General features: G+C 42.8%; 2 protein-coding genes, 2 non-coding genes and 2 pseudogenes across 4 annotated transcripts; 3 read left to right on the forward strand and 3 right to left on the reverse strand.

The window, feature by feature from the left end:
- The first annotated feature begins 53,657 nt into the window (after nt 1–53,657).
- On the forward strand, nt 53,658–843,930 carry LOC126474771 (uncharacterized). The gene is made up of 7 exons (XM_050102246.1): nt 53,658–53,883; nt 338,076–338,207; nt 777,673–777,903; nt 834,398–834,518; nt 837,793–838,147; nt 842,800–843,010; nt 843,926–843,930. The coding sequence occupies exons 1-7, from the start codon at nt 53,658–53,660 to the stop codon at nt 843,928–843,930; spliced, it is 1,281 nt and encodes a 426-aa protein (XP_049958203.1).
- LOC126475944 (5S ribosomal RNA) lies at nt 120,442–120,559 on the forward strand (annotated as a pseudogene).
- Nucleotides 455,453–455,525, reverse strand: Trnat-ugu (transfer RNA threonine (anticodon UGU)). Its single transcript has one exon. It is a non-coding gene; the product is annotated as a tRNA-Thr (tRNA).
- Nucleotides 631,855–631,972, reverse strand: LOC126475857 (5S ribosomal RNA; annotated as a pseudogene).
- Nucleotides 843,931–864,712: 20,782 nt separating the features above from the next.
- Nucleotides 864,713–864,787, forward strand: Trnas-cga (transfer RNA serine (anticodon CGA)). Its single transcript has one exon. It is a non-coding gene; the product is annotated as a tRNA-Ser (tRNA).
- Nucleotides 864,788–1,012,319: 147,532 nt separating this feature from the next.
- Nucleotides 1,012,320–1,060,518, reverse strand: LOC126473379 (uncharacterized). The gene is made up of 6 exons (XM_050100388.1): nt 1,060,413–1,060,518; nt 1,060,227–1,060,336; nt 1,042,629–1,044,206; nt 1,033,047–1,033,268; nt 1,028,151–1,028,258; nt 1,012,320–1,014,383 (listed from the first exon to the last, which is right to left on the reverse strand). Exons 3-6 carry the CDS (start codon nt 1,044,167–1,044,169, stop codon nt 1,014,275–1,014,277), a joined length of 1,980 nt encoding a protein of 659 aa, XP_049956345.1. The 5' UTR covers nt 1,044,170–1,044,206; nt 1,060,227–1,060,336; nt 1,060,413–1,060,518; the 3' UTR covers nt 1,012,320–1,014,274.
- Between the last annotated feature and the right edge of the window lie 92,915 nt (nt 1,060,519–1,153,433).

Consider the following 1,153,433-nt stretch of genomic DNA (forward strand, 5'->3'; position numbering starts at 1 on the left):
CACAGGCAACAGAGCATGCACAATGTCGGCACTAGTACAGTGTATATCCACCTTTCGCAGCAATGCAGGCTGCTATTGTCCCATGGAGACGATCGTAGAGATGCTGGATGTAGTCCTGTGGAACGGCTTGCCATGCCATTTCCACCTGGCGCCTCAGTTGGACCAGCGTTCGTGCTGGACGTGCAGACCGCGTGAGACGACGCTTCATCCAGTCCTAAACATGCTCAATGGGGGACAGATCCGGAGATCTTGCTGGCCAGGGTAGTTGACTTACACCTTCTAGAGCACGTTGGGTGGCACGGGATACATGCGGACGTGCATTGTCCTGTTGGAACAGCAAGTTCCCTTGCCGGTCTAGGAATGGTAGAACGATGGGTTCGATGACGGTTTGGATGTACCGTGCACTATTCAGTGTCCCCTCGACGATCACCAGTGGTGTACGGCCAGTGTAGGAGATCGCTCCCCACACCATGATGCCGGGTGTTGGCCCTGTGTGCCTCGGTCGTATGCAGTCCTGATTGTGGCGCTCACCTGCACGGCGCCAAACACGCATACGACCATCATTGGCACCAAGGCAGAAGCGACTCTCATCGCTGAAGACGACACGTCTCCATTCGTCCCTCCATTCACGCCTGTCGCGACACCACTGGAGGCGGGCTGCACGATGTTGGGGCGTGAGCGGAAGACGGCCTAACGGTGTGCGGGACCGTAGCCCAACTTCATGGAGACGGTTGCGAATGGTCCTCGCCGATACCCCAGGAGCAACAGTGTCCCTAATTTGCTGGGAAGTGGCGGTGCGGTCCCCTACGGCACTGCGTAGGATCCTACGGTCTTGGCATGCATCCGTGCGTCGCTGCGGTCCGGTCGCAGGTCGACGGGCACGTGCACCTTCCGCCGACCACTGGCGACAACATCGATGTACTGTGGAGACCTCACGCCCCACGTGTTGAGCAATTCGGTGGTACGTCCACCCGGCCTCCCGCATGCCCACTATACGCCCTCGCTCAAAGTCCGTCAACTGCACATACGGTTCACGTCCACGCTGTCGCGGCATGCTACCAGTGTTAAAGACTGCGATGGAGCTCCGTATGCCACGGCAAACTGGCTGACACTGACGGCAGCGGTGCACAAATGCTGCGCAGCTAGCGCCATTCGACGGCCAACACCGCGGTTCCTGGTGTGTCCGCTGTGCCGTGCGTGTGATCATTGCTTGTACAGCCCTCTCGCAGTGTCCGGAGCAAGTATGGTGGGTCTGACACACCGGTGTCAATTTGTTCTTTTTTCCATTTCCAGGAGTGTAGTTCAAATGGCTCTGAGCACTACGGGACTTAACTTCAGAGGTCATCAGTCCCCTAGAACTTGGAACTCCTTAAACCTAACTAACCTAAGGACATCACACACATCCATGCCCCAGGCAGAATTCGAACTTGCGACCGTAGCGGTCGCGCGGTTCCGGACTGTAGCGCCTAGAACCGCTCGGCCACTTCGGCCGGCCCAAACTGGTACAACCCACTCTCCAACAGCACTCGGCGGAACCGGACAGTGACCCATGCAAATACTAGCCAAGCCCAACAGAGCTTATCTTCGTTGACTTGACGCGAACCGATGTTACCACTGCGGCAAGCCCGTTGGCAGTGCCACTATACGGCCATTACAAAAATTAGCCCAGTACAGTATTACTTTTACAGTAATTTACAACATTTAACTCTCACATGACTACTCTACAATGTGACAAATAAAAGAAATACCCTGAAGATCTTAGGCCTATATGCCATTTAAATTTCCTTTAAAAACGCTCTCACAACAAGTATTCGTACCAGAACATAGCCACCTGCTCACAAGTGTTGATACACCGCACAACCTTTCTTGCTACCAACCATTCAGACCATTATGATTGTAAAGTTTTTGAAACTGATCCTTGCAAAAATCTACGGTACAGAGTAATAACCAGAGGCTTGAGGAAACACTGTTTAGTCGAAATGGGGCCACCAAAAACACGCAATAGGTAAAACATTAACAGTACAGAAAATAACCAATTATAACAGACGCCATTTGCGAAAACCAATACAACTGCCATTCCGTCGTCAACATGAAACAACATGGAGTCTATGACTGTTAGTCAGTAATGAATAGAAAAGCATTTGTAAAAATCAAAAACGCACTGTTACAGTTGTGCCTGAGAGCGGTACCTCTGCGGGCATCCAGATCACAGTATGACTTACTACAGTCACCTGTTAACAAGGTTTATAGAACATCCGCAATCCAATTCCAGTACTACAGAACCGGCTGCTAGCGAGCCAGGAATATGACAGTTTATTTGATACAATTAATCTTCACTTCATACAACCCAGCTAATACAGACCCAAGATATCAAGCCGGCGCTGAATGTAGGTCTACAGAAGACACGATGAAGCATAGTGGCCTCTCCGAATGTAGATGATGTCCGACGTCTCGCCAGATCGAGGCACGTGACATTCAACCCACGCACCGCCAGTGTGATGACAGATGATGTTTTCTTGCTGACGGCTCGACAAGGAAGACCGCGCCACAGGGAGCGAGCCCTGGAGCTACTTCGGCGGTACGCGCAATTTGCGCTGGAGTCGCTCAGCGGAATTTGTGCCTATTGAAATGACTGGGATAGCAGGACAGAGCGGATTAGGTTGTGGAAAGAGGCCAAAATGAGTTCCTGTCAGTTGCACTCAACATACAAACTTAATTTATCAACACACAACATTACAACAAGGATGCAAAACACTCAAAACTTTAATCGACCTCCTTTGATTAACTTTAGATCGGCTGAAGGCCACATTCAAAATCCAAGACATAAGGCTTAAGCAAAATTGAAAAACAAGGATCTTCTGGAGGTTTCACCCAAGAATATTTTCTAAACCTTCAATATAATTGGCTGAAGGCCTTAGCAATTTAATTTTAAAGGAGTTAAGCTGGAGGTAGCATAGTAAGCAATAAGAGGAGTTTTAATCAAAAAGCAGAAGCCCTTATCTTAAAAAATTTCATGCAAATTAAGCTGAAGGCCCCATTCAAAAGCATAACAATCTTATGCATTAAGGGCAATTTAAGAGATATTAAAACTCGGCTGAAGGCCATATATCATCAAAATGTGTTTAATGGCTTAAGGCCTAGAAAGAGTTTCAATCTAGAAGGGAGAAGACCTTATCTTAAAACCTATCCAGTAAAATTCGGCTAAAGTCCCCACATAAAAATATAACAATCTCATGCCTTAAGGACAAGAACATTAATTTAAGAGACATTGATACTTGGCTGAAAGCCACACATCAACCAAACAGCTAAAATCCAAACCGGGAAATTACTACATACGTACCGTAATACACAAGGAACAGCGCTCAGAAGTTTCTAAGGGTTGACCTCGGATTGTAACACTAATGCCCGTTTGGGTGAGACAGGCAGCCTGTCCAACGACTCCTTAATCTGGAGGCAACCCAACCGACCAATCAACCAGATCAGTTCCTATCCACGCAACCAGCAAAACGACCACAAGATTTCAATACATGACACACACAATATTGGCGGCCACAATGACCAACACCTCAGCTGTCTATCTACACGCCGCGCTGGACAGCAACAACATGACAAAGAAAATACACTGCCTAAAATTACGTCAACGACCAGGGTGGGTAACTGGAACGACAACGACCACAAGGCAGAAGATACCGCTGGTGAACTTCAATAACAGGGAATAAATTAAGTTGAATTTCACAGGAAGATGGCTGGAACCTTAGCCGACTTAAATACACAAACACACACACACACACACACACACACACACACACACACACACACACACACGTTGTTGCTCACAGGAATGTCCCAAAAGCGACAACCAACATCAAATGAAGAAATGTAAACAGCTGAGACTCGATAGTAAGTTAAGTGAGGACTCAACTTTCATGTCCAAGATCGGTGGTTGACAAACTTCGTAGCACTCGCAAGCAGCACCTCACGCTCCACCCGCGCGTGCACACCGCCAGCGGCCCCAGCACGATTTCGCACGACGGGGCCTAGCTTGCTGCTCCACGCCAACCGACCGACTGGACGGCTGGTCCGTCCGCGACAGCTGCTCCGTCGCGACTGCACTGCTGGTGCGTCTCCCACTCACTCACTATCCGACAAACGACGACCGTAAAATACTATCGGTCGCTTCAGAGATGGTACGACAGTGCGCTTATCGACACGCGCTGCTGCTGCCACTCATGGGCAAGTAAGGCACGAAGATAGCGACGCCAGTAAATGGAATAAGAAAACGAGGCGGCACTACCGTAATAGATGACAAACAATTAATGGGATGAACACAAGCCGTGTACAGCTCACTTATACTTTCTTGTCATTCGTTTCTACCTGTTGCAAACATTAGCTTTCTTAAATGCCAGATGTATAATTTGCTTCCACAGAAAGTTAAATAAAGAAAATGGCGGGTACAAAAATTCTTTAAGTGATAATGATAACATTAGTTGCACATTGCCATTCATTTATACCTGTATAGCATTCATAGTGGGTAACCCTGTGGCCGAATATTTTTTCTATTGACTTCTGTACCCGTGTACTCAGTTTTTCCCCCCTTCCGCCGACACTGCGTAAATGCACTAAAAAGCGAAAGAAACTGGTACACCTGCTTAATATAGCGTAGGGCCCCCGCGAGCATACAGAAGTGCCGCAACACGACGTGGCATGGACTCGCCTGATGTCTGAAGTAATACTGGAGGGAACTGACACCAAGAATCCTGCAGAGCTTGCCATAAATCCGCAAGAGTACGAGGGAATGGAGATCTCTTCTGAACAGCACGTTGCAGTGCATCCAAGATATGCTCAATAACATTCATCTCTGAGAGTTTTGTGGCCAGCGGAAATGTTTAAACTCTAATGAGTGTTCCTGGAGCCACTCTGTAGTAGCAATTCTGGAAGCTTGGAGTGTCGCATTGTTCTGCTGGAATTGCCAAGTCCACCGGAATGCACAGTTGGCGTGCATGTATACAAGTGATCAGTCAGAATGCTTACGTACGTGTCACCTGTGAGAGTCGAATCTAGACGTATCAGAGGTGCCATATCATTCCAACCCACACGCCCCACACCATTACAGACCCTCAACCCACTTGAACAGTACCATGATGACGTGTGGGGTCCATGGATTCATGAGGTTGTCCCCAAAACCGTATACGTCCGTCTGCTCGATACAATTTGAAACGAGACTCGTCCGGCCAGGAAACATGTTTCCAGTAATGAACAGTCCAATTTCGGTGTTGACGGGCCCAGGCGAAGCGTAAAACTATGTGTCGTGCAGTCATCAAGGGTACACGAGTGAGCCTTTCGCTCCGAAAGCCCGTGTCGATGATCTTTCGTTGAAAGGTTCGCATGCTGATACTTGTTGACGACCCAGCATTGAAATCTGCAGCAATTTGCGAAATGGTTGCACTTCTGTCTCGTTGAACGATCCTCTTCAGTCGTCATTGGTCCCGTTGTTGCAGGATCTCTTTCCAGACGCAGCAATGGCAGAGATATGATGTTTTAGCAGATACCTGATATTCACCGTACACTCGTGAAATGATCGTACGGGAAAATCCCCACTTCGTCGCTATCTCGTAGGTGCTGTGTCCCATCGCTCCTGCGCCGACTATGACAGCACGTTCAAACTCAGTTAAATCTTGATAACCCGCCGTTGTAGCCGAGCTAAGAACTGCACCATACAGTTGTTGTCTTATATAGGCGTTGCCGACCGCAGGGCCGTATTCTGGCTGTTTGCGTATTTCTGCATTTGAATACGCATGCCTATACCAGTTTCTTTGGCGCTTCAGTGTATAAGCGTCACTCATAAATTTTACGTATCGGAAATTAATCCCCGAGGAAATATATTCATATTTATGAATACCTACTTTCACGCGCGAATGCTTGTGCGCCTACAAGTACGTAAAATGTGCACGAACGAGCCATAACGCTATGACCACGTGCTTGATAACTTGTTGGCCCACCTTTGGAAAGCAATACTGTAGCGATTCTGGGTGCCATGGTTTCGACAAGCCCTTGCTAGGTTTCCGGAGGTATGTGGCACCAAATGTCGACGTACAGCACATGTCACGTGATTTCCGCGTAATATGGGGTTGCTGATTCCTGGACGGGGATTTGGCACCCGACAGTCCTCCAGGGGTATCCTAACAAAGTTGGTGACCAAGACATCAACATGAGTTCACAATCATGCTCTTCAAACCTCTGAAGGACGAGTCTGTACTGGTGACACAGTTATCCTGCTGGAAGGTGCCTAAGCCGTTCGAGGAGATGACAAGCATGAAGGGATGCAGCTGGTCCACAGTGATGTTTATCTGATCCACAACTGCCTTCAATTACTATCAGAGGTACTATGGAAGCAAGATGAAAAAACTGTCCCCACCGGCCTGCACCCTAGGTGTAGTATACGTCTGGAGCAGCGATTGATACGGATGATGGCGTATCTGGACACAAGTGTGGTGAGGAATGTGATTCATCTGACTAGGCAATGTGTTTCCACTGATCCATGGTCCAATCTCGATTATCTCAAGCCCAATGCAATCTTAACTGAAGATGCCATTGGAGTAACATACGAACATACAGCCGGCCGGGGTGGCCGAGCGGTTCTAGGCGCTACCATCTGGAACCGCGCGACCGCTGCGGTCGCAGGTTCTAATCCTGCCTCGGGCATGGATGTGTGTGACGTCCTTAGGTTAGTTAGGTTTAAGTAGTTCTAAGTTCTAGGGGACTGATGACCACAGATGTTAAGTCCCATAGTGCTCAGAGCCATTTTTGAACGAACATACAGGGCTGTCTGCTGCGGAACCCTGTGTTCAACAAGTTTTGCTGAACGACTGTCCTCCGAAACAGTTGTGCACGCATCAGTGTTGTACTCTGTCGTCAGGCCTGCCTGAAATGGCCACCTATCCTGGTTTACGAGAGAGGACAAGCTTTCGAACTCCACACGGCCCGTGACGAGGCATCGACATCCAACAACTTTTCGCCTGTTCGTGGCTTCATCGTTCTTCTGCCGCTTTACATAGATGCTCACAACAGTATACCGCGAACGACCGAATAACTTTCCCCTTTCCCACGTGCCTCCGTCGAAGTCGTATATGTCAGTGGATTTTTTGATCTGCAGCTGGTATCGTCGGTAGAACAATTCCCTAAACACTTCTGCTTCCTTACTGCAACGCATGCCTGCAATGGCACCAGGCGACATTCTGTTTCGTGGTGAGCAGTCAGAGTGAATTAACCGGGGTTTCCCTAACATGTGCAAGGCATATGAGTGGCTGGTCATTTGATAAAAACACGACCGATTTATTTCCTGTCTTACCTCCCTAAAAATGACTTCGTCGTCGATAAAACATGAAACCCGGTCTTCCTTTTCCATGCAGTTTTCAATACGAGTAAACGCGAGGGAATTGCTCACCACGAAAGTACACGAGAAGTTTCACACAGTGACGGTCCATGTGGACAGGCTGCAGTCGTTCCACTGGAGAAGACGTTCTTGACGTCACCTGTAAGATCTTTCTCATGAGGCTGGCGTGTAGTCGTCCTTGGTGATGTCAGTAGAGGTGTGGTTTGTGGCGACGATTGTTATATATTTTGATAGTGTAACTGCACCATCGTTTAGGATACGGAAAGTTAGGTTTGTTCAATATTCTGAGCACAAGTTACAGCCAGGTGTGTGCCGGATTGTAGTGAGTTAGGCATACCAACAGTTGCGAAGTAGAATGGAGGGCCGGCCAGGGTGGCCGAGCGTTTCTAGGCGCTACAGTCTGGAACCGCGCGACCGATACGGTTGCAGTTCGAATCCTGCCTCGGGCATGGGTGTGTGTGATTTCCTTAGTTAGGTTTAAGTAGTTCTGAGTTCTAGGGGACTGATGACCTCAGAAGTTAAGTCCCATAGTTCTCAGAGCCATTTCAACCATTTAGAATGGAGGCTACAGGGCCGTCAAATTGCTGAAAGACTGTACGTAGCAGTTTTGCGTGTTGCAAATACAGGTAGAAGGGGTCCACTGGCCAACCTAGCGTGTTATGAGTAAGTGACATAAAGCGGTGCCTATGGCAAAACAGAGGCACACAGCTGCGTGTAAATAGGTGCAGGTTTCTGACGAGATTCATTCAAGTGTGGCAGCTCTCCTTGATGGAGGGGCGTGTCACACCAGCAGCTACACGCAGCAGCAGATGTGCCAGCGTTCCAGTCCATGGCGGGTCGCTGGTTTAACCCTCTGAGGTGGAAGTTGGGTCTGTAGCCAGCCAGTGGTGGACCACTCCACGGCTCACTACCGTGGGCAGCGTCCTGGCTTCCAACACACGCTGGAGGCATCCCAAGGCGAGAGCCACAGATTTGGATCACGGGCGCTTGTTGTCTCCGTGATAGCCACGCCGGCGAGAAGCACGCAGCTGGCCACCTGCAGCTTACACCAAGCGGAACTGAGTCAGCAGGGTCGCAGACCGCTGAGTCAACTGCCAGCATCCAGACGACGACGCAACTCCGCTGCCGCATAAGGCCGACACACAGCAGTGCGTGCACAGGTCGCTGGGGCAGCCATTCCGCGCCAAGCCATTTCGCAGTGAAGTGGTGTCCTCAGCATTGTGGGACACAGTGACATAGATCGAGAGGAATGGGGGTACTATCGTTGGAAACAATAAATGACTTGGAAAGCTCGGATGAGTCTTAATATGGTGCCTTCTACCTCTTCCCGCTACATTTGGTGTTGCTGTTACATTCGGTGGCAGAAGTTGCCACTACAGTAGTCTTGGGATGATTGAGGGGTACAAAAAGAATTGATCAATAGTTCTATGGCTATTTAATAGCATAAAAATTAGCTTTCTTCTGCCTAAATGTGTAAATGCACTGCTGGAAGCAGCTGAACCATTGACAGACCATCACATCCAGGTCTATCAGGCCATAGCAGAAATGTCTAACAATATACGGTGTCCCATTTCCCTGTGAATGTTAACTGCTTCGCCATTCAGAGTTTCTCTGGCAATACTGTGGGTCCTCTTCTCTTTGCCCAAGAGTTTCTCTGCACGGACCTCACGTCAGAACACTCTGTCTGCTCACCAGCTCTTTGGCTGATTTCGCCAGAGAGCGTCGGGTCTTGGGCTGGCATACATCGTCCCTTCCCAGCGGTCTTTATTCGCTATTGGATGGACATTCCCTCTATGGTAAACGGTCTGCAGGATCATCTCCAGGGAGCATCTGGTATTCGCATGTCATGTGATAGCGTTCCAGAAGACAACGAGCGAGTGATTAAGCGACTGGCTTAGTATCGTTTTGCAGTCTCGATTTAGATCGGATGTACGCGACTCCGAGTATCATCCAACTTACGTGACAGGCGTATACACCAGTGAAAAATCAGCTTCTGTGAGCTTCCAGAGCGAGCCTTAAAAATAAAATTTTAGGAAGCATTCTTGATTGGGGCACAGCGATCGTTATAAAAATTTAAAAATCAATAAAAACAGTCTCAACTGCGATTTTAGTTTTTTATCTGTTAGCAACTGGTTTCGACCCTTTCCACAGACCATCTTCAGGCTTATCCTCGCCATTGTAGCTGCTGGCGGCGGCAGATGAAGCAAGATCAGTAGAAGTACTGTTGTCAGTTGGTTGTACCATTCCACAGCACTGTCGAAGTTCCTAAACAAATATTTATTTCCAATGCGGATGTTGTCAAACATGATTGATATAAAAAAAATCCAGAATAGTTCGCTTACTTCCATTCCATAATATCACAATGGATCATTTTTGGGGCAACTCATCAAGCCACGCTAAAATTTACCGAATCCAAACACGCGTAACACGAATTACTTGTGGTGTGAATTCAAGAACATTCTACAGAGTCCTGTTCAAGGAACTGGGGATACTAACTGCTGCTTCTCAATACTTTTTCTTTCATAATAAGATTTATCATAAATACTTGTAATATAACATTTGAATCAAAATCGTAGTTCATGGAATCAATACTTAAAAAAAGAATAATCTTGATAAGGAATTAGCCTCTTACTATTGTCCAGGAAGGTGTCCACTATTTAGAAACAAGCGTTTTCAATAAGTTTCCAGCAGTGATACAGAGTTTAACTGCTAATAAATCCCAGTCTAATAGGAACGTAAAGGATTTATTGGTGGCCACCACCTGCTCGACTGATCATTTCCCTAGTAGAAATTATTATTATTGTTGTTGTTGTTTTTACTACTACGATTGTATGCCCCTGAGATAGTGTTTGACCTTGAAATGATGTATGTATCATCTCTTGCTTCTTTCTTCTACTTCTCTTCCCAAAATACCTTCATTCTTTGACTGTGTTCCTGTTTCTTTTATTTTGTCCATGTATTCCCTGTTTTCGTCTTCTCTTTTACTTCAAGTTTCTTGGTCATTATTTTGTTTCTCTCATTGTCTCTCTCATTTACCATTCCCTACTGATTTCTGCTTGTTTTACTTCTTCTGTTTCTTGAAGCCAATGGGTTTTTTGATTAAGTTGTGTACTACATAAAAAAAACTCTTCTTTGTGAGACTATTGTCGTTCATTTTTAGAATGCGTCATTGCAATGTTAGTCAGCGTTTCCTGATCCTGTCTCTATTAGAAACTATAAATGCATATGTTATTAATATGTCAGATATTTACGTAACATCTGACTCTGCACATCTTCACAGCTGTAATGCGGCAATGTCGATAACCTAACGACTGATTTCTGTTTGATGATACATCGCTAGAAAAGATTAAGAGTTATCACATGTACCCAGCTGTATGGTATATTTACATGTTTTATGAAAAGCTTATCATCGCTTAAATTATTATTTTCTTCTTTCTTACTTTGTCCATACCCACGACGACCATTTTACCTGCCATCTGTCGAATGTACTTGAACCTATTTCTTTTTTTCTAAATAGCGTATTATGTGGTATTGCTTTATAATATGTTCTATATCCCTAAGAATCTCCTCATAATCGATCAATTTCTATATCTACATAATGTAATCTAATGTATCAGGAAACTGTTATCTGATGAAAACTGCAGTTTCCGATCCATCACAAAATGTCATTACGGAGCATGTACTGGCAACAAGCTTCTAATTCAGAGAAATATAAGATTCTGCGTTTCGTAAACTTGGAATTATACTATTTTAGACCACAGAATTATTACAGTGTAAGATTATATTCAATGCTGGGATTCTTTCTTCAGTGAGAACACAACCAATATTCTTTTTTTCTCTAATTGTGCTCTTGTCGATTCCAACACTGCTTTTCTTCCGTTAGACAATCGGTGAGTGACAAACTGATTGTGACAGAAAATTTGGGAATGATAATGGAGGGGTATGATATGATTGACGCAATAGACATAAAAAGCACTGTGATTTGATGCACAGATAGTAAGAGGAATGAATGCAGTCGTCTACGAAAGAGTTCTATTACAAAACTTATTATAGGCTATTCTGGAACAAGCGTCAGATGTCTATGGGAAATTGAGCGTGCAGAATGGAAAAGTTTACGAATGATTTCCAGGAGAATATAAAAGATATGTTGAGAAACCTCAATCGCCAGATCTTAAAAACCAGGCACGTAAAATTTCGTGAATATCTGGTTAGAAGGTTCTAGGATCACGAATCACGCCCAGTTTTCTTCTTATCCTAATCCTCATTAAACGCAGCGAATGTATCCGCGGGTGGCGCGCACTCTACAGGGAGAGTACTTTTGTAGAATATAGAAAGAATCCTAGATGTACATTTTGTACCCTATTCTACGTTGGTAGAACACAGTTTATGATCACTCGCGCGGAAGATAACGCAGAAAACGGCAGAACGAAACACATGGTTGCTGAAGGCAAGGACAAGCGAGTTCACGAAGTGAACGGATAATCAAAACAAGTCGTGGGCATAGCAAAGTCGTTTTTAAGGGCATAGAACAGTCCATGGGGAAAACCAAATCACAAATCAGGCCAAGTCAAGACTTTAGTACACTATGGCGTGAAACTGGAGACCTCAGAGACTAGGTAGATAACAATTAGAGTGAGCCGGGCCGTAATACATAAGGTAACTTGCCTGTGAACACCTGGAAAAATACTAACAATTTTCATAAATTTTACATGGCTCTAACTAAAAAACGCGAACTCTTAGTAGAATGAAAATTGTAGGACTATAAGAATGTTCTTCCCGAATATTTTGATATACAAATAATAGCATTAATTCTTACATTGATTTTATTATATTTTTTGTGAAGATCAGTAAATCACATTACCGGTCCAGGCTTGGAACTATGCACTGACTATCTTACTTAAATGCTTGAAATTTGAAGTACACAATAACAACATGTCTATTTAAAAAGTAGATGACAATCATGTTATTTCACCCAGAAGTTTTTATTCTAGAAAAATGTAATACGATAATGATAATTAAGATCCTTTTTTGTAATTAATCAGTATGTATGTTCCTTCTTATTGAGAGTACGTTAGTCTCTGTAGTCTAATTTCCTCCAAATTGTACCCTGAAGCAACCCGAGAAATGTCAGACCTTTAGCTCAAATAGACTCTTTGGACATAAAAGAACTCTCGGGAAATTCAATTCAAAGTTATATTTCACCGATGACTCACCTCAGTTGTTCCGAACAGACGCCAGTTGCATATCTTCTTTGTTAACATGTTCCACATCTTCTCTCTTCCTTTTCTGGTTTCTCTTGTTATTCTGGCGTCTTCAGTTGCCTCAAGGACCCAGTTTTTAGCTTCAACCACTCTCTTGGAATCAGTTGGCAGCAATGCCTGTCTGATATTACACCCAGGATACATTTCTAGTAATTCTACAACTTGCCACCTGCTAACTGCGCCACACTGAAACAAGTTACAGGCATAATAACTTTCTAGAAAGACAAAATAGCAGCATCTCAAAAACAGAAAAGTATATAACGTAAACAACGCCCTAAAACCAAATATACACAAAGCCAACATAAGAGCATCGCATACTGTATGTTCTAACAGGGTTATCAACTTGAAAAACAGTTGTATAGTATAAGTTACTTGAGAAGGAGTCTGATGACAACCTTGACGTGTGAAAGCGGAGGAAACAGGGGCGTGGACGCACACTGAGAGATCTTTAAGTTGATTTTTAAACAACTTCCTGAAGTCCAGTTCTGTTCTTTTAACCACCATTCTCTTCCAAAGACTCTAAACTTCGACTTCAGATGAAAAACAAAAAGTCGATTTTTTGAGGGGAATTCACAAGCAAGTTACGTTAACGGCATACACACGTCAGGGGGCGGTGCCAGGTGACGTACTTATCGCAACTGCCGCGCCTCTTGAGGGCGCAAGCTGCATCCGTGTATTTAGCCTTAATAGCTCTGGCATGCCCTCCCTATCCACACTCGGGCTGGGCACGGAATGTGGATCACCGTCGGATGCTGACGCACAGCCAAGCACGAAACTGGACGAGTGCATCCACTGCATATCCCAATTAAATACGTAATGCGATTAATTAAAATGTAGCTCAGTGTATAATTTCATTATAACACTGAAAGTTGATTAAACGTCAGATAAAAAAATACTGCATATAACTACAAGTATTCTTTATTACTCCCCATATTGAATCCTATGCATAGTATGTAGTCAGCGTTGAGCAGGTTTTAGAGCTACCCCAGTCACTGTTGCAGGTCGCCTGATGGGTTCTAGGAGGCACAAAAATTTAATTTTCGGTGTTTTACGTTATTATTGACAGAATTTAAAATACTGACTTAATCTTCTAGTTATGGGGTGTAATCTTATGTTAAATGTTTACCACTTCAGTCAAGTATTACAGTTACAACCTGTGCATTTATCTTGACGCAGTGAAATTCACGGGGCGCAAATTACCCAAGCTATAAGAGTATTCATCAAGTTTTTGAGAATGTAAGCACATAGCGACCAACAACAAACTTTACATACACTTTCAACCCTTAAGGAAACTCTTTACCGCTGACATCCCATAAAAACGATAAAAGGAAAAAAGACTACAGCCTACATTTTCGCTGTTCATGCAGCAAAACTGTCGCATCAGGCATGACGTTTTAATTTTTTATTAATACGTATAAATGAAAGAGAACGTACATTATTCTCGGGTCGCGCGGGGTAGTCGCGCGGTCTCAGGCGCCTTGCGCGGTTTGCGCGGCTCCCTCCCTCAGGTGTGGGTGTGTGTGTGACCTTAGCGTAAGTTAGTTTAAGTAAGATTAAGTAATGTGCAAGCTTAAGGACCGATGAACTCAACAGTTTGATCCCACAGGAACTTACCAGCATTATTCTCGGGATTTCGGAGAACACTTTCAGTTTCTTATGAATAAAGCGAGTCGGAGGATGTACTTCACCTGAGATTGGTCTGAGCTTGAGTAAAATGATGGGGGAACTTGCTGAACGCGAAATACATCCTTTGATTTAGTATGAATAAAACCAGAGAAGCGGAGAACATGGTCTGTTTTTAGAAGTGAGCTCTACAGCATACTTAGAGCTGAGTTTAACTTTCATCGAGTTGTCTTTTTTTTTTTTTTTTTTTTTTCAATGACAGAATTTATGTTACTCGGAAGGCAAAAAGAAATTCTGAAGAGAGGAACTGTAGAAGTGTATACAGATTAAACAATAAAAAAACTGAGTGGCGATTTGCCTTCCCGAAGATCATGAAAAAAGACGGGACAACCAGTCTAACGAAGCGAAAATGAAAACATTTTTGTGCTATTTAGCAGACCTAGGTTGTGTCACTGACATTTTCAGATATTCTTCATCACGTTATCTCAAAGCAGAAATCTTATACTTCGTCACGTTAGAAATAAGTAGGTGGATCAGAAAATTTAATAACTGGTTTATTACGAACCCAGTGATCTGTTTCTCGTAAAGAAACCGCACGGGCGATTGCTTACGTACTTCCGCAAGCGGACCATTAAGCGTCATATTTAACCAAAATTACCTCGTGTTAGAAACTCTGACACAGTTCCTGTTTGGAGCAGATGAAAATGTGATACATTCTTATGATTTAGTTCGCATAATGTGTAGACCTAACTTCAATAGCAAAAAGTTTCCCCGCATGTCGAAAATTCGGTAACATCTTCAGAAAATGGATTTTCGTAAACTATCCGTAACTGTCTTAATAATTTGTTGCCACACGTACAACTAAAATCGTGCAGCTCCCTCAGATCACATTGACACCAGTTCCCTATTTGTACACTGAATAGTTTGCCTGTTTGAGCGATTTGAATGAAATATAAGATTACGCGTCTGTTCTTTGCGGGAAGTGGCAGACATCACTCGCTGAGAGCGTTCTCAAGAAGGCGGCGGGGTAGTGAGAACTCCCTTGTAAAAGAATATGCTTCGAATTTTTTATTCATACGAAATTGAAAACTTTATCAGAGAATTTTCTCTTGCTCTGAGAAGCTTCTGTGGAGAATGTTCTTTTTATTCATACGACCCAGTATGTACATACACCACTGATAGTAGCTGCAAAGTTATGTCAGTGTATGACATATGCTGCAGGAGGTATTACGCCGTAAACATGGAGATGAGTGGAAGACTAGCTTTTGCTTAAAAGGGAGCGCAAACTACCCGGAGTGTATTTTAATGCAGCCCACAAAATAAAGAATGAATGAATAAAATTAAATTTTGAATTCTGATTGTTCGATAGGTGGGACACATCAGATTGACGACAGCAGGAGCACATTAATGATACAGATAAGTAGCATTATTGGGTGAAATGAGATCAAAAACTCCTACTGTCGAAGACAACCCCATTACCTAGACACGTAAGTTCTTGTAATTTTGGGAACGGAAGTCGTCAATGGAGAGCGGAGAAGTTTAGTGATGCCAAATCGGGATAATGTGAAATTCTTTGTAATAAATGATTTGCATTATAACATCAGTAGCAGCGGAACTTCGAAAAAGGAATGTCGTCACAGGTTCGACTTATGAGAACGTAAATGTGCTTCCGATATCACGCTGATGGAGCATGATCGTCACGTCAACAAACCAACGACTTCCAATGTATTTAGATGACTGAAACATATTCATTCTTTATGTATTATTAGTAAAGGGTATTGATCACTTCCTGTCAAACACAGATTAACATACTGACCCCGTGAACACACAGAATAAGGCCGGGAAAAAGAGGAGGGGTGCAGTTCAAGCAGACGTGGAAGAGTTCGACCTCATCTAACGTGCTAAATTCCGCCAAGGTAATTGCTTGGATTTCCGCCTGCGCTCGGTCAGCGTACACACACGAGTTTTGTATCGAAGGTGTGGCCCACTGGCAGGCGTTTTCCCGTGTAATTTAAACGCTCCGCAGTATCGTTTGACAATGTTTCCTGACACGAGTTCCTATCCTCATCATCAAGACTCCCTCTACAACCCCTCGAAGTGTGCCAGTATCCTTTTGTTACATCCTGTGTATCGAACTATGTAGCACCGTGGTAAGACACCTGGACTTGCATTCGGAAGGAGACCAGGCCTCATCCCTGTCCATGTGTTCAGATTTAGAGGGGTTCCTTTGGAAAGGACAAGGCCGGAGGTCCGTCTCTAATGATTTTGTCATCGACGGACGTTAAAGCATAACCTTCCTGCTTCCTTCAGTATATTGCAAGCGTCCTGCTCGTTTTCTGAACTGAAGCGAGTACAGCAGAATACGAGGTCTCGCTATAAAATAACGGGACTGGTGCTCTCAGAGTAACTACGTACGCGCCAAACATAAAGGATCCCTACCTGTGAATTTTGATACATTCTTAGTCGAATGTACATCTCTGATGCCTGCAGACAAATCAGTGTGACGGTAGCATTCGTTTGTGTAGAAGCTGTTATTTTATTTTGTCGGAAAAATAATAAGCGTAATAATAGAGCAATGAATTGTCATGAAGTTTCACATGAAGCTTGGAAAAACCGCTACTGAAACTATATTTCACCGAAAGAAGTGTATGGCGGAGACTGTTTATCACAAAGGCAGGTTTTTTGTGGTTCAAGCGTTTCTAACATAGTCGAAAAGACGTTGAAGATGACTTACCCACGGGATACACTTACGCGTCAAAACCGGATGAAAATATCGAGAAAGTAGGTAACATGATTCGATCTGACCACCGGTTGAGTATACTATCGATTGCTGCAACTGAAGGAATTGACAAAAAGATGCGTAAGCCGAGAATGCTCATGACTGAAGAAAAAGAGGTTCGTGAAAATGTTTGTGCTAACACTTTGAATACCATTGAAAATGATACTAAGCGGTAGCACGTGACGAATCTTGGTTTTACACTTGTGATCAAGAAATTAAGTGCCAATTCATGCATTGAAAGGGCCAACTTAACCGGCAACGAAAAGAGCTTGCATGAGCCAATCAATATTGAGAGCTATGATGACCGTTTTTCAATATTCATGGAACTGTGAATCTTCACTGTGTCCCTGCAGGTCAAACCTTTAATCAACAATACTACCTTGTTCTTGCTCAACTCCCTGAGGAAATAAGAAAAAATGACGCTAAATGCGGAAGAACAATTGTGTATCGAAACCACACGTGCTCACACTGCATTGTCTGTTATGAGTTTCTAACGAAGTACAGCATCCCAGTGTTAGTCCATCCAGTTTATTCCCCTGATCTGGCACCGTGTGACCTATCCATTCCCCAAGTCAAATCTGCATTAAAAGGAACAAGATATAAGTCCATTAAAGCAGTGAAATATAAGTGACATGCGCCATGTAGGATCTCACAGACGAAGACTTCCAGAACTGTTGCCATCAATGGAAATTCAAACGGAGCGTTTTAGGAGTAAAAAATGGTTCAAATGGCTCTGAGCACTATGGGACTTAACAGCTGTGGTCATCAGTCCCCTAGAACTTAGAACTACTTAAACCTAACCAAGCTAAGGGCAACACTCACATCCATGCCCGAGGCAGGATTCGAACCTGCGACCGTAGCGGTCGCGCGGTTCCAGACTGAAGCGCCTAGAACCGCTCCGCAACCCCGGCCAGCTTTTAGGGGTAAAAGAGGGAAGTATACTGACCCTGACAATAACTAAATAGGTGTGTTTTTGAAATAAAATGTTTTACAGCAACAATAAAATGCCCTGAAAATGTGCCCCTTTTGTACAAAATGTTGACCCAAGAAAAATTATTATCATTATCTGACCATGATTTAGTAAATATATTCAAGTATAGGATATGGTTTCACTGCGCAATGGAAAGAAACGCGGGCATGAATGAATATTTCAATGAATCTAAGATCAGTATTACATCTAGTAGTTTCTTAACATGGTTCATTAGTGGATACGTGATCTCATACACACACCACGTGTGACGAGGAAATTAATCTCCCACTAAAAGCGTAACGGCTGCCCACACGAGTATGAAATACACATAACTCTCAAGTTCAAACATAATCTGGAAACACACAATATTGAAGTTCTCTCCAGCAATAACTTACCTTACGAACTGTAAAGTCATGCAAGGAATTCAGTCTGCTTCTGCTGATGGCTATTTCGTGTCGCTTTGAGTAATAATTCCGCTGAAGGCAGAATGTACAGTAAAGTTCGCGCTGAGGTCAAGTGCAGACACAAAAATAAATGCAGAAGCATGTGAGAAGACTAATAGTAATTATTTCATAAATGACACGGAAAGAAAATAAATTGTAGGTGTTTTAATTATATTCCTGATTATCAGTACCCAATTCGGTAAGCAGTAACATATAATAAATTACACTTGTCCGATAATGGACCATGTGGTCAACGACATACCAAAATCAGAACAAAAGAAAATGCTATACACTTCAGAATACTTTAAGTAATATTAAATTAGTGGGACGGTAAGGAAGCCGGCACGTTAATCTCACAGATGGACACGTGAAATACCGAAAGCATGGAAAAAAGAACCAACTCTTTGAAGAATGGAAGTCAAGTCTTAACACGAATGACGGTATAGCTGTAGAACTGAAAGCTATGCAAACAAAACATAACGCCAAGAAGCTCAAGCATGCCGCGGTATGGCCGTAATCCACGTAGATAGAAACGTTAGAATGGCCATTAAAACGTAACTTCATTTCAAATACCCATCGCCCATAAACAGATCCGAGCAGCGCCGAGAAAAAGAAAAAAAATATGTTGGAATCTGTAAGATCCTGTTGTAGAGCGACCGTTGGAATTTCAGGAAGGAAGAACAGTGATCAGTCGCGAACAATCTGAATTTTATTGCAGATCGGTTTGAACTCTAGAGTAACAATGCTTACAACCAGAGTCACATAGCCATACAAGGTACATGCAAAAGACAACATACCATAAAACATGTTGTATGGTAACAATGACATGTTCAGGCGCATGTAGACCACACTATGAATACAGAAATCCATGTTGCACTCATTAACAAAGCTACAGCCAGTATTTTATTTTAAGTAAATTACAAAAATCTGTGGACATTCATTGCACCAAACAGTACACGTATAATATTGTGGACTTTTTTTTAAATACATAGGTTTCGTCTTCTAAATGAACGCCAGTACTTTACTGTACATTTTCATAACTATTATCTGTTGCCTAAGCATCTTGAAATGTGGTTTTCACCTTTTCAATGTCAAATTGCTGATCTTTTTAGATCCGAAGTTTGTCAGCGCCATCTGTTGCCTATTTCTTCTTGCGCAAATTTGGCTTTCTAGAATCTTCCTCTGTATATTTTGTCTTTTTGTAACCAACGTATTTCGATTTTTTGTGACCTAATGTATACATACACTAGGTTTTTTATTTATGTTCGATCTATATGATTTTACTGTAGCGTACTTTTGCTGTTAATTTTTTTCTTATATGTATGGTATTTTTAGTTCCTCATGTTCAAGTCAATTTTTCTATGAAGTGAGCCCAGTTTTAATTGTTTATTTATTTTGTGGATAAAAATTTCGGATAATTTCACATCATACTCATGTTCTCTGATGCAATAAATTCCCACTGATTTGTGTAATTTGTTTACAATAAAACAGTTCTGTCTGACATTATTAATGGTTATCCAATACAGAGGGAGTGCGTGTTCTATCTATGTAATTTTAACTCCAGTATTCTTAAGCTGTTATGTATTTTCAAGCGTAATTGTTCACTGATTTTATGTATTTAAAAAACATTTACAATTTTATACGCCTAGAATTTGTTGTGATCAATGCACACTGATTTTTGCAATTTGCTTACAATAAGATGGTTTGATTTGACGTAATAATTCGTATACCCGTAAAGAGGGCGTGAATGTTTCGTTATGAAGCAGTGAGAGTACGTTGCAGTCTTTGGTGAGCAACAGCTACAGTTTTGAATTTGACTTCAACCACAGGCTGGATCTTTTGTGCTGACTGTTATATGGATTCCTGAATTTAAGCTGTGGTCTACATGCGCCTGAACTTTCTGTCAATGTGACCACACTACATGTTTTATGGTATGTTGTGTTTTACACATTTCTTGTTTGTGTGACTCTGGTTGTCAGCACTGTTACTGTATTGGTTCTTTTGTCTTTTGTAATGTTTTTACCACTGATGATGACTATTCTAGAGCCGGCCGAAGTGGCCGTGCGGATGAAGGCGCTGCAGTCTGGAACCGCAAGACCGCTACGGTCGCAGGTTCGAATCCTGCCTCGGGCATGGATGTTTGTGATGTCCTTAGGTTAGTTAGGTTTAACTAGTTCTAAGTTCTAGGGGACTAATGACCTCAGCAGTTGAGTCCCTTTGTGCTCAGAGCCATTTGAACCATTTGACTATTCTAGAGTTGAAATCGTTCTGCAATAAGATTCAGATTGTTCGCGACTGTTCGTTGTTCTTCCTTTCTGAGAACGAAGCAAGTCGTCCGCTCAAACCCGGAAACAGCAATAAGGCCAGAATGCCTTTGTGTCTGTTCAAAGGGGCACGTTAGCACGCGACTCTGTCCGCCCGGACGTATGATTGGTCAGTTTACCATACCTCCAAAGTAAATCGTACAAGGAAAACTTCCGCTTTACCAACCAAAGGTTTTGGTACGTTTAACAATCGACAATCCAAGTGCAGATTATATTTGCAACAAATCAACTACGCGGAACTCGTGTAAGAAAGGATGCTTTCAATGTTGTGACGTACGACTTTCACTACAATCGCTGGAACATTGAAACGATACGCAGGAACATCTGCAGAGATCGGCGTTTGATTCAGGGATTGGCAGATGATACTCAGAATAAACAAAAGTGTTTTATTACACGTGATTGGACAGAAATGAGCCCGCATCTCGTGGTCGTGCGGTAGCGTTCTTGCTTCCCACGCCCGGGTTCCCGGGTTCGATTCCCGGCGGGGTCAGGGATTTTCTCTGCCTCGTGATGGCTGGGTGTTGTGTGCTGTCCTTAGGTTAGTTAGGTTTAAGTAGTTCTAAGTTCTAGGGGACTTATGACCACAGCAGTTGAGTCCCATAGTGCTCAGAGCCATTTGAACCATTTGACAGAAATGATTACACGATTGCAGAACAGTCACTGGATCAGTTACATCCGTAAAATATCTAGGAATATGTGTATGGCACGATTATAGTGGAACGACAAATTAAATAAATCTCAAGTAAGGCAGATGACAGACAAAAGAGGTCACTTACGCAATACTTAGATAGTTTGTGTCCAGTAACACATGGGACTGACAGGGGAAATAGAGAAAGTCCAAAGAAGAGCACTGTATTTCGTTGCAGGTTCAGTTACAAAAATCGCGAAAAATCTCAGAGATTTTTATCAAATTGCTGCTCAGACGCTAAAACAGAGGTATTGGGCATTTCGGTGTGGTTTACAGTTAAAATTCAGAGAGCGTTCGTATCTAGGAAACCAACATATTCCTACCTCCTACGCATATGCCATGAAAACAGAACACAGCATGTTGTTATCAATGGAGAGACGTCTACAGACGTTAAAGTAACCTCTGGCGTGCCACAGGGGAGTGTTATGGGACCATTGCTTTTCACAATATATATAAATGACCTAGTAGATAGTGTCGGAAGTTCCATGCGGCTTTTCGCGGATGATGCTGTAGTATACAGAGAAGTTGCAGCATTAGAAAATTGTAGCGAAATGCAGGAAGATCTGCAGCGGATAGGCACTTGGTGCAGGGAGTGGCAACTGACCCTTAACATAGACAAATGTAATGTATTGCGAATACATAGAAAGAAGGATCCTTTATTGTATGATTATATGATAGCGGAACAAACACTGGTAGCAGTTACTTCTGTAAAATATCTGGGAGTATGCGTGCGGAACGATTCGAAGTGGAATGATCATATAAAATTAATTGTTGCTAAGGCGGGTACCAGGTTGAGATTCATTGGGAGAGTGCTTAGAAAATGTAGTCCATCAACAAAGGAGGTGGCTTACAAAACACTCGTTCGACCTATACTTGAGTCTTGCTCATCAGTGTGGGATCCGTACCAGATCGGTCTGACGGAGGAGATAGAGAAGATCCAAAGAAGAGCGGCACGTTTCGTCACAGGGTTATTTGGTACCCGTGATAGCGTTACGGAGATGTTTAACAAACTCAAGTGGCAGACTCTGCAAGAGAGGCGCTCTGCATCGCGGTGTAGCTTGCTCGCCAGGTTTCGAGAGGGTGCGTTTCTGGACGAGGTATCGAATATATTGCTTCCCCCTACTTATACCTCCCGAGGAGATCACGAATGTAAAATTAGAGAGATTAGAGCGCGCACGGAGGCTTTCAGACAGTCGTTCTTCCCGCGAACCATACGCGACTGGAACAGGAAAGGGAGGTAATGACAGTGGCACGTAAAGTGCCCTCCGCCACACACCGTTGGGTGGCTTGCGGAGTATAAATGTAGATGTAGATGTAAAACACCATAGTGATAAAATTAGAGAGATTCGAGGTCACACAAAAGCTTACCAATAGGCGACTATTAACAGGAAAGGGGAGGGTTCCAGAGGCATACAAACTACCCTCCGCCACACACCGTAAGATGGCCTGTGAAGCATATGCACAGATGACGATGTAGAAACTGAGTTAAATTTCTTGCCGTGACGTTCGTTAAGAGACTGAGAACAGGGCCAGTTAGTAGACATACGAGTACACGGGCCGTAAAAATGTCATTTTGCAGACATTACGACCCGACAGTGTCATCCGGTGACATTACGGCCACACGGGCTGATGCCACATGTACTACCTACTGCATTATCAGCCGCTATTTTCTGGCTATATTTGCAGCAATAGATTTCCAGGCAAGAAGTGATCCCACGGTGCGACACTATTGCCACAAAATGGACGAACGCGAGCTAGTGGAAGTGAATGCGAATTTACTTTACAGCATACAAGTGATAAATTTAGAAAGAACAAGACAAATCGGGCATTATGGATGCCTTCTTTTTTGAATAAGCGGAATGTTTCAGAAAATTAGATTCGTGAACTGATGCTGGATGCATACCTGTTTCAGAACGTTTCACATTGTCGAACCACGATTTCGAATACCTAGTTCAAACGATTTTCAGAGAACTGCTAAAACGAATACAAGTATGAGAGAGAGTATACCAGTTACAGTCCGAGTGGCGATCGCTCTTCTCTTCTTAGTTACTGACGGTTCTTACAGAAGTTTAAGGTTACCTGTTTAACGTTCACTGTTCCTCAAAAAGTTTCATGGTACCAGAAATATATAGTACTTTGGCAGAAGTAATGAAAGATTACATTAAGAGAAGTTCCAAACGAGAACACAGTTTTTATTTTATTTTTGTCCACCAGCACACACCACTGTTTACACTATAGATTTCTGCTTCAGTTATCTCTCAAGATAGTATGAAACTCATGCAAACCATATGGAAGAAGAGCCACCTGCAATTCCACTCTTCCTATGCAACATTTTTGCTTCGCATGATCGAAGACTTTAAAAAATTTTATATGCTTCATCAGTCCTGATTTCTAGCTCATCCGCAACAGCTTAGCATCTGTTGTTTTTTTTTTTTTTTTTCAGACTGAGATCTTTGTATATCCTACAAAAATTTCAACGTCACATGTCTCTGGTCGTACATGAATCGCATTTATGAAGTTCACAGTGCTCTCGTTTGCCCACTTCTCCATTGCTGTACACATGAAACAGGTACAGCACACAATGTGGCTATAGGTACGCGCGCTAACATCCGAACAAAAGCGAAACGTTGTCGTTTTTGGCCTGACGCGAGACTTCAGCGCTTTCGGGAAGAGAAGTCGGAAACAAAAGTGAGAGCGAGAGGGCAGCATTTACAGACAAGGACAGAGATAGTTATTGCCCTGCAATACGAAATATTCTCCAGGCTGGGTGACAACACCAGCAGCCCGTCGCGAATACATCGACAGCTACCTGAAACAGTTTCCAGCATCAACAAAACTGCCCAGCGATACAGCGAAATTGCTGTCTATTGCAGCCACATTCAGCAATATTGACGGCATGGCTATTACCGCGTAATCTTGCCGTAAAATATGGCCCGTCTAAATTCACTTTAAGCTGCCGGCACAAAGCTAAAGTTAATGTGGACCTCTAAGACTTTTGTGACGTCACTTCCTGCCATTTCATCTTAAGGAGACTTTTCCTTACGTGAAACACAAAATAAGTTCTACGATATTTCGGCAACGTGCCACGTAAAGTGGAACCTGTAGGAAGGAAGACCGCTCCCTACGTCACAAGCACTAAGTAAGTTGAAACTTCCTGGCAGATTAAAACTGTGTGCCAGACCAAGACTCGAACTCGGCACCTTTGCCTTTCGAGGACAAGTGCTCTACCATCTGAGCTACCCAAGCACGACTCACGCCCGGTCCTCACAGCTTCACTTCCGCCAGTACCTCGTCTCCTACTTTCCAAACTTCACAGAAGCTCTCCTGCCAACCTTGCAGAACTGGCACTCAGATGGTAGAGCACTTGCCCGCGAAAGGCAAAGGTCCCGAGTTCGAGTCTCGGTCCGGCACACAGCTTTAATCTGTTAGGAAGTTTCATATCAGCACACACTCCGCTGCAGAGTGAAAATCTCATTCTGGAAACATCCCCCAGGCTGTGGCTGAGCCATGTCTCCGCAATGTCCTTTCTTCCAGGAGTGCTAGTTCCGCAAGGTTCGAGAGCTTCTGTGAAGTTTGGAAAGTAGGAGACGGAGGAAGTGAAGCTGTGAGGACGGGGTGTGAATCGTGCTTCGGGTACTTCAGATGGTAGAGCACTTGCCCGCGAAAGGGAAAGGTCCCGAGTTCGAGTCTCGTTCGGCACACAGTTTTAATCTGCCAGGAAGTTTCATATCAGTGCACACTCCGCTGCAGAGTGAAAATCTCATTCAGTAAGAAAGTTGCCATACTGTATTTGTCGTGAAACTTCCTGGCAGATTAAACCTCAAGTAGAGCATTTGCCCGAGAAATTCAAAGATCCCGAGTTCGAGTCTCGGTCCGGCACACAATTTTAATCTGGCAAGAAGTTTCATATCAGCACACACTCCGCTGCAGAGTGAAAATTTCATTCTGTATTTGCGTGTCCACTAGAAGCCCGTAGTGAGAGGGTTTTAGGTTACATCCTACGAGTGTATGCTGTTTATAAGTAGCAGCACGTTGAATGTCTCGAGAATGAATCGTTGTTGGTACGATTTGTTGTAATAAAATAACGGGAAACGTCATATTGGTGGTTAAAGAAATTTCATATTTAGCTATTTTCGCGTTATAGCTCCCGCGTTACGAGAGAAAACCGTTTTAAGGCGACGGTCCATTGAAGATTGATGAAAACGTGTCGTTCTTCTTCAAATGGTTCAAATGACTCTGAGCACTATTGGTCTTAACAAAAATGGCCCTAAGCAGTATGGGACTTAACATCAGAGGTCATCAGTCTCCTAGACTTAGAACTACTTAAACCTAACTAACCTAAGGACATCACACACATCCATGCCCGAAGCAGGATTCGAACCTGCGACCGTAGCGGTAGCGCGGTTCCTGACTGAAGCGCCTAAAACCCCTCGGACACAACAGCCAACTGTTAGTATTTGTTATAATTACATGTCAGTAACATTTCGGCGGTAAAAGCCTTTAGAGACTATAACATAATACAAGGTTGTCAGACTGATAGTGTATAGCATAGCTGGTCGAGGCACCACCATATGTAACTGAAGATCGCTTGGTAGAGGGTTCGCATCCTGCAGTACACTATTTTTTTCCCCCTGCATTTTTTCTAAAGGGCTGAGGAACTATCCTATGAAATCAACAGAAATAATTTTTGTAATATTTATGAAATCAAAGATATAAGTGCGCTCTGTATCAGGGGGGGGGGGGGGAGGGGGGGAGTTTAAAACTTCCTGGCAGATTAAAACTGTGTGCCGGACTGAGACACGAACTCAGGACTTTTGCCTTTCGCGGGCAAGTGCTCTACCAACTGAGCTACCCAAGCACGACTCACGCCCCGTCCTCAAAGCCTTACTTCTGCCAGTACCTCGTCTCCTACCTTCCAAACTTTACAGAAGTTCTCCGCTGCAGAGTGAAAATCTCGTCGGGGGGGGGGAGTGAGTTTGTTCGATCTGGTGATTACGGATGCTGAGGTTTTTATTTATGTATACTATAGACGGAGCAATATTCTTGCATAAAGTCAAGAAAGGAAACATGCATTTTAATACAGCTAACGTAAGAATTTTACACGTGTCCATTTTTGTAAACAGACTGTGTTGGTTTACGAGACAAATAAAGCTGACAACGGCTGCTGGAGAGCGCTGAGAGCGCAAAATCGCGTTAACCAGCTAGCGCGGTGTGCCGGCGGCTTTAACGTCGGCCTCGCCTCGCGCTGCTAGGTCACCGGGCACCTGCTGGCGGTGAGTCCGAGGCGCTCACGCCGTTGCCATGGCAGCGCCTGCCAGCAGCTGCCCGCCCAATCGATCACCCAATCTGGCTGCGCCGGCGGGTAAGAGGCCGCGCCCGGTAATGACCGCGTTATTGCCGGTAAGCAGCAGCCGGCCGCAGCTCCCCCGGGACCTGCGACTAGGCCGCCCAGCCGGAAGGTGCTATAAATGGCTAGACAGCCGCCGCAGCTGCCTCACTGGCAGCGCTATCTGAAACCGCAGGGCCGGCGAACGGCTGCCAGTCCCAGCAGTAATCCCGGGCCGTCAGTGTCAGGCGTCCGACGTCGAAAGCCAGACCGCTGCTAAAGCGGCGCTGGGGGCAGCAGCACAGTGACAGGCGGCGTCTAAGTTGTGATGGGGAGCCACGATGAGGAACAACTTTGTGGTTTCCGCAGACAGCTGAACTGTCTCCATGCCACTATCAAAATTACTATGGAGGTAGAAAATGTTGCGAAGAATGGTTAGAACCCAGACCATACACACAGAGCGAGAACTTCTCAAACAGTCATCACACGAGTCAGTAAACAGGAATGATTAAATCCTCGCGGTGTTAGTAGAGCGGTCTATGGCGCTGCAGTCATGGACTGTGCGGCTGGTCCCGGCGGAGGTTCGAGTCCTCCCTCGGGCATGGGTGTGTGTGTTTCTCCTTAGTATCATTTAGGTTAAGTACAGTAAAAACTCGATTAACCGTCACTCTTCAAACCATCTGTTTCTGTTAACCGTCACTGCTGTAACAGCATAATAATACTGTAATAACAGAATGCTCTAAGGTACAGTGACGCGTTCGCTTTGTTTATTTACTCTCTTTTAGTGGGGAGTGAGTGTAACCGCCCGCCGTAGAATGGTACATAAAATATGACCTTCAGTTGACGTGCTAACACACATCCCCCTTTTCTTGTCTTTGTCTCACTTGTGAGTCAACAGTCACCACTGGATCGGTTTCCAGTTGTGGCGAGAAGACAGTAATTGTCGCAGTGTATCTAGCGGGCTGTGCCGTGTTACGTGTTTTCCACTTGAATAAGCTTTATTGACTAATATTTTACTCTGCTGTTTTTAGTGCAGGTGTGTGTGATACAGTTACTTGATAAAATGTCTGAAAAACGTAAACGTATTGTTTTAGGACTTAATCAAAAACTTGAAATTATAAAACGCTTAAGAAAGGGCGAAACTGCGACAAGTGTAGCGCTAATTTATGGTATTGGAAGAACAACAGTTAACGATATAAAACGTGATAACGTGATGCTGATAAAACAGAACAACATGTGTCAACAATGTAGAGCATGGATGGAGATGTGCGAACAAGAAAGACAGTGAAACTTGCAAAATATCATGAACTGGACACTGCAATGTATCGATGGTTTATACAAGCAAGAAGTCAGGGGATTCCACTTTAAGGGCCTATAATAATGGCCAAGGCTGTTGAAATTAACAACAAACTTGATGGTGACTCCTCTTTTAAAGAAAGTATCGGATGGCTCGACAAGTTTAAATTTCGTCATGGCATTCGCCAACTTGATATCAGTGGTGAAAAACTCAGCGCCGATAGCTCTGTAATTGCTGAGTTCCGGAAACAATTTAAAGAAAAAATGGCTGAATTGAATCTTGTTAGGGAGCAAGTTTACAATTGTGATGAAACTGGGCTTCATTGGAAGGCTTTACCACAAAAGACATTAGCATCACTCTCTGAAAAAGCTGCTCCAGATTTCAAAGTACAAAAAGATCGCATCACTGCTATGGTTTGCGCAAATGCGACCGGCAGTCATAGCCTACCCCCACTTGTGATTTGGAAATCAAGGAAACCTCGTGCGTTCAAGAATTTGAATGCTCTCCCTGCACAATACTACGCCCAGAAGAGTGCTTGGATCGATCAATCAATTTTTTCTGACTGGTTTCACAAACAATTTGTACCTCACGTTAGAGCACATTTGGCTGAAAAAAAGTTGCCACAGAAAGCGCTATTGCTATTAGACAATGCCCCAACGCACCCTACTTGTGAAATGAAAAGTGATGACGGCAACATAACATGTCTCTTCCTTCCAGCAAACACAACTTCACTTATACAGCCCATGGATCAGGGAATCATCGAAAACATGGTACGTCGTTATAGAAAAATATTTATCGAAAGTTTGCTCTCATCTGGTGAATCAACATCTGTAAAACAGTTTTGGAGGTCTTACAGTATTAAAGATGCCATTTTCAATGTTACCAGTGCATGGAGTGATTTGTCAGTGTCAAATCTCAAGAACGGCTGGAATAAGCTTTGGCCTCAAACTAGAGGTGAAGAATCGGAGAAACATGAGTGTGTGACAGTTGACGCGATGGTCAATTTTGTGCAATAATTTACAAATCAGCACAAATTGACGCCAGAAGAAGTATCAGAGTGGTTAGGGTGTGACAAAGTGGATGGGGGTTTTCAAATTTTGAGTGATGACGAAATTGTTGCCAGCGTAAGTACCACCAAAGAAAAAGAAGAAGGGGCTGATGAAGATGAGTGTTCAAACCAATAAAGATAAACAATCTATTAGCCATTCAGAGGCCGAAACAATGCTGTATAAGTGTATAGAATGGTTTGAAAGTCAAGAAGAGGCTAATGCAACGCAAGCACTGCTCCGAAAAATACGAAATATTGCCGCGGTGAAAGCTCGAACACCAAAAAGGCAGAAGAAATTGACTGACTATTTCCAAGCTAGATAAACTATTTCACCTGTAAGTTTATAGTACAGTACACTACTATACATTACGTATTTTGCAACTTTTGTAGCTACTGTACGGATGTTTTTATCATGTAATAAATAGTTTTATTTGCTATTACAATCGTGTTTAATTTGTTTTCGCTCCAAAATATTATTATATTACTGTGAGAGTGATATGTGTCTATACATAAATAACATGATTGAGGTTATATTTTGGAGGAATACTGTGTTTCTGTTATCCGTCTGTTCGCTCAACCGTCACGACCACGGTCCCCAACATGACGGTTAATCGACTTTCCACTGTAGTGTGTAAGCTTAGGGACTGATGACCATAGCAGTTAAGTACCATAAGATTTCACACACATGTGTGAGGAATGATTAAAATGCTCGCAACGCTCGCAAGACGAATGCGTAGCCCGCACATCTCGGATCCGAGCTGCAGCTCACGAAATGCGTTCTGAGATGCTACAGTTGCATAAGAAGTGGCATAAAACACATAGCGAAGTGATACGTCGGAAGAAATGTCGCGTATGGCCTTTCCGCCATACGTCCCCAGTGTAACACAAAATGAGTTCCACGGCCGCGGTGGCCGAGCGGTTCTACGCGCTTCAGTCCGGAACCGCGCGACTGCTACGGTCGCAGGTTCGAATCCTCCATGGATGTGTGTGATGTCCTTAGGTTATTTAGGTTTTAGTTATAAGTCTAGGGGACTGATGACCTCAGATGTTAAGTCCCATAGTGCTCAGAGCCATTTGAACCATTTTGAACAAAATGAGTTCTGTGATATTTCGGCAATGTGTCACGTAAAGTGGAACCAGTAGGTTCCAGTAGAATCGGCCTTCTACTACGTAGACACAACGTAAACACTGCTCACGAACAGACTAAGAAGATCGAAGAGCATCCCAAACGGCAAAGGACAACAGGAATCCACTCCAAATGTCTGGAAAATACCGAATACCGTACACACGTGGAAAATATGATGGAATGATTAGATGCTCCGTCAACATTAGGATTATCCAACATAAACGCTATTCCAGTTTCAGAGAGGCCGAAAAATCGACATGGCGGAGTCGGAGAACACACTTTATGAAACAAGCTTCTTCTTCTTCTTTTTGGACCATCAGTCTTCCGATTGGTTTGATGCACCCTGCCAAGAATTCCTCTCCTGTGCCAACCTCTTCATCTCAGAATAGCACTTGCAACCACTTGCACCGGCCGGAGTGGCCGAGCGGTTCTAGTCGCTACAGTCTGGAACCGCACGACCGCTACGGTTGCAGGTTCGAATCCTGCCTAAGGCATGCAAAAATTGAAATATGTGGTAAGGACTATGGGACCAAACTGCTGATGTCATCGGTCCCTAGGCTTACGCACTACTTAATCTCTCTCAACTAACTTAATCTAAGGACAACACACACACCCATGCCTGAGGGAGGACTCGAACCTCCGACGGGAGGAGCCCCGCGAACCGTAACAAGACACCTTAGACCGCATGGGTAACCCGCGCGGCACATCAGGCATGGATGTGTGTGATGTCCTTAGGTGAGTTAGGTTTAAGTGGTTCTAAGTCTAGGGGACTGATGACCTCAGATGTTAAGTCGCATAGTGCATAGAGCCATTTGAACTATTTGATTGACGTAGGCAAAATAGTGCTCCTGATTGTGGAACTGTAGTCAGGGATGTGCGCACCACTGGTCTCGAGGCTGTGCCCACTCGTGGCGCAGCTAGCACCATGTGTTTCCACTGTGCCGGCTGGAGTTCTACCAGAGGTATTCGGAAAGTAAGGAACGATAAGTCACGAAATGGAAACCACAGTGAAAATCAAAATTGTTTTATTTGCAACAGTTAGCTACGGTTTCCACCAACTTATCTCAATAGTCGCTAATCCGACTTAGACGTGTGTCGTAGCGTTGTACCAACTTTCCAATACCCTCGTTATAGAAGGCAGCCGCCAGTTCTTTCTGCCGATTCTGTACGCTGGTCTGCAACTCGTTGCCTGTGCCAAAACGTTGCCTTCATAGCCAGTGGTTCATATGAGCAGAGATGAAACTCAGAGGGAGACAGTTACGGGCTGTATTGTGGGTAATCCAACATTTCCAATTGAAAACGATGCAGGAGCATCTTCATTGCCCCTGCAGAATGCGTCTGAGAATGGTCTTGAAGAAGAAAACGCACGACAGTTATGTAATGTCAGCTGCATAGCTTCAGAAGAAATTTTCACCAGGCCCTCGTACTTGGCGGTAGACACTATTGTTCTAGGTATCTTTACGTGCTCCCTGTGTGCTCAGAACTAAAAAGCACGACGTAACGCGATCGACAGGCATACTAGAGACACTGCCCAACACACCTGTGCAAATCTTCATCAGCTTTTCACTGTCGTTTCCATTTCGCGACCGATCATTCCTTACATGCACTGCTGGTCTTCAGGTTACAAGCTCATTTCACGAAGCTGGTTCAGGCTGGAGCCATACTTCAAAACAGATAAGCTTGTTATAAACACAATCAAGTTCGAGCAATAGGTAACTTTTCGATCACATCTGTGATAAGGGCAGCCATGATCGAATACAGAGGATGCTATGGTTGTTTAGCATTCTCTCACCCTGTGCTGTCAGGTACTGTTAAACTGGGAAAGTATCAAATAGCTTTTCTGTCCTGTCCTGCTTTTGTTTCCTATTGGCAGCAAGATTAACTGCACACTTTTGTTGCACACAAGTAACATAAATTTAAATTACTACTAGAAGAGAAGCACAGGAGAAGAGCTTATGACACTGTCAATATAACATTCATATTCAGAGAGATCAATAAAGCGGGCTGTTACTGCTCCCACATCTTGGCTGTTACGCAGGGCAGGCTACACATCGGGGACTTAATCATTTATTTGCCCCTGATATACAGACCACCATGCAAAGCAGGTAGATGAAGCAGAAGAGCCTACACGTCAAGACGCGGGAACATTGTAAAATTAAGAGATATACTGAAATCAGCTATTGCAAACATAAAGGAGGTCACTTTCGTAAAATGTAGTCGCACTGACATAGATAGAATATAGTGCTTAACGTGTTTAATATGAAGAGAGCTTAAATCCCACTATACATATAAAGTGTCTCACTTAACTCTGCCACTTCAAATATCTCTGGAACAACAACAGATATTCAAAAACGGTTTTCACCATCATGAACTTACGGCAAAGGTTAGGAAACCAGATACTATGCGAAATTTTAAAACGTAAACACCTACTATTTTCGACACAAACCGGTGTATTTTTAAATGGACATCCCCTATTATTTTGTATGCAATCAATAGCATGAAAAATCACAAAAATAATGGCGTTGGTTGCATCGCAATACGTCAATTACATCCCGAGAAATTGCGAAGCGAAGTTGACTCTTGAAATTTATCTAGCGCGTGTCCTGAGACTCAAGCATGCACCTCACGCTGCGGGTACTCGTGATGTGATTGACGTACTACATCAGTGGAGTGTAAATGTATGGTTTGGTATTGTGTGACAACACGTCATTGGCCCATATTTCATTGATGGCACTCCTAAAGGGAGATAGTTTAGCCCCTTCTTGAGCAGTACCTTACTTGAACCGGCCCACCTCTTATAATGTGTCAAATAAAGCGGTATCAGAATGATGTATGTCTTGCACATAATGTTTATTGTTGCGAAATGACAACTAGGGATACAATTAGTGGTAAAACGCTTGGTTGCACGTTTGTAAACCTCATAAGTTCTGAAATATATGGCTTGTAGAGGGTAGCAACGGCGACACAATTTCTGACGCAAAGCCTCGCATGTAGTACAGTGTTCAGAACAGGGGTTGCCTGCACTGGCGCCTGTATCCTGTTGTAAACGTACTAATATCACCACGGCACACTCTACCTTCAGTGTACAAGTGTCTCCTAATCTGGTCTGCTAAACTGCTATCATACTGTAACGTAATTCACATTCGTTGCCACATTAAAACCTGTTTTCTTGTGGCTTGTTACATTTGCCGTCATTTAGTCGATATGCGGGTCTTCTGTAATGAAGAAAAACTAGATATTATTTTAACTTATGGCAAATGTCACAGAAATGCAACAGCAGCTGTGACACTGTATGCTGAACGCTACCCAGATCGGCGGTGTCCGTCACATCGAATCATTGGCAACATCTGCAAGGCACTCGCTGAAACAGGAAGCTGGGCTCCCACAAAACGTCCACGTGCAACGCCAGCGACTGGCAATGGATACGAAATTGCTGTTCTGGCTGCTGTAGCGCACAATCCTCAGGTTGAAACTTCCTGGGAGATTAAAACTGTGTGCCGGACCGAGACTCGAACTCGGGGCCTTTGCCTTTCGCGGGCAAGTGCTCTACCAACTGAGCTACCCAAGCACGACTCACGCCCCGTCCTCACAGCTTTACTTCTGCCAGTACCTCGCCTCCTACCTTCCAAACTTTACAGAAGCTCTCCTGCTTGGGTAGCTCAGTTGGTAGAGCACTTGCCCGCGAAAGGCAAAGGTCCCGAGTTCGAGTCTCGGTCCAGCACACAGTTTTAATCTGCCAGGAAGTTTCATATCAGCGCACACGCCGCTGCAGAGTGAAAATCGCATTCTGGAATCCTCAGGCTGGCGTACGAGAAATTGCACGAGGTGTAGGAATAAACCACAGTAGTGTGTGCAGAATTTTGCATCGGCATCGGTTTCATCCATTCCATATCTCACTTCACCAAGAACTGTACGGGAATGACTTTGCATCCCGCGTTGCATTGGGTCGTTTTGCACTCCAGCAGTTGCAAGGTATTCCTAAGCAATACGTTGTTTGCGGACAAGGCTTCATTTGCAAATCATGGTAATGCGAATCTGCAGAACATGCACTACCGGTCCGTGAAAAATCCCCTCTAAATACGCCAAGTTGCTCATCAACGACAGTGGAGTGTCATTGTTTGTTGCGGTATCATTGCTAGCTATATTGTAGGTCCATATTTTTACCGTGGAACATTGAATGGACAGCGATACACATCATTTCTTCAACACACATTAGCGCTCCTCATGGAGGATCTAGGATTCGAAACTCGTGTATCAATGTGGTTCCAACATGATGGATGTCCCACACACAATGCAAAAGTTGCCAGAGACGTTCTAGATGTGACATTTCCAAACAGGTGGATGGGGCGGGGAGATACTGTGCGATGGCCAGCACAGTCCCCCGACTTGATGCCATTGGACTTCTTTCTCTGGGGTGCAGTGGGAGACAGAGTGTATCAAGAAACCCTAACGACAGTAGACGATATGCAACATCATATTACTGTGGCGTGTGCGGCAATATCTGTAGAAACTCTGCAATCTGTGCAACACTTTCTCGTTACCCGTCTGCAAACGTGTATAGATGCAAACGGAGGGCCCTTCGAGCATATGTTGGCGTGACACAGTTTCATTGCTCAAGATGTGGGTGTATTTTCTATGCTGGATGTAATGCACAACAACAGAGTTCTGTGGGCGACAGGGTACTAGTAAATGTGTGTAGCAAAGTGTGTTATCATCAATTGTAGCTCTAGTTGTCATTTTGCTAGAATAAACATACATTTACAATTTGAAAAATGTAACTTTGCGTTGGATGTGTTACTTGTTTATTTTTGTGGATTGCGCATACTTTCCCATTTTGCAAGCTCCTCACACAGACAGCGTGAGATGCACGCTTGAGTCTCAGGACTTGCCCTAGCTGTATGCTTCATTATATCAAGCGTCAAATTCGCTTAGCAATTTGTCGGGATGTAGTTGGCATATTGCGATGCCACCAACGCAATTATTTTTGTGATTTTTAATGCTATTGATTGCATATGAAATAATAGGGGGTGTCCAAAGTTTGTGTTGAAAATAGTATTTGTTTACATTTTAAAATTTCGCATAGTGTTTGGTTTCCTAAACCCCTGCCGCATGTTCATGCTCGTGAAACCAGATTTTGAATATCTATTGATGTTCCAAAGATATCTGAGGTGACACAGTTAGGTGAGACACCCTGTGTATAGTGTACGTTTGGGACCTCCTCCCAAGCTTCTGGATCAATTACAACCGATTTAGCCCAGAAACAGCAGGCTTCTTGAGTATCGGCACTGTGGGGTTTATAAACTCATAGCTCCAACAGGAGCCGAGATATGGCCAAAAACGTGTTTCCCAGCCCCTGGCGTATAGGACGTTCTCTATGACAGGCATACTGTGTGGGAACAGTAATGGCCTGCCAAATCAACATGCTTTGCACCGTACATCTCAAGAGCAAGAAACAGTTTCCCAGGTCCTGACAGATAGGCTGTTCTGCATGAAAAGTGGGTTGTATTGGAGTAGTGTTGGCCTGCTTTATCGACCTGCTTTGAATGGCTGTCTGTATGCCAAGAGTAAATAAATGATTTTCAAGCTCCTGATGTGTAGCCTGTCCTGCATGACAGGTGAGATGTGGGAGCAGTATCAGCCTGCTTTATTGATCTGTATTGGAAGGACAACTCGTAACGACGATTGTGGCTGGGGAAAGGTTGATATGGGTAGAGGGAGAGAGAGCAAGGAGGGAGCGGGAGAAAATATACAGAAAGAGGGGAGGAGGGGGAGATGCATGAAGCCAATGGAAGGTGAAGAGGGACGGGGGCTGGAGGAAAAGGAAGAGGGAGGGTGGAGATGGAAATAGGGAAATGTAGAAAGGTATAGTCAGAGGGGTTGGAGGAAATGGTCAAAGAGATTGAGAGGAGATGAAGAGAGTGGGGAGGAAGAGATAGACAGATAAAGGTGGGAAGATGAGGTGGACAGATAGAGGGAGGAAGATGTGGAGACATAGAGGGGGAGGAGGATGTCTGTGCAAACCCATTTGTGAGGGAAGCCACGTGGAAAAGACTAGTTATTTAAGAGATTGCAGAACAAAAATCACAAGGAAAGATAATGAGTCAAGTAAGAGGAATAATAATATAATGATGAACTCGTGGCTCTGTGACGATCGTACTAGAGCTCCCTTTGTTACTTAGCTGAATTAAACCAAATATTGGCGTATTGTCTAGTTTGGAGAATATCTGCAGTCAATGGCTATACACCTAAATGTTATTGTCCGTGTAGATTGGATATGTTTTTAATGTTGTGACGCTTTACGGTGCGATCACACAATCTTTATGTATTAAAGGACATTTTGAAGTTTTCCTTGTCAGCTGTTTTTCACAAGTGGCCAGCCTTACCAGCTACTGCTTCCCTACAGCCAATACGACACTCCCCCGTCCTTATACACAGGCGGCTCTGCCATTCGTGAATTTAATGATCAGTTCCACATTACAAAACGGGTACCTGAATTCTTTTCATCACCTAGTGTACCATACCAAGAAATAAGATTGTAAGGACGTTTAACGTGTAATAAAAACCAGCCATCTTGATGTTACACCCATTACTGCGACATACGGACACGTTGTTCGATGCAGCCAAGGCGGAAGCGGAAATCATCACAGAAAATGGTCCGAAGCCATTCAGCCCTGCCCCATGCTCATCACGCCACTAGAGTCCTTATTGTTAAGTGCAGTCGATACAATTATCGGTTAGCAGTGGTACTTTGGCACGGAGGATGCTGTACAGAGGCCATTAATGGTCGCCGAATAGGAGCAATAGCGGCAGGAGGGGCTTTTCACGTTCCTCTGATGATGCGTCGGATCTTCATAGTACGGTTAATGACAGTTATCGGGACCTCGTGTGCCGTGTGTCTAGCGTGCCTTCCTCTACGCACAGTCGCCGGCAACAAGCAATGGTAATTCCCGCGTGGCTGGTGTGGTGCGCAATACGGCCGTTTCCGCACAGACTACTCTACCCATTGAGTAACTGATCGTATCGCCGTATTACAGTTCTCCAGTTCTAGTATTACCAGAGCAATAGCAAGCGTAACAATAGAAAGCATACCCAGTCCAACGCTCAACACAATCCAGCAAGTCCACTGAAAAGACAACGTCCATTCATTGTGCGCAGCCTAATGTTAAATCAAATACAAAGATACAAATTGAATTATTTCGGCTGATTCCCTCTGGATGCCATTATTTTCACGATGGTATATATGTGTGTATCTGTATATCAGATAATTTCTGTTGGTAGCACGCAAAAACGTTGAAACTGCAATTGGACAGATTTTAATGGAGGACGACTACAGATGTATCTAATCAAGAAAACTGCTCCATTAGTAATGGACATTATGGAAGCAATTATCAAGAAAAACTAAAATCTCAGACAGATAGTAAAATTTATGTGCATCGAGTGACACGCTAATATTAATTTAACACATTTAAAAAATCAGACTACCGCCACGAAAAATGAAGACTTGATCACACAGAAGCGCACGGAAATCGAATATCAAATATTACGTATAAATATAGTCTGGGAAAATGGCGAAATCTATTTTTTCTGACATCTTCTTCGTTCGTATTCCTGCTCACTGCTATCTCCTCGGCGTACAACAAAGCTTTATCGTCTGATATCATGGTTTAAGTCAACTGCAGCTACCAAAACTCAAAACTGTATCTGATAAGGGGGACGTAGTTCCTGCATTTTGGGGTAGCTGATAGAAGTTTTATAAATATAAATAACTCACGATGAATTGTAAATTCTGCTAAGGAGGTCTTTACCTTCGATATTTTTAGTATGAGATCACTATTAGTTTTACATTTAATAAATGTTCGTAGCTATCAAACTTACATTGTTTAATGCGTCTGAATTTTTGCACTGTTCTTAACGTGCTATCTTTGCAACAAACAAAATTTTGAATGACTTTCGCTTATCCTTTAAAGTAATAACTCTGCAGCACCTGTTGATAACACTAACGTCCGCCGTGATAATACTGTAACATATTATCAAGTGAATAAATGACATACCAATATACAGTATTCAAGAGGCACTGAGCACGTAGTTTGTATTCACCTTGTTAGTTATAGAATATAATAACAATTTAGTTTGACTCAGTGACCTGGTGCAAATCTTTCTAATGACCGTGTGTCCCTATCCTTCCCCAGCAACTTTACCGGGAAAAGGAGACCTACAGTTTAACGTGGAATCCTAACCACTTGCTGTTCATGTCAAATCTTCGCATTATTGAGAGGTGAAGGCTAGATTAAAGGCAGATTTTTCGTCCTTGGACCGACTGGGATTCGGTTCTGTAATCTTAGAGTTTCCAGGCCAGCGCTTTACCTTCGGTTCATTGGATCCTACTGGATGCAGAAAAGCTGTGAAGTCATACGTATCTTTCAGCTCACTGACAGTCAGGGAAACTTCCGCTTTCTGTGAATTGAGAAACTGAAATGAGAGAGGAAATTTTCCTCTGAATATATATCGAAACAAAAATGGTTTAGGAAACATTCCATGCAAGACCAGCAGTATTGTAACAATATCCTTAAAAATGAAAATTTTCTGAACAAAATGCATGAGACTTTCACTAGGCTAGACTGATAGACTTACAAAACAGTCAAAAGTGTTAGCTGGTCTGAGAGTGAAACCTGCAACCTGCATTTCATGCGCGTTGCTTTTATCTAACTACGTATTTAGACTCGACCCACATTCCGCTTACACAGCTTCAACTGTTCCATTCCAATTCTACAACTTTCCAAAACCCAGAAAAAGTGTCCTGCTTACCTTTCTGGACTAGAACTTTCGTGAGAAAGGCTGTGGTGGAGAATTGCTTGACCACGATGTAGAGGTTGTTGCCAGAAAGAATCTTTCCTTCTGCTACCGAGTGTGTGAAGTACTGCAATTTCTGGCCGATGTAAATCATCTATCGGACCGGTGTTCGGTGAGTGAAGAAGATCTGCTTGCGAAACTGAAAGAGTCGGTTCCTACGTTGTCGAGTTGAGCTTTGTAAACGAATTGTGCTTTGTAAACGGATTGAATCCTTAAGTCGCAAGACTAGTTTCCTTATACAACATACAATTTCGATTTGGTACAGACTTTACTAGTAGTGAACATACTGTTGCGAGTGAAAGGCAAAAGTAGGAAATATGATGGCCTGTGCTCCTCGAGATACCCATATTGCGATACTGACAGCTGCCCTCTATCGTCCTTTATTGCTGCACCTTTTAAATCAGCAGAAAATAAAAAAAAGATTACACGTGGAAGAGATATGGGGGGGGGGGGGGGGGGGGAGGAGGTGACCCGGAAAACGGCACACACACAGAACAGCAGTCGAAACGGCGCAAATCGTAAGTGGGGAGCCGTTGAGATACAATATGGTATTATGGTCCTCCTGAACTCATCGATTTTATATTCGCATGGCAGCGATGGGATCCCTACCAACGCGAGCAGCAATATCGCTAAACGATACAGCGTGGTTTCAGTAGACAATGGTTCTGCTGCTGCCGAATTGCAACTCGTGTTGATTGGCGTCTCTCCTTCGTAAATGAGGGATAGGACTATAGTCTCACAAAAGCCCAACATTCAAATGCGGTTTCCGGATGACACACCCGCTGTGTAATCTTCACTTACCAGTAGACCCCAGTTTCTTTAAAGAATCGAACTCCCATGACTGATTACTTTACAAATGAGCTAAATGTAAAATGTAAATTTCCACGTCGGGAATTGTCACAATTAATAAAATATTCCTGTCTTTAAACCGAATATTTGGTTCCGTTACGTGGATGATACGTTTGTTTAGTGGCGGCAAGGCAGGGAGGAACTGGATCGAAATGGCTCTGAGCACTATGGGACTTAACATCTGAGGTCATCAGTCCCCTAGACTTAGAACTACTTAAATCTAACTAACCTAAGGACAGCACACACATCCATGCCCAAGGCAGGATTCGAACCTGCGACCGTAGCAGCAGCGCGGTTCCCGGCTGAAGCGCATAGAACCGCTCAGCCACAACGGCCGGCGAAGTGGATCGTTTTCACAAACATCTGAACGGGATCAATCCGAAGATTCAGTGAACAAAGGAGGATGAGGAGCCAGGTGGAAGATAAATTTTCTTGATGTGCTAGTTTTCAAGAAAGAAGATGATAGCTTGGGCTACACATTTACTCAAAATCCACGCACGCAGACCGTTACCTACACCCACAACAAAAGCGAGGCGTCATAAAAACGTTGGCGGATAGAGCAAGGAAAATCTGTGAACCAGAGAGGCTTGACGCAGAATTAAAACATCTTACCACTGCATTGCTCAAGAATGATTATTCGTCTGCTTATGTGAAAAGAGCGTTAAGACCACTGCGTAGAAATTATAATTATGCTCACGCGCCGGTGAAATCAAAAGTTTTCCTGACATTCATTAAGGATGTGACTGACCGCATAGGGAAAATCTTGAGAAAGCGGAACATCGCAGTAATTTACAAACCCAAACTGAAGATACAAGATCATCTAAAATCGGCCAAGGATGCTCGCCAATCGCTGGAAAAAGCTGGAATTTATAGGATTCCGTGTAGTTGTAGGGAGGTGTACGTGGGTACTGCGAAAAGAACTGTCAAAAAACAACTCGAAGAGCACAAGGGCGATTGTAGAAGAGGAGAGATCGATAGATCAGCTGTTGCGGAACATGCTTTACAGCCAGGAGACCATTACATTCATTTTGACCAGACTCAAGTATTGCCAGCCACAAACAAATACTACGAAAGGCTATACAGAGAGGCCATAGAGATTGTGAAACACACCAGGAATTTCAGCAGAAAGGAGGAGGCGTGAAATTGAACGAAATTTAGATTCTGGTGCTGAAGAAGATGTCTACCAGTCTTCCACCATGGGATGATAGTAAAAGCGGACGACGTCAGTCGACAACGGCCAGTTGCGCTCGCGTATTCAAAACATGTGACACCACTGCGCAGAGGCTCGCAGAAGCGGTATTTTGCTGTAGTCATTAGCGAACGAGGGTGTGAATCGGACGTTCAACAAAGCTACGATCCCCCTTGAAAATGTCCTCCGCAGATGTGAACGAAACGTCGGGTTTTGAAGCGGAATTCCTTAGACTACGGCATAATAGCCCGCAATATTTTATTAATTGTCAAATGAGTTAATGTGTTAAATATTTGAAGTGAAGCATTGTATTGTACTGTATTTTAACCGGGGAACTAGAAACGACGGAGAGGCTCCGTCACCGCCGCAGCCGCAATGGTCCACTTCACCCTCCGCCGCCCCACACCGAACCCATGGTTATTGTGGGGTTCTGCCCCCGGTGGACCCTCCCAGGGAACGTCTCACACCAGGCGAGTGTAACCCCGATGTTTGCGTGGCAAAGTAATGGTGGTGTTCGCGTACGTGGAGAACTTGTTTGCGCAGCAATCGCAGACATAGTGTAACTGAGGCGGAATAAGGGGAACCAGTCAGCGTTCGTCGAGGCAGATGGAAAACCGCCTAAAAACCATCTACAGACTGGCCGGTTCACCAGACCCCGACACAAATCCGCCGGGCGGATTCGTGCTGGGAACCAGGCGCCTCTTTCCGCCAGAAAAGCCGTGCGTTAGACCGCACGGCCAACCGGACGGGCTGAATTGAAGCATGTAAGAAAGAAATAGTTCGGGGTTGGCGTGGAATTATACTTAAAGTTCGTTGGAAGTCACTAAGTATGCTAATTATGAAACACTGGATGAATATAGTGTGCGTAACTTGCGCGCCATTTTAAGGAAAATCTAGTTTTTTGCGACGTCACATCTCCTAAACTATGTGTCGTTAAATGGTACTCGTATTGTTCTGCTAGTACGTTCAGTGGTATATACAAATACTGTATAAAAAGTAGGATGTTAATAGAGCTAGTAGTAAAGCTGCATCACATTAAAACGTCACGTATGATGCTTAAGTATGACTGCATGAAGAGCGAAAATTTAGTGAGTGGTAAACTTCTTTTTCTTTCATGTCGTGGGTGGTGTCAACGATAAATTTTCATATTTGTTTCAAATTGCTAACTGCTCTCATTCTTAAAAAATGGTTGAAAAAAGACCGGGTTTTTATGCGCCCTCAATTACAGTGCATCAAGACAAACACGAAGTTTCTAACTGTAAAACTTTTTATTGTGTAGGACTTTTGAAATAAGAGTATACCTGTTTAACGGGTAGATGATGTTCACCTTTAAATGTTTAAATTCGGTCAAAAATCACGCGAAATACTGAAAATCAGATTCATGTTTGTTTCAAATCAAGTTCTCACTTTTACTTTTTAAAACACTTTATTTAAAATATACACATGTTGACTTTATTAAAATAGGCGCACGAAGACTGACTAATGCGCCTCAACACACACACATATATACACAAACATCTGTCACCACAATCGATATTTCTCGAACATACTCGATATCCGATATAAATGTATTACAATTCCAACACGCCTCCTTACATTTATATCGCGATGTTTAACATATTCCTAATTTTAATGAATTTTTCTTTACATAACGACTTTGTGAATATATCTGCAACATTTTCATTCGAATCTACTTTAACAATATCAATGAGTCCCTGTAAATAATACTCATGCACAAAATGGTAATGTACTTCTATATATTTTGAATTCTTTGTGAAATTACCAAACTTCGCTATATTTAATGCTCCTGAATTATCTTCATATATGACAATAGGTTTTTCAAATTTAACATTAAAAATGTCTAAAATATCATGTACAAGTTTCACCTCGCTAACAGCTTCAGACAATGCTACATATTCTGCAAAAGTTGAAGCCTTTGTGACACTCGCTTGTTTTCTTGACTTCCAAAATACAACATTACTAAATAATCTAATTACATAACCAGAAGTTGACTTTCTATCCACACTATCACCTGCCCAATCTGAATCCACAAAACAATCTAATATCTCAGCACCTTCATTCCTACAATAGTTTAATTTCAAATCTTTAGTTAAATATAAATATTTCAAAATTCTCAAAGCATATTTAAAATGAGTACTACTGTAACAACTTTGGAATCTGCTCAAGTAATTCACACTATAGCTAATATCTGGTCTAGTACCCGAACTTATGTACAAGAGTGCACCTATCAAGTTTCTATATCTAACGTCATTACAATCTTCATACGCTGGTTCTAACTTTAAATTTACTTCCATTGGAGTTTTGTACAAGATCGAATCTTCAATTTTATATTTCGCAGCTAACGAATCAATGTATTTTTCTTGACTCAAACTCATAACTCTTGTTTCATAATCATAATTAATATCGATGCCAAGATATCTTTTTACCTCACCTAAATCTTTCATATTAAATCGCTTTGACAATAAGTTCTTAATCTTAACAATTTTTTCTTTTCTCACACAGCAAATGAGCAAATCGTCGACAAAAATAATCAAATAAATCAAGACATCTCCATCTCTCAATACATAAAGACAATAATCATATTTACTCCTTTTAAAACCTAAACTTCTTAAAAACTCGTCAAGACAATTGTACCAAGCTCGTGAGCTTTCTCGCAAACCATACAATGCTTTATACAATTTACAGACTCTACCCGTACCATCATCATATCCTCTTGGCTGCTTTACATAAACTTCAGATAAAACTTTACAATTTAGAAACGCAGTCTCTACGTCCATTTGTTCTATAACCAAACCTTCTTGACAACAGTATGACAACAAAATCTTTAATGTTTGCATATTGGTTACTGGAGAATAAATATCCTCAACGATTTCTTTTTGTTGAAACCCCCTGACAACTAATCTTGCTTTGTAAACACCCTCTGATTTCTTTGTGAAAACCCACTTTACATCAATGGCTTCTTTATCAACTGGTTTATCTACTAATTCCCATGTTTTGTTTTTGTTCAAACAATCAATTTCCTTATTCATCGCTTTTTCCCAATAATTTGATTCGGCACTGTTAATCGCCTCCTCAAAGCTTTCCGGACTATTTGCACTGCAAAAGTTTACATAAATAAAATTGCTGTAAACATAATCATTTAATATTTTTGGTTTTCTTTCTCTAGATGATCTCCTCAACTCAAGTACTTTCTCTGATTCATGATTATCAGAGAGCTTTTCATTTTTCTCAATTTCCTTCTGTTTTTCTATTAGTTCAGTTTCATTTTCTATACTTTCGTGTTCAGAATCACTAGAATATTCACTTACTGAATCATAATCTTTAAACCCAATACATTTAACACCACTTTCAACAATGTCCACATGTCTAGCAACAACTATCTTATTATTTATTAGCACTCTGTAGCCTACTTCACAATAACCCATTAAAACCCCCAAATCGGCTTTCCTATCCCATTTCGACTTTCTCAGTTGCTCAGGTACTCTTACAAAAACTCTACTCCCATACAACTTCAAATGATTAACATTAGGTTTTTTTCCCAGTAATATCTCATAAGGAGTTTTCTTTTCAATGGTGTTAGCTAAAGTTCTGTTTTTGAGGTATGCTGCTGCACAAACCACTTCAGGCCAAAATCTCTTGTCTACTCGCGCTTCGGCTAGCAGACACCGTGACATGTCCATGATGGATCTGTTATACCTTTCAGCAGTACCATTAAGCTCATGCACATAAGGTGGACAAGCATTCAATACAATTCCTTTTTGTCTCACAAATTCATAGACATTTTCATTTAAATATTCCTTCCCATTGTCACATCTTATCTTTTTAACAGTTTTCCCAGTGAGATTCTCAACTTCATTAATATACTCTACAAAACATTTGTATACTTGATCTTTAGATTTTATGGTGTAAACACGAGCTGCCTTACTGTAATCATCAATGAAAGAAAGAAAATATCTTTCCCCATGCATTCCAGTAGTTGAGTGAGGCCCATTTAGATCTGTGTGAACAATTTCTAAGATTTCTTTTGCTTTGGTTCTATTATTTTTAAAAGGAACATTATGCATTTTGTTTTCGATACAGATTTTACATTTCATAAATTCTGATTCTAGTTCTGAAGGAACCCCATCTAACAATTGATGTTTACATAAAGTATTTAGATAATTGAAATTAACATGTCCCAAAATGCGGTGCCATTTTTCCTTTGCTGTCATATTATTGTCTTTACTCATAACATTAACATTAACTTCTCCTTTATTAATAGTACTACTCATTTTATACAACCGACCCTCTTTCCATGCAATCGCAATCAATCCATTAACTTTATCAAAAATTTTTGCATTATTCCCTACCGATACAATTTTGTGATTATCTGTAATTTTAGCATAACTGATCAAGTTTTTGTCTATGTCTTTTACAAAGAAAACATTTCGCATATTAATTGGAACCATTTGATCATAGACAGGAAAATTACTAATTACATTACCAACTTTAGTAGCTTGCAAAATTTTTCCATCAGCAATTTTTACATTTATAGGTTGTTTTAAAGTTATACTCTTAGAAAAATATTCCTCATTATTAATAACATGATCAGTACAGCCACTGTCTAATAACCAATTGATTTGAATTTGATTGTTATTACTTGACTCTACTGTTCTATTTTGACCTATCATAGAATTAACCTCTGTTATAAAACTACTCATACCATGATCACTCTGATGGTAACCTTGCTTGCTGTGATGCCGACCGCTGCTAAAACCATGCTGCTCTCCTCGACCACGTTGCCTGCTGCCATAACCTCCACGCTGCATGTTGCCGTAATATCCACGCTGTACATTGCTATAGCCTCCACGCTGCATATTTCCATTACCTCTGTCGCTGCTTTGAAAATGTACTCCACGATGCCATGTGCCTCTGTTACTTGTTCTTCCCTGGGTACAATCACGTTTGAAGTGACCTGCTTTGCTGCATCGATAACATACTTGCTCCTGATTTCTTGAATTCAATTTTCTTTCTGTGTGAAATGCATTTGATTTTACCTCTTCATTTCCAGTTTTTGCATTCAATAATTGAATCTTACTTTTAACGTATTCAACTGTCTGGTCCTCTTCCTTCAAGACGTCCACTAAGTCCCCAATATAGCTCATTGACTCTGGTAACGTTCGCAGCATATAATTTAACTTCTCCTTTTCCGTTACTTTGGCGCCTGCAGATTTCAGCTCATTTACAGTTTTTTCAAATGCACTGAAAAATGTCCCCGTATCACTGTAATCACTTAACCTCAATTTGTCCAACTTGTTTCTGCATAATATTTGAAGGGCTGTAGACTCTTTCGAATATAATTCATCAAATTTCTTCATGATCTCGAAAGCACTTTCTCTGTCACTCACGAATTCTAGTTGCTTATTTGTGATTGCACCATAAATATAGTTGATAGCCTTCAAGTCCTCTTCATCCCACGTTTCGTTGTCTGAACTCACTTTTGCCCTCGTAATCACTGTATAGCATTTCTTCATTTTTAGGTACATGATTATCCGCTGCTTCCAGTTCCCATAGTCTTCGCCATCAAATACAGGAATAGTTATATCAGCCATGTCGAACTTTCTGAATAACACGCGACGGCCACAATATAATATTTAACTTCTACTTTTCTTTTCAAGAACCACGCTCTGCTACCATGTTTCAAATCAAGTTCTCACTTTTACTTTTTAAAACACTTTATTTAAAATATACACATGTTGACTTTATTAAAATAGGCGCACGAAGACTGACTAATGCGCCTCAACACACACACATATATACACAAACATCTGTCACCACAATCGATATTTCTCGAACATACTCGATATCCGATATAAATGTATTACAATTCCAACAATGTTACCCCTCTATGCCATTGGATAGGCATTCCGCAACTGAAATTGCGTCCTGAGTTCTCGGTTCCAGAATAGTCACTTACTAATATAACGTAGACATACCGAATGAAAACGGCTTTCCTTCTTCCTACTTTGTATGATAGTACGGAGATGCTAACCATCTGCATAAGCAAGCAGTAGCAAGCTTCATGTCAGTTTGATGCTCGTTGCATGCCTCCTTTATGTTCGTGAAATTTTAATGGCCATCAGCATAAATTTCGTGTATTCTGGAACAAAATAGTACTGATACCAGGGAAATAAACCACCGAAATGCTTCTGAGAATAACAAACAATTGTTCAGTGAAACTAGACATTGTCTGTGGAACACGCGATCTAAAATTCACAATTTTGTATTTAAATTTTAATGTTGTGTCCATTTCTACGACACATTACTTCTTTAACAAACTTAATGGTTTTGATGACGGCTGCTTAGTGGCTGATACCTGGACATTAATTTCTGCGATCACGACAGTTTCTTTAAAAACATTTAACCAAGGACCTGCCTTAAGATGGATTCACAATTTTCATTTTTTTTTTTCTGTAGACGTAGACCAGACAGAAGGAGAGATGACTGATTCCAGAATGAATGTTTCATTCATCATTGGAGAGGGCACTCTTTGAAACTTCCTGTCAGATTACAACTGTGTACCTTTCGTGGGCATTGTTCTTACCAACCTAGCTTTATTTATTTTCATTTTTCTGTGGAGGGTAGGGACCAACTGAAACGCTCCAATCTCCCTTTATAGCGCACCCTGTGTATCTCCAGAACGCCTTAGAATCTGCGGCTCGTTTCTTACGGTACATATCCTACGTTTCATTCAAACGTAACTTGTAATACTGCTCTAAAACGTAACATAACAACAACGATTCCTGTTCAAAACAAAACAAGTCTTCTCTTAAAAATGGAAACACGATAGCTCTTCTTAAAGTAAATAGATTTCTCTCCCAAAGCAAATAAAACTCCTCTTCTAAACCAAACAAGACGCCTATAACAAACAAGAGTCTCCTTCCAAAACAAATATCCAAAATAAAGCAGATTTCTCTGCTACAACAGGCAGGGCTTCTCTCAGAAACAATTAAGTCTTACCTCTTAGATCACAGCTTCCTTGTAAAACAATCAAGATACCTCTTTTATACTACAAATCTCCTCTTCCAGAACAAACAAGACTATTTTAAGACAATGAGGTTTCGCTTTTAAAACAAACAAATCTCCTCTTTGAGAACACACTAACAAACATCTTTTCTAAATAGGACATTGCTCCATCTACATCTACATGACTGTTATTCACATAATAGCTTGGCAGTGATTTTATCAAAACACTTGTCTGCTATTTCTCTACACTTCCGTTTCACTCGATGGCTTCTCATTCATACTAGGAACAGTGTGCTGTGTGGCAGGAAATGGGGAATCCAGTCGCGAATCTGAGGGGGTAATCCGCAGGAAAGCAATTTGAATAGCTGATGTTTGTGAGGAACGGTGTCAAATGCCTTCTGGAGATCTAGGAATATGGAATCAACTTGAAACAGCACTCATTACGTCTTGTGTATAAAGAGCCAGTTAGGTTCGTAATGAAGATATTTTCTGAATTCGTTCTATATGTCAATAGATCGTTTACTTCCAGGTACTTCATAATGTTCGAACACAGTGTATCTTCCAGACTGCTGCACATAGATGTCTATAATTCGTTGGATTTCTTTTATTTCCTTTCTTGTGTACCAGTGTGATCTATGCAACCACGCAGCCCGCAGGTACGGATCTTTTGTCGAACGAGCGTTTATAAATGATTCCCTATATTCCAAGATGAATGAGGCACCTAAAACAAATCAGGTTCCAAAAACAAAGAAGTTTCCCCTCTTAAAACACGGTTCCTCTTCTAAAACAGCCAACGCTTCGCTTCTAAGCAGCAAAAGCTCCTTCCATTGCAAAAAGCGCAAGACGTCTCTTCTAGAACAACCAAGACGTCTGTTTTAAAACAGCAAAGCTTGGCTTTTAGACCAGTGAAGTTTCTCTTTTTAAATAGGTAGGCTCCCCAACTGAATGTTAACAAAAATAATTTTCTAGAACAGATAGTGGACAAAATTTATTGAGTTGCAAAGGCATTCCTTAATCATGTGCTCTACTGTCCCTTCTTGTGTATGGTGTGTGTGGTTTCAGTAACATTTTATACCATATCATGGATTGGTGTGAGAGTATAGCGTGTGGGAGTATAGCGGTCAAAAATCACGCGAAGAGGCTATACATACGCGATTTGCGTCCAGCCCTCAGAGCTGTGATTGGATGTCTCAGTCTGGAAGAGCAATGCCCGTGAGAGGCAAGGTTTAAGGTTGGATTCCCTGTGACGCACACAGTTTTGCTCAGGCAGAAAGCTGGAGAAGAGTGTTTCTCTGTGTTTTGCTCAAATGGCTCTGAGCACTATAGGACTTAACATCTGAGGTCATCAGTGCTCTAGAACTTAGAACTACTTAAACCTAACTAACCTAAGGACATCACACACATCCATGCCCCAGGCAGGATTCGAACCTGCGACCGTAGCGGACGCGCGGTTCCAGACTGAAGCGCCTAGAACCGCTCGTCCACTCCGGTCGGCTCTCTGTGTTTGGTTCATCGTAGTAGTGTGACAGTGTGGGGATGGTCTTCGATTGTTGTAGCCGTGTAAGACGGCGGCGGGAGTTGAAATGCGCCTTCAAGTTAGTGTAAATTACGTAATAGGAAAAACCTTCTAGTTATGTGACATTTAAAGATGAGAGTAATTCGAAAGTTTCTCATATAAATTTTGTCGCGCCATGAAAGTACATTCTAACAGCTATAGGGTTGATTATCGTGATACACACATCAAAAAACGTTTCGCATCACCTCGGTTCCAAGAGTTCCGGAACCTGTACGGAAAACTGGAATAGAGATCAACATAAACATCATTTCGTCCCTATTGCTCATGAAAACCACACATTGCATGTTGTACCACCATACGCCGAGACCTTCCGAGGTTGTGGTCCAGATTGCTGTACACACCGATACCTCTAATACCCAGTGGCACGTCCTCTTGCATTGGTGCATGCCTGTATTCGCCGTGGCATACTATCCACAAATTCATCAACGCACTGTTGGTCCAGATTGTCCCACTCCTCAACGGTGATTTGGCGTAGATTCCTCAGAGTGGTTGGTGGGTCACGTCATCCATAAAAAAGCCCTTTTCAATCTATCCCAGCCTTGTTCGATATGGTTCATGTCTGGAGAACAAGCTGACCACTCTAGTCGAGCGATTTCGTCATCCAGAAGGAAGTAATTCACAAGATGTGCACGATGGGGGGCGCGAATTGTCGTCCATGAAGACGAATGCCTCGCCAAATGCTGTCGAAATGACGGCACTATCGGTCGGAGGATGGCATTCACGTATTGTACAGCCGTTACGGCGCCTTCCAAGACCACCAGAGGCGTACGCCGGCCCCACATTGTGCGACCCCAAAAGAGCAGGGAACCTCCACCTTGCTGCACTCGTTGGACAGTGTGTCTAAGGCGTTCAGCCTGACCGAGTTGCCTCCAAACACGTCTCCGACGATTGTCTGCTTGAAGGCATATGCGACACTCATCGGTGAAGAGAACGTGTGAGCGGTCCATTCTGCATGTTGTTGGGCCCATCTGTACCGCGCTGAATGGTGTCATGGTTGCAAAGATGGATCTCGTCACGCACGTCGGGAGTGACGTTGCGGTTGGCCGGGGTGGCCGAGCGGTTCTAGGAGCTCCAGTCTGGAACCGCCTAACCGCTACGGTCGCTGGTTCGAATCCCGCCTCGGGCATGGATGTTTGTGATGTCCTTAGATAGATTTAAGTAGTTCTAAGTTCTAGGGGACTGATGACCTCAGATGTCAAGTCCCATAGTGCTCAGAGCCATTTGAAGTGACGTTGCGCATCATGCAGCCTATTGCGCACCGTTGTAACAAGATGTCCTGTGGCTGCACGAAAAGCACTATTCAACGTGGTGGCGTTGCTGTCAGGGTTCCTCCGAGCCATAATCCGTAGGCAGCGGTCATCCACTGCAGTAGTAGCCCTCGGACGGCCTGAGCGAGGCAGTTCCTGTCTCTCCTCCGTGTCCGAACAACATCGCTTTGATTCACTCCGAGATGCCTGGACACTTCCCTTGTTGAGAGCCCTTTCTGGCACAAAGTAACAATGCGGACGCGATCGAACAGCGGTCTGACCGTCTAGGCATGGCTGAACTATAGACAACACGAGCCGTGTACCTACTTCCTGGTGGAATGACTGGAACTGATTGGCTATCGGACCCCGTCCGTCTAAAAGACGCTGCTCATGCATGGTTTTTATTACGTCTTTTCCCGGCTTTAGTGACATCTCTGAACAGTCAAAGGGACTGTGTCTGTGATACAACATCCACAGTCAACGTCTATCTTCAGGAGTCCTGGGAACCGATGTGACGCAAATCTTTTTTTAATGTGTGTAATGTGTGTAATGAAAGAGTAGAAAGAAATTTAAATTAGTGGACTTTCTCTCTAAAAAAGATAAGATCTTTCTTTGACGCAAAATTTTCAGCGTAAACATGAAGCTCAAATCGTTTCGCTTTGGGCAGTGAAGAGTGCAATCCTGTTGAAATCGGGCTCATGTGAAATAATGTTAGAATTTTGATTAGTTGAGGATATATAAAAATGCGTGCTTCAAATACACTGAGAATACGAAAGTCATATGACAGTAATAGACTCATATAGAGATGACAGTGGCATAGAGTACGCAAGGCATAAAAGGGCACTGCACTGGCGGAGCTGTCATTTGTATTCATGTGAAACAGTTTCCGACGCGTAATGGCCGCACGACGAGAATTAACAGATTTTGAACGCGGAATGCTAGTTGAAGCTAGACGCATAGGATATTCCATTTCGGAAGTTGTTAGTGAATTCAATATTGCGACATGCAGAGAGTCTCGGGTGTGCCGAGAATACCAAATTTCAGGCATCAATCCTCACCACGGACAACGGAGTGGCCGACGGCCTTTACTTAACGACCGAGAGCAGCGGCAGACCCCACGAAGACATTGACCTAATTATCAACAAGGCACTGTGCAACCTCGTGATCGATGTATTTATATGGAATAGACTGAGTCCTCACGTCCGACTAAACCGATCATTGACTGCAAACGGTCATGTTCGGCTACTTGGAGACCATTTGCAGTCATTCATGTACTTCAACTTCCCAAATAACGATGGAATTTTCACGGATGACAACGCGCCATGTGACCGGGCCACAGTTATTCGGGATTGGTTTGAAGCACATTCTGGACAACTGGAGCGAATAATTTGGCCTCCCAGATCGATAGACATCAATCGCATCGGCCATTTACGGAACATAATCGAGAGGTCAGTTCGTGCACAAAATTCTGCGCCGGCGACACTTCCGCAGTTAAGGGCGGCCACAGAGACGACATGGCTCAATATTTCCGCAGAGAACTTCCAACGACTTGCTGAGTGCATGTCACGTCGAGCTGCTGCACTCCGTCGGGCAAAAGGGGGTCCGACACGATATTAGGAGATACCCCACGACTTTCGTCACCTCAGAGTGTGTCTACTAAATAAAACACCTCTACACAGTTAATTATCAGAAATCAATTATTCAAAGTGACAGTCACAATTGCATTATTTATTTTGCCGCCAACCGGTTTCAACCTGCGATGGGGTCATCTTCAGGGAAATTTACACCATTTGGTCGCTCGCTGGAGTCGTCACCCTGCCTGCGCACGATTGGTAACTATCATAGTTACCAACCGCATTTTTTATTTTGCCGCCAACTGGTTACAACCCGCGATGGGGTCATCTTCAGAGAAATTTACACCATTTGGTCGCTCGCTGGAGTCGTCACCCTGCCTGTGCACGGTTGGTAACAGTGAGCGACCAAATGGAGTAAATTTCCCTGAAGATGACCCCATCGCGGGTTGAAACCGGTTGGCGGCAAAATAAATAATGCGATTGTGGCAGCAATGGTCAGGCGAGCCATGTCGACGCACACTTCACAGCTCCAACCCTACTGCACTAGTGCCGCATTGCAACTCCCCAACTGGCAGGTCGGCACTGCACTCCAGACACGTTCCAACTGACTGGCAGCCCGAACTCCCTCACGACAGACAACGACAGGGAAGTAATAGCAGTCGAGCAAAGATACTATAAGATGGGATACATCGATACGCGCTGCTAGCACCGGTCACGGTCAGGCAAAGCAACAACTCAGTGACAGTAGTAATTTAAATTACCGTAATGAAGTGGAAGTACGTTAAAAACAGGGTGTAAAATACATGATGGCGGGAACACGAGCCACGCACGACTCACTTTGCATTACAATTTATTGACATTACTTAACTGAGTAGTACAAGGTTTTCTCTCTACATATTTTTCGTTATTTTTTAAAGTAAAGAATAAGGTAGTGTTGTAAGAGTTTTGATGTGGCAGAAAGTTTGTGATGTGATGTGTGTGTTTGGTCCGTGGCTGCGGCAGCTGTAGTGACGGCGCGGTGTGGTGGTGTTGCAGCCGTGTAAGACGGCGGCGGGCGCGCTCTCGGCCATGCACCAGGGCGCGTTCCTGGGCGCCAACTGGACGGTGCGGCGCAAGGCGTCGCAGGCGGCGTCGCGCCACCGCTCGCTGCACCAGTCGGTGGCCGCGTCGAGCGCGCGCTGGAACGTGCAGGTGGTGCGCGGAAAGGTCACCTCGCGCTGCCTCTGGAACGCCTGCAAGGCGCTCACCGTCGGGCTCGCCCTGCTGCTGCTCGGCACCACCATGGCCACCATCGGTCAGTACCGCCCTCTCTTACCTCCTGCCAATGTCTCCTAGATCGCTACGCGTGCGACAGCGCGCGTGCCTAAAACACCGTGCATACAGGGGATAAGCAAAATAATGTGAACACCTGTGACACGCCCTGCTTAAGACCGCGGGAATTGTGGGAAGGGGCCAAAAGGGAGCTGACAGTTACACTCAAACATAGATAACTTTAATTAGTTGTCCAAACAATACAGCAAAAATTTTTGTACTTATTTATAGACTATATAGGCCACACTATCTTAAGGGCACAACCACTCAAGTTTAAAAACTGAAAGCCATTAACTTAAAATTCAGACTCAAACCAGAATATTCAGAAGGCAGAAGGCCTCACGCAAGTAAGTTCTGCAACTTGGCTGAAGGCCCAACACATCTAACACTTGAAAAGCAAACAAATTTAATTTAAAGACCGCTGAAGGCCCATCATTTAAGACTGCAGGTAAAATTAATTTAAAAAAAAAACACACACACACAAGACAGAAGACCTTATCTACAATTAGACTGAAGCCCCCACACAGTCTGATACTTGAAAGACAAGAACTTTAATTTAAAAACGGCTGAAGGCCGATTACTTAAAACAACTAAAATAATTTTTGGTAGACAGAAGGTCTAAAGCTTTATCTTTAAACAATATTTTACGCAGACTGAAGGCCCAAACAATCTAAGATTTAACAAGTAAGGAATTTACATTTTAAAGCGGCTGAAGGCTCATTATTGAAAAACACAACTACAATAAATTTTCCAAGGGCAGGAGGCCCAAAGCTTTATCCAACAAAATATTTTAAATGAGGCTGAAGGCCCAAACAATGCAAGACTTGACATGTAAGGAACTTTCAATTTTAAAGAGGCTGAAGGCCCATTATTTAAAACCCAACTAAAAGCATACAAATTCAAACCATCAGCTATGAGCCATTAAAATACACAGTCAAACACCAATAACAAAAGGCAGTACAGCCAGCGGCGCTCAGAAATTTCCGGGGGTCAGTCTGCACTTGAAATATTAACGTTCGCTTAGGGGAGACAGGTAGTCGGCCAAACTATATCCGATCCGCCGGCAACCCGACCAAGAGACAGTCAACGGACCCACCGACAAAGCGATTTGCCTTCCACACGACCAGTACACACGGAACTCCAAAGGCAAAACGTAAACGGCATAGCCGTCATAACCAAGTATGCATAAGCTGTCAAAACTACACACACGTGTTGGACAGTGACAACACGGTGTGGAAAGGACACTGCCTGAATTTTACGTCAGCGGTCAGGGCAGGTAACCGGAACGCTAACGGCCATAAGACAGAAAATTCCGTTGGTGCACTTGGACTTCCAATAAGCAAAATAAAATTAAACTCCACCGAATAGTGGCCAAATCTTCGCCAACTCGAACACTCGCTGTTACTAACGGGAATACCCTCAACAGCCAACCATAAAAACCAACGACACAATGTGAACAGACTGGCTTTGGTAATTAAATCACTACTCAACTTTGATGTCCTGGGTCGGTGAGCTGTGAATCTCGTAGCAATCGGAACAGCTCCCACATATTCCGACACTGCGTAGAGACCGCCAGCGGGCCCGGCCCACTGCGCCGCGTGGAGATTTCCTGGCTGATCCACACCAACCGACCGACTGCCACACGTCAGCATGGAGACAGCACTAAAATAACTGAGCAGTCGACGTTTCAAGCTACACACAGTTTCACCAACACTTGCACGGGGGACTAGACAATACTAACGACATCAACTGTGCAATAACAAGGACGAATCACGAGTCGGCACACGCAAGCAACCCATAAGCGATCGCAAGCCAACATACACGTCGTCCAACAAGACGACCGACCTACGACCAACCAAGGTGGTCCGCACTTTAGAGATATGTATCGGCAACCGCCGGGGGAGTCATGGCTGTCCGGACCTCACTGTAGCTGCGCACCGACTACTTCTGCTGCGTCCTAAGTCAAACACTGCCAGGTCCGAAATGCACTGCTAGCGCTTCCCAACTCACTGGCAGATCCGAACTAACCCACAATACACGACAACCGGGAAGTAATAGCAGTCAGCAAAGATAATACGCTTGGGCTTATATCGATAAACGCCGCTGCTGCAGCTCACGGGCTGGCAAGGCGGCAATTCAGTGATACCAGTAATTGAAATTAACATAACGAGATGGGAGTACGTTAAAAACAGGATGTCAAATGAGATATGGCAAGAACACGAGCCATGCACGGCTCCATCTATACTTACTTGGGAGCGGTTTGCGGTTATTCTTGGAATACTGGAATATAATGATTGTATAGTCTCCAGTGGAATATTATGCCGTTCTTCGACCAGAACCTCTTCTTACTGCTGTAGTGACGAGGGAGGCGGAAATCTGCTCCGAAGTCTGCGCTCCAATACCGCCCACAAGGGTTCGATAATGTTCAAGTCCGGGGACTGTGCCAGGGAAGACGCTGCAGTTCAGCTGCACACTCCTCTTACCACTATTGTACTGTCCTTTCTGTTTTAATGGGTGCGTTATCGTCCTGAAATATGGCATTATTGTTTGGGAACAACATTTGAATTGCAGGGTGCACCTGATCACCTAAAATGTCCACATAATCGTTGGCTGTAACACCGCGTTTGAGAGTAATGATGGGACCAGCAGAATACCGTCATATGGCTGCCCACACCATCACACTTTCACTTCCATGCTTAACCGATGGAATCAAGCAATCAGGATTATAGGCTGCTTTTCGAGTAATCCATACGTAAACTCGGCCCGATGTTGGAAATAAAGAAAACGTCGACTCGGCGGACCATATGACGTCCTTCCACTGATCATCCGTCCAGGATTTATGCTTCTCGCAACAGGTTTTACGCTTGTTTGCGTTGGTTCTCGTCACTAATGGTTTCGGTATAACTGCTCGTCCATGAATATTCGTTGTATGGAGTTCTCGGCGGACATTGTAGATAGATACCTGGTCTCGAAGATGGCTATTGAGCTCTGCAACCACTTTAGTCACCGAATTTTTATGTTGTTTTCGCACAATTCGTGTTAGCGTAGGACGATCTCTGTCATTTAGGTTTGATTTGCGCCCGCTATTACGTTTACACGATGATGTCTTTCCATGTTTTATGTAGGCTGTCATGACTGTTGAAGCAGTTGCTCTTGAAGCATTCGGCAAGTTGGCTGTCGTGGTTAGTGGTGCTCCAGCTAATCCGTCTCCCACAATCTGCCCTCTCTGGAACTCTGTTGGGTCTTTTATTGCCCGTCGACCTCGGCCTCTGAATGCAGATACGAAGTGTGCACTACTAGTAAACAACCTGCACTGATGTTTAGTCCGTATTCAACACACACACTCGAGTGCGACATGTTCCTTACCTCCGTTAATGAGCGTCAGACGCAACCATGCCATTACTGCCACTGATCACATCGTTTTGCCTAGCCCCTGTAGAAACGGAAATTTTCCTGTACTCACTGCTCGGGTTCTGTCGGTGGTAAAAAAAATAGGGTCAAGTGTTTTGGATAACCTTGGGCTAAAGACCATCTGTACAGCTGATAGAAGGATCGTCTTATGCCATTACCCTAAAGTACAGGTTGGTGGGTTGATTTGGGGATAGGGGACCAAACAGCAGGTGATTGGTCCCATTGGGTTAGGGAAGGAAGTCGGCCGTGCCCTTTAGAAGGAACGATCCCGACGTGAATCGATTTACGTAAATCACGCAAAACCTAAATTAGGATGGCCGGGCACAAGTTTGAACCGTCGTCCTCCCGAATGCGAATCCAGTGTGCTAAACAGTGCGTCATTTCTCTCGGTTACAGTACAGGTCCAAAGTACGAATCTTACTTTTTCAAATGAGCAAATCGGTTCGTTCTTTCAGCATTTTATGTGGTCTACGGTGGGCTTGATGGGACTTAAGGAGGCTCCGTTTGTTCACGACCAAAAAAGTGTTCTTTACTACATTTTCACCGTCATCAGTGGACCAAAAAGTAGCTGAAGACTCCAAAATGGTTATTCACAGCAAATCGCTGAAAGTTTTATGTTATACTCCGAAGAACAACGTTTAAAATTTTCTTGATCCTTTATCCGTTTCCAAGATACAGAGTTTCAAATTTATCCAACTTCTACAGGTAAAATCTGGTATGAGGCGATAGGTAAATAATAAATAATAGCAGAAAATTGCTAATATTTTTGTGGTGAGTTCCTTTGGGGCCAAACTGCTGAGGTCATCGTTCCCTGGGCTTACACACTACGTAATCTGACTTAAACTTTCACTAAGAACAACACACACCCTTGCCCGAGCGAGGACTCGATCCAGTGACCGGGGGGAGCTGCACAAACCGTGGCAAGACGCCTCAAACCGCGCGGATACCCCGCGCGGCTGTTAACATTTCATGGTTTGTTCTCTAGACTTTTATCTAAAAGAGCTATCAGCCCGTTTTCAAACATCTTCATCCATTATCTAGACACCCCCAAAAACTTGTTTTTTGCATACCAAAACCTACACGCGGATTGCGAGACGACTGTGAACAGGAAATTGCTGTAACATTGAAAAATTTCGTTGCTTCATTCTCCGTTTCCGTATACCCTATTTTTACACGCAAAATACACATGGGAAGTCCGATGTGAAGCAAAAACGTATTTTATGGAGTGTAGTAGCACGGAGAAACATGCCGTAAAGTGTTTCCGTTACCATCTGGAACCCCATGTTGCAGTACTGGAGCACACGTAAAATTTTTCGAAAGTAAAATCCAGTCTGAGGTGTAAAACTAGTTTTGCCTAATTTTAGTTTCACATAAGCAAACTATCTAAATTTTATTAACCAATACTTTTTTTTCATGTGAGATATACGAAATGTGGCAGGGAAAAGAAGGAAACCAGCTGAAAAATGCTCCTATTGGAGCACAAAAAATTCGAATATGTTCCTGTTTATTTAAAAGACTAACTGAAAAGTGGGGTACCAACTGTCTCTTTCTACCTTCCTCATAACCTTTAAAACTTTTCCCAAAAATTTTCGCATGTAAACAAATTAGCGCTTTTGACACTGTACCATATAAGCGGCTCGTAGTGAAATTGCGTGCTTATGGAATATCGTTTCAGTTATGTGACTGGATTTGTGATTTCCTGTCAGAGAGGACACAGTTTGTAGTAATTGACCTAAAGCCATCGAGTAAAACAGAAGTGATTTCTGGCATTCCCCAAGGTAGTGTTATAGGCCCTTTGCTGTTCGTTATCTATCTAAACGATTTTGGAGACAATCTGAGCAGCCGTCTTCGGTTGTTTGCAGATGACGCTGTCGTTTATCGACTAATAAAGTCATCAGAAAACCAAAACAAACTGCAAAACGATTTATAAACGATATCTGAATGGTGCGAAAAGTGGCAGTTGACCCTAAATAACGAAAAGTGTGAGAGGTCATCCACATGAGTGCTAAAAGGAATTCGTTAAACTTCGGTTACACGACAAATGAGTCTAATCTAAAAGCCGTAAATTCAACTAAATACCTAGGTATTACAATAACAAACAACTTAAATTGGAACGAATACATATAAAATGTTGTGGGGAAGGCCAACTAAAGACTGCGTTTTATTGGCAGGACACTTAGAAAATGTAACAGACCTGCTAAGGAGACTGCCTACACTACGCTTGTCCGTCCTCTTTTAGAATGCTGCTGTGCAGTGTGGGATCCATACCAGATAGGACTGACGAAGTACATTGAAAAAGTTCAAAGAAAGGCAGCACGTTTTGTATTATCGCGAAATATGGGAGAGTGTCATAGAAATGGTAGAGGATTTGGGCTGGACATCTATAAAAGAAAGGCGTTTTTCGTTGCTGCAGAATCTCCTCACGAACTTCCAATCACCTACTTTATCCTCCAAATGCGAAAATATTTCGTTGACACCGACCTACATAGGGATGAACGATCACCGAGATAAAATAAGGAAAAACAGAGCTCATACGCAAAGATAAACGTGTTCATTCTTTCAGTGAGCTATACGAGATTGGAATAATAGAGAATTGTGAAGGTGGTTCGATGAACTGCCTGCCAGGCACTTAAATTTGATTTGCAGAGTATCCATGTAGATGTAGATGTAGATGTATGCTGAGAGAGAAGAAAGCAGGGGTAGTGGCAAAGATAAGAAAAAGTAATAATACTGGGCAATAGTAAACAGTAATTATGTTATAGAAAGAGTGAAGCAGACAATGGCAGTGTAAGAGAAAGGCAGGGACGTAGTGGCTGTGGAACATAATTGACAGTGGCAGAACAGTGCTAGGGAAAGAATGAAGGAGCCAGTCTCAGTATGAGAGGAATAAAGAGAAAGAGAAAGTGGAAGTGGGTGACAGCCAGTGATGATAAGAGACAGAGTATATGACAATAACAGTGAGGAAGAAAGACACAGTTGCAGTGAGAAGAGACAGCAGCAGTAGGAGAAAAGGAATGAGATATTAGCAGAAAGTGAGAGCAACAGGGAGACAATGACTGTAAGAGAAGACTGTAGTGGTGGGACAGAACGGAGGAGACTATGGCTAGGACACAGTGACAGAGAGACACGAAAAGATGATGCCAACGAGTTTGGCTGAATGAGTGAGTGATAAAGGGCGACTGGGAATGAATGAGTATGAGAGACTTACAGCGATGGAGTAGCGGATATGAGCGAGTTACACTTAAGGGAGCTTGTGGAAGTTTGAGGTGAGCTGGGTGTTGAAAACAACTGCGAATACGTTCGCATACCAAAATTTTGGGAAAAAATTTAGATGGTGAGGAAGGTAGAATGTAGCAGCTGGTAACCCACTTTTCAGAGTCTTTTAAATAAACAGGAACATATTTGCATTTTTTGTGCTCCGAGAGCAGCATTTTTCCGCGTGTTGGTTGTATATTCAACTTTAGGCTGTTCCAGCACACATGCCCATCAGTGGGCACTGGGATCCCTCAGGCACAGGTGGACAGGGGTGGGCAAAAAATGAAGCGCATCGACACTTTGGCACTGACCGAGCGTTCACGGTCGGGATTGGCCGTGCGGGCAGTGCGTATGGAGATAGCACGTATAAGGCCGCCAGGCGGGTAGCCTATTCTAGCTGCAGGCGCAGTGAACTACTGAGGGGTGCCCGTCTACGACGTAAGGTTGTAACAGCCCTTTTAGTTCATAATAACCTTCCACTTATGAATGTTACGACTGTACCCAAAGTACTGGACTCATTTCCACTGAGAGTACAGTCTGAGTAGGGGGTCACAGTTGGATCTTAACACATCAGAAAATAAAACCCTGTAAGTTGTACCGACATGGTGTCAACACTCCAAGTATGTGTCCCAGTGCAGTGACAGCAGAGATATTGGATCTTGATCAAGCATTGCTAGCAGAAATGCTACCAAACGTGAATCGAATACTAAAGCTTAGGCAGACTGTTAAGATATGTAAACGAACTTTCACAATGAACATCAATTATTTTGCTCGAACAGTCCACGGGTATACTGCTGGTTCATAGTGTCCAACGGACACAATATTTCGGCGATCAGACATGTCGCCATCGTCAGGTGCGCTGACGAACTGAGCTCCACACTTGCTTGCTCTCATCTTTTACTTTCCCCTCTTTGGGGAAGTGTGAGGGAGAGTTTGTAGCCTTTCGGCTTTTACTCCCCTGTGTACTTGTGTGTGTGATTATGTCTGTACTATTTGGTGTCTGTGACATGTGATGATTGTTTTGTGTGTGTCTGGTACTTGCCTGAGGTTTGGCAAGATAATTGTAGTTATTTGGGTAGGAGCAGGATTTGGGAATGGATATTGGGATTTTCTCTTCGACTTAGTCGTCGAAGATCGTCATGGGGCGATTGTGCTTATCGCGGGACATGTCATACCGACCTAGGGAGTGGATGAGGGCGCTTCCTGACCTGGAAGAACCTTCATAGAAGGCCCTTGCCAGGTCTTGAAAACGCTCTCTCAGGAGTGGGATTTCGGCAGCGGAGTGCAAATCGTCAATGGGTAATCCAAGAGGTAAACGCAGTGACCTCCTGAGGGCGCGGTTCTGCAGCCTCTGGAGTTTGTCCAGGTGCTGCTTCGCCGCGTGTCCCCAGACAGGACACGCGTATTCCATGACTGGCCGGATCAGGGCCTGGTATACGTTCACTCCTACTTAGCAGGGAAGGGAGCTGGATGAGTTGAGGATTGGGTACAGGATGGACATTCTGGCGCAGACCTTCCTGTGGACCTCGTCTATGTGGGGTTTCCACGTAAGACGAGAGTCCAAGGTTACGCCAAGATACTTGGCGGTTCTGCGCCAGGGGAGTTGGGTTCCGTTTAGGTGAAGGTGGGGGGGGGGGGGGGGCATTGAGGGGGTTCGCGCCTTCCGAGCCTACGGGTAATCAGCATAGCCTGCGTCTTTTCGGAGCTGGTGATTCGCCAGCGACGGGCCCAAGTTTCTGTGTCATCTAAGACCCTTTGTAGCCTACGAATGACCAGGTCCTTGTTCGCATTTCTTGTGTAGAAGGCTGTATCGTCAGCGTACTGTGCGGTGTGCACCAGGGGGGCCGTTGGTGTGTCCGCAGTGTACAGACTGTACACAACGAGCCCCAGGACCGATCCCTGCGGCACGAATACGCCTTTTGGTGGAGGTGGCTGTTTCTACTTTGACAGAGAAAGTTCTATTCGAGAGAAAGCTTTTGATCTGCTTAACTATGCTCCTGGGGAACCCTTGTGTGTACAACTTGTAGAGTAGCCCTCTATGCCATACTGAGAGGCTTTGGCTACGTCTAGTAGCACTATCCCGCAGTAGCCTCTGTGGTTGAAGCCCTCTGTGGCTGCTTCAATCACTCTCATGATTTGTTGTGGGGCAGAGTGGTTCTGCCGGAATCCGAATTGGAAATCCGGCAGAAGTTGCTCTCTGGTAATATGTTCCTGTATGGATCTTAGCAGGAGGCGCTCATAGATCTTGCTGAGAGTTGGTAAGAGGCTAATCGGCCTGTAGTGCTGCGTGAATAGAGGGTCTTTCCCTGGTTTGTGTATCGCGACCACTTCCGCGTGTTTCCAGCAAGCTGGGAACTCGCGGGATCGAGTAATCTCGTTGAAGACGTTCGCGAGGTGTTCGATCGCCGTGGGTGGGAGGTTTTTGGCCAACTGATTGGTGACACTGTCATGCCCTGGCGCCTTTTTGGAGGGGAGAGACTTAATTACTTTTGCCACGTCTTCAGGGGCAAAGACTGTGGGTTCGTCTTCTGGGTCCTCCTCAGCATTGAGGAAGACAGCCAGTTGACGACGGACCACTCTTTCATGCTCATCATCCTGGGGTTCTGCCGCTTGGAACTGATTCTCGAAGGAGTCGGCGAGGGCGTTGGCCTTTTCAGCATGGCTGTAGGCCAGACCCCGCTCGCCGTGCAGTGGCGGCATCCTAGCGCGTCTTTTTGTGAATTGTTTGGTTGCTTGCCAAAGTGTGTGATCGTCTACTTTGAGGGCTGTGAGGCGGTTTTGCCATTGCTGGTTTCTGTGCTCATTGAGCGCTACCTTCAACTCTCTCTGTAGACGATTGAGCAGCCTCCTTGTGGCCTGATTTCTGGTTATCTTCCACTCTTTTGCCACTCTATTCTTATGTCGAATTTGAGCTAGCAGGTGTTCTGGGAGCTGTATCTGCGGCGGCGGACCATCCCTTTGTGGAGGGGTGGCCTCTTCTGCTGCCTGCAGGACGGTACCTGTTAGGTCTTGTAGCACTTGTTCTACTGTTTCGGCAGTAGGTGGCGGAGCGCGAGCGATATCAGAGGCGACAGTTTCTCGGTATCGCTCCCAGTTTGTACATTTGTAAGACGTCTGGTACCGTGGGAGTGCTACCCATTCTCCCACTTCGACCTCTAGAATCACTGGGTTGTGGTCGGAGGACATTCTGTTGATTGTCCTCGCGGTCACAAACTCCGTAATCCTCCTGGTGAGAGCTATGTCTAACACGTCGGGCCTGCCTCCATTTTTTTGGAAAATGTGTGGGCTCTACTGGACCCCATGTTTCGAAATGGTGGTTGCGCGTTAGTTGTTGCAATCTGGCGCCTGCTCTGGAGGTTACTCTAGAATTCCAAACAGGATGTTTGGCATTGAAGTCGCCCCCTATTATGAGTTTGCCTTCAATTTGCCCTAGAGCAGCTATGTCTCCCTCGTCTATCTGGTCTTGTGGGGGTCGGTAGATTGCAACGGTTGTTAGGGGTCCGGTGGCAGTGGCTACTTCACCGCCACTGCTTCGATTTTATTGGTAGCTGGTAAGAATACCTGGTGGTGGGGGATCCCTCTTTTTATGTATATGGCCACTCCTCCGCCTTGGGTTGGCCTGTCTTTGCGGTAGCTAACGTAGTTGGGAACTGTCGCTTTTATTCCAGGTTTTAGGTGGGTTTCCCCCATCATGCATATGTCGGTGGAGAACTCCTTCATGAGTTCTCTGAACTCGACCTCTTGATTAACAATGCTGTCTGCGTAAAAGACGCACATTGTCAGGCCTTGGATGTTTGGTCGTCTATCCATGATGGGGTTTTGAAACTACTGAGGAAGTCGCAGAGGGGAGCGACTGCTGGACTGCTGCCTGAAGGGCAACGAGGATCTGTGTGTTCTGCTTCTGGGCTTCCCTGAATTCCTTCATCATTTCCATGACGAGCTCCTGTGGGCGGGCGGCCGATTTAAATCCCCTCCTCCCGCGGGCCGCTCTCTCCGCCGTCCGCGCCCGCGCGCCTGCAGTCGCGAAGACGTGGGCGTCGGAATCTGTCGTAGCGTCGGTGTGCTTGCTACGTCCGCCCTGGTCGCCAGTTCGTACTTCTTGCTGAGAGTCTTCTTCTGAGAGTCGGCCGCCCGCCCTGAGGAGCTCAGTTCGTCAGCGCACCTGACGATGGCGACATGTCTGATCGCCGAAATATTGTGCCCGTTGGACACTATGAACCGGCAGTATACCGTGGACTGTTCGAGCAACAAATACGCCAGGAGAAACTGAAGAATCACATCAATTATTTTGTTTGCCACATTGTTGGTGAGCGAAATAACAAAACCATAGTTATCACAAAGCCACATTCCCGCATCAATAAGTAATCTGTAGATCCACATACAAAATGATCCACATATTTCACTCCGGAAAGTAAAGCGACGCAAGTCGAAAAACGGTACCTTTAGTTTTTGTCCCCAAAAAATGTGTGTGAAGTGCCCCAACGTGCACGAAAAATATAATGGCATTTACTGCCAACAATACTTACTTGAAATTTAAGGGAAGCTAATACTGTTTCAATGTAAGTCTTATAGAATTAATTATGTAAGTCGGGATTTTCCAATATTCCATTTTTTTGGTTTTGTCACTGCTCTTACCGAGGTGCGATATAATACAAATATACATTTCATGCTCAGTGACAGATAAGTAACATTCCCGAAAGGTAATTGGTCAGTATTGCTCGCAAGCCCGCGGCAACATAGTTCAAATGGCTCTGAGCACTATGGGACTTAACATCTGAGGTCATCAGCCCCCTAGAACTTAGAACTACTTCAACCTAACTAAGGACATCACATACATCCATGCCCGAGGCAGGATTCGAACCTGCGACCGCAGCCGCGGCAACATGTAATCTCACTGGCTGCCGCAAGGTTCACACCCTCTATTGCTTCCAGCGCAGTCCTCTTACTTGGGGCATTGTTTGGAACAACCCAGCAGCACCAAAAATGATTCATACCATTAGCAACATTTCTTGTTTTTTCAAATTTTATAGTCCGGTTACATTTACAAGTACGTTATAATCAATACCTTGATGAGAGACTTTTTACCCATACAGTTTCTTATTTGACCACTTAACTAATAAATAATGTTAAATTTATAAGTTATGGCTTCCATGTTATACTCAAATGCCAGTCAGGGCATAACATTGGTAAACTGTTCGACGCCAGCTAAATGATGGAGCCACCGAATTGTAGTGCCGTTTGCAAACCGACATGGGACAGCATTCCGTCAGCGGCCTTTTCCAACATTTAAGCTGCTTCGAATGACAGTGTTGTAATCTTGGCTACAAGAGCCATATATTTTACATTTTACGCCTCCCGTGTCTTCTATTTCTAGTTCGTAAGCATTTCTGACAAATATTAAAAATGACAGCTGTTATTCTAGTGTTCAGTCTTTTCAAGAGTGAAAAGTTTATCTCATATCATCTCGTACAATGCCATGTTGCATAGAAAATAAACGGAAACTCATAATTTAAACACGTAATAAGTCCATTACTGTGTAATTGTTAAAAACAGGTAAATCTAAATAACAGGATTCTACCACATGTTTGTTGCATATTCTGCGAGAAAGAGGAGATTAGTTGGAATAAAGCCGTTACGAAACTTCACACGTATTAAAAGCCCTTGATTGTAAGAAAATAAATGTACAGAACCTTTAGTGTAAAAACGAGAGTATGAGTCAAGTGAAAATACGATGTGATAACAGTAACATCCAACATTATCAAGAATGGAGATAGCGAGTTTACAGATTCTTTAAATTTTCTTTAAATTTATTACTTACAAAATTTTTAAAATTTTCTACATCGCAAATAACATACAATCTTAAAATGCAGATAACCAGTTTCGGTTGTTCATACAACCATCTTCAAATCAATCATGCCAAAGTTGTAAGGTAACACTTTTTCACGTAAATATTTTCCACAAACTTCATTCGTAAGTTTGTGTCTTTTGTACCTCATGAAATTCCGATAATTTCTCGCAGTACAGAAATGGAATATAATCTAAGCAAAATGTTTTAATTGTTAAAAACCTTTCAACAGTCAAGATCGCATTAAATATTTTTTTAAGACAACCATTTTCAACACACTATGATGTCATCTTTTGTCTTAAAAATCTTTTGTTGTAAAACATGTTCATTTTATCCTAACCTCACGGACAAGATGTTAAATGGGCAAAAATAGCACATTATAAAATGTTTGTCATCGCTGAACCTTGACATCTTGTGCGTGAGGTCAGTGTAAAATAAACATGTTTACAATTAAATATTTTAAGACGTGAAGATGACAGCATAGTCTGTTGAAACCGGTTGTCTTAAATAAAAAAAAATATTTTATGCGATCTTGGTTGTTGAAAGATTTTTAAAAATTGAACAGATCGCCCTTCAGTTCTCTCAAAGCGAGAAAATTCAATAAAAATGTTTTAAATTGTATAGCTAAAGGAGAAGCAGTAGTTAAAATGTGTTTTATTTCGTTTTTCATGCCGGAAAAGAGACGATCTATGACAGACGAGGGTATTGTCATCTGTTGGGATTAAGGAGGACTCGAAGAGAGAACATCAGTGAACGAGTGAGAAAACCTAAATAACACTATTGAGGTTTTTTCCTTGAGCGACATAAATCTAATTATAAAGACGATAATTATTCTTTGATACGGTGATGTACCAATTAATTATTCTTAAGACGTTCCTGCTTATTGAGTGAAGAAAGGAAATGTGCTGTCTCGTTCTGGAATGATAATGAAAATCATCTGTGGGACTACGGACACGGAAACGGGTTTCGTTGTGAGATTGTAAAGGGAAAAGAACATAGAGCACTGAAAAAACTTTCCAGAGTATATAAATAACGAATATATGGTAATTAATTGGAATGTTAAAATACAATGTAAGTAAACATTTCGCTCCTCTCATTAATATGATTGCACACTGTTTCTTTTCTTCTAAACATTGAATTACAACCTTTTAGTTTAAAAAATCAGTACAAGGGAGTTTTGCTGGTGACATATGTGAGTTATTGTGAATCAAACCCCTATTGCAATCACATGGGGCTGATTAGGATAATTGGACCACTTTGTTCCTTCAATAGAAAATTTTTGTGTTTTTCAGCTTTGACTTCTGGCAGCATGTTTGTTTAGAACGTCATATAAAATTATGTACAATATATTGTCGAAGCACTGCTACTTAAAATACAAGAGATACGACAGAAGGAAAATATACACAAGTGGTCCATCTCACCCATAGTGTATTGGGAGAGGTGGACCATGTAAACAGGCTACACATGACGACAAGCTTCAATTAAAGTTACACATTTTTATTTGGAATATGCTGTAATGAATACAGAATCATGCTACTAAATATTTTACATCAAAACAAATTGATTCAGTTTATTAAAAATCTTGATTCAACATTCGCTTTTCTGATGAGTTGTTTCCTTTGTTCAGGCATTATCCTGTCTTTCTCTCACCAGAGCGCTTATAATTGCCACCAGATGTTAAAGAACATTGAAGTGACCATCATGAACAGGAAACACACTGAATACAATTGTCTTTTTTATTGGTTTCGCAATATATTTCACCACACCTAACATATTCATCAAAACACCATTCATCAAAATTACTTCATAGTCTTCTACAATAATTTCAGTGTTACAACTTTTTGCATATGATGCAGAAAATGAGCTATATACAGTTTTTTTTTTAGCTTTTTTGGTCTTTTTCGCTCTTCGCTAGTACGAGGGTGAGTCAAATGAAAACCTTAAATATTTTTTAAATATTATTTATTGTGCAGAAGTGGTACGAAGCTGTATTACTTTTCAAAATAATCTCCCCCACGCTCAATGCAAGTCCTCCAGCGCTTACAAAGTGCATACATTCATTTAGAAAAAAAATAATTCTTTCGGTAGTCCGCGCAACCACTCATGCACCGCGTGGCGTAGCTCTTCATCAGAACGGAACTTCTTTCCTCTCATTGCGTCTCTGAGTGGTCCAGACAAATGGAAATCACTTGGGGCAAGGTCTGGTGAGTATGGTGGATGAGGAAGACACTCAAAATGCAGGTCTGTGATTGCTGCAACTGTTGTTCGGGCAGGTGGGGCTTTGCATTGTCATGTTGCAAAAGGACATCTGCTGACAGCAATCCACGTCGCTTTGATTTGATTGCAGGCCCCAGATGATTTTTTAGGACATCTGTGTATGATGGACTTGTGATAGTGGTCCCTTTAGGCATGTAATGCTCCAACATGACGCCTTTTTCGTCCCAAAAGAGAGTCAGCGTAACCTTCCTTGCTGATGGTTCTGTTCGAAACTTTTTTGGTTTGGGGGATGAGGAATGGCGCCATTCCTTGCTCGCTCTCTTCGTTTCCCGTTGGTGGAAGAGACCCCAGGTTTCGTCCCCAGTAACGATTCTTTCAAGGAAGCCATCATCTTCTCGTTCAAAGCGCCGAAGAAATTCTTCACAAGCATCAACACGTCGTTCCCTCATTTCAGGAGTCAGCTACCGTGGTGCCACGGTAGCTTGCAGACACTTTGTAAAACTGGAGAACATCATACACAATGTGGTGTGCTGACCCATGACTAATCTGTAAACATGCTGCAATGTCATTAAGTGTCACTCGGTAGTTTTCCTTCACTATGGCTTCAACTGCTGCAATGTTCTGTGGAGTCACAACTCGTTGCGCCTGACCTGGATGAGGAGCATCTTCCGCAGAAGTCACACCATTTGCGAACTTCCTACTCCATTCGTAGACTTGCTGCTGTGACAAGCATGCATCACCGTACTGAACCTTCATTCATCGATGATTTTCAATAAGTTTCACAACTTCACTACGCGAAAACCGAATAACAGAACACTGTTCTTCCCTGGTGCAAGTCGTAATTGGGGCGGGGATCTTTATACTGATACTGCGACGGTATGTGTGCTTCTGCACTGCGCTGCCACCTACAGGCCATTCTTAATGCAGTTTGTAGCACGCTTACCAACTAACAGGATAGCGGCCCGAAATTTCGATTTGTTATTGCAAATTTAAGGTTTTCATTTGACTCACCCTCGTATATTCCTTTGGTGGTATATTTTGTCTTTCGCGGTTTGCTTTCTTTTGGTATCTATCTTCCCCTTTGCAGTTTCAATACTTTTAGCAGAGTTTAACATTGTGGATACAGAATGAGATTCTCACTCTGCAGCCGAGTGTGCACTGATATGAAACTTCCTGGCAGATTAAAAGTGTGTGCCGGACCGAGACTCGTACTATGGACCTATGCCTTCCGCGGGCAAGTGCTCTACCATCTGAGATACCCAAGCGCGACTCACGCCCTTTCCTCACAGCTTTACTTCCTTTTAGGCAAAGGTCCCGAGTTCGAGTCTCGATTCGGCATACAGTTTTAATCTGCCAGGAAGTTTCATATCAGTGCACACTCCGCTGCAGAGTGGAAATCTCATTCTGGAAACATCCCACAGGCTGTGGCTAAGCCATGTCTCTGCAATATCCTTTCATTCAGGAGTGGTAGTTCTGCAAGGTTCGCAGGAGAGCTTCTGTAGAGTTTGGAAGGTAGGAGACGAGGTACAGGCAGAAGTAAAGCTGTGAGGACAGGGCATCAGTCGTGCTTGGGTAGCTCAGATGAAAGAGCACTTGCCCGCGGAAGGCAAAGGTCCCGAGTTCGTGTCCAGCACACAGTTTTAATCTGCCAGTAAGTTTAATTGTGGATACAGTTCCTGTCTTCTTTTTAAAATTCATTTTTTTTAACATTAGAAGGAACAGGTGACGTTTCATCCAAAAAATTTGTCTATGTTGGCTTAGGTGTAGTCAGTTGTCAAAAGTTAATCTCAGAACCTTTAGGTCTTGTAGGAGTGGAGTCCAATGACAAAGTTATGACAATGAAGAAATTCGACTTGTGCAAATAATTCTGCTCTTTTTATGTGCTTGGGATCATTAGGTCTTTTGAGGAGCTTTGGACTGGTTGGTTGATCTGTTTGTGAGATTCTGCTCTTCCATTTGTTGGTACAGACGTACTTTCCAACAAATGAGCATCGTCTGGAACTGCGGTCATATTCAGTGGGATCATTCGACATGCCTTGAAGCTAAATTTTAATTGTGGTCCATCTTTGCCACATTAAAACACGTGGTCCATCTCTCCCAAACAACATGTGGCCCATCTCTTCCAAATAACGTGTCGTCCATCTCTCCCAGATAACACGTGGTCCACCTCTCTTGATAGCCTGCGAGAGATGGACGACCCTGACTTCTATCTGCAGGTAGCGAACTCGGTTGCTATTTTAGGGTAGTTTTACGTCTACACATCTGTGAAACTCGCAGTAAAAAAACTGCACCAATACTGTACAAACTGAGCCTTAATACTAAAGTTACGTATCCACACGATAAAACTTTTTGGCTTACCAGAACAGAAAATGTGATTTTCTCCTGAACTAACACAAAAATAACAGCAACACTTTTGCACAGACTTGTTCGGAAAAATTGTCCCCTCACAAATAATGGAAGCTGCTCTGTAGCAGTACATTTGTGAAATACGCCATTTGTCTGTCTCGCCCAGTGGGCCAACTCCCTCGGGATTACCCTATATCTTTATTTTCAGAGGCGCAGCACGACATCTATTCACATAGCAGGTAAACTGAAATTCTATTACACAAGAGTAAATCACATTGTAGCAGCTGACGTAATATTTTGCCTGCATGATTACAACAGCGAGAGTATACTAGATGGATGATTTTGATTAGATATATTCAGTCACTCTTTCATAAATGGGTAGTAACTCCAGCTTCCCACCGGATAACATGGGAAATGCAACAACATATTTCCCAAGAACTGGATTATAGATTTTTATCTGCTGTTAACAAGTTACCATACTATCACACTAAAAAGCCGCCTCTGAAGCTGGGAAAACTAAATACTGTCTAACCAATAAAATCCAAGTGTAACTTTCTCTCATATTATGGTACAACAGCAAAATCTATTTATTTACTTTGGATACAGGTTTTGATTCATTATCCAGGCAATCGAATTTAAATATAAAGTACTTAAAATACTTTGTTCGTCTCACGAATGATGTCATATGCATGCAGTTATTCTGTGCACAAGCGACATATTATGTTAGCCTATGGTATATGAATGGACCATATCATCTTTGTAACTTTGCACATCCTCATATGACACAACTTCATTAAACTTATCAGTGTGATAAAATGCTAATCCTAATCCATGCTAAATAAGGTTATAGTCAGGTATAAAATATTTTGTAATGATAAAGTGTAAACATTTTTCATTTGACTGCAAGTTGATAAAGCATGGTTTAGGATCAATCTTCTATCGTGCTGGCGCAGCAACATTTTAAAGAAGTTGTCTCTCATATGAACATGTACCAAGTTACATACTGGGTGATCAAAAAGTCAGTATAAATTTGAAAACTGCATAAATCACGGAATGATGTAGATAGAGAGGTACAAATTGACACACATGCTTGGAATGACATGGGGTTTTATTAGAACCCAAAAAATACAAAAGTTCAAAAAATGTCCGACAGATGGCGCTTCATCTGATCAGAATAGCAATAATTAGCATAACAAAGTAAGACGAAGCAAAGATGGTGCTCCTTACAGGAAATGCTCAATATGTCCACCATCATTCCTCAACAATAGCTGTAGTCGAGGAATAATGTTGTGAACAGCACTGTAAAGCATGTCCGGAGTTATGGTGAAGCATTGGCGTCGGATGTTATCTTTCAACATCCCTGGAGATGTCGGTCGATCACGATACACTTGCGCGACTTCAGGTAACCCCAAAGCCAGTAATCGCACGGACTGAGGTCAGGGGACCTGGTGGGCCAAGCATGACGAAAGTGGCGGCTGAGCACACGATCATCACCAAGCGATACGTGCAAGAGATCTTTCATGCGCCTTTTTTATTTTTTATTTTCTTTTTTTAATTTTTTATTCTAATAAAACCTACTACGGTGTCGTAGCAGGCGGAGAGGTGATACTCCGACGTGGCGCGTCCCAGGTGGCGGATAGGGGGGTCCTCACCGGTTTACCGGCGGACTTGAGCGAAATAAAATAGCTCTCGCGGACCAAACACTAAACAACCTCTACAGCTAACAACCGCAGTTGTAACTCGGAGCTTGCTCCATACAAGGTTGACTACCTTTGAAAGTCAAACATGGAAGGAAATCTTTCAAGGAATAATCCACCGCTTGGCAATAACCAAGGAAGACTGCACTCGGATACGGTGGGCAGTCACCTGAAAGATAACTTGGATGAGTCGGAGCATCTGAAAATACCCAAAACGGACAGACGACCAAAACTCAAGACAGGACAAATAAACTACATTGCGACACACAATATAAATTCCCTCATACAACCAGGCAAACTCAAAAATCTGACGGATGAAATGGATCGCAAGGGGATTCTCATAACCGGACTTCAAGAAATGAGAAATACTGATCAGGAGCCGATAGAATCACAAGGATATAGGATTTATAAGGGAATACCAGGGAAAAGAGTCATGAAACAGTGTCCACAATTTGGAACAGGATTCGTGGTGAGTCTGAAAGTAATAGAGTCCATAATAGAATTTAAAGCACAATCTCACAGGCTCTCAACATTAACTCTAAAAGCTGCAAATAAAATGTACACAATAATAAATGCCCATGCCCCGACAAATGATAAAAATAATAAAAAAGAACACAGAGAAGAGGTAGAGAAATTTTGGGAGCTCTTAGATCAAACGACGAATAACATTAATTAAAATCACATCAAAATTTTAATTGGAGACTTCAATGCCCAGTTAGGAAGGGAAAAGAGATAGAGACATAATAGGGAAATGGACACCACAAAGAAGAACAAACAAAAATGGCATAAGACTAGTGGAATTTTGCAGAAACCATGACATGATCTCAAAGTCGACGTATTTTAAGAGAAGACCAAGTAAACTAAAAACTTGGAAACATCCAGACTGGGAAAAAGGAGAATGGCAACTGGACCATGTCTGCATGGATAAGAATTACCACAAGGAAATTTACAATGTGAAAGTACTGAGAGGGACAGATACCGGATCAGATCATTACATGATAAAAATAGAAATTAAATTAACCCCATTAGCGAAGAAAAAAATCCCACCAGAAGAAGAGAACCTATGACCCTCATAAACTGATACAAAATGAGGATTATGAAGCACAAACCAGGGATATAAAAATAACAGATGATCTGGAAGAAATAATTCCCAAATTGAAACAAATAGCTGAACAAGTTGCCCCTATAAATCCAAGGAAAAAACACCAGTGGTGGAACGATGAATGTGATGAAGCAGTGTTGGATCGACACCAAGCCTGGTTAAGGCATCAAAATGAAAAAACAGAAAAATCATATTTGGAATTCACAAAACAAAGGAAGACAACACAAAAAATAATAAGGAGAGTTAAACGTCAGTTCCAAAAAGATATACTTCTAATGATAGAAACAAATAGTGAAAAAACAAACTCAAGAGACTATTACAAAATATTTGGCAGACAATTACAAAGATATGATCCTCCAACATTAATGTTAAAAGATAAAGATAATAACCTAGCCCATAGCAATAGTAAAAATACAGAAATTCTAGCAGAAACATTTAACAAGTTACTAAATTGTGAAGATCCCCCAGAACTTCTTCAGATAAACACAGAAACCCCAATTAAAACACCAGCAGAAAATATAAATCCACCTACAATTAATGAGGTCTACAGAGCTTTGAAAGAGCTCAAAAACTACAAAGCAAGTGGAGAAGATCAAACGTTTGCTGAACTTTGGAAATATGCAGCAGAACCAGTAAAGATAGCATTACACCAATGCATAGTAAAAATCTGGAATGAAGAGAAATTACCAGAAAATTGGACTACTGCTATAATACATCCATTACATAAGAAAGGAGAAAAATCAAATCCAGACAACTATAGAGGAATTTCCCTTTTGGACTGCACGTATAAGATCATTTCAAGAATACTATACAACCGCTGTAAATATCAACTAGAACTGGAACTGGGAGAATATCAAGGAGGATTTAGATCCTGGAGAAGCTGCCCAGAACAGATAATCACCTTGAAGTTAGTTATGGATGTCTACAAAAGAAGGCAAAAACAACTAGTCATAACCTTTGTAGATTTCAAAAAGGCGTATGATTGCATCCATAGATCTTCAATGATGAAAATATTAAGGAATTTTGGACTTCATCCTAAATTAATAAAAATGATACAGTTAACCTTAACAAACACCAAATCCAAAGTAAAATTTAGAGGAGGAATATCTGAACCATTTACGATTAAAACAGGGTTGAGACAGGGAGATTGTTTATCACTATTGCTATTCAATTGTGCTCTTGAATATGTAATGAGAGAATGGTACAAGGAAAATCCTATGAATATTAAAATTGGAACTAAGAAAGATAAAATAAACCTAAATTGCTTGGGATTTGCTGATGACATAGCATTACTAGCTAATAATATTCAGGAAGCCACGAAACAAATAACAAGCTTACGAAATATAGCACAAAAATTAGGACTCCAAATATCATTTGAAAAGACTGAAATAATGGTAACGGATCCACTTGTAATAGATCACATCACAGTGAATAATAGGGAAATTAAAATAGTGAAACAATTTAAATACCTGGGTGAAATTATAACACATAAATTGGACGAGAAACCTGCATGGCGAGCAAGAACTAATAAAATGGTAAAAGCTCAAAAACTAATATGGTCTACGTACAATAAAAAATGTCTATCAATTAAAACAAAATTAAAACATTACAAGACGGTGGTTCAACCAGAGGTTACATACGGAAGTGAAACTCTTTTTAAAGTCACCCAGAAAAACAGAATTGACAAAATTTTAAAAGTAGAGAGAAGAATTGCTAGAACATGCGTAAATAAGAAATATCAAAAAGCTGGGCAATGGCGGATAGTTCCAAATGAAGTGGTATACAGAGAACTGGAGCCCATCACTGATACTATACGAAAGAAAAGGACCTCTTTTTGTGGTCACATTCTGAGGACACCAGAAACCAGATTATCAAGGAAAATTATTGAGAAACTCTGGAATTTGAAACAACAAGGAGGATCGCTTAAGGAAATAAGAGAGGATATGGAAGAACTGGAAATAACTCTGGATGATTTGCAGAACAAAACGCCAAATTTAAAGAAGTTGAGGGACACAGAAATAAGATTTAAACCAAAAATTGACAAACGACATACAATGAAAAGGGTATTTACAGATAAGGAACGACGAAAAGCATCGGAACGAATGAAGAGATACTGGGCCACTCGGAAGGGGAAAATACCAAAGAAGTGGACCAGAAATGATTGACTGAAGTGGTCCAATGAGGCCGTAAAAGCAGAAGAAGAAGAAGAAAACCCCGTGTCATTCCAAGCATGTGTGTCAATTTTTACCTCTCTATATACGTTATTCCGTGGTTTATTAAGTTTTCAAATTTATACTTACTTTTTAATCACCCGGTATATGATGTGGCCTTCTATAGATTGGCACAATACTCTACCACGATTGATCTGTAGATCCTTGTATCAACAACCGAAACTACTTATCGAAGTTTAAGATGGTATATTATTTGGGATATAGACAACTCTATAGTTTCTTTACAGTTGTCTATATTCGAAATGATATACGGTACAAAAATCTGATAAGTAGTTTCAGTTGTTCATACAACTATAGAGGCAACACTAACGAAACTGTTACACAATTTAATTTTTTTTTAAGTTACAGTCTAATGAAATTGTTCTTTATTGAAATAACCCGTGCGTTGCACTTGTTTCTGCCTCCTGCTTGAATGTGAATATATTTAAATAATCAAGGAATTGTGACACCGTTTGATTACACAAGTTCCTGTTAACTCCACAATTTGTATATCTAAGAACATGTAATAACCACAAACCGAATTTCACTGTTCCTGTACCCGTGTGAGTCAAAGTTGCCTGGTCAGTCTAACTATAATCCTATAAGATAATACGCATTTTGTATGATAGGTACAGATTACTGCGGTAACCTTCTAAAGTACATTCCCGGTTGTTATGGCCCGTCCTTACCACTTGCTACACGCGGAGATACCTGACAGAACTAAAGTGCCTGTAAACCCCAGCCCTGAAAGGCAAAGAGATCCTGGACTAAGTCATGATTAGCTATCATAACAGCTGTCATACATGCCCTAAAATATTTCAGTGAGGAAGGGGTAGCGTCTACTCTAAAACACTCAAACAACTGTTACTCGTTTTGTATCCCGCCTGGATAGGCGATGCTTGGGTCTGCTCTTGTGAACTGCTTCTGTAATATAGGCCGAGAGTGAAGGAAGCGAGTAAGAGCAGGAGACGTGAAGCACATCGGTACTGCATGTAACTCTAACACTTTTAATAGAGTCAAAAACAGAAGTAAATATCAAATACATACATATCTTTTCCTAGGATGAGCATGTAGGTGTGAAGCCGTAGTCCATGTCTATTCCAGTGAAGTTAAGACTACTGTTCTGTATAATCTCAAACCAACAAATACTCGCTGCTGTCCAAACTTTAACTGAACGTAACTAATACAAAGTCTCAATAGCAGGCTAGCCCACTCGGTAGTAGAAGCGATATTTCCAGGCGATCTGCTCTTGATGAAATCGGAAATCAAGAGGGCACTCCCTGAGCTCCACGGCGTCGGCCAGAGGTCGCTATGGTCGGTGTAGTTAGTCTTCTCTGGTAGTGCCAACTTATGAGAGCGCGCACCTACGTTGTGGCGTCGTAACTATCGATACCACAATTTGTACTAAATCCTTTTATAACACAATCACCATACACATTGGGTTCAAGTGTGTAGTTCGTGACGCTGGAAAATCCTGTATAATTAGGAAGATCCTGAAAATGAATTCACAAACTAAATGAAATTAATCGTGATAAACATGAACACATATCAAACACCTTTTAAAAAGCATTCCTACATGGGAAGGAACCTCTAGCATTGACCACAAAATAATTTACCCTCCAAAACATTACACGCACAACCCTTCAATATGCCCTGTTGTCAATACTATTTTAACTGGACAATAACATATATTTACGGATACCTTTCTCGACTTTTAAGCACTAAGAACACACATGCGATATGTGGCTAGCGTGGACACGAGGGAATGAGAAGAAAATATGTAACACAACTCCTATCTCCAATAGAACTGAAGTGCACACACAAGCTAGTAACTCCATGACTGAACGCCTGAGCAAACGCGATATTTACCGTGCTTTGCCGGCGCCTGCTGTGGTGGGCAGTGGTGTATGACGGAGGCGCGTCGACGCTGGGGGGACCTGTAAACCACAACACTGTTCTGGCCTTGACTGTTTCAGCAGTCGGACACTGCCGTAGTTTTCGTGAGACGAAAAAATGTGTTTTTCCCCAGCTAAACTATTGGCAATGACCACTGGCTGTGGCTTAGCGACGTGTACACCTCGCCCTCTTTAATTGTTCCACAGAACGTAACTAACTCGGGTCGAAATTCGTAATCTCCACTCCGGAGATGTTACAATATTTTAGGACCATGTGAACGCAATTGTTCACTAAAACGCTCTTCTAGGCTGACAAAACAGGAAGTGTTCCGTCTACACAAGGCCCTGGTCTCGTTTCTTGGCCCAATGAAGCTTGAGAAACGTTTTGGGGGGGGGGGGGGTGTAAACTATTTTCCTTCTGGCCTATAGCATTCGCATTTCGCACCTATACTCTCAAACTCCGCCCATACACCAGCTGCCCATGTGCAACCTCGTGTTCTTCACGCCTTCATCACGTGAGATGCGAGTATTTGTTGAAAATAGCGGTGCTTTCCACTGTGGCCTATTTTCTGTTCTGAAAGCAAAAGAAACATAGCGAAAACGTTTTTATGCTTTTCATAGGCGTCCCATTGTGATTCTGAAAGCATTCCTTTCCTGGAAGTTTTCCAAGGCATCACGTTTGATCTTTCTAGGTGTGTTCTGCCCAGTTGTCTCTGCCCCCACTGTTAACTTTATTTTGTTCGACTCAACAATTTTCGTAAATACGAATTCTGTGTATTGGTCCTCTAAGAGTGGCCACACGGTCCACTGCTATGCTGTTGTTTCCGTTCCATGCAGGTGTGAGTCAGAGAAGCTCGCTTAATGGCTTATTGTTAGCTAATGGTGCGTGCCTCCCCACTGCGAGGGTCGGCTTTTTTTTTAATGGCCTCTCTCGAAATGCGTTCAATGTTCTACTTCTCTCGTCGGCTGGGAACATCCTGCGTCCACTTCAAAGTGATTGCGATACTAGGTGACTGGCTTGGTTCAAATGGCTCTGAGCACTATGGGACTTAACATCTATGGTCATCAGTCCCCTAGAACTTAGAACTACTTAAACCTAACTAACCTAAGACAGCACACAACACCCAGTCATCACGAGGCAGAGAAAATCCCTGACCCCGCCGGGAATCGAACCCGGGAACCCGGGCGTGGGAAGCGAGAACGCTGCCGCACGACCACGAGCTGCGGACACTAGGTGACTATTAATATGTCGTCAGTCATACGACCACACCGCCGTCTGAGAGATCGATCCGCCAGAGGCGATTCTCTCGATAAACGGAACAGAAGAACGGCTGTGTTAGCCAAAGAGTACACAGCCAGTCGCGGTACTTCTGCTCGCCGCGAGGCCACTTCATGTGCAGCAGGAGTGTAGTGCAGTTGTGCCAGTCTACAGTTCATAGCCGCGCCGATGTTAGTCAGTCATCGTCTGCACCTCAGTCATTGCTGCCATTAAGTCTTTGTAGTTCCGTTCCAAATTAGTCTTCAAATTCACCGGATTCGACATTCAAGATTACGAGAGATTAATTCAAGATTTGTGACTTGTAAATTATGTCATTCTACAGACGCTTAGTCTAGTCCCGTCTTCTATAATTGTCAACCAACTGCACATGGACTACAGCAAAGTTAAGTAATACATACTTTCTTATTTTGTACTCCTGATAGTTATTTGTGTTTTCCTGTTGTAGCTACCAAGCAGTCTTGGCATAGTAGAACCCACGTCTCCACCTCCTTGGCTACCTCATATTTGCCACCTCATGTTAATGTACTCGATTATGGTAGAAGATCGAGAGACATCAATTAACATGCAAAGTAGGAAATGCTTGTCAGTATCGAGTTCATGTCGGCTACATGTGAATTATTACTCTCCGTACTACGCAAATTAGTTTCACTTCACTTGAAGTAGGGCATGTGTGGTATCAAATTCCTCGCCTTGATCAGTAGATTACATTTCTATATTTAAAATAGAATGTTAAGGCGTAAAATTATACCGCCACCTTGCAACCTAATGTGAATTACAGAAGACTCACGTGACTGTAGACTGGTTACATGGCGTAAATCGCATTCGTCCGCCACGAATAATTAAATATTCTTTGTGGAACCTATAGGAGTGCTTGATAAACCCTCGCTTTCCTCTCGCAGGTGCCTTGCCAAACTTTTTGTTCACTAGATTCGTCTGCCACAGAGAAAAGGATTTATCATGACTTTTGGTAACAAAAATCTTTTTAATTTTATTACACTATTGTTTATGAAAAGTTAACACTCAGAAGCAATGATCTGCTGCACGCCCGATAAGAGGACTTGTAGAAAAGGTATGAAGATACGAAGATGGCATCTGTTCTTTCGGACTCGTTTAAGCTCAAATGGCTCTGAGCACTATGGGACTTATCTGGTGAGGTCGTCAGTCCCCCAGAACTTCTTAAACCTAACTAACCTAAGAACATCACACACATCCATGCCCAAGGCAGGATTCGAACCTGCGACCGTAGCGGTCACGCGGTTCCAGACTGTAGCGCCTAGAACCGCTCGGTCACTCCGGCGGGCCACATCGTTTAATGCTAATCGGTTGATGACCTTCTTCAGTGCGGATGCACACGATTTGCCTGAACTGTTACGGGACTGGGTGGATTGTCTGCCGCGAGTAATGGGTATAATGGCATGGCAGGGACACTACGAATGTAGTGTGAGGACTATAAGTTGAGCATGTGGGTCTCACGGGAAGCGTTCCGGCGATAAACCCTTTCACCCCTGCTGTCGCACTCTCCTCTGTCCCCTCGGTGGCTCAGCTGGATAGAGCGTCTGCCATGTAAGCAGGAGATCCCGGGTTCGAGTGCCGGCCACGGTGGCCGAGCGGTTCTAGGCGCTTCAGTCCGGAACCGCGAGACTGCTACAGTCGCAGGTTCGAATCCTACCTCGGGCATGGATGTGTGTGCGGTCCTTAGGTTAGTTAGGTTTAAGTAGTTCTCAGTTCTAGGGGACTGATGACCTCAGATGTTAAGTCCCATGGTGCTCAGAGCTATTTGAACCATTTTGAACCGGGTTCGAGTCCCGGTCGGGGTACACATTTTCAACTGTCCCCGTTGATGCATATCAACGCCCGTCAGCAGCTAATGGTATTGATTTAATTGTAATTTCATTGTAGAAAAGGAGAACCACAATAAATGATTTAAATGTCAGAGAGTTGGCGTGTACGTAGCCCAGCAGCGCCCTCTTTTGTATGACCTGACAGGTCAGTGTTACGCAATGTCAGTCAGTGAGGAGCCGTCGTAGGAAGCGGAAAAATGCAACAAAGTCCCGATATGTCTTGCCTATATCACAGGGCGCAATACCGGCATCTGAGTGCAAGTACGATTTGTCTCCGGAGGCGGGTCTGTCGTTCCGTGAAACGGCGGCTCGTTCAGGGCACGCTACTTCAACAGTGAGGCGTTTGTGGAACCAGTGGAGAGAAGAGGGCCGCAAACAGCGGTGTCTGGGTATTGACCGACACTTGTGTCCACAGTGCGAGATGACCATCATCTTGTCCGCTTGGCCGTAGGGAACGTAACAGCTTCATGCACAGTGCTAGCGTGACGTTGAGGAACTACTGCTGCGGGTGTATACAGGTCCGCGTCAACGGTTCGACACCGTCTTCTGCGGGCTGCATTGGTGGCACATACGATATTGCGTCGGCTTCCACTGACCAGAACCCGCTAAAGCCGCAGACTGCAATGGGGACGCGAAAGTCGGCACTGTTGTGCCGAGTGAAAAAATGTTGTGTTCTCTGAAGAGTCTCGCTTGAATTTGTTCTAAGGTGATGGCCGCACATGGCTTCGACACCGCCGTGGTGAATGCAATCGGGCAGACTGTACTGCAAGCTCCCAATGACTGGTATTTAGATCGTAAATGTCGTTAATTCTCCCTGTCTGTGGCAGGCTGAGAAGGGAGTTTGCTTAATTTTATCAGCAGGGATTACTTTTATTCATTTTTATATAAGCCTGCTGTGGGGGAGGATCTTGTGCACACTTTTTCTCTCTCGGCAGCGTAACCTTCCCTGACCATTCTGCCCGCTTTAGAATTGATGTTTAGGCCCATCAAAGTTCAGAATAAAATCTTATCGATTGAATTTGAAGTCGCAACGGATAACGCAATTGTAATTTCGGGGATGGTCAGAGAAAACTACATCCTGCACGAATCTAGTGTTGTGCCAGTAATTTTAGTAAAGGGACAGCGTGATTGATATGATTCTCTTTTCTTAGGTATGGTTTAAATGAGCAAGCCGAGAACGGAAATTACTTAGAAAAACAAAGTTAATTTTATTTTAACCAACATTAGACAAATTTACGAAGTTACTTCTTAACAATCTTTTGAATACACATTTCACTAATTCTGCTTTGAATTTTCATTTAACTATGGACAAAGATTATTTAACTATACACATAGATTATTTCTCCTTTGAATTACAAGCCCTGTTGCCTTTGATTTGCATCGTCCTGTGGGGGGAAGGAAAATCTTGTAGAGCACGTGGTCACTACTACTATGCTGATACATGCACGTGCACTAAGTTATCACTGAAATGCAAATATCGTAACTGTTTCTCTATGCAGATTTTCTATGTACAGTGGCTGGCATCGAGCAGGACTCGTGGCTGATATCTGCAGCGCGAAGTGCTTGAATACGAAACGATTCATCTTAGAAAAGCTACACTCGTCACTAAATTTTCAATAAGTTGTTAAACATCGACACACGCTAGCATAAGTGTTCAGCAATCGCAAAAACTGGCTACAACTCCCTCTATTAGCTTTCTCGGTGGTGACAGTTTGAAACTATGCACCACGTGGCGGGTCGTAACGGAATCCTCGAACGGAGAAGATTATTCTTATGTCGGATAAATTGAACAAAAATCAATAAACGGTTCTTAATTAATCAATCGCGAAAAAGCCTCTGATGAATAAATTGTTAACATTAAACATATTTAAACATTCAAATACCTTTGTCCTGATTTCGATGCAGCGTTCTGAAGGAACGTCTGGTCGCTTACCTGTCTTCCAAAAACCACCCCGTAACCGTTGGGCGGCTCTTTCTCCCAAGCAGCGCGAGGTGGTGGGGGAGGCCCAATTTTTTTTTTTTTTTTTTTTTTTTTTTTTTTTTTTTTTTTTTTTTTTTTAAAAAATAGACTTTCGCACCTCTGGTCGAACCCTCCTGTCCCTGCTCGTTGCCTTCCACTGACTGTGTCAAAAGTTGGTAGAAGATTCTGAGACCCACTACATCTCTGGTTCGTCTGCTACCACACTCAAAACATTCACCACGTACTTTAAGGAGAGGTGCGGAAATTTAAATACGGAAACAGGACGTGCATACTGTAATGAGAATAAAAGACTTTGATCCATAATTGTTTCTACATGCATGTAATTTGGGGCTGAGATTATTTCACTGTTCATTAATTACATAAAGTAATTGAATTTACGCTGATAATGTCTATCAGCTGATAGCAACATATTATAACACTGATTTTAACTATGTAACGAAACCTATTGTGACGTTACAGTACTTCTGAGTGACATAGTAGACAAACGCCAAGTGTGATGGTTTAGGGTACCATTGCCTGTAACATGCGATATCGCCTCCTACGCCTTGGGGTCAATCTGAACAGCTATCGCTTCATCACGGAGTTTTTAGGCCCGACGCACTGCCCTTCCTTACAGGCCGTTCCACATGCCATATTTCAACAGGACAACGCTCAGTCCCATGTGGTGAGGAATGTGCAAGCCTTCGTGAAGGTCTACGGATACCACCGCTCCCCTCGCCTGCCTGTTCGCCTGACACGTCGCCCATCGAACATGCCTGGCGTAAGGTCGCGCTGCAGCCATAGTTTATGTGGTGTCACCGCCAGACACCACACTTGCTAGGTGGTAGCCTTTAAATCGGCCGCGGTCCGTTAATATACGTCGGACCCGCGTGTCGCCACTATCAGTGATTGCAGACTGAGCGCCGCCACACGGCAGGTCTAGAGAGACTTCCTAGCACTCGCCCCAGTTGTACAGTCGACTTTGCTAGCGATGGTTCACTGACTACATACGCTCTCATTTGCCGAGACGATAGTTTAGCATAGCCTTCAGCTACGTCATTTGCTACGACCTAGCAAAGTGTCGTATTCATTTACTATTGATATTGTGAATCAAGTACCGTCAAGAACGACGTTCATCATTAATGGATTAAAGTTAAGTATTCCACCAGCTACGACCGCTTTCTAAATTCTAATTTCCTTCTCATGTTCCAGACCTCACGCCAGCCTGCGTAAGCTAAAACGCGTGCATTTCGGCCTCCTCTAGTTACACGGTGTTGGCTCTCCTGCCAACCACAACAGTTTATGCTGTGTGGACACGCCCACAAACACCAGCAGCGTATTCAGACGCTCTTTGAGTCCATGCCACGACGTCTAAAGACTCTGATTGCGCCACGTGGTGGCGCTACTCCGTACTGAATTCCCACAGTCACAGTATCCGTACATGTCTGTAATGCTAATCATTTGGATAGTCTCATGTCCCTAATCAGTGGAATAAATTTCATTGTGAACACATCTCTCAGTCTTGGTTTTTCACTTTTTCCAAACAATAGTGTATAATGTGCTGTAAGAGACAAAGGGGTAATTTTAACATGAAGCCCCTTTTTTTCGAATTATTTACTCAAAGCTCGAATGCGTATTTTGATATGTATACAATTCATGGAGTAGGTTGTAAGATTTTCACTAAACAGCATTTACTGCCGAAATGAAAACTAAGTCCTATTCATTATGCTTTTCTGTACATGTCTGCACTCACCTTCAACACAAGTTACGTAGTTGATACAGGAAAAAAGAGCTGACTTCAAAAGAAAGAGGATTTGGTACATAAAAATGACCAATTTTTAACGCTAATTGCTTCGCTTGGTAGCAGAGTTACGGCCTACTGTTTGTATTTTTGTGGCAGTCAAATAATATGTTGCAGTCTTATTCAACACTAACAGTAACACAACAATTTTTCACGTTAAAGCGATGAGCTAATAGTATTCTGTGTGAAACTAAAAAAAAAATGGTTCAAATGGCTCTGAGCACTATGGGACTAAACATCTATGGTCATCAGTCCCCTAGAACTTAGAAATACTTAAACCTAACTAACCCAAGGACAGCATACAACCACCAGTCATCACGAGGGAGAGAAAATCGCTGACCCCGCCGGGAATCGAACCCGGGAACCCGGGCATGGGAAGCGAGAACGCCACCGCACGACCACGAGCTGCGGACTGTGATACTAAAAGAGTATCGGAGTAGGAACATGACTTTCCCCTGTACAAGACGCAGTAAAATGAGAATTAAGATGCAAAATAAATGTTAGATTACCTTATAATAATAGCTAAGTACAAAGCGAAGTACTGCAGCTGAACTAACAGTCAGAATCTCTATTCAGAAAATGAGCTACTATTTCATACAGACATTACCCACAAATATAATATAAAAGAAAGAAAATTTTTTCATTAACATAGATCAAGATGAGAACACCACTGTATACAGACCAAAAGACTATAGAGGTTTCAGCGGAGTAGTCGTCCAGTAAGAGCCGACAAAAGTAATACTTACATCACGTACAAGGGGCGATTGAAAAGTCCGTGCAAAGTCCGAGAGATGGCACCACCGACGCGTATCGAGGTCATGTTTAGTTAGTAGCATCTTTGGAAAGTTTCGGCCATATTAGTCTACTTCTTTGTGTTTGGCATTCGTGTGAATCAAGGAAGTCGAGTGATTGTCAAAAAATGGACGAAAAAGAGTTTGTATGGATTAAACATTACTTTATGAAGGGCAAAACGCCTCAGGAGACTCTGCACCTTCGATTAGAACAGTTTTATAAGTGGTTTCAAAATTTTCGGAGTGGCCATATGGTGATGCTGAACGTTCTGGACGCCCTGTGGAGGTTACGACTCCAGAAATTATTGATAAAATCCATGATATGGTGGTGGATGACAGAAGAGTTAAGGTGTGTGAGATTGCTGGTGCTGTGGGCATCTCGAATGAACGGGTACATACTATTTTGCATAAACATTTGGACATGAGAAAGCTATCCGCAAGATGGGTTCCGCGATTGCTCACGCTTGACCAAAAACGGAATCGTGTGAAGTGTTGCAAGCATGGTTTGCAGCTGTTCAGGAAGAATTCGCAGGACTTTAAGTGTCGTTTCGTCACTGTGGATGAAACATGGATACATTACTATACTCCTGAGACCAAACAACAATCTAAACAATGGGTTACCAAGGGAGAATCTGCACCAAAAAAGGCGAAGACCATTCCTTCACTCAGATAGGTTATGGCGACTGTCTTTTGGGATTCACAAGGGATAATCCACATCGACTTTCTGGGAAAGGGTAAAACTATTACAGGTGCATATTATTCATCGTTACTGGACCGTTTGAAAACCAAGCTGCAAGAAAAACGCCGGCGATTGGACCGCAAAAAAGTCCTTTTCCATCACGACAGTCCACTAGCACACACCTCAACAGCTGTGGTCGCAAATTATTGAAAATAGGATTCCAACTCGTTTCACGTCCCCCCTATTCTCCAGACTTGGTTCACTCGGACTACTATTTGTTCCCCAATTTGAAGAAATGGCTGGATGGACAAAGATCTTATTCAAACGAGGAGGTGACTGCAGCAACTAATAGCTATTTTGCAGACTTGGACAATTCCTATTATTCGGAACGGATCAACAAATTAGAACATCGTTGGACGAAGTGTAAAAGTCTAAAAGGAGACTATGTCGAAAAACAAAAAAGGTTTACCCAAACACGTAAGTAGTTTTATTTTTGCACAGACTTTTCAAACGCCCCTCGTACATCATCAAAATACGCATATACTTTCGCTACAGAAATTGAAAAGATAAGCTGTTCGTTTCTGTTTTTTCTTTTTTTTTCGGAAGAGAACAGCATCCGAATATGGGCATCTCTTAGGATTTGCTGATCAGTCAGTGATTGCCTCCACATCCTTAAAAATTATCAGTAACGTATGAACAAACAAGTTTTCTCATGTGCTAATGAATATGTCCATGAGCGGGTTCGAACCCCTCCACTATTATCGACACTTTAAGCACCAACGATGAATTAATACAGCTGAAAGAGCATTTTGCTTCAAAAAAGTGCTTTTGGTAGTGATTCTGTATTACATGGATGCTTTGTATTCATAGAAATATGGAAAACTTCACCTGCGTTGTTGTGGCTTCGATGTAAATAAAGTAACCGTTTATCTGCTGCACATGTAAATTTGAGAGTACGCGGACATAAATTGAATCGCTCTTCTATCCGTGTTGTTGACAGTTACTTTTAGGCTGTAATTACTTTCGTGTAACCATGTCAGATAATTACTTCACAGCTCGACACGAGTGCGGTCCTGCTAACGATGTTAAGTCGGTTTCAAATGCCCGCCAATTAATTTTCAATTTTCATGCAAACAAAGAAACAAAAAGGCAAATACCATTAACGCCCATAAACCACGCCGCAGGCTTTTAAAATTCGAGGAATAGGCACTAGTGTGAAACAAAACTCCATCAGTTCACATAGCTCGGCGTTTTAATAAGTTTCTGGAGAGTGCTTCCACAAGAAATATTCTTGGACAAACGGGAAAATATTCCTGTTGCGTTTCTAAAATGTCGTAGAAGGTAATAACGCTTCTAACCAGACGAAATAAATTTCGTCAAATATAATAATAATAATAATAAATGAAAAGCACCAGTTTGCTTTTGTTCTACAATATTAGTAACGCTACTGCCGACAGCTAATCATTCTGAACAAGAAACTAACGAATGCAACGAGCAAGAAGGGTTCATAGAAATGAATGAGCAGTACAGTTCTCAAGTTTTAGAATACGTAATACCGTTCTTGTTCATCATAAAAATTGATTTTGGACCAGCAAACAAAATTATCTCCACAAATAAATACTACTTTGCAGCAAGAACTATATTCCAATTCATATTTTGAAGCTTCCAGCCTCTGAAGCAATGTATGCCGTTGATCACCGATAGGATTCGCCTGATCAGCAACACAGCGACGGTCGGTCCATGTGCAGGGAGAGCATTTTCACTCCCCACATTTTAAAATGTCTTTTAGTTACAAATCGGTTTTCACAGAATGTGTGATCTGTATAACTCACACGCTACATGTTGTAACCATGACTCAAATAACAGTAAACAAAATTGGTATTTTTGCGGGAAATGGAAAACGGAATAAAAAGTAGTGTTTAGGGTGCTGGTGAACTCTGAAGGAAACTCCCAGCAGCACTTTCACCAGTCTCCCTAGGAAGGAGGATGATTGCATTTGAAAACTGCTCCTCAACATTTTCCTTTGAAGTGAATCCGCGGGTATGATTATGATGTTTGGTTTGTGCATGAGCTCAACTGCGCGGATATCAGCGCCAGTACAAATTCCCACTTTTTACACAGTCCTGTCTTGCCATTTTTACTAATGAGGATGAAATGATGATAACACAAACACCCAGTCCCCGAGCGGAGAAAACCCCAACCCGGTGGGAATCGAACCCGAAACCACGTGATCCAGACGCAGCAACGCTAGCCACTAGACCACGAGCTGCGGACTAACCACGGGTATGAAACTGCTTTTTGAGAACATTAAACACAGGAAAATCGCAGGTCTGAATTTGTACAACGCATCAGAAAACTGAATTGTTTTGTGAGTGATCTAGGATAATAGACTAGAATGAAGTAGTGATTGTTATGGTATTAAAATTAGACCGTGTGTGTCATTCGACGATAAATCTTTACAATAAAAAGACAGAATTGAAGCCAAGCTAAGACCTGTAAGTCAGAGGTGGTGACTGGGTCTGTACTGGTGCTTTGACTATGCTCTCTTTGAAAGTTAGTTTATGTGGTAACTGGGAAGCTCGATAGCAAATTCATTTTTTCTGTTAACTATTATATTTGCAATTGAACATGGCATTTGCAATAAATGGCAAATAAAAGGAGTACGTGCGAGCTTTGGATGTCTTCTCACAGTACATTGTAACTGCTTTTATTTTCTAAAAAACTACTTTGAATTATGGAAAATCTGATTGTAGTTACCTTTTACAGAAATATTTCTGTCATAAACTCAGATTAAAGTAAAATAATAATATACTCATTTTAGTAAGCATTATCTTAGGAGTGCTTTCCTGGGAGGCAGCCTATTACTTTGAGACAACAGAACGGTAGCAGGCAGTGCACTTCATTACCAGGCAGTGTGTGTGTGTGTGTGTGTGTGTGTGTGTGTGTGTGTGTGTGTGTGTGGTGTGCTGGTGACGAAGACCGTGGTGTTGCCAGGACAGCACTCTCAGGTGGCGGCAGTAGCAATAGCGATGAGTGGACTGAACTAGTAGGACCAACTTACGATCACTTTATGTCCGTGACCGAAGTCTTGTACGGTTTCCACTTGGAGTGCCCTCTACAAACGCATCTCAAGCCAGAGGAACCAGTGCTCCAATCGTTAAAAAGATAATGAAGGATACTGAGAAATACTTTTAGCAATCGATGATTTGATAGATGTAACTAAGGTCTAGTCAAGAGCTGTAAAGAAAGGTATAACTAATATCATCACCAATCTGAACATAAAGACTGCTATTCTACGGACATACATACAGAGCACTCAAGGACTCCCCAAGACACTTGCCAGCAGACTCCCACCCCTTATTTACCCCTCGAGAGCAGAGTTAAGGTATGAATAATATGATAGTAATTACTGTAGTAAGTTTGATAGTATAAGGACAGAAAATAAGAAGAAGTTGTTAAATTCTCATCACATTCATCTTGTGTTCATTCAGACTGATAAATTAAATGAAATAGAAAATTAAACGGAAGTTAATCTGTTTGCTAAAATCGCGAATAAAAATGAAATAAAAAATGGCTCTCAAGAATGGACTGCTGCCTCTCATCACCTCCCACATAGAAACAAAACTGGTGTCAGAAAAGGTTGCACTGAGAAATATAGCGTGACCTTTTCCAGTACATTTTCAAAATTTAAAAACTTATAAAAAGTTGAACGAACCGAAGAAGGATAGAATTTATCTGTTACTGGTATGCTTAAAAATCAATATTCGGTACTTGGAAACAACTGAAATACATTGAATAATATTTAAATTTGACTATCATAATTTAGAGAAACCTCTTCAGTTGTGCTAATTATTTATTCAAACCACGACGGGTTTCAGGCTTTAAAATCCATCTTCAGGTGAATGAAATTATTATATTTGGTAACATGTAACATACGGTCGGGCCAGTCAATGCAAGAGCTTCAATCACTACATGTTGGCGGGGACTGTCAGCCACCAGGGCAGCCGCACAGTAGGTTCTGACCCAGCCGTATGTTATGTGTTGCCCAATACAATAATTTTGTGCACCTGAAGATGGAATCGTGGTTTGAATAAATAACTAATACAACCGAAACGGATCTCTCTAAATTAATTATCATACATCTGAGTTGCGGATGTCCTAAGAACCAAAACTTGTACCAAATATTAGACATGTCTGCAAATATTAAACTTAAAAGTCAAAGAAAATAATTAAAGTTACAACATGGCAATCTGTATGTTGATAGTTCATGGGCTAACATCAGTGTAACATAATTTGGATTTTCAAATGAACTTTTAGAAATATTAAAGGAAAATATTGAAGTGTTCGCAAACAAATGTTAATGAAATGAACAAAATCCACACATGATAACTCAAATTAACTTGACAAGGAATAGCCACTGTAAAATGATTTGTTTCTAGGTGAAGTTGATATAACAGTAAGAGAGTTCTGAGACCATAGTACTGCACAAGATTCTTGACCAACGTATTTAACTTGTCTGTGTGGCCATGCAGTTCTAGGCGCTTCAGTCCGGAACCGCGCGACCACTACGGTCGCAGGTTCGAATCCTGCCTTGGGCATGTGTGTGTGCTGTCCTTAGGTTGGTTAGGTTTACGTAATTCTAAGTTCTAGGGGACTGCTTACCTCAGATGTTTAGTCCCATAGTGCTCAGAGCCATTTGAACCATTTAACTTGACCGGTGACAATTTAAGTGTCTCCCCAAAACAACAAATGTAGCTGTATACGGATAATGAAAGCAATAGTGAGTGAAGATAAATTATCATCAACTGACTCAAATAATTAAGGTAAGGACTGTTCATCATACTGCATTAAAATATCTGTGCTAAGCTTGGTATAAGAAATAACACAACTCATAAAAAGAACACATCAAAATACAACAGACAACGTAGAAAATTGCGTGAAGAAAATATTATCAGCGGATTCTTGTATGTGATCTTACTGAAAACCTTACAGCTTCCACATCAAAAGTACAAATGTTTCAATATCAATATGACTGAAATATCTGCTGGAAAGTGGCAGAAAAAGTTAGATAACACTGCCTCACAGTGTGGTCGTTGCCATAATTTTGTGGTTTTCTACACGAAACTGTGCACGTAAGTGCACGTGGGTTTTACACATGTTGTTTTACAATTAACTCACTGCACACGATAGTCGTCTTGACAATGGTCTTTCCTGTGTTGGGTGTGGCGTAATTGAAAACCTGCATTGTTCGTGGGTGTGCTTGGCGGTAGAGGTGCCATCTCCAACACTATGACTGCTTTCTCAGTCATGGCAGGGCGTATTGTTGAGGCAAAATAGTGGGTTTTTATGAGTGTCAGTACTAACGGCTGTACACAGAAAATCGCGCTTATTTGTTAGACATTTACATAAGGCATCTATCGATGAGTGTGCTTGGATGGCATCACCTGAGACGTTTGGTTTCATACTTCGAGTACATATCAAGGGGTGATACATCGAGGATGCGACAATGTCAATAAAATTCACCAACAGCCGTGTGACTCAGATACAATTTTATTTTATTGTGTAGGCTACCAGTTTCAGCATTTCATTTTGCTATCTTCAGGCCCATGCATAATAAAACGTGTAGTATATAAGGGTGTATAAAGCAAGCTTTCAGAAAGTGATGGGTAATCATAATTCCGCTTAAAGCTTAAAAATGAAAGTAGTGGCGCTAAACCATATATCTGTGTACAATGCTCACAACAGAGTAAAACATGTGTATACATTTGTTAGTAATGAAACTCTTCAGCACCACAGACTTACAAGAGAACATGCAAATACATTAAAAAGATCAGAGCTAGACAGTATGCAATCAAGGGCTCTGTTGAATCAAAGCTTGCCTATATATAAAAATATATAATTCTTATAGGTAAGGAGCCCCTAGTATATACACTCCTGGAAATGGAAAAAAGAACACATTGACACCGGTGTGTCAGACCCACCATACTTGCTCCGGACACTGCGAGAGGGCTGTACAAGCAATGATCACACGCACGGCACAGCGGACACACCAGGAACCGCGGTGTTGGCCGTCGAATGGCGCTAGCTGCGCAGCATTTGTGCACCGCCGCCGTCAGTGTCAGCCAGTTTGCCGTGGCATACGGAGCTCCATCGCAGTCTTTAACACTGGTAGCATGCCGCGACAGCGTGGACGTGAACCGTATGTGCAGTTGACGGACTTTGAGCGAGGGTGTATAGTGGGCATGCGGGAGGCCGGGTGGACGTACCGCCGAATTTCTCAACACGTGGGGCGTGAGGTCTCCACAGTATATCGATGTTGTCGCCAGTGGTCGGCGGAAGGTACACGTGCCCGTCGACCTGGGACCGGACCGCAGCGACGCACGGATGCACGCCAAGACCGTAGGATACTACGCAGTGCCGTAGGGGACCGCACCGCCACTTCCCAGCAAATTAGGGACACTGTTGCTCCTGGGGTATCGGCGAGGACCATTCGCAACCGTCTCCATGAAGCTGGGCTACGGTCCCGCACACCGTTAGGCCGTCTTCCGCTCACGCCCCAACATCGTGCAGCCCGCCTCCAGTGGTGTCGCGACAGGCGTGAATGGAGGGACGAATGGAGACGTGTCGTCTTCAGCGATGAGAGTCGCTTCTGCCTTGGTGCCAATGATGGTCGTATGCGTGTTTGGCGCCGTGCAGGTGAGCGCCACAATCAGGACTGCATACGACCGAGGCACACAGGGCCAACACCCGGCATCATGGTGTGGGGAGCGATCTCCTACACTGGCCGTACACCACTGGTGATCGTCGAGGGGACACTGAATAGTACACGGTACATCCAAACCGTCATCGAACCCATCGTTCTACCATTCCTAGACCGGCAAGGGAACTTGCTGTTCCAACAGGACAATGCACGTCCGCATGTATCCCGTGCCACCCAACGTGCTCTAGAAGGTGTAAGTCAACTACCCTGGCCAGCAAGATCTCCGGATCTGTCCCCCATTGAGCATGTTTGGGACTGGATGAAGCGTTGTCTCACGCGGTCTGCACGTCCAGCACGAAAGCTCGTCCAACTGAGGCGCCAGGTGGAAATGGCATGGCAAGCCGTTCCACAGGACTACATCCAGCATCTCTACGATCGTCTCCATGGGAGAACAGCAGCCTGCATTGCTGCGAAAGGTGGATATACACTGTACTAGTGCCGACATTGTGCATGCTCTGTTGCCTGTGTCTATGTGCCTGTGGTTCTGTCAGTGTGATCATGTGATGTATCTGACCCCAGGAATGTGTCAATAAAGTTTCCCCTTCCTGGGACAATGAATTCACGGTGTTCTTATTTCAATTTCCAGGAGTGTATGAGGAAGAATCTACATTTAAAGTAAAATGTCACGCAGTAATCTGTGAAGTGCAATAGTATGCAGTTTTACAGCCTAGGCACTATCACAGATTGTGATATAATTTGTCACACAATCAAAAAACAACTCGACGCAAAACTTAAGGGCAGTCGACACATTACGAGAAAAATAGTATGCATAAAGAACACTGAGAATATTCATGTATACCTTGTGGGCCTAGGTTATACAGCAAATCGAAATAAAAAGATATGATTTGGTTTCCTTTATATCACTTAACAGGTCGGCATGACCACAGTGAAACAAATCAACAAGAATCTCATATCCTACTTAACCACGGGAAGTCCGGCAAGTTCTCAGCCGACAATGTCATACTACTTCACTAGGAGTGTAAGTTACTTCCCTAACGACCTATCTATAGTTGACGAACCATCTAAATAATGAGTTTTATCAAGTTGTGTTGCGATAGGGAACGTGGGTATGGAATAAGACAAAAAGTAAATGAGTGTGCGAAGACCATCATATCATCAAAGTTCAAGCCGACAAAGAGAGTAGTATCATCTATCTCCATTATCACCAAAACTCGTCTCTATCAAGAACATTATATCATTCCCCCTAACCTGTATGAAGAAGTAAGGACAACGCTGACATGCTGATAAACGAACCGGGTCCTAATCATACTCATAAGATGCAGTCAAGAAGTACCAAATTTGCGAACTGGGGAATGTGTCAATTTAGGATTTGAGATCCTCGTTGGTTTCACTGTGGTAATGCCGACCTGTTAAGTGTTATAAAGAAAACCAAATCATATCTTTTTATTTCGATTTGCTCTATAACCTAGGCCCACAAGGTATTTGTGAATATTTTTAGCGTTCTCTTTGCATGCTACTTTTCTCTGAATATGTCGACTGCCGTTGGGTTTTGCGTCAAGTTGTTTTTTGATACTGTGACAACTAATTATATCAGCATCTGTGATAGTGCCTAGGCTGTAAAAATGCATACTCTTGTACTTCATAGATTACTGCGTGACATTTTACTTTAAATGAAAGTAAGGAACGATAAGTCGCGATTGGGAAACCACAGTGAAAATCAAAACTGTTTTATTTGCAACGGCTAGCTACAACTTCCAGTTACTTCTCTAAACAGTCGCCGCTCAGACTTAGATATCTGTCGTAGCGTTGTACCAACTTTTCCATACCTTCGTTATAGAAGACAGCCGACAGTGCTTTTCGACAATTTTCTACTTTGCACTGCAGCTCGTTGTCTGTGTCAAAATATTGTCTTCATAGCCAGCGGTTCATCTGAGCAGAGATGGACCTCAGGGGTAGCCAATCACGGGCTGTGTTGTGGGTGATCAAACACTAGCATCTTCATTGCCCCTGCACAGTGCGGCCGAGAATTGTCGTGTAGAACGAACTGCATGACAGTTATGTTATGTGGATTTCATAGCTTCGGGCGAAATATTTCAGTAGGCCCTCATAATTGGCAGGAGACGCTAATTTCTAGCCATCTTTACGTTCTCACTGTGAGCTCAGAACTGAAAAGAGCGACATGATGAGATCGAGGAGCGTACTAGACATAGTGCCCAATGCATCTGTGCATAGCTTCATCAGATGTTCACTGTATTTTCCATTTCACGACCGATCGTTCATTACTTTCCGAAAGCTTTGTTTCACTGGAGCCCTTGATTGTATACTGTCTAGTCCTGATCTTGTTAATGTATTTACATGTTCTTTTATAGGTCTGTGGTGCTAAATTGTTTCATGACTAACAAATATGTACACATGTTTTAGTCTATTGTGCTGGTTGTACACAAAAATATGGTTTAACGCCACTACTTTCATTTTTAAGCTTTAAGCGGTATTGCGATTACTCGTCACTTTCTGTAAGATTTCTTTGTACACCATTATATACTACATGCATACTCTTTTATGATGCAGAGGCCTGAAGATGGCATAATGAACTGCTGCAACTGGTAGCCTTCACAATAAAAAAAATAATAATAATATCTTAACTTACACAGCTGTTAGTGAATTTTGTTGACATTGACAATTACTTAACCAGTCGGTGTCACCTGTACATAATGGAGCAACTGAGGTCGGAAAAGGGTAGTTTCTCTAACGAGGAAGAGGTTCTGCTTGACCAGTGGCACGTTGGTCTTTCTCTGAAACGGAGAAGTAAAAAGGTGTTTCCTCTTGCCAAGTGCGATAGAAGCGCCTTACATCCTGGTTCCCCAATTGCTTCTATGCTGAGGTCAGCGGCTTGAGAAACCTGTGGACGGGAAGGTTGATTACTACCGGCTTGTCCTCGCTAGTCCCCCACACATTCTGCTCCTCCGGATTGTCGCCGCCGGCACGTCCTCTTCTCCCCTCCCCCCCCCCTCCACCCCGCTTTATCCCCTTCCTCAGCCTCCTCTCCCCTCCCACCCCGGCTTACCAGCTTAAAACATACACCACAGCTGCATACTGCAGTATTCTGATGTGTAGTTCCGATAAAGAGACGGTGTGGGTTGCTGACGCAAGGATACGTACAATAGTTAACATCTTTCTTAAGGTAGCAGACCGTTCATATTTAGTTTAACTTGGCTTTTAGATTTTAAGATGACCCGCGGAAACTATTCATTAGTAAAAAACCGCGCAATTACTATTGGAAATAGATGATATACACTCAGGAACATTGATACTAGCGCACCCAGGCGGAAGAAACAAATGCGAAATTTTGCAAGTAAATGCAGTGAGAACCGATCTGAAAATCAACCAAGTTCAGTGCCAAGGTTGCATGCACATGTAGTAGCGCTTCAATCGGGCGTGAGACCCTACTCAAATAGCGCGTAGTGGATGAGTCATACACGTAACAATTACATCCCCACTCTAGAGGGACGTTGGTAGGTCCAAAAGTGTCAGGTAGATGGGTTAGACATTTCTCACACTTACGCCAGTTTGAGAGCGGCCTAATCATCGGCATGAAAACCGCAGGCTTGCCGAAACGCAGTGTGGCTCGCCAGGTCAGCTGTTCGGAGTGTTCCGTCAGATGATGTTGGGAGCATTGGACACGAGATGGCACCCACGTGCAAAACGACAAAGCTAGGGGAATGAAGGACTGTGCGGCATGCGATCAGGGATCCCATTGTGACGATCAGATGTACGAGTGCTAGTTGTTCCACAAAACGTTCCCAGGCGCCTTGCGGATGCAAATGTGCAACCCAGGCTCCCTTCTCATCTACTACCGTTAACACTGAGGCATCGGCGACTCCGTCTACAGTGGTTTCAAGCCAGGTCGACTTGGACTGCCACAGACTGGCTAAAGACGGTGAATAGTTCTGAACCCCTATTCGTTTTGGTGCTGGATGATAAGCGCCTGGTGAGCAGTACAGTTCCACCCACGCTGTCGCGCACCATACGTCCAGCACAGCCAGCACAATGACCTGGAGAGCCCTAACCAGTCCCCTCTAATTGTGGTACGTGGAACCTTAACCGTCAAGCGTTATGCTGATGACATTGTGCATCCCCATGTGAGACCTTTCATACATGGTCTCCAAGGTGCACATTTTCAGCAAGACAATGCTCCTCCGCATACATCTCGAATTACTTAGTTCCTACACGTTCTGATCGTTCCATGGCCGGCCTGCTCCTCGGACTTGTCCCCTATAGAGCGTGTATGGGACCAGTTGAAAGGCTAGATGCCATGTTTCCATGATATGCAGGGCCCTGTTCAATAAAAGCACTCAGTCTTCAGGCGACAAGTAGCCCATCGGGACCATCCGACCGCCGTGTCATCCTCAGCTGAGGATGCGGATAGGAGGGGCGTGTGGTCAGCACACCACTCTCCCGGTCGTTACGATGGTTGTCTGTGACCGGAGCCGCTACTATTCGGTCGAGTAGCTCCTCAATTGGCATCACGAGGCTGAGTGCAACCCGAAAAACGGCAACAGCACATGGCGGCCGGGATGGTCACCCATCCAAGGGTTGGCCACGCCCGACAGCGCGTAACTTTGGTGATCTGACGGGAACCAGTGTATCCACTGCGGCAAGGCCGTTGCCCGCCTGTTCAATATTTGTCGGCCAATATGCCTAAGGGCATCTGACGTCTAACCAATTCGATTGCGGACCGAGATACGGAATGTACACTACTGGCCATTAAAATTCCTACACCAAGAAGAAATGCAGATGATAAACGGGTATTCATTAGACAAATATACTAGAACTGACATGTGATTATATTTTCAAGCAATTTGGGTCATAGATCCTGAGAAATCAGTACCCAGAACAACCACCTCTGGCCGTAATAACGGCCTTGATATGCCTGGGCATTGAATCAAACACAGCTTGGATGGCGTGTACAGGTACAGCTGCCTGTGCAGCTTCAACACGATACCACAGTTCAGGAAGAGTAGTGACTGGCGTATTGTGACGAGCCAGTTGCTCGGCCACCATTGACCAGGCGTTTACAATTGGTGAGAGATCTGGAGAATGTGCTGGCCAGGGCAGCAGTCGAACATTTTCTGTATCCAGAAAGGTCCGTACAGGACCTGCAGCATGCGGTCGTGCATTATCCCGCTGAAACGTAGGGCCACAGGGATCGAATGAAGGGTAGAGCCACGGGTCGTAACACACCTGAAATGTAACGTCCACTGTTCAAAGTGCCGTCAATGCGAACAAGAGGTGACAGAGACGTGTAACCAATGGTACCCTATACCATCACGCCGGGTGATACGCCAGTATGGCAATGACAAATACACGCTTCCAATGTGCGTTCACCGCGATGTCGCCAAACACGGATGCGACCATCATGATGCTGTAAACAGAACATGGATTCATCCGAAAAAATGACGTTTTGCCATTCGTGCACCCAGGTTCGTCGTTGAGTACACCATCGCAGGCGTTCCTGTCTGTGATGCAGCGTCAAGGGTAACCGCAGCCATAATCTCCGAACTGGCGGTCCATGATGCTGCAAACGTCGTCGAACTGTTCGTGCAGATGGTTGTTGTCTTGTAAACGTCCCGATCTGTTGACTCAGGGATCGAGACGTGACTGTACGATCCGTTACAGCCATGCGGATATGATGCGTGTCATCTCGACTGCTAGTAATACGAGGTCGTTGGGATCCAGTACGGCGTTCCGTATTACCCTCCTGAACCCACCGATTCCATATTCTGCTAACAGTCATTGGATCTCGACCAACGCGAGCAGCAATGTCGCAGACGCGGTAGGCCACAATCCGACCTTTATCAAAAATGTTCAAATGTGTGTGAAATCTTACGGGACTTAAGGTAATCAGTCCCTAAGCTTACACACTACTTAACTTAAATTATCCTAAGGACAAACACACACACCCATGGCCGAGGGAGGAGTTGAACCTCCGCCGGGACCAGCCGACCTTTATCAAAGTCGGAAACGTGATGGTACGCATTTCCCCTCCTTACACGAGGCATCGCAACACCGTTTCACCAGGCAACGCTACTCAACTGCTGTTTGTGTATGAGAAATCGGTTGGAAACTTTCCTCACGTCAGCACGTTGTAGGTGTCGCCACCGGCGCCAACCTTGTGTGAATGCTCTGAAAAGCTAATCATTTGCATATCAGAGCATCTCCTTCCTGTCGGTTAAATTTCGCGTCTGTAGCACGTCATCTTCGTGGTGTAGCAATTTTAATGGCCAAGAGTGTATTGCAACAAAAGGTGGACCAATACGTGAGTGTTGTCGCACTGTATATGTTTTATTTGTTTACTCGTCCTGATTTTGGGGTCATGTGAATCTCACATCTCTATCATTATGTCTAATAAATTTCATTTCGAATCGATGCTCACTTCTTTGTGCGCTGTTTCCAATGTTCTTGAGCATATGAAGACATTTTTCATTGCGCTGTGATCCCTCTCAACACGAAAAAAGATAGTACTGGCGCGTAAAGGCTGAATTAGAGTGCTGAATTGTTCAACCCCATGTACGGTTCGCCTTTGCAGGATGAAATCACTTTTCAGGCAAGCCTCTTTATTTAATTTCTTGATGCAATAATTTACCAACAGCCGTACGTATTGTACTCCGTCTTCAGGCCACGAGTGGTCTACCGGGACCATCGGCACGCCGTGTCATCCACAGTGGAGGATGCGGATAGGAGGGGCGTGGGGTCAGCACACCGCTCTCCCGGTCATTATGACGGCATTCTTGACCCAAGGCGCTACTATTCGGTCGAGTAGCTCCTCAATTGGCATCACAAGGCTGAGTGCACCCCGGATGTATTGTAGAAATTTATTTTCTTTTATGAACTTATATGTGCTGCCAGTTTCGGCATTACACTGATGCCATCTTCAGGCCCCACTCGTCATAGTCGTAAAATCGCTATACACGGAAGAAGCCATATAACTGGATCTCTCAGTCTGTGTCGCCTGGCCACCAAGAGCTGTTGCAGGACGATTGATTCGCGAATCCAGCTATATGGCTCTGGGGCCTGAAGATGGCATCAATGTAATGCCGAAACTGGTAGCACATAGAAGTTCATAAAATAACTTTGTGCAATACTTACGGCTGTTGGTAAATTATTGCATTAAGAAGTTCAAGCCAGCCGTCGTCCCACGATCCATAATGGATCAACGAAGGTCTTTATTTAATGTCCTCATTAAACTCGCCGTATGTAAAAGTGCGGAAACTTTTTCCTATGACAATTCCGTCGCCAACAGCACCGCGGACATGCCGCCGTCTCCCTCGCTTTGCGGCGCCGCCCCTACGCAGCCCGCAGGGCGAACCAACTTAGTTCCAGCCAACTGGCCATCAACTCGCCGGCGCCTCCCGGCTAGCCGCAACTTGGCAGCCGCGGGCGCCCGGTCCCGAGCCGCGCTATCGGCGAGTTAGGGCCAAACAGTTAACGACGAGGCGCAGCGGCGGCCGGACCACGCCGAAGTTTTTTTCGGGCGAGGCTGGGCGAGGCGGAGCACTGTCTGCTGATAGGCCTGCCTGATAGCCCGCCGTGCAAGCTCAGCTCGGAGCGCGTCCGCCATTTCCATGCAAATGGACGTCCGCCCGCGCCATCGAGGGGGTGGGTCCGGCCGCCAGGGGGAAGAATCGGCCTGTCGTCGGCCGTTTCCAAAGACTGTCCTCCATTTTCAATGCATATTGATGACTCCGCCCGTGACGTTTTGTCTCGTAGTGCAGAGTAGAGAGCCACACAATACGTCCCCGGCGTGAGACTACGAGCGCGACACAGTTTTGATAAAGCAAATTTAGTTGACAAAGCTGCTCTGGCAGAGTTACGAACATTTTTCTGGAACGTGTTCGGCTTGTTTGTTTGTTTCGACAGCGTCACAGGAATAGATAAACCGCACTGTCCGAAGCTGGGAATAGCGCGCTAGACAGGAATGCGACAGCGGCGGTGGGAACGTGTGACATTTTCATGAATGCTATTACATCACCATTATAACTGTGGCGACTTGTAGATGATTGAGTTGCGTAAACAAAACTGCCTGACAAAAAAGTGAACCACCCAGAAGACGTGGTTGCATATCAATGTACCTTCGTATACCTACATACCATCGGCAGGTATGTGATTGATTACATGAATGATTTGAGAAAATCAGCTAGCTAGTTGTAGATATAAAGGCTTGTTAACAATCCTTGACTATACTTTCAACAACAGTAAAAGCGTATTCTTGAGGACTGCATGGACCTACTAAGAAGAAAAAAGAATTATTAAGGCGTAAAAGATGTACAAAACCAGTGGATGAAATATACACTACTGGCCATTAAAATTGCTACACCACGAAGATGACGTGCTAAAGACGCGAAATTTAACAGACAGGAAGACGATGCTGTGATATGCAAATTATTACCTTTCCAGAGCATTCACACAAGGTTGACGCCGGTGGCGACACCTACAACGTGATGATATGAGGAAAGTTTCCAACCGATTTCTCATACACAAACAGCAGATGACCGGCGTTGCCTGGTGAAACCTTGTTGTGATGCCTCGTGTAAGAAGGAGAAATGCGTACCATCACGTTTCCGACTTTGATGAATGTCGGATAGTACCATATCGCGATTGCGGTTTATCGTATCGCGACATTGCTGCTCGCGTTGATAGAGATCCAATGACTGTTAGCAGAATATGGAATCGGTGGCTTCAGGATGCTAATACGGAACGCCGTGCTGGATCCCAACGGCCTCGTATCACTAGCAGTCGAAATGACAGGCATCTTATCCGCATGGCTGTAACGGATCGTGCAGCCACGTCTCGACCCCTGAGTCAACAGATGGCGACGTTTGCAAAACAATAACCATCTGAACGAACAGTTCGACGACGTTTGCAGCAGCATGGACTATCAGCTCGGAGACCGTGGCTGCGGTTACCCTTCACGCTGCATCCCAGACAGGTACGCCCGCGATGGTGTACTCAACGACGAATCTGGGTGCACAAATGGCAAAACGCCATTTTTTCGGATGAATCCAGGTTCTGTTTACAGCATCATGATGGTCGCATCAGTGGTTGGCGACATCGCGGTGAACGCACATTGGAAGCGTGTATTCGTCATCGCCATACTGGCGTATCACCCGGCGTGATGGTATCGGGTGCCATTGGTTACACGCCGCGGTCACCTCTTGTTCACATTGATGGCACTTTGAGCAGTAGACGTTACTTTTCAGACGTGTTACGACCCGTGTCTCTACGCTCCATTCGATCACTGCGAAACCCTACATTTCAGCAGGATAATGCACGACCTCGTGTTGCAGGTCCTGTACGAGCCTTTCTGGATACAGAAAATGTTCGACTGCTGCCCTGGCCAGATCTCTCACCAATTGAAAACGTCTGGTCAATGGTGGCCGAGCAACTGGCTCGTCACAATACGCCAGTCACTACTCTTGATAAACTGTGGTTTCATGTTGAAACTGCATGGGCAGCTGTACCTGTACACGCCATCCAAGCTCTGTTTGACTCAGCGCCCAGGCGTATGAAGGCCGTTATTACGGCCAGAGGTTGTTGTTTTGGGTACTGATTTCTCAGGATCTTTGCACCCGAATTGCGTGAAAATGTAATCACATGTCAGTTCTAGTATAATATATTTGTCCAATGTATATCCGTTTATCATCTGCATTTCTTCTTGGTGTAGCAATTTTAATGGCCAGTAGTGTAATAAAGAAAAATTACGTACACGCAAAATGATGTATTGGCGACGGCACATTTTAAAGCAAAGAAGGTCATTGCAGGTAACATGGTATGTGCTATCGTCAGTAATACCAAATAAAATCCTCTAAAAACAGTCCCATTGGAGCTGGGCTAAGTGTAAAAGTCTTCACAATAAAATGTACATGGAATTAAAATGCAGTGAAACGGCCCATAAGTGGCTGGTACAATGCGGCGATTGACGAAGTTGTCGCAGTAGACGAAATAGGAAAGATCAGCAGGTGGCGTGCGTCAGCTGAAAAATATGCACATAGCCAACAGATAAATCGTAAACTATCAACCATCACGTTATATCGAAACGGGACTGAGAAAAATGGTGGAACATGAGGGGTAAGGAGGAGAAGGAGGAGGAGGGGGAGGGGAATCTTTAAAACTGAATGATAACAATAAAAAAGTGGATAAATAGAAAGAGAGAGAATATTTTACAAGAAAAATATAAATATGACGAGAACGAATGACAAGTGGACGCCACTAGTGAACTGTAACTACAATTACCGCTCTGGAATACCAGCTTAAAATCTTCAAGAAATTGTTAACTAGCAAGCTGGAGCTGGTAATTTAACATGTTACCATTCCTACTGAGTGTGTGTTTAAAAATTTCGACTCCTTCACACAAGCCTAATTTCCATCCTTTAACCTCCTTACGCAAAATTGCTGTTTCACCCAGAGCGTTAGGGGAATTAGCGTTCTAGTCTTCCACATCTGATCACAAAGACGGGAGGATCGCCGTATTGTGCACCAAACACATGGTAACCGCTTCAAGCCTACGCCTACCATCCGAGAACCTAATTGATTCCCTGCTGCATTCTGCGTCGTCCCGCACCATTAGTCGGAAACTAGCTGCAGCCTGACTAGGGAACTAACATCCCATGCGTAAGCTGCTGTTAACACCTCAGCACAGACAGTCGTGTTCGAGTGGTGCCGTGACCTGGAAGCATGGACTGCTGATGAATGGCGTCCCGTTCTGCACGACTCCAAATGGCCATCGTGGGCGTGTATGGCGGCGATAGGAAAAATCCCATTCTTTGGAGAGGCACAGTGGGGAGCCATCAGTTATGACTTCAGATCACGGCTGATAGCGATGTGGCTGTGTTACAGGCACGCTGCGTTCTCGTGTGTTACCTCTCAAGCGACAGTATCATTGTGCTTTCTTCACGATGACAATGCTCGTCCACATATGTGTGTGAGAAGTATATATATGAAATTACTGCGTGATGCTGAGGTTCTCCCATGGCCAGTAAGATCCCCAGACCTGTTCTTAAACCAGCTCGAACGTCAATTTCGTCCCAGTGCTAGTATCTGGGAAAGAAAGTACCAGTTACAAAAGTTGTGCGCCTGTTAGCCTCAGAAGAGAATATAAAGGCTATGACTTCTAGTATGATAAAAAAAATTATTGCTATTAAATATATCTCAATTCTTTCAATTTAAATCTGTATTTCATACTAGAATGCCGTGTTCCCAGTTTGGCACAGCTTTGCCACAGGACACACGAAAGCGGTCGAAGACGTCCGTCTTCTGGTCGGCTCCTGATCGTTGTCAGAAGGAGACTAGTTTTTGAATACGCAAAGACTTCTATTACTTGGAAAAGAACAACCCGGATTTCTTTACGTAATCAGTATGAATTTTATAATTACCTAAGGGACCTTTAACAATGAATAGTAAAAAAAATTGCTTTTGCAAATGAAATCATTAATAAATGGGGCAGCTATGAGTTGTATAGAAGACAAGGAGCGGCCTTCTGTCTATGACCAGGATGCCGCAGTATTCTCTGCTGTAGTAAAGGCTGTTTGACATTTATAAAAATAATATGGCACGGAGGATAAAAAAGTATAAAGGAAAAGAACAGAATAAGAAGTCTGGTAAACACTAAATATACTCAGACAATTCTCACTAGCAAATTAGGGCTTATTTATAAACAATACAACTTACATAATTACTTTTCTAACACTATGGTGCGGTCAGATTTCAGCCTGTCCTGTGCTGTCTCCTTGGTTCACGTTTTTTTTTGTCACAAATTATAGTCACTACTTTTCTCCTTCCTTCGAGACAATTCTTGCACTGTTCAACACCTCTGATAACAATAACTTGCTGATTTACAGTTTCGAACATGAATTACTTTAATTTTATTAATTAATAATGTTGTCTGCACGCTAGCAAGATCGCTCACTTTTTTAACTTAAAGTCGACCTCATTTACGTTTTCACATAACAAGCAGAAGCACATTAAAATCTGAAGATCTACAAAAGTTTTCTACCGTCATCTTTTATTTAGATCGAAGCGGAACGACAGTTCAGCTTCTGTTAAAATGTTTCTTTGACTGCGCAATCGATGTATTAGCGTCCGCGCTAGATGCGCATCTTTACAGTTATGTAAATTATACAAAACAAATGTCTTTCAAAGGGTATTCAAAGCTTTCGTAGGACGGAAATACCAATAATATTACAGACTGTCTTCCAACCAAATCATTGCATGCATCCAGGACGGAGGGTGTGAAATATCGTACTGATAAGTAAGCTCGTACTACCATGCCCTTTGTAAATTTCACTCGATATTATAAATTACTTGACCAACACTACATACCCTCTCACCCCATGAAGTTCCGTTTCCTCCTCCATTTCTACGCGCTTAACTTTTTTTGTCCGGCAGTGTATATAGGGTGTTTCAGAAGTGAGCAAAGATGTGAGCTGGCGCCAGTGCCATACAGACTCGCCAGTTGCGCGAGTTCCACCAGCGCCACGGGTGGCACTGAGAATGAAGATATCGACTTCGCCTCGGCCAGTTTCCGGCCGAGTACGATCCGCAATTACCGGACGACAGTGGACAGAAGCCTACTCGGAAGATAGAAGGGCAGCTCTCGTCCAGTTGGTTATAGATCGGGGTCCAGGGAACGTCGTTTAGTGAACTATTAGAAGTCAACACACAGAAAGACAGTTGTTGTAAATTGTATTTGCTATGTGCTGTGAAGATTACTTACGATTATTTGCACTTAGCCAATGGGGGCCTTTCTGCGTGTTATATTACAATCAGTGTTGCAGACTTCTTTATTCATCAAGTCACTAAGATAAATAAACCTTTCTAACTCATTTGTGTGAGTTCGTTACTAATTTGTTGGAGTGTTGTAGAACTTTCGTTCTCCTATCCTGTTACCTGACCCTGGAAAATAGCTGTGTAATAGTGGCAGGGAGAAATTGTCTTAGCGGTGTACTGCACCAGAAGCCGTTTCACAATCTCAGAAACTTGGACTAGTGTAATAACAGTAGCAATTCGGCCAGCACAGCAGGAGCGACGAGGCCTTTGCAAAACTAGCGACGAGGGTTTACAAAAGGAATGATCATTCGAAAGAAGAGTCAAGTAAATATGGGCTCTGTAACGCATATCTTAAGAGTTACGAGCAATTCTTGATCTTCCGTACTGTGACACAAATCTCTTCTACTGCAAGTTCGGTAAACATCCAGCTTTCGCTACCATTTTTCTCTTTCTTACCGGTGTTGTACATAAAAAATAAAACAAACTGGAAGCCCGTAACGGCGGACAGTGAAACGCAACAGGAATGACAACGGAGTCACACGCCTGTCCTGCTAGAAAAGGGATAATGTTACTCAGCTGTCGGAAATGCAGTACAACCAGTCGCATTAACTGTATCTAAAGGGCGCCTCAAGTTTTTCTAGTATCAGGTTAATTGAGCTATGAAAAGATATAGTTTGTGAGTGAAAACTTTAATATACTGTCGTTGATATGATGCAAAAACACCGCAAAGCCTCCTGATAATCTTAACTTACACCTTAGATGCACACACACGATCAGCCAGCTTATAGTATCTAACCGAACCACTTACCAAAAACATTACAAAACGTAATTTTCTGTGACACAATGCTCGGTCAAATACTTCATAAATTGACCCATCAAACGTTCAGTACGTGGTCACATAACATGCATAACACGCCACGTGGATTTTCGTTCATCCAAATATCACAGTTTACAAACAAAAATCGGAATTCCGCGCATTCGTCTTTCTCACTTGTTCGCGTTTGCTTTGTCGAACTCCGGGTCAAGTTTTACTCATAATTCCGCAAAATTATCACATTTATTCAGAGATCCTTATAGATGCGTCCGCCGGCCGGAGTGGTCGAGCGGTTCTAGGCGCTACAGTCTGGAACCGCGCGACCGCTACGGTCGCAGGTTCGAATTCTGCCTCGGGCATGGATGTGTATGATGTCCTTAGGTCAGTTACGTTTAAGTAGTTCTAAGTTCTAGGGGACTGATGACCTCAGCAGTTGAGTCCCATAGTGCTCAGAGCCATTTGAGCCATAGACGCGTCCGAATATGGTGAAGTACTGAATTTACATTTCACGAAGCAATTCTGTAGTCCACAAAATACTTCGAACGTAATGTCGTCTGATTAGGCGATATACTACATCACAGCCAGTTCAATAAGAGCATTAAACCGCACATTCCTGCAACTTTTACATTTTACCAAATCATAACTTAGAAGTTTTTATAAGCAGTTTATTAAACGAACAAATTTATAAAACCCAAAAATATCGAAATAACTATCTCTTTAAATAACTGAATTATCGCAAAATATTTCTTGTTTTTTCAGTACCATAACCTGGCAAATTATACTTTACAATTTTCCCCTCAAAGTATGATTCACTCTCCCTGAAATCCAGTTGTCATACTAACTTATACATAGTTAACAGACATGATTATACTCATTTATACTACTACAAGGGTCGTTTCGATAGTAGTGCCTCCAATTTTTATTCATAGAAACTTCAGAAGATACATAAATCACAACAGCAGAGCTAAAGAGAGCAATATTTCGACTACAGACTGCCATTTATCCATATAGTCACCACCACTCGTTACGCCCTTTTGCCACCGATGAACTAGAGCCTGCATACCGCACTCGATCTACGAACGATGGCGGTGCGCGCATTTCGGGGCACAGACGGGGATTGCATTGTTGAAGATTCCAAGCGACAGTTGCGGTACGCGCATGCGTTTGCTTTCCGCTTGAAGAAAGCGTATATCCTGCGTATTATGTCTCTTGCTTGCTTATGCAGAAATTATCACTTACCACCAAAATCAGCGATGACATTTCGCAAAAAATAGAAACGAAGTTCACTAAACAACTGGCAGCGACCACGTTTAATGCTCTCATTAGCTACGGCATTCATAGCAGAGCGCCCAAACACTACTAAACGGTCATTGGCTCTCAGAGAATACGTGACGTAGGTGCGCAGAACAGGCCTAAACTTGATTGCCACTGTGACTCCAGCTGTAGTGTAGAGTATACGCGCGGCTGTTACGAGTTAGCATTGCGTAAAGTTATAGATTCGTATAGCGCTAAAACGCGTTTAGCGGAAACGTTCATTCTGACGTCATTGTGGAGAACTTGCAGAGCACTACTAGAACCCCAAGTGATGCCCGAAGTCGGCGTTCTGGCAGTGCACTCACCGCCTCAGTGAACTCATTAAAGCTATGTAAATGATCAAATCTTGCTAATTTATCGTATCTGATCCTGAGTGGCGATAGAATACCTCCAAGAAGCGCATCGATTACAAGGATATACCGCCTGCTGCGCTGAAATTAAATTCCTGAAACCATCCGGCACCCTTACTGTTAAAAAATTCGTGCAATCAATTTATAGGGTAATCTAACTGCTAAATAAATGTTGCATGAGGTAATATTTTTAGTTCAAATACTAACTAGATAAATCAAAAAAGTTCATGAGCAGATTGGGAACTAAAGAGCTTTTGAAATACAGGTCTCTTTAACAAGATGTATACCGAGGAATAAATTACAAAGGCTTCCCACCAACATTACACACGGCAAGTCGAACGAAATGGTGGCCACAAAACAATTTACACAGACACATATAACTATTTCAAAATGGTTCAAATGGCTCTGAGCACTATGGGACTTAACATCTGAGGTCATCAGTCGCCTAGAACTTAGAACTACTTAAACCTAACTAACCTAAGGACATCACACACATCCATGCCCGAGGCAGGATTCAAACCTGCGACCGTAGCGGTCGCGCGGTTCCAGACTGAAGCGCCTAGAACCGCTCGGTCACAGCGGACGGCCAGAGAAGCGTGTGCCTAGCAAAAATATAGAGGAGGGAAAGGATCCACCTTGGTATAACAAACATGTTAAGAAGTTGCTGAGAAAGCAGAGAATTTTGCGCAATCATTTTAAAAGTAGTCACTGCCCCACTGACAAACAGAAATTAGGCGAAACGAAAGCAGCTGACGGAAGGACAATGAGAGATTCCTTTAACGAATTTGAAAGCAATATTTTATCTGCAGATTCTAAAAATAACCCCAAAAAATTTTGGTAGTACGTAAAATCCATGAACGCTACAAATAATTCAATACCTTCTCTTGCTGACAGTACGGTAATGTAACTGATGATGGTAAACAGCAGGCCGAAGAAATTCGAAACCTAGCTTCCAAAAACTCGTTTACGGTAGAGGCCTGCAGCACCATTCCCCCTTTCAACTATCGAACAAACGCAAGGATGGCTGACATAGTGTTTAGTGTATCCGGGATTGTAAAACAGTTAAGATTCTTAAACGCCAAGAAGTCATCTGGCCCAGACGGTATCTCCGTAAGATTATATGCTGAGTATGCTACAAATATAGCACCATTCTTATCCACCACCTACCAGAGATCATTGGAACAGCGGAAAGTTCCACGGGACTGGAAGAAGGCCCAGGTCATAGCAATCTACAAAAAGGGTAGAAAATTGGATGCACATAATTACCGGCCAATTTCACTGACATCGATTTGTTGTAGAATCATGGAACATATTTTGTGTTCAGACATAATGGCCTTTCTAGATTCTGAGAAGTCGGCTAACTAGTTCAACAGCAACAGAAAAGAATCAGATTAGCATGGCTTCAACAGCTAAATGAAACTAGGAAATTAAAGCGTTAAAAAAAATCATCTGAATAGTCGCGAGACCTACAACTGATAGCAGCGCCAATTAATCCATTCATGAATGGCTAGCGATTGAAAATCCCCAAGAAAGGGGAAGTTGCCTTGTAGAAAAAACATGAATGACTTCCTGTAATTCAAACAGTGCCTCAGAAACATTGAGTTGTTTAGCGAGGTTACGCCTCACTTTCTTCACGCTATAGTGTAACTTGAAATTGGAAACGTGCATCCCAGTTTGCTGTCTTACAGTGGCCAGTTACCGTAGCCGAAGGCGGTGGCGCTGGAGCCGGCCGCTGTGGCCGAGCGGTTCTCGGTGCTTCAGTCTGAAACCACGCGGCTGCTGCGGTCGCAGGTTCGAATCCTGCCTCGGGCATGGATGTGTGTGATGTCCTTAGGTTAGTTAGGTTCAAGTAGTTCTAAGTTCTAAGGGACTGATGACCTGAGATGTTAAGTCCCATAGTGCTTAGAGCCATTTGAACCATTTTTTGGTGTCGCCGGCCACCGAGTGATGCTGCCGTTGGTTGCAGAGGGTTGCCTGCACGAAGCTGAAAACATTATCTCGTTGATACCGACGCAGTTAAATAATTTCAAAGTCGCGAAAAGTTAAAGTATAGCTTCGGAATGGCAGAGGGCCGAAGATCAACCAACTCCTTTACTTTACTAACTAACAGCCATAATTACTCTCCGTTTTACTAGCCACCAACAGCCCACTCTGGTGCGCTAGACGTTCCGCCTCTCTCGCAACTGCATCAGCAAAGCTCCCTCTGCAATCAGTCAGCAAAAGGATCTAAGTGTCCTGCCTATTCCAGACCTGCAAGTCAGTTATCTCTCTCCCACCATGTAATTTAACTAGCATCAGCCGATGAAAACCATAGTTTCACTAGCCGGCAGGGACGGGGGCAGAGATTGTTATGACCCGTTCTTCACGAGGGGAAATTCTGCAAATTTTAGGAAGGCTACCAGAAATCACAATTCGGTTTTCAAAGAGTACTCTACGGCATTGTCCCCTTACTTAGCTTGCATTTATTGCGAATCTCTCGCTCAGTGCAAGGTCCCAAGCGACTGAAAAACTGCGCAGGTGATTCCTGTGTATAAGAAGGGCAAAAGTACGGACCCGCGGAACTACACACCAATATACCTAACAACGATTTGCTGCAGAATCATTGAACATAGTCTCATTTCGAATACAATAAACTGAGATCGAGAAGCATATGTCCACGAATCAGCATGGTTTTACAAAGCATCGCTAGTACGAAAAGCAGCTGGCCCTTTTACCAAGTGATTCACTGCAGAGTATGGATGAAGAGCAATAGACTGATTTCCGGATAGCATTCGCCGCGGTGCTTCATTGCAGACTGTTAAGGAAGATACGATCATATGGAAAAGGTTCCCGGCGGAGTCAGGGATTTTCTCTGCCTCGTGATGACTGGGTGTTGTGTGCTGTCCTTAGATTAGTTAGGTTTAAGTAGTTCTAAGTTCTAGGGGACTGATGACCATAGATGTTAAGTCCCATAGTGCTCAGAGCCATTTGAAAAGGTTCCTAAGTAAGTGTTTCATGGAAGTGTGATACGACCTTTATTATTCTCCGCGTACATAAATGATTTGTCGGACAGGGTGGCCAGCAATCTGGCGTTGTCTACTGAAGATGTTGTGGTGTGCGGTAGGGTGTCTAAGTTGCGTTACAAAAGGAGGATACAGGATGTCTTAGACAAAATTTATGGTTGGTGTGATGAACGGCAGCTAGGACTAAATGTAGCAAAAATGCGGATGAATAGGAAAAACAAACTCGCAATGTTCGGTTACAGCTTAATAGTGTCATGATTGACACGGTCATGTCGTTTAAATATCTGGGCGTAACGTTACATGAAATGGAACGAGCATTTGAGGATTGTGGTAGGGAAAGCGAATGGTCGACTTCGGTTTATTGGAAGAATTCTAGGAAAGCGTGCTTCATCTGCAAAGGAGACCGCATATAGGTCGCTAGTGCGACCTGTTGTTGAAGTTCATAAATACTCCTCGAGTGTTTGGGATCCGTACCAGACCAGATTAAAGGAAGACGTCGGAGCAATTCAGAGACGGGCTGCTAGATCTGTTACTGGTAGGTTTGATCAACATCCGAGTGTTACGGAAACGCTTAGTGGCTCAAATCGTAATCCGCTGTGGGAATGCGACTTCTTGTCGAGGAAAACTTTTGAGAAAATTTAAAGACCCGGCATTTGAAGTTGATTGCAGAATACACAGCGTGTAAAGACCGTGAAGGCAAGTTAGAGAAATTAGGGCTCTTCCGGAGTCATATAGATAGTCGTTTTTCACTCGTTCTGTGTGCAAGTGGAACAGGAAAGGAATGACTAGTGGTGATACAGGGAACCCTCCGGCACATGCCGTACGGCGCATTGCGGAACATCGATGCAGGTCTCAATGTAGAGAGAACGATGTGAAGATTTACGAAGGACACGGGTAGGAATACTTTGGTCGTAACAATACAGCTCCCCGAGAGCAATCCTAGCAAGCAGTTTCACCATGCAAGGCCAAAACCGCCCTTCGACGGCTATAATGAGGGCCGGATCTCCACCTGGCCACCCTGGGGTGCTGGTTGTCGCAGTACACAAAGCTTGCCTGAGCGCTTTTGGGTCCATTTCCTATTGGCCAGACACAGCTAGCTAATAATCTCTGGGCCGTCGCACACCACAGTGTCATTCTCTCGGGAATCCTGGTAATAGCAGAGTGTGGGGAGGATGCTGGTCCACAGTTACGGGAAATCCCGATTGTCGAGCCAAGATATGAACAAAGAAATCTCAATATCACCAGAAGTGAGCTTGATACCAAAATGCAGTACGATCACCCATCTGCATTACCAGCAACTACGTCTTAACCACTCGTTTGTTATAGCTGTAAAACTTTGAGAAACGCGCGTTAATCACAGAATGATTCGGAAAGCAAAATGAAGAACAGGAAGTTTGATATGCGAATTGCAGATGCAAAGCAGGATAATATGTAAGATAAGACCTGGAACAGGCCGTCGTCTCACAGTGAAACAACAGAAATATTTACTGGACTATAAGTGGAAGACGATATACAATTGAAAATTACAAAATAATCAAAGATGTCTTCTCATACAAATCTTATTTATGTCCGGAATTATAGAAAATGCTTGTCAGAGAAAACCTCGCATCAAAAGGAATCGCCGGCCTGTGTGGCCGAGCGGTTCTAGGCGCTTCAGTCTGGAACCGCGCGACCGCTACGGTTGCAGGTTCGAATCCTGCCTCGGGCATGGATGTGTGTGATGTCCTTACGTTACTTAGGTTTAAATAGTTCTAGGTTCTAGGGGACTGATGAGCTCAGATGTTAAGTCCCATAGTGCTCAGAGCCATTTGAACCATTTTTTCAAAAGGAATCCTAAAAGCTTAAAACTTTCAGTGTCGAGCGAATGCGAAATCTACAGCAGCGTCGGAAAGGTAATGACAAAACTGCGCTAAGCGACTGCGCAGCTGTCCCGTGGGACATACAGCGGTTCAAATGGTTCAAATGGCTCTGAGCACTATGGCACTTAACATCGGTGGTCATCAGTCCCCTAGAACTTAGAACTACTTAAACCTAACAAACCTAAGGACATCACACACATCAATGCCCGAGGCAGGATTCGAACCTGCGACCGTAGTGGTCACGCGGTTCCAGACTGAAGCGCCTAGAACCGCACGGCCACACCGGCCGGCCATACAGCAGTCAACGACTGTGCAAACTTGTAATTTATCTATAATCTAACAATTATACCACTCTGTGAACCATTGATTAAAGAGATTGATAATTAAATTACATATTTATACGAAACACTTATTAGGATTTTATCCCGACTTTGTCATGTAAAGTCTACGGCGGTTTTTTTTTTTTTTTTTTGTTTTTTCGTTGCTATGTATGTGGTATTGATCTTTAAATGTGCCTTTTACACGAGCAGACAACTTCGTTTTCGGATGCCCCTATAATTTGGTGACAGGGTGATAAAATTCTCATAATTTTCACTATACAGTGAAATACAAGCGAATGTATTAAATTAGATTGTTCTGGTATAAATCAGTTATCCTGAGATGGGAAGAGGGTTTGCTCAGACGGAACTGCGTGTAGTTTTTCAGGTAGTATCTATTTGACCAAGAAGATAGTGGAGGACACTTTCCCGCTAAACCCACCATTGAACAAACGGAAGCGGGCGTGGAGTAACCGGAAAGGGAGGGTAGCATCAAAGGAGGCAGAACGGCGACTATTTTTAGCTCGAGCGAGTGTGAGTGCTGGTGTTCTGCTCCAGTGGTGCGGGCTGGCCGCAGAGATGGTGGAAGGGGGGGGGGGGGGGGGGGGGGGAGGAACAGACAGGTAGCGTGGAGTGGAAAGCGGCTTATAGCGGCAGCCCTTTTCAACAACGGCCGGCGTTTTCCCAGTGCGAGCAGACGTTAGTAGCTGCGTCATGTTCAGCAAATGGACTGTGCTCAATGGTGTCTCAGTCGAGCAGTGAAGTGGACGAATAAAAATACGGTGTAATTCACGGGAGTAAAACTCGAGTAAGGACTTCAGGTAACACGAGTTGGTTCGCTGCCAGACCACTTGGAGCGCTGCAAGTTTACCGATCCATCACATCGCTTTCTTACTTGCTGATTTTTAGTCTTCCCGGTTTGTTTTCGTTTCGTAATCAATAGAAACTAGATACGGCACATTGTGGATCTGATTACTACTTCTCATGTGTATTGCACTCTTTTAATTGCATTCTAAATATGTTTCTCGTATTCTGATTGAGTTTTTTTTTCATTATTGTTATTTTTATACCTGTTACAGGAAGGCCATCAGCGGCATAGTACGCCGCTCTTCGGCCAACGAGAAAACGAAAGATACAAATGAAGACAATCATACAAATAAACATGGTGGACATATAGACGGAGACATATACTTTTAAAAATACGCAGAGCCGTTCACGGGCGTAGAGTCCAAGATAAAATTGTTCAGGTACGCGGACACACACAGAGACGATAATTGTCACACGCGAACGTTGGAGCACAAAACGAAAACCACTGGAACACTTGAGCACGAACGACATCACACACAGAAACACGAGGCGATGATCTCCGGGCTGATTGAGTTCTGCTCTCATCCTTAATATTGGGTGGGGTAAATGATTCCGTATGTGGTTTTGTTTCATACAAAACGGAAGTTGGTTTGTCATATGGTGTTCTGGTGACTTCTGCGTATTTGTTATTGCTTACGAATCTGTATTTGACCGCCCGATTTAAAGGCATTGCTCGTATATTGCTTTTATTCTACTTTATTTTTGATTGCACCCGTTTTCCGTACTTTCTCGCATATAATGGGGAATTCTTTTAACATGTTTTGACATTGTTGGTATTCAGCTTCATTACATCTTGCTGGAATGAGAATGTAATTCTGCTTTGAACGATGCTGCTTCTTGCGACCGACTGGTATGCATTTCACGAGTGGCTTGCAGAGTATTGATGTAGATGAATAAGCTTTCAAAGTCTTGATTACAAGAGCATTCCTCCTTGCAAATGCTAAAAATACAACAGTCGTCACGCAAATCTTCTCACGTTTTATTAAGAGGTACAACAAACAGTACATTTTAGCAGAAGTCAATGAACATTTTGATCCCCTCCGTTAAATTCGAGAGTACGAAAATAAGATGGGACCAAAAGTAATGTAGAATATGAGCAATATTCTTGAAATGCATTTAAAGCTTGCCGTTCACACACGGATTCGGAAGTAGCAACAACTTACGTGTTGGATGGCGTCTGAAATCTTGGTTGTGGTGACAGACTGATCTGTAGCGCAGCTGGAGGTCTAGGTTACGTTGAAGGCGACTGTTTGCTTGCGAGTTGACGAAGCCAACGATTGTCGACGCAGAAAATCCTATTTGGTAACAAATTGGCTGGTAGTGAATCCTAATTTTTACGTCCCTGCAGTACTGAAAAATGCAAGCGGGGACAGGGGGGTCTAATGCGTATACTTTACCCAAATAGATATTAGTTCACAGAGTACCATGCGACGAAATCAGCTTCTGTTTCATATGAAACAAAAACAAATATGAAGTTTTGTACCCCACCCAGTATTACGGATGAGCGCGAAAACTAAGCAGAATGAGAACAACACATTTTCAATGCAATTCAAAAAGTGCAGTACACGAAAGAAGGTCGTTAGTGATGACGAAGATGGTGCCATTATGCTGCCAGCAACTTATATCTCTTAGGGATCACGAGAAAAACATGAAAGGCATACAGACGGTCATTTTTCCCTCGCTCACTGCGCGAATGGAGTAGAAAAGAAAACTGATAATATTTCCGGAATTGTGCCACTGTCTGGTAGAAGAGCGGCTGTGCTAACAGTTAACACCACAGACTTAATTTCGACTTGTAACAGCCACACGGTCTAAATAGCAATATTGGCTTTTGCACTTTACCACCAGACCACAAGACCCACACTATAACGTAAATGAAAAATAATATCGTCTAGTACTTGTATTTCGCAAAGCAAAAATACAGATTATCGCTCCATGTTTTCCCAAATTCGAAGTTCACTGCCAGGCCACTCGGAGTGCTACTGTCGATTTCCGTTTCCGTATCGTAACCTAAAGACCATGGCACAATTCCGAAAATCTGTATGCCTTTTATGTTATTCTCGTGATCCCTAAGAGAGATATAAGTGGCTGGCAGCACAATGGCACTATCTTCATCGAATATAAAACTTAAACAACAGGTTGTCACGAGACCTTCGTGGTCTTTTTTTTTTTTTTTTTCAAGGATTCTCATTTATAGCTCCCCAAGTATCCCCGTTACACTTTCGTATGGGCTATGCCTATCTGTTACGATCCTGGCAGCTCATCTCTGATTTCGTCCGATATCTGTGTTCATACCTGCTTCATAAGGACTCCAAACACTGGAACAGTACTTACAAATGTCTCGTAAGCGATTTGAATTACAGATGCATCACACTTTCCCAGAACCCTTGCAACAAATCTATATCTTCCATTCGCCTCCCCTCATAATGATTTTACGTGATTGTTGCATTTTGCACCGCTACATGATATTAGCCCCAAATACTTATACGATATGAATTGCTCAAGACGTTGAACGCTAATCTTGCAATCAGATATTATACGGTTGTTTCTCTTCGCAATAGACATCTAAACGCCCTCAACTGACACTTTTGGAAAAAGTCCCCAATTTCTGCTTCCTATAGGAAGTTTCTCAGCGCCACTACGCTCACTGAACTTCCTCATACTCTAGCTTCAGTTTAAAGAAAAAAAGGTGCCAATAATAGTTTACATATGCGGTCAGGTACCTAACATATCAAAAAACTTTTCCCTCATTAAACGTATTTCAGATCTCTTCATCTAGATGCATTGTGGCCAGGGACTCTTGAAACAAAGACGAACACACTTTTGCAACTCCATTAATTACCGAGATACAGCCATCAATTTTGTTACATTAAAACTTGATTTTTCACGCAATAATGGCATATTTGTATATCGGTGGATTTTCATTCATCTCAATCTCTCTTTTTGTGTTATTCATTAGAGTGATCTTTTATTCATGAGTGTGCTTATGCCATTCAGCGTAGTCTCAGAAGTGTGTTTACACTTCGCGGCGTGTGGTTGCAGCTAAAAAAAATGGTTCAAATGGCTCTGAGCACTATGGGACTTAACATCTGTGGTCATCAGTCCCCTAGAACTTAGAACTAGTTAAACCTAACTAACCTAAGGACATCACACACATCCATGCGCGAGGCAGGATTCGAACCTGCGACTGTAGCGGTCGCGCGGCTCCAGACTGTAGCGCCTAGAACCGCTCGGCCACCTCGGCCGGCGTGCTTGCAGCTGTAGCGGTTCTTAGATTAAGTTTTGACATAGTTGTTTGTGCACTGTTATTCATTCATTAAATTTTGTATTTTAAATGGTGTGTCGTGCTGTTTCTGGCGAAATAACGGTTTAATAAACTTTGGGAAACTTTCGCCCGCTGTGTATTTTAGTTGTTTGTGTGTTGAAGTCATTTGTTAAATTTTGTACAGTAGTTTCTAGCTGTACAGTAGTTTCCAGGGATATATTTCAGTAAAATTTTCGTTCACTGTGATTAATTTCGTTGAGAGTTCCAGTGGTCGCTTGAATTATTCGTTTTAAATACGAAATTGTGTGAAGTTGTTATGGTATTGGTATTAATTGTGGTTTAGTAGTATTAATAAAAGTAGTTGCTTTCTTAGTAGAGAGCGAAACTCGAGGTCACTATTGTGAGTTCTTTAAATAGTTCTACTGTTGTAATTCAACTTAAGTAACGTAGATGTTTAGTCTTTTTAGTAACTGTTATAATTTAACATGAGTGAGAAGTGTGGACCTTGTCGTAGGTTTGTGAGTCTGGGTTACGGTATGAGATTTGTTCAAAGTATTTTCACTGGGGGGGGGGGGGGGATGCTGCGGGGAAGCCAGTGGGTATTCTAGCGAGATCGTCTCCCGGAAAAGCAGAATTTGTAGCACAAATAAGTTGATAGATCTGTGCCCTTTAGGTGCAGTTACAAGACGCAAAGGGGGGGGGGGAGAACTAGATAGGTTGAGGAGGGCGCTAGGGAATGGGAACTGACAGTTGGTAAGAATGCAGCTAGGAGGAGGAGATATTCAGACAGTTGTACTTCGCGTACTGATTTGATTAACTATCGGAGTTGTGTGAGAGGGGTCTCTAGCTGTAGGTGTAGGAAGCATGCAGCAGTCCTCAGCAGTTAGAGAGCCTCAGTCAATTGCAAAGTATAACAGAAAGAGGAAGGTTCTGCTGTTAGGTAGTTCGCGTAATGGAGAAGTGGGCCAGCAGTAGCCGTAATTGCTGGGGAGCGAGTACCAGGTCACTAGCATTGTGATGTCTACTGCATTGTTGTCTCAAGCGACTGTTAACATAGGGGAGCGATGTAGGAATTTTACGAAAGAGGACCAGGTAGTGATTGTGGGTGGAGCTGGGAATAGTCTTGATAGGGACGGGGTGCATGATGTAGGTGGTGACCTGGTAAAGATAGCTACTCAGACTGGTGGCACTAACGTGCATTTCGTGCAACTGTTTAACGTCACGTTCGGTCTCATCTTAACGCTACTGTTAGGTGTGTTAATGACGACGGAGGGCACGGCTCACATTGCAGTGGTGCCAGTTGAGTCTACCAACAGATCGGGTTTCACTAGACATGGCCTGCACCTCAACAGGTATGGGTAGTCTGGCAAAGCTTATAGGCGACAGTGTAGTGGGCGGTGGTGGGATCATTCATGGGAAAATTCCTGTAGCAGCTGGTGTTAGATCTCCAACTGTTTTAGATTGAAGTGAGCTGATAGATATCCCTGCTTAAAGGAAGTCCCACTAAGAAAGTAACCACCTTCAGAGTTGGTCAGGTACCTTGTAGTGAAGGAATTAGCATATTTCATCCAAATACAAAAGGAATTAGAGGTAAAGTTAGTGAGCTGCTTATAGATGTTGACTCTGACATTATTGGTATATCGGAGCACCACTTAAATATTTGTAATTTGACAATTCAGAGGCTTCCTTTACCAGGATACAAATCAGCCGGCTGTTTTTCTAGGAATTCTTTGCGGAGTGGGGTCTCACGGGGAGCATGCCAGAGATAAGTCCCTGCAGTCGCACTATCCTCTGTGTCCCCGATGACTCAGTCGGATAGAGCGTCTGCCATGTAAGCAGGAGATCCCGGGTTCGAGTCCCGACCCGGGCACACATGTTCAACTGTCTCCGTTGATATTTATCAACGCCTGTAAGCAGCTAAAAGGTCTGGATTTCACTGTAATTTCATTGCTCGAGAGCTACAAGATCACCAATGGAATCGGTTCTTTCGGACATGTTCGAAAGAACAGATACCATCTTCATACATATAACTGTATATGGCGGGCCACTTGAATAAGCGCGCGCAACGGCCTCATTGGCTAACTGCAATGATAACTGCACCGAAAACGGCGCAACGTAGAGAATATTTTTCTTAACAGTTATTTCTCACCACAACCTATCCTGCAATACTCTTAAAAGGCTTTCAGACTCTTTCTGACCAACCTGTACATAAATGCATAAAAGCCACCCAAGAAGAAACCAGACTACGTAGAGCAGAAGTGAGTTATACCTGATAAATCCAGCCTACTCGTCAAATACGGAGTGTCTAGGAAACGTGCTTTCTCGGATCGCTAGACAACATTCAAACAAATCGTATTAATGAGTTTTATTACAAATGGAAAAGATTACAATACCTAACATTGTGATTACACAGATGTTTCGCAAGCAAAGTCGACCTACGAAATAAACAAGCTTCTTCAGTCTAAACGGTTGCTATACAAGTGCCTAATCATGACGCTGCTATTTGACTGAAGTGGGCCGCGACCGGTCTGGCGCGGCGCTTATGTCCCCTTCCATAGGGACTGCTGCTGACGCGTTGTCGTCCTGGAGAGAGGTTGGTCAGCGTGCGATTGGATGACCTCTTCTCACAGCCTTCTCTGTTCTGTCGTTCCTGACTGGCGTGCCGGCGCTTGTCTTTACGCCGTAACCATACCAACAAAAGAAGTGGCACTTTACAACTTCTTCACCCTTTGGGACTGCCCATAAGTCTAAGTACCAGTACTTACGAAAACCTCACATGGCCAGTAAAATAACATTCGGACTGAAATGCCAAATTGGTCTCACAGAAGTGGAAGAGTCCGTGTGAGTCGATATTCGTTTATTGATCCTTATAATTAAGACAGGCAACGGCCTTGCCGCGGTGAATACACCGGTTCCCGTGAGATCACCGAAGTTAAGCGCTGTCGGGCGTGGTCGGCACTTGGATGGGTGACCATCCAGGCCACCATGCGCTGTTGCCATTTTTCGGGTTGCACTCAGCCTCGTGATGCCAATTGAGGAGCTACTCAACTGATTAGTAGCAGCTTCGGTCAAGAATACCATCATAACGACCAGGAGACCGGTGTGCTGACCCCACGCCCCTCTTATCCGCATCCTCCACTGAGGATGACACGGCGGTCGGATGGTCCCGGCAGGCCACTCGAGGCCTGTGACGGAGTGCTTTTTATAATTAAGGCAGTAAACTGCGTTTATTATAATGGTAAAGAGCATTAATAGTACAGAAATTGTGAGAAACCGGTCTACGGCTTACAATTTTCTAGTTAAGTAAAACCAACTTCTCTGGAATTCAAAAAATTGATTAAAACAATAATTTAAAGGAAAACTATTTCTTCCGTTTTTCCCATAACTAAACAGCAATTAATTTGCTTGCCGCATAATTAGTATTTCACACAAAAGCTACACAGTCAAAGAAGACACAATGTAAGATATTCCGCAAACCATTCTCACTTAATCTTCGTTGATCCATTATGGATCGTGGGACGACGGCTGGCATGAACTTCTTGATGCTATAATTTACGAGCAGCCGGATGTATTGTAGAAATTTATTTTATTTTATGAACTTCTATGTGCTGCCAGTTTCGGCATTATATTGATGCCTTCTTCAGGCCCCACTCGTCATAGTCGTGAAACCGCTATACACGGAAGGATCCGTGAATCAATTCGTCCTGCAACAGCTCTTGGTGGCCAGGCGACACAGACTGGGGCGGTTTTTCTCATTTAAGCACAATTGTGTAGAACTAACGAGTTCAGTGGTAACCCCACTTCTGACGTATCCGAGCAGAAGTGGAACTAATAACAAGCACCGTCAGTGGCAAGAGTTAACATGTGTACAGCTTGATCTACAGCATATATCAGGGTGGCCGACCTTCCACATCGGTGAAATACTCCGGTGCATTCCCGACGCGAGCAATCCCAGCTCATCGAACGCCGCCTTACAGATTCCACACAGAAGACGTAGCGGGCCACCATCTTATCGCTGGCCACTGATGTAACACCACCGCATTCCAATCTCTGTCTTCTTCTACAGCTTTTACCCTCTACAGCTCCGTCTAGTACCATGGAAATTATTCCCTGGTGTCTTTACAGATTTCCTATCATCCTCTCCTTTGTTTTTGTCAGTGTTTCCTTTCCTCATCGATTCTGCGGAGTACCTCCTCATTTCTTACCTTATCAGCCCACATAATTCTCAACATTCTTCTGTAGCACCACATCTCTGTTCCAGTTTTCCCACAGCCCATGTTTTACTACCATATAATGCTGTGCCCCAAATGTGCACTCTCAGAAATTTATTCTTCAAATTAAGGCCTGTGTGTCATACTAGTAACTTCCCTTGGCCAGTAGTACTCTTTTTCCCTGCTTTTGATGTCCTCCTTGCTCCGTCCGTCATGGGTTATTTTGCTACCTAGGTAGGAGAATTCTCCTACCTAGGTAGGAGAATTAACTTCAGCTACTTCGTGATCACCAGTTCTCATGTTAAGTTTCTCGCTGTTCTTATTTCTGCTACTTGTTATTACTTTCGTCTTTTTTCGATTTACTCTCAGTTCATATTCTGTGTTCATTAGATTGTTCATTCCATTCTGCACACTCTAAAGCACTCCGTCTTCAGGCCACGAGTGGCCTACCGGGACCATCCGACCGCCGTGTCATCCTCAGATGAGGATGCGGATAGGAGGGCCGTGGGGTCAGCACACCACTCTCCCGGTCGTTATGATGGTATTCTCGACCGAAGCCGCTACTATTCGGCCCAGTAGCTCCTCAATTGGCATCAAGAGGCTGAGTGCACCCCGAAAAATGGCAACAGTGCATGGCGGCCTGGATAGTCACAAATCCAAGTGCCGACAGCCCCCAACTTCGGTGATCTCACGGGAACCGGTGTATCCACCGCGGCAAGGCCGTTGCCTCATTCCATTCTGCACATGCTGTAATTCTTATCACTTTCACTGAGGACAGTGATGTTATCAGCGAATCGTATCATTGATGTCATTTCACTTTGAATTTTAACACCACTCTTGAAACTTTCTTTTATTTCCGTCACTGATTCTTCGATGTATCGATTGAACAAGAGGGATGAAAGACTACATCTCTGCCTTACATACTTTTTAATCCGAGCCCTTTGTTCTTAGTCTTCCACTCTTATTGTTCCCTCTTGCTTCTTGTACATATTGTACATTACCCATCATTCCCATAGAATATCTCTACTTTTCTCAGAATTCGAACATCTCGCACCATTTTACATTGTCGAATGCTATTTCTATGGACGTATCTTGATTTTTCTTCAGTCTTGCTTCCATTATCAACCGGAACGTCAGAGCTGCTTCTCTGATGCCTTTAACTTTTCTACAGCCAAAATGATCGTCATTTAACTGATCCTCAATTTCCTTTTCCATTCTTCTGTATGTTATAGATCGCATTCAGCGCATTTATGAAAAGTCCCCTATTCTTAAAGGAGGTAACTCTATAAAGAAAACTTAACATATGAGTTATTCTACGTTACAATTGTGATCTGTTTGTTGATACTGTGCAACGTGTGCAATGTGGTTACCTCTCATTCTCACACATCCTTCAGCCATCCTTCTCAATGACTCACAAACTCCTGCAAATACATCTGACTCTCACGGGTTTGGGAACATGTACGGGACACATGACCCTACGACGTGTGGATGTAATCGACTAATGAGGAGTGCACGAACCTCTTTAAACATCATCATAACCAGTAATCTAAGTGATTGAGGCTTCGCTACTGGACCTCGCTTATTAAGCGTCTGTATTAACTAATGTGTAGCCAACGGCCTTGCCGCAGTCGTAACACCGGTTCCCGTCAGATCACCGAAGTTACGTGCTGTCGGGCTGGGCTATCACTTGGATGGGTGGCCATCCGGTCTGCCGAGCGCTGTTAGCGAGAGGAGTGCACTCAGCCCTTGTGGGGCAAACTGAGGAGCTACTTGAGTGAGAAGTAGCGGCTCCGGTCTCGTAAACTGACATTGGCCCGGGAGAGTGGTGTGCTGATCTCCACATCCGCATCCACTGACGCATGTGAGCTAAGGATGACACGGCGGCCTGTCGGTACCGTTGAGCCTTCTAGCCTGTTCGGGCGGCGTTAAGTTTATAGAAAATAGGGTAGTGCCCCACTGGCAATAACCACATCAGTTTTCTTTAGCAGAGACATAGGTGGTAAACAGCACCTGTCATTTGTTTCTAAAGTTATAGCGCCAGGCACCTGTGGCCCACAGTTCCTGTTCACATATAGATAGTAAAGCCAGCATCATTTGTATTTACCCGCACGTGATTAATGTGGCACATTACTATCCGATTTTTTATGAATCCCGTCACATCCCTAAATAAATTGCACGCTGTGAAATGCGGATCTTCAGCCCCGTCTTAGAATCTAGTCTGGCCTGAGAGCTTGCACATGAACGACGTAAGTGTACGTGCAGTGCGCAGAAGTGTATTTCAGGCCTTTAGGTGCTCCTGTACGCCGTACACTTGGTTCGGGATCATCGTTCTCTCATCGCTATTCTAGTTCTTCAGTACAGGGCGCGCGGACCGTGAAAGTTCTACCGCAATCCTTTGTGCTCCTCACGAATGTTCCCTTGGCCACAGGTCGCTGGAACAACCTGCTAAATGTATTTTAAAATGGGCTGCGACACTGAGGATGCCGTTCGATATTTATAACACACGACTATCGATTAACGTCGTTGACTAAACCTCAACAAAATACAACGTCTACCATGTCGCACGCGGAATAATTTCTCTGTTTACATTCTTCATACTCCACAGTATCACTAACGTTGTTCTGATGCCAATACAATCTCACACCAACACGTTCAGTATGGGTGATGTAGGAGACAGTTGTAAACACTATGTTTCACCACAGTCAAAGGTAAACACAAACGGTAATAAATGATGAGCGAACATCACAGAAAGGCAGCCTTCACCACAGAGCTCCCGCTGTTGTTGACACTTGTAAGGTATTTGTAAATGTGCTTCTTATGTACCTGTGTGTACACAGTGTTTAACGTTGATACTTGTATCGGAGTCCTTTTAATGGTGTGGTGAAGAGGAATTGAAATCTCTAAAAAAAAAAATGGTTAAAATGGCTCTGAGCACTATGGGACTCAACTGCTGAGGTCATAAGTCCCCTAGAACTTAGAACTACTTAAACCTTACTAACCTAAGGACAACACACACATCCATGCCCGAGACAGGATTCGAACCTGCGACCGTAGCGGTCGCGCGGTTCCAGACTGTAGCGCCAGAACCGCTCGGCCACCAGCGGCCGGCAAATCTCTAAAAAAGACAATGACAGAAGTTGGAGGGAAAAACATAGGTAATTGCGAAGAAACCATAGATAACAGGTGAAATATTTGAATTGATTGAAGGAAGAAGCAATTACGAAACCGTTCAGAGATATTTAGGGATACGGAAATATAAACTTAGGAATGAAGTAAATAGAAAGTGCAGGGAAGCTAAGGCGAAGTGCTGCACGAAAAGTGTGAAGAAATCTAAAAAGAAATGATTCTCGGAAGGAATGACAGCATGTAAAAAAGTCAAAATAACCTTCGGTGAAATTAAAAGCGAGGGTGGTAACATTAAGAGTGCAATATTAATTCCAATTTCCATTATTAAGAGCAGAGAAAAGAGCGCATAGGTGCAAAGAGTACAAGAGCGGATAGGTGGAAACAGTACATTGAAGGCGTCTCTGATGACGTAATAGAAAAAGAAACAGAAATCAGTATAGAAGAGATAGGGGATACAGAATTAGACCCAGAATTGAAAAGAGCTTTGTAAGAAGGGTTAGATAACATTCCATCAGCATTTCTGAAATAACTTGGGAAGGTAGCATCAAAACGACGATTCACGTTGGTGTAGAATGTATGAGCCTTTGGGAAAAACATCATCCACACAATATCGAATATTGCAAGAGCCGACAAGTGCGAGAATAATCGCACAGTCAGCTTAACAGCTGATGCGTCGAAGTTGTTGGCAGTAATAATACACAGAAGAATGGAAAAGATAACTGAAGATTGAAACACGTATGTAACATAGCAGCGATGGCGAGGCATTGTAGCATCTGTGACCAGAGAGTATGCGCTTGACCGCGCGAGTGTTGCGAGCGGTTCTCAGTCAGTAGCAGTCAGTAGTCGTTGCGAGTCTGTAGCTCTGTCTAGTTGAGAGCAGTACTCAGTCTGTAGTCGTCATGCAGAGCGGTCGGTCAGTAGTAGCAGCCCAGTGCGGTTGTGTGATGTAGGCGGTCGGCAACACTGGTCAAGATGAGGAATAAGGTATACTGTTAATTAATATAATCATTAGATAATGAAAAATTTTATTTATTGTAATTATTCTCCAACAAGTCTCCCAATAATAATTTTTTATTTCAAAAGCATTTTCTCAAAAATTTAATTTTTTATTGAACTCAAGATTTCGTTGCACTTCCCATTTCATTCCACTTCTTTTGAAGAAAAATTCCAGTAAAATCACAAAAAAAAGAGAATATTATTATTTGCAATGCAGTTCCTCCAAGCGGTGCGCAACAACAACAGCAGATATGTGACATTGATTTATTCTGAGGTAAGACTTTAATTCTGATTGTTTTACACAGGGCCAAAGACCGATATTTCGGTTTAATTGAATTTTCTTGTCACTGAATGGACTTTAATTTTTTGAAGGATTTATATTTGAGTCAGATTGCGTATTTCACATTTTTGTTGCCATTGTCAGTACATTTCATTGTGGGCAGGTTACGCTTAGAGCAATGTCCATCAGCATTTCTAATTAGCATCGTCCTTTCTTTAAAAATTTTGTGGGGAGGTTACACTTGGCTCCCCATTTCTATTAAGTATTGTCAATTTTCTTTCTTTTAAAATTACGGTGGGGAGGTTACACTTGGCGACACCCAGTCCAGGATCGTATTTCGTTGAGAGTCTTTTGAACAACAGTCAGATATCTGCTCTTGTTTGCTTAGATATAATTAGGATTTAGCGCAACGCTGTTAATAATATTGTGACTTTCTCTCTACAGGTCAACGGCAGTTTGTTGCTTTGTTGTATTTGTGTGTTGTTTTTGCACTGTGTTGATTTGTTTTGTGAAAAATTTTGACTATTGTAAAAATGCCGCGAAAGACTGTGAATAGTGTATCGCGAAGTATTGTGAATGAAATTACCGACTTAAACAACGTGACCGATAGTAATTGTGATACGCAACGTAATGATGACAATCCTGCGTTCACTAACAATCAGTGCATTCCAACCACTAATGATGACTTTCACCTTAATGATGAACAAACGAACTCAATTGCCTCGTCTGTTAACTTGACGACAATTGATGACGCAGAATGCTCTATTGTAATGAGCGCTGCAGAGCTTAACACACCCGATTTGGAAAACCCAAGTAACGAACAGACAAATTTGTCTAATGAATATGAACAGATCACACAAAGTAGGACGGATTTATTTAATTCCGAAATAGTGAGTGACAGTGTACATCGGACTGATAATCCTTTTTGTAAGTTGCAAAATGACCAAATGGTCACACAAAGTGCGACAACTGCAGGTACATCATTAAACAGTACTGAGAATAGAAATGCTAATTTTGGTTCGGATCAAATTATGACACTATTGTTGCAACGAATTAACCAAATAATGGAAAACCAAGACAACAGTAGTAAAGATATCAAACAACAGAGTGAAAATTTCAAACAACTTAGGGAAGATAACAGACAGCTTAGTGAACAAATTAGAGACGTTGCCGCGCAGTGCCATGACACTAAGGAACAGTTGCGCGTGGAAATTGAGGCTTGTTCACAAAAAAATAGCGAAGAAATAAAGTCGATTGCGCAAGAATTAAGGGAAATGCAAACAGCCGCAACAAATACACTCAGAGACGAAATTAGCGGAGTCGCCAAACAGTGCTCTGAAAAAGCTACACAATTACGGGACGAGTTTAGAGCAATGACGGTAGAACTTTCGCGCACTATGGACGCAAAGATAGACGCGAAATTCGAACAGCAGAACACTCAGATTAACGAGCGCTTTAATCAGCACATACAGAACAGTGATACGCGTTTCCGCAGATTTATTCAAGATCAAAACAAAGTAAAACGACAAGTCATGGAAACAATCAGTGCACAGAGACAAGAGGACAAACGTAAAATATTCGCGAAAGCGAAGACGTATGTAGACAATAATATTACTACAGTGTCCGACAAAATTAATACCATAGAACAATTGAACGCGGAATTACGGGATGAAATTTCTGATCTTAAAGCAAAAACAGATACACACACAGTAAATATTCAAACAGTGACAGACAGATTCGAACAATTAGATCTAACACAGGATTGTGATGTTATCAAAGCTGATGTTAAAAAACTGAGCGAAACTACGCGCAAGTTGCAAAAACAGATTAATGCGTCTGATTCTAAAACCGATGATCAGGTTAAAATACTGACTGAAAAATGTGATGAATTGGCCAGTCGTATTGATGTTATCGAAAATACTAATGACAATAAATCAGACGATACTGCACCGGTTTCTTTTATCCAAACACCTGAATTTCAAAATTTACAGCAGACAATTAATGAAATCGATTCATCTAACAACACGTTACGTCGGAAGTTATCAAATTTACAACAAGAAGTAACAGAAATGAAAAACATTTCAGTTAATAACATATCACAACAGACGCCACTTTATGAACATGTGTCAGACTCACGCAGCGCGTATAATTTGGGTAATCTGCAGAGAGTACGGGACTTAGATTCCGAACAACCACAGTTCAATAGATACTCTTACGATCCTGAACCTGTTCCATCATGCAGAGATGATAACTTCGACTACAAACATTTTCTGTCAGTGAGAAAGTTTAAGGTTTTCAAAAACGATAGAACGCAGATTCACCCACTGGATTGGATTCAACAGTTTAGTTTTGCTCTTCCACCGACTTGGCCTGTAACACATAAACTTGAATTTATTTGCAGTTTTTTGGAAGGCGAACCGGCAACTCGTATGAGACCGATCGCGAGACAGTGTTACTCGGTAGAGGAATTTCAGAATGCTTTTCTGTCAGCGTACTGGTCGAAGACGACACAGCGCGGAATTAAAGATCAACTAATTAGTTTGCCAAACTATGAAAACTCAAATTTTCCCAGTGTAACGCAATTTTTTGAGCACATGGTACAACAAAACCAGTACCTAAGTGAACCGTACAGTGAATCCGCACTTATACAACTATGCATCTCTAAATTACCTCGGCCATTACGAGTGTCACTTCTAACGGGCCAGCAAAAAGAAAACATTTCAGCGTTCAGAGATCTTTTACAGCTCTTGGAAGTACAGCAATCCGATTATTCTTTTGTAAACAAAAACTTTTCTTATAATAACCAAGGTCAACAAAAGCACAGCAATTATGATCAGACACGTAATTTTAATAGGAAAGATAACAGACGTTTTAGGAACGACAATTACCAAAACTTTAATAACAGGCAAAATTCTAATTATCAATACCGTCAAAATTTTCAGCAACAGGAACAACACTTTAGTAACAATAGAGGTGTTTCACAACAACAACATCAAAACCAGCCGGTTAACATACCTAACCAACAATGGAATACACAAGGTCAACCAGGCTTTAATGTTTCGCCGCGTGGACGTATAGCCCCTGGTCCAACAAATAGTAACGTACGTCAGCAAGGAAACAACTACGTACAAAGAAGACAGTATTTCAATTCCTATCGTAATGCACCGTATAGGAATGACTATTACGACAGACGTAAAAATAATGAGGACAATTTTCAGCGAACATCTAACAACAGTCGGTCATACCAACAGCAAAATCATACGCAAGAGCATATTCTCATGAATGAACCCGACAGTAGGTACCATCCAGAGCGTAACACGCCTGGAAGAAGTAATAGGACAGTTCAAATAGTCGAAATGCCACAGAATCCTCCTAATAATAATAACACGTCAGATAGAATCTGACTAAATACTGCACAGGACGCATCTTCTAATAACACAAGCACTACCTTAGACACGCAAAATGTTGTTCACGAAAATGTAATTACTTTTGACGACATCAGAGACACTCTTTTACAGGAAAGACCAGTTATTCAGAAAACCATTTCACATCCTGTTATCGAAATTAAAATTGGTTCATCGAAATTCTCAGCAGTAATCGATTCCGGATCACCTATATCAGTAATTAATGAGGAGACTTTCAACGAGTGCAACAAAGAGAATACTTATCCGACGTTACCTTTGGGCAAAACAAAAGTGAAAGGAGCAGTATCGAGTAAAGGTGTAGACGTTAAATTACAAACGCATTTATCATTTTGTATTGGAGGTCATACTTTTCACTCTAATTTTTGGATTGTGCCTTTATTGACAACAGACGTTATTTTAGGTACGAATTTTCTGGTACAACACGACGCAGTTATTGATTTTCAGAATTCTTGTTTAATGTTAAAGGATGAAAATGTACAACTTGCTTTAGAATTTCAGCACTCTTTATCTACGGAAGAACAAACAATTAACCGCACAGAGGTCATTTCCGCAACACGTAACTTAGACTTTAATCCCACATTGTTCACGGATACGTACGTACACAACTATAATACTCCAGACGAAGCTGACTTCGACGTAATGCAATTGATTTCTGATAAGGTTAAAGAAAGCAGTGCAACTACAGACGACGAACGAACGCAATTACACAAAATTCTTTTACAGCAAGCTCCAGTTTTTGACAACATTCCTGGTACTATGTCCGGCTTCATGTATGAATTTCAAGTCAAACCGCACGACACATTTAAAGCAAAGCATTATCCTATTCCATACATTCACAGAGAACAGGTTAAAAAAGAATTGCAGGATATGCTCGACCAAGGAATTATTGAACCAGCAGTTAGTCCGTACATAAACCCGCTACATATTGTTAAGAAAGATGGCTCACTTCGCCTTGTACTTGATTCACGTCACATTAAAGACATTATTATTAATGAAACAGATCGACCACAGACACTAGAGGAACTTTTACAGAAATTTCACGGTACAGCTATTTATTCCACATTAGATTTGAAATCGGGATTTTGGCAAATTCAACTTCATCCGAACTGCAGAAAATACACAGCTTTTCTCTGTTTCGGCGACTGTTATCAATTTTGCAAATTACCATTCGGCTTAACTATTTCCTCTGCAGCTTTTATTCGCGGTTTGAGCACTATACTTCCGACAGAACTTAAAGACAGAATTACGACGTATGTAGACGACATTCTTATCGCAGAAGCTAACTGGTATGAACACAATCTGATTCTTGAACAACTGCTGCAAACTTTTCATGCACAAGGACTTACAGTTAACCTCAGTAAATCGCATTTTGGCAAAACTTCCATAAAATTTCTTGGACACGTAATTTCAGCAGAAGGCATTGCGCCTGATCCAGAAAAACTTCAGGCTCTACGTGACATTAGTGTTCCTACGACGAAGAAGCAATTACGCAGTTTTTTGGGCTTAATTAACTTTTTTCGTAAATTTATTCATCACTCTGCTTTAGACACACCCAGATTATGCCAATTAACAGGTAAAAACAGTATTTGGTCTTGGGATAAGCAAGCACACTCTGAATTCATGAACCTGAAACATGCTCTGTTGAATGCTCCACTGTTATCGCACCCCGATCTTACTAGAAATTTTTCCATTGCTACCGACAGTTCCAACACCGCTTTAGGCGTACATATTTTCCAGGAAATAGAAGAAGATGGTTCAACAGTTATTAAAAACATCGCATTTGCAAGCCGCATTTTGTCACCTGCTGAGCGAAATTATTCTGTTACAGAACTTGAAACATTATGTGTTGTATGGGCTTTCACGAGATTTAGGCATTTTCTTTATGGCAGACACACCACCGTTTACACTGACCATAGAGCCATACAATTTTTGCTTTCAGCCAAATTCACTCACGATAGATTAAGTAGATGGAAGCTGTATTTACAGGAATTTAATTTTACGATTGTTCACATTCCCGGCACACAAAATGTTATAGCAGACGCACTATCGCGTTCTCTCAGCAACAATCAGCAAGACGTAGCAACCCACTTCTGCAAAGCAAATTTCAGTGTCATGTACATTCAGCAAGTTGCATTTGAAAATTTTATTTCATCGTCATTACAGGACATAGCACAAGAACAAAATAAAGACAACGTGTGGAAAGAAATTAAACAGCTTTGGCAAGATAAGAATAATGTTACGATTAGGAACCACTACACTGTACGCAATGACGTTCTGTTTCGCCGCTCTCATCCTGACAGCAACAATTGGTTATTATGCATTCCTGACGAACTGGTTAACAAATTAATTTGGTACACTCATTTAAGTTACGCACATTACGGAGCACGAAAATGTTTTCATATACTGAGACAGAACTGTTATTTTACCAACATGGAAAAACGTATACGACGAGTTTTAGCGTCTTGTAAAATTTGCCAGAAAGCTAAATCAGACACCACTTCACATATTCCTCCTTTATATCCCATTATACCTGTTAAATTAAGACACATGGCCGCAGTAGATATTTTTGGTCCGATTCCCAGAACTAACAGAGGTTTTTGCTACATCTTTGTCGCTGTTGAGCTCACTTCAAAATTTGTTACTTTCACTCCGTTACGCAAAGCTACTGCTAAAACTGTTTCAAATGCATTTGTAAAACATTTTCTATCTCATGTAGGGCATGTAATGAAAGTAATTTCTGACAATGGATCTCAATTCCGTAGTAGCGTATGGACACGCATGTTACGAGCCAGAAACATTTCTCCGATCTATATATCCAAGTACCACGCTTCTTCGAACCCTTGTGAAAGATTAATGAAAGAAATTGGTAAGCTGTGCCGAATATACTGCCACAAAAGACATATTGATTGGGATACACACATACTCTCATTCCAAGATGTAATTAATTCCATTCCAAATGAATCCACTATGCTATCTCCGACTGTTATACTGAAAAACGTTGAACCACCGAACAAAATTAAAGAATTAATAGAATTTCCCAAAAGTCGTCGCCTACGACACCACGAAATAATTGACATTGCGCGGAAGAACATCAAACGTGCCGCAGAGCGCCGGAGAAGACAGCAAAAACAGGTTTGTAAACGCCGAGACTTTCACGTTGGACAGAAAATATTAGTGCGTACACACTATTTATCCAGCAAATTAAAAGGTAAGTGCAGTAAATTTGAACTTCTATACGCAGGTCCATATCGGATTCGCAGCATCCCTCACCCCAATGTTGTACACGTCGAAACTTTGAGAACCAGAAAATCGAAAGGCAATCACCATATATCAAACATTAAACCGTTTATTGAGTGAAACCACTGTATGATTCAACACACTATGATGCCATTTACTAATGCAATTATTTCACGTGACTAATTACTGATGATTATCGTATTTTTTCTTGGCAAGTGCCCGGCAAGGTAAGGTTAGCAGGTCGCTCTTCTTGTCGTTACACATCAGACCGTGCATATTTTTCCAGATGAATTTACACATTTACGACTATTTCAGCAATTATATTTATGTGAATACTTATTGATGATTATCGTATTTTTTCTTGGCAAGTGCCCGGCAAGGTAAGGTTAGCAGGTCGCTCTTCTTGTCGTTACACATCAGACCGTGCATATTTTTCCAGATGAATTTACACATTTATGACTATTTTTGCAATTATATTTATGTGACTACTTATTGATGATTATCGTGTTTTTTCTTGGCAAGTGCCCGGCAAGGTAAGGTTAGCAGGTCGCTTTTCTTGTCGTTACACATCAGACCGTGCACATTTTCCATTTTTTGGTGTATGTGACTGTACTCCAGTTTTGTTTGTATGCACTATGAAATAGTTAAGATATAACACACACCAGTCGACTTTGACATTTTTTTTTTTTTTTTGCCTTATGACATCTCAACATCGTGACTGTTTCACATTTTTTTTTGCTGCTGCATTGTATTATTCTGTGTATATCTTTGTTTTTGAACACTGTCAATGTTTTTGACATATTACGTTTTCTGTCATGTTATGCTGTAGGGTTAATTATGTTACCATAAACCAGTCATTATCTAGTGGGTATATGATTTAAATGCAGGACATTAATCTTTGTTCATCAATTTCAGAAAGGAATGATGATTCTAAGAAATAAATTTAACATAAATGGAATTTCACCTACGGAATAAACGAAAGGAGATGCAATAACTTTATAAGGAAGAGTAAAGGGATCAGGATTAACAAGCATTAACAAGACTATACTATACTCATCACAGAATAGCAGTCTTAACTAATTTTTTCTTTCAGAATACAAGGTGATTGATGCAGGCTGTCAGAGAGAACTACACATCTTAGTTTTAGTGATGAAATATGCTAGAGATAAGGAATAGTTATGTAATGAGTAATGAAGTGATTTTTTGCAGATGATAATGAATACTGATGAATAATGATGAAGGATATGGTATTATGAATAATGAAGTTTTTCTTTACAGGTGATGATAATGGTGAAGTTATGATGATATGGATAATGAAGTTTTTTTTTTTTTTACAGATGAGGATAATGTTGAAGTAATGTATTTATGCTACGTAGTTATTTAAGTATTTGTTGCAGTTTGCTTTGACAGCAGGTGTTACATTGCATAGTAGGATGACTGAAAGTTTTGGAAAGGACAGCTATGAAACACATTTTTATACACATTTCACTACCTGTTAATTCGAAGTTCACTACTTTTCAGCATAGTGTGCGTTTCTTCTTTCAGGTCAATAATCCGTTTTTGTATTTTTTTTCCAGGAGAAGTTTTTCATGACACTTACTAAACCTGTTACTTATTATACCTGTTCTAGTACTTGCATTTTTATATTTTTTCCCATTTGTGTCTATCGTTTATAAATGTGATCACATACACTGCCTTGTTACATAATCTTGCTACAGCTGACTCATGACGAATGACGTTACCTATCCTCATTTGTTGCAATAGGTCAAAAGCAAATAGTGTTATGTTTCAGCAATTAATTATCGATCCCAACGCAATGCATTGCTAACAAAAAAAAAAAAAAAAAAAAAAAAAAATATATATATATAAAATGTATTAACAGTCCCAAATAGTGATACCAGTTTGAGAAAATTCTGAATAATACTGATTAGCTCTGAATAGTACGTCACTTGAGTAATGACCTCTTAATGAGACTATATTCAAAATAATGCTTTGTCACTAGCTAATAACTGCCACTGTCTATTATAATGATACTACGTATAATGCTTGTGATTACTAATGATTTGACTGTAATTAACTGATTTTAATAATGCCTTTGTAATGATCTGAATACTACTGAATGAGGAACACTGTTTATTGTAATGAGTACTTGTAATGCCCATGATTATTAATGCTATGACTGTAATTAACTGATTTTTAATAATGACTTCGTAATAATCTGAATAATACTGAATGATGATTTTATTCAATACTTGCTGGCCACTGAGTGCCAATAATTAATGTCACTCCACGAATTGTTATTAATTATGCCATTGATTAGCTCTTGTTTCCAATGTTGATACTTTGTAATTTGAAATGAATGTGACTGTTTAATAATGCTTTGTAATTAGGAGAAGGCTAATAATTCTTAATATATTGGAATTTCAAATGATTAATTAACGATGCCATACTTTGTTGTTGGAAATGAATGTGACTGTTTCATAATGCTTTGTAATTAGGAAAAGACTAATGATTCTTAATAGATTGGAATGACACATAATTAATTAACTATGGTACTGTTTAATAATGCTTTGTAATTAATTAAGGCTAATAATTCTTACTATATTGAAATGACAAATGATCAATTAATTAACTGTAATTAGACAAATGATTAATTAACTGTAATTAGACAAATGATTAATTAACGACAAATGATTAATTAACTGTAATTAGGCAAAGGCTAATGATTATTGTAATGACAAATGATTAATTAACTGTAATTAGGAGAAGGTTAATGATTCTTGATTATACTCTGTAACTGAAAAGAATGCGATTATTTCATAATGCTTTGTAACCAGGAAAAGAAGGCTACTGATTCTATGTACAACAATTAATGAACATTTTTCTGTAATACTACATACTTGGTACAGAAATGTTCAATAACTGGGCTATGAATGCCACAAACTACTAATTAAGTCTGTAATTGTCAATATTATGTGACATAATGTCCTTCTCCTCATAAGCTAACTACCCTGAATTAGAGCAATGTCCATTTGTCCTGTTTATCCTAGTTATCATGGAGCACTATCTTTGGTTTTGCACTAATTCTACGTTGGTGTGCCTTGTAAGAGTGTGGTGTTGACACGACATGCTGTCCACCACCGTGAGCAATGAAGACGTTATTATGGTCCCACTGTTTGGTGTACCTAATGTACTGCCAAAATGAAAACATGGAACATTACTACGACAGTTCAGTGTCTTTGCTACACTGATAAATTCTGATGGGAAAAGAACTTCAAGTTGTGTCACTTGGTGTTGTACTTCTGTGGAAAGATATGGACTTTCAGAGCAGCTGTGTGCAATCTAAAGTGCTACACCCATGATGCAATCCTTCCCTTTCCTATCCTGATTCTTGTCACATAAAGAAAAATTTTTTGGTAACATCATTTATGTTCATAGGTTATACATTTTTCGATTCGCTGAACTCCAATGCGAGTACACTTATGTCACTTGTCAACATAATATTTTTTGCCAGTCTGTTTATTTGTTCTGAATATGCTAAAGAATTTTTTCAGTGCCTGTGCACTTTATCTGTCAAATAATTTGTATATACTTTTCTGATTTGCTACTATGTTTTGTACTCACATTTTGTCTTTGTCTGATATATTTTGTACTTAGTGCGTGTGCACAACATATACTTTATGTACTACATCTAATTATTCTTGCCAGTCTGTTTATTTGTTCTGCATATGCTAAAGAATTTTTTCAGTGCCTGTGCACTTTATCTGTCAAATAATTTGTATATACTTTTCTGATTTGCTACTATGTTTTGTACTCACATTTTGTCTTTGTCTGATATATTTTGTACTTAGTGCGTGTGCACAACATTTACTTTATGTACTACATCTAATTATTCTTGCCAGTCTGTTTATTTGTTCTGCATATGCTAAAGAATTTTTTCAGTGCCTGTGCACTTTGTTATCTGTCAAAAATTTTGTATATACATTTTTCTGATTTGCTACTATGTTTTGTATTCACATTTTGTCTTTGTCTGGTATATTTTGTACTTAGTGCGTGTGCACAACATTTAAATATTCTGTAAGTTGTAGAATTTTGTTAATTAAAGAAAAATTTTGCCGCGCTTGGCAAGTCCAAATGACTCACCATCGCTGCCAAATTTTTGCCCCCCCCAGTGGAGGGTTATGAAACACGTATGTAACATAGCAGCGATGGCGAGGCATTGTAGCATCTGTGACCAGAGAGTATGCGCTTGACCGCGCGAGTGTTGCGAGCGGTTCTCAGTCAGTAGCAGTCAGTAGTCGTTGCGAGTCTGTAGCTCTGTCTAGTTGAGAGCAGTACTCAGTCTGTAGTCGTCATGCAGAGCGGTCGGTCAGTAGTAGCAGCCCAGTGCGGTTGTGTGATGTAGGCGGTCGGCAACACTGGTCAAGATGAGGAATAAGGTATACTGTTAATTAATATAATCATTAGATAATGAAAAATTTTATTTATTGTAATTATTCTCCAACAAGTCTCCCAATAATAATTTTTTATTTTAAAAGCATTTTCTCAAAAATTTAATTTTTTATTGAACTCAAGATTTCGTTGCACTTCCCATTTCATTCCACTTCTTTTGAAGAAAAATTCCAGTAAAATCACAAAAAAAAGAGAATATTATTATTTGCAATGCAGTTCCTCCAAGCGGTGCGCAACAACAACAGCAGATATGTGACATTGATTTATTCTGAGGTAAGACTTTAATTCTGATTGTTTTACACAGGGCCAAAGACCGATATTTCGGTTTAATTGAATTTTCTTGTCACTGAATGGACTTTAATTTTTTGAAGGATTTATATTTGAGTCAGATTGCGTATTTCACATTTTTGTTGCCATTGTCAGTACATTTCATTGTGGGCAGGTTACGCTTAGAGCAATGTCCATCAGCATTTCTAATTAGCATCGTCCTTTCTTTAAAAATTTTGTGGGGAGGTTACACTTGGCTCCCCATTTCTATTAAGTATTGTCCATTTTCTTTCTTTTAAAATTACGGTGGGGAGGTTACAAGATCTCTTGGATGACAATCAGTTTCGCATTAGGAAACGTAGAGCCACTAGAGAGGCAGTTCTGGCGTTGCAACTGATAATGAAAGCTCGTGGTATTTGTAGACCTGGAAAAGCGTTCGACAGTGCAAAATGGTGCTTGATGTTGGAAACTCTGAGGAAAATAGGGGCAAGCTATAGGGAATTATGGGTAATATACAGTACGTACAGGAACCAAGAGAGAACAATAAGAGTGGAAGACCAAGAACAAAATGCTCGGATTAAAAAGGGCGTAAGACAGGAATGTAGCCTCTCACTCTTCTTGTTCAACAGATACATCGAAGAAGCTACGACGAAAATAAAAGAAAGGTTCAAAATTGATGTTAAAATTCAAGGTGAAAGGATATCAATGATAAGATTCGCTGATAACATTATTGTCCTCAGTGAAAGTGAAGAAGAATTACAGGATCTGTTTGATGGAAAGAATATTGTAATGAATACAGAATACGCTCTGAGAATAAATCGAATAAAGACGAAAGTAATGAGAAGTAGTAGCAATTAGTACAGGGAGGAGCTTGACATGACAATTGGTGATCACGAAGCTGACGAAGTTAAGGAATTACGCTATCTTGGTAGCAAAATAACCAATGACGGACAGAGCAAGGAGGACATAAAAAACAGACTAGCACTGACAAAAAGGCCATTACTGGCTAAGAGGAGTCTAATAGTATCAAACACAGGCCTAATTAGAGGACGAAATTTCTGAGACATGGCCAGTGGGTAAATAGTAACAGAATGGAATCGAAGTTTTTGAGATATAGTGCTATAGAAAATGTTGAAGATAGGTGGACTGATTAAGGAATGAGGAAGTCCTCCGTAGAATCGGTGAGGAAAGGAATATGCGGAAAAACTGACAATAAGAAGGTACAGGAAGGTATAACATCTGTTGAGACATCAGGGAATGACTTCCATGGTCCTAGAGGGGGGGGGGGGGGGGGGGGGAAACTGCAGAGGGTAAAAACTATAGAGAAAGACAGAGATTGGAATACATCCAGCAAAACACAGGTCTGTGACATAAAAATTGTTTCAAATTTATTAAGTGATTTTTATAGTGTTTTCAACGCTGATTTCGGGAAAAATAGTGAAAAAATTCCATCACGTACAGTTATTTCACGAACTGTTTGTCTCATTTTAGCTTTTTTTCGATATTTCAGCACTCTAATGAGTTTGAATTTCGGTTTTTAGGATCTCCATAAACTGTTATTTTGCCGTTTTTATACTGGACATACGTAAAATAAAGAGTAATTAGGAGAAACCACCAGTATTTTCATGTCAGTGCCTGTCCGTCGCGCTGCCACTTCCCCCGCCATCACCAAGAAGTGACCTTGTGCTATTGTCCTTCAGTTCACAGTACCTCCTCACTCTATGCTGTTCACGTGTTGTTGTTACTAGTCCTTTAAAGTAGTGACTGTTTTCTTGTGTTGTGAAGTTGTTTTATGGACAGTGGACAATGGCTACCAGAGGATGTATAAACTTGCCAAATTGCTTCTGCTACATTTGTTGTAACTGGACCGTTAAAAAGCAACGAATAAACACTTCTGATTTTGTTGAAAAAGTATATTTCGCCTATTTTGGTATAACGTTAGGCGATCAAGATAAGCCTTGTGCCCCACACAAAGTTTGTTCAGTGTGTGTTGAACAACTGAGGCAATGGTTTCAACGTAAAAAGTAGTCCTTACCTTTTGGAATACCAGTGGTTTGGAGGGAGCAAAAAATCATAGTGATGACTGCTATTTTGGTTCTTGCAACGTACTTGGTTTCAATCTGAAAAACAAAAAGGATATTTCTTACTCTAACATTCAATCAGCTATTCGCCCTGTTCCTCATGGACCTGAAGTACCAATACCCTCTCCTCCAGATTCTTTGGATGATATAGATGATCACGAGCCATTGGCTCAGCAAGGTGATAGTGAAGAAGACGGAGATTGCTACGATCTGGCACAACCGATCCCATTCCATTCTCACAATCTGAACTGAACGGTTTAGTTAGAGACCTAGGCCTTTCTAAAGACTCGGCAGAGGTTTTAGGATCTAGATTGAAACATAAACATATGTTGGCTCCGGGTACATCCTTCCCTTGGCATCGATCGAGGGAAAAGTAATCTGTATCTTTCTTCTCTCTTCTTTCCTAGGAAACAAAAGAGATCCAAACTACAAGAAAATCGTCGCAGACATGCTCGACAACTTTAAGAAGCTGGGCTGAGCATTAAAGTTCATTTTCTCTATTCACATCTTGACTACTTCCCTGCAAACCTTGGTGATGAAGTGAAGAGCAGGGCGAAAGACTCCACCAAGACATCAATGAAATGGAAAGAAGATATCAAAGAAGATGGAACTTCAACATGATAACGGACTATTGATGGATGATAAAAAGAGATGATCCTCAGCGAGTCCACAGCCGGAAAAGCAATTAAAGAAGCTTCGACAGAACGCGAAAGCGTTATTATAAGGACTTATGAGCTTAAAGAGAAATGGAAGTGTACTGGAAATGTAGTTTAGAACATGATTTATAAATAATATTTTTATAACGTTGGAAAAATGTGATAAATTGCTTAAATTTTGTCATTTTACCCAAAAATACTTCCTTTTTTGTGAGAAAACTTGACGTGATCGAAAAAAATGGATTGCATTTTTAAAGTCAGCGCTGAAAAGTACATAAAAGTCAGTTATCAAATTTCAAACAACTTTCAAAAAATATTTTTTTGCAGACCTGTGTAATTGAGGACGTGGGTTGCTACTCTGAGATGAAGAGGCTGGCACAGGAAAGGAATTTTTGGCGGGCTGCATCAGACCAGGCAGAAGACTGACGGCTCAAAAAAATAAAATTAAAATAAAATAAAAAAGGGAGAGAGGGAGAGAGAGAGAGAGAGAGAGAGAGAGAGAGAGAGAGAGAGAGCGAGAAGAGGGAGACAGATGGCAGTAGTCCAAAACCTGTCGTGAATTGTATAGCGTATGTGATCAAGAAGGAAATTTATGAAGAAAGAACCACCCATGATGGCGGATTCGCTTGCAGACTTCATGTCTTCAAATTATACTAGTCAATGTCTCGAAAATTATTTGTTTATGGACACATGTTTGTTAGACTTTAATTGTAGTTTTGATCAGTATTATCTCCTGTAAGAATATGCGGCATTTTTAGACACCGTCATTTTTATTAGCATCCTTCATCTTTACTCATATTCATCTTTTCTCTAGAGGATGGCGGTTCAAATCCCCACCCGGTCGTGAAGATTTAAGTTTACTGTTATTTCTCTAAGTCATTCAAGAGAAATGAAGTGATGGTCAATTAGAAAAGAATAGGATGAATTTACTTCCCCCATCATCTTTACGTTGGTCTGTTCCACATACTGCATTGAAAGAAACTCTTACAACTTGTATTTCTTCTATATCTCTCCTTTTTCTCTTAGTTGGCTCCACTTTACTAATAGTAGGACACCATTGATCCTCCTGGTAGAGACCATCTAGACTAAGCGTTCTTCACATCGCCTTCGATATTAGGCAGCTGGTTTGTGGTCTTCCTTCCCTCTTCTCTTTGTAGCCATCGACGGGCACTTTTTCACAACATGGTCATCTGGTCTTCGTATTACGCCACCGTACAGCCTCAGCCAAGTTGCTGAGAGTTCTCAATTACTGGGACGATTTTAAAACTTCCTCTTAAGAATTCATTGTGCACATTGTCTTTCAATGTTACTCCTCCTCTGACCATAGTAGGATGCGCATTTTTGTTGTAAGGAGCTTCAGTTTGTGAGTCTCTCTGATGCTCAAGCTTCACTGCTACCTAATAGCATTGGTCTTACATGCATTTTATAAATTTTGCCTCTGGTAGCAGTGGGCATATTGCATTGCACAGATATTCATAATGCATATACCATCTGTTCTAACCAGTTGTTACTCAATACGTTATGTCTACTTAGATTGATCCGTCCTCTAATATTATTGATCCCAGACACAAAAAATTTTTAATTCTTGAAAGCCTTATCTTATCAAGGTGCACATCATGATCTCAGTCTTTGTTCTACTGATGCATTAACCATTTGATTCAAGTGTCTTCCTGTACTCCCAAAGGGTCTCTTTAATTTCCAGAATGTTATCAGACATAATAGCTACATCAGTTAGACAACAGCCTCCGGCCGAGAAACAGCAGCAAAAGAGGAATAACTGATTTTGTGACATTTTACGAGTCCCAAAGTAAACCGATTTATATAGAGTCACCTGTGTGCTTTCATAGTTTAGTTTGATATTTAACAGACACAGTTCTCGCATTTTCGTTTGTGTCGGAAAGTAAACCAATTTTGTGACATTTTACAAGTTCCAAACTTAGGAACAAGTCAACGAGTTATTTAATCTCACCTATTTGCTTCGTAGTCTAACTTTTGAATCTCTGGGTGTTAATTTGGTTCAAATGGCTGTGAGCACTATGGGACTTAACATCTGAGGTCATCAATCCCCTAGAACTTAGAACTACTTACACCTAACTAACCTAAGGACATCACACACATCCATTCCCGAGGCAGGATTCGAACCTGCGACCGTAGCGGTCGCGCGGTTCCAGACTGAAGCGCCTAGAACCGCACGGCCACTTCGGCCGGCCATGAAGAGCACAGAGTGTAGCCAACTGCAGGTGGTGGCTCACATCAGTACCGGCTTTGGACCAGAAGAGGTTCTCTCTGGCTTCGAGCAATCATCTGAAGTGGCAAAGGCTGCTGGTCTTGCAGAGCTCACCATATACAGCATAGTCGAGACGACCGCTCGTAGACCTCTGGTACAGATCCGAGTGGAGGATCTGGTCAGAGGCTTATACAAATTTGTGACCGTGTGGGCTGCACATTCCTCGACTTGCGCCATGGGTTCCGCTGAAAAGGTCAGGAGTGCGTCACACACAGGAGGCAGCTACATGGGTCGTGGATACTGTTCGGCGTGGAGTGGGCGGCTTTTTTAGAGGGTCTCGGTGAAACATAAAAAGAGTTTGTCTCAAAGGGTGCGCTGTCCGAGAGTATAATAATAGAGAATTGTTATAAAGGTATTTCGATGAATTCTCTGCCAGGCACTTAAGTGTGATTTGCATAGTAGCCATGCACATGTACATGTTCATAACCATCAGCGTACAATACATTCCATTGTGTTTGTTTTTGTATCTTTGCGGTTAGATAATTCATTACAATTCTTCAGATTGATGTTTTAGGTTATTCGTAATCAGTGTTAGCACTTTAATACCATAATATTGCTTAACGAACAACCATTTCATTGTATTACACTTAAATCTTATCTCATTGCAGAGACCCAACTTCGCGGGATCCGTGAAATATGACAATTATATATTTATTTATTTATTTATTGTTCCGTGGGACCAAATTAAGGAGGAGTCTCCATGGTCATGGAAGGAGTCAATACATGAAATTATAACACGATATTAGAAACAGATAAAATGAAATATAGAAAAACATATTCAAGTGACAAGTCGTAAGTTTAAATGAAGAAAATCAACTATGTAGCACTGGACCTGATATTAAACATTAACACAAGGATGTAATTAAACAGCTGCTCATATTTTCTTGTTAGAGACAATAAATTTTAAAGTATCCAGCATACCTGCATCTATTCTTCTGTTATGCCTTCACACAATTCGCTGCATTTTCACCAAGGTGTAGAAGTTCCGGTAGATGAAGTAAAACGATGTCGACTGTTCTGACATATTATTTCAGGTGAGAGGACGGGAGTGGAGAAGGTAGTGTTGGCAGACAGCTTACTACGGAGTATTTTGTTTCAAACAAGAGGGTGCAGTACTTACAGAACCTTTATAGTTTCCATCCGTCCCAGACGCGCGACTATTCAACGTATAATCCGATGTGCACCAAAGAGAGGTGAGAGTGGAGTGGACGAGCTCAGTAAGTTATCTCTGGAATCTTCATCTGGTAGAAGCGGTGAGACTATTCTGGCCGTTTCCTTTCAAAGGAGCTAATTAATGAACAGGCGCGTAACATCGCCTTCCTTAATACATCGCTCTTCACTTTTCTCTTGCAGGCTACAATCTAGATGAAATTAAACACCGGTATCTCATGACGCACAAACAAGACGTGAATACCGTGCTTTACCTTTGAGAAAACAAACGGAACTGTAATTAGAAAGAGAATATCTTTGAAAATTTAATTCCATGTAAACAAGTTTGAAGAAAACAGCAGGTTCATGTGCTTCGAAATAAATTGGGAAAAAATACGTTACCTAGCAGGTTTAAAATAAGGTTGCTTGCAGTATGTAGATTTCTGCATATAGATACTGACGTGACGCAGTTTCCATTGCAGCCATTATTGCTGTGTCAGTCGAAATCAACAATTCAGTTCAACAGCTCTTAAGTTATACAGCTGCAGATATTGGCAAATTGTGTTAAAAAAGAAAACAACTCCAAGCGTTTAATCTCGACGACGAGCCAATATACGAAGTGTAGATCGCAAGCAGACTGGAATTCGCTTCAAAAAAAATGGTTCAAATGGCTCTGAGCACTATGGGACTTAACCTCTGAGGTCATCAGTCCCCTAGAACTTACAACTACCTAAACCAAACTAACCTAAGGACATCACACACATCCATGCCCGAGGCAGGATTCGAACCTGCGACCGTAGCGGTCGCGCGGTTCCAGACTGCAGCGCCTACAACCGCTCGGCCACCTCGGCCGGCTTGGAATTCGGGAAACGCTGTTGTTTATATACTGCAAGCAAAGATAATGTAATTCTTTTTCTGAAGAATCCGAAATATGTCCCCGAGAAACTTCAATACTAATTAGATAATGCGATAAAATACCTCTAAAATGGGTTTATGACGTGTGCTTAAGCATAATAGCTGGCCGTTCTGGCCGAGCGGTTCTAGGAGCTTCAGTCCGGAACCACGTGGCTGCTACGGTCGCAGGTTCGAATCCTACCTCGGGCTTGGATGTGTGTGATGTCCTTAGGTTAGTTAGATTTAAGTAGTTCTAAGTCTAGGGGACTGATGATCTCAGATGTTAAGTACCATAGTGATTAGAACCATTTGAACCATTTAAGCACAATATTATACACTTGAAAATGACTCCAAAATCAAAACTGCAGTCATGATGGTTGGATATAAAACTAACAGTCAATGGTGAAAATATTATGATTAAGTTTACCAGCTGTACTCCATGGATAAGACTCAGTTAAGTCGAAATGTTTGTTTTCGCAAATGTTGTATCACATGTTGCGGTGTTTCGCAGTTGTGTACGTTACAGTTCAACGTTTCTCACATCTAGGTTTTTTGAAATCTTACAACAAGCGTCGAGATTTGGATCACAATTATTTACAAAACGTGATGCTACCACGTCGTTCTGTCCTGTCCACAACTGGGAAAAGTGCCAATTTCAGAAGCTAGAGCAAGTGCGTTGTGTCTGAAGATTTGTTTTCAACATCGTTGTATGGTAGCTGTGGTGGCGAATGCCTTAGGCAAATTCAGATTCGTAGGCCGATAAATCGTTTTATAGCAGGCACAAACTTGACGAGGTTTCTGTGGTGTCACCGCCAGACACCACACTTCCTAGGTGGTAGCCTCTAAATCGGCCGCGGTCCGTTAGTATACGTCGGACCCGCGTGTCGCCACTATCAGGATTGCAGACCGAGCGCCGCCACACGGCAGGTCTAGAGAGACTTCCTAGTACTCGACCCCAGTTGTACAACCGACTTTGCTAGCGATGGTTCACTGACAAAATACGCTCTCATTTGCCGAGACGATAGTTAGCATAGCCTTCAGCTACGATATTTGCTACGACCTAGCAAGGCGCCATTATCAGTTGCTATTGATCTTGTAATTCATGTACCGTCAGACCGACGTTCACCATTAATGGATTAAAGTTAAGTATTCCACCAGCTACGTCCGTTTTTTTTTAAAGTCTAAATTCCTTGTCCTGTTCCAGACCTCACGCCAGCCTGCGTGAGCTAAAACGCGTGCCTTTCGGCTTCCTCTACCATTCCTGGGTTGGCTCTCCGGCCAATCCACAACAGTTTCAACTGGAATTCAGAGTTTATTTTGGTCACTTGTCCATAGATCTTTTTCTTCTGACTGATTTCATGCGGCCCACCACAACTTCCTCTTCTTTGGCAATAGCACTTAATCTTAACATCCGGGATTAGTTGTTGGACATATTCGAATATCTGTCTTCCTCTACAATCTTACCAGTCCACTTACGTGTTCAACAAGGCCTTTGTATTTATTTTAACGATGAAATCTCTCTTTTTACCTGTGTTAGTGAGATTCTTATATCGTCTCTGTTTCGCCCGCCATACTTTATTATACTCCTAGCTAGCAAGATCGCTTTACTTCGCCCACAAAATTGTTCTCAATTTCAATGTTAAGTTTTCGCTAATCTCATTTCTGCTACTCCTAATTACTTTTGTGTTCCTTTGTTGTAATCTTAGTCCATATTCTGTGCTTACATTCAATAGATCATGTAATTCTCTCGTACTTTCATTGATGATAGCAATGTCATTAGCTTTCATTCTCAGTTTTAATCCCACTTTTGAACCTTGCCTCTATTTCCGTTATTACTTCTTCGATGAAGAGCTTGCACAGTAGGTGAGAAAAGCTGCATGCATGTCTTACGCCATTTTTAATACGAGTACGTCTCTCTCTTAGTCTTCAATTCTTATCGCTACAAAAATGGTTCAAATGGCTATGAGCACTATGGGACTCAACGTCTGGGGTCATTAGCCCCCTAGAACTTAGGACTAGTTAAACCTAACTAACCTAAGGACATCACACACATCCATGCCCAAGGCAGGATTCGAACCTGCGACCGTAACGGTCTTGCGGTTCCAGACTGCAGCGCCTAGAACCGCACGGCCACTTCGGCCGGTCTTATCGCTACTTCATCGTTTTTGTACTTAATGTACGAGTATATTACTCATCTTTTCCTACACCTTGTTTTCTTGATGATTCCAAACATGTTGCACCGCTTTATGTTGCTGAACTCGTTTTCTAGTTTGATAAATCCGACTTACGTGTCTTAATTTTTCTTTGATCTTACCTTCATTATCGAGCGCAAAGTCAGAAGTGACTGGTGCTTTTGCCTTTTTTAGAGCGACACTGATCATTAATTTATTTTTCAATTCTTCCGTATTACTTCTGCAGATAAGCAAAATAACAATTCACTGTTTCTCTGCTCTAGATACAATGATGTTTAAAAACACTGAAAGCTATCCCCATCTATGCTGTAGCGTACTAAACAGCTCCGTTGAAATTTCATTGACATTACAAGTGAGTATGCTGAGGTCAACTGTGACTCACTTGTTTGCCCGTGTTACACAGTTTGCTATGCGATTCTGCAAACGTTTCAGCCTGCGATCACATGTCACCTGCACGCCCAAAAGCACACAAATTCTGTAATTACCCTGTTGCGGCACGAGAATTCCCAAGCAGCTTCTTTCTCGTCCGCTGATTATTATCGACGCAAGCATAATTAGAGACTGGATTGGGTTGTTTTGGGGAAGGAGACCAGACACCGAGGTCATCGGTCTCATCGGATTAGGGAAGGAAGTCGGCCGTGTCCTTTGAAAGGAACCATCCCGGCATTTGCCTGGAGCGATTTCGGGAAGTCACAATTAGAGACTGATGACAAACCATACATGGATAGCAAGTTCCAGTCTTTTAAAGTGAATATTTGAATCCCGTTACCTTCATAGGGAAGCTGATCCTGTTTCGTACAGCCATCATGTTGGAAATGGTGTTAGACCATCAACTGCTACGCCACTTGGCTTTACAGAGAAAATGAAATGCTGCTATGATCACTTAAGAAAATTTTATTCAGACTTACACAATAATTGTGAAATTAGTGTTGTTTTGAATGCACACACAGGCTGAGTGAAACAGTTTCATAACATTAGAGTGGAACACTCTGCTGATGGAGTTAGTAATTCTTATCAAATCCCTCACAATTTGGAACCACTCACTGTGACATGAAAACCATAAATATTTATGCTGTCGTTTAATACACTTTTATTTATAGGTTAGAACCGTTACTCTGTTGGTGAAGTGATCTTTTATAAAAATTTAAATTTTTTGGTAAGTGCTAATGGACAAGTTTCGGCCTTAGAGCTCTTTTTCGAGTTATATCAAGGAGTTGTCGAATGTCATAGTCTTGGGGAACGTGACACATACTATGTCCAACATGTTTAATAAAATCATCAAGTGATTTTTCATACTCTAACATCAGCCGTGTTTGTAGGGTCTATAATGTTAATCTTGTGCCAACAACTAATTTTTTTAGCGTCCAGAATTGTTTCAGCCCTTGTGCCATCAAAATTTCCTACAAAACCAGACATTCTGGAGAATGTGGGATTGTTGTTTCTCTTCATCTCTGCATAGCTACCGCAACCTACTCGTACATCTACAGTGCGCAACAACATTGAAGGGTCCGCAGTTCGTGGTCGTGCGGTAGCGTTCTCGCTTCCCGCGCCCGGGTTCCCGGGTTCGATTCCCGGCGGCGTCAGGGATTTTCTCTGCCTCGTGATGACTGGGTGTTGTGTGATGTCCTTAGGTTAGTTAGTTCTAAGTTCTAGGGGACTGATGACCACAGATGTTAAGTCCCTTAGTGCTCAGAGCCATTTGAACCATTTTTTTGAAAATTGAAGGGACACTTTTTCGAGTCCCGTAATTGCCACCCATTGCGATGCTAAAATTCGAAATTTGACTCAAGGCTGGGTATAGTCATCCTCTGCAACGGTGCAAAAGCGTGGCGCCCTGCAACGTCACTCAGGCCTCCGTAATTTTTCCTGTCTTATCTTTGTGGTCCTGATGCGAAGTGTACTTTGGCGGCAGTAGAACCGTTCAGCAGTCAGCGTCAAATGACTGTTCTCCATAACCTCTCAATAATGTTATTTCAAAAGAACATTGTCTTCCCTCCAGTGATTTCCAGCCGAGTTCCCGAAGCAGCTCCGTAATGCTCGCCTGTTGGCCAAACCTACCGGTAACGAATCTAGTAGGACGCCCTTGAATTGCTTCGATGCGACCGGATGGGAATTCCAAACATTCAAGCAGTACTCAATAATGGCTCACACTAGTGTTCTGTACGGGTTGTCCTTTACACATGAATCACACTGTCCTGAAATTCTCGCAATAACCGAAATCAACTATTCGCCTTCCCTACTACGAGTACAACCATTACATGCTCATTCCATTCCATATCGCTTTGCAAAGCTACGCCCATATATTTGATCGACATTACTGTTTCAAGCAACACATTACTAATGCAGTTCGAACATTACGCGTTTGTTTTCCCTACTCATCTGCATTAACTTACAGTCTTATACATTTAGAGCTAGCTGCCATTTATCACACCAACAAGAAATTTTGTCCAGTTCATCTTTTATCCTCCTACAGTCACTCAGCCGTGCATCTCAGCGTCACCGGCAAAAAACAGCGGACTACTGCTAACACTGTCTTCCTAATCATTTACGTACATAGAAAATAACAGCTGTCCAACCATACTTCCCTGGGACTCACCTGACAATAGCCTGCCTTTGATGAACACTCGCCGTCGAGGACAACATACTGGGTTCTGTTACTTAAGAAGTCATTGAGCTATTCACATATCTGGGAACCTATTCCGTATGCTCGTACCTTCGTTAACAGTCTGTAGCGGTGCAACATGTAAAATGCTTTGAAATCCAAGAATGTGAAATCTTGCCTGTTGCCCCTCATACATGGTTCACAGGATATGTAAGAAAAGCGCAAGCTGAGTGCCGCAAGAACGATAGCGCAGTGGTTAGCACATAGGACTCGCATTCAGGACGACGGTTCAAACACGCGTCCGGCCATCTTGATTTAGGTTTTCCGTGATTTCCCTCAATCGCTTCAGGCAAATGCCAGGATAGTTCCTTTGAAAGGGCACAGCCGACTTCCTTCCCCGTACCTCCGTAATCCAATGGAACCGATGATCTCTCTGTTTGGTCCCCTCCCCTAAATTAACCAAGCAACCATCCTTAAGCGATTTAGGGAAATTTTCAGTGGTCGGACGGTTCTTTGAATTGCTATTCTTCCAAATACGAATCCAGAACAGGAGTGGCATTTAGTTAAATGCTCCGAGACGGAGCTGCTCTAAAATACATATAAAATTATATTTTGCAGTTGCCAAATTTAAAACATCAGGATGCATTTCGAACATTTCCCACACGGATTGAAATAATGACAGTCAACTGTTTTGGACTTTGTTGGTATTGAGTGATGTTTTTCAGACAGGTAGTAGCTAATCTAAAGGTTGCGCCTTGAAATGCCGGTTAGCGCCATGCAGCAGAAGTTTTGGGGCGTGGCTTCTACGGGGTACATCCTTTGTAGGACTCCTGCAGGCACATCTTTCAGGCTAAAGCCATCGGCACACGGACCGTGCATCCGAACTTTGAGCGTTCAGCGTGCCGAGTTTGTGGCGTCATAACGTGGAATAGTACGATCGGGAATCTATCCGAATATGCAGAGCAATATCTAGCATGTCAGATATTCTGAGCGTGTGTCTGAGCGTTGACCAATGAGATGGCACAACGCCACCTACGTCACATGCACGCCATCTCCCTTCAGCATTGAGCCGTGAGGCGCCATATTGCCATTCAGTTCAAGCCTATACGTATATATATGTCGTTTCTGAGCACCAGCAAATTGAGAATCACTCGAAAATCCGTTGTCATCTGCGTGATTTGTTGCAATAAAATAATGAGAAACGTCATATTCGTGGCAAAAGAATTATTGTAACTTGCGTATTATGAGAGTATGTCATTTGAAGGTAGCGACGCACTGACGATCCACCAAAAACACATTGTTCTTGGTATAATTTGTTATAATTAAATTTGTTAGTAACATAGTTACGATTAAAACATTTATCAAGTGGTAATATCTTAGAATGGGCCGTAAATAAATTTTTGTCACTTAAGCGTAGTGAGTAGCGTTGATAATTCATGACCAGATACGTGGTCTGATGATGGTTCGTGTCTCGCTAAGTCTAAATATTTTTTCCTAACATTCGCGTATCTAATAGGTTCTGATGCTTTATTATTAATTTAATGCAAGTATATACTACAATATTTGATGTTATGTAAATATTAGGTAATCTCTTTCTGAGGAGTGAGTTTGTTCGATTGGCTTAATCTACAGGACAGCTTGCGCTACTTGTATTAAGATATTTTGTTCCTTTTTCTTTTGTGTTTCTTAATTTACGTGTTGTAAAGATTCTGCTACTGGGTAGGAACAGTGATCAAGTAAGAATGACCTTAGGGTTTTACTAAAATGTGGGTAAGATAATATAGTGTTTATCTTATGTGGAGAACTATGGCATACTTGTGTCGCACTGTTTGTAATGGAACTTACAAGCCTGTTGTGCTTATTGATTGGACATGGTACTTTCCTTTTTGTCTTGAAGTTTTCATTTGTGTATATTACATATAGAACAACGTGACTAGGATATGAACAATGGAGGAAATGTGCGTTTTAATAGAGCTAACGTGGGAATTTTACGCGCGTGTGATTTACGAACTAGAAACATCCCACAACTGCCGCTGGAGTGCGTTGCGATCGCGTTTACCACGTTGAGTCCCACGTACCGTATGCACAAGTCGCATCGTTCCTTAGCGTTCAGCAGCACATTGAACTTGGTACGCTCAACGTTAACGATCGACAACACGGTCCTTGTGCCGACAGCTTAATGGTGTGCTACCAAACTCGACATCTCTTTCAGGTTCCACTAGTTACAATGGAAGAGAGTCAGCAGAGCTGCTGAACCTTCCCCGTCAAATTCCTCTCTCTGAATACGTCTTCTATGCTTTTAAGCACCATTAATCGGTGTTTACTATTAATGTTTTGTTAGTGCTGCAAATAGTTGTTTTGTATCCGCCACTGGAATTAAATCTGCTGTAGGAAATGTGGTGTCACCGCCAGACACCACACGTGCTAGGTGGTAGCCTTTAAATCGGCCGCGGTCCGTTAGTATACGTCGGACCCGCGTGTCGCCACTATGTGATTGCAGACCGAGCGCCGCTACACGGCGGGTCTAGAGAGACTTCCTAGCACTCGCCCCAGTTGTACAACCGACTTTGCTAGCGATGGTTCACTGACAAAATACGCTCTCATTTGCCGAGACGATAGTTAGCATAGCCTTCTGCTACGTCATTTGCTACGACCTAGCAAGGTGCCATTATCAGTTGCTATTGATCTTGTAATTCATGTACCGACAGACCGACGTTCTTCATTAACGGGTTAAAGTTAAGTATCCCACCAGCTACGTCCGTTTTTCTAAATTCTAATTTCCTTGTCCTGTTCCAGACCTCACGCCAGCCTGCGTGAGCCAAAACGAGTGCCTTTCGGCCTCCTTCTAGTAACACGGTGTTGGCTCTCCTGCCAACAAAAACAGGAAACGCGTGATTAATTTGCAAATGTCGCGCTAGAGAACGCTAGAATACTGTAACGTAAGTGGCACCACCTACTGAGAGTTTCACGGGTAATTAAAGGAAATAAGAGCACGATATGTGTCCCATTAGCTTTAGATGCTAAAAATTTCTTTGCTTGTTGACGGTTTTTGCAGAATAAAATGCGTTATTACAAACTTTATTTTGTGAGTATATTGTGCCTGAGTTCTTGTGAGTTTTATTTTATTGTGAATAACAGCACCATGTCACGAGTCTGGAAAGAACACAATATGAATTGCATGAGCAGTTTATTAGCAGTAGTTGGAAATATGAGCTTAGAATGAAAGTGAAGGAACTTAACGCCCACAGAGCCAAACTATACGTCCAACAAGAAGAAAAACAGTGTATAACAAGACAACAAAATATATGAGGAGCGCTCCATATTGATTTACACTTTTCGTTTCCTATCATTCATGGTGCGCATTTGACTCTTCATTACTGCTGCAAGTATGAAGTACTTTGGTCTAACCGTAGGTGGTAGGGCAATCACTATAAATGTAATCCCTGCACAGTGCAGCCCATTTTCCCAACTGCTGTCATTACGTGAGTGGACAACATCCAGTATGATCATCGAGGACAGCGCACGACGACATGGTTTCTGTTGAAGGAGGGTGTAAACACCGCGGATATTCACGGGAGATTGGCTACATTCTGCAGGGAGTGTGTACCGTCAGGAAAAAGGGCTCTTTCAGCACAACACTCGGCGCCATACGAATCGGAAAGTCAGGACTGCCGTCGCCGAAATAGGGTTCCGGATACCGCCACGCTCACCGTATCCTCCTGACTTAACCGCTCTAACTCCTGTAGGTGCTCTCTGAACGACTCTTGTGGAGTCTTTCGCACCCGCAGCAGAACAGCTGCTCGCATTTCCTGGAAGTCTATGGAATGATGGCTGCGCAAAGATTTATTCACAGCCTCAAATAGGTAGCAATCAGAAGACGCCAAGTCAGGAGACTACGGTGGAACCTCATGTTAGGAAACTGGGCCGTACTGTGCAGGGATTACACTTCTATTCATTGCGCCGCCATCTACGCTTAGACCAAGTACTGCATAATTGCAGTTGTAATGACGAGTCAAATGGCGAACTGTGAATGATGAGAAAAAATAAAGTATAAATCAAAATGGAACATCCTACGTACACCGAGCGAGGTGGCGCAGTGGTTAGACACTGGACTCGCATTCGGGAGGACGACGGTTCAATCCCGCGTCCGGCCATCCTGATTTAGGTTTTCCGTGATTTCCCTAAATCACTCCAGGCAAATTCCGGGATGGTTCCTCTGAAAGGGCACGGCCGACTTCCTTCCCCTTCCTTCCCTAATCCGATGAGACCGATGACCACGCTGTCTGGTCTCCTTCCCCAAACACCAACCAACCAACCCTACGTACATAACTTCACGACAGCAATGTACCTGTATGGTAACGTGTTTAGCCACGGGCAGCACATTTCCGACGCCTTAGCACAATAGACGATACGAAAAAAAGACATCTTAGAGAGATCTTTAATGCGGTGTCATTGAACCAGCACATTTTATAACGCGCATGTGTAAATACGAAAACGAACAAAAATGGGATATTATCTTCGCAAACACTAAATTCAGCGTTGGAGCTGATCGGTTTGATTTTGTCGCCCAATCACAGCACATGACTCGTGATATCGGGAACAACGCTGTTTCGTTGCGCGAACTCATAAACGCCGCGGACTCGACACAGACCAAAAACGTTAAACGTTTCCAGTTCGGAATTGAAACCACGAAAAAGTTTAAGCATGAAGTGAAGTTAACAAACACCGCATTAAAGCTCTATTCGAAATGTGTCATTTTTAGTGCTGTTTGTTGCGATAAGGCATGAGAAAACGTGACGTCGGTGCCTAAATATGCTGCCTATAGTACAGGGTGATTTAGGAAGAACGCCCCTTTTCAGCTGTTTACAAATTATGTACTAACAAAAGTTTTCATGATTTATAAATGCAGACATGTTAGTGAGTCTTTGGAGTTTCATGCGGCGTACAGCAGTCCGTAGATGAGCAATGTAGTTGCTACGCAAAGTGTTCGCCAGTCCAGCAACAAAGATACCAGCGATTACTCTAAAGTTGTTCGCATTCAGCGCCAAGAGGTTTGCAGGGTGAACACTCAGGACTTACGGTAACCCAAGAGGAAGATATCTGGAGCCGTCAGGTCGGGTGAACGCGCCAGCCAAGCCACGTCAGCGAATCGGGAGATAAGACGTCCAGGAAACAGTTCACGCAATTGACAGACGGGCAGTGTGTGTGCAGTTCACCGTCCTTGAGTGGACTGGGATGCTGTTGTAGTGCAGGGACAACAAAATTCCGGATCATGGCCACATACCACTCTATCACATAAATATGGTCTTGCGCACTCCACTTCTCGATCGCAACTGAATTTCCCACTCCCTTGCAATGCTGCTAGCTTGTCACCGACTCCGTGCACGTGAACACGCAGTCAAAACAGCCAGCTGAAAAAGGGGGGGGGGGGGGGGGTTCATTCTGGCTCGCACTGTGTACTACCTTGGAGTTGCCATTTGGCACTACTTAGTTGTTAAATTGTTGTTGTTGTGGTCTTCAGTCCAGAGACTGGTTTGATGCAGCTCTCAATGCTATTCTATCCTGTGCAAGCTTCATCATCTCCCAGTACGTACTGCAACCTACATCTTTCTGAATCTGTTTCGTGTATTCATCTCTTGGTCTCCCTCTACGATTTTTACCGCACACGCTGCCCTCCAATACTAAACTGGTGATCCCTTGATGCCTCAGAATATGTCCTACCATCCGATCCCTTCTTCTAGTCAAGTTGTGCCACAAATTTCTCTTCTTCCCAGTTCTATTCAATACCCCCCATTAGTTATGTGATCTACCCATCTAATCTTCAGCATTCTTCTGTAGCACCACATTTCGAAAGCTTCTATTCTCTTCTTGTCCAAACTATTTATCGTCCATGTTTCACTTCCATACACGACTACACTCCATACAAATACTTTAAGAAACGACTTCCTGACACACAAATCTATACTCGATGTTAACAAATTTCTCTTCTTCAGAAACGCTTTCCTTGCCATTGCCAGTCTACATTTTATATCCTCTCTACTTCAACTATCATCAGTTAATTTGCTCCCCAAATAGCAAAACTCCTTTACTACTTTAAGTGTCTCATTTCCTAATCTAATTTCCTCAGCGTCACCCGACTTAATTCGACTACATTCCATTATCCTCGTTTTCCTTTTGTTGCTGTTCATCTTATATCCTCATTTCAAGACACTGTCCATTCCGTTCAGCTACTCTTCCAGGTCCTTTGCCGTCTCTGACAGAATTACAGTGTCATCGGCGAACCTCAAAGTTTTTCTTCTCCATGGATTTTAATTGGCCGGCCGAAGTGGCCGAGCGGTTCTAGGCGCTTCAGTCTGGAACCGCGCGACCGCTACGGTCGGAGGGTCGAATCCTGCCTCTGGCTTGGATGTGTGTGATGTCCTTAGGTTAGTTAGGTTTAAGTAGTTCTAAGTTCTAGGGGACTGATGACCTCAGATGTTAAGTCCCACAGTGCTCAGAACCATTTGAACCATTTTTTATTTTAATTCCTACTCCGAATTTTTGTTTTGTTTTCTTTGCTGCTTGCTCAATATACAGATTGAATAACATCGGGGATAGGCTACAACCCTGCCTCAATCCCTTCGCAACCACTGCTTCCCTTTCATGTCCCTCGACTGTTATAACTGCCATCTGGTTTCTGTACAAATTGTAAGCCGGCTGGAGTGGCCGAGCGGTTCTAGGCGCTACAGTCTGGAACCGCATGATTGCTACGGTCGCAGGTTCGAATCCTGCCTCGGACATGGATGTGTGTGATGTCGTTAGGTTAGTTAGGTTTAAGTTCTAGGGGACTGATGACCTTAGAAGTTAAGTCCCATAGTGCTCAGAGCCATTTGAACCATTTTGAACAAATTGTAAATAGCCTTTCCCTCCCTGTATTTTACCCCTGCCACCTTCAGAATTTGAAACAGAAAAGGAATAGAGATATAGTCTGTAAACTTTTTAAATTGGCATCATAGTTCCGATCCGTAAATGTCGCAGCCTCCCCCCGTTTGGACCAGTCGCGGTTCCTGTTTTGCAGAGTCATACAACAGCTACACCTCGCTCGGTATTAGCCGAAGAACGCCCTGTAATATGAAGACATGTCAGCCTTCTCCGTGTGGGACGGGACTGGCGCTTGGAGGGTCCGCAAAAATCCAGTGCGAGGTAAGCATAGGAATGGAAGAGGGAGAGCGCCGTATTTCCGAGGCGAAAGGCGGTATGGCACGGTGGGTGCAGCGGCGCGGCGTATTTCAAGGGCCGTGACTGATGGCCCAGGAAACGACGTGCCGCCCTACCCACCAGCTCCCACCGGCGGCTTTGCGCGCGCCCTGCCGTGCTGTAAGCGGGCAGAGGCCCGTCACCCGCCGTGTATTTTGGTGCACATCTTTTCTGACGGCGTTACTGTCGAAACACCTGCCTGTCTTGTGCTCTTTCTGCGCTGTGTGCGCTTTTCATCTTCCGATGCTGTGTTTGGCAAGAGGAGTGTCTTGACGTAAACGTCACATATAAGTCCAGACCGCGTTTTATCTTTCCGTTGTAGCAAACGCCTATTTCATCTCGTTCCAAGTGGCCTTCACTTTGCTCCACTCCTGTCAAACGTTTACTATCTCTGCATAACACAGTAATTTCCCGCTGCTATACATGCTGTATGTTACAGTCGTCGTCTCTCCAGTTACCTTTCCATCATGTTGCTCTTCTTATTTAATGTAATCTCTCCCGTATGTCTCAACATTCATTACAAGCTTCCCATTGTAAACCTGGAACTTTTTCGAGGTGTTTCACACACTTACGCAGAGGCCTTATAAATAGAGCGTACCTAATTATTACGTTAATGATAAATGCAGTCACAGATTCATGGAGGAGATAAAATTAAAATTCTGATGACAGAAAGCACAAGTCGACTACGTGAATATTTATGAAGTCACTAAAGTTAACACGCAAAGTTCCAATCAGCTTTTCTCGGTACTGCTGATAAATATAAGTAGATTACCAGATGGTGAAGTCAGAATAATTTTGACATCTATCAATCATATTGATTAAGAAAGTTACAAGATGGCGTGTATGCTTAAAGAAAAGAGACGTTTAGTTCAAGCTGATATTTCAGAGACGCTACCGAAGAGGAAGACCTTTTGTGTTTGTATGTGTGTGTGTGTGTGTGTGTGTGTGTGTGTGTGTGTGTGTGTGTGTGTGTGTGGAGGCGGGGGGGGGAAGGGGGGGGGGCGACGAGTGGCACCACCACATATAGCCAACCTAACACCAGGGAGCTTGGCTAGTCACTCCGGCTAAAAAGCACAGAAGTGGTCAGTGCAGCCTTCCCAATAGCATTGGCTGAACCAACTATTTTGTGGAGACACCTCCCTCTGAGTCCCATAGTGCTTAGAGCCATTTCAACCATTTTCACATTCCTCTCATATGGTTTCTCACGTTTTACTAGTCAGGACTCAAAAAATTGTTCAAATGGCTCTGAGCACTATGGTACTTCTATGGTCATCAGTCCCCTAGAACTTAGAACTACTTAAACCTAACTAACCTAAGGACATCACACAACACCCAGTCATCACGATGCAGAGAAAATCCATGACCCCGCCGGGAATCGAACTCGGGCGCTGGAAGCGAGAACGCTACCGCACGACCACGAGCTGCGGACAGTCAGGACTCACTAGGGCCTAGACAAATATACCTTTCTTGTTTGACAATTTTTCTATTGTGCCCTTTAATTCACGGTAAATACTGGCAGTACGACGAGTAATCTGGAATTATGGATTGGTGTCGTCCCATTTCGTGAAGGCTACCTCGTATATTCTTGTGGTTTACTGGTCAGTACATAAATATCCAATTGCTTTGCTACCTTTCTGTTGCGTTTCTGTAGCCTTTCCCCTGTCCCTTATTCTATAATTTCATATGTCTCAAACACCTGCTTTAGGTTTGGCCTCCAATGCTGCCACGATCCAGGTGTCAGATGATCTTAAGGTAAGGTAGCTTTAATTTGGAGACAAGTACTAACAGCCAGAGCAGTAGGTTCACTTCATACGTTATTCAATGTTATCATCTCTTTAAACGCATACATCTGAGTCAGATCGCGCACCGTTTAGTACTCATCTGTATTTTACGTGACACCATCCTTTCCTTTCTGCTGTTAAGGATTTTCTAAAGATTTTCATTCTCACTTTTCCCATTTGGCACATTTACTTTTCCTGGTTTATACCTCAGCTATATGTTTAACATTCTACCACATCACATTTCAGTTCAGAATCACACATTTTCCACATTTAAAATAATTTCTCAGGAAACGGTAAACAACATTGACACGACTGAAATGAGCTTCCTATGGCAACAGTGTACAATCTGTTAACACTCTTTGTTCACTTTCTACGATGATAATGTACTGTTCAGAGCCACTTAAGACGCTGCGTTTTAACTGCGGACATTTAACAAGATGTCATTAGCTACATCTACACCTAGCGGCGTCGTAACAGCATGCTGTGTATATGTTGTCTTCGATTTGCCAGAACTTATCAGTTCCAGATCCTTGTATGCCTTCTAGGAGTTTAGATGCGGGGTTTTGTTCGTTAGATTTAAAGTAACGACACTTCCGTGTTACCGATTATGAGAGCGAGGATTCCCCATAGTTTCGAGTTTGCATACCGTCACTTGATGCTGCCTCACAGTTGCCACTGTCGAGGCGGTCTCCGCATTATGCATAGTGGTAACGATCCAATACATAGTGACCGATACCTGGGGTGCCGAAATTAGCAGAATCGACCTTCTTAAAATCTCCATCGAACACGGCGGCGGTTATGAAAAGGGTTACGACTTTATTCCGGCATGGGAGTTCCAGTAAATGTCAAATACGACGTTGTTACACTCATAACTGAACAGCACCAAGCCATTTACTCAATAAGTTACATCTCCCATTTCCGTATGCTTCCTGGTGGCGAAATTCGAAAGCGAGTTTCTTTGCACCAGTTCTAACTTACGACTCTAACAGATGTATCACTTCTCACCGCTTTAGTTAGAAGGAAAGGAGAATTAACGCTAGAACTACGCATATGGACGTCCCCGGTGGCAGCAGCAGCGACAGCAGTATTCGGAAGTTGGCTGCTTCCGTCCCACGTCCCAAGTTGGAGCTCCATTACAGGATGTAGTCACCAGAGTGCGCGTAAGCCGCTTGTCGGGTAATAGCGCGAATCTGTGTCACGTGCCGGAATTACGACAGTCTCTACCGAGGGGCAGCTTCATTTGAGAACTTCACTCCAGAGAGCAGTAGTGCTTGACTCTCGTCTACTTAGAGGTGATTACCGCAAACAAAGGAAGCGTCTACATTGTGGCGCACAACCTGTTTCTACGGCTGAAACACTGTTTATTCGCGCGTACTATCTCCTTTGTGTTATTGTAGCGATAAGCAGTCACATCTAGCTTGCCCTATACTCACATAATATCCTCCGAACTATGGATGAAGAGCAAGAGGCGAATTCCATAGTCGTAAGATTTCCGTAAAGCGTTTGACACGGTGTCTCACTGTTGACTGTTAAAACAGTAAAAGCATACGGAATAGGTTCCCAGATGTGTGAATGGCTCAGAGACTTTTAAAGCAACAGAATCGAGTATGTCGTGCTCACCGGCGAGTGTTCATCAGAGACAAGGGTATCATCTGGAGTGCCCCAGAGCAGTGTGACAGTGAGCACTATTATTTTCTAGATACATAAATGATTTGGCGGAGAGGGTAATCAGCAGTCTGAGGGTGTTTTCTGATGATGCTGTGAGGTGCTGGAAGGCGTCGTCGTTGATCAACTATAGGAGGATACAAGATGATGGTTCAAATAGTTCTGAGCACTATGGGACTTAACTTCTGATGTCATCAGTCCCCTAGAACTTAGAACTACTTAAACCTAACTAACCTAAGGACATCACACACATCCATGCCCAAGGCAGGATTCGAACCTGCGACCGTAGCGGTCGCGCGGTTCCAGACTATAGCGCCTAGAACCGCTCGGCCACTCCGGACGACGATACAAGATGACTTACAGAAAATTTCTGGCTGGTGTGTTGAATGGCAGCTAGCTCTAAATGTAGAAAAATGTTCGAGGGTGAGTCAGATGAAAACCTTAAATATTTTTAAATTATTATTTATTGTGCAGAAGTGGTACAAAGCTTTATCACTATTAAATATAATCTCCCCCACGCTCAATGCAATTCCTCTAGCATAAATTCCTTTAGAAAAAATTATTTTGATAGTCCGCGCAACCACTCATGCACCGCGTGGTGTACCTCTTCATCAGAATGGAACTTCTTTCCTCCCATTGCGTCTTTGAGTGGTTAAAACATATGGAAATCACTTGGGACAAGGTCTGGTGAGTATGGTGGATGAGGAAGACACTCAAAATGCAGGTCTGTGATTGTTGCAGCTGTTGTACGGGCAGTGTGGGGCCTTGCATTGTCATGTTGCAGAAGGACACCTGCTGACAGCTATCCACGTCGCTTTGATTTGATTGCAGGCCCCAGATGATTTTTTAGGAGATCTGTGTATGATGCACTGGTGACAGTGGCTCCTCTAGGCATGTAATGCCCAAAATGACGCCTCTTTCGTCCCAAAAGAGAGTCAGCGTAACCTTCCCTGCTGATGGTTCAGTTCGAAAATTCTTTGGTTTTGGTGATGAGGAATGGCGCCATTCCTTGCTCGCTCTCTTCGTTTCTGGTTGGTGGAAGTGAACCCAGGTTTCGTCCCCAGTAACGATTCTTGCAAGGAAGCCATCACCTTCTGGTTCAAAGCGCCGAAGAAGTTCTTCACAAGCATCAACACATCGTTCTCTCATTTCAGGAGTCGGCTGCTGTGGCACCCATCTTGCAGATACTTTATGAAACTGGAGCACATTATACACGATGTGGTGTGCTGACCCATGACTAATCTGTAAACATGCTGCAATGCCATTCAGTGTCACTCGGCGGTTTTCCTTCACTATGGCTTCAACTGCTGCAATGTTCTGTTGAGTCACAACTCGTTGTGCCTGACCTGGACTAGGAGCATCTTCCACTGAAGTCACACCATTTGCGAACTTCCAACTACATTCGTAGACTTGCTGCTGTGACAAACATGCATCACCGTACTGAACCTTCATTCGTCGATGAATTTAAATAGGTTTGAGGCCTTCACTACGCAAAAATCGAATAACAGAATGCTGTTCTTCCCTGGTGCAAGTCGCAAGTGGGGCGGCCATCTTTATACGGATACTGCGACGGTATGCGTGCATCTCCACTATGTTGCCACCTACAGGCCATTCTGCACCCTATTTGTAGCACGCTTACCAACTTACAGGATAACGGCGCGAAATTTCGATTTGTTATTACAAATTTAAGGTTTTCATTTGACTCACCCTCGTAAGTTATCGTGGATCACTATGAAACACAAACACGTAAGGTTCGGATAGTACAGCATTAGTAATGTCCTGCCTGACACAGTCACGTCGGTTAAATATCTGCGAGTAACGTTGCAAAGCGATATGAAGTGGAATTAGCATGTAAGGACTGTAGTAGGGAAGGCGAATGGTCGACTTTGGTTTATTGGAAGAATTTTAGGAAAGCGTGATTCATCTGTAAAGGAGACGGCATGTAGGACGCTAGCGGGAGAAATTCTTGCGTAGTGCTCGAGTGTTTTGGATCAGCACAGGGTCGGATTAAAGAAAGACATCGAAGCAGATCAGAGGCGCCCTGCTAGATTTGCAACCGGTAGGCTCGAACAACACACAAGTGTTATGGAGACGCTTCGAGAACTCAAATGGGAATCCCTGGAGGGAAAGCAACGTTGTTTTCGAGGAGCACTAGTGAGAAATTAACAGTTAAGAAAATAAATTTTGGTACAAGGTACCCTCCACCACGCAATGTACAGTGGCTTGCGGAATACGTATGTAGATGTAGACCCAACTGGGACTGCGAACGATGCATGTAGTCAGTCATGGCACATTACAGTACGGCAGGGTTCATTTTCTGTCCCATGGTTCTGCACTAAAAACGCTAGAAGGAAACAGCAAATACAGATCGCCGGACAAACTGCTTGTCACTCCCTCCAAATAGCACGCTGATCATTTTGTAATGCTGTAGATCATACACAAGTGGCACGTGGCGATCTTACGCCCCACCGCTAACGTAAACACGACATTAACGTCGTTTCTATGTGCCAGCCTTACGAAATATGCAACACCATAGTAAAATGGGTTCACGTGGAGACATAATGGAATGGAGGAAGGAGCTATCGTGTCTGGACGTGCTCATGACCACACAATGATGGATGTTGCCTGATTTGTTGGTGTGTCAACGCAGAATGTCCAATGTGTCTCAAGGAATGTTGCGCCACTCGCAGCCATGTAACACAGAGCACAGAGTAAGAACAGTGGTTTTTTTTTTTTTTTTTTTTTTTTTGTCATCAGTCTACTGACTAGTTTGATGCGGTCCGCCACGAATTCCTTTCCTGTGCTAACCTCTTCATCTCAGAGTAGCACTTGCAAACTACGTCCTCAATTACTTGCTTGACGTATTCCCATCTCTGTCTTCCTCTATAGTTTTTGCCCTCTACAGCTCCCTCTAGTACCATGGAAGTCATTCCATCATGTCTTAGCAGATGTTCTATCATCCTGTCCCTTCTCCTTGTCAGTGTTTTCCACATATTCCTTTCCTCTCCGATTCTGCGTAGAACCTCCTCATTCCTTACCTTATCAGTCCACCTAATTTTCAGCATTCGTCTATAGCACCACATCTCAAATGCTTCGATTCTCTTCTGTTCCGGTTTTCCCACAGTCCATGTTTCACTACCATACGTACATCCTCAGAAATTTCTTCCTCAAATTAAGGCCGGTATTTAATATTAGTAGACTTCTCTTGGCCGAAATGCCTTTTTTTGCCATAGCGAGTCTGCTTTTGATGTCCTCCTTGCTCCGTCCGTCATTGGTTATTTTACTGCCTAGGTAGCAGAATTCCTTAACTTCATTGACTTCGTGACCATCAATCCTGATGTTAAGTTTCTCGCTGTTCTCATTTCTACTACTTCTCATTACCTTCGTCTTTCTCCGATTTACTCTCAAACCATACTGTGTACTCATTAGACTGTTCATTCCGTTCAGCAGATCATTTAATTCTTCTTCACTTTCACTCAGGATAGCAATGTCATCAGCGAATCGTATCATTGATATCCTTTCACCTTGTATTTTAATTCCACTCCTGAACCTTTCTTTTATTTCCATCATTGCTTCCTCGATGTACAGATTGAAGAGTAGGGGCGAAAGGCTACAGCCTTGTCTTACACCCTTCTTAATACGAGCACTTCGTTCTTGATCGTCCACTCTTATTATTCCCTCTTGGTTGTTGTACATATTGTATATGACCTGTCTCTCCCTATAGCTTACCCCTACTTTTTTCAGAATCTCGAACAGCTTGCACCATTTTATATTGTCGAACGCTTTTTCCAGGTCGACAAATCCTATGAAAGTGTCTTGATTTTTCTTTAGCCTTGCTTCCATTATTAGCCGTAACGTCAGAATTGTCTCTCTCGTCCCTTTACTTTTCCTAAAGCCAAACTGATCGTCACCTAGCGCATTCTCAATTTTCTTTTCCATTCTTCTGTATATGATTCTTGTAAGCAGTTTCGATGCATGAGCTGTTAAGCTGATTGTGCGATAATTCTCGCACTTGTCAGATCTTGCCGTCTTCGGAATTGTGTGGATGATGCTTTTCCGAAAGTCAGATGGTATGTCGCCACACTCATATATTCTACACACCAACGTGAATAGTCGTTTTGTTGCCACTTCGCCCAATGATTTTAGAAATTCTGATGGAATGTTATCTATCCCTTCTGCCTTATTTGACCGTAAGTCCTCCAAAGCTCTTTTAAATTCCGATTCTAAAACTGGATCCCCTACCTCTTCTAAATCGACTCCTGTTTCTTCTTCTATCAAATCAGACAAATCTTCACCCTCATAGAGGCTTTCAATGTACTCTTTCCACCTACCTGCTCTCTCCTCTGCATTTAACAGTGGAATTCCCGTTGCACTCTTAACGTTACCACCGTTGCTTTTAATGCCACCAAAGGTTGTTTTGACTTTCCTGTATGCTGAGTCTGTCCTTCCGACAATCATATCTTTTTCGATGTCTTCACATTTTTCCTGCAGCCATTTCGTCTTAGCTTCCCTGCACTTCCTATTTATTTCATTCCTCAGCGACTTGTATTTCTGTATTCCTGATTTTCCCGGAACATGTATTTCTTCTGTTACCCATGGTTTCTTCGCAGCTACCTTCTTTGTACCTATGTTTTCCTTCCTAACTTCTGTGATGGCCCGTTTTAGAGATGTCCATTCCTCTTCAACTGTACTGCCTACTGCGCTATTCCTTATTGCTGTATCTATAGCGTTAGAGAACTTCAAACGTAACTCGTCATACCTTAGTACTTCCGTATCCCACTTCTTTGCGTATTGATTCTTCCTGACTAATGTCTTGAACTTCAGCCTACTCTTCATCACTACTATATTGTGATCTGAGTCTATATCTGCTCCTGGGTACGCCTTACAATCCAGTATCTGATTTCGGAATCTCTGTCTGATCATGATGTAATCTAATTGAAATCTTCCCGTATCTCCCGGCCTTTTCCAAGTATGCCTCCTCCTCTTGTGATTCTTGAACAGGGTATTCGCTATTACTAGCTGAAACTTGTTACAGAACTCAATTAGTCTTTCTCCTCTTTCATTCCTTGTCCCAAGCCCTTATTCTCCTGTAACCTTTCCTTCTACTCCTTCCCCTACAACTGCATTCCAGTCGCCCATGACTATTAGATTTTCGTCCCCCTTTACATACTGCATTACCCTTTCAATATCCTCATACACTTTCTCTATCTGTTCATCTTCAGCTTGCGACGTCGGCATGTATACCTGAACTATCGTTGTCGGTGTTGGTCTGCTGTCGATTCTGAGTAGAACAACCCGGTCACTGAACTGTTCACAGAAACACACCCTCTGCCCTACCTTCCTATTCATAACGAATCCTACACCTGTTATACCATTTTCTGCTGCTGTTGATATTACCCGATACTCATCTGACCAGAAATCCTTGCCTTCCTTCCACTTCACTTCACTGACCCCTACTATATCTAGATTGAGCCTTTGCATTTCCATTTTCACATTTTCTAGTTTCCCTACCACGTTCAAGCTTCCGACATTCCACGCCCCGACTCGTAGAACGTTATCCTTTCGTTGATTATTCAATCTTTTTCTCATGGTAACCTCCCCCTTGGCAGTCCCCTCCCGGAGATCCGAATGGGGGGCTATTCCGGAATCTTTTGCCGATGGAGAGATCATCATGACACTTTCTTCAAATACAGGCCACATGTCCTGTGGATACACGCTACGTGTCTTTAATGCAGTGGTTTCCATTGCCTTCTGCATCCTCATGTCGTTGATCATTGCTGATTCTTCCGCCTTTAGGGGCAATTTCCCACCCCTAGGACAAGAGAGTGCCCTGAACCTCTATCCGCTCCTCCGCCCTCTTTGACAAGGCCGTTGGCAGAATGAGGCTGACTTGTTATGCTGGAAGTCTTCGGCCGCCAATGCTGATTGTTTATTAAAATTTAGGCAGTGGTGGGGATCGAACCCAGGACCGAAAACGTTTTGATTATGAATCAAAGACGCTACCCCTAGACCATATATAATCGGGTTGTGATCGCGCACTGTACGCTCACTCGGGTGCTCCATTACCAACGGACCTTTGCAGGATGTCTCCACAGCGTCTTTCTTGACCTCACCCCCCCCCCCCCCCCTCGTTTCCCCCATAGTTGGGATGTGCCGTGTCTCCCCCATTTCACGACGCATCCGTGATCACCTTCCACGGTAGGGCACTTGCTCGCGAAAAGTTAAGGTCCGGAGTTCGAGTCTCGGTCTGGCACACAGTTTTAATCTGCCAGGATGTTTCATCCCAGTTCTTGTACACGATGACCTGAATGAATGAATCCAAATAATGGTACACTCCCAAAATCTCACAGATCTACTCCCATCCTGAATTACATACTCCGCACCTGGCGTATCGTCCGTGCACTTGATGCCTCGCGCCTTTCGAATAGAGGCAAAATTCTACACTCATCCGACCACACTACACGTCTCCAGCCAGGTGCTGCCCATTTACTGTGTTATTTGTCCCACTGCAGACAGGCAACTTTATGTGTCGCCGAGAGCAATAATCTTTCGCGAGGTACGAGATTCATAACGTCCACTGGAATCAGGTCCCTTCGCTATATTCGCTGGGCAACTGGTTGACATAGAACTGCATACACTAGCTTGTCGGGTTAGAAATCGATTGTTATTGACAAGGTGTCGCAGTCTTCACCAATCCCTCGGTTAGGGTCTTGTTACGACCGCTGTAAGACAATGCCGAGTTGGCAGCCAGAGCAAAGTGGCGAACTAATCAATCATATATGATAAAATTGACGATTGGTCGGGAATTTCCCATTGACAACGACATACCAGAGTGTAGACACGTTCGATGGTAAAAAGGGTGCGTGGACGCAATCCCAAATAGTCCACCAGTTAACGTCTAGATACTGTACCCCCATGGGGTTGATACGGGCGGACGATGTAAACGAGAAGAGAGGGTGATCGGAAAATCGTTCCGAACGTATCTGAGTTCGACAAATGTTATGATATGGTACAATAACGGGGAGAGAGGTGCTGTATCGATAGGCGGTTAGAGAGAAATGGATTGGAGGCTGTCCGACAGACCGCTTGTTGAAGACCGTGAGGACCCCCGCCGGTGCCGCAGCATAGTACGCACAAAGAACATGGTGGATCGCAATCGCACGTTGGCGAGACCGAGGCCGCCTCTTAGAAGGGGCAGCGTTAGAGTGTTGTAGCAGACGGTGAAAAGGGCCCCTCCTAACACCAAATATCCTAAGGGCAATTGAAGTTGGCGACAGTAAAGGCCTCGTGAGGATCTGGGCAACATATATCACTTTAGGACACACGTTGTAGTAGGTTCAATCAATGGTGGACATGGCAGCGAACATGGTGCCTGATGGACTGTAAAAGCCGGCGGAAAGCGAATGTCGCGGTGTGGTATGTGGAGCCCGTGAAGTCGATCCCTAAGTATAGATGGTACTGACGGGGAACGGGTCGGAATCCATGCCCGATATGCATCGTCATCGACTTCTGCATCCAGTGGATGGCGTCATTGAGTTCCGGTGTGGAGCAGGCGAGAACTAGGAGGTAAGCTGCGTAGGCTCTGCAGCGACAGATATGACTGCGCTAGATCAGACGGTGTAGGCGAGTTGTAAGACAAGCGACGAGGAGCTCCAGTGTGAATGCATACAGTAGCGTGGATATGGGGCATCCTTGACGCACAGAGCGGCATATAGGAATCGGTCCAAAAAGTCTAACCGACTGAGCTACCCAAGCACGATTCACAACCCGTCCTCACAGGTTTACTTCCTCCAGAACATCTACCTTCGAAACCTAACACAAGTTCTCCTGCGAAACTTGCACAACTAGCACTCACTCTGCAGTGGAGTGCGCGCTTATATTAAACGTCCTGGTAGATTAAAACTGTGTTCCAGGCCGAGACTTGAACTCGGGACCTTAGGGAGATCGCGATCTCGAGTCTCGGTGCGGCACTGTTTTAATCTTCCAGGAAGTTTCATATCAGCGCATACTCTGCTGCACAGTTAAAAATTCATTCAAGAACTGGGATGTTTATTTCAACATTCTCGGTGACCTTTCTTTTACATTGCTTGATGAGTGTGCTCTGAATATTTCCGTCTGTGGGTACGACCGTCTTAAAAGATGACTACAGCAGTGATCACAAACCGACACGCATACATCCATGGTAAGTCTAGCAATCAGGTACTCTAGCGCACCTCAGTTGTCCCGCTACATCATCCGATCTTTATCCCGTAAAAAGTGTGAGGGAGCTATTTGGAAGAACGAATGAAACATAACAGTCTACGTTCCCGCAATCTGGTAGACTTACAGGTCCTAATTATCACTGAGTAGGTTCACCTAGGTGTGGTATACCCAAGAAAATTTGTGCACTATATTCTCGTCGAATTGAGTCAGTTATGAGGGCGGTGTTACGTGATATTATCGTGTTGTCTTCTCGTGGCGACCAGTTTTCAGTCTAGTGTGCTTGTGTACTCTTCCGTTTTACATCGCGGCAGACTTGAATGTTGATGACCGAAAGATAGAAAGTAGTGTAAAATGCCTTTTTTTTTACAAAGAGGACTGTATAACTCAGTAAAACCTGTATATGTTTCATCGAATGAGACATTACGTTACTCATGATGATTTACTGCTGGATAAGCAACGGCATCTGTTATATTTAACTTTTGTTCCTTCTTCCGTGTGTTAAACATTCGGTAACGACCCTCTTGTCACAAACTTTGTTGTGATAGACACTCAAATCTTGAACATTCTTCGAATCTTCAAAATAAAAAGTCATAATCGTAATTCTTTACTCATTTCCCTTTCAGGCTAAAGATAATAATAAACTATTCTGGCATAGGCACGTTGTTGGAAAGGAAATATGAAACTTGTTTAATACTGGGTGGTTACAGTTAAAGTGCAGCTACTGACAAAGGTCCACTGTGGGCTACAATTATTGTATGGCAGAGAAACTTAGTAGATATTCTAATGCGTTTATGAGGGATAGATTTACACTGCAAGAAAAATTTGTTCCAATTTTGGCCACCATGTGCAAATTTGGGCGCTTTGATTGCAAGAAAGACGTTTAGAAATGTTTTCATACGTAATGGATTAACAACGGGACGTGGGCAGAAAAGGTCAAACGAGTGAGAAAGGCATAATGTTCATTTTATTATTAACCGGCGCTTACACAGTGTATTCAACATGTGTACCAGGGACGTCGACGAGATGCTGCACAGCGCCAGATTTGCACCTAGTGGCCAAATCTAGAATTATTTTTTTCCACCGTAAATCAGTTCCACAGTAACGCTTTAGCATATTTACCAAGTTTTGTTGCCATGCGATAACTACAGCCACACTTACCTCCGTGAGTAGCTGCACGTTATTTATAACTGCTCCTTACTTATGCCACTGATCGCCAATATCCAATTTAGAGGTCACTGTAAAAAGATATCTCGCAGCACTGTTTGCCGAAACGTTTAATTTAAGGTCTGTTGGTCCAGAAACTCAACCTCTCTGATGTTTTTTCCATCCCAGATGATCCCCACTTTGATTATTCCCTCTTCCCTGATGTCATGGACCGTACGAATACCTCTGTTCCTCCCCTTGCTCCTAGCTTCCAGTACTTGGGCCACACCCCACCTTCTGCACTTAACACTCCCATCACTACACAGGACATCAGCCTCACACTCCGCACTAAACACAACACTGCTCCCGGCCACGACTGCGTTACCTACCGCCACCTCAAACACTGCCCTCCCTCCTTCCTTTCCCTCCTTGCCACCCTCTACAATGTCGTCCTTGCCACTGGCTTCTATCCCGACCTGTGGAAAACCTCCTGTATCCTGATGTTCTCCAAACCCAATAAGCCTCCCTCTGATGCCTCTTCCTATCGTCCTATCTGTCTCACATCGGTGTTCAGCAAGCTCTTGGAATCCATCCTTTCCCGGCGCATCAATCTCCACCTCCACCAAAACCACCTCCTCCCAACCACCCAATGTGGCTTTCGACCTTCCTTCTCTGCTGATGACCAACTCCTCCGCCTCACTCATCTCCTCTCCCTCCAGCTTAACTCCCGTCGCTCCGCCATTTTTGTCTCCCTTGACCTCGAAAAGGCCTAAGACCGTGTCTGGCATCCCGGTCTCCTGTTTAAACTCCAAACCTACGCCCTTCCTATCAACTACATCCGTCTGGTGGCCTCCTTCCTCTCCCACCGCCCCTCCTATGTTACCATCCATCATGCCAATTCCCACACATTCTACCCCTCTGCCGGTGTGCCCCAGGGCTCTGTCCTCTCCCCTCTCCTCTACCTCCTGTACACGGCGGATATGCCCCAACCCCCCCCCCCTACAGTACACCTCTTGCAATATGCTGATGACACCGCATTCCTCGCCCTCGCTCCTACCCTCCAACGGTCCCAACGCCTTCTCCAGAATCACCTTGACCTTTTTGCTGCATGGTGTAACCAATGGCTCCTGAAACTCAATCCTTCCAAGACCCAGGCAATCATCGTAGGTCGTACCACTCGCTCCTTCCGGCTCCTGGATTTCTCCCTTACTGTCTGCGCACATCCTGTCCGCCTCACCCCCACCCTCACCTACCTTGGCCTCACCATTGACCGTCACCTCACCTGGATACCTCATCTCCGCTCCATCCAATCCAAAGCCCACAACCGCCTCCGACTCCTCAAACTCCTCTCTGGCCGGACATGGGGGTTGCACCCCTCTACCATCCTCCACACCTACAAATCCTTCATCCGTCCCATCCTCTGTTATGCCAGTCCTGCCTGGATATCTGCCCCCTCCAAATTCTATCAGTCCCTCCAGATCCTTGAGCGTCATGCACTCCGCCTCACCTTCCGTCTCTGCCTCCCGTCCCCCACGCGGATCCTCTATGATCTCATTCCTTTCCCCCATCTGCTCCTATTCCTCGAACATATCCGCATCCTCTACACCTCCCGCCGTCTTGAACCACCTCACCCCCTGGTTGCTCCTCTCCTCTCCCATCCCCGCCCCCTGCCATGTCTTCACCGTTGTGTCCCTCCTACCCTCCATCTCTACACCCTCCATCTCCTTTCCCAAGGTGGCTTCCGTCAACTCCCCCTCCCGGATGATGCCCTCTCTCCCTTCATTTATCCTTCTTATCAACTCTGATCCTCAATCCCCCTCCTTTCCTCTGTCCTTTCCCTGGGCTCCCTCTTCCCCCCCCCCTTCTGTCCTGTTTTCTCCCCACTAAACCTCTCCCTACCTCCCTTCTCCCCCCCAGTCCTTTTGTATTCCCCTCCTCTGCCTACCCCACTCCCTGTCGCGTCTGCCCCCCACCCCTCTTACGGGTCCTCATCCTCCTTCAGCTCCTTCCTGGCTCCTCCCTTCGCTTTTACTCTCCTTTCCCCCCTTTTTTGTTTTCCCATCTTCTGTCCAGTTTCCCCCCACCTGCTCTCGACTGTGGTGTCACATTTGCCAACTTTTTAGTGCAGTGTTCCAGTGACTATTCAGTGTTGTTTGTCTTTCTCGTGTTGCGAACAGAAACCATGCTGTCGCTAGGTGTGAATTTTATGTCCTTTGCGAACAGAATCCAGACTGTCGCCGTGTTTTTTTTAATTGTCTATTGTTTTCCCTGTCTGCTTCGTATGTATTTTTATTAGCGTCATCATCCCTGTGTTGTTGTTTTAAGTTCCACGATTTCTTTTCGCCTTGTTACTCTCTAAGTCTCCGATTTTATCGCCTGTTTTTTATTATTTGTTCTCTTGATCTTTGTCACAAAATCTGTCGGCTGAAGAGCGGCATACTAAGCTGCTGCCAGCCCGCCCCCTTCGGGGGGAATTGAAATTCAATAAATAAAAAAAAAAAAAAAAGAAACTCAAGTGGCACTAAATTTTATGTCACTTTACGTAGTACAAGTAGCTGCAATTGACAACTGGTCGTAAAAAAGCAAAATTGCCAAGTAGGCCTTGTGAGAACGAGCAGAGGTATTCCAGACCCACCTATCTCCTTTTTCATCTGCTGCGAAGTACTGATGATTCGATTTGAGAAGAGAGACTCGGGTTTAACGTACAGTGGAAGAAAGGGTCATTAGAGACGGAGCAGAGGCTCGAATAGCGGAAGGAGAGGGAAGAATATCGTCCGTGCCCTTTCTAAGAAAGGTTTCCTGCATTTCTCTTAAGCTATTTAGTGAAATCGGGGCAACATAAATTGGCAGACGGGAAGGATATTCGAACCTTCTGAATACGACTCCAGTGCCTCACCACTCTGCCACCCACTTTGGCGCCATTTAGGAAGTACAAAGGAAGTCCTCTCGTCGCCTGCTAACGCCTCGAGATCGCCGCCCGACAAACTGGCACAGTCTGCTACCTCATTCTGCTGCACTGTTTGCGTTCCCATTTGATAACCCCAAGCCAATCTGCCTGACCTAGCCTGAGCGATATCCTTAAGCAGTGTGTGCTTTGGAGAGGTAGTCAGTGAACCGCTTAAAACTGTACAAGTAAAATAAAGACGCCGGTTACTTTTATGCTATCTGTGTTTTATTCCTACGTGCGATGTGCGGCTACGAAGAAGAAATGGCTGCAGGGTTCCATTTTGTTATATGGTTTCGAAGAGTAAGAGCATACTGCAATTTGTGTGCTACGTGAAAAGAGCAAAAAAATAATAGCAATGAAGAGCACAGCAAATCTGTAAAATAATGAAATAGATACCGTATAGAAATACACGTACTGTCGTGTCGCACAATTATCATAACGCTGTAAATCATAACGCTGTAACCTTGACTGTTTACGATTGACCCCTTTTCGTGATTATTTTCCTATAAACGGTTGACTCGTGAATTTCGTTTTGGCTGGAGACCTGAAGTTTGTCCATTACGTATTCTGGCTTTTGTTCTCTGGTTCAAAGTGATGAATCAAGTTTCATGCCCACAGCTGATTTTTTTCAAAAATATTTCATTTCCGTCAGTGTTGTGCACTGTACCACCAGCCATCTCCGGCGTGGCGGTACACAATTCTGATCGGCCGCCACATAGGTGGCATACGTAACAGGTATCACATTATACTGCCGCCATAAGACTCACAAATAGTCCACTCCATACGAAAATAGTTTTGTCTGCCGCCCCAGAGGGCGCTGATATGAGGGACTACTTGCTGCATCAGCAAAATGGTTCGCAGATGCAACAATCAACCGTTGCACCCAGATAAATGCGGCTGCATAGCTTCACTGGTCTAGTTGTCGCAGATAGCTAATTACTTACTACTTTCAGCTGCAACAGTTATAACCCAGCAGCTATCAAAGAGTGATTATCTCACAGACGACGCAATTGCGAAAGCCTTTAACTCTCACATAGCCTCAACTAACAGACTCCTTTACCATCTGCGCCCGTCCTGTTCGCCTCTCCCCCACTCTCACCTACCTTGGCCCCACCATTGATCGCCACCTCACCTCGATCCCTTATCTCCGCTATATCCAATCCAAAGCCCACAACCACCTCCGACCCCTTAAACTCCTCTCTGACTGGACATGAGGGTTGAGCCCCTCTACCATCCTCCACACCTACAAATCCTTAATCTGTCCCAGCCACCTGGATATCCGACTCCACCAAATTGTGTAAGTCCCTCCAGATCCTCGAGCACCATGACTCTGCCTCGCCTTCTGTATACACCTCCCATCCCCCACGCAGATCCTCTACGACCTGACTGCTTTCCCCCATCTGCTCCATTTCCTTGGACATATCCACGTTCTCTGCCCCTCCCACCGACTTGATCCCCCTCATCCCCTGGTTGATCCTCCAGTCTGCCGCACCTTCACTGTTGTGTCCCCGGTACCCTCCACCTCTATACATTTCATCTCCTTTTCCAAGGTAGCTTCCATCACCTCCCCCTTCCGGATGCTGCCCTCTCTCTCTCCATTTATCTCTCCTATCAACTCTGATCCTCACCTCCCCCTCCCTTCCTCTGTCCTTTTCCCGGGCTCCCTCTCCCCCCCCCCCCCCCTCCCGCCTTCGATCCTGGTTTTTCCCTGCCTACCCTCTCTCTGACTCCCTTCTCTCCCCGACTCCTTTTGCTCTCCCCTCCACTTGCCTTTCCCACTCCTTCTCACGTCTGCTCAGCCTCCCCTTTTTCTATGTCCCCTCCCTCCATCGGCTCCCCCCGTTTTCCTTTCCTCTTCTCCCCCCATCATCAGTCTGGGTCCTCCCCCCCCCCCATTTGCTGCTGTGTCCCATCTCTAGTGCTGTATTTTAAGTGAGTGTTCAGTGTTGTGTGTCCCCTGTCAGTGTTGGGAACAGCCACCATACTCTCGCTCATTGTATTTTTATCTCGTGCAAACAGAAACCAGACTGTTGCCGTGTTTTTTAATTGTGCCTGTCTATTTACTATGTGTTTTAATCAGCATCATCAACCGTTTGTTTTTATATTTTCTTTGCATCTTTTTCTCCATATTTCAGTTTTTAACAGTCCCATTTTATCGCCTGCTTTTATTGTTCTCATATCTCCTCGTTCTGTTTTTTAACCTTTCTGTAGGCTGCAGAGTGGCGTATTGTGCTGCTGGCCCCTCTGGGGGCTAGGGAGGAATCGAAATGCAATAAAGAAAAAAAAAAGAACTGTCAAGCCACAGCAGTCAATTGTTGAACTATCAGATTAGGTAGTCATGTAATACTGAATTAAATTAGGGCAGTGTTAAGAACTTTACAGTGCCACTTCTCTTCATCCGCTAAAGATGAGTATTTGTATATGCCTACATACAATGAGGTGACAAAAGTCATCGGATACCTCCTAATGTCGTGTCGGACCTCCTTTTGCCCGGCGTTGTGCAGCTACTCGAGGTCACATGCTGCCTCTATACTTGTCCGCAAAGCTGAAGTGTTGCCGGTGGAGGATTTTGTGCACGAACTGATCTCTCGATTATGTCCCATAAATGTTTAATGGGTGACTAAACCATTGGCTCCAACTGTCCAGAATGTCCCTAAAAATAATCGCGAACAATTGTGATCCGGTGACATGGTGCATTCTCATCAACAAAAACTCTATTGTTGCCTGGGAACATATAGTCCATGAATGGCTGCTAATGGCTCATAGTAGCCGAACATAAGCCTTTCTAAGCGTTAACCGGTTCAGCTGGACCAGAGAACACAGTTCATTCCACGTAACACAGCACACACAATTACGCAGCCATCACTAGCTTGTACAGTGCCTTGTTGAGAACTTGGTTCCATAGCTTCGTGGGGTCTCCGCCACATTCGAACCCTACCATCAGCTCTTACCAGCTGAAATCGAGACCCATCTGACAAACCCACTGTTTTCCAGTTGTGTAGGGTCCAACCATTATGGTTGCGAGCCGAGGAGAGGCGCTCCATGCGATGTCGTGCTGTTAAGAAAGGCACTCGCGTTGGTCGTCTGCTGCCACAGCCCATTAGCGCCAAATTTCGCCGCACTGTCCTAATGGATACGTTTGTTGTACGTCTCACGTTGATTTCTGCGGATATTTCACGTAATGTTGCTTGTCTGTTAGCACTGACAACTCTACGCCAACGTCACTGCTCTCTGTCGTTAAGTGAAGGCTGTCAGCCATTACGTTGTCCATGTCGAGCAATGCATGAAATTTGATAATCTTGGCACAGTCACTACACTGTAGATCACGGAATACTGAATTCCCTAACGATTTCCAAAATGAAATGTCTCACACGTCTAGCTCCAGCTACCATTTCGCGTTCAGACTCTGTTACTTCCCGTCGTGCGGCCATAATCACGTCAGAAGGCTTTTCACATGAATTACCTGAGTACAAATGACAGCTCCCCAGCGCAATGTTGTGTAGGCGATACTACCGCCATGTGCTTATCACTATCCCATGCCTTTTGTCACCTCGGTGTACTATTTTAGTATATTATTGTTCAATATTATTCAGTGTGTTGCCAGCATTACTTGTGTTTTAATTTACGGTTGCCCTATGACGAAACTAGCTGCGACAGTGCAAGCACGCCACATAAACAAAGTAACTACTTTTCTCTGCTACAGGTGTTCGCTTTGTGCTACCTTTCGCGTTGGGCGCCAAAAATATTTGGTGTTACAACAATTGGCATGATGGCCTAGTAAATCCTTACAGATTCTCAGACGACTGCACTAGTGCTCTTCATCGAGTTATTTTGGGACTCATCTTTGCGAAAGTTGGGCCAGGAACATAGCTGTTGTGCATTTGGGTCGCCGCTTCAAAAGTCATTCGTCGGTTATTCAAAAGCAGGATATGAACTAGCTCTCTCTAGTGGTTGTGCCTGTACGTCCTCGTCCTTCACGATTGTTCGGCAGTTTCTGAAATGTTCAATCCGTTGGTAAACACTTTCACCTAATAAAACAATGGCTACCTATTGGAGCGAAGGTCTTCAATGGATTTCAGTCCCTGAGTAACCATCACACCACAAAAACGGATTTATTATTGCAAACGAGGCGTGTCGCAGTCATGTTTACTTTGCAAGAGCGCAACTTGAAGCCGATTAGAACGAAAGTGCGCATACTCACTCACTCGTTGTGCAACTGTATATTTTGTTTGGTAATCGGAAAATTTTCGTCCTCATTTCACACATTAATGCCTATGAGTCCGCTACGATGAATTTCAGTACTTCATTTTCATTATCATGTCACTGAATTGGGAAACACACCTCACTTTTGTAGCACAATGAATAATTTTTCATCTGCCAAGATCGCTAAATAATTTACTCATACAGATGACAGGCTTCGGCAATTCTCTGTTGCCATCTTCGGCCCTATGTTCACACCATTACACTACCTTCTACAGTACAGTCGCTGTTCATCTATATCAATAAATGAATGTGTTTCACAAGGTAAATCGAATAAAATTGTGACAAATATCAGAAAACGAGGGCTGTCCACCACATCTGAGTATGGTAATAAGTAGTCTCTATAGATACATTAATTTTATCGTAGACATGGCAATTAGAAGCAAATACAGGGCCTAGGCAAGGGTGTACCTTATCACCCACTCTATTTAATATATAATGTAACACAGAAAAATGGGAACATTTCCACGACCCAATAAAAGTAGAAGTGATAAAGGAAAGAAACTGCATTCGTAGTAATTGCAACCTTACAACTTTGCCATTTGCAAAACATTGATGCCATTTTCTTTCTTAAATTACGCCCTTTATATGGCGTCCTCCTGTACGAATACATTCGTGAAATCTACTGTTGAGATTCCTCATTGACCGCCGCAACATTTCATCTGGGATACCGTCAATTGCATCCCGAATTCTCTGTTTTTACTCATCCTGGGCTCTGGGTCGAGTCGTGTAGACTTTGCTCTTGAGGTATCCCCCACAAAAAAAAAAAAAATCACAAACGAATAAATCTGGCGATCTAGGGGGCCACGGAATGTTACCGAATCGTGAGATCAAACGGTTGCCAAACAATTCTCGCATATATGCCACTGATTGCCGTGCAGTGTGCGATTTCACATCGTTCTGTTGAACCCAGGCTTGTTGAACGTTTGGAAAGTTGTTCAGTGCAGGTGTAATGAAAGTTCGTAACCTCTCCAGGTAACGATCGGCATGGACAGTTATTGTGTTTCCCTCTTCACTTGCGAAAAAATACGGTCCGAAAATCCCATGTCATGAAACACCACACCATATTGTCACTTTACTAGCGTGTAAAGGGCTCTCATGAACGTCGTTAAGATTTGTGTTTGATCAGTAATGGTAGTTCTGTTTATTCACATAACCTGCGAGATGAAAATTTGCCTCATCTGACATCCACAATTCGTTTAGAAATTCATCGTCATTGTTTATTTTTGTTATCATTTGTTGACAGAATCCTAAACGCAACCGTAATCGTTGTCTTTAAATTGTTGCACTATCTGTAGTTTGTATGGATGAAATTTTAAATCTAGATGGTGAATTCTGCGAACACTCTCTCAGGACATTCCAACCACTGCTGCTGCTTTACGAATTTAACGCCGTGGGCTCCGTAAGACAGACTCGCGTACAACATCAATGTTCGCTGGAGAATGCACACTTCGTTGTCGTCATGTTGGTTTCTTCTTGAGTGCACATCCAGTCTCTTTAAAATTATTAATCCTACATTTTATCGCTTTATGACGCCCTAAATTTAAAAAACGTCGAAACTCCCTCTGTGCCGCTTCCAAGCTATCGTTGTTTTTATAAAACATTTTTATGGCCAACGCACGCTGTTGTCCATTACACTGATTAATGATTACTGAAATGGCGGGCTCTTTACCCGCCAACTGTCACAAATCCGCAGTGCTGCCACCTGCCCATGACTGCCACTATTCATTTCAAACATTTCCGTTATCCTGTGTCACCCTATATTGACGACGTTTTAAGGAAATGGAAATTACAAGTAGATCTATATCCTATACAGATCGGGCGAGTCAAAGATGACATAAGAATTTCATGTTAAGCTTTTGCTGACGACTTAGCCTTACTAGGGGATGATGAGATAATAGCAATCGAACTGGTTGAAACCCTTAAAGAATGTGCAGAGGAAGTTGGTCTGCAAATATCTTTCCTAAAGTCTGAGTTCATCGCCACAAAAACTGACATCCAACACATGACTACAGAATACATAGGTGAAGTCCTTGAATCTACGGAGCGAGAGAAAATAGTACAAAACATTTGCCTTCAAAAACTAAAGAGAGCCTATGGAAGAACCGACAAGGTGTACAATAAAAAACGCTTGTCCAAAAACACTAAAATTAGGCACTATAATACAATTTTAAAACCTGAAGTCCTCTATACCAGTGAAACCCTGACAGTCCACATAAAAGGTGACCCACAAAACTTATTAAAAAAGAACGTAAAATCATCAGACAGATACTAGGGACAAAGAAAACAGAGAAGGGCTATAGACCACAACCTCCTCAAACAACTGAGAAATTGTCCAACCTCACAGCAGACATTAGAAAAAGGCGATTAAAATTTTAATGGGCACGTCTCTAGGCTTCCCAAAACAAGACTTCCGCACAAAATTCTTAAATGCATAGGAGGACTTAAAACTGTACCCTGGATACAAGAAGTCACAAACGACCTACAAAAAGCTCAGATAAATTATTCAGATATTTTGGACTTTAAGGTATTTAAGCAGATAGTTGACAGATGGGAAGTTAAGTCAGAGAACGAAGCTCCGAAGAAAGCAGGAACGAAATGGACAGAGAAAAGACAGAAAAAATGAGAGTAATGTGGGAAAGAAAAGGGAAAAGAATCAAGAAGTTTTGCGTGAACCAACGGGGTATAATCGCACATGATAACAATAATACATTGACGACGTTTTAAGGAAATGGGAACTACAAGTAGATCTTCAAATTAAATTATCGAACAGTGTCTATCCAAACACTCTTTAATTTACAGACGATCAAATAATTATTCAAGTAAATGAGACACAGAACCCCAGGAATGTTCTAAATGATCAATGTGAATCAATAAATTTTAAAATCGCAGTTAATAAAATGAAGTTTATGTCTGTTAGAGGAAAATATACAGTCAGATCAAAAAATTGTGCAAGAAAACAATATTTTAGAAAAAAATTTGTTCCATATCTTGTATCTTGGCTGTGACAGAGTTTTATGACAAGGATATTGAGCAAAAAATTAAAAAATTTCAAGCTGTATGAGGGACACTTAAAAGAACTTTTTACGATAAAATTAGAAAAGAAACGAAAATTAAATTTTATAAAGTACTGGTTTTACGCACATTGTTTCATAGCAGCGCAGTGTTGGTGCCGACTCAAAAGCAACTGAGTAAAATAAAATCCGCGGAAATGAGATTTTTAAGGCGTGTCTAAGGATGCAGGAGAATGGAGAGGATACGAAATGAAGATATTAAGAAAGAATTAAATATAGAGTCGGTACGTAATTAAATATTAAATGATAGGTATTAGTGGAACAATCAGTTAAAAAGGATGGAAAATTTCAGACTTCCTCTTGGCAGTGTTAGATTATACAGGGTGGTCCATTGATCGTGACCGGGCCATATATCTCATGAAATAAGCGTCAAACGAAAAAACTACAAAGAACGAAACTTGTCTAGATGAAGGGGGAAACCAGATGGCGCTATGGTTATCCCGCTAGATGGCGCTGCCATAGCTCAAACGGATATAAACTGCGTTTTTTTAAATAGAAACCCTCATTTTTATTACATATTCGTGTAGTACGCAAAGAAATATGAATATTTTAGTTGGACCATTTTTTTCGCTTTGTGATAGATGGCGCTGTAATAGTCACAAACATATGGCTCACAATTTTAGACGAACAGTTGGTAACAGGTAGATTTTTTATATTAAAATACAGAACGTAGCGACGTTTGAACATTTCATTTCGGTTGTTCCAATGTGATACATGTACCTTTGTGAACGTATCATTTCTGAGAACGCATGGTGTTACAGCGTGATTACCCGTAAATACCACATTAATGCAATAAATGCTCAAAATGATGTCCGTCAACGTCAATGCATTTGGCAATACGTGTAACGACATTCCTCGCAACAGCGAGTAGTTCGCCTTCCGTAATGTTCGCACATGCATTGACAATGTGCTGAGGCACGTTGTCATGCGTTGTCGGTGGATCACGATAGCAAATATCCTTCAACTTTCCCCACAGAAAGAAACCCGGGGACGTCAGATCCAGTGAACGTGCGGGCCATGGTATGGTGCTTCGACGACCAATCCACTTGTCATGAAATATGCTATTCAATACCGCTTCAACCGCAAGCGAGCTATGTGCCGGACATCCATCGTGTTGGAAGTACATCGCCATTCTGTCATGCAGTGAAACATCTTGTAGTAACATCGGTAGAACATTACGTAGGAAATCAGCATACATTGCACCATTTAGATTGCCATCGATGAAATGGGGGCCAATTCCCCCCACAGTGCTGCACCATACATTAACTCGCCAAGGTCGCTGATGTTCCACTTGTCGCAGCCATTGTGGATTTTCCGTTGCCCAATAGTGCATATTATGCCGGTTTACGTTACCGCTGTTGGTGAATGACGCTTTGTCGCTGAATAGAACGCGTGCAAAATATCTGTCATCGTCCCGTAATTTCTCTTGTGCCCAATGGCAGAACTGTACACTAAGTTCAAAGTCGTGTCCCTGCAATTCCTGGTGCATATAAATATGGTACGTGTTTTTGAGGTAGCATTCTTAACACCGATGTTTTTGAGATTCCCGATTCTCGCGCAATTTGTCTGCTACTGACGTGCGGATTAGCCACGACAGGAGCTCAAACTACTTGGGGATCATCATTTGTTGCAGGTCGTGGTTGAGTTTCACAAGTGGCTGAACACTTCCTGTTTCCTTAAATAACGTAACTATCCGGCGAACGGTCCGGACACTTGGATGATTTCGTCCAGGATACCGAGCAGCATACATAGCACACGCCTGTTGGGCATTTCGATCACAGCAGCCATACATCAACCCGATATCGACCTTTTCCGCAATTGGTAAACGGTTCATTTTAACACGGGTAATGTATCACAAGCAAATACTGTCCTCACTGGCGGAATGTGACGTGACACCACGTATGTCACTATTACAGCGCCATCTATCACAAAGCGAAAATAGTGGTCCAACTAAAACATTCATATTTCTTTACGTACTACACGAATATGTAGTAAAAATTGGGGGTACCTATTTAAAAAAACGCAGTTGATATCCGTTTGACCTATGGCAGCGCCATTTAGCGGGACAACCATAGCGTTATTTGCTTTCCCCCTTCAAGCTAGACGAGTTTCGTTCTTTGTAGTTTTTCGTTTGATGCTTATTTCGTGAGATATTTGGCCCGGTGAAGGAATGACAGAGGACGATCCAAGACACGCTGGAGACAATTATAAAGCGGCGATGTATTAAATGCCTAATCAATGAAGTGTAGAAGACGACTCCGTTAGCGTAGTAATAACCACAATCCCTTTTTGCCTGCCCACAGATTTCGATAGCACGCCCCCACCTCTACTACGTCTCCTGCTCATGCCACTGAGTGCAGTACGTGAAATATTGCTTCGATGGTGGCACTAATCCGGCAGTGCACAGGGTTCCTCATATTTTCCCCTCCGTGTGGCGTAAGCGAATATCGCAGCGAAACCGCAGACCTGGCCGCGTCATCCCAAACGCAAACTCTGTTACCGCCAGTCAAAGCGGCCGCAGCCGGCCGTCTCGTGGCGTGGCGCCGGTCCCAAATCCGCTGGCCAGACTAATATACTGCGTTAGGGGCTGCCGATCACAAAGACGGGCTTAGCGGCCACCCTGATCCCCTAGCCGGTCTGTTCAATAGCGCTGCCTCCCGGGCTGCGTAAGGCCCGGTACGCGCGCCGGCTCCTACACGCTCTCAGGAGTTTTCTCGTTCCTTCGTTGCAACAGTGAGTAAGCACCTCATGAACTGTATTGTAATTCGAAAGTAAAATTCTATGTACCGACTTGACAAAAAATCCTAGGACGTTCTGGTCTTACGTTAAATCAGTAAGTGGATCGAAACAGCATATCCAGACACTCTGGGATGATAATGGCATTGAAACAGAGGATTACACGCCTAAAGCTGAAATACTAAACACCTTTTTCCAAAGCTGTTTCACAGAGGAAGACCGCACTGCAGTTCCTTCTCAGAAATCCTCGCACGAACGAAAAAATGGCTGACATCGCAATAAGTGTCCAAGGAATAGAAAAGCAACTGAAGTCACTCAACAGAGGAAAGTCCACTGGACCTGACGGGATACCAGTTCGATTCTACACAGAGAACGCGAAAGAACTTGCCCCCCTTCTAACAGCCGTTTACTGCAAGTCTCTAAAGGAACGGAAGGTTCGAAATGACTGGGAAAGAGGTAGTCCCAGTTTTAAAGAAGGGTCGTCGAGCAGATGCGCAAAACAATAGGCCTATATCTCTGACATCGATCTGTTGTAGAATTTTAGAACATGTTTTTTGCTCGCAGGAGAAGAGGAGTTTGTGGCACAACTTGACTAGAAGAAGGGATAGATTGGTAGGGCATGTTCTGAGGCATCAAGGGATCACAAATTTAGCATTGGAGGGCAACGTGGAGGGTAAAAATCGTAGAGGGAGACCAAGAGATGAATACTCTAAGCATATTCAGAAGGATGTAGGCTGCAGTAGGTACTGGAAGATGAAGAAGCTTGCACAGGATAGAGTGGCATGGAGAGCTGCGTCAAACCAGTCTCAGGACTGAAGACCACAACAACAACAACAATCATGTCATTTCTGGAAACCCAGAATCTACTCTGTAGGAATCGACATGGATTCCGGAAACAGCGATCGTGAGAGACCTAAGACGCTTTATTTGCTCATGAGAGCCAGAAAATATTAGATACAGGCTCCTAAGTAGATGCTATTTTCCTTGACTTCCGGAAGGCGTTCGATACAGTTCCGCCTGATAAACAAAGTACGGAATATCAGACCAGCTGTGTGGCTGGATTGAAGAGTTTTTGGCAAACAGAACACAGCATGTTGTTCTCAATGGAGAGACATCTACAGACGTTAAAGTAACCTGTGGCGTGCCACAAGGGAGTGTTATGGGACCATTGCTTTTCACAATACATATAAATGACCTAGTAGATAGTGTCGGAAGTTCCATGCGGCTTTCCGCGGATGATGCTGTAGTATACAGAGAAGTTGCAGCATTAGAGAATTGCAGCGAAATGCAGGAAGATCTGCAGCGGATAGGCGCTTGGTGCAGGAAGTGCCAACTGACCCTTAACATAGACAAATGTATTGCGAATACATAGAAAGAAGGATCCTTTATTGTATGATTATATGATGGAACAAACATGGGTAGCAGTTACTTCTGCAAAATATCTGGGAGTATGCGTACGGAACGATTTGAAGTGGAATGATCATATAAAATTAATTGTTGGTAAGGCGGGTGTCAGGTTGAGATTCATTGGGAGAGTCCTTAGAAAATGTAGTCCATCAACAAAGGAGGTGCCTTACAAGACACTCGTTCGACCTATACTTGAGTATTGATCATCAGAGTGGGTCGACAGAGGAGATAGAGAAGATCCAAAGAAGAGCGGCGCGTTTCGTCACAGGGTTATTTGGTAAGCGTGATAGCGTTACGGAGATGTTTAGCAAACTCAAGTGGCAGACTCTGCAAGAGAGGCGCTCTGCATAGCGGTGTAGCTTGCTGTCCAGGTTTCGAGAGGGTACGTTTCTGGATGAGGTATCGAATATATTGCTTCCCCCTACTTATACCTCCCGAGCAGATCACGAAGGTAAATGTGGTGTCACCGTCAGACACCACACTTGCTAGGTGGTAGCCTTTAAATCGGCCGCAGTCCGTTAGTATACGTCGAACCCGCGTGTCGCCACTATCAGTGATTGCAGACTGAGCGCCACCACACGGCAGGTCTAGAGAGACTTCCTAGCACTCGCCCCAGTTGTACAGCCGACTTTTCTAGCGATGGTTCACTGCCTACGTACGTTCTCATTTGCCGAGACGATAGTTTAGCATAGCCTACAGCTACGTCATTTGCTACGACCTAGCAAGGCGCCATTATCAGTTAATATTGATATTGTGAATCATGTACCGTCAAGACCGACGTTCATCATTAATGGATTAAAGTTAAGTATCCAACCAGCTACGTCCGTTTTTCTAAATTCTAATTTACTTGTCCTGTTCCAGACCTCACGCCAGCCTGCGTGAGCTAAAATGCGTGCATTTCGGCCTCCTCTAGTAACACGGTGAGGGCTCTCCTGCCAATCACAACAGTAAAATCAGAGAGATTCGAGCGCGCACGGAGGCTTTTCGGCAGTCGTTCTTCCCGCGAACCACACGCCACTGGAGCAGGAAAGGGATGTAATGACAGTGGCACGTAAAGTGCCCTCCGCCACACACCGTTGGGTGGCTTGCGGAGTATAAATGTACACGTAGATGTAGATATTAACTACTAAACTTCCAGTGTCATTCAGCAACAAATGGTAACAGTAACTCCCATGTGAAGGACATAGTAATAGGTATCCCTGGCGTAAAGATGCAAGTGGAAAAGTTCAAATTATTATCGGGTCTTCAGCCGGACCAAACCGTTACCTACACACAATATTTCCGCTGTCCACCTGGCTGCCATTATCAGGTGAGAAAAGCTAAGCCGCTCTCGCCGATAACTGATTCAAACTGTAAAACGACGGAACATATACACCGAAGAGCCAAAGAAACTGGTACACCTGCCTAATATCGTGTAGGGCCCCTGCGAGCACGCAGAAGTACCGCAACACGACGTGACTTGGACTCAACTAATGTCTGAATTAATGGTGGAGGGAACTGACACCATTAATCATGCAGGGCTGTCCATAAATCCGTAAGAGTACGAGAGGGTGGAGATCTCATCTGAACTGTACGTTGCAAGGAATCCCAGATACGCTCCATAACATTCATGTCTGGGGAGTTTGGTGGCTAGCGGAAGAGTTTAAATTCATAACAGTGTTCCTGCAGCCACTCTGTAGCAATTCTGAGCGTGTGGGGTGTCGCATTGTCCAGCTGGAATTCCCCAAGTCCGTCGGAATGCACAATGGACATGAATAGATGCAGGTGATCAGAAAGGATACTTACGTAGTGTCATCTACCAGAGTGGTACCTAGACGTCTGAGAGGTTCCATATCACTCCAGCTGCACACGGCACACACCATTACAGAGCCTCCACCAGCCTGAACAGTCCCCTGCTGACATGCGGGGTCCACGGATTCATGAGGTTGTCTCCATACTCGTACACGTCCATCCGCTCGATACAATTTGAAACGAGACTCGCCCGCCCAGTCAACATATTTCCAGTCATCAACAGTCCAACGTCGGTGTTGACGGGCCCAGGCGTGCAGTCATCAAGGGTACACGAGTGGGCCTTCAGCTCCGAAAGCCCATATCGAAGATCTTCCGTTGAATGGTTCGCACGCTCACACTTGTTGTGGCCCTGCATTGACATCTGCAACAATCTGCGGAAAGGTTGCACTTCTGTTACGTTGAACGATTTTTTTTCGGTCGTCGTTGGTCCCGTTCTTGCACTACCGTATCTGTGATATTCACGGTACACTCGTGAGACGGCCGTACGGGAAAATCTCCGCTCCATCGCTACCTGGCAGATGCAGTGTCCCATTGCTTGTGCGCCGACTATAACACCACGTTCAAACTCACTTAAATCTTCATAAGCCGGCCGGTGTGACCGTGCGGTTCTAGGCGCTTCAGTCTGGAACCGCGTGACCGCTACGGTCGCAGATTCGAATCCTGCCTCGGGCATGGATGTGTATGATGTCCTTAGGTTAGTTAGGTTTAAGTAGTTCTAAGTTCTAGGGGACTGATGTCCACGGATGTTAAGTCCCATAGTGCTCAGAGCAATTTTTTGAGCCTAATCTTCATAACCTGCCATTGTAGCAGCAGTATCCGATCTAACAACTGCGCCAGACACTTGTTTTCTTATATAGGCATTGCCGACCGCAGCTCCATATTCTGCCTGTTTACATCTCTCTGTATTTGATTACGCCTGCCTATATAAGTTTCCTTGGCGCTTCAGTATATATGCAGCGAAAATAACGCATGCACTAAGGTAATGTGCAAGCGCTCAATCGTGCTGCTGCCCTCTGGTGCAAGAAGAGTTGCAGCGCCTCCTGTGGAGAATACTGTCGAAAAACTATATATCGTTAAAAATTATTGCTCATACTGGCCGATTCAGACGCCGTTGTTGTTTCATAACTGATGAAATAGGTCTCCAAGTTTTACCTTGCAGGCATCAATTATCACAGTTAATGAAACTACTCTTAGTCTGATTTCGACAGATTGTTTTCAGACACAATTCCAGTAACGTGAAGTGATCTGCCTCATCGTATAACATGCTTTGTCCCTCTGTGAGGCAGTGCTCAGCCACCGCACATTTGTTAGGTTGTAATAATCGCGTATGGCGATGATGTTGACACATTTGTCATTGACCGTACGACTCGTTTGGCCAACGTATATTTTCCCAACTCACATGGTATTTTGTAAACGCCACGCCCCCTCAAATCTAAATCGTCTTTAACAGAACCAGCAAGCGCTCTACTCTTAGCTAACGTACGAAATGCAGTCTGATTTCATGTTTCTTCAACACTACCTATCTTGGCAGACACGTTTCCAGCTTATGGAAGAAAAGCCACAGAACTAAAAAAGTTTTCAGTTGGTTTAGTAATGGTCCAAACTCAAAAACACGTCTAATATGTCTGTCCCTATAGTCGTTATGATTAAACACGTCCTTAAGATGTTGCCGCTCTGGTAGTAAATTCTCAGCATCCGAGATAGCACATGCTCTTTTGACCAATGTCTGTAGGACTCCCGTAAGCTGAAACGGTGCCGGCCGTTGTGGCCGAGCGGTTGTAGGCGCTTCAGTCCAGAACCGCACTACCACTGCGGTGGCAGGTTCGAATCCTGCCTGGGCATGGATGCGTGTGATGTCCTTAGGTTGGTTAGGTTTAAGTAGTTCTAAGTTCTAGGGGACTGATGACCTCAGATGTTAAGTCCCACAGTCCTCAGGGCCATTTGAACCACTTTTTGAAACGGTGGATTACAGGTGGTAACATGTAAACACCTATCAGTATGTGTCGGTTTCCTATAAACTCTGTGTCCACGATTTCCGCCATCTTTTTTTTATAAAACAGTGCATCCAAAAAGGGTAACATCCTCTCGTTTTCAATCTCCATCGTGAATTTGATGTTAGGATGAAGACAATTAAAATGGTCCACTAACAGATGCAAAGAATCTATTCCATGTAGCCAAACAAGTGACATATCGTCAACAGACCTCAAAAAACAAGTAGGACTTAAAAAAGATATTTTAAGGGCCATATCCTCAAAATCTTCCATAAAAAGATTAGCGACTATGGGGGACAAAGGACTTCCCTCAGCTACACCTCAGTCGGTTCAAAATACTTGTCATTGAATAAAAAATATGTGAACGTCAGTACACGACGGCAGATCTTCGTCATTTCCATAACTAGTTTTTCATTAATTAAAATCAGTGACTCTTCAAGAGGGAACCGAGTAAAAGGCGACATCACATCGAAACTGGCAAGTAAATCAGAGGGACCAGGATTGGTTCAAATGGCTCTAAGCACTATGGGACCTAACATCTGAGGTCATCAGTCCCCTAGACTTAGAACTACTTAAACCTACCAAACCTAAGGACATCACGCACATCCATGCCCGAGGCAGGATTCGAACCTGCTACCGTAGCAGCAGCGCGGTTCCGAACTGAAGCGCCTAGAACCGCTCGGCCACAACGGTCGGCGGGACCAAGATGAAGGCGACTTTAAATGCTGAATAAAATCCATGGAATTGGAAATATGATATTTACAATTACCTATATGAAGGCTGATGATCGACGGTAAATATTTTGTCAAGCTGTAAATCGGCGCACCAAAATCACTAATAATCAGGCGTAACGGGACCCCATCTTTAGAGATCTTCGGCAATCCGTATAATCAGCGGAACCCGCGAACCAGGACAAAGCTTTTTAATAAGGTCCTCAGGTAACGAGCTCTTATTCAGAAGTGAAAGCGATGTACGTTTTTAGCAGTCCATGGGAGCCTTCTGTAATATACAATACGACGGATCCTTAAGTAATTCATACATATTATTCACATAATCAGCCTTGGAGGTTAAAATGGTAGCGTTGCCTTTGACTGCTGGCTAAAGTTAATAATTCAGGGCCCATTATACCAGACCGAATAACTGCCCGTTCACCCGAGGAAATGTTCCTCTGTGAAGGCTCAGCCCGACCCAAAACGTTAGAAACCTCCTGCCTAATCTCTTCAAGCCGTTCTGCGTGTTTTCGCTGTACAAAGTTTCCGTCGCTCACGGTTTGAATCAGTTGTCGGAGAGAGCGGCTTAGCTTTTCTCATCTGATGATAGCGCCCAGATGGTAGCGGGAATATTGTGTGTAGATGACAGTTTGATCCAGCAAAAGACCCGAAACGAATTTGATCTGTTATTACGCCGGGAAAGTCTATATAGTCACATCAGGTGTCTCTACGGGGACGACAACGTTCACGGTGTCAGTAAGTTTGATAAACTTCGCAATAAGAAAGGGAAGCTGCTGGGTGCCCTCACCTTTCTACTGAGATGTCGGAACGAAGGTCTGATACCAAAAATTGCCAGGTTTATCCATTACATTAATACGAGAACGCCTAATATTATTAAGAGGTGAGCTATTTTTGCCTTAGAGAACGCATCCGTTTTACTCGTAGACGTTTGGATATTATATCCGCAGATTTATTTTACCTTCATTTAGAGATTTCGTCACTGCTGTCTACAATTTTATTCCTGGGCATTACCACACTGGATGCATACTAGTGCTGCTAACAGACAGTTCTCTAAATTGCGCCTTCTTTACATCAACCCTTGATATAGGGAAATGATACTTGTAAACGAATTGTGATAAATCTTACAAGTAAATAACTGGATGATCACTCTGTTTCAGTATCGTAAAAAGGTTTAAACTTTGATTTCACTGTCATTACGTTTTAATAACATGTGCTCATCTTTTATTTACCAACGTAGGCCTGCTTTTACTGAGTATTACGTGCTCCCACGATTATTTACTGAACTGTTACAAGATGGTGATTTTACATCTGGCATTTCGTGAGGAGCCAATATTTTTCTTAATTTATGGCCAGCTTGGAGCTTGACAACAAATTAAGTGTTGTGCAATATATGTTAAAGACATAAAATCAAATTTCACTAAGTGCGGCATGGTCGCGAATTGAACAGTGACCCGAAAATAGAATAAATTTCCTTTACTTCACGTCTATGGTCCCAACTTTTTTTATCATCAGACTACCGGTCAGCACTGCTGACAAGATGACTCTTGTATACACTGTTGTTTGCATACGTTTGACGATGCTCACGCTGATTTTGTGTTTATCATTTGACGATGCCACTATGGCAACAGTATATTAGGACATGTTTTTATAAAACAGATCTGACGTTGGTCATTATAGACCAGGGGTGGGCACGAGAGCTGCCCGTATGGTTGCCCGCGGGCAACGCGAACCGCGAGGGCAATGCTGAGCAGCTGTGAGGTCAAGTAGTGCGGGTAGCAGAGTTGTGCGATGCGGCTGGCCGCTTGGGTACGCACATTGCGCGGGGGGGAGGGGGCAACCGTGCCGCTGTAAGAACGCTTCGATCACGCAGCTGAGTATGGGCAGGCTAACATACGTAGTGTAGGTGGAACACACATAGTCCGAGGTCGTTTCACGCGCATATGGCGTCCGTGAACTCGGCACCGGTTCAAGGTTATCGGGAGAACATCATATGTGGCACAACATGCATGTGCGGGGCGTAAGAGTAAAACGTGCTTACTCGAAGTTTGTGTATCACGTGCCGCGCAATGGTTGGCCATGTACGGATGAAACACAGTTTCGAACCATTGTAACACGTTCTACTTTCATGTCCACGAAGAGGATACAGACGTAAAGGATTAAGAAGCGAACACATTTGTATTGTAAATGTTACGTTATATTCACACAGACGTATGTGGTTCAGAGCAGGGGTACTACGTGCGAATAGGACACTGGCATTAATTTACCTCATTCTGGATGTTTTTACAGGGATTTTGATCTAGCATCTTGATATTTGGTGTAAAACTGCTGGTCATTAGGCGCACTGCAGAACATCAGTAAGACTACTCCTAAGCTTCGTTTTTGTCTGTTTCATTATGGAAGAAACACTTTTGCACAAGTACGCTGTTCCAAAAAAACTATACACACGAGCAGCTATTGCAAATAACAGTGGAAACTGTTCACGAGGGAAATATTTGTAGAAGCTTTCCAAGGTTTCTGCAGTGTGAAACTTCTCCTTCAGCACACGATTGCATTGAAAGTCAATGAGTTACAACTGAAGTTCGGAAGGCCCATTTTCAACGTTAACTGCAAAAAGAGTCGCAAAAAGTTTGACATCGCATTCCAGGTGATTTAAGTCCTCTAATCTATCAAACATGCCTTCAACAGACTGTAGCACCGTTACAAACCCGTCAAAATGTTCTTTGAGCCTCTCCTGTTCCAAACTGTTTTCACTGACAACTGGTGCAACGCTCGGGAAGTATACACGCGATATTTCTAACAGTTCCTTTGCCCACAAAAGCAGTTTTCACTTGAATGCCAAAAAAGTGTCAAGCACTTCGCTGATTACCTTATTTTTACCTTGCAAAGCTACATTCAAGCTATTCGGATGCTTGGTTACGTCAGTTAAAAACGCAAGGTCTAAAATCCACTGTAGGTCGTCCAATTCTTTCATCGATTTTCCATTCGCATCCATGAATAACGCTATATCTTTCTGTAAATTAAAAAATCGTTCTAAAACACCACCTCTTGTCAACCAGCGTACTTCAAAAACTTGGAACATCGCCTTATTCACACTCGAGATCTGCCAGGAACGATTTGAATTGTCTGGGTCCTAAACCGTGCGATCTGAGAATGTTAACTGTTTTTATAACCACGTCCATGACGCCAATTACATTGGCACATTTTCCTAGCGTATTAACACGGTGAAGAACGCAATATATTGCTATTAGTTCCTGCTGGTCACGACGGCTGTTTCGTATCAAAGCAACGACACCAGATTTATGACCAACCATTGCAGGAGCCCCATCCGTTGCGATCGATGAAAGTTTTTCCCAACATAGCTCTTATTTCTCTATTTTATGTCCTACACACGAAAATATATCGTCGGCCGTTGTAGTCTAATGCATTGGCACTGAATCTAGGACTTCCTAAATCATATTAAACTGAGCATCAGCTCCTCGCAAAAAGACTGCAAGTTGAGCAACATCACATACATCAGTGCTTTCGTCGAACGCTAATGAAAAGAAAACCAATTCTTTTATCCTGTTTCTCAATTGAGCTTCCACATCGTGTGCCATTTCTTATGAGTCTGCAAACCATTCTCCGTGAAAGAGGAACGATTTCAAAAATAGGAAGACTTGCTGGGCACAAAATTGTTACGGCGGCAACAAAACATTCTTTCACATATGCTCCATCGCCGAAGGGCTGTGCTGTTTTAGCTATTTTAAGAGCTTCATGATAGCTTACTGTCATCGCTGCATCGTTGTGGATGATGAGGTTTTCGTCCTGTAAATACATACAGGAGAAGAAATCTTAAGAAATCCTAAGAAATTTTGGTCTTATGTCAAAGCGGTAGGTGGATCAAAACAAAATGTTCAGACACTCTGTGACCAAAATGGTGCTGAAACAGAGGATGACAAGGCCGAATTACTAAATGTCTTTTCCCATAGCTGTTTCACAGAGGAAGACTGCACTGTAGTTCCTTCTCTAGATTGTCAAACAGATGACAAAATGGTAGATATCGAAATAGATGACAGAGAGATAGAAAAACAATTAAAATCGCTCAAAAGAGGAAAGGCCGCTGGTCCTGATGGGATAACAGTTAGATTTACCCATAGTACGCAAAGGAACTTGTCCCCCTTCTTGCAGCGGTGTACCGTAGGTCTCTACAAGAGCGTGGCGTTCCGAAAGATTGGAAAAGGGCACAGGTCATCCCCGTTTTCAAGAAGGGACGTCGAACAGATGTGCAGAACTACAGACCTATATCTCTAACGTCGATCAGTTGTAGAATTTTGTAACAAATATTATGTTCGAGTATAATGACTTTTCTGGAGACTAGTAATCTACTCTGTAGGAATCAGCATGGGTTTCGAAAAAGACGATCGTGTGAAACCCAGGTCGCGCTATTCGTCCACGAGACTCAGAGGGCCATAGACACCGGTTGCCAGGTAGATGCCGTGCTTCTTGACTTCCGCAAGGCGTTTGATACAGTTCCCCACAGTCGTTTAATGAACAAAGTAAGAGCATATGGACTATCAGACCAATTGTGTGACTGGATTGAAGAGTTCTTCGATAACAGAACGCACCATGTCATTCTCAATGGGGAGAAGCCATCCGAAGGAAGAGTGATTTCAGGTGTGCCGCAGTGGAGTGTCGTAGGACCGTTGCTACTCACAATATATATAAATGACATTGTGGATAACATCGGAAGTTCACTGAGGCTTTTTGCGGATGATGCTGTAGTATATCGAGAGGTTGTAACAATGGAAAATTGTACTGAAATGCCGGAGGATTTGCAACGAATTGACACATGGTGCAGAGAATGGCAGTTTAATCTCAATGTAGACAAGTGTAATGTGCTGAGAATACTTAGAAAGAAAGATCCTTTATCATTTAGCTACAATATAGCAGGTCGGCAACTAGTAGCAGTTAATTCCATAAATTATCTGGGAGTAGGCACTAGGAGTGATTTAAAATGGAATGACCATATAAAATTAATCGTCGGTAAAGCAGATTCCAGACTGAGATTCATTGGAAGAATCCTAAGGAAATGCAGTCCGAAAACAAAGGAAGTAGGTTACAGTACACTTGTTCGCCCACTGCTCACCGGTGTGGGATCCGTACCAGATAGGGTTGCGAGAAGAGGTGGAGAAGAAACAACGGAGAGCAGCGCGCTTCGTTACAGGATCATTTAGCAATCGCGAAAGCGTTACGGAGATGATAGATAAACTCCAGTGGAAGATTCTGCAAGAGAGACGCTCAGTAGCTCGGTACGGGCTTTTGTTGAAGTTTCGAGAACACACTTTCACCAAGGAGTCAAGCAGTATATTGCTCCCTCCTACGTATATCTCGCAAAGAGACCATGAGGATAAAATCAGAGAGATTAGAGCCCACACAGAGGCATACCGACAATCTTTCTTTCCACAAACAATATGAGACTGGAAGGGAGAACTGATAGAGGTACTCAAGGTACCCTCCGCCACACACCGTCAGGTGGCTTGCGGAGCATGGATGTAGCTGTAGATATAGATGTAAAAGTGACGGAAAATGCACATAACATATTATTAATAACAGTAATAATGTGAATCAATGTCATAATTATCTCCATGGATAAGTATGTCTTTCTCCTTTTTCTGTTTCACTTCCATAAGTTTGACTTTTCTTTCTTCATTATTCAAACCGACTATATCCTTCTCGTGAAGCAGTTGATAATTTCGCTTCACAATGTACTTCTTCCGTGAAGACAGTGTTGCACTGCAAATTAAACACTGAGGTCCGCTTTACGTTCCAACGAAAAAGTACTCTTCTTCCCACTGTGGATTAACGAGTGTGAGTTCGAAGGACTTTAGTTTCAATGATTCTAACTCCTCCTTAGCCATTTTCCATCCACTAGTTCTGTTTTATCACAAACACCGAACGCTATGTCTACACAGACAATAGAAACGACGGGAAGTAAACGGACCGAGTGGCTCCGCGGTGCAGTGACGTGCGTGGCTAGGCGAGTAGATGGTGGGGGTACTGCTTGCTGCCAGAGTGGGGGAGAGCCACGGGCAGGCCTTCTACATCTACATCCATACTCTGCAAGCCACCTGACGGTGTGTGGCGGAGGGTACCTTGAGTATCTCTATCGGTTCTCCCTTCTATTCCAGTCTCGTATTGTTAGTGGAAAGAAAGATTGTCGGTATGCCCCTGTGTGGGCTCTAATCTCCCTGATTTTATCCTCATGGTCTTTTCGTGAGATATACGTAGGAGGAAGCAATATACTGCTTGACTCCTCGGTGAAGGTATGTTCTCAAAACTTCAACAAAAGCCCGTACCGAGCTACTGAGCGTCTCTCTTGCAGAGTCTTCCACTGGAGTTTATCTATCATCTCCGTAATCCTTTCGCTATTGCTAAATGATCCTGTAACGAAGCGCGCTGCTCTCCGTTGTTTCTTCTCCACCTCTTCTCGCAACCCTATCTGGTACGGATCCCACACCGGTGAGCAGTATTCAAGCAGTGGGCGAACTACTGTAACTGTTTTGGGACTGCATTTCCTTAGGATTCTTCCAATGAGTCTGGCATCTGCTTTACCGACGATAAATTTTATATGGTCATTCCATTTTAAATCACTCCTAATGCCTACTCCCAGATAATTTATGGAATTAACTGCTTCCAGTTAATGCCTTGCGGGCATTTGTGAGCTCCCGCACTCGCGAAACGGGATTTGCCCAGCCCTGTTATAGACTGAAACAGGTGGTCTGATGACATAAAAATTTGTGGTCATAGACGTGATGTAAAGGAAATTTATAAAATCAAATACTTGAAAATGGCATCAAAGGCCGAAACCTGGGCTGTAATTAAATAACCAGTTAAATGGCGGTGTGTTCCTTTAAAAAGAATGCTTCACTTATTGGCTATTGTACCAAACTAGCACTTGCGAAGCGTCTAGCTCAAAAATGACGATCGTTGAATACAGTAGAGCGTCGATTATCCGAACGTCGGTCAACCGAACGACCGCTTAGCCGAACTGTGTACTCGCTCGCACCTGTTACTCTCCCACCCATCATCCCCCTCACTCCCAAACCAAGTTCCCACAGTAGTCGCCTCACTGGGTCACCGCTGGCGGAACATTGCTTCTAATGGGACCCTCACAAGGCACTGCTGACCGCCCAAGCCGCCAGTCGCTGTGTTTCAACAATCAGCACACTTCTGTCGGCTTGGCACTGGCAGCAGAAGTAGCGGCAGTATCAAAGCTGTTCACAGCAACAGCAGAGTTGAGGCGTGCCGCTCCGCGCTGTTTGAAGGATTGCGCGCCCCCAAGAAGAGCTTCTCACGGTGCAAACAGTCACCTTCTGTTCTCTGTTACGATCACTTGTGTGCTGCTGCGTGAAGAAGTGAACTTACGATACAAAATGCTTGAACGTAAACGTGTTGTCCTTTCTATGAGGGACAAGTACGAGATTATTAAGACGTTAGAAGAAGGTGACTCTGCTACCACTTTATCCAATGAGTATAAGGTGGGGGAGTCGATACTTACGGATATAAAAAAAAAAGACGAGCATAGCGAATTTTATAGCTATGCTTGATTCTACTGATGGATCAACAAGCCGTAGAACTATGAAGCTCGCCACTAACACAGATCTGGATGCTGCTGGTTACAAGTGGTTTACACAAAAGAGATCGGAAGGGGAACCTATCTCAGGTCCCATTCTGTGTGAGAAGGCAATGCAGTTCAACGAAAAACTTGGAGGGCCTTCGAACTTAAGAGCGAGCACGGGCCGGTTAAAACGCTTCAAGTCAAGACACGGCATTCGTGAGCTTACAATACAGGGAGAAAAACTGTCGGCTGATTCTTCAGCAGCTGGTTCTTCAAAGTCAAACTAAGGGACGTATTAAGGGAAGAAGATTATGCTCTCGAAAACGTTTACAATGCTGACGAAACTGGACTTAACTGGAAAGCTTTACCGAGAAAAACTCTTGTTTCACATCATGAATTAGCAGCACCTGGTCCTAAAACAAGTACAGTTCGATTATCCGTACAAACCAGTTTTCCGAACACCCATGTTGTGGTGTCACCGCCAGACACCACACTTGTAGGTGGTAGTTTTAAATCGGCCGCGGCCCATTAGTACATGTCGGACCCGCGTGTCGCCACTGTGTGATCGCAGACCGAGCGCCACCACAAGGCATGTCTCGAGATACGGACTAGCACTCGCCCCAGTTCTACGGACGACTTTGTTAGCGAATACACTGACGAAGCCTCGCTCCTTTGCCGAGCAGATAGTTAGAATAGCCTTCAGCTAAGTCAATGGCTACGACCTAGCAAGGCGCCATTAGTAACATTGCATGTATCTAAAGAGTCTCACTTGTATCGCCACAATCTCCAGATGTACCAAAAGGATGGATTAAAGTTAAGTATTCCAGAAGCTACGTACTTTTCTCTATAGCATTCATTACATATCCTGTTTCAGACCTCACGCCTTCCTGCTTTAGCTTAGCGCGTGCCTTTCGGCTTCCTCTCATTGTGTCTAGGCTGTCTTGTCTAGACACAACACATGTCCCCCAATTACTTCGGATAATCGACGCTCTACTGTACTTTCTTTAACTAAAAAAGTAACAAACATTCCATTTGTACAGCGGGACTGCATAATAGGACGTACCCAATATCATTTCTTCTTTCGTTCCGCCTCACGACTGCAGAGGTACATAGCCGTAGCTATCTCCACAAATTCTTCGCGCGATGGATCTGCGGCCAATCGACCGGCAGCCGTGGCGGCCAGCCGCAACCCTGGTCAGGTATCTGCGGCCACGGCGGTCGTCGCGGCCGCACTGGCGCCACACCGCCCTTACATCGTCTCTCTCTCCGTAGCTGAGTGGTCACAGAGTCTGTCTGCCGACCGGAGGACACGGGTTCAGTGCCCGCTACTGCCAGGGATTTTTGCCTTATAGGGCGCTACAATGCCCTCAATGGCATAGTAGCGACTCTGCCTTACTTCTCTGGTTTCTGTATCATTAACCTGGTGTCTTGCTGCTTCAGTAGCCCGTCTCTCGTCGCACAGTACTAACGCTCAGGCTCCAGGTTCAATGTAGGTGATCCTGCTGAAGTAAAGTGTTTCAGGATGCCAGTTGTTAAATATCAACAAAGTTTTGTACTATACTCCTTACAATAAAGGAAATACTTTTACACACATGTAACAGAATTTGCAACATGACGGCTCTGGGCTACGCCATTATATTCAACCCTTTACAAGATATTAACACAGTTCTCCGTTTACATACTTTTGATAGACACTGCCCACGGGACGTGGCGTTCTGATAACTAATACGTTCACATTATATCTTGTTTAACAGCTGGAATTTACTCGCGACCGTTCTTTCAGATCCGCCCCCGGTTACTCGACCGTGCATTTTGAGTGCCGCCCAAGCTACTCACTTGCCCTGACTTCCCGAAGGACAAGAGAGACCCCACCTTTCTCCCTCTGCCAATAAAGACACTTCGGTCGTTTCCTACATATATTTATATCCAAACTTTCAGCCAGTGGGCTTTCAGATCGCTGTTGCTAGGCGGATCTGACGTCAGGTTTGCGGACATTGTGACGGAAGTTTGTCTCGGAACACTATTTCAGATTGTAAGATCCTACTCCCGAATAGTCGGATCTTGCCCTACTAAGGTTGCACAACACTGCCTTCTGTGATTTCATCACTAATGCTCCTTTCTGACGATTAATTGTCAAATGTACGTGTAGCCTGGCTGCTACTCAGCATTCCCGATCGCATGAGTGTGCGTAATACTTGGCTTAAACACGTGAATGAAATGCGCGTATGCATTACAAGGTCCACCGAGCCTAGCGATGTCAATATGAGAGACTACGTGAGTGATAAACAGCAACTCGAATGTCAAGAAAGCCAATAACGGCTGGGAGAATGTGACACAGCGGCTGGTCGGTACCATCCGGGCATCTGTGCTTCATTGCGGAATTAAAAAAAAAAAAAACGTTTTTTACTTAGTCTCATCACTCCTTATGCTCTATATATGCTACATCCAGCTTTTATTCTGGCAATGCCAGTTGTAACGCCAGTTTCCGTCATATCGCCGAAATAAGCGCTATTGGGTTTGGCTAGCGCTTGCATGGGTGCCGAGCGCAATTGGCAAGCAGAATGCACTCAGCCCCTGTGCGGCAAACAAAGGAGCTACTTCATTGAGAAGTAGCGGCTCCTGTCACGAAAACTGACTACGGCCGGGAGAGCGGTGTGCTGACCACATGCCCCTCCATATCTGCATCCAGTGGCCGCTATCGCCTGAGGATGACACGGCTGTCGGTCGCTATCACTGGGCGTTCAGAGGCCTGCTCGGACGGAGTCAACTTTTGTTTTTCCTCTTTCTCCAGGAATTAATTAAACTTGCTGTGGGTGATTGTAGCGTATGCTTTACACCAGCCGTAGTCAAACCGATCCTTATTGCCCACTAGTGAGCGTTCCAGATTTCATGGTGGGCGGCAGGCGGTAAGGATTTCAAAACGATTTTTATTATGTTGTCGTAACATTTTCACATAAACTATTTTGTGAGTAATTATTATTGTTATATGCTTTAAGTTGTGACTTCTTATAAATTTTGTGAAACAAAGTTACTTCGCTACTTTATAAATCACCATTACTGTGGGGCTGGTGAGCTGTTACTACTACCGGAGATACGAACGTAAGCAGCAGGTGTTAAAGATTGGCTGTCCCTGATTTACATCATGTGTTTTTTGTGCATCACTTACTTTTGTTTCTCCATGCTCCCAGCAAATGGCACCATCTGCTCTAAAAAAGCTGTTTATCGGAATGTCAGCATGGCTTCGAGAAACAAAAGTAAAAATTTATGTTTATTTCTATAAATTTTGGACTTTAATTTAGAATATGTGATAATATTCTAATGTACATTATTCTATCGATTAGGTGGTTGTTTATTTCATTACAACGAGCCAGCAATATAGTTTTTCGGTGTAGCTCGGGTTTACACTTGACAGCGACCTATCCTTTCACAATCACAATAGAGAATGCAAGAGAAGGGACAAAATAAAAAAGAAGAGGAAGATTGTGATAGCAAAGATGACGGGTTTCCATTGAGGAAGCGCCCCAGAACTCCGAATCCTGTGTCATCCTCAACAGCAAAGGAAAAAAAATACAGGAAAGCCGTTTCGGATGCAGTCTGATAGGATGTAAGGGTATCAATGTGGAGTGCAGGAGTGCACTAAATGTAAAATGTATGCATGTTTCACAGAAGAAAGAAACTGCTTTTTCGCAAGTCCATAAAAAATTCAAATTAAGAAAAAGTTTCTGATTGTTTTTTCACATATAATAATAAAATCACATTTTGTGGTGCGTACATATATGTTTTTATATATTCCAGTTGTCAGTTTATACAGAGAATCTATCAACGTAATACCTGGATACATTTTGATACTAGGATAAAAACGTATATGAGTCCTGATTGGCGTTTATGCTACATGTCCTAACTGTTTACTGAGTAACACCAATTTTCTAAAACTAGTATTTCACTCTTAATTTGTCACACAGCAACGCATTCAGCACTCATATATACTTTTCGTTCATAAAATCTCTATATAATATAAATTTGCAACGTATGCAATGCTGTAACATAAATTCATGCCACATACTTATCACATATGACATACACCAACATTCTGGCATTTAACTTTTTTCTCTTTGCGTGATTTGTCGCTAAAGGCATTAGGTGTTTTAAGAGCGTAAGAGGAAGTTTCGTATCACACTCTTGCATTGGTCCACATTGGTTGACAATTACACTGCTCTCTAATGCAGATTTCTCCTCTAAGCTTATCCACAGGAGTAACACCTTACTTCTCGAAACAGTCGAAGTATGTAATCTCATTGGACGACAGGGTTGTCACGTTTGACATAACAACGTATAACTCGTCTGCGTTGTGGAATGGACGATGCAAGGATCTCGTCGGAGACAACAACGTCCACACACTACTGCTCCGGTTCGCGAGTCGACACGCGCAATGTTTGCACACAGGGGATCAGTAACCTTTCGATCGTTGCTCCAGGCGATCCATCACATTGTCATTCAGCTTCAACTCATTGATGGTTACATATCAAAAGTATCCGGACACCCCCAAAAACATACGTTTTTCATATTAGGTGCATAGTGCTGCCACTTATTGCCAGGTACTCCATACCAGCGACATCAGTAGTCATTAGCCATCGTGAGAGAGCAGAATGGGGCGCTCCGCGGAACGGACTTCGAACTTAGTCAGGTGATTGGGTGTCACTTATGTAATATGTCTGTACGCGAGATTTCGACACTCCTAAACATCCCTAGGTCCACTGTTTCCGATGTGATAGTGAAGTGGAAACGTGAAGCACTAAAGCACTAAAGCGCACAGGCCGACCTCATCTGTTTGACAGCGACCGCCGACAGTCAAATGGTTAAAATGGCTCTGAGCACTATAGGACTTAACTTCTGAGGTCATCAGTCTCCTAGAACTTAGAACTACTTAAACCTAACTAACCTAAGGACGTCACACACATCCATGCCCGAGGCAGGATTCGAACCTGCGACCGTAGCGGTCGCGAAGTTCCAGACTAGAACCGCTCGGCCACTCCGGCCGGCCCACCGGGGATCGTAATGTGTAATAGGCAGATGTCTATCCTGATCATCAAACAGAAATTCCAAACTGCATCAGGATCCGCTGCAAGTACTAAGACGGTTAGGCGGGAGGTGATAAAACTTGATTTCATGGTCGAGTGGTGCTCATAAGCCACACATCACGCCGATAAATGCCAAACGACGCCTCGCTTGGTTTAAGGAGCGTACGATTGAACAGTGGAAAAAGGTTGTGTGGAGTGACGAATAAATGCGGCGATCCGATGGCAGGCTGCGGGTATGGCGAACGCCCGGTGAAAGTCATCTGCCAGCGTGTGTAGTGCCAACAGTAAAATTCGGAGGCGGTGGTGTTATGGTGTGTTCAGGGAGGGGGCTTGCACCCATTGTGGTTTTGCGTGGCACACGATTGTGCACCTGTTCATAATGCACGGCCTGTGAGGGAGTGGTTACACGACAATAACATCCCTTTAATGGACTGGCCTGCATAGAGTCATGACCTGCATCCTATAGAACACCTTTGGGATGTTTTGGAACGCCGACTTCGTGCCAGGCCTCACCGACCGACATCGATACCTCTCCTCAGTTCAGCTTTCCGTGAAAAATGAGCTGCCATTCCACAAGAAACCTTTCAACACCTGATTGAACGTATGCCTGCGAGGGTGGAAGCTGTCATCAAGGCTAAGGGTGGGTCAACACCATATTGAATTCCAGCATCACAGATGGAGGGCGCCCCGAACTTGTAAGCCATTTTCAGCCAGGTGTGCGGATACTTTTGATTACATAGTATATATATATATATATATATATATATATATATATATATATATATATATATATACGTCTATGTGTGTTTTTTTCTATTCTTTCTCGCACATGTCCTAAAGAACAGACACTATGTACATAACTGAGGTGAACACGACCAATTGATCACTTCAGTACGGATGCACACGACACTCGAACTCTTACGGGAAACGTCGATATATCGCTAGTAATGAGACTAAGCGGGGCACTACATCAATAGCGTGTGGTATACGTTGAGACTACAGGTCTCACGCGAGGTGTGGTAGGGTAGCGTGTGACGTTTATGTGACTACTGTGCCTGGATAGCGTAGTGGTCAGCGCATATGCCTAGTAAGCAAGAGACCCAAGTTTGAATCCTGGTGCAGCACAAATTTTCGTGTTGCCCCATTGATACAAATCAACGCCCATTGGCAACTAATGTCTTTAAGCCTTTTTTTTGTTAGATCTGATATCACAGTCGATATACGGATATCTACATGTGCACTGGTATCTACTCTCTGGAAAGCAATGTACTGTGTATGGCTAGGAGCACTTCGTATGCGTATCAGCGATTTTATATTCCATTACACACAAGTAAGTATCGAGAAAACAATAGCCTTGCTAAGAGCCTAAATCTTTCTTATCTTAGGGTACGTTTATGTTGGAGGGACTACAGACGACAACAGCAACGATACTGGCGTAGCGGCGAAAAGTGTAAACAGCATTTCCATAGCAGTCGTTTTATTGGAGCATCGTTCTGAGCCACACTTATTAAGTGCAGCGATAAGATCGTCAATGTTGCTGGTGAAATTTACTTCGCTAGTATCAAGTATGGACACAGAAAGTTTAATTTGTGAAATATTTGCCAGCCTTGCATTTATGGAGCATAAAGACAAAAACCATCATAATTAGATTCGGTGTGCACATATTTTGGAATGAAGTTGCAGCTAAATCGAAAATACCACATAAGTGTACACTGCATGGTTTCCAAGAGTAAATCATAACTAACCGCACATCGCTTTGTTTTTCAGCAATGGCGGTGATGAATAAAAGGAGAAGTTCATGTGGTAAATTTAAGACTACGTTGTCTTCCATTTCAGGTCAGCAGAGGTACAGTGTTCAGTACTCACCTCCACGCTGTTATCGAAGTTCCGCCATAAACGCCTCATAAAAGCTAAAGGCCACGATTAGCAGAAGAGTTGTTGCTTCCTTCGTAGTGCTGCCAACATTATATAACTTTCTCCAACCAGACTGAGAGTAAGAAAGACTAAAACAAGCCTTAAAAGAACTAGATTTTAAATTTTTATTCAGCATCATAGAAATGATAATTGAATGCCGTTCACTCGTGAAACGGACTATGTAAACAACTTTTTCTTACTAAAGTAACCTAAAACTGGATAAGAATGTCTTCTCCACCATCATCGTCGTCGTCCTCAAGGGAAAGAGAAGCTGTAGTAGAAACTGATGGTCTCGATTTATATTCTTCAGTTGTTCCAATTGTTTTGAAAACTGACCCAGGAAGTCGTAAGTATAAAAGCATCGATTCTTTCTGCGAAGACTTGTACGAATCGAAAATATGGCATTTACCACTTCCGTACGCATTCGGTTCCTTATCTTCGTTTTCAAGAGATTCAGCTGGTTGAATACTCTGTACTTTGCCGTTCGATCATGGAAGTACGAGCCTAGATAACGCAAATTCTACAAGTTGTTTGAAAGGATTTTCACTGCTGGCGTCATGATAACTGAAAACTTCACACCACAAATCGACAGAATTTTTAACGTTATCTCGCTGGACGATGGTCAGTTTTTGCCACTTTAATTCAGTTCCTGTAATTGTATTACTTTCGAATTGAGACCTTTCTATCAGGGGAAGTAAGGGTTACATTATCACTTAAATTGCAGGAAGAGCTAATTTCCTCAATACTTCTGTGTTATCAGGCAATCTTTGTTGTAATTGTTTGGCAATATTTCTTTCTTCTTTTTCAGTTATTTTATTTCTATTTCTGATTCTTTTATCAAACGAGTATCCAAGATATGGCTTTGGATCTAGGTGATTTTTCGGAAGCATTTTCAAGATATTTTCTCTTAATTGGATAGGTGGCAATGACAATTTTCTTAAGAAGAAGTTGAATAAAAACTGCCAGGTCATCCACTAACTTTGATGGGGCCACACCATTTGACTCGAATTCCTTATTGACTCTCTCAAGACATGAAAGGACAGGTTTCAAAAATACAAATATATTAAGTTCATCACCGAACAAGGAACAGAGCATTTCAGCGTTGTAGCACTTTTCGCTTAGCCCAGTAGTTTAAAAATAAGTTTTTAACTCGAGCCATTGGTCAGTTATCTTACATTTCGGAGGTTCAAGAGATTCAACTGGCTGGATATTCTTTCTACCTCGCTGTTCTACCAGGGAAGTACGACGCTAGATGGCACTAATTCTGCAAGTTATTTGAACCATCTCATGACACAAGCTTGAGGGATTTTCGGTGGTCCCTCCTCATCATTTAGGACTGAGAAAATCAGGCGGTAAGAGAGCTGTCGCGAAGAAGATCGAGAAAATCAGTTGTAGCTTTCCCTAATCAAACGGCCCAAATTTCTTGGAAGACAGTCTGCCCTTGCTGCAGAAGTTGCCACTGAATGGAGTGACAGACACATCTTATAAGCACAACATGTGGAACCTCCCTTCGTTGTTGATACCGACCACCAGTAATTTCTTTAAGTTAATTTGTTTCAGCGCCTCTTTAATGGCTGATGCAATAGACTCAGCACTGCATTTTTCAAGTTCGACTATAGTTGTGTTACCTGCTACAGCTTGTGATAACCACTGCACAAATTCGAATTTTTTAACCACTCTTCCCTAGACTTTTGGGTGTATTGGGGTTTAACAGGACTACAATCAGTCACTATGACAAAAAGCACAATAACGGTTACTACTAGCTACAAAGTCTACTAACTGCCTTCTTAGTAGTGTAAATTCTCACAGCTCCCTAAGGCGGGCGCACCAGACTAAGTGCTGACTACATGGAAATGAGTAAGTCCCCTCGTGGGTATGCAGCACTGCACTACAATCTCGCAGCTTCATAACTCCAGCTAAAGCATATCTGACCGACTGACCAGCTACTCCATCACTCCCATCACTGTCCCAACAATATGGCGGCTAGCCCTTTTATAGGCGGTAGTGCACGCGGCACTAATTGTTCCAGAAATTTCCAGTATTCTCGAGCATTGCGTGTGTGTCACGTGGCAGCACGTGATGCCTACGTGACGAACAGGCCGTACCCCACTATGTTCACTATGTCCAAGGGTTGCGGCTTGCAACGGCTCTCGAGCCTCGTGATGCGGCATAGTCCGCTCTTGTTAGCAGAGTAAACATTACACATAAGCTACGTACGGTCGGGTCCGCCTCGCTGGTAGCAAGCCTACATCTTATTTGAATTTTAACCCTGTTTTCTGTCATTCGCGACAGACTCCTAGCGAACTATTGACAGCTATTTACCGAGATCGTCGAACAGCAGAACCTGCGTAACTTGGTTACATTCTTTTCAGGATTGATTTTCAGTGCCTTTTAATGAGTGCACGATAATATTCTACAGACTTCATCAAAAACAGTTCCAGATTCTGTAAAGCTTCCCAAGTCATTAAAGTAAAGTTAATAATGACATTCACTTTTAAACAACTACGAGATTAAATCTGATTTTCGTTAGAAGAGATTTGCTGAACTCTCAGTTAAAGAACTCAACTACAACACATTTTTATTTAGCCAGCTAATTCGTAGAACAAAGATTTTTTTAAAAAACATAACCTGGACGTCTGATCTCGCGTGCATAAAGTCACCATCCTTCCAAAGACTTGCTTTAAGTGCTCTGAAAATCGCTGTTACACTTTCATGTGCCCTACACCGACTTGTTAGGACCCTGTCAGCGCGTCTCTAAATTCGCTCGACGTCGCCTGCCATGCTTCCTTTGTGAGAAGTATCGAGCACTGGTCAGTCTAGTGCCTTTTACGAGATATCCTTTACAGATGCACTGCTGGCTCCCTGATCATTTCCAATAGTCTAAAGCTACCGTTCGCTTTCCCCACTGCTCACTTTACGTGTAGTTCCGGTTGTTCAAACGATACGAGCTTTGAAGTCATTACTAATCTTTTAATCGGATACTTTCAGGCTCTCTGTATTTGTTACGAGCATTATCTTTCTTTTTTTACATTTAAAAATAGCTGCTGTTCATTATACCAGAAAGAAATACACTAGAAGACAAAAAAACCACTCAATACGAAAGAATTACCCGAATGGAGGGGAAATCGGTAGACGTGTTGTACATGTACATAAAAATAAATCATTACGCTTTCGTAAAATTTGGATGATTTATTCAAGAGAAAGAACTTCACAAACTGAGGAAGGAAGTAACGCCTACGTCCACCTTTTTCCCTTACGCAAGCAGTTATTCGGCTTGCCATTGACGGATAAGAGTTGTTGGCTATCGTGTCAAATTTTGTCCAATTGTCGCGTTACATAGTCAAAATCCCGAGCTGGTTGGAGGGCTCAGCCCAGGATGCTCCTAACGATCTCAATTGGGTAGAGACCTTACTAGTCAAGGTATGGCTTGGAAAGCACGAAGACAAGCTGTAGAAACTCTCACCGTATGCTGGCCAGCATTATCTTGCTGAAATGTAGGCCTAGGATGGCTTGCCATGAACGGCAACAAAACGGAGTGTACAACATCGTCGACGAATCGCTGTGCTCTAAGGGTGCCAAAGGGGTCCTTCTTTGAAACGAAATGGCACCCCAAACTATCACCCCTGGCTATGACAGTCAAGTTGGTACCCAACCGCTGTCTGGGTTGTCTCCAGAGATATCTTCGCCGATTATCGGGGCTCAGTGCGAAACAGACTCATCACTGAAGACAGCTCTACTCCATTCAGTGAGAGTCCAGACGGAAGACGTATGTGGAGACGCTCCGGACAGTGGTGTGCCAGACAACGAGGCGTGATGGCCTGGGATGCCATTTCCTTTCACAGCTGGACACCTTTGGTTGTCATCTGTGGCACCGTTATACTGCAGCGGTACGTCGACATTATTCTACGTCCCTTCTTGTTGTCCCTCACAGAATGCCATCCTGGGCTTATATTTCAGCGAGATAACACGCGTCCGCACACGGAGAGAGTTTCTCCAGCTTGTCTTCGCTCGTAACAAACGTACCTTGGCCAGAAAAATCGCCAGATCTCTCCCCGACTGAGAACGCCTGGATCATTATGGACAGGGCCCTCCAAACACATCGACATTTTGATGATCTAATGCACCAATCGGACAGAATTTGGCACGATATCCCTCAGGAGAACATTCAACAACTCTGTCAATTCATGCCACGCCAAATAACTAGTTGCATAATGGCCAGACGTGGACCACCGCATTATTGACTGCTCAACTTGTGAAGCTCTTTCTCTTGAATAAATATTTCATTTTTTTTCTGTAATTGTAATCATTTGTTTGTATATGTACGAGGGTGAGTCAAATGAAAACTTCAAATTTGTAATAACAAATAGAAATTTCGCGCCGTTATCCTGTAAGCATTTAAGCGTACTACAAAAAGCACGCAGAATGGCCTGTAGCTGGCAGCATAGTGCAGATGCACACATATCGTCACAGTAAAGATGGCGGCCCCACTTGCTGCTTGCACCGGGGAAGAACACCGTTCTGTTATTCGGTTTTTGCGTAGTGAAGGTGCGAAAGCTATTGAAATTCATCGACGAATGAAGGTTCAGTACGGTGATGCATATTTGCCACAGCAGCAAGTCTACGAGTGGAGTAGGAATTTCGCAAATGGTGTGATTTCAGTGGAAGATCCTCCTCGTCCAAGTCAGGTAGAACGAGTTGTGACTCCACAGAACATTGCAGCAGTTGAAGCCATGATGAAGGAAAACCGCCGAGTGACACTGAATGACATTGCAGTATGTTTACAGATTAGTCATGGGACAGCACACCACATCGTGCATAATGTGCTCCAGTTTCATAAAGTATCTGCAAGATGGGTGCCACGGCAGCTGACTCCTGAAATGAAAGAACGACGTGTTGATGCTTGTGAAGAACTTCTTCGGCGCTTTGAACGAGAAGGTGATGGCTTCCTTGCAAGAATCGTTACCGAATAGCGCCATTCCTCATCATCAAAACCGAAGAAGTTTCGAACAGAACCATCAGCAGGGAAGGTTATGCTGACTCTCTTTTGGGAGAAAAAAGGCGACATTTTGGAGCATTACATGCCTAGAGGGACCACTGTCACCAGTGCATCTTACACCAACCACGACTAACATGGAGCGTCTACACTAATGTTTACAAGGCCCACCAATAAAATGAATTCACGATACCAAGTTTCACTCGAAACAACAAGTTCGACACGCAAAAAGTAATTTAAACCTAATTATAGTCACTCACCATGCCTGAAGATGCAGATACCCAAAGGCTTAAACGCATCGTAACTCGCAAAATTTTAACCTGGCTTAGTACTACATCTCCACATTTCAACAGAGCATTCAAGCAAACAGATTCCTCACAGTACACTCTTACACTCTTTCTCTCCTTGCACCGCCTGGGCCGCGCGGGATTAGCGGAGCGGTCTAGGGCGCTGCAGTCATGGACTGTGCGGCTGGTCCCGGCAGAGGTTCGAGTCCTCCCTCGGGCATGGGTGTATGTGTTGTCCTTAGGATAATTTAGGTTAAGCAGTGTGTAAGCTTAGGGACTGATGACCCTAGCAGTTAAGTCCCATAAGATTTCACACACATTTGAACATTTTGCACCGGCCGGTCCTGTATGGATGGGGTGGCAGGCAGACCAATAGTACACACATACTACAAACTGTGACACAGTAAGGCAATTAAAGGGAATGGAAAATGCGTAGGGGTACATTGCCCTCACTTCTTTTCGAACAAAGCGAACTTCGAGAAGGTTCTCAAAGCTTCTCCCCGGCGGGTCACTGGACCAATCAGATTAACAACACTGAGAAAGTTCGGCGCTGCTGTTCGGGTGTGGCCCTGCCAACTGTCTTTCAGACCCGACGTCTCCCTGGCCTTCCAGAGAAAGAAGAAAGGAAACCTCCATTTGCTAGCAGCTCCGCTGCTACCTTCCCATTTTCACGAGGATTTAGTAGAGGAGGAGACATGAGGCTGGTGATCACAAATGGCTATACTGAGAAATAAAATAGAACAAAATATCCTACAGAAACCCTCCTTCAACCATCGGCATATGAGAAGAATAAAAATCAGACACACTTTATTATCAAATATCAACAAGTCCGCGAATGTCAACATTATGGAAGAGGTGTGAAAATAACATACCTCTTTCATCACTATGATGTCCAAAGCAAAAATCCCTAAGGCTCTTGGTTCGATATGGGTGACAGGGAGCAAAGTAATTTTGCTTGATCCTGACTACATGGCAATACACATATCTTAATAAGGGTTTCGGAGAGCTCTAAAGTCCATTATCTCGTCTTTCTTCTCTGATAAGGCATGAAATAAGATATGATTCGTTAATAAGCGATGATTCGTTAATAAGCTATGATTCGTTAATAAATATATGTAATAAGGTGTGGAATATTGCCCATGTCACTCCCACACGCATACACAATAAAATACGTTGATCTTGGGTCTCCCTATGTTTGTCAACAGTTCGTGGCATTGAAAGGCAATTGGTTCCCTGCAGCGGAACTAGAGTTCTTCACATCCAAACTCTCTTCAGAGAAAACACTCACTTTCACTCTTTATTGGTGATGTCAATTTAATTCGACAAATATTTCCTCCAAAATAATAATCACAGATTAATGGCACAGAAAATCCAGACCAAGGATCATATCAACTGTTTATGAGGGGTCAACTATGAAGTTTGCTCTGAAATATACCAACTGTTCAAGTAATTTACATCTTTTACTGTCTATATTTAAAACAAAGATACGATTACAGACATTTTTTCTCTTTACGATACGATACGATATTTCAGTGCCTGTGTTATTTCGAATCACGATGCAAAATTCTTTCGGACATGCGTGCATGCAGAACAACACGGCACTATTTATCTGCCGACACCGGGCAAGCAATTTTCAATTAAAGTCTCTCCTGTACTGGAGTATACATAAGGAATGCACGAGTGTAGGTTGCAGACGCATTATTGACGACATATGGAAGTTAATGTCTGGCCGTGAGTCGCCCTCTGATAGCCAAAGCGATTAAGGCTACCGCTGGCGATAAGCGGGAAATCCGGGTTCGAGTTCGGTCTGGCACAAATTTTCATTGTCTTGTTTCCATTATGCAGCTGATGGTAGGTAGTCCATATTCGTAACTGCGAATACATTTCCTGTATTTCTTCTCTTTATTCAAAACAAATCTAATTATTGTACAAGCATTCCCGCTCTCTTGCTACATTTTTAATATACACATGACACAGTTTAATTTGATTCTCTTCTACTGTGAATATTTTTCATATAGCAGAGATGAATGAAAGGAAACTGCATGCAACTGGCATGTGCAGATGCGATGTCAGGTCCCACAATCTCAGCCATATCCAATGTAGCAACCCCCGCTACTTGAGTATCATTAAATCCACCTTTTAAAGTATCTAAGTAAATAGATGAAATTTCAGTTGTATGGCAATCAGTTCTATATAGGCCAGTTTTCGCCTGTTTATCAGTGAGAATGGACATTCAATTCACACAAACACCGATTTAATTACTGCAGATAATTCGTTCAGTTTTTAATGGTATAATACGGTTGCGGCGAGGCGGAGTCGGTCGTCGTCGCGTTTTTGTTAACGCTACCTTTCAGCCCAACTACCTAGATAGGATTCTTGCCGATGTCCCTTCACTCTGTGGTAGCAGATACGTGCTAGGCAGCGTAAAGCAGCGTTGATGAAACCACCACCTAATACCTGCCACACAGAGGCCGAGTAACTAGTTGAAAGTTAGTTCCCAAAAATTCTTGATAAAAAAAATGTCGTGTGACTAGGGCCTCCCGTCGAGTAGACCGTTCGCCGGTTGCAAGTCTTTCGATTTGACGCCACTTCGGCGACTTGCGCGTCGATGGAAAAATCGGGCGTTCGGGATCTTCAGTCTACTTCCACAAAAGCGTTTAAAAATTAGATTATCTTTGCCTTTTATTCATACTGAAACACATGAAATGGCTATCAAGTTCGTATTTAATATGGTAAAACGTTATCATTCGAAGTTCACTGTCTGTATAACAAATATTCACTCGAAAAGCAGCCACAATTTTGGTAAGTCCGACCCGACTAATTTTCACGTTTTAAAAGTCACAGACCCACAACTACTCGCGAGTTAAACATTCGGTCGTTTCAGTGGTCTACTTCGTAAGAGGTGCTCGCCAAAATATTCTGTACAGGACACGAAACACGCCACGCAGAGTTGTTACTACGACCAGAAAGTTTACACGCTCATATCTCTCAAACTATTTAATTTAGAAACACCAAACTTTCATTAAGATGTTTGTAACTCCAGTCGCTTCAGTACGATATGTTCGAGCCGAAATTAGCTCGCTATTTCCTCATCTTACAGAGTATTTTTAAGGAGCGATGTAACATCGTGTTATCCGTAGGCCGGCTAGCAAGCGACTCTCTCGAGGTACTCTCCTATATGCCCACTTCTCTTTTCGCACGGGAACAGCTTAGTTCTGATTGGCTGTTGATCTAAACGACCAAACAAGACGTTCCTTCTAGATCATTCTCGCGGCAAATCTTGCCTTATCCAATCACTAATTTGATAGCAATTAATGTCAGCAGAACTTCAAATTCTTATATTTTGTTTAATCAAAATAAACGAAGTGCGAAATATTCTTCGAATTGATAAATAAACTTATACCGCCTCTAACTTCCATTCTGGCTACTTTGATACAAAAAGCAAGCACAGACCGACATACGTCGCCTGAACCGTGGTTGCAACATAACTTTCCCACGGTTCGTTTGTACAAGGTTTAACGTAAAATGAAATATTAAATATTAACTTATGTCTCACATACACTCTCTCAATCATTCTCACGCACTCACACAGCAAAATATAATCAAATAATAATTTTGACCGATTTTTGTATTACGTAATGCACAACGACTAAAGTTTTAAAAAGAAAATTCTAATTACTTTATTTTTATGCACTGATAACTTTGGAATGGCTTCAAATGATATTGGAAGTCAATCTGTTATTGTTCCTACCTTGGTTTTAAAAAACAAGAGTAGGTTTTAGGAGTTTTAGGTCATTCTCTTTATCTCCTGAACTATAATAAATAAAAATCTGAAATTTTGACGGCATCATTCCATCAATAACAAAAGGGTGTGTACCAAATTTTAACAAATCGGAGTCGGCCGCTGTGACCGAGCGGTTCTAGGCGCTTCTGCCCGGAACCGCGCTGCTGCTACCGTCGCAGGTTCGAACCCTGCCTCGAGTATGGATGTGTGTGTGATGTCCTTAGGTTTGTAGGTTTAAGTAGTTCTAAGTCTAGAGGACTGATGACCTCAGATGTTAAGTCCCATAGTGCTTAGAGCCATTTGAAGCACTTGAACAAATCGGATAATAACTAATATGGATTATTTAGATTCGTAGATGGTATGAATCTTCCTACCGCCTGAATGTTACGCTATGCAGTTCTCATGGCAGGCAGCGTCAGCTGTGCTGTGGGCAAAGCGATTAAAAAAAAAAAACTATAGCCATCCTGCAGCCACCGTACTAGACGGCTGCGTGCCTTACTAAGACGAATGTCATCTCGTAATAACTTGCTGCGTTACATGGTCTACGATTTTTTGATTGTGAATCACACTGAATTCAAGGTATAATCAGTTGAACATATTTTTCCTTCTACAACAATGGTTTTATAAAGAAAGGAAGTTTCAAATAAAATTCGTCCTTATTTATGTATAACATATTGGGTGTACACGTTCTTTAACATGTCCTTTTAAATATTGCCCTTCGAATTCACAATCTAGGCGTACTTAAGAGTACCTTCCATATAGATGATTATTTTTTAACGTCTTCTATAGTAACTTCACGTATCTTTATCGTGCCAAAGGTCACCAGTCAGTCTCCGAAAATGCCATAATATTCTCTCTCTCTCTCTCTCTCTCTCTCTCTCTCTCTCTCTCTCTCTCTCTCTCTCAGTCGACTACCATTGTCCTTTAACTGTCTGCGTTCACTTGACATCACATTCCACACTGATAATTAACTCTTATTTTCTTTGACGTAACTTTTTGGTGGCGCTCGCGTGTCATACCACTAAACAATCTAACGAACACTATGATTCGAACTGCCACTCAACTCTCCTTCTGCTGTCCCTATCTCTCTCTCTCTCCTCGTTCCTCCGATTTTAAATTGACATTAATATCTCTAAGCATAGTACTTAAATTACTAAACATATACATACTGTATATAAAATTTACACACATACAAAATCTTCATATTTCAGATGACATAAATAACGTTACTACAAGTGCAAAAAATAAAAAACTACACACTTTAACGTCATCTCATCACTTCAGATGCGTGAGTGAGTGAGTGAGTGAGTGAGTGTGTGTTTGCGCCCATGTTCTGGGTAATTAGAATGTACGATATTTCATGCATCAAATCGCTGCATTTCAGCCGAACGAACTACATTTGCATGTAGTCATTGGCCTGACTGACTTTTACCACATTTATAGAAGAGTTTGGAGTTACCCTTTTTACATTTAAGTGGCACCCGGATTCTGCAGTTCTCAGTTTCATCCAATCTATGTAATCGCATAGTTTTATCGTGTAATATAGCATTTTTGACCAGCTCATTTATTTACTATACTGAAACACTGGTTTTCTTTCGAGATCGGGTAGATCATAGTAATGAGAGAATTTTCACCAGTTTTCGCTAAACGTATTGACATACTGTTCTGCGAAAAGGTAGCGTGATGTACCAGTTCTCTGTCTAAACATGTTACGTCAAAACATAAAGCACTAATCCAAGAATATACATTGGGTCAGATGCTGCAGTGGTGGTATACTGTACTCTACTCTAAACATCAGTGATGAAAGTTCCTATTTACGTCATTCCAGCAAATAGCGTATTACCGTACGTCTGCAAATACAGTCAGATAGGCAGGTGACCAACTGATTTTTACACAGTTAACGTCATCGTTCAAGAACAGTTCACAATGATACATACGATTGAGTCGAGATGTTTCCACACAATACTTACAAGTAGTTGTTCATATTTGTCATTTTGTTGGCGTAGAACGTCCGTGAGTTCGATAAATTTGGCTATAAAGGTTAAAATTAGGTGTTCACGTAAAGTTTATTTGTTGTTTAAAGCAATTTCTACTCTGCACCTATTTTCAGTAGCAATATGAAACAAGGAACAATTTACGATTGTACAGTTTGGCAACATTACACTGCATTAACAAACCGAGAATTTACTTAATGTGGTAAGTACGGTTTTATCTACATGTTCAACGACCTTCTTTAAGACTGCCGCCCTATTATTACATTTTTGCTTATTTTTACAAACCAGTATCAGTTCATGTTTTATCTTACCTGCAGACGAGGAGCGTATTCCAGCATTGATGCACGTCATCCAAGGTAACGCAGTCCAACGCCATTCATCAGCAATCCTTGATGGTGTTATGACAGCCCATGCAAGGAACGTTAATTCCGCAGTTTTGCTACTAGTCAACTACCAATGCTGCAGAGTGACACAGAATGTTACAGGCAGTCCAAGGAGTTCATTACTTACTCGGGGATGGAAGGCACAGATGTGGAGCGGTCACCATGTGCTTGATGCACAGTATGATGATACTCCCTTATAGTGATCAACATGGTCGAACGGAACCTTGATGACGAGTATTTCTGCCCTCATGTTCCCATGCAGTCCACAATAGGCCCAAGAGCGAACCCCATGTGCATATTGCACCATTCGACCAGCAAGCCAAATGATGCACCTTTCAGACTCTGTGTGGTAGTGATAAAGCTGTTTGACATGAGTATTCTGCATCTCTGTATTCATCAGTTCTCACTCAAGACGTAACACTGTTCATGTCCGTTATATAGCCTACCACACACTAACGCACTCTCGTAGCCTTTCTACCTGTCACAGACAATAATTGCAGTTCTAGTCATTCACATCATACATACCCGCTGATGGTGTGTACGTGCACGAAGTTACATTGACATCCCAGAATGTCTTCTGGGTGCTTCACTTTCATTGCCAGCCAGTTTATATTGGAAGTTGAATTGACACATTATCTCATGACTAAGTAATGAGCTGTGGCTGTAGGATCTAAGTACGTGTTTACTGTAACGTATTTGGTGTAGACACACTCTAATCTCCAGGAAATTAAATATAAAAGGCATAACGAAGATGGTGTGGCTTGGGAAAAAGGCGTGCGTTTGCCCCTGCATGGAGACAACACAAAAGTTCAAGGTGAAATTTTATTCATCCCTACTGCTGACAATTCCGTTCCACTGTCTTCCAAGCGATTTGCTATTTAAGTCTCTGGCAAATCTCAACGTTTATATTTCTTATCCGTGAACTGTAATTCACTTTGTAACTTTTTTTTGTCTCCTTCATTGATCGACCAATCTACAGATTCAATAACATGGAGGACAGAGATATCTTCATGAATATGGTACTTGATAAGCATATAAAATACTGATGCCTGTCATCCCCATTGTAGTCCAGCAGAGCTGACTGATGTGGGTGAATTATCCGGACTTTGCAGGGAAACGCGGATGCTAACTAATCAGTCAGGTATGGTACCGACTTTCGGTGTACGAGTGTCACATATTGCGCTGTCTCACTGTTTAAAATTGCTACTGATTACTCTTAAACTGTTTAAATAATTCCTCGGAAAGAAATAAAAATGGGTTAAGTAGGGCATTCCATAAACAGAGGAATTGTGTATGTTTTTCGAATGATCAGCAAAAAAGTCCAGAGTTAGGTACCTGACAATACACGGAAGAACACGACACCCATCTACATGAAAGAAGTGTTGTGCCGTACGGAATTTCACTCGCTGGCACAACGGTGGGTTCTTTGATTTGCTCCAAAAGGAGATTGAGTGGAACTGAAACAATAAAATGTTAGTTCACTTTATTACAGTATAGAGATGAAGATTTACTTATGTTTGTACGATCCATTCCTGCGGGAATGTTCAGAGTATTTCCAACTGTCTCTATATATTAAACCACACTTGATTCTGACAAATTTACAAGACTCTTCAGTTGAAGTATAATTGACATAATGTTCACACCAAGCTCTGCCTAAGACATTTAATACTATGGCGGCGTATCTAAGACGATTGCAGCGGCGTAGTGAAGCTCTAGAATGTGTGGCTACGCCCGCTTCGCTTATTCATCGGTGTGATTTCAGTACGAGATGCCAGTCTTGGTTTGGCACCCCACTCTTCGAATGAGACCACAAGAAGATTCTCAGTTACTGCCTCCCTTTCATGTCCTGCTGCTGTTATGACTGCAGTCTGGTTCCTATTAAAGATAACATTTAAGTACCTGTATTTTACATCTGGGTACTTCAAACTTTCAAAGAGTGTGATCCAGTCAACAAACGCTTCTTTCTAAATCGACATATGCCACAACAATAGGACTGCCTTTCTTCACCCTACACTGTCTCGTTACGCTTTCCAAGACTAAACCTGTAACACATCATTCTAATCTTCCACAGTGCACGATTAGCACCCACCGTATTCACATCCGTCAAAGAGGTTAAACTCTCACATCGAGAGAGTTTGCCGAAAGAGCTCGGCTACCTAGACATAGTGTTCAGAAGAAATGGATATTTCAACCGTAGATTAACAGGGCACCCTCATTTAGAAACCAAGAATCACGAAGTGGATAAAAAGGAGAACACACCGGGAAAATCCTTAACTTTTCTTCCTTTTGTGGGCAACATTTCGTTTAAAATAGCAACAATCTTTTGTAAATTTGTCCGCCCCGATAGCTGAGTGGTCAGCGCGGCAGTCTGTCACGCCAAGGGGCGCTGGCTCGATTCCCGGTTGGGAAGGGTGTTGTGTTTTCCTCATTATCATTTCATCATCACCAGTGGAAGGCAACGGGAAACCACCACTGGAATCACTTCCCTAGACGCTCATACGGTGGACCTCTCTGACGAGGCTTCCCCCATGACAAGACCTGCAGTAAAGCTGAACACAAAGTTTTCTGTAAATTTCAGGAGAAAATGATTTTCCGTCCTCCACCATTTGGCATCAGTGAAACACCACTTACTATTGCACAAGGCCGGAATTTACAAAATACCTCGTCAGTGTGCTGTGGGTTAAGTAGAAGAGAACATACACACTGTCAAAGAACGCTGCACTGGAAATCAACGTTGCACGTATCTTTTGCAAACCAAGCAAATACACTATTGCTGAACACTGTATTTCCACGGGATATTCAATGGATAGAGAACTATGATTCTGATCGCAACAACATCTTTTTGACACTCCATTATTAATAGATCCGTGGAAGTATACCTGACGGCAAAGCTGATGAACCGTGGCAGTGGCCACCAGCTGAAGAGTGCATAGAACACCATCTTCTCGTCGATCTTTTCCAGTCGAACACGACAAGAGTGTGCCAACGGCAACAGCGAGCGGCAATGCAAGCGACAGCTGAGTTCCTCAGTTCCATCAGCAACACTCGCAGCGCGCTATACAGTGTCCTATTTTAATCTATGCCAGCTGATACATCTGGAGCGGAACAATTCTGCCAAAAAAGAAAAAAAAAGTCTAGTAAAAGTTATAAGTTTAAGGGGGGGGGGGGGGGTGGTTACCTCGTAATAACCTTCAACCCTGCTTTCAAGGTCAAACCAAGGTCAATTTCATTTTTGTAAATGGTAACCCCTATTTTTTACTCCACATTCGTATTCTATGTGAAAACATACGCATTGTTTGTAGGGAACATTTTTTTTTTCGAAGAACCAACGGTTTGTCGCCAGGGGGCACTTCATTGTAACTTTCCCAGATCACCAGTATCTCGAGAACGAAGCGAGATCGGGAAAAATTTTCTATGCCATTCTTGTATGGTTTATGAACTCTGCCCACTGGTGAAAGTTTCGTGAACTTGAAATGGCCTTGAACTTCTTCAGTAGGGATTAACCTGAAAGCAAATACCGTCGGCATTAGCGGAACCCAATGTGCACCACGTGGAGGTTGCCCAGCGTACTTCGCACATCGTTATCCCTGAAAAGGGCTGATTAACATGGATCTCACTAGAAATTTAGTATCTCAGATGCTAAATCAACTGCCCATTTTGCCTAATGTAAATTTTCCCTCTCTCTCGGAAACTGATCTCGACATCATTCAATGTGTGATAGGTAAATGCCTGGAAAACCGCCACAGTCCTTTCTCTCATACCCTCCGTCGTCGTCGGGGGAGTGGAATACACTTTCTGCTTCACACCTACCCATAAGAAGGAGTCCAATGACGTTAAGTCTGGTGATCTCGGCGGGAATTCACGAACTGCACTACCTATACCAATCCATCGATTCTGGTAAGTTGCATTAAGGTACCTTCTGACAGGTAGGGCCTGATGCCCACATACGTGCAGGGGGATATTTTCTAGTAAAGGAAGCACCAGATTCTGGAGAATATGAAGATATCGCAAGCCGTTCATGCTTCGCAAAAAAAAAAAAAAAAAAAAAAAAAAAAAAAAAAAAAAAAAAAAAAAGGTTCTACCACGTAATCTCCAACTACGCCCGCCCAGACATTCATTGACCTCCGTCTCTATGTTCGGTGATCTCGTTGTCGGCAAGGATTTGCTTCCGCCCAGTAGTGTGCGTTATGGAGATTGACTCCTCCCATGTTGTCGGAGATTGCCTCGTCTGTAAAGAGAGTGCGTGCGAAGAAAAAGGGGTCACAGCGCATTTGCGTATCGGCCCATCGACAAAATATCAGGCGTCTCTCAGAATCCCCAGGCTCAATTGCTTGGTTCAAATGGCTCTAAGAACTATGGGACTTAACATCTGAAGTGATCAGTCCCCTAAACTTAGAAGTACTTAAACCTAACTTAACCTAAGGACATCACACACATCCATGCCTGAGGCAGAAATCGAACCTGCGACCGTAGCAGCGGCGCGGTTCCGGACAAGCGCCTAGAACCGCTCGGTCACAATGGCCAGCTCAATTGCTTCGGTGATATGAAAGCGATATGGGTGGAATTTAAAGTATCTTAAACCACGAGATAGCGTTGATCGAGGCACGCCATGCATTCGCTGAAGCTGACGAGTCGTAAGGTGTGGATCTTCAGCGACGATAGCACCAACTCCCAGCGCACTCGCCTTCCTCGGGGCCTTCTTTCATCTCTGCCTTTTCAAGGTCCCTATTTCAGCTTGCTTTATTAGGGACCTAATAGAAACCTTCGTGGGATGACGGGCATCGGGATACCTTTCGGCATACAATCTTTGCGCAGCTACATAATTATCGCGACACTTGCCAATAATTTTTATTATTCTCATTATTTCTAACGGCGTAATCAGCCATTTCAGACAGATTAGAGTCGAAAAATAAATTGTACTGATCACTTTTACTGTTATTGGTTTTCTTAGATTTTTCCTTCAACGAAATATCCACCAAGCCTGACTTATTACAGTGTACGCGACCCGTTTGTTTACACAATCTCGCTGTTATTTACGCCACAACGTGAAGCCAAATCATACAATATTCAAGTGCGCTCTTTCAGACAATTCAAAAAAAAAATGGCTCTGAGCACCATGGGACTTAACATCGATAGTCATCAGTCCCCTAGAACTTAGAACTGCTTAAACCTAACTAACCTAAGGACATCACACACATCCATGCCCGAGGCAGGATTCGAACCTGCGACCGTAGCAGTCGCGCGGCTCCGAACTGAGCGCCTAGAACCGCTAGACCACCGCGGCCGGCTTTCAGACAATTACTTGGGTGTCTAACGTATATGTGTCTTTCAAGAGGGCTACCTTACAATATTTCGATACTGACGTAAATAATAAAATAATGAAATATCCCATATTAATCCGTCCTTGTCAAATATGGAGAGAGGGCAGAAACGAAAGACGGACCCGAGAAAGTCGATTGCGAGTCAAAGTGACGCAGATAAATTTTTCTCTAATGGGCTCCAAACATTCGTGTTGAAAATAATTTTCCTTGTACGGATTTGGAAAAATTTCACTTCGCAGAAATTCATTAGTGTCTCGCGAGACGAGATTGTTTCGAGTCCCACGAGGCGAAATTCATCAGAGTTCGACTAGGTATAAGAGTAAAACTTAGGAGAGTCACGCCAGTGAACACAGCGGAAAAATATTCAGAGTCTCCAAAGGTAAAATTTCTCTGAACCCCCGGTCACATTTCAAATTCCCCGACAATGACGCTTTTTAGTTAGCCTCAAAGCTCCACCCTTCTCTTCTCTCATTGTGCCGGCACAAGCACAATGCTAGTCTCTGATTCGGCGCCCTCCAAGTGGTGGACATGGGTTCCGCTAATGCCGACGGTATTTGCTTTGAGGTTAATCCCTACTGAATAATTTCAAGGGCATTTCAAGTTCACGAAAATTTCACCAACCGGCCGCTGTGGACGAGCGGTTCTAGCCACTTCAGTCTGGAACCGCGCGACCGCTATGGTCGCAGGTTCGAATCCTGCATCGGGCATGGATGTGTGTGATGTCCTTAGGTTAGTTAGGTTTAAGTAGTTCTAAATTCTAGGCGACTGATGACCTCAGATGTTAAGTCCCATAGTGCTCAGAGCCATTTGAACCTTCACCAGTTGACAGAGTTCATAAACCAACAACATTTTCATTGAAAATTTTTCTCGATCTCGCTTCGTTCTCGAGATACTGGTAACCTGGCAAAGTTACAATAAAGTGCCCCTGGCGATAAACCTTTGGATTTTCGAAAAAAAAATGGAGTAAAAAATAGATTACCACTTGCAAAACTGAGCTTGACCTTGTTTTGACCTTGAAAGCAGGGTTGAAGGTCATTTCTAGGTAACCACTCTATGACCCCTTCAAACTTTACAGCTTTTACTAGAGACGTTTTTTGTGGAATTGTGCTGCTCCAGAGATATCGGCTGTTGTAGATTAAAATGGGACACCTTGTACATTGCAGAAATGAGCAAGCCTTCGTCAGCCTTTGATGGCTCAGTTTAATTGGCTGGCAGGTGGTGGTGGTGGTGGTTGTTGGGATGTTTAAGGGGGACTAAACTGGCAGGTGCCCAGTGGAAATATCGTGGGATGAATTAAGCGACAACCGGCTACATGTTCGAAATTGTTTGAACATTCAGTTCGCCGGGAAAATTTTAAAATTCACACGACAGGTTACAGACCTCGAAAACTTCACATATCCAGACGAAACTTCACTGAGTCGAAGCTTCAAAAGCCTAGGCCCATCTGTACATAAATGGTAGCTTATTCGGTTGGCCAAAAACTGTATATTTCGCGTGGTTAGTATTGCAGAGGTTTGGGAGGGAAACAGGCAGTAAACGCAGAGAGCCTCGTGTTGGCAGCCGGGCCGTAATGGCATTAGCCTCCAGAGAGAGGCAACGAGCGGGCTCCGGCGCTACACGACGCCACCGAAGTCGTCGCCGTTGCTGGGGAGCCGGGAAGTGGGGCCTGGGAGCCAGGAGGTGGGGGCGTGGCCGCAGCCGCAGCCGCAGCCTCTGGCTTTACGAGGCGCCGCGGCGCGCCGTATGCAGGGGGCGCCCGCTTTTACTGCGTCGTAGATCCGCCGGCGCCCGCGGCCGGCAGATAAGCGATGGTAAACGTCGCCCCTGCCGTCACCGCGGTCCCCGAGTGCCGGAGGCTGCGGTGTGGAAAAACGCGGTAACATGACGGCGGGCGCTGCGGTTCTCCACCGCTAATTGCGCGCACTTAGCTCTGAGCGCGGCTTGGCGAGCCGCTTAGTTCCATCAGACTCTTCACCTGCCGTTTCCCCTTTGTTTTCACGGTTATTACCTCGAGAAATTCTTTTTTTGTCATACACTACGTGACAAAAAACGTGAAACACACAGAGAACATGGTCGGATGTCGTCGTAACTTCGTACACGTGCTCAACATAGGCTGTTACACTTATCAGCCAGAACATATGACTACCGACCTATGTCGACAAAAATTCGCCCAGGAGATAGCAGCGTTACCTGGCGAGGAATGACTGCTACTCAGCCACTCGCACGGTGCATTTATGATAATATCAGTGAGCGTGACGTCCGTGTATAGATTGGGGAAGGCGCGCGATCTATCTGAGTTAGACCGACGTCAGGTTGTGATGGTCTGGAGGCTCGGCAGGAACAATTTGGAAACTGCACGACTTGTCGCGTGTTCGAGGAGTGCTGCGGTGAGTGTCTTTAACGCGTGGCGAAAGCAAGGTGAAACCATGTCCAGGCGTCGTGGCGTTGGGTGGCCATACATCGTGACAGATGTCCAGCATCGTAGGCTGGGCAGATTGGTAAAACAGCACAGGCGGAGAACTGTGGGAGGACTAGCGTCAGACTTTATTATTGGGTAGAGTACCAGGTGTGTCTGAAGACACAGTGCACCGAACACTCGTAACGATGGGCCTCCGCAGCCCACGATCCATGCATCTGCCAATGTTAACACCACGACATCGGCAATTGCAAATAGGCACGTGACTATCGACACTGAACTTCAGCGCAGTAGCACAGCGTTTCATGGTGTGATGAGTCCCGATACCTTCTTCATCATGCCGACTGGAGGGCGCGAATCCGTCGTCTTCCAGGGGAACAGCTCCTTGTCACCTATACTGCGGGACAGACAAGCTGGCAGCGGCTCCATTATGCTCTAGCGAACATTTACGTGGGCATCCATAGATCCACTGGAGATCGTGCAAGGCACCATGAAGGCCAAGGAGTATCGTACACTGGCTGCAGACCACGTACTCCCCTTCATGACGATCACGTTTCCCGACCGCCGTGACATGACATTTCTCAGCAAGATAATACGCCATGTCATAAGGTCAGCAGTGTGATCGAGTGGTTCGAGAAACACGGTGGCGTGTTCCAGTCGATGTGTTGCCCCCCCCCCCTTCCCAACTCGCCAGATCTGAACCTTATTGAAAATATCTTGGATGTAATTGAACTTGGCGTCAGAGCTCATCAACCCCCTCCCCGGAATTGACATGTGAGTGCAGATGTGATGCCAACTCCAGCCACCGACCTACCAAGGCATCATTGCTTCCATGCCACGACGCGTCGTCGTCGTTGTTCATGCCAAAGGTGGACGTACCGGATTTTAGGTAGGTGGTCATAATGTTCTGGCTCATCAGTGTACGTACATGATTAGAGTTGCAATTATGCTCTGTGGGACGATCACTAGAGTACATAAGTGTTCTTCATGTTGAATACTGTTCCGAGGCCTGGTAGGGTACATGAGGAGAGTAACGGCATTACAAGTTGTCTAGCACTGTGGAGAACACGAAGATGCCATTACTCGTGTGAGACAGCGTTAATAGCACCGGGCGGAGTTTGAAAGGAGCCTCATTGCGGGTCTCCAGCTGGCTGGTTGCTCAGACCGTGCAATATCCAGACTACTGGAGCATTTGGATATTACAGTGGCCCGATGTTGGACTGCATGGGAATGTGAAGTAGGCCTACTAACCGCCATCGTTCCATTCAATGACATCTGACCAGCTCGAGGGAGGATCGCAAATTGCACACCAAGCGCAATGGAACACTGGCACATCTGCGCCTACCATCTGAGAAAAAGTAATGGATTCCCTGCAACATCCTTTGTGAATCTGCACCGTTTGTCGGAGACTAGCAGCATCAGACTAGGGAATTTCCTTCCCATGCATGGACTACCATTAACGCAGCACATACGGCTGCGTTTGGAGTGGTGCTGTGCCTGAGAATGGTAGTGACTGATGAATGGCGATCCCAGATGAGCATCGTCAGAGAGAATCGCGTCGACCTGAGAAGAGGTCCCATTCTTCCAGCCGGCCGCTGTGGCCGAGCGGTTCTAGGCGCTTCAGTCGGAGCCGCGCGACTGCTACGGTCGCAGGTTCGAATCCTGCATCGGGCATGGATGTGTGTGGTGTCCTTAGGTTAGTTAGGTTTAAGTAGTTCTACGTTCTAGGGGACTGATGACCTCAGATGTTAAGTCCCATAGTGCTCACAGTCATTTGAACCATTTTTAACCCATTCTTCCAATGTTTTACAGAGGCACAGAAATGTACCTCTTGGCGTCATGGTTCATGGTTTTCGGGACCATCGGCTACAGCTCCATATCATTGCTAGGAATGATCGAGGAACTCAGGCGACAGAATTACACATTGCGGGAATCCTGTGTTCTGCTAGGTACATGCACTTTCACGACACTCTGGTAGATGTCAATAGCGCCAGTTTGGACGTGGGGAGCAACTGCACTCGTCCTCCTTGACGCTCGTTCGAGCATCCGATGCTCGAATGGTCCAACGTCTGCTCCAGTTACCCGATCGCCATTCGCTCGGCCGCTAGGGAATCCTGACGCATGAATGTGAGATGAAGGACAGTATGAAAGCGGAAGTTGACTAAAGAAACTATATCCAGAGTTCCAAAATCGGTGGTCGTAGCAGTCTTTGGGCAGAGATTTTTATTAATCAGTGATAAGCAGGGAAATCATTTCAGGCACATGTGCTATGGTAGGTTCTGGACTCTCCGTCTTACAGAGAAGCCACCACACATCTTGAGTCACATGTCTACAAAGCATAACAAAGTGTAAGTTCTGAAACATTACCAGTTTCATTGTAAGCTACGGCAATTAAAAAGTGCGTAGAACTGTTTGCCTGGGTTCTGCATCCATTTACATTAACATGAGATCGACTATTTCGCGCCTTATATCGGGAGCTTGTAAACGTAGATTCAGAATTGGGACAGTTGGATGGCTCCAACAATTTGTCTCATCCTAAGACAGAAAAATGCTGAAACACAAGCCGATGAAATACAGGCGAGTATGATGCCCAACATTGTCCAGGCTTTAGACATCAATGGATGTGCATGCACAGCGGATATGTGGACTGATAAATAACGGAAAAGGTGTTACTTGCCTATTACTGCACACTCTGTTTTTCAAGATTAGGCACTGCGAATTATGTTACTGGTCACAACTCACTTCTCTGAGAAGAAAACAAAATCTGGAAATATAGCAGGCGCTGCACTGAGGAAACATTATTTAAGTTTTTAGGAGTAAGTCTCCAACATTTTAATAAGATTTCATTTGTCACTAACCGAGCGATAATACGCTCAAGGTACCGCAATCCGTCCAACATTATGGTCGCATTACACATGTTTTGAACAGGGGCCTGAAACACATTTTCTATGGCTATTACTTGATAAATGACATTGCAGTCCACGACTTACGCTGCCAGAGATACTGTCCGTTTCATGAAGAAATATGGTAACGTTAATTCGATACAGACAAGCTTGAGGCAAGAACGTACTGGTTACAACAACAACACTGTAGAAGAAGTCGTGATATTTTTAGAACCATTCAAAGACCCAGCAGATGTGCTCGAAGGCGAGAAATACCCTACGATTCAGTTTGTTACGTTATGTGTGCATGAACTGAAAAGTTACACTGACGCAGTGTTCGAAGATGACGAGATACGATTTTCATATTTATTAGGGCCGCCGTGCCAAGAAAAAAGAAGGCCCTGTTTTTTGAGCGACTAGACTGTGGGCCACGCCGTACTTATACTCCGATTGGGTTGAATTGTACCAATCCTAAGTGGATAGTGGTGATGACGACGATCCGCTTGAGACGTATCAGAGTAACAGTAGTCTCTTTGCAAAGTTATACTGTTTGACGAGAATAATATTTTGTGTTCCAGGCTCAAATGTGGGTAGCAAAATAAATTCAGTCAGAAGGGAAACTTCTCTCGGACAGACGGAGCAGACTTGATTCGGAACGAGCTGACGACATCGTGACAATTCATTGCAACTACAAAGCTACCAGAACATATTTTGGAGACAATTTTGTTCCTGTTAGATATCTAATTTCTTGGCCGCTATAATACACATAAGTAAATTTGAATCAATAAAGCAGATGCTGTTATAAAAAGCAACAATGTTACTCAGTTTTCCTGTCTAATCAAATGAAACTACGATGCTTCCAGAGACCTTTTCAAGTCTCAAACATCTATGATGTGTATATGCAGACTAACGCGATAAATGAAAATTTGTGCCAAGGCTGGCATTTGAACCTGGGCCCTCTGCTCAATAGGCATATACACTAACCACTACACCACGCTGAGGAGAGAGGCGTGTGGTCCGTACAGTTGCCTAAAGCCACTCTGCCAGGGTGGTGTAGTGGTTAGTGCACCTGCCTAATGAGCAGGAGACATGGGTTCGAATCCCTGCCATGATACAAATTTTCATTAATTGCTTCAGCCTTTTCCTGAGAAATTTCTAGCTGTTTCCAAATTTCCATTATTATATGAATCAAACTGTTTTCTGTTATGGGTCATAATGATGTCGAGATTAGACACTAACACCCAGGAATACACAGAGCAGCCAAAACATTATGACTATTGCTCACCGCGGCGTTGGATTCTGTCTGGTGGCGTTGCGGGTACGTGATGGGGTAACAAAAGTATGTAAGCAGAGCAGACACGTTCGGGGATCACCCAAATGAAGATACAGGCTGCAAATGGGGAAATCCATTGAGATAAGTGACTGAAAAATGGCAGATTATTATTATGCAAAGCCTGTGAAACTGTGGTGTCACCGCCAGACACCACACTTGCTAGGTGGTAGCCTTTAAATCGGCCGCGGTCCGGTAGTATACGTCGGACCCGCGTGTCGCCACTATCAGTGATTGCAGACCGAGCGCCGCCACACGGCAGGTCTAGAGAGACTTCCTAGCATTCGCCCCAGTTGTACAGCCGACTTTGCTAGCGATGGTTCACTGACAAAATACGCTCTCATTTGCCGAGACGATAGTTAGCATAGCCTTCAGCTACGTCATTTGCTACGACCTAGCAAGGCGCCATTATCAGTTGCTATTGATATTGCAAAGAATGTACAGACAAGAGCTACGTTCAACATTAATGGATTAAAGTTAAGTATTCCACATCCTTTTTTTCTGAAGTCTGAATTCCTTGTCCTGTTCCAGACCTCACGCCAGCCTGCGTGAGCTTAAACGCGTGCCTTTCGGCTTCCTCCAAACTCCGTGGGTTGGCTCCTGCCAATCCACAACAGAAACAATATCTCGAAAATGGCGAAGCTTGTCGAATATTCACGTGCTGCTGTCATCAGCATCTATGGAAAGAGGAAGGAGGACAGTGAAACTACCAGCAGGCGCTAAATGGTTGGACGTCCACGACTCTTCACAGAACTTGGGGTTCGGAGGCTTGTCTGCTCTCTAAAGTAGAACAGATAGTGATCTGTGGCATCTCCACTGAAAGAGCACAATGCAGGTGCAGGCACAAGTGTTTGGGAGTACATCGTTCATCGTACATTGTCGAATAGCGTGCCCCGCAGCAGACCAACCCTAAGCGTTTACATGTTGACCCAACGAAATCGTCATTTACGACTGCAGTGGGCACAGGCCCATCGGAATCAGACCGTCGATCAATGGAAACGTGTCGGCTTTTTGGGTGATTAACATTTTTGCTACACTGTCTCCACAAACGCCATCATCGAGGCGAATGGCGGCTCGAACTCAAAACGTGCAGAGCGCAACCTGGTGGGAGCAGTATTATGCTGTGGGAGAGAGCCTCCTTCGCTTGCGTGGGACCTGCGATAGTAATCGAAGACACGCTGACAGCTGCGAATCGCCGGCAGCTGTGGCCGAGCGGTTCTAGGCGCTTCATTTCGGAACCGTGCTGCTGCTGCTACGGTCGCAGCTTCAAATCCACGGGCATGGATGTGTGTGATGTCCTTAGGTTAGTGAAGTTCAAGTGGTTCTAAGTTCTAGGGGACTGATGACCTCAGATGTTAAGTGCTTAGAGCCATTTGAACCATTTAAAGCTGCGAATCACATGCATCCCTTCATGCTTGCTGATTTCCCAGTCAGCGTTGTCATCTTTCTCCAGTATAACCGGCCGTGTCTCGAAGCTAGAACCGTGCCACAGTGGTTTCAGAAGCATTGTAACCAACTCACATTGATACCTCGACGACGAAATCCGCCTGATGGAAACCCTCTGGAACCCACCTTGGTCGCTATCTGGCGCCATCTCCCCGTACGCAAATCAGCGGCCCGTTATTTACGCGAATTACATGAGCTGGGCGTATAAATCTAATGCCACATATCTCCACAAACTTTGCTTGCCGGAGTGGCCGAGCGCTTCTAGGCGCTTCAATCTGGAGCCGCGCGACCGCTACGGTCGCAGGTTCGAATCCTGCCTCGGGCATGGATGTGTGTGATGTCCTTAGGTTAGTTAGGTTTAAGTAGTGCTCAGAGCCATTTGAACCATCCACAAGCTTTGCAGCAAATTGTCTGATCCCTGATACGCAGAATCAGTTATCTGTTTCGTTCCAAAAACGGAGAAATAAGTTATCAAGCAGATGGTCATACTGTTTTGGCTCATCAGAGTATACGTTTACAGCATGACTAAACTGATCCGCGTGTACTTCCATGAGCTAGTGAGAATATGTGAAACACGATACTAGCGTGCAGACACATCGAGCTTCTTCTAGAACTGTCACAACTGCGCGGCAAGCGTGCTTAGCCGGGCGCTTTTATAACGTCCCTCCCAACCAAATAAGGGCATGCTTCCAGATCAGAGAGGCTGCAATGCCGCACTGATAAATGGACTCATACTGCCTACCTCTTTGTAAATTTTACATCGATTTTGTTATCACTGAACTAACATCACAAACCTTCTCAACCTGTAGTTGCCTTTCAAGCCACTGCAGAACTCATTGTACAGTAGCGAACTGGTAGCGAGTCAACGTTGGTTTGAACTGGGGATTCCGTGTCCAGCTGAAACGACTGGTTGGAGCTATCAAATTGGGGGACTTTGGACTAATACATTGCATCCCCTGTTCCAAATAATCCCAGAGCTTTATATGGGGATTAAGATCGGATGATTTTGAGGACTAATCGAGGAGCAGCAGTGTACCAGTGTTCGTCAAACCAGAAAAACTTGCGTGCAGTCTTGTGGATATGGCTGTTGTCACCTCGGTTGACGGGAGCGTCCACAGCACACTCATCATGAAGACGTACAAAAAGGAGCAGCACTTGGTCACCGGAATGTGGAAATAAACATCGTGGTTCATGTTGAGAGCAACCTGAATGAGTTGGCCCAAGTAATGATTCGTTGAAAAACCTCCAAAATATCATAGTACTACTTCTGTCCTGAACTTAACTCACCACACACTGCAGATTACATGCCGTCGTTGCGCTGGACATCTTGTATGATTTGAAGATAAGCAAAAGCGTGACTCGTCTGGCCATTCTACACACCTCCAGCCCATCAAGACGTACAGACTCACTTATAGCTGTGAGCAATGGCTTTTATGTGACGGACATGAATTCAGTGACAGCAACAATTCTGTTGTCCCTGTCATTTAGGAACTTTTAACGACTGTTGTACTTACATCGCATTTCATGGCTGAAAGTGGTACACCGTTCCTTGTAGATAGGTTAGGCGATCCGTGTTGATACACCAGCAAACTGGACCACTACATTCTCGGTGCGCTCATGGCCACGTTCAAACACAATAGCTTCTTTCTGCCATTCTCTCACTTCTTCATGTCCACTAATCTTCCATACAACCGACTGGTACACATATGTCACTTTAATGCTCAGACTTACATCAAAGATGGCGAGTCACAGACTGCCTTGTAGCGATTCTCCACAATCTACAGTGTTCCGGAGAAACTAGTATGATTTTACAAGTGTGTGATTAATATTTCATCCTTTGAATATTTATGCAGGGTGGTCAGAAATAGCGTGAAAAGCTTGTAAGGGTGCTGCAAGGTAGCTTGTGCTGAGAAATAATAGTGAAGAAAAAAATTTGATGTTTTGGTCCATTTCCGATTTAAACAGCATTGAAGTTATCCAATCACCTATCTCAAAACACCTTCACAAGCTTTTCAGACTCTTTCTGACTCCGTAGACACAAAGTGGCCGATTTGTTGAAAATGTCCTGGTGTGTACCTGATTGCGGTGTTGTCAAGAGTAACTGTTAAAACCTCAGCAGGCAAATTAAAAAAAAAAAACAATAATTCAAAATGTTTAACACCTCAAGCACTACGTCACAGAAAGGCTCGGTCTTTTTACTACTGGAAAAACTGTTAAGAGTAATATACATTTTTCATGAACTGCAGACAGCGTGTCTCAGTGTCGAAAAGGGTGTAATGTTTTCAATTCGTTTCGTAAGTAAATGCTAGTAACAGCTCCGAGATCGTTGTTGCAAGAGGATTTATTGAAAATTTAGGTTTCTAGCAGCAATATTTTCCCTTTTTGAGTAACGTTATATTCTTCACGGCATTTATGGGAAATCTGCTTCACTCTATTGGTTATGACTTTTCAAATTATTTGTTACTCATTTTCTGTGCTACTTTAGGATCATTCAATATGACACCTCAGCTCACTGTAACGGGCCGCCTACACTGTCCATCGCTGCAAGTAGGGAGAGCGTTGTGCTTCAGTCTGTCAGGGCGGCGTAGCTGCTCTCACACTCACCCGTTGTGAGTTCGACATATTCCCCTCTCCTTCGCTCTGCTCATCGAAGGTGGGGGTGGCTGCAGTAAGACAGACGCATTATAGCGAAGCTCTTTATTGTCACATCAAGAAGGAGTAGACGGAATTTTACGCACTCATCCGATAAACGTAGCGAAGCATCGATCCACGACGTCTTCGTTAACTTATGCGGAGATGGCGGTTGTACCCGAAATGATGCACGCTGCTGTAGGAGCGCGCTGTCAATGAGCGACGGTGGAACTCAGCTGAAATGCACGCAGCAATTGTGTAGGTTGAAGCAGGCAGTTAGCACAGCTAGCACTGAGTTGGCAAAAGCTCTCCTGCTCATTGGATTCCGTAGACAGCCCGGTGGATTCGATACATGGAGCCCAAGAAGCAGAGCTGCTAGGCAGAGGTTGTCGGACTTACTATTAGCCCGCGGCGATCTATCGCTGAGCTCTTCGCTCCTGGTAGATAATCAAACCTGCCTGTCTGTAGCTTCCTCAATACGAGTTGTTCTGCTGTCTGGCAGCAACAGCAATGCAGCCGACTGGCGTAATGCTGTGCTGGCGTGTTGTTACAGGAGTCTAGCCACACACTAACACAAGGTCGGGAGGGGTGGGGGAGGGGATGAGGGAAATAAGTTGGGTGGTCATCAGCCAGATGCCTAAGTGGAACACTGTGCCTCGAAACTGTTCTCTATCGCTATATTCCATCTGCACCATGATGTACCTTCTCTCATTGGATAAATTCGGTATCCTAATTCAGCTTCGTGCTGCTGCAGTGGAAACTAACTACGAGGATGCTACACTACTGGCCATTAAAATTTCTACACCAAGAGGAAATGCAGATGATAAACGGGTATTCATTGGACAACTATATTATACCAGAACTGACATGTCATTACATGTTCACGCAATTTAGGTGCATAGATCCTCAGAAATCAGTACCCAGAAAAACCACCTCTGGCCATTGGTTCAAATGGTTCAAATGGCTCTGAGCACTATGGGACTCAACTTCTGAGGTCATTAGTCCCCTAGAACTTAGAACTAGTCAAACCTAAGGACATCACACACATCCATGCCCAAGGCAGGATTCGAACCTGCGACCGTAGCGGTCTCGCGGTTCCAGACTGCAGCGCCTAGAACCGCACGGCCACTTCGGCCGGCTCCACCTCTGGCCATAATAACGGCCTTGATACGCCTGGCCATTGAGTCAAACAGAGCTTGGATGGCGTGTACAGGTACAGCTGCCCATGCAGCTTCAACACGATACCACAGTTCATCAAGAGTAGTGACTGGCGTATTGTGACGAGCCACTTGCTCGGCCACCATTGACCAGACGTTTTCAATTGGTGAGAGATCTGGAGAATGTGCTGGCCAGAGCAGCAGTCGAACATTTTCTGTATCCAGAAAGGCCCGTACAGGACCTGCAACATGCGGTCGTGCATTATCCTGCTTAAATGTAGGGTTTCGCAGGGCTCGAATGAGGGGTAGAGCCACGGGTCGTAACACATCCGAAATGAAATGTCCACTGTTCAAAGTGCCGCCAATGCGAACGAGAGGTGACCGAGACGTGTAACCAATGGCACCCCATACCATCACGAAGGGTGATACGGCAGTATGGCCATGACGAATACACGCATCCAATGTGCGTTCACCACGATGTCGCCAAACACGGATGTGACCATCATGATGCTGCAAACAGTACCTGGGTTCATCCGAAAAAATAACGTTTTGCCATTCGTGCACCCAGGTTCGTCGTAGAGTACACCATCGCAGGCGCTCCTATCTGTGATGCAGCGTCAAGGGTAACCGCAGCCGTGGTCTCCGAGCTGATAGTCCATGCTGCTGCAAACGTCGTGGAACTGTTCGTGCCAGCACGTTGTAGGTGTCGCCACCGGCGCCAACCTTGTGTGAATGCTCTGAAAAGCTAATCATTTTCATATCACAGCATCTTCTGCCTGTCGGTTAAATTTCGCGTCTGTAGCACGTTATCTTCGTGGTGTGGCAATTTTAATGGCCAGTATACTCGCATATAGAAATCAGAATTCTGTTCAGAATACATACTAGTAGTCAATGGCTGGTACGGGAGACGATGGATACAGGGTGGTCCATTGACAGTGACCGGGCGCTGCCATAGGTCAAACGGATATCAACTGCGTTTTTTAAAAATTTGGAACTCCCATTTTATTACATATTCGTTTAGTACGTAAAGAAATATGAATGTTTTAGTTGGACCACTTATTTCGCTTTGTGATAGATGGCGCTGTAATACTCACAAACGTATAAGTACGTGGTATCACGCAACATTCCGCCAGTGCGGACGGTATTTGCTTCGTGATACATTACCCGTATTAAAATGGACCGTTTACCAATTGCGGAAAAGGTCGATATCGTGTTGATGTATGGCTATTGTGATCAAAATGCCCAACAGGCGTGCGCTATGTATGCTGCTCGGTATCCTGGACATCATCCAAGTGCCCGGACCGTTCGCCGGATAGTAGCGTTATTTAAGGAAACAGGAAGTGTTCAGCCACATGTGAAACGTGAACCACGACCTGCAACAAATGATGATGCCCAAGTAGGTGTTTTAGCTGCTGCTGTCGCGGCTAATCCGCACGTCAGTAGCAGACAAATTGCGTGAGAATCGGGAATTTCAAATACGTCGGTATTGAGAATGCTACAAAATTAAAAACAGAACACCTTGAACGACTAGAGATAGGACGTTCATATTCAAAGGACATGTACATTAGTATGTTCTGCAGAAATAATTAAAATTTCAGTCATCTCCTGTAGCCTAGCATGGGCCCTGACAACTTGTTCCATGCGTAATGTCGTCGCCGTGTATAATCCGCCAATGGCGTCCTGTGGTGTAGTCATCCTTGCTGCATTCACCTGGTTCCAAAGTTCATCTGTGGTGGTTGGCAGCACTGCATCTCTCATTTCGCTATATCCAGCAAATTTTTAATTGGCGACAAGACTGGTTGTCTGGCTTTCCAGGGCAAAAGACTGACGTCCTGTGACAGCAAGAAGGCACGCTTTCGTGCAGCAAGGTGTGGCCGTCCATTATCTTGCTGAAAATTGGCGTCTGGAGTGTTGTACAGAAAGGCTATGGCCCTGGGTCGCAGGATGTCATTCACGTAGGTCAGAGTTGTAACGGGGACTAGACACGCACCAACTGTGACTTGTGGTTGTACCCAATAACACCCCACACGTTAAGGCTTTGAGTTGATTCTGTATGACTTGTGCGAATGCAGCCACTGTGGTGCCGCTCTTCCTGTCTTCGGCGAACCAAAATGCGGCCATCATGTTCAACATATCTGTCCCCAGTGACGTCTTTCATATATCATTGTCGCCTACCATGTTTCCACAATTCTTCAAAGCTTGAAAGGCAGGCCGAGAAGTGGACGACGCGTACGTCACCGTAATAAACGCGCGACGGACTGTCACCCCTGATAGTATTCGATGTGTTACACTGTTCCGCTGTTGCACCAGAATCAAATGGTTCAAATGGCTCTAAGCACTATGGGACTCAACATCTGAAGTCATCAGTCCCCTAGACTTAGAACTACGTAAACCTAACTAACCTAAGGACATCACACACACACATCCATGCCCGAGGCAGCATTCGAACCTGCGACCGTAGCAGCCGCTTGGTTCCGGACTGAAACGCACCAGAATCGAGGAGGACACGTATCAGTCCTGCAATCTCATTCGGATCAGGTGTCGATCTTCTCGGAGAGTGATGTGGGTGGTGACACCTGACCCATCTCGACGTATTCTACGGCCTGCCGTGAACCATTCTGCACACAGCCGTTGCACTGCCGAAACACATCGTCCCACACGATCAGCAATTTCCCAGCTGGATGCATCACATACTCTTATGCCAATAATGCTTCCTCTTTCACACGCACTGACTTAACGGCACGGTTCATGCATACGTCTGCGAAGCATCCTGCACGACTGTCCAAGTCACACTGATCCATTACCTTCGGTTTATAGCGACAACGAGAGCCTCAGGCTTATTTTAACGGTAGACAGTGTTGCGCCGCGATATCGATGATGAACACGCGGGTCGACATGGCTCAAATGCTAAACATTTCTGCAGAACATACTAACGTTCATGTGCTGTGAATATGAACGTCCTATCTCTACTCGTTCAAGGCGTTCGTTTTTTTCTGAACATGAGTGTACTTCCACTGCCTAGAGATGCCACTGGTTAACATTAGCCGCGGCACTGCCAGTAAATGTTCACAGTAACAAGGTTACTTGAGTGTAGACTCGGGGTGGGAGGGATGGGGTTCTTCCTCTGCACAGTCACTAAATCTGTACATCATGTTTTCGAGGATATCAGTAGCTATTTACACGCTTCTATAATTATTGGTATTCGTCTGTATAGAAGGACTTAGAGATTAGAGAACACACAAGGAGAATCTATGGCAGTTTGCTTTAACTAGCTAACGATATCGATCACTGAATTCCGCAGAACAATTGCTTCATTAGCACTCATACTCTGGATTACTTCACACACTCAAAAGCAAAATCTCCCACCATCAAATGAAGCTGGTATGGTTTGCATCTCAGTGTCACCCGATACTTCAATGGAACACATTCAGCTTATCATACAACATAAACTTTGCCATAACGACTGACGTATCTTATTTGTCACAGCCACTCTTCTAGGTTCCATCAACCTACCCGTTGCCAACTGTTCGTCTAAAATTGTGAGCCATATGTTTGTGACTATCACAGCGCCATCCATCACAAAGCGGAAAAAGTGGTCCAACTAAAACATTCATATTTCTTTACGTACTACACGAATATGTAATATAAAATGGGGGTTCCTATTAAAAAAAACGTAGTTGATATCCGTTTGACTTATGGCAACGCCATCTAGCGGGCCAACCATAGCGCCATCTGGTTTCCCCAGCTAGACGAGTTTCGTTCTTTGTAGTTTTTTCGTTTGATGCTTATCTCGTGAGATATTTTGGCCCGGTGACTATCAATGGACCACCACACAGGGGGCAGATCTGAGAATCTTGGTGGCACGCGAATACGTCGGTATCACACACAGAGTTCATAGAGGTACATGCCACCTGTGGACGAGGATAGTGGTTTTGAAAACTGGCACCACAATTTTATAGACTGAGAGGGAACACATAAGGACGTACCGTAGTGTCGTCAGGGTCCCGTCAATGACTACAACCACGTGACCTGAAGCCGTACGTGATGCCTCTCGACACCATGACGCCAGGAATAACAAACCTGTGCCTCTCCAAAATAGTGGAAGAATGAGAGCTCTCCCCTCGTCGACACAATACTTGCCAACAATGTCATTCGAGATAGTTCAGAACCGAGCTTCATCTCTGGAGTGACAGAACGTTCCAAGGAGACCATTTTTTTTCCTCGGATAGAGGGCACAGATCGAAAGGGATCCATTGTGGTTGGTGCACCACACGGCATTCCTATCTTGTAGTTGTCAGACCTTTTCGACCGGATCCTTGACGATGAATATGCCTGGCTTCGCGGTCCGTTGCAGTCCAGTATCGCGCCATCGTCTCATCCGAATGCCCCACACATGTGGATATTGTACCATTCGAACAGCTGGCCAAACCGAGATCTACGATGAGGTCACTTATTAGTTCTACAACTTTGCTTCCACCGTTTTGCAATAGACGGCAGTAGCGGTAAGTGGGGTTCAGGTGGTTTGTCATTGGTGTAATACAATAAGCTTAGGCATCTGTAAACATAATGCCATAAAAATATTAGTCGATTTGTGATTGCATCGTAAGGATATTCTTAATTAAGTACGTCAACTTATGTACCCCTTTCTCGCCATTTGCAGGAAGTTTTAATTTTCTGCTTTAACACGAAGAAATCTGCGGCTGTGGCTCTTAAAATGCTGCGTAAGATCAATGGTGAGGGAACGATTAGTGGAAGAAATGCAGAGAATATTTTCAACGCCTTAAGAACGGTGATTTTGATGTCGAAGACCGGCATGGCGGTGGAAGACAGAACGTTTTCGTAGCTACTGAAACAGACGAAGACAGTCACAGGACATCATTATCGAAAGTAATTGATGCGTTCTAGCCCAGCGCTGAAACACAAACGACCACAATACAGCGATAAACGAGTAAAACTAATTTTGCAGTAGGTCAGTGCTCGACTCTATGTCGCAAAATCCGTCAAAATATACATGGAAACGTTGAAATGAGAAGTCCTATGCCTCCCGTCGTATTCTCCACACGTTGCTCTCTTTGACTACTACCTTTTTCGATCAGTGGCATACAGTCTGGCTGACCAGCACTTCCGATCATATGAACACGTGCAAATTGGATCGATTCATGGATCCCCACAAAAGACGCCCAGTTCTTCCGCCAACGGATTCGTATGCTATCCCAAAGATAGGAGAATGTAGTGGCCAGCAATACTATGAATCACAATTTGTTTGTAAATTTTTCACAATAAAGCCCCGAACTTCGAGAAAAAACGGGGGAAGCAAAGTTGTAGACCTAGTACGACGCGTTACAAAGAAATACAACTCTAAGCCTTATCATTTACATTTCCACTGAAGGCGTGTACATGTAGAAAATTATAATGACGTCTCACCATGTCTTCTGGGTTGTAATGGTACTTGAATTACGTAACCATTACGGCACCTCACCTCAACCTCTCGATACCAGTAATATTCTACTGTGTTTTTGTAAAATAGTTAACATATTTCTGTGACAACATTCAGATTTGATTTCATTAATGTAGAGGTACTTCGATACATCGATATGTATATATTGCAATGATATTATTCTTATGTGTATTCTTTCTTTTTGTTACTATGATCTTTGACGTACTTGTAACTCTGATTTTTGGGCGCGTAAGCGGTTATTAGAGAGTCAGGGTTTGGTCATGTTAAAAAGCTGCAAATTGTAGTCAGTTAATGAAATGTGAACTTTAACAGTGAGGAAGATATTTTCAAGTATGTTTTATATTGTGAAGTGATGTTTTGGAACGAGTTACGTGATATTGCAACAAAAGTAATAAAAAAAGAAGTGTAACTTAAATTCGGAGTGCTGATTTTTACATCATCAAAAATGGTTCAAATGGCTCTGAGCACTATGGGACTCATCTGCTGTGGTCATAAGCCCCCTAGAACTTAGAACTACTTAAACCTAACTAACCTAAGGACATCACACACATCCATGCCCGAGGCAGGATTCGAACCTGCGACCGTAGCGGTCGTGCGGTTCCAGACTGTAGCGCCTTTAACCGCTCGGCCACTCCGGCCGGCTTTACATCATCATTGTCCTAACATGCAACAGTTTAATCTTCAAGAATGGTTTATGAAACACATCTATAAAACTTTTGAATATCGCAGAATAACACCTAGGCCTCTTTGCATCCCAGCTTGGAATCGTCACTACCTAGATTTTCGACGATTGAGCCATGAGTTCACAACGAGACCAGCGTGGGAAACACTAAAAGATGACTGCCTAGGTTACCCATTATTTCAGGAAATGGCTTTATTAACTGTGCTCTAATGACACCTGCCACATAATATAACGTTGTTGTTGCCCGAAAATGCAATATTTAGCAGCGTGAGCAGCACTACAATCATAATTAATTTTTGACCTTTGTTGTGGTAGGGTTGTTAGAGGGTGTTTAACTTTTTTTTTGTCAGGCAGTGTATTTGCTATGAAAAATAGTTTACAAACACGTTTTTAGCACACATTGCCCATTTAAATCCTCATACTATGCGATGTATCGTTCCCAACCACTGCGCCGTTTAAATTGTACAGTGTGCAATAAAAAATACTTTTTAAGTAAATATTCCGCATTCCATAACTGCGAGTATCAAGTGTTAATCCTGCAACTAATCGAATAGCTGTCTAACGAACTGGGCAACGCCATACAAATACCATCAACGTACATTTTGCTAATAAACAGAGCCAGATAAACCTGGCGTCCCTTGACTGTGGTTTTGTTCCGAAGTAATGCACTATGCGACTTTTAATTACAGCCTTCTTATTCAGTCTTCCTCATTAACAGTTGTGACGCACGCCCCTTAACAGGCCACCAATTAACACAGCATCTAGACGAACACCTGTGAGTGGCACGACAACTGAGTTCAAAACACTCAAAGCAGCCACTACGTCCTTTTGGAAAATTTCTGCTATATACAGGGTAATTCAATACGAATACTGCGATTACAAACGGCTGCAATTAATAGGTGTTCTATACGTTTACTTGTGGTCACACAGACAACATCTAAGCCCTATTCCATTTGACGCCACACATTCTGAAGCATATGTCGAGTCACAACGTGAGCTCATTAGACTGAAACATTTTGAGTATGGATTAGATCTGGAACTGTTGATGACCAACAGCAGAACACAACGTCGTCATTTCCAGTACGGTCGACCCATCAGTTTCGAAAAAGTTGATTTTTGATTAAATGCTTCCTTGGGTATAATGGCAGTTTCCTCACTACCCTATAAACTTACGTGTCCTGGTACCCAGCAGAATACTACAACTATTCCCTGGTCAAGGAAATGAAAGAATGAGACTTCAACCATCTAAAGTACTTCTCCGCTGGTTAAAAGTATGAAATCGCTTGAAAGCCACTGATGGTATCGGAACACATGAAAAAAATCTTTCTCGTGACCCATCTGCAACACTGAATTCATCACCGCATATATTTCTGCACTGGAGATCGTAAATTCGTTTGGGAGGCGAATCCTGAAGACGTAAGTAAATGTTAGATGAGAGTGCATCTAAGTTGGAATTGCGTCATCGTATTCAAAAATTTTCAACTGAAATATATACCTTAACAACACATGTTGTCCATGCCGCTGTCCGTCTTTTGCAGTACAAATTGGACTGCAATATCAGCTACGCCCTATAGACACATATTATTTTAGTTGGCCCTTTCCAGCACAAATTATATGTTGCATTCTAAAAAAATTAAAATATTATTTTTGACTTACAAATTTTTCTAGCAACACATAAACCTAATTTCCATTTTTTTACTGAGTGCAATTATAATGGATCTGTATGGACCCAATACTTATTATGCTGCTGCTGCTACCTTCTAGTGATCTAGATTACACACTGGAACACAGTGGTGCCATGTGGAACCAGTGGGATTTCGTGAATATTGCAGAAATATCTGAAACCAGTAATGGATGCAGTCGGCTGGAAAGAGTTAAGAACTTTCTGAATATGATGATCAAAATTCTAAATTACACACATCAAAAAAAGTTTTGCATCACGTAGATTCCGAGAGTTCAGGAACCTGTACAGAAAGTTGGAATAGACACCAACATCATTTCCGCTCATGAAAACCACATATTGCATGTCGTGCCTCCGTACAGCGAGACATTCAGAGGTGGTGGTCCAGATTGCTGTACACACAGGTACCTCTAATACCCAGTAGCACGTCCTCTTGCATGGATACATGCCTGTGTTCGTCGTGGCATACTATCCACAAATTCATCAAGGCACTATTGGTCCACATTGTCCCACTCTTCAACGGCGATTCGGCATAGATCCCTCAGAGTGGTTGGTGGGTCATGTCATCCGTAAACAGCCATTTTCAATCTATCCCAGGCACGTGCGACAGGGTTCATGTCTGGAGAACATTCTGGCCACTCTAGTCGACCAACGTCGTTATCCTGAAGGAAGTCTTCACAAGATGTGCACGATGGGGGCGCCAGTTGTCGTCCATGAAGACGAATGTCTCGCAATATGCTGTCGACATGGTTGCACTATCTGTCGGATGATGGCATTCACGTATCGTACAGCCGTTACGGCGCCTTCCATGACCACCAGCGGCGTACGTCGGCCCAGCATAATGCCACCCCAACTCAGCAGGGAACCTCCAACTTGCTGCACTCGGTGGACAGTGTGTCTAAGGCGTTCAACCTGACCGCCTCCAAACACGTCTCCGACGACTGTCTGGTTGAAGGCATATGCGACACTCATCGGTGAAGAGAATGTGATGCTACTCCTGAGCGGTCCATTCGGCATGTTGTTGGACCCACGCTGCATGGTGACGTGGTTGCAAGGATGGACCGCGCCATTGACGTCGGGAGTGAAGGCGCATCATGCAGCTAATGACGCACAGTTTGAGTCGTAACACGACGTCCTGTGGCTGCACAAAGAGCATTATTCAACATGGAGGTGTTGCTGTCAGGGTTCCTCCGAGCCGTAATCGGTAGGTAACGGTCATCCACTGCAGTAGCAGCCATTGGGCGGCCTGAGCGAGGCATGTCATCAACAGTTCCTGTCTCTCTGTATCTCCTCCATGTCCGAACAACATTGCTTTGATTCACTCCGAGACGCCTGGACACTTCCCTTGTTGAGTGCCCTTCCTGGCACATAGTAACAATGCTGACGCGATCGAACCGTGGTGTTGATTGAACTGCAGACAACGCGAGCCGTGTACCTCCTTCCTGGTGGAATGACTGTAGCTGATCGGCTGTCGGACCCCCTCTGTCTAATAGACGCTGCTCATGCATGGTTGTTTACATCTTTGGCCGGGTTTAGTGACATCTCTGAACAGTCAAAGGGACTGTGTCTGTGATACAGTGTACACTGTTAACGTCTATCTTCAGGAGTTCTGGGAACGGGGGTGATGCAAAACTTAATGTGTGTATATGTATTCTGATCTACCGTTTACGTTCGACGTAAATTAAAAAGAAACTTACTGATCGTGTAACATTTCCGAAACATGCGTAGGTCAACAGAAATGAACAATAAACCGTCTTCTGTGCAATATTTTAGGTAAAAAGTTTTGGATATGATGGACCCAGTTCCAAATTATGTGTATTCTCGTGTATCAATTCTTGGCGTGTGATAGTAAAATTAAAGGTAACTTGCTGATAACCTGCTGATGATGGAACATCACACAAGAATATTGTTTTGAATTGCGGACAACCGCAGCAAAATGACCATTTTTATAAGACGGCACAAAAGAGCGGTCTGACTCTAGAAAGCTTTTTTATTAAAAACACGTGGTTTTATAATAAACTAAAAACCTTTCTATAGCCAGAGTGGAGTTTTTAGTCTTCGTATAAAAATCACGGAAACATGTTTGGTGAGGACATCAAACAAGATGTTTTTCCTCAGGGCAGTGAGCTTCCCCCCCCCCCCTCCCCCCAATCCACCCGCTTCCCCCCCCCCCCCTCCCCCACTCAAAAAACAGGACATCTTCCATGTGATATGGTTAAAACTCGAAATCTGTCATTGTAGGAAATACAACATTACAATTGAGCAAGGACAGCATCTCACACAAGTATGTTCATGAGATAAAATTTAACCAGCCTCTCACTCCCATTGTTGCCATATTATCAGATGTCTTGTCGCTAAATGTGGATCAAATGAAATTTTTACAAAGAATATTTCAGTTGTGTTGCCTAGAACAAGTGATCGACCAGTCAGTTAGCACTGACTTATTCGTAATATAATGAACGCTTTTACGAAACGTGATACATTTCTGATTATTATTTCAAATTTGCGTACGCCTTCCAATCAGTCATGATGCTATCCATCCAACAAAAGTAACGTTGCACACTATGTAAGAGTAACTTGGGATGATACTTACTTAAGCCATTTATACACTCCTGGAAATGGAAAAAAGAACACATTGACACCGGTGTGTCAGACCCACCATACTTGCTCCGGACACTGCGAGAGGGCTGTACAAGCAATGATCACACGCACGGCAGAGCGGACACACCAGGAACCGCGGTGTTGGCCGTCGAATGGCGCTAGCTGCGCAGCATTTGTGCACCGCCGCCGTCAGTGTCAGCCAGTTTGCCGTGGCATACGGAGCTCCATCGCAGTCTTTAACACTGGTAGCATGCCGCGACAGCGTGGACGTGAACCGTATGTGCAGTTGACGGACTTTGAGCGAGGGCGTATAGTGGGCATGCGGGAGGCCGGGTGGACGTACCGCCGAATTGCTCAACACGTGGGGCGTGAGGTCTCCACAGTACATCGATGTTGTCGCCAGTGGTCGGCGGAAGGTGCACGTGCCCGTCGACCAGGGACCGGACCGCAGCGATGCACGGATGCACGCCAAGACCGTAGGATCCTACGCAGTGCCGTAGGGGACCACACCGCCACTTACCAGCAAATTAGGGACACTGTTGCTCCTGGGGTATCGGCGAGGACCATTCGCAACCGTCTCCATGAAGCTGGGCTACGGTCCCGCACACCGTTAGGCCGTCTTCCGCTCACGCCCCAACATCGTGCAGCCCGCCTCCAGTGGTGTCGCGACAGGCGTGAATGGAGGGACGAATGGAGACGTGTCGTCTTCAGCGATGAGAGTCGCTTCTGCCTTGGTGCCAATGATGGTCGTATGCGTGTTTGGCGCCGTGCAGGTGAGCGCCACAATCAGGACTGCATACGACCGAGGCACACAGGGCCAACACCCGGCATCATGGTATGGGGAGCGATCTCCTACACTGGCCGTACACCACTGGTGATCGTCGAGGGGACACTGAATAGTGCACGGTACATCCAAACCGTCATCGAACCCATCGTTCTACCATTCCTAGACCGGCAAGGGAACTTGCTGTTCCAACAGGACAATGCACGTCCGCATGTATCCCGTGCCACCCAACGTGCTCTAGAAGGTGTAAGTCAACTACCCTGGCCAGCAAGATCTCCGGATCTGTCCCCCATTGAGCATGTTTGGGACTGGATGAAGCGTCGTCTCACGCGGTCTGCACGTCCAGCACGAACGCTGGTCCAACTGAGGCGCCAGGTGGAAATGGCATGGCAAGCCGTTCCACAGGACTACATCCAGCATCTCTACGATCGTCTGCATGGGAGAATAGCAGCCTGCATTGCTGCGAAAGGTGGATATACACTGTACTAGTGCCGACATTGTGCATGCTCTGTTGCCTGTGTCTATGTGCCTGTGGTTCTGTCAATGTGATCATGTGATGTATCTGACCCCAGGAACGTGTCAATAAAGTTTCCCCTTCCTGGGACAATGAATTCACGGTGTTCTTATTTCAATTTCCAGGAGTGTATTTAGATACCAACAGACAGAATTCAGTAAAAGAAAGTTCTTTCATCCTCCTTTATGTCCAAATTTTCATCCAGACCAAAATTGAAATCCAAAGTTTTTAGCAAAATATTCCGTGATAAATAATGACCAGAAGAGAAACGATAAACTAGTGTTTAAAATTTATTAGAATGTTGTCAGCCAACACCAAAGAGCCAGTGGCGTGAAAAGGGGATTTGAAATCTGGGGCACAGAAATAGGTAGCGCAGTGGGAAAACACTAGCTTCGCGTTTGGAAGGATGAGGGTTCAAACCCTCTCTTGCCACCAAGATTTAGGTTCTCTGCGATTTGCCAAAATCTCTTAAGGCAAATGCAAGGATAGCTCCTCTTAGTGCATCGCGACTCACTCCCTTCGCAAACGCGAGTTTGTGTTCCGCCTCTAATGATTTCCTCGTCGACGGGATGTTAAACAATGACTTTCCTTCTTTTGGAACAGTGTCGTAGCTGCTCGTCAGTATGTCAACTTTTTCAAAGCCTCTTATTTTTTGTAAAAGTACATTCCACGTAACACACGTTCACCATTTGTACTACATCATAAGGTTTTTAATTTTTTTCTGAATATCCTGGCGACTACATAACCAACATTTTGGCAGTTTGTATTCAGATACAAACTGAGTAGTTGATACATTTCAGTCTGCAATGTTGGTGTTACAGCAGACGAGCTAAATCAAGTCTGTTCCATCAGCAGAAGTTTAATAACGTCCGCTGTCTGCATTATTTGTCGTCTCTGTCTGTGAGACACTTTGTTAAACGCTGTTGACGGAAGCACTGCGACAGCTCGTGGGAAATTTCCTCTGCTTATATTACAGTAGTTTTGTCTGAAAATGCCAATTACATGAACGCCAAAGGATGGAAATTATAATTCGTTTGTCAGTTCGGTGAATAATTCCAGTCGGAGGAAGAATGTGTTCTTACATTGTGATCTTCTACACGTCGTCAATGGCAGCGAATGTAATGCTTAAAAAGTAGTGCTGAATAAACTCGAACTAAATCCTGAAGTAATTGCTTATTTTATCAGTAGAAATGAACATTTAAAAAAGCTGTAGTTTCTTCATGTTCTGCAATGAGCGTAATATTCACTGGCCTATGCACTACGTTAAAAATGGCAATGTAATCTGAAGCTGATGTACGAATCAATTCAAAAACGTCCGCAGCTCGTGGTCGTGCGGTAGCGTTCTCGCTTCCCGCGCCCGGGTTCCCGGGTTCGATTCCCGGCGGGGTCAGGGATTTTCTCTGCCTCGTGATGACTGGGTGTTGTGTGATGTCCTTAGGTTAGTTAGGTTTAAGTAGTTCTAAGTTCTAGGGGACTGATGACCATAGATGTTAAGTCCCATAGTGTTCACAGCCAGTTCAAAAACAATTATCAAAATAAAAAATAAAACAAACCGAATGACAATGATATTTTATTCACTGGACTAACAGTGATGACAGTTGAATAAAAACTTCACGGAATTCGTGGCGCGACAGATTCGTGAGCAATTCCGAGTTCTTCGTAGGCTATCTGTTAATTTAATTATTTGGTCGAATTATGTCGCAACAGTGGTAACAGCTGCTCTAAAAATGGCATATCTTCAATTATGCACTTCTCGCAACCGAGAAACTTCGCTTATATGTTGTCTAGGAATAGCAGTCTTCAATTCAGTCTGTTTGAATGGTTCAAATGGCTCTGAGCACTATGGGACTTAACATCTGAGGTCATCAGTCCCCTAGAACTTAGAACTACTTAAACCTAACTAACCTAAGGACATCACACACACCCATGCCCGAGGCAGAATTCGAACCTGCGACCGTAGCGGTCGCGTGGTTCCGGACTGAAGTGCCTAGAACCGCATGGCCACATCGGCCGGCTCAGTGTGTTCGATGTCTATGATGAAGTTAAATGCGATATTGCTGCATTAAAGCAACAACATTATACAATTCTTGGATAAGCACGCGTCAGTCGTTTGCATAATCCCTTTCCAAAGGCGTATTCGTGTATCATTTTTTAATTTGCCGTATCATAGAAAACTGGACCTGTCAGCTCGCTAAATGGAAGGACGAAGGCAAAAATTTGACTATCAAAACCGGTCTAACGCTGCATTTGCGAACCGGCTGCTACGGTAGCAGGTTCGAATCCTGCCTCGGGCATGGATGTGTGTGACGTCCTTAGGTTAGTTAGGTTTAAGTAGTTCTAAGTTCTAGGGGACTGATGACCACAGACGTTAAGTCCCATAGTGCTCAGAGCCATTTTTTGCATTGGCAATGGGTCTGAATATTTTTAATTTCGTGGTGATACTGTTCTAAGCTAGCAGGTTACACTGAGGTGACAGAAGTCATGGGATACCTGCTAATATGTCGAACCTCCTTCTGCCCGGCAATGTGCAGCAACTCGACCCGGTGTGGGCTCAACAAGTCTATGGAAGTCCCCTGCAGAAATATTCAGCCATGCAGTCTCTACAGCCCTCCATAATAGCGGAAGCGTGATTTTGTGTAAGAGCTGACATCGCGATTCGTCCCCTAAATGTTCAATGGGACTCTTATCTGGCGATCTGGGTGGCAAAATTATTCGGTCGAATTGTTCAGAATGATCTTTAAACCAAGCGCGAACAATATGAGGACTGTGATGGACTATGGGCGTAACTGGATTTCCGCCCTTTTTCGGTCAAAGTGCTAAATCGATACCTGCATGTTTCAATTACCCATTCTGAAAATTTCAGCTTGATACCTTTGGTGTAGGCTAAGCAATCATCTTAAGAAGGCAGTGGATGACAGGTAGTTGTCACCTTTTTCTGATGCTGCAGGTGGGCAAAACAAAAATTTTGTTATGTTGGCGTTTTGCACATGGTTAGCAAAAAGACTTGGAATATGAGTATCACATATTTTCCCAGAACGTGGCCATTCAAATAGTCAGTGTGACCGTAATTTTGTCATTTATGGAAGAAAGTCGAAGAGGGAAACTGCACATTCAAAAGAAGAGTATTTCATAATCCTTAAACAATGCAGGGAGAAACCAGAGCCATTTCAAGTCACTGACGGAAGTGAGCTTATTAAAAATTGGAAGAAAAGTTTAATGGGGTTCTTCTCATCAAAACCACAGGGAAAATTTACTTTTGAGTTGCAGTCATATGCGAGGATGCACTTTGGCAATGATGGCACAATCGGTACTTCAAAATCGTATTGAAATGTCTTTATACCCCTTAAGTTCATTAAGAAATCAATAAGACTCCCTGAAGATATTTCATTTTTGTCATTGATAGAGAAACCAACTGTAGCAGCAGCGAAGTTGAAGGACATTCAAGACCTGTTACGCTTTCTTCCTGATACAGTAAAAGGCTGGTATGAAAAACTTTTAGACAGAGTAAACAGTGTACAATTTACTGATCTTGAACAGGAACATGAACTATAATGGCCATGAACATATTTTTTTTTTAATGTACAGTTTAACTGGTTGATAAAACAACAAAAGCAATTTTCAACTCAATTTTCATGATATTTTGTAGAGCTATCGTGGTTTGATGGAAAAAGGGCGTAAACCATTCATCATATTTTGGATAATATATCACAAATGGAAGAAATATCTTCAGTTGTAAGGCACGATTCTGTATGTGAAAAGTGTGGTCTAGGAAAGAATTATTACATCATTGAAATATAACTGTTTTCCAATAAGATACAAACATGCAAATCGTCAACTCACTTTTACCGAAAATGCACTTTTCGGACTTACGCCCATTGTCCATCAAACTCCTCTGTGGCCCAGTGACATGGCGCATTGTCATGGGAACATAGTCCATTAATGGCACCAAATAATCTCCAAGTAGCTACCAGAACCATTCCCAGTCAATGATCGGTTCAGCTGGACCAGAGAAGCCAGCCCGTTCCATGTAAACACAGCCCACACCGCTACTGAGTCACAACCAGCTTTCACAATGCATTGTTGATACTTGGGTCAATGGCTTCGTGGAGTCTGCGTCACACTCGGGTCTTATCATCAGCTCTTACCAACAGAAATCGAGACTCGTCTGACCAAACCACGGTTTTCCAGTCGTCTAGGGTCCAAGCGATATGGTCACGAGCGCAGAAAAGGCGCTGCAGGAGGTGTTGTCCTGTCAGCAGATGCACTCGCGTCGGTCGTCTGCAGTTATAGGCCATTAGGGCCAAATTTCGCCGCACTTTTCTAACGGATACGTTCGTCGTACGTCCCACAATGATTTCTGAGATTATTTCACGCAGTGTTGCTTGTCTACTAGCACTGACAATTTACGCAAACGCTACTTCACTAGGTCGTTAAGTGATGGGGCCGTCAGTCACTGCGTTGTCCATGGTGGTAGGTAATACCTACATGTTGGTATTTTTTGACATCCTCTTGTCACTGTGGATTTCGGAATATTGAATTCCCTAACGACTTCCGAAATGGAATGTACCAAGCGACTACTCCAGCTGCCATTTCGCGTTGAAAGTTTGTTAATTCCCGTCATGCGGGCGTAATCATGCCAGAAACCTTTTCACATAGATCACCTGAGTACAAATGACAGCTTTGTCAATGCATTGTCCTTTTATACCTCGTGTACGCGATATTACCGCCATCTGTATATTTCTATATCGCTATCCCTTTTGTCAACTCATTGTATCGCATCCACCACACAGAAACTGATACAGCCATCGAAGCGGTGTGCCTAACGTGTCACTAATATATTCCCCGTTATTATCTGTTATTCAATCAAGTGAAACACCAGTAAAATATCTCCAGCTTCTTAGCATAGCTTCCAGTGTTATTACTCCTACTTACAAGGGAACCTCCCCATCGCACCCCCCTCAGATTTAGTTATAAGTTGGCACAGTGGATAGGCCTTGAAAAACTAAACACAGATCAATCGAGAAAACAGGAAGAAGTTGTGTGGAACTATGAAAAAATAAGCAAAATATACAAACTGAATAGTCCATGTGCAACATATACAACATCAAGGACAATGTTAGCATATGAGCGAAGTGGTCCCGTGGTTTAATGCCGGCACGGTAGCGCAGCGTGTTCGGTCAGAGGGTTAGCTGCTCCCTGTAATAAAAAAAAACTGGGTGAATGGATCAATAACGAACTTCAATGGGCGTCAGGTGACGTCCGCCACGAACAATTGAAACGAACAATAACGAACAAGATGAGAATTAAAAAAAAGAAAAGTGAGCAGCTGCGGAACGAGAGGTCCTTGGTTCGAGTCCTCCCTCTAGTGAAAATTTTAATTTCTTTATTTTCGCAGAGTTACGATCTGTCCGTTCATTCATTGACGTCTCTGTTCACTGTAATAAGTTTAGTGTCTGTGTTTTGCAACCGCATCGCAAAACCGTGCGATTAGTCGACGAAAGGACGTGCCTCTCCAATAGGAACCGAAAACTTTTGATCGCAAGGTCATAGGTCAACCGACTGCTCCACGGGAAAACACCTCTGATATATTCTTTACGACACTGGCGACGGCATGTGCGTCACATGACAGGAATATGTTGTCGACCCACCTAACTTGCACACTTGGCGAATGGGTAAAAAGATTCTTCTACCTTGCCCGATTTAGGTTTTCTTGTGGATGTAATAATCACTCCAATAAAAGTGATGAAAACATAAGAGTTTGTCACATAAACTGCAACAAATGAATGCAACAGTTTCACAATCGCACAGCTTTCCCTGTGCTCTGTCAAAACATATGTTTTTTACGTTTTCAAATGTTTCCATGCGTAGACCGTCAAATACTGTATATGTCCAAGCAAATCTGAACATGTCCTGGAATTTTGGAGAGCGAAGTTGATTATGTTTGAGTGCCTGAACTTTGATAATTATCTGAAAATAAAAAATTAAACTTTTCACTCGAGAGAGGATTTGAACCAAGGACCTCTCGTTCCGCAGCTGCTCACGCTAACCACGGGACCATGGCGCTCGTAAGCTGACACTCTCCTTGATGTTGCCTACCTCGCCCATAGACTACTCAGTTTGTATATTTTGCTTATTTTTTTCATAGTTCCACACAACTTCTTCCTGTTTTCTCGATTGATCTGTGTTCAGTTTTTCAAGGCCTATCCCTGTGCCAACTTATAACTACATCTGAGGGGGGTGCGATGGGGAGGTTCCCTTGTTAGATATTTTAACAGACACGGTATGCATTGGAGTTCCACAAATGAATGCATGAGTCACCAATTTTCTGGGAGCCCCACATTGTCACAATAAATATTAAATGCCTTCCGAGCACTGAATCAAGACATCAGCATTGCTGAAAGGTCTTTCAGTATGAGCGACCACTCGTTACCTGATCACGTACCTGTTCAGTGGGAGGCGTGCCATGATTTGTGTTGCGTCGATCACTTCGTGATCTGGACACTGGACTCGCATTCGGGAGGACGACGGTTCAATCCCGTCTCCAGCCATCCTGATTTAGGTTTTCCGTGATTTCCCTAAATCGTTTCAGGCAAATGCCGGGATGGTTTCTTTCAAAGGGCACGGCCGATTTCCTTCCCAATCCTTCCCTAACCCGAGCTTGCGCTCCGTCTCTAATGACCTCGTTGTCGACGGGACGTTAAACACCAACCACCACCACCACCACTTCGTGATCTGGCTCCAGGCACTGGACCGAGTAGGGTGGCGTTGTGGTTAGCGCATCCGGCCCTCATCAGGGAGAAGCAGGATGCAAATCTAGATTTAGGTTTTCCGTGGTAAATCGCTTAGCACGAATGTCGGAGTGGTTCCTCTGAAAGTGATACAGCCGATCTACACTCATCGTCAGAAAAAACAGAAGACCTTGAACGACTTGAGACTGGACGTTCATTTTCGCAGTAGATGTATATTAGTATGTTCTATAGAAGTGATTAGGATTTTAGTCACTGCGGCTCACCATATGGCCTGTCGTTGATTTTCGCAGTAGATGTACATTAGTATGTTCTATAGAAATGATTAGGATTTCAGTCACTGCGGTTCACCAGGCGCAGGGGCTGCCATGGGGTCTGACATATTGTTCCGTGCATGATTTCATCAAAGCGTATAAGGCATGAATGGCGTCCTGTGGTACAGCCATTCATGCTGCATTCACCTGGTTCCAAAGTTCATCTGTTATTCCAAAGTTCACCTGTTGTGGTTGGCATTGGGTTACAGTGCTGTACGCATCGTTTCACCATAGCCCACACATTTTCGACTGTCGACAAGCCTTGTGACCTGGCGACCCAGAGCAGAAGACTGACATCCCGTGACACCAAGAAGGCACGTGTTCGTGCAGCAACATGTGGTCGTGCACTGTCTTGCTGAAAAATGGTGTCTGGGGTGTTTTGGAGAAAGGGTACGGCTACAGGTCACAGGCTGCCATTCACGTAGGGCACATTGGTCATAGTGCCATGAACACGCACCAACTGTGATTTGTGGTTGTACTCAATAGCATTTCACGCCATAAGGCCTTGTGTTGGTTGTATGACTTCTGCGAATGCAGTCACTGTTATGCCACTCACCTGTCTACGGGCGCCAAAATGCGGCCAACGTTTTCAAACAAACAGAAACTGAATTCGTCTGAAAACACTATCTGATGCCATTCCTGTCTCCAGTGATGACGTTCAATACACCATTGCAGCGTAGCATGTTTCTTCACATCCGTCAAAAGTAGGCGGAAAAGTGGACGACACGCACTAACCCATACCGTAATAAATAGCGACAGACAGTCACCCCTGATAGTGTACGTGTTATGAGGTCCACTGTTGCGCCAGAGGCGTGGAGGACGCAGATATGTCCTGCAGTGCCATTCGGATGAGGTGTCGATCTTTTCCACTGGTGGTCTGGGTAGTGCGACCTGACCCATCTCGCCGTGTTCTACGGCCTTCCGTGAACCATTCTACACACACTCATTGCACTGCCGAAATACTTCGTCCCACACGAGCAGCAATTTCACATATGGATGCCTCATATTTGCCATGCGAATAATGGGCCCTATTTCAAACTCATTGATTTGACGGTATGGTTCACGCACGCACATTTTACTGGTAGGTTTTGTTGCGCCAGGATATCGATGTTGACCTTCAACCCACAGACCGACATCGTTCAAATGCTAATCATTTCTGCAGAACATGCTAATATACACTACTGGCCATTAAGATTGATACACCAAGAAGAAATGCAGATGATAAACGGGTATTCATTGGACAAATATATTATACTAGAACTGACATGTGATTACATTTTCACGCAATTTAGGTGCATAGATCCTGAGAAATCAGTACCCAGAACAACCACCTCTGGTCGTAATAACGGCCATGATACGCCTGGGCATTGAGTCAGAGCTTGGATGGCGTGTACAGGTACAGCTGCCCATGCAGCTTCAACACGATACCACAGTTCATCAACAGTAGTGACTGGCGTATTGTGACGCGCCAGTTGCTCGGCCACCATTGACCAGACGTTTTCAATTGGTGAGAGATCTGGAGAATGTGCTGGCAGGGTAGCAGTCGAACACTTTCTGTATCCAGAAAGGCCCGTAAAGGACCTGCAACATGCGATTGTGCATTATCCTGCTGAAATGTAGGGTTTCGCAGGGATCGAATGAAGGGTAGAGCCACCGGTCGTAACACATCTGAAATGTAACGTCCACTGTTCAAAGTGCCGTCATTACGAACAGGAGGTTACCGAGACGTATAACCAATGGCACCCCATACCATCACGGCGAGTGAAACGCCAGTATGGCGAATACGAATACACGCTTCCAATGTGCGTTCACTGCAATGTCGCCAAACACGGATGCAACCATCACGATGCTGTAAACAGAACCTGGATTCATCCGAAAAAATTACGTTCTGCCATTCGTGCACACAGGTTCGTCGTTGAGTACACCATCGCAGGCGCTCCTGTCTGTGATGCAGCGTCAAGGGTAACCGCAGCCATGGTCTCCGAGCTGACAGTCGATGCTGCTGCAAACGTCGTCGAACTGTTCGCGCAGATGGTTGTTGTCTTGCAAACGTCCCCATCTGTTGACTCAGGGATCGAGACGTGCCTGCACGATGCGTTACAGCCATGCGGATAAGATGCCTGTCGTCTCGACTGCTAGTGGTACGAGGCCGTTGGGATCCAGCACGGCGTTCCGTATTACCCTCCAGAACCCATCGATTCCATGTTCTGCTAACAGTAATAGAATCTCGACCAACGTGAGCAGCAATGTCGAGATACGATAAACCGCAATCGCGATAGGCTACGATCCGACCTTTATCAAAATCGGAAACGTGATGTTACGCGTTTCTCCTCCTTACACGTGGCATCACAACAACGTTTCACCAGGCAACGCCGGCCAACTGCTGTTTGTGTATGAGAAATCGGCTGGAAACTATCCTCATGTCAGTACGTTGTAGGTGTCGCCACCGGGACCAACCTTGTGCGAACGCTCTGAAAAGCTAATCATTTGCATATCACAGCATCTCCTTCCTGTCGGTTAAATTTCGCGTCTGTAGCACGGCATCTTCGTGGTGTAGCAATTTTAATGGCCAGTAGTGTATATGTCCTGTGAATATGAACGTACTATCTCTAATCGGGCAAAGTGTTCTGTTTCTTTCCGAACAAGAGTGTATTTCTTCATCAGTGTCCAAACCGAGCCCGTTCTCCGTCTCCCATGACGTCATCATGGACGGGACGTTCAAACCCAGTCTTCTGATTTCCATGTGCGAGACAGAGCGATGCCTGAGAAATAAAGAGATGAAATGGGTGCTCAGTAAGGCGGATCTGACTCTGTGCAAACAGGTAAACAGAGTTCGACCAACGGAACAGCGTCCAGGATTGGGCAGAACTCGTGAACGCAAACTTTTGTGATCAGACGAAACTGCTTTCGTCCGGCCATAGCTATGGGTTCTTTGATTGTCTGGGAGCAGGCTCGTCACGCTAGAACACTTTAAATATTAGTTCGCTTTATTGCACAAATGAATAAAAAATTTACTTAACTTTGACGCACTTCTTTGCCACAAGATTGCTTGATAATTAACAACTGCCTTGGACTAGTTAATTATCGCTTGATGCACCAGTTAACAAACTATTCTCTTGATGTACAATGTCCAACATTGACAACAGTACAGTTTCACGTTAAACTTTAACTCCCGTTGCTCCTACTTGATGATGACTGGTGTAGCTGAAGTCTCTCACTGGGGAGACCTCAGTGTGAGGGCGCTGCATTGCTGGGAGAGACGTGTGGCCTTCAGGAGCACCTCCCATCCGGCGTTGCGTATTGCAGCGAGCCCTCGATAAGGTCTGTGGTATCGATATGCGTTGCCGACACTGATGTGGCACAGCGACTGCCACATCCATTACTGGAATGCCTGGGCGGAACCTGTACCTCAGTGGAATGAGCACAGTCAGGGGTGTACGAGAAGCACTCTGAACAACAAACCTGTCATGCAGTATGTCGTAGCATTTCGGGTAGAAATACAGAATGATGTTATGTTAGAAAAAAGACCAGATCAGTGTTAACAGTTTTAAGATTCCATAAATCGATTGAAAATTTCTACAATGGAGACTGTGGTATCGTACATAATCGATACCACAGGCATTAGCAAGAGTTCGCTGCAATCCACAACAACGTATGTGAGGCGCTCCTGAAGACCACGCCTCAAACTGAGGTCAGTACAGCGTCGAGCTAGCAAGAGCCCTACCCATTCGAGACCTCAGCTACAGCAATCAGTATCATAGTAGATGACCAATGCGATAGTTACAGTTTCTGATAGACATGTTCATTTAAATGTGGAATATTGTACTGAAAGAGAACAGTTTCTTAATCTGCGCATCAAGCGATGCTTTTATTGCCCATGACACTTGTAAATTATCCAGTACTCCTGTGCTAAAGAAGTGTGTAAAAGTCAATGAAATCTTTTATTCCTTTATGTAATAAAGTGAACTAATATTTGTATGTCCATCCTTCTGACTGGAGGTTTGAGGGACTTCGGTCGTTCACTTATGTAATAAAATTGAACACCTACAGCCGTCCTTGTGATGTTATTTATTATATGACTACCAATTTCGGTGCTTCAGTACAACATTTTCAGGCGTTAATTGACGCTGAGGGAGTTAACTCCAGTCGTGTACACGGTTCATCAGTGGCCAACTTCTGTGAACTGGTTTTCGCAGACTACTTGTAATAACGATGTTGTGTGTTCAACCATCAACTACCGACTACCACTTGCTAGTCGACGGTTGGAGAAACATCATTTTTACAGGTAGTCTGCGAAAACCAGTTCACACAGGCTGGCCACTGATGAATCGTGTATACGATTGGAGTTAAGCACCTCGGCGTCAGTGAAGATGGTATACTGAAGCACCGAAACTGGTAGCCATATAATAAATAACAGCGTTACGACGGCTGTAGATGTTCCAGTTTATAACAATATTTTGTGTGTTCTAGTTTGATGAGCCTCCTCCAAGAGCAATCAAAGTACCCATAGTTATAGCCGGACGATTGTTGTTTCGTCTGGTCACAACAGGGTGTTATAGTAACACACTCAACATGTCCATTTCCAGTACAATGTAGGAAGTGGTCCTTATAGTATCTTTAAAAATCAGGGCCCCTTATTGTCTAAATACGTCACCGAACTTACAGTCAACATTCGTGATAAATGAACTTCCTGCCATCATCAAGTACGAAAGGACATTTGTAGCTAGGGTACTCTAACAAGTATACTACTGTTATCTCCGTGGGAGCGGAATTTTTAAGGCGCCCAACTCGATAACATACTTCGGAGTTGGGTCCAGACGTTTTACAATTACGCAATATATGTGGCGTGATCTACCCAACGACCCGAGTTGGGGGTAGAAAGTGAGAGATCAACGACCCGTCGCGTAAAGGTCGTTAAGACTGGAGTAAGAACTCAATTACAGAGCAGAATAGAAATCGGCTGTAGTCTGGTTGAAGTGAGTTAGTGAAAGCCTACATCTGGGTGATGGCACCTTGATTTGAACCCTACTTCTCCCAAACACAAGACTTAGGCATGGAGTGATTCTGTAACACAGAATCAAAAGTCAGGTAACTTTTAAGTCACCTCTCGATCCCCTGGCTTGATTCTCTCCCTCGCCAATTCCGTTATTGTGCTAATCTCTGTGTAAATACTACCAAAAAGGAGTCCGAAGCCTTTCAGTATACTGTACCCTTGATCTGATCCTACTACCGCTGCTCTATCTGTTCCACCCAATGCCACGTTAATTCATTCTCGGTGCCGTAACCGATGTCCTATTTCCCTGATTCTTATTTTTCTCCTTCTGAGGGTTTTTCCATGGCCTTCTTTCTTCGCCTACAGCTTTCATTATCTCTCAATGTGTCATTTGATACCTTCACTTTTTAAATGTCTGTACATACACATTTCAAATTCTTCCAGTTTCTTTCCTTTCCAAGGTCCACTTTTTAATTCAATGCAACGATGAATTCCGTATGTATACTTTCAGGAGCTCCTCATTCGACACGTAATATCAGGCATCTGCCTGTCTGATACCCATCTTTCCCTCGATCTTCCTTGACTTCTTCGCCTTCCGTGTTTATAAGAGACATTTTTTGAAAGAAGCCCTTTCTCCTGCGTGAGGCTGTTTCGTTTTCAAAGTATAAACATTTCACTTCATTTAATTCGACATTAGCCAATTTCACCGTCTTGGGCATTATAAAGCGGCATCACGCGACAATTACACATGGATATGGAGGCTATCTCGGAGAACTTCATTGACGAAATCTCGCGTGACCAGCTGAGTTGTGAGGTCGTGTTGTCGCAACGTTTCGATGCGTTTCCTACACTTCATCCTCAGGCGAAGTCTTCAGTCCTTACAGACTGAGGATCAATACTCAAGTATCGGTCGGACGAGCATTGTTCAGGTTATCTCATTCGTCGGAGGACTACATGGTGGTCATTCCAATTAAATCGCTTCGTACACATCCCCTCCGATATATAATGGAAGTGATTGATTCCGGTGAGTGTTCGGCAATCGTTTAATGGAACAGTATTGGGTATTTGTACAAATTTCCGCGCAATGTCTTACATTTGTTTGTGCTGAGTGTCAGCTACTAAATCCTACATCCTGCACGTGCTCTCCTGCATTTCGCCACGTTTTCCTAGCGTTGTGACGTCGCTGTATACAATAGCATCCATCATCTACGAACAACTTAACGTAACTTCCGACGTCACCCCCTACTTTATATTTCTTGCAGTGCTGTTTTGTCGGTCTGACCTGCTGTTGTCTTGTGTTCGTTGTGCTCCATTGCACTTCTTGTCGTGCGATGGAGGCAGGCAATTCAATCATTTGCTGTAAAACAAGAGAGTTTAACACTAAATTTCCGTCTTCTTTTTCATAATCGTCTTAGTTAACACTCATTGACTTACTGTACTTGTTAGATTAATAGTTCATTGATACTATCTGTACATTAGTAAAAATTTAAAAATGTGGAATTCACACTGCATTATTAACAGCTTTGCACCTTACAGTACCACATGTTGACTACCTTACTGCAGCTCTGTTTCTGCAGTACAGCTTATTGCCTTAACAATTTAACACCTTTAAACGTAGTTGATGTAACAGCCAAGCTTTAACTAGTAAGCATCAGAGGGAATTCACGTCTAACGTAACCATCCATGGACAGGAACTTACTGTTTCTCTAGCTTTGACTGTTAATCTGTGTTGTTATCTTCAGTTAATTTATTAGCTTTAGCACAGCAGGTATTAGCTTGGGCAAGGTACATGCACGCACATCAGCGCACTCGCCACTGTTTGGCTGTCGTTTTATAGCCACAACTCCACAACAGTGCATTTTCGGCGAATGGTTATCTGGAACGTACGTATTGCTCTATTCCGTGTTCCCAATTCTATGCTGATCTTATTGTGCCGGCTGGTGTGGCCTATCGGTTCTAGGCGCTTCAGCCTGGAACAGCGCGATCGCTACGATCGCAGGTTCAAATCCTGCCTCGGGCATGGATGTGTGTGATGTCCTTAGGTTAGTTAAGTTTAAGTAGTTCTAAGATCTAGGGGACTGATGATCTCAGATATTAAGTCCCATAGTGCTTAGAGCCATTTGACCCTTTTGTCATCCTGTGTATGGGGTGTCTTGCGTAAGTCGTAACACTCCATTTACTTCTACATCTACATCATACTGCGCAAGCCACCTAACCGTGTGTTGCGAAGGGTACTTCTTGCACTACTGAGTCCTCCAGCCCTCTTCAACTTGCGAACAGCGCATAGGAAGAATTATTGTCGGTAAGCCTCTGTACTGGCTCTAATTTTTCGAATTTTCTCCTCATGGCCATTATGCGAGACGTATTTAGGAGCAAGTAACATGTTGTCCGACTCTTCCCGGAATGTGCTCTCTCGAAATTTGAATAACAAAACTCTCCGTCATGGACAACGTCTCTCTTTTAAGGTCTGCCAACGGAGTTTGTTGAGCATTTCCTTAATGTTCTCGTGCCGATCCCGTGACGAAACGCGCCGCTCTTCGTTGGATCTTCTGTATCTATTCTATCAGTCCTATATGGTAGGGATCTCAGTACTCAAGAATGGGTCAAACTGTGGTGTCACCGCCAGACACCACACTTGCTAGGTGGTAGCCTTTAAATCGACCGCGGTCCGTTAGCATACGTCGGACCGGCGTGTCGCCACTATCAGTGATTGCAGACCAAGCGCCGCCACACGGCAGGTCTAGTCTAGAGACACTCCCTAGCACTCGCCCCAGTTGTACAGCCGACTTTGCTAGCGATGGTTCACTGACTACATACGCGCTCATTTGCAGAGACGACAGTTTAGCATAACCTTCAGCTACGTCATTTGCTACGACCTAGCAAGGCTCCATATTCAGTTACTATGTCTTCTGAACAGATAATATTGTGAATCATGTACCGTCAAGAGCGACGTTCATCATAATGGATTAAAGTTAAGTATGAAACTAATTACGTCCGCTTTCTGAATTCTAATTCCTTGTCATGTTCCAGACCTCACGTCAGTATAGTTCTTCCCTCCTCACGCCAGCCTGCGTGAGCTAAAACGCGTGCATTTCGGCCTCCTCTAGTAACACGGTGTTGGCTCTTCTGCAACCCAACACAAACAATCGCCTTATAAGCCACTTCCTTGAGATTCTTCCTATGAATCTGAGTCTGGCATTTGTTTTTACCACTATTTCTTTTACTCAGTCATTTCACTTAAGGTCGCTCCGGATAGTTACTCCTAGATATATTACGGCAGATACTATTTCTAGCTTCTTTATGCAATAATTTACCAACAGCCGTGTGATTTGTAGAAGTTTATTTTATGAACTTCTATGTGCTACCAGTTTCGGCATTACATTGATGCCATTCTTCAGGCCCCACTCGTCATAGTCGTAAAATCGCTATACACGGAAGGAGCCATATAACTGGATCCGTGAATCAATCGTCCCGCAACAGCTCTTGGTGGTGCTTCCGCTGATTTCATGCGATTTTTACAACCCTCCCCAACGCTCGACGACCCTGTCCGTCAGTAGATGAGGTCTGCCTGTAACTGGTTTAGCTGGGGTTGTTGCCTCACGTTTCCACTTCACAGTCACATCACCAACTATCCACTTGGGCAGCTTTAGAAGGGTTGAGAAATCACTGATGGATATGTCATCCAGGTGACGTCCAATCACGTCCACGTTCGGAGTTACTGAACTCTCCTGACCAATTGATTCTCCTTTTACTGCTTCTCAACTGACAACTCAATACTCTCTTCCCCTTTACATATGGAGAGTCCGTAAAATTTTGCGTATATATTGAGAGGTAAGGGCGGCTCTCGTGGCAGACTTCACTGTTGTATGAAGCCATTGTATTGGTTAATTATTTCTCCCACTCTGACATGAGTGCGTGCACAAATTCTGATACGTTCTAAGTCAGCACATAATTCAACTTAAAATAACAACCTGAGCCGTGCTGGCCCCGGCTTATGCGTTGGTTTATACCTTGACTGTTACTCTGCGTTTGGTTTCCCGCGGTTATTGCGGTTATGCCTGGTTCTTCGTATTGCTGCGTGTGGCAGCAGCGGTGTGTATCGATATTCGCAGCTTGTACTATCTTTGGTCTGGTGCTTATAGTTTCCGGCTAGCCGGTGTGCGGCAGTCGGTCGGTTGGTGTAGATTAGGGTGACCAAACGTCCCGGTTTTCATCCCTGTGTTTCGGGACGCTCAAAATTCCCGGAATTCAGTTTTTAAATACATTTCGTGAAACTTTCTCAAAATTTTGGGATTTCGCTATATTAAAGGAAATACAACACAAGAAATTAATATATTTCAATTTATTTGCCTAAAACCTCCATTGTCCCATACTAGTAATCACAGTATCAGTATTGATATACTCAGCCAATAATTTACTTTGAGCGGTACTTTGGCCAACAAATAGTAAGTTGTATTATTGTAACAGAGCTATGAAACCTCCCGATTGTCGCGCCACTTGTAACATACACTCATTGTCAGAACAGTGTAGTAGTTGATGTTTTGTCAGACAAACTGCAATAGTTTTTTCTCATATTAGTGGTATTATTGCTGCAGTACTGTGAAACGCAATGCCGAAACGTGCCTGCAAGTTCAGTGACTGTTATTCCAAGGAATGGAATTTCATTAAGAAAGGTCGTTTTGATTACGAAGCAGAGTGTCCCGTATGTAACTGTTTTATTAGTATAAGTCATGGTGGACGTTCCGACATACTTGATCACATCAGGTCAAAGAAACACATTAACAGATACAGTGCACCGAGCTGCAGTAAAACTCTACAAAATTATTTTGTGAAACATCAGTCAAGTGAAGAGACGAAATTTCAAGCAGCAGAGCTTACACTAGCCTACCACACGGTAAAACATCACCAAACTTACAGATCTAGTGATTGTACTAATAAGCTTAACAGCATTATTTTTGATGATTCTTCCATTGCAAAAAAGTTTAGTTCAGCAAGAACTAAAGTGTCAGCCTTAGTGAAAGGAGTTATTGATCCCCAGAGTGTAAAGGAAAGCCTTGAATACATCAAAAAGTCTTCTTTCTACGGGATATCCACTGCTGCCAGCAATCATAAGGCCACAAAAATATTTCCGTTTGTTGTTCAGTTTTTCGATATTAATCAGGGAATTCAGACCAAACTTTTGAAGGTGAGTTCCCTACCTAATGAAACATCTGACAAAATTTCAAGATTTTGTATGAATACTATCGAAATGTTTGATCTTGAGAAAAATAAATTTGTGGCATTTTGTGGAGACAACACCATCACAAACTTTGGTGGTTTAAAAAGACAAGGCAAATGCAACGTATTTACCAAATTAAAGGCAACATTGCATGAAAACATTGAAGGCATAGGGTTCCCTGCACATGTTTTACACAATAGCGTGCAGACATCTGCAGACATCTGCTGACAGTTTAAGCTGTGATGTTGAAACTATCGTCATGAAGGTATACTCATACATTTACATATATATTGTCAGAACAGAAAGGCTTAAGGAGTTCTGTGATTATGTGGGAACTGAGTATATGAATGTAATGTGCCACTCGAGAACTCGCTGGTTATCACTGTTTCCAGCAGTTGAAAGAGTAATCCGCCTGTTTGAACCGTTAAAAGATTTTTTTCCTAAATGAAGACAAAGACCCCAAAATATTGGTTCAGTTTTTCAGTAACCCTTTAAGTGAAGCCTACTTATGGTTCGTTCACAGTCAGCTTAGCAGTTTGCAGCATGGGATAAAGGAAATTGAGGGAAGCACGAAAAGTGTAGTAGAGGTAAATGATGTTTTGAAAAATACTCTGGAAACTGTTACTAAGAGCAATAAATAAAGCTAGGATGTTTAAATTTAAGTAGAAGGGAGATCCGCTATAATCATAAAGATGTGAGAAGTTTCAACTGAATAACTACTTAATCTATCTTTTCCTTAATTTCTAAGACAAAAACCAGAAAATCATGAATTTCAACTAAAATTTTAATTTGTGAGATCCAGAATACTGTTTCTACTAAATTATTATGCAAAAGGAATCTGAATATAAATTTTTAAGTTTATAGCTCTTTTCTGTTGAACCAATGATTTTTACAGAAAAACGTCCAAATTTCGAAAATGGTTAAAGTTATTGAACTGATATTCAACACATATTGATTTAGTATTACTCCTGACATGCTAGAAACGTTTCAGGTTATTTACTTGATTTTTTTAAGTATTGCACAACACTTATGACGTCAGAGCTAATTACAGCGGACTGGCTGGCACACAATGGAAAGACTGATGTGAATTTTATAAGGCGTGAGTAGGCTCCTTCCCTACATCACCCTCTACTTAATTTTTTTGAATGTAAATGAAAAAAAATTAATTACAAAAAGTGAAGCTAGAGTACAGCTTAACTCCCTATGAAAAATTAAAATTGAAATGTAAACATATAGCTATATTAAAAGAAAACTTATTAACTACTTCAATTATTTAAATTTCTGGGATGTTCACTGCCTCTTAAGCAACATTATTACTCAAAATTTAGGCAAAAATCAATGAAACACTTTGGCATAATATTGCCTTAGACAGACAAACACATAAAAATATGTAAAATTATGAAAATCTTAAATCCATTAAATTGTCTGTAAATATTTTTACATACACAAATTCAAAGAAAATAACACAGTTATTCATGATACATAAACAGATAATTATATCTTAGCAGTCTTTTCTAAACCTGAAAGAAAATTTCACAAATAAAGACAATTTTATTTTTACACACGTGGTTGTAGCCGCTTTGGCTGGCGTTCTACACTTCCATTCACAAGGGTAGAGGAGGGGAAGTTGCTATGGTGTGCGTCCTTCACGTTCACTCTAAATTGCATGGGGAAAGGGGAGGGGTCACTGTGAGTTGTGTCCAAGTCACTCCACGCTTTCACGCAGCTACCAGGCTGCCATTATCTGGTTTGTCCTGTAGAACAAACAAAAAGAGTGCCTCAGACTCTGTTCACTTAATACCTAAGGGTGGGTCACAATGAAATGGGGATATATACATTTTATCTTTCAATACGTTACTGGAACAAAGTTAACAGAACTTTTTCAATTTTACTCTCACGGTTACTTAACTGTCATAAAATCGGTAAACAAATGGCTCAAAACGCCGTTAGTGACGTACTAGAGAAAATTTATGCTCAAGGCATACAATCATAAATCGTATTTAATCTCAATTTATTATTTCTGGGCCGGAACACTGAACCAATGCTCGGTACATTCCTGACAAATCTGTATTTTATTTACTTAACTGACTCATCTTCGATTACCTTATTCTTAGAGATGAGTATATTTGATTAGTAGTTGTCTTCTCAGCTTCTTTGCACATGTGAGTAACTTGTGGCAATAGTACAGTTCTGAGTGTTCAAAACACACTACGTTTAGTTGACTACTAAATCCACTTATAGGTCTTCTGCTGCTGTGTCAGTTCCACATCTGCAATTATGTACTTACTTACTTTGCTAGTGTATGAACTTAAATAATACTCACTCCTTCAAAATTTAACGCATAGGATAGCACCTTTATTTCATATCTATAGTGTATTGCAGCCGATCAGTTTGCTCACGTTGCAATCCATTTCCACTTGATTGGATGCTGAAACCACAGGTAGTCTCTCTCGACCTACCACTAAAGTGCATTAAGTAATTATGGCCGAGCGTAGTGCTAATTTCCTTAAACCTATAGGACACCATGAGCTGCTCTGTCTCATCTAACATAAGGGTACCTATTGGTCGCATTCATGCCTCCAACTCATAACCTCAATACGTGTAGGAGTGTCCTGTCACACACTACACCAAATAACGGCCAGCTCCAACCTTACAAATATATCAAGGACGTGTTCTTCATGTCTCAACCACAAACACTGTTCAATTCTATTACACTGCCATTCCTTGCTACACAAGGTGAGTTCATTCTTACAACTTATCTGCATATTTTTCATAACACTAAGCAATCTCTTTTACTATTAATTAGTTAGCTCTACAGCATACAATAGGTTTCACTGCCACTTCAGATCCTGCTTGTACACGAGTTTGTATATCTTTTTAAATTACTGTTGGTGGACCATTTCCAATAAAACAACAACTTTGTACTTATAATATTCCCAGGGTTCTATACAGACTTGTTACTCAAATACCTTTGTATCTTAATTACATCATACTTCTCTGTTCTTTATGTCACTGTTAGGTTTGTCACATTAGGTATTTTCTTCACTAATCGGTGGATAGAATGGTTACAGAACTCACGGCTTGATAGCCATGACGGAAAATTTTTGTACTGCAAAGAAGGAGTCGAAACTTTGGTAGATAGGAAAGATGAAGATTGAGTGAGACCTGAAAAGGAAAGAAGATCTCACACAGCTGGGACTGCACAGCTGCCACACTGTGTAGAGGTTACAGAACAACCTCCTCCATACAGAAAGCATTCACTACATATGAACTTCTTTAGGTCGATCACGTTCCTGAGACCTAATAGCTTTTTACTCTTCGGGTACTCTAGCCTATATGCATTGACATGTGGTTTTCCTATGATCCTGAAAGGTCCTTGGTATACGAACATGAATTTCTTTGTTTCTGCATTTATTTTCTTTGATTTTTCCTTGGTTGTGACAAGGACTAACTGACCTATTTCAAAACTGGTGAGTACAGCTTTTGCGTCATGACGCTTCTTCCTTTCCAATGCTCTTTTTCTTATATTTGCCCTAGCCTTTAACTTCTTCTCGTCTGTGGATATTTGCATTAGAATAGGCAATTCTACCATATCTGCAATCACATTGTGCGGTTCTTGGCCAAACATCAAATCGCAAGGCGCAAAACCAGTTGCATCATGCCTTAAGTTGTTAACTACATTCTCAAAATACTTCATGTACTCTGCCCAACTTGAGTGTTTCCGAGCACAATAAGTCCTGCAAAGCCTATTCAATTCTCTCATAATACGTTCACTCATATTTCCTTGGGGGAAATACGCAGATATTTTCAGATGTTTCACTCCGGCCTTATCCAGACATTCTTTAAATCTATCAGAAGTAAATTGAGGCCCATTGTCTGACAGCAAACTCTTCGGAGCGCCAACGTTCATGAAGAAATCTTTTTCCAACTTTTCTACCAATGTTTTTGCATTTGCTCTTTTAATTGGGTATAGCTTAACATATTTACTGAATCCATCCACAACAACAAAAACATGGGTGCAACCACCTCTCGAAACAGGAAGAGGGCCAAACAAATCACAAGCCAGTAATTCTAGGGTTTCAGTTGGCTCTACTGAATGCATATCCCCTTGTATTCTGGTGTTAGCAGCACGGACTTTCTGGCACACTACACAGGATGCTAGACGCTTGGCAACACGGCGGTACATGTTGTCAAACACAACCTTCTCTTTTAATTTGGCAATGCACTTCTTTGCACCGTAGTGCCCATACCTCAGGTGTACACAGTCGATTAGTAAGTCTACATGTTGTGAGGGAAAGCACAGCTTCCACTCTGACACTGCTACATTTTTCCTTCTAAACAGAATACCTTTATGCAGACAATAGTATTGCGAAACCTTAGGATAGTTCGCATTTCCTAAATAGCTCTTCACTAATTTCAGCTGGTCATCTGCATTCTGCTCACGTCTCAAGTTCTTAACCACCCTCTTTAATGCACTTTCTTCCTTTACTTCGTAAAACGCAAACATTCGTACTTCACTTAGGTCAGTTGCTATAATTCCCGCGTCATCACATAGCTCCGCACTTCTAGATAACCCATCAGCTATCAGATTATCTTTCCCTTGAATATATCTAACCTCAAGGTCAAACTGCTGGGGATACAATGACCATCTTACCAAACGAGCATTCCTCAACTTCCAGGTCTTTAAAAAGGTCAACGCCTTATGGTCACTGTAAACAATTATCTTGTGACCTAATAAATACTGCTCAAATTTCTGTACCCCAAATACAATTGCCAATGCTTCCAGTTCTGAGATGCCATAATTTCTCTCTGCTGCCTGTAAAGATCGACTTGCGAAAGCTATAGTCTTGTGCACTTGTTGTTCGTTCTCTATTTCTACTTGGAATATCTCCACAGCTATACGATAGCCACTAGCATCAACAGACATACAGAATGGTTTTTCAAAATCAGGATGATGTAAAATAGGACTATTAATTAAAGATTGTTTAAGCACCTCGAACGCCTGTTGGCATTCTGCTGACCAAACCCAAGGGGTATTCTTTTTCAGCAGGAGGTGAAGACAGGATGCATTAAAAGCCTGATCACTAACAAAACGTCTATAGAAGCCGAAAAGACCGAACATCGATCTCAACTGCTTCTTGTTTCTGGGAGCCTCAAATTTTTCAATGACTGCTAGCTTGCCTGGGTCAGGTAGAATACCTTTTCCACTTATCATATACCCCAAGAAATCTATTTCCTCTTTAACGCACTCTGTCTTTTCAATCTTTAGTTTCATGCCACCTCTCTCAATAGCCTCTAACACTTCCTCTAATAAAACTATGTGTTCTTCCCAGGTAGGAGTTGCTATTAACAGATCATCTACGTAGACTGTTATTTTATTACTTAAGGCTGGTCCTACAACATGGCACATCATATGTACGAAGGCACAAACAGAGATATTAAGTCCGAAAGGTACCACACGGTATTGGTAACAAACTCCTTCGTACAAGAAAGCAATGTACTTCCTTGAACTTTCCGCCAGTGGCAAATTCCAATATCCACACGTGATGTCCATAGAAGTTAAGAATTTTACTCCCCGGAATTTTTGCAACAACTCGTCCATGTTCTGCGGTCTGTCACTTTCCCTAACCACTATTTCATTCAACCAACGAGCGTCCAAGACCAATCTGACACTCCCGTCTCTTTTTGGTACAGCAATAAGAGGATTATTGTACTCCCTGACCGCTTTTTCAATCACACCCCACTCTAGCATTCTCTGTATCTCCTTTCAAACCGCCTCCTTCCTAGCTACATGTATCTGGTATGGCTTCCTGAAAAATACTTAGCCTGTTTCACCTTTAATTGACATTCATAACCTTTGACCACGCCAGGTCGATTTGAAAATACCTTATGATACCTTTTTAAAACCTGTCTCAGTACTTCCTTCTGATTAGCTGAAATTTTATCGGTTTCCTGCAATTTAGCTTCTGTTGTTGTTGTTGTTGTGGTCTTCAGTCCTGAGACTGGTTTGATGCAGCTCTCCATGCTACTCTATCCTGTGCAAGTTTCATCATCTCCCAGTACCTACTGCAACCTACATCCTTCTGAATCTGCTTAGTGTATTCATCTCTTGGTCTCCGTCTACGATTTTTACCCTCCACGCTGCCCTCCAATGCTAAATTTGTGATTCCTTGATGCCTCAAAACATGTCCTACCAACCGATCCCTTCTTCTAGTCAAGTTGTGCCACAAACTTCTCTTCTCCCCAATCCTATTCAATACCTCCTCATTAGTTACGTGATCTACCCACCTTATCTTCAGCATTCTTCTGTAGCACCACATTTCGAAAGCTTCTATTCTCTTCTTGTCCAAACTGGTTATCGTCCATGTTTCACTTCCATACATGGCTACACTCCATACAAATACTTTCAGAAACGACTTCCTGACACTTAAATCTATACTCGATGTTAACAAATTTCTCTTCTTCAGAAACGCCTTCCTTGCCATTGCCAGTCTACATTTTATATCCTCTCTACTTCGACCATCATCAGTTATTTTACTCCCTAAATAGCAAAACTCCTTTACTACTTTAAGTGTCTCATTTCCTAATCTAATCCCCTCAGCATCACCCGATTTAATTTGACTACATTCCATTATCTTCGTTTTGCGTTTGTTGATGTTCATCTTATATCCTCCTTTCAAGACACTGTCCATTCCGTTCAACTGCTCTTCCAAGTCCTTTGCTGTCTCTGACAGAATTACAATGTCATCGGCGAACCTCAAAGTTTTTATTTCTTCTCCATGAATTTTAATACCTACTCCGAATTTTTCTTTTGTTTCCTTTACTGCTTGCTCAATATACAGATTGAATAACATCGGGAAGAGGCTACAACCCTGTCTCACTCCTTTCCCAACCACTGCTTCCCTTTCATGCCCCTCGACTCTTATAACTGCCATCTGGTTTCTGTACAGATTGTAAATAGCCTTTCGCTCCCTGTATTTTACCCCTGCCACCTTCAGAATTTGAAAGAGAGTATTCCAGTTAACGTTGTCAAAAGCTTTCTCTAAGTCTACAAATGCTAGAAACGTAGGTTTGCCTTTTCTTAATCTTTTTCTAAGATAAGTCGTAAGGTTAGTATTGCCTCACGTGTTCCAACATTTCTACGGAATCCAAACTGATCTTCCCCGAGGTCCGCTTCTACCAGTTTTTCCATTCGTCTGTAAAGAATTCGCGTTAGTATTTTGCAGCTGTGACTTATTAAACTGATAGTTCGGTAATTTTCACATCTGTCAACACCTGCTTTCTTTGGGATTGGAATTATTATATTCTTCTTGAAGTCTGTGGGTATTTCGCCTGTCTCATGCATCTTGCTCACCAGATGGTAGAGTTTTGTCATGACTGGCTCTCCCAAGGCCATCAGTAGTTCTAATGGAATGTTGTCTACTCCAGGGGCCTTGTTTCGACTCAGGTCTTTCAGTGCTCTGTCAAACTCTTCACGCAGTATCTTATCTCCCATTTCATCTTCATCTACATCCTCTTCCATTTCCATAATATTGTCCTCAAGCACATCGCCCTTGTATAAACCCTCTATATACTCCTTCCACCTTTCTGCCTTCCCTTCTTTGCTTAGAACTGGGTTGCCATCTGAGCTCTTGATATTCATACAAGTGGTTCTCTTCTCTCCAAAGGTCTCTTTAATTTTCCTGTAGGCAGTATCTATCTTACCCCTAGTGAGACAAGCCTCTATATCCTTACAGTTGTCCTCTAGCCATCCCTGCTTAGCCATTTTGCACTTCTTGTCGATCTCATTTTTGAGACGTTTGTATTCCTTTTTGCCTGCTTCATTTACTGCATTTTTATATTTTCTCCTTTCATCAATTAAATTCAATATTTCTTCTGTTACCCAAGGATTTCTACTAGCCGTCGTCTTTTTACCTACTTGATCCTCTGCTGCCTTCACTACTTCATCCCTCAGAGCTACCCATTCTTCTTCTACTGTATTTCTTTCCCCCATTCCTGTCAATTGTTCCCTTATGCTCTCCCTGAAACTCTCTACAACTTCTGGTTCTTTCAGTTTATCCAGGTCCCATCTCCTTAAATTCCCACCTTTTTGCAGTTTCTTCAGTTTCAATCTGCAGTTCATAACCAATAGATTGTGGTCAAAATCCACATCTGCCCCTGGAAATGTCTTACAATTTAAAACCTCGTTCCTAAATCTCTGTCTTACCATTATATAATCTATCTGATACCTTTTAGTATCTCCAGGATTCTTTCAGGTATACAACCTTCTTTTATGATTCTTGAACCAAGTGTTAGCTATGATTAAGTTATGCTCTGTGCAAAATTCTACAAGGCGGCTTCCTCTCTCATTTCTTCCCCCCCAATCCATATTCACCTACTATGTTTCCTTTTCTCCCTTTTCCTACTGACGAATTCCAGTCACCCATGACTATTAAATTTTCGTCTCCCTTCACTACCTTAATAATTTCTTTTATCTCGTCATACATTTCATCAATTTCTTCATCATCTGCAGAGCTAGTTGGCATATAAACTTGTACTACTGCAGTAGGCATGGGCTTTGTGTCTATCTTGGCCACAATAATGCGTTCACTATGCTGTTTGTAGTAGCTAACCCGCACTCCTATTTTTTTATTCATTATTAAACCTACTCCTGCATTACCCCTATTTGATTTTGTATTTATAACCCTGTAATCACCTGACCAAAAGTCTTGTTCCTCCTGCCACCGAACTTCACTAATTCCCACTATATCTAACTTTAACCTATCCATTTCCCTTTTTAAATTTTCTAACCTACCTTCCCGATTAAGGGATCTGACATTCCACGCTCCGATCCGTAGATCGCCAGTTTTCTTTCTCCTGATAACGACGTCCTCTTGAGTAGTCCCTGCCCGGAGATCCAAATGGGGGACTATTTTACCTCCGGAATATTTTACCCAAGAGGACGCCATCATCATTTAATCATACAGTAAAGCTGCATGTCCTCGGGAATATTTACGGCTGTAGTTTCCCCTTGCTTTCAGCCGTTCGCAGTACCAGCACAGCAAGGCCGTTTTGGTTAATGTTACAAGGCCAGATCAGTCAATCATCCAGACTGTTGCCCCTGCAACTACTGAAAAGGCTGCTGCCCCTCTTCAGGAACCACATGTTTGTCTGGCCTCTCAACAGATACCCCTCCGTTGTGGTTGCACCTACGGTACGGCCATCTGTATCGCTGAGGCACGCAAGCCTCCCCACCAACGGCAAGGTCCATGGTTCGTGGGGGGAGGATTTAGCTTCTATCTTGTCCAAAATAATTGCTTCTTCTTCTTCTGTGTTTAGCTTACTTTTACTAAGATTAACACCTTCGTCCCAATATCTTCTATTTTTCAGAACTCGTATAGGCAGCTCCCAAGTTTCACCACTAGTTACTACATGTTTATCAATAAAAGGTACCGTAATTACTCCGGTTATCGGCAAGACCAATTTTAACTGGCGTCTTTCAAAGTCAACAACACTCTGATATTTCGGCAAGAAATCTATGCCAATTAAAAGCTCAATACTGAGATTGTTTACAATTAAGCATGGATGATCAATTAAATTACCATTAATATCAAAGGGCAGTAAAGCTTCTTGCTTTTTGACACCTTGCCAGTAGCACCAATTATTCTTAGTCCTGATACCCTCATTACTGTAAGCTTGTCTTTACCAGGTAATGCATCAAAGAAGGACTGAGATATCGCACTCACCTCACTTCCACTGTCTAAGAGACAACGTACATTGATACCCAACATATTCACTATTATTATAGGGTGGCTTATTCTAGGTTGTACAGGTGGTTCCTCAAACTCATCCAATAGTTCCTTTTGGATTTGTCTCCAACTAAAGTGATCGCCATCTGTCTTCATTACATTTAGGTCAAAGTGTGTAGGGGTTTCCTGAACTACATTTTCAGCTGCCTTTTCCAGTCGGTCTATTAATTTCAAATCGAAACACCTCACGACTTCATTACATTTAATTTGCTGAACATGACCCAAACTACTGTAGTCTGAGCGATTGTTCGCCTCCAGACCGGGCATAACACTAGTTACAGCTAAACCACTTTCACTATTATCGTCGGGTTCCTTATCCAGTGACAACTGGTCACAGCTACTGACCCCCAACAGGCTACTTACCTCCTGTCCTAAATCTATTAGTACAGTATCAACATCCTGCACAGGCACTTTAGATAAGAGCACATCATCCTCATCGTAAATATAAGCATTAATTTCTTCTGCTTCTTCACCTGACAATTTGTAGCTCTTCCCTACCGTTACACTGCTGCGCCTTCTCTTTCTCTTCCCACTTAGAAAGCGTCTCTAACACGGTATCTATCAAATACTGTGAGTGGTTTAATATTTCTGCAGCATCATTGGATGCTACCGACCCATCATCCGAATCCTCAGTTCGAGTATTTTGATCTGTCATACTAATTACTGTAATTACTGGCTTAGGAAAAGCAACCGCCTGGTGAGCGCCAGTATACTCATAGACGGGAACTAGTTTTCCAACCTCTGCCTACTACTGGTACCTTTATTTACATTATAGTTAACTGGCACAGCATTGCTTTCAACACTGTTGTTTACTTGCACATATTTGTTAAGAACAAAATTACTATCATTTGGATGCTATTGTTAGTTCTGGTAATTATTTCTCCAATTCCTACCTTTCTTAGGATGGCGAACACCTACTGTTCTGATGTTTACATTGCCATTTTGCTCGTTCCTAAAATAACTACTATTGTCATTAGCATTTCTGTTATTACGTGCTAGCTCCTCATTGGCAGCAACACGTTCTACACGTTCCAGATATTCAATGAAACGATCCAGATTGTCTCTAGGGGCAGATATAATTCTAGTTTGCCAATACCATGGCAGTTTGGCTTCAAGACCTAGTATAATCATTTCTGGTTTTAGCTTTTCCGCCAAATGTGACAAACGTGAAATCCATGACCTAGCAAACTCTTTAATTGGTTCCTTGCCTGCATTGAAGCGTTTTCCACTCCAAAATTCTCTCAACACTTCATTTTGCTTATTGCTAGACCAATACTCATTAATAAAAGCTGTTTTAAATTCCGCTAATGATTTACACTTTAACATGACATCAGCTGACCAACGCATGGCGTCACCTGCTAAATGGCTTCTAATAAATGAGATTTTCTCTCGTTCAGACCAAGTTGGTGGAATCACATCTTCAAAATCGTTCCAGAAATCTAGCGGGTGGATATTTTGATCTGGATCGAACCGCAAGAACTGCCGACATCAGATAAATGCGGCGTTTGCAGCTACAACTTGTTGTATACTACCATTACCAGAAGTTACTGAAGCTACTTTACTCTCAATGTTAGCAATGTTAGTAGTAATATTTTCTACTCTCATTTCAACATTATCTACTCTTTGTACAATATGAGTAGTATCAGTTTTGATTGCATCTACTTCTGCTTGACATATGTTTACTTTTATATTAACATCTTTAAACCTATCTGAACACAGTTCAGATTCCGCCTCGATCTTTTCTGTTAACTTGTGCTCCAGCTTCGCATCTTTCATTTGGAAGTCTTTGCGAACCTCAGCAACTTCGGGTTTTACTGTTTTATAAATTTCAGAAAATTATTGAGCAACCTTTTTCTTAATATCCTCATGATTGTAATCAATTTTATAATTCAAACTGTCCAGATCCTCTTTCAACTTATTGCAACCAGCCTTGAAGGTATTGTCCATTACCTCCAATCGTTTATTAAAATTAGTTTGGCTGGCCACAATCCTGTTATTTACCTCAATTATATCAGATTTTAACTCAGCTGTCATTCTAGCGTTACTGGCTGACATTTTTGCATTACTGGCAGCTATTGCTTGTAATATTACATTTAAACCAATAGCCCCAGTATCTTTGAGTTGCTCACTAGCTGGCTTTTTATCACACTCAGGTGACGAAAAACTAGCTCCAAAACCAGAATCATCAAAACTAAATGAAACTTCTGATTGATCAGTTATATCTAACTTCTCCTTTTTAAACTCTACCATCTCTGATGGCTGTTTCATTTTTAATTCATCAGAGAAACTATCATCCAATAACTTAACACTTTCAGATACCTGCTTTACTCCAGGAGTCTCTACTATTGAATCGTTGCCCTTTTTCACACTACTGTCAGGAGACACTAGTTCAGATTTCACTTTAAAATTACTATTTTCATGCGTATTTACACTTGAACCGTTGTCTGGATTTACAGTTCCATCAACAGACATAGATTCTGATTTAAGTTTAACCTCAGTTTCTTCTGGCGGTTCCATCGCCAACAGTCTTTTAGTGCAGGTTAGTAAAAATTTTAACAGCTTTTCACTTAACTTAGTTCCTTCTGCACGACGTATGGCGTTGCCGGCGCGGCGTACCAGGATTACTGGTGTGACGCGGCGCGTTGAACTGCAGACGGCACCTCGACAGCTGCTGTGTTGTGGGCGTAGCCCGCAACAGCAGAAGTGGCTCCGGTCGCTCCGACGGGTGACTGCGGTGCGGCGAGACTGACTTCTCGCGATGCCAGCAGTGCAGCTAGTCTCGGCGCCAGCTCTGTCAATCCAGATGCGTTGTTAATCCAATTGCGTCGTCCACCTGCACACGTAACACTGTCAATCACTGTTCCATTACTCAGTTGCGTGTCGCATTTCACTCCCGAATCCGAATATTTAAAAATCACTTTCACTTTTACTCAGTTTCTTTCCCGGCCGATTGGCACCATATGTGGGACAGCGGGTGGAATAATAGAATAAATGTTTTGTATTTATGCTGTTTGCCGTTCTCAACGCTGGCTCTCTAACTATAATATTGGCAACCAGAAAGTGATCAGCAAAACGTGAAGCCTGTAATTAGAATTCCTAGTGCCCACTTCATCTGAGAAATACATTTATAGCTACAGCTTATAGCTCTTAGGAATTAGGAGATTGTCTGGGATTCATAATCAAAAACCATTCTCTCTAAAATGTTCACTATATTCTGAAAGTCACAGACCAAAAAGAATCCACACAATCCAACTACCAGAGCAGTTCAGAGTCTAATGCGCTGATGCCACTATAACTGTTCAAATTAAATGTTCAACTGAATGCTCGCCATAATTTGATGATAATGTTCATCAAACACCACGCTAATAATGATAGAATGTCTGTCCTGCGGCGGCACTTGAAAATACGACTTACGCAAACTAAAGATAGATCATTAACGTCATCCCAAAATTAACACTTCACTCGAAAACGATTTCATGGTTACGCGTATCCCGAGTAACTTATTACTGAATCCAAGGCTGTTTATATCAACGCGGCGCGACGCGACTCCCGGCACAGGTGGTGCGCTAGGCACAGGTGGTGCGCTAATCAGCGTCTGGAGAGAACTGGGGCCTTACTTTCTCGCGCAGCGTTCTTACATATAAGGCCGCGGTGCCGACGACTAATGGAACGCCTGATCAAATCTGCTCTCCCGACTAGCCGCTAGGCTGGTAATGCACCACTTTAAGTTACCGAATAAATCATTGCTTACTTTGGTGATGGCCGATGAAGCTCTCAATTTAAATATGCAATCAGCACACAGGTAAGTAATCATAATAAAAGTCTGACGTGTCAAATATTTTGGGCGAGATAATTAATTTAATTACACTACACGCAGTAGACGAGCTCTGAAGTTTCCCTTTGGAGATACGCTATCGCTATAGCTTTATAGTTATTCAGTTGAAACTTCTCACATCTTTATGATTATAGCGGATTCCCTTCTTCTTAAATTTAAACTCCCTAGCTTTATTTATTCGCCTACTTAATCTATCTTGCTTCCTTAATTTCTAAGACAAAAACCAGAAAATCATGAATTTCAACTAAAATTTTAATTTGTGAGATCCATAATACTGTTTCTACTAAATTATTATGCAAAAGGAATCTAAATATAAATTTTTAAGTTTCTAGGTCTTTTCTGTTGTGCCAATGATTTTTACAGAAAAACGTCCAAATTTCGAAAATGGTTAAAGTTATTGAACTAATATTCAACACATATTGATTTAGTATTACTCCTGACATGCTAGAAACGTTTCAGTTTATTTACTTGATTTTTAAAGTACTGCGCAACATTTACGACGTCAGAGCTAGTTACAACGGACTAGCTGGCACACAATGGAAAGACTGATGTGCATTTTATAAGGCGTGAGTAGGCTGTTTCCCTACAGGCCTTCAGCTGCTTTAAAATTTAAATTCCTTACTTGTTAAATATTAGATTCTTTGGGACTTCAGCCTGTGTAAAATATTGTTTAAAGATAAAGCTTTGGGTCTTCTTCCTACTAAAACGTATTTTAGTTGTTTTTAAGTAATCGGCCTGCAATTGTTTTTAAATTAAAGTTCTTGTCTTTCAAGTATCAGACCGTGTGGGGCCTTCAGCTTAATTGATGATAAGGCCTTCTGCCTTGTTTTTTTTTAATTAATTTTACCTGCAGTCCTAAATCATGGGCCTTCAGCCGTCTTTAAATTAAACCTGTTTGCTTTTCAAGTGTTAAATTTGTTGGGCCTTCTGCCTTCTAAATATTCTGTTTTGAGCCTGAATTTTAAGTTAATGGCTTTCAGCCGTTTTTAATTTTAAGTGGTTGTGCCTTTAAGGCATAAGATAGTGTGGCCTATTCAGCCAATAAATAAGCTCAAAAAATTTCGCTGTATTGTTTGGACAACTAAATCAAGTTACATGTGTTTGAGTGTAACTGACAGCCCCTTTTTGGCCTCTTTCCACAATTCGAGCTACCTGTTCTGTCCTGCGGACTTACGCAGAGCGTCTCATAATCGTAGCTGACCCTTTATCTATGTCACGATTATGAACTAGGCCCAAGTGGAAATACATTACAATGAAATGAACACCCTTGGCTGCTTACAGGCGTTGACATCCGTCATCGGGGACAGACGAAAATGTGTGCCCCGACCGGGACTCGAACCCGGGATTACATGGCAGACGCTCTATCCATCTGAGCCACCGAGGACACAGAGGATAGCGCGGCTGCAAGGATTTATCTCTGGCACGCCTCCCGCGAAACCCACATTCTCAACGTATTGTCCCGCACTACATTCGTAGTGCCCCCGCCCATTATACTCGTTACTCGCGGAGCGTTGCCGATTCCCGGGCACCGTTTATGCATTCGCACAGAAGAAGATGATGGTCAGGTGGCCGGTGAGCCTTAACTATAAATATACTAAGATGGTATCTGTTCTTTCGGACATGTCAGTAGCGTAAACTATCTTCTTGCTACACATAATGAGGCAGCTTGGCACGAAAGCGTACTTGACAGTTCTTACACTACAATATACGATACGCATGGATGTGTGTGATGTCCTTAGGTTATTTAGGTTTAAGTAGTTCTAAGTTCTAGGGGACTAATGACCACAGCAGTTAAGTCCCATAGTGCTCAGAGCCATTTGAACCATACATACCCCTCTGTGTGTACTACCAGATTCCGAAAAATTCCTTTCTGTAGCTTGGAACGTTGACTTAAAAAAAAAAAAGGTGGTACCTCTTACGTGAAATATCCTATATGTATCAACGTAACTGGCTGTAGAATAAATGGTTTTCGTAACTGTGAGAGCACTGTAAAACTGAGCACGAACTTATATACGATGAATCTTGGTTCTCCGAAATGCCCCTCTAGGTATACATCACGCGTGTCGCTGGGTGTACAGACTGGCATTAACAGTGAATCTGCGAGCGGCGTGTCCAGTTGTCACGGGTGAGAGTGGCAGCCGTCGAACTGTCTCCGCTGTAGCTGCGGGCGCCATGGCTGGTTGGCGGTCGAAACAAGAAAGAAAGAAAAAAGAGAGAGAGAGAGAGACGCTCCCAGGACGGACGTGTCCGGCAGCGCCCACTCCACGGCGCGCGACGCCGCACCTCCAGCGCTGGGTGGACCTGTTGCCGGCGGGGACGGCGCGTCGCTCTGACGTCAGATCGATAGCTGGCGGCGGCAGAGGAGGGAGCGCCCCATTTCACCGCCGCGTCTGTCCGCCTGGCACAATATTGATATTCGACAGGACGCCGTGGACGGCCGGGCGCGCAATCTCGGTACACCGGCCGGGCAGTGCGCGCGACACAGTGTCGTCTGCCTGCCCGGCGCCTCGGCTGCGAGGGAAAGCAGCGAAAGCCAGTGGCGGAAGTAGGGGAGTTGATGGGTACCCAGAAAGTTAACCGCAGCAGATTTGGATTATATCTGATGAAAAGTAGTCGGACACCTGTTAGTGGCCATTAATATGGGGAGTGTCCCACTTTACCTTTATGACAGATTGAACATCCAGGTGACACTTTCAACCATGTTTCCTCCAGAGACGAACCTGAGAACTGAAGAAAATATCGACTTCTTATCATCACATTACAGCTGTTTGCTGTAACGAAGTTTCGGTGCACATTAGTAGCCCTTTATCCCACATTTGTACCCTTTCCCACCCCGACTTCTTCCTCTGTCTCCTCCACCCCTTCAACATCAACCTTCCGCCCACATTGCTTTTCATACTAACAGCCATCGAGGTTACAATCACTTTTATTGATACACTACTGGCCCTTAAAATTGCTACACCACGAAGATGACGCGCTACTGACGCGAAATTTAACCGACAAGAAGAAGATGCTGTGAATTGCAAATGATTAGCTTTTCAGAGCATTCACGCGAGATTGCCGCCGGTGGTGACACCTACAAAGTGCTGACGTAGGGAAAGTTTCCAACCGATTTCTCATACACAAACAGCAATTGACCGGCGTTGCCTGGTGACACGTTGTTGTGATCCCTCGTGTAAGGAGGAGAAATGCGTACCATCACGGTTCCGACTTTGATAAAGGTCCGATTGTAGCCTATCGCGATTGCGGTTTACCTTATCGCGACATTGCTGCTCGCGTTGGTCGAGATCCAATGACTGTTAGCAATATATGGAATCGCTGGGTTCAGGAGGGTAATACGGAACGCCGTGCTGGATCCCAACGGCCTCCTATCACTAGCAGTCGTGATGACAGGCATCTTATCCGCATGGCTCTAACGGATCGTGCAGCCACATCTCGATCCCTGAGTCAACAGATGGGGACGTTTGCAAGACAACAACCATCTGCACGAACAGTTCGACGACGTTTCCAGCAGCATGGACTATCAGCTCGGAGACCATGGCTACGGTTACCCTTGACGTTACATCACAGACAGGAGCGCCTGCGATGGTGTACTCAACGACGAACCTGGGTGCACGAATGGCAAAACGTCCTTTTTTCGGATGAATTCAGGTTCTGTTTATAGCATCATGATGGTCATATCCGTGTTTGGCGACATCGCAGTGAACGCATATTGGAGGACTGTATTCGTCATCGCCATACTGTCGTATCACCCGGCGTGATGGTGTAGGGTGCCATTGGTTACACGTCTCGGTCACCTCTTGTTCGCATTGACGGCACTTTGAACAGTGGACGTTACATTTCAGATGTGTTACGACCCGTGGCTCTACCCTTCATCCTATCCCTGCGAAACCCAACATTTCAGCAGGATAATGCACAACCGCATGTTGCAGGTCATGTACAGGCCTTTCTGGATACAGAAAATGTTCGACTACTGTCCTGCCCAGCACACTGTCCAGATCTCTCACCAATGGAAAACGTCTGGTCAATGGTGGCCGAGCAGTCACTACTCTTGATGAACTGTGGTATCGTGTTGAAGCTGCATGGGCAGCTGTACCTGTACACGCCATCCAAGCTCTGTTTGACTCAATGCCCAGGCGTATCAAGGACGTTATTACGGCCAGAGGTGGTTGTTCTGGGTACTGATTTCTCAGGATCTATGCACCCAAATTGCGTGAAAATGTAATCACATGCCAGTTCTAGTATAATATATTTGTCCACTGAATACCCGTTTATCATCTGCATTTCTTCTTGGTGTAGGGATTTTAATGGCCAGTAGTGTACTATTTTATAAGTCCTCAACCTTGATTTTTATTACTTCCCTTTCTGTACCGCATGACATAGTAACGACAAATTACAGTTTGCTAAGGATGTTATAGGTACCCTTATTTTAACGTTGTTGTTGTTGTGGTCTTCAGTCCTGAGACTGGTTTGATGCAGCTCTCCATGCTACTCTATCCTGTGCTTCTTCATCTCCCAGTATCTACTGCAACCTACATCCTTCTGAATCTGCTTAGTGTATTCATCTCTTGGTCTCCCTCTACGATTTTTACCCTCCACGCTGCCCTCCAATACTAAATTGGTGATCCCTTGATGCCTCAGAACATGTCCTACCAACGGATCCCTTCTTCTAGTCAAGTTGTGCCACAAACTTCTCTTCTCCCCAATCCTATTCAATACCTCCTCGTTAGTTATGTGATCCTCGTAACAAATCAGTAGTTCCCGTCGCTGTAAGTCCCATTGGTCAGCAATTCTGAAATGTTAACGTATCTTCCATATCGTACGTTAAAACGTAATTTCTCCATTTTACATAAATTTTTAAACGTCCTATATGACAAGAGGTTACATAAATAGTTGCTTTCACGGCCATTTTGATTTCACGTTTATGTTCTTGCAATCCATGACGCTTCGCTTTTTCGCATAATAAGCCTTCTATTTTCGTTATGTAGAATTCTCTTTTGAGCCTTCGTGACGTATGATTTCACCCTTAGATTCAATATTCTACCGCACTTTAAATATGCAGTTTCCCCTCTTGTAATCCTCGTCGCTACGTACTACTTTGATTAACTCATTATTTTGTGTTACCGAAGTAATACTCTTTCGCGTTTGCACACGTTGCTACGCAGGACGTACTTACAGTCTGGGCTTGATAGTGTTCGTACATTGTCAATGGTGACTGTTCTCGTCTTTGTGTACTTCTTCTTTTATGTGACGGTTGATGAGTTGCGTTTGCGTTTGTAGACGTCACTGCATCTTGTAATTTTTTTGTTTGGCGTTCTCCTTCGTTTGTCTCTCTTTTATGTCGTAGCTTCCATATTTAACCTCCTAATCTCACATTTTTAATATTGTTGACGCTGGATAATGTCTGCACCTCACATTTTCATCATTATTGACGCTGAATAATGTCTGTGCACAGTGTACACAGAGTTGCTTCACACTTCCATCATATTACTGATGTTTATTTTATATTACGACTGATTCTTACAAGAACTTATTATACTGGGCGTTTTGTTTATGGCATTTTTCGTGTAATGGTTTCCTGTATATTCACGATTAAGGTATTCTGTATATATTGCCCTCTATAATAGATGGAGTGCTTCCGTTGTACCTTACCGTTAGTCTTTTAATTTCACTTTTTGGTATGGATTCATTCCGTTAACGACAATTCTGGCTTGTTACTGCAATTGTAGCGGTGGCTATCACGATATTGTTGCAGTTACTTGCTTCATTTTCAGCGTCATCCTTTACTTTTATGTAGCATAGCAGTCAGAGGACAATAAGTTCTACTGCCAACTGACAGGCTTTTTTTCGGGTTTTACTTAGCTCCTCATTGAATCTAGCAATACTGGTTGCATGCCGTTATTTTGTCACTTTGTTTATATACATATTGGATAATCTCTTCTTGCTTTCTGCTCTTTCCTAACGTACGCTCTCGCCTATATGATCAATGGTCTATTTCATTTTAAACAATAGATCCTCGTGTGGTCGCCCTCGCTATTAAGTGCTATTTTAAACTGAAGGTGCTAGGTTACTACTGTAATAAATAGTATGGGCGTAGTAATGGTGATCCATAACCAATGGCACTACTACTTACCTACAAATACTTTTTCTTGCTTGTGGCGGCTGATAATTGGGTTTTTTCAAGATGCTATTACATACGACATTCCTACTTGTAACCTTATCTTGTTCGACTGTCTCCTTTCTTAGCCCTCCTTTGTTTAACACAGCTTCCAAGTTAAATCACGTCGTTTCGCATTTCGGCCTCGTCGACACAGGACAGTGACTATACAAGATGCTGCTTCCTGCTACCATAATTTTAGTGATGGTTATTTTATATTACGGCTGATTCTTAAGAGAACTTTTTGTATTGGGCATTTTATTTGGTCATCTGTCGTGTATAGATTTCTGCTTGTTCACAAGTAAGGTACCGTCTGTACATTATTCACTATTATGCATGCATTGTTTCCATTTTAGCTTACCGCAATGCATTAAGTTTGCATCTGCAATACGGTTTGATCCGGTTACCTATGTTTTTGGTGTCATGGTAGTTTCGGCGGCGACTGTCACGATATGGGGACAGCAACTTTTTTTAATATGATGCCTTTTATTTATTTGTTTATTTATTTATGTGGCGTATCAGTCGGAGTAACAGGCCGTTCTTCACATTTTGTTTAGTTTCTCAATGGACTTTGTGGCTCGGTTGTGCTAGCCGTCATTTCAAATTTTAATAATCACTTTTCGCTTTCAAACTTTTTCATGGCGTTATACATTTTCATCATTAATATTTAAGTAGATTTTTGTCCAGCTGACAGGTGATTGTTTGCACTTGTGCCATTTTGTTGGTTCTATGGCTTGAGTTGTCTTCCCTAGATACTGACTAATTTGGGGCACCATCCATGCTTCTGTTTGCACCCGTGTTCTATGCGCTCGGTCTTGTATCATCTCCCATATTTGTGCAGCGTTTCTACCGGTTTACGGATATTGTTTCACATCCTGTCTTGTTTACATTACTCAGACTCTCTTGGTCCTTTGTTCTTACATACATATTATGTTGGGGATCTGTTCTCATTATTTTAACATATCAGTTTTCTTATAAACCGTTTTATTCCATGCTACTACAGCTTAAAGCAACTGAAAATTTTTTATCACAATAATTCTCATATTACATTATATAGGGACAGCTACTATAACGGTTGCCTGAGTTTAGAGCTTACTTCCTCTGTGCTTCTACAGCGGCATACACATCTTGAGAGTTTACTTTGGTGATGACATCTGGTTTTATTTTCTTGTGTTTTATATCTTTTGTCATTGGGCAACTGGTTTTTGGCCAATATGACACATGTATAATAGGACATGTGAATCACAGATACATACTACAAAAAAAAAAGAAAACAAACTTAGGCTCTTTCCTTGACCAAAATGTATGTTTCATTTCTGGTAACCTAGTTCTAGTGGTTGCTGTATTCCTTCACAATTCAATTATACTGGTGGGGTAGTCTGCTTTATTCCTTTATCATGTTTACGCATTCATTACTTCGATTCCCTATTTCCAGTGTTAATGTACTAAAACAGATTCTCTGTCTTCAGGGCGTTTCCGTACATTACGACCATTGTATATGATACCACTGCTTATACAACATGACCCAGCATTTTTTCAACGAAAAATTTTCTAATTACTACAATGTGAGAGCTTTTACTTTACTTTTTAATATTACGTTAGCATTTATTTTATGCGGTTTTTACCACAGTTGATGAGTACATGGCGATTCTGTGATCAATGTTTGTATGTCATGCATTTCTGTTTACCATCCTGATATCTTTGATCTCTCTTCCTATACTTTTTACTACTCTATATGTAGAATTAATTTATTTTAAATAATGAGAGCTGATGTTGCAAATCAGATTTGTTGTCTATTTTAAGCTTGGTTTTTTCACTAGGGGCCTGAAGATAGTGCCAATGAGGCACCGAAAAAAGTAGCCCAATAAAGTAAGTCATAAACTTACGGCAGTCATGGTATTTGTTTCTTTCAGGTCTTCGACCAGCCGCAGTCCCATTACATTTAAACATGATGAAACTGCAGAAACCTGAGAAGGTTGTGATGTTGGACCCTCGGGTCTGAAGCGAAATCGACTAAGTGTTCCATTAGGTTCAGATCGGCATTCAGATCAGACCATTCCATTTCAGCAATTTTGAATAAAGTGGCAGCACCAGTTGTACTTTCCTTTTTATTTTAAAAGTATCGAAAAACTAAATACAGTGGAATTAGTCTAATAGAGAAAAATATGTAATAGGCTTTATCAACAGCAAAGATAATTTTAAATGTCGTTAAACGACTCGTTCTCAAACTCCATAAACGCAACATAATAAAACATAAGGTTTTGTTGACTTGTTTACTATAAAACAGGTGTACACTGAAGAGCCAAAGAAACTGATACACCTGCCTAATATCGTGTAAGGCCCCCGCTAGTGCCAGAAGTGCCGCAACACGACGTGACATGGACTCGACTAGTGTCTCAAGTACTGCTGGAGGGAACTGACACAATGAATCCTGCAGGGCTGTCCAAAAATCCGTAATAGTACGAGGGGGATGAGATCTCTTCTGAAAAGCACGTTGCAAGGCATCCCAGATACTTACAATAATGTTCGTGTCTGGGGAGTTTGGTGGCCAGCGGAGGCGTTTAAACACAAAAGAGTGTTCCTGGAGCCACTCTGTAGCAATTCTTGACGTGTGGAGTGTCGTACTGTCCTGCTGGAATTGCCCAAGTCCGTGGGAATGGATAATGGACATGAATGGATTCAGTTGATCAGACGGATACTTACTTACGTGGCACCTGTCCGAGTATTGACTAAACATATCATGTTTCCCATATCACTCCGCCGCGCGGATTGGCCGCGCGGTTTAAGGCGCTATGTCACTGCCTGCGCGGACCCTCCCGCCGGAAGTTTCGAGTCCTCCCTCGGACGTGGGTGTATGTGTTGTTCTTAGCATAATTGAGTTTAAGTAGTGTGTAAGACTAGGGGCCGATGACGTCAGCAGTTTGGTCCCACAGGAATTCACACACATTTGAACAACATATCACTCCAATTGCTCACGCCCCACTCCATTACACAGCCTTCTCCACCTTGAACAGTCCGCTGCTGACATGCAGCGCCCATGGATTCATGAGGTTGTCTGCATACCTGTACACTTCCATCCGCTTGATACAATTTGAAACGAGATTCGTCCGACCAGGCAGCATGTTTCCAGTCATCAACAGTCCAATGTCGGTGTTGATGGGCCCACACGAGGTTTGTGTCGTGCAGTCATCAAGGATATACGAGTGTGCCTTCAGCTCCAAAAGCCCATATCGATGATGTATCGTTAAATGGTTCGCACGTTGACACTTATTGATGGCTCAGCATTGAAATCTGCAGCAATTTGAGGGAGGGTTGCACTTCTATCACATTGAAGGATTTTCTTCAGTCGTCGCCGGTCCTGTTCTTGGAGGATCTTTCCCGGCCGTAGCAGTGCCGGAAGTTTAATGCTTTACCGGATTCCTGATATTCACGGTACACTCGTGAAACGATCATACGGGAATATCCCCACTTCATCGCTATCCCCGAGATGCTGTATCCTACCCCTTATGCGCCGACTATAATACCACGCTCAAACTCACTTAAATCTTGATAACCTGCCATTGTAGCAGCAGTAACCGATCCAACGACTGTGCCAGACACTTGTTGTCTTATATAGGCGATGCCGACGGCAGCGCCGTATTCTGCCTGTTCACATATCTCCGTATTTATATACGCATACCTATACCAGTTTCTTTAGCGCTTCAGTGATTTTACAGAAAGTACAAAATGTTGCAAAACAACTTCTCAACAAAGATAATGAAAACAGTATAATAATGTATTTAACGTATAAACTTATTTACATGATAGGCGACCTGGGAGAACACAGAACGATGAAGAAGATGGACCTCAAATAGGGGAGGGGATTGTTACATGCGGGGACATTTAGAGGACAGCTAAGAAAGCAGGGACAGGCAAGAGATCAATACGAAATTGATAAAATGCTTTAAAAGAAAAATAAATTGTAGAACAATTTCACATTTAAAAGATCGACATAGATACGTAAGAAAATAACATGTGAGAAGAATTATTACGAAAGGAGAAAGGATAACATACGACGCTCAGAGAAACTTCAGTGAATGATCAGTCGATCTGGGAAAGTTGTGATGGCAAATATGTGGAAGCACCAAATGTAATCACTGCATACAGACACGATGTTTATACGATGTTCAGCCTCAGGAATCAAGCGTTGTCTGTTGCTTACAAAAAATCTGCCTACCATACTACTTAACGTAAACGTGACAGCGCTATATTAAATAAAACGTAATATCTCAAACATGTTCCGAAAGGCATCCAGGAAAAAAAATAGGCTTTTCTGTTACTTGAGAATATTGTTCCCATTATAATGCACACGATTCGAAATTTCAATTTCCACTAACGTGTCCATACGGTTATCTTTCGCCATTTTATAAACAATTGTGAGGGTATTGGTAATATTAGTGACACCGTGTCCTTTTGAAATTAAGTCAGAAGCAAAAGTGAATTCATCTTTTATGTTTTTCCTTCCTGTTTTGCTGCGGCGCGGTTACTTTCGTCCTTTATCTGCACCTAAGTGTGAACTCGTTGCAGCAGATCGCCGGTAAGAAAGCCGAGCAGAAACCTACCATACAATCTAACTATTCCAAGAACCGGGAAAAGGTCTTAATTTTGAATTAAAGGTGGAAATACTGGCTAAACTTCGGTATATTCTGAACCTGGTTAATTTACACATTCACAGTCAAGCCCGTGTAAATCTTAACACAGTCATGCACAAGCCCTTTCAGTCACGTTAGCAAGTTTATGGTAATGTATTTCCCGAAATCTTAACAGCGACTAAGCACGGACTGTTCTTAAATAAAAACGCTCGCCATACTATTAAGTTTATCTGTGTCTAATGCACTCAAGTTATTAGTCGCCGGTCTGCTCAATATGCCACGCGGAATTATTGTCTTTTCTCATTCACAAAATTACTTAAAAAATCCGTACTTACTAAAAAACGCACCGGAATAAATACGCCTTCACTTTAAAACACGTTTGAAACACGTAGCACAACTAAAACCGGCAAATTATCATTTCCTTCGGAGCTCATATTACACATGATCATACCATTGAAAGGCTGAGCTCCCACTCATTCAATTACTGTAAGCATTCCATATCTCCAACAGAAAAGACGCGCGAAGACTACTCCGTTCTGATTGGTTGGTTTTCTTTCAAGCCAATAGAATAAATTATTCTCCCGCGTTAGTCTGCGCTTTTCATGACTAACCAATCAACAAATAACACACTTTCGAAATGTACTTTTTCCCAAAATAAATATTTAACATTCTGATATTTTGTTTATACTTTACATTATTAACTATTTTCATTTGCACTCGAATTAGCTTTCCTTTCACCATAACATATTATGATACAAAATTCCCCGTCGTCTGCATTCACACTGTGTTAAAACTTTCTCAGAAGAACCATGATCTACATATTTACTTTAGACCACATTTACGCATAATTCTCACTATTAAAGCATATAGAAAACTGTACAAACATAAATAAACAAAAAATTCTTAAGGACTCAGTTTCAGTACGTTGAACCTGGTTTAAGTGTTACTATCTGTTTGGCCGATATAAAACCATTTGCAGTCAGTGCAACAAATGTTACTAATGCCTGCAGTTGTAATTTTGTTCTTTTTAGTTTTATTGTTGTGTGCAAATAACATAAATAGTCTGTTGTGCCGAACAGTGCACCGGGTCTATAAGAAACGTTTCCACAAAAGGGAAACCACATGAATTTCAATCTTTCAGTATACTCGACACTAAATTTTTATACTATATCCTGACAAATCTCTAGCTTAAAATTATATATCTTATCAACTACAGCATAATGATAGGCGTTTTTGGAGGCAGTATGGCAAATGTATGTAGCTCTTCGTTAGTTCTTACTTTATTAAGGTCTTATTTAAATAACATGTTTGTCATTGCTTGAAAGATGGCTTTTTTATGTTGCACTGGATGGCAAGAGTTCAGAGAAATAATGACTTACGTTGTTGCAGGATTACAATAAATGACAAATCAATGGGTTAGATTGACATCAGTAATGCATAAGTCCAGAAAATAAATCTAAATATTTTGCTGATGTTCTACAGTAAAGTGAATATCAGAATGAAGTTCGTTCATCTTACAAGCCTACAGACAAATATCGTTAGATCCTTTATGCAACAACAATAGTCATCAACATATCTTTGTAATATTTTTTTCTGTGACAGAAAACTGGTTTTCGCAATAGATGATAAATAAGTTGGCAATAGTGGCAACATATGGAGAAACTATGGCCACTACTACTGTCTGAATCAAATTTTATTGTTGAAAGAGAAGCAGTTATAATGAAGTATTATTCTTAATAATTCAGTAAGTTCAGGTATTGTCATTTGACAGTTCTTTGTGCATGTGACTATTTCTTTTAATTGTCTCAATAGTTTCGTTCATAGGGATACTGTATAAAGGTTGGTAATATCATAAGAAGCAAATCTAGCTTCTTGTAATGGGTCTAATTGATTCACATGACCAGGAGCAGTTTCTAAAGAGTAATTTTTATGAACAATGTAATGCATTTGCAGCAGTGTACTTAATTCAATGTAGTTAAGTGTACTTAATTAAATGTCATTAATCACATTAACAATCAGTCTTAATGGCACATTTTATTCGTGTATTTTAAATTGGTCCTTCAAGCTCTTTGTTAATGGATTTATTAGTTTTAGAGAATACTTTTTCATTTATATTAAGCAAAAAATTTGAATTTTAATAGTCTTTCTAATTGAGAAATGTGTTGGTAGGAGCAAACTTCATCTATACATTATTTTCAGCAAAAAAGTTAAGGCTTTGGGGAAGTTTCTTTTTATTAACAATCAATAGCCCTTCTAGCTTCTTGTTGTGCCTTTCAGTAATGATATTCCGTTGTGTCTTCATACAGGACCCAACACAGGCGTAAATGTAAACAAAATGTAGTAGAGTCGCTAATTTATACAGAATCAGAAGTGCTTCAAGCAGCTTAGGGTTCAAAAGATCCTTTCTGGCCTCTAGAAACCTAATCTTTTTTTTAAACCAGAAAATCTCACATTTACCTTCAGCAGCTTGTGCTGCATTGGATTGGATTCTAATATTTACGTTTACATAGTCTGGTTTAACATTGTACTATAGGCATAACTTACTAAATCTGATATGTAAAGAAGTGCATAAAACCTTCACTTGTGGTGCGTTGTAGCCCAAGAGAGGCTTCGTCGTCTGGCCAGGAAAATTAATTAATCGCTCATCTAGCATATGGAACATGTTTCTGCAAGTTTCACACCCGTAGTATTGACTTTGAATAAAATTCTAACAACAGTTTTATTTTTATTTTAAAAACCATGACCAGTTTCTGCTCCAAAGGCCATTATCCAATGGTATCTACATAATACTGAGAAACAAAGTATTGTGGCATTAGTCAAATACCGAAGAATGTTGCAGTAGGACAAATAAACAGCACGTAGCTGCCGTGGTTTTTAAAATAAAAAGGAAAGTGCAACAGGTGCTAGCATATTATTCAGAATCAATACAAGATATTGTTCAGGAATGTTATTCTCCACAAACCATTACTTCACAGATGCTCATTTTTATGAGAAGATGCATGATCATGTTGATATAAATAGTTATCATCTTCGAACCTTTTACTATTGTAAGCAGTACTCAACGCTATAAACTGCTTTCATATCCTTCTGCAGTTAGCATTTTCTTAACAGCAATGAGGGGACCACACCCTAAACACGAAAAACAACCTACTACTGTAACACCACTTCCTGCAAACGTCACTGTTGGTACTACACTTAATGACAGATAACGTTCTCCAGGCATTCCCCAAGGCCTTGATCGATAAATTCTGCTGTTACTGCTGCTCTACTGACAACACAATACCCCACACATCCATTTATACTGGTGGGTCTGCCTCTTGTGAAATGTAATTGTCAGTCCCGCTTTACGTATGGGTGTCCAGATAATTTTGATGTGAATGTAGTAACTGAATGCTGCGATTAATTCTGCATAAACATCCACGGTAGCAGAAAAGTGTTCCCTTGCTATAGTTCCTTAAGTGTGGCTGATTGCACACTTGCTCTCTTGCTAATTAATATTTGTTTGATAGGGCGGCACTAGAACAGAAATGTGTCAAGACAGTAAGTATATAACCTGAAGAAACCACCACTTCCCGGTCTAAGGGTAGGTTCTTCGATTGTTCTGGGAGATGGTGGATTCGATCTTTCTCGGTCTTTTTTTTTAGTCATTTTTTGAGTGATCAGCCTTCTGATTGGTTTGATGTGGGCCGCCACGAATTCCTCTCCTGTGACAACGTCTTCATCTCAGAGTGGCACTTGCAATATACGTCCTCAGTCATTTGCGGGATGTATTCCAATCTCTTTCTCTACAGTTTTTGTGCTCTACGGCTTCCTCTAGCTTCTTGGAAGTCATTCACTGATCTCTTAACACATGAACTATCATCCTGTCCCTTCTTCTTGTCAGTGTTTTCCACACAATCCTTTCCTCTCTGTACTGCACACAATCTCCTCATCCCTTACCTCATCAGTCCACTTAATTTTCAACATTCGTCTGTAGCACCACATCTGATTCTCTTCTGTTCCGGGTTTTCCGCAGTCCACGTTTCACTACCATACAATGCTGTGCTCCGAACAGACATTCTCAGAAATTTCTTCCTCAAACTAAGGCCTATGTCTCATACCAGTAAACTTCTCTTGGCTAGGAATATCCTTTTTGCCAGTGCTAGTCTGCATTTGATGTCCTCCTTGCTCCGTCCGTTATTGGTTATTTTGCTGCCTAGGTCGCAGAATTCCTTAACTTCATCTACTTCGTGACTATCACTCCTGACAACTTTCTCGCTGTTCACATTTCTGCAACTTCTCATTACTTTCGTCTTTCTTCGATTTACTCTCAATCCATATTCTGTACTCACTAGATTGTTCATCCCGTTCAGCAGATCATGCAATTGTTTTTCACTTTCACTCAGAACAGCGATGTCATCGGCGAATTGTATCATTTATATCCTTTTACCTTGAATTTTTATTCCACTCCTGAACCTTTCATTTCCATCATTGCTTTTTCGATGTACATACTGAAAAGCATGGGCGTAAAACTACATTCCTGCCTTACACCCTTTTTAATACGAGCAATTCTTGGTCGTCCACTCTTATTATTCCGTCTTGGCTCTTGTAAATATTACATATTATCCGTCTCTCCCTATAGCTTGCCCCTACTTTTCTCAGAATTTCGAACATCTTGCACAATTTTACAATGTCGATCGCATTTTCCAGGTCGACAGATACTAGTCTTGGTTATATTATCAACCGCAGCGCCAGAACTGCCTCTCTGGTGCCTGTACCTTTCCTAAAGCCAGACTGATCGTCATCTAACACATCCCCAATTTTCTTATCCATTCTTTTGTATATTATTCTTGAAAGAAACTTGGATGCATGAACTGTTGAGACGGTTGTGCGATAATTCTCGCACTTGTCAGCTCTTGCAGTCTTCGGAATTGTGTGGATGATATTTTTTCCGCAAGTCAGATTGTATGTCGCCATACTCATATACACTCCTGGAAATTGAAATAAGAACACCGTGAATTCATTGTCCCAGGAAGGGGAAACTTTATTGACACATTCCTGGGGTCAGATACATCACATGATCACACTGACAGTACCACAGGCACATAGACACAGGCAACAGAGCATACACAATGTCGGCACTAGTACAGTGTATATCCTCCTTTCGCAGCAATGCAGGCTGCTATTCTCCCATGGAGACGATCGTAGAGATGCTGGATGTAGTCCTGTGGAACGGCTTGCCATGCCATTTCCACCTGGCGCCTCAGTTGGACCAGCGTTCGTGCTGGACGTGCAGACCGCGTGAGACGACGCTTCATCCAGTCCCAAACATGCTCAATGGGGGACAGATCCGGAGATCTTGCTGGCCAGGGTAGTTGACTTACACCTTCTAGAGCACGTTGGGTGGCACGGGATACATGCGGACGTGCATTGTCCTGTTGGAACAGCAAGTTCCCTTGCCGGTCTAGGAATGGTAGAACGATGGGTTCGATGACGGTTTGGATGTACCGTGCACTATTCAGTGTCCCCTCGACGATCACCAGTGATGTACGGCCAGTGTAGGAGATCGCTCCCCACACCATGATGCCGGGTGTTGGCCCTGTGTGCCTCGGTCGTATGCAGTCCTGATTGTGGCGCTCACCTGCACGGCGCCAAACACGCATACGACCATCATTGGCACCAAGGCAGAAGCGACTCTCATCGCTGAAGACGACACGTCTCCATTCGTCCCTCCATTCACGCCTGTCGCGACACCACTGGAGGCGGGCTGCACGATGTTGGGGCGTGAGCGGAAGACGGCCTAACGGTGTGCGGGACCGTAGCCCAGCTTCATGGAGACGGTTGCGAATGGTCCTCGCCGATACCCCAGGAGCAACAGTGTCCCGAATTTGCTGGGAAGTGGCGGTGCGGTCCCCTACGGCACTGCGTAGGATCCTACGGTCTTGGCGTGCATCCATGCGTCGCTGCGGTCCGGTCCCAGGTCGACGGGCACGTGCACCTTCCGCCGACCACTGGCGACAACATCGATGTACTGTGGAGACCTCACGCCCCACGTGTTGAGCAATTCGGCGGTACGTCCACCCGGCCTCCCGCATGCCCACTATACGCCCTCGCTCAAAGTCCGTCAACTGCACATACGGTTCACGTCCACGCTGTCGCGGCATGCTACCAGTGTTAAAGACTGCGATGGAGCTCCGTATGCCACGGCAAACTGGCTGACACTGACGGCGGCGGTGCACAAATGCTGCGCGGCTAGCGCCATTCGACGGCCAACACCGCGGTTCCTGGTGTGTCCGCTGTGCCGTGCGTGTGATCATTGCTTGTACAGCCCTCTCGCAGTGTCCGGAGCAAGTATGGTGGGTCTGACACACCGGTGTCAATGTGTTCTTTTTTCCATTTCCAGGAGTGTATTCCACACACCAACGTGAATAGTCGTTTTGTTGCCACTTCCTCGAACGATTTTAGAAATTATGATGGAATGTTGTGTAACCCTTCTCCCTTATTTGATCTGAAATCCTCCAAAGCTCTCTTAAATTCTGACTCTAGTACCGGATACCCTATCTTTTCTAAATCGACTGCTTTGTCTTCTCTCACATCACACAAATGTTCCCCCTCATGCAGGTCTTCATTGCACGCTTTCCACCTATCCTCTCTCTCTTCTGCATATAACAGTGGAATTCCCGTTGCACTCTTGGTGTTACCACCCTTTCTTTTAATTTCACCGAAGGGTATTTTGATTTTCCTATATGCTTAGTCAGTCCTTCCGAGAATCATTACTTTTTCATGCAGCCGTTTCGTCTTAGCTTCCCTGCACTTCTTATTTATTTCATTCCTCAGCGACTTGTATCTCTGTATTCCTGAATTTCCCTGAACATATTTGTACTTCCTCCTTTCATCGATTAACTGTAGTATTACTTCTGCTACCGATGGTTTCTTCGCAATTACCTTCTTTGTACCTATGCTTTTCTGTCCAACTTCCGTGATTGCATTTTTAGATTTGTTCATTCCTCTTCAACTGTACTGCGTTCTGAGCTATTCCTTATTTCTGCATATGTAGCCTTAGAGAACTTCAAGCGTCTCTCCTCATTCCTTTGTATTTCTGTATCCCATTTCTTTGCGTGTTGATTCTTCCTGACTAATGTCTTAAACTTCAGCCTACCCTTCATCACTACTAAATTATGATCTGTGTGTATATCTGCTCCTGGGTACACCTTACAATCCAGTATCTGATTTCGGAATCTCTGTCTGACCATGACATAATCTAAGTGAAATCTTCCCGTATCACGCGGCGTTTTACAAGTATACCTCCTCTTCTTGCGATTCTTGAACAGAGTATTCACTATTAATAGCTGAATTTTATTACAAAGCTCAACTAGTCTTTCTCTTCTTCCAGTCCTTGTTCCAAGCCCATATTCTCTCGTAACCTTTTCTTCTACTCCTTCCCGTACAACTGCAATCCAGTCCCCCATGACTATTAAATTTTCATCTCCTTTTATGTACTGTATTACCCCTTCAGTATTCTCATATACTTTCTCTATCTCTTCATATTCAGCTTGCGACATCGGCACGTATGCCTCAACTGTCGTTGTTAATGTTGGTTTGCTGCCCATTCTGATACAAACAGCCCTATTATTGAAGTGCTCACAATAACACACTCTCTCTCCCACCTTCTTATTCGTAACGAATCCTCCTCCCGTTATATCATTTTCTGCTACTGTTGATATTACTCTACACTTATCTAATCAGAAATCCTTATCCTCTTTCCATTTCACTTCACTGACCCCTACTCTGTCTAGAGTAAGTCTTTACATTTCCCTTTTCAGAGTTTCTAGCTTTCCTACCACATTCAAGCTTCTGACATTCCACGCCCCTACTCATAGAACGTTGTCCTTTCTTTGGTTATACGTTCGTTTTCTCATGGTCACCTCCTCTTTGGCAGTCCCCTCCTGGAATCTGAATGTGGGACTACTCCGGAATCTTTTGCCAACGGAGAGATCATCACGACACTTTTTGCATTACAGGCCAGATGTCAAGTGGATACACATTACGTGTGTAATTCAGTGATTTCCACTGCCTTCCGCATTCTCATGCCATTGATTATTTCTGATTCTTCCGCCTTTAAGAGCAGTTTCCCACCCCAAGGAGACGAGAGTGCCCTGAACCTCTGCCCCCCCCCCCCACCCTCTCTGATAAGGGCGTTGGCAGAATGAGGGCGACTTCTTACGCCGGAAGTCTTCATCCGCAAATGCTGATTATTAATCAATATTTAAGCGATGGCGTGTTTTGAACACGAGACCGATTACGTATAGATTACTAACAAAAGACGCTACCTCTAGACCAGGGATCTACAACTTACGAAAAGTAGTTTACTTTATTACAAGAATGGTAAGAAGATGTACATTTCATTGCCACTGGAATGTGCCGAATATTTGCAGCTGTTTTGGAATATTTACTAAACTCCTCTCTTGAAGTACAGATTTCATAATGACAGTCCAATCTAAGACACGAATAACACATTTGTCTTAACTGTACGATATGTATTCGCCTGTATATCGGACAACGGCCCTGCGAGAGATGCTGTGACTTCGCCAGCGCTTTCATTCGTCATTGTCGACATCATTAACTTCTGTGGTATCGTTGGGAGGTGCCGACTTCGTTACGGCACTGCGATCTTTGGACGATATCACAATAAGAAACTATACCTGATAGTAATGTGAACACACTCTGTTAACGGTCCTAGTTCTACACACATGAGGTGACAAAAGTCATGGGATAACTCTGCATATCGTGTCGGACCTCATTTTGCCCGGCGTAGTGCAAAAACTCGACGTGGGATGGACTCAACAAGTCGGTGGAAGTCACCTCCAGAAATACTGACCAATGCCAATTGTGGAAGTATTGTCGGTGTACGATTTGTGCACGAACTGACCTCTTGATTCTATCGCATAAATGTTCGATGGGACTCATGTCGGGCGATCTGGGTGACCAAATCATTCGCTCGAATTCTCCACAGTGTTCTTCAAACCAATCGCCAACATTATTTTATTTATCGTATGGCAATACAGACACATAAGAAACAAACACACAAATCACTAATATAACAAACGTTAATAATTGCAAACCAACATTACTAATAAAACAAAGTTTACGGATTACAAACAAACATCAAGTCTATTAATATAATCTATCGACTCTGGAGTTGCGAGGAGGAAGTCGTCGGGGCTCCCATTATAGGCTCTTCTGGAACACTCTTCAACAATGTGCCTGATGGTCTGACTTTCTCCGCAGTCACACTGAGGGGATGGTATTTTTCCCAATTTATACAGGTAGTAAGCACATCTGCCATGACGAGTTCTAATCCTATTTAGAGTGGACCACGTTTTACGTGGTAGGTCAAAACCAGGTGGCTTTAGTGTGATGCAAGGCATGTTATGATTTTGCCATGCGTTCCATTTTTCAGACCATCCTTTTGTGACTCTGAAACCTTCTTGTACACAGTTCCCTGCTGTTCTTGTTGGCGGGTTCCTAATCGAAGCCTATTAGTGTTTGCAGCCTCAATGTTTTGGTGGATTGGGAGGCTTCGATTTCCCATGATGTTTTTGTATTCACGTACCAGGGCGTCAGTACGTCGCAGGTGTGGCGGCGGGATGTGGCTTAATATTGGGAGCCATTGCGTTGGAGTGGGTTTAATTACTCCAGAAATCATCCTTAGAGTGTTATGCAACTGGACGTCCACCTTTTTTAGATGTAGGATGTTTAGCCAAATCGGAGAACAGTATTCGGCAGCCGAGAATACAATTGCTAAAGCAGAGGTGCGGAGAGTGGAGGCCGTTGCTCCCCAGGTAGTACCACAGAGCTTTTGAATAATGTTGTTTCTTGTCTTTAATTTTTCTGCAGTCTTTGTTAGGTGCTCTTTAAAAGATAGTGTTCTGTCCAGCGTCATGCCCAAGTACTTCGGAGTTTTATTATGCCTGAGAACGGTGTTTTCAAATCGAATGTTGAGTTCCTTTCCAGCGAGTTTGTTGTTGAGATGGAAGCAACTAACCTCTGTTTTGGAAGCATTTGGTTGAAGTCTGCACTTACGGAAATATTCACCCATTATCTTCAGGTCTTTCGTTAGGATGTCCTCAGATGCTTCAGCTGTGCTACTTCTTGTAGCGAGGGCCCAATCGTCAGCATACCCGAACTTTCTTGATTGTGTTTCCGGCAGTTCTGCAATATAGAGGCTAAACAGCAGTGGTGCAAGCACTGATCCTTGTGGTAAGCCATTCTTAAGTTTTTTGATGGAGCTGTAGTCAGTGTCCATACTTATTTGGAACACCCTATCATTGAGCATGCTGTCTATTAAGATTTGCAAGGAATTACTCGAAGAATTTTGTACATGATGCCTTCTCTCCACACAGTGTCGTAAGCTGCTGAGAGGTCAATAAAGGTGACTGATGTTTTCAATTTTCTCTGGAATCCCGCCTCAATGAGTGACAACACCTGGTCAGTACAACTTCTTCCTGGCCGAAAGCCTGCCTGTTCAACTGGGATCGCCCGGAACAATTCTGGGCTAATTCTGTTATATATAAGCCTCTCTAGTAATTTGTAAATTACAGACAGCAGTGCAATTGGTCTGTAGCTTTTTGGGTTGTCAGCTGGCTTCCCAGGCTTTAAAATAGCTATTACCTTAGATCGTTTGAATTCTTGTGGGATATTGTAAGTTTGCATTATGTCTGTGAAAAATTGAGCCAGCCATACTTTTGTATACTTGCCACAGTTTATTATGAATTCAGGGTGAACGTTGTTGAAACCTGGTGCCTTTGTTGGTTTGACATCTTTCACAGCTTTTTCTATGTCTTCGCTAGAGAAAGGGCGAGAGTGTTCAGTTTCTGTGGCTTCATGTTTTGAGACTTTGAGTTCTCACTTCACTTGGATTGTATGAGTTTTATCCTTTGGTGTCCTAGACGTGTTAACTAGATGCGCAGCTATGGCATTTGGTCTTACAGCTGCTTTTTGTCGTTGTGCTAGTGGGCTGCTACCTATTTTTCTCAGCAGTGACCATGCTTGCCTGCTAGATGTTTGGAAATTGAGGCTTTCTACAGTTTCCGCCCACTTTTGTCTTCTGGCAGCATCCAAGCTGTGAAGCAGTTCATCCGCTATTTCCTGATCTCCGGATTCAAGGAAGCTCTGGTATAGTTCTTCGCTGGTTTGGGACCATCCACCTCTTTGCGGTACCCTCTTGGTATGTGCTTCTTGGCCGTGCTTATCATGGCACCAACAAATCTTTGGTAATTTTTGCTAGTAGGTGGTATCCATCCCAAACATTTGTCCAAATCTGTGGAGAACCCAGTCCAATTGGCTTTTTTAAAATTCGATCGTGGGCGAGGAATAGAGGTAATTAGGGGAATTTGAGTTCCTACCTCTATTATGATTGTGAACGGTGTTGACTGTGCGGAAAGTCGGACAGAACTCTACGTGAGGCCATGAGAGGTTGGTCTCTGTTGTTGGACGAGACGAAACATAGGTCAGGGTTGTATTCCTGTCTCCAGGCAGCAGATCTAAACGTAAATCGATCCTTAGCATCGAATACATGGTATAAGTAATCTTCTGCCCATTTTGCTAGTGCTTCTCCATTTGCATCATTGTCTTTATACTTCCACTGTCCATGATGACTATTGAAATCCCCAACGTGTGCAGCAGGATGTGGCTGAGTTTGAAGAACGTGGGCTGGCCAAGGTGTAGCAGGTGGCTTATAAATATTGGAGACGGTAATGCTTCCGATTTTTGTGACAACGTTATGAATGTCTTCGTTGGTGGATGTAGAAATTAGGAAAGCGTTTTCAGTGTCTTGTTTGACATATGTGGCTACTCCATAAGACCAATGATAGGTCGCTCCCAACAGTTCATAGCCTGGTATTTTGCCCCTTTTATTTAGTTGTTTCACTGTATCACAATGAGTTTCCTGTATAGCAACCAAGTCAATGTTGTCATTTTTTAATAGTTTTGATAGAAACTGGCACTTAGCATAGCTTATGCCTTCTATGTTTATGTGACAAATTCGAACCACGGGTCCGCGTTTCCTGGTCAGAGGGACCTGAGAAGGGCCGTTTGGTCTGGTGACATAACTCTTACTGAAAGTGTCTTATAGTCAGGAGATCCTCAGATTATCTGACTGCCAGTATGTGCTAGTTCATTTAGCGTTACCCAGGGTGCACGTATAGTGTTACACTACGGACGCGAACTAGCTTTACACCCCAGTCACCAAAAATTGTGGCCCAATAAAATGGCGCATTGAAATCCATAAAAATTCTGTCATTGTTCTGGAACATAAATCCATGAATGGCTCCAAATGGTGTCCAAGTAGTCGAACTAACCATTCTCAATCAGTGATCTGTTCAATTGGACCAGAGAACCCAGTCCATTCCATGTAAATACAACCCACACAATTATGGAACCAGCTTGCACAGTGCCTTGTTGATAACTTGAGTCCATGGCTTCGTGGGGTCTGCATCGCCATCGAACACTACCATCATCAGCTCTTACCAACTCGAATCCGGACTCATCTGACCAGGCTACAGTTTTCCAGTCGTCTGGGGTCCAACCGATATTGTCACGACACCAGGAGAATCGCTGCAGCTGATGTCGACAAAGGCACTCGCGTCGGGACTGGATGTTGTGTTATCCTAATCATCATCATTTCATGCGCAACTCGCCGAAGTGGCGTCAAATCGAAAGACTTGCACCCGGCGAACGGTCTACCCGACGGGAGGCCCTAGTCACACGACATTTACATTTTAGCTGTAGGATTTTCCTCTGTACCAGTCAAGTCGGAAGATGGTATTCTGTGGTTGACAGCATTCCCCATGACGGCTGTCCAAACTACACTACTGGCCATTAAATTTGCTACACCAAGAAGAAATGCAGATGATAAACGGGTATTCATTGGACAAATATATTATACTAGAACTGGCATGTGATTACATTTTCACGCAATTTCGGTGCATAGATCCTGAGAAATCAGTATCCAGAACAACCACCTCTGGCCGTAATAACGGCCTAGATACGCCTGGACATTGGGTCAAACAGAGCTTGGATGGCGTGTACAGGTACAGCGGCCCATGCAGCTTCAACACGATACCACAGTTCATCAAGAGTAGTGACCGGGGTAATGTGACGAGCCAGTTGCTCGGCCACCATTGACCAGACGTTTTCAATTGGTGAGAGATCTGGAGAATGTGCTGGCCAGGGCAGCAGTCGAACATTTTCTCTATCCAGAAAGGCCCGTACAGGACCTTCAACAAGCGGTCGTGCATTATCATGCTGAAATGTAGCGTTTCGCATGGATCGAATGAAGGGTAGAGCCACAGGTGGTAACACGTCTGAAATGTAACGTCCACTATTCAAAGTGCCGTCAATGCGGATAGAGCCACGGGTCGTAACACATTTGAAAAGTAACGTCCACTGTTCAAAGTGCCGTCAATGCGAACAAGAGGTGACAGAGACGTGTAACCAATGGCACCCCATACCATCACACCCGGTTAGACGCCAGTATGGCGATGACGAATACACGCTTCCAATGTGCGTTGACCGCGATGTCGCCAAACACGGATGCGACCATCATGATGCTGTAAACAGAACCTGGATTCATCCGAAAAAATGACGTTTTGCAATTCGTGCACCCAGGTTCGTCGTTGAGTACACCATCGCAGGCGCTCCTGTCTGTGATGCAGCGTCAAGGGTAACCGCAGCCATGGTCTCCGAGCTGATAGTCTATGCAGCTGGAAACGTCGTCGAACTGTTCGTGCACATGGCTGTTGTCTTGCAAACGTCCCCAGTCAGGGATCGAGACGTGGCTGCACGATCCGTTACAGCCATGCAGATAAGATGCCTGTCATCTCGACTGCTAGTGATACGAGGCCGTTGGGATCCAGCACGGCGTTCCGTATTACCCTCCTGAACCCACCGATTCCATATTCTGCTCACAGTCATTGGATCTCGACCAACGCGAGCAGCAATGTCACGATACGACAAACCGCAATCGCGATAGGCTACAATCCGACCTTTGTCAAAGCCTGAAAGGCATCATAACAACGTTTCAACAGGCAACGCCGGTCAACTGTTGTTTGTGTATCAGAAATCGGTTGGAAACTTTCCTCATGTCAGCACGCTGTAGGTGTCGCCAGCGGCGCCAACCTTGTGTGAATGCTCTGAAAAGCTAATCATTCGCATATCACAGCATCTTCTTCCTGTCGGCTAAATTTCTCATCTGTAGCACGTCATCTTCGTGGTGTAGCAATGGCCAGTAGTGTATTTACAGACGTATACCACGCGCTGGAGGAACCGGTGCAGACGCAGGAACAGGTTTGGTGTGAATGATTCTGCATGGACTTGAGGGGCAGATTGCGAGTAGTTGTGTCTGTGTGGTGACGGTCTCTTGCAGTATTTGCTCTGTACCTCTTGCTTGGTGCAAAATACTTTTACAGTGACATTCAGTTTATCATTAGATGCACATTCCAGGTTAATAACTTATAATACGTAGTGTTGCTAAATCAACAGAGCGAAGAGAATGCCTGCTTTCTCACTGGCCGGTTCACGATCCACGCACAGTAGGCAGCACTCGTTCGGCCGTGCTGTAGTCGGGGCTCCCGGTACGTGGGTCCTCCACGCCCGGCCTTGGGCGGTGCGAGGCTTTGCTGATCCCTGGGCGTTGCCGGGGCTCTGCAGCGACCGCAGGCGGATCTCCGGAGGCCCGGCGGTGCGGTCCGCAAGTCGTCAGCGGGGGCCGCGTGGGGCCAATTTAGCCACCGGGGGCGTCACAGCGCAGCTCCGGCGCCGGCCCGGAGGCAATTTCCGGGGCGGACAGCGACCGCCGCTAGCGAGCGGCGGCGCTCGGAAATTAACGCCGCCCACGCGTGTTCGCTTGCTTACACGGGCCGCCCACGCGCCGGAGTCTAGGTTTTTTTTATTTTTTTACTCACCGCGTCCCTCTGTGTGATCCGCATGTAGGTTACTACAGCGTATCGTAATTACTCGTGTTAGAGCTCAACCATGTTGATACAAAGACACACTGATTAAAAGCTATTTTGAAACTGCGCCAGGAACAAAAAAAAGCTGAAATAGAAAGCAACACAGAACTGGAGACGTTGGAAATCAGAGTACATTATGTATACATACTGTACACGGTACAGTCACATTACTGTGACCACCGCCTATGTTCACTGTCAACGTGAAATAACCAGTCACAGACGGCAGGTGGCAGCAATAGCAGTGGAGGGTATATAAACAGTGTCGGGGATGCGGAAAACAGTGCAGTTAATTGTCGTAATGTGGAAATGGAGGGATTTAGCTGTCGACCAATAGGGCGCGATCAATGGCTTTCGCGCCAAGAGCGGACGCGTTTCATGATATACCTTTTCCTCGATCTCTTATATAATTATCTTACCAAGGGCTTTCAAAAAGTAAATTACACATTTTTATGTCAGGCCAAGTAACCTTCAGTGCTGCACTACATACATACATGCTACTACATACACTATGTGATCGAAAGTATCTGGACACAGCCAAAAACATACATTTTTCATATTACGTGCGTTGTGCTGCCACCTACTGCTAGGTACTCCACATCAGCCACCTCAGTAGTCATTAGACAACGTGAGAAAGCAGAATGGAGCGCTCCGCAGAACTCATGGACTTCGACCGTGATCGGGTGATCGGGTGTCACTTGTGTCATACGTCTATATCCGATATTTTCGCACTCATAAACATCCCTTGGCCTACTGTTTCCGATTTGATAGTGAACTGGAAACGCGAAGGGACCTTGTCCGTTGACTGACAGAGATCGCCGATAGTTGAAGAGGGTCGTAGTGGGTAATAGGCAGACATCTATCCGCGCCATCACACAGGAATTCCAAACTGCATCAGGATCCACTGCATGTACTATGACAGTTAGGCGGGAGGTGAGAAAACTTGGATTTCATGGCAGAGCGGCTGCTCATAAGCCACGTATCAAGCCGATAAATGCCAAACGACGCCTCGCTTGGTGTAAAGGGCATAAACATTGGACAATTGAACAGTTGAAAAACTGCCCGGTGAACGTCATCTGCCAGCGTGTGTAGCGCCAACAGTAAAATTCGGAGGCGGTGGTGTTATGGTATGGTCGTGATTTTCATGGAGGAGGCTTGCACCCCTTGTTGTTTTTGCATGGCACTATCACAGCTCAGGCCTACATTGATGTTATAAGCACCTTCTTGTTTCCCAATGTTGAAGCGCAATTCGGGGATGGCGATTGCATCTTTCAACGCGATCGAGCATCTGTTCCTAATGCACGGTCTGTGGCGGAGTGGTTACACGGCAATAATATCCCTGTAATGGACTGGCCTGCACAGAGTCTTGACCTGCATCCTACAGAACACCTTTGGGATGTTTTGGAACGCCGGCTTCGTGCCAGGCCTCACCGACCGACATCGATACCTCTCCTCAGTGCAGCACTCCGTGAAGAATGGGCTGCCGTTCTCCAAGAAACCTTCCATCACCTGACTGAACGTATGCCTGCGAGAGTGGAAGCTGTAATGAAGGCTAAGGCTGGGCCAACACCGTATTGAATTCCAGCATTATCGATGGAGAGCGCCACGAAATTGTTAGTCATTTTCAGCCAGGTGTTCGGATACTGGTGCTACGTGCCTTTCATTTTAAGTAGCTGACTACATAAGAAAAAATGTTCAGATGTGTGTGAAATCTTATGGGACTTTAACTGATAAGGTCATCAGTCCCTGAGCTTACACACTACTTAACATAAATTATCCTAAGGACAAACACACACACCCATGGCCGAGGGAGGACTCGAACCTCTGCCGGGACCTGACTACAGAAGGACATGGCGTTTCGCCCACATCAGTCTTGTTAGTATTCCACTTCTCTGCCCATTCCTACGGTTCAATTACTGCCAAGATATGTGCTGCCCATTTGGGTCCTTGCGTCCCAACACCATTCAGGGTTTCTCAAACCCTTAATTCAAAATTATACACACGGTAGACAGCCTAAAACTATTCTGAGATAAGGAATCAACGATAGGAAGTAAATATTGTACAATACCAAATAATAGTACCTTTCGTTACGTAGTGTTTGCTACGAATATACTGCTATAGTTGTTGACTGCGTCTCTTGTGCACGTAATATAACGTACCTTTGATTCAACCGTCGACCATCTGAATAACAGATACAGTCATGGTTGGGTTGTAAGGCGAAGTCCTGCCTAATGGCGAACTCCATAGTTGGATTTCATTCCTGTGGATTATTTCGTACAGCGCTGCTTGAAGTCGTTGACGTACGGAACTCCAGTGGAAACTGAAGAGAAAGTGGTTAGTAGTGACCTAGCTGGCAGTCTCTTTGTCCAACAGACAACGTTGTACCGTATGCATACTTTGAAACAGTCATTCATCATGATGGTATGAGCTTAAGTTTATCCAATAAGATGTAAGTTTTTTTACACCAATAAACTAATTATTTATCCCTATTTATTTTGAACTGGTATTTGCGAATTTTCAACGGTCTTCTCTTACAAGATGCTACCGGTTCTAAATAGCTCCATGGTTTGGGATGGCGTTGTTTCTCTCGGATTACACCCACACATGCGAAGAAATGATGACCTGTTTGTCTATTTTCTGTTCGCACATCCTTAAAAATGGTTCAAATGGCTCTGAGCACTATAGGACTTAACATCTGAGGTCATCAGCCCCCTAGAACTTAAAACTACTTAAACCTAACTTAATAAGGACATCACACACATCCATGCCCGAGGCAGGATTCGAACCTGTGACCGCAGCGGTCGCGCGGCTCCAGACTGAAGCGCCTAGAACAGCTCGACCACTCCGTCCGGCGCACGTCCTTAACAAGCAGTTAAGTCGATACTAGACCCTTTTGCTGTTTAAGTTAGCTTGTTCAATATCTTCGATTTTATAGATAGTTTTTGTGTGAGTTACGCGTCTTTTTTGAATTACAGTACTTTGGACATTGCAAGAACAGGGATTTGGGCATCATCGTCTCTTGCTAGTGGTTGTGCATAAAAGCATACGTGAGTGTGGAAACTCATAGGCTGCCGATTCGCTCAATTACCAAATTAAATGATGTTTTAAAATAAAGATTACTGTCTGAGGGCCCAGACGTAATGAGTGATACGAACTGTCAGTTAAGGAAAATACAATGGTCAAAATAAACGTTGTATATTGCTTCATTGTCAATACTGGGCATAACAGGACACAAATTGATTTTGTTCTACCAATTACAGTCACACAAAATAAAAATAAGATGAGCGCATTTCCGCTTGAAAAACACAAGCAAAAAAAGAAAAACAAAACCTTACTAAAGACTCCACTACAGACACTGCAGTTTCTTCTCATTTTCATCTTGCATAGCACATTACTTATGATTCAATTGGCCTTCCTCGTAAATGCAGACACTTTTGATTGCGGTTAGCCATACTCCCTACCAAACGGTCCAGATAAGGCTGTGAGATATTGCACCATTCCTCCACAGTTGCCTTTGCTTTCTCAATGCAGCTGAGATCTGGAGAATATGGAGGCCATACCATCCGACTGATTTATGATCCACTAGGAAGGTGTTCACGAGATTGTGACGATGAGGGCGTGCGCTGTAGTCCATCAGCATCAGCGTGAATCCCACCCCAGTATGTTCACCAAATGGTGTCGTCCCGATACTTCACACCAGCCATCCTCCGATCCTCCGAAGACCACAAAACGTGACGGCACCGCCTTCATAATGGTGGCAGTTGTCCTCGTCGCCTTCACACACGAATATCAGTATCAAATGGTTCAAATGGCTCTGAGCACTATGAGACTTAACTTCTGAGGTCATCAGTCCCCTAGAACTTAGAACTACTTAAACCTAACTAAGGACAACACACACATCCATGCCCGAGGCAGGATTCGAACCTGCGACCATAGCAGCAGCGCTGTTATATACAGATATCGGTCCTGCATACCTGTTGTTTTTTTCCGCGGCTATTTCTGTGACGATCCCCATCTGATCCAGTCGCTAAAAACTTGTTCCAGAGTCTAGAGAGACATCATTTTAACTCAGAGCGACATTCGCAGCTACGTCCACCTGTATCATTCCCCTCTCCATTCGAGTGACTGTAAGGAGCCTCTGAGCGAACATTATCGTTGTCCGTACCATCCTGAAGCAACAAAAGGCTCGTAATGCACACAGCACAAGTAACGCTATGTTTACAGATGGCCGGCCGGTGTGGCCGAGCGGTTCTAGGCGCTTCAGTCTGGAATCGCGCGACCGCTACGGTCGCAGGTTCGAATCCTGCCTCGGGCATGGATGTGTGCAATGTTCTTAGGTTAGTTAGGTTTAAGTAGTTCTAAGTTCTCGGGGACTGATGACCTCAGCTGTTTAGTCCCATAGTGTTCAGAGCCATTTTTTTGTTTACAGATGATACGGTTGCCATAGAATACATATACTGCCCCCTCACGCTAGAAACAGGGACTGTTTCTGCCCAAAATACATTACAAACAAAATACTGGATTGGTCTCACAACGTATTTCTGGATCACAACATTCAATATTAAAGTTTCGGCAGTATGCAACATTTATTTTGACGACTGTGTAGCACTCACAACGAAATTGGCATGTCACATTGTTTCTCTTTCCCTACACCACCTTTTGCTGCGGGAGGGGTGTGGGAAATTATAAAAAGTAAAAAATAAATTATGCAAATATATGTACAAAATAAATTGTCAAAATTGTTTTCTTGATTCAATTAAAAGTTTCGACTACAGGAATATCCCCTGTCCTTAACTATCTCTGATTTTCGCCTGATATTAATTCGTATTCAACTTTTCGCCCTCTTAAATTGCGTAACAGGTTCTGACTAAATACTGACAAAAGGACGTCGTAGAGTTACATCAAGAAAAGTAACATACTCCCAAATGAATCTGACACCTTTTGAATACAGCACAATGGCATGGAGATCAACGCTTTTACTGAATTAATACCCTATGTACTGACGAGCTCCGGTACCACAATATGCAAAACGACACTGAAAGCGGCTGCTGCTGACTATCTGATTGCGGCTCCAGCACCGTCGGTAGACTCTCGCTGCAGCTCTGAAACCTGCCTGCTCACTTGGACCAATATTGTCCGTAATACTCCTGTCTATGAACTAGTCTCGTATCGTATCATGTGCGACTGAGATCATCCACTGGCCAGATAGACAGTCTCATTACAACATTACAAGCACGCGATAATAAAAAGCACTTCTAATGTCCAACTGCCCTTAGAGCTTCTTAATTTCGCCACCCTGCTTACATAGTGACGAATACAGAGCTCACAGAGACGAGATGGTACATCTACTCGATAGTCTACCGGCGTCTACGTGGCTCTGTATTGTGCACAAGATGGCGCGCACAGACACATGTCCTCTCCGCTCACTGAGAAGGCTCCGACGCTCCTTCTTTAGATAAAACCAACAGCTATGCTACTGCAAAACATCAGAAGGACGGCACTTTCCTGTCCAACCACAGGGCTCGTTTATAAACGATTACCCCCTTCCTACTTCGAATCATACGGCCTTCCGCCAACCCTGCTAGTCCGCATAGCATGTACGTGGAAATTTCCAGCAAAACTCTGGCTCCTACCTAATTTTTCAGAAGGGCTGTTGGTTTTTTTCAAATTTACAGCATCTGCGACATAGTCGCGTATACAAACAGTGATCCGTTGCTGTCAAATGTTTTTTATTCGAGTCTTTGAGCACAATATCAATTCTTTAGACGATGACCGGTTTCAGTCCATAATGATCGTCCTCAGATTTACAATATACAAATATACACACCTAGTGAGTAGTGTGTCTTTCAACGTAATACAGCAATACGTATCACAATATACTATCATACAACCAGGGAAATTATAGATAAAATACGGTAAAACGTACCTTTTCTACAAAATGTCCTAAAGTGTTAAGGCCATAATGGCATCGTCTAAACATATAAATATAATTAGCACATCATCACCACATAGATCTAAAATAAGGTGTAGAATAGGCCACTTCGTCCACACAGTCATTATTGCAAGTGGCTACTGAAGTACAGTAGCTACCAGAAATCTGTTTGGCTACGTCCTCCCTAGATGTCGCTACTGTGGGCTTAGATGTAGTCATCATTTACGCAAAACACATAACCTGATAAAAACACATTTGGTAAAATACATGCAGCAGACTTTTAAAATTGATCACTATCATAGAAACCAATTGTGATACATTAAAAGACGAATACAGTTACCCATATAAAATTATTAAAATGTAATATATGAAGAGAACAGGACCGACCCTTTTGATGGTGAATTTACGGTCAACAATTAATATACGTAATATATTGCCTGTAGCAACCTATAAATTACCTATGAAAGATAAAATGTCTGTTATATTTATATGTTTTGACGATGCCATTATGGCCTTAACACTTTAGAACATGGTGTAAAGAAGATAAGTTTTACCGTATTTTATCTGTACTTTTACCTGGTTGTATGATAGTACATTGTGATACGTATTGCTATGTTATGTTGAAAGACACACTGCTCACTAGGTGTATATATTTGTATATTGTAGATCTGAGGATGGTCATTATGGACTGGAACCGGTCATCGTCTAAAGAATTGATATTGTGATCAAAGACTGGAATAAACAACATTTTTCAAATTTAAGCTGTGGCCTTTGGACTGCTGCTGGACTCGAGCCGTTTCAAGCAACAGGCTTCGCTTCCCACTTCACCTTCCGCAGACTCTCACGGCCCGACCACGTATAAACGTGTACTGCTAAGAGATGGCTTTGAGCCGGCAGGCCTCCATTATCTGCTGCTGCACCCCCTCCCCCCCCCCCCCCCCCCCCCCGCCACCGCCAACGAAACCTCCTGAGACCGTGCAAATACGTCGTTCCGTCCCTGCCACATACCGCGGACCGCGGAGAGGTCCGCTAACTCACAGTGCCCGCCCTCGTTTCCAGTGGTTTCTCAGCAAAAACATTGTGCTGTATTCTGACTGCCAATTATCCCTTGAGCATGCAGTGCAGGCGATTAGTAACGTCATCCTCATTTCCCGCATATGTCAATGTTCTAAATAGCTTCTACTCGACCACGTATAAACGTGTACTGCTAAGAGATGGCTTTGAGCCGGCAGGCCTCCATTATCTGCTGCTGCACCCCCTCCCCCCCCTCCCCCCCCGCCACCGCCAACGAAACCTCCTGAGACCGTGCAAATACGTCGTTCCGTCCCTGCCACATACCGCGGACCGCGGAGAGGTCCGCTAACTCACAGTGCCCGCCCTCGTTTCCAGTGGTTTCTCAGCAAAAACATTGTGCTGTATTCTGACTGCCAATTATCCCTTGAGCATGCAGTGCAGGCGATTAGTAACGTCATCCTCATTTCCCGCATATGTCAATGTTCTAAATAGCTTCTACTCGATCTCTTACTGCATTTAAAATACAAATGCTGTTCTAATTACTTCATGTAAGACGTTCATAAAATCCGATGCTTTGTACCTATCCTTCATCAAACGATAGGTCAAGTCGCTATTTTGCTTTATTTTCAATAAAATGGTTTCATTTAGGACAGGATGACGATGCAATTATATATAGATGCGATCTTGGCTCTAAATTACTTCTTCTAATACTACAATCTGCAGATCGTGCCCTGATCAGAGGGTCTGTAATATATGAATATTTAAAGTTGATTCCCTTAACACGTAATTTCATTTTTCAATTTATGTTATCAAACTCTGATTCACGAGCATACGCATTCCTTGTATCCGAGGTATCGTCATCATACTTTTATTTCACATTTTTATAGCCTTCGAAAAGTTTTAAGAGCTGATTCTGAATAGCATTCTAACTTTAAGGCGTCGTCACAAATGTCAGACACTTCACCTCCTATAGGAGCTGTTGATTCAAATATCGTGGTCCTGGAAATGGTTCAAATGGCTCTGAGCACTATGGGACTTAACATCTGAGGTCATCAGTCCCCTATAACTTAGAACTACTTAAACCTGACTAACCTAAGAACATCACACACATCCATGCCCGAGGCAGGATTCGAACCTGCGACCGTAGCGGTCGCGCGGTTCCAGACTGAAGCGCCTAGAACCGCTCGGCCACACTGGCCGGCAATTCCGGTAACAGTTCGTCACTTTATTAGCAACGTAATATTCTAGTGATTAGATAACGGGTACTTGTACATGTAACTTGCCTCTCGCTATTCACGTTGTTATAACTGAAGACACGGACTAACACCGGAGTAGAAGTGGTAATTGCTACGATGTAGGTAACCGAACATTGTATCTCTCGTGAGTAATTGTTAGGATGTCGGTAACCGAATATTCTGCCTATCGTGTCAGCCACACACAAACGCACTGGAATACGTCCTCTTTATGACACCTCGTTCATACTAATGGCTAACTCGCAATAGATATGCCAATCACACGAATGCTGACGATTACAAGACTCGTCTCTTCATTGGAAAATCTCTCAAAGCTTCTGACATATTACGTTTCTCGGTGTGTTTAGGATACGAGATAATTACATTTTCCTCTGTAGTTTAGAAACAGACAACCGAGAAGGCTGTTCAACTTTCATTGTATATACGTACGTAAGTTTTTGGCTTTATTTCGAATGGATTTCAACCATTAGCAGGTTTTGCTAAATTGATTTACTAACAAAACACAATGAAAAGAACGTTAACATGAAAAGATTATGAATCTGTTCAGAAGTAACATTTCAAGTTTTTTTTCCTGAAGCTATGGATTTCAGTTTCTTCTGCTGCAACTGCACGCTTCGCTTTAAAGAGAATGAAGTTTGCTCAGTGACATGACCTTTACTTTCAGCTAAGGTCGAGAATGTGTCCATGGTGATAGACGCCGATTAATACTGCGTTGTCGCTTTCACCTAACGGAAACACCTGGTGACGGAGAAGTGTTTTCTTTTCAGCACCGAGGAATGAAAGCAAGATTTGCGCACCTCACGACGTATTAATCAGTAAAAAGGTCTTTCGTTTATGCTTTCAAGGGCACACTTTTATCTGGTTCTTTTTTAATTTCATGAACAAACCAGATTAGGTAACGATTTTTTTGCTAGAATTATCAGTTGTTGGCAGAATTTGCTCGTCTTCAGATATAAAATGTAGAAGGACGGCAGCTGCAATTGTTGCCCGTCATTACAACTTACTTATCGTGAAACGACTATCTGGAAAGCTCGGAAATGCCTCGCTATTCATTTCGCCAATTTTCTATTAGAAACGAACTCTTATATGGACTCCTGCTGTAGACTCGATCTGAAATGACCCCAGACAGTTTCTGCACGCTGGCCGCAGCTGCTTTGAGTGTCTACAACGCAATTTCGAAAACGTCTCTAAGCAATGCCTACAGCGGTTTGTGCTTCACAGTTGAAAGCTATCAAAAGTGCTGCAACGTGTCAGTGATTTCCTTAACAGGTTTTGCACAGGAGTTGATAACCACATTGATTTTCACGTTCATGTGGCTGAGGTTCTTTTTACACAGGCTTTCCGAACTCTGCAAACCATGCAATTATCGCACGCTATACGTTATCGTCGTATTATTCTTCTCTATATGGAAACGGGGCTTTCCCATTTAGGTAGTGTAGAAAGTGCAACACTCCAAAGAGAAGAGTTCTAAGTTATTTAGCAAGTTCGTGACGAACAAAGTTGTTCAACTTTCCGAATTTAACACCCTCTCAGAACTGTGGAATAATGTACCGCTCCAAAGTACCTGAAGGTCTATATATTCTTGATAATGTGCTCCCATACAGTCTGATCATTTTCCACGTCATGCATACAACTACACTTCCATCTACATTTCGCAGACCAACGAAAGGTGCTTAGCAAATAGTCCTGTTTGTTGCACCGTTTGTTAAGGGTTCTTCCTGCTTCCTTCATCAAATAGGCAACATCGTGCAAGTTGTTACAAATCTATGTCATGTTTTGGAAAACAGTTTAGACAGCTATGCAATAATTGTGTTCTTGCAATTTTCAATGAAGGAATTTTTAATCGCTTGGCAGTTCAAGTTCTTTAGCGTTTATTGTTTCCTCAGATGAAACAAGTGAAGCAACTTACGCACAAGCTACATCTGATGCAAGATACATTGCATAAATTTCGTTTTTCAGCAGTGTTTTGTCATCTGGACAATTAATAATAGTGTGAGTTAGGTAGCGAAAATACGGTCTTAGTAACTGCAAATAAATGAAATTGTACCTCTCTGCTATCTTGATATAGCCATATCAATTACAAAGCATGTAGCGTGTTAAATGCTTTCGAATGACAATAATCGCCAACTGGATTAAGTTTTCACAGGTCCTAAATTACAAGCTACGAAAGAGGACGAATAATTTTTAAAGCGCGTCATTGTACGAGCAGTTTAACTTTTCTACTAACCGTAAAGCTAAGAGCTCTACATCTTTTATACTGCAATCGATTCTTCTCCCACAAACGTTAAATAGTAGTTAGTTGCTTCAGTTTTCTGCCATCAGCTGATTAAAAGAAAACAGTACTTTGCATGCAAAGCAGATTTAGCGTAGCCCTCCGATAGAATACGTGACCCTGCTTATACGTCCCGTTAGCTTCTCTTCGTTACAAAAATGGCTGCTGACAAGACTAATATCGACGATTATCCCATATCTAACTCCCAGGAGAGTTGAAAACAATTCTTGCACACGCCAGAGTGATAGACCACAAGCTACTTACAGTTACTTTGTACCAGTGATACACTTCATACGTTCCTTCGTCCTGAAAATCATATAATCAGTAGACTCCCACTGTTTAGTATGCAAATCACGTTGTTTATTTCTTGTAGTTTACGCTCTACAATTTTCCTCGGCAATTTTTCTATTTATAAATGATCTTGTTGATCGAAACGGTTCCGTACTACAATATTTTCGACAATTTCCAAGCATGATAAAATTGCTTCCAATTACATCTGTTTTAATTTTTCATTTTTTTAAAATTTTGTGTAACTTCAACATGTGATAAGCGATTCTTTATTACATACTGCAAGCCTTACATCGATTGGTGGCTCAGACAGAGAGACTTGACAGTTCAAAAATAGAAGAAGATAAAATGTCATTCCCAGGAATCAGTCTTTTTTAAATGCAGCCTGCCTGTGTGGCCGAGCGGTTCTAGGCGCTTGAGTCCGGAACCGCGCCACCGGTACGGTCGCACGTTCGAATCCTACCTCGGGCATGGATGTGTGTTATGTCCTTAGATTAGTTAGGTTTAAGCAGTTCCAAGTTCTAGGGGACTGATGACCTCAGATGTTCCCATAGTGCTTAGAGCTATTTGAACCATTTTTTAAATGGACCTGAGACAATGAAAAGCTATCTTCCAAGATCGATTTGCTTAAAAAGTCTGAGAAAATTCAGGATGATGATTAACAAAAAATACACCATTTAGTTAGCTGGCACACTCTTTAATTGTATAATCAGAATGTTACTACAAGCTACTCATGTAAGAGACTCAACGAGACTTTCGTATCTGCCAGACTTATTTCCAAACTATTTTTTTTTTCGTAGACAAAAACGTAGGTGTGGCATTTCTTCCTTCTCAGACTATCAACTCCTTTGTGGAATAACACATGTAGAGCAGCAAACTCACTAACTGAGTCAAAAGGTTAAGCACCTAGTAGAGAAAGAAGTGGATAGAAAATTTGCAATTGAGGTGTGGCATTATTTCAGTGATTACAAAATCACCTTTAATAAACAACGAAATCTGCAGTACGAGCAGGCGAGTGGCACCTTGTCAGTAGGATGCTGCACCCAGTTAGGCCTGGATGCAACGCACTGATACGATTGGGAAGGATGTCATACAGACGTTGTATCCTGTCCTGGGGTAAGCTGACCGACCACTGCTGTAACTGGTCCTCGATGTTCTGAATATTGCCAATGGAATGAAGTCCTCGCTTGACAGGTCGGGGGATTTTGCTCACCAAATGCGTGCCTCGTAGCTCACAGAGGCACTCTCATTAAATATCCTACCAGCCCTGACAACACTGTTATGTGGTGGAAACAGTAATACACTCTAGTGACCATTCTTTCAGTCACAGAAAGCGACGTTCCAGTATTACTGAAACTGGTACAGCTAGCTTTGTTTCGGTACGTATGGCGTCTGTATTGACGTCAAGCACTGAGTAACTTAATGATATCGAAAGAAATATCAGAGTATCGATATCATCGGTATGGAATAGATTTGGGAAAAAACTAACTTTTCAGTGCCAGTTTAATGCGAGTTAAAATGTATGCAGAATCTATGTATTTAAAGAAAAGTTTAGTGGTAAATGTTACGTAGAAAACATGCGTAGTAGTAAGTATTACGTACCATGCACAGACTGTAATACGCGTATAATATTCTAGCAACATAAGAATATATACCCACTATCCTGAGTAAGTGATTCGGGTATCTATATTATACTCGCGTTGGTTCGTGTGAACATGTCATAGTACCCATATTTTTTCTTGTACTGAAAAATTGCTTTTGTGTTAAAAAAAATTCGTTTTAAATACGTGCTCAAATATAATATTGTAAAACTGACTGCATAGTGGCACGAATGGGTATCATAGCTTATGTGAAGGCCTGGACCATTTGTCGTTTACTCCTTACGTTTGTTATTCATTTTAGACTGTACGTTCGCTCATCAACACATGGCACAATCAGTACACCCACCCTCCCACCTCCGAACCGTGAACGAATCGAGTTCCCACGTATAAAATAGCTTCATATTTTTGAAACTATGTTTAAAGTTTGTTGGAAGTCGCTAAGAGTTCTCATTATCAAACTCTGGATGAGTACAATCTGGATAAATTGCTCTCCATTCTATGAAAAGCTGGATTTCCACACATCTCAATGTTCATGTCAATACATTTCCTGAACTTTGTGTCGTACAGTGATACAGTTTTGCAAGTACACTCAGTGGTATACATGTATACTGTGCGCAAAACTGATTTGCCAATAGAGTAAGTAGTAAAGAAGTAACAAGTGAAACAGTCAGGTCTGATCCTGAAGTTTTCCTATATGAACAGCCTTAAGACATAAAGACAGTTTCTAACTTTAATGTCTGACTTACGTGCTAAATCTTTCACGTAGAATTACACCTCTCAATGAACAGATTATGATACAATTTCAAATTTTTAAATTCACTTATTATATGAAATAGTATACTGAAAATTTAATTTTCGTTGGCCCTGGTGGTTGTTTGGTAGGCAACCTGCAATTGAATTGAGTGATCGTTTTAACCGTTTAATAATATACACTGGCGGCAAAAAATCGCAACAGCAAGAACAAAGTATGCGTCTTAAACGAAAGTTGGTAGGCGTATTTCCACAGCTGAAAGATGTCTGTTCCAATTTCGTGCCAGTCGCATATGAGTGGCGTTACTATGAGGATGCAAATCAGGTTCGCTTCAAATACACACTGTAACGGTCGTGAGCGTTAGTTACATTTGGGACTGGATATGATGAGCTGATGTTAGTCAAGAATGTCTTTAAGGCGACAAAGGCGCCATTATCAACACCTCATTGAGTTTGAACGAGATGACGTAACAGAGCTACGAGAATGTTGGGTGTTCCTTCCACGATATTGCAAAAGGACATCGCACGAATGTGGCCACGGTACGTGATTATTGGCAGCGGTGGTCACGTGAATGTACGGTCGGACGGCTCGTGCCACTACGGAGAAAGAAGACCATCGAGTTCGGGGTATGGCTGTGACGCATCGTACTACATCTGCAGCAGCAATCTGAGCAGCGGTTGGCACCGCAATGACACGATGAACTGTTAAAAATCGGTTTTCAAGGATATCTCCCAAACAGACTTCCTGTAGCGTGCATCCCACTGACCCCAAACCCAAACCATTTACGACTTGAGTGGTGTCAAGCGAGAGCTCATTGGAGGTCAGGGTGGAGGACTGTTGTGTTTTGGGATGAAAGCTGGTTCTGCCTGATGGTCGTGTGTTGGTTAGGAGAAGGCCAGTTGAGGGCCTGATACCAACCTTTCCGTGTGCTGGGCACACTATACCTACACCTGGAATTATGGACTAGGGTGAGATTTCACACGACAGCAGTAGCACTCTCGTGGTTATCCCAGGGCGTTATGATGCAAATTTGTACTCAGTCTGGTGATTCGACTTGTGTTGCCATTTATGAACAGCATTCCAGGGGTGTTTCCCAGAAGGATAACGCTCACCCACATACAACTATTGTAACCAAGCATGCTCTACAGAGTGTCCGCTTGTTGCCTCGGCCTGCTTGATCATCAGATCTGTCTCCAATCGAGCACATATGAGACACCATCGGACAACTTCAGCGTCATCCACAACCAGCATTAACCGTCCCTGTATTGACGGACCAAGTGCAACAGACATGGAACTCCAGCCCACAAACTGACATCTGACACCTGTACAGCTTTGCTTGCACTCAACATTCTGGAGGTTACATCGGTTATTAATGTAACTGCATTTCACAATTGCGGTGACTTATCTCGTGCTTACATGTTAATCACTTAAATATGTTACCTAAACAAGTGTATTCCCCATATTTCGTTACTTTAATATAATAATTTTTTGGTGCTGCGATTTTTGCTCTCAATGTAGGTACGAGTGTCCCTCTTCGGTTCAAAATAAGTTCCTCTGCGTTCCAGAAAAAGTTAAAAATTACGTAGATAATCAAGATCTTGCTATACTATAGGTACGTTACTTTTATTTCTGTATTATCGAGGTATCGACACAACTTTAATTTTTTTTGTGGGGTTTTAGGGCGCTCAACTACTAAGGTCATTAGCGCCCAGTCACAAATGTAAGTGCACATTGAATCTGGGAAAACTCATGGGGGGGGGGGGGGGGCACCAGAAAGTTCTTACAAAGTCGCAGATAAAACAATTAAAAGAGTTAGATGTCGTTGCACGTCATCAGCTAAAATTTCCTGTAAGGTAGATGGCAGAGACAGGAAAACACGAGATTAAGACGAGGACACGACAATATAACATGGCGCACTGTCAATGCATGACCAAAGGGCACTGCGGGGCGGGGTCACTGGATAGCAGGTAGCGGTGGCTAAACCGGCAATGCCCAATCCGCAACCTGGCCAAAATGACCTCCTCTCGCCGAGATGGTCGGGAGGATGTTGTCCAAGCTGTTGGGAACGGTTTTATGGCCCGGAGCTTATTTCCTTGAAGTGGCGACCAAGTATCCCACCATAATGACACAAACCTCTTACAAACAACCCCACTAATGTCAGACGATGGGACACAAAGGAAGGCTGGCCGAGGCAGGAGGACTGCAGCCTTGGCCGCAACTTTAATTTGTATCAATACCAAATATCGTATAGAATCTAGTATAGGAATACACATATTGACAAACAGCAGCAATTCTGGTTATTTACATATGTAAGTAGGCTGTTTATGTTTTTATGTTGGTAACGCCACGTAGCGCTCTGCATTAAAATCGCTGACTGCGCTGTGTGCAGTCTATGGCTGGTTGGACTCGTTGTTGGAAGTCATTCGCCAGTGTAGTGTTGGGCAGTTGGAGGTGAGCCGTCAGCAGTGGTGGAAGTGGGGAGAGAAATGCCGGAGTTATGTGATGTTAATATGAGGAAAAGGAAATTTGTTAAACTGTATGTCACGAATTTTTATATATATATATATATATATATATATATATATATATATATATATATATATATAAGGTAAATACATTGTTTTTTCTCTATCAAAATCTTTCGTTTGCTAACTATATGCCTATCAGTAGTTAGTGCCTTCAGTAGTTAGAATCTTTTATGTAGCTGGCAGTATTGGCGCTCACTGTATTGCAGTAGTTCGAGTAACGAAGATTTTGGTGAGGTAAGTGATTCATGGAGGGTACAGGCTACTGTTAGTCAGTGCTATTCTTTTGTAGGGATTATTGAAAATCAGATTGTGTTGCGCTAAAATATTGTATGTCAGTTTAGTAATGATCAGAATAAGTAAATAGAAATCAGTCTCAGGACGTTCAGTTTCACTCTGGAGTTTGAAAATCAAGTAACGTAGAAGTTTTATCAGCAGACATTCTTTGCATTCAAATGGGATGTTTCACATACCCTCTGATGGTACGTGCATCTACAAAAACTTTTCCATCGAGTATAAATATCGGTGTCAAGTAAGTTGTCGGCTGAATAGGAATTCCAATAAAATTTTCAATTCTGTATCTCGCTTTGTAGCAATACATTCACATATAATAACGAAGAAATATTCTGTAAAAATGTCTTTCTTTGTGGAGATGTATCACACAAAAAGTCCCTGCGTGTAAAGTATAAATCTGGACGCTATGTAGATGCTGTAGATACAGGGAGCTATTTTCTTGGAAGAACGTATTTTCGAATGATGGTCTCTTGCCAGACGAGTAATTCTTTTCATCGTTGTGGCGAAATGATTATCGATTGCGAAATAATTGTGCTGATTATCGAGTTACTGAGTAACGGAAAGTTCTAACGCGTTTATCTCTGTTGTAACGAGTCTGGAAATTGTAGCCCCTTTCTGGTACTGTGTTGTCTGTCGATTTATTTTAACCTAAGCTGGCATGTAAATGGGAAACGGATGGAGCGGGAGAGGGTATAATGGCAGCAGGCTGTTGTTCGAATAAAAGGAAAATGGAGTTAACAAGAAACTCAAATTAAAAGCGGAACTAGTTCTCGGCGCCGGGCAGATTGCACTAAATCGTGACCCCCTCCCCCACCCCCTCCAGCTACCCCTCGACGCCCTTCTGTTTCCGAGTCGGCTGGCACAAATTACGTGGAACTAAGTAGCGAGGTAACGAATGGGAGTTGAGTCGGGTAGGGGAGAAAACAGGACTGCTCGTGTATAAGCGACTTCTGTAGAACAATGATAATGTCCTTTCACGAAGTTTGTTTCTGACAGTATGACAACGTGCAGCTAATTCAAGCGTTGTACCTGGAATAAGTTGGTGATTTTATGTGGCGTTAGAAAGTGTGTCGTGTGTCGTGGAGCCGGCCGGGGTGGCCGAGCGGTTCTAGGCGCTACAGTCGGGATCCGAGTGACCGCTACGGTCGCAGGTTCGAATCATGCCTCGGGCATGGATGTGTGTGATGTTCTTAGGTTAGTTAGGTTTAAGTAGTTCTAAGTTCTAGGGGACTGATGACCTCAGAAGTTAAGTCCCATAATGGTCAAAGCCATTTGAACCATTTTTTTTTGTGTCGTGGACACCCCCTGCTGGAGTAGTTTCGCCGTCACATGAAAATTAAAATTGTAAAATGACAGACTGTAGATTATAGTAAAAGTTAAATCATTCTGATGTCAAACCTTTTCACATGAATCACCTCCGCACAAATGACAGTTCCGCCTATGCTGTGCCCTTTTACACCTTGCGTACGCGGCACTAGCACTATCTGTATACGTGCATATCACGATCCCATGACTTTTGCCACCTCATCGTACTTTAACGAATTTATAATGTTTGTTATAGGACACAGTGGAAATTCCTGCTTTTGAAGAGCATTCAGTCAGGACAAATCGACCAAACCGACAAGTCTGCAGGGGCAGAACACAGCATCAACAAAGGCCACGTGTGTGTTTCTGAACAGACAAAGATGATGTACTGCGCCAACAGGTTACGGGAGTCGGCCATGGCCGAGGCTGTGTAAATAAGTGTACACGACAATCTTGTCAACCAGGACTGTCGTTTCCAACTTAGCTCCGCCTGGTATGCGACGTTAGCTCTAATACGTCAGGAGCACTCTGATATGAAAGCGATGGAGGCACCAGGACTCGACGTCCGGTCACCCTTCCACCCGACATGTGGCCGTAGACGGGTTTGGGGGAAGGTTGAGGGAGGGGTTAGCATTAGTGGCGACATCTCTTCCGGCGGCATGAGACTGCCTTACCCGTTGAGAGCTCTCGGCAGACAAGCCTGCGGTCCAGGGCTGTAAAGGGACGAACTGGACATGAACACGCCAATTCACCTGAAGGTGACGAATAGAGAACTCATCAGCAGGACGCGACGTCTCGGAATATGACCTGATAGGATTTCGTCAGTGAAGCTCACCGGGGACGTCTGCATCCCTATATTTGCAAGAAAGGTATAACCTCCTCTCTTGTACAAAGCGCGTAGTGACTCATTCCTAGTGCTTATTCCGTTGCACAGAACCCAATCTTTTCATTATCGGCAAATTTATTTTGTTTTAACTTCGTGGTTGGAGACTTTTTCCTGTAGCCAAGTTATATAGTTGGCATTTTCTGAGGCACAGTTGTGGAACAGTGACTAGAAACCGCACTCACGTTGGCCAGTGTATCAGACCAGCGGACGTTAGTAGTGCGGATTCCATCTGGATCTTTTTTCACCTCCCTGTATCGTAAGCAAGCGCGGTGTGCGTTTAGCAGTAGATTTGAAACACTGACGATAAACATATTTTAACGCCAGAAAGAGATTTTTCACTCTGTAGCGGAGTGTGCGCTGATATGAAATTTCCTGGTAGATTAAAACTGCGTGCCGGACCGAGCTGTGAGGACGGGGCGTGAGTCGTGCTTGGGTAGCTCAGTTGGTAGAGCACTTGCCCGCGAAAGGCAAAGGTCCTGAGTTCGAGTGTCGGTCCGGCACACAGTTTTAATCTGCCAGGAAGTTTCGTATCAGCGCTGCAGAGTGAAAATCTCATTCTGGAAACATCCCCCAGGCTGTGGCTAAGCCATGTCTCCGCAATATCCTTCCTTCCAGGAGCGCTAGTTCTGATAGGTTCGCAGGAGAGCTTCTGTGAAGTTTGGGAGGTAGGAGGCGAGGTACTGGCAGAAGTAAAGCAACATTGAGTGTGCCCGAAGGAAGCCAAGTAGGACGTCTAATGTCCTCAACATACGTAATATCTCAGATAGTTCGCTGACGATGATATTATCTACAGGAGAGTATCGCCGTTGGAAGATTGTAAAGCCGGCCGGGGTGTCCGAACGGTTCTAGGTGCTACAGTCTGGAACCGCGCGACCGCTACCATCGCAGGTTCGAATCCTGCCTCGGACATGGATGTGTGTGATGTCCTAAGTCCCATAGTACTCAGAGCCATTTTTTGAAGATTGTAAAGAAATACAGAAAGACTTGGACAAAATTTCCACTTAGTATAATGAGTGGCAGTTTTCTTTAAAATGGCATAGGGGCTGTAGGTGGGCTCTTGTGGAGGATGATAGTTCGGGTGAGTCCGAAGCTTCTCAAAGACAGTAGTTCATTCTTTCGCAGCAGTTAGTATTACAGCCTCAAGCCCACATCCGGCGGCTCTGGAAAACGCGCCTCGACACACGGACCCCGGCAGCGACGAGTTAATGTCAAGGCGCAGGCAGCTATTACGCTCAGAGCGGTCTACGCCCGGCGCTTCAGTCGGTGGTAAAGAATCCCAGCCAGAGACCAAACTAACCCAGGACCTGGTGTCACAGACTTGTACTGGCAGTCAAATGTGAGACGGCTGGCAACCTGCTTTAGACATAGTAGGTGACGGGAACATAAACGTCCGAGGAGCGAACTCTGGTGTAGCGGTTGGCTGGAGATGACCAAAACTGGTGGGCGCCACACTATGGCTCAAGTAGACCCTCAGCCCACCCGATGATGGCTGGACCCTCTGGCAGGCTATCCTGTCACGCTGACGATGCAGCGGTAAAGATTTCATGGCAGAGGACAGCACTGTGACGGTCGTCGAGTCATGGTCTGCCTGGCCAGGCAGTATTTATGCGTGCCAAACCGGGTTTGTTGTGGTGCTGCTGCCGCAGATGTCATGTACGTCCAGTGACGGAATGTCCCTGGTTTCGGTAGCGAGCCGGGCACCAATAGACACGTGGTGGCGCTCTTTCGGTGACGTAGCGCAACGATGTACCAGTGTATTGTGGCAATTTTCATTTTCACATAAAGCCTTCCTGCCTAGGCTCGAATCGTTACAGTGGATATATACAAGAAAATTTCTATAAGAAAAAAAAAAAAAAAAACAGGAAGAACTGTATAGTATATGACTGCAAGATTGTTGGAGAATATTTTGAGCACTTCTACCCGGTTGCCTATAGCTAAAGTGCAGCTACTCATAGAGGTAAAGCGTGGGCTGTAATTACCGTATGGCAGCGAAAGTTGTTGGACATGTTAATGCGTTAATGTGGAACCGTTTAACGCTGGAAAACAAATTAGTTCTAATTGTGGCCACCAAATGAAAATCTGGCGCTGTATGCTGTTTGTGTGACGGTATAAAATCCACGCTGTCGTGTGAAAAACTATAGAAAAAAAGAAAAGAACAACAAGTTTTAAATTGTCGTAGCTGTGTTGGGAAAGTACCAGAGCTCCAAGCGCTAATAGAAAGCACTGATGCTCAAATCGTTATAGGCACCGAAATCTTGCTAAAACCGGATATAAGCTCAGCCGAAATTTTTGCGAAGAACCTAAAGGTGTTCCGGAAGGATAGGCTAAACACGTTTGGCGATGGCGTGTTTGTTGCTGACAGAAGTAGTTTATCTTCTCGCGAAATTGAAGTAGATACTTCGTGTCAGTTAGTATGGGCAGAGGTCATTGTTGGCAACCGGAATAAAATAATAATTGAATCCTTTTACCGACCTCCCAATTCAGATGATACAGTTGCCGAAAGGCTCAAAGAAAACTTGAGTTTGATTTCAAACCCGTACCCGACTCATACGATCATAGTTGGTGGTGACTTTAATTTACCCTCGATATGTTGGCGAAAATACATGTTTATTTCCGGAGGTACGCATAAAATATCATCCGAAATAGTGCTAAACGCTTTCTCTGAAAATTATTTCGAGCAGTTAGTTCATGAGTTTACGCGAATAGTAAACGGTTGTGAAAACACACTTGACCTCTAAGCAACAAATAATCCTGAGTTAATAACGAGCATCCAAGCCGATTCAGGGATTAGTGAACACAGAGCTGTCGTTGCGAGATTGAATATTGTAATCCCCAAATCCTCGAAAAATAAGCGAAAAATATAGTCTACCTATTCACAAAAGCAGATAAAAATTCACTAGACGCCTACGCAAGAGACAATCTCCACTCATTCTAAATTAATAAGTGTAAACCAGATGTGACTTAAATTCAAAGAAATAGTATCGGCAGCAGTTGAGAGATATATACCAAATAAATTAACAAACGACGGAGCTGATCCTCCTTAGTACACAAAACGGATTAGAACACTGTTGCAGAAACAACGAAACAAACATGCCAAATTTAAACAGATGTAAAATCCCCAAGATTGGCGATCTTTTAGAGAAGCTCAAAATTTAGCGCGGACTTCAATGTGAGATGCCTATAACAGTTTCCACAACGAAACTTTATCTCGAAACCTGGTAGAAAATTCAAAGAGATTCCGGTCGTATGTGAAGTACGTTCGCGGCAAGAAACAATCAATGCCTTCTCTGCGCGATAACAATGGAGATATTTTCGAAGACAGTGCTGCCAAAGCTTACTAAACACAGCCTTCCGAAATGCCTTCACAAAAGAAGACGTAGTAAATATTCCAGAATTCGAATCAAGCAGAGCTGCCAAAATGAGTAACGTAGAAGTAAATATCCTCGGAGTAGTGAAGCAACTTCAATCACTTAATAAGAGCAAGTCTTCTGGTCCAGACTGTATACCAATTAGGTTCCTTTCGGAGTATGCTGATGCATTAGCTCCATACTTAAAATCATTTATAGCCGTTCGCTCGACGAAAGATCCGCACCCAAAGACTGGAAAGTTGCATAGGTCACACCAATATTGAAGAAAGTTAATAGGAGTAATCCACTAAATTACAGGCCCATATAATTAACGTCGATATGCAGCAGGATTTTGGAACATATATTGTGTTCGAACATTATGAATACCTCGAAGAAAACGGTCTATTGACACACAGTCAACACGGGCTTAGAAAACATCGTTCCTGTGAAACACAACTGGCTCTTTATTCACATGAAGTGTTGAGTGCTGTTGACAAGGGATTTCAGATCGATTCCGTATTTCTGGGTTTCCGGAAGGCTTTTGACACTGTACAACACAAGCGGCTCGTAGTGAAATTGCGTGCTTATGGAATATCGTTTCAGTTAAGTGGTTCAAATGGCTCTGAGCACTATGGGACTTAACAGCTTTGGTCATCAGTCCCCTAGAACTTAGAGCTACTTAAACCTAACTAACCTAAGGACATCACACACATCCATGCCCGAGGCAGGATTCGAACCTGCGACCGTAGCAGTCGCACGGTTCCGGACTGCGTGCCTAGAACCGCGAGACCACCGCGGCCGGCTTTCAGTTAAGTGATTGGATTTGTGATTTCCTGTCAGAGAGGTCACAGTTCGTAGTAATTGACGGAAAGTCATAGAGTAAAACAGAAGTGATTTCTGGCGTTCCCCAAGATAGTGTTATAGGCCCTTTGCTGTTCCTTATCTATATAATTATCAGACAATCAGAGCAGCCATCTACGGTTGTTTGCAGATGACACTGTCGTTTGTCGACTAATAAAGTCATCAGAAGATCAAAACAAACTGCAAAACGATTTAGAAAAGATATCTGAATGGTGCGAAAAGTGGCAGTTGATCCTAAATAACGAAAAGTGTGAGGTCATCCACATGAGTGCTAAAAGGAATTCGTTAAACTTCGGTTACACGACAAATCAGTCTAATCTAAAAGCCGTAAATTCATCTAAATACCTAGGTATTACAATTACGAACAACTTACATTGGAAGGATTGGTTCAAATGGCTCTGAGCACTATGGGTCTTAACAGCTATGGTAATCAGTCCCGTAGAACTTAGAACTACTTAAACCTAACTAACCTAAGGACATCACACAACACCCAGTCATCACGAGGCAGAGAAAATCTCTGACCCCTCCGGGAATCGAACCCGGGAATAAATTGGAAGGAGCACATAGAAAATGTTATAGGGAAGGCGGACCAAAGACTGAGTTTCATTGGCAGGACACTTAGAAAATGTAACAGACCTACTAAGGAGACTGCCTACACTACGCTTGTCCGTCCTCTTTTAGAATACTGCTGCGCGGCGTGGGATCCTTACCAGATAGGACTGACGGAGTGCATCGGAAAAGTTCAAGGAAAGGCAGCATCTTTTGTATTACGGAGAAATATGGGAGGGAGTGTCACAGAAATGATACAGGATTTGGCCTGGAAATCATTAAAAGAAAGGCGTTATTCGTTGCGACGGAATCTTCTCACGAAATTCCAATCACCAACTTCCTCCTCCGAATGGGAAAATATTTTGTTGACACCGACTTACATACGGAGGAACGATCATCACGATAAAATAATGGAAATCAGAGCTCATACGGAAAGATATAGGTGCTCATTCTTTCCGCGCGCTATACGAGATTGGAATGATAGAGAATTGTGAAGGTGGTTCGATGAACCCTCTGGCAGGCACTTGAATGTGATCTGCAGAGTATCCATGTAGATGTAGATGTGTAGATGTAGACCGTGCGATGTTAGTGAGACTGTTTTATGTGAACGGCGGCAATTACAGTGCTGCACTGAGAGAGTATCGCCGACTGAAAGGTCTGCGGAGACGTCCGATGTCATCAAATGATTTAAAGAAGATAATAATGAAGTTCGAATAGAGCTCGGTGTGGCACATGGAAGAGGAAGGCGTCCCAACCCGGCGGAAGTTATTGACGTGGTTGCTGTTGCTGTAACTGACCACGCATCGCGTGCCCCGGGCAGTCTTACTGATCGTGCAGTGTCACGAGAATTGTCCAACACACGGACAACAATACGTGACGTTTCGTTGTCTGTTTCACGCTGGTATCCGTACAAAATCCATACGATGCATCAGCTGAAAACTTATAATCCACAGCAATGTTCTGCATTTGCTCCACGATTTCTGGCACAGATCGAAGTTGATGGCATAACGACGGCCAATATTCTTTGGAGTGACGAGCCACATTTTACGAGCGTAATCCCAAAAGTAAGGTCTCCTATTTTTTATAAGTACATAGACCTGCATATTTCTACAATGGTTTACAACAGTTTATAGCCTGAACATTTAGCTATTTTTCGACATAATCACCATTTCTGTCGATGCATTTTTGTAGATGCTGTGGCAATTTTTGTATGCCCATGTCGTACCAGCTCACCGCCATGCTGTTCAGAAAGTTATGAACCTCTTCTTTCACCTCGTCGTCGGAGCTGAATCGCTTTCCGGCCAAAAGTTCTTTTAACCTAGGGAACAGGTGTTAGTCACTGGGCGCCAAGTCAAGACTATAGGGTGGGTCATTATGTTCCACTGAAACTGTTGCATGAGAGCAACGGTTTGCCGAACGATGTGTGGGCGAGCGTTGTAATGGAGAATGTGTACACCCTTGCTCAACATTTCTCTTCTCTGGTTCTGAATTGCTCGTTTGAGTTTTTTCAGAGTCTCACAGTACCTGTCGCAGTGGGCATGAAGTCGACGAACAACACCCCTTTCCGATCCAAAAAAACGGTTGTCATGACTTTACCATCAGACTGAGTTTGTTTGAATTTCCGCGGCTTTGGCGAAGATGAATGCCGCCACTGGCGTGATTGTTGCTTGGTCTCAGGTGTAAAGTGGTGTGCCCAGGTTTCGTCAACCGTGACAATTGAGTCCAGAAAGTTGTCCTGCTCGGCTGAGAGGCGATGAGAAGGATCAACTCGTTGCCGCATGTGGTCCTCAGTCACCATGTGTGGCACCCATCTTGCGCACACCTTCCAGTAGTTCAATGTTTCCGTTAAAATTCTGTGAGCGGTGCTTCGGGAAACCTCAGGAGCCAACGTGCAGAGACCATCCTGGGTGATCCGCCGATCTTCGCCCATTTTTGCTCAACCTTCAGCACTGTCTCCTCAGAAACTGACGATCTCCCGCTCCTTTTTTCGTTGTGAATTTCGGTCCGACCAGCTGCAAACTCTCTAAAACACTTACGAACATTTTTAACATCCATGCACGACTCACCATACATTTCAGTCAATTGGTAATGGATTTCAATCGGCGCAGTGCCCTTTGCGTTCAATAACCGAATAACTGCGCGCAATTCGCAGTTGGCGGTAACATCCAAGCACTCTTCACAACAGTATGACCAACTGCCACACAGAGTTCTCTACTTATAAAAAATAGGAGACGTTACTTTTGGCTTTACCCTAGTACCCTGCAGAATGCAGGACGCAGGACTCCCGAATTCTGGGTACCGTTAAATCTCGTGTTGCCTGAATAGCCATCGCCCTCGCCGTACGTGACTTTGTGATGTGGATTCACAAGCACTTTTACTCTCGATCTGTTCGTCTTCGAAAAAAATACACCCAGAAAGCTTGTCAGATGTACCGTGACTTCGGAGCGTTGTCGAGACCTTGTACAAATATGATTCCTGCTTTGGAAGGGCGCAACATTGTTTTAATTCAAGATGGGGCAACACCTCATATCGCTTGGCCAGTGAAAGATACGCTTAATGAAACCTTCCACGCACGTCTTATCTCGAGAGTTTTTCAAATGGTTCAAATGGTTCTGAGCACTATGGGACTTAACTTCTGAGGTAATCAGTCCCCTAGAACTTAGAACTACTTAAACCTAACTAACCTAAGGACATCACACACATCCATGCCCGAGGCAGGATTCGAACCTGCGACCGTAGCAGCAGCGAGGTTCCGGACTGAAGCGCCTAGAACCGCTTGGCCACAGCGGCTGGCTGAGTTTTTCCAGATGCAAGACCTAAAGCATCACCTGTTATGAATCCGTGAGACTTTTGGCTCTGGGGATAGCTAGAAGAACGCATTTAATAGGGACGCGTCCGATTTTACCTGATATGAAGGCCAGTGTACAGCAGGACGATACTGAGATTCCACCGGAACTGATGCAAGTAACTGTTGATCACGTCGTTTTACGGATGCAGCATCTCATCGACGTCTCCGGTGCTCATATTCAACAAATTGTGTAAGCGGTAGTTAATAATAAAATCAACTTTATTCCTTTCTCACTTGTTCGACTCTTTCTGCCCACGTTCTGTTCTTAAGCCATTACATGTGGGAACTTTTCTATATGTCTGTGGTGTCACCGTCAGACACCACACTTGCTAGGTGGTAGCCTTTAAAAAGGCCGCAGTCCGGTAGTATAAGTCGGACCCGCGTGTCGCCGCTGTCAGTGATTGCAGACCGAGCGCCGCCACACGGCAGGTCTAGAGAGACTTCCTAGCACTCGCCCCAGTTGTACAGCCGACTTTGCTAGCGATGGTTCACTGACATATTACTCTCTCAATTGCCGAGACGATAGTTAGCATAGCCTTCAGCTACGTCATTTGCTACGACCTAGCAAGGCGCCATTATCATTTGCTATTTATCTTGTGATGCATGTACCGTCAGACCGATGTTCACCAATTATGGATTAAAGTTAAGTATTCCAGAAGCTACGTACCTATTTTGCTAGTCTATTCCTTTAACTGTTCCAGACCTCACGCCAGCCTGCGTGAGCTTAAACGCGTGCCTTTCGGCTTCCTCATAGTGGCTTGGCTGTCTTGCCAAGTCACAACAATGTCTTTCTTGCATTCATAGCGGCAGTTTTGCACCTGGTGGCCAAAGTTTGAACTATTTTTTTTCCAGCGTAAATCTATTCCGTATTAATACATTAGAATGTCTGCCAAGTTTCGTTGCCATACGATAACTACAGTGCACACTGAGCCTGTTTGGGTAGCTGCACTTTGATCATAACCACCCGGTATCATGTTAGTATTTAGGGGTAATGATAAGAAGTGATGTAAAATGGGACGCTCAAGTACAATTAATGTTAGGGAAGGCTACTAGAAGACGTCTTAAGGTTACTTGGAATGCGCAGTGAATCTGGAAAGAAAAGCGATACTAGTTCGACTAGTTCTAGAGCTTCGTTCCAGCTTTTCGAGTTCTTATCAACCTGGATCGACAGTAAATATCGTATTCAGGGACAAGCTACTCGGTTCGTGACAGGTCGGAATAGCTCATAAAGAGGTCTAACTGAAATTTATGGGAACTTAATGGGAATCCTTGGAATAATCACGATTCAATTGTCGCGCAACGTACTGGGTATATTAGAGAACCTTTATCCAAAGTAGACTGGTGCACAATTCTGCTGCCACCATCGTGTTTCTCACGTAGCTACCATAAGAATAAGACAAGGGAAATTAGGTTGTGTTCAGGGGTATATAGTCATTTTTCCTTGCTCGAGACGCGAATGGAATAGGACAGGAAATACATTCTGTTGGTTCGAAGTAACCCCTCCACTCCCCGTACAGCTGTTTGCGCAGTATTTATGTAGATTTTGATGCAGATGTAGGCTCTCATTCCGTGAGAACATGACTTCCCATTTCGATCCATAAATTATTGCTGGAAAATGTCGTTGTTTTTGTCTACACGAACTCCTGTAAGCAAAAAAGTTCATATACAAGAGAAAGCGATTTATTTCTAAACCTGGATTACTTCAGCTGTGGTTGCCCTCAACAGAAAGCAATTTGTAATTGTTTTGAACTTCATTTTTCTTCTAGTCATCGTGTAGCATTAAAACAGCTTTAACATGATGTCATATTCCTTGCTACAAATAAGTACCGCATTTGTAGATGACCATATCTGTAATGCGCATTCCAGAATCCTTGTTACTTCCGTCTCAAAATGTATAACACGGCAGCCGGTCGGTTTACATCGCGCACGCCAGTGAGTTGTCAGTACTGGCAGACAAACAGTAAAACATTCCCTCTCTCACATCCTGTAACTCCACAGGGTCTGCACAACTTACCCCTCTGCCGCTGAGGTAAACGACCAGCTTTACTTAGCTCAAGGCCGAATTAACAAACGTCAATTAGAATTAAGTGCATCTTTTTATCTCTCTAAGTAGTTTTGTTAGTTACTAAGCAGGGAAAGTACATTCTTAAGAAAGCTCTTAATATTAGTTGACATTTTTGGATTCGGCTATAGCTGCTAGATGCACATTATTATGAAATACAGCTGAGAACCGCGGGCCTAACAAATACTTTTTTTCGGGCCGCAGTTTGACGGCCACTGATCTAGAGTCTAGAGGATAAACAGCTCTATTGGTGACATATTGTCAAAACAGATATTGAAAAGTCTGTAAGGAGATAACGAGTGTGTAATTAGAGGTGATTTCTTTACTTCCACTTTATGACTGTTGTTACTATTGTGTATTAAAACGACTTGAGTCATTGAAAAGTTACAAAACCCACGGATGGTTCTTTCAATTCAGCACAACTCCGAGATACCGACGCATCAGCTAAATTAACCATTAATTTAGTCGTAGAACGGAGCTTCATGCTTATCAGACACACAGTTTTCTGTGATATGAAAATAGCGTTTGTAACCACACTTCGCAGATATTTGTATTTCGCGTATAAGGTCAGGGCACAAAAGAAGTTGGAACATTTTTCGTCGTGTAGAGTAACATATTAGCTGTTGCACGGGCGCTTCCGTATTCATCTGACGTTGTAGCGGAAGGAAATAGAAAATTTCCTTTTTCTCGACAGGTCCATTCCTCTGGGAAGAGGAAAGAAAGCATAGCGAGATGGCCTCCGAAACCCCCGTTCCCTCCCGTTACGCCCGCGAAATCCCCCTTGACGTATAGCGCCGGTTGCGGGGAAGCGAAGCGGTCCGCCGCTCGCCGCATTTGTTGCTGGGCTTTGGCGCTCCCATCTTCAGTGTCTCCGCAAGTGAGCAGTTTCATTCCATATACACCGGACAGCAGCTTTCCGTTTCGTTCGAATAGCTCCTCACAAACTAGCATGGTACAGTCCGTTGGTTTTATGTTACAGCACAGTCGCATTCAAATTTAAAGTGGTGACTGCTGTAATTTGGTAGTATAGCAAGCCAAGTTATGGTCAGGTTCGACACTTTGTTGTTAGCGTTATTGACGGTCAGAAGAATAGAAAAAAGGATAGAAAGTGTCGCTGATGAAGAACATCTAATGTACTTCAAAGAATTTACAGTAATATTAGACGACATTTTGTAAAATATACAATAGAGGTTACCGTGTTGTGGTCAGTTGGATATCGATGTCTCCTCCTGAGAACCAAATGTTAACTCCACAATTTTAGCGCTAACATCTAGAACTGGTAACATACACTACTGGCCATTAAAATTGCTATACCACGAAGATGACGTGCTACAGACGCGAAATTTAACCGACAGGAAGAAGATGCTGTGATATGCAAATGATTACCTTTTCAGAGCATTCACACAAGGTTGGCGCAAGGGGCGACACCTACACATGTTGACATGAGGAAAGTTTCCAACCGATTTCTCATACACAAACAGCACTTGACCGGCGTTGCCTGGTACTCGACGACGAACCTGGGTGCACGAATGGCAAAACGTCATTTTTTTGTATGAATCCAGGTTCTGTTTACAGCATCATGATGGTCGCATCCGTGTTTGGCGACATCACGGTGAACGCACATTGGAAACGTGTATTCGTCATCGCCATACTGATGTATCACCCGGCATGATGGTATGGGGTGCCATTGGTTACACGTCTCGGTCACCTTGTAACCCCCCCCCCTCACTTATCGACCTTAATGACAGTGAAAAATTAACTGCGTGTACCTAATGGAAATTTGGGAAAAGCAATCGTCATCGAAGTTAATCTGTCGGTAAAGAGGGAGGAAAGGGTTACATCTAAATGAAAAATGCATATGAAATTGGTGGAAATTAATTTTGTAAAGGGGTAAAGTTAATAAAGAAAGTAAATATGCGGTCGTTACGTTAACAATTAATTGGCGTTAATTAGATATTGGAGATTTGGGAAAAATCACGGTCGCCAGTCCCATGGACAACTACTATAATAACTGAAAATGAAAGATTAATGCACATATATTTAGCACTAAAAGCGTGGCAACTGAAGGTTGACACGTGTTGTGTGAAAACTGAATGTTTGTCAGAAGTAATAAATTTCGCTACACTCTGACTTAATTTAGCAAAAGAATTAATAAAACCTGAAAATTGAAAGTTAATTTAGTGACTGAAATTAATAGTGAACTTTGTTTCTGAAGCACTACGAAATTCAATAAAATAAGGTTAGTCTTGGGCTACCTCAACAATCATTTCAAAAGCTACTTGAATCTACGCTATTTAGAAATAAGAGATTTAACTTTGAACTTGAATTAAATGATTCTGAACAATAACAATAGTAAAATTTAGTACGTACCAAGCTGGGCTGCAGTCACAGGTAAGCTAAAATACGTAACAAAACTCGCAGTCCTAATTTGTGCTTGTGTAATCTAAATATTGTAGCCAGCTGTGAATACTTTAACTGAATTTTGAAATTAAAGCAGTGAAATGGAATGATATTACTTTAATGCTGACGTTTGAATTTCAACGACACTCGGGTTCATTCCGGAAAACGAAGGGACCATGCTTGGTAATGCAATTGGGGCAATGAGCAACAAAGGTTCATGCTACGTTGCTGTAATTTTGAAACAGTTTGAAAAGCTGACGTCTGCCATACAGTTCTAAATCTTTGCATGCTTCCAGTCTTCCTTGTTGGTTGATTGAAGGTTTGAAGTCGTCGATCGAGGAGGTGGCGACAGTCACTCATTGTCGGCCGTCGCTGTTGCAGAAGTTGGATCTTGGCGCGCCTTCTTCTCGACACGGTCACCAGGCGAAACGGGCTCTTGGTGTGCACCAGTTAATGCTTCTCGTCCGCGACACCGTGTCTGAAACTATCATAGCAAGTCGAGCGCAATTACATGTTGCCAAACCCCGAAAGCGCGGCAACTCGCGGGAGCGTCACACAACACACCTGCTTCACCGCCCTACTCCAGCCAGACTCCCTCTGCCCGCGCTTCATGCGGCAGAGTTAACACTACCAAAGATCCTAAACACTTTGGTTCTCCACACGACCTATCGATGTAGTCGTTCGATAGCATAGTTTTCCCTAGGCCACACCCAGCGTAAAAATACAAATAATATTTACAAAACAAACCAATTATACATCGACATAAATATATATATACAAAGACACAGAAATGTCATATCTTCAGGTAACAAATAAAGGAAAAGAATGTATAGTACAATAGATGGAAATAGGAGGATATGCATTTCCGGCGTTACAACCTCTTGTTCGCATTGACGGCACTTTGAACAGTGGACGTTACATTTTAGATGTGTTACGACCAGTGGCTCTACCCTTCATTCGATCCCTGCGAAACCCTACATTTCAGCAGGATAATGCACAACCGCATGTTGCAGGTCCTGTACAGGCCTTTCTGGATAGAGAAATTGTTCGACTGCTGCCCTGGCCAGTACATTCTCCAGATCTCTCACCAATAGAAAACGTCTGGTCAATGGTGGCCGAGCAAATGACTCGTCACAATACTCCAGTCACTACACTTGATGAACTGTGGAATCGTGTTGAAGCTGCATGGGCAGCTGTACCTGTACACACCATCCAAGCTCTGTTTGACTCCATGCCCAGGCGTATGAAGGCCGTTATTACGGCCAGAGGGGGTTGTTTTGGGTACTGATTTCTCAGGATCTATGCACCCAAATTGCTTGAAAATGTAATCACATGTCAATTCTAGCATAATATACTTGTCCAATGAATACCCGTTTATCATCTGCGTTTTTTCTTGGTGTAGCAATTTTAATGGCCAGTAGTGTATGTGGTGTCAGTCCTTTTGCACATGTCCGATAGAATAGACACCACGTATATATAATTAAGGCGATGGTTCCTTCAGTGCAGATGCACACCAAACTCGAGCTCTTACGGGAATCAGCGAGATGCCACGGGTAATGAGAGACTAATGAGGAGGGGCACTTCATAAGGAATTTTGTGTGGTGTAAATTGAGTAGGCACTTCAGTCCGGAACCGCGCGACCGCTACGGTCGCAGGTTCAAATCCTGCCTCGGGCATGGATGTGTGTGATGTCCTTAGTTTAGTTAGGTTTAAGTAATTCTAAGTTTAGGAGACTGATGACCTCAGATGTTAAGTCCCATAGTGCTCAGAGCCATCTGAACAATTCTTTTTTTTAAATTGAGAATTTGTGTCTAATGGGAGGTGCGATAGCGTAGCCAATAGTAACTTCTGAACTGCGAACACACCCTCTCTTGATTATCCGAACTGCGGACAGAGGTAAACAGTGGACATGAACTGCGGACAGAGGATTAGTCCGCTAGTTAGTATTACGCGGCAGACACCATGAGCAGACTGGCTGATTATCTCCCATGTTCGCCACTGAAATTACAACTAAAACATCTGCCTAGTACGCAGGAGACACGGGTTCGAATCCTTTTCAACTTACCCCATAGATATAAATCAATGCCCACTGGCAGTTAATGTCTTTCATTCGTTTGTGTATTGTGTTAATTGATGCTTTCATCGCTGATTTGTACTTCAAGGTTATATACAAGGCAATTCAATACGAATATGATATGGGTGTGTTTCAGGTAGGGACTCTGGGCAGGGCAGTTTATTTCCGGAGTGTTATTGTCCATAATTATCACCGCAGTTAAGCGCTGTCGGGCGTGGCCGGCACTTGGATGGGTGACCATCCGGGCCGCCATGCGCTGTTGCCATTTTTCGGGGTGCATTCAGCCTCGTTAAGCCAACTGAGGAGCTACTCGACCGAATAGTAGCAGCTCCGGTCTAAGAAAACCATCACAACGACCGCGAGTGCGGTGTGCTGACCACACGCCCCTCCTGTCAGCATCCTCAGCTGAGGATGACACTGTGGTCGGATGGTCCCGATGGGCCAGTTGTGGCCTGAAGACGGAGTGCTTTATTGTCCATAATTATTACCTTACAGATGCAGCTTTATAATATGGTGCACTGTTATGCTGATACAAATAACTGTCGTCTCAGAACTGCTCCTATACTTTCTGGAGCACAAAATGCTGTGTGTTCATATTCTTCGGCATTTAGCGTTTTCTTAAGCACAATAATAGGATCACAGCGTAAACACAACAAACACCTCTATAACGTAAAACCACTTCCTCCTTACTTCACTGTTGGCACACTACAAATGATGGTAGGTAACGTTCTCTGGGCTTTCATCGAAGCCAACCACTTTCATCGGATAGCCACAGAGTATAGCGTGAGTCATCTCTCCAAATAACTCTATTTTCCATTCATTTACTGTCCAGTGACGTCGGTCTTTACACCACCTCAAGCTCTGACTATAGAAATGTGTGGCTTACGAGAAGGTGCTCGACCATTCTAACCCATTTTTTTAAACTTCCTATTGTGCTAGCTGGACTGCTGGTACTAGTCTGGAACTCACGATTGATTCCTTCTCAAGAGATTTCTTAGAATAACCATTAGCAATGCTCGAAGGCCCCTGTCCGTAAGAACGTGAGGTCTGTCTGGGCTTGCTTTAGCTGCGGTTTGTTCCTTCGCGTTTCCACTTCAAAATCACATCACCAACAGTCGAAATATCCCTGACCGATTTGCTACTCGGGCGGCGTCCAGTGGCTAGTTCAGATGCATGTCGCACCTAACAGACGAATCCAGAGAAGTCAACTAACGCTAAGAGCTTCTTACAAATACCAACCAAACTTGGTATACACACTACTTACTACTTGGAAAGAAATACTGTAGAAGTAAGAACGAGCAGCCTCCTATTGTGGGCGGGAATGATAACGTGGAGAAAGAAGGGGAACGAGGAGATGGACAGACGAAGAGGGGCAAGAATGCTACGGACGAGATAGTGGGAAGCAGGAGATGGACAGAGAGAAGGAGAGGCGAAACGGATAGAAGAGAGACGCACGGGGAGTGGGGGTGCGGTAAACCTTTTGCATTTCTTACTTTTATATTTTTGTTTTCTTTAAAGGCAAAGAGAAAAGGTGGAGCGGTAGCCCAGCGTAGAACCTGTGCTTACCGTCATGTATTTTTGATTTTCAGATGTTAAATAACATAAGATGTTTTCCGGTTCCTCAATACGAGGAGGGTTTCGCGCTCTGATAGTGAAGGAAGGTAGACGCAAGTATCTTGGTGCGTAATCGACTCAGCCATTTTAGGCGATACGAATAAGTGAAGAGTATGTATTTTCTATGTGCATCGAACACTAGAATACAGTATTGTTTCATTAACTGAAAGTTTGTCTGACTTATTATTTCGAGTAGTACTGTAACCAGAACAACTGAAGTCCGATTGACGCAACACGGACACGATCAAGATTTTGTGGGTGAAAACGTAGTAGTATTAATTGGTAAGCATAAACCAACAGCAAGAGGAGGGCTGTTTCGCTTATGATGTAACTAATATGAAAGGATTCTTTACCCTTTTACGGGCATAGCCCAGCTTATTACGCATGTCCGAGTGGCGAAAAAATAATCTCATTAATTCAATATATCTAAAAGGCCACATTTCACATTTTATTTTTTATTATTATATTAATATTTTATTATATTACAGGGGGAAGGACCAGATGGACAAAGGGAGGAGGAAGAGGAGGAGGAGGAAGAGGAGAGGACTCGGAGGGGGTGAGGAGGAGGTAGAGGGGATAGATGGGCAAACAAAGGTGGGAGGAGACGGACAGAGAGAGAGAGCGAAAGAGCAGATGGACTAATAAAAGATTAGGATGAATATATACCCCGGGCATCGTCGGATACTCAGCTAGTATTATTGTAAAATAGGACTGGGAACCGCGGAGCCGCACAAACACTTGATTCGTAACGTAGTTTGACGACCATTACTTTAGAACATTTGATCTTTTCATATCGCAGTACTTATCCTTACCGAAATAAAGATGTATGATTGTTGGAGGACAGTAGAAAAGTACAGAGGTTCCACGACTGACTCTTCTCAATCAACGTAGACTAACTGCGTGTTAAAATACACTAACGGAAAAAAATCGCAACGCCAAGGAGGAGTTGCGCGACATAAACGGAAGATGGTAGGCGTGCTCTACATCCGAAAGATGCTATCTATTCAAATTTCGCGCCACTCGCCTAAGAGTAGCGTCACTATGAGGACGCAAATCAGGTTAGCCTTAAATACACACAGTAACGATCGTGGCGTTAAATACCTTTGAGATTTTACGTGGTGAGCTGATGTCAGTCAAGAACCCCTTTAAGGCTACAGAAAGACGCCATCATCAGCATCTCAGTGAGTTTGAACGAGGTCATGTAACATGGCTACGACAAGTTGGATGTTCCTTCTGCGATACTGCAGAAAGACTTGGCACGATTGTACCCACGGTACATGATTGCTAGCGGTGATGGTCACGAGAATGCACGGTCACAAGAAGATCGGGCTCCGGACGGCCATGTGGTGCTACTGAGAAGGAAGACCATCGTGTTCGGCGTATGGCACGTCGTATTACATCTGCAGTAGCAACCACAGCAGCAGTTGCCACCACAATGACATAATGAACTGTTAAAAATCGGTTACTTCCTGTACGGCTCCGAGCTAGACACCCTGCATTCCACTGAACCCAGACCACCACCATTTACAACTTCAGTGGTTTCAAGCGAGAGCTCAATTGAGGCCAAGATGGAGGTCCTTTGTGTTTTCTGATAAAGCCGGTTCTGCCTCGCTGCCAGTAACGGCGTGTTCTGGTTGTGAGGAGGCCTGCAACCAACTTGTGTCCATGCTAGATACACTGGACCTACACCTGGAGTTATGGTCTGGAGTGAGATTTAGTATGACACCAGAGGCACTCGCCTGGTTATCCAACGCACCCTGACTGCAAATTTGTATGTGCGTCTGGTGATTCGACCTGCTGCGCTGCCATTCATGAACAGAATTCCACAGGATTTCCAACAGGATAACGCTCGTCCACATATCCCTCTTGTAACCCAATATCTTTAGAGCGTTAAGATGTTGGTCGTGCGGTAGCGTTCTCGCTTCCCGCGCCTGGGTTCCCGGGTTCGATTCCCGGCGGGGTCAGGGATTTTCTCTGCCTCGTGATGACTGGCTGTTGTGTGACGTCCTTAGGTTAGTTAGGATTAAGTAGTTTTAAGTTCTAGGGGACTGATGACCATAGATGTTAAATCCCATAGTGCTCAGAGCCATTTGAACCATTTGTTAACACGTTGCGTTGGCCTGGTCGATCACCAGATCTGTCTCCAATCGAGCATATATGGGACATCATCGGATGACAGCTCCAACGTCATCCGCAACCAGCATTAACCTTCCTTGTATTGACCGACCAAGTCTAACAGGCATGGAATTCCATCCCACAAGCAGGTACTGTAATATTCCTCCTTTTGACTTGTGTGTGTTATTTACTATCCTGATACGTAAAAACAGATGTAATACTTGTGTGTATTTTGTATTCTCTGAATTGGTTTACAAAACATACTGTCGTGCAAAGCCAACTGTAATATTTTTATACTATACTGTTAATAGTAAGCAATGTAACAAACGGAAACACAGTTACCTATCCGGACAGCAAAGCCACAAAAACAAGTGTTATAACCGTGTGTGTTAACCTAAGGAATAAGCATCAGACTTTAACTCGTTTCTTCAAACAAGTTATTAGTTCAGAGGTATGGCAAATAACAGTAGTTAGACTACTATTCTGTATCGATAACAGTATATATGGTTGGTGGTACACTATTATTCGCCGGTCTAATTAGGCACACGTACTGAAGTTGAGTAGGACAGCTGAAAAGATTGCAACTCCCTACTTACCTAAAAGACTTCACTTTAGATTTAGATAAAAGAGATGGTTCAGCAACAGAAGAAAAGTTTAGCCGCTCGAAACAAAACTACAGTACACAATTGCTTAAGCAAACAGGCTGATTTCATGAAAGCAAAAGTAAATTTGGTCGGGGGGGGGGGGGGGGGGGGGGGGGGAGGTGTTCTACATCAACATATTTGGTACTCAACATTTCATTGATTCACTATAAACTGTTTAACGTTATTATTTGTCACCATTAATCATCAACTCAGTATTTCTTTTCATTAATACGTAATGTGAAAGCAGTAGACAATTTATCTAATGTGGTCTCTGAATCTGGCATAACTTTACGTAATCACTTTAACAAAGAAAATAATAGCAATGTTAATTATGAAATTCTCAGTTATTCGTTCCGTCAATTATTTCACTGATTAATCACTGATTTGCCAACAATATATTAAAGATTTTACAGTCTTGGCAGAATACAGGTCACTCGGAATTTTCATGTACCACGTTAGGATCCTGCTTGGTTTATGAGCGGGATAAATTACCAGGTGGACACAATCGTTAATTTGGATGATGGTTATTATTCCTAAAGCACATTTCAACTTCCTGGCACACACTATAATACATAGCTAAAATGTCGTAGCCTGTAAGCTGTGATCAGCGACGGTGGCGTTGGTGGCAACAACTGCATTAATATCAGAACGGCCAAGAGGAGTTATCCACGTCGGACTTATTTCCTCTTCATAGCGATGATCCATCTTATAATCAACAGCCCGTTTTTCTCCCCATACCAGGCTGTGATAAACTGCAGTTTCCAACCGAGGCAAGATGCAACCATATGGCGCACTCCACACTATGCTGGCGCTGTACGAGCTGCCTCTAAGATCACTATCCACCGACTAACTTTGTTCGCGCCTGCCAAAGCGCACCAAACGTTTCTGCTCCCACATTTTCCTACGCTTACACAGCTTCCCATTCCTCACGGAACTACTCCATCTTTCATACTACACACATCTCATGCAGCCCTAAGTGAGTGTCATTAAGTATTACGTACATAATTACATTATAGCACCTTTTTACATTTCTTAATAACAAATAGATATCTTTACAATATTTAAAAGTAAATATTACACCCTTTTTCTTAATATGTACATTCACTTTAATCTAATCAAAAAGAGTTCAGTATCGACTTCGCTTCAAACAAGATGTCTCTACTTCTGCTTAAACAGTTTCAATGAAAGATTTACAAAAAATTAAAAAAAAAATATGAACAATAATGTCACAGTAACCGGCACCTGTACAACACAATGCATGCACGTTTACATGCTTGCATTCGACATTCTAGCGGCTGAATTTCACATTTGCAATGGGTTATCTCGCCTCTACATTAGCTAAATGTTATCTAGACGAATGTATTCCCAAAATTTTATTGCTTTAAGTTAATTATTTTTTGATATTGCGATTTCTTTTTCCGTCATTGTATAACAGCAACGTGGTGTTACCTGGTTGCAGGTTATTACGCGGACCAGCTGTCCGTGGCCCAGGAGGTGCGAGGAAACCACACGGTGCGCGTCAAGAACGAGAGCCGGGGCTTCCACCTCAACAACCTGTCGTACGCGGGACCCATCGTCATGGGCGTCGGTGGTGAGTACCGTCCACAGACGCCACACCCGCCAGCTGCCAGCTGGCCCGCCGTTTCGCTACCTTTGCGCAGAGAAACTCATATACGATGGTTCAACCTGAATCGTAAAGATGACAATGTTTTCAAAACACGCGTGTCGAAGTAACTTTTGCCAAATACTATACTGGTTCTCTAGTCTACCGTGACAGAGTGTAATGTTAATTCAGATGACACACAGTTAATTCTAAGTTTAGATGCCGTGGGCCACGTGCACGACCGAGCACCACGTCATGTGTCGACGCTAGAATCGGATGTAAGTATAGTGTGCCGAGAGTTTAGCGTACAACTCTGCCCTCTGTTAATGTCGTTTTCCCTAATGGTAATAGCTACCTTGGTGCTGGAAGGCCTTATTCTAAAATCTGAGTTCCTCATCAGGAATCTAAGTCTAGGTCTTATTGCAGAGATTTTCTAGCTTATGCAAGGCGCGTACTGTATGTTTTGTTTCACCTGTAAGTGTTTTAGTACCTTATATGGTATTGAAACATCCCCTTTGTATGTAAAGAATGGCAGTGCTGGAAAAACGCTTACGGTATTTGATTTTCAAACAGCTGAGCAAAACTCAATGTACTCGGACATTTTTATCTTTACTTATTCTGATCATCACTAAACTCACACACAATATTTTAGCGCAACGCAATCTGACTTTCAATAATCCCTTCCAAAGAATAGCCCTGACTAAGAATAACCTATACCTTTTATGAATCACTTACCTCACAGAAATCTTCGTTACTCGAACTACTGCAATACAGCGAGCGCCAATACTGCCAGCTAAATAAAAGATTCTAACTACTGAAGGCATTAACTACTGACAAGCATGGTTAGCAAATGAAAGATTTCGATAGAGAACAAACGATGCATTTACCTTAATAGTGTTCAAAAGTTTTAATCTGCCAGGAAGTTTCAGTGTTCAAAAGTCATTATATATCAGTTCGTGACATCCAGTTTTACAAATTTCCTTTTTCTGACGGACACACGTCCAGATCGGCCTCTCATAGTAACCTCTCAAAACTCAGGTATCTCTCTCCCCACATCCACCACTGCTGGCGGCTCACATCCAACTGCCCAACGCTACGCGCTGTTCGCATTCAACAGCCCAGTACTATGCTAGCGAATATTCCAGCAGTGAGTCCAACCAGCCACAGACTGCACACAGTGCAGTCAGCGATTTTCATACAGAACACTACGTGGCGTTACCAACATAAAAACCTCAACATCCTACTTACAGTATCAGCAGTGGTTTTTTGTTTATTATTTATACAAAAGGTTATTGTGCCATGATAACATCTTGGGGAGCTTAAAATTATTTCTGTAATGCATTAGTGATTATTAGACATTAACTTATGTTTGTGTACAAGCATAGCTAAGGGCTGTGATAGATAATACCCAGTTGATCCTTGGAATGTTACACATCTATGCTGTGTGCAGAATCAGTTCTACAATACAATTTTTAAAATTAAGATAGTTCCTTCTTCTTCTTCACTTCATGCATTAGGAGATTGCTTGTTACGGTATCGATATCTTGCAGGGTCTTTGTACATTTCTTCTTCCAACGCATTTATATTTTAGAGCCATTACCGGGAACGTTTCTCCACCCATACGGTCTACACGTTCCTTCCATTTTTTCCTATTTTCTTTTATTTATTTATTAAGATTACTATACAGTTACGTTTACCATGCATAATATTATCAATTACATTGTGTTGCCAGGGCTATAGTACCGTATAGTATACAACTTGTCAAAATCAAATTTCTCAGTTTTCTTTCATTTCAGATTTAAAATCGATATACGATACCACGTTTTTCGTGTCTCACTTACTGTTTCTGGTCCCATACTGGCGTATTAGACGTGTGAAAACAGTTATTCTGTTCATTGTCGCTGTTTTAATAGTTCCACGCGCATTCTGTCTGTTTTTCACGAAATGCAGCGTTTGTATCATCAGCTCATGTGTCGTGTTTCCTTGTGTGTTTGTCTGATGGGGCGCGCGATTTCAGAACTTAAGTCACGTTAGAAAATTTTACTTGTGTACGTGTGTGCCTGTGCAGAAACATACATATAGACAGAATGAGCGATAGAAAGAGATAGGGGAGAGAGGGGGAAATTTGATGTGGAGGGTAATCATACGATGTTTGGAATAGGAGTGGAAATACTTAAGAAAAGAAGCGCGATGTAATTGGGAAGAGGGTCATGTGTTTTGTTTTTGGTTTTCTTGCATAGTTCTTTAGTCTTTTAATGCAATGTCGAATTTACTCCTTTAGTACTTTTTTCGGCAAACTACTGATTTTTGATAATTCGTTTCTATCGTTAATTTCAGTGGGAGCTGTTACTTTTTAATGCTCTGAGAAGTTCCGCATTTCTGGCTCCAAAATTCCTACATGTTTGGCCCTCATATACAGCAATTGCAAATTACATGATAGATAATAGATTGGCTACATTTAACAATGTTAGTGGTTTGTTCTTGTATTGTATGGAACTGGGGACCTAGAAACGACGGAGAGGCTTCGTCCCCGCCATAGCCCTCAGTGGTTCACAACCCCACAACAGACCATAGTAGTCCACTCACCCCACCGCCGCCCCACACAGAACCCAGGGTTATTGTGCGGTTCGGCCCCCAGTGGACTCCCCCGGAACGTCTCACACCAGGGGAGTGTAACCCCAATGTTTGCGTGGTAGAGTAATTATAGTGTACGCGTACGTGGAGAACTTGTTTCCGCAGCAATCGCCAACGTAGTGTAACTGAGGCAGGATAAGGGGAAAAAGTCCGCATTCGCCGAGGCAGATGGAAAACCGCTTTAAAAACCACCCACAGACGGGCCGGCACACCGGACCTCGACACTAATCTGCCGGACGGATTCGTGGCGGGGACAGGCACACCTTCCCGCCCGGAATGCAATGCGTTAGACCGCAGGACTAACTGGACAGGCTGGTTTGTCCTTACTATGTTTCATTTTTCCATGTAGTGTCTTTTGATCATGGGTACGCCGTTCAGTCGGTTTAGTAAGAGTATAGGGCGACTGGATTAGTCATGGATAACAGTGCTAGTGGTTATTGACTTCTCTATTGTGAACTCTTGTTTATTGTTAACCTTGTGTATTATGAGGTCCATTAAACTGAGTTTCTTTCTCAGTGGTGAAATGTTTTATGGATGGACAATGTATGCCATCATTTAGTTCGTTTATGGGGACACATGGATCATCTACTAGGCGAATGACATCGTCTACATTCGGTTATGTTCCCTTGATTTTACTATTTTGTTAAAGAACTTGCTTTCTATTTTATGCTCAAATAAGCTGGCCAGGAGGCCGCTGATTGGTGATCCCATAGGTAGTCCTTGTTGTGAGTAAAAGTTACTGTTGAAGTTAAAATATTTTTCTTTGTGATGAGCTGGAGAATGGCTGATTTTTCTGTATTTTTGTCGTGGAAGTCAGTGGCTAGCAATGCAAAAACGTCTAAATCCGTGTCATGTCTCAGTATAAATAGTCTTGGCTAAGAAAAGTCAGAAGGAGTATCTTAATATTTAAATTTTCTAAAGTCTTCATCTCATGTTAATTGTGATATTATTTGTAAAATAAAAGAGAATTCACTTTATATACGTACATCCGCTTAATTTGAAAAAGGTTTTCTAGTACTGAATATTGTATCCCTTAGGCTAAATAAATACTGTTTCGTGTACACTCAGAGCTCAACTTAAAACATAATGAACGTTTGGACACATAGTTGTTCATGACTCCCAAAATTAACCAATGACATCAGGGTCTGTCCTCCAATCTTCGGTTTTATTCTGAAAAGCACAGTAACAAAGAAAAGTTAATGCAGAAAAAATCTAGTTGCTTCTCGCAGTACAGAGCAAAATGTATGTAGCACTACAAATCTCATCTTCCTTTATCCAGATGATCACCTATTCACAAATAGTACTGTATGGTGGACATTGGGCTGCAGAATGGTGCGAAAACTACGCAAGGTTTTGAATTTTTCTTACGTCAGCGGTCTTTCTATTGGTGCAGTAATGTTTAACTTCACGAGAGGAAGTGCGCTCTAGTGCATTATTCTCACTGCATATTAACAGAGTTGCATGTACTGTAAGAGCAATCGAGATGTGACTGTTAAGCAATACAAAGGAAGCCGCTTCGACCACCGTCACTCCTTCTCTCTCTCTCTCTCTCTCTCTCTCTCTCGACCACCACCCACCCATATTTTTGCCCTTTCTCGGTTTTATTTAACTATTACATCTTTAATTCTTCAAATGAGATGTAAAATAGAGTCTAAGGAAATATCAGTATCACAATCAATCATAACAGTTCGACAAGCAGATTAACTGAGGCTGTAGAGTGCAGGAAGTATTTTAATAGACTAGACAATACGTTATGCCATCTGCTGTCCGAACGCGTAACTACTTCCATTTTATGATCCATATTGGCTAATACCCATGTTTAAACCAACAGTGATGAGCCTAAATAATATGACCATTGCCCACCTCGAGGTTGAATGACGCATAGGGGAGTTGTGGGCACGTGACGCGGCAAGAAAATTATTCTACCAACGATACAGAACGCAAATGGTGAAATCCTCTGACGTAAGCGACATTGACACAAAGGGCAAATTGTTGTGGCTCAGCATCTCGGAACGAGAATCTCAGAAACTGCGAAACTGGTCGGTTTTCCGTGTGCTACTGTCGCGAATATGTATCGAAAAGTGATTGGAGGACAGTGAAAAGACGATTAGGCGACAAGGTGTGGGACGTCCACGCCTCATCACAAGACTTGGAGGCCAGAGGCTTCTCAGCCCTCCTAAGCAGGCCGGCCGCGGTGGCCGCGCGGTTCTAGGCGCTACAGTCTGGAACCGCGAGACCGCTACGGTCGCAGGTTCGAATCCTGCCTCGGGCATGGATGTGTGTGATGTCCTTAGGTTAGTTAGGTTTAAGTAGTTCTAAGTTCTAGGGGACTGATGACCTGAGAAGTTAAGTCCCATAGTGCTCAGAGCCAGCCCTCCTAAGCAGGATAGGCAGCTATCTGTGGCAGAGCTGACGATAAAGTACAATCCTGGTGCAGGTGAAAGTGCTTTGGAGCACACCGTTTAGCGTGTATTGTTGAACAGCACACCACCCCTATGTTTTCCCTTGTTAACCCAACAACACCCTCAGTTATTATTGCAGTGGACACGGTACCTTCCAAATTGGAGCCGCGCGGGGTAGCCGTGCGGTCTGGTTCACCTCGCCACGATTCGCGCGGCTCTCCTCGTCGGAGGTTCAAAAAAATGGTTCGCATGGCTCTGAGCACTATGGGACTTAACTACTGTGGTCATCAGTCCCCTAGAACTTAGAACTACTTAAACCTAACTAACCTAAGGACATCTCACACATCCATGCCCGAGGCAGGATTCGAACCTGCGACCGTAGCAGTCGCGCGGTTCCGGACTGCGCGCCTAGAACCGCTAGACCACCGCGGCCGGCGTCGGAGGTTCGAGTCCTCCCTTGGGCATAGGTATGTGTTTTGTTTAAGGTAGATTAAGTAGCGTGTAAGCCTAGGGACCGATGACCTCAGCAGTTTGGTCCCATAGAACTTACCACAACTTTCCAATTTTTTTTCCAAATTGGACTGTGGTAGTAATCCAAGCCACCATGGTAGTTGTTTACAATGTGAACATTATTGCATACCACTTACTTGAAGTCATCCGATGGCGATGGTATCTTCAAGCAGGGTAATTGTCTGTGTCGCAACTACATATAGTGCTCACATTGATGTTTGGTCTGCAAATTCACCTGATATGAACAGGATGGAACATAACTCGGACGCTATCGAACGCCAACTCCGCGCTCACAAACCACCGGTCCGTAATTTACGGGAAATGAGTGACCCGTGCGTAGACAGCAGGCGCCATATATCTCTGCCACCAACCACCTTAAACGATAATCGATGCTAACGTTATACATCTCCGAGGAATTTTTGAAAGTTGTAACCGTGACATAACCTAATGGAAACAAAACAATCGAACTTGGATTCGCTTCCGATACCCTCCAGCAGAGTATAAACAATAGTAAACGGTGGGTCAAGAACAGACGTTCTCCCAGCACAAAAGCAAGTTGTAACATTACATATTAAAACAGGTCGCCTGCCTAATTAGGCATTCTTGAGTCAAGCATAACCATAAAGCAGAAGGCAGAGCTAAGGCTAACCTAACTTTCCTTGATACACACACTAAACTCTTTCTTTATATCTGTTCACACTATAACACAGTAATCTAACCTTGCAGATAAATGTGCTACTAACTAGTGAGTCAAATAAGCAAATGGCCAATGAGACAGTAAACAGCAATATATGCCTCTCAACAACAGATACCTAAAAATGAACTATGTGCAACAGTTCATAAAAACAAATACCCACAAACATGAAACTGGCAGCAATACTGAACAGGGAAAAGCTTGAAATGATTCTGAATTTAAATCGGGGGTCTGCTAAAGATCGTGATCTATAACTTCATTGCTTCGTACAGGGTCTCTATGCCTGTGCATTAACTAGCTTGCATTAGAATAGATAACACAATAAACAGTTCTTTCTTAAACTCGGGACCGGGCGAGGTGGCGCAGTGGCTAGCACATTGGACTCGCATTCGGGAGGACGACTGTTCAATCCCGCGTCCGGCCATCCTGATTTAGGTTTTCCGTGATTTCCCTAAATCGCTCCAGGCAAACGCCGGGATGGTTCCTTTGAAAGGGCACGGCGGACTTCCTTCGCCGTCCTTCCCTAATCCGATGCGACCGATGATCTCGCTGTCTGGTCTCTTCCCCCAAACAATCCAATCCAATTCTCTTAAACTCGGTTTGAAGCAACTAGACAGAAGGCAAATCTAACTACACTGGCTCTGAAGGAGCTTTTGCATTGCTTCATTAAATAATGGCACATGACGACCCTTAAACTTTGATGGTTTTAAGAACTATGCTCATTAACAAAAAAATGGTTCAAATGGCTCTGAGCACTATGGGACATAACATCTGTGGTCATCAGTCCCCTAGAACTTAGAACTAATTAAACCTAACCAACCTAAGGACATCACACACATCCATGCCCGAGGCAGGATTCGAACCTGCGACCGTAGCTCATTAACAAAACTGCACCAGTACGAATAAGAAAAGGTAAGTATTATTATCATTAATTATTAGTTAAGTAAAGCACAACAAATTATAACTCCTTAAATAACAAATGTGCTTCAACAAGTGTCTTTTGACCTAACCAAAATTATAATTGGCTTTGCAAATGATAACACAACGTTAAATTCAAGTTCAGCCACTTTCTTATAATAAATTAGGACTCTCGAAATTAAATTCACTAGGATGGGAATTCTGTCCAGATTTGTGATTTGGGATAATCACGGGTGCAAGATAGAGTTTTTAGTGACACCACGATTATTATTAAAATCAAGCAGACATTACAAATATCTGGTCCATTTAGAGCGCCAAATACAAAACAATTTAGTGGAAGTCTGGTGGCACTGGTGGCTGAATTTGCAGTGGCTGTTAACCTGGCGGCGATGTACTCATGACAGTTCTGTTGGTCTCGCCCTATTACTGATCTTATTGGCGTCGAAATAATATTTTTATAGTGCCAAAAACCATGTCATGATAATGGTGTTACGAAATTCACTATCCGAGGCCCATAAATACTGCCCTTAAGTTCTTCTGGCCTCAGAACTCCAGGTATGAGTTACCATGATTTGCTGCTGCTGATAGCGAAGTGTTAACCACAGCACTGCTTAACCCAGATTCCTTACTCGTCACAAAGGACGAGTTCTCACTTGCGCGCCAACCACACTTTTTCTATTTCGCCTGGCTACTTCCGTAAATGCGGGTCTCCCCCACATCTTATACATTTAACCGTACGTTCCCTAATTATGGACCAAGTCATTTATAACACATTACATAACAATCACTCCATTAGTAAATTAAATCTATAAGCATAATTTAAACAACAGCCTTAAGAAATTCACATAACTGAAACATGTGTATATATAGTCAAAGAATTACCATGACAGATACAACATTGCACATAAGCAAATACTACCAAATGACATAGCAATATCGATACAATTACAAACAGGTCAAAAATAGGTATTACAACCGACAAGGACATATCGATCCATGCCATGCAGAATCGATGCCATATTGCTGCAGAGTGGGGATTAACATTCTACTTAGCAGATGATCGTAACTTTTTGGCTAATTAGTTTATATTCCGCAAGGCACCGGCCAGCGCTTTGCACTTGCTGCCACTATTACGCTGTCTTCCATTGTAATATTTCAAATTCTTATTTTAGTGCAACGCGTTTCGAATCTCAGTCATAAACATGTTAAATTATTTGAAGTGTAAGTGCAAATGTGGACTGTTTCCAATGCAAAAGATGAACATTTCATGTGCATATGAACGTGGTAAGGTGAAGCAAGTGTAACGCCCAAAAATGTCAAAGCAATCTGTGAAACGAGTTGGAACTAAACAGATAAGGGGTTAAGACTGAAGATGGTAAATTGGTAGCACAAATGTCTGATGGCTACAAGTTACGGCCACTTTTTTGGGCCAGCGGTCTCTCTATTCGTTCTTCAGACTGTAACTGGGAAATTGAGAAAAATTCAATTTCTTCTTCATCTGTGATCCTGTCGTCCACACAACATTAGTAACAGTCCAGAAGATACAATGGCTTGCTGAAAATTAATACCTCTGAATTTTTTATGTGAAAACTCTTACAGCTTTTAAAATAAAACAAACGTTATTAACATTCTACGTCTTTGTTCTTCATGTCTGCATATTTATTTCTCAACATAGTAACCCTGGCGACGAGCCCATTTCTTCCAACGAGAGACCAGTTTGTTGATGCTGTCACTGTAGAATGTTTGACTTCTTTGACGGAGCCACAATCTCACCTCTACTCGCACCGTTCATCACTATCGAAGTGGAGTCCTCGAAGGTGTTCTTTACGGTTAAGAAACAGCTGAAAGGTAGATGCGCCCAAATCGACACTGTATGGGGAAATTAAAATGCCGTGTGACTAGGGCCTCCCCTATGGTAGACCGTTCACCGGGTGCAAGTCTTTCGAGTTGACGCCACTTCGGCGACTTGCATGTCGATGGGGATGAAATGATGATGATAAGGACAACACAACACCCTGTCCCTGAGCGGAGAAAATCTCCGACCCAGCCGGGAATCGAACCCAGGCCGTTATGTATGACAAGCCGTCGCGGACACTGTATGGAGGATGATCGGTGACAGTGAACCCAAGCCGTCGGATTGGTGCGGGTGTCGCATCGCTCACGTGTTATCTGGCACCGTCATACTAAAGGAGAGGGTGCTCCATGTATGGACGAACTCTTCGAATTCGAAATTCGATTACAGCACGCTGTGTCTCACGTACCGACATAATTACGATACACACCGTAATGTTACACGCTAAAATTCGGATCCATGTAGCGGTAGAGAGCTGAAAACGTGTACAAACGAAGAATATACACTACTGGCCATTAAAATTGCTACACTAAGAAGAAATGCAGATGATAAACGGCTATTCATTGGACAAATATCTTATACTAGAACTGACATGTGATTATATTTTCACGCAGTTTGGGTTCATAGATCCTGAGAAATCAGTACCCAGAACAACCACCTCTGGCAGTAATAACGGCCTTGATACGCCTGGGCATTGTGTCAAACAGAGCTTGGAAGGCTTGTACATGTACAGCTGCCCATGCAGCTTCAACACGATACCACAGTTCATCAAGAGCAGTGACTGGCATACTGTGACGAGCCAGTTGCTCGGCCGCCATTCACCAGACGTTTACAATTAGTGAGAGATGTGGAGAATGTGCTGGCCAGGGCAGCAGTAGAACATTTTCTGTATCCAGAAAGGCCGGTACAGGACCTGCAACATGCGGTCGTGCATTATTCTGCTGAAATGTAGGGTTTCGCAGGCATCGAATCAAGGGCAGAGCCACGGGTCGTAACAAATGTGAAATGAAACGCCCACTCTTCAAAGTGCCGTCAATGCGAACAAGAGGTGACAGAGACGTGTAACCAATGGCACCCCATACCATCACGCCGGGTGATACGCCAGTATGGCGATAACGAATACACGCTTTTCCAATGTGTGTTCACCGCGATGTCGCCAAACACGGGTGAGCCCATCATGAAGCTGTAAACAGAACCTGGATGACGTTTTGCCATTCGTGCACCCAGGTTCGTCGTTGAGTACACCATCACAGGCGCTCCTGTCTGTGATGCAGCGTCAAGGGTAACCGCAGCCATGGTCTCCGAACTGATAGTCCATGCTGCTGCAAACGTCGTCGAACTGTTCGTGCAGATGGTTGTTGTCTTGCAAACGTCTCCATCTGTTGACTCAGAGATCGGGACGTGGCTGCACGATCCGTTACAGCCATGCGGATAATATGCCTGTCATCTCGACTGCTAGTGATACGAGGCCTTTGGAATCCAGCATGGCGTTCTGTATTACCCTCCTGAACTCAGCGATTGCATATTCTGCTAACAGTCATTGGATTTCTACCAACGCGAGCAGCAATGTCGCCATACGATAAACCGCAATCGCGATAGGGTACAATCCGACCTTCATCAAACTCGGAAACGTGATGGTACGCATTTCTCCTCCTTACGCGAGGCATCAGAACCAAGTTTCACAAGGCAACGCCGGTCAACTGCTGTTTGTGTATGAGAAATCGGTTGGAAGCTTTCCTCATGTTAGCACGTTGTAGGTGTCGCCACCGGTGCCAACCTTGTGTGAATGCTCTAAAAAGCTAATCATTTGCATATCATAGCATCTCTTTCCTGTCGGTTAAATTTCGCGTCTGTAGCATGTCATCTTCGTGGTGTAGCAATTTTAATGGCCAGTAGTGTAGATGCAGAAAATTTATAACGTTTGTTTTATTTTAAAAGTTTTAAGAGTTTCACATAGAGTCGAGGAAGCATTAGATTCAGCACACCCTCTTCGTTCTCAACTTTGAATACTACCCTTATACTGTACTCTTCATTTTCTTTTTCCTTTCCTCTGTGCGGGGCCTGATGGTTCGCAGTGGCAGTGCTGCACTCTTCAAAATTGAGGTCATCAGTAAATAATGGTCCCACGTCCCGCCCTCATTGCGCATAAAAAGGAACTCAGAGTTTCAGTTCTTTTCCCATTTTTTTAGTGGTTGAAATATAATTTTCGCAGAGAACTCTACAGTGAAAGTATCTCTAGTGCTCTTTTTATACGGAGGGAAATCTGCCTCTGTAAAAGATTGCTGGCTGCCGTTTCTCCTCCCCATCCATCGACCGTGTGAAGTGTCAGGTCATCGCCCCAGGTGCTCCCGGAAGGCCACGCCCTCTTTTTGTCGTGCCGCTACAACGTACGTGACCACTCGCTACAGGAGCACACGAAAGCCCTGCTGCTGCCGGTGTTGCTCTCTCGTCGACTGCGACGCTTCCTCCATTAGCGTCTCTGAGGTCGTCGGCACACGGGACGAGGGAGCTGACGTTGCGCTGACGTGCACGCAGACGCGATACCCACTGTCACGAGGCAGCACTGTCGGTACACGGGACGATCTGATTTACGTGATTTTGCTCTTTCAGCGCTCTCCAGCGGCAGCTGTCGGCTTTATTTGGCTCGCAGACAATACAGTTTGTACACGAAAACGGACACGTCTAGAATTCCTGCATTCGCCCTAGTACGACGCACATTTCCTGCCTTCTCTATAAGTTAGTCGCGTTGCTCAGTCTGTGGTACGTATACACTCATGCTCATAAATTAAGGACAATTATAGGTGAGTGAAGGCAGCAGAGGATCAAGTACGTAAAAAGACGAGGGCTAGTAGAAATCCTTGGGTAACAGAAGAAATATTGAATTTAATTGATGAAAGGAGAAAATATAAAAATTCAGTAAATGAAGCAGGCAAAAAGGAATACAAACGTCTCAAAAATGAGATCGACAGGAAGTGCAAAATGGCTAAGCAGGGATGGCTAGAGGACAAATGTAAGGATGTAGAGGCTTATCTCACCAGGGGTAAGACAGATACTGCCTACAGGAATATTAGAGAGACCTTTGGAGACAAGAGAGCCACTTGTATGAATATAAAGAGCTCTGATGGAAACCCAGTTCTAAGCAAAGAAGGGAAAAGCAAACAGGTGAAAGGAGTATATAGAGGGTCTATACAAGGGCGATGTACTTGAGGACAATATTATTGAAATTGAAGAGGATGTAGATGAAGATGAAATGGGAGAGAAGAGTTTGACAGAGCACTGAAAGACCTCAGTCGAAACAAGGCCCCAGGCGTAGACAACATTCCATTAGAACTACTGACAGCCATGGGAGAGCCAGTCCTGACAAAACTCTACCACCTGGTGAGCAAGATGTATGAGACAGGTGAAATACCCTCAGACTTCAAGAAGAATATAATAATTCCAATCCCCAAGAAAGCAGGTGTTGACAGGTGTGAAAATTACCGAACTATCAGTTTAACAAGTCACGGCTGCAAAATACTAACGCGAATTCTTTACACACGAATGGAAAAACTAGTAGAAGCCGACCTCGGAGAAGATCAGTTTGGATTCCGTAGAAATATCGGAACACGTGAGGCAATACTGACCCTACGACTTAACTTAGAAGCTAGATTAAGGAACGGCAAACCTACGTTTCTAGCATTTGTAGACTTAGAGAAAGCTTTTGACAATGTTGACTGGAATACTCTCTTTCAAATTCTGAAGGGGGCAGGGGTAAAATACAGGGAGCGAAAGGCTATTTACAAATTGTACAGAAACCAGATGGCAGTTATAAGAGTCGAGGGACATGAAAGGGAAGCAGTGGTTGGGAAGGGAGTAAGACAGGGTTGTAGTCTCTCCCCGATGTTATTCAATCTGTATATTGAGCAAGCATTGAAGGAAACAAAAGAAAAATTTGGAGTAGGTATTAAAATCCATGGAGGAGAAATAAAAACTTTGAGGTTCGCCGATGACATGGTAATTCTGTCAGAGACAGGAAGGGACCTGGAAGAGCAGTTGAACGGAATGGACAGTATTTTGAAAGGAGGACATAAGATGAACATCAACAAAATCAAAACGAGGATAATGGAATGTAGACGAATTAAGTCGGGTGATGCTGAGGGAATTAGATTAGGAAATGAGCAAAGTAACTGATGATGGTCGAAGTAGAGAGGATATCAAATGTAGACTGGCAATGGCAAGGAAGAAGAGAAATTTGATAACATCGAGTATAGATTTAAGTGTCAGGAAGTCGTTTCTGAAAGTATTTGTATGGTGTGTAGCCATGTATGGAAGTGAAACATGGACGATAAATAGTTTGGACAAGAAGAGAATAGAAGCTTTCGAAATGTGGTGCTGCAGAACAATGCTGAAGATTAGATGGGTAGATCACATAACTAATGAGGAAGTATTGAATAGGATTGGGGAGAAGAGAAGTTTGTGGCACAACTTGACTAGAAGAAGGGATCGGTTGGTTGGACATGTGTTGAGGCATCAAGGGATTACCAATTTAGTATTGGAGGGCAGCGTAGAGGGTAAAAATCGTAGAGGGAGACCAAGAGATGAATACACTAAGCAGATTCAGAAGGATGTAGGTTGCGGTAGGTACTGGGAGATGAAGAAGCTTGCACAGGATAGAGTAGCATGGAGAGCTGCATCAAACCAGTCTCAGGACTGAAGACAACATCAACAACAACAACAACAACAATAGGATGTGGTGCCACACAACGTGGCACTACACAAAACTGGTGCTAATAGCATCGACACATAGGGAACTCACACGACACAGATCTGTAAGTCCACAGTATTACTGGTAAGTTGAGAAAACCGTCCCGAAACACATGTACTACAAAACGCCACAGTTTCCTGCGCATGTACCCCGACATCAGTATGGGATATGATCACCATGCACACTTACACAGACTGCACAATAGACCGGCATACTCTGGATAAGGTGGTCGAGCAGCTGCTGGGGTATAGCATCCCATTCTTGCAACAGTGCCGGTCGGAGCTCCCGAAGTGCCCTAGGGATTTGAAGCCAGCGATACGTTGACCGAGAGCATCCCAGACGTGCTCGATGTTCAGGTCTGGAGAACAGGCAGGCCACTCCATTCGCCTGATATCTTCTATTTCAAGGTACTTCTCCACGATGGCAGCTCGGTGGGGCCGTGCGTTATCATGCATCATGAGGAAGGTGGGACCCACTGCACCCCTGAAAAGGCGGACATACTGGTGCAAAATGACGTCCCGATATACCTGACCTGTTACAGTTCCTCAGTCAAAGACATGCGGGGGTGTATGTGCACCAATCATAATCCCACCCCACCCCACACCACAAACCACGACCTCCACACATGTTCCTTTCAAGGTTGGTATCTGGTTATTGGTTCACGCCAGATGAAAACCCGGCGAGAATCACTGTTCAGACGATACCTGGACTTGTCCGTGAACATAACCTGGGACCACCGTTCCAAAGACTATGTACTGTGTTCTTGACACCAGGCTTTACGTGCTCTCCTGTGACCAGGGATCAATGGAATGCACCTTGCGGGTCTCTGGGCGAATAAACCATGTCCGTTCAGTCGCCTGTAGACTGTGTGTCTGGAGACAACTGTTCCAGTGGCTGCGTTAAGCTCCCGATCAAGGCTACCTGCAGTACTCCGTGGCCGTCTGCGGGCACTGATTGTGAGATATCGGTCTTCTTGTGGTGTTGTACACTGTCGACGTCCCGTACTGTAGTGCCTGGACACGTTTCCTGTCTGCTGGAATCGTGGCTATAATCTTGAGATCACACTTTGTGGCACACGGAGGGCCCGTGCTACGACCTGCTGTGTTTTACCAGCCTACAGTCGCCCTAGTATTCTACTCCTCATAACGGCATCAATATGTGTTCTTTGAGCCATTTTCAACACACGTCTGATAACGTCTACACACTTACTCGCCGCACCGTACTCTGACATGCACCAACACACCTCTGAGTGTGTGGACTGCTGCCAGCGCCACCGTGCGACGACCGCAGGTCAAACGCACCGCATGGTCATACCCCGAGGTAATTTAAGCCCGCAAACCTCCCCCCAGAGCGTTGTTTCACCACCTATCAGCATTATCCTTAATTTATGAGCATGAGTGTAGATGAAAACTTAAGTATCTGTGAACATGTTATAAGACAAAAAGGAAAGATACACGTACAATTAATAAGTACATCAGGTTATGTAAGTTCACCAAATCAGACAAACCCACTTCTGGACAGAGAATACACTTATATTTATATAGCATCAAGTACTGCAGAAATTATTTCTATTAATTTCTTAATTAAGTCCCACAACCTTTTGGAGAACTCGAAGTTGTAAATAGAATTGGATGCGTCTGCTCACTCCACTAGGCTGTAGTTTCGTTATGAGCGACCTTGTATTTTGTGTTATTGTCTCCTATAGCCCATAGTTGCCGATATGTTATCAATTTACATTTAATTACAACAAATCCAAAGAAGAACGACACGTCTTTCATGAAACTTACATGTGTCGTTGCATTAAAACGGCTTACTCTGATAACACGAGAGTTATAATAAAACCAACTAAGAAAATTCTTTAATGTTAACTAATTCCTTAATCACCGATATGACGTTACCCGTCGTTTTGTTAAGACATATCGCACCAATAAAGATTCTTTCTCGAGGCATTCAATGTGCTGGGGCTTAGAAACAGTATATACTCATGGGGTGCGGGATAAAACATAAAACCCACCGAATATGGGCTTGCAATGAACGCGACAAATACAAGATGGCATCTTTCTTTCTGCGAGCCTCAGGCTTTCGCTTGTGATGTAGGGAACGTCCTTGCTTCCCGCTGGTTCTACTTTACGTGACACATCGCCGAAATATCGCAGAGCTCATTCTGTGTTTCACGTGACGAAATGGCTCCCCAACGTGAAATAGCAGGAAGTGACGTCACAAAACTCCTAGAGCGCAACATCAGACATCTCGTCCCGCGTGCCGACAGCTTAAACAGAGAAGACTGGTACGTTACAGCGTAGAAGGTAACGATTCTCAAAGGGGGCGTGATTACCACGGACGGCAGTTCATGTTCTACAACGTAGGTGAGGGGTTCTTGTTTTAGGGCGTTCCATTCCTCCAACAGAACGGTTGCTAACTGCTGGATGTTTTTTGATGTATGTTAACGTGCTGCGATACATCTCCCCAATGCGACCTATATGTGCATGATAGGATTTAAGGAGGAGGAACGCGCAGTTCGGTCCATACGACAAATAATGATAACGTTCTACAATGCTAAACATATCCTCATATGGCGAGAGGTGGGGAACACGTAAAGCATCGAGCAACATTGTCGAACATGTTTTGGTGGTCCATGTGCTATGGTGTGTGGAGGCATAATGCTGCATGGGAGTACAGACCTCCAATCCATTGAACACAGTACACTCACAAGTCAACGTTATTATGACACTGAATTCCTTCCCGTATGCGCCCTTTCAGAGGTCCACTCGGCCGTGACCTCATTTTTGTCGATGACAATGTGCCCACCGCATCGAACAGCGCAGGCGGAACAGATCTTGGAACGAGACGATATTCGGCGAATGGACTGACTTGCGCCGGCCGATTTGGCCGAGCGGTTCTAGGCGCTTCTGTCAGGAACCACGCGACCGCTACGGCCGCAGGTTCGAATCCTGCTTCGGGCATGGATGTGTGTGATGCTTTCCCCGGCGAATGAACGTTGTTTTGTTAATGAAATCTCCACCTGGTAATGTGCAGCAATGTCGTCTGTCAAGCAGTGTAAATGTCTCCAAGACCATTCACAAAAGCAATCATTTGTAAGCAACAAACAAGCTAAATGTATGATAAGTAATCTGAACTAAACAAGAGTAACGATTTTTAGTAATTTTAGAGTGCTGTTGTTTAAAAGACTCTTTGCTAGTTGCATATCGTTTATCTAAATTATCGCTACTATTATCTCGAGATGGCAACAATTTTCTTTAAACAAAATGATCAAAACCACACGTACACAACAGTTATGTACTTTCCTGTCGAAATATTTCATAAAAGTTGTTACGAAATTACCAGGCTTCATACACCAGCAGGCACGAATTTACATCACTTAAGATTCTGTTTGCATTCACAGAAGTTCGATATGCTCACAGTTTAACTAGAATTTATCAGCTCAGAGTGGCTCCTCGCCCACTAGTACACAATTATTATTGCAATTATAACCAACAACTTTTAGGTCTGTATAGAAAATCAATTTAAAACTGCCGCTGCAATATTTCACTAAGATGGCGGCTAACATAAGACAATCACTTATCGATTCTGCTTCAGGCCGTATTTTACTCGTAACAAATATTATATATTAAATCTTTTCTCATCTTCACAATATGCATTAACATTTGAAAACATTTCTCAATGTTTTTGTTGTGGTTGGCCGGAGAGCCAACACCGGGTTGCTAGAGGAAGCCGAAAGGCACGCGTTTTAGCTCACGCAGGCTGGCGTGAGGTCTGGAACAGGACAAGGAAATTAGAATTTAGAAAAACGGACGTAGCTGGTCGAATACTTAACTTTAATCCGTTAATGAAGAACGTCGGTTTTGCCGGAACATGATTCACAATATCAATGGTAACTGATAATGGCGCCTTGCTAGGTAGTAGCAAATGACGTAGCTGAAGGCTATGCTAATCTATCGTTTCGGCAAATGAGGACGTATTTTGTCAGTGAACCATCGCTACCAAAGTCGGTTGTACAACTGGGCGAGTGCTAGGGAGTCTCTCTAGACCTGCCGTGTGGCGGCGCTCGGTCTGCAATCACTTATAGTGGCGACACGCGGGTCCGACGTGTACTAACGGACCGCGGCCGATTGAAAGGCTACCACCTAGCAAGTGTGGTGTCTGGCGGTGACACCACAGTTTTGTGACACATTAATATTCACTATTTATCAATAACTGCGGTGCAGATCAATAGCGCTAATGGCTGCGCTCTTTGGTAGCTGAGTCGAAAACTTAACATTATATAGGACGAGAATTACAATGAAATAAAACTCCAAACAAAGAAGATTCATTTCAATAACACATAATCTCTATTTTCAAATATCAGTTATCAACATAACAATACTGCTGTACAGTTTGTTACTGACCTCTGTGTTACGAGACATCAGTCACCTGTCAGTACAACAGTTCGAACAAGAAGAAGGATTTTTCTACAAAAATCATAGATAACAAGACTGAGATTTTCATTATCTTTCTACATGGGTATTGTCTAAGATACAATTTTTACCAAAATATTAAATTATGTTGTTGAAAATAATTATTTATTATTTTATCAACGACGAAGTTCCTTTTTCAGTATCCGAGAATACGATCAAAGTTCAGTCACATTCCACATACAACGCTGTCGTGAATAACATCAACGTAATTATTGTCTTTGAATGTGTCATTTCTGTTCGTCTCAGGTCGTGCGGTGGCGTTCTCGCTTCCCACGCCCGGGTTCCCGGGTTCGATTTCCGGCGGGGTCAGGGATTTTCTCTGCCTCGTGATGACTGGGTGTTGTGTGATGTCCTTAGGTTAGTTAGGTTTAAGTAGTTCTAAGTTCTAGGGGACTGATGACCATAGATGTTAAGTCCCATAGTGCTCAGAGCCATTTGAACCATTTGTTCGTCTCATTGCGTATTTCTTTCCGTTACTTCCTGCCCTATGCTGTGGCAGTCTCACCTATGCATGGTCCAAGTTTCGTCGAGCTATGTTGTCAGTGACACATCATGCAAAAGTTACTTTAGTCGTTAAGTTTTAGTCGTTAAGTGTGTTAGAGACGTATGAAAAAACGAATAACATTTTGGGTTCGCCAATAAGTCCAGAAAAACGTAAGCTGCATGTCGTTTGTAGCAACAAATAATCTGCAACAGTCATTTTCGAAATTCACAACTTCTGATAAAATGACTAAACAGTTCCACACTGATTATTCTAATTCTCCAACGATGACACAGCGTAATCTGAACGCAGGAGAATACTTCACATCAGGAGGACTGACATTAGTCACTTTGAGGTAAAAATGCGTTGATTTAATTTTAATTTTCCTTGGATTCAGAGAACAAGAAGAGTTGGTTCCCAGGATCTAATAACGGAACAAATAGTTAATTCCGATACAAACGAGTAGCATAAACTTTTGCAAAACTCTTTCTTTTGCGGGTACATGGCTACGGGATGCGCATTTGTTTCATTTTCGTAGTATTTTACACGAAGAGAAACCGTATTGAATGCGTCGTACCGAAAAACACGTAAATATTTTGAGAGTATGCTCTAGGGAATATATATGTCCATACCAAAACCAGAGGACTGGAAAAAAGTTGCTGAACGCTTTTGTCAGCTACTATACGCGCAAACGAAGTTGACACACGGCACGGTGGCTGATGGGAGAGACCGTAAAGGCATTTCCCATTTACAGTCGCTCCCATCAGCCACCGCGCTGAGTGTCAACTTTGCGTGAACAATATGCAATCATCCGAACTGTATTTGCGCACTCGGTGGCAAGCAAGTGCCAATTGAAAAATCGGCAAATGATATTTCGAAATAACTCAATTACAAGTTATACCACTTTATTGTGTTACTGACGCGTTACGATGATCGTGGATTGTTTACTCTAATCGAGTCCTGTTACGCTGGAAGGTACAGTGGCGAAGGAATATTCCGCGCTATAACAATGAAACACGCCATGATATTGCTTGTGTAATTCACGTGCGCTGAAAATGATAGCTTTTTTCCATAGTATTTTGTAGGATACTAAGCGTTGCCTTATGACGCTGTAACGGTTCTACAATATTTTGACAGAGTTATCAGATACGGAGCAGTAATGTTGAACGGTACAAATATGATCGCCTTCGAGTTTTTTTATATAGAAAACAAAAACACAATGGGAAGAACGCCACTAAGACCAGACAAGAAACCTATCACTGTCGGGAAACCTCAGAGACGAGTCCAAACAGAAGACTTTCATCATCAAGCTGGATTCCTTTAGGATTCGTTGTGCTCGGCGACTATGAAAGGATTGTAATCACGTGTGAAGAAAGGAAACAATCGTGTTTCAATCTGTGTTTTATTGCAGGTCTAGCTGGGTTTCAGCTACAATATAGGAATACGATAACATAGAAATCAGACACCTGAACTGATTATAATGGTTTATCAGATTGAAGACTACATAGTAGGACAAACATATCCTTTTGTAGCGAGTCATACAGACCCAGAGAACTTCTACACTGCTTGGCAATTGTTAAGGTACAACTGACAAGTGCTAAAGAATAACTGGCTGTTGCTACAGAGCAACCGGCAATTGCTACGGAACAACCGACCAATGATTGTAAAAGGGAATAGAGAGATCTGGAGGTTGTGAGGCTACGAAATTTTCCGCATATTTTGTAGCCAAAGTTTAGAAATAATTTCTCTTGCTTTCAAAATAATGAACAAGCTTTATTAGTAGAATTATATGCATTTTTATTATCCAGAACAATCATTCAGACAATAAAGTTTCAGTTATTAATAAAGTTTCAGTTATTATATATGAAGATTTGTTAGGAGGCAATTCCTGTCCTGTGTATTTTATTATTTTCATGAGGTTTTCCTCGGTTCTCGGTACCGTTCCAAGAGAGTTGAATACGTACTTGGAGTTTTGACGAGTAAAGTCGTCGAAAGCGACAAAAAGTCTTCGGCGTCTGCCACACTGTCAAGGGATACCAATGACCAGAAGTTTCTATCAATAATGTATATATGTATGTACGAGGAAACGCTTGTTACCTAGAAGGTCCCCTGTAACAAGATATTTATCGTCTAATATGTGTTGTATTTAAAGGCCCAGTGAAACCCTTAAAAGATCGGTAATGCCAAGTCCTGGTTTTTAGTACAAACGGGTTAGAACATCGTTGCAGAAACAACGAAAGAAACATGCCAAATTTAAACAGATGCAAAATCCCCAAGATAAGCGATCTTTTACAGAAGCTCGAAATTTAGCGAGGACTTCAATGCGAGATGGTTATAATAGTTTTCACAACGAAACTTTGTCTCGAAACCTGGCTGGAAATCCAAGAAGATTCTGGTCGTATGTGAAGTATGTTAGCGGCAAGAAACAATCAATGCCTTCTGTGCGCGACAGCAATGAAGACAGCGATAGCAATGGAGATACTATCAAAGACAGTGCTGCCAAAGCAGACTTACTAAACACAGTCTTCCGAAATGCCTTCACAAAAGAAGACGAAGTAAATATTCCAGAATTCGAACCGAGAACAGCTGCCAACGTGAGTAATGTAGAAGTAAATATCCTCGGAGTAGTGAAGAAACTTAAATCACTTAATGAAAGAAAGTCTTCTGGTCCAGACTGTATACCAATTAGATTCCTTTCGGAGTATGCTGATGCATTAGCTCCATACGTAACAATCATATACAACCGTTCGCTCGACGAAAGATACGTACACAAAGACTGGAAAGTTGCACAGGTCACACCAATGTTCAAGAAAGGTAGTAGGAGTAATCCACTAAATTACAGGCCCATGTCGTTAACGTGGATATGCAGCAGGTTCAAAAAATGGCTCTGAGCACTATGGGACTTAACAGCTATGGTCATCAGTCCCCTAGAACTTAGAACTACTTTAAACCTAACTAACCTAAGGACAGCACACAACACCCAGCTATCACGAGGCAGAGAAAATCCCTGACCCCGCCGGGAATCGAACCCGGGAACCCGGGCGTGGGAAGCGAGAACGCTACCGGACGACCACGAGATGCGGGCAATATGCAGCAGGATTTTAGAACATTTATTGTGTTCGAACATTATGAATTACCTCGAAGAAAACGGTCTCTTGACACACAGTCAACATGGGTTTAGAAAACATCGTACCTGTGAAACACAACTAGTTCTTTATTCACATGAATTGTTGAGCGCTATTGATTTGGATTTCAGATCGGTTCCGTATTCCTGGATTTCAGGAAGGCTTTTGACACTGTACCACACATGCGGCCTGTAGTGACTGGATTTGTGATTTCCTGTCAGACAGGTCACAGTTCGTAGTAATTGACGGAAAGTCATCGAGTAAAACAGAAGTGATTTCTAGCGTTCCCCCAAGGTAGTATTATAGGCCCTTTGCTGTTCCTTATCTATATAAATGATTTGGGAGACAATCTGAGCAGCCGTCAGGTTGTTTGCAGATTACGATGTCGTTTATCGACTAATAATGTCATCAGAAGATCAAAACAAATTGCAAAACGATTTAGAAGAGAGATCTGAATGGTGCGAAAATTGGTAGTTGACCCTGAATAACGAAAAGTGTGACGTCACCCATATGAGTGCTAAAAGGGATTCGTTAATCTACGGTTACACGATAAATCAGTCTAATCTAAAAGCCATAACTTCAACTAAATACCTGGGTATAACAATTACGAACATCTTAAATTGGAAGGAACACACAGAAAATGTCGTGGGGAAGGCTAACCAAAGACTGCGTTTTATGTGCGGGACACAGAAAATGTAACAAAAATGGTTCAAATGGCTCTGAGCACTATGGGACTGAACATCTCAGGTCATCAGTCCCCTAGAACTTAGAACTACTTAAACCTATCTAACCTAAGGACATCACACACACCCACGCCCGAGGCAGGATTCGAACCTGCGGCCGTAGCGGTCGCGCGGTTCCAAACTGTAGCGCTTAGAACCGCTCGGCCACTCCGGCCGGCTAAAATGTAACAGACCTACTAAGGAGACTGCCTACACTACGCTTTTCCGTCCTCTTTTAGAATACTGCTGCGCAGTGTGGGATCCTTACCAGACAGGACTGACGGAGTACATCGAAAAAGTTCAAAGAAGGGCAGCACATTTTGTATCATCGCGAAATAGGGGAGAGAGTGTCACAGAAATGATACAGGATTTGGGCTGGATATCATTAAAAGAAAGGCGTTTATCGTTGCGATGGAATTCCAATCACCAGTTTTCTCCTCCGAATGCGAAAATATTTTGTTAACACCGACTTACAAACGGATAAACGATTACCACGATAAAATAAGGGAAATCAGAGCTCGTACGGAAAGATATAGCCGTTCGTTCTTTCCGAGCGCTGTGCGAGATTGGAATAATATAGAAATGTGAAGGTGGTTCGATGAACCCTCTGCCAGGCACTTAAATGTGATTTGCAGGTTATCCATGTAGATGTAGACGTATTCTACAATCAAAAAGAATATTTAACAAGTCGGGGGTTCGCAGACTACTCCGAGCTGAAGATCACAACGAGGTAACTTAAAATATAAACGAATCCTCGCAACCTGTTAAATGAAGCGAATCCTGTGCACGAATGCTCTGTATGCATTTCAATTCATGCAGTGTGGTGTTCGACGAAAGTTGCTGCGGAACCCATTACTACGACAACTTGGCGTGGTGTGGCAATATGTCTGCAACACATTGAGTGCTTCCGACCGTGGACGAGCTGTTGGACGCCTCGAAGCCGGTCAGAGCGTCACTGCTGTGGCCACAGAAAAGAGTCTGCCCAAAGGTGTCATCTCGCGATTAAAAAAGGCCGCTGAAGCTGGAAACGCTGCACGAATACAGGCCAGTGGTCACAGACCGACCAACACGACAAGAGGATCAATACGCAGCCCTAGTGGAGGATAGGAAGACACATCTCATTGCTAGGCAGATCGCTGCAGAACTTAAAACCGCTACCGGTATGTCTCTGCCAGAACCATTTCGTGGCGATTTAATCAGGGTGGATCGTATGCTCGGAAGCCCGTCAAATGTATCCAACTTCAACCAAGCAATGGTCGAGAAAGAGTTCGTTGATGTAAGAGCACGTTGGTTGGAGACAGCAACAATGGTCCAGAGTGATGTTCTCCGACGAATCCCGGCAAGTGATTCTGGCCACCAGTTTGTGTGGAGAGGGAGGACAACACGTTACAAATGTTCGTGAACGTCATTTGCGTAGCGTAGGCGTTATGGTATGTGCAGAAATTACAGTGGCCGAACACCGCTGCCTATCTTTGGCGAGGTACCATTACAGCACGGCGGTATTGCAGAAAAATTATTCGTCCATCCGTTTAGGGGTGCGGTATATTTTGACTTTCTGTTTATGAATGACACTACCCGCCCACGCAGGACGGCTGAGGCATCTGAGACACTGCAAAGTGAAGGTATCGAACGTATAGAATGACCACCGTGCTCACCGGAGCTAAACCGTATGGAACATACCTGGGATGCTCTTGACAGACGTGTTTCTCAACGAACATTCCCTGCCCGAGCTGTGTAGGAGCTGAAAACGGCCTTGAGAGAGGAGTGGCACAATATCCCTATGGACTTCCCGCCAGTTTAGTAGCCAGCATCAATAACACATGCCAAATGTGACTTAGTGCCCGAGGATGGCGTATTCCTTACAGAGAGTCCTATATCGACCTTTATGTTGAGAGTCGACCATGAACATAGTCGGTAATTTTGCTTTCCCATGTGATGAAATCTGTACCATTTTTCGATATAAATATACCACTCCACCTCCACTACAGGTGTACCGAGTTTCATGTCTTCCATCATTGCCTGTATTATCCCTATCTAATAATGTCTCTGTTCCTTAGCAACTGCCAAGCAGTGTACATGCACATGTTGTTAAAACGATCTCAAACTGTCCATATCTCAATTCACACAGAGGCTGCTGTTTACAAACCTAGTTACCTTTTGGTTATAAAAATCAGACTAAGAGCAGCCGACCAGTTGCAAAGGATAAAGTAATCTTTACCTAGGTTTCAATAGATATAAATCTATCTTCTTCAGAAGACGGCAGTATTATAACAACATGAAGTGATATGTCCTTATCGTTTAGGCAAACATCTGCATAGTTACATTAATCATATAAAATATAGCCCTGAAAACAGAGAGCACGACGCCTTAGTCACTAAGAGTGACAAAGGGAACACCGTGGTCGTGGCTTATAAAAATGAATATATAGAGAAGACTGTAAAGTTTTTTGAGGAAAACGACATCACTGAGGTTACTGTAGATCCTACTACTGAACTGCAAAATGAAAGCCGGCGTACTTTAACGAATTCCGTCAGCTTGTTCAATAAGTTCCAAAAGAAAGGGCTTATAAATATGAACCCTAAACCACCAGTGCTCAGAAGTCAGTTTAAACTGCATAAACAAAATCACCCGATCCGCCCTATAGTGAATGGTATAGGCAGTCCACATCACACACTTGCTAGGCGCCTCCATTTTAAAATTAAAGATGCTTTCACATTTGAAAATAATTTTTCTGTAAAAAACAGTAAGGAATTAATTAACAATATTCAATCTATAAGTTGTACACCTGACACTAGACTGGTGTCCTTTGACATCGTCAGCCTTTACACAAATGTTCCGGTTGATGAAACCATAGACCTTGTAAAAGAGAATCTTCTTAAACATAAAAAATTAAGTGAAACTCAGATTGCCGAACTCATTGGTTTGCTTAAGGTCATTTTAAAATACAATTACTTCACATTTAACGGAAAAATGTATGTAGAGCCAGATGGTCTAGCAACGGGTAGCCCCCTCGCCGGTATTCTAGCAGAGGTTTTCATTAACGCCCTGGAGACAACGTTCTTCAATTCAAGTTCAGAATTACGCCACAAAATCCGCTACTATGCACGGTATGTTGATGACATTTTCATTGCTTTTGATGGCACTGATCATGAGTTAGAGCATCTCTTTAACACTTTCAACGGTTTACATGAAAAAATTTCCTTCACAAAAGAACTTCAAAATGATAAACGTGAACTTAATTTTCTCGATTTAACAATTTCTATAGAAGATAATTCCTTCCATTTTAATATCTTCCGCAAGGAAACATATTCAGATAATGTCATTCCTGCTGACTCAACCCATCCAAAAGCTCATAAATTGGCATTTTTTCATTCCGCCATTCACCGAATGGTAACCACTCCTTTATCACCTGCGGATCAAAAAAAGGAATTGAATGTCATCAAAGCGATTGCGGTTAATAATGGGTATAACCAGAATATGATCGATTACCTGCTCAATAAGAAAATCTCCCAAAAATGTTCGACTTTGAGAAATAATCTCCCCACGGATACCACAGAAACTAAAAAATTTATTTCCATCCCTTTCCTGGGTAACTTATCGTATAGGATTAAACGTCTTCTAAATAAAAAATATAACTGTAACGTCTCCTTTTCTACAGATAACAGTTTAAAAAGAAATCTTGTACAGTCAGTAGAGATTGCCAGCGATTGGTTTTCTAATTCAGGTATTTACAAGCTAACCTGTAATAACTGCCCCTCTTATTATATTGGTCAAACCGGCAGAGCTGTGAAAACACGATATAAAGAACATCTTTTAGGTAAAAAGGGAACGAATATTCGCAACTCTACCTTTGCTGAACACCTCTTGATAACCGGCCATACGCCTAAACAGTTAGAAGACACGGTTATCCTACATAAACAGGTCAAAGGACGGAGACTAGATCTGTGGGAAGAGCTATTTATTTTTAAACATCTAGAGCTCAAAGACGGCAATATACTGAATGATCAGTTGAACCTTGTCTGTAAACAATTTTTCGAAGGCTTTAAACCCGTACTGTTTAATTTATAACATTAATGCTAGTAACCTCAGTAGTCTATTTCCTCAGGAAGCTATAATGCACTTTCAAATCTTTCAGTTTACTACCGTTTATATAATGTGTTCTTCTCACGATGTATTGCTGCCACTACAGCGGCCCTCATGTAATTTTCTCTTATTCTATATTACGTAGTAACTGGATTGTGGACCAGGTCTCGTAATTTTCTTAAGAGCCATTACTGTTTGTTCTTGATGTTTTGACTTATATACGTTCTATGGGCTTCACTAATATGGTAATATAACTTTTATATTCTGGCTATATAGACCACTGCATGTAACTCACGGCGGAAGCGCCACCTGTCTTTTTGATGTATGTATCTACGTTATTGTTCCTATACCTCCCACAACGTCATAACGGGAGTGTTAAATGCTTGCCATTTTATTTATTATCACTCTATTTAAGAACGCAATTAATATTGATGTTTCAAATGTTACTTCAGTACGCCTATCGGCACATAGTTCGCGACATGAGCGCCACCTGCCCTGGCCGCTGTGCTACTACGCTGGCCGATTTTACTCAGTCGCTTAGGCGCTCTGCAACTTCCATGTACCTATTTTATTTGTCTGACAAACCCTGTTTTCAGGGCTATATTTTATATGATTAATGTAACTATGCAGATGTTTGCCTAAACGATAAGGACATATCACTTCATGTTGTTATAATACTGTAAGTACCAAGAATCTTTCTCACATCTTGTAATACAATATTTTCCTAATATATGTTAAACTTCATTCTTGACTCATGTGTCCCCTCCCTTCCCCCTCTTCCCCCGGGCTTCCTCTCCCCCTTTCTCCCTCCCCCCTATCTCCCCTGCCCGTGGCATCTCTGCTCTCCCCTCTCCCCTCTCCCCTCTCCCCTCTCCCCTCTCCCCTCTCGCTCTCCCTCTCCCTCTTCTTCCTCCTCCTCCTCCTCCTCCTCCTCCTCCTCCTCCTCTCTTGGCAGGTCCCCGGACTCGCACACGTATAGTGAACATTCGCGCGCCGGAGATCGTCGCCTTTTGTGTCTCCTGTGTGTGACATCATATAGTGTTTTTGGTGTCCGCCGTCCCACTCCTACGTTCACTTGTGCCATCGGACTCATCAGTGTTTTGTGCGCCGTGCCGACGTGTTTTCCGTGTTGTTATCGTCACATGTGAACGACTCCGTGTTTTTTATGTCTCTGTGACCTCTCTCTTTTGCCCGTCGCTTTGTTCTTTGTCATTCACCATGTTTTATACTCTTGTAAAACGCTATGGCTGAAGAGCGGCGTAGTGTGCCGCTGCCAGCCTACCTGAGTTGTACAGGTTTTAAAATAACAATAAAGTAAAAAAAAAAAATAAAAAAAAAAAACTTGACTCATGTTTCATACCTTAATATATGTTACGATGTTCATTGTCCCCAGGCCGTCTTCTGAAGAAGATAGATTTATATCTATTGAAACCTAGGTAAAGATGACTTTATCCTTTGCAACTGGTCGGCTGCTCTTAGTCTGATTTACATGTCACTTACTGTCTGTAAAGAACCACTGTGTAGATACGAACCACCTCCCCTTCAAAGGGGTGAGGGTGAAAAATATCGAAGCTGATAACGCGCAGGTAGCCCACTACATTCCTCCAGAATGTGAGATTGAAAGTGACTTGCAACAAACTTCACGCATAATTTCAAATCTCGCTGAAAGCTCCCCTCCAAACACACACATACACATACATACACACACACACACACACACACACACACACACACACACACACACACACACAGTAATGAAAGGAAAAAAGCTTATCGCTTAAAACATTTTTTCGATGTTCATGTAATACAGATGCCGCATCAGGAATGACGTGTTGATTTAATACTTCTTTACTACTAACTCTACTTGCAACATGTATTGAAGACAGTTATCACATACGCCACTGAATGTACCTGCAAAAATGTATCACTGTACAACAGAGAGTTCAGGAGATATGACGTCGCAAACAATGAGTTGCTTGAAAACGAAACTGTAGGGCGAAATTCGCTAGAGATACAGTGAATTATGTGTACAAAATTTGTAAGAGAAATACACATATGCTCATAAATTAAGGATAATGGTGATACACGCTGAAACAACGCTCTGGTGGGCGGTCTGCGGATTTAAATCACCTCAACGTATGACCATGCGGTGCATTTGACCTGCGGTCGTCGCACGGTGGCGCTGGCAGCAGTCTACATACGCAGAGGTGTGCTGGTGCATCTCAAAGTATGGTTTAGCGACTAAGTGTGCAGACGTTTTCAGACATGCTAATGGTGACTGTGTGTTGAAAATGGCTCGAAGAACACATATTGATGTTATGAGGGGTAGAATACTAGGGCGACTGGAGGCTGGTCAAACACAGCAGGTCGTAGCACGGGCCCTCCGTGTGCCAGAAAGTGCGTTCTCAAGATTATGGCAACGATTCCAGCACCAGGAAACGTGTTCAGGCGCTACAGTACGGGACGTCCACAGCGTATAACACCACAAGAAGACCGATATCTCACAATCAGTGCCCGCAGACGGCCACGGAGTACTGTAGGTAGCCAGGGACCTTACCGCAGCCACTGGAACAGTTGTTTCTCCTGACACACAGTCTACAGACGACTGAACAGACATGGTTTACATGCCCGGAGACCTGCAAGGTGCATTCCAACGACCCTGGTCACAGGAGAGCCCGTAAAGCCCGGTGCCAAGAACACAGTACATGGTCATTGGAACAGTGGTCTCAGTTTATGTTCACGGACAACTCTCGCCGGGTTTTCATTTGGAGTGAACCAGGAACCAGATACATACCCCTTAATGTCCTGGAAAGGGACCTGTATGGAGGTCGTGGTTTGATGGTGTGGGATGGGATTATGATTGGTGCACATACAACCCTGCATGACTTTGACAGAGGAACTTTAACAGGTCAGGTGTATCAGGACGTAATTTTGCGCCAATATGTCCGCCTTTCAACGGGTGCAGTGCGTCCCACCTTTCTCCCGATGGATGATAACGCACGGCCCCACCGAGTTGCCGAGGAGTATCTTGAAACAGAAGATATCAGACGAATGGAGTGGCCTGCCTGTTCTCCGTCTGGTATGCACTCGGTCGACGTATCGCTGCACGTCTTCAAACCCCTAAGACACTTCAGGAGCTCCGACAGGCACTGGTGCAAGAATGGGAGGCTATACCCCAGCAGCTGCTCGATCACCTGATGAAGAGTATGCCAACTCGTTGTGCGGCCTGTGTACGTGTGTACTGTGATCATATCGCATATTGATGTCGGGGTACATGCGCAGGAAACAGTGGCGTTTTGTAGTACACGTGTTTCGGGACGGTTTTCTCAACTTATCACCAATACCGTAGACTTACAGATCTGTGTCGTGTGTATTCCCTATGTGTCTATGCTATTAGCGCCAGTTTTGTGTATTGCCACGTTGTGTGGCACCACATTCTGCAATTATCCTTAATTTATGAGCATGAGTGTATATTGAAACATACCTGACAAGCTCTTACGCCGGCAAAGCTATGGTTGAAAAGCTTCACCTAAACCCCTGGAGCGATTTCAATTATACTTGGTATTTATATCACATGCTATGGGGTAAGAACCAGCAACCTCTTATAGGAGTAGGGGTGGTAATGTAGAGAGAGAAGTGGGAGAAGAACATGGAGGGAGGGGAAGGAGGAGATGGACACTGATAGGTGGAGGTGAAAATGGACATGGAGAGAGGGAAGAAGAAATGGACAGAGAAACTGAAGAGGAGGATATGGCGAAAGATATGGAGGAAGAGGAGGAGGAGGAAGAATTGGACAGAAGAAGGAAAGAGGAGGAGGTGGGAAGGGGTGGCACGTGCCATGTATGGACGAGCATTGACCTATTGAGAAAGGCATCACTATACTGTCGCCTGCGAGGTAACGCTTCAGGATGCAGGATATTCGTGACGTATCGTTGCACCTCTTCACTACTAACAGTGAACTGACGTTACATCTGATAGCTGCCCACACTGTGACGCCAGGAATGACGCTACTGTGCCTCTCCAAAACATTGCAAGAAAGGGACCTCACGCCAGATCGCCACCATACTCGCCAACGATGGTCATCCGGCGCAGTGTGGAACCACGGTTCACCACAGAATATCTAGCAATGCCATTCGTCAGCATTCCATGCTCCAAGACCACGGCGCCACTCCAAACGCAGCCGTTTGTGTTGTGGTGTTGATGGCAGCCTACACATGGGATGCTAATTCCCTAGTGCGGTTGCTGCTAGTCTCCGACCAACGGCGCGGGTTGACACAGGATATTGCAGTGATACCTATACTTTTTCCCGGATATCAGGCGTCTGTGTAAATGGGTTACGATGTGCCTGGTGCACAATACGATGATCCTCCCTTGTGGTGACCAGATGTGGTCGACCGGAACCTTAACGATGACTATGCCTGCTTTCACGTTCCCAGCTAGTGTAACATCCGAATGCCTCATGAATCTGGTTATTGCACGATTCTACCGGCTGGCAAAGCAGAGACCCACAGTGAGGCCTGTTTCAAATTCTGGCTGCTGACAACACGCTGAGTACGCGGCATCCCCGTGTCCTCCAGAGAGATCAGTCAGCATCTGATGCGCCTTATATACCCTACCAGGCCTGCTAATGCGAACACTAACGCTATCTGGTGTCCGTTCCGTATGTCACAGAGACATATCACGCCGACAGTGTATACATGTACATTGTTACAATGGCAACCAACCGTGTCTGCCGGGTGCTTCACTTTTTTTGCCCGACATTGTACTTATTACTACACGGTGATTGTAATTAAATTGTAGTTTCTCAAAGACATCCAGGTGGGCTGTAATGTCAGTGGGCTGTAATGTCAGTGAAATCTTTGTAGATATTCTAACGCGTTAATGAGAAACCGATTAAAACTTGGAAGAAAATTAGTTCCAATTTTAGCCACTAGGCGCAAATCTGGCGCTGTGAATGCAAGAAAGACGTATATAGATGTTTTCGTATCTAGTGGAGTAGGAACGGGATGTGGGCAGGAAAGGTCAAGCAAGTGAGAAAGCGATAGTATTAATTTTATTAAACTGAGAGAAAACATCACAACACCAAAAATAATTAATGGAGAATAACGAAATTTCGGGAATACATTTGTCTAGGTACTAAATTTAAGTGACTAACATTGCAAGATTTTTTTTCGTCAGTGTGTTAACAGCTGCTTACACTTTTTTTTTTTTCAATGCGAGTACTGGAAACGTCGAAGAGTTGCTGCACCGTAAAACAACATGATCATCAGTTCCGGTGGAATATGAGCAACTCTTTCCCGTATAGCAGTAGTGGAACAACAAGGACGCCACCCCAAATCCAATATGGCGACCGTGTCGCAAGTACGTGATGTCAACTGATGATGCGAGTGCAGTTATCTAAAAATAGCGGGAAGATATGTCAGTTGGGCTACCTCCACTCACCTAACTCAGCCCATCCTACGAACTCGAGAGAAGTTTGAATTTTTTGCGGGAAGATAGGTCAATTGAGCTCCCTATACTAACCTAAGAAAATGGTACTACATAAATTATACTGGAATTGAATGGAAGCTGAAACTTCCTGGCAGATTAAAACTGTGTGCCGGACCGAGACTCAAACTCGGGACCTCAGCCTTTCGCGGGCAAGTGCTCTACCAACTGAGCTACCCAAGCACGACTCACGCCCCGTCCTCACAGCTTTACTTCTGCCAGTATCTCGTCTCTTACCTTCCAAACTTTACAGAAGCTCTCCTGCGAACCAAGCAGAACTAGCACTCCTGAAAGAAAGCTGTGAGGACGGGGCGTGAGTCGTGCTTGGTTAGCTCAGTTGGTAGAGCTCTTGCCCGCGAAAGGCAAAGGTCCCGAGTTCGAGTCTCGGTTCGGCACACAGTTTTAATCTGCCAGGAAGTTTCATATCTGCGCACACTCCGCTGCAGAGTGAAAATCTCATTCTGAATGTAAGCTCTTAGAGCAAAATATGAAATTCCAGGGGGATGGCGAACACACTTGATGGTAGTACTGCATCTGACTGTTTAAATAAAGACTTATGTCCAGTTCGTAGGAAGAGTTGACTAAGGTTAGTGGAGGTAGCTGAAGTGCCCTTTATTTTCCACGATTTTCTTAGGTTAGTGGAGGTAGCCCAATTGACCTATCTTCCCGCCATTTTCGGATAACTGTACTCACATCAGCAGCTGATGTCACGTGACGTCACGTACTTGCGTCACGGCTGCCGTATTGGGGTGGCGTCACTGCTGCTCCACTCTATATCGCACCCTACAGATTAGGTAGAGACTGAACCTGTCCCCGGTAAACGCGTTCTTTTAGATATCCTCAGAGCCAGAAGTCACATGGATTCAGGTCAGGTGATGTTGCAGGCCATGCAACTGGAAAACCTCTGGAAATAGCATACTCGTGAAAGGTTGGATTCAGCAGATCTGCAACATGCATGAAAACAGTGGTTTCTACACAGTTTCGCTCTTCGAAAACAGAAATCACATGCTGTACAAGGAGGTCCCCATAACGTGCGACTCCACGGTACACCTGACACGCTCTCTGGATGTATTCTTTTCAAAGAAGTACGGACGGAGAATAACGGTGCTTGTGAAGGCACACCACACAGTCACATAGGGCGAATGCAATGACTCTTCGTAGACAACACGCAGTGTAACAGACCCCAGATTCGGCAGTTCTGTGTATTCACTGCACCCTGTAGTGTATAGTGTGCTCCCGGGTTCGATTCCCGGCGGGGTCAGGGATTTTCTCTGCCTCGTGATGACTGGGTGTTGTGTGATGTCCTTAGGTCAGTTAGGTTTAAGTAGCTGTAAGTTCTAGGGGAATGATGACCATAGATGTTAAGTCCCATAGTGCTCAGAGCCATTTGAACCATTTTTTGTAAAGTGTGCCTCGTTACTCAACAGATTATTACCTGGGCACATGTCATCAACCTCTATCCGTGTCTGATACTGAAGAGCAAATTCAGAACATTGCAGCGGATCATTAGGGCTGAGTTGCTGCTCGTCTACATCTTCTACAGGTACCAGTGTAAAATAGTCCGCAAAACTTGGGGTACCATGAGAGGGACGATTCTCGTGACACTGGAAGAGCACTAGCACTAGCTGGGGCACGTGCTGCATGGTCAGTTACAGCGACAGCGGCCTCGTGAATAACTGCCACCGAACGTGAGACCTTCCACTTCCAGGTGCCTCATGGAGAAGATGTTTTCGAATTCCACTATCGCCTTCTTTAAACCATTTCATGACATCGGTCCTCTCCTGAAACCTTTCAGTTGGCCATATTCTCTCAAAGCAGCACAGTAATTGCTGTCGTTCACATAAAACAGATTCACTAACAGCTCACGGCCTCTCTTCTCGATAGAAGTACAGTTCTTTCATATTATAGCTTTTCAAGCGACAGCGTGGATGTCATACCGCCTTACAAACAGCATACAGCGCCAGATGTGTTGCTGGTGGCCAAACTGGAACTAATTTGTTTTCCAGCGTTTTCTGCTTTAACGCATTAGCATATCTACCAAGATTCGTTGCCATACGGTAATCACTGGACCTTCGTGTGTAGTTGCACTTTAATTACGAGGGGCGTCTGAAAAGTCCGTGCAAAGTCCGAGAGATGGCACCACCGGCGCGTATCGAGGACATGTTTAGTTAGTAGCATCTTTGGAAAGAACTCACACCAAGTTTCAGCCATATTGGTCTATTTCTTTGTGTTTGGCATTCGTGAAAATCAAGGAAGTCGAGTGATTGTCAAAAAAATGGACGAAAAAGAATTTCGTGTGGTGATTAAACATTACTTTATTAAAGGTAAAACGCCTCAGGAGACTAAAGAGAAGCTTGATAAACATTACAGTGACTCTGCACCTTCGATTAGTTTATAAGTGGTTTCAAAATTTTCGGAGTGGCCATATGGGCACAAGTGATGCTGAACGTTCTAGACATCCTGTGGAGGTTACGACTCCAGAAATCATTGATCAAATCCATGATATGATCATGGATGAGAGAAGAGTTAAGGTGCGTGAGATTGCTTGTGCTGTGGGCATCTCGAATGAACAGGTACATAATATTTTGCATAAACATTTGGACATGAGGAAGCTTTCCGCAAAACGGAATCGTGTGAAGTGTTGAAAGGATGGTTTGCAAATGGCTCTGAGCACTATGGGACTCAACTTCTGAGATCATTAGTCCCCTAGAACTTAGAACTACTTCAACCTAACTAACCTACACATCCATGCCCGAGGCAGTCAGCATTCGAACCTGCGACCGTAGCGGTCTCGCGGTTCCAGACTGCAGCGCCTAGGGATGGTTTGCAGCTGTTCAGGAAGAATCCGCAGGGCTTTAAGCGTCACTGTGGATGAAACATGGACACACTACTATACTCCTGAGACCAAACAACAATCTAAACAATGGGTTACCAAGGGAGAATCTGCACCAAAAAAGACGAAGACCATTCCTTCGGCGGAAAGGTTATGGCGACTGTCTTTTGGGATTCGCAAGGTATAATCTTCATCGACTATCTGGTAAAGGGTAAAGCTATTATAGGTGCATATTATTCATCGTTATTGCACCATTTGAAAACCGAGCTGCAAGAAAAACGCCGGCGATTGGACCCCAAAAAAGTCCTTTTCCGTCACGATAATGCACCAGCACACACCTCAGCAGTTGTGGATTCAAAATTAATGCAAATAGGATTCCACCTCGTTTCACATCCCCCCTATTCTTCAGACTTGGCTCCCTCGGACTACTATTTGTTCCCCAATTTGAAGAAATGGCTTGCGGGACAAAGATTTTATTCAAACGAGGAGGTGATTGCAGCAACTAATAGCTATTTTGCAGACTTGAACAATTCCTATTATTCGGAAGGGATCAACAAATTAGAACAGCTTTGGACAAAGTGTATAAGTCTAAAAGGAGACTACGTCGAAAAATAAAAAAGTTTTACCCCAGACACGTAAGTAGTTTTTATTTTTGCACGGACTTTTCAAACTCCCCTCGTATAACCGTTCGGTATATACGATCGTAATGCATAATTTTAGGCAAAGAAAGTAAATACTAAAATTTGGTGGAATTCTTAACCACGCAATGATTTTAAAAAGTAGGGAGAAAGACGCGCAATGACAGCGTTTCTTGATGGGAGCAGCGAACGATGGAAGAGATACAAGAATGGAGCTTTTACGGGTACCAGTGTGAAAGGGCCAGACGCAGAAGTTCGCGACTGTGTATAGCCGAAATATTGGACGACTGGCACAGCTACCAGAGGTTCTTCACTGCGGTATGGCGAACGAGGACACGACACACGGCTTTAGGCTGCCATCGTATGCGACTCATCCGCTGCTGTTTTGGAGACTCCACTCAGAATTATGGGCTAATTCAGCTCGTAACTCCTAGAATGGATGGATTAGAAAGGTGTTAGTCTCGAAAGTAGACAGTTGCCATTTGCTGCGTCATATATAGGAAACGATCGCCACCACTTCGTGAAACGACCTTTGTAGATCCAAAGACTAGCTGGAAAGACATTTTATTTACTGATCTTAACGCTGTAGCGATAGTGCGGAATTGTATTTACATGAGCTATCATGTTTGCTGAAAACAGAATCATAATTTATAGGAGATACACTCTAAGACAAAACAATAAAGAAGACCCACCACGAAGGAATTATCCAAACGGTACGGAAATCGGTAGATATGTAATAAATTAATCAAAATGACAGTCAGAATCGCATTATTCATTTTGTTGCCGACCGGTTTCAACCCGCGATGGGGTCATCTTCAGGGCAATTTGCACGATTTGGTCCCTCGCTGGAGTCGTCACCCTGCCTGTGCACGGTTAGTAACTATATCATTTTGATTAATTGATTATAAGTAAACCAATCGCCGCTATCTCCACGCAACTATGTTGTATAAAAAAATAGATGTATAGTACATACATCAAAACAAGCTTTGCATCACCCTGGTTCCCAGAACACCTGAAGATAGACGTTGACTGTGGATATTGTATCACAGCCACAGTTCCTCCGACTGTTCAGAGATGTCACTAAACCCACCTAAAGCTGTAAACAACCATGCATGAGCAGCGGGGATCCGAACAGCCGATCAGTTCCAGTCATTCCACCAGGAAGGAGATAAACGGCTCGAGTTGTCTGTATTTCAACCGTGCCTAGACAGTCAATACCGCAGTTCGATCGCGTCCGCATTGTTACTTTGTTCCAGGTAGGGCTCTCAACAACGGAAGTGTCCAGGCAATTCGGAGTGAACCAAAGCGATGCTGTTCGGATGGAGGAGATACAGAGAGACAGGAACTGTCGATGCCATGCCTCGCTCAGGCCGCCCGAGGGGTACTACTGCAGTGGATGACCGCTACCTACGGATTATGGCTGGGAGGAACCCTGGCAGCAAAGCCACCATGTTGAATAATGCTTTTCGTGCAGCCACAGGACGTCGTGTTACGACTCAAACTGTGGCCAACAGACTGCATGGAGCGCAACTTCACTCCCGACGTCCATGGCGAGGTCCATCTTTGCAACCACGACACCATGCAGCGCGGTACACATGGTCCCAACAACATCACGAATGGACCGCTCAGGACTGGCATCACGTTCTCGTCACCGATGAGTGTCGCATATTTCTTCAACCACACAATCGTCGGAGACGTATTTGGAGGCAACCCGGTCAGGCTGAACGCCTTAGGCGCACCGTCCAGCGAGTGCAGGATTCCCTGATATTTTGAGGTGGTGTTATATGGGGCCCACGTACGCCGCTGGTGGTCATGGAAGGCGCCGTAACGGCTGTACGATACGTGAATGCCATCCTCCGACCGATAGTGAAACCATGTCGGCAGCGTATTGGCAAGACATTCGTCTTCATGGACTACAATCCTCGCTCCCATCGGCACATCTTGTGAATGACTTCCTTCAGGATACCGACATCGCTCGAGTAGAGTGGCCAGCATGTTCTCCAGACATGAATCGTATCGAACATTCCTGGGATAGAATGAAGAGGGCTGTTATGGACGACGTCACCCCCCAACCACTCTGAGGGATCTACGCCGAATCGCCGTTGCGTAATGAGACCATGTGGACTATCATTGCCTTTATGAACTTCTGAACAGTAAACCACGACGAATAAAGGCATGGATCAACGCAAGAGGACTTGCTACTGGGTATTAGAGGTACCGGTGTGTACAGCAATCTGGACCACCACCTCTGAAGGTCTCGCTGTATGGTGGTACAACATGCAATGTGTGGTTTTCATGATCAATGAAAAGGGCGGAAATGATACTTATGTTGATCTCTATTCCAATTTTCTGTACAGTTTCCGGAACTCTCAGAACCGAGGTGATGCAAAACTTTTTTTTTATTTAAGTCTATGTACAGACATACAATTAATTACAATTTCAAAAAAATTAGGCGGTTTATTCAAAAGAAAGAGCTTCACAAATTGGGCGAGTGTATAATGCGTCGGTCCTCCTCTGGCCCTTAAGCAAGCAGTTATTCGGCTTAGTACTGATTGACATGGCTGTTGGCTCTCCGCCTGAGGAAATCGTGCCAAATTCTGTCCATCTGGCGCGTTAAATCGTCAAAATCCCAAGCTGGTTGGATGGCCCTGCCCACAACGCTCCAAAAGTTCTCAATTGAGATTCGCTGGTCATCTGGGCTATGTTGGAAGCGGGACTCATCACTGAAGGCAATTCTACTCCAGTCGATGAGATTCCAGGTCAAAGACGCGTCTGGAGTCGCCCCGGACAGCGATGGGATACTAATTTATCTGTCGCCCGCTGTATGGGGTGCCATTTCTTTTCGTATCAAGACCTTTTTCGTTCATCCGCGGTACGCTTACAGCACAGCGGTACGTCGACGATACTCTACATCCCGTTTTCTTGCCTTTTGTGGGAAGCCATCTTGGGCTTTCATTTCAGCAAGATAATGACCGCGCACATACGGCGAGAGTTTCTACCGCTTGTCTTCCTGCTTGCCGAACTTTACCTCCGCCATCTAGGTCATCGGATCTGTCAACAAGTGAGAACGTTTGGAGCATTTATTTATTTTTTTTAAATTTAACACTGACCAACAAAATTTTCCATGACAAAGACAACTCAAACTTAACCTCTTCCGCTGCGGTCGCAGGTTCGAATCCTGCCTCGGGCATGGATGTGTGTGATGTTTTTCGGTTAGTTATGTTTAAGTAGTTCTAAGTCTAGGGGACTAATGACCTCAGATGTTAAGTGCCGTAGCGCTTACAGCCATATGAACCAATCAAATGTGAAGCACCAACAAGGACGTTTGTCTATGTATATTAACGGCTTTTTAAAAAAATGTGGGGCTTTACTTATTGAACTATCCTCGTATTTAAATCAAGGCAATCTGTAGCTAGCTGCCTTTTAAATGCATTAGTTATAGAGTTAGTATCATCTCTTTCTATATGATCTTTTTCGTGTTTTGACGAAAATAACTCACTGTGATGCACAGTGTCTTATCTGTTATAGTCCAGTACGCCAGTGTCTTAAGAAGGTCCTCAAGCAAATACGGGAAATCACGTTGGTAATCAGCCCCGCACATTTAGTGTGATGCAGCTTCATTCCACTGAGCTCATTAGATGACTTGTCCAAAATTGTCAACAAATGTTCTGGATGGTCTCCTGCTGATAACTAATAATGCTTCGCAATGAACGCCGCCACTTTCAGATCTGTTATTTTTCTTTCTCTAGCTGCATCTGCACCATAAAGTGTTATTAATTGTGAGTGGCTGCAACTAACTTGTGAAAATTTAACGGCCTGTAAATGCTTCTTACAACTTTCATGATAAGACAAATCTTTTTTATGTGCTTTTAGCGTGGGCTTGCACAATTTACAAAACGATTTGGTCCCATCACCTTTCGAACAAGTGAGCCACCCTGACGCAAATGTCGAAACTGACGTTGCAATTTTTATTTCATTGTCACACCAAGGAAGCAACCAGGCTCGACAGAAGTCTGGACCACTGACTGAACCAAGGACCGCACCGCGCGGCTCATTTCTGACCATCAATTGTGAAAGACATTTATGTGTATTTCTTCGGCCGGTTCGTTGCATGGTATGGCCCGCGGTCGGCGTCGTCCCGTCGTATTGCCTATAGGCGCTTTAGTGATCCAATCAAATTATTCCATCAACACGAAAATAAGGCCATAACGTCGGCAAAGTTGTTATCTTTAATATATACGGTTACTTTTTATTTTCATGGCAAACAAACCAACCCGAAAACCAGCACATAAATAAAAACACAAATCGGCAACCAGCCCAACCTTACATATTTCATCGCTCTATTAAGTACTCATTTGATCTCACTCAACAAGTAGGTATTAGCAGTGATATGACTTCGTAGTAAGTGATTTCAGCATACTTATATTTATTCTAAAAATAAAATGAAACCCTTTTAGTTGCAATATTTTAGCTTTACTTTAGACAAGATTGCAACTCTAGGTTGTATCAAATAAAGTGCCTAGAAACAGCAGAAATTTAGAAACTTACCATAAAATTGTGGTTCAACTTCTCACGCAGGCCGCCATCTTCGCATAATTATTAGTTTAGGTAATAGATACGTACTTCCTCACTTTCAGCTAATACAGCTTAAAAATAGCAAAAACACGCTCAATAGCAAACAAAAGATCACCTCAAATCAAAATAAATTACGTCATTAGTGCATGCAAGCGAAGAGTTAGAAATGGACGCAATGTGCAACAATGAAACCTCTACATTGGTGTACTTAAGTTTGGAGAAAAAATAACCATTTGTCAAATGGCGGTGGAAACCACTGCTTAGTGTCTTTACGCCTACAAAACTATAAATCACGTAAACTCACATCTCTCTTTGACTTCGAAAGTGAGAAGTAAAACTTCGTTTCGGGCACTGCACGGGCTGAAAGTTTTGGTTATCAGCAGAGACCGGATTATATGCATATGCATGTTGCATATGCATTAGATATTTGCCTGCTTTTCATCGGTTATTGCACGTTTTAACTAAAAACTAGTGCCGATCCATATTTTCGCTCTATGTTTATAATATTTTAAAAATTTAGGCGGGCGGTCTCTAACTCGACCTAGTTCTGATGTATCACAGATTGACTGCGACCTAGAAGTGCGTGCAATCGCTAACCGAGAGGCCACTGCCTAGCGAAATCATTACAGAAGAGGAACAGGAACAGGCAGGCAGAGTCAATGGTCCTGCACCGGCGCCCCAAGTTAATCCCCTCCGGTGTCATATCGTACGCGTCGGCGACGGTTAAATTTAACTACACAAGCTTTTAGTCGCACGTCCATTATTTCAGTTCAGCTTTCTGTTTACTTGTACACAGTTGTACACAGTAGTGTGTAACGTGTTGTACGTCATGCCGCCCGAAAAAACAAACGTCGTTTCATGGATAGGTGACCATCCTGGAACATTTCCATATAACAGAATGGTTTTATATTGTCGAGTTTGCAAGAAAAAAGTTTCGTGAAAAAAAAAAGACCAGAATGTCAAGACAAGTCTTCATATCACAGAAATGCAGAAGGGACCACGACAACAACTTCTGACAAGAGCAAGTTGCAGTAGCAGGGATTTGTCCAAAGGTAACCAAAAAAGTCGGGTTAACATGGATCCATGTGAAACATTCATTGCAAGTAATATTCCTCTTCACAAACTGACAAACGCTATCCTCAAAGGCTTCCTGCGCAAATATTGCTTAAATCCAAATATACCAGATGAATCAACACTGCGTAAAAATTATGTACCGAAAATTTACGTAAATGTCTGGAAGAAATACGCAATGAATTCAAGGACAGCATTATCTGGATGTCAGTTGAAGAAACTGTACAGGGTGTTACAAAAAGGTACGGCCAAACTTTCAGGAAACATTCCTCACACACAAATAAAGAAAAGATATGTGGACATGTGTCCGGAAACGCTTAATTTCCATGTTAGAGCTCATTTTAGTTTCGTCAGTATGTTCTTCCACCTACGCTCAATGGAGCACGTTATCATGATTTCATACGGGATAATCTACCTGTGCTGCTAGAACATGTGGCTTTACAAGTACGACACAACATGTGGTTCATGCACGATAGAGCTCCTGCACATTTCAGCCGAAGTGTTCGTACGCTTAACAACAGATTCGGTGATCGATGGATTGGTAGAGGCGGACTAATTCCATGGCCTCCACGCTCTCCTGAGCTCAACCCTCTTGACTTTCATTTATGGGGGCATTTGAAAGCTCTTGTCTACGCAACCGCGGTTGCAATTGTAGAGACTCTTCGTGCTCGCATTGTGGACGGCTGTGATACAATACGCCATTCTCCAGGGCTGCATCAGCGCATCAGGGATTCCATGCGACGGAGGAAGGATGCATGTATCCTCGCTAACGGAGGACATTTTGAACATTTCCTGTAACGAAGTGTTTGAAGTCACGCTGGTACGTTCTGTTGCTGTGTGTTTCCATTCCATGATTAATGTGACTTGAAGAGAAGTAATAAAATGAGCTCTAACATGGGAAGTAAGCGTTTCCGGACACATGTCCACATAACATATTTTCTTTCTTTGTGTGTGGGGAATGTTTCCTGAAAGTTTGGCCGTACCTTTTTGTAACACCCTGTATACACTTGGGGCCGTTACATTCCAAATTTAATTGTTGGTGCTTTAAAAGATGAGCCTCCTTTTTCCTATTTAGCTGCCAGCAAAGAACTTGAAAAAGTAAATCATTCTACCACCGCCACATTTGCGAATGAGGGTATCAGAGAAATACTTCTAGAATCTTCTGCAGATGAAAGGGTGTTTGTGTTTATTTCAGATGCTACTCCCTATATGACCACAGCGGGGAAAGCCCTCTGAGTATCTTATCCCAATCTGATTCATGTGACGTGCTTTGCTCATGGAGCATATCGCCCTTCTGAAGAAGCACGTTCCACGATTGTGAATTTAAATAAACTAATTTCATCCACAAAGAAAGTGTTTCTAAAAGCTCCTGCTCGCATCAAGACTTACAAAGAAAAACTACCAAATGTGCCTTTACCTCCCGAACTAGTGGTAACTCGTTGGGGTACGTGGATCGAAGCTGTGTTGTTTTGCAGTGAACATTTCGAGGGCGTTAGAGGGATAGTAAACGACTTCGATAGTGCAGAGGCTTTGGCAGTTTGCCAGTGCAAGGAAGCTTTTAATGATTCCAGTATTAAAAAAGACATCGCTGTGATTAGAACTCATTTTTACCATATACCTGCAAGTACTAAAAAGCTTGAAACTCAAGGTTTGGCGTTCAATGAATCTATTCAGTTAATGAATGAAGTTAATCTAGTGAACTCCTCATTGCCGGAGGTATTCCCAAGAAAACTTCAAGAAAAGTTTGGACCTTGTGCCAAAATGATTCTTTTATTTAATGGTACAGGTGAAGTTTTACCAGAAACAATAAGTGCCATCATAGCACCCAAATTCAAATACTGCCCAATTACCTCAGTTGATGTACAACGGTCCTTTTCTGCTTATAAAAATGTTTTGAGTGATCTAAGACACAATCTTTCTACCGAACATTTGGAACAGTACTTGGTCGTTTATGTTTACAACAGAAAAATGTAAAATAAATTATAAATGATGCTTTGGTCCAATAGTATTAATTAAAAGTTAATGCTATTCAAAAAAATTCATGATTGTTTGTCGTTTTTTAAATAAAATACTACGATGTTATTGATAGTGCCCCTCTGCGTGCGATATATCTCGAACTTGGTCCTGTATATATCGATTGTTTTGCTGCGACTGACACGCATCGCATCCACTTGTTACAGACAACAGTAGCAAAGAGAGAACAATTGTTGAAACAAGGTATGCGCACCCATTGTCAAATTTCTAGAAAATCATGCCAGAAAGGCCCCCTTCCTAACCGCTACCAGAAAGTATTCAGAAAATATCAGCGTTATAAATGTATAGATTTTTCGCGTGGCCGGCGCTCTTCCTCGTAATTGATATGCACAGGTTCGAATCTAATATACAATGCACGCAGTAAGTACCATATTTTTTTATTATTTGATCTTGCATAATTCGACACTTTTCATGCATTTTTCAGCATTTTTCATGGGTGTCTGCAAGGATATTTTAAGGTTTTTAAGATGGATGTAATTCGGTCTCTAGCTATCAGGTTTAGAAAATCGTGACGTCGATACACGCGACGCTTGTATCGATATCTTGCAGCCATCGACATGTAGCTAGCGCCACAGACGACAAATGAAAAAATGTATCGATTGATTTGAACAGAGAGAAAGAAAGAGAGAGAGAGAATCAGGTACGTGTTGTCTGAAATAAAATATAAGCAGTGGCATTAGTAGTAAGGCTAGGTAGATGAAATACTTCCCCAATGTTCTCAATACCGAAATATTCTTCCACAAAATTTTCCGCGAGGTTTTCGTTTCTCCCCCCCAAAAAATTGCCCAAAATTGCGAAAAGAACCCCAACTGCACTCGCTGCTTTAAGCAGTCACTTGTCAATAACGTTAACAATGAAATGGAACCCAGTTCTAACAAAGCAATGTCTTTCATTTTAATATAAAATGTATTTAACTTAAATACGCTTATAACAGCGGCCTGCCAACAATCAAATACAGTGCCTCAGGCTGCCCACAAAGAGTCGTATGTAAAAATGTCCAGTGGCATTAATTTAAATAAATCCACAATATAATCATCCGAATAGTGGGACATTTAACAAACGTGACTGGTTAAAGTAATTTGTAATTTCAGCTGATAATTATACACTACTATTGGAGGTAACAGCTAGCATAAACTGCACAGTATTTACAGTTTCAACAGTTTACACACACACACAGTACAATATGAGAGAAACAGTCGTATATCTTCGCTCTATCGCAAAATATTGTTTTTCGTTCCAAAATTAACATCAGGTATTTCGGCCTTCACAAATTAACCATAGATGTTAACCCACCAACTAATACTATGTCCAACAGTCAGAAGAGTACAGCACATAACAAAAGTAAATAAAAATACTAAATAGGAAACACTTCCAAAATTTTATGCAAAATATTATATAATTCATCACAAACTGGCTTTCGGCGTCTTATGCCGTCGTTAGTTGTCAACGATGGTCTAAGAAGCCGAAAGTGACCCAACAAGTAATATTTTATAAGATAGTAGGAAAATGTTTCCTTTTTAAAGTTGTTGCATGCTCTGGCAAGCATCGACGAAAAATTCAGTTAATATTAAAAGGTAAATAAACATTAAAAAGTTTAGATCTGCTAATAACTGTACTGTTTCAGATTTTTGCACGCAACGGATAGGTATCCAAAGATATTGAGGCACATCATATGCTGGGCAAAGGATGCAGTTTCTAGAAATATTGCGCCAGTGTATCGATGGCTTGACATTTTTCTCTCACCTGTACCTCTGTACTTTCAGTCTGTAAGCATTATTTTTGTGATTCTGAGGACACAACTTGAGTCATATCTGTGGAAGTGTTTTTGCATCGTTCCGTTTGTGTGTGTGTGTGTGTGTGTGTGTGTGTGTGTGTGTGTATTTATCCTGCTCTCTCACTTCGACATTCACATCAAAATACGTGGGTCAAAGCCGTTAATATCTTTTATTATAGAAAACTAACACAAAAACCATAGGAAATTTTTAAAAAAAGACCGTAACCAGGGGCAGAAAGATTTTACTTACTGATGACTTACAAAATCTCCGTACTGAAATTACTTTAGCAATTTCAGAAAGACGACAAACACTACACTAAATATAATATGCTACACCTCACTGCCATCATCACTAGTTAAAGTTATGATTAATTAGAATGTAAGTTATCAGTTGTCCTCTCGTCGTTAAAAATTACAAACGGTCAAGGAAAGGAACCAGCGCGCACGGGACATGACACACTAGTGCAGCGTTTCTCAACCTTTTCCCTCTGGAGCACACCAAAGTACGTTTCATGCTTTCGCGATACCCCTACATGTATTTTTCCCCTAGAGGCAATAAAGCAAACATATAAAGTACATGTACTTTTTTTTTATTATGGAACAACTGTGAGATAGAAATTTTACAAATTTATTGTGTAAGACTCTTGAATAGGAAAATGTTTTTATATTCATCTGCGGAAGATCACAAAACTTTAAAAAGTTTGCCACATCTTGACATGTATTAGTGACACATTTGTGTATCGCGAATACATGTCACCGTGTAGCGAGATTTTTAATGTCTTCTAATTGTCCATAGATGAAATAGCGCTGCACTAATGAACGCTGTCACTGCACAGAAATACACTCATCGCAGAACAACATGCAGTCGTGGAAAGTTTGAAATTATATCTTACTGGGTGATGCGAAAACAGTGTGTGTTATGTCTAGCTTACCGATTTCACTGTCTCAAATCTGACTCTTATGTGCTACCTCATATCTCAGTGTTGACTCTTTGACTGAACATCGTGCAAAGGGATCGCGCATTGTGCCATGGCGTGCCCAGAAAAATTCAGTACCAGATGGTGAATAATTAAAGAATTTCTTGTAAGGGTCTAAAACGTTTTAATATCTCCTAATATTGATCATTTGATGGCTAATTATGACTGCTGACAAGCGGTAACGTTATTGTCAATGTTCTTAAAGCAGTGTCTGCCTACCAACAGGAGTTATATAAAACTTCAATTATGAGTTGGTTATGAGAAATGGTGTAGTTGACATTTGTGACTGTTGTACATTAAGTCCTGATGCTATGAGCAAAATGATACATTAAACATACTGTCACTAGCTGCTAACGACTACATATGTTTGAGTGATATTAAGCAATGTCCGTTCAGCCATAACCATTAACAAGTATCACTCATTCGCGTAAATTGTTAAGTCTCACAGTTAACTGCTCTCAGTACTGAGCAATTACAGCCACTAAAATTGTTCCTGCTAGTGGGTTCGGCCTAGTAAACACTTTTTTTAATTCTTTGGAAATTACAAGACACATCAGTGCCGTTCCATCTAATAAAGCACAAACTCCAACAGGTTCATCCATACAAAAGTGCAGAACATTGCACAGATTGCAGGTAAGTAACAAATAATAGTACAGACAGATACCATGCACTTCAGTCTGTGCTTTACTGAGATATGCAAAGGCAATGTTCGTAAAATCATGTTTGCTTATGCTTCTGATTAACGTTCAATGTAATGTATTAAGTACGTATTTTACTGAGTCACTGCAGTATTAAATTCGCGCACTGTTCATGTAATTGCAATGTAAAGAGCTTTATGATATACCAGTATTTCACTGCACTAAGTTAATAATCGTTACCAGTTAACTTTTTCTTAATGTTGCCGAAAGTCTACAAGGCGCTAAATCCAATTTCCTTACCTCAATACATAGAACAACTGCGCAGCGAAGGCAGTAGTTTCTTTGATCTTCTTCCTCCTGAAATACACCATTACATTTTGCTGGAATTGGCAGGTACCGTTGATTATTAATTAAAGATTGATTGAGAAAACATTTTCATCGATATTGCAAGTATAAAACATGTGCGCGATAGCCCTGAAATTGTAAACATCAAGCAAAAATAGGCCTATGTTGTTTCAGTGAAACTCGTTGGTAATTTTAACATTCTTCTGGATATTTGTCTCAGTGGCACGTATGTTTGTCCAAATCGTGTACGAACTCAGATACAAACACCTTCTTCATTGTTTCCAGTCTGGTAGCATTCCATTATTTCCTCAAAGATATACTTAAATATTTATACCTAAGACTTCAGAATTAAACGTTCTAATCATAATGTCAATTTGTACATTTCATTATTTTTTGAATTTCCTCCAGTTAAAAGTGAGATTCTTGTTACACTATCATTCACTGGTTCATTTCTCGGATATATTGTAACCAACATACATCAAAACTGCTTGTAATGAATACAACTTTCGTAGGAGTTTACATAACACATTGTTTTTATTCGATAACAGAAGCGGGTTCTTTTGTGTTAATGTCAGCTATGGTAAAATAAAAGTTGTATAAAGATAGTTCGATTTTCAGAAAACTCGTACATCGAAAAATCTCTCACGCAGTGTCCACCTACAGAGCGTTTGACAAATATCTTCTCTTGGAGATGAATGACCTGATAGAGTAGATTACCTTTCGCGTTCACCGGAAAGTGAAGAAAGATTGCTGATTACTCTTAGTGCCCAGAATGAATTATTCACTTTACACAGCAGCGGAGTGTACAGTGTTTTGAACCTTCCTCTCAAAGTAAAACTGTTTGCCCCATCGAGATACGAACTCGTAACCTTGCCTTTCGCATTCTCTGTCCATTTGGGATGTACAGGCACAATTCACCATCAACCTGCAAAATTTTAAATCTCTCAAGAAGTTTCAGAACAGTTCATACTCCGCATTAGAATGAAGATTAATTCTGAAATTATCACTAGGCTGTGGCTAAGCCATTTCTCCGCGATATATCGTCCACGACTGCAAGTCGAGCAAGATGAGGGGACTTCAAAAAGTAAGTTACACATTATTACGGCAGGTCAAGTAAATTTTATTGAATGCTGTGCTATACTTCAAGTACTTCAACGTGACACAGACGCATGGTACTATTTCTCAACATAGTCACCCACGTCACGAAGCCACCGAGAACCGCCGTGTGCTGAAGTCCTCATCGTAAGAAAATTTCTTTCGTCACATTTTCTTTCAGCTTGCAGAAAAAATGTAAATAGCATGGCAAAAGATATGGACTACGGCGGATGCTTCCAAACGTCGTAAACAAACGTTGAAGCAAAACTTGCGCGCACCGCGCGTTGCCAGCTCTTCAGAGCGAAATAAGGTATATATATATATATATATATATATATATATATATATATATAGGAGAAATAAAACCAGTTGTATTACTGTGCAGTTTTCTTTTTGCAATAATTGTAGCATGAATTTTTCTTAATGTGGAATGTGCTGGACCTTACAGTAACATAAGCGATTAACTGTAAATGTATATCATTGTTTGAATTACTTGTGCTTGAAAATACGGAAACAATAGACCCGTATTTTTAATATTTCAAAATGGATGATATGCATCATTTCACATGCTAATTTCAAAATTAATTTGTATCCATGACACAATTATTATTGTTTCATCCAATCATCTGTTCATTGTAGGGAGGTAGATTCTACTGCATAAGACTGCATTGTTGTAATTTTGTTAACAATGGAAGATGGAGGAAGTAGTCCTTACAACATTTATTGTGGTGTCGAGGCCCTGCTTGTACTTTAACAATAGCAATCAGCTTCTGAGCTCAGTTTATTTCGAAGTTTCATTTTAACTATATTCAGTTGTCTGAACACTCTTTCTGTTTCCCCGTTAGCCCTTGCAAGAACGGGCATGATGCGAAAGAAGCGAACACGTTAAACGGATTTTCTCCAGTCGCACCTTGTATATAATTTGGTTTAAACAACTTCGGGAAATAGCTGTTCCGCTGGATTTTGCATTATATCTTAAACGTCTGGGTGATGTTTCATTTTAATGGCTTTAAAAGCTGTAGAGCAAATGTGTAGATAGAAAGTTTCCAGAAAGAACAAAAGAATAAGAATTTCGAGGCGTGCCTCATGCATCTCATTAGAGAAATAATTTCTGGTTGCACTTGTACTTTGAATGCCGAAATAACCATCTGAGAATGAAATATTCTCTCTGCTGCGGAGTGTGTGCTGATACGAAAGTTTTTAGTAGATTAAAACTGTGTTCCATACCGAGACTCGTACTCGGGGCTTTTTTTTTTCGGGTCTCGGTCGGGTACACAGTTTTAATCTGCCAGGAAGTTCCAACAATTTAAGATTTTACTTCTACAAATAAGCCCGTTTTAAAAACTTGAAATTTTGACGCTAAAATATATTTAACTAAACAGCTTCATGTCACTTTATTTTGCACAACTTCCTTTTTCCCACAATAAAAATATGAATAATGTTACTGCAGAGTACTTACACGACATACGCCACAATATCTGCACTGTAATATATTATTTCTTACGCGAAGTAAACTACTGCACTGAATAGAAGTTCACTGTTCCTATCTCACAGTTCATTCACTGGTAAATTGCTTATTGCAACTGTGAAGCGCATGACTTCTGATTCATTATGCATAAATCAGTCTGCTTTGTTTAGAACAGATTCCTTCACTATCGTGAAGTTGGGATGCTGACGTCAGCTTCGCTGCAACAGCATTTCCAGTAAATCTCTCGGCTACTTTATTTCGTAGATACGATTTTGTTCTTGTGTAGGGCTATGCTGACGAGCCCGGAATTCACACCAGCGCAGCTGCAATTTGTTTTATGATTTTTAATGCAATCTAATAATACATTTTCATGGGATGTGAAAGCGTGCTTTGATTTTTTTTTAGAGTTATCAAATTTCCGACTTGCAGGCAAATATTAATAATTTTTAGTTAATCGACATTGATTTGCGTGCCTTTGTATAGTCAAGGAAAAAGGCAAAAAACGCCATATGCTGAAAAAGACGTAATTCCGGACCGCAGCGAAATCACTAATTTAATAGCTAAACGGCATTAAGCAGAAACCAGAGTTAGCTCCAAAGAAGCTGATTTGGCAACACTGTTTGTCGTGAAGGAGAACAATGCCGTTGCTTAATTTTTACACGTCTCTTGTCCTTCATGGTTTTCTGTAGCGGCCTGCATCTCGTGATCGTGCGGTAGCGTTCTCGCTTCCCACGCCCGGGTTCACGGGTTCGATTCCCGGCGGGGTCAGGGATTTTCTCTGCCTCGTGATGGCTGGGTGTTGTGTGCTGTCCTTAGGTTAGTTAGGTTTAAGTAGTTCTACGTTCTAGGGGCTGATGACCATAGATGTTAAGTCCCATAGTGCTCAGAGCCATTTGAACCTTTTTTTTTCTGTAGCGACGTCAGTGTTGCACAAGACGAATCGGAATTGATGATTGTTAGTTCAGACAACGAAGGAAAATTGGGGGGGGGGGGAATAGTCTGTGTAGCAACAAATTTCGTGCAATGGTAGGAAAGAAAGCCATGAAAAACTCACTAAAAATCCTGACTGCTGGGTTGTGAGCCTGTAGGGTGAAGGAAGGGCGTATACAGGTCACGTTCTCAAACTGTCGATATGCGTTTCTTACTTTAATGCAATTCCTAACTCATATCTATTCCATCTAGCGTTGACGCACTTCGCGTAAAATAAACACCCCTCGGGTGGTGGGCCACTCTGCGCACTGTCTCGTCAGTGATACATAACACTTCAGAAAACTAGCCGATTAGGATCGGTGTAACTTCGTGAAACACCTTATAACTGCTTCTTGAGACGTAGAAGGGTAGAGAGAGTGGAGCACCACCTGCTCGCCCTCCATGTAAGTCCAAAAAAAAAAAAATTCTGTGTGTTACCTAAATTTCATACGCAGCCACATATTATTTTATTTGCACCAAACGCAAAGTCATAGCAATCCTCAGTTTTTATTGCAAACTTTTTCGAATTTCGCTCAGTGTCTTACTTCCATGTGAATATCACGATGACTATGACCATTAACGAAATTACGAACCTGACGTATAAAGCTACAAATAACGCAAACATGATTTTTTTTTTACCGAATAGCTTCTGTAAAATCGTTTAGAGAGATTGCAGGGCTTGCGCCTCGATTCCGTCATTGCCGACCGGTCGAAATGTTGCAGACGCTGCCGGCCTCCCCCTGCGAACAAACGAATGAACCCGCCCAGCGCTTTGGACGAAAATTGGTCACTGCGCATCTGAAACCTTATCCTGCGGAGACTGTTAACTCAGGTCTCCCTCACGAATACAGTCCAATGTTGATGCTACATTGCTATGCCAATCTCGCTTCTTATTGCGATATCAACTGTGCTTTTAGATGACTTGATCACGCCTACGCTTGTGTCCACATTCGTACCCTGTGCCGTAAGTTTTTCAATCGAGGTCCATGATTCTTTAAGTTAGAAGCACGAATCGGTACTGGGGTGGTGAGTCTTCTGGAAAACTTGGAATTCTCTGGACATTACATTTTACCTGAAAAAAATCATGGGAATTGGGGAGTTTTGTAAAATGAAGTTAAAATCTTCTGGGTTATTAGGCCGCGGCGTGTTTCTTCTAAAATGATCGACGTTTCGACCCCCCTGCTGGGATCTTCCTCAGGATCTTCTGGTGTCCACTACTACTAGAACACCGTCAGAGACGAGTGTCGCGTCCTCTTATAAAGGGGGAGTTCTCACGCTTTCGTGCTGGAGAACTGATAGTATTTTTTAAAATTCGTATGGCTACCATTGTCGGGGCCATTGTCATGGGCTAATATTCCCGCTCTGATGCAAAGCTATTTTAAATAAAATGGTGAATTCTATGAACAGGCTGACGGCCTTACTATGGGCTCACTTTCGTCAGTTGCAGCTGACGTTTTTATGAGACATTTTGAGCAACAGGCGTTAAGTAGTGCTCCTTCGAAGCCTTGTTGCTGGCTCCGCTAAGTGGACGATACATTTTTTACGTGGCCACACGGCGAAGAAGAATTTCATGCGTTCCACAGTTTCTTAAATGGAATTCACCCCAAAATCAAATTTACCTTGGAGGTTGAGAGTGAGGTTGGTCTCCCGTTCTGCCGGCCGGGGTGGCCGAGCGGTTCTAGGCGCTACAGTCTGGAACCGCGCGAACGCTACGGTCGCAGGTTCGAATCCTGCCTCGGGCATGGATGTGTGTTATGTCCTTAGGTTAGTTTGGTATAAGTAGTTCTAAGTTCTAGGGGACTGATGACCTCAGAAGTTAAGTCCCATTTTTTTCTCGCGTTCCTAGGTGTTTTGGTATACAGAAGATCTGATAACACTAGGTCACAGAGAGTACAGAAAGCCGACTAACACAAACAGGTATTTAGGTGCCATTTCGCACCACCACCCAGCCCAGAAGCAAGCGGTACTCAACACTGTCTTCACGTGCCTTCCGTATCAGCGATGACGACAACTTGGAATCGGAGTTGAATTTTTTAAAGAGGATATTGAAGGCAAATGGGTATGATAGTTGCTCAATTAACAGGGCTTTTAGGCGAAATATTTATACCACTAATAAAAATGACGAGGAACCGTGTTCTCACTCCGCCAGGTTACCGTTCGTTTCTGGGGTCACTGACTGCATAAGCAGAATTTTAAAGAAAAATGGTATCCAGACATCTTTCTTTAGTCAAGACAAAAGATTTTTTTCCGACAGGAAACCGATGCATCGGATTGCCTTCACAATGCAGGCGTCAATCAAGTGACATGTGGCTGCGGCAAAGTGTATATAGGCGAAACAGGAAGAACTGTTAAAGAACGCATTAAGGAACACGAACGGCACAAAGTGCAAAATCGGCAGTAGCAGAACATCATGAGAACTGTGGCTCTGACATCGATTTTAATAACGTACGTGTACTGGCTAAGGGAGCAAACATTTATAGAATAAAGGTCCGAGAAGCGGTTGAAATTACTAGGAATGCATTTAATTTCAATAGAGAGGACGGCTATAGGCTTCCAGCATCTTGGCTCCCCGCCATCAAGGAAGTAAAGACGCGGCCGCGGTGTGTGAGCGGCATAAACAACGCGCTTCAAGTCACCTCGGCGGACAATAATATTTTGGGGAAACATTCCCCCTCTCTTGCTCTGTCCGTTTCGATTCAAATGGTTCAAATGGCTCTTAGCACTATGGGACTTAACATCTGCGGTCATCAGTCCCCTAGAACAGAACTACTACAACCTAACTAACCTAAGGACATCACACACATCCATACCTGAGGTAGGATTCGAACCTGCGAAGGTAACGGTCGCACTGTTCCCAACTGAAGCGCCTAGAACCGCTCGGCCACTGCGGCCGGCGTCCGTTTCGAATCTAGCCAATGACGACGACCATCCAATAGCGGTAACAGGAATTTCAACCAATAACCCTTCTCCAGCGTAAGTGTGGAATAGTGCCTTTCAATCCAATGACGATGGGCCGCCAATGATATCCACAGGAGATTAGCTAACAACGCCCCTTCTTCTGCATCAGAGCGGGAATATTAGCCCATGACTATGGCCCCGACAATGGTAGCCATACGAATTTTAAAAAATACTATCAGTTCTCCAGCACGAAAGCGTGAAAACTCCCCCTTTATAAGAGGACGCGACACTCGTCTCTGACAGTGTCCTAGCAGTAGTGGACACCAGAAGATCCTCAGGATGATTCCAGCAGAAGGGTCGAAACGTCGATTTAATAACCCAGAAGATTCAGTGACAACGGCCACGAAAGCCTTCAGACTTACATAATTTTGTAAAACCTTTGGGTATTCTGTATTTTAACCTAAAATTGGAATTTAACTTTATTCAACTTTATAAATCACAAATTTTAAAATACTTAATTGAATATTAGTCCACGTTTACAAATTGTGGTTAAAATACAACCAAGATAAAAGAAGATTCGTTATTGTGAAATGCTCGACCCTCTACCCCCGGTTGCCATTAATTCCTCTCCATACCTGGATTCAAAGTTTTTTTCTTTTTTTTCCTCCGAGTTTGAATATGCATAAGCGCGTCAAAAATTAAAGATTACACACTGCCGGCCGAAGTGGCCGTGCGGTTAAAGGCGCTGCAGTCTGGAACCGCAAGACCGCTACGGTCGCAGGTTCGAGTCCTGCCTCGGGCATGGATGTTTGTGATGTCCTTAGGTTAGTTAGGTTTAAGTAGTTCTAAGTTCTAGGGGACTAATGACCTCAGCAGTTGAGTCCCATAGTGCTCAGAGCCATTTGAACAAACTCACTTGCTGCATTTAGATTCTCCAATTCCTGTTCATAAGGATATTACGAGAAGCGGAAGTATCCATAAGCAGCTGCTGTAAGGAGGAGTGGAATGATGTACACAGAAGTAAACTATGAAAATAAAATGTAGACAACGCTATCAAGAGTTGATCGCTGCAATGTTGCTGAAGATAAAAATTTTAACTGGGCTATAGGGATGTTAAAATCTAGCTTGAATACGTATTTACACGTTTAATATAAACGTAATATACATTAATTTATTAACACGCTGTACTAACCTCCGTGGTGCTTCTGTTCTGCTGCAAACAGTCTGCCTGAGCATTTAATTTGCCCAGGGAGGCGGCGGTGGAGAGCCGGGGGTGGGGATCGTGAAAGAGAGGAAGGGGTATTGTAATGACATGCAAATCCTGCAAGAAACCAATTCTGACTTGTTGGACTTTCTGCCACGAGGTAACTCGATTATGGCTAAATCTTCATTTTGCTGTCTTGCTACATTAGTTTATTTCGTTCCTCCTTTACTTCCTCTCTGTTGGTGTCTTTACCAATCTTTTAAACAGAACGCTATGTAACATCATGTCAGCTCTTTCGATACTTTACTAATTCTGTTTCTATGTACTTCGTACATCTTTCGTTGTTATCGCTTGTGACAAAGTTTCTTCTACAAAGTACGACTTAACTGTAGAGTTGGGGAACCAGTACAGTTACCACAGTACGCTTTTGTCCCTTTCCTTCCCACAATGCGCCCCCCCCCCCCCCCTCACACACTCTCTCTCTCTCTCTCTCTCTCTCTCACACACACACACACACACACACACACACACACACACACATACAAGAGCGCTGCTCCCACATGAGCACAGGTACTAAACTGCTGACGCTGGAAATTAAATGGTTGTCTTTAGCGCTCGCTAATGACAAGAGATCTCATTCCTTGCAAAGCCATCCGCCGTTTGCTAGAAAACTCTCGCTATGATTCACTAAAATTTTTTTCATTGAACGATTAGATCGTAGTTGCCTGATCCCATTGAGACATTCAGCTTTCAATTTTATTCTTCCACATTATGAGAAACGCTTATGACTACTGGTAATTGGTCTCGCAAACACCCTAATCAGGACAGCAGAGCGTAAGAATAAAATTATTCACAGTCATGTTAGAGGTCACAACTAACAATGAAACTTTCTTCTGGAATTCTAGTGATCTTGCGTAGTTTAAAGGATCGTAGAATGACTTGGCTTGACAGTAAAAATTTTAATGAAATACTATGCAACGATTTATGAAGTTGAGCGTGAACTATCGTTGTCTCACAGTTTAAAATTTTAATTTAGATAATGTATTGCTTGTTACAACCAAAACGACGCACGAAGCAGCGTGAATAGACGACAAATTTTCGATAAAAATCATTCGCATGAAATCCCAAGCATATAGTGATCATTACTGAAGCCTGTACTGAAGCAATTAATCATGCCCTGCGATCTGATCTACTGGACTGGTGTTTTAGTATTCGGTCGTAATATGACGACGAGTCCATTTGTCCAATGAATCACGATGGCGACAGAGTTCAATATCCTAAGAAATATGGTGTTGATGTCCAAAGTCACGTCTTAGACTATTCTTTCAAGAACAAGAGAGGGAATTTCCCAGTCGAAGTACGTGCCACAAACAACTAATTTGTTTCATCCAAAGTGTTTTGATTACAATTGACTACTTACAACATCGATAAAAATACATCGTCAACTTTCAAGATACTTCCCCTTGACATGCAACGCAATCAAATTATGTACGTATCAACCGTACTCAACAGTTTCTAGAGTGAGCCTTTTGTGTGTTTTTAGCCCTTTACCCTCATATCAGCATAGTTCGATCAACAAATCGATCGACATACTATAAACATAATTCGCATGCAAAGAGAACGTTCAGCCTGTGAGAGTTCCTGACTTATGATTCGATCTATTGGTGTTCAACTTTGAGCCGTGTTTTTTTTTTTTTTTTTTTTTTTTTTTTTTTTTTTTTTTTTTTTTTTTTTTTTTAAGTGCTGTTTTGAAGAGCGCGCCCCAGCGCGTTGTGTGAAGCAGTCGCCCTCCGTTTCTGGCGGTGGCGCCGCTGTGGCAGTCGCAGCTTCGGTGTCTGCCTCTGGTGGGAAACCGGAAAGGTTGCCTGTTCACGTGCATTTAAGGGGCGCTATGAGCTCTGTAGACGAGAGTCGGTCAGTCGAGGCGAGTCTAGTCAGTTGGTCAGCCGGCTCAGTGTGGGGCAGTCAGTGTCTGTTTGTCGTCGGAGTGCGAGTACGTCTGTCGTTTGGATCAAGTTTTAAATCAGAAAATGAGAGTCTTGGCACTCCGCCAGTATAGAACTCAGCTTGTGGTCGCCCGGTCGGGGCTGAGTTCCTGCACCTGAGTCTGCGCGTTAGGCCGCTATTCTGCTCGAGTTACTCGGGCGACGGTCATTGGCGGTTGGATTGGTCGATTGGTCGGTCGCGCACTGAGACACGAGATGACTTGTCCGCCTTGAGCGTCGGCGCAAACCCCGCCCCCCAGCTCAAAGCATGTCCGCACTTGGTTGCAGAAACCAAGAGTACCCTAAGCGAAGTTCACGGGGGTGCAACTCACGTTAATTTCGCGGTGATTAACGAAATGGTTTTCAGATTTCACCACAAATTTCTGTAGGAACAATTGCTGCTAACCAATAATCATATGCTCTGGCTCTACTTCTCTTCATAGTCGATCTTTCGATTAGTTGTCAGCTCTTCATTTTGATGTAATAGAAGACCTCCTTCATTTCTGCGTAATTAGAGGCTCCCGCATTACGTTTTAAAGATGCTTGTCGCGACCCTCTTTGTGCCATCTTCATTCGTAATGTACCTTCCAGGACATTTACTAGGAACTGGTTGTATCGTATTACGTAACAAAGCCGCTTGTGATTCGTCGTTCTACTATTCTCTCCCCTACATGACGTTTCTTCACCAATTCTTTGCAAGACTTCCGGGTTGGCAGTTTTATCTTGCTATTCCGTTGCCCACTTCGCGACGTCCGTGAGGTGGTAACGATACGTGATACCACAATTCTCTTTGCCTAGAGATGGGTCATCTCGAGTTATACCAAACCAGGTTAATTCAGGCTTGGGGGATTTCAAGTCGACCTGACTCATGTTGTTACTAACATGAGTTGTGTTCGCACGGTGTTTGGCGGTCGCCGCTATTGGTGACGGTTTCGCGCCATGTTGGTGTTTATCCTCGTCACTCCGATCGAACCTGCGAGCCCTGGTATTTGACTACCTTAATATCATCAGATCGCCGATAAACCATTACAGCAAATTCAAGGAATATCACCGTCTTCAAAATTTCATGTCAAAAGACACAAAACTGCAGTCTGCAGCATGGTACGTAGTCAGGCTCGTGAACAGGACTTTGGCTACCTTACCATCGCCCAATAGCTGTCAAAATCTAGATAGCAAGTTTGGAATGGTTCACAAGTCCATTTTCCGTATTTCGAAACAAAAGATCCAAAATTGTGCCCTGTAGGACGGTATGCAATCATGCTCGTGAATAGGCTTTTGGCTACATTGCTATCGACCAATGGCAGTCACAATTTATACTGCGAATTTCGGATGTTTCGCATGTCTATTTTCAAATCAAAAGACCTAATATTGCGGCGCATAGTGGAGTGATGCAGCATGTTTCACATTTTTTCATAATTCTGTCTTCAAAATTTCAAGCCGTAAGACCAAAAGTTGCGCGTTATTGTAGTATCCATCTCGCTCGTGACTCTGTATATAATCACTGATTGGTAAACCGTGAAGCTCGGATTGATCAACTGAACTGAATCGTAATCTGCGCCGACGCGAAAGAGAGAATGGCGTTAAATTGTTATTTCAGGTTTTTTTTCGTCCAACTCGGTTGACGCAAATTTTAAACTTGGTTGGCCCATCACTACTTTCGCCTTGCTTGCCACATCCGCGTCTCATTTCAGTGCTCAGTGGGCAGAAATCACTGACCTCGGAGATCTTACAACACCGGAGGGAAGTAGTGACAAGAACATTGCTGGACATCAGAGAGCTATGTAGGCAGCGGCCCTGTGAACCAGGTACACCGTTGGCGTATTAAAGCATTTTAGCGACAGAATTCTGATCGGTAGTAGTCGTTTTTTCCTGATGCTTCTTGGACGAAACGACGCTGCGGAACTGACTCTGTGACAACAGCGACGGTTTACTGTCGATAATCGTTAATGTTCGACACGTGTCCCATCATCCTGCTGCTTCCTCTTGTCACTGTTTACCACATGTTTGTCTCCTCGCTGACTCTGCGGAGGATCTCATTTCCTGTCAGTCCACCTAATTTTCAGCATTCATCTATAACTTCTCAAACGCTTCGATTCTCTTGTTTTCCGGTTTTACCACAGTCCACGATTAGCTTCCACACGAGGCTGCGCTCCAAACATAACTTCTCAGACATCCCTTCATCAAATCTGGGCCAGTGTTTGATACCAGTAGACTTATTTTCGCTCTGAATGCCCTCTTTGCCTAAGATACTCTGCTTTTTATACCTCTTTCCTTCATACGTCATGCATTATTTTGCATCCAAGGCCGCAGAATTTCTTACTTTTTTCTTCTTCATGATCACCAATTTTGATGTTAAAAATATCACTAATCCGATAACTAATACTCCTCGTTACTTTCACTTTTCTCTGGTATACTCTCAATCAATATTCTGCACTCATGAGACTGTTCATTCCATTCATTAGGTCCTGTAACTCTACCTTGGTATCTTCTACAGTGGGTAGTAGTGTCATCAACCAATCTTATCGTTGATATCCTTTCACTTTGAATTTTGATCCAGGATATGAACCTTTCTCTTATTTGCGTTACTGCTTCTTCGGTGTACAGATTGGATCTTAGGACCGAAATACTACATCCCTGACTTTGCCTTTTTAATCCGAGAACTTCGTTCTTGGTCTTCTGTTCTTATTGTTTTCTCTCGGTTCTTTTACATATTACATACTATCTATCTTTACCCAAAAGCTTACTCTCATTTTTCTCAGAATTTCGAACATCTTATAGCATTTTACACTGACAAATGTTTTTTTCTATACCGGCAAATTCTATGAAAGTATTTAGATTTTTTCATAAGTCTGTCTTCCATTATCGAGTGCAACGTCCGAATTGTCTCTCCCGTACCTTCACCTTTCCTAAAGCCAGGCTGATGAACAGCTAACAGAACCCCAACTCTCTCTCTTCCATTCTTCTACATATCTACGTATTTTTCTTGGCAGCAGCTTGGATGCATAAGCTGGAGAACATTGTACTGCAGTGACCTGTGCGGTTTGTTTTGAATACCACTATGTGACTGGGAGGACAGGAATATCGCTCACTACGGAACCGACCCCTAGACATTTTCCATTCCTTATCCCAATGGTTCCTTCTTGATTCCTTTAAGGTTGCAACAAAATCTAAAAGTAAAAAAACAAAACTGTTTGTATTTATATTCTGTTTTCTTTGTTTGCATGACAATCCACAAATATTATTAGAATGCATCTTGCTTGTTACAAAGAGGTGTAAGTATTAAATGGTTTTACTGAATAACCTCTAACACAGTCTCCCATACGATAAAAAAGTTGCGATGAGATGCAAGTATGACACATTAGGATAACAGAGCCCTCTGTGACGACACTGGGTGGTGAAAATTTCCTCCGTACAGCGCGCTCACCTACGCAAGTCATTAGCTATTCACTTCACTGCTGATTGCGCTGAATCTCGGGGCGTAGTTGTGACTGTGCGTGGGCGAAGTGTGTACGTACCAATTAACCCTCGCCTAATGGCCGACTGGCCGTAATTACTGTTGACGTATGCACGCGCCATAAACGTCCGCTCCCGTGAATGACCTGTTCGGGACGAGTGTGTTCGCCTTATGGGGCAAATTATCTCCACGTGCGCTTTTGCAACGGCATAAAACTGCAATGAATAACGATCTCAATGATGTTATGAAGTCTACATTGCAAAATACGAGGCACACCTAACGCAGGAGAGGGGGGGATGGGGGGAGGGATTTTACTGTTACGGGCGATGTTACTGTGTATATTTGTTTTTAAAAAAAGAAAGATGAGTATATCCATTTATTTGCGTCACGGGAAGTGATGCGTCCCAAACAATACCAGTCACCTATATGTGACGGGCACTTCGTTGACAATTAGTAAAGTAGGTAACAGTTTTGATTGCTTCAGCAGCTGCAAGGGGCCGTCGCTGCCATGCCCACGCGCATCTGCAGTACTGTATCTGTCATCTTTGGGACTCGAGTATGGGTCGGAAAAACAAAAAACAAAAAAACAAAAAATCGGATTATCAGAGAGTACGGAAAAATACGAAGTTACATTACAATAAACACTCTATAAACTCACAAATGAATACTGTACGCATGTATAGTGTTCTCTGCAACAAAAACATTTCTAAAAGACACACAAAAGCTATTATCATTACATACTGAAAATGAGCAATACTGTATACTACATATTTACTGTACTGTACGTGCAGAACAAATGTACAATACACTAGAAACTGAAGGTAGCCTGTACACTAGTAAAAAATTACTTAGGAAGAAAGTGAGTTATGGATTTTTGTGTGCCAGATGAAATTCCACACTTAGCGGCAGTGTTCCTCCATTTCTTGATCCACAAAGTGTCCATAGGTGTTGCGGCTGAGTTCTGCTCGATGTACTGAAAGGCAATAACAAAAGCGTCGTGGCGTCAGTGTGTGATATCTGGTTAAGGAATTCGTCATCACCACAGCCCGAGTCCTCGTTCACAGTTTCTTCACAATCTTTTTTTTCCGCAAAACGGCGGCAGTAACCTAGTTGTCGTTGAGTTACCCACTGGTTTCATAGTGTTTACCACACTGGGCAATCCAGTCGTTAGCTTCACTGGCAGGGACATTCGACTGTACAGTTCGTAGATCTTTAATGATGTCCTGCGTGTCGCTTTTTTGCTCGCATTTGATCTGGTCACTTTCGGTCATAGTTTCCGACCACAACTCGCAGCGTGTCAGGTTTTAGTTCCTCAAATGTTCAAATGTGTGTGAAATCTTATGGGACTTAACTGCTAAGGTCATCAGTCCCTAAGCTTACACACTATTTAACCTAAATTATCCTAAGGACAAACACACACACCCATGCCCGAGGGAGGACTCGAACCTCCGCCGGGACCAGCCGCACAGTCCATGACTGCAGCGCAAAGGCCCCTCGGCTAATCCCGCGCGGCTTTAGCTCCTCCCATGACTCAGTAATAATATAATAGCATCTTTGAGGTTGAAGGATTTCACAGCTTCAGGTAAGTTACAGCCTTCTTGGAACTCTCCTAAAATCGAGCTGATGTACTTTCTGCGATACTACCCCTCTAAGCATTCTATCCCTCGCTGATTCATTGGTTGGATAAATAATGTGACGTTTGGTTGAAAGAAGACAGCTTTTATGTTCCCTTTGACTAGTTCCTCCTCAGGTGGATCTGATGGTGCGTTATCCAACAGCAATGGAGCACGAACAGGAAGGTGTTTTTGTTTCAAGTCTTTTTCAACAGATGGAACGAACTCGTCGAAAAACCGAGATTTGAAAAGAGTGCAGTACATCAAAGCAGATTTTTGACTGCAGTAACAAACCGGCGAGAAAGATAAGTTCGTAATGTTTTTAAATGCCCAAGGTTTCTTACGTTTGCCAATAACGAACAGGATTGCTGCAAGGGGCAACGGTTAACTTGTCTTTTTTAAGTTTCGTTTTTGCCATTGTTTCATTTGACGCAGCGAGCATTTTGTTTGGCACCATTTCATAGTTTAGACCTGTCTCGTCCATGTTACAGACTTTGCACGGTAACAGTTAATGTTCTTCGACAATTTCTTGAAATGTCACGGAAAATCCTTAGTCACCTCAACACCAGTTCCTCACCAGAAATTTAAAACAAACCTAACGCCATGACGGGTTTTCCAGCGATGAATCTAGTGTTCACTAGTTTGTGAACTCACTTCTGGCTACTAGGTGTTTTTTTTTTTGTGCAAAGCTATTATCTTTTCATTTATAATCGGTCCAGATATTGGGGCTCCTTTCCTTCTTGTTTGTTGGAACCACATCCACAATGCCTTGTTAAGCAGTTCAAGTTTAGGCATTTTCACTGTTTTGCGATTCTTAAGAGCGTTTTCACCATCTATCGTCACTCTACGCCAACACTGAGTTCCTTGGCAATTGTTTGGAGTGATTCCCCTTTGTCCACTCTTCGTAACACCACTAATTTTTCATTTAACGAAGGAGCAGTGTGTTTGTTTCACTCCTGACATATTAAAAAAACACACAATTATACAGTACAAACAAAGCAAAAAAAATACATACAGTATTTTAACGAATACAGAACAATGTCGTAAAAACACCGAATAGTAAGCGCAAAAAACTTCGCAGTGCAGTATAGTACAAAAAACACGGACGACAGAAACGATACAAAAGATGACGGAGCACTAAAACGGACAAGCGATAATAACAATTACCTTAAAGAACAAAACAGGAAACAATAATGCAGTGACGGGTAGTGAGTCACCGCCATGAGCCGGGGCAAGTTCGCTGAAGCACGGTCGGATTAACGGGAGCGGTCGAAGAGCCCAGGACTTACGAGAGGGGGTTCTAATGTAGTATTCCTATTAATGAATTTTCATAAGATTCAATAGTTGGTCCCCCTTGGTGTTTCTCTTTTCTGTATGGTACTGATTTTTCTTTTAATACACATCACATGGCGCAAGTTCATAATCAGTCCCGACAGACATACAGCAACAGAGGAAATTCTGAATACTGTACTTATGATTATTGCCAAGTTTTCTGTAAATGATCTCTCTCTCCATTTTTAGAAAACACAGCATACTCAATTGTGCACATCAGAGTGAAGAAGAGTCACAGAATCTGTTGAATGAGATGGATAGTCTCACGAATACAGAGCATGGTTTGAGAGTAAATCGAAGAAAGACGAAAGTAATGAGAAGCAGCAGAAATGAGAACAGCGGGAAACTTTCCAGAATCGCTGGTCACGAAGTAGATGAAAGTAAGAAATTCTGCTACCTAGGTAGCATAATCCATGACAGACGAAGCAAGCAGGACATAAAACGCAGACTAGCACTGGCGAAAAGGTTATTCCTGACCAAGATAAGGTCTACTACTATCAAACATAGGCCTTAATTTGAGGAAGAAATTTTTGAGAATTGTATGGTAGTGAAACAAGGACTATGGAAAAACTGGAACTGAAGATAACTGAAGCATTTGAGATGTGCTACAGACGAATGTTGAAAATTCGGTGGACTGATAAGGTAAGCATTGGGGAGGTTCTACGCAGACTCGGCGAGGACAGGAATCCGTGGAAAAAGGCTGACAATAAGAAGGAACAGGATTACAGTACATCTGTTAAGATATCAGGGAATAACCTCCATAGTACTGTAGGGGGCGCAGATGGTAAAATCTGTAGAGGAAGACAGAGATTAGAATACATCCCGCAAATAATTGAGGACGTTTCTAACCAAACAGGTTTCGCCTATTCATAGTGGTATCATTAATGGTTTGTAGTATAAAGAATATTATTTAATTATACGCTTTCTGAAACAGATATGTTGCGTTTTCTGGCTGCAGATTTAAATTATATATTTACAAACATGCGTTGTAATTTATAACTCATTTCAGTTTTCCTATTCTTTTCGTACGATGCATCCATTGGTTCTTTTGTAAGTACCATATGCACACAGCACACGTTTCCAATTGATCGTTGATGGCACATAATCGTTCATGTTGCAATCTGCACAGGGCCTGGCTGAATTGCTCATTTTTTTATCATGTGAACTTACATATAAACTGTAGTCATATTTACTTTCCAGTTAAATTGATGTTCCGTCAACTGACAGTGTGCAAAGATATTCGTGGAACATGTAACTAAATAAATTAAAAAAATTATAGTCCATCTAGACTGCATAATTTTTAATGTTACGCTTTGCTCATAGAAATTAACGTGTCAGTCATGCGGTCGACGCAGTGAGATTCTTTCTAGGACATTTGGTAACAGATGTAACAGCATGGTTGTGTAGGGTTGATGGTTGATTATTTAATTTTTCTTATCTCGACAGAACTGAATATAGTTCAGTGCAACCTAAATCATTCATAACATTAGAAATATATGTAATGTAAACGGACGATAAAATTTTTTGTAAAGCAATTTATTACCGATTCCTCAATAATAACAGCACCAAAAACACAATGTCAATTTTTGTATAACTGAATAAGTTGCAATATTACGTTCGTGACTGTGTCACTACTAATAAAATCAAATGGGAGATAATTGAAAATCAAAAATACAAAAAGAAGTGTAAAGGTTATCAGTTCAAGACTTGAAGTTGAAATAGGAATCAGCGATCATATTTGGCACGTTATTAATATCTGCCCACTACATCTGTTCAAACAAAGCGTTAAAACCACTGATGGTTAAATGGGTTAAATGTGGGAAGACCAAGTCTACAGAAAAATCTAACGGTACATAATAAGAACAATATGGCTGTTGCATTCGGGTGTTGTTACACATCGTTTTAAGAGACTTGACGATAGCAGAATTCCGAAACCGATGATACGTTTTGCGTAGTCCGGGTCAGTAATAACTGTTCAGCGTGACTTCCGTACTAGTAACGGTGTGGATCCTCCTACAGCACAGAGCATTAGACAATGGCATGGACAATTCCGAGAAACGGGTTGGTTGTGGAAAGGCAACGCATCTGCCATAGTTTCACAACTAATCCGTAGAAATCCGTTCGCCGTGCAGCTCGGCAGCTCAACATGCTACCGATGTCCGTCTGGCATGTGTTGCGTCGACGTTTATAGATGAAACCATACAAAATTCAACTACTGCAAGCTGTTCGTGAAGGTGGTAAACAACAACGTGTGGAGTTCTGTAATTCGTTCTTGGCAAGATGGAGGATGACAGTTTTCTTCCACGCTTAGTGTTTCCATTTATATGAAAAGGTGAACAGTCATAATGTGAGAACATGGGGTACGGAACAACCACATGAAGTTGTACAACATGAGAGGGACTCTCCAAAATTTAATATGTTTTGTGCAGTTTGACGGGAAAAGATGTACGGTCCGTTTTTCTCTGCCGAGAACATTGTTCCAGGAAGCACTATGTCGATATGCTTGGGAACTTTCTTTTCCCACAGTTGGAGACTGATTGGAAAAGGAGGAGAGGAGATTAGTGTTTAACGTCCCGTCGACAACGAGGTCAGTAGAGACGGAGCGCAAGCTCGGATGAGGGAAGGATGGAGAAGGAAATCGGCCGTGCCCTTTCAAAGGAACCATCCCGGCATTTGCCTGAAGCGATTTAGGGAAATCACGGAAAACCTAAATCAGGATGGTCGGAGACGGGATTGAACCGTCGTCCTTCCGAATGCGAGTCCAGTGCGCTAACCACTGCGCCACCTCGCTCGGTCTGATTGGAAAGACTTCATTTACCAACAGGATGGGGCACCTTCACACTGTCATCTGGAAGTACGGGAATTTTTAAATCAAAGGATTACTGAACGATGGATCGGTCGCACTGGTCCAAATGATTTTCCAAGGTCACCGGATCTGACTGTATGTCATTATTTCCTGAGGGGCTTTATAAAAGATTCTGTTTATGTACCTCCGTTATCAACAACAATGAATAAACTGAGACATCGCATAATAGCAGCTGCGGAAGTTGTACTTCAAGACATGCTCGCTGCAGTGTGCGAACAATCTAAATACCGCATTGACATATGCCATGCATCTCAAGGGGGGCATATTGAACTCCTATGAAAAGGTGTGAAAACAACTTTTTGAGTTTCCCGTTCTTCACAAAACAAAATTCATTGTATATGTTTATTAGTTTCAGAAATATAGGAGTGCCAAATCGAATCATTCTTTTTGATACACCCTGTATTGTGAATTACCTAATAAAGTGCAATCAAGACGCGCCATTATTAATAAATGGTAAGGTTTAACGTTCCGTTGACTGCGAGGTCATCAGAGACGGAGCACAAGTGCGGCCTGAGGTAAACTGTGGAAGGAAATCGGCCATGTTCTTTTCGAAGGAACCAGTTAAGTGTGAATCTCTTGAAGGCCATGAGCTGCCTTTATCCACAACCCTGTTTGTTAATTAGTTTGCATTACATTCTACGTCTCTTATAAAGACTTGTCACCTGCACACAGAGTATTTTTTAATTATTTGTCAGATACATCAGGACACCTCACTGCAGCATCTTTGTCTCCATCCCGCTTTACAATAATACAGTCGGATTATCCCTTTTGTTGACAAGGGAAGACAACCTTCTGCTCCCTATCTGCTAAATAAGAAAGAAATTATTGATGATCTTATTCGTAAAACTATAGAATGGTTCATACAACCAAACGTTTTTGTTAAGACCAAGCGTATCAGCGTATCAGGTAGTCTCGGACACAACAGAATAAATTTTATAGAAGTCTAAAGTGCATGTCAGGCAACAATTTATATTTTCTGATATTTCTTGCCACTGTTTTACACAAAGCCTTCTCAAAAATCTCGCCGGCTGGTGTGGCCGTGCGGTTCTAGGCGCTTCAGTCTGGAACCGCGCGACCGCTCCGGTCGCAGGTTCGAATCCTGCCTCGGGCATGGATCTGTGTGATGTCCTTAGGTTAGCTAGGTTTAAGTACTTCTAAGTTCTCGGGGACTGATGACCATAGATGTTAAGTCCCATAGTGCTCAGGGCCAATCAAAAATCTAAAACAGTTATAGTAAGGAAACTGGACTGTAGCTTATAATACTATTTTCTTCTCAATTTATAAAATGGAGTTTTGATAACAAAATTTATGCACTCACGGAAAGAAAATCGCAACACCAATATGGCACTGAGCGACATAAATGAGAGATGTCTGTTAAAATTTCGCGCCAGTCGCATAAGAGGGGCGCTAGGAGCGCCGCGATGAGGATGCAAACCAGGTTCGCTATAAATACACGCTTTAACACTCATGAGTGTTAGTTACTTTTTAGATTGGACGTGGTGAGGTGATGTTATGTTCGTCTAGAATACCTGTCTGACGACAAAGACGCCATTATAAACCCCTTAACGAGCCTGAACGAGGTCTTGTCGTGTAGTAACGGCTACGAGCTGAATGTTCCTTCTGCGATATTGCAGAAAGACGTGACGTCACCCACAAGCGCCGAGGCCTTCCTTTGTATGTGGTCACGAGATCGTACGGTAGCGAGAACACTGGGCTCCGGTCGGCGACGTGGCACTGCCGAAAGAGAAGACAATCGTGTTCAGCGTATGGCTCTGACCCATCGTACTGCATCTGCAGGAGCAATTTGGATAGCACTTGGCACCGCACTTGGCACCGCAGTGACACATCGAACTATTGTAAATCGGTTACTTCAAGGACAGCTCCGAGCCAGATGCCTTGTAGCGTGCATTCCACCGACCACACACCACCGCTATTTGCGACTTCAGTGGAGTCAAGTGAGAGCTCACTGGAGGGCAGGGTAGAGGCCTATTGTGTTTCCTGAGGAAAGTTGGTCCAGCCTCGGGTCCAATAATCGCCGTGTGTTGATTAGGAGGAGGCCCTGCAACCAATCTGCGTGCTAGACACGCCGGACCTGCCCCTGGAGTTATGGACTCGTGTGCACTCTCTTGGTTATCCCACGCACGCTGACAGCAAATTTGCACGTCAGTCTGGTGATTCAACCTGTCGTGTTGCCATTTATGAGCAGTACTCCAGGAGGTGTTTTCCGGTAGGCTAACGCTCGTCCACATACACTGTTGTAACCCAACATGGTCTACAGAGTGTCGACATGATGCCTTAGCCTGCTCGATCATCAGATCTGTCTCCAATCGAGCACATGTTGGACTGAAACCTGGTAATTAAGGAAGGCAGGATTGGGTTACGATTGTGGACGGGGCCCAAATCAATTACTGTTGGTTTGCTTTGCTCTGCAATTTCACTCATTTATTTTAATAAATAATTTTTGAAAACAAGCCAATTTGGTCGCAATCAGAATATTAAGGCAAGTAAACACAATCACGGCAGAAGGTCTTTAACGAAAAATGGCAATTATAAAAAAAATTAACAAATATACTGTCAAACGACGAATGGCATAGCAAAAGTTAATTAAGAAAAACAACAAATCACCAAAGAGGTGAGACAAATTATGGTAACTTAATGATACAATAATAAAATAAAACACACGGTGCTCCAGGAATCGATCTCTGAGTAGGTCGCACCAAAAACACTTCCCCGAGCGAAGAGAAAGGCAGCCAAGAGTTGCATTCAGATCACAAGATAATAACTCAGACTAGTGGTACTCTAAGGAGCGACTTATGATAATCTTGGTGATGCTACCTGACATCCAACAAAACAAATGCAAGATGTAAAATTACGCCAAAGCCGGAACTGGCGTTCTAGGCCCCACCCGCAGAATACTGTGCTTAGAGCGCCCGGAACAAGAAGGAATGACTACAACTAAGGTGGAAGAACGCCACCCAACCTACAATGAAGAAGCTGTCAGACTTACACACCTCACCGGACAGAGGCGGCAATGCAAGGAAATGTACACTGCCACTACATACACTAACCCCCCAGGGGCAGGTAACTGGGGCGTTGGCGGCCACAAGACAGAAAATACTGCTGGTTGAACTTACCAATGTAAGAAGATGTAAATAGTAATTAGAAGCTAAGGAAGGCTAATCACATCCACCTTCCCCAAGTACTCCACTCGCTGCTTTTCGTCTCGGCGACACTACGAGCAGCAACACGAACCCAAGTCACTGGAGAATCGTGAGATTTCACAATGGTGGAGATTTCTCTACGCGAACAGCAATTCACTCAACTTAAACATGCATAATCCGGTTTGGACGAGGTCGTCCACCCTCGTGACCACTGCCCTTCGATCAGGCAGTCCATACACGCCGTCAGTGGTCCCAGTGTGTTGTCGCTCTGCGTGGACCTCGCTGTTCCTGCGTCCCCAACCAACACCAACTCAAAGGAAGGCCTCGGCGCTTGTGGGTGACGTCACGTCAGCTAGGTACGGCGAACGCCAGGTCTGTTGCAGGCCCCAACTGAACTCCCCACTCTCACCACACGGAAGAAGCCCGAGGTCGCCCCAAAGATAGGGCGGCAGAACTACGATAAGCGCCGCTGCTGCCACTAGCGGACAGGCAACGCATACGAAACCGAGTGGCGCCAGTGAACACGAGAAGAAGGCAAGCAACGGAACCATGCCAACTAAACGATACGGTCTAGCAGAAACCTACACACGTCACCAACGTGAAGCGCAGTACGGCTCAGGAACAGCATCGGATGACAAGTCTAGCGTCATCCATACACAGGATTAACCGCCCCTGTAATGACCGAGCATGTGCAACAGTATGGAACTCCGTCCCACCTGTACAACACAGTGCATGCACGTTTGCAAGCCTGCATTCAACAGTCTGGCGGTTACACCGGTTATTACTGTACCAGCATTTCACATTTACAATAGCTTATCTCGCGCTTACGTCAACCTGTGATCTTACAATGTTAACCACTTAAACGTGTTATCTAGACAAATGTACTCCCAAAATTGCATTACTCTACATTATTTTTTGGTGTTTTATTTTTTCCGTCAGTGTACAACATCGGTATGCAGAACTAAAGTAGATTAGATTTTATTCTTTTTCCTGAAGTAACAGTCAAAACGTTAATATAAAAATCTCCAAATAAAGTTAATTTGACTTCTTTCTTAAAGACTGGTCTTGTCACAGCGCCACGCCTGTAAGCCAGATAGCGAATTAGGTGGATTCCATACTGCCGATTGTGTAATATATTGTACCTTTACTTAAAGTGGCCTTCGAAACGCCAGTAATCTTCGGTCAATTCCAGCAATCCCTCCTTAACTCAAGCATTTTCTGTTTGAATGTTGCTGAGCCAAATCAGTTATAGAACAGCGTCGCTATTTAACTTTCTTTTCCTATTTGATATTAGCGTTTCTTGAAAAATATCACGTATAAGGAGCGATCAGAATGTTTCCGCTTGAGGGCGCTGCGGCAACGCGTATGCAATGTAGTGCAACTCCGATGCGGGTATGTAAGCACCGACATGGAGGCAAGGGATCAGTGTGACATTCATGTGTTTTCGACATGGGTGGGGTAAATGCGAAAACGTGAACTACAGCGCCGTTACCACCAAATGTGTCGAAACAAACCATCGTACTGTTATTCTTTTCTTGGCTGTCAAAGGACAAACACCAGTAGACATCCATCGGAAAATGAAAAATGTGTATGGGGTCTGTCGAAAGCCACCGTTGAGGAATGGTGCACTGAGTTTCGTGCTGGGTGTTGTTGCTCCGTGATAACGGGCGTCTGCATAACACAAATGAAGTGACGCGGAAGTTACGCCAACTCAAGCTGGAGACACTCTAGACACTCCCTGTAGTCATCTCTCGCAAGGCGATTATCACGCCTTGAATCCCTTAAAAAAGGCCTTCAAGGATCGACGATTCCTGTAGGGTGAGGACATGCAGCAGGGAGATACGAACTTCTTCACGCAACAGGACACTGTGTTTTACCAAACGGTTGCCTTCAATCTGGTGCGTTGGTGTGATGATTATCCACACGGTCACTGCGATTTTACCTGATTCTGGACTTCACAGCCTTCGAACGGAAACTTTTTGTTCGCCCCTTATACAGGGTGTTCGGAAACTCCCGTTACAACCTTCTATGTCTTTAAGAGGGGGGGGGGGGGGGGTTGAGTAGATAATATTTTGAATTGGAACCAATGCCCGGGAATATACCGTTTGGTAACATGTTGGTAATGCGACAACTTTTACAAACAACTGATTAGGCGGGACCCAGTGCATCACTTTTTTTTTTACAGTTCAAATCATTCATTCCCTAAGAAATTGCTCAGGTACTCGTTGACGGGTTTTCTTCAACATGATGCAGCGCGGCCTCTTCCAGTTCGGGGTGCACGGTGTCTCCTTGGAGCACCACAGTCACGCCCGCTGACGGTGAAGGTTCCCTTTCTCGAAGCCGTTGCGTAATTGTGGCGAGAAGGTTATGCGATGGAGTCGGACATTGTGGGGAACGATCTTGATGAAGTCGACAAGCAGCTCTTCCACTAGCGTGAGCTTCACTATTCAGAAGGATCATGTCGGTGTATTCTGCAAACGTGTACTCAACCATATTGCTCCAACAGTCACAGATATGAGAGTGAGGCTCGAACCAGGTCGGAGAGGTAGGGTAGAAGTCAAACGACATCAACCGATCCGACGTAAGCACTCGCTCCCCGCTCCCTCCCCCCCCCCCCCCCCCCACGCCCCCTCCCAATCATGACTATCCTGTTGCATACCTACCTAGCAAACATGTTTTCAAACGGCTGCGTCACGGAAATAGTACGTTTCCGGGCGTGGGTTTCTATTCAAAATACCATGTACTCGCTCCCCTGTAGAAGTTTGTAATGGGAATTTCCGAACACCCTGTAGTTCTTGACCCCTGCGTTTATTCTGCATTCATATGGGCTACTGTGCGAAACCAAAGGATTCCCTGGTGGTGGCTAACAGGCTGAAGTCCGTCTCTCAATGCTCATTTCAGCCTTGTTCGGCAGCTGTCTATACGACGCGACCGTGGTATGAATAGCCTACGGCGGCTGTCACACGCCGTTGCCGTCCAAACTCCCACTGCAGTGGACAGCTGCCGTGCCTCTAGCACGATGGCGGGTGGGGTTCTTCACATTGTTCAGGCACGGCGGTCTTCGATGCAACAATAGTGTGTGCATCAGCTCATTTGGTCTACTGTCATATGCCTTTCTTTATGTTTTCGTAACTCCTTCTCGTGGGCCTGCACGTAGTTTGGGAAATAGCCACTGAGCGACTAATTTCTTTAGTGGAAGAACGGCCAGTATTGCGCGACAAATCTCTAGAAAATTACAAGCACAGAATTCATAAAAAAATGGGTGGATCGATGTATTTAAGGAATTTAGTGGATCATGTCAAAAGGTGAAGTAGAAGCGAAAAAATTAATACTGTAAGTAAGTTGTTCAATCACTTAAAGAGGTTGTATTATACCATTTTCCAAAATGTGTTTACGCTGAATGGAGTAATAACAATCATTCCAAAAAAGTTACATTGTAGAAAAATGCCATTTTAGAGAACCAGTTCAAGTCAAAAAGTAATCCACCATTATGTCCTTTGCTTTATTTGCTGAAATTGCACCACGTACCCGTGTAGCTGCCTGCGTTCGTTAGAGTTCAATGATCAGTTACGTACCTTTCGTTTCAAAGCGGCTTCTGTCACGGACGAAATTATGCAAAACGACACAGGCTTTTACAATATCTGTAGAAACATGATGGTCCAAGTTCAAAGATGTTTGAGAAATTCTCTGTTTGTTTCTCAATATCAAATGTAAATAAATAAACAAATTGCTTTTGAAACATTTGAACAATATATTTCTTTATTCCTTTGCGCCTCGAGGAGCTACTTAGCCAATAAATTACGATCTGACGATTACAAAATACTGGGACCTTGCCATTTGCTGAGACAGTATTTTCATTTCATTTATCTGATGGCGACAGCCAACGTTTGTATAGATTGAACAGATTTCTTAAAGAACGTGCTGTTTCGTTGCAACGAATCCTTCAGACGCGCATGTAGTTAATCGAATGTTGATATACTTATTCGAACATATAAGAAGAACTTCTCAATATCGCTACGGAGCTTTTCAAATAGGGAGTAAAACGCCCAATTTGCTCTTTCTTCAGTTAATCCGATGAGTCCACTGTATTCTGTTTCCCCTTCTTTTCTAATCTAAGATAAACTAAAACCGATGCTAGCAGCGTTCATGTTCCATTCAGCTGGGACTGCGCTGAGGGCCAGGGAAGGAAGAAAATCAAGGGAGCTACTATGCCGTGCCGTGCACAACACCGACGGTATAAATATGAATCCACCGTGCCGTGTACACGGTGCCTGCCGTTTAGACGGTTGCCGGAAAAGTGCGAAATAAGGTCGACGGCTTCCTAGACGTGCTCTATGTTATCCGTATCCAGACGAATCTCTGGCCAGTCGATTTGTTAGACATCTCCACCGGCTAGAAATCCATCCAGCAGCAGAGCAACCATTATGGCCCAGCTGCACTCCTGGAAACTCTGGTGTTAACAGTATTCATCATCAACAAAGATGTAAAAGTCGACATGACTTTAACCAATAACACATCCTCACACCGGAGCCTCTTCGTCAGCAAACTGGTCGCCGTCCATGTTCTTCCCCTGACTGGAAAGGCAACACTTTTCTTCATAAAAGTGTACAATTAGAATCGTTGTGAAAAGTGAAGGAAATCTACGACAAGAGCAGGTTCGTCCACCCATTCGCGGTCCAGTCTCGATGTTACTGACTGCATAATCAATACGCAATCTTTGCTGTGCTACGAACTTACATGATAACTGTTCCGAACGTCCGATCCAGTTTCCGGATAACTACAGTTCCTGAGTAGAGTATAAGCTCTCCAAACAATCGTCATGCAGACATTACTGGACTGCATTGTGCTGTGCGGTTAATCACAGACATATGTCTTGTTAAGTCCTGGGGTGGACTAGTAACTCCTGATCGACCTCGTATTGACTCATTTATATCTCAATCAGTAGGCAAAATTTTGTTCATTGCTAGGACACTGGGAACACACAGTCTGCCTACAAAGCAAATGGCTTACTAAACACTCATGCGATCAGTCTTAGAATTCTGGTATACTGCTCAGGTGTGTGGGATCAAGAGGATATTGATCGTATACAAGGGCAACACGATTAGTTGCAGGTTTGTTTGACCCACGCCTCACAGTATACTACTGAAAAACCTGAATGATATACACCTGAAGAGAGACTTCAGCTATCCTGCGAAAGGCTAAAAGTAAGGAACGTACTACAACCTCCTACGTATCAATCCCACAGGCGTCGTGAAATTAAGACTGACTGTCTACAGCGCGCATAGAGTCATCTGAGCAATACGCGAACATAAAAGGTTGAAGCCGTCATATCTGGTAGAGCCGGAAGTACTCTTTGCTGTGCATTTCACAGGGGTTTGCTGAGTACGGATGTAGGTGAAGTGGTACTGGAGCCGGCCGGTGTGGCCGAGCGGTTCTAGGCGCTTCAGTCCGGAACCGCGCTGCTGCTACGGTCTCAGGTTCGAATCCTGCCTCGGGCATGGGTGTGTCTGATGTCCTTAGATTAGTTAGGTTTAAGTAGTTCTAAGCTCTAGGGGACAGATGACCTCAGAGCCATTTGAACCACTTTTTTTTTTTTTTTTTTTTTTTTAATCGCCGGAGCCGTAAAATGAGCATTTGTGATTCATCCAACGTACCCAACTTCCCAGCATTCGTTGTGCACGTACTTGAAGGCCTCTGACGCCACTAGTCGGCAAACTGCGAGGGTAATCCCAAAAGTAAGGTCTCCTATTTTTTATAAGTACATAGACCTGTTTATTTCTACAATGGTCTACATCAGTTTACAGCTTGAACATTTAGCTATTTTTCGACATATTCAAAATTTCTGTCGATGCGTTTTTGTAGATGCTTTGGCAGTTTTTGTATGCCCATGTCATACCAGCTCGCCGCCATGCTGTTCAGAAAGTTATGAACCTCTTCTTTCATCTCGTCGTCGGAGCTGAATAGCTTTCCGGCTAAATGTTCTTTTAACCTAGGGAACAGGTGACAGTCACTGGGCGCCAAGTCAGGGTTGTAGTGTGGGTGGGTGATTATGTTCCACTGAAACTGTTGCAGGAGAGCAACGGTTTGCCGAGTGATGTGTGGGCGAACGTTGTCATGGAGAATGTCTACGCCCTTGCTCAACGTTCCTCTTCTCCGGTTCTGAATTGCCTGAGTTTTTTCAGTCTCACAGTACCTGTCAGAGTTAATTGTGGTCCCAGTGGGCATAAAGTCGACCTACAATACCCCTTTCAGAGCCCAAAAAACGGTTGTCATAACTTTACTGGCAGACTGTGTTTGTTTGAATTTCCGCGGCTTTGGCGAAGAAGGATGCCGCCGCTGGCGTGATTGTTTCTTGGTCTCAGGTGTAAAGTGGTACGCCCAGGTTTCGTCACCCGTGACAACAGAGTCCAGAAAGTTGCCCTGTTCGGCTGCGCGGGAATCATCAACTCGTTGCTGCATGTGGCCCTCAGTCAGCATGAGTGGCACCCATCTTGCGCACACCTTCCGGTAGTTCAATGTTTCCGTTAAAATTCTGTGAGCGGTGCTTCGGGAAACCTCAGGAACCAACGTGCAGAGATCATCCAGGGTGATCCGCCGATCTTCACCCATGCTTTGCTCAACCTTCAACACTGTCTCCTCATAAATTGACGGTGTCCCGCTCCTTTGTTTGTCGTAAACTTCGGTCCTACTCTCTACACCACTTACGAACATTTTCGACATCCATGCACGAGTCACCATACACTTCCGTCAATTGGCGATGGATCTGAATCGGCGCAGTGCCCTTTGCGTCCAAAAACCGAATAACTGTGCGCAGTTCGCACTTAATGGTAACATCCAACGGGAGCTCCATTCTCAACGGCTGTCAAGCCAAGACAGCGCCTCAGCGCGGGGTGCGCATGTTTACACACAGCGCGTGAAGCACTCTTCATAACAGTGTGACCAACTGCCACACAAACAGAGTTCTGTACTTATAAAAAAAAAAAAACAGGAGACCTTACTTTTGTGATTACCCTCGTAGTATTCAAAATTCACCATCCTATCATTAACTTGTAAACTTCAACGAACGACCAAACACTTCTCAGAAGGAAGGTGTAAGTTACTGACAAGGGAACCTCCCCATCGCACCCCCCTCAGATTTAGTTATAAGTTGGCACAGTGGATAGGCCTTGTAAAACTGAACACAGATCAATCGAGAAAACAGGAAGATGTTGTGTGGAACTATGAAAAAATAAGCAAAATACACAAACTGAGTAGTCCATGTGAAAGATAGGCAAGAACAAGGAAAGCGGAAGGTCACGAGTGCCGTGGTCCTGTGGTTTATCGTGAGCAGCTGTGGAGCGAGAGGTCCTTGGTTCAAGCCTTCCCTTGGGTGAAAAGTTTAACTTTTGTTTCAGTTTATGTGACAAACGCTTATGTTTTCATCACTTTTTTTGGGAGTGATTATCACATCCACAAGAAAACCTAAATCGGGCAAGGTAGAAGAACCTTTTTACCCATTCGCCAAGTGTACAAGTTAGGTGGGTCGACAACGTATTCCTGTCATGTGACGCACATGCCGTCACCAGTGTTGTATTGAATATATCAGACGTGTTTTCCTGTGGAGGAATCGGTTGACCTATGACCTTGCGATCAAATGTTTTCGGTTCCCATTGGAGAGGCACGTCCTTTCGTCTACTAATCGCACAGTTTTGCGGTGCGGTTGCAAAACACAGACACTAAACTTATTACAGTGAACAGAGACGTCAATGAACGAACGGACAGATCATAACTTAGCAAAAATAAAGAAAGTAAATGTTTCACCCGAGGGAAGGCTTGAACCAAGGACCTCTCACTCTGCAGCTACTCACGCTAACCACGGGACCACGGCGCTCCTGACGTCAGAGTCTCCTTGATGTTGGTTATCTTGCACATGGACTACTCAGTTTGTATATTTTGCTTATTTTTTCATAGTTCCACACAACTTCTTCCTGTTTTCTCGATTGATCTGTGTTTAGTTTTTCAAGGCCTATCCACTGTGCCAAATTATAACTAAATCTGAGGGGGGTGCGATGGGGAAGTTCCCTTGTGAGATGTTAAAGGGTCTAATAAGATCGACTACCAACAGATCTCTGCCTCATATATCTTCATATTCGTGGTCACCAAGCACGTGTGACATGTCCGCTATTAACTATACTGTTGTGTATAAAAGTTAATCTGTTCTTTTTGCCATTCCTGTAAATACGGATTTACGATTCTACAGTTTCAAAACGTTTGTAAGTATGTTATGTTTAATCTCTACCGTGATATGCAACCCTTCGAAAATACTGTTCGAAATACTCGTATATGCTTTTTTTCTTGATCGTGCTTAGTTTGGGGACGGTGGTGTATTTCTATAGTTCACCCGTTTCCGATCTCCGGAAATCGTCTGGTTAGCTTTAGGCAAAGCTCCAGTAGTTCTCTGACTGCGATGACCAAGTTAGCGATTACACTGTGCCACATCTCGGAGCGGTGACAAAGGATGAGGGGTGGCGTAGGTAGAAAGAACAGCGGCGTGGGCGGAATGGGAACAGTATGAAAGAAGTGAATAATTAATGTGGGAACCAGCGATGCGCGACAGCGTTCGCCCCCACGGAAGGGAATAATGTTAACCAAACAGAGCAACTTCTAATTCGTAAGAAAAGTGCGCTCATGAATGATTAAACGGCATTTTCCCGCCAGCAGTTCCCCGTTTGTTCAGTTACAGCGCTAATTTGCCTCTGACAGCATTAAACAGACTGTAGCTGCCTTCAAAGGGTTTAGAAGGCGCGCTTGCCGTCACTGGTGCTAGCTTTGTCTCCGATTGCGTGTCAGATTCGGTGCGGTTTACAACTTCTCGTCAACTCGTGATTGGTATCGTATAATCCCCAAAGCGGCATCTCACCACCCTGTCCGAATAATTTAGCGGAATCGCAGGAATCTGAGAACTGGAGCAAACACTGCTCTACTTTCATGTTTGAATATTCAACAAAACTGTGGCAACTATATCAACACGCTATCATACAACCACTGGTGATGAATATTGAAAGAAAAGCTTTCTCCTGTATTGTGCACGTTTCCTTACAAAAGCAACTATTATTTGAATCATGGGAATGGTCGAGTCTAATGGCTGTATTCTGCTGTCTCGCAGCGACATACACCGAAGAGCGAAAGAAACTGGTACACTGGCCTAATATCGTGTAGGGCCCCCGCGAGCTCGCAGAAGTGTCGCAACACGATGTGACATGGACCCGACTGTTGTCTCAAGTAAGGCCCGACTATTGTCTCAAGTAGTGCTGGAAAGAAACGACACCATGAATCCTGCAGAGCTGTCCATAAATCCGTGAAAGTACGAGGGGTGGAGATCTCTTCTGAACAGCACGTTGCAAGGCATCCTCGGTATGCTCAATAATTTTCATGTCTGGGGAGTTTGGTGGTCAACTCAAAAGAGTGTTCCTGGAGCCACTCTATAGAAATTCTGGACATTTGTGGTGTCGCATTGTCCTGCTGATATTGCTCAAGTCCGTCGGAATGCAAAATGGACATAAATGAATGCAGGCGAACAGATAGGATACTTAGTGTCACATGTCAGAGCCGTATCTAGACGTATCAGGGGTTCCATATCACTCCAACTGCACACTCCTCACACCATTACAGAACCTCCACCAGCTAGGACAGTCCCCTACTGACATGCAGGGTCCATGGATTCATGAGGTTGTCTCCAAACCCGGACACGTCCATCCGCTCGATACAATTCGAAACGAGACTCATCCTACCAGGCAACATATCTCCAGTCATCAACAGTCCAATGGTGTTGACGGGTCCAGGCGAGGCGTAAAGCTTTGTGTCGTGCAATCGTCAAGGGTACACGAGTAAGCCTTCGGCTCCGAAAGCCCATATCGATGATGTCTCGTTGACTGGTTCGCATGCTGACACTAGTTGATGGTCCAGCACTAAAATCTGCAGCAATTTGAGGAAGGGTTGCACTTCTGTCACGCTGAATGAGTCTTTTCAGTCCCTGGCCCCGTTCTTGCAGGATCTTTTTCCGGTCGCAGCGATGTCGGAGATTTGATGTTTTACCGGATTCCTGATATTCACTGTACGCTCCCCATTTCATCGCTACCTCGGAGATGCTGTGTCCCATCGCTCGTGCGCCGACTGTAATACCACGTTCAAACCCACTTAAATCTTGACAACCTGCCATTGTAGCAGCAGTAACCGATCTGACAACTGCGCCAGACACTTGTTTTATATAGGCGTTGCCGACTGCGGCGCTGTATTCTGCCTGTTTACATATCTCTGTATTTGAATACGCATGCATATACCAGTTTCTTTGGCGCTTCAGTGTAGTTTAAACAATACATCACGTCACAGTCTCTCTCTCCCTGAAACAAAAAATACCATTGAGAAATGGACACTAGTCTGTAAGACTTAACGTCGAGGTAGATAAAGTAACATAACATACTAACAATTCGGCGGAAAAGAATGGAAGTGCGGGGGCGTGTTGCCAGAGGTATCCCAGTCGTGAACGGAAAGCTGCACGTCAGATGGCGTGAGGTCACAGTGAATATAGCGCCAAATGGGATTGGCCCAGCAACACGAGGCAGTGAGGAAGTGAGAAAGACACTGTGGGCCGATCAGCGACAAGTTACGGTGCGCTGTGGTGGTGTTCTTCATTACCACATGGCCTGAAGACGACATTTGGATGACTTCACATGGGAAAGAATCAGCGGGAAACTGAAGGAGGACGAAGTGTGTCCAGTGTAGCGCAGGAGTTTGGTATTGCACACGGCGTAGTGTATGGGCAGCGTACCGAAACACGGGCACTGCTCCCCGACAGAGAAATGGTGATCGACCACGGTCCACTACAGCTGCAGGTGATCGCTACGTTGTGCAACAGGCTAGAAAGGAAACACGTCAAACGGCGGTTGCAATTGCAACAGCTTTCGACAGGTCTGCAAGGCACATCGTGTCACGCTCCACAGTGGCACGGCGACTGCATGGAGGTGGTCTCTCAGCCCGATGACCAGTATGCTGTGTTCCGTTGACACCCACACATCGGCGACTCCGTTTGCTATGGTGCCAAAAGCATACAAACTGGACCAATGAGGAGTGGGGTCGCTCGTTCTTCTCGGATGAGAGCGGATTCAATCCGAGTAGAGATTCCGGACGTACCCTCATATGGCGAAAGGTGGGAAAACGTAATGCACCGAGAAACATTGTCAAAAGTGATCGTTTTAATGGTTCAGGCATTATTCTGACACGATATCTTTCCCCGCGTGAGCATTTTCAGGGTGCATTCGGCCTTAATTTCATTTTAAATGGATGACAATGCGCAACCGCATCGAATAGCGCAGGTGAAAGAGCTCTTAGAACCGAGAGGATAAATCCCATCGTGCACGTGTGGGATGCGGTCGGCGGACGTATTGCTGCACATCCACGTCCATGAACGACCATCCAACAGTGGTCAACCGCCGTGTTGGAGGATATTATTCACCAATTCGAGAACAGAATCGCCCATTCCGTCATTGTCAGTCCACTGAACAGCTTGATATTAAAATACTGTCAAGCTATGGTTTTACCAAAAGCAGATGTATGTTTACTTCACTTAGCACTTTATCTATCCAAATGAGTACTAAATTGCAAAGCCTTTCGGTAACAATGTGACTGAAAGCTACAACAGGATCAATCTGAAGTTGTAATGCAGAAGAGCTGGTCTAAGCAATACTTGTATTTCTACGACTTTCTCTTGGGTCAGTTAGCTACGAGGGGGGAGGGGGGGGATAATTATAGCTTCTGGGACTCTTTCATTTGCTGGATATACAGTGTGATCAAAAAAGTCAGTATAAATTTGGAAACTGATTAAATCACGGAATAATGTAGATAGAGAGGTACAAATTGACACACATGCTTGGAGTGACATTAGGTTTTATTAGAACCAAAAAAATACAAAAATTCAAAGAATGTCCGACAGATGGCGCTTCATCTGTCAGAAGAGCAATAATTAGCATAACAAAGTAAGACAAAGCAAAGATTATGTTCTTTACAGGAACTGCTCAATATGTCCACCATCATTCCTCAACAATAGCTGTAGTCGAGAATTAATGTTGTGAACAGCACTGTAAAGCATGTCCGGAGTTATGGTGAGGCATTGGCGTCGGATGTTGTCTTTCAGCATCCCTAGAGATGTCGGTCGATCGCGATACACGTGCGACTTCAGGTAACCCCAAAGCCAATAATCGCACGGACTGAGGTCTGTGGACCTGGGACGCCAAGCATGACGGAAGTGGCGGCTGAGCACACGATCATCACCAAACGACGTGCGCAAGAGATCTTCACACGTCTAGCAATATGGGGTGGAGCGCCATCCTGCATAAAAATCGTACGTTCCAGCAGGTGTTTATCAGCCAGGCTGGGGATAATGCGATTCTGTAACATATCGGCGTACCTCTCACCCGTCACGGTAGCAGTTAAAAAAACCATAATCGCGAATTTCCTCGAAGAAAAAAGGCCCGATAACGGTAGATGTGGTAAATCCAACCCATATCGTGACTTTCTCGTCGTGCAATGGAGTTTCCACGACAGTTCTAGGATTTTCGGTAGCCCAAATTCTGCAGTTGTGAGCGTTGCAGACCCTCGGAGCTTGAAATGAGCTTCGCCGGTCCACAACACGTTACTCAACCAATCGTCATCTTCCGCCATCTCTTGAAACGCCCACACCGCAAATGCCCTCCGCTTCACTAAATCGCCAGGTAACAGTTCATGATGCCGATATATTTTATACGGATGGCATCGGAGGGTACGCCTAAGTGCCAACCAAACAGTAGTCTATGGAATGCCGGTGCGACGTGCGACTGCACGAGCGCTGACTTCCCCGTGCATAGACGAACCCGCTAGTCTCCATTTCTTACTGAACTGTCTCAGCAGCATTACGCCTTGGAATTAGTACAGCGCCCTTGTATCCTCTCACCTGATAAGAAACATGCATGTAGTAACCTTCTACTGACATGGGTAGATAATACAAAAATTAATAAATAAAAAGAATAATCGGGTTTCGAACACGAGAGACCGTGACGACTCGCACTGTGCCACCATTTCGGTTATTGTCGCACTCTGGAAAGAATCTAAATTACGTCAGAAACTTTGACCGTCAATTTCTCAGAAACGGTCGAGTATCCGCGGGTAAGCCAAGACACGTGTTCGCTTACTTTGACACCTCTTCCACTGAGCAAACTTTCTGCGAAATCGGGTTATGGCACTTCCCGTGTTCTCCTCGTAAGTAATTTGCAGTTGCCGGGGTGATTGTTTGAACTTTAACTTTGTTTGTTCCCACTTTGAATTTATTGGCAACAGGGCGTCGCTACTTGGCAGACGAGCGGGAGTATTGTTTCCTTACGCGATCGCATGTATTCTTCCGTCGCAGCTCGTTATCTATTGGTTAGCGTTGCTGCCTCTCGACCCCAGGGTCCCGGGTTCGATTCCCGGCCGGGTTGAGGCTTTTCTATGCCCTCTGACTGGGTGTTTGTGTTATCACCATCATCATTCGTGACAAGTGGCTAGATTGGACTGTGAGAAAAATTGGATTGTGTAAAAAAATTAGGACTTTGTACGAGTGCTGATGACCGCTAGATGAGCGCCGCACAAACCAAACATCATTAGTACTCTTCCAGCGTAAACATTTTTACATTATACAAGGTGGACCAGAACTCCGCCGACACATTTTCAAAGGTTGTTTAGAGATAACTTGTGTGTATTTTCTTATAATGGTCCCACGGTCTCTGGCAGCTTGTTACATAGTTACTGAATTTCTTTTGGTTTCATGCCCCAGTTAGCTTTGTGCATTTACTGCACTGAAAATAGTGCACGAGAGAGAAAATGTCGACGGTATGCTCTGTTTTTGTTTCCATACGCTCGCGGTACCTACTGTGGACAAAAGTATTGTCCTCAAAAATAGTTCAAATGGCTCTGAGCACTATGGGACTTAACTTCTGTGGTCATCAGTCCCCTAGAACTTAGAACTACTTAAACCTAACGAACCTAAGGACATCACGCACATCCATGCCCGAGGCAGGATTCGAACCTGCGACCGTAGCAGTCGCGCGGTTCCGGACCGAGCGCCTTAACCGCGAGACCACCGCGGTCGGCGTATTGTCCTCCTGACCTCACTGTCCTCAAGTTTGCATTCACTGCTGCTCGGTTCTGTGTATGTTTTTGTTTTCCAGCAGTGTTAGCTATGCATTAACAGTGATATGCAGCAGTACTAGGGACAGATTTACTAATGAATAACTGTCGGATATGCACCTCGCGTATGGGTTCACTGAATGCACGACGCTTTTCTGAGCTGTTTCCGCACACACAGCAACCACGTCAAAGTACTTTTGCATCTCTACACAGGCGCCTACGAGAAACGGGGTTCTTCCGTGCTACAACGGCTGTGTGAGGTATGTTAGAACACCCCATGTTGGAGAATGTGTTACGCGCTATTGGTGGTAATCCTGCCTTCGATAGTCGGCCCGTTGCGTGAGTTCTGATCGCAAGCCTATCAACTGTTTTCAGAGTCTGACAGGGGCCATACTAAAAATCGTGAGCGACCCATTGTTAAAATTCAAATTCCAGATAACTGCCGCTGTGGGTCACCGTTGCTGGTGTCAGCGGCCTTACCTTGCCGCTCTACATCTACACATACTCCGCAAGCCACCATATAGTGCGTAGCGGAGGGTACCTTGTACCACTAATAGTCATTTCCTTTCCTGTTCCGATCGAAAATAGAGCTTGGCGCGCTGCGATCCGTCGCATGCGATATCGTCTGCAATAGGTTGCTTGGCTCCACACTCCACCCACGAGCGATTTGCCAAGCAACTATTATGAGGTTCTCTGTATCGAGAGGTTCTGCTATGGCAAATGAACCGCTATGTTTAGCAGCAGTTACAGTAGATTTCCCTTCCTCTTCTCACGACCCGTCCTCACAACATTACGTCCGCCGGTACCTGTCTACCTTCCAGATTTCACAGAAGCTCTTCGGCGAAACTTTCAAGACTAGCACTCTCGGAAGAAAGGATATCGCAGAGACATGGCTTAGCCACATCACGGAATAAGGTAGGTAGGTTTAAATTGAGACACATGCTTCAAATGACGTGGGGTTCTATTGAATTACCAACGGATGGCGCTTCATATAATACAATAATTAACTTAACAATTTATTTTTAGTAAAGACAATGTTCTTTATAACGAGTGCTCAACATGTCGGCTGTCATTGATCAGCAATACTCATTGATCAACAATATCTGAATCTGTGGACAACGTTGTGAACACCACTTTACAGCAATATCAGCAGGTACGGTGAGAAACTGCCGTCGCACGTATCTTTTAGTATTCCTAATGAGGACGGACTTGAGACTTTAGGTAATCCTACAACCACTAATCACACGGACTGAGGTCTGGGACCTGGGAGGTCAAAGATGAAGGAAGTGGCGGCTCAGCACGCGATCCTAATCAAACGATGTGTGCAAGAAATCTTTCAAGATAGCTCTCGGGAAAACGTGTTTAAAGTTCTTAAGAAGACAGCCTGTTACCAAGACCTCCAATGAACCCATAGATGTGCCAGTCTATACTCAATGGATTACAGTCGCCTCCAGCTAATGTTACACGACCTGGATACTGCCTCGTTACTAAGCATTGACTTTCTTTGAATGATCCTAAAACTGTCACTGGGGATTAGGGTGGCTGTTAAAATCATCTGTTAATTGACTTGAGTACAACTAGACCTGTTACATGGGTCTAGGTAACTTTATGGTCAGACTTGATTTCGACCTCGATTGTTGCCATATTTCTGTCGACTGCAGTAAGTATTCCTCCTGCTGTGGCATCTAATCTTTGTTTTCGGTATATGTTCGATGCCTCGCTAGATATTTGAGCTTTCTCCTTCGCGACAAAAAGCCAGCTACCGGTTCCGAGAATAATTTGAGCGTGACAACATTCCTCAAGGGCAGTAAATTCAGGTACTATATTACAAATACTTCGGCGATTTACCTTTAAATTTCGCTCTCTGCATATCGACTGGAGAACGTTCATAAGAGTAACTGAGACTACCGGCTAGCCTAAAAAAAATAGGCATGTGCGCCCTACAAGTACTCTGCAGCCACTGCAACCGCTTTGTGTAGTGCACCCCTGAACTATCAATGGAACTCCTATAGTTCTCCAACCTATAATGAAGGCCCAGAAATCTGCAGCCAGGACAGTCACAGAATTGACGAATCCTTTGGATGAAACCCTCCATTCAACTCTAAACGAAAGAACTCCCAATAAATTCTTGTAGCGATGCTGCAAATTGTGTGCTCTACTTCTACCGCACGTGCGACGCCAGCAGACTTCAACACTTCACCAGCCAAGTGTATGAACTGATGATGGCCTCACAACCCAAGTAACAGGCGTCATTGGCGCTGACATAAGGCACAACTTCCAAACGCAGACGACTGCAAATGGTTCAGATAGCTCTGAGCACTATGGCACTTAATTTCTGAGGTCATCAGGCAGCTAGAACTTAGAACTATTTAAACCTAACTAACCTAAGGACATCACACAATCCATGCCCCAGGCAGGATTCGAACCTGCGAACGTAGCGGTCGCGCGGTTCCAGACTGCAGTGCACAGAACCCCTCGGCCACTCCGGTCGGCAGACGACTGCACCCTGCACGCTCCAAAGCTGTAGGCAGGGCCTCTACTTATGTCAGAAGAGGCCCCCCGGCACATGTATCAAGTGTACACCTGATTTCTTTGCAACCCTGGACATAATTTCTCTTAGGGGCTCCAAACCGCACATAACATTGGAGCTCCGGGTAAATAGTAAACCCGATCTCCCATGTGCCTGTCCACTCACAGGGTGAATGGATGAGACCAGATGGCCAGGCTTCACTTAGACTCTCCGCCTAGTGACGCAGACGCGTTACCATCTACCTCTTATCGTCTTCCGAGGTCATACCCACCATGTCAGCTATACTGCAAAGTGACTTGGCAACTGTGGGCGAAACACGCAGCACCTGAGGTGTCACATAAGAAGTGCCAGATTCTCCGCCATCGCTACACCCCGAGGCACCAGCCTAATGAAGACTGCCCGTGGCTAAATGCGTCTTTAACTGTTCGCGAACTGCGGCCAGCTTGCACGCAGTATGCATACATCTATCCATCCCAGTAATACTAACTTAACGCGTAACTGTAGAAGCACACACAGAAAGCTAAATACGTAGGCTAGAACTTAAATACTGGCAAAACTGCTGTGGAGACACTATGCAATGCCGCCGATAGCACACGTTGTTGACATACCTACCTTACCTCCGAGGAAATGGACTCGCCCGTCCCACGTCATCTGCGTGCGCACGATCGAGGTAAACACAGTCACTTGTGAGCGAGCGGTCTAACGTAACGGTGTCACTGTGTTTTCGAAACAGGAACAACGGAGTTGGATCAAGATTGAATGTGCCAGAGGTAGTACAGCACGACACCGTCATCAAGGTCTTCAAGACACGTGTGGGGAATTGGCATTGCCGTACAGAACAATGGCACGTTGGGCAAAAGCCTTCAACGAAGGTCGGCAAACTGTGGCAGACATGCTTCGGGCAGGTCGTCCTAGCATCTCTTAAGGAGAAGTGCATGCTGTTGCCGCGTTAGTGGACAGTGAACGACGCCATACGATTCGTGAGCTCACCCACGAAACCGGATGAGTGCATACGACTGTGCTTCGCAACCTGAAGGAACGCCTGGGCATGCGAAAAATTGCATCACGATGAGTTCCTCCTGACTTGACGGAAATGCAGAACTGGATGCGTTACGACGCTGCTCAGACGCACCTGGAGTGCTATGGGCGCGAAGGAGAGGCTTTCTTATGCCGTATCGTAACACTGGATGAGGTTGGCGCTTTGCTTTCCAGCTGTGGTCCAGCTAGCAAATGCATGTTCACAGCTGTATGCGTCTTTTTTTCCAGTAGACCTCTAGTTTGTATTTTACTTGATTTCCTAATTACTGGTTGTTTTCTGTCCTTTTCTTTCGAAGTAACCTCTTTTTGTGAAGATAGCGCTCGCTTAGCTAGACTGTCTCTGGCGCATATCCAGTAGCTTTGTACAGATAGTGCTATAACTTCTTTTATATATTGGCAGGATTGCACTTTTGAGTTTCATTGGCTATCAGAAATTTATCATCAGTTGATGATTCAGTGAGAGTCATGTGTAAGTTATGTGTAAATCATGAAAGAAACTTCCTTCAGTTCTTTGCTGTTATTCTCCCCACCATAACTGTGGTTGCAACTAGTGTGAAGGTTATTGTGACTCGTTCGCCTGTAGACTAAGTAGTTTGACTGTGGGCATGGTGGGCTGTCCTGAATTTTCTTTACTCGGGTTTTGTGGTTGGCCTGTTGTTCAAATATGTTGCTACCCTGTTTTACTTGTTAAACTGAAATGGTAGCCACGGTAGCATATGCTGCTCCCGTTATTATTTGTGGGGGTCTTCTGTGCTTCTGTCTGATGGTGGTTGAAGGGGGGCACACAAACGAGAGTACATTGCACCCGTAAGTAATCAATTTGTCCACATATCGCACACATTTTGGGTAGATCCCCGCAAACGGGCAGGGCCCAAAAACCTTTCACATTAATGTAAGATGGACATGTTTTTCTGAATTAGTACAGACACTTGAACATCGTTAAAAACGTAAGTAAGTGTTTGTTATCCAATTCACTCGTTTTATTTGGAGGATACTGCCAAGCTGTCAATATTAACTGACTGTGTTAATCTAGCATTTCAAAAGGAACATCATGTATCCTAACGGTTTGTACCCCCCCATGAACCATGGACCTTGCCGTTGGTGGGGAGGCTTGCGTGCCTCAGCGATACAGATAGCCGTACCGTAGGTGCAACCACAACGGAGGGGTATCTGTTGAGAGGCCAGACAAACGTGTGGTTCCTGAAGAGGGGCAGCAGCCTTTTCAGTAGTTGCAAGGGCAACAGTCTGGATGATTGACTGATCTGGCCTTGTAACAATAACCAAAACGGCCTTGCTGTGCTGGTACTGCGAACGGCTGAAAGCAATGGGAAACTACAGCCGTAATTTTTCCCGACGGCATGCAGCTTTACTGTATGATTAAATGATGATGGCGCCCTCTTGGGTAAAATATTCCGGAGGTAAAATAGTCCCCCATTCGGATCTCCGGGCGGGGACTACTCAAGAGGATGTCGTTATCAGGAGAAAGAAAACTGGCGTTCTACGGATCGGAGCGTGGAATGTCAGATCCCTTAATCGGGCAGGTAGGTTAGAAAATTTAAAAAGGGAAATGGATAGGTTGAAGTTAGATATAGTGGGAATTAGTGAAGTTCGGTGGCAGGAGGAACAAGACTTCTGGTCAGGTGACTACAGGGTTATAAACACAAAATCAAATAGGGGTAATGCAGGAGTAGGTTTAATAATGAATAGGAAAATAGGAGTGCGGGTTAGCTACTACAAACAGCATAGTGAACGCATTATTGTGGCCAAGATAGATACGAAGCCCACACCTACCACAGTAGTACAAGGTTATATGCCAACTGGCTCTGCAGATGACGAAGAAATTGAAGAAATGTATGATGAAATAAAAGAAATTATTCAGATTGTGAAGGGAGACGAAAATTTAATAGTCATGGGTGACTGGAATTCGAGTGTAGGAAAAGGGAGAGGGGGAAACATAGTAGGTGAATATGGATTGGGGCTAAGAAATGAAAGAGGAAGCCGCTTGGTAGAATTTTGCACAGAGCACAACATAATCATAACTAACACTTGGTTTAAGAATCATGAAAGAAGGTTGTATACATGGAAGAACCCTGGAGATACTAAAAGGTATCAGATAGATTATATAATGGTAAGACAGAGATTTAGGAACCGGGTTTTAAATTGTAAGACATTTCCAGGGGCAGATGTGGACTCTGACCACAATCTATTGGTTATGACCTGTAGATTAAAACTGAAGAAACTGCAAAAAGGTGGGAATTTAAGGAGATGGGACCTGGATAAACTGAAAGAACCAGAGGTTGTACAGAGTTTTAGGGAGAGCATAAGGGAACAATTGACAGGAATGGGGGAAAGAAATACAGTAGAAGAAGAATGGGTAGCTTTGAGGGATGAAGTAGCGAAGGCAGCAGCGGATCAAGTAGGTAAAAAGACGAGGGCTACTAGAAATCCTTGGGTAACAGAAGAAATATTGAATTTAATTGATGAAAGGAGAAAATATAAAAATGCAGTAAATGAAGCAGGCAAATAGGAATACAAACGTGTCAAAAATGAGATCGACAGGAAGTGCAAAATGGCTAAGCAGGGATGGCTAGAGGACAAATGTAAGGATGTAGAGGCCTGTCTCACTAGGGGTAAGATAGATACTGCCTACAGGAAAATTAAAGAGACCTTTGGAGATAAGAGAACGACTTGTATGAATATCAAGAGCTCAGATGGAAACCCAGTTCTAAGCAAAGAAGGGAAAGCAGAAAGGTGGAAGGAGTATATAGAGGGTCTATACAAGGGCGATGTACTTGAGGACAATATTATGGAAATGGAAGGGGATGTAGATGAAGATGAAATGGGAGATATGATACTGCGTGAAGAGTTTGACAGAGCACTGAAAGACCTGACTCGAAACAAGGCCCCCGGAGTAGACAACATTCCATTGGAACTACTGACGGCCTTGGGAGAGCCAGTCCTGACAAAACTCTACCATCTGGTGAGCAAGATGTATGAAACAGGCGAAATACCCTCAGACTTCAAGAAGAATATAATAATTCCAATCTCAAAGAAAGCAGGTGTTGACAGATGTGAAAATTACCGAACTATCTGTTTAATAAGTCACAGCTGCAAAATACTAACACGAATTCTTTACAGACGAATGGAAAAACTAGTAGAAGCCAACCTCGGGGAAGACCAGTTTGGATTCCGTAGAAACACTGGAACACGTGAGGCAATACTGACCTTACGACTTATCTTAGAAGAAAGATTAAGGAAAGGCAAACCTACGTATCTAGCATTTGTAGACTTAGAGAAAGATTTTTAACAATGTTGACTAGAATACGCTCTTTCAAATTCTAAAGGTGGCAGGGGTAAAATACAGGGAGCGAAAGGCTATTTACAATTTGTACAGAAACCAGATGGCAGTTATAAGAGTCGAGGGACATGAAAGGGAAGCAGTGGTTGGGAAGGGAGTAAGACAGGGTTGTAGCCTCTCCCCGATGTTGTTCAATCTGTATATTGAGCAAGCAGTAAAGGAAACAACAGAAAAATTCGGAGTAGGTATTAAAATTCATGGAGAAGAAATAAAAACTTTGAGGTTCGCCGATGACATTGTAATTCTGTCAGAGACAGCAAAGGACTTGGAAGAGCAGTTGAATGGAATGGACAGTGTCTTGAAAGGAGGATATAAGATGAACATCAACAAAAATAAAACAAGGATAATGGAATGTAGTCTAATTAAGTCGGGTGATGCTGAGGGAATTAGATTAGGAAATGAGGCACTTAAAGTAGTAAAGGAGTTTTGCTATTTGGGGAGCAAAATAACTGATGATGGTCGAAGTAGAGAGGATATAAAATGTAGGCTGGCAATGGCAAGGAAAGCGTTTCTGAAGAAGAGAAATTTGTTAACATCCAGTATTGATTTAAGTGTCAGGAAGTCATTTCTGAAAGTATTTGTATGGAGTGTAGCCATGTATGGAAGTGAAACATGGACGATAAATAGTTTGGACAAGAAGAGAATAGAAGCTTTCGAAATGTGGTGCTACAGAAGAATGCTGAAGATTAGATGGGTAGATCACATAACTAATGAGGAAGTATTGAATAGGGTTGGGGAGAAGAGAAGTTTGTTGGACAACTTGACGTGGAGAGCTGCATCAAACCAGTCTCAGGACTGAAGACCACAACAACAACAACAACGGTTTGTAATCCCAATCCAGCCAGGGATACATATACTTTTGATAATTTCGCTCGAAGGGATCACAAAATTGGTCTCTGCTTTAGTCTCAGCCATGAGTTGTTAAGATGTTAGTTCTGAGCTGACATTAACAGAAACTGCGTTCTGAAGTAAATCAAACTGAAATCCATATACAAAGATGTCCAGAAAAATGTAAACACTCTTTGGAACAGAATGACGTATCGTTCCAATTTTGCGAGGTAGCTAGTCCATTGTTTTCTCCACAGGGCTGCCAGCAGATGACAATCAAGCAATGAATGAAGTATGATTGTTGTTAGAGCAACGCAAGGTTGTACTGAATTGGAACTGGAAGTACAAAAACATGTTGGAGGTACAATGGCAACTGCGTAATGTGTACAGAACTCAGCCACAAATATGTACAAGAATTTATGGTATTCAAGATAAACCTAAAACTGACAGTGCCATTCAGAATGTGCATAAGGAAAGGTCTGTCTGACCAAAACCATAAACAAGTCCAGCTCCCAGCGCTAGTGTGTTGTTACATTTTACTTTGTCACCTCAGAAATCTGTGTAGCACGGAGCACGTGAAAGTGGGACAAGACAACCAAGTGTACGACGAATTCTGAAGGTTGCAAAGTGAAAGTGTACATTCCATGATCGCTGCTCGCTATGAACGAGGACAACTCGAATCGAATGCTGGAGTACTTAGTTATTTGAAGTCATGCTTTGCAAGAATGAATGGTTTGCAGGGATGGTTATCTGCTCTGACAAAGCACAATTCAAACTAAATGGTACTGTAAAGCACCACAACTGCATGAACTGGGCTCCTGAAAAATTCTCACATTCACATAGACAAACATGTTAATCTACCATGTGTTAATGTGTGGTGTGGCCTGCCATCACGCGCTTTGATTGGCCCATTCTTCTTCGATGGCACCGTAACTAGCGAGGTGTATCCTCATATGCTGCAAAAATCGATTTTACCTGCCATCTGAGAGATTATTGGAAACGAAAGATTTTACTCATAGCAAGATGTCACTCTACTTCATTACCACAGAGGTGTCAGAACCTACCTGGATGAAAATCTAACTGGCTGATGTATAAGTCGAAGAGGAGCTATTGAGTACCCACCGTCGTCTTCACACACTACACCTCTTGACTTCAACCTATTTTGAGAGGGGGGGGGGGGACCTTTAAAAACGAAGTTTATCGACAGAAGCCAGCTACACTGAGCGAGGTGCAAGAAACTACTGAGACGTCTTGTGTGACTATCACAGCGGCAACACTGATAGCCATAGTTCAGTTAACGGTCAAACAGTATCGACGTTGTTCGGCTCTTAATGGGGATCACATGGAACATAATAATCTTCACCCAGTCCAAGAATTGTAACGGTATGTCATCTTCTTTCATTATCAAAGAATGTCTGCATTTTTCTGGACCCCTCTGTATATCCTCTGAAGGTAAACCTAGTTTCATAATAAGCCACTCATAAATCTCGGCTATCTGTGGTTTGGCACAACCATATTGGAATCTAAATCTGATCGTATTTTTCTCAAATTCTTCCGTGTTCACTGTATGCTTTGCAGGCGCTTACTTAGAGTTTCTGCCATTGAACGACTTAGAATTAGTCCCAGTAGTCCCCTGCAGTGTATTTTCCTCGCCCGACACCTACTGCACAGCTAGGATATAAACACAGCATGTCCTCGCACGACAACTGTCGCAGGGAGATGCAGGTAAAAATGCATTATGATACATCTCTTGACAGATACTGCTTACTGTCTTGACCCTAATTATGAAATAAAGTGTCTTTACAAGCTCTGAAATATCCGTCCCCGGTAGCTGAGTGGCAGTTCGGCGCTAGCGGCCGTGCGAAGCGGAGGTCCGATACTTCCGCCTGTGCGGCGTGTGCGAGTGTTTGTTTACTTGTGGACTTAGTCTGCGCGCGGGCTAGTAACAACGATCATGGCGAACAAGTACAGGAAAACTACCCTACGATTCAATTTCTGCAAAGACTACGAACGACCAAAGGCTTTAGCAGTGGAACGATTCATTCGAGAGGAAGTCAAGATACCGCCAAACGATATTGTCGGAATTCACCTGTCCATCGTTAGTCCCACGGTGTATGTTAAGATGGTAAATGACGCGGCGTGTGAGAGAATTCTACAGGCGACAAAAGCAGGTCTCCGATTTTGTCATAGTGACGGGAATGTCGGCACGGTAACTGTAGAACATGCTGGTCTGGGTGTACGGACAATACGTGTTTTTGAGCTGCCATTTGAGCTCCCGGCTTTTAAGCCATACGGCACGGTACATGGTCACACGGCAGAACGCTGGACACAATTCGCCACGTACCCCGCTCTTAACGGAGTGCGAAAGATCACTATTGATCTTCAGAAGCATGTACCGTCCTATCTGAGAATTGGTGGTTGTCGGGCGGTGGTGATTTACGATGGTCAACCACGTACATGTTCTGGCTGTGGCCAGGAGGGACACCTCAGGTCGAACTGTATGCAACGGCAGATTACGCAACTGCCTTCAGATGTGCGGGAGAAGTCGCCGGCGATGACAGTACTGCCGATCATCTATGCCAAAGCCCTCACTGCGTCCGCTGATGACCGGAAAGACACAGCCCCGGTGGAAGATGAAGATGGCGTTCTCTGAAACCTTGTCGCAGACTTCGAGATGACAGAGGTTGCTGCTCCATCGAGCATACAATCTACGGCGACAACATCAGATGAGACCGAACTCCCACCAAGCACACCGATAGTACAAGAAACAGTTCCAGCCACTACGGATGCTGTTCCATCTGGAACGCACTCTGAGACGACAACATTAGTTTCGACCGAACTCCCGCCAAGTACAACGATGGGACTCGAAACACTTCCAGTTCCTACGGATGCTTTTTTGTCGGGCAGCCGTGATTCCCTACAATCTGAGGACACGGAAGGAAGATCACGCAAACAACGTTCCCCGAAAAGGAGGAAATGGCGGCGTCGCACGACATCTCCTAGGAATGACTCCCCTTGCCCCGACGACGATATGCCTGTGGACCAAGACGACACAACAGCCTCTACGAAACAGGATGAGGCAATGGAAACTGTTCGATCAGACCCGCAGCGGTCTGTCACATTGACGGTACCGGGACGTGGTGATGCTGAAGAGGAATCACAACCAGTTGGCTCTCCAGACGCAGATGCTGTGGCTATGGACACGAATATATCACAGCCTAAAAAGATGTGGTATGACGATATTGAGGAGGCGCCGGACGTCATACAGAGGCAGCCGGCACACAAGAAAGGCGGCCTAATAATTGCTGAAGGTGGAGGGAGAGGGGCGAGAGAACGTCTTCTAACTCAGCCCCCCAGCGCCGATGCAGGGAGAAGTTGTTGCGCCTCGACAGAGTGGGATTCAACGCCATGCGAACCGTATTGCGACATTAAATATAAATGACGTGCGCTCACTGGCCAAAATACACCTACTGCAGGAAACGATTTGGGCATCTGATGTGGATATTGCTTTGCTGCAGGAAGTCCACATAGCTGCACTCCCATACATCGCAGGCTACCAGTCCTATTCGTCACATGGAGATCACAATGGGAGTGGGGTGGCACTTTACGTGCGAGATGGCTTCCCAGTGGAAAACGTGTGTTATCTTCCGTCGGCCAGGGGAATGGCTTTCACGACGTTTGGGACACGCATCATCAATCTTTATGCACCGTCGGGAAATAATCGGCGACGGGAAAGGGCGCGATTTTATGCAGAAGACATTGCTCCACTATTCCATGGACGTTATGAATGTGTAATAATTGGTGGAGATTTCAACTGTGTTCTCAGCCAGAAAGACCAATGGCCGCAAGCAAACATCAGCCAGGAGTTCCGAATCGTTGTCAACGACCTTGTACTTAGTGACACGTGGGAATTACGACATGGAGCTGCACCGGGATACACCTATGTGACAAGTCATTCGGCGAGCAGATTAGATCGCATTTATATCTCGCGGGCTCATGCAAATGACGTCCAGGACGCGGAACGCTGGCCATTGGCATCTTCCGATCACAGCGCTTACATCTGTACGGTGCTTCTTCCCCGTAGAGAGGTGTGGAACAGTAAGGCCCCGTGGAAACTAAACATTCAACATCTACATGATCCTGACTGTCGTCAACGGATCCTTGAGACATGGACGATGTGCGAGCGAAGGGTTGGAAGGTATACGACGATGCTTGATTGGAGGCTGACTTGTGCTAAACCGGCGCTTCGCCGTACGTTTATCTCATATAGCAGGGAGATGGCAGAATGGCGCCGCCGTACGACCGACTTTTATTTTGCAGCACTGCGTGACCTGGATGATGGTCCGCCGGGACAGGACATCTGGATCGAATGCAAAAGGATAAAAGCTAAACTAGTGGCTCTAGCTCGGAAACATCTTCAGGGAACCATGGTGCGCGCCAGATGTCACGATACGATAATGCACGAGATTCCTTCCATGCACCACGTCGTGAATGAACGAAAGCACCGACGACGCGCTTTGGTACGGGAATTAATTACCCGCGAAGACCGAAGAGTGACGCGTCAAGCGGACATTGTCTCTCCATTCGTCGACCATTACCAACACATCTATCGGGAAGAAGCAGCCAATGTCGATGACCTCGACCGTATAGCCACGTACGTCTCCCGTACACTGACGGTGGAAGCCGCGGGAACCTTACTGGTAGCATATCTTCTGGTAAACCTTCCGGGATGTAAGGTCGTGGTCCATGAAACTCTTCAGCTCCTAACGTTTCGTCCAGAGCTGCGCTGGACATCTTCAGAGGGGTGTTTTTCCTCCGGTGAGTCTTGCCGACTTACTGGAAGCCATTAGCTGTGAGGAAGTACATGATGCGATCGCACAAGGTGCGTTGAATCGGTCCCCAGGCATTGATGGGCTTCCTGCTGAATTTTATCGAGAATTTCGCAATGAAATGGCACCGCGATGGACGGAAATGTACAACGAGATGTTAAATTCCGATGCGCCTATTCCACCGGCTTTGATGAAAGGCCTCTTGGTGCCAGTACATAAACCGAAGCCAGGAATTACGGTCACGCATTAACGCCCCATCACCCTGCTTAATGCCGACTATAAGATCTTTGCACGGTTGCTAGCGTCCCGGTGTCGTACGTTAATTCGTAGCGTTCTCTCTCCAGAACAGACGACACCGGGTGGATCGGTGAATGTGCAAACAGCTACTGGCGAATGCCGTGATGTGATAGCGCTGGCGGAGGAGTGCCGGCTTAAAGCGGCGATGGTGGCGGTTGATTTTGACAGTGCTTTTGATAAGGTGCGCCACAACTATCTGTACGCTGTACTGGAACAAATGGGATTTCCAGACCGTTTTACTGGTCTCATTAGAAGGTTTTATGGGGGCGCACAATCCTTGGTACAGGTTCATGGGCGTATAGCAGGGCCCATTCAAATTCGACGATCCATTCGCCAGGGCTGCCCTCTTTCGATGCTGCTGTTCGCGATAGCGTTGGAACCATTAATTGGGAGGCTAACCAATTATCTTTCTGGGATGGAACTACGGGGCTACACCTTCAAATGTCGTGCCTACGCGGACGACCTCCTGCTGCTCGTTCGTTCTGAGAAAGAGGTGAAGACGGTCCTTGAACTGTTGTTGGACCACAGTGTGACGGCGGGTAGTGCAGTGAACATGAACAAATTGGCGGCAATGCTGGTTGGAAGGGGCCTTACGCCGGAAGAAATCAGTCCGTTTCCTTATGTGCAACGATTCCGCTATCTCGGAATAGACTTTACCTCATCTGTGAAACATACTGCAGCAGGTAACTACCGACGTATTTTACAGACAACACGTACCATGGTCCGACAACATCTCCTACGGCGCCTTGATCCTTTGCAGCGAGTCGAGTATCTGAACACTGGTTTCTCGAATGGTGCATATTTCACAGATCCTGCCCCTACCACTCACGCTCGGACGTCGACTTCAATCAGCACTAGGCTATTTTGTGATTATTGGATCGCCCCTCAAGGTACGATACGAAACGCTCACGCTCCCTACGGACAAGGGGGACTCGGACTTACGAATGTTCACTGCCGACGGCGCTCCTTCTAGCCACGATGTACAAGCAATGGCGTAGTGGGCGTGATTCCCTTATATCCCGCCTACTGGATCTCCTGGTTCCAGCGTCCCTCACACCTCCGATGGCGGTGGGAAACATTACGCCACATTTTACGCATGTCTCAACATTTATAGTGGAACTTAGTTATATCAGAGACGAGCTTCCGCGCACGAGACCGCCATGCGCGAAGGATTTTTATGTTTGGCTGCTACAACGGATAAGTCGTAATGTCATTGAACTCAAACACCCCGGGTTGCATTGGCCGAAGATTTGGAGACATGTGCACCAAAAATTCCTTCCTACCTTCGTTCGGGCACTGTTGTTCTCTGTCGCCTGTGGCAAGTTCAGCACCAACCAACGGCTCCATGCAATTGGACTAGTGGACACTCCACTGTGCCCAAAATGTCACCAAGTGGATGATGACCATCACCGCTTAACTTGAATCGCGGTGGAAGACGTCTGGCTCCTAGGAAGACAGATGGTGGCTTGCTACCTCCGTGTGACCCCGCAACATATTACACCTGCTTCCTTCTTACATCCGGAGAGTGACTACTTTCCGGCGACTAAATCGCAGTTGATCATCTGGGTCAAAGGTTGGACGATCGCGTACCTCTATGGGGATGCTGCCAAGTCGCGACTTGACTTTTGGTATTTCTTGCAGCAAGCCCACAATGAGGTTCATAGATGGTCACAGTATCGGAAAACCCTTGCCAACTATCTTCAGGCAGTCTTCCTTGACCCCCCAGGCAGTTGGGATATGCCGGGTGCAGTCGGTGTGCACATTTGACAGCTGATAATGAACCTCACGCTTCTCTCACCACTGAATACGTAATGCACATACTATACGATGAGATGACTACATGTTCCTTTTAACCGAGTGATCTTTATTGAAAATAAATAAATAAAACAAAACAACATCCCTGTTCCTTCAAATTTGTGATTTGTTTTAAAATGATTTTTTTCTGTTTTTTTTTTATTTTTTTTGCAGAGGATGCATTTCATTTAGTGTTTGTGAACTGCCTAATTTTGTATCCAAATGGAATACCAATTAAAAAAAAAGGTGGACAGCGCGACAGAATGTCAATCCTAAGGGCCCGAGTTCGATTCCCGGCTGGGTCGGAGACTTTTGCCGCTCAGGGAGTGGGTGTTGTGTTGTCCTAATCATCATCATTTCATCCCCATCGACGCACAAGTCGCCGAAGTGGCGTCAAATCGAAATACTTGCACCCGGCGAACGATCTACCCGACGGGAGGCCCTAGTCACACGACATTTACATATAGCACTGAAATGCATAAATGATGAAGCGCAGTTTTGGTGCATGTTTTTAGACGGTGCCTCCTTATGCAAAATCTCAAAAATTGGTTAATCCTTCTGTTACATTCACCACTACAAGTATTTTTTTCGTAATTGGTTCCTGCATAACAAGGCAGGTAAATCAAATTTCTCTCACAGGCATATTTAATGCTGTCAAGAATACTTTCACCACATCTAACTTAACATAAGGATGAATACTAAAAGCGCACTTACCAGGTAGGCATGGCAGAATGTCGCTATTAGCTTGTGTGTCAGGTGGTGCACTGTGTCTTGTCACTGTGTATAGCGCCACCACACGCTTTCTTAAGTGCTGTTGTTGTTGTGGTCTTAAGTCCAGAGACTGGTCTGATGCAGCTCTCCATGCTACTCTATCCTGTGCAAGCCTCTTCATCTCCCAGTACCTACTGCAACCTACATCCTTCTGAATCTGCTTAGTGTATTCATCTCTTGGTTTCCCTCTACGATTTTTACCCTCCAATGCTAAACTGGTGATCCCTTGATGCCTCAGAACATGTTCTACCAACCGATTCCTCCTTCTAGTCAAGGTGTGCCACAAATTTCTCTTCTCCCTAATTCTATTCATTAGTCATGTGATCTACCCATCTAATCCGCAGTATTCTTCTGTAGCACCACATTTCGAAAGCTTCTATTCTCTTCTTGTCCAAACTATTTATCGTCCATGTTTCACTTCCATACATGGCTACACTCCATACAAATACTTTCAGAAACGACTGCCTGACACTTAAATCTATACTCGATGTTAACAAATTTCTCTTCTTCGGAAACGCTTTCCTTGCCATTGACAGTCAACATTTTATATCCTCTCCGACCATCATCAGTTATTTTGCTCCCCAGATAGCAAAACTCATTTACTTCTTTAAGCCTCTCATTTCCTAATCTAATACCCTCATCATCACCCGATTTAAGACTACATTCCATTATCCTAGTTTTGCTTTTGTTGATGTTCATCTTAGATCCTCCTTTCAAGACACTGTCCATTCCGTTAAGATGCTCTTCCAGATCCTTTGCTGTCTGACAGAATTACGATGTCATCGGCAAACCTCAAAGCTTTTATTTCTTTTCCATGAATTTTCATTCATACTCTGAATTTTTCCTTTGTTTCGTTTACTGCTTGCTCAACATTCAGATTGAATAAGATCGGGGATAGGCTACAAGCCTGTCTCACTCCCTTCCCAACCACTGCTTCCCTTTCATTTCCCTCGACTCTTATAACTGCCATCTGGTTTCTGTACAAATTGTAAATAGCCTTTCTCTCCCTGTATTTTACCCCTGCCACCTTCAGAATTTGAAAGAGTATTCCAGTCAACATTGTCAAAAGCTTTCTCTAAGTCTGCAAATGCTAGAAACGTAGGTTTGCCTTTCCTTAATCTATTTCTAAGCTAAGTCGTAGGGTCCGTATTGCCTCACGTGTTCCAACATTTCTACAGAATCCAAACTGATCTTCCCCGAGGTCGAGAATTCGTGTTACTATTTTGCAGCAGTGGCTTATTAAACTGATAGTTCGGTAATTTTCACATCTGTCAACACCTGCTTTCTTTGGGATTAGAATTATTATATTCTTCTTGAAGCCGGAGGGTATTTCGCCTGTCTCATACATCTTACTCACCAGATGGTGTTTTGTCTTGGCTGGCTCTCCCAAGGCTATCAGTAGTTCTAATGGAATGTTGTCTACTCCCAGGGCCTTGTCTCGGCTTAGGTCTTTCAGTGCTCTGTCAAATTCTTCACGCAGTATCATATCCCCCATTTCATGTTCATCTACATCCTCTTCCATTTCCATAATATTGTCCTCAAGTACATCACCCTTGTACAAACCCCCTATATATTCCTCCACAGGTCGTCCACCAAACCCTGGCTGTCAAAACCACTCCCGCGTCTTGTTTTCCCCTACTAGACTTTGTCTAATACTTCCCCATTCAAGCTGCGCAGGACTTCCGACCCCAGAACACCCATCCTCACGCCACAGCATAAATAGATCCCTCCCATCACCACAACTCTCACAAAAAACTACCTTAAACCTGATTGGCACTTTTCCAGTGCTCCTGTGTTCTTCGCAAATATTTGTAAAAGGGCTTTTAATTTATATGTTGTATGTTAACCTTGTTGGTACAATGGCATTTATGTGAGAAATGTCGTTTGGTCTTATGCCTTGTGCCCTCCCATACTTTAAAACCAGTTTTTTGTTCATTTTCGTCTGAGCCGCCTCCTATCCTGACACTGCAATAATTTCACTTTTGTACAGTGTATATGTGGGGCATTATGTGACAGTCACGGTGACCGTTCCCCTCTGCACTTTCGTTATAGGCTTAATGTTGCCAGCATTTTTTATGACATTTGTAAATGCAAGTACAATCTCAAAATTGTAGACATTTTATTCTCTTTTAACTCTCGTTAGTTCAGTTCCACAATAGGTCAATAAAAATACTTTTCCCATACCTGAAAACTCCTGCCCTTCCTCTCCCTAAGCTAGTTTTTGTGCATTTCGTAAAGAACTGTAAATGGTTCTTTCTCCTGTAATGTTGGACTCGACAATGCTGTTTATTATTAGCTCTCTTCTTACGTATTACGATTAGTGTATGGCTGTCCCAATATGTACTCTTTGAATGCCACTTCAACCATACTACTACGCCATCTGCTAGCAACTATCGATAGTTTTGGAATGGCAGCCGACCATCATTTGAGCACCAACGCAGAGAATGCAATTCTATGAAACAATACTACGTATTAAGGCATTTTACGTGGTATTTAAACTTAATTTTTAATGTTTAACATATTTTCATTCGTAATGTCATGTGTACGTTGTGCTTGTATTTTCATGGCAAATACGTTTCATTTGGTAGGCGTCTTGATGAAAAGCTACGCCCAAAATGCGTCAGCAAATATAATGTTTTACACAAGTGATTTGTTGATTTTAGCGGCCTAGAGCAATTACGTAAGTTGTGCTAGGATTGACATAACGATCGCACGCCTCCTGATCGCCTTTACATCTCGGTTTAAGAAGAGGAGTATGAGATATAGGATTACGTACGTACTTCTCTCGTTTAATTTTCCAAATGTCTTTCTCTGTCGGTTTTCTTACGTTCTTTTTTGCGCCCTCTCTGTCCTTGCTGCCTCGGCGATGGCCTTTTTCATCATCTACTCGGTAAGACCTTGCAAAAATGGTTCAAATGGCTCTGAGCATTATGGGACCTAACAGCTGAGGTCATCGGTCCCCTAGAACTTAGAACTATTTAAACCTAACTAACCTAAGGACATCACACACATCCATGCCCGAGGCAGGATTCGTACCTTCGACTGTAGCGGTCGCGCGGTACCAGACTGAAGCGCCTAGAACCGCTTGACCACCTCGGCTGTCTAAGACCCTGTACCAAGTAGCAGAGCATGACACGGCGGCCCGTCGGCATTGTGCAGTCCCTCTAGACCTATTTGTGGAAAACGTAAAACCGGTTTTTCAGCGTTCAAGGCCAGACATGCAATATTACTTAGGGTCCTTCTGTCCTTAAGAAAGCTATGTTGTGGTAAACAGTATATCGTACTTTAGCCACCATTCCGAACAGTACTTTAAGACACGATCAAATGTTTTCTCAAGACAGAACAGCGCAGTAGGCCTGTACTGCAATACCCGGCCGGGATTCTTCACATATTTTAAAACAAACAGTACTATGGGTGTTGTCCAATCTTCTGGGAAACGGCTTCCTTGCAAATACACTGAACAATCCAGAAGAACGTTTTGGGCTCTTGTTGACAGGTTGCTAGTCATAGCTTGATGTGTCTGTCGAAGATTTCAGGGCTTTACGAAACTCGCAGGTGAACAACTGATTAAACTACAAGAAAATTTCATCGCTTCCTGTCTTACTGTGGGAACAACTATAGTTTAAGTAAACTCTTCCATTCTAGTCTGAAGTTCTACTGGAGTCGTGCGGATTACTTGTTGAGAGGGGAAACCACTGCTCGCGTTGTATTGGCGATGCTATGCCATTGTTTTTCTCTGACCTTTAAATTACATTACCCAGCCAGTCTCTGAATCACGGCGCAACCTGGTACTTTTAACGTCAGCAAATAATTTCCATAGTTTAGAGAAGCAATAACAGAAATGAAACGATCGCGTGGCTTTGTTGGCTGGGAGAGCCCTTCTGTGGTTATTGGGCCGCCAGATGCACGTCTTTCTATTTCACGTCATTTCCGCGACTTGCGCGTCTAATGAAGATGAGATGAATGATGAGGACAAAACACACACCCAGTCGCGAACTGAGAAAATCCTCCACGCGGGCTGGAATAGAACCCGGGACCCCGAGATCTAGAGGCAGCAGCGCTTACTACCAGAAAAAAATACTATGCCTGATTCTGGCCTGAAGTTTGCGTATCTGGGTTTGTAATCTTGACTCGCCGAAAATAAGCTGCAAACAATATCAGCTAATATATAAACAAGAATCTCATCTATCCTTGATAAGAGCTGAATAATGACAGGACTACTCAAGCGGTACTTCAAGAAGCGTAAGAATATCTTCTGACAGCTCGAAGTAGAACGAATCATTCAAAATATGCGAAACTATGATAAAGGCTGGAAGATAGAATTATATATCCCGAATTAAAGTGAGATACTTCTCTCCGTTAAGAGGCAGGACAAAAGCTGTTCCGATTTTTAGAAACGATCTAACTGTATTAGTCCGCTTAGTGGTGATAAGCTGCTACCGATGTTTATTAATATATATAGTTTGCTGCAGCGAGTATGGCGCACGAATTCAGAGGTTCTAAGTGAAGATAACAGCGCGGTCGGACGAATTAGCTGGGTGAAAAATAAAGGACGGCAGAAAATAAAAAGAGTACACATCGTAATTCCACGTAGATTTATTGGCTTTTAAAGCAACAAGCAATTTATTTTTGCTTTTCAATTTTCGCCGACAACGTCTGTATTGGATCATACACTTCCCACCCTGACACCACGTTTTACAAGCATAAATCTGTCACAGGTCGTCACATCGTTTAAATAAACTCTGTTGGCATTCATGACAAGTTTCCTCTTATTGCTGTGGAGATATTTCTCTTTGCTGGGATTAAAGGTTTCGGTTTTCGATAGTACGGAATATTTTCATTTTATCGAGGCTATGGTTAAAGTGGAATCAGATTCCTTCTAGCACGTTTAATGCTACTGAATAAAACCAGAGGCTGAACAACGTTGAAAAGGGCGTAATCTAAAATCGCTTCGACATTATCTGTAACGACCCAGTATCCTGCCCCCTAACATTAACGCAGTCGGCACATATTTTGCACTTGCGATGGCCAGCAGCTAATCCCTTTAATCACCTTACGTCTTGATTCATAGAGGCTGCAGGATCAGAATCGTGTCTGTTCTTTCGGACATATATTCTAATATTGACGGTTTCCTGTGCTTGAATTTTGCGTCCAGCCAAGAAGACAAGACCAGACCAGATCAGACTGACACTACGAAAGCGCGTAGGTTTGAACACCCACCTAAAAGTACACTACGTGACAAGAAAAGTGAAGCATTTTTTTTAAGAGATAGGCGAATGTAAATGCAGCTTCGTACGCCTGTATATAGTTGGTGGGTGTGTAAGTGATTGGAGTTTTAATTCTCTGCCGGCCGGGGTGGCCGTACGGTTCTAGGCGCTACAGTCTGGAACCGCGTGACCGCTACTGTCGCCGGTTCGAATCCTGCCTCGGGCATGGATGTGTGTGATGTTCTTAGGTTAGTTAGGTTTAAGTAGTCCTAAGTTCTAGGGGCTGATGACCTTAGAAGTTAAGTCCCATAGTGCTCAGAGCCATTTGAACCATTTTGTAATTCTCTGTGACAGGTGGAACGTTCGCAAGAGTGCATTAGTGTTTTTCATGTTTAGTATTGTTACCAAGCCTGGTAGGATATCTAAGGGGCGTGAACAGCGTTTGATGCCCAGATAGCATTCCAGTGAGGTTCCTTTCAGAGTATGTTGAACAATAGCCCCGCATTTAGCAATCATATACAACCGCTCACTCGACGAAAGGTCCACGCCAAGAGGCTGGGAAGTTGCACGGATCACACCAATATGCAAGAAAGGAAATAAGTGTAATCCGCTGAATTACAGACCCATATCTCCAACGTCGATTTGCAGTAAGATTATGTAACATGTATTGTGTTCCGGTATTTTAAATAATCTCTAAGGTAACGGTCTAGTGACCTACAGTGTACATCAACATCTAGGGAAGTCAGAATGGGCTCAAAAAATATCGTTCTTGTGGAACAAAACTAGCTCTTTATTCGCACAAAGTTATCAGTGTATCGACAGGAGATCGTAAATTGAGTCCATATTTCTAGATTTGAAAAAGGCTCTTAATACTGTTCCTCATAAGCGGGTTATAATCAAGTTGCGTCCCTATGGAGTATCGTCTCAGTTGTGCAGCTGGGTCCGTAATTTCCTGTCGTATAGATCGCCGTTCTTAGTAATGGGCGGTTAACCGTAGAGTAAAACAGCTGTGATATCAGCTGTTCCCCAAGGAAGTGTTTAGTCCCTCCGCTGTCCCTAATCTAGATACATAAATGATTTAGGAGACAATCTGAGCCGCCCTGTTAGATTCTTTGCAGATTATGCTGTCATTTACCGTCTAGAAAAAATATCAGATACTCAAAACCAATTGAAAAATCACTTAGGCACGATATCTGTATTCTGTGAAAAGTTCCAGTTATCTCGTAAAACAGAAAAGGGTGATGCTATCCACATGAGTACAGAAAGAAATCTGTTAAATTTCAATTACACGATAAATTATACAAATTTAAAAGCTGACAGTTCAGCCAAAATCTAGTAATTACAGTTATGAACAACTTGAACTGGTACGATCACATGGCTAATGTTGTGTGGGAAGGCAAACCAAAGACTACGTTGTATTGGCAGAACACTTCAAGAAGATACAATATTTCTACTAAAGAGACTGTCTACACTGCGCTTATTCGTCCTCTGTTAAGAGTTTTTGTTGTTGTTTGTTATGCTTTAGGACACAAAAACGATTGGGGTCATAAGTGTCCAAGTCAAAACTATAGAACACAGACAGAGAGGAGTTAAAAACGACTAAACGTCAGTCCCAATCGACACAATACAAGATAGCTAAAAACAGGCACGTGGGAAAAGGGCCAAAACAGACAATATGGGAACGGAGGTCCAAAACTAAAAATTAAATTGCCGTCGCCATATTGCTTTGGCGGATAAAAAGTAAAACGCGGTCAACAGTCCGCGCGTCTTTTGCTAAATCGGCCGATAACTCAGACAGCAGACCCAAATGGGAACAAAAAAGGTTAAAAAATGGCCATTCCAACAAGATATGGTGGACAGTTAAAACTTGGGCACAATGTGTACAAAGTGGTGGGGTAGCGCCACTTAGCAAATGACAATTGCTAAAAAGGCAGTGCTCAATACCCAGCCGAGCTAAAATAACCTTCTCCCGGCGGGAAGGCCGAGAGCAGGTCGTTCAAGCCGCTGGGAGAGGCTTAATAAGCCGGAGCTTATTGGGGTGAGGGGAGGACCATGGGCGATGCCAGAGGACACCATCACCTGACAGACGGCAATGCATAGATCATCGGAGGGAACATCTTGCAGGCTGGGGTACTAGGACTGCAGTTTTGGCAGCAGCGTCAGCAGCCTCATTTCCTGGCAGACCGACACGACTAGGAACCCACAAAAACATCACACTGCTCCACCAAGAGTGAGCAGTTGACAGTTTTCCTGGACCCGCTGCACTAAGGTGTACAATGCATGTAGACTTTGAAGGGCACTGTGTGTGTCTGAGCAGAGGACACAACTGAAAAGGCTATGCCGGCCGATGTGGCCGAGCGGTTCTAGGCGCTGCAGTCTGGAACCGCGCGACCGCTACGGTCGCAGGTTCGAATCCTGCCTCGGGCATGGATGTGTGTGATGTCCTTAGGTTAGTTAGGTTTAAGTAGTTCTCAGTTCTAGGGGGCTGGTGACCTCAGGTGTTGAGTCCCATTGTGCTCAGAGCCATTTTAACCCATTTTTGAAAAGGCTGTGTCGCCGGATGTAGTCCGTGGCCTGATACAAGGCGAAGAGCTCGGCTGTAAGTACTTAGGAGTGTGCCGGAAGCCGATATCGAAAGACACGGGTGCCAATGACTAAGGCACACCCGTCTCCACAGTCAGTCCGAGAGCCATCATTGTCTACAAAGGTACTATTGCGGAGTTCCATGTGAAGGTCGTTAAACTGAAGGCAATAGATCGAGGCTGGAGTAGTATCCTTGGGAAGTGAATGAAGGCCAAGGTTAACACGGACCGCATCATGAAGCCAAGGTGGTGAAGGGTTCACACCCACAGGGAAAGGTGCAGGTACTGTGAAGTTAAGCTGCCATAGTAAGTGCTGAAAGCGGACTCCAGGAGGTAACAGAGAAGAAGCACGAGTCCCATACTGACGAACAAAGGAATCATCAAAGAAGGAGGCATAAGATAGGTGGCCACGCATGACAAATGGCATGCATGCCTGCTGAGGAGAAAGTCACGGCGGTAGGACAGTGGTAGTTCAGCAACTTCAGCATACAGACTCTCAACCAGGCTGGTGTAAAAGGTGCCCATGGCCAAACGGATGCCACGATGGTGGATAGTGTTGAGACAGCGTAAGAGGGATGGACGTGCAGACTCATAAACAAAGCACCCATAGTCGAGTTTCGAACGGACAAGGGACCAGTACAAGCGGAGGAGGGTGGTTCGATCGGCACCCTAGAAAGTACCATTGAGGACATGTAAGACACTGAGGAACCATATACAGCGAGCTACCAGGTAGGATACATGGGAAGACCAAGAGAGTTCCCTATCGAGCATGAGCCCAAGGAATTTCATAATTTCAATCAACAACAGGCCCAAGATGTAAATATGGTGGGAGAAACCACTTGCATCCCCAGAAATTCATACAGACGGTTTTGTCAGTGGAAAAACGAAAGCCACTGTCGATGCTCCAGGGGTAAAGACAATCAAGACATCGCTGAAGATGCCGCTCAGTGAGACAGGTCCATGGAGAACAGCAATAGATGGCAAAGTCATCAACAAAAAGGGAGCCGAAGATGACCAGCAGGAAACAGGCCATTATAGGGTTAATGGCGATAGCAAAGAGGACGACACTTAGGACAGAACCCTGAAGCACACCATTTTCCTGGATAAAGGTGTCCGTCAAGGCAGGACCCACATGCACTCTGAAAACTCCATCTTTTAAAAATGCCTGAAGGAAACAGGGCAGGCGGCCACGGAAGTTCCACATGTAAAGAGTACAGAGGATACCAGTTTTCCAGCAGGTGTCGTAGGCCTTCTCCAAATCGAAATACACGGCCACTGTCTGGGATTTCCGCGAAAACCATTCATGACATGGGTGGACAAAGTAACGAGATGGTCAACTGCAGAACGCCGCACTCGAAATTCACACTGTGCATTCGACAGCAAATTAGAGACTCGAGCCACCATACCAGCCGGGCATGAATCATATGTTCCATTACCTTGTAAACGCAGCTGGTAAGTGAGATTGTCGGTTTCCACCAGTTTTTCCATTCTTCTGTAAATAATTCATGTTAGCATTTTGCAACTGTGACTTATTAAACTGATAGTTTAGCACCTGCACCTGAATTCATTGTAATTGGAATTATTACATTCTTCTTGAAGTCTGACGGTATTTCGCCTTACTCATACATCTTGCTCACCAGATGGAAGAGTTTTGTCATGGCTGGTTCTCCCAAGGATATCAGTAGATCCAACGGAATGCTGTCTACTCCCAGGGCCTTGTACCGACTTAGATCTGTACTCTGTCAAATTCTTCACGCAGTGTCCTATCTCCCATCTCACCTTCATGTACATGCTCTTCCATTTCCACAATATTGACCTCAAGTACATCTACCTTGTTTAGACCTTCTATGCACTCCTTCCACATCTCTGCTTTTCATGCTTCTCTTAGGACTGGTTTTATATCTGAGCTCTTGATATTCATACAGGTGGTTCTCTTTTCTCCAAAGGTCTCTTTAACTTTCCGTAGGTGACATCTGTCTTTGCCCTAGTGATATATGCTGCTAGATTCTTATATTTGTCCTTTAGCCATTCCTACTTAGCCATTTTGCACTTCCTGTCAATCTCATTTTTTAGACATTTGTATTCCCATTCGCCTGCTTCACTTACTGGATATTTATATTTTCTCCTTCAATCTGAAACCTTCCATTGCCTCCAAGTCTCTTCCATATACAGGGTGTTACAAAAAGGTACGGCCAAACTTTCACGAAACATTCCTCACACACAAAGAAAGAAAATATGTTATGTAGACATATGTCCGGAAACGCTTACTTTCCATGTTAGAGCTCATTTTATTACTTCTGTTCAAAACACATTAATCATGGAATGGAAACACACAGCAACAGAACGTACCAGCGTGACTTCAAACACTTTGTTACAGGAAATGTTCAAAATGTCCTCCGTTAGCGAGGATACATGCATCCACCCTCCGTCGCATGCAATCCCTGATGCGCTGATGCAGCCCTGGAGAATGGCGTATTGTATCACAGCCGTCCACAATACGAGCACAAAGAGTCTCTACACTTGGTACCGAAGTTGCGTAGACAAGAGCTTTCGAATACCTCCATAAATGAAAGTCCAGAGGGTTGCGGTCAGGAGAGCATGGAGGCCATGGAATTGGTCCGCCTCTACCAATCCATCGGTGACCGAAACTGTTGTTGAGAAGCGTACGAACACTTCGACTGAAATGTGCAGGAGCCCCATCGTGTATGAACCACATGTTGTGTCGTACTAGTAAAGGCACATGTTCTAGCAGCACATGTATAGTATCCCGTATGAAATCATGATAATGTGCTCCATTGAGCATAGGTGGAAGAACATGGAGCCCAATCAAGACATCACCAACAATGCCTGCCCAAACGTTCACAGAAAATTGTGTTGATGACGTGATTGCACAATTGCGTGCGGATTCTCGTCAGCCCACAGATGTCGATTGTGAAAATTTACAATTTGATCACGTTGGAATAAAGCCTCATCCGTAAAGAGAACATTTGTACTGAAATGAGGATTGACACATTGTTGGACGAACCATTCGCAGAAGTGTACCCGTGGAGGCCAATCAGCTGCTGATAGTGTCTGCACACGGTGTACATGGTACGGAAACAACTGGTTCTCCCGTAGCACTCTCCATACAGTGACGTGGTCAACGTTACCTTGTACAGCAGCAACTTCTCGTCAACTGCACGAAGAATTGCCTCGTCCATTGCAGGTGTCCTCGTCGTTCTAGGTCTTCCCGTCGTGAGTCATAGGCTGGAATGTACATACTGACGAAACTAAAATGAGCTCTCACATGGAAATTAAGCGTTTCCGGACACATGTCTACATAACATCATTTCTTTATTTGTGTGTCAGGAATGTTTCCTGAAAGTTTGGCCGTACCTTTTTGTAACACCCTGTATACAACCTTCTTTCATGATTCTTAAACCAAGTATTAGCTATGCTTAAATTCCACCAGTCGGCTCCCTCTTTCATTCCTTCACCCCAATCCATATTCACCTAGTATTTTTCCTTCTCCTCCTTTTCCTACTATCGCATTCCAGTCCCCCATGTCTATTAAATTTTTATCTACCTTAACTACCTGAATAATTTCTTTTACCCATCATACATTTTGTTCCGCCATAACAAGTGCCGGCGTGACGATCAAGAACGGTATAGAAGAGAGGGCTGTGAGACGTCAGCCAATAGCACGCTGACTAGGACGTCACCACGGCAGTAGCGGCATCTTCACGAAGAGAATAAAAGCGACGCGCTGCCTAGTTGCGGCCATACTAGTGGATAGGCCCTAGAAGACGGACTAGAAGAGACGCACTATAAGGGCCACAGTGCTATTAATGATACCAGTGAGTTATGAACTTGTTTGATTAACTTGCATGGAAATTGATTATTTGCATGTCGCCAACTGCTTGCGACCCATCGTGTAGAAACGAAAGGTAAGTATTGTCAACTCAATCAAGTAATAAACTCCATTAATATGAATTGCTTGTATGTTGTCTAGTTACCCGAGACAACAGCTTCCTAGGCACCCTGTAAGGAACGAGTGGGCAGATATCACACATTTCTTCAATCTCTTCATCTGCAGAGCTGGCCGACATATAAACTTCGTACTAATGTGTTGGGTGTGGGCTTCATATCTATCTTGGCTACAATAGTGTGTTCGCTATGCTGTTCATATTAGCTTATCTCCATTCCTACTTCTTTTACACATTATTAAACCTAGTGCTCCATTTCCCCTATTTCATATTCTATTTATAATCGTGCATTCAGCTGAATGGAAGTCTTGTGCCTCTGACACTGACCTTCAATAACTCCCACTGTAACTTTAACCTATACATTTCCCTTCATAATTTTCTAACCTACCTGCCCGATTACGGGGTCTGATATTCCACACTCCGATCCGTAGAACGCCAGTTTTGTCTCTCCTGATAACGACAGCCTTCCCATTAGTACTCACCCGAAGATCCCAATCGGAATCTGTTTTACCTCCGGAATATTTCACCCAAGAGGATGCCCTCGTTTAACCACGCGGTAGAGCTCCATGCCCTCGGCAAAAAAGTTACAGCTGTAGTTTCCCCTTGCTTTCAGCCATACGCAGTAGCAGCAAAGCAAGGCCGTTCTGGTTGATGCTATACAAGGCCAGATCAGTTACTCATGCAAGCTACTGCCTCTGCAACTATTGGGAAGGCTGCTGCCCCCCTTAAGCAACCACACGTTTGTATAGCCTCTCAACAAATATCCCTCCGTTGCGGTTGCACATACGGTACGGCTATCTGCATCGTTGAGACGCAAGCATCCCCACCAACGGCAAGGTCCATGGCTCAAGGGCTGAGAACAAGAATAACTAATGCGTCATATAAAACTGGGAACAATTTGACACAGTAATTACGCGGAACCACTAGTCCCGTCTCAATTTACCTGAAATTTCACTATCTCCAATGCAGCCTGCCACCACAAATAAAGGTTGAACCTTTAACAATGCCAGCCACTCGTGGTGAAGCCTCAGGAAAGCGTTGAAACAAATGTCGGCTGGAAAACACGAGATAGAAGCCGTCAGGCAATATGTCAGTCAGTCGCCAAGAAAACCTCAAGAATTTTGTACTTACATTTTTTTCCAGCCATCGTCAATTACTTTGCTGCCCAAATAGCAAAACTCATCAAGTACTTTTAGTATCTAATTTTATGTAATTCCCTTAGACACCTTATTTAGTTCCATTGCATTCCACTAAGCTTGGTTTACATTTGTTGGTATTCACCTTGTAAGTTCTTTTCAAGCCATTATACTTTATGTGCAGCCGGTTTTCCAATCGTTCGCCCTCTCTGACCCGACGAACTGCACAGTACTTCTTCCTTATCCCTGAACTTCAGTTCCCTTTCGAACTATCTCTTTAGTTTCCTTTGCTGCTTGCTCAGCGTACAGATTGAATCACATTGCATGCAAGCTCCAACCCTTCTCACTTCCTTCTTAACTACTGCTATCCTTTCATGCCCTTCGTGTCTTGTAAGTGCAGTCTAGTTTCTGCACAAGATGTAGGGAACGTTTCGCTTCCTTTACTTTGTCCCTGCTACCTTCAAAATTTCAGAGTGTATTCCATTCACCTTTGACAAAATCGTTCCCTAAATTTAGAAATACTGTAAACGTAGGTTTGTCGTTTCTCTTCCAAGAGAATTCTTACGGTTAGTACTGTCTTGCATGTTCCTAAATTTTTACGGGACTTAAGCTGATTTCCTTCACGACGGGGTACACCAGTTTTTTCTACACTTCTGCAAATAATTCGTGCCATTATTTTGCAACCATGACATGTTACACTAATAGTTTTGTAATACACATCTCGGCACCTGCCTTCTTTGGATCCGGAATTTCTCGATCGTCTGAAGAGTACAGTCGATGTGAGTTACTTTGTTAAACTGTATTTTGTTACAAATGGTTACAATACTTTTATTTATTTGTTCCTTTTCAATAAGATCTGCTACCCATTATTAAGAACTTGCACTACATAAATGTCGATAGGAATAAATAGCTTTGGATTGTTAACAAAGCTCGCCAGGTATCGTCTGTTGATTTACTCTCACACCTAACACCACAGGTCGCTCATGATTAACACCGACCATGTTTGACGGTAACGTGTGGCCGCAATAATGTTGCCGTCAACATCCCTGCAATATGCAGTATTTCTATACTATAGCCAGAGAATATTGCTGATGGAGCAGGCTCTTGTTAACGTAAGCTCGCACTAAAGGACCAAAGTCAATTTCCTTTTTCCTCTAAGTTTTAGTTAAAAATAACAGATTAAAATTCTCCACATAAGAAACTCAGTTTCCTTTTTTAGTTAATATAACGATTTCTGTGTGAACAAAAAGTATAATTCTTCCCTATGTAAATACCCATGTCATCATTTTGGTATCTTCTGTACAAATACTATCTGGATGAGTTGCATGTCATTTATGTTTGTGATATCCAATTGTCATCTGAATATGGCCTAAAGCGGCTCCTGCACTGTCAATAACATTGCACAATAATACTGTGCAATAAACTGACGTTCTCTCGTACACTGTTTAACAATATTGTCAATGACGTTAAATAATAGTGTGATTCGGAGTATGGGACAATAAAGACTCTGCTGCTGTGATTATTGAGCTACTTTGCTACAAGCAGAAAAAAGATAAAAAATTGGTTCAAGGAGCGATTGGGCCAAGGTGTGATACATTACTGGAAATGTATCTTCCCATCGCTGCCATTACCATGGCCTACGTGCCACCTACCCCCCTCCCTCACCCAGGACAGACTTCGCAGATGCTCACATCCCCACCATCAAAACAAATTAATACAATGAGAGACGCAGTACCACCAAGTCAGCACTTAAATTACGCTGTGACACCTTGCTACTGGCAGTCCTACCGAAAACTTGAAATTTTCCTCATTCTTAACATTTCTGTTTTTGTACGCATCTGCGCTAACATACCACTCTATGCACTGTAATAATAATCCTCTTTCATCTCGGTTTGCACTCATTTTCGATACAATAACAATAAATCTGTTCTAACGAAACCTCCTTGGTCTGTGTAGCACGCGAATGACAGTCAAGGATATTGTCAATATTGCACACAAACGGCACAACATATTCTGGCACCGCAATATATTTAAAAAGTGTTTGACGTTCTCAGTTGTTGCGCAACCTCTCAATCTCTTCCTTACACGTTCAATATTACTACGCAACGTGAAATATTGAGCAATGTTAGTGACAGTCTAGTGAGCGCTTAAAAGCCAAATGCCGTTTAGTAACCAAGTAAATATAATTTTTCAGATCACTGGGAAGTGTGTCCTATTCAATAGTCTACTATTATTGTGTTCTGGCAAACACCGACAGAAAATTCTATTAATGTCACGAGTTGAAGTTCCGGAAACCGTTCGCTCCACAAAACCTGGTATCTTTTTCTGCGTGTTTTTTTTTTTTTTTTTTTTTTTTGGGAAAGCAAATGCAGAAATACCGGCACTTTCTCGCTTTCGCCAATTTCGCGGAAAAAATGTGGTCCGTGTAAGCACTTCTGGCTCATATATGCATTGCCACAAACATTGCCGGGCAGCAGTAGTAGGCAACTGCTGAACTCGTGGCTGTAATTCGTGTGGCCGACAATTTTTCTGGGCAACATTACCTGGCTATATCGTCGACAATTTGCAATTTCTCCGCCCCGTGTACACTTTCGGGCTGATTATTATCACGGGGCCCAGTGTGGGCTGTAATTACCGTAAGGCAGCGAAACTTTGTGTATGCTAGTGCCCTAATACGGACACGATTTACAGAGGAATAAAATTAGATCAAAATTTGGCCATCAGGGGCAAATCTGGAGTTTTACAGTATCTCATCAATGTCTCTGGTGCTCATATTGAACAAGTTGTGTGTAACATAATCATCGTTACGACTTTCTCACTTGTTTGACCAATCTTGTTCCTAATCTATTACATATGGTAGCATACCTACACGCCATTATTGCAGTCACTGCACCTGGTGGTCAAAACTGGAACCAATTTTTTCCCCATCCTAAACCGGTTCCGCATTAACGTATTAGAATATCTACAACGTTTCGCTCAGTATCTGCACTTTAATACTTATAACCCACCTGGTACTTTCAGTGAAACATTCGAACCACCAAAATATTCCCAAGGCAGTCGGTCGGCAGTGTTGGGTCTTCTGATGCCTATTGGGACAGATTTTTAATTGTTGTTCACGGTGGTAATTTCTTCACTAATTTCGAAGTCAAGCACAGTGTGTCTTTATAATCTCTCTTGTATTCTTGTAAGGCTCTCATGCATACTTCAATGTTTAACCCATTCAGATACACTAGTGTTGTAATTCTCTCTCCTCAAATGTCGCAGTATTATTCTTCTAGCTTCCTCCACTAAATCACAACGCAGATTATGATTTTCCAGCCGTTGTGCCACTATTTTTTTCTATTCGCTACGTAACTTTAGCGTCATGAAATTCTGTCCTATTTAGCGGTCTGAACATTATGTACTTATAAGACAATGCGTTTTACTTTTAATGCGGGTTGCAATAACTTACAACCAATTCAAGACAGTCTGTCTGCAACGATGGGTGACTGCCAGTTCTGCTAACCGTTTATTCGAGCGAAGGTAAAAATGTGGAACAATAGTGATTTTGCTCTTCGCGCATAGCGAAAATAAGAGTAAGGGCAGCTTGGTGACTTTGACAGTTTCAGTGTACACATGGCCTTAGTAGGTAAAGGTCTGACAAAATTAATTTCAATTTTGTGCAATAAACGTACAAAGTCATGGTGCGTAGCATCTGTTTGTGCTTAAATTATTGGAATAAAATTTTGTTATATGCTATGTTGTCATATGGCACTGTTTAAAAAGTTGAGAATATGCACTAGTGCGTAAGGGCTCCGAGTTGCATTAAACCGGCCCTGTCAACGTGGAGTTGCAATAAAAGCTCGGGCAGCATAAAAATGGGGACATATCAGTGTTGTCCTTTTCAAAAGAGACATCTCGATATTCGCCTAGTTCAAACAGTACGGCCCAAGCGACAAACAGCTGGCGTTCAGTCATGTATGCACGGTCGAGATTCGCCACAAGATTTGCGCAGTATCGTTTCGGTTTCTGTATCCATCCATCAACAATATATCGCACAACATTACTGATAGTCTAAGGGCAGTTTAAGAAGTTGAAATATTTTTATATTTTCTTAGTTGCTATCTTTGGAATCTGGTGTGTACTAGAAGATGAGGTTGCAACCCGAAATCTACGTCGTACAAATATAACACAGCTTTGTGAAACAAGGCATAAAGTGCTTCGTTTAATCAATACAGTATACACTGTTTCATCAAGAGCCCACAAGTGAATCAATTAAAATTCTATATGAATTCACTGTTTAGGTAGTTGGAACGCTTTCTACGAACTAATTTATGACTTCATTATTGTTACATTTTATCACCCAGCTCGATTTTTTACTGTCACTGATTCTTCTTTTTTATCTGGGAATGGTGTATATAGAAAACGTCAATATGTTTCGTGATTCGCCGTCTAGATTACTCACTAAAGTGCCGCTAGATAGGAATACATCGAAGTGGTGTATTCACTAAATTTAAAATCCTTATCTTCAACTCCATCTGCAGATGTAAACGAAGCAACGTAACAGCTTTCTGTTACAATGCACATAACTTTTTAATACTGAATATTACCTTGTGTGATTTCGTTCTCAAAAATTAATGATTTCAAATTCTTTATAAAAATATTCCTAAATGATTCTGTGCTTGTAATCCATCAGCCTCACTGCTAGTTCTTAGTTTTCAACTAGTTTAGTACACTTTTATTCCCTCAGACCAGGCAGCTCTTACGTTAGCAAATAATTTACTAACAAAGTAAGTGAAATAACCTGTCATCTTAGCCAGCAAACCATAAAAAAACAGTCGGTGCAACTTCGGGAGTGCGACAGACTACCAGTAAGGTAGACTATATGGGCTTAATTAACTTCTGCCGTTGTGAAATGGAAGTTCCGAGCAAATTCATTTCTCCACGCAGAAGCATTAATACTGCGCTGTGTCAGTCAACCTAAAGCGTTTGTGTTATGCCTATAGACCTATACAGGCTGAGAAAGGAGCTGTAAGTTCCAGAACAAACGGCAGCTGCTCCGTTCAAAATGCTGTACATGAAAACGTTATCCTAACGAAGATCTAAATGTATTAGGCCAATAGAAGATGGATGAAACCCCTAAGAATGTCAGGGAGTAAATAACGGTAATCAAAAAGGAGGTGGTTGCTGTATTTCTTCATTAAAAAGAAAAGTAAATTTCAGAAGTAAAGAACACTGCTGAAAAATTCCTTTAACATTTCATTGGAATATTACAAAGCGATTGTGAGATGTTACATAAATAAATGTCACGTTCCTACAGTTGTTTCTAAATTATGTAGCAAAATGTGTTTTTTGCCCCTCATTTGGAAACATACAGTATGGGTGACCTAATGCAAGATCTGATCTGCAAAGAGGCACGATAAACTTGGAAGCATACTACTGAAAATTGTGATACGCAGACAAAGACGGGCAAAGGGTATATCGGTGATAACACGAAAAAGATTATTGATTAAAATGATAACGTCGTGGATTTCCAGTGTCATGCGTTAGCATATTTCCAGAAACAAACGTTCAAGTGGTGCTACTTACAAATTTTTGTAATACGTTTAAGTACTGCGAAGTTTTACTTTAAGTCTACTGAGAACAACGTCTACCGAACCATGCAAAGTAACAACAATAAAAATGTTAGCCCCCAGGGAGAATCGAACTCCCGACCCCTGGTTTACAAGACCAGTGCTCTAACCGCTGAGCTATGGAGGCGCACGTAACTTTCAGCCCTCAGAGGAGTATAACGTCGTCCACTGCATTTTTCTACTTAGATATGCCGACGTTCCTAATGTCTTATGCTATATTACACGGCGTAGCACGCATTCCTCAACGAAACCGTAAGATACACATCTCCGTTGCACATTATGTGTCGATTTGTGCACGAAGAGAAATGCATGACAGAGTTTTCCACATTTACTACTTCAGCCAGAAAGGCAGACCACACTGTTTTCCTCAATACGTCGTGTGAAATGTTCAAATACGTCGTGTAAAATGTTCACGATTCTCTGAAATACAAGTGAGAAAAAGGGTTCACAGACGACACATGGTAAAGAAAGTCTTGAATGTCCAATCCCCGTGCCTTTTGTAAGGATAAATTGCGGTTAAAACAGAATTTACTCGCGACTAACGATCATACGCGTTCTGTGAGTATCTAATCCTGCGAAAACCGTGGCTTCGAACACTACACAACAGTTATTAATTATCGATGCAAATTATAAATATTGTAGTGTACCGGTACCGTATCGTCATGAGGGATCCTTATTAGTATTTGACTGGCTTCAAAGCGCAAGAGTTTCTTTTCAAAAACGAAGGTTTTGCATATAAAGTAACTATGGTGCAAACGTAAAAGTGCGTAATAAATATGGGAAAAAACGTGGAAACTAAGAGAGAACCAGAAACGGTAATCGAAACGACGAAGTATCAAGGATACAGCCGACAGCTGAAATGCATGATTACTGTTCAGCATTTTCCATACGGTAACGGAGTAATTAATTTCCAAAACTATTCGTTCTATGATCCTCGGTCCTTCTCCTTTACTTCTAATACGCATACCGCCGATCTGCCCCTACCCCCTCTCCGAAACACACGCAGAGACTATATAGTCATCTATTTATGATAATCTGCGTAAATTACTGGATATCTTACACTGTAAAATTTAAAACTAAAGATTCAGACATGGAATTCTGATTTTTTGTTGTAACTACCTACATAAAAGAGGAAACAATATTAAATCTTAAATACACAGTATTGCTGTTCCACAATAACATTCATTTTATAATTTGTTGTGAAATCCAAGTACCAGCAGAATCTTCCATAAGAGTGCAGAAATTTATTATTCTACATGCACTATTTACAGAAGGCATGAAATTAATTATTTGTATACTGATTACTCTAACATATCACAATATGGTAAAATTATATTTCTAATTAAAAAATCATAGAAATAAGAAGTAACAAGGTGTACATATAGAATTTTGGATGTATTACATCTGACTTTGTGGTTCACTGGGTAATTATCAGTCTAAAAGTCCAATGGTTGAAAATTTAATCTTTCATTAGTCGGTTATAGGACTTTTCTGTCACATTTTCTTTTTTCACATCTGCCACTGATTTGTGTACGATGTGTGAAGACTGGATGAAGGCAAAGGCATACCACCTCAAATAAGACCACACTTCACAAAACACTGCAGTGTTTGGACGAATTGTTGTGTAGAGGACAGCTTTACTATATCTTCTATATATTACATATAAAGTATGCTGTAGGTTGAAAAGACGATGAAGAAAATTTAGACTTCAGTTAACCACTTTGGAATTGCCCGCATAAGAGTTATGCCACATAATGTTACACAAACAATGAGTGTGAGTGACTTTTATGTTGCATTTCATGGATCACTGCGTCAGAGGAATTTTAAAGTAATTATTGGATGCAAGAGATTATTTCCATCATGAAGGGTTTACACAGTGGAAGAGTAATACAAGTAACTTCGTGTGAGGTTGCTTTGGAAATGAGATGAAATGGCACATTTGCACATCTCTAAACAAATCTGAGTCTTATATGGCATACGCTGCACGTCACAATTTCCGACCAAATCTACTGGATAATATTTCCTCCTTTGTAATATATAACTACGAATCTGAACCTAATTCAAACTTTTAACGGAGTTAGCTGTAGGTTCTTGGTGGAACATTCTATATCATTTTACCTAAGAGACACACTTTTGTGCCATGTTTCACAGCTTCATTATTGATGTATGACTTTGATTTTGGGTTATGAGCCAAAGGATCAGTTCTATACTAGAGAATGGGCTTTCAATCTGAACCTTAGATCATACCATAATAATAAAGTTGCATAACAGGTAAAAAAGGGTGTTTTGTTTTGTTAATAATTCAAACTTTTTCCAAAACCAATGTATTTGCATCAATAACTTCATAATTTGGATGGCAATGCTCGAAATACTATTAGCAGACTGGCTTATGGGAGTTTTCTGCAATCCACTGTTACACAAGTTACAAACATCCTGATCATGCCTTCAAACTGACAACAAGTTTTGGTGTGAAACTTTGAACTGCACCCTTTGTGAGTGGCTTAATTTGCATCAATAGCTGAAATTAAACCAGTAATATCTACCACTTCCCCATTAATTTAAATCTTCCACAGATCAACACACACAAACATGAAAACATATTTTACAAAAATAAAAGGTATGAACGCAAATTAAAGACTAAGAGCATTTTTTTTCCTGTCCCATAGTATTGACTCAATGATGACATGCCTTAATCTCACTGTCATTCCTGTGCAATAGTTATGTTGGTTCAGTGAATGTCTCTAGTCCTGGTGCTTTCAGAAATTAGTGAGTGCCCATTTGTCAATGTGCAGCAGAAAAGAAAGGGAGTCATGTATTTTCTGTAGACTGCATGGGCTAAACCTGCAAGAATTATTAGCAAAAGGCAGCTACAGTATGGTGGTAGTTGACAAACAGTGGAAAAATTTATGAATGACATAATTACTTTAAAGTGGACGTGTATATGTCTGCAACAGAGTTCGAGTGGCCATCCTCTTCCAAATTGGACAAGAACATCAAAACAGTTGCGTGAATGGTTTCTGGTGGCCATCATGCCAGAGTTGAACATTAGCCATGGTTTATCATTTGCAGTCACCCATGACTGTTTAAACTATTGCAATCTTTGTGCTCACTGCGTTTGAAAATGAGGAAAGCACATTTAAGATTTCTGCAAAATACGTCCAGATGAATTGTGAGTCCATCACTAGGGAATACAGAGTAAGTGATAAGCAAGGTGTGGAAACACCCATCTCCGAAAACACCAAAACAGTTCAAAAGCCAAAAGTACACAACGGCGGCATGTATCATACGAAGAGTCATTACAATCTGAAAGATCAAACAGTGAATAGTGATAGCTACTGTGAGATACAGCAAGTGCCTACACTAAAATCAAAACAAAAAGGAGAGGGAAGCCTTAAACAGATGTAATTTTTGCCCTCATACAGCTGGGAAAAGGATCAAGGGCATTCAGAAGTTTGATTTTGAGCTGCTGGAACAACTAGCCTAGCTCAAAGTGATTTTCACTTTTCTGGTCTGAGAAGGAGTACCAGCACAGCTCCAAGTTTTCATCAGATTATGGTTTTGTGGACGTGGTGCAGTAGAAGATTTTGGACAATGCCACAAAGCTGCTTCCAGGGCAGAATTAGGTAGCTCCTCAATAAAAAGACCACATGTAAAGAGGTTTTGGGAAATTATGGAAAGAAATTATGTTACTTGCAATGTAATTTTCCCTATAAAAATTTATTTTAAAAATCTGCCTTTGCTTCTCAATTTTCCTTGTAATAGACAATAGTAACACATACTTATGGTTTCATTTGATATAACTGAAAAACGCAATAGAATAGAGTCTTCTAAACTAAATTTCTGATGTGTTTGAAAATGAAAGCATAGCATCAGTGTGTATTGCTAGTTTTGCACATCGCAGTGAGACAGACTTGTAACATAAAATCATTCAAAAACTGTTGTTTGCACAATTAGCGATTGAAAGATTCATGTTAAGAATTATTATAAGGGACAAGAACAATTAATTCACTGAACATTCTGATCTGTAAAGAATAGAATAATTATGGGTGTAAAGAGAATTAAAAGGAGGTGAGTGGGTCATGTAACTGAGCAAATGAATAATAAATAAAGCAAGAAATTTCAGTTTCAGTTTCAAAGAGATAAGAAAAGACTGAGACAGTAATTAAAGGTGTGCTGATGGCATTAAAAACATGTATGAGAAACTTTTATGTGCAAGCCTCAAAACTGTAGTGCAAATACACTAGCTGAGTATGTAATACGTCATCAAACAAACTCTTGTGTGTTAACCACAGCCTCCCTGGGGGAGAGAAAAAAAAAAAAAAAACACCACAAACTGCAGGCATGCAAAAGGATTATCAGAAGTAAAAATGCAAGATTTTTCAAGAGAACTAGCAAACCAACGTTGAGATGAAACATCTAGACTGACAAATGTAAATGTAAAAGAAATTCTTTTTCTCAATTTTGTTTACAATAAATTTTCAAAAGACTTTTCCTAAAGTACCCATATTTCTAGCAATGTCTCACAAAAACAAATCGATAACAGAATCCAACAGATAATTTTCCCACACACTTGAAGACTTTGGCTCCATGAAAAAGTCATAGTGAGCCAGAGCTCTTAAATATCTACTGCAAAAAACTAATAGGAGGGTGTTGATTGCTGCAAAAAGTCATCTGATGATAAAGTAGTATACAATACATATACAATACACAGAGTAAAGGCAGCTAAGGATGGTAAAAACAGGAAACTGGATGACAAAACAAAGATAGTAACATGCAGGTAAGGGATTGAGACAGAGTAATATATAATCCACACTACCTAGCAAACTTTGTGGATAACCATTTTTCAAATGTCACAGAGAAATTACAAATTCTCAAAAACAGGTAACACCTTTAAATTATTGTGCATTATGTATCACCACATACCTATAAAGTCAGGAAAAGAAACAATGTTGGCAGTTCTAGACATAGCACCAAACTATGTACTGAAACAAAGCAAACAGTGTGTATAAGCTACCTTACCAAATATAATAAGTCATCCACATCAATGAATTTTCCTGAGTATTTATAGTAGGCAAGGATTGTGCCTCTGCTAAAGAAAGATAATGCCAAGGGAGAATCAGTTATGGAGGACAGAGTAATAAATAACATGGATAAATACAACCTTCCAAGTGTATTAAAGTTTGGGTTCGGAGATGGCAGAAATACAGAACCAACCACAACAGCATTTACCGAAGTGGTACCTGATGCTCTTGATAAGGAAAAGTGTATTACATGCGTATTCTTTGATCTGCCTGACCCTCTGATACTGCTGATTAAAATATTCCATTAAATAAGCTAAAATCACTAGGAATAGGAAAATGAGATTTATACCTAGCATTATGGTACAACAAGTAGATATAACACAAACTTAAAATATGGCTACCCTTGAAGCAAAATTCATTAAGCAAAACCCTCAAAGGCCTTTATTACCACCCAATACACAACAAAGTCACAAAGAACATTTAGAAAACAAAGACCATGCATTTCAGTTCAGATGGAAAATATTATCAATGAAATTAAATCTCTATGCTACAAATATCTCCACAGACCACTTAACACACCCAAAATTTTGAAGTTAAAGATGTGGCAGTGTCACTCTTAGAACTAAACGGAACAGTCGCACGACATGTCATGTCTAGAATCATCCGATTTAAATGTTGTTGACCCATCAACAAATATAGTTTAAAGCCTCCACAGATACCATATGCATATATAATCATCATATGTGCAAAAGTTAAATAGCTGTTACATGTCCTCTTAATTTTTAAAATTTTTTGCCGTCTAATAATATTTTTAAGTATTTTTCAGTGTTAGCTTCTGTAGTTTATAAATGGGTATAGGCCTGCATAAAAAGAACACAGCATATTATTCCTTTGGCCAATGGCCTTGCCGCAGTGGTAACACCGGTTCCTGTCAGATTACCGAAGTTAAGTGCTGTCAGGCTGGGCTAGCACTTGGATGGGTGACCATCCGGTCTGCTGAGTGCTGTTGGCAAGCGAGATGCACTCAGCCCTTGTGAGGGAAACTGAGGAGCTACTTGACTGAGAAGTAGCAGCTCCGGTCTCGGAAACACATACAGCCAGGAGAGCGGTGTGCTGACCACATGCCCCTCCATGTCTGCATCCAGTGACGCCTGTGAGCTTAGGATGACATGGCGGCCAGTTGGTATTGTTGGGCCTTCATGGCCTGTTCGAGAGGAATTTTCTTAGTTTTTATATTATTCCTTTAGAGACTTGCCCTCAATGCAATATCAGTCCCATTTAGTTACATATGAATCATATGTACATATTATTCTTGGAAATGGATTTTTCTAGGGAAGAAATGCAGAAAATATAAACAGAGCTTTCAAACTACAGAAAAGGACCATGAAAACAACAATAAGAAATAGTAATGCAAAGATCTTTCGAAATCCCTGGAAATTTTAACTATACTAGATGAGAATATTATCCTTTCAGTTATGCAAATAATAAATAACTTTGATAAATATTGCAGAAACTGCTCTGTCCCTGAGTATTTGATCATCATTATCATCTATACTGTACCTACATTTACCAAAAAAGGAATAAATATAAAACTCAAACCAGTATTTTCTACTAAGGAATAAAATTTCATCATAAACTGCCAAAAAATTAATTTAAAGTGCATTAAAAAGCATTTGTTAAGTTATACTTAAATACAATACTGTAGGTGTGCAGTAAAAAAGAAATACGACTTATTAATGGAACACCTGTCATTTCACTGCACACTTCCAGGCAGTAATGATTTTTTTTCTGGAAAACTTCAAATGAGAGAAATGCAAAGAATAATACCAATCACAGTTGCAGTTTGCATTCATAATGGATAAAATGAAAATAATACTAATATCTTATCCTCTTTCTGAGCTCAATCCCCAACTCAGTTCATCATCATCATCACAGTCCTGTTGCCAACCAGAGAGAGAGAGAGAGAGAGAGAGAGAGAGAGAGAGAGAGAGAGAGAGAGAGAGAGAGAGAGAGAGAGAGAGAGAGAGAGAGAGAGAGTGTGTGTGTGTGTGTGTGTGTGTGTGTGTGTGTGTGGACAGAAATTTGTGAAGGAATTAAGTGTTTTCAGTGTAGTGTATATTTATCGGCTTTCTACAAATTAACAGAACAGTCAGTTTTCTTTACTTGAGCCTGCAGTTCAAAAGAAAAAAGTAATAAAGTAAGATAGTGTAATATTTTTTGTATGCAGTCGTAATGTTAATGAAAGACACTTTTTCTGACAAAGCAGGCTACACTTTCCAACAACTGTCAAGTTATGTCGGTATTTTGCATGTGGAATTTATTCACTACTGATCTATAAGTAACTTTGAAACCACTGTCATTCATCATTTTTACAAGCAGCATTGGCCATTTGACACTGCTGAATATGATTCCATCTGGGCTTTTGAGTTTTGCATCTTCAGTGATAGGCACCCATATTGTTTCCACATGTTTCTTATGTCATCTACCCATCATTCATTTGGTCCTCATCTATGTATTTTTTTTCTCTTGAAATCCATCATTCTCTGCAAATAACCACACACAAAATCAGTCACAATGCCAAGACTAACAAATCTTCACTGCTGTATGTAACGTGTAAACAGGTTAGATGCAAGCAATAAAACCAACTGGAGATTCCAGCCTGATTTCAAATAGCAACAATGAATCTCTCTCATCAATGGCATGTTCAATAATGATCACAAATTTACATCCTATCGATATGAAGAAACCAGATTGAACTTGTACAAGTCGAAAGACGTGAAAGGGAAACAGCAGTTGAGAATGGAATGTGACAGTGTTATAGCCTACTCCCAATATTATTCAATCTTTAAACTGAGCAAGCAGCATAAAACACGAGAAAAATTTGGAAAGGAAATTAAAATTTAGATTGAAGAAATAAAAACTTTAAGGTCAGCCAATAGTAAACAACTTGGAAGATCAAGAACAAAATGGATAATGCCTGGAAATGAGGTTTTAAGGTGAATATCAAGCTAAGCAAGAGTAATGGAATTTCCTCAAATTTAATTAAGAAATTAAGATGATAGAAGTAGAGAATATGTAAAATGCAAACAGGCGATATGAAGGAAAACATTTCTGAAAAGAGAAACCTGTTAACATCAAATACAAATTTAAGTGTCCAAAGGTATTTTCTGCAGGTATTTATCAGGAATATACCCTTGTATTAAATGGAATATGGACAATAAACAGTTCAGACAAGAATAGAATGAAGTGTTTGAAATGTGGTGCTGCTGAAGAATGTTTAAGACTGGATGGGTAGAGCAGTCAATTAATGAATCAAATAGGTGAGAAAATAAATTTAGGGCACAGCTTGCCTAAAAGAAGACACTGGTTGATAAGACATCCCGGGGTATAAAAGAATAGTCAATCTGTTCATGGAGGGACATGTCGTTGGGGGAGGGCCAAAACTGTAGACGAAGGACTAAGCTTGATTACAGTAAACAAATTCAAGCAAATGTAGGCTGCAGTAGTTATGCAGAGATGAAGTAATTATAGGATTAATTTTAATGTGCACATTTCTGTTCTTTGAAAGATCCGTTTAAGATATCTAGTATGGTTAGCTCATAACTTTTTTTTTGAACAAATAAAAAAATAAATTTACACTTGCAAACTAAAGCTATTTATTATAATGTATGCAATAAAACGAAAAGCACTGGTCTCATAACTAATGGAAGAAGTGTCCACATCAGACAAAAAAAAAAAAAATATTACTATTATGAAACATGCCTTGCCCCAGAGAACATGGCAAGCATGGTACATTAGTTAGGCACTTGGCAAGTGTAGTGGCCACAAGGAGAAGGAAAGGGATGATAAGTAGTATAAGATATAATCCAATGGGTGTAAGTGGATTTCCAAGGAGGATTATGAGAAGTGGTTGCTCAACAACAACTTCATAGTGCAACGGCAGGTGAAATTCCCAACCAGGGACAGCAACGAAAAATAAAGCTTCAAAAAATTTTTTTTTTTTTTTTGATATCCGGTGAAGTTGCTTACTCTAGAGAAGAAACAATGGCCCAGATGTCGAGAATGATGTAGCAACAGAACTTTTGTGAGAGAAACATTAATACGAATCAAAATTATTCACCAATGGTTTAACAGTAAGGTGTGTATAGTTTTAGTTATCACCTTTCCGAAGTTACTTGCAAAATTGCATTTAAGAGTTCGATTTATCTCAGTTAGGCTAAGGAGATAGTCTTGTCATGCTGTAAGTGATCTGATTTGCCTGTGCAATAATTCAAACTTCCGTCTTAGTGAAGCAATGATTTTGGATATGAAACTTCCTAGTAGTTTAAAACTGTGTCGGACCGAGACTCGAACTCGGGACCTTTGCCTTTCTCTAGAGTGTTCTACCAATGAGCTACCCAAGCATGACTCATGACCCACACTCACAGCTTTACTTCCACCAGCACTGTCAGTAGCTCAGTTGGCAGAGCACTCGCCCGAGAAAGGCAAGGTCCCGTGTTTGAGTTCAATCCAGCACAGTTTTAATCTGCCAGGAAGATTCATGAAAATTTCACCCTGATTTTGGATATGCCTGCTGCTTGATATCCAACAGATGCTTTCCAACATTACCTCATAGTACACTTAGATACAAAGTAGTGAGTGTCTGGATAATCATTCACAGCACCTCAAAACTCAGCTATTTGACATCCAAAGTGTGCAGATAAATGGGATGTCCAACAAACTTTACAAATGGAATAGGTTGTTCGTATGTTACCAGGAAATATGCCTTTTAATTAATTTTGTATCTGTTCCTTTTACAGATCAAATATTCCTCGCTGTTAGTGGCATTGTCCTAATCGTGGAAGCAGCAACTGGTATTCTGACAAGAACTGAAAAACAAAACCTTTTTTTTTTGTTTAAGAAGTCAAATTATTTCTCTAAACATAATGCAATCAAAAATGTAAATTCTGTCAAAAATCAAACCCTGACTTAAAATTTTCCACTCTACAAAAGCACTCATAATAATATAGGAGTCAACAGGTAAATATTCAGCCTTGGGTCTTGTGAGGGTTCACTACATCAGGTCACGTAAATCTCAGGTTAGTTCATACAGTTTATCATTCTAAATCTGAGAACGGTTACATGTGTTGTACAAAAGGTATGCCTACTGTATTAGTCAAATTACTTTACATATAATTACTGAAGAGTTCATTGACTTTCAGTCCCCACTACATTGACCAAATTCAAGAAAGTATTTAATAACAGCACAACACCAAAAGTCACGTGAAGCTCATTCAGACATTCAATTCTCTGTACAATAAACTTAGTGCCATTAAATATATGTATGATAGCTACATATAACATACTGACAAGAAGAAATTAACATCTGCTTTATTGTCATTGTGACTGCGGCATTTCCCTTCTAGCAACCCAATGCTTTTGGGACAAGTCATCAGAGTAATACATTACCTCAAATCACACATTCTGCACAAGAGTTGTTCTGTGGCTTTCATATTCACCTGTATTGTTGCTAATGAAACATCTGTGAAAGTGAATTACACAGAAACCGACATGCGGTAGACCATAAAGCACTACCATCGTGAACTGCGGTCGCGTTAAAAGGTAAATTAACGCTTAAGGCTCTGTTTCAGTAGTCGGCAATTGGTTACCTTTTCCAACTGTCATGCAGTACTTTTTTTTACACCTAAAACCATGCATACAAGAATTTTTCTCAAGAGTTTATTTGCTGCATCACATATCAATGCGAAAACTTCTGTAAAGCTTTCGCAGAGCTAGCATCTGCTTATATTCCTTAGAGCGCAATCACAGAAACTTTATATGAAATTCATACCTACTGTTGATGTAATATTTATTGTGAGCACTTTGCCTCCTCTTTGAAGGTGATTCTTTAAACACACTGTTCGAAATCGTACACATCCTTGAAAATCATCAACTAACTGTTGAACATTTTGTAAGCACATTCCATCACCTTCCCTGTTACAACCGCTCTTGTCTGCTCCCCATCGTCATAAAAATTTCAAGTCCATAACAGCAAGCATATCCACCAATACATTTTCCTGTACTGCTTGCACTACAACAGAAGGTTTGTCTACGCATCACGCGCAAACTAATGAAGCCGAACATTCCCGAAAGATGTCATGGGGCCTGTGTTTTCGTAATCAGGTGTGTTTTCGGTCGTCTCCGTTAGCCGTCGTTAGGGTTCGCTCAGGAGGTGGTCATCAAAGGAAATTTGAACGAGCGCCTGTGTGTTGTTGCAGTGTGTAGCGGTGCAACTTACTAAAATGGACCAATCATTTATTTTGCGATAACTGTTACAGTAATAACAATTATTTTCTATGTCAGTTTTTTTTTAAGTTGCTAATAACTGGCAGTCGCCTGTGTTGTGATTGGCTGATGCAGAACAGACTGATCGGACGCCATTTGTCATTTCATGATTTTGAAAGGGTGGCGCATGTATTTGGTGGTTCTTGCATTACAACTTACGTGCAACGAAACGTGGTTTTTTGCTACCACCACATGAAAGAGCCATCGAAAATGCGTCGGTTTTGTAGGACTTTTTTAGAAGGACGAAAAATGTGATGTCTGTAAATGAAACTGATTTTGCCACAAACATCAGCTCCCATGCATCGTAATAGCAGTAAACTAGCTGCAACAAGTGTAAATGCTAGTAGAGCGTGGATTCGTTTTCTCATTGTGCAGACGTTTCGTTTCATAAAAGCAGTATATACGTTAGGTAGTAAAGTTTTGAACGAAGTTATAAAAATTCCACGATTTAGTCAGCTAAACACTCAGTATGATATTTAATGTTATGAGAGTAAAATATTAATATGTATATTTCATTTTCCCAAGCTTCCAAAATATTGAGTTTTCTATAATATATTCACACACACACACACACACACACACACACACACACACTCATATCAGAGCCCATAAGGATATTTTACAGTAATTCCGATAACAATTAGTCATCAGATTTCGCTTCTGTTTATATAGCTACCACTAAGCTTTTTTGTAGATACCTCTACACGGAAACAACGCAATACATCCAGCTGCTATACGATGTTGTTACTGCCATCCAAAATTATGTTATTACATGCTGAGAAGACAGGAAATAAATCGTCAGTGTAGACGCTAAATAGAAATTAAGTAACTTGTCGTTCAGGAAAGCGAGGAGTACAATAACCACGTAGAGTTTCACAACCAAACCTTGTAGAGAAGTACTCGAAAGGCATCGACATGTTACGTTACAAAAATGTGTCTGTATGGTGCAGCAGTGCCGAAGGCCAAATTAGATTTTTAACAGATATAAAAATTATGAAGCCAATTATAGGCTCAGAACAGGGCTCTGTATTCTGGCACATAAATCATGGAGTAAGCAAGGGATCCTGGTACAGTGCACTTTCATTCGTTGCCGTTGATTCCGCGCAATGTCCCGAAGCAACTGACGTAAGTAATCCCTTCCATTTCCCTCCCCCCCCCCCCCCCCCCTCTTCCCCTAGGCCATCAATATACGTATAACGTACCGCAACTGCGAATTCCGTGTGGAGTCTGTTCTTTCAGACATTTCATATACATTAGTAAGCTTTCAGTACTCCAAGAAAACTGATATCCCACAGAAATTAAAAAAGAAATATTTCCGGACGTAATGATGTTGTGGTTTGTGATGTCATTACTGCGCGGAGTTTAGTTTATGAGTTGGTTGTGTTTGTAGATGTCGTCTTGTTGCAGTTGATGGTGTCCGATAGTGGTGTGTGTGTGTGTGTGTGTGTGTGTGTGTGTGTGTTGGGTTCATTTGAGCTTTGGTATTGGCGGAGCGCAGTTTTTGGGAGTGCCTGTGATTGAAGAATTGAAACTGGTTTGAGTGAGTTATCATTTAACCTTTTCTTTTTTTGTTCATGTAATTGTGATGTCGACAGGTGTTACTGGTTTGCTGTTTGTGGCGCGGTAAGACGTTTAATTTATTGTGTGGCTTCTTTAGTTAGGTATAGATACGACTACGAAATACAATAGCGCGATGTTGCGTGCGGAGATTGGTGAGGACATGATGCCTTTGATCGAGTTTCTCCAGATGTTCGGACTGTTAGCAGACATTGTGAAATGTAGTGTGTGCAGGGAAAACATGAGGTTGGCGAGAGTTCCGGCGTCTTGGACCAGGGGCTGTTAAGCGGGTATTAAGCAGGTATTACTCGATGATCCGCTGCGAAAGGTACTGGTCTAGCGCGACAGCCACCTAGCAGTAGAACGGGTGAAACTACGAAAATTAGGACACTAGACTTGGCCACTGTGTCTATGTTTCGATACAGTGTATCGATACGTGGAACTGTTTCAGTGTTTCGGAACGGCTGTGGTTCACTGTTTCGAAACAGTGGTGTTTCATTCCGCCCATGTCTCGGATAACCGGACCAGATTCGATCTCGAGCCAGACACAGAAACTGTATCGTTGTTTCAAAATAAGGCTGTATCAGTCCACCTATGCTTGGAACGGACTAATTGTATCGAAACAGTGATGTTTCGTTCCACTCTGTGTCGGACGAGATTCGGGCTCGGCACAGGTACTGAAACACAACATACCACTTCATGAAACTCTTTCAAGAGTGTCGAAATCTTTTTGACAAGCAATAGCATGAAGCTTATGATATCCGAAAATAGAGCTTCGTTTCTAGCTGACTGTCCTATTCCGAAATGGCGTAACATCTGCTTTATAAACACTAGCCAAACAATAAAACGCATACTATTCACATTCAAAATAATAAATATGTGAAAATCATTCAGTTAAATTACACTTTTTTTATAACATACGTTTCTATGTTCATGTACAGTAATCATATTAAGAAACGCAAGTAAGCCTACAACAGACTCGAACTCGGGACCTTTGCCTTTCGCGGGCAAGTGCAACTGAGCTACCGAAGCACGACTCATGCCCGGTCTCACTGCTCTACTTCTGCCAGTATCTCGTCTCCTACCTGTGAGACCGGGCCTGAGTCGTGCTTCGGTAGCTCAGTTGGTAGAGCACTTGCCCGCGAAAGGCAAAGGTTCCGAGTTCGAGTCTCGGTCGGGCACACAGTTTTAATCTGCCAGGAAGTTTCATATCAGCGCACACTCCGCTGCAGAGTGAAAATCTCATTCTGGAAGCCTATAACATTTTGAATAAAAAAGGCGTAGGGTGACAGTTATTAGACACATACATAAATTTGATGTAGGTATAATTGCAAGAAATCTGTTTGACATATCACTGATAGTGTAATGGTGAACGGGAAGGGCTGGGAAGCATGGTGAATTTATAGTAACGGTTCGAAACACCTTGAAAGACAAAAAATTTTTCTGTTATATTTTGTTATTTATTCGAATTATTTGGCGTTATTTGTGAGTCTACAGTCACTGTGCCTATTATCCACAATGATTCCCTTTGTGTAGATGGAAATTAGCAGGATGGGTATATTACCCATACTAACGGAATGTGGGAATCTCAGTAGAATATCCGTTGTTTCTGCAGTTTGCTCCCACCTCCAGTTCCGTTCGTGGTGGTTCTTCTGTCTGTCATCTATGGCCGTCCTCAGGCAATTGAAAAGTATAAAAGTCACACGACACGAAAGCAACGCATTTGCTGCAGGAAATACGAAACTGCCAAGACGCCTAAGTCATAGTTTCATACTTTCTGCGACATGATTAGCGCTCTCGCACCTCATTTGTGTTTATATGGACATACTTTCACAGTAGACATTCAAGATGGTAAAATGTGTAGGTTTATTAGATTACAAAACACAAACTGTTTCACTGTTTCGAAACAGCGTATCGGAACATTACATTGTACTGTTTCATTTGTTTCGAAACAGTTACGTGTTTCAGTTTGCCCATCTCTATAGGACACATTACCCGCGCGCCAGAGTAGACAAACTGCCGTCAATCCGCGCATGCGCACAAGGAGGTATGTAGTAACCTACGTACGTGAAAAACAATTACTGTACTTAATAAATAATGGCAAAAACAGTTTCTTATTAAATAGAAACCTTGAGCTCACATAATTTGAACGAATGACGTTCGAATGTGTCACACGGCCCCCCCATGTGTTTCGCGCGGTAGAACGAACGCCTTTACAAGAGATCAGACGGTTCTCTTTGCTGATGATACAAGTATAGTAATCACACCTGAGAAACAAGAATTAACTGATGAAATTGTCAATACTGTCTTTCAGAAAATCACTAAGTGGTTCCTTGTAAACGGACTCTCACTGAATTTTGATAAGACACAGTACATACAGTTCCGTACAGTGAATGGTATGACGCCATTAATAAATATAGACCTTAATCAGAAGCATATAGCTAAGGTAGAATATTCCAAATTTTTAGGTATGTCCATTGATGAGAGATTAAATTGGAAGAAACACATTGATGATCTGCTGAAACGTTTGAGTTCAGCTACTTATGCAATAAGGGTCATTGCAAATTTTGGTGATAAACATCTTAGTAAATTAGCTTACTACGCCTATTTTCACTCATTGCTTTTATATGGCATCATATTTTAGGGTAATTCATCACTGAGGAATAAAGTATTTATTGCACAGAAGCGTGTAATCAGAATAATAGCTGGAGTCCACCCAAGATCATCCTGCAGACATTTATTTAAGAATCTAGGGATATTCACAGTAGCTTCTCAGTATATATACTCTCTTATGAAATTTGTTATTAACAACCAAACCCAATTCAAAAGTAATAGCAGTGTGCATAACTACAATACTAGGAGAAAGGACGATCTTCACTATTCAAGATTAAATCTAACTTTGGCACAGAAAGGGGTGAATTATACTGGCACTAAAGTCTTTGGTCACTTACCAAATAGTATCAAAAGTCTGACATATAACTAACAAGTATTTAAGAAGAAATTAAAAGAATTTCTGAATGACAACTCCTTCTACTCCATAGAGGAATTTTTAGATATAAATTAAGAAAAAAAACATTAAAAAAATAAAAAAAATAAAAATAAAAAAACACAAAAAAAATAAAGTTGTTATATTAACTTAAGTATATTGTTAAATTAACCTAATTATGTCATGTATTGGAAAATTCGACTCGTTCCACATCATTACGAAATATCGTATTCATGATCCATGGAACTAGTATTAATCTAATCTCATCTAATCTATTTGTGTTTCGCGTTCTTGCCGTCTACTGCGCATGTGCACCAGTTGTATGCTGCGCGGATGGTGTAATAGGTCTATGTGAACCAGCTTGTAGTTACAGATATGCACGCTTTGGGGCGATGGTGCATAGGTGTACGGTTTACGCGCATTGTGTAATCGAAAGCATAACCTTCGGCGCTTACCAGACGCGGTACTTGGTTCGAGAAATCTAGGTTGGCCATGGGAGAGATTGTTTTAATGACTTGCTATGTTTGTCCTCTATCAGTTTTTGCGAGCATGAAACTGGAGTGAGTCGGAGGACGGTTTTCGATTGGTTTTCTTTTTGTATGATAGTGTGTTCGCAATATGTGAAGTATAGGCGTAAGTTGGGTGGGCCGGGCGTGGTGGTCGAGATAGACGAATTTCAATTTGGGAAGAGAAAGTATGGGAGGGGCAAGTCTTCGGTCGGTTTATGGGTGTGTGTGTGGAGAGGGGAAGGGGGGGGGCTTTATTTAGGAGGGTGAGTATGCGGATTATGTTTTCATTCAGTGTTTTGGAAGGGCGTACTAAGACGGAATTGGAGGGGTTAACTGAAGAGTATATAGAGGAGGAGAGTGCTGTGGTGTCAGATGCTTTTTCGTCATCCAGGGGACTGGGGAAGAGGAGTTATGATCATTTAGTTGTAAACCATAGCTTACAGTTCAAAAATTATGAAACTGGGGCGAGTACCAATGCAATAGAGGGGTTTTGGGGGGCGGTTAAATATCATTTAGATGAGTATTGCTGGCGGGAGAGCTTCCCTAGGGAGTATTATGTTTTTCGCGTTTTTTTGAGGGCAGATAGTAAGACGTACAGGCCAAGGGTGGTTAGTTGAGGGAGTTTTGTATATATGTGTGTGTGGTGAGGGGGGGGGGGGTGTTGTGGATTGTTTTCCTTTGTTTTTTGTCATCTTTTTGTGTTTGGGATCGTGGTGTGCGTTTCTATATGTTTATATTTAGCTTGTCCCTGCCCTAAACCCCCCCCCCCCCCCCCCTATTTTCCCGCGCTTGGCCCGTTGGTTTGATTATATTTTTGGAGAGAGATGTTATTGTCTTATTTATATGTATTTTCGTGTTTGTTGTCGTGTTTATGTAGTGACGTCATAGGCGCCATATTGGAGACGCTGAGAATGGTCATTTCCGCAATATTGGTGATGTCATGCGTTAAACCAGAGGGATGGAATCGGACGCTTGTGTAATCCCCCTTATTTACGGCAGTGAAATAAATCAATAGCTTTTTTTTCGAACTAAATGTAGACCAACACACTAATATGGTCTTGGTTAAAATACCCTGGATGGTTAGTGTGCTCAGTCTTATGAGTACTAGAGTTCAAGGAATCAGCAACTTTTTCTCGATTAGATGTCTTCAGAAATGGTTCCTCTCACTCAAGGGTTTTCCTTCATCCATATCTGGCAGCTATTAATATCTCTCTCACGCAGGGAGTTTTGCGAAAAGAGCTGAAACGAGACAAGGAATGGGCGTGGATCAAAGAATGCTGTTGTTATATACCACGTAATAATCTACAAAAGATATGTACGATGATACACCTACTTTGCAAGGTCGTACATCTTCTGAAAAATTTGCTGTTATCAGCACCCGGTGAAAATACAAAACACCTCGAATTATCTCAGCGACTAACATGCCAACTAATAAATTCCTCTTCGTTTCCTAAATCATTGACGTTGTGGAGAGAAATAATAACCGTGCGTGTATGTCCATAGACATTTCAAAACGAGTACAATTAATTGCATCAAAATAATGTTGAAATTCCGGATAATATGACTGCGAAGGTAACCCGAGTGTTGACTCGCATTTCCTGGAAATCGATTTCAGTTGCTGTACATGGGTGGACTCGCCCATAGAGACCCGTCACGAGAAACGATCCTCACATATATACATCTGTCTATATTCTCATAGAGGTTTTAGGGGTGGAAAATGACGGAACCTTGTGGTTTGTTCCCCTTGTCCAGATTCGAGTGAAAATCTGAACATTCGTTTCCCTCATGAAAGAAAACGACGGAACCTGGTCTTTGGTGTCACTTATCCGGGTTCGGCTTATTTCATGTTAACTTCAGCAATCATTTTTCAGTCACAGTATGATGTTTTGCTCAATTCATAGTGCTGTTAAAAGTAATTAAGTTCGTTAGGAATGTACATTTCGAATAGCCAAAGATGTGGCTATTGTAATGTAGCAACCGTTACTGGGTGGTTTATTATTCTGTCACTCACACAATACACTATTCTGTTACAGCAGGGTAGCAGAAGCGACTGGGACATGAAGCATCATTAATCAATCGTGGTTTGATTAGCATCCAGAACGAAAGCAATAAGAGAGAGAGAGAGAACAAGAACCGTGTACTGTACGCTTTTTTATGAATGTTACTGTACATACCGTATTTATTCTTTCACAGCACTATGATCCTGTTCCAGTACATGCGAGGCTAAATCAGCATGCTGTGACATGAGCACGGATCTGAGTTGAGGAGATGGACGAACGCTATTCTGCGTGGGACGCACACTTAAAAGTGCAATGGCTAAAACGGAATAAAAACTACGTATTCTAAAATAGGGAAATATTTCTGTTCTATCACATTAGAAAAGTATTTTATGTAAAACTAAACATTTGCATACAATCCATTTTTAAAGGTTAACGGATCTACAGATAGTAAACAGTCCGGCGGTTTAAAACAAAGGGATTGGCGAACCGTTTGACTGTCTTCATTTGTTACGGGAACCGCCCACACACAGTGTTACACAATACACACATGTGGATTAGAATAATTATTGATCGTGTACCTAGATCGCACGTACCTGTTTGCACTAGGCGTTTATCTTCTCTATGCTGCAACCAACAACTAGAATTTAATCCTGTAATTTTTTGTTTAATTAGTTGCAGGTGTGAAAGCATTCACATAATGAGAACAATTACCTGGCAAATATCTACATATATTCGACCAGTGAGACACATTAATGTGGACAGCACTGTTCATAAAGTGTTTCATTACCGGTAATACAATAGTCGTAAGTTTTAATTTAGCATTTCAGCCACGGTGGCCTATTCCCACTATATCGAAACCTTTTGTCGTGGTAGTCTGTCATACTGGTCATCTATTAGCACTCAATCATTTAATAATCACTGTGCAGATAGTTAGTTCTGCTCTTAGACAGTTGGCACAGATTCTTTTAATTAACACTGGTACGCACTGACAACACTACGCGTAATAGTTTTGCGACGCGCCTGGTTGTTTATTTCGCGCTACCGCACTGGTGACTTTTAATTGCTCACAGTTTATAGGTCTCTTCTAATTAAAATGTTCACTGAGTTATGGTCAGCATTTGTTGATTCCGTAACCGTCGCGGCGCGGCTGATCGTTACCTCGACCACACGACAAACGAATGCGGAAAGTACACTTTCAGTAATAATTTACGAATACTTTCGAACACGGACATAAACATACACCTTCGGTAGGGAAAGTATCATGTGTTATTTGGCAATGAACAGTTGGAGCTTTCGTAGGTCACGCGTGCCACAATACTAGCGGCGCCCACACGCACGACTCTAAAGCCCAGTTTACATGACGACATTGGGTTGCGCCATTCGTTGCGTGGAATGAGTTGCACGCAAGTGGTTTCATATATGACTGTAGACACGGCGACACCAGTATACACTTCAGTTTCGTCGTTTTGTGGGTCCCTGAGTCGTGCCTGAAATGAAGTTTTGGCAGTTGCACGTCGCTCAGTTGTGATGGAGTTAAAACTTGTTGCATGCAATCGCTGCATAAGAAAAAATGAGAAACGTGTTTCGATTCGCGACTGGAAGAAGAAAAGACGTCAGCTAGGTTGCTCAGCACCCTTGCTGAAATTTATAACGGAAGACCCAAGAAGTTCTTTTAATTATCTTCGAATGTCACCAGAACTGTTCACGTTTCTTCCAAATAGAGTTAATTATGCGATAAGGAGTAAAAGTACTGTAACGCAAGAAGCACTGTCGCCAGAACAGAAATTACATATCATACTGCGTGCATTACAATCGAGAACACTCGGCATGATACAAGAAGCGCTTTTAGTTGGTGATGATTTTTCATTAACACCAATAATTATTAACATTAACAGTAATAATTAACATTAACAGCAATAATTAGTCGAAGCAGGCACTAAGAAGAGAATGGTTTGCAAACTACTCTCTTGAAGATAGAACTGTACAGTGACAATATTTCAAAATTCTAACGTATGTGAATGGGGAGCACTGCAGCCACGTTTTAAATAGATGAATATTGAATAAAGAATGCAGTTTCTTGATTTGTATAGCTTTCCCTCCTGTCAACAATATTTCTTAACAAAGAGTTGACCAACTTATACGCGCTCCTAACTCAATAAACTTCGCCCTGCAGCTCAGATATTGTCAAACCATCTATATTATAATCGCAGATGGCGGTCTCAGCGGCAGCAATATGTTGCTTATTTTTGTAATCAGCATCACTGAAATCCCACAAACAACTATGCAAAGCATAGATATCCGTAAAGCGAACATTATTCTCCGTTCCCCACTTCATATTTCAGTTTGTCTACACTCTACGAACACACCAAACCTCAAAACTCATGGAACTAGTGCCGCCAAAGTTGGAACACGCCGAAAGTGTTTAGTTTCACCAACGATTCGCGCAAACGCGCGGTGCGCATGCGCAGTGGCCGGTAGCGCAGTTGCCTGCAACCTAGTGTCATCGTTTAAATTAGGCATTCCTAAACACACTCCGCGTTCTCGATAGGGATAATTATCGACTTTGAGGCGGGCAGAGACATTACGAGGGGCCTTCAATAAGTAATGCAACACATTTGTTTCTCGACCAGTTTCGGCTGAAAAATGCAGAATTTGTTGTGGAACACCATGGAACATTCCCGCTTCAGCATCTAAAGTTTCATGAAGTTCCGATAGGTGGCGGCGCTATTGAAGTGGCGTCTGTAACGGAGGTGTGTTCCAAGCAGAGTGCTGTCACTGAGTTTCTTTTTGCGGAAAACCAGAGCGTCGCAGATATTCATAGGCGCTTGTATAATGTCTACGAAGACCTGGCAGTGCACAAAAGCACGGTGACTCGTTGGGCGAGGCGTCTACCATCGTTGCAACACAGTCGCGCAATCCTGCCCCGCGTGCCGGCCGGCCGCACACAGCTGTGACTTCTGCAATATTGGAACGTGCGGACACTCTGATTCGAGGTAGTAAGTAGGCTGTTTAGATTTTTATGTAAGTAGGCTATTTAGGTTTTTATGTTGGTAACACCACGTAGCGCTCTATACGAAAATCAGTGACTGTGCTGTGTGAAGTCTGTGGCTGGTTTGCACTATTGGAATATTTGCTATTGTGGTGTTGGGCAGTTGGATGTGAACAGCGCGTAGCGTTGCGCAGTTGGAGGTGAGCCGCCAGCAGTGGTGGATGTGGGCAGAGAGATGGCAGAATTTCGAGAGCGGACGATCTGGACGTGTTTGCATCAGAAAGAGTAAATTTGTAATACTGTATATCATGAACTGATATACATATGATGACTTTTGAATATTATTAAGGAAAATGTATTGTTTGTTCTCTATCAAAATCTTTCATTAGCTAAATTCGACATATGAAACATCCCCTTAGAAAAATTTATGAATTACTGTGCTGGTAAACCCCTTACCCCTGTAATAGTTTTACCCTTTTTCAGGTAGTCGATGCGGATTATCCCTTGCGAATCCCAAAAGACAGTCACCATAACCTTTCTGGCCGAACGACTGGTCTTCGCCTTTTTAGGTGCCGATTCTCCCTCGGTAACCCATTGTTTGGATTGTCGTTTGGTCTCAGGAGAATAGTATTGTATCCATGTTTCATCCACAGTGACGAAACGACGCCTTAAGTCCAGTGGATTCTTCCTGAACAGTTGCAAACCATCCTTGCAACACTTCACACGATTCCGTTTTTGGTCAAGCCTGAGCAATTGCGGAACCCATCTTGCGGATAGCTTTCTCATGTCCAAATGTTTGGGCAAAATATGATGTATCCGTTCATTCGTGATGCCCACAGCACTAGCAATCTCACCCACCTTAACTCTTCTGTCATCCAACACCATACCACAGATTTTATTAATGATTTCTGGAGTCGTAACCTCCACAGGACGTCCAGAGCGTTCAGCATCACTTTTGTGCCCATATGACCCCTCCGAAAATTTTGAAATCACGTACAAACTGTTCTAATCGAAGGTGCAGAATCACCGTAATGTTTACCAATCTTCTCTTTAGTCTCCTGAGGCGTTTTGCCTTTCATAATGTTTAATCAACACACAAAATTCTTTTTCGTCCATTTTTTCACAGTCACTCGATTTCCTTGCTTCAGACGAATGCCAAACACAAAGAAATAGACCAATATGGCTGAAACTTGGTGTTCGTTCTTTCCAAAGATTCTACTATCTAAACATGACCTCGATACGCGCCGGTGGTGCCATCTCTCGGATTTTGCACGGACTTTTCAGACGCCCCTCGTACTTTTCATTTTTACACTAAGAAAACTGGCAGGATTAATTTAGCCTTTCCTACATTTTCAAAAATGAACACTTTCAGGATATATTTCGTTAAATATGAGAACGAAAAATAATTGCCATACCACGTTTACTCCGAGAGTAACTGTCTGTTTATTTTCGACATCCTACAGGATAAAAATAATTGATATAGGGTCGAGAGTAAACAGCTCCCTCAGTAACAGAAACATGTAACTTAACTCTGTTCTTTTCACTTGCTCCCTCTCTCACGCACACACAATGGCGTCGTATACATCGGCGCTACCTGCACCCTGCCCGCCTCTGCATCACCGTATACCGTCGCGGTGGCGAAGCCATACAAGTTTCAGCAGTGCCGCGAGACGCGCCTCAAACATTTATGCTCTCCGGAGACAGCAGGCGACGTCGCTGCCAGAGGATCGGCAGAATGAGGCACCTCCGTTTCTATAAGAGGACTCCAGAAGCCTGTCTGTCAATAAAGAACTGATACAGTATCACGGACAACGAGCAGAAGACCATTGAGGGAAGCGAAATGTCTCACACGAGACATGTGGTACTGGAAAACTTTAATTGGGTTTACATCTGCTCTTGCACGGCAGGCGCTTGGGAACAGGAGCTGGAATGTAATTTAAAAAGTTACATTGTGATGTTTGAGGCTAATAACTACTGCTGACACTCTCAGCGAGGCTTCGCAAATTCGGCGCTTTTTTAACGAAGCATCCACTCGCCAGCTTCAGGCTGTCAAGTTGTTGCTGAAAGAATTGTTTTAGTGAAACACGTGTGCGCAATTACGTGTCGGCGGCTCGTTTCCACCACCTTTCTACGCGTAGTGCTTTTAGTGCGGATTCGGATTGAAACTGTGAGTGTCGGCGAGCAGAATCTTTCGAATATCGCAACGCCCGGGGACCTCAGTAATAGAAATCTATATCTCTAAGCCTACATTTACGGCACATCCACGATTGCATAATCTTCGTGTCGATTAACCAAATACGAGGGTAATCCCAAAACTAAGGTCTCCTATTTTTTAAGTACATAACCTCTTTATTTCTACAGTGGTTTACATCAGTTTACAGCTTGAACATTTAGCTATTTTTCGACATAATCACCATTTCTGTCGATGCATTTTTGTAGACGCTGTGGAAGATTTTGTATGCCTATGTCATACCAGCTCGCCACCATGCTGTTCAGAAAGTTATGAACCTTTCACCTCGTCGTCGGAGCTGAATCGCTTTCAGGCCAAATGTTCTTTTAACCTCGGGCGCCAAGTCAGTACTATAGGGTGGGTGGGTGATTACGTTCCACTGAAACTGTTGCAGGAGAGCAATGATTTGTCGAACGATGTGTGGGCGAGCGTTGTCGTGGAGAATGCGTACGCCCTTGCTCAACATTCCTCTTCTCCGGTTCTGAATTGCCTGCTCGAGTTTTTTAGTCTCACAGTACCTGTCAGCGTTAATTGTGGTCCCAGTCGACCAACAATACCCCTTTCCTATCCCAAAAAATGGTTGTCATGAGTTTACCGGCAGACAGTTTTTGCCGGCCGGAGAGACCGAGCGGTTCTAGGCGCTACAGTCTGGAACAGCGCGACCGCTACGGTGGCAGGTTCGAATCCTGCCTCGGGCATGGATGTGTGTGATATCCTTAGGTTACTTAGGTTTGAGTAGTTCTAAGTTCTAGGGGACTGATGACCTCAGAAGTTAAGTGGTTCTAATGGTTCTGAGCACTATGGGACTTAACTGCTGAGGTCATCAGTCCCCTAGAACTTAGAACTACTTAAACCTAACTAACCTAAGGACATCACACACATCCATGCCTGAGGCAGGATTCGAACCTGCGACCGTAGCGGTCGCGCGGTTCCAGACTGTACCGCCTAGAACCGCTCGGCCACTCCGGCTGGCGAAGTTAAGTCCCATAGTGCTCAGAGCCATTTGAACCATTTTTGAAGAGTGTGTTTGTTTGAATTTCCGCGGCTTTGGCGAAGAAGAATGCCGCCACTGGCGTGATTGTCGCTTGGTCTCAGGTGTAAAGTGGTATGCCTAGGTTTCGTCACCCGTGACAACTGAATTCAGAAAGTTGTCCTGTTCGGCTGCATCAGCTCGTTTCCGCATGCGGTCCTCAGTCAGCATGCGTGGCACCCATCTTGCGCACACCTTCCGGTAGTTCATTGTTTCCGTTAAAATTCTGTGAGCGATGCTTCGGGGAACCTCAGGAACCAATGTGCAGAGATCATCCAGGGTGATCCGCCGATCTACACCCATGCTTTGCTCAACCTTCGACACTATCCCCTCAGAAACTGACGGTCTCCCGCTCCTTTGTTCGTCGTGAATTTCGGTCCGACCAGCTGCTAACTCTCTACACCACTTACGAACATTTTTGACATCCATGCACGACTCACCATACACTTCCGTCAATTGGCAATGGATTTCAATCGCCGCAGTGCCCTTTTTTCTCCAAAAATCGAATAGCTTCGCACAATTCGCACTTGGCGGTAACATCCAACGGGAGCTCCATTCTCAACGGCTGCCAAGCCAAGACTGAGCGCCCCATCGCGGTGTGGGCATGTTTACACACAACGCGTGAAGCACTCTTCATAACAGTGTGACCAACTGCCACACAAACAGAGTTCTGTACGTAGCTTTACATACAACTGATACCGCCGTGAAAGAAAAGGAGGAAGGACTGAGTGTGTCTTACGTTACTGAGTTCGCTGGACGAAAGCTCAGATAGTCAAGGATATGGGAACGAAATGAACTGTGGCCTCCTTGAGAAAAAAGAATTGAAGAAAACCGGCTCGACTTTTATAAGAAATAATTTATAGAAGCCATAGAAAATCTAAATCAGAATTATGCAAAGGAGTATTGAACCCACATTTTATCAAATACGAATCCAGTGCGTTAACTACTGCTCTGCTTTCCTCGGCAACTGAGAGTACTTGATTTTCTTATTCCATATTCGCGCTCACTCTTTCACGAAACCAAAACCATGTGTACTCTATAATGTACAAGTGCAGAGCCCTTTCCTGTCAGAGCACCGTATCGTGCCTGTGTGACCCTCGACATAATGCTGCGAACTCTAGAAAGGGTAAAAAAACTGTTCATTGTGTAAGTAGGCTGTTTAGGTTTTTATGTTGGTAACGCCACGTAGCGCTCTGTATTAAAATCGCTGACTGCGCTGTGTGCAGTCTGTGGCTGATTGGACTCTTTGTTGGATTATTCGCTTGTGTAGTGTTGGGCAGTCGGAGGTGAGCCGCCAGCAGTGATGGATGTGGGGAGAGAGATGCCAGAGTTTTGAGATGTTTATACGAGCGGACGATCTGGACGTGTGTCCGTCAGAAAAAGGAAATTTGTCAGAATGTATGTCAAGAATATATATATATATATATATATATATATATATATATATATATAAAACAAGGTAAATACATTGTTTGTTCTCTATCAAAATCTTTCATTTGCTAACTATATGCCTATCAGTAGTTAGAATCTTTTATTTAGCTGTCAGTATTGGCGCTCGCTGTATTCCAGTAGTTCGAGTAACGAAGATTTTGGTGAGGTAAGTGATTCGTGAAGGATAGGTTATTGTTAGTCAGGGCTATTCTTTTGTAGGTTGCAGATTGCGTTGCGCTAAAATATTGTGTGCCAATTTAGTGATTATCAGAATAAGTAAAGAGAAAGTGTCTGCGTACGTTCAGTTTTACTCAGCTGTTTCGGTATCAAATAACGCAGTCGTCCTTTACATTCAAAGGGGAAGTTTCTAGTGGTGCACCAAACTATACAACACACTGGCCAGACCTGCGCCCTTGAAAGCGAAGCTTGAATACTTCCGTCGATGTTGATGAACGGAGACTAATGTGCTCTGAGATGTGATTAATGAGAAGAACAGCTGGCTACACACTCTGGGTAGGAAGGGATATGATGACATCCTTCAAGACCTTATATAAAATCGTTTCTCAAAACAGTAGAGAATATCTTGGATTGACCATGCACTATGAATGAAGAACGGTCGAATCTCCCAAAAATCTTCAAATATCGACCCCAAGGTAGAAGAGATGTAGGAATACCAGCAAGGAGGTGGATTGTGACAGGCCTAATACTGCTAAAAAGAAGAAGAAGAACTGTTTGAAAATAGCAGCCGAAAGGTTATTCACTTGCCAACAATATCCTAGACACTGTTACATCGCAGGGTGCTAAAACGACTCCGAAAGGACATTAACGTGGCCTGCATGCCTGCGAAGTGTCTCCTTTCCAGCTGTAATGTGATATTCATATGGAAACCTTACAAGGAAATCCGTACGTTTTTATAACGTTTTTACTATACCAGCTTACACTTCGAAGCCATAGTTTCATCGTGAGGGTTTTATTTTTAAAGGACCTTCAACCCGATATTGCCATGCCAGCAATGCGGGTACTTTTTTGACTTTTTTATATGTCACAGGGAAGCGGTTCCCGCATATTGTTTATACTGTTATATCAACATTCGCAGTTTTTAAAGAAGTCACTTCTAGAAAACGCTACATTTGCTCAATGTAATAAATCAACATTTGTATCATCTAAATAAGTAATATGATTGTGAGAAAGATGAGCAATAGCCGTGATGCGTTGAGTATACTGCCTCTTGAACGTAGGTCTGTTTTCTAACAAAATGTAAGCTGGCCTTTATTCTGTTTTGTGCATCCTGTGTTACCTCATACAAAAAGATAATAAATCTTATCCCGACAGATATCGACCCTGCAAAGCTTAATAGTGCTGGTCTACTGAAATTTGTTCCCTTACGGTCACTATGTTTCTGCTTAACTATGTGAGTAAATCGTTTAATCGAAATGAAAAAAAAAAAAAAAAAAAAAAGAATATAAGAATGGAGGATTGCGATATATGTCTAAACCTGCAGTCACATTTTGATGCGCAATTGTTGTTAACATTTATGGTATGGAATTTCTCGTAACTAGTGCTAAATACTTAATAAGTGCTTTCATAGCTATAGCGAATGTTTGTAAGTAAGCAGGTGAATAAGAGAACGGACACATTTTCTGATTTTTCCCTTCTCCTAGAGACAGACAAAATTTCAAGTTTCCAGCGGCAGTATCCAATATTGCTCATTTCACATTCATGAAGCTGAACGCACGAACGTCTGACCAACGTTACTTTTCCATCTTTTTTTTTTCGTTTCCTGAAATATTCTGCACCTGGTTTCATTTCCCTTTTATGCAGCACAAAGGTTCTCTACGTTGCGACTTCTCTACAGATACAAATGCTGCAAAAGATAGTAATGTATGCAAATGCGTTTTACTTGCTGTTCACTGCTGTTCGGCTACCATCCACTATGACCTTACGGAATATTCCGGGAATATTCTTCCAGAACCCCACCCCCCCCCCTCCTCACTCTCTCTCTCTCTCTCTCTCACTCTTTCATATTTTTGTATGCATTCAAAATGATAACCTAATCTACACTAGCAAGTGCCCCTTTATAGACGCTACGTATCAAAAGTAGATTGCCGACAGTTCAGACTTACCAGTGGAAAAGCTTTCGTTACTGAATGCGGTAGTATACAGTACAACTTTCGGACGTTCCTGGCCTTTTTCAAATACTTCAACTGACTGCCTCGTAAGCCATAAATGAACTTCATAAAACTGGACATTATACTCTTAAGTACTAAGCTGCAATATTACGTTACAAAGAATCAAAATACGAACTTTATAACTGGCATAGTGTAACACTAAGCTGCTGGTAAGAGTATTTTTTCTAAGAGGCCGGTTTAGATTAAAGACCATTTTCCAGTGCAGCTTAGGTTAACAAAAAGAGTTACAATGGTATACAACGACATCAAAAAAGGAGCAACATGTCAAAAAGTCGACTGGAACTCTAAAAGGAGTATACATGCATATGTGATATATATTTCGTTAATGATAACGTAATCGAGCAGCAGAGTTAGACTGAAACATTTTAGAAACTTACTAGTAATTAGTGTTACTGGGAAAGCTTACGCGCAACACTACCTCGTATTTGCTAATGGGCTCTGTCCTATAGCGCTAATCTGTAGGTCTAAGACTACAAAGTATGTCAAACATCATCTACTGTTCGACTATGTTACCATTTACGCATTCTGCACCATGTAATAGTATCTACTTCCTATACAGTTTCCAAACGACTTTCTGACATTGTATGTTTTTTTTTTTTTGACTTCATTGTATTGCAATGCAACTCATGCTGTTAGTACAAGCTGTGCTGGAAATAATCTTCGACCCAAACCTAGGGCTTTTTAAAGAATGATATTAACAGCGGCTTACGGTGTCCCTTGATGTTAATTCTATAGCACAACTAACAGAAAACCGATACTCCGCAATGGACATCAGTACGAGTATTTACAGAATTCGTGTATGACCTGAAAGCTGACTAAAACCAGCAGTTGACTGCAGAGTACGAATGCAAGAGGAATTATAAAAACCAGTTTCTGCTGTATGGAATAAGGTCAAGTACAATATCAACAAGTGTGCAAACGATAATTTGATCTCAAGCAGTTAGAGGTGAACACAAGTAATTGGTACGTTGGTCATTAAGGAACAACACCTACAATCTGAAAACTGTTTAAGGACATGCGTATGGGGTGTCTCATCACGACTGTGATGGATTCGACACTACAGGCGAACGCAGAGACAGCATATGCGGAAAACATTGATGACGTGTGTGTTGTCAGAGTATTTGTAGTGGGACTGTGTCAGCTTCTCTACAGTGTGATATTGCTAATTGGGGACAAACTGCAGGAAACGGTTCCTGAGAGAGTAAGGAGTAAAAAAGGTCACACGGACATATGGCTGGAAATGTGTTCAAAGAGAGGTGTGTCCACTTGAAGGTGGAGATGAAATTTCTTACAGAATAGGATTCAGTGATTAAAAGCATGAGAACACGCTAGGCAAGTGGGAATATTCTGTATGTACTAGTGTCTGAGCTCCACATTAAAGAGGGCTGCACGATGAAGCACTATCATGTAGTAGCCGCATTACCCTTCATGCCACCAAAAGTACGTCTTCCAAGAAGGTAGGCAGGTTCCCCAAAGGAAGCACAGTTATGCTTCACCTGTGAGGCATTGTGAAAGGATGACTGGTCCCACAAGGTAGTCGCCCATAATCCCCAGCTGCATTAGGGACTGAACTGGTGCTGATGATACGCTGACACCATATCCTGGGGATTCTCCATAGCCCACAGGTGGGTGTTGTGAATATTGATGATACTGCCCTTCATAAATGTAGCCTCATCTGTGAACATGATGGATGACAGAAATCCTGGCAGCCTGGTGGCCTGTGCAATGAACCAGTGACAAAACGGATGCTGCAGAGGCTATTCTGTAGGGCCTACAGTGTAGGCAGTGTCTGCGCAGAGAATACCGTGGCCGCTAGATGCGCAGTTGGCAGTGCACGCATTGGGAGAGCAGTAGTGGTGGGGGTTGCAGACAGGCGCTGTAGGGGAAACGCCGAGTGTTGGAGGGGAAGTGCTGTTGCAAACTAAAGCCTACACTCACATTCTTTGTAAATATTAACTGGGGCCACTCCACACCCACACTTGCATGACGGCCATTCAAAAAGGTCTACTGTCACCTCCCTTTGGTTAGCATCTAGAAAGAATTCCGCTGAAAATGCAACAAAATTAGCAACTTAATTTCACCTCAATTTTGAAACATTTGTAACTTTCAGAGAAGCGTCATAAGTGGCGAATTTTGTGTAAAACATACTTTGCTCTTGTTGCCATGTTAAAATTTGCTTCTCTATGCGAAACACGGCGGAGTTTACACAGTGTCACCTCACTAACATGCTGTGAAGACACTTTGGCGAGAGATCCCTGGAAACAGCGTCTCATTAAACTTATTAAGTAAGGTCAGTGGCTTATGAAAAAGCTCATCCTTGGTACAAAATAAACGTGTAGTATCTTCACTTACGTTGATCCAAGTCCCACAGCATTTTTCGTTTCACCAGCTATCAATGGCCTTAAAGATTACATTCTTTCATCGAAAAAGCCTGTAGTAAGTGGAATATAACGGTAGATAATGAAGTGTTGCCATATAACCATACGGCAAAATACTCTCCTCTTTGCGTGCTATTATTTGCCAAAATATCAAATGCTCAAATGCGTGTGAATTCCTAAGGGACCAAACTGCTAAGGTCATCGGTCCCTAGACTTACACACTACTTAAACTAACTTAAGGCTGAGGAAAACAGTCACACCCAAGCCCGAGGGAGCACTCGAACCCCTGTCGGGAGGGGCCGCACGGTTAGTGACATGACGTCTCTAACCGCGTGGCCCAAAATCTCATTTCGGTATCTTAAACCCAGTTTTCTTGAGATTTGTGACAGTGATTTCCACCAAATTCTAAAGAAAAATTCAATGTACTGGCTAAATTTCATATGCAGCGACGTATTATGTAGTATGCACCAAACGCAAAATCATAACGACCTCTAATTTTCATTGCAAACTTTTTTGGTATTTCGCTCAGTCTCTTACTTCCACGTGAGTATCGCAATAACTATGACCATTAACGAAATAATGGGCTCATCGTGATGAACCTGACATATAAGCATACAAATAAAGAAAAAATGAATTTTTTGTACCAAATAGTTTCTGCAAAAATGTTTCAGAAAAATTGCAGAGCGTACACGTCGATTCTGTCATCGCTGACCAGCCGAAAGGTGACGAAACACTTGTCAGCCTCTCCTTCCGAACAAACGAATGAACTCGCTAAACGCTTTGGACGGAAACTGGTTACTGTGCATCGACCACCGTCTCCTGAGCGGACTTTCTTAAGACCTGCACGTGTTGTAAGTGGCAACTGTCGTTGAGAATGCTCCATACGGTCCTCGGGTTCAACCCCATGCTGGCAGGTCGCCTGTTTGATGCTGATACCGGAGTCACTGCCAAACGTCTTTTATCTCCACCTTCAGATGGCTGCAGTTCGTAGCCATTTAGCAAAATCACCCTGTAAATGTTTTCCCAAACCGTTTAGGCCAGGTTACAGAAATCGTACAGGATCCCAGACTGAATAAATCGAAGTAAGGAACAAAAGGTCGGAAATGAGTGTTTAGATTTGTATTGACATAAGCAACATATAACCTTAAATTTTGAAATTTCTGGTAAGGTCTTATGGGATCAAACTATTTATGTCATCGGACCATAAGCCTACACACTATTTAATCAAACTTAAACTAACTTAGGTTATGGACAACACACACGCACACACACACACACACACACACACACACACACACACACACAGGCCCGAGGGAGGACTCGAACCTCTGACGAGGGAGCCGCACCTACCGTCACAAGGCGCCTCGGACTGCGCGGCCACCCCGCGCGGCTTATAACCTTACAGCGATATCTTAAGCTGACAGCAACTGTTCGAAAAACCACCACCAGACTCATCGCATGCATTAAAACGTAATGCACTGACAAAATGAATTGAGCGTTGAAAATCATTTGGTCCCATTGAATCAATAAGTTGTTTGTGATAACGGATGTAACAGATACACCTTCGTGTCTCTTCACATGCTATTCTTTCTTAACAGAGGGAATTCTATTGCTGGAATGCGGCTCTGAAATGTCTGCAAGTTACACATCTACATCTGCCATAAATCCTTCATTGTATTTGTAACATTTACCATCTACGCATTTCTTTAACTGTGAGATTAGATGGGTATCATAGAGTAATGATTATTAAGAATCCGCCTCGATTGCAAATAGAAACCAGATGTTGATCTATGTTTCGGCGCGGATAACCACGCCTTCTTCGGAACGCACTAAAACTACAAACTGCCTAAAGAGGCATGGTCCAGCATTAATACAGAAGACCCAAAAGGGCAAAAGACTCGCATAACATGTAAAATAAACGGTACGTGTGCACCATGACAATAGCTGTACTTAGCTCGAACGTCAGAAGCGTGCTTCGTCACTCCAGCTAACGTTCGGTGGGCCGCGGGCTCTCAGGTAACTGAGGTGGCGCCGGCAGCTAGGCTGTGAGAATGTCGGAAAGGAACGCGCATGCGCAAATTGAGAAACCGTCTTCTTCCATGTGATTGGCATAAAATGTGTTACGAAAGTGATGCGATGACCGGGCCGAAGGCGCAGGAAGTTAATGTGTGTGTATATATGATGTACTAGCTCGAGGACGATTTTATAGAACAATAGAACGTGGATAGGCTGAAACAATATATGTGGGATAGCAAATTCCAAGGATGGTCAAAACGCATGCACGCGGGACAGACAAAATACCATCAGCTAGAAGCAGGCTAAAAATATGGGGGATGAATAATCCATTATTCAATTACTTAGGGTCGGTGATACTATTTGATGACTACGCTTGGATAAGGCCGGTATTACACTAACAAATTTCTTTGTCAGATATCTTTGTCCAGTATCTTTGTCAAAGATATTTGATGGTGTAATAGGGAACTTTGTCAAATGTCGTCCAATATTTGATCAAATCTAGGGCCTCGCTGTAGATTTGATCAAAGAAGTCGCTTGTCTTCTGTTCACTGCAATGTGACATGTTACCACATGGAGCGCTAGCATCGCTGCATTCTGTCGTCTCTAGTGTTTTTATAAACATTGCGGGTAAATACAATTGGTGTGTGCCGACAACTACAAAATAAATAGAGATGTATGAAGCTGATGAGGCGCTTTACAACGTAAGGCACGCTGAATACAAAAATAGATTACGAAGATTGGAAACCTGACCTAACCTAACCTAACCTAACCTAACCTAACCCTCTCCTGTAGCAGGGAATCAGAGTGATACAGTGAACCTGTCTTCTGCAGATGTAGCAGTTCTTAAGTGAATATTGTGCTTTGTGATATGATGATACACTTCACTGAGCACATATAGAAATTTATGCTCATCCATTCTTAAGTAATTGATGTATGACTTGACGTCCTTCACTATAAGCTCACGTGACAAGTTTTGTTGAATGCTTTTATCGTGTCGTCGTAAAACCCACGGCTTCACCCAGGTATGTTTCCTTTTTTTTCCCCCGCTTCTCTTCCGCATATGCACACAGTGCAATTGTGGTACATGCAACTGCTGCGGTTAATAACAAGTTGTTGTTGTCAGCCATCTTGAACTTTGACGAAACATATGACAGTGTAATACCCCTTCTAGCGCTACGTCAAAGATCTTTGTCAAATATATTTGACAGAATATTTGATCACATCTTTGATCAAATCTTTGACAAAGAAATTTGATAGTGTAATACCGGCCTAAGCGTGTAAAGACACTATGTTAAATTCTAAGCGCTATTGACCAAAAAAAGGCTCAAATTAGTATGTAATTGCGTGAAAGGACGCACAACATCGCTTTCATCACCCTTAATTTCTAATGATGACAGAGGTCATTTTGAATAGTGCTATCGGATGTGCGCCAAAATAGTGTAAAAGGAACCTAAAGCTAAAATAGTTTCTTAAAATCAGGTGCTTGAGGTACTGAACAATGAAGCTTAATCAAGTGAGGTCTGTGAACGCATATAGCGTGGAACAGGCAAACTACCTTTATGTTCTAATAGCTGTTGACGTGAAAGGTCAAATATTGTAACGGGCTTAACATACGTGCGTGAAAGGACGTACAACGTCGCTTACATCGCCCTCATTATCTATTGACCAACAGAGATGAAAGTGATTAGTGCTATCAGGTGTTACTGGAATGGTATGCAAAGTTATGTGTATATGCGTGAAGAGACGCACCACGTCACTTTAACGTTTTTTTTTTTTAGTTAAGGATTTATTTCCTAATTTAAGCCAGAGCTCGGACTTGAAATGAATATGACTAAAAACATCCTTGCATCACCATATTCAACTTGGATAATTATAACTAAGTGGGAATGGCTATTTGGACCATATTAGAAATATTGGAGCTTGTACATAGTGAGAATACTATGAACATGTACAAGAATCACTCATTATAAGGCATTAAATGAAAAAATACACATGCTTTTTTCTTTCATTAGAGTGCCAAATCTCGTCAACATTGTGAACTTTCAAACCAACAAGTACTTAAAATACCTTACATTTTTGGTTGACATTGAGGATTTGTAGGACAGAGCAGTGTCCTGATGGAAGGGGATTTTTATTTTATTTGCAGTTTCTTAATAATGATTCCTGGGGAAGTTAACATGCACTCTCTAACTAGCAATCGATACAGCTCATATGGGACCTACACTGCTGGCCGTTGAAGTTGCGACATCAGGACGTACTGCAAAAAACAATATTCCACTTATTTTGCGAATGCGTTTCAGTGGAAAGAATAAATGAGATGATATGGAACTGTACAGCGTGGAAATTTAGTATCCAGGACTGCCACCTCTGGCGGAAACAATGGCACTAACTTGGCTGGGAATAGAGTCGATCTGAGTAGAGAGGTTACATATGGTTAGGTCATTCAGTGCTGTTTCGACTCTTGCCAGAAATTATCGATCGTAGTCGTCAGCGAGTGATGGCGTGCCACTCACTTGGCAACCAGGTGATTCCAGTGTGTCAGACATCAGAGAACGAACTTCCCAGGGCAACAGTCTAGCACACTACGTAATGAGGCAGTTCAGGACAGCACGGACAACATGCGGTCTCGCGTTATCTGCAAGAAAGATAACACCACAGTGACTCTGAAGATAGTGCGCACACACTGGCCTTAACACGTCAGAACTGTGACGATTGCAGCCTAAATTACCAGCTGTGCGAACCAGTAGTGATCGTGTTGTGTATACTGTCATGCGTTATACCATTATGTGTTTTGATGAGACAAGGAACGTTCTTTCTTCTCAGAGTCCCCACAAAAGGCCATTTGAACCGTGAATTTAACTTTCAAAATCTTTTCTTAAAGATTTTTCTTTATTTACTAACGATTGATCAAGAACATTAACACATTTAACCACACTAGGTGAGCGTGGAAGTAGTTGCCAGGGAGTAACTGATGAAAATGAAATTACGTTTAACAAATGGGAATTTTATTCATAAAAGCCTTTTCAAAAACAGATTTAAAATTTATAAGCCGAAAAGCACCCTCGAAATATCAAGTTACAATTTTATTTAGAGGCAGAAACAACAATATTGACAGTATGAGCCTTCAGGCTGAGAAACTTGCCGCTCCCTTTCAACACGGCCGTAGTCACGACCGCTCACAGCAACCTCTGAAAAACTACACTGGTGCAAATCTGCAACACACCAGATTACTTTAAACTAAAAATTTTAACAATTCACACAAACACATTAACTATGCACCCCGTAAGAGTGATGGAAATGGTACAAACACTCACACTAAGAAATTATTTGCCACCAAAAGTGCAATTTGTTTTTAAAAAGACTCTTACGGTGGAAGGGTGGCAACTTATTAAAAAGACTTTTTAAATAAAACCCATGAAATTCAGACTTACATAAAATGTACAACATGCTCTACATTACACATATACCGCCTCTCAAGATGATAGGCAAGATAAAAACATTTTTCAGGAATTCAGCATTTACACCTTAATTCTATAAATTCGTTAACACCGAATTGGACAAACATGAAAGAGGCAGCTATTAACGTACGGCAGACCGACAGACAGACAGACAGACAGACAGACACCAACTGCCTAACGAATGCGGACGAGAGACAGACGAGCAAGCTGGGGACGAGAGACTGACCAAGAAACAAGTAGAATTTGACAAGTAAATGAAACAACATATCACGAATCACTTCACTTCTAATAAACTACGAAGTCTGGCGAAGACCTGGGGCAGCACCCCCAAAACGTCTCCCGAACCGTCCGCTGCCAGCCGCTTCAACGGACGCAGGAAGGCGCGCCGATCTCCCGTCTCACGGCGTCGCAGCTTGCGCCGGCCAGACCGATGTCGTGGGTTGATTCCAGTGACTCTCGTGTCGGCCGCGAAGCCACTACTCCTCGCCATACGGCGCGGCCCCCTGAACAAACTCGAGCAGACTGGCGGCCTAACACATACTAGCACTCCGGACGACAGACACTAACTGCGCCAAACTGACCGACTCGCCGAGACTGACAGACTGCCCCCAGACTCCCTCCGATTGACTGACTCAGACCGACCACTGCCGAGTTTTTTTTTTCTTTATTGTGATTTCATTCCCCTGCCCCATATGGGCAGGGGAGGGCTGTCAGCAGCACAATCCGCCGCTCTTCAGCCGAGTGACACGACAACTAAAACAAGAATAAAATAATACATACAGAAAGAGATAAAAAAGGGAACATAAAACAGAGTAAGGGGAGAAAATGGAGGTAAAAATACACTGACATGTAGATGTTCATTGGGGACAGTTAAAAAAGTCACCAGAAAGTTAAAAAACACAGTTGGCGATTCTTAAAACACAGAGAAGACACTGGATGCGCATGCACAGGTTAAAAGTTGGCCACAGTATTAAAAACACTCCGAAACAACACACTTAAAACCCACTTGGAGCACACACGACGAAGAATAAAACTACCAGGCGGGACCTGCCGAGGGAAAGGTCGGAGAGGATGGAAAAGGAGGGGAGAGCATGGGGCAGCTGGGGAAGCGGGGGGATGAAGAGAGGAGGGGCAACCGTGGGTTCACGAAGAGGCAGGACACACATGGGGTGGGAGAGGAAAAGGGAAGACAGGGCAGGAGGGAGCGCAGAGACACTGAAAGAAGGCACAAGAGATGGTGGGGGAGTAGGAGAGGAAATCCGCTCAGAAGGAGGGAGGGGGAGGAGAGGGAGCCCTGAGGAGGAGGCAGGAAGAGGGGGTTAGAGTTGGTAGGAAGGGTAGATGTCAGGGTGAAACTCATCATCTGGGAGGGGTAGACGGTGGAAGTTGTGTTGGGAAAGGAGGTGGAGGGTGTGGAGATGGAGAGAGGGAGGGACACAACGGTAAAGGCGCGGCAACTGGTTGGGAGCGGAGAGGAAGGGAGACACCAGGGGGTGAGGGGGATCAAGGCGGCGGACAATATATAGTGTGCGGATGTGTTCAAGGAATAGGAGAAGGTGGGGGAAGGGGATGAGGTCATAGAGGATGTGCGTGGGGGACAGAAGGCGGATGCGGAAGGCGAGGCGGAGTGCATGGCGTTCGAGGATTTGGAGGGCTTTATAGAACTGGGGAGGGGCGGAAATCCAAGCGATGCTGGCATAACAAAGGACTGGGCGGATCATGGATTTGTAGGTGTGAAGGATGGTGGAAGGATGCAGACCCCACGTCCAGCCGGACAGGAGTTTCAGGAGGCGGAGGCGGTTGTGAGCTTTGTTTTGGATGGTAAGGAGATGGGGAGTCCAGGTGAGGTGGCGGTCGAGTGTGAGGCCAAGGTATTTGAGGGTAGGAGTGAGGTGGATAGGACGGCCATAAATGGTGAGGTAGAAATCATGGAGGCGGAAGGAGCGGGTGGTGCGGCCTATGATGATCGTCTGGGTTTTGGAGGGATTAACGCGGAGGAACCACTGGTTGCACCAAGTGGTGAAGTGGTCAAGGTGGGTTTGGAGTGTACGTTGGGACCGTTGAAGGGTAGGATAAAGGGCTAGGAAGGCGGTGTCATCAGCGAACTGGAGAAGATGAACAGGAGGGGGAGGTTTGGGCATATCAGCAGTGTACAGGAGATAGAGGAGAGGGGAAAGGACAGAACCTTGGGGCACGCCGGCAGAGGGGCAGAAAGTACAGGAGTTGGAATTGTGGATAGTCACATAGGAGGGACGATGGGAAAGGAAGGAAGCAACGAGACGGACGAAGTTGATGGGGAGAGCACAGGTCTGGAGCTTGAAAAGGAGCCCGGGATGCCAGACACGGTCATAGGCGTTCTGGAGATCAAGGGAAACAAAGATAGCAGAGCGACGGGAGTTAAGTTGGAGGGAAAGAAGATGGGTAAGGTTAAGGAGCTGGTCGTCAGCAGAGAAGGAAGGCCGGAAGCCACATGCCGAGCTCATAGCGCCCCTTAAATGCACGTGAACAGGCAACCTTTCCCCTTTCCCACCAGAGGGAGACACCAAAGCTGCGACTGCCACAGCGGCGCCACCGCCAGAAACGGAGGGCGACTGCTTCAGACTAAGCGCTGCGGCCCGCTCTTAAAAACAGCAATTGTTTCCACGGCTCACCATGTCCGTCGTGATGCTGTGGAAAGAACCTGTATTCATCCGCATACACGACTCGGTGCCTCGTTCGTCTACAGCCACAACTACATGACTACTCTGCAAGTGCCTGGCAGATGGTTAATCGAACCACTTTCATACTTTTTCTCTACCGTTCCAATCTCGAACAACGCGCGGATAAGTCAGACATTTGAATCTGTCAGTGTGGGTTCTAATTTCCCTTATTTTATTACAATGACTATTATTCTCTACGTAGGCGGGCGCTAACGAAATCTTTTCGCATTCGGAGGAGAGAGTTGTCACTGCAATTTCGCAAAAATGTATAGCCACAACGAAAAAAGCTTTTGTTTTTGTTGTGTCTAGAGAAGACAGCCTAGACACAATGAGAGGAAGCCGAAAGGCACGCGTTTAGCTCACGCAGGCAAGAGATAGGTCTGTAACAGGATACGTAATGAATGCTATAAAGAAAAGTACGTAGCTTCTGGAATACTTAACTTTAATCCATCCTTGGTACATCGCTATTGACGATATAAGTGAGACTCCATAGATACATGCAATGTTACTAATGGCGCCTTGCTAGGTCGTAGCCATTGACTTAGCTGAAGGCTATTCTAACTATCTGCTGTGCAAATGAGCGAGGCTTCGTCAGTGTGCATCGCTAGCTACGTCGTCCGTACAACTGGGGCGAGTGCTAGTCAGTCTCTTGAGACCTGCCGTGTGGTGGCGCTCGGTCTGCGATCACTGACAGTGACGACACGCGGGTCCGACATGTACTAATGGACCGCGGCCGATTTAAAGCTACCACCTAGCAAGTGTGGTGTCTGGCGGTGACACCACAGTTTTAATGATTGATACCATAATTCGCGTATCATATCTGTGACACTCTTTTCCCTACTTCGCGATAATACAAAACCAGCTCCTCTTTTTAATTTTTTCATTGACCTTCATCAATCTTATCTGGCAAGGATACCATACGGCTCAGCAATACTCTAGCTGAGGACGGACAGGCGTAGTGCAGACAGGCTCTTCAGTAGTTGTATTCATGTCGGGTCTCCAGCCGGAAAGTATCGTCATCTGGACACAATATTTCGGTTGTCCACCTAGCCGCCAAGTGAGTAGGCTATCGCACTATCTCGCCGGAACTGAAATCAAACCCACCGACTGTGGGTCCACCGCGCATGCGCGAACATAACTGCCTTTAGGCCGGTATTACCCTATCAAATTTCTTTCTCAAATATCTTTGTCAAAGAAATTTGATGGTGTAATAAGGAACTTTGTCAAATCACGTCTGTCGTCAAATAAATTTGATCAATCTAGGGCCTCGCTGTAGATTTGATCAAAGAAGTCGCTTGTCTTCCGTTCACTGCAATGTGACATGTTACCACGTGGATTGCTAGCATCGCTGCAGCGTTATGTCGTCTGTAGTGTTTTTATAAACATTGCCAGTAAATACAATTGGTGTGTAACGACAACTACAAAATTAATAGAGAAGTATAAAGCTTTACAACGTGAGGCACGCTGAATACAAAAATACATTACGAAGATTAGAGACCTATCCTAACCTAACACGCTCCTGAAGCAAGGAATCGGAGTGCTACAGTGAGCCTGTATTCTGCAGATATAGCAGTTCTTAAGTGAGTATTGTGCTTTGTGATATGAGGAGGCACTTCACTGAGCACATATAGAAATGTATGCTCATCCATTCTTAAGTAATTGATGTACGACTTAACGTTCTCCACTATAAGCTCACGTAATAAGTTTTGTCAAATGCTTTTATCGTGTCGTCGTAAAACCCACGGCTTCACATAGGTGCGTTTCCTTTTTATCCCCTGCTTCTCTTCCGCATGTGCACACAGTGCAGTTGTGGTGCATGCAACTGCTGCGGTTAATAACAAGTTGTTGCTGTCAGCCATCTTGAGGTTTGACGAAAAATATGATGACGGTGTAATACCCCTGTTTAGCGCCACGTCAAAGATATTTGTCAAATATATTTGCCGAATATTTGATCGCATCTTTGATGAAATCTTTGACAAAGAAAATTGATAGTATAATACCAGCCTTACCAACAGGCACAACAGTTCACAGTGGTGAAAGCTCGCGGAACCAATAAATCGATATCAAACATTATTGGCAGTTTTTGAGGACCGAAGCAAGGACCGTTGTTTCTTAATGTCAAACAGAACAAGGTTCCAACTCTTACGTGAAGGTTACTCCTTATCTCAGTTTATAATATTGTCAGATAGCCTGATTTTAATGGCTTCTTTCACTACACAGTCCCAATACCGTGACGCAGGGGCAACCACTTGGGTATCATCGTACAACATTTTGTGTCCTTCAGTAAGACAATGTTCTGCCACTGCAGATTTTTCTGGCCGAAATAAACGCGTGTGGCTATGATGTCCGACGCAACAATCCTGGACCGTACGAATCTTTGTCCAATGTAGGCTATCCCGCACTGGCAGGGAATCTTGTTGACCCCGGGCTTTTTCAAACCCAATTCGCTGAGCCCAGCGGAGCTCTGGTAGCTGGCGGACGGAATACTTTTTAATATCAGATTTCTTTAAAATTCTGCCTATTTTTGAAGATATGCTCCCTGCAAAAGGCAGGAATGCCACCGATTTACTTATATCTTCTGTTGGTTTCCGCGAAGGCCCAGTCTGTAGAGCACGACGGATTTGATTGTCAGTATAATCATTCTGCTTGAACACAGCTTTTAGATGATCCAGTTCTTGTGTCAAACTATCTGCATCTAAGATGGCGTAAGTTCTTTTTGCCAATGTACGCAGGACCCCATTGCGTTGGTACGATGGATGCCACGGTTGGTGCTTGAAGGAATCTGGCCGTATGCGTGGGCTTACGATAAACACTATTTCCTAATGTCGCATCATACCTCCTGTAGACCAAGACATCTAGAAACGGAAGTTTTCCATCCTTTTCAACTTCCATCGTGAACTTAATATTGGGATGCAGACAATTAAAATGATGTAGCGAACGATCCATAGCATCCTTTGTGGTCATACCATAAACGTATCGTGGACATATCTCCAGAAACAAGTTGGTTTCAACAACGCCATCTGCATTACCATGTCCTCAACCGTCTCTGTGTTGACCGACCAAGCCCAACGAGCATGGAACTCCACCCCACAAACTGACATGCGGCTCCTGTACAACACAATGCACGAACGTTCGCATGATTGCATTCAACATTCTGGCGGTTACTCCGGTTATTAAGGTACCAACATTTCCCGCGTCCGGCCATTCTGATTTAGGTTTTCCGTAATTTCCCTAAATCGCTCCAGGTAAATGCCGGGATGGTTCCTTTGAAAGGGCACGGCCGACTTCCTTCCCCGTCCTTCCCTAATCCGATGAGACCGATGACCTCGCTGTCTGGTCTCCTCCCCCACAACAACCCAACCCAACCAACATTTCACATTGGCAATGGCTTATCTCGCGCTTACACTAAGTTGTAGTTTTGTAATGTGAATCACTTAAATATCTTACCTAGACAAATGTATTGCAAAAATTTCGATACTCTACATTGATTATTACTTGGTGTTGTGATCTTTTTGCCGTCAGTGTAGATTAGCAGAGGGTCCGTATCAGTTCCCTGGGGAACGCCAGATATCACTTTTATTTTATTCGACAACTTTCCGCCAGATACTACGAATTGTGACCTTTCTGAAAGGAAATCACGAACCCAGTCGCACAATAGACGATGCTCCATAGGCACGTGGTTTGATTGGAAATCTCTTCTCAGGGACGGTTCAAATGGCTCTGAGCACTATGCGACATAACTTCTGAGGTCATCAGTCGCCTAGAACTTAGAACTAATTAAACCTAAGGACATCACACACATCCATGCCCGAGGCAGGATTCGAACCTGCGACCGTAGCGGTCGCTCGGCTCCAGACTGTAGCGCCTAGAACCGCACGGCCACTCCGGCCGGCTAGGGACGGTATGGAAAGCATATTGCAAGTGAAGAAATATGGAATCAGTTTGAGTTCCCCTTTCGATAATACCCATGAGAAAAAAAAGCTAGTTTTGCTGCACACGAACGATACCTTCTCCGCCGGCCGGTGTGGCCGTGCGGTTCTAAGCGCGTCAGTTTGGAACCGCGTGACCGCTACGGTCGCAGGTTCGAATCCTGCCTCGGGCATGGATGTGTGTGATGTCCTTAGGTTAGTTAGGTTTAAGTAGTTCTAAGTTCTAGGGGACTGATGACCTCTGTAGTTAAGTCCCATAGTGCTCAGAGCCATTTGAACCATTGATACCTTCTCCATCACGGCAACTTGAGATCAAACATGCAGAACGTTAGTGACACTGTACCATCGCAAGGTAATTTTCATCAGCACGATATGTTACTGAAAGGAAAGGGCGTAAATATTATTTTCCTTGGCATCTAGGAAGGCATGTAAATATTGTTAGAGATTTCAACTACGGCGGTGGGCTTTCTTCTGCCTTCTTACTGACACAGAAATTACTCACCTAAGTGAGTTCTTCAAAACTACGCCCTGTTCTTAAGTGACATATAATGTTTCTCAGCTGAGAAAAGCTGCAAAATAATTAGCTGCACTAAACGTGTCAACGGGGTGCACAGAAGTATTTAATTGGATTATTCTGCTAAAGTGATTTAATTTTACGAGGTCTGACTGTAACTACTAAAGAAAGATTAGTCCTGGTGTTAAAACTTTTGTTCTGTGTTGTCGCTTTATGTACGTACGTTTATTACAAAGTACGTTGTAGCAGACGGTTGCAGAAATGGAAAAAAAAATTAACAAAGATTTTACCAACCCGTTCATAGGCCACTCTCCGCCCCCTCATCCCTCCCTTCCTCCCTCCCTCTCTCCCTCCCTCCCTACCTTCCTTCCTTCCTCTCTCTCTCTCTCTCTCTATCTATCTCTCTCTTTCTCTCTCCCCTATCCAGTTTAATGTTTTAACTCGGACTTAACATAAAGAGCCGCACTTTTCATCATATAATAAAAAGTTTGTATAAACACACGGATTAAATAACTCTGAATGCTCTCTCAAACACTAGGCAGATCATCACGTTGGACTCTGAAAGTTCGCCTTTATGACTGCACACCATGCCACACCGAATTTTTACCCTCTCAGTTCTTACTAGATAATCGGAAACTTTCTTTGACGTTATTCACGAATGATCATAAATTTTTACCGATGAATAAAATTCTCCTACATTCTACTATTACTCAGCTTTAACTAAAATGTCTAGAGCTCCGAACCTCTCGTCACAATAGCTGACCCATAGGCTTCTCTCGACCCATGCGCGAAATTCCTCAAAAAATGGTTCAAATGGCTCTGAGCACTATGGGACTTAACATCTGAGGTCATCAGTCCCCTAGAACTTAGAACTACTTAAACCTAACTAAACTAAAGACATCACACACATCCATGCCCGAGACAGGATTCGAACCTGCGACCGTAGCGGTCGATCGGTTCCCGACTGAAGCGCCTAGAACCGCTCGGCCACACCGACCGGCGGAAATTCCTCTCCCAGTACCAAATGGCACAGGATTTCTTCTCTGGCCGAATGCCACAGTAGCGAAGCAGCCTCACATTTGGTTCATATAACCTGGTGCTCTCCCTCTTTGGACCAATCCCCGTTATGAAATCAGTTTACATGAAATTATAAAAAACACATTCCGAAAATAAATAAAAACAAATCTGTCCCACCTTTAATCTTCTGTAAACCAGATGGCAGTTATAAGAGTCGACATGAAAGGGAAGCAGTGGTGGGGAAGGGAGTGAGACAGGGTTGTAGCCTCTCCCCGATGTTGTTCAATCTATATATTGAGCAAGCAGTGAAGGAAACAAAAGAAAAATTCGGAGTAGGTATTAAAATCCATGGAGAAGAAATAAAAACTTTGAGGTTCGCCGATGACATTGTAATTCTGTCAGAGACAGCAAAGGACTTGGAAGAGCAGTTGAACGGAATGGATAGTGTCTTGAAAGGAGGATATAAGATGAACATCAACAAAAGCAAAACGAGGATAATGGAATGTAGTCGAATTAAGTCGGGTGATGCTGAGGGAATTAGATTAGGAAATGAGACACTTAAAGTAGTAAAGGAGTTTTGCTATTTGGGGAGCAAAATAACTGATGATGGTCGAAGTAGAGTGGATATAAAATGTAGACTGGCAATGGCAAGGAAAGCGTTTCTGAAGTAGAGAAATTTGTTAACATCGAGTATAGATTTAAGTGTCAGGAAGTCGTTTCTGAAAGTATTTGTTTGGAGTGTAGCCATGTATGGGAGTGAAACATGGACAATAAATAGTTTGGACAAGAAGAGAATAGAAGCTTTCGAAATGTGGTGCTACAGAAGAATGTTGAAGATTAGATGGGTAGATCACATAACTAATGAGGAGGTACTGAATAGAGTTGGGGAGGAGTTTGTGGCACAACGTGACTAGAAGAAGGGATCGGTTGGTAGGACACATTCTGAGGATCACCAATTTAGTATTGGAGGGCAGCGTGGAGGGTAAAAATCGTAGAGGGAGACCAAGAGATGAATACACCAAGCAGATTCAGAAGGATGTAGGCTGCAGTAGGTACTGGGAGATGAAGAAGCTTGCACAGGATAGAGTAGCATGGAGAGCTGCATCAAACCAGTCTCAGGACTGAAGACCACAACAACAACAACAAGAAGACTGAAATAAGTTTTACACTCCTAAAAGCCGAAAATCGACTGCTTTGCAATATCCTTTTCCCCGTCACGTATGTGAGCCGCTTCAACGCTGCACGATCTGATTCCACGGTCAATAAGGTTTAGTTATTCACAATTTCAATGGTTCATACTTCACAGACATGCCACATTCATTCAGATAGAGAAAAATGACAACAATATAGTCTACTAACTGAAATTATAACAGCAGGTTGAAACTGAAACGTAAATTATAGACTTTTCATCAAAATGCCGTAGACTCTTATTTAATGATTAGGCTTTTAGATTGTTCACTTACCTTTATACCAAACATTGTGACATGTCAGGAACTTATTTATCAAAAGTCGTAAATTCTTTGTTTCATATCAAGAATTAGTTAAACAAAAAGCTGAAATTCATAGTGTTGCTAATTATCACCCTCACAAAAGCATACATAAAGTTTCACAAGAATTAGGTTATTAGAACTGCCTTTACTAACTGTGAGTAGTGTATTTACTATTCTATTGCTTTCCAGTGCATGCGCATGGCTTTAAGAGCGGGCGTGATTCATATGCGAGTAGGTGATACTCTCAGCCCGCGAAAATGTCCCTGGGATTACGACTCACTGTGTGTGTGAGACACATGAAAGGCTGCTGCCGATTTTATTGTTTACAATATTATTGTTCATAGGTCCTCTCGTTTATTTTCAGACAACGAAGTTTGAATTGGCATCCAATGAATCTGATTTACTTTTGTACGTATGCGAAAATTCAGTACGTTTTGGTAATTCCAGAACAATGAATGAACATCTCCCTTCAACGGAGAGTGAAGTGTGATTATGAATCTTATACCCTAAAAACTGTAAATGTGATAACAGTAAATTAGACGCGACTCTATTTATTAAATTATGATAGCTGATTTTAAGATTACGCGGAACATTCAGTTGCCTGCATCTCAGAACTAGCATAGCACACATTCGTTGGTTTAGCATAAAGGGGACAAAATAGTAATAATAGTGATTTCTGTTTCTTTTCTCCCATTTTCTTGAAGACAAGTAGCTCGAACAGCATCGTTACGTAACAAATACGAGAAATAAAACAGAAATTTTGTAACAGACTGCAGAACATATAACCGAGGGTGTGCCGAAAAGTAATGGCTTCGAATTTTTTTGCGTGAAAGCTCTTAAAGCTTTTTTAAATAAAACAACCGTTATTAACATCCTTGTTGTATACAAATTTATTTCTCAAAATAGTCACCCTGGCGACGAACATATTTCTTCCAACGAGAAACCAGTTTGTTGATACTGTCAGCTTCACCTATGCTTGCGCTGCTTTATCAGTATTAAAGTCCTCGAAGCTGTTCTTTATGTCTTAGAAACAGATGAAAATGGGATGGGGCCGAGGTGCGATTCTATGGAGGATGATCGATTAGGTGAACCCAAGTCCTCGGATTCTTGCAGTTGTCGCAGCGCCCGAGTGTGATCTAACGTTGTACTGTTGTCGGAGTGGAAGAACTCTTCGAAATCGGAACTGGATTACAGCACGCTGTTTCTCACTCATAGATATAGCTACATCGCACACCGTCATGTTACAGGCTACAATTCAGAGCCCTCTAGTGGCAAAGAGCTGGAAATATGCAGACATGAAGAATACAGATATATAATGTTAATAACGTGTGTTTTATATAAAAAGCTCTAAGAGTATTCAAATAAAAAATCCGGAAGCATCACTTTTCAACACGGCTTTGTAGAACCTTCATTATAACAGCCACTATAATACAGTACTGCCATTATGATATACGAATATTTTTCGCTGTTTGGTAGAAGCCCAGAGATCCTTTTCTGACAGAGTAAGTGTTGGATTATTTCCACGTGAGCAGGCCAGTACGATGGAAGATCTGTGGCGAAAACGCGTCACCGAGGACAGCTGCTGCACGTATTGTATTCACGCTCGGCTCGGGTCACTCTTGCACAACCCCATTTGATACGAACAATGGGGGAAGTCTGGGGCGACTGCTTCGTGCGGAACGGCGTCTAGAGAACGGCCAGGCAGACTAAAGAGAGACAGGCCGCGTGTTAGTGGACCGGTGTTACACCGGAGACTCAGTCCTTCTCGGCTTCTTCGTCACATAAAATGTTCGTGAGTAAACAGCGTCAGCAGACTATAGGCAGCAAATCACTTGAGTACGAGCAGACGTTCGCGGGGGAAAGGGTCGTACGGTTTCTTCTTCACTGCTTGCATTTATGAGTTAAGTAATGTCCTGCAAACCGTAATTTTATGTCCTTCGCGCGCATGTTGCAGATAATATATGGGTATTCTGTTTTCTTGTACCCGTTACCGAGGATGGATTAAATTGACGGGACTAAATTTTAAACACTGTTAAAAGGACACACAGCTTGCTTTGCAACACTGTGAATGGTGCAAGAACTGTCCACTTGTACTAAACTTCCAGAAGTGTCTCAATTTCGCCAGTGAGTCTGTAAATGTTGGTATGAGGGTAATCCCAAAAGTAAGGTCTCCTATTTTTTTATAAATACATAAACCTGTTTATTTCTACAATGGGCATAAAGTCGACCAACAATACCCTTTTCCGATCCCAAAAATGGTTGTCATGACTTTACCGGCAGACTGTTTTTTTGAATTTCCGCGGCTTTGGTGAAGAAGGATGCCGCCACTGGCGTGATTGTTGCCTGGTCACAGGTGTGAAGTGGTATGCCCAGATTTCGCCACTCGTGACAACTGAGTGCAGAAAGTTGTCCTGTTCGGCTGCAAGGCGGTGAAGAAATGCTCGGGAAACATCAACTCCTTGCCGCATGTGGTCCTCAGTCAGCATGCGTGGCACCCATCTTGCGCACACCTTCCGGTAGTTCAATGTTTCCGTTAAAATTCTGTGAGCGGTGCTTCGGGGAACCTCAGGAACCAACGTGCAGAGATCATCCAGGGTGATCCGCCGATCTACACTCATGCTTTGCTCAACCTTCAACACCGTCTCCTCAGAAACTGACGGTCTCCCGCTCCTTTGTTCGTGGTGAACTTCGGTCCGACCAGCTGCAAACTCTCTACACCACTTACGAACATTTTTGACAGCCATGCACCACTCACCATACACTTCCGTCAATTGGCGATGGATTTCAATCGGCGCAGTGCCCTTTGCGTCCAAAAACCGAATAACTATGCGCAATTCGCACTTAGTGGTAACATCCAACGGGAGCTCCATTCTCAACGGCTGTCAAGCCAAGACAGCGCCTCAGCGCGGGGTGCGCATGTTTACAAACAGCGCTTGAAGCACTCTTCATAACAGTGTGACCAACTGCCACACAAACGGAGTTCTGTACTTATAAAAAATAGGAGACCTTACTTTTGGGATTAGCTTCGTATAAGAGGTGTACAGTACGACGGGCTGTGCTTTTTGGTCCGATTAGTGTGGAGGTTAAGACAATTAGTCCTTGTACTACCTTAGTGAGACGTCGTGTAGGATTCTATCTATCTGTTTTACCAAGAAGTTCCCTGATTTCATGTTCCTCACAGAAGCAGTATCATCACTGCCGGCTTCTCTGCAAAGTGCAATTCTACTTCCTGTGATTCTGAGTGATGTAGCGGAAAGCTATATTATTTGGAATCATGTTCAAAAAGGATGCCTTTATGATGTATTTTTTTATTAAACACCATAAATTGATATGGCTACGAAGGCTTTCGCGACGTATTTCTTGAATAAAAATCTCTCGGTGTACATGCCGCGTCAGTTCAGGATAAAACTCCAAGCTTTCGACCACTACCTCCATGGTCGTCGTCAGGGCTAAAACTAGCGTGGTTCCCACTTTTATATGCAAAGGACGGCTTCTGATTGGCTGGAATACGTCATAGCAGCAGCGATATGGCGCGTAGTGAAGTGGTGCCCTCTACTTCCATTGATGTAGTTTCTATCCCGCATTGCTTGCAGCGCCATCCCTTGAATCAGGAGGTAAAGTGCGGGAAGTTTTTCTCTGCGATTTTTCTTTATCCAGTGCACTCTTCCAAGTGTTGCTAAGTGCATAGCCGTTGTCTCTGTTAAAGTTATTATCGCTAAGTCTAATTTCGACTGCTTCCCGGATCACAGAGTCCCAGTAATTCGATGCGTGGGCTATTACTCTGGTTTCTCCAAATAAAATCTTATGCTTGTTAAGCAGGCTACGTTCAGCCACCGCTCTGATTTTTGCAAATACCTGTATTTCAGGTGGCGCTGGTGCTCGATGCAGCGGTCGGCAACGGTTCTTACAGACTGGCCCACGTAAATCTTGCCGCATTCGCAAGGAATAGTATAAATTACCGGCACTCTTAATTCTCTCTTTTTCCTAGGTGGTCGGAAAACTGGTTTTATTCCTCGCCGCTTCAGGACTCTGGCTATCTTGCTCGTTGTAGCACCGCAAAAAGGAAGCCGCGCTATGTGTTGGTCTTCTTCTTGTATATGGCCGGCATCGTGTCTCAGTTTCTTGGACAATACTGATTTAATTTCACCGGCAGAATAACCATTCCTCTTGAAAACAGTCGTCAAATGTTTAATCTTGGGACCGAGGTGGTCCTTGTCGAAAATAATCCTGGCTCTGTGTACTAAAGTATTCAGCATAGCTCTCTTCTCAGACGGATGATGGAAGCTGTGCCTATGCAGATATAGGTCTGCATGGGTTGGCTTCCTGTAGACAGAATGGCCCAGTCGTCCATCCGGCTATCGCTCCACCAACATATCTAATAACGGTAACTTCCCTTCCTTCTCTACCCCCAACGTAAATTTTATGTTTGGATGTACACCATTTAAATGTTCGACGAACTGCTGCAGCGTGTCGCTGCCGTGTGGCCAGATTAAAAAAGTATCGTCGACGTATCTGCAGAAGCATGATGGGCGGAGGTGAGCACTGCTCAACGCTCGTTCTTCAAAGTCCTCCATGAAAAAATTCGCTATTGCTGGTGACAGTGGCGAACCCATGGCTGTTCCATCCGTCATTTCATAATAATTTCCACTGTGTAAAAAGTAAGTGGTCGTCAAGGTATGCCGGAACAACTTCAATATTTATGAGGAAAAATGAGCAGCCAACAGTTGTAATGTGTCATCCACAGGTACTTTGGTGAACAGAGAAACCACGTCGAGGCTGACCATGATATCATTTGGGCCTATCTTCATCTGTTTTATGATATCAACAAACATTTTTGAATTCTTAATATGATGTCGGCAGTGATCAACTATAGGCGCCAACAATTTAGTTAAGTGCTTTGCAAGCCTGTACGTAGGGGAGCCAATAGCGCTAACAATCGGTCTCAACGGGACGTTCTCCTTATGAACCTTTGGCAAACCGTACAGTCTTGGTGGCCTAGGTGCTCTCGGCCGTAAGTTCTTCACCAGTTTGTCGGAGAGGCCAGAGGGCTTTAGTAGCTCCCTTGTCTTCCTGCTGAGCGCCGATTTGGGATCCTCCAGTAATAATCCAATTTCTTGTGGTAACCTGTAGCACTGAGGATTACCGTGGCGTTCCTCTTGTCAGCAGGTAAAACAACTAGATCTTCATCCTTCTGCAACAATTTCAGTCCTTGTCTCTCCTTTCTGCTGATGTTTGACTTAGGCGGCTTGGATGTCGCTAAAATCCGGCTAGTAGCAAGCCTTACGTCATCCACTGCTTCTTGAGGAAGATGACGAACTGCTTGTTCCACTCCACTAATAATCTCAACCACCGGTAACTTACGTGGAGCTGGGGCAAAGTTCAATCCTTTACTGAGGGCCGAGATGGTGGCTTCATCAAGTTCCTTGTCAGAGAAGTTGATAGTGCGGTGAATGCCGTTGGACCCAGTAGTTCCTTGATCACGGTTAAGCCGCTCAAATTTATCGGCCTGTTTCGCCGTAGTCCTGCTTAAATTGGCTCGTTGGTTTACCTCCTGATTCAAGGGATGGCGCTGCAAGCAACGCGGGATAGAAACTACATCTATGGAAGTAGAGGGCACCACTTCACTACGCGCCATATCGCTGCTGCTATGACGTATTCCAGCCAATCAGAAGCCGTCCTTTGCATATAAAAGTGGGAACCTCGCTAGTTTACGACAGTCAGTTTTAGCCCTGACGACGAGCATGGAGGTAGTGGTCGAAAGCTTGGAGTTTTATCCTGAACTGACGCGGCATGTACACCGAGAGATTTTTAACCATAATCTGATAATACCGACATAATTAATAGTGGTTACTTAACTGAAAATAGCAATTTCCTGAGAGCATGGTCTTACGAAAAAACTAGATCGGCAGACATCCTCTCGGCGACGGACGACTACGGCGCGCACCTGTACCTCGAACTTACACTCGTGATAATTCGTAGCCGTTCGTACATTTTCCTTTAGCCACCGTGGGAACTGAAATATTCCTCCCGACTGTCAGCGTTCTGCAATACCGCTTTACCCACTAAATGCTACATGATATCTGTAGAAGCGATACAAAATAGTAAAACTGGAAAATAAGGAAAAACATGTGGCTTGAACAGATGGGGTATCTTACAATGGGTAGAACTGGTAAGAGGCCCTCCTGCGACCATCCACAGCAAAACTAAGTTATGGAAGTGAATTGGTGCCTTTGTACTGTCCAGTTATACACGATGTATCGAAAAGAATCATCCGATTTAGCACCACTGGATTTCTGAAACTAATGAAAACATAAAATGATTTTTGTTTTTTGATGAACGAGAAACTCAAAAAGTTTTTTTCAGACCTTTTCAGAGGTGTTCAATATGTCCCCCCCTTGAGACGCACGGCATATGTCAATGCAGTATTCAAATTGTTCGCACACTGCAGCGAGCATGTCTTGAGTTACAGCTACCACAGCTACTGTTATGCGACGTCTCAGTTCATTCACTGTTATTGGTGACGGAGGCACATAAACAGAGTCTTTTATAAATCCCCACAAGAAATAATCACATACAGCCAGGTCCGGTGACCTTGGAGGCCAGTAATGTAAGGCTGAATCATTTGGTCCAGTGCGACCGATTCATCCTTCAGTAATCCTTTGATTTAAAAATTCCCGCACTTCCAGACACCAGTGAGGCGGTGTCCCATTTTGTTGGTAAATGAAGCATTTCGAATCCGTCTCCACCTGTGGGAAAAGAAAGTTCTCAAGCGTATCGAGAAATAAGCTTACTGTAACAATGTTCTCGGCAAAGAAAAATGGATCGTGCACTTTTTCCCGTAAAACTGCACAAAACTCATTAAATTTTGGAGAGTCCCTCTCACGTTGTACAACTTCATGTGATTGTTCCGTACTCCATATTTTCACATTATGACCGTTCACCTTTCCATTTAAATGGAATTTCGATCGTTACTAAACACTAAGCGTGGAAAAAAACTGTCACCCTCTGTTGAATCCTGCCTAGTCGTCGAATATGGGGTGTCTAGGAAACCTGCTTTCTCGAATCGCTAGATAAACAATTCAGACAAATCGTATTAATGGGTTTTATTACAAAATGAACATTGACAATACTTAACTTTGAGAATGACATGTGTCGCAAGCAAATGGCAACAGTTCCAAGATTGAGCTACATAGAATAAACGAGGAAAGCAATGAGCTTTGACGCTTCTATCTAGATGCTAGTCTTCAAGCTACTGTAGAACTAGGCCGCGACCCTTCGGTGCGGCGCTTATGTCCTCTTCGCTTAGAGGCCGCTGTTGTTGCGTTGTCGTCCTGGAGAGGGGTCGGTCAGCGTGCAATTGGCTGGCGTCATCTCACAGCCCTCTTTGCTCTATCGTTCCCGACTGGCATTCCGGCGCTTGACGTTTCACCGCAACATCCTCCATATTGCCACGAACGAAATTACAGAACTCCACGGGCTGTTGTTTGTCGCCTTCACGAAGAGCTTGCAGTAGCTGAATTTTGTATGGTTTCATACGTAAACGTCGACGCAACACACGCCAGACGGACATCGGGGGCATTTTGAGCAGTCGATCTGCACGGCGAACGAATTTTTGCGGACTCCTTGTGAAACAATGGCGGACTTCATCATCATGCTTTAACTTGCTGTAACTCTGCTATTTCCCAATCTTATAAATCACCATTAATGTGGAGCTGGTGGGCGGTAAGAAAAATTTACTAGTAACAGAGAGACAAAAGTGGGAGATAGGTAATAAATGTTATTTGCCACCAGTGTGACTCGTGGATTCGACGCGTGTGGTGACTCACCTTCCTTTTTTTTTGCAACTATCTTCCTGCGTTCTGCGAAGTACGAACACGTTATTACTGTACCTTCACAACATCAATAACACTCCTAGGAACGCCCCTCTTCCGTGAAGCGCACTAATAGTTCAGCGCCGTTTCTACGAAAGAACATCAGACGGCAGACGGCTCGGACACATGCAGCGACACCGGCAGGCGAGTCATCTCATGTTTGCATAAGCGTCGCGAAGCCGTAACGCCGCTGGGGACGCGACTGGCACACGGCTAAGCAATGTAAATGGGATGGGCACGCCAGCGTGAAGAACGGCGGCTGTTGTCGCAGCTCCCTGCTGACTGCGTGTTTCCGCCACATCAGGGGACGCTGTGTACATCCAGACGCGGGCGCAGCTGCCGTGGCCGTAAACCGGCAGGGCAAACGCCGCTGGGTGTGTGTCTTCTGTAAAAGAACCGAGCTGGCGCAGGGGGACTGCCAGCACATACTTACAGCCGTTTCTTAAGTACTGCTTCAACTGTTCAAAATGGTTCAAATGGCTCTGAGCACTATGGTTCAAATGGCTCTGAGGTCATCAGTCCCCTAGACTTAGAACTAACCTAAGGACGTCACACACATCCATGCCCGAGGCAGGATTCGAACCTGCGACCGTAGCAGCAGATCAGTTCTGGGCTGAAGCGCCTAGAACCGCTCGGTCACAACGGCCGGCGCTGCAACTGGTAATTTTGAAGATTATTGGACATGCAAATACTGTCGTTTCATTATAGACATGTTTCAGCATCTGTGTGCCACCATCAGTGGGTTTTATTTACTAAAATCTGTGAAGTATAAGCATATTTTGAGTGATAACTGATCTATGAAAATTTGGTCTGAAGAACATTTTTGGTTTGTTTTTACCATCGCCTTAATTTTACATTATACGCTGCTGCAGGATCATTTGTGCATTATCACGTACCAGTAGCGCTTCTTCTGCAACCAAACGATATTAATTGAAACGTCCCCTTTGAAAAATTATGAATGATTGTGCAGATAAACTTGTACGTTATTTGATTTTCAAACAGCTGAGCAAAACTCAACGTAGTCAAACAGTTTTCTCTTTACTTATTCTGATCATCACTAAACTGACACACAATATTTTTAGCGCAACGCAATCTGACTTTCCCAACAAAAGAATGGCCCTGACTAACAATAACCTATACCTTTCGTGAATCACTTACCTCACAAAAATCTTCGTTACTCGCACTACTGCAATAAAGCAAGCGCCGATACTGGTGGCTAAATAAAAGGTTCTAACTACTGAAGGCACTAACTTCTGATAGGCATAGTTAACAAATGAAAGATTCTGATAGAGAACAAACAATGTATTTACCTGAATAGTGTTCAAAAGTCATCATATATCATCCATCTTTACAAATTTCCTTTTTCTGGCGGACACACGTCCAGATCGTTCGCTTATAGTAACTTCTCAAAACTCTGGCATCTCTCTCTCTCTCTCTCCACATCCACCACTGCTGGTGGCTCAACTCCAACTGCCCAACGCTACGCGATATGTAATCACATTCATAAATGACATGGGTTTAATGAACAACTGCTTATAGTACATTAATTTCATGAATAATTTCTCCTGCAAAATATACAAAAATGGATTATTAGACTGAAAGAAGAAACGCATTTTATGCTGAAAAGTAGTGAACTTCGAATTAACAGGTAGTGAAATGTGTGTAAAATGTGTTCCCTAGCTGTCCTTTCCAAAACCTTCAGTCATCATACTATGCAATACAACACATACTGTCAAAACGAACTGCAACAAACACTTAAATAACTACAGAGCATAAATACATAAACTTCAACATCATCCTCATCTGTAAAGAAAAAACTTCATTATCCATCACTTCATTATCATAACTCCATTATTATCAGCACCTGTAAAGAAAAACTTCATTATTCATAGTAGCATATTCTTCATCATTATTCGTCATCATTCATTATCATCTGCAAAAAAGTCACTTCATTATTCATTACACAATTATTCCTTATTTCTAGCATATTTCCTTAATAAAACTAAGATGTGAAGTTCTGTCTGACAGCCTGCATCAATCGCTTCGTATTCTGAAAGAAAAAATTAGTTAAGACTGCTATTCTACGATGTGTATAGTATATTCTTGTTAATGCTTGTTAATTCTGATCCATTTACTCTTCCTCTTAAGGTTTTTGCATCTTCTTTCGTTTATTCCGTAGGTGAAATTCCCATTTCTGTTTAATTTATTTCCTTTACACGTTATTTCTTTCTGGAAATGATGAACAAAGATTAATGTCTTGCATTTAATTCATATACCCATTAGATAAAAACTGATTTATAGTGATATAATTAAGCATACAGCATAGCATGACAGAAAACGTATTATCTTAAAAAATATAGACAGTGTTCAGATGCAAAAATGTACACAGAGTATCATAATGCAGCTGCAAAAAAATGTAAAAATAGTCACGATGTTGAGATATCATAGGGCAAAAATGTCTAGGTCAACTGGTGTTTGCTATATCTTAACTATTTCATAATGCATACAAACAAACAGGAAAACAATCATACATACATAAATAAATGGAAAATGTGCACGGTCTGATGTGTAACGACAAGAAAAGCGACCTGCTAACCTTACCTTGCCGGGCACTTGCAAAAAAAAAAAAAAAAAAAAAAAAAAAAACGACAATCGTCAGTAAGTAGTCACATGAATATAATTGTATAAGTGGTCATCAAAATGTGTAAGTTCATCTGGAAAAATATGCACGGTCTGATGTGTAACGACAAGAAGAGCGACCTGCTAACCTTACCTTGCCGGGCACTTGCCAAGAAAAAATACGACAATCGTCAGTAAGTGTTCATGTGAATATAATTGCATACGTGATCATAAAAATTAGCAAATGGCATTACAGCATGTTAAATCATAAAGTATCTTCATTCAATAAAAGGTTTAATATTCGATATGTGGTGGTTTCCTTTGGTTTTGCTGGTTCTCAAAGTTTCAACGTGTACAACATTGGGGTGAGGAATGCTGCGAATCCGATATGGACCTGCGTATAGAAGTTCTGTCTCAGTATGAGAAAACATTTTCTGCTCCGTAATGTGCGTAACTTAAATGAGTATACCAGATTAATTTGTTAACAAGTTCGTCAGGAATGCATAATAACCAATTATTGCTGTCAGGATGAGAGCGGCGAAACAGAATGTTATTGCGTACAGTGTAATGGTTTCTAATGGTAACATTATTCCTATCTCGCCAAAGGTGTTTAATCTCTTTCCATACGTTGTCTTTACTCTGCTCTTGTGCTATGTCTTGTAATGACGACGAAATGAAATTTTCAAATGCAACTTGTTGAATGTACATGACGCTGAAATTTGCTTTGCAGAAGTTGGTTGCGATGTCTTGCTGATTGTTGCCGAGAGTACGAGATAGTGCGTCTGCTACAACATTTTGTGTGCCGGGAATGTGAACTATTGTAATATTAAATTCCTGTAGATAAAGTTTCCATCTGCTTAACCTGTCGTGTGTAAATTTAGCCGAAAGTAAAAATTGTATCGCTCTGTGGTCTGTGTAAACGGTAGTATGTCTTCCATAAAGAAAATGCCTAAATCTGGTAAAAGCCCATACAACACATAATGTTTCAAGTTCAGTAACAGAATAATTGCGCTCAGCAGGTGACAGAATGCGACTTGCAAATGCGATGTTTTTAATTACTGTAGAACCATCTTCTTCAATTTCCTGAAAAATATGTACGCCTAAAGCGGTGTTAGAACTGTCGGTGGCAATAGAAAAATTTCTGGTAAGATCTGGGTGCGATAAAAGTGGTGCATTCAACAAAGCATGTTTCAGGTTCACAAATTCAGAATGTGCTTGCTTATCCCAGGACCAAATAGTGTTTTTACCTGTCAATTGACATAATCTAGGGGTGTCTAAAGCAGAGTAATGAATAAATTTACGAAAAAAGTTAATTAAACCCAAAAAGCTGCGTAGTTGTTTTTTCGTCGTAGGAACAGTAATGTCACGTAAAGCTTGAAGTTTTTCCGGATCAGGCGTGTCCAAGAAATTTTATAGAAGTTTTGCCAAAGTGCGATTTACTGAGGTTAACTGTGAGTCCTTGTGCACGAAAAGTTTGCAACAGTTGTTCAAGAATCAGATTGTGTTCAGACCAGTTAGCTTCTGCAATAAGAATATCGTCTACGTACGTTGTAATTCTGTCTTTTAAGTTCTGTCGGAAGTATTGTATTCAAACCGCGAATAAAAGCTGCAGAAGAAATAGTTATACCGAATGGTAATTTACAAAATTGATAACAGTCACCAAAACAGAGAAAGGCTGTGTACTTTCTACAATTCGGATGGAGCTGAATTTGCCAAAATCCCGATTTCAAATCTAATGTGGAATGAATAGCAGTACCATGAAATTTCTGTAGTAGTTCTTCTAGTGTCTGTGGGCGATCTGTTTCATTAATAATAATGTCATTGATGTGACGCGAATCAAGTACGAGGCGAAGTGAACATCTTTTTTCTTAACAATATGGAGCGGGTTTATGTACGGACTAACTGCCGGTTCAATAATTCCCTGGTCAAGCATAGCTTGCAATTCTTTCTTAACTTGTTCTCTATGGTTATATGGAATGGGATAATGCTTGGCTCTAAATGTGTCGTGCTGTTTAACTTGAAATTCATACATAAAACCGGACATAGTACCAGGAACGTTTTAAAAAACTGGAGCTTGCTGTAAAAGAATTTTGTGTAATTGCGTGCGTTCGTCGTCTGTATTTGCACTGCTCTGTTTATCTTTATCAGAAATCATCTGCATAATGTCATAGTCAGCTTCGTCTGGAGTATTATAGTTGTGTACGTACGTATCCGTGAACAATGTGGAATTACAGTCTATGTTACGTGATGCAGAAATGACCTCTGTACGGTTAATTGTTTGTTCTTCCGTAGATAATGAGTGCTGAAATTCTAAAGCCAATTGTACATTTTCATCCTTTAACATTAAATAGGAATTTTGAAAGTCAATAATTGCGTCGTGTTGTACCAGAAAGTTCGTGCCTAAAATAACGTCTGTTGTCAATAATGGAACAATCCAAAAATTAGAGTGAAAAGTATGACCTGCAATACAAAATGATAAATGTGTCTGTAATTTAACATCTACTCCTTTACTAGATACTGCTGCTTTTACTTTAGTTTTGCCTAATGGTAACGTAGGATAGGTATTCTCTTTGTTATGCTCGTTGAAAGTTTCTTCATTTATAACTGACATAGGTGATCCAGAATCGATTACTGCTGAAAATTTCGATGAACCAATTTTAATTTCGATGACAGGATGTGAAATGGTTTTCTGAACAATTGGTCTTTCCTGCAAAAGAGTGTCTCTGATGTCGTCAAAAGTAATTACATTTTCATGAACAACATTCTGCGTGCCTAAAGTAGTACTTGTGTTACTGGAAGATGCGACCTGTACTGTATCTAGTCAAATTCTATCTGACGTGTTATTATTTTCGGGAGGATGCTGTGTCATTTCCACTATTTGAACTGTTCTGTTATTTCTTCCAGACGTATTACGCTCTGGATGATACCTACTGTCTGGTTCATTCATGAGAATATGTTCCTGTGGATGATTTCGCTGTTCGTAAGATCGACTGTTATTAAATGTACGTTGAAAATTGTGCTCATTGTTTTTACGTCTGTCGTGATAGTCATTCCTATACGGTGCATTGCGATAGGAATTGAAATACTGTGTTTTCTGCACGTAATTATTTCCTTGCTGGTGTGCGTTACTATTTGTTGTAGCTGGGACTATACGTGCACACGGCGAAACATTAAAGTTTGGTTGACCTTGTAGACCGCATTGTTGGTTGGATATGCTAACCGGTTGGTTTTGTTGCTGTTGTTGGGAAAAACGTCTATTGTTACCGAAACGTGGTTCCTGTTGCTGATAATTTTGACGATACTGCCAATTAAAATTTTGCCTGTTATTAAAATTCTGGTGCTTGTCGTTCCTAAAGCGTCCATTACCTTTGCTATTGAAATTGCGTGGCTGATCGTAATTACTGTAAGTTTGTTGGCCTTGGTTATTATATGAAAAATTTTTGTTTACGAAGGAATAATCTGATTGCTGCACTTCCAAAAGCTGTAACAGATCTCTAAATGCCGAAATATTTTCCTTCTGCTGACCTGTTAAAAGTGACACTCTTAATGACCGTGGTAATTTAGACATACATAATTGAATAAGTGCAGATTCACTGTATGGTTCACTTAGGTACTGGTTTTGTTGGACCATGTGTTCAAAAAATTTCGTGACACTGGGAAAATTTGAGTTCTCGTAATTCGGTAAACTAATTAGTTGATCCTTAATTCCTCGCTGTGTCGTCTTCGACCAATACGCTGACAGAAAAGCATTCTGAAACTCTTCTACCGAATAGCATTGTCTCGCGATCGGTCTCATACGAGTTACCGGTTCGCCTTCCAAAAGACTGCAAATAAATTCAAGTTTATGTGTTACGGGCCAAGTCGGTGGAAAAGCAAAGCTGAATTGTTGTATCCAATCCAGGGGGTGAATCTGTGTTCTGTCATTTTTAAATACTTTAAATTTTCTCACTGATAGAAAATTTTTGCAATCAAAATTATCGTCTCTGTATGACAGAACAGGTTCAGGATTGTATGAGAATCTGTTTGTCTGTGACTGTTCGGAATCTAATTCACGTACTCTTTGTAGATTACCTAAGTTATACTGGCTGTGTGGGTGTGAGAAATGTTCGGAATTCGCCGTATGCTGTGACGTGTTATTAACTGAAATATTTTTTATCTCTGTTACCTCTTGCTGTAAACTTGACAATTTTCTACATAATGTGTTATTAGACGAATCGATCTCATTGATTGTCTGCTGTAAATTTTGGAATGCAGATGTTTGGTTAAACAAAATCGGTGCAGCATCGTCTGATTTGCTGTCATTATTACTTTCAATAACATCAATACGACTGGCCAATTCATCACATTTTTCAGTCAGTATTTTTACCTAATCATCGGTTTTAGTGTCAGAAGCATTAATTTGCTTTTGTATTTTACGTGTGGTTTCGCTCAATTTTTTAACATCAACTTTGATGACATCAGAATCCTGTGTTAGTTCTAATTGTTCGAGTCTGTCTGTCACTGTCTGAAAGTCTGCTGTGTGTGTGTCCGTTTTTGATTTTAGATCGAAAATTTCATCACGCAATTCTGTGTTCAACTGTTCGATGGTATTAATTTTGTCTGATACAGTAACAATATTGTTGTCTACGTATGTTTTTGCTTTCGCAAACAATTTACGTTTATCTTCCTGTCTCTGTGCGGTGATTGTTTCCATGACTTGTCGTTTTACTTTATTCTGTACCTGTATAAATTTACACAAACGCGTATCACTGTTTTGTAGGTGATGATTAAAACGTTCGTCAATTTGAGTGTTCTGTTGGTCGAATTTCGCGTCTATCTTTGCATCCATTGTGCGCGAAAGTTCTGCTGTCATTAGCTTAAACTCGTCGCGTAATTGTGTTGCCTTTTCAGAGCATTGTTTACCGACTGCACTAATTTCGTCTCTAAGTGTTTCTGTTGCAGCTGTTTGCATATCCCTTAATTCTTGAGCAACAGATCTAATTTCTTCACTACTTTTCCTAGCACAAGTCTCAATTTCCTCACGTAATTGTACCTTAGCATCACGAAATTGTGTGGCAACGGCTGTAATCTGTTCACTAAGCTGTCTGGAATTATTGTCTAGTTTTTCATTCAACTGTTTGGAATTGTTGTCTAATTTTTCATTAAGGTTGTCATACTTTTCATTAAGTTGTTTGGAATTGTTGTCTAATTTTTCATTAAAGTGTTGTTCGAGATTTTCATTTTGTTGTTGTAGCAATCTTGCCATAATTTGTTCCAACTCAATATTACCGACTCTATTCTCTGTGCTGTTTGATGACGTGCCTGCAATTGTCACGTTTTGTGTAACCACTTGGTTATTCTGTGATTCTCCAAAAGGTTCGCCAGTCGGATGTGCACTGTTATTCACTACACCGGAATTAAATAAATCTGTCGTACTCTGATTACACTGTTCATTACCGTTAGAAAAATTTGTCTGTTCGTCACGTAAAATTTGCAAACCGGCTGTGTTAAGCTGGGCAGCGCTCATTGCAACAGAACGCCCCGCGTCATCAATTGTCGTCAAACTAACAGAAGACACAATTGGATTTGTTTCCTCATCATTAGCAATTAAATCATTACCGGTGATCAGCACGCACTGATTGTCCGTAAATGGACAACTGTCATTATTACACTGCGTGTCGTAAGTACTATCGGTCAAGTTGTTTAAGTCGGTTATTTCACTCATTTTACCTCGCGATGTACTATTAACAGTTTTTCGCGGCATTTTTACACAAATCACAATTATTCACTAATGAAACAAAGACAATACAAAATGCAACAAACACAAATGCAACAAAGAGCAACGAATTGCCGACGATCTGTGAAAGAAAGTGACAAAATTAGTAAAGGCTTTGCGCCAAATGCTAATTATATTTAAGTAAATAAGAGCAGATATCTGACTACCTTTCAAAAGATTCCCAAAGAAATACGATCCTGGTCCGGATGTCGCCAAGTGTAACCTCCCCGCAATAAATTTAAAAAAAGTCAATGATTATAAAAAAATGTAAATGTACCAAATGTTGTCTTCCCACCAAAGTGAATAATAACAATGAGCCAAGCGTAACCTCCTTGGAAAATTAAAGAATAATAATGGCCCATGGCCCAAATGTAAACTCCCCACAAAAATTAAGGAATGATGATTGATCATTAAACCCACAATAATATTAATTAAATAATGAACCATGAACTGAATGTAACATCTCAACACAAATAATTAAACCTGATAAATCATATAATGGCAGCAACGCTGACCTTCGGCCCTATGAAATAATTAAACCTGATAAATTCTTACCTCAGTAAAACTGCATGTATACCTGCTCTTATTTTTCGGCACAGCTCCGTGCAATGCTGGCCCATATTTAATTTTGATTCTTGGAGGAAATGCATAGGAAATATTCTTTAAATTGAAATGAATCTTTTTCTTTAAATGAGTTACTTTATAAAAGGTTATTATTGGGGCATCATTTTGAACAAATTAATTACAATTAACATACGTTATTAGCTGAGCGCAATGCTGCTTCATTACCTTCTACAATAATATACATATCGTCCACCACATTCCTGAACAGACTCGTGGCAGAGCACACCGCGGACGCATGCCGACTCGCTATACACTACTGCCGACTGACTACTACTGCAGACAGAGTGCAACTCGCAACTGAACACTCGCGCGGTCAAGCGCAGACTAGCAACGATAAATAACTCTCTGGTCAGAGATTCTGTCATGCCTCGCCATCGCTGGTAATGAATACATACGTGTTTCAGTGTTTAATACGCGAAATACCTTCCCATGGTTGGCTTGCAAGCTGTGGAAAGAGCACTATAATGCGCCGGTACAGAGTATCCCAGCAAGTGGATAAAGCGACATCTATGCGTAGAAACATGCACTACATGAACGCTGACGGCTGCGGCGTGCACGCTGTGACCCGGAAGTTGCACATGTGCAGGAGCACCGCACGCGTGCAGGATTTCTGGCCGGCCCTGGTCTAGAGCCATGCTGTCTTTCAGTGCATTCTGGTGACCAACGTTGCTAGCGATCATATACAGTGGCTACATTCCTGCCAAGTCTTTCTGCAATATCGCAGAAGGAACGTCTAGTTTCTCGTAGCCCTGTTACACGACTGAGTGAGTGAGGTGAATCTCATAGGTAACTAACGCTAACGACCGTTAAAGAATGTGTTTAAAGCAAACCTGATTTGCATCCTCACAGTGGCGCCACAAGAGCTATTCTTATGAGCCTGGTACTTAATTTGAATAGACATCATCTTTCAGATGGGAAACACGCCTCCAACATTCGTCTATGTCGCAGAACACCTTTTCAGTGTTGCGATTTTTTTCCTTCGGTGCATTAATAAAGTTTCGGCTGGGAGGTATATATTTTCTTGACCATTAATCGGCCGTCTACATCTGCAAAACAAGGTTCCGTGTTTATCAGTAAGGTAATCAGTCTTATCAGTGACATCATCCTTCTCAGTGATAAGCCACACCCATTCCCCCCTCCCCCTCCCTACTCCTTTCCTCTTCCCTTCTCCCCTTTTTCTAACAAATCACAGTGTAGTATTGATAATGAAAGACCCACTAAAGAAATCCAGTATGTAGGAACTAACTACTGGGAAATTAGAAACACTTTCTCCTTCCACACCCCTGCTTATCTTTAACCAGTCACTGCGATGTATTAAAAATGAAACAGCCAATAAAAAATCCAAGATGGCGGAAATAGCCCAGTTGAGCTAGTGGAAAATTTAAAAACTTCCTTCCCTCTATTTTTTCAAGCAATCACAGCGAAATATTAAAATGGGACGTAAAAATGGAGTTAGATATGCCATAAAAATCACATAACCCGAACTTGTAAGTCAAGGACTTACATTATTTCTGTGAAAGTAGCATACCTCTGGAGTAATATCAAAATGATGCATAACACTGGAGTTAGGGTACTTTATTTTCGAAAGGTGTACAAGTGCCTCTGTCTGTTCAAATGACGTGAAAAACCGGTATCACGTTACTTACGTACTACCGAGCGAGGTGGCGCAGTGGTTAGCACACTGGACTCGCATTCGGGAGGACGACGGTTCAATCCCGCGTCCGGCCATCCTGATTTAGGTTTTCCGTGATTTCCCTAAATCGCTCCAGACAAATGCCGGGATGGTTCCTTTGAAAGGGCACGGCCGACTTCCTTCCCCGTCCTTCCCTAATCCGATGAGACCAACAACCTCGCTGTTTGGTCTCTTCCCCCAAAAAAACCCAAACCCAACCCACATACTCATACATACTTCTGGCGTAATATGAAAGTGATGTCAAGGTCAAAGGTGTGCATTATTTTCGTATAATTGCTCACACAAACATACCTGTTGCGTTCTATTAAAATGACTCAAAGGTTAAAGATAAAGTGTGTACATACACACAAACACACACACACACACACACACACACATATATATATATATATATATATATATATATATATATATATATATATATATCATTTGTTAGTTTCTGCACTCATTAAACATGTAATTACATCTCTTACAACATTAAGAAAAATCAGTTTCTTCTACCACGTTCAAACATTCCGAGCTCTCTAGATTTTTCAGCAGTACCTCACACATGTGCATGCAATACACATGTAGCAGAGTACCAGCGAGACAGACTCAGGTGCCCAGTGCATAGAGAAATACCACCAAATATGAAAGGCTTATTGTCTTTTCCCGAAAGAGCTTTGTGGTGCGCATCTTTAACCGAAATATTTTTTTCAGTATCATTTCACAAACACTTCGAATCATAATTAGTGGTAAGTTATTTTATTGATGAGCGTTTCACGCCTTTTGCTGATTGCATTACGCATCGACTCCAGCTTTCCAGAGCGTACATTTGTGTTATCAGTTCTATAAATTCACTCTTAATTTCTGCAGACAACTCATCTTTCATGAAACCCGCTTTCTTTTTGTTGACATAGGATGTTATAAATGTTGTCAGGATAAGTAGAAGTGTCAAACTACCTATGCACATTGTTTTTAATATCATAAATATTTGATGTGCTTACACGATATATTAGGCCACGTGTGTCGGTGTAAACGTTTTAACATTTTTTGATTCACATTTCTTTAACGTAGAGTGCGTCATTTCTGCTCTCCACAAGAAGTGCATGAGTTGTGGGAGAAAGAACAGCTGGCGGTGACGGGCAGTAAATTGCGGTTGGTGAAGTCAACAACTCGGCCGTGGCATTCCTCCTGCCAGTTGCTCAGGCGGGAGGAAGCGAGCCTCACGCGTCTTCGGATCGGGCACTGTCCTCTCACACATAGCTTTCTATTACGGCGGGAGGATCCCCCGTTTTGTGATGCTTGTGGTGTGCACATCTCTGTCCGGCACATTTTAACAGACTGCATTTCATACCGTGATGCAAGGGCAGAAGCACAAGTTGATGGGGCTCTACCCTGTGTTTTAGCTAATGATGAGACGTGTGTGTCTAGGGTTTTAAAGTTTTGTGATGTGTCTGGAGTCTGGCCTAAACTTTTAGGCTGCAGGTTTTAGTGTATTGCAAAGTGGCTGGCTCCTCCCTTTTTTTTTCCTTGCGGTCAGCCGGCCACTTCCATCTGCTATATTGTTTTAGCTCCCTCTACCACTTTCTTATCGTGTTGTCCGTGTTTTCTGCAGGCGGCATGCTCCGTCCCACGCTTCGGTGGCCCGCATCTCGTGGTCGTGCGGTAGCGTTCTCGCTTCCCACGCCCGGGATCCCGCGTTCGATTCCCGGCGCGGTCAGGGATTTTCTCTGCCTCGTGATGGCTGGGTGTTGTGTGATGTCCTTAGGTTAGTTAGGTTTAAGTAGTTCTACGTTCTAGGGGACTGATGACCATAGATGTTAAGTCCCATAGTGCTCAGAGCCATTTGAACCATTTTTTTGAACGCTTCGGTGTGGGTAGGTACATATTTTTCCAAGCTTGTTCTCTGTGGTTTACGTTCTCTTTTATCTTTCTGTTCTGAGTATTTTCTTGACACCCGTCTCAATCTGCTATTGAGCGGGCGCTGAAGACCTTGCCGTCGTGCGCCTATACAACTCTCTCCATCATCATCATCATCATCATCGATGAAAACGTATGAGCAATGTCTCGCAAATACGTAGAACAGACGTCCCTGCAGCTATAGGTTTTAATTTTTAAGTCCTCCCATTTCAGTTGTGACCAGATTTCCATTTGATACGACAGTGCGCTTGCAATTTGGTCTCGCAATTAATTCGCTCCCCCATATAGCCTTTCTCAGCTCACTACCAGTTTCACATCACTCAGTTGTTGCGTACTTCAAATAGTTTTGCCGAAAAATTATCATTCATAAGTTTGAAGAAATATTTTTCGAAATCATTCTTTGCATTCACGCGTATCTCAGCATTAATATCTATACATTAATATCTATACATGTTTTTATCCAAGCTGGTTCACAGAATGACACTGTGCGGTGAATTTTGCGTAGAATAACTGGACTAGATTAGGGGCAACTAAGTCACAGAAGTGGTGCCCAATGAAAGATTTGCGCCAGTGAGCTCCACGCAGTTTTTATCATTAGTTTACAAGTCGTTAATTTATTTTTACCTCCAATCGTAGTAAGTGAATACAATTTTCTGTTCCGTCTGAAAGTCGCGGAGTCATTTCATTTGTCCCAATCCATCCGTTTAAGAAGTCTGAAAAATGAAATATGCACAACCTACTTCTTCAGTCAAAGAAATCACCGATTTAGAATTAGATGACATTTTACGAAAGCAAATTTTAGTGGTGAAAGTGAGTCTGATGCTTGCCATGTAAAGTACAGAGACATCAAACGCTGGGAGCGGTGACGAATGCAGGCCATCTCCGTACCCAGCGACAACGTCATTCGCACATGGTTCGCTTCAGTAACTGCATCTCCAATTTCCGTTTATGGCGCTTATCTCGTCTGCTCTGATGTGCTCTCTGATGGTCGGTCTGATGCATCTGTCGATTGACCCGTTCGGATGTTCGGAGGACAATCGCTGCAGGCTCATTTGTTTCGTTTGTACTGAACGCCGATGGAACTGGAGCGTCCAGACGCAGGGCACGGATGATTAACGGGACGTCTGTAAACTGGAGGACTCAATGCTGACACCCTTATCGACGAATCGCATGACGCTGAAATACAAAGTATATGCAATCCTCTCGTGCATTTGACAAATTTTCAATATGATTTGTGCCTTCCGCCAGCGTAGGTTTGTGAAACATGGTAATGTACTTCGATCTTCGGAAATTATCAGCGGTAAACTAAAACTGTTATTATGAAGCGTGTTAACAATGCTCTTAACTGCTTTAGGGTGATTCCTTATCTAAAATTCGAATGACTTTTTTCCCCCCTGGGTTGTTATATCAGAATAAATAGGAAACAAACTAATGCCCATTCTGTACTCATTCGTTATAATGTCTCACACCTTTATTTGTAAATAAAAGACGATATAAGTCTCACACACTCAACCATTCATACCATGCAGCTGAATATATCGACACATTTCTAAACTACAATAATGTTAATTATTCAAGCAAGTGAAACGGATATCGTTCCTATGTAAGCAGAGTCAGTAAGTACTAGTGCTGCTAATGCAAATTTCCCTAACATGAAATTATAAATGGTTGCTCTGTTATGAATCCTCTGAAAAATTCGTTTTACGATACACTTATGTCGGAATGCGTTGAAAACAAGTATTGCATTTACTGAAAATCTCACAAGTTGGCTGTCCGTGTTAAGTTACGTATATTTTATACTGAAATCGTACATTTGTTGATTCCGAGATAGTCGCGGAACCTGTATATTGTTATGCTCACAATTTATTATATGTTAACCCTAACAATACCAAGGTATTTTCCATGACGCGCGTTTCCGGGGGAGGGGGTAATTTGTGCCCATCCTAAATGAAATATAAAACCAAAATTAGTTAATTGTTGTTGACTTACATTAACAACATACTTTATAAGATGTACTGGTGTGTAACCAGGGCCTGAAAATGCCATTTAGCACACTCTTAGCAATATCAATAATGTTTCAATAATGTACTACCGACTTTGTGAACTCCACAAAAACCATAAAAAATGTAGATTTCGTTCGTTGCCGTCGACTTTACCTCTCAAAATATTATTTTAAAGAGATACTGAACCTGGAAATACTGAATACGACATTCACTGGGGGAGTGACATCTGCTACAGAGATTTAAATTTCTTGGTTAAGTTTAATTGAAAAAATTAAAACATATGGAATCTGGAAGAAGAATTCACTAAAAACAATAAAAAATTTCAAAAATTTTAAAATGTAAAGTAACTGATTAGAATAAAATTTTTTCAAAAGGTGAGCATAAAGTATTTTTTTACACCCCCCCTCCCCACCCCCTGGTATTGCGAGGGTTAAGTAATGTCTTTCAGTAGTATATCTGCAGAGCGTCTAAATAGAACAAATCCCTACACAAAGTTATTTCATTAAAAAAACTGAATCCACCCTCATTTAATGCTTCTCTTTTAAGTTAACAAAGTTCATCTACACGAGTTTCGAGAGGAATGCAGTGTACTCGTTGCGAACAATAACTTGGCCTATGCTGTAATGCATATGTCCACTGTTTTAAAGGTGTTCCTAATTAACTGAAAATGGAATAGTGTTTAGTTTCATTATTTAATTTCGGAATAGCCAATACAGTGCTTTAAGTATTAACTGCACGCAAATACGGTTAGTAGTATGTTTTTAAGTTCACGTACATTTGCTTGGTTGTTCTTGTTATGAATCTGTCTATTCCAAATATGCAAGGAGCTACGTGAGGCTGTAGTAATGGTAACAGCAGAAAGTATCGCTGAATATATGGTGTGGTAGATATTTCTGTTCGACCAGATTGGATTGTGGATTGGATTGTGTCTTCAATTTAAGCACTGAAAATTAAAAAAAAAATATTCTCCTTCAAATAGCTACAACAAAATATAATCCGTTGACCCAAAATACAATGAAATCCCTTTACATGACGCAATGATCAATTTAACTGATATCACGTCTATTTATTTTAATATTTACTCCTGATCAATGCTAGGCCCCCACAGTAAATAATCCTGACAACAACTGAACCTTTACAAGTTCTCATTCCCTAGCACAAAAGTTCGCGTAATTGTCTCTTTCTGTTTACACCTCCACTCTGTCGTTGGAGTCAATTGGCTCTTTTCTTCTCTTAGTTCAGCGGTAGTAATTATCTTCTCCACATACTGTCTCTGCAGTTGTACCGTCCACTCACATTTCCTTGACTGAAGGTCAAATTGATTTTATTCATTTTACGTCTCTTGTCCCTTGATAAATCTGCATCCAGAAATGTTAATTCAACATTCACTGACTCTCATCTTCTTCAGATCTTTGATTCTTATTCCGATCCTTCAGAAACTGAATATTCAGTATTCATAAAATTCATTGCACTTACAAGTCAAACAATGACGCTGTAATGAGTCTCTTACAAACTCGTTATTACTCTCATGAAAATTTACTGAGTTTGTTTCAGTCTAATTGTTTCTTTAAATGGTCCCTCTTTCTGGCTCCAACCTTTCCCTCACTGTCTGAATTCAGCACGAAATAATTTTATTCCTTCCACAATTACCGGATGCGAAATTTTCCGCGAACGTTATACAATCAAAAGCGCACTTCTCTCTTCCTGTCCAATCCTTCAACTGTCGTCTTCACTTTTTACTGTTGTTGCGTAATAAATAGATAGTGTGCATGCATTAATAAACCACTTCTGTAGTACTAATAGCAGAGATAGTTAGTCTTAATACACCCACTCAAAAGTGTCAGAAAGTGGGTTATGTATGTTTCACAAATTTGGGAAAAAATTTGTCCAATCCTTCAACTGTCGTCTTCACTTTTTACTGTTCATTCATTACCACAAAATAAACTATCTCCCTTCCACAAAATACAACGTGTTTCTCCACTAACAAAATTCCACGTCCTCTCTCCGTTTTTTAATTCTGATTTCCACTGTAAACTGTCTCCCTCCTTGACGTTAATTGCAAAGATAAATTTTGGATCTGTCAAGCCATAGCACTTACTTTTACTTTAAGATTACATTTGCATATACTGATCAGCCAGAACCACCGACCTACTATCCATATAAACTCGCCCAGGTTATAGAAGCTTCACCTGGTGAGGAATGACTGCTAGTCAGAGACCACGCACATCTAGTATCAGTGAGTGTGCTGTCCGTGTGTAGAATTGGGAAGGCGCGTGATCTATCTGAGTTTGATCGAGGATATGTTGTGACGGCCCGGAGGCTCGGCTTAAGCATTTCGGAAACTGCACGACTTGTCTGGTGTTCGAGGAGTCCTGTGGTGAGTGTCTTCAACACATGGCGAAACCAAGGTGAAACCACGTCCAGGCGTAGTGGGGTTGAGGGGCCACCCCTCATTGGTTGTCGTAGGCTGGGCAGACTGGTAAAACAGGATAGGCGGCGAACTGTGGTGGAACTAAGATCAGACATTAATGCTGGGCAGAGTACAAGTGTGACTGAACACGCAGTGCATCGAACACTCCTAACGATGGACCTCCGCAGCCGACAACCCATGCATGTGCCAATGTTAACACACGAACGAAAAAATGGCTGACATCGAAATAAGTGTCCAAGGAATAGAAAAGCAACTGAAATCACTCAACAGAGGAAAGTCCACTGGACCTGACGGGATACCGATTCTACCCGGAGTACGCGAAAGAACTTGCCCCCCCGCCCCACCCCCCTCCCCCCCGCCCCCTTCTGACAGCCGTGTACCGCTAGTCTCTAGAGGAACGGAAGGTTCCAAATGATTGGAAAAGAGTACAGGTAGTCCCAGTTTTCAAGAAGGGTCGTCGAGCAGATGAGCAAAACTATAGGCCTATATCTCTGACGTCGATCTGTTGTAGAATTTTAGAACATGTTTTTTGCTCGCGTATCATGTCATTTCTGGAAACCCAGAACCTACTCTGAAGGAATCAACATGGATTCCGCAAACAGCGATCGTGTGAGACCCAACTCGCTTTATTTGTTCATGAGACCCAGGAAATATTAGATACAGGCTCCCAGATAGATGCCATTTTCCTTGACTTCCGGAAGGCGTTCGATACCTTTCCGCACTGTCGCCTGATAAAGTAAGAGCCTATGGAATATCAGACCAGCTGTGTGGCTGGATTGAAGAGTTTTTAGCAAACAGAACACAGCATGTTGTTCTCAATGGAGAGACGTCTACAGACGTTAAAGGAACCTCTGGCGTGCCACAGGGCGGTATCATGGGACCATTGCTTTCCACAATATATATAAATGACCTAGTAGATAGTGTCGGAAGTTCCATGCGGCTTTTCGCGGATGATGCTGTAGTATACAGAGAAGTTGCAGCATTAGAAAATTGCAGTGAAATGCAGGAAGATCTGCAGCGGATAGGCACTTGGTGCAGGGAGTGGCAACTGACCCTTAACATAGACGAATGTAATGTATTGCGAATACATAGAAAGAAGGATCCTTTATTGTATGATAATATGATATCGAAACAAACACTGGTAGAAGTTACTTCTGTAAAATATCTGTGGGTATGCGTACGGAATGATTTGAAGTGGAATGATCATATAAAATTAATTGTTGGTAAGGTGGGTGCCGGGTTGAGATTCATTGGGAGAGTCCTTAGAAAATGTAGTCCATCAACAAAGGAGGTGGCTTACAAAACACTCATTCGGCCTATACTTGAGTATTGCTCATCAGTGTGGGATCCGTACCAGGTCGGGCTGACAGAGGAGATAGAGAAGATCCAAAGAAGAGCGGCGCGTTTCGTCACAGGGTTATTTGGTAAGCGTGATAGCGTTACGGAGATGTTTAGCAAACTCAAGTGGCAGACTCTGCAAGAGAGGCGCTCTGCATCGCGGTGTAGCCTGCTGTCCAGCTTTCGAGAGGGCGTGTTTCTGGATGAGGTATCTAATATATTGCTTCCCCCTACTTATACCTCCCGAGGAGACCACGAATGTAAAATTAGAGAGATTCGAGCGCTCACGGAGGCTTTCCGGCAGTCGTTCTTCCCGCGAACCATACGCGAGTGGAACAGGAAAGGGAGGTAATGACAGTGGCACGAAAAATGGTTCAAATGGCTCTGAGCACTATGGGACTTAACATCTTAGGTCATCAGTCCCCTAGAACTTAGAATTACTTAAACCTAACTAACCTAAGGACAGCACACAACACCCAGCCATCACGAGGCAGAGAAAATCCCTGACCCCGCCGGGAATCGAACCCGGGAACCCGGGCGTGGGAAGCGAGAACGCTACCGCACGACCACGAGATGCGGGCAGACAGTGGCACGTAAAGTGCCCTCCGCCACACACCGTTGGGTGGCTTGCGGAGTATAAATGTAGATGCAGATGTAGAAGATATCGGCAACTACGACGGACACGTGACCATCGGCACTAGACGTTAGCCCACTGGCAGAGCACGGTGTGATGAAACCCGATACCGCCTTCACTATGCCGATGGGAGGGCGCGAATCAGTCATCTTCCAGGGGAACAGCTTCTTGACACCTGTACTGCCGGACGGAGACAAGCTGGCGGCGGCTCCATTGTGCTCTGAAGAACATTCACGTGGGCATGAATGGGTCCAGTGGAGCACGTAAAAGGCGCCATAACGGCCAAGGAGTATCGTACACTGGTTGCAGACCACAAACACCTCTTCATGACGGTCATGTTTCCCGATGGCAATGGCGTTTTTCAACAAGATATTGCGCCATGTCACAAGGCCAGGGGTATGATAGCGTGGTTCGAGGGACACCGTGGCGAGTTCCAATTGATGCGCCGCCCCGACTCCTCCCCCCAACTCCCCAGCTATGAACCCAATCGGACTCATCTGGGATGTGATTGAACGTGGCGTCAGAGCTCATCGCCCCCTGCCCGGAATTTACGGAAATTAGGAACTTGGATGTGCACGTGTGATGGTGCCAATTCCCTCCCATGATCAACAAGGCCTCATTTTTTCCATGCCACGACTCGTCGTCGCTGTTATCCGTGCCAAAAGTGGGCATACCGGCTATCAGGCAGGTGGTCATAACGCTCTGGCAGATCAGCGCATAACGTTGAAATTGTTTACATTCATGCTTCGTTGTAAGATTGCATTAACTCATTATTAAAAACATAGATCATGAACGAAAGATGTTACGTAAATTTACAAGACAAGAGCAAGACGATACTGCTAGCTTGTTAAACATTTCCATGCACTGCCCTGGGCCTATATACTGTATCAGTTGCCTTTTATAATGGCATCAAACGGATCAGAGTTGAGTATTTTAAGTCAATGAATGAACTGGTATAGAAGAACACAGAAAACAACTTTAAAATGATTTTATTCAGTTGTCATTTCGTGGTTAAGTCTACTGACTAAATTTTACAGGAATTATTTCTTCATAGGAAACTAGACTAAATGCTTCAAGACTTTACAGAAATTGCGTTACGATTATAAAGCCTTTAAGTATGTATTTTGCATTTTCCTCCCCCATGAACCATGGCCCTGTTATCGATGGGGTAGCTTGCGTACCTCAGTGGTACAGACAGCTTTACCGTAGATTCAACCATAGTGGAGGGGTATCTGTTGACAGGACAGACAAGCAGAGAGGCAGCAGCGCTTTCAGTATTTGCAGGGATAACAGTCTGGATCATTCAGTGATCTGGCCGTAACTTAAATCAAAACGGCTTTCTGTGTTGATACTGCGAACGGTTGAAAGCAAGAGGAAACTACAGCCGTAATTTTTCCCAAGGGCACGCCGCTCTATTGTATGGTTAAATTCTGATGGCATCTTCTCAGGTAAAATACTCAAGAGGTAAAATAGTCCCCCATTCTGATCTCCGGGTGGGGACTATTCAGGAGGATGTCGTTATCAGGAGAAAAAAAAACTGGCACTACGGATCGCAGCAAGGAATGTCAGTCGCTTAATCGGACAGGCAGGTTAGAAAATTTAAAAAGGGAAATGGGCAGGTTAAAGTTAGATATAATGGGAATTAGTGAAGTTCGGTGACAGGAGGAACAGGACTTCTGGTCAGGTGAATACAGGGCTAAAAATACTAAATCAAATAGGGGAAATGCAGGGGTAGGTTCATTAATGAGTAAAAAAAAGGAACGCGGATAAGCTACTATGAACAGCATAGTGAAGGCATTATTGTAGCCAAGATAGACCTGAAGCCCATTCCTATCACAGTAGTACAAGTTTATGTGGCAACTAACTCCGCATATGATGAACAGATTGATGAAATGTATGCTGAGATAAAAGAAATTATTCAAATAGTTAAGGGAGACGAAAATTTAATAGTCATGGGGACTGGCGTACGATAGTAGGAAAAGGAAGAGAAGGAAAAGTAGTAGATGAATATGGACTGGTGATACGGAATGAAAGAGGAAGCTGGCAGAATTTTGCACGGAGCATAATTTAATCATCGCACACATTTAGCTTAAGAAACTTGAAAGGTGGATGCGTACGTGGAAGAGATCTGGAGACAGCGAAAGGTTCCAGATTGATTATATAATGCTTAGACAGATATTTAGGAAACAGAATTTAAATTGTAACAAATTCCCAGGGGAAGATATGAACTCAGTCCACAAGATATTGGTTATGAACTGTAGAATAAAGCTGAAAAATTTGCAAAAAGGCAGGAAATTAACGAGGTGGGACCTGACTAAATTGGAAAAACCTTAGGCTATTGATAGCTTCAGAGGGAACATTAGGCAACAGATGACTGTAACGGGGGAAAATAATACAGCAGAAGACGAATGGGTAGCTATAAGAGATGAAATACTGGAGGCAGCATATGATCAAATAGGTAAAAAGACAAGGCGGGTAGAAATCCTTGGATAACACAGGAGATATTGTATTTAACTGCTAAAAGGAGAAAAATTAAAAATACAGCAAATGTTGCAGGTGAAAATAATACAAAAGTCTAAAAAATGAGTGACAGCAGTGCAAAATGGCTAAGCAGGAATGGCTAGAGGAGAAATGTAAGGGTATAGAAGTATATTTCACTACGGGAAAGATAGATACCTTCTACAGCAAAACTAAAGAGGCCTTTGGAGGAAAAGAGATGCAGCTATGTGAATACCAGGAGTTTAGGTGAAAACCAGTCCTAAACAACGAATGGAAAGCTGAAAGGTGTAAGGAGTATATAGAGGGTATATACAGGGGAGATAAACTTGAAAACAATATTATAGAAAGGAAAGAGGACGTAGATGAGGATGAAATGGGAGATATGATACTGTGAGAATAATTTGATAGTGCACTGAAAGATCTAAATAGAGCTCAGGCCCCTGCAGCAGACGACATTCCGTCAGCACTACAGATAGCCTTGGGAGAGCCAGCCATGACAAAATTTTTCCATCTGATGTGCAAGATGTATGAGACAGACTAAATACCCCCAGACTTCAAGAAGACTGTAATACTTGCACTTCCAAAGACAGGAAGTGTGAAAATTACCAAACTATCAGTTTAATAAGTAATGGTGGCAAAATGCTAGTACGAACTCTTTGCAGAAGAATGAAGAGCTTGTAGAAGCCGACCTCGGGGAAAATGGGCTTGGATTTCAGAGAAATTTCGGAACACACGAAGCGATACTGACCGTACGAGTTACGTTAGAGCATAGGTTAAGGGAAGGCAAACCTACGTTTGTAGCATTTGTAGACTTAGAGAAAGCTTTTGACAATGTTGACTGGAATACCCTCTTTGAAATTCTGAACGTAGCAGGGGTAAGATACAGGGAGCGAAAAACTGTTTACAATTTGGACTCAAACCAGACGGCAGAGGCATGAAAAGCAAGCAGTGGTTGAGAAGGGAGTGAGAAAGGTTTGTAGCCTTCCCCTACGCTGTTAAGTCTGCACACTGAACAAGCAGTAAAGGAAATCAAAGAAAAATTTGTAGTAGGAATTAAAGTTCAGAGACAGAAAAGGACTACTTGGGAGAGCAGTTAAACGCAATGTTCATTGTCTTGAAAGGAGGATATAAGATGAACATCAACAAAAGCAAGACAAGGATAATGGAAAGTAATTGAATTAAATCAGTTGATGCTGAGGGAGTTAGATTACGAAATGAGACACTTAAAGTAGTAGATCAGTTTTGCTATTTGGGCAGCAAAATAACTGATGATGGCCGAAGTAGGGAGGATATAAAATGTAGACTAGCAATGGCAAGAACGGCGTTTCTGAAGAAGAGAAACTGCTAACGTCGAATATAGATATAGGAAGTTTTTTCTCTAGGCATTTGTCTGGTGTACAGCTATGTATGGAAGTGAAAAGTGGACGATGAACTGTTCACACAAGAAGAGAACAGAAACTTTTGAAATGTGGTGCTATAGAAGAATGCTGAGGATTAGGTAGGAGGTACTAAATAGAACTGGGGAGAAATTTTTTTGGCACAAACTGTCTGGGTCATTCCACGTATGATTATCAACCTGACCCTCATGGATTTATTTGAATTTAAGTATGCTTGTGGAATGGAAATGAAGTCCCATGCTCCTTGACACAACGTAAGGGAACGATGAGGGAGACCTGCACCGCCGTACTAGGCAGAGTGGTTTGCCATTGCCTTCCTCCGACCATAGTGGGGATAAATCGTGGCAGGTGAAAATCCCTGACCCCGTCAAGACTCGAACCTGGGACCCTGTGCTCGGGAAGCGAGAACACTACCGCGAGACCACGAGCTGCAGACAAGTATGCATGTAGTGTTGATAAACAGTAATACAAAACATTTTTTCACATGTTTTTAATAAAAGGTAACTGAGTAATGCGTGCTCAAAAAAGTAAAAACAATCGAATTTTTGACTTAAAGAACAATAAATATGAGTTCATTTTAAAGCTCTTTTAAAGGACTTTCATATGTTATATAACAAAATTTGATGTACGTTTGTATACACTTTTAAATAAAAATGTCATTATAGAATTTACTGGTTTTTGAAAAACTGTTTTAATATTTTCAAAAAAATATATGTGAAAGACATTTTCCTCTACATATTCTGTAAGTTTCAACTTAGAATGAGCACGGGATCACTATCAAAAGTAATTTTATCCTTAAGCTGATGCTGTAAAATAGCGTCAAAAATTAATTTATTGGGAATATTTGGGCTGTTTCTCATCAGCCATGTGTTACTACAAAGCTATAAGTGGACATCAGAATAAAATAGCTTATAACAGGTTTAAAAAACGATATTTGCCTTGTCAGTGTTGAGTTCATAAATACCGCAAGTTACAAACCTTTAAAATCATTATAGCTGAATACCAGAGATAGGCCTTAAATCAGTTAATTATTATTTATCGTTATTTACCGAAATGAATTCCATCATTTCCGTTCATTGTGCTTTTAGCCACTCAGTTCGTTGCACACCACCATTTCTGCATATGATAATGTATGCGTTTGCCATGTGAAAGTGCGAGGATTCTATTTGCCTTTACTTCCCTGCTGCTTACGGAAACGACGCCTGTATGTCTGGTGAATGCGAAAGTTGTGGGTGGCGCATGTAGATGTAAGAAGCTAACTGTTTTCATCCTTTTCCTGATGTTTCCCAACTACACAGGCTAACCACCAGTATCCATTATATTTACAATCAATATATCCTTTGATGTCATCAAAATATATTGGATCACAGTCAACAGCTTCACCAGGTCTATTAGGTTTATTAGAGTCTGGATACACATTTTTTATTGTTTTGTTTCTGCTTAGGGAAATAAAGGCGTCCTTGGTGTGTGTCCGCATCATTTCTTAAATCTCTCTGTAAATTTCAAATCTTCATTTTCACGACCTTGTATAGTAGCATACTTGAAATAGATCCTTTGTACATTATTTTTGACAAACACACACATTTGTTCTGGTGTCGAGATGTCATCAGTGTGGGCGTTGCAGACTTGCTTAGACAGCCAGTCACTTGACTGTTCCACCAACATCATCACTAGCTCCTTTACCATAAGTGGTGGCTGAAAAATGCCACTGGGCTTCAATGTGGAAGTCTTGTTCATTGTAACACAGGTTGATGAAATTTTTCCATTCTTATAATGAACTGTAGCTCCGCCAGGGAAGGAATATGTTTTACTTGTTTTCTTTTTTTAATATTTTTGGTCAGAAAGTCAGTTCAAGTAGGAACACATGCACAGCAACAGGATCGTGTGTGGGGCATTCTGATATGATAAGATATGTGATCAAGCTTATTGCAGCTGCAAAGGAATGAATTGTTGCTTGTATGTTAGTCGAATCGTAACCTTAAATTTTATCCTCTGCAATAAATGTTTACTGTCCGCAAAATCACAAAACACCAAGAACTCACCTTCTTTAAGCTCATTTTTCAATCTATTTTGGCACATTGATTGTTGACTAGCCACAAAATAATGTCATTAAACGATTTTAATATTGTCAAAAAAGAATTCTTGTAAGTAGTTTCTGAGTGTTTCTGGTCCTGCACAGAAATGACATTCACCAAAGTGGCAAATAGGCAATGATGGGTTACACACAGCTCTTGTGTGTAGTCTTTGCAGGGTTTTATTTGCGTATCATCATTCACTGTCAGTTGAGGAATGTTACACTCAGTCAGCATAGGTTTGACGTTTTGGTGAGTAGTACACACAAACACAATGCATACCACTGTTTCCAGCTAAAAAACACTTTTTGGGACATAACTTGGCAAACTCTGAAAATTCACTGGCGAGTCTTGGATGGTAGTGTTTTAAGTGTACATAAATTTCTTTCAAATTACTTAAAACTGATCTTTATTGCACTTGAATTTTATCTCGATCAACTCTTATGGGCGCAAAATCTTTTTTACCAGGCATTGACCTACCCATTAGAGCAACAGAAGTTTTTTTTAACAAAATCAGCAGTCATCTGTTTAAGAAACTTGCCTGGTTTTGGATTGGGAGAAGACAAAACACCTTTCGCCTTCATCAAATCGTTTACTTTTCTGGCTTTTTGTTTACAGTCCTAATGTTGTTTTCGGTTGTATTAAAATATATATTTTAGATATGTACATCTATTTATTAATTCTGAGTTATTAATTTAGCCAGTGCTAAGCTTTAAAACACAGTTTTTTGAATTAAAAGTACCATTTTGTAGCCTAAGTAATTAATCCAACTATGATTTTGTAAAACTGTTTTGGGAGCAAAATTAAACTAACAAATATTCATGATCTGAATAACATTTAACAGAGTCGCAATAAATATAAAATTACTTTTGATAGAGATTTCATGCTCATCCTAAGTTGAAACTTTCAGAACAGGTAGAGGAAAACAATATCTTTCACAAATATTTTTTTATCAATTTAAAAAAGCCTATTTTTCAAAATTCAGTAAATGCAGTAATGATGTTTTTGTGAAAAACTGTACATTTGCGTTCGACTAATTATGTCTTACATCATATGAAAGCCCATTATATGAACTTTCAAGTTAGCTGAAATTCATCGTTCTAGCTTAATTAAAACAAAAGTTATGAACAAATCATTATTGTTCCACAAGTCAAAAATTCTATAGTTTTACGTTTTTGAGCATCCGTTACTTGGCAACCATCCATTACAAAAATGTCAAAAAATTGGTTGTGTTACTGTTTATGAATACTACATGTACTTAATTTAAAACAAATCTAAGAGTATCAGATTTTACCATTTGCTGATTCGAAATGGAAGAAGGGATCGATTGATAGGACATATTCAGAGACATCAAGGGATCACGAATTTAGTATTGGAGGGAAGTGTGGATGGGGTGGGGAGAGGAAGCGTTAAAAACATTGAGGAGACCAAGAGATGAGTACAGTATGGAGATTCAGAAGGATGTAGGTTGCAGTGGTTACTCGGAGATGAACAGACTTGCGCAGGATAGAGTAGCATGGAGAGCTGCGTCAAACCAGTCTTCGGACTGAAGACTTCTGCAACAACATTTTATATTCGTTCTCTTAATATTTCTACTACAGTTATTGCTGCTACTACTAAAACTATTACTATTTCTATTGAAGCTACTACTAGTTTTATTAGATTCTGCTATCAAACTTAATATATCTGGAATACGTGGATGGTTCAATGCACAGTTCTTGTTTTTAGACCTTCATTTGTAGTCTCTTTTAAATTACTTTACATCTGATGTTTAAGGTCCAAAGTTGGCGACGTTCTCGGAAATGCTGGCTGCAGTCAATTGAAATTATCGGCTGTCGCTACCAGGTCTCTATCTCACTCAAATATCACGTAAAAATTTGAAATATACGCTTGGTACAGATGTCTGTAGCATCTTTATGGGTGTCAAATCTGGTCCTAATTTTAATTACGACGAGGGTTATGATTTTTTGAAGAAGGATGAAATTTTCCCCACCTGGAAACAGTTTCAAACTTGTCACGCCACGCCTCGAAAATTACTGAACTCACTGAAATATTTCTTTCATTCGTTGATTACCAAAGAATAAGGCTCGGCAATGGATCTCTCCGAAGTTGCGTATCGCATTGTACTTGCTACATAACAGCTTCGAGGAACAGTGCTTTTTTTCAATTTTATCAATGCTTAATTCGTAACAAATACGAAGTTTAAAGTTTTTAATCTTAAAAAATCTCTTAAAAATTCTGAAAATCCTAAGTTGTAAGACATATACATTGCGTTTTTAAGCAAGTCAAAAACTCTGCAAATTTTAATTACGACTGGATTTAGGCTTGTACTTGAAACAGGCGATCTTTCCATGACTTCAAACATATTCTACTTTAGAACTGCCAAGCACAGTGCTTTGCGCAGCAAAGTGTCAACCGTATGGTAGCCGACAGTACCAACACAGCTCCTATTGGTGTGTTGCTAATAAGAACAGTCAGCCGTTCAGCTATCAACAGCCAACTACCTGAAATCGGACTATAGTACGCTGAAAAATTTAACTTCCCTCTGAATTTCACTTCTAACATCATGTTTGAAGTGACTGAAACATGTTTCCAGACCTAATTATTCTAACCTGCCGTCAGCATAGTTGCTGCCGTTTCACAGGACAGCCCCCAAAGTGACACTAATAACAATATCACATTTAATAATATTGCATTTAATGAACAATTCAACTAGAAAAACGGAGCCATTGCAGTATTACCATTATACTGTTTTACTCATTTGACTGGAAGCTGATTCGTGCTGTTTCTCAGGCAACACGTCACGTGTTGAAATATTTGATTTACGAGGATAGCAATGAATATATATACGTCTGAAAGATGTATAATATTAGCCTATTTGAGTTGTACTCTGGAGCAAGTAAGAAGCAATAGTTCGCTAGAATAAGATGGGAGATAATTTCATGTAGTTGGCAACTCTGCCTGTACCAGAGGGGAACGGTTGCTTCTACGCTATCGTAAGGATAAGTTGTTTAACTAGTAATAAACGGTGTTCTCGTGAGTTTACGTTGTAGACACGTGAGTTAGTGTTAGGTTGAAACCTTCTGCCGAGTTATATCTAGATACGATTCGCAAAAAAACGTGAAATTGTAACACCGAAAATGCAAATAAAATACATTTCTTCACCATCGAAAATTTTTCGCCGTTTAATATTCTTTGATAAATTGTACTATACTTCCAATTCTGAATCTGTAAGCTTTATTACAGAAACTATATTTAAAATGTAATGGATGTAATAGTGTATTTATTTGTAAATGTATATAATTGATTATAATGTAGATATTGTAAATTGCTGGGTAATAGCCAAGAGAAGTTTATTTAAATGTACCGATAGCAACGACGAAATGACAGTAGCTGTGCCGTTGTTTGTCTTTGCATACGGAGAGTCTCTGTCCCGCTGCGAAGAGAGAGGAATCAGAGCAACTCGAGTCATGAAAGAGTGCGGAAGTGTTTGTTGGGCGCTCCCGCAGATGCGATGTGCAGCCACAGTGTTCGCGCACCTACTTCGATAACGCCGAATATCGAGAGCACGGTAGGAGTGAACAGGGAGGAAGCTGCAGTTCTAACTATTGCCTCTCCCATAATTATCCATGGCTCTTGGGACGCCTCGTGGTTCTCAACCACCGCCAGCAGTAACAGCAACAGTGTAGCACTGTCGCTCGCTACGTTATTCGTCGTCCGCACGGCTATTGCATTGTAAGACTGTTAACTGATATTATAGGCGTTACCCATCTGACTAACTTTCATGAACAATAAACTGCAATAGTTAAAACTTGTAGGGAAACTGTGTTGTCATTGTTCTTAGACATTATTACCAAGCGGGGTCCCTTTCCTTTCTATGCAATCACCGAGTTAACTATGGTTAACTATTTACTGCCAGTTTTGTTTTTTTTTTTGCCAAGGACCAGTTTCAGTCCCAATTTTGCTGCCTCATTAACTGTTCATTCTCGTACTGCGTAACAGAAGCCTAACTAATTTGCAGTTTTGAGTATTAACTTTACACACTTAAGCTAACGTAAAATTTCACAGGCAAAACTAATAACTAAAGATACAGCACAAACTAAGAGTGCACAATTTCATTCGTTCTGTACTTAGCTTACTAAGTGACTTCTGCTGACTTGGTAAGTATCTCACGGCTCTTACGTTAAAAGTAAATCAGTTGCTCACTCCCTTAAAGGAAATTCAATTTTTCAATAATTTAAAGCAAAAGTTAATTGCCTGCCTTTTTCAAAATTTTGCATTACGTTATGCTGAGGTTACTGAAAGTCATTTTTTTCATAACAAGGTCTCAGTTACAGTTTGATCTTTTATATAACCAGCGACTTCATTTAACTTTGCTATCAAAATTTGCTATTTCAGAATAAGTAGCTGCAACCTCAGTGCTTTCTGATTCATTTATTGTCTCGTTATGGTGAGGAAAAGCGGAACAACCTTCTGTTGCCACGCCATTGATATTTCGCTTAATTTTCTTACTCATTACCTTTTTTAAGATCCCGGATATTCGTTGACCTGGTGGGCTGACGAACTTTTAATCATCACTTTTTTGTTAATCCGTATTTTTGTATATCACTACGTTTTTATTAAAATATTATGTGGTACCCTTTTCCCCCCTGCATGGCTCGTGAGCGATTGCACTATATTCCTCCCAATTCAAAGTATTATCAATATTTAGATTAGGATTAGAATAGATTATTCCTTCAGAAGGATCTGTTGTACACTTTCCTCCTACTGAACGGTATTATTTTCCTTGGTAACGATGCCATTATTCACTGTAAAATTTCAGTGGGGATACACGATCACATTCAGTGGTATCGCAATCTAGTAAGGAGGAGGTTACGAACTCTTTCTGGATGCATGGGCTTCGTTTACAACAAACATACCTTGAAAACTCGTTGTGTACACAATACAATAAAAAAGAAAATAACCTACGCGTATATCCACATATCAATAACTACATTATTAAATCCTGTGATAGACTCTGCGGTAGTGATAGTAGTAGCCCACAATAAACGTCTGTTTTACTGTAATTTCTTCCGTATTACTTATGCGAACTGCAGAGGGTAATTAGTTTAAACGAAATTAGCTACGACAATAGATGGATGCCTTTAATAATTTTTAGAATGAGGATATAGTATTGAGTGTATCAGTACAAAGAATTTTGATCGTATTATGTCATCGGGGGATCGGGGGGGGGGGGGGGGACTTTGAACAACAGTTACCGTTTTCTTAAACGAACCACTAAACCACGATTCTTAAAAGAATCGAACAAACCATTATACAAGAGATTCCATGAGTTACTGTGTTAGATATTTGCCTTTAAGCGAGACAAAATTTACAAAATGGCTGCTGTTATGCTTAAAGACTATTGGAAGTTTGTAAGTCCGCCATTATAAAACATTTGATGAATATAGCCTGGATATTTGCCCTCCGGTTTAAGAAAAAGCTAGCTTTTCACACATGTCAATATTTATGAGTCATGTCGCCTGAACTATGTGTCGTATAATGATATAATTTCACAGGTACATTCAGCGGTATATGTGGAAACTGTCAGAAAAATGTGTTGCGAATAGAGTTAATAGTAAAGGAGTATTAAGGTAAAACATCAGGCTTAATGCTAAAGTTTTACTACATGAACAGCGAAAATGTAATAAACGATAAACCTTTTCCTTCCATTGTTTTGTGAGGGATGGGGGCGAGGGGTGAGGGGTAAGTTTCATAAATGTTACAGAGTTTGTTGGAAGTCGCTAACTGCTATCATTCTCAAATAACGGATGAATTTAGTGTATGTATTTGCGCACTGTGAGTTAAATTCCTTTTCCTCGAAGACAATACGCAGTTTCTAACTGCACTACTTGTCTTAGAATGTTAAAACTCTAAAAAAAAGATTTTACCTCTTAATGAGTAGATTGTGACAGCATTTTAAGTTTTTAAATTCGGACAGTAATGATATCAAATATTGAAAATAGAATTTTTGTTGCCCTGGAAGCCGTTAGACATACTGCAACTGAATGAGATTTTCACTCTGCAGTGGAGTGTGCGCTTTCAGTTTCATACTGCAACTGAGTTTGGTTAACGTGCCCCTGCTTAGCCGGTTAATAATTTGAACTTCACCGGTGCTTCCCGTTTGACGTTATTCTTGCGCCAGTTTATTAATATGATGCGCCGTCGGAGCCTACGAAGTCGGAATCGATTGACGTGACGTGGCGCCCACTATTTGGAGATGTAATCATTATTTATAATTGGTCGTTAGCAGAGCGATGCGGGCGAAGCTGACGGTCTTTGTTTGCAGCTCTCACTCCAACAGCCTTGTCAATACGTCTGACAGTGCTGCAACCAGAATCTGTGTTATTTTCTATCACAGTGATTTCCAATGTAATCGTATTTTCCTGCTACTGTAACGATGCCGACAGCTGACTTAATACCACGTTTAACGAAAAATTCTGGTAGAAAACGGAGCAGCGTTAGTATTGCCTTCGTTTGTCTGGATGTTGATCATTACAAGTGGCAGCGAACACGGAAACATCAGTATTAATTAAAAATATGCACTTAGCATAACTTTCACTACCAACGTGACCAATATCGACAGCAACGAATAAGCTCTTCGCAAGGATCCGACTTTGTCGACCGAGTGAGGTGGCGCAGTGGTTGCCACACTGGACTCGCATTCGGGAGGGCGACTGTTCAAATCCCCGTTCGACCATCCAGATGTAGGTTTACCGTGATTTCCGTAAACCGCTCCAGACAAATGCCGGGATGGTTCCTCTGAAAGTGCACGGTCGACTTCCTTCCCTACCCTTCTATAATCCAAGTTTGTGCTCCGTCTCTATTGACTGAACTGGCCGAGACCAACGATAAAATCGTAAACGACGGCTTTTATTCTGAACGTTAAGCTTGACAATATTCTCTGAAGTTTATGGAAAGACTGATGGGAAAATTGCTGCGTGTAATATCTACAAATTTGCTGTATTCACAAATTTGACGTAAAACTAGGAAGCAACAGCTGCTTACAGCACACCATCGATTTTAAAACGGACTTTAGAGTACAGACTTTGCGGTATTTGTTAATTATGGAAATAAATTTCCTTAGTGTGTCTGCGATCTCTGTGCATTTCCGTGAATAAAGCAGTGTAGATCGCTTAATACATTCATTTATAACTCCCTTTCGGCCACTATCATCATCAAATCACTACGATTAAAGGAATATAAGAATTAGTGGTGTTAATTGTACAGTACAAGGGGACAACAGATGAAAAATTTAAACTTAAAAATGTCAGCGCCGGTTGGATCAGATAAGTTTCGAAGTGTTACACAGAGCACCGAAAGGATACGCCTTAAATATACTACAGAAGCTTGGCATTTTTACCCACGAAAACATCTAAACGGCATTTCGATATGTGCAACCATTCACGAAATAAAAGGCGTGTTATGTCTTACGTGATCGCAGGGTTCCACGTATATTTGAGTCAAACTTCTGCGTCACTGTAGGAGACAATTTATCCTTGAAGTGCGCAGTGTGTGTGTGTGCGTGTGTGTGTGTGTGTGAGAGAGAGAGAGAGAGAGAGAGAGAGAGAGAGAGGTGTTACACTTACGTATACGTTGTATTACTTCTTCTACTGGCTGTTGATGGCGGAGACTTGCCATGAGTACGTACAAGTGATAATTTGCGCAATGGATATTTTAACGCTACTGAAGTCGCCCTGACACTTATACGTCCCCCAGTGGGAGTACGTTATTCTTATTAATTATGTAAATTGTCGTGTGATAACCTACCCGTTTCCTAATCTTATCCTGTGGATACGACAGAATGTCAGGATGAGCCGACAAAATCCAGTCCCTCTTTTAACGAATAAGTTATAATGTATAAAATGTACACAAGAGACTAGATTAATTGATACAGGAAAATGCTATCTACTAAAGGATAAATGCCGTGATTTTAACACATTTATTCATCATAAAAAACAATTTAAAGACACTAAACAATAATAACAAATCACAGCAGGTTCTCCCTGCATTAATGCTGGCCCTTAAACTGTCTGGCTCTGCTCTATAATGTACTCGCTATCTGCGATTAGGTACGGAGTGACTGATATCCCCCGTTGTACTAAATAGCAAGAAGGAACTACTGTCTCAATGAGCTGTGTGAAACCTCAGTGCAGAACGGAGTAGAACACGTGGTTCACCAATGTAAATTCATTTTTCCACACGTCGGTGATCACCGTAATGATGAGAAGCTATAACCACAGGACTTCTCGCCTGAGCGAGATAATAGCAAAATTGTACATCACCCAAATTACAGCCGAAGACGTCCGTCGACTGCCGTGGACTGCCAAGACCACTCTCCTGTTCTACGACCCCGCAACGACTCCTTTTTCTTCTCTCCTCTTTTCGCTGCTCCAAGTCTTTTCTCCCCCTTAAATTTGGGTAGCCAATCATCTTTCTGGAAGGCGCTTGTTTCTGAATGCTGACCAATCGTGGCCGGACACGCGTTCCCATTTAGCAGTTGGTCCAGCTCACGGGCGGGTCGCGGTATTAGCACTGGAATCGGCTGTGCCGTTCTATTGTCCGAAGGAATGTGTGAGCTTCCTGTGTCCTTCCGTTCTACCGCGAGTTTCACAGCTTTGCTTGTTCCCCGGTCACCCCACATGCAGACATTATACAATAAATTAAGTGTACTTGAAGATGCCACTCACCTACATGTTCTTAATGAACAAGCACAACCCTGTCCTTTCTATCACTGATGGGGCTTCCTTATGTCGTATTGGATGTTAACTCGGTTTGTAAGATGTAAAATAACGCCACCTTGCAAACCAAATTCTTCAAGTATACTTCAAAAAAGTCGTATATTTTTTACTATTCCAAAATCGATTTTCTGTCACTGAGTGACCATCTTCAGTGACAGAAAATCGATTTTGCAATAGTAAAAAATATACGACCAATGCTGTCTCTTTTTTGAAGTATACCTGTTACCTGGTCGTAGTGCACAAGACAACATGGAGTCGCCAATCAATAAAATTCTTCAAACAACGTTCCAGTTGTTTTTCACTAATTTTTCGGGAAATGTTGGTCTGACGTGTGCTGACCGTGGGGTGTTCTCGTACCGTTGGCTTGATGACACCACACATCACGTCTACGGGGCCGGTGGAGCTTCCGTGGCTACGCGGCAGCCGACCTGCCTCCGAGAGAAAGTTGCTGACGGTTCTACTGTACGATCGAGTTGCCTTTCCGTAACCATTTAATGTATAATCAAATTGCTTTATTCTTTGTAATCTGTTTTACAAGACTACACATTTAAGTGCACTTTTTGGCGAAATCTCAGCTCTTAGTCTACGGCCACACCGGACGCACTTCGTTGAGGACTCTGCCGGTGCCAAGCGCTTGGATAGTTGATGGTCACACCGTAGCATCGGTGCCAGCCGCCATAGGCACATTGCTCGCTCACACTGTGGAAATCTCTCTTCTAATGCTGAGTCAGAAAATGCTTCTGGAAGAAAATATTTCTTTAAAATATAAACTGATGCTGAAAGTACCGTCTAATTTTGAGATAAGTCAACGTGGCGAATTCAACATGATGTACAAACAACTTCATGAATTTCAAAACACATTTTTTGGTTATTTGCGAATAACTATAAAATCTTTCGACAACCTTCTCGCAGTGAGTCACGTAAGACGCTCTAACATTTGCCGAAAACGGCGTTTCGATATGTGGAACCATTCGCGAAATAAAAGGGGTGTTATGTCTTACGCGATCGCAGGGTGCCACGTATCTTTGAGTTAAACTTCTGCGTCACAGTAGGAGACAATTTATCCTTTGAGTGCGCAGAACGCGCGCGCGCGCGCGCCCGCGCGTGTGTGTGTGTGTATGTGTGTGTGTGTGTGTGTGTGTGTGTGTGTGTGAGAGAGAGAGAGAGAGAGGTGTTACATTTACGTGTACGTTGCATTACTTACTGGTGCCGTTTGTGATTGTCGAACTGTCACCATTTAAACTGTGCGTTGTAATTCAACTTAGAATATTTGTAATTTTAAATACTATATGTTAATTTGCATACATATGGCCTGAAAAATGAAGGAAACGAACTATCCCCCCCACCCACCCCCCTCCACACACACACACACACACACACACACACACACACACACACACATACACACACCAAATTGAAGCCACTTCTCGACGAGCCATTGTATCTTGTACTTCTGTAAACTTTTGGGCAGAGGTGGTTGCTGAAGCCCCGCTTAGACCTAAGTTTTATTGAAACTCACACTTTACATTCTAAAACACGCTATAAATATAGATGAGTGAATGCCTTAAACCTATTAAATCTTTTCTTTTTTTTTTAACTTTTGCCGCCGGTCATGTATAAGCTAACAGCTCTCATTCTTATATCTTTTTAATCATAGTTACAGATATGATGAAGACAGTAGTCGAAATAGCGTTATAAGTGAAGAATTACAAGGTGCCCGTAATGTCCTAGTATCATTTCAATAGCTCGCAACTTGGGAACTTTTATAGATAGGAAACAGTGGTTTGCTGTAAGATGTTTTGCAGCTGTCACACTTTTTCCCAATCTCCATCGTTGCAGATTTGATTTGGAATGAAGGAAAATGACAATAGACTACGAGAAGACGCTTTGTGATCTGGTATGCAGAATCCAAATTCGTGACAATCGTACTACGTAATTATCGGCGCCAATTTGAGAAGCCATCACTGACAAAAACAAACATAATGATGATCTCTCCGTTTCCGCATTAGGACAAGGACTGCGCTGCTATCCGGACACGCTTTATACAGGGTGGTCCATTGATAGTGACCGGACCAAATATCACAAGAAATAAGCATCAAAAAAAAAACTACAAAGAACGAAACTCGTCAGGCCGGCCGCGGTGGTTCTAGGCCCTTCAGTCCGGATACTGTAATAGTCACAAACGTGTAAGTACGTGGTATCACGTAACATTCCGCCAGTGCGGACGCCATTTGCTTCGTGATACATTACCCGTATTAAAATGGACCGTTTACCAATTGCGAAAAAGCTCCGCATCGTGTTGATGTATGGCTGTTGTGATTAAAATACCCAATGGGCGTGTGCTATGAATGCTGCTCGGTATTCTGGACGGCATCATCCAAGTGTCCGGACCGTTCACTGAATAGTTACGTTATTTCAGGAAACAGGAAGTGTTGAGCCACATGTGAAACGTCAACCATGACCTGCAACAAATGACGATGCCCAAGTAGGTGTTTTAGCTGCTGCTGTCGCGGCTCATCCGCACATCAATAGCAGACAAATTACGCGAGAATCGGGAATCTCAACAACGTCGGTATTGAGAATGCTGCATCAACATCGATTGCACCCGTACCACATTTCTATGCACCAGGAATAGCATGGAGACGACTCTGAACGTCGTGTACAGTTCTGCCACTTTGCACGAGAGAAATTACGGGACGATGACAGATTTTTTGCACGCGTTCTATTTAGCGACGAAGCCTCATTCACCAACAGCGGCAACGTAAAGCAGAATAATATGCACTATTGGGTAACGGAAAATCCACGATGGCTGCGACAAGTGGAACATCAGCGACCTTGGCGGGTTAATGTATGGTGCGGTATTATGGGAGGAAGGATAATTGGCCCCCATTTTATCGATGGCAATCTAAATGGTGCAATGTATGCTGATTTCCTACGTAATTTCTACCGATGTTACTACAAGATGTTTCACTGCATGACAGAATGGCGATGTACTTCCAACATGATGGATGTCAGGCACATAGCTCGCGTGCGGTTGAAGCGGTATTCAATAGCATATCTCATGACTGGTGGATTGGTCGTCGAAGCACCATACCGTGGCCCGCACGTTCACCGGATCTGACGTCCCCGGATTTCTTTCTGTGGGGAAAGTTGAAGGATATTTCCTATCGTGATCCACCGACAACGCCTGCAACATGCGTCAGCGCATTGTCAATGCATGTGCGAACATTACGGAAGGCGATCTACTCCATGTTGAGAGGAATGTCGTTACACGTATTGACAAATGGATTGAAGTTGACGGACATCATTTTGAGCATTTATTGTATTAATGTGGTATGTACAGGTAATCACGCTGTAACAGCATGCGTTCTCAGAAATGATAAGTTCACAAAGGTAAATGTATCACATTAGAATAAAATGTTCAAACATACCTACTTTCTGTATTTTAATTAAAAAAATTTACCTGTTACCAACTTTCCGTCTAAAACTGTGAGCCATATGTTTGTGACTATGACAGCGCCATCTATCACAAAGCGAAAAAAGTGGTCCAACTAAAACATCCGTATTTCTTTACGTACTACACGAATATGTAATAAAAATGGGGGTCCTATTTAAAAAAAGCGCTGTTGATATCCGTTTGACCTGTGGCAGCACCATCTAGCGGGCCAACCATAGCGCCATCTGGTTTCCCCCTTCAAGCTAGACGAGTTTCGTTCTTTGTAGTTTTTTCGTTTGACGCTTATTTCGTGAGATATGTGGCCCGGTCACGATCGATGGACGACCCTGTATACCCCCATTTTCTAGTGCTGCCATCAGCAGTCTGTGGGTGGGTGTTGCAAGTTGACATCGAACATAGGCGATGGTCATATTAATGTGACTGCACCATGTACATAATTTGGGGGAAAATTTTAGGGCAAGCCATTAATGCTAGAATAGAAACGGCTGCTTCTAGATTGGTGCCGTGAACTGTAAGCATAAGCTGCTGACGAGTCGCGGTTCTGTACTACCCGGGTTCACCATCGTCGGCATGTACGGCGGCGACCTGGAATAAAGTCCCATTCTCCCAGTGTTTTGGAGAGGCACAACGGCGTTAGTCCCGGCCTCATGGCGTGGGCAGCCGTGACTTCAGGTCGTGGCTGGTAGTGATCGAGGATACTTTGAAGGCACAACGGCGTTTCCTGCGTTTTTATATCGTACTGCTTACACGACAATGTCAGGTGCAATTTTTCAGCACGACAATGCTGGTCCACACACGGCACGTGTCTGCATGAACTGTCTGCACGATTTTGAGATGCACGGCACGTGTCTGTACGAATTATGATGTCGAGATATTGCCATGGTCAACAAAATCCTCAGATCTGTCCCCAAGGAAACATGTTGAGACCACCTCAGGCATCAACTCTGTCCTCTTCACGACAATCTTTCCAACCGAATCAGTCCATGCATTCAAGTCAGAGGCGGTGCAACACTGGTCAGAGAGCTCGTGGTGCTAAGTTGTTTTTAAATCTGACTCCAATTTCTAATGACTGAAATAACATGACGTACCCTCTTAACCTGCAAAGCTTCATTTAATTGCTTTCTTCACTTTTTTGTGTTTCACTTTTTTCAGGTAGTATACATAACCGATATCAGAACATACAGTACATATCACCGGATGTATATGGGAAACGAGTCACACCTGCGACTCAGTGGAATTCGTCCTCTACGTCCATGCATGGGTAGCTGATAACCATCGGTATCCTGCCATACTATATTCTCACTTTGGTAAAACCACGCATAGTAATACTTTTTTTATATGGTTGCGTTTCGTATCTGTTGTAAAAAAACTGGCACAACTTTACTTGATTTTACATACTTGATAGAGCCGCAGGATACTGATGGGAATCGGCTACCCATTCATGGACGTATTTCACTGAATCGACCGAGAAGTGACTGGTATCGAGTATACATTTTGTGATGGACTGTGTTACCCAAAATCGATCTTCTAGTTGAGTGAATAGCTAACGTCAGTGAAGTTCAACCTGAGGGAGTCTGTCATCTTTAGCATGTTGTTGTTGTTGTTGTTGTTGTTGTTCTGGTCTTCAGTCCTGAGACTGGTTTGATGCAGCTCTCTATGCTACTCTATCCTGTGCAAGCTTCTTCATCTCCCAGTACCTACTGCAACCTACATCCTTTTGAATCTGATTAGTGTATTCATCTCTTGGTCTCCCTCTACGATTTTTACCCTCCATGCTGCCCTCCAATGCTAAATTTGTGATCCCTTGATGCCTCAAAACATGCCCTACCAACCGATCCCTTCTTCTAGTCAAGTTGTGCCACAAACTTCTCTTCTCCCCAATCCTATTCAATACCTCCTCATTAGTTACGTGATCTACCCACCTTATCTTCAGCATTCTTCTGTAGCACCACATTTCGAAAGCTTCTATTCTCTTCTTGTCCAAACTAGTTATCGTCCATGTCGTCTTTAGCATGACAATATATTTATACACTACTGGCCATTAAAATTGCTACACCACGAAGATGACGAGCTACAGATGCGAAATTTAACCGACACTAAGAAGATGCTGTGATATGCAAATGATTAGCTTTTCAGAGCATTCACACAAGGTTGGCACCGGTGGCGACACCTACAACGTGCTGACATGAGGAAAGTTTCCAACCGATTTCTCATACACAAACAGCAGTTGACCGGCATTGCCTGGTGAAATGTTGTTGTGACGCCTCGTGTAACGAGGAGAAATGCTTACCAGCACGTTTCCGACTTTGATAAATGTCGGATTGTATATTATCGCCGTGCGGTTCTAGGCGCTACAGTCTGAAGCTGAGCGACCGCTACGGTCGCAGGTTCGAATACTGCCTCGGGCATGGATGTGTGTGATGTCCTTAGGTTAGTTAGGTTTAATTAGTTCTAAGTTCTAGGCGACTAATGACCTCAGAAGTTAAGTCGCATTGTGCTCAGAGCCATTTGAACAATTTTGTAGCCTATCGCGATTGCGGTTTATCGCATCGCGACATTGCTGCTCGCGTTGGTCGAGATCCAATGACTGTTACGGAATCGGTGGGTTCAGGAGCGTAATACGGAACGCCGTGCTGGATCCCAACGGCCATGTATCACTAGCAGTCGAGATGACAGGCATCTTATCCGCATGGCTATAACGGATCGTGCAGCTACGTCTCGATCCCTGAGTCAACAGATGGGGACGTTTGCAAGACAATAACCATCTGCACCAACAGTCCGACGACGTTTGCAGCAGCATGGATTATCAGCTCGGAGACCATGGCTGCGGCTACCCTTGACGCTGCATCACAGACAGGAACGCCTTCGATGGTGTACTCAACGACGAACCTGGGTGCACGACTGGCAAAACGTCATTTTTTCGGATGAATGCAGATTCTGTTTACAGCATCACGATGGTCGTATCCATGCTTGGCGACATCGCGGTGAACACACATTGGAAGCGTGTATTCGTCATCGCCATACTGGCGTATCACCCGGCCTGATGGTATGGGGTGCCATTGGTTACACGTCTCGGTCACCTCTTGTTCGCATTGACGGCACTCTGAACAGTGGACGTTTCATTTCAGATGTGTTACGACCCGTGGCTCTACCCTTCATTCGATCCCTGTGATACCCTACATTTCAGGAGGATAATGCACGACGGCACGTTGCAGGTCCTGTACGGGCCTTTCTGGATAGAGAAAATGTTCGACTGCTGCCGTGGCCAGCACATTCTCCAGATCTCTTACCAACTGAATACATCTGGTCAATGGTGGCCGAGCAACTGGCTCGTCACAATACGCCAGTCACTACTCCTGGTGAACTGTGGTGTCGTGTTGAAGCTGCATGGGCAGCTGTACCTGTACACGCCATCCAAGCTCTGTTTGACTCAATGCCCAGGCATATCAAGGCCGTTATTACGACCAGAGGTGGTTGTTCTGAGGACTGATTTCTCACGATCTATGCACCCAAATTGCGTGAAAATGTAATCACTTGTCAGTTCTAGTATAATATATTTGGCTAATGAATACCCGTTTATCATCTGCATTTCTTCTTAATGTAGCAATTTTAATTGCCAGTATATATATATATATATATATATATATATATATATATATATATATATATATATATATATAAAACATCGGTTACAGAATGTAGCAGAGAGATAGGAAGAAAAAGAAAGAAAGAAAGAAAACGTGAGAGAGAGAGAGAGAGAGAGAGAGAGAGAGAGAGAGCGAAATGTAACCAACAACACCTTGGCGTAACCGTCCCTCCTACAGTTAGCACAAGTAACGAAATTGCAAGCTACAGTGTTGACACGAAATGTTTTGCCGAGACAGAGCCCTGTGCGCCCAGTTTTGAGCCAGGGGTGGGGGGCGCGGCTGCAAAAGCTGTGGCGGGCTGCAGCTGGTAGCGACCACTTTGCGGCGGACGGCAGTCTGTGCGCAGCCGGCAGCCAGCAGCTCGCGGGTCACACATTGTTCCGGCGCGCGCCGCCTAATGAAGAGCTGTAATTATTCCCGAGAGCCGGCGAGCGGGCACCGCAGGCGGGCGCCCCCCTCCCCCCCCAGCTCCGACCGCCAGCGCTGCCTCGCTGGCCGCAAAATGGGACTCCACTGCAGGACGCAATCTGCCAGCATGCGCCCCACCTACAACTGTTCGCTCGACAGCTGGACCACAGCGACCGGCTATTATGTCCTCGACCGTTCCGTCGGCACGTCTCTCAGATTCCTGTAAACAGCTGATTTGCGAATTTAAAACCGGTAGGAGGAAGAAGAGGGTAGGGGGATGGGGTGTCATGGGGGGACACAATAGGGGTGGCGGTTGGCGCTGAAACAACCGGTTCTCTACCACATCGGTTATTTGCGTCTCCAGTTTCATGTGACAGTTAAAATCTCTCAAAATAACCGTTTTCTGAAATAATCGATTTTTGGTTTCTTGTTGCTATTACGAGGGCCACTCCAAAAGAAGTGCACACTATTTTTTTTTTAAATCTGTTGTGTACATAGTTCCGCGTAGTCAGCACGTACACAACTCTCCTCCTAGAGCGCGCCCCGCTAAGCCCAACATCGCAGGCGCAGCGGTCGTCCGTCTCCGCACTACGAGATGGCGCGGCCATAGAGACGGACCAAATTTTGCTTCCGCCGATCCGCGTATATATAACGCAGCCAATGAGATTGCTGCTAACGTAGAACCTTTTCTCCTCACGGATCACACTCGCGCAGTGATACCTGAACGCGCGAGGTATTATAACGAGTGTACAGACCTCCAATTAGTCAGTCTGCATTTGTCTGCACCAGTCTGTACGAGTTCTACATTTGTCTGTACCAGTCTATAGTCAAGTTTCAGTCTGCGCCGAATAAGATTACCGTATTCCTGTTCATAGCCATGAAGATAAATGTATAGACACTTTTGTCAAGTATCAGAGATATGTGAGAATAAGATTAACGTACCAAGACCAAAGGAACTTCGGATTGTCAATTGTAAATAGCATCGAGAATCCAGTTAAGTAATGTTTATGCTTGTTATTATTTTAATAAATGTGTGTGAAAATTAATCTAGTTCTGTTTAAAGTTGGTCACTGTCAATCTGCTACTCTAAGCGTGCAAGTGGCATTTCTATCGTCTGATCTCACGGCAGAAGATAAACACACCACTATAAGACCACGAGACATATTGATGACACTCGCCTACTTCGTTAGAGCGACGAGTCAAATATCTGATGGTATGTGTAATGAAGGTCTTACAGTACGCACACCACAAAATCCATCTTTTATTCTACATGTCTGGAAGTTTTACCGTGTGTACATACATCCTGTAGGAACAATATTTTCCTTCCTCCATATAATTTCCATCCTTCTCAACTGCCTTACGCCATTTTGGTACCAACGCCTGTATACCCGCATGGTAAAATTCTGGGCCAACCTGTTGGAGCCACTGTTTGGCAGCTTGCACACGCGAGTCATCATCTTCAAACCTTGTTCCACGAAGAGAGTCTTTCAATTTCCCAAAGAGATGATAGTCACATGGAGCCAGGTCAGGACTGTAAGGCGGGTGTTTCAGTGTTGTCCATTCGAGTTTTGAGATCGCTTCCATGGTTTTCTGACTGACAGGTGGCTGTGCATTGTCGTGCAACATAAAAACATCCTGCCTGTGCCGATGTGATCGAACACGACTCGGTCGAGCTTGAAGTTTCTTCAGTGTCGTCACATATGCATCAGAATTTATGGTGGTTCCACTTGGCATGATGTCCACAAGCAAGAGTCCTTCGGAATCGAAAAACATTGTAGCCATAACTTTTCCAGCAGAAGGTGTGGTTTTGAATTTTTTTTCTTTTTCTTGAGTGAATTTGCATGATGCCACTCCATTGATTGCCTCTTCGTCTCTGGTGAAAAATGATGGAGGCATGTTTCGTCACCTGTCACAGTTCTTCCAAGAAATTCATCTCCACCATTCTCGCACTGTTCCAAAAGTTCGCTGCATAACGTTTTTCTTGTTTCTTTGTGAGCCACTGCCAACATCCTTGGAACCCACCTGGCACAAACCTTTTTTAACGCCAACACTTCCAGTATTCTGCAAACACTTCCTTCCCCTATCCCAACGTAGCGTGACAATTCATTCACTGTGATGCGTCTGTCAGCAGTCACCAATTCGTTAACGCTCTGCACATTGTCTGGAGTGTGTGCAGTACGAGGCCTGCCGCTGTGAGGACAATCCTCAATATTGCCGTGCCCGCTTTCATCACGTAACGTGCTTGCCCACCGACTAACTGTACTGCGATCGACAGCAGCATCTCCATACACCTTTTTCAACTTCTTGTGGATGTTTGTCTCGTTTTCACAGCACAGGAATTCTATGACAGCACGTTGCTTCTGACGAACGTCAAGTGTAGCAGCCATCTTGAAGGCATGCTGTGACGGCGCCATTCACGGGAACAGGTTGAACTAAGTTTGAAAACAAGCGGGAAGGATATGTCTACACGCTGTAAAACTTTCACACATGCAGAATGAAAACTGCATTTCTACAAAAAAATAGTGTGCATTTCTTTTGGAGTGACCCTCGTACTTCTAGTTATAAACAAACAAAGATTACTCGGGTTATTTGCTTCATTAGTTTGACATGAAAGTTAAAACCGCTCAAAGTAACCGGAGCCTGAAATAATCGATTTTAGGTTTTTTTATTGCTATTACTTCCAGTAATAGATGTGGACTTCAGAGGCTGATATGTTCTAAAGATGGTGAAGGAGTTGGAGATCACGATCGATATGGGGTTGAGGATGTGGAAGAAACCAGTCTCATTGCCTCCAGCAAATACTGCCAAAGTGAAGGAGATAGGCGCAGCGACAGCGAGAGAGAACGGTAACAAGTTGATCACTTCCCTGCATCCTCACTTCTGGAGGGTATCAGTTTTTCATCCTGAAGCAACCAAAAATTAACGTTATATATGAAGATGACATCTGTTGTTTCGGACATGTCCGAAAGAACCGATACCATCTTCATGTAGTTAAGGCTAACGGGCCATTGACCTTCTTCTTCTATACTAGATGCTGGCCGGGGTGGCCGAGCGGTTCTAGGCGCTACAGTCCGGAACCGCGCTGCTGCTACGGTCGCAGGTTCGAATCCTGCCTCAGGCATGGATGTGTGTGATGTCCTTAGGTTAGTTAGGTTTAAGTAGTTCTAAGTTCTAGGGGACGATGACCTCAGAAGTTAAGTCCCATAGTGGTCAGAGCCATTTGCACCATTTTCTAAGCTGGACGCACACACATTATCCAACTCTTCCGGGACTCGGTAAGATTGTCTGCCGCGAGTAATGAGTGTAATGGGCAGGGGCACTACGAATGTAGTGTGTGGACATTAAGTTGGGAATGTGGGTCTCACGGGGAGCGTGCAAGGGATAAATCTCTGCAGTCGCACTATCCTCTGTGTCCTCGGTGGCTCAGATGGATGCCGGCACGGTAGCTCAGCGTGTTCGGTCAGAGGGCCGCTTACCTTCTGTAACAAAAAAACTGGGTAAAGGAAACAACGATCAACTTGAACGGATGTCTTGTGGCGTCCGGCCAGGCCAAACGCTACGAACTATATAGGGGAAAAAAATGATGGATAGAGCGTCTGCCATGTAAGCATGAGATCCCGGGTTCGCGTTCCGGTCGGGCATACATTTTCAACTGTCCTCGGTGATGTATATCAACGCTTGTCGACAGCTACTTGATTTAATTATCATTTCACAAAATTAAGGATTCAGTTATTAATCCAAGTCTATGGAACGTCAATATAGGTGTACCAAATTTACCTTCTGTCCCAAGGAACATTGTGAATGTTTTCTCCTTTTATGATGTCACAAATTTTTTGTGCCTCCTCTAGTGTTTAATCTTTTAAACCAAATGGAGCACTGTACCCCATTGCTACAGCACTTGCCAAAAAACTAGAGATGGTACCATTCTGCAATCAACTTATGTCCGGTGATGATGATAATGATGATGTTTGGTTTGCGGGGCGCTCAACTGCGCGGTCATCAGCGCCCGTACAAAGTCCCAATTTTTACACAGACCAATTTTTGGCACAACCAATCTAGCCACTGTGATATTAATGATGATGATAAAATGATGAAGGCAACACAGACACTCAGTCCCCGGGTAGAGAAAATCACCATATCCGATGATGACAGCGGGAAACTACCGTACAGACCAGGTGGGGTAAACTCTTGACCTCTGCACGTTCACGCATAGCATTTAACAGGCCGCGTCACATGACAACAGGTACAGTATTTTCTCTGCAATGCTGTACCAATTCTTATGCCATTTGTTTGTTCCTATTTACTTATTGTAAACGTTATTATTAAAACAGTGGTGACCACTATTCCCAATTTCTATAACAACCGAATGTTACAAAGCAATGGAAATTTTACGAACGAACATTTCTAGTTCTTAAGTTTTATTTAAAAACCAAAATCAGTAGCACTTCTGCTATGGCAAAGTGATATGACGGTTTTTTACCGAGTTATCAGTAAAAAATGAAAAATATATGTTACAACCGACACCAAACTACACTACTGGCCATTAAAATTCCTACACCAAGAAGAAATGCAGATGATAAACGGGTATACATTGGACAAATATATTATACTAGAACTGACAAGTGATTACATTTTCACGCAATTTAGGTGCATAGATTCTGAGAAATCAGGACCCAGAACAAACACCTCTGGCCGTAATAACGGCCTTGTTACGTCTGGGCACTGAGTCAAACAGAGCTTGGATGGCGTGTACAGGTACAGCTGGCCATGCAGCTTCAACACGATACCACAGTTCATCAAGAGTAGTGACTGGCGTATTGTGACGAGCCAGTCACTCGGCCACCATTGACTAGACGTTTTCAGTTGGTAAGAGATCTGGAGAATGTGCTGGCCAGGGCAGCAGTCGAACATTTTCTGTATCCGGAAAGGCCCGTACAGGACCTGCAACATGCGGTCGTGCATTATCCTGCTGAAATGTAGGGTTTCGCAGGGATCGAATGAAGGGTACAGCCACGGGTCGTAACACATCTGAAATGTACCGTCCACTGTTCAAAGTGACGTCAATGCGAGCAAGAAGTGACCGAGATGTGTAACCAATGGCACCCCATACCATCACGCCGGGTGATACACAAGTATGGCAATGGCGAATACACGCTTCCAATGTGCGTTCTCCGCGATGTCGCCAAACACATATGCGACCATCATGATACTGTAAACAGAACCTGTATTCATCCGAAAAAATGACGTATTGCCATTTGCGCACCCAGGTTCGTCGTTGAGTACACCATCGCAGGCGCTCATGTCTGTGATGCAGCGTCAAGGGTAACCGCAGCCATGGTCTCCGAGCTGATAGTCGATGCTGCTGCAAATGTCGTCGAACTGTTCGTGCAGTTGGTTGTTGTCTAGCAAACGTCCCTATCTGTTGACTCAGGGATCGAAACGTGGCTGCACGATCCGTTACAGCCATGCGGATAAGATGCCTGTCACCTCGACTGCTAGTGATACAAGGCCGTTGGGAGTCAGCACGGCGTTCCTATTACCTTTATCAAAGTGGGAAACGTGATGGTACGCATTTCTCCTCCTTATTCGAGGGATCACAACAACGTTTCACCAGGCACAACGTTGCTGTGGACACCACAGTCCTCCCCCCTCACCATTAAGTACTAGTTTCTCGGAGCCGCTGCGTAACTTTGACAAAAAGTCTGTGTTGCGTTGCGGAAAACGTTCGTGAGACTGCCATCTAGCAGCTCTTCCGTTACCGCGAGTTTCACAATACGCAAAGAGCATGACTGTGTATTCAGAAAACGTGCACCGAACAATATTTTCTGTATCGGATGCGCACAGGCATTGAATAGTCTCACAGCAAGGCGGACGTTACGTCACATCAGGCGACTGTCTGATGTATTACACATCATCCTGTCTACCGTATTGCATACCAGGACAAGCAACTGTCAGACTTTTCTCTTTCCCTCAGCGTATCCGGACGCGTGACACATCTCAAATGATACCATCGTAGAACGGAAACGGTACGTTTCCGAACATGAGTTCCTATTCAAAATACTGTGTACTCACTCCCCTCTACAAGTCCTACGTCTGTAACGGATATTTCCGAACACCATCTACAATTACAATTTCAGTTATTAAAAAATGACCCGCAGATGTTAACAGAAGAATTAATTTAATTATATTAGAACAAATAGGCCCTCGGCCACAAATATTAAGTCAAAATTGACCAGGTTTCGACGCTACTATGAACGTCGTCTTCAGAATTAGACTGTTCTAAAACATATTCGGTATATAATACATTAATAAAATTAAAGTTTGTACTGACTGGAAAAGATGCAGCACTTACAAGTCACATATTAAAAAAGATCTAAGCCGGAAAGGCGACGTCAAGAATAGATGTGAGATGGCGAGGCGCTAAGGGTTGCTCGTACTGTGACCAAGGGTTGCAATAGAAACCAATAAATTCAAAGACTTGCAGGAAGACATATGTAGAAAAACAACTGGAATCATATGGTCACATAATGGGAAAAGAGCTCATTCTGAGAAAATGAACGAGCTGTGGAGAAGGATGAAGGAAGAAAAATATGTTCTTGCCTTGACGTGGTCCTTAGTTGGCCTGAAACGAAGTAACAACCATTTTATATATTTTATATTTTCATTTTTTTACAATCGTATTGACCAACTAGGATCACGTTAACAACTTCAGTTCCACTTCTTCCTTTGTTGTTGTTTCCTATTTCTCCAGTATTCCCTCATTTTCTCCCCATGAAGTCTCCTCCTTTCTTCTGACCATGTTGTTCCCGATTTTTTATTTCTTCTGCTTTGAAAGCCATCCAAATTTAGTTTTTTTATTTTTAAAACGATTTCTTTCTGCTATTTCTGATTCTTTGATGTTGTTTCTATCTAGATCTATCCTTACTTCTGTAATCCATGCTACCGCCGACTTCTTCTTCCAGAAATACAGGAGTATTTGTTTTGTTAGTCTATTTCCATCCATCGGTAGAGGTGTCCGATATAGGTTAATCTTCGTTTGGCCATTACTTCAGATATTTTCTCTATATTTTTGTAGATCTATTATTTGACGTATAATTATTATTTTCATTATTACCGTTGTTGTTAAAACCGTGGGTATCTACGGCAGATTAAAAGTTGGAATGACGCGAATTATGTTTGGGTGGGTGGAGTGGGGCAGAGAGACAATAAGAAAGTATCATCCCCCTTCCTCGCTCTACCCCCCGTCCCATCCCCCCCAGATCAAAAGTATGGACCTTCGCCATCACGTCAGAGACTGCGGGGGGGGGGGGGGGGGGGGGCTGGTGTCCACACTCAAGCAGGCTATGGTTGTAGCAGATGCTGGATACTGGCGTGTTACAATTATAGCTTCTTTGGTTGCAAGCATCATAATTTTACTATATTGTCACATAATCTAGTAATGCTGTGTAGTATTTCTTATACAGTATCTTCGACTTACAGATTTTTCTGTCACGTAAAAATTACTACCAACGTGTTCGTTTCTAACTCTATGACATCAAGTGCTAATAATGGAATGGTAGCTTAGGAATAATACATGACTCAGGACGGAAGCAGACATCGTCATGACGTCGACGCGATGCCACGTCGTGACGTGACCCGACGCTACGTGACGCAACACTGTGACGCTATGTCGTGACACGACACGACGCGAAGCAGACACATAATTCTCTCAGCTGGGTACGACGCGGAAAACAGGTAAAACTGAGAGTACTTACATACTATGTCTGGATGTGTCGTCTGCTGGTGTCTCGAATCGAAATATTTATCAAATAGATCGAAAGAGTTATAAACAAATGGACGCGACCTCTCCCTATGCTCCAGAATGCCTCCAGTTATAAAAGATGGAGTTACGGATGTGTGCCTCAGTATCAGTGATACCTAATTTGTATTGTGATTTCCAGAGAGCATCATGACATCGACGTGACGTCTGGAACACTTTTGTGTAATTGGACAAAAGACGCAAAATTGAGGAAAATAAGAAAAATACGTAAAACAGAATGCTTACGTATCTTCCTTGGTGTGATCTCTGCTTGTGCCGTGTAATATTGTTATTAACAAATAGAGCACAATGACATAATTTGTTATAAACAAATAGACACAAACTCTTCCTGTGCTCCAGAGTGCGTCCAGTTATAAAACTGGAAAATTGTTGAAAATACGTAAAACTGGGCAGACTATGGAGACATACGTAAAAATGAGAGCACTTGCATATCTGTCTGGGTATGGCCTTTTCTGGTGTCACGTAATATTGACATTGACAAACTGACCTAGAGTGATGTAATTTGCTATCAAATACACACATCCTCTCCATATGCCGCTCAGATACTGAGTAGTACCTCCCACACAAACGTACTAGTTATGAAAGATGAAGGTGCGGATGGGGTGCATGATTCTTATTGGTGCAGAGGGGAGGGGGATTCCCACCATTTTTATGTCACGTGACACAACTGCCTGGGTGATTCCCCTGGTTGACCATGATCAATTCCCTGTGGAGAGGGAGTGAGGGAAACAAGGAGCCGAAGTGTGGAATCCGACACCAGATGTCGTTATCAGTAATCTGGAGATAAGATCGTTGTCTGCGCTGGAACATGAACTGTATTCCTACTGACCTCGATGCTCGCTCGTTTCCAGTGCGTCTCAATTCACTTCTACATAGTAAAATTCAGGATGGAAACATTATTGTAGCGGGAACTGCCTTCTTGCATTACATCGTTTTCTTTGGTGTGCTGGTCCCGCTATTACGAATTTTTACTTTAGTCTTCGACAGCAGGTGCCGTAATTACTTGTGTTCAAGCCTCTCTGGTCCGCAGAAGCTGCAGCCAAGCAGATCTTCATCGTCCGTGAGGAATTCTACTGCAAATGGATCAAGACATGAAATCATTCAATTACGAATCCTCATGTTGCGATATCGACTTTTACAATCTCCTTTCATTATTTTAATGTGAATGATCTTGTATTTCTAATTGGATCTGTTAAGCTTATCTGCTATTCCATACATTGCTCTAGTAATAGTTGTTATCATTAAGTCAATCCCTCTTGAATACTGCGTACCACAGTCGTAGTTTAGGCCTTCTATGCTTCCCTAAGTCAAACCTAAGAATCTTGTGTGATTGCATAGCCCTTCTAATACTACGTACAGACTTTGAAAGATTGAAATATGTGGATTAAAAATCCAGGGTCAAGACTGAAAAAATATCTTAATTGATAAATAGTTCCAGCTCATTCGCGAGCCATCTTCAGATCAATATAAAATCATTATTTATTCAGTGGGTCTCAGCCGCCAGGCATTAGAAATCGCCAAAATCTGTTGAGGTGAATCGCTCCTACTGAACTGAAAGACCGTATGGGCAAATAAATACTAAAGCAAAAATGAAATGACAACTTCAGAGACTTTATTGGTCTCATACGGATATAATTTTATCTACGAGGATAATCCCAAAAGTAAGGTCTCCTATTTTTTATAAGTACATATATCTGTTTATATCTACAATGGTTTACATCGGCTTACAGTTTGAACATTTATCTACTTTTCGACATAATCACCATTACTCTCGATGCATTTTTGAAGATGCTGTGGTGGTTTTTGCATGCCCATGTCGTACCAGTTCGCTGCCATGCTGTTCAGAAAGTTATGAACCTCTTCGTCCACCTCGTCGCCGGAGCTTAATCGCTTTCCGGCCAAATGTTCTTTTAACCTAGGGAACAGGTGATAGTCACTGGGCACCAAATCAGGGTCGTTATTGCAGGAGAGCAACGGGTTGCCGAGCGATGTGTGGGCGAGCGTTGTCATGGAGACTGTGTACGACCTTGCTCAACATTCCTCTTCTCCCGTTCGGAATTGCCCCTTTGAGTTTTTTAAGAGTCTCACAGTACCTCTCAGCGTTAATTGTGGTACTTGCGATTCAGTTCCGATGACGATGTGAAAGAAGAGGTTCATAACTTTCTGAACAGCATGACGGCGAGCTGGTATGACATGAGCATATAAAAACTGCCACAGCGTCTACAAAAATGCATAGACAGAAATGGTGATTATGTCGACAAATAGCTAAATGTTCAAGCTGTAAACTGATGTAAACCATTGTAGAAATAAACAGGTCTATGTACTTATAAAAAATAGGAGACCTTATTTTTGGTATTACCCTCGCATATGGACTGAACCGTCGAGTGGAAATTTTGTAACAAGGACGGGAATCGAACCCAGGTGTCCTGTATACTAGAGAGGTGCATTAGCTACTAAGCTACCTTGACACAGCAGTTCACACAACTGTACAGATTACGCTGGAACGCCTCCCTCCTCGACCCAAATTCTCATTGCTGCCCCAGCCTACAGTGTGTGAACTGCTGCACCAAGGTGGCTTAGTGGCTAACGCACCTGCCTGGTAAGCAGGAGGCCTGTGTTCGGTTCCCAGCCTTGGCACAAATTTTCACTCGCTGCTTCAGTCTGTATCATAAAAACTAAAGCAAAAGGTTGCCATTTTTTATGACACAGATTCAGTGTTCTTATTGCCACACTTGTGTGTTAATACAGAGTGTGACAGCAATTCAAATTGACGAACGGACGATCATCCCATCCCTTCCGGATAATATGTTTCTGCAGCGTACTAATTTACTTAGAAGGAATATCCAGCAGTGCTTGGAAAGAATGAATATGGTTTATAGGCAATAATTTCTCATATTTTTAAATCAGCGGACTATGACGGGAGGGGCTCTCATGAAGGCAGACATAAAGCTGCCGTCGACCCTGTAAGGTGACGCACCACACCAAGCAGCGATGAGATATGGACTGGTGGGTGGAGCAGGATTACGGCGACACTGATGAGTCAGCCACGATAGCAGTCGTGACCCGCCACACAGCTCTGCTGTTGTCAGTATCGTTTGTGGGTATCAGTCTTAATTTGGCAATATCCTTAACTGACGGTATTGCGGAGGACAATGTCCTGATTCAGGGAAATACACTGCTGGAAATTGAAATAAGAACACCGTGAATTCATTGTCCCAGGAAGGGGAAACTTTATTGACACATTCCTGGGGTCAGATACATCACATGATCACACTGACAGAACCACAGGCACATAGACACAGGCAACAGAGCATGCACAATGTCGGCACTAGTACAGTGTATATCCACCTCTCGCAGCAATGCAGGCTGCTATTCTCCCATGGAGACGATCGTAGAGATGCTGGATGTAGTCCTGTGGAACGGCTTGCCATGCCATTTCCACCTGGCGCCTCAGTTGGACCAGCGTTCGTGCTGGACGTGCAGACCGCGTGAGACGACGCTTCATCCAGTCCCAAACATGCTCAATGGGGGACAGATCCGGAGATCATGCTGGCCAGGGTAGTTGACTTACACCTTCTAGAGCACGTTGGGTGGCACGGGATACATGCGGACGCGCATTGTCCTGTTGGAACAGCAAGTTCCCTTGCCGGTCTAGGAATGGTAGAACGATGGGTTCGATGACGGTTTGGATGTACCGTGCACTATTCAGTGTCCCCTCGACGATCACCAGTGGTGTACGGCCAGTGTAGGAGATCGCTCCCCACACCATGATGCCGGGTGTTGGCCCTGTGTGCCTCGGTCCTATGCAGTCCTGATTGTGGCGCTCACCTGCACGGCGCCAAACACGCATACGACCATCATTGGCACCAAGGCAGAAGCGACTCTCATCGCTGAAGACGACACGTCTCCATTCGTCCCTCCATTCACGCCTGTCGCGACACCACTGGAGGCGGGCTGCACGATGTTGGGGCGTGAGCGGAAGACGGCCTAACGGTGTGCGGGACCGTAGCCCAGCTTCATGGAGACGGTTGCGAATGGTCCTCGCCGATACCCCAGGAGCAACAGTGTCCCTAATTTGCTGGGAAGTGGCGGTGCGGTCCCCTACGGCACTGCGTAGGATCCTACGGTCTTGGCGTGCATCCGTGCGTCGCTGCGGTCCGGTTCCTGGTCGACGGGCACGTGCACCTTCCGCCGACCACTGGCGACAACATCGATGTACTGTGGAGACCTCACGCCCCACGTGTTGAGCAATTCGGCGGTACGTCCACCCGACCTCCCGCATGCCCACTATACGCCCTCGCTCAAAGTCCGTCAACTGCACATACGGTTCACGTCCACGCTGTCGCGGCATGCTACCAGTGTTAAAGACTGCGATGGAGCTCCGTATGCCACGACAAACTGGCTGACACTGACGGCGGCGGTGCACAAATGCTGCGCAGCTAGCGCCATTCGACGGCCAACACCGCGGTTCCTGGTGTGTCCGCTGTGCCGTGCGTGTGATCATTGCTTGTAAGCCCTCTCGCAGTGTCCGGAGCAAGTATGGTGGGTCTGACACACCGGTGTCAATGTGTTCTTTTTTCCATTTCCAGGAGTGTATGTTTTACATGTTTTATTATAGCACTTCTGAGTATACGTCGCCTTTGTTGGAGTCAGTGTTAAGAATCTCCAAGTATTAGAAAACTAAAGCTGTATGCAGAAAAAACATATTAAATAAGCTTACCACAGTCTTGAGTCTCAAGACGGTTCAAGGTAATGTCCGAGTATTCTTACTACTTCCAGTAGACAAACTGCTGCTATTCTGCATGCTAAGGGACGCAACACTGACGTGGCGTCGTGACATCACACCACGCGACTAACACAGAACTCTGTCAATTGCGTACAAAGCGGAAAAACATAAAACAGAATACTTACATATTATCTGTCTGGGTGTGGCGTCTGCTAGTCCCTCGAAAGATTGAACGAATAGATTGAGAGCATTACAAACAAATAGACACAATCTCTCCCTATGCTCCAGAGTGCCTCCAGTTGTACACTGAAGAGCCAAAGATACTCGTACGCTTGCGTAATATCGTGCAGGGCCCCCGCGAGCACGCAAAATGGCCACAACACGACGTGGCATGGACTCAACTAAGGTCTGAAGTAGTGCTGGAAAGCACTGACACCATGAATCGTGCAGGGCTGTCCGTAAATCCGTAAGAGTACGAGGGAGTGGAGAGCTATTCTGAAGAGCACGTTGCAAGGCATTCCAGATATGCTCAATAATGTTCAAGTCTGGGGAGGTTCGAGTCCTCCCTCGGGGATGGGTGTGTGTGTTTGTCCTTAGGATAACTTAGGTTAAGTAGTGTGTAATCTTAGGGACTGATGACCTTAGCAGTTAAGTCCTATAAGATTTCGCACACATTTGAACATTTTTTTCTGGGGAGTTTAGTGGCCAGCGGAAGTGGTTAAACTCAGAAGTGTTCCTGGAGCCTCTCTGTAGAAATTCTGAGCGTGTGATATGTCGCGTTGTCCTGCTGAAATTTCCAAGTCCGTTGGAATGCACAAAGGACATGAATGGATGCAGGCGATCAGACAGGATGCTTACGTACGTGTCAGCTGGCAGAGTCGTATCTAGGCGCATCAGGGGTCCCATATCACTCTAACTGCACACGCCCCACACCGTTACAGAGCCACCACCAGCTTGAACAGACCCCTGCTGACATGCAGGGTCTATGGGTTCATGAGGTTCTCTCCATACCCGTACACGTCCATTCGCTCGATACAGTTTGGAACGACACTCGTCCGACCAGCAACATATTTCCAGTAATCAACACTCCAATGTCGGTGTTGACTGGCTCAGGCAAGGCGTGATTGTTTGTGTAGTGCGGTCATGAAGTGTACACGAGTTTGCCTTCGGCTCTAAAAGCACAAATCGATGATGTTTCGTTGAATGGTTCACACGATGACACTTGTTGATGGCCCAACATTGAAATCTGCAACAATTTGCGGAACGGTTTCTCTTCTGTCATGTTGAGCGATTCTTGTCAGTCGTCGTTGGTCCCGTTCTTGCAGGACCTTTTTCCAGTCGCAGCGATGTCGAAGATTTGATGTTTTACCGGATTCTTCATATTCACGGGACTTTTGTGAAATGGTTGTACGGGAAAATCCCCACTTCAGCGCTACCTCGGAGATGCTGTGTCCCATCGCTCGTGCGCTGATTATGACACCACATTCAAACTCTCTTAAATTTTGATTGCACGCCTATACCAGTTCTTTGGCGCTTCAGTGTTCAAGACGGAGTTGGGGATCTGTGTCTCAGCATCACTGATATCTAAGTTTTATTGTGATTGGTTCAAATGGCTCTGAACACTATGGGACTCAACTGCTGAGGTCATTAGTCCCCTAGAACTTAGAACTAGTTAAACCTAACTAACCTAAGGACATCAAAAACATCCATGCCCGAAGCAGGATTCGACCCTGCGACCGTAGCGGTCTTGCGGTTCCAGACTGCAGCGCCTTTAACCGCACGGCCACTTCGGCCGGCTTTATTGTGATTGCCTGAGAGTATGTGACATCAGCGAGACGTTGGGAACAGGCTTGCGTAATTGGACAAAATACGTAAAATTGTCGAAAAAAATAGTAAAAAATCGTAAAATTGAGGAAAATACAAAAAATATGTAAAGGAGAGTGCTTACATATCAGCCTATGTGAGGTCTCTGCAGGTGCCACGTAATATTGTTATTAACAAATAGAACTCAAACGGCATAATTTGTTATAAACAAATAGACAATAGCTTCCCTACGTTCCAGAGTGTATCCATTTACCAAATTGGAAACCATTGGGGAGCCTATGGAAAAATACATAAAATTGCGAGGATTTACGTATCTGTCTGGGTGTGGCATCTTCTGGTGTCACGTATTAACAAATAGACCTAGAGTGACGTAATTTGTTATTAACAAATACACACATCCTTTCTGCACGCTGTCGAACTATAGAGTAATCCCTGCCATAAAAATGCCCCAGTTATAAAAGATGAAGGTGTGGCGGTTGTGGGTGATTCTCAATGGTCCGTTGGGGAAGGGAGCGGTGTACCCGCAGTTTTTGTGTCACATGACAACTGCCTGTGTGATTCTACTCGGCGAAGTTGATCAATTTCCGGTTGTTCCCCAGGAGAGAGGGAGTGGGGGAACGAGGAGCCAAGTGTGTAACGGGATGTCCTTATGAACGACATTGAGATAAGATCGCTATCTCTGCTGAGGTCATGTGCCGCCTTCCAGACATCGCTTTTGTATGGCGTCCGTAAATCACTTGATGTGAATGCTGTTATCAATCCATTCATACGTCACGGCCAATTTTTTGCCCCATCCGTGGGCAGTGCTCCCTCTCTAATGACCACCTCGTCAGCGGGACGTTCAGCCCCCATCTTTGTTCCTGTCTCCTTCCACCGGATGCCTTCAGAGCCCCGCAGACGAAGGCAGCTAACCGAAGCACACCGGAAATGCGTTATTTCCGGAAGGAGAAATCACAGCCGCATTAGGCTTGCGCTCCATCGTTTCAGCGCACGTTCTGTCCGTGCTGTGAACCCACATTACCAGGTTTCACACTCCAACATGCTGTCTAAACACCCAGCCGAGAATACCCACCTACGTCATCATTGACCTAATCTGATCAGAAGCCTGTTTACCGATTCTGCAGGTAAGATTATTACTCAAGTCAAATCAAACTAGAACCAGAGATATCGAAAAATACACTGAACAGTATTGCTTGTTTCAGCGAGTATCCACTGTGTCAAACAGTGATTTAATTCTTTATTTCTGGTTCCACGAAAGAGAAGTGGCATACTTCTTTATCAGTTTTCTTGAGTACCTGACAATGCAGTGTTTCAGTAAAGGTGTAGAATCTAGCAGCACCTAGTGAGCTGATTTCCTTATAAGTCACAACAAGTTAAAAGCACTACCGGTAAGTACCAATGCAAAAAAAAAAAAAAAAAAAAAAAAAAAAAAAAAAAAAAAAAAAAAACCCGCATAAATTTTTTCCGTTTTAAATTTTTCTGTGATTGCAGAGAAAATTTAAACTAGTGCCCTTCATTTTTTACTTGTTTTCTCATTTTTACTTCTGGGAATTGGTTTACATATTTTCGCAGTTCTTAGAAACTTGTTAACAGGATATCTGTCCCGTTTGCAAAAATATGATCACCTATTTAATCAATCATTTCCTACCTTCTATTTCTGCTCCGGCGTGGGTTCGAACTCAACGTCATTATTTCTCTACGTTCTCAGAATAAATTCGGATTTGCGGATGTTTAAATGCTGACGGTCTGCGATACAAGGATTCTGAAAAAGAGAGATGCTCTCTCATTCTGAATATTTACTTTACATACACAGCTGATGTTTGCTTCAATAATTGGCACAGTTACATAATTACCATGTAGCACTGCAAATGCTTGCTGTATCTTACTAATTTTGAGTGATGCTGTCTCGTAGCTTGCATGAATTTCATGAACGACATCTTATTTCAAGGAGCACATCTCAATTGCCTTTAAAACTTTATTGTTATTGACTTCGGGCACAGCCCATTATCATGGAATTAAAATTATCTATCCAGCATCGTTTTTCGTTACATGCTATGGGATTCTTATACGTCATTAGGTTGTGAATAATTAGTAGTAGTAGTAGTAGCTTTATTCATCCGTATATCTCTTTTTACAAGGATATAGGACATGTCAAAGTATTTACAAGTTTAGACCAATTTAAAATAAGCTAATTCATATACACATACACTTACAAACTTCTAGTTAGAGACAGTCATTAGATTTACTCCTGGTATACAATACTTTTTTACAAATAACTTATTAAATAATGTTATGCCACACTTTTCACTCATATCTCAATATCAGTCACTGCACACACTATACACACATTGTTTCATAACACTTCACTCACTACACACACAAACGCAAACACCCTGGTGATCTCTGGGCCATTTTATGTACCATAATTTTCCATTTGCCATCCTGAAAAACTGAGTCAGCATCCCTCTATAATGAGTGAGATGTTGAGCTCAGAAAGATGTGTTAGTATTGTACCTGGGGGTAAGTTTTCCTAGAAAAGGAAATAAGAAGGGAAGAAACATAGTCATTGTTGTTGTTATTGCTGTTGTGGTCTTCAGTCCGAAGATGCAGCTCTCCATGCTATTCTATCCTGTGCAGGCCTCTTCATCTCCGAGTAACTACTGCAACCTACATCCCTATGAATCTGCTTACTGTATTCATCTCTTGGTCTCCCTCTACGATTATTACCGGACAATCGTCACTCCAGTAATAAACTGGTGTTCCCTTGATGCCTCGGAATGTGTCCTATCAAGCGATCCCTTCCTCTAGTCAGGCTGTACCACTAAGTTCCTTTCTCCCCAATTCTGTTCAGTAGCTACGTGATCTAACCATCTAATCTTCAGCATTCTTCTGTAGCACCACATTTCAAATGCTTCTATCCTCTTCTTGTCTGAACTATTTATCGTCCATGTTTCACTTCCATACATTGTTACACTCCATACAAATACTTTCAGAAACGACTTGCTGACACGTAAATATATACTCGATGTTAACAAATTTCTCTTCTTCTGTAATGCTTTTCTTCCCATTGCCAGGCTACATTTTCTATCCTCCCTGCTTCGAGCAATACCACTTATTTTGCTCCCCAAATACACTCCTGGAAATTGAAATAAGAACACCGTGAATTCATTGTCCCAGGAAGGGGAAACTTTATTGACACATTCCTGGGGTCAGATACATCACATGATCACACTGACAGAACCACAGGCACATAGACACAGGCAACAGAGCATGCACAATGTCGGCACTAGTACAGTGTATATCCACCTTTCGCAGCAATGCAGGCTGCTATTCTCCCATGGAGACGATCGTAGAGATGCTGGATGTAGTCCTGTGGAACGGCTTGCCATGCCATTTCCTCCTGGCGCCTCAGTTGGACCAGCGTTCGTGCTGGACGTGCAGACCGCGTGAGACGACGCTTCATCCAGTCCCAAACATGCTCAATGGGGGACAGATCCGGAGATCTTGCTGGCCAGGGTAGTTGACTTACACCTTCTAGAGCACGTTGGGTGGCACGGGATACATGCGGACGTGCATTGTCCTGTTGGAACAGCAAGTTCCCTTGCCGGTCTAGGAATGGTAGAACGATGGGTTCGATGACGGTTTGGATGTACCGTGCACTATTCAGTGTCCCCTCGACGATCACCAGTGGTGTACGGCCAGTGTAGGAGATCGCTCCCCACACCATGATGCCGGGTGTTGGCCCTGTGTGCCTCGGTCGTATGCAGTCCTGATTGTGGCGCTCACCTGCACGGCGCCAAACACGCATACGACCATCATTGGCACCAAGGCAGAAGCGACTCTCATCGCTGAAGACGACACGTCTCCATTCGTCCCTCCATTCACGCCTGTCGCGACACCACTGGAGGCGGGCTGCACGATGTTGGGGCGTGAGCGGAAGACGGCCTAACGGTATGCGGGACCGTAGCCCAGCTTCTTGGAGACGGTTGCGAATCGTCCTCGCCGATACCCCAGGAGCAACAGTGTCCCTAATTTGCTGGGAAGTGGCGGTGCGGTCCCCTACGGCACTGCGTAGGATCCTACGGTCTTGGCGTGCATCCGTGCGTCGCTGCGGTCCGGTCCCAGGTCGACGGGCACGTGCACCTTCCGCCGACCACTGGCGACAACATCGATGTACTGTGGAGACCTCACGCCCCACGTGTTGAGCAATTCGGCGATACGTCCACCCGGCCTCCCGCATGCCCACTATACGCCCTCGCTCAAAGTCCGTCAACTGCACATACGGTTCACGTCCACGCTGTCGCGGCATGCTACCAGTGTTAAAGACTGCGATGGAGCTCCGTATGCCACGGCAAACTGGCTGACACTGACGGCGGCGGTGCACAAATGCTGCGCAGCTAGCGCCATTCGACGGCCAACACCGCGGTTCCTGGTGTGTCCGCTGTGCCGTGCGTGTGATCATTGCTTGTACAGCCCTCTCCCAGTGTCCGGAGCAAGTTTGGTGGGTCTGACACACCGGTGTCAATGTGTTCTTTTTTCCATTTCCAGGAGTGTAGCAAAACTCATCTACTACTTTAAGTTCCTCATTTCCTAATCTAATTTCCTCAGCATCACCTGATTTAGTTTGACTACATTCCATTATCCTCGTTTTGCTTTTGTTGATGTTCATCTTACATCCTCCTCTCAAGATACTGTCCATTCCTTTAAACTGCTCTTCCAAGTCCTTTGCTGTCTCTGATGAAATTACTATGTTTTCGGTAAACTGCGAAGTTTTTATTTCTTCTCCCTGTACTTTAAATTCTACGAGAAAATTTTTGTTTTGTTTCTTTTACTGTTTGTTCAATATACAGATCAAATAATTTCAGGGATGGGCTGCAACCTTATCTCACTCCCTTCTCAACTACTGGTTCCAGTTCGAGCCCCTCGACTATTATAACTGCCATCTGGTTTCTGAACAAATTGTAAATAGACTTTCGCTCCCTGTATTTTACTCCTGCCACCTTTGGAATTTGAAAGAGAGTATTCCAGTCAACATTGTCAAAAGCTTTCCCTAAGTCTAAAAATGCTATAAACATAGGTTTGTCTTTCCTTAACGTACCTCCTATGAGAAGTCGTAGGGTCAGCTTCTACCTGTTTTTCCATTCTTTTGTAAAGGATTCGTGTTAGTATTTTGCCACAGTGAGTTATTAAATTGATAATTCGGCAATTTTCACAACTGTCAGCACCCGTTTGGAATTGGAATTATTATATTCTTCTTGAAGTCTAAGGGTATTTCGCCTGTTTCATACGTCTTGCGCAGCAGATGGAAGAGTTTTGTCACCGCTGTTTCTCTCAAGGCTATCAGTAGCTCTAACAGTATGTTGTCGGCTCCCACGGTCTTGTTTCGACTTAAGTCTTTCAGTGCTTGGTCAAATTCTTCACGCAGTATTACATCTCCTTTCTTATCTTGCTTTACGTCCTCTTCCCTTTCAATAATATTGCCCTCAAGTACATCTCCCTTGTACAAACCCTGTATATACTCCATCCACCTTTCTGGTTTCTCTTCATAGCTTAGGATCGGTTTTCCTGCCGAGTTCTTGGTACTCATACAGATGGTTCTCTTTTCTCCAAAGGTCTCTTTAATTTTCCTGTAGGCAGTATCTGTCTTACTCCTAGTGATACATGCTTCTGCTTTCTTACATTTCTCTTCTAGCCATTCCTACTGAGCCACTTTGCACCTCCTGTCGATCTCATTTTTTGACCTTTGTATTCCCTTTTGCCTACTTCATTTATTGCATTTCTCTCTTTTTACCGATTAAATTCAATACTTCTTGTGTTACCCAAGGATTTCTACTAGTCCTCGTCTTTTTACCTTCTTGATACTCTGCTGTTTTCGCTATTTCACCTCTCAAAGCTACCCATTCTTCTTCTATTGTATATCTTTCCCCTGTTCTTTTCAATCGTTCCCTAATGCTCCCTCTGAAAACCCTCTACATCCTCTGGTTCTTTCAGTTTATCCAGGTCCCGTTTCTTTAAATTCCTGTCTTTTTTGCAGTTTCTTCAGTTTTAATCTGCAGTTCATGACCAATAAATTGTGGTCAGAGTCCACACGGCCCCTGTAAATGTCTTACAATTTAAAATTTAGCCATTAACTGACTTGTGACATGCTGTTCACACTACGAAACGCTGGTAATATATTACTCGAATGTGCATCATGTATAGTGTTTACAAATTCATGACGTGTATGAATGGCCCACATCAGTTACGTAATGAAAATCCATACTAAATAGATAACTTTCTTTTCACAGTGATGAGCTAAGTCTGAAACCGGACAAACGAAGTTCTTAACGCAGCTGAGAGATGTTGCTTGAAGTACTATGTCATTTCTGGTATTGCAGCATTAGGTCGGATCAATTAGAACAATAATATTAGGTCACATTTTTTAAATGCAGGTGATTATCGAACCGAAACTGAAGCTAATATCAAGACAAACACCATAATTTATGGTTAGAAGTTGATAAATAGAACTTCTTTTATTATATGTGTATCTGAATTTCTACTTCTTCTCAGTCTTAGAGATATGCGCTGATAAATAAAATGTAATTTCCTTAGCTTTCAGCCGTGGGCTGATCCAGTGCACATTAAGCTTAAACGATCGTAAGAAATATTTGAGGCTAGGCCTCGATGCAGATGTTAAGCGAGTCCTATATGAATCGAAATGTTATTCTGGGGCAGACGTAATCCGAACTCAAGTGAATCAATCTTTAACTCCTGTCTTTCGTCTTTTGTTCCGCTCTCTTTCGTAATGGTCATTGCTCCATTTCACTAAATCTACAAACATATTCCCAAACGTTTCTACTATTCAGGTGTTAGCAGCGGTGGAAGTATTCTGTGCGTGGCAGAGTTGCAGTTCACGTCAGGATAAGGAGTCAAACAAATGGGAAGCGCGTTCCCGATAAGCAGCTGAGGCTACACGGTTGTCTAGGGAGCTGAAATATGAAGCGGGAGGAAAGAAGACATCGCACATCCTCTTGTTTATCGTCGCTTGCTCCAAGGAGAGCGGAAAAGTAATGCAGGAAATGAAAAACGGAGCGGCACAGTTGTCGTAAATAGTGATGAGCGCTTGAACCCTGGCATTGATGACCACTCCACTGCCCAATAATTAATACCTTCATTTCTGAATTACTGGGATCTTTCTGAAAAAAATTTGCTAGATACCTTTGAAAATTTGCGCTTTGACCATACAGTCATTCGTAACTGCAAGAGAATATCCGCTCAACATTTAATAACAGTGAATACCAAATTTTTCATTTTTCGCTATGAATATTATGTTGACTGGCTAATCAACGCAGTCGTCATATTGGAACTTGGTCTGGAAAAATCATAGCATTATTAACCCAACGGAGTTGCCGTATCTTTCCCTTTCTTCGAAGTGATAGGTAGCAGCCCTGTCCATTTATAAGTGTGTAGCAAATTCCTAGGCACCAGGTCATCCTTTTACTGGTGAGAATCAAGTTAAGTGGTTGGAATGTAATGGAATATATCTACATTCACGTAGTGTTCCTCAATTCAGTGACAGCCAAGATGAGCAATGAGAACCATCTCTTACAATGAAATTAACAGAATTTTGTGTTGTGTAGGTTTACTTTACCTTGCTCCCTGCTACGTTTTGGAAACGGATTACTTACACAAGCAAGTCCGAAACAAGCACTGAATTGAAAATGCTTTCTCAGGGTTGCCATAATTTCTGTCTGAGACCCCAGGACATTTATCTTAAACTGATTAAAAATGGACGAAATTTGAGAAGCAGAAACTAGGACACTTCTAAGGTTAAAAAGTAAATTCTCGGCTTTGTGTTTACTACCATCTGTGGTTACATCAAAATAACTGACCTCTGAAAGACCTTCGCATATTTGTTTAACAGTGTCGCGCGCTAATATTGATTTCACAATTGTTGTTGGTTTTGTTCTGTCCAGCAACACATTGTTTGCCGCGTCGGAATCATTAAAAAGCTTGGAGCTTAGCCCAGGATTATAATCCACTGATTTTAAAGACGTGTGATGTTTTTGGTATGATAGCACCATGTTAATTCCTCTGCTGTTACTAATTTTCGCCGTTTCAATGAATTTGAAACAAAATAACTGTCCATTTTTAAGCGCTTGCAAGGCACACGTTTGATTTATGCTTTGCGCTAGCTTAATGCTCCTTAAACAGGTGGTTATAATTAAACTGCAGGTGTTCACAGAGGTCCCGTGTGGGCTGTAATTATCGTTATTCCAGAGGAGCACGATAGATATTCTGATACCTTAATGCGGAACTGATTTACGCTGGAAAAAAATTAATTCCAATTTTGGCGATAAGATGCAAATCTGGCGCTGTGAATGGAAGAAAGACTTATAGAAATGTTTCCATATGCAATGGATTAGGAACGGGACACGGATAGAAAAGATCAAGCAAGTGAAGAAAGCATATTGTTGATGTTATTATTAACCGCCGCTTACACTATATTCAATATGAGCTCCGTAGATGTCGACGAGATGCTGTGCAACACCAGATTTGCAGGTGGTAGCCAAAACAAACTAATTTTTTCCAGTGTATATTGGTTCCGCATTTTAACCATTAGCACATCGACCAAGTTTCGCTGTCATACGATAATTACAGCCCACACTGGCCCTCAGTGACTAACTGCACTTTAATTATAACCATCCGGTCTTTGCTCTTCCTCCAAACGCAATGGAAACATAACACAAATTACATATAACACTTCATACACACTTCCCCTCGTTTTATGAAGAATCATTTTTTTGAATATTTTTCTTGGAATGAACACTTCCTCTTGGCATGAAACACTTTAATAACAAATTAGCCGCGACACAACTCAGAGAAACAGAGAACCACGTTGGTGCAAAGCTTAAACTGATGTGATGTTAGAGACAATAATGGAAAGACAGCAAAGCAGTCGCTCAAAAATATTCCTTAACAGAAAATTTCAGCATTTAGCTTAATAGCTGGAGATGCATGCAAGAACTTGGAGAAAAAAATAACAGTGTGCGAAGATTTCTCTGAAATCCGAAATCATGGACAAACTGCCGCCACGAAAGCATTTTTCGGGACACCGATTTCTTAAATCTAATACCGGGGTTTTCTCAGGAAGCCGGGACATCTGGCAACGCCATCGGCCTTCTCATATACAGTGTTTAGACCAAAGAATTTAACTAGTACCTTAAATTGGCTGCAAAATTTGTAGAATGTGAATTGGACAGGAAAGACTGACTTTGCGCAGTTAGTTATAATGGGGATAAAAAAAAGTAAATACGTTTACATGAACATGATTAGTCATAACGGATAGATGACTTTGAATGAAAAGACGTGTAAGCAACAGTGGTTATAGTCCCGTGGCGTGCAGTGGGTATGTCTATTCCCACTGTTGTCACAGCTCACAAATAGAAGTTATCCAATAATCACACTTTATACAGGAACGGCGACGCTACTAGCTGGATCAAACCCATCACCTACCCCTACACCTGAAAATCACGTACAAAAAGCGGCGTATTTCATCGTAACTAGCTCAAGAGTTAATCTGTTCGGCTGTTATTCGTTTCTTAAATGCAAGTGACGTGAAGGCTGCCGAAATTCATCGGGAGATCAAAGACAGTGTACGGAGAAAACGATACGATCTCTGGAATGGTTAGAAAATTGTGTAGAGTATTTATAGATGGCCTTACAAATGTGCACGATGAGAAACGTCCGTCATTACTGATGAATGATGACATGGTGTAGGAAGTCGATAAAAGCAATCGAGAATATAGACGCTACACGATTCGTCATTATCACATGCCTTTCCTCACGTTTCAAGACTTGCTCTGTATGAAATTGTACTTACAGTATATGAAGTTGTTTGCGCGCTGGGTTCCAAATGAGTTGCACAAAACCAATTTAGCCAGTGAAATGACTTTCCTATAGAGTACTGTGTCGAAGGGGTAAGTTTCGCCTTTTTTTCAGCCAAATTGCCGCCGGTGAGGGAACATGGGTTTTACTTCAGAATCAAAACAGTCCTTCGAAAGGAGACATTCAAACTCCCTCAAGAAACTGAAGTTCCAGCAAACAATTTAAGCCCGAAAAGTTATGTGCACTGTATTTTGGGATAGGCAGAGAGTTTTGCTTGTCGTGTTTTTGAGTCGGGAAGCACAGTTAAAGTATTTTGTTCATATGTGAAATACTTCGTGAAAGAAAACGTTGTCCGTAGTAGGTTGTATAGTTATCTTTTATTTGTTGTGCGATTGGCCAGTTTCATTTCTAAGTCGTTTTCCAGTACCTACAAAAATACATGAAGATGCAAACAATTACATTGAAGTATATACACTGTGGAATATAATTAACCATAACTGTAGTTGTGTTGACATTTCACACAGGCATTCTTACTTATTCGTAAGCAGTATGCTATACGGCCTACGTGTTGTGGCATACAATCGAAAAAACAATTCCATATGTTCATCCGTAAGTCGAATAATACATCTGCATTGCAATCTGAGATCGAAAACATCGTACTAGAAGCCAATAATCACTTCATTTCATGTCTAAACCACAGGACTTTCACATTCAGACGGTGGCAGAAATTAGCTGTTCTGATTTCTTGCAAACAATGTACTTAAAGATAAGACAGATGTCCATCGATAACGTACTTCTGTGCACATCACATACTTCGGTAGCGTGCCACTAAGTAGAATTTAATCTTACGCCCAAAAACAGATTATATGAAACTTACGTTACAACGTCGGAATAGACTACAGAACTATGGTGGCAATGACAAAGTAATATGCATAAAATAAACACGATAAAACAGTGTTTAAAAATATATGCAAGTACCAAATGTCTGCTTTAGACTTACACATACTCCTGTTGTTTATCAGAGTAGTATAGCTGTAGGAGGAGCCATTATTTACGATGAAAAAGAGAGACGTAACTGGTGAAGAAATTTTAGGTATGAATGTGACGTGAACATACTGTACATGCATTCGTGAAATACGGCAATGTAAGGCATACAGTAATTATATATTAAATAGTGTTTACAAGACACGTTTTTTCTAATCACCGTTATACAACTCTCAGTGGTCTACCCATCTGTAAGTATTGTTGTTTCGCATCCGGTGTATAAAACATTACACTTCATTAAGTAACTAAGATATACATGTTAAAAATTGAGTGGTCTGTTATAAAAGATTAATGAAATCGTAAGTAAATGTATGAAATAACTTCTGTTGCCAGTTTAGTATTTGATTTAGACTTAAGATCAAACTACACTTACTGGCACACCAGAAAAGTGTGTTCACAGGTACATTATCAATAGACATTTATCTGAAGTGTATTCTTTCCTAGAAATTAGAACAGTTGATTTCTGCCACAGTCTAAATGTGCTTCTAGCACGATGTTCCGAATCTCAGATTGCAATGCAGATATATTACTCTACGTATGGATGAACAAATCGAACGGTTTCTTCGATTGTATGCCACAACACTTAGGTGACACAGCGTACTTCTTATGAATAAATAAGAAAGACTGCCACTATGGAATGTAAACACAATTACAGTTATGGTTAATGATATTCCACAGTGTATATATTTCAATGTAATACTCAGACACGTTCATGTATTTTGCAGGTGCTCGAAAATTACTTCCAAGGAGAGGTCCCCAACGGTGGGGTCTACTTTCTCCAACCATCTCAGTCATTCACTCCGATGGGCCCTCTTTTGCAAGTAATCGAGGAAAAAAAATGAAAATTTGCAGTTTCACATGGCACGCAGTAGCTTTAAGAAAGCAGCATGATATAGACTGGACATGTAGTGTAAGGGTCTCACGTGCTTCAAAATGTTTTTATTTTTAAATGTTTACCAAACTGACTTTGATTATTATTTTTATTCAATTAATGGGATTAATTGTATTTTTTATTTCGTTCCTTTATCATATCATTTTACTCATTACATCAAGTTTTTCATTTTTCTCATTTTTCTTCCTATCGTTGTTTTACCACTTGCGATATCTGTGGATGTGGACCTAATTATATTTATTTCTCTATTGTAATATTTAAGCCAATCAATCAGTCAAAAACAAAAGACGAAATAATCTTTTTATATTGACTGTGCACGGTTGTCAAAAATGTAGTTTCGTTAATAAAACGTCTGAACATATTTCTGTTGTAGTACCGACAAAATTATGCAGATGAAGATTTAAAAGAAAAAAGTAACACAAAATTCAAGCAAAATGAGGAATATAAGTATTGAATGCAATAACATGGACAAAATAAGAAGAATTTTAAAAAATTGCTGTGATGATCAAACTGGTGTGACAAAGGGACAGAAATAAAGAAATTAGATTTAATGGAATTGTCTGAACGAAACTAAATATTAAAGTCATTTAGATAAATATTTAAAAATAAAAATTTCAAAGCACATGGTGAGACTTGAGCCGCCAACCTTGAGGTCCTTACGCTAGCCATTGTACTACCTATCCAATCTATACTATACTGCTTTTTTAGAGCTACTGAGTGTCACGTAAAATTCCGAATTTTCTTTTTGTCGGTTACCCGCAAACGAGCGCCCACCAGGGTGAATGAGTACACGGTGTGATTCATGGGATCTTTACCTAAATCACCGTACAGATGGTTTCAAAGCATCGACCTCACCGCTGGGATCTGTCCTTGTTACAGCCGAGACTGGTCAATCGAACAACAAAGAAAAGTTAAGTGTACAGCAGCCTACTAAGGACAATGTTTCTTTCACAGTTAAAGCAGGTAGTTGCTGTGAGATTTTAAAGAAATGGTGCCGTGCCGTGCAAACGTGGTGCTCAGTATAGGAATCGGTTCTCTGCATGACACCGCCACCGCACATATGACTCATCGCAGTGAAGATCTCATTGTGTGGTATGGTTGGGAGAGATTTGATTACCCTCTGAGTAGGACTGACGTGGCACCTAGAAGTGACTATCACTTGTTCTTGCACTTCAAGGAGCACCTCGCTGGTCAGCGTTACGAGGTTGATGACATCAGTTCATCAGTATCCGACTGGTTGAAAACACCGGACGAAAGATTTGTACGACGATGGAGTTCAGAAGCTGGTCTTATGAAATGATAACTGCATTAATTCAGTTGGAAATTATGTTGAAAAGCAGAGCAAGGTTCACGCACTGGAGTAAAAATAAAGTTGTTATAATGTTGGGCCGGCCGGAGTGGCCGAGCGGTTCTAGGCGCTACAGTCTGGAACCGTGCGACCGCTACAGTCGCAGGTTCGAATCCTGCATCGGGCATGGATGTGTGTGATGTCCTTAGGTTAGTTAGGTTTAATTAGTTCTAAGTTCTAGGGGACTGATGACCTGAGAAGTTAAGTCCCATAGTGCTCAGAGGCATTTGGATCATTTTTTTATAATGTTGGTTCTGTTTTTTATTTTATTTTAAGGAGGTGCTTATTTTAAAAACGCGCCTCGTAGATGCATGCTGGCTGTTGGCAACCTGAACCTTCCCTGGAGTAAAATTATAAAAAACAGAAGATAACACAGTGAAACGCTACATCTTTAGATCTCGGGAATTTCGAAATCGAGTCGGTGCTATCAACATACGCAGAGAGCAGCCAACAACCTCGTTACCATAGCGACAGCTATCGGGTGGTTAGCCCGGAAGCAGCGCCACTCGCAGGATGCGCGCCGCGATAAATCCGCTACCGACCAGAGGTACAGTAATTAGGCACGTCCATCAGGCGCCCGCGATCTGGACCGACTGTTGTGGCTGCCACACGCAATAGAGCCGCCCCCACGCCGCACGTCGTGGCACATGTCGCACGCCAGCTGTCGTGTACACACTACACTACACGGCCCACATACCACTAACGCCCCTGTTCTGCATACGGTGTAGACACCGCTCCCCCTGTTTTAATTGTAATTACCGTTGACAATGCATTTACGATTACACAGGCCGAGGTTGTAATCCGTCGCTCACTGTTGAAATTCTGCGCATTGCACTTGTCATGTAGCTGGCCGCGGTGGTCTCGCGGTTCTAGGCGCGCAGTCCGGAACCGTGTGACTGCTACGGTCGCAGGTTCGAATCCTGCCTCGGGCATGGATGTGTGTGAAGTCCTTAGGTTAGTTAGGTTTAAGTAGTTCTAACTTCTAGGGGACTGATGACCACAGCTGTTAAGTCCCATAGTTCTCAGAGCAATTTGAACCATTTTGAACTTGTCATGTATCCCTAATTCGAGGCACGGTCCGTTCTATATAGTGACGTAACCGGAACGCACTCTTACACTGAAGCGCCAAAGAAACTGCTGTAGGCATGCGTATTCAAATACAGAGGTATGTAAACAGGCAGTATACAGTGTTGCCGTCGGTAACGCCTATATAGGGTTGTCCATTGATAGTGACCGGGCCAAATATCTCACGAAATAAGCATCAAACGAAAAAACTACAAAGAACTAAACTCGTCTAGCTTGAAGGGGGAAACCAGATGGCGCTATGGTTGGCCCACTAATGGCGCTGCCATAGGTCAAACGGATATCAACTGCGTTTTTGTTTAAATAGCAACCCCCATTTTTAATTATACATTCGTGTAGCACGTAAAGAAATATGAATGTTTTAGTTGGACCACTTTTTTCGCTTTGTGATAGATGGCGCTGTAATAGTTCAAATGGTTCAAATGGCTCTGAGCACTATGGGACTTAACATCTATGGTCATCAGTCCCCTAGAACTTAGAACTACTTAAACCTAACTAACTGTAGGGAAGCAGCCTACTCACGCTGTAGTAACTTCACATCAGTTTCCATTATGTGCCAGCCGGTCTGCTGTAACTAGCTCTGACGTCATAAATGTTGCGCAATACCTTAAAAATCAAGCAAATGAACTAAAACTTTTCTAGCATGTCAGGAATAATACTAAATTAATGTGTGTTGAATATCAGTTCGATAACTTAAGTCATTTTCGAAATTTGGACGTTTTTCTGAAAAAAATCATTGGCGCAACAGAAAAGAGCTAGAGACTTCAAAATTTATATTTAGATTCATCTTTCATAATGATTTAATAAAAATAGTACTTTGGATTTCACAAATTAAGATTTTAGTGGAAATTCATGATTTTCTGGTTTTCATCTCAAAACTGAAGGAAGCAAGATAGATTAAGTAGGCTAGTAAATAAGGCTAGGATGTTTAGATTTAAATAGGTTGGAGGTCCGCTATGATTATGAAGATGTGTAAAGTTTCTTTTTAATACCTATAAAATTATAGCGATAGCGGATCTCAAAAGGGACAGTTCAGAGCTCATCTGCTGCGTGCAGTGTAATTTAATTAATTCTCTCGCTCAAAGTATTTAACTTAGCCACGTCAAAATTTTATTATCAATACTTACCTGCGTGCTGAATGCACGTTTAAATTAAGAGCTTCTTCGGCCATCAGCCAAAGAAGCTATAAATTATTATGTATCTTGAAGTGGTGCGTTACTAGCCCAGCGGCTAGTCGGGAGAGCGGATGTAATCAGGCGTTCCCTCAGCCGTCCGCACCGCGGCTTTATATATAAGAACACTGCGCGAGGAAGCGAGGCCCCAGTTCTCTCCAGACGCTGAATGACACGCCATCTGTGTCGGTAGTCGCGTCGCATCAGTGTATCTGCTACAAACAGCCTCGGGTGCCGTATTGAGTTACTAGAGATACGCGGAACCATGAGAACATTTCATGTGAAGTGTTAATTCTGGAATGATTTTCATTATCTAGCTTCAGTTTGCGTATTGTCGTATTTTTCACGTGCCGCCGCGGGACAGACATTCTACCAAATATTTAGCGTGGCGTTTGATGAAATATTTTCATCAAATTTTGGCGAGCATTCTTTTTAACATTTGATTCGGACATTTATAGTTGCATCAGCGCATTAGACTCTGAACTGTTCTGTTAGTTAGGTTGTAGGGATACTTGTGTTTTTTATTAGTGAATTTCAGAATATACTCAACTATTTTGGAAAACCGTTTTTGATTAGAAATCCCAGACAATCTCCTAATTCCTCAGAGCTATAAGCTGCAGCTATAAGAACATTCTCAGGTAAAGTGGGCACTAGGATATCTATTTACTGGCTCCAAGTTTCATTAAATCACTTTCTGGGGGTCACGGAGTAAATAGAGAGCCAGTGTTGAGAACGGCAAAAGACAGCAATAACAACATTCTAAAAGCTAGAAACTGATTCAACACGCAAGCGTTTATACAGCAATCAGATATTAATTAGACTTTTTACAAACTTACATCCGCCGCCCCACATAACCTAAGGACATCACACAACACCCAGCCATCACGAGGCAGAGAAAATCCCTGACCCCACCGGGAATCGAACCCGGGAACCCGTGCGTGGCGCTGTAATAGTCACAAACGTATAAGTGGTATCACGCAACATTCCGCCAATGCGGACGGTACTTGCTTCGCGATACATTACCTGTGTTAAAATGGACCGCTTACCAATTGTGGAAAAGGTCGATATCGTGTTGATGTATTGCTATTGTGATCAAAATGCCCACCGGGCGTGTGCTATGTACGCTGCTCGTTATCATGGACATCATCCAAGTGTCCGGACCGTTCGCCGGATTGGTACGTTATTTAAGGAAACAGGAAGTGTTCAGCCACATGTGAAACATCAGCCACGACCTGCAACAAATGATGATGCCCAAGTTGGTGTTTTGGCTGCTGTCGCGGCTAATCCGCACATCAGTAACAGACAAATTGCGCGAGTATCGGGAATTTCAAAAACGTCGGTGTTGAGAATGCTACATCAACATCGATTACACCCGTACCATATTTCTATGCACTAGTAACTGCATGGTGACGACTTTGAACGTCGTGTACAATTCTGCCACTGGGCACAAGAGAAATTACGGGACGATGACAGATTTTTTGCACGCGTTCTACTCAGCGACGAAGCGTCATTTACCCACAGCGCTAACGTAAACCGACATAATATGCACTATTGAGCAACGGAAAATCCACGATGGCTGCGACAAGTGGAACATCGGCGACCTTGGCGGGTTAATGTATGGTGCGGCATTATGGGAGGAAGGATAATTGGCCCCCATTTTATCGATGACAATCTAAATGGTGCAAAAATGGTTCAAATGGCTCTGAGCACTATGGGACTTAACATCTATGGTCATCAGTCCCCTAGAACTTAGAACTACTTAAACCTAACTAACCTAAGGACAGCACACAACACCCAGCCATCACGAGGCAGAGAAAATCCCTGACCCCGCCGGGAATCGAACCCGGGAACCCGTGCGTGGCGCTGTAATAGTCACAAACGTATAAGTGGTATCACGCAACATTCCGCCAATGCGGACGGCACTTGCTTCGTGATACATTACCTGTGTTAAAATGGACCGCTTACCAATTGTGGAAAAGGTCGATATCGTGTTGATGTATGGCTATTGTGATCAAAATGCCCACCGGGCGTGTGCTATGTACGCTGCTCGTTATCCTGGACATCATCCAAGTGTCCGGACCGTTCACCGGATTGGTACGTTATTTAAGGAAACAGGAAGTGTTCAGCCACATGTGAAACATCAACCACGACCTGCAACAAATGATGATGCCCAAGTTGGTGTTTTGGCTGCTGTCGCGGCTAATCCGCACATCAGTAACAGACAAATTGCGCGAGTATCGGGAATTTCAAAAACGTCGGTGTTGAGAATGCTACATCAACATCGATTATACCCGTACCATATTTCTATGCACTTGTAACTGCATGGCGACGACTTTGAACGTCGTGTACAATTCTGCCACTGGGCACAAGAGAAATTACGGGACGATGACAGATTTTTTGCACGCGTTCTATTTAGCGACGAAGCGTCATTCACAAACAGCGGTAACGTAAACCGGCATAATATGCACTATTGGGCAACGGAAAATCCACGACGGCTGCGACAAGTGGAACATCAGCGACCTTGGCGGGGTAATGTATGGTGCGGCATTTATGGGATGAAGGATAATTGGCTCCCATTTTATCGATGGCAATCTAAATGGTGCAATGTATGCTGATTGCCTGCGTAATGTTCTACCGACGTTACTACAAGATGTTCCACTGCAAGACAGAATGACAATGTACTTCCAACATGATAGATGTCCGGCACGTAGCTCGCGTGCGGTTGAAGCGGTATTGAATAGCATATTTCATGACAGGTGGATTGGTCGTCGAACACCATACCATGGCTCGCACGTTCACAGGATCTGACGTCCCCGGATTTCTTTCTGTGGGGAAAGTTGAAGGATATTTACTATCGTGATCCACCGACAACTCCTTACAACATGCGTCAGCGCTTTGTCACTGCATGTGCGAACGTTACGGAAGGCGAACTACTTGCTGTTGAGATGAATGTCATTGCAAATATTGCCAAATGCATTGAGGTTGACGGACATCATTTTGAGCATTTATTGCATTAATGTGGTATTTATGGGTAATCACGCTGCAAAAGCATGCGTTCTGAGAAATGGTAAGTTCACAAAGGTACATGTATCACATTGGAACAACCGAAATAAAATGTTCTACCGTAGCTCCGTTCTGTATTTTAATTTAAAAAAACCTACCTGTTACCAACTGTTCGTCTAAAACTGTGAGCCATATGTTTGTGACTATTACAGCGCCATCTATCACAAAGCGAAAAAAGTGGTCCCAACTAAAACATTTATATTTCTTTACATACTACACGAATATGTAATAAAAATGGGGGTTCCTATTTTAAAAAAACGCAGTTGACATCCGTTTGACCTATGGCAGCGCCATCTAGCGGGCCAACCATAGCGCCATCTGGTTTCCCCCTTCAAGCTAGACAAGTTTCTTTCTTTGTAGTTTTTTCGTTTGACGCTTATTTCGTGAGATATTTGGCCCGGTCACGATCAATGGACCACCCTGTGTAAGACAAGTGTCTGGAGGAATAGTTACTGCTGCTATAATGGAGGGTATCAAGATTAAAGTTGAGTTTGAAAGTGGTGTTATAGTCGTCGCACGCGCGATGGGACACAGTATCTTCAGAGATAGCCATAAAGTGGGGGTTTTCCCGTACGACCATTTCACAAGTGTACCGTGAATATCAGGAATCCGGTAAAACATCAAATGAAATGGAAGGTAGGAGACGAGATACTGGCAGAAGTAAAGCTGTGAGGACCGGGCGTGAGTCGTGCTTCGGTAACTCAGATGGTAGAGCACTTGCCCGCGAAAGGCAAAGGTCCCGAGTTCGAATCTCGGTCGGGCACACAGTTTTAATCTGCCAGGAAGTTTCATATCAGCGCACACTCCGCTGCAGAGTGAAAATCTCATTCTGGAAACATCTCCCAGGCTGTGGCTAAGCCATGTCTCCACAATATCCTTTCTTTCAGGAGTGCTAGTTCTGCAAGGTTCGCAGGGGAGCTTCTGTAAAGTTTGGAAGGTAGGAGACGAGATACTGGCAGAAGTAAAGCTGTGAGGACCGGGCGTGAGTCGTGCTTCGGTAGCTCAGATGGTAGAGCACTTGCCCGCGAAAGGCAAAGGTCCCGAGTTCGAGTCTCGGTCGGGCACACAGTTTTAATCTGCCAGGAAGTTTCATATTAGCGCACACTCCGCTGCAGAGTGAAAATCTCATTCTGAAAACATCAAATCTCCGACATCGCTGCGACCGGAGAAGGATCCTGCAAGAACGGGATCAGCGACAACTGAAAAGAACCGTTCAACGTGACAGAAATGCAAATCTTTCGCAAAATGCTGCATATTTCAACGCTGGCCCTTCAACAAGTGTCAGCGTGTGAAACATTCAACGAAACATCATTGATACGGGCTTTCGGAGCTTAAGACCCACTTGTGTACCTCTTGATGGCTGCACGACACAAAGCTTCACGTCTCGCTTCGGCCCATCAACACAGACATTGCACTGTTGACGACTGGAAACATGTTGCCTGGTCGGACGAGTCTCGTTTCAAATTGTATCGAACGGATGGACGTGTACGCATGGAAACAACCTCATGAATCCATGGACCCTGCATGTCAGCAAGGGACTGTTCAAGCTGGTAGAAGCTCTGTAATGGTGTGTGGCGTGTTCAGTTGGAGTGATATGGGACCCCTGATACGTCTAGATACGACTCTGACAGGTGACACGTACGTAAGCATCCTCTGTGATCAGCAGTATCCATTCATGTCCATTGTGCATTCTCACGGACTTGGGCAATTCCAGCAGGACAATGCGACACCCCACACGTTCAGAATTGCTACAGAGTGGCTTCAGGAACACTCTTCTGAACTGAAACACTTCCGCTGGCAACCAAACTCCCCAGACATGAACATTATTGAACAATATGGGACGCCTTGCAACGTGCTGTTCAGAAGAAATCTCCACATCGCCGTACTCTTACGGATTTATGGACAGGACAGTAGAATTCATGGTGTCAATTCTCTTCAGCTCTACTTCAGACATTAGTCGACTCCACTTCAGCGTGTTCGTGTGGGCTCTGCTAGATACTAAGTACCTTTTTTTTAAGGGGGGGGGGGGTTCGTTAGGTACTGTACTTGCTTTCCTTTATTATCATAGCACCGCCATTTCATTCCCACATTGTCACTCAGCTTGTTACTTTATAGTTTAAGTATGACCTTGTTGCAAGTCTACTGTTAACTCCGGATTATGACAAAGATAAATTACGCATTGTATAGCAGGGTTCCCACTAGCCTTCACTGCATAGAAAACTAGCTTAGCGCCTGCTGCTTCACTTACGTTGGCTGTGTGGTCTGCATAGATTTTTTGTTTTCCTTTAACCGAATTTTTATGATGTTCACAGGCAACATCTTCTAAACTTAGCGCGTTTATTAAGGCCATAGAAGCATGCTCTTTTCCGAACTAACTCTTGTCCACAAAGCGATTCTGGCAGCTAGAGTTTGAGGTTTTTGTTAATTTGGTCTTTTGAGATCTTGTGGTGTTATTTCCATAGAAACTTTCATTCCCCAACACAGATTTACTAGTCAAATAAAAATTTTCACAAATATAGCTTTAAAAATGTTTAAATATAATGGAATGTATTCATAAAAATTTTCAACCCCTACTTCACCACCTTAGGGACTGAATTTCCAAAAACACTGAAACACGGTATATTTTATTTACAATCGAGAGACCAAATACAAATTTTTGTAGACTTGGCTTCCAAGATGCTTTCATAATGAAATAGTTCCATAAATAGTTTCACCCCCTATTTAAACCGCTTAGGGAGTTGAATGCGCAAAACCGAGAAGTCCAATACCAGTTTTCGTAGAGGTAGCTTTAAAAATGCGTTAGTAGTTATTTAATGATTTGTTTGAAAAAATCACCAACTACTTCACCGCCATAGGGATTAAAATTCTAGAAATGTTGAAACTTTTATTTCTTTATTTCTGACCGAGAAGCCAAATACCAAATTTCATATCTTTAGCTGCGTAATTGCGTCAATAATGACGTGGTTTCAAAAGAGTTTTCATTCATTCACTATTTCATCCTCTTAGGTACGGAACTTGGAAAATCCCTTCTTTAAGTGACGCCAACAGTATAAGATGAAAACCTTCCGCAACTTTCAATTTTCTGTCTTAGTGGTTTGCGCTGGACACTGATATGTTGGTGAGTGAGTCAGCCGGACATAGGTTCTCATAAATAGAGATAAAGAGTACATCTCTTTTTTTGTCACTTTTTTCTGCAGTTGCAGATATTCAAGTTGTATAGGTTAACTGCTGTCTTTTGCAGCTGTAATGAATGTCTTATTAAGATCAGAAGCGTTTCGCTTTATTTTAAAGCATCCTCAGTAGTCAGGTTGTGTTTTCTTTCCACGTGTGTGTGTTGGGTTTTCAGCTCACAGCACTTTCACTACACTAAATTTATTGACGTTTCTGTGTTGCGAAGAACCACTGTCATCTCCTAATAAAGAATTTCTGCTCCTCTTCATGTGTACGTCAGTGCAGCGAATCAACTTTCCAAACCATGTGTTTATCAACTGATGGAACGTCCAAGTTGTGATGAGACTTTCGTACTATGAGGCACAGAACACATTCAGAGTCATTTAGTTTCAGTAAATTTATTACCACGAACTAACAGAAATATCTTCGAAATAATAAAAGATTTAAATAAATATCAGCGTACTGTCCACATATCTAATGGAATTTTCACTCAGTTTCGGTCGTACTCAGTATTTTGAAGCGCCTAGGCATATCCTTCCTCTGTCAGACCGTATGCAGCGGCTGTAGCGAGCTGACATCCATATCGCACTCAACAGCACGGTTTTGAAATGAGCCGCTTAAGTATTCACAGACATCATAAACGAAATTTTCAGTATATTGTTATTCTTTTGTAAGACCCGATGACAGTAAATACACGGTCGAGTCACATTAGTGTGACCACCGCCTATGTTCGACGTTAACGTGCAATAACCACTCATAAACGGCAAGTGGCCGTACTAGAAGTGGAGGACACACAAAGCGTGTCAGGGGGACGCGGAAGACAGTGCAGTCGTTTTCATAACGCGGAAAAGGACCGATTTATCTGACGTCAAAACAGCATGATCTTTGGCTTTCGAGCCTAGGAAGGAAGCATTACTGCGACGGTTAAGTTTGAAAACTGTTCGCGTGCCGCCGTGGTTAAAGTATACCGTGCATGCCAAAATGACTCTATCCAAAAACGGCGCCGAGTAACTGTGGTGCACCACGGGCCATAGATGACAGGGGTGAACGATAGTTGCGGAGACAGACGTGCAATGTTGAAAAACCGACCAGGGGAACCAAGGGGCTACCAACAGGGTGTCCTCAACGACCGTTCAGTGATCGGGGCGTCCACAACAAGCGTCTGTTTCATGTCCACATGCTGACAGTTGTTCATCGGCAACGAAGATTCGAATTTGCACACCGACGACATCGCAGCTGGACGTTAACTGAGTGGCGGCAGGTGGTCCTTTCAGATGAGAGATGGCCGTTGGCGTGTACGACGTGAGAGATCTGGAAGCAAACAACCTGCAACAATTGTAGTAAGGGTCCAGGGCAAAGAAGGGAGCGTTGTAGTCTGGGGAATGTTCTCATGGTATTCCCTGGGTGACTCCATCATTCTGGGAGGTACAATGGATCAACACAAGTGTGTGTCTACCATTGGGGACGATATCCAGCACTACATGGAGTTTGTTTTTCCTCGGCACGGGAATCTCGAGCAGCAGGACAATGCAAAGTGTCACGTCGCTCTTAGTGTACGTGAGTGCTTCGAAGAGCACCAGGATTATTTAACCGTACTCCCCTGGGCACCAAACTCTCCGGATTTAAACCCAATCAAGGATCAGTGGGAGTACCTCGATCGGGCTGTTTGCGCCGTGGATCCTCCACCGAGAAACAGTGCGCACCTGGCCATGGTCGGCACGGCCGCTCATCCCTGTCTGTACCTTCCAGAATCTCACTGCCGACACTCTTTCCGCAGATCTCGCAGCAGCCCGCACTGTACGAGGTGCATTCAAGTTCTAAGGCCTCCGATTTGTTTTATCCGGACTGGAAAGAGATAGAAACATGCGCATTGTTTTAAAATGAGGCCGCGTTCATTGTCAATACGTCCCAGAGATGGCAGCACCGTACGGCAGATGGGATTTTACCGCCAGCGGCGAGAATGAGAACTGTTTTAAATACTTAAAATGGTAACGTTTTCCTTACTTGAACAGCGTGCAATCATTCGTTTTCTGAATTTGCGTGGTGTGAAACCAATTGAAATTCATCGACAGTTGAAAGAGACATGTGGTGATGGAGTTATGGATGTGTCGAAAGTGCGTTCATGAGTGCAACAGTTTAATGAAGGCAGAACTTCGTGTGACAACAAACCGAAACAACCTTGGGCTCGCACAAGCCGGTCTGACGACATGATCGAGAAAGTGGAGAGAATTGTTTTGAGGAATCGCCGAATGACTGTTGAACAGATCGCCTCCAGAGTTGGCATTTCTGTGGGTTCTGTGCACACAATCCTGCATGACGACCTGAAAATGCGAAAAGTGTCATCCAGGTGGGTGCCACGAATGCTGACGGACGACCACATGGCTGCCCGTGTGGCATGTTGCCAAGCAATGTTGACGCGCAACCAGCATGAATGGGACTTTCTTTCCTTTGGTTGTGACAATGGATGAGACGTGGATGCCATTCAATCCAGAAACAAAGCGCAGTCAGCTCAATGGAAGCACACAGATTCACTGCCACCAAAAAAATTTCGGGTAACCGCCAGTGCTGAAAAAATGATGGTGTCCATGTTCTGGGATAGCGAGGGCGTAATCCTTACCCATTGCGTTCCAAAGGGCACTAGGGTAACAGGTGCATCCTACGAAAATGTTTTGAAGAACAAATTCCTTCCTGCACTGCAAAAAAAAACGTCCGGGAAGGGCTGCGTGTGTGCTGTTTCACCAAGACAACGCACTCGCACATCGAGCTAACGTTACGCAACAGTTTCTTCGTGATAACAACTTTGAAGTGATTCCTCATGCTCCCTACTCACCTGACCTGGGTCCTAGTGACTTTTGGCTTTTTCCAACAATGAAAGACACTCTCCGTAGCCGCACATTCACCAGCCGTACTACTATTGCCTCAGCGATTTTCCAGTGGTCAAAATAGACTCCTAAAGAAGCCTTCGCCGCTGCCATAGAATCATGGCGTCAGCGTTGTGAAAAATGTGTACATCTGCAGGGCGATTACGTCGAGAAGTAACGCCAGTTTAATCGATTTCGGGTGAGTAGTTAATTAGAAAAAAAATCGGAGGCCTTAGAACTTGAATGCACCTCGTAAAAGGTGGTCACATCAGTGTGTATGGAAAGTTCGTGTCGTTAATACCTCACACAAAACCACATAAGTTGAAACACTGATTTCTTCGTCTGTTTTACCTTTAGAAGAAAATATATGGTTATCCGTACATTGTAATTCGCTTTTAACGTAGTACTCTCCAGTCTCCCACAGTTTACTAGGATATAATCACTATGCAGGACACTCACTACCGTGGTCGTGGCCTATAAGGCGTGATACAAGATGCAACTAGTCTCAGAGGTTGCTCGTTCCAGGTCTAATAATGAAAAAAAGAAATATCTTCATAGCCGTACTTCTGCTACAAAGACGTGGACAGACGGGTACCAAACAGTTTCGGTGCCAGTAGCATGGTTTAATTTACAGATCCGTACACAATTTTTCATTAGTAAGAAGTTCAGACTGTCATTCGAAACGATATATAAAAGGTGATGTCCTGACTGATAGACTGACTGACTGACTGACTCGTCATCGCCTAGCCCAAACCGCTAAGCATAGAAACTTGAAGTTTGGAGAGGGCGTGGATCTTATATTGTAGGCATCGTTTAAGAAGGGGTGGTCCGAAATTCCACTCCTAAAGGGGTGAAATAGTTAATGAAAGGCTGTGTGAAAGTATGTTGCTATTAAGGGGATTTTGAAGCTAGAGCTGTGAAAATTTGTATTTGGTTTCCAGTCCGAAAATGACAAATAAGTGTCGCATCATTTTTAGAAATTCAGCCACTAAGCGGGTAAAAAAGTGAGTGAAAGTTTTTTGGAAATAAATAATTGCTAAAGAACTACTAAAGGATTTTTAAGGCTTCATCTATGGCAACTGGTTCTTGACCTCTGGGTTAGAAATTAAGAAAAAAAAGATATGATACGTATTTCAGGGTTTCTGGAAATTCAACTCCTAAGTGAGTACAATAAGGAATGAAAATTTTAAAGAAAATATTTCGTTACATTAAAAAATTTTGAAGGTAAATTTATGAAAATTCATATTTCACTTCTTGGTTAGATATAAAGAAATATTTGTTAGGGCATGAAAGTTGCTATGGAAATATCTCCACAAGAATGCAAAAGGCATGGTTAACAAAAACTTTTGACCTCAGCTACCAGAATCGCTTTTTGGTCAGAAGTACATTCGGAAAAGGCCATGCTTATACGGCCTTAATTAGCGTGAAAAGCTTGGAAGGTGCTGCAGTTTGTAAACAACATAAAAATTCGATTAAATGAAAACAAAAATATCTCTGCAGGCCGTACAGTCCACGCGAGCGAAGCAGCGACAGCGAAGCTAGTTGTTTAATAACTGTATTAACATTCTGCATCTTTCCAGCCAATTGCTACGGTAAGCACATTCCTAAGCAAATTACGGTCTGTTGCCACATTGCTGTATTGAAAAAACTGAAGCCCACAACAGGTAGCTAATTATGTGTGGTTAATACTCTGACTCCCGAAGTAACATTCGAACATTTAGATCAAACAATAATTAGTTAATAAGCTCTTATATTGTGCAGTTGAGTGTAGCACATGCTTTACACTGCAGGACTGAAATACAAATTACTTTATTTCGTATGAATTATTTACTGTGATTTAACCTCCCCCCCCCCCCTCTATGTTTCTATAAAGTTCTTTTTCCCGAGCACCACAATCGTAGAACTGCTTTTGCCACAATAAAGAGCTTGAAATTTACGTTAGTAACTTACTATTTTATTATGCTATTACCAAATCGCTTTGTGATCGTAGGACCGATATCCTTTGTTTTTTAAATATTTATGGCTCTCAGACAAAATGAAAATGCTTGGCAACCCTATGCAATTCTTGACCTAAGTGTAGAGCAGAAATCTTCAATACAGACTCTAACGGAGATGAAGTCTCTGTCTCTGATTTTGGCTATAGTAGAGCTCGCACAAGATGTATTTTGCATTCGATTGAGCATCCAGTGCTTTTCGGTCTTCCAAATGAATTAGTCTTTTAAACAGTCCTCGTGTTAGCTGACGGTCAATACCATCGATCCCACGTTCCTCTACCACAACACACAACTGCTTATAATATATTCTGCTTTAAAAGAATCCTATAGATAAATTCCTTTACCATCATCTCCTCCCCGGGATCAACAGGGATACTTATATGTCAGTTTTATTACGTCAAGATTGCCTAATTACTGCAATATTCATATTACCTGTTCGGCAGTTTATACGCCATCTTAAGGTAATAAGTTATTATGTACAGATTTTTAAGGTTACATGCCTCCATTTGTCAATATGTCAATGTTTAAAAAATGTTGATATTAGTCCTTGCATGCCTTCCGAGTGTCATCCTGTATACATACATCCTACTTTCACAGATACTTCCCACAATTAAAAGACCTCCTCAATCAGCTTTCATAGATAGTCCATAACTTTGTAGAGATACCTTACTTGAAGGTCTTTAAAGTTATTTCTCGCTTGACTAGCTATCTAAATGAAATGACTTATCTGAGTCGTTGTACCCAACGGAGAAGCGCGACTGAACTCATCTGGCACTTTCCTTCCTCATTTTTTCTCTCTGTGTCTTTCTATTCGTTCGGCGTGTTTCTCTTTTAGTTCTTCTGTCCATTCCGAATTTTATAGGGTAGCTTCTCAGTAAATTTTTGTTTCTGAATTAGAATTCTAAATGTTACTGTATCTCGGATAATTCGTTCATGAATATCAATTTCCTTTAGGTCTTTATTAATTTCTGTTAATCAGTTTTTATGATTTTTCATCGATAAAGCCAAGTTTACAATTTTCTTTATGAACCTATTGTTATGCATCCTGTACAAGTGACCATAAGACTGTAATCGGCGTTTCCTGATGCTTTGTAAGATTTCTTTCTTTAACTCGATAGAGCACCTGTGACATTAATTACAATAATTTCTGAATGACGTTATGCATGTTGGTGACAAGTAATATCAGAGCGCATTTGGAGCTGTAAACTCAATTTTTTCATAGTGAAACTCGGAAAAGTTCCATTGATCCACCTAAGGGCAGCACAGTTATTTCTTACTTACCCATTGACCAAAGACATCAGATATACATTGACGGAAAAAAGTCGCAAAATCAAGAAGGAGATGTGCGACATAAAAGAAAGTTAGTAGGCGTGTTTCTACATTTGAAAGATTGTCTATTCAAATAGCTGCGTAAGAGTGGTTCTAGTAGCGCTAGTATGAGAATGAAAATTAGGTTTGCAAACTGAAATGTTCAAATGTGTGTGGATTCATAAGGGACGAAACTGCTGAGGTCATCGGTCCCTAGACTTACTCTCTATTTAAACTAATTTATCCTAATAACAACACACACACCCATGCCCGAGAGAGGACTCGAATCTCCAGCGGGAGGGGCCGCGCAACCCGTGACATGGCTCTTGAGACCGCGCGACCTGTCAGCGCTGCTGCAGGCTTGCATTCTCGACCACCAGATCAACCTTCAATCGAGCACATGTGCGACATCACCGGATGGCAACTCCAGCGTCATCCACAAATAGCATTAACCGTCCTTGTATTGACCGACCAAATACAACAGACATGGAAATCCATTCCACAAACTGACATCCGGCACCTGTAAAACAATGCACGCACGTTTGCATGCAACATTTGGCGGTTACACTGGTTATTAATGTACCAGCATTTCATATTTGCAATGGCTTATATCGCGCTTGCATTAACCTGTGATCTTGCAATGTTAATCACTTAACTAAGTGACCTAGACAGATGTATTCCGATATGTCCTTATTCTAAATTAATTATTTCTGGCGCTGCGGTTTTTTCCCGTCAGTGTATCTGCTGAACCCTGCCAGCACCACGAATCATAAACGTCACCCTAATCTTGCGTACGTGGATACTATGTGGCTAGTAGCAAGAAGAAACAAATTCTCGTGCGGTACGCAGAAGGTCACAGTTGTGTGGCATTGACTAAGTCTGTGGGTTGCTTTCATATGAGCGAGAATCATCTGATCCTTACATATAATTATTTTAATAATAGCCGGCCGCTGTGGTCTAGCGGTTCTAGGCGCTCAGTCCGGAACCGCGCGACTGCTACGGTCGCAGGTTCGAATCCTGCCTCGGGCATGGATGTGTGTGATGTCCTTAGGTTAGTTAGGTTTAAGTAGTTCTCAGTTCTAGGGGACTGATGACCACAGATGTTAAGTCTCATAGTGCTCAGAGCCATTTGAACCATTTTTTAATAATACCCACGATAAGTGATCGTCTACAGGTGTTTTGCAGTCCTATATCTGGCGCTGCGATTCTTTTCCGTCAGTGTATTTGCTGGACCCTGCTATCACCACGAATCATAAACTTCACGCTAATCTTGCGTACATCTATACTGTGTGGCTAGTAGCAAGAAGAAACAAATTCTCGTGCGTTACGCAAAAGGTCACAGTTGTCTGGCATTGACTAAGTCTGTGGGTTGCTTTCATATGAGCGAGAATCATCTGATCCTTACATACCTCTGTTAACAATAGCCACGATAAGTGATCGTCTACAGGTGTTTTGCAGACCTACAAATAGCTCACGTTCTCTCAAAGATACTCATAAGAAAGTCGACAGGTCTCTTTTTAAGTTAGGTTTCGTGAGGTCCATAGTCTAATCACCAAAGTCCAGCCAAATGTAACAAATATCTATTAGTTTTCAAACTGAAACGCCAGTAGGTACATGAGAGAGCTGTAATAATTCCAAACAAACGGTGTAGTACAACGTTTTCCCATAGGCCCCTTGCCTCCTCGTTGAACGTAGGCCACCTCGAGCTAGTGAAGTTGGAGGTCCTCAGGCCTGATATTTAACACCTTTCTCATGCAGCTAGGGAAGTAGGGAATCTTTGCATCACGTGAAATATTTAACTTGGCGCACAGTCCTAGGTGCAACAGTGCTATTAGTCCTACTGCCACCGGCCGCTGTGGCCGAGCGGCTCTAGGCGCTTCAGTCCGTAACCGCGCGACCGCTACGGTCGCAGGTTCGAATCCTGCATCGGGCACGGATGTGTGTGATGTCCTTAGGTTGGTTAGGTTTAAGTAGTTCTAAGTTCTAGGGGACTGATGACCTCAGCTGTTAAGTCCCATAGTATTCAGAGCCGTTTGAACCATTTGAGTCCTCCTGCCACCGCACGTTGCATTATGAGAGCCTGTCTCTAGTCGTGCCCATGGCGTCGTCTTTCACGAGTGTGACTGTATTCTACGTTCTTGAGTCCTACCGTGTGTTACCGTGCCGTTCCTCAGCGTCCATTCCAACCACTGCTGTCGAATGACTACTGCGATTGCCGCGCGGGATTAGCCGAGCGGTCTGAGGCGCTGCAGTCACGGACTGTGCGGCTGGTCCCGGCGGAGGTTCGAGTCCTCCCTCGGGCATGGGTGTCTTTGTTGGTCCTTACGATAATTTAGATTAAGTAGTGTGTACGCTTAGGGACTGATGACCTTAGCAGTTAAGTCCCATAAGATTTCACACACATTTGAACATTTTTCTTCTGCGATCCAGTACAAGCAACTATTAATACACGGTAGTGTCCAGAGACAGCAAAGGACTTGGAAGAGCAGTTGAACGGAATGGACAGTGTCTTGAAAGGAGGATATAAGATGAACATCAACAAATGCAAAACGAGGATAATGGAATGTAGTCAAATTAAATCGGGTGATGCTGAGGGGATTAGATTAGGAAATGAGACACTTAAAGTAGTAAAGGAGTTTTGCTATTTAGGGAGTCAAATAACTGATGATGGTCGAAGTAGAGAGGATATAAAATGTAGACTGGCAATGGCAAGGAAATCGTTTCTGAAGAAGAGAAATTTGTTAAAATCGAGTATAGATTTAAGTGTCAGGAAGTCGTTTCTGAAAGTATTTGTATGGAGTGTACCCATGTATGGAAGTGAAACATGGACGATAACCAGTTTGGACAAGAAGAGAATAGAAGCTTTCGAAATGCGGTGCTACAGAAGAATGCTGAAGATAAGGTGGGTAGATCACGTAACTAATGAGGAGCTATTGAATAGGATTGGGGAGAAGAGAAGTTTGTGGCACAACTTGACTAGAAGAAGGGATCGGTTGGTAGGACATGTTTTGAGGCATCAAGGGATCACAAATTTAGCATTGGAGGGCAGCGTCGAGGGTAAAAATCGTAGAGGGAGACCAAGAGATGAATACACTAAGCAGATTCAGAAGGATGTAGGTTGCAGTAGGTACTGGGAGATGAAGAAGCTTGCACAGGATAGAGTAGCATGGAGAGCTGCATCAAACCAGTCTCAGGACTGAAGACCACAACAACAACAACAGTGTCCACTCATAAATCGCAGTCACAAATATCTAGCAAATATTGCGTGCATAGTTTGACAGTAAATACAATGAATACATCATTTCGGCCTACGCTGCCAGATGCTACGATTAAAAAATTTGTTAATTTGTGGTAAGTTCCTATGGGACCAAACTGCCGAGGTCATCGGTCGCTAAGTCTACACACTATTCAGTCTAACTTAAACTAACTTACGCTAAGGACGACACACACACACACACACACACCCATGCCTGAGGGAGGACTCGAACCTCCGACGTGGGTAGCCGCGAGGAGCGTGACAAGACGCTTCGACCGCGCGGCTACCACGCGAGACGTTGTTACAAGTCTATGAGCCATTGTCGTGTTGGTGCTGTGATCCACAGGTTACGTAGATAATCGGACGGATTCAACCCCTTAACCTACAGACAAGTCTGAGAGTCTCGTGGTCCGGTATTCGGGTGAAATGTAAACTTCACCGACCTGCCCCCTGCTACGCCGGTCGCGACTTGTAATGTACCCCACCACAAACATTCCAGGACAGGCTCGTGATGGATTCTTATTATCTCTCTGTATCACACTCAGTTACATGTCACTCTTGGTTACGTTTGCACGTCGAAACGTATGTTCTTAAATGTTTTCAAAACGTAAACGTTGTGATGACGACAGTGAGCGTCATCTCAGGACAGTGGAGATAATCACTGTATACGTCCTCTATGACAAAACTGCAGGTGACTTGTTATTGAGGATGATAGCGCTGACGAAGATTTGGAAAGAAATACGAAATACAATGAGATTTTCACGCTGCAGCGGAGTGTGCGCTGATATGAAACTTCCTGGCAGATTAAAACTGTGTGCCCGACCGAGACTCGAACTCGGGACCTTTGCCTTTCGCAGGCAAGTACTCTACCATCTGAGCTACCCAAGCAGGACTCACGGCCGGCCCTCACAGCTTTACTTCTGCCAGTATCTCGTCTCCTACCTTCCAAACTTTACAGAAGCTCTCCTGCGAACCTTGCAGAAGTAGCACTCCTGAAAGAAAGGATACTGCGGAGACATGGCTTAGCCACAGCCTGGGGGATGTTTCCAGAGTGAGATTTTCACTCTGCAGTGGAGTGTGCGCTGATATGAAACTTCCTGGCAGATTAAAACTGTGTGCCCGCGAAAGGCAAAGGTCTCGAGTTCGAGTCTCGGTCGGGCATACAGTTTTAATCTGCCAGGAAGTTTCATATCAGCGCACACTCAGCTGCAGAGTGAAAATCTCATTCTGGAAACATCCCCCAGGCTGTGGCTAAGCCATGTCTCCGCAGTATCCTTTCTTTCAGGAGTGCTAGTTCTGCAAGGTTCGCAGGAGAGCTTCTGTAAAGTTTGGAAGATAGGAGACGAGATATTGGCAGAAGTAAAGGTGTGAGGGCCGGGCGTGAGTCGTGTTTCTGTAGCTCAGATGGTAAAGCACTTGCCCGCGAAAGGCAAAGGTCCCGAGTTCGAGTCTCGGTCGGACACACAGTTTTAATCTGCCAGGAAGTTTCATATCAGCGCACACTCCGCTGCAGAGTGAAAATCTCATTCTGGAAACATCCCCCAGGCTGTGGCTAAGCCTTGTCTCCGCAGTATCCTTTCTTTCAGGAGTGCTAGTTCTGCAAGGTTCGCAGGAGAGCTTCTGTAAAGTTTGGAAGGTAGGAGACGAGATATTGGCAGAAGTAAAGCCGTGAGGGCCGGCCGTGAGTCGTGTTTCGGTAGCTCAGATGGTAGAGCACTTGCCCGCGAAAGGCAAAGGTCCCGAGTTCGAGTCTCGCTCGGGAACACAGTTTTAATCTGCCAGGAAGTTTCAAATACGAAATAGTTCGCAAATCTGGAACTGTACAATGACTGATCGCATAAAAGAGCCACAGCCTTATGTCTGGTAGGAGTAAGTAAAAGTGAACTAGATATATTAAATATCATATTTGATAACATATTCTGGGAGAATATTGTAACAGAGGCTAAGTGGTACGCAGAACAAATACGAACAAATGCAAATAGAATACGAAGAATGGGCAACAATTAGTTTCCTGCGGATTGTTTTTCAGTTAAAATATATTTTGCATTGTCCTTAGTAATGGCGCAGGTGAAAAAACCAAGAATTCAATTGAATTGGTGGAAGAGGGCTACTGTAGAAACGCCTATATTTAGAAAAACAATACCGCTAAAAAGATGTCTGCAAATTACAGGTTGCTGGCACTTTGTAAATAATGATCTGGTTTTCTATACAGACAAATTGAGCAAAATAGGACCTGTGACCAAGTATCTAAATAAAAATTTAAAGAAATCTATACAGTGGAATAGGACATTGCAATCGATGAATCGCTCATAGAATTTAAGGGACGGATATCGTACGAACAAATTCATCCTTTACAAAAGGGCGCCATTTGATACTAAATTTTACAAATTGTGTTTGTCAGATTTAGGTTATTGCTACGACTTCAAAGAATATACAGGTCATGATAAAACAAAATGTGATATTAGCTCTTTGAGAACATTTTCGGGGCGCTATCACAGCCGGTCTTACACAGGGGGCACACTTTATGCTTGGATAATCGGTACTTTTCACCAAAATCGCACGAATAATAAAACAAATGTCAGAAAGAATATGCCAAAAGTACTCTGTAAAGCAAAATTTAAAAAAAAAGGGGGGGGGGGAATGCAGAATTAGGAGCTGCAATCGTATACTCGCTGTAAAATGGAAAGACAGGCGAGATGTTCCTATTATGACGACAAAACACGAAACGTTACACAAGAATTCAATCGTGCTTTGAAACCGAGTTGTGCTATTGAGTACAACAAAGGAAGGATTGGCGAATGCAATTGGTAGGCAAGATCAAATACTAGCATGCTTCCCAGTCATGAGAAAATATATGATAGGATATCGAGAAGTTTTCTTTTATCTGTTAGATATTGGTCTTTTCAAATCTGGCATTTTGTCCAACAAAACAAATAATGAGAAAAATCAGAGTCACGTTGATTATGGGATTGAAATAGCAGAATCCTAACTAAAGAATATACTCAAACCATATTATAAAGGACGAGGTCGAGTATCGTACGGAGATTTACCAGAGGCACTGCACACCAAACACTGGGTCCATTTTCCTAAGCATACTGACCCAACAGCGTCAAAACCAAGGCCATCATGATTCTGTAAAGTTTGCACGAAAAATGAAAAACAATGTGGATGTGCAAGAGATGAGAAGTTCGATTACATGTTTCCGTATGTTATGAACAGTATCACACCCTTTAAGATTATTACTTTGTGTTGTTGCTTGTTGTAAGAGCGCTAATTATGTGAACCGTGAATATATTCATAAACTGGGGATAAATTGCATTGATTTACAATATGTTGTATTGATAATAACAATTATTGCATGACGTTGTAATTACTTATCAAATATTTCACAAAATTAAATTGGATTTCAAACATGTGCTTACATTCCGTAAGTCGTGCACGGATGGAATAACGTCGGAATGAACTGCCGAACCTTGGAGTGGCTCGAAGGCCGCCGATCATGTTTACATTTCGGGCCCAGGCCTTTGGAACTCAAATCTTTGGTTTAGGGGTTAATGTTGCAATAAGGTACTGTACCACTTTAAGCCGTATGTCATGCTCTTTAGTTTTATTCGTGGTAGTGGGTATTTACTTTCACATAATCGGCGTGTTACGCGTCTGAATTTTGTATCTCATATACTTCAACATCTACACATACATACATACTCCGCAAACCACCATGCAGTGCATGGCGGAGAGTATCTGGTACACCTGCTTAGCGAAATCTTTCCTGTGCCACATGCAAATGGAGCGATAGAAAAACGACTGTCTGTATACTTCCGTACGAACCCTATTGATTTCTGTTATCCTCGTGGTCTTTGCACGAGACGTAGGTTGCTGGCAGTAGGATCGTTGTGCAGTCTGTTGCAAATGCCGGTTCTCTAAACTTTCTCAGTAGTGTTTCGTGAAATGAATGCCATCTTCCATCCACGGATTGCCATTGAGTTTGTGTACACTTCCCGTAATATTCACCTGTTGCTGGAACTTCGCTGTAACAACTCTAGACAAGACGTGAAACCTACAACACGCTACGCTCCAAACGGAAGTGACGTAAGAAGCGCCTCACTTTTTGCATGTGCAAGGCCTGCTCTAAATATCTGTGACAACGAATATACTTCTCTTTGCTACTCGTGTCACTGGCAGCAATTTAAGCTGTTCTATTACATTTCTGCCTAACGACACCCTCGGATACAGCGACACATTCGGCAATGAACAGCTAAATATTTGTGCCAATCGAGGAATTATGATTGTCATTGCTGTTCGTTTCACTCGCAGCGACTTAAGCTGTCTTCTTAGGCTCCTGCCTAAACACACACTCGGAAATCGCCACATATTCGGAAATAAACAGCCAAACGTATATTTCATTCTTCATTTTCTGATCAGACTAAAATTTAAAGAACTTCGAATATTGCATAATTCATAAGAAAGTCTTAGAATGTTTTCAACAACGCTAATATGAAGAAGAAAAATTAACACTTAGCAAGATGCGAACCTACGTAGCAACTACATTTGGCACTGTAATCGACATTACGCCACGCCGTACAACATGATTTCGATCTTTTATGTAACAAAAAAAATGTGTGTGAAATTTTATGGGACTTAACTGCTAAGGTTATCAGTCCCTAAGCTTACACACTACTTAACCTAAATTATCCTAAGGACAAATACACACACACCCATGCCCAAGGGCGGACTCGAACCTCAGCCGGGAACAGCCTCAAAGTCCATGACTGCAGCGCCTAAGACCGCTCGGCTAATACCGCGCGGCTTTATGTAACATATCACAATGTCGCTTAAAGGCTTGTGTCGTTGATGCAACATGAACTGGCATTTAATGATAATGCTGACGTCATTGTGATAAATCTTGTATGCGTCGTTACCTTGAAACGGCATGCTGCAAGTTCTAATACAAAACAGCTAAATATGCCAGACTAAATATGGCATCCACCGCATCTAGTCTATTTCTACAGTTGCATACATATTCCGCAAGCTACCGTACAGTGCGTGTCAGAGGGTGTGCTGTACCACAAATAGTCGTTTCCTCTCCTGTTCCACTCGCAGGTAGAGCGAGGGGAAAACGACTGTCCATATGCCTCCGTATGAGCCCTAATTTCTCTTATCTTACCTTCGTGGTCCCTATGCGAAATGTATGTTGCTGACAGTAGGACCGTTCTGCAGTCAGCTTCAAATGCCGGTTCTCTAAACTTTCTCAGCAGTCTTTCTCGAAATGATTGTCTTCTTCCCTCCAGTGAGTCCCACTTGAGCTCCCGAAGCATATCCATAACACTTGCATGCTGATCGAACCTTCCTGTAACAAATCTAGAAGCTCGCCTCTGAATTGCTTCGATGTCTTCTTTTAATCAGACTTGGTGACGATCCCAAATAATCGAGCGTTACTCAAGAAAAGGTCGTCCTAGCATCGTATACGCGGTATGCTTTACAGATGAACTACACCTTCCTAAAATTCTTCAAATAAACCGAGGTCGACCATTCGTCTTCCCTATCACAATCCTCGTACATTTCATATCGCTTCGCAACGTTACGCCCAGATATTCAGATGACATGATCTGTCAAGGAAGACACTACTAATACCGTATCCGAATACTGTGGGTTTGTTTTTCCTACTCATTCGCATTAACGTATATTTTTCTACATTGTCTAGGTCATCTTGCATCAAGCTACAGTTGCTTAGCTTCGACACCTTCCTGTACATGACAGCAACATCAGCAAACAACCGCAAATTGCTGCCACCCAGTCTGCCAGATCATTTATGTATATAGAAAGTAGCAGCGGTCCTATCACACTTCCATGGGCCACTCCTGGTGTTACTTCTGTCTCCGATGAACACTCGCCGTGGAGGACAACATAATATGTTCTACTACCGCGTTCTATTACTATACTTCAAGTCAGTCACATATCTCGGAGCCTGTTCCGTATGCCCATTCCTCCGTTAACCGTCTGCAGTGGAGTATCGTGTCGAATGCTTTTCGGAAATCTAGAAATATTGAATCTGCCTGTGGCCATCCATAGTTCGCAGTATATCATGTGAAGGAAGGGCAAGTTCGGTTCCGTACCAGCGTCGCTTTCTAAAGCCGTGCTTATTCGTGAACATAGCTTTTCGGTCTCTAGGAAATTTATTATAACTCAGATATGCTCAAGAATTCTGCAGATAACCAATGTTAAGGATATTGGTCTGTAATTTTGCGGGTCCGTTCTGTTACCTTTCTTATATGGAGGAGTCACCTGCGCCTTTTTCCAGCCACTCTGCACTATGCGCTTGTCGAGAGATTCGTGATAAATGCAAACTAAGTAAGGGGCAAATGACAAGAGTACTCTTTGTAAAACCGAACTGCGACTGCATCAAATCGTGGCGACTTATTTGTTTGTCTGCGCCAGGGCTGCTTATTACTGTGTCATAATGCACTCGCTTCTTATCTTTCCCCTTACCTTTTACTACGTACAGCGCCAACGCTTATGCATCTCAATGCCACATATTATGCAGTACATTTACAGCATTCCGTCTTGTGCAGTTACAACCTCTCTCCAGATTTTTGTGCCACGAACTATCAAAATTTCGCAAATGAAGCTTACTAAACAACACTACACATACACCTCCTTCCTGTCCATAGTGCTAAGCAGACCGAACATAATGGTCATAGTATGTCATTAATGACATGACAGGGAAGCTGTAGTTGATAAGGCAGTGAGACAAAGCTGTAGCCTATCCTTTATGTTATTCAATCCTCACAGTGAGGAAGCAGTAAAGGAAACCAAGGAGATATTTAGAAAGGGAATTAAAGTTAACGATGAAGAAATGAAAACTAACGTTTTCCGATGTCAGAGACGTCAAAGGCCTTCGAAGAGCAGTCGAAAAGAATGGTTAGCGTCTTGAAAACGGGTTATAAGACAAACATCAGTAAAGGTAAATCATCAATAAAAGTAAATCATCAATAAAAGTAAAACTAAGGTAGTGGAATGAATAAAATCAGCTGATTCTGAGGATACTGGATTAGGGAATGAGAAACCAAGAATAGAAGACGAGTTTTACTATTTGGGCAGCAAAACTAACTGCAAAAAAATAAATAAATAAATTAAAAAAATAAAAGTTAAACTAAGGTAGTGGAATGAAGTCTAATTAAGTCAGATGACAGCCGGCCGAAGTGGCCGTGCGGTTCTAGGCGCTACAGTCTGGAACCGGGTGACCGCTACGGTCGCAGGTTCGAATCCTGCCTTGGGCATGGATGTGTGTGTTGACCGTGGGTTATTTAGGTTTAATTGCTTCTAAGCTCTGGGCGACCGATGACCTCAGAAGTTAAGTCCTATAGTGCTCAGAGCCATTTGAACCAACTCAGGTGATGCTGAGGGTAGTGGATTAGGAAATGAGAACCCAAGAATAAAGAACGAGTTTTGCTATTTGGGCAGCAAAACACAATGTAAAAAAAAAGCAATACCAAGGAGTAGTTGTGTGTCATAGACGAAAGTTGGTAGAAGCGTTTCTACAGCTGAAAGATGATATCCGTTCAGATTTCGTGCCAGTCACGTAAGAGCGGCGCTAGTGGTGCCACTATGAGGGTGCAAATGAGGTTTGCTCTAAATACACGCTATAACAGTCGTGAGTGTTAGTTATGCATGTTTACAGGTGGGTATATTCAGCCGCCAAATAATTATTAAAATTCATGCTGAAACCTTCAGATGTCATTTATTTTTCACAGTACGCTACTAGTTTCGGTCAGTGACCATTATCGAACTTAGCCGAAGTAATCAAATGGAAAGTTATAGTAATATGTGAACACAAGTAATTAGCTTTTTTAAGCGCACCGTAATAAGTAAAAAATTTCTCGCAATAATAATTTTGTAAGACAATTTTCTTCAAAAAGCAAGTCCACATAGGTATCTAGTAGCTGTAGGTGTTAGTAGCTGTCACTGTGGACATGCTTCTTGACGAAAATTATCGTACATAGTTATTATTGTGAGAAATTTTTTACTTACTATGGTGGTCTGGTGGGCTGAAAAGAGCAAATTACTTTTGTTCAGATTATGGTATAACTTTCCTGCCGTTTATGCCAGATAAGCTTGATGATGGCCATTGACCGGAATTAGTAGCGAATTGTGCAAAATAAATGACAGCTGAACGTTTCACAATGAATTTTAACAGCGTTAGTTACTTTTGAGACGGGGCGTGGTGAGTTGATGCTAGTCAATAATGCCTTTAAGGCGACAAAAACGCCATTATCAACACCTCACTGAGTTTGAAAGAGGTCGTTTAATGAGACCACGAGAAGTTGTATGTTCCATGATACTGTAGAATGTAGCCACTGTACACTGGTAGCTGGAGTGGTCGTGGGAATGTATGGTCACAAGAAGACAGGGTTACAGAAGGCCATGTGGCGCTATCGAGAGGTAAGACCGTCGTTTTCGGCATATGGTTGTGGTGCATCTTACAGCGTCAGTAGCAGCAATTGGAACAGCAGTTGGCATCACAGTGAAACAACGATCTGTTACAAATCGATTACTTCAAGGACAGCTCCGAGGCACCTGTAGCGCGCATTCCGCTGACCCCAAATCACCGCCATTTGCTACTTCAGTCGCGTCAAGCGAGAATTCGTTGGGGGGCAGGGTGGAGGTCTGTGGTGTTTTCTGATGAAAGCTGGTCCTGCCTCGTTGCCAGTAATGGCCGTGTGTTGGTTAGAAGAAGGCCAGTTGAGGGCCAGCAACCAACCTGTCTGCGTGTAAGACACACTGGACCTACAGCTGGAGTTATGGTCTGGGGTGTGATTTCTTCTATCTACATCTACATCTACATTTATACTCCGCAAGCCACCCAACGGTGTGAGGCGGAGGGCACTTTACGTGCCACTGTCATTACCTCCCTTTCCTGTTCCAGTCGCGTATGGTTCGCGGGAAGAACGACTGTCTGAAAGCCTCCGTGCGCGCTCGAATCTCTCTGATTTTACATTCGTGATCTCCTCGGGAGGTATAAGTAGGGGGAAGCAATATATTCGATACCTCATCCAGAAACGCACCCGCTCGAAACCTGGCGAGCAAGCTACACCGCGATGCAGAGCGCCTCTCTTGCAGAGTCTGCCACTTGAGTTTGTTAAACATCTCCGTAACGCTATCACGCTTACCAAATAACCCTGTGACGAAACGCGCCGCTCTTCTTTGGATCTTCTCTATCTCCTCCGTCAACCCGATCTGGTACGGATCCCACACTGATGAGCGACACTCAAGTATAGGTCGAACGAGTGTTTTGTAAGCCACCTCCTTTGTTGATGGACTACATTTTCTAAGGACTTTCCCAATGAATCGCAACCTGGTACCCGCCTTACCAACAATTAATTTTATATGATCATTCCACTTCAAATCGTTCCGCACTCATACTCCCAGATATTTTACAGAAGTAACTGCTACCAGTGTTTGTTCCGCTATCATATAATCATACAATAAAGGATCCTTCTTTCTATGTATTCGCAATACATTACATTTGTCTATGTTAAGGGTCAGTTGCCACTCCCTGCACCAAGTGCCTATCCGCTGCAGATCTTCCTGCATTTCGCTACAATTTTCTAATGCTGCAACTTCTGTGTATACTACAGCATCATCCGCGAAAAGCCCCATGGGACTTCCGACACTATCTACTAGGTCATTTATATATATTGTGAAAAGCAATGGTCCCATAACACTCCCCTGTGGCCCGCCAGAGGTTACTTTAACGTCTGTAGACGTCTCTCCATTGATAACAACATGCTGTGTTCTGTTTCCTAAAACTCTTCAATCCAGCCACACAGCTGGTCTGATATTCCGTAGGCTCTTACTTTGTTTATCAGGCGACAGTGCGAAACTGTATCGAACGCCTTCCGGAAGTCAAGAAAAATTCCATCTACCTGGGAGCCTGTATCTAATATTTTCTGGGTCTCATGAACAAATAAAGCGAGTTGGGTCTCACACGATCGCTGTTTCCGGAATCCATGTTGATTCCTACATAGTAGATTCTGGGTTTCCAAAAACGACATGATACTCGAGCAAAAAACATGTTCTAATGACAGCAGGAGCGCTTTTGTGGTTACCCCAAGCGCCCTGACCTAAAATTTGTTCGTCTCTCTGATGATTCGAGCTGTTGAGCTACAATTCATGAACAGCATTCCAGAGTGTGTTTTCCAACAGGACACGCTCGCTCACATACCACTGTTGTAACCCAACATGATCTACAGAGTGTCAACACGTTGCTTTGGCCTGCGCTATCACCAGATCTATCTCTAATCGAGCATATATGTGACAACATCGGACGAAAACTCTAGCGTTATCCACAAACAGCATTAACAGTGTCTGTACTGACCGATCAAATGTATCAGGCATGAAACTACATCCCACAGACTGACATCCGGCACCTGTACATCATCATGCATGCCGTTCGCATGCTTGTATTCAACTTTCTGGCTGTTACGCCGGTTATTAAGGTACTAGCATTTCACATTTTCAATGTCATATCTTCTATTTGCATTACCTGTAATCTTGCAATGCTGATCAGTTAAATATGTTACCTAGACAAATGCGTTCCCGAAATGTCATTACTCTAGATTCATTATTTTTTCATGCTGCGGTTTTTTTGCCGTCAGTGTAACATGATGATGGCCAAAGTAGAGAGGATATAAAATGCAAACTGGCAAGAGCAAGAGAAGCCTTTCTGAAACAGAGCATCTAATATCAATTTAACTGTTACGAAGTCTTTTCTGAAGATTCTCATCTGGAGTGTAGCCTTGTACGGAAGTGAAACGCGGAGGTTAAGCAGTTCAGACAAGAAGAGAATAGGAGCTTTGGAAATATTCTGTATAAGAGTGCTGGAGATTAGATGGTTAGATCGAATAACTGATGAGGAGGGATGAGGAAGTACTGAATCGAATTGGGGAAAAAAGAAATTTGTGACACAACTTGACTAAAAGAAGGGAACGGTTTATAGGAAACATCTTTAGGTGTCAAGGAATTGCCGTTTTGGTAATGGAAGAAAGTGTTGTGGGGTGGCGGAGGGGGGGGGGGGGGGTGTAAAAGTGTAGAGGAAGGCCAAAGCTTGAATACAGTAAACATCTTTAAATGGATGTACGTTGTTGTTGCTGTTAGGCGGAGATGAGGCTTACACACGATAGAGTTGCACATGGAGCTGTATCACACCAGCCTTCAGACTAAAGACCACAACAGTAACAACAGCATTCAAAGCAGAAGTACGACTTCTTCTGATGTTGGTCAGACCAACATCAAGAAGTAAAATCCGACTCTTCTTTCTCCATACAGAGTATAAAAGTCCACACAGGCGTGTTTAATATTTTAAAACGAAATGTGTAGTAGAAAACGGTAGAAACGCAGAAGAATGAAACAAATTAACCTCTGAATAGGTACAAATCAACATCTGTACCAAGAAAGACGATCTTAATTCTATTATGCGATACTTCTTGCAACAAATGTGAAACGTTACAAGTGTGAATCGTTACACTCTATATTACTATAGAAAGACAATACGTTGTTTAACATTGTTACCAAAAATATCAAAAAGTTCCTGACCGATTTACTTACGTTTCTCCACGTAACTGTAATAAACATTTGGACAGACATAGGCTATAAATTTTATATATACCATAAGGAAAAGATGTTAGCAAAAATCTCAAGATTCTCGACCGACCTACTTCAAAAAGTTTCTAGATACTTTAACAAATGTTCAAATAGACGTAAGCTACAATTTGTTTAAACAACAATCTTCACAGGTTTTCTGTTAAAACCTAATGCGAGATTTGTTGTTTCGTTTTCTTTCTCACAGTTAATTTCACCTGCGATAGCAAGACATTTAAACTGTTAGAGAAACAGTTTCCACCACAAATATTCTTTAAAAATATTTGTATATATATATATATATATATATATATATATATATATATATATATATATATATATATATATATAATCAGATTTTGGATGTTAAGTTCAGTTTTCTATTAGGAAATACAAATTAAAAAATTATCGACTTGTTGATCTCTGTTGTTCGCTCGACGATTTCGCATTGCCAACTGAGCCGTTTCACTGGCTGCCTCACTTTGCTCTTGTGATTGAGAAGCACGAAGTCGAGCCGTACTAACGCGGGGCTCTGCACGGGCAGTTTGTTGTTCTTCTTCAGTCCTTTCGTTCGCAATGTTTTGTATCCTTCTTGCATTACGGCTTTGTCGAGAAATATTCGATCGTGTTGGTCGCAGCATTGTTAATGATGATTCAAAGAAAATACAAATTATTTCTTTAAATTTTTAATTAATAATATATACTGATACTTAACCATAGACGTTTAGCTGTCATTTGCGTTTTGTTATTCCATGTCAGATGCGTTTTTGTTATACCACGTTTTATAGTTACGCTTAGCTGACATTTGAGTGTTGCTATCCCATGGCAGATGCGTTTTTGTTATACCACGTTTTATAGCGGTAAAGATTAAAGCTATGCGAAATACTATCACTGAAGGGTCCTCACAAATCCAGCATCTGGAGAGCTCTCCCTCAAACACTGTATCCCAATGATCCCAAGCGATTTACCCATTCATTTTGAGCGACTTTAATTCCCAATTAAGTTTTTGTTTGTAATAACATAAACAACACTCAAGATAAAAAGAGGGTGGGGGAGGGAGAGGAAATGGACAGAAGGGATTGGGGGAGAAAAAAATGGACGTAGAGAGTGAGGACAAGCATATGCACAAAGATAAGGGAGAGGAGAAGATGTAAAGTGACAAGGAAGAGGATGAGATGGAGAAAGAGGGAGACAGAGAGACACGGGTAGAGGAAGGAGGTGATGGACAAAGAGTGGGGGAGGAAGAGATAAGGACATACGTCCAATTCCCATACTTATTTAGCAATTGCTCTGCACTGCCGGGTTCGCTAGTGTGTGTTATATAGACAATGAAACTGAAACAGAAAATGTAGGCAAACAAAACAAAATGAATTCTTGTGTTCCGTTTATTTTCAGGCAGAAAATTGGCACGTATCGCATCCTAATTTCTAGTATTTATTGGAATACCAAATACATTTTTAAAAAAAATTGCGGGTCTTCTGTAGCAGTAACACGTCTATAACCGCTCTCACCGTTTAAAACCCCCTCCTTCTGCAAAGGATTCCGCAGCGAGCGCTCGGGCGTGACGGCAGACGTGTTTACGCGCACTCCACGCAGAGCGGGAAATGAAAGCTGGGAAGTGATGGCCGCGATCCGCGGAAGCAGCGCAGATTTATGAAATGCCGGCTTCTGTTTATGGCCAGTTATCGGATGGGCTGCCGCTCCATGTGGTCGCCCGCATATGGCGGAGGACAGATTCATTTCTCTGTCGCCGATGAAACTGTGACGCGCAATCGGATGAGCGCGGCTTCGCCAATATTAATTGTGAAAGAGAGGCAACACGCTGCAGAATTGTTCGATTACAACGAAAGAAAAGTAAATATGTAAATATTGTTCTAGTTTCATTCGTAATAAGCTCAAGAATATTGTTCTTGTCTAAAAAAATTTCCCATTCTTTTTTGCTGTATCTACATCTCAGGCTCCAGTGATCAGTTTCTATATCGAAACGTAATTTTCATTACGTGAATGCGATAATCATTAGCATCGAATCTAATTTTCGAATCACTCACTGCGAACGTGTCTTACAGAAAAATAAATTTCATAACTGTATTTAAATCCTCTATTCACGTTAAAGCGTTAAGTTTTTTGAAAAAAATTAGACTACACTAACCTTTACAACTGAGACGATTTAGTCGACGTTTCTTTACAGAGATTGACGACAAAATCAGAATTTACAAAATATAAATACAGGCTGAACCCTATCTACATCTACAATATTTGGCGGTTGTTCGAGGATACTTTCTTAGTTTTTTGGTACAAGGGACTCGTGACCTCGTTACAAAGAAATAATGTGATTAATCGGAATTGTTACTCCAGTTACCTTTCTGTTGAAACGCATTCAGAACAGTCAAAAAGCCTGTAATATGCTATCACCAAAAAGTGCAGTACATAACGCGGAGTACTGCAACAACTACCAGAGGCAAAAGTGCAGTGTAAGTGCGGAAATACGGAGACTGATTAATATGGAACACACAAGAGCGGCAATCTGAATATATACGCCGCTACTCGTTGCTTTCAACATATACGTATGCTATATTCACTGTATAAATAAAGTTTTCTAGCTATCAAAAAGTTTTTAATGCAGTAAATTTACTTGCAATTTAGATTTTTGTATATTAACATCCACACAGCTGTTTCATGCCCACAAACTTCGGTATTTTGTCACTGTGTTTAAAGAAAACGAAGTTCTTTGGACGAATGCATTTTAGTAATTGTGATTATTATGGAAGTAATATAGGTTGAATATAGGCCTTTGCGACTGTAGTGAAAGTTTTCTTTGGGCCATACGCGTTTCGTTGTATTTTGAAGCATCTTCAGTGGTCGCTGTAATTGTGTAGTTTTTTTGCCCGCTTGACAAGATCGTAAAAAGTTCTCATGTTTTAAATAACTGCTGTTAAATAGTATTAAATTACTGTTAATACCATCTTATGTTTCCTGCTTCATTCGTAATGTTTTTCCACGCGTAGTTGTTGGCTTTTAGTACGCTGCGCTTCAGTGACACAGAATGTATTTTTGTTTTCATGTTGTGCAAATCAACTTACAACTTCAGAACTTTGTTTTCATGTTGCGCGGAGCGATAGTTTTTTGTTTTGTTTGTGAAAGCGTCTGCTATTCCTCTGTGTAGCTGTTTATATTTATCGAATCGTTTTGTGTGTGTGTGTGTGTGTGTGTGTGTGTGTGTATGTGTATGTGTGTGTGTGTGTGTAGTGCCATTTCTGCTGCATAGCTTATTATCGTAATAAATTAATAGTTTTACGATACCATTAGCGTTGGTCATTTAATGATTATCTTCACCCAGTATACATCACAGAAAAATCGCTTCGAACGTAACCAGGTATGGATAGGAATTTGAAGTTTTTCAAACCTTTTTCTAGTTGAAACCATTATGTCCAACTAATTTAGTTAGTAATTACGCCCTTTCCATAGTTATTATTAGCTGTGTAACCTGTATTAGGTATATTCTAGGCGAGTGGAGCCCTGAAGAGATTTATGAAGTTGCTTCGTCACCCCTCGTGACGAAATTAATAAATAAAAGAGATGAAGTACGATCGTTTCAGGGGGCAACTAGAAATTCATGTGGATATATGGTTGATCACAAGCGTACCTGCAACTTTGTCATTCCTTCATGTAATTTTTGAGATTAATTAGGGTCAACAGCGAAGCTCATAACCTTCCACAGGTGATTCATTAATAGTGTTTCTGAGTCTTTAGGGACAGAGAGAAGACTGCAGACAAGGAACAGTGGTGCAGTAGATGAATCTAATATTCGTATATCGGTCTCAAACAAACAGAACAAAGCGAGGCAGCCTTCACAGTAAGGAAGAGAAAGCTACGAATCCATTTTTCTGGACTACTATTGGCTCAAGCAAGCTATTCACAGAAAAAGAATACACAGAAGAATACAATAAAAATAGCGGTGAGAGTTCGTTCCAGGTCTTAGGAATAATTACTAGATGTATCGAGAGAAAGAGCGGGCTAATCTGAAAGAAATAAGCGAGAAGTTAATGAGCCATGAGAGTAACAGATAGGAGAACGAGGGCGTATGTGCAACTGCGCGTAGCTTGCCAAGGCAGCATCGGCATGCTGGTGCTAGGCTGCTTGCAGAAATGGATGCGAGAGTGTGTTGTTACTGCGATCGTGGAAATAGCGTGCTTCTTCCTGAGATACGACAGTATTCCCATCGTGAGGGTCCAGTACACGTCTGACTCCCTGGTAATAAAGTTCACAGCATGTTACAACTAAAATGGCGGCGGACTTACACGCCAGTCTGCAACCAACCGATGACGAATAGATAATGCTTCAGTGTGAGTTGGAGAGCGCGTCGCCGTTTTATTTATTTTTTTCCATATTCTGTGTGCCACTCCTGTAAAATATAGTCCTTGCTCCCAACCTTACACCGGAGACTGCGCTGACCTCCCGTGCGATATTTTATTATTGAGCTGCAGGGGAACTTAAGTTTATTACGTTGACTATTTCAAAGTGACAAGAGTCCAGATTTACTGAAAAAAAGGTGTTCTTCCGCGACACCGTGACAGGGAACCAAGTGTTTGAGATTATTTTAATAAACTGATTTCCAATGCGTATGTTTGCAGGTGGGGATATTCAGCCGCCAAAAATTGTTAAAATTCATGGTGAACCTTCAGCTGTCGTTTATTATGCACAATGCGCTTCTATACCAGTTTCAGTCAAATGTCAAATGGTTCAAATGGCTCTGAGCACTATGGGAGTTAGCATCTGAGGTCATCAGTCCCCTAGAACTTAGAACTACTTAAACTTAACTAACCTAAGGACATCACACACATCCATGCCCGAGGCAGGATTCGGACCTGCGACCGTAGCAGTCACGCCGTTCCGGACTGAAGTGCCTAGAACCCCTCGGTCACTGCAGCCGGCGTCAGATGTCCATCATCAAGCATAAACTGGCATGAACAGCTGGAAAGTTATACCATAATAAGTGTAATTTGTTCTTTTGAGCGCACCGTAACAGTAAGAATTTTTTTACAATAATAGCTGTGTACAATAGTTTTCATAAAGAAGAAAAGTTCAGAACGACTGCTGTTCAGACGCTCAGTTTCCAATAATCTCAAAGTTATGCGGACTTCTCATCCTGTGCGGTCCCTTTCCTTCGCAATAACTTAATTTGTTCGGAATCGCGGGTAAAATTACTTTTGTGGCGGAAATCTGCCTATCGGATTTACCAGCTCACTGATTACGCACGCAGCATCGACCTGTGATTGGGGTCATTTGGTTTGTAATCTCTTCTACATTTCTAATCTGTGATTTGATTTTGTATTAATGAAGTATTTCGCGAATTCTTCTTAATAGGGGCTGGTGCCTCTCCCCGTTTGCGCGCAACAGCTATAAAAGTCTCCCACAGCGGTGCCAAGTTGGTTTATAACGGTCACAATCCGCACGCTCGAAGCTGATTGGCTGTCACTTTTATGACCGTAGCTCCACAGCGGTGCATTTACGACCTGTGATTATCTGGAAATCGGTGCATTTACGACCAGTGGTTGTCTGGAAAATTTGGCCTGCTTCGTCGTGCCGTACCCTGCTCTGACCTTGTTACCAGGTTGTTTTTCTCTCGTCCCTGTTAGCCGGGAAGCAGGTGACGTCTCATTCTGCAGTATGTTCATTGAGTAGCGTCTCGTAATGCATCTACCTTTCCAACATCACTTCGAATAATAAACGCCTGTTCAAGCGGTACAGTATGCGGTGTGAGCAAATAACGGAGCCTGAATAGCACACCTCTGTTTGCCAGACCATTTGCGGTTGTGGTGCTGAACTTATCGCAGCGGGAACATGAACGGGCTTGCGGCTTAGTAGACTTCGCAGATAAGCGGAAGTGTGGTCAGCCAAGCAAATCGGACCCAGATAAGTAGCGAGCACCGCGCTGGGACTTGAACTTGGTGCTGCTGCTGCTACTGTGGCGCTGCAAGCGTCAACAGACAAGAGAGCAGTGTTGTTTGCAAACAGCTGCGACACACGAAAAATTTCGCCCACGGTCCGACGAACAGCTTACCGAGTGGCAGGAAGTCTCTACGATTACATTGCCTTCTAATGAACAGGTGCGCTACAGTGAGTGGCGCTTCGTCACGTAACTTTAAGTCATTAGGCGGGAGGAGCGAGGATACCAGTCCTAGACCGGTCATACAGTTCAATGTTTCCTTCAAACCCTTCAGCGAAATGTCGAGAATTTTTCCCTTGATTGGACCACTACGGAATTTTAATCTCATCCCTGGCCAACCCGAGGCTCATTTCCCTGCTTTTCATTTTACTTACCAGTAGAGAGGCCCATAAGAAACAAGCACATATTATGTTGAAACTTCTTTATTTAAATGAGTGTGGCTTTACTTAAATTGCTGAATGACTGACAAGGGGAGGGCCTCAGACACGGCCAACCGATTCGGCTCAAATTTGGCAGGTCGCTTGTGTACAATCTAAAACGAAGGACTCATGTTTCCTTGAAACCCTTCAGCGAAATGTCGAGAATTTTTCCCTTGATTGGACCACTACGGAATTTTAATCTCAACCCTGGCCAATCCGAAGCTCATTTCCCTCCTTTTCGTTTTACTTACTAGTAGAGAGGGCCATAAGAAACAAGCACATATTATGTTGAAACTTCTTTATTTAAATGAGTGTGGCTTTGCTTAAATTGCTGAATGACTGACAAGGGGAGGGCCTCAGACACGGCCAACCAATTCGGCTCAAATTTGGCAGGTCGCTTGTGTACAATCTAAAACGAAGGACTCATGTTTCCTTGAAACCCTTCAGCGAAATGTCGAGAATTTTTCCCTTGATTGGGCCACTACGGAATTTTAATCTCATCCCTGGCCAATCCGAAGCTCATTTCCCTCCTTTTCATTTTACTTACTAGTAGAGAGGGCCATAAGAAACAAGCACATGTTATGTTGAAACTTCTTTATTTAAATGAGTGTGGCTTTACTTAAATTGCTGAATGACTGACAAGGGGAGGGCCTCAGACACGGCCAACCGATTCGGCTCAAATTTGGCAGGTAGCTTGTGTACAATCTAAAACGAAGGACTTATGTTTCCTTGTAACCCTTCAGCGAAATGTCGAGAATTTTTCCCCTGATTGGACCACTACGGAATTTTAATCTCATCCCTGGCCAATCCGAGGCTCATTTGCCTCCTTTTCATTTTACTTACTAGTAGAGAGGGCCATAAGAAACAAGCACATATTATGTTGAAACTTCTTTATTTAAATGAGTGTGGCTTTACTTAAATTGCTGAATGACTGACAAGGGGAGGGCCTCAGACACGGCCAACCGATTCGGCTCAAATTTGGCAGGTCGCTTGTGTACAATCTAAAACGAAGGCCTCATGTTTCCTTGAAACCCTTCAGCGAAATGTCGAGAATTTTTCCCTTGATTGGACCACTACGGAATTTTAATCTCATCCTGGCCAATCCGAGGCTCATTTCCCTCCTTTTCATTTTACTTATTAGTAGAGAGGGCCATAAGAAACAAGCACATGTTATGTTGAAACTTCTTTATTTAAATGAGTGTGGCTTTACTTAAATTGCTGAATGACTGACAAGGGGAGGGCCTCAGACACGGCCAACCGATTCGGCTCAAATTTGGCAGGTAGCTTGTGTACAATCTAAAACGAAGGACTTATGTTTCCTTGTAACCCTTCAGCGAAATGTCGAGAATTTTTCCCCTGATTGGACCACTACGGAATTTTAATCTCATCCCTGGCCAATCCGAGGCTCATTTGCCTCCTTTTCATTTTACTTACTAGTAGAGAGGGCCATAAGAAACAAGCACATATTATGTTGAAACTTCTTTATTTAAATGAGTGTGGCTTTACTTAAATTGCTGAATGACTGACAAGGGGAGGGCCTCAGACACGGCCAACCGATTCGGCTCAAATTTGGCAGGTCGCTTGTGTACAATCTAAAACGAAGGCCTCATGTTTCCTTGAAACCCTTCAGCGAAATGTCGAGAATTTTTCCCTTGATTGGACCACTACGGAATTTTAATCTCATCCTGGCCAATCCGAGGCTCATTTCCCTCCTTTTCATTTTACTTATTAGTAGAGAGGGCCATAAGAAACAAGCACATATTATGTTGAAACTTCTTTATTTAAATGAGTGTGGCTTTACTTAAATTGCTGAATGACTGACAAGGGGAGGGCCTCAGACACGGCCAACCGATTCGGCTCAAATTTGGCAGGTCGCTTGTGTACAATCTAAAACGAAGGCCTCATGTTTCCTTGAAACCCTTCAGCGAAATGTCGAGAATTTTTCCCTTGATTGGACCACTACGGAATTTTAATCTCATCCCTGGCCAATCCGAGGCTCATTTGCCTCCTTTTCATTTTACTTACTAGTAGAGAGGGCCATAAGAAACAAGCACATATTATGCTGAAACTTCTTTATTTAAATGAGTGTGGCTTTACTTAAATTGCTGAATGACTGACAAGGGGAGGGCCTAAGACACGGCCAACCGATTCGGCTCAAATTTGGCAGGTCGCTTGTGTACAATCTAAAACGAAGGACTCATGTTTCCTTGAAACCCTTCAGCGAAATGTCGAGAATTTTTCCCTTGATTGGACCACTACGGAATTTTAATCTCATCCCTGGCCAATCCGAGGCTCATTTCCCTCCTTTTCATTTTACTTACTAGTAGAGAGGGCCATAAGAAACAAGCACATATTATGTTGAAACTTCTTTATTTAAATGAGTGTGGCTTTACTTAAATTGCTGAATGACTGACAAGGGGAGGGCCTCAGACATGGCCAACCAATTCGGCTCAAATTTGGCAGGTCGCTTTTGTACAATCTAAAACGAAGGACTCTAAGTTATTTGGGGTCAACACCGCCGCAATTTTGAGAAAATCACCCCAAAAGGTTATGACGAGCAATCGACTCAAAATTGGAGGGATCGATAGATAATTGTAAATGGAGCATTTTTATCATCTGGTATGGGGTCTGCAGACGCAAACTTTTCCAGAAATCGAGGAAAGAAACTTTGACAACTGCCACTTCTGTACCCACATGCTAAACGCTTTTCGCCGACAGCGCCGACAGAGCAACAGCCAAGATAACTGGCTGAAAATCGGAGAAGCCGGGTTCGAATCTCGTAAAAACCGCGCGGATGTTATTCTTTTCGTTTGTATTTTTCCATATCTCAGTTGATAGGGATAGGAGGGTTAATAAGGTAAGTAGATCAATAAGGAATGATATAATAATAAGGTAGGCAAACTAATTTCCCAAACGCTGTGAGTTAGTAAAGTATTAAACTTTTAAACCTTGTCACATGAAAACAACTCCGAGTAAGAGTGCTGCGAATTCCTCACGAGGGATCACAGACAGCCAACCGCGCGACGCTTGTTTACAGCGAGGCACGGGACAGAATGCACGCGGGGAGAGTTACGTTCAGTGCTTTTTTTCTAAAAAAAAAAAAGCTTGAGGGTAATTAGTTATAACTGAAGCATGGGATACCATCCGTCTGCTTTTAGTCATGACGTCATCAACATGCCGAACTAATTATCATTCTTTATTGATTTACTTACCTACTTAAACCTCCTATCCCTAACAAATGAGATATGGAAAAATACAAACGAAAAGAACAACATCATCCGCTAGGTTTCTTCGAATTTGGAACCCGGTTTCTTCGATTCCCATCCAGTCACCTTGGCCGTCTTTTTTTTTTATCTCATTCTGTTCCTTCGTTGCATCTGCTCGGGGCGGACGTCGTAAGACACCCGTTTAAGTTCGTTGTTGATGGGTGAACTCAATTTTTTTATTACAAAGTGCAGCTAACCCTCTGACCGAACACGCTGAGTTACTGTGCCGGCGCCGTTGGGCTATCGGTGCTGTCGACGGAAAGCGTTTACCATGTGGGTACAGAAGCAGCAGTTTTAAAAGTTTCTTGCGTCGATTTCAGGAAAAGTATGCGTTTTCGGACCCCATACCTGATGATGAAAAATGCTCTACTTACAATTCTCTATCGATCCCGCCAATTTTGAGTCAATTGCTCGACATAACCTTTAGCGGTGATTTTCTCAAAAACGCGGGGGTGTTGACCCAAAATATTTTAGATTTCTTCGTTTTAGGTTGTACACAAGCGACCTGCCAAATTTGAGCCGAATCGGTTGTCCGTGTCTGAGGCCTTCCCCTTGTGAGACGCAGAATATCCTAGAGTAACGCAATCTGACTGCTCGAAAAAAAGATAACCTGACTTCAAATAATTAATTCAAAAGAATGGCCCTGACTAAAAAATCTTAACTATAACCTATACATTTCATTCAGCACTTACCTCACAAAAATCTTCATTACACGAACTACTGCAATACAGCGAGCGTCAATACTGCCAGCTAAATAAAAGATTCAAACTACTGAAACCACTAATTACTAATAGTCATGTGGTTAGCAAAGGAAAGATTTTGTTGCAAACCAAAAAATGTATTTTTTTTACCTTAATAATGTGACATCCAGTTCAAACACGAATATAAGTCGTCGTTGACATCCAATACAAATATATATAATGACGAATTTTCAATCTCCAAGTCGAACATTAGGCTACGCTAACACTTCACTCCTCTACCCACCATCAATGCTAACTTCTCATGTCTAACATCCATCACTGTTGGCTGTTCACCTCCAACTGACCAACAGTACTTCCATCACTACTAGCGACTAACCTCCAACAACGAGTCCAGCAGCCATAGTCTCTTACAAAGTACAGTCAGAGAATTAATACATACAAATACCTAAACAGCCTACTTATTATGCACCTGAAACTTCCCCACGGTTTCAAACAGTGTGTCATATCGAGTCTCATACCCTAACCATCCTTGTCGTTGCATGCGAAACTTTTACCTGCTAAGCTATCCAGGCATGTTTCTAATTGCTGCTTTCCAAATTCCACTGAAACCTCTCTCCACACCTTTCTGAGCTAGCTCTCTTGGAAGAAAGAATACTTGAGATCAATGGGTTTGCCACAAACTACAGGTTGTTTCCAGAATAGACCTTTTGTTCGGCAACGGACTGATTCTGTTGTTAATCATTAGATGCATTAAAATTTCGTGACCTACCGTGACTGAAACGCTGACGTTTCATTTCCCTGTTGATTCAGCTAAGCCGTAGACCCGTTAAACGTACCTCTGGCATCGTTCGAAAAGTTTGGGAAGTTTGTTTTTTGAAACTTTATCAAAAAGCTTCGATTCATAAATCTAGACTTCGCAGTTAGAGTTCATTTCAAAAACATTGTGGTAGGTGTGTGATCACGTTATTATGTGATAAAAGTGCTGTGGAAGTGTTGGGTACTATTGCAGACAGCCTTCATCAGGCGATACTCATGATAGTTACCTACAAAATTAAACGTAACTACTCCTTTTTGTCATATCATGACACGGTGACGCCGGCCACTGTGGCTGAGCAGTTCTAGTCGCTTCAGTCCGGAACCGCGCTGCTGCGGCGGTTGCAGGTTCGAATCCTGCCTCGGGCATGGATGTGTGTGATGTCCTTAGGTTAGTTAGGTTTAAATAGTTCTAAGTCTAGGGGACTGATGACCTCAGAAGTTAAGTCCCATAGTGCTCAGAGCCATTTGAACCTTGACACAGTGACACTCTCAGCCGAACATTATTGAAAATGAATCTTTAATTTGTGCCACTTAAATAACTCGCTGTCTTATTTGTTGCTGTTTAAGTGTAAAATCTACCGGAGATTCGCGAAAATGTGAAGGCCAGTGCTACAAGCATTGTGAACGGCTTACTAAAAGAAATGGGCAACTATTCTGTAAGGTAAAGCCGAAATCACATTGCCATGCCCGTCGACAAATTGCAGCCTACAACCCTTAAATTGTGTTAAGTACTATTGTATTCATCGCAGCCATCTGGACTGCCGCGCGTTAACGTGCCGCTTCGGGGATTCAGGTAGGAGTGCCGGCCCTGGATCGATGAGAGTCGTTGTGCCAGCCAGCATGGATATGTATTTTTTAGGTGGTTTCCCACATACCGGGCTGATATAAATGTTCTGCCTCAGTTGCACGATTCTAAAACATTTAGAAAACGTGCACATACTTTTACAAGGTTCAAAAATGGCTCTGAGCACTATGGGACTCAACTGCTGAGGTCATTAGTCCCCTAGAACTTAGAACTAGTTAAACCTAACTAACCTAAGGACATCACAAACATCCATACCCGAGGCAGGATTCGAACCTGCGACTGTAGCGGTCTTGCGGTTCCAGACTGCAGCGCCTTTAACCGCACGGCCACTTCGGCCGGCACTTTTACAAGGGGTAACACGGTATGTAGACAGTTGGGGTGGACAAATTTCGTCCCAGGAGGAAAATGTGAAGGGCAACCGTCCACCCTGTACTACTACGAGGTGCATTCAAGTTCTAAGGCCTCCGATTTTTTTTTCTCCGGACTGGAAAGAGATAGAAACATGCGCATTGTTTTAAAATGAGGCCGCGTTCATTGTCAATACGTCCCAGAGATGGCAGCACCGTACGGCAGATGGAATTTTACTATCAGCGGCGAGAATGAGAACTGTTTTAAATACTTAAAATGGCGACGTTTTCCCTATTTGAACAGCATGCAGTCATTCGTTTTCTGAATTTGCGTGGTGTGAAACCAATTGAAATTCATCGACAGTTGAAGGAGACATGTGGTGATGGAGTTATGGATGTGTCGAAAGTGCGTTCGTGGGTGCGACAGTTTAATGAAGGCAGAAAGTCGTGTGACAACAAACCAAAACAACCTCGGGCTCGCACAAACCGGTCTGACGACATGATCGAGAAAGTGAAGAGAATTGTTTTGGGGGATCGCCGAATGACTGTTGAACAGATCGCCTCCAGAGTTGGCATTTCTGTGGGTTCTGTGCACACAATCCTGCATGACGACCTGAAAATGCGAAAAGTGTCATCCAGGTGGGTGCCACGAATGCTGACAGACGACCACATGGCTGCCCGTGTGGCATGTTGCCAAGCAATGTTGACGCGCAACGACAGCATAAATGGGACTTTATTTTCGTCGGTTGTGACAATGGATGAGATGTGGATGCCATTTTTCAATCCAGAAACAAAGCGCCAGTCAGCTCAATGGAAGCACACAGATTCACCGCCACCAAAAAATTTCGGGTAACCGCCAGTGCTGAAAAAATGATGGTGTCCATGTTCTGGGACAGCGAGGGCGTAATCCTTACCCATTGCGTTCCAAAGGGCACTACGGTAACAGGTGCATCCTACGAAAATGTTTTGAAGAACAAATTCCTTCCTGCACTGCAACAAAAACGTCCGGGAAGGGCTGCGCGTGTGCTGTTTCACCAAGGCAACGCACCCGCACATCGAGCTAACGTTACGCAACGGTTTCTTCGTGATAATAACTTTGAAGTGATTCCTCACGCTCCCTACTCACCTGACCTGGCTCCTAGTGACTTTTGGCTTTTTCCAACAATGAAAGACACTCTCCGTAACCGCACATTCACCAGCCGTGCTGCTATTGCCTCAGCGATTTTCCAGTGGTCAAAACAGACTCCTAAAGAAGCCTTCGCCGCTGCCATGGAATCATGGCGTCAGCGTTGTGAAAAATGTGTACGTCTGCAGGGCGATTACGTCGAGAAGTAACGCCAGTTTCATCGATTTCGGGTGAGTAGTTAATTAGAAAAAAAAATCGGAGGCCTTAGAACTTGAATGCACCTCGTAAGATTGGCAAATCCGAAAATTAACATGAGGACCTCGTGGGGGGATGCGGGAAAAGACCAAGAATAGAAAACTGTTATATTCACCAAATATTCGTGGCAGCAAACATTAACGTGTCATGAAGAGAGACCCCTACAACCGAAAGTAGTTGGTGTTATTGCGGTAGGCTTGCTTACGCGCAGCAACGATACAGCCTCATCAGGGGGTCAAACAGATTTAGGCAAACTAATGCAAATATTATGTTAACACAAATAGACAACAACGAACAATTTACAATAATTTATTGAAAGAAATTATATGTTATGTATCTTGAGTATGGAGAGGATGCGTGGCAATGTGCTTAAAAGTTCACTTCCACTGATCTATTCTTTGACACTGGTCTAGCCTGAATACAGTGCATAATGACTTAAGTGATGTATTATGCAAATTGAAGGAGGAGGGGGAGAAAGGAAAAGAAAGGGAAGGGATTATTGATATCAGCTTCATCAGGATTTTGTGCGGCATCAGTGGCGACGTGTCAAAATGTTTGCCAAACGAGATTCGAACCCAGGATTTCCTGCTTATTAGGCAGTTGCGTTACCCACTGCGCCACCCGGACACAGCATTTGTCGCAACTGTACGGACTATCTCGCCACGCCCCTCGGCCAAACTACAGCCGTCTGGAGTGGCCGAGCGGTTCTAGGCGCTACAGTCTGGAACCGCGCGACCGCTACGGTCGCAGGTTCGAATCCTGCCTCGGGCATGGATGTGTGTGATGTCCTTAGGTTAGTTAGGTTTAAGTAGTTCTAAGTTCTAGGGGACTGATGACCACAGCAGTTAAGTCCCATAGTGCTCAGAGCCATTTGAACCAAACCACACTCCCACCTAGCACCACGTATCCACAGTTTCCGTCCATTTCCTTCATGTTCACTAACTTCAGAGATTCCTGCAGGAGGTCAGACATAATTGAGCATCTGCGCTGAATGTGGTGGAGCCATTGCCAGTCGAGGCGAATCAACTGCAAAGGGTTGGGCAATAAAAGTGGCCCAGAAGAATGGATACAGTTGGACGTGAATCTCTCAAACTGCTGGAATCATTGTACACGGAGCTCTGGGATATGGTTATTGTTGAAGGGAAGTTGAATTCTCGGCAGTATTTGTTAATTATGGCAAACCCTTCACGACCAGGGTACTAAATGACATATTCCAGCAGGACAGTGCAAGAGCACACACTGCAGTTTACGCCGCAAACGCCTTGAGGATGTACATATCCTTGACTCCTTTTGCTGGTCTCCTGATTTGTCACGTGTTGTACGCGATGGGAAGACGTAATTACCATATTAGCTTGCAGCCAGCAGATCTTCAAGAACAGACACAGCACGTGTTTCCGACAAAGCAAGAAATTTTGCAGGATGACGTCTGGAGGCTGGATGCTTCCTTGCCACAGTGAATATAAGAGTGTATTTATACCTGTTGGGGCTACACTCATGCTGATGATAGTGGGCATGGAATGAAAGTTTAATTATTTAATAATCGTTATGTGATGAACTTTACCATGAAGTTTGATAAATATAGGAGTGCCAGAGATGTGCAAAATGGTTTAATAAAAGTATTTAAATTCAAAATACAAATACTTGGTTATTTTTTCTATTGCAGATGTAAATACAAAATGATTTTAAATAAATGTATTTAAATACACAATACAAAATACATTATTTCAAAACATTTCAAATAAAATACCTTAGTTAGTGTACAATACACATGCCGTTTATTTAACTGATTTTAACATCAATAATTGTTCAAATATTTCATCTGTCATGTTCTGCTTATGTCGCCTCATTATTATTCCACGAAAAGAAAGCAGTTGTTCATCAAAATCAGAACACAGAACGCAAATTTGTTTTCTTTTTTGTTATTTGCGAATTGACCACTTAAGATCACTCAGCAGGATTTTACATTTAAGCATTTTTTTAAAAGTTAGGTATCTCTTCGAGGAATCTAGACTACTTCCAGTATCTTTTAATTATTGTTGCGTTTGCAGATCTATTGTAGTGTTGCTACTGTCACTGGCTACAGAAGAAACAGAGTCGTCATCAAACATGTGATAGGGCTGAACTCTTTTAATCAGAATGTTGCAAATTCTTCCCATATTCTTCCTGTGTCGTCTTCTGCACTTCTGAAATTAACAGTTCTTTAACGTATTATCTGCTATTTTCGTCATTCATTTCGATTTGAAAAAAGGGTATAATACGGATGCTAATTTGCCATCGTTCGCTTTTGGTTTCTCTAATTTAATCTCTTAAAATGCCAATTACGACTTTCTTTAATAATTTGTATCAGCACACCGTAGTACATTGGTTTAACCAGTTGCAAACTGCTTAGTTTTCTTTCTATTCTCATTATTTCACCAGAAGACAGCGATAGTAGGTATCTTTGCCCCTTCTAAAATTCTGATGCTGTCATGTTTTCATTGAGAAACTGTATTTTTATTTCTTTGAAAGGTGCTAATACGAGTAACCTTAGAGTTTAATTGAGAGTATCCTTGACTGTGAGTAGATCTTGAAAAGAATTCTAGAATGAATGCCATAGTATTGGACATGGATAAGTAGGGGATTTTCCAGTTGATTCTAAATATGTATCATAAGCTTTAGGAGACCATGAATAAAGATTCCAAAGTGCTTGGCATTTTGACATTGCTGCATCATAATTTTTTTTTATGAATTACTTTGACATCTGGCCTTATACATATCTCTCTTAAAGCTATTTAATGTAATGTGTGTGAACTCGCTCCCTGATTCATTCAATTCCTTTGCCGTTATCAAACGATTTCGGTACATTTTACATTAAACAAGCAATAATGGGGTACGTATAACGCGTACTCAGGTCTTACTGCCTTTTCTAATGGTTAGGGCCATGGTCACATTCACTTGGCTGGTATATCTTTGACGCTTATTGCACCCTCTGTATCCGTCATGGAACTACTTTTGTTTAAGCAAATGGCCCTTTAAATGAATGTAGACTACGATGTATGAAATCAAAATATCAAAAAGAAGCATTTTTCCTTTTGCAAATACAACTTATCTATATTTTAAGTGTATCAAATAAAATAGAAAATGCGTTTTGAAACAAGTATTTCAAATGCAAAATATAAATAGGTATTTTGCACTTTGTATTTGCATTTCAGATACATGTATTTCATACAGTTCACATCTCTGAGGTCTGGTTATTAACGATGTAATACGTTCCATTTCCATCTGTGTAGTACCAATGAAGGAGACCGTGACTGATATTAGCGATGAATGATATTACCGGTGTATCGTTGGCTGAGACTGCATCAGTTGTCGCTCTTCATTGCACAGTTCGCTGATCAGACATACCATCGCCTATACAGGCGTTGTTTCCCATAAGGAACGCAGCCCTTTTGGTAAAGTGTAGAATGCTGATTTTAAAACAGCGTGCTCGAATAGTTTGCAGTCAGTATGTAGGCTTCAATAACTTACTTTAGGGAATAGGTTAAGGGCAATCGGTACCACTAGACACTATGTGAGAAATCACAAAGTATGGTGAAAAATGCCGGTGGTAGTAGGTCGTGCTTATTAACAGTAGCTGTAGAACAGTCAGGAAGCATAGAGTGAGTCCCCTTCGGGAAAGGAGCAACCTTTCCTGGCCTGAGCACATACGTAACTGATTGGATGGATTCATCTCTTACGTTACTTATTACTTTGTTCAAATTTAGATCAGGTTGTTTTACCCTTATTTATTCATCGTTATAGTTAGTAACTTGTTGGTTCACGTTTGAATCTTTCTATAAATTAAACTTCTGTGTGACAATATAATTCAATTTCTGACTATGTGCTCTATGTACAATTTCCACAAAAATTGGTAACTCCGCGATCAGGCCCAGACAGCGCGAGTCGACCGGTCACCGTGTCATCCTCTGCTGTAGGATGTCATTCGTACGCACTGTGGAGGAGCGTGGGAGTCAGCATGTCCTCCTCACGGCCGTTGTCAGCTTTTCAATCCTTGGAGCCGCTACTTATCACTCAAGCACAACTGCCATCAGGAGGCTAAGTGCCAGTACTGGGAGTTGAAGCCGGGTCATCCGTATTGCAGCCACACACGCTGAGCACTCAGCATCGAAGGTGCACTTTCTAACTATACATTATTAAAAAAATAAGTTTAATGGCCCACTTCACATCACTTGTCGATGGATGTACATAGAAGCGGAGAAATAAGTAAATAAATAACTTCCTGGTCGTAGGATTTCGTATCTTCATCTGGATATGCAGAGAAAAGAGTGTACAGAACATTATAAGGCCGGCTATCGCACGGCTAGACACAATATATGGAAATCGAAGGACATCATTAGTGACAGGAAAATTCTAAGGCCACTGTTTCTTCGATTCGGGGGCCACCACATGCAGCGTCATCTTGTTCGCAACATTTACATCTTTTTTGGCCCAACCCCTGAACCTAACAAATGACGATCCAAGTGTCAACAGTTATAATGCATTCATTTTTTCCCGTTTGCCTTGCAGTCTTCAGTGCGAACACTCATTTAATACCGCTCTCCAAGCTAGCCAATCCTATGAAGGCCGTCCATTACTTCAAATCTAATGCCGTCTAGGTCCACCTGACAGTGGTTGCTTTACCCCCCCCCCCCTCAACAATCACACACATACACACACACACAGTCCTTAATGTCTTGGGCTGTGTACTAACAACTTGGCTCTTGTTTTAGTCACTGTTTTTTCCTCAGTTCGATGCATTTCCTGTTCATTACTTATTCGATCTGTTCACCTAATGGTTAATATTCTTGTTTCAAAATCTGCTATTCTTTATTTTCCTCTACTGCTCATCGTCCATGTTTCGCTTTCGTACAAGGTTACACTCCAGACTCTTTCGAAAAAAACACTTAAATGTGTGTTAAATGTTGAAATATCTCTCTTTTTCACAAACGCTCTTCTTGCTGTTGTCAGTCTACTTTTTACTACTATATCATCTCTACTTTTCTCTTCGTCAGTTATCTTGTTGCCCAAATAGCAAATCTAGCGTACTACTGTAAAGCTGGGGTACTTTGTGACACTTTTAGCTCTTTTTGTAACTTAGCCCCATACAAATGTGTACTGCGACATTTAAGTTCCACATATGTGGACTATTATAACCCTTATTCTTTAATTTGATATCAATAAAGTTTTTACGTGCACTGAGATATTCGTAATATGGAATATTAACTGTCACAAAATTACCTCCCAACTCGGAGCAGCATTGTAACATGAAGTCTAGGACAGGAAAATAGAGACAAATTCATGTGTCCGAAAGATGACCTAGTGTCTGTTTATCACACACTTACAACTTTGTTACAAGTTTGCCCAATTTTATGGGTTTAATTTTACCCATAGACAGAAAAATATTTATCACTGAGTTTTACAGTGTGCTGAACTTTATTTTTCTAATTATCTTAAAATAAAAAACATTTTAGGTCTATCCACATTGACACAAAATAGTAATGGAAAAAACTAAGCTACGTTAAACAAGGTAACTAAACAAAACTTTTACGTGCTTATTTACGCATCCATTCAGCGGAACTGTGTTAGGAAATAAGGAGGTCAACGCACATTTAACACAATATTCTCTAAGATAGGTTATTAGTTCAAACTGTCTGACAACTAATACAGGTTGACTGCTAGGAGAAAAAGCAAAGACATGACATTTTCCATAAATTGTTGTGAATAACAGTATGTTACATGAACTATCATTTTTACCATTCACAAATATCCCTAATTTCATTAATGGGGCTGATAACGATTTTCTACAATTTCAATTGTTACATTTGTTTCTGAAGCTATACGTGCTGTCACAAAGTTGCTCTTATAGTGCGTGGAAAGAAATGTTTTATAAAATTTAACTTTTTTTTTACATAATGGTCTGCATATATAACTTATTTGCATCAGTCTACTTACAATTATCTCTTCAAGATTATCGCCACTAGAAGAAATTTTCTAAGAAATGTACACATATATTTTTCCTCCTGCAAGCAAAATGAGTTCGTGAGTAGATCAAGTGTAATGTACATACGTCTAGCTTCTACCACTAATGGAAGCACGTGGAAAAATGCACTGCAACAGAGCTATACAGGTATGTTGAATGTTGGCGCCAGTTACAATATCTAAAATTAAAAAAAATTAAAAAAGCTATAGTGCTCTGTTGTCACAAAGTAATACCTTAGTCACAGAGTTTCCCAGTTTCACGGGACTTTTAGTATCTCGTTCCCTGATGCAATTCTCCAAGCACAGTTTGATTTAGTTGGACTACACTCCACTCAAATTGTAACCCTTTTTGAAGACGCTATCCATTCTAATCAACTGCTCTTGCAAGTGCTTTGTCATCTTTGAAAGAATTACGAAATCCTCGCCACATGAACTCTGACTACCTTTGGAAATTTATCTTTGGTTTCCTGTACTACTTGCTCAGTATACAGACTGAACAATATTATAGTAGGCTACCACGGTACCTCGCTCCCTTGTCAACGACTGCGACAAATTACGCAGTCGGAAACCAGTGCGTCATTCATGGCCTGGATTGCTTCCGCAGCCGCTCGCTAGGAACATTTCCGGCATTTCCGTGTGTTGCTGCCCAGCAACAGGTTGCAGAAGTCGACGGCCCCTTTCGGCGATGCAACAGCTCCGCGTCCCATCGACGACAGCGCCACTATGCTCGCAGCTAAACGGCTTGTCCGTGAATACAAACTAGCTTCTGTATATGCAGTAGAGATGGGCACACTCGTTCATCTTCGGGAACTAGTTCACTAGTGATCGCTATTTGTTGGGAACCGTTCATTTTTACTCGTTCACCGTTCATTTGTGCTTGGTGTATGGTTCTTATTAAAAATTGAAAATTTGTAGCGTAAGTGACTGAAGATGGAAGGACCAAGAGGGAGCACGTGCCTCAAAAAAAAAAAAAAAAAAGTTCAAACGACTCTGAGCAATATGGGACTTAATTGCTGAGGTCGTCAGTCCTCTAGAACATAGATCTACTTAAACCTAACTAACCTAAGGACATCACACACATCCATGCCGGAGACAGGATTCCAACCTGCGACCGTAGCTGTCGTGCGGTTCCAGACTGTAGCGCCTAGAACCGCTCGGCCACACTGGCCGGCACTTGCCTCCCCCCCTGGAGTACAGAGGTTTTATTCATAACAGAATTCTCTCACACTTGTAATTTTCATGGTTCTGCAAAACCTCTCAAGTAGCCAACTGTAGCGTTATGTGGCTGATAGCAGTGAAATAATGTAAGGTGGCGCACGAAATACCGGCCCCGAGGACAGACTGCTCGCCAAGTATGCACGATTTGTTGACCGCTACGAGAAGAATAGATAAACATGTAATAACTAGGCAGTGAAGAGATAACAAATAAGCTAATGCAAACAACAACTTCGAAACAATAGATGACGATTGGTGGGCGACAATGAGCAGTCTAGCACTCGGGGTCGATTTTTCATGCGCCACCCTGTACCACTGAAAAATATTGTAGGAGTTATCATATTCTCTTTACAAAATGTGACACCAGACACTCGATTATGGAGCGCGGGCTTCATTCGATTGTAAGTCGGTCTGTTTTCCATAACAATGAACATGCTCTTTTACCTTGGATCAAAAAAAGACGGCAAATGGCCACTTGTGTGTGCCGTGCCGACTTCCTTTGCATGTGTAATAACAAAAAAATCTTACAAGTATTTCTTCTGCTGTTTATCGAAATAGTGAAGTAAGCTGATATGTCGTTTTGTTATCTGAAAAGATGTATGTATTACATACCACGTAATTTTTATGTAATTGACGTAATTATAAAATACATTTTAATCACCTGTCATGGACGCTGAATAGAATACGAAAAGAACCAGAAGTTCAGAGTTAGAAAAAGATTTGAAACAGATCTAGATTGGGCGTGCGCAGCGAACGAAACGAACAACTCGATACTGAAGTAACTACGAGCAGTCGGCAGTGGAACTGCGACGAGTGGCCACGCGAAGAAGGACGAGTCCGGCCGAGTGAGACCGAGACCGAGACCGAGACCGAGACAGAAGGGAACGGGACCGAGGCTGGAACGAGACCGGCCGACGTGCCGTTCACGAACGAGACCGACTGTTTCCCGTTCCCGGGAACTATAAGTAGAAAGCCGCGAACGAAATGAACTGTGAAAGACCGTTCCTTAGAATTCGTTCCTCACTCGTTCCGTTGATCTTGATGAACCGTTCCTTTGGACCCGTCAGTTCGCGAACGACCCATCTCTAATATGCAGCAGCGGTCGTTTCCTGGGGCTCGCCGGACATACTATTCGCCGCTCCCACCTCCCTCTCAAAACCGGTCTTCGCTTTCGAAGGTTTTAGATGAGGTTGAACGGGTACCAGGCCGTCATCTGACACTTTCACCACTGACTTAAGTATGTAACAGCGAATTAAAATGAGACAATGGAACGTCCAGGATGGAATAATGACAGTATTATGAAAAAGATAGATTGCTACTCACCATATAGTGGAGATGTTGAGTCGCAGACAGGCACAACAAAAAGACTGCTAAAAGAGTAAGCTTTCAGCAAAGAAGCCTTCTTCTGAATTAGACAACACTCGCACAAACATTCACGCAAACAGCTCACACACGCATGGCCACGTCTGTGGCTGCCGAGGTCAGATTGAGCAGCCAGAGACGGAGGTCATTCATGTGAGAGTCGTGTGTGCGTGTGTGCACTGTCCTCTTCGGAACAAGTCCTTTTGGCCGAAAGCTTACATGTTTATCAGTCTTTATGTTGTGCCTGTCTGCGACTCAACATCTCCACTATATGGTGGGTAGAAATCTATGCTTTTCATAATATTGTCAGCAAAGTTTAATGGGCCGACGTGGGGACGTGACAGAATACCCTGAAATGAGATACCGTATATGGACGTGCCCATGACAATACTGTGAATCAAGTGGTGTGTCGACGTGCACTGTTCATCGTTTGAGCAAGGAATGGAATACCACTTGCTACCATGTAACATGGCGTAAGAACAACGGTTGTAAAAAAAGATCCTAACCTACAGGGGCCGCATATAATGTAACGCCTTGTCAATGTCAACCGAAAATGCTGCTGGTTTCAGCCGATGCAAGTTCTGTCTCAATCAGTTTCCTAGAGCTCATTCTGAAGATGACTGCAGGAGGAGGAGGAGGAGGAGGAGGAGGAGGAGGAGGAAGAAGAAGAAGAAGAAGAAGAAGAGATTAGCGTTTAACGTCCCGTCGACAACGGGGTCATTAGAGACGGATCATAAACTCTGACTAGGGAAGGATGGAGAAGGAAAGCGGCCGTGCCCTTTCGAATGAACCATCCCGGAATTTGCCTTAAGCGATTTAGGGAAATCATTGAAAACCTAAATCAGGGTGGTTGGACGCGGGTTTGACTGTCTTCCTACCTAACCAATGCGGTATCCTGCTCGATAAGAGAACTGGACATCTGTAGTGATTGCACATAAAGTTACACTTTTTCCATGGGCCCAAGAACCCAAAAACTCGACAGAATGTGACTGTAGGCATCTAAAGTGCTTTGACAAGTCGCTATTTTGCTTCTTCTCAAACCATGTAAGGCGTCAGATGCATTGATAGCCCAATGTGGCAGGATACAGATCAGACTGGAGACAGTTCTGTTATGAGCTATGTCCAATCAGTCAGGTTACGGTGAACATGAACCATGTTTATTTCAACAGCAGCAAAAAAATGGCTCTGAGCACTATGGGACTCAACATCTGTGGTCATCAGTCCCCTAGAACTTAGAACTACTTAAACCTAACTAACCTAAGAACACCACACACATTCATGCCCGAGGCAGGACTCGAACCTGCGACCGTAGCAGTCTCGCGGTTCCGGACTGCGCGCGCAGAACAACAGCAGCATTCTGAGTGGCCAAGTGTTTCCATTTCTACTACGCCTTCGTGATTAATGTGGTGTGGATGCGCCCGTCTTTCAAAATTATTACAGCTGTATTCACAGGGTTGGAGGTCTAAGTTCCTCGTTCAACAATCAGGCACCGTATCACACCTTCACTTGCACGCTCAATCATGATATACAGGACATAAAATCCCGCCTGAGGCCTGCGATCATTTTTATGTTAATAATTGGCAACCAATGCTGTACAATCGCAATAAAGTCATGAGATGTTCAATTGACTCTTATTACAACATGTTACGCGTTTCGGGATTACACCCATCTTCATACATCACAAACTTCAAATCCTTCCTAACCAACCAGGCGTACACCCTTGACAACTTGGTCAGGAAGGAGTTGAAGTTCGTAATGTATGAAGATGGGTGTAATCCAGAAACGTGTAACATGTTCTAGTAAAAGAGTCAACTGAACATCCCATGACCTTATTGCGATTGTACAGCATTGGTTGCCAATTATTAATTCGCTGAGTCAGCCAATCTCAAACATGGATCTCTCGGAAAAGCTGGTGAAATGTAGCAATCATTATCCCCACAAACTGGTACCTCTACTGGATCTAATCATCAATGAGTGGTTTCAGCTGGAGGCATCCCTAAAGAAACGTCACGTTTATCTCCCATTCATTCCACGTAAGCACACCGTCTTCAGGCCACAAGTAGTCCATCGGGACCATCCGACCGCCGTGTCATCCTCAGCTGAGGATACGGATAAGAGGGGCGTGTGGTCAGCACACCTCTCTCCCGGTCGTTACGATGGTTTTCTTTGACCGGAGCCGCTACTATTCGGTCGAGTAGCTCCTCAATTGGCATCACGGGCTGAGTGCACCCCGAAAAATGACAACAGCGCGTGGCAGCCCGGATGGTCACCCATCCAAGTGCCGTCCACGCCCGACAGCGCTTAACTTCGGTGATCTGACGGGAACCGGTGTATCCACTGCGGCAAGGCCGTCGCCATTCACTCCACTTGCCGTCTAATAGTACGCAAACAGCAATTTGTTTTTATCTACTGAAAATTTTCTCTCTGCATTCACACAGATACTCTGCAAGCCATCGTATGGTGCGTCGCGAAGTGTACGTTGTATTCACTACTAGTCATTTCCTTTCCTGTTCGCCGCGCGGGATTATCCGAGTGGTCTAGGGCGCTACAGTCATGGACTCTGCGGCTGATCCCGGTGGAGGTTCGAGTCCTCCCTCGGGCATGGGTGTGTGTGTTTGTCCTTAAGATTATTTAGGTTAAGTAGTGTGTAAGCTTAGGGACTGATGACCTTAGCAGTTAAGTCCCATAAGTTGTCACACACATTTGAACATTTTTTGAACCTTTCCTCTTCCATTCGCAAACAGAGCGAAGAAAAAGCGACTATCCACATGCCACCGTACGAACCCTGGTTTCTCTTATCTTTGTGGTCCTTACGCGAAATGTATGTTGGCGATAGTAGAATGGCTCTGCAGTCAGCTTCAAATGCCCTTCCTATAAATTTTCTCAAGTGTTCCTCGAAAAGTACACTCATGCTCATAAATTAAGGAAAATTGCAAAATGTGGTGCCACACAACGTGGCACTACACAAAACTGACGCTAATAGCATAGGCACATAGGAAACACAAACGACACAGATCTGTAAGTCCACGGTATTGGTGATAAGTTGGGAAAACCGTCCCGAAACACATGTGCTACAAAACGCCACTGCTTCCTGCGAATGTACCCAGACATCAATATGGGATATGACCACCATGCACACGTGCACAGGACGCACAACGTATTGGTATACTCTGGATCGGTGGTCGAGCAACTGCTGGGGTATAGCCTCCCATTCTTGCACCAGTGCCTGTCGGAGCCTCTGAAGTGTCGTAGGGTTTGAAGACGTGCAGAAATACGTCGACCGAGAGCTTCCCAGACGTGCTCGATGGGGTTTAGATCTGGAGAACAGGCAGGCCACTCCAGTCGCTTGATATCTTCTGTTTCAAGGTACTCCTCCACAATGGCAGCTCGGTGGGACCGTGCGTTATCATCCATCAGGACGAAGATGGGAACCACTGCACCCCTGAAAAGGCGGACACACTGGTACAAAATGACGTCCCGATACACCTGACCTGTTACAGTTCCTCTGTCAAAGACATGCAGGGGTGTACGTGCACCAGTCATAATCCCACCCCACACCATCAAACCACGATATCTATACAGGTCCCTTTCAAGGACATTAAGGGGTTGGTATTTGGTTTCTGGTTCATGCCAGATGAAAACCCAGTGAGAATCACTGTTCAGACTATACCTTGACTCGTCCGTGGGTATAACTTGGGACCACTGTTCCAGTGACCATGTATTGTGCTCTTGACACCAGGCTTTACGGGCTCTCCTGTGGCCAGGTGTCAATGGAATGCACCTTGCAGGTCTCCAGGCGAATAAACCATGTCTTTTCAGTCGTCTGTAGACTGTGTGTCAGGAGACAACTGTTCCAGTGACTGTGGTAAGGTCCCGAGCGAGGCTACCTGCAGTGCTCCGAGGCCGTCTGCGGGCACTGATGGTGGGTTATCGGTCTTCTTGTGGTGTTGTGCACTGTGGACGTCCCGTACTGCAGCGCCTGGACACGTTTCCTGTCTGCTGGAATCGTTGCCATGATCTTGAGATCACACTTTGTGGCACACGGAGGGCCCGTGCTACGACCTTCTCTGTTTGACCAGCCTCCAGTCGTCCTAGTATTCTACCCCTCATAACGTTATCAATATGTGTTCTTTGAGCCATTTTCAACACACAGTCACCATTACTAAGTCTGAAAACGTCTGTACACTTACTCGCTGTACCGTACTCTGACATTCACCAGCACAGCTCTGCGTATGTGGACTGCTGCCCGCGCCATAGTGCGACGACCGCAGGTCAAATGCACCGCATGGTCATACCCCGAGGTGATTTAAACCCGCAAACCGTACACCAGAGCGTTGTTTCACCATATACCATTATCCTTAACTTATGAACACGAGTGTATATCACTTTCCCTCCAAGGATCCACATCTGACTTACTAAACCATCACCGCAATATCGACAGTAAATCTGGCAGCCGGCTTCTGAGTTGCTTCGTTGTGTTCCTTTAATCCGATCTGGTGGGGATCTCAAACACTCGAGCAGTACCCAAGAATTGGTCTTACCAGTGTTCTTCCAATAAACCGAAGTCGACCAGTCGTCTTCCTCACCATGGTTCCATCTGATGTCGCTTTGAAACGTTACCTCTGGCTATTTAGTCGATTGACTGTGTCAAGCAACACATTAATAGTACTGCACGCCAAGGCCAACAGCCTTGCCGCAGTGGTAACTCCGTTTCCCGTCGTATCGCCGAATATCAGCGCTGTTGGGCTTGGCTAACTCTTGGATGGGTCACCATCAGGGTCTGCCGAGTGCTGTTGGCAAGCGGGGTGCACTCAGCCGTTTTGAGGCCGATTGAGGAGCTACGTGACTGAGAAGTAGCGGCACCGGTCACGAAAACTGGCAACGGCCGGGAGAGTGGTGTGCTGATCACATGCCCCTCCGTATCCGCTTCAGGTGACGCCTAAAGGTTGAGCACGACACGGCGGCCGGTCGGTACCGTTGGGCGTTTAAGGCCTGTTCCCACGGTGTTTTATTTATTAGAATATTATGGGATTGTTCTTCCTACTCATCTTCATTAACTTACATTTTTTCGCTTTTCTGCCATTCATCACACGAACTAGAAATTTGTGTAAGTCATCTTGTATCCTCCTACAGCCACTCAATGACGATACCTCCCCGTACATCACTGCGACACAGCCGCAGATAGTTGCTCACCCTGTCAGTCAGGTTATTCCTGCATGTAGGGAATAACAGTGGTACTATCATACCTCCCTGGGGCACTCATGACGACAACCTTGTCTATGATGAACACTCGCCGTCGAGGACAACGTACTGCGGTCTGTTGTTTAAAAAGTCTTCGTGCCCCTCACATATCTGGGAAACTATTCCGTAGTTATTTAGTGAGTTAGTTACATGTTCCATGGATCATTTGAACGATTGTTTTATCAAAAGGATGTGGAACGAGTCAGTTTACAGGAAATGTATGCATTATTATTGTTAACATTATACAATAATAATAATAATAATTTCGCGCCGGCCGCGGTGGTCTCGCGGTTAAGGCGCTCAGTCCGGAACCGCGTGACTACTACGGTCGCAGGTTCGAATCCTGCCTCGGGCATGGATGTGTGTGATGTCCTTAGGTTAGGTTTAATTAGTTCTAAGTTCTAGGGGACTGATGACCACAGATGTTAAGTCCCATAGTCCTCAGAGCCCAGCCAATAACTTCGCGTGGCTCGTTGGTTGGTACAAATATTTCTACTGGACTCCACTTCAGCGACTTGCACGTCCCTAACCTACCCTAGTTATCCAATATGGAAAAGGGGACTTACAGTTTAACCTGGAATCCGAAACACGTGTCACTTCTGGCGATTCATCACTTCATTGAGAGGGGAAGGTTAGATTAAAACGCGCTGGACGTATCGGAGATTTTCTCTGGGACTGGGTGTTGTGTTGTCCTCACGTTCATGCAGTCCTAAATGGCATTCCACTCTTGAGACGGCTGTATGGGCGCCTCCCTAAGACCAATAAAAAAAGAAAACGCAGACCGAAAAACCCAAGGCCCGACCGGAATTTGATTCCGCTACCGCTCGGTTTCCAGTAAAACGCTTTTGCGCCAGACCACCAGACCCGAATTGTTAACATTAGTGAACATAACATTATTTTAGTCCTACTCATGCAACTACACGTGAATGCAATAGAAATTGTCGATGAGAAATGATTATAAAACTAGCTTTGTTACCTGTCACGCGTTTTATGTAATTAGGTAAATGTTCGAAGATTTTTGTAGCTGCACATATTGAACACCTTTCTGAGCCAGTGACAGCTTTAGCAATGTGCAATAAAGGTACGCTCGTACCTCCGTTAAGAGTCTGCCGTGGGGCACCGTGTCAGACACTTCTCAGAAATCTAGGAATGTTTCGTAGGATATGATATCATGTAAGTGAAAGGCAGGGTAAGGAAATTTCTGTATCTAGGAAACTGTGAAAGATATTGATTTGAAATTAAATGGAAAATGCATACTTTTTATAAGTGAATAACATAAGGCTTCATTAGCATAAGTTCATGGAAACGGATAAAAGTTGACTCGCAGTCTGGTGCATGTTTTAGCTTCTCGCTGCATGCTAGCACACTGCAGCCTGCCAAATGCACACTGCATTGCGCGAGAAACAGCCTCCTGGGTTTTCTCTTCAGAGCATCTGCAGAGCCTCCAAACTGCCATGTTGCTACGCCGCACCACGGCAGAGCATCACCAAAATACAGAAATACCTGAACCGATAAACTATTGAAGACAGACGTACAAAACACAACGAAAGAAGTATTAAGTGAGGAATCTGAGAAAGTACTAGCACCCCACGCCTATCGCTCTCATAAGAATCCCAAAGACAAAAATAGGCTAATTAAAACCTCACACAGGCATTTTGCAGTCGGCCGGCCGGTGTGGCCGAGCGGTTCTAGACGTTTCAATCTGGAACCGCGCGACCTCTACGATCGAAGGTTCGAATCCTGCCTCGGTCATGGATGTGTGTGATATCCTTAGATTAGTTAGGTTTAAGTAGTTCTAAGTCTGGGGGACTGATGACCTCAGATGTTAAGTCCCATAGTGCTCAGGGCCATTTGAACAATTTTGCAGTCATCTCCGCATGCTCCTTACATGGATGAAATGGGCAGAAATTCCGGTATGTGGTTCAATAAGAAATACTCCCTACCATGCACTTCGCTATGATTTCTATAGATGTAGACGCAAATGTAAGTAATAACTCATTTCTTATTTTATGAAGCCTCTTAGTTTTCAACATCCTTCTGGTTGGTTTTGGAATGTACTATCCAACCAACTTTGTTTACATTCGCAATGTCGCTTTCGCAGACAGTACCGCAGCCATGACTTCACAAGCCACGAATCCTTTATGTGACGTCATCATGCATGCAGGGTAGCGAGATGCTCTGTAGTAGCAACCTGATACAGTTTCAGCAGCAAGAATTCTATGTCGTCACTACATTTCATCTTACGTGCGTTCACACAGCATTAAAAATACGTAAAGATATTGACAGTACTTGGGCACCATGTTCAAAAGTATCAGAACAATTCTAACTTTGCGCCATGTTCAAAAATATGTGAATTACCTGAATTATATTTCAAAAACTACGAAAAGGTGTTTTATACTTCACTAAAAATGTATACAGTGTGAGTCACTAACTATTGCCACCAAGAATAACTCCGAAAGTATGAAAAGAGCTGAAAAGTTTGTGGGACAAAAGTTGCACGGGACAGCGGGGCTCATATTAAGACGTTGGTTTTTTGTTGCTAGGTGTGGTCTCGTCAGAGATATGAAGGTCAACTTTTTTTTTAATGGGATGCTACAGTTTGGTACTTATTATTGACAGCTGCTATCGAGACGAATCCAGTAACGTGTAACAGTAAGGTCTTTGAAGGTCAACGAAGGTCAAAAAGGTGGGATGAGTGACCATTTACAGAAGGCGTTCGAAGTGATGACTATTGGTATCAATGCAGTACTGCAATCCTCTTATCATCGACTGAGTGGTATTTCTTATCACATCAGCACTTATCAAGCACATGCTCTGACAATTCTCTCTCGCACATCTTCAGGTGTAGTTGGAACGTCATTATACACAATGTTTCTTACGAATCCTCACAAGAAAAAATCCAGACGCGTCAAGTCTGGCAAACGTGCCGGCCACGACGCATCTCCTCCGCACCCAACCAACGATTTGGGAAATGTCTCTGCGACTTATTTCTAGCCATCAGCGAAAAATGTGCCGGACACCCATCCTGTCGATACCACATTCTGCTCCTTGTTCCTGAAGGCATTTCTTCCAATAACAGACAATGTTTCTTGCAGGAAATGGTGTACTTCCCACCATTACGATTTCCTTTGATGAAATAGGGGCCTATAAATGTGTCCTCCAGAATCCCACGCCATACTCGTACATTCACCGACCATAGTTTTTGGTGTGCAACTTGCCGCAGCCAACATGGATTTTCAAAAAAATGTTTCAAATGGCTCTGAGCACTATGGGACTTAACTTCTGAGGTCATCAGTCATGGATTTTCAGTTGCCCAATAATGCATGTTATGCAAATTAACATTTTCATGGTTCGTGAATGTAACCTCGTCAGTAAATAAAATCAAATTAATAAATGTGTCATCCCTCTGAATCTGAAGTTGAGCCTATCGGCAGAATTTAGTGCGATGCATACAATCCGTACTTGTTATTTCTTGGTGAAGACATATGGTAAGGATGATATTTATGGCGATACAGAGCACGAACAACACAACTCTGCGTCATGCCAGATTCCCTTGCCATTTGACGCGAATTAACACGAGGATCTCGAACCACAGTGGCAAGAGCACCAATTTCCGTTTCCTCGTTAGTAACTTTCCTTTGCCGGATACGTTTTCGGTGCGTTAAAGATCCAGTTGCTCTCAATTTATCACACACATATTTAAATGTACAACCTGTAAGGTGAGTACGTTGAGGATATCTTTCAGCGTCTAGCTCTCACTGAATTTCGTTGGTATTCTCCGTAAATGAGAAGCACATCGACTTGTTCTTCAAAGGAATACATCATTTACATTCGCTTGATTCGATGATACTAGTCTTTCCGTTCCTATTAGCGCTGTATTGCGAAACCGTCGAATAGTGTTTACATGTCAGTGGCACATTAGATGGATACGCTGTATTCTGCGAATATTTACTATTTGAACGATATACGAGAGAGAATTGACAGAGCATGTCTACATCTACAACTACATGAATACTCTGCAAATCACATTTAAGTGCCTGGCAGAGAGTTCATCGAACCACCTTCACAATTCTCTATTATTCCAATTTCGTATAGGGCGCGGAAAGAACGAACACCTATATCTTTCTGTAACGATCTCTGATTTCCATTATTTTATCGTGGTGGTCGTTTCTCCCTAACTAGGTCGATGTCAACAAAATATTTTCGCATTCGGGGGAAAAAGTTGGTGACTGGAATTTGGTGGGAAGATTCTTCCGCAACGAAAAACGCATTTGTTTTAATGATGTCCACCCCAAATCCTGTATCATTTCAGTGACAATCTCTCCCCCATTTCTAGATAATATAAAATGTCCTGCCCTTCTTTGAACTTTTTCGATAAACTCCGTTGGTCCTATATGGTAAGGATCCCACACCGCGCAGCAGCATTCTAAAAGAGGACGGACAAGCATAGTATTGCCAGTCTCTTTACTAGATCTGTTATATTTTTTAAGTATCCTGCAAATAAAACGCAGTCTTCTGTTAGCCTTCCCCACAGCATTTTCTGTGTGTTCCCTCCAATTTAAGTTTTATTTGGTTGAATTTGTGGCCTTTAGATTTGACTGATTTATCGTGTAACCGAAGTTTAACAGATTCCTTTTAGCAGTCATTTACATGACCACACACATCTCGGTATTTTGGATCAACTGCCAACTTTCGCACCACTCAGAAATCTTTTCTAAATCATTTTGCAGTTTGCTTTGATCTTGTGACGATTTTATTAGTCGATAAACGACAGCGTCATCTGCAAACAACTTAAGACGACTGCTCAGATTGTCTCCCAAATCGTTTATATAGACAAGGAACAGCAAAGGGCATATAACACTACCATGGGGAACGCCAGAAATCAATTCTGTTTTAGTCGATGACTTTCCGTCAGTTACTACGAACTGTGACCTTTGACAGGAAGTCACTAATCCAGTCACATAACTTAGATGATTTCCATAAGCACGCAGTTTCACTATAAACCGCTTGCGTGGTACAGCGTCAAAAGCCTTCTGGAAATCGAGAAATAGGGAATCCATCTGAAATCCCTGATCAATAACACTCAACACTTCATGCAAATAAAGAGCTAGTTGTGTTTCACAAGAACGATGTTTTCTAAACCCATGTTGACTGTGTGTCAATAGACCGTTTTTTTTTTCGAGGTAATTCATAATGTTCGAACCCAATATAAGTTCCAGATTCCTGCTGTAATTAAGTGGATTATTCCTACAGCCTTTCTTGAATATTGGTGTGAGCTGTGCAAATTTCCAATCTTTGGGTACGGATCTTTCGTCTAGCGAGCGGTTTATATGATTGTTAGGTATGGAAATATTCTACATCTACATCCATACTCCCCAAGCCACCTGACGGTGTGTGGCGGAGGGAACTTTGAGTACCGCTATCGATTCTCCCTTCTATTCCAGTCTAGTATTGTTCGTGGAAAGAAAGATTGTCGGTATACCTCTGTGTGGGCTCTGATCTCCCTGATTTTATCCACATGGTTTCTTCGCGAGATATACGTAGGAGGGAGCAATATACTGCTTGACTCCTCGGTGAAGGTATGTTCTCGAAACTTCAACAAAAGCCCGTACCGAGCTACTGAGCGTCTCTCCTGCAGAGTCTTCCATTGGAGTTTATCTATCATCGCCGTAACGCTTACGCGAGTACTAAATGATCCTGTAACGAAGCGCGCTGCGCTCCGTTGGATCTTCTCTATCTCCTCTATCAACCCCATCTGGTACGGATCCCATACTGGTGAGCAATATTCAAGCAGTGGGTGAACAAGTGAACTGTAACCTACTTCCTTTGTTTTCGGATTGCATTTCCTTAGGATTCTTCCAATTAATCTCAGTCTGGCATCTGCTTTACCGACGATCAACTTTATATGATCATTCCATTTTAAATCACTCCTAATGCCTACTCCCAGATAATTCATAGCATTAACTGCTTCCAGTTGCTGACCTCCTGTATTGTAGCTAAATGATAAAGGATATTTCTTTCTATGTATTCGCAGCACATTACACTTGTCTACGTTGAGATTCATTTCCCATTCCCTGCACCATGCGCCAATTCGTTGCAGATCCTCCTGCATTTCAGTACAATTATCCATTGTTACACCCTCTCGATATACTACAGCATCATCCGCAAAAAGCCTCAGTGAACTTCCGATGTTATCCACAAGGTCATTTATGTATATTGTGAATAGCAACGGTCCTACGACACTTCCCTGCGGCACACTTAAAATCACTCTTACTTCGGAAGACTTCTCTCCATTGAGAATGACATGCTGTGTTCTGTTATCTAGGAACTCTTCAATCCAATCACACAATTGGTCTGATAGTCCATATGCTCTTACTTTGTACATTAAACGACTGTGGGGAACTGTATCGAACGCCTTGCGGAACTCAAGAAACACGGCATCTACCTGGGAACCCGTGTCTGTGGCCCTCTGAGTCTCGTGGACGAATAGCGCCAGCTGAGTTTCACACGATCGTCTTTTTCGAAACCCATGCAGATTCCTACAGAGTAGATTTCTAGTCTCCAGAAAAGTCATTATACTCGAACATAATATGTGTTCCAAAATTCTACAACTGATCGATGTTAGAGACATAGGTCTGTAGTTCTGCACAACTGTTCGACGTCCCTTCTTGAAAACGGGGATGATCTGTGCCCTTTTCCAATTCTTTGGAACGCTATGCACTTCTAGAGACCTACGGTACACCGCTGCCAGAAGGGGGCAAGTTCCTTCGCGTACTCTGTGTAAAATCGAACTGGTATCCCATCAGGTCCAGCGGCCTTTCCTCTTTTGACCGATTTTTATTGTTTTTCTGTCCCTCTGTCATCTATTTCGATATCTACCATTTTGTCATCTGTGCTACAATCTAGAGAAGGAACTACAGTGCAGTCTTCCTCTGTGAAACAGCTTTGGAAAAAGAAATTTAGTATTTCGGCCTTTAGTCTGTCATCCTCCGTTTCAGTACCATTTTGGTCACAGAGTGTCTGGACATTTTGTTTTAATCCACCTACCGCTTTGACATAAGACCAAAATTTCTTAGGACTTTCTGCCAAGTCAGTACATAGAACTTTACTTTCGAATTCATTGAACGCCTCTCGCATAGCCCTCCTCACACTACATTTCGCTTCGCGTAATTTTTGTTTGTCTGCAAGGCTTTGGCTATGTTTATGTTTGCTGTGAAGTTCCCTTTGCTTCCGCAGCAGTTTTCTAACTCCATTGTTGTACCACGGTGGCTCTTTTCCATCTCTTACGATCTCGCTTGGAACATACTCATCTAACGCATACTGTACGACGGTTTTGAACTTTGTCCTCTGATCCTCAACACTATCTATACTTGAGAAAAAACTATTGTGTTGAGCCGTCAAGTACTCTGAAACCTGCTTTTTGTCACTTTTGCTAAACAGGAAAACTTTCCTACCTTTTTTAATATTTCTATTTACGGCTGAAATCAAGGATGCAGTAACTGCTTTATTGCATCAGAATGCTCTGAAAGGACCCTAATTGGTTTACAGTCTGGACCAGAAGACTTGCTTTTATTAAGTGATTTAAGTTGCTTCACTACTCCGAGGATATTTACTGCTACGTTACTCATGTTGGCAGCTGTTCTGGATTCGAATTCTGGAATATTTACTTCGTCTTCTTTTGTGAAGGCATTTCCGAAGGCTGTGTTTAGTAACTCTGCATTGGCAGCACTCACTGCCTTCGATAGTATCTCCATTGCTATCGCGCAGAGAAGGCATTGATTGTTTCTTGCCCCTAACATACTTCACATACGACCAGAATCTCTTTCGATTTTCTGCCAGATTTCGAGACAAAGTTTCGTTGTGGAAACAGTTATAAGCATCTCGCATTGAAGTCCGCACTAAATTTAGAGCTTCTGTAAAAGATCGCCAATTTTGGGGATTTTGCGTCTGTTTAAGTTTGGTATATTTGTTTCGTTGTTTCTGCAACAGTGTTCTGACCCGTTTTGTGTACAAAGGAAGATCAGCTCCGTCGTTTGTTAATTTATTTGGTATAAACCTCTCAATTTATGCCGATACTATTTCTCTAAATTCAAGCCACATATATCATTAATTTGGAAGGAGTGGAGATTGTCTCTCAGGAAGGCGTCAAGTGAATTTTTATCTACTTTTTTCAATAGATATATTTTTTGTTTATTTTTGGAGGATTTGTAGGTTACAGTATTCAATCTCGCTACGACAACCCTGTGTTCACTAATCCACGTATCCGTTTTGATGCTCGTTATTAACTCAGGATTATTTGTTGCTAAGAGGTCAAGTGTGTTTTCGCAACCGTTTACTATTCGCATGGGCTCATGAACCAACTGCTCGAAATAATTTACAGAGAATGCGCTTAGCACAATTTCGGATGATGTTTTATGCGTACCTCCGGAATTAAACATGTATTTTCGCCAACATATCGAGGGTAAATTAAAGTCACCACCAAATATAATCGTCTGCAGCTCGTTGTCGTGCGGTGGTGTTCTCGCTTCCCACGCCCGGGTTCCCGGGTTCGATTCCCGGTGGGGTCAGTGATTTTCTCTGCCTCGTGATGACTGGGTGTTGTGTGCTGTCCTTAGGTTAGTTAGGTTTAAGTAGTTCTAAGTTCTATGGGACTGATGACCATAGATATTAAGTCTCATAGTGCTCAGAGCCATTTGAACCATTTTTGAACCAACTATAATCTATGGGCCGGGTACGTGTTTGAAATCAAACTCAAGTTTTCTTTGAACCTTTTGGCAAATGTATCACCTGAATTGGGAGGTCGGTAAAAGGATCCAATTATTATTTTATTCCGGTTGTCAACAATGACCTCTGCCCATACTGACTCCCAGGAACTATCTACTTCAATTTCGCGACAAGATAAACTACTTCTAACAGCAACAAACTCACCACTGCCAACTGTGTTTAGACTATCCTTTCGGAACACCGTTAGGTTCTTCGCAAATTATGTGCTTCGATCAGTGCTGAAGTGATAAGGAATACCACTCAGTCCATGATAAGAGGATTGCAGCACTGCATTGTTACCATTGGTCATCACTTAGAACACCTTCTGTAAATAGACGTTCATGCCACCTTTTTGACCTTCGTTGACTGTCAAAGGCCTTACTGTTTCATATCATTGGATTCGTCTCGATAGTCGCTATCAGAAAATAAGTACCAAACTATAGCATCCCATTTAAGAAACAAAGTTGACCATCATATCTCTGACGCGACCCCACCTAGCAATAAAAAAAACCAACGTCATAATATGGTCCCGTTGTCCTTTGCAACATTTATCCCGCAAACTTTTCCGCTACTATCATACTTGCGGAGTTATTCTAAGTGGCAATAGTTAGTGACTCACCCTATATATCAAATACTGTACTGCCTCATCAGTAATATTTAATTGCTTTATTGTCTTTTATGATTTAATGTTTAGATACTATCAGTGCCGTAAGAAAGAGAACTTAAGTGCCTGTAGTATCGTTTTACACAGGATGGCTCAAGGGTTTCAAAATAATGTCTGTTAAATCGGAAACGTGCATATGTCTATTACAGTGACAGTCGATCGAATTCCTTGCGAGACAGAATACCGTAGAATACCGTTAGATTGAAATCGTTAATAACTACGAGATTAATAATGCATAAACAAAGCCTGAGTCTACAACATACAGATCATTATTTGGGTTGCCTGTGACGTCATCGTTCCAGTTCATGAGCATTGCGTGAGTATTAAGCATTGGCTTTGTGTAACGTTATAAACTGGTGTAGTGTTAGAAAGGGTTTAGCTAGAACCTTGAGTAATGAGACAATATAAGTCGGTATTATTTTGAAAATTATAAAACAGTGGAGGATATCGTATCATACGATCGTGAATATCTCGCTGTTATAGAAAATACAAGTCAGAGGAAAACTCACGACGGAAAGACTCCAAAAAGGCTAAAAACCTCAGTGCCTAGCGAATACAAGGGCCACGGAAGCTCGAAAAGGAAATGAAAAAACTGCGCAAAGCCATTACGTACCTGGTCCATCGGACATAACAGTGGCCAGCGACAGTCTAAACGTCTATGCATCATGTTCAGGTGTCATTGGAAGGCAATACAGTGATAATACAGACAGATGGGGGTGTGGCAGAGCCAGACGTGTATGTACCGCCACCACCAAATATCGTGGTGTTGTCAGCCGACGCTACATGCGATAAACTTGTGATTTATCTAGTCTTTAACCTTTGCCTCTGTATATTCATTGTCTCTGTGCAACCATTGTAATAAAGAGATTGATAATTAAATAACATGTTAATACGAAACTTTTTTATGATTTCATCCCAAGGTTATCACGCAAAATCTATGGCGCGGATGCGTACTCCACTAACACAAATTTACTTTCCAACATTATTAAGTATGTTCTAATGTATCAGATTAATGGTCCACCTCGTATTAAACTGAAGCAACTTTCAGATGAGGTAAATAAAAATTTATTACATATTTTACACTGACAATAAATCAGTTAAAAAGCATGTCACAAAATAAATCAGTTATAAATCACTTTTAATGCGTTTACATTTAATTTGTTGATTTATGCGTATACATTTACACAAATAAAAGAAAGTTTTTACGCAGTAGAATCAGCTACATTCCAGATGACAGGGTATTAATTATTGTCTTGCAGTATATCGCAAGGCACTTCCGCTGTCACGCAGTGGAAACTATATGATAAAATAACATACGTAACAGTAGTTTTTAATATATGAATTTAGTACACTTTCTGCTTCACCTTCAACACTTTTTACGATTTCATCTATCGCAAAGTGTACATTACTACAAATTTAGTAAATATGTGAAATATCTCCAGCAGCTAACCAAGTTTCGGAACCTAGTTTACCTTAATAAAATCGAATTGACACAGAGCTGCGTTTCATGGACATAAAGTATACAACATGAATAAGGTTTAGTTATCATTTGGCTAACAGTCAGTTAACTGTACTGAATCAGAAACAGTTCAGTTTAATAAATACTTTCATACGTAGCACGCATTTCAAATATAATAAAATGTTCGGATTCTGTAAGCAGTCTTTCTTGAGAAACTGTATTAGTTTCGCATTTACTTCTCAAAAGTCGTTTAGGTCAGTGACCTTGCATGTGAAAAGTAACTCTCCTGTGAATTAAAAACAGAATCGCAACAATCTTCCTTCAGGTAGCGAACATTAATTTCTCATATAGTTTTACTACGTGATACCTTACGGACAGGAATCGAGACTTTACACTCTTATAATATGCACTAATGCTGTATGTATACAATTGTTACTGGACATACGTGCAAAAAGTACAGTAATTGTATGTCTGCAACGTTAAATCTTACTATTATTGTCGAAATCAACTTCAGGCGCCGGCCGGTGTGGCCGAGAATTTCTAGGCGCTTCAGTCTGGAACTGCACGACCGCTACGGTAACAGGTTCGGATCCTGCCTCGGGCATGGATGTTTGTGTTGTCCTTAGGTTAGTTAGGTTTAAGTAGTTCTAAGTTCTAGGGGACTGATGACCTCAGATGTTAAGTCTCATAGTGCTCAGAGCCATTTGAACCATTTGAACCAACTTCAGGCGACGTTATTTACCCTATAGCAGTAAATCATGCAAAGATCGATAGTGTCAAGTTCCTCATCACTGATAGCTGAGATGCTTACTGGTAGATATACCACACAGTTCTTCTAATAAACGTGCAGTGATGATCCAGATTTTGTGTCGACGCGTCTCGCGCTCGAGATCAGGTACTTTTCTCCCTTCTCTGGTGCTGGTAACATCCCAGTGCGTTTTTCGAAAGCCTTCGATGACAAACGTAAAGAGGACAACATCAGCAGCAGCAGCATCACTGACTTACTTCTACCGGTTGCCGCCTCGCTTTTATTAGCCTTACTTCTTTCGACTTGGTCAGCAAGTCACTACATTCGCAATCTTCAAGCATGTCATATTTCACCGACTCAGCATAAGTGCAAGTGTGCTTCGCAGACAAGTCATTAAGAAGCAACTCACGAAATCGTCACATTTCGCTGAGCCGACTCAAATTCTTTGATACAGAAGCCTCGCCTAACCAGCTGTGAGCTACATAAGAAGCGAAATCCCGAAAATGCTATATAAAAACATCTACTAGCTATATAGCAGTAACTGCTGGACCAATTCCTGGTTGACCGTATCGTGAAAGTAACTGCTGCGAGGCACACAAGAATGCATGATTACATAACATGCGAATCGCGCACTTTGCTTGGCCTTGCCACCTATGAGCAGCGCTATCGTGGACCAGTTACGTTACCGGCACTATGTGCTAGCGTCAGAGTAAGTTTTATATCAAGAATTTGAAAATGTCATAAAGCAAAGCTGAGAGACAAGAAAGGCCAACACGCAACGTCCCGTGTTTGCTACGAAAGTTGAAAATGGTAGAGACTTGTCAGTTCTCACATCTTTTTCCTTTGCTCCACTTCATTAACAGCTGCAAAGGCGAGCGTAGCTCAGCAGCCTTCTCACACATACGATCCATTATGATTTCTGTATCGACATGTGAGACGGATAACACTAGTTACAAATTTAAACTTTTTTCTGAATCTGGTTTGCAAATTGGTGGATTTACCTAATTTTGGGCGTGTTGAATACACTTGTAAAATCAGTTTTTCTCTATTTCCTAGATACACAGAAGAATAAAAAATGGTAGTAGCGGCAACTGACACAATTAAGTCAAACAAAAATACACATTCAGAACGTTTGAAATCAATAGTATTTTGTATGTATGCCAAGAAAAGCGCCAGATTAGTTCAGAAGATATTTTCACCTTTAATCGTCTTTGGGTTTTGAAAAATGCTGGACGGAGCTCTTCTTTTGTTTGCCGTTTCATCACTCTCCCTAACAAGAGCCCAGCAGTAGTCACTCATCATCGAAGGGCTCCAATGGCCTTGGTAACGTTGTTCCATGATAAGAATGTCTTGGTGAAAGCGTTCACTATGCTCATCGCTTACGGCTCCCAAATTTTTCGGGAAGAAATCAAGGTGAGAATGTAAAAAGTGAATTTTAAGCGACATTCTGCACCCCATGTTCTTATAGTTGTCCAACAGATCATTTACAATGGTGACACAGTTTTTGTCTTTTCTGTTACCAAAAAAGTCCTTCACAATTGCTTTTAAAGAATACCACCAAGCAGATAATTGGATATCTGTGAGTTTGGTATCAAAGGTTGGATCTTTCAGCAATTTTCTTATTTATGGTCCAACAAATCTACCCTCTTTCAGCTTTGCCTCACTTAATTTGGGAAACTTTTCTTTTAATTGACTGAGGGCCTCACCTTCTTTACCCAGAGCTTTTACAAAGTTCTTTATAAGGCCCAACTTGATATGAAGGGGAGGCAAAATGATTTTATCGGGCTCAACCAATGGGGTATCGTTCACATTTACTTTCCAGGAACATATGACTTCCTTATAGGCCATTCCTTGACTGTATAGTGGTTCTTGGTGTCACGGCTGTCCCAAAGGCACAAAAGCAACAGTATTTCGTGAATCCAGCCTTTAAACTTGTAAGGAGTGCAACCACTTTTAAATTACAGCAAGACTGCCATTCATGATCCTTATATTTGATTGCCTCTATCAGCAAAATCATGGTTTCGTAAGTTTCATGTTTACTGCTTAAGTCAAAGGTGTCGATGGAAATGCATTGCCATTATGCAGTAGTATTGCTTTCAAGTAGGTTTGACTGGAGTCAATAAATAGTCGCCACTCCTGTGGATTGTGTTGCACACCTAGCTGCGTCATCAGACCTTTGACATCTCTACATACACACATTTAATTCTGCATATCGAAATAATGAGCGAAAGAAGTACCTCTTGATCTGGAAATTTTTGTCCCTGGTGCTAGAAGGGTCCGTTGTTGCAGTCTCGACCCCAAGAGTTCAGCTTGCTGTTTCAAAAGTTTTAGATCGCGAACCAAATCGTTCAATTCCTTTTGTTTAAAATCCGTCAAAGAAAACCATCATAACGACCGGGAGAGCGGTGTGTTGACCATAAGTCCCTCCAATCCGCATCCTCAACTGAGGATGACACGGCCGTCGGATGGTCCCGATGGGCCACTTGTGGTCTGAAGACGGAGTGCTTTTGTTTAAAGAGCTGAGGAAAAGTGTCATGATATTGAGGGCAGTACTTTTCTATGTGTTAAATACTTTCTGATTCACTTGACACGGTGTCTTGTTCTGTGGCTTTCAAGTTACAGACAGGAACAGGCAACCCCTCGTCATGGGGCACAGGCAAATGCACCGAAGATACATTTGGGTCTAGTTTTACTTGAATGTCCCGAAATATTTGTAAGACAGAAATAACAGTCTGAATAATGGTCATTAGGCTCACACAACACCACCGGAACAGCGAGTGGCATGGCTCGGTGTTTTCCTTTCAACCACTCGGTTAAGGTTATAGTACAGGTTATGCAGGCAATATGAGGTGCAAAATTTTTATCTTCATCACCAAGAGGACAACCAAAATACAATTTATATATCTTCTTCACCAAATCAGTGATTGGTTTTCTTTGTGCTTTTGGAGTGAATTTCCCACACACATAACACAAGTTGACGGGGTGGTTTAGACAGCAACGAGATTTACTAGTCGCTATTTTTCTTAGTGTAAGTTTTAAACACAAAAATTTTGCACTATCTTTCACAGGAAACACTCACTGAGGATCTCCTTCAACCAACGTACTAGCACACCAACCATTTACCGACGATTTGTAGATCTTCTAGCTCTCCTCTGCAGATCAAAAACAATTAAACATCAAAACAGGAGAACAGAAAAAAGCGAAATACTGAATACGAAAAATAAAAAAACCTGTAAAAACTCAAAAATGGTATGTGCTAGAACATTTTGAAAGGTATATTCGGAGTCTACACACCAGAATACATAGTAGTTGACGTATCACATCTCAGATGCAAAATGGCTGTTGACCTGTGTAATCAACGTTAAAACTAAAAAAAACCTCGGTCCAAACAGATCTTGGAAGGCCCAACGGTACCGACCGGCCGCCGTGTCATACTCAGCCCACAGGCGTCACAGGACGCGGATCTGGAAGGGCATGTTGTCAGCACACCGCTCTCCCGGCCGTATGTCAGTTTACGAGACCGGAGCTTCTACTTCTCAATCAAGTAGTTCCTCAGTTTGCCTCACGACGGCTGAGTGCACGCCACTTGCCAACAGTGCTCGGCAGACCGGATGGTCACCCATCCAAGTGCTAGCCCAGCCCGACAGTGCTCAACATGGGTGATATGACAGGAACCGGTGTTACCACTGCGGCAATGACGTTGGCGATAATCAACGTTATTCCCCATGAAATAAAACTTTTGGACCATTGCCCACATAGCCTGTGCATAAACAAACTAGCCGAGTGATCAATGTGTTCGTACTGGAAGGTTAACAAGTCTCTCCGTCCGAACTGGCTTCGGAAGGTCCAACGGTACCGACCGACCACCCTGTCACTGTCAGCCGAGAGGCCTCGTCGGATACTGACATGGAGAGGCGTGGAGTCAGTACATGGCTCTCCCGGCCGTTGTCGGTTTTCGTGACCCGGAGCCGCTACTGAAAGCTCAAGTAGCTCGTCAGCTGGCATCATGAGGCTGAGTGCACCCCAGCAGGTCAACAAACATGGCGCCCGGCATCCAAGTGCCAACCCCGCCCGATGGTGCTTAAGGGGGGTAGGACGTCAAACGGGCCGACTTGGAGCAGGAGAGGCACCACAGGACATTTTAATTTCCACTGTCTATACTTTTACAAGTACATTCATAAAACTTTGTCAGCATGACCAGGAAGGTTTCAGGATTCACACTCGTAGCAGCGGAAGTTCAAAAACATAACAAAATAATTTTTGTACATGTGAAGTTTCATCATTTTTTCACTTACTATTGGCTGCATTTGTTGCTATAGGTACATTTGCACAGCATACAAACCATACTTACAGGTGTCTGAAACTCTAGAATCTATTTAATTTATGAAAAAATGAATGTTCTGTTACGTTTTAAACTTTATGTTTAGAAAAAAAATCAAATTTTGTAGTTAATTATCTCAATTTTTACCACAGTTTTTAATAGATTTGGAAAATTCTAGTGTTTCATATGCCTGTAAGTATGGTTTGTATACTGTGCAAAATTCATCAAAGAATCTCTCTTATTTGTGAAGAAAAATATACCTATAGCAACAAATGCAGCCAACAGTAAGCGAAAAAATGATGAAATTTCATATCTAAAAAAAATTTATTTTGTTATGTTTTTGCACTTCCACTGCTGTGAGTGTGAATCCTGAATCCTTCCTGGTCATGCTGACAAAGTTTTATGAATTTATTAGCAAAAATTTAGACAGTAGAAAATAAAATGTCCTGTGGTGCCTCTCCTGCTCCAAGTCGGCCCGTTTGACGTCCTACCCCCCCTAAACTTGGGTGATCTGGCCGGAACCGATGTCTCCATCGCAGCACGGCCGTTGTCCGTAGGGTAACAACTTTTCCATATTTTTACTACTTTTCCATATTTTTACAATGGCTCGAATTACTGGTAAGCAGAACTGACACTTGGCTGGCTTTGCAACCGCTCACTTGTGTAGACTGCCTCAAAATAAACTTCATATTACAGCTCTCGCCAATCTATAAGGTTTGTAACTCCGGATACGACAAAATTTCACAACATGCTAGGTAGTTCAGTGCCACACTGTAATACATAGAGGTGACAAAAGTCATGAGATACCTCCTAATATTGTGTCAGACCTCCTTTTGCCCGGCGCAGTGCAGCAGCTGGACGTGGCGTAGACCCAAGTCATTGGAAGTTCCCTGAAGAAATATTCAGCGATGCTGCCTCTGTAGCCGTCCCTTATTTTGAAAGTGTTGCCGGTCGGGAATTTAGTGCACGAAGTGACCTCTCGATTATTTCCCAGAAATGTTCAATGGGAGCCAAATTTTTCGCTCGAATTGTCGAGATGGTTCTTCAAACCAATCAGGAACAACTTGTGGTCCGGCCGGTAACATGCCGCATTCTCATACTTAAAAATTCCATCCTCATTTGGGAACATGAAGACCGTGATTGGTTGCAAATGGTCACCAAGTGTCCGAACATAACCATTTCCAATCAATGGTCGGTTCAGTTGGACCAGAGGGCCCAGTCCATTGCACGTAAACACAGCCCGCACCATTATGGAGCCACCACCAGCTTCACAACGCCTTGTTGACAACTTGGGTGGGGTCTGCGCCAACTCGAACCCTACCTTCAACCGTTACCAAATGAAATAAGGACTCATCTGAGCAGGCCACCGTGTTCCAGTCGTCTAGGGTCCAACCGATATGGTCACGAGCCCAAGAAAGGTGCTGCAGGCGATTTAGTGCTGTTAGCAAAGGCACTCGCGTCTGTCGTCTGCTGCCATAGCATATTAACGTCAAATTTCGACGGTCTGTCCTAACAGATACAATGTTAAAAAATATATCGGCTCAACCACTTGTTTATTATATTGTTATTATTTATTTTATTTATTTATATTATTTATTTATTTGTTATTATTATTTATTATTTATTATTATTTACTATTATTATTTATTATTTATCTATTTATATTTTTATTATATTTTCTATTATATTATACATAAAATATATTTTTTAACATAGTATCTGTTAGGACAGACCGTCGAAAACAAGTGGTTGAGCCGATATATTTTTTAATATCAAAGTTCAGTTGCCAGGCGAAGCATTATAGTGTAAAACACTATAAACAAGTGATTGAGCCGATATATTAATATATTTTTATTATATTTTTATTATTTATTTTATTTATTTATATTATTTATTTATTTGTTATTATTATTTATTATTTATTATTATTTACTATTATTATTTATTATTTATCTATTTATATTATTTTTATTATATTTTCTATTATATTATACATAAAATATATCGGCTCAGTTTATAGTGTTTTACACTATAATGCTTCGCCTGGCAACTGAACTTTGATTTTATCCATACTGGATGAAAGGTCGTGGTTGTGAATGTCAATTTTAAAATATATATCGGCTCAACCACTTGTTTATAGTGTTTTACACTTGTTTATAGTGTTTTACACTATAAACAAGTGGTTGAGCTGATATATTTTTTAACATTGACATTCACAACCACTACCTCTCATACAGTACGGATAAAATCAGAACTATGGATAAAATCAAAACTAACAGATACGTTCGTCGTACATCCCACATTGATTTATGCGGTTATTTCACGCAGTGTTGTTTGTCTGTTGGTGCTGTTAATTCTACGCAAACGCCGCTGCTTCCGGTCGTTAAGTGAAGGGCTCGGCCACTGCATTGTTCGTAGTGAGAGGCAATGCCTGAAATTTGGTATTCTCGCCACACTCTTGACACTTTAGTTCACGGAATATTGAATTTTCTAACGATTTCCGAAATGGAATGTCCCATGCGTCTAGTTCCAGTTACCATTCCGCGTTCAGTGTCTGTTAATTCCCGTTGAACGGCGTAATTAAATCGGAAACTTTACGTCAATAACCTTAGTACAAATGACAGCTACGCCGATGCACTGCCCCTTTGTACCTTGTGTAGGCGGTACTACCGCTATCTCTGTGTGCATATCGCTAACCCGTGACTTGTGTCCACTCTCTCTTCCGGCACGCGGTCTGGTTGGACGTTGGACGTTGTATACACAAATGATTTTAGACGAGTTTTGTCAACAATTTGAAGCAAAGAACCTATGAATAGACCATATATTCGGAAACCTTCCATGTCACCTCAGTTTTTCAATAATGGATGAATGACAAATTTTGGCATAAAAAAAGTAAATAGATCCACCTTGAACTCAGCCCCGTTTCTATGGGGCAGTTTGATAGTGGGAAAGCACCTATAAGAAAAGGAAATTGTTTGGACGAATATTGTAATCATAGGCATATCATATGAATCCAGGTGGTGTCAGTCGGTGAAGACCATATAGTACGCTATGCTAGGTCGCTAAACTGCTGGAAAGGGGATGCTAGAGCAGCGTTAGTACAGAACAGAGGGACTTAGGTTGTCGAGAGCTTAAGAGAGACTACAGTGAAAGATTTGAGAGTGTTGTGGGTATACTGAGGTGATTAACAATTTAAACAGAATACTAAGGGTACGAGATAGGTGTGACTCTTAAATAAGAAACTTATCGAACAAATTTTATTTTAGGAAAGTGATGAATAGAGTGTAGTAATGTGGTGTAATCTATGGTAAGGTTGTACAATAACAGTTGGTGCTGAAACAAACAGATAATAGTAATTAACAATTCATAATGAACAACTGTACGTCTGATAGTGTGCTTCACGGTGTCGAGTTGTTTCTAATTTCTGCACAAGCCGTGTTCCTAGGTCCTGCGAGTTTTGCTATTATGCTTACTCGCTGTATGTACTCCAACCAGACTGCGAACAAATGTTGGTCTCACGCCGCTATTTATAGCCGAGTTCGATTTCCAACACCCACTACATGGATTGATGCTCTTTCGTTTTTCAGAGCACGCGCTGATATTCTGGGAAACGTAAATTCTCTCAGCGTTTTCCAACTCTGATGAATGCCATAGCGGCGAGCTTTTAATAAATTGAGTGTCGGGCGCTAAGCATTATTTAAATTGAAACCACCATCTATGTTTATTCGGTGTTCTGACACCTTTGTTTAGACTCCTCAATTATGCTGTTTCAGAAACTTGGCGTTTGCACCCCGATCCTGGTGCCATCGTATTTCATTTCATGATTACATTCAAGCAGTGCTCTGCGACAGCTGATTTGCTTGGTTATTTTAGTCGTTCCTTGGATCTCACCCTGTCTATTCTGATAGTCTTCCCAAGTACGAGACGCCAAATTCGCGTGGATTGTGATAAAGACTCGGTATTGGGAGGCCTAGGCTATGTTTAAAGGATGCAGGGTGCGAAATGCACTGGATGCCTTGTTGGCAGGGACCTGTAAATAATTTCAAGGGCATATCTCCAGTACTTGGATGTCATGAACGCGTAAGCACCTTTGTACTCTTCGCAATTATGAGCGCGCAGTGTTATCAGAGAAGCTATGTCGCCTGGGGGCTTGCTTGGGGCACATACGCTTTACAAGATGCGCGGGATATGATGCGCATTGTTAATCGTGAGATGCGAAGACACAGAAGTTTTGCGTCATGAGTAGTAGTAGTAGTACGGGATAGTCCGAGTGGTACGGTTGCAGTTATATTCTGATGAAGTGACACTTGTGGATTTACTAATTAATTGTTAGAGATGAAGAAAGAAACTGAAGCATTTGAAAAGAATATTTTGATGAGTAGAAGGGGATTTAATGTAAGGGCATGGATATTAGATTATGTACTTTATTGCGGCAGCTTGTACTTACGCATTCTTGTTTCAGGCATACAGAGACTTGAGTATAGGGAAAGACAAACAGCCAGCCATAATTTTCAGTTTAAACTCGGGGCGCCATGCCACGGTTCGCGCGGCTTCCCTCCCCCCCCCCTCCCCCCTCCCCACGTCGAAGGTTAGAGTCCTCCCTCGGGCATGGGTGTGTGTGTTGTCCTTAGCGTAAGTTAGATTAAGTAGAGTGTAAGCCTAGGGACCGATGACCTCAGCAGTTTGGTCCCATGGGAACTTACCACAAATTTCCAAATTTGAATTTGGGGGTAGGAAAAACAGCTGACAATTTTATGTCGTTTTTACGAGTTGCATTTTTGGAAACGTCTCCTTTGATGTTAAAGGCTACTTATGTTTGTCCACTCAATAACTGCCCTTTTTGTGTATTAATGTTTGTGAAGAAAAGAAAGATAATTTTTCAGTTTACTAATCAGAAAATTAACTAAATTTGATGTTATAATTTATCCCATATCATTGTCCGCGTTCAAAGCCCATGCCAAAACATGAGTTATCAATTTTACTTATTCAGATTTTTTATGAACTAAATATGCTTTGCCTTTATTTTAAAAGAGAGCGTAGTGCACCAGGCGTAACTCAGTAGTCAGTAGTTATAAAACTAAAGCAATTACACCCGTCGGTCACAAAATTTAAGTCTTTTGATCAGGTTTCAACACTTCTATGAGTGCCTTCCTCAGAAATTACATATTCAAATTGGCCTATAAGCACAAATTTATGGGAAATTTTTTTTATATAAAAGTGTAAGTACTGACTAACAGTACAAGAAAGAAACAGTACTTACATGTCACGTATAAGATAAATATCAAGCGAGAAAGGCTTTAGTCACAAAATTTAAAAAGAATACATGGAAGGCTAGCCACTATGAGCTGCTCATACCTATAAAGCCACAGGTAGCATCAGACTGAGGCGCCCGCGTTAGCAAGTGTGGGCAGGTGAACATTGCACCGAGAGTGCCATCTAGCAGCCGCAAGCACAACCTGGCTACTTAACATTCAAATAAAGACAGACGACTGTTATAATGAACATTATTCAGTACATGACGTAAAAGGCAATATTTTGTTTGACAGCAGCAGATAAGGTAACATTTTGTCTACATCAGAGCTTAGAAGTACAGTTTAAAAGATGAAAACATCATTATAGAAAACGCAAAAAGGGCTGAATGATACAGTCTGTAGAAAACGATATAACATGAAATACAGCCAATATAAACCATTTAAAAAACGAAAAATTATAAGTTGACTTAGATGGAATAAGCATTTCGGTAACTGCACAAGGAACCCCGAAATCAAGTATCAAGTAACGGCTTTATACCGTTGAAGTTTTTATTACGCAGCTGCTGATTACGAATGAGGCTGTCATTTCGAGAAAGATGTTAAAAAATTTCTAATTGTTCGAGAATATCTAATCTACGCCCTTTCTTCTCGGTGCGCAAGATGTTGACATCGTGAATAGCTTTAGGCGAGTGACCTGTAATCAGAAGTTGGTCGGCAAAACACGAATTTTGGGTGCTAGGGCCATTTCTTCTTAAAAAGTGTTCTTTATATCTGGTTGTAAAGGCACGTCCTGTTTGTCCTATCTAGTAAGAAAAGCAGGTGGCGATGAAAATCTTATAGACGCCAGAACTTTCCAAATGGGAACGAGTCGATTTTAATACTTGAATGAAGATTTTTTTTTCATTATTATTGGTAGAAAAGGCAACGTTACAGTTGTATTTATTACGAAGAAGGCGTTGAATCTGATAGGAGATGAGTCCCAAGAAAGGAATAGAAAAATATTTTTTTAGGTTAGATTCAGTGATAGCGGTGCCGAATGTAGTAACTCTTTTAACAGTTTTCTTTTTAAGGATGTCATCCACTATGCCAGGTTCATATTCGTTATTAACTACTATCGCTTTGAGCAAATTAATTTCATAACTGAATTTTGCTTTCGAGAGTGGAATAGAAATAGCTCTGTGAACAGCAGAGTGGAAGAAAGCGTTTTTATGAGATTGTGGATGCGTGGAAGACGCATGTAGGAGCTGATCAGTGTATGTTTCTTTACGAAAAACATTGAATGAGTTTTATTTTCTTCTACTCAAGCGTCAAGTCAAGAAAGTTTAATTGGCGTGCATCGTTTCCGACTTAGATGGTGAAAGCTATTTTCTCATGAAGTTCTTTGAACAGATTGAAAATACGGTCAATGCCATTAGCAGGTCCCTTGTAGATGACTAAAATATCATCAACGTATCTGAAATAGGAGAGAATGCCTATCGCTGTAGCTGAAAAACAGTTGAAAAACTTTTCTTCTAGAGTGTTGATGAAAATATCAGCAAGAATACCAGCTAACGGATTTCCCATAGCGAGGCCATCGGATTGCTGGTACAATTGTTTATTAAATTCATAATAGTTGTATTTGACTACGACTGTGATGAGATTCATGAAGTCAGTGATTTGTTCATCTGAAAGGTCTTTTTTGAAATGATGTAAATATTTTTCTACCACTGTAAGCGTTTCTTGAACGGGAAAGTTAGTATAAATATTTTTGATGTCTAATAAAAACAGCTTGGTATCTGAACTGCATTCTAAATCTTTTATGGACTAAGGCGTGGCTATTGGGGATGGATGATTTTTTCGGAGTTTCATGCTGAAATTTCGTTAAATCGTGGTACGCGCTATTCATACTATTAGATATCAGCCGTATCGGATGGTTAGACTTGCGAATTTTAAATTGAGACCGAGTTTTGGGGGCTGAGGGTTCATGTTGATAAGCATTTTCTTCTGAAAAGGTTTGATTAGAAATTTTGCGTTATTGGTAGCTGACCTGATTTCTTTTTGTAATTCTGGAGTGGGATCCTCATGCAGTTCCGAAATATTATTTTCGTTAAAAACTTAAGATTTTGCAAATATATTCAGAATTGTAGGCAATAACTAAAGAGCAAACTTTGTCAGACTTAGTTGTTAAACCCTCAGCTTTTTTAAGTTTATTATTAATGGATTTAACCAACTTTCTACCGTTATGCATAATATTATGAACAGAGGTTGTGTTTTTACTGAGAATGTCAGCTACATCATAAGCAATTCTAGTTTGGCATGAATTATATATTTTTTTTTTTTTTTTGCAATCAAGACTAATTTTTAGGTCGACAAGAATTTTTTTCTATTACATTTTTGTCTGACAGGTTGGGCATGACATTGTACCTCAGCCCTACTTCAAGCAAGACAGTTTCATTCTACGTAAGAGTAATGATAGTTTTATTTAGAATTCTTTTATGAAATACGGGACTGCATTTCTTGAAAGTACTTTGAGGACATTTTTCATCAGGAAACAGACAAAAAAGTTTACTTTTCGTGCTTACGCAATATTCCTTGTTTACAAGTTTCTAAATGTTCATTAATCTGTATCAAGAAATCGTCAACGTTAAAATTATAATTAATACGAAAGAATTATTAAGAACATATTTTTTAGCGTATAGCTTTTTAACATTATCAGAAATGAGATTTTTAATGATGGGTTTGAAGAACTTGGGATCTTTCTTACAATTAGCAAAATTAATATAGACTTTCACATAATTAGGGACTAGCCACCTTTTTTCACATTGCTTATTAAACTGAATGGCCATACCTGTACTTAGTAGTTACCTACATCGTTTTTCTACCGCCTTTCTACACTTGCTAAAACTGGCGCCTCAGTCTGTTGCTTTATAGGTATGAGCAGCCCATAGTTGCTCGCCTTCCATGTATTCTTTTTAAATTTTGTGACTAAAGCCTTTCTTATCTTACACGTGACATGTAAGTACTGCTTCTTTCTTATACTGTTAGTCAGTGCATACACTTTTACATGAAAAGAATTTTCCCCTAAATTTGTACTTATAGGCCAATTTGAATATTTAATTTCTGAGGAAGACAATCATAGAAGTGTTGAAACCTGGTCAAAAGACTTAAATTTTGTGACCGAAGGCTGTAATTGCTTTAGTTTGTAAACGGTAACTAAACTAAGCAGACATGTTTAAAACTTTAAATTTGAGTAGTTGTAGCTCAGCAAATGCGACGCGCTTTCAAGCTGCTTCCATTGTGCAAGAGATAAGCCAAAATTAAATAATAAAAACAGGGAACATTGAGTTTTTCCGGGGCTAGTTTATCAGTTAACAAGTTGAATGGTTTACAGTGTTGAATTCTTCCCATTACGAATGTTCAAACAGACAGGGAACCAGATAGGCACTTTCAAGTTTACTTTCTCGTAGTCAGATCTTGTGAGACATTCTCGGAGTCAAATTGTTACATTCAGTTGAAAATATACGTAAACTTAAAGATAGCTTACACTACCAGCAAACAAATCCACTGAACGGCAACAGTCATATTATTTCCTCTGTCTTAATCTCCTTTAAAGGTGTTCTTGATTTCGATTGCATCTGCCGTTGTATTTAATGGTCTGAGTACCTTATCTTTCGGGAAACTATTCGCAGGTGCTTTAACCCTTCGGCGAAGCTCTCTTTGTCTGAAAGTTCAGGAAAACTCGCGACACCAGAAGAAGATGTGGAAACAATAACTTGACAGAACACCCGCAAGCGCACTATTAATCCATTGCGTACGGAAAAGCTGAGAGATCACAGCTGAAGTCTATTACTTCATTTGATCACTTAGCTACGACTCAACATTAATAATGTATTGACGTGCTCAAACTGAGCTCTGCGTCATCTGAAACGCAACACTCAGCAGATTGTACACATATATAGCAGAACACTGTTTCAAGGTAAAGACTGGGAATTTCAGAGATCCACATTAACGTTTGTATGTAGCACATTGTTTTATGAACATTGCATAACATTTCGACTACATCATACGAAATACCCTCAGACTTCAAGAAGAATATAATAATTCCAATCCCAAAGAAAGCAGGTGTTGACAGATGTGAAAATTACCGAACTATCAGCTTAATAAGTCACAGCTGCAAAATACTAACACGAATTCTTTACAGACGAATGGAAAAACTAGTAGAAGCCAACCTCGGGGTAGATAAGTTTGGATTCCGTAGAAACACTGGAACACGTGAGGCAATACTGACCTTACGACTTATCTTAGAAGAAAGATTAAGGAAAGGCAAACCTACGTTTCTAGCGTTTGTAGACTTAGAGAAAGCTTTTGACAATGTTGACTGGAATACTCTCTTTCAAATTCTAAAGGTGGCAGGGGTAAAATACAGGGAGCGAAAGGCTATTTGCAATTTGTACAGAAACCAGATGGCAGTTATAAGAGTCGAGGGTCATGAAAGGGAAGCAGTGGTTGGGAAGGGAGTAAGACAGGGTTGTAGCCTCTCCCCGATGTTGTTCAATCTGTATATTGAGCAAGCAGTAAAGGAAACAAAAGAAAAATTCGGAGTAGGTATTAAAATTCATGGAGAAGAAATAAAAACTTTGAGGTTCGCCGATGACATTGTAATTCTGTCAGAGACAGCAAAGGACTTGGAAGAGCAGTTGAATGGAATGGACAGTGTCTTGAAAGGAGGATATAAGATGAACATCAACAAAAGCAAAACAAGGATAATGGAATGTAGTCTAATTAAGTCGGGTGATGCTGAGGGAATTAGATTAGGAAATGAGGCACTTAAAGTAGTAAAGGAGTTTTGCTATTTGGGGAGCAAAATAACTGATGATGGTCGAAGTAGAGAGGATATAAAATGTAGGCTGGCAATGGCAAGGAAAGCGTTTCTGAAGAAGAGAAATTTGTTAACATCCAGTATTGATTTAAGTGTCAGGAAGTCATTTCTGAAAGTATTTGTATGGAGTGTAGCCATGTATGGAAGTGAAACATGGACGATAACTAGTTTGGACAAGAAGAGAATAGAAGCTTTCGAAATGTGGTGCTACAGAAGAATGCTGAAGATTAGATGGGTAGATCACATAACTAATGAGGAAGTATTGAATAGGATTGGGGAGAAGAGAAGTTTGTGGCACAACTTGACCAGAAGAAGGGATCGGTTGGTAGGACATGTTCTGAGGCATCAAGGGATCACCAATTTAGTATTGGAGGGCAGCGTGGAGGGTAAAAATCGTAGAGGGAGACCAAGAGATGAATACACTAAGCAGATTCAGAAGGATGTAGGTTGCAGTAGGTACTGGGAGATGAAAAAGCTTGCACAGGATAGAGTAGCATGGAGAGCTGCATCAAACCAGTCTCAGGACTGAAGACCACAACAACAACAACATACGAAAATCCGCTGCGGAAACAAGCATGTAAAAATAAACGTGTAGAAATTAAAACCATGGAAAATTCAGTAGCAGGAACGCTGTGCTGATTTGCAGTGCCAGTATTATAACAGAAAAAAACTGCATGAACAGTTCGTAATGAAAGGCCGCATTATAAATGGCTGTTGAGAATAATATGGCACAAGTTCGTAATAATGCGTAGCGAATCGTAATTTGGCGTGACATGTAAATAAAACCGTGTCCCAATTTGTAATACGTTGAATGTTATTTAATGAATACACATAATTTTATGTCAGTAACCTAATCTTTCCTACGCTTTAAAAATACTGCAGTATCATTCGCTCATGGTCCTGAATCCTGTTGCAGGTCTGAATTCAAAACTGCTAACGACAGATTTTCCATTGGACACCTGCTCAGCATGATGCGTAACCCTGACAGCCGTAATACTGCATGTGCTGCGCGGGTAAGCAGCTTCTAGAATTGGTACTCGGCATACGCTTACAGGATGGATTCGCAAATTGCGATTGTGGTTCCTCATCAGTTGGAGAATAGTTTAGAAGAAATGAAAATGTTTACCGGACTGGGATTCGAACCCGGATTTTCGGCTTCTCGGGAGCGGTCACCTTAACCGCCTTTCTTTAATTTCCTGGCGCTCGGAGGAAGAGCTGAGGGCAAAGCGGGCAACCCAAGGCCTAGCCACAATGTCTTGTTTCCTCCCCGATGAACCACAGGGCGTATGAAACGTGGAGTAGAGATACAAAGCACATCATTGAGACAAGATTAAGTACTTTATTAAGTTTTATTGATTTTTTTACCGCTGACTAGAGAGGAACCAAGAGTGGAAAATGCGTGGATCAGGTCTTTACTGCAGTAACACCCCAATTCCGTGGCTGGTTAAGAAACATATTGAAAGGTGGCTACACTGAGCCACAGCGCCAGAGATTGCGCCAAAGAGTTTTATTCCGTCGCCTCCACTGGCAGTGCTTGTCGAGATGTGGCAGTAGTCAGTGCTTGTTGACAAGTAGTAGGAGTCAAGTCGTTGTTGAGATGTCGTCGTAGTGAGTGCTTGTGCAGATCTTGCTGAGAGGATATTGATGGCTGTGCTATTTGTGGCCATGTTGTATGCAGTTGTTTGATGGGCTAGACAGCAGATGTTGTTCGAATGGAGATATTGTAATGATCAGAGTGCTTTTCGTCAATATATATGAAGGTACAAAAAAAATTCCCTTTTTTTTCATTATTTCAATGTCTTAAATAATGCGTCATTACAGGTTCAGTCAACAAAGCATCTGGCTCGTGTTCTTGTATTAGAGTGTAATTCTGGTTTTCTTACGCAATTATAGTATTTCTATTTTTTTTAATTACTTCAGTATAAATGGTATTTAAAATTTCTTGTCTTATTGATGAAGAACCGTGCCAGATGTGTACGTTGAATCACACTTCCACACACAGAACAGTTACACTTGTGCTTTAGTTTCGTAGGTTTTATAGTTGCTGGGGACTTAATTAATTAATTGTGTTAACGGAAATTTTCTTTCATTCTTTGTTGTTATTCTATGCAGTCAGATTGCGTACTTAAACTAGTCAGGGCCTACCGTTTACGAGACTTCGTAATCGGACAGACAACTAGTAAAAATTAAAAAGTATTTGCATTCATCATATTTATATAAATAAGCCCCCATGCAATATTACAAAGAAAAGTAGAGAAAAATTGCCTGTATTTGGGACTGCGCACAACTGCACAATATCGTTCATTAAGGAAGTGCCAAAAGTCAAGGACATTTTTCTTGCCATCAACAAACAAGTAATGAACTGCGTGTCCACAAATCCACTTCACGGAGTTCGTCTTCGTTTGTGGGAAGTATACCGAGTCCGGAAGGAGGAGCAGGTGAAGAGGTATCTGATGAGGAGTCGTACGGGTAATAAAAACCAGCATGTGTCGCACTAAGGACCAGGCATCCATCACCTTTCAGCACACCAAGCGACGCTCGTCTGTGTCCAGAACATCACAGGCGACACACAGTGGGTGTTGGCAAGTTGAATCCTGTAAAGACGGATCAGCGTACTTGATTCCCACTGACAGTAAGGTACCATGAAGACTGGACATCAGTGGCAAGATCAGGAACGCACACCAATCCCCAGATGGCACGCCAGTCGATGAGGCTATGCTTCCATTCAACCATATTCGATGATCTGTTCTGCTGAAGAAAGCCATAGATTGCCTTCGTGGACATCAAGCGCGTTAGCAGTATCGCGCTATATAAGTTCAGCTATTCGAGCACGCCTCCGGGAGCGGCCCAAATCTCCATTTGTCCTGCTGTCTTCATTTCCCATGTGCTCGCGCTATATTACCGTGATCCCCGCACATGTTGACACACTGTTCTCTCTCGTTCTTGCCTAGCTATGGCATGAAATACTGTAATGCAGTGAGGGACACAACGTTGGCGAGAGGGGCTCGGATAGCAAGTTGTTCAGGTGATCACTCGCGACAAGCGGGATATTCGGATTGGACTCCCGATCCGGCACAAATTTTCATTGATCTGATATATTGTCCCGACGTCTACATTGACACTCTGCAAATATCACTTAAATGCCTGAGTGGAGGTTCATCGAACCAAGTTAACAATAATTCTCTGTTATTCCAACCTCTATCAGCGCGCGGAAAGAGCGAACACCTACATCATTCCGTGCGAGATCTGATTTCTCTTACTTCGCTTACTTATGTATAACTGAGGCAGTTTGCGAGTTCATTTTTAATTAAACAGCATGCTGATCGTCAACGCCGTGTCTCACACTGCACTACAGTCCTCGGTTACAGGTCTTAAACTACCTTTTCATACAGGTGTACACTGAGGTGCCAAAAGTCATGGGATACATCCTAATATCGTGATGGACCTCATTTTTCCCAGCGTAGTGCAGCAACTCGACTTGGTGTGGACTCAACAGATCGCCGGATGCCTCTGCAGAAATACTCAGCCATACTGCCTCTAAGCCGTCTGTTGTGGCTTGGCAAGAGAGCCAACCCACTATGAGAGGAAGCCGAAAGGCACGCGTTTTAGCTCACGCAGGCTGGCATGAGGTCTGGAACAGGTCAAGGAAATGAGACTAGCAAAAAAAGGACGTAGCTGTGGAATAATTAACTTTAATCCATAAATGGTGAACATCGCTCTTCACGGTACATGTTTTACAGCATCAATAGTAACTGGTAATGGCGCCTTGCTAGGTCGTAGCAAATGACGTAGCTGAAGGCTATGCTAACTATCGTCTCGGCAAATGAGAGCGTATTTTGTCAGTGAACCATCGCTAGCAAAGTCGGCTGTACAACTGGGCCGAGTGCTAGGAAGTCTCTCTAGACCTGCCGTGTGGCGGCGCTCGGGCTGCAATCACTGATAGTGGCGACACGCGGGTCCGACGTATACTAACGGACCGCGGCCGATTTAAAGGCTACCACCTAGCAAGTGTGGTGTCTGGCGGTGACACCACACCGTCCATAATGGCGGAAGTGTTGCCGGTCCGGAATTTGGTACACGAACTGATTATAGGCCATGAATTTTCGATGGGATTCATGTCTGCCGAGTCATCCGCTCGAAGTGTCCAGATTGTTCTTCAAACCTGATGCGTACAACTGTGGCGCAGTGATATCGCACATTCAAATGGCTCTGAGCACTACGGGACTTAACATCTGAGGTCATCAGTCCCCTAAAACGTAAAACTACTTAGGCCTAACTAACCTAAGGACATCACACACATCCATGCCCGAGGCAGGATTCGAACCTGCGACCGTAGCGGTCGAGCGGTTCCAGACTGTATCGCCTAGAACCGCTCGGCCACACCGGCCGGCCCATATGGCACATTGTCATCCACAAAAATTCCATGGTTGTTTGCGGACGTGAAGTCCATGAATGGCTGCAAATGAACTCCAGGTAGCCGAAGATAACAATTTCCAGTCAATGATCGGTTCTGTGGGACCCAGTCTATTCCATGGAAATACAGGTCACACCATTATGGAGCCACCATCATCTTGCACAGTGCCTTGTTGACAACTTAGCCCCATGGCCTAATGGGGTCTGCGTCACACTCGAACGCTACCATGTGCGCTTAGCGACTAAATGGGTCTGAGCACTATGGGACTTAACTTCTGAGGTCATCAGTCCCCCAGAACTTAGAACTATTTAACCCTAACCAACCTAAGGACATCACACACACCCATGCCCGAGGCAGGAATCGAACCTGCGACCGTAGCGGTCGCGTGGTTCCAGACTGTAGTGCCTAGAACTGCTCGGCCACTGCGGTCGACGCTGAGCAACTAAAATCGGGACACATCTGACCAGACCACGGCCTTCCAATCGTCTAGGGTCCAACCAACATGGTCATGAGCCCAGTAGAGGTACTGCAGGCGATTTGCAGTTAGCAAAGTCATTCGCGTTGGTCGTCTGCTACCATAGCCTGTTAACGACAAATTTCGCAACAGTGACCTAACGGATACGTTCGTTGCACGTCCCACATTGAGTTCTGTCGTTATTTCACGCAGTGTTGCTTGTCTGTCAGCACTGACAACTACGCAAAAGCTTCTGCTCTCGGTCGTTAAGTAAAGGCCAGCGGCCACTGCTTTGTCCGTGATGAGAGAATTCCAGAAATTTGATATGCTCGGCATAATCTTGACACTGAGGTTCTCTGAATATTGAATTCCGTAACGATTTGTGGAATGGAAGGTCGCATGTATATAGCTCCAACTACCATTCCGCGATCAAATTGCTCATTCCCGTTGAGGCAATAAACACGTCGGAAACCTTTTCACGTGAATCACCGAGTCCAAATGACATCTCTGCCAGTGCACTATCCTCTTAAACTTTGTTCTCGATTCTACCGCCATCTTTGTATGTGCATATCGCCCTCCCGTGACTTTCATACCTGAGTGTGTAAGTTCTTTACCTCAACTAAATACTTTCCGACTGCCTACAATTTGTTCCGCGACCGCTACTAACCGTCGAAATTTAGAGAATGTGGTGGGAAAGTTGTGTGTGCCAGCGTGGGGCTCTGTCATTGATCTTTGCCTTTCACACTGCAGTGCTCCAGGTCGTTCTGCGTAGGGAAACCATTAGGACAGGGCTTCACAACGTACGTTCTCGCGGAGCAAGCTGTGAGCAGCAAGGTGCGAGCACGGAGCAGCGCGTGCACGCTACCCCCACTACCGGACCAGCGGAGAGTGGGGAAAGTCACGTGGGGCACACAACAGCTGCCGCCAGTCAATGTAAATCGGCGGCCACCTGCAGGGATATCCCTCACGAATTATTACTGCGACAAATGAAACAAATAAAGGAGAATGTACATATGGCACATAATTTTATTAGCTTAGTGTATGCCTCTACATTCGCATTAATTTGTGAACTGTTACACAATAAAAGGTGTCACTGAAGTGTGGGATTTGTTGTGGGTTGGCAGGAGAGCCGACACCGTATTATTAGAGGAAGCCGAAAGGCACGCGTTTTAGCTCACGCAGGCTGGCGTGAGGTCTGGAACAGGACAAGGAATTTAGACTTTAGAAGAAACGGACGTAGCTGGTGGAATACGTAACTTTAATCCATAAATGATGAGCGTCGCTCTTGACGGTACATGATTACAGTATCAATAGTAACTGGTACTGGCGCCTTGCTAGGTCGTAGCAAATGATGTAGCTGAAGGCTATGCTAACTATCGTCTCGGCAAATGAGAGCGTATTTTGTCAGTGAACCATCGCTAACAAAGTCGGTTGTACATCTGGGGCGGGTGCTAGGAAGTCTCTCTAGACCTGCCGTGTGACGGTGCTCGGTCTGCAATCACTGATAGTGGCGACACGCGGGTCCGACGTATACTAACGGACCGCGGCCGATTTAAAGGCTACCACCTAGCAAGTGTGGTGTCTGGCGGTGACACCACAGGATTCTCGGTTATCTTGTACTTTTTGCCCTTTACAATTGCGTCTATGTTCGGAGTAATTGTTCTTGTGCATTTTAGGCGCAGCGTGCAGTTTAAATTTCGATCAGACAATGCGTTTATCAGGCGCGTCTTGTTACATTTCATTGCAGAGAACAGTTGTTCACAAACATACGTGGAACCGAACATTGATATTATTGTAGCCGCCAGTTTGTGCAAACGAGGAAATCTATCCTGAGGGAAGTGTCTGTAGAATTCCAAAATGTTTTTCTTGTTCTGAAATTTGTCTCTGTATTCTTTGTCACACTGCAGGTCAATAATTTCTTGCTGCAGCTCAGGACGAATCTCTTAAATATTCGCTGAATACGGAGAGAACAGATCAAAATTACTGTCTAGTGCTGTCAGATCTTGAAAGCGCTGATCAACTAAACTATGTGAATAACATTCACATCTTTGTGAACATCTTGCATGGATGATAATTTAGGGAAATGAGCTAGGTTTCCTGTTTCCAGCTGACTCACCCAAAGCGTCAATTTCATTTTAAAAGCTCGTATTCGATCTATGAAATGAGTAATTAGCAGATCTTTACCTTGTAGTAAAATGTTCAAAGCATTCAGATGGCTAGTTCAATCTGCTAACAATGGAACCTCCCCATCGCATCCCCCTCAGATTTAGTTTTAAGTTGGCACAGTGGATAGGCCTTGAAAAACTGAACACAGATCAATCGAGAAAACAGGAAGAAGTTATGTGGAACTATGAAAAAATAAGCAAAATATACAAACTGAGTAGTCCATGAGCAACATAGGCCACATCAAAGTAAATGTGAGCATAGGAGCGCCGTGGTCCCGTGGTTAGCGTGAACAGCTGTGGAACGGGAGGTCCTTTGTTCAAGTCTTCTCTCGAGAGAATATTTTAATTTTTTTTTCAGACAATTATCAGAGTTCAGGCACTCATACATAATCAACTTCGCTTTCCAAAATTCCAGGACATGTTCAGATTTGCTTGGACATATGCAGGATTTGACGGTCTACGCACGGAAAAATTTGATAACGTAAAAAACATATGTTTTGACAGAGCACAGAGAAAACTGTGCGACTGTGAAACTGTTGCATTCATTTGTTGGAGTTTATGTGACACACACTTATGTTTTCATCACCTTTTTGGGAGTGATTATCACATCTATAAGAAAACCTAAATCGGGTAAGGTAGAAGATTCCTTTTACCCATTCGCCAAGTGTGCAGGTTAGGTGGGTCGACAACATGTTCCTGTCATGTGACGCACTTGCCGTCACCAGTGTCGTATAGAATATATCAGACGTGTTTTCCTGGATCAAATGTTTTCGGTTCCCATTGGAGAGACACGTCCTTTCGTCTACTAATCGCACGGTTTTGTGGTGCAGTCGCAAAACACAGACACTAAACTTATTACAGTGAACAGAGACGTCCATGAACGAACGGACAGATCATAACTTTGCAAAAATAAAGTCAGTAAACTTTTCGCTTGAGGGAAGATTTGAACTAAGGACCTCTCGCTCCGCAGTTACTCACGGTAACCACGGGACCGCGGCGTTACCGTACTCACATTCTCCTTGACGTTGCCTATGTTGCCCATGGACTACTCAGTTTGTATATTTTGCTTATTTTTTCATAGTTCCACACAACTTCTTCCTGTTTTCTCGACTGATCTGTGTTCAGTTTTTCAAGGCCTATCCACTGTGCCAAATTATAACTAAATCTGAGGGGGGTGCGATGGGGAGGTTCCCTTGTAAGAACGCGAGATCACATTCAAACGTGCGCGCGCATTTCCCCTCCCTCCTCTCCCTCCCTGCTCCGCGACCTTGCACCTGCTCGCGAGCACGTGCCTGAGCAGACGCGAGTACTCGCGCTCAAAACCGGCCAGTTGTTAAGCCTTGCATTAGGATGTGGTAAGAAGTGTTGAGGACGAGCTTTCCGCAGCTCTGGGCCTGTTGCGCGTCCAAGCAGGAGCAGTGGAGCGGAGTGTGGTGTAGTGTAGTGGGCCAGCGTCTCCGTGCTGCGGGCGGGCGAGGCGGTGTCGCGTTGTAGGCGTGTCCCGGCCGTGCGTCAGCGGCCGTGCCGCCCGTGCGATCGCTGCGCTTTAAAGCCGAACGCACGCCGCGCCATCGACTCCGGCCTCCCACACTAGGCGGCAATCGCTGTTTGCTGCAGCGCTTCCGGCGTTCATCTGGAGTTACTGAAGTACAATACTCTGCACAACTTAACGGACGGGATACAGAAAATAAAATAACGTATTAACAACTCGGCGGACAGAAGGAAAGTACGTAAGCGTGCTGCCAGTTGTATACCAGTCGTTCACAGAAAGATGGAGGATACGTGGCGTTACTACATCTACATCTACATGATTACTCTGCAATTCACATTTCAGTGCTTGGCAGAGGGTTCATCGAACCACAATCATATTATCTCCCTACCATTCCACTCCCGAACAGTGCGTGGGAAAAACGAACACCTAAACCTTTCTGTTCGAGCTCTGATTTCTCTTGTTTTATTTTGATGATCATTCCTACCTATGTAGGTGGGGCTCAACAAAATATTTTCGCATTCGGAAGAGAAAGTTGGTGACTGAAACTTCGTAAATAGATCTCCCCGCGACGAAAAACGTCTTTGCTTTAATGACTTCCATCCCAACTCGCGTATCATATCTGCCACACTCTCTCCCCTATTACGCGATAATACAAAACGAGCTGCCCTTTTTTTGCACCCTTTCGATGTCCTCGGTCAATCCCACCTGGTAAGGATCCCACACCGCGCAGCAATATTCTAACAAAGGACGAACGAGTGTAGTGTAAGCCGTCCCTTTAGTGGACTTGTTGCATCTTCTAAGTGTCCTGCCAATGAAACGCAACCTTTGGCACGCCTTCCCCACAATATTATCTATGTGGTCTTTCCAACTGAAGTTGTTCGTAATTTTTACACCCAGGTACTTAGTTGAATTGACAGCCTTGAGAATTGTACTATTTATCGAGTAATCGAATTCCAACGGATTTCTTTTGGAACTCGTGTCGATCACCTCACACTTTTCGTTATTTAGCGCCAACTACCACCTGCCACACCATACAGCAATCTTTTCTAAATCGCTTTGCAACTGATACTGGTCTTCGGATGACCTTACTAGACGGTAAATTACAGCATCATCTGCGAACAACCTAAGAGAACTGCTCAGATTGTCACCCACGTCATTTATATAGATCAGGAACAGCAGACGTCCCAGGACGCTTCCCTGGGGAACACCTGATATCACTTCAGTTTTACTCGATGATTTGCCGTCTATTACTACGAACTGCGACCTTCCTGACAGGAAATCACGAATCCAGTCGCACAACTGAGATGATACCCCATAGGCCCGCAGCTTGATTAGAAGTCGCTTGTCAGGAACGGTGTCAAAAGCTTTCCGGAAATCTAGAAATACGGAATCAACTGCCTCGGGCATGGATGTGTGTGATGTCCTTAGGTTAGTTAGGTTTAAATAGTTCTAAGTTCTAGGGGACTGATGACCTAAGTCTCATAGTGCTCACAGCCATTTGAACCATTGTTTTGCTGCCCGAAGGAGAGGAGGTGGTCGATCACTATAGCACCAAATGGGGCTGTCCCTGCAACAGCTGAAGGAACGGGAAAAGACAGCCAAGCAGCGAGCTGTTAAAGTGCACTGTAACATGGCCCGGAGACAACATTTGGATGACTTCGCACAGAGAATAAACATCGAGAAACTGGAAGGAGGGCTAAGCGTGACGAGTGCAGCCCAGGAGTTTGCTCACTGCATTGTTTCACGGACATGGGGAGCGTTCCGAAGCACAGGTAGTGCTGAACGAAGCCGGCCGCGGTGGCCAAGCAGTTCTAGGCGCTTCAGTCCGGGACCGCGCGACTGCTACGGTCGCAGGTTCGAATCCTGTCTCGGGCATGGATGTGTGTGATGTCCTTAGGTTAGTTAGGTTTAAGTAGTTCTAAGTTCTAGGGGACTGGTGACCTAAGTCCCATAGTGCTCACAGCCATTTGAACCATTTTTTTGCTGCCCGAAGGAGAGGAGGTGGTCGATCACGCTCAGTTCAAATGGTTCAAACTTCTGAGGTCATCAGTCGCCTAGAACTTAGAACTAATTAAACCTAACTAACCTAAGGACATCACACACATCCATGCCCGAGGCAGGATTCGAACCTGCGACCGTAGCGGTCGCTCGGTTCCAGACTGCAGCGCCCAGAACCGCACGGCCACTTCGGCCGGCTACGCTCAGTTACAGCTGCAAACGGCTGCTACAATGTGCAAGGAAACCAAGTCAAAAAGCAAGTGCAATTGCAGCCACATGTAACAGCACTGTAAGACACAGAGTATCACGCTCCACAGTGGCACGATGACTGTATGAAGGTGGTCTTTTTGACCAGCGACCAGTATGTTGTGGACCGTAGACACACATTGGCGACAATGTCTGCCATGGTGCGAAGAGTGTAGGGACTCGACCAACTAGGAGAGGGTCGCGTTTTTTTTTTTTCGGATGGCAGGAGATTCAGTCTCAGTAGTAATTCCAGAGGTACCCTTGTTTCGCGAGAAGTGCGACCACGTAATGCACCCAGGAAAATTGTGGACAGGTGATAATCGAAGGAATCGCTGTGTTAAGAAATCTACGGATACCAGTCACTGAAGGTTGGCCCCTATTTTGACTGGATCAGATGTGGAATTGTTCCTAAACGTCGGTCACGGGGCCTGAAGATGCCATAATGTAGCGCTGAAACTGGTTGCTCAAATAAAATAACTAGAAATATAGATGGCTGAAGTTGTTCGACGTTTTGTATTGAACAGCCGAGGTCCCGCAACCATCAGTATAAAGATTAACTTACAGATACGAGGTGCATTCAAGTTCTAAGGCCTCCGATTTTTTTTCTCCGGATTGGAAAGAGATAGAAACATGCGTATTGTTTTAAAATGAGGCCGCGTTCATTGTCAATACGTCCCAGAGATGGCAGCACCGTATGGCAGATGGAATTTTACCGCCAGTGTCGAGAATGAGAACTGTTTTAAATACTTAAAATGGCGACGTTTTCATTACTTGAACAGTGTGCAATCATTCGTTTTCTGAATTTGCGTGGTGTGAAACCAATTGAAATTCATCGACAGTTGAAGGAGACATGTGGTGATGGAGTCATGGATGTGTCGAAAGTGCGTTCGTGGGTGCGACAGTTTAATGAAGACAGAACTTCGTGTGACAACAAACCGAAACAACCTCGGGCTCGCACATGCCGGTCTGACGACATGATCGAGAAAGTGGAGAGAATTGTTTTGGGGGATCGCCGAATGACTGTTGAACAGATCGCCTCCAGAGTTGGCATTTCTGTGGGTTCTGTGCACACAATCCTGCATGACGACCTGAAAATGCGAAAAGTGTCATCCAGGTGGGTGCCGCGAATGCTGACGGACGACCACATGGGTGCCCGTGTGGCATGTTGCCAAGCAATGTTGACGCGCAACGACAGCATGAATGGGGCTTTCTTTTCATTGGTTGTGACAATGGATGAGACGTGGATGCCATTTTTCAATCCAGAAACAAAGCGCCAGTCAGCTCAATGGAAGCACACAGATTCACCGCCACCAAAAAAATTTCGGGTAACCGCCAGTGCTGAAAAAATGATGGTGTCCATGTTCTGGGACAGCGAGGGCGTAATCCTTATTCATTGCGTTCCAAAGGGCACTACGGTAACAGGTGCATCCTACTAAAATGTTTTGAAGAACAAATTCCTTCCTGCACTGCAACAGAAACGTCCGGGAAGGGCTGCGCGCGTGCTGTTTCACCAAGACAACGCACCCGCACATCGAGCTAACGTTAAGCAACAGTTTCTTCGTGATAACAACTTTGAAGTGATTCCTTATGCTCCCTACTCACCTGACCTGGCTCCTAGTGACTTTTGGCTTTTTCCAACAATGAAAGACACTCTCCGTGGCCGCACATTCACCAGCCGTGCTGCTATTGCCTCAGCGATTTTCCAGTGGTCAAAACAGACTCCTAAAGAAGCCTTCGCCGCTGCCATGGAATCATGGCGTCAGCGTTGTGAAAAATGCGTACGTCTGCAGGGCGATTACGTCGAGAAGTAACGCCAGTTTCATCGATTTCGGGTGAGTAGTTAATTGGAAAAAAGAAATCGGAGACCTTAGAACTTGAATGCACCTCGTACTTGTCGAATATGATCCTCTTGGTCGACCACGTGGTATAGTGTGGGCAGGCGTAATGTTGCATGGGCGTACTGACCACCAAATCTTTGAACGCAGTACACTCACCACTCAACGTTATTGTGACACTGTACTCTTTTCCCATGTGCGTCTTTTAAGGGGTGCATTTATACTGATGACAATGCGCCACCGCATCGAATAGAGCAGGCGGAGGAGCTCTTGGAACGAGAGGCTATTCGGCGAATGGAGAGAACTGCCGGTTCCTCAGACTTAAATCCTATTGAGCACTCGTCAGATGCGATGGACTGACGTATTGCAGCAGCAACGACCATCCAGCAACTCAGATCTGCGCTGGTGGAGGAGCGCTGGCCACTGTGGCCGAGCGGTTCTAGGCGCTTCAGTCTGGAAACGAGCGACCGCTACGGTCGCAGGTTCGAATGCTGCCTCGGGCATGGATATGTGTGATGTCCTGAGATAGGTTTAAGTAGTTCGAAGTTCTAGGGGCCTGATGACCTCAGTAGTTAAGTCCCATAGTGCTCAGAGCCATTTGAACCAGCTGGTGGAGGAGTGGAAAGCTATACTACAAGGAATCCTACCATCCTTGTGGCCTGCATAGGAGCATGTTGCAGTTCGTGTATTGCCGTCACCCTATTAAGAAACTTGTCTCGTTTCACGTAGGTCCAGAAGACCATCATTAATCGCGATGACGTCAGAGTAATTATTGTCTTTGAATAAAAGTATCATTTTTATTTGTCTCGTTCCGTATTTATCTCAGTTACCTTCTGTACTATACTGTAGTAGTCCTACCTATGTAAAGTCCAGTTTTCATCGGGCTATGTTACTTGGCAGTGACCCATCATATCAAAGTTACTTTAGTCCTAAGTTTTGTACATCAGTGTAGTTAGTTATTTGGGTGTTCAATAGACCGTAAATGAACCACATCGCTATGATGTGGAGTGAGTCAGTTCTACAATTATATAGGGTTCTTCGACAAGCGCGCAGGTTTCGGTATAGATCAAATCAGGAACATTATTTTTTTTCAGATTTTAACAAAACAGGGAAACATGTTCCTCGCACCTTCGCGTTTTTCAGATGCGGAGAACGATGTCTGGCATATAAGATCTTCTACTGCACTGGCATCCAAAACGCTGTCAGTGAAATTCGCTATGACAGCCTGACAAGACCCCTCCTGCATTTCGCCAACAATTTCCTCCTTCCTCTAGCGAATATTCCGGGGTTTATTGACATGCACCAATGATTTAAAATAACTCTTAAAAACGAACAGTGCAACAAATTGTCACATGACCTTGGAGGCCACCGTTGGTCACCGCTAACAAGTGGGACCGAAACCGCACGCGGAGCAACTCAATTGTTTCGCTGGAAGTGTGGCAATTGGCATCCACAACTCTTGAAAGTCCTTTCCATGGAAACGAGACTACAGAAAATCCTTTACCATTGCACGCTATCGATTTCCATTAACTACCACAGTCTGTCCTGCCTTATCTTAAAAAACGTAGGGATCGAGGATGCCGCCCTTTCGAAAGCCACACCAAACCGACACACGTTGTTGATGTGTTTCACTGCCTTCAACCATACAAGAATATTTTTGACTCCTTGACACAGCAGTTCTGTTGACACAGCGGTTCTATTTGGTCAAAGATATATTCAGGTGAAAGTGCGCCTCGTCACTAAAGGTGATGTTCATCGTCAAAACGCCGTACTTCTGTCATCTTCTCATGTTCCAGTCAATGCCATAGCTCACTTCTTTCAGCTGCCGCCTTAACTAAATTCTGTTAGAGTGGCTATGGGGATCATTTCTCTGTACTGGATATCATATGCCCAGTTCTTGGAAACAGCCAAGAACCGAAGTCTTTGGACTAAGTGCCGCACTGCCACGAACCGCCACAGTGTACAGCACAGATGGGCCAGAATGAGGGTTCACGGAACTCTCTTCTCTCCTCCTAGAATCAGGTGATGACGTGTAACAGTTGCTGCATAACTTTGTCCGTTCTGATAAAATGTTTCCTCTGTCAGACGCTGCGCAGTAGTAAACTGCTGCTTCAGGGTGAGACACACATGCAAGTGAGACACAGATGCAAGTAATTCAAACTGAAGCAACCGTCAGTATGTTTATGGAAACCAAAATGATACACAAAAATGTGGTCAACAGAAATATACTACGCGATTCAAAACCAACGCGCTTTTTGAAACATCCTTTAGTATACATTATCAGCGAAAAATAAGTCAACATGCTGACCATTTCCATGATTTCGTAACTTATGAGGCCTTTTCACATGCGTGAGTGATTTAGACTTTACTATGATCCATCCAGCTAGCGCTCTCTCTCTCTCTCTCTCTCTCTCTCTCTCTCTCTCTCACACACACACACACACACACACACACACACACACACACACAATACTATTGTCAGTTCTGAAAACCTTCTATGGATTGTGAAGCATGTATAATTTCAGCTTGTGTTTGAAAAGTTAGTTTTATTATCTGTTCAGTCACAGCATAGGTGGTCAAACTGTTTGCGGGAGAATAATTCACTCCTAACGTTGCCATGCTAAAGCTGAACGATCAACAGCGTAAATTACTTCTCCTCCTAATATTGTATTTATGAATGTTACTGTTGTATTCGAAACTGTGCCTGATTGTTGTCAACAAGCTGCATAAGGGAGTAAAGCTACTCTGAGGAAGTTATCAGTACGGTATATACAAATGTTTAAAGAGCTGTCTACAAGAGATTACACAGTTGTCTCCACATATTTTCCGTATTACACGCTTCTGTGCACCAAATACTTTTTTGCTGAATGACGAGCTACTGAAGAACATGCTGACAATGAATGGAAATAGAAAAAAAATCATTTTTCGACATTTTAATGTACAAAATCTCAAATTATTCGTAGCACGAAAGTTGCAGAAATTAGTCGTTTAAGAAGGTCTGTAACATATGATTTCCATTGCAGGTTCTTGTCAATATAAACACCTCAGAATTGGGGTATTCTGTTTCATTTATTAATTTACCCTCATGTATCATGAACAGTAGTGCGGTCAGACCTTCTGAAGCACTGAAATTCACGTCTTGTGTTTCATCTGAATTTACTGATTAGTCTTTTGTATGCTGTTCTACAGCTGCAAACTGTACGAAATGCATTATAATGATGGTCCACCAGAGCTGCTTACATATATGCTATATATCAGTTCCGAGGATGGCTCGTTTTCAATCGGTATAGTCAAGCTATTGTCAATTTATAAATGTGTGTAATTTATTTGCATTATGTTTTTTTATTATTTAAAAAAATATATTAAAAATAGCTCTAGTGAACGGTCATTACAATGTATTTCATAAATTCATTGACTGTTCACGCTCAGAGAACCAGTAATTAAGTTTCAAGAAATTATTGACATTTTCAAGTGTCAGTAGGTTTGATCATAACATCTGCCTCGTCGGCAAAAAGAACAATTTTTGTATTTTGGACAAATGATGGAAGACAATTTGTATATAACAAGAACAACCCCTGTATCGGTCCCTGTGGTACACCTGTAGGCAGTATACAGAACAAGAGACAAACGATAGCTGTGGAACACTCTGACACAAAGATAACACTTTCCTGTAGATTTGCATTTTAAAAAGACGAATGTTAAGGCGAAGAGAATATCATTTATTCATGTTTTCTGTGTGACAGAACCTAAAATGAGTCTAAAATGTATTGGCTAGCACCTTTTCAAGCGCCTTTAATGTGTGTATCTTCCAAGAAAATGTGTGTAATGGGTTAAAAATGGTACAAATACCTAAGGACCACATCATTTTGGTCTACATACGATACTGTGCTGCAGGAGCGTTCCTTTTCAATATCCAGCAATAACCACATGGTAGAAATCCATTTTACTTTGTACATCTGCTTCGTAAGTGAAAGATCCTGGTGAAGCTCCCACCGAATTCATAGCTCACATTACCACAATTTGAGTGGAAGAACTCTAGGCTCGACTGCAAGAAGTGCATTCTCAGTGACGTGTTACATTGCGGCTATTCATATGAAGCACACCAGATGACCTACAAATTCTTTGAATTTTTTTGCTTTGAATATCACTATAAAACCATTAAATGGTTGCCTCCCTATTATCTCCGTGTCCTTTAGCACAAATTCAGTCCGAGTGTCGTTGAAACGTTCTGTGATCTGTGAGTCGCTAGCCACACCTCCTTTCACTTTTTAGAAACTGACGCTGGGGAAACTGTGAGTGTGAAGAGCCGTTTACATTTAAAACTGGTACGTGTAGTGCCGATAGCAAGACTTTGCTCGGTTCATTTAGTGTTTCATACACAACACTTTTCATTCGCGAGTTAATAAATGTCTCTTAGCCTAAATTTTTTGCGAATGGTGTTCGCATCACGACTATTCTACTCGTTCAGGGAACAAGAGTACTCGATGTAATCTGACTGCAGTCGTAATAATGTAATTGTTATCAGTTCTCATGAAAACGATCGAGAATTGTCAAAATACAGTCACTTTTTTTTTCAGTTCCTACCAATTGAAAACCATTGCATTGCCACAGCGCAACTGATAACGTCATGAACACGTGCAGAGTATGTATCTTATCACGTGATGGTACTGCTCTGCGAAAATTGCGCATTGCTCAGGCAGCGCCATTAACTGTTTTTTATAGGTGGTGCCAGGGTAATTACAGGCAATGCTTACAGTGCAAAAATTAGAGCTTGCATACAAATTTTAATGTCAATTCCGTGTTCAGTGCCACAAAAATCAACATAGTTTAGCTCATTTCATTTCCGTAACTTTTGTATGTGGAACGGCGTAATTCTAGTTAACACTAGCAACGGGAGAAACTGTGTTTCCCTGTTTACGATAACGAGTCAACCCGAATTTATGTGTCGAGCTTCCGAGAAAAGTTAACAAGTAACTTGGTGCTTAAAATGGCCGTAGAGAGGAAGACATGGCAAATGCTGAGATTAGAAATACTAGGAAGAGGTCAGGAAAATGTGCTTATCTTAAACGAACACGGGAAATTCTGTGGAATCAGAGTACGGTAACTCGAATCGATATATTTACGTGTCTTAGTTACAGTATGACCCTACCGCCCTTACTGAATAAGCCGTAGGCCGTATTAGTAGGAACGTCGTAGCAAATCAAATAATTACACTGCTGAGACTTGTGAACAGAGCAGTGCAATAAGTTGCTGAAAATGGGACAAGAAAGTTGATTACCACACTGATTTGCTCGGACTTGTTTCACTTTTTGAAATGGCAAGTCTGCTTTAAGATGCTGGTGTCTCTCGTTCCATACTCCTCGACATCACTGTGCGTACCAACATACAAGATGAACCGACGACACAAGGAATATGAATGTATACTACGCAACGGTTGGTAATTATCTATGTATCTTTATACTCACAAAACGTGTACTGTATATAGCCACTTAATTCCTCATAGTGAGACCAAAATCAGAGTGTAATTGGAGAATTTAGATACTCTGCTGTATTTCTTCACTGTAGTTTGCAACTAACTTGTTACCATGTTTCGAGATTTTCAATGACTTAACCAGTTATAAAGCGTGATACACAGAAGATAGTGATCCAGATGAAATCAGAACATTTCACCTGACGTGTTAGAACACAAAATAGGAAATGTCTTTCATTCCCTCGATTCTGATATATTTTTGTGGCCTTCAGTCTGGAAACTGATTTAATGGTTTTGTGATGCATATTACTGTAAACTAGTGAACTATGATTCGGTTACCGTAACCACTAGCCTCAAATATATTTATCATTTCACAGAAATAATTCTGTGGTTTTTGTACCCTTTACTGTTGTTCACGATAGGAATTAACCATAGACCTTGCCGTTGGTGGGGAGGCTTGCGTGCCTCAGCGATACAGATAGCCGTACCGTAGGTGCAACCACAACGGAGGAGTATCTGTTGAGAGGCCAGACAAACGTGTGGTTCCTGAAGAGGGGCAGCAGCCTTTTCAGTAGTTGCAGGGGCAACAGTCTGGATGATTGACTGATCTAGCCTTGTAACACTAACCAAAACGGCCTTACTGTGCTGGTACTGCGAACGGCTGAAAGCGAGGGGAAACTACGGCCGTAATTTTATCCCGAGGGCATGCAGCTTTACTGTATGGATAAATGATGATGGCGTCCTCTTGGGTAAAATATTCCGGAGGTAAAATAGTCCCCCATTCGGATCTCCGGGCGGGGACTACTCACGAGGACGTCGTTATCAGGAGAAAGAAAACTGGCGTTCTACGGATCGGAGCGTGGAATGTCAGATCCCTTAATCGGGCAGGTAGGTTAGAAAATTTAAAAAGGGAAATGGATATATTAAAGTTGGATACAGTGGGAATTAGTGAAGTTCGGTGGCAGGGGGAACAAGACTTTTGGTCAGGTGAATACAGGGTTATAAATACAAAATCAAATAGGGGTAATGCAGGCGTAGGTTTAATAATGAATAAAACAATAGGAATGCGGGTAAGCTACTACAAACAGCACAGTGAACGCATTGTTGTGGCCAAGATAGACACGAAGCCCACGCCTACGACAGTAGTACAAGGCTATATGCCAACTAGCTCTGCAGATGATGAAGAAATTGTAGAAATGTATGATGAAGGGAGACGAAAATTTAATAGTCATGGGTGACTGGAATTCAGTAGTAGGAACAGGGAGAGAAGGAAACGTAGTAGGTGAATATGGATTTGGGATAAGAAATGAAAGAGGAAGTCGCCTGGTGGAATTTTGCACAGAGTACAACATAAATCATAGCTAACACTTGGTTCAAGAACTATAAAAGAAGGTTGTATACATGGAAGAAGCCTGGAGATACAGGTTTCAGATAGATTATATAATGGTAAGACAGAGATTTAGGAAACAGGTTTTAAATTGTAAGACATTTCCGGGGGCAGATGTGGACTCTGACCACAATCTATTGGTTATGACCTGTATGAATTTAAGGAGATGGGACCTGGATAACTGACTAAACCAGAGGTTTTACAGAGTTTCAGGGAGAGCATACGGGAACAATTGACAAGAATGGGGGAAAGAAATAGAGTAGAAAAGAATGGGTAGCTTTGAGGGATGAAGTAGTGAAGGCAGCAGAGGATCAAGTAGATAAAAAACGAGGGCTAGTAGAAATCCTTGGGTGACAGAAGAAATATTGAACTTAATTTACGAAAGGAGAAAATACAAAAATGCAGTAAATGAAGCAGGCAAGAAGGAATACAAACGTCTCAAAAATGAGATCGACAGGAAGTGCAAAATGGCTGAGCAGGGATGCAGAGGACGTAGAGGCTTATCTCATGAGGGGTGAGATAGATACTGCCTTAATCACGCCGCCCGGCACACCCACTGTGTGCGCCGTCCATTAAACGCCACTACGCAGCATCTCGATCGAGGCTCGTTTCCTGCTTAACACTGTCCGCACGAAGTCATTAAATGCGGACGTTTAAATACACTGCCTGTACGAAGTCGTTAAATGTAGACGTTGTTCCAGCGGGTCTACGTGTTGTCACAGAAGAGATACTGAATTTAATCGATGAAAGGAGAAAATACAAAAATGCAGTAAATGAAGCAGGCAAAAAGGAATAAAAACGTCTCTAAAATGAGATCGACAGTATGTGCAAAATGGCTAAGCAGGGATGGCTAGAGGACAAATGTAAGGATGTAGAGGCTTATCTCACTAGGGGTAAGATAGGTACTGCCTACAGGAAAATTAAAGAGACCTTTGGAGAAAAGAGAACCGCTTGCATGAATATCAAGAGCTCAGCTGGAAACCCAGTTCTAAGCAAAGAAGGGAAAGCAGAAAGGTGGAAGGAGTATATAGAGGGTCTATACAAGGGAGATGTACTTGAGGGCAATGTTATAGAAATGGAAGAGGATGTAGATGAAGATGAAATGGGAGATACGATACTGCGTGCAGAGTTTGATAGAGCACTGAAAGACCTAAGTCGAAACAAGGCCCAGGGAGTAGACAACATTCCATTAGAACTACTGACAGCCTTGGGAGAGCCAGTCCTGACAAAACTCTACCATCTGGTCAGCAAAATGTATGAGACAAGCGAAATACCCTCAGACTTCAAGAAGAATATAATAATTCCAATCCCAAAGAAAGATGTGAAAATTACCGAACTATCAGTTTAATACGTCACGGCTGCAAAATACTAACGCGAATTCTTTAGAGACGAATGGAAAAACTGGTAAAATCTGACCTTGGGGAAGATCAGTTTGGATTCCGTAGAAATATGGGAACACGTGCGGCAATACTGACCCTACGACTTATTTTAGAAGCTAGGTTAAGAAAAGGCAAACCTACGTTTCTAGCATTTGTAGACTTAGAGTAAGCTTTTGGCAATGTTGACTGGAATACTCTCTTTCAAATTCTGAAGGCGGCAGGCGTAAAATACAGGAGCGAAAGCCTATTTACAATTTGTACAGAAACCAGATGGCAGTTATAAGAGTCGAGGGGCATGAAAGGGAAGCAGTGGTTGGGAAGGGAGTGAGACAGGGTTGTAGCCTCTCCCCGATGTTGTTCAATCTGTATATTGAGCAAGCAGTAAACGAAACAAAAGAAAAATTCGGAGTAGGTATTAAAATCCATGGTGAAGAAATTAAAACTATGAGGTTCACCGATGACATTGTAATTCTATCAGAGACAGCAAAGGACTTGGAAGAGCAGCTGAACGGCATGGACAGAGTCTTGAAAGGAGGATATAAGATGAACATCAACTAAAGCAAAACGAGGATAATGGAATGTAGTCAAATTACGTCGGGTGATGCTACGGGAATTAGATTAGGAAATGAGACACTTAAAGTAGTAAAGGAGTTTTGCTATTTGGGGAGCAAAATAACTGATGATGGTCGAAGTAGAGAGGATATAAAATGTAGACTGGCAATGGCAAGGAAAGCGTTTCTGAAGAAGAGAAACTTGTTAACATCGAGTATAGATTTAAGTGTCAGGAAGTCGTTTCTGAAATTATTTGTATGGAGTGTAGCCATGTATGGAAATGAAACATGGACGATAACTAGTTTGGATAAGAAGACAATAGAAACTTTCGAAATGTGGTGCTACAGAAGAATGCTGAAGATTAGATGGGTAGATCACATAACTAATGAGGAGGTACTGAATAGGATTGGGGAGAAGAGGAGTTTGTGGCACAACTTGACTAGAAGAAGGGATCAGTTGGTAGGACATGTTCTGAGGCATCAAGGGATCACCAATTTAGTATTGGAGGGCAGTGTGGAGGGTAAAAATCGTAGAGGGAGACCAAGAGATGAATACACTAAGCAGATTCAGAGGGATGTAGGCTGCAGCAGGTACTGGGAGATGAAAAAGCTTGCACAGGATAGAGTAGCGTGGAGAGCTGCATCAGACCAGTCTCAGGACTGAAGACCACAACAACAACAAAAACACGATAGGAAGATAGTTACTCGGCCTTCTTACACTCAAGGAAACAGTGTTCTAACGATACTGCATTTGGGGTTTGTGCTGTCTTCTAGCAGTGCTTTTTTTCAGTATCTTAAAAAATCCTGCCCATTTCGTAATAGTGATTGTTAGTATTTGCTTGAGGTTAACGACGTCCACAGTGTGACGAATAACAACATAACACGTATTCTAGTCAGTGTTAAAATGCCGGCTCAACCACCTATTTATAGCTTAAAAGAAGACACACTGACATTAACGAGTTTCAAAGGTCAAGCCTTCATCTTCAGAATTACTATACAAGAAAGAAACCTCTTAGGGCGATCAATATAAAAAATAAACAAGAGCAGTGAAACAACGTGCCTATTTTCCTTGCGGCCGTGTTTTCTTAATATGTGCATCCACAGTTCGTCAACTGATAAATTAGGTTAAAATGGAATAGCCCATGCTGTCTAGAGGTACTGGAAGCGTCACAGTAACAGCCCTATGCGTGCACAGCTCGTGTATCTTCCCAAAACCCACTTCCTGCGGACAAACATAGAAGTAACGCTGGTGATTTCATGAAGCTAACGGCGTACTGCAGGGACGCTAAATAAGTACTGATGTTTAAAAAATCTAGGAAGTTTCTGAAAAAAAAAATTCTTTACTTAGTAAGATGTTCATTTAATGTATTTATTTCTCACGCTATATATAGTAATCTCTAATTGTTCTAATAGCTCCAGTTTTTTGCCTTTATCTTGTATATGCAAAGTTGCGAGATCTTCATCACTTCGAAACATTTAGTGTGCCGTTTCGTGAATATGCACGGCTGTGGCAGACTTCTCGAAACTGTTAAGCCGAAAAGTGTCCCTATGTTGTTTGTAGCAGTCCGTTAGCTTGGCCTGCGTCATTCGTATTGCAAGTATTACATAAACTTTTGTAGATACCAGTTATCTTGTATCTGTCGACTTCATTTGCAAATTGTTCCTTAACTTAAATCGCAGTGTACTGTCGGCCTTAAACCACTTTCTGAAAAAGATTACCAAGTATGGAACTGAGACTCACTTCATATTCGTGCACTGTCTTTTGCTTTTTAATTTATGCACATCCATACATTATGGATAAAATCAAGATGTACACTCCTGGAAATTGAAATAAGAACACCGTGAATTCATTGTCCCAGGAAGGGGAAACTTTATTGACACATTCCTGGGGTCAGATACATCACATGATCACACTGACAGAACCACAGGCACATAGACACAGGCAACAGAGCATGCACAATGTCGGCACTAGTACAGTGTATATTCACCTTTCGCAGCAATGCAGGCTGCTATTCTCCCATGGAGACGATCGTAGAGATGCTGGATGTAGTCCTGTGGAACGGCTTGCCATGCCATTTCCACCTGGCGCCTCAGTTGGACCAGCGTTCGTGCTGGACGTGCAGACCGCGTGAGACGACGCTTCATCCAGTCCCAAACATGCTCAATGGGGGACAGATCCGGAGATCTTGCTGGCCAGGGTAGTTGACTTACACCTTCTAGAGCACGTTGGGTGGCACGGGATACATGCGGACGTGCATTGTCCTGTTGGAACAGCAAGTTCCCTTGCCGGTCTAGGAATGGTAGAACGATGGGTTCGATGACGGTTTGGATGTACCGTGCACTATGCAGTGTCCCCTCGACGATCACCAGTGGTGTACGGCCAGTGTAGGAGATCGCTCCCCACACCATGATGCCGGGTGTTGGCCCTGTGTGCCTCGGTCGTATGCAGTCCTGATTGTGGCGCTCACCTGCACGGCGCCAAACACGCATACGACCATCATTGGCACCAAGGCAGAAGCGACTCTCATCGCTGAAGACGACACGTCTCCATTCGTCCCTCCATTCACGCCTGTCGCGACACCACTGGAGGCGTGCTGCACGATGTTGGGGCGTGAGCGGAAGACGGCCTAACGGTGTGCGGGACCGTAGCCCAGCTTCATGGAGACGGTTGCGAATGGTCCTCGCCGATACCCCAGGAGCAACAGTGTCCCTAATTTGCTGGGAAGTGGCGGTGCGGTCCCCTACGGCACTGCGTAGGATCCTACGGTCTTGGCGTGCATCCGTGCGTCGCTGCGGTCCGGTCCCAGGTCGACGGGCACGTGCACCTTCCGCCGACCACTGGCGACAACATCGATGTACTGTGGAGACCTCACGCCCCACGTGTTGAGCAATTCGGCGGTACGTCCACCCGGCCTCCCGCATGCCCACTATACGCCCTCGCTCAAAGTCCGTCAACTGCACATACGGTTCACGTCCACGCTGTCGCGGCATGCTACCAGTGTTAAAGACTGCGATGGAGCTCCGTATGCCACGGCAAACTGGCTGACACTGACGGCGGCGGTGCACAAATGCTGCGCAGCTAGCGCCATTCGACGGCCAACACCGCGGTTCCTGGTGTGTCCGCTGTGCCGTGCGTGTGAACATTGCTTGTACAGCCCTCTCGCAGTGTCCGGAGCAAGTATGGTGGGTCTGACACACCGGTGTCAATGTGTTCTTTTTTCCATTTCCAGGAGTGTATTTTCTTTATGTAGCACGGCCATGAGTCGACAGACCTACTCGATTTTCGCTTTTGTTGCGAAGATATCGAATATTTTCTCCAAACTGGTCTAATTTCCACATTGTTTCCTTATCTGTTGTTGTTGTAGTCTTCAGTCCTGAGACTGGTTTGATGCAGCTCTCCATGCTACTCTATCCTGTGCAAGCCTCTTCATCTCCCAGTACCTACTGCAACCTACATCCTTCTGAATCTGCTTAGTGTATTCATCTCTTGGTCTCCCTCTACAATTTTTACCCTCCACGCTGCCCTCCAATACTAAATTGGTGATCCCTTGATGCCTCAGAACATGTCCTACCAACCGATCCCTTCTTCTGGTCAAGTTGTGCCGCAAACTTCTCTTCTCCCCAATCCTATTCAATACTTCCTCATTAGTTATGTGATCTACCCATCTAATCTTCAGCATTCTTCTGTAGCACCACATTTCGAAAGCTTCTATTCTCTTCTTGTCTAAACTATTTATCGTCCATGTTTCACTTCCATACATGGCTATACTCCATACAAGTACTTTCAGAAACGACTTCCTGACACTTGAATCAATACTCGATGTTAATAAATTTCTCTTCTTCAGAAACGCTTTCCTTGCCATTGCCAGTCTACATTTTATATCCTCTCTACTTCGACCATCATCAGCTATTTTGCTTCCCAAATAGCAAAACTCCTTTACTACTTTAAGTGTCTCATTTCCTAATCTAATGCCCTCAGCATCACCCGATTTAATTCGACTACATTCCATTATCATCGTTTTGCTTATCTTTGCGTAAATGGTTACGGAGAAGATTTTTGTGTTGTCAAAATAAAGGAAATGGACACAAGAATGACTATCCGGTATTCCTGGAATTCCATGGCTCTTTTTACAAAATGAATACAATGTCAGTGATATTTATAGATTACGATACATTGCCACACGCTCCGGCGCACTTGGTAAGGCTTAGTGGTGAGGTCGTTGGCTGGCGTGCTGTGGATCGGCAGCTCAAACCCAGGCACCCGCAATTATTTATTATTTTTTGCCGTTATTGAGGGAAGTCTTCGTAAAATCTTCCGATGGTATTTCTATGTCATTCCGGACCAAAGCAAACTATCATTTTTCAGTCAAGGCCAAGATTGGTTTCGTCCAAATTGTATCGCCCGTTTCTATTCTCTTTTAGCACTTTGTCGTTGATTCTAATGTAAAATGAGGATAAAAGATGAAAAAGAAATATTAAACTGATTTATATTTCCTTAAGGGTGCCTCGAGCTTAAGATCTGCAGGCATTTATTTTGTTATCAGTCTTCTGATTGATTTGATGCGGCCTGCCAAGGCTTCCCCTCGTGTGTCAACCTCTTCATCTCATGCTAACACTTGCAGCCTTCATCCCCAATTATATGATGAATATATTCCAATCTCTGTCTTCCTCAACAGTCTTTACAGTCTGCAGCTTCCTCTAGTAGGCTGCCATCGAAATTATTCTGTGACGTTTCAACAGATGTCCTATCATCCCGTCCCTCCTTGTGTTTTCCATATATTTCTTTCCTCGCTGATTCTGCGAAGAAGCGCCTCATTGTTTACCTTATCAGTCTACCTAATTTTCAACATTCTTCTGTGGCACCACATCTCAAATTCTTCGATTCTCTTGCTTTCTGATTTTCACACATTACATATTTCACTACCATATAATGCTGTGCTACTAACGTACATTCTCAAAAATGCCTTTCTCAAATTAAAAATCACGTTAGAGTTATAGACTTGTTTTGCCTCGGAATGCACTGTTTGTATGTGACAGTCTGCTCTGACCGAGAGGTTCTAGGCGCTTCAATCTGGAACCACGCGACTCCTACGGTCGCAGGTTCGAATCCTGCCTCGGGCACGGATGTGTGTGATGTCCTTAGGTTAGTTAGATTTAAGTATTTCTAAGCCTAGGGGACTGATGATATCAGATGTTAAGTCCCATAGTGCTTAGAGCCATTTGAAACATTTGACACTCTGCTTCTTATATCCTTGCTTCGTCTCTCATGCATTATTTTGCTTACAAGCTAACAGATTACTTTCATTTTCTCTATTTTGTGGTCCCAGATTTTGATATTAAGTTTGTCGGTATTAAATTTGTGCTAACCGACATTATTTTCATTTTTCTTGTGTTTACTTCCAATTTATAGTCTGTTTTCATTGCACTGTTAATTCCATACGACAAGTTCTGTAATTCTTCTTCATTTTTACTGACGATAGCGGTGTCATCAGCGGATCTAATCATTGGTAACTATTCATCCTGAATTTTAATCCTACACTTGAACCTTTTACTTTATTCCCATCATATTTTCTTCGGTGTACAAATGAACAGTAGAAGATGAAGACTATATCTGTGTCTTACACAGTTTTTAATCCGAATACGTCTTCATTTCTTATTGCTCCCTATTGGTTCTTGTAGCTGTTGTTTGTTACCCGTCTTCCCCTATGCCTTATACTTATTTTTCTTAGTATTTGCAACATCTTGAAGAATTTTATGTTGTCGAACGTTTTTTCTAGGTCGCTTTTTCTAGGTCGACAAATCCTGTGAATATGTCATGATTTTTCGTTAAGTCTTGTTTGCATTATCAAGTGCAACGTCAGACCAACCGCTCTGTTGCCATCGTCTTTCCAAAAGCCAAACTGATCTTCATCTAACGGATAATCACTTTTCTTTGCCATTATTCTCGGAGTTATATTATTATTGTCAGTAGCTGGCATAGATGAGCTATTAAGCTGATTTATTTCCCCGTGGTATATTCTGAATTATATGAGTGATATCTCTCCAGAAGTATGATTCTATGTCTCAAAGACTTTACACGCCGACATGAATAGCCGTATGGATGGTTCATCCCCCCAATGATTTTAGAAGTTCGAAGAAATGTTATCCATTCTTTCTGGCTTATCTGATCTGAAGTCTCCCAAAACTTCTTAAGGCCTGACTCTAATACTCGGCTCCATATATCTTACAAACCGACTCCTAAGTCCTCTTCTACAACGTCAGCAGACAATTACTCCCCCCTCACATTCGCCTTCAATATACTGTTTCCACCTGTCCGCTCTCTCTTTTACGTTTAATAGAGGAATTCTTTTTGCTTTCTTAATGCTGACGCTGTGATTTTTCTGACTTTTCTGTAAGCTAAGTCTCTTTCTCCGACGAAGATTTACTTTATTTCAAATTTTTCCTGCAGTAATTTTGCATTGGCTTTCCTGTGCTTCCTATTGATTTCATTTCTAAGCGACTTATATTGCTGCATTTCTAAGCGACTTACATTGCTGCATTTCTGACCATTATTACGCTCGTCATTCGATTAACTGAAATATTTCTCCTGTTACCCAAGATTTCTTCGCAGCTACCTTCCTTGTACCTGTATTTGTCCATACAACTTTTGACAGCGGCTCGAGATAGTCTATTATATATACGAGGGCAGTTCAATAAGTAATGCAACACATTTTTTTTCTCGGCCAATTTTGGTTGAAACAACCGGAAATTTCTTGTGGAATATTTTCAAACATTCCCGCTTCGTCTCGTATAGTTTCATTGACTTCCGACAGGTGGCAGCGCTGTACGGAGCTGTTAAAATGGCGTCTGTAACGGATGTGCGTTGCAAACAACGGGCAGTGATCGAGTTTCTTTTGGCGGAAAACCAGGGCATCTCAGATATTCATAGGCGCTTGCAGAATGTCTACGGTGATCTGGCAGTGGACAAAAGCACGGTGAGTCGTTGGGCAAAGCGTGTGTCATCATCGCCGCAAGGTCAAGCAAGACTGTCTGATCTCCCGCGTGCGGACCGGCCGTGCACAGCTGTGACTCCTGCAATGGCGGAGCGTGCGAACACACTCGTTCGAGATGATCGACGGATCACCATCAAACAACTCAGTGCTCAACTTGACATCTCTGTTGGTAGTGCTGTCACAATTGTTCACCAGTTGGGATATTCAAAGGTTTGTTCCCGCTGGGTCCCTCGTTGTCTAACCGAACACCGTAAAGAGCAAAGGAGAACCATCTGTGCGGAACTGCTTGCTCGTCATGTGGCTGAGGGTGACAATTTCTTGTCAAAGATTGTTACAGGCGGTGAAACATGGGTTCATCACTTCGAACCTGAAACAAAACGGCAATCAATGGAGTGGCCCCACACCCACTCCCCTACCAAGAAAAAGTTTAAAGCCATACCCTCAGCCGGTAAAGTCATGGTTACAGTCTTCTGGGACGCTGAAGGGGTTATTCTGTTCGATGTCCTTCCCCATGGTCAAACGATCAACTCTGAAGTGTATTGTGCTACTCTTCAGAAATTGAAGAAACGACTTCAGCGTGTTCGTAGGCACAAAAATCTGAACGAACTTCTCCTTCTTCATGACAACGCAAGACCTCACACAAGTCTTCGCACCCGAGAGGAGCTCACAAAACTTCAGTGGACTGTTCTTCCTCATGCACCCTACAGCCCCGATCTCGCACCGTCGGATTTCCATATGTTTGGCCCAATGAAGGACGCAATCCGTGGGAGGCACTACGCGGATGATGAAGAAGTTATTGATGCAGTACGACGTTGGCTCCGACATCGACCAGTGGAATGGTACCGTGCAGGCATACAGGTCCTCATTTCAAGGTGGCGTAAGGCCGTAGCATTGAATGGAGATTACGTTGAAAAATAGTGTTGTGTAGCTAAAAGATTGGGGAATAACCTGGTGTATTTCAATGCTGAATAAAACAACCCCTGTTTCAGAAAAAAAAAGTGTTGCATTACTTATTGAACTGCCCTCGTATATATACTAACACAACGATCTTGGGATTTCTAATTTTGTTGTGTACATGTAGGTGAGAAAGTATCTCGCTTCGATGTTACAAGGGTGTAGCCAAGCGTAGAGAATGGAATGGGAAGTGGTCCTCCACTCCCCTCTCCCTCTCCTCATCCTGTCCTATAAATAATAAATTACGATCTTCGCAGATGTGAGTGTATGATCAAACAAAAGTAACTACGTAGGGGGATACTTCACTGAAGACGTGGTGTACTCAGAGGAAGCCAACTCTCCCGTCTCTCTTTGAATGTACGAATAGCTTATGCTAAACGATGCATAATCGAGATTAGCCAGTGAACCAAACAATTCGTCTGCGAGAAAGAAATCCGATTTCAATGAAATTTATGTATGCCATCTGACTGCAAAACGAAGTGACTCAGACTAAAATTATGGCCCTGAGTATTGCTAATCTTTATCTGTAGTCTTGAAAACAATCACTGTACCAGAGCTGTTATTCTAGTTATACAACAAGTTAACAAACACATTAACGCATCTGACTTCTGATAAAACTGCTTGAAAATTCAGAAGATAGCAGTTCACTGAAATCATCTACTGATATTAAGGTCCTGAACTGATATAATATTATTTTCATAAATACACTCTGAGAATCACTGTGTCTTACAGTGGACATGAACTTCGATGTTAATTAAATTTATTGGCTCACCTGTGCGCACAGAATGCTCGGCTGGTCTGCAACATGTTACTAGTAGAAATAATTACGTGACTGTCAAAAAACCAAATTTCATTTGACGTATTTGCGAAGTGCAATACGAGTGTGCAAACAGAGTCATGGAAGTAGGTGAAAATGAGGAACTAATCTTAACGTGAGAACAAAGACCACAAGTTTAACTTAGCTATATTAAGCCATGACAACAATACATCTTTTCATTAAAGTTCTCGCACCTAGAAAAATAAACAAAATATTTCTTTTTAACTTTCTTGAATATAATTGCTTTCCTTGACACTTGTTTAACTGTAAGACGAGGCCACGTGCTTCATTACAAAATTTCTATAACAAATTTAACCATAAGCAATGTTCTATCAATATCGGTAAGAAACTACACAGTTACAAATATAAAAAACTGGATTACCTTAGAAGATGACTCTTATCATTCTTTCATTAATATGTCATTTGCTCAAGATCTTTCCCCAAAAGATATTATTACAAAATCCTTTTTAAGTAATGCTGCCTCCACTACACAGCATACCAGTTTCGTTCTTTTTAAATCAAGTACGTAGCTAGACTGTCCAACACACACTGCTGCTGCTACTCTATAACTTACTCTGAGCAACATCTCTGGTCTCAAACGCAGTCTTACAAAAAATATGATTATATCGATATTACCGAGTTTGAGTACATTTATCAAAGTCGCAGCTTCAGTCACATTTATGGCCAAAAAATCCTGAAAACCGTCATGGCAAATAGGACAACCCCCTTTCAGTTTTCTTCCTGCAAACGTATAGGCGACGTCATCGCAGTAACTGCAGTGGCATTTTGAACTATCAACCGTAAGGATGCGCATTCGGCCATTCACTTGCCAGCAGGCGTGCGACCGTAATGTATAACGTTGTTGTGTCACAAATCTCAGTGGAGCAACAACCCTCAATCAAGTGTTCAAGACATTCTCCAGAATGTTTTGAAGCAGAGAAAAGTGTGTGCAAAGTTTGTTCCTCTCACCTTGACTCCCGTGAAAATACAACGACGCGTGGACGCCTGCTACGACTTGATTGGCATGTAAAATGCGGACAGTCTGTGGTATCGATAGCAACGCATAGTTTCAAAGGTTGGCACTACCACGAGACAGCAAACGACAGCGTCGGTGCTGTCGAGTTCTACGAGCTCCGCGACTGCTTCACCCCTTTTCATCAGGTGCAGCCAGCCAGGAAACTTCGCTTCAGTTTGCTCTCCATACGACGGGTCGAAGACTTCGCATCTGTACAAAGTTATGTATTCTTTCGTGCACCAGTAAACCATTTTTAAACTCACTGCAGTACCGACGTAATTTTCCTGCTGCTCCTTCTCCTACCCACGCGCCGCCTTCCAGGCGGGATACAAAACAGTCTTTTCTGGAAAAAATCAACACGTGTCATGAGAGTTGGTGGTGTCAATACGAACCTACCACAAAGACGAGATGCAGCAATTAACGCGAAGAGTCAAACTTTGATGGCATAATAAACATTCAAAGCAGCGTGATGTGTCAGTTGAACAACATTCCAAAAAAGACTTTTATGACTGTTCGATGACGTTGTATGAACGTTTTGTACGTCGCATTCGAGTTGGGAGGATATGGTGGGGTCATTATTTAGAACACCTGATGCATTAAAACCACCATCTTAACTTTTCTCCGTTTTTCATTAATCCAAAACGTGAATATCTTTGGACTGACGTTACGCAGGTCGCTTCTATACATTGTACAATGAACACAGGAGATAAAATTTTTTATAGTATCCGCTTCCATATTACAAGAAAAACAATACCGACTCATATTTTTACAACTTGAGCGAATTTTGATGTCTCGTCTAAAATTCGACCGAAATGACGATACATATGTTTGTTCTACAAATTGTGTGGTTTGTTGCGATGCACGCGGTCAAAAAGAGCTGGTGTAGAGTGTGTCATTTCGGCTTTCCTGTCATAAAAAAAAATTAGAATCTTCGCTAACCGAGCTCGCACCCGGCCCCGTCACACAGGCAGAAGTATCAGTTCAGTAGCAGTTTGATGAGAGCCGGAACATGTACTGGGTATTGTGTAGTAGTAGCAAGTGCCCCCAGAGCCATTTTCTGGGAAATCTCAAAACTAAATATTTCCACAAACTAAATTTTTCCGTGAACAAAGCAAGAAACTCCATAAGAGCAAAAATAACGATCAGAAACCAACTAACTGAAAAAATCTTTAGCTACCTTAAATATAATATATCTTATGACTATAACAGAGACATGGTGTGAACAAGAGCAACATTAAAAAACACCGTCCTGAATGTAATGGCTCTCCCTGTGCTGCTTTATGGAAGCGATAATGGATAATGAGCGAGATGTAGGAGCCGCGTATAAACTGCGGAAATGAAATTTCCAACGGCTGTAAAAGGATTTTCTAAACGAGGTCGATTTAAAAACGAAGAGATTAGAGAAGAATTGCGATAAAATACAACTACATAGAAATGAGAAGAGCATATGGTACGTTTGAGTGAAAGCAGACTACCAAAACCAGCAAGTAGATAGAAGCCGGTCGGAAGAAGAAATGTGGTAAGACCGAAGAAATGATGGGACTAATTCCTATCAACCTGGAACAGCCCACTAAGACCGAATCATTGTTAGGAAGAAGAAGAAGATCGTTCGCAACTATTCTCCCAGTAACTAAAAATACCAGCTGAAAAGATTCCAGCTGCGTTTACCATCAATTACGAAGTGTTTCTTCTCGTGTTTCCAGCGAATGTCGAAAAATCCTAATATTGTGAATATAGAAAGTAGAGTCCCATTTATCTTGACCACCCTAAATAACTCTTTGACCAGGTGCAAATTACAAAATGTTTCAAGCAAATGTTCTTTAGCCGTCAGCGTGACATCAATCAGCATGATTGCCTTCGTTGTAGCTTTGTTCTTTACATAAAGATATGAACAGCGGTATTACTTTTTTTTAAATGGCACCCTATATTTTGTATTCGGTAATTCATTTTCAAAATGGTTCAAATGGCTCTGATCACTATGGGACTTAACATCTGAGGTCATCAGTCCCCTAGAAATTAGAACTGCCTTAACCTAACTAACCTAAGGACATCACACACATCCATTCCCGAGGCAGGATTCGGACCTGCGACCGTAGCTGTCGCGCGGTTCCAGACTGAAGCGCCTAGAACAGCTCGTCCACATCGGCCGGCCTCATTTTCTCTCCAAAAGACCTATTCAAAAATGTATCACAGTGTACCATTCTCTGAAATACGACGTTATTAATTACATAGCACAACAATGGCGTTGACGCTCCCAGCGCTTAGTGCAGGTACTCGGGGTAATGGAACATATCCACGAGCTGACGTTGACAGAGGACAAGTGTAAGCGTAAGTAGAGTGCACACCCGTCATTCCGTCAACCATCATCAGTTGAAGAGTTGTGTGAGTAGAATGTACATCAACGAAGAGAAGGTAGAAATGCTACTCATCTATGGGGAATGTAAGTTAGCAGAACAGTAATTGCAATACTGTTTTCTTATGTACGGGTACATTCAGTACAGTATTTTAGTCCTTCTAAATACTCTTGTGTAGAGTAGGCATACTGTAAAGGCTGTCCTTCCTACAAACTGCATCGACATAACGTTTCTTTTATTCTTGTTGTTGTTGTTGTTGTTGTTGAAGGTAGGCGAAATGCTACGCAGGCAGCGAAACTGTACAGAGAGCGATATCCTGACAAGAACCCACCTTCCCGACTGATGTTTTCTCGTCTTGTTGCGACGTTTCAGGAAACGGGAAGTTTCAACCCATGACAACGCAATCGTCGTAGCAGTCGCACAGACGAAGCTGCCGAAGTTACAGTTCTCGCTTCCGTTGCTATGAATCCACATGTGAGCACACGACAGATTGAACACGAGATTAGTCATGGACTGTGCGGCTGGTCCCGGCGGAGGTACGAGTCCTCGCTCGGGCATGGGTGTGTGTGTTTGTCCTTAGGATAATTTAGGTTAAGTAGTGTGTAAGCTTAGGGACTGATGACCTTAGCTGTTAAGTCCCATAAGATTTCACACACATTTGAACATTGTGAACATAAGATTAGCATTCCTAAAACCAATGTACATCGAATTCTTACACGTCACCGGTTCCATCCTTACCATGTACACCTACATCAAGAATTGCATGGGAATGATTTCCAGATTCGTCTAGAGTTCTGCCAGTGGGCACAGCAGTAAATCCTCGCCAACCCGAACTACTTCTCCAATGTTCTATTTACCGATGAATGTTCCTTCTCAAACAAAGGACAGGTAAATACAAGGAACATGCATTATTGGTCCAGCGACAACCCATGATGGCTTAGACAGGTGGAACATCAGCTTCAATGGAGAGTTAACGTCTTGTGTGGGATGCTTAGTACTACAATTATTGGCCCTTATTTCATTAGTGGTAGTCTAAATAGCACAGCGTATGCCAACTTCCTCAAACGAATTCTTCCTTCTCTTCTGGATGAAATGCCGCTAAGCACCAGAATGCTTATGTGGTATCAACACGATGGATGTACAGCACATAATGATTTGCATACACGTCGTGTTCTGAACCAAAGGTATCTTGCCAGATTTTTTTCTTTAGGGGTGCATTCCAACAACTCCAGAGGACATGCAGGAACGTATCGTGCTTGCTAGTAATTCTCTTCAGCAGGCAACACTGGAAGCAGTAAATAATTTTTTCATTCAACGATTGCACCAGTGTATTGATGTCCAGGGTCTCCACTTTGAGCACCTTTGAATGTTCTACTCCTGTGCAAAGATACAGGAGAGTCAAAGTCAATTTTGTGTTATGTTTTTATTTGGCGTTCATTCGTTTTCTGACAACTCCAGCAAGTGGTCTAGTTTGTGATCCCGGGCTCAAAGTCAATGTTGTGTTACATAGAAATAACCTTGTGTTTCAGTGAATGGTACACTGTAATACATTTTTGAACAGGTCTTTAGGAGAGGAAATGAATTACCGAATAAAAAATACAGGGTGCCATTTAAAAAAGTCACACTGCTGTTGATATCTTTGTAAAAAAACTAAGCTTGGCAATCCTGCTGATTGATGTCCCCCTGACGGCTAAAGAACATTTTCTTGAAACATTTTGTAATTTGCACCTGGACAAATAGTTATTTAGGGTGGTCAAGATAAATGGGACAACCTATATACTGGGTGATCAAAAAGTCAGTATAAATTTGAAAACTTAATAAACCACGGAATAATGTAGATATAGAGGTAAAAATTGACACAAATGCTTGGAATGACATGGGGTTTTATTAGAACCAACCCATATTCCTAGACGCGTGAAAGATCTCTTGCGAGCGTCGTTTGGTGATGATCGTGTTTTCAGCCGCCACTTTCGTCATGCTTGGCCTCCCAGGTCCCTAGACCTCAGTCCGTGCGATTATTGGCTTTGGGGTTATCTGAAGTCGCAAGTGTATCGTGATCGACCGACGTCTCTAGGGATGCTGAAAGACAACATCCGACACCAATGCCTCACCATAACTACGGACATGCTTTACAGTGCTGTTCACAACATTATTCCTCGACTACGGCTATTGTTGAGGAATGATGGTGGACATATTGAGCATTTCCTGTAAATAACATCATCTTTGTTATGCTGATTATTGCTATTCTGATCAGATGAAGCGTCATCTGTCGGACAATTTTTGAACTTTTGTATTTTTTTGGTTCTAATAAAACCCCATGTCATTCCAAGCATGTGTGTCAATTTGTTTTCAAATTTATACCGACTTTTTGATCACCCGGTATATATGCGTTACCTGCCTGGCAGTAAAATAATGTGTACAAACTACACTAAAGTAAACTCCGCCCGAGGAGGCATCAGAAGGCCCAAGAGTACCGACCGACCGACTACTACGTCATCCCCAGCTGATAGCCGTTACAAGATGCGGATATGGAGTGGCATGTGGTCAACACACCGGTCTTCCGGCCATTGTCATGACGAGAGCCGCTACTTCTCAGTCGAGTAGTTCTTCAGTTGGCCTTACAGGGGCTGAGTGCACCACGCTTCCCAACAGTGCTCGGCACACCCGGACAGTCAACCATCCAAGTGCTATCCAAGCCAGACAGCGCTTAACTGTGGTGGTCTGATGGGAACCGATGTCAGCACTGCGGCAGAACCATTGGCACGAATGACGCTGCCTGATAAAATAAGTGAAGCATCCAGAGGACATGGTCGGATGTTAATGTAACCTCTCGGGTATGACCTCAGGTCACAAGTGGTAATGGTTCAGGGAAAGCGTATGGCACAACAGTACGTCATGGACATTCAATATCCTGATGTGTTACCTCTTGTGTGACAGTATAGTAGCACCATTTTTCAACAGGACAGTGCCTGTCTACGCATAGAACGTGTATCAAGGAACTGTCTGCATGATGTTGAGGTACACCCGTGGCCAGTGATGTTCCCCAATGGAAGATGTGTGGGACCAGCTCGGATGTCAGCTCCGTCCCAGTGACAGTATCCAGGATATCAAGAATCAGTTATGTCTCTATGAACTGTCTGCGTGATGTTGAGGTACACCCGTCGCCAGTGATGTTCCCGAATGGAAGATGTGTGGGACCAGCTCGGATGTCAGCTCCGTCCCAGTGACAGTATCCAGGATATCAAGAATGAGTTATGTCTCTATGAACTGTCTGCGTGATGTTGAGGTACACCTGTGGCCAGTGATGTTCCCCAATGGAAGATGTGTGGGACCAGCTCGGATGTCAGCTCCATCCCAGTGACAGTATCCAGGATATCAAGAATCAGTTATGTCTCTATGAACTGTCTGCGTGATGTTGAGGTACACCTGTGGCCAGTGATGTTCCCCAATGGAAGATGTGTGGGACCAGCTCGGATGTCAGCTCCGTCCCAGTGACAGTATCCAGGATATCAAGAATCAGTTATGTCTCTATGAACTGTTTGCATGATGTTGAGGTACACCCGTGGCCAGTGATGTTCCCCAATGGAAGATGTGTGGGACCAGCTCGGATGTCAGTTCCATCCCAGTGACAGTATCCAGGATATCAAGAATCAGTTATGTCTCTACGAACTGTCTGCGTGATGTTGAGGTACACCTGTGGCCAGTGATGTTCCCCAATGGAAGATGTGTGGGACCAGCTCGGATGTCAGCTCCATCCCAGTGACAGTATCCAGGATATCAAGAATCAGTTACGGCAATTGTGGGACAGCTTGTCCCAGTGGAGGATACGCCGTCTTTATCAAACCCTCCCAGCCGAATCAGTGCGTGCGTGCAGCCCGGAAGGGATGGAACGCATACTTGCAAGTGAGCAAATAGTTTAAAGTTCTTTGTAACTATGACCCGATTTCGTACTTTAAGAGAGGCTATTTAGGTTTTTTTTTTTTTAACGCCACTTAGTGCTCTGTATGAAAATTGCTGTGTGTAGTCTGTGGCTGGTTCGACTCATTGTTGGAATATTCGCTAGTATAGTGTTGGGCAGCGCATAGCGTTAGGATGTTGGAGGTGAACCTCCTGCAGTGCTGGATGTGGGGAGAGAGATGCTAGAGTTTTGGGAGCGGACGACCGGGACGTGAGTCCGTCAGAAAAAGGAAATTTGTAAGACTGGATGTCATGAACTGACTTTTTAACATTATTAAGGTAAATACATTGCTTGTTCTCTATCAAAATCATTCATTTGCTAACTATATGCCTATCAGTAGTTTGTACTTTCAGTAGTTAGAATCCTTTATTTAGCTGGCAGTATTGGCGCTCGCTGTATTACAGTAGTTCGAGTGACGAAGATTTTTCTGAGATAAGTGATTCATGAAAAGGATAGATTATTGTTAGTCAGGGCCATTCTTTTGTAGGGATTATTGAAAGTCAGATTGCGTTGCGCAAAAAAAAAATATTGTGTATCAGTTTAGTGATGATCGGAATAAGAGAGTAAGTTCAATTTTGCTCAGCTGCTTGAAAATCAAATAACGTAGAAGAGTACCAGAACAGTCATTCATAATTTTTGAAGGGGAAGTTCCATATGGCGACCAATATTCTTCAAAATTTCGACTGACTCTGCTATGGGTTCGCTCTGTTGTGGCCCGTCACCTGTCTGCATGTGAAGAGTTAGCACTGTCTTTCTGCTGGAAGGACAACACTACTTCTTCAAGACTGCATGGAAATCCACTACTTCCGTGTGCACTTTCTTTTACTGCTCAGACTTGTGCATCAAACTATCATTCTTACTGTGATGAATGATCAGGATTGCCTTTACGGACTGTGAGGACAATTTTTGCTTTTAACCAACATTGTATCAATAAGTGTGTGCATTTGATATCTTTGTTATTGTAATTATGAAACATTTTATCGAATCAGTATTGTCCACTGCCAAAAACAATTTGTAAAATTGTATGTGGGGACCATGGTGACTATGTAAGTAGGCTGTTTAGGTTTTTATGTTGGTAAAGCCACGTAGTGCTCTGTATGAACTCATTGTTGGAATTTTTGCTAGTGTAGAGTTGGGCAGTTGGATGTGAACAGCGCGTAGCGTTGGGCTGTTGGAGGTGAGCCGCCAGCAGTGGTGGATGTGGGGAGAGAGATGCCAGAGTTTTGAGAGCGGACGACCTGGGCGTGTGTCCGTCAGAAAATGGAAATTTGTAGGACTGGATGTCTTGACTTTTGAACAGTATTAAGGTAAATACATTGTTTGTTCTCTATCAAAATCTTTCATTTGCTAACTATGCCTATCAGTAGTTAGTACCTTCAGTAGTTAGAATATTTTATTTAGCTGGCAGTATTGGCGCTCGCTATATTGCAGTAGTTCTAGTAACGAAGATTTTTGTGAGGTAAGTGATTCATGAAAGGTATAGGTTATTGTTAGTCAGGGCCATTCTTTTGTAGGGATTATTGACAGTCACATTGCGTTGCGCTAAAAAAAATATTGTGTATCAGTTTAGTGATTATCAGAATAAGTAAAGAGAGAAATGTCTGAGTACGTTCAGTTTTGCTCAGCTGTTTGAAAATCAAATAACGTAGTTTACCAGCACAGTCATTCTTAATTTTTGAAGGGGAAGTTTCACCATGATCACTTGTTCACCATCACTAGTGTGAAACACATTTCATCTGCCGAACAAGTGCACATAGCTCTTTAAGATATACATTTCAAAGCCCATTTTTCTTTTCATATCCCTGAATACTGACCATTCGTCCTGGGACACCGTGTATATGCGAAGACTGCAGTCTGAAAAGGACATTCTAGCTCCTACCGTCATACTGGAAGAAGATCTGCAGAAGAGAAGCATAGGTGTATCCTACATAGGTTCTTATGATTTCACATGGCAAGTTTCATCACGTGGGCTTCCGTGTTCATAGGCAGCAACCTACCAACTACTGTATATTCTTTTTAAGTCTTTTTATACGTTGATTTATACGTTCCATAAGCCTGGTCGTACGAATATCATATTTATGGAAGTCATGTCTACTGCTGGGCTGACCCACCCAAATAGCCAAGCGTGTTAAAGCGCTGTCTTTGTGACGGGGAGCTGCGCCGCCCCCGTATCGAATTCGCCCGGCGAATTAACGATGAAGGTACGTGTACCGGTCAGCCCCGCTGTATTTTTCGATTTTTGGAAGTTTCCCACATCCCATTAGGTGAATACAGGGCTGGTACCCAAGTCCAGTCTCAGTTACACGATTCGCAAAGATTTAGGAAACTTCGGATCACTGTCACACTACATGCAGGCAGCTAGGGTACACATATTCCGTCCCAGGGGTAACAGGAAGGGCATCCGGCCACCCCTTAAACTAACCACGCCAAATCCGTTAATAACTGTGCCGACCCTGCGCCGATGCGGAACATTGTACAAGAAAAAGGAGAAGAGAAGATAGCTCTTGCTGTGCTGGTGAGCCACAATAAAATATCAGCGTAAAAATGTGATCCTTACTTCAGATTTACCTTAATGAATGTCTTGAGACCTTCCAGCAAGGCGTTGCAAACTTTGAGCATCACGACTGCTATCGATGAGAAGTGCGCTTTACGAGAACATCAGACTTTTGTATGAACCACGAGTGACCAAAAACCGAAGTGTGATCGTCTATCTGGCTGTAACCGGTGTACAGCCTCTCACATTGGTAACGGTATTACCACTTCTCGGACCAACTGCATTATTCAGAATAGTGTTTCCAAATTTTGGTGAAATTCAGGAAAACGGGTGTACCCAGCATCAGTTCACGCTTAAAGTTTGGCAAGCAGTTCTCTTCCCTATCAAAGAACTCATCCACAAAGCTCGATTTCTCTCTTTCTCATTAAAAGTTTTGCTTGTGGAATGCACAAGCAATAGAACGCACTGACCCGCACTAGTTGACAGTCGTCTATTTCGCGGTAGACTGGGGCTCGTGTAAATAATTGTGGTCCGGAAGTATACTGTTACAAGCATTGCTGGACAGCAATGACTAACAATGTTGTTGCAATTCGTATAGCCAGCAATGATGCGAGCGGCAATATGCTATTTATATGGCTCGTGTAAACGAGCCTTTAGTGTATCCCCTGATCGGACTTTGTTAGGAATACAGTGACAGTGTATTCATTGATGATACACGGGATTATGAGTGTGAGGTGAAGGGCACTTTTCTTTATTAGATGCACATCGTTATCATTAGCTCAGCTCTGACTCCAGCAGTGACTGGTACATCTGAGACTTCCAGCGCGCTTGTCGTAGTTCAGCCAGATATGCACGTAAGCTGGAAGCCAGCACGCTTGCTCGGGCAGCGCGCATGCGAGCCGTCCAGCCTGTCCAGTCTTTGAATCTAATGTTAGCGGCGACCAGTTTATTTCCAGAAGAGCGCCTGAGTCCCGTTCCGGCTCCAACTCGTCTATTAATAGATCCCAAACTCTGGACGTGATTTACTGACGGCACGTACGCTATGAAAAACAGAGAAATGGACAACAAACGGAAAGCCGTTCATAACTCTTGGAGAAATCTTAAACTTCCAGTACCCAACATCAACTGCTTCTCTTTACAGTAGATTCATGCACCCCTGCTTTGTCCTAATCTTTTCTTCATCGTATTGTTGTAATAAGAGGCGATTAGTAAGTATCCGTTTGAGGGCGTTGTTGCAGCCCATATACAGGGTGTTCAAAAAAAGTGTCGAATACTTTGAGAGGTGGTAGTACTCATCGAAACTGGAAGAATAAGCCCAATAAACATGGGTCCGGAAATTCATACTGTCTGAGATATGTCCAATAAACAAGGCTCTGGTAATGCATACTTTCTGCGATAAACAAATGTTTACAGAAGGTGTTCAACGCGGCGCCCATTCATGACAGAGCACCCCTCTCCACAGGCGTAAGGAATGACGCACCTTTTGAAGTATAGCCAGTTTCTTTTGTTGTACCTACTGGCACGTATTGAAGACGCAATCCTGTAGCATCACCACATCACTGATTGGCCTGCCATAGACCAATTCCTTCAAGTGTCCCCATTACCAAAAGTCTGAGGGATTGAGGTCTGGGGAACGACCAGACCAAGGTGTGCCCCCTAGCCGCTCCCCCCCCCCTCCCCTCCCCAACACTCCCACACGGTCAGCGGTCCTGAAATGACTGGGTCAGATGTTCGCGCACATTGTGACGAAAGTGTGGTGGTACACTATCATGCATGAATCACATTTGTATTCGTTGCTGCAGTGGCACAGCATCCAGCAAGGTAGGTAATACATTAACAAGAAAGTCCAAGTAATACGCCTCAGTTGACCTTTGTGGTAGCACGTATGGCCCTATTAATATGTCTCCAAGTCTGCCTGCCCATACGTCAATTGAGAATCGGTGTTGATGCCCTCTTTTCTGAATTGCTTGGGGATTTACGTCTACGCATACATGTTGGTTATGTAAATAACACCATCTCTTGTGAACCCTGTCTTGTCGGTAAATAAGATCTTGGATGTAAACAGTGTTTCTGTGCCACGTATCTGCCATGATAATCTTGCGGCCTTAGGGCCTGAGCGCGCTGTAGATGATATGGGTACAGCAGTTGTTCATGCACCCAGATAAGAGAGTGTGACACGCCTTCTACACTGGTCTCAGGGGTTTCTTCCACCGAACGTGGAATACGCTCCTCCATGTCAGGCGTGCGGACTATGCGAGGTCTTCCACTGTCAGTCTTCCGACATGCAAGAGTACCTGTGTCTCTCAGACGTTAGAAAAATCTGCCGAACAGCTCATCAGAGGGCACTCTGCACTGTGGATATTTTTCAGCGTAGAGGGCACTGGCTTGAAGGCTTCGTCTAATATTGTATCCGCCATCTCACTTATCGAGTAGTAGGCTTCTATTGCTGACAAGTGGTCGAAGAGAGAAAATGTAAATGCACTACATATTTGTACGTACAGACAGCGCAATAACAGTAAACACGCAAGTGAATCCACGTTTGGAAGAAGGTAAAATACCATGACATGTACCCAGGGTTGACGATACTGTACAATAACGCACACAAACATGACGAAAACTAACGTAGCCTACAACACGATTCGAACCACACAACTGACTGCAGACCACCTAACGGTAGGTAGAGTATTGTAAGTAAGACATCATGATACAGCCGACACATTTGAGGGACCGCAAATGAAACGACTGCGCTAATATCCGCAACAAAGCATCGCGTTGCCCTTACACGTTTTTATCGCGGAAAGCAGCACGGAGTGGCCGCGCGGTTTGAGGTGCCATGTCACGGATTGTAAGGCTCCTCCCGCCGGAGGTTCAAGTCCTTCCTCGGGCATGGATGCGTGTATTGTTCTTAGCATAAGTCAGTTTAAGTTGGTTTAAGTAGTGTGCAGGTCTAGGGACCGATGGCCTTAGGAATCCACACACACATTTTTTATCTCGGAAAGTGTACGTTTCTAGGCCCATGTTGGAGTACTACCACCTCTCAAAGTATTCGACACTTCTTTTTTTAAGACCTTGTACAACGTAGCGCGACTCCGATGCGGATATATAGGCACCGACCTGCAGACAAGGGATTAGTGTGGTATTCTTGACTTTCCGACGCGCGTGAGGTAAACGTGGAAACGTGGACTATGGCGGCGTTATTATCGAATACATCCAAACTGGATCGACAGGCTGTTCTTGTTTCCTTGTCTGCCGAAGGATAAACACCAGTAGACATCCATCGGAGAGTGACGAATGTGTATGTGGCAGCACGTTTGTCAAAAATCGCAGTAGTGGAATGGTACGACAAGGGGTGCTGCAGCTTGATGTTAACACACGTCTTCATATCACAAACGTGGTAACGCTGAAGTTTCGCCAACTCGACTGGGAGACACTCGAGCTCCAACCCCATGAGATTAACACACTTTCGGTTCCTTAAAGAACGCCTTGAAGAGTTGACGATTTCTGTCGGACGCAGATGTGCAGCAAGCAACTGTTGACTTCTTCTTACATTAGGATTCGGTGTTTGTTTTACCAAACACGTATCTCCAACCTGGTATGTCGGTGGGATGATTGTGTTAGTGCTCACGGCAGTTTCGCCAGACTTCATACCGATTCTGGACTGGCCCTCGAAAGGAAACTATTGAAGCGTTCTTTATGTTTGTCCGACCCCAAAATTTCTCCCATCTATTATTCCATACTGAATCGTGTGGCATCTTTCGGGAAACATTTTTATATATTTCATTCTTCATCCATTTTTTTCTAGCAGCCTACTTTTTTCCAGTATCTTCTCATTCCCATCCGTCCACTAACTTTTTAACATCTTTCTGTAGCACCACATTGCCAATTCTTCCAGTTTCTCTTCGCCAGTTCCCAAGTGGTCCGTATTTTACTTCTGTACAACGATTTTCCTCATTTCTTTGTCAGGAATTTGCTTTTTCCCCCTCCACAAAGCTACTTGCGACATATACACACCAACACAAGTTTTGCACCACACCTCTGTTTCGAAAACAAAAACTGGCTCTGAGGCATGCGTATGTATCCACTTGCAATGTATCCAGATCACCAAATCAAAAAAGAACTTTTGTGTAACGACAAAATCTCTGTTTCCCACGGGAGGTTTTTCATAGCACTGCTAAACAACGTGGTGGAGCGCTCCCTTGCTCGGATGCAGACCTGAATCCGTCGTGGCATATTATCGATGAGATTATCAAGCCATCCGTGATCCAAGCTGTCTCACTCTTTAATGGCGATTCTGCGTTAAGTCAGAGTACGTGGTCGTTGCCTACGTCAGAAGAACAGCTCGTTTCAATCGATCCCACTCATGTTCGGCTGGGTTCATGTCCGGAATACAGGCGGGTCATTCTATTCTGGTGATTGTATCACGCTGAAGGAATGTGTTCACGAGAACGGCACGATGAGCACGCCAGTTATCATCTACCAAGATAAAACTGTCCCCAAAATGTTTTCGATACAGTCTCACTATTGATTGCAGTGAGACTGCCGTCAACAGCCACGAGAGGTGTGTAGTGGCCCCATTTAATGACAATCCAGAACATCACTCCACCACCACCTTGTTGCACATGTGGAACACAGTGTTAGAGGCATTCGATATTACCCGGTTGTCTCCAACCATGTCGTCTGCAATTATCAGGATACAAAAAACACCCGTCGCCAATCCTGGGGCGCCCATACTGCATGATTTGGTTCAAATGGCTCCCAAGCACTATGGGACTTAACATCTGAGGACATCAGTCGCCTAGACTTAGAACTACTTAAATCTAACTAACCATCCATGCCCGAGGCAGGATTCGAAACTGCAACCGTAGCAGCAGCGCGGTTCCGGTCTGAAGCGCCTAGAACCGCTCGGCCACAGCGGCCGGCCTGCATGATTTCTAACCCATCTGTACCCGAATTTTGATGCTGGCCACGGCCGTCGGTAAAGAAGATTCGCATCATATAGTCGTCTCGTAACAGTTTGATGCGATACACGACTTCTGTAGCCTCTTCGAACGCTGAACTCGGTTCTGGAGCACTCACCCAACAGTAGTTACTTTGATTTATAGATCATCCTGTGCGCTTGTGAAGGTGGCCGGCCTGTGCGGTGTAAATCCGCAACACTACCTGTCAACTGGAACCGATTCCATGTCCGCCCATCATTCTGTCGTCGGTGTCACATCGAGCAACTTTCCTGTTTGACAAGCGCGTAAGGTGATGATGCAGACCTGATCATTGTCCTTCATGGCATGATGGATGTTCACTCTATTGTTTCACAGACGCCTCTAATGCGTCCCTACTGGTGCTTCACTTTCAGCTGAAATGTTGCTGCCCATTTGAGTGCGAGTGTGGCAATCTACTGGTATGTATCGCTGATGGCAACTGTGTGTATAGTAGTGGAAATCAGTATATAGTCAGGGTTCCACGAAGATAATACTGCAAAAACATGTATCGAATTTACTGTGAAAGTAGTAGAAACAGGATGACAAATCTAAACATTCTGCACGGTGTCTGTTTGTTCTATATCGTATCTCCCTACCACTTTCGCGTAACGACGCTCTGAGCATGTTTTTTAGGGAATTGACTAGTTTGAACCTGGGACCTGTTGCTGGTAAGGAGACGCCAGACCACACATGACATGTAGAATTCAGAAGAGTTCAGTGAGACTAGCGATGATATAACCAAATACTTAATGAATTCAGCGTCAGCTCCACTGCACTCCCTGTAAAAGAATCTTAATACTAACTAAATTTAGTGTAAGGGGTTCAAGGCTTTCCTATTTTTAGTTAGCTGGTAAAATAACGTCGAAAAAGCAGTTAAGTTTACCACTGGAAATTTTATTCTACTCACAAAACATTGTTTATAAATTGCACTATTGATAAAAGGAAATGTTTTAATACAGGATCATAAAAACTAACTGCATTCAACAAAAATGTGAACGAATATTCCCTGAATGGGTTTCCAATTTCTACATTGGATCGAAGGATGACCTATGCCATATCACATCTATAATCTAGGGTTAAATTAAGTTTCACAAAAGAGAAAACTATCAAAATGGTCTACAGTGACCCTCAATTATCTTTAATTACTTATCTAACTTCTCGTAAATTACAGGGGCTGATGTGGCTTCTCAATAACTATATAACAGAAAAATCATCGCATTTCAGATTTTTACTTCAAGTGGCAAATGTGAACACCATTAGCTTTAATTGACGATCGACACTAGTATTACGTAAAGGGGATGTAACAGATGAGACTTCTGCAGTTCTGAGTGAAGCCTTACGCGCTCAAAAATGCGGTATCGCGTGTGTTCATTACCTTGTCGGTGTTCGTCAGGGGGTGGCGGCCGGCGCAGCTCCGTCCAGCTCGCCCTCTCGGAAGCAACTCTCTCCTAACTTCTCCTTACTACAATTTACCGAAGTTGGTTTAAAAAAACCTATCTGGCTGTGTTTTCATCTGACCAATCAGGGTCTCAATGTTAACCTTAAGCTCCGCCTACAAAAATTCTGTCATAACTTCTGAACCGTTTGCATTAGGTCGTTCAAACTGCACGGTTGACCGCAGGACATGATGAGAAATAATATTCACAGTATGGTTTTATTTAGCGACAAAACCTGCTTTCATTTCGCTGCGTTAGTCAATAAGCGAAACAGTGAATTTGGAGGACTGAGAATCCGTATTTCTTGGCCCTCAACGGATGACTTCGTGGTGTGCAATGTCCAGTCACGGAACAATCGGTGAGGAGACGGTGACTACCGAACGGTACGTGAAGATTTTGGAAGATTCTTTCTTCCCCATTATCCAAAGCGACCCTGATTTCGACAAGACGTAGTTCATGCCAGACGGAGCTCGACGTCATCGAACCAGGAGAGTGTTTGGTGTCCTGGTAGACTACTTTTGGGACTCCATTTTGGCATGGGCCTCGATTGGCCGCCATATTCTTCGGATCTGAACACATGCGACTCCTTTTTGTGGGGCTATATGAAATGCAAGATGTGCAGCAATAACCCCTAAAACCATTGCTGAGCTGAAAACGGCCATTCAGGTGCCTATCGACAGCATCGATGTTCCGACACTTCAGCGGGCCATGCAGAATTTCACTGTTCGTCTGCGCCACATCATCACCAATGATGGCAGGCTAAATCTGAATATTGAATTAACTATGTGAACGCCGTAGTTTGTAACTAATTTACGGTTTTTTTATATTGTTCAATAATTGTCTCCCTGTACATGTAAAACACTATCAATCATAATAGAACTACGCTTCTTACACAAGTAAAAAGATTAGACGTTTGCGTTACCTGGATGGAAATTGGCATGAAGACACTCGTTGCCCCGTTGTGTTATTGTGATGTTAGTACTTTATCCAACCACCGTTCTTTCTAATTACCTCAAAAATTCTCTTCGGCATTGATATTGTCATTGTTTGCAGTTCTTGCAGTGAAATTGACACTCATTCTTTTCGTATCGCTTTTTTCAGCTCACATACGGCCCAAATTGCCTTGCATTGTGATAAACACGCCTTGCAAGTATTCCACAAAGGTTTTTTCACGGGGTTCAAATTGTACTACGTGCAGGCCAGGGCAAGACACCGATACATTTATCTTCTAGAAGAACCATTCACCGATACATTATCTTGTTGATAAATTAGACTTTCGTCAAAAAAATGGCTCTGAGCACTATGGGACTCAACTGCTGAGGTCATTAGTCCCCTAGAACTTAGAACTAGTTAAACCTAACTAACCTAAGGACATCACAAACATCCATGCCCGAGGCAGGATTCGAACCTGCGACCGTAGCGGTCTTGCGGTTCCAGACTGCAGCGCCTTTAACCGCACGGCCACTTCAGCCGGCCGCACAAAAGTGCTGTAACCATTCTACGTCTAGACAATTTTCTACTTTGCCTATTTTTTCCGTTCTGTCCACATCGAACACCCAGTCTAACGAAATTATCAATCACTATGCTTGAACAGTTCATCTTCTTGGCAATTTGACGATTAGAGAGTCCCAGCTTCTTGTACGTACCGATTTTTTTGTTTTCTGCACGGTGTTGTCACAATTATTGTTTATGTACACAACATCCGCCCTCACTAATGGTTTTGTTTCCTGTCTGATGTAGATGAACGTGCGCACACCCTACACCCCACAGAGCCGACTGCCTTTTGTATCGAATTCCACCCTGTACCAGCTAAGTCAGTGCTGTCTTATTATATACCGTACTACTGATATCAAATGTGATACCATTTGTCGGTGTACTGGATTTCGCACTATTGCATATACGTTGTGCACAACTATTCCAACGAACAATGTTAATTTTCCTAAAAATATCCATGCCTTCATATTGATTTCCTCTACTGTATGTTTACAAACGACATCAGTAGTAACCTTCCAATCAGTACAGGAACAGTCACAATATCGACATTAATGTGACTGGACTATGTTCTTTCCATTGTTTACAAAGTTTTTTTCAGTTACTCACTTATCGTAACATAAATTTTAAATCCGTCACCAGTGTGTGTGTATAAGATTATTATATTACCGAAATTACTCGTTTGTAAATTCAGGCTGGAAGTGAAGCTACTGAAGCAAAGACTGTGCTTTCGAATTTTCGTAATCATATACTTTTTGAGATATTTGTGTTTCTAAAAAAATTGCAGAATACTGAAATGAAAATCCTTAAAAAATGTTTAGATGCCGGTCGATCCGAAGAAGGTGCGGTTTCTAATTATCCAGTACTGGTGAGGGCGCATTCATGTTTAATAAATGATGGGGAGAAATAAGTGTCTAGAAGTGATTGTTAACAGCTCCTCAGAAGATTGCACGTAGTGGCTTGTTCGTCAGCTCATTTATAATCAGAGCTGAAAAGGAGAACGACCTCATCCTCGGCGCCTTTCTGGACGGCGGGTTTTCTCATCACAGGAACATTCTAATTACCCCACCTCGACGAGCCGTTAAGGAAGTTCGAAAATTTGCTTACTCTCTAAATTAGACAGAAAACTGATCGTGACGTAGCTGCAAAATAAGCTCCAGGTGTAAGGAGCCTGTGGAGATCAAAGGGAAGACTCATCTGCGTTGGGGAGAATAACAGGGTCGCTTGGAAGGTGTAGGCTTAAACTCAGAAATATCGTTGGACAGGCAATCAATAGTATTTATGAGGTAGTGTAATAAGACACTCCATATATTTTCCGTCGTGGAACAGCGAAAAATACAGTATGTAACAAAAAGTTGTTGCCAAACTCGCAGGAAACAATCCTCACATGTAGAGAAATAAAATATGTTGTATGGACATTGGTCCGGAAACGCTTAATTTCTAAGTTAGATCTCAGTTCCTACAACTCTTCAACACATTAGTCATGAAAAACGCGCAGGAAAAGAAAGTGTCATCATAGTATGAATCACTGTCCTAAATGAAATATTCAAAATACTCTGCGTAAGCAAGGATACCTGCATCCACCCGTCTCCATATAGAATGTAATGCGCTGATGTATTCCGGGAGAACTGGGTATTGTGTCACCGCCTTCCACAATACGAACTTGAATACTCTGTACATGTCCTGTACTGGGATTCCGTAAGCAAGAGCTTTTAAATGCCCCCAGGAATAACTGTCCAGTGGATTTAGGTTTGGAGATCGAGCTCGAGGAAGCGATGGAATTGGTCCAGTTCTACGTATCCGTCACGGAATCTATTACATAGAAGCCTACGAACGTTTCCACTGACACGAAGAGAAACTCCGTTGTGCATTAAGTGCCGCTGATGTCTTGCAGCCCTCGTAAAGGCACGTGTTCCAGCACTCCAGGCACAGCATTCTCTAAGAAAGCATGGTAAGTTTCTCTTTTGAGCCTGTGTGGAAGAACATGAGGGCCTAAAAGTCACCAGCAATGCCAACTCAAACGTTGACATGATTGCAGTTTTGTGAAGGTTCTCGATAGCCCATAATAAGGAATGGGAGTGGACCAAAAATTGAACCTTTTGGGACTCTGTGATTTCTTCCTTGCCATTAAAATTTTGTTTCCTTTCAGCAACGTGTGAATTTTCAGCACATGTTTTCACGTTCTGATTGTTAAGTATGATTCAAACCAGTTGTGTTTCCCTTAACGTGATTATGAAGAGAATTAGGAAGAGATCTCGCCGGCCGGGGCGGTCGAGGGGTTCTAGGCGCTACGGTCTGGAACCGCGCGACCGCTACGGTTGCAGGTTCGAATCCTGCCTCGGGCATGGATGTGTGTGCTGTCCTTAGGTTAGCTAGGTTTAAGTAGTTCTAAGTTCTATGGGACCGATGACCTCAGAAGTTAAGTCCCATAATGCTCAGAGCTATTTGATCCATTTTTAGGAAAAGATCTCTATTATGGAAATAAAGTGTATCCAGATCCATGTCCATGTGTGAGGAACGTTATCTGCAAGTCTAGCCACATTCAACAGCCAAGATCGCATAAATATTTCTTTATTAAAACATCCGGTTTCGACAGACCTTGGTGTCATCTTATGTCTTATGTCTTAAAAATCTTTCTGTTCTTTTTTTTTTTTTTTTTTAACATATTCCATATTCCATTTTACGTTGGAACTCACTCCATGTTGTCATGTGTATAAAGATCAGCCCGTTATAAAAAGTTTGGCATAACTACAATATTTAAAAACTAAAAGCACCGTGTGCAAGTGACCACACTCACACTCACACTCGCACACACACACACACACACACACACACACACGTATGAAGGGCTTATTTCAATAGTGGTACAAGTCCATTACCTCCACTTTTCTGCCTATAATGCTTCTAAAATTAATGATCCAAACAATCAGAAAGAAAGGTTCATCTCTAGCAAAACGCCGTATACTTCAATATTTCTGGTATCTCAACTGCAGATTTTTCAGCGCTCATTTAACCTTAGGACTATGTATCTCAAAATGAAAAAAATGGATTTGTACCACTATTGAAATAAGCCCTTCATATATATCTCAGCCTTTTATGTCACAAGAACACAGTTGATAGGAGCGTATCTGTTTACGTAAGCTTAAACGGCGATTAAGGTACAAGTTCGTGGGCATTCACAGTGTCATTTTGAATACAATCACTTCGGGTCGAAACCAAACGCGTCATGAAGCACCCATTGCAAAAAAGATAGTGGTGTCTCAATAATCTATAAAATGAGTCGTGAGAGAGGCATTTGTACTGTGCCGTATAACAGCTAAAAATAAATGACAAACGAGTATGTGGTAATGGTGCAGCTGTTGGACAGCTGACTCGCATTGCGGAGAACGGCTACTCGAGTTACCAGCCGACCATGTGATTTAAGTTTTCTGAGTAACACAAACACCGGAGGGCTCCTTTAAAAAGAACGCCGCCGTTTCCCAACCCTCGCTACTCAACCGAGCCTGTGCTGTGTCTCTACTGACGACGTCAGTGGAACGTTAAACACTAATCTTCCTTCCTTCCTTCTTTCCTTCCAAGTTATATCTATACCATTTTTTTTTTAATTTTTTATTTCTTTCACCTGCCTCCGTAGCCGAGGTCACTAACGCAAGTCTCTTTACTGGCGCTCTACCCGGAGGTAAGCCGGCCCGAAAGCTGGTTGTGGAATGAAGATATTTTGACCACGAGTGAGGGCATGTTAATGGTGATCCATTTATTTGATTGTGGCGTTAAGCCCGGCGGTCCACTTGGTGCTAATGGAGAGGAGTAGGCTATGTGTCAGCATAGGATTTCATCCTCTTCCTTCTTTCATCATATACAACACAAACATGATAACATACTATATACATGCTCACCAATTAAAGTCACTACACTCGACATATACACTTACCACACAACTCTCTCACATTGAGAAGGAAAGATGACACTGTGCGAGAAGAAAGGAAAACCTCTTCAGTTAATCAGTTAAACCTCTCGCTCACGATCCTAGCTAACCATGCCATACGTCTTTTATCATCTTTAGGATTCCATGCCTAAATCTGTAAATCGCTTTCTTCGCCCTGCCTTTCTGTCCGACTGTTGAGAACCCGTTCTCTCAGAACTAGTGGACATATCAAGTCCAACTTTATGTCACACATTGAGGTCTATGGTCCCATGACGGAGTAAAAATTTTAAGCTACGAAGTCAGATCAATGAAAAGATGCAGCCATTAGTGTCACATATTTTGATACTCGAAAACTCACTCATCAAAACCTATAGAGTACTTCCCGTTGACCTACAATCTTGAAATTTGGCAAGATGCAAGGTTTCACAGTAGTAGTAATGGGAAAAACCCGAAATTGTTAATTTGTGATTGTATCATACGAAAAACTATTTCTTTTGTCATTTGTTATCCGACTTCAAACTTGAAATTAAAACATTCTCGGAAGTCTTGGAATGCTTGCGAACAATATCTTGCCAATGTCAGTGTCGATAACAGGAAAAAAACGTCAATATACTTGATTCCCGGAATGGATAAACTGTCTATATACATAATTAAATTTGTAAGGAACTCTCAGTGTGCGAGTCCTACTCGCAAGAGGCCATTTTTTTACAGTTATTAACATTCCAGCCGATGACTAGTCATTCTGAATGATCACTCAATATTGTTATGATAAATAGTCTCATAAAAAACTCCTGTCTAATGGACACTAGACAGTAGTTTTTAGAGACTATTTATCACAACAATATTGATGATAAATAGTCTCTTAAAAAGTACTGTCTAGTGGATACTAGACGGTAGTTTTTAGAGACTATCATAACAACATTGAGTGATTCTAAAGAAGAAAATAGGGGACATGGAAATGAAAAAAAAAATCATTAATCACAGTAAATGGCTCTCATTACATCCCTGAAAATCGGGATTGTGCTATTTGTATAGGTAAGGCGTAGCACGTGACTCAATGATAATTAAAATTGGAGCATTATTGTTAGACATTTTGCATTTTCGTTATGAGCAGGGCATGAAGTTTAAGACTTAATGCTACACAGTACTCAATGCTACCTGCTTTGAAGTTCATCCTGGCATTGTTATTGACAGAGAAGAGCAGTGAGCACATTACTACTAACAACAAAATGATGCAATTCTTCAGCTTCTCCCAACTTAATTTATGATGAAACAGCTCAAGGGTGAGTATACGGATGACAGTGTACAATGGGCGCAACATTTTGGCAGGCGACCACATTACTAATATTTGGTGCGCTGATGAATTTTATTTTTAATCTTTCATTCCACATCTGAGGAAGATGCTGGTCAATAGGAGATCGTAAAAGGTGGGTTGTAATTTATTCTGTTGTGCCAGAGATTATACAGGGTGCTTTTTTTTTAGTGTTTTAGAATTTTTAATTGTGGATAAATGTACAGGTGGGAGGACGATGCTGTTATTTAAGTTCACTTCATTCCAAATCTCGACATTCGCCTTGCGGTTGAGGGTAAAACCTCCTGGTCGAAAAAACATCAGGTAAGATTGGTCGATTGTTGTTCTTCATATTATCTCAGTCGTCTTGATATTGTGTCTTTTTGATCTTGAAATTTTGTTTACGTAGAGAACTTCTGTCCACTTCTGTAGAAAATGAAAACCTGAAAACATATTCGATGTAGAGAATTTTATCTCCTTCTGTATGAATTTATTAACGTACTGTTGCTCCCCATATCAGGCTACTAAATCATCACAAATCCTTGTAGGTGTTTTAAGTCTACCGACAATCTTACTGATTTCTTCGTAGTCCCGAGAACTCTGTTGGAGTGAATTCGATACTGTTTCGATAATAATATAGGGAGGGAATGCATATTTGAATTTCGGAAAATTAAACGTTATTGGATCGTGCTGCAAGAGTGATTTTGTAAGCCCTTTGGAAGGTTGTTTGTCGAGTCCGAATCTGGTGATTTCTTTTATTTTGACAAGCATTGTTTTGGTGATAGTAAAGGGAATTTGTTGGGAAATCATTGGGTAGATTTCCAGCTATTCGAAGCATCCTCCTGTCGGCGTATGTAAGAAGGGCAACTGGTTGATCCAATCCATGTGCACTGTATTTCATGAGACCTACTAAGTTAAGTTGGCTTTCAGCTTGTTTAACCTTCTCTGATGCGGTTTTCTGCCAGTTTAGAGGTTCATCTAGATGGATTTCAAGACACTTAACTTTCGGTCGTGGAGTAATTTATTGTCCCCAAAGCCGGATGTTGCGTTTGTGAGGATCCTGTAGCTGGCGACTGATAAGATTTCTATGCCTGAAGAGAATCAGTTGACTTTTGGGTCGATTCGGTCGGATTCTCCATTTACAAGCCAGGCTTCAAGTTTGCGGATGTAGCTGTTAGCTTGCTCATTGATTGCATTGGATCAGAGCATAGAGCTGCGTCTTCATTCCGCCACCTGGGTTTTGGGTTGCCAACACTATGTATCGTATATACATGGGGATATGACGGATTCTTAAGGAACTTGCTTTGAGTGTGAGGTAGGATAACTTTTGATCACCAACTCGTACTTACACTTTTCTATTTCCTATGAGGTAAATCGCGGAAGTTTTTAGCCTTCCCTCTTTTGTCCACCGTGATATGGTCTTCGATTTGTAAAGTCAGATCTTCGGTGGTGGTTTTGCTTATGATTCGTTTGAATTTATTCCAGAAACTAATGAGACTGCGTAGGTCAAGTCCTTCTGATTCACGTTACTATCTATTGGCTCTGAATTGTCGAATTTCGGATCTAACTTGGTTCTTGAGACGGTTCCATTTCGTTTCAGCCCTTCCTTTAGGTGCATTGTTAAAGACAGCTAATTGCATCGTTTGGGCAATTAGCTGATTATAGCAGTTGAGGCCTTCTATAGTATTAATGACTACTGTGTTGGGATTTTTGCTTATAAATTCTGAAGTTTTCTATATTTTGGTTTTTGGAATCAGTGAAAGTTTTCCTCTTCTGTGTGTCTTTTTGACTTGTATAATAGTCGTTGTTTTTATGATGGTAGATAGGTGATCGCTAGAAATTCTCTAACCTGTTCCCACCTCACTGCAGTGATTAGCGATTTGCGGTGCGCAAATAAGACCTACTAAGGAGGTTCGAGTGTGATTAATGAAAGTAGGTGAGTTATTTTCTAGATGGATCAGACTGTCGTTTAGAGCAGCAATCAGAAGGTAGCCGTTTTTGTTGTTGGTTTTATCGCTAAAAACACAGCCTCTGGAATTGAGATTTCCTGTGATGATTGCTGGGGGAAGTGAGGAGATATATTCAAAGAGATCTATTGGTAGATCCGCAGTGGGAGATAGATATAAAGTTACCAATAAAATTGGTTCGTGTATTTTCCTATTATTTTTCCGACAATAGCTTGATGGGGGTTCAGTTGTTTAGGTAAATCAAGTCTTATAGCGACCAGTTCTTTTGCATGAAAGATGGCGGTTCCTCCTTGTCAACCTCTTCCTGCTTTGGGTTTGTCTAGTCTGTGGCAGACATGCGCGACCGCTACGGTAGCAGGTTAGAATCCTGCCTCGGGCAAGTATGTGTGTGATGTCCTTAGGTTAGTTAGGTTTAAGTAGTTCTAAGTTTTAGTGGACTGATGACCTCAGATGTTAAGTCCCATAGTGCCCAGAGCCATTTGAACCATTTGTGGCAGACATAATCGAGAAGGCTTATGTCTTTGCCGAAACATTTTGCTTCGGCAATTCCAATAATCGTAATATCATGTTTTTCAAACAATTTTTCTGGGAGTTCCTTTTCAGAACAGAAACCATTTCCGTTGTGAAAGCATATAGCAGCGGTGTCTTTTCTGGACGTAAATGTGAAGAAAATTACCCAATATGTAGAATGTAGCAATACGTTACACTTGGACTGATGAATCTGATGTCATGGTAGTGTAAATGAGTATGTTGTCGCAGTCGTGCGTTATTTCCATATCTCGCCGGAGGAACTTTCTGAGAGCTGTTTTCATCGTTTCAGTAATGAGGGATCTACGTTCCAGGACAACGTTGCGTAGTGCAGAGGTGAATGCACGCAGAAAGTTTTCGGTTTGTGATCACTCCTCAGCTTAGGAGTTGGCACGGTGCTTTTGTCTCTTGCCCCTTACCTCCGACCCACCGCTCTGTTCGTGATCCGCACACAGTGGTAGATGCACGTCTACTACCTCCTTTCCACTTCCTACCGCTGACACGTCAATTTGTCCACGGTTCGCGACCATTTGCGCAGACTGGCGGCGTCTCTGTTTTTGTTCCTCCTGCCCCTGATGTCAGTTTGTTGTGGGCGATCTTCTTCCTCTTCTTAATCAGACTAAGTGCGGGTTCCCAGGCCTTACTGAGGATAGAGCCATCACTGCGATTGATCAGCATTTCCTTAACTCAAATCTGGATAGATTATTTGATGACACAGTTTCATGAGTTTAACTTCTATGATAGAGCGTGAGCACTGTCGTAATTCATTTCTGTAATTCTTAAAAGCAATGTTCCGCGATTGCTTACGTGTTAGGCTGCTGCAGTCTGGAGCGGTATTGGTTTCCACGGCAACAACATATATATGATGTACAACTTTGCTTCCGCCGTTTTTTCCCCAACATTTAAGGCTTTAATGAAACAAATTGGTTACACATGTGTCATTCAAAGCATTTTCCATCGCTGGCCTCTAATTTCTCCCATCTTTCGGGCAGTGTACGTATCCCGAGTCGGAAAAATTGTTCATCTTCTGAAGCGTTTCACGAATCGATCCAATTTGTGACTTCTTCATGAGATCGGAAGTGTTGGTCGGTCAGGCCTTGCCCCATTGATCTAAACAGGTGATGGTAAGAGGGAGCAATGTCTGGAGAAAACGGCGGGTGGGGTAGGACTTCCGATTTTAACGTTTCCAAGTACGTTTTGACCTCTTTTGCAACGTGGGGTCGAGCGTTGTCGTGCTGCAAAATCACTTTATCATGCCTCTCGCTATATTGCAGCGGCTTGTCTTTTAATGCTCTGCTCAAACGCATTAATTGCGTTCGATAACGAGCACCTGTGATTGTTTCACTTGGTTTCAACACCTCACAGTATACGACGCCGAGCTGGTCCCATCAAATGCAGAGCATGATCTTGGAGCCGTGAATATTCGGTTTGGTCATCGACTAGGAAGCATGGCCGGAATATCCCCAAGATTTTTTGCGTTTCGGGTTATAGTAATGAACACATTTTTCGTCCCCGGTCACAATGTGATGCAGAAATTCCTTCTGTTTTTGCCCCTGAAGCAACTGTTTATAAACACACAAACACCGTTCAACGTCTCTAGGTTTCAGCTCACGCGGCACCCAAGTTCCTTCTTTCTGAATCATGCCCATAGCCTTGAGACCTTTTTTGTAATGGCTTGCTGTGTCACTAAGCGTGCCAATTCCTCTTGAGTTTGACGCGAGTCTTCACTCAGCAATGTCTCCAGTTCTGTATCTTCGAAAGCATTCTCTCTTCCACCACTATGCCGATCTACGACGTTAAAATCACCGTTCTTGAAGAGTTGAAACCACTCACGACACGTTCTTTCACTAATAGCGTCCTTACCATACGTTCTTGAGAGCATTCGATGAGACTCAGACGCTGTTTTCTTCATATTGAAACAAAACAGTAACACCTCCCGCGAATGACGAGAATTATGCTCGTAAACTGACATTTTCAGTCACGAACAACTTTATGATGCAGACACAAATCTACTAATGTTTGAATGAGGTCATGTTGACCGAGGTCCAGGCTTACTACCTGGCGTCTGCGATCTGTTTCTTTCGACCGCTACTTACCGTTGTCGCCACCTATCGGCAAACGGCGGAAGCAAAGTTGTACACCCTGAGTATATATACAGGGTTATTACAAATGATTGAAGCGATTTCACAGCTCTACAATAACTTTATTATTTGAGATATTTTCACAATGCTTTGCACACACATACAAAAACTCGAAAAGTTTTTTTAGGCACTCACAAATGTTCGATATGTGCCCCTTTAGTGATTCGGTAGACATCAAGCCGATAATCAAGTTCCTCCCACACTCGGCGCAACATTTTGGTGAATTGCGAATTTGCTGCACGAATGCGTGAGGATTCTCTACCGCCCAGATTCGCACATTGTGTCTGTTCACTTCACCATTAAGAAAAAATGTTGCTTCATCACTGAAAACAAGTTTCGCACTGAACGCATCCTCTTCCATGAGCGGTTGCAACCGCGCCGAAAATTCAAAGCGTTTGACTTTGTCATCGGCTGTCAGGGTTTGTAGCAATTGTTATCGGTAAGTCTTCTGCTTTAGCCTTTTCCGTAAGATTTTCCAAACCGTCGGCTGTGGTACGTTTAGCTCCCTGCTTGCTTTATTCGTCGACTTCCGCAGGCTACGCTTGAAACTTGCCCGCACGCGTTCAACCGTTTCTTCGCTCACTGCAGGCCGACCCGTTGATTTCCCCTTACAGAGGCATCCAGAAGCTTTAAACTGCGCATACCATCGCCGAATGGAGTTAGCAGTTGGTGGATCTTTGTTGAACTTCGTCCTGAAGTGTCGTTGCACTGTTATGACTGACTGATGTGAGTGCATTTCAAGCACGACATACGCTTTCTCGGCTCCTGTCGCCATTTTGTCTCACTGCGCTCTCGAGCGCTCTGGCCGCAGAAACCTGAAGTGCGGCTTCAGCCGAACAAAACTTTATGAGTTTTTCTACGTATCTGTAGTGTGTCGTGACCATATGTCAATGAATGGAGCTACAGTGAATTTATGAAATCGCTTCAATCATTTGTAATAGCCCTGTATAATGGGTTTGTGTGTATATACTGACGGAAAAAAATCTCAGCACCAAGAAGGAGTTGTGCGACATAAACGAAAGTTGGTAGGGGTGTTTCTACATCTGAATTATGACGGTAGGCACAGGCTCTACGTGGGCTACCGCTTCATCTTTCTCTTTGCCTTTAAAGAAGACGAAAACATAAAAGTAAGAATTGCAAGAGTTTTATCACACTGGCCATCCTCCAAACCAGATGTGAGGAAACGCAGATCAGGAAATCATCCCACTGATGATGCCTTAGAACAAGAAAAAGGCGAAACGCGTCTGGAATAAATAAATTAAGTGGCAGCAGGAAAGGCAGTTTTATTTACAGAACAAGTATCTTATGGTTAAGCTTTACTGTACTGTGTAATTCTTTCAACGCACAGTTTAGGGAATGTGTTTCCATTTCTTGATTACGGTTAACTTTTGGACACTAGTGTAAATAATAACGAAGACCATATTGGTACGAAACCATGAAGTGGAATAAAATATCTGTTTGTTACCCAAACCTGGAAACTGTAAGACGAAGTAATAATTTTGAGTTAGTTTTCAGTGGGATCTGTAAATGGATAGGTTGGGACGTCTGCCAAGTCGGTACCAAATATAAAGTAAAAATGCAATAAAAACTGCCAACAATTCAAGTAGACCCCAGCAGTCGATGAATTTAATTCCGTTTCCGACCTGATGTTTCGCCTACGTACAATCCATCTGTTATCTGGTAGACAATGGTATCCACTACGGCACAGGCAGGAAACCTATATGTCCGTTCAAGAAGTGGATTACATCCCGCTACATGCCTGAAATCTCGTCGATTATTCAGTACGCCGGAAAATATGAAGATTGACAGGCACTAACGATATTGTGCGGCATCCAATAAAGCCTGATACCCTCTGGCAGACGATGGAATATCCACTTTTAACATACAGGATGAACTAGAAACACTTGAAGAAGTCTTTCAGAGGTTTCTCAGGGTTGTTTTCCGAGATTTATGATATGAAACATTTGTATGCTTTTTACAATGTACTTAATTCGATTTGTTATCAAATTTATTTCTGTTCTTACATCGTGAACAACTCGTTTCAAATTAACTTACGATGCGCAATGTTGACAAAAAATGACGAACTACATCGTATGACACCTTCCTTCTATATTTTGCATAATCATTAGCATATTTATATATTTGATATGGGTATCAGTCTCCTCTGATGCGATGCGCAATGTTGACAAAAAATGACGAACTACATCGTATGACACCTTCCTTCTATATTTTGCATAATCATTAGCATATTTATATATTTGATATGGGTATCAGTCTCCTCTTGTACCATTTTTTTCTCCTTTGCATGCTAAAGGAACTCAAACGTCTTCTCCATGATGTATTTTTCTACGCTGACTTTTGTCTGTCGCTACAGACGTACTCCTTACTGTCCGTGGAGGGTGTGGAGTGGAATGTACAATATTATCCTTTGCATAAATCAACAATCTTCTCAGAGAATGGGAGTGTTGTCAATGCTGAGAGTAGTGACAGAATAACATTTAACCATCTCTCGCGGCTAAATGCGAGACCAACGAAGACAGGAAGGAAATACTGTTCTGAATTTGTCTCGTAAAGTGTGCTAGCAGCAGATGCCTGCCAAAATCGTATCACATTCACAGTCTGTGGCTGGGTGAGTGAATTCATACGCCGCCGTTGGGAAAGGGTAATACTAATTACAATAGGACCATGCCTTGTAAACTAGCTATATATTTCTCTTGAATATTAGTTACGTGAAGGATGTTGTACAAATGGCACCACAGATAACTCACCGATAAAGTGTGCGCTGGTGGAGTACAGACAACGTATCGAGGATGAAAGAACATAATTCCACACAATACCAAGCAGATACATCTTTATGATTCAATTGAAAAGTTACTTGCAATTAGAACTTAGAATGTCATTCTTAATGGAAAGAAATTTTCGGAAATAAAAGCGACTTCGGGAGTATCCCAAGGGAATGTTATAGGATTATTACCGTTCACACTATATATAAGCGACTTAGTAGATAACATCGGGAGCTGCGGGAGGCTATTCGCGGATGATGCAGTAGTATACAGACAATTCTCTAAGGAAGAAAATTGTAGGGAAAAGTAGGAAGACCTGTGGACGATCGACGCTTGATGCAGGGCCGGGTATTTGATGCTCAGCATAATTAAATGTTACGTATTACACATAAAGAGGCAGAAATAACCTTCAATGCATGAGTATACTATTGCCGAACAGTGAATTGAAGCAGACACATTCATTATCTGGCAGTAGGCGAAAGAAGCGTAGGGCAGATGCACATAATTAAACGCCTATGTCGTTGACTCCTATCTGTTGTAGAATTATGAAATATGTTCTGCGCTCACGTATTGTGATGTTTGTGGAGAACGAAAATTTCCTCTGTAAAGATCAACACGGACTTCGCAAACAGATATCTTGCGAAACTCAGCTCGCTCTGTTTCTCCATGAGATCCAAGCCGCTGTAGACAACGGCGCCCAGGTTGAGGCCGTGTTCCTCGATTTCAGGAAGGCTTTTCACACAGTCCCACACTACCGTTTAGTGAGAAAAATGCAAATTTATCAAGTATCGGACCACATTTGCGACTGGGTACAAGGCTTTCTTACAGATAAGACTCAACGCGTCACTCTTAACGGAACAAAATCGACAGACGTAAAGGCGTTTTCCAGAGTATCCACAGTACGATAGGAACTTTACTGTTTGCAACGTATATAAATCATATAGTAAAAAGCGACGGCAGATCTTTAAGTCTGTTCGCAGATCATATAGTTTTCTACAAGTAAGTAACAACGCTAGAAGACAGTGCAGAATGACCTGCAGAGGATTGATGAACGGTTAACCCTGAACGTAAACAAATGTAACGTATAGAGCATAGATAGGAATAGAATTTCACTGCAGTACAACTACACTATTGATGAAAAATTGCTGGGAACGGTATCTGATGTGTTGGCAGAAGAGCCAACACCGTGTTGCTAGAGGAAGCCGAAATGCACGCGTTTAAGCTCACGCAGACTGGCATGAGGTCTGGAACAAGGTAAAGTAATTATAGTAGCCAAAAATAGTACATAGCTTCTGGAATACTTAACTTTAATCCATAATTGGAGAACATCACTCTTCATGATACATTAATTGCAATCTCAATATAAACTGGTAATGGCACCTTGCTAGGTCGTAGCAAATGACGTAGTTGAAGGCTATGCTAACTATCGTCTCGGCAAATGAGAGCGTATTTGTCAGTGGTCCATCTCTGGCAAAGTCTGCTGTACAACTGGGGCGAGTGATAGGACGTCTCTCTAGACCTGCCGTGTGGCGGCGCTCGGTCTGCAATCACTGACAGTGGCGACACGCGGGTTCGACGTATACTAATGGACCGCGACCGATTTAAAGGCTACCACCTAGCAAGTGTGGTGTCTGGCGGTGACACCACAGTATCTACCTAAAATATGTAGTCGTAACTATCCAGAGCGACCTTAACTAGAGCGACCGAGTAAAACAGATAGTAGCAGAAGCCAATGCTAGACTGAGATTCATAGGAAGAATCCTAGGGAAATGAAATTCATTCACAAACGAAGTGGGTTACAAGGCCCTGGTTCGACCGATTCTTGAGTACTGTTCATCAGTCTTGGATGCTTACCGGGTAGGACCTACAGAAGAGAGAGAGAGAGAGAGAGAGAGAGAGAGAGAGAGAGAGAGAACATCCAGCGAAGAGAGGCGCGTTTCGTTACGGAATCTTTTAGTCACCGCGAGAGCATTACAGAGATGCTCAAACGCACTTCAGTGGCAGACGCTACAAGAGAGGCGTTGTGAATCATTGTGAGATTTACTATGGAAATTTCGATAGAGCACTTTCTGGGAAGAGTCGCTTAGCATATTACTTCCTCCCACATACATCTCGCGAAATGACCACGACAAAAAATTCGAGAAATTAAAGCTAATACAGAGGCCAATCGATAATTATTCTTCCCACGAGCCATTCGCGAATAGAACACGAAGGGTGGGGAATCAGTCTGTGGTATAATAAGTACAATCCGTCATACACCGTTAGGTGGCTTTCAGAGCATGATGTAGCGATTGAAGGTATCTAAAACCTGTCGTAGGTAGGACACATGCGAGATTGAGATTGATTGGAAGGCTCTGCAGGAAGTGTTGTCCAACCACAAAACCTTTGATCGACCGATACTTGAGTATTACTCGTCTGTCAAAGACCTAAACACATGGGGCTAATGAGACAGATAAATCTATAGAAGAATAGCGGATTTCAACACAGATTCGTTTAGAAATCGTTACAGATATGCTCACCAGGCGTCACTGACAGATGGTACAAAAGAAGCGTTTTGCATCACTGTGTAGTTTACTATTAAAATTCCGAGAGCGTATGTTGCTAGAAGAGTCTACCATTACATTGCGCCGGCCGGAGTGGCCGAGTGGTTCTAGTCGCTACAGTCTGGAACCGCGCGACCGCTACGGTCGCAGGTTCGAATTCTGCCTCGGGCATGGATGTGTATGATGTCCTTAAGTTAGTTAGGTTTAAGTAGTTCTCAGTTCTAGGGGACTGATGACCTCAGAAGATAAGTCCCATAGTGCTCAGAGCCATTTGAATCGTTACATTGCTTGCTCCTACGTATATCTCATGAAGAGGCCATGAAGACATATTTAGAGGGATTAGAGCTTGCAGGAGGCTTACCACTAATTGTTCTTTCTGCGACTGGAACAGGAAAGGAGCGAAATGCCAGTGGTCCACAAATTACCTTGCAGCACACTCCGTATGTTGCCTTGCGATTTATAGATGTAGGTGTGTACTGTATGTTGAGACACAAACGGATTTCTCGGCAATAATCTAAACTTTCTGAAAGAATCTAAATAATTATGTGCGCTGATTCGTAACACTGGTTGAGGAGTGTTCATATCACTTTCTTTGCAGCCGCGCGGGATTAGCCGAGCGGTCTTAGGCGCTGCAGTCATGGACTGTGCGGCTGGTCCCAGCGGAGGTTCAAGTTCTCCCTCGGGCATGGGTGTGTGTGTTTGTCCTTAGGATAATTTAGGTTAAGTAGTGTGTATACTTAGGGACTGATGACCTTAGCAGGGTCAATTCCCATAAGATTTCACACACATTTGAGCATTTGAACAACTGAACTTTCTTTGCACTCGTCCTGTAATGAAGTAATAGATCTTCCAACAGTAAGTCACTTAGTAGTCCATACGTCTTATCAACGTACAAATTAGCATGCAGTAGTGTTGCTGCATTATCTTCATCTGCCTTCAGTACCAGTATGTCAGGATGCTCTCGAAGAATTTGTAGTGCAGCCCTTTCTGGGGAGGTTAAGTTACTGCATTGAGGTAGAGCTTTCATAAGAGCACAGTAAGTTTACCAACTTATTTTTTCTGCACCATCAATAGGAAAGTGTACGGCTGCTGTTACCATAGCACTTGCTGAAAAAACTTGCGGTTATGCACATATACAAATGGCGACAAAATGGCGTACATAAGGTATAAAAGAGCAGTTCGTTGGCGGAGCTGTCATTTGTACTCGGGTGATTCGTTTGGAAAGGTTTGCGACGTGATTGAGGCCGTCCTGCGAGAATTAACAACTTTTAACGCTGAATGGTAGTTGGAGGTAGTCGCATGGGATATTCCATTGCGGAAATCGTTAGGGAATTCAATACTCCGTGATCCAGTGTCAAGAGTTCAAGAGTTTGCCGACATAATAAACTGCAGGCATCACCTCTCACCATGGACAATGCAGTGACCAAAGCCTTCACTTATCGACCTAGAGCAGCAGTGCCTGCGTAGAATTGCCACTATTAACAGACAAGCAACATCGCGTTAAGTAACTCCAGAAATCAAAGTATGACGTGCGACGAACGAATGCGTTAGGACAGTGCGGCGACATTTGGCGTTAATGGAATGTGGCAACAGACGACCGACGCGAGTGCTTCTGTTAACAGCACGATATCGCCTGCACTGCCTCTCCTGGGCTCGTGACCATATCGGTTGGACCCCAGCCAACTGGAAAATTGTGGTCTGGTCAGATGAGCTCTGATTTCAGTTGGTAAGAGCTGATGGTAGCGTTCGACTGAGTCGCAGACCTCACGAAACTATGGACCCAGGATGCCAACAAGGCACTGTGCAATGTGGTGATGGCGCCATGATTGTTTTGGCGGTGGCTACATGAAATTGACTGCGTCCTCTGGTCCAACTGAACCTACCACTGACTGTAATTGGTTATGTTCGGCGATCTGGGCATCATTTGCAGCCATTCATTGACTTAATGTTCTCAAACATGGATGGAATTCTTATGAATGACAATACGCCATGTCACAGGGCCACAATTGTTGGCGATTGGTTTGCAGGACATTCTTGACAATTCGATCGAATGATTTGACCACCCAGATCGCCAGATATGAATTCCATTGAACATTCATGGGACATAATGAAGAGGTCAGTTCGTGAATAAAATCCTGTCGACACTTTCGCAGTTATGGACGGTTGTAGGGGCGGAATGGCTAAATATTTCTTCAGGGGACTTCCAGCGACTTGTTGGTTCCGTGTTGCTGCACTACGCCGGGCGCAAAGAGATCTGGAACGATATTAGGGGGTATTCCATGATTCTAGTCACCTCAGTAGCATTGCCCGACGTTTCATTGTCAAATTCAGGGAGAAAAATTTGGACCATGCGAAGCTGCCTGTATCAGGTAATGGACTCAATTTTTGTACCTAGACCTAGAGCATCGTGTTAAATAAATTTGGTGAGTGTTCTTGAAGTAGCCGTGCAACGTCTACCTTTGTCGTATGACTTACTAAAAGATTCCACCTGTTGGAAGATCGATTGCGATCCTACAGGAAATGTGTAATGTAAGCCCTGCACATGGCATCCAAAATGGCCGACTTGTCAGCGACGTTCCAACAACTCCAGAGGACATGCAGGAACGTATCGTGTTTGCCTGTAATTCTCTTCAGCAGGCAACACTGAAAGCAGTAAATAATTCTTTCATTCAACGAGTGCACCAGTGCATCGGTGTCCAGCGTCACCACTTTGAGCACCTTTGAATATTCTACTCCTGGGCAATGGTGCAGGAGAGTCAAAGTCTATTTTGTGTTATATTTTTACTTGGTTTTCATTTGTTTTCTGACTGCTTCAGCAAGTGGACCTGTTTATGATTCCGGGCTCAAAGTCAATGTTGTGTTATGTAATTAATAAACTTCTTTCTCTTGATTGTAGACTATTATGCTAATGAAATCAGAAAATGTGGTTTTCATTTGTGGAATAACCTTGTTTATAACTTTCAAAAGTAGCTTTACGTTCTCATGGTAGCGGCAGAGACACACGTTGTGTGATGAATCCTGTAAGGTGCTCACAAACTTCGATCTCAATGCACAGAGCTTGGACAGTTTTATTGGCATGTCAGGGAATTCCTCTTGATATATAGCGTGAGCTTCTTTCAAGGTCAAGATCATGTACGTCTTCTAGACTTTGGTTTTTCCATCTTCCTTACCCTTCATTATCACATAATCTTTCATTCCAGGAGTTTGCCATTTAATGTCATCTCGAACATAAAAAGTAGCAACAGTTTCTTCTGTGCCTGGATCTAGGCGTTGTATATGAATTTTCACCTGTTGTTCGCTTATTAAAACTCCATGAGCAGAAGGTAATTTCAAGACAACTTTCTTGGACTTTTAGGTAAACAAGTTTCCACGTGTTTAACTGCTTTCCTTGATGTAGCGGGAGATTTATATGGGCTATTGGTGAGGATGACGCATGCATCTCCTCCATTGCCTTCACTGCTGGCTCTAACTTTAATTCTGAATTTTCTTTGATTAAGTTTCTCTTTTTCTCTTTGCTTCTTAAGTTGAGCAGCACTTAAACTTTGCTGTTTCAGCCTTTTCCTTCCCCTGTCCTTCCCCTTAATATCATCACTTAACCCTTTCTCCTTGAGTCGTTACCGGTACTCTCTAATTTTATCAGCTGATGTGAGAGGCATAATAACAGCTGTAAAAATGAAATACCTTGTTTGAGAACTATTGTGGCAACGTGTAATTGCTAGAAATAAGCCAATATCTATTTTAAATAAAAAATTGTATTCGATATAGTGATATTCTAACAACACAATACATAAAAATGTCTCTATTATTTAAGCATAATACATAGTGACCTTCAAAGATAATCAACATTCTGTTGCAGTACACAGGAAGTCAGTAACTTCTTTTTCTATAGGCAGTATTGAGGTTTCCTTATAATTTGGCATTGCTATTGCTTCCCAGAGAAAGCATAAGTGATGGAAGAAGAAACATTCTTTATCAAAATAATTAATTCCATTCTACATGCAGTAATTTATTGGTTTCATTATAGTCTTTACTAAAGAAACTTATTGAACTCACCTCTTAGTAATTACTCTTCAGACTCAATGACTGTAAGTTTCTTCACTCTGAAAATTATATTCTTGGTTTGTGGGGCTTCCTCATTTTCCCTCCAATTTTTACTAACAGCATAGCCAACATACAAAACTACAGTATACCCAGCATATAAATGTATTTGCCGTACAACATATTAAGGAATGTCAGTCAAATTCAGTTGCAAAATTATTGTTATTCCGTTACACCATTTATGTCATTCCATTATCTCATGTGTGTCATTCTGTTACTATTACAAAATATTGTTTATAATGAATATTTTTTTCTCTGATGTGAGACTTATCTATCTCATAAATCTGTATTTGCAGGCCTATTTTCAGGATTCTATAAAATAGCGTTGACCCTGAAAAACAAATTTCAGGCTTTTTTCGGTATTGGAATGACAGGAGATAGTAATAAAAAATAATACAGCCTTTACTTTTTAATTTAGTCCTAGAATATATTGTACGAATGGCAGCAGATAATTCAGAGGGTGTGGGGTTAAATGGAAAATTGAGATACTAGGGTATGCAGATGATCTAAACATCATTAGCGATAGGAAAGAATCTGTAACAGCAAATGCGAATGCGTTAATCAAGACTAGTGAAGATTTAGGTCTAAGTATAAGTGAAGACAAAACTAAATACCTGGTTACTACTAGAATGCCAACAACAGTAGATCAGGAAATGTTAATAGTTGGAGACATGGAATTTGAAAACTGAACACATTTAAGTATCTAGGAGTCGACATTACTTCGAGAAACTAGATTGAATCCGAACTGAAGAAGAGATTACGGACGGGAAATGCGTGCTATTTCTCACTTTCATCACGGATATTGTCTAGGAATTTAAAGATTAGAATATACAAAACTATTATTCTACCAGTTATGCTGTATGGGTGTGAGACTTGGTATCTTGTGCAAAATGAAAAGCCTTTTCGAGTATTTGAAAACAAAATTTTGAGGAAAATTTTCGGAGCAAAAAGGGATGACATTAGCGGAGAGTGGCGAAAACTGCATAATGAAGAGGTTCACGAACTCTATTCAAGCCATGACATAATCAGTATTATTAAATCACGTAGGCTGCGATGGGCGGGTCACGTAGCTCGAATGGATGAGAGCAGGGCAGCGCGCAGAGTACTGGTAGGGCACTTAGAGGGAAAACGTCCTGTGGGAGGACAATGTGAAGGCTGATTTGAGGAGCCTAGGCATTGAAGGTGAATGGAAGGAAATAGCCCAAGAGAGGGACAGATGGCGAAAATACGTTGCTGCGGTAATGGACTCTCGAGTCCGGTATGATCAGTGAGTGAGTGAGTGTGGGTACTTTACTAATTAAATAAAATCAATATAATCTATCAAAATGGGCTAGCCTAAGATACTTCCTAAGTTTTTCAGATATAGTATGTTAATAAATTACTTTACAATGCATCATTGTAGTACTTTTGAAAATTAATTTCTTAGTGGGTCTAAAAGCAGAAATTTTAGACAAGCTATAAAGCCATTTATTCAGTTTCAGCACTTGTTAACATGAAAATGAAGCTTCAAATTTAAAAAAATTTGTGTTTCAGCTAACAGAACTGATAATCAGATTTGTAATAAGAATATTTTTAATTTTTAAGGTTTGTGTCCATGTTCTCATGGAACAGCCCCCATATTACTCCGGAAGTATTAGTGCACACAACAATTGAGATGATTTAGTATATTTGTATCAATAACAACGTCAAGTCAGTCACAGCTACAATACTGACGTAAACGCCTTCATGGAAGTTGTTCATAAAGAGCGCATACTGTCCTGCTCTAGCATATATCATAATGCCCACGCGTCTCGCCGAACTTCTGTCGCACTCATTCTTTTCGATAGTGGACAGTTGACCAAAAGAATCGCGACACCTCTACATGTTGCGGAACTGACTATTAGATGGCGATCTTGCCACTGTAAAATGAGAAAAGGAATATTGCGTTGCTAGTGGAGACTGAGTAACAACAAAATGTGTCGGTCAGAAGAGGTCGGTGACTACAAACGTGGACTAGTCATTAGATGTCAGCTGAGTAACATCCAAGAGACATTTAAACCGTTCTAAAGTTGCCCAAGTCAACTGTTGGTGACGTGATTGTGAAGTGGAAATGCGAAGAAACGACCGCAGCTAAACCGAGACCAGCCAGACCTCACTCATGTACTGACGAACAGGGACCGTGGAGTACAGCGGAGGGTGGTTCTACTCCAAGATGCTACTCCAGGGGGGTGTAAAAATGAATGTGCCCAACGGAAAATACTGAACGCGAAAATGAAGATTTGGCCCTGTCCGACTATCCATGAAGCAGATCTTAGGCTCTCTTAATGGTGATATTATCTCCGCCTTCTTGCTCTTTAAGATACAAATTACAACATAAACATAAATGAATGATTAAGGGAACTAGTAACTACAAAATGATAAATGTTGTTTCCGCTTATACAGGGTGAGGCAGAAAGGATGAACGGTTTTCAAATGAACAATGCATCGTCAGGAGTGCTTCAAAAAATTTTTAATTTCAGAATAACATAATGTTGCCATTTAACAAAATTAATGCTTGAAAACGTCATCTCCCTGGTGACGGCCGTTTTCAGCGATGCACTTCTCAAGGCGTTCTCGGAAGTTGGCTTCAGCTCTCTGCAGCATGCCTCTGCCTATCTGGACTATTTCCAAAAGAACAGCTTCCTTCAATTCTTGAAGTGTACGTGGTTTATGCATGTATACGCGTGATTTGAGGTCACCCCACAAAAATTGGTCACAGATGAATAGGTCAGAGGAACGAGGAGGCCAATGAATGTACCCGAACCGGGAAATAACTCCACCATGAAAAACAGTCTTAATTGCTTCATAGTCAATCATACCGTGTGAACTGTAGCTCCATCCTACTGAAACCACACTCGCCATATAGGAATACGTTTTCTTCTTAATTCAGGTAGAAAGAATTCAGTGGTCACCTCTCAATATTGTTCAGAAGTTGTAAGAAGTCATGGTCTCCTGACCTTCGTTGCTTACATATTCCGCCCTCACAATCACATTCTGCACATCAAGACGCTTCATTCGAACCCAAACTCGATAAGATAAAGTCAATATTGTATGAATTCATGTAAACGATATGCAAATAACAAGTAACTCGCAAGTGCGCACCGGGGTTGAAATACTCGAGGCTGGCGTACACACACACATTCAAGACACAACGGTCACAAAAGCTTTTAGTTCAGGAGAGGCAAACTGCATGCCAGGAGGCCAGTCCCTTCAGAGGACGAGTCAACCTATCTACGTCGGCCAGCGACCGCCCGTAGAGCAGACAGTGTTTGCCTGAGTGAAAGGGAGAACGACCCCATGTTCGGCTTAAAAGCAAATTACGCTACATTGTGTGGGAGCGCCCAGCCTACGCATTCTTTACAAACATAGCACACAGTTTCAGAGGTTTTCACAGGGAGACAGCAAACGCCAAACGCCGATGCTACAGATCTCCAGATTGGTCGCCTTAAACGAAACGTCATTCTCCCGTTTTAGAAGAGCAATGCTGATTGGCAGACGATATTCCTGACGCCTTGAGCTGAAGGAGTACTGGAAGAGACCGAAAGATATACCCCTCCACGTCTGGCGTGGAGAGGGGCTGTTCCGTTGTCGCTCTTGGAGCGAGAACACTTAAGGAGAGAGCGTGTGCGCTCGTGCGTGTACTCAAAGAGCGAGGAACAAGTCTCTCCTCAGTACTTCACTGGGAGAGCACCTTGTCAAGAGTGAATCAGAGTGCTACTCTGTATTGAGTCCTTGTGATTAAGTGTTGTTCACTGTGTTGGCCGCCACACTTATTGTGCGGTGTGAATGGACAGAGTTATAGTTAAACTCCTGCGAGTGAATTTTTGAGTGGCATCGTGGTGGACTGGTTATCTGACCGGTGTACCACGCCAATAGCTAGATAGGGGCGAATAGGAGTCCTTGATTTCATCAAGGCATAGGGAGAATTTGATTGGTGAAGGTCAATCCAGATAGAACGAGAGTTATCTTATTTGTCAGCAGCGAGCGGCGCAGACAGCAGTCATCACATCTTATGGTATTGTGCGCTACAGCTCTTGCGAGCCCCACGTTTCCTCCACAACAGTACACTTCACTGCATTTCACACGCAACAGCCTCGACTGTACCTAGCAACATTCTAACGGATAATTATTCAAGTTGAGTAGGCGCGGCTCTCAGCTATTCTGCCAAGTCAATAACAATCTTAAACTTTGTATAGAAATTTCATTAGCGAATCCTATCCTTAAGAGGTAACTTCACATTCCGAAAAGAACCCAGAAGTAACTTGTTCAGTTCATAACTAAAAATGCCATTGTGATTTCTCAGAATTTTTGCAAAAAAATAATAGTTTTCGTTAGTTTCATGTTTTTCTTAGACTAGCTAGCACTACTCCAGTACCCAAGTATCCCACTAGTTAGAAAAGAAATTTTGTGAACTTTTGTGTCATTTCCTTACAGCGGACGACTCCAGAAGATATTTATTGCTGAAAGTTTTTCAGGCATTTCTCTTTAGAACGTTAGGAGCGTCTGTCTGACTTCTGTAGTAGTGTGAGGGTGGAAATTGCATCTTGCAGGAGCCACAGGGTAAAGGGTATATCTCAGATTAATTCGTTGCGCAGAAGAGAATGACAGAATAGCACCAACACGTTCACCACAGAAGGTTACAGTTACAGTGCTCCCGTTCTCGTCTTGGAAAAAGTATGGACCAATAACATCTGTACCTGTCGCAGCACACCAAACAGTCACCTTAGGACTATGTAACGGTTTCTCATGCAGTAGTTTTGGGTTTTCACTGGCCCACTAACGACAGTTCTGCAGATTTACCATTCCATTAAAATGGAAATGAGCTTCATCACTCATAAGCAAGTAATGTTGTCATTTTGCTCAAATATGGCTTCCATTTCTCGGGCAAAATTTAGCCGCTGTTCATAATCTCTTGGGTTTAATTTTTGCACAATGGCCATTTTGTAGAGATGAAATTTTAGGTTAGTGTGCAAAATACGCCTTACCGAGCGATTACTGAGGCGCAGCTCAGCTGAGTGTCTTCTGGCAGATCGACCAGGACTACAGAGTATAGCTTGCCGAACTGTTTCCACATTTTCTTTTGTCTGAACTGAGCGAGGAGCTCCTGGTGGTGTTTTGTTCATAACTGTTCCTCGTGTTCGAAATGATTTTACCCAACGTAAAATGGTGTTACGAGTGGAAACACTATCATGTCTAGCGAGACTAAAATGGCAACGAAACTCACACTGTACTGCAATGATAGACTCACTATTGCGCACAAAACTATTGTAGCTAAACACACGATGTTGCACAGTCCACGGCTCCATGACCTTGACTAAAGAAAATGGCAGGAGCTACCGATCACATTACCACATCACTCCGACCGCCTGAGCCTGAATACCAGCTGTTCTAAAAACGTGCGTCCTTTCTGCCTCACCCTGTACATTTATTGTATGTTAAAACCCCTTTTATATATTACAAATGTTCATATGTCAATGCCCAATGGACATAAAGAGATACAAATGAATTTCCTAACTAATATTACTGATCAATTGCCCAAATCTGCCCCTTTTTATGTCTACGTGATCTAATATAAATACTGCAAGATGACTGCCATCATCTACGTACCAAACACTAGAAGACACTACTTTCAAAGATGATCTACAGTGGTGTGCAAACTCAGTGGAAATAAAACTCACGTGGTCACAGCTATTTAGCTTTATAGTCCTAATAAACCGAAGCAATTAGTAATATCACCATATGTACTGCGTCCGGTGCCTCGGAGTGATGGTTCTCGTACACGTCTGCGACAAGGGAAGAACACCAGCCAGAAAATAAAAACCTCATTCAAAGTCTAGGACGTCATAAGGTGGTCCTTTGACTAGTATAATCTAATACTGTCTTCTCCTCTCTGTGTTCTACAGACAAGAAACGCGATCTTCCAGCCACAAGGATGGAATTCAGATAACGTCTCCACTTGAGTATAGACAGATGAAGTGCTCTCAACCACTGAACGCTGCGTGCTCAACGACGACTCCCTACCCAGAGACGAAGTCCAGGACCGCGTAAGTTCGCAATAGTACAGTGCCTAACCGTTGTAACTATAAAATCTGCAGAGAGCGAAGACAGCAAGTCCGTCTGTACCAACAAAAGCTGATACTGACAAGGGAACCTCCCCATCGCACCCCCTTCAGATTTAGTTATAAGTTGGCACAGTGGATAGGCTTTGAAAAACTGAACACAAATCAATCGAGAAAACTGGAAGAAGTTGTGTGGAACTATGAAAAAAATAAGCAAAATATACAAACTGTGTAGTCCAAGCGTAAGATATGCAACATCAAGGGTTTAATGAGGTCTGAAGCGCCGTGGTCCCGTGGTTAGCGTGAGGAGCTGCGGAAGGAGAGGTCCTGGGTTCAAGTCTTCCCTCAGGTTATGTGACAAACTCTTACGTTTTCATCACTTTTTTGCGAGTGATTACTGCATCCACAAGAAAACCTAAATCGGGCAAGGTAGAAGAATCTTTTTACCCATTCGCCAAGTGTACAAGTTAGGTGGGTCGACAACATATTCCTGTCATGTGACGCACATGCCGTCACCAGTGTCGTATAGAATATATCAGACTTGTTTTCCTATGGAGGAATCGGTTAACCTATGACCTTGCGATCAGATGTTTTCGGTTCCCATTCGAGAGGCACGTCCTTTCGTCATCTAATCGCACGGTTTTGCGGTGCGGTCGCAAAACACAGACACTAAACTTATTACAGTGAACGGAGACGTCAATGAACGAACGGACAGATCATAACTTTGCCAAAATAAAGTAAGTAAACTTTTCATTCTAGGGATGGCTTGAACCAAGAACCTCTTCTTCCGCAGCTCCTCACGCTAACCACGGGACCACGGCGCTACTGTCCTCACATTACCCTTGATGTTGCCTATCTTACACATGGACTACTCAGCTTGTATATTTTGGTTATTTTTTTCATAGTTCCACACAACTTCTTCCTGTTTTCTCGATTGATCTGTGTTCAGTTTTTCAAGGCCTATCCACTGTGCCAACGTATAACTAAATCTGAGGGGGGTGCGATGGGAAGGTTCCCTTGTGAGCGACGGTCAAACACGGGCGCTCAAAACGGAAGCCCCTTTTCTCTCCACTGCTGGCTTCCCAGCAAAGCTCGGCTCCCTTCCCTCATAACTGCAGAAGGCGAATCATATTCTCGAAACCAAGGAATATTCCCCCTCTCTACAGATTCTTCCGAACGCTGACCAACCATATTTTAGTCTTTTGTCGTCCAACGCGGGAAGTTTGCGAGGAAATACCTATCCCCGTTAATTAGGAATTCATACAGTCGTACGCTTCTCAGAGCAAAAACCCTGAGAAATAACCCAGCCTGCGTGATTTCCGAGGTAACGCTTCGTTGTTCCTCTCTGCTGCGTCCAAGATTTTCAGAGTTTCCGAAGTATTATCCGATTATCCTTCCAGCCCCGCTACATCACCGGCGAGCCGCCACTCTATTGTGCTTCAGTGCTCAGGTGCTCCGACCGTCCGCCTTGTCTACTTCCTGTGTTAAGCAGGACCAACACACCTGTGCGGGATTTTCCACCCAGAGCCTGAGCTACGCCTGCCTTTTCATTTCCACTGGCGTTCCAACCTCTGCTAGTATAGGCAATCATTCACTATGTCTTTTTGATAATACAGACAATCCATCACCTTTCATGGAATAAGCGTTAACAACTATTTACAAGGTGTATGTGACAGTGTCAGTCTTCTTTAAATATTCATATATACAATGTACAACCTATCAAATGATACCTAATTCCGATTGTAAATCATGTCAAAATATGTAGATGAGTGCTTGTAAGGTGCGAAATTATAGCTATCTTACACTACGAGTATAGGCAATGCTAACAAGGGAAACTCCTCAACGCACCCCCTCAGATTTAATGGGTAAGATAGCGCAGTGGACAGCCTGTTAAAAACTGAACACAGATCAGGCATGAAAACAGGAAGAAGACGTATTGAACTGTGGAAAAAAAAAACAGAGTAGAAACAGTGAACGATCCAACCACAATAAGTACAATAACACAACATTATGAACTGTCCGTCCCTTCATTGAAATGTTTGTTTTGTCTGTAGTCTTGGCAGTTTCATTACTAAACATCAGTTACAGAATGTGAGTCATGTGGTAAGAATACGTTACCGTCGCAAGTAAACTTGATGAATAGTGAGAGCAGGCGAGATACCACGTAGACCTCTCTCAGAAACGGAAACAACAAACAACTGGTCTGAAATAATTACAACAAAGACTCAAAACTTCCAAAAAGGAACGCGCCTTCAAAAACGTAAAAAACATATGCTTTGACAGAGCACAGAGGAAGTTACTGATTGTGAAGCTGTTGCGTTCGTTTGTTGCAGCTTTATGTGAAAAAACTGTTATATTTTCATCATTTCCTTGGGAGTGATCACATTCACATTTATACAAATTCCTAAACCGGGGAAGGAAGCATATCTCATTCACTTACCAGGCGCACAAATTAGGTGCGTCGGTAAGAGATTCCTACCATATCACATACAGAGGTATATAAACAGATACTATATGATTGTACACCGTGTACAGAAGATGAACAGTTCAGAGGCGATGACTGTATCAGAATAGCATTGCCGCTGTCATAAAGCAACATCTGTGAGGCAAGTCAGTGGACAATAACATTCCTGAAATAGACTGGCCTACTCAAGGTCCCGTCTGGTACCCATTTAAGATGAATTAGTATGTTGACTTCGCTCGACCGGAGCATCCAACATCACTACTCCGGTTTCGGCTCTTGAGGAAGAACGGTTTACCATTCCACCACAGACATTCCGACACAACACTGAAAGTGTCCCCAACAGAGTTCAAGCCGCCGTAAAGATGAAGGGTGGACACATGCAGCAATATGCACTAATAATTTCCCTGATATTTTGGATCAAACACTGTAGTGTATTACTTGGCTGACACCCCAAGAACAACTCACTTGCCCTCTTAATTTTATAATAAATAATTTAACTACCTTTTGTGTTTAGAGTAACGAAGATGCATGTGGTATACACTACTACCCATTAAAATTTCTACACCAAGAAGAAATGCAGATGATAAACGGGTATTCATTGGACAAATATATTATACTAGAAGTGATATGTGATTACATTTTCACGCAACTTGGGTGCAGAGATCCTGAGAAATCAGTACCCAGAACAACCACCTCTGGCCGTAATAACGTCCTTGATACGCCCGGGCATTGAGTCAAACAGAGCTTGGACGGCGTGTACAGGTACAGCTGCCCATGCAGCTTCAGCACGATACCACAGTTCATCAACAGTAGTGACTGGCGTATTGTGACGAGCCAGTTGTTCTGCCACCATTGACCAGACGTTTTCAATTGGTGAGAGATCTGGAGAATGTGCTGGCCAGGGCAGCAGTCGAACATTTTCTGTATCCAAGAAGGCCCGTACAGGACCTGCAACGTGCGGTCGTGCATTATCCTGCTGAAATGTAGGGTTTCGCAGGCATCGAATGAAGGGTAGAGCACGGATCGTAACACATCTGACATGTAACGTCCACTGTTCAAAGTACCGTCAATGCGTACAAGAGGTGACCAAGACGTGTAACCAATGGCACAGCATACCATCACGGCGGGTGACATGCCAGTATGGCGATGACGAATACTCGCTTCTAATGTGCGTTCACCGCGATGTCGCCAAACACAGATGTGACCATCATGATGCTGTAAACAGAACCTGGATTCATCCGAAAAAATAACGTTTTGCCATTCGTGCACCCAAGTTCGTCGTTGAGTACACCATCGCAGGCGCTCCTGTCTGTGATGCAGCGTCAAGGGTAACCGCAGCCATGGTCTCCGAGCTGATAGTCCATGTTGCTGCAAACGTCGTCGAACTGTTCCTGCAGATGGTTGTTGTCTTGCAAACGTCCCCATCTGTTGACTCAGGGATCTAGACGTGGCTGCACGATCCGTTACAGCCATGCGGATAAGATGCCTGTCTTCTCGACTGCTAGTGATACGAGGCCGTTGGGATCCAGCACGGCTTTCCGTATTACCCTCCTGAACCCACCGATTCCATATTCTGCTAACGGTCATTGGATCTCGACGAACGCGAGCAGCGATGTCGCGATACGATAAACCGCAATCGTGATAGGCTACAATCCGACCTTTACCAAAGTCGGAAACGTCATGGTACGCATTTCTCCTCCTTACGCGAGGCATCACAACAACATTTCACCAGGCAACGCCGGTCAACTGCTGTTTGTATATGAGAAATCGATTGGAAACTTTCCTCATGTAAGCACGTTGTAGGTGTCAAATGGTTCAAATGGGTCTGAGCACTATGGGACTTAACTGCTTTGGTCATCAGTCCCCTAGAACTTAGAACTACTTAAACCTAACTAACCTAAGGACATCACACACATCCATGCCCAAGGCAGGATTCGAACCTGCGACCATAGCGGTCGCGTGGTTCCGGACTGTAGCGCCTAGAACCGCTTGGCCACTACGGCCGGCCGTTGTAGATGTCGCCACCGGCGCGAACCTTGTGTGAATGCTCTGAAAAGCTAATCATTTGCATATCACAGCGTCTTCTTCCTGTCGGTTGAATTTCGCGTCTGTAGCACGTCATCTTCGTGGTGTAGCAATTTTAATGGCCAATAGTGTAGATACTAAAAACTCTCCTCGGCAGATGACAGTCTAGATGTAGTAGCAGGATGTCGGCTTTAATACAGCCATTGGACTAGAGACAGATGTGTGTGTGTGTGTGTGTGTGTGTGTGTGTCTGCCTTTGAGTGCGACACATGCAGTAAGAGAGGAGTTCGGGGGTGAAAGTGACGTGAGGAGAGGGTGGGAAGAGAAAAGGAGTTAGAGAAGGAGGAGGAAGAATAAGGGCCAGTAACAAGGAGCTAGAGAGAACGAACTTTCAAAGCGATGCGAGTCCAGTGAAGAAAGAAGTGGCGAAACAGGGGAGTGGGCCAGCTGTGGCCCAGGCTGAGTGCCGGCCTCACAATACGGAGTAGAGGGGGGGGGGGATGGGGGGGAGGCAGTGGTATTGGGCGCTGACGCTGGCTGCCGCACGCGTGGGCCCGCCCTGTCCTGTGCTGTGCCGTGCCGTGCAGTGCTGTCCTGTCGATAGCCGGGGCCGAGGCTCCGCGCCAGCTACGTCACGACTGCCCTTTCACTGCCTGTCTCGTGGCGGCTGCCGGCCGACGCCCTGTGTCCACTCTCGAGTCACTCTCCACGTGGTACCTAGCCAGGGGGTGCGATAAGGCCGCACCAACGGAAATCAAACGTGTTTCACAATGAAGCGCCATTTTTCAATCTTTGAGAAAATATTCATCTGGTTTTTTTTCTTTTTTTAAAAGATAGTAAGTAGGCTGTTTAGGTGTAAGTAGCCTGTTTAGGTTTTTTATGTTGGAAACGCCACGTAGCGCTCTGTATGAAAATCACTGACTGTGCTGTGTGCAGTCTGTAGCTGGTTAGCATTGTTAGAATATTCGCTATTGTAGTGTTGGGCAGTTGGATGTGAACAGCGCGTAGCGTTGCGCAGTTGGAGGTGAGCTGCCAGCAGTGGTGGATGTGGGAAGAGAGATGGCAGAGTTTTGAGAGCGGATGATCTGGACGTGTGTCCATCAGAGACAGTAAATTTGTAAGATTGGATGTCATGAACTGCTATATATATTATGACTTTTGAACACTATTAAGGTAAATACATCGTTTGTTCTCTATCAAAATCTTTCATTTGCTAACTATGCCTATCAGTAGTTAGTGCCTTCAGTAGTTAGAATCTTTCATTTAGCTGGCAGTAGTGGCGCTCGCTGTGTTGCAGTAGTTCGAGTAACGAAGATTTTTGTGAGGTAAGTGATTCATGAAAGGTAGAGGTTCACGTTAGTCAGGGCCATTCTTTTGTAGGGATTATTGAAAGTCAGATTGCGTTACGCTAAAAATATTGTGTGTCAGTTTAAGCACAGTCATTTATAATTTTTCTAAGGGGACGTTTCAAGATGAGTCATCAGTCTTCTGACTAATTTGACGCGGCCCGCCGAGAATTCCTCTCCTGTGCCAACCCCTCCCTCTCAGACGAGCACTACGTCCACAATTATTTGCTCGATTTATTCTAATATCTGTCTTCCTCTACACTTTTTACCCTCTCCAGCTCTCTCTAGTACCATGGAAGTTATTCCGCGACGTCTTAAAAGATGTCCTACCGTCCTCTCTCTTCTTCTTCTCAGTGTTTTCCATATATTCCTTCCCTCCCTCATTTCTTAAATTGTCAGTCCATCGAACTTTCAACGTTCTTCCGTAACACCACAATTCAAATGCTTGGATTCTCTTCTTTCCCGGTTTTCCCACAGCCCATGTTTCACTACCTTACAATGCTGTACTCCAAACTGGCATCCTCAGAAATTTCTTCCTCAAATAAGGCCCATATTTGATACTGGTAGATGTGACCAGCCTTTGCTAGCCTGCTGTTTATGTCGTCCTTGCTCCGACCGTCAGCATTATTCTGCTGCCTAGGTAGCAAAATTCCTCAATTTTTTCTGCTCCGGGATCACCAATCCCGATGTTGAGTTTCTCGCTGTTCTCATTTCCGCTACTTCTCATAACTTTCGTCTTTCTTCGATTTACTCTCAGTCCATTTCCTGTACTCATTAGACTGTTCATTCCCTTCAGGAGATGCTGTAATTCATCTTCACCGTCCCTGAACATAGCAATCTCATCAGCGAGTTGATCATGATATCCTTTCACCTCGAATTTTAATCCCACTCCTGAACATTTCTATTATTTCCATAACTGCTGCTTCGATGTATAGATTGAAAAGTAGGGGCGAAGACTACATCCACGTCGTACACCCTTTTCTATCGGAGCACATCGTTCTTCGTTTCGAACTCTTATTGTTACCTCTTGGTTCTTGCACATACCGTGAATTGAATACTTTCTTCAGGTCGACAAATCCTATGAATTTGTCTTGGTTTTTCTTGAGCCTTGCTACCATTATCAACTGCAACATCAGAATTGCCTCTCTGGCTCCTTTACCTTCCCTAACGCCAAACTGATCATCATCTAACAAATCCTCAATTTTCTTTTCCATTCTTCTGTATATTGGCAACGGCCTTGCAGCAGTGGATACGCCGGTTCCCGTGAGATCACCGAAGTTAAGCGCTGTCCGGCGTGGTCGGCACTTGGATGGGTGACCATCCAGGCTGCCATCCGCTCTTGCCATTTTTCGGGATGCACTCAGCCTCGTGATGCCAATTGAATTGAGGAGCTACTCGACCGGCTTCGGTCAAGAATACCATCATAACGATCGGGAGAGCGGTGTGCTGACCCCACGCCCCTCCTATCCGCATCCTCCACTGAGGATGACACGGCGGTCGGATGGTCCCAGTAGGCCACTCGTGGCCTGAAGACGGAGTGCTTCTTTTATTCTTCTGTATATTATTCTTCTCAGCAGCCTGGATGCAGGAGCCGTTAAGCTGATTGTGCGATAGTTCTCGCACTTGTCGGGTCTTGCAGTTTTGGGAACTGTGTGGACGATGTTTTTCCGAAAGACAGACTCATACATTCTGCCACACAGCTACGTGAATAGTCGTTTTGTTGCCACTTTCTCCAATGATTTTAGAAATCCTGATGCAATGCTATCCATTCTTTCAGTCTTATTCACTCGTATCCGCTATCTCTTCTACATAGACTCCTGTTTCTTCTTGTATCACATCATCAGATAAGTTTTCCCCCCTCACAGAGCCTTCAGTGTACTCTTTCCCACCTATCTGCTCTCTACTCTGCATTTAACACCTGAATTCCCATCGCTCTCTTAATGTTACCACCCTTGCTTTTAATTTCACCGAAGATTGTTATGACTTTTCTGTATGTTGAGTAAGTCCTTCCAACAATCATTTCCTTTTAGATTTCTTCACATTTTTCCCGCAACCATTTCGCCATAACTTCCCTGCACTTCCTACAGGATGTATACACGGACAAGTAAAAAAAAGTCCCGGATTTTCCCGCATTTCCCGGTTAAAAGTACAATTTCTTCCAGGTGAATACACACTTTTTCCATATTAAATGACAGTAGATTTTTCCCTCGGAATTGTAAAACTTATCAATCCCTTGGATGGTAATGTTTCTATACACGGGAGTAGAATTTCCCATGCACTTTAGAAAACGAAACTCAGGGAAAAAACATGTTTTGGAAGGATGTACGCTGCACATTTTCGTATTACGAAAGTATAAATTCGAATTCCACCAAACACCGCATGTCACTTTCAGAACCAAGCTATGAAACGATCGTTTCATGGCTTCTGTTACTGATAATAACTAGACACCAGTGCCTACAAGCTTTAATTTGTACGCTAAAGCACTGAAGATGATCATTATGTGATAGAAATTCGATTTTGCTGTTAATACATCATCAATATTACGGTCAACGCTGACTTTCCTTCTAATTTCAGGATTGAAAATTATCGCAAAAGCAGTTCGTCCAAGAATTGGTAAGACCAAAACCATTATGAAAGATTGTATACCACTTGACAACCTGACTGGCTGGCACTCTTCAGTTTTTATCTACTGCTGATTCTTATATAAGTTTGACATATCTTTTCAAAGTACATTGCTCACCGATATGCCTCTTGGTACCATACTGTGCAGCTCTTTGGTAGAAGGACTCAAGAAATCAAATGTTTATGTTAATATTTTGCTATCGTACACTGAGAGAACTATGAATTTCATAAATGCGATACGTCTACAACCAGTGTTATATTAAAAAAGGATAACTGGTATGTTGCTGGTCACGAACATTAAAAGCACATGATGAAGCTTAAAAAAGTTTGTAAGGATTATCTTAGGTAAAACAGAATTATGGCTCACTGTTGCGGGTTTTCTCCCACAGCGCGAACGAACTTTTTCAGGTTGCTGTAGTTTGCCAACAGTCTTCAGAATTATCCGAGAGATATACGTGTGTTCTCCTACGCCTCGTATTCGTATCAACTGGCGTCACATGCGTTATGTGACAATAGTGTACTTGGTTGATATAGCTGCCGCCTACACAGTTAGTTCATGTTCAACAATGGAGTATTTGCTGCTACCTCGCTACGGAATTGCGGGACATCAAAGGTTGTTGAGCGGATACTGAAGCAAATAATTATGCTATTTAACCAAAAGCTTTTCCGCCAACTGAAGACTGGAGTGAAACTGTTTAAGCTAGAGTGCTTTAAAGTATTTGATAAAATGTTAAGTGAACTGGGAAACAGATCTCACATGTAACACAACATTTCATCTCACTGTCGGGGACGCCTTAAATGAGACCTCCGTATATTATTTTGCGACCAGAAAACCACAGATGCCAAGGCACCTGACACATCTGCGGCACAGCGGCGGCCTCTGGCTCCATCCCCTATGACCACCTTTACGGCTGCAACTCATTCGTTTCCTGTGACGAATACCAAATCCCAACAAATAGAAAGGCCTTCTGCAACCTCATCACGCCCACTTGTTGAAGTTTCCCAGCCCTTCATTGAGGCGCCTTCTCCACCAGCCACCACATCCACCCCTGTCCGCCGTAAGGTCAAGCACCTGGGATGTTCCCCCAGTGGTGGAGACAGATGCTTCGTTTTGGGATGACATGAAAGAGATCCTCCAGGTCATCTCTCTGGTCACACAGCCCCACATCAGGACTATCATTCGTGAAACTGCTCAAAAGATCCATCGGTCAGAGGACAGGCTCACAAAGGTCATCACTCTGGTTGAAGGGCTCAGCCAGATCTGTTATAATGGGGAATCGCCCACTGCACAACCATCAGCCCCCTCGGGATCTCACCGATTATATTTTCAATGCTAATGGTATTAAAAAAATGAAGACTGAACTGAACTCCTTCCTCTACGTCCACCTTGTGGACATCTTACTTGTCTCAGAAACCCACTGATTCCATTGCCGAGGTGACGGCACAGCAGTTTTTCCTACAAACACACTATCCATTATCACGAATCTCTCCAATCACTAGAACATACTGAGGTCGCAGCGGTCACTGTCTCTACCCGCCGTGGTGTTATTACTTTTGGTGCGGCGTATTTGAGCCATAGCCTTCCACTTCTGGAAGCGGACCTACACATATTGACATCATTTGACAAACTCAGCGCTGGGGCAGGTCTCAATGCCAAGTAGGCATTTGTTGGAATGAACAAACTCGCCCTCAGAGGTGATTAATCCAACAGGGATGCAAATGTGTCACTCCTCGTCGCCCACTGTGGCATTCCGCTTGCTGCTGAACTACTGGGCGCGTGTTTCCAAACGACGGGCGAGCCGCCGAGCGGTTCTAGGCGCTTCAGTCCGGAACCGCGCGACTGCTACGGTCGCAGGTTCGAATCCTGCCTCGAGCATGGATGGGTGTGATGTCCTTAGGTTAGTTAGGTTTAAGTAGTTCTAAGTTCTAGGGGACTGATGACCTCGGATGTTAAGTCCCACAGTGCTCAGAGCCATTTGAACCATTTGAACGGGCGAACCGCCGAGAGCCTCGCCAGGAGCATCTCAAGTGTGTGCTGTGCAGGCAGTGGCGATCTCGGAGGGTGTTGCGCCGCCGCGCTCGACCGGTCAAGAGTAGAATGCCCTGCCGGTTGCCGCAAGGTCCTGCCACATAAGGAGACAACTGCCACGCCAGTTTCTGCCCCATTCTGTGCGATGGGTAACACTGCTGCTTGGACGGGTATTAACGCAGCTCAAGAGGCCGCTGATATAGATCTGCCTTGTCCATGCTTCGCAGAGGCAATAGGGGAGAGCAACAGACGACTTGACGCTTAAGACACCTTCGCGGTGACGACAGACGACTCAGATGTCTGTTAGACGCGGCAAGGCCGCGGAAGAAGGACCCGACGGTCACTCCCGTCGTCGCTACTGCAGCCGAGACAACCGCGGCGGGCTGCTCCCGGAGCTCCATCGCAAAGAAGAAAAAGACGAAGGCGTAGCGGTCCACTCCTGCGCCTGCTGCCGCGCGGCAGCCAAGTGAGAAGGCTTTGTTTTCCCGGACAGGCGGCACACACCCATGTGCTGTCGTTGCCTACCAGAAACAGATTCGAGGACGAGGACGACGAAATGGTGGACGATGGCGAGGCGTCTGCGGCGCCACCCAAAAAGAAATCTCTACAGCCGACACCTATTGCCGTGCAGTGGGACCGTGCTTTCGCCGTAAGACTGAGAGGGCCCCCACACCCAAGGCGATGAGAGTTCCTGGCTGTGACCTGTGTAGTTACAGACACCATCTGTAAAGATGGCCTTCTCTGCTATACGCACCTATCAGAACCGCTGAAACTGCTGGAGGTAGTGGCCCACCATCTTCCACTAAAGTTTGAGCGGATAATCTTCGAGAAGTACTCGAGGATATGGCTTCGGCGTCAGGTTCACGGGACTGACGAAGTCGCTGCGCACCCACCAAGACATGTCGCTGTACCAGGTTGTCCTCGTTGACAACCTGGACGCGTCACGGTGACAGTGGAGCCACTCCAGGTCAAAGGCAAGAGAGCGCAATGCTATTCTTGCCAGCGGCTCGACCACATCTCGAGGTACTACTCTGTGGTGGCCCCTGTGTCAAGTGCACAGGCCCACACGAGAGCAGGGACTGCGGGTTTTCCTGAAAGGAGAAGCCAGCAGCGTCGTGCCACGTGGAGTCGAGCCTTTTAGACGTCAAGGAATACCGCTCCTATGTACTCCCTCGTCTCCAGCGCTCGCATCGCCTGTTCCACCAGGCGTAGCAGCTGTTGGGTTGCGGAATGGCCACTTCGGAACCTGAACTGCTGCTCTGGGATGAGCTGTTCCGCGTGATGTGACGTAGCAGCCATCCCGCGTGTAACCTCTTGGTTCGTCTCTGAGCACTATGCGACTTGACTTCTGTGGTCATCAGTCGCCTAGAACTTAGAACTACTTAAACCTAACTAACCTAAGGACATCACACACATCCATGCCCGAGGCAGGATTCGAACCTGCGACCGTAGCGGTCGCTCGGTTCCAGACTGTAGCGTTTAGAACCGCACGGCCACTCCGTCCGGCGTGTGACCTCTCGAAGACTTTGGAGTAGGTTGATCGACCAGTAGTTTGCTCACAGTCACCGGCCTTTGCTGCTTTTCGGGATGGCTACGATCCCTCTGCATGTTTCTACGACGAAGGAAAGACACTGGAGATCAGAATGCTGCTGAAGATGTCCGCCAGGGCCTGACGGACCTACGATGGCAGCCTCTTCAACAGACGGTTGGCAATAGCGTCAGTGCCACCCGCTTCTTCACGTCGAGGCAGCGAAGTTGCCGATCGACCTCCTCCGCAGGCGTGATCGGTTCGATCACGTCGTAGGCATCTCTAGCTGCAAGGAAGACCGGCAGTCGATCCTCGAAGAGACGGATATGATCGACATCGTTCACATCCGCCGCCGGCTGGAAGTTTTCGGCAAATGCGTCGGCATGGGTCCTGGCCTTAGCATCAGGCTCGCAGATGGTGTCGCCCCGGCGGGACTCCGATGGCGACGGAGAAAGCGCTCGGCAGCCCGCTCCGTCGATCGTATCTAGGGTAGACACAAAGCCCACGCAGTTTTTCGGTGGTCGTCAGTGGCGGCCCTAATCTCGCGTCGCGCTCTACTGAGGCGGCGCTTCGCCTCAGAGAGGCAGGTAAGCTGCCACTCGCCTAAGAGGCGACTGTTGTCGGTAATCACCTCTAAGATGGGCGGTGGAAGCTGGCGCGACATCTGGCGCGGCCGTTCGCCTGGGAGTGGTTGCGTCGGCAGCACCGATCGGCTGGCAGGCGAATAAGGCCAACGCATCGTCGGCAGCATCAGGCGCGCCACCGAGTCGGCCGAGCAGCGCGGCTCGGAATCTGTCGTCGTCGATATTGCGAAAGGTGCGGCAGCCAGCAAGCATGGCTGCATCGATTACGTCCGTGTCGAACCCACCAGAAGGTGCTCAAACGACAGGGCCCATCGCACCGTGGCCGGCGTAAACTGCCCGACACCCTTAAGGATTGCTATGTCGTGTATCGGCCTGACCGCGAACGGGGAGTACCATGTAGTACGTAGGACCCCAGAATCATCGCGTCATGGTGCAGTGTGGCGCGAAGCAGGCGGCGCCCACTAACGGGAGTTTTATTGCGTGCTTCTGTCGTTGAAATCACCAATCACCCGCAATGTAAAAGTTTCCCGCGCAGCGGCAGCAGAACGTCGAAGTCTGCCTCCTGTATCAATCCTGTCGGCAGCCAGCAAGCCGCTACGAAGGTGATTACACCCGCCGTGGTAGTAACAACACCCCCCCCCCCCCCCCCCTCTCAGTGGCCTCCATCGTGGCGAGAGGCGGTAGCTAGCGTTTGGGGGAAAGTCTTCCCACAGACGGCAGTCCCTCCGCCGGCGGACAGCCTCTCGGTGTGGTAGCACGATAGTTTGCAACATCTACACGGATTCCAGGTTTCAGGAAAATCTCGCACACGAGGCCGTTGTCAATCGCCTTGTCGCGCAAGAAACTCTCTGAACTCCCCTGCTGGGGCACCAAACTGTTTTGTTCGTGAGACTATGAATATGCTGGTTATTCATGTCTGATCGCAGAACGCACGACGCCGGCCGGGAGGGCCGTCATGGCAGCGGTGACAAGCAGCGGAAGTTCTTGGAGCAACTGGCTTAAGTAAGATCGCAGGAGCGATCGGAGCTCAGCCGCATCGTCAGCCGCGGGGGCGGCAGGGGCCGCTGGACCGGGCTCCACCGTGGGGGCTTCTGACTGTGGCCACTCCATACGCAGCGGCTGCTGCACGGCCTCAGAGGCCTGCTGCGACTGCTGCGCAGCGTATGTAATGGGCTGCGGCCGTTGCGACGCATTAGTGGCAGGCTGCAGTGCAGCTACGGGGACGCCTGACCCATTTGGCAGGGGGTGCCTGCTGGGGCGGCAGCCCGCGCGCCAGCTGTGGCCATGGGAGTTGCCGCCGCGTCAGGCGTAGCCACAGATGGCTGCCGTGACTCACGCACTTCGACCATCGGCCGCTTGGAAGATGGGACCCTTAGTAGCGGTAACGAATCTAGTCTCAAGCTGCACCCTTCTGGAAGGCGCAACCCTGTCTCGCTGTTGTTGACGGCCTTTTCGGAAGGCCGAGAATCGTCCGTAGCTAGCGGCGTGTACAAACTCTTTATGTACTGCGTACCGACGTCGTGTATGGTCTCCCTGCGCTCTTACTTCTCGGGAAGCACTTTCCACTTCCCAGAAGCTCGAGGGACTTCCACTGACCGGACAATAAGTGCCGGGAAGCCGCAGGGGTCCGTCCTGGGCCACCTGCTTTACCCCCTGTACACGGCCGATGCTCCGCTGGTGGCGCGCGTCGAGTTAGCACTCAGTGCTGACAACACGGCGACGTTCACCTGCAGCATGAACGCGGTCGCGATGCGACGCCGCCTCCAGCTCGGATGTGATGTCCTGGGTCTCTGGTCTACCAAATGGCGCCTCAGATTCGATGCAGCGAGAAGTCAGGCGTCGTCTCGCGGAAGAGGCTTCCTCCAGACCTGCCGCTGGCCATTATCGTGGCTGGCTCCATGGCATGGTTGCGGACCCTCAAATACTTAGGGGTAATGCTGGACAGGATGCCGCACGTCAGGGGGAGGGCAGTGGGGCTCAGTCCTTCCTCCACTCTCCCCCCACGGCATGGCTTCATCATGTACCCGGCCCTTGTCCAGCCGGTACTTGAATATGCGGCATTGGTATGGGGAAATGCTGCTGTTTCACACATTCCGCCCAAAACCGTGCGCTGCGACTTGCGCGACAAAAGCTGCCTCGCTACCCAACGAGGCTGTTACATGAGAAGGCAGGCATTCCACTCTCACGGGACCGCTTCCGGCAGACCACCAGGCAGAACACTCTTGACAGTCGCCTAATACGGGAGTTGGGCCACCAGGCACACCACAGGCTGACCACACGTAGTAGTGTCTCCCGCGGCACAGAGACAGTGGGAAGAAACGTGTATAAAGTCTTTATAGGTGGTCTAGGGGTAGCGTCTTTGATTCATATTCAAAACGTCTTCGGTCCCGGGTTCGATCCCCGCCACTGCCTAAATTTCGATAAATAATCAGCATTGGCGGCCGATGACTTCCGGCATAAGAAGTCAGCCTCATTCTGCCAACGGCCTTGTCAAAGAGGGCGGAGGAGCGGATAGAGGTTCAGGGCACTCTCTTGTCCTAGGGGTGGGAAATTGCCCCTAAAGGCGGAAGAATCAGCAATGATCAACGACATGAGGATGCAGAAGGCAATGGAAACCACTGCGTTAAAGACACGTAACGTGTATCCACAGGACATGTGGCCTATAATTGAAGTCTCATGATGATCTCTCCATTGGCGAAAGATTCCGGAATAGTCCCCCATTCGGATCTCCGGGAAGGGACTGCCAAGGGGGAGGTTACCATGAGAAAAAGATTGAATAATCTACGAAAGGATAACGTTCTACGAGTCGGGGCGTGGAATGTCAGAAGTTTGAACGTGGTAGGGAAACTAGAAAATCTGAAAAGGGAAATGCAAACGCTCTATCTAGATATAGTAAGGGTCAGTGAAGTGAAGTGGAAGGAAGACAAGGATTTCTGGTCAGATGAGTATCGGGTAATATCAACAGCAGTAGAAAACGGTATAACAGGTGTAGGATTCGTTATGAATAGGAAGGTAGGGCAGAGGGTGTGTTATTGTGAACAGTTCAGTGACCGGGTTGTTCTAATCAGAATCGACAGCAGACCAACACCGACAACGATAGTTCAGGTATACATGCCGACGTCGCAAGCTGAAGATGAACAGATAGAGAAAGTGTATGAGGATATTGAAAGGGTAATGCAGTATGCAAAGGGGGACGAAAATCTAATAGTCATGGGTGACTGGAATGCAGTTGTAGGGGAAGGAGTAGAAGAAAAGGTTACAGGAGAATATGGGCTTGGGACAAGGAATGAAACAGGAGAAAGACTAATTGAGTTCTGTAACACGTTTCAGCTAGTAATAGCGAATACCCTGTTCAAGAATCACAAGAGGAGGAGGTATACTTGAAAAAGGCCGGGAGATACGGGAAGATTTCAATTAGATTACATCATGGTCAGACAGAGATTCCGAAATCAGATACTGGGCTGTAAGGCGTACCCAGGAGCAGATATAGACTCAGATCACAATATTGTAGTGATGAAGAGTAGGCTGAAGTTCAAGACATTAGTCAGGAAGAATCAATACGCAAAGAAGTGGGATACGGAAGTACTAAGGAATGACGAGGTACGTTTGAAGTTCTCTAACGCTATAGATACAGCAATAAGGAATAGCGCAGTAGGCAGTACAGTTGAAGAGGAATGGACATCTCTAAAAAGGGCTATCACAGAAGTTGGGAAGGAAAACATAGGTACAAAGAAGGTAGCTGCGAAGAAACCATGGGTAACAGATAGGTGGAAAGAATACATTGAAAGCCTCTATGAGGGTGAAGATTTGTCTGATGTGATAGAAGAAGAAACAGGAGTCGATTTAGAAGAGATTGGGGATCCACTATTAGAATCGGAATTTAAAAGAGCTTTGGAGGACTTACGGTCAAATAAGGCAGAAGGGATAGATAACATTCCATCAGAATTTCTAAAATCATTGGGGGAAGTGGCAACAAAACGACTATTCACTTTGGTGTGTAGAATATATGAGTCTGACGACATACCATCTGACTTTCGGAAAAGCATCATCCACACAATTTCGAAGACGGCAAGAGCTGACAAGTGCGAGAATTATCGCACAATCAGCTTAACAGCTCATGCATCGAAGCTGCTTACAAGAATAATATACAGAAGAATGGAAAAGAAAATTGAGAATGCGCTAGGTGACGATCAGTTTGGCTTTAGGAAAAGTAAAGGGACGAGAGAGGCAATTCTGACGTTACGGCTAGTAATGGAAGCAAAGCTAAAGAAAAATCAAGACACGTTCATAGGATTTGTCGACTTGGAAAAAGCGTTCGATAATATAAAATGGTGCAAGCTGTTCGAGATTCTGAAAAAAGTAGGGGTAAGCTATAAGGAGAGACGGGTCATATACAATATGTACAACAACCAAGAGGGAATAATAAGAGTGGACTATCAAGAACGAAGTGCTCGTATTAAGAAGGGTGTAAGACAAGGCTGTAGCCTTTCGCCCCTACTGTTCAATCTGTACATCGAGGAAGCAGTGATGGAAATAAAAGAAAGGTTCAGGAGTGGAATTAAAATACAAGCTGAAAGGATATCAATGATACGATTCGCTGATGACATTGTTATCCAGAGTGAAAGTGAAGAAGAATTAAATGATCTGCTGAACGGAATGAACAGTCTAATGAGTACACAGTATGGTTTGAGAGTAAATCGGAGAAAGATGAAGGTAATGAGAAGTAGTAGAAATGAGAACAGCGAGAAACTTAACATCAGGATTGATGGTCACGAAGTCAATGAAGTTAAGGAATTCTGCTACCTAGGTAGTAAAATAACCAATGACGGACGGAGCAAGGAGGACATCAAAAGCAGACTCGCTATGGCAAAAAAGGCATTTCTGGCCAAGAGAAGTCTACTAATATCAAATACCGGCCTTAATTTGAGGAAGAAATTTCTGAGGATGTACGTCTGGAGTACAGCATTGTATGGCAGTGAAACATGGACTTTGGGAAAACCGGAACAGAAGAGAATCGAAGCATTTGAGGTGTGCTATAGACGAATGTTGAAAATTAGGTGGACTGATAAGGTAAGGAATGTGGAGGTTCTATGCAGAATCGGAGAGCAAAGGAATATGTGGAAAACACTGATAGGGAGAAGGGACAGAATGATAGGACATCAGCTAAGACATGAGGGAATGACTTCCATGGTACTAGAGGGAGCTGTAGAGGGCAAAAACTGTAGAGGAAGACAGAGATTGGAATACGTCAAGCAAATAATTGAGGACGTAGGTTGCAAGTGCTACTCTGAGATGAAGAGGTTAGCACAGGAAAGGAATTCGTGGCGGACCGCATCAAACCAGTCAGTAGACTGATGACCAACAAAAAAAAAGAAAAAAAAAAGAAAAAAGGTGTTCACAGAGGCCAATTAAATGCCAGAGGCCAACATTGCCGCTATCAGGTCTCAGCAGGACAGCTTGTTGCTATAGCCTGCGCACATACCTGGCTTAGGAAGCCAGTGAACTTGAGCAAGTCGGCCGCTGTGGCCCAGCGGTTCTAGGCGCTTCAGGCCGGAACCGCGCTGCTGATACGGTCGCAGGTTCGAATCCTTCCTCGGGCATGGATGTGTGTGATGTCCTTAGGTCAGTCAGGTTTAAGTAGTTCTAAGTCTAGCGGACTGATGACCTCAGATGTTAAGTCCCATAGTCCTTAGAACCATTTGCTGCAGTAATTTTTCTTCGTCTGAACTATCGTATTTTACGAAATAATTCGTGAGAGTTTTATTTGTACTTGAGGATGTTATGTTGGATTTATGATTTTCCTATACAACTTGGTGCTTCATATCTGGAATTCCTCTGTGATCAATACTTAAATAAGTGTTACAGAGTTTGCAGAAGGCTTCATATTCTGTTCTGCCTTTTATAATAACGGGACATTAATCGCTATATCTGTCGGAAATTTTGCACTTTCTGTTAGACATTTTTACCAGAGCTAAAAATTATAAAATACGGTATTTAGAAACTTCGTCATTAGTTTTAAAAGAAGCTATATTTTATGTACAATACGACAACTTTGTAAAGAGATCACTTTAGAAGCGGGTGAGAGAGAAAGGGCAGTGCAGGGGTAAGCAGTTAACAGGATTTTGTGCATGGCGGACAACATAAACATTGACCAATCTTCCACTACGGTAGAAATGCCCCACGGAAATATCAAGGTTTCGAGAATGCGCACTGTAAGGGTGCTGTCATTCAAACATATTATTTGTAGTAGTAAATCTTTATAAATAGAAACGCAGATGTTCGTTTCTTCAAAATCGTGTATCTCCGAAACGTCTTGAGAGATTGTTTTGAAATTCTAACACAACATTGTAAGATACTCTGAGGCGTCAAAGAAACGTATAGGCATGCGTATTCAAATAGAGAGATATGTAAACAGACAGAATACGGCGCTGCGGTCGGAAACGCCTATATAAGACAACAACGGTCTCGCGCGGTTGTTAGGTCGGTTACTGCTTCTACAATGGCTGGTTATCAAGATTTAAGTGAGTTTGTACTTGGTGTTATAGTCGGGCGATGGGACACAGCATCTCCGAGGTAACGCTAAAGTGGGGGTTTTCCCGTACAATAATTTCACGAGTGTACCGGAATATCAGGAATCCGGTAAAACATCAAATCTCCGACATCACCGAAGCCGGAAAAAGATGCTGCAAGTAACTGAAGAGAATCGTTCAACGTTACAGAAGTGCAACCCTTCCACAAACCGCTGCAGATTTCAATGCAGGGCCGGAGACAAGTGTCAGCGTGGGAACCATTCAACGAAACCACCGATATGAGCTTTCGGAGCCCACTCCTGTACCCTTGATGACTGCACGACACAAAGCTTTTCGTCTCGCCTGGACCCGTCAACACCGACGTTAGACTGTTAAGGTCTGGAAACATATAGCCTGGTCGGACGAGTCTCGTTTCAAGTTGTGTTGAGCAGATGGACGTGTACGGTTATGGAGACAACATTATGAACCCATGAACCCTGCATGTCAGCAGGCGACTTTCAAGCTGGTGAAGCTTTGTAATGGTGTGTGACATGTGCAGATGGAGTCATATCGGAACCCTAATACATCTAGATACGACTCTGACGGGTGAAAAGTACGTAAGCGTCCTGTCTGCATCTGTTCATGTCCATTGTGCATTCCGGCGGATTTGGGCAATTCCAGCAGGACAATGCGACATCCCACACGTCCAGAAATGCTACACAGTGGCTCCAGGAACACTCTTCCGAATTTAAACACTTCCGCTAGCCACCAAACTCCCCAGACATGAACATTATTGAGCGTATCTGGGATGCCTTACAACGTGCTCTTCAGAAGAGGTTTCCAGCCCCTCGTATTCTGACAGATTTATGGACAGCCCTGCAGGATTCATGGTGTCAGTTCCTTCCAGCACTATTCAGGCATTAGTCGAGTCCATGCCACGTCGTGTTGCGGCACTGCGGCACTTCTGCGTGCTCGAGGGGGCCGTACGCAATATTAGCTAGGTGTACCAGTTTCTTAGGCTCTTCAGTGTAACATAGGCTTGTTTCTAGGTACCTACCCCTTTAAAAATGAATGTATGTATATTTAACTTTCAAATTTTGTAACAAAGTTTTCCTATTATTAAGTTTATTTAAAAAAATTTATTTCCTACATTAAAAAACATGTATTTCAGTGCAATGTTGTGTCAAAATTTGAAGCATTCGATTCAAAAACTTTCGGAGATTTGCGATTACGGACATTTGCAGTTTCTATATACATACGTTTTTCATATTAGGTGCATTGTGCTGCCACCTACTGCCAGGTACTCCATATCAGCGACCTCAGTAGTCATTAGACATTGTGAGAGAGCAGAACGGGGTACTACACGGATCTCACGTACTTCGAATGTGGTCAGGTGATTGGGCGTCACTTGTGTCATACGTCTGTACGCGAGATTTCCACACTCCTAAACATCCCTAGGTCCACTGTTTCCAATGTGACAGTGAAATGCAAACGAGAAGAGACACGAACAGCACAAAAGCGTACAGGCCAACGTCGTCTGTTGACTGACAGAGGCAGCCGACTGTTGAAGAGGTTGGTTGGTTGGTTTTGGGGAAAGAGACCAAACAGCGAGGTCATCGGTCTCATCGGATTAGGGAAGGACAGGGAAGGAAGTCGGCCGTGCCCTTTCAGAGGAACCATCCCGGTATTTGCCTGGAGCGATTTAGGGAAATCACGGAAAACCTAAATCAGGATGGCCGGACGCGGGATTGAACCGTCGTCCTCCCGAATGCGAGTCCAGTGTGCTAACCACTGCGCCACCTCGCTCGGTAGTGTTGAAGAGGGTCGTAATGTGTAATAGGCAGTCGTCTATCCAGACCATCACACAGTAATTTCAAACTGCCTCAGGATCCACTGCAAGTACTATGACAGTTCGGCGGGAGGTGAGAAAACTTGGATTTCATGCTCGAGCGGCTGCTTATAAACCACACATCACGCTGGTAAATGCCAACCAGAGCCTCGCTTGGTGTAAGGAGCGTGAACATTGGACGATTGAACAGTGTAAAAACATTGTGTGGAGTGATGAATTGGGGTACACAATGTCGCGATCCAATGGTAGGGTGTGGGTATGACGAATGCTCGGTGAACGTCACCTGCCAGCGTGTGTAGTGCCAACAGTGACTCGGAGGCGGTGGTGTTATGGCGTGGTCGTGTTTTTCATGGAGGAGGCTTGCACACCTTGTTGTTTTGTGTGGCACTATCACAGCACAAGCCTACACTGATGTTTTAAGCACATTCTTGCTTCCCATTGTTGATGAGCAATTCGGGGATGACGATTGCATCTTTCAACACGATCGAGCACCTCTTCATAATGCACGGCCTGTGGCATATATATACTGGAACGCCATTTCGTATATATGAAATAAAAGGGGAAACGTTATAAAAATGTAAATATTGTTTTTTTTTCAGAACCATTAATCTCCGAAAGTTCTTGAGTGAATGCTTTGAAATTTTGATACAACGTTGAATTCTAATACGTGTGTGTTTTTAGGTACCTAGTTATTTTATATATATAACTGTCAAGTCTTCGGAGTAGCACTCGAAAAACGAATTCACAGCATCCAGATACTGATGGCTCAAGTATGCTAATGTCCATAATTTGACTGTCTATACATGAAGTTCATGTGGGGCTTGAAGATGGCATATTGGAATGCTGAAACTGGTTGTTAAAATACTATATTCTCAGAATGTACCGCTGATTGGCGATTTTCCAAGTTACAATCATCTGTGAGCTTAGCGTATAAGGACGTGGTATTGTGCACAATATACCTTTTAATTCTAAAAGTTTTGTTTCTGACAAACCTTTGTATTATGTGCTACATTTTATCTACGAGTATGACACAATGGCATGAGCTTCCAACTCAAAATGAACACATTTCATAACAAGAAATTCTCGAAGACCAGAAGGTGACAATTATATTTGTCGAAACCTGTTGTCAGAAATGAAGAAGAATTTATGCGATCTTGGTTATAGAAAGTCTACTATCTAGTAAAACAGATCACTCCTTCTAATTTCTCAAGGTGACGAAATTCAGTCAAATGGTAACTTCCTATATGCAGCGACAGTGTGGTATGATTTTTGGTCAATGAGAGCACAAGTACCTATAAGTTTATCAATCACTGGTATTATTGATAAAGATACGGGATTTTTTCTGCTATGAAAAAGATTCTATTAATTGCTCTTGCTTTGCCGCAACTACACACGCAACTGCACGATCCTTTAGTACTCTACGAAGAATAAAACTGTTGCTGTGTTCTAGAACGAGTGAAAACAGGTTGTGTGAGCTGTACACGATAAGTGTACACAGAAAAGAAATGAGTGACAAACATGATTTCACTAACATAGTTATTGACACTCCGCCTGCTTAGCTGGGTGGTAACATGCTCGCCTCCCATGCAAGCGGGCCCAGGTTCGATTCCTGGGCGGATGGGAGATTCTTCCCGCTCGTTGATTGGATGTTGTGTTGTCCTCATCATCATTTCATCCTCATCACCGGCGCACAAGTCGCCCAATTTGGCGTCGAATGAAATAAGACTTTCCCTTGGCGGGCGAACTTCCCTGGATGGGGCCTCCAGACCAACGATGCCACACGCACATTTGATTTCCATTGACAAATTTTGGCAGCAGCCGCAGCTTCAAACGACGTCAGCTGCAACATTAAATTATGTGTAGTTTCATGTAACATGTGGTTCTTCATGGTTAGTCTTTTATTTATCAGCTCTTTTTTTAGAAAAACAATTAATCATTTTCTTATTTCAAACAGTAATTTGTAAGCTATCATTTATTACGGTTGAAACTGCTTTTTTTGATTGTGAATAGATGTAATTTTTGTAAGGAGAGTTTTCAGTGCATTAGCATTTTTAAAATTTGTTCTCCTCGTTTTCACTTTCGAGGAAGATTGAGACTCTTCATGGCTGTTTTTTTTTTTTTTTATACTCAACAGTATTCTTATTTCTGATTTTTTTCTACTTAGAGTTTTCACATTCAGTATCAATTTAAAGCTACCGGTATAGGAATAAAAATATCTTTTTCAAAGTTTTACTTCTTTCCTTCCTAATTTATTGATCGTTTTGTTGGATGTAATATGTCAGATTTATTCGTGAAAAGATATAATTTAAGATTATCAACTTCAAAAATGTGTCATATCCACAATCATTTTTATAATACAAAACGGTTTACTTTGAACGTAATCAGGAAATGGTGCTTAGTTTTCAGGTATTAAGATAATCTACCTATAACAAATACTGAGCGTATAATCATCAATTTTTTGAGACATGCATTAAATGTCAATTTTAGAGCTACGCTTCCCCCCCCCCTCCCCACCCCACAGAAACATTTCTGGAGACACCCATGATGGGTGGCCAACGTAATGCGATAGGGAGAAGCGTGAGGCGAGGTAATGCGTGTGTGTGTGTGTGTGTGTGTGTTTGTGTGTGTGTGTGTGTGTGTGTGTGTGTGTGTGTGTGTTTTCAGTACACCCAAGATAAACTGAGTTTCCTTCCGAAGTTGTTGTAGGTACACATCGGCACCATTCGTTTCGGCTTTCTTTTGTTTACGACTACGAACATTCTAAGCAAAACTAGAGAGCAAAGCGACTCTGCTACGGAGACAGACGGTAGCACTTAATGTTTAAACTATAAATTGTGGTTTTATTGTTATGATTATAAGAAACTATTTTTCAAAAAACTGAATTTCAAACACTTTTTTCGAAAAAAGTTTACTCATTCTAAGTTTTATCTGAAGTTTTCAACACTGGGGAGGTGGGATTGTGTGGTTGAAGAGGTGCGTTCTCGTACCTAAAATTTTTGAAATTAAGCACTGAACGTAGACGTACATTCCGAATAAACCTCGTCATAAAACATACTAAATTCAGAAGTCCCGTTAGTGGTAGTGATGTTTTTGACAATATCGACAATTCTCTTTAATTTCCTCCTGCTGCCTTAAGTTTTCGTTCTACTATTATTTCCGAACAAAAAACATTCAGCAGCCTAGATCGCATAAAACATTTCTTTATTTAAGACATCCGGTTTCGGCAGATTTTACTGTCACCTTCACGTCTTAAAAATCTTTTTGTTGTAACACATGTTCGTTTGTCCAGCTTAGGTAAACAAAGGTGCTACTGTGTATTGTGTATTGTATATACGTATGGACATGACATTTTGCACAAGGCCCTTTAAGTTTTTCAATATTTTAGTTATGACAAACCTTATTTAATATTACAAGTAGTATTCACTTGACAGTTTTGCGTGAAGTTTCTACGTATAACGAATATGTTTTACAACAAAAAGATTTTTAAGACCTGAAGACAACAGCAAAGTCTGTCTAAAACGGTTGTTCAAATGGTTCAAATGGCTCTGAGCACTATGGGACTCAACATCTTAGGTCATAAGTCCCCTAGAACTTAGAACTACTTAAACCTAACTAACCTAAGGACATCACACACACCCATGCCCGAGGCAGGATTCGAACCTGCGACCGTAGCAGTCTCGCGGTTCCGGACTGCAGCGCCAGAACCTCACGGCCACCGCGGCCGGCTAAAACGGTTGTCTTAGATTTTATGCGCTCTAGGATGATGAATGTTTTTTAGTAAGTAAAACAGATAGCACCTTCGGTACTCTCAAAATGAGAAAATTAGATTAAATATTGTTTCCTAGCTGATTCATCGATCGGGTCCTGAAGACAATGTGCTGCTGATCGAAAGCCGTGGGTTCCTCTACCAGCGCTGTTATTGGTTGCGTATTGGAGGGACGTGGAGTCAGCACACAGCTCTCTCGGCCGTCGTCAGCCTTATGACCTTGGAGCCTCTACTTCTCGCTCAAGTAGCTCCTCAGTTGGCCACACGAAGCTGAGTGCTCTCCGTTCCCGTATTCATACAAAGCAAAAAATCAATACGGTATCGGGTATCGCGCCCAGGACTTCCGCATGGTAGCCATCCACGCTGACTGCTCATTTATGGAGGCAGTCTCTGTTTCCAGTAAATGCTGTATGTCGTCATGACGGCAGTAGTATGCAGTCTGTACAAAAGAAGGCAGGAGTAACGCCGTCTGCATTGTGTATTTAAGGAAGGACACAGAAACCGCATTAGAACATTGTTTGTTTGTAAGAAGACCATGTTAAGCCTCGGGTACGGAGGAGAAAACTCTACCAGTATAGTGGGAGGGCCGTTGTCTGTCACGACTACAATTTACCATTCCGTTATTTTGCAGCTCGCGTTGGACGGGTTGCCACGACAGTTATGAGAATTTGGAATCGATGCTTTCCGGAGGATAACAGTCAGCATCATGCAGATTTTGAACAGCCCCACGTGACAAGCGCCCGAGAGGACATAAACATTTCTCGCTCTATTGAGTAGGGCTGTGATGGCACGACACGTATGTTGAAGCCGGAAATGGTCTTGTTTACAGAAGGACAAGTATCCACACCACGAACTGTCGGTACGGCGAACATTGTTGCCATTTCCCTTGGCGCTGCAATAGACAGAGGTGCGCCAACGAAGTTACACCAACGACAATACTGCACATGACAGTGCCACCACAACGTCTTTTCAGATCAGTCACGGTTCAGAGTGCAACATCTCAATGGATGTTTCCTTGTCTGTGGGCTCCGGGAAGAACGAATGTTGTCACGGTGCATTCGTCATTCTCATGCGCACCCATCACCCTGCGTGATGGTATAGGCTTCTGTTACATACATAACACGGCGGTCTCTGTTTCCCTTAGCTCAGAGGTCACCAAACGTTTTTCACATAGAGCCACCTAACAGACGAAATGACGAGCAGGGGCCGCATCATCATTCTGTACAATACTTGCAAGCCAGACCAAAAGCACTAGGAAAAGAGACGAAACGCAAAGTTCTGCATTCCGTATTAATCATAGGTGAGTGGCATGCAATGCACAATATGCAAGTACACCAAACATATTTATGTACAACAAAATTCTCAAAAGAGGCGGCGTTGTAAAAAGATATTTACATTTTTCATTGAAAAAAAAAGAACATTTAGTTTCTGAGTTCGTAAAAACGAAACAGGTGGCTGAGTTTTACCACAGCTGAGCCACTTCACTAAGATAAGACCACTCACAGAATTCAGAATCAATTTCTTAAAGAAAAACCTGGAACTGACTGCGACTGAGTGCACGTCCCCGAATGAAATTCACAGCGGAAACGACTGGTTTCAGTACGCAATAAATACTCAATCTTTTCCACAGAGTGTTTGCTATTGTATGATGAGGCGTATGACTTTGGAAATTTTCCAACTGATCTGACCCATAAGATGCTTCCTCAATTAAGCCATGTTTTCTTCCTCAATCAACTGCAACACCCCGAAGCTGATTCCATTGAAGATTACAGTCTTGCAAAATTATTTGCATTACCATGAAGATGTCTTCTCCTGTTCTTCTTCCATACGTGCTGCAAAACGGGCACCTACTCTTCCGTTACCTGAAAGTCTAAATTGACATCAAGAATGAACATGAGAAGTTTTTTCATACTCGAGAGGTCAACAGACTCGTCCAGCACCAGAGAATATCACAAAGAGTATGTAGGTTTCTAGCATATGTTAGCACCATGCTCCCTCCAATTTCTTCTGTTCTCCGCGCAATGGAGTTGAAGGTGACGACCCTGTCCCAATTTTGTAGGCATCGTCGCTACTTTTTTTTAATAATAGTCGTCCAGTCTCGCTACAAGAGTACGATAGGTCAGAGTAGAACGTAAACAATTCAACTTTTAAATATTTTAAGTTGCAAGTATGATAGTTGTAGTGTAGTTTTGGACTGACAGTGTCACCTCTTAAATATTTTATGTTTCATGTATGGCAGTTGTAGTTCAGCTTTGGTATGAGAACGAAAAACGGACGAACGTTAGTAAAAATTGACATTAATAAATTAAATATTACCTTTTCTTTGAAGTGTCCCAATTTTTTACTTGCAAAGGGGCGAAGGCACTGTCGCGACTTTTGACTTGCCAAAACTGGCAGCAACCCTACATAGAGCTGAAGGAGCATGGACTGACGTACTCGTACTGTTATCCAAGCTCTGATCGACTCGATGCCTAGTCCAGTCAGAGACGTTGTTGCTCCAGAGTTCACAGGTTTCCGTGCTATATTTCACGCCCTGTATACATATATCTGAATCAGCTACAACTTCAGCCTTGTATTCTTTCTACTGTGCTGTATACGCACAATACGTAAAATTTCATTATTTGACCAGCAGTGTATGACACCTAAGTGGTATGGAGTGTAACCGCTTTCTGTAACAAATCGGTCGCGATAAATGTGTACTTCGCGCAAATTAATTAACACCTACACTGGCTAAGTTGCCGGAAGATAAAAGTGTCACATAGTTCTAATACTAACGGAAAACTGTAAACACACCTAAGAATTATGTATCTGTCTCTCCACGTCAGAAAACTAACTGTATTAGTATTGGCATGTAATAGGTCTTTCGCATAGGTAACACCAAGCACTACCCTTGAGATAACCGTAACTAAGATTTTATTGCTGTGGTCTTCTGTCCGAAGAATGGTTTGCTGCTGTTCTCGGCACTAGTGTACCCTGTACAAGCTTCTTCCTCTCCGCGTAACTACGGCGACCTATATCCGTTTGAAGTTCCGTGCTGTGTTCAAGCCTTGGTCTTCTTCTACAATTTTTACCCTCCATACATCCCTCTGCTATCAAGATGTGCGTTTGCTTAGCTGAGTGCCGGCACGGTCGCTCAGCGTGTTCGGTCAGAGGGTTAGCTGCCCTCTATAATAAAAAACTGAGTTAATCGATCAACAGTGAACTTTAAAAAAACGGATGTATTACGACGTCCGCCCCGAGCAGATTCAACGAACAAAAGCGAACAAAATGATTTTTTAAAAAAAGTGGTAACGTGCTTGCCTCCCATGCAGCGGGCCCGGGTTCGATTCCCAGCCGCGTTGAAAATTTTCTGCGCTCATTTCATCCTCATCACTGGCACACAAGTCGGCCATGTGGCGTCGACTGAAACAAGACTTTTGCACTCGGCGGCCTAACTTCCCCGGATGTGGCCTCCCGGCCAACAATACCTCACGCTCATTTCATTTCATTTTGTTACCAAACTAACTATTCTGTGATGCTACTGGACGTTTACCATCAACTGACCCTTCCTTTTAGTCGTGTTGTGCAGTAAGTTTCTTTTTTCTCCAATTCCATTTACTACCTCCTCGTTTGTTTTTCGACATTTCCATCTATTCTTCAGTATTATTCCATATACCCACATTTCAAAAGTTTCTATCCCTTTCAGTATGAACTGTACACATATCGTCCACGTTTCACTTCTGTTCAAGCCTACACTTAAGGCAAATACTTAAAAAAAATTCTCTAACACCTAAATTTATATTCCTTGTTAACAAATTTCTCTTTGAGGATTGAATAACACTTAGCCGGTTTCCTGTTCTACTGATTTTTATTTGTATGAACTCGTTTTCGGCTTATTAGGCCATCTTCAGATAACTACCGGCTATTTTTTACAAGGAGCTTGTGTCCTTACGAACCAAACATTCTGGACTAAGATAGAAAGCTCTTACATACGATCTTTAGTTGTGGTATTGTCTTTGGAATTGTGAAACGGGTCTTTTGACTTTTTGTTCTGTAAAACTATTCTTTAACATAATAAATCACGTTTATGGTTTGTCAATACCATGTCACATAGTTCTAATATCAACGGAACACGGTAAACACACCTAAGAATTATGTATCTGCCTCTCCACGTCAGATAACTAACTGTTTTAGTATTGTCATGTAATAGGTCTTTCAATGGCTGGTTCAAATGGCTCTGAGCACTATGGGACTCAACTGCTGTGGTCATAAGTCCCCTAGAACTTAGAACTACTTAAACCTAACTAACCTAAGGACAGCAAACAACACCCAGCCATCACGAGGTAGAGAAAATCCCTGACCCCGCCGGGAATCGAACCCGGGAACCCGGGCGTGGGAAGCGAGAACGCTACCGCACGACCACGAGATGCGGGCATAGGTCTTTCATTTTATAGTTTGTCAATACCATGTATGACAAACCATAAAATATGATTTATTACACTCCTGGAAATGGAAAAAAGAACACATTGACACCGGTGTGTCAGACCCACCATACTTGCTCCGGACACTGCGAGAGGGCGAGAGGACCATTCGCAACCGTCTCCATGAAGCTGGGCTACGGTCCCGCACACCGTTAGGCCGTCTTCCGCTCACGCCCCAACATCGTGCAGCCCGCCTCCAGTGGTGTCGCGACAGGCGTGAATGGAGGGACGAATGGAGACGTGTCGTCTTCAGCGATGAGAGTCGCTTCTGCCTTGGTGCCAAGGATGGTCGTATGCGTGTTTGGCGCCGTGCAGGTGGGCGCCACAATCAGGACTGCATACGACCGAGGCACACAGGGCCAACACCCGGCATCATGGTGTGGGGAGCGATCTCCTACACTGGCCGTACACCACTGGTGATCGTCGAGGGGACACTGAATAGTGCACGGTACATCCAAACCGTCATCGAACCCATCGTTCTACCATTCCTAGACCGGCAAGGGAACTTGCTGTTCCAACAGGACAATGCACGTCCGCATGTATCCCGTGCCACCCAACGTGCTCTAGAAGGTGTAAGTCAACTACCCTGGCCAGCAAGATCTCCGGATCTGTCCCCCATTGAGCATGTTTGGGACTGGATGAAGCGTCGTCTCACGCGGTCTGCACGTCCAGCACGAACGCTGGTCCAACTGAGGCGCCAGGTGGAAATGGCATGGCAAGCCGTTCCACAGGACTACATCCAGCATCTCTACGATCGTCTCCATGGGAGAATAGCAGCCTGCATTGCTGCGAAAGGTGGATATGCACTCTACTAGTGCCGACATTGTGCATGCTCTGTTGCCTGTGTCTATGTGCCTGTGGTTCTGTCAGTGTGATCATGTGATGTATCTGACCCCAGGAATGTGTCAATAAAGTTTCCCCTTCCTGGGACAATGAATTCACGGTGTTCTTATTTCAATTTCCAGGAGTGTATATTAATGAAAAGTTTTACAGAACAAAAAGTCAAAAGACCCGTTTCACAATTCCAAAGATCGTATGTAAGAACTTTGTAACTTAGTCCAGAATGTTTGGTTCGTAAGAACACAAGCTCCTTGTAAACAATAGCCAGTAGTTATCTGGCCTAATAAGCCGAAAACTAGTTCATACAAATAAAAATCAGTAGAACAAAAAGCCGCCTAAGTGTTATTCAACCCTCAATGTGGAATTGTTCTATCAAGAAGTTCTATCAAGAAGCTACGGAAGAATCCATAAATAAAATATCTCTTTTTCAGCAACGCTGTCCTTGTTATTTCTAATCTATATTTTACATGCCTTTTACTTTAGCCATCGTCAGCTATTTTTTCCCATATCGCGAAATTCATTAACCGCGCTAAGTCTCTCGTTAATAACATGCCGATGTATAAACATGGCTTCCGGGTTCTACGGCTCCAAGAAAACTACCGAGTTATTCACCCTCTCCTGCTTTTCTTTCTCCTTTATTCTTTCTGTATTCTTTTTGTGTAGCGAACGGTGTCCATATTTCTCAGATTTTTATTATGACCTTGTTGTGGCATGACTGTCGTCCAGTAGCACTTCACCTCAATACGACTGCACCACTGTAGTGTCTAGACAATTATACAAATAAATAATCCAAGTAAAATAACAATCAAACAGGAAGTAGAACTCTGGTATAGTTGAACACAATTAGTACTTCCTCGACCAGGCAGCTTCCAATAACTAACACCGCAGCTTGACATGCAATACAAGTGTGATAGTTCGATTTACGTCTGTATCTTCTAAGTTATGTCTGAGATGACTTCCTAGATATTCATTGTGGTAGCACTCTCCGATGGCTGCCGTAGACGATCAGGGTGCGATTTGTGCTTTTACCAGTCGGGGGGGGGGGGGGGGGGGAGATGTCTTAGGGGGTTAGTATAATTACATATGTTACTAGCTTGGACCGCGGCGTTACCCGTGGTTAAACAGTTATTTATAAATAGATGTTAATGCCGAAACTCATTATGCACGCGTGTGCACTATCAGAAAAGCCATCCCTTGTTATATCTTTAAAAGTTCATTATAGGTAAAGCTTATTTACAAAATCATCTACATACAGGTATACGACGGGAATTCAAAAAGTAAAGGCACATTTGTGAAAAGCTGTACTTATTCTGATGATAGAAAACAGAAACATGCGTTATTTTTCTACGTAACCTCCCTGGACTTCATGTAGTTTTCTCGACGTTTTAAGAGGTTTTTTTTTATTTCATCAGAAAATACATTTTTCCGTTGCATCTGTAACCAATTTTGCACTGCGGCAATGGCGTCTTCATCACTTTCAAATATTCCGTTAAGGCTCCAAACATGTGAAAATCACTTGGAGCCAGGTCTGTAGAGTATGGTGGATGTTCCAGCACCTCGAATCTCAACTTCTTTTTGCGTCGGCTGTCCGTTTGGCAGAATGTGGGCGAGCGTTATCTTGCTGCAGGATGACACCTCTTCACAGTTTTCCACGACGTTTGGATCTGACTGCAGGTTTTAGTTTCGTACGCAACACATCACATCCACCATACAATACAGACCTGGCTGTAAAGCCTCGTTTACGCTGGGGCGACGTCTTGCAACATTGTGGCATGCTACGGAAATGTGGCGTGCGTCGTCTTGTAGCATGCTACAAAAGGCAACATCTTGCGGCGTATGTTGCATGCGGCAGGTTAATTTATACCAAAGCAACAGAATTTGTGCCACACGTGTGTCGGTCTTGCAGTATAAATGATGATGAAATATCGCAGCGGCGGCCTACTTGGTACTTGCACATGCAGCTAACAACGGAAATGAAAACCAAAGGGAAAGAAAACGATGGTGGAAGAGAAGAGTATTTAAAGAAGGTCCACGAAATAGTATCCTAGGAACTAGAAGCACACGATGGTGCGTTATTTAGTAATGTGTGCTTTCGTCCCAGGCGCGTTAGTCCGCCTCATACCGTGGCCAAAAGGTGACCTAACGGTAAATGTTCGCACAGGCACCGGGCCGGTCACAACAACCCTGTGTCAGGGCCCGGGGTGGGAATTTCAGCCCCCAGATCACCCAACTTTGCGGCACGACTGCTCCGGTATGACTGCCACACTACTTCCCTCGCAAGCTCGCAAGTAAACGGATGACGCACCTTAGACGAAAGCAACAATGACAACATGAGAATGGTGCTTTAGTTCTAAAGGTTTTGAAATGCTTAACTACCACATAACACTTTTTCAAAATTAATGCCGGCCGCGGTGGTCTCGTGGTTCTAGGCGCGCAGTCCGGAACCGCGCGACTGCTACGGTCGCAGGTTCGAATCCTGCCTCGGGCATGGATGTGTGTGATGTCCTTAGGTTAGTTAGGTTTAAGTAGTTCTAAGTTCTAGGGGACTGATGACCACAGCTGTTAAGTCCCATAGTGCTCAGAGCCATTTGAACCATTTTTCAAAATTAATAAGCAAACATATTAATAGTAAGACTGTATTAAAAACTTTCAGTGTTCGGCTCCACAAATTTAAATTACATGAGTTTTACTCCAGTGCGTGGGAAATAAACATCCCAGGTTGGGATGCATAAACTAAAGCCAGAGGAGGGGATGGTCTGATGCAGAGGGGGGGAAATCCCCCCCATCCCCCCTGCAAATCGCACACTGCGTAGACCGTAGCTGGCCTCTTGGCGTCAACTGCAACCGTGGGCTGGTCGCACCGTGAACCCACGGTGAACTCGCTGTGGACTGAGCGTGGACTCTGCAGCGCTGGTTATATGATCACGCGGATGAGTACAGTCAGTCCTTGTGATTGGCTCCCGCTGGCCGGGATGACGAGCTACTTGCTCATTGGCCCTCTGCGTAACGTGATGTCATGCCACGGGTGACTGGCATCTATGGAAGGTGTGGCAATGTAGTACCGTCGGCTGCGGTACCCTCTCGGAGCGGACGTAGTTATCAGCCTTGCCGAACGGCCGCGCCAGCCGTAAAAAGTGGTGTCTTCCGGCGGGCGTAGGAGGGTGTAACAACTCTGATGAATTACTGCAACCTAGAGAGAATGTAATAAAAACTAGATAAAAAAAGACTGTTCTTAAAAGACATCGTATTCATTGACTGTATTACAATTTACTACTATTACAACTATCGGAAATATGGACCTTTTGGTCATTTTCAAGCGGCTACAGCTGCTATCAATAACACACCGATGTTAGACATACCACTTACAGAAATACAAAAAATGGCTCTGAGCACTATGGGACTTAACTTCTGAGGTAATCAGTCCCCTAGAACTACTTAAACGTAACTAACCTAAGGACATCACACACATCCATGCCCGAGGCAGGATTCGAACCTGCGACCGTAGCAGTCGCGCGGTTCCAGACTGTAGCGCCTAGAACCGCTCGGCCACCCCGGCCGGCTTTACAGAAATACACTTATCGCAGTGCAGCCATGAAAAATATAAGTTAAAATAAACGTCAATTTCTCTACTCTTACTTTAAGATTAGCATCCAAGAGTATACTGGTCTACATTGGCAATGGTTTTGTATAAGGATGCCTGCTTGCGTCTTAAATATAGTCCTAGAAACTCCGTCAGAACAGGTCTCGGAAGGCTCAATGGTACCCACCGACCATCATCTTCAGCCGATACGCGTCACTGGGTGCGTATATGAGAGGCATGTGGTCAACGCAACGCTTTCCCGGCCATTGTGTTTTCGTGACCGGAGCCGCTACTTCTCAGTCAAGTAGCTCCTCATTCGACCTCACAAGGGCTGAGTGCATCCCGCTTCCCAACAGTGCTCGGAAGGCCCGGACGGTCACCCATCCAAGTGCTAGCCCTGCCCGACACCGCTTAACTTCAGTGACTTGACTGGCACCAGTGTTACTACTGCGGCAAGGCCGTTGGCAAATATAGTTCAAATGGCTCTGAGCACTATGGGACTTAACATCTGAGGTCATCAGTCCCCTAGAACTTAGAACTACTTAAACCTAACTAACCTAAGGACTTCACACACATCCATGCCCGAGGCAGGATTCGAATCTGCGACCGTAGCGGTCGCGCGGTTCCAGACTGTAGCGCCTAGAACCGCTCGGCCACTTCAGCCGGCGGCAAATATAGTCTTTGGCTAACGTGTAAATGCGTTAGAGCTGGTTCCCACCTGTTTTGAACAATTAAGTTTTCGTTACTGACATGTGCTGTAAGCACGAATTCAGTTTCGTGTGTTTTTCTTCTGCCACATATTGATAAATTTAGTTTATCTGTGCGTTTAATGATATGTTCTCATAACATCAAGATGAATTTTATACTTTATATAGACGGTGTATGTTTTTTTTGTTAATGCTTTTGACTACTATGTTTTCAGCACGTGAGTAATTTTCGGTTTAAGTCATATTTTTCATCGTCGTACTGTGAAATGTGTGTGTATTTCTGCAGTGGTATGCTAAAGTTCAATGTATATATTAATTGCAGCTCTAACCAACTGGAAATGATCAAGACGTAAACATTGTAGTATAATGTTAATTAATATTGTGTTTATACTGGTTGCTGGTGAGGAGGAAAGTTAGTTATTAGTATTTTATTAATGATCTCATTCATAAGCAGCCGTATCACAGTCATCACAGTCGCTCAAGAAAGTTATAATTAAGCTTTACTTGTTTAATCAGAATCGGACGATGACTCTCCTTGTCCGCAGTCTCGATGATTCGAGGCGATCTGCAATCCTGTGTAAATAAAATGTATTGGTTTTCTTGCGTTGCGTAGTTAGTCGGGAAACCTCAGATCAAGCAGAAAGTTTGCTTTGATAGAGTTTCATTATCCGATGAAATAATGGAGCTCTTGGATCTAACAATTGCAGGTTCGTTTCCAATTCATCGGAAGGTCCCTTCTGATTACCAACGAAACGACACCTCCGTGCAAATTTCAAGTTAGAGAATACATATATAATGAAATTCCTTACACACCTTTGATGTAAACGCTCAGTATATATTTTCTTGAGTAACATACAATACATTTTCAATCTCTTTCTTCCAGTAATCTCGATAGCAAAATTACACTTATTCAATGGGCTATTCGGCAAGGAGAAGATCCTAGAAGTCCTCTCAACACACCAGAGAGAGTATTACAAAGAGTAATTATGCACTCATGGAATAGTAATAGTACTGTACTACTTTGCGCATCGATTCTGCGAGTATATAGATGGTCAAGTAGGAAACGTAACTCACTCATAGAATTGTGCAGGGATAATTAGTAGAATATAAAGAGATATTACAGTAGTAGTGGATACTGTAATAAATGCATAGTCAGTGGCGACTATGAAGTCTTTTAAAAAGTTCTACGTGATTGTGAGCCCACAACAAATACAGTTGTAAAAGAGGATAAGCTGCCAGCGCACAACACGGAGTGACGACTCTTAGGCCTGTTTGGATTAGGACCAGCTCCATAGCGCTCTCGCCGTCTACAGCTAAGCAGGCTAAGCAGCTCAGACGACAGCGCGACCAGTCCTAAGTAGTTAGACGATGCGACGGGTTGAAAAGGCGGAAGCAGTACAGAAGAAAAGAATCCTACGAAAACAGTCGAAACGTGAACGAACAAGAATACGGAATGACCAACTTCTTTTCGGCGGCATCGCAATACCATACTAGAAAGCGGTGAAGAATTTGGTTGTAATTTTGGATGGCCACCTCAAAAGTGCAGAAAATATTGTTGTTACGTGCAGGTAAACTTGATCTTGCCAATGTGTCTTTCAGAGATTTCGAAATATATTTCGACAGGATGCGAAACGCACACTTGCGCGTTCACTCGTTCCGCCGAACCTACACTACTGCGAGGTGCTCCAACACGGCAAGTGCGACTTGAACCGGGTGGTCGTGGGTAGATGGTGCCTGACAATGGAGCAGGCGCTATACCTCCACGTATGCTAACAGCGGTTAGCTGATGGTCTGAAGATGGTCTAAAACGGACCGAAACCTGTAACTTTACATTAAAAAAAGTTTATTGCGGTTGTGACAGATCATATTCATTTTTAAGTAATAAATAAACCGCTGTACTCCAGAGAGACATGTTATCAAAAATTAACAAAATATCTCTATCCAAGTTCTATGCTGACTGCTGTGTATGAAAATTCTTCAGTGTCTGATAATCAATTTCAGTTTTTATGTTTGCAGGTTCGGCATTCTACAGCGTGATAAGGAAAAGATTATAGCATCCGTAGAGCAGGAAGGACGACTGTGATAAGCTTAGGATCATATCAGAATCAGTCATTAGATGCTTTCTCTAAAGCGCTCGAGAGCGGCGCAGAACTTCTATACATCGTTAAAATAATAAATCAAACTCTTCTCTCTTAAAAGCACTCCGTCTTCAGGCCACGAGTGGCCTACCGGGACCATCCGACCGCCGTGTCATCCTCTGTGGAGGATGCGGATAGGAGGGGCGTGGGGTCAGCACACCGCTCTCCCGGTCGTTATGATGGTATTCTTGACCGAAGCCGCTACTATCCGGTCGAGTAGCTCCTCAATTGGCATCACGAGGCTGAGTGCACCCCGAAAAACGGCAACAGCGCATGGCGGCCTGGATGGTCACCAATCCAAGTGCCGACCACGCCAGACAGCGCTTAACGCCGGTGATGTCATGGGAACCGGTGTAACCACTGCAGCAAGGCCGTTGCCCTTCTCTCTCTTAAAGTTGTCTTCGAATGTCTAAGTAATTCACTTATATTTTGTCGTACGACCTGAAAACACCTCTTCAGGCTCTCGCATAAACTAAAAATTTGTAACATATTTTTCAGATAAAGTTAATATTAGTCTGTTCGCAAATCTAGCATTAACTCCCCAGCTTCAAATAATTTATTTTGTCTTGTAAGTTTTGCACATCTGAATGAGTAAGTCCATCTGATAAAAACTGCAGTCAGCTCAAAACCATATGTTACGTTAAAAAATAAACAATGTAAGATCTCATGGCGGTTGCTCCGAGAGACTATGGCCCTCGGCGCATTAAGGTTTGTGACCAAATATTCGACAGCGCGGTCTATCTTCAAAGGCGTCACACATTCTCCCCCTGATCAACAATTACACGAAAAGACAAATACACCATTTTTAACACTGAAAATAGCTTGTAAAACGGCTTGTAAGGTCATTGAGTAGGCGATCACAGGTAGCGAGATTCGCCGACAATTTAGTGACACTACAGCGTTTAGAATGTAGGACAAGAGGTACCGGTCGATTTGAAGCTGTGGGGGCGGGTCCTGGGGCGTGCTTCAGTAGCTCAGTCGGTAGAACACTTGTCGCCAAAAGACATCTCTCCCAGGCTCGAATTCCGGTCCACCAGACAGTTTTAATGACCCAAGAGAATCAGATGAGCACACTATGCGCTGGAGAAAAAAAACTCATTCTGAAAGTAAATAAAGTGCCTCCGTCTTCTCCAAGTTGTAGTTTTTTCTCTTTTTGAGTTCCAGCTAATTATATCACTTCCTTTTCCCAGACCTTCATTACTTGTTTCTTTTTATCACGTTCCTCTTTCTCTCTCTTCTCTTCAGTCAACTGCTACCACCACCCTCAGTTTAAATGTACCTGACTATAAATGTCGTTATTGTCATAACTTTCCTGAACTGATATAAACTGTGCCTGTAATCTATGCTTGTTGTCGTAGCATTCATGAACCAATATAAACTCTGCGGTTTTTCTACTATAATTACGACTGTTTCCCATTGTTTATGCGTAGTTCAAAAAATGGTTCAAATGGCTCTGAGCAGTATGGGACTTAACATCTGAGGCCATCAGTCCCCTGGATCTTAGAACTACTTAAACCTAGCTAACCTACGGACATCACACACATCCATGCCCGAGGCAGGATTCGAACCTGCAACCGTAGCGGTCGCGCGGTTCCAAACTGAAGCGCCTAGAACCACTCGGCCACACCGGCCGGCTATGCGTAGTTATTTCTGTGTTGTACCTATATTAAACGTAAAACCTTTTCTCATGTGTCATCATAAAAATAATATAAAATATTTGAAGTGTTTGCTTTTGTATAAGAGAAGGCCTGACAGAATTAATCTTGCCAGGACAAATATATCAATGAATCGTAATTGACGCCATGTCACGGAATTGTGATCTATTTTATCACGATAAGTAAACGATCACCGCCTGGATGTCCGCCCCGGTAGCTGAGTGGTCAGCGTGACAGACTGTCAATCCTAAGGGCCCGGGTTCTTTTCCCGGCTGGGTCGGAGATTTTCTCCGCTCAGGGACTGGGTGTTGTGTTGTCCTAATCATCATCATTTCATCCCCATCGACGCGCAGGTCGCCGAAGTGGCGTCAAATCGAAAGACCTGCACCTGGCGAACGGTCTACCCGACGGGAGGCCCTAGCCACACGACATTTCCATTTATTTACCGCCTGGATTGCATCTTTTATTGCCGACTACTGGTTTCAATCTGCGCTGCAGATAATCTTCAGGTCTGATGTCACAAAGAGCAAATTGTTAACTGACGTTGACGGTGATTCTTCATTCACTCAATCAATAAATAACAAAACTACAGAAATGAGTGGCGAAATCAGATGCCTACCTTTCTGAAAAGAGTGACAATGTTTTACTGCGATATAACAAACCACAATTGACTTCAGATAAAGCGTCAAATGAGAATTTAATGCGCAGAGGGAAGAGCAGAACATGGAACGATAACGATAGAAGGTAGACTATCTGATCAAAAGTACCAAGAGATCCTTATGTCATCAAGACACTTCTTCAGTTACAGGCCACATGTCCTGTGGATACACGTTACGTGTCTTTAACGCAGTGGTTTCCATTGCCTTCAGCATCCTCATGCCGTTGATCATTGCTGATTGTTCCGCCTTTAGGGGCAGTTTCCCATCCCTAGGACGAGAGAGTGCCCTAAATCTCTATCCGCTCCTCCGCTCTCTTTGACAAGGCCTTTGGCAGAACGAGGGGTAACTTCTTATGCTGGAATTCTTCGGCCGCCAATACTGATTATTAATCAAAATTTAAGCAGCAGTGGGATTCGAACCCGGGACCGAATACGTTTTTGATTATGAATCAAAGACGCTACCCCCCTTTTTTTCGATTTGGTTCGTTGCGTTTGGTCTGGGCGAATGTCACAAGACATCCGTTCAAGTTGATCGTTGAGTCTTTGACTCAGTTTTTTTATTACAGAGAGCACGCAGCCCTCTGACCGAGCACGCTGAACTACCGTGCCGGCTCCCTAGACCACGGATGCTTACAAACAAGGTAGAACGAATCAGGTTACCTTCCATTCGGAAAGCGGATGCACTCAGCGACTGTATGTGACTTATTTTAGAGAGTCCAGCAATCAGTCGTCCTTTTTAGATTTTATTATGCAAATCCAGATTTCGGCTAGTAGCTAGCCATTCTCAATGCGCTATTTTTTATTCTCAATGCATGTAGTCCCAGTTGTTCGGGCGTCAGTCACAGATCTTCGAATACAACAGCGCCTTACATGCATTGAGAATAAAAAATGGCGTATTGAGAATGGCTAGCTACTAGCCCAAATCTGGATTTGCATAATAAAATTTATAAAGGATGACTGATTGCTGCACTCTGTAATTTATAAGGTAGAACACATTTATTAATAAGCACTTAAAAGAAACTCATTTCTGGAGTAAGCTAATTACAAGAACTGTAGTAGTTCATGGTAATTATTGAATTTACGCAAGTTCGTAAATGGTCACGTGGCACTAATAACGGATAAAGTCAGTGTCGGAGTTGACTCTGTAGTAGGACAGTTACTGTTATAACATTCCTACAGTCTATTTGGTTTTTTAGTGGAGACAGAAGCGAGAAACAGATGCTGCTGATGAACCGGGAGCTTGATAGGTGTAATTGCAGCGTTAGTTGCTAACAGGAGATCTGAATGTAGAAATATGTACAGATAATGGAGATTAACAAATCAGTCAGTCTGCAATACAATAACTATTCAGCAGGTCACGAGCCCTGGCCACCAGCAAATATTCTGTTCACTAGCTATCAATGACTTTTTAAAAATTACAATACTGAATTGAAAAATAAAAATAAAATAAAAATCATAGCTTTTGGTATATCACTATAGATAAGAAAGTTCCTTATGTTAACCATGCAGAAAAATACTCCCCTCTTTGTGTGCTCTCATTTGCCAAAATCTCGTATCAATATCTCGAATTGTTTAGGAATATGAAGTATGTTTTAAGTATTTCATTCTCACGTATGTGCAGTCGGAAGTGCATGTGCTATACAAATTCCATTTTCTTGAAATTGGAAACGGTTGGAAACCTCTTCCCAACTCTAAGGAAAAAATCGGTATGTTACCTAACTTTCATTCGCAACAACAGTTGATGTAATATGCACCAAACGCAAAATCATAGCGATCCATATTTTTTACTGCAAACTTTTTCAAATTGCACGCGCAGCGTCTTACTTAAATCAAAGTTTCGCAATACGTATGCCCATTACCGAAATTTTGGGCATTTTACCATGAAGATGACATATTTGAACAGTTCTCGGGTATCCGACCGGGTAGCGTAGTAATTTCTCCACAATATTTCGGCAGACGTACACGCTGCCATCTTCAGGTGGTTCCTGACGAATGCTGTGCTGTTCTTCTCGGTGCCCTATATATACTAGCCGTTACCCCCACCACCGTTCCTCTCCTGGTATCTTCGGTGTGGTCGGCGCGGCGGCTACTGGAGGTGGTGGGGGAAGCGGCGCCTGGGTCTGAACTGGGGTCTGCAGTCTCCCTGCTGCCGCCGTCGGGGGTGGTTCTCGATCTCTGGGACCGCATCTTTCTCTCCAGGCTGAGTGCAGGGTTCCAAGCCTGACTAAGTTGAAGGCCGCTGTCTTTATTAATTAGATTGCCCTGTAGTAGGATTTCGTTGGCCTCTTTAGTAACGCAGTCCCAGAAGTAGGAGGACTGACAGAGTATTTTTGTTTTTTCATAGTCCATAGTATGGCCAGTCTTTATACAATGGTCAGTCATGGCTGATTTTGTGGCCTGGCGTAATTCGGTATGGCGCTTGTGTTCGCGGCACTAATTCAGCCGTGGCTGATCATAGTATAAAGACTGGCCCTACTGTGGACTATGAAAAAATAAAAATACTCTGTCAATCCTGCTACTTCTGGGACTGCGTTACTGAAGAGCCCATCGAAATCCGACTACAGGGCTAACGGCTAGTATATGTATATATGGCGCCGAGAGGAAGAGCACAGCATTAGTCAGGAACCACCTGAAGATGGCAACGTGTATGTCTGCTGAAATATTGTGGAGATATTACGACGCTACCCGATCGGATACCTCAGAACTGTTCAAATTGGAAATACGCCGGGAAAACTTCAGATCGCATATCAAGCTGACATATGAAACTATAAGTAAGGCCGGCCGCTGTGGCCGAGCGGTTCTAGGCGCTTTGGTCTGGAACCACGCAACCACTACGGTCGCAAGTTCGAATCCATGGATGTGTGTGATGTCCTTAGGTTAGTTAGATCTAAGTAGTACTAAGTTCTAGGGGACTGATGACCTCAGATGATAAGTCCCATAGTGCTCAGAGCCATTTGAATCATTTTTGAACTATAAGTGAAAATCTTTTTTTTTACGATTAGTACTGTAAAATCGTTTGGGAAAGATTGCAGGGTGTGCGCTTCGATTCTGTCCGTGCAGCACACAGTCAATCGGCCCGCCGAAGGCGGGCAATGAATGTCTTGCTCGTTCCAGCTCGCCAGCAGCCGCGAGACAGCGTCACTCAGCGGCGCCACCTGGCTGCCACTGTATGCTGACTCATTAGATAACAAGGGGTTATTTATCGCGGTGGGTCCAGCCGCCTCGGGCTGGCCCCCCTGCACGGGTAGCTCACTTTCTTTCTACGCGTCCTAAGGATCTACACTACTGGCCATTAAAATTGCTACACCACGAAGAAATGCAGATGATAAACGGGTATTCATTGGACAAATATATTATGCTAGAACTCACATATGATTACATTTTTACGCAGTTTGGGTGCATAGATCCTGAGAAATCAGTACCCAGAAAACCACCTCTTGCCCTAATAACGGCCTTGATACGCCTGGGCATCGAGTCAAACAGAGCCTGGATGGCGTGTACAGGTAAAGCTGACCATGCAGCTTCAACACGATACCACAGTTCATCAAGAGTAGTGACTGGCGTATTGTGACGAGCTAGTTGCTCGGCCACCATTGACCAGACGTTTTCAATTGGTGAGAGATCTGGAGAATGTGCTGGCCAGTGCAGCAGTCGAACATTTTCTGTATCCAGAAAGGCCCGTACAGGACCTGCAACATGCGGTCGTGCATTATCCTGCTGAAATGTAGGGTTTCGCAGGGATCGAATGAAGGGTAGAGCCACGGGTCGCAACACATCTGTAATGTAACGTCCACTGTTCAAAGTGCCGTCAATGCGAACAAGAGGTGACAGAGACGTGTAATCAATGGCACCCCATACCATCACGCCGGGTCATACGCCATCATGGCGATGACGAATACACGCTTCCAATTTGCGTTCACCGCGATGTCGCCAAACACGGATGCGACCATGGTGATGCTGTAAACAGAACCTGGATTCGTCCGGAAAATGACGTTTTGCCATTCGTGCACCCAGGTTCGTCGTTCAGTATACCATCGCAGGCGCTCATGTCTGTGATGCAGCGTCAAGGGTAACCGCAGCCATGATGTCCGAACTGATTGACCGTGCTGCTGCAAACGTCGTCGAACTGTTCGTGCAGATGGTTGTTGTCTTGCAAACGGCCCCATCTGTTGAATCAGGGATCTAGACGTGGCTGCACGATCCGTTACAGCCATGCGAATAAGATGCCTGTCATCTCGACTGCTAGTGATACGAGGCCCTTTGGATCCAGGACGGCGTTCCGTATTGCCCTCCTTAACCCACCGATTCCATATTCTGCTTACAGCCATTGTATCTCGAGCAACACGAGCAGCAATGTCGCGATACGATAAACCGACCTTTATCAAAGTCGGAAACGTGATGGTACGCGTTTCTCCTCCTTACACGAGGCATCACAACAACGTTTCACCAGGCAACGCCGGTCAACTGCTGTTTGTGTATGAGAAGTCGGTTGGAAACTTTCCTCGTGTCAGCACGTTGTAGGTGTCCCCACCGGCACCAACTTTGTGTGAATGCTCCGAAAAGCTAATCATTTGCATATCACAGCATCTTCTTCCTGTCGGTTAAATTTCGCGTCTGTAGCACGTCATCTTCGTGGTGTACCAATTTTAATGGCCAGTAGTGTACTTACGTCCCCGAACTGAGACTAGATGTTTTTTATTCCACATTGGTACAGTAAGAGTCTCTTGTGACAAAGAGCCCCTGTTGACTGTGTGTGCAGGCTTCATCGTGGTGGCGGCCTGCGTGATGACGTTCGAGGCGCGGGACAGCGCGGCCAAGGTGGTTCCGGCGCGGCTCAAGGTGACGGGGTCGGCGCGTGCGGGCGGGCAGTCGCCGCAGCCGGGCGCGCATGCGCACCAGGCGGCGCTGGCCGCCGGCAAGCAGGGCAGCTACCGGTCCGACGCGGGCAGCGCGCGCCGCAGCGCCAGCTGCCAGACCCGCTGGGACAACCACCTCGGCCTCTTCCGCGCCATGCAGCTCAGCAACGGCGCCGTCGACTCCGGCACGGCGGTGAGCCGCCCCACTCCTCTTGTACCGCTACCGTCCCTCAGCCTGACTACTGCTTAGGCCGGTATTACACTATCAAATTTCTTTGTCAAAGATTTGATCAAAGATGTGATCCAATATTCCGTCCAATATATTTGACAAAGATCTTTGACGTAGCGCTACAAGGGGTATTACACTGTCATCAAGTTTTTCGTCAAAGTTCAAGATGGCTGACAACAACTTGTTATTAACCGCAGCAGTTCTACGTACTCCAATTGCATTGTGTGCACATGCGGAAAAGAAGTGGGGGGAAAAAATGGAACCATACATACGAGGTTGACAGTCTTAAAAGTCCTGGGATTACAACTTGATAATAAAGTCAGTTGGGAGGAGCACACCACAGAACTGCAGAAACGCCTTAACAAATCTGTATTTGCAATTCGAGTGTTAGCAGACATAGGCAACATAAAAATGAAAAAGCTTGCATACTTTCATTCCATAATGTCATATGGGATAATATTTTGGGGTAAATCTTGAAGTCAAACAAAAGTTTTCAAGGTCCAAAAGCGTGTAATACGTATTATTTGTGGAGTAAATTCACGGACCTCCTGCAGAAACCCCTTCAAAGAACTGGGTATACTAACTACTGCCTCTCAGTATATTTACTTCTTAATAAAATTTGTCGTAAATAATATATCTCTTTTTCCAACAAACAACTCAGTTCATACATACAATACCAGGAACAAAAATGATCTGCACAAGGACTTAAAAGCACTTACTTTAGTTCAAAAAGAGGTCCACTACTCAGGAACACTCATCTTCAATAATTTGCCAGAAAACATAAAAAATTTAGTTAGGAATGAAGATCAGTTTATCAGTTTAAAAGGAGCCTGAAAGACTTACTACTGGCCAACTCCTTCTACTCCATTGGCAAAATTTTTAATAGAAACAAATGATGTATTGTATTTATTCATACTATTAGTATTTTTATTTCAGCTTAAAAAAATCGACATGTTCCACATCCACGAGGATCTCCTCAGCATGGATCTATGGAACGAAAAACTAATCTAATCTGGGTGAAGCCATGGGTTTTACGACGACACGATAAAAGCATTCAACAAAACTTGTTACGTGAGCTTACAGTGGAAGACGTCAAGTCGTACATCAATTACTTAAGAATGGATGAGCATACATGTCTGTATGTGCTCAATGAAGTGTATCCTCATATCACAAAGCACAATTTTCACTTAAGAACTGCTACATCTTCAGAAGACAGGCTCACTATAACACTCAGATTCCTTACTACAGGAGAGGGTTATGTTAGGTTAGGTTAGGTCAGGTTAGGTCTCCAATCTTCTTAATCTATTTTTGTATTCAGGGTGCCTCACGTTGTAAAGCGCCTCATCAGCTTCAGACATCTCTATTAATTCTGTAGTTGTCGGCACACACCAATTGTATTTACCGGCAATGGTTATAAAAACACTATAGACGACAGAACGCTGCAGCGATGCTAGCGTTCCGCGTGGCAACATATCGCATTGTAGTGAACAGAAGACAAGCGATTTCTTTGATCAAATATACGGCCTCGGCCTAGATTTGATCAAATATTGGACGACATTTGTCAAAGATCCCTATTACACTATCAAAAATCTTTGACAATGATATTGGACAAAGATATTGGACAAAGAAATTTGATAGTGTAATACCGGCCTTAGAGATGGGTCGAACTCGTTCATTCCCGTGAACTACTTCATTCGTTTCACTCTTTGCCGTGAAGCGTTCAAATGAAGTAGTTCATTCATGAAGTACGGAAGCCTGGCGATCTTGCCCAGTTCGCAGCTCAGCCGCGGCTACGCTCGCTTCGCCTCGCTCGTACAATAAAGCTTCGTAAGACTTCATAATTTTACCAACAGATGGCCGAGTTATGCAGTAACGTGCACGCAACGTTTTACGCTCTTACAGCGTCTGAGAGCATGGTCGAAGGGGACAAAGGAAAGATAAATACAGAAGCCTTTCACATATAAAGAAGGTGATACATTTAATCTTGCTCGACATTTTTTCATGAAGCGCCCAAAAAAGCCTTTATCTGCCAAGTGAAACATTATTTGTTGTATTCATAGACTGAAAACTAGGGCTACCAACGAAATGCAGTCCAATTTTATGTTCCTTCTGAAATTTAATGCAAAATAGAATGAGTATGTTTACCACTGTCACAAAGTCTATACACCTACGTTAAATAATTATTCAGAAGTTTTCCTGTAGATTTTATTGTTGTTGAGAACAATAACCCTCCACGTTCAAAACATAAACTGTCACCTGTAGTCATTGGTACGATTTCAAGTAAAATCCCTCTTTCAGTGTTATTAACAAACCTTTTATTTTCATGTTGGTAGCTCGTGCTCACACAGCCAGCCTCTTCGTTTGGATCTTTAATATTCATTTGTCTGCAAGCGCTGCCAACGGTAGGCTACTCGTAGACGTGAAGTATAACTGCACAAATGGTCACCGGTAATGATGCCAGCACTGCAGGAAGCAGCTGACGCTGCCTTCTCCTCGCCCCTCACCTTCACAACACCTCGTAAACCTATCGTTCCCCACAAACACCGCGCGATTCGTCGACAGGCAGTAGAGGGAGGACTGAAGAGTAGGGACGATGAGTGAAGTAGCGCTGATGTAGTGGGAGAGGGAGAGGGGAAGAGAGTGAGATAACTAGAAAAAAGTGTGGAGTATGCTATCTCTGAAGAGTTTGAAGTACCAGTTCATTGAAATTGAGTGGTTAGTTCACACTTCACTGGAGTGAAGCGTTCATTTGAACGACTCATTCACGAGCTCCCCATCACTACTACTGCTGTTCCCACCTTGTCTGAAGGAAACAGCCAACATCCTTGAAGTCGTCCTCAGACGGGACGTGTTTATCAGTAAACGCACCAACCGTGGTTTATATCGCGGTTGGTGCGCGCTCACAAGGGAGCCTCCCCATCGCACCCCCCTCAGATTTAGTTTAAGTTGGCGCAGTGGATAGGCCTTAAAAAACTGAACACAGATCAATCGAGAAAACAGGAAGAAGTTGTATGGAACTATGAAAAAAATAAGCAAAGTATACAAACTGAGTAGTCCATGCGCAAGATAGGCAACATCAAGGAGAGTCTGAGCTCAGGAACGCCGTGGTCACATGGTTAGCGTGAGCAGCTGCGGAACGAGAGATTCTGGGTTCAAGTCTTCTTTCGACGTAAAGTTTAATTTTTTTTCAGACAGTTATCAAAGTTCAGGCACTCACACATAATCAACTTCGCTCTCCAAAATTCCAGGACAGATTTGCTTGGACATATGCAGGATTTGACGGTCTACACACGGAAAAATTTGAAAACGTTAAAAACATATTTATTGACAGAAAACAGGGAAAACTGTGCGACTGTGAAACTGTTGCATTCATTTGTTGCAGTTTGTGTGACAATTCTTATGTTTTCATCACTTTTTTGGGAGTGATTAACACATCTACAAGAAAACCTAAATCGGGCAAGGTAGAAGAATATTTTTACCCATTCGCCAAGTGTACAAGTTAGGTGGGTCGACAACATATTCCTGTATGTGACCCACATGCCGTCACCAGTGTCGTATGGAATATATCAGACGTGTTTTCCTGTGGAGGAATCGGTTGACCTATGACCTTGCGATCAAATGTTTTCGGTTCCCATTAGAGAGGCACGTCCTTTCGTATACTTATCGCACGGTCTTGCGGTGCGGTCGCAAAACACAGTCACTAAACTTATTACAGTGAACAGAGACATCAACGAACGAACGGACAGATCATAACCATGCGAAAATAAAGAAAGTAAACTTTTCACTCGAGGGAAGACTTGAACCAAGGACTTCTCGCTCCGCAGCTGCTCACGCTAACCACGGCGCTCCTGGGCTCACACTGTCCTTGATATTCCATATCTTGTGCATGGACCACTCAGTTTGTATATTTTGCTTATTTTTTTCACAGTGCTACACAACTTCTTCTTGTTTTCTCGATTGATCTGTGTTCAGTTTTTCAAGGTCTATCCATTGTGCCAACTTATAATTAAATCTGAGGGGGGTGCGATTGGGAGGTTCCCTTGTCAGAATCGAGCCGGTGCATCACACGGAACGTGCTCCTCATCATGATTTGCGACACAGCGGCAACTGTCGGCTGCACCTGGCTCGCAAATCACACACTTTTTTCCTGCTACGTTACCTCTGTTCAAAGTCTCTTTCATTCCTTGTCCTGTTGTTCTGTCTTTTATATACATAAATAAAAAATTCAATGACCATGAACATGTTATGAGACAAAAAGACAAGTTCCATCTCCTGTCAATAAGGACATTAGGATTTAAAAGTTCCACTACACAAAAAGTGTGAAATATAAATTTACAGTCATCATCCACGTAAGATGAAAATTACTTCAGCGTTCCCACTTTGAGTAAAGTCCTAAGCTAATTGTTACTACGTTACTGCTTTGACTCAATAGCAACATTTTCAGAATATGTGAAATAGAAGACTTTAAACAACAAAGTGCAAAATAACCTGTTGCACCCATTGCAACTAGTGCAAGCTCTCTTACACATACAGCCGAAAATAACATATGTACTGCAATATCATTGTTACATTTTCTCTGTACTTCATTTAAGAGTGTGTGTGTGTGTGTGTGTGTGTGTGTGTGTGTGTGTGTGTGTGTGTGTGTGTGTGTGCATGTATACAGGGTGGTCCATTGATCGTGACCGGGCCAAATATCTCACGAAATAATTGTCAAACGAAAAAACTACGAAGAACGAAACGTCTCTAGCTTGAAGGTGGAAACCGGATGGCGCGCTAGATGGCGCTGCCACAGGTCAAACGGATATCAACTGCCTCTTTTAAAATACGAACCCCATTTTTATTACATATTCGTGTAGTGCGTAAAGAAATATGAATGTTTTAGTTGGACCACATTTTTCACTTTCTGACAGACGGCGCTGTAACAGTCACAAACATAAGGCTCACAATTTTAGACGAACAGTTGGTAACAGGTAGGTACCTTAAATTAAAATGCAGAACGTAGGTACGTCTGAACATTTTATTTCGGTTGTTCCAATGTGATACATGTACCTTTGTGAACTTATCATTTCTGAGAACGCATGCTGTTACAGCGTGATTACCTGTAAATACCACATTAATGCAATAAATGCTCAAAATGCATCCTGCCTCGGGTATGGATGTGTGTGATGTACTTAGGTTCTACATCTACATCTACATTGATACTCCGCAAGCCACCCAACGGTGTGTGGCGGAGGGCACTTTACGTGCCACTGTCATTACCTCCCTTTCCTGTTCCAGTCGCGTATGGTTCGCGGGAAGAACGACTGTCTGAAAGCCTCCGTGCGCGCTCTAATCTCTCTAATTTTACATTCGTGATCTCCTCGGGAGGTATAAGTAGGGGGAAGCAATATATTCGATACCTCATCCAGAAACGCACCCTCTCGAAACCTGGCGAGCAAGCTACACCGCGATGCAGAGCGCCTCTCTTGCAGAGTCTGCCACTTGAGTTTGTTAAACATCTCCGTAACGCTATCACGGTTACCAAATAACCCTGTGACGAAACGCGCCGCTCTTCTTTGGATCTTTTCTATCTCCTCCGTCAACCCGATCTGGTACGGATCCCACACTGATGAGCAATACTCAAGTATAGGCCGAACGAGTGCTTTGTAAGCCACCTCCTTTGTTGATGGACTACATTTTCTAAGGACTCTCCCAATGAATCTCAATCTGGTACCCGCCTTACCAACAATTAATTTTATATGATCATTCCACTTCAAATCGTTCCGCACGCATACTCCCAGATATTTTACAGAAGTAACTGCTACCAGTGTTTGTTCTGCTATCATATAATCATACAATAAAGGATCCTTCTTTCTATGTATTCGCAATACATTACATTTGTCTATGTTAAGGGTCAGTTGCCACTCCCTGCACCAAGTGCCTATCCGCTGCAGATCTTCCTGCATTTCGCTACAATTTTCTAATGCTGCAACTTCTCTGTATACTATAGCATCATCCGCGAAAAGCCGCATGGAACTTCCGACACTATCTACTAAGTCATTTATATATATTGTGAAAAGCAATGGTCCCATAACACTCCCCTGTGGCACGCCAGAGGTTACTTCAACGTCTGTAGACGTCTCTCCATTGATAACAACATGCTGTGTTCTGTTTGCTAAAAACTCTTCAATCCAGCCACACAGCTGGTCTGATATTCCGTAGGCTCTTACTTTGTTTATCAGGCGACAGTGCGGAACTGTATCGAACGCCTTCCGGAAGTCAAGAAAGATAGCATCTACCTGGGAGCCTGTATCTAATATTTTCTGGGTCTCATGAACAAATAAGGCGAGCTGGGTCTCACACGATCGCTGTTTCCGGAATCCATGTTGATTCCTACATAGTAGATTCTGGGTTTCCAGAAATGACATGATACGCGAGCAAAAAACATGTTCTAAAATTCTACAAGAAATCGACGTAAGAGATATAGGTCTATAGTTTTGCGCATCTGCTCGACGACCCTTCTTGAAGGCTGGGACTACCTGTGCTCTTTTCCAATCATTTGGAACCCTCCGTTCCTCTAGAGACTTGCGGTGCACGGCTGTTAGAAGGGGGGCAAGTTCTTTCGCGTACTCTGTGTAGAATCGAATTGGTATCCCGTCAGGTCCAGTGGACTTTCCTCTATTGAGTGATTCCAGTTGCTTTTCTATTCCTTGGACACTTATTTCGATGTCAGCCATTTTTTCGTTTGTGCGAGGATTTAGAGAAGGAACTGCAGTGCGGTCTTCCTCTGTGAAACAGCTTTGGAAAAAGGTGTTTAGTATTTCAGCTTTACGCGTGTCATCCTCTGTTTCAATGCCATCATCATCCCGTAGTGTCTGGATATGCTGTTTCGAGCCACTTACTGATTTAACGTAAGACCAGAACTTCCTAGGATTTTCTGTCAAGTCGGTACATAGAATTTCACTTTCGAATTCAATGAACGCTTCACGCATAGCCCTCCTTACGCTAACTTTGACATCGTTTAGCTTCTGTTTGTCTGAGAGGTTTTGGCTGCGTTTAAACTTGGAGTGGAGCTCTCTTTGCTTTCGCAGTAGTTTCCTAACTTTGTTGTTGTACCACGGTGGGTTTTTCCCGTCCCTCACAGTTTTAGTCGGCACGTACCTGTCTGAAACGCATTTTACGATTGCCTTGAACTTTTTCCATAAACACTCAACATTGTCAATGTCGGAACAGAAATTTTCGTTTTCATCTGTTAGGTAGTCTGAAATCTGCCTTCTATTACTCTTGCTAAACAGATAAACCTTCCTCCCTTTTTTTATATTCCTATTAACTTCCATATTCAGGGATGCTGCAACGGCCTTATGATCACTGATTCCCTGTTCTGTACATACAGAGTCGAAAAGTTCGGGGTCTGTTTGTTATCAGTAGGTCCAAGATGTTATCTCCACGAGTCGGTTCTCTGTTTAATTGCTCGAGGTAATTTTCGGATAGTGCACTCAGTATAATGTCACTCGATGCTCTGTCCCTACCACCCGTCCTAAACATCTGAGTGTCCCAGGTTTAAGTTTCTAAGTTCTAGGGGACTGATGACCACAGATGTTAAGTCCCATAGTGCTCAGAGCCATTTGAACCATTTGAGCTCAAAATGATTTCCGTCTACCTCAATGCATTTGGCAATACGTGTAACGACATTCCTCTCAACAGCGAGTAGTTCGCCTTCGTAATGTCCGCACACGCATTGACAATGCGCTGACGCATGTTGTCAGGCGTTGTCGGTGCATCACGATAGGAAATATCCTTCAACTTTCCCCACAGAAAGAAATCCGGGGACGTCAGATCCGGTGAACGTGCGGGCCATGGTACGGTGCTTCAACGACCAATCCACATGTCATGAAATATGCTATTCAATACCGCTTCAAACGCACCCTGAGCTATGTACCGGACATCGATCATGTTGGAAGTACATCACCATTCTGTCATGCAGTGAAACATCTTGTACTAACATCGGTATAACATTACGTAGGAAATCAGCATACACTGCACCATTTAGATTGCCATTGATAAAATGGGGGCCAATTATCATTCCTCCCATAATACCGCACCATACACTAACCCGCCAAGGTCGCTCATGTTCCACTTGTCGCAACCATCGTGGATTATCCGTTGCCCAATACTGCATATCATGCCGGTTTACGTTACCGCTGTTGGTGAATGACGCTTCGTCGCTAAATAGGACGCGTGCAAAAAAATCTGTCATCGTCCCGTAATTTCTCTTGTGCCTAGTGGCAGAACTGTACACGACGTTCAAAGTCGTCGCCATGCAATTCCTGGTGCATAGAAATACGGTACGAGTGCAATCGACGTTGATGTAGCATTCTCAACACCGACGTTTTTGAGATTCCCGATTCTCGCGGAATTTGTCTGCTACTGATGTGCGGATTAGCCGCGACAGCAGCTAAAATACCTACTTGGGCATCATCGTTTGTTGCAGGTCATGGTTGACGTTTCACATGTGGCTGAACACTTCCTGTTTCCTTAAATAACGTAACTATCCGGCGACCTGTCCGGACACTTGGGTGATGTCGTCCAGGATACCGAGCAGCATACATAGCACACGCCCGTTGGGCATTTTGATCACAATAGCCGTACAGCAACACGATATGGACCTTTTTCGCAATTGGTAAACGGTCCATGTTAAACACGGGTAATGTATCGCGAAGCAAATACCGTCCACACTGGCGGAATGTGATACCACGTACTTCTACGTTTGTGACAATTACAGCGCCATCTATCACAAAGCGAAAAAAGTGGTCCAACTAAAGCATTCATATTTCTTTACGTACTACACGAATACGTAATAAAAATGGGGGTCCTATTTAAAAAAAGCGCTGTTGATATCCGTTTGACCTGTGGCAGCACCATCTAGCGGGCCAACCATAGCGCCATCTGGTTTCCCCCTTCAAGCTAGACGAGTTTCGTTCTTTGTAGTTTTTTCGTTTGATGCTTATTTCGTGAGATATTTGGCCCGGTCACTATCAATGGACCACCCTGTTTTTGTTCACACAGTCATAATCAGTGTAATATTTATTATGTATGCCATAATCTAGAATGTTTTTTGGATGAATAAATAAATACTGAATTGCGATCAAATCAAGGGCTAAGGTAGAAACTACCCTCGCAATTCGTTGCTCTATATTCCCAGGCGTGTTCACAAAATCGAACGCACGCACCCCTGAGAATGAGCAGTATTATATTTACGTGACACCGAATACTAAAGAATATATTTGTATTAAACTGATACGAAAGTCCTAGATCGTTTTCTAAAACGCTAAAGAGAATACAAATATCTGTTGATATAGAGAACGCGATCGAACCACATCTGATTTCGTAACGCCACGCCCCACTGCACTAGATGAACATAATACCACAACCCTGTGTATTTCATGTCATTATTTCCTAAAGGCTTTAATTGCCAATATATTGTCCACGGATAATTATAACAATCTTATCAAGAACGATGCGCGGTTGACAAATCTTCAATGTGCCGTTGCCTTGAAACAGCGTACTTTCACAGCATGCAGATTTTACGACAGGGTCGCCACGAATTCGGCTGGCGAGCGGTGCCCTGGCCTAGGTGCCGTAGTGCTTAATAGAGATGGGGGATCCGCTCCTGAACTAATTCATAGAGTTGAATCTTTCAAAGGAGTGAACAATCAGTGATTCAGAAAAAAAGAACGGTAGCTCCAAACGTTTCCCACAGCAGAGAGAGAGAGAGAGAGAGAGAGAGAGAGAGAGAGAGACAGTCGGCGCAGACCAGTGGGGCCTCTGCTGGTCAGAGCACACTGCACGCCTCACAACACAGCCAGCGCCGGCCTCTACCCTGCTTCTGCCTTGGCTGCCTGCATTGTGCAGTGCCCCATTGGATTTTGTGTTTCACATATGCCGTGCCCTCTCTGTGCTTCCTCTGCCGCGTGCAGTGTCTGGCGCACCTTAACCTAGCATAGCACTCCGTCGGCGATCGTTTCAGTCGCACGTCCTGCCCTCTGGGCAGTTGATGCGAGCAACAGGACAGAGAGCCTCCTAGCGGAGAACATAAGAACTACTTGCAACAACCTGCTCGCAAGAGAACGGACGATTTGTCTCCGAGCGGGTGAGTGGTGGCAGTTCACCGCTTCCCCCACCCTCGGAACTCGCCCGCTCAACGCTCATCCCACCGTTCTCGACTCTAGCCAGAGCGTTGAGCAAAGCAACTCATGTGTCACTCTGGTCTCTGCGGTCTTAGCTCACGCAGTTATAGAGCTCGCGGCTCGACCTGCTTGACTCAGCGCCTCTGCATCAGAGTTCGTCTCTACTGGATATTGTTCTTCGTAGTAATACCGTTATGTATATTACATAATTATGTTATGTATACATCATTTGTTTTTATTTTATTTTTATTTGTTTAAACTGATCAGATTAGGTTCTTGACGGCTCCTCTTACTATAGGATTTTTTATTATGGTCACTCGAATTTTCACTTTAATTACGAGCGAACCGATAAACGTATAGCAAAAGTGATACACCAATATTTTCCTTGTTTTATTCTGCGGAAGGCTACATGCAGCACTTTGGTCTTACAGTCACATTTATATATTTTTTTCTTATTGTAGTACGGATTTTGCGATTTTAGGCGTCTTCGGAAGGAAATGTTCACTTTAAAAATATATGGCTTGCGATGTATTTGTACGAGGTTAATGAAATTTTAATACATTATAGCCAAATATATTGTTAATGTAAATCTCAAGTTACAACATTTTCCGATCACCCAAAAAACCACGATAGTGCAAAATAAATCAATAATCAAAAACTTTGTCATATTGTGGAAATTTCAATAAAAAATACAAAATTCTTACTCATTATCTGTGTTACTTCAAAATAGGATCAAATAAGATCAAAATACAGGTATAGTACTGGAATAAACCAAGTTTAAAGGGCAATGTGCCTTCCATTTATTTTCTGTTGTGAATGAGTGGTGAGTCATGAAAAAAAGCTGGTTCATTTCAGGGAGTGAACAGTTCTGATCCGATCTCTGAAAAGAACAGTTTTGCCCATCTATAGTGCTTAATCCAGGGCCGGCCAAACGCTGCACAGTGTGCAGACGTGCGGAAGTGCTGCACATGTGCGACAGGGAGCGACAGCGACATCTGTTATTAGACATGTGTCCTAAATGAACGGCGACGGCTCCCCTTCCCTGTTTATGTGGTACAAGCAAGAGGAAACTTGGTCATTAAACCGATTGTTTCAATGTATACTTACATTTAGGGTTTTTTTTTTAATGTGTGAAGGGCTACGCTCAGTTGAAGTCGATAAAACATAACATTCATCTAACTGTCGGTTATTATGCAGTTTTCAGACGGAACTGATGAAAGATATAGCAATAATGGTATTGAAATAACAGGTGATCATCGAGAGGTCTGCGGTTATCATTCTGTTCAGAGATCATTGAGACAGAAATTATGTGGGTGTAACTGAGAGCACCGAGAATTAGTTATAGAAAACCTTGAATTAGTTTAATGTTATTTGAAATCGTGAATAAGGTTCGTTGGAAGTCGCTAAGTGCTCTCTTTCTTAAATACTAGCTCAAAAACATTACGCGTATTTACGTGCCGTCAGTCAAGCTGCCTTAATAAAAACCCACGGTTGTTAACTGTATTACATGTCTTACTGGGTTAAACTGTTAACATCAAAGTAGTCGTCTCAATGAGCAGTGACAGTAATGTTTAATAGGCGAAATACCTTCCCATGGTTGGCTTGCAAGCTGTGGAAAGAGCACTATAATGCGCCGGTACAGAGTATCCCAGCAAGTGGATAAAGCGACATCTGTGCGTAGAAACATGCACTACATGAACGCTGACGGCTGCGGCGTGCACGCTATGACCCGGAAGTTGCACACGTGCAGGAGCACCGCATGCGTGCAGAATTTCTGGCCGGCCCTGGCTTAGTCGGAAAGTTACATTTCCCAACGGTCACGCCACGCTGTCTGAACATGAAGACGGGTAAAGGGCGATCGCGCTGCATTTAAATGGCAATGTACTCATACTGCGTACGACTTGGTTTCGTATTTCACATCTGTCAACAATATAGACCACAAACAAAACAAATTTATGGTATTAATTAATTTCTGAAGACATAACATAATTTTTACCTGGTACAAACTGTCGGCATACAGGCAGACGGAGACAGTTTCACAGATTTTCGCACTCAGGTTCTCATATAATAGTCACTTATTTCGTTTCGTAATTGAAAAAAAGACTATCACATACACACACACACACACACACACACACACACACAAATGATGATCGAAATATTTTATCACGTTGCAAACTCATTATCGAGACACAGAAACTGTCCCTGAGGACGGCGTCCTGGACAGTTTTAACGTACGGGGAATTGTCTTTAAAATGGAAATCATATCGCAGATCTGCCGGCCGGAGTGGCCGAGCGGTTCTAGGCGCTACGGTCTGGAACTGCGCGACCGCTACGGTCGCAGGTTCGAATCCTGCCTCGGGTGTGGATGTGTGTGATGTCCTTAGGTTAGTTAGGTTTAAGTACTAAGTTCTAGGGGACTGATGACCTCAAAACTTAAATCCCATAGTGCTCAGAGCCATTTGAACCATTTTTTGTTTTTTTATATCACAGATCAATCACGTACATCTGCACATGCAAAGCGGCGTTTTCAACTGAGACCGCAAACGGTCTCGAAGCAGGTGTAACATTGGCAGTATCCTTGTAACTAAATAAATAGATTAAGAAAACACGGAACCACAAAATCCAATTCTATACTAGGAATGAGCTCAGCCAGAATAGGTTAACTTCCGATTTTACCAGACGACGGCGCAGTACTCTCTGCGCATGCGCAGTGTGCAGCAAAGTCAGAAATTTAGAAGTCCACGCTCGGCAGAATCTGTAAGTAACTGATATTGCGCCACGGACTCGTTCGCGAAGTGGTGGGCTGCTGATTTACACACGGGCACGGTAGTCGCACGCTCTTCCGAGTAGTCGATTTCAGCCAGAAAGTCGCTCGTATAAAACGGGCTTTAGGTGCGGCAGCCCACGCAGGGTGTGGAGTATGAGGGTGCAGAACGTCGCTGCATCCCACACAGGAATGGAAATCGGACGGCGAAAGCCGCAGTGGTGTGAGCCTACGGTTGCCAGGTGTACGACTTTAGCCGGCTATGTTCGGCTTTTTGCAGTCGTGTCCGGCCAGATACAGTGATTTTTTCCACCGTGTACAAACTCTAGGGGTTGATCGATGAGAGGACTGTGTTGTTGTTGTCTTCAGTCCAGAGACTGGCTTGATGCAGCTCTCCGTGCTACTATATCCTGTGCAAGCCTCTTCATCTCCGAATAACTACTGCAACCTATATCCTTCTGAATCTGCTTACTGTATTCATCTCCTGGTCTCCCTGTATGATTTTTACCCTCCATGCTTCCCTCCAATACTGAATTGGTGATTACCTGATACCTCAGAACGTGTCTTACCAACCGATCTCTTCTTCTAGTCATGTTGTGCCACAAATTCCTCTTCTCCCCAACTCTATTCAGTACCTCTTCATTAGTTACGTGATCTGCCCATGATGAGAGGATACGGATCAAAAAAGGTCCAATGAACTTGTGTCCGGAAGTGCATGGTTTCCATGCTGGAGACCATTTATTCAATCATACATAGTCACAAAGTCCGCGGTCTAATACGAGCTGTACCATGTAGCCACAGTTGCACTATGCACTGATTCCTCCTAGAGGGTGGTACTGTCCCTCATACGTCATGCCCCTCATACTGCTGCCACAGTAATTGCTAATGTGTCCGATTCACTTCTCTTGCTGACTCACCTTGTAGTGGATGCGATACAGTGTTGTACAAAGCAGTTCCGTATTCCAATCGAGAGTTTGCCGACATGGTGTTTACTTACGGAAGGGCAAATGGCAATGGGCGGCGGGCAGCAAGGTTGTATCAGGATGCCTATCCCCGCCGACAAGAACTACAGCATTCAATGTTTGCAAGTGTTTCGCTGCCTCGCGGGGTAGCTGTGCGGTCTGGGGCGCCTTGTCACGGTCTGTGCGGTTCTCCCCGTCGGAGGTTCGAGTCCTCCCTCGGGTATGGGTGTGTGTGTTGTTCATAGCCTAAGTGAAAATGGTTCAGATGGCTCTGAGCACTATGGGACTTAACATCTGAGGTCATCAGTCCCCTAGAACTTAGAACTACTTAAACCTAACTAAGGACACCACACACATCTATGCCCGTGGCAGGTTCGAACCTGCGACCGTAGCAGCAGCGCGGTATCGAACTGAAGCGCCTAGAACTGCTCGGCCACAACGACTGGATTGCCTAAGTTAGTTGAAGTTAGATTAAATAGTGTGTAGGCTTAGGGACCGATAACCTCAGCAGTTTGGTCCCGTAAGACTTACCACAGATTTCCAATTCCCAAGTGTTTCGCCGTTTGTCTGAGATAGGGTCGTCTCAGGAATCATCACTTTTCTAGTTGTTCTTGTTGGTCCACTTTATATCAGATTTTGATCACCTTAATGTCACAAAATTGTCCTGTGATAGACGTAAGCATATTAAAATTCATCTTGCTAAGGAGCATGCTATTTTCAGTGTAATTTATACCAGTGTCAGAAACTAGATTGTCCAGGGATTCCAATAATTACCACACTCCAAAGTGTTCGTCTTCCTCCCTAACAACTGGGGATGTTAGGCACTTTGAGCGAAGCTATGTTGACACTTTCCGTTACTAGAGAAAAATGATCACATGCAGCTATCAAGGCTTCTTATATAGACAGAATGAAGGTCAATAGAACTTGTAAGTGTTATAATATTTCAGAGAGAAACAAATGAGAATCGAAAATAAACCCCTTGCGAAGCCTCACTGGAGAGGTCCATCCGGGTTGGTACTACCCTACCAGAAAGCACAAGAAAGTCTCTGCTTCGCTCGCCGGCTTATTTAAACTACAAACACCCATACACTCATTCTCGCAGAGATTATTTTTTCCGATAAGAAGTGGATAAGGAGAAGAAGCTGGTCGTTGCACAATGAAAATATAGTCACACCACGAGCATTTTCTTCTCAGTGGCCACAAAATCATAGAAACAAAACAACGTGTGCAGCAAGACGAAAGAAAGTGGCCGTAGACAGTGATCTTTCAACGTGATAGAAACAATGTGAGCCAGAAAATACAATGTAAACAAGTGTGCTGGAGTCTCCATAGCCATACTATTTTCGTCCAATATAAAATTTATCACGTAGGTGTAGCTTATCTTTATTTAAAAAAAAAGTTTTGACAATAATAGTCGCTGATTCTTTCTTGAATGAGACTGTTACTGCATACATGATAAATTAATGCATACAGCTATCTCTACCATTAGATCTGCAGTTGTCCAGCTCTTGTTTTAAAATAAAAATACAGCGATAAGCCAAAACATTATGATCACTACGCACCACGACTTTGGATGCCGCCTGGTGACGTTGCTAGCACATGACACGTTAACAAAAATATATAAGCAGAGCGGACACGGAAAGGGGATCACCCATTCGAAGATATGGGCTGAAAATGAGGAAATCCATTGAGATAAGCGTATTTGACAAAGGGCAGATTACTATTACAGAGCCTGTGAACGAGTTTCTCGAAAACCGCGAAGGTGGTCGAATGTTCACGTGCTACTGTCGTGAGCATATTCGGAAAGACGTAGGATAGTGAAATTACTACTAGGCGCTAAATGATTTCAAGTCCACGACTCTTCACACAACGTGACGGTTGGAGGCTTGTCTGCTCTGCAGAATAGGATAGATGGTGATCTGCGGCATTTCTGCCTAAAGAGCACAATGCTTGTGCACGCACAAGTGTTTCGGACACAGCGTTTATCGTACGTTGTTGAACATGTAGCTTCGCAGCAGACTACCCCTATGTGTTCACATGTTGACCCAACGACATTATCAATTACCCTTACAGTTGGCACGTTGTCATCGAGATTTCAGTACCATTAATTGAAACGTGTCGGCTCTTCGAGTGAATCACATTTTTGCTACACTAGCTCAATGGTTACAGGAGAATATGGGCTGGGTACAATGAATGAGAGAGGAGAAAGAGACTAATTGAGTTCTGTAATAAATTTTAGCCAGTAATAGCGAATACTCTGTTCAAGAATCATAAGAGGAAGTATACTTGCAAAAGGTTGGATGATACGGGAAGATTTCAGTTAGATTACATCACGGAAATCAGATACTGGATTGTAAGGTGTACCTAGGAGCAGTTATAGACTCAGATCGCAATGTGGTAGTGATGACGATTAGGCTGAAGTTTAAGAGGTCAGTCAGGAAGAATCAATACACAAAGAAGTGGGATACGGAAGTACTAAGGAACGCCGAGAGTCCGCAGCTCGTGGTGGTGCGGTAGCGTTCTCGCTTCCCACGCCCGGGTTCCCGGGTTCGATTCCCGGCGGGGTCAGGGATTTTCTCTGTCTCGTGATGACTGGGTGTTGTGTGATGTCCTTAGGTTAGTTAGGTTTAAGTAGTTCTAAGTTCTAGGGGACTGATGATCATAGATGTTAAGTCCCATGGTGCTCAGAGCCATTTGAACCATTTTTGAACGACGAGACACGATATAAGGAAAAAAAGCCAGCTAATTACTAGGCAGCCATTTCAGACTATAAGAAGCGAAAGAATCAGGTTTCTCTATTGAATAACTAGCGGCGAAACCCGGCGTTGCGCAGGTATCTATTCATAGCTGTACGTCCACGCCCGTGCCACTCATCCTTGTGCTTCTACATCTACATCTACATACATACTCCGCAATCCACCATACGGTGCGTGGCGGAGGGTACCTCGTTCCACAACTAGCATCTTCTCTCCCTGTTCCACTCCCAAACAGAACGAGGGAAAAATGACTGCCTATATGTTTAATGTTTACGACGCCATGTCTCCTGAACTATTTGTCCTACAATGATATAATTTTGAAGGAACACTCAGTGGTATATGTGGACACTGTTTGTGAAATTTATTGCGAAGCGACTTAGTAGCAAATAAGTAATAAATTTAAACGTCATGCATTACGCGGCAGTTTTTCATGCATCTCATTGTTTATGGCGTCATATCTCGTACAATGATATAATTTTACACTTACATTCAGTGGCGTACGTGTATACTGGCTGTAACATGTGCCACTAATACAATTAGAAGCAAAGAAATAATAAACTATTACGTCGTGCCTCATGGGGTACTTCTACTGCGTAATAAACCACAAAGTCGTGCCTCATGCGGTACTTTTACTGCATGAGCAGCGAGAAAGTAGTAAGTGATAAACATTTTTCCATAATTTTGTAGGGGTTGTTAGCGGAAAAAAAATTTCGTAAAGGATTGGAATTATGAGTAAAGTTTGTTGAAAGTCGCTAAGTGCTCTCATTCTCAATTAATGGATGAGCAAAGTCTGAGAATTCACGCGTCGCGCGCTGTGTTTTTCTTCACCCTCCTCCCACCCGCACCCCTCAGACAGGTAGGTGGTTTTTACCCCCACAGCGATTGTCCTCTGACACTAAGGTATGCGTGTGCGAAGTTAGGTTGAAATCGGTCCAGTGTTGTAGGAGGCGATATGGAAAACACACACACACACACATAGTGTTCATTTTAACTGAAGACATTGAAATATCTCGCAAACTACACATCGAATCAATAAAAGTTATAATTCCATAATTCCAATTTGTTTGTCTCAGTGTGCGGATGGCGGGGGAGAGGGGGGCAACATCGAAATCTTCAACTGACACCCCCGTTTTTTATTGCAGATTACTGTACTACAGCAAAATCTTCGTAGTTTTGTCTGAAGCATTTTCTTCGTTTCGCCAGGGATGGCGCTGTAATTGAGGGTTCAAATGGTTCTGAGCACTATGGGACGTAACATCTACATCTACGTCTACATCTACTACATCTACATTTATACTCCGCAAGCCACCCAACGGTGTGTGGCGGAGGGCACTTTACGTGCCACTGTCATTACCACCCTTTTCTGTTCCAGTCGCGTATGGTTCGCGGGAAGAACGACTGTCTGAAAGCCTCCGTGCGCGCTCGAATCTCTCTAATTTTACATTCGTGATCTCCTCGGGAGGTATAAGTAGGGGGAAGCAATATATTCGATACCTCAACCAGAAACGCACCCTCTCGCAACCTGGACAGCAAGCTACACCGCGATGCAGAGCGCCTCTCTTGCAGAGTCTGCCACTTGAGTTTGCTAAACATCTCCGTAACGCTATCACGGTTACCAAATAACCCTGTGACGAAACGCGCCGCTCTTCTTCGGATCTTCTCTATCTCCTCCGTCAACCCGATCTGGTACGGATCTCACACTGATGAGCAATATTCAAGTATAGGTCGAACGAGTGTTTTCTAAGCCACCTCCTTTGTTGGTGGACTACATTTTCTAAGGACTCTCCCAATGAATCTCAACCTGGTACCCGCTTTACCACCGAGTGAGGTGGCGCAGTGGTTACACACTGGACTCGCATTCGGGAGGACGACGGTTCAATCCCGCGTCCGGCCATCCTGATTTAGGTTTTCCGTGATTTCCCTAAATCGCTCCAGGCAAATGCCGGGATGGTTCCTTTCAAAGGGCACGGCCGACTTCCTTCCCCGTCCTTCCCTAATCAGATGAGACCGATGACCTCGCTGTCTGGTCTCCTTCCCCAAAAACAACCAACCAACCCGCCTTACCAACAATTAATTTTATATGATCATTCCACTTCAAATCGTTCCGCACGCATACACCCAGATATTTTACAGAAGTAACTGCTACCAGTGTTTGTTCTGCAATCATATAATCATACAATAAAGGATCCTTCTTTCTATGTATTCGCAATACATTAAATTTGTCTATGTTAAGGGTCAGTTGCCACTCCCTGCACCAAGTGCCTATCCGCTGCAGATCTTCCTGCATTTCGCTACAATTTTCTAATGCTGCAACTTCTCTGTATACTACAGCATCATCCGCGAAAAGCCGCATGGAACTTCCGACACTATCTACTAGGTCATTTATATATATTGTGTAAAGCAATGGTCCCATAACATCCCCTGTGGCACGCCAGAGGTTACTTTAACGCCTGTAGACGTCTCTCCATTGATAACAACATGCTTTGTTCTGTTTGCTAAAAACTCTTCGATCCAGCCACACAGCTGATCTGATATTCCGTACGCTCTTACTTTGTTTATCAGGCGACAGTGCGGAACTGTATCGAACGCCTTCCGGAAGTCAAGGAAAATAGCATCTACCTGGGAGCCTGTATCTAATATTTTCTGGGTCTCATGAACAAATAAAGCGAGTTGGGTCTCACACGATCGCTGTTTCCGGAATCCATGTTGATTCCTACAGAGTAGATTCTGGGTCTCCAAAAACGACATGATACGCGAGCAAAAAACATGTTCTAAAATTCTACAACAGATCGACGTCAGGTCTATAGTTTTGCGCATCTGCTCGACGACCCTTCTTGAACACTGGGACAACCTGTGCTCTTTTCCAGTCAGTTGGAACCTTCCGTTCCTCTAGAGACTTGCGGTACACGGCTGACATCTGAGGTCATCAGTCCCCTAGAACTTAGAACTACTTAAGCCTAACTAACCTAAAGACATCACACACATCCATGCCCGAGGCAGGTTTCGAACCTGCGACCGTAGTAGTCGCGCGGTTCCGGACTGAAGCGCCTAGAACCGCTCGGCCACCATGGCCGGCTGTAATTGGGAGAACAGAAATGGTACACACTACACAGTCGTAATTTACGATATGCTACTCAATGGCCTTGAATATCCAATGGCACGTGGGACTCCACCACCATGCTGCGAGAGTACGACAGGCCAATATTTCATAGCTCCTAATTGGAAACCCCATTCGCAACGTTGTATTCCTCCTATATATCGAACAGGGGACTACTCGAAGCGCCACTGCGGCTGTGACTCAAGGCGAACGCTGCTCTACTTTTCCAATTAGAGTTAGTGTTCAAACGTAGTAGCGCCAACTTCAGTACACTTACAGATCCGCTCTTCAAATGACCATACACAGGGCAGAAGCACATCTGCGAGAATGTCAGGACAGGTCGACCGTGTCTTCACGGCCTGTTGGCACACCTTCTCTTTTAAATATTCCCACAGAAAGAAATCCGGTGGCGGGAAATGCGACAAACCCATTAAAGAGACAGCCTACACTACGCTTGTCCGTCCACTGCTGGAATATTGCTGCGCGGTGTGGGATCCTTACCAGGTAGGATTGACGGAGGACATCGAAAAAGTGCAAAGAAGGGCAGCTCGTTTCGTGTTATCGCGCAGTAGGGGTGAGAGTGTCACTGATATGATATGCGACTTGGGGTGGCAGTCATTGAAACAAAGGCGGTTTTCTTTGCGGCGAGATCTATTTACGAAATTTCAATGCCCAACTTACTCTTCCAAATGCGAAAATATTTTGTTGACACCCACCTACGTAGGGAGAAATGATCACCATAATAAAATAAGGGAAATCAGAGCTCGAACGGAAAGATTTAAGTGTTCCTTTTTCCCACGCGCCATTCGAGAGCGGAATGGTAGAGAAGTAATATGAAAATGGTTCGATGAACCCTCTGCCAGGCACTTAAGTGTCAATTGCAGAGTAACCATGTAGATGTAGATGTAGAGGGCCACCTTTGACGATCCACCGACCAGTGTAATACCTCCCGCGCTTCAATTACGTAATGCCCTGGGCAACCGTCCTGCTGAAATCACATACTTTGGACGTCCAGGGGAACAGCCTGCAGTAGCACTTGTAGTTCCTGTTCCAAAAATGTTTGACATTTGCTTCCAATATTGACCAATGTGTTTGTTCCTCATGATACCACATCATACTTTAACCGACCAAGGACTTTGATACTTATATGAACATGGTGTCTGTTCTTTCGGACATGTCCAAAAGAACCAACACCATATCCATATATGTTATAGTTCCGGCAATATCGGCGATGACCTTCCTCTTCTGTGCGGACTACCCATACTCTTACGGGAGTGCAACGGGAATTCCACTATTAAATGCAGAGGAGAGAGCAGATAGGTGGAAAGCCTCTATGAGGGTGAAGACTTGTCTGATGTGATAGAAGAAGAAACAGGAGCCGATTTAGAAGAGATAGGGGATCCAGTATTAGAATCGGAATTTAAAAGAGCTTTGGAGGACTTACGGTCAAATAAGGCAGAAGGGATAGAAAACATTCCATCAGAATTTCTAAAATCATTGGGGGAAGTGGCAACAAAACGACTATTCACGTTGGTGTGTAGAATATATGAGTGTGACGATATACCATCTGACTTTCGGAAAAGCATCATCCACACAATTCCGAAGACGGCAAGAGCTGACAAGTGCGAGAATTATCGCACAATCAGCTTAACAGCTCATGCATCGAAGCTGCTTACAAGAATAATATACAGAAGAATGGAAAAGAAAATTGAGAATGCGCTAGGTGACGATCAGTTTGGCTTTAGGAAAAGTAAAGGGACGAGAGAGGCAATTCTGACGTTAAATCTAATAATGGAAGCAAGGCTAAAGAAAAATCAAGATACTTTCATAGGATTTGTCGACCTGGAAAAAGCGTTCGACAATATAAAATGGTGCAAGCTGTTAGAGATTCTGAAAAAGTAGGGGTAAGCTATAGGGAGAGACAGGTCATATACAATATGTACAACAACCAAGAGGGAATAATAAGAGTGGACGATCAAGAACGAAGTGCTCGTATTAAGAAGGGTGTAAGACAAGGACGTAGCCTTTCGCCCCTACTCTTCAATCTGTACATCGAGGAAGCAATGATGGAAATAAAAGAAAGGTTCAGGAGTGGAATTAAAATACAAGGTGAAAGGATATCAATGATACGATTCGCTGATGACATTGCTATCCTCAGTGAAAGTGAAGAAGAATTAAATGATCTGCTGAACGGAATGAACAGTCTAATGAGTACACAGTATGGTTTGAGAGTAAATCGGAGAAAGACGAAGGTAATGAGAAGTAGTAGAAATGATAACAGCGAGAAACTTAACATCAGGATTGATGGTCACGAAGTCAATGAAGTTAAGGAATTCTGCTACCTAGGCAGTAAAATAACCAATGACGGACGGAGCAAGGAGGACATCAAAAGCAGACTCGTTATGGCAAAAAAGGCATTTCTGGCCAAGAGAAGTCTACTACTATCAAATACCGGCCTTAATTTGAGGAAGAAATTTCTGAGGATGTACGTCTGGAGTACAGCATTGTATGGTAGTGAAACATGGACTGTGGGAAAACCGGAACAGAAGAGAATCGAAGCATTTGAGATGTGCTATAGACGAATGTTGAAAATTAGGTGGACTGATAAGGTAAGGAATGTGGAGGTTCTATGCAGAATCGGAGAGGAAAGGAATATGTGGAAAACACTGATAAGGAGAAGCGACAGGATGATAGGACATCTGCTAAGACATGAGGGAATGACTTCCATGGTACTAGAGGGAGCTGTAGAGGGCAAAAACTGTAGAGGAAGACAGAGGTTGGAATACATCAAGCAAATAATTGAGGACGTAGGTTGCAAGTGATACTCTGAGATGAAGAGGTTAGCACAGGAAAGGAATTCGTGGCGGGCCGCATCAAACCAGTCAGTAGACTGATGACCAAAAACAAACGGGACGTGGTAAGAATGTCTTCCGCAAGTTTAGTGTGTTGGGTAGGGACACGACGAATGTAGTGTGTGGACATATGTGAGAATGTGGGTCTCGCGGGAGGCGTGCGCGAGATAGACCCTGCAGTCGCACTATCCTCGGTGGCTCAGATGGATAGAGCGTCTGCCATGTAAATAGGAGATCCTGGCTTCGAGTCCCGGTCGGGGCACACATTTTCACCTGTCCCCGTTGATGTATATCAACGTCCGTCAGCAGCTGAAGGTATTAATATATAATTCTAAGGACTTTGATGGTCAACTTGCCGTAACTAGTGAGGATTGTCTACACTCCATAATGCGTGTTATGCCGATTAACACTATCATGGTTTGTGAATGAAGACTCGTCGGAAAATTGTACCTCGGCAAAGAACGTGCTTGTCGTTTGCATTTGTTGACGCGCCCATTCACAAAACACTAACCTGTTATGGAAATCGGTGATGCAGTGACACGTAGTATGAATGATACTTACGACGATGCGGTATCGTGACAGTCTACTTATGAAAATACCGGAATCGCCGTGTAATTGCCGGGCGTTTATCCGTGGGTTGTGATGTGCTGCCGCTAGTACAGCTATTTCGTTAGCTTGTGCTGTAACACGTTTCCTTCGTTTCCTTTTGCCTGTCTGTACGCTGTCGTCAGACAAAAGGTTTTCAGAACTTTGGGAAAACACTCGGCGTAAAAGACAACCGCAGCCTCAACATTTGTCTACATTCTCCGAAAATCAGGATCATTTCAGCTTTTTCTTCTGTTCTCCAATGATAGGTAGGCGTTCAGGCAATAAACACTGCGCAAGTATTGTAATGTTAGAGCCGCTATCTGTCCTACGTCTGGACGATACAAAAATGGTTCAAATGGCTCTGAGCACTATGCGACTTAACTTCTGAGGTCATCAGTCGCCTAGAACTTAGAACTAATTAAACCTAACTAACCTAAGGACATCACACACGTCCATGCCCGAGGCAGGATTCGAACCTGCGACCGTAGCGGACGCTCGGTTCCAGACTGTAGCGCCTAGAACCGCACGGCCACTCCGGCCGGCCTGGACGATACGTGAGCTCCGGTAGCAGTGAAGTGCACCCACCTTACTCATCTGATCTTACGCTGCCTCGGGCATGGATGTGTGCGATGTCCTTAGGTTAGTTAGGTTTAAGTAGTTCTAAGATCTAGGGGACTTATGACCTCAGCAGTTGAGTCCCATAGTGCTCAGAGCCATTTGAACCATTGATCTTACGCCCGCAGATTTTCACCTTTGCCGCTCTCTATCGAACAACCTTCAAGGAAATTCCTTTCCGGACGAAAATGCGTTCCGTACATGGCTTGACGAGGTCTTCGCCATAAAACCACGTGATTTCTTCAGTCTCGAAATCGAAAACATACCCCATCGTTGTAATATATGAGTAAAGCGTCTGTTGTGTTTGTTAAACATATGGGAAAACGCTACGAACTTATACACCAACCCAATGCTTTCCTTACTGCATCATGCGCCCACAACTCTACCAGGTAGCATTCAAACAAGCGATGCCAGTGGTCGTAACGATTAAACTCAACCTCGTATATCGCCTATTATTTGGCGTTTAGAAAGAGGTATGGGGCTACATCAGGTTTTAAAAATAATTTAGATATGTTGGCTGCACTTCATACATAGAAAAGTAGTACCCAAAATGCAGCAAACCTAATCTGACCAGCGAGTACATTTATCACAGTAAAATTTTCGAAATGTATGTAGTGGGTTACTTAATTTCGAACTATGTAATAACTAGGAGCAATGGCGAAAAGAGAGACATTTAATTATCAGACTTGGATGTGAGACTATGAAACAAGAAAGAATAATGTTTGTTTATCGAATAGATTCCTCAAAATCGAATGACGCGGAAAGTAGAAACTAACTACAGAGATGGATATTCTTTGATCCGCATCAAACAATTTTTTTAAAGGTACATTAGAAGATTCGGAATTCGGTCCCTAGGAGCCCCCCTTCCGACCCCTGACAGTAACTACGCTCGCTTGTAATAACTCAAAACAGCACATGAGACGCAACTTCCAGAAGATGAAAACCGCATTTCGGAAATTGTTTTCCGGTATCGTGTTTACAAGTTAAGGACTGAAGGGTTTGCAAGTTCGGTCAAATATCAGTCTTCCGGTAGTCAGTTATTTTACACAAATGACGTCTGGTAACCGGGTGATCCGGTTTCTGATTAAGTGAGCACAGTGGCTGTTTCTCTTAAATTAAATACCGAAGGTAGACAACTTCATGCTCATTCTAACACACTGACGTGACAGAAAATGGCTCTGAGCACTATGGGACTTAACTTCTGAGGGCATCAGTCCCCTAGAACTTAGAACTAATTAAACCTAACTAACCTAAGGACATCACACACCTCCATGCCCGAGGCAGGATTCGAACCTGCGACAGTAGCGGTCGCGCGGTTTCAGACTGTAGCGCCTAGAACCGCTCGGCCACACTGGCCGGCTGACGTGACACAAGTAAAGAGATATCTTCTAATACCGGGACGGACGTTCTTTTGCCGGGAGTAGTGCATCAGCTTGACGCGGCATTGACGCAACAAGTCGCTGGATGTCCCCTGCAAAGATACTGAGCAATGCTGCCTCTGCAGCTTCCATAATTGCGAAAGTGTTACCAGTGCAGAATTTTGTGCACGTACTGACTTCCCAGCTATGTCCCACAAACGTTCGATGGGATTCATGTCGGGCGATCTGGGTGGCCAAATCATTCGCTCGAACTGTCCAGAATGTTCTTCAGACCAATCACCAACAATTGTGGCCCGGTGACATCGCACAATGTTATCTGTAAAATTTGCTTCATTGTTTGGGGATATCAATTCAATGAATGGCTGCTAATGGTCTAAAAGTACCCGAACATAACCATTTCCGCCGGCCGTGGTGGTCTAGCGGTTCTAGGCGCGCAGTCCGGAACCGCGCGACTGCTACGGTCGCAGGTTCGAATCCTGCCTCGGGCATGGATTTGTGTGATGTCCTTAGGTTAGTTAGGTTTAAGTAGTTCTAAGTCCTAGGGGACTGATGACCACAGATGTTAAGTCCCATAGTGCTCAGAGCCATTTGAACCATAACCATTTCCTGTCGAGGATCCACTGAACTGGACCAGAGGACTCCGTCTATTCCATGTAAACATAGCCCACGCCATTATGGAGGCAGCACCAGTTTGCACAGTGCCTTGTTGACAACCTGGGGTCTCCGCCACTCTCGAACCCTACCATTAGCTCTTGCCAACTGCAGTCGGATGTCATCTGACCAGGCCACGGTTTTCTAGTCTTCTAGGGTACCAACCGATATGGTTAAGAGTCCTGGAGAGGCGCAGCAGGCGATATCCTGCTGTTACAAAAGGCACTTGCGTCGTTCGTCTGCTGCCCTATCCCGTTATCGCCAAATTTCGCCATACTGCCCTTTCGGATACGATCGTCGTACGTCCCACATCGTTTTGTGCAGTTATTTCACGCGGTGTTGCTTGTCTATTACCATGACAACTCTACGCGAGTGCCGCTGCTCTCGGTCTTTAAGTGAAGGCCCTCAGCCAGCCGACCGCTGTGACCGAGCGGTTCTAGGCGCTTCAGTTCGGAACAGCGCTGCTGCTACGGTCGCAGGTTCGAATCCTGCCTCGGACATGGATGTGTGTAATGTCCTTAGTTAAGTTTTAGTTGTTCTAAGTTCTAGGGGACTGATGACCTCAGATGTTAAGTCCCATAGTGCTCAGAGCCATTTGACCCATTTTTGAGCCCTCAGCCATTGCGTTGTCAGTGGTGTGAGGCAACGTCTGAAATCTGATATTCTCAGCACACTTTAACACTGTAGATCTCTGAGTAGTGAATTCCCTAACGATTTCCGAAATGGAATGTCCCATGGGTCTAGCCCCAACTGCCGTTCCGCGTTCAAAGTCTGTTAATTCCCGGCGTGCAATCATAATCGTGTCGTAAACGTTTTCACACGAAACACCTGAGTATACATGACAGCCCCACCTACGCACTGCCCTTTTCTACTTTGTGTATGCGATAATATCGCCATCTGAACTTATGCATATCGTTAACCCGTGATTTTTGTCATATCAGTGTATTTCTGTTCCCCTTCATTCTTCAAAACCCGGCAGCTAGAACCACATTTCCAGAATCGATATCGGAGTGCTTAGATGACCATCCAGATGCGATATTGGGACATAGCTTAAGGAAACCTGCCCTCTTTTGCACGTCGCCTCTCATTTTCATCAATTTTATTAATGTTCTGTTTCACTGCATGGTGGTAACAGACCGAATAAGATTACTGTAATGAGAGTATTTGTACTGAGAACTCAAAAATACTTTTCACTTGACTCCTATACATGTTGGGTTAGTTCCCTGTGTGGCCTGTGCGAGGCGACCATCGGAGGACGCGGCACACTGCATTTGCGGTTGGGGACTGCACTGCCCCGAATTCTGAGGGGTTCGTACAGTGGGCTTAAGCGCCTGGCGGAACGGCTGACGTCGGTCGAGTTTCGCCAATTGTACGAGGTGCATTCAAGTTCTAAGGCCTCCGATTTTTTTTCTCCGGACTGGAAAGAGATAGAAACATGCACACTGTTTTAAAATGAGGCCGCGTTCATTGTCAATACGGAAAATGCCGCGCCGTACGGCAGAGATGGCAGCACCGTACGGCAGATGGAATTTTACCGCCAGTGGCGAGAATGAGAACTGTTTTAAATACACTCCTGGAAATTGAAATAAGAACACCGTGAATTCATTGTCCCAGGAAGGGGAAACTTTATTGACACATTCCTGGGGTCAGATACATCACATGATCACACTGACAGAACCACAGGCACATAGACACAGGCAACAGAGCATGCACAATGTCGGCACTAGTACAGTGTATATCCACCTTTCGCAGCAATGCAGGCTGCTATTCTCCCATGGAGACGATCGTAGAGATGCTGGATGTAGTCCAGTGGAACGGCTTGCCATGCCATTTCCACCTGGCGCCTCAGTTGGACCAGCGTTCGTGCTGGACGTGCAGACCGCGTGAGAAGACGCTTCATCCAGTCCCAAACATGCTCAATGGGGGACAGATCCGGAGATCTTGCTGGCCAGGGTAGTTGACTTACACCTTCTAGAGCACGTTGGGTGGCACGGGATACATGCGGACGTGCATTGTCCTGTTGGAACAGCAAGTTCCCTTGCCGCTCTAGGAATGGTAGAACGATGGGTTCGATGACGGTTTGGATGTACCGTGCACTATTCAGTGTCCCCTCGACGATCACCAGTGGTGTACGGCCAGTGTAGGAGATCGCTCCCCACACCATGATGCCGGGTGTTGGCCCTGTGTGCCTCGGTCGTATGCAGTCCTGATTGTGGCGCTCACCTGCACGGCGCCAAACACGCATACGACCATCATTGGCACCAAGGCAGAAGCGACTCTCATCGCTGAAGACGACACGTCTCCATTCGTCCCTCCATTCACGCCTGTCGCGACACCACTGGAGGCGGGCTGCACGATGTTGGGGCGTGAGCGGAAGACGGCCTAACGGTGTGCGGGACCGTAGCCCAGCTTCATGGAGACGGTTGCAAATGGTCCTCGCCGATACCCCAGGAGCAACAGTGTCCCTAATTTGCTGGGAAGTGGCGGTGCGGTCCCCTACGGCACTGCGTAGGATCCTACGGTCTTGGCGTGCATCCGTGCGTCGCTGCGGTCCGGTCCCAGGTCGACGGGCACGTGCACCTTCCGCCGACCACTGGCGACAACATCGATGTACTGTGGAGACCTCACGCCCCAGAGTTGAGCAATTCGGCGGTACGTCCACCCGGCCTCCCGCATGCCCACTGTACGCCCTCGCTCAAAGTCCGTCAACTGTACATACGGTTCACGTCCACGCTGTCGCGGCATGCTACCAGTGTTAAAGACTGCGATGGAGCTCCGTATGCCACGGCAAACTGTCTGACACTGACGGTGGCGGTGCACAAATGCTGCGCAGCTAGCGCCATTCGACGGCCAACACCGCGGTTCCTGGTGTGTCCGCTGTGCCGTGCGTGTGATCATTGCTTGTACAGCCCTCTCGCAGTGTCCGGAGCAAGTATGGTGGGTCTGACACACCGGTGTCAATGTGTTCTTTTTTCCATTTCCAGGAGTGTATTTCGTTAGCTTGTCCTGTAACACGTTTCCTTCGTTTCCTTTTGCCTGTCTGTACGCTGTCGTCAGACAAAAGGTTTTCAGAACTTTGGGAAAACACTCGGCGTAAAAGACAACCGCAGCCTCAACATTTGTCTACATTCTTCGAAAATCAGGATCATTTCAGTTTTTTCTTCTGTTCTCCAATGATAGGTAGGCGTTCAGGCAATAAACACTGCGCAAGTATTGTAATGTTTAGAGCCGCTATCTGTCCTACGTCTGGACAATACAAAAATGTTTCAAATGGCTCTGAGCACTATGCGACTTAACTTCTGAGGTCATCAGTCGCCTAGAACTTAGAACTAATTAAACCTAACTAACCTAAGGACATCACACACGTCCATGCCCGAGGCAGGATTCGAACCTGCGACCGTAGCGGACGCTCGGTTCCAGACTGTAGCGCCTAGAACCGCACGGCCACTCCGGCCGGCCTGGACGATACGTGAGCTCCGGTAGCAGTGAAGTGCACCCACCTTACTCATTTGATCTTACGCTGCCACGGGCATGGATGTGTGTGTTGTCCCTAGGTTAGTTAGGTTTAAGTAGTTCTAAGTTCTAGGGGACTTATGACCTCAGCAGTTGAGTCCCATAGTGCTCAGAGCCATTTGAACCATTGATCTTACGCCCGCAGATTTTCACCTTTGCCGCTCTCTATCGAACAACCTTCAAGGAAATTCCTTTCCGGACGAAAATGCGTTCCGTACATGGCTTGACGAGGTCTTCGCCATAAAACCACGTGATTTCTTCAGTCTCGAAATGGAAAACATACCCCATCGTTGTAATATATGAGTAAAGCAACTGTTGTGTTTGTTAAACATATGGGAAAACGCTACGAACTTATACACCAACCCAATGCTTTCCTTACTGCATCATGTGCCCACAACTCTACCAGGAAGCATTCAAACTAGCGATGCCAGTGGTCACAACGATTAAACTCAACCTCGTATATCGCCTATTATTTGGCGTTTAGAAAGAGGTATGGGGCTACATCAGGTTTTAAAAATAATTTAGATATGTTGGTTGCACTTCATACATAGAAAAGTAGTACCCAAAATGCAGCAAACCTAATCTCACCAGCGAGTACATTTATCACAGTAAAATTTTCAAAATGTATGCAGTGGGTTACTTAATTTCGAACTATGTAATAACTAGGAGCAATGGCGAAAAGAGAGACATTTAATTATCAGACTTGGATGTGAGACTATGAAACAAGAAAGAATAATGTTTGTTTATCGAATAGATTCCTCAAAATCGAATGACGCGGAAAGTAGAAACTAACTACAGAGATGGATATTCTTTGATTCTTCCGCATCAAACAATTTTTTTAAAGGTACATTAGAAGATTCGGAATTCGGTCCCTAGGAGCCCCCCTTCCGACCCCTGACAGTAACTACGCTCGCTTGTAATAACTCAAAACAGCACATGAGACGCAACTTCCAGAAGATGAAAACCGCATTTCGGAAATTGTTTTCCGGTATCGTGTTTACATGTTAAGGACTGAAGGGTTTGCAAGATCGGTCAAATATCAGTCTTCCGGTAGTCAGCTTTTTTATGACGTCTGGTAATCGGGTGATCCGGTTTCTTATTAAGTGAGCGCAGTCGCTGTCTCTCTTAAATTAAATACCGAAGGTAGACAACTTCATGCTCATTCTAACACACTGACGTGACAGAAAATGGCTCTGAGCACTATGGGACTTAACTTCTGAGGTCATCAGTCCCCTAGAACTTAGAACTACTTAAATCTAACTAACCTAAGGACATCACACACCTCCATGCCCGAGGCAGGATTCGAACCTGCGACAGTAGCGGTCGCGCGGTTTCAGACTGTAGCGCCTAGAACCGCTCGGCCACACTGGCCGGCTGACGTGACATAAGTAAAGAGATATCTTCTAATACCGGGACGGACGTTCTTTTCCCGGGAGTAGTGCATCAGCTTGACGCGGCATTGACGCAACAAGTCGCTGGATGTCCCCTGCAAAGATACTGAGCAATGCTGCCTCTGCAGCTTCCATAATTGCGAAAGTGTTACCAGTGCACAATTTTGTGCACGTACTGACTTCCCAGCTATGTCCCACAAACGTTCGATGGGATTCATGTCGGGCGATCTGGGTGGCCAAATTATTCGCTCGAACTGTCCAGAATGTTCTTCAAACCAATCGCCAACAATTGTGGCCTGGTGACATCGCACATTGTTATCTGTAAAATTTGCTTCATTGTTTGGGGATATCAATTCAATGAATGGCTACTAATGGTCTAAAAGTACCCGAACATAACCATTTCCAGTCGAGGATCCATTGAACTGGACCAGAAGACGCCGTCTATTCCATGTAAACGTAGCCCACGCCATTATGGAGGCAGCACCAGTTTGCACAGTGCCTTGTTGACAACCTGGGGTCTCCGCCACTCTCGAACCCTACCATTAGCTCTTGCCAACTGCAGTCGGATGTCATCTGACCAGGCCACGGTTTTCTAGTCTTCTAGGGTACCAACCGATATGGTTAAGAGTCCTGGAGAGGCGCAGCAGGCGATATCCTGCTGTTACAAAAGGCACTTGCGTCGTTCGTCTGCTGCCCTATCCCGTTATCGCCAAATTTCGCCATACTGCCCTTTCGGATACGATCGTCGTACGTCCCACATCGTTTTGTGCAGTTATTTCACGCGGTGTTGCTTGTCTATTACCATGACAACTCTACGCGAATGCCGCTGCTCTCGGTCTTTAAGTTAAGGCCCTCAGCCAGCCGAGCGGTTCTAGGCACTTCAGTCCGGTACAGCGCTGCTGCTACGGTCGCAGGTTCGAATCCTGCCTCGGACATGGATGTGTGTAATGTCCTTAGTTAAGTTTTAGTTGTTCTAAGTTCCAGGGGACTATGACCTCAGATGTTAAGTCCCATAGTGCTCAGAGCCATTTGACCCATTTTTGAGCCCTCAGCCATTGCGTTGTCAGTGGTGTGAGGCAACGTCTGAAATCTGATATTCTCAGCACACTTTAACACTGTAGATCTCTGAGTAGTGAATTCCCTAACGATTTCCGAAATGGAATGTCCCATGGGTCTAGCCCCAACTGCCGTTCCGCGTTCAAAGTCTGTTAATTCCCGGCGTGCAATCATAATCGTGTCGTAAACGTTTTCACACGAAACACCTGAGTATACATGACAGCCCCACCTACGCACTGCCCTTTTCTACTTTGTGTATGCGATAATATCGCCATCTGAACTTATGCATATCGTTAACCCGTGATTTTTGTCATATCAGTGTATTTCTGTTCCCCTTCATTCTTCAAAACCCGGCAGCTAGAACCACATTTCCAGAATCGATATCGGAGTGCTTAGATGACCATCCAGATGCGATATTGGGACATAGCTTAAGGAAACCTGCCCTCTTTTGCACGTCGCCTCTCATTTTCATCAATTTTATTAATGTTCTGTTTCACTGCATGGTGGTAACAGACCGAATAAGGTTACTGTAATGAGAGTATTTGTACTGAGAACTCAAAAATACTTTTCACTTGACTCCTATACATGTTGGGTTAGTTCCCTGTGTGGCCTGTGCGAGGCGACCATCGGAGGACGCGGCACACTGCATTTGCGGTTGGGGACTGCACTGCCCCGAATTCTGAGGGGTTCGTACAGTGGGCTTAAGCGCCTGGCGGAACGGCTGACGTCGGTCGAGTTTCGCCAATTGTACGAGGTGCATTCAAGTTCTAAGGCCTCCGATTTTTTTTCTCCGGACTGGAAAGAGATAGAAACATGCACACTGTTTTAAAATGAGGCCGCGTTCATTGTCAATACGGAAAATGCCGCGCCGTACGGCAGAGATGGCAGCACCGTACGGCAGATGGAATTTTACCGCCAGTGGCGAGAATGAGAACTGTTTTAAATACACTCCTGGAAATTGAAATAAGAACACCGTGAATTCATTGTCCCAGGAAGGGGAAACTTTATTGACACATTCCTGGGGTCAGATACATCACATGATCACACTGACAGAACCACAGGCACATAGACACAGGCAACAGAGCATGCACAATGTCGGCACTAGTACAGTGTATATCCACCTTTCGCAGCAATGCAGGCTGCTATTCTCCCATGGAGACGATCGTAGAGATGCTGGATGTAGTCCTGTGGAACGGCTTGCCATGCCATTTCCACCTGGCGCCTCAGTTGGACCAGCGTTCGTGCTGGACGTGCAGACCGCGTGAGAAGACGCTTCATCCAGTCCCAAACATGCTCAATGGGGGACAGATCCGGAGATCTTGCTGGCCAGGGTAGTTGACTTACACCTTCTAGAGCACGTTGGGTGGCACGGGATACATGCGGACGTGCATTGTCCTGTTGGAACAGCAAGTTCCCTTGCCGGTCTAGGAATGGTAGAACGATGGGTTCGATGACGGTTTGGATGTACCGTGCACTATTCAGTGTCCCCTCGACGATCACCAGTGGTGTACGGCCAGTGTAGGAGATCGCTCCCCACACCATGATGCCGGGTGTTGGCCCTGTGTGCCTCGGTCGTATGCAGTCCTGATTGTGGCGCTCACCTGCACGGCGCCAAATACGCATACGACCATCATTGGCACCAAGGCAGAAGCGACTCTCATCGCTGAAGACGACACGTCTCCATTCGTCCCTCCATTCACGCCTGTCGCGACACCACTGGAGGCGGGCTGCACGATGTTGGGGCGTGAGCGGAAGACGGCCTAACGGTGTGCGGGACCGTAGCCCAGCTTCATGGAGACGGTTGCAAATGGTCCTCGCCGATACCCCAGGAGCAACAGTGTCCCTAATTTGCTGGGAAGTGGCGGTGCGGTCCCCTACGGCACTGCGTAGGATCCTACGGTCTTGGCGTGCATCCGTGCGTCGCTGCGGTCCGGTCCCAGGTCGACGGGCACGTGCACCTTCCGCCGACCACTGGCGACAACATCGATGTACTGTGGAGACCTCACGCCCCAGAGTTGAGCAATTCGGCGGTACGTCCACCCGGCCTCCCGCATGCCCACTATACGCCCTCGCTCAAAGTCCGTCAACTGCACATACGGTTCACGTCCACGCTGTCGCGGCATGCTACCAGTGTTAAAGACTGCGATGGAGCTCCGTATGCCACGGCAAACTGGCTGACACTGACGGCGGCGGTGCACAAATGCTGCGCAGCTAGCGCCATTCGACGGCCAACACCGCGGTTCCTGGTGTGTCCGCTGTGCCGTGCGTGTGATCATTGCTTGTACAGCCCTCTCGCAGTGTCCGGAGCAAGTATGGTGGGTCTGACACACCGGTGTCAATGTGTTCATTTTTCCATTTCCAGGAGTGTACTTAAAATGGCGACCTTTTCCTTACTTGAACAGCGTGCAATCATTCGTTTTCTGAATTTGCGTGGTGTGAAACCAATTGAAATTCATCGACAGTTGAAGGAGACATGTGGTGATGGAGTTATGGATGTGTCGAAAGTGCGTTCGTGGGTGCGACAGTTTAATGAAGGCAGAACATCATGTGAAAACAAACCGAAACAACCTCGGGCTCGCACAAGCCGGCCTGACGACATGATCGAGAAAGTGGAGAGAATTGTATTGGGGGATCGCCGAATGACTGTTGAACAGATCGCCTCCAGAGTTGGCATTTCTGTGGGTTCTGTGCACACAATCCTGCATGACGACCTGAAAATGCGAAAAGTGTCATCCAGGTGGGTGCCACGAATGCTGACGGACGACCACATGGCTGCCCGTGTGGCATGTTGCCAAGCAATGTTGACGCACAACGACAGCAGGAATGGGACTTTCTTTTCGTCAGTTGTGACAATGGATGAGACGTGGATGCCATTTTTCAATCCAGAAACAAAGCGCCAGTCAGCTCAATGGAAACACACAGATTCATCGCTACCAAAAATATTTCGGGTAACCGCCAGTGCTGAAAAAATGATGGTGTCCATGTTCTGGGACAGCGAGGCCGTAATCCTTACCCATTGCGTTCCAAAGGGCACTACGGTAACAGGTGCATCCTACGAAAATGTTTTGAAGAACAAATTCCTTCCTGCACTGCAACAAAAACGTCCGGGAAGCGCTGCGCGTGTGCTGTTTCACCAAGACAACGCACCCGCACATCGAGCTAACGTTACGCAACAGTTTCTTCGTGATAACAACTTTGAAGTGATTCCTCACGCTCCCTACTTACCTGACCTGGCTCCTAGTGACTTTTGGCTTTTGCCAACAATGAAAGACACTCTCCGTGGCCGCACATTCACCAGCCGTGATGCTATTGCCTCAGCGATCCACGTCTCACCCATTGTCACAACTGACGAAAAGAAAGTCCCATTCCTGCTGTCGTTGTGCGTCAACATTGCTTGGCAACATGCCACACTGGCAGCCATGTGGTCGTCCGTCAGCATTCGCGGCACCCACCTGGATGACACTTTTCGCATTTTCAGGTCGTCATGCAGGATTGTGTGCACAGAACCCACAGAAATGCCAACTCTGGAGGCGATCTGTTCAACAGTCATTCGGCGATCCCCCAATACAAAACAGACTCCTAAAGAAGCCTTCGCCGCTGCCATGGAATCATGGCGTCAGCGTTGTGAAAAATGTGTACGTCTGCAGGGCGATTACGTCGAGAAGTAACGCCAGTTTCATCGATTTCGGGTGAGTAGTTAATTAGACAAAAAATCGGAGGCCTTAGAACCTGAATGCACCTCGTATGCAGGGCGAAACTACGTGCAAGACGTGTGAGTGTCGCCGCAGTTTATGTGTTTACTGTTCCAGCGCGTCCAGAACGAAGATTCCTGGCACCGACTGACTGAATTGCCCTCTTGATTCTGAGAGTACTTGTGGACCTTGCCCTGCTGGGTGGAGCTGTCTGGCGCCAGATTGCCGGCAGTGTAGCCAAGTTGTTTTCGTAGCCAGTCGAACGGCAAGTTCAGTGCCCTGAGATGAATAGCGCAGGCATGATTGGTCAACTTAAACTGAGGCTAGTTGAGGTCATAAAGCTCTGCTCGAAATTGGAACGGTCGCTATTGGCGCGAATGATGCTCTGAGACAGTGTGGAGGAATTTTGGAATCAGAACCGAATGCTGATTCGCGGTTTTCGAGGAGAATAGGGAGTAGAGCAATGTTGGCTTCGCTCTTGCGTTGCGCTGGGAGCGGGAATTCGGGATCTGATTTTCGTCGGAGTCGGACGGTCTTGCGACTTAGTCGCACATTTTTTCGGCAGAACTTAGAATTCTTGGACAACCTTCGAGGCCAGGGACTGAAACAGAGTTGCTACACACCAGATGTCGACGCCTACATCATCGGAAAGCCGCCTACCGACGACCTGCTACAAATTTCAGGATTGGTAAAGTATTTTGCAGCTCTGTTATTGTAAGACCTATCAATTTTATACTGAAGTCCTCAGCAGCACGCGCGCTCGCTTTGCCACAAGTCCACTTTTCTTGTTTCTCCATGTGATCCCATGTGAGCTCTCACTACTAATTGCGATACTGCAATATAGTCGAGAGAGTAATATTTGGTTGATTAGGACCTCCAGTCATTGTCGTCAAGGTATTGCATCACAGAGAGTAGGAGCCCTTGTTCTCGAGCCAACTCTTATTCTCATAATAGTTCAGTATACCCTATCCTTTAAACTACTGTTTGTGTCGATAATCATGTCCCTTTATGTTCTGATGAATAATAAATCTCGTTGTAATATTTAATCCTCATATCATTTCGTAGATACCGGTGATCAAAAAGTCAGTATAACTTTGAAAACTTAATAAACCACGGAATAATGTAGATAGAGAGGTAAAAATTGACACACGTGCTTGGAATGACACGGGGGTTTTATTAGAACCAAAAAAAAAACACCCCATATTGCTAGACGCGTGAAAGATCTCTTGCGCGCTTCGTTTGGTGATGATCGTGTGCTCGCCGCCACTTTTCGTCATGCTTGGCCTCCCAGGTCCCCAGACCTCAGTCCGTGCGATTATTGGCTTTGGGGTTACCTGAAGTCGCAAGTGTGTCGTGATCGACCGACATTTATAGGGATGCTGAAAGACAACATCCGACGCCAATGCCTCACTATAACTACGGAGATGCTTTACAGTGCTGTTCACAACATTATTCCTCGACTACAGCTGTTGTTGAGGAATGATGGTGGACATATTGAGCATTTCCTGTAAAGAACATCATCTTTGCTTTGTCTTACTTCGTTATGCTAATTATTGCTATTCTGATCAGATGAAGCGCCATCTGTCGAACATTTTTTTAACGTTTGTATTTTTTTGGTTCTAATAAAACCCCATGTCATTCCAAGTATGTGTGTCAATTTGTACGTCTCTATCTACATTATGCCGTGATTTATTCAGTTTTCATATTTATACTGACTTTTTGATCACCCGGTATATGCAGAATCCCATTTCCTGTTGTTTGTTGTGATAAAGTTCTCTTTTTTTATCTGAGTAGATTACAATTTTTATTAAATTACTGTGAGTGTGCACTTCTTACTTTAGCACCTAGGAGGGTCCACCATCGTTTCCTTCCGTTACCGTTGTGCGCTTAGTTAATTAGGTGGTAGATAAGGAGGGGGTCGAGTGCGTGTCTCGTTCTCATGCAAAATTCGTCAGAATTAAAGAGGTACAAACTCTTCTCCACCCCAGCACCTCGCAAACCCGCATTTGGGAGCCTCGTGTAATCACTGTGAGTGAAAGCATAGCGCTTACACAGCATTAGCTCGCCCAAAACATGCGCCGCAGCGCAACCAGGAGGCGACAAGCAATTTGGCTGTCCGTGTTGGCGGACGGGCCGGCGCTGGTCACCGTTGTCTGTGGCGGGCAGCGCAGTGGCCACTCGCTGGTTACCTCGGGCCACGCGGCCGTGTTGACAGCCCGTGCCGCCTCATTAATCACCCCGCCCGGCAGGCACACTCACTGTGTGCGCCGTCCATTAAACGCCACTCCGCAACATCTCGATCGAGACTCGTTTCCTGCTTAATACACTGTCCACACAAAGTCATTAAGTGCGGACGTTTAAATACACTGTTGTTCCAGCGTGTTTACGTGTTGTCACAGGCCGGCAGGAGTGGCCGTGCGGTTCTAGGCGCTACAGTCTGGAGCCGAGCGACCGCTCCGGTCGCAGGTTCGAATCCTGCCTCGGGCATGGATGTGTGTGATGTCCTTAGGTTAGTTAGGTTTAATTAGTTCTAAGTTCTAGGCGACTGATGACCTCAGAAGTTAAGTCGCATAGTGCTCAGAGCCATTTGTTGTCACAGAAGAGATACTGAATTTAATTGATGAAAGGAGAAAATACAAAAATGCAGTAAATGAAGCAGGCAAAAAGGAATACAAACATCTCAAAAATGAGATCGACAGGATGTGCAAAATGCCTAAGCAAGGACGTATGTGAGGATGTAGAGGCTTATCTCACTAGGGGTAAGATAGATACTGCCTACAGGAAAATTAAAGAGACCTTTTGAGAAAAGAGAACCACTTGTATGAATATCAAGAGCTCAGATGGAAACCCAGTTCTAAGCAAAGAAGGGAAAGTAGAGAGGTGGAAGGAGTATATAGAGGGTCTATAGAAGGGCGATGTACTTGAGGACAATATTATAGAAATGGAAGAGAATGTAGATGAAGATCAAATAGGAGATATGATACTGCGTGAAGAGTTTGACAGAGCAGTGAAAGACCTGGGTCGAAACAAAGCCCCGGGAGTAGACAACATCTCATTAGAACTACTGGTAGCCTTGGGAGAGCCAGTCCTGACAAAACTCTACCGTCTGGTGTGCAAGACGTATGGGACAGGCGAAATACCCTCAGACTTCAAGAAGAATATACTAATTCCAATCTCAAAGAAAGCAGGTGTTGACAGATGTGAAAATTACCGAACTATCAGTTTAATAATCCACTGCTGCGAAATACTAACACGAATTCTTTACAGACGAATGGAAAAACTGGTAGAAGCTGTCCTCGGGGAAGATCAGTTGGGATTCCGTAGAAGTGTTGGAACACGTGAGGCAATACTGACCCTACGCCTTATCTTAGAAAATAGATTAAGGAAAGGCAAACCTACGTATCTAGCATTTGTAGACTTAAAGAAAGCTTTTGACAATGTTGACTGGAATACTCTCTTTCAAATACTGAAGGTCTCAGGGGCAAAATACAGGGAGCGAAAGGCTGTTTACAATTTGTACAGAAACCAGATGGCACGAAAGGGAAGCAGTGGTTGGGAAGGGAGTGAGACAGGGTTGTAGCCTCTCCCCGATGTTATTCGATCTGTATATTCAGCAAGCAGTAAAGCTTGTACGAATAATTCGGAGTAGCAATTAAAATCCATGCAGAAGAAATTAAAACTTCGAGGTTCGCGATGACATCGTAATTCTGTCAGACACAGCAAACGACCTGGAAGAACAGCTGAACGGAAAGGACAGTGTTCTGAAAGGAGGATATAAGATGAACATCGCCGGTCGGAGTGGCCGTGCGGTTCTACGCGCTACAGTCTGGAGCCGAGCGACCGCTCCGGTCGCGGGTTCGAATCCTGCCTCGGGCATGGATGTGTGTGATGCCCTTAGGTTAGTTAGGTTTAATTAGTTCTAAGTTCTAGGCGACTAATGACCTCAGAAGTTAAGTCGCATAGTGCTCAGAGCCATTTGAGCAATTTAAGATGAACATCAGCAAAAGCAAAACGAGGTTCAAAATGGTTCAGATGGCTCTGAGCACTATGGGACTTAACATCTGTGGTCATCAGTCCCTTAGAACTTAGAACTATTAAACCTAACTAACCTAAGGACGTCACACACATTCATGCCCGAGGCAGGATTCGAACCTGAGACCGTAGCGGTCACGCGGTTCCAGACTGTAGCGCCTAGAACCGCACGGCCTCACTGGCCGGCTGCAAAACGAGGATAATGGAATGTAGTCGAATTAAATGGGGTGACGCTGAGGGTATTAGATTAGGAAATGAAACGCATAAAGTAGTAAAGGAGTTTTGCTATTTGGGAAGCAAAATAACTGATGCTGGTCGAAGTAGAGAGGATATAGAATGTAGACTGGCAATGGAAAGGAAAGCGTTTCTGAAGAAGAGTAATTGGTTAACATCGAGTATAGATTTAAGTGTACTTTCTGAAAGTATTTGTATGGAGTGTAGCCATGTATGTAATTGAAACGTGGACGATAAATAGTTTAGACAGAAGGAGAATAGAAGGTTTCGAAATGTGGTGCTACAGAAGAATGCTGAAGATTAGATGGGTAGATCACATAACTAATGAGGAGGTATTGAATAGAATTGGGGAGAAGAGAAATTTGAGGCACAACTTGACTAGAAGAAGCGATCTTTCGGTAGGACATATTCTGAGTCATCAACGGATCACCAATTTAGTATTGGAGGGCAGCGCGGAGGGTAAAAATCAAAGAGGGAGACCAAGAGATGAATACACTAAACAGATTAAAAAGGATGTAGGTTGCAGTAGGTACTGGGAGATGAAGAGTAGCATGGAGGATAAGAGTAGCATGGAGAGCTGCATCAAACCAGTCTCTGGACTGAAGACCACAAGAACAACAACAACAACAACAACAACAACGGTAGCTTTATCCTCGGAGAGAGAAATTACAGCACATGTGTGATTTCCGAGCTTATGTTTGAAATGCCACACAAGCGGTCAACTTTTTGAGAGTTTTAGCAATTTTTGTTATGCAGAGGGTCCCAGAAATCTTTCCCTGATTAAAAATATGCATAACGCAGAGAATATGAATCACAGACTCATCTCTTTTTATCTTGAAGTGCAGGTAAAATACACACATACACAATTAATAAATTTCGACGTGTGCTAGCTTCATTGCCCGAATGATATCCAGACGATATTCCATCCATATGCTTCGTCAACATTTCGTGAGGGATACAATATATGACCAGTAATTCTGTGCCGTTATGCGACGATATCGTCCATTGATTTTGCGTAAACCCGGTCCTTGACATCACCCCAAAGGAAGAAATCCAGTGGTGTTACGTCCAGTGATCGCGGAGGCCAGGTGATGGGACAAACAACGTCCGATCCATTTTCCCGGAAATGTTGTCTCCAAATAGGCACGTACATCTAGCCCCCAATGAGGTGGCGCACTACCTAGTTGGAAAATTAAGTCCCAGATGTCATGAATCTGCGGCACAACAAAAGCTGCAACAAATGAAGATACGTAGTGGCTGTGATTGTCATTTCAATGAAGAAAAAAGATCGTATGATTTTATTGTGCATAAGACCGCACTACGCGCTCAGCTTAGGGCTGTCTCTGACGGTCTCAAATACAGAGTGGGGTTTTCCAATCCCAATCCTAGTACTTTGTCGATTGACAACACCGTTCAAATTAAATGTACCCTTATCTGAGAAAAGGACACGTTTCAGATAGTGATCATCTTCCTCAATCTTAGCCAGCATGGCAACAGCAAAGTGTTCCGTTGGTTGGAGGAACTGCATGATATGGACTTTGCACGCACGGCAAGAAGTTCAACTCACGTGAGGACCTGTGGACTGACATTTTGGGACTTCTCACGAGAGCGTCTCTCATTGTCTGAATTGTATAAGCATTCGGTCGAGGCCTGCCTGTTCTAGGGCGATCACAGACGCCAGCTGTTTCCTAAGTCCACGTACCACATCTTGATGCTTTTCAGATCTGGTGGCTGCCTACGGTACGCCGTCTGGAATTTACATTTCCTTAAGCTGTTGGTCGTCTAGACACTCCAAAACCGATTCTGGAAATGTGGTTCTAGCTGCCGGATTTTGAAGGTGAAGGGGAAGAAGAAATCACTGGGATGACAAAAGTCACGGGTTAGCGATATGCATATGTACAGATGGCGGTATTATCGCGTACACAAAGTATAAAAGGACAGTACATAGGTGGGGCTGTCATTTGTACGCAGGTGTTTCATGTGAAAACGTTTACGACACGATTATGACCACGCGACAGGAATTAACAAACTTTGAATGTGGAATGGTAGTTGGTGCTAGACCCATGGGACATTCCATTTCAGAAATAGTTAGGGAATTCAATATTCAGAGATCCACAGTGTCAAAGGGTGCCGACAATATGAGATTTCAGACGTATCCTCACACCACTGACAACGCAATGGCTGAGTGCCTTCACTTAACGACCGAGAGCAGCGGCACTTGCGTAGAGTTGTCATGGTAACTGTTTTTGATGTCTGTGTCTCGTGATACCAGGCGACACACTGGGCTTTCTCCTGGTTTGACTTCATCTTGTTTGCAAATGGTGTCCGATTCCGCTGTTGTTGCGTCGCTGAACCGTGTAACAAACAAAAAAAAAAATTATGTATTTATGTATGTACACAAAATCTCAAATGCACTTCAAGATAAAAGATATGTGTTTATAAGTTTCATATTTCATGCCTTATTAATGTTTGTAATTAGGAAATATTTATGAGACACCTGCCATAATCCTTATCAAAATATGTTCTCATACGTTCAATATCCACGTATATGGAATTTTATAACCTTTATCCGTTAATTTGGACAGCAATAAAGGTTTTCTGTGCAGTGAACTATTCGGAAAATGGAATATTAATCGTCACGAAGTTAGTCCCTAACTCAGGACAACATTGCGGCAGAAAGTCTGAGACAGGTAAAATGAAGTTAAATTAATCTTTCACAAAGTTGAGCTAACAGTCACAGCTTTGTTACAAATTTTCCTAGTTTTATGAGTTTTATCTATACGCAGAAAAGCATTTGTCGCGAAGTTAGCCAAACTGGTGACATCTCTTTCGCGAATCATCCTAAAATCCAAATAATTATGAGCTAAAACTAAATAAGAATGAAGAAAATAACTGGCCTGAATTTAGCAAGGCACTAGTTAAACAAAACTGTAACATCGATATTTATGTATCTCTTCAGTGGGAGTGCATGAGTAAAAAAGCTTGTGTCGACACATTTAACTTAACGTTCTCTAAGGATAATAAATTACATCAAACTGTTGGACACTTACTTGCAAACAAAAATCAACACATTTAATAGAATATTCTCAATAGCTATATGCTATTTAGAAACAAAACTATAGTGGGAAATAAATTATTGTCTTTTTGAATAAACCATTCACAAATGACCCTAATTTTATTAATGAGGCTTGGTTTCTACACCTTCACTGTTACACTTCTTTCTACAGATAGGTGTGCTGTCACGAAGTTACCTCTTTACTCTACTAAAATAATTTTCTTCGCTTTCCAGTGTCCACAGACAATGTTTGTAACATTTAACTCTTTTACGGAATGGTCAGCGGATGTATCGGTACTGAGGATGTTACACCACCACTTGGCAAATGCGTGATATTTTTACCGCAACATGTTTCAGGATAATATTATCCCATGTCCTGTACAACAATGAAACCAATAAATAAACTGCAGTACTACACGTCCTCATCATCATCATTCATCCCCATTACGGTCGGAGGAAGGCAATGGCAAACCACCTCCACTAGGACCTTGCCTAGTAAGGCGGCGCTGGTCTCCCGCGTCGCTCCCCTACGCTCTGTAAAGAAGTATGGGACTCATCATCATCATCACTACACGTACTGACCAAATATAAATATTTACTCGTCACTGATGAGTGGTACTGAAATTCCGGCTCGCTCCTTAATTCCCTGCTTATGGAGCTCCCTAAGTGTTGTTTTGCTGTTGACAGGGTTCGTGTATTCGACATTCAGTACTACAGTGCATTTTGCAGTTTTCGTCGTCTTATTTTTCATCACAATCCTCTTCCATGACCGTCCGCGTTGTGACTTAGTGTATGATGTCTTTTGCTTTCCCTGTTGTTGTTGTTGTGGTCTTCAGTCCAGAGACTGGTTTCATGCAGCTCTTCATGCTACTCTTATCCTCCATGCTACTCTTCATATCCCAGTACCTACTGCAACCTACATCCTTCTGAATCTGCTTAGTCTATTCGTGTCTCTCCTTCTACGATTTTTACCCTCCACGCCGCCGTCCAATACTAAATCGGTGATCCCTTGATGCCTCAGAACGTGTCCCACCAACCGCCTTCTTCCAGTCAACCTGTGCCACAAATTTCTCTTCTCCCCAATTCTGTTCAATACCTCCTCATTAGTTATGTGATCTACCCATCTAATCTTCAGCATTCTTCTGTAGCACCACATTTCGAGAGCTTGTATTCTCTTCTTGCCTGCACTATTTATCGTCGACGTTTCTCTTCCATACATGGCTACACTCCACACAAATACTTTGAGAAACGACTTCCTGACACTTAAATCTGTACTTGATGTTAACAAATTTCTCTTCTTCACAAACGCTTTCCTTACAATTGCCAGTCTACATTTTATATCCTCTCTACTTCGACCACCATCAGTTATTTTGCTCCCCAAATAGCAAACCTCATTTACTTCTTTAAGTGTCTCATTTCCTAATCTAATTCCATCAGCATCACCCTTCTACTGCATTCCGTTATCCTCGTTTTGCTTTTGTTGATGTTCATCTTATATCCTCCTTTCAAGACACTGTCCATTCCGTTCAACAGAATTACAATATCATCGGCGAACCTCAAAGTTTTCATTTCTTCCCTATGGATTTTAATTTCTACTTTGAATTTTTCTTTTGTTTCCTTTACTGCTTGATCAATATACAGGTTGAATAACATCTGGGCTAGGCTATAACCCTGTCTCAATTCCTTCCCAACCACTACACGATCTCCAACAATTTGCCCACGTTCGAATTCCCATATCTCCGACATAACGCACTCACTACACACAACACTGTTCTGACCACGATTCACATTTGCAACGTACGGAGGGCACTGCACAGGTGCCGTTGGTGGTCAAATGGGACAGCTCTACCTGCAGGCTTGGCTACCATTGGCTACCATCTGCATTTATGTTCAAGCACGCATTATAGCGGTGTTTCCATACTTCTGTCCAACCCCTGTAGTTTCAGCAAAAGCGAGTAAACTTAGAAAAAAATGACGGTCTATTGATTCCAAATCTACACGATCTATCTGGTAAGGCAGGTGTTTCACGGGGTCCCAGTTTACTGATTCACGTAATTCATTTAGTTTATGAAATATATTCGCAAACCGCAATTACGATATTACGTCATGCGTATAGTTTACTACAGCCACACGAAATTTTGTGCCAGACCGGGACTCGAAACCGGTTTTGTCGCTAATTGGTAGCGGCTGCGATAACCGCGTAGGTAATTCGTGCACGCTTCCTGCACAGATCCAAACTTCTACATGTCATCATATCTACGTCCCATACTGCTCGTACACTGTTCGTGTGGTTCCCGCACATGGTGAGACAATGCTTTTCTCATCTGTTTCCCTTCCTTTGATATGTACAGTGTCTGACAATGTCTATGTAGTTCGATGCACAGGAACAGATACTGCTGACGATCTACAGCCAGATACGCCAATACATCAGCTGTATGGTTGAACACGATATTACGTCAGCTACAAGGGTAGAGAGTGACTTACAGTGAATAGTTCAGTGGTAGGGCTATTCTTATCAAAATCAAAAGCAAACCAACACCGACAACGACAGTTACATATGCCGATGTCGCAAGGCAAAGATGAAGAGATAGAGAAAGTGTATGAGGACGTTGAAGAGGTAATTCAGTACGTAAAGTGAGATGAAAGTCTCTTAGTCATGAGGGATTGGAGTGCGGTTGTAGACGAAGAATCAGAGAAGGGTTTACGGGAGAATATGGGCTTGGTACTAGTAACAAGAGAGGAGAAAGACTAACTGAGTTCTGAAATAAATTTCGGCTAGTGATACCGAATACTCTGTTCAATAATCACGAGAGGAGGAGGTATAATTGGAAAAGGCCAGATTTAGTGGTAAGACGACCCACTGTATAGCCCGTGAAAGCCTGAAAGTGGGAAGAAGGTGTACTGAACTGTGAAAAAAGAAGCAAAGTAGAAATTGCATAAGGTTCCAGCGCAAGATGTGCGTTATCGAGCGAGTTGGAAGAGCCATCGCGTCGTGGTTAAGTGGTCCTGGAGTTGGACTACAAAGGAAGAGATCCGTGTTCAAATCTAACTCTTCTCCCATTTTTTTACAAAATTATAAACTTTCCGTCCGGTTATTGACGTGTCTGTACGCTTTATTCAAATTCGTATCTGTGCCGTAGTGTAACGTCCGTTTGCAACAACGAAATCTATGGAAGGGACCCATAATGAAAGCTGATTCCGCACAACTACTCTATTAGCAGCCGAAAGGAATTGGCTCTCGAATGGGAACCGAAAACGTTTGATGACAAGGCGACAAGTCAACCGAATCCTCCACCGGAAAATACGTTTGCTGTGTCATATACGACATTGGTGACGTGTGTGTGTGTCATATGACAGGAATCCCTTCTCGACGCAGACGACTTGTACGCCTGTGAGTAAGTGTGATATTCCCTCTTGCCGATTTACACTGAAGAGCCAAATAAACTGGTACACCTGTCGTGTAGGGACTCCGCGAGCACGCAGAAGTGCTGCGACACGACGTGGCATGGTCTCGACTAATGTCTGAAGTAGTGCTGGAGGTAACTGACACCAGGAATCCTGCAGGGCTCTCCTTAAATTCGTAAGAGTACGAAGGGTGTGAAGGTCTCTTCTGAACAGCATGATGCAAGGCATTCCAGATATCCTCAATAATGTTCACGTCTGAGGCGTTTGGTGGTCAGCGGAAGTGTTTTAACTCACTAGAGTGTTCCTGGAACCACTCTGTAGCAATTCTGGACGTGTGGGACGTCCAATTGTCCTGCTGGAATTGCCCAAGTCCTTCGCAATGCACAGTGGACATGAATTGATGCAGGTGATCAGACAAGATGCTTACGTACCTGTCACTTGTCAGAGCTGTATTTAAACGCAGCAGGGGTCCCATATCATTCCAACTGCACACGGCCCACACCATTACTGAGCCTCCACCAGCTTGAACAGTCCCCTGCTGACATGCAGGGTCCATGGATCCATGAGGTTGTCTCCATACCCGTACACGTCCATCCCCTCGATTCATTTTGAAAAGAGACTCGTTCGACCAGGCAACAAGTTTCCAGTCATCAACAGTCCAATGTCGGTGTTGACGGGCCCAGGCGAGGTGTAAAGGTTTGTGTTGTGCAATCATTAAGGGTATACGAGTGGGCCTTCGGCTGCGAAAGCCTATATCGATCACGTTTCGTTGAATGGTTCGCACGCTGACCCTTGTTGATGGCCCAGGACTGAAGCCTGCAGCAATTTGCAGTAGGGTTGCACTTCTGTCACGTTCAATTAATCTCTTCAGTCGTCGTTGAACCGTTCTTGCAGGATCTTTTTCCAACCGCAGCGATGTCGGAGATTTGATGTTTTACCAGCCGGCCGTTGTGGCTGAGCGGTTCTAGGCGCTTCAGTCTGGAACCGCGCTGCTGCTACGGTCGCAGGTTCGAATCCTGCCTCGGGCATGGATGTGTGTGATGTCCTTAGGTTAAAGCAGTTCTAACTCTAGGGGACTGATGACCTCAGATGTTAAGTCCCATAGTGCTCAGAGCCATTTGAACCATTTGATGTTTTACCATATTCCCGATATTCACAGTACACTCGTGAAATTGTCGTGCCGACTACAAAACCACGTTCAAACTCACTGAAATCTTGATAACCTGTCATTGTAGCAGCAGTAACCGATCTAACAACTGCGCCAAACACTTTTTGTCTTATATAGGTGTTGCCACAGCAGCGGCGTATTCTGCCTCTTTACATAGCTCTGTATTTGAATACGCATGCCTATACCAGTTTCTTTGGCGCTTCACTGTAGGTACTCGTATGAATGTGGATGTTATCACTCCAAAAAAATGATGGAAACATAAAGCATACAGTTTGTGCTTTATCAAAACATAGGTTTTTCACGTTTTTGAGGTTTTCCACGTGTATTCTATCAAATCATGCATATGTTCAAGCAAACATGAACATGTCCTGGAATTTCGGGGGGCGAAGCTGATTATGCGTCAGTGCTTGGACTTCGATAATAGACACACGACGACGCAAACAATTCTGCTCTGTGTATCTGTACAGATTTGCTAAATCGTAGTAGAGTCTCTTCGCAAAGTATTTCCCTTTTCTAAAGCCAGACACAGGAGGTGCACAACCCTAATGGTAATGTCTACTTCCACACCAAAATTTTACAATTCCTGATCCTTGCAGTCAAGGAGTAAACCAAAAACTTTGTTCGCATGAGGAGCAATCACACGACCATTATAATCTTTCATTAGTCTTTTCTCCATTTTTCCTGACGCACTACAATTCACAGTGACATTGGGCTTTTGCGTAAGGACTATATTCATCTGTTGCTGAGCTTGCGGTCAAAATGCACTATTTTTTCCTGCAATCTTAAGTTAAACGTAGGTAAAAGAAATCCTGCTTTGTTAAGGGAATACTGTATAATGTAACTGTGGGAAGTGGCATGCAGTTGGCCTACACTACATTTAGTGTCGTCTTCTCCAACCAACGACAGCGTGCGGGTTGACTTCATTTCATAGTTAAAACCTGTTTCATCTGTGTTGATGACAATGCGTCTTCATACTATCCGAATTTGACATTAGTAGCTGTAACAAATTTCTTGGAACAGTCTGCAAGTTCTTCCAATTTATTGGCATAATTTTTGTTTACATATTTGGTCATTTTTCAGCCCGTGATTTTGAATTTCCTCTTGAAAGTGAATAAAAAAAAGGGACATGAGGGAGAGTTAAACATTGATCTCCCGCTTTAAGTCCAGTACCTTGACCATATAACTACAACGACGTGACTTATCCATTTCACTCGATGCCGCAGATCTTAAGCTTGGACCGTTCACTGTTACTATTTTGCTTCCTTTTTCACAGTTCAGTACACCTTCTTCCTCTTTTCACGCTTGATTCAGTTTTTGACAGTCTATCCACTGGGTCATCCTACCTTGTTAGTAACATGTACAAATATAGGTGTCATACTGAACTGACTTTCAACTGAGGACTGCGAAACGAGGGAGATGGAAAATTGGAGAGAAAGGGGATGTTACAAGAGTCAGATGAGGACAAGTGTATGGAAGCGAGGGCTACTGTGATAGAAGGTGTGGAATTTAAAAGGAATTTCATTTTTCTGATATTCTGAGCGGGAGCATTCCAATGTCGTGTTCCTGATACAGAAAATGATTTTGAAGAGATGGTTGTGTTATGAATTGGTACAGAGACGATTTTACTTTGTTGAGAACGAGTTCTTCTACTGTGCTGTTCAGGCAATAACGTGTGAGTTAAAGATAAACAAGAGGGAATCCAATGACTGAGAAGACAATGTAGAGAACGAAGGGTATGGCAGTCTGCACCAGACTCCTCGGCACGCAGCCATAATAATTCTTTTTAGGCAGGAGTGACGTGGTCTGAATATCGTACATTACAAATGACTCGCACACAAGTATTCAACGCCAGTTTCAGTTTGAGTGAGTTGTCATACGAAAGTATTTGAAGATCATTCTCCATAATGAAGTAGGAGGCGTATTACTGATTCTACGAGTTTGTTTGTGAGCTAAAGAATTTTATATTTCTGTAGTGAATGTAGTGATACTGATAGCTGACTCAAAGCTCTTCTCAGTAGTGTGAAACTTATTTCTGGGCCGTTTGTTACTAAGAGTGGAAGAGATTTTCTAAACTGTGGCGTAATACGTCTTTTATGAGCAACTAAGACTACTTGCGTTTTAGACGAGTTAAGTTTCAAATCCATATTCTGCGGCCACACTGAGAAGGTAAAGTAAGTCAGCAGTTACACAGTACACAGTTTTTTGTGGACTTGCACTTAGATGTAACAGAATGTCGTCAACGTATAAGCTATGTTTCCAGAGGTGGAGAATAGTCGACAGATCATGAACATAAATGTGAAACGTAATGGACCCAATACTGATCCTTATGGGAAGCAGGATACTACATCTTTCCATTCTCTTTTTTTTCGGTCATCACACACGTAGTGACACTGCCCTTTATCTTTTCACCACAAAATGAGTACTGTGATACACCCGCGGCTATCCACATCTACGCAGACCTCTGCCTATAAGGAATCACGTAATGTCCCTTTTTCACTGACTTTTACCAATAGTGTAGACTCAACACGACGACCTCCCGTGACAATGAGTAGGTATACCGTTGGCTATGCCAGTGTTAATTTCGCTAGTCACCGAGGCTCAGTTCGAAGTGAGACTCATCAATAAAGACAGTTCTATCCAGTGAACGAGGTTCGACGCCAGCGTGCCTGGAGACGCCCCGGATAGCGGTGGGATACCAATCCGACTGACACCCGCCATAAGGCCCGAAAACCTGGAGTAACGGCCTAGGGTACCATTTCGTTTCATAGTAGGATTCCTTTGGTTGTCATACGCGGCACCCTTACATCAAAGCGGTACATCGACGATATTCTACGCCCTGTTTGTTGCCCATCATGGCGATCCATCCTCGGCTTAAATTTCAGCAAGATAATGCCCGCCTCCTCGCGGCGAGGGTTTCTGCTGCTTGTCTTCGTGCTTGCTAGAGATAGGTCGTTCGCGAACTAACAGGTCCACAGGAACGGTTCACTAAGATGAACGGCACGAGCGAGGAACGAATTCTAAGTAACGGTCTTTCATAGTTCACTTCGGTCGCGGGTTTCTGCTTACAGTTCCCGGGAACTGGAAACGGTCGGTCTCGTTCCAGAACGGCACATGGGCCGGTCTCGTTCCAGCCTCGGTCCCGTTCCCGTCTGTCTCGGTCTCGGTCTCGCTCGGCCGGACTCGTCCTTCTTCGTGTGGCCACTCGTCGCAGTTCCACTGCCGACTGCTCGTAGTTACTTCAGTACAGAGTTGTTCGTTTCGTTCGCTTCGCACGCCCATTCTAGATCTGTTTCAAACCTTTTTCGAACCATGAACTTCTGGTTCTTTTCGTATTCTATTCAGCGTCCACGACTTGTAATTAAAATGTATTTTATAATTATGTAAACTACATAAAAATTACGTGGTATGTAATACATACATCTTTCCAGGTAACAAAACGGCGTATCAGCTTATCACTATTCCGATAAACAGCATGTTCATTCTTATGGAAGGCAGACCAACTTACAACCGAATGAAGCCCGCGCTTCGTAGTCGAGTGTATGGTGTCACATTTTGTAAAGAGAATATGATAACTGTTTTTAAAGCCTTTTCGGGTTTGCTGCCGGATCCTAAAATCAACTTGACTCGATATTTCGGCGATCCAACTGTTCGCCATCTTCAGGGAATGCTGCTTCTGCTGATGAGTCCCGCTGAGAACTGACGCAAGATTGATAATTTAATCAACAGGGACAATGGGTTTCCTCTTAGTAAAACGTGGAATCCTGTATTATCTCGCATTAAAACAGAACGTTCTTCGGTGCGGCCTTGATTGCGATATATCGTTGCCAGCAGTGCTCCACTAAGGGCGGCGCCACCTCCCTGTTTTGGAAGTCAGAAACCATGATGGGCGGCGCATGCGCCGTGTACTGAACGGTGGCCTATATAGGACGTCGAATTGCAATCTTGCGTCAGTTCTCAGCGGGACTCATCAGCAGAAGCAGCATTCCCTGAAGATGGCGAACAGTTGGATCGCCGAAATATCGAGTCAAGTTGATTTTAGGATCCGGCAGCAAACCCGAAAAGACTTTCAAGACTTATTACGCCGGGAAAGCCTACGTAGTTACAATATGATAACTCCTACAATATTATTTCATTGGTACAGGGTGGTGCACGAAAAATCGGCCCCGACTACTAGACTGCTCATTGTCGCTTACTAATCGTCACCTATTGTTTCGAAGTTGTTTGCATTAGCTTATTTCTTATTTCTTCACTGCCTACATATTACATGCTTATCTATTCTGCTCGTAGCGGTCAACAAATCGTGCGTAATTGGCGAGTAGTTCAACAAATCGTGCGTAATTGGCGAGCAGTCTATACTCGGGGCCGGTTTTTCGTGCACTGCGATCAGCCACATAATGCTACAGTGACTAAACGAGATGTTTTGCAGAATCACGAAAATTACAAGTGTGCGAGAATTCTGTTATGAATAAAAGCTCTGTACTCCAGGGGGGAGGCAAGTCCCTCTCTTGGCGCCTTCCACCTTCAGTCACCTATGATACTAATTTACAATTTTTCATAGGAACCATGTACCAAACACGATGAACGGCCCGCAGCTCGTGGTCGTGCGGTAGCGTTCTCGCTTCCCACGCCCGGGTTCCCGGGTTTGATTCCTGGTGGGGTCAGGGATTTTCTCTGCCTCGTGATGGCTGGGTGTTGTGTGATGTCCTTAGGTTAGTTAGGTTTAAGTAGTTCTAAGTTCTAGGGGACTGATGACCATTGATATTAAGTCCCATGGTGCTCAGAGCCATTTGAACCATTTGAACCACAATGAACGGCGAAGGAGTAAAAATGAACTGTTCCCAAAATAGAGCGATCACCAATGAACTAGTTCCCAAGGATGAGCGACTTTGCCCATCTTTAGTGCTCGCCAAACCCTACCCTGGCCAGCAAAGTCGCCAGATCTCTCCCAACTGAGAACATTTGGAGCATTGTGGGCAGAGCCCTCCAACCAGATCGAGATTTTGCCGTCCTAACGCGCCATTGGACAGAATTTGGCACGATATCCCCCAGGAAGATATCCAAAAACTCTGCCAATCAATGCCAAGACTAATAACTCTTGCACAAGGGCCAGAATTGGACGACCGTGTTATTGACTTAATTTGTGAAGCTCTTTCTCTTGAATAAACCATCCAATTTTTCTGAAATTATAATCATTTGTTTGTCCGTACATATAGATCACATCTACCGATTTCCGTCCTATTTAGGTAATGCCTTCATTGGGTGCTTTTTTCTGAGTATAGAATAAATTTATTGAAATGATGATTTAATTGGACACCCTAGCTGCAAACAGGCGTTGATATACTTCATTGGGGACATGTTGAAAATGTGTGCCCCGACCGGGACTCGATCCCGGGATTTCCTGCTTGCATGGCAGACGCTCTATCTATCTGAGCCACTGACGGCACAGAGGATAGTGCGCCTGCAGGGACTAATCCCTTGCACGCTCCCCGTGAGACCCACATTCCCAACACGTCCACTCCACTACATTCCCGATTCCGGGTTCGAGTCCTGGTCAGGGCACACGTTTTCAACATGTCCCCAATGAAGTATATCAACGCCTGTTTGCAGCTAGGGTGTCCATTTAATTATCATTTCATTTCTAGCAAAGCTGCATGGTCATCAACGGTAACTGTTCTTTCGGGGACAGATACTACAGTCATATATAATAAATTTGTTGTTATAATCACCTGCCAGCGTATTAAAGGACGCCATTGCTGGTCTCCATGTGGCCTGGCTGGTCGAATTGTGCAATATACTGATTTGTGGGGCATTCAGATGTGACGGTGGCCTGATGTTGGGCTGCATAGAAATATGAAGGCAGGGTATACCACCAGTTAAGATTCTGCTCGATCACATCTGACGACCACAAGGTAGGATCGCCAAATTGTGCACCATGAACAACGTAAGCCTTTCATATCTTCACCTACCAACCAAAAACAAGTGTGGGACTCGCTGAAACATTCTCACACCACTGGTCAGAGGCCAGCAGCAGACCGACTAGGGAATTCCTGTCTCCTGCGAAGGCTGCTGTTAACATCACGACACAAATGGCGGCGTATGGAGTGGTGTTGTGAACGGGAAGCGTGAACTGCTGACGAATGGCGTGACATTGTATTCAGCAACGAATTGCGGTTCTATACTACCCCTGATAAGCCTCGGAGGCAAGTATGGCAGCGACTGGGGAGAGGACCCTTCTTCCTATATTTTGGAGAGGTATAGCTGTGTCAGTCCTGGCGTCTTTGCGTAAGGAGCCATCGGATATGTCTTCAGGTCACTGCTGATTGCAATTGAGGGAACTCTGACAGCATAATAAACGTCACGGAAATCCTGCTCCCTCACGTGTTACCTCTCATGCGACAGTATCATTTTGCAACGAGCAATCCTCATCCACACCTGGAATGCCTGTCTATGAACTGTCTGCATGCTGTTCAGGTACTTCCATGGCTACCAAGGCACCCAGATCTGAACCTGATAGCTCATGTACGAGCGCAGGACGTCACCTCCATGCCAGACGAAGTGTCAAGGATATGAACGACCAGTTACAACAGCTGTGGGCCAGCTTTACTCGACAGAGGATGCAATGTGTTTATTACGCCCTCCCAACCGACTCAGTGCATGCATCTAGCCCAGAGGAGTGCAACTACTCACTAGAGGGCTTATATATGTCCTGTCAGCCTATAAAGTTTCATTTCGTTCCATCTTCCCCTTCTGGGTGCTTCACCATTTTGTCAGGCAGTATAGACTGTCGAAGTCAGTGTTTTGATTTCTAAATGGTTACCATACTGAGAAGGCTGTATACAGATAAAGCGAGAGTTCACTTAATTCCTGAGACAAAAAGTACCGGCTACTGGCACTTCTGTGTTCTGTCAAAGACATTTGACTGTGCAAATTCTAATGTCCTTCTAAGTAAGTTAAAATATTGCGGTGTAACAAAATATGCCGAAAGTTGGTTCAGATCCACACAGGAAACAATGAATGTTGATATGAAAGACTCCACGTATTAAGATAACGGTAAACATTTAACTGGGAAGTAGTTACATGTGGTGCCCCATAAAGTTCCATCTTAGAACCCTTATTTTTCCTTATGTATATCAATGGTCTTTCATCAGTAACATTACCAGAGGCCAAGTTTTATTTTAAATATGAATCAAATATTGAAATAAATATAATTTTAGAATGATCGGTTGATCAAATTTTCATGGCTGTTAATAAATGTTTCCTAGCCATTTCTTTGTCACAAAACTTTGGAAAGACACGCTATATGCAATTCAGAACTTGTAAGAGGTTTCCCTTCAATTGTGCCTAAAATATGAAGACTACCACTTAGAAGAACTTGCCAGTATTAAATTCTTTGAATTATAACGTGGACATAAATTCAAAACGATCAGGAGCAGGTTGTACACGACAACAGTTTCCCGTATAACACGGTGGTGTAGAGGAAGAGGGGAAGTTGAGACGAACGGTTTGATACGGGACAGTTGTTGTCTATCAAGCCAGGAAAGTGGCCTACAACAGGTAGTACCCAAAGCTCAGCGCATGTGCGCCGTAGGAGGTTTTGAGTATGCCGTGACTTTTTTACGCCGCCAGATTAGCCCATCATAACCGTTTGGAGCTAGTGTTTTTTTTTCGCTAAAATTATCCTTGAATATTAAACATGCCTTGTTCTTGGACTTAAAAATTGTTAGACGGAGATGTTCATAAATTTTAAATCAATATTTTAAAAATTGTAACAGCATAAAATTAACAACTAAATCATTTTGTTTCTATGGCCTTCTTACTACGAGAATGCTGTGCTTGTAAGGGTTAAATTTAGATCGAAATGTAAACGTAATTAGATTTTTGCACAACCTTCATAAAAGACTTTTTTCTTTCGTTATGTCATGAGGAAATTTAAATTACTACTGTTCATGAAATAAAAATATCGAATGGCCAATTTGAATGTGTTTCCCGACCTGATAGAGCACAAGTGTGTCATATCAAATTGTTCGTCTCAGCCTCCTCTACAGCTCTGTGGTATGTTGTAAACTGAATGAGATTTTCACTCTGCAGCGGAGTGTGCGCTGATATGGAACTTCCTGGCAGATTAAAACTGTGTGCCGGACCGAGACTCGGACTCGGGACCTTTGCCTTTCACGGGCAAGTGCTCTACCATCTGAGTTACCCAAGCACGACTCACGCCCCGTCCACACAGCTTCACTTCTGCCAGTACCTCGTCTCCTACCTTCCAAACTTCGCAGAAGCTCTCCTGCGAACCTTGCAGAACTAGCACTCCTGGAAGAAAGGATATTGCGGAGACATGGCTTAGCCACAGCCTGGGGGATGTTTCCAGAATGAGATTTTCACTCTGCAGCGGAGTGTGCGCTGATATGAAGCTTCTTGACAGATTAAGGACTTTCGCCTTTCGCGGGCAAGTGCTCTACCAAGGCTGTGGCTAAGCCATGTTTCCGCAATATCCTTTCTTCCAGGAGTGCTAGTTCAGCAAGGTTCGCAGGAGAGCTTCTGTGAAGTTTGGAAAGTAGGAGAGGAGATGCTGGCGGAAGTAAGGCTGTGAGGACGGGGCGTGAGTCGTGCTTGGGTAGCTCAGGTGGTAGAGCACATGCCCGCGAAAGGCAAAGGTCCTGAGTTCGAGTCTCGGTCCGGCACACAGTTTTCTGCCAGAAACTTTCATGTTGTAAACAGTTGTCGTTGCTTATGTACGACACGGATTGCAATGTTGAATTATTATGGATGTGTGGTTAGATGTAAGAGAGGAAGCTAAAGACCCTAAACTTGCATTAATCAATAAAGAGTTTGAGATTATAATCGTTCTTCAATTGGAAACAAAAGAAGCACAATGTGTGTTTGAAGTTACCGACAGTAGTGGCTGGTCTAGGCGACGTCCCGCTGCTGCTGAGACGCCAGCGCGTTGCAGGGCGAGTGGTGACGACGGTGCCCGGTTGCGCAGATGGGGGCGGTGGCGGGGGCGGGCGGGGGCGTCTGCGGGCCGTCGCCCAGCTGCACCGACGTGCTGAGCCGGCGCGCGCTCACCGCCGCCTTCGTGCAGTTCTCCCGCGCGCTCCACCAGCGGCAGATCTCCGTAGAGTCTTCCTCCTCCTCTCACAGGTAAGCTGCATGCACGGCACCACACCATGCACCTTTAACACGAGCAATTAAATCGACTGCTCGTGGCAAGTGAGTCTACTGTAGCGCCCCTGGCGTCTTGTTCCTGTACTAAGTCTCGCCTAACAAGACTGGTGGTTGTTTTTTATTTACATGTTGTTGTTGTTGTTGTTGTTGTGCTCTTCAGTCCTGAGACTAGTTTGATGCAGCTCTCCATGCTACTCTATCCTGTGCAAGCTTCTTCATCTCCCAGTACTTCCTGCAACCTACATCCTTCTGAATCTGCTTAATGTATTCATCTCTTGGTCTCCCTATACGGTTTTTACTCTCCACGCTGCCCTCCAATGCTAAATTTGTGATCCCTTGATGCCTCAGAACATGCCCTACCAATCGGTCCCTTCTTCTTGTCAAGTTGTGCCACAAACTCTTCTTCTCCCCTATTCTATTCAATACCTCCTCATTAGTTACCTGATCTACCCGTCTAATCTTCAGAATTCTTCTGTAGCACCAGATGGAAGTTATAAGAGTCGAGGGGCATGAAAGGGAAGCAGTGGTTGGGAAGGGAGTGAGACAGGCTTGTAGCCTCTCCCCGATGTTATTCAATCCGTATGTTGAGCAAACAGTAAAGGAAACAAAAGAAAAATTCGGAGTCGGTATTAAAATCCATGGAGAAGAAATAAAAACTTTGAGGTTCACCGATGACATTGTAATTCTGTCAGAGACAGCAAAGGACTTGGAAAAGCAGTTGAGGAGGGCGTCTTGAAAGGAGGATATAAGATGAACATCAACAAAAGAAAAACGAGGACAATGGAATGTAGTCGAATTAAGTCGGGTGAGGCTGAGGGAATTAGATTAGGAAATGAGACGCTTAAAGTAGTAAAGGAGTTTTGCTATTTGGGGAGCCAAATAACTGATGATGGTCGAAGTAGAGAGGATATAAAATGTAGACTGGCAATGGCAAGGAAAGCGTTTCTGAAGAAGAGGAATTTGTTAACATCGAGTATAGATTTAGGTGCGAGGAAGTCGTTTCTGAAAGTATTTGTATGGAGTGTAGCCATGTATGGAAGTGAAACATGGACGATAAATAGTTTGGACAGGAAGAGAATAGAAGCTTTCGAAATGTGGCTACAAAATTGCTTGTGTCGTGAGAGCTGTCTATAGTGCAGTTCGGCACTCCAATGGTGAAAGCGACTTTATGACGAGCCATCCTTCTAAGGAAAGCCGAAATATAGTAGTACATTTAGGGAACTATCAATGACAATAGATAATTTGTGTTGATTTCAGTGTGAGTACTTAGTAAAACATTGTAGTCTGCGAAAAACACATTTTCCATCAGTTTCACTGTTTATTAATTTTTGCGATCTAGGTTTTGGGTTTTAGCCCGTTTTCCAGACTCACTGACAAAGATATAGTTGTGTCTAATGTTTTTTAAATTTATTAATCGTTTTGGAAATTACTCATACACACAACCTCAGAATGTTTTTAACATTTAAGTGGGTAACAGTTTGAAAGCATTAAAAACAACAATTAACAGTTACATTCATTTAACCTGGAATTAAGTTGTCTGGGCTAAGAGCTGACACCGACAGCAGAGGAGGAACCGGCCATTCGTAGATCAGGAAATGGTGGCATATCCTTGCCTACACATGTTTTGTATTGAGGGTGGTGACTGATGGAGAAATCCCTTAGTCATTTTGGTACAGAGACGAAGTTGCAGCATGTGGAATGCTATTTCCTCTTGTAGTTCGCTGCTGACAAACCACGCGCCAATGTCAACGACTACTGGTGGAGGGCAACATGCGCTAAAAGCGATGGGTGCTGGCGTTTGTGTGGCTGCCATGTGCCATCTTTAATGTGTGACAGACACAGCTCGCAGCAGCCTGACTGCTTCGTGGCAGCAGCGTGCCACAGTGGGGAGGACGGTATTTAGACCATAAAACCCAGCACGGGCAAAGTAAAAGGCATATTCCTGCACTGGGTGGTGACCAGTAACGATCAGGGTCCACAGCAGAAAGGTGCACACTAGCACCGAGGCCGGGAGGCCCCTAGCTGAGCCTTACATACGTGACCCACCAGGGAGCAGGTGATGCAGCGGTGCAAATGCACCGAGATGTCTTCATACAGTTCCCAGCTCAGGCAGACACCTGCAGCTACTGGAGACAAAGCCCTTGAAAGGTAACTGGATGCTTCATCAGGCACTGCAGTGCTCATCACCTCGAAGTTAACAGCCAGTGAATGTGGCAGCATTCGTATCACAGACACACCCCAATACACTCGTGTACAGAGAACATGAGTATGTGAGAACATCTGAGAACGAAGGTCTGATTTGGGGGGGAAGGTTATTTATGAGAGTCTGCTGGTCAGCACTTCTCCTACCACTACCCCAGAAGGCAAACCAGACCCTAACGGCCAGGTGTCACCATTGGGTGGGGATGACTTCATGTATTTTGATTCTCTTGTTTTGTCTGTTCCTGCAGGAGTGTAGCCAGAGTTGTAATATTGCCCACGTTCCCCCTTCATTGGCACTGGCTATCTTTTCTCTCTATGTCAGCATTCTCCATAAGCGCTATTTCGCACTGAATACACCTTCTTGTGAAACGGTGTCTGGATTTCAAGTTGATGCTCATCTCCATCTGCAAGGCGTCGTTTTGCTGAGCATTGCAGAAACAGTTCATTGTGCCCAAAAGAGTGTTGGTGCAAGGTTCCTCAACCCCCCTCCCCCCCCCCCCTTTGAAGAAATCCAGTCTCTGGATTGTGCCCTATTTACATTTTTGTACAACAAATATCTAACCGCTAACGTGTGTTTTCTGAACTGACACAAAAATACAAGATTTTACTCTAATTCTTAGCATAAACCACCTGGTTCGTTGGTTTTCTGTGCTTGGCCCAGCCTGTTGGCAACTGGTGCACTGGAATCTTAATAGCTCAAGGAGTTTTCCACTCGAAGCAGACACAGGTTGCACAAAGCTGCATCGGAACTACAACGGAGACACTCATATTCAAAATCTTATTGCATTGCTCATTGTGGTACTGTTGCATATTGGAACATTCGTTAAGTGATAGTAAGACAGTGTCCCAGCAAGGCCCTCGCTCCAGAGCTGCCAACTGCCAGCATAGGCAATGGCAGGAACATGTGGCGTGGAACAAAGACAGAAGTACGCTGGCGATGGTAAGGTATTCTCCATCTGTCTGTCTGCACACTCCAATAAGTCCTAGCGTCCGGTTTCTGTGCCCTTTCGTCAACCTGAGGAGCGTGTGTGTGTGTGTGTTTGCGCAGCAGGCACGGGCGCGGCGGGGGCTCTCCCGGCGCGCCGCCGCTGCCCAAGAGCCCTTCGGCGCCGAACCTGCAGCTGGACACGTCTCCGCTGCTGCTGCTGCGCAACGCGGTGGCGGCGGGCGCGGGCCGCCAGCCGGCGCTGGCCAAGCCGGCGCGCCTCACGCAGTCGGCGCGCGCGCACCGCCTGCACCCCGCCAGCGCCCTGCTCAGCCCCTACCTGCTGCAGCGCCAGGCGCTCTCCATGGACAACCCGCACTGCTACTCGCCGCCGCCCTCCATGCTGCCCGGCCGCGACAACGCCGGCAGCCGCGACAGCCTCGAGCTGGGCGCCAGCGCCGGCGTCGGCGGCTCGCAGGTGCGTCCCCACCACCTGACGCCGTATCGATATCCCACTACTGTCGTGTCACAAATATCGATACTACCAGTACTGAAGCTTCCTGCCAGATTAAAATTGTGTGCCCGTCCGAGACTCGAACTCGGGACCTTTATCTTTCGCGGACAGGTGCCCTGCCAACTGAGCTGCCCAAGCACGACTCACGACCCATCCTCACAGCTGTACTTCCATGTCCACTATAATTATCCGGGCTGTTACGCCGTGGTCGGTTGATGAATTCTGTGTCAATTCCCAACGTTTCGTCCCCGTCTGCGGAGGACATCTTCAAGGGGGTCTATAGCTCGATGGAAGGTCCTACATACCCACTGGATTCTAGGCGATCCAGTGGGTTTGTTGGACCTTCCATCGAGTTATAGACCCCTTTGAAGATGTCCTCCGCAGACGGGGACGAAACGTTGGGAATTGACACAGAATTCATCAACCGACCACGGCGTAACAGCGCGTATAATTATAATGGACATGACATTTCCGGCCGTGAAAATCTACATTTTAGTATCAACTGTACTTCCGCCAGTACCTCATCTCTTACCTTTCAAACTTTGCAGAAACTCTCCTACAAATCTTGCAAGACTAGTTTCTCCTGGAAGAAAGGATACCGCGGAGATGTGACTTAGCCACAGGCTGGGGACTTGTTTCCAGTCTGAAACAAGTTTCATGTCAGCGCACACTCTGCTGCACAGTGGAAATTTAATTCTGGAAACAATGGCCCAGGCTGTGGCTAAGCCATGTTTCCGCAATCTCCTTTCTTTCAGGAGTGATACTCGTGCAAGGTTCGCAGACCCGACAAGATAGCCGAGAGCGCTAATGCGCTGTTTCCTGGATTCGGGTAGGCGCGCTGGCCCCGGATCGAATCCGCCCGGCGGATTAACGACGACGGCCGGTGTGCCGGCCAGCCTGGAAGTAGTTTTAGGCAGTTTTCCACATCCTCCTAGGTCAATACCGGGCTGGTCTCCACGTCCCGCCTCAGATACACGACTCGCAGACATTTGAAACACATTCACACTATTTCACGATTTACACTAGACGCAGATAGCTGCCAAGTTAACCCTGCCGACCCTGCGCAGTAGCGAAAGAAAGAAAGAAGAAAGTCTTGCAAGGTTCGCAGGAGAGCTTCTGTGAAGTTTGAAAGGTAGGAGACGAGGTACTGGCGGAAGCAAAGCTGCGAAGACGAGTCGTGGTTGAGTAGCTTAGTTCTTAGAGCATTTGCCCGTGAAGGACAAAGGTCCCGAGTTTGAGTCTCGGTCCGGCGCAGGCTTTTAAATTGGAAATTTGTAGGTAGGTCTTACAGGACCGAACTGCAGAGGTCATCGGTCCCTAAGCCTACACACTAATTAATCTAACTTAAATTAACTTACGCTATGGACAACACACACACACCCGTGCCTGAGGGAGAAATCGAACCTCCGACGGGGCGAGCCGCACGGACCGTGACAATGCGCCCCTGACCGCGCGGTCGCACGCTTTTTATTTGCTAAGAAGTTTCATATCAGCGCACACTCCGCTGCAGAGTGAAAATTCATTCTGGACTGCCAGTATTGCTAGATATCCATTGTCTTTTATATACAATGTGTCTCAGGAGGAACATTCAGTATTCATGGATATGACAGGGACGATCATCTGAAGGAAACACCTTAATACGGACATGCGCCATATTCAGAATGGTTTTGCGGGATAGAACACATCCAATGAACATTTTTATTAATTTTCTGTATTATGCAATACAATGTTGGTTTACACATGTACAACAGTCAGTAAACATTATAAAACGCGTTCTACAAAGTATCAACTGAAAAATACGTGCCTTCATTCAACTCTAACATGTCGGCCACGATAGCTGAGTGGTGCCGGCACGGTAGCTCAGGGTGTTCGGTCAGAGGGTTAGCTGCCCTCTGCAATAAAAAAACTGACTTAATGGATCAACGACGAACTGAAACGGGTGTCTTGCGACGTGCGCCCCGAGCAGATACAACATACGAAAACGAACAAAATTAGATTAAAAAAAAAAAGTGGTCAGCGCGACAGATTGCCGTCCTACGACCCGGGTTCGATTCCCGTCTGTGTCGGGGATTTTCTCCGCAGAGGGACTGAGTGTTGTGTTGTCTTCATCATCATTTTATCCCCATTAGGCGCGCAGGTCGCCGAATGTGGCGTCAAATGTAGTAAGACCTGCACCAACACGGCCGGACCTGCCACGCAAGGAGCCTCCCGGCCAATGACGCCAAACGCTCACTTCCATTTTTACCTCTACGTATTATCGTACACGAGCCGATTTACGCTCTACTGAAACTGCAGTTCGATAATTCTAGTACACTACATAAATGACGTATTAAATGGTATACCTCAGATGTATTTTCAATTGCGAATACGGACAACAATCAGCTGTAGCGTGGAATGACGACAATGAAAATTCGTGCCTGAGCGAGACTCGAACCCTTATTTTCCACTTATTGCGAGCAGTCGCCTTACCAATTGCCTACCAATGGAGCACTGCCAGTTAGACCTAAACTTCCATATGTCGTCAACCATGCGTCTACAACCTGTACTCGTACACCCATCATCGCGTACTCCTGTACAGGTGAGATATTTTACTTGAATGTCGTTTGCCCGGTGTCGGCGGATAAATACGACAGTATTGCGCCTTTGTTATTTCGAATTACGACGCACAGTTCGTTTGGAATGAATGGATGTCCAATGGAATTTTTCATAGTAATTCGGAGTAACACAGGCACTGCATTATCGTAGAAAATGGTAGGATAATTGCCAGAAGTATTGGGGAAAGCAACATAACTGAATTTGTAAGAGAGAAAATGGGAGCAGACGACTTACCTTTTGTTTTTCTGTTCTTTGTTTGGTTACTTGTTTTGCACATAATTAGAACTGCACATCATTCAGTGTCAGTCGATTGTGTATTTTACATCCTTACACAATTAACTTGCATTTTATAAGCAATAAAAATTAGTCGAGAACTCCCTGTTATTATTGATAAATGCGAAAGTTATTTATGAATAAAAGAAACATGTTTTATGTAACTTCTACAAAGTGTTGAAGTGATGTTTGATATATTTTTGTATTGCTTTCTTTACCTGTTTCTTGACCGAGTTGCGTTTTTAGCGCTATATAATACATCTGTAGTGTCTTCTTTAGTTTTTCTGCAACGTCCCTCTGTTTCACGTTACAGATCAATAAAGTATACCACAACTGTCTTAATATCATTCACAGTGCGATGAACGTTTCTTTGTCACCGCTGTGCTAATTTATTGTAATTCCACCGCTTGTTTTCAATATCGCGGTCAGGTAGTAGCTCTGTCTGATCACCTGCGATATCACACGCATGAACACCGTTACATCACGGGTCAAAATCGACGTAGGTTTATCACTGTGCTACTGACAAGGGAACCTCCCCATCGCATCCCCCTCAGATTTAGTTATAAGTTGGCACAGGGATAGGCCTTGAAAAACTGAACACAGATCAATCGAGAAAACAGGAAGCAGTTGTGTGGAACTATGAAAAAATAAGCAAAATATACAAACTGAGTAGTCTATGTTTAACATCTGCAACATCAAGGACCATTCCAACTAGTGAGCGCCGTGGTTCCGTGGATAGAGTGAGCAGCTGCGGAGCGAGAGGTCCTTGGTTCAAGTCTTCCCTCGAGTGAAAATTTTACTTTCTTTATTTTCGCAAAGTTACGACCTGTCCGTTCATTCATTTACGTCTCTGTTCACTGTAATAAGTTTAGTGTCTGTGTTTTGCGACCGCACCGCAAAACCGTGCGATTAGTAGACGAAAGGACGTGCCTCTCCAATATGAACTGAAAACATTTGATCGCAAGGTCATAGGTCAACCGATTCCTCCACAGGAAAACACGTCTGATATATTCTATACGACACTGGTGACGGCATGTGCGTCACATGACAGGAATATGTTGTCGACCCACCTCACTTGCACACTTGGCGAATGGGTAAAAAGATTCCTCTACCTTTCCCGATTTAGGTTTTCTTGTGGATGTGATAATCACTCCCAAAAAAGTGATGAAAACATAAGAGTTTGTCACATAAACTGCAACAAATGAATGCAACAGTTTCACAGTCGCACAGTTTTCTTTGTGCTCTGTCAAAACATATGTTTTTTACGTTTTCAAATGTTTCCGTGTGTAGACCGTCAAATCCTGCATATGTCCAAGCAAATCTGAACATGTCCTGGAATTTTGGAGAGCGAAGTTGATTATGTGTGAGTGTCTGAACTTTGATAATTGTCTGAAAATAAAAAATTAAATTTTTCACTCGAGAGAAGGCTTGAACCAAGGACCTCTCGTTCCACAGCTGCTCACGCTAACCACGGGACCACGGCACTTATAACCCGGTACTCGCCTTGATGTTGCTTACGTTGCGCATGGACTACTCAGTTTGTATATTTTGCTTATTTTTTTCATAGTTCCACACAACTTCTTCCTGTTTTCTCGATTGATCTGTGTTCAGTTTTTCAAGGCCTATCCCGGTGCCAACTTATAACTAAATCTGAGGGGGGTGCGATGGGAAGGTTCCCTTGTGAGCGATTTCCTCTGGTCGCAGCATAGTATGTTTCCAGAGAGAAGACGTGTGAATGTGTGTGGCAGGCGTCGATGGCGATGGACCTGCACCTGGACTGCCCGGTGACGCTGCGCGTGCGCGACCGCTCGGAGACGGCGCGCCGCCACCTGTTCGTGCGACAGCGGCCCGTCGAGGCGGACGACGGCCGGGAGTCCCGCTCGTGCAGCCCGCGGGCCTCCACGCTGCACCTGCCCTCGCACCGCCGGCAGTCCGCCACCTTCTCCAGGGGCTCCAGCGGTAACTATCTGCGTTACATTCACACTCAAAGCGCCTTCCCAACCTTTCGAATCATCCAAAAAATAAAATACACGGTATTAACGTTCCACACTAATACACTACTGGCCATTAAAATTGCTACACCACGAAGCTGACGTGCTATAGACGCGAAATTTAACCGACAGGAAGCAGATGCTGTGATATGCAAATCATTGCTTTTCAGAGCATTCACACAAGGTTGGTGCCAGTGGCGACACCTACAATATTCTGACATGAGGAAAGTTTCCAACCGATTTCTCATACACAAACAGCAGTTGACCGGCGTTGCCTGGTGAAACGTTGTTGTGATGCCTCGTGTAAGCAGGAGAAATGCGTACCATCACGTTTACGACTTTGATAAAGGTCGGATTGTAGCCTTTCGCGAATGCGGTTTATCGTACCGCGACATTGCTGCTCGCCTTGGTCGAGATCCAATGACTGTTAGCAGAATATGGAATCAGTGGGTTCAGGAGCGTAATACGGAACGCCGTGCTGGATCCCAGCGGCCTCGTATCACTAGCAGTCGAGATGACAGGCATCTTATCCGCATGGCCGTAACGGATCGTGCAGCCACGTCTCGATCCTGAGTCAACAGATGGGGACGTTTGCAAGATAACAACCATCTGCAGGAACAGTTCGACGACGTTTGCAGCAGCATGGACTATCAGCTCGGAGACCATGGCTGCGGTTACCCTTGACGCTGCATCACAGACAGGAGCGCCTGCGATGCTGTACTCAACGACGAACTTGGGTGTACAAATGGCAAAACGTCATTTTTTCGGATGAATCCAGGTTTCGTTTACAGCATCATGATGGTCGCATCCGTGTTTGGCGACATCGCGGTCAACGCACATTGGAAGCGTGTATTCGTCATAGCCATACTGGCGTATCACCCAGCGTGATGGTATGGGGTGTCATTGGTTACACGTATCGGTCACCTCTTGTTCGCATTGACGGCACTTTGAACAGTGGACGTTACATTTCAGATGTGTTACGACCCGTGGCTCTACCCTTCATTCGGTCCCCGCGAAACCCTACATTTCAGTAGGTAAATCCACGACCGCATGTTGCAGGTCCTGTACGGGCCTTTCTGGATACAGAAAATGTTCTACTGCTGCCCTGGCCAGCACATTCTCCAGATCTCTCACCAATTGAAAACGTCTGGTCAATCGTGGCCGAGCAACTGGCTCGTCAAAATACGCCACTCACTACTCTTGATGAACTGTGGTATCGTGTTGAAGCTGCATGGGCAGCTGTACCTGTACACGCCATCCAAAATCTGTTTGACTCAATGCCCAGACGTATCAAGGCCGTTATTACGTCCGGAGGTGGTTGTTCCGGGTACTGATTTCTCAGGATCTGTGCACCCAAACTGCGTGAAAATGTATTCACATGTCAGTTCTAGTATAATATATTTGTCCAATGAATACCCTTTCATCATCATTTCTTCTTGGTGCAGCAATTTTAATAGCCAGTAGTGTATTTACTTTATTGTTAGTTGTGAAGCGGCTTTCGGCTTTTTAGGCCATTCGTAGCATCAAACAGACAGTCCCCACAACATCAGCAACCATTAAGAGCTGTACAAAGATAATTTTCCTAAGATGTATAACCTTTTATGACTATAGAGTGTGTCTCGAGGTATCGTCAGCTTTTAGAGATATGACAGAAGCGATCATCCGACGCAAAAAAACTTCATATAGACACAAGCCCTACCAGGGCAGATTCGCAAATATTTTTTCAGACACGCGACTTATAATTTGGCGTCCCCCTCCCTCCACTCATTTGCCTCGTGCACTTCAACACGTGGCGAAACCAAGGTGGAACCACGTGCAGACGTCGTGGGACGGCCAGCCTTCACTACAGGAGTTGAACTTTTGGCTGGACAGATTGGTGAAACAGCACAGGTGGAACTAACATCACAGTTTAATGCTGGGCAGAGTACAAGTGTGACAAATAAATAAAAACACCTACAGCCGTCCTTATGATTTTATTTTGTTGATGGTTGATGTCCTGACACATTACCTGCGTATCCAGTAATGCTGGCAACTGATGTGTTATGCCTGGGGATCATATCAACATGTATGGCATCAAAAACAGCCTGAAGCGTTGAAACTGGTAGCGACAAAATAAAATAAAATCGTAAGGACGGCTGTAGGTGTTTTTATTTATTTCTCATGATAGTAAACGGCTGTCGTCCCAGAGACCTCCAACTAAAAGCATGGGCATACAAAAGCTTGAGTACAAGTGTGTCTGAACACGCAGCGCAGCGAACACTGCTAGCGATGGGTCTCCGCAGTGGACGATCCATACTCGTGCTAATGTTAACGAGACGATATCGGCAACTACGACTGAAATGGACACGTGACAGTCGACACTGAACGTTGTCGCAGTGGGAGAGCGTTTCACGGTATGATGAATTCCGATACCTTCCTCATCATGTCGGTGGGACGGCGCGAATCCGTCGTCTTCCAGGGGAACAGCTCCTTGACAGCTGTACGGCTGGCGGCGGCTCCATTGTGCTCCGGGGAACATTCATGTTGCTCCAGTGGAGCTCGTGCAAGGCGTATCGTGACGATCATGTTTCCCGACGACAGCGGCATTTTTCAACGAGATAATACGCCACGTCACTTGCCAGGAGTGTGAGAAGTTGTTCGAGGAACACAGTGGCGAGTTCCAGTTGATGTACTGGTCACCCAACTCGCGAGATCTGGTATGCGATTTAACATGGCGCCAGAGCTCATCGCCCTCCTCCTCGCAGTTAACGGGAATTACGTGACTTGTGTGTGCGGATGTGGTGACAACTCACTCCAGCGAACTACCGCGACCTCATAGCTTCCATACCACGACGCATCCCCGCTGTTATCCGTGCCCAATGTGGACGTTAGGCAGGGGGCCATAACATTCTGGCTGATCAGTGTATACTGAATGTAATTATTAGACCATGGATTCTTAGGTCGTAAAAAAGTGTGTTTTAGGCACCTAAGATAGGCTCCTTCAGTAGTTCATTTAGGCTATATAAAACCTAAAATAGGCTCTAATAAAAATGATGCAGAGAAAATAGAAATAAATTAAAATACACAGTGTTGACAGTATGAACATCTTATCAGTCATTAAAACAAGGAGATTGAATATTTACACAGTTACAGAGCACAGCAATCTACAACATTAATGTTGAACATAACTCCAAATATTTTTGAGTTCCTGCAAGATAAAGATCTCCGTAAAAAAGATGTGGCAATGGTTTAAAAATTAATACATTCGTAGTTTCACATATTCTGACCATAGTTGGCTTCACAATAAATAACCAAAATCTTTTCTAGGTTTTCTAGTGAAAAATTGTGGCGCTTGTCTGTCAGAATCAATTTATACGCTGAAAGAGAACGTTATACATCAACAGATGTGACAGGGGCGTACTTCATTTTCGGCACATGTTGGACAGGAATGCTGCAGTCAGCAGTGCTGGATTTTCCACAAAGTATGTCGGCAGCTGCACACAACTCCTTCAGGCCAGTATTCTTCTGCAAAACCGTTTGCGTTTTTGCCCGTACTTTTTCCCCTACTTCACCTGGCGCTTCATTGATTTTCATTTTGACTTCTTCAAGCAAAGAAATATTGTCGTAGATAGGTATCCCTGAGCCTTCTAATTGTGAAATTATTCTTGCCATAAATGTGTAGTGGGCCCTAATGTAAGATAAGTCCCGTTTTAAAGAAGAATCTTTGAGTAACTCCATTGCTGCAGTTACGGATGCAGAATCCTCCGGTATATTTTCAACCACCTTCTGGGTAGCTGAGAGATATTCTGCTGCTATCAGCCACGTGCCCCAGCGGGTGACAACAGGCTCTGACGGCAATGGGACATCTGGAAGCTGTTCTTTGAATGCCTGTATTCTTGGTGGTGCCTTAACAAAAATTTTCTTCACCATAGCTATTACTTTATTTACTTTAGGAAATTATAGCCTTACTTGCTCTGCTATGCGGTTGATCCCATGCACTATACAAGTTACGTGCAGCATCAATGGGTAGAGTACTTTTAATAGTTGAAACGCTGCTATCGTATATGCAGCAGCATCAGTGACGGCCAGAAACACCTTATTCTCATCCATTCCGTTTGGGTATAGCACCATAAGCCCATTGTTCACAAACTGTGCTATTGTTTGTTGGTTAGTTTTTGCAAGCTGTTTTGAGTAAATCAAATGAGCCCTGGATGGAGCATCTGGGTCTAGCTTGCCAATAATCATGTTTGCAATGTAACGGCCAAGACTGTCAGTAGTTTCCTCCACAGAAATCCATATACAAGATTCTCCAACACCTTCTCGGATCCTGTGCAATGCAGCATTGTAAGCTGAATCCACATAATTCTTAGTAAAGTTGACTCTGCAGGAATAGACTGATGGCAGTACTTCTCAAGAAAACCTCTGAAAATAGGGTTTTCTAGTTTCCTAAAGGGGATGTTTGCTGCGACAAGTGCATGACACAAATCACTGCAGAACTTGTTTTTTTCGGAGGATTCATCAGATTTGTTGGTTAAAAGAGTTTGCTTCAATTTTTACTTTCGTTCAACATAAGCTTTATGTGCGATTCCATCTGCATGCTGAGTTAAGTGAGATTTCTTAACACTCGAAACCTAATACGAGAGAAAAGGGAAATGCAGTTTAGAATCGCACATAAAGAGTATTTCGTATTACTAAAGGATAGCGATAAAAAAGAATCCTAAGTGACAGGAAAATAAGAAGTCTAAGAAAAACATCAACTAGCCTCCTTGTTGCATGCTTGGCAGAAAATAATTTTCCCCTCTGTTGTATAATGCGGAAAATCTTGCAGCCACTGCCTTATATGAGTTGACTTTGAACTAGCTGTTTTCGGCATGACGTAGTATTCTCACACAGAAACTAGAATTTATTTTGCACTTAGAACGTCAGTAACACTTAACACGTCGGTCACTACACAATGTACTGATTTGTTTTCGCTGGAAAAAAGTGAACGATGACCTGTTTTTTTTTCCTTTTACTTCGGTGCATGGGAGCGGTAGGGGAAGTACCGTACTCGTTGCTGGACATATGGCACCTGACAGATGGCCGCCCCTTCTGAACAAGCGAATGGAATCTATCGGTGCTTCAGATGAAAACATCTCACTACTGGCAAATTATTTTTCGATCCGGAAAATTCACGTATAATACCTTTCACGAAACAGAGTAGTTTGATAGGACTGCCTGTAGACAGCAGCGAGAAAATGCGCGAAGGGCAGTAATTTAGCTATAGAGGGCGTCTACGATTAACATTGTGATTTTTTAATCCGAGCTCAGCTTAAGGCCTATGAAACCGTTTCCTTGCGAAAATAAACAGCTGGCCAGAATCCTTCGAACGAAATATTTTCAAATATAACATTTAGTACTCCCACGTTCGATTCTAATGTGTAAGTCAAATCTTTGACCGGTTCCCATTCGCTCACCGAAGTTAAGCACTGTCGCACTCGGAGCGTACTTGGATGGATGACCATTCAACCGTGGCGAGTGCTGTCGGTAATAAGACAAGCGAAGGAATTGTAAACAGTCTCTAACGACCTTCGCCTTCGACGAGACGTAAAGCCCTAAGTTTACTTCCTTTTTCTAATCTTCGAAAACACAAGAACTCTATGTCAGATTAACGAAATAGGTACTTTTTAGGATTTTGATGTCGAAATAAGCAAAATTAGGCGTCAACGTCGAAATACGCAATTGTAGGTCCTATAGAACTAACGGTATTCAGTTTAGTTAGTCATGAAACGCATAAGTACCAACTTATATCCAAATTGGAGCTTTGGAAAAAAATTGGTTTTAATCTAAAGATCCGTGATCTATTTTTTACACATCAATAATAAAACATCTATAAAAAGTATTTGGTATTAATAGGGAAAGCGATATAAAAAAATTAAAAAAGACCGAAGTGTTAAGCAAATACGAAGCATGAGTGCATATCAACTAGCCACCTTGCTGCACGCTGTGCAGAAACTATTTTTTTCCATCTGTCGTATAGTGTGGAAAAACTTGGAGCCACTGTCTTATATGATGAAATAGGCACTTTTTAGGATATTAAAGCCGAAATAGGCAAAAATAGGCACTAACGTCGAAATAAGCTTTTTTAGGTCCTATAGAATTAACGCTATTAAGTGTAAATAGTCATGAAATGCATAAGTACAAATTTTTATGCAAATAGGAACTCAGGAACAAAATAGGTGTTTACCTAAAATCCGCGGTCTAGTAATTATTATTGCTTGCAGACGAGATCAGAAGATGAATGTTAACAAAAGCAAAACACTAGTCATTGAATGTAGTCGAATATACACATATAAAAATTTTTGCGGAATAATCACAACATGAGCGTTTCATGATGTCACAACCGATTTCGACTACCCAGTGGTCATTTTCGGACTGAAGGCACATGCTGCAAGCGGTTCCCATTGCGCCATCAATAATACTCTAAGCAATTTATTCAATTTTAATCTGCTGTTCATAACCAATAAACTATAGTAAGAGTCCTGACCTATCCCTGAGAAATCTTTTTCATTTTAAAGTCTGATTCGAGATCTACATCTTACCATTATGCAATCTATATGAATTCTTATGGCGTCGCTATGTCTCTTCCACATACACAATCTTCTTTCATGATTCATAAATTAATTGTAAGGAATTATTTGATTTTGCTCTGTGCGAAATTCTATATGGTGACTTCTCTCTCATTTTCCACCGGTGCACACTGTCCTATTTTCCTTTCTCTTGCTTTTCCTACTACCAAATTCCAGTCTCAAAACATAAAATAAACTTTCATTCCCTTAACGCCCTTGCATATCTCCTTTTTCCCATCTATCAATTTCCTTATCGTCAGGTGAGCTAGTTGGCATATGAGCTTGCATTATTGTGATGGGGATTGGTTTTGTGTCTATCTTAGCTATGCTGTTCATAGTAGTTTAACTGTAATAATATTTTCTTATTCATTATTAGGTCTACTCCTGCATAACCACTACCTGATTTTGTATGTATGACCCAGTATGTAACTGAATAGTAGTCCTGTGCTTCCCACCACTGCGCTTCACGAATTCCCACTACACCTAACTTCAGCCTGTCCATTTCCCTTTTAAAATTCTCTGACCCACGTAAGCAGTTAAGGAATATAACATTCTACGCTATGACTTGTAGAACCACAGAATTGGTTTCCCTGACGACATTCTGAGTACTTCCACCCGGATATTTTATCGGGGGACTGTTCTACTCGTGCGGTTCGAGGCGCTACAGTCTGGAACCGACCGATCACAACGGTCGCAGGTTCGAATCCCGCCTCGAGCATGGATGTGTGTGATGTCCTTAGGTTGGTTAGGTTTAATTAGTTCTAAGTTCTAGGCGACTGATGACCTCAGAAGTTAAGTCGCGTAGTGCTCAGAGCCATTTGAACTATTTTTGAACTGTTCTACTTATGGAACATTTTACCCAAGATGATCCATCATCGCTAAATTATATAGTACAGCTGCTGACCCTTGGTAAATACAAAGGCTGTAGTTCCCCTAGATTCCAGCTTTTTGCAGTGCCGATATAGCAAGGATATATTACTGCTGCTGCGGCTGCGGATGCAGCTGCTGGTATAGACTTTGAGAGATCGCTGATCCATTACGACCGTCATTTGTGTAGGCTTCTTTCCGTTGTTTTTTTTTTTCTTGAAGGACGTTACCCGGGGTACGCCATCTTTGGAGGTTGTATACATGTAGCATTCCCTTTATACGTTACACATTAAACAAACTAAAGACATGAAATCATATTATTAGGAAATTGGGATTAAGTCACGGGGTGCAGATGCATCCACACAACAAACAGCGGCAACGTCAATAGACTTAGCCACTGCAGAATACTTTGTCTCGTTTTGGCAAGAAATCCACCAGACCAACAAGATAGACGTGCAGCACCACGAAATTATGGGTACAATCACAGATACTCCGCTACCGTGGCTCTCCGACATCAGTAACATAGTTCCACCAAAATTAAGAGGACAAAAAACAACTATTAAAGAATACGAAAAAATACTACACAAAAAATTACCTATTGGAGATGTAGTAATGAATTTGCCAAATACACGACTGGAATCACGAAAGCTAATATGTAAGCAAGAGGGCAGAACGTTTTTAACCTAGCAGACACGTGGAAAAATGTCTGGGTGACTCAGTAATCGTCATCTCATAGCTGATCTCTCAGAAGTGCTGCAAGGGTTCAACTACCCAAGTAAGACTCAATCGTATCCAAAGCGGTCACACAAGACGCAAGGTCATGATTTATTGTGCGACCTTGTGGACAGCCCAAGATGTGACTGTAGTGCGCCTGAGCAAACCTTGGACCACGTCATAAAGTTGTGCCCTGTTGGAAAATTTGGTGTATCGGGTGCTATGAAGTGGATACAAGACGTGAGCATAAGTGTCTAGTTGCCGACTACTCTCGCATGCTACATAGCGTAATTCTGCGTGTTCGTTACAGGGGTTGGACGAAAACATAGAAACACCCTGAGAAATGCATGCTTGAACACAAATGCAAACGGTAGCCGTGCCTGCAGGTTGTGCTGTTGCATTTGACCACGTACAGCACCTGTGCAATGCCCTCAGTGCCTTGAAAGTGTCAGTCGTGGTCAGAACAGTGCTCTGTGGAGATGTTAGTGTATTATGTTGGAGCTAAGTGAATTCGAAAGTGGGTATGTTGTGGGTGATCTTAGGGTGGATGCTTCCGTAACCAAGGTAGCCAAAGTGTTTCAAGAGGCACCGTATACAATAATTACACTGCTTACAGGGAAAGTGGAAAAACATTATCCTTCGAGTCACAACGTGAACGGAAGTGCGTGCTGAATGGTCGTGAGGCGAACCGTCACTGAAGAGGATTGTGAAGAAAAATAAGAGGACATCGGCTGTAAAAGTCACTGGAGAACTGAATGTCGCACCCACGAACTCTCCCAGTATCAAAACAGCACGAAGGGAGCTCCATGAGCTGGAAATTGCAGGGTGAGTTGGTAATCCAAAACCACACATCAGTGACGCGAATGCCTGAAACAGAAAATCTTGGTGCCGAAGCCATAAAATGTGGGATATGTAGCAATGGAAGGAAATCATTTGGTGATACGCCTCTTGTTTCACCCTATTTCCAACTTCTGGCCTAGTTTAAGTCCTAAGAGTGAAACATGTCGGGCTTTCGGTGATGCTTTGAATAGCCACAGCGGTGTATTAGATGGACCGCATGGGCATTCTGCAAGGTCGCAGTACTGCAAAGGATTATGTGAACATTTCGGCTGATTAGGTCCAACACATGTTTTTTTTCCCCAGCGGTGATGCTCTGTTCCAAGGCGACATGTCCCTTTTCACACAGCACACGTCATCCAGGACTGGTTTTGTGAACAGAAGGATGATTTGACAAACATTCCGCCCCCCCTCCCGAGATCACCACAGTCGCAAGATTTCAGTACTATTGAGATTTTGTGTCTATTTTGGAGAGACGAGTCCATGATCGCAATCCATCATATTGTTTTCTAAACGTGCCTCAATTTTCTAGAAAGAACAGTATAAGATTTGCTTGAAAACCAATACAGGACTTGTCTATTCCGAGATGATTGGAAGCTGTTTTGAGTGCTAGCGGGTAAGCTATGCCGTATTGGACACGGTTCTGTGTTGTGTTTTTAGAGTTTCTACATTTTTGCCGATCCCCTGAATGTCTTTTACGTTCTCTTTTACATGGTGTTCGGAAATTCTCGTTACAAACTTCTAGGATTTGCAGAGGGTAGTGAGTAAATAATGTTTTGTCCGGAAGAATAGTGCTTCCGTGCTACATCCGTCTGAAGACGTTTGCTAGCTAGGTATGCAATAGGGACGTCGGATCTGCTGATGTCATTTGGCGTCTATCGTGTCTCTCTGACCTTGTTAGAGCCCCATTCACGTGTATGTGAGCGTTATAGCAGCATGGTTGAATAAACGTTTGTAGAATACAGCGACTTTGTCCTTCTGTATGCCGAAGTTCACGGTAATGGAAGAGTTGCTCGTCGCTTTTATCAATATCTGTGTCTACAACGTGCGACTCCATAGCATACAGTTTTCGACACAATCACGCAACGACTTCAAGGAAGGGGTACCTTCACCATCTGCAGGCGTGACGATGGTCCTCCACAAGGAGACGCCGCACACTCAGAACTGGAAGAGGTCGTACTGCGCCACGTTTAGGAGAACCCGTCAAAGAGTACACGAGGAACTGCACGTGTTCTTCGGTTATTAGTGAGTGGTATTACAAAACAAGTGATGCACTGGCTCACGCCCACTCAATTACCTGTATAAATGGCCGCGTTACCTACATGTTTTAAAACGGCTGTAGCACGAAAACGGCATGTTTCCGGACATGGGTTCCAACTCAAAATATTACGTACTCACTCCCCTCAGCAACTCCTAGATGTTTAACACCCTGTGTGTACACTGATAAGCCAAACAATTATGACCCATTTTCCACCGCGACGCTGGATGCCGCGTGGAGGAGCGGCTCGTACGTGAGGCGATAACAAATGTATGTATGTAAGCAGAGCACACACGGACGGTGCATCGCCCTATAAATGATATGGGCTGCAAATGAGGAAATCCATTGAGATAAGCTACTTTGACAAAGGGCAGATTATTATTACACAGGGCATGTGAACGAGTATCTCGAAAAGGGCGAAGCTGGCCGGATGTTCACGCCCTACAGTCGTGAGCATCTACGGAAAGAAGTAAATGGTTGGACGCCCACGATTCTTCACAGGACGTGGGGTTCGGAGGTTTGTCTGCTCTGTAAAGTAGGGTAGATGGTGGTCTGTAGCATTTCTGCCGAAAGAGCACAATGCTGGTGCACGCACAAGTGCCTCGGAGCACACCGTTCATCGTACATTGTTGAACAAGCAACTCCACAGCAGACCACCCTACGTGTTCACACGTTGACGCAGCGACGTCGCTAACTACGATATCAGTGGGCACGGGACCATCGGGAATGAAAATGGAAATGAGCGTATGGCATCGTTGGCTGGGAGGCCCCATCCAGGGAAGTTCGGCCGCCAAGAACAAGTCTTATTTCAGTCAACGCCACATTGGGCGACTTGCGCGCCGGTGATGAGGACGAAATGATGATGAGGACAACACAACACCCATTCCCAGTGCGGAGAAAATCTCCAACCCGATCGGGAATCGAACCCGGGCCCGCTTCAGTGGGGTGGAGGGGAGTGGGTGGGGGGGGGGGGGGGGCGAACACACGTTACCACCCAGCTAAGCAGGCGGACGGGACCATCGGGATTCGACTGTGGATCAATGCGAATGTGTCGGTTTTTCGGGTGAATCACATTTTTGCTACACTAGGTCGATGGTCGTCATAACAAACGCCTTTACCGAGATGAACGACAGCTCGAAACGTGCAGCGCGCCACTCACGCGGGCTGGTTGGAGCAGTGTTATGCTATGGGAGACATTCCCCTGCACTTGCATGGGACCTCTGGTGGTAATCGAGCACACGCTGGCAGCTGCGAAATATCTGCATCTCTTCATGCTTGATGCCGTCCCCGACACCAATGTCATCAAAAAATGGCTCTGAGCACTATGGGACTTAACATCTGAGGTCATCAGTCCCCTACAACTTAGAACTACTTAAACCTAACTAACCTAAGGACATCACACACATCCATGCCCGAGGCAGGATTCGAACCTGCGACCGTAGCGGTCGCGCGGTTCCAGATTGAAGCGCCTAGAACCGCTCGGCCACAGCAGCCGGCCCCCAGTGTCATCTTTCAGCAGTATAAGTGTTCGTCCCTCGGAGCCAGACCCGTGCTCCAATAGTTTGAGGAACATTATAGTGAACTCACGTTGATGTCTCAGCGACCAAACTCGCCTCAAGTAAATCCTGTGGCATCTACTTGGGATGCTATCGGGCGTCGCCACCGCGACCGAAAATCAGCAGCCCGTTATTTACGCGAATTACATTGACCCGTGCGTAGACATCTAATGTCAAATACCTCCACAAACCTACTAAGAAACTGTCGGATCCCTGATACGCATGATCGGTGATGTATTTCGTTGCAAAGACGGACAAACAAGTTATTAAGCAGGTGGTCATAATGTTCTGGCTCATCAGTGTATTACAAGTTCGTAGTGGAGTTTATTAATGTATTTATACGAGGATAAGTCAAATGAAAACCTTAAATTCGTAATAACAAATCGAAATTTCACGCCGTTATCCTGTAAGTTGGTAAGCGTGCTACAAACGGCGTGCATAATGGCCTGTAGGTGGCAGCATTTGCAGATGCACACATACCGTCGCAGTATCAGTATAAAGATGGCCGACACACTTGGGATTTGCACTAGGGAAGAACAGCATTCTTTTATTCGGTTTTTGCGTAGTGAAGGTGTGAAACCTATTGAAATTCATCGACAAATGAAGGTTCAGTACGGTGATGCATGTTTGTCACAGCAGCATGTCTACGAATGGAGTCGGAAGTTAGCAAATGGTGTGACTTCAGTGGAAGATGCTCCTTGTCCAAGTCAGGCACAACGAATTGTGACTCAACAGAACACTGCAGCAATTCAAGCCATAGTGAAGGAAAACCGCCGACTAACACTGAAAGACATTGCAGCATGTTTATACAGATTAGTCATGGGCCAGCACACCACATTGTGCTCCAGTTTCATAAAGTGTCTGCAAGATGGGTGCCACAGCAGCTGACTCCTGAAGTGAGAGAACGACGTGTTGATGCTTGTGAAGAACTTCTTCGGCACTTTGAACGAGAAGGTGATGGCTTCCTTGCAAGAATCGTTACTGGGGACGAAACATGGGTTCACTTCCACCAACCGGAGACGAAGAGAGCGAGCAAGGAATGGCGCCATTCCTCATCACCAAAACCAAAGAAGTTTCGAACAGAACCATCAGCAGGGAAGTTTATGCTGACTCTCTTTTCGGACGAAAAAGGCGTCATTTTGGATCATTACATGCGTAGAGGGACTACTGTCACCAGTGCATCATACACAGATCTCCTAAAAACTCATCTGCGGCCTGCAATCAAATCAAAGCGACGTGGATTGCTGTCAGCAGGTGTCCTTTTGCAACACGACAATGCAAGGCCCCACACTGCCCGTACAACAGTTGCAACAATCACAGACCTGCATTTCGAGTGTCTTCCTCATCCACCATACTCATCAGACCTGGCCCCAAGTGATTTCCATATGCTTGAACCACTCAAAGACGGAATGGGAGGAAAGAAGTTCCGTTCTGATGAAGAGGTACGGCACGCGGTGCATGGAGTGGTTCTACATCTAGATCTACATTTATACTCCGCAAGTGACCCAACGGTGTGTGGCAGAGGGCACTTTACGTGCCACTATCATTACCTCCCTTTCCTGTTCCAGTCGCCTATGGTTCGCGGGAAGAACGACTGCCGGAAAGCCTCCGTGCGCGCTCGAATCCCTCTAATTTTACATTCGTGATCTCCTCGAGAGGTATAAGTAGGGGGAAGCAATATATTCGATGCCTCATCCAGAAACGCACCCTCTCTAAACCTGGACAGCAAGCTACACCGCGACGCAGAGCGCCTCTCTTGCAGGGTCTGCCACTTGAGTTTCCTAAACATCTCTGTAACGCTATCAAGCATACTAAATAACCCTGTGACGAAACGCGCCGCTCTTCTTTGGGTCTTCTCTATCTCCTCCGTCAACCCGACCTGGTACGGATCTCACAGTGATGAGCAATACTCAAGTATAGGTCGAACGAGTGTCTTGTAAGCCACCTCGTTCGTTGACGGACTACATTTCCTAAGGACTTTCCCATAGAATCTCAACCTGGCACCCGCCTTACCAACAACTCATTTCATATGATCATTCCACTACAAATCGTTCCGTACGCATACTCCCAGATATTTTACAGAAGTAACTGCTACCAGTGTTTGTTCCGCTATCATATGATCATTCAATGAAGGATCCTTCTTTCTATGTATTCGCAATACATTACGTTTGTCTATGTTAAGGGTCAGTTGCCACTCCCTGCACCAGGCGCCTATCCGCTGCAGATCTTCCTGCAATTCGCTACAATTTTCTAATGCTGCAACTTTTCCGTATACTACAGTATCATCCGCGAAAAGCCGCATGGAACTTATGACACTATCTACTGGGTCATTTATATATATTGTGAAAAGCAATGGTCCCATAACACTCCCCTGTGGCACGCCAGAGGTTACTTTAACGTCTGTTGCGCGGACTACCAAAAAGAATTTTTTTCTAAGGGAATTTATGCACTTTGTAAGCGCTGGAGGACTTGCATTGAGCGTGGGGGAGATTATGTTGGGAAGTGATACAGCTTTGTACCACCTCGGCACAATAAATAATATTTTAAAAGAGTATTTAAGGTTTTCATTTTACTCACCGTCGTACTTGAATACAGGGTGTTACAAAAAGGTACGGTAAAACTTTCAGGAAACATTCCTCACACACAAAGAAAGAAAAGATGTTATGTGGACATGTGTCCGGAAACGCTTAATTTCGATGTTAGAGCTCATTTTAGTTTCGTCAGTGTGTACTGTACTTCCTCGATTCACCGCTAGTTGGCCCAATTGAAGGAAGGTAATGTTGACTTCGGTGCTTGTGTTGGCATGCGACTCATTGCTCTACAGTACTAGCATCAAGCACATCAGTACGTAGCATCAACAGGTTAGTGTTCATCACGAACGTGGTTTTGCAGTCAGTGCAATGTTTACAAATGCGGACTTGGCAGATGCCCATTTGATGTATGGATTAGCACGGGGCAGATTTCCAGAATGAAGGTGTCCCGACAGGAAGACGTTCGAAGCAATTGATCGGCGTCTTAGGGAGCACGGAACATTCCAGCCTATGACTCGCGACTGGGGAAGACCTAGAACGACGAGGACACCTGCAATGGACGAGGCAATTCTTCGTGCAGTTGACGATAACCCTAATGTCAGCGTCAGAGAAGTTGCTGCTGTACAAGGTAACGTTGACCACGTCACTGTATGGAGAGTGCTACGGGAGAACCAGTTGTTTCCGTACCATGTACAGCGTGTGAAGGCACTATGAGCAGCTAATTGGCCTCCACGGGTACACTTATGCGAATAGTTCATCCAACAATGTGTCAATCCTCATTTCAGTGCAAATGTTCTCTTTACGGATGAGGCTTCATTCCAACGTGATCAAATTTTCACAATCAACATGTGTGGGCTGACGAGGATCCGCACGCAATTGTGCAATCACGTCATCAACACAGATTTTCTGTGAACGTTTGGGCAGGCATTGTTGGTGATGTCTCGATTGGGCCCCATGTTCTTCCACTTACGCTCCTTGGAGCATGTTATCATGATTTCATACGGGATACTCTACCTGTGCTGCTAGAACATGTGCCTTTACAAGTATGACACAACGTGTGGTTCATGCACGATGGAGTTCCTGCACATTTCAGTCGAAGTGTTCGTACGCTTCTCAACAACAGGTTCGATGACCGATGGATTGGTAGAGGCGGAACAATTCCGTGGCCTCCACGCTCTCCTGACCTCAACCCTCTTGACTTTCATTTGTGGGGGCACTTGAAAGCTCTTGCCTACGCAACCCCGGTACCAAATGTAGAGACTCTTCGTGCTCGTATTGTGGACGGCTGTGATACAATACGCCATTCTCCAGGGCTGCATCAGCGCATCAGGGATTCCACGCGACGGAGGGTGGATGCATGTATCCTCGCTAACGGAGGACATTTTGAACATTTCCTGTAACAAAGTGTTTGAAGTCACGCTGGTACGTTCTGTTGCTGTGTGTTTCCATTCCATGATTAATGTGAGTTGAAGAGAAGTAATAAAATGAGCTCTAACATGGAAAGTAAGCGTTTCCGGACACATGTCCACGTAACATATTTTCTTTCTTTGTGTGTGAGGAATGTTTCTTGAAAGTTTGGCCGTACCATTTTGTAACACCCTGTATGTGCTGCTGCTGTGTGCGTCACAATGAATAAATAATATTAACCAGATCAGTCAATCATCCAGTTTTGTTGCCCCTGCTGCTAACACTCATTTCACTATGGCGAATAACAACGAAACGTTAGTAGGCCTACGAAGTAGTTGCGTCGACGTCGTACACTGGAGACGGGGCAGTAACGGCGGCCGCTCCCGCGACAGGCACGGACGATCTGTCGCTGTCGCGGCTGCGCGCCAACACGGGCGACTTCCAACGCTACCAGTACCGGCGCGAGTCGCTGCCGCGCGGCAGCTGCGGGCCCGCCCAGCCGGCCGTGGCACGCCTCCACCACTCGCGCTCCGTCGCCGGCGCCTCGCCCGCCCCGGAGGAGCTGGCCGTCGCCGTGGGCGGCTGCGCCGGCCGCCAGCTCTACCGCCGCGGCTCCGACTACCGCAAGCTGGCCTCCGGCCCCGCGCAGCAGCGGCCGGGCTCCGCCTCGCCCTACTCCATCACCAGGTGGGGCACCTAGTAAAGTAGCAGGCAGCGATATTTTTTTCCCTTTATTGTTATTTTCACACTTGATACAGGTAGGCCAGCAGCGGCATACTACGCCGCTCTTCGGCCACAGACATGACTAATGATACAAAAGGAGACAATTGCAGAACAGACATGGTGGATATATAAACGCAGACATACAAAATTAAAACACACGGAGCCGTTCACGGGCGCAGTGTCCACTAGGCCACTAACAGAGATGACAGAAACGGCACACGTGAACGAAGGAGCGCAAATGACGAAACACTGAAACACTAACACGATGGCACACGCAAAACACTGGCGACGAACTCCGGCGCGCGAATGTTCACTGAATGTGTACGATTCCAGGGACCTGCCAAAAGGGGAAAAGGTGGGGGAGGAAGGAGAGGGGAGGGGGTAGACGCCAGTGGCAGAGGAGATGGGTGGGGGAGGAAAGAAGGTAGGGGAAGCCCGGGGGGAGGAGGGGGGAGGAAGGGAGGAGGGAGAGAAGGGAGGGAGGGAGGGTGCTGTAAGGAAAAAACACAGGGTGTGGAAGGGGAGGATCAAAGTTGGTAGGAGGGGTAGATGGAGGGGATGAGGGCATCATCAGGGAGGGGGAGTTGGTGGAAGCCACCTTGGGCGAGGGTATGGAGAGAGATGGAGAGCAGGTGGGACGTGGGAATACAGGCGCGGCAGCAGACAGGGTTTGGGAAAGGATGGGAGAGACAAGTGGGTGAGAGGGATCATGTTTAAGGGAGGTGTAGAGGATCCATATCCACAGTCAGTGATTTTTTTTTTTCTTTGTTGAGTTTCGATTCCCCCCAAAGGGGGTGGGCTGGCAGCAGCTTAGTACGCTGCTCTTCAGCCTACAGAATTTGTTTTCATAAGATGAAGACAATAAATAACAAAAACAGGCGATAAAATCGGAGACTTAATGGTAACATGGAGGAAAATCGCGGAACTTAAAACATAGAACAAAGGGATGATGATGCTAATAAAATACATATAAAGAAGACAGGTAAAAGAATAGACAGACAATTAAAAAACACGGTGACCATCTGGCTTTTGTTCGCAAGAGACATAAAATTCACACCCAGTGACAGCATGATTTCTGTTCGCAACACTTTGGAAACACGAACAACACTGAACATTCACTTGAACACTGCACTAAAAAGTTGGCAAATATGACATACCACAGCCGAGGGCAGACGGGGGAACCTGGAGAGATGATGGGAAAGAAAAGGGGGGGAAGGAGAGGAAAAACGAAGGGGGAGGGGGGAAAGGAGCCGATGGAGGTCGAGGAGCCATAAGAGGGGGGGGGGGGGTGCTGGGCAGACGCAACAGGGAGTGGGGAAAGGCAGAGGAGGGGAATACAAAAGGACTGGGCGCAGCGACAGGTTAGGTGGGGAGAAAACAGGATGGAAGGGGGGGAGAGGGAGCCCAGGGAAAGGATGGAGGAAAGGAGGGGGGTGAGGATCAGAGTTGATATGAGGCATAAATGGAGGGAGAGAGGGCATCATCCAGGAGGGGGACAGAAGCCACCTTGGGAAAGGAGGTGAAGGGTGTAGAGATGGAGGGTAGAGGGGACACAACAGTGAAGGTGTGGCAGAGGGTGGGGATGGGAGAGGAGTAACCAGGTAGGATCAAGGTGGCGGGAGGTGTAGAGTACGCAGATATGTTCGAGGAATAGGAGCAGATGGGGGAAAGGAATGAGGTCATAGAGGATCCGTGTGGGCGACGGGAGGCGTATACAGAAGGTGAGGCGGAGTGCATGGCACTCGAGGATCTGGAGGGACTTATAGAATTTGGGGGAGGGGGGCGGATATCCAGGTGGGACGGGCATAACAGAGAATGGGATGGATTAAGGATTTGTAGATGTGGACGATGGTAGAGGGGTGTAACCCACATGTCCAGCCAGAGAGGAGTTTGAGGAGTCGGAGGCGGTTGTGGGCTTTGGATTGCATGGAGCGGAGATGAGGGATCCAAGTGAGGTGATGGTCAATGGTGAAGCCAAGGCAGGTGAGGGTGGGGGAGAGGTGGACAGGACGGGCGTTGATGGTAAGGGAGAAATCAAAGAGCCAGAAGGAGCAAGTGGTACGAACTACAATGATTGCCTGGGCCTTGGAAGGATTGATTTTCAGGAGCCACTGGTTACACCATGAGGCAAAAAGGTCAAGGTGATTCTGGAGAAGGCGTTGGGACCGTTGGAGGGTAGGAGCGAGGGCAAGGAATGCAGTGTCATCGGCATACTGCAAGAGGTGTACTGGAGGGGGAGGGGGGGTTGATGCATATCTGCGGTGTACAGGAGGTAGAGAAGAGGGGAGAGGACAGGGCCCTGGGGCACACCTGCAGAGGGGTAGAAGGTGTGGGAATTGGCGTTATGGATGGTAACGTAAGAGGGGCAGTGGGAGAGGAAGGAGGCCATCAGAAGGATGTAGTTGACAAGAAGGGCGTAGGTTTGGAGTTTGTCAGCGATACACTGTTGGCCTTTAAAATTGCTACATCGCAGAGAATAGCAAATAAGCACTTTCTGCTTACTCTAGCGATACATTATACTGGGTGTACATAAAATCCGCGAATATTCTCAATTATCTATTGCACAAGAATCAAACATTGTACAGATATCACACATATGTCATTTTGAAGAAAAACCCTGAAAGTTTTTTTCCATTTATACTGCCACAGCGTAGTTTAGTAATTTGTCAATAGTCTGCGCTAGTCGCAAACATGGCGACTTCAGGTGCGGAGCGATCTTTCTGTGTGTTGGAGTTTGACAAAAACAAGTGTGCTACAGCTGTGCAGTTTATTACCTCTATTACCAATTCTATATCATTCACCAGCCACAGCTGGACAGACAGCGTCAAGATACAACGTTATCCAAATGCATAAATATAACTCTACTGTGATAGTAATTTAATACTGCAAGACATATTTAAGCTATAAATTAGTTTACAATAATATCACAACAATAAAATAGATACAAGTATATAATGAAATTAAATATAACGGTTGCTGTTGGAGTCATGGAACTGAGCTACAGTTCAGGTAAACACTATGCTATTACTAGAGAAGAATTCTTCAACATTGTAGAGGGGTTGCTCTTTTAGCTTACACAAAGTAGTAGTTATAAACTGCTCCCATGGTACAGACTGAATGTCGTCAGGGAGAGCATTAAACAATTTTAGGGCCACCATTGGGAAGCTGTTTCGTGTTTTTGCTGATCGACACTTTGGCATGTCGATACTATCTTTGTTGCGAGTGCTGTATTTGTGAACTTCATTTCTCTTTCTGTATATATCATGGTTTCTCTTTATGTGGAAGAGGCAGTTCAATATATACTGGCTGTAAACATTCAGAACTCCTAACGTGGTGAAAATTGGTTTACAGTGGTCCGTTTTTTTGCTTGAAGTAATGATCCTCATTGCTTTCTTTTGCAGTAAAGGCACATTCTTGCAGCCTGCAGAATGGCCCCAAAACAACAGCCCATAACTGATGTGGCTGTGGAACGTTGCATAGTACACATTTAGCAGGTACTGTTCTGGTATTACATTTTTCAGTTTCCTCAAGAGGTACAGGACCCGTGAAAGTTTGGAACATACATGTTTGGTGTGCTGTTGCCAGGTTAATTTGGTATAAATGAGAAAGCCCAGAAGTTTAACATCTGCTGCGTTACCCAGTGCTCCAGTATTGCTAGGGCTGTATATCATCCTCTGAGTTTTTCCTTCATTAGTTTTCATTTTGTTCATGATAAACCAGCCTTAGCTTCACTGAACAAGACTTCTGCTTGTTTTACTGCCTGTACAACATTCTCGCCTTTTGAGAACAAGGTTGTATCATCTGCAAACTGAAAGGTATGCCCATTGGAGCCTATGTCATTTACGAAGATAAGGAACAGCAGGGGCACTATTACCGACCCCTGTGGCAGACCATGCTGTAGCTTCTTCTCACCTGAATCAGCTCCTTGCACGGAGACAATCTGTCATCTGTTTCTCAGGTAGGATTCAAGAGTTTGCAGGACAGGTCCCCCTATGCCATATCTTTTTAACTTTCTGGGCAGGGCTTTATGTTGGATGCAGTCAAATGACTTACTAAGGTTGCAGAGTACTATTGCTATAGACTCTTTGTCTTTAAAACCCTAACTTATGTTTGTAACTAAGCATAGCAGTTGCTATTGACATGCCCTTCCAAAATCCATGTTGCGCATCATAAAAGAGACTATTTCCTTCGAAGTAACTGAATAGTTGTTCTTTCATTATCGACTCCATCACCTTCGCTAGTACTGTTATTGTAGATATGGGCCTGTAGCTTGACATCTTTCAGCAAGATGGGGCTCCACCCCATTTCTATCGTGAAGTTCATGGGTACCAGAGCTGTCACATTGATCGATCGGCCGTGCTACTGAAGAGGACAGCTGTTTCATGAAATGGCCTCCCCAATTACCAGATCTCACTCCGTGTGACTTTTTCTGTGGGGACACATTAAAGATCTGGTATACGTACCGTCTCTACCAAGTGATGTAGCAGAGCTCCGGGAGAGAATACAGGGAAGCGACTGCCACAGTCGATGATGCCACGCTGGGGCGGGTATGGCAAGAATTCGATTACCGTATTGACGTCTGCCATGTCACTCATGGTTCGCATATCGAATTTTTGTAAAAAAAAAAACTGTCAGAGTTTCTCTTCAGAATGCAATATGTATAATATCTGTACAATATTTAGTTCTTGTGCAATAAATAATTGAAAGTGTTCCCGAACTTTATGTACACCCTGTACTACGTAGAGTAACTGATGTCCTGAGAGTCGTAAGGGACCAAAGCACAAACATCAAGTTTTGAGAAAAAAAAATGTTTGTGAGAACTGAATTTGTATGCAAAGCACCACTCACATAAGTTTGACTTGCTTTTTAACCAACTCTCAACATCCCATATTTCCTATGAAAAAAAATAATGTACCCACTTTGTGGTACAAAAGTTTAATTAACATTTATGATCCAAACTTCACAGAAGCTCTCCTGCGAAGCTTGCAGAAATAATATTTCTAATTATTAATACTAATGAAAATTCCTGGCAGATTAAAACTGTGTGCCTGACCGAGACTCGAACTCGGACCTTTGCCTTCGAGCTACCGAAGCACGACTCACGCCCGGTACCCACAGCTTTACTTCTGCGAGCATCTCGTCTCCTACCTTCCAAACTTTACAGAAGCCGTGGGTAACGGGCGTGAGTCGTGCTTCGGTAGCTCAGTTGGTAGAGCGCTTGCCCGCGAAAGGCAAAGGTCCCGAGTTCGAGTCTCGGTCGGGCACACAGTTTTAATCTGCCAGGAAGTTTCATATCAGCGCACACTCCGCTGCAGAGTGAAAATCTCATTCTGGATCATTACTAATGTTAATTCACAAAATTTTCATATACACATATAACCTATTGACAGTACACTAAGGTGGCAAAAGTCGTGGGATACCTCATAATATCGTGTCGGACCGCCTTTCGCCTGGCGTTGTGCAGCAATTCGACGTGGCATATTCAACAAGTCGTTAAAACGGCCCTACAGAAATATTGTGCCATGCAGCCTCTACAGCCGTCCACAATTACAATAGTATTGCCGGTTCAGGATTTTGCGCACGAACTGACCTCTCGATTATGTGCCACAAAGTTCGATGGGACTCATGTCGTGCGATATGGGTGGCCTAATCATTCGTTCGAAGTGTCCCGAATGTTCTTCAAACCAATAGCTAACAACGGTCGCCTGGTAAGAAGGCGCACTGTCGTCCATAAAAATTCCATCATTGTTGGAAAACATGAAGTCCATGAACGCCTGCAAACGCTCTCGGAGTAGGCGAACACAACTATTTCCAGTCAATGATCCATACAATCACAGCACACGCAATTATGGAGCCACTACCAGTTTGCACAGTGCCTTGTTGACAACTTGGGTTCAAAATGGTTCAAATGGCTCTGAGCACTATGGAACTTAACTTCTGAGGTCATCAGTCCCCTACAACTTAGAACTACTTAAACCTAACTAACCTAAGGACATCACACACATCCATGCCCGAGGCAGGATTCGAACCTGCGACCGTAGCGGTCGCGCGGCTCCAGACTGAAACGCCTAGAACCGCTCGGCCGGTCAACTTGGATCCATGGCTTCGTAGGGTCTGCGCCACTCTCGAAGACTTCCATCTGAAATCAGGACTCATATGACCAGGTTACGCTTTTCTGGTCGTCTGGGTCCAGTCGATATGGTCACGAACCCAAGAGAGGCGTTGCAGGCGACGTCGTGCAGTTAGCAAAGGCACTCGCGTCGATCATGTGCTGCCACAGCCCATTAACGCCAAGTTTCACCTCACTGCCCTAACGGATACGTTCGTCGCACATCCAACATTGATTTATGCGGTTATTTGATGCAGTGTTGCTTGTTTGTTAGCACTGACAACTCTACGGAAACGCCGCTACTCCCGGTTATTAAGTGAAGGCCGTCGGCCGTGCGTTGTGCATGGCGAGAGATAATGCCTGAGATTTGATGTTCTCTCGGCACGCTCTTGACACTGTGGGTCTCGCAATATTGAATTCCCTAACTGTTCCCGAAACAGAATGTCTCAAGCGTCTAGTTCCAATTACCATTCCTTGTTCAAAGTTTGTTAATTCCCATTGTGCTTCCATAATCATGCCGGAAACCTGTTCACATGAATCACATGAGTACAGATGACAGTTCTGACAATGCACTGCCCTTTTATAGCTTGTGTAAGCGATACTTCCGCCATCTGTATATGAGCATATCGCTGTCCTATGGCTTTTGACACCTCAATGTAGCGTCTTTTTGACAGTTGCAAACTTTGTAATAAGTATGCAACCAGAATCAGAACATAAAGAACAGATACTAAATGCACCATTGCACACAATCATGGTCCTGATTACCATCATTTTCATGAAGCACATTCTGTGACCTTTTTTTTTTGGGTTGTTGTGCGTTGGCTAGGGCACTACCTCCGGAGGAGGTTGGTCCCTCAGGTGTGCGGGGTAGGTTTTTTTACTGGGGACACCATTTATTTGAAAAAATATGGGACACCTTGTATTTATTTGAGAGCCTTTGGGCACGGTTTATTGGTCCTTGAGGCCCACAGTCTTGGTATTTTTATATATACTTTTGTTGCTTCGTTGTTTTTGTTGTGATCTTTCCGATTTGATTTGCATCTTGGTTCTTAATTGTACTGTAATATGGATAGCGGAACTCTTATTTTGTGTCAAGGGGCTGGTTCCACAGTTGCCAATTCTTGTAGTTTCTGTCTAGTAGGTCTGAGCCTTTCTACTTTTTCGAAGAGTCTTCTTGTAGAGGTGTTGATTTGGTTGTCCACTGTCGGCATGTTGAGTTCTTCGTGTATTTGATTAGTACTCGTCCACCATGGGGCGTTAAGAATGAGCTTTAAGCATCTGTTTTGTAGTGTTTGAAGTGGTTTACTGTTGGTTTTACTGGTTATGCCCCACGCCGAGCAGCCGTAGAGCATCATTGGTTGGACTATAGCTTTGTATATGTTTAGTTTTGCTTTTTTGCAACATTTCTTTGCTGGCCAGAAGAGGGTAAATTGCGTGGATGGTTTTTGATATGCGTTGTCGTTTTTGTTCTATGTGTTGCTTGAATAACATTTTATTGTCTATTATTACGCCAAGGTACTTTACTGATGTGGTCCATGTAAGTTGTGTACCGTTTAACTCGATTTGGTCATGAATTTGTGGCCGGCGGCGTGTAAATATGATGACGACTGTCTTCTCTGGGTTTGTTTTTATCTTGTTTAGTTTGGCCCATTTTTCTGTGTAGTCAACTTGTTTTTGTAGTCTACACTCCTGGAAATGGAAAAAAGAACACATTGACACCGGTGTGTCAGACCCACCATACTTGCTCCGGACACTGCGAGAGGGCTGTACAAGCAATGATCACACGCACGGCACAGCGGACACACCAGGAACCGCGGTGTTGGCCGTCGAATGGCGCTAGCTGCGCAGCATTTGTGCACCGCCGCCGTCAGTGTCAGCCAGTTTCCCGTGGCATACGGAGCTCCATCGCAGTCTTTAACACTGGTAGCATGCCGCGACAGCGTGGACGTGAACCGTATGTGCAGTTGACGGACTTTGAGCGAGGGCGTATAGTGGGCATGCGGGAGGCCGGGTGGACGTACCGCCGAATTGCTCAACACGTGGGGCGTGAGGTCTCCACAGTACATCGATGTTGTCGCCAGTGGTCGGTGGAAGGTGCACGTGCCCGTCGACCTGGGACCGGACCGCAGCGACGCACGGATGCACGCCAAGACCGTAGGATCCTACGCAGTGCCGTAGGGGACCGCACCGCCACTTCCCAGCAAATTAGGGACACTGTTGCTCCTGGGGTATCGGCGAGGACCATTCGCAACCGTCTCCATGAAGCTGGGCTACGGTCCCGCACACCGTTAGGCCGTCTTCCGCTCACGCCCCAACATCGTGCAGCCCGCCTCCAGTGGTGTCGCGACAGGCGTGAATGGAGGGACGAATGGAGACGTGTCGTCTTCAGCGATGAGAGTCGCTTCTGCCTTGGTGCCAATGATGGTCGTATGTGTGTTTGGCGCCGTGCAGGTGAGCGCCACATTCAGGACTGCATACGACCGAGGCACACAGGGCCAACACCCGGCACCATGGTGTGGGGAGCGATCTCCTACACTGGCCGTACACCACTGGTGATCGTCGAGGGGACACTGAATAGTGCACGGTACATCCAAACCGTCATCGAACCCATCGTTCTACCATTCCTAGACCGGCAAGGGAACTTGCTGTTCCAACAGGACAATGCACGTCCGCATGTATCCCGTGCCACCCAACGTGCTCTAGAAGGTGTAAGTCAACTACCCTGGCCAGCAAGATCTCCGGATCTGTCCCCCATTGAGCATGTTTGGGACTGGATGAAGCGTCGTCTCACGCGGTCTGCACGTCCAGCACGAACGCTGGTCCAACTGAGGCGCCAGGTGGAAATGGCATGGCAAGCCGTTCCACAGGACTACATCCAGCATCTCTACGATTGTCTCCATGGGAGAATAGCAGCCTACATTGCTGCGAAAGGTGGATATACACTGTACTAGTGCCGACATTGTGCATGCTCTGTTGCCTGTGTCTATGTGCCTGTGGTTCTGTCAGTGTGATCATGTGATGTATCTGACCCCAGGAATGTGTCAATAAAGTTTCCCCTTCCTGGGACAATGAATTCACGGTGTTCTTATTTCAATTTCCAGGAGTGTATTTATTGTTGTTGATAGTCGTCTGTGCGTTTCCAGAAGTGCTGTATCATCTACGAATTGTGCTATTTTCGAGGTTTCTGTTTTCGGGATGTCGTTTACATACACGGTAAATAGGGTTGGCGAAAGTACCAAACCTTGTGGTGTTCCTTCTTGTAGTACTTTGTGTGCTGATCGTTTGCTATCTATCTGTACAAAGCATCTCCGGTCGTGTAAAAAACTGTCAATTATTCTGATATAGCATTCAGGTATGTCGGTCTGGTCTCGTAATTTCGTGACAATGTTGTCTTTCCATACTTTATCGTATGCTTTCTCGACGTCTAGAAAAATTGCAGCTGTATACTTGGAGAGATTCATGTTTTGAGTAATATATTCTGTAATACGGAGTACCTGGAGTTCTGCTGACAGTTTCTCTTGGAAGGCGAACTGTTCTTGTCGGACGATGTTCCCGTCAAGCAGTGGTTGTCGAATTCTTGGGAGCAGGATGCGTTCCAGGAGCTTTGACATGGTTGGAAGTAGGCTAATCGGTCTGTAAATATGTGGTTGTTTCAGGTCCTTTCCAGGTTTTGGAATAGGTACTATTTTGGAGATTTTCCATGCTTGTGGGAAATAATGGTTGATTAAACAGGCGTTGATGATTTTGGCCAGTAGGACTAAGGGCTTTCTAGGCAGGTTCTGGAGTTGAATATTGGAGATGAGGTCCGGTCCAGGAGCGGAGTTTGTGCCAAGTCGGTTGATAATTGTTTTTGTTTCCGCAGGAGTGGTTAGTTCTGGTAGGTGGCGAGGTGGTTTCTGACGTATGTTCTGGGCTGTAGCTGTCACATGTTGTTGGTATTGGAGTATGTCTTGTTGTTGGTTTTCTTGAGGTTCTATTGTATTTTGTTGTGCGTAGGTTCAAATGGTTCAAATGGCTCTGAGCACTATGGGACTCAACATCTTAGGTCATAAGTCCCCTAGAACTTAGAACTACTTAAACCTAACTAACCTAAGGACATCACACACACCCATGCCCGAGGCAGGATTCGAACCTGCGATCGTAGCAGTCCCGCGGTTCCGGACTGCAGCGCCAGAACCGCTAGACCACCGCGGCCGGCTGCTGTGCGTAGCTAGCTGCAAATAGTTCCGCCTGGCTGAAAGCGTCGAAGATGAGGTTGTTGTTGTGCAGTAAGGCCGGTTTATGTGTTTTTGTGCGTCGCAAGTTTTTAATTAGTTTCCAGTCATCTCTGTTTCGAAGTTGCAGGGTACTCATTCGGTCTTCCCAGACTTCGGCTCTCCATTCTTGTACACGGTGATGTATTTGTTTTTTTTTTAAGTCTGTTGCCGGCCGAAGTGGCCGTGCGGTTAAAGGCGCAGTCTGCTTTCGGCTGCGGTGAGGCGAGGACGTCCGCTGCGCCTCGCCGTGCGCGACCGTGAGCGCTTGCTTGTGTTTACCTTCTCGCGGCGCGAGTTGTATTTGTTCCAAGTTCAGTCCGATTATGGCACACACATGGCGCCACGATACGATCAGAATTACTTTCCAACCAGATCACGCGCGTCCTCGAGCCTATGAAATAGAACAGTTCATACGCGACGATCTACATTTAGATCCGGCGACTGTCGTCGGAATACATTTTTCTATAACGGCGAGCGTGGTTTATGTTAAAATGACCAGTGCAGAGGTCTGCACGACAGTGGTTTCTAAATACTCGACCTCTCTCCGATTCAAACATTCTGACGGGCATATCGGTGCAGTGACGGTGGATCATGCTGGCATGGGCCTAAGGACTGTAAGAGTTTTTGAGCTCCCCTTCGAGGTCCCAGAGGAAGTTGTCAAGGACGCCTTCCGACCATATGGCAATGTTATCAGCCACGTTGCAGAAAAGTGGCAAACTTTCTCGACGTATAAGGTCTACAATGGTGTGCGCCAAATTAAACTTGAGCTCAAGAAACATGTGCCGTCCTATTTGAACATCGGTGGCTGCCGTGCAATCATCATGTACGACGGTCAACCGCGTACCTGTTCCGGATGTGGGCAGGAAGGCCATGTTCGATCGAGCTGCTTACAACGTAGAATTACGCAGATACCAGTGGGAGACTCCGTTTCCCCGACGGGGACGACAATCCTGCCCCTCACGTACGCTCAGACGACGATGCGCACCATAGTTGAGAACGAAACGGGCGATCAGACACATCCATCGACGCCAGAAGTACCACGGGAGGAAGAGGAAGGACCCTCGGTGCCAACCCATATGTCGCCCCCTCCACAGCAACAACAGCAGCAACAGTCCCACGGACTCCAGACGCAACATAACATTCAGAACGCGATGGACGTGGACGCGAACATTGTACCGACCGCGGCTTTCCTAGCGGAAGGTGATACGACGCTGGATTGCCTCCCACATTCGGATACGGATGTCCACGTTCGTAAGCAACGTTCGCCCCGACGACGCAAGCGACGTCGGCGGACCCCTTCTGACGATTGCCTCCTACACACGGCCGGTCAAGAAGGTGACATCTCATCAGACGGCATGGATGCTGCGCCTGCTGAGGATCTAAGTGGTGTAGACGGTTCACTTGCCCATACTACGAGTGCCCAGTTACTTCTTGCACCACAAACGCGGCAGGTCGCGTCGATGGATGGCGATCCGTCTACCTCTACCAAAGACGACGTACGTGAGAGAGATTTAGGTGCTGATCAGCCACACAGCATCGTGTTGCACCCACTGTGGTCGGACGATGTTGAGGAACTTCCTGAAGAGGGCACGGGTGACAGGGGAGGGGGCGGCATTGGGGATGCCACTACTAGCGTGAACGACTCATAATTTGTAACGGGTTTGGTGGGTCCGGCATCTCTTGCGGTTAGCTTTTATTGCCATGGCGTCTACCCTAGGTGAAGAGGCTAGGCAGCACTCCTTTCGCCTTGCCACATTCAATATCAACGCGATAAGGGCACCACACAAACTGACAATGCTACAACGCATGCTTGATGCGGCGGACATCGACGTGGCCCTCTTACAGGAAGTATGTGTCGCTAGTTTCCCTGACTTCTACGGATATACCGCCCACATCTCCCACGCCTCTTCTACCGATTGTGGTGTGGCTGTTCTGTTAAGGGACGGTTTGGCGGCTACGGACGTACTGTACTTACCGAGTGCAAGAGCCATGGCAGTAACTGTCAACGGTGTACGACTCATCAATGTATATGCCCCTTCAGGATCAGGGAGACGGAGAGATCGGGCCCGCTTTTTTTCGGAAGATATTACGCGTCTATTTATGGGCCACATAGACGATATGGTGATCGGAGGTGATTTTAACTGTACATTATCTCCATCTGATCAGCAGCCACATCACGTCCCGTGTGCGGAATTGGAAATGCTAGTGCGTGACCTCCACCTGATTGACACGTGGCGACACATCCATGGCCCAGCTCCTGGTTACACCCATTATACAAGCCATTCATCAAGTCGGTTGGACAGGATTTACGTCACAAGCACCCTTTCGACGGCGACGAGAGGAGCAGAGCTCTGGCCCACTGCATTCACCGACCACACAGCCTATATTTGCACCATTGCCCTCCAATCTGCACGTGTGTGGCGCAGTAGGCCCCCCTGGAAACTGAACGTCGCCCATCTGGACGAGCCGGCATGTAAAGGTGCTGTCGAAGAGTCGTGGACCGCGTCCTTACGGCGTCGTGGTCGGTACCGATCGACCCTCAGTTGGTGGATTGAATGTGCGAAGCCTGCTCTTAGACGCTCCTTCATGGCTTACGGCCGGGAAGCAGCGGCATGGAGGAGGAGCACGGAAAACTTTTATTACACCGTCCTACGGGAATGTCTTGCTATGGAGCCCTCACCTGACAGGCAGATCATAGTCAATCGCGCGAAAGCGCAGCTCGTCTCCTTAGCACGCCATCATTTACAAGGCGCTGTTATACGGTCGCGTGCTCCAGACATGATACAATCAGAAAGGCCATCTATGCACCACGTGCTCATAGAACGCAGGAGGCGCCGCAGGGCACTGGTAACCGACATGATAACCGACGACGGTCGACATGTGGTAGAACAAGCAGATATAGCAGAAGCCTTCTATGGGCATTACGCTCAACTTTATTCAGCAGTGCTCCCTGATATGGCAACGGTAGACACCGTTTCAGCACATGTCCACGGTACAGTTCCACCAGACATGGTACCGAATTTACTGGGAGAAGTGACAGAAGAGGAAGTGCTCGACGCCATTGGTAAAGGTGCTCCCCATAAATCACCAGGAATCGATGGGTTACCATTAGAGTTCTATCGAGCCTTTACACAACTGTTGCTACCGTGTTTGATTGAAATTTGCCAGGAATTGATGTCCCCGGATATACCATTGCCTGCACCATTCTTGGAAGGTCTGATTGTCCCCATCCATAAACCGAAGGGACGGAATCATGTCCGCGACTATCGTCCCTTAACGTTATTGAACAGCGACTTCAAGATCTTTTCGAGGCTGCTATCAGGACGTATTCGCGGCACACTATTGCACGTCTTGTCCGGCGATCAGACGTCCTTGGGGGGACCCAACAACATCAGAACTGCGTTATGTCGTTACCGAGATCTCATCTCCCTTGCACGGGTGAGACGTTTGCCGGCAGCCCTCGCGTCTATCGACTTTAGCCAGGCTTTTGACCGTGTGGGCCACACTTTCCTCACGGCCGTTCTACGGCGCATGGAATACCCCGACCCCTTTATCACAGTGTTGACACGCCTACTACATGGTGCAACTTCTCGAGTTCTTGTCAATGGAAGACTGACGGCACCCATGCCGATCCGCCGATCAGTACGACAGGGATGTCCATCATCAACATTGTTATTTGCATTGGCCTTAGAACGCTTGTTGTGTGGTCTCCGAGACAGGCTCACTGGGATACAGTTCGGCGGCTCCATCTATCGCTGCACCGCATATGCGGATGATTTGATGATCGTCATACGAGGAGCTGACGATATGGCCGCGGCTTTGGACTGGATTGCAACCTACGGTACAGCTTCTGGTAGCCAAATCAACGTTGACAAGTCCGTCGCCTTGAGCATCGGGATTGGGCTACCGCAGGAACACATTGCCCCCTTACGCTTCAGTGATACTGTACGCTGCTTGGGCTTAGATTTCATGAAAGACATGCGACTCGCGACGACGCTCAATTATCGACGCCTTCTTAACCAAATTAGGGCCGGAATTGCAAATCAGCGCTTGCGATCCCTCAACATCGTTCAGCGGGCGTATTATGCCAATGTATACCTTGCGTCCCGCATACCGCATGTCGCCCAAACGCTACCCATTCCGAAGCCCTTGGCTCGTAGCATTATGGCAGCGCTGGGATACTTCGTCACCACTGGTATGTTACTGAAGATCAGATACGTATCTCTTACCCTCCCCAAGGAAAAAGGTGGTCTCGGCCTAGTTAACGTCCATGATAGGGCCATTGCCCTCTATGTTAGCTCACATTTAAGTCTGCTGCGCCGTTGTCCTACGAGCCTCACGAGTCTGCTTCTGACGGCGCTACGTCCTACTTCACTAAGAGCGCCGGTGCCACTACAGGACATCCCAGCGCCCCTCTTTTATATAGGACGTTTCTATTTAGAACAAAGTTATTGCAGTGTCGCGCTCACGACACCTCAAATGGCCACAACTCGACGCCTATATCATGACATGCTGCAACGCCGCCCCCTAAATGTGGTCGAACTAAAATATCCTGACGTACGGTGGCGCGTGGTGTGGAAGACTGTACACGATGCCATGCTTGATTCCGATGTTGTTTCTCAATGGTACGTCGTCGTGAATGGGAAGCTCGTGACGCAAGAACGTCTCTACAATATCCACATGACAGAATCTCCCAATTGTGTGGGTTGTAATACAGTAGATTCTGACGAGCACCGCCTCAGCTGTGGAGAGGCGGAACCGGTTTGGCACCTAGTGCGGCAGATGCTGGCTTATCTCTTGCGAGTTAGGCCGGAGGATATATCTGCACGCACGTTATTGTTTCCGGATGAGACATTTTACCCCAAGACTCGAACCAATTCTGTCACCTGGATACGTGGACATGCCGTCCATTACCTCTGTCGTGACGGACACAAGGATTTCCTTGACTTCTGGCTCTATTTGCAAGAAAGACATCATGCTATTTCCGGGCATACCAGATATCGACAGTGCTTCGCAAACTACCTATGGAGTGCCTTTCACAGCCCGCCGTGTAGCTGGAATGTTCCAGGCAGTGGCAGATGAGGTCAGAACGAACTGCAAACGACCATATATTGAACAATCTTATCAGTGGGCGCAGTCGCTGGGAAGCCTCACTACGACGTGGTAGCTTTCTTTTCATGCCATTTATGTCTCATATCTTCGATGGCGTCTTCATTCTGTTTTAGTTTTCCAGGCTTGGTTAACTGTGACTGTTCGCACATTGAAAAAAAAAAAAAAAAAAAAAAGTGGGCAGGAGACCTGCTTTCAAATCCACATAAATACACAAGAACAAAAAAAAGAACAAAATGAACAACAAATAAAATTTAATAAAGTATTATACCCTTTCCTTTTTATACAAAGTTCAGAGGCATATTTAATTTTTGTTCGTTGGCGGAACCTGAAGTGGCGGCGAACGGCCGTCCTAGTTAGCTTCAGGATGAAAGTGGCGGTGGCACTAGCTTTGTTTTTGTTTTTAGGCTAGATAGGTTTTTGTGGGTAGTATGGGTGATAGGGGCCAACGCCTGAAGTGGAAGAGGAAATTTCATATAAAAAAAAAAAAAAAAAAAGTGAAGCCATGTTGGGCTTGGCTAGAACGAGGATGGGTGACCGTCCGGTCTGCCGAGCGCTGTGGACAAAAAAGAAAAAAAAAAAAGAAAAAAAAATGGCCGCGCGGTTCTGGCGCTTAAAAAAAAAAAAAAAAAAAAAAAAAAAAAAAAAAAAAAAAACGCTGCAGTCCGGAACCGCAAGACCGCTACGGTCGCAGGTTCGAATCCTGCCTCGGGCATGGATGTTTGTGATGTCCTTAGGTTAGTTAGGTTTAACTAGTTCTAAGTTCTAGGGGACTAATGACCTCAGCAGTTGAGTCCCATAGTACTCAGAGCCATTTGAACCATTTTAAGTCTGTTTAATTGTCTTCTGTCTTCCGGGTTGCGTGTTTGGAGCCATCGGGGTCTAGCTGCGTTTTTGAGGTACTTGAGATCTTGTATAAGTGGTGGCAGAGTGTGAACGTCTGTTTCAGGAAATATGGTTGTTGTAGATACTTTTTTATAGGCTGTTTTAGTTTTGTCTGTTAGAGTGCCGATGGCTTCTTCTATTTTTTGAGTAGTTGTTAGATCTAGTGTGGGGCGAATGTTATTGTTTAGCCATCTCTGGAATTGCTCCCAATTAATTATGGTTTTGTGTCGAGGGTGAGGCGGTTCTATTGCGTTACCGATGTGGCCCATTACTGGTAGATGATCGGAGGTGAGATATTGCAGGGTTCGGAGATGCAGGTCGGGATCGAGGTTCTTGGTTATGCAGATCTCAAGGACGTCCGGTTGGTGGCGGTGATTGAATGGAATGTGGGTAATATCTTCAGGAGCGGAAATTGCAGCATTCCGTCGTCCTTGTAGATTATATAATGTGTTCCCGCGTGTATTGTTCCGTCGGGCATTCCACGTCGTGTTTTTTGCATTTAAGTCGCCGGCCAGTAAGATTCTGTTGTTGTTATCAAATATTTGTGGCAAGTCATTTTCTTCAAATACTGCTCTGGGGCTAAGGTATGCGGCCACCAGGGTTATTTGTCCTTGTATTGTTTCTATTATTACTATTGTGGCTTCTAGTGATGTCATTTATGGCGTAATTTCAGGATTGTGTCGTATGTGTGAGCGAATGAAAATAGCCGTTCCGCCTCCCTGTCGGTTGATTCGGTCTGTTCGGTGGCAGACCATGTTCCTGAGTTTAAAAGATTGTGTCGGACGTAAATGCGTTTCAGTAATAAATAGAATGTCGATCTTGTTTTCTTCTACGAATTCATTTAGTAGGTCTTCTTTGTTGTGTATTCCTGAGGCGTTAAAATTGCGAAAACGTAGGTTTTGTTTCTTAGTAGGTCTAATTTCCATTGTCGGTACCAAAGAATTTCATTACTCCACCGACAATTGCTATTATTTTTGATAGTATGTCTGGGGCAGTCGTAAATTGTTGAAATGTGGTAGTTATGATTGATATGATGTTCGTCCACTGTGTGTTTTGCCAGAAGTTTTTGATGTGGTTAAGGAAGTCGAAGAAAGAAGCAGGTCCAGTTGTTTGGTTTGAGGTTGAATTTGGTGCCTGTTGTGTCTGGGTAGTTGAGGGTGATTCCTGATTTGTCTGGAGATTTGTCCATGTTTTGCGTCCTCTGCGGCTGGCTTCAGCTGGAGTTGGCATTGGTGTGTTCTTTACGGCTGGTTGAATTGTTGCTAGTGCTGGAGTGGTGGTTCTTGGTCGTTGGGCTTGGTAAATTCGTATTGCTTTCTGGAATTCTTCACAGCCGCGAAAGGACGCGGGGTGGCCATCTTGTTTACAGTTGACACAGTGTGATGTAGCATTTACTGGTAGGCTGCATTCTCTTGCTCTATGGGCGGCACCGCAGCGGACACAGCGCGTCGGGATAGAACAATAGTTTGCGGTGTGAAAGAACCCCTGACACTCTTTACATTGTGGTGGACGGTCCTTATTTTGATATAGCCGGCCGAAGTGGCCGTGCGGTTAAAGGCGATGCAGTCTGGAACCGCAAGACCGCTACGGTCGCAGGTTCGAATCCTGCCTCGGGCATGGATGTTTGTGATGTCCTTAGGTTAGTTAGGTTTAACTAGTTCTAAGTTCTAGGGGACTAATGACCTCAGCAGTTGAGTCCCATAGTGCTCAGAGCCATTTTTTCTTTATTTTGATAAGATTCAGTTGTCACCTTTGTGTCGAGGATGTAGCGGACGTGGTAAATGGCGTCGTTCTCTGGTTTTCTGTCAAGTGTAACACAGAAGACATCCATGGGTCGTAATTGTTTTGTATTATTGTCCATTTTCTTGTACTGGTGAACGTTTCTTGGCTTGAAGTTGAGGTATCGTAAGTCTTTTTCTACTTCTGCTTCTGTGACTGTTTCTGGTAAACCTTTTATCACTACTCTTAGGTGTCTTTTACTTTGCGGTTGATGAGTAAAATTGCAAATGTTGTGATGATGGAAGAAGTCGAGTGTTGTCCGTTGATCTTTTATTGAGTCAAAGTGATACTTGATAGTATCTCCTTTATAGATAGCCTGGATAGGTCCTTCCATGTGTTTTTTCAGTGCTGCGTTTAGCGTTAGGTAGTGGCCTTTGTACTGGATGGTAATGGGCGGGATCCTTGGTTTCTTTGAGATGGCTTGAGGTGCGTTTGATGATGATGGTTGGGTTGCAGTTGCTGGATTTCTGGTGCTATTGCTTCGTTGTGTTGGAGGTGTGAGAGGTTCAAATCGGTTTTCCGTTTGAATGGTAATTGTTTGTGCGGTGCTGTGTCGCCTTCGGGGTTCTTTCGTTTTTCTATTTTGCTTGGGGGAGGAGTTTGGAAATCCCCTTCCCCATCGTCTTGTTCCATCTCTTCTTGTTCAGAAGACTCAGATTCTGAAGAGCGGTAGTACTGTGAAATGTTGTCATCATCGTATGTTTGATTTGTGTCTTCATTGGTCAAGTTTTGCTCTATGTCCTGTCGTGGTGCGTCGTGATTGGTTGGTTGGTTTTGGCGGGAAGTCGCCATGTTGTTGTCTTGTTGTGCCTGTTGTAGCTTCTGGATTTGTTGTCTGAGTGCGTGTTCGACATCTGTTTCCTGTGTGTTGGTGGTGTTCGGCTCAGACCTACTCGCGAGATCTGCCTCAGCCCTGAAACTTCCTGACAGATGAAAACTGTGTGGCCGACCGAGACTCGAACTCGGGACCTTTGCCTTTCGCGGGCAAGTGCTCTACCATCTGAGCTACCGAAACACGACTGACGCCCGGTCCTCACAGCTTTACTTCTGCCAGTATCTCGTCTCCTACCTTCCAAACTTTACAGAAGCTCTCCTGCGAACCTTGCAGAACTAGCACTCCTGAAAGAAAGGATACTGTGGAGATATGGCTTAGCCACAGCCCGGGGGATGTTTCCAGAATGATATCAGCGCACACTCCGCTGCAGAGTGAAAATCTCATTCTGGATACCTCAGCCCTATTGCTAGTCCTTTGCTTGGAAGGCCGCGGACGTACAGCTCGCGGGGGGCCGGCCTGCTCTCGGTCGGGCTCCTGCGTCTGAGGCCCTGGATCTTCGTCGTTCCCTTCGCTATCCATCTATCCCCAGCTATTCTGGGGAGGCTCTCCTGAGTCCTATTTCGCCCTGTCAGCCTATCGACACGACAATTCTGCAATACGCTCACAACGGTACGATGTAAAAACGCCGCCCCTTTGTGATCGTCACACAGCTTGCGCCGCTCGGCGCCCGATGTTTCTGTGACTTGCGGTTCTGATAAAACTGTCTGTCCACTTGTGGCATGAAATCCAGTTTTTTTGTTAAGTCTCTGTGTTTCAAGGTTGACATTTGCCTTCCGCCTACATATCTGCGCACTATATTTTGCAAGGCATTTACGAACTGGGGAAATGACAAATTGTGGTCTCCCTCGACGCAGCTTGCAGAAAATTGTGACCTCCCAGGACTTCAATGAAGAATATGTTACTGTAAACAGTAGTTCCCCCGAAATCTGTTGAAATCTTCGTCATTATAACATTTCTGAAATATGCATTGTTACCATGTTCATCAACATTTATTTCGGTAGTGTCATCACTAACAGTCTTAACCCTTCTGTAATCTTCAGTGTCCACTTTACAGACTACAAAAGGTCTATGTAGCCTCACTTTCTGTATAACATGACACGAACCATCAGTTGAGAAAAATCTGTCCTTGATTACAAAGCACTGCTATGTACATTACATACACACTAAATTGTGTACGTTTGCCTGGATAACAGTTGAGTAGTTTAGAACAACAAAATTATGCTTTCTGCTTTGGGCTCATAGGAAGTCAATGTAAAATAAATTGCTGAGACAGCTCTTCATGAATCTTCCTATTTACAGTATAGCCATACAGCACAAGCAAAGTCGGTTACCATAAGTTTAGCGATGTCAGCATCGTGCATACGTGCTATAGTCTCAAAATCTGTGGCTGTGTGCGTTAGGCCCGTACAGTTCTCAGCACCTCAGTAGATTAAATTTGTAGGTGATGTTTGGCATAAAGGAGGTGAAATTATTTTAGTACACAGTGCTACCATCTCTGGCAGCAACAATGGCTCTAACCTGGCTGAGCCTGGATCGAACTGAGCTTGCATAGCAGATTGGGTATGCCACTCCATGTTAATTCAACTTTGCACCAGTCTTTGTCAGCTGTAGTAGATGATGAGTGGTGGCATTCCAGTCTCCCAGAAACATGTGACCAAATATTTTCGATTGGTGAGAGATGCGGAGAAAGTGTTGATCAGGACAACTGTCAGACACTCTTTGTTTTATTAAGACAGGTCAAGTAAGCTTGAGCAATAAGCAACCCTGCGTTATCTTATTGAGAGATAGCACTACAGAGATCTCGAAGATAAGGCACACGCACCAGCCTTAATACACTAGAAATGTGATGGCTTCTGTTCAAATTATCGAATATGCGAACCAGAGGTGACTGTATTGTGTGTCCAATGGCTCCCTACACTATTATGCTAGGGGCCACATACGTATGACAAAGATACAATGTGGTGACATTTCTTCTCCTCCGAGCCTCCACACACAGATATGTCCATTGTAATCCTGTGCTCAGATTTGGGACTGTGTAAAAGATGACTTGGTGCTACCCTTGTCACTAGTATTATTGTTGGCCACAACACCATCAGGTAGGTCTCTTTCTGCTGCTGCATGGAAGTACACCAATGGTCGCCGTACTGCAGTCCACGGAGCTCCAGACCTGTGTACATGGAAACTCGTCTTGTTGCAAGTGAGCCCATTGTCTGACACAAGGTGCATCACATAGCTATACGATCCAGCACAGCTGAGTGATCAATATGTCTGTCCTCCCTGGCGCTGGTCGCTTGGGGCTGTTGAGAAGCTGCATGGCATTGAGTATGACTGACCTGAATCATTCGATTCCGTACTAGAAATCAGAAGCGGAGCGAGTTCGAGTCTAGTGCTGAGGGTTGCATACATTAGAAATCAAGGCGCTGGTCTTACGTCACTGCTATATCGGCATCCTTTCCTTCCGAGTATGACGAGTCTGAGAACAGTGACATTGCGATTGCTTCTTACTTGTTGTCTCCTCCTGAAGCGTGCTGGACTGTATTACAAGCCGCGACTTTGTTTGGAAGTTGAGAGCTTTACCTTGCTGTTGTACTGTAGTGCTGACACGGCGAAAATGACGGCTTGTCGGGTTCAGAACCTCTTCTGTTTGAGGATGTGCAGGGTGGAAAATTAAGTGTTGCAAGGTATACTGTAGACTTGGCCACTGTTTCTATGTTTCGATACAGTGTATCGATACGTGGAACTGTTTCAGTGTTTCGGAACGGCTGTGGTTCACTGTTTCGAAACAGCGGTGTTTCATTCCGCCCTTGTCTCGATCTCGAGCCAGACACAGAAACTGTATCGTTGTTTCAAAATAAGGCTGTTTCAGTCCACCTGTGCTTGGAACGGACTGATTGTATCGAAACAGTGATGTTTCATTCCGCTCTGTGTCGGACGAGATTCGGGCTCGGCACAGGTACTGAAACACAACATACCACTTCGTGAAACACTTTCAAGAGTGTCGAAATCTTTTTGACAAGCAATAGCATGAAGCTTAAGATGTCCGAAAATAAAGCTTCGTTTCTAGCTGACTGTCCTATTCCGAAATGGCGTAACATCTGCTTTATAAACACTAACCAAACAATAAAACAACGCATACTATTCACATTCAAAATAATAAATATGTGAAAATCATTCAGTTAAATTACACTTTTTTATAACATATTCTTCTCTGTTCATGTACTGTAATCATATTAAGAAACGCAAGTAAGCCTACAACATTTTGAATAAAAAAGGCGTAGAGTGACAGTTATTAGACATATACATAAATTTGATGTAGGTATAATTGCAAGCATTTGTTTGACATATCACTGATAGTGTAATGGTGAACGGGAAGGACTAGGAAGCATGGTGAATGTATAGTAACGGTTCGAAACACCTTGAAAGACAAAATTTTTTTGTTATATTTTGTTATTTATTCGAATTATTTGGCGTTATTTGTGAGTCTATAGTGACTGTGCCTATTATCCTCAATGATTCCCTTTGTGTGCATGGAAATAAGCAGGATGGGTATATTACCCACACTAACGGAACGTGGGAACCCCAGTAGCATATCCTTTGTTTCTGCAGTTTGCTCCCACCTCCAGTTCCGTTCGTGGTGGTTCTTCTGTCTTCAGCTATGGCTGTCCTCAGCCAATTGAAAAGTATGAAAGTCACACGACACGAAAGCAGTGCATTTGCTGCAGGAAATACGAAACTGCCAAGACGCCTAAGTGATAGTTTCATACTTTCTGCGATATGATTAGCGCTCTCGCACCTCATTTGTGTTTATGTGGACATACTTACACAGTAGACAGTCAAAATGATAAAATGTGTAGGTTTATTAGGTTACAAAACACAAACTGTTTCACTGTTTCGAAACAGCGTATCGAAACATTACATTGTACTGTTTCATTTGTTTCGAAACAGTTACGTGTTTCAGTTTGCCCATCTCTAGTATACTGTTATAGATGTGCTCCATAAGAGTACAAACGACAAATGGAGGAATTTCGACACTATCGTCCACACTTCAGAAGAAAGACATACAAAGTTCGCCAATGTAAAAGAAAAAAAAAAAAAAGCGAAAACAGATCATTGTTATGTTCCTGCGACCAAAAAGTGCGCTATTTGTTTATTCTTTTGGTCATGGCATCTAGCCTTTACAGGCTAATAGCGAGTTGTGTAGAATACCGTTCGCTTCAGTAACTTTTTCGGAGACAGCTGTAAACTTATTCTAATAATTAATCACCGTTTAGAGAATACCTCATCCTCATATCCTGCTTTCTTGTACTGTTGTCACACACTCGGTAACAGGTCGAAAGTGTGTGTCTGTCAGCGTTACTGTTAGGTATCCTCTGAACAAAGATTAAACCAGTAAACACCCGAGCCTTTCACTCCCGCTTATAAAACAGCTTCAAACTTCTGGTTACTTTGTCAATGAGTTAATGTGTTGGACATTTGACGTTAAACATGTAAACGAGAAAAAGTTTAGAAAAGGTTTGAAATTATGCTTAAAGTTTGCCGGAAGTCACTAAGTGCTCCTATTCTCTAATACTGGTTAAATGAGGTCCAGGTGTTTGTGCGTCATCGCTTGCACTCTCAAGACAAACACACAGCTTTTAATTGTAATGCATATCATATAGTGTTAAACTTTTAAGATAAAATTATACCTCTTAATGAGTAGATCATGGTGGCGTATTCAATTTTTAAATTCGATCAATAAGTTTTGCTGCACCTTGATGCTATTGGAAACACAACCTGTAATGGGTATTGAGTTCCGCATTCAGGATTCCAGGATACTTGCTTAGTAATGTACACTGAACCGCCAAAGAAACTGGTAGAGCAATGCGTATTCAAATACAGAGATATGTAGGCAGGCAGATTACGGCGCTGCGGTCGACAACATCTATATATAGGACAACAAGTGTCTGGCACAGTTGTTACATTGCTTACTGCTGCAAAAATCGTAGGTTATTAAGATTTAAGTGAGTTTGGACGTGGTGTTATAGTCGGCGAATGAGCGGTGGGACACAGCGTCTCCGAGGTAGCGATGAAATGAGGATTTTCCCGTACGACCATTTCACGAGTGTACTGTGAATATCGGGAATATGGTAAAACATCAAATCTCCGACATCGCCGCGGCTGGAAAAAGATCCTGCAAGAAAGGACCGAAGATGACTGAAGAGGATCGTTCAGTGTGACAGAAGTGCAACCCTTCGGCACACTGCTGCAGATTTCAATGCTGGGCTATCAACAAGTGTCAGCGTGCGAATCATTTAACGAAACATCATCGATATGGCTTTCGGAGCTCAAGGCTCACTCGTCCACCCTTGATGACCGCACGACACAAATCTTTACGCTTTGCCTAGGCCCGTCAACACCGACTTTGGGCAGTTGATGACTGTAAACATGTTGCCTGGTCGGACGAGTCTCGTTTAAAATTTCATCGAGCGGGTGTACGTGTACGTGTATGAAGACAACCTCATGAATCCATGGACCCTGCATGTCGTCAGGGGACTGTTCAAACTTGTGGAGGCTGTGTAATAGTGTGGGGCGTGTGCAGTTGGAGCGATATGGGGCCCTTGGTACCTCTAGATACGACTCTATAGGTGAGATGTATGTAAGCATCCTGTCTGATTACCTGCATCCATTCATGTCCACTGCACATTCCGACGATCTTGGGCAGTTCCAGCAGGATAATGCGACATCCAACATGTCCAGAATCGCTACAGAGCTGCTCCAGGAAAAGTCTTCTAAGTTTAAACACTTCCGCTGCTCACCAAACTTTCCAGACATGATCATTATTGAGCATATCTGGGATGACTTGCAACGTGCTGTTAGAAGAAATCTTCACCCCCTCGTACTCTTACGGATTTATGGGCAGCCATGCAGGGTTCATGGTGTCAATTTCCTCCAGCACTACTTCAGACATTCGTCGAGTCCATGCCACGTCCTATTTCGGCACTTCTGCGTGCTCCCGGGTCCCTGCACGATATCAGGCAGGTGTACGAATTTCTTTGGCTCTTCAGTGTAGATAATAAATTTAGAGCAGCCTTTGAAACATTTTTATACATATACAAACACACAAATATATACATTTACAAACATATATACACTCACTGATATACAGTGATCAGCCAGAACATTATGACCACCGACCTACTGTCGATATAAACCTGTCCAGGCGATAGCAGCGTCACCTGTCGAGGAATGACTGCTTGTCAGACACACACACACACACACACACACACGGTGGATGCAGTGTCAGTGAGCATGCTGTCCATGTGTAGGATGGGGAAGTGGGGCACTCTGTCTGATTTAACTAAGGGCACATTGTGGTGGCCCAGAGGCTTGACATAAGCGTTTCCGAAGCTGCATAACTTGTCGGGTGTTCGAGAAATGCTGTGGCGCAACCAAGGTGAAACCATGTCCAGAAGTTGTGGGGTTGAGTGGCCACCCCTCATTACATGTCTGATATCGTAGGCCGGGCAGACTGGTAAAGCAGGACAAGCAGCGAACTGTGGCAGAGCTAACAACAGACTCTAAAGCTGGCCAGAGAACAAGAGTGTCTGAACACACAGTGCACTGAACACTCCTAACGATGGACCTCCGCAGCCAACTAGCCATGCATGTGCCGATCTTAACACCACGGCACCAGCAACTAGAAGAGAAATGGGCATGTGACCATTTGTGCTGGACGTTGGCGCAGAGGTGGAGAATTGCATGATATAATGAATCCCAATGCCTTCTTCATTATGCCAATGGGAGGGCGCGAATCTGTGGTCTTCATGGGAACAGTATCTCTTATGGAAAGAAATCAGAACCACAGATTGTAAGATGTGCTGTAATACAAATTTATTTTTTACCAGTTAAAATGTCGTATTTGGACTTGTAAGATAGGCAGAAAAGCGTTAAAATTACACGTTTTAAAAGGTCTAAATTTCAAAAACATCCCCTAGGAAATTCACAGTACTGGAACCTCTTTGCTTTACAAATCAAGTGCTGCATATACATATCCATACAAATACATACATTCATACATACACATATACATACATAAATACATTTACATACACATCTATGTAAATGTATGTATAAACGCAATAATGTTCACATCTAATCGACCATTCATTACTTTGGTGTAGGTATTATAATCCAGCGGTTGCGTCATATAGTGGTAGTGCCGTAAGTCTTCGATTATACTTGCGAACTCGTGTAACCGCTCTCCTTTCTGTGTTATTATAGTCCACTTGCACCTAGTAAAAATCTCAATTGACGAGCTTTCGTTCAAATCGGCAGCGGCGGAGGCTGGCGAGTAGAGACTGCGAGAGCAGAGACGGCGCTTCCGGGGGTTACGTCATAGGACCTGCTGGCAGAGCTCATTTCTCATCTACACTACTGGCCATTAAAATTGCTACGCCACGAAGATGACGTGCTACAGACGCGAAATTTAACCGACAGGAAGTAGATGCTGTGATATGCAAATCATTAGCTTTTCAGAGCATTCACACAAGTTTGGTGCCAGTGGCGACACCTACAACGTGCTGTCATGAGGAAAGTTTCCAACCGATTTCTCATACACAAACAGCAGTTGACCAGCGTTGCCTGGTGAAACGTTGTTGTGATGTCTCGTGTAAGGAGGAGAAATGCGTACCATCACGTTTCCGACTGATAAAGGTCGGATTGTAGCCTATCGCGATTGAGGTTTATCGTATCGCGACATTGCTGCTCGCGTTGGTTGAGATCCAATGACTGTTGCAGAATATGGAATCGGTGGGTTCAGGAGGGTAATACGGAACACCGTGCTGGATCCCAACGGCCTCGTATCACTAGCAGTCGAGATGACAGGCATCTTATCCGCATGCTGTAACGCATCGTGCAGCCACGTCTCGATCCCTGAGTCAACAGATGGGGACGTTTGCAAGACAACAACCATCTGCACGAACAGTTCGACGACGTTTGCAGCAGCATGGATTATCAGCTCGGAGATCATGGCTGCCGTTACCCTTGCCGCTGCATCATAGGCAGGAGCGCCTGCGATGGTGTACACAACGACGAACCTGGGTGTACGAATGGCAAAACGTCATTTTTTTCGGATGACTCCAAGTTCTGTTTACAGCATCATGATGCTCGTATCCGTGTTTGGCGACATCGCGGTGAACGTACATTGGAAGTGTGTATTCGTCGTCGCCATACCGGCGTATCGCCCGGCGTGATGCTATGGGGTGCCATTGGTTACACGTCTCGGTCACCTCTTGTTCGCATTGACGGCACTTTGAACAGTGGACGTTACATTTCAGATGAGTTACGACCCGTGGCTCTACCCTTCATTCGATCCCTGCGAAACCCTTCATTTCAGCAGGATAATGCACGACCGCATGTTGCAGGTCCTGTACGGGCCTTTCTGGATACAGAAAATGGTCGACTGCTGCCCTGGCCAGCACATTCTCCAGATCTCTCACCAATTGAAAATGTCTGGTCAATGGTGGCTGAGAAACTGGCTCGTCACAATACGCCACTCACTACTCTTGATCAACTGTGGTATCGTGTTGAAGCTGCATGGGCAGCTGTACCTGTACACGCCATCCAAGCTCTGTTTGGCTCAATACCCAGGAGTATCAAGGCCGTTATTACGGCCAGAGGTGGTTGTTCTGGGTACTGATTTCTCAGGATCTATGCACCCAAATTGCGTGAAAATGTAATCACATGTTAGTTCTAGTATAATATATCTGTCCAATGAAAACCCGTTTATCATCTGCATTTCTTCTTGGTGTAGCAATTTTAATGGCCAGTAGTGCATATTCGTTATTTGCATGACAGTCATGGGGTCCCGACTAACACTAACAGTAATATGATGGAAAAACAGACCTCTGTCTCAATAAGCCACGATCCTGCTGCTGTCGAATTCCCATACGTGCTATTAGCCGTTTTTCCTTCTTACGCGAGGCATATTTCCACAACCAACCAACATTTAAATGTAGTTTCTGAAAGAGAAAGCCCTTGTGCAATTTTCCTTATGCACAGAATGTGATGGCGTTACTCCTACGTACTTGACGTGGTTGCACTGAAATAATGATCGTTTCCATAGTCAAGCATGTAGTAATTTAATTCCAAACTGATGTTTTCTGCATGCATTTTAATGGTCAGCAATGTAAATATTACAGCTACTTGTACACACTATGTTAATAATACTTTCCTAGTAGAATTGTTTGACTAGAAAGACATGTGCACACTCACATGTACATTTATACTTCATCACTTGACTGAGAAATTCTTCCATACAGTAAACTCGCGAAACCGCTTTGCGAATTAGCTGCTGCCTGTTTCTCCACTTTTTTTCTGAAAATTATGATTTAACCCGGGAGTGTTCGCGTGTTAGCGATAGTCTCACATTACACCACGACTGTAGTAAACAATGCGCTGCTCAAACACTGTAAGCGCTGGACTTTGTGTGTGTGTGTGAAATCTTATGGGACTTAACTGCTAAGGTCATCAAAGCTTACACACTACTTAACCTAAATTATCCTAAGGACAAACACGCACACCCATGCCCGAGGGAGGACTCGAACCTCCGCCGGGACCAGCCGCACAGTCCATGACTGCAGGACTTTAATGGCTGCGTAAGATAGACACTAGTTTATGTTAGCGCCGAAAACTGTGTGAAAAGTGAATAAGAGCTGTATTGTCGATACAGCAGAAACTGGAAATAACACACAAATTCGAAAAAGCAGTACTGGTACGCGAAATCTGGTGTTGTACAGGTGGATTCAAAAAGAAAGAACAGATTACAGTTGTTTATTACAGACAGAAACAGTTTGCGAACGTCACTGGATAGAAGAAGGTCAAACATGTATTATGTTCGTTCACGCTCAATACCATACAGGACGCATGGGCACCATGCGTTGCTTGAGAAACGTTGAAACGGTAGGCCATTTCATCCCACATACGAATCAACAGGTCCCTGTTTATTGCATCAACAGCTTCAACAATTCAAGTTCTCAGCTCTTGAAGAGTACCTGCCACAGGTGGAACACAGACTCTTTAATGTATCACTTCCCCCCCCCCTCCCCCCGCCCACACACACACAGACAGAAAAGATCATAAGGCGTGAGGTCTAGTGATCTAGTGGAAGGCCAAAAGCAATAAACAAAATCTTGTCCACCTCTTATAATCAAAATTTGTGGGATGGAGTTGTTTAGCAAACGCCGCAACTCTTTGTGAAAATGAAGCGAGCCGCCGTCATGCATAAAAATGAAAGCATTGAAATCTTCGTGAAGTTGGGGAAACAACCAGTGTTGCAGAATGTATTGGTGTGACATACCTCTCACAGCTTCCTCCGCAAAAAGAAAGGTCCATAAACCTTGTGAACAGAAACGACATAAAACACTTTCAGTTTCGTTGAGTCTCTTTCATGTTCGACGACGACGCCAGAATTTTGTCACCCTCAAATTTTTACACTGTGGCGGTTTACTTTATCCGATAGATGGAGCGTCGGTTCGCTCAGAAAAATAAGTCGTTCGCAAAAACTGTCTTGTGCCATATCTTGAAGAACTGAAACGCAAAATTCGTACCTTCTTTTATGGTCGCCGGGATGCAAGTGCAGCAGTAACTGCAACTTGTGAGGCTTCGTATGAAGACGTCGATTCAGAACACACCACACCGTTGACTGAGGAAGTTCAACTTTCTGGCATACCCATCTTATGGACTTTCGACGGCTCTATGTGAACGCATCCCGGTTACGCTCGACATTTTCTACAGATGTGTGTGGCCCTTTTCAACTTCCGACTTCCAAGAATTTTTTATTCCACTCATAAACCTCCTTGTGCAGAGGCGACTTCTTGCCGAATCGACAACGGAGCCGGCCGCGGTGGTCTCGTGGTTCTAGGCGCGCAGTCCGGAACCGCGCGACTGCTACGGTCGCAGGTTCGAATCCTGCCTCGGGCATGGATGTGTGTGATGTCATTAGTTAGTTAGGTTTAAGTAGTTCTAAGTTCTAGCGGACTGATGACCACAGCTGTTAAGTCCTATAGTGCTCAGAACCATTTGAACCATTCGACAACGGAATGCACGTTGTTCTTGAACAATAGATTGACTTCGCGCAAACTCCAACACACAAAACATTTCTCTTGTGGTGTACTCGCCATATTACTACAAACAAACAATAGCGCAGTTGTGCCAAAACTTTGAACTTTTCTCCATCCAGTGACATGCACAATGAGTTTGTATCTGTTATACTTTTTCTATAATAAACTCTGTGCTTTCTTTTTGAATCACATGTTCCAGACTCGAACACTGCGCGGAACGAACAATTTTTAGTAAGGCACCGTATGAGCTTAAATCCCTTTAATTGTACCTTCACGGTCTTTTCGATATATATACAGTATATCTAGGAGGAATCATCATGTTTCTTGACTTTTCAAGGAACGTACGTTCTGGTAATTTGAACAATAACCCACACAGATGGAACGTTTTTGCTTGTATTATTGCATATTTTCACCTGTGGCAGTTTTCGCTATTAATTATGACACACCCATTATACACCACCATCGCCCGCATTAAGGAGCTTCCGACATTATCGACTAGGTCTTTACACAGATCGTGTACAGTAATGATCCTCTAACCATTCAGATATATCAGAAATTACTTTTCATGGTTGAAGAAGTCTCTCAATTAAGAACCTAATGTGTTCTATTTGTTAGGAACTCTTCAGTCCAGTCAAGAACCTGGTCCAATATTTCGTACACTCCTATTTTGTCCATTAGACGACAGTAAATAAAAGAAGTCAAGGAAGGGTGCCAATATCTACCGCCTTCCGGATCTTGTATACGAATAGGGCAAGCCAGAATTATACAGGGTGGTCCATTGATAGTGACCGGGCCAAATATCTCACGAAATAAGCATCAAACGAAAAAACTACAAAGAACGAAACTCGTCTAGCTTGAAGGGAGAAACCAGATGGCGCTATGGTTGGCCCGCTAGATGGTGCTACCGTAGGTCAAACGGATATCAACTGCGTTTTTTTAAAATAGCAACCCCCATTTTTTTATTACATATTCGTGTAGTACGTAAAGAAATACGAATGTTTTAGTTGGACCACTTTTTTCGCTTTGTGACAGATGGCGCTGTAATAGTCACAAACGTATAAGTACGTGGTATCACGTAACATTCCGCCAGTGCGGACGGTATTTGCTTCGTGATACATTACCCATGTTAAAATGGACCGTTTACCAATTGTGGAAAAGGTCGATATCGTGTTGATGTATGGCTATTGTGATTAAAATGCCCAACGGGCGTGTGCTACGTATGCTGCTCGGTATCCTGGACGACTTCATCCAAGTGTCCGGACCGTTCGCCGGATAGTTACGTTATTTAAGGAAACAGGAAGTGTTCAGCCACATGTGAAACGTCAACCACGACCTGCAACAAATGATGATGCCCAAGCAGGTGTTTTAGCTGCTGCTGTCGCGGCTAATCCGCACATCAGTAGCAGACAAATTGCGCGAGAATCGGGAATCTCAGAAACATCGATTGCACCTGTACCATATTTCTATGCACCAGAAATTGCATGTCGACGACTTTGAACGTCGTGTACAGTTCTGCCGCTGGGCACAAGAGAAATTACGGGACGATGACAGGTTTTTTGCACGCGTTCTATTTAGCGACGAAGCGTCATTCACCAACAGCGGTAACGTAAACCGGCATAATATGCACTACTGGTCAACGGAAAATCCACGATGGCTGCGACAAGTGGAACATCAGCGACCTTGGCGGATTAATGTATGGTGCGGCATTATGGGAGGAAGGATAATTGTCCCCCACTTTATCCATGGCAATCTAAATGGTGCAATGTATACTGATTTCCTACGTAATGTTCTACCGATGTTACTACAAGATGTTTCACTGCATGACAGAATGGAAATGTACTTCCAACATGATGGATGTCCGGCACATAGCTCGCGTGCGGTTGAAGCGGTATTCAATAGCATATTTCATGACAGGTGGATTGGTCGTCGAAGCACCATACCATGGCCCGCACGTTCACCGGATCTGACGTCCCTGGATTTCTTTCAGTGGGGAAATTTGAAGGATATTTGCTATCGTGATCCACCGACAACGCCTGACAACATGCGTCAACGCATTGTCAATGCATGTGCGAACATTACGGAAGGCGAACTACTCGCTGTTGAGAGGAATGTTGTTACACGTATTGCCAAATGCATTGAGGTTGACGGACATCATTTTGAGCATTTATTGCATTAATGTGGTATTTACAGGTAATCACACTGTAACAGCAGTTAATTTAATTTAAAAAACCTACCTGTTAGCAACTGTTCGTCTAAAATTGTGAGCCATATGTTTGTGACTATTACAGCGCTATCTGTCACAAAGCGAAAAAAATGGTCCAACTAAAACATTCATATTTCTTTACGTACTACACGAATATGTAATAAAAATGGGGGTTCATATTTTAAAAAATGCAGTTGATAGCCGTTTGACCTATGGCAGCGCCATCTAGCGGGCCAAACATAGCGCCATCTGGTTTCCCCCTTCAAGCTAGACAAGTTTCGTTCTTTGTAGCTTTTTTCGTTTGACGCTTATTTCTTGAGATATTGGCCCGGTCACGATCAATGGACCACCCTGTATTCTCTTGAACGTAGGATTCATAGGTGAGTTAATTCGTGCGGAAGGTTATCATTTGTGAAAGTGATAAGACGTAAATTCGTACCTCTCCATGACTTCGCTGTCTAATAACGATCCATTAAATTTCGAGAATGCACCAAGATAAGCTCTGTTTCTGCTTTTTCTGATATTTCGGCCGCATACTTTTCAGCCACCTTCAGAAAAGGCCACAGACTTACTCGTTCCAGCACTTTAAACCATCGTTACATAACGTTTTAAATGACAGATAACAAGCGCCAGAGACGCTGACTGGCGGCAGAAAGTATGCATAAAAGTTTATTCTGATCTCCTTTATCTGTGGCTATGTGGTCGATCCATGCTACAATATAGATGTACAATTTTTAGCTGCACCGTAACGACATTTTAACGATTGTATTAAATAAAGCGCCGGATTTAGTGGTTTATCGACTTTGAAACCGTTGTATCTGTTGACTGAATTATTCCGCAAACGAATGATGCGCTTGTTTCACCACTGAGTCCCAAAAAGATGAAGTCGACGCTAGAATTTCGACATTTTCATATCGCATAGTGTCGATACAGTGTTCTGCCCAGTGAATGTGGCCTTTCGTATATCTGCATCTACATCCGTGCTCCACGCAACACCCTGTAGTGCATGGCAGAGGGTGCGTCCCATTGTTCCAGTTATTAGCGTTTCTTTCTATTCCATTGATGCATTGAGCGTGGAAAGAATGATTGTTGGAATGCCTCTGTGCGTGCACTGACTATTTAAATCATGTCCTCATGAGCCCTGTGTTAGCGATACTTCTGGGTATCCTACGGCTAACATTATCTGGATTGGATGAAAAGTCGCCTAAACTTAAAAAAAAAAAAAAAAAAAAAAAAAAAAAGTCTTGTGTGCACCCCACACAGAGACAGCTACCTGGGTACCAGTTTCTGAGTTTCTGAATTGTAGTGCACACCTAGCCCGTTTAGGGGGCCCCTGCATTTCTCAAACCTATGGCGCAAGTACAGGAAGTCGCAGCGTAGCATGTCACAGAATCTCCGAAGTCTTTGATTCAGTCCTTCCACTCGACTCCGAACCAAGGATCTACGATCAGTTCTGGGGACAATACTGCTGTAGTGTCTTGTACCGCAATTAAGCAAGGGGGAGGATCCTTTTATGGGTGTCTGGTATTCTCTTTCTACAACACAAATGCACACTTGGATTAACATACCGAGTGATCAAAAAGTCAGTATAAATTTAAAAATTTAATAAACCACGGAATAATGTAGATAGAGAGGTAAAAATTGACACACATGCTTGGAATGACATGGGGTTTTACTAGAACCAAAAAAAAAAAAAAAAGTACACAAAATGTCTGACAGATGGCGCTGGACAGCAAAACGTCAGTGACTGCGCATGACAATCGTGTATAAAAGGAGATGTAATGAGAGATAGAATCTCTCCACCTCCACACCCTCCATCTCCTTCATCAGGGCAATTTCCAACGCCTCCCCCTCCCAGATGACGAACTTCGCTGTGACATCTACCCTTCCTTCCAACTATAACTTGGCCTTGTTCCCCCCTCCCCAGGGCCCCCTTTTTTCCTCTTCCCTCCTTCTCCCAGAGCGGATTTTCCTCCTCCCCCCCCCCTCCCCTGAGAACCTGCACCCCATACTTGCCTCTTTCCTTCCCACATCCCTCCCTACCTGGCCCTCTTCAACGCACCCCCCGCTCATCTCCCCCATCTCTTCCCCACCCTCCCTTCTTCCAGTCTCCCTCATCTCCTTGCGCCCGGCAGATCCTCTGTTTTGATCATTGTCAGTGTGCCACATCAGTGTTGTGTTTAGTGCTGTTTCTCCTGTGTGTCAAGATGTGTGATTTTAAGTGTATACTGCCTTGAGGTTCGCCATCAGTGATTGTTATGTGCTACACCATCCGTCGATACCTTTTATGCTCCAGTCATACTGTGCCTTGTGTTCTTTTAATTGTCGCAGTGTGTGGCTTTTTATGTGTGCTACTTTTAAACAGTTTTAACAGTTTTTTTTATCTCCATTTTACGGTCACCCCATTTTTTGTCTATTGCCTTCCATGATGTTCCCCCTTTTTTATATCTATGTTCACCATATTCTCTCCTTTGTTCTTTTTAAATATCTTCTATTGTTTGTTCTATGTCTTTCGGCTGAAGAGCAGCGCATATCCTGCTGCCAGCCCACCCCGGTGGGGAATTGAAATACAATAAAGAAAAAAAAAAAAGAGAGAGAGAATCAGATGCGCCAGCAGCTGCAGCATGTTGACGTTACCTGAAAAGGCGCTTTTAGTGAAGCTGTATTATCAGAATGGGGAATGTGCTAGTTCAGCGTTACGTTCCTATCGCCATAGGAAGGGGATTCGAACGGGTAAAGGCCCGTTGACAAATGCAGCTGTGGCGAGAATGATTTCGAAGTTCGAAGCCAGGGGTTGTTTAGACGATAGACCCCGTAGTGGCCGACCGAGCACAAGGCGTAATGCTGCTGCGACAGTTCAGGAATTAATGGAGACTGTAGCGGGTTCGTCTATGCGCGGGGAAGTCAGCGCTCGTGCAGTCGCACGTCGAACCGGCATTCCACACACTACTGTTTGGTTGGCACTGAGGCGTACCCTCCGATGCTATCTGCACAAAATCCATCGGCATCATGGACTGTTACCTGGCGATTTAGTGAAGCGGAGGGCATTTGCGGTGTGGGCGTTTCAAAAAATGTGCGGAAGATGACGATTGGTTGAGTAACGTGTTGTGGACCGACGAAACTCATTTCACGCTCCGAGGGTCTGTCAACGCCCACAACTGCAAAATTTGGGCTACCGAAAATCCTAGAACTGTCGTGGAAACTCCATTGCACGACGAGAAAGTCACGGTATGGGTTGGATTTACAACATCTACCGTTATCGGGCCTTTTTTCTTCGAGGAAATGCGTGATTCTGGTTTTGTAACTGCTACCATGACGGGTGAGAGGTACGCCGATATGTTACAAAATCGCATCATCCCCAGCCTGGCTGATAAACACCTGCTGGAACGTACGATGTTTATGCAGGATGGCGCTCCACCCCATATTGCGAGACGCGTGAAAGATCTCTTGCGCGCGGCGTTTGGTGATGATCGTGTGCTCAACCGCCACTTTCGTCATGCTTGGCCTCCCAGGTCCCCAGACCTCAGTCCGTGCGATTATTGCCTTTGGGGTTACCTGAAGTCGCGAGTGTATCGTGATCGACCGACATCTCTAGGGATGCTGAAAGACAGCATCCAATGCCAATGCATCACCATAACTCCGGACATGCTTTACAGTGCTGTTGACAACATTATTCCTCAACTACAGCTATTGTTGAGGAATGATGGTGGACATATTGAGCATTTCCTGTAAAGAACATCTTCTTTGCTTTGTCTTACTTTGTTACGCTAATTATTGGTATTCTGATCAGATGAAGCCCCATCTGTCGGACATTTTTTGAACTTTTGTATTTTTTGGTTCTAATAAAACCCCATGTCATTCCAAGCATGTGTGTCAAATTGTATCTCTCTATCTACATTATTCCGTGATTTATTCAGTTTTCAAATAGATATTCACTTTTTGACCACCCGGTAGTTCTTTATTTACATGAACAGGATACTTTGCCTGAATAGAGTCCATTTGTTGTGGTACAAGCTCGTCAACAATAGCCCTCTTGCAGGCAGTATCAGTAATCTTGCTATTACAAATTTTAATCTCACTGCTACGCCCGCTATAGACGCTAATCTGGTCGCTATGTACTGTCATAACCTGCGATGTAAGCTGAGCCCACTCTGCGAATTTACTGATAGACTCCAAATTGGAAGAGTGAGTCAGTGAGGACCTCCGGTCAGTGGCGGCAGCCTAAATACCTGCTGTCGAGAGGGTGTTGGTGGCATGTTGCTTGTCAGTGTGTCTCTGGCTTCTCTCGTGATAAGCGCGCTTGATCCAGTGCCTACTGATCGATCTTCGCGAATCATGTTTGCCGCCCATTGTGCTGGCAACAGCTTACGCCAACACAGCTGGAGATTGTGACCTTCGTTGAAGCTCTGTGCACAAGGATGGGCTTCTCAACCTTCTCTGCCAGTCGCTGGAGTGATCCGAGTATAACCTCGGTGCCCAGACGACAGATATCATTTGTTCCACAATCGGCAGTTGGTTGTACCCTGTTCCCTTAATGGCTACCAGAATAACCTTTTCAACATGTTGAATGAGGCACTCAGGCACTCACACTGAGTGCATCTGTTGTCCTTTCCTGTCCCTTGCTACTGTTTCCCTTGCAGGTACCATCTTTTGCTGTGCGTCTGAACTGACAATGATTAACAGACCCTTGTCCTTTTGTGTTTGCCTCCTTTTGGGAATGGACAAAATAAGTTTCCCCAGAACACATGAAATGAGCCCCATTGGCTCAGTTTCAGTGAAATACAGCATCTCAGACTTGTTGGTTAGGGGAACTGGTATAACACGCTGAGTCCTCACAGATCCCTGCCAACACCGCACAGGACGCCAAGCTCTACCACTGAAACGCTACTCAAAGTCAAGTGGCTGAGTAATGACTCACACCAATTTGAAGCACCTACCAGTCGTTTGACAGAAGTCAATTTATTACATACACTAGTGGCCATTAAAATTGCTACACCACGTACATGACGTGCTACAGACGCAAATTTTAACCGACAGGAAGAAGATGCTGTGATACGCAAGTGATTAGCTTTTCAGAGCATTCACACAAGTTTGGCGCCGGTGGCGACACCTGCAACGTGCTGACACGAGGAAAGTTTCCAACCGATTTCTCATACACAAACAGCAGTTGACCGGCGTTGCCTGGTGAAACGTTGTTGTGATGTCTCGTGTAAGGAGGAGAAATGCGTACCATCATGTTTCCGACTTTGATAAAGGTCGGATTGTAGCCTGTCGCTATTGAAGTTTATCGTATCGCGACATTGCTGCTCACGTTTGTCGAGATCCAATGACTGTTAGCAGTATATGGAATCGGTGGGTTCAGGAGAGTAATACGTAACTCCAAATGATGGATCCCAACGGCCTCGTAGCACTAGCAGTCGAGATGACAGGCATCTTGTCCGCATGGCTGTAACGGATCGTGCAGCCACGTCTCGATCCCTGAGTCAACAGATGGGGACGTTTGCAAGACAACAACCATCTGCACGAACAGTTCGACGACGTTTACAGCAGCATGGACTATCACCTCGGAGACCATGGCTGCGGTTACCTTGACGCTGCATCACAGACAGGAGCGCTTGCGATGGTGTACTCAACGACGAACCTGGCTGCTCGAATGGCAAAACGTCATTTTTTCGGATGAATCCCGGTTCTGCTTACAGCATCATGATGGTCGCATCCGTGTTTGGCGACATCACGGTGAACGCACATTGGAAGCGTGTATTCGTCATCGCCATACTGGCGTATCACCCGGCGTGATGGTATAGTGTGCCATTGGTTAAACGTCTCGGTCAGCTCTTGTTCGCATTGACGGCACTTTGAACAGTGGACGTTACACTTCAGATGTTTTACGACCCGTGGCTCTACCCTCCATTCGATCCCTACGAAACCCTAAATTTCAGCGGGATAATGCACGACCGCATGTTGCAGGTCCTGTACGGGCCTTTCTGGATACAGAAAATGGTCGACTGCTGCCCTGGTCAGCACATTCTCCAGATCTCTCACCAACTGAAAATGTCTGGTCCCTGGTGGCCGAGCAACTAGCTCGTCACAATACGCCAGTCACTACTCTTGATAAACTGTGGTATCGTGTTGAAGCTGCATGGGCAGCTGTAATTGCTCACACCATCCAAGCTCTGTTTGACTCAATGCCCAGGCGTATCAAGGCTGTTATTACGGCCAGTGGTGGTTGTTCTGGGTAATGATTTCTCAGGATCTATGCACCCAAATTGCGTGAAAATGTAATCACATGTCAGTTCTAGTATAATATATTGGTCCAACGATTACCCGTTTATCATCTGCATTTCTTCTTGGTGGAGCAATTTTAATGGCCAGTAGTGTAATTCCTAAGCAACTATACAAAAATATCAACAAACTCATTCCGTGTTCAAGAACAGCATTCACAGGGAGGGTGCATTTTGGCTGGTGCAATGTATTACACAACATCGAACAAATAACTTTAAACTGAGCCTGCTGATTATCTGTTGAGCTAGGAATTACTAATTTCTGTCATCGGGCACACAAGTCATACAATTTGAGAAAACTGCTTGGGACACCATCCTGCTCTCACAAACCCAATAAACTAGCAGTGACAGAACACCGTATCCATATTGGTCATGCTATGTGGTGTAAAAATAAAACATGCAACCCCCCCCCCCCCCTTGTTTCCACTCACAAGCCATAAAAATCTAAGTTTTGGTCTTTTTAAACTTGTGATAAAATATACGAGAAACTTCTTTAATAAAGTATTGTTATGAAATTCAGGTTTTCAAAACATAATTTCTTCTAATCAGAACAATAAGAAGATTAAACAACAGATGCTACAGTCTGCCCTCATAGCAGAGTCGTTTTGCTCATCCACGTTCACTGTTGCTGGCACAGCGGCAGTTACAGTTACGTTTCGATTTAATACAGGTGTATTATTTTAAATCTCCTGTGCCGGCTTCTTCAAGTGAGTTAAGGAAAACTGCATGGAAGATGCTGGAACGTATGTTCTCATCCAACATACGGCAACAGATTTGTAATTCGCAAAGGTTATAGAATTCTACTAAAAATCGTAAGGTGTTCTAAATAACATCTGTACTTACACAGAAATGACGCGAAATAATTTGATAATCCTCTGGAACAGTGCTTAAGACCACATGGAAGGGCAAGCCAAAGACTGCATTTTTTTGTCAAAACACTCAGAAGTTGCGGCAAATCTACTGTAAAAAAGTATTTGCCTACACTTCGACTGTCAGTATTCTTTTAGAATATTGCTGAGTGGTATGGAATATTACCAGATAGGACTCATGGTTCCTTAGGGAAGGCCACAAACGATTTACCTGCTCCTCCATACCTAATCCGCACCTCCACTTCTTCTGCTGTTTTCAGCAAATAACACTGTATGTTCCATAAAGCTTTTCCAGATTATGCTATTGTCTACACGAAGGCTGTACCGAGAATCAGATGCATAGCACCCACATGCCACCGTATGATGTATAGTGGATAGGTATTCTGGTATCTCCATAATTTAACTGCCATCCATGCTCTATTCGTGAATATCGCACGGAAGAAACGATTGTCGATAAATCTCCGTAAAATGCTCTGATTTCTCAGATTTTCTCATTGTGATCTTTTGCATACATATGTGGGAGGAAGTAATATGTCACCCGCGTCTTTCCGCAATGTACTTTCTCGTATTTCCAGCAGTAAACCTCCCCGTGATGCACAATGCCTCTCTTGTAGCATCTACGAGGGTCATCCTGAAAGTCGTGAGCAATACATTGTTAAACTTCAAATTCCAGCAAAGTAAGAAAAGCGAATGCAGGATCGTAATCTACAGACTTTTCACCAGATGTTACATAAATACACACTGTAGTGTCATTGGCGTCTATCACGTGACCACAGGAAGTATCTCCAAAGTGGCGGACATCGATGTTTCGTTTCGACAGTGTGCTGTCGTTGAAGTCCTTGTTAAAATGGGAAAGTCTGATTCTGAAATTCATGTCAGACTTCGGCGTGTCTATGGAGATGTCTGGATGTGTGCTAGCAGTGTTAGGACATGGGTGAAGCATTTCAGAGCTGAAAACACGAGTGTCCAAGAATGAGCTCAGAAAGTGAACCTAAGGCTGGCGTTTTCTTTTCCTAAACATTTTGTTTTTTGTTTTGTGTGGTCACTCCGCTTTAGATCACTCCGTGTGGTTACATCCAAGTATTTTACGATTGTTCCTAATGATATGTCGCCAATGGTTTACACTACTGGCCATTAAAATTGCTACACCACGAAGATGACGTGCTACAGACCAGAAATTTAACCTACAGGAAGAAGATGCTGTGATATGCAAATCATTAGCTTTTCAGAGCATTCACACAGGGCTGGCGCCGGTGGCGACACCTACAACATGCTGACATGAGGAAAGTTTCCAACCGATTTCTCATACATAAACAGCAGTTGCCGGCGTTGCCTGGTGAAACGTTGTTGTGATGCCTCGTGTAAGGAGGAGAAATGCGTACCATCCCGTTTCCGACTTTGATAAAGGTCGGATTGTAGCTTATCGCGATTGCGGTTTATCGTATCGCGACATTGCTGCTCGTGTTGGTCGAGATCCAATGACTGTTAGCAGAATATGGAATCGGTGGGTTCAGGAGGGTAATACGGAACGCCGTGCTCTGGATCCCAACGGTCTCGTATCACTAGCAGTCGAGATGATAGGCATCTTATTTATACAGTACTGGATTTCTCAACCTATTTATGCACACTACTTTACTTTTACTTACATTCACTGTCAACACCCAGTTTCTGTACCGTTCATCAGTTCTCTGCAGATCATCCTGCAATCAGCTGCATTCTTCTGGCAATGCTACCTTCTTATACGATACATACATCATCTGTGACCAGCCTCGTGTAGCTTCCAATTGTATCCAACTGTCGGCCGCGGTGGCCGTGCGGTTCTGGCGCTACAGTCCGGAACCACGGGACTGCTACGGTCGCAGGTTCGAATCCTGCCTCGGGCATGGGTGTGTGTGATGTCCTTAGGTTAGTTAGGTTTAAGTAGTTCTAAGTTCTAGGGGACTTATGACCTAAGATGTTGAGTCCCATAGTGCTCAGAGCCATTTGAACCATTGTTTTTGTATTTTTTACTGCTATAGAACAGGTAACTTGGAACAGTAGCACCACTAGCGTTTGCACTCGCATATTATGTATGCTGATAAATAATACAACATACAATTTTATTCCGACACAGGATTGAATTTTTCGTCCGTAATCAGAGTTGTGTTATCACACCTGCAAATTACGATACGCAGCCTTTGAATGTTTTTCACTCATGCTATTATTCTCCATCCCAAAACACCTGCTTAGGGAGGATATTTAGCGGCGTTACTTACGAAAGTGTTGTCAACGCCTCTTACACCGTAGCTTGACAGTTACATTGTATCCTTGAACGGTAATGCGATACTTACCACAAAGCTCTACGCATCTGTGACGTTTTTGAAGATTGTGATTTGCCTCGTTATGTGGTACTACCATGTGCCATCCTGCCAAACGCATCAGTTGCAAAATACTGCATCAACGCTACATGGTTCAGGGCAGCAACGTCATAGTTATGTTGTACCTTGCACAGTAAAGCAATACATACTGCAAGCTCAATATATTTGCAACATTTCCGGTAACTGCGTGCCGTGATCTGAGATCTGGAATCATACATGTGTTGTACGACAAGCAACATCAGTGGTGCTTTATTTTTCATATTGTTACTCTATTACTCCACACACTAAAACACCTACTTAGCGCGGAAATTTAGTGATGTACATTTATTAAAGTATCAGCCTCTGTGTCTTTCTAACGCAAAATTTCACTCCCAAGCAAACATTACATCCCAGCCAGGCAAATGTGTTGAGCAGCCAAAGTAAAAGAGAAGGTATTAATAAGGCCAGCTCACTGTTAACATTGGAAGTTGCTCTAGTATGGGGGGGGGGGGGGGGGGGGGGGACTCACTATAATGTATGAATGACTTTATAACATGTTTTAACAGAATTAAGGGGACATTGTTTACTTTGGTACAAAGATCTAATTTATTTATTTCGTTCACGATCAGAGGTCTGCAGTCACACTGGGAGATAACGATAAGTAACCTACATGTTGTTTGTATGCCTACTGTTATGCTCTACTCCAAAACATCTACTTAAAGGTAAATTCAGGATTTTGTATTTGTTAAATAATTAATGTTTTAAAAAATTATTATTTTTTATTTTGCCCACACACACACACACACAATGTAACGACTTTTTGACTGTGTGCAACTGGGGAACAGCACCCTACAGCCTTCTAAATTTAGAAGGTGCAAGTGGAAGTGATGATCACATGAACAAAGTGCCAGAAGTTTGTATTTTTGGCTTGATGACCGCAACTCATCAGCCTTATATGGTAGTAGAAAGTATTTTTATGTCTTGGGTCTTGCTCCAAAGTGCTGAACATCCCTCAGCTATAACGGAAGAAGATGAGACCAATCAGAGAACACTTTGATTTGTGGTTCTTACTGGAGTACCTGGGCAATCTTGTTACTGACATTTTTAACAAAAATTAACCGAAAATGGCATGCTCTCCGCAGCAAGACAAATTTAAATGTGCTTATATACATTACAGAACTGTTTTGTGACAACATTATGGATGTTAAAATCTGTGATCATGTGGACCGTGAAGGACAATCAATGTGATGTTAAAGAAGGACATTTGTGGTTCATTTAACAATTATCTATGAGGCAAATATTCCAAGGTCATCTCTGCAAGACACAATGTCAAGGTGAAACTACCATTTTTCCTACACGGGAGCAGTAATATCACAGCAAGAGGCGTATTGGAAAAATTGCCAATGGAGCACTGGAAACCATTTCGAGGAAACATAAAAATCCTATGGCTGTACCATATAAAGTGCTATTGGCCAGCCCTAAAATTTATGTTCTTGCCTGGAATATTGCAACACCTTCTAGTAGACGACTATTACCTTATACATATGGATATAATGCAAGATTTTGCTGAGATATTTAACAAAATGGAGCTGTGTAATATCTGACATCAAACCACGACGTCAGTGTGCAAGACTACTACCAGGGAAACAGCAGGATGATTGTAAACAACGATAACACAATTTAAACAGGCGGTTTAATTTGGACGAGCTCAAATTGTTGAATAAGGACATATAACAAATTTATATGTCAAATCGCAAGCCCTGTCCCAGGAGTGCAGCAACTATTTCATCGATTTTACAGTGTGCCCTCACATGCGTCTACGAAAAACTTTCATATACTCCCAAGGGCGCCTGTAGGCTTTCAAGTCAGTTGGGGCAAGAACTTTTCTCCATATATGTCTTTTTAGAAATCTTTGGGACATTGTTATCTGGTCATCATTTTTTCCTCTTATTTTCTACAGTGCACTTGGAGTACACAGTCAATGTTATAAACATAAAGAAGCTAATAGCGTAAGTGTTTTATGCGGACGGTATATCGTGGCAGTCGGCCACTACCTTAAGCTAATGAGAATTTTGAGTCCGAAGAGACAGGAGTGGTGCGGGGAAAAAGTCCCTCCTTCCTCTCGAAAGACTGCCATCCTACGTCCGCCTTCTGTGTATCCACGAAAGCAGAACTGACATATCGATCATAAGGATCGTTGATTCCCTTTGCTGTGGTGAGAGTCGCATTCAAATTCCTGTATGCACCACGATTAGTCTCTTCATTCATTTCCAAATAAGAAAGAAAAGAAAAAAAAAGCTAACCACAACCTAAAACATTTCGTTGTGGCTACTGCGCAATTCTTTGTTGCAGTTGGCAGTGGTAGTTCAGGCCCGACCTCTACCGGTACCTTATGCAACTATAGTTCAAAACACCACGTAAGGCTGCCACGATATAGCGTTCGCATAACAGTAAAATCTGTTTTCACATTCTCTTGATCTTACATTCTGTCATCATTTGCGTTATTTCCTGTTGGTCTCAATGTAAGTCCTATTCTCTCAATTGCATTCCTGTTATTAAAAATTTCGTATGGATAATACTTCCCCTCATTTTGCGCTTTTGAACTTCTACAACAAGCTTCAATACCGATTTTCAAATCGACTTCTGCGAAAACTACATCATGTTTCCACTGACGCAAAATCTATAGGATAATGCATAACCTAAAACTGTACAGTTTGTTTCAGATTAGTTAGTCGATGAAACACCACTGCTCACTTACAACCCATTGTTGACTACGGAAAAATTGAAAGATAACTTCATTCACTGGCAACAACGCTCTCGAGCCGTACCGATAGCCGGGTTTCATGAATGCGCATTATAAAGACGTTCATGCTTAAATCTGGCACTTATTTGCAACAGGCTTATGAGATTAATGAAACGAAGACTGTTGTATAACAATTTCTCTATAAACACCAGCCACAGTTATATTGCAAAGATCGACAGTGGATCCAATAAGGACGACTTCCAGTTGCTACTGACAAGTACCTATCAGCTGTTACACAGTACAAATGAAAACTCCTTCAGAAAATTAAAAAAAATAACACAATATGCTGAATTAAATTAGCACCTGATAGTTGTTAACAATACATCAGTTGAATTTTTAAGGAGTAAACGTTTGGCTAGTGTGTTTTGTCATGCAACTGTTTTGTTACATCAAAAGCCATTTGACGTTTATTTACTTCAAACGATGGAACGTGCAAGCGATACTGCAAAACCACGCTGCACCACGTTACATCCGATCAACGATTTGGTGGACAGAATATCACACAGCTATTGCAGAAAGACGGCTTATAGGCTTGAAGGCTTATAGGCGGTGCCCTATAATCGAACGTTATACGCAATTCAGTCGCGTACAAACGACACTGAAGCGCAACGTGAAACGAACGAAAAGTGCCAGTTGGAAAATGCTTTGTGATAGTCTCAGCAAAGCCTTTATAGTGACGTCACTCTGCAATAACCTATGCACAAATGGGAAGCACGAATGGTTACAGGTTTTTCTTACGTGTGAGAGAGTGTTGCACAGATGCTGAAGAAACCTAACTGGCAGACTCTTAAGGGCGGATGTAACGGAAAATGTAAACATTTATTTTAAAAACCTTTTCAGCCATATTTATCAATGAACAAATCTAAAGTGTGGAGCAAAAGAGCTGTGTTTTAACGGAAAAATATAATAAAATATTCAGGATTCATATTTTCCCAGAAATTTGAATTTTTTAAATTCTTTATTGTCTTTTTTATAAAAAGCCATAACTCAAAATTCTAATCATGCAATTAATCTGAAAATTTTATTGTAGTAGTCTAGGGGTAGCGTCTTTGATTCATAATCAAAACGTCTTCGGTCCCGGGTTCGATCCCCGCCACTGCCTAAATTTTGATAAACAATCAGCATTGGCGGCCGAAGACTTCTGGCATAAGAAGTCAGCCTCATTCCGCCAACGGCCTTGTCAAAGAGGGCGGAGGAGCGGATAGAGGTTCAGGGCACTCTCTTGTCCTAGGGGTGGGAAATTGCCCCTAAAGGCGGAAGAATCAGCAATGATCAACGACATGAGGATGCAGAAGGCAATGGAAACCACTGCATTAAAGACACGTAACGTGTATCCACAGGACATGTGGCCTGTAATTGAAGAAGTGTCATGATGACTCTCCATTGGCAAAAGATTCCGGAATAGTCCCCCATTCGGATCTCCGGGAGGGGACTGCCAAGGGGGAGGTTACCATGAGAATGAATAATCAACGAAAGGATAACGTTCTACGAGTCGGGGCGTGGAATGTCAGAAGCTTGAACGTGGTAGGGAAACTAGAAAATCTGAAAAGGGAAAAGCAAAGGCTCAATCTAGATATAGTAGGGGTCAGTGAAGTGAAGTGGAAGGAAGACAAGGATTTCTGGTCAGATGAGTATCAGGTAATATCAACAGCAGCAGAAAATGGTATAACAGGTGTAGGATTCGTTATGAATAGGAATGTAGGGCAGAGGGTGTGTTACTGTGAACAGTTCAGTGACCGGGTTGTTCTAATCAGAATCGACAGCAGACCAACACCGACAACGATAGTTCAGGTATACATGCCGACGTCGCAAGCTGAAGATGAACAGATAGAGAAAGTGTATGAGAATATTGAAAGGGTAATGCAGTATGTAAAGGGGGACGAAAATCTAATAGTTATGGGCGACTGGAATGCAGTTGTAGGGGAAGGAGTAGAAGAAAAGGTTACAGGAGAATATGGGCTTGGGACAAGGAATGAAAGAGGAGAAAGACTAATTGAGTTCTGTAACAAGTTTCAGCTAGTAATAGCGAATACCCTGTTCAAGAATCACAAGAGGAGGAGGTATACTTGGAAAAGGCCGAGAGATACGGGAAGATTTCAATTAGATTACATGAGGGTCAGACAGAGATTCCGAAATCAGATACTGGATTGTAAGGCGTACGCAGGAGCAGATATAGACTCAGATCACAATATAGTAGTGATGAAGAGTAGGCTGAAGTTCAAAACATTAGTCAGGAAGAATCAATACGCAAAGAAGTGGGATACGGAAGTACTAAGGAATGACGAGATACGTTTGAAGTTCTCTAACGCTATAGATACAGCAATAAGGAATAGCGCAGTAGGCAGTATAGTTGAAGAGGAATGGACATCTCTAAAAAGGGACATCACAGAAGTTGGGAAGGAAAACATGGGTACAAAGAAGGTAGCTGCGAAGAAACCATGGGTAACAGAAGAAATACTTCAGTTGATTGATGAGGAAGTACAAACATGTTCCGGGAAAATCAGGAAAACCGAAATACAAGTCGCTGAGGAATGAAATAAATAGGATGTGCAGGGAAGCTAAGACGAAATGGCTGCAGGAAAAATGTGAAGACATCGAAAAAGATATGATTGTCGGAAGGACAGACTCAGCATACAGGAAAGTCAAAACAACCTTTGGTGACATTAAAAAAAGCAACGGTGGTAACATTGAGAGTGCAACGGGAATTCCACTGTTAAATGCAGAGGAGAGAGCAGATAGGTGGAAAGAATACATTGAAAGCCTCTATGAGGGTGAAGATGTCTGATGTGATAGAAGAAGAAACAGGAGTCGATTTAGAAGAGATAGGGGATCCAGTATTAGAATCGGAATTTAAAAGAGCTTTGGAGGACTTACGGTCAAATAAGGCAGAAGGGATAGAAAAAATTCCATCAGAATTTCTAAAATCATTGGGGGAAATGGCAACAAAACGACTATTCACGTTGGTGTGTAGAATATATGAGTCTGGCGATATACCATCTGACTTTCGGAAAAGCATCATCCACACAATTCCGAAGACGGCAAGAGCTGACAAGTGCAAGAATTATCGCACAATCAGCTTAACAGCTCATGCATCGAAGCTGCTTACAAGAATAATATACAGAAGAATGGAAAAGAAAATTGAGAATGCGCTAGGTGACGATCAGTTTGGCTTTAGGGAAAGTAAAGGGACGAGAGAGGCAATTCTGACGTTACGGCTAATAATGGAAGCAAGGCTAAAGAAAAATCAAGACACTTTCATAGGATTTGTCGACCTGGAAAAAGCGTTCGACAATACAAAATGGTGCAAGCTGTTAGAGATTCTGAAAAAAGTTGGGGTAAGCTATAGGGAGAGACAGGTCATATACAATATGTACAACAACCAAGAGGGAATAATAAGAGTGGACGATCAAGAACGAAGTGCTCGTGGAAGACAAGGATGTAGCCTTTCGCCCCTACTCTTCAATCTGTACATCGAGGAAGCAATGATGGAAATAAAAGAAAGGTTCAGGAGTGGAATTAAAATACAAGGTGAAAGGATATCAATGATACGATTCGCTGATGACATTGCTATCCTGAGTGAAAGTGAAGAAGAATTAAATGATCTGCTGAACGGAATGAACAGTCTAATGAGTACACAGTATGGTTTGAGAGTAAATCGGAGAAAGATGAAGGTAATGAGAAGTAGTAGAAATGAGAACAGCGAGTAACTTAACATCAGGATTGATGGTCACGAAGTCAATGAAGTTAAGGAATTCTGCTACCTAGGCTGTATAATAACCAATGACGGACGGAGCAAGGAGGACATCAAAAGCAGACTCGCTATGGCAAAAAAGGCATTTCTGACCAAGAGAGGTCTACTAATATCAAATACCGGCCTTAATTTGAGGAAGAAATTTCTGAGGATGTACGTCTGGAGTACAGCATTGTATGGTAGTGAAACATGGACTGTGGGAAAACCGAAACAGAAGAGAATCGAAGCATTTGAGATGTGGTGCTACAGACGAATGTTGAAAATTAGGTGGACTGATAAGGTAAGGAATGAGGAGGTTCTACGCAGAATCGGTGAGGAAAGGAATATGTGGGAAACACTGATAAGGAGACGGGACAGGATGATAGGACATCTGCTAAGACATGAGGGAATGAGCTCCATGGTACTACAGGGAGCGGTAGAGGGCAAAAACTGTAGAGGAAGACAGAGATTGGAATACGTCAAGCAAATAATTGAGGACGTAGGTTGCAAGTGCTACTCTGAGATGAAGAGGTTAACACAGGAAAGGAATTCGTGGCGGGCCGCATCAAACCAGTCAGTAGACTGATGACCAAAAAAAAAATGTCCTGAAGGTTATAAGACCAATGAATATAGTTATTTATTTATAGTACAAATTTTATCATTAACAGAGTTTTTAATTTTGCACATCCAAAATTAACTTTTTTATCTACATACAATCATCTAAAAATCAGAATGTAATTGCAGGATCTCGAATTTTTTAGTTCCAAGGAGACAGCAACAAGATGAGAACAGTTCCTCAAAATTTCATAGTATTAGCGCATTTACTTTTTGAGAAAAGGCTTCTAATAACGTAAAAAATGTAAAACAGAGAAAATTAGGTTCAAAGATTTTCTTCTCATACTTCTACATGAATTAAGCTTACCTCAATTAGAATTCTCCATACTGATACTCCTTATCCTCTAGGTTCTGCTCTCCTCTTCGAATTTGCCTGGCCTGTATTTGTAGGTAAGACACTGATCCATTAGCTTTCTTGACCCTACTCTCGTCGATGGTGTACAATGCTTTTGTTGTAAACACACCACGATCTATACCAGCTCTCTTCAGCGCTTCAATTCTGCCATCATTTCCATTATTGTAACATAAAACTGCATCATAGATACCTATTTTGAGTACTTCAAGTCCACAAATGTTCTTTTTGAGCATCCAATCCAAATTAAATTATTGAGGCTTTCATTTGCATTTTGTGTCTCTGTGAAGACACTTTCTCAATAAATTAAGGTTTGGAATAAACCTGAATGTGGGCTTAATGGCATTCATAACACGGTCTGATAATGAGTATTTACGTGAAAATGTCTCATTTCTGTTGTTGAACTTACACCTATCGTCTTTCAGACACAGATTGCGTATTGGTGTTTGGTCAGTGGGTAGTTTGTGGAAAAAAAATTGCCCACACAGCACACCTCATTGCCTCTAAATTATGTGCGTTTTTGCTGATAGGCCTCTCATAAAATAACTGAACAGAATCAAATTCTTTCAGAGTAAGCCTGCCTTTTCCTCCTAGTGGTTTTCCATCCTCAAGTACTTCACATTTCTTCTCTTTCATCAAGTGACAAAGCCTACCACCAAGCCTCTTTTGGATGTGGCCAACATATCCCAACTTTTCTATTGTTTTATTGTACGGATTTTTATCTGTTACAGCTTTGAACGAAGAGGAGTCCCCATCATCAAGGTATTTAGTGTATCTAACACCATACTGGTCCTCAGATCTGGAGAACATCCTCACCACTGAGGCAGCCTCTATGCCCCCACTTGAGCCACTATAATTTTTAGAGCATCCTACTGCATGCTTTTCTTGCCACAGTTTCTCACTGTCTTCATTGTTGGACATTTTTCGCGTTGCAAACTGGTGGCAGTATTTAGACATAGTTTCTACATCTAAAACCTTACTTGAGTCAATACCAATAAACAAATGCAACTCCATACAGAGATGTGTGATCCCTTTACAGTCAGGCCCCAGCCACAGACATACACAGGTCAGTAAAATTTGTAGGAGATTCATTGTCATGAATATCTACACCAGGATCTATTTCTTTTTGGTTTATTTCCACCAATTCCTCCACTACTTTCTTCATAAAAACTTTGGCAGTATCTCATACAGCATCAGACCTTTCTTTATTTATTTTTTAAAACCTTGCACAAGGTGGAGACACGTTCAGAAAACCACACAATAAATTACCTCCTTCCCTGCCCTGTCCAAGGCATTTCGGAGCATATGTTGTTGTGGTCTTCAGTCCTGGGACTGGTTTGATGCAGCTCTCCATGCTACTCTATCCTGTGCAAGCTTTTTCATCTCCCAGTACCTACTGCAACCTACATCCTTCTGAATCTGCTTAGTGTATTCATCTCTTGGTCTCCCTCTACGATTTTTACCCTCCACGCTGCCCTCCAATACTAAATTGGTGATCCCTTGATGCCTCAGAACATGTCCTACCAACCGATCCCTTCTTCTGGTCAAGTTGTGCCACAAACTTCTCTTCTCCCCAATCCTATTCAATACTTCCTCATTAGTTATGTGATCTACCCATCTAATCTTCAGCATTCTTCTATAGCACCACATTTCGAAAGCTTCTATTCTCTTCTTGTCCAAACTATTTATCGTCCATGTTTCACTTCCATACATGGCTACACTCCATACGAATACTTTCAGAAATGACTTCCTGACACTTAAATCTATACTGGATGTTAACAAATTTCTCTTCTTCAGGAACGCTTTCCTTGCCATTGCCAGCCTACATTTTATATCCTCTCTACTTCGACCATCATCAGTTATTTTGCTCCCCAAATAGCAAAACTCCTTAACTACTTTAAGTGCCTCATTTCCTAATCTAATTCCCTCAGCATCACCCGACTTAATTAGACTACATTCCATTATCCTTGTTTTGCTTTTGTTGACGTTCATCTTATATCCTCCTTTCAAGACACTGTCCATTCCATTCAACTGCTCTTCCAAGTCCTTTGCTGTCTCTGACAGAATTACAATGTCATCAGCGAACCTCAAAGTTTTTATTTCTTCTCCATGAATTTTAATACCTACTCCGAATTTTTCTTTTGTTTCCTTTACTGCTTGCTCAATATACAGATTGAACAACATCGGGGAGAGGCTACAACCCTGTCTTACTCCCTTCCCAACCACTGCTTCCCTTTCATGTCCCTCGACTCTTATAACTGCCATCTGGTTTCTGTACAAATTGTAAATAGCCTTTCGCTCCCTGTATTTTACCCCTGCCACCTTTAGAATTTGAAAGAGAGTATTCCAGTCAACATTGTCAAAAGCTTTCTCTAAGTCTACAAATGCTAGAAACGTAGGTTTGCCTTTCCTTAATCTTTCTTCTAAGATAAGTCGTAAGGTCAGTATTGCCTCACGTGTTCCAGTGTTTCTACGGAATCCAAACTGATCTTCCCCGAGGTTGGCTTCTACTAGTTTTTCCATTCGTCTGTAAAGAATTCGTGTTAGTATTTTGCAGCTGTGACTTATTAAGCTGATAGTTCGGTAATTTTCACATCTGTCAACACCTGCTTTCTTTGGGATTGGAATTATTATATTCTTCTTGAAGTCTGAGGGTATTTCGCCTGTTTCATACATCTTGCTCACCAGCTGGTAGAGTTTTGTCAGGACTGGCTCTCCCACGGCCGTCAGTAGTTCCAATGGAATATTGTCTACTCCGGGGGCCTTGTTTCGACTCAGGTCCTTCAGTGCATATGCTAACCTAAAATTGCTTTCATAGGTACCAGTGTCAGTTTTTTGGAGGAGGAAATCCATTACATCCCTCCTTGAGATAGACACAGACTATCCTGAGAAAGCATTCCGAGAAAGTTTCAAGGATTAGCCTTAAATGATGACTCTAGGAATGTGCTAAAACCCCATACGTATCGCTCCTGTAGGGATCACAAAGACAATATTAAATTAATTACAGTGTGCACTGAGTCACTTACTGGGAAGAAGGTCCAATAACTGTCACAATGGGGTATACCCTCTGCCATGCATGTCACATTGGTTTGCGGAGTATGGATGTAATAGATAAGAGATCGTATCCGATGAACACGCAGTATGGCTGATACATTCTTCAGGCATCCGCCACACATCCCGATTGCAATTTTATGTTCTATCATGCTAGGGTCAGTGGAACACGACCTGGAAGACATTCAACCAGAGAATGACTTACGTCATATTCTCAAAAACCAGCGGAAAAATGCATCCGTCAGACAACAACTTTCTATCACGAGTGCTAGTCCTGCATGGTTTGCAGGAGAGCTTCTGTAAAGTTTGGAAGGTAGGAGACGAGGTACTGGCGGAAGTACGAGGTGCATTCAAGTTCTAAGGCCTCCGATTTTTTTTTTCCGGACTGGAAAGAGATAGAAACATGCGCATTGTTTTAAAATGAGGCCGCGTTCATTGTCAATACGTCCCAGAGATGGCAGCACCTTACAGCAGATGGAATTTTACCGCCAGCGGCGAGACTGAGAACTGTTTTAAATACTTAAATGGCGACGTTTTCCTTACTTGAACAGCATGCAATCATTGGTTTTCTGAATTTGCTTGGTGTGAAACCAATTGAAATTTATCGACAGTTGAAGGAGACATGTGATGATGCAGTTATGGATGTGTCGAAAGTGCGTTCGTGGGTGCAACAGTTTAATGAAGGCAGAACATCGTGTGACAACGAACCGAAACAACCTCAGGCTCGCACAAGCCAGTCTGACAACATGATCGAGAAAGTGGAGAGAATTGTTTTGGGGGATCGCCGAATGACTGTTGAACAGATCGCCTCCAGAATTGGCATTTCTGTGGGTTCTGTGCACACAATCCTACATGACGACCTGAAAATGCGAAAAGTGTCATCCAGGTGGGTGCCACGAATGCTGACGGACGACCACATGGCTGCCCGTGTGGCATGTTGCCAAGCAATGTTGACGCGCAACGACAGCACGAATAGGACTTTCTTTTCGTTGGTTGTGACAATGGATGAGACGTGGATGCCATTTTTCATTCCAGAAACAAAGCGCCAGTCAGCTCAATGGAAGAACACATATTCACCGCCACCAAAAAAATTTCGGGTAACCGCCAGTGCTGAAAAAATGATGGTGTCCATGTTCTGGGACAATGAGGGCATAATCCTTACCCATTGCGTTCCAAAGGGCACTACGGTAACAGGTGCATCCTACGAAAATGTTTTGAAGAACAAATTCCTTCCTGCACTGCAACAAAAACGTCCGGGAAGGGCTGCGCATGTGCTGTTTCACCAAGACAACGCACCCGCACATCGAGCTAACGTTACGCAACAGTTTCTTCGCGATAACAACTTTGAGGTGATTCCTCATGCTCCCTACTCACCTGACCTGGCTCCTAGTGACTTCTGGCTTTTTCCAACACTCTCCGTGGCCGCACATTCACCAGCCGTGCTGCTATTGCCTCAGCGATTTTCCAGTGTTCAAAACAGACTCCTAATGAAGCCTTCGCCGCTGCCATGGAATCATGGCGTCAGCGTTGTGAAAAATGTGTATGTCTGCAGGGCGATTACGTCGAGAAGTAACGCCAGTTTCATCGATTTCGGGTGAGTAGTTAATTAGAAAAAAAATCGGAGGCCTTAGAACTTGAATGCACCTCATAAAGCTGTGAGGACGGCCGTGAGTCGTGCTTGGGTAGCTGAGGTGGTAGAGCACTTGCCCGCAAAAGGCAAAGGTCCCGATTTCGAGTATCGGTCCGGCACACAGTTTTAATCAGCCAGGAAGTTTCAACGAAAGACTCTTTAAAAGACACAGAAAAGTAGAAAACCAGCTGCCTCATTCCGACTTCTTCAACAAAAATGTTGGCATGCGAACATAATCCAACTCTTTTAATACAGAACGTTCTAAACCTTTTACCCATTCTCTCTTCGTAGCTAATCCTTCATACTCAGCATCTCATCTCACTGCCACTTTCGATTCAGGTGAGTCACCCAATATTATCACTGGAAACACCTCCCAAACCACAACAAACACTGAATAACGAATTCCACAGACCGAAACTGAGGAGAGGGGCTGTTGTAATTGGTTAATACAAACCATTGAGAAATGCATGGAAGTATGATTTTCAACACACATTTATATTTTTTTAATGGAAAACTGTTATTATTTTAGCACAACTGAAAATAGGAACAAATACTTAATCAGTGCCGTTTCCTTAATCGTAAAATGTTAATTACATCCGCAGTAATTTGTAATGTAAAGCTTACACTTGGAATCTCAGACATTCAATCGCGTGTTGTAACAAACAAGATCTGTAGGGGTATGTTTACGATGTTTACAAGTTTGACTGTCTCAATGTCTGCATGTAGCACTTGCTGAATTAGACCTTGCACTCAGAATAACTGTAGTACACTGCGTTACCGGACGTCTGTGATAGTGTGCTCTACACAAGTAATAACAGAAGTCACACAGTAGGAATGTGAGAAAGTCGCAAGTAAACAGTGTGTACAGTGTTGTAAGAAATGTTAAAATGGTTTATTCCAACCCCTGAAAAGGCAGAGATGATACTTATCTATGGCGAGTGCAGACAAAATGAAACTGCAGGTATGTAGAAAGGTGTCCGGACAGAGATCATCCAATGCAAATGGTTTATTCCAACCATTGAGGTAAGAGTAAGGGGAGATGGCGCTACATATCCCAGCCGTACTACGTTTTGAAGCCGTGGGGGCGTGGCTCGCTGCCATGACACTCTGACCAAAACACTGCCAGTGTTCTATAGTGCTGCGTGTATTACAGTCGCTAATTGCACCATATACGCATGTAACGTCATCAGATTGGTTGTTTCAAAGTTTTTGTTTCAAATAAAATCTCGTAAAGGCGACATTCCGCGTTTCTTCTGATTAAAAATAGTTTTTAATGTAATATTACGAATAGCTAGCCTTCAATGTAAACGATACAATTTTGTTAATTCAGTAATAAACGTGTATCACAAACTAAATAATAGAAACTGAAAACTGAGTTAGCTATACCCTCCCTCCAAAGCCCCATAAATACATCTTGTTTGTAATACGTACTGGGACATTTCAGTTACGTTACACACTGGGAAACACTGTTCATTACCACCAATATTTACTGAAATACGGTACATAGAATGGCAAATCTACACAGTGTCCTGTTTAGGCCTATACTTTACGCCAGTTAATGTAGTGTTAGCTTTTAATTTGGTACATGATGAAGACAAAGTGAGTTACTCAACACTTCGATTATCGACGATACGTACGTATTATACTGAAACGTGAACTTGAAAACTAAGTATTTAATTCTTTGAATTAACATACCTTTTGCAAATGTTTTGGGTGTGTAGGGAAAACTGATGGTACAGCATTTTCTCGGAGCCTTACTGTTGAAAGGGAAGTTCGGTCTATGTCCTCTTCTCGGAAATGCTGAGAACATATAGTGCTCCATTTAGACGCACGCCAATTCTTCCTCCTCACGACATTCTCCCACAGAGCTTTCCGACTTTCATTTTTAGGAAATCTAAAATCATACAGGAGAAAAACACGCTATAGTACAAGTACCGATGTAGCACACGTTCATTCACACTAAAGTTGTAAGATCACACTTAACGAGACAACTTACACATGAAATGTTATTTCCTTCGATTTCGCATCACAGTCAGAACGATTCGTGCATCCGAACACCACACAAGTCACCATAATAGCGCAAAATCCTTCCAAAAGCGAGCGACAAGCCTATGCACGCAAGCTTACAGCAGCAATGTTTTGGTCGGATTGCTATGGCTACCCTCGGCTTCACATAGCTTCGCAGCTGTGACGTCACCCTCTATTCTTACCTCCATGATTCCAAGTTTCCAACCCCTGAAAAGGCAGAGATGATACTTATCTATGGCGAGTGCAGACAAAATGCAACTGCAGGTTGTATGTAGAAAGGTATCCGGACAGAGATCATCCAATGCACTGCACATTTTAAAACATCTACAAACAATTGTATGCAACAGGTATGGTCGTAACACGCAAACGGGTCCGTAACAAGCCCATCACAGGAGAAGCAGTTGTGTTAGCTGCTGTTGCCGTGAACCCACACGAGTTCACGTGACGTCGCTAGTAGAGGTAGTGCAATAGAGTTGGGCAGCACAATTCTTTTTCCCGATTCGATTCCTACGATTCAATGTCACATTGCGAATCGATTCCTACGATTCTTTCACGATTCATTCTAGTCTGCGATGGCACGACTCTTACGGAATGCAAAAAGTTCTTCATCTTACTCACAGATGGCAGGACATGTCTGAAATTGTCAATAGGCTTAGAATCGAACTGTCATGATAAGATATGCCAGAAATAGTTTATTTATGAGTAAACATGCATATGACGTTACAAGTGTGAGTCTCGATTTATACGTGTAATGCTGTAATGCCTTAATTGATGAAAGGTCACGTTTGATTTGATTGCATCTATTGTTTTATTTCAGCATGTCAGGAAAGAGAAGTCGATTTGTGCGAAAGGTGGTGCAAAATTACGTGGTATGCCAGTTTGGTTGTGTGGCTTGAACGTATCTAACTGCAGACATCTGTTTTATAGTAACAAAATCTAGCAGTGAGGCAGACATGGTTTGGCTCATATCATCCTATGTTTTTCTGTGCTAAGATGTCTTTCTAAGTCCACATCACCCTTGTAATTCATAACGCTGCTGACAGCCCTCCCACACAGCAAATTTAGCTTAACTTTCATTTCTTCTAAATACAAAGCATACGTATTTTGCTTTTAATTTGTCTGAGAACTTGTCGCTGTCACTACTATTTACGTGAGAAGACGACATACTTTTAAATAGTAGGATTCAATCGTATACAGCGACATTACTTCACTAAAATTTGATATGAATCTGAACACGACAACATTCGAAAACTCGAACTTGAAATTATTAATTAAAAAGCTTTTGTTTAAAGATTAACTTAAAAATCAAAATCCGTATCTAAACATAAAATTTTATCCAAAATGTTAAAGCCGTTCCCAAGAAACACGAAATTCGCGTTTTTATTTAAAAAATTCTTTTGTGTAAAATCGCGTGCTGTAAGGAAAGACACCTATATACAGATAAACATAAAAACCAAAACCGTAACTACATTCAATACGAACTAACAAAGTTTTACGAGATGGCGTTATAAAAACATGTGAAATAGCGTTTTTACGAATGGAACTATGTACGATATATATATTGCAAAATTGACTTTTTACGAAAGAATGGAACTATGTAGGTGAACTCAAAAAGCAAAAACCAGTCTAAATACAAAATTTCATCCAAATCGTTAGGGCGCTTTCGAAATACCCGAAATACAATACATAATCCAATTGCTATTGCTCGTGTGTATAGAAGGTGTGTGTGTGTGTTTTGCACTGCATCTGCAACAAATAAGAGGTACGTATTTATTCATCATACTTGGATTTCTTGATTTTAATCGTGTGTATTGGGAGCTGTGTACTCGCTGTATGTCGTTTCTGTCATCACTAGTTTGTGTGTTACTCGCGCAAACTAAGCGGACGTCGGCGCGGTGGCTGATGGTAGCGATAGTAAATGGGAAATGCCTTTACGCTCATTCCCGTCAGCCACCGCCAAGTGTCAGCTATGAGCTGAGTTTTCACGAGTAATATTACGGCCCACGAACTTCGTCTGTTTGTTCCGAGCTTCCTTTGTTCACACCAACGAGTTAAAATTTCAAATTTTAACTCGTTGGTTCACACGCATCCTCCACTTGCCTGCCATCTGGCGGTCATAATCATTCGGCACGACTCGGCATGATTCGTAAGTTGCCATCGAAGCATAGCGTACTAAGAATCGATGAATCGTTGGAACTTGGAATCGTCACGACTCGGAAACACGCAATCGTTCTTACGATTCTTTTTAGAGTGCTGCAGCGCTCCGTGTTTGACCGGTCACGGCTCGCCTGTTGACGCGGGGATCGAGCCGCTCGTGTCCGGCCCCATACGACTCGGCTCGGTCACGTACTCGCCCCATGTCTGATGTCCGGATTCTGGACACGCGTATAACCGAGCATGACCGGTCACCGCTGACGTCTCACTTCGCTCCGCCCCGGCTCGCTGCACTGTACTGTACAAATCCAAGGCCTCTCTCTCTCTCTCTCACACACACACACACACACATATATATATATATATATATATATATATATATATATATATATATATATCTTTCACTCTTTTAATAGAAAAGTAACGTTTAGTAGAACAGGTACGTGACACAGCTAAATTGGAAAGTAAAACGATATTTCAGTACAATCGCGGATAGAAGACGAGTCTCATTTCCAAACAGAAGATTTATTTTTCCTTTCATTAACAAGAAACATTAAATAAGTGCTTTCCCTGTAATCTAGAAGACAACGATCTTCATAAAGAAAGCGTATAAAGAACATTAAACATTTACAAACGTAACTTGTCATACTTTTCACTTGTTTGCAACAGAAACAAAATTATAGTTATTGTTGATCAGCAGTAAATCACTAAAGCGTTCCGGATTTTATTGGCTGCGGCGATTTGTTAGTAACATGCCGGCTTTACTGAAGCATTTTTCACTAAGTGCGCTTGTTGCTGGAATACATAAAATACGTCTTGCAACTGCAGCCAGGCCTGGCAGATATGTTTCATGTCTGCTCCACCCCTTAAGATGTCATCCTCATCTTCGAGGTGCATTAAAATGTAGAGATCTACTTCATCTGCTGCGGATGATCAGTTGTTCCTCCATTCCTTGAAACGATCTCTCTTTCTGGGTGGTGATGACACAGTACTTGAAGGATGTATGACAATAAACAAAAGAGACAAGTACTACAGAACTGACGTGGAAATCATCGAAACGTCCCCGTGAAAACGAGATGTTTTACATTAATGAAATATTATAGAAATTATAGCATTCCCATTGCTCTGTAATACACTATCCACCAACTATGCAAAAACGATTATGTTAATGATTGCATGTTGTACCTGCGTAAGTAGCACACATTCGTCGCACATTGCTAAGAAATACCTGCTTTTCATTTATTTCAAGCATATTAAGATCACGGAAAGACGGCCAAAGAAACGAAGCAATTTTATCTCTGGAAGTGATCATGATCTTCTGACAAACGAAAGTCAAGGCTCGATTTTTAATCCTTTGTACCTCCTGTTGAAAAATACATATCTGTTAGTACACATCTATTACGGTAGATAATTATAAATCTATCATGTATCACAATGAAACAGTGCTTTTAACTGCAGTAATTACTCACCTGACAGACAATGTCATAGACACTGCAAATTTGTTGCAGTTTGTGAAACCATAGAAGAAATAACTGGACTGTCGGTTCTTTTTCTCCTTCTGATTCATCTGTGGTCTCTTTAAATGGTCTCAGAAATTACGTAATTTTTCAATCTCTAAGCGCCGTCAGCAAAGCAGCAACTTCGTTATACTGAGTGTGTAAGGATTCCAACATAGTGTACAAGCTGTTCCAGAGTGTACAGACCTCTTGTTTCAACGTTGATTTCAAAGACGAGCAGAGGCCACTTTTCTTAATGTATCTTACGATGCATTTTGCAGTATTTATTGTTGATGCGATGTTCGGGGCATGATTTAACAAGAAGTTATCTTCATCGAAAATGTGGCTAGGTGCTGTGTTTATACAGTGAGCAGCACAAGGAATCCTTTAGTGATTTTCCAAAGCCTTTATCACATTGGCACCCTGGTTGGATGTTTTATTACTGCCGGTATCCCTGAAGGAGGTGTATCTTTGTGAGGTTTCTTGCAACTGTGTTTCTTCAAATGAGTGGTTCCCGACTGAAAACACAATAATGTGGAGCAGTTTAGGCACGATACGTACCCAGTAGACGCAGTTTTCGTCTACAACCAACAGAAATGTACTCCATACTTGGCTTTTTAGACCTTCCCGTTTCTTCAATGTGTAAACATTGGTTTCAATCTTACGTCTCACTGCACTGGTTCCTCGCGCTGCATGATTCCATAGAGAGACACACCACAAATGAGAAGCCCGTACTGGCTGCAATGTCACACGGATAATGATATGTGTAATATGTTTGAAGTTACGTGCTACGTATTCGGTCACGGCTTCTATGCTCGGTCACAAGAACTAGTGCGGGCAGCCTATCCAGTGAGGGTGTGCTCGCCCCACCTCGTATTTTGTGCTCGCTTACTCGGTCATACAGGACTCTAATTCTTTTGAACGACGATTCGTCCGTATCACGATTCGATTCTTACGATTCTTTATTTAGAATCGTTCAAATGAACGATTCATTCACGAATCGCCTCTACTCTACAGTGCAGTGAGTCAAAGTAGTGCAATGTACATATTTCATGGTCACAAATTTCACCCGTATCGTGTGTCGCTGCATCAGCAATTACATGGAGATGACTTTAATAATCGAGTGAATTTCTATCAATGGTCATTAACAGAGAATGCGTTGCTGTTTTACCTGTTTACCGATGAAGCAGATTACATAAACCACGGTGCAATGAATTTACGAAACACGCATTACTGGTCCGTGGACAATCCTCGCTGTCTTTGACAGTTAGAGCGATAGCGACCGTGGAATGTAAATGTATGGTGCGGACTAATTGGTGACTATCTAATTGGTCCTTACTTCATTGAAGGCACCCAAACAGCTGCAAAATACATCGAGTCTCTACAAAAGGATGCTAGAAAATGTCCCGCTAGAAACGCGTATATGTATATGGTATCAACGTGACCCTTGACAATGTTCGAAGGACGTGGCGGACACATAAATTGGCCAGCCCGTTTTGCTTTAGACTTCTTTCTGTGGAGTACGTTAAAGAAGAATGTATGTCGTGATGTGCCTACAACCCCAGAGGATATGAAACATCGTATTGAGGCAGCCTGTGGCAACATTACACCAGATGTACTGCGTCATGTAAGACATTCATTACGCGGTAGATTGCAAATGTGTGCAACAAATGATGGGCACCATTTGAACATTTATTGGCCTGAAATGTCAGGACACACTCTTTTACATTCTGCAACTGAAAACAAAAAACAAATTTGTAAGTTTAATTACATTCTCATGTTAATAAACATTTTCTTCTTACAAATCAACAAAACAGTGTTGTACAGTATTCTTCAGGGAAAAAGACTAATAAAAATGTTACCATGTGGACGTAACGTGCTGTTCGTGTCTCTTCCGTACCCACGTTACATCACTGCTCCTTTTATACCCCTAATTAATTCGGTTCTCTCCGATATACACGATTGAACTTCTGAGGAGTTACTCAAGCGTCAGCTTTACATTGCAAATTACTCCGGACGTAATTTACATTTTCAAAATAAGAAACGGCATTGATTAAGTATTTTTTTCTATTTTCAATTGTGTTAAAAATAATAACAAAATGATTTAAAATAATCATGTTGAAAATAAAGTAAAATTAAGAATAAGTATTTACTTACAGTACTTTTTTTAGCATGACAGAATAAAATGTAACATCAGGCACAGTTATTTGTGAGTCAGTCATAAATTCTTCTACACTGTAATAATAATTATTTGCTAGGTATTTTTTTAAATGATGTTAAAATTCTTCTGGTTCGTAATTTTAAAATTTTTCACAGACTTTATTTTCCTGCCTCATACAGATATAATAAGGTGTCTTCTCCAGCAGTTGGTAACTTATACTGACTTTTGTTTCTTGTTTCATGGTCGTGCTTAAACAGGTTATCCTCAAAAAGTTGTGGGTTTTGTTTAGAAATCTTAATTGTGTCCTAGATATAGAGGCCAGGAACAGTCATGAGATCAAGGGCCTTGAGCAGAGGTTTGCACGATTCTCTTTTTTCTGCACCTGCCATGGCTCTACTGATTTTTTTCTGTACTGTAGCCTAAAGACTCTCTGTAAGTTTGTTTTCTCTGATCCACAAAAAATTATACCATATCTAATCACAGATACAAAATATGCATGATAACACAACTTTTTTGACTAGTGTTTCTATTATACTGCTTGTAACATTCATTGCAAATATTAGACTATTTAGACGGTGACACATGGCATCTACATGGTTTCTTCATAATATATTCTTGTTCAACATTACACCTAGAAATTTGGAACAGTTTGTGGTGGCAAGGTGATTGTCCTCATTTGGTATTTCTAGTATATCCTGTACAGCTTGTGTTGTGGTAAAGTGAATGGTTTGTATTAATCAATTACACCAGCCCCTTTCCTCGGTCTGCAGAATTGGTTATTCAGTGTTTGTTGTGGTTTGGGAGGTGTTTCCGGTGGTAATGTTAGGTGACTCACCTCACGCTATATATGTCTGTCTCCCATTGTCTCCTTTTTATCCCATTGATTTACAGTATATCCTACTGTCACTGCCTCCCCACTCATTTACACTTACTATGTTTACATGTTGCTCCCAAAACTGGATTTCACAAACCGATTTACCAATACTGCTTCTGGCTGGTCATGTAAATCGATTCTGGAACTCCAATTCTAGGTGCCAGTTTTCCACTTCCGCAGTAGATTTTCATTCCCATGCAAAACGAACTACCGTTTTTTCATCTTTTTTGCAAAATATTCGACTAGTATGGATGGAATGACTTGTTGTGCAATGAAGGAGAAGTATGAAACTGTCTACCTCTCATATTTAAACAAAGATATATTGCAACTGTGTTCTATAAATCAGAAACTGGAACAGCTGTTTTCCAGACACTATATTTAACTGCGCTAGCAAATCCGCTTCAGAGTTTAACAAGTAAAATTGACAATGAAAAACTGTTTTTGCCAAATTTGGTTTTCGTTGTTTGGAAGATGTGTTGCATGTAAATGTAGTCACTGTTTACTTCTGTAAACAGTGCACTGTCTTCACTACACCTACACAACTCAAAAATTATGGGGAGGGCCAAACTTTTTTTCCCCCTATATGCCTACATGTTTAAAATTTCTGTCCAAAATGTGTCCTCTATACCTATGTGTTAAAGCTTGCCAGTCAGGGAAGGTCCACAGCCTCCACTCACCTGTATTTTGCAATTCCAATCTCCCCTCACTATCTCGCTTCCATTGCTTCCATCTCTCTTTTACTGTCACTCTCTCTCATTAACCATCAATATCTCCTCTCTCTTTGGATCCCACTACTACTGTCTTGCATCTCTTTGTCTTTCACTGCACTTTCTCTCTCCCACCATCACTGTCTCGTCTCTCTCCCTCTCCCACTGGCACTGCCTCCTTTCTCTTCCACCATCACTGTCTTATGTTAATTTCTTTCAGCACATAAAGCGTGAATACATTCATTTGCCAACATTTTTGGTGAGGGAGGCCGATTCAGGACTGTGGCAGCTGGTTCCCTACTTTTCTGTCAGAATCTTTTAAAGACCAACATATTCGCCTTTTTTGTGCCCCCACATGAGCATTTTTCTTTTTCCCCATTACAGCAGGGTGTGCTGCTTATATAAAACGAATACTAGGTCAGTAAAGTTTTTACAGTTTATTTACATACTTAGACTCATTTACATACTTCGGCACATTTATGAACCACAAATAAGTTTGCATAGCATAATATTAACACAATTGTTTGCTTTACATTTCTTTGTTGATACTTTGCTCATCAATTATATTCATTGAAAACACCTTGCTTATGAATGTAATAGAGTAAAACTGTTATTAGAAATACTCCACTTTTCAGTTGTACATAATTTTTGGAAGTAATTTTAATTTTTTTTTCAGGCTTCATAAGATTCTTTTCAGTCCATTTTTTTGTCACCGCAGTACCTCGTGCAATGGAACTATAAAAACTAAAACTACAGGAAGGATGGTTGGAGAAAGGGGCTCTCACTGGGCCCCTCTCTGCGTTTTCACAAAAACATATAATGCCATTGGCCACAGAGGTGAAGGAGAGGGAAAAGGGAATTCTGGGAATATTGTCGTTGCTTGAGTGCTGGATGTTGATGTCAGTGATTCCAGTTTTTCGAAAAATCTTCATGATTTGACCGTTAAATCATGCTGTAACACTGTAAGTGTGTCATATTATCAAAGTTCTCTCATCTTTTCTTAAACAAATTATAACAGAGCTTCACCTGCAGCTATGGAAGGTTTTCTTCCTCAACCTATGGAAGTAAAAGGAGTTGAATTCTAACACAATTAACATTTTCCTTCATGAGACAGTTTGCTATGGGATGTTGTGTAATGCAAATCTCCCTCACTCATCACAGCATCTACTGAATGTAGGGAGAAGGAGGCATCCCATGGTCAACATTCCACTAAATATGCCACTCCTGATATGATTTTGAATCCTTTGTGCATTCCACTGTTGCCCAATTAAAAAATTCTTGTTTGTGCATTATTCATCCTTGTAGGATGTGGAAGTATGTGAATAAGAAGAGCTACAACATTATAACTGCTCTCATTCCTCTAACTTGTAGCATTTGGGTGAGATCCCCTACATGGGAATACCTCAAAAAATGACAATAAAAAATAGTTTGATGATGAAATCTTCTGAGGTGCTGGGCCACATCATATTCCTCTTGATGTTTCTTCAGTGATCTACATTTCAGTCCTTATGCTGGGATCTTCTTCAGGATTTCACTTGTTTCGTGAACAGTCATCTACAGACATTGATGACAACTTGTAGAAAATGCCAAAGAAGGACTGAAACATGTCTCATTGATGGCAATTGAAGAGGAATGTGATGTGACCCAGTGGCCATGAAGATTGCACGCCAAAGTAAAAAAAAGCATGTATTAATACTGTCATGAGTGTCCCCTTATAATCATTAATGTCACAGACATAATTACTTTCTGTGGACTGATTCAGCTGAGTTTTTTTATGGAGAGCTCATGTAAGTCAAGTCAGCATTCACTTCTCACACTTTCCACTCTCTCACATAAATTTCACAGTGTAGTCAAATTCATGACACTTATGGGAACCATGAGTTAAATTAAGAGCACAACTCGGAAGACTTTTAAAAGACCAACTTACAGAATTCCAGCAGAGGGCTGATTTCTCAGTTCCTCATTTTGTCCAAACCAGGACCAATAATAAGTCAAAGATTGCTTTCCTAATAATGAGGTCACTCTGACAATTTTCCTGTCTCTTATGATAACAAACAGAAGCAAAAAAAGGTCATCTTCAGAATTAAAATTAATCAAAAACAGGCATCGAATCTTGATGTTAGAAGATAGGTTAAATGTTTTGACATCACTGAGTACTAAAAGTGAAAATTTACAACAGATAATTGTAAGTTATGAAGGTATTACAAGTAGCTTCAGTAGTATGAAATATAGGCAGAAACCAATTAGTGAATAAGATTATTTAAAACTTACATTATAAGTCGGATTATTTTGCAAAATATTGTATTTGCATTCATTATAGGTAAAATTTATTTGGTTGATGTATATATATTGCTGATGACGATTTTAATAAATTATGCTGATTAAAGATTTCAGTTCTTTCCACTTTTCTTAATCTCACCAACCTGTTAAAACATAAATTTTATAGAATGAAGTAATAAACACTGTGTTATAGGCATCTAATTTTAAAATTGCATTTCTATACATACAACTAAACTAAAGTCCTCTCCTGTATTTTTCTTTACGAATGTGAAAGCTAAGCTCAGTAACTACTGTAGGGACTGTGATACAATTTTCACTAATGGATAGACTGTTTCATAAGGAAGGTCACTTGGAAATGCTATTTTTGTAGATTAGTTACCTTATCACAAAATTTCCCCTGGAAGTATGTACACTGCAGGTTCAGCTTAGAGTTCTGCATATCCTAAATCTGGGTCTGATGTCTAGTAGAGTAATGAAAATATCTGTACGCCGAAGCATAGTTACTTCAGATTCATGATATATTGTTGTGTATACCCATTCAATTGTCATTACTCTCTACTATCATCTAATATTTCCATGATATGTATGATGAAGAGATGTTGTTACAGGTCCAATACAGATGAATCACACTCAAATTTGGAGCTAGCTTACATTCGCACCACAAGCAGTGATGGTGCTGAGTCGCGTCTCTCCGTTTCCCCTGTCAATGTACTGGGTGATGGAAGCACTGTGGGAGAAGATGTAATTCAGGAGTTGCAAGAGGATAATGACACTGCAGGGATAGCAATAACAGCAGCGTCACAGGTGCCTGAACCAGAGACCATCAGGCCACCTCCAGCTGGAGAGTCGCAGCCTTCGACTTCTGTTGAAGTCGATGACAGCGAGTCTACTAATATTTAGTGCAGTCCTCTGCAGGAAGACTCATTTACTGGCAACTAATTATGAATGCTGTAAGGCATTTTCTAAACGGATTCTCTGTGTAATATCACACATTTCCTTTTTTTATACATTGACAATGTCTGTAAACTTATATTATACAAATTTTAAGTCGTCATATGTTGAAATGAAAACTAAGTGTCAAATAGTACACTGTAATTACTTTTGTCATTTATTGTGATTTATTTTGAAGGTATAGTAGATTAACATCCTGTTCATTTTAGCATCCCACATATTATATATTCATCAGAACAACCCACTTCCTTGATACTGCATTAATGTTTTATTTATTAGTTAACTTACTTACAGTAACATGTTATGTCATTTATTCATTTCTGTGAGTGAAAATTGTTATTAAACGTTGCTTCATGACACCTTAGGTCTTCATATCCCTTAAATATTTTTCAGTAGCTTACTCTTATTTTCTCCTGTTTTGTTTTGACAGTTCCAGGCAAACATAATTTTTAATCTTTAGAAGAGCCCTGTGTATGATTTTTGTAAATACTTTACAGAATTAAGTAACTTGTTGATCATGTTTATTTTTCACAGTTTTCATCTGAGGAAGCCAGTTCTCTATTACAATTGCATGGCACTACAATGTGTTGATAGCTGTTATAAATAAGAAGCAGGAGAAACAATCAGACACTTGTCATTGAACTGTCCACTGAAGCACACAAAAGAGGAACAAGATTTAATGCCACAAGTTGCCTGCATATTATAAATATGCATTTAAACCTGTGCTGATGGTGCTATATACATACTGCTCATAAATAATGTTTCATTGTCCTTTCATCTTGTGACTGTATACTTTGTTGTGAAGTGTGCTTTAGGATTGTCTAAAATGAGTAAAGATACTAATTTAGCAGTTTTACAGGCCAATAAAAGTCCACAGAATACAGTTAACAAGCACAAAGTGCTTTTATATGCATTACCTTAATAGAAAAATGTGTTATGGTACATAACACAGCCATCAGGATTTTCAGTCTCAACTGACTGACAGCATGTATAAATAAGTTTTTTACAGCATTGAGTATTCATCTGGTATGTCAGCATCTGTAACATGAACATATTTCAGAAAATCAAAAATAATGGAAGTGGGAAAACAAAACAGAAAGGTAAAAAAGCAGATGTGATTGGCACTGTGTCAATTTAAAGAAACCCTTATAGCAAAATAAACAGTGTGGCAGTTGCATATCAAGTATAAAGCAAAAAGAAATCCAAGAAATGTTACACTCTATGACTATGATGAATGAGACAGATGACTTAGTTGAATAATGCATTAAAGACTACTACTAGAGACCTAAAATGAGACAAAGGATAAAAATTCAAGAAGGTAGCCACAGTGATGATGCGTTACTGAGGAATCTTCTCAAATATAGTGGACAGACATATAGAAACAAGTATCTTGAGGAAGATTATACAGTTCTCTACTGAAGAAATATGCACACTGCATTAATAAAATTTTCAAGTATAATAAAAGTTATAATTGTGAGTACAGCAACTTAAATGAGAATTATGTTTTTGTTTTACTCGTGCTGGCTGTCCTGTTTAATGTAAAAACTGACAGTAGTATGCAAACAAACATTATCATTGCTGGTAACGAATTTGGATATATTATTAGAAAACTGATCCTTTCATACCACTATGATTTCAAGAATAAACTTTCATTAAAAGCATATCATTATAAACCAATTAAAGTTTGAATTTTAATGTCAGTAACACATGACATGTGTATGGTTGATTATTTTGAAGAGGAAAAATTGTCATTTATCAGTTATTAAACACTCATTTTTTTTTAGTTTAGAGGTTTCTGATAATTCATAAATTTATACCAGCACAAAAACCCAAAATATTCACAGAAAAATTACAGACCACAAGGCAAGTATCTTGTTTTCAAAATTTGTGGAGTATTTATTTATTTATGTTTCTCTTTGGCTGTAGCTTTCATACATCTTTGTTCATGTGGAATTAAACTCAGGTTTATAACATGTCAGTCTTACAACGAACAGAAACAATAAGATACACTTACACAAATATATATTATTTAGTATTCAACAACTCTGAGTATATTTCATTCATTTAGTAGTTTGTTTCAGGTGAATTTAAAACTGACACATAGCTTCAGTTACACAATTCCTGTACTGCTATGACAGAAAGGAGATCTGACTAATATGACATATTTCTACATCTATATACCTACTCCACAAACCACTGTATGTTGCATTGTGGAGGTTATCTTGTACCACTACCAGTCATTTTCTTTCTTATTCTGCCCGCACATAGAGCAAGCAAGAAACAACTGTCTAAAAGCCTCCACACAAGCCCTAATTTCTTGCATCTTATCTTCATGGTCCTTACATGAAATGCACACTGGTGGCAGTAGAATCATTGTGCAATTGGCCTCAAATGCCATTTCTCTAAACTTGTGCAGTAGTACCTTGCAGAAAGAGCGTTATCTTCACTCCAGGGATTTCCATTTGAGTACATGCAGCATCTCCATAATACTTGCGTGCTGATTGAACTTACAGGTACCAAATCTAGCAACTAGCTTCCAAATTGCTTAGGTATCTTCCTCTGATCCAAGCTAGTGGTGATCCCAAACACTTGAACGGTTCTCAAGAATGGGTCGCAGTAGCATTCTATATGCCATCTCCTTTACGGTTGAGCTACACTTTCCCAAAATTCTCCCAGTAAAACAAAGTTGAGCATTCACCTTACCTTCAACCAACATAATGTACTCATTCCATTTCATATCTCTTTAGAGTGTGTCACATAGATATTTAATCAAAGTTGCTGTGTCAAGTTGCATTCTACTAATGCTACATTCAAACATTACAGGACTGTCTTTCCAGCTCATCACACGACTTAATTTTTTACTATGAAAATTAGAATTGTCACAAAAATGTCTTACAGTTTTGTAGAAGTTGCCCTCTCTCAACCAAAATATTATTCTACAACTATCTACAGTGGGAAGGAAAACACTCACCACTAATCAAACAGGATAGTTTTTAAACAGCAGATAGACACATTGTGTGTGTGTGTGTGTGTGTGTGTGTGTGTGTGTGTGTGAGAGAGAGAGAGAGAGAGAGAGGGAGAGAGAGAGAGAGAGAGAGCGAGAGAGAGAGAGAGAGAGAGAGAGATTTCATCTTTGTTTTCATATTCACACTCACGCAACATTATAATGAATGAAACAGTTTACTAGTGCTGGTAATGATGTCTAATATATAATTAGTACATAATTACAACAGGAAATTAAAAATATTTCTGATACATGCATGTACACATTCCCAGTGTATTGTGTATGCAATCTTTCAGAAACAGTGGCTCCTTCTGCTGGCAGGAAGGTTGAAGGGGAAGGAAAGTCACCCAGAACACTGGGTTAGGGGAGACGTACCGGTTGGGATGTGAAGGAAAGACTGATGGTTGGAGACTGCACCAGACAAGATTTGAAAACCTGGGAGTTTAAAGGTAGAAAGACTGTGATTATTGCTAAAATATTGTGCATGAGTTAATAAGAGCAAAAAGCTAAGTGCATTGTATTGATACACGTGCAAGGTGGACAGTGAAAAATAGACAGATCAGAAAATGAAAGATGTAGAAAACTAAAATGGAGTGAAGAAAGGAATAGTTACTGTGAAGAAATAGTGAGCCCAGAGAAATTGACATAAATTAAGGCCAGGCTGATAATGACAACCAAGGACATGTAGCGCCAGTTCCCACATGCAGAGTTCTGGGAAACTGGCCTCTGGGAAAGAATCCAGATGGCATGTGTGGTGAAACAGGCAGCAAGGTCACAAATGTTTTAGAGCATTTTCTGCAACAGGATAGGTGGTAGTCACACTGATGTAAAAGACCAAACAAGGTTTAATAACAGCTGGTATATGACATGTGTCATTCCACAGGTGGCTCTCACTTTGGTAGTGTACGGCTTGCCAGTTACAGAGGTGGTGTAGGTGATGGCAGGAGAGTGTATATTGCAAGTCTTGCAGCGGAAACAGTTACAGGGGTAGGAGTCATAGGTTAGGGAAATGTGTGCAGAAGGAGCATAGGGTCTGACAAGGATATTGTGGAGACTGGGAGAGCAATGAAAAGCTGTTCTAGGTGTGGTGGGCAAAATCTCAGACAGAATGGATGTCATTTCAGGGCCTGATTTTAGGAAGTCATGCCCTCATTGAGGTACCTGATTAATGCATTCAAGACCAGGATAATACTGAGTGACAAGTGGTGTACTCCTAAGCTGTTATATGGAGGTATCAGCAGTACCAGTAGTACATGTGATGGTGTGGGAAATCAACTTTTGAACTAGGCTGCTGGGTAATTACGACTAGTGAAGGCAGAAGTGAAAAAGGTGCTGTAAAGAGTCTGCATCTTAACAGATACGTTTCCCTCGAATGCCAAGGCAGTATGGCAGGGAACATTTGATATGAGAAGGATGGCTCTCCACTAGACTTCTCTCCTTGTACTAAATCCTGCAGTTTTCTGGCCCTCTTGTTCCCTTGGATGGTATCACCTGCCGAGCCAACTTCAAAATGCAAAATCATGCCAGACTTCACCTTGGAAAGTTACCCACCCTCTCCTAAACTACCTCAACAGTGGTGCTTCCCTTCCAGTCCCTCTGCACTCCTCTCCTACAAACTGAGCTTGGCCAACCTCCTCATCATCCCCTGACTTTCACTACTGGCTCCCAGACCACAAGGACCAGTCACAACAGTAAAGTGTTCTAAACCTCTGGTCTAAAGCACTCTCCCCTCCTGAATTTTCTGTATTATACAAGGACCTCTCTTTCAGCCCCAACCCTACATTTAATCGTGCTGCTTTGGTAAAGGACCTACTTTTCCTCACATGGAATGTCAACTGGAAATATCACTTTGCAACCCAATCCCAAAACCTTTCCAACAGCAAACCTTACATTGAACTCTGCCTTGAACAGTTCTGACCACATCTCCAACTTGATCCACCACCACTGTCTCAAAATCATCCCTTACAAGTCTTCCAAGAAATCCTCATATCCAGCATTGCTTCACAACCATTCCTCAGGTCCCAACAACATGACCTTAATCTGTCCTCTGCAGAACTCCAGGCTCTTCATTTCCTCTAAGCTGATGACCATCATTATCCTCCCAGCAGACAAAGGGTCTACCAGTGTGGTACTTGACCAACAGGAGTATGTTAGTGAGGTCTGCACCAGCTGTCTGGCATCTCTACATACACCATCTGCCATGAAGATCCCATCCCTGTGATTCAAACTGACTTGCGGTCCCTCCTTAAAACCCCAGACCCCTCACATGGACTAACACCTCAATCCATAGAATTTCTTGCCCCTCCCAAACCACACACCCCCACCTTTTACCTTCTTGCTAAGATCCACAAACCCAGTCATCCTGGCTGTCCAATACTTGGTGCCTTCAAAATACCCCTGAATGTATAACTGCCTTAGTTGATCAACTCCTGCAGCCTGTAATACAAAGACTTCCCTCCTCTATTAAAAACACCAACCATTTCCTAGACCATCTGAAATCAATACTCATCCCACTTCCACCACAGACCTTGTTTTTCACCACTGATGGCACCTCTCTCTATTACCAACATACCCCACGTATATGGTCTGCCTGCTGCTGAACATTTCCGTAGTCAGCACCCACCTGATTCCAAACCTATGACATCCTCCCTGCTCACCCTAATCAACTTTATACTTACCAACAACTACTTCACCTTTGAGGGGCAGATATACAGACAGATCAGGAGTAAGGCAATGGGAACCTAGATGGCTTCTTCCTATGCTACCCTTTTCATGGGTCACTTGGAGGGGCCTTTCCTGGGATCTATAGGCTTTCAACACCTGGTTTGGTTTATATCCATTGATTATGTCTTTGTCATATGGACTGATGGCCAGGCTGACCTGTTAAAAATCCTGGAATCTCTAAATACATTCTCCCAATTAAATCTACATGGTCCTATTTCACATCCCATGCCGCTTTCCTTGATGTTGATCTCATGCTCACCAAAGGCCAGCTACACAGTCCTGTCCACATTAAACCTACTAACAAACAACAGTGGGACCAATGACCATAGCAGTCTGGTCCCTTTAATCCCACAAACCAACAAACAACAACATTTACATTTTGACAGTTTGCCACCCTTTCCATATCGAATATTCCCTCCCATACATCCTTGGCCTTTGAGGCAAATGTATTTGTTCAGAGGCAGACTCTTTACAGCAATACACCGCCATTCTCACTGCAGCCTTCATTAGACGTAATTACCCCAGCCAGATTCATCAGGCCATCACATCTAATCCTGATATTGCTGATCCCTCCATAAAGCAACTTAGGTGTACACCACTTGTCACACAGTGTTATCCTGGTCTTGAATGTATTAATCAGCTACCTCAATGAGGCCATGACTTCCTAAAATCATGCCCTGAAATGAGGTCCATTCTATCTGAGATTTTGCCCACAACACCTGGAACAGCCTTTCATTGCCCTCCCAGTCTCCACAATATCCTTGTCAGCCCCTCTGCTCCTTCTGCACACTTTTCCCTACTTTATGACTCCTATAGTTGTGACTGTCCCCACTACAAGACTTACCTTATGCACTCTTCTACCACCACCTACACCAGCCTTGTAACTGGCAAGCCATACACTGTCAAAGTGAGAACCACCTATGGAGTGATGCATGTCACATACCAGCTGTTATTAGACACTGTTCGGCCTTTTACATCGGCATGACTACCACCAAGTTATCAGTTAGGATGAATGGGCATAAGCAGAGGCAACACACAGTATCCTATTGCAGAGCTAGATCATGCATCACAACATGACAGTTGACCTCAGTGCCTGTTTCATCACACATGCCATCTGGATTCTTCCCCTAGAAACCATTTTCTCATAACTCTGCATGTGGGAACTGGCACTACACAACATGTCCTCAGTTCTCAGCACCCACCTGCACTTAATTTACATTAATTCCTTTGGTCACAGCATTTCTTCACAGTAACTATTCCTTTCTTCACTCCAAAGAAATGGTTCAAACAGCTCTGAGCACTATGGGACTTAACTGCTGAGGTCATCAGTCCCGTAGAACTTAGAACTACTTAAACCTAACTAACCTAAGTACATCACACACATCTGTGCCCGAGGCAGGATTCGAACCTGTGACCATAGCGCCTAGAACCGCTCGCCAACTCTGGCCGGCTTTCTTCACTCCATTTTAGTTTTCTGAATCTTTCATTTTCTGACCCCTCCCACCTCTATCACATGCACTTAATTTTTTGCTCTTATTAACTCATGCACAATGTTTTTGCAGTAAAATCTGTTTTTCATATTACCCAATCTTCCACATTTAAGCTCTCAGGTTTTCAAATCTTGTCTTGTGCAGTCTCCAGCAATGACTTTCCTTCTCATCCCATCTGATAAGTCTCCCTTGACTGGGCATCTGGATGACTTTTACAAATTCTACCCCTTTTACTAAGCACTCCAGCCCTTTTCCTTCACCCCTCTTCATTTCCCTTCAACCCTTTTGCCAGAAGAAAGAGCCACTGGTTCCCAAAGCTTGCACATGTTCTAACATTTCACTGACGACCGGAGACTGTGTGGTGCTGGGGTGCGAGACACACGTCTCTCATGAGTGATTTACATATTGTGTGCAGCCAATTTTCTTCTTAGGACAGACAGCTGCATTGATCTTCACAATGCTTCTTCTCCGAGGATTTCATGCTGGTTAGAAAAATGATACTGAACTACTACTCTACCTTTGAAATGATCTCTTACTCTCAGAATACTTTCATATCAACTTCGCTATATTTTCATCTTCACAATAAAACAACTACACGAGTTTCACATGCTCTTTCAAGTCTCATAAATCAACCCCATCTGGAAAACCTTAGTACTCAACATATATCATTACATTCTCTTTTGGTTTTAATAACCCTTGTCAAAACAGTTCTTGCCCCTGGCAAGTCAAACAACAGAGTATGAGGGTTGTTTGAAAAGTCCGTGCAAAAAAATAATTACTTACATGTTTGGGGTAAACCTTTTTTATTTTTCGACATAGTCTCCTTTTACACTTACGCACTTCATCCAACGCTGTTCTAATTTGTTGATCCCTTCCGAATGATAGGAATTGTCCAAGTCTGCAAAATAGCTATTAGTTGCTGCAATTACCTCCTTGTTTGAATAAAATCTTTGTCCCGCCAGCCATTTCTTCAAATTGGGGAACAAATAGTAGTCTGAGAGAGCCAAGTCTGGAGAATAGGGGGGGGGGGGGGGGGGGATGTGAAACGAGTTGGAATCGTTTTTCCAATAATTTTTCGACCACAACTGCTGAGGTGTGTGCTGGTGCATTGTCGTGATGGAAAAGGACTTTTTTTGAAGTCCAGTCACCAGGGTTTTTCTTGCAGCTCGTTTTTCAAATGGTCCAATAACATTGAATAATATGCACCTGTAATAGTTTTACTCTTTTTCCAGATAGTTTATGATGATTATCCCTTGCAAATCCCAAATGACAGTCGCCATAGCCTTTCCAGCCGAAGGAATGGACTTCGCCTTTTTTGATGCAGATTCTCCCTTGGTAACCCAGTGTTTAGATTGTTGTTTGGTCTCAGGAGTATAGTAATGTATCAATGTTTCATCTACAGTGATGAAACGACGCTTAAAGTCCTGTGGATTCTTCCTAAACAGCTGCAAACCATCCTTGCAACACTTAACACAATTCCATTTTTGGCGATTGCGGAACCCATCTTCCGGGTAACTTTCTCATGTGCAAATGTTTATGCAAAATATTATGTACCCATTCATTCGAGATGCCCACAGCACTAGCAATCTCATGCACCTTAACTCTTCTGTCATCCATCACCATATCATGGATTTTATCAATGATTTCTGGAGTCATAACCTCCACAGGGCATCCAGAACGTTCAGCATCACTTATGCCCGTACAGCCACTCCAAAAATTTTGAAATCACTTATAAACTGCTCTAATTGAAGGTGCAGAGTCGCTGTAATGTTTATCAAGCTTCTCTTTAGTCTCCTGAGGCGTTTTGCCTTTCATAAAGTAATGTTTAATCACCACACGAAATTCTTTTTCATCAATTTTTTGACAATCGCTCGACTTCCTTGATTCACATGAATACCAAACACAAAGAAATAGACCAATGTGGCTGACACTTGGTGTGCGTTCTTTCCAAAGATGCTACTAACTAAACATGACCTTGATAAGCACTGGTGTTGCCATCTCTTGGACTTTGCACGGACTTTTCAAATGTCCCTCATATATGAGTCCCTAGATAAAACATATTTCATTTGTTCTCAACTTTCACTACTATTTCACTGCCACAGAGTAGCCCTTGATTACTCCTTGTACTGTTCATATGACTTCCAAGGCATGCGTACTCACCACTTGTCAGCGCTGATAGACTGCCGCAACTTTAGTCTTTTCGTAACATACGCCCATCCTGCACATACATATAAACTGTGGTGCAGTAGACACATTTCCACTCTCACACACTCATCTTAAAATATCATGTGATGGTGAAATATGAGTGTCTCTAGAATTTACCCCGAAATTCTCGAGGCACTACAACATAATATCTTTTTTATATGTGTGCTCTCCTGCTGCCTCTTGGTGAGCAGATTTTTTACCTATCCATTTACATTATATTTTCAAAAATTGATTTAAACACAAAAATAATCAATTTTTTGAAAGAGTGTGTGTGTGTGTGTGTGTGTGTGTGTGTGTGTGTGTGTGTGTGTGTGTTGGCATGACAAAGGTCAGCAATATATACAACGGCTCATCTGCTCTCCTCATTAAAAGTTGAAATGATTGCACTCCTTAGACCGTCTCCAACTTCCAGACGCTTTTTTTTTTTTTTAGTGTCCAGTATTTCAGCTAACTGCAAGGTGACATGGGACATGGTGAAAGTTCTGAATCATATGAGACTATTACACTAGGATTCTACTGATACTTCGCTGATCTTTGTCATTTCTAGTACCTGACAAATACTTATCAAACTTAGCTATTTCACTGCTCTCTTCTTCGTACTAAAAGCTCTCAAATCATGTAACAGAAGAACATATCTTTTATCACGCAGATTGTGTGACACTTCTTGCTTTTTACAGCTCCTTAGCAGTAAAAGTTGTTTCATTTGCAAGTACAAATACAAACAGAATTTCTCATATCAAAAAATATTTTCACGCTCTGCATCTTCCATACATTGAGACAACCTGAGAAAACATCACAACTTTCTAACATACACAAGTGCAAATGCTGTGAAAGAAGAAATCTCTTAACAAAACGAATGCAAGTCAATTCTTTGTTGATATTTGATTATTTACATTTATCACTATTGAATTTTATCACCAATTTGCTCTTGAAACATTTCACCCTCCCACAACCCAACATCCCAACGTCCATCTTCATTTTGATGATGCTCTACGTTCTGCCCAGTCAAAACATCTTGTCCTAGATTTCTACTAAGGGTCGATTTGAGGCCCAAGTGACACAAGATACCACTTGGGATACCAAGTTGAGAGGGGTGCTAAAGCCATTTCAAATGTAAGATTTTTACACATGTCATATTACAATTGGTAGTAGCCATTTGGCAAGATTTCTAAACAATGCTCATCACAATTAGTAGTGAAAATTAACATGGGTGAAAGTGTACGAGGAGGACATAGGGGACGGGAGGAGGGGGCAAACGATAAGTCATTTGTTTGAAAAAAGTGTTCTCAAACTGGCTCTGTTTCCACAATAAGTCTGCTAGAGCACCAATATTACTTGTCTTTATAGCTCTTGATTTTTTAAATTATTATTAACAACTAGCTCCACTTTGTGATACATGTTCATGCTATTATCTTCCCTTAATGCCATTAAGAGTGTCTTTATCTGAGCTCACTTGAAATTCTTCACAGCATAATAGTTCCAAAAAGTCTCATCTTGCTGCCTGTATCTCCATTAACTTCAGTAACATCTAAACTAAGTAATATCTGGTTCCTGATGTCATATCCCATTATAATGGTCACAATTACCATATTTTTGTGGACACTGGCATCATTTCAGCTTTTGATAATGAAACACTATTTTTCTCCCTTATAAATTTTATTACTGATGAATTTGTTTTACGGTATCTACGGTGTGAAAGCTGGATTAAGGTACAGAAAATTCAAAAAAAAAATGGTTAGTCCCTTCACTTCTCCTTACTTTATTTTAATTTACTATACTTTCAGTTCCCTTTCTGATGTATCTACCCCATTAAAAGTCTTGTGATTGGTAAAAATGTTATTAAGATATATTGGTAAATATTAGAACAATACAAAATACCATACAAGGACCAAAGACAAGTGGCTATGGTCACTTGGTTGTTACTAAGAAGTGAAACGGGTACAAAAAAGTCTTCTTTGTAATCGTTGTATAACCTGTCTGTTAGTGAATGATCGACGTAGTCTCAGAAGAAATACCAGACCAGAAAAATATAACTGAATTTTTATACAGATTTAAGGGTATTCATTCTTGTTTGCATAGAAACTGTTACTAAAAATTGTTACAAGATATGTGAATCACAGGGTCTTTGGAATAGGACACATTTTGTTTCTGTAGCACAGTATTCTGATAAAATGGAACAAGGAATCAATGAATATGTTAAAAAAGGATTCCTCACGATAATTGACACAATTAAAAATTGTGCAAACATTTTCAAATCTGATGGTCTCAATTTCTACTAAATGATAATTTTGTTGTTGTGAGTGTTTACATGTTTTAGATGTTGCATCAGAAAATAATAAAATATTATTTAAACTTAGCCAATTTATTTTTATGGCATAGAAATCCCTTTCAGTATTTATATTAAAGAATTATTTACAATATATAATGCTGAACATTGGAAATTCAGATGAGTACTGCTTAACAGAATGCAAAAGATCAAACACAGTTAAAGAAGTCTTGCGAATGAATGAATTTTAAGATTTTGTATGCTAAAGTGCCAAAATTCATGTAGACACAATATTTCTACAGGTAAGAAAAGCCTGAGATAAATCATAAGCATACCAACTGCTACCTGCTGCTTCCATTAGATCCTCATCCTAAAAAACTGACTGACATAAAATAAAATACATCTTGCATTCTTCCTTGTATTTCAACATCAATGGTAAGTACATGTCTGAACCTATGGCTGTAAAACAGTCAATAAAATTATTCAGGACTTTAGAGAAATTCTGTTGGCTTACAGCTGGCTTTGTGATAGACAGATGTAACTAAATAGTTTGAATCATATAATTCAGAACATGGGACTTACGTGCTTGCATGTCTATTTTCACGAACTTAAAACAGAAAGAAGGCAGATAAAAAAAGAAGTAATTAAAGTCACTTAAAGCTCAAGAATTATAATGACTGGCAAAACATAGGACCTATAAAAAATAAATGACCTGATTTAAAAACTTCATATTTATTGATGGGAATGTACAATGGTTGGACAAAAATAGGGAAACACAGCAAGAAATGCTTGCTTGAATATAAATGCAGATGTTAGCCAAGCCTACAGGTGTCACTGTTGTATTTAAGAACAAATGACACCAGTTCAATGCCCTCAGTATATTTCAAATATCTGTTGTGGTCAGAACAGTGTTCTGTGGAGTTGTAAGTGCACTATGTCAGAGCTAAGTGAATTTGAACTTTGGCAGCTTATTGGTATGGTGGGTGCTTCTGTAATCAAGGCGGCTGAAGTGTTTGATATTTCAAGAGGCACCATACCAAAGATACACGGAAAGTGGAAAAACTTCATACGCTAAGTCACAACATGGATGAAAATATGTGTTCACTGACTGTGACAGATGGTCACTGAAGAAGACTGTGGGCAAAATAAGAGAACAATAATTGAAAAGTCACTGAAAAACTGAACATCACACTCACAAATCATGTCAGCACCAAAACAACATGAAGGGAGCTCCATAAGCTGGATATTTCAAGGTGAAATGGAATTCAAAAAATACTCAACAGTGATTCAAATGCCCATAACAGGAAAATGTGGCTGCAAAGCTGTAAAAAGTGGACTATGGAGCAATGGAAGAAAGTCATTTGGTTGGATGATTATTGTTTCACACTGTTTCCAACATCTTGCTGAGTTTACATCTGGTGTAGCCATCACAAGCCTATGATGCAGAATACTTGCTGCCAAGAGTGAAACATGTTGGGGGTTGAGTGATGATTTGGACAGCCACAGCATGGTATTCCATGGGCCCCATTGTTACTCTGCAACGTCACGTTACTGCCCAGGATTATGTGACCATTTTGGCTGATCAGGTCCATCCCATAGTACAATATTTGTTCCCCCATGGTGATACTGTGTTTGCATACTCCAGAATTGGCTTTCTGAGGATGAGGGTGAATTTCTGCATCTCCCCTGGCTGACAAAGTCACCAGATCTCAATATTATTGAGTCTTTGTGGTCTACTTTGGAGAGAAGGGTGCACGATTGCTATCCACCTCCTCCACCATCATTACCTGAACCTGTGTCTGTTTTGCAGGAATAATGGTATAAGATTCACTTCAAAACCGTGCAGGACCCATATTTATCCATTCTGAGATGACTGGGAGTTGTTTTGAATCCCAGCTGTTTTCATGCACTATATTAGGCATGATAATGTGATGTGTTTTTGGTGTTTCTGTATTTTTGTTCATCTCCTGCATCAGCAAATAGCGATAAATTGCAATATACTCATAAAATCTTGATGTTTCAGTTACATTATTATAAGAGCTGTGTGTGTTCACCAGTAGCAACATGGACAACACCTAGAGGAAAGGTAAACTCATCATAAACTCCATGTAATGTATGTATACAGATGGGAGTCACTGCAGCTCTTATTCCATCCTTCAATTCATCTATGTCACAAGGCTGAGGCAGCTCATCTATGTCACAAGGTTGAGGAGGAATGAAAAACCTTTCCTTCACATGTCCACACAAAAGAAAAACTCACATGGGGTCATATGTAGGCATCTTGGAGGCTAATAATGTAGGGTAGTGACTTGGGCTCCCTTGCATCCTATCCATCACTGAGGCAGTGTGTCACTGAGGAATTGTCATACTACCTTGTGCCAGTGTGGTGAAGCTCCATTCAGTTGGAATATGAAATCATTAGAATCATCTTCAAGCTGTGGGAAAAGCCAAGTCTGCAGTCTACATAGCTCACTCCAGTCACTGTGTTTTCCTCAAAAAAGGAATGGGCCAAAAACTTTTTTTATAAGGAATGGCATAAGAAACATTCACTTTAGATGAATCTGTTTAACGTTCAACAATTGCATGACGGTTGAAGTCCCCACAAGTGCACATTCTGGCAATTCATTGTACTGCTGACATGAAATGTAAGAGGTGCTATCCAAAATTATCGGGACTGGTGCTGCCATCTGTTGAGAACCTTACATTTGGACTAATGGTCTCCATCACCCTCAAAGTAGTCCCCATCCGCACGTACACACCGGTCCCAGTGCTTCTGCCACAGGTCAAACGTTTTCTGTAAGTCCTGTTCTATGAGGGTGTTTATCACCGCCAGCAATGCTTCTTGAATCCTCTCTAGAGTGTCGAACCGACGGCCTTTCAACTTTAGTTTCAGTTCTGGGAATGGCGCGAAGTCACAAGGTGCCAAATCTGGCAAGTATGGTGGGTGGGGTAAAACTGCCATGTTGTTTTTTGCCAAAAAGGTCCTCGTGAGCAAGAACGTGTGACAGGGCTGATGCAGCAGCCAGTTACCTCGATGCCAAAGTTCGAGCCATTGTTGCCACATGTTTTCACAGAGCCATCGCAAAACGTCACAGTAGTACGCAGAATTCACTGTTTGGTTGGGTGGGACAAATCCTTTGTGCACAATTCCCTTGGTATCATAGAAAACGATGATCATGCTTTTCACTTTGCTCTTCACCTGCCTCGCTTTTGTGGGTCTTGGAGAGCTTGGGCTCTTCCACTTGGATGATTGTTGCTTTGTCTCTGGGTCATAACCATACATCCAGATCTTGTTACTGGTGATAGCCCATGACAAGAAGGTTGGACCATCAGATGCGGTCTGACGAAGGACCGTGCACACGTCAACCCGCCTGTGCCTTCTGATCGGCAGTCAAGATCCTTGGCACAAATTTTGCGGTGACATGATGCACGCCCAATTCATTAGGCAACATTCATTGACATGTCCCATAACCAATACCCACTTCATCCGCAAGGTCTTGACTGGTTCGACATCGATCTGCATGAAACAATTGTTGAAGTTTGACAACAGTGTCTGGCGTCGTGCAGCTAACAGGCCTTCCAGTGTGAGCATCATCTTCGATGTCTGTACAGCCAGCCCTGAACTGAGCATGCCACTCAAACACATGCGTACGGCTCATGCTCTGTTCCCCAAACACTTGAATCATTGCAAGGGTCTCCGTAGTACTTTTTCCAAGATTCACCAAGAATTTGATATACACGCACTGTTCTGTTCACGCATCCATAGTAAAATCACAACAACCCACACACAGAGTATTTCCGAAATCACAGTGGACATGCAACAAGTACTCCCAGCCGAATGCTACTCCACACACTGACTCATCAGATAAGCAGCTCTTGCCACCTAGAGGTGTAAAGATCTACTACTCCTACTTTCCAGATGGCAGCACCAGTCCCGAAAATTTTGGATTCCACCTCATTAGATTAGATTAGTTTTTCATTCCATAGATCCATGCTGAAAAACATTCGTCAATAGAGTAGAAGGAGTTGGCCACTAGTAAGCCTTTCAGGCTCCTTTTAAACTGATCTTTATTTGTAACTAAATTTTTTATGTTTGCTGGCAAGTTATTGAAGATGAGCGTTCCTGAGTAGTGGACCCCTTTTTCAACTAAAGTAAGTGCTTTTAAGTCCTTGTGCAGATCATTTTTGTTCCTGGTATTGTATGTATGAACTGAGCTGTTTGTTGGAAAAAGAGATATATTTTTTAGGACAAATTTCATTAAGGAGTAAATATACTGAGAGGCAGTAGTTAGTATACCCAGTTCTTTGAAGAGGTTTCTGCAGGATGTCCTTGAATTTACTCCACAAATAATATGTATTACACACTTTTGGACTCTGAAAACTTTTGTTTGAATTGAAGAGTTACCCCAAAATATTATACCATATGACATTATGGAATGAAAGTAGGCAAAGTATGCAAGCTTTTTCATTTTTATGTCGCCTATAACTTCATCACTAAAAATTAAACATGACAAAAATGTCTTCCAGCAGGGCATGACTGAAGTCAACATGTTTCCTTTTATTACCAAACCAAAGAGCTAGCACTTATTGTAGTTTGTATGATTTAGACACCAAACTCAGCAGACAGTCATATGAGCAATTGCAAGTTCTCTGCTTGCATGGTGACTTTCAAAGACTACATACAATTCTTTCCACCAAGTCACCAGAAGTTCAGAGTTGACCTGGAATTTACCTTTTACGTAAACATCCCTTCTCTTCAAATGGATGATACCAATGACAGATTTTTTTTACCAAAGGCAGATCACTTTCAAAATGTGGACAAAACTCATACTGGACTGTAATCACTGACTCAGTCTTTTTAAACTGTAAAACACAAAATGCCTTCCGTTGAGTGGACACCACCTTCCTTCAGACTGACCAAGCAGACACTAGGAATGTCATCTAGCAGAGCTTCTCTAACATTCCAGGCTACACCCTTTCAATAAGTATACTTTTCCTGTCTGCACAGCCCTTATCCCATAAGTATTACATTTTAAAATCAACAATGTAAGGAAAAGCTAGATTGCTACTCACCATAAAGTTGACACATTGAGTTACAAACAGGCACAACAAAAAGACACATGACACATTAGCTTTTGGCCAAAGTCTTCATCAGAAAAGGAAACACACATACATTTATTCATACAAGCAAGCTCACCTCACACACACCTGACCGCCATCTCTGGCAGCTCACAGGAATGCATTCTGGTCCAAGCTGCTGGAGATGGCAGTCATGTGTGCATGAGGTGTGCTTGCTTCTGTGAATGAAAGTATGTGTGTTTCCTTTTCTGATGAAGGTGTTGGCCAAAAGCTAATGAGTAGGTGTCTTTTCGTTTTGCATGTCTGAAAGGCAGTATGTCATCTTTACAGTGAGTATTATATTTTCCTTGTATTGTTGATGTTCCGAACTGGAGTTTCCACACTTTAAGATCAGTTATTCTTCTTGATACAACCTAAAGGGATTTCTATCTTTAATCTACTTAATGCTGATGTGGCATTAAACCCTAGACTTCCTTTCTAACAGGAGTGCTATAATGTTCACTGCTTAAGACTGCCTGTTGTTGTTTTTGTTGTGGTCCAAAGTCCAAAGACTGGTTTGATGCAGCTCTTCATGCTACTCTCTCCTGTGCAAGCTACTTTGTCTCTGAATAGCTACTACAACCCATTACCTTTTGAATCTGCTTGCTGTATTTATCTCTTGGCCTCCCACTACAATTTTTACCACCCACACTTCCCTTCAATGCTAAACTGATGATCTCTTGATGTCTCAGAATGTGTCCTGTCAATCATTTCCTTCTTTTGGTCAAGTTATGACGCAATTTTTTTCTCCCCAATTCTATTCAATAACTTCCCATTGGTTTGATAATCTACCCATCTAATTTTCAGTATTATTCTGTAGCACTACACTTCAAAAATTTCTATTCTGTTCTTATCTAAAATATTTATTGTCCACATTTCACTTCCATACACCAGACAAATACCTTCAAAACCAACTTCCTAACACTCAAATCTATATTCAGTATCAACAAATTTCTCTTCTTCAGAAATGCGTTTCTTGCCATTGCCAATCTACATTTTACATCCTCTCTGCTTCGGCCATCATCAATTATTTTTCTGCCCAAATAGCGAAGCTCATCTACTACTTTTAGTGTCCCATTTCCTAAACTAAATCCATCAGTATCATCTGATGCAATTCGTTTGCATTCCATCATTCTTATTTTGCTTTTATTGATGTTCATCTCATACCCTCCTTTCAAGATGTTGTTCATTCCATTCAATTGCTCTTCCAAGTGCTTTGTTGTCTCTGACAAAGTTATCCCTGTCATCAGAAAATGTCAAAGTTTTTATTTCCTTTCCCTGAACTTTACACCTTTCTCCAAATTTTTCTTTAATTTCCTTTACTGCTTGCTCAGTGTACAGACTGAATATCATTGGGGATAGGCTACAGCCCTGTGTCACCCTCCCTTCTCAACCACTGCTTCCCTTTCATGGCCTCAATTCTTGTAACTGTCATCTGGTTTCTGTACAAGCAGTATATAACCTTTCACTCAATGTATTTTAGTGCTGCTATCTTCATTCTTCTTCATTTCAAGGAGTGCATTCCAATTGACATTGTCAAAAGCATCCTCCAAATCTATAAAAGCTATAAACATAGGTTTTCCTTTCCTTAACCAATCTTCTAAGATAAGCGACAGAGTCAGAATTTTCTTGTGGGGTCCTGCATTCTCTGAAATCCAAACTGATTTTCCCCAAGATCACCTTCCACCAGTTTTTCCATTCTTCATGTTAGTATTTTGCTCCCATGACTTCACACCTGACACCACCTGCTTTCTTTGGAATTTGAATTACTACATTCTTCTTGAGGCCTGGCAGTATTTTACCTGTCTCATAAATCTTGCACACCAGGTGGAATAGTATTGTTATGGCTGTATCTCTCAAGGATATCAGTAGTTCTAAGGGAATGTCGTCTACTCCAGCGACCTCGTTTTGACTTAGGTTTTCAGTCCTCTGTCAAATTCTTCTTGCAGTATCATACTTCTTGTCCCACCTTCATTTATAGCCTCTTCTCTTTCTATAATATTGCCTCTAAGTTCATTTCACTAGTAGAGCCACTCTATACAATCCTTCCACCTTTAATCTTTCCCTTCTTTGCTTAGTACTGATTTTCCATCTGATCTCTTTATATTCATAAAGGTGCTTCACTTTTCTCCAAAGGCCTTTTCCTGTAGGCAGTATCTGTCTTTCTCCTAGTTTCATATGCTCCTATACCTGTCTGTACATTTGTCCCCCAGCTATTCCTGCTTGGGTATTTTGCACTATACTTGTGTATTTTACTGTGTAGACTAGTGATTAGAAAATTAATAATAGTTTTTGTTTTTGCATAAGTTTTGCAAATATCCTTGTGTAGGGCAGCTTTCTAGTGTAAATTTTCTCACCACCAGACCACCACGTCACCTGCTGTGTGACTCAGTTGAGTAAGTGACCATTGACTACGGGCTCCATAGTCAGTGTAGCGGCAGCCACCGAGCCGAGAGGACACGTAGCAGCACTTGTTTGATAAACAGTAAATTAATTTAATCTTTGTTTGGTTGTTTTTTTTCACATTCTTCTGCAAAGAAGTGAACTATAAGTGTGTATTTTACTGTGTAGACTAGTAGTTAGAAAATTAATCGTAGTTTTTGTTTTTGTGTAAGACTTGTGACTATCCATGTGCTTGGCAGCTTTCTAGTGTAAATTTTCCCATTGGCAGACATCCATCACGCCACAATGTTTTAATTTTGTGTTAGTAGACAGCATACAGTTTAGATCAGTGCATTCTAGTTTGAATATTTATCTCATGCAGTAACTTTTTGGTAAACAGGATTTCTAATAACAGGTATCTGTAAATACATCAACTGCAGTAGAGAAAGTTATTTCTGTTTAATAGCTTGCAGTCTCAGGGCACAGTGAGAAATCAGCACAGCGACTTTTAGTGTTATTTTATTCTCCTTTGGTATATTTTATATACATTTCAAACTCAGTAGCACTATTTGAGACCTTATATCTATTTTGTACACAGTACAATATGGCTAGGGACTGTGCTTGCTGTGAGCAGACACAAAGAGAGTTGGCTGCTGTCCATAAACAGCTGGAAGCTGCCTTGGTTACCATAAAGAAGTTATTGTGACTCGCCGATCATTCAAAGTGCCGCCGCGCAATTACGCGCGTCCTCTACGTGCGGCGCTGTCTGCCAGCCATGCAGCAGCTGCGCCACCTAAGCGGCCAGCCAAGCAGCGGCCGCTAGACTGGGACTCAGTGTTCATTCTAATGCTAACGTGTACACATGTCTTACTTGTCAACTTACTCTGTGACTTATATGTGTTGTGTCGTTCCGAAATGTATGTGTTAAACTTGAAGTTCTAACAATTCGCGACGAGGATGGGATTTTTCCTTTTCACCATTGACTCACAGGGTTCCATGGCTACTGTCGAGCAACTATTGCAAAATCTCCTTGAACAGCAAACGCTTCTAACGGCGGCGATTCGCGATTTCGTCGCGGCGTCAAATGCGGGGCGTTTCTCGTCGTTGGCTATACCTCCTTTTCCTCCTTATGACGAGACGGCAGAAGACTGGTCTGATCATGAAAAACGTCTTCGACAGCACTTCTTGGCATTTCATGTCACGGACGAACAACCATGTAAGTCTCTGTTCCTTTCCTGGATTTCACCTAAACTGTATCGGTTGTTGTCGCAATTGGCTCCTTTGAAGGATCCTGCGTCTTTGTCCTTTGCTGAAATGTGCTCACTTCTGTCTGTCTATTTTCAAAGGCAAGCGCATGTGGTAGCCTCTCGTGTTGCCTTTTATCGTTGTCAAAAACAACCGAATCAATCCTATCGCGCTTGCGCTGCTGAACTTCACTGCCTCAGTCGAAAGTGTCAATTTGTTACTGACGTTCACAAAGAATCCTATGCCGATTCCATGGTACGGTATGCTATTATCCGGTCGGCGCCCGACAAAGCAGTTCGGCAACGTGCCCTTCAGTTGGTGAATCCGACTCTAGATGAAGTTCTCTCCATTGCGCAGTCTTTTGAAATTTCTCGCGCCGCTGGGGCGCAAATAGAGGCGTGGGGTGATGTCGGGGAAATACAACCTCTGTGCGCTGTTGGCGACGCGTGCGGCGCGTCCCCGCCGGCCGACGTGGCCGCAGTGCGGTCCCACGCGCAGCCTCGGCCTAGCCGTAAACAACCCGCTAAGAAACTGCAGCAAAACCCCCGGCAACTTCCTTCATGTCCGCCGTGTTTTACGAAACATTCACGCGAGGATTGTCCCCAACGTTGGGCTGTGTGTCACAATTGCAAAAAGAAAGGCCATGTGTCTTCCGTTTGCAAATCCGACCGCATACATGATGTTCATGAACATGACGCTGATTCTGATTCTGTGTTGTCTGTCAATTGCACTTCTTCCCTTTCAGGGAAGTTATTCCTCACTGTCCAAATCCTTGGTCGAGATGTTCGCATGCAAGTGGATACTGGTTCTGCTGCCACTATAATTAATTCTCACAAGGGAACCTCCCCATCGCACCCCCCTCAGATTTAGTTATAAGTTGGCACAGTGGATAGGCCTTGAAAAACTGAACACAGATCAATTGAGAAAACAGGAAGAAGTTGTGTGGAACTGTGAAAAAATAAGCAAAATACACAAACTGAGTAGTCCATGTGCAAGATAGGCAACATCAACATCCACAAGAAAACCTAAATCGGGCAAGGTAGAAGAATCTTTTTACCCATTCGCCAAGTGTACAAGTTAGGTGGGTCGACAACATATTCCTGTCATGTGACGCACATGCCGTCACCAGTGTCGTATAGAATATATCAGATGTGTTTTCATGTGGAGGAATCGGTTGACCTATGACCTTGCGATCAAATGTTTTCTGTTCCCATTGGAAAGGCACGGCATTTCGTCTACTAATCGCACGGTTTTGCGACGCGGTCGCAAAACACACACACTAAACTTATTACAGTGAACAGAGAGGTCAATGAACGAACGGACAGATAATAACTATGTAAAAATAACGAAAGTAAAATTTTCACTCGAGGGAAGACTTGAACCAAGGACCTCTCGTTCCGCAGCTGCTCACGCTACCACTTTCTTTTTTTTTTTTTTTTTTTTTTTCTTCCTCTACCATTTTTTCCCACATTGTCATGATGTTGCCTATGTGGCCCATTGAGTACTCAGATTGTATATTTTGCTTATTTTTTCATAGTTCCACACAACTTCTTCCTGTTTTCTCAATTGATCTGTGTTTAGTTTATCAAGGCCTATCCACTGTGCCAACTTATAACTAAATCTGAGGGGGTTGCGATGGGGAGGTTCCCTTGTCAGACGTATCTTCAGTTGGGTTCTCCACTCCTGTCACTCGGCAATTACGGACGTACAATAAACAGAAGATTTCTCTCTTGGGACAGTTTAATGCTGAGGTATCTTACAAATCCGTCGTTCGCACTGTTCCCATATTTGTGGTCGACCAGAGCAACGCAGAAAATCTTTTTGGTTTCGATGCCTTTCGCGTTTTTGGGTTCTCCATAGATGACTCTCTCAATATTGTCTCTGATGCTATTCCTTATGCTCAACTGGATTCCTTGTCGACGACATTTTCGTCCCTTTTTTCTCCTGGGTTAGGCCGTGCAAACGACTTTGAAGCTCATATCACGCTCAAACCCACTGCTCGGCCTAAGTTTTTTCGGGCTGGGCCCATTCCTGTGGGCCCTTCGTGATCGGGTAAAACGGGAGTTGGATCGTCTCACTACTTCAGGGGTCTTGCTTCCTGTCACTTCCAGTGAGTGGTCCTCTCCTGTCGTTGTCGTTGCTAAGCCAAATGGTGATATTCGTCTCTGTGGCGATTTCAAAGCCACTGTAAATGCTCAATGCCTCATCGACACTTACCCTATGCCCCGTCCTGAAGAACTGTTCACTAAACTTGCTGGAGGCCAGTATTTTTCTAAACTTGACCTGTCAGAAGCTTATCATCAACTTCCTCTCGACGCTGCTTCCCGGCAGTTTCTGGTCCTTAACACGCCTTTCGGCCTCTATCAATACCAACGCTTGCCATTCGGGGTTGCTAGCGCCCCTGCTCTCTTTCAGCAATTCTTGGAACAATTATTGCTCCCTGTCCCTGGGTGTATCAATTACATGCACGACATTGTTGTCACTGGCTCCACCACTGAAGAACATCTTCAAAATCTCTGCACACTTTTTCATGTCTTACAGACTGCCGGTCTTAAGTGTAATCTTCAGAAATCACAATTTTTTCGGGCATCTATCACGTACTTGGGTTTTGAACTCTCTCGGGATGGTATTCGTCCGCTTCAGCAAACTGTCGCTGCGATCGATGCCCTTCCTTGCCCTAAATCTGTTAAGGAACTGCAGGTCTTCTTGGGGAAAATAGCATACTATTACAAGTTTTTACCGTCTGTGGCTTCGGTGGCTCAGCCGTTGCATCGCCTGTTGCATAAAAATGTGCCTTTTCACTGGTCCACGTCATGCGAAGCGGCTTTCCAGAAATTAAAGACTATGCTGAAACAGGCCCCGTGCCTGGCTACTTATCGACCTGGCCAACATCTTGTTCTTGCCACAGATGCCTCTCAATATGGGGTCGGTGCAGTCCTTGCGCACTGTTTTTCTGACAGTTCGGAACAACCCATTGCTTATGCCTCCAAAACGCTCACGGATGCCCAACAAAAGTATTCTCAAATTGAGAAAGAATCTTTGGCCATCATTTATGCTCTTCATAAGTTTCGTCTTTTTCTCTATGGCTCAAAATTTCATCTTGTTACGGATCACAAACCACTTGTTTCCTTGTTTCATCCATCAATGTCACTTCCCGACAAGGCTGCACACCGCCTCCAGCGTTGGGCTCTTTACTTGTCTCGCTTCAATTATGAGATTCATTTCCGGCCAACGGCTCAACATGCAAATGCTGATGCTCTGTCTCGCCTTCCCATGGGTCCTGATCAGGCATTTGATAGGGACGAACTTCTGTGTTTCCACCGGGATGTTGCCGAGCAGCGGGTTGTGGATGGGTTCCCCATCACTGGGGACAGGCTGGCGGCTGCTACGGGTTCTGACCCTACCCTCTCCCGGGTTTTACGCTGTATTCAGAAGGGTTGGCCAGATCGCCCGTCCGCTAAGACTTCTGATCCGTTGCGGAACTACTACACTTTGCGCTACTGCCTCACAGCTAGGGATGGTGTTATCCTCCTCTCCACTGACAATGCTTCGCTGCATGTTGTGGTACCTGCATCCTTGCGTGCTTTGGTCTTGTGCCTCCTTCACCAAGGGCACTGGGGTGTGTCTCGCACAAACTCTCTGGCGCGCCATCATGTGTACTGGCCTGGCATCAACTTTGAAATAGCACACATGGTCGCTGCCTGCGGCCCTTGTGCGTCACAGGCCGCTGCCCCGAAGTCATCTTTGTCACCGTGGCCTTCGCCTGAGAAGCCCTGGGAGCGCATTCATCCTGACTTTGCGGTACCCTTTTTAGGTACTTATTGGCTCCTCGTAATTGACGCCTACTCTAATTTTCCTTTCAGTGTCTGTTGCACGTCACCTACCACCGCGGCAACCACCAGTGCTCTCGCCCGCATTTTTTCTTTGGAAGGCCTCCCCTCTACTCTTGTTACTGTTAATGGTCCGCAATTTGCCTCTTCCGAATTTGAGGATTTTTGTGCTCGTCACGGCGTTACGCATGTCACGGCCCCGCCGTTCCATCCACAATCCAACGGTGAGGCTGAACGTCTGGTCCGCACATTTAAGGCTCAGATGCGGAAACTTCTGACTTCTTCTGCTGCTGATGATGCGCTTCTCCAGTTTCTGGCTTCTTACTGTTTCACCCCCATGGGCGACCACAGCCCGGCTGAGCTCTTACATGGCCGACAGCCCCGCACGCTACTTCATCTTCTGTGGCCTTCCACCTCCCGGCTGCGGGTGCCTTCACTTGGCCGATTCACCGCCGCCGACCTCATCTGGGTATGGGGATATGGCAGGTGGCCAAAATGGAGCCCGGGCCGCACCTTAAGACACCGTGGCCGACGCCTGTATGAAATCCAGATGGACACGGGTGTTGCAGTGCGTCATTCGGACCAGCTTAGGCCTCGTGTGCCGGCAACGCCTGTTCCGAATGCCGCCACACCACCTTTGGCTCTAACCTGACGCTCGGAATCTTGGCATCTCTCAATACTCACAACGCAGCCCTCTCACCATCATCGCGCTGCCAGCACCAGAACGGACACCACCAGGAGATGTGCCCATGCAGGAACCAGAGGACCATCCTCTGTCAGAGCAAATCTACTCACCTCCTCCTCCAACGGATGCCGACACATCGCCCATGTCTCCTGTCATATCAACTAGACTTGCCACAACGGGCAGATTGGTGCATGGGGCCCCAGCAGATTCGACCCTTACGTCTCCTGTCATCTCGACCCGTTATCATCGGGGACACTTCCATCCGTACGGGAAGCCTCCTCCTCGAGACTTTACGGCGAGTCAAACAACGCTTATGGACGTTAGCCATCTCCAGGACACCTCCATTAAGACCAGTGCAACAATTTCAAAGGGGGGAAAAGTGTTGTGACTCGCCGATCATTCAAAGTGCCACCGTGCAATTACACGTGTCCTCTACGTGCGGTGCTGTCTGCCAGCCGTGCAGCAGCTGCGCCACCTAAGCAGCCAGCCAAGCAGCAGCCGCTAGACTGGGACTCAGTGTTCATTCTAATGCTAACGTGTACACATGTCTTACTTGTCAACTTACTCTGTGACTTATATGTGTTGTGTCGTTCCGAAATATATGTGTTAAACTTGAAGTTCTAACAGAAGTTTCTAGCTTGTGCTCAAAGTTGGAATGGCGTCCGGGCACCAGTGATGAGACCTGCAACACCTTTAGTGCCACTGGAATCCCCTGGTGATCCAGATGTCGCTGCAGCTTCTGGTATACAACATCTGACCAATCGATCCTAACTCTAGAGTGGCTGGCAGACAGTGGTGGTCTGCATGTCATTGGGTAGAAGGAAAAAGAGGGAGCAGGCCATGTGGCTGGCTCCCTACATCTTAGCAACAGGTACAAGTTGCTACGCAGTACTGATGATAACTCTGATCCAGCACGGGATGCCTCCCCTGTTGGGACAGCAGTCAGTTTTCCTGCCCAGTCCTGATAAGTGCAGAGGGTAGGTACACTTGTCATCAGGAGCTCCAATGTTAAGTGGATGATGGAGCCCCTCAGCAAGACAGCAGGCAAGGCAGGAAAGAATTTCAGTGTGCATTCGGTATGTTTACCAGAAGGTCTGATCCATGATGTGGAGGAGGCCCTGCTGGTGGCTATCATGCACACTGGGTGCAACACTCTGCATGTAGTGGCACATGTCAGCATGAATGACACCTGTCGCTTGGGTTCTGAGACCATCCTCAGCTCATTTTGGCAGCTGGCTGATTGGTGGAGGCAGGGTGCAGGCTAAGCTGTCTATTTGTAGCACATACCCAGGTTTGATCACAGTCCTCTGGTTGGGAGCAGAGTGGAAGGTCTAAACCAGAGGCTCAGACAACTCTCCCCCCAGGGGGTCCACAACTCTTTCGTGGATACGTGCGTGGCGAGCACGGGGCCCCGAGCCATTGCAGCCTTCTTTCTCTCCCGGGCTGCATTTCCTTTCCCTTCCCCTCCTTTCCCCTCCATACCCCTTTCCCCTCGCCCTCTCCTCTCCCTCTATTGGTGTCCTTGCTTATGTTGGCCCCCGCTATCCTCCTGGTTCTGTTGGTTTTACACTCTGGCTTTGTTGCGTAATCATCTCCTCCTTTTGGCGTTCCTTGGTCCCCCTCTGGGGTTTGACCTCCATTCCAAAATTTCTCTTTCCGTAGTGTGAGCCATTTGGGGAAGAGCATCTTACCTAGTGTCTCCGACGTGTGCCCTCCTAGTATATTCCACCTTTCTTCTACGTCGTTGTCTGATGCTAGGGTGCATAGCCAGCACGGTAGCCAGCCCGTGTGGTGGGGTCGCTATGTACCCTTTTGGTTGAGCCCCCTGAACACACAGGGATCACACTTCTGATACCTGAGCTGTGACCTCCTCATGCATGCCTTGGAGTGGTTGCTCGTCATCCTGGAGCATCGGAACTCCCGGCAATGGCCGCCGTGCCAGACGGCCCTTGCTGTGGCTGGGTGGCGCCCGTGAGGAGAGCCCCTGATCGGAGTGGGTGGTATCAGGGCGGACGCTATGCAGATGAAACGCATAAGGGTCCAAACCTCTGGCCGCTCTTCTGCGGCCGTCTCTCTGCGTGGTACTGATTCCTCAAGTGCTGCTTCTCTTGCCCCTTCGGCCTTCCCTTCCGTGGCTACCCCCTGGGAGGAGGGTCAGGCCCGTCGTCTAGGGGCAAAACCTTTCCCCCGTTATCTAGTTTGCACCAGGACTGATGGAGATACTTTCACCGGTGTCAAACCTTTATTCTTTGTGGAACACATTGAAGACAAGTTCGGCGAAGTGGACTCCCTGAGCAAGATGCGGTCGGGTTCATTACTGATAAAAACTGCTTCGGCTGCCCAATCTGCGGCCCTTCGTGCCTGTACCCATCTTGGCACAATTCCCGTGTCCATTACCCCTCACCAGTCTCTAAATATGGTACAAGGTGTGATTTTTCACAGAGACCTCATCCTTCAAACTGATGAGGAACTTCGGGACAATCTCGGACGGCGGGGTGTTCACTTTGTTCGGCGTGTTCAGAAGGGTCCTAAAGATAATCGTATTGATACTGGTGCCTTTATCCTGGCCTTTGAAGGGGATACCCTTCCTGAGAAAGTTAAGATTATGGTCTATCGCTGTGATGTGAAGCCGTACATCCCACCTCCTATGCGGTGTTTTAAGTGCTTGCGTTTTGGCCACATGTCTTCTCGCTGTACCCAGGACCCTCTCTGTGGTGACTGTGGACGTCCACTCCATGAGGGGAGTCCCTGTGTTCCCCCTCCTGTATGTGTAAATTGTCATGGTAGTCATTCTCCACGTTCAGCAGATTGCCCAGTCTATAAGAAAGAAAAAAAGATACAGGAGTATAAGTCTCTTGATCGTTTAAGCTACACAGAGGCCCGTAAGAAATATGCACGATTGCACCCTGTGTCCATGACATCTAGTTACGCCTTGGTTACATCTTCATCCCTTCCTCCCCCTTCCTTACCCCCGTCCCGGACCCCTCTCCTTCCCCCCTCCCCTGCGGCTCCCACACCTTCTCCTCTGGGCGCCGCTCCCCCTCCCCAGCCGGAGAAGTGTCCCACTCCTTCGGCGTCTGCCGGTCAAGGGCGCCTCTCCCGGGATGCCCCTTCCCGGCACCTTCCAGGTCAAAGGTCTGCTGCAGCGCGGCGACCGCGAGAGCCGCGGTCTATCGGCCCCCAGGTCGCCCGGTCTCTTTCTGTTCCTGATCTTGCTGCAGCTGGCTCCATTATGCCACACAGCCCTCCTCGAACTCAGCCTGAAAAGAAGAAGAAACATAAGTCCCGGGACAAAGAGCCTCTGGTGTCACCGGAGGTCCCTTCCCCGGCTTCACAACCGGATTCTGACCTGTCGTTTATGGATGTCGCCCCCTCCTTGTCGGTGACGGGTGGGGACCCGGCGGTATCACTGGATTTAGCGTGTTCAGCCCTCATTTAAACCATCGTTCTGTGGTTCTCCAATGGAATTGTAATGGCTACTATCGTCACCTTCCGGAATTGAAATCCCTTCTTTCGTCCTACTCAGCAGCTTGTGTGGTTCTCCAGGAATCTCATTTTACTGATGCTCACTCACCGACCCTCCGTGGGTTCCGTGTTTTCTGTCGAAATCGGGTCGGACCCTTGCGGGCTTCTGGTGGCGTTTGTACGTTGGTCCGTACAGACATTGCTAGCACGTGGATTCCTCTCCAAACTACATTGGAAGCAGTTGCTGTTAGGGTCCACTTAGACTCTGCAGTCACAGTATGCAATCTTTATCTCCCTCCTGACAGGACTCTTACACCTGCTGCCTTAACCACCCTTCTTCAGCAACTTCCTCCTCCCTTCCTCCTCCTTGGGGATTTTAATGCTCATCATCCTTTGTGGGGCAGTACCTTTCCATCTAGACGAGGTCTTCTTATCGACCAATTTATTGCAGACCACGACCTGTGCCTTCTTAATGATGGCTCCCCTACTCATTTCAGTGCTGGTCATGGTACCTTTTCTGCCATTGATCTTTCTCTTTCTTCTCCCTCTCTCCTCCCTTCATTACACTGGTCGCCACACGACGACCTTTGTGATAGTGACCATTTCCCGTTGATTATCACGCTCCCTTCCCGCTCCCCGATGGAGAGGTTACCTCGTTGGTCTTTCCACCGCGCCGATTGGCCTCTCTATACTGCACAGGTCGAGTTTTCTCCCTCTTTGTCGGGTTGTATTGATGACGTCCTACGTGACGTGTCTGACGCGATTGTTAGCGCTGCTAACCTTGCTGTCCCGCGCTCATCTGGACAATTTCGTCGTCGGCAAGTCCCGTGGTGGAGTACGGCCATTGCCATTGCCATCCGTGATCGCCGTCGAGCTTTGCAACAGTTTAAGAGGCACCCATCTGTAGCCAGCCTTTCTACCTTTAAGCGCCTTCGCGCTAAAGCCCGTTATTTAATCAAACAGAGCAAGCGGATATGTTGGGAACGATTCGTTTCTTCCCTTGGTTCCACTGTCCCTCTGTCACGGGTATGGGCTACACTTCGCTCTCTCCAAGGTTGCCATCGGCAGTCCACCCTCCCAGGCCTTCACCTCCCAGATGGCATTTGTACGGACCCATTAGTTCTCGCAGAACATCTTGCGACCCATTTTGCAGTGGCATCAGCGTCGGCCTCCTATCCAGCTGCTTTCCTTCATCACAAACAGCAGGCTGAAGCTGTCACCTTATGTTTCACCACTTGTGAGTCAGAATCTTACAACGAACCTTTCACTGAATGGGAATTTCTTTCTGCTCTATCTGCTTCTCATGATACGGCTCCTGGCCCAGATTCCATTCATAACCAGCTGCTTCAACATCTCAGTGCTCCACAACGGCACCATCTTCTTCGGGTGTTTAACCGTATCTGGCTCCAGGGTGACTTCCCTTCTCAGTGGAGGGATAGCATTGTGGTTCCTGTCCTTAAGCCTGGTCAGAACCCCCTATCTGTTGACAGCTATCGGCCAATTAGTTTGACCAATGTTGGTTGTAAGTTACTTGAACGGCTGGTAGCCCGTCGGCTCACTTGGGTCCTCGAATCTCGGGATCTATTGTCCCCTTACCAGTGTGGCTTTCGAGAGGGACGATCTCCAATCGATCATTTGCTTCGCTTGGAATCCGCAGTTCGGCAGGCTTTTTCCCAGCGCCGCCATTTGGTTGCAGTGTTTTTTGACCTTCGCAAGGCCTATGACACGGCCTGGCGCCATCACATCTTACTAACCCTTCATCAGTGGGGTCTTCGGGGCCCACTCCCGATTTTTATCCGCCAGTTCCTGATCCATCGGTCATTCAGAGTTCGAGTTGGTACTGCTTTTAGTTCTCCACGGACCCAGGAGACGGGCATCCCACAGGGTTCTGTCTTGAGTGTCCTTCTTTTCCTCATTGCTATCGATGGACTTGTGGCCTCTGTCGGTCCCTTGGTCGCCCCTGCCCTGTATGTGGATGATTTCTGCATTTGGGTTAGTTCCTCCTCGATGGCATCTGCAGAACGGCAGCTCCAGGTGGCTATACGGCGTGCCTCTGCATGGACCCTCTCCCACGGGTTTCAATTCTCTCCTTCAAAATCGCGGGTGGTCCACTTCTGTCGCCGTACTACGGTCCACCCTGATCCAGAGCTCTATCTCGCTGCACAAAGATTGCCTGTGGTTCCACAGTTTCGTTTCCTAGGTCTTCTTTTCGACAACAAGCTCACTTGGCTGCCCCATATCAGACTCCTGAAGGTAGGATGTTTCCGTAAACTCAATGTCCTTCGCTTCCTTGCCCACTCCTCCTGGGGTGCGGACCGTTCCCTCCTCCTCCGTCTTTATCGTGCTCTAGTTCTGTCACGTTTGGACTATGGTTGTCAAGTTTATGGTTCAGCTGCTCCTTCCACGCTGCACGTGCTGGATCCAGTCCACCATCGTGGTATCCGTTTGGCCACCGGTGCCTTCCCTACTAGCCCTGTTGATAGTCTCCTGGTTGAAGCTGGGATCCCCCCCCTTTCTGTTCGGCGGTCCCAGCTTCTGGTGTCTTATGCCCTTACTATCCGTTCTTCTCCCGCTCATCCTTCCTATTCTATCCTATTCCCAGACCACGGACGTCGCCCGCCTGACTCCCGCCCTCGGGCGGGTTTACCGGTTGGGCTGCGCCTTGCGTCTCTTACCCGTGATTTTCGGCTTCCTTCTTTGTCCTGTCTTCCTCGCTCCCTCCCCTCCACCCCTCCTTGGTTAGTTCCTCGGCCTCGAATTCGGATGGATCTCCGCCGCGGTCCGAAAGATTCCATCCCCCCGGTGGTGTTCCGTTCCTTTTTCCGCCAAATTTTATGGGAGTTTCGGGATGCTGTTGTTTTTTTACACTGATGGCTCTAAATCTGCTGATCATGTTGGGTATGCCTTCACGTCCTTTGTTGGAACGGAAAATCATCTACTGCCACCCTCATGTGGGGTGTTTACTGCGGAATTGATGGCAATTTCCTGGGCCCTTACCTTTATTAAACAATCCCAACACAACCGCGTTTTGTTATGTACGGACTCGATGAGTGGCCTTCTTGCTATTGACCGGTGTTTTTCACGCCATCCCTTGGTCTCTGCCATCCATGACCATCTCGCTGATCTTCACCGTGCTGCATGTTCCATTGACTTCCTATGGGTCCCGGGCCATGTGGGTATCCCGGGTAATGAGCTCGCTGATCGTTTGGCTGGGGGAGCAGTTACTTACCCCCCGTTTTCTGTAACCCCTCCTGCAGCGGATTTACGGCTTCACATCAAATCCCACTTTGCACAGTCATGGGCCAATTCTTGGGAGGCTACTCCACTGTCTAATAAACTTCGTGCCATTAAGGTGAATACAGGCCCATGGCGTTCTTCCTTTAGCCTCTCCCGCAAGGACTCGACCACACTGTGTCGTCTCCGCATTGGCCATACCAGGCTGACCCATGGTTTCCTTTTGCGTGATGAGCCACCCCCGCTATGTGGTTGTGGAGCCTTCCAGTCAGTGGCCCACATTTTGGTTGAATGCCCCCTTCTTTTGGCTCTGCGTGCTAAGTACAGACTACCCCACACTTTACCTTTGATGTTGGCTGACGATTCCCGGATGGTCTTTCTGGTTCTAGGTTTCCTCCGGGAGAGTGGTTTTTATTCTCAGTTTTAAAGTTTTTAATCTCCCTCTGGTGTTGGGGCAGGGCGGTGAGTGTTTGGGTGTCTCCCACTGTAGGCAGTGTTCAGAGATTCCCGATTCACCTCCCTGACCGGAATCCTCTTTTCTTTCCCTTTTACTCTGTTTTTACCCCTTCTTTTTAAGGCTTGGTTAGTTTTTCTATTCCCATACGTACTTTCTGCATTATAGCAGTTGTACCTTTTAAGTCACAGGTGGTCTTGCCTATGCTGTTTCAGCATAGTGTTGGGTTCGTTCTCTTGCCAACTTCCCTCATTTGTTTTTACTAATGACAACGTGACTGCCCTTTTACGTTTCCCCTTTATCCGTTTTATTTTTCTGACTATACTGAGATGTCCCGTTAGCAGAATGGAGTCTATTTGAAACAAGGGACTGATGACCTTGCTGTTTGGTCTCTTTAACTTCAAACAACCAACCAACCAATCAGACAACTCTGTGAGAGTATTGGATGTGAATTTCTTGACCTCCAATATTGGGTGCAGAATTGTTGGGTTCCCCTTAATAGGTCAGGTGTACAATACACACAGGAAGTGGCTGCTAGAGTGGCAGACTACGTGTGGTGTGCACATGGGGCTTTTTTTAGGTTAGAGAACCCCTCCCTTGGGATCAAAGATGATTTGCAGTTAAATCAGCCACAGTGACCTCAGAGAATCTTGGTCCTCACAGATCACAGATAGAAAAGATTAATATGATTTTAGCAACTGCAGGAGCATCAATGGAAAGGTCCCAGAATTAGTATCATTTACTGAAGGTTATAATGCACAGATAGTATTGGGAAGAGAACGTTAGTCAAAACCAGATGTCAATGACAACAAAATCCTAAGTTCAGAGTGGAATGTTTATTGAAAGGATAAGTTAGTCCCAATGGTGGCAGCGTGTTTATTACAGTAAAAAATTTGATAATATCTAGCGATGCTATCACAGATTCTGAATGTGAATTAATCTGGGTGAAGTTGAGTGTCAAACGGTCAAAAATGTTGATCGGATGCTTTTATAGATCACCTGGATCAGGATCTGTAGTTGTAGAGCATTTCATTCAGACAGAATTTGCAGAATATTGTTAGTAATTTCCCTGATCATGTCATTGTGGTAGGGGGTAACTTCAACTTACCAGGTATAGATTGGGAATGTTATGCCATCAAAACTGGTGCCAAAAACAGGGATTCATGTAGCATTGTTCTGGATGTCTTGTCCAACAATTACCTTGAGCAGATAGCTAGAGAATCAACTCATGAGGGTAATGTCTTGGAACTCCTGGCAACAAACAGACCTGAACTTATCGAATCAGTTAACGTAGAGGAAGGTATCAGTGATCATAAGGTTGTGATGGCAGTTATGATGACAGGTCCCACAAGGAATGTTAAGAAAGGAAGGAAGATATATTTGTTCAGCAAGAGAGACAGTATACAAATTTCAGAATATCTCAGCAATCAGCATCAAATATTCGGTGATGAGAATGAAGATGTGGAGAACAAATGAAAAAAATTCAAAGGCATTGTTCAATATGCCCTAGACAAATATGTTCCAAGTAAGGTTTTAAGGGATAGGAAAGATCCACAATGGTTTAATAGCCATGTTAGAAAAGCGCTACTTAAACAAAGAGCACTTCATCTCAGATTCAAGAGCAGTAAAGACCTATCTTACAAACAAAAGGTGAACAAAGTGAAAATGAGTGTAAGGAGAGCAATGAGAGAAGTGTTCAATGATTTTGAAAGTAAGAATTTGTCAACCGAGCTGAGTAAAAACCTTAAGAGATTTTGGTCGTATGTAAAATCAGTAAGTGGGTCAAAATCATCTATTCATTCTCTTGACAACCACAATGACACTGAATCAGAAGATAACAGAGAGAAGGCTGAAATACTGAATTCGATCTTCCAAAGTTGTTTCACCCTGGAAGATCATAACACTGTCCCTCATTTCAATTGTCATATGAATGTCGAAATGGCACATATGGAGGTAACCGATCGTGGAACTGAAAAGCAACTACAATCGCTTAGTACTGGAAAGGCATCAGGACCAGATGAGATACCTGTAAGATTCTATAAAGATTATGTGAAAGAACTTGCTCCCCTTCTAGCAGTAATTTATCATAGATTGCTTGAGCAACAAAAGGTACCTAACGACTGGAAAAAAGTGCAGGTCATTCTCATTTTTAAGAAAGGCTGTAGGACAGATCCACACAGTTACGGACCTAAATCATTGACGTCATTCTGTTGTAGAATTATGGAACATGTTTTATGCTCAAGAATTATGATATTTTTGGAAAATGAACATCTGCTCTATAAAAATCAATATGGATTCCGTAAACAGAGATCCTGCAAAACTCAGTTCACCCTGTTCCTGCATGAGATCCACAGCGCAGTGGACAATGGCGCTCAGGTTGATGCCATGTTCCTTGATTTCAGTAAGGCATTTGACACCGTCCTGCATTGCCGTTTAATGAAAAAAATATGAACTTATGGAGTATCAGAGCAGATTTGTGATTGGATTCAAGACTTTCTTGCAGATAGAACTCAGCAAGTCACTCTCAATGGAACAAAATTGGCAGATGTATAGGCAATATCTGGAGTACCAGAGGGAAGTGTGATAGGACTATTGCTGTTTACAGTATATATAAATGATCTAGCAGAAAGTGTCAGATTCTCTTTAAGGCTATTTGCAGATGATGCAGTTGTCTATACCAAAGTAGCAATGCCAGAAGATAGAAAGAATTTGCAGAATGACCTGCAGAGAACTGGTGATTGATGCAGACCCTGAATGTAAATACATGTAACATATTGTGCATACATAGGAAAAGAAACCCACAACTGTACAGTTACATTATTGATGACAAAGAGCTGGAGATAGCATCTGCCATAAAATATCTAAGCATAACTATCCAGAGCAACCTTAAGTGGAATGACCACATAAAGCAGACAGTGGGAAAAGCAGACACCAGACTCAGATTCATCAGAAGAATCTTAAGGAAATGTAACTCAACCATGAAAAGAAGTGGCTTATGAGGTGCTTGTTTGCCTGATTCTTAAGTATTGTTCATCTATCTGGGATCCCTATCAGGAAGGACTGATCGAAGAGATATAGAAGATCCAACAAAGAGTGATGTGTTTCATCAGAGGATTGTTTAGCTGGCAAGAGAGGGTTATGGAGATACTAAACAAACTCCACTAGCAAGCATTATAAAAGAGGCATTGTGTATCATGGAGAGATTTACCATTGAAATTTTGGGACAGCACTTTTCAGGAGGAGTTGGACAACATATTACTTCCCCCCATATACATCTCACGTATTGACCATGAGGAGAAGATTTGAGAAATTAGAGCCAATACAGAGGCTTACCAACAATAATTATTCTCATGCACTATTTGCGAGTGGAACCGTGTTGGAGGGATCAGATAGTGGTACTGAAAGTACCCTCCACCACACACCATTAGGTGGCTTGTGGAGTATGATGTAGATTTAGATGTTCCTGTCAATCTCATTTTTTAGATGTTTGTATTCCCTTTCACCTGCTTCATGTTTATACTTTGTCCTTTTGTTGGTTAAATTTAATATCTCCTGTGATATCCAAGTATTTCTACTAGGCCTTGTCTTTTTACTAATTTGATCATCTGTTGTCTCCACTATTTCATCTCTCAAAGCTTCCATTCATCTTTTGTTGTATCCTTATCCCCTGTTTGAGTCAGCCATTGCCCAATGCTCTCTCTGAAACTGTACACAATTTCTGGTTCTTTCAACTCATCTGCGTCCCATCTCCTTATTAAAAGAGTAAACCACAATTTGACTGTGTGTTAGTATATTTATCTTCTGTATTATCTACATTCCAGCTGTTATGCTATTATCAATTACAATGTTAAAAGTTGTTAGAATATTATTAAAACAATGGTCTAGCAATTTTTAGCACTGTACTTGTCAATGGCATAAAAGCCGAAATCTAGATAGTACAGAAGATAAATATAGCAACACACAGTCAAATTGCAGCTTACTCTTTTAAAAAGTATTGCACGAATGTGAAAACTTTTTTCCCATCTCCTTAATTTCCTACCTTTTTGCAATTTCTACAGTTTTAATCTGCAACTCATAAACAATAAACTGTGGTCAGAGTCTACATCTGCCCATGGTAATGCCTTACAGATTATAATCTGGTTCCAAAATTTCTCACCATAATCAATCTGGAACCTTCCAGTATCTCCAGGTCTCTTCTTCATATACAATCATCTTTCATGATTGCTAAACAAAGTGGTAACAATGATAAAATTTTGCTCCGTGCAAAATTCTACCAGGCAGTTTCCTCTTCTATTCTCCCCCTCCTCTTCCCCTACAGCCCATATCCTACTACTACTTTTACTTCTCTTCCTTTTCCTGCTATTAAATTTCAGTCCCCCACAGCAATTACATTTTCCTCTCTCAGAACCATCTTAATAATTTCTTTTATGTCATCATAAATTGTTTCAGTCTCTTCATCATCTGTTGAAATAGTTGGCTTATAAACTACTGTGGTCAGCAGTGACTTTGTGTCTATTTTGGCAACAATGATGTGTTCACTATGCTGTTCGTAGTTGCTTAACCACATACCCATTTTCTTAATCATTATTAGACCTACTCCTTCATTACCCCTATTTGATTTTGTATTTATAAGCCTGCACTCACATGACCAGAAGTCCTGTTCATCCTGCCACCAAACTTCACTAATCCCCACTATATCTAACTTCAACCTATCCAATTCCCTTTTTAAGTTTTCTAACCTACCTGCCAGATTAAGGGATCTAACATTCCACACTTCAACCTAGTTTTTTTCCTGACAACATCCTCTTGAGTAGTTCCCATCCAGAGATTCAAATGGGAGACTATTTTACCTCCAGGATATGTCACCTGAGAGAATTCCATCATCATTTAACCATACAGTACAGCTGCATGTCCCCAGGAAAAATAACAGCTGTAATTTTCCCTTGCTTTCAGCGTTTGCAGTAGCAGCACAGCAATGCTATGTTGATTGATGTTACAGAACTAGACCAGCCAATCATCCAGACTTTCCCCTGTAATTCCTGTGAAGGTTGCTGCCCCTCTTCAGGAACCACACGTTTGTCTTGCCTCTCGACAGATACCCCTCTGTTGTGGTTGCATCTGTACTACAGCTATCTGTACCTTTGAGGCATGCAAGCCATCCCACCACACCAGGGTCCATTGTTCATGGGAGATGCCTATACATACAAAAAGGACCTCTCTGGATATCTTCACTGTAACAAATTCCCAAAATTACATAAAAAGATAATGAAAGTGACTTGATAACATGTTCCTTAAAGATAAATATGTGTGCACACAATAATTGATTCAAGAAATGAAGTTATGACAACACAGAAGAGGATTGGTTGATGAAATAAGTTATATTTAGGGAAATGAAGAGCAGTAATGATAAAATGTTTTGTTAGTGCATTTATGAACCAAATTTTCATCGCAGTGTTGTGATTTTTACTAGATGAAAGTTTGGGTTTGTTAAGTACCAAATGTAACTGGTTACTGGTCATGCCCACCTCCCTCTACATTAACATCCTCAATACTCCTGGCATTGTTGCCATTGAACACTACATTTCCCAATATCTGACCAATCCCAAACTTACTACCTCCTTCCTCGTCACCGTGGCCATCTACACCATCACTCACAATTAATCTGGCTGATTTCTTACACTGGAAATCTAATGGTGATTTTCAGTTACTGACACAGGGCACATGACAATTGCAATGAATTAGAAAATTAGAAATGCACATGTACTGTACAGTTGTGGTTTTTGGATTAAAGAGATGAAACTACTTTTAGGTGGTTCAAAGGAAGTGCATGTGATACAAAGCACAATATTGCTATTTATAATTTCTAGTACTTTTATTTTTTCAGTGTTTTAACTTTAATTCACAATGTCTGAAGGCCTCCACCTTGAAAATTCATCTTCATGCTGGAAGGGATAATGAATCACAATCTGCCTCATAAAAATATATTACACAATATAATCAAATAATGAAGAATCAGAGCTGGAGTAAAACCAATATGAATTAAGAAATATTTCTACTTATCATTTACAGAAGACACTGAGCAGCAGACAAGCACATTTAAAGGAGCAGACTGAGTATTGGACAAAGTCTTTCTTCATATTTAGAAAAACACTCACATTCACGCAAGCACACTTCACACACAAATGGCAACTCATCTCTGGGCACTGAGGCCCAAATATAGTGAGCAGTGATCTCAGCTGGGTGGGTTGTAGAGGGGAGGAGGGGCAGTTGGGGGTACAGAAGAGGAGTGGGATGGGGAAGGGGAGGGATAGCAAGGTAGGGGTGGGGGAAGATATTATAGTGCTGCCTGTGGTAGTGTGCAGAAACATGGCAGAGACAGTGTGGTGCACTACTAGGTTCTTAAAAAGAAGGCTATGTGAGGCTGGAGCATGAACAGGGAAAAAGGGGAGGAGAGAATTAGACAAGGGGAGGGACAGAAGACATGTGTGAGGCTAGAGTGGGAACAGGGTTGGGCATAGAGGCAAATGCAGTACAGGGACTATCAAAGGTTGAGGCCAGAGGGGTTAGAGGAAAAAAAGATATGTTGCAGGGAGGGTTCTCACTTGGGCAGTTTGGAAGAGCTGGTCTTGGTGGTTAGAATCCATATAACATGGAATGTGAAGCACTTGTTGGAGTCAAGCACACTGTTTTGTGTGACATGCTTGGAAATTGACTGATCCAGCTGCCTATTGGTCACAGTTTGGCAGTGGCCATTCATGTGGACAACAGCCTGTTAGTTGCCATGCCCATGTAGTAAGCTGCACAGTGGTTTCAGCTAAGTTGGTACACCACAAAGTTGCTTTGATTGGTGGTGTAAGAAATGCCTGAAACAGAAATATAGTAGATGATAGTGGAAGGATGTAAGGGACAGGCAACACATCAGGGTTTTTTCCAGGAATATGAGCCAGTGGGCAAGGAGCTGAGAGGAGGAAGAATAGAGATGGACCATGACATTGCTAAGTTGGGTGGGAAGTGGAATAACATTTTGGGAGGGCTGCAGAGGATGGTTTGGAGGATATATCTCATTTCAGGGCATGGCAAAATGGTGTCAAAACCTTGACAGAGAACATGATTCAGTTTCTCCAGTCCTGGCTGGTACTGAGCCCCTAGAGTGGTGCTTCTTTGTGCCTGGTCAGTGTGTAGGTGAGGGATGGCAGGTGACTGAGGAGACAAGGCATGGGAGATCTGTTTCTACCAAGGTGTGGAGGGTGATTTTGGTCTATGAAGTCCTCAGTGAGACTCTCAGAGGGTCTGCTTATGACTGCAAATGCAACAACCATGTGTGGCTATGCTTTGTAGAAAAGACTTCTAGGTGTAGAATGGGTGGCAGATGCCAAAGTGAGGATACTGTTACTGGTTGGTAAGTTTGATGTGGACACAAGTACTGATAGAGCCATCCATGAGGTGCAGGTCAATACCAAGGAAGGTGACATGTTGCACTGAGGAGGACCAGAGGAAACTAATGAAGGGGGGGAGGGGAGAAGTTGAAGGTCTGGAGGAATGCGGATAAGCTATCCTTGCCCTCAGTTCATATCAGGAAGGCATTTTCAGTGAATCTGAACCATGTGACAGGTTTTGGGTTTTGGATTCTGGGTGGAGGATGGCTTATGACAGTGCCATGTAGGTGCTCATGGCTGTACTGCAAATTTGGTTGCAGGTCAAGCATTCAAAGGAAAAACAGTTGTGGGTGAGGGTGTAGGTGGCCATGGTGGCAAGGAAGGAGGTAGTAGGTTTGGGATTAGTCAGGCATTGAGGAAGGTAGTATTCAATGGCATCAATGTCAGGGGTATTGGAGACATTTGTGTAAAGAGAAGTGGGTGTGAGCACTAACCAGCTGTCTGACCACATGAATGACTAATGCCGAACTGTGGTCAAGTAACAGCTCGACTACTCAGCTCTCAAACATGCTGCAGAACACAGTGTACTGGACTGCAACAACTGCTTCATGGTCCATGCCACCTGGATTGTTCCCATCAACTGCAGCTTTACTGAACTGCACCAGTGGGAACTCTCGTGGCAGCACATCCTTCATCCCCATACCACCCACCACCACCCCTGTTCCCTTCCTCCCAATCTCATCCTTTGCTTGCCCCTGTCCTCCATTTGCCTCTATACCCATTCCTGCTCCCACTCCAACCTCACTAACACACCTATTCCCCAGCACACCTGTGTAGTCTTTTATCCTTCTCTGATTCCCTCCTCTTCCTTCCCCAGGTTCCCTCACAGCTGCCTGATGTTGCACCTAGTGGCTCACCACCCTGTCCCCATTGCATCTTTGCACACTCTCTTTGGCAGCACTACAGATCCCATACTGCTATGTCTCCCTCTGCCTGTCTTATGCCTCTTCAGTACTCCCATACTCACCCCACCTGAAGTCACTACTCACTACAGTTGGGCATCAAGGCTCATAGCAACAGTATGTTAGTTGTGCATATATGAATGTGTGCACATTTTTCTAAATCTTAAGAAAGACTTTGTCAGATATCTTAGTCTACTCTTAAATGTGTTTGTGTGCCACTCAGTACCTCCTCTATGTGGTGAGTAGCAGTCTATCCCAATTTGTACTGTTGTTACACAGTACAGTTGAAAATTGAGAGCCTGTTTATATGTAACTGCACATTTACACAAACGTGCATAAACTACTTAAGTAATATCTTTACTTTTACAGCAACAAAATAGCCAATTAGAATTAATTTACCACAACATGTAGCTAATAATAGCATTACAAAATGAAAAATTAATAAATTATTGTTGTATCATAACTGTGTGACTCATATTATTTGATAAGAAAACAACAACCACTTACATTTTCTCAGATGATGCTTGTTGATATTTTCATGACTTTAGGAAAGTAAGAGATTACAGATGAAGGCTACAAAATAATCTAATTATAAGGCTCCTTAATAACTGTAGATTGCTTTTCGCAGTCAAATGAGCTCCGCACATTGTCATGGTATAGCAAGATCCCATACAGGCACACCTTCGGCTGCATCTCAGGAATTCTATCAAAAAATGAGAGAAGCTTACTTTAATCTCCATTGTACTTAAGTGTGATAAACTGGGGAGGTGGATTCTGAGGAAACTGCCAAAGAGAACAGTGAAGCAGAAAAGGGTATCCCCAGCTTGGATCCACCAGACAGCCCCGAATCTACAATATTTCCAAACTGCCCGCTCGCCCTCCCCCTCGAGCACTTGAGAAAGGATGTCAAAAAAAAAAAAAAGATGTTTCAGGAATATGTTAATTTTGTAACACACATCTTTCTCAAGAGGTTGACATATAAAATATATGTGTTCAAAAATATGTAAAACATGTTATTTGGTGTGCCAAAGTGCAGTGCCATGCCTCTTCAAACAGTAGTCCTTCTGTCGCATCCTTGTATTTCTCTCTGTGGAATCCAAATGTGTGCACTTTGTAACGGAATCCATCAAACCTATATTCAGGACATTGGAAATTAAAATGGCCTATGGTGCCTCTCCTGCTCCCAGTCAGCCGGTTTGATACTCTACTCACCCTAAAATGCTCACAATTAATACTGAGTGGGATTATTTGTGACTGGAAGAATAAGAACTCTTCAGAAAATGTACACTCTCTATGGCCTATTAGCTAATAGCTTCATCTTCTGTGTGACATAAAATCAAACATAGGAAATGTAAAAACAGTAAGATAAGAGACAAGCAAGATAGTGCAACATTTCTTCAGTCCTTAGGTCCCAGCATTTTTCTCTCTCTAATCTTGCTACAGTTTTACACAGTGTGCTTTCCTTTCTGAGAAAGAAAAAGTTCATCAAATGTTTTACTATGTGAAAATCAAAATGTCTTTTTCTAATACTGAAAAAGCTATTAATGGGAATAGACCCAAGACTGGTGCGGTTTCTGAATTTGATTTGTCTATTTTGTCACTGGCAGTTAGATAAAATGAAATAGGCCTCTTCTAATACTCCAGCAATTGTAACACATGCCAAATAATGAAGGCTGCTTTAGCACAAATGATCATTTTATCTGTCTCATTCACATAAATAACCTGACAGAATATAATCTATGAAGTACCAATATCAAATGCCTAATAGGCCCACTACAAGCAAAAAGTTTTATGTAGGAATTAGTTTCACATTTCATTCATATGCTCCAGTTTCTCAAATATGAGATTGAAAAGTAGTTATAGTATGAAATTTTTATATAAATTTGGAGTTGTCATATTCTTCCATATAATTTGTGTGATGTCCCCATTTCTTCTCCTTCCTCTTTCTAACAACAATTTTGTCATCACTAATTCTGTTACTATTCCTGCCACTGTCAAAACTTGTCCTCTAGTTAACTTCACTAACCACGCTAGAATCATCGGTTTAGTTATTCTGTGTTTATTCTCCGATTACACATTTTTATGTGTTTGTACAACTCGTTTTCCGCACTGTTCCAAGAACAGAACTTAAGCAACTGCTAACGGGGGACTGTACAACTGGCACTTAATGGTGTAGCTAACCAGCAAAAATTTTGTTTTCTTGGATACTCTGAGAAGATAACATGTAATCTTTCTTGCCTGTTATTCTGGTTAGTCATTTATTTCTACTCTGATAGCCTGAATCTGTGAATTTCACTAATAATTATAATAATGCTTATCATTCGCATATTTGCACACCCAGTCAACCACATAAACAAACGATGATTGATATCCACCTGTTCAGGTTTATTCAGCTCAGCCTGTATAGCTCCGGCCTCGTTTGTCTGTGGGAAAGTTTCTTATTTCTAGATGTGATGGGGATTCTTCTGGCAGAGACATCACATACACTATGCGCACATTCAAAAATTAACTTATGATTCATTCAGAAATCAACTTAACATGTGTTCAAAAATCATATGAGTAATCAATAGATCAATGTTCTTTTTCTTCAAGAACATGAATTTGGTGCACTCTGAAGTTGCACCCAGGGCAGATACCCCAGTCCCCCCCCCCCCCCTACCAGATCCAGATCTGCCTCCAGAACATACTGCATCTATGTAGTCATTTGAAATATTAAATTAGACCTTGAAAGTATTGTCAGAAGGAAACAATAAATTTTACTTTGTCATGTATAAAATTGTTCTAGGCATCATCAGCAACCATTGTGTAGTTGTACTTCAACCAAATATTAGCACACTAATATCTGCAACACCTTGTATCTGTAAGATACTCATTCTTTGTACTCAAACAACTTTGTTGTTCTTGATCAATGACTTCTGTAAAGCTACTCAAAGTCTGTATAGGTACTGCTGGCAGCAGGAAAGCCATATAATTGTGGTAACATCTTATGTCTGACAATTTTATTGTATTGTATTGTATTGTATGTTAACTGGGGGCCTAGAAACGATGGAGAGGCTCTGTCCCCTCCACAGCCGCAGTGGTTCACAATCCCACAACAACTACCTCAGTCCACTTCACCCCTCTGCTGCCCCACACCAAATCACTCTTTCAGGGTTATTGTGCAGTTTGCCCCCCCCCCCCCCCCCACCCCACACCCCACCCCCGCACCCCACACCCCCCACCCACCCACCAGTGAATCCCACCAGGAAACGTCTAACGTCTCACACCAGACAAGTGTAGCCCCTATGTTTGCGTGGTAGAGTAATGGTGGTGCACGCGTACGTGGAGAACTTGTTTGCTCAGCAATCGCCAACATTGTGTAGCTGCAGCAGAATAAGGTGAACCAGCCCACATTCGTGAAGGCAGTTGGAAAACTGCCTAGAAACCATCCATAGACTGGCTGGCTCACTGGATCTCAACACAAATCTGCCGGGCGGATTTGTGTTGGGAACCAGGTGCTCCTTTCCAACCATGGCTAACCGGGTGGGCATGTTTGACATTTACTTACTTGTTGATTAAAATAACATTCTTTAGGATTTGGCTCTTGTGACAGGTCAACAGTGGCAGCCAGTGAGCTATTTTATGAAAGAAGCCATTTTAAGAAAAAAGTGTTATTGAGCCTTATATGTTCATTGTTCAAATCACAAACTTAACCTTGTGGTGAACAATGCAATTGCAGTGCTGGAAATTAGAACTACTGTTGCCACTGTAAAAGACACTATAAACATTTTTAGATAATCAATATAATAGAGGGAAACATTCCACATGGGAAAAATGTATCTAAAAACAAAGATGGTGTAACTTACCAAACGAAAGCATTGGCATGTTGATAGACACATAAACAAACACAAAGACACACACAAAATTCAAGCTTTTGCAACCAACGGTTGCTTCATCAGGAAAGAGGGAAGGAGAGGGAAAGACGAAAGTATGTGGGTTTTAAGGGAGAGGGTAAGGAGTCATTCCAATCCTGGGAGCGGAAAGACTTACCTTAAGGGGGAAAAAGGACAGGTATACACTTGCGCGCACACACACACATATCCAGGTGGGGTGCATGAGAAAGATTTTACACCGGGTGCGGTTACAAGGGTAGCAGCCAGAGGGTAGGGAAGGTGGTTTGGGGATTTTATAGGGATGAACCAAGAGGTTACAAAGGTTAGGTGGATGGCAGAAAGACACTCTTGGTGGAGTGGGGAGGATTTTATGAAGGATGGATCTCATTTCAGATTTCAGGATTTCCCATGCACCCTCCCACCACCACCTACTCCAGTCCTGTAACCCAGAAGGTGTAAACGATCAAAGACAGAGCCACATGTGAAAGCACCCACGTGATTTACCAACTGACCTGCCTACACTGTGAAGCTTTCTATGTGGGAATTACCAGCAACAAACTGTCCATTCACATGAATGGACACAGGCAGACAGTGTTTGTTGGTAATGAGGATCACCCTGTGGCTAAACATGCCTTGGTGCATGGCCAGCACATCTTGGCACAGTGTTACACCATCCAGGTTATCTGGATACTTCCCACTAACACCAACCTGTCAGAACTCCAGAGGTGGGAACTTGCCCTTCAGTTTATCTTCTCTTCCCGTTACCCACCAGGCCTCAACCTCCACTAATTTCAAGTTGCCGCCACTCATACCTCACCTGTCACTCAACAACATCTTTGCCTCTGTACTTCCGCCTCGACTGACATCTCTGCCCAAACTCTTTGCCTTTACAAATGTCTGCTTGTGTCTGTATATGTGCGGATGGATATGTGTGTGTGTGCACGAGTGTATACCTGTCCTTTTTTCCCCCCTAAGGTAAGTCTTTCTGCTCCCGGGATTGGAATGACTCCTTACCCTCTCCCTTAAAACCCACATACTTTCGTCTTTCCCTCTCCTTCCCTCTCTCCTGATGAAGCAACCGTTGGTTGCGAAAGCTTGAATTTTGTGTGTGTGTTTGTGTTTGTTTGTGTGTTTATCAACATGCCAATGCTTTCGTTTGGTAAGTTACATCATCTTTGTTTTTAGATATATTTTTAGATAATCAGCTACATGACAGACATATGCTCCCCATTTATCACAAATGTGTGGGGCAAGATGGTATTAAAAATGTAAATCCATCAGACTATTTTCTTAACATTTCCCAGAGGCTGTGAAGCTCTAGAAAATTGTCCATAGATGGAAACTATGCAACAAGAAAATATGTGCATCATTTGCGCTCAGCCATTAGAAAACCAGTGTTCTTCTTGGCCCTACAGAAAAATAGCCAAATACTTAGCAGTGTTGGAACCAGTGGTTAATGTCCTGCAATCTAAGTCTATAGACATGACCGTGGTGAGGAAACACATTACAGGAACGTGATTGTCTTCTCTGTTCCACATCAACATGACTTGTCAGTCTGGTCAAGCATTAATAAAGAAGTGCAAAGCACAAGTAAACAGATCCTAAATATATGCACGAGATTCGAAAATGTTGCATTTGTGGACATAAGCTGTGTATGAAGAAGATTCCACACATCCCATGGCTTACATCTCAACAGACTAGGGAAGGACTCAGTTAAAAATGGATCCAAGAAATAGCGAACAGCAAATTGAATGTGCAGTGTTGTGCTACGGAGACCATCCCCCTCAAGGACAAAAATAATGAATACTTGGGAGAATCAACTACAAAATGCCAGGTCAGTAAAGCACTACATTGGCAAGACAAGAGTGATGCTTTTTTTTAAGACAATTAAATCTTCTATCAGCGCAACACCAGATACAAGTGTATGTGTTTCATATGGGCCTCAAGCAGACGTCAGTCCACATGAGAATAATTTATCACTTATGCATTATAGTGTACAGGGTTTAGGAAAAAAATAGATGCTTTTGAATCATTTATCACAGGACTATCTCCATTATGCATTATAGTGTACAGGGTTTAGGAAAAAAATAGATGCTTTTGAATCATTTATCACAGGACTATCTCCACATGTAGAACACCAGAAAACAGTGAACAGCATTCAATATTTCAAATTAGAAGGCTACAACCTAGCTATGTTCTACTGCAGAACACACTACAAAGGTAGTGGTGTTGCCATCTACTCGAGAAAGTGTAAGTTCATAACCACCACGGAAAAAGTGCTATGGGGGAACAATGTATGTGTTGACAAAGATATTGAAATTACAATTCTTAAAAATCGCATTTTGCACTGTTCCTTTCTATGTCATAGGTGTATATAGACCGCCCAGTGGAAACTTCAATGCTTTTCTGAAATCACTTGATGGAGTTTTAAGTAAATTAATGTCTGGCTGTAGAAGTGTAAATCTTGTTATACTGGGAGATCTGAACATCAATACTTTACATGATGGTCAGGAAAGCAAACGTTTTACAGATTGTATCCTGTCTTATGGGGCTAAAGATCTTCTTGGACTAGTACCCACCAGAATAGCTAAAACACATAGTAGTTCAATTGATCATGTCATCACAAATTATGACCACATCATCTCAACAAATTTAATAAATGGTCAGATCATTTAGGCCAAATACTAGTGCTAAAATGTAATACCAAATTCAAACCAAGAAAAATGTACAAACACAGGTGAATATTATCTGTAAACAACATTGCTACACTAAGACACAGTTTAAGCCAGGAATCATGGGAATCAGTTACGATTACCAATGGGGTCAGCAATAAATGGAACATGTTCACAGAAATTATGGCTAAGCGCTTAAATAGAGCCATGCCATTAAAAAAAAGTGAGTATCCAGATAAATCAACCTTCAAAATCAAAACCTGTGCCATTATATTATAAAACAAAAGATCTGAAAGAAAAAATGGAAAACTTGTATAGCTTACAGAGACTGACTAACTCAGAGTTACATATAGAACTCTACAAACAGTACAAATATAAGTACTGCAAAAAAGTCAGGAGATTAAAGTCAGAAAGAACCAGCCAACAGATACGAGGTTCAGATAATGTTTCAAAGACTTGCTGGTCAATTGTAAATAAAATCAGAAACAATGAAACAGAAACTAAAATTAATAATGTACAATTAACTGTGAATAATGAAGATATGTCTGATCCTCTTCTAGTCAGCAATATTTTTAATAATTACTTCATAGATACTGTCGTTCGCCCCTGGTAGCTGAGTGGTCAGCGCTACGGAATGTCATACCTAATGGCCCGGGTTCGATTCCCAGCTGGGTCAAAGATTTTCTGTGCTCAGGGACCCTGGTGTTGTGTTGTCCTTATCATCATCATTTCCTCCCCATCAACATGCAAGTCGCTGAAAAGCCGTCAACTTGTAAGACTTGCACCAGGCGATGGTCTACCTGATGGGAGGCCCTAGCCACAAGGCATTTTATATAGATAATGCTGAAAAAGATGTCTCCATGAAACAGGATAAACAGCACTCATTTGAGTCCTGTGCCAAACAGAACTGCAGTACACTACCTGCAGTAAGTACATATGACATTCTGCAGCTTATTGATAACCTCAGAAACAAAACATCAGCAGGATTAGATGAAATTTCTCCATATCTATAGGAGAAATGTAAACATGAACTAATGAAACCACTAGTTCATCTAATCAACTGTGTTCTCGAAGATGGTGTGTTCCCTGACAAGTTGAAACTGTCTGTAGTGAAACCAATACACAAAAAGGGGGAAATAAAGCATGTACAGAACTGCAGACCCATTGCCCTAATCTCAAGTTTTAGCAAACTGATAGAGAAAATAATATTAAAACAAATCTTGGAACATTACAACAATGCTCACATATTAAGTGATTTACAATATGGTTTCAGAAGAGGTCAAAGAACCACATGAGCAGCAGTACAATTTTTCCATAATGTACTTGAAAAAATAAATGAAAAATCCCAAGCAGCAGGAGTATTCCTGGACCACTCGAGGGCTTTTGATAGAGTACACCATTATATGCTCTTATCAAAAATTGCAAAGATTGGTGTCAGTGGAAAACTCATGCAATTGCTAGAAACATATTTAAAGGGTAGACAACAGTGCACAGACATTATGTACCCTAATGAAGAAATACTGGAAAGGAGAAGTATAGGAAATATACATTTTGGTGTTCCTTGGGGCTCTATTTTAGGTCCAGTCCTATTCATATGCTATGTAAATGATTTCCCAAGTTCTTTTGACAATAAGCAATTGATCACTATGCATGCAGATGACACATCTGGTGTCTACTATGCAGACAATGAGCCCAGCCTAGTTGAAGAGATATAAAACTTTATTGAAAAGGCAAGAGCTCACTTTGAAAAAGAGAACCTGAAAAGTAAACATAGAAAAAATTAATATTATTCATTTTAAACCAAGGGATCCAAACAGACAAAATACTGTGATTGATGTAATTCTACCAAAAATATGTACAGATTGTAAATTCTTGGCTTTATGCATAGATGATTGACTTTCATGGAAGCAGCAAGCTGATTATGTCTCTAAAAAAATAACACTCAGTCAACATGTATTAAGAAAATTATCACCATATCTTAATTCTGAAACCCTAAGGACTGTATATTATGGATTAGTGCATCCTTTCTTGTCTTATAGAATTGTACTGTGGGGTGGGACATGCCAAACTAATATGAAAAGTGTTTTCATACTGCAGAGGCGAGCCTTGAGGATCATAGAAAAAGTAAAACCAGGAACTTCTTGCAAGGTCCTATTCATCAGACACAATACTCTCACAGTTTATGCCATGTATATACAAGAAACTATATGCTAGTGAAAGAAGACACTAAGATCACAAAAAGAAACATGAATATTCACAACTATGAAACAAGGCATAGAAAAGATTTTCATATGTTTAACAGAAGACTAACTTTAACAGTGAAAAGCCCCGATGTCAAAGGAGCTGTTTTTAATAACTTGCTACCAAATGAAGTTAAGATATCAACAGGGACTACTTTTAAGAAGCGAGTCAAGCAGTGGTTTATCCAAAGATGCCCTTATAACTTAAATTTATCGTGAATTACAGTGTAATAAGAAATAATTTAAACTAAAAAAATTGTAATTGTAAAAACTTTATACTTAGTTGAAAACATATACACATGTAAAATTATGTGTTATGAGCAATAAACTGTAATTGAATTGAATTGATGTTCTTAGTAATGACCAAAAGGAAACAGACTGAACAACTAGCAAATTACTCTGAAAAGCACAAGCCACTGTAGAGGAACTGGAAATATAAATTGCTGTTCCATGCTTTGCATGTAGGCAAAAATTCAGAAGCAATCCGCCACTGAAAAGTGACAGCAGATACTGGTGATGTTTGCTGGTGATGCCATACATCGAATCACTCATATCATCATTAAGTATTCAATTTTTCCCAGAAAATACTCCAACTTTTGCTCTATATAAGCTACATCCCTTGAATATGAGCAAAACTAGCACAACAGCGTTTCATTAAAATGCAGAACTGTTTAAAAGATTTATTGTTTGGATGACATTGTCGGAGAATTGATTAAATTGTCACATCTGTATTAGTACTTTCAATAATGTTCCTAGGCTAGACATAGTAATACAGTCTCACAGAAAAATGTACACACACTTTAAGGAATGAAAAGTATTACTTATGTGTTTATTTTACATTTAATAATTGATCACAAATGTTGTACAGCCTTCAGTTTAGCACATGGTTACTTTAAATGTTCAAAACGTTCACCGTTGGTGGCTATACACATATCAGAATGATAAGCAGTCACCAGTTCATATTACAGTGGAGACTGCTGCACATGTTGCTGTAATCTCCTGCCTAAGTTCCTCCAGCGTGCATGGCTTACGTCGATAGGTGTTATCTTTCACAGTTCACCACAAGTAAAAGTCCATAGGTCAATGGGCCTTCTTCATCCAATTCAATGCCCAGGAAAATTGTCATCCAGGAAAGCTCATATGGCTAGGTAATACCTGGTGTAATTGATGTGCATAACATTTCCAGGTACACTTCTCCAGTGACAGTAGCATCAAAGAAGAAGGGTCCTATTAAGCCCCTAGATGATAGTCCACACCACACCTGAACCCCTGGTAGATTGACCACTTCATCCACATAAACATGCAGATTTTCCTGTGTACAGTACACACTGTTATGCTGAGTCATGGTTCCATTATGTTTAAATTGTGTCTCATCACTCCACACTATGTTCATCACAAATAGTTCATCATCAGCTGCCATTTGCTGATACCATTCACAAAATTGCATCTGGCGTTCAGGATTGTCATCATTAATCATATGCAGTAATCATGGAATGTACACTTTCCACTTTGCAGTTTTCAGAGTTCTTCATACACTTGTACTGCTAACCCCCAGTTCATGTGCTCATTGCGTAGCAGACTTCTGTGGAGACTTAATAAACATTTCCAACATGAGAGCTGGTGAAGCAGGACTTGTAGCTGTACGCTGTCTTCCTGATCTTCCTTTGTGAATATCACAAATTGTTCCATGCAATGCAAACTTGTCAATGATGCATTTAATTGTTAGGCAGGTTAGCAGTTCTGTTTCAAACTTCTACCTCCACTGATGTTGCACTTCATCAGCATTATCAAACTTGAAAAACCACTTCACAATACATTTTTGTTGCTCGAATGTCAAGCGTGCTCCAGCCATCTTGTATTCTCAAATATCGAGATGAAAGTACTAACATCTGTTGAGGCAAAGACCATGCTACAACACAATTGTAACTCAAATTTAATGACAATATCAATATCTCGATAGAGCCTGACAAATAGTGTATACATTTTTCTGGTGGACTCTGTAGTATGTTGCAACATGGTAACCCAACAACCAAATAAATCCCCCTAAGATGAAATACAGTACATGTGATTCTGCACTGCACAAGGCCTGACCACATCATTAGAAATATTGTGTGGAGGTAAATTGATAAATGAAATAAAATGTTCCAAATTCTTCAGTATTTATATTGTTTAGGAAGTAACTGGAAGTCATGCTATTACAGATCTTTTTAAACATTTAAGATCTGTCACTTTTAAGTTAAAGATTTTGAAAGTAAAATGTTAAAAAGTTGATTTAATTTTCTTATTTTTATTCAGAAATATTTTACAACATCATACTCTGGGCACCTCATAATTGAGAAAAAAAAAGTGTTCATTGCACTGAACCATGTATGAAGGTCAATATGTGATTTCCTTTCTTCTAGTCTTTTCCAAAGTGTCTGAGAAAGTGGAACACGATAGAATACTAATTCTTTAATCTAACAGAACTTTGTCACTGCCTCACAGTTTGAAGTTCATGCAGCACTCTTTACAGAGAAAGCAATATAAGTCCTCACAAATGAAGTCCTGGCAGAGCTGAATAAGAAAAATTAACCTTTTGGTATTTTTGTGACCTTGCCAAAGGACCATAAAATGTTTAGGCATTAGTGACATCCCTCTTGTACCAGTGGAGTCTTACCTTTATAACAGACAGCAGACGATCACACTGTCAAACTGTATCACAAGAGATTAACTAATTGTGGAATGAGCTTATACATACTGCGAAGTACCACAAGGATTTGTATTGAGACCCCTCTTGTTCTTAACATATATAAATGGTCTTAAAATGACTTTAAAATGTGGTCCAAAACTGGTAATTTTTTCCTCATGACAAATCAGACTAATTAAGACCCCAAACTTTTCCTTAGCAAACAAATTTCAGATGATAGCTGAACAGGACTACAAGTGGTTCACAGCTAAAAGAGTTTAAGTTGCAATCTCATGAAGACTCACATTGTGCAATTACACACCAGAAAAAATGACCTACTAGTGACAGAAGTAAACTCTAAATGAACTCTAAATGAAAGTCATTGTGGAAAGTTCTTGAGGGTTTAGTTGGATAACAAGCTAAACTGGGGTCCATATATAGAAGGATTAATAAAGATGCTCAGTTCAGCATGTTTCTTCTCTTACAAGCATCTCTCCTTGTGTTGACCTTAAGGCAAGAGTATAGCCTTGATAGCCTTGTTTAACATATTTTCACTCCCTATTGTTTATCTGTGTGGTAGTGTAACTAAAGCAAATAATCTGTTTGCTCACCAGAAGCAAGCAGTAAGAATATTGTGCAATGTAGACAACTGTACATTTTACAGGATCTTGCAATTTTTATAAACACTTAATGACTTTTGTTGCTGATAAGAAACCTGTTTCAGATGAATGTGATGTACACAATCACATTAAAAGACACAAAAATCATTTTTGTATAAACTTAGCCTTGTCTTCTTGTGTGCAGAGTGGAGTTATGTACACTGGTGCAAATGATCTATTCATCAAGTTCGAATCTGATGTAAAGTAAAAAACCATACATCCCAACCAGTCAAATTTAGATTCAAGTATTGAAAAGTTCTGTTAGTTACAAGGCAGGTAGCAGTGTTCGCTGAAAATCTGCATGATAGGTGGTAATGTACTGTGAATTGGACTTAGTTCTTACAGGTATAGCAAACTATTTTTTTTAAGAACATCATTGTAACCAAGTAAATATTGAATTAACAACACAAAATAAATAAGCTATTTTTATATCTGAAATGACAGCAATTTTTTTCCAACTTGCAGTTTTCTTTTTAATTTGCTTGGTTAAATTCAATTGACATATGCATCAAGTAAGCACTAAGCAGTATAGTTAAGCTAATACAGTATACAGATCACACAGTATAGTTACCAGTTTTTTGCTAATATGATATACAGATACAGTTTCCATCATTTGCCTGTCTTTTGTTAACCATCACTATCTGATGAAAAGTATTCAGACAATCCTATATCAATTGAAATCGACCACTAGATGTTATGAGAGGGGGGACCCATGAATACAAAAGGATACATATGATACTGTGTCATTCTGAATTATGATGAAATGTAGGTGCATGCATGTCCAAAGGAACAGGCACTGTGATGACTACAGGTGTTATGAGATAAATTAAATGTTTTTGCAACTGCAAATATGGACAATGAACACCTGCAGAATGGAATGATGACAATGAAGATTTGTGCTGGATCGTGTCTCAAACCCGGATTTCCAGCTTGTTGTGTATGGTCACCTTACCATTTGGCTATCTGTGCACAACTCACAGTCAGACCCAAACTTCCATATGTCATCAACTATCAGTCTATGACATGTACTCATACATCCATTATGTATATTTCTGCACAGGTAAGCCATTTTGCTTGAAAGTCACTCGCTCAGTGTCAGTGGATAAATATGATATTGCAGTTTCCAGAATGAGATTTTCACTCTGCAGTGGAGTGTGTGCTGATATGAAACTTCCTGGCAGATTAAAACTGTGTGCCGGACCGAGACTCAAACTCGGGGCCTTTGCCCTTGGCGGGCAAGTTCTCTACCAACTGAGCTGCCCAAGCACGACTCACGCCCCGGCCTCACAGCTTGGTAGAGCACTTGCCCGCATGCATGTCCAAAGGAACTTTGTATTAGAAGTCATGATAACACAGGCACTGCAATATCATATTTATCTGACAACATCAGGCAAGCGACTTTCAACTACAATGTCTCGCCTGTACAGGAATATACATAATAGATGCATGAGTACAGGTTGTAGGCACATGGTTGACAATATATGGAAGTTTGCATCTGGCCATGAGTCATGCATGGATAGCCAAATGGTAAGGCAAATGCTCACAATAAGCAGAGAAATTTGGGTTCAAGTTCCGGTCCGGCACAAATTTTCATTGTGTCATTCCATGCTAAAGCCGATGGTCGATATTTGCAATTGCAAATACACTTACTGTAGAAATATAAAGGGAGCTGTGGTGCATTGTGTTGTTAAGAGAGAAGTGCTGACAGCATGCTAGGTCAGTCAGGAGACATCAGTGACTTTCAATATGGACTAGTCCTTGGATGTTGCTTCAGTAACAAATCCAACATGGACATTTCAGCCCAAGTTGGCTGTTGGTCACATGATTATGAAATGGAAATGCAAAGGAACAACCCCAGCTAAACAAAAACCAGGCAGACTAATGGACAAAGACCATCAAGAATTATGGAGAGTGGTGGAAGATATCACTCATGAGCTCAAATGAGCTACAAGCAGGCCATCTGGTACAAAGACTGTGATAGGCAGTTACAAAGAATGGGGGACAGTTGTTGAGTGGCTTCTCATAAGCCATACATTTTTGTAGTCAGTGCAAAGCAATACTTGAGGAACTGCAAAGAGCAAAGGCACTGGACATTAGATGACATGAAAAGAATGAGTTGGAGTGAAGACTCATTAACAATACACAGTTCAGCTGTAATCTGAACAATGGAAGATGAAATTTCTGTGTCATATCATTTATCTCCTTTGGTATGATTGTGAGAATTCCGTTATACCTTATGGCAGATAATGAATGTGTAATTTTCTCACAGAACTTCTCCTTACATATCCCCATGCTACAGGTGCAAAATATGAATGGTTGATGGATCTCAGAAATTTGCCATATGATCCTGTCTTATTCTCTTTAACTATTCAGTGAACTATTGCCCTTGTTACTCAGTAGGCTACAATATTCTCTGCTGATAGACTTCTCTTATAGGTATCAATTATTGCACAGAAATATTATTTGTTCCATCTCCATCTTCTATGGTGACCTGGATATATAGGTGCATCAGTAGCAAAATAGATCAGGCATGGACCCAGGATTTGGTTCTATGGGAGGTGGCACAATTTGGTAGTTTCTCTCATCTCTCCCTCCCCCACTTTCAATGAGACACACATGCCAATGATTATGATGATGATAATAATAATAATAACCAGACATAAAGTCTGAGAAAGGAAAGAAATAATAATAACATAGCTTCAAAGAAACTGAAATTAAGAGAAATATAACATTTGAAAAGCATTAGTCTAAAAATTTTAGAAGTATGTGCGTCATGCAGTTGATTATAGAACTATGTTAACAACAAACTCTCATATGTCTGACAACCTCAGAGTTTACATGGTATAAAACTGAGGAGCACATTCACAATTATTACTATTTCATTTAGCACTATGACTGTGAACTCATGTCTGCAGACAATGACCACAGGCCCAAAAACTGTCACACATTTGCTATTGGTTATAAGTATGGTCAGTACGTAAATAGCTGGCTTTATCTAGGTGGAATGTTCTTCTCAGGCAGCCAGGGTACAAGCCGATCCACATAGGCAAGAAGCTGAAAAATATCCTGTGATAAACATTGCTTGTAATTTGACAATGTAGTTTTTCATGGCAGCATTCTTAAAAAAAAAAAAAAAAAAAAAAAGAAGTCCTATATGCTGTCAGAGATTATGTTGATGCCTATGACTGAAGAATGGTAGGAATGCTAATTTTGTAGATGGCAGATGACAGCTCTTTGCCTGTATCCATGTACTACTGTAAATGTAGTCATTATCCTGGTTAAAGTTGACATTAGACAGTCTGATCTCAACAGCTTCTTTGATGACAGAATCCCAGAAAATAGATGCATGGGGTAATATTTCTGTTTTATCAAACATAAATCATATGTTTGTTCATGAGGCCATGTTCGGCATCAGCAGATTTGTCAAAATCTGTGACAATTAAAGTGGCATTGGTGCTTACTGCAGAGTTTATTTGTATTGACTGACCAATTTGACTGCTATTACATTCACAAGTTATTTAACAAATCCCCAGAACACCTCTCGTAATTTTCTTGGGTGGTCAGAAATAGGCAGACATGGTATTTGTTTCATTTTCTATCATATGAACAAAAACTGACGATTTCCCAGTAACAATATGTACAATGGTGGGGAGACATATGAAGAGACTGATGGCAGAGAGCAAGTGTGTTGTAGTGCTCCTGCTAGTACTCTGTAATGCATCAAAAGGCATAGTTATAGCTAAGTGAGGTTTTCAAAAGCTCAATCCTTGGGGCATGTGGTAATGGAGCCTAACAGCACTTTGTGACTTAAATGCATAACTGTCGGAGGAACTATCTAACTGCAGAGATCCCCATTGTTTATGACCTCATCTGGAGACAGTTTAATGGAACACTTAATTACTTTATGTGGTCCAAAAATGGCTCTGAGCACTATGGGACTTAACATATGTGGTCATAAGTCCCCTAGAACTCAGAACTACTTAAACCTAATGAACCTAAGGACATCACACACATCCATGCCCGAGGCAGGATTCGAACCTGCGACCGTAGCAGTCGCGCGGTTCCGGACTGTGCACCTAGAACCGCTAGACCACCGCGGCCGGCTTTATGTGGTGATGAGTAGTCTTCATCTTTCACAGATATAGCTACTTTGTCTTTAGCTCATTCCCACTGAATTTATTTTTTCTGTGAAGCCTTTAAGCACATGGAGATGGGAGGGGGTTGCCTTTCACATGGATTCCCAGGAGACATAAACATACTGACCCTATCATCAGTAAACACTTCCGGGCTAAGTTGCCGTGGTCGATCTGTAGAACTTCTTCTCCCTGACGTTTCGTTCTCAACTACAGAGAACATCTTCTGAGGTGAGCCAAAGACTGGCTGCTAGGAGCTGGGGCCGCCACTTATATGGATATCGTAGGGGGTGCCACCGCGCGTCACATGGCGTCGATGTGCAGCTATCTCTGGCTATCGTCTGTTCTCTCGATTGCAGGCAATCGATTGTCACGTGATTGATGCAATGTCGACTGCCATATCTTATCCAATTTTAATCCTTCTTCTTTATGATTAAAATTGTATTGATGTTTGTGGATTTCAATTGCCTCTCTATACATACATGTATAATAATGCGATGTCCTCGCTAGCACGCTTGTTTCACCAAATTTTATTTCATGATCTCCATCCTTAAAAACATGTTCCGCTACTGCCGATTTGTCGATATTTCCCAAGCGACAGTTTCTTTTGTGCTCCGTCAATCATGTATTGATGCTTCTTTTTGTAGTTCCTATGTAAACCCTGCCACAACTACACGGAATTTTATATACCCCTGCTGGTGGCTAGGGGGTGAAGAGCATCTTTTGTTGATCTATGGCATTCACTAATTTTCTTAGTAGGTCTAAAAATTGTCTCTACCTGAAACTTGGCTAGTACTTTCCTAATGCGGTCCGTGATATTATGGATGAATGGAAGAAATACTTTTCCAGCTGATGGTTGTTGCTGTCTCCTATTTTTAGGCATTTTTCTATTTGGGTGAAGTGCTCGGTCAATCTCGTTTTTCGTATAACCATTTTTCGCAAAGGCCATTCGTAAATGATTTAGTTCTTCTTGTAAGTAGCCTGGTTCACAAATATTATTGGCCCTATCCACTAGTGTTTTTATGACCCCCCTCTTTTGCCTAGGGTGGTGGTTTGAGTTCTTATGGAGGTAGCGATCAGTATGTGTATCTTTCCTGTAGACCTTATGGCCTAAGGTCCCATCCGCCCGTTTGATAACTGATACATCCAAGAAGTTAAGTTGTCCATTCTTCTCCTTCTCCATAGTAAATTTAATCTTTGGGTTGATGCTATTTAAGTGTACCAGGAAATCATTCAAGTCTTCTTCCTCATGATTCCATATTACAAAGGTATCATCCACATACCGATACCACTTCAAGGGGCTTTTTTTGGCCGACTGCAGTGCTTGATGCTCAAAATATTCCATGAATAAATTCGCAATTGCGGGACTTAGGGGGCTTCCCATGGCTACCCCGTCGATCTGTTCATAAAATTCACCATTGTACTGAAAATAGGTCGAGGATAGACAGTGTTGGAACAAGGCTACTATATCAGTAGGTAACATATCAGCTACATGGGAGAGAGCTTCATCAGCTGGAACCATCGTGAACAAAGACACTATATCAAGACTGACAAGGATGTCATTAGGACCGACAGTAATTTCCCTCAATTTCTCAATGAAGTGTAGAGAGTTTTTAATATGACTCTCAGTTTTGCCTATGTACGGTTGTAACAAAGAGGCGAGGTGTCTGGCTAGTTCTTGGGTAGGAGCTCCAATTGCGCTGACTATTGGTCTCAAAGGAACATCAGGCTTATGTATCTATGGTAATCCATATAATCTCGGAGGATAAGCCTCCGTTTTACGAAGATACTTTTTAACTTCTGTAGGAATGGAAGACTGTTTTATCAGATGATTGGTGGCATTCAGCACATTTGTTGTGGGATCCTTTTTCAACTTCTTGTATGTGCTGGGTTCCAGAAGATCACTGATCTTCTTGTGATAATCCTCAGTATTCATTAAAACAGTAACATTTCCCTTGTCAGCGGCAACTATAATAACATTCTTGTCTGCATTGATCTCCCGCAATGCCTTCCTTTCCCCTTGAGACAGATTGATGCTGGGTGGCTTAGCTTTGCGTAATATCCTGGAGGTTTCCATTCTAATTTCAGCAGAATATGATGGTAACTGACGAATTCCTGCCTCTATATTAGCAATAATGTCCTCCATATGAACCTTGGATGGAGTTATTGCAAAATTCCCTCCTTTAGACAGAACAGAAAGTTCTTCCTTAGACAATTCTTTTTCTGATAAATTAATAACCATTTGGGAATTGTTTGGAATCGGTGTTTCCTGTCGACCCTCTTGTAGGCGATCAAACTTCTCCTTCTGCCTATTGGAAGACACTCCTGCACCAATCTCCATAGATCTAAATGTTAAACCGTCCACTTTGTTCCAATGACAAAACTGCTAATAAGTAAATGAAGATTTAGCAGTTGACCATCACATACCGCCAGTCCTCATCGTGTCTGATGTATCCGCTCACGTAGTAATGCCAGTTCCATACGAGAGTAAATACGGTTAGCTTGTGCCGAATGAAACATTCTTCTCACTTTTAAAAACTTGGGAACTATACCGCTATCACGACAGCGTAGCAGAAAGTGAGAAGAATGTTCCATTCGGCATTTCTTCTTCAATCCTTTTCTTCTTGTCACAGTAGGAAAGAGCATGCTGTAAGCTTTTAAAGTTATATTGTTTAATTTCTGTATCTTGCGTATTGATGAATAAGAATACCTATCAAAAGTAGGGAAAATGAATTACTGATAAATACAAAAAATTAATAGAATTTGATGTTGTAAGTCAAATAACGTGTAATTGTAGTGTCTTTTATAATAGTATAAGATTTGCCTGTGGTTTAGGGAATGTAACTATGCTAACAAGAAGTGTTTTTACATTATTTTACAGTGTAGAATATAAATATAATAAAATTTCAGAAAATGCTCATAAGATTATAAAATCTAGAAGATCATAATGGAACACTATGTTGCTTTATAATGTTTTAACCTTACAATGCATGGTGATGAATACATACATTGTCACTCAGTTTCCATCAACATTATAAAGCAGCAAAAGTTTTTAAAGTCTCTGTCCTCACAGCAGTGGTAAATTGCTGAATCACCACTTTAATTGTTGCTTTCAGTGTTGCCAGTTTTCGTGATGTCAGTCTTCTGTGTAGTGTAATCTTTGGTGTTGACATTGTACAACCTTAGTGTTGAGTACCGAGTGTTTGAATAATCAATAATCATTGTTGTAGCTGATGGTAAGCACTAAAGCAACATGTTTTGATACGCTAATTTTTTATATTTTATATACAAACAATTCTGAATCTGCTACACTTCAAACCAGGATATTCATGATCTTTCAAAATTGCTTGTTAAGGGTTAATAAACTATTGTATAAAATGAACCAAGAGACCCTTGCATCCTGCTACTTCGATGTATCAGATGAAGTTGATTGTCATAAGCCATTACCTTTCTATTATGGAAAAAGTCAACTACAATCAGTTAAGGAAATCTTACCAGTGGACAAGGAGCTTCTGTGATGTAGGTCTGGACTTGATTTTACTGAAGGTGCCCAAATTTGGCCATACCATAATGCCTTGTTGATGACAAAATTTCAGTTCCTGCAGAAGACTTGCTGCAACCTGTTTGGTAAAGAAAAGCATGTAGTGAAGAAGGCTTTAACATCAGTAACCATTGCAATGTCTGACAGGTTGAATTACTGACTAATGAAGTTTTTAAACCTGGTCGGAAAATTTGTACCAAATGTAGATATGAAGTGGCCTATCCCACCAGGATAAGCAAGAATTACCATCTTCTGAAGGCAAGGATGTTGTTGATGCTTGCTTTACTGCTAATACTTCATTACCATCAACTGGAAAGTCACCATTAAAGCTTCAACGGATCAGCAAAAAGGATTCAATGGGATACATAAAGCACAAAGTTCTGAAAGCCCAAGGCAGCATTACTAAGGTAATTGCCACAGCTGCTGGTGTGAGCCAAGTAGATGTTGCTCAAATGCAAATGGAAGAGTGCCAGAAATGTACCGGCATAGACATCTTAATTGAAGAACTTAAGATTAAGCTTCAGACTTCAGGCAATTCCAGTAAAGTTCAAATTTTGACCCTGGCACCAAATAGCTCAACTACTGAAAAAAGTCTAAATAATTTGCTGTTTCAACTAAAATGGTGAAGAAGCCTAGGAAACTAAAGATGTAAGATGGGATTTTGTCAACACCTGCAAACCAAAAAGGGAAAAGTTCAGTGTTGAAGTAAAACAAAATGTCGTCACCTTTCTAAAGACGAGTTTTCTTGTTTATGTCCTTGCAAAAAGGACTGTGTTGCAGTAACAATAAATGGGGAAAATATTCACAAGCAGAATTGTAAGCTGAAAGATATCTTCAGTGCTTATTGTAAGCAATATGGAAATCAACTGAGATTCTCTAAATGTTATGAGCTCAGGGTGAAATGGTGTACTGCAGTAGGTGTTTCTGGATCACATTCAGTATGTGTATATGCAATTCATCAAAATGTCAAAGTAATGTTGGTTTCAGCAACATCCAACCTAGATGACTACAAGAATTTGACGAAAAAAGCACTGTATGCAGTTTGGAATCAAAAGATTGTGTGATGCAATGTTGTGAGTAATGTCCAGGAAAAATGCAACTAAAGGGTTTTCTTGAAGATACTTTTAAAGACGATGACTCTGAAGAAATAGTGGAATACAAGCAATGGTCCATACTGACAGAGACTCATTAGAGACATGTCCGATAACTGTTGAAGACTTCATGGAGGCACTGATTTTGAAAATTATCAGTTAAGACACCATCACTTTGTGTTGAAACACCAAAGTTTATACCTTAAGCAGCTAAAAAGAAATCTTGCAGAAAATGAATTAATTATATTGATGGAGTTTGCTGAGAATTATTTATTTGTTGTTCAAGATGCTGTGCAAGGATTTCATTGGGTGAATAGTCAGGCTACATTACATCCATTTGTTGTCTATTTTGGTGGCAAAGAATGTCAGAGTATTAGCATTTGTATGATCAGAAACTGTCTCCGTCATGATATCAGTGCTATTCATGCCTTTCAGATAAAGTTAATAGCATATTTGAAAACAAAGATTGAAAACATTAAGGACATTTATTACTTTAGTGATGGTTAAGATGCTCAGTATAAGAACTTAAAAAATTTCATCAATTTATGTCTGCACGAAAAGGATTTTGGCATCACAGCCGCACGGAATTTTTTTGGAACAAGCCATAATAAATTGCCTTGTGATGGCATTGGGGAACAGTAACAAGACTAGCAGCCCATGCTAGTCTGCAGAGCCCCTTAGGTAACCAAATATTGACCCCATACAATTTGTTCGAATTCTATGATGATGGTATTCCAGGTATAAAGATTTTTATGTACCAAAAGAAGAGATTGGAAAAAATCAGCCTGATCAAGAAACAAGGTTTCCATGGGACATAAAATATCTGGAACAAGAGAAAATTGTCAACTTAAGCAAATTAATTGTAATGAGCTCTGACCAGGCAGAGTTTCCAGTGATGCTACAGAATTAAAGTTTATGCCTTTGAAGCAGATAAAGAAATTCCAGCAATCTCAATTACAAGTTTACAGCCAGGACAATATACTGCATATACACTCCTGGAAATTGAAATAAGAACACCGTGAATTCATTGTCCCAGGAAGGGGAAACTTTATTGACACATTCCTGGGGTCAGATACATCACATGATCACACTGACAGAACCACAGGCACATAGACACAGGCAACAGAGCATGCACAATGTCGGCACTAGTACAGTGTATATCCACCTTTCGCAGCAATGCAGGCTGCATTCTCCCATGGAGACGATCGTAGAGATGCTGGATTTAGTCCTGTGGAACGGCTTGCCATGCCATTTCCACCTGGCGCCTCAGTTGGACCAGCGTTCGTGCTGGACGTGCATACCGCGTGAGACGACGCTTCATCCAGTCCCAAACATGCTCAATGGGGGACAGATCCGGAGATCTTGCTGGCCAGGGTAGTTGACTTACACCTTCTAGAGCACGTTGGGTGGCACGGGATACATGCGGACGTGCATTGTCCTGTTGGAACAGCAAGTTCCCTCGCCGGTCTAGGAATGGTAGAACGATGGGTTCGATGACGGTTTGGATGTACCGTGCACTATTCAGTGTCCCCTCGACGATCACCAGTGGTGTACGGCCAGTGTAGGAGATCGCTCCCCACACCATGATGCCGGGTGTTGGCCCTGTGTGCCTCGGTCGTATGCAGTCCTGATTGTGGCGCTCACCTGCACGGCGCCAAACACGCATACGACCATCATTGGCCCCAAGGCAGAAGCGACTCTCATCGCTGAAGACGACACGTCTCCATTCGTCCCTCCATTCACGCCTGTCGCGACACCACTGGAGGCGGGCTGCACGATGTTGGGGCGTGAGCGGAAGACGGCCTAACGGTGTGCGGGACCGTAGCCCAGCTTCATGGAGACGGTTGCGAATGGTCCTCGCCGGTACCCCAGGAGCAACAGTGTCCCTAATTTGCTGGGAAGTGGCGGTGCGGTCCCCTACGGCACTGCGTAGGATCCTACGGTCTTGGCGTGCATCCGTGCGTCGCTGCGGTCCGGTCCCAGGTCGACGGGCACGTGCACCTTCCGCCGACCACTGGTGACAACATCGATGTACTGTGGAGACCTCACGCCCCACGTGTTGAGCAATTCGGCGGTACGTCCACCCGGCCTCCCGCATGCCCACTATACGCCCTCGCTCAAAGTCCGTGAACTGCACATACGGTTCACGTCCACGCTGTCGCGGCATGCTACCAGTGTTAAAGACTGCGATGGAGCTCCGTATGCCACGGCAAACTGGCTGACACTGACGGCGGCGGTGCACAAATGCTGCGCAGCTAGCGCCATTCGACGGCCAACACCGCGGTTCCTGGTGTGTCCGCTGTGCCGTGCGTGTGATCATTGCTTGTACAGCCCTCGCGCAGTGTCCGGAGCAAGTATGGTGGGTCTGACACACCGGTGTCAATGTGTTCTTTTTTCCATTTCCAGGAGTGTATGTGAGACTCTTTTTGGTGGGTTGGAAGGGTGTGTCAAGTTTCACATGAACAACAAGATGTCCTCATCAGCTATACACATCTACACGGTTTGCTCATTCCTTCCACTGGCCAACTGCTAAAGACACCTACTGAATTTCTGAGCAACATATTTTCATGATTTTAGAAGCAACATCAACATCATCATCATGAAGACAATACAGTTATCCACAATCTGTCCTTGACAAAATTTAGAACTGTTTAACCAAAAATGGAACTGACTCTTTAGTATTTTTGTTTTGCAAATTTGCTGTGTTGTGTATTATATTTGTTTTATGGTATGTGTTAAATTAATGTTTGAAACTGATTTATGTACTGGATTAAAAAATTAATTATGGGACTTCATGAGCAAAATATTTCATTTTTCCATCTTCTCAAAGAGCTAAAATAATAACTTTTGTAACATATTCTTACTCATCAATATGCAAAATCTAGAAATTATACAATATAACTTTGAAAGCTTGAAGCATGCTCTTTCCAGCTGTGGCAAGAAAAAAAAGGATTGTACAAGACACACTTGAGATATTGCCCCCCAAAAATATCTTAATATTATATTTGCACATACAAAATTTTGGCCAACTTTGTAGATGCATATCTTTTCATTTAGGCATCCAGTGTTAAGCAAATTTGATCCACATATAGACATCACAGGTAGGAAAAACACTCGGTAGTTTTGGTGTGATTGGCTCATATAAAAGTAGCAGTGGACAGTCAAACCATTGGCTCTCAGAATAGTGCGACAATTTTTTTAGCCAATTTAGAGTCTTGTATCTATGTTTAGATATAGCTAAATCCCTAATTTTTACCATCGTATGATTCAGTGTAAAAAGGTGTCCATGTAAATTAAAGCAAATCACCAAACATTTTCTAGAACTTCTAAAAAAGCCAAGCAAACTTGGCACATTTGCACCTTTGTATGTGATGTCAAGATGAGTAGCCTCTCTTTAAAAGCCCCTAAAAATTCAATCGCTGAAGATACTGGACTGAAATTTGGTATGCAACCATCCAAGACACCAAATTGCATTAGGTTTGGAAATGGGTGAGTGGGGACCCCTGGTCCCCTTGATGTGGAATGACCCAGGTTTGATATAATTCTTATTGGATTGCTGTCACTGATTTGTTTTCATTTTGCATACCCAGTCACATGGCACAGTGGTTAGCACACTGGACTCGCATTCAGGAGGACGACGGTTCAAACCCACGTCTGGCCATCCTGATTTAGGTTTTCCATGATTTCCCTAAATTGCTTCAGGCAAATGCTGGGATGGTTCCTTCACAAGGGTATGGCTGACTTCCTTCCCCATCCTTCCCTAATCTGATGGAACTGAGGACCTCACTGTTTGGTCTGCCCCCCCCCCCCCCTCCACTCCCATCAACCAACCAACCAGCAACATGAACCCATGTTTATGGTTCACTTCTTTGGCACTGGGCTTTCTGCTCAGGATGAAACTGTAGGCTTGTTCATGGATACAGTTATCCAGTTATCACGTATCATTAATACTTGTCACTGTCTGAATGTCAGATCTGGTCTTCAAAATGGGCTGCTTTATTACTGAGGTGAATTACTTTAAAAGTAGGGAGCTGTGTAGCTTACATTAAGTAACCTGTATTACAGTCTCTTCTTCCTTCAACAAAGGCCAGGCATTTCCTGACACATATTTGAATGATGTGAGTATATCCTTAATATTTTTTGCTCTTAAGAGCTTGCTTTGTTGGGCAACTCATGCTGTCTCACTGGGAGAGTCCGTTTTGCTGACTCTCCATTGACTTATTGAACTGTTCAACTCCTTCCAATTGTGACTATTTTTCAAAAGTACCGTCATTTGGGGTTACTTTGCTCCAGTTTTTTACGGATTCTTTAAGAAAATAGTTTAAAAACAGGGGTTCCTTAATGTTTTTATTTCTCAAAATGATTTGATTAGTTACAACAGTATTTTGCAAAGTAATCTGTATTTATATCTCTTAAAATAACCTTTTATTTCTATTTTTTATTGTTTTTTTAAAAAAGTGATGCAAAGTTTCCTTGCCCTGGGGATACCTTGCACCAGATGCCTAAATTTCATTAATAATGAGGATTACTGAGGTCTGGAGTTATGTTTGACCATGTAAATGAAAGGGAATAAAGCAATTACTAAAGAAATAAGGACTACAGAGTACTGGAACAATGACTGACCATCAGAATTAAGAAAAAATAACAATCTTGTCAGCAGAAACAAATTTTATTACCAAAATAGTATAACAAATTAAAGATTTAACACAAAATGTAGCCTATATTGTGAGTTAATAGGTCTAATATCCTTAAAGCTGTGGTATGGAGAATAAGCCACGTTTGCTTATCTGGTTTGGAGGCTGAATGGTGCAAATTATTTCATTGAAGTCATACTTTATTTCATCTTTCAGCATTGGCCACTTCCATGATTTCTTAGACTTTTGCATTGAACTTATTGTAGCTCCATCATCGCTTACATCAGTAATTAATCCAGGAAAATATTCCCCCTCATATTTGAAGATCACATACTGGCCCACCAAGTGCACAACTTCACCAAATTCTGGACTTTTCTTCTTCGGCCTGGTCAGTAATTGGGTTTCATCCCGTTCAAACTCTACAGGTGATGGTGAACTGACTTGAGATCTCAGATAATCCTCATCTTCAGAAGAATCTCTGAGAGAATCTTCTCCTGAACTACTATCTTGATTTTTGTGACTTCTTCTGTATTTCTTCAAAACCTTTTTCTGCATTACTATCACACTTTTACCAGATGTGACTGAAAGCTTCTTTCTTCCTCTGTTACTGGCAACACCAGTAGTCCATTCAGTTCTCTTATCTCAAGGGCTTCAATGAAAGAGTCTTGTACTGCATCTTTGTCACAAGTTCGTGATGGAAGACGGCAAAGAATTTCATCAACATTGATTGGATAAATGCTGCACTTTTGGAAACCTACCATTAGGTTCTTTGCTGAATTCTTGTCAACTATATCCATTAATCTCTTTAACAGAAGTGGGTTTCTGGAAGACAGTGTCTTTGAAATTTTGCTTGCTATTTTTCCACTCTGTAAGGACCTGTCTCCAGGCCACTTTCATGGGCCCGAAGAAAGAAGCGTCCAAAGGTTGTGTAATGTGAGTACCGTTTGCTGGTAGACAGATGAACGAAATGTTATTGTCACCACAGAGCTCTGGAACATAAGTTGTCAAACGTGAGGACAAATTATCATGGATTACTACTTTCTTTCCTTCGAGCTTTTTCAGTCTTCGTAGCATCAACTTGGTGAACCACTCACTAAATGTATTACTGTCAAACCATCCACTAGGACTATGTGAGTAAAGGCAGCCAGTGGGCCCATTTTCTGTCCATGTACACCGTAGATGTGCTGATTTGTAAACAACAAATGGAGGCAAAACTACTCCCTCAGCATTGCCAGCTAACATTACAGATATGCTGCTCTTGCAGGAATTACAGATGTTTTCTGAATATTTTGAACCTCCTTTGGTGAATACTTTCTTTTTCCCTGGATCGTCAGTTAGGTTGGTTTCATCAAAATTCCATATATTATTAGCTGGCACATCTTTCAGTTCAACTTACAAATTTTAAATATATTCTCTGAGAACATGCTCATCAACTGCAGCTCTACTCCTTTTAATGTTGGATGCAAAACATACAGAAAGTCCAGGGTGGCGTCTGGTGAAGCCCAAGAACCATTCATAGCCTGGATAATTGTCTTTGAATCCAGGAACTTTACACCCCTGTCTGGCAAGGTATGACTTCACAATCATTTGGAGTTCCATTGGAGTAACAGGGAACCCATATTTACTCAACTGCGAAACACATTTTACAAACTCTACTTCTTCTTCATTAGTAAAAATCTGTAGGAATCCTGGACGTGAATTACTTCTTTCCTTTGACTTCAGTTTATTAATTACGATTCTTCTTGGGATATTAAAAAGTTTTTCAGCTTTCCTTTGCGATATCTCCTTCCTCCTTATGGCTTGTAGGCATTTCTCCAGAGTTTCTGGGCTGTAATCACAGTATCGCCTATTTCCGACCATTCTCTTATACTTCCGTAACATTTTCACCAGTCTGAAAGAGATTACAAACATTGTTCACTGCCAGCAGCCCACTATGGTGTAAAATAAGTCAGAAATGTTTGTAGATGTGAAAGAAATGCACCCTGGGGATACTTTGCACCACTTCTGTTGTGGTGCAATGTTTCCCCAAAGTAAGAAATTTCGTAACCTACAACAGTAAATTGACAATGAAACAAACAATAGTCCATCATATGAAAAACTACGAAACTTTTCAGCAGTTAGACGTTCTGAGTAATTAAAATAATGATGACTGACCTTCACAGTGACCAGTTCACCCTGTGAAAAACACAGATTTTTCGAGCTCAATTTTATACACACTTATCAACGTCTTTACAAAGATGCTTCTGAAAAATTCAAAATGGCTGACATCTGAACATGCAAGCAAGGGTGCCAACCTGTAAGTGCTATCTTTCATAGAAAACATTGTTCGCAGATTTACAGTAAGTAGTGTAGCATCTATAAACCAAAAAAACTTTTTTTTCAAATGGAGAAACGTTTGGCCTATGGAGCAAAGTAAGCTCAAATGACGGTACTACTGTCTCTTTTAATAATGATAAATACATTATTTGCTATATATGAAATGACATATTTACAGTGATCTCTTAGGTTCTCTTGGCACAGTTGATTAATAGGGTGGTTCCTGGTGTTCTGCCAAGTTGTTGTTCCATTGTATGCACAAAATTTTGATGGCTGACCCATCTGCCTTCTCCAGCTGTGTGGAATTTTGCTGTTACATGTAATCACTCGCTAGCCTCCAACTAGACTGTGAACTATTGTTAATATTATGCCATTATTTATAGCTGCATTCGATTCCTGACAATCACTTTGCCCTTTAATTGATATTCCATGAAATGCAAATTCTATCAGCATTTTCCAACTCTAGTGGATGTGATGGCCTGCAAGATTTTAATAACTTGAGGGCTGGACCCCGAGTGCTATTTCAACTGAAACCCCCATCCCTGGGAAGCCAGGTTCATACATGCAACAAAAGCACCGCCAAAGATAGTGGCATACTGCAACTGCATATGTGAACTCCCAGTTTTCAGTGGCGCAACTTAAATAAACATAGCTTTTGTCATGGAACAAAAGCTCAACTAGGTTTTACTTTGTTGCGCTACTTTCCTTCCACCACTGCCCCCTGGTGCCAATATTTCAAAACACGGGCACTCTTTCACAATTATTGTGGAGTAATTGCTATTGTACGCCATTCATTTACGGTGCATTTTCATTTTGTTACTGCAAAAAATGGAAACAGTGGTGGTCGGCAGGCATACTTTTGCAGTTTCTCAAAAAAACTCGTTCCATCCAGACTATTAAAGACTTCATTTCTTTTTAAAAATAAGTAAAAAAAATAATTAAGTACTCAGTATTAATGGCTGAAATCTGTGATTAAGTTTTAACCATTAAAATCTTAAGTGAAATATTGACTTAGTGGTTTTGGCACCAGAATTATGCAGTTAGCAGGTGTTGCAAATGTTTCGTTTCAGCCGAGCGGTTCTAGGCGCTACAGTCTGGAACCGCGCGACTGCTACGGTCGCATGTTCGAATCCTGCCTCGGGCATGGATGTGTGTGTTGTCCTTAGGTTGATTAGGTTTAAGTAGTTCTAAGTTCTAGGGGACTGATGACCTAAGAAGTTAAGTCCCATAGTGCTCAGAGCCATTTGAACCATTTTTGTATTGATTCAGTTATGAAACAAACATTCAGCTGCAAAACCAGCTATTCGGTGATATGTTAAGAATGACAGAAGGGTGTGATTTAATTACTGATAATATAAACAGAATACGTTTTATCTCAAAGAGAAGTCTGAAAATTCTACGAAATTGACGTATAAAAATATGAAGGTGACGTTATTTTATCAGGAAAAACTAGCTTATTTAACATCAAAAAGAGAACGGAAATGAATGTTCAGCATTAGGTGTTTTAAACAAAATACATCATCGTGCTTTCGACTTTGCAAGATATTGTAGAAAATAAAATAAGTTGCAAATTGCATCTTAGTAAAACGTGGATAAAATTTTAGGAAATGATGAAATTTGTGGAAAGTTGCATCTTGGTTCAAACAGCGACTAAACCTTCTAGTAACTGAAACTGATTGAAAATTGCTTTTAAGTGATATCGAACTCAACACTGTCCATCAACTCAAAATCGCTTCCAGTTTTTTCCTTGCTCTATGGGTTGGCAGCGGCATGAGCAACTCTAGGAGTGTCTTCCTGCTCGTCTTACACCTCAGTGCAGAATTTGACTTTGTCGTTGGTCACCCAGTCTTCACCAAAGTGGAGCTCCAAATGCTTTTTAACATCTCCGTGTTTGGCTTCTAAAAGTTCTGGTGTTGGGCCATTTCCTTTGCTGAAATTTTTTCTCCTCTTCAGGATTCTCTTCCCCTCTCCGGCTTCAAATCTGTAGAAAAGCTCTCCATGAAATAAACAAATGTTCTTATTTTTGCTTTTTGTGAAAATGATTTTTTTGGCATTTAGAACCTGAAAATACCAGTTACTAGTCAATTTCACAAAGCCTTTCGTGAATATCATAACAAATAGTGTCAATATAGTTTTCATCGCATAAAATTGCTTTAACAATACTTTTCTGTTTTGGAAACATTTCTTTCCCACTGGTCAGGACGCCACTTCCTTTTATGGGAGGGACTGTCGCCCTATCTCATTCTTGTTATTTACAATTACTACTATGGCTTCGATTTCTTGCAGAATTCCGACTATTTTAATTACTCCAAAATGGCTCTGAGCACTATGGGACTGAACTACTGTGGTCATCAGTCCCCTAGAACTTAGAACTACTTAAACCTAACTAACCTAAGGACATCACACACATCCATGCCCGAGGCAGGATTCGAACCTGCGACCGTAGCAGTCGCGCGGTTCCGGACTGTGCTCCTAGAACCGCTAGACCACTGCGGCCGGCTTTAATTACTCCCATTTCGTTTGTATCAACTTCTGCATTTAAACTATCCACAGAATCGCTCATTCCCTTCAAAACACTCATGCAAATATGTCAACACACACCCTGTTGATCAGCTGAACTGTGATTACCGGTGTATATTTCCACAATGAATCAGCAGTGAGAGCTTCACTGTTGCGTACACATTTAGTGTAGCGCAGCCAACATAACTCTGAATAAGAAAAATATCCCTTCTAATACTAACAAAGTGAAATTTAGATTGGAATGTCTAGACTGGTGAGTCTGATGTCAGTCAGCATGCTTTGCATCCAAACATGTCACGGCAAGCACCATGCCTGTTGAATTTGACGTGTTTTGCAAATGTTGGACATTTAGGTGGCTTTGTTCCTGAAGACAATGTGCAGCTGGTGGCTTTTGCAACCGTACATGATTTGCTGCAGCTGTTTCCAATGGTTTATAGTGAGTTTTGCACCCCGAAACATATTCCGTTGCAGAGGTGCTGAAAAAATATATACTGCAATGTGGTCAACTCAAAATTGACAAAAAAAAATGCGTTTGGGCTATTCATGTATTGTTCTCTACAGCCATATTTGGCTTGGAACTAATTCATCATCATATTCTCGGTCTGCTGCCCCAATGTCTATGTATTGGAAGCAGTAGTTGCTGTCAACTAGTGGCCAGCAGGATGATGATGAAAGCATCTTTGTAGCTGAAAAAGGTAGAGCCTGATTTTCTTTGGCACTGGATCATTACATGCTTGCCATCAATGCATCCTGGAAAATTCCATCTAGTTTCAAATCCTTTGCTACCTCCTTCCATTTGCTCTCAGTAGATGGTGTCTATAAAAAGAAAAGATATGTGCTACTTCATATCCCAGCACATGCACATATTACAGTATTGCAACAGTAAATATTTCTTAGTAGTCAGTTGTTTACAAAATTGGAGACAATAGAAAACTCTGGTTATAGGGGGAATGACAGTGAAACATTTATGTAGTGACTCAGACATGGGTTGTCCCATCCTGTCAAGGTTTGCCAGGAAGACAGTTTTTATGGTCGATGTCATCCATCCATTGTTGATCACATGACTCCACGCACATTCCCTCCCGATACATGACCAAGTGCAGATCTCCATATTTCATTTCGTCATAGTTTTTGTGGCTGATATCAGTTACTTGTTATAAATTATTTTGTTTCATTGTTTCAATTGTTAGAATTTATAATAAATGACGAAAGGTTAACTGAAGCAGTGAGTTGTACAACAGAGCATATTAATTTATTTGCCCTCAGCTACATTTATAAAGTGGATTTTTACACATATCAGTACTGCATTTAGTATTTTACAATGAAATGGATTGCAATATGACTGCAACATTAAGTGAAAAAGGGCTGTGGGCAGAATCAGATTGATTAGTAGGAGGAATTTATTTTAATGTTGTCAGGCATTTGTAGTGTTTCATAAATAAATGGACATAAACCTTCAGACGCTGCAAATTGATTGCATGATTTATGAAAAGACAGAAGTTTTATTCCTGGCATCATCTTCCTGGGATAGCGCCATTAAGGAATCAATACAAATCCATACAGCATATAATCTGATTAACAGGAATGTGGGATTTCAACTGAGAACAGCCTGGAACCCTGCATTGGCTGCTATTAAATCATGACAAGAAAATTAATATTTTTTCAATAACAGACACGTCATAACATTGGTCTAGTATAGTTTTTTTAGTGAGTGACGTGGGTGCACTGTCAGTAAACATAGCGTAAGTGCATGTGCACAAGGGCCACTCTGCAATTTTTGGCAGAGGGTGTTTTAGTATGGAGCCACTTATCTGCAAATCATTGCACATGTGTGATTTCTGCACCTGCACATTCTTCGCACACATGTTCTATACAGGGTGTCCCATTTATCTTGACCACACTAAATAACCGTTTGTCCAGATGAAAATTACAAAATGTTTCAAGCAAATGTTCTTTAGCCATCTGAGGGACATCAGTCAGCATGATTGCCTTCGATGTAACTTTGTTTTTTACAAAGATATGAACAGCGATATGACTTTTTTAAATGGCACCCTATATTTTTAATTCAGCAATTCATTTCCTCTCCTAAAGACCTATTCAAAAATGTATCACAGTGTACCATTCACTGAAACACAACGTTATTAATTACATAGCACAACATTGACGCTGACGCTCCCAGTGCTTAGTGCAGGTACTCGGGGTAATGGAACACATCCACGTGCTGACGTTGACAGAGGACAAATGTAAACATAAGCAGAATGCACACCTGTCATTCCATCAACCATCATCAGTTGAAGAGTTTTGAGAGTAGAATGTACACAAACGAAGAGAAGGTAGAAATGCTACTCATCTATGGGGAAAGTAAGTTAGCAAAACAGCAATCACAATACTGTTTTCTTACGTACAGGTACATTTAGTACAGTAGTTTAGGCCTTTTAAATACTGTTACGTAGAGTAGGCATACAGTAAAGGCTATCCTTCCTACAAACTCCATCGACATGATGTTTCTTTTATTGTTGTTGTTGTTGTTGTTGTTGAAGGTAAGCGAAAGACTACGTATGCAGCAGAACTGTACAGAGAACGATATCCTGACAAGAAACCACCTTCCCAACGGATGTTTTCTCATCTTGTTGCGATGCTTCAGGAAACGGGAAGTTTCAACCCACAACAATGCAATAGTTGTAGCACTCGCACAGACAAAGCTGCTGAAGTTACTATTCTCACTTCTGTTGCTATGAGTCCACATGTGAACACACAATGGCTTGAACACGAGATTGGCATTCCTAAAACCAGTGTACATTGTATTCTTACACGTCAACAGTTCCATCCTTACCATGTACACCTACATCAAGAATTGCATGGGAATGATTTCCAGAATCATGTACAGTTCTGTCAGTGGGCACAGCACCAAATCCTTGCCAACCTGAACTACTTCTCCTTATTTACCGATGAATGTTCCTTCTCACATAAAGCACAGGTAAATACAAGGAACATGCATTATTAGTCTAGCAACATCCCACGATGGCTTGGACAGGTGGAACATCAGCGTCAATGGAGAGTTAACATCTGGTGTGGGATGCTTGGTACTACAGTTATTGGCCCTTATTTCATCAATGGTAGTCTTAACGGCACAGTGTATGCCAACTTCCTCAGACAAATTCTTCCTCCTCTTCTGGATGAAGTGCCGCTAAGTGGTATCAACACGGTGGATGTCCAGCACATAATGCCTTGCGTGCACGTCATGTTCTGAACTGAAAGTATCCTGCCAGATGGATTGGTCGAGGTGGAACAGTACTTGGCCTGCTAGGTCTCCTGATTTAAATCCTCTGGACTTTTTTCTTTGGGGATGCTTTAAAGACATTGTCTATCACGATATTCCAACAGCTCCAGAGGACATACAGGAAAGTATTGTGCTTGCTTGTAATTCTCTTCAGCAGGCAATAATGGAAGCAGTAAATAATTCGTTTGAGTGCACCAGTGTATCGGTGTCCAGGGACACCACTTTGAGCACCTTTGAATGTTCTACTTCTGGTCAATGGTACAGGAGAGTCAAAGTCAATTTTGTGTTATGTTTTTACTTGGTTTTCATTTGTTTTCTGACAACTCTACCAAGTGGACAAGTTTGTGATACTGGGCTCAAAGTCAGTGTTGTGTTATGTAATTGGCCGGCCGAAGTGGCCGTGCGGTTAAAGGCGCTGCAGTCTGGAACCGCAAGACCGCTACGGTCGCAGGTTCGAATCCTGCCTCGGGCATGGATGTTTGTGATGTCCTTAGGTTAGTTAGGTTTAACTAGTTCTATGTTCTAGGGGACTAATGACCTCAGATGGTAAGTCCCATAGTGCTCAGAGCCATTTGAACCATTTTTGTTATGTAATTAATAACATTGTGTTTCAGTGGATGGTACACTGTGATACATTTTTGAATAGGTCTTTAGGAGAGGAAATGAATTACCAAATAAAAAATATAGGGTGCCATTTATAAAAGTCATACCACTGTTCATATCTTTGTAAGAAACAAAGCTAGAATGAAGGCAATCATGCTGATTGATGTCCCCCTGACGGCTAAAAGACATTTGCTTGAAGCATTTTGTAATTTGCATCTGGACAAACAGTTATTTAGGGTGGTCATGATAAATGGGACGCCCCGTATACAGGGCACCAACTTGCGAGTACCACCAGTCGTACCTAGCCACCAGCAAGGTTCAACCACTTGAAGATGTTGGACTATTGCTCGAAGGAAATATTGTGGAATTTACACTTCATCTAACAGCAAACCTGTGACATTAAGTGTCAATTGCATTCACAAGCTGCTAAAATGAAACAAGGCTGCAGGGCCCAATGGGGCTCTGTCAGATTCCATACTGAAAATTGCAGCCAAGTTGGCTCCTTTATTTACCATAGTATTCTGTATATACACTGACAAAAAACTGTCCCCAGTAGTTGGAAGAAAACATGGGTCACACCTGTCGACAAAAAGGCTTGCAGAAGTGATTCACAAAACTGCCATCCTATCTCATTGACATTCACGTGTTGTAGAAACCTATAACATATTCTGAGCTCAAACATAAAGATATATCTCAAACTGAATAACCTTCTCCTTGCCAACCAGCACAGATTTTGCAAACATGGATAGTGCGAAACCCAACTTGCACTTTTCCCACATGACATCACGAAAGCCACGAATCAAAAAGGAAGATCGGAGTTTAACATCTTGTTGACAACTACGTCGTTAGAGTGGAGCACAAATCCGAATTGGGGAAGGATGAGGAAGAAATATGGCCACGCTCTTTTCAAACGAACCACTCCGGCATCTACTTGATGCGATTTAAGGAAATCATGAAAAATCTAAATCTAAATGTGGATTTGAATTGTTGTCCTCCAAAACACAAGTCCAGTATGTAACTCGCTAGGTATCATGAATCAAGGCAATCAAGTGAACGCAGTATTCTTGACATCCACGCAGAATTTGACTCAGCACAACACCAACAACTATTAATGATGCAGGATTATATTGTGGTTTCAAACAAAATTTGTCACTGGATTGAGGATTTTTTGGTAATGGTAATACAGTATTTATCTTGGATGGAGCATCATTTGACAAAGTTAGAAATAAACACAAGTGTGCTACACTGAAGTGTTGATATTGTATGTTAAATGTTTTAGGAGGTAATATTAACACTAACCTCAGACTTCTTGCACATGATGTAGTTATTGATAACACAGAATCTAAAAAAATTGCACCTATATCCTGTCAGATCTTGATACGATTTCAATTACTTCACAGTGGCTTCCAGGGTATGTATACAGATGACTAAGAGAATAGAGGGAAACATTCCACGTGGGACAAATATATCTAAAAACAAAGATGATGTGACTTACCAAACAAAAGCGCTGGCAGGTTGATAGACACACAAACATACACACAAAATTCAAGCTTTTGCAACCAACGGTTGCTTCATCAGGAAAGAGGGAAGGAGAGTGAAAGACGAAAGGATGTGGGTTTTAAGGGAGAGGGTAAGGAGTCATTCCAATCCTGGGAGCGGAAAGACTTACCTTAGGGGGAAAAAAGGACAGGTATACACTCGCATACACACACATATCTATACGCACATATACAGACACAAGCAGACATTTGTAAAGGCAAAGAGTTTGGGCAGAGATGTCAGTCGAGGCAGAAGAACAAAGGCAAAGATGTTGTTGAATGACAGGTGAGGTATTAGCGGCAGCAACTTGAAATTAGCGGAGGTTGAGGCTTGGCAGGTAACGAGTAGAGAGGATATACTGAAGGGCAGGTTTCCATCTCCGGAGTTCTGACAGGTTGGTGTTAGCCGGAAGTATCCAGATAACCCGGACGGTGTAACACTGTGCCAAGACGTGCTGGCTGTGCACCAAGGCATGCTTAGCCACAGGGTGATCCTCATTACCAACAAACACTGTCTGCCTGTGTCCATTCATTCCCACTGGGAATGACCAGCAACAAACTGTCTGCTTGTGTCTGTGTATGTGCGGATGGATGGGTGTGTGTGTGTGTGTGCACGTGCGCGCTTATACCTGTCCTTTTTTTCCCCTAAGGTAAGTCTTTCTGCTCCCGGGATTGGAATGACTTCTTACCCTCTCCCTTAAAACCCACATCCTTTCGTCTTTCCCTCTTTCCTGATGAAGCAACCGTTGGTTGCAAAAGCTTGAATTTTGTGTGTACGTTTGTGTGTCTATCAACCTGCCAGTGCTTTCATTTGGTAAGTCACATCATCTTTGTTTTTATATACTCTCTAAAATTTGAGTATATTGGCAAGAGGGATACTGGATGTAAGTCTGTTTTTATATCTAAAACAAACACTTGACTTCAGCATACTACATCACTGTTTCACTGATAAATAATTGTTTACACAAATAACTTAACATGTTACTAAACACAAAAGAACAATCCTTAGTTAACTTTGTTGATATTTCTTAATAGCAACAAGATTTTTTTTCCCTATTTCAAAGACGTTACGGTGGACATTACTATTGTCAAAGTGATGGTCAAATTCATGCCACATAAGTTTTTTTGTAATTGCTATCTCAGTTATTACAAGGTGGCATTAACTGAGCCTAAAAACCTCACTTTTTCAGTAACAGATGGGAAATGGTTAAAAGTTCAGGAACACTTCACACATCTATTACCATTTTACGAGCTACTCTTAAAGCTATCTGCTCCTCATATCTAATTCTGCCAGTCACTACACTCCAGATTGCCTTTATTTTGTTGCCTTTTTCTTGTTTTCTCTGTGGAATCTAAGTTAATTACTCTTTGAGACCTCATTCTCAAAAAATGTCATAACACACAAACATGTGACTTTTTCATAATTTGACAATCAATTGAATTACATTAATATGACCAAGTTCTTCCATACAGCTGGACAGGTATCTGTCTCACCAGGACCACACATCTTTTCTTTATTGAGCAATTTTAGTGGATTTTCTGTTCCGTGACCACTTATCTCAGTATCTGTCATTCCAGCATTTTTGTGACAACTAAAAGGAGGGACGATATCACAGATTCAGGAGGCAGGACTACTGCTATGTACCTCCATATATGGTTGTTGCATCTGGTTTGTATTGAGATGGCAAACTAATTTTTAATATATGCCTGTTAGGTAAACGAGAGCACTCTCACTCATTCACCACCTGGGTAGTGAGCACTAGTTGTAAAACAGGTTGTTAGACATCATGCAGCACAGAGGAGTGCCAGCTGCACGCCATCTTATGAGGAATGACAATATATTAGTTTTGACGTAGTGTTTAATAAAATAAGTCTTGTAGACTTGTATTAAACTGTCAAATTAAATTTTCAAAAATTCACATATTTGCAGCTATAATTATGTTGTTGGTCTACATGTCTGTGGGAGCAACTTTCTTCATCACTGAAGGGAACAAAATATACCAATGGTAGGCCACTGACAGACTTCAGTTTAAAAGCCTGTCTTCAGATTAGCAGTGCTCAGAAAGTGGTACCAGATACTGATGCCTCAGTGAAAGGCAAAATAAGTAGTTCGTATTGACATGCAGTGTTTCTATGCTTATGTGTGAATAAAATAGTCATGAAATACATATTGACATCAACTTAAATTTTGTCTGAAAATAGAGTTCATCACAAGGTGCATCAATCATAACAAACATTGTGTTTTGTACTTACCTGCCCCATGTCCTTTGCCCCATCAACTAAAAGATATGTAAATTCCATTTAATTGAAATTTCTCATGACTGAAACAGTTTTAGGAAATAATTTGGAACAAAAGGCCTTAAGTAGCCACAATAAAGCAATACTACTCCATAATACTACTAGCAGCCACAGAATAAACTTGTTGACAGCACTTTCTAATGCTTAGCTGCCTCCTCCTGGTACCTCCTCCCCTCCTCTTCCCCTTGGATTATTCACTGTGAGCTGGCTGGTTGCTCACTGCTTAGGCACGAGCATGTGTCAGCTCGCATGAGCATATCAGCAGACAGGCCTGCTCTAGTATATTTTAATGAACACCAACAATCAGCAGAGGCAGAAATCAATATAAAATAGATTAACATTTTTCTCCCCCCCCCCCCCCCCCTCCACGAACCATGGACCTTGCCGTTGGTGGGGAGCCTTGCGCGCCTCGGCGATACAGATAGCCGTACCGTACCGTAGGTGCAACCGCAACGGAGGGGTATCTGTTGAGAGGCCAGACAAACGTGTGCTTCCTGAAGAGTGGCAGCAGCCTTTTCAGTAGTTGCAGGGGCAACAGTCTGGATGATTGACTGATCTGGTCTTGTAACACTAACCAAAACGGCCTTGCTGTGCTGGTACTGTGAACGGCTGAAAGCAAGGGGGAAACTACAGCCGTAATTTTTCCTGAGGGCCGGCAGCTTTACTGTATGGTTAAATGATGATGGTGTCCTCTTGGGTAAAATATTCCGGAGGTAAAACAGTCCCCCATTCAGATCTCTGGGCGGGAACTACTCAAAAGGACATCGTTATCAGGAGAAAGAAAACTGGCGTTCTACGGATCAGAGCGTGGAATGTTAGAGCCCTTAATCAGGCAGGTACGTTAGAAAATTTAAAAAGGGAAATGGATACGTTAAAGTTAGATATAGTGGGAATTAGTGAGGTTCAGTGGTAGGAGGAACAAGACTTTTGGTCAGGTGAATTAAGAGCTATAAATACAAAATCAAATAGGTTTAGGAGTGGGTTTAATAATGAATTAAAAAATAGGAGTTCGGGTAAGCTACTACAAACAGCATAGTGAACACATTATTGTGGCAAAGATAGACATGAAGCTCACACCTACTACAGTAGTACAAGTTTATATGCCAACTAGCTCTGCATACGAAGAAGAAATTGACGAAATTTTAGATAAGATAACAGAAATTATTCAGATAGTGAAGGGAGATGAAAATTTAATAGTCATGGGTGACTGAAATTCAATAGTAGGAAAAGGAAGAGAAGGAAACATAGTAGGTGAATATGGGTTGGGGCTCAGAAATGAAAGAGAAAGGCGTCTGGTAGAATTTTGCACAGAGCGTAACTTAATCATAGCTAACACTTGGTTAAAGAATCATGAAAGAAGGTTGTATACATGGACGAAGCCTGGAGATACTAGAAGGTATCAGATGGATTATATAATGGTAAGACAGAGACTTAGGAACCAGGTTTTAAATTGTAAGACGTTTCCAGGGGCAGATGTGGACACTGAGCACAACCTATTGGCTATGAACTGTAGATTAAAACTGAGGAAACTGCAAAAAGGTGGGAACTTAAGGAGATGCTACCTGGATAATCTGCCTAAACCAGAGGTTGTAGAAAGTTTCAGGAGAGCATAAGGGAACAATTGACAGGAATGAGGAAAATAAATACAGCAGAAGAAGAATGGGTAGCTTTGAGGGATGAAGTAGTGAAGGCAGCAGATGATCAAGTAGGTAAATAGATGAGGGCTAGTAGAAATCCTTAGGTAACAGATACTCAATTTAATTGATGAAAGGAGAAAATAAAAAATGCAATAAGTGAAGCAGGCAAAAAGGAATACAAACGTCTCAAAAATGAGATCGACAGGAAGTGCAAAATGGCTAAGCAGGGATGGCTGGAGGACAAATGTAAGGATGTAGAGACTTATCTCACTAGGGGTAAGATAGATACTGGCTATTAAAACTAAAGAGACCTTTGGAGAAAAGAGAACCAAGTGTATGACTATCAAGAGCTTAGATGGAAACCCAGTACTAAACAAAGAAGGGAAAGCAGAAAGGTGGAAGGAGTATATAGAGGATCTATACAAGGGCGATGTACACTCCTGGAAATTGAAATAAGAACACCGAGAATTCATTGTCCCAGGAAGGGGAAACTTTATTGACACATTCCTGGGGTCAGATACATCACATGATCACACTGACAGAACCACAGGCACATAGACACAGGCAACAGAGCATGCACAATGTCGGCACTAGTACAGTGTATATCCACCTTTCGCAGCAATGCAGGCTGCTATTCTCCCATGGAGACGATCATAGAGATGCTGGATGTAGTCCTGTGGAACGGCTTGCCATGCCATTTCCACCTGGCGCCTCAGTTGGACCAGCGTTCGTGCTGGACGTGCAGACCGCGTGAGACGACGCTTCATCCAGTCCCAAACATGCTCAATGGGGGACAGATCCGGAGATCTTGCTGGCCAGGGTAGTTGACTTACACCTTCTAGAGCACGTTGGGTGGCACGGGATACATGCGGACGTGCATTGTCCTGTTGGAACAGCAAGTTCCCTTGCCGGTCTAGGAATGGTAGAACGATGGGTTCGATGACGGTTTGGATGTACCGTGCACTATTCGGTGTCCCCTCGACGATCACCACTGGTGTACGGCCAGTGTAGGAGATCGCTCCCCACACCATGATGCCGGGTGTTGGCCCTGTGTGCCTCGGTCGTATGCAGTCCTGATTGTGGCGCTCACCTGCACGGCGCCAAACACGCATACGACCATCATTGGCACCAAGGCAGAAGCGACTCTCATCGCTGAAGACGACACGTCTCCATTCGTCCCTCCATTCACGCCTGTCGCGACACCACTGGAGGCGGGCTGCACGATGTTGGGGCGTGAGCGGAAGACGGCCTAACGGTGTGCGGGATCGTAGCCCAGCTTCATGGAGACGGTTGCGAATGGTCCTCGCCGATACCCCAGGAGCAACAGTGTCCCTAATTTGCTGGGAAGTGGCGGTGCGGTCCCCTACGGCACTGCGTAGGATCCTACGGTCTTGGCGTGCATCCGTGCGTCGCTGCGGTCCGGTCCCAGGTCGACGGGCACGTGCACCTTCCGCCGACCACTGGCGACAACATCGATGTACTGTGGAGACCTCACGCCCCACGTGTTGAGCAATTCAGCGGTACGTCCACCCGGCCTCCCGCATGCCCACCATACGCCCTCGCTCAAAGTCCGTCAACTGCACATACGGTTGACGTCCACGCTGTCGCGGCATGCTACCGGTGTTAAAGACTGCGATGGAGCTCCGTATGCCACGGCAAACTGGCTGACACTGACGGCGGCGGTGCACAAATGCTGCGCAGCTAGCGCCATTCGACGGCCAACACCGCGGTTCCTGGTGTGGCCGCTGTGCCATGCGTGTGATCATTGCTTGTACAGCCCTTTCGCAGTGTCCGGAGCAAGTATGGTGGGTCTGACACACCGGTGTCAATGTGTTCTTTTTTCCATTTCCAGGAGTGTACTTGAGGACAATATTATGGAAATGGAAGAAGATGTAGATGAAGATGAAATGGGAGATACGATACTGCGTGAAGAGTTTGACAGAGCACTGAAAGACCTGATTCGAAACAAGGCCCCGGGAGTAGACAACATTCCATTAGAACTACTGATGGCCTTGGGAGAGCCAGTCCTGACAAAACTCTACCATCTGGTGGGCAAGATGTATGAGACAGGCGAAATACCCTCAGACTTCAAGAGGAATATAACAATTCCAATCCTAAAGAAATCAGGTGTTGACAGATGTGAAAATTACCGAACTATCAGTTTAATAAGTCACAGCTGCAAAATACTAACACGAATTCTTTACAGACGAATGGAAAAACTGGTAGAAGCCGACCTCGGGGAAGATCAGTTTGGATTCCGTAGAAATATTGGAACACGTGAGGCAATACTGACTCTACGACTTATCTTAGAAGAAAGATTAAGGAAAGGCAAACCTACATTTCTATCATCTGTAGACTTAGAGAAAGATTTTGACAATGTTGACTGGAATACTCTCTTTCAAATTCTGAAGGTGGCTGGGGCGAAATACAGGGAGCGAAAGGCTATTTACAGTTTGTACAGAAACCAGATGGCAGTTATAACAGTCGACAGACATGAAAGGGAAGCAGTGGTTGGGAAGGGAGTGAGACAGGGTTGTAGCCTCTCCCTGATGTTACTCAATTCGGAGTAGGTATTAAAATCCATGGAGAAGAAATAAAAACTTTGAGGTTCGCCGTTGACATTGTAATTCTGTCAGAGACAGCAAAGGACTTGGAAGAGCAGGTGAACGGAAAGGACAGTGTCTTGAAAGGAGGATATAAGATGAACATAAAAAAAAGCAAAACGAGGATAATGGAATGTAGTCGAATTAAGTTGGGTGATCCTTGTAAAGGAGTTTTGCTACTTGGTGAGCAAAATAACTCATGATGGTCGAAGTAGAGAGGATATAAAATGTAGACTGGCAATGGCAAGGAATGCGCTTCTGAAGAAAAGAAATTTGTTAACATCGAGGATAGATTTAAGTGTCAGGAAGTCGTTTCTGAAAGTATTCGTATGTAGTGTAGCCATGTATGGAAGTGAAACATGGACTATAAATAGTTTGGACAAAAAAAGAATACAAGCTTTCGAAATGTGGTGCTACAGAAGAATGCTGAAGATTAGATTGGTAGATCACATAACTAATGTGGAGGTACTGAACAGAACTGGGGAGAAGAGTTTGTGGCACAACTTGACTAGAAGAAGGGATCAGTAGGTAGGACATGTTATGAGGCATCAGGGGATCACCAATTTAGCATTGGAGGGCAGTGTGGAGGGTAAAAATCATTGAGGGAGACCAAGAGATGAATACACTAAGCAGATTCAGAAGGATGTAGGTTGCAGTAGGTACCGGGAGATGAAGAAGCGTGCACAGGATAGAGTAGCATGGAGAGCTGCATCAAACCAGTCTCAGGACCGAAGAACATAACAACAACAACATTTTTCTGTCCTACCTGAAACAAAATTACTAGATAACAAGTTTTCTGAAATTACACTGCATTTCTCTAAGCTGAACACACACTTTGCACTCCACATAAATTATTGTTGAACAAATTCTCTCTCTCTCTCTCTCTGTGTGTGTGTGTGTGTGTGTGTGTGTGTGTGTGTGTGTGTGTGCGTGCGTGTGTGTTTCTTTTATGCACCTCTATACACAGACTTCAGATTTGTTGTTCTCTAACGGAAATTTTTGTTGCACCTTAAGATCGACATACTGACCTGAGACAACCAACCACTTGGGAAGTGGATGGGGTGGGGGTAATGGACAACTAGTAATGGTGGGAAGTAATTGAACCATAATGCACCTACTTAAGAAGAATCATTCCATTACCACAATAAATTATCCTGTACTGACAAACAAGAAATTTATAATCGAATTTAATATGCATTCCAATATGTTCCATTTGGAGTCAAGAGAGTTTAATTTCACAAAACTAAAAAAATTCAACATTGTATGTATGGTAGAACACTCATATGCTCACCAACAGCTGTAGCAAAAACAACTGTAAGATGACCAGCGTGCATACGAATGAAAAACGCAGATGTTTGCTCCACTAACACTTCTCGGAATTTCCTTTGCGAGAGATTAGGCCTACAGTGTCTGTAAGAAACATACTCATGCTCATAATATAAGGATAATTGCAGAATTTGGTGCCACACAACATGGCACTACACAAAACTGGTTCTAATAGCATACATACACAGGGAACACCACGACACAGATCTGTCAGTCCACAGTATTGGTGATTAGTTGAGAAAACCGTCCCGAAACACGTGCTACAAAATGCCACTGTTTCCTGCGCATGTACCCCGACATCAATATTGAATATAATCACCATGCACACGCACATAGGCCGCACAACAGGTTGGCATACTCTGGATCAGGTGATCGAGCAGCTGCTGGGGTATAGTCTCCCATTCTTGCACCAGTCCTGTCGGAGCTCCTGAAGTGTCATAGGGGTTTGAAGACGTGCAGCGATACTTCGACCAAGAGCATCCCAGACGTGCTTGATGGTGTTTAGGTCTGGAGAACTGGCAGGCCACTCCATTCGCCTGATATCTTCTGTTGCAAGGTAGTCCTCCATGATGGCAGCTCGGTGGGGCCGTGCATTATCATCCATCAGGAGGAAGGTGGGACCCACTGCACCCCTGAAAAGGCAAACATACTGGTGCAAAATGACATCCCAATACACATGACCTGTTACAGTTCCTCTGTCAAAGACATGCAGGGGTGTACGTGCACCAATCATAATCCCACCCCACACCATCAAACCATGACCTCCATACAGTTCCCTTTCAAGGACATTAAGGGGTTGATATCTGGTTCCTGGTTCACGCCAAATGATGGTGGTGGTGGTGAGTGTTTAACGTCCCGTCGACAACGAGGTCATTAGAGACGGAGCGCAAGCTCGGGTTAGGGAAGGATTGGGAAGGAAATCGGCCGTGCCCTTTCAAAGGAACCATCCCGGCATTTGCCTGAAACGATTTAGGAAAATCACGGAAAACCTAAATCAGGATGGCTGGAGACGGGATTGAACCGTCGTCCTCCCGAATGCGAGTCCAGTGTGCTAACCACTGCGCCACCTCGCTCGGTCACGCCAAATTAAAACCCGAAGAGAGTCACTATTCAGACTATACCTGGACTTGTCTGTGAACCACTGTTCCCATGACCATGTATTGTGTTCTTGACACCAGGCTTTACGGGCTCTCCTGTGACCAGGGGTCAGTGGAATGCACCTTGCAGGTCTCCGGGCGAATAAACCATGTCTTTTCAGTCGTCTGTAGACTGTGTGTCTGGAGATAACTGTTCCAGTGCCTGCAATAAGGTCCCGAGCAAGGCTACGTGCAGTACTCCATGGCTGCCTGCGGGCACTGATGGTGAGATATCGGTCTTCTTGTGGCGTTGTACACGGTGGACGTCCCGTACTGTTGCGCCTGGATGTTTCCTGTCTGCTGGAATCATTACCATAGTCTTGGGATCATACTTTGTGGCACACGGAGGGCCCGCGCTACGACCTGCTGTGTTTGACCAGCCTCCAGTCGCCCTATTATTCTAACCCTCATAACTTAATCTATGTGTTATTTGAGTCATTTTCAACACAGTCACCATTCGCATGTCTGAAAACGTCTGCACACTTACTCGCTGCACTGCACTATGACATGCACCAACACACCTCTGCGTATGTGGACTTCTGCCACCACTACCGTGCGATGACCGTAGGTCAAATGTACTGCTTGGTAATACCTCTTAGTTATTTAAACCCACCAGTGTGTTGTCTCACCATGTATCAGCATTATCCTTAATTTATGAGCATGAGTGTACTAAATGAAACATGTAGACACAAGAAGAGTTGCCCCCATGCACTGGATCAGGAGAAACACACGGACAAGAAAATAAGTTGAATCCAACAGTTTTTTCACCCCTTGCATTCGTATTACTTTATTTCTTTTTTCCTTTTTTATTGACATAGTAATTGCCCACAAATACCAAGCCAGATAATTCAATGCCCTCTCCCTTCAATTTTTGTGCATTATCTCTGTTCAAAAAATAGCCAGTGGTATTAGGTTGAAGGGAGAAAGAAAGAGGGGGTGGGTGCAGAATCATCCAATGTAAGAAAATAAAGCTTTATTAAATATTATTTATTATAGTGGACTGTTATATATAAAAAAACACAAATTTGTCAAAGACTGAACAACAAATATTTTGGTAACATCAAATTATATTAATTATTTCCCTTTTCGTGGAAAATGAATGGTATTAATCAAATATTTACAGAAGTGTCTGTGTGATTTAGTTCACAGTAAAACATCATTAATTACATACCTTGTGTGAAAAAATTTGAAATGAATATTTTACAAAAATATATCTATAATTAAAATGATAATCTTTATGTACTGAAATAGTCTCTTCAAGTACATCTCTCTTAAATATGCTCGACTGTAATCCTGCTCATATATCTTATTTACGACCCTACTATTTACGAACAACAAATTTCTACAACTAACTTAAGTACGGACGTTCCCATTCAGTTATACTATTTCAGCTTGCTTATACAAAACCTTCATTTGTATCAGATTTAATATAAAGTAATTTGGTTGCTAGCAGTGAGTCCACTACCAGCGAGTCTCAATATTGGTAAGAATTTCTTTGGTTCTTTCCTTTCTGACATTTGGACGACATTTTTCCACCTGTCTGCTTTATTGGTTTTACTAACTTTAGTTTTACTAAAAATTGCTACAGTTACCTATAAACAAAAGCAACATTTGAGATAATATATACATCAAACAGTATCACTAATTATTTTTCATACCAAGCCTACATGACACACATGCTTTAAGGTATACAAAAAATACCATCTCAGTTGCTGTTTCCACTACCAGTTATGTTGACTGAACATACTCATGTGACCTGTATTATAATGCAAGAGAGGCTTACATTAGTAAAAGTGGCTATTGTCATAACAGAAGAACTTCCGAGAATTCTTTACATTCAATACTCATACGCATTTAGGTCTTGGGAATACTGTAAAGAAAAGAGTTTCCAAATGTTCTTTTAATGATAGCTACCTTTACTAACATACATCATTTTTACATTATAATACAGGTCACATTAACATAACCAGAAGTGGAAACTGCAGCTAAAGTGGTGTTTTATGTACCTTAAAGTATTAACAGATGTAGCAGCACAAAGCAGAACATGCATCAAATTATTTCACATTCACACACACTTGTAATAAGGATATTTACACTATTCCTGTCATAAAAACACACTGAAAGCATTTTGGAATGTGTACAATGTAACAAATACTTGCACCAAACCATCAAACTGAAATCAAGGAAATTGTTCAACCAACCATAATGTTGGTTAACTAAAACTGAACAAAAGAAAATTTATTATGCCCTCTGCAAATTTGTTATCTTGACATACAGCCTGTACAACTTTACCAACATGTAGAAAATGGCAACTATTTATGAGAAACGAACGAATGAATGAAATGTGAAATATCTTAGCCAACAGTTATAGTCAAATAAAACATTTCATTTACAAACAACAACCCAAAAGCCTACACAAAATGGTTACACTTCTCGAGTACTGTCATATGAAACTAAAGAAATTGTTGGTGCACTTCATGCAACTCTGACAAGTGTTTTAAAAAAACTTTTTTTAATTTAATTTTTTTTTATTTTTACTGCAAGAGATAAAAAACAGCGACTGGCAAGAATATATCTTGATTTCATATAATACACAAAAAAGCAAAGTGATTATCACTTTAAGATTCACAACCCAAATTGTTTTCAAATGCAGCTTTTATATACTGGAAAATAATTTTATAAAACTGAAAATGAATAATCCAACTGTACACAATAAATATAATATGATACAATATTATGTAATAAAAGAATAACAAGATACAGCTGTATATATACTTTAACAATACCTGAGCACAAACTTGACAACAGATTTTTGAGAAATGGGATATGTTATTTTGTAAAAATGGATTACTTCCTTTACACCAAAATATCAAAATACATTAACAACACTTTTTTGGTCTCTAACACAGCAGCAGTTTGTACTGAATTGACACTGGCGACAATTTCAGCATTGTCTTATAACTTCTTGGGAAAGCGAAGGAACTCTTCAAGTTTTGGACCATTCCTCCCTAGCGGATCATGAGGGAACATCAACAAGTCTCCAACCCATGTGAACATCAGCAACCTGGAAAAAAAAAGAATTCTTCAAAAAGATCTGCTAAAAACTGATAGCACAAAGGATTCTGTTTCACATGTGTGAACTTTTGTTTCCCCTTCTCCCTTAAGGCATACAGGAAGAATTCCATCTATGAAGAGTTGTTGCTAATCAGTCCTTCCAAAAACCTCTATTCTTACCATTCACTGCCAATCAAATGAAAACAATCATTACTGTTATAGCCAAAAGTAACCCAAGAACACTGAAACTTAAATCAATGCAATGTAGTGCTTTTCTAAATCCAGAAAATAATGATGCCCAATGGATGTCAAAAGTAGTTGCATTTAAAATTATTAGATGTAGCAAGGAGAGTAACCTAGAGCATAAGGATGTAGGTTACAGTAGTTCTGTAGAGATGAAAAGCCCTGCCTAGTGGAGTCTAGCATGGAAAGCTGCATCAAACAGTCCTTTGGACTAAAGACCCCAACAACAACAGTAAGGAGGGCCCTAGATATAACGCAAGAGATATGGCACAGTCTTTCAGCAATGGATGTCAAGCACAAAGACACTCCCTGACAAAGTGAAGTACACAGAAGGGAGAGGAGGAAATTAAATGAAACTCTGCAGGTTGGAGAGTATGTGCTTTCATTTCAGTGATTACAAATTCGAGTCAAGACTACAAACAATTTGACAGTATGAGCCCACTTATCAGTGTGATGTTGAACCTACTCTGGCCTTGATGTATGCACTGATTCAGTTGGGAAGGGTGTTATGAAGTTCTTGTATCTTCTCTTGCAGCAAGCTGGCCCACAACTGTTGCAACTGGTCCTTGATATCTTGGATACTAGCATTGGCATAGAGTTGACACCCAAAATAGTCCCACATATTAAATGAGACACAAATCTGGGTAGCTTGTCGGCCAGGGGGCCATCTCAACTTCACACAGATAGTTCAGAGAGACATGTGCCATGTGTGCCCACAAACTGACAAATTGGAATAATTCTACCACAATACTGTTACTTAAGAGGTAACACACGAGGACACAGTATGTCTGTGATGTACCATTACATGGTTAGTTCCCTCAATCACTACCAGCAGTGACCTAAAGTCATGCTTTATGGCTTACTACACCAAGAGTTACACTGTTGTGCATCTCCAAAACATTACAAAAGTGGGACCTTTTCCCAGCTGATTACCATAATCACTGACAACAGTCATTTGTGGTAGTGACAATGATCATCTGCATTAGTGCGGTACCATGATTCATCCTTGAACACAATGTGACATCATTCATAAGCAGTCCACGCTTCCCAAACACCATACCACTCTTAACGCAGCTGTTTATCGTACATGTTAATCACAGCCTACACAAGTGATAGTAATTCCCTAGTCTCACTGCTGCTGGTCCCTGGCAAACGGTGCAAGGAGTTCATTACTTGTTCTCCGACGGTAGGCGCAGATGCAAAGGGTTATGATGTGCTTGGTACAGAATATGGCGATCAACCTTTGCGGTGTTTAGAAATGGTTGGCCAGAACTTTACTGATAAGTATGCCTGCCATCAGCCTTTTATGCAGTACATCATCATCTGTCCACTGAGTACCCCATGAATATGAATATTGCAAAATTTGGACAGCCAGCCAAACAGACACCCAGATGACACTGCTTTCAAACTCTGTCAGGTGCCACTAATGATGTTTCACACAAGTAAGCTGGATCTCCATGTCCTTCACAGTGATCACTCACATCTGATGCTGTTCTTGCCCCTTATATGCACTACCAGACATGATAACTACACTAAACAGTAATGCATTCTGGTGAATATTCTAACTAAAGAGAATGGCAAACATTATCGCTTACATATTTCCCCATGGTGTGTAAGTGTACAAAGTTACACTGACATATGACCATGACTTCTCAGTGCTTCACCTTTTTGTCAGGCAGCATATGAACAAGAATCATCTGAACATTTAGTTTCTGAAAGCTATGTTTCTTCAGCCATATTTACTTTTAACCATTTACTGACATTAAAGCTCACCAGCAGCTATGAGAAAAATGTTCTGAGCTGGAAAGCAAACAACAATTGGCACCTGAATGAAAAATTGTGTAACTAGAGCAACTATGTATCCTTTCTGACATGTCACAATGAAATAAATAACGACTAATTCTGATGCAACATGCTGAATTGTGCTCATGTTAGCATCATAATATCAATACAATTATTCAGAGAGAAATTAGTCAACTAGCATCAAAGTTAGGATCCTCATTATGCCTAAGCCTATCAGAATTCCATGCATTTACAAGCTATGGTTACACTGCTGCTTTCCACAATAAAGGAAAAGTCACACCTTTTAAAATATTTTTGGAAAATGAAACCTACAAAAGATCATTGAGGGAACAATTCAGGTGACTGAAGAGTTAAATATTCGTGTATGGCACAAAGAAGGGCATAAGTGTTAATAAGGTAATTTCCTATTTACAAAACAAATTATTCATCCTAAAGAAAATGAAAAATTTATAAAAAATTACAAGTGTTAATGCAAATATGAATCCACAAGGCTAGAAACTGTTAAAATAAAAATGTAAATTTAATGTCTTATTGCTACCAATCTTACTGGCTGAATCTTGTGGATGGTACATGGATGACTATTTAAAGCCAGTAGTGTTCCTCAGGGACCCAACACCCTTACAAGTTGATGAAATTTTAAATGTTAAAGACTGCGAAAAATAATGACAAAAATTGCTCACAACCGGATTTCAATACTGGAACATCTGACACTTCAGCTTCTGAATAACTTGTGTTAGAACACACTACATTTTACATTGTACAATAAATGAAACTGTTTCTATTACTACGAATGTAGTAACCAGTTTTTAAAATGCTGATTTATTTTCTTTCATTTATTGACCCAACTTTCTAAATAAAATTTGAAACGAAAGTGAATATTACTTGCACATTAATATTATATTGTACATTTATATAGTGGAAAAATTATAAGATATAACATTGTGTTTCAATTTCAAACCCTGCAAAACTTTTTCCTTATAATATTCTATTACTTATATTCTTTGTTTTAAACAGATTCTTGGCAGTATGGTTATAGATTATCATCATTTTTAATCACCATTATTATTAGTATATTATTTTTATTAAAATTATAATTGTTACTGTTATCAACATTAATATTGTTTACTTCAATGTGGATTCTCGATGGTATAGAAGATTTGTCTTTTTACATTACATGGAGAAACGAGCATGTGCACTGTCTCTTACTCAGCAATAGTCCAACATGCAGCTGTTAATTCTGAATATTCCACTATCAGTTAGGTTTGTATGTTCAATATTTCTTCATTGCCCCACACACTCAACTCAATTATTAAAACTTAAAATTGTAACAACCGTAAGATTTGTCTACTTTTGCTAAGACAACTCTGTGCTGCTAGTCTGCAATAAAAATATCTACATTTTATACACTGAAGCATCAAAAAAACTGGTACAGGCATGTGAATTCAAATACAGAGATATGTAAACAGGCAGAATACAGTGCTGTGGTTGGCAATGCCTATATAAGACAACAACTGCTGCTATGATGGCAAGTTATCAAGATTTAGGTGAGTTTGAACGTGGTGTTATAGTTGGCATACGGGCGATGGAACAAAGCATCTCCAAAGTAACGATGAAGCGGGGATTTTCCCATACTACCACTTCAAGAGTGTACCGTGAACATCAGGAATCCAGTAAAACATCAAATCTCCGACACTGCTGCAGCTGGAAAGAGTCCCTACAAGAATGGGACCAATGGCTACTGCAGAGAATGGTCCAATGTGGCGGAAGTGCAACCTCTCTGCAAATTGCTGCAGATTTCAATGTTGGGCTGTCAACAAGTGTCAGCTTGTGAACCAATCAATGAAATATCATTTGAAGCCGAAGGTCCTATAATGTACCCTTGATGAGTGCATGACACAAAACTTTACGCCTCACCTGGGCCCGTCAACACTGACATTGTACTGCTGAAGACTGGAAACATGTTGCCTGGTCGGATGAGTCTCATTTCAAATTGCATCAAGTGGATGGGCACAAATGGGTATGGAGACACCCTCATGAATCCATGGACCCTACATGTCAGCAAGGGACTGTTCAGCTTGGTGGAAGCGCTGTAATGGTGCGGTGCTTGTGCAGTTGGAGTGATATGGGACCCTCGATACTTCTAGATATGGTACTGACAGATGAAACATCCTGTCTGATCACCTGCATCCATTCATGTCCATTGTGCATTCCGAACGACCTGGGCGATTCCAGCAGGACAATGCAACACTCCACACACCCAGAATTGCTACAGAGTGACTCCAGGAACACTCTTCTGTGTTTAAACACTTCTGCTGGCCACCAAACTCCCCAGGCATGAACATTATTGAGCATATCTGGGAAGCCTTGCAATGAGCTGTTCAGAAAAGATCTCCAACCCCTTGTACTCTTGCAGATTTATGGACAGTCCTGCAGGAGTCATGGTGTCAATTCCATACAGCACTACTTCAGAGATTAGTCAAGTCAAAGCCATGTCATGTTGCAGTACTTCTGCATGCTCATGGAGGCCCTGCACAATATTAGCACGTGTACCAATTTCTTTGGTTCTTCAGGGTATATAATTATATAAGAATACTTCATGAGTGTAATTTACTCAAACATGCTTATCTGTTTCCATCTGGCAACCTTGCATTACTGTCTGAAAAAGGGTAGGCAAGGCAAAGCGTACTTTCGCATTTTGTTTATACCTTTTCCTCTTGAATGGTGGTAAATTATTCAAGAAACTGTTTAACAGTAACTACAAAAAATTCATTAAAATTATTTAATTAAAAACAGCTGTGCAGGAATATGATGTGGCAAACCTGGCACAATTTGTTTGTTTATACATTATATTGTGTAAAATATACATTTTATTGGAAAACTCTATGAGGGAAGGTCAATTTAAGTTGGAATCTAGTAATATTTATGCATAAATATCTCACTCTTTGCTGTGTCACTAAGGCTGAGTGAAGGTTAGTGTAAATAACTTCTACTTCTACTTCTAGTATCATATTTATGGATGATACTTTTGTTTCTGAACTCTGTTGGCAGTTGATACACACACCGAGAGGTGGTTGTCAGTATGACAAACTGTTTAAAGAGCTGTCAAAAGAGGTTCTAGAGTGGACACCACAACTTATCCTTATTACACGTTTCTGCCTAACAAGTGCCTTTTCCTCAGTGATCAGAATGTCTTCAGACATTATAGCCAGGCTGCTAGAATAACGTCCCTGATACCTCAAGCACGTTGAATGCATTGTGTGGAGGACACACTAGTTGCAATCCAGTATCTGGAATCTGTAAATGTTGCTATGGTGATGCACTGCGCCCTTACAACTCAAGGTGACAAGTGGTGCTACATGTTCTCATTTGCTGGAAGACATTTGTTGTATGCTCATTGTTTGTCATGGATGTTGAGTTATTGATTCAGTTCATGTTAGCAGTGCAGTGTAAATGTAGTAATGTCAACATGTGAATGTATGATCTCTTCCTCAAGCCACAGAGAAGTAGGTGTAGGCAGTTCCTTTAACAGCCACTAGTCTGAAATATAATGTACAATGCTTTGTTGAGAAAGAACGGGGTACTGGCAGGCCTGTTAAACCTTTGCCAAAAGTTGTCAAACAGGTAGATGCAGCACTGAAAATAGCAATGAGCTCTATGAAGAAAATAATAAGGGAGAATTGTGCTGGAGATCTACAGGAAGCAGCAGCTGCAATTTTAACTCCACATAAATCCAGAGTGCATTCTGCTAAAATGAAGGAACTGGGTAAATTTCAAGATGACGCAATTCGGCAACATGTATATAACTATTATGCATCGAAAGAATACCTCACCCATAAGAAGCTGCTTCTCTCCTTACGAGATAGGGTGTTGTTTTTCAGAGGAAAAATCGGCATTTCAGAAGCACTAAAAAAGATATGATGTCAATAGAAAACGTTTTCTGAAAGAGTTCTGCTTGAACAGGAGGATATTGTTGCCTACAGATGGCTGTTTTCTGAGGGGAATATGCAAGTGCAAACCTGATGAAGCCATCTGGTAGGACAAAAGGCGGTTTCATGCTGGCCATTCCAGACTGACTGCATGGACTGATGACACTGTACGGCAAACAATGAGAGTTGTAGCGAGAAAAGGCAGTTGGCTCATTCTTTTACATGCTAGAACAATCAGTGGGCTTGTTCCAAACACTTTGTCATTGTTTACACTGAAGAAATCTGAAGAGTATCACACAGAAATTACAGCAACAAGATTTAATGACTGTTTGACAAGATTTAATGACTGTTTGCCTCCAACCATAAAAAAGAAATTATGCTATAGCATTCGATAATACAACACATCACTCCACTCAAACAAAGCTCCTACAGGAAACACCAGGAAGTGTGACATAGTGGATTGGCTAAAGAAGAACAGCATAGATTCATTTGATACCACAAAATGAAAAAGACTGACTTGCTGGAAATTGCAAAAAGGAACAATCAAGTAATATCATTTACAACAATTACAAATTGTGGGACAGAATGGTCACAAAGTGGTGCACACTTTCCACCGCCTTCCATTACTTGAACTGTGTTGATCATGAGATTCTGCTAAAGCAAACAAAATTCTATAGGTTAATTGGAATAATGGGTACATGGATTGTGTCTTGCTCAACAGATAGAAATCAGAGGGTAACAATTACTGACAGTAACGGAATTCAAGCTTCATCTATCTGAGGCACAACCAACAATGGAGTGCCACAAGGCCCAATGCTGGGGCCCTTGCTGCTTCTTATATTTCTAAATGACTTCCCACTCTGTACCACTACAGTGAGCAAGTTCACTCTCACTGCATGTGACACTTCTCTCCTAATAGATAAAACAGCATGGAGGAATCTGGGAACACCTGCTGACAGGGTATTTAAGGAGATCTTCAACTGGTTTAGCTGCAAAGGATCTCTCTGAATGCCAAAAAAATCCATTAGGCACAATTTTATGTTACACAGCAAGAACAAGAGGATATAAATATAAAATGTAGTGGATGACAAATGTAATTAGTGGACTCTGCTAAGTTTTCAGGCACATCCAATAATAAAAAAAATTACGGTACATTGGTCCTGGTATATCCTAGAACTGGCAATAAGGTTTCATTCTGCAGCTTTCCGCCTTATGCCTAATGACATCATCTACACCTAAGGACGTTGTCAAGAGTTGCTTGCTTTGGATGCTTCCATGTACTGTTGTCTTCCGAAGTCACAGTTTCAGATAATCAGCCAATAGAAGAAGGAAAAAAAAAAAAAATGTCACTCAGAGTTATTTATATCAACAACACTTTTCATATAAGACACTCTATCAGGAATCTGTTCCAGAAACAACAGGTTTTTTTGAATGTGTAAATATCTTCTCCCCTGTAAATTTTGTTCTCTTTTCAAAACCAATAGTGCATATCTTGTTTGCAATACAAGGTCAAAACAAGACTTTCGTAGCAACCAAACTACTTCATTATGCAAAAATGAATAAATTACTCAGCCATGATTTTCTGTGTTCTATCTAGAAATTTCAATTAATAGAATACCTGTTGAAAAATTCATTCTACTCAATTAGCAAATTTTTAGCACAAATAATCACATATGTGTGTAGTTTTATTGTATAACTGAGATGTCCCATTTAGTACAAGAATAAATATAAAGTATTTTTGTCATAAAATATACAAAGATTATAAAATACATTAACGACATGAATGTCTTGTGTTTTATGCATAAAATTTTAATTCTAACGACCTGTACATTGCATCTTATTTATTTCCATGAACACTGCTGTACAAAATTTAAGGATGGAAGTAACTTTTGCATAATGTGTCACTGCTAAGTAACACAGCTAGATGAGACTTGGACAATACACGGAGAGAAATGCTGCAGTACAGAAGGTCAATGAAAGAAATACATAATAAGCAGAACAGAAATGAGACTTTTATTCAAAGATAGTAATTACACTGTTGTCACACTGATTCATTATGGCCCCTGGACATTACAAAAGATGGGACATGGTTCTTAATAGGGTGTGTGATCACCACTGATAGTAATGTACACTCTGCAACATACTCGCATGCTGGCCATAAGGTTTGTACGGAGTTCTTGTGTTTACTTAACCAGTGAGATTGACATATGTTAGATGGTCATTAGTGCATGTTGACATGCTGCAACACATCTCCCCAACACATCCCACATGCGTCTGATGGGACCTAAGTCAGGGGAATGTGCCCTAAGTCAGGGGAATGTGCAGGCCAATCTGTTCATTTCAAGAGAACCTATATTCAAGCAATTCAATGTGGTTGTGCATTGTCAGGCATAAAAATGAAGACAGGGCTGAATGCACCCTTGACAAGACTCACATGGGGAAGGAGTACTGAGTCATGATCTTACTGACCAGTGAGTGAACTGTGTTCAACAATTTGAAGATCAGCATACCAATGCAACATTACACATCTCCATATCATTACATGTGGACCACCAAAACAGTCATGTCTGATGATGCTGGGCATGCTCTCACATAGCTGGAAATGGGAACCCTTAATGCCCCCAAGAATATTGTCGAACATGATCATTTTGGTGGTCCAGGTGTTATGGTGTGGGGAGGCACAATGTTGCAAGGTGCACTGACCTCCAAATCTTTGAACACAGTCCACTCACCAGTCAACATTACTCTGTGTACTCCAGCCCCATTTGTTTCTATTCAGGAGTGCATTTTTTTAATGACAATGAGCAACTGCATCAAACAGCACTGATGGAGTAGCTCCTTAAACGACAGGATATTCGGCAAATGGACCAGCCTGCTTGTTCCTGTGACTTGAAACACACTGCGCACATGTGGGATACGTTGGGGGGATGTATTGCAGCATGTCCACATGCACCAACAACAATCTGGAATTTGTCAACTGTGTTGGTGGAAGAATGAAACACCCTACCACAAGAACTCCTCACAGACCTTTTCAGCCAGCATATGAGCACATTCTGGAGCATGCACTGTAGTGTGTGGTGACCATAACCCTATTACGATAAATGTCTCATCTTTTGCAATGTCCTTGACTGTTGTCCAGGGGACCATTATGAAATGTGTTGACTTTAGTGTAACTATTATCTTTTAATAACAGGGTGTATACACGGACAATGAAAAAAAATTCCCAGATATCCGGTTTAAAAAATATACTTTTCCCCAGGCAAAAATACACATTTCCTGTGCTAAGTGACAGTAGGCTTTCCATAGATTTTCCTCGGAACTGTAAAACTTATCAATCCTTTGAATGGTTAACGTTTTATACACTGGCGTAGAACTTTCCGGAAAAAAAAAGGGGGGGGGGGGGGGGGGAGTTTTGGAAAGACTTTTGATGAAGAAAAAGGAGAGAAGTTCTGAAAGACCTTTGATGTGTAGCAACATATACACTGCATATTTTTGTATTACGAAAGTGTAAATTCAAACGGCACCAAATACGTGATGTTAGTTTCCAGAGCATTGAAATTGCGATGTCCTTTTGTAAGCCAGTCGTATCTCATGCCACGTGATCTCGCCAGCTGATGACAGCAGATATTCAGAGCACAGGACTCATGTTATAGTCAGCTAATAGCAAGATCACTGTTACGTAGCTCGAACACACAAAGAGGAAAAGTTAAAGGTTTACATCAATACACATAGTGTAGCTACAAGAACAGCTAAGCTCTCACATATAATATTGGTCTCGAAGATTAATAAGCTACAAGAGGAGCTAAGCTTTCACATGTAATATTGATCTTTTTTTGTGAGTGTTATACTTTAAGATACATCACACAAATGTGCCAGTAAATTTAAAATAAGACATAAATGTCTGGTCTTCTGGGCTCAAAATTCTTGAAAGTGGCTGGTCCTCAAAGCGTTCAGTTTTTAACACTCTCTGATTTAAGAAATTCATCCCACTTTCTCACACATAACATAATTCATCTTGTGTAAGAAGAAATTTAGTTCGAAAGTAACGCTTTTCGTACCACCATTTGCAATACTATCCCGAGACTGTTAGAAATAGGTTCGATTTATCAGTCGTCAGAGAGCGCTAAAAACAGGTGTTATCGCGCGTGCGCAGCTGCAGTGGTGTAGGAAGCTCACATGTTCGTATGTATAAAGCACTAAGAAAGCTTACAATACACCATAAAAGAAACAGGACATCAGAGGATACCCCAAGAGAATCGGAATTTCATAACCATACTAAAATGCATAATTTGGCTTGAAGTGCACATTGTTTTTTTTCCAGATTCACAACGAAGTAGGTCCCATCTGATATTAAGCTTTTCAATGTGGTTTTTGGTATGTAAATTTTCTGGAGTACCAGTACTGTACTATCTCATATTTGGTTCTTTATTATGGCAAAATGCCATCCATGGCAGAAGATGAAAACATGCACTTGAAATTCAGCAGACAGTTGGAACTAGCCAATACTGTGGAATGAAACACTTCGTTTCAAATAAACTGATTGCCTCAGCAGAGAAATTAGTAAAGCCAAATTTCTTTAGCAAACTGACAAAAATAACTTCATTGTTTTGCAAGGTGATTAATGCTTGACTGCTAATAACTTGGAAATAAAATAAAATCAGAAAAACTGAAACCAATAATATATTTTTGCCCTCTTTAATTACGTGAAGGTAATTTAATTCACTTGATAGCTCTCAGCCACAGAAATCCATTTTGTTTTCATTTGACATGGGAGCTGTAAACAAGGAGGAAACAGCAAAATCACTACAACTCAGACAACCCTGCACATGCGCGAATCTGGCAGCTAGAGCACGCGAGAAAAATTTTTCTCATTACCATCTGGGTGCTTGCTGCTACTGCTGATACAGCTAACAGCCACACTACAAGTAGCAAAAAGCAGGAGAAGGTGCTGCTCATACGCGAGTCAACTACGCATGTGCATGAGCCCGCTGGCAAATGGTTAAATGAAACTAATGTAAATAGTTGTGACGCCACGCTCATAGAAAGCAGCTTATTGTTATGACGTAATACGTAGTCTTCGCCCTAAGGCCTCTTGACATATTTTTGCTGTTTGCAGACGCTTATGCATGTACGGTGTTTTGTTGTTGTAAATAGCGCATTTCCTTTGCCTTTAAAGTTTTATTTTTTTATCCTCTCGTTTATATTTTATTCCTGCAGAATCATTCTCCAGTAGCAGGATACAGTAACATTCTTTGCTAAAGACTTCATTCTTACCGCTGAAATTACAATAATTTAACCGAAAGCTAAAACAATGAAAAATTCTTGGAATTCTGAAAAATTCCCATCTTTTTCCCGGTTTTCTCCGAATAAAAAATTTCCCAGGTTTTTCCCACATTTCTTGGGTCGTATACACCCTTAATAAAAGTGTCATTTCTGTTCGTCTCATTGTGCATTTCTTTCAGTTAATTTCTGTATTATACTGTAGTAGTTCTTTCCATGTATGACCAAGTTTCATCAAGTTACGTTACTTGGCAGTGACATATCATGCAAATGTCACTTTGATCCTTAAATGTTAAACACCAGTGTATTATAATGTAACATTAGTTGATATGAGTATCATCATAAATGTACCAGATTGTGCTCTGTTGTATCCATTACTGCAAATTTTATGAAAAAATTCATGATTGTAAAGTCATTGTTCTGCTCGATATCCTAGCAACTGTAATGCTATTGGGATCAACTGAACTCATAATCAAATAAAATGTCCATGCCAATCTTCTGAGCTACTTCCAGGATGTGATGCTTACGTATGTTGGCTATCTGACTGCAATGATTTCTTATTTGACATTTTTATTTATTGACAACCTCCACATTCCTTAACAGATCTCTGAGTTTCTCTTTTTACTACTGCCCATGCAGTTTTAATTTTGCTATCTGATTTATTAACTTCAGGCATTATACAGAGATTTTCCCATGTTTTAATCATAGCATAGTACATCTTTTTGTATGAGATCAGCTTCACTTCTCTGTTTGTCCTTATCATTTCATAGAATTTGCTTTTCCTTGCACACAATATTTTGATAATCTTTGTAATCCTAACGTTTTAACGTCTTACGTGACACATTTTATAGCTTTCTTTGAAAAGCAGCTGTTAAAGTTCAGCAGAAATTCATTAAATATGGAGTTGACACCTGCCACATTAAACACACCCATCCACTCAGCTTCCCCTAACACTGCCTTGAAACTTTCTGTTGCCTCTCTATTAATTATTCTGTTTTACACGATATCACTTCACTGTAATCAGGTAAGTTATTTAGTATGGCCAGTAGTGCATCATGTTGAGAGGCCATTTCACGTATAAATAATACTAGTGTACTGCTTTCCTCTATAATCCTGTTGAGAAAACCAACACCAGAACACATCATTTCTTTTATCCGAATCAGAAAATTACTATTAAAATCTCCACAGACTATCAGTTGCATTCTTTTTTGCTAGGTGGCACAATAACGAAGCAAATTTTTCTAACAACATTTGAAAATTTCTGAGCAGGGATCTATATACAGTAATAACTACAAATAACTTCTCCAGCAGTGACAATTCACATGCATAAGCTTCCAGTTCTGGTTTAATAGATTTGTACTTGGTGTTATTTTTAATTTCTCCTTTCTCTACTTTTCCCATGGGAAAGAAGGCTGCTCATTTATAACACTCTACATTTAAAATATTGCTTACTGTATTTCCATAGTGCTCAGGCATACATCATCAGCTTCCTTTAGACACCTCATCTCATGTAAACAGAAAGTTAAGCAGTCCATTGTCTGTTTTCTAGTCCTCCAACATTCTGATGCATCACAGGAAACGTACATAAATAAATTTGTTTTATGTAGACGTCTTTTAAAGCAGTCAGTTTGAATGAGGTGTTTCAGCTAAATATAGGCTTACCTCTCACACCTGTAATTACAGGAATTCCACCACTGAGGCGAGCTCCCCCCCCCCCCCCCCCCCCATTTTCAACCATTAGTTCGGCTTATCTTTTTTCCTCCTCCTATTAAGATGTTGGGCATGTCTCATGTATCCTAAACAGCACAAACTGACAGGCACTGCCCCAAAGTTTGAGTCAGTAACAACCTGGTCATTCCCTATTTGTCCTGCATCACAGCTTTTTTCATCCAGAGTTGATCATGCCACAGCATACCTCAATAATGTTCACATTTTTGCATGAGGTTGCTGCATCCAACTTATACTGGTCACTCTTGATGCTGTACTGTATTTTTGGCCAGGCTGTTGCTTGCTCCTCTAACTATCAACACCTAGTCCCCTTTACTCAAATGCCTAGCCAGTGCCTCAATGTCCTTTGTCACCTGGCCAGAGATATAACTGTTTTTAGGTACTGCATCAGTGGCCTGCCACAGTTGTGTTTGTACTTGCAATATGTGTAAACCAACCAAAAGTAAAATCTGAATGAATGTCATATGAGGAAAAGCACATTTTCAAAAGCTGAGCTATAACACTAAACACAATGTTCACGTGACTATCCACTGCTCAGTATTTCCTATTTAAGCTAAGTAATAGTCTTTATCACATCACTGTTTGTAATGCTGACTACCTCCCATTTTCTGAGCTGTTATTTCTCTTATTTTGTTTCTGCACTTGTGTTTATGCAGAACACACAGTACATTACTAGTTTCTTCCCATTGTGAATTAAGAAAGTGATGTTGAACATCAGGTTGTATTTTTATGTGCAATACTGTTGCTTCAAATAAACACATTCCCTACAGCTTGCACCAAATAAACTACCACCTTACCTCTTTTCAATTGTTTCCTTCCAGGTGGTATTTTCACTTAGAAGATCACGGAAGTTGTCTGTGGAGACTATAACTCCACCAAGTTCTGCTGCACACTGCACAATGAACCTAGCAATAACATCAGAATTGTTATTATAGTATCTAAATACAAACTTGAAACATGTTAATCATAGCATGTTTCATATAAAATAAAAACATTTGAAGCAATAACAAATTAAAACATAATGTTCAACTTATGAGCTCAACTTGAATTTTCTATTATTCCACATCACCTCTCTGAGTTCTGCCACTATTCCCTTCCTTTCCATCAACACATACAAAGAAATTTTACCTTCCTACATAAAAAATTCAAAGTAAAAGAATGGGTGACCTGTTTATACTTCACTTTCACTTTCATGAAATAATACATACTGTTGTTACATTTATCTAGTGCATACCAAAACATTAGAGACAGTCAATGACATGAACAGACTTAAGTGGAGACTTTCTCATTAGATTAATATGTTCAGCCACTCTCTGCACACACAGGCGCAAATTAGAATGGCTGCCATTTGAGGGTGACTACAGAGAGACAATAATGGAGAAACCATTCAAAAAGTGGAAACCATTCTGAAGACTCAATGGATTGCGCAAAAGATCCATGTAAGGTCTGTGGAAAAACAATCCATGACAATTTTCACATGTGGCTTCTTCCTTTGCTCAGTCCTTTCCACATGCAGAAAAGCTGTAACACTAAACACAATGTTCATGTGACTATCTACTGCTCAACACTTCCTATTTATGCTAAGTAATAGTCTGTTATCACATCACTTTGCCAGCCAGACAGTTATGAGATCAATAGATAGTGAAGAGTATCTTATAGTTAGCTACCCATGCAATGTTAACAATGTTGAGAGGTGGTCTATAGGCAACTGTATGCTGACAACTAACTGCAAAAGAGTATAAAAGTCATCTACGATCTACCAGACAAAAATCACTCACGAACCAACAGTTGAGATTCTGACTAACATGGGTTATGAGAAAACAATGAATAAAATATCAATGAACATGCAGATTCCAAAAATGTGCAAATAATAATAATGGTACTAAAAGAGTAATTACTGGAAGAAATTGAACTCTAGGGAAATATCTTGGATTTAAAAGAGGTTATCTGCAAGTGATTAACTGCACAAAAGGGAGCAGAAAATTCAAATTAGAAGGAAAAATTTTAAAGCTAACACCTACAGAACAGGTGAAGCCAGAAGGTAAGGCAACAAAGGCATGGTGTGAAGTAGGTTCATAATAGGAAGACAGTGCATAGAGAAAATATCAACAGTAGATTCAAAAATCATTATTTGAAAGAAAACAGAAAATATGTTCGAAAAACATCATTTGAAAGACAAAAGAAAATATATTTAAGATAAACAGTATAGTCATCAAACTATTGAGAAGAAATACAGAAGAAATAATACATTGTGTTAATGAAACAATGTTAACTCATATCAACCAGTTTCCAAGGCATTGTTACCCTTGTATCTATTGATGCTGTGTAGATTATATTCCGGAAATTTTGTTGCTCACCTAATACTTGCTATTGGTCACTTTAGGCTAGGGCGACAGAAGCATAGTGTTTCTGGTACAGGGGAAGTGCTGAAGCAAGATGAACAGTCCTGTGGGCATGTGGCAAGCTAAGGAACAAACTGCACAAAGACAAATGTCAAGTGAACTGCTGTGCATCCGAAAACAGTTTTATGTAGATGAAGCAAAGCAACATCCATCTATGTAGTGAGTTTCTCATCAAAACTATCACGGAAAAAATTAAAAAGCTGCTGTTTTGGGATTTACGCGTGTTCTGTGCTATGCAATCTTTCACAGTCAATAGTGAGGAACCTATTCAATAAGAAATTTAATTCTTTCACACTTTATAATCCTACATCGCAGCTTGATAAGGAACTGGCTCTCTGAAAATAAGTACAATATAACGTTTCATGAAAAGTTTCTAGTGAAAACTTAGTTGCTGGCCAGTTTACATATGGTTAACTTTAAGTAATACATTATTTCCCACAAAATTTAGCAAATATATCAAAATTGTTTTTAATACTGGAAGGAGAGCCATAGATGTGATATGTGCTGGTGTTTGCCCTCGATGAATTACAACGCACCACACTCGAGGTTATGGCTGCTTGCTATGCTGAGTTGTGCCTCATGTTTCACTTTTGTATGTTGTTTATGAAGTCAATCACATTTTAAGTCAACATTACATTAAAAATTATTTTCATTTTAAAATTAGAGATGCGAGATTTGCATATCCAGGGGCACAGTTAGCTATATATTGGATGCTTTGTCTTGCCTGCCTTAGTCTTTTATTCATGAAACATTCAGTAACTGTTATTGTTAACAAATTTTAAAAAGTGATAAGCAAAGGTGACCTAGTAACAATTTACCTTGCAACTAAATGACAATAGAAATTCAAGACCAAAAATGCTGTTGATTTAATACAGTGAGAAATATTCTGAGAATGAAGATAGTTTTATTTGTAGCCGCAAGGAGTCCACACAAGCACACTGAATTTGTGACCCCTCCCCCACGTTCAAGTGCAATAGTGGTGTACTTAGGGCTGTAAGTTTTGACAGAGAGAAAAGTACACCAAAAGTACTGAGTGCATCCAGTACTGAGTAATCAGTTATTACAAGGAGTTTAAGTAACTATGAGGAGATGAATCAAAACTTTTCCAACTGCTTCAGAATGTTTTTCTCAACTTTTGATGAATTACATCACACACTTAGAAATGCATTACACAAGCAAGACCTTCAATGGAAATGTTGGCTATGACTTTCAGGTAAATCCTAGTGTATTATTATTCTATCTCTGCCAAAAACTACCCCAGCTCACAACAAAGTAAGTAACTCAACAATGTTATGAAAAGAATAGACTGCTACATATCGTTAAGATGTCATACAGAGTTGCCGCCAGGCACAACAAAAAGACTGTTAGACACTGAGCTTTTGACCAATGCCTTCTACAGAAAAGAAAAAATGTGGGCATGCGCACAATCTCCAAATCTGTTGCAATTCCAAATGATCCTTGAACCAAAATACAACAATGCATAAGGAAAAAGATAAACTTACCAAAAGATTCTCTCTACTTGAATGCTCTGTGAAATCAATAATTAATTCACACCTGATGTCATGCCATTCAGCACCTTTCTTATTTCTATCCTTATATTAATCGGTCCTTATGTTCCAAATACAAGGCCTCTTCTCCACCTCCATTATTAAAATCTCTGTGTCGATTTGCTCTCCATATGTACAGAGGGTACATTGTGTAAAACACTGTAGCTATACACCCATAATGAAGAATCTAACATAGCCTGCTGTCAACTGGTCACTCGCCCCCAGCACTGTTGTCAGCTGGCCCCTCATCTTAAGTCTGCTGCACTGCACATATGTGAACTAGCAATCGATTTTCGTGGCTCATAGCAATGCAATGGCTGCTGTGCGATATCCATTTCACTATGGGCGAGGGGGCTAGCAAGCTGCAAAATTCCACAGCCGCAGATGTTCGCCCTGTGTGGACAGTTGTAACTACCCTGTGCGTCATAGCAGTGTGTCCATTTACTACGCAACTAACTTTACACAAATATTCCACTCGTGTGAACCCAGCCCCAGATGGCAAAAATTCATCAGCACTGTGTATAACAAAATTTGGTACAAGAACGGCATTTTGATGAAATGTAAGAATTTTTGTTTCCTTTCCAGTTTTTTGAAGTAAAACGAGCTGCTTAGAACTATGTTCATGACAAAACCTGATGTGTCAATACTCCTTTTGTTTCACTGAAGTATAACTTTCTCATAACGCTTCATTATTTCTACTTCCTCCTGCACATATACTGTATGTACCTCCACCAAACATATGGTTTTAAATGACAATAAGCTAGTAGCTGGTAGTCATGAACGTGTCAGGTACTATGAAAAGTGATATGTGAAGAAGTACAACTGTGGCAAGACAAAAGAAATATAAATAATGTATAGCAGTTAAGAAGTATTCATCAAATGTGCAGTCTTCCTGTGATGATAATATTATCTTCACAATATGGCAGATAACAGACATTAATGGTAAGATAATAAAGTATGTGAATGACATTTCAACAGATATTCATTGTGACATTTCCTACTATGTCGAACAGTCTGAGAGTACCGCAAAGCAAACTAACCAACACGATAGAAGCATTCAAAGACATAAGTAAACCAGAGACAGATACACCAGTAATTACTGCAATTAGAATAACTGGACTATATTAACAAATACATGGACAACATGCATAAAAATAGCAATTCCACTCATTTATTGGATACAAGAAATATGGCACTGGAAATTAATAATTTTCAGAAAGGAATCTGAGAAGGCCTACAGGCAAGTCATCCATAAAATTAAGTCTGCTGTAGATAAAAATATCTCAGTACAAGGTGAACACACTAACATTATTTCTGGCTGATGTCACAAGTTTAATATTGCTTTTAACCTGGAGTTACTGACCTACTCTTTCCTTTGTAGCTTATAAGGTGTCTGGCCACCTTAGTACACTTCATATATTTTGTCTGGAGCTGAGTAACTATAATTACTACACTGAAGAATAAATATTGTCAAATATAATTTGTTGCTATCAGATTGGCTGAGTTTCTCCTGTTGTGGTGAATTTTTGCCTACTCCATAACGTTTTGAGTTTTATATTATTACTGGTATTTTTATTATTTGTAAAGTGACAAACACAGATAATGTAGATCGAGGTAATTTTGGTCATTCTCCAGATTATACATGAGTTTCTTAACATTTTATGCTTTACATCATATGAAACTTACATTAACATCCTTTTGATTTCTAGAATGAAGTTAAAGGTACAACATTTACTCCTCATACCTGTCATCATATGGCACAATGAGTCGCCCTTCTATTCTTCTGCTTGGTGTGAATACAACCTGCCCACTCCTCTCATACTCCTCCAGTTCAGAACGAAGGTCAGGTGGGCAAGCACCCCTCCGGAATGTTGGCACAAATGCTGTCACTTTATGACCACGCTTCAAAAAGTACTTGATACAAATGTGCAGTCCTCGCCATGAAAAACATTTTCCTTTTCCATGCCTTTATTATATATGCCATAAAACAGAAGCAAAGTACATCAATTAATAGGGTTCCAAGTGACTACAGTGGAACTTATAAATACAATCTCATTTCCTAAGCTTGTGCTGCATCAAGTTTCTCCTAAGAATATCTCACAATTTACAAACACTTAAGTTGATTTAATATTCATTGAAGAGGAATAGCACAGTGATTTAACAAGCGGAAAATAATATGGCAGTTAAAATAAAAAGCAATGTTATTAAAGGCACTAAGTCTAAAAATTGTAATTTGCTGATTTTACTTCATTGTGACATCACCTTCCCTCCATTTAGTAGATGGTTTCACAACTAACTAGAAATCTCAGATACATGCACTGATATGACTTCTTATGTTAGTTATTGAACAGAAAATTGAGCTACTAAATTGGAAACTTTTTCACGAAGTGATTTGACGCCAACTGCAGCTGATAAGAGTGTGTGTGTGTGTGTGTGTGTGTGTGTGTGTGTGTGTGTGTCAACAGCAAATTTCTTGTCAATGTCATTGAAATGACAGACCAACAGAAACAAAAAATTTCTATTATCAGTATTTTTGGCAATAGATGGAAAAGAAGATGAAAAGGAAAGAGCTCCAATGGTGAGCTCTCGAAGTTTAAAGGAAGCCCACCTACACTAATTCATATTCAACCAATTTGCAAACATGGATAAGAATACACACAAATAAGAGCCACCAATAACATAAATTGTGGTGGGGTAAAATCAAACAATGGAAACTCCAGACAGGAATAGTAACAATGTTGGAAAAGACAGATTGCTACTTACCGTAAAGAGGACAGATTAAGTTGCAGACAAGCATAATTAATAGACACTTGCATAAAGCTTTTGGCTACAGCCTTCATCAGTAAACACACACACACACACACACACACACACACACACACACACACACACACACACACACACGACCGCCAACTCCAGCATTTTGAGCCAGAATTCAACTACCACACAGGATGCGAGCAACAACCTGGAGGGGCCTAGGAAGAGGAAGGGATAATACACTACTATCCCTTCCCCTTCCCTGGCCCCTCCAGACTGCTGCTTGCATCCCACGTGATAGTTGCATTCCAGCCCGAGATGTTGGAGTTGGCGGTCGTGTGTGTGTGTGTGTGTGTGTGTGTGTGTGTGTGTGTGTGTGTGTGTGTGTGTGTGTGTGTGTGTGTGTGTTTCTTTTACTAATGAAGGCTGTGGCCAAAAGCTTTATGTGAGTGTCTTAATTGTGTCTGACTGCGACTTAACGTGTCTTCTTTACAGTAAGTTCAAATGGCTCTGAGCACTATGGGACTCAACTGCTGAGGTCATTAGTCCCCTAGAACTTAGAACTAGTTAAACCTAAGTAACCTAAGGACATCACAAACATCCATGCCCGAGGCAGGATTCGAACCTGCGACCGTAGCGGTCTTGCGGTTCCAGACTGCAGCGCCTTTAACCGCACGGCCACTTCGGCCGGCTACAGTAAGTAGCAATCTGTCTTTCCTATGCTGTTGTGGTGGGGTAAAGAAGGGATGCCATATTCCTTACATGGAACATGGTCAGTAGGAACAGGCAGATTCAAATTTGTGCACAATTATTAACACCTACATGAAGAGAAACAGTAATCTCTTCATTTCCAACACAGCCACTTCCTTACTCTTCTCTCTCAGCAAACAAAAACATTTCTACAAGCAGAGTGATCACGTGTATCTAGAACGTATCCTTAAATAAAGCTGTGCCAGTAACCAGCAGCTGTCACAGAAAGCGCTAAAATCTTACAAATGTCAGCTTTACCCTGTTTTCATCTGTTTATTAAAGGCTTTAGAGCTACAAGGCCAATTTTTACATTTTTTCCTCTCTCTACACATATTGGCAGAAGTTTTCCATCACTTCTTTTTTCGAAACTCATGGCACAGAAAACAAAAATCGGCTCTGAGACATAGGTACATATATTCCTTTACAATGTGTCCAGCCCACTGGGGAGGGGGGATTATTTGCTAATGACAAAATTGGCTGTTTCCCATGGGTGGTTTTCCACGGCACTCCTGAGCAACATCAAAATGTGGTGGAACATCCCCCTGCTCAGATACAAGCTTGAATCCATCGTGGCATACCAGCAACAAGATCATTAAGTCAGCTCTGGTTCAAACTGTCCCATTCTCCAATCATGATTTGACATAATTTGCGCAGCATATGTGGTCACTGGCAACTTACAAAAAAAGATTGTTCCAATCTATCCCAAACATGTTCGATTGGATTCATCTCCAGACAATAGGTAAGCCACTCCATTTTGGTGATCCTAACTTGCTGGATGTTAATGAGAACAGCACCATAATAAGCATGCGAGATATCAACCATCAAGATGAAACTGCCACCAAAATGTTGACGATACAGTACTACTATTGGTTGCAAAATCTGGTCCCTGTATCACAGAGCAGTTAAAGTGGCCTCAAAAATCACAAGGAATGTATGGTGGTCACATATGCCACCCCAGAATATCACTCCACCACCACCTTGTTCACATGTGGAACAGTGTTGGAGGCATTCAATATTACCAGGCTGTCCCCATACATTTTATCTGCGATTATCAGAGTACAAACAGATCCGGATTTTGTCAATAAACAGCATCCAATGCCAATTTTGGGGTGTCCATTCTGCACAATGTCTTGCCCATCTGTAATAGTCCATGGTAATGAGGTGAATGATGTCGTGCTCGTCATGGTTGTAGGGAATGGAGATGTGCATCATGAAATCATCTCCTAACAGTTTGATGTGATGCATTAGGCCTGTAGCCTTTTTGAATGCTAACTCAATTCTGGAGTACTCAACCCAGTTGCTTTGACTCAAAACTTGTAGATACCAAACATCCCGTGCAGCTGTTGAACTGCCTGTGCAGTCTCCTCAACAGTGTCAACTGGAACCAATTCCTTATCTGCAGCCATCACTTTGACTTCAGTGCACACATCAAGCAACTTTCCTGGTTGACAAGCCTTTTGTGTGTAAAGTGACGATGCAGACCCAATCACTGGTCATGACTGTCCTTCATGGCATTATGTACATTCATTCTACTGTTCCACAGACATTTCTAAGATGTCCTACAAGTGATTTACTTTAAACTGAAATGCTGTAATCCATTCAGGTGCAACACACTATCCGTAGGTAGCACTCGTGGTAACTGTGTGTATTTACAAACGTCAGGGAGCAACCTTCCGACACAGGAACAGTCACAATAACAACACAATAGCACAACATATAAGGGTGATGCAAAACTTTTGTTGAAATGTATATATTTTGCAGGAGACATATTTTGAACTAATAAAAAGTACTACTGTAAAAAATAGCCAAATTTCAGATATTTTCTGAAAGTGGTGTTGATAATGAAAGAAAATGTTAGAGACATAAGTTATCTAAAAACTTTATAAATCTTTAACCATGGACAGTTCATCAGAGTGATGAGCACCACACACCCACTTGAAGTAGAGAAACTGTATATCAGTTGGATGTATATTTCTCACCACAAATACTCGAATTATTGATAAACAGTGTGAGGGGATACTGCTTATCTGAAACACAATTTTGAAATCTGCTCTTCAGTTCTGTTCATTCATCTGTGATTGTCATGACAATCATTGATATTCCAGGATGCAAACAATAAAAAATATTCAAAACACACACACACACACACACACACACACACACACACACACCTCTGAATCGATACTTCATGATTTGTAGCCCTGATCTTACAGGTGTGTGAGAAATGCTTGTGACAACTGATAGTGGGTTAGGGGAACATTGCAATGGGGAGGGTGGGTAGGATTGCAGTTGCAAAAATAAGGATGACCTGTGTTAACAATCACAAAACTTAGCATATGGATCATATATACAGGGTGTAGGCAAATGATACAAATTTCAAGCAATTGTATTGAGTGCCTTCAGAAACAAACTGAGGAAACTAAGAATTCATGTCCACATATATCATTCCACAATGCTATAGTATGTCCAAGTTATGGGCTCAGCACTTGCTGCTAGGCTACCCCTCCAGTAAGAAATTTTCTACAGTGTTATTGTAGGGGTGGTGGACACTTCTATGGTAACTAAAATCTTAAACATTGTGAGAAATGTTTAGGTGAAGGATACTGTGAGAACAAAGGGTGTGACGTGTCCCCCTGCATAGTTCAGAGGAGATGCTGGGGCAGAAGTGCCTTAAAAAAATCAACCACATCCTTCAATAGTGTTTCGAGTACCCCTAGACTTGCGCTGATAAATCAGCAGATCTAATCCAAAATCTTACACTGATCCACCGATGTAAGAATATCTCACCCACAGCTTTACACTTGGCCACCAAAGTAGTATTCTATCATTTACCCAACCTGTGGAATATCCTAGCACATCCAAACACCACCCCTGCTTTTACGTTGCACCTCGCTGATAATTTCTCTCGGGAATGCGTGAGTAATACACTCGTGTGGCATCCTCTGTCCAATTAAAGATAGCATAGAAAGCAAGTCACACCATAACCCAGTTGTGCTGCAATTATTGTGAAGCATTCTCAGTGGACTTAACAAAATGTTACTAAGCAAAAACTTTCTGAACATCTAGAGCCCAATGCCACTGACTTCCATGACCACTCTAGTAGTCGCACCATTTGGTTTCTAACACTCAGTAGTAGCTGTAGAAATGTCCTCTGTGTGTATTTTAAAGATTGATCAGAAACTGAGCTAGCACACATCTAATGTTCAAAGTTGCTTAGTTTACAAATCAAGGCACCAACGTTACATCTGTGCTACACCACCTTAATTCCTTCCCACTGTAGTTTAGTGAGTATGATGAGCCTGAGAACTGTGGTGCTGCAGTCACTTCATATTCATCGACTCGTTATCTCTTACTGAAGCAGGTAGGAGAGTAAGTTTAGTAGTGACTTAGTACAGAAGTTGAGTACACAATCTTGTCGTCATAAAGAGGCAGTGACAAGTGGAAATGACTAATTGTAGGAATTAGATAGCCTTTAACAAAGCTGTGTTTGGCGAGTTTTTGGAGGGCGAGAGATGAAAATTACATGATGTAGAATATGTAATTGCCGATGTGTTCTATTAGAGCAGCATTGATGTCTGGAATAAGTTCCACATTTCATGGAACAACATAAAAACTTCATCCATTCTAAACAAAGTAGCTGTATTATAGTTTATTCTACCTCCACCATATGCAGCGTCAAATGAAAACTGGGCACAGGGCAACATCACTGTTATGTTCCTGTGACCAAAAGCTGTATTATTTATATATTGTTTCGGTCGTGGTAACTTGGGGCTATGCCCTAACAATGAGTTGTGTAGCTTATTATTCATTTCTGTAACTTTTTCGAAGAATGTTGCAAATTTATTTTAATTATTGTTCACCATTTGGGAAATGCATTTATCCTTCTGTCATCTGTTATCAGACTCCGTAACACCTCGAAAGTGAAAAACAAACACACACACACACACACACACACACACACACACACACACACACACACACACACACACACACACACAGAGAGAGAGAGAGAGAGAGAGAGAGAGAGAGAGAGAGAGAGAGAGAGAGAGAAAAGAGAGGAGAGAGAGAGAAGATTTGTCACTCTAATTTCTACGAGGGTTGGGTTCCCTTGTACCTGACAACAGGCTCAAGTGACAAGTTTTCAGTTAAATGGGCAGTGGTAGAGACTCGGAAATCAAGTCTATCTGATCTCTAGTCTGTGTGTGTGTGTGTGTGTGTGTGTGTGTGTGCTGGAAAAGAACTGCACTACTGCAACCATCAGGAAACTCTTTGAGAAGAATTTTACCAATTCTGAAGTTTTTGAGAAAGTGAACCATGTTAAAAAAAGTGTGTGAAGTGAAAAACCCTTAATTAAGAACTGTTAAGTTTGTTGGTGAAATACAGTCTATCTTTTCAACTACTTTGCATCTCAAAATGTCTTCAGAAAAAATGTACAGTTCATTACAGTGTGTGCGCTAGCTCTCTGACACTAACGCTGCTGCAGAAAGTGTTCTCTATCACTAATGCTTTATGGACTGACGAAAAGAATAGATTTAGTGTGGAAACTGATAAGGAAAAAATTACAACTAGGACTCATTTTCAGAATACTTCATGTGTTGATTTCTATAAAAATCCATCTGAAAATATCAAACTCTTGAGTAACAAATTCTTCTACAAAATATAAGAAAAAAGGTTTCTTCGGAATCATCCGTGGCGAAAATTCCAGGGCGACTGAAAATGTAATTCATAATCATTGTCTATCCTAGTTAAAGGCCTTGTTATGTTAAAGTGATAGATTGTGTTTGCATGTGAGAACATTAAAACAGTAAAATATTTCATGAAGTGTTTATAACAAATCTCTCAAAGTTGCAGTACAAATATTTTGGTGACCAGTTTCAAAGCCATGGTTCACTCTCAAGCCTGATCTCCTGGGACTGCTCTGAAAGTGCCTGATCTTAATGACAACCATCTAAAATTGCCAATACATGCATTACACACAGTGACAGTAGACAAATGTCACAATATACATATGCTCATTATACAAGTCAGAATCAAACTTCAGTTTGTAGATCAGGATTGAGAATGAACTGGTCAGTTCGAAACCAGTCACGAAAATGTATGTAGGCCTACTGCAACTGTGACAGATTTGTAATAAACACTTTATGAAATAAAACAGTTCCCGGTCCTACATCAACAAAATATTGAAACTGCAAAATAACATACTTACTCGATTAGTAATGCAAGGCACTGAGTTTTAACTAAAAAGTACGATGATCTATGCAGTTGTAGCATAAACCATTTTAACACGAATCTATACAAATGTAGCATTAACAAAAGTTTCCACAAAATATTGATTCATTTCAACTTGTAACAATCTGTGTCTTGTGCTTCCATTTTGGAAATCTGGTCACACCAGGTTAAGGTGACTAAGTAAGTAGCCTGCCAGGAAGTAAACAAAACTTAGAAAGAGCGATCGTTGGGGTAGTTTGGACCCGCACTAGTACTGCTTCCAACATGATACAGAGAGGAAACCTCTGACTATCAACAATCGTGCAAATCAATGTAAAAACCCCTCCTGATACCCTCTCAAGGCAAGAACAGTTCTGACAGAATTTACTGCAACCTCGAAGCATTGGGGAATGGTCATCAGGAAAATGTGTTTCTTGAAGATCAACACAGATTGCAGAATAAGAGGAAATCAGTTGTAATTCTGAAAGGTGACAGTAATATCCATTACAGTTGTGCTGGATCATCGCACAGAGGGTGTGCTGGTTAGGCGTGAAGGGGTCAGGAGGTCTGGTTACACCCCAGGATCACTGCCCATTACAAAGCCTCTTCCCCGAGATTTCTTTTTCTTCTCTTTTACTTTTGGCAGTCTAGATTCTTGGGAACCCTTGTCCATTGTGGGTGTAGGAACTGATGAATAAAGAGCAGCCCTTGGACTCTCAGTCTGTGGGGCTACTTCAGCCACCTGCTGGTGTCAGACCTGATGGTGGATTTCTGGTGAGAATGGATGTACAGGTAGTAAAGAGCAATTTTCTTATTATTTAATACAAAAATCCACTGATGATGCTTTAAATTTATCAAAATGTTTGTGGTTACCAAAAACAAATTTACTTCCTATATCATATTCAAAGTTTTATGAGAAGTAATACCCTGCTATAGGCCCTGATATTTCACTTAGTTTTTCACGTCTGTAGTGCTCGAGATTGTGCAGCAGAGGCAGCTTCCATCAACATCGATTCATTTTGCAATTTCCTTAATGAGTCTACTCCAAGTTAATCTTCTTTTTGTGCCACAACAGATAATGGTTTCAACACTGACAAAAGTATCTCCATCTGTTCTCGTACACATCAGGTACTGAGTATATTGTTTCACTCCCAGTATTCTGGTGTGTTGCTCTTCCCATGGGACAGCCAGAGTAGGGAAAGCAGTTCAATTAGAACTGTCCACATTAAAGTGCCAATACCTATCTGCTGAGACAACTGAATCAGCACAGCCATTACAATGATGTAGTCCGATGCATTTAATGTGCAAAACATCCATGCTGATGCCACCTACTTCAATCATGGGCTCCATTCAGCCACAGGGAAGGTCACCTGGCATGATGGCCATTGCCAGGAGTCCCAGATGCCCCCTGTAGATGGGCATCTACTCCTTGCTAGCAGTGCAGGCATCAGACATGTGAGGCCTCTGTTGTCAGGGGCTTCTACTAAAACAGTTCCTGACGACCCCACCACAAAAAATTGGCTACCACATTGACTTTTAAGTGCATAAATGAACCTATGTAGTTTCTGCATGTAAGAGGATCTTTTATGCAGTAGGCAGTTGGCAATATTTAAGGTGCTCTTCCCTAATCTCAAATCCAAAAGAAGACCAAAAATTACTTTGGCCAAAAAATTGATATAAATTAAATGGATAAAGTCATGAATGAAGAAGTATCTAGAGACATGGCTGGGTGGTACCTCAAAGATTGCTACCATGGGAAGGAAAGTACAAACAGAGACGGGGGATAAAAGCACACGAAACAAAGTTGGTGTTGCAATAGCCTGAGCCTCCTGAGGGGTACATGACAGTGAAAGAACCAAAATGATAGTAACTACCGGGGAACGGGGGAGGGGGGGGGGGGGCGAGGGGCAGGCTAGAATATTATCACAGAGATGAAGTATTAGTTTCATTGAATAATGCCGACAAATGAAGCAGCTGTAGCTGTGTTGTAGTACAATAAATATTTTGTGCTAACCCTGCAGTTCTAACAACAGTTTTTCTGTTAATTTCCAATGATTGGTTAGACAATCAATCATACCTTTATACCTACACAAATATTTATTTGCTTGCTGGTCCTCATTTTAGGGTCACAAACTGCTACCAAGTTTTATAAATTACATCCTATCTCTTCACAGTTGACTCAAAACTTCTGTTAGGTACATAATAGCAAGGTGTATGTTACAGCCTAAATAATAGCATGCCTTTAAATACCTGGGTTGTCTTTCAAACTGCTTACTGGGAGAAATACAAAAAAGTTCTACCACCTATCACAAAAAATAATCTTGTTTTGATCTACTGCTGTCTGAACATTCATCAGCTGCAGCTGCTGTCAAGCTTGCTTATTTGTCACACTCAGATGCAAATATCAATTAAAAAACGATACACATGAACTGAAAAGTGACATCTTTTTCAACACAAGGCAACAAAACAAATCTATGCGTAATACTTGGAGATCAACTCGGACCTTCAGTGTAAATCACTTAAAATTAAGTTACAGGCTACTTTATTGATAAACATACCAGATTTTAATTGTCCAATAGCCATAAATATGGCCACAACAGTTCATACATACCCCATTGCTATATTGTTTCCATCAATGATGACTGGTCGCAACCCATCCTTCTCTTTGTCACTCGCATTTGGGTTGTAAATGTTGGTTCCATAAACACAGGCTGGCGATTGTGAAACTTCTGGAGCTGATTGTACAGAGTTTTCAGGTGCTACATTTTGGGTTGTCGAGTTTTGTTGTACAGAGTTTTCAGGTGCTACATTTTGGGTTGTCGAGTTTTGTTGTACAGAGTTTTCAGGTGCTACATTTTGGGTTGTCGAGTTTTGTGCAGTTGAATTTTCGGCTGCATTTCCGATAGTTGAAGTCTGATTTCCAATCAGTGCATTTGAAGGGTGAGGGGGAAAGTAAGCGCAAGTAGACACAGGTATACAGTTTGATCGGCCTGCTTGACTGCGAGCATGTACTAAACGGTTATGAAACGCAGCTCTTTCCCTTTGCCGCCGAATGGAAGCTCTGGTACCCTGTGCCCGTCTCAAAACAGGAATCCGTCTTTGCACCATCTCCTCCTCATCTCTGAATGCATCTCTGAGTGAAAAAGGCAACACAGGTGTCCCAATAGATGAGTCAGAAATATTTACAGGTGGTCTTCCATCAAGAGAAATATAATCTATTAAATGTTGCGTATAATGGGGAATTAAACCAGTTACACTTGTAGATGCTGAAACCATTTTCTTAGGTGTTTTGTCTGAATTCTGCACAGGAGTTTGCACAGGAGGCGAATCTAAAATTATTACATCCTCTTGAGGTGTTTTGTGCTCCTCCTTTGTTTTGATGACTGACACTTCATCATCTTCTGCACTAATGAAGATAATATCATCTCCATCCCCACTGCTCCCTTTACTGGCAATATTAATTTTCTGCTGCTTCTTAGGTCTACTTCCTGAAATATCGCACAAGATTTCAATCCCACTATCATCACTGTTTTTTCTTTTCCTGCCTCGCTGCACACGTGAAATTTCATTTGAAGTAGTCTTCGAAGCCTTGTTCCCTGCAGTCCCTTGTCCTGGAGAATCTGGGATAATTATAACATCTGACGTATCTGCATCTATCGGTTTGTTACCACTGGAAGACGGCTTGTGTGATTTTGTTTCCAATATACGGACATCAGAAATCTCTATGGGAATTACTTCAACAATGGAATCCTCCATGTCAAGGCTTCGTACTGAATCTTCTGAGACAGTTGACGACTGTAAATCTGCTGTCTTATTAGATTTAGGCGACCCCTGTGATGAACTGGTGTTACTACCTACCAAAGCACTACTACACTTCCCCACTTCAGCAGATGGAGTATTTTTCATCAGGCTCATTGAAGAATGTTCTGCAATAGATGATGACTGCTCAGCACCAGAAATATAGTCACAGCTGGACAAAGACTTGCACAAATCAGTGCAATGATGTAAGACTGAATCATGTTTCCTCGTGCTTTTTGCTTCAAGGTGGCCTTCTGATTGTGACTGTTTTAATACGCTCCTGTTTCTAGCCATCTTCCTCTTAACAGCAACTCCAGAAATATTTGCTAACACCTTTTTGTTTCGAAGCATCATAGCCTACATCAAATTTGTCCCTAACTAAAATACAGTCCTGTAACAGAAATAATTTTACGCGTAAAACAGAACCAATCAATTTGCAGTACAATACTTTAGCTCCAAACTCTGAAACAAAAATCAAGAATTACACACTGTGCATAATACTTAGAAGATTCTCCAGCACATTTAATAATTCTTATCATTTGCTTAACTATATGTAGCATTATCACAGATAGTGATTTTCATCATACAGCTTAACAACAACAACAACAACACACACACACACACACACAGAAAAGATAACAGATGAAAAATTGAAGTTTCAATCAACAGACACTGCTGGCAATAGAAACAAGGTAGTATATTGTGACGGATACAAGAAACCATCCCTCTCTCTTACTATCATTTTACAGCATATCAATATAAATTATAGGATGGAAAATTTTATTAGCATTCAAGATGCTCAATGAAACAAACTTGTCTTACGTGATCTGAGGTTTTCCAGGGATGTATACTGCTTCCGAGGTTCTCGGGTTTACTGCCGGGTCCAATTGTCGAAGGTCCTTGATATTTCGGCAAATAACCGTTCTGCCATCAGATGGTGCCGTTGTAGTTCAGCACCACTTGGTGTTGGCAGAACGATTATTCGCCAAAATATCGTGGGCCTTCAACAACTGCATTCAGCAGTACATCCAAGAACCTCAGAAGCAAACTTGTCTTGTTTAGTGTATATACTTTCTTATGTGTGCACGTGTGTAATATAAACTATGCAAAGAGGGATTAAAACCAGTTGATTTGGGGTTTTTGAAAAATTAAGCAATGAGAAGACAAAACAGCTGAATTACTGAAAGATATAGTGTGTGCAGAAGAAGCATTCCTACAGTTGCAAAAAAGGTTTCAACTGACAGAAGCAAACAACAAAGAGGCATACATGAAGAAAACTGAAACCAGAGAACATCAATTGGATGAAATGCAGCGATACAAAAAATTATGGAATGGCAACCACATTCCTATAGTGGACTGATGCATGGGGCACAGTATCACACAACAGGAAACAGCGTTCCCACTAGCTTTCAAGCACTAACTCTTTTTCCAGCAATCAAACACATTCACACACACAACCACACAGACACCCAAACATACATTCCTGCGGCCATGTGGTTGTGTGTGTGAACGTGTGTACTATTGCTGGAAAAAGGGATAGTGCTCGAAAGCTAGTGTGAATGCTGTTTGCTGTTGTGTGTTACCATGCTACACGCATTGATCCACTATAGATGAGTGGTTGTCTTTTCCTTCCTTTACTTATTGCTCCATCCAGGAATTTCCATTATGGTTATTAACTGGATTAAATGGTTAGACAAAGATGAAGAAAAAAAAAAAAAATATTTTACTGCAAAACACATTCAGGGGTAGGCACTAATCCTGGTAATAGCCTAGTAATGATTTTCAATAATAAATGAACAATTAAGATTAGAGAGGTTATCCCACTCTCAGTGAACGTATATACGGGAACTCTTCCAGCTTACTGAAGAGAGAAGAAAACACACTAAATCAAAGAAGTACTGATTACTTAAAAATACAACCAGAAAAATGCAAAGAACATAAATGTTGATGGATGAGCAAGACATGGAAACAAATTGTCGTAGGAAATTTTAGCACTGTACTCGCAGACAGCTTTACCATTACTTTAGGAAAATTACAAATAAAGATATTAACCTGCAAAATGCAGGCACGTGATCCATGCCGCCTATAGAAGAAAGAGCACGTATTTACCAGGAACATAACGCTGGAAGAGTTGATGACAGCAACGGTAAAAGAAGTAAGTAAGAGAACACAAAATGAAGAGACCTTTACAGTTACTCAAATTAGAGGGTAATGTCAGAACCAGAGGTTTGAGCAGGCATTCTGAATCTACATAATATAATCAGTTTAAAAAAATAAAGAAAATCATTATCATCCCATTACCACAGACAGCACTAACAGATAAAGCTGAGAACTACTAAATGATAGTAAATTTGTAAATCAGGTGACATTACACATTTGTAAATTATTGTGTACAGTAAAGTACAATTAAGGGGAAAAAAATTGAACTGTAAAGACTAGTGTGGACTGATGAAGTAAAGATACCAAAACACAACTCTGATATTGTTGTTAATAATGGAAAGAAAGACTAGCATACTTTCATGGCTTCTGTTTGCTGAAACGAAGTTTTCTATCAAGTAGAATAAAATATTCAAAATTCTGGTGATAATTACAGCAATGCCAGAATAACATACATACCCACAAAATGCATGAGCACACCAAAGACAGATAATAAAGTTTGTGTTACAAAGGATGCAAAGGTGAGTTCAACTGTTGTTTAAACCTTATGTCAAAAATTTCAGCACACTAAGGGGGAACAGACACCAATACTAAAGTTTACAAGAGACATAGCCCTGATGGCCACAGACAGAAAACCTTAGGAGGACTGTAAAGAGGACTGAACACAAAATGAAGATACCTTTACAGTTACTCAAATCAGAGGGATATGCAGAAGAGAATATATATATATATATATATATATATATATATATATATATATATATATATATATATATATATATATATATATATATATATAATGGAAGGAAACATTCCACGTGGGAAAAATTATATATAAAAACAAAGATGAGGTGACTTACCGAACAAAAGCGCTGGCAGGTCGATAGACACACAAATAACAAAGTGTTTGTTTGTGTGTCTATCGACCTGCCAGCGCTTTTGTTCGGTAAGTCACCTCATCTTTGTTTTTATATATATCATGAAAAGCAGTAGAAAAGTTGAATAGCAGCTTGCTAACATAAAAAAATTTGGAAAATATATTGTGACAGGATAACGACGGTGTGAATAGGATAGACTGTTACTCACCACAAAGAGGAGATGATGCGTGGCATATGGGGAAACTTAAAACTAAATTTAAACTATTGGATAAAGCTCTTCAGATTTAGAAAGATACACACAACAGGCAAACACATGGCCCCTGTCACTTCCAGGCACAGACACTTCAGCAACAAGAATGACACAGGCCATGTGTGTGAGTATTGTGCAAGTGTGAATGTGGCTGCGAGGCTGAAGGAGGATTTGGTCCAACAGCTTAAGCCACTTTTTAGTGTTTGTCTGCTGTTCAAAGCCTCCGCAATCTATCCCAATCCGCAAGAGCATGTAAGCAGCACATGTGTGTGAATGGGGGGGGGGGGGGGGGGGGGGGGGGGGGGGGGGCACGGCACTTGCAAGTGTGTGAAAACTACATGTACAAAATTTTAGAGTGTTACTGGGAGATAAAAAGAAACACCTATCTTATTTGACAAAAATTTCAGATACGCCATTCTCCAGCTGACATTAATGTCACATAAAAAGTGTTTCTTTTCATCTTCTCTAAAAACTCTAATAAGAGTTTGTACGAGTAGTTTTCTTCTTTTTTTTAAGCAAGAAAATCCTATTCCTGTCCTGTCACTGGTATATTTTAGAAAATATGTCATACAGTCAGCAGGGAAAGTATCTATCACCTATCTACTCTTCTGCAGCAATTATAGAGTTTTTATACGAGAATGATCCACTAGTAATGTCATACGAATTATCATCATCAAACTTCGAGCATAAGCCAAGTGTGAACATTCAGTTGGCAGAGCATTCTGCTTAGTAAAACATGGCTGAATTCGATGGCTGCTTCACCACCAGTCTCATCTGAATACTCTTATCTACACACCATCTTTGTAAGAACTAGCCCTTCAGCCCCACGATCTCTCGTAGTCCATGCAGCAATCCTATCAATATTTCTTTCCGCTTAACCCTTCTCTTATCCCTCACAGTCAGGTCTACAGCTTTGCTGACATATTTACAACTTTTTCTTAGTGGGCTCCCCCTAAAATTCACCCCAATCCCCACCTCTCTCTATACCTTGTACTTATTTCCAACACAGAACTATCCATATACAAACACATACATGAATACTTTTCCTATACTCTCTCCACTGTCAGCCTTTATTGCTCCCTTTTCCTTGCCCTTTTGAACATTCTTATGCAATTTGTGAGCTCAAAATAATTATAACTGGGAACAAACCATACCAGACACTCGAACAGGACACATTTCAGCTGCAACCTGAGTTCATAATTTATACAAACCTGGGCACAAAGAGATTTCAAGCAGTCTTCTCACATCAACAAGAGATGAATTTTTGTGTGTTCATACACTGTACTATCAGCAATTATTTTGTATTTATTTCTAGTATGTGTCAAATCCTGTATCATCTACACAACTGAAGCTTGACACATGTTATAAAACTACATATACAATGTGCCTTAAACATGTAAAAGACAACAACAAATCAGCAATTACCGCATGCTCCTCAAAATAGGAAACTATATATCAAATACATCCAACGAATAAGATAACGCAACTTACATAGTGCCATAATGTTCTGTGTAATTTTACTGTATGTGCCTTGGACATGCATTGTTGTTCATTACAAGGGCATTAGCCAAGCAAAACTATGTGTGACAATGCCCCCTAGGTGTGTATTTGAGCATTCAGTCTTCAAGTGGGTCTTTTCTCTACATTCTAATACTCTCAAGGTGTAATTTGTTTCCATTCTTTCTATTGCCAGGTTTTTGGGTGAAATAATCTGACGGACAACAGGTATCTTATTTCGTGCCACAGATCTTAAATGGTTATTAAGGTCAGAGTTTGAGCACATCACATAAGTCTAGTAGATCCATCTGATTTTCTTCAAACCACGACAGAATAAATCTTGTTTTATGGACAAGAGTATTACTGTATCTCGTTGTTACAGGAAGTGTCCGATTTCAAACTGTTGGCATAGTGTGGGTAGCATGGTACTGTCTCAGTAGTATTCATTAACACCTGCATTCATTCTCCTAAGGACTAACATTAGTTACCCCATGACAAAGCAGGGACACAGCCCAATACCAATTTCACATTTTCACTGTCATGACAACAAGCACTGGTAAATACCTTTCATTGCTGCTCAGTATTCTGTAGACTCTACTTTTGCTACTCCACAGAACAATGACAGTGTTGCCTGTAACACAAACTGAAGTAACACACGTATTCATTCATTCTTGTTGCAACAGTTATCAAATATTTCTAATTATTTACAGAGTACACTCTCACATCATGTAATTTCTTAAATTCACCAAAGTGATGGTTAAGTTTAGCAGTCAGTGGATCTGGGCACATGTAACTTCTCAGTAACCTCTCTGAGGAAATACTCATGCTATTGAGGTCCATCATACACATAATATGCTACAGTTTTCGCCTGCAGCCATTAGCACTTTGCACTGAAAGCTGGCAACAGAGCCTTGGGCTGTCAGGAATCTTCTTACTCTGTCTCGACTATATTGCAAAATGAAACTGCGAGTTTCTTGTGTTTCTTTACTTCAGACAGACTAAAATGCAAACAGTGGCACATGCCCAACACATGGAGTGAAACTGAGGAAGAATAGCATGCTGCGTTACCAAACCCATGAATGAGTGTGATAACAAATCTAGAAAGAAAAACGATGAACCTTTACTTCTTGTTACTCGAATTTTAACGAAACCTGCAACAGCTTTGAAAATACTGTAAGTAAAAACACTGTTGTTACGACAGGAAAAGGCCAGTATACTACAGATAGTGATGTGAGTGGTACAAGGCTGCAGACACCAAGAAACAAGTGGCTGAGGGAGTGACAGCTTTGAAAAATTTTCAGACAGACACTGACTGTCATCATAAATATGACTATTATAAGAGAAGGGAACATACCACACTATAAACAATTCCCATGTTGCTTCAGATAGACAACAAATTTTCAATGTGTAGAGAGCAGTGTGCAATGCGTACATTCAGTCATTCATAATAAGACACCAACTTAGGCAAGAAGGAAAGAAAAAATTACTAATTGTCTGAAAAGATGAGATATTGCTCTCCAAGAGGATCTGAACAAGACTGAACTGCTCAAGTTTGTGGAGCAAAAGAAATAATTATTTCCAGCATGTATCACTGATGAAATTGCTAAAAGTCACAGGTGTGGTATATTTCTGCTTTATTATTTCAATACCACTTAAGAGCATATGAGTGCAAATAAAAAAATTATATTGTAATAAACAACAAGAAGTCCATCATCTCGGAAGTAGAGAATCTCCTTGAGGAAGCTGTCAATCAATTGACTAGTCAGACCTCAGAAAAAATTCTGAACTGCACAGTAGGTATTTGGAAGCCTGCACATAAAATTTAATTCTACAACTGGGAGGGAGCAGCAATAGCTGAAACAATACAGAAAAGAATGATTCTCAATCAGATTCTGACAGTGATGAGAGAGGTGGTCATCCATTATCATAACTGCTACACACCCAAGAATTTAAGAGGAGAGCTTGTTATCAGCTGATCATGATATAATTTCATATTATGACCATGAGTGTTTGACATTATCACGAAACTAGTTTGCTTTTCTATTGTGAAGTGTGACAAATAACTTCATATTTCAGAATAATAGACACTGAATAGTTCTTTCCAATTTTTAGCATTTATGTAACTAATAGCTGTACATGAATTTATGGATACAAATTCAGTCTGCATGTTGCACCAGTTTTTGTTTTTGCCATGTCTGTGAATAGTGGTGACCAGACACAGGGTGTCATGTATCATGTCCAACAACACTGCCACTAGGTTGTTGAACTGTCAATAGCAATCACTCACCTTCTGCACTAAAAATGTTCACTGTCAGTCACACTAACTTGTCTATGAAGTTGATGCATAATACCATTACTTGCTTATAAAGCCTGATATCATGAACAGCACTTACAGTGGAGTGTCCAAGATTTTTGGAAAGCATGCCGACATGAAACAGGCATCAAACACAATATGGAAAAAGTTTTTAAATATATAAGAAATTTTAAATTAACAAACCGTGATTATTTTGCATTCATAAAATTGCAGAATAATGCATGCTTTTAAGCAAAGTGGATCTGTAATAAATACACCCGTGTTACAGGTATATTCTCTTTAAATCATTCACAGTAAACAATAATTACAGTGTTGTCCTTTCCCCTCATATTTTTTAAATGCATTTCTTTTCATTTTGCCACTACTTCACATGACTACAAGATTCATTTTGCCACTGCTTCACATGACTACAAGATTATTTTTAATTTAATGTACAAATCACAAAACAGTAACAGCTAAAAAAAAATGGAAAGTCAAATTTCTATCAATGTAGCTCTTAGTGTCCAACTGGCTACTATAACGCAACCAACACTCTAACTTGCAAAACAACAATGAATTTCACATTCAGAATTTCTGTGGCTGGGAAGGGTATTACAGTCTTAGTTGTTTAAACATATAAATACGATGAAGACAATGTGTCCTTTCATCTCCCTGATGTATTTACTTATTTCTTCCTGGTGTATTTGCTTATTTTTTTATCTATCTTGTCGTCTTACAATGATACAGGTTTTTCCAAGGCAATACATTGTACATTAATACATCAAAATATACAACATATTAACATACTTCATAAGGATAGGACAGGTGTTACCTTGATTAAAAATAATGATAGTACCAAGTGATTACTACATATCCAACCACATTTATTTCAGGTAAAAAGCCCCTACCAAATCAAGAAAAAGAGCAATGTATAGGAGTCGCCTAGAAAATTCAAATTTCATACCCTTTGAAACACAGAATGAGTTTCACTGACTTACATAAGACTAAAAATTAATCCAGTCCTCTCCATTCTAAAAGGAATAGAAGTGTAACTCTTGCATTTAATATTAAGATTCAGGTATTCAGCAACAGAGAAGAAGTTCGTAGCGATAATGTTCCACCCCTTATATCACACCCATCTTATATGTTACTGGTGTATCATAAGTGGCACCAAAATATGGCAATCATGGTGGGGAATGATGGATAGGAGCAAAACGGACATGAAACTTAAAAAACACAATAATGATGATTTTGTACTGTTGCTGGAGCTCTTTAAATTTACTTATCAATATGCGACAATGCAGAAATATTATAGTATTTATGAGTAGAGAACTCCTGTATGAATAAGAGAAATGATGGAAGTTTCAAGGATGGAAAGTCTCATCAGTATAAGGATCATTAAAAGTTCTAGCACTTGATTAATTGTCTTCAGATTTTCATCAAAGCAAATTAAAACACACTCAGCACATAGCATGTCAAGTCAACTTGCCTTGAAATTCAAAGGGTATCATTCTGGATAATGCCCAGAGGAGACAGCACATGCATACATGATAGACCAAATGTGCTGTTCAGAAAACAAAATGTGGCTGATGCACAGATGAGTTATCATCATTCTTGACATGTTCACCCACTCTTACCTCAGAGCTCCAGGCAATAGCTTCATTGCTTAGGTTGAGAAAATTCTGATCATCAGAAACAAAATGAGAGGAATGTAATAACTGTTTGCCGTCCCTTTCACAAACAGGAAGCTATATAATGTGTCATTTTGGAATATAAGGAAATGTAAGTAGTTCTTTTTCACAGGACAACAATGTACATATTATTATATAAAAAACTTGTCCAGAGGTATGAAATTATTTGAATTTTTGTTGAGATTGTAATTACGAAAGAGGTTTTAATTTCCCAAACAAGTCTCAAATTTTTATTATTCTGGTAGGGTGCTTTAGTCTTTGGGTACTCAGATTTCTGGTGTAAAGTAGTGGACATGGAATCAAACTCTTGTGCTATGCAACTTTACACATTTTACTCCTCTGCTAATAATCTTCACACCCTTTTCTCTTCCAATCACAAAACTTACTCTCTTTCAAGACTTGCCCTTTGTAACTACTACTATCTATCCTAAAAATATCTGTCTTTCCCATCTGCTATCACCATCACAGACAAAAAATTCTTCAAGGTAACATCCCAGTCACAATTAGCAGTTAAGCTGTCCTTTGATGTACAACAAAAGCCACACATTTTCTACTGACCCCAGAAGATATTTTCCTTTTATTAGCAGCAACTGTTGACCCCTCCCAGCCACAACAAAATATTTCAAGTAAATAATGCATTGCAGACTTATCTAAAGAGTTCTTTCCTGTTAAGTAGACAGGGTTTGTATAAAAAGTATTGGAAAAAGTTTCAGAAAAGTAAATTTGAGATATTTCTTAAGTGTCTCAAAATTTTCAAAGTACAGCCCTTGAGCATCAACACACTTTTGCCAGTGGCTTTTCCATGACTCAAAAGCCCCTCACAGGCACACTCCGGAAGGTCTGTAAGGGTCTGTGTGCAAACTTCTCTGACAGCACTTTGGGTCCCACAGTGGTGTCCGTCGAGGGAGCATTTCATTTTTCGAGAAAAGGAAACAGTACCAATTCAGAATTGTAAAGGTGTTGCAGAATCATTGCAATGCCATTTATTGTCAAGTATCAGTGACCGTGGAGCAGATGGGGTTGGATGCATTATCGTGACGCAATTTCCAGTTTCTGGTGATGGCTGGCCTGGTGGCTGGCTGCTGTGCACTGTTGTCTATCAATGCCAGTTCAATCTGCGACCATGTGCACCCTTAACTCAGGGTCTGAATTCACCGTTTCACAAACACACCGACTGATTGTCGTTGGTTCTTGATGTCAACAGGCTCATCCTCCACTCTCCCCCGTCCATCTATGAAGACTGTAGTTTGTGACATGCTTTCATTCTTCAACCTTGACGATATACAACCAAAGTCTCATACCAATTTCCTCAGTCCAACACAAAATTTGGTGACATACCACTGTTCAATCGTTCCCTGGATTTTGCTCTTGTGCCAAGTCACTCAACAAGGTTCCAATAAAAACATGATCTTGTCTGAACAAAGAATAGCACGTGACTAGTGCTTGGTGTGTATTAAAGATCACCACCTCCTGATCTAAAACGTGAGGAGTGAACACAATGAGACTGTATTTTTCCCAATACATTTTATACAGACACTGTACATTTGCTATTGCTCTTGGCTTTTTTTTCCCTTCCATAGACTCATCAGTGCTCTAAGTGTCCGACTGGTTAATGCTTTTAAACACAATAGCTGAGATGTGCATTGACAAAAATCAGATACAAATTAATAGTAGTATATAGGTCATTCTAGAGAAACATGGACATATGGGTAAAAACTTAATTTATAACAAAATTGGACTTTCCCTTTATCAGACTGGTGATACATGTTTATATTTTACTTTCAACAAGCAACATATTTAGTATAAACCTTGGTAAACATCAGCAATGGTTCTCAAGTCTCCAAAAAGTAAAACAGATAAATGTTTCTGGTCCCCTGTGTTTTTGTGGAGAAAAGTCATGAAACAATTATTAACGGCAAGCTATGCAATGGTATCTGAAGCAATAGCTATTTTCTCTGATGGCTGTAACATTTCTTTCCATTTATCATATTTTACAATGCGCAATGTCAAAAAAAAATGGTTCAAATGGCTCTGAGCACTATGGGACTTAACATCTGAGGTCATCAGTCCCCTAGAACTTAGAACTACTTAAACCTAACTAACCTAAGGACATCACACACATCCATGCCCGAGGCAGGATTCGAACCTGCGACCGTAGTGGTCGCGCGCTTCCAGACTGAAGCGCCTAGAACCGCTCGGCCATACCGGCCGGCGTGCAATGTCACATCTACAACATAAAAGTGGAGAACGTTTAATTTAAAAAAGCTATTCATAGACAAACAAGAAAAATGTGCCCATTACCGTGCAGAAGGTTACACAACAAAATGATGTCCATGAAAGCTTTAGCTATAAGTGTATGCAACTGGAGTTACAGACAGGATAAAACAATATAAATGTATATATCTAAAAACACAGATGATGTGACTTACCGAACGAAAGTGCTGGCAGGTCGATAGACACACAAACAAACACAAACACACACACGAAACTCAAGCTTTCCCAACAAACTGTTGCCTCATCAGGAAAGAGGGAAGGAGAGGGAAAGACGAAAGGATGTGGGTTTTAAGGGAGAGGGTAAGGAGTCATTCTAATCCCGGGAACGGAAAGACTTACCTTAGGGGGAAAAAAGGACAGGTATACACACACGCGCGCACACACACACACACACACACACACACACATATTCATACGCACATACACAGGCACAACTGCTTGTGTCTGTGTATGTGCGGATGGATATGTGTGTGTGTGCAAGTGTATACCTGTCGTTTTTTCCCCCTAAGGTAAGTCTTTCCGCTCCCGGGATTGGAATGACTCACATCCTTTCGTCTTTCCCTCTCCTTCCCTCTTTCCTGATGAGGCAACAGTTTGTTGCGAAAGCTTGAATTTCGTGTGTATGTTTGTGTTTGTTTGTGTGTCTATTGACCTGCCAACACTTTCGTTCGGTAAGTCACATCATCTGTGTTTTTAGATATATTTTTCCCACATGGAATGTTTCCCTTTATTATATTAATATAAATGTATATTTTTATTAGAGTGCATGGGAAGACCCCAAAAGTTATAAAATTGTTCTCATAAATGTAATTATGTTTTCACGTCCATGTCTCTATGTCCCCTGATTTCAGAGACAAGCCAGCAAAGACAACAGTGAAGAAATACAAAATTATTTGAGGAAGAAAGAGAGAAAAATAGAATATGAGAAATGAAGCAAAAGATACCTGGGGAAAAAAAACAGTGATGGAGACAAAACAGAAATGAAAGGTATCATAAATGTAACCTTTACGTTATCAATTATGTGATACAAAAGTAAATGTTCTCTGTCAAAATCAGTGAGCACAACCAAGAAAACTTGTAACATCTCAGTAAAAGAATAAAAGTATTCAGAATTTATCTGATGCAATCTTAAAATCATGATTAAAGTACTAATAAGGAGTGAAGATCTAATTACTCAACAGTTAATTGCAATGATGCATGTGCAAAATTTGTAGAGTTTTATTTTAAAGATCACAAACGTCAGCTAACGTCAGAGATGAAAGATTTTGTGAAGATAGACATTCAGCCCTTACGATGAAGATTACTGAACTGAAAAAGGTCATAGTGATGTCCCTGTGGAAGGCCATGAAATGTCCAACTTCAAGTATCCATAGTATTCTGAAACATTTTTATTACTCCCAGAGGAAGGTCTGCAAGAATACCATGTAACATTTGTGTTTGCAAACACCATCAGAATGTGGATTTCTTTGTTAGGTATCTTTAACAAGTTTAACCACCATTTTCTAAACAAGTTGAAGAGCTCATTTCCTTGTTGGCATGTGATGCAGTGCCACAATCCAACAGAATTCAGGATATAGCAAAAATTCAAAGGTGAGTATACTGAACACAAGCCTGTTGCCAGAAATAAAATACTGTTGGGTTTGTATGCATCAAATCAACCAACTATGATTAATTATTGGATTTGATGTCCTAAATATTTTAAAATTTGATAGTAATCATGCAGTTACATTCGGCAAATCCTAACAGCTTTTGACTGCACCGGCTTTTTGTTTTTTAATTAGAAAGATGACAAACCCTTCTGACTTTAGCAACTTTTTGAGGTATACATTTAAGTAAAACATAAATATAAAAAAATCAAAATTTTTATCTGAAAAAATGTATGTACTTCTTACTCATTTCTTCCTGTCTCCAATAAAATACAAAGATGGTGAAAGGCTAGGTTGAATAGGAAATTCATTTTTCATTGTATTCAGGATGAGCGAACGTAATTTTGAACATTTGTAGCCATTGAATTAGGAGAATGTTCTTCCCACCCCTTCTCCTGAAGAACTGGAAAGAGCCTTCAAAGAAGACTTACGATGTAACAAGTGGAACTTTAACAATAACAAGATAAGAGTCCTGAAAAACTAAACTCCCACTGTTAGGAGAAGATGTTCAACAAATGTCTGCCCCACTGTACCAAATCTAGGCAACAGATGAAAGTAAAGTTTGTGTGTTATCTTGTACACTACAAGCACAGTCTATGCTCAGCTCTTGTAACAATAAAATAAATTGTTCCATGTGCGTATCCAGTCCAGCACATAATTTCATCTGCCCAGAAATTGCATAAACAGTGTGTGTGTGTGTGTGTGTGTGTGTGTGTGTGCACCACAAAAATTAAGTCCTTCCGATAACATGTAATAATGAGAACTTGACTCATCACTATTAGTCAAATTTAAAGACATTTAACACTATGACAAACAATGTCTTTCTGAAGTATAATTAAAATAATGTCACAATTTATCATTGCAGCAGTCCCATTTGTTGCTCTAGAATGACCCACATACGGCTTGTCCATGATAAAATGATGATTTTACTGGTGCTGCCAAGAGTGGAGAAATTTAGCACTAGTTGAGAGATGTTCATTTGTCTCCATGGACTGTCAATGTTAAGCTGCCCCTACAATGAAGCATTACTGTACACATTGAAAGGTACAAAACACGGGACAGCAAGAAGCCGATGCTGCCTGCCCATCACTGTTCCTCTCCCCTTGGCAGTAGTAATGCAGGGACAAGGCACACCTACCATCCCTGACAGCCACTGTGTGATTAAGTCATTTTACTGTGGACAAGCTGTACAAACCAATATTTGTAAAATTTAGATTCTTGACACCATTTGTTCAACTTTTCTTGATCACTGCATACCACAGTGCTGAGTCATTAAAAATACAGAAGATTGTGATACTACATGTCAGCTTTGACTCATGATGTCATCAAGATGATGGATGTACCACTATTTAAGTTCATATAATATAGTGGCCACGACTTCACACGTTACACACAGTAACAAACACAAACATGAAAAATATTTAATTGCAGAAAAAACATTAAACTAACAAGGGGTCGACAGAAGCGTCCGATCCCACGCGTTGGCTTTGACCCGTGATGTAAGGGTGTTGTCGTGTGTGACGTCATGACGGCGCGGAGTTTGGTTTGAGTGTGGCTGTCTCCAGTTCTGTTTTATCTTATTTTATTTACTTTTCTGATCTGTTCGTTCTATCTCGTGAGATTTTTTTTTTAATTTAAAAACACTTATTACTTATTTTAATTATCTGTTTCCTCCAATTTCTGTTTTAGTTTATTATTTTTATCTTTCTGATCTGTTCGTTCTATCCCGTGAGATTTTTTTTAAAAAAGACAAAAAACACTAATCAGCTACTGAAGCATCTTTATCTTCTATGGGTTGCAGGGGTTACGACCCCTGGGGAGGTGGGTGGGTATTCATGCATGGCCGTCTTCACTTACTCGTTGTAGCTACGCAAGGCGTCTAAATTTGTTTATATTTAGTTTGCCCCCCACCCAAAACACCCCATTTCCCGCGCTCGTCCCGTTAGTGTCATTAAGCTTCTTGTGGAAAGTGTGTGTGTTTGTTTTTGTTTCCACCATATTTGTGACGTCATGGGTCAAAGCAGACGGGCGGGATCGGACGCTTCCGTATTTCCCTAACAAGATATGTGCAGGTATTAGGGGATTTGGGTAGGCACAAACTAAATCTAGGACACCCTTAATAATAAAAACATACCAAAACTGATATCTATCACATGAACATCTCAACAACCAACAAAAATAAAGAACAGGTATCTCACTTGCGCATGAGAGGGAGAGAAACAGAGAGTGCATAAGGAACCCCTCCTTAATACTGTCATGCCAACAGCGCCATTGGTTTGAGAAGCAGTGACTCTGGTCAATTTCATAAATTCCCTGCACTGCAGAAACTTCGCACATTCCACAGCGAGGCCATATGACTGAAGAAAATTAGTTATAGCAGCCATATCACCAATAGCAGCAGCTAACAAATGACTAGTAATTTTTTTTTATAAGACCCATGCCCTCCACAAACATGAACAGTTTCAAAGAGGGCACACCAAAACCATGTGTCAAAGCTGATGGGTGGCACTGCAAACTTAGACTGATCTGAAATTTGAAGACTTTGGGTCATTAGTGTATTGTCTCTGCACACAGTAAACCTTAACCATCAAACAGTTATATTGCAATGGTGTGTCAGCCATTCTTGAATGCCTGTTCTTTTTCACTGTGCTTTGTACACAACATTTGCACAATGTTGAAGTTTCTCATTTATCACGTATGGCACCTTTTATACCTTCCTGGAAAAGAAAGTACCCTATTCACACAGAAGGTATATAGTAAATTTGCAGTAATATCTCTGCACGAGGCAATTTCTCCCTGCAGCAGTCAGGGCACTGGCTGTTTGCTTACATTCTCCATTCCTTACACCCTTGCATCAGAGATCAAGAGAAGCTACACAAATAGATAGTAGTCAGTAAAAATTTCTACTATCTTTAACTGTAATAGCAGGAAACTAAACAACTTAACATACAACAGCTGTGAACTACCAGTTTCAGAGGAATATATCCACAGGTATAGCACACATATAAATATAATTTTGTAGATAAATATTAAATTAGGTAACAAATCTCTACCTAATTCAATTTTACAAGTCGCTAAAATCAGACGGCTTACAGTTCCAGCAGGTACACTTAATGCACACTTTTCCTGTTACTTACAATGCATACAGCATATAGAAACTACCAGCTACTTAAATTTTTGTTACAAATGTGTACGAATATTAAACTATCGGCAATTACATGACAAATTAAATTCAAATGCTGTAACCAGTTTCGTCCTTTCGGGACTCATCAGGGACACGTGTAGAGCTGCTGATAGTTTTCGTCAATATGAAGAAAAGCAGTGGCAAAAAAAAGGGGGAATAAAACTTTATATCAACTTTGCTTTTCACCAAGGCAAGCGGCGCATCGACATGTTACGTAACGTGCAAAAATAATCACGGTGTTTTCGTCAATATGAAGTAGTGGCAAAAAAGGGGGAATAAAAGTTTCTATCAACTTAGCTTTTCACCAACACAAGTGGTGCATCGACATGTTATATAACGTGCAAAAATAATCAGGGTACACGCTTTCGTTAAACGGCACACAACAGTATAGCAACTACGATTCTTGCGGCACTACAATATACGAAGTAGTATTGCACCATCCCGCAACGTACGTATCTCACATACTTGACTAAATTTGTCTAATATTTTTAAGAGTTTAAAATCTATATTCAGTATACTGAATTCAGAGCTGCATACTCACTCCCAATAACTTCCTGTACAAACAAGATCTGTGCCTGTCAAAGCTGATTGCTGCTTAGTTGTCAATGTGAATTAAGAGGTAAGAACGAATTTCTGGCCAAGTATCCATTGCTAGAAGCGAAACAATAGTAATTCATTACTCAAATACTGTCACAAATACCTGCGCCCAATTTTAAATGCTACCTACACAGTTTTCACCAGAAAACATTCATTTTTTTAATTACAAATATGTAATTCAAATTTATCATTTACTGCCATACACAGCACAATTCTTACAAAATACGTGACGTCACTGTACAACGATTTATTCACAAAGACGCTACAATCGACCGGTTCCCAAAGTCGATCTTGTGCGAACCCATTTTAGCAATAAAGATCGATTACTCTCAGTGACTTCAATATTACATTATTATTATTATTCCTATACTTAATAATTACTTTCAATGATTACTCTTGATGGTAAATCTTTCAATGAAAGCATAGGGCTACAGATACAAACACGCTGAACGAAACTTGTTTAGCTCTCAGAGATCAACGCCTAAAGCCTTCACTACCGCAGCAGTATTTTGTCAGGTGTTTCACAAAACTAAAAGAAATACTGCTAATACGTAAAGGCTGTTAGTAACACTGAAGTTTAGCGTCCAGTCAGCTGCAGATGATGAAGGAACTGAAACTGAAGATAACAAAGCAGAGGTAGAATCGCTTAACTCTGTTTTTAAATGTAACCAATCGTTAAAAAGGAAAACCCAGGAGACTTGGTACAGTTTTATCCTCGTGCCACTGAAAAGATGAGTTAAGCTAGAACTAGTTCAGGGTTACTGGGAAATAGCAATAACCTTAAAATCGAACAAAGGTCCAGGGTCCGATGGAATCCCTATCAGATCCTATACTGAATTTCCGGCTGAGTTAGTTCCTCTTTTAACTTTATTTGTCGTAGATCCCTGAATAAAAAACCGTGTCCAGTAGTTGAAAGAAAGCACAGGTCACACCTGTTCACAAGAAGGGTAGTAGAAGTGATCCACAACACTACCGTCCAATATCGTTGACACTAATTTGTTTCAGAATATTGGAGCAAATTCTGAGTTCAGACATAATGAGATATCTCAAATAGAATGACCTCTCCATGCGAGCCAGTATGAATTCCAAAAACTTCAGTAAGCGAAATCGAACTCACACTTTTCTCACATGACGTAATGAAAGTTTTGGATCAAGGGAGTCGAACAGGCGCAATATATTTCTTTAGTTCCGAAAAGTATTTGACTTAGTACCACATCTATACAAATTAATTTTTTTAAGGGAAGAGGTAGCAAGTAATCTTGGATGGTGCATCATCGACAGATATAAAGGTGACTATGGTTGTGCCACAGGAAAGTGTGTTAGGATCCTTGCTGTTCGTTTTATATATTAATAACCTCATGGTTAATATTAATAGTAAACTCAGACTTTTAGCAGATAGTGCAGTTATTTATAATGAAGTACTCTCTGAAAGAAACTACTTAAATATTCAGTCAGATCTTCATAATATTTCAAAGTGGTGCAAAGACTGGCAACTTGCTTTAAATGTTCAGAAATGTAATATTATGCACTTCTCAAAACGAAAAAAGTAATATACTGTGATTATAATGTTAGTGAGTTATAGTTAGAATCATTTAATTCAAGGAAATACATGGATATAGCACTTGGTAAGGATGTGAAATGGAATGCTCCCATAACACCAGTCGTATGTAAAGCAGTTGGTAGACTCCGGTTTATTGGTAGGATACTGAGGAAATGCAATCTGTTAACAAAATAGATTGCTTACAAAACATTCGTGCAACCCATCCTAGATTATTGTTCACATGTGTGGCATTTATAACAAATAGTTCTAAATGGGATATTCAATGTACACAAAGAAGGGCACCATGAATGGCCACAATTGGTTTGACCTGTGAGAAAGAGTCACAGAGATGTTGAAAGAACTACATTGACAGACTCTTGAAGATATATGTAAACTCTCCTGAGAAAGTCTACTGACAAAGTTTCAAGAATCAGCTTTAAATGATGACTCAAAAAATATACTACAACCTCCTATGTATCGCTTCCACAGGGATTATCAGAAGAAGGTTAAATTAATTAGACTGTGGAAGGAGGCCTTAGAGCATTCCTGTGTTCCTTATGTGAATGGTGTCCACCCCAGGTAGCTGAATGGTCAGTGTGATGGATTGTCAGTCCTCTGGGACCGGGTTCGATTCCCAGCTGGGTCAGGGAATTTTCTCCGCCTAGGGACTGGGTGTTGTGCTGTCCTCATCATCGCCCAATCATCCTCATCGACTGCAGGTCGCCGAAGTGGCGTCAAATTAAAGACCAGCACCTGGCGAACGCCCTGCCCGTGGGAGAGGTTCAAATGGTTCAAATGGCTCTGAGCACTATGGGACTTAACATCTATGGTCATCAGTCCCCTAGAACTTAGAACTACTTAAGCCTAACTAACCTAAGGACAGCACACAACACCCAGCCATCACGAGGCAGAGAAAATCCCTGACCCCGCCGTGGGAGAGGGGGGGGGGAGGGCTAGCCATACGATTAAATAAAATAAATGTGAATGGTACAGGGGGAAAAATTAGTAAACTAGCACAATGGGAAGTACCTTTTGCCATCACTTCACAATAATTTGTAGAGTATACACTTAGATGTAGATGTAGATGGAATATGCACTTGAAATAGCAGTAGTCTCACAGGTCATCAACAGATGTCAGTGTCAAGGATTCTCACCAAAAAAGTTTTTGCTCGAAGATTAATGTTTAATGATTTATTATGTCTATGATCGTTTAGAAATGACGATATTCACGTTATCAGTACCATTTTCAGCAATTGATTTCCACCTTCAAATGTGATTATTGTGCTAACAGCTTTCCCAGCTGTATTATAACAATTCCAATTAAGCATTCTGACATCATATAATCTTGTAAATTATGACAATGATTTATGCATTATATCATTACATATTAAAAAAGACTGAAAATGTTGTTATGTGCTATTTACATAGGGACTGCAGAAGAGTTGATTATGGTAAATAGGAGATGGGGAGAAACTGAGGCAATAGGCGAAGCTGGGCAGATATCAGTGCCCTTTATATCTACTTATAGTTGCTATAAGCAATCTTTAGAAATAATGGGTTAAGCACAAGTAAAGACAGAGAAAGGTATAGAAACTTACATTTTCAAAGAAATTTAGAGCTTTTAAAAAATAATTAGTATGAAAAGATAATGCACATGTCATGGTTATCAATTGTAGGATCATAATAAATCTAAAATTTTTATGTCCAAGCTAACATTCACAGTGATATTCTAAAAAAAAAGTTGTATACCAAAGTATAAGCATTAATATTGAAACCGCTTATATGTATATAAATAGCAAATGATTAAATGAACCATAATGAAATACACTTTTTAAAGACATGTGCCATTAATGAAACAAATTGCCATCAATGAGGACCAGTTGCAAAAGCTGTGTCTATGATGAGAACGCCACTTGTCATTAAATCCGTTAAAATAAAGTAACAATAGAATGGGTTCACATAAGGCCAAAAGTATCCCCTACTGGGTGGGTTGATAAGGTGGTAGTGCTCATGCTGGCATCTTAATTGTGTTTTAAGGCCATATACTTCTAGGGGCCGCCATGTGGATAAGTCAGTAGCAGGATTTTGGTGCAAATAACCTTCTGCAGCATCTCACGACAGGCTTCACATCAAGGTTTGTAAATTTTGGAGGTGGCCAAGAATTCATGTGTGTATTACAGATCACAGTGACGGTAGTGTCACAGGTTTCACAATAAGAGCTTTGCAGTATCTGGTTGCAATGTCAGTCACAACTAGAAGTAGCAACCAACAGTGTTATAATGCCACCCACTGGCCAAAAATCGTACTGCCGTCATAGAATCTTGTGTTATGCTATCGTCTGCCTGCAACTTCAAAGACAAGTCGTAAATAGAAGTCGCAAGTGGCACCTAAAAGTAGCATTTAGCATTCCACTGTGTACCCTCTGGTGATCAATGTTCACACTTCTATGAAAGGAACTTGAGTCTCTTGCTATGAGTGTATAAGCTAACTATGGTCCAAGAAATGAAAAAAAGAACCCAGCTTTCCCTGAGGAAAATTTTACACTCAGTGTTTAACTTGGCAAGAGCACTAATATGTTTGGCTAGAACCTGGTATTGGACAACTCTGAAATCTTGTTCGTGTAGTAGAGCGCGAGATCTAGGTAAGGTTGGAAACTTGAGTCAGTGAAGCCAACGAATGTGAGTGCCAGTTAGAGGTTGTGATGACAGATTGACTTATAATGTAGCCTAATTTTTTGCTTACCCTATATATAAACACACTTAATGCACTTTTCATCATAAAAACTAGAACTACAAGATAAATAAAAAAAGTATATTAGATAACTGACATGGCTCCAAAGAGTATTTTGATGCATATTACATATTTGTATCGTAAATAAGCTACGAAATATGTGAAAGGAGTCCATTACATAACTTTTATCAAATGTTTAATAGTAGTGTGTTCACAGGATGGATATTTTTTTCAATACTGCAACACACAGGTAAACTTTTGTGTGTCCCTTGAAATGTTGCACTCAAATAATTCCCTTTGTCAACTTTTAACTGGAAGATCTACTCTCCTACTTTTCCCTTGCATACCATTAAATGTAAAAAACATACCCAAGTCTTAGCAGTAACTACTTGGCATTACATTTCAAGGTATGAGTCAGCTTTGACAAGGGAAGAGTGGAATTTCATCATTCACTCACAGTGTATATTACATTTATTTGAAATACTCGGTTTGCACATTTAATTTGTGAGAATATATTATTTCCACTGCAGTGACACAGTTCACCAGCTCGGTAATATCAGTCAGCACATATACTTGGCAGCGCCTATTGAATGCTGCTTGCGACTAGTTACAGTGTAACATCTGTGGTGATAAGTCTCAGAAGTCGCAGAAATCGCATTTTAACTTTGGTAGAATGTGAAGGGCACAAGCTGTGGATTAGTGAACTGGAATTTTAAGCTGCAACAAATTGCAGCCACCAAGAAGCAGTATCACCGAAACCACTGACACTGAAATGTCGCACTTTAGCAGTTCTCTAGTACATGTTGAACTGCTACCACTGCCATGTACTCCATCTCTGGCCTGTGATGCAATCACAGAGCATGTTGAGTGTGGCATCAGGTGTGGCCTCTGCAGCTATGAGAATTCACGGCGAATTGTTGTGGAAGACGTTTGTTTGCTATATACTACTTATTATCCTATTTTAAGAAAACTGTTTGGTGAAAATTTTGATTCTTTTGGATCTTACAGCCTTTATCTTTGATAGATAAAGGATTGAATTTATTTTCATTATTCATCATTGTTACTGTTCTGCATGAAAAGTAAGTAAATCATCATAGGAAATTTTAAGAGTTTGCAGTGGTAAAAACATACTGCAAAGACTTTGCATTTGGTTCATATTAGGCCATACAACGCTATGTACGAAATATAACCAACAAATCGAAACTGTATTTAAATCTCAGAAAAGAAAGATATCTCTCATCTCTCTCCATGATTGTGTCCACAGATAGCGCCATGCATGTCCAATTCCATCCCTGCACATATGGCTTCATGTGGTTATAACAACCAATATAATTCATAAACAGTTCAAGATATCGAAATGATGTTTCTTGCAAATGATAACACACAAGAAGGCACCGACTTTGTTGCATGATTAATAATCGAAACTTTCTTATTCACTGAGATGTGGAAAGAACTATAGCTTTTTTCGATCTTACAATGTCCTTTTTTTAACGACTTTTAATATCTCATCAAAGAAGAATACAGTATCATGGCACACAATATTTACAATATTTTGTGTGAACTTCTGGACTTTAACCAAAACTCGTTGCTGTTATGTCTTTTTAATTACTTTAGCTTGCATCAGGACCTGTTATTTATTTACAACCTTTAGGGTGTTTTACAGTTACATGTAGTAACATCACTGTTTATTTGTTGTAGTCTTCATTACAAAGAGTCATATGATGCAGCTTTCTCTCCTAGTCTATTTAGAGCAAGCCTCTTCATCTCTGTAAAGCTATTTCAACCTATATCCATATAAAACTGCTCCTTGTAGTCAAACCTTGGTCTCCCTCTATGATTTTTAACTACCACACTTCCTTCCATCGCCAAATTAACGATTTCTTGATGCCCAGCCTGTGTCTTTTAAATCACCCCTTTCTTTAGCTAGGCTCTGTCATAAAATCCTTTTCTCGACGATTCGATTTGGTACCTCTTCATTAATTATATGACCTATCCATCTAACCTTCAACTTTCTTCTGTGACACCATATTTCCAAAGCTTCTATTACTTTCTCGATTGAAATGTTTACTATCCACATTTCACTTCCACACAAGGCTATACTCCAGACAAATATCTTCAGAAAAGACTTTGTAATATTTAAATTTATGTTGGATGTTAAGATATTCTTTTTCAGAAATGCTTTTCTTACTGTCATCACTGTGCATTTTATGTCCTCTCTACTCCTATCTTCTCAGTTACTGAATTCCTTTCAAGTCCTTCAACTCTTATAACAGAGGTCTGGTTTCTGTTCAAGTTGTTGATAATCTTGTGTCCTTGTGTTTTAGCCTGCTACCTTCAAGTATCGAAGAGGGTTTTCCAGTCAGGATTTAAAAAAAAAACCTTCCATATATTACAAACGCTATAACCAGAGGTTTGCCTTTGTTCAGTCTATGTTCTAATATAAGTTATAGGATCAGTGCTGCCTCATGTGTGCAGATATTTCATGGGAAACTAATACTGTGTTCAATTGTTTTTGGTTAGCTTGCCCTTCTACATGTTCTCTCCACCCTCCAAACTTCCATTCTTTTCTTAGATCTGCTAGCTGTCTGAGCTCTTGATATTCATACAGCTGCATGTCTTTGCTCCAAAGACTTTTTAATTATATTTTCCTATATGTGGCATTCATCATTTGCATGTGTGCTTCTACAGTCCTGCATTTTTCATGTAGCTGTTCATAGTTTGCCATTTTGCACTTTCTGTTAACATCATTTTTTAGACATCTATATTCCGTTTTGCCTTCTTCATTTACTGCATTTTTATTTTTTCTCATTGTGTCAAGTATATTCAATAGATCGTGTATTAACAAAGGATTTCTACTGTACCTTCGTCCCACTTTCATTCATATCACTATTTCATCTCTCAAAGTTGTCCATTTGTCTTGCGGTGAATTCCTTTCCTCTGTTTCAGTCATTGCCTAATGATCCCTTTGGGATTCTCAGAAACATCTGGTTTTAACTTATCCAGGTCATATCTCCTTAATTTCTTACATTTTAGTTATATCTTTATTTGTAATGTGCAGTTCAAACCAATAAATTATCGTCGACCTTCATAAACTGCTGGAAATATCTTACAGTATAAAATCTGTTTTCTAAAACTCAGTCTTGCCATTACATAATGCATTTGAAACCCCACCAGTGTATTTAGGTCTATTCCATGAATGCGACCTTCTTTCATGATTTGTAATGCAAGTATTAGCTGTGTCCAAAAGTGTACCAGGTGCCTTTCATTCCTTCTCCTGAGTCCATGTTCTCTTACTAATTTCCTTTATCCTAGTACAAAATCCAGCCCTCATCACCCTTACCTGAATAATTTATTTTATCTCACCGTATATTCTTTCCATTTTTTCATCATCTGTGGTGTTAGTAGGCATGTAAATGTGTACTACTGCGGTGGGTGTTAGTTTTGTGTCTATTCTGCCTATGATAATGCTAATGGCAGTTTAAAGATGGAGTTGAATATTGTGATAGTACTTCATTGAATGTTTTAATAACTAACACTTTCAAAGTGGTTAAAGTAAGTGGGTCATTCAATGCCCTACATTTTTTAAAATAAAAAGCCATTAATATACACAGACAAACGTCTTTGTTGGTGCTTCACATTTGATGTTTGTTGTGCACATTGGAATTGCATCTGCAATGATCAAGACCCTAAGATATTCACAGAGGTTGGGTTGGACATCATTGCCTTATCCACCCTACAGTCCATACCGGGCACCCTCGCCGCGTGGGGTAGCTATGTAGCCTGAGGCGCCTTGTCACAGCTCGCACGGCTCCCCCCTGTCAGAGGATCGACTCCTCCCTTGGGCGTAGGTGTATGTGTTGTCCTTAGCATAAGTTAGTTTAAGTTACATTAAGTAGTGTGTAAGCTCAGGGACCGATGTCCTCAGCAGTTTGGTCCCATAAAACCTTACCATCAATTTCCAAAGTTTTACCTGGCACCCTCAGACTTTGGGCCACTTAATAGATTCTCTACAGGGAACAGACTTTGAAGATGACGAGAGTGTCAGTCATGGAGTGAAAACATGGCTACACGTATAGGACAAGAACTTGTACCAGCAGTAAATAAATGCTCTTCCATAACGTTGGCGTATGGCCTTAGAACGTCATGCATACTACAAAGAAAAATAGGAGATGTACCAGACATGTTGACGTATATTGTCACCAGATTCTGACTCTTAACGATAAATATGTTCTGAGAAAAATAAATGGTTAGCATTACTTATTGAACGAACCTCGTAAGTCATGTTAATTCAACAAATACTGAATAAAAACTGTCAGTCATTCTCAAGTATAAATAAATACCTACCTAGTAAAAGTTAATATTCTATTATTGTAGTGAGCTGCATTTAGGTTCTGGATATAGCCATACTACAAGCTCTTATGAGACACATAGCTAGTTGTTCTGCAGTGATCAGTTTTTTATATATTGTTGAATACATAACGAGAAAGGGAAGTATCATGAATGGCAGTTCATTGAATCTGTTGACATGAAAATAAGAGAACACAAATAATGAAATATGCGAAAGAATACAAGGTTAAAGGAAAGATACATGCTTTGAGAGGTGATAGTATTAGTGATTCTGAACAAAAAACTTCATATGAGCATATGCCCTATTCCGAATGATTTCAAAGACAGAACACATTTAATATCACTTTCTTATGTTTTTGTTAAATAACTCGAAATATCACCCTTCAGCGGAAACATGTTTCAGCAGAAAATTAAAGTACATTAAATTTCCTTAAAAAAAGGTTGTATTCATTTTTCTCTGGGTCTAATGGTTTACATGAAGAGAGTGCAAAAATATTGAATATCTTACATGATGTGCAAGTGCTGTACCTTAGGTGGCTTTTGTAGGCCAATTTGAGATAGGTTGCCAACCTGATAGACCACAAGCTTCATGTATCAAACATTTCAGCTCGACTTCCTCTACACTATTGTAGTACATTGTAAACAAAGACAACGTTTGAATAATACAGAAAATAAATAATGATGTACATTAAATGTGTTCTATCTCAGAAACAATTTGGAATAGGGCATGTGTCCATAAGAAGTTTTTTGTGCAGAATCACTAATACTATTACCCATCAAAGCATGTACCTTTCCTCCTGGTGCACCCTATATACTATAAACTAATAAAAAGTTCACATGTTTTCACCCAACTGCTATTACTACAACAGTCATTAACATACAAGTGTCTGAGGAGCTAGTTGCCAAACACGTTTCATTGATTCCCCACTGATAGCTCTGTTCTGCTACCATTGGCTACCAGTAGCATCTGCCACTTCAGATGGGAACACTAATTTTGTATGCTGCCACAACTCCACAGAAATATCTTTAGTGTGTCCTTCTCATCTGTTCTACATAAAATTTTTAGATTTCTTTGTTTTCATTCAAAACTTGACTTATGAAAATAGAGCCTCATGTGTTCTTTAAATCTAGTTTCAAAATCCCAGCCTATTTCTCATTCCTATATATTTCCACAATTACTACGCTTAATTAGGTATACTCTCAAATTCCCACACTGATTGTTACTATTGTCAATGCTGTGGTATAATTGGATTTTAAGTGGTTATTCTGTCAGAAACTTATTTGAAGTTTGCTGTCATGAAAATATTTTGCAGTATTATTGTATACTTGACCACAATAAGTCATAGGCACATATGTTATTCTTTTCATCCTTATTATAGAGTTGATTCTGTTCACTGTTGATCTTGTTTGCCACAAACTATGGTTTCTCTTTTCTCTTCATCAACAATGGTGTGGGTGGGGGCATTGATTTTGGTGTGTGTGTGTGTGTGTGTGTGTGTGTGTGTGTGTGTGTGTGTGTGTGTTTGTGTGAGTGTATGTGAGGGGCAGGGAGGGGACAGACAGTGGCGCTATCTGCTCTGACACATGTTTAATTAGGACTGGTAGATTTCAAGCTTTTGTTTGTTATTAATTATTATTTTACAGTTTTATTTGTATTGTGAGTCATATCAAATGTCCCATGAAGATTTAGACATTTTTCCATGAAGCCAGTTCACAATGGACGCATAGTGAGTAAACCACTAGAGATGCTGGATGGATTGGCAACTCAACATCATTTGGCTTACTCCTGTATTTATGTGACGCACCCAGGGAAGATGTACATTGTTCTGCTCCACACTTTATGCCTTTTTCGTGAGATATACAGATGCTACAGTGTTATCTTCAGTGTGCTGGTCTAAAAGGCGTTGTAAAACCAGCCAAATGTAAAATCCATGCAATTTACACATTTATTCACTTTTCACATACACTTACATTTTCAACAGTGAAGGCATGCTTGAGTATCTGTGCTAGAATCATTTCATCGAACTGGAGGGTGTGCATCATAGTGCATTGTTTCCTGGATTTGGTGAGAGTATCTTTTGCTGTTTAGGATACAGTAGACAGTTGGGCCTTTGTGTATTTCGTAGAGTAGTCTGTTGAGGTTATTGTTTAAGGCAATTTATGTGCAACAATGTCTGTCAACTCCAAAGAAAGCAGTCTGAGATATATAGACGATTACAGAGAATGGGAAGTCATCTGTAATGCTGTTTCCAAGATTTACTCAAATAAAATTAGAGATGTTAGGTTCTGAGCGTCAAGTATTAGATAAAAAGTTTTCGATCATATTACTCTAAGGAATGAGATAAGAGTTGAGAAGGAAAACAGAGAAGAAGGAACTTGCAGACTTATGAAAACTACTTCTTCTTCTTCTTCTTATTTCATTTCAAAGAGTGAGTGCTGGCCCACTCCGAAACCAAAGGAATTTTAACAAGGTCACTAAGGTGGCATGAACATCCATTTACAGAAGGTGTTCGAAGTGATGACCATTGGTATCAATCCAGTGCTGCAATCTTCTTATCATGGACTGAGTGGTATTCCTTATCACATCGGTACTTATCAAAGCACATGCTCTGACAGTTCTCTCTTGCATATCTTCAGATGTAGTTGGAATGTCCTTATAAACAATGTCTTTTACGAATCCCCACAAGAGAAAATCCAGAGGCATCAAGTCTGGCAAATGAGCCGGCCACGACACTTCTCCTTCGCGTCCAGTCCAACAGTTTGGGAATTGTCTCTGCAACTCATTTCTAGCCATCAGCGAAAAATGTGCTGGGCACCCATCGTTATGATACCACATTCTGTTCCTTGTTCCTAAAGCTATTTCTTCCAACAACAGACCTAATGTTTCTTGCAGGAATGTGGTGTACTTCCTACCACTAAGATTTTCTTCGATGGAAGAGGGGCCTATAATTCTGTCCTCCAGAATCCCACACCATACATTCACTGACCACAGTTTTCCTTGTGCAACTTACCTCAGCCAACATGGATTTTCAGTTGCCCAATAATGCATGTTGTGCGAATTAACATTTCCATGGTTTGTGAATGTAAATAAAATAAAAAAAATAAACAGGTCATCCCCATGAATCTGAAGTTGAGCCCATTAGCAGAATTTAGTGCGATACAATCCGTACCACTTATTTCTTGGTGGAGAATGATATAGTAAGGATGATATTTATGGAGATGCAGAACACAAACAACACTACTCTGACCCATGCCAGATTCCCCTGCAATTTGACATGAACCAAGACAGGGATCTCAAACCACAGTGACAAGAGTACCAATTTCCGTTTCCTTTGTTCGATATATTTCCGATGCGTTAAAGAGCCAGTTGTTCCCAATTTATCATATACATATTTAAATGTATGACGTGTAGGATGTTTATATTGAGGAAATCTTTCAGCGTCTAAGTCTCTAGCTCTTATTGAATTTCGTTGGCATTCTCTGTAAATGAGAAGCATATCGACTTGTTCTTTGAAGGAATACATCATTCACATTAGCTTGGTTCGACGATACTAGTCTTACCGTTCCTATTAGTGTTATATTGCGAAACTGTCGAATCGCGTTTAGATGGATACGCCATATTCGGCGAATATTTACTATTTGCATGATATACAAGAGAGAACTGTCAGAGCATGTGCTTCGATATGTGTCGAAGTGTTAAGGAATACCACTCAATCCATGATAAGAAGATTGCAGCACTGCATTGATACTAGTGGTCACCACTTCGAACATCTTCTGTAAATGGACGATCATGCCACCTTTTTTACCTTCGCTGACCTTCAAAGAACTTACTGTTACACATCAATGAATTCATCTCGATAGCCGCTATCAGAAAATAAGTACCAAACTATTGCATCCCATTACAAAAAAAAGCAAAATTGAGCTCCATATCTCTGACGCGACCCCACCTGGCAACAAAAAACCAATGTCATATCATGGCCCTCATTGTCCCATGCAACATTTGTCCCACAAACTTTTCAGCTACTATCATACTTTCGGAGTTATTCTAGGTGGCAATATTTAGCGACTCACCCTGTATATTTAGCCACACCTGGCACTCTGTCCAAAACTCTAATAACAAAAATTATTGGATTATTAAAGGAGATACTCATCCTGATGCCATTAGTGTATCTGTGGAGGATTTCATAGTTAAATCCCTATTTATGTATAATTAATTAAATTCTTTGTAACTTATATTTGTTTTAATTAGAAATTGATCTATGTGATATGATTACTGGCATCGTCTGCATTCATTTGGTGTACCATAAGTGTAAATTACGTAATGGCCTTACTTGTTACAATTTTATAAATAATAGTAGCACTAAATAATAATAACTTTACGACTGTAGATGTCATAAACATGATTTGATTTTAAATCAGATCGCCTCATTTCCATGGTTTCAAAGCTGCTGTTAGTTTTTCCCTAGCATGCCTGTAAACATCTAAGAAGGTTTTCAGTAATATTACATTTAGTGTCAAAACCTCGTATCACAGCGGTCCTCCATCTCAGCTAATTCTGCGAGCATGCCATCTGAGCTCACACACTTCTGTTTCCACCTGGGAAAAACCCTGAAAGACTGCTACTTCCCATCGCTTGCTACCCATCTCTTCACCTCCACTCAGTTCTTCATCCATGGTGGAGTGTAGTCCTGTTCTCTGTTCGTCATGGACATCTGTTCACCCATTCTTAAACATTATGCACTGCTTTCGGACACTGGTTGTAATCATTCCACTTTCGGCATGAACTGTAACAAGTCTGCAGCCAATGTCACACTGTCTTAACATTTTCTACTTGCAGAAACCAGGAAACAACTCGCACCTCACAGTTGGTGGGGTACGCAGTCGACACAGCTAGGGGTCACAGCTATCTCCGCACTTATCTCGTGGCAAGGTCCAACTTACAACTGCATATGGCAACTGTCCTCATTACATTGAACACCAGAAACCAATGAGTGGGTGCCGCAAGTTTTAGTTAGTTTTAGTTTAGTTTTAGTTATGTCATATTTCGTAGATCATTTTCCCGATTATTTTATCGATATGATGTGGAAAAAGTCAGATTACAAGATATATACACGCACATGAATAATGCTAATATTAATATTACTAAATTTTTTAGTTCTACACATGAAACTATATTTAGTGGTACAATTTTTTTACCATTTCTGAAACAACAACTCGCCCATGGAGTAGAAGGAGTTGCCCAAAAGAAATGATTTAAAACTTGATCTGCCACTCGCCAGAAACTTTATGTTGTTGGGCAAATGACCAAAGATTTTTGTTGGTGAAAAATCTACTCCTTTTTGAGCAACTGACAGCTTCAATAACGGATAGGAAAGGTCATTTTTCCCTCTAATGTTGTACGTATGAATACCACTGTTCTTCACAAATTGAGATGGATTATTTTTAACGAATTTCATTAGCGAATATATGTACTCTGATGGTGCAGTTGAAATACCTAACTCCTTGAAAAGGCGCCTACATTACATCCTTGGATGAACACCACTAATTATTCTCACTGCTCTCTTTTGTGTAATCTTTACTTTATGTGTAAGTGGTGAGTTACCCCAGAAAACTATTCCATAAGACATTATTGAGTGGAAACACATAAAGTACGTTAGGAGACTGATCTGTTTATTACCAAGACTAGCGATTATACAAAGAGTGAAAGAAGCTGAGCTTAGTTTTTTGGGAAGTTCAGTAATATGTTTCTTCCAATTCAAGTTGTCATCATTGTGGACATCCAAAAATTTGAAGAAATCTATCCTATTAATTGAGCCCTGTTCATATGCGACATCAATTGTCGCTGTGACTCTATTCGGTGTACAGAACTGTATATAGTGAGTTTTTTCAAAATTAAGGGAGAGTCCATTTTCTGAGAACCACTTAATAATTCTTTGAAAGACATCCTTAACAATATCTTCAGCTGCTTTTTCTGGAATACGATTTAATGTAACACTCATATCATCTGCAAAAAGTACTAGTTCCACTTGCTGAACGTTAAGTGGGAGTTCATTCACATGGATAAGGAACAGCAGAGGACCTAAAATTGAACCCTGTGGGACTCCCTTTGTGATAACTCCCCATTTGGTAGAATTTACCACCCTCCCAACATTATTCGTGCTACTACCACAACATTTTGCTTTCCATTCATTAAGTATGATTCAAACCAGCTGTGTGTATAGCCTTCAGTTCCATAAAACCTGAGTTTTTCTAAGAGTGTGACATGATCCACACAGTCAAATGCCTTGGAGAGATCACAAAAAATGGCAACTGGCGATAATTTGTTATTTAGGGCTTGTACTATTTGATGGGTAAATGTGTAGGTAGCAACCTCAGTCGAGTAACCCTTAAAAATCCGAACTGTGACATCCTGAGTAAATTATTTTCACTTTCGAATATTTTAGAAAGTGAAGTCAGCAATGATATTGGTCTATAATTATTTAAGTCACTCTTGTCCCCTTTCTTATGAAGAGCTTTGACAATTCCGTATTTCAATCTGTCTGGAAAAATTCCCTGTACCAGCAAAGCATTACATATATCGCTAAGGACTCCACTTATTAAATTAGAACAACACTTAAAAATTCTGTTAGAGACTCCATCTATACCACATGAGCTCTTGTTTTTCAGTATAGTTATAATTCCCTTAATTTCAATGGGGGATGATGGTGCTATTTCTAAAGGCCTGAAGTCCTGGGGAATGACATTTCTAACATAATTTTTTGCTTCTTCAACTGAATCTTTTAACCCTATTTATGCTGCTACATTCAGAAAGTGATTGTTAAAAATACTTGCAACTTGTGAATTATCACTCACAACATCATCATTTAGCTTTATTGCTATGGTATGCTGTGCACTTTCAGGCTGCCCCATCTCCAATTTGACAATATTCGATATAGTTTTAATCTTATTATCCACATTATTAATTTCTGTCAGAACACATTAGCTTCTCGACTTCTTAATGACTTTCCTTAAAATATTACAGTATCTTTTGTAGTAAGCAAGCAATGTTGGATCGTGACTTATTCTGGCCTGTCCATATATGTCCCTCTTCCTCTTACATGATATCTTAAGTCCCTTAGTAATCCATGGCTTTCTTGACTTTGTAATGGCTTTTTTGGACAACATTTCAGGAAAGAAACTCTCAAATATTGAGACAAATTTACGGTAGAATAAATTGAAGTTGGCATCAGCATCATTTTCTGTGTATACTTCATCCCATTCTACCACTTCTAAGCTGCACTTAAAGCTCAGTATCCTGTTCACATTAACAAGCCTCCCTGCCTTCTATGAACCTGCCTGGATCCTATAAGGTGCTATATGTGTTATTTCCATTAACTGTGCATTATGATAAGATAGCCTATTAACAACTGGGTACACATTAATTCTTTCCCCCTGACCACTGTCTATGAAAATGTTATCGATAAGTGACCTACTATCCTGCTGCACATGAGTTGGAAAATATACAACAGATACTAGATTGAAATAACCAAACAAAGATTCTAGCTCATTTTTCCCGTCTGTATCTTTTAAGAAATCTACATTAAAATCACCACAAACCACTAACTGCTTCTTTTTGTCTGACAGGTAGCTCAATAATGCCTCAAGATTTGTCATGAATAACTGAAAGTTACCTTGAGGGGATCTGTAGATTTTTACAATTACTATAGAAGTATATTGCAGTAGCAACTCACAAACACATGCTTCAAGGATGTGATTTACACAACTATTTGTTTCAATATTTTTGACTTTGCATCCAGTTTTTATGTAAGTAGCAACTCCTCCTTTTTCCATGTTGACTCTACATGAATAAGATGCTAATCTGTAATCCCTTAAATTTAACTTCTCCATCCCTGCAGTTACATGGTGTTCAGAGAGACACAAAACATCTATACCTTCAGAATTTACCCACTTTCTAGGCATACAAGAAGGTCACCTATCTTATTTTTCAGTCCTCTAATGCTCTGATGAAACACACGAATTTATTTCTTTGGTTACTGCTACAGACATTATGGCATTGTTCTGTTTTAATCTCTTTCAATATTCTCTATCTGTAACCTGACTCTAACCCAAAAAATGTGTCCCTCTCACTCCAGTAATCACAGATATTTTATCTTGTGTGCATGTGGCCCCCCTTACATTTTCTGCAAGAAGATCAACTGATCTATCCTTCCCCCTCCTACTCAGGTGCAGGCCATGACTAATGTAACCCCACCTCCCAATTGTATCAGCAGGCACAGCACAGGTATGAGATTTAGTTTCTGCCGACAGTAACCCCCCCCCCCCCCAGCTCTCTGTTAACACGGTTGACAGCCGTAGTAACCCAGGGCTGGTCATGGCGCTGCAAAACATCCACAAACCCCACACGACTGTGAGCTGTTGCTGCACCTACTACATCCAGGTCACACCTAATACTATAGTCCGAATTGCTAGCCAGGCTGTTTCCTGCTCCTCCTACTATAAGAACATGGTCCTCATCATCAAAATCTTTGCACAAGTCCTTGTGACCTGGTACTCGACTCCTAGCCTATCCTTTAGCACCTCTCCCGTGACTGCTACCTAACAGCAGCAGGACTCTTTTTCTTTCTGCTTGACTTTAGTCCCGACCTAGCATTACAATTTTTACAACGAGTCTGCTGCACCCTGCTTTGCTCAAAAACTGTTTATGCTCTTCTACTTCAGGTAACAAATCAAACTGATTGCTCACTGGAATATGAAAAGTGATACCTGAGATTTTCTCCTTCTAACTACGACTTGTTACCTGTTCCCAGCTCCCATTGTCTTGCTGTATGCGCAAACGTTCTTTACTTTCTGGATGGTCCTCGTAAAAAATCTACCATCAGATGAACGGGCGCGGCGAGAATAACTCAGTTTCTGGTGATAACAAAGGACATCAGCAACAACCCCCTTCCCCCTCAATCCACTCCTCACGTAAACACCCAACGTTTCTTCTCGAGAAATCTTGACATTGACATCCGGATTCCTCCCATATTGTTCTTCCGTTGATGACCTTGTGAACGATGCCATTTGAAATGTACTGCGGAGTGAAACTTCCTGTTATATTGAAATTGTGCACCTCCGCTAAAGAGTGAAACATTCACCTGGAAACATGTCCCCCAAGCTGTGGCTACGCTATGTCTCTGAAATACCCATATTCGAAACACGCAAGACTAGCGCTCCCAAGAGTGCTAGTCTTGCGAGTTTCGCAAGACAATTATGGTGAAGTAAGGAAGATGAGAGATGAGGCACTGGTGGAAGTAAAGTTTTGAGGATGGGTTGTGAGCTGTGCTTGGGTAGCTCAGTGCTGCCTATGAAAAGCAAAGATCCAGGATTGAGTCCCAGTATAGCACACAGTTTTAATCTGGCACTGCATATTCCATTGCAGAAGGAAACATTCATTTTTGAAACATCCCACAGTCTTTGGCTAAACTGTGTCTCTGAAATATCCTTTCTTCCAAGAGTGCGAGACTTGTAAGGAGCCGGCCGCGGTGGCCAAACGGTTCTAGGCGCTTCAGTCTGGAACCGCGCGACAACTACGGTCGCAGGTTCGAATCCTGCCTCGGGCATGGATGTGTGTGGTGTCCTTAGGTTAGTTAGGTTTAAGTGGTTCTAAGTTCTAGGGGACTGATGACCTCAGATGTTGAGTCCCATAGTGCTCAGAGCCATTTGAACCATTTTGAACCTGTAAGGAGAACTTACGTGAAGTTAGGAAGGTAGGAAGGTTCGAGCTCCAGTTCAGCACACAGTTTTAACCTTCCAGGTAGTTACATATCCGCACACGCTCCACTGCAGAGTGAAAAATACATTCTATATTATGGAGGGTCAATTACGATTCAAGTGTTCTTACACAATAGAGCTCAGATATCTGAAAGCAAAAGAGAATTATATCTTATAATACCAGGAAAAGTAAGACTATACTGTGCATAAATGAGTTCATAAATTGAAAAACACCCCATGATCCATGGACCTTGCCAAGGCGTTGTAGCTTGAGTGCCTCTACAATATAGACAGCTGTATTGCAGGTGCAACCACGCTGGAAGGATATCTGTGGAGAAGTTACACAAACATATGGTATCTGAAGAGAAAGGGCAGCTGGCGTTTCATTAGTTCCAGGGCAAGCAGTTTGTATAATTGACTGATCTGGCCTTCTAACATTAGCTTACATGGTAATTGGTATGTTGGAACTGTGAACAGCTGAAAGTAAGGGGAAACTACTGTCATTACATTTCCTGAGGGCATTTAACGCTACTGTCCGACATAAAGATGAAGACAGGCTTTGCGTAATATGTTCTGAAGGTAAAATAGCCACCCATTCGGACCTCCAGGCATACTTCTCAGGAGGATGTTGCCATCAGCAGAAACGAAACTTGTATTCTAAGGGTCAGAATGTGGAATGTTGGATCTATCAGCTACGTAGGTAGGTTAGTGAGTTTAAATAGGGAAACAGGTAGGCTGAAGCTACTAGATATAGTGGAAACTGTAGCGGCCATCACAAAAAAGGCCGATCAACGTCTCACCAGCCACATGCAGTCTTCAGTCAGAGTTTGTTGTGACTCACCTGCTTCACAGCTTTATTGTCATATGTGCACTGCAGCAGTGATGTAGAAGAGATTCAGCTGTATGTTCAGTGTTCCCATATAATATCGAGTGTTAAATGTGGTTTCACTCTTCTGTATCAAGGTACATTGAGCTATGTTTTGTAATGGACGAAATGTAGAAGCAAGGGCTTGTGTGTAGTGCTATAGCACCAATATGTAAAGGGCCAAGTCACATTGGAAAACAAACTAGAAATGTCGTATCGAACGTATTGAAATTTTTTATTCCTCTGGTTAATAGTGAGCACTTACGCAAATTAATAAAGGAACAGCAAAAGTTCGTGTTGTATCCTAGTCGATTGTAGACCGCTTAAAAGTGCAGCAATATCGACTCAATCTCCAAATATGAACACTTGTTTTGATTCCCCAAGAAAGGAATATAAACGAGAAAGAAAATCTACAGAATGTGACGATTTTAACAAGGAGCTAGTGGTGGGGTGGTTACTACAACAGGTAGAAGAATTCAGAATAATCTCCGTGAAAAAAATTGATTATTCTGGTTCAGAGATCTTCTTTCTTCGTCATCTTCACTAACTTGGTTTTCGATCCAGAAAATGTGATGGTGGGCGAAAATTTGCAATGAGCCACAGAGACATTGTAGCACCAAGAGCTAAGTTTTTTCATACTGCGCACTTATTGCATGCTGAAAGCAAAACCAAAAGAGTAAGTGATTCCAAACGAAAGGGCGATTTGAAAGTTCATACTGGTAGAGATGGACGACTAATGATCGCCCATGCTGGTTCATTGAATACTAAGCTTAATACAAGAGGCCAAACTTGTATTTTGTGATGGTATAAGTTCTCACTAATCTGGTTATCGTTCAGAAACGTTGTCTGTGCTGCAAGAAGGCTCAGTTATTGTAATGGATAATATCAGTCATCATTCCAGTAGAAAAGCTGCCACAGTCAAATTTATGCGAAACTAATATACTAGAGTGAGTGAAAGTAAGTAATGTTTCATTTCGGTGATAGAATGAAGGCTTTCACGACCGGATGACATTGCTGCTAGTAAACCTTTTAGGGTAAAAGGTCGTGGTGCACGAAACTCTTCCTTTCCTAACGTTTCGTCTAGAACTGCACTGGGCATCTTCAGAGGCGTTGCTCCTCCATTGAGTCTTGCTGACTGAAGGTCGGAAGTCTGAGGGCGACACAAAAGGGCGTGGCCAAGTTACACATTATAAACAGAGATGATCCTTGCCAAAGATAAAACCTCTTTAATGATTTTGCAAGTTGTTGTCCATATGTCGCTAAGTTTCATGGTCTCTTCTTTCCCATTAAAATTTTCCCTATGTTTGTAAACATATTAATATATTTCAGTGGTTTCTCTACATATCCATGGATAATAGTTCATGGTCAATAATAAAATTTTTGTTTCAGAAAACTTCATTTCATGACTTCCTGCTCTGCTACAGCCGATTTGTCTATTTTCCCTAGCTGGCAAAGATTTGTGTGTTCCGTTAGCCATGTACTCACACTTCTGTTAATTGATCTAATATAAACTTCACAACATATTCGGGGATTTTTACATACGCCACATGCTGGCAGAGGAGAGCGTTTATCCTTCACAGTTAGGTGTGCTTGACTTATTTTCTTTTTTGGTCTAAAAATCAGTCTAATGTCTTTTCTGTAAAATCTTTATGATCTGATCTGTTACGTTTTTAATATAAGGGAGAGAAACTATATTGTTCCAGCGTTGTTTTTCATGTTTGTCCTTCGGCCCTCTGTTATTTGGTCCTAGATTTCTGTTGACTTCTCTCCCTCAGCAGCCATTTTTTGAAAACCTGCTTCAGATGTTTTAACTCAGCATCCAGGTATTTCGGAATGCAAAGTCTTTTGGCTTTATCAGCAAGGCTTTTAATGACGCTTCTCTTTTCTTGTGGATGGCGATCAGAATTTTGATGTAAACGTATGTCTGCATGTGTAACTTTTTGAAAAACCTTATGTTCCAAACGCCCTTCGGTCTGTCTCATAATTAAAACATCCAAGAAAGGTCTTTGTTATCATTTTCTATTTCCATGGTGAGCCACATTATTGGATTAATATTTTTGAGAATACCAAAGAATTCTTCCAAAGCTTTTTTAGCATCTGACCAGAACGCAAATGTCTTATCCACAAACTGATAGATGCGAAATGATTTCTTATTTGCTTTTTCTGAAGTTGACTGTTCAGATTTCTCCATATAGAAATCAGCTATGGTAAGACCTAATAGCTTACCCATTGAATTTGATGGTGTAGCAATAACAGTTTTTAGACCAACAAAGAAAATAGATCAAGCACTCAGATCTGTGAAGGATAAGCCCTCCTCTGTCAACATGTGGCATATATAAAATTCCGTCTGCATGTGGTACAGTTTATAGTGGAACACCCAACAGGAGCGAGAAGACACGGATAAAGGAACACAAAAGTCTTTGTCGACTAGGGAAAATAGACAAAATGGTTGTAGCAGAGCTTGCTCTTCATCCAGAAAGAGACAAAGTGAAGTTTACTGAAACAAAAATTTTATTTGTGGTGACGAACTATTAATTATCCACAGCTATGCAGAGAAGCCATTGCAATATGTAAACATAGGGATAATTTTTATAGGAAAGAAGATACCAGGAAACAGCGACATGTGGACAGTAGCTCTGCAGAATCACTAAACAGATTTTTATCTTTGACAAGATGACAATTGATAGTTAAGTTTTATTTTTGACAAGAATCATTTCTGCTTATAACGCGTAACTCTGGCCATGCCCCTCTTTCTGCAGTTTATATGTCACTGACATGAGACTCATCATCGGAAGGACTCGTCAGAGGAGCAACATCTCTGAAGACGTTCAGTGTTATTCTGGTCGAAACGTTAGAAACAGAAGAGTTTCGTGGACCACGACCCTATACCCCAAAAGGCTTAGCTCCAGCAATGTTTCATTTTAACTAGATAAAACTAAGGCTAAACTTCTATGTGAAGATTTAGTCCTAGCTGCTAAAGAGACATACAAATTCGATCAATTGGAGAACGAAATGGGATGTGGTATGCCTTCCACCATATCACTGCCAGTATAAAAGCCAATACACACTGGTCGTAACATCATGTCACTTCAATACATTCCACAGTACATTTGAAATGGAGGCATTCACACAGACAACAGACCGCACAGCACGTCACTTCATCTCAAGTTTTCTCAAGAAGAAAGTTTTAACGGTGTCGTCGTCTGCTAACATTGGAAGTTAACCTACTTTTGCCATGCTCACTCATGCAACACAAGTGGGTTTGTGTGCCTGTGTCTGTGTCTTCTTAACTTTCATTTTATTATTGTGCTTTGTTTGCACGGTAAATTGCAAATGTTTCACGGCACCTTGTAAATTTTTTTCTGTTCAGTGTCCTTCCAGAAGTGGGATCAGATGTCCAAAAGCCAAAAATGATTTAGGTTTTTAAACAATGGAACAGAGCTGACACACTGTATATTGATAAGAACATAAGTTTGCAAGCAATTTTCATTAAATAACATTTTAAGTAAAAAGGTCAGCTCTAATCAAGGATAAAAATACAGTTGTTTATGATATTATTAGTTACATAAGAAAAAATGTAACCAGTAAGATAACCAATTATTTATTCCCTTATAATTATTGTCTGATATTTCATACAGGGTGGTGATTCAGTGGACTGTTACGATGAATTTTACGCATTTCACAACAGCTTCAAAAACCACATGCAGGTTTTCATACTCTTTCGCCCTCTACAGGCGACCTAGTCCTACAGAAAAAATGAGCAGGGCCTTGTTGCTGGAGGTTACGGTTTTCGAGCTATTCAAGAAAAACTCGTTGGTAGATCACTTTTGTACGTTTTTTTTTTGAATAATTCGAAAACTACAGCCTCTAGCGAAAACGTATCCCACTACAAAATTTTTCTACATTAAATTTCCTACAATAAGATCCCATAGTGAGCAAGAGAATATGAAAATCTTGAATGTGATATTAAAATGCATTGCAGGCTACATAAAACTCGTCAGTAGGAGCAGCTGGATCACGTATACATATTTTTTCGCTAGCAAATAAAAGTCCATGTTTTGAAATTTTTCACTTCTCAGCAGTTTATCACACAAAATTGATCGACGACTTATATACGTTACAATATTTGCTTTTTATCATTAACACACTATATCACTGATAGTTCCTAATTCCAGTACTAAACTCCTACTTTTTGTATAACTGATTGTAATTCATAACCTGTGTAACACCTTTTTATTTTTTCTCACAATACCAGTTTAAATGAATGCTTTTTTTTCTGAATTAGTAATAAGAAATTGGTACATCGCTGCAGAAGACAAACGATGTCAGGAGAACATCCCATTTTTTCGACAACTGTGGTTTCAATCTCGCTTGAGAGTACTTATGTTTTAGACCTCACACAAAAAGGACATGTAATTTTACGATATGTGTAGTAGATGATATGTGTAACAACACATGCAAAAAGAACATATATATTAAGAATTATTATATATGCGGGAATGTTTTCATTTATTACGCCAACACTGTTCACAAGTTTGACTTCCACCTGCAGTCATAAGAAGAGGTAGTAATTTCTTCCATCCTGCAAGATATATAAAAATATATATGTGCTATTCATCAAGATTTAGTGGATGGACTGTATGATCGGCAACCACATAAAATTAGAGGTAACGTCGGCGTAATTTACAGGTGTACCGGTATGAAATGAGCGTTTTTTTGTGAAAATGAAACACTAATTTTGAATTGAAAAGTAAAAACATTTTACTCAAAGTACTGACCATTGCTTTCTATACATTTTGACCAACTTTCTGGCAATTTGTGGACATCACGCCAATAGAAATGTTCGTCTTTTGAAGCAAACCAATCAGACACCCAATTTTCTACTTCTTCGTAGGAATCGAAGTGTTCCTCAGCCAATGCGTGTCCCATTGATGAAAACAAATGGTAGTCGGAAGGGGCCAAGTCTGATGAATACGGCAGGTGGGGTAGCAGCTCCCAGCCAAGTGTTTTGATTGTATCCTAAACCAGTTTTTCTTTGTGTGCAGGTGCATTGTCGTGTAAAAAAAATACTTTGCCATGCCTTCTGGCCCATTCTGGTCTTTTTTCGATCAATGCATAGTTCAAATTGATCATTTGTTGTCTGTAGCGATTAGTACTCATAGTTTCATCAGGTTTTTGAAGCTCATGATACACCACACCTTTCTGATCCCACCAAACACAGAGCATTGTCTTCTTGCCCAATCGATCTGGTTTTCCAGTCGATGTTGATGGTTGTCGCGATTTAACCCATGATTTTTCCCATTTAGGATTTTTTAAATAAATCCATTTTTCATCGCCAGTAACAATTCGATGCAAAATTGACTTTCTTTCATGTATTTGAAGCAAAATTTGAAAAATGGTTTTTCGGTTTTCCATCTGTCTTTCATTCAATTCATGTGGCACCCATTTTCCACACTTTTGGATCTTCCCCATAGCTTTCAGACAGTCAGAAATTGTTTGTTGTGCACCATTTAGCATTGCTGCCATTTGCTTCTGACTCAAAGTATCATCTTCATCCAATATTGCTTGCAATTCGGCGCCTTCGAACTTTTTCGGTGGTCTTCCACGTTCTTCATTTCTTACATCAAAATCATTATTTCTGAACCGTTGAAACCATCTTTTGCATGTTGCTTCTGATAGAGCATGATCACCATATGCCTCGACAAGCATTCGATTCGACTCTGCAACCCTTTTTTTCAAATGAAAATAAAAAAGTTAATACTTTCCGCAAATCATCACTTTCTGGTACAAAATTCGACATTGTTAACATGATGAAACCCCCCCATGAACCATAGACCTTGCCGTTGGTGGGGAGGCTTGCGTGCCTCAGCGATACTGATAGCCATACCGTAGGTGCAGCCACAATGGAGGGGTATCTGTTGAGAGGCCAGACAAACATATGGTTCCTGAAGAGGGGCAGCAGCCTTTTCAGTAGTTGCAGGGGCATCAGTCTGGATGATTGACTGATCTGACCTTGTAACAATAACCAAAACGGCCTTGCTGCACTGGTACTGCGAACGTCTGAAAGCAAGGGGAAACTACAGTCGTAATTTTTCCCGGGGGCATGCAGCTTTACTGTATGGATAAATGATGATGGCGTCCTCTTGGGTAAAATATTCCGGAGGTAAAATAGTCCCCCATTCGGATCTCCGGGCGGGGACTTCTCAGGAGGACATCGTTATCAGGAGAAAGAAAACTAGCGTTCTACGGATCGGAGCGTGGAATGTCAGATCCCTTAATCGGGCAGGTAGGTTAGAAAATTTAAAAAGGGAAATGGATAGGTTAAAGTTAGATATAGTGGGAATTAGTGAAGTTCGGTGGCAGGAGGAACAAGACTTTTGGTCAGGTGAATACAGGGTTATAAATACAAAATCAAATAGGGGTAATGCAGGAGTAGGTTTAATAATGAATAAAAAAATAGGAGTGCGGGTAAGCTACTACAAACAGCATAGTGAACGCATTATTGTGGCCAAGATAGACACGAATCCCGCGCCTACGACAGTAGTACAAGCCTATATGCCAACTAGCTCTGCAGATGACGAAGAAATTGAAGAAATGTATGATGAGATAAAAGAAATTATTCAGATAGTGAAAGGAGATGAAAATTTAATAGTCATGGGTGACTGGAATTCGAGAGTAGGAAAAGGGAGAGAAGGAAACGTAGTAGGTGAATATGGATTGGGGGTAAGAAATGAAAGACGAAGCCGCCTGGTAGAATTTTGCACAGAGCACAACTTAATCATAGCTAACACTTGGTTCAAGAATCATAAAAGGAGGTTGTATACATGGAAGAAACCTGGAGATACTGACAGGTTCCAGATAGATTATATAATGGTAAGACAGAGATTTAGGAACCAGGTTTTAAATTGTAAGACGTTTCCAGGGGCAGATTTGGACACTGAGCACAACCTATTGGCTATGAACTGTAGATTAAAACTGAGGAAACTGCAAAAAGGTGGGAATTTAAGGAGATGGGACCTGGACAAACTGAAAGAATCGGAGGTTGTAGAGAGTTTCAGGGAGAGCATAAGGGAACAGTTGACAGGAATGGGGGAAAGAAATACAGTAGAAGAAGAATGAGTAGCTTTGAGGAATGAAGTAGTGAAGGGAGCAGAGGATCAAGTAGGTAAAAAGACGAGGGCTAGTAGAAATCCTTGGGTGACAGAAGAAATACTGAATTTAATTAATGAAAGGAGAAAATACAAAATGCAGTAAATGAAGCAGGCAAAAAGGAATACAAACGTCTCAAAAATGAGATCGACAGGAAGTGCAAAATGGCTAAGCAGGGATGGCTAGAGGACAAATGTAAGGATGTAGAGGCCTATCTCACTAGGGGTAAGATAGATACTGCCTACAGGAAAATTAAAGAGACCTTTGAAGATAAGAGAACGACTTGTATGAATATCAAGAGCTCAGATGGAAACCCATTTCTAAGCAAAGAAAGGAAAACAGAAAGGTGGAAGGAGTATATAGAGGGTTTATACAGGGGCGATGTTCTTGAGGACAATATTATGAAAATGGAAGAGGATGTAGATCAAGATGAAATGGGAGATACGATACTGTGTGAAGAGTTTGACAGAGCACTGAAAGACATGAGTCGAAACAAGGCCCCAGGAGTAGACAACATTCCATTAGAACTGCTGACAGCCTTGGGAGAGCCAGTCCTGACAAAACTCTACCATCTGGTGAGCAAAATGTATGAGACAGGTGAAATACCCTCAGACTTCAAGAGGACTATAATAATTCCAATCCCAAAGAAAGCAGGTGTTTACAGATGTGAAAATTACCGAACTATCAGTTTAATAAGTCACGGCTGCAAAATACTAACGCGAATTCTTTACAGACGAATGGAAAAACTGGTAGAAGCCGACCTCGGGGAAGATCAGTTTGGATTCCGAAGAAATGTGGGAACATGTGAGGCAATACTGACCCTACGACTTATCTTAGAAGCTAGATTAAGAAAAGGCAAACCTACGTTTCTAGCGTTTGTGGACTTGGAGAAAGTTTTTGACGATGTTGACTGGAATACTCTCTTTCAAATTCTGAAGGTGGCAGGGGTAAACTACAGGGAGCGAAAGGCTATTTACAATTTGTACAGAAACCAGATGGCAGTTATAAGAGTCGAGGGACATGAAAGGGAATCAGTGGTTGTGAAAGGAGTGAGACAGGGTTGTAGCCTCTCCCTGATGTTACTCAATCTAATGTTATTCAAAAATGGTTCAAATGGCTCTGAGCACTATGGGACTTAACATCTATGGTCATCAGTCACCTAGAACGTGGGACTACTTAAACCTGACTAACCTAAGGACATCACACAACACCCAGTCATCACGAGGCAGAGAAAATCCCTGACCCCGCCGGGAATTGAACCCGATGCTATTCAATCTGTATATTGAGCAAGCAGTAAAGGAAACAAAAGAAAAATTCTGAGTAGGTATTCAAATCCGTGGAGAAGAAATAAAAACTTTAAGGTTCGCCGATGACATTGTAATTCTGTCAGAGACAGCAAAGAACTCGGAAGAGCAGTTGAACGGAATGGACAGTGTCTTGAAGGGAGGATATAAGATGAACATCAACAAAAGGAAAATGAGGATAATGGAATGTAGTCGAATTAAATCGGGTGATGCTGAGGGAATTAGATTAGGAAATGAGACACTTAAAGTAGTAAAGGAATTTTGCTATTTGGGGAGCAAAATAACTGATCATGGTCGAAGTAGAGAGGATATAAAATGTAGACTGGCAATGGCAAGGAAAGCGTTTCTGAAGAAGAGAAATTTGTTAACATCGAGCATAAATTTAAGTGTCAGGAAGTCGTTTCTGAAAGTATTTATATGGAGTGTAGCCATGTATGGAAGTGAAACATGGACGATAAATAGTTTGGACAAGAAGAGAATAGAAGGTTTTGAAATGTGGGCTTCAGAAGAATGCTGAAGATTAGATGGGTAGATCACATAACTCATGAGGAGGTATTGAATAGGACTGGGGAGAAGAGGAGTTTGTGGCACAACTTGACAAGAAGAAGGGATCGGTTGGTAGCATGTTCTGAGGCATCAAGGGATCACCAATCTAGAATTGGAGGGCAGCGTGGAGGGTAAAAATCGTAGAGGGAGACCAAGAGATGAATACACTAAACAGATTCAGAAGGATGAAGGCTGCAGTACGTATTGGGAGATGAAGAAGTTTGCACAGGATAGAGTAGCATGGAGAGCTGCATCAAACCAGTCTCAGGACTGAAGGCCACAACAACAACCACAACACGATGAAAGCATATGATGTTGTTTGTTCCGTGACTTGATGTATACTAAATATCTTTTACAGATGTCATACCGACCAAACAAAAAAATTAAGGCTGGTTCACAACAAATGTTCCACATCGACACATTTGTATCTTAACGCTTATTTCATATCGGTGCACCTGGTATACATATAAATGTGTAATAATCAGAACAGTTGATTTTTTGTTAAGCACCAAGTTTGCTGCAAAATACGGTGTATGTGACTTCAGTATTTGTACGTTGCATTGTATTTTTCTTATGTTGCGAGCAAGACTGTTCATGGCCCCAAATTTAGTTTCAACTTGAATATGCTTTAATTCCATTACTGCAAGTATTAATTATCTCTCATTACGTAAATTTCACGCCGATTCATACCCTTAGTGTTAGCTGGTGTGCTGCTTCCCAGTGCAGTTATTCCAAAATAGACCAACAAAACTAACACAAACCTCACTTCCACCGTTCAGTACTGGGCTAAGTGAACTGACGTGACGTGATAACAAACAGTGTGAATACGCCCTGACGTGATGGAACTGTGATGTGACGTACCATGACGTGATGCCCAGTGTGAATTGTCAATGACTCTATTGAGATAATCTGGGGCTGGGACCAGATTGAAAGAGAAGCAGCAGGAAGATACAGAACTTTCAGCTGGCTAACATCGAGCATCTAGCACACGATGCTCGAGACGCAGTTATTCACACAACTGGGCGAAGTGCATAGAACATGCAGAAGGACCACAAGGAGCAGATCTTTTAAGCCAGGGCACTAGAAACGGAACAGTGGAATATATAATGGCACAGTTAGGCGAAACAAGCTACAGCGAACTTAAAGACATGGAACCAAAAGATTTTCCATTACAGGTAAGTGAATGCTACTTAAAGAGCTTACTTATGTTAGATTTTTATTTCTGTTTGTTTTGGTTATGGCGGATGCATTGCCTATGTACGATAAACTTGTCTCAAGTGGTGGAAATTAGCTTACTCGCCACTAAGCCATTTAAAATAAAATTGTCAGTTCTGCATTTATTAACAATGGCAATTTTTGCTATAAAGCTGTATCGAATTTGTTCACAATCCTGTTTCGTGTTACTGCATAGTACCAGGTGGTTAAATTAAACTGACAGTGCACCAAACGCTGCAGTATATATGACAGGGTACTGAAACATCGTTTAAGTATGTTCATCAATACGTGTGTTAATGGAGTATGCTGAAAAAATAATAGTTCCAGTTTCTATTACCAGCGGAAAGTATGACGCTGTAAGCAGTCAAAATGTTTCCAAAATGAAATTTCCACTCTGCAGAGAAGTGTGCGGTGATATGGATCTTCCTGGAGCATTAAAACAGTGTGCTGGACCGAGACTCGAACTCGGGACCTTTGCCTTACACAGGCAAGTGCTCTGCCATCTGAGCTACCCAAGCATGTCTCAGGACCCATCACCACAGCTTTACTCCCGCCAGTACCTCATCGCCTACCTTCCAAACTTCACAGAAGCTCTCCTGCGAACGTTGCAGAACTAGCTAGTTCTGCAAGGTTCGCAGGAGAGCTTCTGTGAAGAAGGTGTTTTATCAGAAGGGTAGCAATAACAGCGCCGCATTGCGGGAATATCGCCAACAGAAACAGCTGTGAAGGGGCCCCATGGCAAAAAATGGACTAAAGAAATTTGAAGAAACTGGTAAATTAGGTGGTGCAGCAGGAAGACGGAAGTGGCTCATTCCCAGGGCAGTTGTTGATCAAGTTACTACAGCTATAGCCAACTGTGCAGCACATGCCGCAAATTCTGCAGCCAGTACTTGAGCTATGTCGCAGGAATTGTCTCCTCCTTGGTCAACTGTTCAAAAGATTTTGCGCTGCATTTCACACTGGTATATGACTCAGAATGTGCTCTAAATGAAGCCACAGGAGAGGTTACAATACCTTTACTTTGCCCTTGGTTTTTTTTTCACATTTGAAAATGGATGAGATGTGGTCGGGGGATATTCTTTGGAAGCACGAGGCATAATTTTACTCTGGATGGTGGCGATAATGCACAGAACTGTCATATATGTGGGTTCTATGCTGCCACATGTTGGGAAGGAACATCCATTGCACTCAGCTCATGTGACTGTGAGTGTGGTTTCACAAGCTCCTTCATTCTTGGTCCATTCTTCTTTGAGGAGATGGCACTTCATTGGCCTGTTAGGTGTACAGTGACACCTACATGTTATATGGACCTCCTTGTGTGTGTCCACAAAACTATGTTCATGTAAGATGTGGCTATAGCACATGTCACTTACCAGGTGAAAGGTATGCTTTGAGAAACCTTTCATAATGACTGCATTATTTCCAGGTAATTTCCAGATTCCCCTACATATCCATGTGACTTCTGGTTGTGAGGATATCTGAAAGACGGTATCTATCAGGGGTTTATCTGAACTCTTCTTGATCTGAAGAATGGCATACAACGATGTATCCTTCTGATTACACTGGATGTGCTATCAGCAACTATGAACCATGGCATGTTACAGATGAAGCATGTTGCTGAGTTGTGAGACCATACTGAACACATGTTGTAACTTGTGATCATATCCTAATAAACGTTGCAGAACCACCGTTTATCATGTGTTTGATCGTTCCTTTCCTTTATCAACACCACTCTTCTGACTGCTTACAGCACCATATTTTCTTCTGGTGCCAGAAAGCGGAACTATTATTATTTTTTAGCATACTCCACTAGCGCTCCGATTAATGAAAATATCTACGATGTTTTAGCGTCCTGCAATATCTGTACACAGCCAACACTGCAATACTGGGAACACTGTCTGTTTAGTTATAACCACATGCCACTTTGACATTTCTGAAATGTTTCTCTATATTTTTTTATGCTGTAACTGATGGATCTAGTTTGGACTGGAAACGCTTTTCGTACTTTACAAAACCAACAGAGCACAGATCGTATCATCTTACAGCAAGAACGTGTGTGGGGAAAAATCCCTTAAAATAAAACGTCTGCTTTGGCTAATATAATTGATTAAAGACACTGTCTGAGTTTCCCATTGTTATTGTTATTATTAACATGATCATCACACAAACTGATTTTTATTTTCTATTGTAATAACAATTTCTAGTTTATCTTTATGTGGTATACCTTTTTAGCTGGTTTTTATTTAATGGATTTAATGAAGTCACATATTTTTTAAGTAGGCTACATCATCATATGTATTTTGTCAAGTAGCATCCTCTATTTTTTTAACTGATTGAAGTGAATCCGAATTTTTTACGAACTTGCACTGCTGTACAGAGACGGAATGACCTCCCTAATTTTTCGTTCAGTCTTCTGGCCAGGTAACTCCAAGATTATCAACAAAAAATCACATATGGGTTGTACAGGAGTGTGTGGAATAAGGAATGAGGAAACAGGAATGTGATAAAGCTACTATGAACAGCATAGTGAATGCATTGATGTTGTGAATATCCACTACAGTACAATAAGTTATGTAGACTAGCTCCATAGATGGCAAAGAGATTGAAACAATTTATGATGAAATAAAAGAAATTAGTCATATAACTATATGACTAATTTAACTAAGGGAGACAAAAATGTAATTATGATGGGGACTGGAACTGGATAGTAGGAAAACGACATGGAGGAAAATTTGTATGAGAATATGGTCGGGGGAATAGCTATGGAAGTGTAAGCTATGTGGTAGAATTTTGCATGAAACATGATCCAATCATTGATAGCACTTCATTTTAGAATCATGAAAGTATGTTTGTGTATGTGGGAGAGATTTGGAGACCCTGAAAGGTTTCACATATATTATATAATTAATAATTCTCCAGATGCTAAAAAGTTCTTGAGCTTTCCCACAACCATTTTTGGCTTTTATATTGAAGCCAATATGTAGTGAAACTGAAAGCGATGTTGTAAACACTTGCAGACATTTATGACATCAGTTTCTGATCCATTGGAAAATGACTCAATAGAAAAGCTGAAGCCAGTTGTAAAACAAAGAACTTGTTGGCAACTCAAGTGGTTATTCATGAACGTAGTACACAGTTGCAGAGCAGCACTTCTTCAGAAATATGGAGCAACTAATAGAAATTACAAAATGATAAGACAGATTTAAAAACCAGATTTTCAGCTGCAAAACATTTCCAGTGGCAGACGTGACCACAATTTATCGGTTATGAACTGCAGTTTGTAACTGAAGAAGATGCAGAGAAGTAGGAAATTCAGGAGATAAGACATAAATAAGCTAAAAGACCCAGAGGCTGTCAAGAGATTCAAAGCGAGCATCAAGCGAACAACTGAAAGACCCAAGGTAATTTGAACTAGTGAGTAAATTTGAAAGATGAAATAGAGTAGGAAGCAGAGTTTCAATGAGCCAAAAAGACAAGGGTCAGCAGAAATGCTTGTGTAGCACACAAGATATTCAATGTAACTAACGAAAGGAGGAAAAAATCAAGCAGGTAGGCAAACAAATACCTACAAATTAAGATAAACAGAAAAGTAACATGACTAATCAAGAATAGCTGAATGAGAAATGCAAGGCTGTAGAAGCATGCATAACCAAGAGAAAGGTAGAAGTCCCCTATTAGATAATTAAAGAGACACTTAGAGAAAAGAGAAGCAACTGTATGGATATAAAAAGCTTAGGTTGTGATGAAGTACTAAACAAAGAAGAGAAGGACAGAAAGAAGGTCAGCGTCGTTCATAATATCATCTCCTTTTTTTTTATTGCAGATCTAGATTTCAGCTAACAGTGCTGCTATCATCAGTGCTATGAAAACAAATAGTATAAGACACGGACATAGGAACAGGACATTGGTCAGATAGCATGTCACAGTTGTACACAATTCCAATTCAACAATTATGGTTATGTAGATTAAGCGTAACTATAAGACATATATTCCAATCTATCTTAGGCTTGTATAAGCTTTGGTTGAGCTGAGGATGCTGTTTACAGAGCCATACACTAACCGCAGTTCATGCCATATTAGAGAGCCAATGCTGTCTATTTATTACTTGTATGTAAAATATTGGGTTAATATAAAAAAATATAATAACAATCCAGTCAACTCACATAATAATTACAGTAAAGTACAATTTTGTCTGGAAGTATACAGAGTCAACAAATCGTTACAACAAATGTAACATAACATCCTGCTGGATAGCCAACACCTATTTTTATTTCTGATATGTAAATGATTTGATTAAGTCAAATATTTCTTTTATACATAAAATACAGATAATTCAAAGGACAGTTATAATAAAATTAAGGTTTCTTTATTGTGATTTCATCTCCCTCGCCCCATACAGGCGGGGGACTGTCGGCTAACGGTAATCTATTCTTCACGCAATAGAATTTTTAAAAATATGATAAAAGTACGAAAAATGAAGCATTAGGAATGATTTTTCTTTTTAAATTAAAACCAAAGACAGACTGTCAAAAAAGTAAAAAATGTATATTAAAAATATGTCATTGAAAGGTGAAATCCTTTTGTAAAAAAACTTAAGCACAACATTTTCACTTAAAATCCAGAGGACGTGTTAAACAATGGCACCTCTAGGTCAACTTGTCCACAATGCAGGCAATAGAGGACAAACTACCCACGCCTCCTGTCTCTGTGATTTTTAACTACTATTTATGACAATCCTGTCCAGTTACCTAACAAACTAAAATATCTTTGTGTAAGCCTAGGTCGGTAACTAACATAGAAATCTCACCAACTAATCATCCAACAGAAAGCCCACAATACGCTAAAACTACTAACAGGCCAAATTTCGGGTTTACACCCCTCCACTATTCTCCACACCTACAAAATTCTGATCTGATCCATCATCTGCTATGCAAGTGTAGCATGGATATCCACTTCACCAAAGTTTTATAAGTTCGTACAAATCACTGAATGTCATACTCTGTGTCTCATTTTCTACACTCTTTTAGCTTACTCATGCGGATCCTCTACCATTTCATCAAATTCCCACCCCTCCTCACTCACATCAAACACCTCTACTTCTCCAGTATTATCGAATAACCCCATTGTCTCCCCTCTGCTCACCCACCTGATGTACTGCTGTGTCTTTACAAACACATCCCACCAACTGTACATCTATACACACTCCACATCCTATCCAAACGAAACTTAAAACAGCTCCCTCTCCCAGACAATGAGATCTGCCCACATACTTATGCATCCAACTAACTTTACTACTTATCCCACTCCCTCTCCAGATCCTCTCTCCTTTTTCCTCTCCATCCATCCCCATGTCTTCTTTTACCACCAACCTATCATTCACCAAACTCATCATTATGCTATGTCTTTTCCAAGTTCTTTATTGCCACTATTAACTCAAACTCCTACCTTCATCTCCATAGTTTTGTTAACTGGCCTCCATCTTTTCTAACCACACCACTCAATCATTACTACTGAACATATTCTTTCCTCCCAAATTGATGATTGTGGTCACGACTCCAGAGAGTGCTGCATTACAATCGACAAACCATGCATGAAACACGAGTAGTGCAGTGGCTGCTGCTTACATCTAATACTTTCCCCTCTTTGGGGAAGTGTGAGGGGGAGTTTGTAGCCTTTCGGCTTTTACTCCCCTGTGTACTTGTGTGTGTGATTATTTCTGTACTTTTTTTTATGTCTGTGAGATGTGATGTTTGTTCTGTGTGAGTCTGGTACTTGCCTGAGGTTTGGCGAGATAGTTGTAGCATTTTGGGTAGGAGTAGGATTTGGGAATGGGTATTGGGATTTTTCTCTTCGACTTAGTCATCGAAGATCGTCATGGGGCGATTGTGTTTATCGCGGGACATGTCATACCGACCTAGGGAGTGGATGAGGGCGTTTCCTGACCTGGAAGTACCTTCATAGAAAGCCCTTGCCAGGTCTTGGAAACGCTCTCTCAGGAGTGGGATTTCCGCAGCGGCATGTAAATCGTCAATAGGGAATCCAAGGGGTAAACGCAGTGCCATCCTGAGGGCGCGGTTCTGCAGCCTCTGGAGAGTGTCCAGGTGCTGCTTCGCCGCGTATCCCCAGACAGGACACGCGTATTCCATGACTGGCCGGATCAGGGCCTGGTATACGTTCACTCCTACTGAGCAGGAAAGGGAGCTGGATGAGTTGAGGATTGGGTACAGGATGGACATTCTGGCGCAGACCTTCCTATGGACTTCGTCTATGTGGGGTTTCCACGTAAGACGAGAGTCCAAGGTTACGCCAAGATACTTGGCGGTTCTGCGCCAGGGGAGTTGGGTTCCGTTTAGGTGAAGGTGGAGGGGGGGGCGTTGAGGAGGTTCGCGCCTTCCGAGCCTACGGGTAATCAGCATCGCCTGCGTCTTTTCAGAATTGATGGTGATTCGCCAGCGACGGGCCCAAGTTTCTGTGTCATCTAAAACCCTTTGTAGCCTACGGATGACCAGGTCCTTGTTCGCGTTTCTTGTGTAGAAGGCTGTATCGTCAGCGTACTGAGCGGTGTGCACCAGGGGGGCCGTTGGTGTGTCCGCATTGTACAGACTGTACAAAACGGGCCCCAGGACCGATCCCTGTGGCAGCCCAGCACGAATACGCCTCTTGGTGGAGGTGGCTGTTTCTACTTTGACAGAGAAAGTTCTGTTCGAGAGATAGCTTTTGATCTGCTTAATTATACTCCCGGGGAACCCTTGAGTGTACAACTTGTAGAGTAGCCCTCTATGCCATACTGAGTCAAAGGCTTTGGCTACGTCTAGTAGCACTATCCCACAGTAGCCTCTGTGGTTGAAGCTCTCTGTGGCTGCTTCAACCACTCTCATGATCTGTTGTGGGGCAGAGTGGTTCTGCCGGAATCCGAATTGCAGTGGCTGTATAGGTTGGCAATATGTACCAAGGTCTGCAGGGGCCACAGCTGCCAAGTCATGGGCACCATTTGTGTGGATAGCGATTGGTTGATGCGTCGTTAAATACTGAAGCACTGAGGTATGGCAGACAGTTCTCTTCAGAGTACTGAGTTGTGTACAGTCTCCAGTTGCCACCGAGACTACAAGCTTCAATATTTGTCCATTGTCTCCGAGACTTAGGCTCTGTAGGATTCGCAGGGAAGCTCTGCACTCTTTTTAAGCAGGCATCACTCAGAGTCACAGTCACATGACTCTAATATTTTAGAGGTCTTTTAGTTATTTCAAACATCTTATTGTGCTGGACATTTCACAAGAAGAAGCAACACTAAAGTTGAGTATTCCTTCATATTTAATAAATATAATTTTATTAGTAATTGTTGGGAATATTTCTGATTCAAGATAGCCTACGCTGTCCTCCTGCATTCCCAAAACCGAAATACATCTCACCTCTTGCCGTTCCTTCAGATTTTGCATGAAGGTGCAGTGCCTCAGTGGTTTTTCTCAAAACAATTTCATCCTTATGAGGTATATTTTGGTAATGTAAATATTTTCGTTTTGTAGCTGTGCATCTTTATTAATTTAAAATAAATATACAGTCCTAATTTTTTTCTCATTCTTGTTATATTTTTTAATTCCCTTGGCTGAAGAGTGGAATACTGTTCCACTGACAGCCCATACCCACCCATACGGGGGAAATAACTAGAAGGGAAAACAAGTTGAATTTGGACATTATTTCTCAGCACCCTCCAATTAAGTTGGCTAGTGTACTGTCTAGTTCAAGTTTCGTTTCTTTCTGTTTACACTCTCGCATAGACTCTAGGGGTATTCTTCTACGCTTTGTGTCTGTATATGTTCATCTGTATAATTTATTGTGTTTTTTAGACTTCTTCTGTGTGTGTGTGTGTGTGTGTGTGTGTGTGTGTGTGTGTGTGTGTGTGTGTGTGTGTGTATGTATGTGTGCATCTGTTCATCATCACTGTCGCTATCTCCACCTTGCAGCACTCGCCATCGCCGCTGCTGATGTCACTGCTGCCAGCGCTGCCGTCGCCGTCGCCGTCGCCGTCGTTGCCGCTGCCGCCATTGTGTCCACTGTTGATGGAGTCAACCATCCATCAGCCTTCACATGGAGTACTTCCTTTGTTCCACCAGGCTTATACCCGTCTTCCAGTTCTCTCCTCTCATGGTTTGCCAACCTCAGTAGCACCCCCTTCAGATCCAGCACTTCCAGTGCAAGAACCAGTATCAGCAGGAGCAGCATCAACACCCAAATAGTCACCATACATCGGTCCATCTGTGCCATCACCACCGGCCCAGTCAGATGTTTCTGCAATAGATTTCTGGACTGTGGTAACTTCTTCATCCAAACCCCATTCCAAACAATCCTGTCACCCATTACCCCAGCTGTGCCCACCACTACCTCACTGTCTACACCCATCACGAGGACATCGAAGCCTCTCAGCACTGACACTGCCCACACCACTGATCCTAACGAAACCCAAAGCAAACAGAAAGCCCAGACTTTATGGACTGCCAGGCTATCCCATCTGAAACCATTTCTATGAAACTTCATACCAGCATCATCTCCCATCTTGTCCCCATCTTCCTCAAGTCCGAAACCCTCCTCCTCAAAATCCGAAAATATATCTCTTCCTTACCCATCACTCAGAACATTTCCAGAAATGGCAGCATTCCGATGAAATACCCTGATCCAGACTCCCACACCAATTCCTCCAGAAGATTTCCTCTGTCACTTACAGTCAGCATGCAAACCTCTCAAACTTCCCAGTACCACCCAAATCAAGCAGCCACAACCTTCTAGATGTCCCCCCACCCACACCACTATGAGCAAAGGGATCAATCCAGAGACAACAGTGGAGGAGGTGGAGTCTGAGCTCAAGTTCCATTCTGACCTAGAAGTTCAGAAAGTACACTGCATTTTTTACAGTTCTGGCTCGACCTTCAGGTATGCATCTTCACTGAATCCCCATCCGCGGTTGACCACCTTCTTCACCATGGGTTCATGATCTACAAATGAAGACACACTGTTGAACTTTTCAAAGCCCATCCTCAATCCTACTGCTGTCAAAGACGCCTAACATATAACAACGACTTAACCACTGACTGCCAAAACGCTTCCACTTGACACTATTGAATATCCTGCCATTTTCTCAAGTAACATCCTAACGTTGCTTCCCCTCCCTCAGGTAATACCTGTAACCTGCCCCATCAGCCCTATTCTTCCATGTGCAAGACTCAACCTCCACCTTCCAAACCTGAACTGTCACCTCCCATCAAACCTATTGCCCTTGACCCCAGAACTCCTTCTGACCACCTCCCACAGGTGAAGACACAATCTGCTTTGTGACCATAGTTCTTCAAAACGTCCAACCCTTCCCAAAGCCACACAACCTACAGCAAATTTCCCTTGCTACCCACTCTGTGTTCCACCTCAACACATGAGCCACCTATTCCCACACCAAATCCGGTTTATTAACACCCATATCGACATCCTAGTTCAAACCCACCCCAGCCACCCACCCACACCAACACTGCTCTCCCCAAATCATGGTGCAAAGTAGTATAATACCCTATTCCACAATATCCACTCCTTATCAGCCCATAAACATCTCTTCATGCGCAATCTATCCTAACAACATATTGGTGCTTCATCCTGAATGAACCTTCCTCCAGCATCATCACACTGTCCACATTTTTCGATGCATCCTCCACTGAACAGATAACCCACTTCCTATGGCCCAAGATGGACTTACCATTGGCCATCACAAGAAAATCCCTGTTCAGTCACAATCCATCTACAATACTCCACCAAACACTTCATTCTCACTCTGTTTCTCAACATGAGAATTGTCACCTGTGCCACTAACTATATCTGATCACATCATTCCATCTCATATCATTCCCTCACCTACATAGACTGTACCATCTAGACCTGTGTTACTGCCACTAATCTTAGCATCCATAGCCATTCCCAAGGTGAACTCCAGTGGTGTCTTTATTTTGTTGACTTTTTCGGTAGGGATACAGTCCCTCTCCCACTCACACCCACCTTAAAAGCAGTTACACTCCTGATGTTATCCTCACATTCTTGGGCGCAATATTGTGGCAGTTCTCAATCCCATTCGAAGCAACCAGCTCTCTGTCCTACTCACCATCCCTTACACAACACACCTTACCGATTGCACCCACTCCTACTGCGTTTCCCAAATACATCCATGACTACTCCTGTACCAACTAGAACACCCCAAGTGACTCCACTGCTATGCAGCTCAGAAGCTATCCCTTATCCTCCCAACACCCCAGTCGCATCCACTATGCTGCCACCTTCCTCCAACACACGTTGTCAAACGCCATAACTCACCACATTCGGACCAAGCCCATCTAGCCGCTCTGTACCACACTCCCTCCATGTGCTGTCCTATTCCTCTGTGAATCCTGTTGCATCTAACCTTTCCTTCACGGTGACCCATGGCTGAGACATCCTTACATGCCAATCACAACTGCAATGGCACATCACAAATCTGCTATATGCAAATAAACGGCGAGGTTGGCTCCAAACATCCACAGACCTCAACACGACACTGCCCATAAATTCCTCCAGGTGCTGGAGGCACTTTGCGAACTTACTGGTTTCCTCCTGCCCCCTCCTCCAAGATAATCAACCCTCCCTGACAAACTAAGCAAGGCCAGCGACTTTGTATCCTACCTCTATAATACCACCTCTCTAATACTGTCACCATCCCAGACACCCCTACTGCGATTACTCCTTATTCCTGACAGTGTGTGAGCATACCATTAATACCTTCCTTCCACCAATCGCTCCTGACTTCCAGTACTTCGACAATTTCCCACAGACAGAACTCAGTACTCCAGTGACAACACAAGACATTCAGCTGATACTTCACAGCAAACGCAACATTACTCCTGGTCTCAGTTGCATAACCTACAGACACATGAAAGTATGCTCACTTTCCTTTCTGGAAATCCGTGCCACCCTTTACGATACAATTCTACACATGGGTTTCTATCGTGAGTCATGGAAATCCTCTCGAATCCTCTTCTCCCTGAAACTTGACAAACCTGCTGCTGACACCTTCTCCTGTCCCATCACCTCACCTCCGTGTTTAGCAAGGACTTTGAGTCCATCCCATTCATAAACACCTACAAGAACACCACACCTACCCATTTCCGTCCATCAGTGTGACTTCTACTAAAATTTCTCCTCTGATGACGTTACACATCCCCTAACCCATCGAATCAACAACCACAATAGCGCCATTTTTGTCTCCTCTCATATCGACAAAATATAAAAAGCATATGACAGTGAATGGCATTCCAACTACTCCATAAGCCGCAGATCAATGCATTTAAAATAAATTTTGTCCACTTTATCACATCCTTTCTCTCTAACCACCGATTTTATGCCACCATCAAAAACGTCAACTCTTGTGTCTTCCATTTCACTGAAGATATGACCCAAAGACCTATTCTCTGTAATCTAATCTCCTGTTTTGTCCTCTACACTGCTGATATGTCAAACTATAGAGATGAGGAAGTGTGTAGCAGATAGTGGTAGGTGGTTACTCCCAATTGGATATAGGACGTCTGTAGTGAGGTGTTCAAGTAGACTGTGAGACACTAGGACGATATATGGTGTGATGTTTCTTTTAGGATGGGTGTGGTGTGGGATGGGGAGCATGTCAACCTGCAGGAGGATGTAAATTGACGCCACCACTGGAATTTTGTAGGGGATCTCTTTGTATGTTGAGGTCAGTGGCAATGATGTGGGTGGAAAAGGTATGGGCAATGTGGGTGAGAGGTGGAAATATTGTATAAGGTTTGTAGGCGACCAGGTATGGTTTTGTGGTGGCCAATTGCAACTCCGCCTCTGGCCAGGGGATGGGCATTATCTATGTGGCGAAAGATACAGGGAGAGCTTCAGTTGGTATGACTGGGTTAGAGAAATAGTTCATTAAAGATGAAGATGTGGACGTTGTTTTGGAACAGGGAATGCATTAAAAGATGCTTGTTGGTGGGTAGGGAGCAGATTTTGTGGTACAGTATTTTGTAATCCTATCTCACCATTATAAGGGATAAGATTGGTATGTATGGATGAGGACTAGATGGGTTTTAGACTAGGGTGTCAAGGCAGGTGAAGATGAAGTGGATCTGATTGTGGGACTAGGTGTCTTGGGTTCAGATGGAAGATGGAGTGGGCAGCGTGTGAGATTTGTCCGGGGATGTGTGGACGTTGGAATGGATCAATGTTTTGGAGGATGAGTGTCATGACTTTGATGATATTTTCAGCAATGGGATCTGAGCAGAGGGAATTGTTGGTTTGAATGGGTATGTCAGTGGATTGGGACAGTGAGTTAAGGTTTGGTTGTTTGGGGCTTGGATTTGGATTTTGCAGACTGGGGGGGGGGGGGGCAATCATTGCAGTTGTTGCAGTTAGGAAGGGAGGCATGTTTAGGGCATTGTTTAAGATAATGGGAGGTTTTGGAGTGTGGACAAGTGGGTGGGCTTTTACAGTCTGCAGTTTGGTGAGCATTATAGCATAGACTATTTCAACAGTAGTAGGACTGCAGATGGGGTTTGCCAGGTTTGACCTTGTCGTGATGGTGGTGTATCAAGGCCCACTGTATAAAGAGAAGATCGATGATGAGGCAGATTCAGTAAAAACACAAATGAAGTGCGTGGAACCAAGGATATTATTAACCCAAAGGGCTTTTTTAATTTCTAAATTGGCATTGTTTTCGGTTCAGATTCCACGTCCTCATCCATAATCTCAAGGTTGACTTTGGCGATCACTGCAGTGAGGTTGGGAGGGCGGCAGGAAGATTAGGGTTGTTTGACAAAGGCTGGTGTGTTGATACATGTTAAGAAGACTTTGGATCCAACGGTAATGTGAGGAACTTTGGACAGGTCAGTGTGAAAGTTGGGATTCAGGGACTTTAGTAATTCTGAGTCTTTTCTTGGGATGATTTGTTGAAAGTAAAGGCTTGGTAGGTATCTTTTGATTTCGAGGGTGAGGGATTTGGTTTGAGTTATTTTGGATCTGGGTTGGACAGGATGAAAGTGTGGATGGTAGGGTAAAAAGTTGGAGGGGGCAGTTGTGTTCATATTCAGAGTGTTGCTGGGTTCAGTTTGTGGCTTTTTTGGTGTGGGAATTAGAGAGACATTGGTGTTTTGACATTTTCTTGCTTTTTTAATGGTTGTTTTGGGAAAGGATGATGGTGTTGGTATGTGATGTTGTTGAGAGTTACCTGGTAGTTTTGTAGATCTTTCAGCATGGATGGCTTTGGTTGGTGAAGTGAGGCTTGAGGAATTGATGCTTGTGACATCATCTGTGGCAACTGGTGGGCTGTTACACTTGTGGCAGTGGTGGATGTGCTGGCTGGTGAGTTGTGGCCAAAAGAGATAGATAGGGGGGGGGGGGCTGTGGATGGAGAGAGAAGCATGAGTCACTACTGTGGTGGGAGACGATATTATAGGTAAAGGAGGGTAGATGTACAGGAGTGGGTTAGAGGACTTGTTCCATGTGGAGAAAATGGAAGCAGGAGATGGAGAGGTCTAGATGATAGATGTTGTGGGATGATCCATGATGGTAAAGTGATACGCAGTGTTGATTTGGGTGAGCATCCGCTGAAGCAGCGCTAGGACCTTGGTGACAAGCTGCAGTGGAATTGTGAAACGATGAGAATGCCTTCTGTGTGAGAGGGATAGCAGCAACAATGTCAGGGGTGATGCAGTGGTGACCACAAAGAGGAAAAAGTGGTGGTGTCAGTGAGAGGGCAGTATATGGGTGAAGGGTAGTTGATGTTAGCGATGGTGATAGCATGAAGATAGCAGCAGTGACAGTGGTCCACAGTATAAGGTGACGACAAAAACACACACACACACACACACACACAGCAGAAGTGTCTATGAAGTAAATAACACAGGGAAGAAAGTCTTGAAGATGCAGACAACATGTAGAAGAAAATCTTTGATGATACAGGCAACACAGAGAAGAAAGTCTCAATGATGCGGATGACATGTGGAAGAAAGTCTCAATGACACAAACAAACTGGTAGGGACGCAAAGTATACACTACCAATGTATGAGACAAGGAGAGGAGCAACAATGGAACTAGTATTACGGAGTATCCAAGACGATCTAGCTGGTTGGTGTTGGGGAAGGATGGATGGCGTTGAACCTATTTTCTCCATTTATTTCTGTTTTATCCCCCTCACACTTCATATGAGCAAGGAGGTGGGCTGTCAGCGGTACAGTCAACCTGCTCTTCAGCCAATTGACAAGATAATGTAAATGAGACAAAAAAATACCAAACAGAAAGACAGAAGTTTTTATATACAAGAAACACGATTTTCTTTGCTTTTAGTTAAAAACAGTTGCAGTAAAAGGTAAAAACAGAAACACAATAAGATTGCATTTAAATACATTTAAAAAACATTATGCAGAACAGTGATGTTAAGAAGAAACACTTCACTTCCACTGAAACTGGGAGGACCTGCCCTGGGATAGGTAGTCTGTTGTTGAAGAGGAAAAAGTTGCTCATTGAGGAGGGTAGAAGGGAGGTGGTGTGCGGATAGACGACTGTTGCGGATATATAGATGGTGTAGGAGTGAGTGTTGGGGTACTAAAGGGGAGTAGAGAGGGTATCAGTGAGGCTAAAATTTGATAGGAAAAAGGGGATCGGGAAAGGAGGGTGGAAGGGAAAAAAGGGGGTAGGGAAATGTATTGGAAGAGATGGAGAGGAATCTCTGACGAGTTGGGACAGGTGGTGTGGGTTTAAAATTGATAGTATAGGTAAACGATGGGATGGAGTTCATGATGTGGGAGGGGGAGACAGTGGAATTTTCTTTGGGGAGAGTACGTGGAGGATGTGTAGGTGAAGGATTTGTGGGATGTGTTGGTAGAGCTGTGGCAGTATACTGGGGTTGCGAAGTAAAGGGGAAATTATATGATCACTGAAGTCACATTTGCGAATACCATAGGTTGTTTGGAGGTGTTCAGTGTGAGAGAGGTGGGAATTTGATGACTTTGTAAAGGGTTGATGCGAGGAAAGGTGATTATATGCGTAAGGTGAGGCAGAGTGCATGGCATTCAAGGACCTGGAGGGACTTAACAGAGCTTGAGGGGTGGGCAGATATCCATGCAACATTTGCATAGCAAAGGATGGATCATAGAAATATTTTACAGGGGTGGAGAACAGTGGAGAGTGCAGTTCCCAAGTTCAGCCAGTTAGTAGTTTAAACCTATTGTGGGTTCTCTGTTGGATGGTTAGTAGATGAGGTTTCCACATTAGTTGCTGGTTGAATCTTAGTCCAGGATATTTTACTGCACTATTCAACTAAATAGGATGGCTGTAGGTGGTGATGTAGAAGTGATGGAGATGGAAGTTAGGTTTGTGAACCCTATAATTACTGCCTGAGTTTTGGATGAATTACTCTTCAGTAGATATTGGTTACACCAGGAGCTAAACTGACTAAGATGGGTTTGGAGGGACCATAGAGATTTCTGGGATGTCAGATAAGGGCGAGGAAAGCAGTGTCATCGGCGTACTGAAGGTCATGGAGTAGTGGAGGTGATATGGGCGAATCAACAGTGTGGAGGACATAAGGGAGAGGAGAGAGGACAGAGCCTTGGGGCACTCCTGCAGTGGGAAGGAAGTTGTGGGAATTGGTGTGGTTAATGGTGACAAAGGACAGGCAATTAGAGAAGAATGCCCCAATAAGACAGTCATCGGTCACTTGAAGTGTATAAGTCTGTAGACAAAGGGAGACTGGAATGCCATAAACGTTTGTAGCGTACTGTAGATAGAGGGAGACAAAAATAGCAGATTTACGAGTGTTGAGCTGTTGGGATAGGAGATGGGTGAGGTGCAGGAACTGGTCATCAGAGAAGAAGGTAGGATGGAAGCCACACTGGTTAATGGGTAGGAGGTGGTGCTGATTTAGATGTTGATGGATTAGAAGAGGGGATGGATTTGAAGACCTTGCTAAACACTGAGGTGAGGCAGATGGAGCAGTAGGGGAAAGTATCCAAAGGAGGTTTGTGCATTTTGAGGAAAAGTAGGAATTGGGATGTTTTCCATCGTTGAGGACAGCAACCTATGGAGAGGATAGTGGTGTAAAAGGGCTGCTTGTGTGGCTAGATAGGAGAGAGGGTACTCTTCAAAGTGTCGATAAGTAATACAGTCGCGATTGGTGGAAGTGTTGGGTTTTTTGTGGAGTACTTGTGTTATGTCATATGCTGTGATTGGTATACTTAATTCTGTTTCTGGTATATGGTCCAAATATTGGAAGCTGGGATCCAGGTGTGGGAGAGTTGTGTTTGTATGGTGATGAATAGTAGGTAACAGGCAGTAATGAAACAGGGGTCATCAGCGATGGAGAAGATGTGGGAGAAACAGGACGCAAAGTGGCCAACTTTGCACTGGTTGTCAGGTAAGGGATGGTTGTCAGGTATGGGATGGTTGTTGTAGAGGACCAGATATTGCCAGTGAGTTGATGGAATGCTTTTCAACACTTGGAAGAGTTACTGGGTAGTGTAGCATTGAGTATGGTGCATGTCTGCCAACTGTCCAGACAATTTTTTTTTTTTTTTTTTTTGCATTTAATACTTTCCTGATGTGTCTCTGTATTGGTCAGTGGCATCTGAGTGTACTCTAGTCACGAGTCCTTAGGAAGTTGTGGTATAAGTGGGGAGATTCTCGGAGAAGGATTAGGACTTGTAGGGGGAGAATGGAACGATGAGGGTATATGGCCTTAGTAGGGATGATGTAAGCAGATGTAGCGTGCAGAAAATCTATGGTATTGGGGATATCGTCAGGTTGCTGGAAGATTCGACATGATATTAGGAGGTATCCCATGACTTTTGTCACCACGGTGTAGTGCATCAACGACACAAATCTTCAAAATCAGATGATCCAGGCCTATCGAAAGTATAATACTGTGAATTACAGAGTCGAAGAATGGAGATTTGCTCCTTGCTGTATGCCAATTCTTTTTCATTTAGCGCTGTTAATACATTCTGGAACTTTCTTATGAATGTAACACAAGTACGTTCTACAGTATTCGACGTTTTTTTAGGTTCTCATCTGATAATAAAACGAATATTGAAATTTGGCTATTTACTTCCGAATGAGTGGCAATTTCCGAGTGTGCCGTTTGGCAGGAACCTAAGAGGACATCTTATATCACTGCGAGTGAAGTGAGGGACAATAACATTCATAATCATGCCCTTCCTTGTCACAAATATTTGGTTTCAATAAAATTTTTCTGGGTTTGTGACCACATTGTCAATATGTAAAAACTACCAACGTTTCGATTCCTTTTGCAAGTGACCTTCTTCAGGGGGTATTTGTTTACAAACACTGAAGAAGGTGACTTGCAACAGGGATCGAAACGTCGTTAGTTTTTAATTATTGACAATGCTGTCACAAAACCTAGAAAAAATTTATTGAATGTGACAATGGCTGTGGAAGCCTATGTTTATAAATGTTTGGATGTTTATATCCACATGTCTTTAGTGGTAGAAATATACCAATCAGAAGTACCATTGGTTGTAACATGTGAGGTATGTGTCTCTTCATGATCTTTGCATACACCAATATATTTGTAAGGCTGATTTGATCCAGGGTTGGCTCGTCTCCCCGAATCCCAGAAGTGGCGCGTTAATACTATCTGGCTGGGTTAAAGTTTGTCAAGAACACCAGTGTTGAATTTTACTTTATCATCGCTAATTTCTTACTTCTGATACTATATTCCGACTCTCCATATCATGAATGTTATCACCTAATTTCACTTATCCTTTGGTGCTGAGTTGAGTGATGTGGTTTTGTTGTTCCATCTACTGTGAGCACACCACCAAGTGAACATGACATCACCTTCCATACTGTTGAAGTCCAGTGTGAATGGGCCACAGGCAGTAAAATATTGCACATGAGTATCCCCCACTACCATACATGCCTAGGTGTTAGTTGGCCTGTAGGGAATTCTACTTGTTCCCAATTATTTCAGCTGGCATGACAGAACTACGTATTTCTAACACCTCGAGCACAGTACTTAATTTACAATCTATCTCTCTGATATTAGAGTCACAGAGCATTCTCGCTGTCTCAGGGTAAAATTAGAGAGTGAAAGACCCTCATCACACTGTCGTTGACCAACCCGCGCTGCAGCACCGTTACCGAATTAATCTGCAACAGATCAGAAGTAGACCGCTACACTCCACGTCTTTACCCATCCAAGTGCACGAGAATTCTCGAATGCGCTCACGTCGAGGAGCTTAGCTCTCTTTATCGATGTATAGTAACATATTTCAAAGTGTCGTGATGTAATAGCAGATGGTTAAGAAGAACAAGAAACGAATGATTTTCATGCACGATGGAGCTCCAGGCAGTGGAGTTCGACGCATTTTCATGTAAATCAACCATCAACTCTAAAGTATTGTTCTAGAGTCTAGGATTGGTACCTGGAAGGTATTGCATTGGTAAGAGAGAATATAAACACACGCACTCCTAAGGCTACAACATTGTCCACTTAAAACGTGGTATAATGTTAGATCGCTTGCGTTTCCAACCTATCAGTAGTATGGAATGTAGCGCTGTTAATATTCCAATGTAAGAAATATACTTCAAGTACAGAAAATACATCTTTCTTCCCCGTTTCTCTACGATAAACTGTGTTATGTATCGGACCGCAAAACGAAAAACTGCTTCCTTAAAACATTGGCTCTGTGTGATACAATATAGCTTTCCGGAGATGTATAGCACCCACTGTTCACATCCGATCACGGTTTGGAAATAGTACTATGCCTGCATCAGCCCTACATAAAACGATCGTTAGTAACGGCGAATACCTCTTACAAGGAAACAGATAAACGCATAGCAGCAGCGTCTGACATGTGAAAATTACAAGTCGTTCCGTCACCAACTCTAAACAGCACACTTGTCAGGCAAATGTGTACACGGGGATTGCAGTGCCTCACAAGCACCTATCATTAACTTAGTTACGACTCTGAAGTCTCGATTTCACACCCCAGATGCGACAGGGGGATGGACTACATCGCATAAATCAAAATCGTTTAGAGGAATTATCACGTTTCATCACACACGAGATGGAAGTCCTCTGATGACCGACAGGTTTACCGTTAACGATCGCAAGTAGTGCTTTAAACCACATACAGAACGCGTGGCTGTATATGAGTAGAATGCAGTCTATGTCACACGACTGACGCATCCTGACAGAACAGTGGAAAAACTAACCTGCAGCAACTTCTCCTTCTCTAAAATGCATCATCAGTCAACCATTAAATTGTACTTCATTACAGCTCCATCTCAATCGATCACCCCATCCACTCTCTGTTATCCTTTAACGCAGATACAACTAAGTTTAGAGGCGGATGGTTCTCTGTCTTCCTGAAAAGCATCAAATACAGTAGTCAACTCACGTGTATCACTGGTTCCTCAATAGACATACAGTATAATGCTGCCTCGACGGACAAAAATTAACTGCCTCCCTGACACCCTTCGCTTCGATGTCGTCGTTTTTTCTGATTCCTCTTGTTGCCTTGTTGCCGCATACTTGTTCCCATGTACAGATCGTTCGGCGTGAACCGGAAGATACGCAAGTGCTTCCTCGATTTCCCCACATTTCGATGTATATTCGGTCAATTTATACCTAGTCCCTCGTCATTTTTCGCAATTCTATCGATTTTATTTCAGATCTATCCATGCGATCATGAGATAACCTCTCGTTCTGTGTTCTAAAATTGCTTGTAAATGTTGCACAGCTGCCAACACCTAGCCCAAATGCACTGATCTGGAGGCGTAATATACCACTGTACTCGACTGTATCCAGTCACCTTCACATTTGGAGAGCGTTTGCTCTGTTTTCTGTACGTCTGTGGATCCATACTCCACTTCTATGACACACGAGATGACTATCATTTTGGAAGATGTGATACTTGCACAGATGGCCACAGCTGACACGATAGTCATCTGTGATAGTATGTCTGCCCTACAACTGATTAGAGTCCATCACAATAGTTGTACCAACCCCATAGTTGTAGAAACTGTCGGCGTTGTGTTTCGGGTGCAGAGGAACTGTCGAAAGATCGTAATGGTATGGACGAAGGGCCGTTCTGGGATACCTGGAAATGAACAAATAGATATCCTAGGAAAACAGAAATCTCTTCATGAGGCTATTAAATATGATAAACCCCCTCTCACGGATAAGATGCCAATGCTCAGAAAGCAGTTTTCCTCGGACTGGCAAGAAGAATGGCCGAGGACATCTAAAATCAAAAATGGTTGAAATGCCTGTAAGCACTATGGGACTTAACATCTGAGGTCATCAGTCCCCTAGACGTAGAACACATAAACCTAACTAACCTAAGGACATTACACACATCTATGCCCGGGGCAGGATTCGAACCTGCGACCGTAGCAGCAGTGCGGTTTCAGACAAGCTCCTAGAATCGCTCGCCCACAGCGGCCGGCCATCTAAAATAAAAGGCAGTCACTACGCACTTGTTGAGCCCATGATTCCAAAAGTACCATGATATAATAAGCAAAACCATCAAGGAGCTTCACGATTGTTAGAGGGCGCCTGAAATTTAATAATTGGAAGTTCAATAAACACCTCTATCGGTTCAACTTGAGCGACACCCCTCTATGTGATTGCGGAGAGGAAGGCAACTCAAACCACATATTTCTGCAATGTCCTCGAACACGTATCGACTCTCAGTCATCAGTTCACAAACAGCCTCCAACCCTTGTTAGCGCCCAACGAGATAGCAACGTATAAGTTACTGTAAGAATTCGTCAACAGTGCCAACATCAAGATATAGCTTCCTGCACTGCTAATTAAGGCTCTTGGTACTTAGAAAGCTCAGTTAACTTACTATATCCACACGTGCTACTCAGCACAATATGGTAGGCTCAGCCTCTAAATTGTCTGTCACTATGTAGCTCCTATTGTACGTGTCTATATAGTGGCGTATCTATACGAATGGGTGTAACACACAAATCTGGCTCTTGTAAACAGTTCTCCTGTTCTGCCTATGTGGCACTTCCAGACCTGCACAAATATTCAGTTCTCTATCCGCAGGTTTTGTAACAATTCTTACGGGACATACAAAGAACGTTTTATTGTGAATTTAGATATATAATCGTTAATGTGGACTGAATTGGGAGTATCTAAAACGTGTACCAACGGCAGTTTATCATTTCCTATTGTGTTATCTGTAGGATTTTTATAGCATACCACCACTGTGTATCCAGTGTTACATTTTCGTCTCGTTTATTCGTTTTATACGACTCTGATTATAAAACTTGTTTTTGTCGAATCCGTCCCTTCTTAAGCCTATGTACCTTCGACTTAAGCTACTGCCTACTAGAAATTGTCAAAACAAATTTTAAAATAGCATCTTCCGTGTTGCGACGGCTATGTGGGCACGTTCCGAAAGCCAGTAAATTAAGTAATTAAATGAAACACCATAGACACTATTCGCCTTGCAAATCCGAATTCTTGTGTAATCTCAGATAAGTTACGCCATGCGATTATCACTACGTTCAGAGTATGTTAAGTCGCGACGAGCTGCAAAGTTTACCACACCCTGTTTATGAAGGACTGTCCAAACATCGTGTGTGTATTCGCATCATTTTCCGCATCTAGCCGCAATATATATATGATGAAATGATGAAAATATTGATTGTGTCAGTTACTTGTAACGACGTAACGGCTTTGTTTTATGACCATCGTTCAATTACACTAGCCACGAACGATGAAAAGCCATTTGTAATTATGTTACGTATGCTTTAATGGCACCAACACTAATCAAGAACATTTTATGATCTGAAGATGGCTAGATTGTTAGCCGAAACTAGCAACCAATCCAAATGAAGATTTCATGTGCGATGTTGACTTCATGGGTTTTTCAGCCCCAAAAAAAAAAAAAAATTCATTTTTATTGAACTGAAATAAGAATTACAAGTTTTCACAAAAGTTTGTGCGTGTGCATAACATCATTTTCCTTCTGTTACACTTAACAATAATAATATCAAGCATAACTATACAATTTTAACAAAGAAAAAAGAACACAAGCAAAGCTTTCTCTTCGTTGTGTTCTCAACGTTGCGTCAAGACAGTCTGTTGCACTTTTATTTCTTTTTCTTTGTGACTTAACGCCCCTGGTAGCTGAGTGGCGCCGGCACGGTAGCTCAGCGTGTTCGGTCAGAGGGCTGCTCGCCCTCTGTAATAAAAAAAAAAAAAAGCTGAGTAAAGGAATCAACGATCAACTTGAACGGATGTCTTGTGACGTCCGCCCAGACCAAACGCAACGAACGATACCGAACAAAATGAAAAAAAAGAAAAGGGGTCAACGCGACGGAATGTCAATCCTAATGGACCTGGTTCGATTACCGGCTGGGTCGGAGATTTTCTCCGCTCAGAGACTGTGTTGTGTCGTCCTTATAATCATCATTTCATCCTCATCGACGTTCAAGTCGACGAAGTGGCGTCAACTCGAAAGACTTGCACCAGGTGAACGGTCTACCCGACAGGAGGTCCTAGCCACACGGCATTTCGATTTTTTGTGACCTAAAAATGATCTTCTGAAACGTTTTATCCCATCAGGTGATCAGTTACTGTATAATGCGTACTCTTCATCGTAGTCTTCCCTTGTTAAGCTGTCTCGAGAATCGCACGAAGGTAATTGTGCATTGACGGTCCCTATCTGTTTCCTAGATGAGATTTAAGTCTCCAGTGTTGTAATGATAAATAATTGATAAATTCCTGTATAGCAGTGAGTTTGCTGAGAGAAAAATATCAAGTGTCCAACAGGCCAGGCAAACCCAATGTGTTTGCGTCTGGGAAAACAATCTCGTCGCAGTACTTGCCTTTCTTTTTTGTTTTGTTTTTTAGGGCGCAAAACTTCTATGGTCATTAGCGCCCGGTCCGTGACTTAGGAAACAGTAAAAAACCTAAATTGAAAATCAGCAGCAATGGGAACGAAACTCAAAAAATTGGAGAAACTAAAAGCAGAAGGAAGGCTTAAAAATCCACTACAGAATGGGGTTGGTTGTCCCCAAAAAAAGCTTCAAATGACTGACGTCATTTCACTGGCACTAATAAACTTGAGAACGCGGTCGGCTGAGCGCGTGTCATCTGCTAAAATCGACGATATATCAGGCGATAGCTGTAGACGGGAGCGTAACGGATTAAAATAGGGGGACTCAATTAAAAGGTGTCTTACCGTCCACAGCTGAGAGCAGTGGGGACAGAGTGGGGGAGGATCGCCGCTTAAAAGATGTCGATGGCTAGAAAGACAGTGCCCTATCCGGAGTCTAGTTAAAATTACCTCCTCCCGACGACGCGTTCGGGAGGAAGAGGTCCAAGCACAAGGAAGAGCTTTTATGTCCCGCAATTTATTTTTGGTAAGTGTCGACCAATGCGTGTGCCATAAATGAACAACACGTTGACATAGAATGCTCCGCCGGCCGAAGTGGCCGTGCGGTTAAAGGCGCTGCAGTCTGGAACCGCAAGACCGCTACGGTCGCAGGTTCGAATCCTGCCTCGGGCATGGATGTTTGTGATGTCCTTATGTTAGTTAGGTTTAACTAGTTCTAAGTTCTAGGGTACTAATGACCTCAGCAGTTGAGTCCCATAGTGCTCAGAGCCATTTGAACCATTTTTAGAACGCTCCGCAGATCGGCGAAGGGAATCGATTGAATAGCTGGCCGAGGAAGAGAGACTGCAGCCTTGGCTGCAATATCGGCCGCCTCATTTCCACAGATACCAACGTGTCCCGGGAGCCAGAGGAACGCCACCGAGACGCCCCCCAGGTGGAGCAAGCGCAGACAGTCCTGAATCCGGTGGACCAGAGGGTGCACAGGATAAAGAGCTTGGAGACTGAGGAGAGAGCTGAGAGCATCTGAGCAGATAACGTATTGTATCCGCTGATGGCGGCGGATGTAGTGGACAGCCTGGAGAACAGCGTAAAGCTCCGCAGTATAAACCGAACACTGGTCGGGAAGTCGAGAGTGATTTGGGGTGTCGCCAACAATATAGGCACTCCCTACACCTAACGATGTTTTCGAGCCGTCGGTGTAAATAAATGTGGCGTCCGTCATTTGTGCACATAGAGCAGCAAATGCCCGACGATAAACAAGTGAAGGGGTACCATCCTTGGGAAATCGACAAAGGTCACGGAGCAGGCAGATCCGGGGACGGAGCCAAGGCGGTGCTGCACCCCAAGTTGTCAAGAAGGTTTTAGGAAAGCGGAAGGAAAGAGAATGGAGCAGTTGACGGAAGCGGACTCCCGATGGTAGTAGGGAGGAGGGGCGGCCTGCATACCCTACATCAAAGGAGGCGTCGAAAAAAAAGTCATGGGCTGGATTAGCAGGCATGGAAGACAGATGGCTAGCATAACGACTCAGAAGGACTGCTCGCCGATTGGACAGCGGAGGTTCACCAGTCTCAGCATAAAGGCTTTCCACAGGGCTGGTGTAAAAAGCTCCAGACACTAAACGTAATCCACGGTGGTGGATAGAGTCAAGACGCCGAAGAATAGACGGCCGAGTAGAGGAGTAGACTATGCTTCCATAGTCCAATTTCGAGCGCACTAAGGCGCGATAGAGGCAGAGAAGGACCACTCGGTCCGCTCCCCAGGAGGTACCATTCAGGACACGGAGGGTGTTGAGGGATCGCAGACAGCGAGCTGAAAGATAGGAAACGTGGGAGGACCAGCACAGTTTTCTGTCAAACATAAGACCCAAGAATTTATCGACGTTTGAAAACGGAAGGTTGACGAGACCTAGATATAAGGAGGGCGGAAGAAACTCCTTACGTCGCCAAAAATTAACACAAACGGTCTTACTGGGAGAAAAACGGAAGCCGGTTTCGATGCTCCAAGAGTGGAGGCGATCGAGACATCCTTGAAGACGTCGTTCAAGAAGGCTGGTCCGTTGAGAGCTGTAGTAGATCGCAAAATCGTCCACAAAGAGGGAGCCCGAGACATCAGGAAGGAGACAATCCATAATTGGATTGATGGCAATGGCAAACAGTACAACACTCAGCACGGATCCCTGGGGTACCCCGTTTTCTTGGGAGAAAGTACGGGAGAGAGTAGTGTTCACCCGCACCCTAAATGTGCGCTCTGCCATAGATTCCCGAAGAAAAAGGGGCAGCCGACCTCGAAAGCCCCAAGAGAACAGTGTGCGGAGGATGCCTGTCCTCCAACAGGTATCGTATGCTCTCTCCAGATCAAAAAATATTGCTGCTGTTTGGCGTTTCCGGAGAAAATTGTTCATGATATAAGTGGAGAGAGCAACAAGATGGTCAACTGCAGAACGATGCTTTCGGAATCCGCATTGGGCAGGTGTTAAAAGACTGCGGGACTCCAGCCGCCACGCTAAACGGTAATTCACCATACGCTCCAAAACCTTACAGACACTACTCGTGAGAGAAATGGGGCGATAGCTAGAGGGGAGATGTTTGTCCATTCCAGGTTTCGGAACAGGAACGACGATAGCTTCCCGCCATCGTCTGGGAAAAGTACTGTCGGTCCAAATTCGATTATAAAGGCGAAGGAGGTAACGCAGACTATGGGTTGATAAATGCAGCAACATTTGGACGTGGATACCATCTGGTCCTGGGGCGGAGGAGCGAGAAAAGAGAGTGCATGTTGGAGTTCCCGCAAGGAGAAAAAAGTATTGTAGCTTTCGCGATTTGGAGAGGAGAAAGCAAGATGTCGCACTTCCGCTGCACGTTTCTTCGGGAGAAACGCTGGCGGGTAATTTGAAGAGCTCGAAATCTCAGCAAAGTGCTGACCCAACGAGTTAGAAATTGCGACGGGGTCCACTAATGTGTCATGCGCGACAGTGAGCCCAGAGACCGGGGAGAAACTAGGCGCGCCTGATAACCGTCGAAGCCGACTCCAAACTTCCGAGGAGGGAGTGAAGGTGTTAAATGAGCTAATAAAGAATTTCCAGCTTGCCTTCTTGCTATCGCGGATGACACGACGGCATCGCGCTCGGAACTGCTTATAGCGGATACAGTTGGCCAAAGTAGGATGGTGGCGGAAAACGCGGAGAGCACGTCGCCGCTCACGTATTGCATCACGGCATGCCTCGTTCCACCAAGGAACTGGGGGGCGCCGGGGCAATTCGGAGGTGCGTGGTATTGAATGTTCCGCAGCTGTAAGAATAACGTTGGTAATATGTGTGATCTCATCGTCGACGCTGGGAAAGTGACGGTCATCGAATGTCGCTAGAGACGAAAAAAGTGTCCAATCGGCTTGGGCAAACTTCCAGCGTTGCGGGCGCATGTAGGGCAGTTGAGGCTGCAGTCGAAGGACACATGGAAAGTGGTCACTCGAGTGTGTATCATCAAGGGCGAACCATTCGAAGCGCCGAGCTAGCGGAACAGTACCGACCACAAGGTCCAAATGAGATAAATTTGTCGTGGAGGCAGACAAAAATGTAGGGACCCCAGTGTTGAGGCAAACTAGATCTGCTTGGTGGAAGACGTCTAGCAATAGTGAGCCACGTGGACAAGGATGTGGAGATCCCCAAAGCGGGTGGTGGGCATTAAAGTCCCCAACCAGCAAATATGGGGGTGGAAGCTGACCAAGAAGATGAAGGAGATCAGCTCGTGCCATTGGTGTGGACGATGGAATGTATACAGTACAAAGAGAGAATGTGTATCCGGAAAGGGAAAGACAGACAGCGACAGCTTGGAAGGAAGGGTGTAAATGGATTGGGTGATAATGGAGAGTTTCATGGAGAAGAATCATGAGTCCTCCATGTGCTGGAGTGCCTTCAACAGAGGGGAGATCATATCGGACGGACTGAAATTGAGGGAGAACAAAGTGGTCATGGGGACGCAAGTTTGTTTCCTGAAGACAGAGGATGACTGGCGAGTAGGATCGTAAGAGGATCGACAGTTCGTCCCGATTGGCTCGAATACCGCGGATATTCCAGTGGATAATGGACATAGGGTGAACAGAAAAAGGAGGAATGTGACCAAGGTCGCTGTCAACTCAACGACTGCTCGGAGCTTGCGACCGACAGCATGGAATGGCATTCAGCCGAAGGCAGAAGATCCTGATCCATAGGTTGGTCAGGAGCAGCTCCTGCCACCAGCGATCGGCCGCCAACAGTGCGCCTCGGCGACACAGAAGACGGCCGAGGGCGATTTCCACCAGGTGGTGCTGTAGATGGGACACGCCTTGGCGGAGAAGGAGAGGAACTGGGTTTCTTTGTAGCCTTCTTGGAAGTATGATGTTTAGATGAAGGAGGAACCGATGGTTGGGAAGTTGCGGTATGTAAAAACTCTTCACGAGTATGCTCTTTTTTCGAAGTCTTGGTGTCTGACTTTTGGGCTCGAGATTTAGCAGAACTCGACGAAGGGTGAGCCAGAGAGTGGGTAGGCGAAAGTGGTGAGGTTGAACGGGCGATCTTTGCGCTGGCCGATCTGACGACCGTGGCACTAAAGGTGAGGTCGCAAGTCTGCGTGGCCGCCTCCTTTGTTGGCCGAGGAGAAGCAAGGACAGTGCTGAAATTTCCTTTCTGAGGCACGGTGGGCTGTCGACTGGCGAATAATTTTCGAGCAGCAAAGGTCGACACCTTTTCCTTTACTCTAATTTCCTGGATGAGCTTTTCGTCCTTAAAAACGGGACAATCTCAAGAGGAAGCAGCGTGGTCACCCATACAGTTGATGCAGCGAGGGGATGGAGGTGGACAAGCACCCTCATGGGCATCCTTGCCACACGTAACACATTTGGCCGGATTGGAACAGGACTGGCTGGTGTGATTGAACCGCTGACACCGATAGCAACGCGTTGGGTTTGGGACGTAAGGGCGAACGGAAATTATCTCATAGAGTGCTTTGATTTTCGATGGGAGTTGAATTTGTCAAATGTCAAGAAGACAGTGCGGGTTGGAATGATGTTCGTGTCAACCCTTTTCATAACCCTATGAACAGCCGTTACGCCCTGGTCAGACAGGTAGTGCTGAATTTCTTCGTCAGACAATCCATCGAGTGAGCGTGTATAAACGACTCCACACGAGGAATTTAAAGTACGGTGCGGTTCCACCCGGACAGGGAAGGTGTGCAGTAGTGAGGTACGCATCAATTTTTGTGCTTGGAGGGCACTGACTGTTTCTAACAACAGGGTGCCATTCCGTAATCTGGAACAAGACTTTACAGGACCTGCAATTGCGTCGACACCTTTCTGAATAATGAAAGGGTTGACCGTGGAGAAGTCGTGACCTTCATCAGACCGAGAAACAACAAGGAACTGTGGCAACGATGGAAGAACTGACTGTGGCTGAGACTCAGTGAACTTACGTTTGTGAGCAGACATAGTGGAAGGTGAGGAAACCATTGCGGAAGAATCCCCCATGATTACCGGCGTCTCCGATGGCGCGCTCCTCCCTTGTGGGGGCCCTCTGTGAGGGCACTCCCGTCTTAGGTGATTGTTCACACCTCAGGTCACACCTCCCGACAAACGGATGGAGGGACCAATCGGCACTTTCGGAAGGTATCAGCTCGGGTAATCACGCCTCCCTGGGCCTGGCCGTTACCAGGGGGTACGTACGTGTCCTACCTGTCTACCCGGGGCGGGGAATTACGCGTTACCCCGTCTCCGGCTACGCATGGAAGTGCGTGGGTCGGCCTTCAGACACGCATAGGGAGGAAGAAAGAGAAAGGGAAAGGAAAGAAGAGAGGTCTCAAACGCCGCAGCGGAGAAAAGGGTAAAGAGAAGAGGTAAGGAAAAAAGAAGAGGTAAGGAAAAGAGAAGGACAAAGGAAGGATGAAGACATACAAGCAAGGAAGGCGAAGAATGCGGTACATTTACAAGCGTCCGTCTCCGGACGTAGGCACAAACCATACTCCCAGAGGGGGAGAACAGGAAGGAAAGAGCCAGAGGTGAGGGGGGGGGGGCGAAGATGGGGGATGGGGAAGGATGCGGAAAGGGAAGGTATGCAGCCCGGAAAGGAAGGAAGGCCACATTAACTCGGGGTCCCGTGCTCGCTACGCACGTATCCACAAAGGAGTTGTGGATCCCCTGGGGGGCAGTACTTGCCTGATGTTTATATTATTTGTAATTGATCTCGTGATAGTAGACAGCTTTTTTCTTACCCAGTTACTAATGGTAATCTTCCCTTCAACTCTACACACTTAGCCTAAGACTGTGGGGATCAACACTACACGCTTAGCCTAAGACTGTGGGGATCAGTTTGATTTTGTAGTTCCTAACAAGAGTTGGGTAGGTTATGGCGATATCTAGCTGCATACCTCATATCTGTGAGTAAAATTTTTGTTTAGATATTTTTCGAAACTTGTGACCAATTTGTGTGGGGATATTTGACTGCCATAAGATACTTAGGTACAGGTTCAATTAATTGTTGGCAGATTCTTACTGAGGATTTTTTCAGTTTATCCTCTCCTTTGTAGCTTGTTTATATGTGGTAGATGAAGACATCTGTGAATTCTGCGTTCGGGGTCGATATAAATTGGCAGACTTAAATCTGAGGGTCGAAACATTTGTAAGACCTTTTCTGTCATGGTTTCTGCGCTTTCCATGAGTATATTGCATGTATATGTTAGGAACGTGTCATGCAATGCTGATGCGGACTTCTCACCCACAATCTGCCATTGGTAGAAGGGGTTGCTGTGTTGACACTGGGCAATTCTAACAGTGTCTCTCGTTACGTTTCACGTCTAGGTAGGACTGCAGCTACAAGAATGAACTTGTATAATACGTAAGCAACAATGTAAGAAACCATTGCCCAGACTTTGAAGATTTTTCACTCCTTAATGACATTTTGATTGATTGTACCTTTTCCTGCCAGTTGAGTTCTAACACGTACGTGGTATCCGCTGTGATGATTATGCCCATGTCAACTGTATATAACAATGAGTGCCGCACAATCGAGCCTCATACACGGCACGTCTTAAAATGAGACATTGCATCCCGTGACTTTTGACCACTCATTTTGAAATGGTAGAGCACGTAATATTATACCATTCTTTTTCGAAACAGCAAGATTGAAGAAAGGTGTGCAACATTTCAACATCTCAGTTTTTAGGAGCCCTGAACGTAAAAGGACCCACATACGAGGAATGGATTGCAGCATCTCGCTCGATCTGACGTAGTTCCCACGAGTGTAGCCCAATCGCAGATCACAGAGGTCCACCGTGGACCTTTCGTAATCCGAAGGGACCAGAAATGAGATAAGGCGCGGCCAAGCTGGAGAAGAATGCATCCCTGCTCCCAGTGCTGCCTGCCAGAGACAATGCAATATAACACTAAATCATTCAGCGCCAAGCCAGAACGAGGGGAAGCAGCGGGAGCGTGCAATACCTGCAGGAGCGACCGATGGGCGCGGCCGTGTAGCAATTCCGCTGGGAAATGGGTGCCACGCGGCTGAGAGCGATAGGAAACAAGGAAAGTCCCGAGCGCGCACTCGCGAGAGTGCGTGGTGCGCAACTTGCTTATCTGCGACTTAAACGTACGCACAAAGCTTTCAACCTCGCCGTCCGACTGGGGGTGGAATGGGGCTGAGGTCAGATGGCGAATGCCATCAGCAGCACAGAACGCTTCAAATTCTGAGGACACGAATTGGGGGCCATTGTCGGAGGCAACTTCAGGAAGGCCCTCAATGCAAAAAATAGATCTCAAAGCCCGAATAGTACTGGCAGATGTAGTAGAAGACATAGGTACAAAAGGGAAGTTGCTGTACGTATCAATAACTATCAACCAGCGGGTGTCCCAGTACGGACCCGCAAAATCAATGTGAACACGCTGCCAAGGCGCAGTAGGAGTCGGCCACGCAAAGAAACCTTGGCGGGGAGCAGATTGATGCTCCGCGCAAGAGCGACAGCTAGCAAGCAAATTCTCAATTTGTTTATCGATGCCAACCCAAGTGAAGTGACGACGCGCTAATTGCTTCGTCCACACTATACCCCAATGACCAGCGTACAGTAAACGGAGGATTTCCGACTGCAACGAACGAAGTACAACCACACGAGACTGACCATTGTCAGTTCGTAACACGATAACACTGTGGTGTACAGACAAGTTGTGATGTTGCGCGAAGTAACGTCGAACAAGTGGATCGCGAGGCAGATGGAGGCCATTGAGTACGAATATACTGCAAAAGAATCTGCAAAGAAGCGTCGGCGGCTGTCGCGGAAGCAATGCGACGAAAATTCGCTCGAAAACCATCAGCTAATTCCTTTTCTTGCGAATCAAACATGCAGGTTAGTTCGGAAGAATCAAACACTTCGTCGGGACCGATAGGCAGACGAGACAAAGCATCAGCATTGCCATGCTCGGCTGTAGGCCGAAACAAAATTTCGTAATTGTAGTTAGACAAAAACAAAGACCAACGTTGCCACTTTTGTGCAGTATGGGCCGGAACTGGTTTTGACGGGTGGAACAATGACGTCAAAGGCTTATGGTCAGTGACCAAATAGAATTTGCGACCGTACAGAAAAATCATGAAACTTAGTTACTCCACAGACCATAGCTAAAGCTTCTTTCTCGATATGAGAATAGTTTCGCTGGGTAGAATTGAACAACTTAAACGCAAAAGCGATAGGGCGATCGACAGAATTAATGCGGTGCGAGAGAATCGCTCCGATGCCGTGAGTAGATGCATCGACAGCCAAAACACCTGGTTTGGAGGGATCGAAAGGAATCAAACAGCGATCACTCAACAAAGATTTGAGGTTGTGGAAAGCAGCGGCACATTCCGAAGACCAAATAAAAAGAACGTTCTTACGCTGAAGGTGATGCAAAGGCGCTGCAATCTCCGCTGCATTTGGAATAAACCGAATATAATATGTAATTTTGCCCAACACATTCTGAAGTTCTTTCAAGTTTCTGGGTGCTGACAAGTCTCTAATCGCACTGAGATCTGACGGCGAGGGGTGGATACCCTGTCCGTTAATCATATGTCCTAAATACTAAATCTCAGTTTGAAAAAATTTGCACTTGTCTCTGTTACACTTGAGTCCTGCCTGCAAAAGTACAGTAAATAAGGCATGCAAATTCTGCAAATGTTCATCAGGGGTGCGAGCTGTTACGACTATATCGTCCAGATAGTTTGAAGAACCTGGGACAGTGGCACCCAACTGCTGCAAGTAAGACTGAAAAATAGCAGGAGCCGAAGCACAACCGAACGGAAGGCGGCGAAACTTCAACAATCCAAGGTGGGTGTTGATCACAAGATAGCGCTGCGACTGTTCGTCGAGCGGAATCTGAAAGTATGCGTCCTGCAAGTCAATCGTGGAAAAGAATTTTCCCGCACCAAACTTATCAAAACTATCTTCAGGGCGTGGTAAGGGAAACTTAGCTACCACTGTTTGGATGTTTACTGTAGACAAAGTCAGCACAAATACGGAGACGACCGGTTAGGTTTCCTCACACACACACCATAGACGAAGCAGAAGCAGGTTCAATGACACCACTGTCTTGCAAATGTGTAAGTTCAGCAGCTACGGTGTCGCGCAGTGCGTGCGGTACCGGGCGTGCGCGCCGGAAAATAGGCATGGTATTTTCTTTAATTACAACGTGCGCTGCAAAGTCTGTGGCACAACCAAGGTCCTCCGAAAAGAGTTCAGCAAAATCATCGCATAGTGCGGCAACACTATCTGCATGGTCACTAGCGCTGATGCAAAGTACATTGTCCTGAATTGCGAGGCCAAAAAGTTCAAATGCGTCCATGCCAAATATGTTCGTAGCATCACTAGAGCGGAGCACATGGAAAGACACTGTACGGGTCGTAGCACCATACGTGGCTTGCAAACTTTACACGCCGAGCACTGAAATTTCCTGTCCAGTAAATGCAGTTAGCATGGAATGCGAACGAAGAAGCGGGGCGACCCAAGCAAGTCATACATACAGGGTGTTTCAAAAATGACCGGTATATTTGAAACTGCAATAAAAACTAAACGAGCAGCGATAGAAATACACCGTTTGTTGCAATATGCTTGGGACAACAGTACATTTTCAGGCGGACAAACTTTCGAAATTACAGTAGTTACAATTTTCAACAACAGATGGCGCTGCAAGTGATGTGAAAGATATAGAAGACAACGCAGTCTGTGGGTGCGCCATTCTGTACGTCGTCTTTCTGCTGTAAGCGTGTGCTGTTCACAACGTGCAAGTGTGCTGTAGATAACATGGTTTATTCCTTAGAACAGAGGATTTTTCTGGTGTTGGAATTCCACCGCCTAGAACACAGTGTTGTTGCAACAAGACGAAGTTTTCAACGGAGGTTTAATGTAACCAAAGGACCGAAAAGCGATACAATAAAGGATCTGTTTGAAAAATTTCAACGGACTGGGAACGTGACGGATGAACGTGCTGGAAAGGTAGGGCGACCGCGTACGGCAATCACAGAGGGCAACGCGCAGCTAGTGCAGCAGGTGATCCAACAGCGGCCTCAGGTTTCCGTTCGCCGTGTTGCAGCTGCGGTCCAAATGACGCCAACGTCCACTTATCGTCTCATGCGCCAGAGTTTACACCTCTATCCATACAAAATTCAAACACGGCAACCCCTCAGCGCCGCTACCATTGCTGCACGAGAAACATTCGCTAACGATATAGTGCACAGGATTGATGACGGCGATATGCATGTGGGCACCATTTGGTTTACTGACGAAGCTTATTTTTACCTGGACGGCTTCGTCAATAAACAGAACTGGCGCATATGGGGAACCGAAAAGCCCCATGTTGCAGTCCCATAGTCCCTATATCCTCAAAAAGTACTGGTCTGGGCCGCCATTTCTTCCAAAGGAATCATTGGCCCATTTTTCAGATCCGAAACGATTACTGCATCACGCTATCTGGACATTCTTGTTGAATTTTTGGCGGTACAAACTGCCTTAGACGACACTGCGAACACCTCGTGGTTTATGCAAGATGGTGCTGGCCACATCGCACGGCCGACGTCTTTAATTTCCTGAATGAACATTTCGATGATCGTGTGATTGCTTTGGGCTATCCGAAACATACAGGAGGCGGCGTGGATTGGCCTCCCTATTCGCCAGACATGAACCCCTGTGACTTCTTTCTGTGGGGACACTTGAAAGACCAGGTGTACCGCCAGAATCCAGAAACAATTGAACAGCTGAAGCAGTACATCTCATCTGCATGTGAAGCCATTCCGCCAGACACGTTGTCCAAGGTTTCGGGTAATTTCATTCAGAGACTACGCCATATTATTGCTACGCATGGTGGATATGTGGAAAATATCGTACTATAGAGTTTACCAGACCGCAGCGCCATCTGTTGTTGAAAATTGTAACTACTGTAATTTCGAAAGTTTGTCCGCCTGAAAATGTACTGTTGTCCCAAGCATATTGCAACAAACGGTGTATTTCTATCGCTGCTCGTTTAGTTTTTATTGCCGTTTTAAATATACCGGTCATTTTTGAAACACCCTGTAGATTTGTTCAGTAAGGAAACTGATGCACCAATGTCCAGCTGCATGCGAACCGAACGTCCACAACTATTCAAAGTCACAAAAAGTTTCCTCGCATCGCGCTGAATGCGAGAGGAAGTGTCTGGCAAAACTTGATTAACACAACGAGCTTTTGAAGCACGTGAAGCAGAAGGCTTTGAATAAATGGCATTAACGTTCATAAGCTGATGTGAATCATGATCATGGCGGTTGCCGTTGCGGTGACGCCCACGCGAGTCACGCGAACGGGAGACAAGTTGTGCATTAAAGTTTCTCTTACTGCACACAGCTTGCACATGTCCTTTCTTATTACAAAAATAACACTGTGCTCGACGGGATGGGCAACTGTCCCGTGGGTGGGCACGAAAGCAGTTCGGACATGATTTCAGTTTCTTAGTGGGTACCCGGTTTGAGACGTGTTTACGTGCGCGCGAGCGGCGCAGCGTGGCTGGCTGGGAGGGCAAGTGTTGTGCCGCTCTAACAGTAGGCCTACACACACCCGGGGTCACGTCGAACGCGGAAGTAGCCATGTCTAAAGTATCTTTTCCGTCGAGCAAGTCGACTACTTCCTGCAAAGACGGGTTTTTAAATCGGAGGATTTGTTCGCGGATGCGGTGATCCGCCACATTCTGCGTAATAGCGTCTCTCATCATTATATCCACATAAGAGCGTCCACACGAGCAATTAAAGTCACAATCAGAAGTTAGTCCCTGAAGGTCTGCTAACCAAGATTTATTCGACTGAGTAGGGCGACGCCGGAGGCGAAAGAATTTGTAGCGTGTGGCTGCCACATTAACACTGTCACGGAAGTGGGCGTTCAAAGCGTCAATCACTTCGTCGTAAGTTTTAGTTTCTGGGCGGGTGGTGGGAAACAATTTCACGAGCACACGGTACAAAACACCCGCGTTGGCAATGAAAAAAAGCAAGCCGCTCTGTACCTGGTATGTTGTAAGCTGCGAAATGTGCCTCATGCTGGGCGACGTATTCTGGCCAGTGTTCAACGTCAGGATTGAAGGCACGATATGGCGGCGCCGTCGGTATATCGGACGGCGAAGCCTGTTCGTGTGGCGAAGCCATGGTTTACACAAATGAAAGTCTATATAGCGAAAGGTGGGAGCACGCAGATACAGTCAATCACACGGGGGTATCACAAAAAAGCTAAAGCAGTGCCGAGCAAAAAAGGAAATGATAGAGGAAAGGGGAGTACTCGTCGCCAACTTTTGTATCCCGCCTGAAAGGTGGCGCGTGGATAGGAGCAGGAAAGGGTAATACACGTCAGTAGTGCAAATACAGTTAAAGTACCTTTACTAGTGTATAAACATATGCAAACATATTACATAACTTTAGGTGATGACACGTAGGTGCGACGTTGTGGTCCCATCGTAACTGATGCAAAGTCTCAATAGCGAACTAAGCTGAAGCGATGTTTCCTGGCTGTCTGCACCTGATGAGAATGGCTAGAATCTGGCGCGATGCTCGTAGAGCTCTCCAGCGCCGGCTACAGGGCGCTGTCGTCGGTGTCGGTGTAGTGCCAACCTAATAAATTGCCCATCGCCGTGGCATCTTAGCTATCGATAGAACACAAGCTATTTCCTGAATCGCATGCGATGCATGTGTTGGCTGCCTGGACGCGACTTGTTTGTCCAGGTGTTAAAACGTGTTTGGGTAGCTTCGTTTCGTTTCACTATGACCAGGTGGATAATGGAGCTAATGTTATGCAGACAGCAGAGAGAGGTCTGAACTTTGAATTCGGGTTTGCCACTACATATTAAGAAACAGTACAACTACAAAAGGACTGATAGTCTTAGATTTTGCAGTGAGCAGCGTTCGGAAGATTGTGGTGTGAGAATAGAGATTCATGGGGAGTTCGTGTTAATAATCATAAAGTACTGGGCCTCAGCTGATGATCTCGAGTTATTTATGAAACAACTACACACTTTATTAAGTGTTTCTAATTCACAAAGAGAATGAGGTAACATTTATTGAATATTTTCATTCAAATTTTTAGAGCGTACCTCTTCTACAGCTGTACTTAAAGACTCTTGTCATTTTATATAATCCAACTTTCCCTCACACAACTTACAAGAGCCACGGAAACCAGCAATGCTGCTATTGATAACGTTTCTGTAGACTCATCGATACTGCATAGCCAAGCTACGAAACAAAATATTGAAAAGGAACTGAGGATAGTAAAATGTATTTGCGAAATAAAGACTCGGAAGAAGAACACAACAAACTTCACATTAAACAGACCTGTAAATTAAAATTTAACTCTTGTTAATTTTTAATTTTTTAAGGTATTAGTCGTCTGGAAGAACCAACGTGGAAAAAAGTAGGATACTGAAGTCTCATGGTATGATGAGGTGCCTTTGGAGTTCTGTAAGGCCGCAGGTACTGCCATAATAAATACCGCAGTTAGCATTTTGTTTGTAGAGGAAGGGAACATCTTTACTAATGGCAATCTTAAAAGCGAGACAAACATAGGTACAAGAGAGATAGCTGCAAAGAAACATTTTGTAGCAGAGAAATACTTCAGTTGGTCGACGAAGGAAGGAAATAAAAAAAATGTTCAGGGTGTAACGTCAGGCGTATTTAAGCGAGCTAATCGGCCGCCCAGAACTGCTGCGATGTGAGGTGTGTGTGATGTACAGCTGAAGGCTAGTGAGACCGGGGGTCAGGGCAGGCTGCAGCGGCCGCTCCAGGCCAACCCAGGACGAAGACGAGCATTGAAGCCGGATGTGGTTAAATCCCGTAAGAGTGGAGCTGGACAGTGGCCGCTCGCTTAGCAGAACACGGAATGACCAGCACTGGAGGACTTCGACACAAGCTGAAAGATGGCGTCGTAAGGCTCTTTGAGAGTCTACTCTATAATAATTTCCAAGGATATTAAGGAAAATCCTAGGTAATAGATGGGTCGATGGACAATTGTGAATGAGAGCAAATGAGGACTTGTACAGCAAGACAGAACCTATCACAGCCACCATTAAGAAGAGGCGATTGTTATTTTAAGGTCATCTTATGAGGATGAACAGTGACCGACTAACAAAAAGGATATAGGCTTTAATGCTTGTTAATTTGAAAATTGGGAGTTGCATCATGGTTCATAGCGTAAGTTAAACTGTCCTATAACTGGCTGGATAAGTGAATCAGTAGGTTGACACAAGGTGAAACGTCCCCTTTGAACAATTATACACGTGACTGGGCTTAAACTGACACACAATATTTTCGGCGCAACGCAATCTGACTTTCAAAAATCCCTACAAAAGAATGGCCCTGACTAACATTAACCTATACATTTCACAAATCACTTACCTCACAAAAATCTTGGTTACTCGAACTACTGCAATACAGCGAGCACCACTACTGCCAGCTAAATAAAAGATTCAAACTAGGGAAGGCACTAACTACTGATAGGGATAGTTAGCAAATGAAAGATATTAATAGAGAACAAACAATGTATTTACCTTAATAGTCATAATATATGTAGCAGTTCATGACAAATTACAAAACTCCGCCATCTCTCTCCCCACATCCACCACTGCTGGCGGCTCACCTCCAACTGCGCAACGCTACGCGCTGTTCACAGCAACACTACAATGGCGAGTATTACAACAATGCAAAGCAGCCACAGACTGCACACAGCACAGCCAGTGATTTTCATACAGAGGTGGCGTTACCAATAAAAAAACCTAAACAGCCTACTTACACAGCCCCCATGCTCCCCACAAAAAATTTTACAAATTGGATTGGGCAGTGGCCAACACAGATTTGAAACAATTTTTCATAATTACAATAACAAAGAAATCAAATGCTCATACTTATTGATACTATGTTGGTCAAAAGCTCAAATTTTCTCACAGTCTATAAAGACAGTCCTGATCGTTCATCACGGTAAAATAGTAGTGTTTTTCTCAAAGTCTGAGCAGTAGAAGAAAATGCACATGGAACGGAAGTAGTGGATTTCCATGCAATCTTGAAGAAGTAGTGTTGTCCTTCCAACGGAAAGACAGTGCTGACTCTTGACATGCATACAGGTAATGGGCCACAACAGAGCAAATCCACAGCAGAGTCAGTGGAAATTTTGAAGAGTATTGGTAGGTAGGTCATCACAGAGCAGACCCACTGTAGTCCTGGTAGAGATTACGGTATTGGTGGGCCACCAGAGGTGCAGACCCACTGCAGTCCTTGTAGAAATAATGGTATTGATGGATCATCAAAGATGTAGACCCACTGTAGTCCTTGTAGAGATAATGGTACTGGTGGGTCATCAAAGATGCAGGCCCACTGTAGTCCTTGTAGAGATAGCCAGCAGCCATCTACTGTGACTGTGCAGGTGCACAATCACCATTGAAGAGTCTTGCAGATAATACAGCAAGTCCATAACCACCACTTGTGCACTCACAAAGTTTTTGGAATTGTCCTTAGAACCAGCAATGCTGTTATCCAGTCCCTTCCTGAATTATTAACACACGTGCAAACACTAACAGTCCCTACTTCTCACATATTGTCCATATACTATGACCAACAGAAACGTGTGCAGTGAAATGTAACTTACAAGTTAATAATATGATGAACTGGTGTCAATTACAATTTTATAACATAAGAATACAATTACAAAGGTACAAAATACATCATTAAAGAACATAACAATACAGATAACATTTGTAGTACAGGCTTTACAACAGAATAGAAATAAACATATACATCAATGTTACAGGAATTATGAGATAAGTAGATACATAAAAGATCAGAATAACTTTTGGAACATCAACTTTACACATGAGCATTAAAACAAAACAGAATAAATCATGTCTAAGCATATTTACAAGGTAAATAACATATTATTAATGCCAATTATATTTGAGGATAACAGTATTCCTCATCATAGTGAATGTAGCTTAGTATTAGAAGAAGAAAAAATCCTATGAAACTACACAGAGACAGGAAGAAAACAAATACACAAGGGTACACAAACATATAGTGGGATAATACAAAAGGAAAGGACAGGGTTTGTTGTACTGCAGTATTTTGCAAACAAAACTTTCTTTACTTCTTGGAGATCTCCCTTCATTCATCACTATTCCCAAAAAGTCCTGTCTATACCTGCTTTCTGTATTCTATTCATATTTCTTTCAATATAATTATTTCTCAGTGTACAATACTCATTTTGGCCCAAATCTTTTTCATATAACTTTGCAACGCATTCTTTACCTACTCTCCATAGTCAGTTTCTTATATAGTCTACCCCTCTTAAGCTAACTTAGATCTAGTGAGCTCAGATGCTTAACTAAGGGACGAGGCAATGCAGCAGCACAAAACAATTAATACAAACAGCAATTAAAAAAATGGAAATTTGCAAAGCAAGCTACAGTACATCTAAATTACCAAGCAATTCAACATTACAACTAATATGAGGCAATGCGCAGCAAACAAGAAAAATAAATCTGGCTTAGCAGAGTAACACAAATTAAAATTCAGTAGCACGAAAATGAAATAACTTATATCTAAACATGACATAGCTCAAGCAGAAAAAAATATTACACTAAAAATGGCCATGTCTAATACCTATGTCACATCTTAAAACTAGAGTGATGCATCACGAGAACTTACACTAGCAGATAAGTTACCAAATCGTAAAGAAATTATTTATGTAATTCCTGTGAAGGGAAATGTCTATTTGTGCTCTCTTTTCTAATAAAGTATATCATAAACGTATTCTTTACTGGGTCTGTAGACAGAAAATAGTGATATTAGTACATATATTAAATTTTATAATAACCAATGCTGCAGTGCAGCTAGGAACTAAATATTAAACAAAATAGGTAAAGCAAGGCGTCAAACGTCATTCACTAGCCATATGGCATTTCATAATGCAGTAAACAATCTTTCAACTAGCAAGACAATAGACATAAAATGTTTCTCATCATTTCATTTCAGTAAATATCATAAATTAAGAACTCTACAGTGTAATCATGTTTTCAAGTTTGAGGGTGTCGTATTTACGATGCTTTCTACAAAGGAATGTCGATAGCGAGGATAATGGCCTCCCCCTTTTTTTTTCTACCACCTAATGACTTTTTCTCAAGGCGGCTGGCACACCTGGCAGCTCACGACGCATTACGTGCAGGTGGTCACTTAACTTTCTTACCGAAATATTTACGACACCAGTTTCCGCTACAGTGACAGTCTCATATAAAAAAATTCACAGGTTAAGAATTTGCGTTACAAATCTGTAGAAACAAAATCCTGTAAATATAACAGAGTCCAAAAAATTTTCGCCAGCATTGTGATACATTCACGCATTTACACACATTTCATAACTCTTAAAGTACGATTCTTGGTTTCCGACAACCTTTTCCAGAAATCAGAGTCCCTAAACACTACTCATTATTCCTTACCTCATTATACATATACATATTCGTCGACACTTCTTCAATATTTCATCATGAGAAATACGTAGCATAATAAACATTCCTCAACAACATAATACACATCGTCGTCGTAATAATAACATCATAACACCTCAGTCAAATCTCAAAAACGTCGTAGCTTTCTGCAATAATTTCAAACCCTAAAAAATATTCTCTGCTCATTTCAATAATGTCATCTACCTCAAACGTACTTTAAAAATCATGATCTCATACCAAATACATCACTCAAAGCTCTCGTAGTATCACAATGGTTCCGAAAAATATGAGCAGTTCACAAAGTACAGACAAAATACAATTTCATAAGTGTGAAGTTACCCAACTGTGTAAGTGTGTAAACATGTGTCACTGATGTAGCAAAAAAAATGTTTATCTCTCAGTTAAATGATCAGATAGCTGTGTAATTCTGTGTTAGAGAAATATGGTACCGATGTGTAAAGTTGTATAAGCAAATACCATATTAGCTAGGGCTCCTTGTGCTTGCCAAACACATGATACACAAAGTAAGCGTGTACCCCCCTGAGGATTAATGTAATTATACCCTCAGGTGTTACAGATTACAGCAATGAAATGAAATGTATCACTGAAAACCTTTGTATTATTGTACTTCAAATATCTTTAAAAATAAATGTTTTAAGTACAAAATTAATCACTCAAATGCGTGTCCTGCAGCGCTAAATGCGCGTCTTGGTGTAAGATAATTCTGTGGAAGTGTCGTACTTATCGTCCTCCGAAAGTTAAGTTCTGCAGAAGTCAATGTACTTACCTCATGATAAACAAAAGTGAAATGCTTTATGTATAGATATCTTAGTTATTACGCTTATTGCCATGATGAAGAAAGTACTGTGCTGTAACGTATTGTTGTGCTACAGAAAAGGCAGTCTCATTGTAGCTATACCACAAAAGTTACTACTAAAACATGTTTTACTTTCCAGAATAAAACAGAAAACTGTGCAGATATAAAACAGAAACACTGCAAAAGCAACATTGTAAATTGTCACTCATTAGTAGCGTCGTGATAAAATCGTGTAGCTGTCACATAAACTAACCACTGTGCCATCTGGTATCTCTCAGAAAGCACTTTGAATCCATAATGTATTTTCAAGTAAACCAAAATGTTGCATTAAAATCTCATTAGCAGTACCAGTACATGTTCGAAGTATGTAAGCCTGATAGTCGTTACGTAATCGTGTAACTAACAAGCAAGAATGTACAAATAACAACACTGTGTCGTCTGTTCACTATAACAATGCATTCGTAATTTCTGTTTAAATAAGTTCTCTTGGTTCTTGACTGGATATTTAACTTCAAACATTGTTGCATGTTAACAGTTTCTTAAGTCTGACAAAGCATACTAGAAATGTGAAGTGAAAAGTTTTATGGCAAAGACAAAGTTAAAAAGCAAATTATCTCTCAATAAGCGGTTTTACATGTGAAGTGTGGTGCAATCCTTTACTCTTCATAGTACTCAGAGTTTGAACTTGAATGCAATTGTCAGGCGGTATACGTCGGTAAAGAATACTGGAATTTTTCTCAAGGTTAGCGTCTATGTTATTTTTCTCTGAGCCACCTGGCGCACTCGGCTTCCTGCTGTGCGAGTCATTGTCTGTCTCTTTGTTGGCGCGTGTCGTTATTGGGATTAGGAGACCTATCTTCTACAAATTCGCCTTGCCGAGAGGGCCCAGCCGTGTTAGAATCCCGCCAGTTCTGATGAAATTGACGTCTGTCGTTATGATTATATCGTCTGTCGTCATGTCGGTAGATTCTGTAGTTTCTTCCTTGTCGGTCACATGGTGGCGAATTTCTCCCTGAATCGTAACTCCGCGCTGAACTGTTGCGTCTGAAGTTATTCTGTCTCCCCTGGTAATAATTGTTTTGGTTCCCATATTGTCTGTTTCTCTGATTGTCTCTGTGATAGTCATTACCGCAGAGAGGTGATCTTTCCCTGTAATTATTACTACTCTGCCAACGTTTGTCATACGGGTGGTGTCTGTTTTGGTCACGATTTACGTTGAAAGAATAGCCTTGTCGTGCATTATTTCTGTCATCGCGGAATTGTGACGGATGTGATCTGTAATTGTTGTGCTCCTGTTTTCGCGTTCCGCGATTGTCAGTGTCAATTTCCAGTTCTTGTAACAGTCCCTGAAAAGCTTCAATGTCGTCTTTGCAACGTCCTGCTAAAATAATATGTCGTAAATGTTCAGGCAGTTTGATTAAGCAAATGCGGATGAGTTCTGAGGGGCTGTATGGGTTTGACAGGTACTGATTCTTGTGCAACATGTCTTCAAAATATTTCACAAGACTGGAAAATTCAGATTGTTCGAAATGTTTCATCATTATGATGCTATGTTTTACTCGGTCTTGTGTAGTTTGAGACCAATATGCTGAGAGGAAGGCATGGTAAAATTCTCCTTCACTGTGACAATCGTGAATGACCGATCGCATTCTTACAGCTGGTTCATTCTCTAAATAGCCACACATAAATTCTAATCTGTGTTCTAACGACCAGTTGGGAGGAAAACAACGAGAGAATTGATGGAGCCATGCTTGTGGATGAATGTCGTTGCCAGAATTCTTAAATGTTTTGAATTTACGTGTAGTAATGAACAGCTTATAGTCAAAGTCATCATGTCGGCGAGTCGCATATCGGTCATTGTTACGTCGTTTCGGCGGTTCCATTTCAAAATTCGGTGCACCTTGCCAATTTCTTTCATAATTTCCGAAATGCGCTGTGTTATTTTTTTGTGGCTGTTCCGTATTTCTATGTCCCTCTTCCCGCACTGGGGCGCGAGTGTCCCCTGAAATACGTAATTCTTGTACTACCTGTGTCAGCTGATCTTGTACTTCGCGGATTTCTCTTTGGTGTTGCGTATTAATCTGATTCTGATTTTGTTTGAATTTCCTAATTTGTTTGCACTCTTCTGTGTCATTCAGATTATCATCTACCTTCATAGATAAATTAGTGACCTGATCCGAAAGTTCGGCTACTTTCTCTGATAAAGTACTAATTTCCTCCATGTGTCTTTCTACTGTGTCCTTTAAGTTTTCCTGAGTTTTTGCAAGTTCCATAACCGAATCGGTAGACGCAACTGAGTCAATTTTAGCTTGCAAGGTCTCATGATTTTCATGAACAATAATTTGCAGTTCTTTTATGGCTGCTACGTGATTCTGTAATGCATTTTCATGCCGCGAAAAAATAGGTTGAAAATGCTCACAAATTTGAGTTTTTACATCATTACAGACTTTTTGACATTTCGATTCAATGTTATGTAACTCAGTAGTTAAATCTTCACGCGTTTGTTCAAGAGTTTGTTCCAATGAGTCTAACTTTTGAACCTGTTGCTGTGTTTGTCTCTGATTTTGTTCCAGTGTGTCTAACTTTTGAAGATTTTGTTCCATTGCGTCTAACTTTTGAAGATTTTGTTCCATTGTGTCTAACTTTTGAAGATTTTGTCCGTTTTGTTTCTGATTTTGTTCAAGCGTTGTGTCTAACTTTTGTAGCCTTTGTCCCATTTGTTGCATTAACTATAATAACAGTGCACTGGTGTCTGAAACATGTTCCTCAGTGCTATTCGGCAGTGCATTTGAACCGGCAATATTCGCATTTTGTAAAGCAGAAAATGTGTCTTGATTTATTTGAGAAAACGGTGAGGACGCAAAACCTGAATCTACAGTATTTGCAAGATTGTGTCCTGTCATTTCGGAATCCTGAGGCGAGCTGTTGCCGACCGATCGATCGAAAACGCTTCCCTGTTCACTAATTGTTTCACTGCCTACGCCATTGTTTGCCGCCCGCTCCATTTCCCTATGCACAATTACCAAGTTACTATGTTGAACATTAGTTAATTCATTACACAGTGGCGCTAACACACTGCTTTCGTCTTCGCTGTCATTTCTCAGTTTACTTTGGAGCTTAGTGTTACGTTTTTCACACGCCATTATTGTCACAATATTTCACACGACAACACAGAAAAACACAATTTGAAGAGCAAAATAAGATAACACATTAACATAGAAATGGAAATAATGTCTACTTAAATACTTGGTGCAAATCTACATGCATGCCACAACTGTTTTAGTGTACAATAATGAAAGACTGCAACTACAAAGGAGATTCTCTCTACAATTACGCGCTAGCAATAAACAAAATCTACACTAATTACACAAACTACAAGAAAAAAATCAGAAGATTCCAGTGAGGTATCCTGGCAGGGTCGCCATATGAAACGTCCCCTTTGAACAATTATACACGTGACTGGGCTTAAACTGACACACAATATTTTCAGCGCAATGCAATCTGACTTTCAAAAATCCCTACAAAAGAATGGCCCTGACTAACATTAACCTATACGTTTCACAAATCACTTACCTCACAAAAATCTTGGTTACTCGAACTACTGCAATACAGCGAGCACCACTACTGCCAGCTAAATAAAAGATTCAAACTAGGGAAGGCACTAACTACTGATAGGGATAGTTAGCAAATGAAAGATATTAATAGAGAACAAACAATGTATTTACCTTAATAGTCATAATATATGTAGCAGTTCATGACAAATTACAAAACTCCGCCATCTCTCTCCCCACATCCACCACTGCTGGCGGCTCACCTCCAACTGCGCAACGCTACGCGCTGTTCACAGCCAGCTGCCTAACACTACAATGGCGAGTATTACAACAATGCAGAGCAGCCACAGACTGCACACAGCACAGCCAGTGATTTTCATACAGAGGTGGCGTTACCAATAAAAAACCTAAACAGCCTACTTACAAAGCCAAGGTCATTGTTGTTGTTGTGGCCTTCTGTCCGAAGACTGGTTTGATGCAACTCTACATGCTATTCTATCCCGTGCAAGCGTCTTCATCCTCGAATAACTACTTCAACCTACATGCTTTTGAATCTGCGTATGTATTCATCTCTTAGGTCTCCCTCTAAATGTTTGCCCCACACACTTCCCTCCAGCACTAAATTGGTGAGCCCTTGATGTCTCAGAATGTGTCCTATCAACCGAACCTTCTTCTAGTCAGCTTATGCCACAAGTTCCTTTCATCCACAATTCTACTTAGTACGAGTACTTGCTTATTAGTGACGTCAGCAGTAGGGGGACAACCTATGTGCTAGGCCACGCTGCATTGTTGCCAAATTTATTCAAGATGGCGGCGATGACGTCATCCAAGATGGCGGCATGTAGACTTGGCAACATTGCATGACGTCATCCAAGATGGCGGCTTTTGGAGGTAAAATAGACCAATTGTGCTACATCCTCTAACCTAACCTTCAGGAAAAATGCCGGGAATTTTGAATTTTGGCAGGGAAATTGCCCAATTGTGCTATGTTCACTAACCTAAGCCTCCAGAAGAAAAAATGGCGGGAAGTTTGAATTCCAACAGGATAATACATGCAAAGACCATAATTGTCTTTATTATTATTATTTACTATCATTCATTAACATTCATTATTATTTATTATCATTTATTATTATTTATTATTATTATTGACTTGCCTCCACTAGAACATTCCCTCCAAATTCAAATTCCAACATGATAATGGCTGAAAAACCTTACTTTGGTTTATTATTATTCATTATCATTTATTAACATTCATTATCATTCATTTATTATCATTCATTATCATTTATTATTATAGGCCTACCTCTGCTAGAAAATTGCGCCAAATTCAAATTCCAACACGATATTCTCTCGAAAACTGTACTTCTATTTATTGTTATCATTTATTATTTATTCAAGATGTCCGATTTTCTCGGTGAGAAAGCCATTTTCCTTACATCCATAACAAAAATCTATCACAAGTTCAAATCCCAACACCATAATTGATCACACGTACGAACTTTCTCCCTCACTTATCTTTTTTCACTGGTAGCCTATCATAATCGCTTCAAATAATAAACTGCTCTTATAGTAACGTAAGTCACGTCCTTTGATTTTGCAGGGGGGGAAGGGACTGAAGACTTTATTTCAAGCAGTCCGGTCATCACTTGTTCTCCATCACAGTCAGCACACACATCTTTGATGTAGCAGTGCAGTCACCACGACGTCGACGCTCCAACTGAATTAGTTCAAATCCTCACCACCCCCTGGCCAGCGCGCGGAGACACTGCCTATGCCTGTCACGTGAGGCTGCCGGCCACTAGCGCGGGGGGCGAGCCCAGCTATCGCTCCCACGTCACAAACATGTTTTCGCTGGACATGCTGGAACTTGTCGAGTTTGACGTCACAGTGGCCCCTTGTCCGCTCACCACGTGTATTCGTCGCCTCCGCACGTTTCCCGCCAAAATTGTCTGCCTCGCAGCTGAATCACACAACGGTCGACCGTTCCCTGAGCAAGTCCGAACCTGCAGATACCGACCACACACAGCCGTTCGCCACGTGTCCTTGTGCGATCGAGAACACAGTGCTGCACTTTTGGCGCCAAAGTTTGCTCGACAGTGGGATCCGCCATGACTATATAACAGCACGTTTGGTCCGCACTAGAACGCTCGCTAATTGACTCGCTCTCGCGCGCGCGTAATAACTGTACAATCGCTGCGCCGCCGCCCCGCTTACGTCACACACCCTCTATACACGCGACGGACATAGCCTTCTGTAAATACCTGGAAAATGACTCTTTATTTCAGACATTACGGTCATGCAGGTGTGTCCCAACTGACTTCTCCATGCACACACAGCGAAACTCCAGAGTGCAGCTGACGTAAGCACGGCCGGCTGAGCCCGCTCCATCGGCAGCTCCCTGGCCGGCTGACGTCAAGCGACCAGCGGTACCCGCACAGCCGCGCTCGCCTCAAGAGTCTGACTACGTAAACATCTTTCCGCGCCCGCGAGCACTTAACGCTGGACAGGATGGAACCTGTCGACCACGTGCTGGACAAAGGACATGTTCCACCCCAAATTTATTTTTCTGAACAGGTTCGAACCTGCCAATACCTACCTCACACAACCGCCCGAGATGTTTGGAAAGTTCTATCACGTGACACACTAAAAGCTATATCGGTCCTAAAGTCCGCAAATTCTCAGCACGGATGGACAGGAACCGACATGCTTGCTCTGTCCAAACCACCCTCACGCCACATACCGCCCCACCAGCACGTGTGATGGAGCACAAAGGACGCCCTCAGCCCCATAAACTTCGCAATTCAAGACCGATAGACTGGAACCGACACGCTCGAACTGGAATGTTTTTTCTGCCGAGTTGTAAACTTCCTTGACGTCACAACGCACGATCGACCACGTGGCTCTGTCAGATAAAGAACGCCCACATGCTTCGATTATCTAATCCAGGATCTTGGCGAAAACACACGTCCGTACACATGAGCCATCGCACGCACCTAGCTTAGTACCTCCGCAAGTGAATGTAACAAAGTCTGCATGACTATTTAATTAATCTGATCAATTAATTAACCTCTCTGATGTGGAAAACTGCCACGTCCACCTGGACTTGGAATCAATTTTCGCCACTGCCACACCCACCTGAACTTGAAATGAAATAGTTAAAGTCCCTACCGACCACCACGTCCTTTTACCGACCCATGTTCATTGGCTAACATGTAGTAATGCTTGCTACCGTTAACTAACATGCACTAACGTGTACTAACCCACATTAACTTATATCACATTCTGTCTAAACAAATAAGCCAAGCTTCAATTCTGATGGTCAGTTCGTGTTTCGCTTCCAAACACAAGAAAATTGTGGCAAACGAAGCCACTAACCTAAGTCACCTGTGATGACTCAAAATCGTCTGCTTTGCCTCTCTCACACACCACGAGCGCGAGACTGCCCACATCACAATCTGGACCCTTATACAAGCGTCGGACATACTCCTGTATAAATATTCTAGCTAAACTATCACCCTAATACTGTTGTTCAATCCACACGGTCTAGCACATGGCCAGAGCACACCCCCAGTACCTAAGCCGAAAACATTGGTCGCCCCATCTTTAGTTAACCGCTGAGAGACGGAGATACGCTGCAATCACATCCCTCGCGCTCTCGTAGCTACTCACCTCAGCAATTAGATCTAACAAACCCTCTAAGTAGAAAAAATAACAACCAACTCGAACTCTCTAATATTCTATATCGTCCCACAAATACTTAACGTACATTTTATTTACACATCGAGTATACCTATCACTCTCATACAAAAAACACTCGTCCTGATATACCTGGTGTCATGTTGCACAGTCGGCAGACACGCAAACAGCTCCTAATTTCAGACCACAATATCAAACTGCTCCTAAATAATGCAGTACACATATCTGTAAACACCATCAGTACTCGTAATCTGTCCAAATAACACACAGCAAAGTAACTCAACAGACACGCGCAATCAACCTGTCCCACAGTAAGTTACACGTCCGACAGCTCTCAGTTCGCTCAAAGGCCTCTGTTCGACCCTTCAAACATGACTTGATGACAGCCGCATTCACCCCTAACACCTGAGAAATTCATATCACCTACACGTCGAACATGACTATCCAAGCCTGGCCATGCGAGTCGTCTGTCACCATCCTAACTCAGTGCGGTCCATACTCTCCAACGGGTCTCTGCATTTGGACAGCTGCTCCAGTTGTTTATTATTTATGATCATTTATTATTATTTATTATTATTTATATCATGTTACCTAACAAAAATGGCTCCAAGTTCAACTGTGTTTAGCTCCTATGACAACACCAGAGCGCTCTGTCATCACGTCAGTTGATTACACAATTACCATTATTCAAGCCGGCTGCACCCAGTGCGAAACGTGTCACCTTTCCCGAACCTGCATGCTACAGTAAAATTCCAACTTGGCTTTAGTCACACCCTACACATCGTTCAGCTGATGACATTTCCAGATCTTTGCGCATCTGATATATGCAATTTAAGTCGGAGAAAGACATATCAGTTACCTTCTGCAGCCTGTCTACAAGCAGAATGATCTCAGTTACTGCAACAGGACCTTGTCTTGACCATTCGCCTGAAATTCAAGCGCCGCCAGCGGCATGTCAAAGCCACATATCTGTCCATCTAAACAGCCGTCCACTAAGCCCCAGGACCAGCATGCCGTAGTGGGCTCTCCCTCTTTACCTGCTCTCCAGCTATTGTCTAACGACATACACTGCACAGACGGATTCCTGAATAGCGCAGATCTCTGTCCTCCCCTGCATCTCCAACTCGACATGTAAACAGTGTCTCCCACAGCCAGCGAACCCGTCGTCATTCGCGCTGCGCCGACAATTCTGTCAAAACTCACTTTCTAAGCAAAGATGAGTATTCATTTAGAACAAATAGACAAACATAACTCCAAGCGGAAGTCATACATATGATTAAAAAGAAAAAAAATGACCTCAATTTAGATTATCCGACATTTATTTACATGTCCTAATGATACAGTCGTAGATGAGTTGTGTCATCCACTTGCTCACTCCTTCTACACACGCTTTCACAGAACTTGTTCTACTTATATACCACCCACCCTGTTATAATAATTTTGAACAAGCATTTACGCCCCCACATACTACCCAGCTCAATAGAACATAATAATTCCTTTTTCCACAGATAGCCATATTCGGTGAACACTTAAATGTACTAAATTACGCATACATGTAGTCAAATATGCAAGTACTTTTACCGACATACACACCCCTGTCGCTGAGGATAGGGCATTTAATATTACATACTTAAACACAAACCAATGATGACCATATTCCGATGCGCACCTTGTCCTCGTAATAAAGCACACTGGCCAATCATGTGACAGCATGTTTTCCTAATTTCAATGTCATAGCTAAATGTAGACTGGCAATGGCAAGGAAAGCGTTTCTGAAGAAGAGAAATTTGCTAATGTCGAGTATAGGAAGTCATTTCTGAAAGTAATTGTATGGAGTGTAGCCATGTATGGAAGTGAAACATGGACGATAAATAGTTTGGACAAGAAGAGAATAGAAGCTTTCGAAATGTGGTGCTACAGAAGAATGCTGAAGATTAGATGGGTAGATCACATAACTAATGAGGAAGTATTGAATAGGATTGGGGAGAAGAGAAGTTTGTGGCACAACTTGAGCAGAAGAAGGGATCGGTTGGTAGGTCATGTTCTGAGGCATCAAGGGATCACCAATTTAGTATAAGAGGGCAGCGTGGAGGGAAAAATCGTAGAGGGGGACCAAGAGATGAATACACTAAGCAGATTTAGAAGGATGTAGGTTGCAGTAGGTACTGGGAGATGAAGCTTGCACAGGATAGAGTAGCATGGAGAGCTGCATCAAACCAGTCTCAGGACTGAAGACCACAACAACAACAACAACAACAACAACAGCTAAACCATACCTCCTCTACTTTGCAAGTATCATTGCGAGCATTGATAGATGACTGCTCAGTACGTCCATTCACACTTAATTCTCGAACACATAAAAACGACCAAAGTATACCAGACAACGATATACATATTTCTAAGACCTCGCGCATAGTACTCGATCAATCTCTCTGCCTATGGCGGTCACAGAGCAATCTCGCCCTCTTACGTTAAAAGACCATACTCACTTCGTCATTGACCACTCTACCCCGCAACGTCGCTACCCAATTAATCCTCAACCGGACAGAGGAATATAGCTACACTTCACCTCTCTTGTCTGAATAGAGCTTTCCTAGGCCTAACCCCTCCAAGTGCACCACATTTCTCGAGATGTACCCAAGTATTGGAGCTTAGCACACCATATCGATCTATAGCAACAGATCTCAAAGTGCCTTAATTTAATAGCATACAGTTAAGAAGAACAAGAATGGAGTGATATTTATACACATCGTAGTTCGACACATATTTACGTAAATCATCCAACTATCATGTGTAAAGCACTGTAGCTGCATATGGCAAGAACGCAGGCTATATCACGTGACTAAAGCATCCAGATAGAACACTGGGAAAAAAAATCGACCTTCAGCAACTTGTCTTTCTCCAGAATAAATGAGTCAACGTTTATATTCTACCTAGTTACAGCTCTGTCTCAATCGATCATCCCGTACACTATCTGTTATCCTTTAACACAGAGGTGAGTAAGTTTAGACGTGAATGATTCTCTTTCCTCCTCAAAAGCAACAAATACAGTATTCAAGTCGCGTGTATCACTGCTACCTCAGTAGACATACACTATAATACGAACTCAACGAGAAAAAATTGACTACCTTCCTTAGTCCACTCCCTTCGATGTCATCGTTTTCCTACATTCCTCTTGTTGCAGCATACTTGACTCCCTGTACGTCTTGGTGACTGCACTGTGATATCAAAGATGTGTGTGCTGACTGTGTTGGAGAACAAGTGATGACCGGACTGCTTGAAATAAAGTCTTCAGTCCCTTCCCCCCTGCAAAATCAAAGGACGTGACTTACGTTCTATAAGAGCAGTTTATTATTTGACGCGATTATGATAGGCTACCAGTGAAAAAAGATAAGTGAGGGAAAAAGTATGTACGTGTGATCAAATATGGTGTTGGGATTTGAACTTGTGATAGATTTTTGTTATGGATGTAAGGAAAATGACTTTCTCACCGAGAATATCGGACATCTTGAATAAATAATAAATGATAATAATAAATAGAAGTACAGTTTTCGAGAGAATATCGCGTTGGAATTTGAATTTGGCGCAATTTTCTAGTGGAGGTAGGCCTATAATAATAAATGATAATGAATGTTAATAAATGATAATGAATAATAATAAACAAAAGTATTGTTTCGCAGCCATTATCCTGTTGGAATTTGAATTTGGAGGGAATTTTCTAGTGGAGGCAGGTCAATAATAATAATAATAATAGTAAATAATAATAAAATGATAACAAATAATAATAAATGATAATAAATAATAATGAATGTTAATGAATGATAATCAATAATAATAATAATAAAGACAAGTGCGGTCTTTGCATGCATTATCCTGTTGGAATTCGAACTTCCCGCCATTTTTTCTTCTGGAGGCTTAGGTTAGTGAACATAGCACAATTGGGCTATTTTCCCGCCAAAATTCAAAATTCCCGCCATTTTTTCTGAAGGTTAGGTTAGTGGATGTAGCACCAAAAGCCGCCATCTTGGATGACGTCATGCGATGTTGCCAAGTCTACATGCCGCCATCTTGGATGACGTCATCGCCGCCATCTTGAATAAATTTGGCAACAGTGCAGCGTGGCACATAGGTTGTCCCCCTACTGTCAGCAACCCCTCTAGTCTTCAACATTCTTCTGTAGCATCACATTTCAAAAGCTTCTATTCTTTTATTGTATGAACTGTTTATCGTTCGTGTATCAATTCCGTACATGGATACACTCCATATAAATATTTTCAGAAGACTTCCTGACACTTAAATTTGTATCCGATATTAACAAACTTCTTCAGAAACACTTCTCAGTCCATTGCCAGTCTACAGTTTACATCTTCCAACTTGACCATTATGAGACATTTTACTGCCCAAATAGCAAAACTCATCTACACTCATGCTCATAAATTAAGGATAATGCTGATACATGGTAAAACAACGCTCTGGTGGGCGATTTGCGGGTTTAAATCACCTTATGGTATGACCATGCGTTGCATTTGACCAGCGGTTGCCGTACAGTGGCGCCGGCAGCAGTCCACATACGCAGAGGTGTATTGGTGCATATCAGAGTACAGAGCAGCGAGTAAGTGTGCAGACGTTTTCAGACGTGCTAATGGTGACTGTGTGTTGAAAATGGCTCAAAGAACACATATTGATGACGTTGTGAGGGGTAGAATGCTAGAGCGACTGGAGGCTGGTCAAACACAGCAGGTCGTAGCATGGGCCCTCCGTGTGCTACAAAGTGTGATCTCGAGATTATGGCAACGATTCCTGCAGACAGGAGACGTGTCCAGGCGCTACAGTACGAGACGTCCACAGTGTACAACACCACAAGAACACCGATATCTCACCATCAGCGCCCGCAGACGGCAACGGAATACTGCAAGCAGCCTTGCTCGGGACCTTACTGCTGCCACTGTAACAGTTGTCTCCAGACACACAGTCTACAGACGACTGAACAGACATGGTTTATTCGCCTGGAGACCTGCAAGGTGCGTTCCACTGATCCCTGGTCACAGAAGAGCCCGTAAAGCCTGGTTTCAAGAACACAGTACATGGTCATTGGAACAGTGGTCCCAGGTTATGTTCACAGATGAGTCCAGGTATAGTCTGAACAGTGATTCTCGCCTGGTTCTCATCTGGCGTGAACCAGGAAGCAGATACCAACCCCTTAATGTCCTTGAAAGGGACCTGTAAGGAGGTCGTGGTTTGATGGTGTGGGTTGCATGTCTTTGACAGAGGAACTGTAACAGGGCAGGTGTATCAGGACGTCATTTTGCACCAACCTTCCTCCTGGTGGATAACGCATCTTCCCACTGAGCTGCCATCGTGGAGGAGTACCTTGAAACAGAAGATATCAGGCGAATGGAGTGGCCTGCCTGTTCTCCAGACCTAAATCCCCATCGAGCACGTCTGGGATGCTCTCGGTCGACGTATCGCTGCACGTCTTCAAACGCCTAGGACGCATCAGGAGCTCCGACAGGCACTGGTGCAAGAATGGGAGGCTATACACCAGCTGCTGCTTGACCACCTGATCCAGAATAGGCCAACTCGTTGTGCAGCCTGCGTACGTGTGCATGGTGATCATATCCCATATTGATGTCGGGGTACATGCGCAGAAAACAGTGGCGTTTAGTAGCACATATGTTTCGGGACGGTTTTCTCAACTTATCACCAATACCGTGGACTTACAGATCTGTGCCGTGTGTGTTCCCTATGTGCCTATGCTATTAGCGCCAGTTTTGTGTAGTGCCACGTTGTGTGGCACCACATTCTGCAATTATCCTTAATTTATGAGCATGAGTCTACTACGTTGTCTCATTACCTAACCTAATTCCCTCAGCATCGGCCGTTTTAATTCGACTTTATTCTATTGTACTTGTTTTGCTTTTGTTGCTGTTGATCCTATATCCTCCTTTCAAGACACTGTACATTCCGTTCAATCGCTCTTCCAAGTTCTTTGCTACCTCAGAGAATTACAATGTCATCGGCAAAGCTCAAAGATTTTATTTCTTTTCTTTGGCCTTTAATTCCCGCCCCAAATTTTCTTTTGGTCCGTTTACTGCTTGCTCAATGTACAGATTGAATAACATCGGCGACAGGGCTACAACCTGTCTCACCGCCTTCTCAACCACTGCTTTCCTTCCATGCCTCTCGACTCTTATAATTGCCGTCTGGTTTCTGTACCAGCTGTAAGCGGTCTTTCGCTGCCTGTGTTTTATCCCTGCTACCTCCAGAATTTCAGATAGAGTATTCCAGGTAACACTGTAGAAAGCTTTCTCTAAGTCTACAAATACTATAAACAAGCTTTTGGATTGATTCCTTTTTTTATTTTAAATAGCCCGTAATCCGTCTCTCTTGCGTGGGCGCCTTAAGATGAAACTTCCTTGATAGTCGTCCACGAGTTGCTGGCCTTAATGCGCGGCAAGTGGCTATCAAATTTGAACCGTTTAGTTTCACTAATCATATTCCCATTCTGTGAAATTAAAACGTCTGGTTTTGTCGAAGTGTGTGTGAGAAACTGTAGAAACCGAGTCTTACTATGAGATAGCGTTAGTTTATTTTATACAAGTCATGAACTTATGTCGTGAACTGCACTATTTGAAACAGTGCCAGTGTTGCACACAACATCCTTTCCTACCAAACAGAAATATTTTAGAATCACCTGTAATACTAGAGGGCATGTTGTTGTTGTTGTCTTCAGTCCTGAGACTGGTTTGATGCAGTTCTCGATGCTACTCCATCTCAGTACCTACCGCAACCTACATCCTACTAAATCTGCTTAGTGTATTCATCTCTTGGTCTGCCTCTACGATTTTTACCTTCCACTCTGCCCTCCAATACTAAATTGGTGATCCCTTGATGCCTCGGAACATGTCCTACCAACCGAACCCTTCTTCTAGTCAAGTTGTACCACAAACTCCTCTCCTCCCCAGTTCTATTCTATACCTCCTCATTAGGTATGTGATCTACCATCTAATCTTCACCATTCTTCAGCCGATCGGTCTAAGGCGCTGCAATCATGGACTGAGCGGCTGGTTCCGGCGGAGTTTGGCGTCCTCCCTTGGGCATGGGTGTGTGTGTTTGTCCTTAGGATGATTTAGGTTAAGTAGTGTGTAAGCTTAGGGACTGATGACCTTAGCAGTTAAGTCCCATAAGATTTCACACACATTTGAACATTTCAGCATTCTTCTGTAGCACCACATTTCGAAAGCTTCTATTCTGTCTAAACTATTTATCGTCCACGTTTCACTTGCATTCATGGCTACACTCCATACAAATACTTTCAGAAACGACTTCCTGGCACTTAAATCTATACTCCATGTTAACAAATTTCTCTTCTTCAGAAACGCTTTCCTTGCCATTTCCAGTCTACATTTTATATCCTCTCTACTTCAACCATCATCAGTTATTTTGCTCCCCAAATAGCAAAACTCCTTTACTACTTTAAGTGTCTCATTTCCTAATCTAATACCCTCAGCATCACCCGACTTGATTCGACTACATTCCATTAACCTCGTTTTGCTTTTGTTGGTGTTCATCTTATATCCTCCTTTCAAGACACTGTCCATTCCGTTCTACTGCTCTTCCAAGTCCTTTGCTGTCTCTGACAGAATTACAATGTCATCGACGAACCTCAAAGTTTTTATTTATTCTCCATGGATTTTAATACCTAGTCCGATATTTTCTTTCGTTTCCTTTGCTGCTTGCTCAATATACAGATCGAATAACATCGGGGAGAGGCTACAACCCTGTCTCACTCCCTTCCCAACCACTGCTTCCCTTTCATGTCCCTCGACTCTTATAAGTGCCATCTGGTTCCTGTACAAATTGTAAATAGCCTTTCGCTCCCTGTATTTTACCTCTGCCACCTTCAGAATTTGAAAGAGAGTATTCCAGTTAACGTTGTAAAAAGCTGTCTCTAAGTCTACAAATGCTAGAAACGTAGGTTTGTCATTCCTTAACCTGTTTTGTAAGATAAGTCGTAGGGTCAGTATTGCCTCACGTGTTCCAACATTTCTACGGAATCCAAACTGATCTTCCCCGAGGTCTCGGCTTTTACCAGTTTTTCCATTCGTTTGTAAAGAATTCGTGTTAGTATTTTGCAGCCGTGGCTTATTAAACTGTCAATACCTGCTTTTTTTGGGATTGGAATTATTATATTCTATGCTATAATCTAGCCTTTGGGTTGATGAGAGCCTTAGCTTTTTTTTTTTAATAACCAGTGATCCGTCTCTCTTGTGTGGGCGCTTTAAGACGAAACTTCCTTGTTAGTCGTCCACGAAATGCTGGCCTTAATGCGCGGCAAGTGGCTATCAACAGGTGCAGAGCGACGGGAAGGCTCCGTGAAGCCCACGCAGGGTGGGTGGCGGCGCGCCGTGGCGGCGTCCCGGCGGTGACCTTTAGCGTTACGAGTCGTATTGATTCCGGCAGCGCGGTGACCGGAGGCCCCGGCAGCGCATGCGCACGGACCTCCTCCTCCCCGGGCAGAGCCACAGGTAGGCCAGGCCGTGGCCCTCGCCACCGATCTCCTGTAAGCCGCACCTGCACCTGCAGCCACTGAAATTTGCACTCAGAGAAGCTCGAGGAAGGGTCCACCAGTACTCCCTCCCTCCCTGCCCCGTCCCAATTCCGCGACTTGCCCGGCAGCACAGACAAATATGTTACTCTGTGCCGGCAGGTAGAAGAACCGTTGGCCCCCTCCGATCCACCCTTAAGCCCTTTTTACACGATAGACTTTCTTGTCTCAGTTGACTACTCGAGACAAGTGAGTCTACTGCAGCGCACCTGGCGTTTTATTCCCTTACTGAGCCTCGTCTGTTTCGATTGGTCATTTTCGTTTACACGTCAGCGCCAAAACTGTGTGTGTTGCGAGAACCGTTTGCTGTGCAGTTTCGAATTTTAACGGTGAAAGTAAATTTATGAGGGGTGACCCTCTGTACGAAAAAAATGGAAATATAGTAGCAAAATTTTTGGACAACATGGTTGTGGAGATGAAGCAGCGATTAGTATGATTAATCAATTATTCAAAACAGTCTTAATCGCATTTATTATTATTATACCGCCAACCGGTTTCAACCCGACGTAGGGGTCAAAAATGGTTCAAATGGCCCTTAGCACTATGGGACGTAACTTCTTAGGTCATCACTCCCCTAGAACTTAGAGCTACTTAAACCTAACTAACCTATGCCCGAGGCAGGATTCGAACCTGCGACCGTAGCGGTCGCGTGGTTCCAGACTGTAGCGCCTAGAACAGCTCGGCCACGCCAGGCCGGCACGTAGAGGTCATCTTCTGGGCGTTTACACTGTGTAATTATATATATCCGTCAGAAAGATACCATTATACAACAGCTACAATTACGTAAATTTAAAGTATATTACTCATTGGTCGACTGCTGGTGGTGTCACTCCTGTCTACATAACGGCAGGAAGGTATGCGAGACTAACCCTTCGTATGGGCTTAAATAGCGTGCTGAGATCACGTGAATAGATGGCAACACCCCCAGCGGCGATCAACGGCATTGAATACAGTTTATTATATGTAATTTCTAGTCACCTTGATTTAACATAAATTTAAGTAACAGTAAATAACAGAAAACGGAACCATTCCATTTAAAAAGAGTAATTATAAAATAATAACAAATGTTCAATTTACTAAAACGGCTAATATGGAAGAACTACAACGCCCTCTACTCCTTGTGGTGAGGACACCGTTGCCATGGATTATAAAGCGTACATCAGGGGCTCTCTAGTCTGTGTAGCGAGGACGCCGTCGTTATGGTAGCAACTGATGAGTTCGTATGGTGTTATCTTTGCCCTGCCTCACCGCAAGGAGTAGAGGGCGTAGTAGTCCTTCCACATTAGCCGTTTTAGTAAATTAACCCAATGTTTTCTACGTAAATGTACGAACAGATATATTATAATACAAGATGACACCAGTTTTTGTGTGTCACAAATTGTTTTTGTGGTGTCACCGCCAGACACCACACTTGCTAGGTGGTAGCTTTAAAGCGGCCGCGGTCCATTAGTACATGTCGGACCCGCGTGTCGCCACTATCAGTGATAGCAGACCGAGCGCCGCCACACGGCAGGTCTAGAGACTTACTAGCACTCGCCCCAGTTGTACAGCCGACGTTGCTAGGAAAGGTTCAATGAGAATTACGCTCTCATTTGCCGAGACGATAGTTAGCATAGCCTTCAGCTAAGTCAATTGCTACGACCTAGCAAGGCGCCATCACCAAGTTATATTGAGATGATAATACTGTATCAACAAGACCAATGTTCACCAATTGTGGATTAAAGTTAAGTATTCCAGCAGCTACGTACTTTCTTTATAGCATTCATTACGTATCCTGTTTCAGACCTCACGCCAGCCTGCGTGAGCTTATAGCGTGCATTTCGGCTTCCTCAAACAACACGGTGTTGGCACTTCTGCCGACACATCAGCTTTACTTTTATATTATGACACATAATGTAATATACTTTTGCAAATTTTACGAGTTGACTACGGAACATTTGTTATTATTTTATAATTAACACTATGATTGTAACTCTTTTTAAATGGAATGGTTCCGTTTTCTGTTATTTACTGTCACTTAAATTTATGTTAAACCAAGGTGACTAGTAATTACATATAATAAACTGTATTAAATACCGTTGATCGCCGCTGGGGGTGCTGCCGTCTATTCGCGTGATCTCAGTACGCTATTTAAGCCCATACGAAGGGTTAGTCTCGCATAGTTTCCTGCCGTTATGTAGACAGGAGTGACACCACCAGCAGTCGACCAATGGTATCTTTCTGACGGATATCTATAATTTCGCAGTGTAAACACCCAGAAGATGACCCCTACGTCGGTTAAAACCAGTTGGCGTATAATAATAATAAATGCGATTAAGACTGTCTTTGAATAATTGAATTTAGTAGCAAAATACTGAAACAAGCAACGATGGTAAAGTTTATCACAGCAGAATTCAAAGCGGAAATTGTTGTCAAAGCGCGTGTGGTAAATTCCTTACACTCCTGTCGGTGAAAGAATAGGAAATGTGTCATCCACACAATTCAGAACATATCGGCATACAGATATTTGCTCGAGAAAATTTACACTTGTAAGTGCAAACACATAAAACAACACGAAGAACGCCGGCTGCGGTGGCCGAGCGGTTCTAGGCGCTTCAGTCCGGAACCGCGTAACTGCTACGTCGCAGATTCGAATCCTGCCTCGGGCATGCATGTGTGTGATGTCCTTAGGTTAGTTAGGTTTAAGTAGTTCTAGGGGACTGATGACTTTAGATGTTAAGTCCCATAGTACTCAGTGCCGTTTGAACACGAAGAACGCAGTAAACAGCGTCTTTTTGCTTTATCCTTCTTATCTTGTTTTCTTGATAAGTGCCAAAAACATCTAATAGTATTCATTTCCTCAAATAACTCTGACCTTTTCACAGTTGAAATAGTTTTCACTAACACACTTTATCTATTTACGTGTTTATTACCGCATACGTTTTGCACCTTCCACAACTTAGTTCAGCCACATTTGCACTTAGAATCATTGCGAATCTTGGGGGAGAGACAAATCAGTAAGCTGACATATTTTGCGTATTTTCATGCAATAATTTCATATGAAAGCATGTTCTGGGGGAAATCATCTTTAAGAAAGGAAGTCTTCGTTGCTCAAAAACGTGTTAAGAATATGCGGTGCTCACCCACAACCATCTTGTAGACATCTGTTTAAAGATCTGGATATTCTTACTACTGCTTCACGGTATATTTATTCCCTCAAGAAGTTTGTTGTAAGTAATCTATTACAGTTCAAAAGAAACAATGATGTACATAATTACAGCACCAGAAGAAAAAATAATGTTCATTACTCCACATTAAGGTTGTCTATAATACAAATAGGCGCACAGGGCTGCCACAAAAATTTTTGATACCTTACTCAGTGATATAAAATGTTTGGCACACAGTAAAGTAAAACTTTAAACAAAAACAAACCGAGAAAGTTTCTCCTTGGCAACTCCTTGTATTCCGTAGCAGCATTTCTATTACTGTGATGTATAAAAGGTGATGGGTAGGAATTACTAACTCTCAACATCTGTATATCCTTTTTATTCTTGGAAAAAATATTTTCAGAATGTAACCAGACATACAAATTATTTTGCAATGTAAAACGCCATATCATTACGATCTATATTGCAATATGATCCATGGAACATGAGACTAACTACCTAACTAACACGGATTTTAAAAATCGTATCTCTTCTGCTCGACAAAGCATACTTTCAAATAAAATATGGTCTTCACCCGTGGATCTGCATATGGTACATGCAATGTGCATGAGATGCGTTGTTATTGTAACGTGAGGGCCACGTTGCATATACACATGATGAATTAGAACTCCGCCGACAAAATTTAAGATACTGTCCACGGATATTTTTCGAGCATATGGCATAAAGGAACCGTGGTCTCTGGTGGATCGTTGCACATTTGAAATCAGGTTGGTAGGCACTCAGCGCAGAGGATAAAGTTATGATTGTGGATGGGGCCGTAAACAGTTGCACAATCAAACACACAACTTTATTTTTTTAAGAACCACTCATTTACACATTGCTTTAAGAGATCACTATTAAACAATACGGCTGAAGGCCTAGTTAAGGAACTTGAGATGCTTTCTGGGCTGAAGGTCCAAAACCAGACCAAAAACAAGAATGGCTGAAGGCCTCGCTTAGAAATCAAAAGCAATTAAAAATAGAAGGTAATTTTTTTTTCTTGTTTGTAAAAGAAACATGCAATTGAAAACAATTAGCGCCTGAAGGCCCGCACTACACGTCTGATGGACAACTATAATTAAAACACATTAATAAACAATTTTTCCAACCAAGAAATTTCTCTTTAAACTTACAACAGAATGGCCGAAAGCCAAATTAAAAAAATATTAACTTATTCCATGGCTGAAGACCACAAACAAATTTGCAACAATAGCTGAAGGCCTGAACAACAAGTCAGACAAACAATTTAAAATAAACCCCTTCCTTCTTATAAAAAATTTTCCTTTAAAGAATACACATGGCTGAAGGCCTTATTGAAATTGGTTCACGTGAATCCTCGGCTGAAGGCCACACATAACACATCGAACAACTGACAGCTTAGGGCCTGGATTACAAACAATTTCAGATAGAACCAATTTTAAGGAATTTTTTTTATTTTTTAAAATTAAATCAATGTTCAAAATTTTAATTTAACACGGCTGAAGGCCTTTATGTAAAATTTAAAAAGAACCGAATTAATACACGGCTGAAGGCCTCACACAATACTTCAAACTAAAATGAAAATCACAATCTTAAAGAAACAGAACAAGTGGTGAACAGAAGCGTTCCAAGGGACGGCCTGAGAAGGTAGCTCAAGCGTAAGGTGAGGTGAGACAGGCAGTCAAGAGTTGAAGTTATATAATTGGATAGCAACCCAAACTAGGGACAGCCCAAGGACCGATCAACAATTTAACCAATTCCATTCCGCCTGACCAACAGCACAACGATGGAGAATATCGGCCGAGGCCGAGGATACAAACAGCAATACGCGTTCAGAAATTGGCGTTTAAAGACAGCCGAGGGAACAATAACCACTCTAAGCAAATATAAACCAAACAACTTAAAAGCTGTTGAACTACACGCCGTACTGGACAGCATCAAGACCACGAGGAAAGGCACACTGCCAGAACATCGACTGCGCAGTCAAAGAAACATTTTAACAGAAGCTGAACTGAGCGTTCCGCTTCGATATAAATAAAAAATATGACGGCAAAAACCTTTGCAGATCTATGCTAACGACCAGGGCAAGTGACTGGGGCGTTAACAGCCACAGAGCAGAAAATATCGCTGGTGCACTTCACTGGCAAGTAACAGTCAATTTAATAATTAATCACAATATAGGAAGACGGCTGCAAGATTTCGCCGACTCCAACACATCATACGTTGCTGCTAGCCCAAATGGCACAGGGAGCAACAACCCGCAAATGAACGAAGAGATGTCACAATAGTTGACGTTTCATAACAGGTTAACTCATCACTCAGCTTCAGCGTCCATGTTCGGTGGGCAACGAACGAACTTCGTCGCTCTCGCAGCTAGCGCCCCACGGTCCAACAGCGCGTGCACACTGCCAGCGGTCCTCGCCTGGATCCGCGCCGTGGAGACTTCCTCGTTGCTCCGTCCCAACCGACTGACCACCACACACACACCACCACCACCACCCGGCAATACTAGCGGTTGCACCAAAGATAGTACGACAGTACTAGCATCGATAAGCGCTGCTGCTGCCACTCAAGGATGCAAGCCAGCAACTTCCTGGCACCAGTAAGTAAGGAAGAAACAAGATGCCACTCGATGTGACAAACGGCACGAACGCGAGCCGCACACAGCTCAATAGTTTTGATTTCTTATCCCTTGTATCGATATTGCATTGAAAATACTGGACAACATTGAAAATGTCGATAGTATGCACTATGTGTCTTGTTTGGAAACAAACTTGTTCCACTCGTATTATGCAAATTGAAGGTGAAGGAGGGAGAAAGGAAATGAAGGAGAAGGAGCTAATGATATCACCTGCTTCGGGACTTTATGCGGAATCAGCGGCGACGAGTGAAAATGCGTGTTGGACGGGGATCTCCTGATTACTGGGCAGATGTGTTAACCACTGTGCCATTCGGACGCAGGTTTATCGTCATTGCGTGGACTGTC

Source organism: Schistocerca serialis, chromosome 4, assembly GCF_023864345.2.
Source record: "Schistocerca serialis cubense isolate TAMUIC-IGC-003099 chromosome 4, iqSchSeri2.2, whole genome shotgun sequence".
Classification (NCBI taxonomy): Eukaryota; Metazoa; Arthropoda; class Insecta; order Orthoptera; family Acrididae; genus Schistocerca; species Schistocerca serialis.

What these genes read in the sequence shown, in the direction of transcription:
- LOC126473379 (XM_050100388.1), bottom strand. Translation starts at nt 1,044,169, where the DNA reads ATGATGCTTCGAAACAAAAAGGTGTTAGCAAATATTTCTGGAGTTGCT. An exon ending in GGAAACAATATAGCAATGGG is followed by an intron (nt 1,033,269 to 1,042,628) that starts GTATGTATGAAC and finishes TATATAATAAAG; the next exon opens with GCATGGAAAAGGAAAATGTT. An exon ending in ATTGTGCCATATGATGACAG is followed by an intron (nt 1,028,259 to 1,033,046) that starts GTATGAGGAGTA and finishes TGTTATTGCTAG; the next exon opens with GTTCATTGTGCAGTGTGCAG.
- LOC126474771 (XM_050102246.1), top strand. Translation starts at nt 53,658, where the DNA reads ATGCACCAGGGCGCGTTCCTGGGCGCCAACTGGACGGTGCGGCGCAAG. An exon ending in CACCACCATGGCCACCATCG is followed by an intron (nt 53,884 to 338,075) that starts GTCAGTACCGCC and finishes ACCTGGTTGCAG; the next exon opens with GTTATTACGCGGACCAGCTG. An exon ending in CCGGCGTCGGCGGCTCGCAG is followed by an intron (nt 838,148 to 842,799) that starts GTGCGTCCCCAC and finishes TGTGTGTGGCAG; the next exon opens with GCGTCGATGGCGATGGACCT.